The sequence below is a fragment of the Narcine bancroftii genome, chromosome 6 (genome assembly GCF_036971445.1).
Source record: "Narcine bancroftii isolate sNarBan1 chromosome 6, sNarBan1.hap1, whole genome shotgun sequence".
Lineage (NCBI taxonomy): Eukaryota > Metazoa > Chordata > Chondrichthyes > Torpediniformes > Narcinidae > Narcine > Narcine bancroftii.
In genome coordinates, this window is record NC_091474.1 from 14,330,682 (window position 1) to 15,484,114 (window position 1,153,433).

The following is a 1,153,433-nucleotide window of genomic DNA, read 5'->3' on the forward strand; positions in this document are numbered from 1 at the left end:
GGAATTTAAGGATTTAAGAAAAAGAATAAACAACACAGAAGAGAAAATGAATAAAATAGATATGACCTTAACAGAAATGGGAAAGAAAATGGACAAGATGGAAGAGCGGGCAGTAGCAGCAGAAATGGAGGTAGAAGACTTAAAAAAGAAATTGGAGGAATCTAATAAAAAAACTAAAGAGACACAAGAACTACTAGCTCAAAAAATAGATACAATGGAAAATTATAACAGAAGAAATAACATAAAGATAGTGGGCCTTAAGGAAGATGAAGAAGGCAAGAATATGAGGGAGTTTATAAAAGAGTGGATCCCTAAGACCCTAGGATGTCCAGAACTACAGCAAGAAATGGAAATAGAAAGGGCACATAGAGTATTGGCCTCTAAACCACAACCACAACAAAAACCAAGATCTATTGTAGTAAAATTCCTAAGATATACTACAAGAGAAAAGGTACTGGAGAAGACAATGGAAAAAGTAAGAGAGGGCAACAAACCACTGGAGTATAAAGGGCAAAAAATCTTCATTTATCCAGATATAAGTTTTGAACTCCTAAAGAAGAGAAAAGAGTTCAATACAGCAAAGGCGATTTTATGGAAGAAAGGGTATAAATTTATACTAAAGCATCCAGCGGTATTGAAAATATTTATTCCAGGACAACAAAACAGACTATTCTCGGATCCAGAAGAAGCACGAAAATTTGCAGAACAATTACAAAAATAGACTGAGGGATGAAGACGGGTAATGAGAGTAAAAATGATCACGATTGATATGTATGTGGGAAAAGACAAAAATAGACTGAGGGATGAAGACGGGTAATGAGAGTAAAAATGATCACGATTGATATGTATGCGGGTAAAGAGGTATAAGAGTGAATAGAGACAATGTGCATACGTGAATGTATCTATACTTAGAGGAAAATATAGATAGTATAGACAAGAATTAATAAGGGAAGGTAATGGAATAGAGAGAATAAGGAGGGAATTAAAAGAGTGACCTTTGTGACATATGAAAAGTGAAATCTTTTCTGGGGGGGGGCGGGGTGGGGGGAAATAGCGGTCACTGCAAAATCAGTTGACGCTTGCGAGTGGATTCGCAAATCCAAATGGAGAGGGGAGATGTGGTTGTCCGACAAGGGATAAAGGACAACTCAGGAGGGGAAGGGGAGATTGGGGATAAAGAAGATAGAAATAGGAGAATAAGGAAAATGTTGGATGTTGTAGGAATGTTGTCTTATAAAGAGTTGAAAATAAGAAAGCAGAAATGGAAAAGGAGGAAAGGTAATGATGGAAAAACGGAAAGAGAAGATAAACAAAATATAAAATGGCTACGCTGAACTATATGACTTTAAATATTAATGGAATACATAACCAAATTAAAAGGAAGAAACTACTAAATTTAAATGAATAAATGTATTCCATTAGAAAAAATAACATATAGGTTAAGAAATAATATTGAAATATTCGAACAAGTATGGGAGCCTTACATTAAATACAATAGCGAAAACCTACTGGGGACAAACATTACCTAAGTTGATGAAAGGAGAAGGAAAGAAAAGAATGGACTCAGTAGAATTTCTGGTGTATTTTTGTTGAATGACAACATTGTCTGACTGGCTTAATGCAACCTAGATTGTATACCTAAAATGGATGAGAGGTGGGGGGGGGTGGGGGGGTGGCTTGGGAGGTGGGGGGGGGGGGGAGAAAAAGTCACTGTATATGTGTGAAAAAGAAATAGTGTATATCATGGCTAATGTGATTTATGGTGTGAAAAATAAAAAATTTTTAAAAAATAAATAAATAAATAGAAATTTAAAAAATAACAATGGCATTGCACACAAACCAGTTGCTCAGATGAATTCTCGGCCCTCATTTGATTGAGGGGATGTATCCAACAATACGAGAGAATTAGAGTTCAGAAGAGAAAAGAGAAAAGGAAGATCGATGGAGTTTTTTTGTCCTGCACCAAGCCACGGAGCTTTAACTGGTTTTTAGACTGGTTTTTGCCAGGCTCATCTTCGTCAGAGAAAGAGAAGCAAAAGAGAGTTCCTGCAGATTCACTGGGTCTCCATGGATTCACCTCCAGCAGTCCCGCAGCATCTGCAGCCACACAGACTCCAGTCCAAACTATCAGCAGTCCGAGCTCCAGGTCCAAACCTCTGAATGATCAGGGGACTTCAGCACCCTTGCCACCCTCTTGCATCCCACTTCTGATGCCTGATACTCTTCAGCCAGTGTCAAGCCAGTCAAACAGCCTGGTGTGAATCCCTCGACTGAAGTCACCAGCAGCCCTCTGCTCATGTGGGTTCCCCCCTTCCGAGTTGCCAGCAGTATGTCACGTGTGTGTACTTCAACCACAAAGGGTCCTTGTCAAGGTTCATCCTCAGCAGCAGCGTGACACAAGACCCTCTGTTTTATTGGCTGTTCCCCGGCATGCACACAAACCCAATCAGACATCAAGAACTACTGGAAGGACATTAACTCAATGAAAGACTCACTTTGGTCTGTCTGAAACCTGCTAATCTTTCATCACAGGGAACAGTCGGTGCAGGAATGCTGCCAACTGGCACATTCCAGGCTGCAGGAGTACACGCTGAGGGAACTGCTGGCGTTGCCAATGCAAGTGCGCTCTGGTGAAGGACCATGGTCGAGAGTCCTCCTGTTACTGTGCATTGAGGGGAGGACCCACGTACAACAGTGGAGTCTATCCACACGGTGATGACAATGGCTGCTGGACAGAAATGAATATAACAATGTCCAGTGATGGAAAGCTATGCATAAAAAACTAAGGGTGGAAAAAGTCTTTGAAAGGATTTCTGGTTGCTTTTTTAAAAATAATTTATTGGGAATAGAGTCTATTTTTTTAAAATGCAAGTTTGTGATCACACGTCAGCTTCTTTCGCCACCTCATATTAAACAGAGGTTCAATTCGAACGACATTTACAAAGCGGACCCAGCTTTACCTTACCCTCAATTTAGTTTATGTGTCGTCTGAGTCCATCCAGCGTGCTCGTTGAATGAAGTGATAGGAGAAGGTATTCGGTTCAACAATCAGTTTATTATACAGCACAAGAATAAAACTTAACAGAGCTCTGGGTCAGTCATAGGGGATAAGGCTGGAAAGGGATACTGATGGTAGTGATCAGCCATGATCTGTAAAATGGCGGAGCTGGCTCGACGGGCCGAAGGGTGTACTCCAGCTCCTATTGTCTATTAAGACTGACCCCTATTGTCCAGTCTGCTCAGTTTATATAGATCCAAATTACCATACAGAACAAAAGTTGGCTTTCTTTGCTAGATTTCTTACATAAAGTATATCACCAGCAATTTCCTTATTCTACAGTTTATCTCGAGTGTAGATCTCTTATCTTAAATCTTCCAGATCAGACCATCCTATTGTTTTGAACAGAAATCAATTCCTGCCCCAGATATTTCCAATCATCGTTCAGTTCCTGTCTGGCCAATTTCTGCTGTTCTCTTTAACACCTCCTCCTGCCTTAATCTTCCTCCTAGACTGGTTTTCTATTCCCTTTGTTTCTTGCAGGCCATTCTTTGTTCTGGTCTGGCCTGTGTCTCCTGTGCTACTCACCACCTCCTTCAGTTTGAGCATTCCTCCTAAATCGTTTTATGCATTTCCTCTCCCTGTATTTGGGAGCAGACAATTTTGCTCAGCTAACTTTGCTCCATGCTGTGATTGCCACTTAATCACATTATACTTTTCCCTTAACCATGAAGTAAATATAAAAATTGTTACATAGCCCTCTATTCCGTGATATTTTAGCCCCTAGATTCCAACAAGCCCTAAACTTGATCGTCTGTTCTGGAAACGTCCACCTCGTGCTTTTAAACACACTTTAACATTTACTGTGCGATCATTTTGTTGTTGTTTGTCCTTAACAGTTGTTTTCCTTGGTTCAGACGCTTAAAAAGCTATTGTTATCCCCACTCGGGCGGACCGGAAGTGCACTGTCGGAACGGGGGGGGGGGGAAATCGTCGGACCGGAAGTGCACTGTCTGAACGGGGACCGTCGGACCGGAAGTGCACTGTCGGAACGGGCCCGTCGGACCGGAAGTGCACTGTCGGAACGGGGACCATCGGGCCGGAAGTAGCGGGAGTGGGAGCGCGGGTGTGAGTTGTTCTTGTTTCGGATTTACTTCAACAGGGAGAACGGAGTTGGTTGTCGGTGAGACATCGAATTCTCCTCAGGGAGATAGAGCGAGTGGCCGGGAGTGACGGGTTCACCGTTGTCCTCATTATAACCCACCCCCCCGCTCGATCGTCCCTTCTAAACCACTTACCGCTTCTCTCCCCACATCCACTCATCTCCCCTTCTCTCCCCCCTCCCCTTCTCTCTCCCCATCTCACCCTTCTCTCCCCATCTCACTCTTCTCTCCCCACATCCACCCATCTCCCCTTCTCTCTCCCCCCTCCCCTTCTCTCTCCCCAACTCACCCTTCTCTCCCCCTCCCCTTCTCTCTCCCCATCTCACCCTTCTCTCCCCATCTCACTCTTCTCTCCCCACATCCACCCATCTCCCCTTCTCTCTCCCCATCCCCTTCTCTCTCCCCATCCCCTTCTCTCTCCCCATCTCACCCTTCTCTCCCCATCTCACCCTTCTCTCCCCATCTCACCCTTCTCTCCCCATCTCACCCTTCTCTCCCCATCTCACCCTTCTCTCCCCATCTCACTCTTCTCTCCCCTCATCTCACCCTTCTCTCCCCACATCCACCCATCTCCCCTTCTCTCCCCCCTTCTCCCTTCTCTCCCCATCTCCCCCCATCTCCCCTTCTCTCCCCCATCTCCCCTTCTCTCTCCCCATCTCCCCTTCTCTCCCCCATCTCCCCTTCTCTCCCCACATCCACCCATCTCACCCTTCTTTCCCGCACTCCCCTTCTCTCCTCATTTCCACCCATCTCCCCTTCTCTTCCCCACACCCCATCACCTCTCCCTATTGCCCTCTCTGCACCCCTCCCTCCACCCCAATCCTTCTACCTTTATTCCCTGCCACTTTTATCCTACACCCCCATCTCTCCTCCTCCATCTCCCCAATCCCTCCACATCCCTGTTTTCCCTCCACAAACTGTCTCTTCCCATCTCCACATGCCCTCTCCCACTTGCTGCTTAATCCCCTTTTCTCATCTTCCCCTTTGATTTGTTATATTTGGAGATGTTAAGCCTGTATTTTATTGAATTATGAAAAAGATAATTTCTTTGAAAGATGCAGCATTTTTAAGGATGTTTTTAGTGTCCTGAGCATTGACACCTCTGTACCTGATAGTGATGCATCCAGCTGAAATACTCTCCATGCTACACCTGTAGAAGTTTTCTAGAGTCTTCAGTGACATGCTGAATCTCCTCAAACTCTTCACAAAGTGCAGCTGCTGGTGAGCCTTCTTCATGATTACATTGATATGGAGGCTCCAGGACAAATCCTTGGAGCTAAATCTTGCCCCCTCAGCACTTGAATGAAAAGTGGCAAATGAAATAGAATGTTTCAACTATGTTGAAATGTTGAATGTTTCAACCATGCAGTTTGGTAGGAAAAAATAAACAGGTATGTTGTAGACGGTGGTGAAGAAGGCAAGTCCAATACTAGCATTCATTTCAAGAGGTATAGAATACAAGAGCAGGATGTGATGTTGAGACTTTATAAGGCACTGATGAAAGTTCATTTGAATTATTGTGAGCAGTTTTGGGCTTCTCATTTAAGAAAAGATGTGCTGGTGTTGGAGAGGGTTCAAAGTAGGATGACTAGGAAGATCCTGGGAATGAAAGAGTTATCAGATGAGGAATGTTTGACAGTCTTCGCCTGTACTTGTTGGAATTTTGGAGAATGGTGGGGGGATCTCATTGAAACATTTCAAATGTTGGTAGGCATGGACAGAGTAGATGTAGAAAGGTTGTTTCTAATGGTGGCAGAGTCTGGGACCAGAGGCCATAACCTCAGGATTGAAGGGCGTCACTGAGAACAGAGATGCAAAAGAATTTCTTCAGCCAGAGGGTGGTAAATTTGTGGAATTTGTTGCCACAGGTGGTTGTGGAGGCCAGGTGTATTTAAGACAGAGATTGATTAGTTCTTAACTAACCAGTGCATCAAAGGTTATGGGGCAGTGGGGCTGAGTGGGGAAATGGATCAGCTCATAATTAAATGGCGGGGCAGACTCAGTGGGCTGAAGAGCCTATTTCTGCTCCTATGTCTTATGGTAGTGATACAGCAAGGTAAATTAATGTCTCTCCCCCTCTTTTAAGAACACAGGTCAAAATCATGTCAACTATGGAAATGAATCAAGAACTGGCCAAAAAGTTGTTCTTTGAAGGGGGCACTCTCATCCTTCTTGGAGTTCCTGAAGGCACTGAATTTGGCATTGATTATAACTGTTGGCAAGTGGGCCCAAAATTTAAAGGAGTAAAGATGATCCCACCAGGAATCCACTTCATGCATTGTAGTGCTGTGAATGGCAGAGGTGGTCAGGTCACAGGGCCGCGCACTGGTTGTTTTTTTCATATTAAGCAGCGCGATATTCTCGTGAAGCGATGGGACAAGAAAGAGGAAGAAATCATTGTGGTTGAGGTCTCGGAAGAAGAGTTGGATCGGATAAGAGAGAATCTGACTGAACTTGACAATTCCTTGGGGCCATATCCATATGAAACGATGAAAAGATGGGTCTCCTTAACCAATCTAATTACTGATCCAATGGTTCAGAGTCTGCAGCCAGAAAGTGGAAAAATAAGTGCTTTTTCTGAAGTTCAACCAGAACTCATAATGCCACACACAAAAGATCGAGCAGAGCAGAATCTATTGCCTTACGATACATTGTGCAAAAGCTACAAGGAGGGTTTAGCTCGGCTGCCCAAAATGAAGATTAAGGCTGGCACAGAAATCAGATTCTCAAAGATCCCAAGTCAGAAGTACCCAGAGGGGGCATCTCCTGCTGAAATAACAAAATATAACATGGACTTCAGTTATGCTCTGGAAACTGTAATAAACCAGCGATACTCATCAAACCCAAAAGATATACTTGGTGAGTACTTTATTAAATGCATAAGATGCTTGTTGAAATGATATGGGGTACAGTTTAAATTTATAAGTTGAGGAACTTTTGATATTGCAATTGAGTTAGCTGTGAGAGGACTGATAAAACTAATGACTTCCTCTCTGTGTTGTGTGAAAGATATTGAAGTACAGAACAGTAGAGTTGGATAAGAGAAAAGTTGGACTTTGGTCTTGTGGTGGGATCCCAGTTTATTTCAAGGAAACTAATGGAATGAATAGTGGCTTCCTTCTACTATTTTGGTCCACGTTGAAATTGTTGGGCTTCATCTGAATCCAGTTGTTGCATGAATGAATCTGCTCTGTTTGCAGTCTTGGTTTGTCGGATAAAATAAATATACAGATTAGCCATCATTAATTAGAACATAGAAGAGTACGGTGCAAAAATAGGTCCATTTCACCCATGTGTCTGTGTCGAACATGATGCCCCAGTTAAACTAAAATCTGGCGGCTTGCACATTCCCGACATGTTCTTACGTCATGTAGACACCTCTTACATGCTACCATTGTACTTGCTTCTACCACTCCTGGCAACCTATTTCAGACATCTACCGCTGTGTTTAAAGAAAAATCCTGTTCAGCCTCTCTCCTTTAAACTCCTCCTCCACCACTTTAACTATGTCCTCTACCATGTGATATTTTAACTCAAGAAAAAAGATTCTGGCTATCATAAAGTTTACCCCTCAGCCTCCGACATTCCAGAAAAAAACAACCCAACATGGTCCAACCTCTCCTTCTGGCTCATACTCTCTAATCCAAGTAACATTTTGGTTAATCTCTTTTGGAACCTTTCCAAAATCTCCACATCCTTTCTGTCATGGGATGACCAGAATTGGAAACAATACTCCAATTATGGTTGAACCAATCCTTCCCATCTCTACCCTCCAGCCAATTTCAAATCCAAACTATCATTTCACAGTGGATCCCATGCGTCTGTATCTTCTGTTTCAGCCTCCCATGAGGGACTTTCGAATAACCTTGGGTTCAACACTGAATTTTAACAATTTTGGATGATGAGCTTTTTGAATTTGTGTCAGAATTAGCCAGACTTGGATGAACAGCAGGGAAAATACGAACGTACAAATTAGCAACAGGATTAGACCACTTGGATCCTCAAATCTACTCTGCCAAAGGTTGTATCTGATCTCATTTTTGCTGGAACTCCACATTTCTCCCAACCACTGATAGCTTTCCATCCCCTTGCTTATCAAGAATTACATATCAGATGTGCTGGAGAAACTCAACAGGTCAAACAGTGTACTTTATATAGCAAATTCAAATAACATTTCGGACGGCTCAAACCTGAACATTTGGCTATGTATTTTTATTTTTGCTATATAAAGTACACTGTTTAACCTGGTGAGTTTCTTCAGTGTGGTGTTTTTACTTTAATCATAGTGTCTGAAGGCGTTTGTGTTTTACTTTGGTCAGATGCATCCTCTTTCATGTGAGACATTAAACAGAAGTCGTGTCTGTCAGAATGATCCCATGACAAGCTTCTAGCTACTGGGTATTGCATTTCCTCTGTTACAACATTGGCCATATTTTAGAAATATCGTACAACTCCGATTATTTGAAATTGAATTTTTCTAAATCCTCATTTATCCAAAAATGTATTTTTTTAATTTGGATAAATGGGGATATCTGAAATAAATCAGAAATCTTCATTAATCTGAAACCTTTTTGGAGCAGAACTGATCTCAAAGGTTGAAAAAAAATTCACTCGACATGAAATTAGAATGACAGTTGTCCTCGTTTCAGGTCACTCCCTCCCCTCTCTCTCTTTCCATTTCTTCTTTACCGTCCCCTATTGACTTTTTTCTCCAACTCCATCTCAAACCGTATACCACTGTCTTCCAGCCGCAAATGGTCAGAAGAATCCTTTGTTATGGCATCATCAAGGAGAGCGGCCACCCAGGCAGGAGTGGGGCCTCGGGTTCAGTAGTGTTCGCTCCTCTCTCCTTCTCTCCCACCCTCCTTGGCACATCGGATGCTGACTCCGAATCCTCCCCAAGGCCTACTTCCCTGGTGTGCATGTGCGGTTGGCCTAGGGGAGGATTCAGAGTTGGGACACTGGTGTCAGGAGCTCCAGTGACTAGGGAAACAGGAGCCTGCCAACTCGCCAGAGAGCACTCCATGGGCCCCCTGAAGACTCCCCAGAGATCAGCAGTATCAGTGGATTCATGTCGGTGATCGGCGGTGGCCGTTGGATTAGTCTCGGTGATCAGTGGTGGAGGTTGGGTTCATCTCAGGGATCGGTGGCACGCCAGCATTTTATTTGGTGCACATTAAACATTAATGCTTAATGAAGCCTTCCCATTGTTGCTTGTTATTGTTTAAACATTGATACAAGTGGTTTGCTGTTGTTACAGGCTGTTTTTTAAAAAATGACCAGTTTTCTGGGGGGAAAAAAAGGTTTATCTGAAATAGGCCTAGTCCTGACCATTTCAGATAATCGGAGTTGTACTGTACTACCTTGACTGCAAAGAGTTCTAGGATGACCCAAGGTTGTGAAAATTACTGTGAAATTACAAGCCCGGTGATGTATTTTCAATGAACCCAGTGGAAAATTGCCACAAAAGCTTTGCATCGTGAGGCTATCTTTTTGTCACGTGGTGGTTGCTTCTGGATTATTGCTTAAAATCATTCAAATAACGAAGGAACTCACACTGGCAAATTTAGTTGTGTGATGTAATATGAAAGACGTTGTAAATAAATTTGCCTAATACGATTTATGTTAGTGATGCTCCATGAATTGTTTTGTGTTTTTAATGTCATGAACATAGATTTTCTTGTTTATTTGCAGGGGAATTGCAGTTTTCTTTTGTGTGCTTCCTGATTGGTAATGTCTATGATGCATTTGAGCACTGGAAAGAGCTACTTCGTCTGCTTTGTCACTCAGAAGAAGCTGTGACAAAACGAAAGGAACTGTATTCTGCCCTCATATCTGTCCTCTATCACCAACTCAATGAAATTCCTTCCGACTTCTTTGTGGATATTGTCTCCGAGGATAACTTCCTAACAACCACACTGCAGGTAGTTGATTTAAAACCTATTTACAAAGGTTTAAAAAAAAATTGAAATTTGTCATTCAAACTTGTATTTCAGGATTTCCCATTCAGAGGTGTCATTTGTGATTTTAACAAAATTATAACAATTATACTGGATTAAAATTATAACTGTGTTCTCAAACTTTGACAATGGCTCTTTGGGGGATTCATAAATGTAATGCCCGTTAATTTTAATTGATTATCAATATAAATATTTTTGCTGCTTCTGTCCTGTTCGCTATTCAGTTGCAGCACTCAAATATGATTTAGTTGTAGTTCGTAACAACTGCTGCCAAGATTCACCTCATCCCTCTTCCAGTGGCAACTTCATTATTTCTTGGTCATATCTTTTCCATTGTGTTTTGCTCTCAATGTATCTCTAAGTAAAAGCTTATTTGTAGAAAATTCTGGTACATCTTTGAGATCTATTTTCTTTGGAGGAGCTGTGGCTATGAATTTAGCAGATTTTTCAAATCCTTTTTATTGATCCCATTGTGAACCTTGAATCAGATATTAGCTTATGACGTTAAGGCTACTCAAAGTGTACAGGCCAATGCAGCAGATGTCGAGTTGACTCCCACATAAACGGCTTCTCGTCTGGGAAAAAGACTACGAGCATTGATATTGTGTTTGACTCTCATGATCTAATTACTATCAGGAGGTCATCCTCAGCTTCCTCCAATCCAGGAAAATAAAGCTCCAGCCTATCCTACCTCTCCAGTTTTCTGAGACTCTTTTCATCTTAACAACACCCTTCCTATAGCTGGGAAACTAGACTGGGCACAATTCTTCAAGGATAATCTCACCAATGGCAAAGACCAGGAGGAATCTGAATGAGTTAGAACTTGAGTTATGCACAATCTAACTTCATGATTTAGTATTATGACCAAGGAATTGACATTATGTAAATTTATATTTGGGCAGAATGTGTTTGAGTGGCGACGGCCTTTGTAATCACGGTCGATGTATCGTTTTAAAAGCATGTTGATTTTAAATCATCCCTTTGTCCTTTGACTTCAAATTTCTTGGTTTTATTTTAGGAATTCTTCTCTTACTCGTGCGGCCCAACTGTGGACAAAGCTCTACAAAAGCGTGTCGAAAAATTTAAAGGTCATTTAACCAAAAAGTTCAAATGGGACTTTGATGAAGAACCTGATGATTGTGCCCCAGTAATAGTTGAGTTACCTGAAGGTGTCAACCTGGACTGATTTACCCAGTTAAACAAATTACTGATTTAAGTTTGTAAATTCTTTAGTCATTTGAAACTTGAGTTTTGTGTATATAACAAATGTAAAAGCATGAAAAAATTAAAAAAGACACTTTTAAATAATATTGAAAGTTAAAAGCTGAGTATGTAAATTTTGTGTATTAAATCATTAAATCTAACTTGTTCTTTTAATAATATCCAAATGACAGTCAAGTTTATTACCATCTGATTGCATTCCATTAGTACAACCTGATGAAACAGCATCCTCCAGGCCTCAGTGAAAAACATGCAGACACACATCAGACATAACACACATAGGCAAACAATGCATATTGCAGAACAAATATTGATAAATACATATTAATAAATATTGTTGCATAAATATGAGAGTCTTGGATGGTTAATGTGAGCAGTTTCTTTGGTCATTCAGCATTTTCATGGCCAGTGGGAAGAAGCTGTTTTTCAGCTTGATGATGCTGGCTCCTGTATCTCTTTCCTGACAGATTATAATGTGCAGAACTATAACTAGCTGATTTTTTTTTTTTTTACAGCATCCTATCTTAATCATTCATTTTAACAGTTCCAATGCAGCATTTCATTTCTATGGTATTTAGAGTAGAATTATTTTCGGATCCTGTGTCAAGGAGCTTTGTGTTTGCTGTGTTCCACTGCAATGCAGCATTGATGCCTTTTAAGTGAAGTATTTGAAAAAGAGCATTTTGAACATAAATTGAACTGACAAGATGGTTAATGAATTTAATTCTCACTTCACTTAGAATGTAGCTAAGGAATAATCTGTCAGTTCAAGAAAAGGCATTTCTTATCACACGGAGAACCAAAACTTGATTTCAGAGGTTTCTATTTCAGTGATGGATGCAGATGTCGACAGAATACAAAAAGCAACAAAATTTGAACCATGCCCTTCAGTCAGCAAGAAAACTTTTCATTCAATCCTCCTGTGCTTTAATTCAACTCTGCGAGCAAATGTTAGGGGACTTGCTTCTCAAATTTAAAAAATTTAGCACTCTTGGGCTTCATGCCCGTCATTTGTCACAAAATGTATCTGATAGCCATTTGCCCTGATGGATTATTAGCAAGATTAGTTTTTCTTTTGACTTGTTTGCCAGAATTTATTAATTATCCTTAATGTGCATTAGGCGATGTTTACAGATTATTGGAAATCGGCTTTCCAATTGATGAGGAATATCAGTGGTACTCTTGTGAAGTTTTGAATAATTTCTTATCACCAAAAATAACTGAGATTCCCGATTCCTTTATAATGCCTTTTGTGCCTGACTGACATTTAGTATGACCTCAAAAAAGACACAAAGAGTTATACTTGGAGGTGTTAGTAAATTATTCTCCGATGAGTTGGTGGAATTGAACTCTGATAGGAAAAGCAATAAAAAGGTGAGGAAGCTTGAATACATTTGCACATAGTTTTAGTGTCAGCTTTGTTTATTGGGTATTACCCTACTAGTAAGGTCAGCTCAATTTCAAAGTCCAGTGAATTGACCATCCTATTGATTTTTCATGTATCATTTTGGCAGTGATGGCAGAGGCAGGAACTCTCACAACCTTCATGAATGATCTTGACAAGCACTGTATTGCTAAGACATACCACGTGCTGAAAACGATGTCAGTATGGAGGAGAGCTTGATCGGTGTGCTAATAGTTGGCTGAGGACTTGTTTCCTTGCTGCGTGATTCTGTCTCACTCTGCCTCAATTTAAAATGCTTTTGTCTTTCATGCATTTTAGACACTCTTGATATTCTCATTTGAACCTCACTTCATAATTTCCTGTCCTATACCATATTTTAAAAAAAATCTACCCCTCAAAAATTAAACCGAGATGAGGCCATATAACCATTTACGGAGCGGAAACAGGCCATGTTGTCCTTTCAAGTCCACACCGGTTCACTGATTTTGTGCGCCCTCTTCAGGCATTGGTGATTTTAAGTGTAGTGTATCTTTGAGAATTTTAACATCTATCCCCCAATTCAAAAGATTTTTTAAAATTACAACAGCTGAAATATCTTGGAATATTGACAAGTGACAGAAGAACCAGCATCCATTACATTTTTAGAACAATTTATAGTGCTGACTTTAGATTTTATTTCCATTTATACTTGTCAAAAATTCAATAAATGCTCACTCAAAGGATGTAAAGAATGCGTGTGTTTTCTTCCCCAGCTTGGGTTGAGCTCACTTGGGAAAGTAAACCAGACATTCCCAGCTTCCTCAATTTGCATTGGCATCTTCTTTTGCCAGTAGCCATTATTGTGGTGACATCTTCTCTTGTCTGAAATACCACAAAGTCGGATCACCTCTTGATCTGTTTCCCAGAAAGTGCAAACTTGATGCATCAGATCTCTACTCAGCAAATGATTTGCACATTTTGTTCATTATTGCACTTTAACGGTGATTATGTAATGTTTTAAGCCTTGAAAATTTTTTTAAAATAAGATAAATTATGGATTAGGGATCTGCAGTCTTCTCACTGTATTATGAAAATTCACTCAACTGTAAAGTTCCTTCATTCTCCAATATTAAAATATAGTTACTAACCAAACCAAACTAAGTGGCTCATCCTGCTTTAAAATAATACATATTGATATTATTTTAGAGTAGAATTATTTTCAGATCCTGTGTCAAGAAGCTTTGCATTTGCTGTGTTCCACTGCAATGCAGCATTGATGCCTTTTAAGTGAAGTCTTTGAAAATGAGCACTCGACTGTCAGTATGGAGCGAAGAGAAAGAAGAACACGTAGAAATTGAGTGACAAATTTGAAATAATTCAGAAACTAGAATGTTGTTTGAACAATACTATTTGAATGGAAACCGACGACGTCGGAAAGTCTACAATATACGATTTTAAAAATGGCTACTACAGATTTGTTACATTTGTGGAACAGAACCACACCTTCGGTCTTCCAAGATGTCATCACAAAGAAATTACAAAATAAACAAGGTAATATACGAAAGTATAAAAAGAAAGCAGAAGCGGTGTCAGGCTGTGTAGCAGATGCAGTAGAAACTGCAGGTACTCCCTCCAAAAATAGTGCAGTTTTATTCCTCCTTAAATTTGAATTTTAAAAACATTGCCCAAGAACCCAGAAAATCCACATCAATTTTTGGACGTCTATTGAATTATCCTATCTCATTTGACTGCATTTGGTCCACATCCCCCTCAACCTTTCCCCTCCATGTATCTGTGTGAATGTCTTTGGGATGTTACAATTATCCCTGGATCTGCCACTTCCTTGGGCAGCGCATTCTAAATCCTTGCCAACAAGGTGTCCCTCGGGTCCCCTTTCTCCTCTCGTCTTAAATCTGTGCCCTCTAATTAGAGATTCCCCTGCCCTGGGAAAAAAGCCTCTGATTTTATCGCTCTCACCATGCCCGTATCATTTCATGAACCTTGATAGGCTTCCTCTTCTCCATGAATGGCCCAACCACTCCTTATTATTCAGGTTTACCCTGTTGGTTTCGGAGTTACATTTGCTCACATTCCAAGTTGTTAGCTTGTAATAACTTTCAGCCTCATCCCAATGAAGGAAAGTATGAAAAACCGCAAATGTTGACGTAAAAACAGGAATGCCAACATTCTGTCAGTGGAGGGATAAACATAGCAAGAGAGAATAACAATTAAATTACCATTAACTTTCGAAACAATGCTGAATGAATGCTCTTGCTCTACAGGTGGTGCTCTCGTGCCTTGGTTTTGTCTCCACAAATTATTCAAACTCCAGTGCAGGGAACTTTCCATATTCCAGTTACTCCAAGAGCACAAAAAGATTGGTTATTGTTATCATTTAAATTAGCCATTCTCAATGGAGGCCCATGGGCCACAGTACATTTAAATAAAAGTCTTGTTTTCTTTTCACATGACGTAACATAAATATTTTTTATATAGTCGGTAGGAGAGAAGTATGGAAGAAACCAAAACTTGAGTGCTTCACAGGAAAGGGGGCCCATAAACTTTGAGCAGAGATCTTGTGGTGTCATAGCTGAAAAATGGTTGAGAATGGATGATTTCAAGTTAATAGTTACCATTTGCAAATCAAGAAACTTTAAGAAAATAACTGAAATGACCTTTGCCTAACATCTACTTCCAGGATCTTTTGCAAATTTGATTTTCTCTGAGGCAGCCACATCCAATTTTGACTGTTTTTGGGTTCTCCCTGATGTCTCCAGAAAAACCCGGATGTTTTATGGAGTAAAATGCGAGTCTACAGATGTTATGGTTGTAGATGAAACACAGAAATGCTGGAGGAATTTTGTCGGTCTCACAACGCCCAAAAGAGGTAAAGATATATTACCCACATTTCAGGCCTGAACCCTTCTTCAAGGAATGAATGAAAAAGCACAGGCTGAATGAAATGCTGGGGAAAGAAAGGGAGAGGAGTTCGGACCAACAGACAAATGTATTAATTGGACATGATAAGAGGAAAGGTGAACACTGATTTTGTCTCTGTGGAAGGATTCAGAGGGGAAAGGGGTGGGGGTTTAATGGAAACTGCAGAAGTCAATGTTAATGCCATCCAGTTGGAGGGTGCCCAGACAGGCCAGAGACATTGGTAATATGTCTTTACCTCCAATAGAAGCTGCGAGACCAGCTGAGTTCCTCAAGCACTTTTGTTGAGACTGGGTATTTTATAATACAGGTTGAATGATCTTTATCTTTTCAAAGCTATTTGCAAAAAGTATCCATTCACTAGAGGGGGACCAATGTCGTGATGGAGACATAGCGCTGTTGGGGAGAGTGGACACGAACTTGGCTGAGAGGTGGGACTTGAGGCAGCAGTGAAGAAAATCAGACCAATATAGAAGTTGAAACAAGCAAGTTTAATATAAGAGGACAAGCAGGAAGGGAAAAACACCCAGAATGAGGAAGGGCTGAATGGGCTGACAATTTTAATGCAGGAAGCATAACATGTAAGGTGAACGAACTCACAGCATGGACAGTTACCTCAGATTGGGATATTATTCGTAATGATAGAAACATGGTAGAGGGACGGGAAAGATTGACAGCTCGGTGTTCTGCTTGCAGATATTGCAGCTGTAATAGAGGTGGAGGTGAGAGGAGAAGTTGTGCTTTTGATTAAAGGAGAACATCATTTGTCCTTAACATCACATCTTCAGTCCAAGCCTGAAATGTTTGTTACCCTTTACTTCCTGTGGATGCTGCATAATCTGCTGAGTTTCTCCAACACATTTGTGTACTACATATGGCATTCCAAGAGAGGATATTGTTGGTGGATCGAGTGAGGCTGTTTAGGTGGAATTTAATAAGAGGTTGGGAGTGATCAGTGATGGGATTATATTACTGGCCCCTCATGGTCAGTGGAAATTCAAGAACGAATATTATAGACAAAGGATAATAGGATTGACATCGTTGATTTTAACTTCTCTAATATTGACTCCTGGTTCTTGCAATCCATCCCTCCCACTGAGCTTGATACTATAGTATTATCCTTTCATCTCCTACTGCAGAACCAAATATATCAGGGGGAATATTTGGGCCAAGGACCAAAACCTGAGGTTCTTGGGCCTTCCTTTGCATGAATATAGGCTGGAGTATTGGATCAACAAGGAGTGATTTGAGGAAATTTATTTGGATTTTACCAGATTTTACCCTTGAAATTGCACAGGCTGGCTTTAGAACATGGTCTGTTGAAGAAATATTTAAGTAAATGATTAAAAGGAGAACCTGGGTGCATGGTATTAGAAGGACTTTTTAAACCTGGTGACATGGCCAATAACCAAAGCTTGATTTTGAAATAATTTAGAAGGGAAGCTAACATTTCTCAACCAGAAAATAGGATGGGCCTGGAATTCACTGTGTGACTGGATAACAGACCCACAAACTTTTTAATACACTTAAAAGCTATCTGAACTTTCATATAAAGCAGTGAATTATGGACAATAAATGGGAAATGAAATTAGGTTGGAAAGAACAGTCATGGTAAACTGAAAGGCCTTCAACTATTCCTTAAATTCTACTCTAAATTTTAAGCTCAAATTTTCTGATTGATTTGATGTCCATTACTGCTTCTATATGTGTGATACTTGTACTCGCTTTTACTTTTGAAATTAAAGGAATATTGATGTTGGGGCATGTTAAATTGGTGGGGTATGTGGAACTGCAGCACTGTGATGTTTGAATCTTTGAATACTATTCAATGTGCATACACCATTTGTGCTGCCTTCAAATAATCTTCAATAATAATTTGCTTGCGATTGCAAGATCAAGAGCAAGTCATTAATTTGTAACATTTTGTTATTTTTAAATTAAGGTGTTGATAAAAAAAGATTACAGTGATTATCCAACTGCACGAAAACCAACAAGGTCGGGTCAGATACAGCAATGAGCTCTCTGAACCCTTCTCCATTAACAATGGCGTGAAGCAAGGCTGTGTTCTCGCACCAACCCTCTTTTCAATCTTCTTCAGCATGATGCTGAACCAAGCCATGAAAGACCCCAACAATGAAGACGCTGTTTACATCCGGTACCGCACGGATGGCAGTCTCTTCAATCTGAGGCGCCTGCAAGCTCACACCAAGACACAAGAGAAACTTGTCCGTGAACTACTCTTTGCAGATGATGCCACTTTAGTTGCCCATTCAGAGCCAGATCTTCAGCGCCTGACGTCCTGCTTTGCGGAAACTGCTAAAATGTTTGGCCTGGAAGTCAGCCTGAAGAAAACTGAGGTCCTCCATCAGCCAGCTCCCCACCATGACTACCAGCCCCCCCACATCTCCATCGGGCACACAAAACTCAAAACGGTCAACCAGTTTACCTATCTCGGCTGCACCATTTCATCAGATGCAAGGATCGACAATGAGATAGACAACAGACTCGCCAAGGCAAATAGCGCCTTTGGAAGACTACACAAAAGAGTCTGGAAAAACAACCAACTGAAAAACCTCACAAAGATAAGCATATACAGAGCCGTTGTCATACCCACACTCCTGTTCGGCTCCGAATCATGGGTCCTCTACCGGCACCACCTACGGATCCTAGAACGCTTCCACCAGCGTTGTCTCCGCTCCATCCTCAACATCCATTGGAGCGCTTTCATCCCTAACGTCGAAGTACTCGAGATGGCAGAGGTCGACAGCATCGAGTCCACGCTGCTGAAGATCCAGCTGCGCTGGATGGGTCACGTCTCCAGAATGGAGGACCATCGCCTTCCCAAGATCGTGTTATATGGCGAGCTCTCCACTGGTCACCGTGACAGAGGTGCACCAAAGAAAAGGTACAAGGACTGCCTAAAGAAATCTCTTGGTGCCTGCCACATTGACCACCGCCAGTGGGATGATAACGCCTCAAACCGTGCATCTTGGCGCCTCACAGTTTGGCGGGCTGCAACCTCCTTTGAAGAAGACCGCAGAGCCCACCTCACTGACAAAAGGCAAAGGAGGAAAAACCCAACACCCAACCCCAACCAACCAATTTTCCCTTGCAACCGCTGCAATCGTGTCTGCCTGTCCCGCATCGGACTTGTCAGCCACAAACGAGCCTGCAGCTGACGTGGACTTTTTACCCCCTCCATAAATCTTTGTCCGCGAAGCTAAGCCAAAGAAAGGACAGTGATATTGAAATGTGTCAATTTTTCAAGGAACTTTAATTCAGCGATATTTGAAAGTAACGGATTGTTCTCTCTGTGCTGAATGGATGTTTGCTTCTGGAGAGCATATAATTAATTGGCAGTCTAGGTCATCTATGTGGTTTCAATTCAATTATGTTTCATTTCTTCCAACAATTATTCCAATTAAATATTGTTTGTAATTGTAAACTCTGTGGGAATAAAACCAGAACTCATTTTTATCATGTCTGTTTGCAAAGCTCAGACATGCCCTAAATTATAATTTAGATTTTGTTGCATTTAGTGAAAGATCACATTGTTGTTGATACATTGAAAAATAAGATTAGGAATTCACTTCTTCCCCATTTGAATAAACCGCATCTGTATGAAACTGATTTCTGGCAAAGCAAATCAGCTCATCCAAGGTTGCAAAGAAACCAGATCTGTTTCCGTTGAGTGGAACTGTTGTTTATTGATTTATTTTCATGAGTGTTTAGGGAAAGAAATCATTAACCCACGAGCTTCCTTTTCAGATGCTTACAGAACAGTCATTTATGGTGTAGAAATGATGGATACGTTTTGTGCTTTTATTATCTTTCATTCAGGAGGGATTAAAATGAATTTGTTTGGTTTCTCAATTAAAGGTTTATTGTGTTGCACAGGTGTTACTTCCTTTGGCTCGGGTTTATTTCCTTGTAATAATTGAAAAAAATAAAATTACTCTGAATGAAGCTCCCCCCAGATGTCTCAATTCCTACCTCAGACTGAAACTATTAATTTTGGAAACAATATCAAGTTTTAGGGAGTTATGACCACAATCAAATTGGGGCAGCTATTAGAGTGCACAAATGATTTATCCAAATTAATCCAATTTTAAAACTCAGAGTAATTAATTTATATCTGCATGCACGTAGTTTGAGCTATGATAAAATTGCCACGACTTAAAATATTTAAAGCAATCCCACATTTTCAGAGGATGAATGCAGCAAATATGATCAGAAATGCAAATAGAATGTTGGCCTTTCATAGGAGGGAGGCAAGAGTTGAAGAGGCTTTCTACAAATGTTCATCTTTTTGGTAGGATCTTACCAGTACGGAGCTCAGTTTTGTCTTTTCAGTTTTGTCTCCAACTGCATTCATGCCACTCCGAGAAGGTTAATTGCCCTGATTCCTAGGATCATGTCATTGTCGTATATATAAAAATGATTAAGAAAAGTGGAGTTTAGAGAAATGAAAGGTGATCCCCAAAAGGATTCTGTGGAGGCTTGACAGATGCTGAGAGCATGTTTCCTCCCACTGAGAACATCTGGAGAAAACAGTTTCAGAATAAGGAGATTGCAATTTAACAAAGGGGTGAACAGAAATTTCTTCTCACAGATTTTTAAAAAAACTCTGCAAGGTTGCAGAGGCCGCTTCAGCTTTGTACGTCAGTGAAATCCCCAATGCTTTATGTATTGCGTATAATTGAAACTAAGAAATAGGAACCAGACACAAACCAGAGGATAGGATTGGTAAGTTACTGAACATTTTTAACTGACTGAAGGAAGCAAGCCAGACTGCAGCAAACCGCAGAGCAGATCGCTGCAGATGCGAGGAAGGCTGTCAGAAGCTCTGTGCGAGCAGGTAGAAGCACGGCTAGCGGGCCAGCATCAGTGTTAGATTGAGTATTAAACTGTTCAGACCCACGCACCCAACAATCTTACTGGAGAAGAAAATGGATTACCTGAGGCTACATCTGAACAAGAACTGCAGGGCTGCTATGCTTTGATGATTACAGAAACATTGCTCCAGGACTTCATTCCAGGTTCATCAATCCTGCTTGTTGGTCTTGTTTCCTTCAGGCAGACAGAGATGTTGCTGCTTCTGTCAAGACTTGAGGAGAGGGAGTGTGCATTTACTTCATTGAGAACTGGTGCACAAATGTCTCTGTTGTAAAGACATTCTGCTCAGCAAAGATGGAGTAGCGATTGTGAAATGCAAACCCTCCTGCCTCTCCAGGGAATTCTATGCCATGTTGATTGCCACAGTTTATGTTCCACCTTTGGCAATGAGGGGAAAGCTTTTTGGTGCTACCTGTGAAGTCCAGTTGTCCCACCCAAATGGTGCCATGATTGTAGCTGGCGACTTCAGCAATATAAACCTGAAAACAGTCTTACCGTGGTTTCAACAACCTGTCCAGTTCACCACCAGAGGTGAGAACACCCTAGATCGGGTGAACACCAACATCCTTGGTTCGAACAAGGTTGCCCCTCATCCTCACTTTGGTTACTCCATTGTCCTGCTAACCCTAGCATACAGACCACTGGCAAAATGAACAAGGTTCACAGGGAAGCCACAATGTGGCAGGGTGTGGGGGGGGGGGGGGGCGGCTGTTGAAGAGGTGGGGTGGCCCCAGCAGTGCTACAAGACTGCTTTGATATGACAAACTGGAGCAGTTTCAGGAAGGTGGCCGCCCATAAAGGCCAAGTAAACATTGAGGAAGACTCGAGCTCAGAGATTATGTTAGAAAATGCATGAAGGACGTCACGGAGATCAAATGCGACACAACCAGGGATAACCAGACCCTATGGTTGGATGCAGAGATTGGTGCACTTCTCAGATCCTGTAATGCTGCCTTCAGGACAGGAGACAAGATGGCAATAAGAGCAGCCAGGGCTGAACTCTCCCCTGGAATCTAGAAGGTGAAGTGTGGGTATGTACAGAAGATCTATAGTCAACTGTGCAAAACAGGCAGCTCAAGGTGCACGTGGAAAGAGATCAAAAACTATATCAGGCCACAAGATACCTTGCAAGTCAAAGGCAATGAAGCCTTCCTTCCAGATGGACAATGCTCAGTTTGATAAGAAGAGGCTGATACCAAAGAAATTCCCCCTGATGAACAGGGTCCCTTGCATAGCCATGGTAAGGTGAGAATCCTATCCAAGGTGAACCCAGACAAACCTATGCAGTCAGGTCAGAGGGGCTGTGCAGACTAACTGACAGCGGTCCTTGTGGATATCTTCATGTCATTGCAGCAGTCCATTTTCCACACAGGCTTCAAGATAGCCACCATCATCCCCAGACCAAAGAGGTGATAGTAACAGGCCTCAATGACTACTGCCCAGTGGCACTGACTTCCACCATTATAAAATGCTTTGAGCATTTGGTGATGGAACACATTTAAGAGCACATCCCAGAGTTACTAGACTCATTGCAATTCGCCGAAAGATGGAGCCATCTGACAGACAATGCTATCGCCTTGTCCCTTCACTCTGCCCTGTCCCATGTTGAATTTCACCTCACATCAGGCTGCTGTTCATTGACTTCTGCTTGGCATTTCATATGATCGTACCCCAGAAGGTCATGGAAAAACTGTCCTCACTGGGACTGTGTGGCTCGGTGCAATTCAAATGCCATCTACAAATTTACCGATGATACCACTGTCGTCAGTAGAATCACAGACGGCAGTGAGGAAGTGAACAGGAGTGAGATATATCAGCTAATTGAATGGTGTCACAACAGCCTTTCATTCAATGTTAGCAAAACTAAGGAACTGATTCTAGACCACAAAGAGGAAACCAGAAGAACACAAACCAGTCCTCCAAGCAGTGGATAGGGTAAAGAACTTCAAATTCCTGGGTGTTACCATCTCTGAAGATCGATCCGGGGTCCCATCATGTTGATGCAATCATGAAGAAGGCTCGCCTTTGGCTATACTGTGTTATGTTAGGTGTATGAGGAGATTGGAGAGAATCTTTGGTGACAAACCAAATTTCTACAGGTGTAATGTGCCTCCCTGGTGTAATTCTGGCTGATGGCATCACTGTAGTTTAGAGGTGCCAATGCATAGGACAGGAAAAAGCTACAGAGGGTTGTAAACTCAGCCATTGCCATCATGGACATTAATCCACATCTAGAAGAGGCTGTATCATCAAGGACCACCCCCCCCCCCATGCCGTTTTCTAACTGCGACCATTGGGAAAGGGGTACATGAGCTTGAACACACACACCCAACGTTACATAAGCAGCTTCTTCCTCTCCGTCATCAGATTTCTGAATGGACAATGAACCATGGACACTTCCTCACTTTTGTTTCTGCACTAATAATTTATTTTTAAATATTGCATTTTCATAACTGTAGTTTATAGTAATTTTCCACTGTAATGCGCAATACTGCTGCAGCAAAACAACAAATTTTGTGACACATGATGATAATTCGGATTCTGACTCAACACCCCTCAATATGACTGGATTCTGGACCTCCTAACAGAAAGACCACAATCTGTTCAGGTTGGCAGCAGAACATCTAAGCAGCATCAGGGCTCTGTGCTCAGCCCACTCCTGTTCTTGCTTCTGACCCACGACTGAAACACCAGATCCAGCTCCAACAGTGTCATCGAGTTTACAGGTGACATGACAGCCGTTGACTTCATCAGCAACAACGATGAGTGGGAAATCTTGTGAAATGGTGTGGGAGTAACAACCTGAGTCTCAACGTGGACAAGATGTAAGAGATGGTTGTGGACTACAGGAGGTTCAGGGAAGACCACCCTCCACTACACACTAATAGCTCAGTTGTGAAGAGAGTAGAGAGTGCCAAGTTTCTGAGAATCCACTTAAACAAGTGACTGATCTCCTCACTTGTCAGGAAGGCGCAACAGTGACTGTAATTCCTGAGAAGACTGAGGCAGGTTGCCAGCCACTATCCTGTCAACTTTCTACAGGAGCTCGAATCGAAAGTAGGAGCTTCCACCAAGTACACAGCATCTTTCAGTCACTCTTGTCAGGAAAGATACAGGAGTATCAGACTGAGAAACAGCTTTTTCCTGTGGGCAGTGAGACTACTGAATGACTGGTGAACTCATACAAACCCTCTGTGACCCTACTATGTATTTAACGATAATATTTATTTTATTTGTGTATGTGTGTACTGTGCATGTGTATCATTATGTGTGTTTGCAATGTTTTGCACCGAGGACCGGAGAACGCTGAATCGTTGGGCTGTATTTGTACAATCTCTGTATTTGTACAATCTTGATATATGAACTTGACCTTGTTTTGAATAATTAGGAGTCCTCTACACAGGAACATAAGGATGTTGAATCATTGAATTTAAGAATGAGAAAGACAGAATTTAGGGGATCATGAAAATAAAACTACATGCATTATAAAGAGCAAGTTTGCATCATCTTAAAAAAAAGACTCTTTAACATTCACTGAGAGATAGAAGTGCCATTTAACACATGTTGACAGTTGGTATGAGATCTATTTCAATAGTTATTTTTCCACTCATTTTGTCATTGGAGATTGCAGTTGCATCATATCCGTCCATGTATTTTCAGGTTTATTACGAATCATTCAAAGCACAGTTTGGTTCATCGTAGAAAATAAGACTAAGTGATTTGCCAAGGAAACAGGGTTGCATTCGTTTTCCCAAAAATACTTCACATTTCTAAAATAGCTACACATCCCATCGATTAATGCAGATAAATCAATGCAATACGATTTTTCTTAGTGGAATTTAATTATATAATCCATTATATAATTCACACACAATGCACAAAGGTAACCGGCTAAATTTTTCCCGGATCTTTGTGTATTGCACTGTCTCATCGTCTGCAGACTTTCCTGTTTTAAGACAATGTAATTTACACTGCTGAACACATCACGGTGCATCCTTGTAAAGGTAAAGTAGGCTGATGAAACAGAGTAATATCCATTTGGGATGGGAAATAATTTTTCAGAGACACTCTGCTTTTGTAAAAATAAAAGGTCTCTCACAAATTTGATTAAATCTTGAATTTTCTAATTTAGTGGATGAAGTAATGGACTACATTTCAAAACGAATTTGAGAAATCTTATAAAGTTTATTATTGATGCTGAAATCCTTCAGAATGATTAGGGATGCATTAATTTGAATCACTATTAGAAAGAGAATTGAATCTACACCAAGATCAGTTAAACACGGTATTTCCCACCCCCCCCCACCAACGGCCAATATTGGGTCAGGAATTTTTTTTAAAAATTCTTGACTTGATTTGACTCTTTCCTTCTGAGATAACTGCCCATGAGAGGACAAGTTACATGATTGATAGTTATGGGCATTGGATCATATAAAACTGACTGGCAGGGGAACCTTTCCTCAGCAGATAGTGGTGTTCATTTATGTTTATCGTCATATGTGAGGTACAGTGAAAAGGTTTGGTGTAGGTTTGAAATGTGATGTCAAATTTGCACAACTGCAACATGACGAAGCAGTGTTCTCTGGTCCTCTGTGCAAAACAAGCAGACATACAACCAGATAGGCAGACAATACATAACGCAGAATAAGTATTCTTACATACAAATAAATAAATAGTTTCATGAATATGAAAACCTTGGATGTGGTGACAATGAAATTAAGTGATTCAATACTTCATGTAATTTAACAGAATATTTCACATGATATACCATGGGGCAGTTTGCATTCCTTATCAACTCTGAAATCTACTTCCACAAACACATATATTTATACAGAGCAACAAACAAGCTCTTACAGAAAATAAGATTAAACCCATTGAAAACGACATCAAAATCTTAGGAAGACAAGAGTTAGTAATCACTGCTAATGTCAACAACCACTGGTTACGCCCTTAACTACTGTTAAGGCCGAATTTATAAATACTGTCGTATGAAAATGGGCCAACTCTGTTATTGTCAGTGTCAAAACTGGAGCACAAACTTCCTCTCACAGAGTGACAGTGTCATTCTTCATAAAATTTCTTCCACAGATGGTTAGACTGAGAAGTTCCTTTGGTCTTTCAGCCTGTGGGAAGAAGCAGTTCCACAGCCTGGTGGTGCTGGGTTTGATACTCCTTTATCTCTTTGCCTACGGGTACAGCTGAAAGATAATGTGTGCAGGGTGGAAGGGATCCACAATGAAGGTGAAGATGAAATAGATAAATGTTTGAACGATTTGGAAATTGAGGGCCATGAGGAATTGGCAGAGAAGAGGTGATGAGGCTGGGGCAGATCAGCTGTGATTATATTGACTGATGGGAATGGCTGGAGAGGCCAAGTGGATACTGCTGCTACTTTTATGTTCTTAAGACAAGCATGAGTGATTCAACCTTAAATTTGCAGATGATGTACAGTGTGCATGTGAATTTTAGGTTTGTACAAGTGGGTAAACCATAAGCAGCATAATTTGAATGTATTGAGTAAATGGGTCTGGTAAAAACATTAAACTTTGAAAAGTAATACAATACATTTGAATTCATCTAATACAAAATAAATAAACACAGGGGGAAAAGTTGCAATCTTGCATTGAATCACTATAGCAGTTTAAAACATCTTGACATCCCTAATAGACTCAAGGACCTATCTGAATGTGCTTCAGAAAAGTCATCTCAGGTTCTTCAACTAATTGGACTGAATAGTCTTTACAACAACAATAATCACAGATGAAGATTTTTAATAAATGAGGACACCATGTGTTTGCTCTGCATTGTGAAGTGCCAAAGTCATGCTTCCAAGCCATCCAAAGGCAGAACCTGGTTGGATATGCGGTGGTGCACCCTTTCCTAAACTATAGCGGTCCTGAGGAATGGATTGACAGCTTGTCAGGGATTGAAGATCCATGTCTGATTGGATGAGAAGGAATTTGAAAAGTCATTTATGAATGTTTTGTTCATTCATTTTCAGGGGTGATTTGAGCTTGGTCGGCAAGGCAAGAATGTATTGCTCATCTTTAATTGTCTTTTGATTCTTGAATAGTGTCTTATTATTGAAAAGCCTCAAATCTAATAAACATCACCATACAACTGATGCCAATATACATCACATGGCATCTCAGACTGAGAAAATATGTGAGAGCAGATGGACAATTGTCGTTTTAATTATTGTTAAGTTCAAGTAGAATTATCTAATAATATCATTTTATTGATGTGCTTCTTTTCATACAGATGCAGTAAAACCCCTGGTTTCTGTCACCCCTGGGGATTGATAGATGCCAGATAAGTATATTTTCTGGTTGTCTGAAACTTACTTTTAAAATGCCTAACTAATACACCTGCATTCAAAAGTTTAAAAGACAAAATGCTGTACTTAAACTGAACAAACTTCACTTGTTGAATATATAAATCTTAAAAGCATTTTTCTTTATTTTCTGTCCCATTCTTTGAAACATTCATCTGTTGTATCTGCAGATTCCTCTCCCTCCAGGGAGCCAATCGAAAGACGAATAATAAAATTTTTGATAATTAACTCCCTCCCTCAAGTTTACAGATGAAGCCTCTAAACGGGGTGACCAAGCAATGATAAGGAAAGTCTCCCCATCAGCGAGTGACATCTTCCAGCTCTTCATCAGCCAGGCCAACACCAACTTTATTCAAACAGCTGTTACAAGTAAAGCACGACCAAGGCACTCCGCTGACTGAATATTTGCTTCCTTCTTCTCCAAAGGTTTATATGTTTCACCAGAGAACATTTATTTTTATGGTATTAAACACATTTTTTTTACCTATTACTTTATTTTTTTTCAGATCTTGGGGGCAGCTGCCCTCCCCACAAGCTACGCCACTGCCTGTCAGGCAAGTATGATTCTTATTTATTTTAATTGTTTCTCAATTTTTTTTGTCAATTGCTTGATTCTTCCATTTGCTTGAATTCCAGATTCCAGGCATTTTACTGTAGTTTGTAAGGTACATACAGTAAATTAGTACAATTATGGAAAGAGTCCTTAAGTGACTTTGTCCATTTTTTTCTTTCTGGATAATAATACTCCAAGGGTTTAAATATTTTGGCACGAAGTGTGTCGTTCACTATTTCTTTGGCTTGGCTTCGCGGACGAAGATTTATGGAGGGGTATGTCCACATCTGCTGCAGGCTCGTTGGTGACTGACGAGTCCGATGCGGGACAGGCAGGCACGGTTGCAGCGGTTGCAAGGGAAATTTGGTTGGTTGGGGTTGGGTGTTGGGTTTTTCCTCCTTTGTCTTTTGTCAGTGAGGTGGGCTCTGCAGTCTTCTACAAAGGAGGTTGCAGCCCGCCGAACTGTGAGGCGCCATGATGCACGGTTGGAGGCGATATCAGCCCACTGGCGGTGGTCAATGTGGCAGGCACCAAGAGATTTCTTTAAGCAGTCCTTGTACCACTTCTTTGGTGCACCTCTGTCTCGGTGGCCAGTGGAGAGCTCGCCATATAGCATGATCTTGGGAAGGCGATGGTCCTCCATTCTGGAGACGTGACCCACCCAGCACAGTTGGATCTTCAGCAGCGTAGATTCAATGCTTGCGGATTCTGCCAGCTCGAGTACTTCGATGTTGGTGATGAAGTCATTCCAATGAATATACACGTAAAACACAACAGTGAACTCTTATTTCCCCCATGGTTTTGCTTCACTGATAACTGAAATTGCATCATTCTTACACTTGTGTGACTTCCACCCATTATGTTGCACACGTGAGAAGTTGTAATGTTGAAGTTTGGGAATTAATCTCAATAATGCTGTCCGCCTCATCTCCTTGTCTGTTGCAGTTTTTGCCAATGACATCTGAACATAGTTCAGATATAGATTTATCATTTATTGTCTCATGTACTGAGATAAAGGGAAAATCTGAGCCTTGGGTGCAATCCGGGCATTGCAAAAAAAAAGTCACTGTGCTCTGAAACTATTTTGAATTTAAAAATTCACAGAAAAGCAAATGTAAAAGAAAAGTAATTAAATTAATTATGACAATTCTAACAATGGTTAAATTAGGTTTTAAGCCTTTGAATACAAAATGCAAATCAAATTCATTCACAGCAGCTTCCTGCTGTTCTGGGTGCTGCATGACCATCAGTGGGAACCCGTCACAAATGGTCAGTCCTTCCCGTCAGACGCAAGAGCAGCCTTCACGGCTTCCTGGCTCCAGCACCCACCTGTCGCTCACTCCTTGTGGAACCAGCCTCTGCCACCATGGCCACTTCTCTCGTTCTCCCATTAACCGCCGCCTCTCGTGCAGTAACTCTAACCCTCTCAGCCTTTTCCATTGCCACACTCTCAAGTTTTAATTCCAGCCCCACCGCATAAGAGTCAGTGCCATAGCATGGAAAAACATAAACGACTTTCATTCGAAAGAGAATTGCAAATGTTAAGATCTGGGTATTTAATTGAACAATAGAAGATGATGGATTCCCATGTATAGAAATAGCTTTCAAACCATCCTCAAAAATAGAGCCAAGACAAGATATTATTTTTCAATCAGTCTCCAACCTCACTGGATGGGAAGTTTAATTTTATAAATGTGGCATTTCATTTTCTTGAAGAAAATCAATGGTACAAACATTAATGTGATTTGCTTTTTGATTTTCTTATTCCCTTTCCTGTCTTTTTTAATCCAAATCATCATTTGGTTTCTTATACAATAATTGAAGTGCAGCCATCATTTCCTGATTTATACCCGTGAGTCTTCAGTTTCTCATTCTTACAGAAAAGATTATTCAATCTAATTGGTTGAGGAGCATCTACTCTGCTACTTGGTCAAAAATGTTGCATGTTGCCCAGTAGATGGCGAAGAAGATGCCCAGAAGCTGGAAATCTCCATTGACAAGTCTGTGGGTAGAACAATGCCTTTTCCTTTGCAGCTCTCAACAAAATCCAGGTTGCTGCTTCCAGACCCTGGCAGTTAAAAAATTCCATTGTTTGCTGCCATCTGATGACTTCATGGGCTTGGCTCTTTCTCCAGTGCTGTGTCTCGAATTAAAATGCTCCCAGTAGTAAAAAAGTAACCTGTGCAGATCTCATGAGATATCACGAATAATATCCTGTGCATGCATTGCCTTATTCTATAGATTCACAAGGCAGGTGAATGCAAAATAGTCACCCCCCCCCCCCACCCCCCAAATGATGAAATATGTGAATAGTTAATCTACTTTTATTGGTCTTAAGGAAAAGGAAGTAAATTTGGCCGCTGGAAGACTACCCTTCTCTTTAGATATTGCAAGAGATCCCTGAAGTTCATCCAAACATATGAATGTGGCTTTGATTTCAGCTTCTCATCCAAAACTAATATTGAGGAACTGTCAGGACCACAGTCGCAGGTGGAAATGAAAGGCATTCTTTATGCCTTATCAATCTTCATCTTTTGAAGTTTCATGAGAAAAATGAGTGAATAAACTCAATTATTTCATTGTCTTGATAAGAATTTTTCGCTTAATGCTGACCATTCTTTTTCTCCCATGAATGCTGCCTGACATTGAGTACAAGAGTTGTGTGACATTGCAGCACTTGTCCTCAGTGCTTCTACCTATGAAGGCAAGCATGCCAAATGCCTTATTTAAAACCCTATCCGCCTATCTCACCATTTTTAGGGACCAATGGACAGAAATGCTAAGAACTTAGAACAGAGTACAGGCCCTTCAGCCAACAATGTTGTGTTGATCTAGAAAACCTACTCAATAATTTAAAGCTTCTCTACTTTACATCTAGATCCCTCTATTTTTCTTGCATTCATGCGTCTGAGAGCCTTTTAAATGTTTGTATTGTACCAGCCTTCACCACCACCTCTGTCAATGTATTCCAGGCACCCACTACTCTTAGTAAAAAAAAAATTAACCCTGATGACTCCCCTAAATTTTTCTCCCCTCACCTTGTACTGTATTGTACCAGCCTTCACCACCACCCCTGTCAATGTATTCCAGGCACCCACTACTCTTTGTAAAAATAAAAATTAACCCTGATGACTCCCCTAAACTTTTCTCCCCTCACCTTGTACTGTATTGTACCAGCCTCCACCACCACCCCTGTCAATGTATTCCAGGCACACACTACCCTTTGTAAAAAAAAATTAACCCTGATGACTCCCCTAAACTTTTCTCCCCTCACCTTGTACTGTATTGTACCAGCCTTCACCACCACCCCTGTCAATGTATTCCAAGCACCCACTACTCTTTGTAAAAAAAATTAACTCTGATGACTCCCCTAAACTTTTCTCCCTCACCTTGTACTGTATTGTACCAGCCTCCACCACCACCCCTGTCAATGTATTCCAAGCACCCCCTACTCTTTGTAAAAAAAAATTAACCCTGATGACTCCCCTAAACCTTTCTCCCTCACCTTGTACTGTATTGTACCAGCCTCCACCACCACCCCTTTCAATGTATTCCAGGCACCCACTACTCTTTGTAAAAAAAAATTAACCCTGATGACTCCCCTAAACTTTTCTCCCCTCACCTTGTACTGTATTGTACCAGCCTCCACCACCACCCCTTTCAAAGTATTCCAGGCACCCACTACCCTTTGTAAAAAAAAATTAACCCTGATGACTCCCCTAAACTTTTCTCCCTCACCTTGTTCAGATGTCCTCATTTCAGGACAGTAGCAAATGCTTCTTAATACCTTGCCATTTACTGTATGTATCTGGCCTGTATCAGATGACCCAAAATGCTTTGTGTTGTCAATCAACCTGTTTATCAGATAACCGACATTTTCATCCAAGTCATTTTAAATTGTTTGAATATTTTTATCTGTGCACGTTTACGTTTTTTATATGATCTATTGAGTGGCTGTGAATGTTTGTAAGTGTCATCACCATTTACAAACACTGAATGCCAGTGTCAGCTTGGATAGCCAAGAACATCTCTGGGGCTTTACCAGCTGTCAACACCATTTTGTCAGCACAACTTACACTGGACAACAATTTTTTTTTTCCAAAAGATTTGCTTCCTGAAAAAAAATTAGGGATTATGATAAACAACTTCAAGCTGAAATAATTTCATATTTGCTGTATCATGTAGAAAGTTGGAGAAACATTAAATGAACTTCTATTGGATTTAGTATGTTTCATCACATAATGATACTAACACATTGCATTTGTTCAACTGACCTAAAAATGTTTTATCACAGGTTTTTGTTTGTACTCCATCATCTGATGCCTCTCGTGTCAGTGTCCAACAATAGTCAGCCATTGTTGATGGATTCCATTTGCCATGATACTCTTTTCCATGGTACAATGTCCAGGTGAAACTGTTCTCCAACAACACCAGTTCACACAGTTCAATCTGGAGAAATGTCGACCACTTCCCATATCTCGTGAGCCAGTTTTATTGAAGGTAATTCACTGCGGACTTCAATCTAGCAGCATAGACTTCAGCATTTGAGTGATTGACTCCTTGAAGATCAAGAGCCAGATTAGGCTCAAAGCTTGTTGACTGGCAGGCATCATTCATCCTTTCCCACCTAAACTCTCCAGTCACCTTGACTACCTACAATGAAGAGCTCAAGGCATTGAAAAGATACCACCAATGGCGACATGGTTAGTGTAGTGGTTAACACAATGCCATTACAGAACTGTCTGTGAGGATTTTGTATGTTCTCCCTCGGTGTTCTGGATTCCTCCTACATTCCAAAGATGCACGAGGTTAGTAGATTAATTGATCACATCAGTATATTTGGGCAGCGGCGTCTCATGGGACAAATGGGTCTGATACCTTGCTGTATCTATGATTTTTTTTAAAAAAATGAATGCTGTCTCTTCCAGATCCTCCAGGTTCACTGGAAAGTTAATACCATGAGAAGTTGGAAGATGAAGAGGTCATTTGCCTTTGAAACCTGCTCCATCATTTCCAAAAAAAACTTTGTCCTTTACTGATTAAATATCTTCATCAACCTGAATGACCCATAAGAACTCCTCCAACCATAGATCAGAAAGTCTGACTCATCCAAAATGGTGGCCCTCATTCTGAGACAGTTCCCTTGAATTCTAGACCATCCAATGACAAACAAAAACATCCTCTCAGCATTTAGTCCATCTCCTTAAGAATCTTGTTGCAAAAAGCCCAAAATAACAGAAGCATAACCGCCAGACATTTGTATTCATTTCCCCTGGATTACATTCGATTAGCTCTCTAAAGACCTGTACTTGCTAACTTGCATTTGAATCTTTTGCAAAATATGCTTTCGGGCACCCAGATCCTTCTGCCTCCTCAAGCTCTGTGAACTCTCAGCATTAAGGCAACATACTTCTTATTTATTTCTTCTGCCAAAATGGACAATTTTGCATTTTCCAACATTGCACTCCACTTGCCAGATCTTTCCCTCCCTTTGTGATCTTCACAACTTAATTTTACACATACTGTGTCTTTCTGTCACCTGCAGATTTAAAACCATACCTTCCGTGTCTTCATGTCATTTGCGTGAACTTGACATCAGTCCTCTGGTACACCATTCAGTAATAAAGATCGGTCCTGTTTATTCTATTTCCAATTAGGCAGCTAATCATCTATCTACAGTGATACATCACTTGCTACTGATAAGCTTTTATTTTCCACAACGACCCTTGATGTCTTCTTCATCACCTGAGCTCTGAAAATATAAATAAAATGCATCAAACAGTTCTCCTTCATCCAGAGTTCACACTTCTCCTTCAAAGTAAAAAATAATAATTGCCTTTCACAGAACACTGTCGACTTTTCCTGATTACCTTGAACTTTTCTTAGTGTTTTGCTATTACATCTTTAATAATTGCTTCTAATATATTCCCAATGACAGATGTTAAGCAAATTAGCCTGTCACTTCCTGCTCTGTCTCCCTCCCTGTTTGAATAATCAGATCATATTTGTCATTTTCCAAACTATTGGAACTTCATAAGCATCTAGGGAATTTCAGAATACAGAAACAATGCATCAGTGATCTCATTAGCCATTTATTTTTTTAAATCTGATGATAAAAATTTACCAGGGTCAGGAGGCTTATCAGGCCCACGTCCCTGAACTATTTGCTCAGGTGATGCCAAAGGGGGCGCTGTTGGAGCTGCTGTAATGCTGCCGCCGGAGCAGATGAGCGGGGAATGGAGTCACAGCACTCCAGGAGGGTCCAACCACCCAGTCCGACTGCCGACAGCTCTGTATAGGCTTTAAAGGGCCTGTAAACTGAGCCGAAGGTGGTTTTATTTAAAATCTCACAACCGAGGGTTCTGCACCCAAGATGGCAGCGCCTATGGTCAGCAGCATCCACGAGGGATTACAGGCTCTGGGGAAGCAGAGGGCTGGCATAAGGCACCAGAAAAAGGCAAGGCCACCCCCTGATTGAGAAGGAGAAAGAGAGGAGATGACCCACAGGACGAATCAGTGAGGGGTTCTGAGTTTGAAGAAACACACAGGCTCCGAGCTGTTGGTGACTCAAGGTGAGGAACCTACTCAGGCTGTGGACTGCTGGAGACTGACTCAAGACTGCCTGAAGGAGTACCAGGTATGCGAGAGGGTGCCGAGTGCGCTGAAGGGTTCCTGATTGTGTCAGAGATTTGGACTCTGTGTAGCGGTAGGGGCTGTGGAAGTGCTGGATGTGAATGCACAGACGTTCAGTGACTCTGTGGGCACTCTCTTTTGCTTCTCTAACTGTAAGAGGTCCTTCAGGCAATTTCGGCCCAATGATGCATCTGTTTGCCTTACACAGACAAAACCAATTTCTCTCTAATATTGCACTGTCTTTATTCCATGACAATCAATTGAATCTTGAAATATCTGTGCGTGATACACAACAAGGTGGCAGATTCCCCAGGAGTAGTAACTCAGCCGGACCTCCGGTTGGCTGTGCGATGAAGTCACAGTCTATGCTACTTGCTCCTGCTTATTTTCCTCCATTTTTAACTTATTTTTATCACCAAAGTGATCTGTATCTTTTATTATCAACCTCTGTCACCAAGAATTGCTAAGGTGGTGGGGGGGTGGGGGGGGGAGGGAAAGAAATGCTGAAATGCTGACAAGCTTAACTACGGAGACCATCGTGGAGTTAATGGAGCAGATTAAGCAACATTGAAAGAAGAATGTAAAAACGGTTTGGGCCAGATTGAAGTTGAACTTGACCTGATCCATTCTGCAGCTCAAGAACACAGTGAGCAGTTGTCATCTGTTGAGCTCAACTTAACAGATTGAATGACCATGTTAAAGAATTAGAAGATGTATGCTCCAATCTAACTAGCACCAATTCGAAGTTAATGATGAGGGTTCATTGATCTGGAAAGCAGGATTTTCTCAACACGTGAAACACTGACACATTTTCTGATGCTAGTTTTACCAATAAAACACAGACAGTATTTGCCCCAAACCACTGCAAGGTTCCTTTCGTTAACCTCCGAAGTGACATTTGTATTCACCGTTTGTTCTTTGAAGTCTGGTGGTTGTAGCATTTTCATTTGAAATTGGGAAGTTGTTCAATGATGTTATCGGGAGGAATGGATTAGGATTTAAATAATTAATATTCTAAGTTGGATCGTTTTTGTAAAAAGATGGCTGCGCCGGTGTATTTTGGCTGCCTGCCGTCATTTCGATAGTAACCAATTTATTCCTAATTGTATGTTCAGAGCTTTGATTCAACGTGCACTATATAAATATACATATATACAGCCATGCATTGATTTGCGTCTGGGTTCCGTTCTGGAAGTGGAGATGCAAATCGATTTGGGTGTAAATTGATCATTAAAAATAAAAGTAAAATATACTGTTCAACATGACACCTACATATTTACCTCAATCTCTATATTGTGCATATGCATACATATATTATAGATTTCAATTATATATATTTCTATGTATTGTACTATAAGTTAGGTGTGTACTGTGTGCCATTATATGGCTGGCAGTGCAATCTCTTTGTTTTGGCTTTTGAGCCCACATGTTAACTTTGTGATGCATGACTTAACATCCGCTAATGCCAGCCAACGTCGGTCCCAACATAAATTTTAAAAGTTTTATTTAGCCCTTATGGTGACCTTGGATGTATCTGCAATCGGACGTTCATCAATCAGGCACAAGTTGAGGTATGACTGTCGAATCATTTATATTTTAATTCTCTGTCTCATATTACAAGGTATTTTGTGCTGTGTTTCAGGTGGTCTATGAAAGCCTGGGTAAAAATAATGGGGCTAATAAATTACACATTTTCTACCTTGTTGTACCTTTGTTATTATCTCATTAAAAATAGTTTGCCTTTCAAAGACATGAGGGAAATGTTTATATTTTGTGCCATTTTGAAACCAAATAATTTGTTAAAAATCTGAAAATAAAACTGTAGATAGCAGAAATGTAAAATGTTGGATACACAGTAATATCCCTGTTCTCCAGAATTCAGACAACCAGCAGCCTCAAGCAAATGGCAAAAAAAAATATTGGGGAAAATAAATAGGTAAAAAAATACAAAGTTTAAAATTGGCTCATCTCGCAGTCAGTTCACCATTCACAATACACACAATCTCAAGCAACTGGAAAATTCACTTATCCAGCATCTACCAATCCCCATAGGTGCTGGACACCTGGGGCTTTGCTGTACCTAACTTGTCAGGCAGCATCTGTGAAGAGAAAGAGGGTTAATATTTCAAAACAATAACTGATGACCAGAACTCAGAGAAATTAGAACTCAAATGAGTTTTAAGTTGCAGAGAGTGGAATGGGAGTGAGGAAGAGAACAAAGGAAATGCCGGTGATGGAGTAGTGGCCGATTGACTGATACAAATGATGATAGGGTTAGCCTCTCAACCACAGGTCATCTGTTTGGAGAGAAAGAGAATGAAACTAGAGGATGAGATATAAAAATTAGCAATTTGCCATGCTGGAAATCTGAAACAAATTAGAGAATGCTGGAAACCCTCAACAGGTCAAGCAGCATTTGTGAATAGAAAGAATTGATTAGTTATGATACAATCTGGAAAAGGTGGTTACCCGATTTATTCAAGATGGTGAACTGTCAAGTTGGAAAATTAGATGCTATTCGATGAGGTTCATTAAAACAGTGAAAGTAGACAAAGATGGAAAACTAGGAGCGTGACGGAAAATTTGAGTGACAGCAATATCATTCTGTTCTGTTCTGAAAAATGCTTTGCAGTTATTATGGCATTTATTGTCCATCCTCACTTACCATCTCCTTTTGAGTACTTGCAAAGTCAAGGATGGAATTCAAATCTCATCCTTGCTTCATGTGAGTCATTTCAATTTGCTAAACTTCTGTCTAAATAGTCTTTGGATATTCACTCTGAAAGAAATATGATCTTTTGGTATTACAGAATGGTTTACAGGATGTTTTATTTTCCAATAGCATGTTCCATTATTTTTTCAATATTTCAGTTATTCCTTCCTATTTTTTTTTTCTTCTTCTTTGGCTTGGCTCCACGTCAGCTGCAGGCTCGTTGGTGGCTGACAAGTCCGATGCGGGACAGGCAGACACGGTTGCAGGGGAAAATTGGTGGGTTGGGGTTGGGTGTTGGGTTTTTCCTCCTTTGTCTTTTGTCAGTGCGGTCTTCTTCAAAGGAGGTTGCTGCCCGCCGAACTGTGAGGCGATTTGAGGTGAGATCAGCCCACTGGCGGTGGTCAATGGGGCAGGCACCAAGAGATTTCTTTAGGCAGTCCTTGTACCTCTTCTTTGGTGCATCTCTGTCACGGTGGCCAGTGGAGAGCTCGCCATATAACACGATCTTGGGATCCTATTTACTGGCATAAAATACATCATATTTTACTTAAATTAGATGCCTATTTGGCATCATATTCTCCAACATGCTTGGAGAATAAATTGATAGCAGGATTGGTTGATTTGAACAAGTTAAATCTAATAGTTACAGATCTGCATGGAGGTCAGAAATTTTACCAGGGTGACTCCTGAAACTAATTCCTTTTCCTCCAGTTTTCCCCTAGGTCCTTCATCTTATGCATTGCTATATTAGCTGAATGATTTTCAGCTCTTCCACGCTTAAACTAAGGTCAGAATCATGTCAGTGAACACATGGTGCTAAAATCATTCATTTTGCAAACCCTTCTCTCTTCTACAATGACTGTGTCTGTACAGTTGGTACAATCAGAGATGACTTCCACGATGATACTGGCTGGGCACTTGGTGGTGGTGGCACTGTTGGAGAAGAGAGGAAGTAAATGCGTATTTCTTGTGGTTAGTGATCTTCATCAGCATGTAAGCAAAACCAGTGTTGCCAATTTTATGCCCATTTAAATCTCTGAACATGTTTAATTTCTCTAGAAGTGCGGTTGAACAATATAGAATTGTCAATAATAGTCGTATTTCAGCCTTTTGACAATATGAACAGATCAACTTCATGTGCAATGAATGATATTTTCCAAGTGCCAAGTGATATGTTATCTTGGCATCAATGGCAATCATTTTCTGCATTGTGAAACAACTGATCAATCCTCTTTGCCTTGAGATGACTTTGAGCTTTATTTCCTTGGCAGCCCATGAAGAGGCATGAAGAGGCTTTGGCTGACAGAGTAAAAATAAATCCAAAGGGTTTCTATAAGTACATTAAAAGTAAAAGATTAGTGAGAGATAAAATTGGACCCCTTGTAGATAGCGAAGGTAGGCTGAGTGAAAAGTCTGAGGAAATGGGGGAAATTTTGAATGATTTCTTTGCGTCGGTATTCACTAGGGAAAAAAATGTTGAACCAGTTGAACCAGTTGAAGTAAAGAAGTAAAGAAGTAAAAATAGTGAGGAGGTCATGAAGCATATAAGGATAACCGAGGAGGTAGTGATGGGTGTGTTAAAAAAGATAAAGGTGGATAAATCTCCCGGACCGGACAAGATATTCCCTAGGACACTCAGGGAGGCTAGTGGACAGTTAGTGGGGCCATTAACAGAGATATTTAGGATGTCACTGGCCACGGGGGTGGTACCAAAGGATTGGAGGGTGGCGCATGTGGTTCCTCTGTTTAAGAAAGGGTCCAAATGCAAACCTGGGGATTATAGGCCTGTAAGTCTGACGTCTGTGGTGGGCAAGTTGATGGAAAGTGTTCTGAGGGATGCTATTTACAAATTTTTGGAGGTACAGGGATTGATAGGGAGTAATCAGCATGGTTTTGTCAGGGGTAGATCATGCTTGACAAACCTGATTGAGTTCTTCAGGGGGTTACAAAAAAGGTTGATGAAGGGAAAGCTGTGGATGTTGTCTATTTGGACTTTAGTAAGGCTTTTGACAAAGTTCCCCACAGGAGGTTAGGAAAAAAGGTGGAGGCATTAGGTATAAATAAGGAGGTAATGAAATGGATTCAGCAGTGGTTGGATGGAAGGTGTCAGAGAGTAGTGGTAGAAAATTGTTTGTCCAATTGGAGGCCGGTGACAAGTGGAGTTCCTCAGGGTTCGGTCCTGGGTCCACTATTATTTGTTATATATATTAACGATCTGGATGTAGGGGTAGAGAATTGGATAAGCAAGTTTGCGGATGACACAAAGATTGGTGGTGTTGTGGACAGTGAGGTAGATTACCGTAGATTAAAAGGTGATTTAGGAAGGCTGGAGCTGGAGGTGTGGGCTGAGAAATGGCTGATGGAATTTAATACAGATAAATGTGAGGTGCTACATTTTGGTATGCAAATTTAAATAGGTCATATACATTGAATGGTAGACAATTGAGGAGTGCAGAGCAACAAAGGGATTTAGGAGTTATGGTAAATAGTACCCTCAAGGCTGATACTCAGGTAGATGGTGTGGTGAAGAAGGCATTTGGAATGTTGGCCTTCATAAATCGGAGTATTGAATTCAAGAGTAGGGAGGTTATGATAAAATTGTACAAGGCATTGGTGAGGCCAAATTTGGAGTACTGTGTACAGTTTTGGTCACCAAATTATGGGAAAAATATAAACAAAATAGAGAGAGTGCAGAGAAGGTTCACGAGAATGTTGACAGGATTTCAGGGTCTGAGTTACAGCGAAAGGTTGTGCAGACTGGGGCTTTTTTCTCTGGAGCGTAGAAGATTGAGAGGGGACTTGATAGAGGTGTTTAAGATTTTAAAAGGGACAGACAGAGTAAATGTGGATAGGCTTTTTCAATTAAGAAAGGGGGAGATTCAAACTAGAGGACATAGTTTAAGATGGGGGAAAATTATAAGGAGAACATGAGGGGAAATTTCTTTACGCAGAGGGTGGTAGGGATGTGGAATGAGCTTCCGGCAGACATGGTCGAGGCGGGATCATTGGTTACATTTAAGGAAAGACTGGATCGTTACATGGATAGGAGGGGACTAGAGGGGTATGGACCGGGTGCTGGTCAGTGGGACTAGGAGGGTGGGGAATTGCTACGGCATGGACTAGTAGGGCCGAACTGGCCTGTTCTGTGCTGTAAGTGGTTATATGGTTATGGTTATATGGTTATATGATGAGGCTTTTAGATTTCAAGTCAAATCAAGTTTATTGACATCTGATTGCACAAGTACAACCTAATGAAACTGTGTTCTCCGGTATGGGGACACCATTGCCCCTGAGCGTAAAGCCCTCCAAAAGGTAGTGGACACAGCCCAGGACATCACAGGTAAACCTCTTCTTCCCCCCCCCCCCCAACCACCATTTAAAATGTCTTCTGGGAACATTGAAGTTGGAGAGCAGCAGCAATCATCAAGGATTCTCACCACCCATCACACACTCTGTTCTTGCCACTTCCATCAGGAAAAAGATATTGGGGCCACAAGACGAGCACCACCAAGTTCAGGAACAGCTGGTCCCCCTCCACCATCAGACTCCTCAACAGCAAACTCAATCAGAGACACATTTAAGACATTTAAGGACTCTGCACTTTTTTCGTCTCTGTATTGCACAGTTAGTTATTTACATTTCTTTATTTGTTTACATGCACACATTTTTTTCGGGAATTTTTTGCATTACCAATAAACGGTAATTCTGCCTCACCCACAGGAAAAAAAAGAATCTCAGGGTTGTAAGTGGTGTCATGTGTCTTCTCTGTCAATAAATCTGAAAATCTGAAATTTATATTGAAATCAACTTTTTGTTGTGACCTTGAATACTGCTGTCTCTGTACTATAGACCTTGTATATCACAACTGTATGTTGGTGCAACAACAAGGTTACTGTCACTCCATGTCTAATTAATTCCTAATTTTTTTTTTCAACAGCTTCTGTTGTTCTCTGGCAATATATTCCTGAAACATCAAGGCAGCCTTTTGCTTCCATTCATATACCTGTGGTGGTACACCACAGGGCGCAACCTCTGTACCTGCAGGAGTGTAAGGGGACAGGACAACACCTGGCTGGCTGTCAATCAGTCAGCCTGAATGGATCAAGCCCCACCTGGTCGGGTGTCAAACACCCTCCGGGATATAAGCTTGCGCTGGCCTCCCGAGTTGCTGCAGCCATAGCCAGCCTGGCTCTGTGGAAGTCTTTGTGGATTAAAGCCCGTTGTACAGTCTTTATCTTTGTGTGTGTCTGATTCTGGCTAACAGTGCACCCCAATACCAATAACATAAACCCCATGTCCTCATTTTTGAAAGGAGCCTAGATTGTGTAAGCCTTTCTTGTTCAAGAATCACTGATTATATACCATGAAATAACTTGCTTCCTGCTGTGTTATTACTATTAAAAGTTGAGCCAAAGCTTTTATCACTAAGTATTGAAAAGAATCTGTACACCCAAAGTCCTTTCCAATAAACAAGATTGGAACAGGTTGTAATCAGAAGTAATTTGTATATAATTCTTCTGAATAAAGCTCAAAGGATTTTTTATGCTGCAGAATTCTAACCTGCTTATTGTTTTGGTGAATATAAATTAAGATGTGGGCACATCTCCTGTGCCATGTAGACTACTACATCCTATTTTAAATAAAATCTAGTGCAAATGCTGGTCTTCAACTTTGTTAATGATAAATAAGAATATTCCGCAGCATCACTTTTAAAACTGATGTCACTGGGAAAATTCCAATTAATGTAAAATGTTGCCAGTTGATAATATTTTTATTATTGCTTTCATTGTTGTTACTGCTGAAGTAAACTACTCCAGATTGTCAGGCCGGACTTCTCAGCATTTTATTCCCTTAAGTAATTTTGATATGATCAATTGACCTTGAATGTTCAGAGGCTTCCATCATATCCATTGCTCAAGCTGAACTAACACCAAATAAATTGTTCTCACTGGATGAAGGGAAGAATGTACGACTGTGTGAAATGCAATTCTCAGCAAAGCAAGTGAGTGAGCACTGAATGATTGAACTCACCTCTGATGTGAATGCACACAAAGAAATTTCTGGGATATGTGATGGTGCAGTTGAAATGGTCCAGCAGATGAAGTAATTCAGTGGTGATTCCTTATTATGTTGTATGAAGTCCGAGTCTGCAAGTTTATTCAATCACTTCATAATAACTGTTCCCAGCTGGAAGCTTGCTTCCGATTCTGCTGTTGTCAATCTCCAGCCTGCTAGCAGATTGTAAATTAGTTGTGTAGTTACAAGCAGTTAAGACAAGTATTTCTATTGTTGGACACATTTTTTATTTCTTTCTGGCAAAGACTACTCAACAGTACTTTCCTGTTCTCTGTGGCTCATGTATGAACTGTTTTCTGCAAAATATATTTCCCAACAATAACAGAAAATAGAGATAACACTAAACTGGGTTTCTTTATTCCAATGGAGTGAAACACAAAAGTCTGCAGATGCTGTGATTGCAGTAAAAACACACAAAAATGCTAGAGGAACCCAGGCGGTCTCTTACTGATGCTTCAGGCCTCAGCCCTTCTTCAAAGCAATAAAAGCAGACAGGCATCCGAATTACAGACTGGGAGGGGGAGGAGTCAAGACAAAGAGACACAAGGTGTTTAACTGCTTAATGATAAGAGGAAAGGTGAGAATTGATTGCAGCTCTGTGAAAGGAGGCAGAAGGAAAAGGGAAGGGAGAAAGGCAGAACTAAAGGAAAGGAGACAGACAGATGAAGATGGGCAGGGGGTTTTAACAGAAACCAGAGAATTTGATGTCAGTTCCATCTGGTTGGATGGTGTTCCCCTAATTTTCAGGTAGCGTCAGTCTGGCAGTGCATGAGACCATGGACAGATGTCAGCAAAGAATGGGTGAGGAATTGAAATGGGTGGCCACTGGGAGATCCACTAAGAGATGCCAATGTATCCCTAAATAAACACAAGTATGCCATATAAAATGTTCTTAAAGCATTCACATGCATCTTTAAACATTTTAAGACATTTAGCTATGATAAAGGGGATGATATTAGTCAACAATTTACTTCCCTTGAAATGATTGATCCACAGTGATTGGATTTGAAATCACATGGAATTATCGAGATACAACGCAGTGGAGAAACTGACCCTTTGGCCCATCGTCCATCCCAACCAGGAGACACCTATTCACACTAATCCTCTCCCATTTTAGACTCCACATCTTCCCATCAGCCCTAGTTTCTGTCTCTTATCAATATGCTGGAGGCAACTAAAATAAGTCAATTGGCCTGCCAACTGCACAGCTTTGGAACATCCTCAGAGGAAACGAGCTCCCAAAGGAATCCCATGCAGTCGCAGTAAGAACATATAAGCTTCACACAGAGAACGACTGAGATCAGGATTCTTCCTGAGTCACTAGAGCTCTGAGATGGTGGCTCTTTGAACTGTGCCACTGTGCTATCCAAGTTGGGGTGCCATGAGGAGTCTGCTGTTCCCATAGCCCTCAGCAAGAAGCCACTTGATAGAAGTGGTCTGAAACTGAGCACAATATTTATTTACACTCTGACTCCTTATAGTCATGTAAAAGACGTCAGCAAAGAATGGGTGTCCTGACTGGCTGCATCACAGTCTGGTATGGTTCCTGCAGAGAAATGTATTGGAAGTCCAATCCACAGGACAAAAAGAGTGGGAGAGAGGAACACTGGAGTCTCCCCACACCCCACTCCCATTGACATGATCTACCAGGATCATTGGGGTTGGGGACAACCCAATGAGTACAGATATCTTAAGAGAAAGTCAGTAGATCAGAAGGAAATGAGGCATTTAATATGATCATTCCCCAGAGGCTGGTGAAGAAGCTGTCCTTGCTGGGTCTCAACACCCACCTCTGTAAGTGGATTCTGGACTTGCCAAGGAAAGGACCACAGTCTGTTCAGGTCAGTAGCAGAATGTCGAGCATCGTCACGCTGAGCACTGGTGCATGTCAGGGCTGTGTGTTCAGCTGCTCCTGTCCATGCTACTGATCCATGACTGCATCATCAGATCCAGCTCCAATAGTGTCATCAAGTTTCCAGATGACACAATTATAGTCGGCCTCATCAGCAACAACAATGTGTCGCACTGCAGAGAAGAGGTGGGAAATGACACGCTGTGAGAGTAACAGCCTGAGTCTCAACATGGACAAGTCAAAAGAGATGATTGTGGACTTCAGGATGACCAGGAATGGCCACCCTCTAGTACACATCAAAAACTCTATAATGGAGAGAGAGGAGAGCACCAAGTTCCCTGAAGTTCACTTAACTAGTGACACACAATATCTCCTCATTTGTCAGGAAGGCGCAACAGCAACTGCATTTACTGAGAAGACTGAAGTAGTCAAGGCTACCAGCCACCATTATGTCAAACTTCTCTTGGTGCTCCATCATGAGTGTCCTGACTGGCTGCATCACAGTCTGGTATGGTTCCTGCAGAGAAATGTATTGGAAGTCCAATCCACAGGACAAAAAGAGTGGGAGAGAGGTACACTGGAGTCTCCCCACACCCCACTCCCATTGACATAATCTACCAGGATCATTGTCTGAAAAGGGCATTGAGGACCCCTTCCATCCAGCACAGAGCATCTTTCAGCTACTCCTGTCAAGTAAGAGATACAGGAGAATCAATGCCAGCACCACCAGGCTGAGGAACAGCTTCTTCCTGAGAATGCCGAATGACCAAAGGAACTGCTCACACTAACCATCCGAAATTCTCATCTTTCTGAAACAATATTTATTTATATACATGAATTCTGCAAATGCATTGTTAGTCTGTAGTCTGTATGTGTGTTATGTCTGGTTGTGTGTCTGCGAGTTTTACATCGAGGATTGGAGAACGCAGTTTCGTTGGGTTGTACTTTGTGCAATAAGATGACGATAAGCTTGACTTGAATGAATTCTTATAGCACAAATAAATTTTGCATTCCCTGATATTAGTAGCTATTGATTCAGTCTATTGAGTAACACAAATAATAAGGTCCCAAAGTTTGAAAAAGGCTTTACACAAATAACTGTTATCTTTCTGAATTAAAAAAAATCAATCAGCTGAAACAAACAAAGCAATGACGAGGAAAGAAGCAGAACACGCACAAGTAGAGAGAGCAGTAGGAGCAGAATTAAAATAAAATAGTTCAAAAAATGTTTATATTTTTTGGATAGCTTTATTTCAAAGTATTTGAGATTCTTCTGGCACATATTTTGCTTCTCCCTGCATCTAATGTTTTTGTTTTCTCAAGCTTTTCAGAGCAAGCATTGAGCAGATAAATTTACTCAACCCATATTTATTTTGAACTGTTTTTATTCTGTAGTTCTCATACCCTTCTTTGTTGCAGCATGTGAGGAAGTAATTAATTTGGTCACTTCTCCTTAATGCCCCTCTGAGTCGAGATTTATTATTTCACACTGAAACTTCTACTTCCTTCCATGTGTCTGTGATTTCATTTTCTAACCTTTCATCGTATTGGATTCTGGTGAAACCTCATCTGAAATATTGTGTGCAGTTCCAGTCTTCTTATTTTAGGAAGGATGTTAATATGTTGGAATGTTCACTGCCTTGTTTGGTATTGTTGGAGAGAGTGGTATAACTCTAATGGCATCTGATTTTACTTCTATTATGCCTAGGTGGGCGATGTTGCTCAGATGGAAGGATGTGACCCCACCTACTCATGCTCAATAGTTACATGATGTTATGTCATATTTAAATTTAGAGAAGATTTGATGCTCAATATCTGATTTGAATTGAAATTTTCAAACACTATGGGGACATTTTATGAATTATTTCAGAATCTCTGATCTGATATGAATGTAGAAGGGTTAACTAATATGGTAATTTATTACTTTGTTTAGGTATTCATTTTTTTTCTCTCCTTGCCAACAGCTTCAAGTTTGGTCATGGGTTTATATCTTCTTATAATAAATATTAAGATATTACTGTAATATAATTTGTTTAATTGAGAATGTGAGGTGTTACACCTCAAACCAGTAACAACAAAAGACACAATTCCAAAGGGTTGAATTTTAACTCTAAATTTATCAATGACTATTAACAATATAATGTCTTAACCCAATTAACTCCACTATAAGTATCTATTCCAAATATACATACATCATATCTTTGTAAACAGCAGACCATTACAGTCTGTGCCCAATATTCAAAAAGAGAAAAATCCACACACCCCTACCACCCCCACCCCCGCCGCAGTCAAGTAGGTCAGTCCAAAAACATAGTCCACAGAATTCAATCTTAAAGCTCAATGTCCAAATTCAGTTCTTTAACTAAATAACAAAAGGAAGTCGTTGGAGAGAGAAATGACTGATGTTGTGTTGCCATAAGCTTACAAATCGTTTTTCAAGGCTTCCTTAGATGACTTCCCTCCAACTGTGGTGAAGCAAGGCTGCGTTCTCGCACCAACCCTCTTTTCAATCTTCTTCAGCATGATGCTGAAACAAGCCATGAAAGACCTCAACAATGAAGACGCTGTTTACATCCGGTACCGCATGGCAGTCTCTTCAATCTGAGGCACCTGCAAGCTCACACCAAGACACAAGAGCAACTTGTCCGTGAACTACTCTTTGCAGACGATGACGCTTTAGTTGCCCATTCAGAGCCAGCTCTTCAGCGCATGACGTCCTGTTTTGCAGAAACTGCCAAAATGTTTGGCCTGGAAGTCAGCCTGAAGAAAACTGAGGTCCTCCATCAGCCAGCTCCCCCACATCTCCATCGGGCACACAAAACTCAAATCGGTCAACCAGTTTACCTATCTCGGCTGCAGCATTTCATCGGATGCAAGGATCGACAACGAGATAGACAACAGACTCGCCAAGGCAAATAGTGCCTTTGGAAGACTACACAAAAGAGTCTGGAAAAACAACCAACTGAAAAACCTCACAAAGATTAGCGTATACAGAGCCGTTGTCATACCCACACTCCTGTTCGGCTCCAAATCATGGGTCCTTTACCGGCATTACCTACGGCTCCTAGAACTCTTCCACCAGCGTTGTCTCTGCACCATCCTCAACATTCATTGCAGCGACTTCATCTCCAACATCAAAGTACTCGAGATGGCAGAGGCCGACAGCATCGAATCCACGCTGCTGAAGATCAAACTGTGCTGGGTAGATCACGTCTCCAGAATGGAGGACCATCGCCTTCCCAAGATCGTGTTATATGGCGAGCTCTCCACTGGCCACCGAGACAGAGGTGCACCAAAGAAGAGGTACAAGGACTGCCTAAAGAAAGCTCTTGGTGCCTGCCACATTGACCATCTTCAGTGGGCTGATCTCGCCACAAACCGTGCATCTTAGCGCCTCACAGTTTGGCGGGCAGCAACCTCCTTTGAAGAAGACCGCAGAGCCCACCTCACTGTCAAAAGACAAAGGAGGAAAAACCCAACACCCAACCTCAACCAACCAATTTTCCCTTGCAACCGCTGCAACCATGTCTGCCTGTCCCGCATCGGACTTGTCAGCCACAAACGAGCCTGCAGCTGACGTGGACATTACCCCTCCATAAATCTTCGTCAGCGAAGCCAAAGAAAGGACTTATGATGGATGTGCCTTTCACACAGCTCTCCACTCCGCCTGCAGTTCTGCTCCAATTGTCTCTCCAATTGGCGTTTCCACTGCCGTTCCGAATGTTCCATTCTCTCTCTGTCTGCACGGCTTAATCCAGCTGCATCGCAAGTCACACAGAGTTCCCAGTGGAATTTCATCTTTTATGATGACAGTCCACAGTCCAAAAGGTCAGTCCATGGTCCATAGCAGGGGTACCTTGGTATGATCTAAGTTTAATGTCTTATTTTTTTGACTTTCAATATGTATTCTTTTGTCCTCTTTATTTTTCAATGTGGAATTTAAATTAAAAAAAATATTGAGAAGGACTATGTTGGAATCAGTTCTGGACAGATTAATGAGTGGCTTATCATAAGTGGAAAGATTTCATGGGTTCTGGTTATGTCTGCTGGACTGGTCTTAATAGGCTCATTTATTAAGAAAATATTTGGGTGAATCTGGTGCTTGAGATAACATAAATAACTGTTCATTAAAGAAAAAGGTGATTTGAGTTTTTTTTTCACATGCGAACACGAGTTTTTGAATGATCCTTTCTCAGAGGAAGTTGGAAGCAGAGTTTTTAAATATTTTTAAGATGGAGGCACATAAATTATAGATAGGAGGTGATAAGTAGACTGGAATTTAGAGCTGAGGTTCAAATCAGATCAGTCATGCACTTAGTAAATGATGAAGCATGTGTGTTTTCCAGGAGCCAAGGGTTCTATTCTGCTCATATGTTTGTATGTATCTCTGTCTTTTCCTTTCTGAATGCTCCTGACCACATCAGTTTCTCCACCTATCCTCCTCACATTAGATCATTCTCTGATGACTAAAACAAAAACACTGCACGATGAAGATTTTTCTTCCTGAACGCTTTTAGGTGTATTTTATGGATTTCTGAGCTGCAGATCACAAAAAAAAAATCACCTTAAAAATTTCCTATCACATACCATTCTTGAGATACAACTTATTTTTGTGATTTCCTGTCATATTTTAAGTCTACTAGAATATTATCCACAAAGCAAGCTGTTTTGGTCAGTCCAAGCATGCCTGGGCATGAACGCAGTGCAGGTGTTATGCAAATGTTGTTTTAGGTCTGGGCATGCTTAGGATAGATGCAGACAGGCTATAAAAGTACCTCACATATGCAGATGCTGTGCATTACATTGATATAGATTGAACACATGTTGATGCACATGTTCTTCAGCCAATAGCAGAGTGAGTGCACTTAACAATAGCATTTATTGCCTTCGGGAAGAATCAATAATGCAGAAATGTCTCCTCGATGTCGCAACAGTTGCAGTACATCCTGTTCCATTTGTGGCGAGTATACGTTTGAGGCTCAGAGGCAGCATGAACTCGTGGTGCAGCACCTCATACAGCATTGATAGCAATACAGTATATGGGAAGGGATTTGTTCTACTGCTGTGGATTAGCCAGTTAAACACTGGACTTTTACAATGCTGGAAGGCAAATGAGAACCAGGCCAGGAAGTTGATTCGTGTATTGAAGTGAAAATTATACTAATCAGATCGCAAAATTACCATCACTTTTGACAAGATTGAAAGGATTAATTGGAGCTGCCTGAAAGTTTAACTTTGTAGGGGCTTTCAACTGACCCTAAGTAAAGCTACTCAAAATCTTGAAGGAAGAAACCTTGGCTCAGGGATTGCAATATTAACCATGAGCTTTTTCAAACAAAATAAAAAGTTACTTCTCTGCATTTAGTGCCCAAAGCAAAGCTTTGACTGCATTGCAAATTAATTTAATAAGCACTTAAAATATGTGCTCACTCTTTGTATAACATAGATGCTGTTAATATAATAAGAAAGAAGAGATTGGCTGATTATATCACCATTGTATTCCCATTGAAAAGTATTGGAGATTTATATTTCTAGAAACTATGTGACTAGGAATTTGTCATTCAAAATAAATGTGACTGAATCCTTTTACAGATCTTTATTTTGAATGTCTCACAGTCCAAACAAGGATACGCCCCCCTACCCCTCTCTCTTTTCAAATCTAACTTGAAGCATGAACAGCAACATTTCAATTCATTTCCATTTGCAACTTGGATTTGCTGATTTTTTTCTGAATTTGTTTTGGGAATTCAATGTTTGGTTATAAGTTTGTTGACTGTTTCAAAAAAAAAATCCTTATCAACAGTGAGTGGATTGGAAGAAAATTTTGACCATGAATGAGATAACAGCTCTGTTAAACAATGTTAGCGGCTAAAACGACCTTGCATTTGTCTAATTAACAAATAACTCTTGTAGTCAATGTGTACAGTGTCAAAGTCTGGTCAGGAATCACCTTGTTAACAGATGGTTGCTTTTCTGTGGAATTTGGAGTCCGTTTAATTAGCACTCTGGTATGACAAAACCAAAGCCCGTTGACAGTTTAACTGCGGCCATAAAGTGTTTTCATAATCTGTTCAAAATTAATCAAAAGGTAGACATTCCAAAATTAGTGGAATTGTGTGAGAAGGATGGAGATTGAAAAAAGGAACAACTTGATTCTGACACATAGAAGAAAGGATTCTGCTTTAGTTTTGTCATTTGTTTGTTCGAAGAACTACTTGTGTCTGAAAACATTCAAAAGCACATATTTAAACCAAAGAATTTGAGAAATTGGAGATCAGTTAGTGGAAGAGCATAGAGGCAAAGATGTGCTTAATGTTGAAAACACACAGCTGGTTAGCCAAGTCAGGTCGGTGGAACATTTCACACCTAAAACCCTTCAGACTAAATCTGCCACCGCATACAACTCTTGTTGCAGGAGTCAGGAATAATACATGTAAAATATATGCCAATGGATCTGCATCTGAATCCATCCATTCCATCCTACAACTCACCAGTTCATCCAGGTGTAGCCCTATCTGACCTCTCTCTTCTGTGCCAGCCACAGCGAGCACATCAGATGCATTCCAATCATTTAAATGAGATGCCCCAATATTCAAAGAAAAGTGTATTTCTTTTTAAAAGATCACCCGTCAGATATCTTACTGTAAAGAATGAACTTCAGTCAATTGCAAAACTTTCTTGGACGATAATATACATCTATGAGTGAGCTCTTGGGAAATGATGAATGGATATATTAGCAAGATGACAGATGATAAATGTTACCATCTCACAAGTGAACTGTGACAAGAAAATGAATAAATGTTAACATTAGTGCTCATGAGGGCTGATGGCTAAAAACACCAATGACAAATTAACTATTCTGAAGTTGTAACCACTATATAATTTGCCACAGGGGATGGAGCACATAGTTTGGATCATGGAATTCATGTGAATAACCTAGCTACTTAGTTCAGCTGTGGTTTATAAGCCACCTGAGCCTGAAGAACCTGCTGCTATGATTATGACTTTTGCTTGAAATGATAGTTAAACTTTGATGCAAAATAATGGCTGCTGTGTTGCTTCCAAGGCACTACAAAGTCACATGCAAAGCAACATCTTGGACGTCGGAAGGAAATGAAATGGCCATCTGACAGATGATGTGGTTAGTAGGATTTTATCATTTTTTCCAATCTGATTTGAACTTTTGGAAACAGTTTGAAACAACACAAGAAAAGTGCAGGCCCAAATGTTAAGATAGGCCTACTTCAATGAAAAAAAAAATCAAAATGACCAAATCCCTCAATTAAGATGTCTTATTGTAAGATCAAGGAAAAACGCCACACTGATTACACAAATATTGCACACTGATTTTTAATAATAGAACTTCAATTGTTCACTAGACAAATGTTTTGCATTTCAGTAACAGTTCAAAGGTACCAACAACACATTCCCAAGTTGATTATCATTAGGTTATTCATCAACTTAGCCTTAATTAAGTTCTGGTGTATGTTGGAGCCTGCAATTGAGGTAGGGTGAATAAAAATCCATTTATTTTCAGGAATCAAGATAACAACAAAACTATGATGTTCATCATCCTGTCGTCTGAAACCTGTCACATTGCAGCTAATATCTGAATCCCCTCAAATTGGTCTAATTTATGAACAGTTGAACATTACAATTTGGAGAAGCAAATGTTATGTCTTGCATCTCATTTCACTTGGGTCATTAAAAGTGTCTTCACTGTTGATCTCTGCAAATTCCCTCAAGTGAAAACAGAGAGAGATAGAATTTGAAAGCATTAGACAAAAGACATTTATATTTGGCTAAAGCTGCCCTTTACTCTGAGCGATTGCAATTTACAGGCTCTGGTTTGATACATTTACCATGGAAAACCATGGCTGAAGGAACAGGAAATATTACTATCTTTGTCAATCAAAATAGAAAATCTTCACTTCCTTTGGTAATAGAGCTGTACAGTTTCAGTCCTGTGAATTAGCAAAAGGTATTTGAGTCCCAAGCAAGACAAATGATGGATGATGTAATGCAGTTCAATTACAAGCTATAAGCATTTCCATCTATTCTCCTGAAGAGAAGATGTGGCAACTGTCACATTAATATTCATTGTCGAACCTCAAATTTGTATTTTACTATCAAATGATCCAGGGAAAGACATAAAAACTGATATTTTCATTTTTTTAAACTTTGAATTACATGAAGAACATTAGAAAGAATATTTGATTAAAATATCTTATTATGCTCACATACACAGAAGGACCAGAATTAAATAATAGCCTAAATATTCTCAATCATGAAATATGTTGAAAATTTTTAGAGTCTTTGGTCTTTGTCAATTTCATTTTTTTTTCCTTGCCAGGAATAGGTTACAATAATGCTGTGTAATTCTGGATAGTGCCATGAACACAACGAGATTGCACCTGGAACAACGCGATAGATCTCAACTGTCCTGAAAACTGAGCACAGTCAAGGATAAACCCTTTTTAACTCTTGCAGAATGCCAGTGATTTCCAACTGTATTTCTGGTATGATGGTACAGAATTTCAACAAAATAGTGGCTAGTCATCAAATTCCTTTGCAGATATCATGGACACCTTGGTTTCATCACCCAGCAGAAAAAGGAGAAAACTGCCACAAGATATTTCTGAAGAGAAGTGAAAAGTACACCAACATGTCTTTTTGCCCCCTTCTGATTTTGATCAACACATCCATCCATTCTCTGCATCCCTTCCATCTTTTAACATGGAGGGTAGACCTTTTTATCTTCATTTTGCCATTAATGGGGTACCAATGTGATGAAGGCCTCCCCATCTTCGTTCCAAAATTTGGGAGAGGAACCTGAGTGAGGGGCATCACTTTATAGGTTAAGGAGAGAAATGGAAAACTGAGGCAAAGTGAGACTAATTCCTTTGGCACACATTTATATGGTAACGGATGAAAAACAAGTTGCTACAGAAACTCAGCAGGTCAGGCATCACACAAGGAGGGAATGAACAGTTGACATTTTGGTATTGCATACTGTTTGATACACCATCAATCACTCAGGAGACTATTATGGAGAAACCAATAGGCTTTAATTCACTTGAGAACATAGTATATTCTGAATGTTTGGTTGTCCTCGACTGAGTTGCAGGGGGGCTGTGGAACAGTCATCTTTATATAGAAGCGTGTAGGGAGGGGCCACAGGTACAATCACCCAATATCCATTGTTATCTGGATATTCAAAAGTATTTAATAAAGATATATTTTGCAAATGTGATGAGCTATTTCAATTTCAAATCCAATGGCAAAATTAATTGGATCCATGTCCTTGTGCACATGGAACCATTGGCAGGTTGTCTCCCAGTATTGATGTCATCTCCAATGGAATTCGGTATTGTTAAACTATCCAAATGAGTAGATTAACTGCTGTCTGCCTGTTGAGAACACTTGAATCATCTTCCATTACCCTTTAAATAAATTTTTGTTCAAGGGCAATATTTCCACTTTATGCTATGAAAAGGGATGGTGTATTTCGAAAAGGTATCAGACTGTGAAAAATTGACAGTCCGATTTGTCTGTGGATTCTTGACTGTACTTAAAACTTTTATGATTATGTATCCTTATCACTGGATAAAATACTGTAATAAAAAAAGATAATTGGAAATATGCATGTGGTTCATTTTTTAACAGTTATTTTTCAAGTACATTTTCTCAATGTAATATTCAAATGCTACAGATTTCGCTCTGCGTTAGTTCGTGATCAAAATTGTGATGTTGCTTCAAGGTTCAGACTCAGATGATACACTCTTGAGAAGCATACACTGTGACAGTATCTTCAAGTGCATAGAGGACCTTGAGGTTATGCTTAATCACAGCAGTCTGCTTTGGATGAGTAGCACAAAAGTGGGGTCTATGTCGCCAACCACAACAAAGGGTTGTTTTTGAAGATCACATTCTTGCATTTATGGTACAATTACTGGTCGGCCCACAGAATCTTAAACAGGAGCAGAAAAGATAATTGGATGCTGAAGGGGGAGAAAACTTTGTGCTTTAAAAAGGGAAATGAATTTGCATAGAAAAATATTTTTGAATTAAAAAGAATAAAATATGATCATTGAGATTTCCCATGGCATTGGATTCATATCTGTGAGAACTCCTTGACCATTACTCCAATTGACTGCCATTTCATTTTGTTAAAAAGCAATTTGATGCTTCATTATCTGCACTTTATAAGTGGTATCAGGATATTTAAATCATTAACTTGGTTTCTGCACCATGAAAAAGAACTTCCACTCCTTTTGACACAGCTTTTTAACTCTTTCAGAGATGGCAAGTGACAAGTGAATTTGAGCAGAGGGACTTTCCAAACTAAGTTTTGTATGATCTTCCACATAAGATATTACAGCTTCAAGAACTATTCCTGCTTTAGTTGTGTTAAGGAGTTGCTACAGAAGGTTGTAGATTCAACTCCAGGCACTCGAGAGCAACGGGATGATGTTCTAGTGCAGTGAGAGAACTTGAGACGTTCATCAAGGGTCTTAATCCACATCACCAAAACACATTCGTTAATTGTTATTACATTGTTGTTTGTGTGATCCTGCTGAGTGCAAATTGGTTGGGACGTCGTCAAGGTGGAAGGTCTCCTATTTAAAACAGATGCGGAGGAATTTCTTTAACCAAGGAGTGGAGAATCTCTGGATTTTGCTACCGGGGTGGCTGTGGAGGCCAGGTCATTGGGCAGAGCATGAATCGTCAGCGTATCAAAGGTTATGGGGAGAAGACAAGGGGTGGAGCTGTGGGAAAATCGATCAGCTTATGGTGCAATGGCAGAGCAGACTCAATGGGCCAAAAGGCCTGCTTCTCCATTAATATCTTTATAGTCTTAAGTCCCTGAGATCATAATGAGGTCTATATTTTGAAGCAATACTTTGATTCAGCTGTAAAAGGTGTTGGGTTGTTTGAATTCAAAGAAGATAATGGATCAATGCAGATTTTTTCCCCCCGAATATTGCTAATATTATCACAATGTTGGCATGATTTTTCTTTATTAGTGGATTTTTGTTTCCAAAACTATATCCTCTTCATCTACTTCCTTGAATAAGTGTGCCCATCTCAATGTGCTAGCTTGCAAATAAATTCCATTCCTGATACATTTTTCAACAAGATTTGCCTAAAAGCTCTTGAGCACTTTAAATGATGGTGTGCAGAGTCAAGGCCTGTGTAATGTGAAGCCACAGGGGAGTAATTTTGTAACAGTAAAATTCAGAAATTTAGTAAAATCATCAAGCTGCAAATTACTTATTAATTATATAAATCGTGGCTCTCCTGAATGATTATAAATAGAAACCACACGTGATTTGCATGTCAAGCAATCTCTTAGCAAAGTGAAGTTCTTGGGAAAGACCAGTTTCTTTGAAAACAGGGACAACCTTGGGGCAAATTTGTCCCTTTGATTGGAGTGGAGTGTTGTACACTTGCCATTCAATGGCTATTGCTTAACCCTAAGCTTGCATAAGTTCAGAGCAGGGATCATGGCGGCAGGCAAGAAAAAGTCCTTCACAAAGTAAGAAGAGATAATTCACTCTCTTACCTCACTTCCTGGCTCATGTACAGCTAAGGTAGGGACAAACTATTGTGAATAAAAGACTGGATGAAAGATGTGATAACTTGAAAAGAATATAATTGAACATAATCTAATTAAAGGAAAGTCATGTTTGGCCCAACTGCAGGATCAAAGAGCCTTCTTGCTCTATATTTTAAAAAGGGTTACGGTTAGGGTTAGGGTCAGGGTTAGGGTTAGGGTTAGGGTCTCTTAACTTCTGATTTGACTTTGAGTGAATATCTGAATCTTGGAATCAAGGTCTACACTGTTTCACAATCAAGTAGTTGTGCCATAATATTTTAATGGAAATGTCAGTTATGTGATGGAGGACTACCTCATAATTAAGTGTGCAATGTGCATATTGTCTTTTCCAAAAACTATTCACGGCACTTATAAATGAAATCTTGGATGTGGGCTTTTTTTTTTGCAGTTTTGTAAGCTGCACTTGCTTTTAGCACGTTTAAATGTGACCTTATTTTTTATTAACCTTTCCTCCAAATGTGACCATTGCATTTCGGCTGAGCGTTGGTGTAACACATTGCCCTTACTGTCATTCAGCTCCAGTGAGCTGCTATTGATCCTACCCCAGCTAATGTGTGTGTGGAGTTTGCAGGTTCACCCAGTGCCAGCATGGGTTTCTCCACACCCCACCCCCACCCACCACCACACTGCCCTAGGTTCTCTGATTTCCTTCAGTTCCCCAAAGATATGCAGTTTGGTAAATTAACTGGTTTTTTAAAAAAAAATTACCCCTGGTGTAAGGAGATAAAAGAATATTTAAGCAAAAGTAAGAAGGCAAGTGAAAGAGAATATATCAAATGATAAGATTGCTCTCTGAAATGGCACAGATTCTATAGGCTGAATAGCTTCCTGTGCTGGAAGGAGGAATGAATAGCCAATGTTTGACCCTTCTTTTTTCATAATTTGGATAATTTCTTGTGCTTTAGTAAATCAAAACAAATATAGTTTAGCTCATGTTCAATTACAGCTTCAGGACAGTGGTCTATGATCTGAGTCGTTCTTGGAATCTTCTTGTGTACCTTGTGCAAAATAAGTTTGAGTTCTAATTGTAAATGTGGGAAAATCAGTTTATGAAGCGTATCTCTCCAACTTTACTCTTTGTTTTGTACAGCAGGGTAGGAAGTAAAAGTGTGAGCAATAGAAGATCTAGAGTCAGGCATCAGTGCCCTGTGGGGGAAACTTTTCACTTTGGGGCTTCGAGCAAATGCAAAGTGAGAAATTGCAGTTCCTTAACGTTTTATGTTCCATCCTCTAATGGATTGAAAATCAAGGCTGGATGCGAGTAATTTCCTCCCATCTGCTCTGGCATGTGTTGGGTGCTCTCAACCTGAAAGTCTCCATGCTTTTTACCAGAACATTACCTTGTTATTGACATTAGTTCTTGAGTGAATGCTCCCAAGTGACTAGTGGTTATTATATCTCAGACAGATTTTTTAAAAATCATGGGTGATAGAGTTCCTTTTCTCTTTGGCTGTTGCTTTGAATATAACAAAGCAGTCAAGTTGCTCCCTGGACCCTTCTCTTGTGAAAAGAGTTTAGGGAACTCTCATTGCATATTTGTTCAGTTGGGTCTTGCAAATCTGGGAACAGTCACCTGTTTAACTGTAAACTAGTACAGACTTTGGGAATGAACAAAGGAGTTAAACTGAAAATAGAAAATAATAGTTCCAATGGAGTTTTTTGTGAAGTCACTGGTCAATGGATTGTAGATGTTTGGCTAGACTTTCAGAACATAATCTGGCCTGTTATTGTTACAGACAATGCAAAAAATTGATTACAGGATGTTCAAATTTTCCTTCAGTAAAACTTTTAAATTTTGCCATATGATTATTCTCGCCATTTTGCTTTAGTGTGTGGTGCAGAGTGTAAAAGGAATTGGTTTACTATATTCCCTGAGGAAATTCAGCCTCTGCTAAGGAGGAGTGGAGATGTGGATAGGATTTTTTTCAATGCCAGATGTAGTCTGACTCCACTTCTGTATTGGATCTTTGGCTGTCCTCTACATTACGGGCAGTTCTTGAGCTGGCCATAAGATTACAACCATTTTGAACCAAGCACTGAACGGGTCTCTGTCACTGAAGCCCACAACATCATTGATGTGCTGTTGGCGCTAATTACACTTATTTTATCTTCTCTGAGGCAGGAAAGATAAAAGCTATTCAAACTCAGCTGCGTTCACAGCTAGAGAACATATGCAAGACAGTTGCTTTTATATTCAGGACAATCAAGAGTATGCCAATTCTCAAATGTGAATTTGTATTGAGAATAAATATTGTGGGACAATGCAAGATTCCATTCAATTGTGTTAATGTTGAAGACCACCTGCAAAGACCGTTCTTACTGCTCTTACTACAGTTGAAGTCCAAAAATCCAGATGCCAGTATTCTGGACCACCCGCGAAACCGCAATTTTCAAAAGCGCTCAAACTTTTTAAAGTTAGAGAGCTTAAGTGTGCGTTCGCGCATGTGTAAGCACCACATATTTTCAGTGGCAACCATATATGGTATACTTATTTACAAATCCATAATAATGCATCCTAAAGTAGATAAATCTTGTGCTGGGAAGAGAAAGAAAATCACACTGAAATTATGTTAGAAACTTGAAATAACTAAGAAACTAGAACGTGATGTGAGCAATACTGTTTTATCGGAAACATATCACATCAGAAAGTCTACAATTTACAATATATTTTTTAAAAAGTTACTGCAGAAAGTCCATGGAAGCAATTATTAAATTTGGAGAACAGAACCATAGCTTTAGTCTTTAAAATGTCATGCATGTGCCCATGGCGCTGAATAATCTTCTCACAAGGACTTAACAAAGTCTTTACTTTCAAAGTCATGAAATAAAAATAACCAAAAGAAATGTTCCATCCACAGACGTTATTCCTCCCTAAATTTGAATTTTAAAAATGTTTCTTGAGAATCTGAAAAATCTGGACTGACCCAATCCCTGAGCCGTCTGGATTTTTGCTCTATACCAGGCGAACGAAGAGATTGTCAAAGTTGGGGTGCAACTAAACCATTCAAACCAATTAACAATAGAGCGCTTTGACCTTGATCTGACTGACTCTGAAGTGACCATAGAGCTTTGCCTGTCTGTCACACATAGAGTACTGTCTCCATCAGATTTGAGCCTCACCAGCAAGCCGAACATTTACTACTCATCCTTAGCCAGACTTCAGAAGATGGCAGTGCATTGTCATCTTTAACTTACGTCGAAGGTTAAAAAGTGAAGTCCAAACAGAAAGAGAGTTTCAGAACTTTGTTCCATCCTCATCACTAAATTGTTTATTTCAAGTCTTCATTTAGGTAATGAGTGGCTATCCTGGTAAAAAAAAAACCCTAATTGAACAGAATTGTAAAAATAGTGAAATATTCCGGGTGGAGAAAATTTATTTTGCCTTTACAATTAAAATCCCCGTTATCTGGAATTCAAGCAATCGGCAGTCTCAAGTAACTGGCAAAAAATATTTGTGAAAATAATAAGTAAAAAATATGAAATTTTAAAATGGCCACATCCTAACAGTCAGTTTGCCAATCCACACAGCACACTATCTCGAGAAACTGGCAAACTATCCCCATATGTGCTGGATACCAGGGGTTTTACTGTACTTCTTGTTTCTCCTTATGAATTTGAGAAATCATTCAGCCTATCAATTCTATCCCAATTCAGAGCAAGCCCATCAGTTTATTCCTCCATAATTTCACATGTCCATCAACTTCCCCCAATTCTCCTACCTCCCATTCCAAGTTTCAGCAACCAATTAATTTATCTACCTTGGATTGTACTTGTATAGATATTTATTTCAATTCCAGTGATCAATGATATCATATTGCCTATAATACACTTTGATGACATATTAAGTCCAATTTTTACATCCATTCTCATGATCATTTAGTTTTGAAGCTACCTTGCTTTGATGCTGATCGACGTTGAAAGATTTTGCATTGATTCGAACTGTAAGATGTGAATTAATTTAACAGGAATGTCTGCAGATGCTGTGATTGTAGTGCACGACACAAATTTGCTGGAGAAACTCAACAGGTCATGCAGCATCTATGGACGCCTACCTGCTTTTTGCCCAGACCTTGACGAAGGGCTTAGGCCTGAAACATTGGTTCTATCAATTTGCTTCCTATAGACCTGCTGAGTTTCTCCAGCATTTTTGTATACTGCAAAATATTAGTGAAGCTGGGTTCCAGCCAACCTCTCCCTGGACCTCCCCATTTAAAATATACCAACAGTGACAAAATCTAATTCAAGGTGCCAACTTGTTGAGATGAATGTGCAATTGATTAGAACCTTGTTTTTGGAAATTTAATATGAATTCTTATGGCATTTGAGTCTTCCTACTCCCTTTTCTCTGTGTTCTATTTCTATAACACAATGTAAAAACAAAGTCAAACTCTGTATTGTATGAAAATGAATTATACAAACATGCAGAGATGATTTTAGCATTTTCAACTTGTCATAAGAAATGTGCATCAAGTTGAAAAAAATCTGTCAAAATAGGAGAATGTACTTGTGTCATTAGCTTGTTCTCTAAAGGAGATGATTAATTCAAGAGAATACAGTTCAAACAAGGTATTTTTTAATTTGCACATGCTATTACTACAAACATCAAAATTGGGTGCTCAGCTGTAAGGATGACAAAACAAACACCTTTCATAATTTGGTGAAAATGTATTCTGTGAGGTCTTATTAAATGTGTTGCAAGGTGATCGCAGAAAACCAAATTTTTCAGAAATTATACTCAGGAGCAAAGACTATTTCCACCATTCAAATGTACTGATTATGTGTAAATTGAAATATTTTACTTTGCAAATTCAAAAAATATTTAAAGAAACTTTTAAAAAAGAGTTAATCAAAGGCCACTTCTTGAAAATCCACATTAACTTAAGTAGTAAATTGCAGGAATTAAGTTCAATCTGATCATGAAATAGGAATAATCCTTCTGCAACGTTATTTTTTGTTCACGTATTATCAATGCTGTTCCATTAAAAAAATTAAAATCAACTTTAGACATTCTATTATTGAGATTATATTTCAGAGAAGTGTTACGTAGTGAAATATTTTTGTCATTTTGAAGCTGTATGTGTTAATGAATTTTAAACAGCATCTGAGCTGCAGTTGCAAAGATTGCGAGTTTGAAATCTTTAAAAGTTAATTTAAATTATTCTTTTTAAACTGCATGAGCCAGCTTCCTTTGAATCACTGAAGTGCATAGCCCATCATGCCTCGAGATTGATGCCCAGTGGGTATGGAGGCACAATATTTAAGTTGTGCGCTCCATACCATGGCACCATGCATTCTGCACATTGACCTTAAGAGAATCAAATTTAAGAAACAGTAAAAATTGGGAATGATTTAATTGGCACCTATCTTTATGGAGGTAATGAATAGTGATTATGTGAATGAAAACTTGACAGCTATCAAGCATGGATGAATAATCAATGATCGCTTTTGAAAGTGAAGTGGGGTTGCACTTTGTTTTAGTTTTCTTTTGAATCTACATTGGCTTCAGCCATCTTTTACAAACATATTTACCTTGAGTGAAATATTTTGTAAATTACAAGACTGTTTTCGCATTTTGGATTGTTCAATACAACTTTATCTAATGAAAGCTCAGTACTATGTTTGCCCACTTGAATGTAATTTAAAAGTTGCCAGATTATAGTTTTAAAATGTCTTTGTGAAGAACATCCTGCATTGAAATATGTTCAACTATCTCCCAAAATGAGATTCCATATGCATTTTTTTTAATGTAGCCAGACAGTGCAGGATCAGGCAGGGGTACAGTGCTGCTGGATCTCACCAGAGCGCCACTCTGGCACCTCATGGGGCCACTCTGACACTGCACCAGGGCCTCTCCGGCACCTCATCACTCTGGGTGACCCCCTCCCCTCCCAACCCTGCTGAGAACTATTCTGGACATACACGGTACCTGTTTGTTCCATGACTGGTTGTCCTCTTTTCTTCTCCTACCGTTTGCTCTCAATGATACAACACCTAATACAACATGGTGGCCATCAAGGTCAGGTCACATTGTCCCTGCTTTTGGTGAGCTCTGGCACCTAAAAAAATTACCATTTCACACCTGGTAACAGACCCTTCTGGGCCATGAGCCCTATAAACCTCATACTATTTTGGATGGTGGGAGAAAAGCGGAGCATCCAGAGAAATGTAGTCCTGGGGAGAACATACAAACTCCTTCCAGACAACGCAGGATCCAAACCAGGTCATTAGTGTTGTACAGTATTGGCGTTACACTAACTGCCACTTATACTTTTAAATGTTTATGCTGCAATTAATCTGCGCTGAGTGAAAAAATTGTCGATACCAATCATCTGGGTAAATTCAATTAATTTGTACATTTATATATTTTATCTGATTGTTCAACATAAATAATGATATGATAATTGCAATGTTCAATGGTATTAGCATTGGGTATGATTTAAAGTGAAAACAATTTTGATTGAACTGATGCATAATGAATTATTTTAAAATATTTAATATTTGCAATCTTCTGCACCACCTACTATCATTTTTTTTCCCATTCTGCTTGAAAAGATCTTTTGACTATTTTCCGATCTAAGGATCCACAAACAAATATTCATTCGGCCAACCATTGTAAAACTATTCATCTTGCCTGAAGATACAAACAAACCCCTTGTGGTGGAATCTGGAACTGTGAGGACTGTTTCAGAACAAAAAAAAGAGAAGAATTTCTTCTCTGTAGAACTTGAAACTTTGGGATTGTCTTATCCTGAGAGCACTTGAGCATGAGTCATTGGACAATAAAAGAATCATGGATTAGAGGGATCAGACAAAAAAAAACTAGTTGAGGCCAATTATCAGATCAGCCTTGATCCCAATGAATGGAAGAGCAGGATTGTGTGGCACAATCCAGATCTTGTGTTCCAGAATACTCTCTATTCAATCAACATCCATTCTAGCCCGCATTTTTTTTAATCCATATAAAATACAACTCAAGTAATTTGCTATGCTATTATTTCCTGTGCTCCCTTTAAGTATGCCAACTAAGTTATCAGATCAAAATTGGTAGGGATAATATTTTAATTAAAATATCAAGTCCAATTTTATTGCCAGTGACATTCTGGACTGATCAGTGAGAGACATTTTAATGATGTATAGATTTTCATATGTGTCAGAATCTATAACCATGGGGATTATGAGTTAATATAATAAATTGACACAAGTCTGGCATTAATTTATCAGCTAATTTCTCCCCCATACAAAATTGATTCATCAGATTTTCCAGGTTCAATTTGGGGGAGTAACTGAAAGCAAATTTAGCTGAATAACTAAGTTCGGCTATGGAATTCCTCTGAATTCATGAGCATTGCTCACTCTTCTTCTTTGACATTAATGGGGAAAATATTCATTCCTGCCATATCTACAGTTTGTGAAGTAGGGTCGTTGAGAACTTTGGAAATTAAAAGTTGTTGACTTTACCTAAGCTGCCCGCCAATTCTGATTTTAGGAAGTCAATTGTACTTTGTGCCATAAATAATTGTGCACCAAAAAGTGAGTTCAACATCAATTGGCACATATTCCAGAGCCATTTTGGCGGGTGCTGTTATAGAGATGCTCACCAGAAGTGGACCTTACAGAGAACAGATGGTTATTAACAGAACAATGGTATTGAGAAAGATGTTTGCCTGCAGGCAAAGAAAACCGGTCAAGTGTCTAATAATTGTTTTTTTTAAATTATTTTTCAGGTTTTGAACCTTAACTGGTTGCTACTTCTATTGAAGAATACAACTGCATTTAGTTTGAACATTCATTTTCAGAATATGGCTATTGGCAGCAAGTTCACCAGTTGTTGCCCATTTCTATCTGCCTTTGAGAAGGTGGTAATTAGTCACCTTCCACTATGGGTGAGGTGCTCCCATGGTGTTGTTGGGCAAGGCTGCCGGATTTAGATGAAAGACCATCTGTACATTTTCAAGTCAGGACAGAGCATTAGCTGGCAGAGAAACTTGCAGGTGCTGGTCTTTCTCTCTGTCTAGAGTCCTTGTCCTTCTTAGTGGCAGAGGTTGTCCAAACACCCTGGGTATGTGTAACTGCAGTGCATTTTGCAGAAGGAGCATACAGTCAAGTTTATTGTACAAACAGCATTCTCCAGTCCTCGGTGCAAAACATACAGACACACAACCAGACATGACACACATACCGACAAATAACTCTTATGCAGGACAAGTATTTTATCTATAAAAATGAATAAATATTGTTTTGTACAAATGAGTGTTTTAGATGGTTAGTGTGGTCATTCAGCATCCTCACTGCCCTTGGGAAGAAGCTGTGCCTCAGCCTGGTGGTGTTGGCGCTGATCCATTTATTCTCTTACATTACCACCAGCTTCCCCTTTTTCCACTCACCTGCTGGAAGGACACTTTATTGCAAACGTGTATGTGGGATGAAAACATGGGGAGCCATGGGGGAGGAATGTGCAAGTGGCAGAGACCGAACTCAAGGTCAGGATTGAAATCAGGTCCTTTGAGCCATGCAATGAATGTCGAAAACCTGCCTGGAAACTGGGGAGATCAGGTGACATCTGTGGAGAGAAACATAAAACGATTCAATGACACAATTTAATATCCTTTCATCACAACTTGATGAAAGCTCGCTGGTCTAAAACGTTACTGCTATTTCTCTCAACATGGATGCTGTCCAACCTGCTGAGCCCTAACGTTTTCTGTTTTTATTCGTCTATCCATCTTGTGGGGATAAAAGAAAAATCAAGATTTCCGGAGCTTGAAGCAATTCAAGAGGAAGCCTGGAAATGACCTTGTCACTAATGAAAGAATTCACCTTGGGAACAAAATCCATTTTGGGACAAGAGGTAATCTATTTTTTGAAGATCACAGTAGTTGTCCAATTACAGTGAGTCTCAGAATGAAAATCTATGAATAGACTGCAAATCCTGCCAACCTCACAGTGGTCTTTAACCAATCAAAAAAGAATTGAGGAAAATCTATTTGATGATTTCCCTAGTTGCTATGACAACAATTATTTCCATGTGGTATCCGCTTCAGGGAAAACGTTTTAAAATATAAATACATTTCAAGATACTGCAGTCATTGGAAATTTGAAAGAAAATTGTGAAACACATGATTGATTCTCTCCACAGTAATAAACAGACAAATTAATAGTGTCTGACTCATCCTTACTTTGGAACACTTCAGACAAAATTTCATAATAGCAGAAACACTTTTATGTATATTTCATCCCATTCATTTCATAAAGTTATGAGGGACTTCACCTTTTGACATATGCAATATGCTTCCCAATCAATTGGAAGAAATTTGCATTGCAAAGCAACCTTGCTGGCCTAATGCTTGCGTCATTTATTGTTGGGGGCTGTTGAAATGGACGATACATTTACATCCCCTTTTAGGTGTGGAAATTACTTCACTTTTCAATAAAGGCTTAATTACTTGAAGTTGCACTTAAGTGTCTAGATTAGTGCAGGACGATCATTCTATGATGCAGAATGAGAACCTCGTGGTAAACTGTTTAATCAGGTCAGCACTGGATATTGGCATCCGAAGTAAGGCAGGTGTAAATTTATCAGCTCCCTTCAGCAAATGTCAACTGTGCAGATTTTTAAAGATGCTCATTTGACATTTTCAAAGATTTAGAAGGAAAACTCAAATTGCTCAAAGTACTACAATGGGCAGGCATCCTGTGTGGAGAGTGGAACACATTCAACATTCAGGATCTATGACCTCTCAAGCTGAAATGTGAACACTGTTTCTTTCTCCACAGACCCTACAAACTGCTGTGTATTTCTGACATTTTCTGGGTCATTTTAATTTCAGATTTCCAGAATTTGCTTTTTAAAATATTAATAACCTGGAAAGCATAGACCTGAAATATAAAATATATATTATGATGTAACAGTATTATTTATGGCCAACATATGTTTTGTGCTATTTTCAACTATTTTTCTCCCACACAGCAGGAAGTTATAAAACTGTTGAACAGATTTCGATTTGTGTCATGTCAACTTAGTATATGTTTTAATTGCCCACTGAAGGAATCAAAATCTTCAGGAAATTGAGGAACTGGAAATGGAAATTTCTCCTATATTCAGAAAATGATTTGAGAATCTTAGCAGGTCGATTCCATCTGTGAGAGAAACTCTAGGTATTTATAAGATGATCAAAACTATTTTGAGAAACCATATAATTTAGCAGTCTTTTCCAACCTACTCTTCACAATACCTTCCAGATGGCTAAAACAACAGCAATTAAACCTTGGTCTGCAATTACTTACATAAATGAAAACCTGAAAAATTATGGGGAATTAAATTCATGTTCAGTGTCTCCAGGAATTTAAGAGGAGATCATTTTACCATTTGGGTTGATAGCAAACCGGATGCACAGAAGATTGCACTGCTACTTACCGTGATAGGCGGGACCTCAAACATTTGAGGATTTCAGTACATTTGTGTTTGTCAAGGCAGATGACCAGGGCAAGTTTACTGAGATGTTCGATGGACACTACTCACCAAAGAAATTGAAGCATTTGAGAGGCATGTGTTTTGCTTGTGCACGCTGCTGCAGGCAGAGAGCTTTGATACTTTTTTAACTGACTTGAAATTGAAAGCAAGGACATGCAGTTGGGGATCGCTGCTAGATTCAATGATCCTCGATCAAATTGTTTTCAGAATCATTGGCGAGAAAGTGAGTTTCTGCGAGAGATGGAGCTTAGCTGGAGCTGTGAAGATATGCCACACAAGGGAATTAGCTCTGCAACACACAAGAAAGTTTGATGAGAGTGCAAGGGCCGGTGAAAACGAAGGCACAGTCATAGATACAATAAACAGAGAATGAGACATCGGAAACAACAAAAGGACAGAGAGACATTCAATTGTAAACGATGTGGCACTTAACATGCGCAAGAAAATATCCAGCCTATGGAAAAGTCCGTAATAATTGCAAAGGTCAGAATCACTATGCAGAACAATGCTTTTCCAAAGGGAAATGAAATTGAAGTGAAAGTTTGCACACTATAGAAGAAACTGCCCAGATAAATTCTTTGTGGGCATGGAGGCACAGGAAGGTTTCAAACCAACAGGCACTGAACAGCCAAGCATAAACAGAGTTGAGCAAGAGAAGTGGACGGTGCAAATGGAGCCGATATTCCTTTCAAGCTGGACACAGGGGTGAAGGCCAATTTGATCTGTGAGCACGACATCAGGCAATGAAGTTAAACCCACACATCCATCCAAATTCAGCTCAAGGCCTACAATGGACAGCACATTGACACAAGGTGAAAATTAAAGGAAAAGATCACTACATCATGTTTGTAGTAGTCCTAGATAGACATGCCTCACTGCTTGGAAAAATCACACAAAGCAGCCAAAGGAACCCATGATCATAACTGCCTTACCAGAGGGGTCATGGCAAAAAGTTGTGACTGATCTATTCCACCTGCTGGTTATTAACTATCTATCAAACTATCCTGAGATGGTGCTGCTTCCCAATATGTCTGTTGCCTGTATGATCAGATACATGAAGTCAATCTTTGCAAGACATGGAATTCCTCAAATCATCTACAGTGACAATGGACCATGCTATAGTTGGAAAGAATTCCAGAACTTTGCTGAAGATTATGATTTTTGATATGTTAGTTCAAGTCCTCTGCATCCCCACTCAAACAGTAAAGTAGAGAAAGGAGTTCACCTAGTTAAAAACTGCTCAAGAAAGCACAAGACAGTGGCTCAGACCTGGTCTCGTTTTGTTGAGATACAGAGCTACACCACCTGAACATGACATGTCACCCGCTGAACTTCTGATGGGATCACAGTTCCCTACTCTGCAAATCCAAACAAGAACAGAGATGTCAAATAGAAACTAAAGCATCTAAAAAGGAGACAAAAAGCAAACTATTACAAGTTAGCAAGAAGCTTAGGGTCACTCACAACATAATGCAGTGAGACTCAGAAATTTCAATACCTGGGACATAAAGGCCACTGTTCTGGAGGAAGTAAATCCAAGATCCTACACTGTCAGAGCAGAGGATTGTCAAATACTGAGGAGGAATTGAAAGAGCCTGCTGAAAATGCAAGTGATGCTGTAAGAACAGACCAATGCAGAAGATCCAGCTTGCACACTAACAGGAGGAAACACCACCAGAGCAAGACATAGTGGACCAGCAGAGCTGACACATGCACCTCTGTTGAGAAGATCCACACATGTTATCAAAGCACCCGACAGGCTGAATCTCTGAAAGAAAAAGAACTGCACACTTGAAAACTTTGTGCTTTGATGCTTTTGTTTATGTTTGTGTTATGTTATTTGTTTGGACATCTTAAGAAAAGGGTATGTGGTGAGTGGGAGTTGATGATCCTACTAGAGGGTGTCAGAGATGCCTCAGGTTAGATGCACAAAATGGATGTGTCCCACAACATTGTGAGTTAATGATAAATATAAGTAATAAAAAGAGCCCTAGTTTCTTTATTACGATAGAAAAAAATATCACACCTTTTACCTTTTCATTCAGATGCCTGATGACATTTTTTCATACCTTGATGATGGACCCAAGCCCGAAATGTCAGTTATGTGTTTGTTTTATCTTTGCCACACAAAGGGCACTGTTTGACCTGCTGAGTTTCTCCAGCTCTGTGTTTTAAATTCAACCATGATGTCTGAGGACTTTTGTGCTTTACTCCTTATCCGTTAAGTATGTGGGTTGGGAGGTTAAATATTCTCAAGTGGTTCCAGAAGCTGCTTCCAACTTGCCATCTTGTACTTTTAACCCCAGGGTGCTCAAATTATATTTGGTGAGTTTGGTGCAAATGTCAATAGCTTGTAAGATGATAATAATCAAGGGATTTGAATTAAACAAATATATAGATAGACCTCCTGAGCTTCCTGAAACTTGGCAATGAAATCTCAAAGAGACATGTGGGCTTTGGGGTGAATTGAACCTTCAAAAAGAATCAATTGCTTCAGGAAGGATCGAGATTGGTGGGAAATAACAGGCAAATTTTCAAAAAACACATACATTGTTTTTGCCTCATTTTGAAGACAATTGTCAGATCTACTCCAGTCTTTTATTATTGAATTCAATGCATTTTCAAGATTCTAGATTGTTTTATTATCAGCTAATAAAACAGAAAATGTAATATTATACAACCCCATAAGCCAGTCTCAAGCCAATCTCCAGCATTCCACAGCCTGGAGAGAATCCCTTGACTGCAGACAACAGCCTATGTGGGTTCCTCTCCTTGAGTCACCATCAGCTCATCGCCTGTGCATTTCTCCCTCTTTTTCTGGTATTTCTTCAGTACAGTCACTTTAATGCCAAAGTATTTGTTTCTGCATTCAATTATCACTCCGACGCTGAAATAAAATTTGCAACGAATGGCATTTGCTGGATATATCAATCTTGCAGATTAATCAAACTCCCTTCAAAACTAAAACCAAACAAATGAGAGATCAGCAGTCCTGAATCAATATTTTTCAAACTGCTAATGGGCATGTGTGAGGCAAGACCTGTTTAAACAGTTGGAGCCGCTAAGTCCATTCTTGAAATTATTTTATGGATTGGATTTATGTGCTTCAGGTTTGACCCCATGAAAAGTATAATTAATTTTACAGAAAGTAAATTATTCATCCAAAATGGATAACATAAATCATTTTATGAATGGAAAGAAATAAATGATTTTCTTTCGATCTTGAGGGAAATTAGAATGGAGTAAATGGCAGTTCCTCAATCCAAAATATTCATAATGTGAAAGTATTTGAACATTGAAAGTTGGGATTTTCAGTCCAAGGATTTTTTGACCAAAAAAGGAACAGTATTGTCCCTATTGCTGAACGTTTAATGAAGAATCACCAGGTCCCTCAATGTACTCTAAGCTCAACCAAACTTCCAGAATTCATCAACGGAGTAAACAATTTTGCATTATCAACTATTCCAGTCTTGTATTTCTGGGATTTAGTTATTTCTCTCTCCTTTTCTGGCATTTCAAATTACATTTTTTTTTCTCTCTTACTTGTGTCTCTCCCAGACATACTTTTGGATATTCCCTCGCCGTTATTGCCTCCCTCACCCAGCAGCATCAGCTCCATCCCTCATGTTATTCCATCGGTATTTCCTTCTGTTCTCTTCGTCCCACTCGCCTTTCTCTGCAGTTTAAAACATGGTTTATTTCTGATTTTGTTCTCCTTATTCTGATGGAAGGACACGGACCTGGAACATTAACTCTGCTTATCCCTTCACAGATGCTGCCTGACTTGTGGACCATTTTCAGCTCTTTCTTCCTTTATTCCAGATTCTCCCTTGAGCATTTGAGGTTTGTCTTTTTCAGTGAAACCCAAAATCTGTTTCTGCAAAACAATTCATCAAACAACTGATTTCCACAGAAAAGATCATAATAGAAGTGAATTCCACTCTAAAACACTAAATTTTCATTGTGTATAGCTTTGGGCTTTACTTTCAAAGCTGATTATGGATGATGCAAGTATAATGTAGAAGATAAATAACTTCATTATTATAACTATATCTTCATTATTACAATCAGCAGGAGGTGATGTTCCATTTGGCCCTCACCTTTTATTATTTGCAATCCTGAACAACTGCCAGACAGATACTGATTTAATTCATTGGTTTCCAACGTGGAATTAATTCATTTTGGATCAAAATGTAAAACCTACCTTGCTTCAGTCAAACTCTCCTTGTTTCTCTTTCAATTTCAAAAATCCAGATATCCTGACACTATCAACTTGCAAAGGTTCAAAATTGAGAGTGGTTTAACATTAACAGAAATTAAAGGTAGTTGGGTTTAAATGGAAGACTAAAGAGACCCTTGGTTTTCACCCAACCAATAACTTAGGTGCCAAATTAGAGTAAAAATCTGAGATAAATAAATAAAATTCTCTTTGATGAGAGATATTCTTGGGTTGGGTCCCTCTGCATGTGACTCCCTAAGGCTGAGTTGTTAATAGAACCTTGCTTCCCAAATTGAGAGTAAGAATGGCTAGTGCGATCACTCATCCACAGCAAATCTGGTGAGTTCAGGGATCACGGGCAGTAGCTCTGTCATGCGCTGGGTCCGGCATCGTCAATGGTTTGGTGCTTACTATTTCAATGTAGTCGTTATTCCCAGACCTGAATCAGCCTTTCAATTCTGCACAACTGGACTTTGCATTAATCAGATATCTGATGCTGTATCAAATAATCTCAATTAAAAATTGAAAATGGTGCAAGTGCCCTCAGGTCAGGCTAACTCCACGAGAGCTAGGGTGGAGGTTTATTGGAGTGAGAGGGTGGAAAGGGAAAGGAAAAATAATATGTTAGATTGCAGAATAGAAGAGGTTGGCGCTTTCACAGATTTTTAAAAGATTTGGCAAAAACTCTAAATAACATAATATGATTATGGAATGTTGGCCTTCATAAATCGGAGTATTGAATTCAAGAGTAGGGAGGTTATGATGAAATTGTACAAGGGATTGGTGAGGCCAAATTTGGAGTACTGTGTACAGTTTTGGTCACCAAATTATAGGAAAGATATAAACAAAATAGAGAGAGTGCAGAGAAAGTTCACGAGAATGTTGACAGGATTTCAGGGTCTGAGTTACAGGGAAAGGTTATGCAGAGTGGGGCTTTTTTCTCTGGAGTGTAGATGATTGAGAGGGGACTTGATAGAGGTGTTTAAGATTTTAAAAGGGACAGACAGAGTAAATGTGGATAGGCTTTTTCAATTAAGAAAGGGGGAGATTCAAACTAGAGGACATGATTTAAGATTGAAGGGGGAAAATTATAAGGAGAACATGAGGGGAAATTTCTTTACGCAGAGGGTGGTGGGGATGTGGAATGAGCTTCCGGCAGACGTGGTCGAGGCGGGATCATTGGTTACATTTAAGGAAAGACTGGATTGTTACATGGATAGGAGGAGACTAGAGGGGTATGGACCGGGTGCTGGTCAGTGGGACTAGGAGGGTGGGGATTTGCTACGGCATGGACTAGTAGGGCCAAACTGGCCTGTTCTGTGCTGTAAGTGGTTATATGGTTATATGGTTCTATTGTTTTAAAGGCTGTTTGGTTATAAATTGAAATTATTGAAGCCTGTGCTGAATCTCGAATGTTGAACCACAAGCAATTTTCGAAGCAAGCATTCACCTTTATTAAGTCTTGCATCAGTGTGAGTATAGGACAAAGAATTAAAATAATGTGCCCATAAATTTAGGATGACCACCCCCTTTTGAGAAAGTTTTTAGAGTTTCACGTAATTGTTTCTGTGGATTGACTCAAATATTAACCACTGGAAGATACCCTGAAGCTCAGTGCGTATTCCTTGAAATCATTTGGATTGCATTTTTTGAGTTTGGGAATGAGCATGTACAGAATTGATGTATAAGCCTGGCAAAACTTCTGCACCACATGTTTTCAGATGACTGGATTACAAATGATATATTTTTTGCAGTAATCCAAAAGAATGCATTAAATTCAACGACAATCTCATGTAGTGCTCATTGTTTTCAATGAGATTTGAAGTACAAGATGTGTTAAGAATATAAATGTCTCCTTTCTTTCAGTGGAGTAAATGCAATGTATTGAAAGTTGTTAGTATTTACGGTGAATCACGTGAAATGGGAATACTTTGTGCAAAGGTCATTATTGAGAAAACAATCAAGAAAATATACAATGGAAATTCCTTCAAGCCTGCAAAAATTTGTATGAAGAAAGAGGAAAAGCATCTAAAGAAGTGCCTCATATCTAATGAGGCTTTGTAATCTATAAAGTGCTTTGCCTCCATCATGTTTCAGTCTGGAGTCTACACCAGGCTATTTTAACCTAGGCAGTCTTTCAGCTGGACAAGTCTCACCCATCACTGGCACATCAACCCTTTAGGCCTCTTGGGATCTGAAAAGATTTTTAAAGAACACAGGTTAGAGAGGACACTTGCAGAACTTGTGTTTTCATTCTTCTCTGTTGTTAATTCAGTTTGTCAACGTTTTCATTTTCCATTAACAGGCTGAGTTTAAAAGACACATTTTTCCAGAAATAGTAGAAACCCCTTTTGGGCCAATGCAATTTGAAGTTCTCCGGGCTGTGGAAGAATGTTTTGATGGATCACTGGCAACCTATTATTGGCATCCATCACTTACTGAATTAGTGGCAGGTGTCCATGGTTTACCCAATTAGAATGTAATACCATTTCTATTAAATTATTAAATTGAACAGATAGAATTAAAAAATGTATTCATGGCATGGAAAACTGAAATACTTAGCTGAACTATGCAGCGGTAACCAATCGCTTTTTCTTCAAGTTATTTAACAGACAATCTTGACTGTTAGGTATTCAAAGCACATAGCAAGGAGAAACGTTAATGCAGGACATAGTTAGAGTTTACTGACTGCAGGATAATTTTTAAGATACTGACGTGCAAAAAAATGTCATCGCTGATTTCCTTAAAAGAGCAGCAAATCAAGATATATTCAGCATGTTCTTCTTTTTTTAAAAATTTTTTTATTTTTCACACCATAAATCACATTAGCCATGATATACACTTTTTCTTTTTCACACATTCTTGATGTGATGAGATTGATTTCTGTCAATATTAGGGTTAAGAGAAAAGCATGGGGTCTAAATCTATAAGTGCATCCTGTTGATGCTGACCCATGATACTGGAGCTTTCCTATGAAGGGAAAAGTGTAGAATCAGAACAGAAAGAAACCATTCATCCATTTGAGTCCAAGCTGACTCCCTGTAAAGCAATCCAGTCACAGCCATTTCCCCCAGTGGTTTAAGACACACAGGAGACTGCGGATGCTGGAATCTGAAGTTAATCTCACTCTGCTGGAGGAACAATTGGTCCAAAGGTGTAAGTGGGTGGAAAAGAGTGGCCTACGGATGGAGCTAAAGCCCTTTATTGAAACTGGGAAAATGGAGTAGGGAAGCCAGTGCTGAGAGGACAGGGTGGGAGAAGTGGAACAGGAGCCCCGTGTAGGAATAGTGAAGCAGGTAGAGGTGAAACGTGATGGGCAGAGGCAGTAGATTGGCAGATGTGCAACAAAGGGAAGCATGCAAGTTTCCTTTCTTTGTGACAGTCCAATTGCCTTTCAAAATCATGAATTGTCTATTCCATTCCCCTCACAGGCCTTTGTCAACAGAATATCTAGTCCAGTCAGAGAGAGGAGGAGGTTAAGACAGTAGGTCCCACCTCCCACATCCCATGTCCAGTTTCATCCACTTACTTTCTAATATCCAATTATATTGGATGATGCAATGGTTGATGCATGGTTGGTAGTAAATTCCAACCAGTTGGCGGGCAGTTTAAAATTCTGCAGATAGCATATTGTCCAATGCTTGTAGCTTTGCTCTCAATTTTGTACTTTTAATAATACTTTTTGCCAGTGAATTTGCATTGATATTAGAAGGTCAAGTCAACGTCTTCTATGGAAGACACTGTAATGCTCTTTTTTTTCAACATGACACTAATATATGTCCCAATTTATCATCATGGTAGTCAATGGTATATAAAGAAGTATGAACATGAAGTCCAGACTGTGTGAGTTCAAATCTTTGCATGCTAATTTGAGAAATCTTTTTTTTTTACATATGAATACAAATGTTCCTGGTTGCCAAATGTGATTGGTCCTTCATGAACCCGAAGAAGATTGAATGTCTGTGTCAATTTCAGTCGGTTCAGCGGGAAGAGGCCTGAATCTGCTGGGAAATTAGTTGAGAGACTTACATCAGGAAACTCCATAGAATAAAGATGGTTGTAATATATCAGTAAACTGAGGAATTGCAAAAAATATGAGCATAAGTTGGCCATTATCCTCAATCCAAGCACAAACTAGTTGCAAATAACTTGGGTGAGTTGAGGGCTTAAGTGACCAGAAATTATTCTGTTCTTCCTGATGAATGAAGTTAACTGATCCATGGAGAATAGCATGTGGCAAATCAGAAACATCACATGTATTGTCTCTTATGAGAAAATAATAAAGGCTTGTGTGCACTGCCTCAATTTCTTCTACAAGCTCTGCCACACAGATTGGCAACAACCCTTTAAATCATCCTTTATTTCTTGTATTTTGATTAAAATGGAAGAATTTATTGGAAAAATTCCACTCTCTAATAGAAGAGTGTAAATCATCAGTTAAAAAAGTACAGATAGACCATGGAGAGTCAATACAAACTTTTCTTTTAAGGGAAGTTCACTCCTTTCTTGCTGAATTTTCAAAACAAGTCACCAGAAAGGTCAATGAGGGTAGTGCAATCTGCAGAGGTTTAAAGTAGGTATTTGGCCATGCCTCTCATGGACTAATCAGTAAAGGCTTATGGAATTCAAGGAAACTGTCCATTTTGATCCAAAATTGCCTCTCTCAATGGAAACGTATGGTGATGTTCAATGGATACATTGCAGTGGAGTTCCCCAAATCCTGGGGCTGTGTACCTTAAGGATAACTATAAAGAGATTTGTGGATAGTTAAAAAATTGGTTGTATCATTTAATAGGAAATTTGTCAGCCACAAGACAAGAGGCAAATAGGATTCAGCATCAGAAGTTTTTTTGTGGAAAGTTAATGGGGCAAAGGAATACCAATCATCGGAGGACTTTGGAGTGCATCTCTGTAGATAATTGAAGAGAGTGGGTCGTGCAGATCAGCTGGCTTATATCCCGTGGGATGGATTCCAAACATTCAATGATTTGTGTTACCAGTTATTTAGAAGATCTGTAACCATTACACTTCAAACCGTATTTGGAATGCTTAGTTGTCTTGAGTTTTACAATAGTTGTTTATCCAAAATGGAATTTACTTAGGTTTTTTTTCTTTTAATCTTGACTTATTCTCTCATCTGTTCTTTCAAAGTCATATATACAGCTCCGCTTTAATCCCTTTCCCCATGGTATGAGATATCACACAATTGTCTTCTCAATTTTAAATCTCATTTGTGCAAATTTACAAAGTGAGTTAGTAAGAGTTTGACTCAATTTATCAGAATTTATTTGTTAAAAGATGTTATACGTTGAAAATACTCCAAATTCTTCAGAATGTCAGTATTTAACTTTTGATACCAAGAGATGTTTCTTTGGGTGCACACATTCAATGCAACTTTTGATTGATATTAGGGTGAAGATTAAAATTGAATCAGCAAGATCAAATTTAAGTTCAAATTTATTGTCAGAGTACATACATGACATCACATACCACTGTTATGTACCCAAAGGACCCCAAAACCAAGCAGCAATAGATACTCACCAAGACAAATGGTTACTTTAACAAAAGTTGCTTTTAATTATCTTTAAACATGAAAATAGAAACAAGCTTTAACATCTATTATTTACTTACTTAACCTAACCTAACCCCTTTCCAATTCTAAGCGCACGTGTGTGTACTGTATGTGTAAATTTAGAAAAGTTCTTTGGTTCACAGTCCAATCTCACTTCCCATACCTCCAAGTTCCCTGGTTGCAGGTCATTCTTATACTGTGCACAGAATTTAACATGTATAAAGTTCACCAGGCTTTGGTGCTCAAAAAGTTAATGGTTACTGCTCAGGAAGGTTCTTGTTGGTTTTCAGAGAGTGATATGTGTTGTTCCAGGACATCCATCACTGAGGTACTTCCATCAGTCACCTCAGTGTCTCACTGATAAAACTTACTCCATCAGGATTCTCCAGATGATAACCTCTTCCTTAAAGGTCACCACAGAGTTCCTTTTTGTTTAACTTATTCCAAGTCCTCTCCTCTTGCATGAACTAGAAGGGCTGACTAGGCCATCATCCACACTGGAGCTTCTTGCCAGCCTTTCCTATTTCAGCTGTCTGACACTGCTCTCTCTCTCTCTCTCTCTCTCTCTCTCTCTCTCTCTCTCTCTCACACACACACACACACACACACCACACACACACACACACACACACACACACACACACACTCTGAGTCTGAGACAGCCTGTTGGACTCTCTCTGCTTGCTTGCAAAACCACATGACCCTCTTACAACAGCAAGTCTTCTATAGACAATAGGGCACCAGCCTGCTCTTTCATTTGTTGTTTTTGGGTAAACAAGAACCCATCAGTGACGTCTCTGAGCTCTCTTCAAAGCTCTTGCAAAAAGGTGTGAGAAGCCACTATGTCTCCAGTATTTCAAATAAGATCTGTTTTAAAGTGTTTGCATGTGACCTACTCCAACAAATCTTTCCCAACTTATCTCCCAAAAACATTTCTATGTACTCTGTCACACCACCCTGAGATTCTTTTGCCTGCAGGCCAGACAGAATTTCTACTTTTCAGTAACTGTAAACTATGGAAATGATTAGGCTTTTTCAATATGATTTTCAGTCTCTCAAATTCCCAAACAGATTTGATGCATCAAAGATCCTTTGACTCAGATTCAATTTTCAATCCAATTAATTCTTTGGCCCACCAATGTGTCCTCTATGATGGCTCAGTGTTCAGGATAAAATTGTTACCCAAATTTGAATCAAGTAGAAAATGCAAGAATGGACTAAAAATTAATTCAGCTCATGGCAAAAAAAAAAGGACAAAGATGGATGAAGGACAGATTGGCAAATGGAATGTATAGAAAAGGACTATCTAGTTTTGAACCTGACGACCCTAATTGTGCTGAACATTCTCCACATCCTTTCAAAAACCCTCAGTAGAGACTTACAACTACAACTGTAATCTTTCATGATACAAATTAGCTTTCTCTATTTCTATAATCAGTTTATGAATGTGGATTGGAACAATAAATCAAAGAGTTTCATGAACTAATTTCCTGTGCACTGTTGACAATCTTAGCTGATCAGTATTCATCCTTGTCTTTCTTTGTGCTCTCCCAGTACATTGTAATCTATTATAATGCCAAGAAGTTTGACACCATAGTGATGCCAATAAAATGCATTTTCATTATTTTCTTTTTTGTGACAATTTTTGAGCAAAAGATTGGGAAAATTCAATGTTTCTGAAATGATTTTTTTCTCTGAATTTGACACCCCAATTAGCTTTAATCACAAAAGATCGGTGCCTCATGTTAGGTATACCAAATGGGGTATTATTTTGATTTCATTAATCCATGAAAGCTTCTGGAGCAATATAGAGAAGATACTCCTGAGTGCCTCATTGAAGAAACAGCAGATGGCGAAGAATCCCTCTGTGGAAAGCCAGACATGTTGCATGTGTTGATTAATTTACTGTATGCTAATCTTGTAGCTCGAGATCATAAAGCATCATATCACTGAATGACTTAAAATTAAAATATTCATTTTTTTCTTGATCCCTTACAAATGGGAAGCGCATTTAATACTAATTTTAGTGCAGACTGCAGGAGGTTGGTGTTGCAATGTGTGCAATAAGTTCAGTTCATTAATAAAAATCCTGGCTGAGATTGATAGGGTAATACTCCACTCGAATATGTTTCATCTGTCCCACTTGAAATATGTTTAACAGCATCATCCTTGACCTTGACAGACAGAAGTGTATGTTGAAGTAAATCATGTCAAATCTTTAATTTCTAAAAACTATCTCCAGTGTTTCACTAAATATTCATTGTGAGGAACAACTGTTAATTCATCAGAATTGTCAGGCTTAATTACATCAGCTTTTTAATTCCCAATAGCTTGGTGATTTTCTAAATAGGTTCTTACCACGTCCAAGGAATTCTCACCTCCAGATGATATTAGAGTGTAAAGATCTAATTTTGAGCCAAAATTGGAAGACATGCAGGGATCCGATAAAACTCAGTCAATATGTTCTGTCATGGTTTCTACGAGTTTATCAGGAAAATTATGGTGGTAGGTTGGGAGATTTCTTTTTTTTTAAATTTTGAGATTACATCGTATTTCCAAAAGCTGATGGTAACTTATTGTGACAGAATATAGATACATTTTTGGGAGATAAATTGGGACAGGTTTGTTAGTGTAGGTCACATAACTTAAAACAGATCTTATTTAAAATACTGGAGATCTGCTCATGCTGGACATGTCGGGGCCTACAGTTTGTGCAAAAGCTTTGGAGAGTGCCCAAGAGACTTCACTAATGGATTGTTGCTTACTAAAAGGCAACAGATGAAAGAAGGTGTCAGAGCCACAAATTGTCCAGAGGGGAATTTGCTGTTCTAAGAGGGTCATGTTTTTGCCATCAGAGAGAGTACAACAGTTTTTCTCTCTGAGAGAGAGAAAGAGAGAGAGAGAGAGAGAGAGAGAGAGAGAGAGAGAGAGAGAGAGAGAGTCACACAGAGATCAGTAGTTCTACAGCTTTATAGTCAACAGCAGCAGCTGGGACTGGAACAGGACAAGCTGGCAAGCTTGTGGAAAACCCCATTTGGAAGGTGGGTTGTGAGTGCTTGGTTCAGCCTGGTCAAAGCCCTTGTGGTTCATGCAAGAGGAGAGGACTGGCTGTCTAATGTCTCTCTTGAAATAAGAGAAACAGAAAAGGAACTCTGTGGTGACCTGAAAGAAAGAGGTTACCATCTGGAGAACCTTGAGGGGGCAAGTTTCTTCGGCAAGACACTGAAGTGGCTGATTAAAAAAAGGAATCAGTTGTGGGTGTCCAGCACACAACGAATCTCTCTCTGAAAACTGACAAGAACTTTCCTGAGCGGTAACCATTTACTTTTCAAGCACTAAAGCCTGGTGAACTTCATAAATGTTAAATTCAGTGAACAGTATAAGAATTGCTTGCAACCAGTGAACTTGAAGGAAATAGAAGTGAGATTGGACTGTGAACCAAAGAACTTTTCTGAAGTTACACACACATTACAGACATGTGTGCTTAGAATCAGAAGGGGGTTGTGTTAGGTTAGTTAAGTTAAAGTGAGATTCTGTGTTCATGTTTAAAGATAATTAAAAGCAACTTTTGTTTAAGTAACCATTTGTCTTGGTGAATATCTATTGCTGCTGGGTTTTGGGGTTCTCTGGGCTTGAAACAAAACATCCACTTCACTTTGACTCAATTGCCATTGTTTGTGAATTGGAAGGTCACAAACCACAAACCTTGAGCATAGAAACTGAGTTAATGTATTACTGCAATCCAACATGAGTTGTGCATTGTCAAAAATGATACCTTTCAGATCAAATATTAGACTAACTGCCTGACATCTTTCAACAATGAGTTGTGAGGTTTCTGGGCTCCTAATCAACTTCATCATAAATGGGTGGAATGGTTATTAAATCTCTATTTGCCAGATCTCTACACAGAAAATAATTTTCATCTTGGATAACCATTCTTGTCCATCAGAAATAATCTTTGGCCATTGGATCCACATTTTTCTTTTTATTTATTATATTAAGTAACCTCGATTAGAGGGAGGGGGTAGATTAGATGTAGTTTTTTTCTCTTTTTTCATTTGCCTTTAACTCGGCAATGTATTCTCGACAGTTTCTTCTTTTTTTCTTTTTCTTACATGTGGACAAATGATTTGTTATATGCTTTCATTTTTAAAACCGTATGTAAGCTTATGTGTTAAATTCAATAAAAATATTTTAAAAAGAAAAGAAAGGAAATAAATTTTGAAAATTCTGATTGTCTGCTGGGTTAATGAGGTCTTAAACATAGATAGGCTATCAAATTCTTAAGGTAAAACAAGAATAAAGAATTTTGTTGCAATAGACCTTATCTTAATTCTTACATTCAATATTCAACATGCAATGATCATGTATAAAGACAAAACAATATTTTCTTTGAGTGAATCGTCAGTGTTTACGTGTTACGCTATTAATGATTCATTTACGTTCTCCATAGCTTTACAATAAAAAATAAGTTGTTACCAACCTGCGGAAATAAATAGAGGTGGGGCTAATTGAAGGCTGCATAGTAACCAAACAGAGAGGACTTCCCTCTGATAAACCAGTTTGAGTTTTCAAGGAATATTATTTTTACTTATCATGTGAAAAGGAGAGATAAAATTATCTGTTCAAGATTTTTTTTAAATCTCCCATTCAAAGCTCAAAATAAGGGATATTAATGAAGTCTGTGAATCAAAATGTTGGAATCCCAGTATCCAAGTGGCTTTCCAAGTATTGAATGGCACTTTTCAGAGTTTTCATGGGTAGTTCCGGCCTGTTCTTTTAGGATTCCTGCAGGCTGCTGCAAATATTCTGTTCATTCTTGTCGGGAAGTCTCAACAGCAACTGCACGTCCTAAGAAGACTGAAGCAGGCAAGGCTACCAACCACTAGCATGTCAACCTTCTATTGGAGCTCAATTGAGAGCATCCTGGCCGGCTGCATCACAGTACGGTACAGTTGTTGCAGAGAAATGGATCGAAGGTCAATCCACAGGATCATCGCTGGACCCCCCCTCCCCCAATAGACATGATCTACCAGGATCGTTGTCTGAAGAGGGCACGCAAAATCGTTGCGGACCCCTTCCACCCTGCAGACAGCAACTTTCAGCTGCTTTTGTCAGGGAAGAGATGCAGGAGGACCAGAGCCAGCACCAACAGCTTCTTCCCAATGGCAGTAAGAATCGTGAACGATCAAAGGAACTGCTCACACTATCATCCAAGACTCTCACATTCATGAAGAAATATTTATTTATTAATACAGATGAAATACTTGCCTTGTGTATGTGTTGTTTGTCTGTGTGTTAAGCCTGTTTTTTTTTAATTTGCACTGAGGACCAGAGAACGCTGTTTTGTTGGGTTGTATTTGTGCAATCAATATTACAATAAACTTGACCTGATTTACCTGGAAATCCTGCAAATTTAATGGCATTGATGTCAAAGGGACACTGTTTGAAAATATCCACTAAATAATGCAGGCAGCTCATGGAATGCTTACTTCATGTGGCAAAGTACTTCTGTCATATCCATTGGGATACCAATATTTCCCCTGCAGAAGTACTTTTCATGGAATATGAGATTTAAAATGTTTTAAAAAGGGGTATAGCCACATCCAGGTGATAATTCCATGAATGTATCTTATATCTATGTCAAAATAATTCGCTGCACTGGCTTATTATCTGACTTGAACATAAGTATTGGACTATTTATTTTAGAATAAATAGACCCCCCCCCAAAAAAAAACATGTAGAACAATAGCTTTAATGTGGCTGCGGGCAACCAGTCAGAGTAGTAGTGTAACAAGGACTTTTGGGGAGAGAAACAGATTATGAAAGATGGGAGATAATAAATAAGTAGATTTGATGTTGGCTGGATATTGCAAAATTGCTTTGATTTTCAGATCATCAAAGATGATGAATAAATTGCCTCAGGCCAGCTGGCAAGTGACATTTTCCAGCTGTGATCCTTCCCCAAGTAATATTTCCTGTAGCTTTTACTGTTCTTTTATAGTTTTAGTTCTACCCTGAAATGCATCTGGAAATGTCTACACCGTGCTGGATAACTGCATCTGAAGGTAAGGCCAGTGCACCCTCTCCATTTAAGATTTCAAAGCTATTTGCATTTGATTTCTACCATCACTGACAATTAATTGATTGGATTTAAAATTGCAAAAACTGTCTTTAGGTCTAAGACAAGAACAATTTATCTCAAATTGTACATCTGCAGAAAAAAGTCCAGCAAAGCCTTTATTGCATTAATATGCAGTTATAAAGGCACAAAGTACTGTGCAGGGTTTCCAAAATTCTTTACTTCTTGGCACACAAAGTTTTATCTGTATTTTAATTGTAGCTGTGCACCCATTGCACCAGCTTTGAAGTCAAACTACATTGTCAAGGGGGCTGCAAAGATCAATTTGCAGCATTACTCTTGGCCTTGATTTCAGGAGTCAGATTTTTCCATGTATTGTGAACAAGGGAATTAATTGTTTAAGCTATAAACTGAACATTTATGGTGAGGTTTGCTGTGAACCCAAGGCCAGCATATTATGATAGAGTGGCGAGTCATTTCCAATGTGGCAACGGTCTTAATGACACATTTCTTTTCAGAAATTGATCAGAATTGCTTCCCACCAGCATACAGACGTACAGCATAGTAACAGGTCCTTTCTCCCCATGAGCCTGTCCTGCTCAATTACACCCCTTTGACATGTTTTGAGCAGAGGGAGGAAGCTGGAGGAAACCCACACAGACACAGGGAGAGCGTACAAACTCCTTACAGATAGTGCAGGATTCGAACCTCGGTCGCTGGTGCTTTAACAGTGTTGCCCTAATCGCTATGCTAACCGAGCTACCCCGTGTTTGGAAGGAAAATTTAGGAATGGGGAATGGGAAAACTATCAGCAACAATGAGTGCCAGAAAGAGATGAATATGCAAAAGCAAAACCAAACTGAAAGGCAGTGAGTCATTTATTTTTCAAAGATTTGGTTTTGCTTCTTAATTATATATTTTTGGAAAACCAGGAAAGACAGCATTTATCATGCCTTTGAAAAGATGTTGGTGAGCTGCTTTTCTGAACTGCTACGATTCTTCTGGTGTGATTACTCCCACAGATTTCCAAGATCTAGCTGAGTGACGATGAAGAAATGGAAGAGTATGTGTTGTAATGGAGCATATTATATAAATGCCCTTTTGTTATCCATAGCAACAGGGCTATAGTTACAATTCAATTTTAAAACGTCTGCTTTCCAAATTTGATACAATCATTTAATTGCTGATTAATCCTATTTTTTGTCTGTTCACCTTTATTTGTGAATATTTGTACAACTTTAAAATGGTGAAAACCTTATATTTGATTGGACTTTACAGAAATAGTACAAAAGTAAACACCATTAATCAAAGGTAATATATAAAAAGGAATATGCAGATAAAAGTAATATAAGAAAAATAAAACTATATAAGCTCAATATCATAACAGTCAAGCAAAAAAAAAGTAGCGACACTTAAACAATTACAACATATGGCTAACTGAAAAAGATTTTTAAAAAGTTCTATTACACTATACAAAAAATTCTACCCCCCTCCCTTCTGAAGTTCTCTGGTAAGTTCATATAATTTCACTACCATAAAAGCTCACAAAACAAGGTCCAAGTGATCTTATTAATGGTGAAAATAATTAATAAAAGGACCCCATAAACTTAGAAAATTTAAATCTGTGACAATTGAAGAACATGAGATTTTTTTCCAAAGTTAGGCATGCCATCAACACGCACGCACACACACACACGCACGCACACACACACACACACACGCACACACGCACACACACACATACTAACTTTGGCTGGGCTTCGCGGACGAAGATTTATGGAGGGGGTAAAAAGTCCACGTCAGCTGCAGGCTCGTTTGTGGCTGACAAGTCCGATGCGGGACAGGCAGACACGGTTGCAGCGGTTGCAGGGGAAAATTGGTTGGTTGGGGTTGGGTGTTGGGTTTTTCCTCCTTTGCCTTTTGTCAGTGAGGTGGGCTCTGCGGTCTTCTTCAAAGGAGGTTGCTGCCCGCCAAACTGTGAGGCACCAAGATGCACAGTTTGAGGCGTTATCAGCCCACTGGCGGTGGTCAATGTGGCAGGCACCAAGAGATTTCTTTAGGCAGTCCTTGTATCTTTTCTTTGGTGCACCTCTGTCACGGTGGCCAGTGGAGAGCTCGCCACATAACACGATCTTGGGAAGGCGATGGTCCTCCATTCTGGAGACGTGACCCACCCAGCGCAGCTGGATCTTCAGCAGCGTGGACTCGATGCTGTCGACCTCTGCCATCTCGAGTACTTCGACGTTAGGGATGAAAGCGCTCCAATGGATGTTGAGGATGGAGCGGAGACAACGCTGGTGGAAGCGTTCTAGGAGCCGTAGGTGGTGCCGGTAGAGGACCCATGATTCGGAGCCGAACAGGAGTGTGGGTATGACAACGGCTCTGTATACGCTTATCTTTGTGAGGTTTTTCAGTTGGTTGTTTTTCCAGACTCTTTTGTGAGCAGGAAAGGGCTTTGGCAAATACTAGAGCGCATCGGATGTCCCCCAAAGTTCCTCAACATGATTATCCAACTGCACGAAAACCAACAAGGTCGGGTCAGATACAGCAATGAGCTCTCTGAACCCTTCTCCATTAACAATGGCGTGAAGCAAGGCTGTGTTCTCGCACCAACCCTCTTTTCAATCTTCTTCAGCATGATGCTGAACCAAGCCATGAAAGACCCCAACAATGAAGACGCTGTTTACATCCGGTACCGCACGGATGGCAGTCTCTTCAATCTGAGGCGCCTGCAAGCTCACACCAAGACACAAGAGAAACTTGTCCGTGAACTACTCTTTGCAGACGATGCCGCTTTAGTTGCCCATTCAGAGCCAGCTCTTCAGCGCTTGACGTCCTGCTTTGCGGAAACTGCCAAAATGTTTGGCCTGGAAGTCAGCCTGAAGAAAACTGAGGTCCTCCATCAGCCAGCTCCCCACCATGACTACCAGCCCCCCACCCCTCCCCACATCTCCATCGGGCACACAAAACTCAAAACGGTCAACCAGTTTACCTATCTCGGCTGCACCATTTCATCAGATGCAAGGATCGACAATGAGATAGACAACAGACTCGCCAAGGCAAATAGCGCCTTTGGAAGACTACACAAAAAAAAAACACATACTATATTATTTTGGTATATAAGTCGAGTTGTGAAGCCCCTAAAAAATTTCTCAAAAGAGCAGGTTTACTTTTGAAACTATAAATTCACCAAAAAAAAAATGTGGCTTTGGGAAAGCTGCCAATATATTAAGAAAATTATTACCCTACAATCACAACCTCTCCTTCCCTCTTCCATCAGACAGAAGATGAATGAGCTAGAAAATAGGAACTTCCAGATTCAAGGACAGTTTCTATCTTGTTTTTATCAGGCTGTTGTATCGTTAAATCAATTCCCCTGCACTGTTTAACTGCAATTTTTTTATTTTATTCTATATCCTGCACATGTTTTTATTTTTGCACTACATTTTGTAATATGTATGGGTTGAAGTGACTATTGACCAATAGCTTTGACATGAAGTATTTCGAGAGGTTGGTCAGGGCTCATATTAACTCCAGTCTACCAGCCACCCATTTCCAGTTGGCATATCGCTAAAACAAGTCCAGAGCAGATGCCATCTTCCTTGCCCGACACTCAGCCCTGGAATACCTTTGCCAGACAGAAATTTATTTTCTACAGGTCCATATAGTTTCAACACAATAGCATCAACCTAATCCCCAAGTGACATGCTCTCAGCACACTTCTTTTCCATTGAATCCATGACTTTGAAAGCATCCTGTCAGGGTATGAGGCAGGGCCAACCACCATCACAACACCATACCAATGAATCCCAGTTCATTGCATTCACCCCATCCTGTAGAATTTAGGGTCTGTGAATGAAGACAGAGAACATGGGTTCAGAAGAAGTGATAAAAAAATATACAGTTTTTTTTACAAATTTACAGGTTTAAGCAGTCCAGGGGTCTGGAGATCCCCTTAGTGCCAGGGGGCCTTAGACTCCTTGGGTCTCCTGGTTCCCTTGTGAGGGAGGAGAGGCCAGCTGGGTCTCCGGATTGAAGATGGAGGGGGTGCACTTTCCTCCTGAACCGGAATCCCCGAGGCCCTGAGTGGGGGTGGTGAGAATGAGTTCTGGCGGGTGTCAGGTCTCTGATGGAGATGGTGTCCTTCCTGCCTTCTGGGTACTCCACGTAGGTGCATGTGGAATTGGTGTGGAACAGTTTCATCCTTTCCACCAGGGGATCCGTCTTGCTTCTTCTCACATGCTTCTTAAGAAAGACGGGATCAGCAGTAATGAGTCAAACTGGGAATGTAGTTCCCGATGCCAACCTTATTTCAAAGGTGAATAGCTCATGAGGAGTAGCGTTGGTTGCAGTACATAGTAGCGACCGGATAGAATGAAGCGCGATGGGGAAGACATCCTGTCAGCGTGAGTCTGGAAGGCCTCTTGACTTCAGGGCCAGTTTGACAATCTTCCAGACTGTGGTATTCTCTTTTTCAACCTGCCCATTCCCCTGGGGGTTATAGCTAGTAATCCTGCTGGATGTGATACCCCTCACCAGCACATCACTCATAAAGGACGAGCTCCTGTTGTTATGGATATAGTTGGGATACCCACACAGTGTGAAAATCGAGTCTAGGGCCTTCATAACTGATGAGGTGGACTTCTGAGCATGGAATGATGAACAGGAAGTGGGAGTACTCATCAATATCAGAGAGGAAGAAGGTGTTCCCGTTCATGGAAGGGAGAGGTCCCTTAAAATTGATGCTGAGCCGTTTGAAGGGCCTGGATGACTTTTGCGGGGCAATAGAAGTACGGCTTGCACCCTATGCAGACCTGGCAGGACCTGGTCATTTCCCTGACATCTTCTTCGGAGTTGGGCAGATTACGCTCTTTGACAAAATGAGCCATGTGGGTGACTCCTGGATGGCATAGCTCATTATGCATAGACTGCTGTTGGCCAGTGTGTGCAGAGGCACAGCTTCCTCTGGATAAGGCATCTGGAGAGTCATTAAGTGCTCCTGGCCAATAGGTGATGTCATAATTGTCGGTGGAGAGTTCGATCCTCCACCTAGCAATTTGGCATTCTTGATTTTTCCCCTCTTGACATTACTGAGCATGAATGCAACCGAGCGCTGGTCAGTGAGGAGCGTAAACCTTCTACCAACCAGGTAGTGTCTCTAGTGCCTTACGGCTTCTAAAATGGCTCAAATCTCCTTTACACTGACGTGTTCCAGAGCTCGTGGCCTTGTAATGTCCGTGAAAAAAATTCAACTGGCCTGCCTGCCTGATTGAAGGTAGTGGCCAGGGCTACTTCTGAAGTGTCATATTCCACTTGGAAAGGTACATTCTCATCTCACCATGTATGGTGCCTTTCACAATGTGATTCTGGAGGTAGTTAAAAGCCAATTGGGCTTCAACCGAGAGGGGGAAATCAGTGGCTTTTAAGAGAGAGCGAACCTTATCAGAGTATTGAGGGATCCACTGGACATAATATGAGATAAAACCCTAGGCTTCTCCTCAAAGCCTTTGTGGTCCTGGGTATGGGGGACTCTAACATGGAGTACATCCTATCAGGATCAGGCCCAATGATGCCATTCTCAACTAGCCAAGGATAGCCAGCCGTTTAGTCCTGAACACATACTTGTTAGAGTTATAAGTGAGGTTCAGGGCTTTTGCCGAGTGAAGAAAACTCTGGAGTTTGGCATCATGGTCTTCCAAGGTGTGGCCACAGATGGTGATGTTATTGAGGTCAGGGAAGGTAACCTTCAACCCATACTCATCCACCAGTCTGTCCATCTGCCTCTGGAAGATAGAAGCTCCATTAGTAATACCGAAAGTGACCCTCCAGAATTGATAGAGATGACCGTTAGCCTCAAATGCTGTATATGGATGGTTCCAGAATGGATTGGCAGCTGGTGATAGGCAGCTTTCAGGTTGATGGTTGAAGAGACCTGATTCTGCGTGATATCATTCACTATGTCTGAAATATGAGGGAGGAGATATGCGTCCAGGAATGTGTACCGATTAATGGTTTGGATATAGTCAATTACTAGCCTGGACTTGTTTTCTCCCTTAACTACTACCACTTGTGCTCTCCATGGTCTGGTGCTAGGTTCAGTAATACCTTCATCCAGCAGGCGTTAAGTCTCCAACTTTATAAACTCTTTGTCTGCTGAGCTGTACCTCCCGCTCTTAGTAGCAATGGGCTTGCAGACTGGGGACAGGTTCAGTAAGAGGGGGGGTTCTGGGTTAGGCAGAGCCAACCATCAGCACTACACCCTACCAGTGAATCCCAGTTCACTGCAAGAGATAAGATCAGTGAGGATTTTGAATTGAATTGTGATGCCAGACAATGATGAGTGGTCCTTTAACAAGGAAGAAGATTTCAGTCCTTCAGTTAAGAAGGATTTTAGTGTTCATGGCTTGTTCTTTATTTGTGGATTTGAGTTTCATGATTGACATTTCAATAAAAGCGATGTATGTCATTTGAAGTCATTGTGCATGCCCACAGGTCTTTATGCCCATGTGGCTCATCCAGAAGCAAGACCTGGATTAAATGATATGTGCACATCTGTCTACAAAATGGTTATGTGTGTTGAGAATTGATTTTTCTTTGCAAAGTTTCCAGAATAATAGAATAATCATAGCATAAAAAAAAGACCATTTGCCTCACATAGGCAACATGAACACTTGACAGGGAGAAAGAATATTTTGCTCAAAGTTTACTGCAAAAATAGTGAATGAGAAATTCATTGACTGAAGTCCTGTTCGATGAATTTTAGTGTTAAATTTCCATTAAAGTATAGGTTATTCAAATATATTTTTCAATAATTAGCGTAATAAGTGCTAAGATTTGAAATGGATATAATTAACATGCTACAACATAGAAAATAGTAATTAATTTTATGCCACACAAATCTAATAGCCTTTCTTGTTTTATCTTTTCCTTATTGAATAGGCAGGGTAGACATTCACAGCATCCAAATTACCTTGATTGTGTCAAATATTAAGTGGAATATTACATTGCCATATTATTATGATAAGTTCATTTGTCAGAAAACTTAGTTATTGGATCTCAGAACGCTAATCAAAAGAATTCACAATGAATGGTCACAAATGTGGGTTTAAACCTGCTAGAATCACCTAGAAAAGTGATTTTTATGTTCACATCAAGATTTTTGTTGGAAGGTTCCATTATTACAAACCTAAGGAACACTTTTCTTTCAACAGAAAGACGACAAAAAATAAGTGACAGGATTCCACGTGGGATGAACGGGAATTTTGAGAGAACCTGAAACTGCAGGGAGTATGAATGCAGGAAAATGGTGAAGGTGTGTTCAGACATAGGACAGTAAAGCTCAGTACAGGCCCTTCAGTCTTCAATGTTGTGCCAACCTATTTAGCCCAACCAAAAAAAAAACCAAAACCCTCCCCACCTCTTAACCCTCTATTTTTCTTTCATCTGTGAGCCCATCTCAGAGTTTATTAAACACTCCTAAAGTTTCATCCCCCACCACAACCCCTGGCAAGGCATTCCAGACACTGTTAGGTCTGCTTTGTTCATGAATGAGTGAGACAAACACCAGACTGAGTCGAAATCAGGGTTCTTTGTTCTTTATTACCGGATTGTAACACTTGCGACTAACCATGTTAGTCGGAGAATGCATTCTGCCGTTATCAGCAAAATGGTGATTTTTTATACCCTTGGATATGTGCTTAGAACATCATCATATCATTACTTGTCCAATGACTAAAACTGTTGCTATCCTTTCCCTGCTAGCTTCCTGCCTCTCAATCCATCAATGTCTCTCTTATCTTGTAAGTACAAGGATGCATTCACATCTTGTTACAGCCCTGCACATTCCCATCTCATGATGTTTTACCTAACAGGAGTACAAGGACACCTCCCCTTCTTGTTACAGCCCTGCCCAGGGTAACTCCTTACACATTCCCATCTCATGATGTTTTACCTTACAACACCTACAACTCTCCATGTAAATAAAAAAACTTAACCCTGATGTCTCTCCTAAACATTCCTCCTTTTACTTTATACCAATGTCCTCTGGTGTTTGCTTCTCCTGCCCTGGGAAAAGGCATTGGCTGTTGCTCGATGCCTCTCAGACCTCTATTAAGTCATCTCTCATCCTTCTTCATTCTAAAGAGAAAAATGTTACAAGCTCAAAGGACCCCAAAACCCAGCAGGAATAGACATTCACCAAGACAAGTAGTTACTTAAACAGAAGTTGTTTTTAATTATCTTTAAACATGAAAACAGAATCAGAATCAAACTTTAACGTATCTCTATTAACTTAACTAACCCAATTTAACCCCCTTCTAATTCTAAGCGCACGTGTATGTAATGTGTGTGTAAATTTAAGAAAAGTTCTTTGGTTCACAGTTCAATCTCACATCTCATTCTTCCAAGTTCTCTTGTTACAGGCAATTCTTATAGTGTGCACAGAATTTAACATGTATAAAATTCACTAGGCTTTGGTGCTCGAAAGGTAAATGTTTACTACTCAGAAAGGTTCTCGTAGGTTTGCAGAGAGAGATATGTGTTGTTCCAGGATTTCTACATCTGAGGTACCACCATTAGTCATCTTGCTGATGAAACTTGCACCATCAGGGTTCTCAAGATAATAACCTCTTTCTTTCAGGCTACCACAGAGTTCTTTTCTGTTCCACTTATTCCAAGAGAAACATCAGACAGATAGCATTTCTATCCATCCACCACTCTGGAGCTTCTGTTTCAGTTCCAACAAGCTTTTCCTGCTTGCTTCAGTTGTGACTGTTCAGTCTCTCTCTTTCTCTCCATCTAAGATTCCAACTGCCAGCCACATGTCCTTCTCTCTCTCACTTGCAAAACCCCCTCCTTCTCCAGAAAACAATAGGAGTTAGTCTTCTTTGTCGATCTGTTGTTTTTAGGTAAACAAGAACCCAGGAGTGACCTTTCTGAGCACTCTGTCAAAACCCTTGCAAAGAGGTATCAACAGCCAGAGTGTCTCCTGCTTGTTGCTTTGAAGACAACACTCCATTCATTCATGGCATCATTTCAATTAGCACCTACTTGTGAAATATTCATATCATTCTCCATAGTTTATGTAAAGTCACTGAATATGAATTATTCAGTATTTCAAATAAGATCTGTTTTAAAATGTGTGTATGTATGTAACCTACTCTAATTTTACCAATTCATCTCCCAAAAATATTCCCAAATATTCCATCACAAAAGTCCCACCAGCTCTGCTCACCTTGCCTCATAAGACTTGCTTTCCAATCCAGGCAACATCCTGATAAATCTTCTCTGCAGCCTCTCCATATTTTCCACATCCTTCCAATAGTGAGGTGACCAGAACTGAACACAATATTCGAAGTGTGGTCTCACCATAGATTCATAGAGTTACAATATGACTCTTGAACTCAATCCCCCAACTGATGAAACATCAAACACCTTTGGGGAAGCACAGGTTTGAAAAGCTCAATTCAAGAAGTTATGCTGAGAATCTGAAATGCATTTTCTGGATGGTTCAAAGGGATGTGTTCCACCTCTGATTGATCTTAATTACATTCATTGACAGAGACTTTGAACAACTCACCTGCTTTTCTGACAACCACAGGTATTGCTGGATGAAATATGATAGCAAAGAATGGTAATTATAAATAAATGGCTTTTGCCTTAAGATTTAGATTAAAAATTCAGCTGTACTCTTACATGCTGGAGAATTGGTTATAATATTTTGAATTCAGGTGAGATGAGAGGGACAAAGCAGAAAAATGACTGACGTTTCTGTTGGAAGGACAATGCTTCTCTGCTCACTTGAAACCTTTGTAAATTTTTGTTTCAATCAGATATCACCAGTACAGTGCTGGAGTATCTGAAATACTGCCAAACAAAATAAAATCAGCAAAATTGACATATTGGAACGATTCCATTGAAATATGACAGGGATTCAAAATGTGTCCTCATTGAAACAGTTCAAAGAACATTAATTCCTGAAAACCCGGAAAATCGGGACACTCAATGTCATAGAAATAATGAAACATTTAAAAAGAGTTACCATTGGACATGAATGTTAATTTTAATTTTAAGCTACTCCCTTTTACAATAGACAACCTTTCCTTTAGAGAATGGGAAAAAAAAGGGATTAAAAGAATAGAAAATTGTTTTTCAGGAAGTAGATTCTTATCCTTTGAACAAATGAGAGATAAGTACAAGATAACTGGAGATACAGCGCTGGCATATTACCAACTGAGATCCTACTTGAAGGATAAATTAGGAAGCAATCTGAGTTTACCAGAGGGAAGTAACCTTGAATATGTGATTACAGATACAATGTTAATCAAAAGATTTATAACAAATATGTATATTAAACTGCAAGAAAAGGAGAATGAGGAAACAAATGGTAAAACTAAACAAAAATGGGAACAAGATTTAAATATAAAGATAAAAAAGGAAACATGGGAGAAATTATGTTCTGAAACGATGAGAAATACAATAAATACGAGGCTACGTATGATACAATATAATTGGTTACACAGACTATACATTACACCGCAAAAGTTAAATAAATGGGACCCAACAGTATCTGATAGATGTTTTCGATGTAAAAAAGAAATGGGAACAACAATTCATGCAATCTGGACATGTGAGAGAGTAGAAAAATTTTGGGATGATCTCAATCAGATATTAAATAAAATAACAGAAAACAATATACCAAAGAATCCAGAGATATTTCTCCTAAGTAACATAAAAAACAAAGAATTTGGAATTGATTTGGAGGATGCACAAAAAAGATTTGTTAAGATAGCCCTAGCCGTAGCAAAAAAATGTATTATGTCAACCTGGAAATTGGAAGATAATTTGAAAATACAACAATGGTATATAGAAATTAATAAATGTATTCCATTAGAAAAAATAACATATAGTTTAAGAAATAATATTGAAATATTCGAACAAGTATGGGAGCCTTACATTAAATACAATAGCGAAAACCTACCGGGGACAAACATTACCTAAGTTGATGGAAGGAGAAGGAAAGAAAAGAATGGACTCTGTAGAATTTCTGGTGTATTTTTGTTGAATGACAACATTGTCTGACTGAATTAATGCAACCTAGATTGTATACCTAAAATGGATGAGAGGGGGTGGGGGTGGGGGGGTGGCTTGGGAGGAGGGAGGGGGGGGGAGAAAAAGTCACTGTAAATGTGTGAAAAAGAAAAAGTGTATATCATGGCTATTGTGATTTATGGTGTGAAAAATAAAAAAATTAAAAAAAATGTTAATTTTTATTTTATTTAAATCAATTCCTTTTCCACGAATGTAAGATGACATTATTTTCTAGATTAGGCCTGAACCCTGTTCATCTCATTTCTTAGGTGAAAGATAGGCAACTATTCATTTAAAAAAAAGTGTTTATTGGGATCTTTAGTAATTAATACTTTTACAAATGAAGTTTTCACCTTAATGATATCCTTAATGGTATATGCATATCCAAAAGTGCTTCTAAAGTGAACTGAACAAATAAATCATGCCCTTATCGACATGCACTCCTGAATTTTGGTTTCAATAAATGGATTCAAAGTTTGGCCCTAATTGAAAGACCTACAAATCATTGGAAAATTGGATAAATTTCTCTTTAGACACCCAGCGGGTTTTTCCCTTAATAACCGTGTTTAAAAACTGCTTCCACAAAGACCAAAAGCAGGTTGCAGGTCTTGTATTATTCCTACGTGAGGGAGTATCTCCAGGTATTTGGTCCATGGCAGCCAAAGCAATTTATACAAGGCTATCATTGAGAGAAAGGAATGAGTGACAAAGAGTGCACCCCTAACCTCACTGGGTTTGCCTGTACCACCACTACGACTCACACCCACCCCCCACCCATTCATCCATCCAGATGTGATCAGGCGTTCATCTTCATTTATGCAGATCTGTGCTTGCATAACTACTCCTGTGAAGGAGCAATATACTGGTGACCCAACAGAGACCTGAAAATTCATAAACATTTGTTGCCACAGATTTACTCCTTTTTGGATAACGAGAGATAGCACACATTACATATTGCATTTCTCTTTTTGAAAATTTTATTTATAGTGTCACAAACTCATGTTATAGGGGAACAATCCTTCCCTTTTACAGGTCATTGTTTGCTGAGTCTTTTTCCTTTCCTCTCTCTCTCCGCCTTCAGCCCTGCCCACCCCCCATCACCACCACCAATCCTTCACCCTCCCTCCCACTCCATCCCAGGTAAAAGCATAACCAATCAGTTATTGAAAATAACAATACAAATGCATGATCAGATTGCACTTCTTCACAAAATTTCAATCTTCATTGAGAAAATGATCATTTTGCTTACTTTGTCAACCACATGCGCAAGTGACAGATATGCTTTGGTGAAGTAAAACAGCAAGTTCATCAAGGGGAGAACTTCCACTAGAAATGGGCACAATTTCATTGCATTCAAATTTGTGGGTTGATTATTGCACACATTTTATCCCAAACCACTGCACACATGGTTCAAATGTAAAGGGAATGTTTGTTCTATCAAATGAAGAGCACCTCCCTGGCGTACTTGTATGTTAACTGATTAACTTCGGAGGGAAATTACTTTTTACTGCATGAATAATAAATGCATCTGGATGAAGAAATGTGGTGGTACTTGGGAATCCTATTGTTAGGTAATAAGCAAACCCTAAAAGGAGCTATAATTTAACAGCCTTTTGAAGCAGTCTGTGTGGAATAGATACCAATTTAGTCATTAAACCCAATCACATACCATCAATCTTAAAATAAAATTTCAGTGCAAATATCAAATGTTTTAAAATCGCACCTGATGTTGTAAACAACATTTATTCTCAAATGACACATTATTGTTACTTTCAGAGAATATGCGTTTTATTGTTCAAAAACTGAATACATCATATCTTCCGCCAGGATTCAGGGCGGAGAACCCTGCAGTCATTGTGCTCAGCGACCGCTGAGACAGCCGACACACTGGGATGGGACAGTGGACAGCTCCACCATTTCTCCAACTTTTTAACTGGTGAACTCCACTTGTTGGGAGTGAGCCAACAGCCAAAGCACAGCGAGCCCAGTGAAATAAACGGGGCAAATCGGCAAGTGGAACTTTTCAGCAGTTTTAATTAAGCACATAAAAGAGGATACTTAATTCTTTATAACTTAAATAAAAGTAATTTAGATTTGATTTTACTTGCTCATGTGACATTTAATTTAAATCATATTATTTCCCACTTGCTGCCTTGTGTATCAGCTGCAGCCAAATGAAAGAGCGCCGGCTACGCTATTGTCCAGGCACAATCCAATATTGCTATTGGGTTCATGGAGGATCTACACCAGTTATGATGAAATGGTCATATTGTGGTTGTCCAGAGTTACTGTTAAAATCTTCTGAGGAAAGAGGGATTTTATCAATGATATGATTTTTGCTGCAGTGGAATTTAATTTTGCTTTAACAAAATTCAAAACTGGAAGAGGAATAGTATTGACTTTGGCTCTTGCCAAACTAATTAATGGTTCAATTCCTTTGTTTTCATGTAAAAATAAAAAAAATGTAATATGCATGAGGTATGTCAACTTTTGCCTGCCGTAAAGCCAAACAAAGAGATGCCATTAACATTGCCAGGTACCCCAAATAATAAGAGAAAGGGTGTCCCTTCAGAATCACTAACCCCTTTCAAATTGCCCTCCTGGGACCCGGGTGCGATTACTGGGGCAAAGGTGCTGGAAACACCTTTCAAATCATAGGGGGAATCTACCCCTTAAATCACCAACCCGGCAATTTAAGGGGGATCTTTCCCCCACAATGAGATGGAGAATGATGTGTCATGCAGTCACCAGAAGTACTGCCGGAAGTTAAGAATCGAAGTCCAAGTGGAAAGCGGGAAGGATGTTCAGATGCTGGCTGCCGCGGTGACGCACGCACGCAAGTGCTGACATCACCGGAATAAACAGGTCGGCCATTTTCCTTTGCAAATCGGCGGCTGATGAGACCAAGGTAAGTTTAACTGGGTCCCCTGGCTACCTCTGAGGTAGGTCAGGGACACAGTTGGGTTCTGACGGGGTTGACCTGGTTGGACCCTTTCAAACTGCCGTGTAACTGGGGCACGAACCATGCAAATCGGCCAGTTAACCCCTTTTTACATGGCAGTTTGAAAGGGCCTACTGAATGACCATGGATTCGTCTGCCAGCTGCACAGACTCCAATTCAATCCATTTAAAAATATGCTAAATCTGTGGCATAACTGAAAAGTGTGAGAACTATTTATCAATGAAGTTAGAATTTCAAGATTGTTCTCAGAAAGAAATTAACATATTAGACTGATTTACTTTGCTTAATTTCATGTTCCTTATTTCACTCTTTACCCTTTGTACACTGTGTAGAGCGCGTTGAAAGAACCAAAGACTTATTGATCCAAACCAAGGCTTTTATTAACTAAAAGACTGGAGCATATTACAAGTAGGTCGACCAGTCCAGAATGACCTGGTCTGGCAAGGAGCAAGCCTTTAAGACCTGCCAGTAGGTGTGGCTACACTCTCGGCCAATCACAGTCATCCTACACGACCATCTGTACATAGACACATTGGTGATAGAATCTAGGTGTGGCTACACTCTCAGCCAATCATAGTCATCCTACACGACCATCTGTACATAGACACATTGGTGATAGAATCTAGGTGTGTCTACACTCTCAGCCAATCTCAGTCATCCTACACGACCATCTGTACATAGACACATTGGTGATGGAATCTAGGTGTGGCTACACTCTCAGCCAATCACAGTCATCCTACCCTACAATCTGTACATATACACATTGGTGATAGAATCTGTACTATCACACAGTTTTCTTGTTGAGTTTGTCATCTGGCTTCCCATCAGCAAGAAGCAGAAACTATCATCCTGGTCTTAGTTCTGGGTGGTTGGGGAATGGCGTGAGGAGAATCCACCTTGCATTGCTAACACGAGGCTCAGGTGTATATTTTCGTGGGACAATTTCTGATTGGCCTTCTTGAGATTTGGAGACATCTCTCACAATGAAATGGCTAAAATGTTTTGGGCTTTCTTTGCAGCTAGACAGGAATTCCCCATTATTAAGAGTTCTCTGCTTGGGAAGAATAAAAAAATGGGACTCAAGCAAATAGTTCTGAATCACTTAAAGCCAATTAATCTTCCTTTGTGGTCACAATATTATCTATTTATAAATAGAGAAGATGAAAAAAATTCAGAAGTTACGTTGCTGAACATCACCTGGTTTTCATCATGGGAAAGGATAATTTTAGATGAAAATTTATGAAGAGAAGGATAATTAAGAAGTCTATACATCATTCAATCAAAAATACTGAAATTTATAAAACCAATGTTATGACTTCAAGAGATAAACAGGAATGTTTTTGGAGGCACAATTTAGGAAATACTTTGTCAAAGATGTGTTTACACTGTACCAGAATTCAAGTTTCAAAGTGCTGCAAAGTGATGAAATAGAATTCTTCATAAAATCCAATTTTCAATTAATCATAGCTGAAAATCAGTGAAGATTTATGCTACTTGTAGCCATAAACATTTCAATCCAAAGAAGGATGAAATAATTGAGTGAAAAGTGTGAGATGTATTAGCTCTGTTGTCAATTATTGCAGAAGGTACTCTCAAAACCACGAGATAGTTTTACATTATTCTTCATTGTCTTTTTGTTTCAACACATGTTCTATCCACAAACAACTTGTGGTGAAACCACATTTGCCATATGCCAATTGCGTGACCTTTCCTGGGTGACCTTGCTCTCTCTGGCCGGTTTGTGACTCCTCCCCCTTTCTTTCCCATAAAGGCTGTCGTGCCACAAGCCTGCCCCCAGTTCGAGTTCAGGTCAGTGTGAGTGACCAACACAGGGAGGCTTTCCATCTCTTGCAAATAAAAGCCTTTAGTTTCGGCAACTTCAGTCTTTGTGCAATTGATCGTGCATCACAACATCGGAAGTTAACTGCTGCGATTTGGTTGATCGGAGTTTATATATTTTACCTTTTATTTATTTCACTGTTTGACTCTTTGCCTCATTCACTTGGTGACTCACCATCCTTTTTCACACTTCTCCTGGATGTGGGTGGGTGTATATGTGCTCCCTTTCTGTGAAATGCAATTGCTTATTTTCAGTTTCAATGTTCAACAATTCATTAATATGAAGTTCTATTTCCTGTTTTCAAACACTCGTATGAATTTACACCTCTCCATCCTCAGACTCTCCTCTGGCCTCCAATGTTTGAACCTTTGTATTTTTCTCCAATTCCAGTCCACTGAACGTCCCACTTCTCAGTGCATCATCAGCGTCAGCTGTGCCTTCCGTTGTTAATGCACATCGGATTTCTCTCCATAAACTGCTCCCTCTCTCCCCTATGCTAATTCCAGATCTTCGTTAAAACTTAATTCCTTGATGACTCTTTGCTCAGATCTCCCCCTAAATGGCTTGGTGTCAAAATGTAGTTGACCATTCTTCCTCTGCAGTGCTTTGTTATGCTAAAAGTGTAATATCAAAGGCTGTATTATCTTTCATTTGTTGCATCGAAGGAGAGATCATCGGAGGTCTTTTCTTCAAACCTGCTCACTCTGCCGTCTAGTAGCTCAACCATGTCTGATACACGTGAGCCCATTGTTTCTTCTCCAAGTGTCTCACTTAACTTGGTAAAATGTAGTCATTAACATTATAAAAAAATTGCTTTAGATTCTGCCTTTCCTGATTAATGTATTCCTCTTGGTTCCTTGCTGTCTTGAAGAACGTGCAGCAATCCCCTTTGTCATTTTGGAACTTTACTATGTCGTCCTTTTTTCAATGACTCCAAGCTCTGTCATGGTTCCTGGAAAAAAATTGCTGTCTTGTTCACATATTTTCACTGTATACTGTAAATTAAGTTTACAGAGAGATGGAGCTGAAAGTTAAGGATCGAGGAGGCAAAATCCCCCGATTCTTTTGATTCGAGTTGCCCTAGAAATATGAATTCTGTATTCCTGCGCACTGATTAAAACATTAACAATAGCCCCTTTCACACTGGCACCTTGTCCCGGTAATTAATGGTCAATCTACCCATTAAGGGTCCAGTGTGAAAGCATTTTAATTGGCATGCAGACATCATCAGACGCTGGAGATGATACTACCAAGGTACATAGTATGATCCTTGGCGTCTAATGACGCCTGCGTGCCGATTAACTCAGGCCATAGGTATCCTGGGACAGAAAAGTGACGTGCTGATGACGTTGTTGCGAGAGTACGTCCAACTGTAGGCTTAATCAGTCTGCAGGTGTCTTTCAATGAGGTACAGGGTGGGCCTGAATCAATTGGTTTAATTTAAATAATAAAATAAAAAAACAATGCTCGCAAATTGGGGGATAGGGAGGTGTGGCTGGTCCTTTCACTAAGGCCACAGGAGGCTGAGACATCCGGTCTAATGGGAGACATTAAGGATGGCCCATTTTATGAGTGGATTGAAGCCAGACTCAGGGAGATGGGGTTTTCAGGGACAAAATCCCAGTTGATAAGTAAGCTGAAGATACTTCGGAGGAAGTTTCTGCAGGTTAAGGATCACAATGGGCGGAGTAGGAGGGAACAGGTGGACTGGCCCTACTATGACCAGGCTTATAATCTGTCCCTGCTAGCAAACAGTGTATCTGGAGCCAGTTGCTTTCCTCCACTTTTTCTTCCCTTTCGTTCCTGCAGAACAGTGTAGCACATAGAAGGTTACTGAAATGGCACATAAGTTTGCGATAACAGGAGGAGGAGGTGGAGGATGCCAATGTCCCTTGAACCTCATCTGCTGAAGATCCCCCATCCTCTCCTGGTCCCTCATTTGCCCCATGTGCCTTATTTCCCCCTCCACCCCATCTCATCCACTCCCGCTACCACTACCACATCCACCCCCACTACCTCATCCACTACCGGCACCCTAACTGGCCAGAGAACATCAATGGCGAGCAAGAGGGGGAGTGACCCCAACACCTCATCTTCTGTAGCACCAGATCCAGGTGCTTATTTTGTCTTGTGAGTTCCTGTCCATGATGTGCCATCCTATTAATCTCCTATGTGCTGCATTGCTCTGTAAAAACAAAAGAGAAGAAAAAGCAGAGGAAACCCACAAAGAGACAGGAGGTAATTTCCAAAATTTGTGGCCTGGTGCAAGATTTTGAAGAGGATGACCACAAACGAGACCATCTGCATCGGCATAAGCAGGCAGAGATAAAGCAAATGCTTATGTCTGTACCACAGGGGTGTCAGTCCAATGCCGAGGGCCTCTTGAAGCTCATAATGGACATACAGCAGTAAATGAAAGCCCAGACGGTCATGATGAGGGACCTTGCCTCATCCATTGAACAGCTAGCCTTCCAACCTTGTGTCTCCACCCTCCAGTCTCCTTCCTCATCCTGCCCTCTGCTTGGTCCTTCTTCAATGCAGCTACATTACTCTTCCCTCAGACTTCCCTGCATCCTTCCTCCTACCACACTCCTCCATCCTCCCTCCACCATCAGCCTTCTCCATTCAGTTCTCCTCCTACCTCTGACTTAACCCCTGCAGCCTCCTCCCTCATCCCACCATGGTCCACCTATGGCAACCCCCAGGTACAACCCCACCCTCGCAGTTCCCTCAGCATCTGGGCAAGCATTACCTAGCCTTGGCGTATTGTCTGCTGAGGAGTCTTTCAGTTCCCCTCTCACCATCTCTTACGTCTGGTAGTTGGAAGAAGAAGAAGAGGACTGGAAGTATGGTTGGGAATAAGATGTATGCAGTTTTGTACTGATAACAGAATTTTATTTGCCAACTTTGATGGTTTGCCAAGTTTAACATAATTTCAATAGTTTTATACTTCAAATGTTATCTGTTGAAAAGTTACTATGATGTTCCACATTACTTTACAATGTTTATTCCAAGAAGTTTAAAATTTTGAGATGTGCTACTTTATCTGATGTTTGTTGGCATTTCATTGATAATCAGTTTCCTTGCTCAGGCCCACACAAAATGGGCATGAAAGCCTCACATATAGCCATTTAACCCCTGCCTCAAATCCCTCCAACATTATCTGTGACATATCAATTAAATTATCAAAACTATGAGCAGGTAGATGTCTGCACCACCTTGCATATGAGGATGTTGATAAGACCTGTCTGCCTGGTGACACATTTTCTTGATGGAGAAAGCAATCGACCTGACATCCACCATTGTCTAGTGAATGCTATGTCTCTGTAGGAGGATAGAATCCGCTATCTCTGGGGATGCCTCATGGTGAATGTGAAAGGACACCAACTGTTAACAGGTGTCCAGTGTGAAAAACTTAACTGGCTTCCTTAACCAGTTTCCTGAACAGCCAGTAAGACAGCGTGAAAAGGGCTAATGTCTTCGAAAGTTGCCTGGTTCCTTCACCTGAAGCTTTGAACTGTTTCTTTGCATCATTAAAAACTGGTCTCACAACAAAGTTGGCAATTGAAATTGTTCATGCCAACATAAAGAACTGCTTGGATGGTTGTGTGGGAGAGCAATGTATAGGAGTGTGGTAAGCAGATCCATGAAGGATGCAGCTTTTAAAATGAATGGGCTCCTGTGGAGGATATGCAGGTTGCTTTAAATTGAATGTCTTTTTTCCAAGTTGTATTTTCTTTGTAACATGAGCACAAATAGAATGCAAATTGTGGATGCATTGCCTTGATTACAAATGTGTTGGCTCTTGGCTTAGCAACATATGCATAATGTCTGTTTACCTTTACAGAGAATATATAATGCAATGTTCAGTGGAATCCTGCAACTAAGAGCTAAAGTAATAAGTGAACCAATTGTTGAGTCTATTGGAAGGTAGCAATTCCTGAAATATACTGCAAATTCAAAATGAATTTATACTATCCTGGAGCTCATTAATAGATAGCCAGTCTATAACACTCTCCCTTTCTTTGATCTCTCGACAGACATCTTCAACAAACCCCACCAACTCCCACCACTATTCCCATGTAACCAAATACGTTACTTCGTAGAATGCAATCATGTTATATTAAACCATGCCAATAAAGTTTTATTAGCCATGAGAGATAGACTGTGCCAAAATTATCTCTTAACAATTTCAAGTTTACATTTGCACAAGCATGTGGTGTGCACATACATTTGTCACAGGAGAAAAAATTTCCACAACATATGATTTTGGCACATAATAAAAATTAGAGGGAACATTGGCTATAACCACTTTAGGACTCAGCTCAAAGATTATGGGCCTCCTTCCCTATGAATCAGTCATTTAGTTGGTTTCTTCCAATCTTCTCTGCTACTGACTACATAAAAAACTAAGATTTCAGTCCATGTACTCACCCACCCACCCCCCCCCCCCCCACCCCCATTAAATGTGCTGTGGACTTCAGGCCCCTGTTGAGAATGGCTGCTTGGGATTATCCCTGAATTTGCTCAACCACTGGCAGTCTTTCCTCTGAGGTCTGAAGCTTGAGAATTCCCTTCACAGAATTCTTAGCCCAATTATCTCTTTTCTTGCTTTAGATGGTCCTAACACCTTTTTAACTAAGGTTTTGGTCATCTCTCCATGTGGGCTAAAGTTGCTGGCAGTGTCTAGATACCTCTGCTCACCACTGGCATGTATACTGACCATGGATTTTCATTCTTTAGATTTCCCAAGGTTAATGACTCCAAAATGGTTTAAGTCCTAGATGTGATTATAACTCTGTTATAATCAGAAAACTCCCCATCTACAAAATCGTCCAGGAAACCTTTGACAGTTTGCAAAACAATGCCACTTGTTTCATCAAAATAGGGGCTGTCAAGAATATGAAGTGTTTCTGACACTCAGAGACATCGAATATTGATACAAATCAGTTAAACCAATGGTTTATTTTGAGAATTTAAAAAAAATTAAAAATATTAAACACAATTAATTCAAATAAAAATAAATTCACTCCTATTTGTCCTTTTTAGCTGTCACTCAATTCAAATGCGTGCACTATTTGACTTTGCTGGTAACTTGTGTAATGCCTGGGGCATACACCATATTTGTGCTCTGCTCCCAGGCTTCCTGCTGAGTTCAGTGCATGAGCAATATGGAGAAATCAAGGCTGTTGGCAAGTTCAACATTTATTGTCAGGGTTTTTTTTTAAAGAATGACCAGGAAATTTGAGGAAGGCAGGATAGTAGATGGACATGAGGAAAGCCTTGGTAGCCTGGTCCAGAAGGTCAGATTACATGGGATCCAGGATGAGTTGGTCAATTGGATACAGAATTGGTTTGATGGTAGGATACAGAGAATGGTCATGGATTTGTTACTCAGATCGGAGGCTGTGACAAGAGGAGTGCGATAGGGACTGATCCAGGATCCTCTGTTGTTTGTCACTTGTATTAATGGCTTGGAGACGATAAGGTTGGTAAATCTGAGGATGGCACCAAAATTGGTGATATATTGAGCAGTGAAGAAGGTTGTCTACAAATGCAACAGGATATACATGAGCTAAGTGTGCCAAGGAATGGCAGATGGAATTTAACTTGGATTATGTTGCAATTTGGTTGGTGAAACTAGATTAGGACTTACGGTGAACGGTAGGACCCTAGGGAATTGTTGTAGAACAAAGGGATACCGATAAATTGGTCCATGAAAGTAGTGTGACTCAGGTAGACAGGATAGCAGAGAATGTATTTGGCACTCTTGTTTTCATTGGTCAGGGCATTGAGAACAGGAGAGGAACTCCATGTTAAAACTATACAAGAGATAGGTGAAACTGTACTTGGGAGTATTGTGCATAATCTTTAGTCATCCAGCTACAGCCAATCATTTTACTGGAAAGGGTGCAGAAAAGATTGGTAAGAATATCGCAAGGAGTGGTAATTATTGCACAAAAGTTCTGGAGAAACTCAGCAGGTCCTGTAACCTAAAACGTTGGTTGTATTATATTTGCCTCACAGCATCTGCAGATTTTATTGTTTCACTGTAAGGAGTAGTAGGCTTGAATTATAAGGAGAGGCTAGTTCAGCTAGGACATTTTCCCGGGAGTGCAGAAGGCTAAGAAGAGGGATCTTCTTTATTTATATGGGTTTATAAAATCATGAGGGCACAGGTAAGTTGTCATCATATTTATCCCAGTACAGGGGAATCTAAAACAAGAAGGCATAGATTTGAGTGGGGAAAAGGTTGAAAAGGGACCTGAGGTGCCCTTGATTCAGATAAGAGGTGCTGGGTATATAGAACGAGTTGTCAGAGGAAGTGGTAGAAGGGAGGACAATTGTGATGATAAAAGGCATGAATGGGAAAGGTTTAGAGCAGGGGTGGCCAAACTGCAGCTCCCCCAGGCCAACTGCGGCCCATTCCCATTTTTAAGTGGCCCGTTAGAAGAAAGAAATGTCTCCTGTAACGGCAGTGCTGGTGTGGACCCGCGAGAAGCAAGGTCTCACCACTCCCCCGTGGGGTCCAAGCACCCTGCCCGACTGCTGTCGGCTCGGTACAGGCTTTAAACGGCATGTTATAAGAGCCGATAGGGGTTGAAAACTGCTGGGGTTAATACTGTTTGGCCCATGACTATTTGTAATTTTCTGTTTGTGGCCCACAACCAAAAAGTTTGGACACCCCTGATTTAGAAGATGTGGACCAAACCCAAGGAAATAAGACTGCTTGGTGAATGTGGATAAGTTGGGCTTCATTGCCTATTCCTGGGTTGTATGACTCCACATCTTCCTGAACTTGGATTGTATACACAATCATGTTTTTCATGATTTCTGGTTGTCGCTCCTTGTGTAATTAGGAATGAATGTTTTTAGATGTTGAAGATCCAGAGGACTCTCCTTTTGGAGAGTGATGTGGTGTTAAGGGTTCTAAGTTCTTAGTTCTCAAGTGAAACTGCCATTTTGAATGGACCATTTGTCTATTTAATGTGCTAGTGTGCATTCAGCATGAATACTCTGCGCAGATGACAAATTATTTTCAGGATCTTTCAGCTGGGGCTTGTAAAAGACCATTAGAAACTCATTAATAACACTATTACTCAATCACATGGGAGAATGAGCAAATTATTTTTGGAATCGCTCAGCAAATATTCAGTCAACAGTGAGGAACTGCTGAAGTTTTCATTGCAAATGCCAGGAAAAAAAAAACCATGGAAGTAAAATGGAAGCAGCATTGTCCAGGCGAGCTGTTCTAGCACCGGTGGATGTGTGGCAAAAAGGATACACCTGTACATTATAGTTTCTGAGACTTCGATCAAAAGGATATGTTGGAAATTGAACCAAGTGGTGTCGGGTGGATTGTGGTTCACTGAAATCAACTTTGGTCCTTTATCAGCTTGCTCCTGTCCATTTCATGATCCAAGCAAATGTGGTGGTCTCAAGAATGGAAACCAAACTTAATGAATGTCAATCAGACATGGACAAGATGTGAGCAATTGAACAATACCAGTTTATTATCGCACAGGGATTGGTGCAGATGTCCTTCTGAATTTACTGGATCCACCATCTCCTAAGGAGCCCACTTTAGAAATTTTATTTGTATATCTTTCTTCTCTCTCTCCTGCCCCACCACAACCTCTCCCCTCCCCTTCAGCTCAAAGGTTTTTGGGGCTGGAAGTTGGAACTGATTATTGGGACTTTAGTGATCAATGGAATTCATAGCCCATCTCCTTAACCAAAGAGATTTAATGATAGATAAACAAATAGAAGAATAATAGAGAATTAATTTGTCAAATTAGATATCAAAAGAGAAAATTCATGGAGAAAAAAAAATGTTTTTTTTTAAATTGGGTCAAATGAAAAATGTAATTTTCCAATAACAAATTAATGCATGCAGAAATGAGATTGGTTTCCTTTCTGAATTATTTGCATGGTAGTAAGGTGTATCTCCTTATTGAAAGGATCATATCTAAAGTGTTCTGTTGCATTTAATACAGAAATTGCTTTGAAATTTGCTGGGAAATTCCCATTTTTGTGAGGCTTGTGGTAAATAGGGCAAACATTTATAATGACATGCAACATGCCATTTCTTTTCATCGTCTGGAAGTGTTGAATTATTTGTGCACTTAAAAATTGGATGCATTTTAAATTCTTTTCTTTGCAGAAGTGGATCCAGCCAATAATACTTAATTAAAACATACCACATATTAACAAGGTTCATTTGGCCACACTTCTAAATGAACCTATGTTATTTTAATAAAGAAGATGTGCAAGAAAATCACTTACTTGTGTCATGTTTCTGTGAGCAATAAGGTCCAATTTCAATGAAAAAGCAAACCTAATTGAACATGGGGATGTCAAGTGCACACTTGGATGCCATGTTTGCCTTTGCAATGTTGCATATCTTGCCTGCACCATCCAAAGGCCTACGTTGTCAAATAGGCTTTCAAAGTTATGTATCAGCCATGATTTGAATGGCTGAGCCGGCGATGGGGTGAATTTCCTAATTGTACTCCTAAATCTTTTGGTCTTATTGTGCCATAAATCCTTATTTAGACTCTTTTGGGAGGACATGATTTGTGCAGTCTACCAATGGGGCATATTCTCATTCAAGGTTGGTATTAAATCTCTTCAGGTTTCTCGCATCTCCTGGTTTACCCAGAGAAACTCTCAAGTTTGAATTCAAATTTATTGTCAGAGTAAAAACATGTGAGATCCTCACAAGCTGGTGACCGTTTGTGATCTGTAATACACCCACCCAAGCTGTGATCACCTTACGTGTATCTCCATCACTGATATGACCCCAGCTTGAGTTCATTCTCCCAAACACAAGATTCCAGCCTTTGACAACCAATCTATCCCCTTCCCTAAGTATGAGCTTTGGCCCCACTGAATTCTATCGGGTAACACCATGACAAATGTTTATTTCTGATGCTCCAGCCCTATTCCCGTCTTTTTTTCATCACCCCTCAAGGCAGTGCACCAGGTCTGAATTTATTTGCTTTCCTTTGTACTCATCAGGTGCGGCAAAAAGGAATAATCCTCATCAGCCCATACCTGTTAACTTTGTGAATTTGGGCTGGTTCAGGACCATACAGCTCTTTGGACCTCATCCATTGGTGGATTTACCAGCAACGGGCCTTTGAACAAAACAATTCCTAGTCTGCAACAAGCCATCTAACTATTCGAGGTACCAACCAAACTCTAGGCAAAGACTTATTTTCTAAAATCCTAAAGTGCTCTTTCGTTAAATCACATCACTATCCAAAAGCAGATGAAGCAATTTTGATTCCCCAGTTAACCTTATTTTGAAACAAGTTACAAGTTACATTATTTTTTCTTGTGAGGAAAGGAATTAAATTTAAGCAGTACAATTTAGTTTTGTAAAGGACTACCAGTTCTTAATTAATTCCTTCTGAGAATTTTGTCAAGCTAGAGGAAGACATGGTATCTTGCCTCCTCGGATGTAAAATTATCTCTCAAAGTAATTACTGTAATTTGCTTTAAAAAAATGTTCAAGCTCTTTGATGAGGGGGGAGCAGAAAATCATTGGTTTGAACTTCTCAGGAACCATGGAACAGCCATTCTCAATTGGGGCTCTACAGGTCCCCCCACCTCTCCCTCACCCCTCCATCCCCACCCACCCTCTCCCCATAAGGCCAAATCACATTTAAAGTTAGAGCCTTATTTTCTTTTCACCTCATATACCATAAATAATTGTTTATGCTCAGAAAGTAATTGGTAGGATGGTAGAAACCAAAACTTGACTGTTTCACAGGGAAGGGGGCAATTAACTGAGAGCTGAGTCCTCAGGCCAGTCATAGTTCAAAGGGGAAAAAAATGAGGATGACTGCCATGGAACATTACAGCACTGGAACAGGTCCTTCAGCCCATCTAGTATAAATTTGGGGACCTGAAGACTGAAATACACTTTTATTTGTGGATTGGCAGGTTTGAGTTCAAATCACTTCAGAAACATTAATCCATCAGACACTTAATTTAGAAATGTACTAATGCATGTGCTTGGTAATTTTATATAATGAGATGCTGGTGTTCAGAAAACAATGGAGGCACCATTTGCTCAAAAGAAATCTCACAACTTTAAAATGTGCTGGCCATTATTTATTATGCAGACAAAATCACTGTAAACAAATTCTCTGTTCATCACATTTTATCTTGTGAGAGCTATCTTGCATCTTGGCTGCCATGTTACTAATATTTTGATATTATTAACTTGTAGCAACAGCTACACTGCTACTGAAATAACACACAACTGGACGGGTTGAGCTCAGTGAGCAGAAAATTGGTTTATTGCTAGATGCCGGGCTGGACTTATACTCCCAGCCCAGACCTGTCTGAGAATCGCGCTGGGGGGCGCCACTGTCATTCGGGTGTCACGTGGTCCCCCAGCGTGGGCTTCTGAGCCCGGTGCTGAGAAGAAGGGGAAACTCCTGACAGCGCCATTTTGGCCAGCTGCCCCGCCACGTGGATTACACACACAGATTGGAAAGAAAGATGCATCAATGGAGCTGAATTCCCACCATTTTTTAAAATAATTTAGCATTTCTTGGCTCTTCACTTCCATTTTCAACTGTTAATAGATTATCCAATTGTTAAATATTCTCAGAGAATTTGGACACAGGAAACATTTTACATTTCATAATTTCTCTCTTTCAAGCCCAATCATATCCAATTACTTCTTTCAACCTTCTTTACTTGATGCTATTTTTCAGAGATGTTATAGAGGGGGTATTCAAAGTTTTAAGGATCTGTTCATTGATGAATAGTTTGCATCATTTGAGCAGCTTTCTGCAAAATTTCACTTGCCCTAATCTCAACTTTTTAGATATTTGCAAGTCCTCCATTTTCTTGAATCACAATTATCTGTCTGAATCAAATTTTGGAGATTAGTTTTTTTAGTTTAATGCCTTCTCGTAAAGGTTTAATATCTATTATTTACAAGAAATTGTTTTGTTTAAATCAGACTTTGTTAGTTAAAATTAAAAATGCTTGGGAACAGGATTTAATTTTGACCACATTGGATGTGGATTGGGACACGATTCTTTGTATGTACTCACTATTGTTTATTACAATTCAAAGTGCAACATAGAGCACATTTATCCAAGGCTAAATTGTCTCGCTCTTATTCTGATATGAGCCCTGTTGTGAAGGGTGTAGGAATGGAGAACTGTCATCAATTCATATGTTCTGGGCTGGTCCTAGTTTAGAAAAATACTGGAGAGAGGTTTTCCATACTTTGTCAAAAAATTTTGATATAGATTTAACACTGAATCCTTTGGTGGCCCTCTTCGGCACAAAGGGAGGGGATGATTCTTCTCTGTCTCTGGTTTAGAGTCACGCTATTTCTTTTAGCCTCTCGTTTGGCGAGGTGAGTGATTTTACTGAAATAGAAGGAGGCTGCCCCACCTACTCATTATCAGTGGTTGTGTGACATCATGTCCTGCTTGAATATGATATTCATTTAATAATTCCGATATAAGATTTCAGACGTTATGTGGGTCATTTATGATTCATTATCTTACTTGATAATTTCACTTCAATGTAATTAATTTGGCTGTCTCGTATCTTTTCCACATTCTTTTGATTTTTTTTTCATACCTTTGTGAACAAGGCTGGATTGCGGGGGGGGGGGGGGGGGGGGGCGGCATGGCAAGATGGCGTAGGAGGTAGGAGGAGGTGAAGGGGTTGGAGGGTTATTGGCAGAGAGTGGGAGGTTTAAGCTAGTGGAGCTGTTCTGGAGAACCGGTGCAGACTCGAAAGGCCAACATGGCCTGTTTCTGCTCCGTAAATGGTTATATGTTTATATGGTTATGGTTATGGCATCTGGCCACGCTGTCAGGCAGGGGTTTTAAGTTTCTCCTTTTTTCATTTTATTATTTTCTTTTTTTTTCTTCTTTTTTATTATTGGCTTTTTTTAATACATATCATTTGGATTATGAATTATGGATATGGTTTACAATGTATGCATGTTTTTGATATACTGAATCTTTTGTGTAACTATCCATATCATTATATTGAACAGTATTTTTTGTATGTTATTTATTAAAAGCAATAGAAATATTTTAAGAAGAAAGAAATACATGCTTAGCCATTTTCACTGCAAAAGGGTTGGTGCCATTGAAGATAAAATAGTTTCAGCCTCATTGCAGGTTTGATGCTGACGTCAATAGTGACATGTGTGTTCATTATCATTGAGTAACAAATGATCTGATCTGGTGGAATGCGAAAAGATGGAAGCACTTTGCATGCCAAACTCAATTCTCATTCATCCTGATAATGTTCAGTTGTCCTTTTTGATACTTTATTTGAACATTGGTGTTATGAGGCTTGAAGAATTAATCTGTTATTCATTCACAACCAATGGATTTGTTATGTAATCTAGAAAAGTATCCCTTTAATCTGAAGAATGTGATAAAAAATACTTATGTCATTTCTTTGAATATAAACACATAAATTGCTTAACATTCTGGAACAACACACAAACCTCCCGCTGACCCGATCAGGATAAACATCAACTCTATTCTCGCTTGTAGCTCCTCCTTAGATCCATTTGTGCTAATCTTTTCAACTGCACCGGAATTCCACACTGACTTCTGATGAATTTCTTTCCTTGACTTCCTTTTGGACGTGAATTTATTAAAAACCAATTTGCTTAATCATGATTTATTTTCCAATCTCTTTGCAGTTTTATTCATTCCTTAAATTTCATTCATTTTATTATCAAGTGTCTGTGGTGGGGGGTGGATGGTGCCAAATGACCTTGGCAGTATTGTTCAGTGTACTTCCAAATTAATTACATTAATAACAACACAGATACAGATAAACAATGATAGTTCTGCTGGAGCTGCTGTGGACCTGGGAGAGTGGGGACACAGCACTGTTCCGAATGGTTCATCTTCCTGGTCCTAATATCGGCAGCTTTGCACAGGTGTTAAACGGCCTTTTAGAGGGGATGACGGTGTTTTCAAACCATGGGTCTGTGCCCAAGATGGCAATGCCTTTGCTCAGGAACAGCCATGAGGGGTTTCAGACTTACGGGGGGCAGTGGACTGCCGCAAGGTATCAGAAATAGGGAGAACACCCTCTGAGAACGAGAAGCAGAGGACCAGTGAGGGGCTCAATGGATGAAGGGCCCTACAGGATAGTGAACATGGCAGTGGTCCAGCAAGGATATCAGTGGCTGAGGGACCCACAAGGCCGCAGCCTGTAGATGACATGGTTGAAGGACTCACACAGGCTGTGGGCTGCTGGACACTTGCTCAGGAAAACCAGGTATTGGAGCCAGGACTCGAGAGGGTGCTGAGGGCAAGACAGGCTCCACTGGGCCTTGGGCGCTGAAGGCTTGTTTATCGTGTCAGAGGTTTGGAACTGGAGCTCGGGTTGGTAATAGATCGACCAGGGTTCTGTGTGCCTGCAGGAGTACTGGAAGCAAATCTATGGCCCTCTGATTGGAAGGGACTCTCTTTCGCTTCTCTTTCTCTTGCAGCATAAGATGTGCCAAGCAACATTAATACTGATCCTTTGTTCTATACTACTTTGTGACAATAAAAGAATCTTAGATACATTTCTGAGCTTGCTGAAAGAAAATGCAAACCAGATTTTTCTTCAGTATTTCTCTCCAGTTACATCAAAAAAGAGTTTTGAATCACTAGAAGCATCTCAATTTTTACTTATTCAGCATTATATCTAAAATTTTGCTGTGCAACTTTAATATTTCAGAGCAGTGGATTCAAATGCATGGGCACTTGTTCATAAAAATGCAAGATTCAGACTGATTCTTACGTTAATGACAAATGAACTTTTATTCTGTTGTATTTCATGAAATCAAGTACGGCTTCTTTATCACAACAGCTATTTATGAAATAGAAGTAAACCATTGATGTCATGACACCATGTATTGTGTTGCATTTTCTGCTTTCAATTGTAATCCTGGGATGGAATGTTTCCTGCCATAAAAGTGCTACTCAGACCTGGCTTATGTTGGCATTAAGAATCACCCTACATTGAACTTCCTCATGAAACCATTTGCCTTGATGCATGTAACAGCCTTGCATGAGGTAAAATCTGTAGAACTTGAACATTGTGGTCTGTAAATTTTAACAATTTTACTATATTGTGATTAAAATGAGTGAAACTTTTCATGATTGGGCAAAATCTCCAATTTGGTTTCACAGAAAACAATTGTCTTGAGAATGTCAATACCTGATGGACTGTATATTTTCCCTGGTTGAATGAGATTCATAGTCCAAACTCATATTTTGATTGGACATTTTACCTGTAAGGAAGGTGAAAACTCAAATGCATCATCAAGCTTTAATTGTGAAACTTGCTGTCTTCCAACTTGAGACACTTTAATATGAGAGGGTTCAGACACAAAGTGTGCCTGGGTCATCTTTTACTGAAGGTGAAAGAAACTGAATATACCTTGCAATTTATCCTACACAGTTTGCTTTGCTGGAGAAATTGCAAGATTCCTTTTCCTATCTTGCCATAAATGACCAACTCGTTATTTGAAGACTGAGATTCCTGCTTCTGTTCACCCCATTCATGGGAAAACTCAAACTCTACATTTGCCTTTTCATCTGCTGAAGATTTTTTTTTTTGCGTTTCATTAAGGAATTCACTTCTCAGGTTGCATCCCACTTTGACAACCAACGTAAGGTTTTCCCAAAGTGCTCGTTGTCATTGCCAATGAAGGCTCTTTTTGATGATCAAGTTTTTGCATTATCTGAATTTTTATTTTTGGAATACTTTATTTATCATTTTAAGTATATTTAACAATCATACCAAATGCAAAACATCAAGAGAGCCCTCCCCTCGATATAAGTCCTATTAAACAGAGAAAGAACAAAGAAACACCAAAAAAAGCATCCCATTGTCAGTGCATTCAGTAAAACATGAAGACACGATAATACCACAATGTTAAAATCTTTACAGAGGTCTACTAGCTTGCCAGTAGTGACTGTAACCCTATATTGGCGCCAGTGAGGTACTTATATGCTCTAAATAAGGCTGCCAAATTTTTAGGGAGTTGTTATATCCCTTCCTGAGATTGTAATGCTTTCATCAAAAGGTAGAAACACCAATTCACCATTGTACTGCTTGTTAGTGTTCCTTGTATGGGGAGTCATGTTGTTCCATTATGGTCAAATGAGGAAGGATATTGCATCTAATAACAGCTTTCTACAATTTTGCAAATAAAAATGACAAATCAGGAGACAATTGCACTGAGGTTTGTTCATATGATTTCTTTTTGATATGCTACAGAATTCCATTTACTGCCCTTGAATGTTTAACTTGATATTGAACTACACCAATTTCTGTTCTGCTACCAGTGAAGCTGTTTGGTTCGCTGCAAACAAATATTGAAATTGACCAAAATGCAGTTTGAAATGGTGTTGGAACAGTTCATACCCAGAAGCAAACACTTACACAGGATTCCAAATGGAACCTCATTCAGTCTGACACTTAGCAGAATAGTGTTCAGATGTGCCTATTATGCCTTCATGACACATTTCCCTCGAGAGCACGCAGCTCCAATAGCGATGGACACAGTAGCAGCCATGATGGAAAAGTTCTGTTTTGCGGGAAGAATGAGAGGAGACCATTTTAAGCAAGGTTTTGGTTCTACAGGAACTCAGATTTGCAGGTATATGCAAACAGGAAAGTGTGCTGACATGATGAGTGATTAAGAACTGGAGGAATGGTGCAGACTGATTAAATTGTGTTTAACAGTAATCAGGTAAATTATTTGAAAGGAAAAAAATATGCAGAGTTCTGGGAACAGAGTGAAGTTCTTGGAAAAATGGGACAAGAAACCAGTATGAATTTAATGGGTGGAAGGGCCTCTTTCCCTGTTCTAACAATTCTGTGATTTTGTCGTGCAACTTAGAGAGAGTTGTAAGAGCATCCCATGAAGTTGATTGGAGCAGGATCTGTGTACGAGTTTTCAGTTCAGTGCAAGTGGGCAAAGAAGGATGTACAAAGATTCATAACCTGAACTTTCGCACTGCTGGTAATAATGATTGGAGGATGGAGATGGTCATTTCGTTTGTCGTGAATAATCTTACTTTGGAGGCTGTTGATGAAAATTGATTCCTCATTAGGGAATCTGTCTATTCTGTCTGGTTAATGCCTGTCTCCTCTCTCCAGCAGTCTTCGATTAGCAAGGTTGTGCAGCAAGCAGAAGACATTCATGAATCTCCAATGTAGGACAACACCGGACTGATGAAAACAATGAATTCTCATCTTCAGGAGACTTTTCACATTTTGAACCATGATTCTGGTGTTTGCACAGCTCTCAGTGCAACTGCAGTCAGTCGTGGCAGCAGAGATGTGGGAAAATGGGAAGGAGGAGGGTGGTCATTGTCTCAGTTCCAACCTTCTCAACAGTACCAGTCATTGAAAACATCTGCTTGTCTGAACTCCCTGAGGATGAAGGAGTCATGGATGCTTCCTGGGAATATGATTCACCATGAGAGAATCTTCCTTTTAATCCAAAATGGTGTGTACATTGGGAGAGTGGAAACCTTCAGTCCATAACAGATAGGAGCTATATGAGGCTATTTGACCTAGAGACTCTGCTCTGCCATTCAAATCATGGCCAATGTAATCTTCCTTAAACACTGTTTTTCTGTCCCCATTACCTTTGACACCATTACTAATCAAGAATCTTTCTGGTTTATGAATAATTTGAGGTATCAACATAAGTCCTAGTGTGCACATAAGTACAGTGAATAACATCTTGAACTTGCATGAAGCCACAATGCTAGCAAATCCCCAGGCTAGTTGTTTTTCCTGGAAATCAGTGAAGGCGCAATTCTTTCTTTGGGATATAGTTGGTAAATGATCTCTCTGATGCAGCGGAGAACAGCAGGTCTAGAAAGACACTATAATCTGATGGGACTGCTTGTCATTCAATCTGAGAATAGACTTGATGTGTGATTGTAGACAAATGTTCTTTGGCAGCATATTGTTCTCCTCAGTGCCGGTGACACAGTTAGCGCAAACATGTTGCAGCGCCAGCAATTGGGACCGGGGTTTGAATCCTGCACTGTCTGTAAGGAGTTTGTACGTTCTCCTCGTGTCTGCATGGCTTTTCACCGGGGGTCCAATCTCCTCCCACTATTCAAAGAATCGTACCGGAGGTTTAGGTCAATTGCGTGTTATTGGCTGGCACAGGCTTGTGGGCCAAAAGGCCTGTTAATGTGCTGTATGTCTACATTTAATTCGAAAAAAAAATCAGAGATAACTTCTTTGGAAAACCCAAGTTGGTGAATGCAACTATTTTGTTTATTAGAGAGGTTGAGGTGTGATGTGATGTCCCTGAAGACACTTTGGAAGAGGTTTATTTGCTGATGGCTACCTATTTGGTTCCTGGTACAAGGAATCAGACCCACATTCAGTTAGCTAGCCAAGACCCCAATGACAGAGTGCTGCTGGCTGTATCAGATATATTAACGTAGTAAAAACACAACGCTGGAGAAACTCAGCAGATCAAACAGTGTACTTTATATAGCAAAGATAAAGATATACAACCACTCTTTTGGGCTTGAGCCTTTCATCAAGGTATGAACAAAATGTAGGCAGGTACCTGAATAAAGTGATGAGAGGGGAAGGGCAGGGGGGAGGAGCACAGTCCCACAGGCAGGAGATAATAGGTGGATAAGGCAGGGAGGATACACCAACAAACAGGGAGAGGGGAGATGGCTCTGGGAATGGAGATGGAAGGTGTTGGAGAGCTGGGGAAGAGAGGGAGAATGGGAGTAGACTAGCAGAAACTTGAGGTCAATGTTAATGCTGTCTGCTTGGACGGTGCCTGGATGGAAAATTAGGTGTTACTCCTCCAATTTACGGGTGGTTTGACAGTACATGAGGCATGTCAACGTGGGATTAGGGCAAAGAATTGAAATGGTTGACCACTGGGAGATTTCTGTCACTGATGTGCTCAGCGAAGTGATCTCCCAGTCTGCGTCCGGTCCCTCAGATGTAGATAAGGCCATAACATGAGCTCCGGATGGAGTAGGTACACAAGTGAAGTGTTACTTCATTTGGAAGGACTGTTTGGGGCCCCAGAGGGAGAAGGCATGGGCGTAGGTGTGGCACTTTCTGCGGCCAAGGGGACAACTAATGGGCAGGGATGAGTGGATGAGGCAGTCTCAGAGGGAGAAGGGCCTGCAGAAGGTGGAGAGGGAAGGACAGGGGAAGGTGCATCTTGTGGATATTACGGAGGATAATGTGTTGGATGCAGAGGCTGGTTGGGTGGTAGGTGAGGACTAAGTTGAATCCTGTTTTTGTTGCATCTGGGGGTGGAGGGGGCTAGGACAGATGAGCAGAGAATGGAGGAGATGCAGTAAAGGCTGAGTTGGTGATGCAGTAAAGGCTGAGTTGGTGGCGGCATGGAAGCCATGTTTTTGGAAGAAGGAGGACATTTCAGATGGTCTCGACTGGAAGGCCTCATCATGGGTACAGTCACAACAGATAAATTGAAAGGAATGGAATCCTTGCAGGGGACTAGGTGTGAAAAAGTGCAGTCAAGGTAGTTGAAGGAGTTGGTAGATTTTTAAAAAATGTCTGAAGAAAGCTTGTCTCTTGAAACAGAGACAAAGAGATCAAGAGAGGTAGTGTTTCATCAATCCAGGAGAATTAGTTTCAGCAGATTCTAGACTTTGGAAGAAATTTGAACTGTTTGTAATTATTTCCAAAGGTACTTAATCAGGGCTTTTGATGACAAGAGTGTCCTTGTTAAATACCAAAATCAGCTTCAACATAGGTTGTTCCATAATGATCAGTTAAATATATATATATGCAAACAAAATTGGGTGCTGCAAAAATAATGATTTTATTTTGGTATCTACCTGATATCATTCAAAAACAATCAGGCATGCTAATGTGATTGGAGCATAGAAGGCCCCGGTCTGATTTTATGATCAATGCCATTTGAACCCACCCTGTTCTCCTGCCTGTGTTTTTTTTAATCCATGTGAATTTGAAATAATGTGCAGTTCCAAAAAATGGTGCTAAATGATCAAATTTCTCAACTTTTGTTTTTTAGTTACAAAATGTTCTTGTTATTTATAGCTCTGAGCTGTGAAATCTAACTTAAAAGAAGCTGTCTGTATTTATGTAATTATTTTAATGCATTTAAGTGGTGGAAGTTCCCTACCACAGATTTCACATGAATCCCAGTCCAATATCTTCTCACTTTCCCCACTAAAAATATATAAGCAGGAAAACTGTTGAAGTTCTAGTCCTTTTGTTTAATTAATTGAATCCCAAGCATTTTTGAAGGACCAGCTTTTATTGCCTTTAAAAGGTGGTGATAATCCCAAACTTGAACCACAATTGTAATTTTTCTCCATTGGGCAGAGGGAGTTCCGAAACTGAACCTGTCAAACATGAAGGGGCTGATGATGCATTTCCAAGATGATGTGTGACCAGAAAGAAACGTACAGTTGGTGGCGTTCCAAGGCATTTACTGTCTTTGTCCTCACTGGAGGTAAAGACTCAAGTTCAGGAGATCGTCATTTTGGAGTGGCCGAGATGAGCAACTGGCGAGCGTTTTGTGGAGAGCACATACAGGAGCCACTGCACCATGGGAGGAGGGAAGAAATATTCAAGGTGGTAGATGGGTTACCAAGTAAGTGAGCTGCTTTGTCTTAGAATATGTTGAGCTCCTTGAGAGCTGTTGGTACTACTTTCATTCTTGATTATTTCCAAGATTTCTTCTAGATCTCTCAAAGGCTTTTTCTCTGGTTGTGTTCTGATGATGCCAATTACTTTAAAGTTGACTTTCTTTCGAACTTTACATTGGTATAAAACAGGGGAGATTCCAGATGTATTCCTAGAGTACATACGTGACATCACATACAACCCTGAGATTCGTTTTTTCTGTGGGCCAGGCAGAATTACCACTAATTGCTTGTGCAAAAAAAAACTGCGCACAGTGAATACATGTAAACAAATAAAGAACTGTAAACCGATAATAGATGTAAACTAACTGCAATACAGAGAGAATTTTAAAATATCAATATTTTACAAATTTGAGAGTCCTTCAATGAGTCTCTGATTGAGTTTGACGTTGAAGAGTCAGATAGAAAGGGGTAGCAGATGTTCCTGAACCTGGTGGTGCGAGTCTTTTGGCACCTATACCTCTTTGCTGATGACAGCAGCGAGAATAGAGCATGTGCTGGGTGGTGTGGGTCCTTGATGCTTGATGCTGCTCTCCCACAGCAGCATTCCCTGTAGATGTTCTCGATGGAGGGAGGGGTTTTGCCTGTGATGTCCTGAGCTGTGTCCACTACCTTTTGCAGGGCTTTGTGTTGAGGTTTATGGGTGTCCCCATACCAGACTGTGATGCAATTGGTCAGCGCACTTTCCTCCACACAATTGTAGAAATTTGCCAGGGTTTCTGGTGTCATACTAAACCTCCACAAACTCCTGAGGAAGCAGAAGTGCTGACGTGCTTTCTTCTTGATGTCATTAGTGTGTTGAATCCAGGAAAGATCCTTCAAGATATTGACTCCCAATAACTTAAATTTGCTCACTCTCTCTACCTCTTAATTCCCCCAATGATCACTGGATTATATCCCTCTGGCTTTTCTTTCCTGTCATCAACAATCAGCTCCTTAGTTTTCATGACATTGGGTGCAAGATTGTTGTTGGTGCACCATTCAGCCAAGTTTTCAATCTCCCTCCTGTATGTCAACTCTTAACCTTTCCTTATACAACCCATTACCATGGTTTCATCGGCAAATTTGTAGATGGTGTTATTATCATATCAAGCCACAGTCATAGGTGTAAAGTGAGTAGAGCAGGAGACTATGGACACCGCCCTGTGGTGCTCTGGTACTGACGGAGATTGTGGAGGACAAGTTCTTATCGATTCTCACTGATTGTGATTTGGAGGTGAGGAAATCATGATCCAATTACACCGCGGGCTGTTGCTGATCAGTTTTTGAGGGAATATGAAGTTAAATGCTGAATTGCAGTTGATAAAGAGCATTCTGATGAATGCACCTTTACTGTCCAGGTGTTCCAGGGCTTTATGTAGAGCCAGTGAGATGGCATCCACCATAGACATTGCTATGATAGACAACCTACAATGGTTACAAAAACCATGAAGTCTGCATTGTTCTTCTCAACATAAATTACTCTTTCTGCTGATAATGCTCACTCCAGCCCTCTACATTCATGTACCCACAAACCGGTTCATTCCCTATTTCTCTCCATTTTTTTTTGACATCAAATTTATTTTTGAAAGCTGTTCTTCAACATTCCACTTCTATTACCTGTGGTGATACAACCACCAGCCTTCTGCAGGGGGTGATCTCTGTACCTGCAGGAAGACCACCAAAGGGGATGACTCCACCTGGCCGGCTGTCAATCAGCCAACCAGAATATAAACCTGAGCTGGCCTCTCCTGAGCCAGTCGCACGGGGAGCCACCAAGGCTTGAACCCTAACCCTAACCCTAACCCTAATGTGTTCAGTCTTTTACTGGAATAAATTGTGGTGCATTGAGGTAGCAGCAAGTAACTCAAAAGACTGTACAACAGGCTTCGGCCAGTAGGCGGATCTTGTCCGAAAAACAGGGGCCAATATTTATTGTTCGCCTTTTAATCTTAAAAAAAAACACTCATCCAACTGCCACCTTGGACTGCAGATATTTGATGCAAAAGAGTGATTTGTAGGAGATAATTTTGGAGGGCAGATAAGGGGAGGCATTGGGACTCAGCGAAAAATGTTGGTTAGATCTGGTAAGCAGAGTTGATTCTTTCCCTGAATTCAGGTGGGTGATTCACAGCAATTTTACTGCTCCAGGTTCATTTTCATAGGTGCCAACCTTTTTTTAATATCATTCCAGACTTAAAACCAAGTTCAAAACTTGTATAGTCATAAACTTACATCATTTAGATTTTCAATTTGGACAGCTATCTTTTTCAAGTTTTATTACTTGAAATAGACTCAGCTCGTTTTGTGGGTCAGAGAAAGAGATGCGACATTTTAATTGGAGGACGAAAAGAAATGAAATGATTATCATGATGAGGCAGGAGTATACATATGACTAATGACCTACTTCAATCTGAGGCGCCTGCAAGCTCACACCAAGACACAAGAGAAACTTGTCCGTGAACTACTCTTTGCAGATGATGCCGCTTTAGTTGCCCATTCAGAGCCAGCTCTTCAGCGCTTGACGTCCTGCTTTGCGGAAACTGCCAAAATGTTTGGCCTGGAAGTCAGCCTGAAGAAAACTGAGGTCCTCCATCAGCCAGCTCCCCACCATGACTACCAGCCCCCCCACATCTCCATCGGGCACACAAAACTCAAAACGGTCAACCAGTTTACCTATCTCGGCTGCACCATTTCATCAGATGCAAGGATCGACAATGAGATAGACAACAGACTCGCCAAGGCAAATAGCGCCTTTGGAAGACTACACAAAAGAGTCTGGAAAAACAACCAACTGAAAAACCTCACAAAGATAAGCGTATACAGAGCCGTTGTCATACCCACACTCCTGTTCGGCTCCGAATCATGGGTCCTCTACCGGCACCACCTACGGCTCCTAGAACGCTTCCACCAGCGTTGTCTCCGCTCCATCCTCAACATCCATTGGAGCGCTCACACCCCTAACGTCGAGGTACTCGAGATGGCAGAGGTCGACAGCATCGAGTCCACGCTGCTGAAGATCCAGCTGCGCTGGATGGGTCACGTCTCCAGAATGGAGGACCATCGCCTTCCCAAGATCGTATTATATGGCGAGCTCTCCACTGGCCACCGTGACAGAGGTGCACCAAAGAAAAGGTACAAGGACTGCCTAAAGAAATCTCTTGGTGCCTGCCACATTGACCACCGCCAGTGGGCTGATAACGCCTCAAACCGTGCATCTTGGCGCCTCACAGTTTGGCGGGCAGCAGCCTCCTTTGAAGAAGACCGCAGAGCCCACCTCACTGACAAAAGGCAAAGGAGGAAAAACCCAACACCCAACCCCAACCAACCAATTTTCCCTTGCAACCGCTGCAATCGTGTCTGCCTGTCCCGCATCGGACTGGTCAGCCACAAACGAGCCTGCAGCTGACGTGGACTTTTTACCCCCTCCATAAATCTTCGTCCGCGAAGCCAAGCCAAAGAAAGAAGAATGACCTACTAATAGATTCCAGGAACATGGGCTTGAAGATATCATCCATGACTAAATTGTTTCATTTATCAGGCATTAAGATAGAGGAAAAATTACATTTTTAAAATTTCAGGTTCCAAATCACAGAGCAGGAACATGACAGAATCATCTTGTTGATGCCAAAGAGTTAAAATGCAGCGCACTTGAAAACTAATCTACTTTTGGCACATGCCGTCCATCAGTTTAAGTAGCCTCTTCATTCACCATTGACATTCTGTAGCTTTCCAGTGTGGTATCTGTCGCCTGCACTATGACAAGGTGCCAAAGTTTCTTGGGGGGGCATCTTCAAAACCTTTGAATTCCACCACTTGGAGTTCAATGGCAACAGATGAATTGGAACACCGTTCCATCCAGATTACCAATGGAATCACCTTGCATTTGAATTGGCCATTGTTCATATAATATCATTAATCACTCCATGAGCTTCTCTGCCTATGCTAAAGGAAGGCCAAGGGACCTCAGGATATATGTGATGCCAAGATCATTACCCTGTATAAAAACAAGGGCGAATGTAGTGACTGCAACAACTACCACGGCAACTCACTGTTAAGCATTGTGGGAAAAGGTCTCTGCCCGAGTAGTCCTAATCTGACTGCAAACCCTTGCTGATCGCATCTACTCCAAATCTCAGTGTGGCTTCAGGGCGAAGAGATCAACAGTTGACATGATCTTCCCAGTCCGCCAACTCCAGGAGAAATGCCGGGAAAAGCAGATGCCCTTGTACATCGCCTTCATAGACCTCACCGCTTTCGACTTTGTGAGCAGGCGGGGACTGTTCCAGCTGATTGGGAAAATCAGTTGCCCTCCAAAGCGGCTCAGCATTATTGCTTCCTTCCACGACAACATGAAAGGCACAGTCAGCTTCAATGGATCCACGTCTGAACCATTTAAGATTCTAAGTGGAGTGAGGCAGGACTGTGTCCTGGCACCAACATTATTTGGCATCTTCTCCCTGCTGCAGTCACATGCATTTCTGGATTCCGAGGACAGAGTGCATCTGCGCAAAAGAAAGCTCTTTTACCTGGCCCGTCTGAAAACGAAGAGCAAGACCCAGCAGGTTCTCATCAGAGAGCTACTGTTCATTGATGACGCAGCACTGACCTCCCACACAGAAGGGCAGCTACAGAGGTTCATCGATAACTTTGCCAAGGGCTGCCAAGAGTTCAGGCTGACGATCAGCATCAAAAAGACCAATGTGATGGCCCCACCAACAATCTGCAGTGGAGAGGAAGAACTTGACGTCACTGACAGCTTCCCATACCTGGCCTCCACCATCACCAGCAACTTCTCACTCGATACTGAAATTGACAAGCGCATCGCTAAGGCTGCCATTATGATATCCAAACTAAGCAAAAAACCGTAGAGCAACACCTCACAGTGAACACTAAGCTGAAGGTGTATCAGGCGTGTATCCTCAACACCCTGCTTTATCACAGTGAATCAGGGACAGCGTATGCCAGGCAGGAGAACCGGCTTGAGAGCTTGCACCACCGATGTCTTCGATGGATCCTGGATGTATCCTGGCAGGACAGACTCACCAATGCTGAGGTTCAGAAAAGCCAGTTCCCTCGGCATGCACCTCTTGCTGTGTCAGAGATGACTTCGGTGGCTTGGCCATGTGCATCGTAAGGAGGATGGACACATCCCAAAAGACCTTCTGAATGGTTGTCTGGCTGAAGCATCTCGATCCACCGCCGGCCACAGCTGCGGTTCAAAGCTGTCTGCAAGCGTGATCTGAAACTTGCTCACATCGATGGGAGCCCCTTGCTGATGACCGTGGCCAGTGGAGAAGCGCTGTCAGAAAGGGCGTGAAGAGCAGTGAGGACAGCTGGAGGACGAGAGGACATGGAGGAAGCAGAAACAACATAGCCAATTGACCACAACCCATCATTCCGACTTCATAAGCAGCAGGAGTGTCACACCAGAGTAGGCCTTATGAGCCATTCCAGATGGTGGTCTAAAAGGTACTGACTATCCATGGTGCTACCATTGTCTCATTGTCTTCTGAGACAGAAGGATGCCTACTACTACCTTCACAATGAGTTCCAACCCCTATTTCTATTCCCATGACTAAAGGAGTCATTGTTTTATAGCTACAGTAAAATGACAATGAAGACTGCTTTATGTGAACTGATTTTGCTGGCATTTGTGTGTTGCTAGATTTTCATTAGTTTAGTTGTGGCTACAGCTCCCATTGTTAGCTTTGACTCTATTTCAGAGCTGATATTTTATCTGAAGTGACTGTGGAAACTGAGTGTTTAATTATTAAATAGATGCACTGTGAATAATCACAAAAAAACTGAAGTTGTGAAACTGATGGGCTTTTATTAACTATTGAACAGCCATCAATCTCATTGACTGATCAAGGCAGAATGGAAGAGGGAGCATGCAAAGGGCTGTGGGTTGGATTGGTCTCGGGAGGCGTGTCCAGCCAACAGCAGCCAATCATAGCATAGCAATGGTTTACCACATAAATTTATCAGCTTTTAGTTTCTGACCATTCAGTTTTAAACTTGCCAAAAAGTAACACTGATTAGATTCTCTATTAATTAACATTTTTGCTTCAAACCAACAGTGGTAATTTCAATTCTTTCAAGACCTGCTATTAAATCCCATAATTCTTAATCATCTTCAGCCATTGCCATGAGCAGAGTCAACATTAGTAATAATCATTTAGAGGGATATAATTCCATTAAAGTTCTTCTGTTTCTTCGGCATGCTATTTTCTTTAAAAATGTTGAACAAAATGGGGAAAGAAAGTATCCATGATAATTATGCATTAATTTTGGAAGTAAACTACCAATTACAGTAAAAAAAAACCCTATTATCTGGAATTGAAGCAACTGGCAACCTCAAACAACCAGCAAAAAAAGGAGGAAAATATAAAGATAAATAAAATTAAAATAAATATAAATTTAAATAAATGTTTAAAATTGTAAAAGTAAATGTTCTCTGAAGTAACACAAACTTTTGAAGATGGGAGCAAATATTCAGCCAGTGGAGTGCCTTGGTCAAGCTTTGCTCAGAGTAGCTCTTTGAATAAAGTTGTGTTTGAATAAAATGGCATTGCCCAGGATGAAGAGCTGGTTGATATCACTCGCTGTAGGGGTGACTCTCCTTATCCCTGCTGAGTAAGAGTCTTTATTAGTATATTGTTCAGTATATTAGTAGGACTTTATCTGTAAATGTGGGGAGGAGGTGTTCATTATGATGTTATTGTTTGTCTTTTTGGCAGCTCCATGGAGAGGGAGAAACCTTCAGATATAGTGACAGTTAAATGTTTTCAAAGAATGTGACTGTAAATGAAGCAAAATGCTTTAAGGTTTTATATATTCATGTAGGTGAAGATTTTTTTAATGTAAGAACAGTGTAGGGTACAGTATTTTTGTCTTTTAAACTGTTTATTCTTAATCTAGGTGTATTAGTTGGGCATTGTCAGAGTCAATAAGCAACTGGGAAATTTGCTTATCCAGCATCTACCAATCCCTGTAGGAACTGCGTTCCAGGGGTTTTATACTGAACTTCACACACAAATACTGCACTGTATGAATTCTTACAGAAGCATTGAATTACCTTTATAATCCCCCATTTATTTTTGGGTGCATCATATCATGTACTGTCCTATCAAAGGCCTCCTTAAGGTTGATCGAATTTGGGGGGGGGGGGGTCAGCCCTTTTATTGTTCTGCCCTTTGTTTGCTGAAGACTCAAGTTGTTAAACAGCTGTTTGACTGCACTTGTTACACTCTTAATCCCACTGTTCATTTCTTGAATTTCCTAATCTCACTTGGAAAATGTAAACAAAAAATGCTGTTAATATTTAGTAGAGTCAGGCAGAAATGAGTTGAAACATTAACTGTTAATGGCTCACAAATGCTGTGTGCCGTGCAATTTTTAAATTTTGTATTTTAAATTTTGTCTCTGATGTACGTTCTTCATGATGTGTGACTGTTGGCACTGATGACTGGATCGTTTTGGAATTAGATTTCTGATTGGTATCATCAGTCAAGGCAATAATTTGCCAAAGCCTTGGTTAACCCTGTCTGCTGGGAAGTGGGTGGCATGACATTGGACTTGAATCATTCTGAGTTCTGAGGGTATTTTGTGAACTCACAGAATTTTTTTTTGTTTATTGTTCAAAATTCTAAAGGCTTCCATTGCCTCCATTTGGAGAATCTGAACAATACCAAATAGACCTCGGGATGGGCAATTAATGCTGATCTTGCTTGCAGCCCTTGCAAAGAGCAAATTAATATCTTCAATAAACTTGCAGATTCCAGAAATTAACTGCCCATTGTTGCGTTGGCAGTTGATTGAACACTTGCAGTCAACAAATTTGAATTATGTGGTTGCTTTATTTTGTTATGTTACAACTCATTTGGCAATAAGTTGCAATTTACTTAAATATTTCAGGAAAAGCTAGCTAGCATGAATAGTTTCTCAGAAGTAATAACAGTTATGTGGGAATTGTGCATTTAAATGAATAATTCTACTGAGAAAAAGGTAGTTAAAGAAGGCTCAATATTATGTATTTAACATTTCACGATTCACCTTCTTGAGATGATCCTCCACAATTTCCCAAATGGGGAAACACCAAATCTAATCCGCAGAAGGGCCACTTGGAGGAAGTGTTTATCTGTGTGAAAGGAAGGAAGGTTCAATCATGAGTCACATGATTCTGATTGTTCCTGATTGCTTTTTCTGAAGGGAGATACTCAACTAAAATTCATAGTTAGTAAATGTCAGGTAATATTTGGTGCCAATTTTCAAATTGGCACTTTAGTGCTGCACTGTTTCTTTTGATATTTCTGTCTGTCTCCTTGTCTCTGAGTCTTTGCACCTGTCTGTGTCTCTCTCTTGAAAAATGATTTTCTTTCAAATAGCAGCTTCACTGTTGCTTGTCTTTCAATGGTTTCCAAATTTATTGTCACAAACAAGTCACAAAATTTATTGTTTAATTTCCTAGTAACTTTTCCAGTTTCAGTAGTTTCTATATTTGTTATGGCTTTGATTTTTGCAGAGGATATTGATTTTTGAATGAAACCTTCTCCATTCTTTTTTATTTTTCAGTCTTTTTATTAACATTTCATAATATATACTCTATAAGGAGAATAGAAATAACACAATAAAAATGGTCTGCCCAAGTCTACATAGTATAAGTATTGTATATAAATTCCAAAGAGTGAAAATGTGACATATTAGAAATAATTATCCTAACAAAGAAAAGAGAGATAAAGAAATATTTATAATATATATAAAAATCCCAACTAATCTACTAAAAAAAGTATATATGTGTGATATATGTGTATATATATATATATGTGTGTGTGCCTGTGTGTATATGTATATATATATATATGTGTGTGTATATATATATTTGTGTGTGTATATATAAATATAAGTATATATATATATATATATGTGTGTATTTATATATATGTGTGTGTATTTATATATATGTGTGTGTGTGTGTGTGTGTGTGTGTGTGTGTGTGTGTGTGTGTGTGTATATAAACAAATAAATATATTCTTTTAAACAAACAACTGAGCAGCCAGGCCTAAGGATCTACAGAATAGTTTAAAACAGATCTCCGGTCCACACCTACTGATAACAAAAATGACTAGAATTATATTACATCTGGAAAGGAAGAGTTAATTCATAGAATAATGGCAGTTATATCTCATAAAAGTAATCAATAAATGGTTTCATTGTTTCTTCAAATTTGGTAGTTGTATAAAAAAGCATGACCTTTTTTTCTAGATTTAAGAAAGTAATAATATGAGAAAGCCATTGAAATAATGTAGGAGGATAAGAGTCCATTTTAGTGAAATATGTCCTCCAGCCAATAGGGTATATAAAACTATAACTAAATGTGTAGAAGTTGGTAAACAACCTACATCTGTAATTCCAAAGAGAACAGTCAAGGGGTTAGGTTGTAATTAAATAACCAATATCATTGATAGAGTTTTAAAAATATCTTTCCTAAAATTTTATAACAAGGGACATGACCAAAACATACAAGTCATGAAGCCACCTCAGTATTACATCTAGCACAAGTAGAGCTCGTATTAGGAAAGATGCAAGCTAGTTTGCCTTTAGACATATGAGGTCTATTAATTATTTTAAACTGTATTAATGAATGACATGCACAAAATGAACTAGTCTAGTAATTCTTCCCCATGTTTCAGAAGGTAATATTAGATGAAGTTCCGATTCCTATGTTTGTTGAATTTTATCCACAGGGACTGATCTCAAATTTAATATAAGAGTATAAATAGCATCAATTAAACCCTTCTGAAAGAGATTTAACTGGAACAAGGTGTCAAGTAAATCTGCTTGTTGTATTGTTAGATAATTTCCTGAATACGGTAATGTCTATTTTCTAAATTGTAGATAGCTTTGAAAAAAATGCGTGTATGGTCAATTGTATTTGGTGGAAAGTTGTTCAAAAGACAGAAACATTCTCCATTGTTAGCTTACTTTTTTTTAGTGAGAAGCTAACCAAGTTTGGAAACTCAAGTCGAATTTCAAAAAATTGCACCTGCCTCCTGTTCTCCCACATCCAGCTCAAATTAAGGTGGGGCAAGGAATGGGGTTTGGCAATTTAAATAATTAAGCAAGATTTTTTTTTAACCAGCATTACAGGTTTTCTGTGCTCCCAGCCCGAACAGCTTGAACGGAGGAAAGGATAGTTTGAAACTGATGCTTAATTTAGAACTTTATTTCACTGCACGGTTAGCGTTGGGGCATCATGTTTACAGAGCCAGCAACTAGGGTTCAAATCCGGCGAAGTCTGTAAGGAATTTATGCGTTCTCCCCATTTCTTCCCACCCTTCATAACAAGGTTGTAGGTCAATTTGGTGGCACGGGCTTGGGGGATTAAGGGGCTGTTACCATGCCGCATGTCTAAATTTAAATTAAATTTGTTAGCCTGGGAAAGCCGATGTATTTCTACCAAGCTCAAATAATCAGATTAACCACCAAATGAAGTCCCTGGGGTCAAGAATTAGACCCTTCAGCACCTTTACTTGGCATCATTGAGGTGATGAACCATCTTAATCTGCTCCTTCTCCAGAGTTCTCCTCATCTACCAATAAAGATGAAGCATAAATTGAGGGATTTTACATTTGCATCCCTTTTGATATCGAGTCAAAAGGCCCAAATTGAGTAATAGATCTTGATATTAAATTTGAATGGAAAACATTTGAAATTGTCTCAATGCATGACTTTGGACATATTCACATCATATTATTAAAAGTAACAGAGTATATTTAAAAAAAGCTTTCATATCTATGTAGCAGTTCCTGAGTCTCACAGCAGAGTTCACCACAGGGAAGAAAGTTCCAAAGATTATTTATTTTGGAGATGTTTGCTGGTGAGGTGTAATCCACTGGGAATTGCCAGAAGCAAAATTGCATTTCACTTCCTTTCTCTTCACCAATGATTCTCATCTCCACAAATGCCCCAATACATAACTGTTAACCATCTCCTTCCTCTTAAATCCAATCTCCCCCCCCACCCACCCCCCACCCCACAAGCCCTTTCTAATTTGCCACACTCAGCTTCATTGTTAAATCATCTCTCTCAATTCTGCTGTGTTTGAGTAAACCTCCTGAAAAGTTCTCTAATTTGTTCAGGATTTAGTCACATAAAACATTTGATGATATTTAATTACTTAAAATATTGGAATACACATTCCTTTGTCCTTGGAGCATTTGCTTTGTAGTTGCCTCAGATGTTAAGTGCTGTGTATTTTTTATTCTGGTTACAATGGCACATTAATTGGAGAATTAATTTTCTGCTTGTTACTAACCAAAAATAGCAGGTCTCCTCAACCACTCTTGAGATATGGGCTTCCCATGATATGTGGACACTCAGCAAGGATCCCTTCCTGTGAAAGCACAAATGAAGGAAAATCAATTAGCCATTTTGATGGTAGGGTCACTTCTAGTCTTTTTGACAAATAGCAGGCATGTATATGATTTTTTTTTCTCATGGAATCTAATTCCTGACCAGGATAAAGTTGAAATTCATCTTGTCACCTGGGGGTACACCAAGGGTTAATCAATAGCCATTGCCTCTTTTGGTTAACTTGGGTGGAAAGCTTTGAAATAATTACCAAACATTATGATGGACTGATTTTTCTTTTTAAAACACCACCTTCCAACAATAAATCCAATTAAATATTATGGTGGTGTCCTTTTCCAATACTGACTAAAATATTCCATTAAAGGATAAGATCCCTTACAGTTCAACTGATTTCTCCTCCCTACCAGGGCCCTTCGAACCTGTCTTACTATTAGTTGCGATCAGGCTGATCTAAGCTGTGTCAATTCTCCCCACCTTCTCTTCTTAAACACTTCTGCTTCGAATCTTTTGAATAGTTCAGCTTTTACCAGAGAGTTCTAGGGATTCACTGTCATGATAATGAATATGCATGAGATGTATGCAGATAGAGGTTGAGCTATTAACCTGACCGGAAATGAGAGGGCATGCACACGTTGTATGCAGACGCGAAATGGTGGAATAATGGAAGCAGAGAAATAAAGACATGCTGATATTCAACTGGTAAATCATGTGTTGATGGTGTTACCAATTTCACATTCCGGGCCACAAATGTGACATTGGCGACGAGGAGAAACATTTTGGATTTTGATGAATGTTTCATCATGGCAGTCACTGGAGCTGAATTTCTAGCACTTCGTGGTGTTCCTCATTTTGACCCGACAGGCGATGCAAGCACTGTAAGCGTGAAGTGGAAGACATGGCTTGAAGAGTTCGAAGCTTACGCCGACAGTCGTGGCCTATTTCTCGATGGGAGTACGGCGGAGCAGAAAGCACAGTGGAGGGCGTTACTTCTCTTCACCGCAGGACCTGCAGTTTGGGAAACTTTTAAGACGCTTTCGAATACTGGAAGGAAGGAGGAATACCAGAAAGCTGTAGATGCATTGAATGCACACTATGTAGTGACACCGAATGCCACATTTCAACGCCATTTGTTTCGCAAAACAAAACAGGAAGATGGGGAAACGGTCGCCCAGTACGTGACGAGATTGCGACAACTGGCTGTTGGATGCAATTGCGTGGCAGCTGATTTGGACAACCAGTTATTGAATCAAGTCATGCAGCACTGCAGGTCAGATAAACTCAGAAGGCGATTGCTGGAAAAAGGGGGTGAGTTGAAACTTACTGATGCTTTAACAATTGCTGCTGCATTAGAGGCTGTTCAGGGGCAATTTCATACCATGAAACTGAAAGACAACTCAAGCCAGCCTAGTAAAGACAAAGTTGGTCAACAAGTAAATAGGCTCTCGCATAGCCATAGCCAGCCAAGAAATATCCCGACACGTGACTTGGAGTGTTACAGATGTGGAGAGAGAGGTCATTTTGGAAAAGACCCATGCTGCCCAACAAAAGGCAAAGTTTGTAGAAAGTAAAGACCACTTTGCAAAGAAGTGCAAAAGCAAGTCAAATGCAAACCAGAATGGGAAGAGTACAGCTTCTAAGGGCAAAGCTTGGGGGAAAGGAAAGTCTCCTGGAAAGAAAGACAATTATGGACAGAGAAAGCAAGGCACAATTCGCCATAGTGGTGACCCAGAAAGTGAGGATGATGACGACAACCAGGATGGGCAGAAATACTATCAGTTTACATTGAATGATGACCATCATGAGAAAGTCCCAGTGATAATTGGTGGTGTGACAGTTCCGGTCATTGTAGACTCAGGCAGTGACAGTAATGTAATTAACCGACACTTATGGGAGAAATTGAAAAAAAAGATAATTTGTACGTCAAAGAAGTGTTCAAAGAAACTGTATCCATACACAGCAACTAAGCCATTGCAGACCATTGGATGTTTCACTGCGACTGTTGGAGCTGGTGACAAGCACACCGAAGCAGAGTTTGTTGTCATAGATGAGAGGGGAGAACCATTGCTGAGTAGACGCACGGCGCAAGATCTGGCAATACTTCATATTGGAGCTCGTGTCAATTCAGTTCAGTCATACGATGATATGAAGCAAGAATTCCCTGCAGTTTTCCAGGGAGTAGGAAAGCTGAAAGGTCGACAACTAAAGTTAACAGTGGACAAAACGGTCAAACCCAAGGCGCAACCAGTCTCCAGAACCCCATTTGGACTTCGTGGGAAAGTCGAGGCCAAAATCAGAGTTGATTGAGCAAGACATTATTGAACTTGTAGAACATTCAACGCAATGGGTCAGCCCAGTAGTGATCATGCCCAAACCAAATGGTGACATGAGACTGTGTGTTGATATGAGGATGGCCAATGAAGCTATAATTCGAGAATGACACCCCATACCACAGTAGAAGAAGTACTCCAGGAGTTAACAGCCAGTCAGGTGTTCTCAAAATTCGATTTAAAATGGTCCTATCATCAAAAATGGGCCTATCATCAACTAGAGCTGTACCCAGAATCCAGGGACGTGACAACATTTGTGACTCACTGTGGATTGTACCGGTACAAGAGGCTATCATTCGGCATCAATGCAGCTCCTGAGATCTACCAGTACGAAATCCATCGAGTGATTCAAGGCATTCCTGGAGTCACCAACATTTCTGATGATATCATAGTCCATGCAGCTACACAGGAAGAGCCTGACAGACGGTTGAGGATTGTGCTATCCAGACTACAGGGGGCAGGCCTTACTGTGAATGGAGACAAGTGCCAGTTCGGTGTCTCAGAGATGAACTTCATGGGACACAGGCTTACACGGGAAGGACTGAACCCAGCTGATGCCAAGGTGAAAGCTGCTGCCGATGCACGTGAACCCCAGAATGCAACGGAGATGAGGAGTTTCTTGGGATTGGTCAATTATTGTGCAAAGTTAATCCCTAACTTTGCTATACTGGCAGAACCACTGAGGAAACTAACCAGGAAAGGTGTACCATTCCATTTTGGCCCTGAGCAGAAGGAAGCATTCACAGCTCTGCAACAAAGTCTGATGAATGCCGATACTCTTGGGTATTATGTTCCGGATGTACCAACCAAAGTCATAGCGGATGCTAGCCCTGTTGGTCCAGGCGCATGATGAGGGACCAAGAATCATTGCCTATGCCAGCAGATCTTTGACAGACGTTGAAAGGAGATGTTCTCAGACAGAGAAAGAAGCCCTCAGACTTGTATGGGCCTGCGAGAGATTCCATGCATATTTGTATGGCATTGAATTTGAACTCATCACGGACCATAAACCATTGGAGGTGATCTAAGCCACCAGGTCCAAACTGTGTGCCAGGATAGAACGATGGGTGCTCAGACTCCAACCGTACAAGTACAGAGTAGTGCACATGGCTGGGAAAGCGAACATTGCTGATCCGCTGTCCAGATTGTTGAAAGATGGATGCCCACAATCCAAGTCAGAACTGGGGACAGAAGCAGAGAGCTTTGTATGCTTCGTAGCTATCCAGTCGACACCGGGAGCTGTGACAACGAGGGAAGTCGAGAGAGAGTCCGAACATGACCCAGAACTCATGGAAGTTAGAGAATGTATCCAAAGTGGACAATAGGACAAGTCCACTCACAAGGCATATGTTCCCATTAGATATGAACTTTGTTGCATCAGGCAGTGTGTGTTGAGGGGTTGTAGATTGGTGATACCACAGAGGTTGAGACCGAAGATCATATCATTAGCTCATGAAGGACACCTAGGTATTGTTGGTACCAAGCAAAACCTCAGGAGTAAAGTATGGTGGCCAGGTTGTGATAAAGACACAGAGAAATTCGTCAAAACCTGCCATGGGTGTCAACTCACAAGTAGGAGTAATTCCCCCAGAGCCGATCTGGAGTATGCAACTCCCGACAGGACAGTGGATCGATGGAGCTGTTGATTTTCTCGGACCTTTACCAACTGGCGAGTCAATCATGGTAGTGGTGGACTACTACAGCAGATGCTATGAGTACTCTGTGATGAGGTCAATGACCACTGAAAAAACAATACAAGCATTTGCAGAGATCTTCGCGAGACATGGATTGCCTGTTACGCTATACTCTGACGGTGGTCCACAGTTCATCTCAGAGGCATTTGCTGAATATATGAGGACCACATGCAACCACCATCACAAAGTAACTCCTAAATGGCCACAAGCCAATGGAGAAGTAGAGAGACAAAATCAGTCCATCGAAAAACGACTACGAATCGCTCATGCAGAAAGACAGAACTGGAGAGAAGCATTGCTATCCTATGTAGCTGACTATCGGGCAATCCCTCACGCAACCACAGGAAAAAGTCCAGCAGAAGTACTCTTCGGGAGGAAAATCCGCACAAAAATGCCCGAACTGAAGGAAATCAGTGATGACCAGGAGATGAGGGACCACGATGCTGAAAAGAAGGGGGCAGCAAAGCTGGATGCAGACTCGAGATGTGGGGCCAGGTACTCAGACATCATGCCCGGAGATAATGTTCTTATGAGGCAAGAGAGTGGTGGTAAGCTAGACACACCTTATTACCATCAACCCTACACTGTTGTATCCAGAAGCGGCAGTATGGTGACAGACAGGTCTCCAGCTGGAGTCCTCTACAAAAGAAACGTGTCTGGTGTCAAAAAGTACCAATCCAGAGCGGCACTGAGTGAAGTGGTTGGAAATCCAGTACGAGTTGCTCAACTTGAGGGTCCAGACGACGTTCCAGAGGTAGCTACCAGTTTTCCTGATGAAGTGGCCAGAGTACCAGAAACACCAGAGGCTGTAGCGAGCAGAGTTTCCGGTGAGTGAGCAACCAAGTCACGACAGTAGCATTGCAGGAAGGCTGAGACGGGACAGGAAACCACCTAAGCGATATGAAGATTTTGTGCCATATTTCTAATTGTGCCCGCATTATCATGAAAGAGAAAGTTTGTGATAGTTGGAATGAGTTTCAATGAAGAAAAAAAAGTACATTGATTCGGTGGAAACGCAGCAATGATACACGCCAAGGAAAAGTGGAAATGTGTGGTGTTTGTGGAAAAAAAAGAGAAATAATGAAAAGGGTGTACACCGAACGCTGCCCTTGTGAAACACGCAGTGAATGCGGATATGTGGATGTCAGGAAGGAAACCATCGCGAACTCCGAGAAAGAGACCTTTGCAAAGTTGTGCTATGATTACCTGGATCATCGCTGTTTTGTTGTGTTTAGCGTTATTAGAAAAAGAAAACTGTGCGCCGAACATTTATTTTATACTTGACGTGGTTTGACTTTGGACCATCAGTAGCAGTAACCAACAATCAGAAGTATTTTGATGCAGGAAGAGGAATGATAAGGGGAACATTCGGACAGTGATTTTGATAAATACATCATAAAGTACATGTATGAGTGCTGTAAGAATTGCATTTTTGTTTTGGTCGACTATTTGGTATTAAATGAAAATATAATGTATAATTTTAAACGTGTACATTTTGCCTATGAGGTGACCATTGTATTAGTCTAACTACAGAAGAAATGTTGAGCCATTATATTACATTTGGTTATAACATGGTTACGTTACATTTTGTGAAGAGGGAATTTGATGTTGCTTTTGTTGGTTTGAAGGCAGAAAAATGCTATTGATAGTGTTAAAGTGTTTGCATTTAAACAGAAAGAAACATAGCAACGTATTATGTTCGGTGATATTCATACGAGATATACACTTAGATTGAAAGGTTAAGACACATAAAGATATAAAGTTTATTTCCGGTGAAAGGAGGGATGCCATGATAATGAATATGCATGAGATGTATGCAGATAGAGGTTGAGCTCTTAACCTGACCGGAAGTGAGAGGGCATGCGCGCGTTGTATGCAGGCGCGAAATGGTGGAATAATGGAAGCAGAGAAATAAAGACACGCTGATGTTCAGCAGGTAAATCATGTGTTGATGGTGTTATCAATTTCACATTTCGGGCCACAAATGTGACATTCACCAGCATCTGTGAAAAGAACTATGATTAGTCTCTTCTCCTCTTGCCTGAGAGACTTCCACTGGTGGAAACATCCCAAAATCTAATCTTTCAGATTCCTTGAGCCATCAACCACAAGGAATTACCTGATTAAAGTGAAACTTGACATAATTAAGGACTATGATACTGAGTTTTTTTTTCAAATTACTTTACATTTTGTGCTTCGTGTTTTTTTTAACTGCTTATTCTTAACACAGGTGTATTCGTTAGGCATTGTAACAGTGTGTCTCAATCAACCGGAAAATGTGCATATCTGGCAACTGCAATCCCCTTAGGTGCCGGATACCGGGTTTTTTTGGTAATATTTCAATTCTTCTCAAGGGAATACTGCTGATCAAAGATGACACAGATGTTGCTCAAATTTGTGAATCTTACTTTTGGCCTGACAAGATAATTTAAAAAGTCTGGTTGGATATGAAGCTCGTATTGAATTCAGAGTGAACTTGCAAAAATGTATGAGTAGAAAGTATTGTGTGATTTTATTTTTTTTTAAATTCATAGTGTTAATTGTTCATGTGGAAAGCAATAAGATTTGAAAAGAGCAATTTAAGAACAAAATAAATGATATTGGAACAAATTACTGTGAATTCTGGAAATCTAAACCAAACACAGAAAATCCAGGTACTAGTTTAAAATAAAAAAAATTATGCACATTTCCAAAGCCTTGACACCTTTGATTAAGTTTATTGTTGGGAAATAACAATAAATATTACAATTGAGGCTACTACTCCAAAGAATAATTTCCTGTTGTGTACTCTGTCTACCTGTCATTAAAACCAAAAATCCCTCAAGCTTTTTATCCTCCCACACATTTAAAAAATATGCTGTTTAGTTTGTGTCTCCCCTTATCCATCCCACCGAAACTTGCTGTTAAGGGGAGATATTATTTATAAGATAAAATAAATCCTTGCTGATCTGAGGGGTGGTGGTGGGGGGGGTGTAGTCGAGCAATCCATCTTATATTAAATACAAATAGGTGGTTGGCCATAGTGAATTTTAAAAATGTTTGGAAGACAGTCTATGCTTAAAAGTTAAAATATTATGAGGAGGGAAAAAAATCATACCGATTTTTTTTTTTCCCCCCTCTTTTTTTTCGCCCTAGATTTTGTCTCATTATTCCACATCTGCATAAGGAACAATACCTTGTTTTCCATCTGGGCACTCTCCAGCCAATTGACTTCACTGCTTTCCCTTCAAACTGCTTGTTTATTTTTCTACCTCCCCCTTTTCCCTGTCTTCCCAGTTCTTCCACCCACCCAACCATCCCTCCTCCCGCTCATTGCTGCTGACCTCTCCCTCCTTTCTCCACCTATCCTCTCCTGCCTTTGCCACCCCCTTCTCCCCCCCACCCCACTCCTCTTTTGTTTGGAGCATCTTCTCATACTTTAATGAAGGGATCAAGCCCGAAATGTCGGTTGTGTATCTTTACCTTTGTAACAGAAACAATACCGTTTGACCTACTGAGCTTCTCCAGCATTTTGTGTTTTTTTTTTACTTCATCTGTTGTGTCTACAGAATTTTGTGCTTTACTTCATCACGATGGTTGGTCACGTAGAAAGTCCATTAAATTTGAAATGATCGATTAATGTTCCCCTCATCAGTGGAGCTGAGATGGAAAGAGCAGATAGATCTAAATTCTTTGGGAGTAAACATTCAATGTGCTGACTTGGTCCAATCATGTTGATGTTTCAATGAAGAAAGCATGTTGTGAAGACTAAGGGCATTGGGCATGCCCCTGTGACCTTCAACATCTTCTGTAGGTACACCGTTGAAAGCAGATTTGCTGGATACCTAACATTGTGACATGGGAGCTACTCTGTTCAAGTTGTAAACAGCTACAGAAGGTGATGGATGGAGCTTGGAATGTCACGCGGACATTCTTCCCCTCTATGGACTTCATTTACAGCTGCTGTGGCCGAGGATAGACCGCCAACACCCCAGGCACACACTCCCTTCCTTCCCTCCTCAGCTGGGAGTTGCCCAGGATCCCCAGCTGCTTGGTCACCAGTGAGGTCACAGAGGGTGGTATTGTCCTGTGAGTACAGGGAGAGACGGGCAGTGTGAACTGAGGCCCCTGCAGTGTGTGAAGTGGTGCTTGGAGCCCATGATCGATCAGGAAAGAGATGGTGGATGCAAAGCACCTCCCTGGCCTGGGAATCAGCGGGTTAAGAGAGGTCCATGACACAGCATCAAGATGCTGCATTAAGGTCAGGTGGCAGATGCCCTATTTTTTCCTTCCTCACCTCACATCACGCCTCTCCAACAGAAGTTTGAAACAATGTTACTTTCTCAGTCAGGACCTCTTCAGCATGTGTTCTGTTTGCTGTTCAACCCTCTGTCAGCCAACTCCTCCCTTCCAACAATATTGATTCTCTCTGATTGATATATCCCCTGGGCTGAGTTCGCACTTTGCCCTTTAATGAAAGGTTGACTGATTTTAATGTTTTCACATTGCACATTCTATGATCGTTTAATCCCCACATGTGGCCGAGTTGTAGTGTTCATAACACTCCTTTCAAGGCACTTCCAAGTGTTTTGCACTCACTTTACAGACTTTTGAGGTGGAGTTGCTATAAAAATTCAGAGACAACAGCTAATTTGAATGTAATATACAACCACAGAACAACATGCTTGTGTTATTTCACATTGATGAATGATTGAGGAATAAATACTGGCCAGGACATCAGGATAACCCTCCTGCACTCCTTTGAAATCCTACTATGGGATGTATTGTGTCCAGCTGAGAGGGCAGATAGGACCTCAATCAGGCATATCATCCCAAAGGCAGCACCTATGGCCATGCAACACCCCAGTACTGCACTGGAGCACAAGCTGAAATTTTTATGCAGAAATCACTGGAGTAGAACCTTGAGCCCACTATTTTCCCTTCTCAGCCATCGCCCCCTTAGCACCTAACCCTGTGACGGCATAAAATGCGACACACGCCCGCACCTCTTCCCTCACCACCATTCGGGGACCCCAAAACCTCACTTGTGAATCTGCAGGGGTCGTCTACTGCATCTGGTGCTCCCGTTATGGTCTCCTCTACGTCGGAGAGACTGGATGTAAACTGGTAGTTCACTTGGCTCAGCACCCTCTCTCTCTGCTGCAATAGCCGGGATCTCCTGAAGGAAAATCCATTTCAATTCGCTGTCCTATTCTCGTCCCAAGATGTCTGTCTATGGTCACGTGCACTGCCAGATTGAGATCACCCACATATTGGATGAACAACACCTTGTATTCCATCTGGCCACCCTTCATCCAGATGGCATTAATATTAACTTCTCCGGTTTTTGTTATTCCCCCCTCTCCCCCCCCCCCCCACACCTCTCTCCTTCCCCAGCCCTATTTCTCCTTTCCTCTAGCTCTCTCTTTTTCTCCTTCCCTTTCCTCACAGAGCCACACCACTCCCCCGATTAATTCTCCCCACTCCCCCGATTAATTCTCCCCACTCCCCCGATTAATTCTCCCCACTCCCCCGATTAATTCTCCCCACTCCCCCGATTAATTCTCCCCACTCCCCCGATTAATTCTCCCCACTCCCCCGATTAATTCTCCCCACTCCCCCGATTAATTCTCCCCACTCCCCCGATTAATTCTCCCCACTCCCCCGATTAATTCTCCCCACTCCCCCGATTAATTCTCGCCTTTCCTTTCCTGCTCTCCTCTCCATGTTCATTTTTTGCTTGTTGGCCTGTGCTGCTCCCCCTGTCATTTCTTCCTTTCTCTCTCAGCCTTTTTGTTCAGACCCCTGCCCGCTTATTGCTCATAGTTCAAAGAGTAGCTCAGGCCCAAAACTTCAGTTCTATCTTTTTACTTCTAATGAACGGTGCGAGACCTGCTGATTTCCTCCATCATTTCTGTGTTTCTACTATTTTTACCTCCCTTTCACTTTCCAATGGATAATCAAGATTTTAATCGTGCTTCCTTTTTGAAAAAAGAATATCTTTACCTGTCAATCCAAGCTCTCTGGAGTTCTCCAGTGATGCCAAACATTCCAATAAATAGGAATTTATTATCACTGTAAATGATTATTTGCATTAAGTCAGGCTATACTGACTTCATTTGAACTTGGAACATATTTGTATGGCTAAGTACAAATCTTTTGTCTCTCAAGTCATCTGTGTTAGAGCTCCATTGATCTTAGTGCCACAGCATCAATGAAATTACGTTTTCAGCATTTCAACTTGTTTTGTTTCACATTATTTTCCAAACCTCAATGAAGTGTCAGCCTTTTGGATCTGGACAATATCTGCTTTCTTTTTAGCTGCATGAGGTTAAACCCCAGGTTGGATGACAATGAAGTCAAGGTAAATTTAAACAAAAGGAAATTTTAACTAAAGAGGAAGTTGAAAAGCCATTGTGAAGAGCAAGCTGTGATATCAATAGCCAAGTCTGAATGACTCATGTTAATACCTGAAATATCATGGTGCTCCAACATATTTTTAGAAAAACAAGTTGTTTTAGGAAAAGAGCAAAAAATCATTCGAACCCAAGTAAGAAACACAAATTTCACAAATGAATTTCCTACAGGATATCAGCATATATCCAGTTTAATAATGATTAATTTTAAACATTTGCATTATTTTGGTTTGAAAATTAACTGTGGAAATAATGTCATTAGTTCATTGATTTTATTGTTTCTTCTTTGGGAGTTGCTAATTCATTGTTTCAAGAGTTCTGACTGTGGGTTTCATGTGGGGTGCTGGTTCCTGAAAGTTTGTGTCTACTCTTTAGAATGCCATTGGCTACTTTCAGGTATCTGACTTCAACAGCCTGTGATGCTTCACACATTTTTTAAAAAATCCTTCAAAGACATCTCCGTGAGGGACCGCCTCAAGGAGGCAGCCAGCATCATAAAAGATGCCCATCAACCTGGCAATGCTCTCTTTTCACTGCTGACTTCAGGTAGAAGCCTGAAGTCCGGGACTTCTACTTTCAATAGTTGTCAGACTCTTAAACCTCCCATGGCACCCAAACCATTGCAACACCACCAAAAATCCAGCCGCACTCCTGACTGTGAATGTTTTTATTTCTCTTATTTTATCTTCCTGTTATATTTATTGTCTTTTTTTGTTTTTTATTATTACTTATAAGCATCGGAAGCCTCTGCAAATAAGAGTTTCATTGCATTTGCACATTGGACATGTGTATGTGACAAACTCTTCTCATTTTCATAAATATATTGATTCTTGGCCAAAGATGGAGTTGTCTTGGCTTCTCCATCATCTGTTACTTCTTGCCACACAGGAGGAGGTTATTCAGCCCATGCTGCTCCCAGTGGATCAGTTCCATTACCCCCCTCCTTATTTTCCTGTAGCAATACAACATATTCACTCACTTACAGCCAACAACTCATTTTTTGCCATTTCCCTGTACGTAGTTATCAAGTTACCTACCAGCTCTGGTGGTGGCATGGGAGAAAATCCAGAAACTCCACACAAATTCAGATTCAAGTCCAGGTCCTTGGAATACGAGACAGCATCACTAACTGTTGCACCACGGTGGTGCCTCCGTGCCACCCTCCTGCTCCATGAGGAGGTTTAACAATGGAAATAAGCTGAGGAAAGGTGCAAGTTATTTGACCTTAAAAATGAAGGTCCAAAATATTTGTCCAATATTTATTCAAGAGTGCGTGGTGATTAACAACAACAAAAAATGGCTGAAGAATGCACAAGAGGCACTTTGCCATTTAGTTGAATTTCTTTTCATTGTCAAAAAATGTGACAATATACAACATCTAAGGATCATGTACATCAACTAAAATTCAAATTCATTCCATCAGTAAGGATTAGGTCCCTTCAGCTGGTCCGTGTTCTTGGACGGATGCTCAGACTGAAGAAGGCTTGCTTGTCCTCCAATTTTTGCCGCTACTGTAGGCACCAGAGACTCTGGTGTCGATGGGGAAGGAGGCAGCCAATGGGTCAGGCAGGTGAGTGCTTTATGGGGTCTTGCGTTCCTTCCACCACTCATGCAAGGCTTCCATGCAATCCTAATGTGAGGCCTTGAAATGATCAAAACTAACCTCAATGTTCCTTTTCTATTTTCAACAGTCATGAACCAAACATTCCCAGTAGATGTTGGGAATGTATCATTTCTTCCTGGAACATTTTGAGCACATTCTTAAACTGCTTTCTCCATCTACCTGGTAATCTTCTCCCATGACAGCTTAGAAAAGAATGTCTATTTTGAGAGTCATGTTTTGGGCATGTGAGTATGGCGGCCTCTCTATCATGGCTAACTAAGAGTAACCTCAGGTGTCAGTGCCTGAGATATTGGCCTGGGAGAGGGAGATGACAGAATTGTGTGTAATTGGTATTACCAAGGAGAAGGTGCTGAGAAAGTGAAAGGACTGAAGGTGGATAAATCATCTAGACCAGATGAACAATAGCCCAGGGTTTTGAAACTGGTCACTGAAGAAATTGTGGTGGCATTGGTTCCGATCTGTCAGAAATCACAGCTTCTTGCCTTTTTGTTGGAGATATTGCTCAGTGAAGATCATGCTCACTGTGCCTCTGGATAGATGGAATATACACTGTGATTCTGGGAGCTGCTCTTTGGCCATTGGAAGGAGGCAACTAAGATTGTTAGCAATTCCTCAAAGAAACATGGTTGCTTCATGATCAAAAGTTCATGGAAATTACATTTATCTTTGCCAACCAGGGAAGGGAAACCATGCTTTGAGCTGAAAATAAAGTTAAATTAGATGAAGATCTGAAGCCTTTGTGCAAAATCTCTCATGGTTCCAAGGGATCCATTCAGCACATCAGTGGTCTTCTTTGGCTTGGCTTCGCGGACGAAGATTTATGGAGGGGGTAAAAAAGTCCACGTCAGCTGCAGGCTCGTTTGCGGCTGACCAGTCCGATGCGGGACAGGCAGACACGATTGCAGCGGTTGCAAGGGAAAATTGGTTGGTTGGGGTTGGGTGTTGGGTTTTTCCTCCTTTGCCTTTTGTCAGTGAGGTGGGCTCTGCGGTCTTCTTCAAAGGAGGCTGCTGCCCGCCAAACTGTGAGGCGCCAAGATGCACGGTTTGAGGCGTTATCAGCCCACTGGCGGTGGTCAATGTGGCAGGCACCAAGAGATTTCTTTAGGCAGTCCTTGTACCTTTTCTTTGGTGCACCTCTGTCACGGTGGCCAGTGGAGAGCTCGCCATATAATACGATCTTGGGAAGGCGATGGTCCTCCATTCTGGAGACGTGACCCATCCAGCGCAGCGCGGACATTGGCGACTTCAGGGGTTTCTACGAGGCTCTAAAGGCTGTGTACGGCCCCTCACCCCAAGTCCAAAGCCCGCTGCGCAGCTCAGACGGCAAAGTCCTCCTCAGCGACAAGATCTCCATCCTCAACCGATGGTCAGAACACTTCCAATCTCTTTTCAGTACCAACCGCTCAGTCCAAGATTCCGCCCTGCTCCAGCTCCCTCAACAGCCCCTAAGGCTAGAGCTGGATGAGGTTCCCACCCTGGATGAGACATATAAGGCAATCGAACAACTGAAAAGTGGCAAAGCAGCAGGTATGGATGGAATCCCCCCAGAAGACATCAGTGGGGAGGTCATAATGATTCTCAACATCTTCTTGGCAAAGATAAATCTTTTATGATGTGACAGAAATCACATGGAGGCAACCTGATTTCATTGAAGTCAACCTGTCCTGTAAAGTTATAGGTCACCTGCTGAAGATGAAAGATTGATGTTCTTTTTGTTTCTGCATGGTCAACTTTGAGTTTGAAGAAAGGAACCTCCTGCACAAATTTGCAATTGCCATCATAAAATAATATTTTGTTCCTTACACTATTGTGGACAACAGCAAGTCAAAGACACCTGCTTGTTCTTCCCACGATTGTTTGAGCTTGTGATGGCTATTTTAGAATTATAGAAAATTTATAGTACTGAAAAGCCCATTGTGTCAAGCCAATTTTGTTCCATCTTCCAGCAAGAGTTCCATTGCCTTGCAGGTCACAGATCTTCATTGCATGTTCGGGCAATTTTTAGCATGATAGAGGAATTAAATCACTCTTCCTTGACCGAGATCCAGATGGCTCAAACCCAGGTGAAAACATTTATTTGTCATTTCCCCTCTCATTCCTCTGAAAATAACTTGAAATCAATAACCATTGGTCTTTTCCCCCCCCCCCCGCCCCACCTTTGTTGAGGGGAAATGCGTTCTTTACATTTACTCAAAATTTGTAATTGCTTGTCACCTTGTGCTCTTCAATTAAATCACTCCTCAGCCTTCTTTATTCCAAAGAGAACGAACTAATCTATTTAATCTACTCTCACAGCCAAAATTCCTCAATCCTGGCAATGTCTTCATCAATCTCTTCTGCACTCTCTTGCACACAGTAACTGATTTTATCCATTGCAATGAATCTTCCAAATCTCACCTGGGTTAGCAAACAATAGTGATGCAGCTTATATCGTTGGTGATCATTTTTTTTTCATTGAAGCATTCTCGTTTTTAATTTATCTCACCACAATACTGCAATAACCTTCCACAAACTTCCTGCTGAAATTGATCTAATTTACAGAATGAATCATGTATCCTCCATTTCCTGCATTCCAGAACCAAGGTCACCTATGTTAGAGAATGCAGGTGAGAATGCTGACCGCCTGCATCACGGTCTGGTATGGGGACACCAATCTACCTGAGCATAAAGCCCTGCAAAATGTAGTGGACATAGCCCAGGACATCACAGGCAGAGCCCTCCCACTGAGAACATCTACAGGGAATGCTGCACTCAGAGAGCAGCAGCAATTATCAAGGATCCATACCACTCAGTACATGCTTTGTTCTCACTGCAACCATCAGTAAAGAGCTTTAGGTGCCACAAGACTCATACCACCAGGTTCAGGAACAGCTGCTCCCCCTCCACCATCAGACTCCTTAACAACAAACTCAATCAGGGACTTGTTTAAGGACTCTTACCTTTGCACCTCATTGATTTTTTTTCTCTCTCTGTACTGCACAGTTTGCTTACATTTCTTTATTTGCTTATATGTGCACATTCCAGATTTTTTTTTATTTGCAGTGCCGATGGTAATTCTGCTTCACCCACAGAAAAAGAAACTCAGGGTTGTATGCGATGTCAGGTACTCTGACAATAAATCTGAAATATTTATGCTTCCATACATTGGAGGCAGAGCTCCAAGTAACTGTTAGTTTCTCAGAATCAGGATTTATTGTCACGAATACGTCACAAAATTTGTTATTTTGCAAATATTTAAATAAACCAGCTAATGTAATGCAAATAAATATTGGCAGAATTTGGTAAAATTAGAGTAGGTTACATGCATGCACACATTTTAAAACAGATCTTAATTGAAATACTGAAGAATTCATATTTAGTGAACTTTACAGAAACTATGGAGAATGCTATGCACATTTCACAAGTAGATACTAATTGAAATGACATCATAAAATGAATAGACCATTGTCTTGGACTGGAGACACTTTGGCTGTTTGCAAGGATCTACAAAGGACTCACATTGGCACTGCAAATAAAAAAAAATCTGGAATGTGCACATATAAACAAATAAAGAAATGTAAGTAAACAGTACAGAGAGAGAGAAAAAAAATCAATGAGGTGCAAAAGTAAGAGTCCTTAAATGAGTCCCTGATTGAGTTTGTTGTTAAGGAGTCTGATGGTGGAGGGGGAGCAGCTGTTCCTGAACCTGGTGGTATGAGTCTTGTGGCACCTAAAGCTCTTTACTGATGGTTGCAGTGAGAACAAAGGACTCACTCCTGGGTTCTTGTTTACCTAAAATAACAGATGGGAGCAAAAGACTAACTCCTATTGTTTGATGGAGAAGGTGGGGTTTTTTTGTAAGTGAGAGAGTCACACAGGCTTTCTAGCAATTAGGAGATGAAGAGAGAGGGAGCGACTGAACAGTCACAACTGAAGCAAGCAGGAAAAGCTTGTTGGAAATGAAACCAAAAGCTCCAGAGCGGCGGATGGCTGGAAGTGCTATCTGTCTGATGTTTATCTTGAAATAAGTGGAACAGAAAGGAACTCTATGGTAGCTTGAAAGAAAGAGGTTATCATCTGGAGAACCCTGATGAGGCAGCAAGTCATTGAGGAGACTAATGGTGGTACCTCAGTTGTGGAAATCCTGGAACAACAAATCTCTCTCTCTGCAAACCTACAAAGAAGCTGCCTGAATGGTAAAGATTTACCTTTCGAGCGCCAAAGCCTGATGAACTCTATGCATGTTAAATTCCGTGCACAGTACAAGAATTGCCTACAACCAGTGAACTTGGAAGAATGAGATGTGAGATTGAACTGTGAACCAAAGAACTTTTCTTAAATTTACACACACATCATACATGTCGCTTAGAATTAGAAGGGGGTTAAGTTGGGTTAGTTAAGTTAATAGAGGTAAGTTAAAGTTTGATTCTGTTATCGTGTTTAAAGATAATTAAATTTTGTTTAAGTAATTACTTGTCGGTGAATATCTATTGCTGCTGTGTTTTGGGGTTGGGTTCATAACACTTACAAAATAAATTTAAAACTAAAGTGCAAGAAAAAGCCAAAGTAAGGCATTGTCTGCGGTTCATTGTTCATTCAGGAATCTGATGGCAGAGATAAAGAAGCTGTCCTTGTGCCGCTGAGTGCTCGTCTTCATTCTCCTGTATCTTTTTCTCAATGGTAGCAAAGTGAAGAGAGCATGGCATGGGTGGTGGGGATCCTTGAGGACAGAGTATGCTTTCTTCAGCCACCACCTCTTGTATATATCCTCAATGGAGTGAAGACTGGTGCTTGTGATTTTGCAGGCCAAGTTAACTCTCCTCTGGAATATTTTCTTGTACTGAGCTTTGGCTCCTTTGTTGCAGGCAGTGATGCAACCAGCCAGAACTCTCTCCATGGTACACCTGTAGACGTTTCTGAGAGTCTTTGATGTCATACCGAATCGCCTTAAATTCATTATTCACCAAGGCACTCAAGAGAATGGGCCTAAGACTCGACAGCTGTGAAAGCAGCAGTCCCCTATAAGCTTCCTAACATCAACCTCCAGCCCCACTGCGCAACACTACACTTTGTCAATAATGATTCACAGTAAGAAAATGTCGCCCACCTCATAATCATCTGAACCACATCACAGTGAGTGAAAGAAGATCATGACAATGTGAGTTTCCATCATCTTCAGTATGTCAGACAACCTTTAGTTGTCTGAGGGAGGAAAAAAGCATTTGAAGATCAAGACTCGTGTTTGGCTTAAAATATGTCGTTCCTTGCTCTGGTTTCACTTCTAGGTCCTCTGGGATTTCCTGTAGGAGGGGAAGCACTGGAGTAAGTCCCAATTGTGCCTTTCCAAAACTGAACGGAGGTCATCCTCCCCAGCTTGAGGCCCTAGTTGTGTTCAAACTGCCCCATTGGGCAAGTCACATTGTTCAGATCCCTGGTCCACATTCCTGAAAAAAAATACAACTTAGAATTTTTCATCTATGGAGTGGAGGAAAAGCATTTGGGATGGCATCAAGAAACTTGAGTCTAAGCATCTGGAACATGATGAGGTAGTGCACTATCTTGCAAACTACTATTGTCCAGACACATTAGAGTCCCATTTCCCTATCATTGGAAAAATTTGCAGGTCCCAGTCATGCAAAATATTTCTAAAAAAACCTCAGCAAGGAAAACATTTTTGTGTCTTGAATTTGTTCAGAGAAACACTTCAAATATTTGGTTTTGTAGTAAATGTACCTCTTTAAGGATTTGATTTGGATTGAATTCAAGAGTAAAGAGGTCATGTTCCAACTCAACTAATCTCTGGTGAGACCACTCTTAGAATATTGTGTTCAGTTCTGGTCACCTCATTGTAGGAAGGATGTGGAAGAAATGGAGAGGGTTCAGAGGAGATTTACCAGGATGTTGCCTGTATTGGGAAACGAGTCTTTTGAGTCAAGGTGAACAGAGCTGGGACTTTTCACTTTGGAGCATAGAAGGATGAGAGGAGACTTCACTGAGTTCTACAAGATTATGAGAGGCACCTTAAGGTGGACAGTTAGCATCTGTTTCCTCGGGCAGAATCAGCAAACACCCGAAGATATATGTACAAATTTAAGGGAGGGAAGTTTATAGGAGACATTAGGCGCAATCCAATACAGAAACAATAGTAAAGGTTGAAAAATCAGTTAAAGATTTAGAAGCCCAGGAAAAAGAGTTAACAAAAAAAAAATAGACTATTTGGAAAATCAAAGCTGAAGAAATAATGTGAAAATTGTGGGTTTGCCAGAAGGTATAGAAGGTCAAGATCCTGTCAATTTTTTTTTTAAATTGGATTCCCCAGATGTTGGGGGGAAGAGTCTTTTCCTGATGGATTGGTATTGGAAAGAGCACGTAGAGCTTTAAGAACAACCCTACCTGGTCAACCTCCAAGAGCTGTGATAGTTCGTTGTTTGAACTGTTTGGACAGAGACAATTCTTCAACTTGCAGTTCAAAATGCAAGACAAAGGCAAGCTCCAATGATAGTTCAGAATAGTAGAGTTTTCTTCTACCCTGATTTGAGTCAAGATATCATCAGACGCCGACGTGAATTTAATCCAGTTAAAGATGTTTTTTGGCGTAAAGGTTACAAATTTGCTTTTCGTTATCCTGCTGTGTTGAAAGTGTTTTATGGAAACTATCAGTCTCAATTCTTTGAGAGTGAGCATAAAGCAATGGTTTTTGCTAATTCGTTACCAGATGTCAGAGGACAAAGAAGAAGTCCACCATTATCTCCTAAAAGAAAATCTGATGGACTTGGAAATGGGCAAAATGGCAGAAGTGGAAAGAACGGGAATCAAAAGAGCTCACCTACTCTTGAAATGAGTTCACCATCTGGACTGGAATCTCAAGGCTGATTTTTTTTTGTACTATGTTAATATTTTTGATTGGCTGGCTGGGGAGGAGGGATTGCACTAACCTCTTTGTTAGTCATCAGTCATTAGTGGGTAATTCACTAATTTTAGGGAGTTACTACCTTTTGGTCATTTTTTTTGTTTTCTTTTGTTTTTCTTTTCTCTTATTAACGAATATTATTTTTATTTGGAGGGCCTATATATTTTAATTTGAGTGTCCTATATAAAAAAATTCTCTTTGTTATTATTAATTTTGTGATTATTTTTGGTATTTAGCAATTGTATTAGATATGTCAAATTTGAAATTTGCTACCTTTAATGTTCAGGGATTAAACAACCCGATCAAGCGTAAGCGAGTTTTGGCTTTAATTAAAAAGATGAAGATTGATGTTGCTTTTTTACAGGAGACACATTTGAATGAAAAAGAAAGTATGAAATTGAAGAGGGACTGGGTTGGACATGTTTTTTCTTCTTCATTTAACTCCAAAGCTAAGGGAGTAGCAATTTTGATACATAAAAATTTATCTTTTGAATTACAATCAATGGAAATGAATGCAGGACATATTATTAAATTGAATTGTAAGATTTTTAAATGAATTTTGGACTTAGCATTTATGCACCGAATGTGGATGATGAAGCATTTATTTCGGATGCATTTTTGCTTCTGGGACAAACTAATGAAAATGTGCTTTATCTGTAGCAAAAAAATGTATAGCAAGTACATGGGAAAATGCTAATGTCATTAATATTAATAGTTGGCAAAATAAGATAAAAACTTGTTTGGTAATGGAAAAAATCGCGTATATTTTACATGATAATTATTCTTTTTTTCTTAATAAGTGTTCTTTATATTCAGAATATTTACATTTAAATTTACCTTGATTAGATTTTAGTAAATATGTTTCAGTTTTTTTTTCTCTTTGGCTCTCCTAAAGAGAGCTGGCTGAGAGGGGGAGGGGGGGGGGTTCTTCTTTCTTCTGTTTTCTCTTTATATATAATTTTTTCATTGTTCATAATATGTACTTTTTTTTACTGTATGTAGTAACCTTGTTGAACGAATAAATAAAGTTATCAAAAAAAATAACCATTTGTGAAACTTGCACATGCTTTTAACCTTTGAATCACTCTGAATCATGTTATATATTTTAAAAATCAACCGATAATCAGCCAGATTAAATATATATGAAATCTGAAATTGATGAAAAAGCAAAGTTCATGATTGTATTTGGTCAAAATGCATTCAAATTGAGCACTGAGACAGATTTCAGCTTTATTGTCAGTGAACATACATGACATCACATACAACCCTGAGAGTTCTTTTTTTTCCTGATGGGTGAGGCAGAATTACCACTAATTGGTAGTCCAAAAAGTAAACTGTACCCAGCGGAAACATGTAAACAAAAGAACTGTAAACAGATAACAAATGTAATCAAACTATGCAATACGGAGAGAATTAAAGAAAATCACTGAAGTGCACAAATAAGAGTCTTTAAATGAGTCTCTGATGAGTTTGTCATTGATGGTGGAGTAGCAGCAGCTGTACCTGAACCTGGTGGCCTGAGTCTTGTGGCACCTATACCTCTTTTCTGATGGGTCTTTGATCATTGCCTCTGCCTTCCAACAGCAGCGTTCCCTGTAAATGTACTCAATAATGTGGAGGATTTTCCCTGTGATGTCCTTGGTTGTGTTCACTACCTTTTGGAGGGCTTTAGGCTCAGACGTATTGATGTCCCCAGGCCAGACCATGATTGTAGCCGGTTGGCACATTTTCCATCACACATCTAAAGAAATTTGCCAGGGTTTCTGATGTCCTTACCAAACCTCCACAAACTCCTGAGGAAGTAGGGCACTGATGTGCTTTCTTCACGATGCCATTGGTGTGTTGGGTGCAGGAAAGATCCTCTGAGATAGTGACTCCCAAGAATCTAAATTTACTCATCCTTTCCACCTCTGATTACCCCAATGATCACTGGATTGTCCACCTCTGGCTTTCCTTTCCTGAAGTCAACAATCAGCTCCTTAGTTTTGGTGACATTGAGTGCAAGGTTGTTGTTGGTGCACCATTCAGCCAAGTTTTCAATCTCCCTCCTATTTGCTGACTCATCCCCTCCCTTTATACAACCCACTACTGTGGTATCATCGGCAAATTTGCAGATGGTGTTATTGTCGTACTGAGCTACACAGTTGTAGGTGTAAAGCGAGTAGAGCAGGGGGCTAAAAACATAGGTATTACAGGCAATTTGTGTGTGTTAGCCACCAAAATTAAATGATTACATTACTGGTTGTGATTGAAAGCATCTGACGTGCTAACAAATAGCATACATAAATATTAAAACTTGCACAGTTTATTATTTTAAAGATCCATGCATGCTGTGATCTAATTAACAGTGCCACAATAACCTTAATTCCATATCACAGTTTGCATATGATCTGAAATATTTTTCCCTGAAGCGATTTTTAAATGCCACTGTCTGTCCAAGGTAAATTGTCAACAAACAGTTTGTGAACTGAAATTCCTGCAAATATTGACTTGTACACACCCAAGATTATGACCATTTTCTTTTGCTATTCGTTTGAGTGGTGGGTATGATGGTTGCCCATGTATAAGCAGAGGTCGATTATGGTTAACCATACTGCTGGATTGACATTACGTGCATTTGACCGATCCTAAGCAGATTCTTTACAAGTACCAAATGAAACGCTGGATGTCTTCACTGGATTCTGCATCTTAAAGACTTCAGGTTCAAACTGTACTCCTGCTCTTGACTGTTGTAGCCAGCATCCATGGGAATAAAGCTATTTTCAAACGCAACCATTTTGAGCTTCAGATGTGTTTACTTCTTCTCAGTGCTCTAAATAAAATGAACATTGAACCTCAATGAAACACAAAAACTACAGATGCTGATATGATACCATGTAGCCTGACCCGCTGAGATCCTCCAGCATTGAATTTTTTAGACAATCATAAACTTTATTCACAACGAAAATAAAATACAAAAGGAAAATGGTTCAAAGTTCTGTTTCCATACATTTTCATCAGTGTACATTGTTACATTCATTTCTGTTTACACCATTGCCACCACTGTGGCATCATGTCCTTATCATGGGCTTTCTGTTGGTCTGTTGGTCTCAACTCTCAGTTGTAGGTCCAATTGGCTGAAACTCTTCCTTTCTAACCACACACAAGCTGCTGTTAATAAGACTTTGCTGTCAACAAGCAACAAACCAACCCAGTTCCAATTTTAAAAACATGCTGCAATGTCTCCCTCTTTCTCTCTCTCTCACCACAAAACATAGCGTACGTGCAAGCCATGTCTTTCTTTCTCCGTCCATCACACACACACACACACACACACACACACACACACACACACACACACACACACACACACACACACACACACACACACACACACACACACACACACACACACACACACACAGCATGTGTCATTAGAACCTCATTTGAAATGGACGATATATTGAAATAGACTATATACTCTTACCGAATAAATGGAGTCAGACCCAAAAAAATCATTCAACATTTTGCATAATAATCATGAAAGCCAAGGCTGGCATCATAAAGTGGATTAAATGCATGGGTTAGCTTTAGAGGAGATGCATGTGGCAAGTATTGGTGCTGAATCTCCTAAGAATGGTGTCCTTCCACTCAGTTGTTCATTTTTGGGTTAAGACCCTCCCAAACGCTAGCTGAACCACCTGGGCCTTTCGTTTGTGGAGCATTGCGTGTCTGTGGTCCGAAAATAGGTTCTCAGAGAAGAGAATGAATTCTCGCACATTGCTGTCGTGGCGGCAAATGTTAAGGCATGTTTGAAAGCAGTCAGTGCACTGGGCATTCCGATCAGATGTGTGTGGTACTTTGAGAAGTTGTGCTGTACTGCATAGTCCAATCCCCTTTGATTGGCTGTGATTGTTTTCATGAGCTGAAAACAATCTGTCTCAATGACAGGCTATCATGACAGATCAATAATATGCTCCACAGCCTTTACATCAAGAAATGTATCACTTTCTGGATTCAGCGCAACAAGTGCACCAGCCAACTGTGAGTTGCGCTCGCTGAATCGTTGATCTATCTTTCCAAGCATTGAATCGATAGTGTTGTAGTACAGTCTCTGAAGTTCTGTTTTTTTAAATCATCATCCCCATGTCCTGTAGTTTCCATAATGACATAATCATCCACAATCGTGTTCCCTTTGCGTCTCCGTTTAGTGATCGCGGGTCTCAGCGCTGCGCTGGCAGCCGTGGCCATGTCCCACAGCTTATTAAACTCCTTGTCACAATGGAGTTTCCGTCCATAAACGATATTTAAACCTGTCAAGTCAGTGTCCTCTTTCTGTAGAAGCTTGTTTGGTGGGTCAAACAGGGTAAGAATTGTGTGCATTAACTTGGCTCTGAATGAGAAACTGGGCTCTGTCATCTCACATCAGGCCCACAGCCTCCATTCTTATCTCTCTGCCATAGACCAGCACAGAGTCCATTCCACTAGTCAAAAGAGATGTTATGTCATCAAATGATGTTAGAATAACTGACACAGTGCAAGATGTCCCATCCATCTCTCTTCCAGATGGCGTTTAAGATGCACACTCTAAGAGGGCATAGCTGTTGTGGTCTGCTTGGAGAATTTGTAGAAGACATCACACATATGAAAGAAGTCCACTACAGCTGTCTCTGCTGACATTGCGTGCACTACCACCAAGTGTAGCTGGTGGTTGAGACAGCGTAATTAAGTATCTCACGATCTAGTTTCACTTGCAGTTGCTTCTGGATGCCACCATATTTCCCAGAGCAGCCCCATCAAATACCTGACTTGGAATCTTTGATGTGTCCAACTTCATTTAGCTGTGCCAAAATGGTGTCTGCTCATGGCTGCGTGTCACCTTTTCTAGCTGTTACCATGGTTACCAGGCACTCTGTGACCTCATGTGACTCATTACAAATCGAATGACAATCCCTATAGTTTCACACCTGGTGGAGTCATGGGCTCATGGTGACCATTGTCTTCCACAGCTAGCACTTACTTTAGCAGATGCATCATGGCTGCTCGCAGAAGGAGGCTCTTGCTTTTCGGAGGTGTCCGTGCTGGGCACGAGCACATTTGCTCCCTCTTCCATTGGTGGATCTGGAGGGGGCCTTGAAGAAGCAGATAAGTGTGGCCATTTTCTTGTACCCATTTCTGTTGTGCATGTGTCTTTAAGAATCAATTCACAACAGAGGAACGGTAAGCACACTTTATTCAGGTTTAAACATGGCACACACATTCCTTGCAATCCCAACGCAACTTCTGTTATGACATCACGTGCGCACGCGTATTACCGATGTACCTTCCCTTCTGGCGTCACGCATGTAAGTTTGTCCTTTTTTTTGCTTTTATTTCATTTCATTTAGCGAAAAGGTTTTCACTTTTACTATAATAAATATAAATTAATGAATAAAACACAAAATTTTGCGCCAAAGGCTTGGTCTGTGGGGGGGAGGGGGCACGATAACTCATTTGGGAGGGGGGGGGCATGGACAGCGAATGGCCCCTCCATGATGGTCTCTTTATGGCAGTAAATGTAACATTGCTTTTTATTTTAACGTTTGTGTCGACGTCAGACTGAATCGTTCAAGCTTGTAGCTTGTAAGCAAGAAATGGTTCTGTGTTAGAACATTAAGTTCTTTGAATAGCTTTGTCAACATAGGTCAAACCTATTTTAGAATACTGCTTGTGATCCTTGTTAATTCATTTAATCTCTGGCAAACATAGCTCTGACTCATTGTTCTTTTAATTACTGCATGCAACATAAATCTCAACTCCAAATACTCTGGCCACCTTAAGGCTCAATGTTGATGATCGGAGAGTCTGGAAGATGATTATGTAAAGCGCATGAAGCAATCTTGACCTCTTTTTTTTTACCACGTCCATTCTAAAAAGTGAAAATGACTAAATCCATCAAGTTCCTTGATGTGCAGCTTCAGTTCTTCATCACACTGGACTGGGACCAGGATGCTGTTGCAGCAGAAGCCTGCAAGATGGTGAGGAAAGAGTGAAAACCTCGTTTGGTAGGAATCCCTGCAGAGAGGGATCCGTGCCTGGTATTCGCAGCAGCCACTTCGCTTCTCGCCCCTTCTGCATGTATTGCTACACTCTCCAGAGCTTCTCAGTGCCGCAGCATCACTGACAGCCTAAATCAGGCGGTGGTATTGGGAAGGATAATGGAGCTAACAGTTACTTCTGGAAAATAATCTGGAAAATAGTAAGTATGCGAAACATCGCCTTGGACCAAGCTGATCTCCAGGATTAAAGGAACAGGCCTCTTCAAGGATTAGCTTTATTCAGAAGCGGTGAGTGTTTCTTATTTACACGGGCAAAAGGAGGAGAGGGGCTTGTGACAGGAGCTTTGTTGTGTATTTTTTTGTTGCCAGTCTCACTGTTCAACCTCGTTCATAATGGGAGGTTCAGCCTCCCCATGGTGGGCTTGTTTATTGTGGTTGGTTGGTATTTTGCAGATCTGGCACAGAACAAAGCCTTGATGTTCAGACTGGCCATCATGTATTCCCAAAGCCCGAGCTCTTTCATGTCATGACTTCCATCAAGATCCTTCAAGCCGGCTGCTCGTTCCTGCACCCCCCACCCCACGCACTGTTGCTGGGCTCGGCTGGAGAAGTTGAGACCGGCTCCCCGATCAACCCGTTCGCTTGCCGGCGGGCCGCTGTGTGCAAGTCAGCGCTCGGTCACCCGAGCACGGGAGACCTGCTCCGGCTCTTCCTCTGCGACCGACGTTCCCGTCAGCTTTCAGTCACGGTATGAATTCGTGCCACTCTTCAGGACCGGCTCCTGCAGAATATTGGAGGGGAGCATCATCTGCTTTTGTGGTCGACTTTTCAAACGTGTTTTTTTTAAATAAAGAAGTGAGAACATGAATCCTGCCGCATTGATTTATTTTGTGCCTAATGTTGACCTGGTATTTGATCCAACGTCATGGATCTCGAAATCAGTGCAATTGACTCCGGGGGTCTGTTCACGGCAGGAGCGAGCGAGGAAGGTAAACGTCCTCCATCCTCAATGGGAGACCTTGCATTTCCAACTTCACGGAGGGGGACGATGCCCAACAGGGACCGGGTCCCTTAGAAGTCTCGTTCAATAATGTCGCATAGAGTTTAATTTTTCCAACAATTTTCTCGTTACTTCAACACAAGTCGGGGTGCCCCCCCCCCCCCCACCCCGGGTCGTTCCCTTCCTTCTCGAACTATACAGCAACCCGCGAATGCTCTCAGTGATCGGCTCACTGAATTGCAATGCAGAGCCCAATCAAAGAATTTGCATTTGATTTCACGATTTGCTCAGTTCCCGGGGATGCAGATTGAATAGCGCCTTGCCAGGTGGAGAGTGTGATTTAAAGTTTGAATATTTCCATCCGTGGGGATTGGGAGAGACGAGCATCACCCTCTGCGTTCGCGGCTGCTCTCGAAGAATGGTCCAATTCTCAGCTTCGTCAGAAGTAACGGTGTGTGACCCTGTTTACACTGGAGGGGTGGTGTTCCGGTGCACCCTTTTTCATCTGCGTCTACTCAGCTCCAATGCAGTTGCCGTTGAGTGCCCCAGAGTAGGCATTAATACTTGTTTCAGTATCACCGGAGAAATATTTCCTCCCCCACTCCATCTCCAAAATTTCCAGGGAGGCGTTGGTTGAAATCTGTTTGACCAAGTGGTTTCCTTGTGTACTTGCAAACGAGGAGGAGGAGGTGGTGGGGTGGTGGTGATGGGGTGGGGGTGGGGGTGGGGGTGGGGTGGGGGTGGATGCAGAAGGCAGCCCAGAGTGGGCTCGACCGATGGTCACCTGAATGTTGGCGAGCATTGAGTTTGCGAGAGGTAGCCCACTGCTGTCATTCTTCTCTGTCGGGATGCGGCGATCTCGCAGTTGGGTATCGTTTTGTGATCGCGTTGGATCGACAGCCCACAGCGCCAACGAATCGAGAGATGAATGAGATGGGAAAATGTTTCCGCTCGTTCAAGTCTCCGGATTGACAAACCGTCAGGACAGGCTGAATCCGCGATTAAATTCACATCCAAAACAAATAGAGTCAATGAGAATAAATTCAAAAATACCAAAAGAATAGGAACGAACAGAATTCAATTATATTTGGCAATTGGCTGCAGTGATTTCCAAACCTAATTTTGGTTGATTCAGAAAAAAACGGTCCTTTAATTTCTGATCATTTAAACTATGAACGCGACCAAGGGGGTTGTTGACTTGAATGTGTGTGTTTTGATGGATTTCCATTTTAATATATTCCAGTTGGCAAACTGGTGCTTAAACCAAACAAAGTGAGCTGTGTGCTTATATTTTAACCTAACCTTGAAACTCAATACCAAGCTTTATCACAGGGCCACCCTCTGAATCCTAGCATGTGGCTGATGGTGCCATGCACACTTATAAATCTCATCTCTTGTCCTTCCCCTTGTTTGAAAACTGCCTGTCGCCCGGCAATTGAATAAAAGAGAAAATACGAAAAGTTCCCAACATTAACATCATGGTGAAGTTGATGTTGCCACCAAACGCCACATTTCGTGACAGTAAATTCTGATTCTGATTAACTTGCCCATCATTTCCACCATGAAGAGGAACAAATATTGAGAAGAAGCATTGACAATGAATGCTGAAAAGGTTTAAACTTGTTGTGTCCCGGAAAAGACAAGGGAATATACTCTATGTAGAATATACTCTACTGTATTTTTAGACCATTTGTCAATGTTAAATTTATGGGTTCGACTTTTACACTACTTGTGACCGTGATAAGTACCTACGTCGTTCGTGGTGCTGGGAGCTCTGATAGACTGGCGACCGGGGCCTAGACAAGAGCTGGGTTCAAGGCGTCAGGAGCTTCAATGGGCAGGTGGCAAAAATTGGAGGTGGATTGACTTTTACATGCAATATATGGAAAATGTCAGATTTTTAGGCCAAATATAGAGGTGGGGGGGAGGTGGTTGATTTTTACATGAATATATACAGTCGATAAACTTTTCAGTATTCTTATTTGCTGTCCATACAAGAAAAAAAAGTTTGGTGTTGACCTATTTAAATGACTGAATCTGGCTGTGAGTCACAAACACTTGAAAATGTTTTGTCTTCTGACATACAAATGCATGCATTTGCTGAAGTTCCTCAGAGGCTTTGGCTTGTATGGTAATTAAACTCTTGACACTTTAGCTTGATTATTTTCATGAATACTGAATTTGAAATTCAGTCTTCATCTAACTACTCGGAGCCATCTGAAGAATAGTAAATCAATTCTACTTCAAATCATTTCAGGTGTGATGGTTTTGATCTTTTTTTTGCAGAAGAACTGTGAGGTATCATTTAAAACTGATTTTTACTGTATTTTCCAACATTAAATGGTTCTACAAGTAACACCATTTCACCAGTCTGAAAAATATTACATCAATCTTAAACTCCTATTTTTAAGCCTCTTTTCCAAAGGAAGTTTCATAATTATTTTAAATTGTAAATTTGGAACACTGGGTCTCAAAGAATAATTTTTACACAAGGTTATCTTCTGTTTTATATTTTGTACCAAAGTTGCATGTTTTTTTTCTCTCTTGGAGAGCAAACATTTACATCAGGAGGCATTTAAGTCTTCCTCAATTCATACTGATAAAATGAGTGTAAAACAGGCTGCTTCAGGTCTTGCAAAAATGTATCATGTTCACAGTTAGAATCACTAGAAATTCAAGTGAGATCAATGGTGATTATTAAAGTTGGAGTTAACCAAGTGGTCTGATGGGTTTCTTTTACGTACTGCCTGTTGCTTGAAGTAAGGAACAGTGAAGATCTGTAATTATTTCAGACAGAGCACATTCAATCAATGCAACTTCCATTGCCCACCACGTCGCCTCACAATTGTACTCTCTTGTTTTTCTGCAGATCATTTCAGGATTAGATGATCGTAATTACATTATTTCACAGTCCTCAGTGATTTTAAAACTTCTTACTTTTGCCGTCAAGTATGGAGATTGCATTTTGTAATCCCCAAACCAAAGCTTCCATGTTAACCATTTCCTGTGTGATTGAATTTATCTAAATTCTCTTGTGGGAAATCTTTTCTCAACCTATCTGAAATTTTTTTAAAAATCTAATTCCCTTTGTTTATCAAAAGGACCATGCACATTATAGTTTCTGATTTTTATCATGTTGAAGCACTCTTCTTTCAAAAACATCAATACTTTTTGATAGAATTGCTTTCAAGTATTCACCAATTATTGAGTGCTCCCATTTTCAGTTCATTTATATTTGAGTGGGACAGTCACTTTAAGACAGGGGTCCCAAACATTTTAGGCCATCGACCCTTTAGGGACTTTGTGGTCCTTCAACAGTAGGGAGGGGGGGAAGTGGAGGGGAAGCTGAGTAGGGTTGCCGAACATCCGGCTTTTGAGCCCTCTGTCTTGCATCCGGTGTCACCACAAGCCAGATGTTAGTTTGTCCTCCATTTTGGGGTGCAGGCCCTACACCTTCAAATGGAGGATAAATTAAGGGGCAGAAATGGAACTTAGCAGTTAAATGCAGCATTCTGGGGTCCACAGGCCGTGCATGACCATGTTTCTTATTGCATGCACGATGAGGGGGAATCGTGACGGTGGCACACAAAGTTTCATGCCCAGTAAGCCTTCCCCCGCCCCGAGCTGGACGGTGGGGTAGAGTGGGTGGTGGCGAAGCTGAACTTGGGTTGGATGGTGGAGACACTATTTTAAATCGTTCCCCTCCCCCACCCCCACTTCAGTGTTATGGACATCTTTTTTAACCCACCCCCCCCCCCCCAGGCATTTATTGACCCTCTGGATGTTCCCATCGACCCATGGGGGGGGGAGGGGGTCAATATGGACCAGTTTAGGGTCCCTTACTTTAAGAGAACTAATCAAGCTGCCAGTCTGGCAAGATATGGGAGAGAGACTGAGCTGGCAGGCTGAGGACAACATGCACTCAAGTTGGATACTTTTGAAGAGAAACAAGGCAGTGTCCATAGAACATAGGTGCAGAGACCACGTAGTCAGTGTGTTAAAGACACAGTGCACTGTTTTGCCCAGGGGCCATTCTAATGAAGCAGCACTTGAAAAACCATCTTTTGAAGGGATGCTGTGTTGAAGTTGGCTTGTGTGATAATAGACAATTTGTCAGATTTCTGTTTTATAAGGAGACAGCACTTGGAGAAGTATCCTTTTAAGGGATATTATGCTAGATGTGGCCTTGTGTGGTGATAGACAGTTGGTCTGATTTTCCAGTGTTCTAGGGAAATGAGAATACCACTCTATGACCAAAAAGTGGAGGTCACTTTGATCAGCTGACCCACAAAAAGGGTTCTGGAAGCTTTGTGAACATCACTTGCTTCGTGGCCCCTGCGCCAAAGAAAAGGGGAGTTTTGGTTGACACTCGTTTGAAAAGGATATTGGTCTGGAAGTACCTTGATAAGGTCTTCATGAGTTGATTAACAGTTTGTGATCTGGTCTCTCTCACCAACTTTGTGAACTTCCTTGCTAGATCCTGCTTGTCCCATCCACTTAGAGCCTGCGTGTCCCATCCACCTAGAGCCTGCGTGTCCCATCCACCTAGAGCCTGCGTGTCCCATCCACCTAGAGCCTGCGTGTCCCATCCACCTAGAGCCTGCGTGTCCCATCCACCTAGAGCCTGCGTGTCCCATCCACCTAGAGCCTGCGTGTCCCATCCACCTAGAGCCTGTGTGTCCCATCCACCTAGAGCCTGCGTGTCCCATCCACCTAGAGCCTGCGTGTCAACACTGAAGTTCTCAAACTGAACTTTGATCTGCCTTTCAAGAATTGTGCCTGAGCTGTAGTGGCTTGGGGCATTACACACACGTATATTCGTGCATATTTGGTTGGGGGTTAAGTAGGTAATTGTAGATAAATTTGATACAGTGTTATATTATAGTTAATTAATAATTTAAAATATTATTTTTAATATATCACTATTTGAGCTCATTTCTATTGCTGCTCTCAGCTATGTGACACCCATAATTAAAATTATTGGTTTATATTTATCCTTTTTAACTTTCTGCAGCACAATTTGCAAACTGAAGGATTTAGAGCTATCACTGATTTCACTCTGCTGGCAAGATCACAGACCAGAAACTTATTTATCTTGATTTACTGTGTTTTAAAATGTTTATCTCCTCTAAAATGTTCCTTAAAACACACCTGATACTTTGTTCAGTTTCATTTTTTTATCCAGTGTAGTTGGGACATTTCAGGGAGCTGTTTATTTCAATCTACGCTGAAAAAGTTGAAATCTCCCAGATTTATTTAATTGATTTAGCTGATCTCCATCATTACTGTATGTTTACTGCTTGTACTTGGGTCAGGATACATAAATAATTGTACCACTCTCCTAATTTCTTAGGTCCATCTTCAGGAATTCAGTCTAAATGTGAACGGCAGGATATTTAACAAGTAAATCTCCAGATGCTGGGGTCTAGTACAGTATACCAAAGTGCTGGAGAAGTTCAGCATGTCACGCGGCAACCAGTCAATGTTTTGTGACTTTTCACATGGGTATTGTGGAAAAACAGGTAGACGCCGGAATTTTTAAAAAAAAAGTGGAGAGAGGGGGGCAAGAAAGGGGAAGGGGAAAGAGCACAGGCTAATGGGTAATAGGTGAGCAGGTAGAAGAGAAACAAGCTGAGAAGTTGGGGCGGTGGGGGGGGCGGGATGTAGTGACTGAAGTTGGAGATGTTGATGTCATTTGTTTGGAAACTACCGTTGGAACATGCTCTTCTTCCAATTTGCCTTGGTTTTGCAGTGCATGAAGCCTGTGGACAGATAAGTTAGTGTGATAATGATGTGTGGAATTAAAATGGTTGGCCACTGGGAGGTCCTTATTGTTGCTGTAGGATGTCTGTGTCGAGTTCTGTGATGGAATATTTAATATTGCCAAATTATCCTTTCTCCTCTCTGTCCATTTCTCCTGTGATGAATGTGATCATGAACAGCATTTTACCAGTCCCATTCAAAACCTGTCATCGCCACTGAAGCTACTATCTCCATAATTATTAATTCTTCAACCTTTGCAGTCATTTTAGGACACTGACTTTTGTATTTTTCCTGGTTTTCTTGTTTCATTCTTCTTTCTGAACATGATGCTTTTATTTCTTTCTTGTGTATAACCCATTTGTTTACCTTCGTACTTTGGGTTCATTTTTCCACCATTTGATTTTGTAAGTGTTCTACTTCAGTTCTAATTGCTTTCTGAACTACTTTCATTTTCAAGTGTGAAAACCAGTCTCTTGGGCTGTCTTATTCAAATGAAGCATGAATGTTGCATTAGTAACTTCTTTATATCTTTGTACATTTCATGTCCATTTTTATGACAGAAATTTACAGGGATAACCCTCAGCAAAACCATGAGGTGATGCAATAACATCTTTCCCTTGACCTGTTACTGAAATTAGCATTTTGGTTTGGATTATCCAAGAGAAAATTGCAACACATCTGGATCAACTTAATTAAGAAGTAAAGGAATTAATTTCCTGCATTTGATTATTTTTTAAAAGAAAAATTGTAATCAGGTAAGTTTCACATCTGAATCAGGAAGAGGGTAGAATCCTCCGTGTGATTTTTTTTAAAACAGGAAGCTACAGTAGATTCTTGAGTTCTGTACAAGTGAACGCCATTCACCCCAAATGCAGCTCATTTTCAGTCTAAATTGGACCCCATATCTAAAGAAAAAAATTCTAAAAGTGAGGAGTCAAAGGAAGACGATTGAAGTCCATTAAAATGTTCATTTTGCTTTATTGTTTTGTTTGTAAAATAACCTGTTCCTCAAGATCATAATTAAAACCAAAACAGAAAGACTGGAAGACCTTGGCCAGTAAAGCAGCATCAATGGAAAACAAGATCTGTTAACTTTTTTGGGACAGGAATCTTTACTCAGATCTTCCTTTTGAGACCCTGACATACCCCCTGCTTCACTCAGTATTTTGTGTCTTTATTTCAGATTCTAGCATTTGCTGTTTTAATTCTTTTCCATTTCAGTTCACAATTGAACTGGTCTCTCTCAGATGTTCAAAAACTCAATTTTTGAAGAACTCCAATGAAAGATTTATGTCCAGGAAGGAGAAGGAATAATGGAACATGGCAAATAGTGGGTATGGAATAGAACCAAATTTTCTTTTAATATTACGGAGGATGAATTTTTAGTTTGGGGCATTGGTGAAAGACTGGAAGTTGATTCTGTTGGTTCTCATTTCAGCACTTTGAAGGAAAAAGATTGCATCATGCTTTTTGCTTGGTGAGATGGATTAGAAAGGATGATAAGATGTTGTTAAAATGGAGGAACCTATGAAACCTGCTGACTGGAGGATGGATCATTTCTATTTTACTGCATTGCTTGGTTTGGCTATGGTGAATGTGAGTTTAGTGTTAGCTATTCTGATTACAAGGAGGAATGATTTGTGTACAGCCACAATCGATGATGGACAAAGTGAATCTGAGCGGATGGAGAAGGATATCTGTATTACCCTGTGAATGGTTCTCTGGTTTTCTATTCTCAATAACTCCAGATCTTTTGTGAGAATAAGAATTTCAATGTAAGTTGCAATGTGTTTGAATGCACTTTTTAAAATTATTTGACATGAATTCAACAGCTTCAGGGTGTGCAGGTTGAGTTATAAGTATGAATTTAACTCCAGCCAATCAAGTGGTATGGGCACATCGAATATGAGCTCACACAGGGGGTATGTTAATATTCTTCAAGTATAGAGTACATTTTATTTGTTTTCATGGTGTTTGCTACCATTTCAGGAATTTAAAAGCCAGTTATATCAGTCTGAGACAGATCTTATATAAGATAAAAGGAGATCAGTGAGTCAGATGTTTTGTTTTAATAACAATCTTGTAGTTTAATGGTCAGTTTCCGATCCCAACCTTTCATTTAAAATATATTTTATGAATCAGATTTTAATTCTTCAACTGTGTTAAATGGCATTCCACCTTGTGCTTCTAGATCAGGCAATTTGCTGACGGTCTCAATCACTCCACAATAGATGCAATATCACTGGCTCGCTAATCACCGAGACAAAAGCAACATGTACACGTTCAGCCTTCAACACCATAATTTTCTCAGTATTGGTCAACAAGCTCCATTACATGGGCCTCCGTTTTCTCTCCTCTGCAACTGGATCCTTGTCTTCCTCATCAGAAGACCACAGTCAGTACGAATTGAAAGCAGCATCTCCTCTTGACTGATGATCAACACAGGCACATCTCAAGGATTTGTGCTTAGCCCACTGCTCTTCTCACTGGACACCTATGGCTTGGTAAAATTTAAATGACATCCATAAGCTTGCCAAGGACACCGTGACAATCGGCAGAATCACAAATGGCAATGAGGAAGCGTACAGGGACGAAGGTAGATCAGCTTGTTGAGTGGTGTCAGAATAACAACCTTGCACTCAACATTAATATAACCAAGGAGCTGATTGTGGATTTCAGGAGAACATAAACCAGTCCTTAATGAGGGCTCAGCAGTGGAGAGGGTCGAGAATGTCAAATTCCTGGGTGTCAACATCTCTGAGGATCTGTCCTGGGGCCTCCATGTCGATGCAATCATGAAAAAGGCTCGCCAGTAGTTGTACCTCGTGAGGTGTTTAAAGAATTTTGGTATGTCACTAAAAACTCTCAAATTTATCCAGGTTAAAATGAAAAGGATTCTGATTGGTTGCATCACTGCCTGGTACGGAGGTGCCAATCCACAGGACAGAAAAAACTCCAGAGAGTTGTTAACTCGGACAGCAACATCATGGACACCAGTCTTTACTCCATCGAGGACACATACAAGAGATGTTATCTGAAGAAAGCAACCTCTATCTTCAATGACCCACACCACTCAGGCCATGCTGCTACCATCAGGAGCCTAAAGATGAGCATTCCACGGCACAAAGACAGCTTCTTCCTTTCTGTCATCAGATTTCAGAATGGACAATGAAGCACAGGCACTACCTCACTTTCTCCTACATTTTTTTTTGCACTATTTATTTATTTTGAAAAGTAATTTATAGCAATATTTTCACTGTAATGGTGGTGCCAAACATCCAATTTCATGACATGCACATAACAATAAATTCTGATAAGTGTCACAGGTCAGGTAATACTTGTTTGCTTATCAGCTTCTCACCGCCCCGCCCCCCCAACCCCCACCTGGACACTCAGTCAGTGTCCAAGGGTAAAAACTATGTGATAATGATCAGTGGTGGTTGAATCACACATAAATAACTACTATAATGTAATGCCAGATATTGCACAATACTTATTGGTATTGAACAAACAGTGAGAAGCTTGGTCAGGCAGTATCCATTGAATAGAATGGTCAGGTCAGGACCCTTCATCAAGATGACCAATGGGATTCTGAACATTGCTGATTACCTCCTGACATACTTCACTCCTGCAGTCACTTCCTATTGGCTCACCGGATTTAAAACTCTGAGTATATTTTGCACAACATGGCGGCATGGTCAATGTAGCGGTGAGCGTAACGTTGTTTCAATGCCAATGATCGTGACCGGGGTTTGAATCCTGTGCTGTCTGTAAGGAGTTTGTATGTTCTCCCCGTATCTGCGTGGGATTTACCCGGGGCCTCTGGTTTCCTCCCACTGTTTGAAACATACTGGGGGCATTGTGATAGTACAGATCTATCACCAATGTACATAGTGTATATAGTTACTGTATCTAGACTGTGCTTACAGCGATTGGCTGAGAGTTAAGCCACGCCTATTGTCTGGGCCTTAAAGGGTTGTGTCCCTAGCCAGGTCGGTTCATTCTGGACTGGTCGGCCACCTGTGAAGAGCTCCTGTCTTTTGCTAATAAAATTGTAGAGCTCATCGAAAGAATCAAAGCCTTGGTTTGAATCAACAAGTCTTTGATTCTTTCGACGAGCTCTACAGGCATGTAGGGTGTAATTGGGTGGCATGGACTCATGGGCCGAAAGGGCCTGTTACCATGCTGTATGTCTAAATTTAAATTTTAAAAAAATTACATTTGTTCATATCTAACCTTTAAGGAGACATGTCACTTTGTTATTTCTCCAAGTGCCATAAGATTGTTCTTTAATACTGTTCCTTTCTTAAGAAATTGTTTCTGAAGAATGCAAAATTGAAAAAGCTTTGAATTAGCAAATTGATTCAATGATGCAAGCTCCAAAATATCTTTGAGATTTTAGATTGAACAGCATTATGTAAGACGAAACACACAATGGATTCAGCTGAACAAACAAATAACTGGCATCCAAAAAAAATGTGAGGGAAATTATAGGTTCAGACTGCAGTGCTTACAGTGTAAAGGTTTTAGACAGAAAGCAGTTGTGAACGTCTCACTGCAGGGTTTTGACCCAAAATGATGACAACTGCTTTTCTCTCATTTGATGAGAGAAAGTCTCTCAACTTTCTGAGTTACTCCAGTTGATTCTTACCTTTGTTTGAAGAAATTGTAAATATCTAAACATTCAGTTATATTTCCTCATCTAATTTCCAGTGTGTTCAGTATGATATTTTTTCAAGTCAGATTATAGCAAAGTCAAGGGCATAGGCCATTTCTGTAACCTATTAAGAAAGCACTTTAGTGGGAGGATTGTTCAGCCTATCATGGTTAATGATTTGCCAACAAATAGAAAGGATATTGGACAGAAATTGGAGCACCAAAACCTAATTATAATAAAGTTTAAAAATTATATATTGGATGGCGAAGACAGTCCAGTTATTTGTTTCTCTGTGTCACTGGGACATGTTAGAAGTGTGGGAATTAATGTAGTTATACAGCATAGAAATGGGTCTTTTGGACTACCAAGTCCATGCCAATTGCTTACGTTAATTCTAAACTCATTTCACTGCATTCTCCCCACATTCCCACCACCCATGCCCCCAACTTATGGTCACCATTAACTTGCCAACCCACACATCTGTGTGAGGAAATGGGAGCACCCTAAGGAAGACCATGCAAACTCCACACTGCACTGTACGTCAGGATTGAACCAAGGTGACTGGAGCTGAAAGCTTGCAGCTTCAGTGACTGTATTAATGAGCCATCCACAATGATGTTCACAAATTATCACATCGATTTAAAGGATAAGGAAATGTAAACTGCAATTGAGATTCTCTAGCGCTTGCTTGAAATGCTGGAAACAGTGGAGGTTTTTTTTTGTTCACAATTCTGATTTCCAGTTTCAGACTATTTTTTAGCTTTAATCTTGTCGGTCAGTCCCACAAACAGCAGCATCTCATCCTCGAAGTTGGTGGATTTTTACATTAATTTTAGACTGAACCTGTTCGTGCATCTAATTATCCACGCAGGTACTCTTTCTCGTTATGAAAGGGAACAGTTTAAAGTTCTGTTCGGACACTTGCATTTACTCTTATTTTCATGAGGGGCTCAGGCCTACATAAAGGACACTATTTGACCTGCATTTTGTGATAACATTGACTTCACTGCTTTCCATTCAACCTACTCACCTTTTTTTCCCTCTCCCGCTTTGGCTGTCCCCTCCCTCCTTTCCCCACCTATGATCTCCTGCTTTTGGCACCCCCTTTCTTCACCCCCCCCCCCCACTATTTTGTTTGGATACCTGCCAGCATTTTTTCATACTTTGATGAAAGGTTCAAGCCCATAATGTCGGTTTTGTATTTTCACCTTTGCTACATATAGGACGCTGACCTGCTGAGCTTTTCCAGCATTTTGTGTTTTTAAATTTGAACTTTTGAATCTCATTCCTGCATACAGTGCTTTTTGGAGTTGAAAAAAAAATACCTTTTAAACTTTGCTTTCTGTCTCTTTCTTTGTGTGCTATTTCTCATTCTGAACCTGAGTTGCTCCAAACTTGTCATCAATTTCTGTATTTATTACAATTTATTCTATATAAAATATGCTTAATCTTTTGGTATGTCGCCCCAGTTTGTGTGCTTTAAGTGGATGATTAATTTTATTGCCATTGCAGTTGAGAAGTATTAAAAGCAATTTTGGAGTGTTCTCTAAATGATTTGAGAAAGAGAAATGGTATAAATTAAATACATGCAAGGGAAAATTGTTTCAGTGAAATTTCTTTTTGGTGTTTAAGGATGGATTTTCTGTGAACTTACAGTACTATATCTTTAACTTCAAGGAGGCCACTGAAGAAATAACCTGCTCTGGCCAGAACTATAACTAGAGTTTGCTTCTGACTTCTGGTGCCACGTGGATCTTGTATTTTGTTTCTTAATTGTGTCTGATTTCTGAGAACTCCACTTTCTTCCCCTATCTCAAAGATGTATTTTAAATTGCCTCATGTCAATGGTCATAGGAGAATCTGGCGGTAGTTTGATTGGCATGTGAAAGCAGATGTCATTCACGAGGAAATGTGAGATTTCTTAAAAACAATATTAAATGAAAATCTAAAGAACACTGAGGTAGTTTTATTAATATCCTATGGATTTTGTTGTTTTAAAATACATGTCTAACTTACCAGGAGTTTCAACAGTTTAAAATATTCCAAACTTGTTGAGTTGTCTAATGTTTTCTGGTTCCTCGTTTATTTTCCCTGAAGGAGCAGTTAGTTGGGTAAACAGTGCAATTTAAGAGAAAAATATATATCGTGGCAATCCAGTTTGTGTAGGGAAAGTGATTTTTTTTTAATCACAGAAGTTCTGACAGCATATTTTTATTTCTTTTGTCAGAGAACATTAATGTCAATTCTTAGATCGCTATGCTCCAGAGAAAAACATCCTAGTCTGTCCAGTTTCTCTTAATTTAAGCCCTCCAGTCCAGTAACATTATTTTTTTTTTGCAACCCTTTCCAGCTTAATGACATCATTCCTTCAGCTTGGGTGATGAGAACTGCAGGCAATGCTCCAAATGTTACTATACCAATGTCATGTCCAGCTGAAACATGACCTTCCAACTTCTGCGCTCAGTGCCATGACCGATTGAACGCAAGCATGCCAATTGACTCCTTCACCACCCTGTCGATCTGTGTCACCACTTTCAACCAACGATGCTTGCTTCTCTCTGTTCCACAACGCTCTCCAGCACCCTATCATTTACTCTGTATGGCCTGCTTTGATTTGACTTCCCAAAAGACATTTATCTGAATTAAACTCCATTTGCCATTCCCTGGCCCTTTATTTTCTTTCTAGATTTATTTTATTACTTCACTTTAAATCATTCAGTTGTTACAAATTTCATCCACAGATCAGTAGACCACACTTCTGATTTTTAAAAAAATAAAATTTCAAAAATCAATTGTGGAGTGTTAACTGTAAATAACAGATTAAATGATTAAAAAGGAAGATAGAGAAATCTAAAGACATACCCACAATTCATAAACATATTAATAATTTTATTCCAATTAGAGAAAAATCCAATCCCCATCTGAAGATACTTAAAATATTCTGGCTCTATGTTGCTGTGAAACAGCAGTCTTTCATTTTTATTTTGCATGTCAGTAACATCTGACAAATACTGACAAACATTTGAGCACTTCTTGTCTTCATTTTCAAAGGATATTTTTGGAAGCATCTCAAATTGAACAGCTACTTTGAGAATGCTAATTAACATAAAAAATACAAATTAATGGCTCTAAGAACACTGGTATCTAAATGTTTTGGGTTTGAGAATGAAGGGGATGCAGAATCAGGAAATGAGTTTGGCCAGTAAAGACGGATTTGAGTTGAAATTTTCTTTGTGTACTGGGTTATTCTGGAATTCTTTATCCCAGAGGGCCTTTGACGTTGAGTTGTTGATTGTATTCAAGCTTGAGATTTGTTTGTGTACTAAAGCAATAACAGTGATCGATTAGGAAAATGAACAACTGCAGCATTGGTCCTGCTTGGTAGAATGGAAGATCCTGTTTGTGTGGTCAACACCTCTTTGTAATTATGATAATACTGCCAATCGAAATTTAAATTAAGCATTTAAAGACAACATTATTAAATCTGGTGATTGTATTATAATTTCATCCATCAGTATGGTTGCCTTCAGAATAGTTACAAAATTCTCTCATTCTGTAAGGAGAGTCGGGTGTCTCTTTACCTTGCATCGAACAGAAGGCAATTTTGTGTAATATTGCATGTTCTGTAATCTTACATGGCAATAAAGGAACAAATCTTGAAATTACCAGAACATTCCAACCATTTGTGTCATCTGAATGAGGCATCTTGTGTTGGTCAGTGTTGGTCGAGAACAAATAACAATGTTTGAAGAGAAATGTAAATTATTTTTACATTAGAAGACATTAACTTATCAGAGCATTTGACAGTCAGAACACCTTTTGTAAAATCTGAGGCGCCTGCAAGCTCACACCAAGACACAAGAGCAACTTGTCCGTCAACTACTCTTTGCAGACGATGCCGCTTTAGTTGCCCATTCAGAGCCAGCTCTTCAGCGCTTGACGTCCTGTTTTGCGGAAACTGCCAAAATGTTTGGCCTGGAAGTCAGCCTGAAGAAAACTGAGGTCCTTCGTCAGCCAGCTCCCCACCATGACTACCACCCCCCCCCCCCCCACATCTCCATCGGGAACACAAAACTCAAAACGGTCAACCAGTTTACCAATCTCGGCTGCACCATTTCATCGGATGCAAGGATTGACAATGAGATAGACAACAGACTCGCCAAGGCAAATAGCGCCTTTGGAAGACTACACAAAAGAGTCTGGAAAAACAACCACCTGAAGAAACACACAAAGATTAGTGTATACAGAGCCGTTGTCATACCCACACACCTGTTCAGCTCCGAATCATGGGTCCTCTACCGGCATCACCTACGGGTCCTAGAACGCTTCCACCAGTGTTGTCTCCAGTCTATCCTCAACATTCATTGGAGCGACTTCATCACCAACATCGAAGTACTCGAGATGGCAGAGGCCGACAGCATCGAATCCACGCTGGTGAAGATCCAACTGCGCTGGGTAGGTCACGTCTCCAGAATGGAGGACCATCGCCTTCCCAAGATCGTGTTATATGGCGAGCTCTCCACTGGCCACCGAGACAGAGGTGCACCAAAGAAGAGGTACAAGGACTGCCTAAAGAAATCTCATGGTGCCTGCCACATTGACCACTCCCAGTGGGCTGATATCGCCTCAAACCGTGCATCTTGGCGCCTCACAGTTCGGCGGGCAGCAACCTCCTTTGAAGAAGACCGCAGAGCCCACCTCACTGACAAAAGACAAAGGAGGAAAAACCCAACGCCCAACCCCAACCAACAAATTTTCCCTTGCATCTGCTGCAACCGTGTCTGCCTGTCCTGCATCAGACTTGTCAGCCACAAACGAGCCTGCAGCTGACGTGGACATTACTTCCATTAATCTTCGTCCGCGAAGCCAAGCCAAAGAAAGAAAGATGATGGAAAAAATGACAATCAAAAATTCTAATGTTTCACAGCAAATTTGAAAGAAATCACAAGTAATCCTATAATAAAAACCCATTTGTCATTCTGTGTTGACAGTTTAATGGTTGATGAAACAACGAATGTTCACATTTCAAGATTATTGTCTGAGTATAAACATGACATCATATACAACCCTGAGATTCTTTCTCCTGTGGGCAAGGTGGAATTACTACTAATTGGCAGTGCTTTTTTAAAAAAAAGAGCTGTAAATAGCGTAAACATGTACACAAATAAAGAAATGTAAACAAACTACATGAAGCAGAGAGAGAAAAAATCAATAAAGTGCAAAGTAAGAGTCCTTAAATGAGTCCCTGATTGCGTTTGTTATTGAGGAATGTGATGGGTGAAGGGGTAGCAGCTGTTCCTGAACCTGGTGGTGCAAGTCTTACGTCCTCTTTCCTGGAGGGAGTAGCGTGTACTGGGTGGTGTGGATTCTTGATGATTGCTGCTAGTCTGATGGTGGCATTCCCTGTAGATCAGTGGTTCCCAAACATTTTTGGGCTGCTACCCCATTGGCTCCCACACCATGTTCCCTAGCATTCCTTCCCGTCACACACACACACACACACACACACACACACACACACACACACACACACACACACACACACACACACACACACACACACACACACACACACACACACACACATAGTAAACCAATTTATTAGCAATATGAAAGGGTAAATTGACATCTCATCTGTAACTACATTGTCTCCATAGTTTCACACTATATTGTCCACATTTATTTTTGCTTGCTCTGCTGTGGCTGTCCCAGGTAGTCCTGTCTGGAGTGGTCTTGTCTCAAGCAGTCCTGCCCTGGCCAGTCACCATTTCTGTCTATTGCCATCCCAGGCAGTCGGTCGGTGTCCTGAGTGGTCCCATTCCGGCCAGTCACCATTCCTGGCTGAAGATAACTTACAATGCTTATTAACCTAAAGCCTTGGCCCTTAGTCCCCAAATCAGACCATGATACACAAATTCCACCACACATCTATGGAAATTTACTAGAATTTCTGATGTCATACCAAACCTCCATAAACTCCTGAGGAAGTAGAGGTGGGGATGTGCTTTCTTTGCGATGCCATTAGATTCAATGTCAGAGTACATAAATTGCATCATATAGAACTCTGAGATTTTTTGTCCTGCGGGAAAAGTGTTTTGGTGTTGGTGTGTTGGGTCCAGGAAACTTCCTCCGAGCTTAGACTCCTAAGAACTTGAATTTGCTCACCCTCTCCATCTCTGATTTCTCCCAACAATCACTCGATCATATCCCTCTTTTTTTCCCTTCCTGAAGTCACCAATCAGCCCCTTGGTTTTGGTAACGTTGAGTGTGAGGTTGTTGTTGCTGCACCAGTCAGCCAAGTTTATGATGGACCATTGCTTGTGGTGATGTTTTCTTGAAGACTATCACAGTTTTATTCTGGAGCATTACTGAACTGAATTAACCTAACTAAATAAAATAAAATTTTACAGAATAGAAAAATAGAAAAATATTTTTTTGAATAAAATCCAAGATTTAAATGAATCCAGTACACTCAAAATGTTCATTGATTATGTGGTTTAAAAGTCCAATGATGCCAACCTCCAATGGGATCAATATCGCATCCAAATTGTCTTCAAACGACAAAGTATCTGCAGAGGTGTGCCAAAATAATATGTTGTTCATTCTTGTCAAATAGATTGGTTGTAATTTTAGAAAGGATATATTGCATGCAATTCCTCCCAAAGAAACAATAAGTTGGTCTGTAGACTTGTGCTGGTGTTTACTCCAAGTCCTGGGCCCCACCGAAACCTTTACTTCCTTTTCCTTCAGGTGCTTACATAACTTCCCTTTAAATGCATCAATTCACTTTACATATTGGGTCAAGTTTCTTTCCTGTTTTCCTTATAGATACATTAATGGTGCAATCAATCATTTATGACATTAATAAATATAGGCCCTCTTCTTCCCAGTTTGGACACCATTGGGCCACCCCACTGTCTCCCGCAAATTGAAATAAGCAAACTGTTTCATAATTTTAAAGGTCAGTATATATTTTAAGATTACCATTGATGCCTTTTTTTAAGAAGCCTTGGAAATTCAAGGCTGTACTTGCAAATGTATTGTTCTGGTATGAGATACTGTAAGTGACTGACATCTATTCACTAAATTTTTTTTTTAAAGCTGAATATGAAGAAATTTGATATATAAAGACATTTTCCGATCCCATGAAGAAACATGAATGGAAAGGATGCAAATTTTTCTTGTTCTTTTTCTCAGGCATTTCTGCTGATCTTTTATCCAAAGTGCTGCAGGAGATCAGGTGACAGCCACCAAAATTCTACCTCGATCTTTTTGTGAACAATGTGGTTGGATTTCTCCTGCTGAGAACCAAAACTAAACCAATGTCATTTCTGCAGTGGGCAGCGCAGACCAGTTGCTAAACAAACTTATTTATTATGCTGGTTTCACAGGAGACGGGAATAAAGCTGCTGGTTGATTCTCTCTAGTTTTGAAAGGTGAAATGAATCATTCATGACACAAAATTACATTGCAGTTGGCATTTTAAATGCTCCCATTTTTGGACAACACTACAAGTGATCTATTATTGCCTTGTAGGATGCAAAACCCATAAACATAGGTGATGTAATTCATGCTCATGGTTACCAAGGGCTATGATTGTTTTTTTTTTAAACTTTATTTAAAATTTTATGACATGAATAAAATAAAAATTACATTTAAAGAAATAATAAAAAATAAGATAGTAAAAATTAGAATACTACATCATTAAACTACACAAATTAACCCGGCTATGATTGTTTGAGATGATTAAGGTTTACATTTAAGAAAGTAATTGTTGAAATGGGTGCACCCATTGTTGTCCCAAATTATAACCAGGCATGAAGAGCTCAATAACACTGGTATCTCATTGACAGAGACGTCGCTGCGACTGCCAAGGCTCTCACCAAGGTGACGCCAGGGCGACCGACGTCTGAGATGTCTCCGCGATGTCTTCAGACAAGGTGACAACCAATTCGCCCGGAAGTCACGGGGACATCTCCAAGTCGTCTTCTCAGTTGCGGCGACGTCTCCAACGGTTGCGGCGATGTCGCGGAGACTAATCTTGTCCGCGACTGGGGAGACATCTCCGCGACGTCGCCGCAACATCTTCTTGGTCTCGGAGATGTCGCGGAGACATTTCCCCAGATGCAGACAAAATTAGTCTCCAAGACCTGCTGGAGACTGGACAAAGTCTCCCAAAAAAAATCGAGAATGTTTGAATTTCCCGCAACTCCCTGGAGACCCAGCTCGTCTCCAGGAGACGTTGCGGTGACTCAAGTCGCCACCTAGTCTCCAGGCCAATGAGATAGGCCCTTAAACCCTTCAAAGCTTGCTCTCCAACACAGGGTTATTGTTCTTAATTACTTTGTGCTAATGTCAATCAGCAAATACAATTCAATACAATTTCCTTGAAGGATTCCACTAAGCCTTTCCTGTTCTTTCACCTGTGTGTCCATGTTCCATTGATAAAATCAGATTCGGGGGGCGGGAAGTTTTGTAAACTTGGAGTAGTCTAAGTTACCTTATTGTTTAAGAACAAATAGCAGGACAATTTATGTGATTAGTGCTTGTGGCTAGGACCTGCTGCTTTAAAATATTAATCCATGGTTTCCAACCATGACCCCCAGTGCATGTGTATGAAATTTTCACTTCTGTGAATACATTTTCAATTTCACTCTTTTGATTGGATTTTTGATTTTTTTTAAAATGTAAGAGAAACAGGAATAGGCATGTTTTCGACTCTCTTGGTCCATTCATTTATCAACAATAATTTCCCATGAAATTGCATAATGCTGTTCTGACTGTTAGCATGTGCAAAACTAAAGTGTTGTTTTTAAAAAATTGCTTGATTCTTGGAATCTGACCAAGTTTATTCAAATGAATATTGAGTGTTTTTCTAAATTCACTTGTATTTTATTCATATCAAATTTTTCCTGAATAATGTTGAGTGAAATAACACTTTAGATAATATTTTTCATTACCTCGGGATGTCTCAAGGGGCTTCATCTCCATTAAGGCACTCTTTTGAAGTAAGGCTCAAAAAGGAATGGCTGTAAATTGCGGACAGCAAAATTTTCCCATCTTGAATTAATTGACTATGTGAGGATTGGGTATGAATACTGACCAGTGCACAGGAATGGGTCTAAAATAGATCCAAGGCATGTTTGTATTCACCAGAGACGGCAAGTGTAGGTTTGCTGTCTGATGGTTCATCCAAACCATGACACCTTGACCCTTGAATCACTCCAGTGCGGTGCCAGACTTCATTTAAAATGCATGCCACTTCCCGGAAGCGAGACCTGAGCTCATGATCTGCTCACTTGGAGGGGAGAGTTCAGCCACTAAATCAAAGCTGACACCCAAGTTCTGATCATCTGGATGACGTTCTGGGTGTACAGGTGAAGTCAATGAAGTTGAGGCAAACTGAACTCGTGCTGTGTCCTTGTGATCTGCGTTCAGATTGCCTGCACTCCACCTGATTCCTCAGGTTTGCCGCAATCCATTTACAGCCACCCAAGTGATTTTGTGCTCCAAACCAAACCGCATGCCATCATTGTCCTCTTGCCTGAAATATTACAAAGTACTGTTCAGATGTTGAGAACAGATCAGAGGTTCCTTGTTTTTGACGTTGCTGATATTTAAAGCAGATTGAAAAGTTATTCATCAGCCAACAAGAGTGTGGAATTTTCATGATCATTCACTGAAGAAAGTGGAATTGATCTTTAGATAGAAAAAATTATATTGTTATAATTTCTGATGAATGATAATCTCTCAAGGTTTATATCCATGTATACGACAACAGGAAAAATATCATAACTCAAGAAACTTGTGAAAGCTTCTTTTGACGTAGAGCACAGTAACAGGCCCTTCCAGGCCATAGGCCCGTGCTGCCACGTACCCCAATTAAACTCCAATCCCCACACTTTTTGAAGCATTGGAGGAAACTAGATTGGTATCCGGTTGAAGGGTGCCCAGACGGAAGATGAATAGGAGTCCCTTATCATCGCCAGGTTGTTTGTTCAGTCATGCTGAAATATTAATGTGTGTATTGTTGCTGCCATGAAGAGATGGTTAATTGCTTACAAATTCAGTGATACGGAAATGTTTGGGTATCAAAGGTGTCAGCTCGTTCTTTAATTGATTTTTTTAATGATATCTACCAGTCTGTGTGACTCTTTCCCTTGACTAGTCTGCATTTCCTTCAGTTCATCTCTCTTTTCTGTCAAGTTTTCAGAATGTGGTAAAAATTGTTCTCAGCCTGATGCCAGATACTGAATATGATGGAAGATGTGTGTCACAGTTCATTTTGAAAATTCAAAAATCTATTGTTTAACGGAATTAAATTTGGCGAGATAAGTGCAACAGACAACTGCCCGTGTATTATACTTTCAGTGACGTTGATATTGGTGGAGAATGATGCCAGTGCTTTAAGACTTCCAAGTGTTGTTGCCATATTGCAAACTGGCTTCATGCATCTCAATGACAATAAATGGCTGAATTTTCTTTATTTCATCTGGTGACTTATATTTTTTTCCTTAATTCAGTTACCAGTTGCAATGGTGGACGGAATTGCTAATACGGATCACAGATGGGTTTGTTTCAAAAAGCATGCAAGCATTTTTAACAATCCTGATTATGGGGGAAAACTGGTGGAAACATTAATGGCTCTAAATGCAGCCAAATTACCAGAACGCAATGACTTGCACCCAAGTGGTTAAAAAGAAGGGGTTGCAAAAATAATGGAGTAATTGGTTGAACTTTAAAAAAAAATCATTGTTCTGTGTGGGTACTCATGGATAGGAAAACCATAGATAGGGGCACAGAAAGCAGGAAATGCATGAGGCTTGTTCATTTAATGTCTGTTCTTAGCAAGATGCTGAGTTTATAATCAAGGATGAAATATAGTACAACTCCGATTATCCAAAATGGTCAGGACTGGACCCATTTTGGATAAACTTTTTTTTAAGAAATGGTCATTTTTTTTAAAAACAGCCCAGTAGCAACAGCGAATCACTTGTAATTGTGTTTATACAACAACAAGCATTAAAGTAATGTTTAATTCCCACCAAAAAAAACACTGGCCTCCGCCAATCATCGACACCTCCCCACCGAAGCCCCGCTGCTGCTGGGTGGCCTGGGGTCCTCTGCTTCCGGCACTGGGGGCCCAGAGTCCGCTGGTGTTGGGGGCCAGGGGTCAGTTCAGCTCTGGAAAAATTTCAGATAACCTCGCTTATCCAAATTTTTAAAAAATTTGATTAACTGAGGATTTCAGAGAATCTGATTTTGAATAATTGGAATTGTACTGTAACACATCATTTAGAGAACCTTAAAATATCAAGCAAAGATGCTCTGGTTTGATAAGAGGTAGTCATATTTGACATTTGGTGAAGTTCTTCAAGGAGGTCACTGAGAATCGATGGAAATGCATTTGGATTTTCAGAAAGCATTTCAAGCCACATGAGAGTGCATAAGAGTTGATAGTATTGGGGAAGTATGTTAGCATGTATTGAACAGTAGCTATCCAAGCAATCTGAGGGTCTGAATAAATGCGTCAATTTCTGGGTGGAAGGATGTAGTTCATGGAATAACCTCGTGAAATAGTTCTTGGTCTTCAATTATTTGGCATTGATAATAATGACCTGGAATAGGAGGCAGACCAGGATGGGGAGGGGAGAAGAATCTTAGGGTTGTGTATGATGTACTCTGGCAATAAATTTGAACTTTAAATTTTATTTTTAAAGTTATCAAGTTTGATAATGACACTAAAATGGATGGGAGGAAATGTTGCATGACAAGGACATACAGTATAATTTTGCAGCTGAATATTGATTGAGTGGGAGAAAACTTAACAAATGAAATTTAATGTGGGAAAGTGTGAAGTGTTGCCCTTTGGTAAGCGGAGTTAAAAGGCAGGCTTAGTTATACAGATAAAAAATGTAAATGAATGAAGGACATGTTCTTGTGCACAAATTTCAAAAGCTTGTGGGCAGAAGATGATGGCTGAATACAGCATGTACTTCAGAAGAAAGTTCACATCAGCATTTCTTGCAAGGATGTTTAAGTTCAGTAATGAGGAAGATGTGATGTCGTTAATGGAAGTGATTTCAGATTTATTGTCAGAGTTTATACATGACATCACATACAACCCTGAGATTCTTTTTCATGCTGACAAGGCAGAATTACCAAAGAAATGCAAAGAAAACTATACTCAATGTACACATGTAAACAAATAAAGAAATATAAACAAAATGTGCAATACAGAGAGAGAAAAAAAACAATAAAGTTCAAAAGTAAGAGTCCTTAAATGAGTCTCTGATTAATTTTGTTGTTGAGGAGTCTGATGGTGGAGGGGGAGCAGCTGTTCCTGAACCTGGTAGTGCGAGTCTTGTGGCTCCTATACCTTTTTACTGACAGTATGGGAATAGAACAGAGTGTGTGCTGGGTGGTGTGGATCCTTGATGATTGCTGGTGCTCTCCAACAGCAGGGTTCCCTGTAGATGGTCTCACTGCTGTTTCTGCCAGTTCACCGAACAGTTGTACCAGCTTCATGAATGGACACCGTTCCTCTGGTATTTGGCTACGTAAAGCTCACTGACCACCAATGGTTCAATTTGTAAAGTGAAATATGGCTCAGATGCTGCCATATTTCATCACCATTTAGTCCGGTAGGGAAAGCTCAAACTGCTGAGAAGAAAGGTCAAATGGACATTTCACCCAATACCAGATACCTGGACTGGCTGGGGTAGAGATAACAATCATTTCAATACTGTCTCTAACTTTTTGGGGTTCTCTTACTTCAGTTTGTATTTTTCTTCAATTCCCTGATTGCTTGAGACAAAAGGATTCATAGGCTTTTGGCAGGCTGGTGTCAGGGTCTTGTTGGTCCTCCTCCTGAGGTATCTCAGCCCCAGTGTTTATACTGCCTTTTTGGGTACCTCAGCTCATTCATCTCTTTGTATTCAGGTATGGCAAGTCCAGGTGAACGAGCAGCATTGCAGGTCAGGGTCAATGCTATCCAAGTTTCAAGATTTAAAATTCCTTTATCGTCGTGATATAAAATGTGTATAATATTACGTGAAATTTGCTTTAGTTTATCATAAGGCAGACAGATTCGCCATCAGCAGAAATTGCCCGGCACCTCTTACAGTCAGAAAAAGAGAAGTAAAAAAGACTTCCCCCATAATCACCGAGTGTTTGTGGATTTGCCTCCACTACTCCTGATGCCTCCGCCACCACAAATAAACCAGTCCAAACCATTTACCCGAGCTTCAAGTACAAATTTCCAACATAATCAGGGAGCCTCCAGCGTATTCGGCCCTGTGGCATCTCAGTTCCGATACCTAGTACCCCATCAGTAAGTCTCGAGCTAGTTTCCAGCAGCCCGCAGCCTGGCGTGAGTCCTTTGACATCAGTTGCCAGCAGCCCGCGGCCTGCGTGGGTTCCTTGCCTCGAATCACTAGCCCATTTTCTGCACAAGGCATAATTGCTAACTTTATTTCGGAACCTATTGCCACAGTTTAGCGTACTCCACCCTCAACATCAGAAGTACAATTTATATTAAACTGCAAATAAATAAACACGAAGATAATAGAAAAGCAAAAAAAAAAATCGGTGAAACCTCTCAAATAAAAGTGGTCCTCAGGACTCAATAGTGAATTTAACAGTTTCAGATCAGCGATCTTTCCAATTTGTGTCAGGATAGTTCTGATGTCAGACCATTAACCTGTATCGTTAACTCTCCCACCATCAATCCCAATCTGAGTGTTCAATACATTCTCTTTTATTTCTGATGATCAGAACCAGGTTTTGGCTTTATTCTCTGCCAACAGTGTGCATTCTGTCTGCACTTCCTTCAGAGAGATGGGCTGTGATTCATAATCATTCATCCTCCTCTCTTCGACAGCACTAACATTGAGATTGTCACTTGGGCAATACTGATCTCCGCCCAATTACATTCAAAACCACCTCCCTCCCCCACCTCCTGTAACAAAAACCTTGCATGTTTTCTCAGTTCTAAAACGTTCACCCTATTTTTCTCTCCATCTGATGTCTAGCCTGTTGAATATGTCCAGCCTTTTGCATATGATCAATTGCTGTTGTGTCCAGTTGAGGATATCTTTTGGATTTAAGATGAAAGATAACATTGACCCTTTCCCTAAATAGTGTGCACCATAATTGATGGTTTTATTTCACTCCTGCAGGGAATTGAATTGTGCATGAGAATTCAACACATTTTCCAACCTGAACAGTTCCGACTGGAATTTGGGGTGGTGAGTGAACTTTTCTTAAAATTATCAATGGCTTAGATGTTCTCTTGTACAATTAATTGACAAAAGGACTGCTGTTCTGTGACTGTTCACCACATGTTCAAACAAAAACAAAAGATTTGAATTCTCGTCAGAAATGCTTCTAGTGATTGTAAATAAAACAAGTTACTTGGAAATGCAGTTTCTCTTGCATGAATAACAAAATATTGCGTCTTAATAGTCCACAAGCATCAAGGATCATGGTTGATAGACGATAGTAGAAGCCATTGCTCTGCTTAGAAGTTCCTGTGATTCTGTTCAATATCATCTTGAATAAACAGGCCAGATCTTGGCAAAACTTCCCAATGGGTGAACAGCTCCTCCAGCAAAAGCTGCCTTGTTCAATAATACACTTGCCCATCAGCCGAAAATAAACAAGCTGGGGCAGAACCTACAACCTTGCCAGGGGTGAGAGTGCAGCTATCTATAAATGTCCAGAACTTGAAACAAAAAAAATTGAAATGATGGATATGCAAGATTGGACAATGAGTGATGCACAAGTAGCCTTACCTTCCTTTGAAGCGACTTACAAAATTTACAGTTTAATTGACTGAATTTCATTCAACCAAATCTTGGGATATGAGCAGGTCGAATATATTCAACAAAGCAAAGCTCTCTGATAATGTATGCAATCTGCATGATCAAATACTACCATTTAGCAACCTTCTATTTCTTTCATTTATTTTTTCATGTTAAAAGGGGGGGAAAAAGATTTCTGGCTAAACAAGCAAGAGTGGGCAATCGTATCTGATCCAGCAGAGGATTCGTGGCGTTTAAAACAAACTGAGCTATTATTTAGTTACCCAATGAAATTTGAGGCCTCAGTTAAACACATATGATACAAACAAAAACATTCTGGCTATGGGCAAGAATATGGCAAATAGAACTTATTTTAATTGGAGATCAGACAATCTAAATTTTTCTGGTATTTTAGATGATCAATTGAGTCTTTGTATCAATTATAGTATTCCATGTTATTTATGGTTTACTGGTGTAATTCATTTAACTAAAGAATTTATTGATGAGAAGAGTACAATATTTAATGTATAGAAATTTGCCCAGTTAAATATGTAATAATAATTATATAGTAGTCAGTTTTGGAACTTGCATTTCATAGTTTTACATTTCATCTTTGTTTATCTACACTAATATACAAGCCATTTTGTTTAGATATAAATTACGTTTACTCAGTTGCATATCTTAGTTCTTGCTGTCAACGTTTTGGGCGGATAAAACCTGTTTTTTTTAAACAGTCACAAAACACCTCTTGTTGCCTCAGAAAGGCAGCCAACCAGGTCCAGTGCCACCGTTAGGAAAACTGGGCATGCCTAGAGTGCAGACCTCAAAGGGGTGCTGTTGAAGAGAGAAAATTGTGCCCCACAGTTCAGGTAGGCAGAGGAGAGGTTTTGGAGTTGGTGTGGGGAGCTTTGGGATGTGCCTGTAGGCTGATTGCTGAGGGGAGGGTTTGGAGTGGGGCATCACGAGCTCCATTGTGCACCTGTAGGCTGACTACCGAGGGGAGGGTTCAGGCATCGGGAGCTTTGGTGTAGGCCAAGAGGAGGGTTTGGAGTCAGGCATTGGGAGCTCTGGTGTAGGACGATGTAGCTCCCAATGCCCAACTCTGAACCCTATCCTTGGGCTACACCGGAGCTCTGGATGCCCAAATCCTGACTCTGAACTTTCCCCTGACCCTTTGACCTACCGCACACACACACCGGAGTCTGGTGTGCAGTAGTAGGCTGAGGGGAGGGTTCGGAGTCAGTGTCAGGGTGCTCCTGATGTATGCTCCTGTAGCAGGCTGACTGCTAAGGAGTCTTATGTAAGCCTAAATGTGTATTTGGCTATTAGAATAAATGAGATTTTATATTTATTGTTCCAATAATTCTAATTTTGGTTCGAGCAATTTATAAACACTTCATCAAGAAAAGTTGATCAGTCCATGACTAACCCCTTTTTAGAGGATTATAACTCATGAGAAGAGCAACCAAGCAGATTTGAGACCAAGATGTTCCAGGGTAACTCAGGACAGGTTCTAGCTTGTTTCTAATAGCAGAATAAGTATCAATATTCATAGATGAGAAATAAAAATATATAAATTCTTGAAATAAATCAACTCATCAATTACTCCATGCTATTTTTGTAGTTATATCCTAGTTGTCAAAGTTTCATGAAACATGAGAACTTGAAAAGTCAGACTAACAGAGAAGCATTCTTGAATCTCTGTGTATTAAGCCATGCTAAAATTATATAGTTACATTGTTTTTCGAGGAGGTTGCTAAAAAAGTTGAGGGGAAGGTGGTGGATGTTGTCTATTTGGACTTTAGTAAGGCTTTTGATAAGGTTCCCCATAAAAGGTTAGTAAGGAAGGTGAAAGCATTCGGTATTAATGATGAAGTAGTGAGATGAAGTCAACAATGGTTGGATGGGAGATGCCAGAGAGTAGTTTTGTCGAATTGGAGGCTGGTGTTAAGTGGACTGCCTCAGGGATCAGTACTGGGTCCACTTTAGATGATAGGCTGGCAAAATGGATTAGTAAATTTGCAGATGATACAATGGTTGGCAGTGTTGTGGACAGTGAGGAAGATTATCAAAGCTTACAGGGCGATATAGGACAGTTAGAAGAGTGGGCTGAAAGATGGCTGATGGAGTTTAATACAGGTACACAATCCTTTATTCAGATATCTAAAATCCGGAAAGCTCCAAAATTCGACAGGTGGGGAGAGAGACAGCAGCGCGAGTTGGGGAGGAGAGGGGAAGATGGGAGACGGCAGCACGACTGGAAAGGGGTGAGGGTGGATATGGCAGCACAATTCAGGTGGGTTTAAATCTGGCTTTCCAAAATCAGGAAAAATCCAAAACTCAAGACACACTGTTCCCCCAAGGATAAAAGATTATGTACCTCTACTGAAAAATATGAGGTGTTATATTTTGGTAGGACTAATCAAAATAGGACAGACATGTCAAATGGTAGACAATTGAGGAGTGCAGTGGAACAAAAGGATTTAGGAGTCATGGTACATAATTCTCTGAAAGTTGAATCACATGTGGATAGGGTGGTGAAGGCATTTAGTATGTTGGCTTTCATAAATCAGAGTATTGAATTCAAGAGTTGGGATGTTATGTTGAAATTGTATAAGGCCAAATTTGGAATATTGTGTGCAGTTTTGGTCACTGAATTAGAGGAAGGATATAAACAGTATAGAGAGTGTGCAGAGGAGGTTTACAAGAATGCTGCCAGGGTTTCAGGGCTTGAGTTACAGGGAATGGTTGAGCAGACTGGGACTTTATTCTCTGGAGCATAGAAGGTTGAGGGGTAATTTGATAGAGGTATTCAAAATTATAAGGGGGATGGATAGAGTCAGTGTGGCCTTTTCCACTTAGAGTGGGGAAGATTCAAACAAGAGGGGATGGATTGAGAGTAAAAGGGGAGAAGTTTAAGGGAAACATAAGGGGAAATGTCTGTAGAGCTCGTCGAAAGAACCAAAGACTTGTTGATCCAAACCAAGGCTTTTATTTGCAAAAGACAGGAGCTCTTCACAGGTGGCCGACCAGTCTGGAATGATCCAACCTGGCTAGAGACACAACCCTTTAAGGCCCAGACAGTAGGCGTGGCTTAGCTCTCAGCCAATCGCTGTAAGCACAGTCAAGATACTGTAACTATATACACTATATACATTGGTGATAGATCTGTACTATCACAATGTCTTCATGCAGAGGGTGGTGGGGTATGGAATGAGCTTCTGGCAGTGGTGGGAGAAGCAAGATCGATGTTAATATTCAAGGATAGTTGGATAGGTATATAGGTAAAGGGGTGTGGTGCGTTATGGGCCAAATGCGGGTCAGTGGGACTAGGTGGGAGATGATGTTCGGCACAGACTAGTAGGGCCAAACTGGCCTGTTTCTGTGCTGTAAACTATTATATGGTTATTATATATTTTATGGTTACATTTCGCTCAGGGTTCTCTATCAATGTATTGCAAGTTCTCACAGTTGTTGCATAGTATGATGATACTATCCTTCCGGGCAGTTCTTAAAGAGACATGGAATCAACTTTATTATTGCTATAGTTGATGCTGTCTCACGGAGGTGCAACGAATCGAGCTACTACCTCACAACTCCAGCGATCTGGCTTCTGGCCGCTTGCACATTCTCTCTGTGACCATGTGGCCTTCCTCTAGAGGCTACAGTTTCCTCTTGATGTGGGCAGGTAGATTACTGGCTATTGCTGTAGTGTGTAAGTGGGTTGTAGAATCTGGGGGATAGGGGTGGGGGGGGGAATAATGATAGAAATATGGGAAAAAAAAAATTTAAAAAGGAATAGCATAAATTTGTAAAAATGGTTACAGGAAAGTCAGAGCAAACTTGATGGGCTAACGGGGCATTTTTATACTGTATCAATCTTGTGGGGGAAAAAATGGAAACTGGAAGGTACATAGACTTAAAGGTGTGTGAAGTAAAAGGTTTTAATATTGTGTTGCCCTTATGCATTCTACCGAGTGCCCTTTAGCTCAAAATGATTTGTATGCCAAATTATTTTCTTTTGTATTTGAAAAAGATAATCAAAGATTGAAATATTACTTGCAATTTAAAATAAATTTAGCAGTTTCAAGTTTTGTGCTTTTTATTTCTTCTATAAAACATCTGTTTTTGAAAATCGGAATTGGCAATTTTTTTTGAGGGGTTGCAATTAGATGGCCTTGCCTAGGGTGTAAAATTGTCCTGCACCGAACATACTAAAGGACACATCACATCCCAGACGCAATCTGTTCATTGGGCTGAAGGCTCATGAGTGCAAACGGTTGCACCAATCAGCTTAAAGATGGTTTCTTCAGGCTTGTGAATGAACTTCACAACAGTGCTGTCACGCGGCCCCAGTTTGCTACAAATTGACTTTTCTTTTAATTGTAAGTCAATACTCAATAAAATGTGCTCTTGGCATGACTTAATGAATGTGAACACTAACCTGTTGGACTGCTTGCGGAAGATCCCCTTTCACTGTACTGGGGATTATGTGACAAATAAACTTAACATGCAACACTGTTACAGCGCCAGCGATTGGGGCCATGGTTCGAATCCGGTGCTGTCTGCAAGGAGTTTGTGTGTTCCTCCCGTGTCTGCAGGAGTTTTCCTTGGGTGCTCAGGTTTCCTCCTGCCATTCAAAATGTACTGGGGGTTGTAGTTCAGTTGGGTGTAATTGAGCAGCACGGGCTCATGGGCCGAAAGGGCCTGTGACCCGGCTCTATGTCTCAAAAATTTTAAATTTAAATGTAACTTATGAATATCTGGTTGTTATTTCTAAAATGTTGTTTTATGCAAGGTTAAATGTATATTCCATATTGCGGATAACTATTCTGTATATCTCGAATTTTGATGTAGGGCCACTGAAATCTGAGAAGGACCTGCTCTTTTCACCAAACCAGCCTTCAGTTTTGATCAGATTACGTTTTACATTTAAACTTAATTGTTTGAACTGATGTCAACTTTAATCAAGCAAATTAAGTGCAATGTTATTCGTTGATTTCAGATTATCCCTAATTAACTGATTCAAAATAAAAAGCCACTTGATGAAGGAATAGTTGAAAAATAATGCAGCGGATAAATAACATCTAATGCATCCCTCTATTATGGGCAAAACTTGGGCCCTCATTTTTAATATCACAAGCTCATGAACATTTTATCCTGTAAATTGCTGGGAGCGAAGGAGAATAAAGGCAACATAGCAACACAATTTTTTTGTTTTAAAATTTGGCTTGTTAAATATAGATTATCAATCATTATTTTTATGATCAAAATCAGAATTTATTATCCTAAATGTGTGATGAAATTTCTTGTTGTGCGTTCCAGAAATATAAGCAGGAGTAAGGCATCCGGCCCATCAAGCCTGCTGCACCATTCAATGAGATCATGGCTGATCTGCTGATAGGGCCACCTCCCCCTACTCGCTTTTCCCCATTTTCCTCAATACCCTTACTATATAGAAATCTATCCAATCTTGCCTTAAATATATTTACTGAAGTTGCTTCTGATGCTTCAATGGCCATCAAATTCCTCAGATTCACCAAAGATCCTCCTCATCTTTGAATGAAATCTACTACCCTGAATCATGAGGGTCTTCCTCCATTCCCCTGATGGAAACAACCTATTTACCTCTACTCATCTATATGTTTCTATGGGTGGCACGGTTAGGGTAGTGGTTAGTGCGATGCTGTTGCAGCATCAGCGATCGGTACTGGGGTTTGAATCCCACACTATCTGTAAGGAGACTGCACATTCTCCCTGTGTCTGCATGGGTTTCCTCTGGGTGCTCCCCTTTTTCTCCTACCATTCAAAAATGTACCGCGGGATGGGTTGTTGGTCAATTGGCTGTATTTGGGCGGCATGGACTTATGGGCCAAAGGGTACTGTTACTGTGCTGTTTGTCTAAATTAAAAACATAAACATTTAAAAAATGCCCTCTCATTCCTCAAAATTCCAGCAAATACAGTCCAAGAAGATGCAATCTCTCTCGTAGTCTAACCCCTTCTTGAATCTACCTGTTGAACCTCCTCTGCATCACCTCCAAAGCCAGTACATCCTTCCTCAAGTAAGGAGACCGGAACTGCACGCAGTGCTCCAGCTGTGGCCGATATTGCTGTAAATAGCATTTTTTAAAAGATTAATTTTCCATTAAGTACAGTTTGTCAATCATTTTTTATCCTTGCATTTCAATGGGGCCAAAAATGTGACTATTTGAGAAAGATCCAGAAGAATGAAGGAGAAAGGGGATAAATTAAATTCAAGCACGTTACAAATATTGAAAGGGAAAGGACAATGGTCAGAGAAGAAGGTGGAAAGCAAGAGTAAAAAGCTTAAAAAAAAATGCCCCAAAGAAAAAATTAGTATCTGACAAATGAGAATCAATTCACATTTTTCCTCTTCAGGATTGAAGGGATTAATAAGAATTGTTTCGACACTTAACATGTCGCTGAAATGTTACCTGACTATTAAGTATGAGCCCTATCTTTCATGGTAAATTAATTCAAAATTTAATTTCTAAAGTTCTTAAAAATAATCGGTGCTTGAGGATGAACTGCCAATTTGCAAAGAGTATGATGTGCATGAGACAATCTGCATTTATCTCTTGCTCACTGTACCGTGCTGGATATTCCTAAATTGGCAGCAAATCCATTAACAGCAAGATTTTTTTGTGAACAAAGGTTGGTCTTTAGTTCTGAGGGTCAGGAAAGTAATGGCAGTGGAAAAGGGTTTCTTAAATTTGTTTTCTCTCTGCTTCAAAAGGCAAAAGCAGGAAACTGAAATCACTCTGTTCAGAAGAGCCAATTCCTATTTTATTTGTTGTGACATAGCTTTGAGAGATTGATCTTCATATCATGCAGTAATTTGGCAGCATTGATTATTTTTTTTCTCTCTGAACATCCCTTCACACTTTAGAATCCCAACCCAATTCTTCACGACCATTCTGTCATATATTTAGATGCAGATCCTATTACTGGGAAGACCATTCAGAAATCTTGACGACTTGATTAAAACACAGCGATTACTGGGAAAGCCATTTCCTCGATTTCAGCGCATCTTCCAGATTGATGTTCATTGAATCTTCCTGCCTTTCCTGTAGCTCTTGTTCATCAGACTTATTGCCAGAGTACATACATGACATCACATACAACCTTTAAATTCTTTTTTCCTGTGGGCAGGGCAGCATTGCCACTTATTGACTATTCAAGAAGGTGCATGTAAACAAATAAAGAAATGTGAACAAACTGTGCGATCCAGAGGGGGGGGGGGGGGGGGGGAAATCAATAAAGTACAAAAGTAAGAGTCCTTAATGAGTCTCTGAGTTTGTTGTTGAAAAGTCTGGTGGTGGAGGGGTAGCAGCTGTTCCTTAACCTGGTGATACAATTCCTGAGTCAGATGGGAAATTGTGTCATGATCTTGCCCAATTATTCAAGTTGACATTTAAGTTCTATGTTACTGTTAAGGAAGAACAATCACTTTTTGTTGTTTAAATTTTTGGTTAACATTTCTCCCCAAAAGTGGCCAGACATCTTGTTGTTGAATATTACTGGGGGCAATGCTGTTTCTTATCCTTTCTTTCCTTCCTTGTTCATAAAACTCACATTTTATTTTACCATTAGTCTTGCAGTCTTTCTCCTGCTATGTTACCTTCCCTATCAGCTCTTCTCTGCTACTCCCACCCTCTCAAGCTTACCCCTTGAGCAGTCTACCATTGAACTCAGGGAAATTGGAGAAGAGTCAGCTGCCTGGCCCTTCATCGCTCATCCATGCTGGCTTCAACCCATAACACTGGAAAGTAAATTATTTCAAAAGGTTGGCTTCCTGAAAAGTAAATTGGGGCTTGCAATAGACAACTTCAAGCTGAACATGAAGATAATTTCACATTTGCTGCATCTCTTAGGAAGTTGGAGAAACATTACATTAACTTTCATTGAATTTAGCATGTTTAACTGCATAATGATACTGACACAAGGTCTCAGGTTGACTGCACAACAAATTTGCAGAGCCCAGGGTTTGTCTTGGTCACCAATTTTATAACTGAAGGAGACCTTTTAAGCTTTCTTAATAAGTTATGCTGCATCTTTGAGCCTAAAGCATATACTCCCCACAAATGTAACAGAACGTATCACAGCTATTGCAACATTGATGAGACATTTCTGCTCCATTGAATCTTCATGAAGACAACAAATTGTTAAGTAGACTCACTTTGCTATTGCCTGAAATACATGTGCAACAATATGTGTTCAATCTATAATCAATGTGTAATGCACCGTATTTGTATATGTCAGCTATTTTTTATAGCCTATCTGCATTTATCCTGACTAAGCATGCCCAGGCATAGCAGCTGCATTGAGTCCATGCCCAGGCATGCTTGGACTGACCAAAACAGCTTGCTTTGTGGACAATATACAAGTAGACCTAAAATATGACTGGTAACGACAAAAATAGATTTTATCTAAAAAAAAGAAGCATGTGATTGGAGAATTTTAAGTTAATTTTCATGATCATCAACCTAAAATCCATAAAATTCACCTTAGTGTTCAGGAAGCAAAATATTCATTGTCCAGTGTAACCCTCAATTTCTCTCTGTAATCCTCACTTCCACAATATTTCAAATATTTATTTTCCACATTAGATATCTATTGATCTGACTCCATCATACACGAGGGCAGAAAATTCCAATGACACCATCTTCTGAGAGAAGAGTTTCCAACAGACTAAATATGTACTACCAATCAACCACAATCCGACAGAGAGTCATGATTAATAGGCTTTAATCACCTTAAAGTGTCAGCACAGCTTGCAATGTTGCTGACCCAGTTCCAAGGCGGCTACTGAGGGAGGGGTTTGGGCATGATGGACTTTATGGGGATATCTGAGATGGAGGAGTCACAGGTTCAGGGGGCGGGCCAGCCCATGCAGCACATGTATACATCTATATGCAAGAGTGGTAGCCCCACAAAATGATTGGGCTATTATTTTGTAATAATGCCCCCTTTTTCAATGACTCCCTACTCGTGTTTTCCAATCTTATAGTGCTTTTCTGGAATTTAGCAAATTTTGAAAAATGTTGACCCATGGGTCCATTATCATTACAGCCACCTTTTGTCAGGTCATCGAGTCCTGGTGGTTTGTATGTCTTCACTCATGAGTTTCCATGTTACTTTATTCCTTGTGACTGGGATTTTTACAAGCTCCTCCAGGTTATTTAAAATGACCCATCTGTTCTCTAAGAGATATTTACAGTATCCTCCACACTGATGCAAAAAAAATGGATTTTAACACATCTGCTTTTCATTTGTTTCATTATATTATTTCACCAGCTTTGTTCTCCAGAAGTCTACAGCAACCTGTCCCTCTTTCTTCCTATTTATATATCCATAGAAATTCTTATTGTTTGTTTTTATATTAAATTCAAGTTTTCCCTCAAAATTAATGTTCTCCCTTGTAAGTTTCTTCATCTTTTGATGCAAGATCAGAAAATATTTCCCAGTCTATGGCTCTTTCTACTTTGCCTGCCCCACTTTTCAATTTCATATTTTCCTTGACCTCATTTGTTAACGACAGATTGTGCCTCCTTCTAATTGGAATAAATTCATGCTGAGTGTGGTGGACCAGCTGTATATATCTAGGGTAATGTCCACGTCAGCTCCAGGCTCGTTTGTGGCTGACAAGTCCGATGCGGGACAGGCAGATACGGTTGCAGCGGTTGCAAGGGAAAATTGATTGGTTGGGGTTGAGTGTTGGGTTTTTCCTCCTTTGTCTTTTGACAATGAGGTGGGCTTTGCGGTCTTCTTCAAAGGAGGTTGCTGCCCGCCGAACTGTGAGGCGCTAAGATGCACGGTTTGAGGCGATATCAGCCCACTGGCGATGGTCAATGTGGCAGGCACCAAGAGATTTCTTTCGGCAGTCCTTGTACCTCTTCTTTGGTGCACCTCTGTCTCGGTGACCAGTGGAGAGCTCGCCATATAACATGATCTTGGGAAGGCGATGGTCCTCCATTCTGGAGACGTGACCTACCCAGCGCAGTTGTTTCTCTTCTGGCCTGTCACTTGGATTATTTTCGCATTCCCTCTTCGACAACCCTGCCTGACTTTGTGGAAGTTGTGGACATGGGGTGTTCTCCCTCAGCCGACGTCTCAAATCGTGCTGTGGTCTCAGCCTCCTGGTCGATCTCTGATCACGTTGGCTGATTGATCCTCATGGTACATGGCCTATTCTTTGCAGGTTCCATAATATAATATTTCCCTGATGCATTCCACAAATTCTTCTTTCCACAGGATGCTAATATCTTTGAATAAGTAACGAATTTGACGTGCACTTTACCTATGCACCAAAAAGATACTAAGTTAAGAGCTAATAATAGTATACATTAAATTAAAAAGATAATAAATACAAAAAATTGATAATAAATATTTACATTTACCATTCTGCAAAGTAAAAGAATGATATTAAGATCATGCAGAGCTTTGTATGGCGGAGTAGTTTATGATTAATGCAGTAAGGGGAGGTTCAAAAGCCTAGTAATCTTGGGAAAGAAACAGCTCTTGAACATGGAGAATCAAAATTCCTTGTCATGAGCATGTGTCACGAAATTTATTGTTCTGTGACAGCATTATGGTGGCAAAAATTGCTATGAATTACATTTTAAAAAATAATAATAATTTAGAGCAAAAGAAAAAGAAAAAGTGAGGAGGTGGTGTCTGTGGTTCATCGACCATTCAGAAATCTGATGGCAAAGGGGAAGAAGCTGTTTCTGTACTGTTGGGTGTTCATCTTCAAGTTCCTCCACCTCCTCCTGAGTGTACCAGTGAGAAAAGGGTATGGCCTGGATGGTGGGGGCCTCTTGTGGATGTCCTTATTGGAGACAAGACAAATGTCTGTGATGGTGCAGGCTGAGTTTACAACCTTCTGTTGCCTTTTCCTGTCTTGTGATTGGCACCTCCATGCCAGACAGTGATTCAACCAGTCAGTAAGCTCTCCACGGTCCACCAGGAGAAATTTGTACGAGTCTTTGGTAACATACTAAATCTCCTCAAACTCTGAATGAAGTATAGCTGCTGGCAAGATTGCATCAATGTGAATGCCCCAGGACAGATCTTCAGAGTTGTTGACATCCAGGAGTTTGAAATTCTTAACCCTTTCCACTCCCCACCCCTCAATAACAGCTAGTTTATGTTCTCCTGGTTTCCCCTTTCTGGTCCATAATCAGTTCCTCAGTTTGCTAACAATGAGTGTGAAGTTGTTGTTGCGACACCATAAACTGGATCTCAGGTTTCTGCTCCTTTTTCCCCAATGAGGAATGGTTGTGTCTATGCTAGGGTGATGGGGGTCCTTTATGATATTGACTGGCTTCTTGAGGCAGCGCCTCACAGAGATTCTTCAATGGATGGAAGGTTCGAGCCCATGGTGGACCTGGCTGTATTTGCTACCTTCAGTGGCCTTCTGCCCTGGGCATTTGAATGACCAAATCAGTGTGTGATGCAATTAGTCAGGACACTTTCCACAGTGCATCTGCAAAAGTTTGAGAGTAGGAGAGTAACGACATCAGGTTCAATGAGAAGGTCGAGGGATGTGGCTGGGTGGTGTTCGGGGAGTTGAAGAATTCATTGTTGTGTCTCGTAGAATAAAAGAAAGTTGTTTTATGGTGTGTTGGAAAAAAAAGAGTGAGTGTATTCTTTATTTGTAAGCTGTTATAAAGCAATGCAGCTGCAAGAATGTTCAGCCAAATCTTAGGAATTGGATGCATCAGTGTGCCTTCTTCGCAGATGCCATGATGTGCTGTCTCCAGGAGAGGTCTTCAAGTGCTCCTACTTCCAGAAATGTGAAGGTATTTCCCCTCTCCACCTCTGTGCCATCATTGAGGACAGGTGTGTGGTCCTTCCTAAATTTAGCTTTCCCTTCCTAAAGTTAACAGTAAGCTTCTTGGTCTTGGTGACATTGAGAGCAAAATTGTAGTTCTGGCACAAAACTTAATTCTATGATTCCCAATAAAGTCAGTGACTTTAGACCAGAAATGGACTCAGTATCTGATCACCCCAATGAGTGAATATTCAGTCACTATTTCTAAAGATTTGCCATCCAAGATTTGTGTGGAAAAACAAACCAAAGCTCAGCCAATTTTTTTTAAAAAAAAAGAAAACTGTTGCTGGTGGTAACAGGAAGGATTCATATTGGACCATCTTCAGTGATTCAGTGTGAGATTTCTTGATTGGTCAACAAATGATGGTTTACAACCTGTAGTGAAAGCTAAAAGCTACCTCAGTGTTTTAATGAATTAAAATGTAATTCAACAGCCATTTGACATTTGTTCTGCTTGTTGTGTCTCCATTTCTTTCTCGACAATAGGTGCTATTAAGATTCAAGGCAACTTTAAAGCGATGCTCAATTAATAATGTTAATTCCAGGATGAAGCCTAAAATTATTGTATCCCCAGCAGTACATCTGTTTGATTAAAAAATATTGTTATTATTTGAGACGAAGTTGCTATTATTAGTATTCTTAAATTATAATTCATCAACCCGTCAAGAAAAATTAAACTTTTAAATTTTGTGACCTTTCTTCCACATTCCTTTCAGAGAATTTCAAGCATCTTGCAAGCAAACCGTATTCTCAAAAGGAAATTTATTTTCTGTAAAAGCTAAATTATATCTGCAGTCTTAACATTGAAAACAATTCTATCCAATGAATTTGTAAAGTTACAGCTTTGCACTGCGTCAACACGTCGTCATGAAACCTGACCCAGTAGCACTGTACTTGCATTGAATTGGCTGGATATTAAGTATTGACATGGTTCTTGCTGTGGCTAATTGTTTTATTGCTTTACAGAAGCCCCAAACCACCCTGTGAAAGGTTATGCTCTTGCCGATGCAGAACCTGATGAAGCTCAAACATCATCTCGCGAACAAGCAAGGTGATATTTGCAAGATATAATTAAACTCAACAATTACAGGAGTAGAAGTATATTTAGACTGCTGCTCTCTGAATGACTGGAATGCTTCTTGAGTTTATTTTTATTTGCGATTGCATCCTTCATTATCATAAATGTCACGGAAGAATGGCAATCTTTGCTTCATCTGGTTAATAAAGTAGGAGAACATTGATGAAGTTGAAAGGTGGAGATCACTAATAATAGCCATTCACATGCAGTCCATTTCAAATGCCATGTTTAATTGTGTGCCGGGTCTATAATCCCAATAGTTTGTTGATCTTTTTGGTAATTAACGGAACTAATTATTGGCTATAGGCTTGAAAACTCGTAACACCTAGAAGAAATAATAATTTGGTGATAAATGTCAACTTTGACCATTTGAAACCACATAATTATGCTGAATTTTTTTTTTCAATCCCATTCAAATTTCAGTCCGATCGGAGGATTCCCTGGCATTGCTGAGGGGGTTATGTTTGTCATAATTAGCTCCTAAGATGTCTTTGATTAACTTCATGCCTTGTGAAGGCATTGCTCTGCTGTGATGGAAAACAGCTCAGTAGCCAAAAGCTGTACATTTTGTGATCCATAAACTATTCATGTTAATTTGCAAGCAGTTGTATCTAATTATAACTTGCAGCTCTCTCCCAAAAGATTTATATTGATTTGTTTCCCCTCCATCTGTTGCAAATTTTGACAGCTGAAGGTTGACATTGCTTGTTGGATGAAAATGGGTCTCTGGGACTTCAAGCTGAAGACCAGTCGTTCAATATCATCAAGCTATTTGTACCATCTTCTCACATCATCCTCTTAGATATTCTTCGTGTGTACTGAATAATAATCAGTAGTGGAAATATTTGCTGATTTATTAATTTAGCCTGTAGACATGAAATCAAATTATGGTCTTCCCACGGACATGATGGTTGGGATCATTTAATTCTGTTGAGATGAACAATTAATAGCAGGGGAACATACAGTAAATGCTGGAGGAACTCAGCCAGTCTCACAGCATCCATAGGAGGTAAAGTATTACTGATGTTTTGGGCCTGAGCCCTTCTTCAAGGCACAAGCCAAAAGCAAGCAATGGGATGGATTTAGTGGATGGTTTTACATTGTCGTGGCTGTCCCTTGTAGCCTTCATTCTGTTGATCCACAGAATGAAGACACCTGAGCATGTATTTGTTTAATGTGTACCTGATGTTGCACATCAAGAAGCGCACGATACTTCATCAATCAACCAACTAATTCCAATGGCCAGGAAACCATGAAGATTGGAGATGATGGATTTGTTGCAGCCTTCGTCCACCTTCTCAGTCGTTGAGTCAGAGTAACTTCATCCACCTGTTCCACCATTGAGGACTTTGTTGGATTGTTCTCTGTCAGGGACCTCACCCTTGACTTTACCGCTATGGGTGGCCCTACCAGGAGCATAGCTCCAGACGACATCGCCCTCGGGATTACAGGAGCACACAAGCATCTTCACCTTGACATGGTGACAATGCACAGAGAAGTTTTAAATATGATTTGGTTGGCTCAACTTCTAAAGACATTTCCTGTAAGTTTATCTTTCTGAAAGAACCTGACTTTAGGAAGCATTTTCCATATTAGAGTAATGTTTTCAAGAGTTACATAAATGTCTAGAAAATCAGTTTAGCCCAAGCAGGAAGGATGAAGTGAATACTGGCCATAGAAAAAGTACAGATAAGTTAGTTTTCAGGAGTATATTGAAAGCAAGGAAGTGTGTGGTGGGGATGGAGAAATCTGGAGAGGGAGTTCCAAAGGCAAGTGGTCATTCTGAATAAAGGGTGTGAACTCAGTAAAAAGGAATGACGAATGACCCAGTGTCAAAGGAAGCAGGAAAGAAACAGTTATTCAGAGGGTGCAATTGTATGTTCTGCCAGAGAAGGGCATATTGCTTGTGGGAATATTTTTCTGGAGGTGTTGCAGAAAATTAATAATTCAATTTGCTCTTGAATTTTCATGAATAACTTGGTTATTTATTTCCTGCACGCAGGGCATTGTATCAAATTATTTCATATTCAGTGCAGTCATCTAGTGCTGTGTTGATTGAATGTGATTAATTAAATAGAGTGGATAGAAGTTAGTGTGGCTCATAAACACATGCATTGTCAGCTGAACTGAATGACTGATTTCCGTGCTGTGAAGGTAAAACTTCGTTATTATTTACTCTGATTCAATAACAGGTGTATTTGTGCAGTTTCCATCATCAATTTTGACCACATTAGTGGTAATGGTTTCAACCAGAAGCTTATAAACACCTTTTTGTCAATATTAATATTTTCTACCTTTTGCAATCTCTGCCTTTGTTGTATTAGCAACAAAAGAATCTACATGCATTAAACACAAGACCAATTAAGCAAATTCACCTTCCACTTTGCAAAGGATAAGTGAGACTTATTTGTGATTAATTAAAGATTGACTTTCTGGTTTTCAGCTATTAAGTATGTGGATCACTTTACAGCTGCATAAAAACTGTGAATGCTTTCTCACAGTCCATTTAATCAGTGTCGTTGACCACTTTAAGTTCTGGCAATATCATGGATGTATTTAGAGATTGGCTGCATCCAATTCGACCCAGTAAAAATCTATAACATATGTTGGCTGACCTCCACTTCTGCCAGTGTGTTCTGGTATCTGGAGAGTGGCGGTGATGCTTATCTGATGAAGTGGAGTTAAGCTGAAAGGGCATTGCCGAGATATTGCAAGAAAGATATGGTATAAACAAGCCCAACCTCATGGAAGTTAAAGGGTAATTGCAGAGAGAATGGCTTTTGATGGAAAATATTTGGTTGTTGCTTCTGAAGCAAGGGCTGGATATAAATATTTTAAATACAAAAGGACTGATGGTTCATTGTTAAGAAAACTTAACTTTCAATGAATTTGTAACATATTGAAACACTTTGCAATTTGTGGCCCTGGTATATGATATGTAATTGCTAAATTCCTGATTTAAAAAAAAATTCTATGGTCCCAGGTGAGTGATGCTTTCAAGTTCACATGTACATTGAAAAATGAGCAGCTATTAAAGTTAGAGTGGGGGGAAGAGGAGAAGGGTCAGAAAAGAGGGGATAGGCAGAATGGCTCCAAGTATCAGAGTTGGGGTCAGGACTGGCGAAAAGGGAGATGGTGGAAGGAATGGGGAATGGATCAAGATATGCATTTTAAAATGTATATGAACAGATAAGACCTATATCAGAAATAGGCTATTCAACCCATTTAATCATGAGTTGATCCATTCCCACTGCTCAGCATTCTCCCCAAAATCTTTGATACCCTTGCTAATCAAGAACCCATCAATCTCTTTCTTAAATACCCCCAGTGACCAGCCTCTACAACTGCCTGGGGAAACAAATTTCACAGATTTATCATTCTCTGGCTGAAAGAAAATACTACGCCTCTCTGTTCTAAGCAGACACCTTTCGATTCTGAAGCTGTGGCCTCTTGTCCCAGATTCTTCCACTGTGGGAAACAACTTTTCTACATCCCCTCTGTCCGTGCCTTTTAACATTCAAAATGTTTCGATGAGATCCTCCCCCCATTTCTAAAATGTACTTGAGTACAGGCCAAGAACTGTCAAACACTCCTCATGTGTTAACCCTTTCATTCCTGGAATCCTCTTAATGAACCTCCTTTGCATTCTCTCCATTATCAGCACATCTTTTCTTAAATGAGTAGCCCAAAACTGCTCACAAAACTCCAAGTGTGGTCTCGCCTCATTGAGATGGTAAAGTAATTTAGGGCAGAGAATGAAAGCTGAGATGAAACTTGGCTCAAGGGACAAGACCTGGAACAAATTGACTTTTCATTGTTGAGGGAGCCCTGCTTATAACATGGGATAATGGTCTTTTGTGCACATGACATTTCTGATGCATAGGTCTGGGTCATTACCCATTGGGCAAAAGCCAATATTTATGGGACGATGTTAAGGAAAACACCTCTAAAGCATTCAAATTATTGTTTTTTTTAATTTTAAAACTTTGAGGCATTCTTCTAAAGTTGTTGATTTCCAATAAAACAGAATATCATAGAAGTGTACTAAATTTAATATTTTTCATTATTACCAGTTCTGCCCATTTTTGGATTGCTTGCTGCTCCGTGTTTTCACATTTTTGTTCTGCTTTAACAATGCTATGCTCCTCTGGACCAGATTGACAGAATCCAGTGGTTTGCGCCAAATTCCCAGCAAACCATATTGCACATCAATGTGTTCTGAAACCCACACCTTTGCACGGTCGTGCGGAAGGATGAATCACTCCGGAGGGAAGATTCGGGACTATGTGATCATTCACTCCACCCCTGCTGAGTCCTGGGGCATTCAGCACTGCACTGAGGGGCTGAACAGAAGTGCCTGACCCCTTCACACTGGACCAGCTACAGGTGGTACGGACACCTGACAAATTCCCCATCTTTTTAGGTAAACTTTCTTGTTGATTATTCTTTAATTTTACACAACTTTTATAATAAATTAACCAACTCTAGTTTGCATTTTTAATTAGATATTTCTACGGGTTTTAGATATCTCTGTCAGAGATTTTTTAACATTTCTAAATTTTTAAATTTAAATGTTAAATTTAGAATACAGCATGGTAACAGGTTCTTTCGGCCCACAAGCTTGTGCTGCCCAATTGGCCAGAAATTGGGAAATTTTAAACAGTGGGAGGGTACAGGATCCCCTGGAGAAAACCCACACAGGCCACAGGGAGAACGAAGAAACTGCTAACAGACAGTGCCAGATTCGAACCCGAGTTGCTGGCGCTGTAATAGCGTTAAACTAACCATGCTGCCACTTTTAAAACCGTGAACTAGACTACTGGCAGAACCAGCTGTTCGAGGCTGCCATAGTGGTACTGGGGCAAGACCTCAAGTTGCTGAGCATAGCGGCCTGGTCTTCACTGGTGATGAGATGGCTGCGTAACAGAGGCTTCAAAGCTGTTAGGGTGAGGCTGAAAAAGGCTATTCTTGCCACAGGGCTGGCATAGTCCAAGGGTTGTATTAAGTACTGACTGACCCATTGAATTCTCAGAGCCAATTAAATCATATTTGTTATACCTTCTATAATTTTGCTCATAACACTTGACAACAATTTTTTTCAAAAATTTGCTTCTTGAAAAAAAAATTGAGGGTTATGATGGACGACAACAAGCTGAACACAAAGATAATTTCAGATTTCCTGAATCACGTGGGGAAATTGGAGAAACATTAAATTAAATTTAATTGAATTTGACATGTTTAATCGCATAATGGTGCTGACACATTGCGTTAGTTCAACCACCCTAAAAATGTTTTGCCAATGATTTTCATTTGTACTCAGCATCTGATGCCTCTCATGTCCATGTCCAACAATGGTCAGGCAGTATCGATGGATTCCAGTTGCCTTGACCGCTTTTCCATGGTCCTGAAGAAATCTTTCACCATGTTCGTCACGGACTGCACCAAGATCAGCAGGGAAGATGTCCAAGTTTCACTTTCTGGTTTTGTATGCTTGAAGTAGACATAAAATGTGATTAGGAAATCACAAAAATAGGCTATATTTAAAAAACGGTACATGAAAGGAAAATTATAAAGCGATTTTTTTGTGATCAGCTGCCCAAAATCTATAACATACACCCAAAAGTGATTAAGAAGAAAAAAATCTTCTTTGTCCAGTATAATTGGGTAAAAGACAGAACAGAGAAATATGGTGGTTCAACATTTGTTCCACGTGGATGCAGGAGTCTCATACTGGATTGGTATTGTGACATCCTGAAAGATGATTGGGTTATCTATTAATGTCACCAATACCGTCTTATGGATGAGTACACAGCAAATTGAAAATGGTTCTGCACATGGAGCTGCGCGTGGTTCTAAACTGTTGAATGGTGAATATTATTAGACTTGATGCTTGGATACATTGAACGAGACAATTATGATAATTGTCAATGGGGAGGAAAGAAGATTAATGGGGTAGATGAGAGACTAAGTCATATTTTTTTCTTTCTTGTGAATTTGGAGGTTTATTTTGCTGTAGCAATGAATTGAATTACCTGTGCTCACATTAGCTTCATTGCAGCATTGACATGTCAAGATTATCACAGCTGCTGCTTTTGATTCTTTCAATCATTTGAGTAATGGATTGAATGTGTTCAAGGGATGGTGTCGTGTATGCACTAACGCAATTAAGACTCGGAGACGTGATGCTTTCCCATCCTTTACTTCTATTAGACTAACGTGGCTACTGAATGAAACACAGGGTTATATATCTATGGAAGGGTGGCAGCGTGACGTGGGCGTCACGATGTCCAGCAGAGGGTGGGCTTATACCCAACAGATGGTCAAATTTTATTGCACATAAAATTGCATTGGGATAAAGGAATCAGTTTAATGAAGATGCTATGAGATGGAAAGAAACACGAAGATGCTGGAGGAACTCAGCCATTCTTGCAGTGGCCATAGGATGTAAAGATATATTACCAACATCTCTGGCCTGAGGCCTTCCTGGAGGAATGTGATAAAAGAGAGGTATCTGAATTAACGGCTGGGGAAAGTAAGAGGGAAGAATGAGAGGAGCAATTTCACCTGCAAGTTGGAGGAAGAACACCTGGGCATCCTCCAACTGAATGACATTAACATGGACTTCTCTGGTTTCCATTAGAACTATCCATTCCCACCCCCACCGCCCACCTGATTTTTCTTCCCATGGTCTCCTTTGTTTTTCATTCTCTCTCTCTCTCCCTCACCCTTTTTACATTGAAAAGCTGCATTACTGCCATATACACAACCTGTCTCCGGAAGCCGGCATACTTGTTCACATTGAACAGAAGAAAAGCTGGATTGGTGAGTGCAGAAATTGAAACTGATACAAAAAGAGGAAAGGGAGGCAGATACAAGCTGCAGGAGTCAGTGAAAGCCCGCTCAAGACCCCATTTCAAGATGGGTTTCTGTTGTGGCTGGTTATTGTGTTTCACCTGAAAGAGGGGAAAGGAACTCTTTGCGGTAACCTGAAAGGAGGCATGTTTTTTTTGGAAAGACACTTCGATTGCTAATTGAAGGAAATCAGTTTGTGTGTCCATCAAACAAAGTACATCTCTCTGCATCCACCAAAGACCTTCCTGACTGGAAGGTACCAGAGCCTGTTGAATGTAATGACTGTTTAATTTTGGGCACAATGCTAAAAATTGCTTGATACCAGTGAATTTGGACAAGTGAACAGTAAATGACTGGACAATGAAAGAGAATACGCACACATACACATGCTTAGAATTAGGAGGGCGTTAAGTAATTTAATAGTGTTAAGTTAAATATTGATCTTATTATTCTGCGTTAAGAAAATAAAACCAATTTTGTTTAAGTAGCCATTGAATTTCTGTTTGCTGCTGGTTTTGAGTCCCTTGGATCCACAATGTCCAGTACATGCTCTGTTCCCGCTGCTGCCTTCAGGAAAGAGGTCTAGGTGCTACAAGACTCGTGCCATCAGGAACAGTTGCTGCCCTTCCACCCTCAGAATCCTGAACAAACTCAATCAGGGACTCATTTAAGGAGAGAGAGAGAAACACTCTCCCTTCCATCTCCTTTCTCACAAACGTGATGAATTCTTACCTTACCCCCTTATCATATCCAATTAACACCTTTTGTCGGTGTGGATTCCTTCCCAAACCAGCATTGTAAAACTTTGAGATTTCCTGTGTCTGTCTCATTTTGCTTCTTATTTGAAGAAGGGCTCAGCCCGAAACGTCTGTTTCCAATGGACGCTGAAAAGACTGGCTGAGTTCCTCCAGCGGTCTGTTTTTAACACTTTCTCTCTGTGGGACTGTACTCCTCCCCCTCCCATTCATCTCCCTTACTTTCCCCAGACTTCAAATAAATCAGACGCTTGTTCTTTTTTCACTCATACCTTGAGGAAGGCCTCAGGCCCAAAACGTTAGTAATATATCCCTGCTTCCGATGGAAGCTGCAAGACTGGCCGGGTTCCCTGTGCTTTAACGAAGAGGAATCAATTTTTAAAACAAACCTCTCTGGTTTCAGTCCAATTAGCCAACAGGACATGTGAAATGCCAGTGAAAGTAATTGAACAGGGTGAGCACCTTCGCTCAGTTCCGAAGTTCAAAAGGAAGTTTCGTAGCTGGAGCGGCAGGTGAACCTGTTGCAGAACTTTCACAGATTGGACACTCATTCTTAGAACCTGTGTGAATGCACCTTATTTGGTGAACATGAACTGATCACAACTTGGAGATCCTGGGTGAACATGCTATCAGTCGGCTCCTCAGCAAGCGTTTGATATTATCTGGGTGGTCAAGACAGCAGACAAGCAAGTGCAAGGTTTATAGCAACATCCAGTGAAGCACCAGAGTGTTACGCTCACTTTTGTGACATCACCCAGGAAAGAGAATTACTATCTGAAGGGAGATATTCTTCTTCTTTGGCTTGGCTCGCGGACGAAGATTTATGGAGGGGTAATGTCCACGTCAGCTGCAGGCTCGTTTGTGGCTGACAAGTCCGATGCGGGACAGGCAGACACGGTTGCAGCGGCTGCAGGGGAAAATTGGTTGGTTGGGGTTGGGTGTTGGGTTTTTCCTCCTTTGCCTTTTGTCAGTGAGGTGGGCTCTGTGGTCTTCTTCAAAGGAGGTTGCTGCCCGCCAAACTGTGAGGCACCAAGATGCACGGTTTGAGGCGATATTAGCCCACTGGCAGTGGTCAATGTGGCAGGCACCAAGAGATTTCTTTAGGCAGTCCTTCTACCTCTTCTTTGGTGCACCTCTGTCTCGGTGGCCAGTGGAGAGCTCGCCATATAACTCGATCTTGGGAAGGCAATGGTCCTCCATTCTGGAGACGTGACCTACCCAGCGCAGTTTGATCTTCAGCAGCGTGGATTCAATGCTGTCAGCCTCTGCCATCTCGAGTACTTCAATCTTGGAGATGAAGTCGCTCCAATGAATGTTGAGGATGGAGCGGAGACAACGCTGGTGGAATCGTTCTAGGAGCCGTAGGTGATGCCGGTAGAGGACCCATGATTCAGAGCCGAACAGGAGTGTGGGAACACTCAATATTGCTCTTGTGAACCTAGTTTCCATAATTATATTATCAAGGGACATCTATCAACAGTCTGCTTTAAAGCAAAGCAAAACCCTGGTGCACCCAGGCAACCAAGCAATGCAAAACCCAAGGCAAGAATAATGAAAGTTATTGTGCACTTGAACTAAGCAGAGAACATGAAAAAGCTATCAGCTATACTTGACAAGTGCCTCAAGGTGTTTGATAATGAATTTGTTCGCTTTAGGATATGGTCACTTGCTGCAGACTTCAGCCTTCCTGGGCACTTGAGTTTCTAAACTAGATAATGATGCAACCATTCAGTGAACTGTCCTCCATCCATCTGCAGAAGTTCAATAAAATATTCAATGGCGTGCTGATTTCCCACAAACTCTTGAGGAAGTAGAGACATTGCTGGGGCTTCTTCACCGTTGCCTTGATGTGTTGGCTGCAGAACAGTTCCTCCAATACATGGATACCCAGGAACCTCTCGACTGATCCTCTCACCCATCGCACCAATGGTAGCATCGTCCCTCGGGTTCCCCTCACTAAAGTCTGCAAAACACTTCTTCACCTTGCTGGCATTAGGACTAGGATTGTTCTCTCACCTCACAAGCAGATTATTGATCTCTATCCTATATTCTGACTCATTGTTACCCATTATTCAGACATCAATGTTGTCAAATGTGGTGAAAATATGAGTGTGTCTTTTTATTTCAGATTTATTGTCAGAGTACGTACATTGCATCACATACAACCTTGAGATTCTTTTATCCTGTGGGCGAGGCCTAATTACCATTAATTGGTAGTGCAAAAAAAACTGTACACAGCGTAAACATGTAAACAAAGAACTGTAAACAGATAATGAATGTAAACAAACTGACTATGCAAGACAGAGAGAACAAAAAGAAAAACAATAAATTGCACCAGTAAGTGTCCTTAAATGAGTCTCTGATTGACTTTGTCATTGAGGAGTCTGATGGTGGAGGGGTAGCAACTATTCCCAAACCTGGTGGGGTGAGTCTTGTGGAACCTCTACCTCTTTCCTGATGGCAGCAGCAAAAACAGTGCATGTGGTGGCTTGTGTGGGGTTTTGATGTTTGCCGCTGCTCTCCGATGGCACTGTTTCCTATAGACGTGCTCAATGTTGCCTCAAAATGACTTAATGCTGAAGGACCACGTCGAGGGGAAAGGTGAAAGCAGTGTCGGATTGAATTCATCCGACAAAATTAGCAGCACTGAATCCTCTGGACTTTTTCTGATGTCTTTAAGCAAAAGGCAAAAAAAAACCCAGAAGCTTTGTGCCAAGTGCTGAAATAGCTGCTGTGAAACTTACAGCCTTGTCTTCATGATCGTTCAAAGCCCTCACTGCTGTTCAATGCGGTATCGTGTCATTCCTTTGATGTAGCTTGATCACTAAATTGGAATGGAGATGAGTAGCCAATTGACATTGCAATATGATCTATTTCTAAAACAGACCAATTAGACTCACAACTGGACAAAGAAGCATTAACTGTTCTTTATTAAGTCAAAATAATTGCTTGTGTGGTCAGATCTTTATGAATTTCACACATAGCATGCTGTTAATCTTCAGTGTGATCCATGAGCAGCTAAACACAGCTCAAACCACATCATGTTTGAGGACAACGCGACCGTGATGGGCCTTATCAGTATGAATGAGGATTCAGCGTACAGAGATGAGGTGCAGTCGCTAACGGACTGGTACAGAGCCAACAACCTGTATCTGAATGTTAATAAAACGAAAGAGATAGTTGTCGAACTCAGGAGGGCCGGGGGGGTGGGGGGGGGGAGGGGGGTGGAACTACGCTCTGCTGACCGTTGACAGCTCCACCGTAGAGGTTGTCAAGATTATGAAGTTCCTTGGAGTGCACTTGGCAGAGTATCTCACCTGGTCCCTTAACACAACTCCATAGCCAAGAAAGCCCAGCAAAGGCTGAGGAAAGTTCAGCTCCCACCTTCCATCCTCACTATGTTCTACAGAGGATGTATCGAGAGCATCCTGTGCAACTGGTTTGGAACCTTTATAACCTCGGACCGCAAGACCCAGCAGAGGATAGTGAAGTCAGGAAAAGATCACTGGGGGATTTCTTCCTACCACAAAGGATAACTACAACACCCGATGCAGGTGAAAGGCAATAAACATTGTGAGGGAGTCCACACACCCCTCATGTAAACTGTTCTCCCTTCTGCCATCTGGAAGGAGGTCCTGTAGTACTTGAGGCCTTGCGTCCAGATTGGGCAACAGTTTTTTTCCCCCAAGCCTTGCAGATTGTGCTCAGTTGGGTGAAGCAATAAAAAGTAGAATTTAAGGTGAGGTCCAATAAAGATATGAATGGAATGGACCCAGGAAGTGTACCTCAATCACTAAAGGTGGCAGTACAAGTAGGGAGGGTAATAAAGAAGGCATGCAAGATCCTCGTCTTGATAGTCATGGAATATAAGAGCTTTGGAATCATTGCACAAATTTACAAATCTCTAGTTAGGCGAGAGCTGGACTATTATTTTCATTTCTAGATGTCATCCTATGAGAAGGACATAATTCCACTGAGAAGCTGCAGAGAAGATTTAGAGGATGTGACAGATTGGAAGGTTTCAGTTGTGAGGAGAAACTGGTTTGGCTGGACTTCGTTTTCCTTGGAGCAGAAGAGGCTGCAGGGGTGACCTGATAGATGTATACAAAATTACGAAGGGCAGAGATAGGGTGGATCAGAAGATTTTTTTCATGATTAGGACTAAAATGAATAAGAAAGGTTCAAGGTGAAAATTAAAATAATTGGTGGGGATTTGAGGAGATATTTTTTATCACCCAGAGAGTGTTTCGATCTGGACTGTGGCTTTTGAAAAATGGAGGAGACAGGTATTTCTATGTGGTTAAAAATCATCTGGACAGAAATTTAAGTCATCAGGGTCTGGAAGAATATTGTCCAGATGCTAGTGAATGGGATCAACATAAATAGGTATGGGTGGATGGCATGAATGTGATTTACAGAAAGGCCTCTTTCTTTGCCCTGTCACATAAAAGTTGATGCCACCCTGGTTCCTCTAAAGACAAAATGCCTAATTGATACTGATTAAAATGGAAGATGAGAACACAATGAATTATTGATTTACCTCTTTCATGATAGATACACACACACACACACACACACACACACACACACACACACACACACACACACACACACACACACACACACACACACACCGCATACACACACACACTCACACACACACACACACACACACACACACACACACACACACACACACACACACACACACACACACACACAAGATACCTGGTGTTGCCAGGGAAATAAAGAAACTCAGTTGCTGACTTCATAATTGAAAAAAAATACCCAAAGCACTTCATGGTGATTCTGCATGAATATCTTTTATTTCTGTTTCCCGCTGCCTGCTCCTTGTTTGTCTGGAAGATTCAACAGTGAGGCAAGGAATGTCCCTCCGCTGTCTCTCGCTTTCTCCTTCGTCAAACTCTACAGGTTTGTAAAGAGTTTCTCTCAATGTTGATTCACTTTGTTGGGCCCATATTGAACTGGGTTCTGAATGTACGTTGATGCACAGCACTGGATCTAATTGAGGCGTCCCTGATGCAAATTCAATTTTTTTTTGGAATTTTTTGAACTTCATTTGACCTTAAAGTTTAAATTCAATGAAGTTTAATGTGGACATGACATTCAGCGTCAAATGTTACCCCTACTAAACCCCCTTGGAAATTTTTAGAGTGCTCCATATTGATTTGCATGGAGAACAGACAAACAGAAATATATGTGTGTGGTTTTTTTTAATATATAATGGCATGAAGCAAGGCTGCATTCTCGCACCAACCCTCTTTTCAATCCTCTTCAGCATGATGCTGAAACAAGCCATGAAAGACCTCAACAATGAAGACACTTTTTACATCCGGTACTGCACGGATGGCAGTCTCTTCAATCTGAGGCGCCTGCAAGCTCACACCAAGACACAAGAGCAACTTGTCCGTGAACTACTCTTTGCAGACGATGCCGCTTTAGTTGCCCATTCAGAGCCAGCTCTTCAGCGCTTGACGTCCTGTTTTGCAGGAACTGCTAAAATGTTTGGCCTGGAAGTCAGCCTGAAGAAAACTGAGGTCCTCCATCAGCCAGCTCCCCACCATGACTACCAGCCCCCCTCCCCCCCCCCACATCTCCATCGGGCACACAAAACTCAAAACGGTCAACCAGTTTACCTATCTCGGCTGCACCATTTCATCGGATGCAAGGATCGACAACGAGATAGACAACAGACTCGCCAAGGCAAATAGCGCCTTTGGAAGACTACACAAAAGAGTCTGGAAAAACAACCAACTGAAAAACCTAACAAAGATTAGCGTATACAGAGCCGTTGTCATACCCACACTCCTGTTCGGCTCTGAATCATGGGTCCTCTACCGGCATCACCTACGGCTCCTAGAACGCTTCCACCAGCGTTGTCTCCGCTCCATCTCAACATTCATTGGAGCGACTTCATCTCTAACATCGAAGTACTCGAGATGGCAGAGGCCGACAGCATCGAATCCATGCTGCTGAAGATCCAACTGCGCTGGGTAGGTCACGTCTCCAGAATGGAGGACCATCGCCTTCCCAAGATCGTGTTATATGGCGAGCTCTTCACTGGCCACCGAGACAGAGGTGCACCAAAGAAGAGGTACAAGGACTGCCTAAATAAATCTCTTGGTGCCTGCCACATTGATCACCCCCAGTGGGCTGATATTGCCTCAAACCGTGCATCTTGGCACCTCACAGTTCGGCGCGCAGCAACCTCCTTTGAAGAAGACCGCAGAGCCCACCTCACTGACAAAAGACAAGGGAGGAAAAACCCAACACCCAACCCCAACCAACCAATTTTCCCTTGCAACCGCTGCAACCGTGTCTGCCTGTCCCGCATCGGACTTGTCAGCCACAAACGAGCCTGCAGCTGACGTGGACATTACCCCTCCATTAATCTTCGTCAGCGAAGCCAAGCCAAAGAGAGAGAAAGAGATATATAATAATTGAAATCAGTCATGGATAACATGCTTCATCTCATTAGAAAGGAAGTTAAAGTGAGTATACTTTCAAAGAGGTTCTGTACAAAAGGTTTTTGGCACAAATCCAAGCACGGGTGTTGGTAAAAGCTTTTTTATTTATTCGGAAGTTAGCTGTGAAAAGGAAAATGGTAAGTTAGTGGAAGCTTGATTCACTGATTAGCGTGATAAATGGTGTTTCGTTGAGTGTTTGCGCAAGGGTCTCATTCTTAATGTGGCACAGGAATGAGAAGATCAATGTTCACTCTTGAGTTATCATATATATTTGCGCAATGTACTGCTGCTCCAAAATCCTTACTTGCTGCAGCCAAATCAAGACATAAACTATAGCAACTACAATAGTGAAAATTTAAAAATTCCCCACGAATGCAAGACAGAAAAAGAGATGATAAATATCAAATGATAGGTAAATATTCATAGTTGCCACTGGTGGAAAAAAAATGATGTTTCAGTGGTGCAGACATATCTTTTGATGGTCTTGAGGTCATTTATGGTTAGGATTAGAGTAATACAGGGAGGTTGAAGCAATGACTATTGAATAAAAACTGATCCTGAAGGTGCTGTATTTCAGGATTCTGTTCTTTCTACTTGAAGGGAGCAGCAAGAAGAGGTTGTAACCAAAGTGATGGGAGTCCTTGATGGTATTTGGGAGCTCTCTTGGGACAGCGGCTCAAATGGATGCTTTCACTGGATGGGAGTTTGGTTCCCATAATTCACTTGGCTGGATTTATCACCTTGTGCATTCCTGAGCATTCAAATTTCCAAACCAGGCTATGATGCAACCGGTTGGGATACTTTCCAAGTACAACTGCTGAAATTTGATAGAGATTTCAACAACATCACCAGATCTCCTCGGGCTTCTTGGGAAGTCCAGGTGTTAGTGGTTGGAGATCACTGAGTAAGTAATTATAATAAAGATGGATTTTACCATCTTGATTTTGCACTCAACGTTGCCACTGAAGAAAATGGCCTTTGAAGATCCCTCAAACTCAGATGTGAGATTTAATTGCTTCAGAGACTCAATTCCAGGGTATTACTCTTCTGAAGCAATGCTGGCCCACATAAAACCTGGATTCAGCACTCTTGGGCCTGCTGTTCATTGTTTCCACCCATTTGTATTTCTCTGATCTCGATGTAGAGGATCAAGTGAACTGACACAGCTCTGGGTAAGAGATGTACGAATTTATAGCCCAAGCTGAAATACCATGAATAAATTTAAAGCAAATAAAGTGTTCTACATTCTGCAAAATTGCATAATGTTTTCTGAAATATTGTACAGCATTATTAATTAATTGAAATAATTTCTCATTTGTTGGTAATTCATTGAAACTATGGACTTGTACCCCAAGATCTCTCGATTCATCAATACTGCCATGGGTCCTCCCACTTACTCCATACTTTCCTCCAACATTTGATCTTCTAAAATGCAACACCTCACATTTGTCTGGATTAGACTCCAACCTGCCTTTTTTTCCCTGCTCATTTTTTTTCCAATTGATCAGTACTCTACAATGTCCAAAATTCGGCCAAATTCTTGTCATTAGCAATTTTTTTTGATGCTTATCTTGCAAAGAACCGATTCTTGCAGAATACCACCAGATACAGACCTTGATCTCCTTTGGATTATATGTGATTTGTTTGTCTTTTTTCCTTGATGCCAATACCATTTTCTTAGCTTGTTCTGTCTTAAGCTGCCATGCTAGAATTTTGTGCGTTTTTTCCCCTAGTTCATAATATTTCTGTTTTGTTTTCATTATGTTCTTCTCCACCTTATATGTTTGTAGTGTTTCATATTTTATTTTTTTATCTGCCAATTCTCTTCTTTTAGTTGTATCTTCTTTCATTGCTAATTCTTTTTCTATTTTTACTATTTCCCTTTCCAACTGCTCTGTTTCCTGATTATAGTCCTTCTTCATCTTAGTTACATAACTTATTATTTGCCCTCTAATGAACGCTTTCATTGCGTCCCATAGTATAAACTTATCTTTCACTGATTTCGTATTTATTTCAAAATACATTTTAATTTGTCTTTCAGTAAATTCTCTAAAATCCTGATGGGGTTTAATCTCCATCTATACATTCTTGGAGGGATGTCCTCTAACTCTATTGTCAATATTAAGGGTGAATGGTCCGATAGTATTCTAGCTTTATATTCTGTTTTCCTTACTTTATCTTGCATACGAGCTGATAACAAAAATAGGTCTATTCTTGAGTATATTTTATGTCTAGCCGAGTAATATGAATATTCCTTTTCCTTTGGGTGTTGTTTCCTCCATATATCCAAAAGTTGCATTTCTTCCATCGATTTAATTATAAATTTGGTTACTTTGTTCTTTCTGTTAATTTTTATCCCAGTTTTGTCCATATTTGAATCCAAATTCAGGTTGAAATCCCCTCCTATTAATATGTTCCCTTGCGTATCTGCTATCTTCAAAAAAATATCTTGCATAAACCTTTGATCTTCTTCGTTAGGTGAATATATATTGAGTAGATTCCAGTACTCCGAATATATCTGACATTTTACCATTACATATCTCCCTGCTGGATCTATTACTTCCTCTTCTATTTTAAATGGCACATTTTTACTAATTAATATAGCTACTCCTCTTGCTTTTGAATTATACGATGCTGCTGTTACGTGTCCTACCCACTCTCTCTTTAATTTCTTGTGCTCCAATTCAGTTAAATGTGTTTCTTGCACAAATGCTATATCAATTTTTTCTTTTTTCAGTAAATTTAGCAGTTTCTCAGATACAGACCTTGAGTCAGGTTAATGCTCCGACACCAATAATCTTTGAAGCCAATCTATCAAATCTTCATGGACCCCATGTGTCTTAATTTTCTGGATCAACTTCCCATGAAGGACCTTGTCAAAATCTTTGTTGAAGTCAAAGTCGACAATATCCATTGCCCTACCCTAGATTATCTTTTCCATCTCCTCAGAAAACTTGATCAAGTTTGTAAGTCAAGCCACACAAAACTATGTCGACTATCCCTGATATATTGATGCTTTTCCAGATATAAGTAACTCCTGTACCTTTGAATCTTCTCCAATAATTTCCCTGCCACAATGTAAGGCCCACCAGATTCAAATTTCCTTGAATGCCTTCATTAACCTTCTCAAGCAGAGGTAGAACATTGACTGTTCCTCAGTCCCCTGCAACCTTATCTGTGGCTTAAAGATATTTGTTGAGGCTCCAGATATTTCCTGTCTTGCTCCTCTCAAAAACCTGAGAAAGATTTTATCAAACCCAGGGTATCTATGAACACTATTGCTCTTCAGGCAACCCAACACCTCTTTCTCCTTAATATCAGCAGTCCACCCTAAGGACAGAACAAAAATAGAGTTCCACTTATTGTTTATCTTTGAAATATTTATCATGTACTACATTATTTGCAAAAATATTTTGATTCGTTCTGAAATATTTTTTTCAATGTGTCCAACCTTTTCAGTAAAGTCCAATAGAAGTTGTGAAGACTGCAGTCATCTGGTCAATTCTTTGAATTATCTGTGCATGTTAAAAATAAACGATGTGAGTTACCATGGAGAACACAGATCAATGAAAAACACTATTCATTTGAAATTTTTTTCTACAGTCCCTTTGTGGAGCCAGTTTTCCTGAATTAGAGGAGGATCAACCTATCAAATAGAAAAGCCATTCGTGCAGCATTTTTGCAGGATTATTGAATATCTGATTATGCTGCACTGATAAATCAAACCCTTTCCCTGAACAAATTTCCACGTGTACGAATCAGGAATATTGATTCTAATCTGAAGGCAATACCAATTTTGCAGTTGCTTTTTGCAGAATAGTAAAGCTCGAACGACTGCAGGCACTGTGGTTGAAGTGAAAACCCAACGCTGGAGAAACTCAGCAGGTCAAACAGTGTCCTTGATGTAGCAAAGATAAAGATACATAACTTACATTTTGGGCTAGAGCCCTTCAGCAAGGTAGGGTTAGGGAGGTCACAATCCCACAGGCAGGAGGTAATAGGTGGATAAAGGAGAGAGGGCGCACCAACAAGCAGCGGGAGGAGGGGTGGGTCTGTGAATGGAGAGGGAAGGGGTGGAGAACTGGAGGAAAGAAGACAAAGGGAAGGGGTAGGGAGGGAGAGCAAGTTAGCAGAAAGTGGAAAAGTCAACATCAATGCCATCTGGTTGGCAAGTGCCCAGACAAAAAAAAAAAATCAGGTGTTTTTCTCCAATTTATAGTGGTATTGGTGGGATAGTACATGAGGCAATGGACAGACATGTGAGCATGGGAGTGGAGCGTGGAATTGAAGTGGTTGGCCACTGGGAGATCCCTGGCACTGATGCGGACAGAGCGAAGGTGCTCAGTGAAGTGATCTCCCAGTCTGAGCCCAGTCTCCCCGATGTAGAAAAGGCCACAAAGAGAAGCCTGCATAACCATGGGTTCACATCACAGCATGCAGCCAAAATGGAAACAAAATTCTTATCCTGACAAATTTGATCAGTTTGTCACCGGTTAATGTGTTCATTTTTCCATGTCCTTTGTTTCATGAATTTTCTTTTCATAATGATTTTGATTTTAAAAATCAGAATTATGAAGGGCTTGCTGCACTGAGTCTCAGATAAGTGGCCATCACACCATTGCAGATATTGTTATTCTACAACTATCCACAGCATGTATTCTGCAGTAATATTGGCCCTTTGATTTGTGATTAACTGGATAATAGCATTAATCTAATGTCCTGTCTTGGTCACCATTTACAAGATGGAATGAATGACTTTGTATTTGCAAATAGTTTTGTCTTTCTAATTTCCAAGCGTGTAATATTGTCTGTACAATGAATAGGCGTCTACATATCCTGTGAACTAAACAAGCATGTTGGGTTTATTGATAATAATACCATACAACTGTTTGACACAAAAAACTTTTTTTTAATTCATGCAGTTGTTGCCAGGTGATGTGCTGGCATACTTATTGATTTATGTAATGTGCACTTTAACAGTGGAAGTATTTATTTTACTAGTTTCCCGTCTTTCCACTGACCTTCAGAAGACTGTAGCCTCCCCCAAAAAAAAGATTCACAGAGTTTGCATTCAAAGGCAAACTAACCATCATTAATATGCAGTGAAGAGCTTCCAAAGATGTTGCAGGTAGTGAATTTGAATTAATGGTAATATGCTGTCATTTAGGAAAAAGTACAGCATGTTTGGGGGAAAAAAGGATTGGCATGTGTGGAATTGTTACTTGAATTATACATTTGTTGATGCAGTCTTTGAATGTTAATTACCAACTGGATTTATGCTCATCCCTTTTGAGGCCTGTCTGTTGGGTTTCTATATTCTGTCTGTGTTGTTCTGTTGCTCCATCTCTGTGGTTAAAAAAACGCAAAATTGTTGGAGGAACTCACAGGTCACGCTGATTTTTCTTTTACATTCCGTGTGATTTCATCTCCACTGTCTCACTTTTCTGTGGCCTTCCCTGAGCCCTTTGTCATTCTTCTGCTCAAGAATTCGTCCTCCATCTTTCAGATTTAAATGTGATTAGTCGACCAAGCAAGACATACATGAGTCAATGTAATTGCTGCCACCCTCAATTTCTCAACTCAAATCAATGTTTGACATTGCTTCGATTTAGACTGCAATTAAAATGGCATACCTCCTGTCAGTAAAAATTATCATGTGCGTGCTTTGTATATTTCTAGCACCTATACCAAAGTAAATATTAAAGTGGGTACATTTTCAAAATGTTTAAGAAGTGTTATGCAAGAATTCCACACATTTATGGATCGTGGTTCAATGCAGAATGCATAATATGTTTGAAGTTGCAAAGATTAATGAAGCAAAATTTAAATTATAATTGTTGGTATGATGAGGACAAATTGTAAATTCTTGAAATGGTAAGATCTGAAAGAGGATGTCCCTGTGCACTGGGATTAGACCAATGGTTCTCAACGTTTTTTTCCCCCACTCACGTAACACCTTTAGTCAGGGGTGTTAAACTCAAATTCACGGAGGGCCAAAATTAAAAACTTGGACTAAGTCGAGGGCCGAACTAAATATTTATTGAAAATTTTCAACAACATCTGCATGTTTTCTCTTCTTTCAACTTATGTAATGTTAAACTTTAGGATATAACTTTAGGAGGATAATGTTACAGGTCAGGAGTAGGTAGCTCAAGTTCACCCTTTGCTTGACCTGAGGGAAACCTATTTGGTCCCTGTGGAGATGTAGTCAGCATTCACAGGCTGTGTCCATTTTGGCCTGCATCAGGACTCAGCATTTCCTGCTCACTCCTCAGGTTCTAGGCCTCTATTCACCCTCGACCCACCATCCCTCTACCTGACCAGTCCTTTACCCAACCTCTACTCACCCCTCACTCCACTCGCTCCGCCTCTACCCACCCCATCCTATACACGCCCCTCTACTGCCTCTCCCCTTAACCTGTTCCTCCCTCTACCCGTCTCTCACCCTCTAATCACCCCTCCCCTACTCGCCCTGCCCCTCCCCTTTTACCTCTTCCCTATCCACCCCTCCTTCTACTCATCCCTCCCTCTAACTGCCCCTCGCACCTCCATAACTTCCCCTGCCCATTACTCCTCACCTACACCCTCTGCCCACCCCTGCTTACCCACCCACTCAGGCCCAGCACGCTGCCGATCAGCCTTTGCGGAACAGCGGGGGCCGTGCACAGCCTGCCATGTCCGTCGCGCTGACAGGAAATCACAGGCGCTCGCCAATCCGCCGCACCGCTCGACAGGTGGGAGAAGTGACTGGTTGTGCGGGGAGCCTTCCAACTGGCTTGCCGGCTGATGACATTGACAGACTTCTCATGTTACAATTTTGTTTTCCCCATTCTCAAAGTTTGCACGGTCAACCTGCAACACTCTTGCTCCCTCCGCGTCCCGTGGATCTGATGCCCGGGTGTTGTTAGGATTCCCAGCAGAAGGTTTGTGGAACTTTACCATTCTGGATTCCTTTTTGAGAATATTCTGGCCATCTTTTAAGGGGGGTGGTTTTAGGGGGGAGGGGATAGTTAGGGGGTGGGGAAGGATGTGCAAGGAAGGGGGAGGATGGTAGGGGTGACATTACCAAAAGACAGCATCAGCTCTCGCTGCAGGGCGGGCCACCTCTAATACATTTTTGAAATGATCTTGCGGGCCAAATATAATTATATCGTGGGCCAAATTTGGCCCGCGGGCCAGAGTTTGACATGTGTGCCTTAAGTCATCCCTTACTAACCACTGAGCATTTATGGCAGAGGATACCACAGGTGCTCAGTGGTTAGTAAGGGATGACTTTAGGAGGTATGTCAGGGGAATGACCTTGTGCAGGATATACAACTGCCTTTATCTTAAAATACTAATCTCGGTAAGATGCAGCAATTCATTTTCTATTCACTATATACATGTTTAAACTTAGATTTTAAATAACTTCTAAGGATCGGGGGGGGGGGGAATAAAGGGTACTGATGATGGAACCTTGATCTGAAGCATTAAATCTGTTCAACAGATGATTCTTGACTTGCTCATGGCATTTTTGGTTTTTAATTTAGATTCTGAGCATCTGCATTTAAAAAAAAAATCCAATTACTGCCTCATTATTGATTCATTGTCAATGTATTCATCCACAAGCAACATGTAATTTATCAAATGATTTGCATTTCTGTATTGTATCATGTCTCAAAACAGTGACAAAATTCTGCACAGCCATTTCATTCTTTCACCAATAATAAGGCAAAAGGTATCGAAGATGAAATAGGCTATTCAGCCCATGGACTCTGCTCCACCATTCAATCATTTCCCATTCAACCCCTCTGCCCAGCCTTTTCCTCATAGCCTTTGATGCCCTGGATATTAAAGAACATATCAACCTCTGACTTAAATATTTTTAAACGCTGTTTCTTTTCAAAAGGCACATGATGGCTCTTGAACAAATGAGTGAAGTTTGGTTTTATGAATAACTGAGTCCTTGACACTCTGACCTTCTCAGTGAAGGTATAACACGATCCATCTTATTTAGAATATGTTAATATCATACATAATTTTGGATAATCAAAATTTAAAAATTCATGGACACATAGTGTACATTATCTAGAAATGCTTGTCAATAATGATGGCTTGTAGTTTGTGATTAGCAATATTTTTGAATTGTAAAGGGATATTTTCAAAATTGTGTTTAAAAACTGAAATGTTAGATTAGCAGAAACCTTAAAAATGTCTTCCTGAAAAATAACATTTACACTGCTTTAACTGAGGGTATTCATAGTCTGAAAATGAGAGGTTATCCATATAAAAGAGATCAGGAAGAACTTCTTTAGCCAGAGGGTCGTGGATGTGTGGAGCTCACTGCGGCCTACAGCAGTGGAAGCCAGATCGCTGGGAGTATTTTAAAAAGAATGACAAATATCTCATTAGTGAGGGCATCAAGGGATTATGGGGGAAAGGCCAAAAATGAGAACTAGTGTAGAGTAGCTTAGTGTAGATTTATGGAACAGACTCGATGGGCCTAGTGGCCTGGTTCTGTTCTTTTGTCTGTGATCTGTGAACACCACTGTATTGCTCTGCAGCAATCAGGGAATTTGAAAGGAATGTCAAGATTGTTGAGTTGCCTTTCAACAAACACTATGATGTCAGATAAAGACAGAAAGCATTCTGCCATGATGTGATGCTGATTGACATTTTGGTCAACAAAGACCAAATTATAAAGTGAAACCAGAAGTGAAAATTAATTGACCAAAAATTCCAGTGGGAAAATTTGCATGAATAATTAAAAAACATCGAACCTGTAGATGTGGAAACCTGGTTTGTGGGAGGTGGGTTGTGGAATGGTGGGCAAACACAACAGATTATTTGGAGTTTTGAGAAAATGTTAATGATCCGAAACATGAACTTTGTTTCCACCTCCACAGAATTGCTGAATATTTCCACTTGTTTCTACTTCTAGATGTAAAATTAGTATTTAATTTTAGGGTGGCAATTCTAAAGGAGGGCATGGTCATAGGTTACCATATATTACTATAATTTAAATGGTATTGTAAAAAAAAACAAATGCACACATGGTGTGTGTGTGTGTGTGTGTGTGTGTGTGTGTGTGTGTGTGTGTGTGTGTGTGTGTGTGTGTGTGTGTGTGTGTGTGTGTGTGTGTGTGTGTGTGTGTGTGTGTGTGTGGAAACCTGTGACCACCATATTTAATTAAATTTGAAGGAAGGTAAATGTAAAGTATTAAAAGAAAAGTAGGTGAGTTTTTTCATACAAAAGACTTGTTTAAGTAAAGTGGTATCTTGCAGTTTAAACATGAGACTCAACAGGGGAATTATTCTGTTAATGTAAAATAACTGGCTTTGATTGAACAAACAAACTGGATCATAAATCGATCAGTAACATTGTCTTCTCTGGTTTCTGCTAGCCTACACCCTGGTCTTCCTCTCTCTTCTCCATCCCTCTGTCTCCTTTCCTTCAGCTCTCCACCCTCTTCCCTCTCCATTCACAGAGCCTTTCCCCTGTTTTCTCATGTGCCCCCTCCCTTTATCCACCTATTACCTCCTGCCTGTGGGTCTATGCTCCCCTCCTCCCTGTGGCGACTATGCTCCTCCCCTGCTCTTCATCCCCACCATTTTGTTCAGGCGCCTGTCTATATTTTGCACATACCTTGATGAAGTGATTAAGTCTCAACCGCTGGTTATGTATATTTATCTTTGGTCTTTAAAGTTCGCTGTTTGATCTGCTGAGTTTTTCCAGCATTGTGTTTTTACATCAATCATGGAGTCTGCAAACCTTCATGTTTTACTCCTGGATCATAAATTGTATTTGTTGGAAAAGAGAAAAACAAATTTTTATTTTCATTTACAGTTTGCATCAACAATGGATACTTTTTTTTAGTTTGTTTCTCCCTGAATTCTGTTCTCTCCACATCATGCAGTATGTGGAATCATTTGACCTCAAAATATGGCTTTTTTGCAAATTTCTGCAAAAAAACAAACAAGTAGTTTGGAAAATTGAAGTTCATTCCATGTCACAGTTGAGGAAAAAAAAGTGTAAAGTGAATATTGTTACTGAGACCTGTTTTTATTTAAATTCCAGATATATCTAAATTAATTTAAATTCCCCAGCTGCCCCTGTTCGAACTTGTGCCACTGGATTAGTGGTCCAGATCTCGGGCTTTCAGCTGAGTCTTTCACCACTGCATGAAGTTGCTCGAATATTCCAAAGCAGAGCTATAAATCCAAACACCTGGAAAGAATCCATTATACCTGAACTTGCATCAAATAAACGCTGAAGCACACAGCAAGTTAAGTAGCATCTACGGAGGGAAGGACAGAATGTACATAAGATGTCGGAGATTTTGCAGGAATGTTTTACACATACATTTCCTTCCAATTGATGTTAAAAGTATGCAGTTGTTGCATAATTTAATGTCTGCAACCTTTAACACATCCTTCATGTATCTGTGACACACCTCACTCATCTGATATAACTGCTGTTCTCTGGCTTTACAGGTGTTTTTTGATGATCATCTTACACCATCTTAACCCACTGCTAAATAACTAAGTAACAACACAATGATGGAGAAAATTCAGCAGGTCAAACAGTGTACTTTATAGAGCAAAGATAAAGATACATAACCAACATTTGGGGCTTGAGCCCTTCATCAAGGTATGGACAAAATGTGAGCAGGTGCCTGAACAAAATGGTGGGTGGAGGAGAGGGGCTAATAAAAAAAATTAAATCAGTCATATTTATCCCAGACTGTACAACAGTTTAAGCTTCTCCATGAAATTAAAAATAGGGCTGGTATAACAGAATTTTTATGTTATATCATGGCACTGAGAACCTTATCTATTGATAAATCAAGTCAATGCAAATAGCAGTTTTAATTTTAGAGATGCAGCACGGTAACAGGCCCTTTCGGCCCACAAGCCCATGCTGCCCAATTACACCCAATTAACCTGAAAACCCCTTATGTTTTTAGAAACTGGAGAGTCTGAAGGAAACCCACGTAGACAAGAGGAGAAAGTACAAACTCCTTACCAATAGCGGTGGATCTGATCCTGGATTCCTGTCGCTGTAATAGTATTGTGCTAACTGCCACGCTAACCCTGCCAGTCATCAGTCATGAATTAATAATGAGAACTGGCAGGTGACCAGATGGCTTCAAATTTCAGAATTATAACGCTGCAAAGTACTTCGGAAACTCAAAGCTTTAAATGGTTTCTTGGATCACTGAAGGCCCATTTCTCCCCCTTACCTCTGCTTGGTCTGTAGAGTGTCTCCAGTGGTTTTTTTTTGCTCCAGATTACAGCAACTGCTATCTTTTGTGTCTCAATATTTCAAATAATGTGGGTTAGCCCTGAGATGAGATAAAAAGAGATCAGCTTTAGGCTCTGATAGTATTTCTGCAGCCTTTAAATTTAAAAGCATTTCAGAGAGGGAAAAAAAACTATTGGTTTTGAATTAGTGGCCAGTGATGATCAGATCTTGCTGCCACTTACCCTTGCAGCTTTTCATGGGAAACGTGAATGGCGGAGAGCGCTGCAGAATATGGTTGAGAGACTTCCAAACAGCCCTAGCAATAGCATATCTTCTAAATTTACTAGATTGAAGAATTCTCACATAAGAGCAGAAATTTTCTCTCAGCCATGTTGACTGAAGAGATTATATTATTCAGTACTATTCACTTCCAATATTTCCTTGAAAAGAATAAGATGTCAGGAGTGGAATGTAATAAACAAATGTGTCAATATTCCTTTTTTTTATTCTACTGATCTGTGGATGAGTTTTCAGGTGACCGTTCAAATTGGAAACAAAAGTGAAAAGGTGAAGTAGAGAAATGGAAAGAAGAGTGTTAGTGGGAGAGATAAGTGACAAAAAGGACATTATTTTAAAATATGACTAATATATTTTTGATACATTTTCCAAGAAAACTTCTGAGATAATAAAATCTGAATATAGACACCACACTTCTATCACAACATTTTCACAAATTTTTGTTCCTGATTGCAGATCCTGTTGGATTTTTATCACATTAATGGGAAAAGTGTTTCTTCAAAATTACCAGTCCACAAATGACATGATATTCTCAGATATTACAAAGTAATAAATTATAGATAAATCCAGATAACCTCTTGTTTTCAACAGAGAATTGTCCATTTGAATATTTTGTAAATAAAAGGTTAAAGGTTCAATTTTGTCATGTAATACTACGTTTGGAATGGAGCATACATGAATTTATTTAACTTTTGTCTACTGTAAGGCAGATAGAATGTCGCCTCTTAGTCCAGCGCCCCTCACAGAAACCCACAGCACCTGGCGATCCTGGGCTGTCTCTGCTCCAAATACATATGAAGTGGCTGAAATAAAACTCAAATCTTTATCATTGTCCTCTCGCAATGTTTTTTTCTCTCATTATGCTGACATCATTATTCTTATTATGGATTCCTGTCACATGACTTTACTTGCATAATTTCAATAAATGTTACTCAGTGGGAATTAATAGTCAATTGATCGTGAAATGTCCCTTTCTTAAAAAAATTACACCTGGCTATAAGTTATGAACAGTTATCACGTGAACAACTACAGATAGTACAAATTTTTGATTTGATTTTGAAACATGAAATCATTTTGGCATTGTTCTGTTTGAGTATATAGTTCTGCAACATTGGAATACTGCAGCAAACCTAAGATATTCAGCCTCTTCGGTCCAAGGTATGAGGAGATGTAAGGCAAACTCAAAATCCATTTTCCATCTCAAACTCTGAATTGTTATTTCAACAAGGTATCATTAGCTCCCGGAATTTGGCAGAAATTTCAGTGCCATTAGAATGTGAATTGCCATTCATTCAAGTAAATTAGGCATGCTTGTTTCTTCAGCTGGCTTCAGGGACTCAACTGATGTGAAAAGAAAATGCGTCATCACCTGCATTTAAATGCACATGAATAATTTGAAGGCATGAGGAGAGGGGAGTGGGTGCTTCCTGTAAGATGGCAAAGCAGAGATTCTGGACAGTCTCTGTAAACCATTCCACAGCTTGTCAAGACCCCCGCCCCAACCCAAAAATACTTTGAAGAGTCTAAGTAAGCATCAGACTGCTGCATTGGGCTCAGTCCTGAGGAAGCGTTGACTGTCCACGTCACTGCCTCTTCTGATCCGAGAGCTGAAAAACTAGAGAACCACAGAAATTATGCACTAATTAGGCTGTTATCCTAAATGTGGAATTAGCAAACCTGTTCTCGGAAAATATACGAGACCAATCTCTTTATATCATTAAGTACTTATTTTGAAATGAAGAGTGAAGTGCCAAAATCCCAATAATTCTAACTTGTGTAACTTTGTATTTTGCTGAGCAGAGTTTGGCAAAGTCCAGGATTCAGAGACATTGCCAATTCCTCTGTGACAGGATGACACTGCCTGATCTCCTGCCAGCTGCTGCCATCTTACCCACAAAACAAACACAGTTATACCAGACAAATATTTTCCCTTTCAATATACAGCATGACAAAGCTCTCATTTCCCAATTGAAATCCCCCAGCCACATTCTTCTATTACTGATTTTTTGAGAACAAATATCTGTCGAATGTTCCTGCATGGAAGCTTTCGGCTGGAGTTCTCGAGTGATTGGAATAGAGTTATGGGTCCTTTGTTCCATCCTTTCCATGTGGACTGTTTTGCCTGTCTACGCTCATCCCATCTCCCTGTCATTTATTGTCATGTAATAAAACAGAAATGTTTGAACAGCCAAAATGTTTGGCCTGGAAGCCAGCCTGAAGAAAACTGAGGTCCTCCGTCAGCCAGCTCCCCACCATGACCACCAGCCCCCCCACATCTCCATCGGGCGCACAGAACTCAAAACGGTCAACCAGTTTACCTATCTCAGCTGCACCGTTTCATCGGATGCAAGGATCGACAACGAGATAGACAACAGACTCGCCAAGGCAAATAGTGCCTTTGGAAGACCACACAAAAGAGTCTGGAAAAACAACCAACTGAAAAACCTCACAAAGATTAGCGTATACAGAGCCATTGTCATACCCACACTCCACGGCACCGAATCATGGGTCCTCTACCGGCATCACCTACGGCTCCTAGAACGCTTCCACCAGCGTTGTCTCTGCTCCATCCTCAACATTCATTGGAGCGACTTCATCCCTAAGATCGAAGTACTCGAGATGGCAGAGGCCGACAGCATCGAATCCACGCTGCTGTAGATCCAACTGCGCTGGGTAGGTCACGTCTCCAGAATGGAGGACCATCGCCTTCCCAAGATCGTGTTATATGGTGAGCTCTCCACTGGCCACCGTGACAGAGGTGCACCAAAGAAGAGGTACAAGGACTGCCTAAATAAATCTCTTGGTGCCTGCCATATTGACCACCGCCAGTGGGCTGATATTGCCTCAAACCGTGCATCTTGGCGCCTCACAGTTCGGCGGGCAGCAACCTCCTTTGAAGAAGACTGCAGAGCCCACCTCACTGACAAAAGACAAAAAAGGAAAAACGCAACACCCAACCCCAACCAACCAATTTTCCCTTGCAACCGCTGCAACCGTGTCTGCCTGTCCCGCATCGGACTTGTCAGACGTGGACATTACCCCTCCATTAATCTTCGTCCACGAAGCCAAGCCAAAGAAGAAGAAGAATATTACACAAAATTGTCTTTAGTCAGCCATCTGGCGGACAAATGTTCGGATTTAGCATTGCCCTGCGCCTCTCACAGTCAGGGAAAGAGAAGCAAAAGAGAGACCCTCAGAGTCGCTGAGTGGACTTGCCTCCAGCGCTTCTACAGCCGCACACGACTCCAGTTCAAACCATCGGCAACCCGAACCTCTGAAACAGTGAAGAAGCCTTCAGCACCCAGAGCCCTTTGGGATCTATTCTTGCGCTTGGCATCCTCTCAAATCTTGGTTCGTATACCTGATTCTCATGAGCCAGTCTCTACCAGCCCACAGTCTGGTGAGTCCTTTGATCTGAATTCTGCAGCCTGTGGGTTGCTCGACCACGTCTCCACTCACACTACCTTCTGGATCTTATCCAATGAAGTAATTTGGATCTAATTACCCTTTGGTCCCAGACATCATGACCTTCTAGATCATCCTACCACATTGGATCTTCTCAAATGCTAAAATCAAATTAGACCATGTCTACCACCCTGCCTTCATCAGTCTTCTAAGTTACTTCCTCAATCAAAATAGTGTGATAGGATTTCCCTCCATACAGTTGGCTTTCCCTAATTATCCCTTTCTTTCCAAATTTATAAAAAATCCCATTTCTCAGAATTTTCTCCAGCAATTTTCCTATGACTGGAGTAAGACTTACCCTTATTTATCTTTTCTGTTCTTCAACAAAGGGACAACTTTAGCTATCCTCCAGTCATTTAGTCCAGTGGTTCTCAACCTTTTTCTTTCCACTCACTCACATTGTAATCCCTGTGATTAGTAAGAGATTGCTTAAGGTGGGATGTGAGTGGGAAGGGAAGGTTGAGAATCACTGCTCAAGACCCAATTGTTTCTGAAATATTTTGATTGAGAAAAATTGTCATTGGCCCATTTCCTTTGGAGTTATGAAACCGTGCACATCACGAGTCAATTCTTTGGCTTGGCTTCGCGGACGAAGATTTATGGAGGGGGTAAAAAGTCCACGTCAGCTGCAGGCTCGTTTGTGGCTGACAAGTCCGATGCGGTATTAGGTATGATTAGGTATGATTAAAACAGTATTTTTCAAACTTTTTATTTCCACCCACATACCACGTTAATCAATCCCTTACTAATCACAGAACACCTATGACATAGGGAATACTTAAGTGGTATGTGAGTGGAAAGGTTGAGAACCAGTGATCTAGCCACTCTGGCGAATGAAGATGCGGTCCTCTTTGTCAGGGGTCTCAGCTTGTTCTCATCCAATGCTTCTCATTCTATTGTGGGATAGATCTAATTTGACTCTGAGGATTTATCATTCCCATGTGCCCTATGACATGTGACCATTCCTTTTTTTAATTCTGACTTGCTCCAGATGATCCTTTGACGCACTCAATGGGGCAATGAAAATTATGGATGTTCAATGCATCAAAAATGTGAACCTTGAAATTATGTCATTTAGATTCTAGGTCTCATAGGATTCATATTCTTGTAGAAATCCAACTTTATTTTCTTTGGAACATTTTAGTGACAATTTTTTTTCATCCTAACACCTTCTGATTCTTCTCACAAGCTGAAATATGACAGAAGTGCTCAAGACTTGATAATATCTCTTAGAAAGCTTACATAACAAGCCTAAACTGTGTCATATGATATCACCAACTTCCCTCTATTGTTACTTAAGCCTTACAGTACTCTTATTATTTACTAATATGATGATGTTTGGCCCAGCACCTAATAGCTTGAATAGGATTGTCTGATCATGGAAGCTATCCAGGCACAGGACTGGACAGTACTTGGAGGGAAGATGGCCTCAGAGCATCAGGTGCTGTAGGTTTCTGTGAGGGGCACTGGCCGAAGTGGCAACTCTTTATCTGCCTTACATAAAGAAGTTTATGTATGTTACATTCTAAATGTAGGATTACATGAAAATAATGGAACCTTTACCTTTTTACTCCTCTGAATCTTCCTACCGTTGCTTCAGAGTTGCAGAAGTCATGGCTTCGATATTTGATGTTAAGTCAATACAATTGCATTTTCTCATTCTGCGATTCTTTCCCAGAGCTCCGAAACATGCTCTTCGATCATCAACAATCCTTTTTTTTTCCAATATTTTGTTACTTCATTCTCTTCTTTTCATGCTGCCTATTTGTTCCGTACGTGTGCATGTTTGCACTGTTTTGCTCTGTGGACTAGAGAACGCTATTTCATTGGGTTGTACTGATACAGTTGGATGGTAAATAAACAAACTTTTGTGTCAGATTCTCGAATTAGCATTTCATGAAGTCAGTAGTTCCCAACCTTTCTTTTTCCCCACTCACATCCCATCTTCAGTAAGTAATCCCTTACGAACCACAAAGCAAGTATGGCAACGGTTCTCAACCATTTTCTCACTCACATACCTACTTAAGTAACCCATTACCAATCACAGAGCACCTATGGCATCCAGTGTCATAGGTGTTCTGCAGTTAGTAAGGGATTACTTAAGGTGGCATATCACTGGAAAAAAGGATTCAGAACCACTGACTTAGATAGTAGTCATGGCTCCTATAAATATCATAACCAATTGGTCTCTGAAGTTGTTCTCTGAGATGGATAATCTATTCTCTATTAATCAGGTATCATTGGGCTTTCCTTTCACAACTAACATTTTCTCTGATTTATGTTGAGAATTTGACAGCATTTTACCAGCAGATGCAAAATGTTGCTGAATAGTTGCTCACCTGTAACCAATGGCTTAAACAACTGATCATTAATGTCAAAAACAATTGGGTTCATCCATGGAGGATTAAGCACTAACTCAAGATGAAATTTTACATGTTAGCAATCAGCTTTAAAACCTGTTGTCATCACTGAGCAATAATTGCCTGGTAATTCTCAGTTGTATTTTAAGCAGCTGATTAACTTACTACAGAAGAATTCTGTTTTGGGATTCAAAGAAAATGAGAGCTCAGAGGCACGTTGAGCAAGATTCGTAGCATTAATAAGACCGGAGATTGCAAGTGGAGAAGGACTAATTGAATATACAGCCTCACCAATTACAGAGAAGGAAAGGGGATTGGATCTTTGCATTTGTTTTTGGGATGTGAGCAACACTCCTATCAGATTATTCCTTCTGCAGTCCTGGGCCCCTTCCTTGAAACTTGACATGGTTTCATAGGTTCTTGGTTAGCCAGGTCATCTAAGGTTAAGGGGAGAAAGCCAGGCGGTGGTGCTGAGTGGGAAATGGATCAACTCATGATTAAATAGTGGGACAGACTCAATGGGCTGAATAGATTGTTTCTTACGGCCCTATGATATTCCCAAAATAATATGGGAAGGGAAGGCCATAACGTTGAATAAGAAGCAATAAAAGAGTCGCAAAATACATCAAAGACAGGATTTTGATTTGGATGGCAATTTGCTATGTGTGTGTCCACAGCTTCAGCTTGTTCAATTGATCCAATTACATGCAGAAACAACACCAAGACTTTATTTATCATAAGATGGTTGAAAATGCCCAGATATATTTACCAAATATATCTCAGTTGGTGGTGTTATCATTAGTATTGTCATCAATGATCAGTCTCCTGCACACTAAATAGTGTAATTCAATGTCCAGTAGCAATATTCAGTGTCAGTACAATTGTATAGTGTACATGAGATTTAAACGAACAGTTCCCAAATGGAGTCTGATATATTCCTCAGACCTAATAGGAAAGGGTGATCCTCCAGCTGGGACATCTGCTCACGAGCCCACTGAAACAAATGTGAAAACTATTTTGCACAAGCTGAGAATTGCTGGAGGTAATGGACAGATCAGGGAGTGTCCCAGGGAGAAATGGTCAGGCAACATTTTGGGTCTGAAGCCTACATCAAGATTGAGAAATATGTTGCTGGGAGAAAGCACTATGTAGGATTGCAGATGTGCTCTTTATTTGTCAAAATATTCAAAAGGGATCTCTTCCGAATGATTCCTCCCTCTGTGCTGCAGGAGTGTTCACCTCAAACTCCTATCTCTGCAGTATAATTTGAATCCATAGTGAAAAGAGTGCTGGACAATGAGCAGATTCAATATTGAGCCTCATGTGATAACCAGTCGGGGTTTTCACAATGTATACTTGTAACTATTAACAAATAATAATTCCTTGTTTTCGGAGGTAACCACACTAACAATAATGCTTGCCTAATTTATTCTTCAAAATCATCTGGAAAGGAAGTGCACTGCAGGATGCTCCATATCTATTATGGCTGCAATCCACAAGTTATATGGAGAAATCAAATAAATGAATTCTCTCTGCCTGGATATTTCTAAGTTTCTTGATTACTGTGATTGCATCTTTTGAGCATAATTTGAATTGTATTAACATAAAATTTGTATGCAGAACATAGATTTCTATCAATCAAAAGGCGGAATCAGGATTGTGGTGGAGTTTACTGCTTTCATTAGAAGTGTGAATGATGTGTCTTCAGTGGATTCCCAACACCCTGCCTGTCCCGCATCGGACTTGTCAGCCACAATCGAGCCTGCAGCTGACGTGGACCTTTACCCCCTCCATAAATCTTCGTCCGCGAAGCCAAGCCAAAGAAAAGAAAAAAAGGATTCCCAACACCCAACAATGTACATTTGTAGAGAAGGATATAAACACACAAGACACAGCCTAAATTCAACTCGGGACTAAAAGCCTTGAATTCTACAAAGACTTTACCATTGTGTCACAAACATGTTCACTCACTGACCCCATTGAAAATGTGATTCCCTGCAATTGAAAATATCTAACATTGTGGTGTCAACACACAGCTAGTTCATGCTATTTTATGGGAGAGTGTTGAAAGAGGAAAGGGTGGATCAAAGGGGCCAACCGTATTAATTAATACACTCATTACTTTGGTATGGCCTACATCAATGATATTTTAACTGATAACCTAGTGGTGAATATAAAATATCTGGAAGCACAATAATTGGTTTAAAAAAGTCCTTACCACAGAGAGTAGGCTTTCTAAACAGGGGGAGCCAATTAAAATATGGCATAGATAAGGCAATTAATTGACGTTTATCATTTTTTTGTCAGTGCCCATGCTGAATTTTGAATCTTTGATTCTGTAAATTGTGTAAAAAGCAGAGGCACCTTGACGTAATTCTGCATATTTCTGTTCTTGTTTATAAAAAAATGTAGAACTCCATGGGGTTACTCCTCCATCAAAATGAATTCAATGTTAACTTTCGTCATGACAACTGCAGGTTTAAGTTCCAAAGTTAATTAATAAAAGTTAATGCCAATTTACAGAAGAAACTAATGTACTAACAAAGTAGTGGGAGAGTACTGATATTCCCCTTAGTTGCTTCTGTTCTCCTGTTGATTATTACTCCATTTATTCATACCTTAAATATAGTTTTCATCCTAATTAAAAGTTGCTGAACCACAGAATAATTGATACCCTTGCCGTACCACAACTGCTCATTCATTGCCACTATAAATAGGCTCATTGAATTCAGTTGGATTTCTCCTTCCCTCACCATCTTCTGTAGGTTTGTGATCTTGCCATCAGTCATTGCTATTATAAGGCCCACTTGCCAGTTGTTCCAAAATTCCTCTCTCTCTCTCTCCACTTTTAATCTGCTTCCTGACAGGTTTGCCATGCTTATTTTCTTGGGTGTCATCTTGAAAGCAACATGTTGCTTTAATGCCCTGTATTGTCAGCCGTGGGTTCATTTGTTGCGGCTGCTTTTACTCTCCCTGTGCTTATTTCATAGATTTTCATCAAAATGTGGAAAGTTACTGCTTCCTAGTGTCCATTACTTTGCATTTGGCTGCGTTAAATTTCATTTACCATCTGTTGCCTCATTTTCTATCATCATCAGGAGTTTAATACAAATTTTTTATTTATAACCATACCTCTCGCATGTATTGGAGAGGGATTGGTTGTGCTGTGGTCAATGTTTTCCTTGGAGTAAATTTAAGAAGCACTTTGTGAACAGTGGATTGATCAGATATGTTGAACATCAACTGTGCAAATTACAGACAACCCCCAGCTTTTCATCAATTGTGTATTTTTTTTAAATGTATTGATACGTAGAAATGACAAGTGGTGCTCTTGGCCTCTTACCTGGTAACACCAGGATCAGGAGGACAGTCCCTTGAAGAATGCCAATGTCATAAAAGATATCAGTTGACGCTAGGTGAGCTGCAAATCTCATTTCAAGGTTGAGAGAGTCAATCTCTGACTTGTAATCAATGATTTATGGCAGAAATTTATTTGCATTACCACCTTCAGTGAAACTGCTTATTGCCAGATGTGTGAGGATTGATCTTTTCACCTATGATCGCAGAAGAGATCAATATGCGTCTCCGAAATGCAAAAATTTTGTTCCCATTGCCAAATTTATATTCCATTTGCATCTGATCTTAGGTTTACAGGAGTGCTGCTATTTGTTTTGATAACTCATTGATTAATCAGTGATGGGAAGAGTTCCATTTTTTAATATATTTTGTTCGAACCAAGGGAATGGTTGCCTTAAAGTCACAGCTGTCCAAGTGGATCTTGCACCAATGAGTTTCTCTTTAGATGCCTTCATCGCAGTAACTCCCAGTTTCATTTACTCTGCAATCAGTCAAGAAAAGATTTGTGTCTGAAGAAGAGAGTTGATCTGGTGGGCTTCATTCTTCCATTATGGTTAAATAAGGTTCATCAATGTTATGTGTATGAAATTTGTCTGAGGAGGGCAGTTTGAGTACAAAGAAAGGTTAGGAGGTGAGTTCAAAGATGGAATTGGGCTCAGTGATTTAAACACTGCAAAGGGAAATGGAAGAATACGTGCTACCTTCGGGAAAAAGGGACAGGAGCCTGAAGACGAGCACTCAGCGGCACAAGGACAGCTTCTTCCCCGCTGCCATCGGATTCCTGAATCATCAATGAACCCAAGACACGGCCTTACTTTTTATGCAGTATTTTTTTATTATTTATTGTTGTAAAGGAGGTTTATATGAATGTTTCCACTATGATACAACTGCAAAACACCAAATTTTGTGACTTGCTCGTGACAATAAATAAATTCTCATTCTGAATCTTTATGGGGTGGTCGAGCAGGTAATAGCAACCAGATCACATTGTAACTTCCCCATCCAGCCACTCATCTGAAATGAATGCATGGGGTGGAGGGGGGGTGGTGGGGGGGGGGGGGAGCAGATATGATGTTAGCAGGCAGAAATATGTAGAATGGAGGCTATGATTGACCCTAAGGTAAATTCAGCAGGTTGGGAGCAGTTGGTAGGCTGGGCATTGGAGATGGGCGTAGCATTTATGAATCGTCCCGTGAAGGCGCAGCGTAACCTATTGTGAGCCCAAGCAATATTTGAATGCAGATTTAACATTACCAGTTTACTTGTTTTACACTGTGCTCCATTAATAAAGCTAAGAAAATACTGAACATTTTTTTATGATTACTTGTCCCTCTCAGCAATTAAATGATGAATCTCTCACTTTCTTTGATAAGTCCCCTTCAAAACACACCATTCCTAATTTGGACTTCAGCACTGTTGCTCACTCAAAATCCTCTGTAGCAGCATGTGGAAACATTTGAAGTTCTTAACCCCCTTCCCCAATGCTGACCCCTCGATGAAGACTGACTTTTGTTTTCCCAATTTCCCCTTCCTGAAGTCCACAATCACTTCCTTAGTTTTGCTGATGTTGAGTGTGAGGTTGTTGTTGTGATACCACTCAGTTCGCTGATCTCTCACCCATGTGCACTTCCTCTTTGCCACTGGTGCACAATTGTAGCAGTGTGTACCATCCACGGGTTGCACTGCAGCAACTTTGCAAGAGCCATAAGAGACAAAAGCTTCCAAACTCATGACCTCTACCAGCGAGAGGGACAAGGGCAGTGAGAACATTGGAACACAGCCACCTGAAAATTGCCCTCCAAGCTACACATCACCCTGACTTGGAAATATATTACCATCCCTTCACTTTCAAAACCCTGGTGTCCCCACATCTCAAGTGTTGTGGCAGTTCAAGAAAGAAGCTCACCACCAAGGCGAATTAAGAATGATACACTGAGCACCAGCTCTGCCAATGAAGCTCAAAGCTCTTGAATGAATAAAAAGAAAGTGCTCTTAGCTATCAACTCACTTCCTTTCTCTGTAAATTAAAAAGCTGCTGATCTTTTTCAGAAAAAGAGTCATTTGTCTGAGACATTGGTCTTTTTTCTCTCCATGGATCTTTGCTGACCTGCTGAATGTTTTCCAGTATTTTTTGCCTCAGTTCCTTTTAACATGGTTTGAGATTGCAGGGGGAAAATTATGAGGGGAAATTTCTTCACGCAAAGGGTGGTTGGGATGTGGAATAAGCTTCCAGCAGAGGTGGTTGAAGCAAGGACGTTATTTACATTTAAGGAAAGACTGGATAATTACATGGAGGGGAGAGGATTGGAGGGGTATGGACCAGGTGCTGGTCAGTGGGACTAGGAGGGTGGGGATTTGTTCTGGCCAAACTGGCCTGTTCTGTGCTGTTTATGGTTATATGGTTATATTGCTGCTTTATCTCTTACAAGTGTACACATGCAATTTCTCATTGATAATCTTCTAAAAATCCATAAAGAATATATTCTGTAATATATGCAATTTTTCAGTTATTTATCAAATATACCAAATATAATGTGCCTTTAAGAAATTTATTCTGGTTTGTTGTGATTACTTTCTATTCAAATTTCCATGACATGAGATGCAAATTAATCTACATTAGTCCCAGCATTTCCCACAGAACAATATTACACAAAGCACATGAAGACACATACAAAACTGCCTATTTTGAACAATCTTCCTTGAAGACTGGAATGAACCCAGTGTTTCTTATAAATTTCTGATCCCAGGGATATTACAATGGGAATGTTGCCTGTCTGCGGTATTGCTACCTTTCCTATAAGGGAACCACACATATTCCTTTGAACACTGCAGCTAGATTTTTGGTCCAACAGAAATCTCAAATCCTTTAAGATGCAAACCATGCAGAGTTAAAATGATGCTCTGTACTTTTTTGTCTCCATAAGCTGCTCCGGAAGATGCAACATTAACACATCCATTCAAACTGCTTCCCATCTCTGAATTAATTTGCAAGAAGAGGGAATACAGAACAGCTCAACCACTGTGTGATGATAGAAGCAAGTGGCCTGTTTTTAAAAAAAAATATTGTAATCTGCACCAAAAAACAGCATTAAACATATGAAGAATCAGTTTAGCCACAGTAAGTAACGTGGTCTATCAGATGCTTTCAGTTCCATTTCAACCTTGAACATCTTCCACTTTTGTCCTTCAATTTTTTTTTTGTTGAATCTGAGCCTTGATTGAAATTAATGACATTTTTTTCCAAAATACATTGGAAGGCTGCTTCTTAATATTTTGTTCACGAGGTGTGGCAGACATTCCATTGTCAGTTGATGATCTATAGAGGTTGAGGTTGAATAACAAGACCTGAAAGTCTTTAATCTCCATCTTTACACATCTTTGCCCATCAACTTCACTGTGGTGCTGCTGTACCCCACGTGGATGAACCACATTTGTTCAGTGATGTCCCTTGTCTGTGAGATTTAAGCCTTTTTAAAATACAGCCTTTCAACTTTCCAATGGTATCATGGTCCCAATTTTAGCGTGAACTAAATTCATCAAAAGTCAAACAAGCAATGCTTGGTGGCTTCCATGTCTTTGAATAGCTTACCGATATTTTTGCATTCATGATCTTAGACACAGGTATTTAAATCCCAGTCTGAAAACTCAATTAGATACATGGGAAGTAAAATGTTATTATCAGTAAATGACAATTGTAAAACTGATGGGTTGTCTTAAAAAATCATCTGGTTCTTTCATGTCCTTGAATACCTGGTATGGCTTATATTTGACTCGAGAGTTCCAAAAGCTTTCTCTCTCAATTCACCTTTGAAATGCACAATTAAACCACTCACATCAGGAACAATCAAGGGTGCGCATTGAATCACACCATCCCTCGAATGGAGATGGGCCGCGATCTCACAGATGGGCTGAAGGGGCTTAAATATTTTAAATTTAAATTTATACAAGAAGCTTGGTAACAGGCCCTTCTGAACCATTAGCATGTGTCCTGCAAATGCAACAATTAACCTACAAACCCTGTGTGGTGCGCTGTTAGCCAGAATCAGACACACACAAGGTAAAGACTGTACAACAGGCTTTAATCTACAAAGACTCCACAGAGCCAAGCTGGCTGTAGCTGCAGTAACTCTGAGTGAGCTTCGGGAGGCCAGCGCAGGCTTATATCCGGGAGGGCGATTGACACCCCACCGGGTGGGGCTTGATCCCTTCAGGCCGACTGATTGACAGCTGGCCAGGTGTTGTCCTGTCCCTTACACTCCTGCGGGTACAGAGGTTGCCCCCTGCAGTAGGCCGGCAATACACTCCTGCAGGTACAGGTATTGCCCCCTGCAGTAGGCCAGTGGTGTACCACCACACCCTGTATATTTTGAGAGGTGGGAGGAATCCGGAGCACACAGGGAGAACATACAAATTCCTTACAGACAGCACGGGATTCGAAGCCGGGACACTGGCACTGTAATAACGTTGCGCTAACCCCTACATTAACCACGTCAGCCTTAAGGCTTAAAAGACGAAGTGGCCGATTTCCTTTATTCATTTGCCAGTAATTTCCATGTCTCATGAATGAATAACAAAGAATGTTTTGGATACACTGTTGGGTATTCAATAAGTTTATAGATTTCACCATTGTCCCAACAACGAATGAACAAAATATACAGGTAATTGCGTCGAATAATCAAGTTGAGGGAGGGAAACTGAGACAAAATCTGGTGTTTGCAAGTAGGGAGATCTTTAGCACACAGGAGAGGGAGGACCAATCAATGCTTGGTTACTTGAGGCATCTGCCATTCAGTAAAATCATGGCATCACTGTATATGAGGGATGGTAAGTGCAACCATCTGCCAATGTTTTCACCTTAGGATATGAAATGTCATACCCACACTCCTGTTCGGCTCCGAATCATGGGTCCTCTACCGGCACCACCTACGGCTCCTAGAACGCTTCCACCAGCGTTGTCTCCGCTCCATCCTCAACATCCATTGGAGCGCTTACACCCCTAACGTCGAAGTACTCGAGATGGCAGAGGTCGACAGCATCGAGTCCACGCTGCTGAAGATCCAGCTGCGCTGGATGGGTCACGTCTCCAGAATGGAGGACCATCGCCTTCCCAAGATCGTGTTATATGGCGAGCTCTCCACTGGCCACCGTGACAGAGGTGCACCAAAGAAAAGGTACAAGGACTGCCTAAAGAAATCTCTTGGTGCCTGCCACATTGACCACCGCCAGTGGGCTGATAACGCCTCAAACCGTGCATCTTGGCGCCTCACAGTTTGGCGGGCAGCAACCTCCTTTGAAGAAGACCGCAGAGCCCACCTCACTGACAAAAGGCAAAGGAGGAAAAACCCAACACCCAACCCCAACCCACCAATTTTCCCCTGCAACCGCTGCAACCGTGTCTGCCTGTCCCGCATCGGACTTGTCAGCCACAAACGAGCCTGCAGCTGACGTGGACTTTTTACCCCCTCCATAAATCTTCGTCCGCGAAGCCAAGCCAAAGAAAAGGATATGAAATAAGCATTTGGTAATGAGTATTCTTATTAGTGTCATTTGACTTGGTTGTCTTAAAATATCAAGGTGGTTGGCACTTTAAAATTTTCTGTAATTTATTTTGATTTTAGAGGGTAATGACTCATCAACAGATAGGCCATCTGGTTTTTTTTAAATTATCCATTCAAGAGTTTTGAGTACGGGTGCAAAGTAATTCTGCTGATGCAAAAGGCTCTACTGTGAAAGGTAATCTAAACTGAGTTTTAAAAAACAATGTGCAAAGCAGAAGTGACAGAGCACTTATGACTAATGTAAATTGCTGAGTAGAAATCATGATTACTCAGTGAAATACTTGCTCATTATTGCAAGTTTTGGGGGACATAACCAGTAGCACCTTGGGCTGTTCTTATTTTCAAGCTTAACTACGTTCTCTGCTTGGTTTTCTCTCTCATGGGAAAATTGAAGATTAGCTGAAATCTCTTTCTTGATAGTTTTGCTTTGCAATCCGGCTTCTGTGTTTATGTGGATGAGCACGTTCTGAGTTGATCGCTTGCAGTGGTGTGCCCAATTAAATTCAACAAAATATGATTTTCGAAAGTGGCACCTGCCAAACTATGGCAAGAATAGATTAGGTATAAAAATGCGCAAATTTAAACATGTTTTTGAACATTAAATGAGACCAATTACTGTGGACGGCAGTTAAACATCTGGACGGGCATAGAAAAATGATTTCAATAGTTTTTGATTATGCTTTTGTGACAATGGAATTAATACAATCACATGTAACAATTTGGTTCAGGTTTTTGGGAATGTTGCTGTAATTCACCACTGTTCCACTGTCAATAAAATTTTCATCAATCTTATTTTTGATATCAGGGAGATATCAAAGAAAGATTACAATGCAGAAAATAAAAATTAGCGGGTAATATTCTTTTCACTGCATGCAGGCAATAATTCTTAATGATTCAAACACTTTTCCAAAACGAAATTAAAAGCATAATTCTCAAGCCAGCCATTCAGTGAGTTCCATATTGAAATGTGTCACTTTCTGCAAATGAGCATTGGCCTCTTGGTCATCACTTCCTCAACGTTCAGATAGTCATCAGAAAGTTATTCCAGAATTCCACAGGCTGAAAAAAAAGTGATAGTTTATAAGGATTCCTATGACCCAGTATGACTGAAGCATTATTGTTGATGTCGAGGAGGGTTGATAAAGTAGCAGGGTTAATGCTGTCACAATGTCATTGCAAACCCATGAGATGATGTTGAGCTACAGCAAATGGCCATGAATATAACATCAGCAGCTCGTGACTGATCATATTGTAAATTTCTTAAACAAAATGTGAATGTCTGATTAGTTGGCGCTTGCTGATGCGAGTTGCTCCATGATTAAATATTTGCTGTATGTATAAAATTATAGCTGAGGCTGGATGTACACAAAACTGATGACCAACAGGTAGTTACCATGGAAATATGGAAATTCTCATGAAGAATATCTGTAGTCTGCAAACCCGGTGAAAGGCCAAAAAATCTAAATACTCAATCTTTTTTATTCAAACAATTAAACATATTAATCTCATAAAAGTCTTAAGACATGATAAATCTGATTCAAAATACTTCAGATGATAGAAATCAGAAATAAAACAGGAAAGAGTGAAAATATACAGCAGGACATGTTGCATCTATGGATGGAGGAATGGAGTTAATTTTTAACGTTGACAGCAGCACGGTTGGCGTAGCGGTTAGCCCAGCGCCTTTACAACACCAGCAATTGGGACCGGCATTCGAATCCCACACTGTCGGTAAGGAGATTGTATGTTCTCCCTGTGTCTGCGAGGGTTTTCTTCGGGGGCTTTGACTTCCTCCCACTGTTTGAAGGTGTAGGTTAATTGAGTGTAAATTGGGTGGCATGGACTCGCAGGCCAAAATGGCCTGTTACCGTGTTGTATGTTTAAATTTTCAAAATTTCAATGTAACCTTTCATCAAAGTGGAATGCATAATATCATATCAAAGAATAATTAAAATCTGTGGCAAAGTAGAATGATTTTTAAATCCATTTGTGTCCATGCGAGCCAAAAATGCAACTATTTGTACCACTTTATCAAAGTTCAGATTTATAGGCAGAGTACATACATGACATCACATACAGCCCTGAGATTCTCTTTCCTGCAGGCCAGGCAGAATTAAATTTATTGGTAGTGCAAAAAAAAGTGCACATGTAAACAATTAAAGAAATGTAAACAAACTCTGCAATACAGAGAGAGAGAGAAAAAAATCAATAAATTGCAAAAGTAAGAGTTCTGAAATGTTCTTGATTGAGTTTGTTGTTGAGGAGTCTGACGGTAGAGGGGGAGCAGCTGATCCTGAACCTGGTGGTGCGAGTCTTGTGGCACCAAATCCTCTTTATTGATGGTAGCAGCGAGAAACGAGCATGTTCTGGATGATGTGCATTCTTGATAATTGTTGCTGTTCTTTGATAGTAACGTTCCCACTCAGGAGTATTGATGTCCCTGTAACATTTCATGATGTGGGTCGTCAGCACACTGACCACCACATAGCTGTAGAAATTTGCTAGGGTTTCCAATGCCATACCAAACCTCCGCAAACTCCTGAGGAAGTAGAGGCGCTGATGTGCTTTCTTCACAATGCCATGAGTGAGTTGGATCCAGGAAAGATCCTCCAAAATAGTGACTCCCAAGAACTTAAATTTGCTCACCTTCTCCACCTTTGGGCTTGCGTGGTTTGTCACTTGCCAGTCAGACTTCAAGCATTCAAGCTGGTATCTTTTCAATGTGATCGGAGTTTCTACTTCCACCTTTTCTAACAGTGAACCCACCACATGTGGATGCGAAATTCCCCTTTAGTCTTTGCCAAGAAATTAAATGTGTGCCCCTCGCACCCATCCACTCCCATCTTTGCCTTCAGGGAAATAAAGCCTTCCTGTACATTCTCTATTGGCCTCCTATCATTTTCTATCCCTCAATTAAATCTGTCCTTAGCATTTGAAAAGAGTCTCCTCAGTTTTTCTTCAAAGAAGTAAGTGGTGAATTAAAAAAAAAAGAAGTAAGTGGTGGATACTGCTACAATAAGCGCATTTAAAAGACTCCTAGACAGGCACTTGGAAGTAAGAAAAATAGAGGATTATGGCTATGAGGAAGGGTAAGTTAAGATTGTTGTATAGGTTTACATAGGTCAGCGCAACATCATAGGCTGAAGGGCGTGTACCGTAATATTCTGTTTTCTACATTCTCAAACTACCGCTAGCAATGTTTCCATCAATGTTCTTTCTGGTATTGATGTGTTCTTCCTATTGTAGAGTTCTGGCATGCAGGAGTTTAGATGTGGCCCAAGTTCTATTTTAGTTAGAACAAGTAAGGTTGAGTTTTATTGAATACCCATATAAATGTTCATATGATCTCCAAAACGCCTGTCTGTAATCGATTAAAATGTACTTAGTTTGAGAGCTACGGATTTTTCTGATTTCTCTGAAATTACAGAAATTTGGCAATTTTAAAGTGAAACCCAGCAATTTCCCCCTTTCCAGCTCAACATTTTTTTAAATTAAATACATGCTGATGGAGAAATATAACTGCACAAATCACAACACAACAAAATAGGGTGAAATTTAATTAGGTTGATATATGACTCTGAGGATGCAGTCCAGGCACCACACAGAAAAGCAGACTGTATATTCTCCTTTGGCTTGGCTTCGCGGACGAAGATTTATGGAGGGGGTAAAAAGTCCACGTCAGCTGCAGGCTCGTTTGTGGCTGACAAGTCCGATGCGGGACAGGCAGACACGGTTGCAGCGGTTGCAGGGGAAAATTGGTGGGTTGGGGTTGGGTGTTGGGTTTTTCCTCCTTTGCCTTTTGTCAGTTCTGAGGTGATGAGTTGAAGAGCTCAGTTCATGCTCGTATAGATTTAATCTTAAATTAGGCACAACCGAGAACAAATTAGTACCTTGAGTGACCACTGACTTTCCTGATCTGTTCTCAACTGCAGTCTGGTCAAATAATGTACTTATCCTTGACAAGCTTCCATTTCTACATCATTCAAGTACTGTTCAAAAGTCACCAACCTAACCCCGCAGAATTGACTGTTTTGCTTTGTAAACCATGGGATTATAAAAATATGTGGCATGAACTAAGTTTTAGTTGGGATATCAGCACACTCCAGGAGGCCAACCTAACCCCGCAGAATTGACTGTTTTGCTTTGTAAACCATGGGATTATAAAAATATGTGGCATGAACTAAGTTTTAGTTGGGATATCAGCACACTCCAGGAGGCGCAAAGAAAGATACCCAGTCTTTGATTGCAAAATATGCTTTGACGTTCTCCTTTTCTTTGGAAATAAACTTTGGCTCAGAATTGCCCAAGAAGAAAAAATGCCCCCACCCCCCTTCTCCATTTTCAATCTGCTTCCTCAGAGCTTTGTAATGCTTATTTTCTTGTGTTTCATCCTGAATGCAATATGCTGCTTTAATGTCATGTATGTCTCTCCCTCTTTGTCCATCTCTCTCTCCTCTCCAGCTCTCTCCCTCACTGTCTCTCTCTCTCTGTTTGTCTCCCCCTCTCTCTTCTCGTTTTCAATCTGCTTCCTCAGAGCTTTGTAATGCTTATTTCCTTGTGTTTCATCCTGAATGCAATATGCTGCTTTAATGTCATGTATGTCTCTCCCTCTTTGTCCATCTCTCTCTCCTCTCCAGCTCTCTCTCTCCTCTCCAGCTCTCTCCCTCACTGTCTCTCTCTCTCTGTCTGTCTCCCCCCTCTCTCTTCTCATTTTTAATCTGCTTCCTCAGAGCTTTGCAATGCTTGTGTATCATTCTGAAAGCTTTAATGTCTTCCCCTCTCTGTCTCTCTCCCTCTCTGTCCCTTCCTCTCTGTCCCTCTCTCTCCATCCCCCATTTCTCTCTCTACTCTCTAGCTCTCTCCTCTATCTCCCTCTTTGTCTCTCCCTCTGTCTCTTTCTCTCTCTCTCTGCATTTGTGGTTTCCTCTTCATGAGTCTACCAGCAGCATGACAAACAAGAGAGAGGAATCCTGTCCAATTTACCATATTTTGCTGACTGTGCTGTGCCAGGTGGTACATGTGAACAATATGGGAGTTAAGGCAATGTTTGTGCAGAAGGTAACGGTTCTGCTGGGCATAGTTTGAGTTTTTTAGTGCAGAATTACCATGTACCTTGTGATTGAGCCAGATCTATGTTTAGCAAGAAGCAACTAGGTCAGCATCATTCAATCTTTACAGTAGCACAGTTTATTCAAATGATTTTTAACAATATGCTAAAAAACTCTAACTCTATTTTCAAGCAATATATAACCTGAATACACAGTTGAAATTATAAAAGTGAAAAGATTTTTATTATTCATACTGTAATTATGTTGGAGAATAGCAGTGCTGGATGAAATGAGAAGGAAAAGTTGGTTTTTAGTGCAGTCAGAAGAATGCGGAGAAACAATTTTCTATGAAAAGAAAGCAGAAAAATATGCGGGACCCTCTGGTTTAAATGATAAGTGTCATGAGTTCAATCAATTTTTAAAAATACCTTGCACTGTTGATTTATGATAATATTTTTGAGAAAAGAAAACAGATGATTGAAATGTTGCATTTCCGATAACCTGCAAGATTTCGAGGGTTTCTATTATGTAAACACTCTAATACTACAGTTTTTTTTCGACACATTTAGACCCCCTGCTGGCCAGTTTACACCCCTGGAATATTTTGAACGGTGGGAGGAAACCAGAGCCCTCGGGGAAAACCCACACAGATACGGGGATAATGTACAAACTCCTTACAGACAGAGCAGGATTCGAACCCCAGGTCTGATCGCTGATGCTGTAAAGGCAATGTTCTAACCACTCTGCCAACCGTGTAATCATTATTCTGTAATTTTTGTACTGGAGATATAATTTCTGCAATGTGAAATGTCAATGAAAGATTTATTCACTATTATTTGAAGTAAATGACAGATTAATAAAAGAATGTCTCCCACAGGATAGAAGGCTTCCTTGAGTTCATTTTTTATGGCCTGGAAATGGTTGAGCAATCTTTGTGGTGTTTATTGTAGTCTGCTGCAGTGCAACCTGCTTCCTATGACTTCATTATTCTTTCTTTCTTTGGCTTGGCTTCGCGAACGAAGATTTATGGAGGGGTAATGTCCACATCAGCTGCAGGCTCGTTTGTGGCTGACAAGTCCGATGCGGGACGGTTGCAGCGGTTGCAAGGGAAAATTGGTGGGTTGGGGTTGGGTGTTGGGTTTTTTCTCCTTTGTCTTTTGTCAGTGAGGTGGGCTCTGCGGTCTTCTTCAAAGAAGGTTGCTGCCCGCCGAACTGTGAGGTGCCATGATGCACGGTTTGAGGCGATATCAGCCCACCGGCGGTGGTCAATGTGGCAGGCATTTCATTATTACACATTTCATTATTACACATGAGGATAATTGCCTGCCAAGAAGTTAAACTCGCTTTGCTTAACTTTTGCCAACCTGCATGTCCAGCAGAATTTCTTCACTTAAGCAGGTGCCAAGAATTTCATCTCCTGTTTCTCAGGACGCTGCTTGTTCGGCTTTAAATTCAAATGACTTACATTTCTTTAGTCCAATTTTATTTTGTGAGTTTTGGTAGAAAATGCTGGACATAATTTTTTTCAGAAAAACTTGTTCAAAATCTGTCCAGATATTTATCCTCCTGATACCTATAAAAATAACCTTTATGACTTGATGTAAAAACACGATACTGGAGAAATCCAGCAAGCGTATGTTAGAGAGCAAATATAAAGATACATACTGTACAACCAAAGTTTTGGGTTTGAGCCCTTTTTCAAGGAATGAACAAAAAGTCACTTGAAATGTTCATCTGGAGAGCTGCTTGAAGTCATCTTGTCAAACACTTGTGCCATTGCATTCTTTGGTTCTTAATGTTTGCAGGTAAATATTCCAAATCCCTCTGCAATAATTGCATTGTAGTGCAAATCACTAAAACCATTTTATTGCCTTCAGTAGTTTACTGCGTATGCTCATTGAATGCATTGCCTAATAAATGTTTTATGCGTTAAGAGTCAAGAAGGAACCAAAGAAAAATGCCCATAACACTTCAATACAAATTTCTAACTGAGTTTGAGAAATTGTGGACATTATTTATGATGTCAGTTTGACTTGCAGGCAGATGCCGCAGAGCAGCAGTGCGCAAAATCAAGGGCCTTGGATTAGCAAACTAATAATTAACCTGTATGAATTTGTTTGCTACTTTAGCACAGATATGAACCTGCTTTATTTAAACAATACTGCAGTAAAACCCCTGGTATCCAGTATGCAAGCAACCGTCACCCTCAGGCAACTGGCAAATAAAGTCGAGGAAAATACATTTTAAATATTAATAAGATTAAGATAATAGGGGAAACATGCATACGTTTAAAATTGTAAAAGTACATTTTCCCCGAAGTAACACATAACACTTTGGTGAAGATCGGAGCAAATATTCAGTCAGCGGAGTCCCTTGGCTGTGCTTTGCTCGGAGCAGCTATTTGAATCTTCTCTTTGGCTTGGCTTCGCGGACAAAGATTTATGGAGGGGGTAAAAAGTCCACGTCAGCTGCAGGCTCGTTTGTGACTGACAAGTCCGATGCGGGACAGGCAGACACGATTGCAGCGGTTGCAAGGGAAAATTGGTTGGTTGGGGTTGGGTGTTGGGTTTTTCCTCCTTTGCCTTTTGTCAGTGAGGTGGGCTCTGCGGTCTTCTTCAAAGGAGGTTGCTGCCCGCCAAACTGTGAGGCGCCAAGATGCACGGTTTGAGGCGTTATCAGCCCACTGGCGGTGGTCAATGTGGCAGGCACCAAGAGATTTCTTTAGGCAGTCCTTGTACCTTTTCTTTGGTGCACCTCTGTCACGGTGGCCAGTGGAGAGCTCGCCATATAATACGATCTTGGGAAGGTGATGGTCCTCCATTCTGGAGATGTGACCCATCCAGCGCAGCTGGATCTTCAGCAGCGTGGACTCGATGCTGTCGACCTCTGCCATCTCGAGTACTTCGACGTTAGGGGTGTAAGCGCTCCAATGGATGTTGAGGATGGAGCGGAGACAACGCTGGTGGAAGCGTTCTAGGAGCCGTAGGTGGTGCCGGTAGAGGACCCATGATTCAGAGCCGAACAGGAGTGTGGGTATGACAACGGCTCTGTATACGCTTATGGGATCGCCCAGGTTGAAGAGCTGGTTGATGTCACTCTCTTAAAGTTTCTCCTTATCCCTGCTTAATAAGAGTTGTCCCGGTCAGAGACTTTATCTGTAAACGTGGGTTTATTCTTAATGCAGGTGTATTAGTTTGGCATCATCAAAGTAAATCTCAAGCAACCTGAAAATACACAATTCTGGCACCTACCAATCTCCATAGGTGCTGGATGCCAAGGGTTTTACTAGAGATTCACAATATAATCTCAAAGTTGTTCCTCAGGTTTTCAGTTTAAAAAAAGCACAGTCCAACAACTTGATTTGACCGACTCCAATTACAACGGCTCGATATCTACACTGTAAAACAGTTTTAAAAAAAACCTTCAAATTCATCCTTGCTCCAGATGTCAAATCTGGGACCTGAGTATTCATTCTGCATTTAAAAAAGAAACTTAATGGCCAAGACACAAAGACAGAGAGTGCATAAAAGGCAGGTCAGAAAGTGTTTCCACAATGTGATATAGACGGAGGAAAACAATGTAAATTATTTTTTAAATTTTTTAAATTAGAGATACAACAGTCACGTTGTCACGTTCCAACTCATGAACCCCCACTGTCCAAATAACCTACAAAACCTATATGTTTTTGGAGGGTGGGAGGAAACCGGAGCACTTATGCAGACACAGGCAGAGTGTATAAACTCCTTGGAGACAGCATTGGATTCAAACCCATGCCACTGACTGCTCTAATAATGTCGTGGAAACTGCTCTGCTAACCGTGCTGTTTGAAAGAAACAGAATCAGTTTGGGCTCAAAAATCTTTGTATAAATCACATATTCTAAATCTTTCAAAATATTAATTATAGTGGAAATATACATGTAATGATGCATGTTTGAAAAGGAACTGATAAAGTTAGATGAATACAATTCATAAAGTCTGACCTGGCTTTGATGAATGATTTCTTGCTGCAATTATTTATTGCTTATTCATTCAAATAAAAGGGTTTCCTTACCAAAATGGTTTCATATTTTACTTAGTTTGCTCTGGAGATAATAAATGGAAAAAAAAGTGTTGTCTAGCTGTAATATTCTGATTTTCCATCTTTTATCAGTTTTCCACCTATCTTTTGCTGAGAAGTGTTCAGGTGAACTGCACCCCATTAATGTCAGTCAGTGGCCCCCAAGGGGAGAGGTGGGTGACACGATGAGCATTGGGGGGTGGCATGGTCATCATAGCGGTTAGCACAACGATGCTAAAGTGCCAGCAACCAAGGTTCGAATCCAGCGCTGTCTCTAAGCAGTTTGTACGTTCTCCCCATGTCTTCACGGTTAGACTTGTTACTGTCATGAATGTCTAAATGTAAATGTAATTTTTTTAAAATTTCAATTTAAATTTAAGAATTTAAAATAATTATTTTCAGCTCAATGATCATTTCAGCCCATTGACATCCATTTTTAAAGAATTTCCAAGCCATGCAGAATAAAGTTAAATGAGGATCCAGCTCAGTGAATTCAATCTGCTGTATTAGACTCAAGAGAGTAGAGGTCATCTCCAAAAATGTAAAGTTAACTTTCCTTACTTAGCCTGTTGCCAAAATTTCCAATTCAACTGACAGTCATCAATATGCCGATGAAATAAGGTTTTAATTTCCCTTGACCCTGCCGAAGACATGGACCAAGAAACAAAGGTGATTGAATACATGGCTCTTTTTGGAGATTTAAAACCTGCTTTGTCATTTTGACTTTTTTTTATTTGCTCGGTTTTGCTCGGTTCAGCTCAACAGTTTAGTTTTGTCCTGGGAAGTTTAAGTGTTGAGACTGACACAAGAATGGTTAAGAAAAAGTCAATGCAAATCAAAAGATGGCAATTTCAGTAGCACGTTAGTTGCAGGAAGGGCATTTTTAGGGGCTTGAGAAATTAGGGGTGAATGTGGAATCAGTATGAAGTGTTTTAATGTCGATCCAGAATGTAATCTTGTATACAGAGAAAGAATGATGCAGCATTGCTGAATTACAGATTCAACAGGATGAGAAAGGGAGTCGTTTAGACCTAGATGTCAGCAAAGAACATTGGACAACAAATGTTTCTTTTAATTTCTGTCCAATTCTAACAGGAACTTTCCCAGAGGGGCAGTGTGGTTAGCACAGTGGTTCATGCAACGCTGTTACAGGCACCCACAACTAGGACCAGAGTTTGAAACTGACACCGTCTGTAAGAAGTTTGCACGTTCTCCCCGTGTCTGCATGGCTTTCCTCTGGGTGCTCTGGTTTCTTCCCACCCTTCAAAATTGGCACAGTTGGCGTGAGTAGAATGGCTGGCATAGCGGTCAACGTAATGCTGTTACAGAGCCAACAATCAGGACTGAGGTTTGAATTCAGCGCTGTTTGTACATTCTCTCCATGTCTGCATGAGTTTTATTCTGGGGGGGGGGGGTTCCGGTTTCCTCCCTCCATTCAAAACGTATTGGGGGGATGTAGTTTAATTGGGTGGAACTGGGCAGCTTGGGCTCGTGCTGTATGTCTAAATTTAAATTTTAAACATACAGGCGTTGGGTTAATTGGTGTTTTTGATGGGCATGGGGTCGTGATACTGATAATTAAGTAATTTTTATCAATTGTTAAAATTGCAATGGAAAACTTGATATTGTTACAAAAGGGGATATTGTGAAGATTGCAAGTAGGCCAGTGTCTATTAACGTAGAATGAGTGAATGAGAGCTGCATTTGCCAATGGATTTTTTTTCTATTTCATTGTACAGCTACATGTATTTTGAAAAGGTTTAGTGACATTCCTGGCAGCTGTTTATAATTTATAGATGTATCCTTCATTATTAGGTTCTGGAAAATACAGTGAATGTATGGGTCAGGGTGAAACAAGTTCCAGGCTTTCTGCTCATCCACTGATCACAGCTGAAGTAATGGCATTGCCACAGCAGGTTTCCAGTTACAGGTACAAAGGGGTGGAGAATCACTCACCTTTCCTGATCGTTCTCCTGTGACTTCAGAAGATATATGCCGTCATCTGATGATCACCCGACGAGGACCGGATGGAGTTAATCTTTGCTAAATAATAGGAAAGGAATACCCTAACCACATGAAATAAAGTGCTGTTTCATCATCAGGTTCCCAAGCATATTGAGGTGGAGTGTTCATTCCCTTCTTTCTGATGGCACACACAGCCCAGGTGTAAATAAAAAGATCAAACATAAAGTGTAGCTCTCCAGTGTTCCAACATGAGCTGACAACTCAACAGCAAAGAGAAAGTTAGAGAGTAAAATAAAAATGTCGGTCATATTTAGAACAGAATGAATAATATTACAAGACAGTGAACCAATCAATTTACGGTCATTAGAAACCAAATCAGGGCATCATTTGCATTGACCCATTCGTATTGCAGGAATGTTGCAAAGTGCTTTCCATTTGATGAATAACCTTCAAAAATACTGAAAATGTAGCAACTCCCAGTACAAAATGGCTGTGTGGTATTTATTTTTGTTGTATTGAATGATGTATAAATATTGGCTGGGCACATGGAATGAGCTCCTTTTTCTTTTGAAAAGAACCAAATAAACATTTTTGTCTGCCCTGGAAACATCCAAAGTTTGCAGTCAAGGATCTGCTTCACCAATCTCCAGGGTGTTTTGAAGGGCATTTCAACTAAATTTCATTGGAATTAGTAAATCAAAATTTTAGAGAAGGAGTTGAACTCTCATATTTCAGGTGAACAAAGTTGATTTTTTACTCTTTTAACCATGTAGACCCTCAGAACATTTCAAAGTATTGCAGACCAATAACATCTTGGGGGCGGGTGAAGGATGGTTAATCTGTTATGCTGGTGTTGGTTGAGAGATAAATAAGAATTCCATGGCTCCCTTTGAAATAGAGACAACAGATCTTCATATCGACTGTGAATAGCCTCAGATCCTTGGATGAAAGGACAAGATACCAGTGATGGAATGGTGTTTCGTGGTTGTTAGGAAATAGCAAGATACATGTATAAATCCAACAGGGTGCATTTGGATGGTGGTGCAAGTGATGTTATTGAGTCAAGCTGCAATCAAGTTGTGAAGAGACGATGCTTGGATTACAGTTTGAAAGTGTCGTTGTGGTAAGAAAGGTTGAGAACATAAACTTAGAATCTAAATTTTCATTAAACCATTATAGGTCAGGCAATTGAGGTGAAAATTCAAAAAAAACTGAAGGGTTAAATTTGGAAAAATAAGTGAAAGTTCTACAAATAAATCAGATTTCAACAAATCATGGGCTCTCAGGTACAGGGAGAAGTGAGAGACCTTGGAATCTGTAATAGCCATCCAGCATAGAGAGTTCTGACATTTTTCAAGTAAGTTGTTTCCATTGGCATAACCTAATCTGTTAATTTGAGGTCTCGGCTGCACCATTTCATCGGATGCAAGGATCGACAACGAGATAGACAACAGACTCGCCAAGGCAAATAGCGCCTTTGGAAGACTACACAAAAGTGTCTGGAAAAACAACCAACTGAAAAACCTCACAAAGATTAGCGTATAGAGAGCCGTTGTCATACCCACACTCCTGTTCGGCTCCGAATCATGGGTCCTCTACCGGCATCACCTACGCCTCCTAGAACGCTTCCACCAGCGTTGTCTCCGCTCCATCCTCAACATTCATTGGAGCGACTTCATCCCTAACATCGAAGTACTCGAGATGGCAGAGGCTGACAGCATCGAATCCACGCTGTTGAAGATCCATCTGCGCTGGGTAGGTCACGTCTCCAGAATGGAGGACCATCGCCTTCCCAAGATCGTGTTATATGGTGAGCTCTCCACTGGCCACCGTGGAGAAGTGCACCAAAGAAGAGGTACAAGGACTGCCTAAAGAAATCTCTTGGTGCCTGCCCCATTGACCACCGCCAGTGGGCTGATATCGCCTCAAACCGTGCATCTTGGCGCCTCACAGTTCGGCGGGCAGCAACCTCCTTTGAAGAAGACTGCAGAGCCCACCTCACTGACAAAAGACAAAGGAGGAAAAACCCAACACCCAACCCCAACCAACCAATTTTCCCCTGCAACCGCTGCAACCGTGTCTGCCTGTCCCGCATCGGACTTGTCAGCCACAAACGAGCCTGCAGCTGACATGGACATTTACCCCTCCATAAATCTTTGTCTGCGAAGCCAAGCCAAAGAAAGTACAAAGGAGTAGATTATAAGCAAGTATTAAAAAAAGTCACAACAAGCATTTTCTATGCCAACTAAAATTATGACGGTAATTACGAAGGACATATGTGTGCTGTTATTTTGTGGTACCAAGTAGGCAAATGTGATAATTGCAGGAAAGCACCTATTGTGATCTTCCCTGATTCTGAAGAACATTTTAAATTTGAATCTTCACCTGCAGCGGGCTGTCTGTGGTGTTACAAACTGTTTTGCCAAACAGCACTGGAAATAAAATTGCCGACACAGCTTCATCTATTAGTACGTCACTCAAAATGCAGCAATTAATTTTTAACAAAATAAAAATTTAAGAAAAAAAATTCAATAAACTTATTGAACTATAATGTCAATGAGCTGTCTGAAAAATTTTTTTTTTCAAATAACAAAAAAAAATCATAAATTTGAAGTTATTGGTGGATATTTTTAGAATGTAAAATGCCTCCGTCATCTCATTCGAGGTACTATTATCTTGTGACCAAAGGATGCCGGAAAATCACCTAAACCTCGACTCGACTTCTGGTGACCCTTGTCATCACATAAAACTGTTCATTTGCAAATGTAAATGAACTGCCCAATGCCGATCATGAAGGAAATTAGCTTGTTGGAAGTCTTATGGTCACTAGCTGTCAAGAGAAATGGGATTTGAAAAGGTAAAATTATTGGAAGGTGGAGATGTGAGAGAGGACACTCTCTTCATTTTCCTCTCCTCACTGTTGATCTGGGCCACCTCAAGAACTCTCTGTGGATTTGCTCAAATGGCAAAATTTCTTTAAATTATGTGAATACAAATGGCCCCTGCACATGCTGCTTTCAAGCTGATGATGCCAGGGCACTTAGCTGAGCAGGTGTTGACACCATTTGAATGCTTTTGAGTCTGAGAGAGAGCACCAATGATTTTATTCCTGTTGTTTCTGGATCTCATGTTCATAGAATGATAGTCCTTGAGTTTTACAACATAGAAACAGGGATTTCAGCTCAACCTGTCCACATCACCAAGTTGTCTACTCAGGCTAGTCACATTTGCCAACCTTTGGCCCATATCCTTCCAATTCTTTCCTCCCCATGTATCTTTCTAACTGCCTTTAAACATTGTGATTGACCCTGCTTCTTGTGCTTTCTCTGGCTGCTTGTTGAACACCCCCAGTACCATTTGTATGGAAACATTTACCTTCAAGATTTTTTAACTCTCTCTTTAAATCTAAGCCCTCTAGTTTTAGGCTCCCTGAAAAAAGAATTTTAAATTTAGAAATACAGCACGGTAATAGGCCCTCTACCCACCAGCCTATGCCACCCAATTAACCTACAACCCTCAGCATGTTCTGAATGGTGGAAAGAAACAGAGCCCCTGGGGAAAACCCATGCAGGCACAGGGAGAACGTACAAACTCTTTACAGACAGTGTAGGATTTGAACCCCAGTTCCAATCGCTGGTGCTGTAACAGTGTTGCACCAACTGCTTCGCTAACCTTGCCACCCTCTATGGCCATTGTGATTTTCTGTACCTCTTTAAAGACTCCCCTCAACCGCCTATACTCTAGGGAGAAAAGTAACTCAAGCTCTCAACTCTCTGAAATATTCTTGTGAATCTTTTCAACAGCATTTCCAGCCTAATATCTTTCCTTCAGCTGATTGACCAGAACAGCACACAACACATCAGATTGATAACAAAATGGGTTGCATTTTTAAAATGTGAGATACTTTCTTTGCATCAATAAGTGTTGAGAATAAGAGATGAGTTTCTATCCAATTTGGTAGCGATCAATCACACAATTTTACCAGCCTTTCATTCATGTATTGCTTTTACCTAATAAATTACCTGCTCACACCTGCTGCTGTTGTAGAACAAGGATTCACAGCTGTCTCTCTTGCACCATTAATGCAGTTGGTCATGAGATATATTGTTTGGCAATTGAAGCCCAGATTGGAGAACTGGAAGAGATTATTTGTTCCTTCTGACTGAGTATTTTCTTCACAATGTTGGTGAGTCATTTACACAAAGGAAGGAACTGATCATACTGAATTAATGGAAACAAATGACAACTATGGAGGATGGCATTTCAGGATGATTAATCTGAAAAACACAGCTCTTTTGTCATCAGAGCATGCTCAGTGTCGGATAGCAATGGTTCCAATAGAGGAGAAAAAGGTCAAAGAAAAGCAGGCTGTAATGAAGAACTTCAAGCTGAATGCTCACTGGCAGTATGTTGAATCCAATCAGGAAGGTAAATCAAATATTCATGAAATAAAGACATAGACAGGGCATCCTTCCAATTGCAGAAGGACTAAATTACAATGCTCAAACTGTTTTTGAGAAGGAGCTGACTAATTTTATAAGTACATGATGTTTGAAAGGATTATTTTACCACCTTGTTCTGCCTGTTCTGGGACTTATGCCCGAGGTGTAAATTTGGCATGTCTTGAAGGTGAGGGAGGAATGATGTACAGCCCAATACATTTATTGATGATGTTGTGGTTGATAATCCTTCATGAAAATATTTACTTTGAATAAGATTATTCATGTGATTTTTTTTTTCCCCAGCCATTCACTGCATTTTAAGGCCAAATGTCTGATACATTTAGAGAACAAATGGAAATTTTCTTTTCCTTTCTTCTTCTTCCCATTTTATGTTAGTTTTTCAGATTTACTTTTCAGTATATACATATCATTGTATCCAACCCAAAGATTATTTTCCTGCTTCTTGCTGGAGCCTGACTACTGACCTGTTCTTGGTGATGTGCAAGCAGAGATTTAATCGAGGGATGGAAGTGTACTGGGTGAAGGCATCGTTATCAAGCCCAACGAAGCCTTCATCCAACCTGTGTACAGTAAGAACCCCATTATCCAGAAGTCAAGTACCCTGCAGCCTCAAGCAACCAGCAAAAAAAAATTAGAGATAATAAATAGGTTTTTTTTTAAAAATTGCTCCCCCCAATGGTCAGTTCACCAATTCACACAAAAAGCAATCTGAAGCAACTGGCAAATTCACTTGCCTAGCATGAACCAATCCCCAGAGGTGCTGGATGCCAGCGGTTTCACTGTAAATGATTAAGCAGCAAGGTAATCTGTTTGCTGATTGTTTTACTTTCAGTCCTCTTCCTTGAACCAATGGCAGCAGCATTGTCTGTTCTTGTTGCCGTCATATGGCTTGAACCTGGTATATATGTGATGTGCATGCCTACGATTTCATGCTGAACAATGTGGCTTAGATCTTAGATGTGCAGTGATTTAAGAATCGTACCATATGACTGACTTTTTTTTTGCACATACATATCTTTGCTGATAGGGATAGGATGTGGACTTGTGTGCCTGTCTGGGAATGGACATTCAGGAATTATCTATCTTGTGCTCTCAAGTTCAAGTTTATTGCCATGGGATGAAACACCAGGCCATAGTGTGCACACACAGCACACCTTGTACACAAGATTACATAGTTACATCGTGATCCAAAATGAATAATTTGTGAGTTTCTAGAATTGTTCAACAGTCTTGCTGCTTGCGGGAAGAGGCTGTTTCCCATTCTGCCAGTCCTGATGTTTATACTTGTGTACCTCTTCCTTCAAAGATCCTGCCACTGGATGGTAAGGGTCCTCAATGATTCTCTGAGCCCTCTTTAAATACTGCTCCCTGTAGATGTCATCGATAGAGGGAAGGGAGACCCCAGTGATCCTCTCAGCAGTTTTAATCACTCTCTGTTCTGACCTCCAATCTGATGCTTTGCAGCTACTAAACCACACTATGATGTAGCCAGCCAGGACACTTTCTGTTGTGCTCCTGTAGAACATTGTAAGGATGGTGGCCAGTACCCTTGCTCTCCTCAACCCCCTTAGGAAGTGGAGGCATTGCTGCATCTTCTGAATAATGAAGTGTTGAGGGTCCAGGATATGTCATCCTTTAACTAGATGCCAAGGAACTTTGTGGTTCCAACTCTCTACAATAGAGCCATTGATTTGTAATGGGGAGTGGTCCTTCGTCCTTTTGAAATCCACAATCATCTCCTATGTCTTGTCCATGTTAAGACTCAGGTTGTTGCTTTTGCACTGTACAAGCTTATTAACCTCTCTGTAAGTCAACTTGTCATAGTTGCAAATGAGGCCAACTATTGTTATGTCATAAACTTGATGGATGCTGCAAGCTGAACCAAGCAGTATACCTGTGAGCTAGCAGCCTGAATAGTAGCAGGCTGAGCATGTAGCCCTGAGGTTGTGCCAGTGCTCTGTATATTGGGACTTGAGGTTACCCAGATAGACTGGTCTTTCAATCCAGATGTCTCGGATCCAGATGCGGAGTCCCAGTGAGGACAGTTTATCCACCAGCCTCTGAGGTATGATTCTGTTGAACTCTGATTTCAGATTTATTGTCAGTGCATACATGATGTATACATCCCTGAGATTCTTTTCTTCTGTGGGTGAGGCAGAATTACCACTTATTAGGAGTGAGAAAAAAACCCCGTACACAGCATATACATCTTTTAAAAAAAAAAGACTGTAAACTGATAATGTAAATTGTGCAATACAAGTAGAATTTTAAAAATCAATAAAGTGCACAAGTAAGAATCCTTAAATGGATCCCTGATTGAGTTTGTTGAGGAGTCTGATGGTTGGGGGGGGGGGGGGGGGGGGGGTAGCAGCTGTTCCTGAACCTGGTGGTGAGAGTCTTGTGGCGCCTAGACCTCTTTCCTGATGGTAGAACCATGAACAGAGCGAGTGCTGGGTGATGTGGATCCTCGATGATTAGTGCTGCTCTCTGACGCCAGTGTTTCCTGTAGATGCTCTTGATCGTATGGAGGGTTTTGTCCTGTGTCCACAACCTTGTGCAGGGCTTTGTGTTCGGGGTTGAAGCTGGTCAACACCCATTTGACCACACATCTGCAGAAATTTGCCAGAGTCTGTCTCTCTCTCTTCCACACACCCCTCACCTCTCCTAGAGATTAGTGTTTAGATAAGGTTTTCAAGGTCCTTCTTAATGATTTGAATCTGGGCATGGAGAATAAAGTTATAAATGCTTGCTGATAGTACCAACAGTTAGAGATATGCTCAACAATTAAGGTTGTACTAGTCCACAAGAGGACTTGGATTAGCAAACAAATGGGAGATGAAATATTGATCCAGTGATTTGGTTTTTGTGTATATCAAGAAGAAGAATCTATAAATAACACTGTAACAAGGGTAACTGGATAAATACAACTATAAATCTTAGAGAGTAACAAGTCTTGTTGAGATCGTGATCTGTAAAATATATGGATCAGAATTAATCAGAACTTTGTCATGCTGAACTGTGAACCTTTGTTTTACTTTGTACTCGGAGATGTACTCAAGGACAGGTTGATCTGACCGCATTAATACTGTTTTCTTTAAAGCCAGCATCGATGTAATTGTCTCTCCATTATTCCTTTTGCAAAATATGCTTTGTTCATAATTCCTCTAATTCCTTCTTTACATTAATTGCTGATGTAAACTTTGCACCTAAGCTGATCCATTGGAGAACTACAGCATGTTGCCACCTCCACAGTACTGTCTTGCTTGTCATAATGTAAATGAATCTGGGCCACCTATTTTGTATAAATGGAGTGAATAGCATTGCACCCCATGCATAACACATTATTTACTGTCTGCTGCAATGGCAGGGTCTTCCCAGTGGTCACCCATTTAAATTCTCCACCCCATGCCCTTGCTGACATGTCTGTCCATGGCACTACCAGACTGAGGCCACCTGCAAATTGGAGGAACAACACCTCGTGCTCTGTCTGTGCATCCTCCAACTGGATGGCATGAACAGTTTCTGTTAACACTCCTTTTTTTTCTCCCCCCCCCCACCCATCTACCCCTATGACTCCTCTCTAGCTCTGTCTCTCTTTCCTATTCCCCCCCCTGCTCTGCAGAGCCAAAACCCTCCCCCTTCCCCAATCAATTTCCACCTTTCCTCTCTCCTGCCCTCTGATCCTTATGCACCTTTTGCCAGCTGCTCTATGCTCCTCCCCCTGCCTTTCTTTACCTCTTCCCAACCTTTTTATTCAAGCACCTGTCTGCTTTTTGTTCATACCTTGAAGGGCAGCGCAGACCATTCCTTCCTATGGGCTCTGTGAGACCTGCTGAGTTCTTCTAACCCGTCTGTGTTCTTAACCATACCTGCTACGACACCATTATGATTATTATTATAATTGATGTTTAGATCATCAGTGTTTCTCATCAGCAGTTGACACAGTGGTGGTTACCAATTTGCAAACTCATGTTAAATTGCCCATTGGTAAAAGGAGCCTTTGATCCATTTATACTCCAGCATCTTTATACCTTTGCAAGCAACCAAATGCTGCTTTACATCACGTGTGTTGCTAACATTGACCCACAGTTCTCTGATGTCCCAGTTTACACGTAGTTAGAATAATCTGGCATGTAAGAATAAATCAGCATTATTTAATGTGCATTGTTCACATCACCAAGTTAAACATCGTATTGAGAGGAAGAATAGAGAAAGGTTTTAAGTTAATGAATAACCAAAAGGAGGTTGCATAAACCCTGTGTGAGAAGAAAGCGACATTAATCCGGTCAAACCCAGACGTAATTAATTCGAGGCCAAATTTCTAAATCGCAATATTATTGTATTGAAAAATAAGACATTTAATCATATTGTTCTCTCTGCCATGTAGTTCCTACTGGTCACAAGGCACTTTCAACATACAATGTGAGGGTTACAGCTTCTGGGCATGTTCCACCAAGGAAGTACAGCAGTCAGGAGCTGTGATTTCAATGACGTGAAGCAAGATTGTCTTTTTTTTACTGTTTCCTCCCAGTGGCTTCGCGTATCATTCTTTTTCAGAACATGGGTTAAATTGGCCATTTGCAATTCAAAGGCAGGCGAGGTTATGGTCATCAACTGTTAGGTATATTTAATTATTGGTTCCTTGTAAATCTTTTAATGTTCTGTGAGCATTTGTAATACTTGGGCACTTTTCTAAGTTACAGTTCTCTGAAGATGAATCAAATGTCTTTGAAATTACTGGCATACACTGAGACTGAATGGACCTCAACTGTAGCCTTAATTTTCAGTTTTAGAACATTGAAGTTGATTAAAAGTACCAGCAATTGAACATGTTAAACTTCAACTCAACAATGACTCCTGTCCAGCTGCCTGTCTGTGAATGAAATGTCAATTACAATGGAAGAATTAAATAAGGAGGAATAATGGAACTGAGTACATTTTGAATTGTTTTGGACATTTTAATGATCATTTGTAGCCCTTTGAATAAGGATGTTTCTTCTTGTTATTTTAGCCTGAGCACTGACTCTTTTTCGGTCCAAATTTTTAAAATTTTTTTATTTTTTTGAAACTCCACTGAATATCTTGATCTCAGAAGGCAGTCCATCAACCGAGTTGCTCGTTACCAATTAAAAAGGGAAGCTAACGAAGGTTGACGTGGTAATGTTCGAAGTTCAGGTTTCATGTTGGTGTACATGTATGGCATCGCGTACAACCCTGAGGTTCATTTTCCTGAGGGCCAGGCAGAATTTCTACTTCTCGATAACTAAGCTGCACTCAGGAGAAAAATACCAAAGTGTGCAATCCAGAAAAAAATTCAGTTTATATTTTTTTTTAAAAAGTGCACAGTCCTTGAATGAGTCTCTAATTGAGTTTGTTGCACAGGAGTGTGATGGTGGAGGAGTAGCAACTGTTCCTGAACCTTGTAGTGTGAGTCTTGTGACATCTATAACTCATTCCTGATGGCAGCAGTATGTACACAGCATGTATGTCCCAGGTGGTGTGGATCTTGCAGCAACCCATGTAGATTTACTCGATGGAGGGGAAAGTTTTGCCTGTGATGCTTTGAACTGTATCCATGCCTTTCTGCTCAGAGGTTTTGGTTTCCTCGCTACCAGTCTGTATTGCAGTTGGTCCATGAGGGTGAAAGAGTGGAAAGTTTTGGTGTTCAAATGTCTTTGTACATTTTTGTTTATTAACAGGCAGATCCAGCAAGCAATTAGACCAAATAGTTTTTACAAGAATTGTTCTTAAATAGAAACATTTAATTATTATAAGACAGTGCTGAGATGGCTTCTGGACCATTGTGTACAGATCTGGTCTTCCTGCCAACAGATGGCTGTGCTTTCAAGAGATGGAGTGCAGCAAAAGTTCACTGGCTTAATTTCAGGAATGGGTAGTCTTGTACGAGAAGAGATAAAACAAATTGGGTTTAGATAGGCCTCTCTGGTTTTGTGTCCTGTCTCATTATTAGTTGAAACAAGTTATTACCAGAGGTGCAGCCAAGCTGCAAATAAATGAGAATTTTAAATTTGCAAGGAAGATTGCATGTTTACACTCTATATAAAACAAAATGCTTTTGGAAACCATTTCAATTAACAGAGCAGATGTGCCAGCAGAACAACAGTTGTAGATGAAGAATAGTATTTAGTTTGAGAAGCAGAATGGAGAAACCTTTCATTTAGTTAAATCCATGTGGAGAAGGTCTATATGGAAGAGATGTAAGCATAATTTAATGGAGTTAGTTTGAGGATAAAACAAATATGTTACACAGACGGGAGCAGGTGGATATTGTTTGCTTAGATTTCCAGAATGTGTTCAATAAGATGCAGCAGGAAAGACTTCTACAAAAGATAAGGATACATGGAGTTGGGGGTGATGTATTTAGCATGGATGGAGGACTGATTAACCAATTAAAAAGCAGAGTGTGAGGATACAGAGATGTTTTTCAGGTTGGCAATCAGTGGTGAGTGGGATACTGCATGGGTTTGGAGCCATTCCCAATTATTTAAATATATATATATATATATTAACCATCTGGAAGAGGGGATAGAGTGTCGTGTATCTATGTTTGTGATGGCACTAAATTAAGTGGAAAAGCAAATTGTACAGAAGACACAGCTATAGAGAAATATTGACAGGTTAAGTGAGTGGGCATGAGTCTGGCAGATGGAGTACATTGGCAAATGTAAGGTTATTCATTTTTGAAAGAAAAATTTGAGATGAGATTGTATAAATTGCAAGCGATTACAGCATGCTGACATGCAGAAGGACTTGGGAGTGTTTGTGCATGAATTGCAAAAGTTTGGTTTGCGGATGCAGCAGGCTATCAAGAAGGCAAATGGTATATTGACCTTCATTGCCAGAGGGATTGAATTTGAGAGCAGGGAAGATCTGCAACTGTGCAAGATACTGCAAGGCCACATCTGGAGCACTGCATGTAGTTCTTGTCTCCTTACTTAAGGAAGGATGTATAGACTTTGGAGGCAGTCCAGCTAAGGTTCACCAGGTTGATTCCAGGAATGAGGAGATTAGCTTATGAGGAGAGATTGTGTTGTCTGTTGCTGTACTTAGAAGAATGAGAGGGAATCTTACAGAAATGCATAAAATTACAAAAGGCATAGATAAGATTGAGGTGGCTAAGTTGTTCCTATTGGTAGAGGAAACCAGAATTAGGGGACATAGCCTCAAGATTTAGGGTATTTGATTTAGGATGTTGAGGAGGAACTGCTTTTCTCAGAGTGTGATGAATCTGTGGAATTTGCTGCCCATTGAAGCAGTGGAAGCTACCTCAGAATATATTTAAGACAAGGTTGGATAGATTTACATATGTAGTACGGGAGTTGAGGGATAAGGCGAAAAGGCAAGGGTAGAGATGTGAGCCTATCATCAGATCAGCCATGATCTCTCTGTTGTGTTCTAAGCAACTGAAACCATGGTGAATGATAGTCTTAATATTTCTAAAGCCAATACAAATTTATGACTGAGGGTGCATAACAAAGGTAAATAGTCATAATCTATTTAGATAAGGTAAATAATTGTATTTTCTTTCTTTGAGTAGGGGCATCTAAAACTAGATAACAGAGTTTTAAGGTGAGTGGGAAAAGATTTAAAATGGACCCAAGTTTCACCTTTTTCCACACACAAGCCAGCAGATACACGGAATCTTTCACAGCATCTTTCATCTGCTTGTCAGGAAAGAGACACAGGAGCATCCGAGCCAGCAATATCGTACTGAAAAACAGCTTCTTCCCACAGGGAGTTAAATTGTTAAATGACCAAGGGAACTGCTCACACTAACAATCTGAGACTCTCATATTTACTGAAGAATATTATTTTTATGTATGTATATTTGACCTGCATATGTATGGTTTGTCAATGTATTATGTCTAGTTGTGTGTCTGGATGTTTTGCACTGAGGACCAGTTTTGTCAGGTTGAACTTGTGTTATCAGATGATAATAAATTTTGACTTGAATGAGCTGTCAGAAGAAGTGGTAGAGCTGGGTACAAGAGTAACCTTTAAAAGACATTTAAACAGTACGTGGTTGAGAGGGATCTGAGCTGAATGCAAGGAAATGGGACAGACTTGTGTGGGCAGCTTAGTTGGCAGGAACAAGTTGGACCAAAGGGCCTGAATTCTGTGCTGTAAACATCTAAGCCCCTATGAGAATTAAATAAGGTCCAGGAGAAACAAAGTTGCCAAAAGTTTACTGGAAAAAAAAATCAAAAAGATTTCTCTAAAGCTTGTGCTTTCCACAAGTGGGCTTTATGAGAAATTAATGTTTACTTCCACCAAGCTCTTCAATATACAAGTCAAGGGAAAAATAAGTTGCTATTTATCTGTGACAAGTAGCAGCATGGTATAAATTAACCAGGAAGTCAAGATATTTGCAAGTCCTGGTTCTGGATTTTTTCTGGCACATGGGGAAAAGCTACACTTTAATGGACAAGGCTGGACACTGCCTCTGCCCAGGATTCCTCGCTGTCTTACTCCGCAGCCAATGAGAAACTAGTTTTGGGTACGTGCCCAAGACGTGACCCAAGACATCGACTGATTATTTCTACCTGTGGATGAGTCCTTCCAGCTTCTTCTTGTTAAGACTGCAGCATCTGCAATTTCTGTGTGTTTTAATCTTGCTCTGGTTTTCCATCGACCACTTTGGCAAATGGACCCCCAGATTCTCTGTCAGCTTGTGATAAGATTGCTTTTGTCAAGGGAAAAAAAGGAAAGGGGAAAGTAACTAATTGTACTGTTGCAGATTTTTACTTCAAATTGTTTAGTTCTATTTGCAAGAATGCAGCAAAATCAATTGTATCAGTTTGCTTCTATAGTAATAATGGTAATTACATGTTTTAATGAGTTCAGAGTGAATGATGATCTTCAAAAGGTGATTAAATGACCATCCCGATAAAAGAGTGAAACATTTCAAGCTTTCTGTTAAATGGATGTCCAAGCCTAGCTTCTATATTGGTAATTAACTTATTTTGGTTCAGACAATCATTATCATTGCTTAGTCACTTGGGCAATTCAACTTGACAACCTTATTATAGTGGCTCACTTCTTAGTCATCTAGAATGGTGCTTTAGCTCTTTCTAGTCATGGTAACTGGAACAGAATTTGTTCAAACTTCTGTCAACTGCAGTATCATTCCCTAACTGTGTTATCAACTGAGTCATTCCAGCTGTGGTTAACAAATTTGACACACTTCTTCAATTGGCAGCTTATTTTGTTGCAAACGGTTTCTTGTTTTCTGATCAGCATTTAACTTGCCAGTTTGTGACTCTTGTCAATTGAACTTGGATGTGATGGTGATGACCTTTTTTGTTTCCGGTGATGGAGTCGTAAGCATTTCAAGAAATGTTTGTGTTCTGTAATGGCAGATCTCCAGTGCAGAGTTGAAGGAACCAGAAAAGTGAAATAACTGGGTTTCAGGGATATAGATTCAGGATTGAATAATAAGAAATTAAAAAGTAAAGCAATTTTTTTTCCAAAAAAAAACCATTTTGAATAAAAAGTAAATTGGCTCTTATTTTTGCAATGAAATGTGCAGATTGATTTGTTTTATTGTACTATCTAATATCCCAAATTAAAAGTTATTTCTAAAATTAATGATCAAACAGAGGATGACATCATTAACATGCCCAAAGGAGTTGGCAACATATTGTTCTGAACAATGACTCCAAATCTACTGAGCTGTTTTATGCGGCTTTAGACTCTAATTTTAGCAGAGTGTTTACCACCTCTTAAAAACTTTCAGATGCTCCATTTGAATATCTATTGCTCTTTGCCACCAAGTTTTTTAACCAAAATAGAATGTCGATAATCTATTCTAGCTCCAACTGATAGAACCGAATATTTTTTCCGCAACTTATGTACATTAAACTCACCCTGGACATCTTAATTCTACGTGATTAATAATTTTTGTTCAACAATTTGTTTTTAAATGTTTTTCCTGTAATGCTTGATCATTGTACAATTAATTCTTGGATTTTTTTTATTAACTACAGCATCTTTCTCTCCTTTTGTCAAGGTTATGGTTTGTGTCAGCATCCAAATCATTTGTGCAACTTAGAATGAAATGAGCTTTGCAGGGGTTTATTCAAATCTCCTGCCAATGTGCAGTATTCTCAATTTATTCCAAATGCGTAACTATTGTCTTAACTAGTGTTGAGTGTTTTCCCCTGATTCATGCTGCTTTTACGTGAATGAAAGTTTTTAAAATGAAATTTGAGGCCCTATTTTCTGAGACCCCTAAGTGAAGATTACTACAAAGGAAAGAGATACAGGTGTATCAGGGGCAGTGCCACCAGTCTGAGGAACACCCCCATATGTTTTTGAATGGTGGGAGGAAATCTGAGCCCCCCGGGGAAAACCCTCGCAGCTACGGGGAGAATGTACAAACTCCTTATAGACAGCACAGGATTCGAACCCAGGTCCCAATTGCTGACACTGTAAAGGCATTGCGCTAACCGCTCTCCCAACTGTGCAACCCCTACAATTGAAATAACAGTTGGCATTGGTGGTGGGTGCCTGTGTAGATGGCTTCTCAGTGGAATTGAGTGCACTGGAAACCTTGGAACAGAAACTATGCAAGAATACATTTAAAATAGATACATTTCAGGATGTACAGATTTCCTTTTCAATGTAAACATTGCTATAGTTGGTGTAGTTATTGTTTTGGTGCAAATTTATATAATTAAGTCAGTAGTTCTTTATCATAACACATTTCTTTGGAACGCTGTTTGAGTGCATGGAAGTCGCACTGGCTGCAGCGGGTTGGGGTCATGGGAATGGAGTATTGCATCAGGATGGATGTCATCATGTACATCCATCATCCCAAAATTGCTTCAGGATTGCCAGAATGACTCGGGAAATGATATTAATTACCCAGTCATCGTGATATAACTTGGAAATGGTTGAAACAAGATTTACTTCAGCTTCAGCTGAGTAACATGGAAAAGAAGACTGCTCTATCATTCAACTTTGAACCACATTTATCATTCAAGTTCAAATTTATTTAGCATCCAATTGTACAAGTACAACCTGACAAAACAGCGTTCTCCAGCCCTCAGTGAAAAACATGCAAAGACACAACCAGACACAACATGCGTACAGGCAAACAATACATACGCAGAAGAAATATGCATATATAAAAATAAATGAATACTGTTTAATAAAGAATAGAGTCTCGGCGGGTTTGTGTGAGCTGTTCATTTAGTTGTTCAGAAGTCTCACTGCCCATGGGAAGAACCTGTTTTTCTGCTTGGTGGTACTGGTTCTAAAACTCCTGTATCTCTTTCTCAATGGAAGAAGCAGAAAGATGCTGTGTGTGGGATGACGCAGGGAAGATTAAATCCATGGACTCATCTGTTCACTTCGGTTGCATAAATTATTCATTTTTGATATATGCAAACAGACAAAGTAAATACTGACATTTTTTGGATGTCCCTCAGAAATTCCTCATGGTGCAATGAATTATCATTCCCAAAGTAAACTGAAACATTTAAATCTACTTATGTGTGCTGTGCATGGTACCAGTATCATTCGATGGCCCATTAAACAATTTGTGCCATTAATTCATTTTACTGTTGCAAATAGAATAGGTTATATATTCAGTTCCCATTTGCTGCTGTTGCCCAAGGCTTCTAATTAAATGCTTTTTTTTAATAAATTAAAAATAACAACTTTTAAATATTCTATTGATCAGCCAGTGGCCACTCGGTTTCTTACTGCTGGGATGATTTGATTGTGTGTCCGAACTTTGTCCGAACAAATGCTATTTTCCTTGTATTCAATAATCTTGTTTGGCTTTTCATCAATTGTGCTTTGCTACATGTGCCATGTATCACTGAACTGTGAAATTAAAACTTTTCACAGGAATAGCACCAACTCCCAAATGGGTTCACTTTATTGAGATGAATGGGATTTTATTGATGTAATTTGCATTGATAAATATTGCAAATATTATAAATCAAAAATTGAGAATAAAACCAAGGATATCGGAAATGAGCTTTAGATGTGGATTAGAAATTAGTACTTTTATACACTACACATGGACCTGCGTGAAGGTGAGACCCTTTTGGCTTGAATTATCGAACATATTAACTACGATTACATCCTGCTGGATCAGGAGTTATTTGTTGGGAAACTTGGAGGACATGGGCGTAATATTAACAAAATTCCAAATTAAGTTTTTAGATATTGCCTTATCAGTAGCAAAAATATGTATTGTGATCACCTGGAAGTTCCACTCCCTTTGCTCATCACTCGATGGTTCACTGAGGTGTACAACTGTGTGCCCATGGAGAAGATGGCATATAAAATAAAAAATTTAATAAAAAAAAAAAGAGAAGATGGCATATAATTTAAGTAATAAATGTGACACTTTTGTCAAAATATGGCAAATTTATTTAGAGAATTTCGATGCCTAATTACGATGACCGCTCACAGGTCAAAAATCCGATTTAAAGCGTGAAAAGACATCAGCAGTGAAGCACCTCAAAGAGTGGAAGTAGACTGGAAAGACTGGTGGCGTGCTGAAATTTTCTTTTCGTTCCTTTACTGTTTTCTCTCTCTTCAGAGCAAGCTCAACCTTTTTCTTTCCACTCACATACCACTTTAAGTAATCCGTATGCCATAGGTGCTCTGTGATTATTGCTTAAAGTGGTGTGTGGGTGGAAAGAAAAAGTTTAAAAACCACTGTTGTAATTGTACCTCATTGACTCGTTATGTGCACAGCTTCATAACTCCAGAGGAAACGGGCCAATGACAATTTTTCTCAAGTCAAATATTTCAGCAACAATTGGGGGCAAGTATGTTTGGTACAGCAGTGGGGCAAGGTTTAAACTAATTTGGCAGGGGTATGGGAACCAGAGTGATAGGGAAAAGGGTAGGGAAGATAAAGTAATGACCAGGAAAAGTAAAATAGGAAAAGTAATGTTGGGAGGAGAAAGTAAAAAAAATCAGATGGTGCAGTGAGTTTTCGGGTCAATGATAGTGTTAAGAAAATTACAAAGGAAAATAGTGGGCAGAAAAATCAAAAGAAAAGGTTACAGAAGTCACTAGATTTTAAAAGGACAAAGAGCATAAGGGCACTTTATCTGAATGCCCGCAGTATTAGAAATAAGTTTAGTGAACTTGAGGCGCAAATCGGTACCCATGCCTATGATTTGGTCGCCATCATGGAAACATAGCTACAAGGTGACCCTAAATGGGAATTAAACTTTCAAGGATATCAGGTGGTGCAAAGAGATAGACAGGATGGTAAGGGGGGTGGAGTTGGACTCTGAATCAGAGATGAGCTCCAGGCAGTAGTGAGGAATGATACAAGATCTAAAGAGCAAAATGTTGAGTCCATTTGGGTAGAGATAAAGAATAACAAAGGGAAAAAATTATTGGTGGGTGTTATCTATCACCCACCAGACAACAATAGTTTAGTGGCACAGGAAATAAATAGAGAGATAAGTGAGGCATGTAATAATGATACGACAGTAGTCATGGGAGACTTTAACTTCCACATAGATTGGGAAAATCAAGTTGGCAGTGGGAGTCTAGAAGAGGACTTCATAGAATGCATCCGCGATAGCTTTCTTGAGCAGCATGTTAAGGAACCCACAAGAGAAAATGCTCTCCTGGATCTAGTGTTGTGCAATGAGATAGGTAGAGTAAATTATGTAATAGTCAGACCATCTGGGAAATAGCGATCATAGTATGATTGAATTTCTCATTCAGATGGAAGGGGAAATGGATCTAAAACTAATATATTATGCTTAAATAGGGATGACTACCATAGGATGAGGGAGGAATTGGGCAGAGTGGACTGGGAGCACAGGCTAATTGATGAAACAGTTGAGGAACAGTGGAAGATTTTCAAAGAAATATTTTGTAATGCTCAACAAAAATATATTCCGGTCAGGAAAAAGGGCAGCAAGAGAAGGAAAAATCAACCGAGGTTAACAAAGGAAATAAAGGAGAGCATAAAATTGAAGGCGCAGGTGTACAAAGCTGCAAAGAGCAATGGGAAACTGGAAGATTGGGAAAACTTTAAGAGACAGCAAGGGGTTACAAAGCGGGTAATAAGAAATGGGGAAAAGGATTATGAAAGTAAATTGGCACAATATATAAAAACAGAAAGCAAAAAAAATTATAAATATATAAAACGGAAGAGGGTGGCCACAGTTAACATAGGACCCTTGGAGGATGAGAAAGGAAAATTGGTAGCAAAAAATGAGGAAGTGGCCGAGGCATTAAACAAATATTTTGTGTCAGTCTTCACGGTGGAAGACACGTCCAGCATGCCCAAGTGCGGAGTTAAGGATGCGAATGTTGGGGAGGGCCTTGATAAAACAATTGTTACTAAGAAAGTAGTGATGGAGAAACTAATGGGACTAAAGCCAGACAAATCACCTGGTCCTGATGATATGCATCCAAGGGTTCTGAAGGAAGTGGCAGAAGTTTTAGTTGATGCATTGGTGGTCATATACCAAAATTCCTTGAATTCTGGGCAGGATCCGGCAGACTGGAAGATAGCAAATGTCACGCCACTTTTTAAGAAGGGATGTAGGCAGAAGACTGGAAATTATTGGCCAATTAGCTTGACGTCTGCAATTGGAAAAATGCTTGAAGCTGTCATTAAAGATGAAATAGTGAAACTTTTGGAACGTAAGGGTTCAATCAGGCAGACGCAGCATGGTTTTAGAAAGGGAAGATCTTGTGTGACAAACTTGTTAGGATTCTTTGAGGATATAATGGGTGCGGTGGATAGAGGGGAACAGGTTGATGTTGTATATTTGGATTTCCAGAAAGCGTTTGATAAGGTGCCGCACAAAAGGCTTCTCAGTAAGTTACAGGAAAGTGGAGTCCAGGGAAGTCTATTGGCCTGGATTGAAAAATGGTTGTCTGACACGAGGCAGAGAGTCGGGATAAATGGGAGTTTTTCAGGTTGGCAGAGAGTGGTAAGTGGGGTGCCGCAGGGGTCGGTGTTAGGCCCACAACTGTTCATCATTTACACTGATGACTTGGAGGAGGGGACAAAATGTGGTGTAGCCAAGTTTGCGGATGACACCAAATTGAATGGAAGAGCAAATTGTAATGAGGATGTGGAGAGTCTGCAGAGGGATATAGTTGAGCCGGATGAGTGGGCAAAGGTCTGGCAGATGGAGTACAATGTTAGTAAGTGTGAGGTTATCCACTTTTGGCAAGAAAAATAAAAGAGCTGAATATTATTTAAAGGGTGAAAAACTACAGCATGCTGTTGTTCAGAAGGGCTTGGGAGTGCTTGTGCATGAATCGCAAAAAGCTAGGTTGCAGGTGCAGCAGGTTATTAAGAAGGCAAATGGAATGTTGGCCTTCATCGCTAGAGGAATTGAATTCAGGAGTAGGAGGTAATGTTGCAACTGTATAAGGTACTGGTGAGACCGCACCTGGAGTACTGTGTCCAGTTCTGGTCTCCATATTTGAGGAAGGATATACTGGCTTTGGAGACGGTCCAGAGGAGGTTTACTAGGTTGATCCCTGGGATGAAGGGGTTGACTTGTGATGAAAGATTAAATCATCTAGGATTGTATTTGCTCAAGTTCAGAAAAATGAGAGGAGATCTTATAGAAACATATAGGATTGTGAAGGGTATGGATAGGATAGATGTAGGAAGGTTTTTTGAGCTGGCCGGGGAAACTAAAACGAGAGGACACAGTAGATTTAGGAGAGAGATGAGGAAAAATAGTTTTTCCCAGAGAGTAGAGAATGTTTGGAATTCTCTAACCAGGGAAGTGGTTGAGGCTGCCTCATTAAACATATTTAAAATTCGGTTAGATAAATTTTTACATGATAGAGGAATTGGGGGATATAGGGAGTAGGCAGGTAGGTGGAGTTAGGTCATAAATCAGATCAGCCATGATCGTATTGAATGGCGGAGCAGGCTCGATGGGCCATTTTTGGCCTACTCCTGTTCCTACTTCCTATGTTCCTATGTAGCAGTGATTCTCATCCTTCCCACTCACATCCCACCTTGAGCAATAATCACAGAGCACTTATGGCCTAGGGATTATTTAAAGTGGTATGTGAGTGGAAAGAAAAAAGTTGAGAACCACTTTTGCTTGTGATGTTTAGAGGGGAGGGAGGGGAATTACAAATAAAATGACATTGTATTTGAATCTCACAAGCTATTTGTACTAAGAATGTACAAACATGTTAAAAATGGCTGTTTTTAAAAGCAATCCCATGTTTGTTTTGAGAAATGAAAAATAACATTTTTAAATTAAAAAGAAATTGAGAATAAAATTCTTAGATCCCCATTTGTAAAAGTTATCAATTCAGCATATGAAATTATTTCCTTTTGCACATAGGGTAGAGAGTGGTCCTGATATGATTTGTACTTTGGTTTAACTGAAGGTAATATTTAATTGAAAGATTTCTCACTAAGGCTGACCTACATTTCTGAAATCTTTTTAGTGTGCATGGCCAATTTAAATTGAACTCGCAATCTAATCCAGCAGATCAACACTAGGACAGAAATCTAACAACGTCAATGTTCAATTCCATCTCAACGGTACCTCAGTTAAGGGTGACACGAGTAAAGTGGTTAAAGCCCCCAGTTCTCTGTTGTCTACTGACTTGAAGGATAATTCACAACAAGAGAGCACTCAAGGAAAGATTGTGTAGAGGCGGTGCGGTTAGCGCAACGCTGTTACAGTGCCAGCGAATGGGACCGAAGTTCGAATCCTGCATTGTCTGTAAGGAGTTTGTACTCCTCCCTGTGTCTACGTGTTTTCTCTGGGTGCTCTGGTTTCCTCCCACCATACAAAACATACCAGGGGTGTAGGTCAAGTTGGTGTAATTTAGTGGCACGGGCTCCTGGGCCAAAATGGCCTGTTACCATTTTGAAAAAAAAAGTTGAAAGGGAAGGGACTGTTTCAGGGAAGATTTCACAATGGAGAAATGAAAAGTGAGAGGGTCACGAGAACCAGTGAAGACCATCTCATCATTCACAATGGATGAAACTTGACAATGATGAGAAGGCAAGTTTTCTTCCACAGAAATCTAAACTCAGAATCTAGAAATGTTTTTCTAACAGCTAGACATTCCAAAACCTGGATGAGCTGATTCTCACTTGTACTTTCACTCCTTCATGGTTTGAGTAATCAAGATGACAAGAAGAAAGCAATGCAAGAAGATGAACTTGAAAACCAATTAGATTGAAAGCATTCAACCATGATCGAATTCAACCTGTTTTAAATAGAAGGAAAATATTGTGATTTTTTTTGTTACGAGGATAAAAATATGCTGGAAATATTTTTGTTTATTTTATTGAAGTACATTTTATTTTAGTAAATTAACAAGGGAAGTATTTTGGTAATTTGACTGAATAATGTAGAATCTATTCAGAAGGCTGATATTTTTCTGATCCTGTGGTTGACTGAATAGCAAAACTTACTTGGCTGAAGGGCTCATGCCCAAAATGTTGGTTAAGTATCCTTTGCTATATAAAGTACACTAACTTCCTGAGTTTCTCCACCATGTTTTTACATAAAAATTTAAATGTTAAATTGACTTTTCCCCAAATTAAGGTTGCCCATGAAGTGCATTTTCTGCACCAACCTACCTATCTATCTTTAGTTTAAGAAGCTGTCACAATTCTGCCATCAATCAAGACATGATCTGGAAAATGAAAGTAAATCCACCAAATCAAGACCGATCAAACCAGGCTGATAATGTCTGTTCATTCATGTGATACATGTTCATGGTTTTCATCTTGATGACAATGTTGATTTGACATTGTGAAAGGGAACATTTTGCTCAAATGAATTAAATCAGATAACTAAAATAGTCAATTTTGTTTCGAAATGCAGATATTGAAGACATCAGCATTATAATTGCAACAGCTTGACAAAGAATGTTGGTTAATGGGACATTTGAATGACAGACTTCTACATCAGGTTTGTAGTTCATCTGGATTTACATTTTGTATGTTGTATCAAACTATTACCTCCCTATTTGCTGATGTTTAATAATAACCAAATGGTTTGTGAATTAATTGATGCAGTTCCATAATATTAGGGTTGAGAAAATAACTGAGAGAATATTCTTTACACATTTAAAGGAAAATGTTATGTCAATGCCGTCTTGGAACAGAATCCTAAGAATGAAAGTGCAGGGGGCGTTCTTGGTAATTGCTACACCAGCCCACTGACGCTCAGCAACATAGAAGCAAATTTCACAGGAATATTTGCAGATCAGAATGCAAGAGGCCACAAAGATTCCGATTAAATTTTCAGTGTAATTCCCGCTAAAAATCAAAACCTCCAAGTGAATGCTGGAGAGATTGTTTGCTAGGAAGAATAAGAGTACAATTAGCTGCAAGCATTCAGATTGCATAAATATTCACTGTTGAATTATTGCATTTTTCTGTATTTATTGCTCATACATGCCCTCATGACTTGTCGTTTACAATGGATGAAATTCATGTGACTTCAGGTTAAATAAGAGGAGATATAGCACGGTTGGATACAGGCTGTAAGGAGTACATCAGAATGTGAGCAGAGATGTGGTCTTCTGGAGAGAAAAGAGTCAGCCAAAAATATCCAAAGAACCAGAATGAATTTCCTGGATTTCCAAGAGCATCAGTCATGGGCTGATGCATCCTTCTCCAATTCAAGCTGGGCCAAATGGTTGTGTGTGATAGTACAGATTCTATCACCAATGTACAGATGATAGTGTAGGATGACTGTGATTGGCTAAGAGCGTAGCCACACCTATTGGCAGGTCTTAAAGGATTGCTCCTAGCCAGACCAGGTCATTCTGGACTGGTCGACCTAAATGTGATATACTCCAGTCTTTTCAAAACTTTTTAGTTAATAAAATTGTAGAGCACGTCAAAAGAACCAAAGAGTTGTTGATCCAAACCAAGGCTTTTATTACTAAAAGACTGGAGCATATCACAAGTAGGTCGACCAGTCCAGAATGACCTGGTCTGGCTAGGAGCAATCCTTTAAGACCTGCCAGTAGGTGTGGCTACACTCTCTCCCAATCACAGTCATCCTACACTACCATCTATACTTGTACACATTGGTGATAGAATCTTTACTATCACATTATGCATGACCAATATTATTAATCTTAGCCAGAACTTTTCATTATCTGTAACTCGGTTTCATTTTCACATCTCCAAAGATAGTTCTTCGATCTATCTGTTTATCTGTGTGTGTGTCTGTCTTTAACTTTCATCAATCTCCTCTTTGCCAGCACTGATGGCAATATAAACTTAACTAAACAAGGGTATCAGAATGAAAGACCTGTGATTTGGATACCGTCTTTTCCCCTGATATGTGAGGATTGTTGGCCAGGCCCAAATTTGAAGCTCCCCTCCAGATGATGGGGGGAAGCAGCCTTGGTTAGTTGCTGCAATTGTTGTCTGTTCCATGTCTATTGGATACTGTTTGTGGTCGGGGACAGGATCTAACTTGTGATATTCTCGTGCTTTTCTCCACAACCGTCATTGACTGTCCCTCCATTGTAAGCAGGGAATTCAAAGTTCAAATTTATTATCGGAGTATGTACAACCCTGAGATTCCTTTTTCTTGCGGACCAGTCAGAATTTCTAATTCTAATAAACCGTGCTCAAAAAAAGATATAGATGCTAAAAATAGAAATGTAAAGAAAGAAATATAAACAAATGGTGCAATACAGAAAAAAAATCTTCAGTAATAAATTGTGAAGAGCAAGAATCCTTTAATTGAGTCTCTGGTTGAATTGCTTGTTTAAGACTGATATTAGAGAGTCTCTGAACCTGGTGGCATGAGTCTTGTGACATCTCTACTTGCTGGCAGCAGCAAGAATAGAGCATGTCCTGGGTGGTGTGGATCCTTGATGAATGCTGCTGCTATCCAAGGGCAGCGTTTCATTTGACTTGATGGTGGGAACAGTTTTGCCTGTGATATACTGGAATGTGTCTGCTACCTTTTGCAGGGCTTTCTGCTCAGAGGTATTGGTGCCCTCATGCCAGGCTGTGATGCATTCGGTCAGCACACTTTCCATGATGCATCTTTAGAAATTTGTCAGACCAAACCTCTGCAAGCTCCTGAGGAAGTGGGGGCACTGGTAGTGGCCGGACGGTGAACTCCAGCCCTCTCCAGAAAAGTCGGGAAAAACAAAGGAAAACACAAAGGCACAGAAATAAAAGTTACAGAAAAGTGAGTATAAAGGTGGAAAGAAGATGGCGACAAAAAAAGAAAAATCGAAAGCAACGGTAAGAAGAGAGGAAGAGAAGACAAAGGAGGAAAAAGGTGAAGGCCTTACCTGTCCGAAGAGGCCCGCTGCGGAGAGAGAAACCCGCTCCCTCAGGTCGGTAAATAATGGACTACAAAAATGGCTCGCAGAGCCGAGTAAAAGTGCGCAACCGCGCATGCGCGAAGTATCGCGCATGCGCGATGCGAATGAAAAAAAACACCGACGGGAGGGGGGACCAGCTGGGGAGTCGATCTCCACAGCCGGCAACGACAGCTGCAGAACACCTGCAGCAAGAAGAGACCACAGAAGACAATAGAAACAAGAAAGAAGAGGAGGAAAGGGCAACAAAGAAACAACAGATGGCCAACCCAGAGGAAGAAGAAGAGGAAGAGGAAGAGTACAGGGAAATAGAAGAAGAAAAGAAAGGCAAGGTAAAGGATATACTTGGTCTTATTAAAGGATACATGGAGTCATTTAAAGAATGGCAAACACAGGAATTTATGGATTTAAGAAAAAGAATAAACAACACAGAAGAGAAAATAAATAAAATGGAGATGACCTTAACAGAAATGGGAAAGAAAATGGACAAGATGGAAGAGCGGGCAGTAGCAGCAGAAATGGAGGTAGAAGACTTAAAAAAGAAATTGGAGAAATCTAATAAAAAAACTAAAGAGACACAAGAACTACTAGCTCAAAAAATAGATACAATGGAAAACCATAACAGAAGAAATAACATAAAGATAGTGGGCCTTAAGGAAGATGAAGAAGGCAAGAATATGAGGGAGTTTATAAAAGAGTGGATCCCTAAGACCCTAGGATGTCCAGAACTACAGCAAGAAATGGAAATAGAAAGGGCACATAGAGTATTGGCCTCTAAACCACAACCACAACAAAAACCAAGATCTATTGTAGTAAAATTCCTAAGATATACTACAAGAGAAAAGGTACTGGAGAAGACAATGGAAAAAGTAAGAGAGGGCAACAAACCACTGGAGTATAAAGGGCAAAAAATCTTCATTTATCCAGATATAAGTTTTGAACTCCTAAAGAAGAGAAAAGAGTTCAATACAGCAAAGGCGATTTTATGGAAGAAAGGGTATAAATTTATACTAAAGCATCCAGCGGTATTGAAAATATTTATTCCAGGACAACAAAACAGACTATTCTCGGATCCAGAAGAAGCACGAAAATTTGCAGAACAATTACAAAAATAGACTGAGGGAGGAAGACGGGTAATGAGAGTTAAAATGATCACGATTGATATGTATGTGGGTAAAGACAAAAATAGACTGAGGGATGAAGACGGGTAATGAGAGTAAAAATGATCACGATTGATATGTATGCGGGTAAAGAGGTATAAGAGTGAATAGAGACAATGAGCATACATGAATGTATCTGTACTTAGAGGAAAATATAGATAGTATAGACAAGAATTAATAAGGGAAGGTAATGGAATAGAGAGAATAAGGAGGGAATTAAAAGAGTGACCTTTGTGACATATGAAAAGTGAAATCTTTTCTGGGGGAGGCGGGGTGGGGGGAAATAGCGGTCACTGCAAAATCATTTGACGCTTGCGAGTGGATTCGCAAATCCAAATGGAGAGGGGAGATGTGGTTGTCCGACAAGGGATAAAGGACAACTCAGGAGGTGAAGGGGAGATTGGGAATAAATAAGATAGAAATAGGAGAATAAGGAAAATGTTGGATGTTGTAGAAATGCTGTCTTATAAAGAGTTGAAAATAAGAAAACAGAAATGGAAAAGGAGGAAAGGTAATGATGGAAAAACGGAAAGAGAAGATAAACAAAATATAAAAGGGCTACGCTGAACTATATGTCTTTAAATATTAATGGAATACATAACCAAATTAAAAGGAAGAAACTACTAAATTTAAATGAATAAATGTATTCCATTAGAAAAAATAACAGATAGGTTAAGAAATAATATTGAAATATTCGAGCAAGTGTAGGAGCCTTACATTAAATACAATAGCGAAAACCTACCGGGGACAAACAGTACCTAAGTTGATGGAAGGAGAAGGAAAGAAAAGAATGGACTCAGTAGAATTTCTGGTGTAATTTTGTTGAATGACAACATTGTCTGACTGGCTTAATGCAACCTAGATTGTATACCTAAAATGGATGAGAGGGGGGGGTGGGGGGGTGGTTTGGGAGGAAAGGGGTGGGGGAGAAAAAAGTCACTGTATATGTGTGAAAAAGAAATAGTGTATATCATGGCTAATGTGATTTATGGTGTGAAAAATTAAAAAAAAGGAAGTGGGGGCACTGACGTGCTTTCTCCATGATAACTTTCATGTGTTGGTTCCAGCAAAAGTCCTCCAAAATTGGAACACCTCGGAACTTAAAATTGCAGACTTTCTCCACCTCTTTTTTTCCCCCCAATGATCACTGGATTGTATGCCTGTATTCTTTTTTGTTAATTTTATTTTTCACACTGTGAACCATATTGACCAAAATACACATAAACATTTCCCTCTTGAATATACACAGTGTCATTTTCTCCCCTTTCCCCCCTCCCCTCCCTCCTTCCCACCCCCCCTCCCCACCCACTAAACGTTCAACATATATGATACATTAAACCCATTAAACAATGTCATCACACAATGAAAATCAACAAGAAAATTGTGTCATCTACTTTTACACACTGGGTCAGTTCATTTCGTTGTCGTCGTCTCATTCTGTCATTTTAGGTGGTGGAGGTCCACGGTAGGACTTCGCTTTTGTGTTCCATGTATGGTTCCCAAATTTGTTCGAAGCCTGTATTCTTTCTTGAACAAGGATAAATAATATTTTCAGATAAGTACACAATGACAAGAAGAGAAGAATCTCTTTCTAATATTTTCCCCAGCTGTTTTAATTGTGGTAATCGCTTGTTAAAATGTCGTATTTATACTTGGCTTAAAGCACATTTGTGTATCATGAACATTATCTCAGTACTCTCAGCCAAATAAGGGTGTCCTTGTATTCGGCACAGTCACCCATAATTGAAGGAATTGGGTCCTCTGAGGCAGATTTATTTTATCGAAGCAAGGAATGGGTTTCTCTGTGCCTTTCCCCAAACCCTGGCTGTAAGTTGTTCAAGGTTGCAGCCACGCAATTGTTTGCCAACCCGCACAAAGCCTCCCACCACTTTCATTAACCGTGATTTAAATTTTTTAAATTAAAAAAAAATAGAAATCTGATTGTAAGCGAATAGTCTTTTGACCTATCAGTACACTGCAGTCTTAACTCCAGGAGATAAACTGTAGAAGGGAAAATTAGCAAAGATTTATATTCTTGTCTTAGTGTATCCCTGTCCGGGAATGAAGGGAAGAGTGATGAACTTTGAGCAAGGCCGAGGCACACTCCTGGCCTCGAGGTTGTTTACTGCATCATCGGAGGTCAGTACATAGGATGGAATAAGCCCTTTGGTTTTCAAGTGGGGGTCCAGGCTGAGATTGTAGCCTGGACTCCAGAGCCGAAATAAGGGAAAGGATAACACCACCAAAGTTCTGTTGCCTGCATAGTTACTGCATTAAAATTCCTTTGACATCTTGAAATGTCACACGAATACTTTTCATTTTTAATTAGATTCGCTTTATCATTACTGTAGACTTAGCAATTTTAATGACTCCCTTCCCTCCCTCCCTTTTCCACAAAGCAATAACTGGTTCTGCAGTTTGATCTGTCTGCCTTTGCAATTTCAAAATCTTGCAGTTTTGTTTCCCCTCATTGAACCACTGAACACGAGCCCATTGATTGATGTGTCCAGGAAAAGTTGCCTCTGAGTGTTCAAATTGTTCCTCTGTCTGTGGTATGTTGAGATGGACTCTATGTTGCTAATAAAGGATGTTTAAGTATCAAGATAGATTTTTGCAAGATTCAGTGCATTGGAATATCAAAAAGCTTTTATTGCAGATCATGATCCTTTATTGTCAGGCTTTAAAATGCACATTAACATTTGGGTTAAGATTCATTGCGCACTTAACACAGATGGAAGATGTCCATTATCTGCCATCAACATAATTACTTCATAAAATTATTTTTTAAAGTCCTCAAATGGGAAAAATTATTAACCATGCATTCTGATTTTACTGTTTAAGGGGAAAAAAAAACAAACACATTCTTTTGAAGGCTGTTTTATGTCTGTTAACCTGAGGCGATGAAGTTAAATTAATGACCAAACCTTTGACTTTGATGGATGGATGGAAAGATTTGCCGGTAGAATATACATTGCCTCAGATATGGGGTGATCTCTCAGAGTCGTGCTGAATGCATTTACTTCAAATTCCAGCATGTGCTGATTTGAAATGAGTGATTTTTTTTTTTAAAAACACACATTTAGTGATGTTTTGTTAAATTGCTCATTGTTAGTTGCTTTGAGGAAATGTGTTTTCCTTAAAACTTTAAATAATTTGGCTGAATATTTTAATCATCATCCCTTTTGTATGGCTTTGTTGATAAATGCTATAGCCTAAAGCTCCTGGGAAATGCCTCAGAGAACTTTCCAAATGTCCCCTCCCCACCCAAAGTGTTGATATTCAAGCACATGAATGTTCAGAATCATGCGCCACAGAAACTGGCTTTCAGCCCAGCATATCCATGCCCCTGTCTATACTAATCCCATTTTCCATTGCTTGGTCTCTGGCCTTCCCACCAATCAACGCCATTGGCACCTACCCCTGTGAGCAGAGGAGTTCCTCCACTTGTGCCTTCCTGTCCTCCCTCACCACTGTTCAGGGCCCAAAACAGGCCTTCCAAGTGAAGCAACAATGGGAGATCACTTCGTTAAGCACCTTGGCTCTGCCCACTGTAATAACGTGGATCTCCCATTTCATTTCCCCAACTCATTCCCTTGATGACCTGTCTGTCCATGGTCTCGTGCACTGCCAGAGTGAAACCACCCACAAATTGGAGGAACAAGATCTCCTCTTTCGTCTGGGCGTCCTCCAACCAGATGACATTAACATCAATTTCTCCTGTTTCTATTAACCCTCTCCCTCCTTTCACAGAGCCAAAAATCAATTTCTCACCTCTCCTCTTGCATCTGTAGTGCATCGAATGACCCAAAGACTTGTTAGCTCAAACCAAGGCTTTAATCAGCAAAAGACTGGAGCATAATGACCAGTCCAGACTGACCTGGGTTTGGTCAGGAGAAGCCCTTTATGACCTGCCAGTAGCTGTGGCTACGGCTCTCAGCCAATCACAACAGCTATAAGCAAATATATACATTGGTGATAGTATCTTGTACTATCACAATATCCAATTAACATTTTTTGTTGGTCTGGACACCTTCCCCCGGCTAGTCTTTTTTTTTTCTGATACCTTCCTGTTCTTTGCTCTTTCCTTGAAGAATGACTCAGGCCTGAAAAGTTGGTGATGTATCTTGACATCTTATTGGATTCTCTGAGACTGGCTGAGTTCCAGCATTTCAGTGTAGACTTTCATGTTTCACTCTATGCCCTGTTATGGCACTTGGCACTTCAAACACTTGTACAGTTAGTTAAATGTTGTGACACTACTGTTGACGCCATCTTCCAAGGGAGTGCACTCCAGAATCCAACCATCTTCAATGTTAAAAACAATTCTAACTCAGTTCTCAAAATTCTTACCCTTCACCATAAATGTCCTCCTTTTTGATCTTGTCCACCTCCACCATGAGGAACAATTTTTTCAAGGTTCCTTTTATAGTCATGTAAGAATACGTAGAAAATGGAATATAGATGATATACTTTAACTTTTGTCTGCCATAAGGCAAACAAAGAATGGAGAAAGAGAAGCAAACATGAGTCTCTTCAGAGGCACCAATGAATTTGCCTCCAGTGCTCACAACAGCCGCATTGACCAAGGATCGAACCATTGGCAGCCCAGCTCTAGGACCAAATCCCTGATACATTCAGGAAGCCTTCAGTGCCCTAGGGCTTTTGGGAGCACTTTCTTTCCCTCAACACCCTTCTGAATCCTGATTGCGGTAACCTGGTTCTCAAGAACCAGTCTCCAGAACACTGTGTGGGTCCTTCATCTGCAGGTTGCTGGCAGCCTTTGAGTTCTTTGGCCTGCTGATCCTCTTGCTGCTCTGGTACCATGGTCACCTTCCTGAGGGGTCATCTCCCATGCTTCCCCTTCTCAAAGGGGAGTACTCTCCCTGTTTCTGGTGCACTGTGCCAGTCTGCTGCTTCCCCGGGGTCTTCAACCCCTCATGCCCAGTCCCAGCACGTGCACCACCATCTTGCGTACAGTCCTCTGTAGTTGTAGGATTTTACCTTGATGAAGGGCTCAAGCCAGAAACATCAGTTATGTATTTTTATCTTTGCTCTATAAAGGACACTGCTTGACCTGCTGAGTTTTTCCAGAATTGTGTTTTTATTTTTTTATACTCAATGCCCTAGGAATGCCATATGCCTTCTTTACCATCCTATCCACTTGTGCTTTCAGGGAGATCGGGACATCCACATCAAGATCCCTCTGAACTTGAGTGCTCCTCAGAGTCTTGCCATTTATTGTATACTTTTCTGAAGCAGGTCTCCCCTTACCCTCCTGCAAAATTCTGGTGAATCTCTTCTGTAACTTCTACATTACAATTACATCCTTCCAATGATCAGAACTCCACACAAAATTTCAGCTGTGACTTCACCAATATTTTAAGTTCTCCCAAGACTTCCCTCCACTTATTTTACACTCTTCCTAATGAGGGCAAACATCTTGGATGCCTTCTTCACTAACTTTCAGAATCAGAATTTATTGAGGAAATTTTGTGACACATGTTCATGACAAAGTCCTCACAATGAGTAGCTACTGGTGAGCCTTCTGCATGATATCATCAACATGAAGGCCCACAGGATAGATATTTAGAGATGTTGACACTCAAGAATACTCAATAGTCCCTGGGGCCCCATCGTTCGTGGTATCAGTCTCACCCTTATTGGACCTCACAAAATGCATCACTTAGCACTTAATCAGGGTTAAATGCCATTGCCTTGGCAGATTTACTGACCTTTTTCCATACCTTGTTGAAGGGCTCAAGCCCGAAACATTGGTTATCCATCTTTGCTATATAAAGTACACTGTTTGACCTGCTGAGTTTCTCCAGCATTGTATGGTTTATAAACAGACTACGTGGTATTAAGGGTAATCTACCAGCTTGAAATGAGAGTTTGTTAACAAATAGAAAATGAAGTGTAAGAATAAATGAATCCATCTCTTGCTGGCACATGGTGACTATTGGAGGACCACAGGTGCCAGCTATTCACAACTTGCATCAATAATTTGGTTAAGGCAATCAAATGCATAATTTCCAAGTTTATTGAAGAGTGAAAATTAAGTGATGAATTTAAGTCAGCTATTCTCAACGGGAGCCTCAGCACATTTAAATGGAAGCCTAGTTTTCTTTTCACCTCGTGATATTTTTACTGTGGTTTTTTTCTGTAGTCGGTAGGAGAGACATACGGAAGAAACAAAAACTTGACTACTTCACAGGGAAGCGGCCCATAAAATTTGATCAGAGTTCTGGGGGGCGGGGGGCGGGGGTTAGCCATTTTTAAAAAAAAAAAAGGTTGAGAGTGGCTGATTTAAGCAATGAGAATGTAAGAGCATACAGCCAAGCAGAGTGAAAAAGCAACAACATGTGGAAAAATTACAGTGAGTGATGCATCATTTTAAATACTGAAATGCTGATGTTCAAAGAGAGGAAGGTGTCCTTAACACAAGTCACTGAAAGTCAATGCGGATGAAGCAAGCAATTGGGAACACATTTGATATGTTCCCTATTGCTGCTCAAGGATTCATGTCTGAAAGTGAGCATTTTACAATTATATGATTTCTCATGTCTAATTTTGGTTTGCTTTCTGAATTAAGTGCTGACGAGGAGCAGCAGAGAACATTTACCAAATTATTCAATATGATGGAGGTCACTTTCCAATCTAATTTCCACATTCCTTTCATACGATGCTCCCAACAATCTGTACGATTGCGTAGATCACCGAAAGGATGCAAGATAAATGTTCAGCTTGCATCCACAGTTGTGTGCAAGTATTTCAGTGTGTATCTTATCACTGAGATAGTTGTAGTCTCACCTTTCAAAAGTGACATCGAATTCAAAGCTGATAATGATCATTTGCCGCCCCTGAGATGCTCAAGCATGTTTATGCATTGTGGGAAGAAGCATTTTTAATGCTTTGCTGTGTTGCTATAATTTTGCTTTAATACACTTAGGAGCCTGCATAATTTGTCCAATTGCTTGATTTAATGAGGAAGTGGGCTGCTTCACCATGACAAATGTCCTCGGGCTATTGTTATTTTTCCTTGGGTCTCGCATTCTTTGTCTGTTGCATGTTGCTTCAACTCCAGCACTGCAGAGAAACTCTTCACTCCAGCATTTATTTTGCTAGATTTCTAATACCACAACACAAAATGGAAGCAATCTGCTTCTTTGGCTTGTTATTTCCAGACATGCCCAACAAGGTGACCCTTTTAAACACCAGCTGCAGATCAAAAAAAGCAAGGAACTCACCAAGCAGGATTAAAAAGGACATTGTTAAATCCAACAAAGTTTGCCTGTTGTGACTTTGCCAAGTGCTAAGCTCATTCTTCTCTGGTTGAATTCAGCAATGAAATTGGGAACCATTCTGTAGAGATAAAATTCTCCTGAATCTGCCGTTCAAATATGGAAGCTGTTAAATTATTCTCATTACTCTCCAGAATGAAGCTCCTCATATCAGATTAAACTTTATTTTTTTTAAAAAAGCTCAGGAATGGAATTGTGCACAGCCAGTTCATGAAGGATGTTATAAATCTGTGTGCACTATAACAGATGTTTCAGTAGCTTGGTTGCTTCATTCAGGATCAAGGCCAGAGCCCTGAAGATAGGCACCCAGCGAGCTTCTAAACATGGATCACATTGAATTGTTGCCCCAGATTTATCATGCTCCTTTAGTTTTCTTCAGAACCTTGTCAATTAATTGCTTCTTGACTTTCACATGACCTCTTATTGCATGATAAAACTTTTCCAGATTAATTTTTGTAAAAACAATGCTGGGGAAACTTAGCAGGTCAAACAGTGTATGTAGTAAAGATACATAACCAACTTGAGACCTTCATCAATGTATGAGTAAAATGTAGACAGGCACCTGAACAAAATGGTGAGGGAGGGGAGGGACAGGGAAAGCGCAGTCCCACAGACAGGAGGTAATAGGTGAATGAGGGAGGCCCACTGGCTAACAAGAGGTAGGGGGGTGGCTCTGTGAATGGAGAGGGAAGGGTGTGGAGAGCTGGAGGAAAGAATACAGAGGGATGGGGAAGAGAGGGAGAATGGTGCACGGTCTAGCAGAAATAGAAGTCTATATTTAAGCCTTTCAATTGGAGAGTGCCCAGATGGAAAATTAGGTGCTGCACCTTCACTTTACAGGTAATTTGCCTGCTGAGTTTCTCCAGCGTTGTGCTTTTACTTCAATCACGGTGTCTGCAGGCTTTCGTGTTTTACTGCAATTTCATTTTTCTGTTTGTATTCCTGCTTTGGGTTCATATAATGAACATGATGTCCAACAGAACTGACAAGCATTTGAGTTTAAACTGTAGACCAAAGTTCCAGTTGGGAAAATTGTTTCGAAAGTGCAAGTGGGGAAGATTTATCAGTGTAATAACTGTTACATTCAGTAATGTTTTAATGACATGTTTTGTCCTAAAGACAGTGTGAATAAAATCATTGAAATGTACTACAAGGAAACAAGGCCCCAGCCCAACTCGTCCTTTTTAATTGTGGTGTTCTGTCAACCATATGCTCAAATGTGTGAGTAACAGCTGGAACAAATTATCTTCACATTACTACTACTCTGCATTGTATCCAAAAATATCTCTCTATCTTCACCATGTTCTCAACAAATGACCCTTCACAGAGAGGAAAATATTATTGCCAATTGTTTACTTATTTTTGGAGAGAGCTGGACATCAAACCCACTGACTTAGCACTGAAGTAGTCTGTGCCAGTTTGCAAAAAAAATCTTGGAACATCATGCAGTGTTTAAAAGTGCTGTGTCAGTGCAAGGATTTTATTTTGGTGAGTAGTCAGATTTGGTGCCTGAACTGTCTGAAATTCTTCCCAGATGCTTCAAGGCCCACTTGGCCACGATGTGCAAAATCACCATGAACAGGGCAGTCCATGCCAGTCCTCTGGTGCTAAATCTTTCCATCCTCTGATATATTTACTCAGTCAGTACATTTACCTAGGAGAATCTGGGGACTCTTGGCTGAGCTCTTTTGGTAGCGAACAGCACGCTTGCTACTGAAAGTCAAATGGTCAGCTATTCTGCAAAGTAATGACTTCAACAGAAAATGAAGAACTGATGGGGCAGGAGTTCCAATCCTGCAGTGTCTATCAAAGTTCAGTCCACATGCCCCTACCAGTGATCAAAAGCACAAGAGAGAGACAAGCTGTCAGCTCGGATGACTGTGCTTCCAACACATTTTAGCATGAGTAATATTTTTGTTCTCATTTATGATATGGAGATTGAATAGCGTGTAAGCTATTTTGTTGGCCTGTGAAAGTTTCCAAATCTTGTTCTTTTGTACACTATTTCAGGATCTGCAGTTTTACTTGGAGTTTTACTTGGAATGCACATTTTAACCAGTGTTGATCACAAATATGCCCAATGAATAAGGTGAGATACATTTATATGTTTGGAAGTGGCCTCTACCAAAAAAAGTGGAGAAATTTCACCCAGCGCAGAATGTTATTAAACAACTGAGGCCAGTGGCAGGAGCAATGATATGATCTCTTGCAATGATTCCAAGCCACGTTTTTACGTCCTGCAATAAATAAAACTGAACTTGTGATGGCCAAGCAGTCCCCCAATAGAAGGAAATGAGTTACAGTATGAAATTGCAGGAAATTTTAAACAAAACTGAGGCAAGTGAAAATTGTGTGGAGCACATTTTCCACCGCACACTTCAATTTCATAATTGGAACACAAATACATGCTTCATCAGTATTGTGCCAGATTTGGACCCAACCTTGCAGGAATGCTGACACCACCCTAACAGTTGTAAAGCGAAGGTGAGCAATGTCGATGGGTTAAAATCCAACAAAAAGTATGGTCAGTGTAATAAAAACCACAGCAGTGAAACACTTTGTTGCATTAAGATGCCATTCAAATGCTCAGATTTACTTGTGGTATTCCAATGATGGTTTCAGGCAGTGTCTTGGACAGTGGCCTCGATCAGCCAACTGCTTTCTCTCATCCCTCTACTGAAAAGTAGAATTTTTTTTTAAATGACACTCGATTGAGATGCAGGTTTGGTCAATATATATATATGGAGTTGCAATATTTCACCAATTCTTGCAGAGTTAGTTTTGTTACGACTCCAGAGGACCCAAAACCCAGCAGCATTAGAAATTCACCAAGACAAAAGTTGCTTTTAATTTTCTTTAAACATAAAAACAGGATCAAACTTAAACATTTTACTATTAACTTGAGCTAACTTAACCCCCTTCTAATTCTAAGCACACATGTATGTAGTGTATATGTTCAGGAATGTTCTTTGATTCACAGTCCATTCTCACCTCTCACTCTTCTAAGTTCACCGGTATCAGGCAATTCTTATACTGTGCATAGAATCTAAAATTTATGAATTTTCACCAGGCTCTTGTCTCAAAGGTAAATGGTTACCACTCAGGAAGGTTCATTTTGGTTTCAGAAAGAGATTTGTTGCTCATTGAACACACACAAACTGATTTCCCATGATCAGTACTTTAGTGTCTTGCCAAAGAAACTTCCCCATCATGGGTTTTCCAAATGATAGCCTCCTCTTCCAGGTCACCACAGAGTTCCTCTAGTTTCCCTTATTTCAAGAGAAGCACTCTACCCAGCAATTTCCTCTTGTAAGGACTACAAGGGTTTTTCAATAGACTGAACTCAGAACTCACAACCCATCTTAAAATAGGATCTTCCACCATCTCCCCCTCCCTTTCCCTCTTCTTTCCACGCCCCCCCCCCCCCGGGGGAGGGCCCCAAACCCAATCTTTGAAAGATCTCATCAGCCTCTGAGCATGGACTGTTTCATTTGCACCTTCAGAAGTTCATTCCAAAGTAGTTTTCATTTTCTTCGCAAAGGCACTGCAGCTGGATGTCTGACTTGACCCAAGTTCTGACATTTTAAATGAGATGTGTTTTGCAAGTATTGCTTTGTGAAGTAACCTACACTCAAAACCCCCATGGCCTGTCTCTTTTAAAAACATTTATTTGTCATATAACCTGTCACAATATGCACATTAGACTCTGGTCACAAATTTTTATTGACCATTCTTGACTAAGTCTTCAATTCCCAAATTGGGACTACCAAAGATTCAGAGGTAGGCCATGCTTTTGACTCCAAGAAATTCAAAATGATCTGGATAAGCCTGTAGAATTTGTAAATATGTTAATCCATTTATGCCTTCAGTTATTTTCTTCAAGGCGATTTAATTTATATAATGTAGATTATGAACAATGATTGTTCCTTGAAGATCATTTGGAGCAAGTTTTTGTGGCAAATTTCAGATGGTTTCTCAAGAGCAATTGAATAAATTACATCACGTTTAAGCTCCTTTGTTAGAAGTTAGAAACACATTGATCATGCATTCATTGCAATCATTTTGCGTCAAATGAATGCTGTGATTCAGCTCTGATTATAGACAATGCAAATTAGAAAACAAAGAGAAATCCAAATCTAGTGTGAACGTGTTTGTGCTCAGACCTTTAGGGCAGAAAAGAGACTGCTGTAGTGTGTGTGTGTGGATGTGGAATATGGTGGGCCTCTTTGAAGCACTGTGCCTCGAGTTTCATGAGAAAGCATCGAAGTATTTTCACGGACCAATGTAATATTTAAAGGATGCTGTTCTGTTCCAGAGGTGGCATACTGAACCCGCTCAGCCATTTCCCAACTGTCTTCCCCTCAGTGCTGTCATTCTCTGGATTATCAACCAATTTGGTTGGTGCATGAATCCCTGACAGTGATTCCATCCCATTGACAGCAGTGGTTTCTCCAAGGGACTTTTGCAGGAGAATGGAATAGGGTTGAGCGTGAAAGAAGGATGGAGCCTGTACACTATTAGCCCAATCATATTTTATGTTGAAAAGTCAGCAAAAAAAAAATCCAAGATCATAGCAATTTCTGACAACTAAAGTGATCTGGTCAAGACTTGTACTTTCCTTCTCGCCCTGTGATGAAAAATCATCAATGGTGCAATAAAGCTGAAAAGAAAATTATAAATGCATTTTCTCATCAGGCAGGTTCTGTTGACTTTCTTGTCTGAGGCCATCATCAAAATTCCATTCATTGAATTAGTCAAATATCTCTCCAAGGCATTTGTTATTTCATATAATTTATTCTAACAGGGATATAAATCTGTCATTGACTAAACAAAAATTACTGGGGACAATTCATGTGACCAGCAAATTAAATAAAAGGAGTTTGCAACAGAACCATGGAGCGTGTAGAATTTCATGAAAGGGCCTGGAGTAAACAAATTCTATCTGAGTTGAAGAGCTGGTAGTGGTTGGGAAAGTAATTTAAATGCTTCATAGTGAGGGATTGAAACTGAAATATAATAAAATGTTGGCGATTGCATGGAAAGATTTTCATCTTGTGAAAATGGCCCTGGCACATGCAATGAAGTTTGACCTGAAAGAGTATCATAATCTAATGAATGATACAATATTGTGACAATCTCATTTTCTTTATCAGATTTGAACAAGATTTTGTCTTGTGTGGATTTTGTGTTGTGTTGATTTCTTAAAAGGTCATGAAGACTGATGAACACAAAGCTACCAAGTTGTTATAAAGATACATCTGGTTCAAGTGCCTTTTAAGTTGAGGACATGTATAAGAGGCAGTGTCTTAAGAAAACATCATCTCGCTTCAAGGACCCCCACCACCCAGGCCATGCCCTCTTCACTCTGCTACCATTGGGGGAAAAAGGTACAGGAGCCTGAAGATGAGCACTCAACAGCACAAGGAGAGCTTCTCCCCCACTACCATGAGATTTCTTGGACTACTTTTGTAAGGTGGTTTCCATGAATTTTGTGAGATGTTCGTGACAATTCTGATTAAGGAAGGAAATCGGTCATCTTTACTCTCGTCTGGCAAATATGCAAATATCTGTCACATCAGTTTCTCAGTTCCTGGGTAGTTAGGGATGGGTGACAAATATTCCTGCAAACCATGCCAAGATCCTCCCAAAAATATATTGAAAATATTCCAGCCATTCCAATTTGTTCAAGACATTCCTGAGTGAAAAGGATCCAAACCACATCCCATAATGATAGGAAATTATTTGTCCCTCAGTCTGCCACTTTGGGTCAGAGATGAGGCAAATAGCCATGGTCTCTGTTCCAGGGGAACAGTCCAAAAATCAAGGGCACAAGTTAAAGGTGAAAGCAACAACAACCAAAAGGGGTGAATATGGGATTTTAAAATATTTTTTATTTTATTTTATTGCACAAAGGATCGTGGATCTGCAGAACAAGATGCCAGAGTAAGGAGGTAGGCTCAGGTACAATTTTAACATTTAAAAGACTCTTGGCTAGGGACACTGATAGGAAAAGTATAGGCCAAAAACAGGAAATTAGACACGGGCAAGTTGGGCCCAAGACTCTATTTCTGTACTTTGTCTCATCAACAAGTTTGAAGCAGGACTTTGCCAGCAAGACACAGATAGGGCCAGGTCACAGTTATCATCGGTGACCTGACCTCTCATGGGCAAGTCAAGGAACAGAGGCCACAAGATCACTGGCAGTGGTGTGGTTAAACATGGTTATGGAACTAGTTTGGGTGGGAGCAATCCTAGATATCAGATCAGGTATGATCTGCCGCAGTGTGTCTGTCACACAGATGGTTTGTTTTCAAGTCCAGTTTATTGTCATCTGATTGCACAAATTGCAACCCAACAAAACAGTGTTTTTCAGTCCTCTGTGCAAAACACACAGACAGACAATCCATAATGCAGATGAGTATTAATATACACACCTAAATAAATATTATTTTGTCAACACGAGTCATGTATGGTTAGTGTGAGCAGTTCCTTTGGTTGTTTCAGTGTTCTCACTGTCCATGGAGTGAAAAGAAACTGTACCTCAGCCTGGTGGCGCTGCGTCTGACCCATCTGCATCCCATTCCTGATGGGAGCAACTGAAAGATGCTGTGTGCAGGATGGAAGGGGTCCTCAATGATTTTGTGTGCCCTCTTCAGTCGATGATCCCGGTAGATCACCCTCCCACCTGCATTTGGACAGGAGCTGCATGTTGAGGGGGAGTCTGAAGAGGGAGATTCCAGTGATCCTGTGGGTTGACCTCCGATCCAATGCTCTACGGCATCCGTACCACTGTGATGTAGTCAGCCAGGACACACTCGATTAGAGCTACTGTGGAAGGTTGACACATGATGGTGGCTGGTCGCCTTGCCCGCTTCCGTCCACTCAGAAAGTGCAGTCGCTGTTGCGTCTTCTTGACAAGTGAGATGTGTGGAGATGTTTTCCCCTTTCCTGCTAAAATAGTTAAGTATTTAAACATGCAGCTCCTGTCCAATTGCAGGTGGTAGGATACTGTCTGCCTTGCAGAAATAGAAATCTCAAAGTAGTCATCAAAGAATATGGCAGCAGCTTACAACCATTCCCCTTCCAGTTGAAACAAGTCACATATCACCTGACAGCTCTTTTGAGCACATTGTTTGGGAAGACTGAATTGGCACATCTGTTTCAAATGATGAAAATTCATGTATTGAGAGAAATGTTGTTATTGTTCAATAAGAATTGTTTTCAATGCTTATATTTAATTGTGACCTGTTCTCCAAATACAATGTAGAAGCGATTCTATTAAAAATAAATAAATGGTTACATTTCAAACATTGAACAGGATACGTTTAGAACATGAAGATAGCTGCAGGCAAGATACGTCTAGAACTCAAATACCATTAAATTCCTCCTGCCACTCTCTTTCCCTATCCCTCAGCACCCCCGTCCCTTCACCTCCCCTTCCATTCAGGGATCTAGTCACTCCCCATCACTTAGCTTTTATTCTCTTCTGCCCTCCCACCGATATCCATAATCGCTTATACATTAGCTTGTATTCCTTCTGTTCCCTCTTTTTCTCTCCTCCTCCCTTCTGTAAACTCCTGTCTTTAGTTGTTAAAACTTGTGAGTACTGGATAAAATGAGAGGACCATTGCCAAACAGCAACAATATATTGTGAAGGATTCCTGTCTGTAATGTTTGTCAAAAGAACCAAAGACTTGTTGATCCAAACTAAAACTTTTATTAACCAAAAGACTGGAGCATATCACAAGTCGGTCGACCAGTCCAGAATGACCTGGTCTGGCTAGGAACAATCCTTTAAGACCTGCCACTAGGTGTGGCTACACTCTCAGCCAATCACAGTCATCCTACATTACCATATGTACGTAAACACATTGGTGATAGAATCTGTACTATCACACTGTCATACTCTTAATTACATTATAAGTGTTTATTCAAAAATAGGTGACAATAAGTGTCCTCTCTGAGTACCTGAAAGAAGGAAAGGTTGGAAGGGAAAATGGAAGATCAGATTACTATTTAAATGGCAAGTGATTGCAGTATGCGGCCACACAGAAGGACTTGGGAGTGCTTGTGCATGAATCACAAAATGTTGGTTTTCAAGTGCAGCAGGCTTTCAAGAAGGCAAATGGGATATTGGCCTTTATTGGTAGAGGGATTGAATGTTGGAGCCGGGAGGTTATGTTGCAACTGTACCAAGTACTGGTAAGGCTGCATCTGTGTTGTTCTGGTTTTCTTACTTCAGGAAGAATGTATTGGCTTTGGAGGCAATGCAAGAGTGGTTCACCAGGTTGATTCCAGAGATGAGGGAGTTGGCCTATGAGGAGAGTTTGAGTCGTTTGGGATTGTGCTCATTGGAATTTGGAAGAATGAGAGGGGATCTCATGGAAATGTTTAAAATTATGAAAAGCATAAGGAAAATAAAGATAGATTAGTTGTTTCTATTGGTGGGGGAGACCAGAATAGGGACAGAGCCGCAAGACCCAGGGTGGTAGATTTAGGATGAAGTTGAGAAGAAACTCTAATGTCTGGTTTTCCCAGAGGGTGTTGAATCTCTGGAATTTGCTGCCCATTGAAGCAGTGGAGATGACCTAAGAAAATATACTGTAAATAAGATAAAGTTAGATAGATTTTTACGTAGTTGGGGATTTAAGTGATATGGGGAAAAGGCAGGTAGGTGGAGATGAGCCGACCATCAGATCTGCTATGATCTCATTGAATGGACGAGCAGGCTTAACGGGCCGATGGCCTACACCTGCTCCTATTTCGTACGTTCTTGTGGTCTGACATTGGGTTGTCCTCCTGCTGAGCCAATTCTTGGGGATGAAGCAGGATGCAAGTAAAGAGGATGTAAGGGTCCTTTTTTTTGTTTCTGTGGAACATGTAGCCTTGAGAAACTTGCAATTTCACTGAGTAATGTGGAATCAAAAGCATTCATAATGTCACATTTAAGGTCAAGCAATAATGCCAGCATAAATGTAAACGTGTCTTGTGATTTTTTTTTTTGGTCCTGTGCTGCTCTGTAGACTGGAGGAAATTCTATGCTGGTTATTCTCTGGGGAGTAAATAAATGAATAGAATCACTGATAGGTTAGACTGCGTAGTGATCTTGCTGGATCAAGGAGTTTTTGTCTTCCAAAATTTGGTTGCATTTATCCATAGATTTTGCATTGATCTAAATTTTATAAATAAATCGTTTGCAAGTTAAAACAAAGAAGCTACAAATTATTATTGCAAATAAAATAATCAACAACAAGTAAAATGCATGGTTTCGTACTCGAGTAGAAAATTGTTAGCAGAGCATTGATAAGAAGGCTCTTTGATGCTGAAGATGTTTTGATAAATTTAAAACTGTGTAGTTCTGAGGTATATTTTAGATATTTAGAGAAAATATTGCATTGTTTTACTTGAATGCTGGTTGATGATCAAACTGTGGAGTGTGTGAGCATTGAACTGAACCAGAGGTAAAAACAAGATTGCCTGCAGATGCTGGGGTTTAGTGCACCACACAAAAGTGATGGAGAAACTCAACAGGTCGTGCAGCATCCAGATGGAGTAAAAGGTAATACAGTACATTTCCGATTATCCGAAAACCATAACTTAAATTCTCAGTTAACAGAAATTTTGAAAGTTGGGGGGGAAAAAAAGGTCTTTTCTTAAATTTATGCATTTATCTTATTTTGTAAGCAGAGATAGTGTTTTTTTTTGTAAGAATTAAACATTATTTCATGCTTGAAAGCCCCTCATTGTTTTTTTTTCTTGTTGTTTAACTGCTGATGCAAGTAATCCTGCCTGATGCTACTGGGCTACTTAAAGCAATTTCTCAATAATCTGAAAAATCTGCTTAACCGAAAAGTGTCCAATCCCAAACATTTTGGATAATCGTACATGTGCTGTATATGTTTTGGGCCAGACCTTTCCTCAAAATGCTCAGACCTCTGTCCTCTCTCCCTCTCATTTCTCATGTTTAGCCCCCCCCCCCTCTTCTACCCACCCATTTGTATCCACCTATTATCTCTTATCTATTAGCTTGTGCACCTCCTCCCCCTTCCTCCTCCTTCCCACGGCACAGCTAGAGAAGGCTGCAGGCCTTAAAGTTGTCATGAGCATGTCACAAAACTGGTTGTTTTGAGGCAGCATTTACTGGTGCAAATATTATTATAAATTACTTTTTTTTAAAAATTAGCACAAAAGTGGAGAGTGTAATAGTGTCGGTCCATTCAGAAATCTGATGGCAGAGGGGAAGAAGCTGTTTTGTACTGTTGGGTGCTCGTCTTCAGGCTCCTGTACCTATTTCCTAGTGGTGACGGTGTGAAGAGGATATGGCCTGGGTTATGAGGGTCCTTGATGATAGAGGCTGCTTTCTTTAGACAATATCTCTCGTAGATCTTCTCGTTGGAGTGAAGACTTGTGCTCGTAATGGCGCTGGTTGAGTTCACAACTCTGTAATCTTTTCCTGTCCTGTGCATCGGCAACCAGTCAGAATGTTCTCCACGGCACATCTTAGAAATTTGCAAGTGTTTGGTGACGTACCAAATCTCCTCAGATTACTCATGAAGGACTTCTCACAAAGTGTAGCCTTCTTCGTGATTGCCTCATCAACATGGAGGACCCATGATAGACCTTCAGAGATTTTGACACCCAGGAATTTGATGCTTTTAACCTTTTCCACCGCTGACCCCTTGATGAGGACTGGTTTGTGTTCTCCTGGATTTCCTCCTCCTAAGTCTGCAATGTTGCTAATGTTGAGTGCAAGTTTAGTGGAAGGTTGTTATTTTGTCACCACAACTAGCTCACAACTGTATGCTTCCTCATTGCCGTCTATGATTCTGCCGATGACCATAGTGTCATAGCCGCAGTAGGCCAAGCACAACATTCTTGAGGTGCGCCTGTGCCGATTGTCAGTGAGGAGGAGACGTTGTTTCTAACTTGTACTGACTGTGGTTTTCAAATGAGGAAGTCAGGGATTCAGTTTTACTTCCTATGGCTATTCTGTGACCAACTGAGCTTCACCTGCACATTTCAGATTTCTGATTCAGATTTATTGTCAGAGGTACATACATGATATCACATACAACCCTGAGATTACTTTCTCTTCCAGGCGCGGTAGAATTACTACCAATTGCTAATGCAAAAAATAAATTGTACACAGCATAAAAGTAAACAAAGTGAAAAACTGTAAACAAAGTCAAATTTAAACAAACTGCAATACAGAGAGAACACAAGAAAATCAATCAAGGGCACGAGTAAAAGTCCTTAAATAAGTCTATCATTGAGTTTGTTGTTGAAGAGTCTGATGGTGGAAGAACCTGGTGGCCACGAGTCTTGTGGCACGAGTCTTTCCTGTTGGTAGCCATGAGAACGGAGTGCTTTCTGGGTGGTGTGGGACTTTGATGATTGTTGCTGCCCTCTGATGGCAGCGTTCCCTGTAGATGCACTCAGTAGTGGGAAATAGTGTATTCCATTGAACTTAACCATTCCAACAATCCACTTTACATGTCTGGGTTTGTGGGAAAGCATTGAGAAACTTCAGGTGGACTTTTTTGTGGTTTGGATTTGAGTTGCATTGTTTTTTTTAAATTTTTTTATTTTTCACACCATAAATCACATTAGCCATGATATACACTATTTCTTTTTCACACATATACAGTGACTTTTTCTCCCCCCCCCCCTCCCTCCTCCCAAGCCACCCCCCCCCCTCTCATCCATTTTAGGTATACAATCTAGGTTCCATTAAGCCAGTCAGACAATGTTGTCATTCAACAAAAATACACCAGAAATTCTACTGAGTCCATTCTTTTCTTTCCTTCTCCTTCCATCAACTTAGGTAATGTTTGTCCCCGGTAGGTTTTCGCTATTGTATTTAATGTAAGGCTCCTATACTTGTTCGAATATTTCAATATTATTTCTTAACCTATATGTTATTTTTTCTAATGGAATACATTTATTCATTTAAATTTAGTAGTTTCTTCCTTTTAATTTGATTATGTATTCCATTAATATTTAAAGTCATATAGTTCAGCGTAGCCATTTTATATTTTGTTTATCTTCTCTTTCCGTTTTTCCATCATTACCTTTCCTCCTTTTCCATTTCTGTTTTCTTATTTTCAACTCTTTATAAGACAACATTCCTACAACATCCAACATTTTCCTTATTCTCCTATTTCTATCTTCTTTATCCCCAATCTCCCCTTCCCCTCCTGAGTTGTCCTTTATCCCTTGTCGGACAACCACATCTCCCCTCTCCATTTGGATTTGCGAATCCACTCGCAAGCGTCAACTGATTTTGCAGTGACCGCTATTTCCCCCCACCCCGCCTCCCCCAGAAAAGATTTCACTTTTCATATGTCACAAAGGTCACTCTTTTAATTCCCTCCTTATTCTCTCTATTCCATTACCTTCCCTTATTAATTCTTGTCTATACTATCTATATTTTCCTCTAAGTACAGATACATTCACGTATGCTCATTGTCTCTATTCACTCTTATACCTCTTTACCCGCATACATATCAATCGTGATCATTTTTACTCTCATTTCCCGTCTTCATCCCTCAGTCTATTTTTGTCTTTACCCACATACATATCAATCGTGATCATTTTTACTCTCATTACACGTCTTCATCCCTCAGTCTATTTTTGTAATTGTTCTGCAAATTTTCGTGCTTCTTCTGGATCCGAGAATAGTCTGTTTTGTTGTCCTGGAATAAATATTTTCAATACCGCTGGATGCTTTAGTATAAATTTATACCCTTTCTTCCATAAAATCGCCTTTGCTGTATTGAACTCTTTTCTCTTCTTTAGGAGTTCAAAACTTATATCTGGATAAATGAAGATTTTTTGCCCTTTATACTCCAGTGGTTTGTTGCCCTCTCTTACTTTTTCCATTGTCTTCTCCAGTACCTTTTCTCTTGTAGTATATCTTAGGAATTTTACTACAATAGATCTTGGTTTTTGTTGTGGTTGTGGTTTAGAGGCCAATACTCTATGTGCCCTTTCTATTTCCATTTCTTGCTGTAGTTCTGGACATCCTAGGGTCTTAGGGATCCACTCTTTTATAAACTCCCTCATATTCTTGCCTTCTTCATCTTCCTTAAGGCCCACTATCTTTATGTTATTTCTTCTGTTATGGTTTTCCATTGTATCTATTTTTTGAGCTAGTAGTTCTTGTGTCTCTTTAGTTTTTTTTATTAGATTCCTCCAATTTCTTTTTTAAGTCTTCTACCTCCATTTCTGCTGCTACTGCCCGCTCTTCCATCTTGTCCATTTTCTCTCCCATTTCTGTTAAGGTCATCTCTATTTTATTCATTTTCTCTTCTGTGTTGTTTATTCTTTTTCTTAAATCATTAAATTCCTGTGTTTGCCATTCTTTAAATGACTCCATGTATCCTTTAATAAGAGAAAGTACCTCCTTTACCTTGCCTTTCTTTTCTTCTTCTATTTCCCTGTACTCTTCCTCTTCCTCTTCTTCTTCCTCTGGGTTGGCCATCTGTTGTTTCTTTGTTGCCCTTTCCTTCTCTTCTTTCTTGTTTCTATTGTCTTCTGTGGTCTCTTCTTGCTGCAGGTGTTCTGCAGCTGTCGTTGCCGGCTGTGGAGATCGACTCCCCAGCTGGTCCCCCCTCCCGTCGGTGTGTTTTTTTTCATGCGCGGTTGCGCACTTTTACTCGGCTCAGCGAGCCATTTTTGTAGTCCATTATTTACCGACCTGAGGGAGCGGGTTTCTCTCTCCGCAGCGGGCCTCTTCGGACAGGTAAGGCCTTCACCTTTTTCCTCCTTTGTCTTCTCTTCCTCTCTTCTTACCGTTGCTTTCGATTTTTCTTTTTTTGTCGCCATCTTCTTTCCACCTTTATACTCACTTTTCTGTAACTTTTATTTCTGTGCCTTTGTGTTTTCCTTTGTTTTTCCCGACTTTTCTGGAGAGGGCTGGAGTTCACTGTCCGGCCACTACTCCATCACGTGACTCCTCGAGTTGCATTGTTTATGTTCTGAGCCAGTGAAGAGATGAATTTTTAAAAAAGAGTTGTTGGATGAAATAGGATTTGAAATAACTAAAATAGTTGTTGACAAATTGGGACTTTTATGTGCATAATAACACAATCAAACTGTCATTTTACGTTAGAGTTATAACTTCTGCCGTGTGAGCTCTCTGTGAGCATTTTTTTGCAACACCTTATTTCTTGCTCGACAAGGTTGCTCCCCCCCCCCCCCCCACCCCCCCTGATCTTGGGATAGCAATTTCCTTCCAGCCTCTCACCCATTATTCAAGGCTGAGCATTAGCAATGAATGTTAGCCTTGAGCTGCTCATTCTGTCCTTGCCCAGTATGCATGCAGACTCTTATTTCATTCATGCACATGTTGTGGATGTCACTGAGAGCACCAGCAATTATTATGTCTTTAATTTCTCCGTCAATTACAAAAGTGGTTTGAAGTCCCAATCACATTAACGAATCTAGAACCACTTTAAATGGTTAGCATAGTGGTTAGAGCAACACAATTACAGTGCCAGCCACCTAGGTTTGAGTCTGGCGCCATCTGTAAGGAGTTTGAACATTTTCCCCCTGCCTGCGTGGGTTTCCTACAGGCGCTTCAGGTTCTTTCCACCTTTCAAAACGTACAGGAGTTGTCAGTCATTTAGGTTTAATTGGACGGCATGGGCCAGAAGGGCCTGTTATCATGTTGTACTGTATGTCTAAATTTAAATCTTGTAGATTCTCACAATAATCCAGTTGATTCATAATTATTATTACTGCTTTGTTTACTTACATTAAATTCTTAAGGTGCCTTGGTGGGATTTAAGCTCATTTCTCTGGATCACTGGTCCAAGACCCAGTTTGCATCCGGTCATTTTCACAACTAAACTTGGATATTCCTAACTGGAGGGGAATGGATGTTGATAGCCCTCCCTATCCAGAGCCCAGAATAATTGAGGCAATTTCTTGCAACAAAGTCAATACCCAGTTGATGCACATGATGCCTGAACTGTTCTGATCCTTGTGGCTCATTGATTCTCATGTTCACTCGTCAACCTATTGGAGAGCATGAATATTTGCTCGCAGAGAACGCAGTGAATAATGCTCCCTGCGACGACTTTGCGATGGAGCAATTGGAAGTCTTTGATTTCAGCACCTGATGAGACATTGACTGAAGGTCAAAAAGGGGTCCCAACCAGTAACGTTGACTGTCCATTTCTCTCCATGCATGTGGCCTGATCCGCTGAGTCCATCCAGCTTCTTATTGTTTGCTCAGGCTGCTCGCACAACTTCTCAAACAGAATTTGCAAAGCATCAATCATCGCACGCACAACAGAGAAACAATGAAATTGGAATTCAGAATCAGGATGTATTGTCATGAACATGTCATGAAATTTATACTTTTGTGGCAGCATCATAAATGGAAATAATGCTGTAAAGTTGCATTTTAAAAACAAATAAATAAAACAGTGCAAAAATAGGAGAAAATGAGGAAGTGTCTGTGGTTCATTGTCCATTCAGAAATCTGATGACAGAGGGGAAGAGGCTGTCCGTGTACTGCTGGGTGTTCATCTTCAGGATCTTGTACCTCCTTCCTGATGGTATCAGTGTGAAAAGGGCCTGACCATGATGGTGAGGGACCATGAGGATAGAGGCTGCTTTCTTCAGCTCTTTCAGAATGCTGAATTTGACAGTCATAACCAATAAAATTTGGCTTTCATCATTTATATTTAATATTCAATCCAAGATACTTCAACGCTTAAATCACTGAAATGGAAAAATGACCTTCCCATGAAAGTCATCCGTACCACAATCTTTCCATCAGCAGTTAAATCCAGGGCTAATACTCAACAATGCCGTTGGATACCATTGTCTTTCCAAGGTTCATGTGTTCTGTCAATTATTCAATCTCAGGAGGGATGTGCTGGTGTTGGAGATGGTCTTGAGGATGAGAAGATTAATACACTGGGAGAAGTTGATGGCTCTGGACCTGATCTTGCTGGAGTTTAGAAGGATGAGGTGGGGATCTCACTGAAACCTGACTAACATTGAAAGGTCTAGATAGGGTTGATGTGGAGGGGATGTTTCCAGCAATTGGAGAGTCTATGACCAGAGGGCACAGCCTAGGAATAAAAGAGATGAGAAATTTCTTTCACAAAAGAGTAGTGAAACTGGAATTCATTGCTAGAGACTGCTGTAGAGACCAAGTCATTGGAGAAATTTAAGGCACAGATTGATAGGCTCCTAATTAGTAAGGATGCCAAAGATTACAGGAAGAAGGCAGGAGAATGAGGTTGAGAGGAAAAATAGATCAGATCAGCAGAGTTGATGGGCCAAATATCTCCAACATCTTATGATCTTGTGGTAATCTTTTATTTTAATATTATGCATGAATATTTGATTTGGCAGAAAGTAATTATTTATCTGTTCTTATTCAGTGTTGTTTTCATTTCCCTCTTGGTACCACATCCTTCCCACTGCTAGAGAACTCTGTGTTGCGTAGAGTTATCTTTGACTCAGTTTATTCTGTGGAACTGAAAGCAGATTCACACTGCATATAATTTGGTAGAAACAGGAAGTTTGTTGGCCAACAAACCCTTTGGAAATTGTGATGTCACTCTGACTGAACAAGAACACTAGCTGGGTACACCAAAAATTTGAAAACGTTCCCTGAATCGTCATACTCGAAGAAATTGTCCACATCAAGGTCTTAATTTTTAAAAATCATACGGTAGAAGCCGAATCCGACCATTTAAATCCATGCCGCCCAAATTAACCTACAAGCCCGAGGGGAGAAAACTCCTTACAGGCAGTGCCAGATTCGAAGCCATGTCGCTGGTACTATAATACCGAACATTCATCTCTACCCGCACGGTGCTGCCCATTTGATTTTCTGTTGAGCAGAATAAAGCGAACTGAAATTAATGCAATTATTGTTCAGTGTCTAGAAATTGGAGATTACAGGTTATACTTAATCCCATTTCCAACTCACCCAGAAACTTCTGGAATTGGCCAAGGATACATGATGTCATGCCATGGCATTTTTTTTGCAAAAAGTTGCACAAGAAAGTGGGACCTTCACTGGTCCTGTCAGAACCTACGGGGCAGAGCTCACAGCTTTGCCTGTGGCAGTAAGGGTGCTCTGGAAAGGGAGAGCATGAGGTTCTTAATAGCAAAAACTCTATTCATGCACAATATTAAAATAAAAGATGACCACAAGATCATAAGATGTTGGAGATATTTGGCCCATCAACTCTGCTGATCTGATCTATTTTTCCTCTCAACCTCATTCTCCTGCCTTCTGTAATCTTTGGCATCCTTACTAATTAGGAGCCTATCAATCCGTGCCTTAAATTTCTCCAATGACTTGGTCTCTACAGCAGTCTCTAGCAATGAATTCCAGTTTCACTACTCTTTTGCGAAAAAAAATTTCTCATCTCTTTTATTCCTAGGCTGTGCCCTCTGGTCATAGACTCTCCAATTGCTGGAAACATCCCCTCCACATCAACCCTATCTAGACCTTTCAATGTTGGTCAGGTTTCAGTGAGATCCCCACCTCATCCTTCTAAACTCCAGCAAGATCAGGTCCAGAGCCATCAACTTCTCCCAGTGTATTAATCTTCTCATCCTCAAGACCATCTCCTCATCCCTATCATGCAATAAGTTGACCCCAAGCCTTCCTCTGCTGTATAAAACCTCAAGCTACTGCAGGCTGATAAAAATGCCGGTGATTATTGTCTACCAATCACAGGTGGTTGACTATAACATTGTGATCAGTGCAGAGAAAATAATGTCATATTATGCCCCCAGTGACAGATACAGTGTGCAGGATCACAATCTGAGACTATCAATCCTTCAATTTTTAAAAGATTCTTCAAAATCTTCCATTTCTGCTGGCAGAAATTTTAGTTAATAAAAGCATCATGCACTCAGTAGCATCAGCAGTTGCATTAAAAATGACTGGAGGAACTCAACATCCAAAAAAGCAAAGATATATTGTCGACGTTTTTGGCCTGAGCCCTTCTTCAAGGAAGAAGAATGATCCAGAAGCAACCTTATTGAGATAATTGAAGGCCCAGATTTATTTTGATATTTGTCAGTTAGCATACTCTTTATTAGAAATGTAATACTTTTGAAATGATGTGACTCAGATGTCGAACCTTGTGCCTGTTTCTTTTTCTTTTCTGTTTTTTCTTTTTATCTCCCTCTATTCTCTGCTGCCTGTGCCCTTTTGAATTTGGGGAGGGGATGCTGGGGAAAGAGGAACTTTGTTTTTGGACCTTATGAATTTTTCTATGATTTTTGTATTCAGTATATTGTTGTTATATTAATTTGAGTCCTATATTCTGTTGTTTCTCAAAACTTAAATAAGGTATGTAAAGGCTAAAGCCTTGTGTTTTTAACTCAGTTAATTTTGTGTCTATCTATTGTTTGTCGTGTTCAAAAATAAAAGCCAGAAGGAGAAAGTTTCATTTCAGACAATGTTGGCTTGGGGAGGAAACCAGCCAACGAAAGGTGTTCATATCCAGACAAGGTCAGAGTTTATAATATTTGTGCGAATAGAGGGAGAAAAATAGAAATGTAAAAGAAACAGGCACAAAGTTCAACATCTGAGTTACATCATTTTAAAAGTATTACATTTCTAATAAAGAGTATGTTAACTGACAAATATCAAAATAAACTCTACAATCTGGGCCTTCAAGTTATCTCAATAAGCTTGCTTCTGGATCATTCTTCTTCCTTGAAGAAGGGCTCAAGAGTCTAGATCATATCGCAATGCTATAAATTTCTGGTGAGACCACACAGAGTATTGTGTTCAGTTCTGGTCACCTCATTATAGTAAGGATGTAGAAGCGATGAGGAAGGTGCAGAAGAGATTTACCAGGATGTTGCCTGGATTGGAAAATAAGAGAGAGACAGAGCTGGAAGAAGGTGATGGGGGAAGAAGTGAGTGGGGGTATGGGGTTTAACGAAAGCCAGATAAGTTGATATTAATGCCTTCTTTTTGGAGGATGCCCAGAAGGAAGTTAAAACAGTTGCATGACTGATGCTGGACAAGCATTAGCTGCACTAAAGTGGATCACATGAACAACTGCACAGGCCATATGACATGGAACACTCCAGGCCCTTCAGCTCTCGACGTTGTGGTGACTTGTATATTCCTACAAAAAAAAATGAAACCCTTCCAATCTCGTAAACCTCTATATTTCTTTCATTCATATTCTTGTCTTAGAGTCCCTTAAATGTTTCAGCCTTCACCACCTACCCCTGGAAAGGCATTCCAGGCACCCCACCCACAACTCTCTTATTTAAAAAGAAATTACCCCAGATGTCTCCCCTAAACTTTCCTCTTCTTACATTGTACAGATGTCCTCTGGTGTTTGCTACACTCGCCCTGGGAAAAAGGCAGTGGCTGTCTACATATCTATGCCTCTCTGAATCTTGTCAACATCTATTAAGTCTTCTATCATCCTTCTTCATTCTAAAGAGAAAAGTCTGAGCTCTGTAAATTCGTCTCATAAGCCTTATTTTCCAATCCAGGCAACATCCTGGTAAATCTCTTCTGCACCATCCCCATAGCTTCTACATCCTTGTTATAATGAGGTGACCAGAACTGAACACAATACTCTGTATGGTCTCACCAGAGATTTATAGCATTCCAATATGATCTCGACTCATGAACTTAATTCCCCGACTATTGCAGCCCAGCCGCCTTAACTATCCTACCAACCTGCATGGCCAATTACATGATGGTCATTAACTGATCTAGAAATGATTATCAGTTTGATCTAATGTGCAGACAATATCCTTCATGTGCTATATTTCTTTAAAAACAACACATGCCAGTTTGTCTCAGCATTATTGTGCAATAACGGTGTGGTAAACCACTGTTACGTCATGATTGGCTGCTGCCAATGGGACATACCTCCCGCGACCGATCCTACCCCTTTCTCTTTGCTTCGATCAGGCAATGAGGTTGATGGTTATTCCAGTCTTTAGTTAATAAAAGCCTGATAGTTTCCCAATATGGTACTTCAATCTGAGGAAAAATAGAACAAAACTAATCACAGATTGTGTGAGCAGTATACTTTAAAGAACTGCCTGCATTAGTTTCATGGAAGATGACTAGATGGGCAGCATTGTTCCTTATTTCTTTTTTTAAAAAATTTTATTAATTTTCAGTCAAGTTTGTACAGTACAATTATGGAATGTGCTACAGAAAACAAAAGCTCTTTGAAAGTGATAAATACATAAGAATTTTAAAAGCACAAACCATAATAATAAAGAATGGACATAAGAAATTAAAATTTAAAAAACCCCTCCCCCCCCCCCACCCCCCCAAACCAGGTTGAAAGTTAATATTGAAGAAACAAAGTAACTTGCACCTGAAGTGGGACAACACAGTGCCAAAGTTCTGTATTAGCATTGAACCTAGAGATTTTGGTAATAGTCCATGAACAGGCCCCATAACATCTGGAATATAATGTATGCATCATTAATTGCACACCAAATTTCTTCCATATTTAAACAGGACATTGCTCAAGTCCCTTAGCTTGAATATGTGGGGTAGTTTCTTATTTCTTGTTCAAGTTCAGCACTAATCGAATCAAACAACCTTTTCACTGAGATAAGTAATTGGTGAGTTTAAAGGAAATGACAGGCAAACATTTACTTTAATTTTGTGGCTTTGTTGACCTGCAGTTCCAGTCATTGAAAACCATCTGATAATTTCCCAGAATTTCATGTGTGAGCCTTGACTATAATTTTTCAAATTACCCTTTAACCCAGGGGCGTATTGGCACCATCATCTCCTTTCAGCTTCTTGTGATAGCATTGTCTGTCCATAATGCTTCACTTAAATGAGAAGGTGAATTCACAATGGAAGTACATTTCTGGCAAATGTGCTTGTCCAACAGATCATGGGTGGCATAAAAATGCAGGAGGTTTGTGAATAACTTGAGCAATGTTGTAAACCAAGCCTTCAAGTTCTTATCTGGAATTGCAAATTAAACATCTGAATTGTAATCAGTCACTCTGTATTTCCATTTTTATTGAGTAATCGGAGAGGACGAACGTTAACACTTCCCGCATGACTACATATACTATAACATGCGATTCAAATTTGGTCTTTTGGAAGAGCTGAATTTTTAGAATTGCTCAGTGGCATAGCTGTTTGGGGGGGGGGGGGGTTGCTGAGGGAGCGACATTCTTTGAAAGTAGGGGCATTTTGAACTGTGTGCTTAGTCTCCTGTGATGCGGTGATGGCCCACCAGCACATTGCATTCATGGTGGTGTTGCTCTCTGCTCCAGTGCACTCCAACATTGGGAGAGATTGGCTTTAATATCCAGCCAGTTTGCCTGCATTTCCCAGGGAAAGCACCCAGTCCAAACCCAAAGCTTCCCTTCTCTTTGGCGTCTTGTATTTTGCAAGTCAGCAGCAGAAAAATGGAGCATGCAGGCATAATTTTCACAGTTAAAAGTGGCTCGTGTTCTCGCACTCTCTGGAAAGAAACTATTAAAAACTTCTTCCATTGCATTAGAACAAGAACCACTTCTCATTGACCAATCACAACAGAGGACTGAGTCCCGTTGGTCTTGAAATTTGCAGTAGCCTGGAATTACTTTGAAGCCACACGTATCGCAATGCTTCAGCGTTGATTGATCATGTGAGATAATTTCCAGTAAATGCTTTATTTTCTCCTGTTCAGTCCATGGGCATAGTTGTTCACATCCTTCATTTCTCCTACCCCTCGGCCACCCATCTAACCCGTTCGCAAAGGAGCCATCACTAATTCTGCTGGGGTCTCATGCAGTACACAAAAGTGCTGGAGAAACTCAGCATGTCACACAGCATCTATAAAAGAAAACCACGTGCAATTATTTTTCCTGTGACAGAAGTATGTGCGCACTGAATGCTTGTGCAAACATCAACTTGCAACTGTTTCAAGATCACTTTGGTACAGCCTATCTCTCATGACTAATAAAACTGTACTGGCATGTTTTAATAGAATACAAGTATAATCACATTCTAAGAAGTCACGTATTTAGTTAAGATTTATTGTATACTTTGAACTACATTATTTTGGGTAATTAACCTTCTGTGTGCACATTAATTACTTTGGTGCGCTGGTTGCAAAATGTGTGTATGCACACAGGCACACAGGTTTGAGGGAACAGTGGTCGTGGCATCTTTTTTATGAGCTTGTTCCCCCTAACCTGGCTATGCCCTGGAATAACTCCTTCTACTTCTGTATAATTAAGCTGCCAAATGGAACTTTGTGACCTACCTAAGGCGAATTCGACTGAATAGTGAGGCAGTATTGCAAGCCATTAATAATGCGTTAGTTACTTGAAACCCAATAGAATTTGGCTGCTAGAGAACAGGAGTGCAAATAAATGTGCAGTTCACATTAATGGTTTCTCTCAGAGGCAATGCCAACAAGGTGAAATTTGAGAACCAAAGTTAAAAATATAGCATTTGACTAATCAGCTACTTGGATCACGTCACCTTAAATCTACCTATTTTCATTATGTTAAAAACAAAAATGGTGGAAACTCTCAGCAAGGCATGAATAAAAAATGGTTCATGCTTCAGCTCCTAGATCTTTCATCAGAACTTGGAAAGAGAGAAAACTAATTTGCTTTTAGGAGTAAAATGGGCAAGGGATGGATGTGACATGTTGGTGCTTTGCGAGATGTGTTTCTGCTGGCACAATCATCCAAGACTCTCGTATTCATGAAACAATATTTATTTGTATAGATGGAACACTTGTCCTGAATATGTATTGTTTGTCTGTATGTGTTATGTCTGGTTGTATGTCTACATGTTTTGCACTGAGGACATAGATGGTTGAGAGGGGATTTGATACAGGTGTTTAAAATTATGAAGGGAATAGATAGACGAGATGCAAGTAGACTCTTCCCCCGAGAGTAGGGGAGGTTGAAACAAAAGGATACAAGTTGAGGGTAAGGGGGCAAAATTTTAGGAGAAACATTAGAGGATGTTTCTTCACTCAGAGAGTGGTGGCTGAATGGAATAATCTTCCAGAGGAAATAGTTGAGGCGGAGTCAATTCTTTCATTTGAGAGGAGGCTGGATATATACATGGATAAGAGGGGGTTGGAGGGTTATGGGCAGAGAATAGGCAGGGGGAGCTTGTGAAGTTGTTTGAGTGAACCTGTGTGGACTTGTAGGGCCAAGATGACCTGTTTCTATGCCCTAAACTGGTAAACTGAACTGACTGGGCACTGTTTAATCAGGTTGTACTTGTACAATCAGATGGCTATAAACTTTACATGTTTCTAAATTAGCGAAATGCGTTGCATATTTTAAAAAAAAACTGATTTGCTGACCATACAGTATTTCTTTGGGAAATGGGAATAAAAACATGCTGTCTGAGGGAAGATAGAAAAAACGATGCAAGGAACACCATATGTCATGATTAAATCTGGGTTGCTGGACCTGTGAAGTGGCATCACTTCTGGCTGCACCAATGTGTCATCAATGTATATTGCTCATGGAAAATTCCAGTTTCATGTGCACTGAAAGAAGCAATTTTAAAACATTCACGACAAAGTAGATGTTGAAAGGTTGCTCTCCCATGGTGGGAGAGTTGAGAACAAGAGGGCACAACTTCAGGATTGAAGGGCTGAAAACAGATGCAAAGGAATTTCCTCAGCCAGAGGGTGGTAAATCTGTGGAACTTGTTGCTACAGGTGGTTGTGGAGGACAAGCCATTGGGTATGTTTCAGGCAGAGATTGATAGGTTCTTGATTAATCAGGGCATCAAAGATTATGGGGTGAAGACTGGGTAGTGGGACTGAGTGGGAAAATGGATCAGCTCATGATTAAATGGTGGGCTAGACTCAATGGGCTTAATAGCCTATTTCTGTTCCTACATCTCATGGTCTTAACTGTGGCTTTCATGTAATGTAACAAAGCAGATTTCAGCATGGCGATGAACATTGAAATTCAAAGCTTCAATGGGGAAGAGGAAATAAGATTGGACTCTGTGATGGGAATGGTGGCTGGGATATATTTGTGATTGACATCGCAAACTGATGTTCACCCTCTATTAGTCACTCACCTTTTGAGGAATGTTTCTATCAGAAATAGAGACCAAATGGAATGGTTTCTTTGTAAAAATTTTATTGCATGCAGAGAAAAATATGATAAAAGCAATATTGGAAAGCAAAGAGAAGGTTCTGGGATGAACAGGACAGGCAACATCTGTGGACAAAAATTGAGTCAATATTTGTGGTTGGGACCATTGTTTTTTTTTAATGACTTTTTCAGTCTCAAGAAAGGGTCCCGACCCAAAATGTTGACTGTGCATTTGTCTCCATGGATACGGTCTGATCTGTTGAGTTCCTCGAACCTCTCTTTATTTTCCCATCATCCGCACTTGTGTTTTTTTTCCTTCTGGACACAAGCATGATTTTGTGATAGAATAGCGCCAAAGGGATCAGGGCCTGCAGATGCTTTTATCAAGGTGGCTGATCCTCTGTGGGAGCCATCAAGATCTGTGGCAAATGTGACTTCCCAGAGCAATATGTCTGAAAGCAAAAGAAATCATGGGAACAAGATTTATTTTTGGCCAAAAGGGTTCAATACCTGTGGATTTCTGCCTGTTCACTCCATTGACTGCAATGGAATTGCATTTGGTAGGTGCTGAGTCCCACTTGCAACCAATCCTCTCACACATTTAATGCTCGCAACTCATGAATAATTTCTCATTTCCTCTCGCCTTCCCAGCTCTCTTTTATTCACAGCTGTTCCATGCAGCATCTGAAACCTGATCTCTGATTCTTCCTTAAGACTCTTATTCACCGAGTGTGAAGAAATCTGTGTTGTGATAATGTTGCAGTTTATATTTTAGCGTAATCGTGGAGAGAATTGTCACTGTTGTCTATGCCTACGAGGGTCTCAATGAGATGCATGGAGATGCTTCAAAGGTACTTTCAAATAGCAGAAATTGTGTCCTTTCTTTCCTTACTGAAGAGCTGTGTCCAAGTGTAGCATCCATTCATCGATTCCCATGTGCTACTTGAAGAAAAATCACAGCACGCTCAATTGCCAGGACACTTTAGAAACAAGTGGGATGGATTTATATGGACATCTACTGACTTATTTTTGTTCCTTTTGGTGTAGTTCACATGCCTTTCCTTGGATAAATAACAGCTTGAATTTGCAATGTTCCTGTCTGAATGGCTTGTGTCATTATTGAATTCTTCGATGTGATGCCTTCATATTTTTAATGACGTTGGATCTTCATCATAACAATGAGTTTATTGTCGTAGACATAAGCACAATGTACATATGCACACATTTTGCAACCAGCGCACCAAAGTAATTAATGTGCACACAGAAGGTTAATTACCCAAAATAATGTAGTTCAAAGTATAGAATAAATCTTAACTAAATACGTGACTTCTTAGAATGCGATCATACTTGTATTATATTAAAATATGTCAGTACAGTTTTATTAGTCATGAGAGATAGGCTGTGCCAAATTGTTCTTGCTGCAGCCAAACAGGTATTTTGTAAAATAAAAACCAGTCCCATAACATACATCTAGTTACCTTCCATTTTTTCAATGTGAGATGATACTTGTAAGAGAGAATGTCAGGAATGTATCAACAATGGGAAAAGTGCACGAGACCACATTTGGCAGAAATTCCTGAGAATCTTTATTTTTCATTTTATTTCAAGCTCGTGAGATTAACAAGCTTAGCAGCTGCCGGGTGTTTAAAACAATGGAGGTTGCATCTTGGGAGATGGGATGGTCCTTAGTCACATAACGTACTGAAGATTGAGTTTAGAGATTGGCAACTTCAGTGACACCCAATCTCGAAATATTTGAAGGGTGTTGGGGGTGTGTCACTTCTGTCCCTCCAGGTCAACTAGGAGTTTCATCAATGCACTCAGCATCAAAAAGGAGCAACTGTTATAATTTCTCAGCGTGAGAATGGTTTCTTTTTGAGAATACAGGTGACCCCTGCATTACAGCGGTTTGATTTAAGGTAATTGACCCTTGTGCGATCACAAATCAGTGCCCAAATATTTGAGAGATGGATTGACTCTCATGGAATTTATGAGGGTTTAAAAAATAAATAAACAGTTTTTAAAAAGAAACTAATGTCAATTTTTAGTTTTAGTCATTCTGTGGACCAGTAAGATTTGAGTGTGATGTCACAGCCTGGATTGGATTGGGAATCCCAATCAAGCTCCTCCTTTATTGTGCCCTCAATAGTCCGATAACGTGTGAGCAGATGTATCTGACTGCAGGACTGCTGTGCTCATCATCTGCGGGGGTCCTTCTCTGACGCGCTGCAATGTGGGAAGCCACAACAAACATGGTCACTCCTCTTTCTTTCCTCCCATTCCACTTCATTGTTATGCTCTAGCCCATGTTACCTCCTGGATTCCTTCTCCACAACCTTTCTCCCATGAACCCTGATTTCCAAGTCCCATCCCTTTCCCCGATATCACCACCCACACGAGGACTGCAGCGGCCTTTGTCAACTTATCCACTTATTTAATTCCTTTTAGCTGGAGTTGACAAGATAAACCGCTGTCTGCTCTCCCTCCTCCAATCACACATCTTCTCTTTCTCAAGATGTGGTTTGCAGGAAATTAATGCCAAGATTATCATCTTTACCCCCAAAAAAACTTCAGGATTTTTAAGATAAGAGAATAATGAATAAAAACTGAAAATGTCAGTTTGTCATGTTTTACTTTGATTCTGTACCAGAGAGTGATCTTTCTCCATGTAATAGCCCATGGCAACAAAAGGGAAATGATGTGTATTCTTCTCCACTCTTACCCTCTCCCCTTCAAGGTCTTGGATTCCATTGCCGGAAAATTTGAAGTCGACAGGTCAGGAAGTTGAGAAACCAGCTAGCAAAGGTATACTGTGTCAGAGTATTTAGAGGTGGCTTGGGAGGAATTGCTAGACCAGCACATGCACACACAGATTTTAAAACAGAATATTTGCAGGACTTTTCAGAATGCTTTTTGCAAGAAGCAACAAAGTATCAACATAAAGCTTGCCTGGGAGAGCATGTGATTTTTGCAGGCAGACTCAGAACAGTTTTGCTGAGAGGGAGGGAGTGAAACAGAGAGGAGAGACACAGAAATCTGTTACAGGGGGACAAGCTGGCAAACTTTGGAAGGCTGACTGGTCAAAGGAGAAGGCTGGCGGTCTGAAAGCTGACCTGAAAGAAAGAGGATCATCTGGAGAACCCTGAAGAGGGCAAATTTTGTCAGCAAGACTGATTGAGAAGGAATCAGTTGTGGATGTCCTGGAAAAAGAATCTCTCTGAAAACCAGCAAGAACCCTCCTGAGTGGTAACCATTTGCCTGTTAGGCACCAAAGACTGGTGCACTTTGTTAAATGCTAACTTCTGTGCATCGTACAAGAATTGCCTACAACCAGTGAGATTGGCCTGTGATCCAAAGAACTTTTCTAATCTTAAATATGCATTACATACACCTGTGCTTGATATTAGTGGGGGGGATTAAGTAGTTAGGTAGTTTAAGTCAGTAGGTTAAGTAATAAGTTAAAGTTTAATTCTGTTTTCTTGTTCAAATATAATTGAAAACTAATTTTGTTTAAATTAACATAACAATTTAACATAACAATTACAGCACGGAAACAGGCCATTAGGCCCTTCTAGTCCGCACCGAACCAAACACCCCTTTCTAGTCCCACCTCCCTGCACAATGCCCATAACCCTCCATCTTCTTCTCATCCATATACCTGTCCAACCTTTTCTTAAATAATACAATTGACTCCGCCGCCACTATTTCTCCCGGAAGATCATTCCACACGGCTACCACTCTCTGAGTAAAGAAGTTCCCCCTCATGTTACCTCTAAACCTCTGCCCCTTAATTCTTAACTCATGTCCTCTTGTTTTAATCTTTCCTCCTCTTAATGGAAATAGTCTATCCACATCCACTCTGTCTATCCCTTTCATAATCTTAAACACTCTATCAAATCCCCTCTCAACCTTCTACGCTCCAAAGAATAAAGTCCTAATCTGTCCAATCTCTCCCTATACTCTAGATGCTTCAACCCAGGTAACATTCTGGTAAATCTTCTCTGCACTCTCTCCACTCTGTTTATATCCTTCCTATAATTAGGCGACCCGAACTGCACACAGAACTCCAAATTAGGCCGCACCAACGTCTTGTACAATCTCAACATCACCTCCCAACTCCTATATTCCATGCAATGATTGATAAAGGCCAGCATACTAAAAGCCTTCTTCACCACCCTATTCACGTGAGTTTCTACCTTGTGTTGTAGTGAATATCTATTACTGCTGGTTTTTGGGGGCCTCTGAACTCTGTAACAATGCATTGATGATATCAACAACTCGCCACTCGATTTTTTTCTTCTTCTTCCAATTTTGTTTTCATTATTGCTCCACATTTCTTGAAAATACTTGACAGTTTATCATTTGCACAACCCTTTAGTCTTGTCATTGGAGAGAAAAAAAGGTTTGATTGTATTGTCCAGCAGCACCAAATCCTTGTGAAGCAGAAGGAATGAAGCAAAATAAAAAAATTGTGGATGACGGGTGAAGAGTTGAGGTTCAAGGAGATTTGGAAGGTCAAGTAGTTAGGAATCCCAGAATGAGATGGCAGAAAAGTCAGCCATTATGAGTGGATGAAAGGTTGGGTGGGAGAAACAAAATATGGAAAGAAGGAAACGTCTATATATGTGCGTGCGCGAGATAGATAGATATATAAATAAAAAATATGGAGTTGAATTAGAAAATAACAGTAATTATTAATGCAAGGTCTTTGAACTAGAATACTGGCCAAAGCTACGGTGAATACCATTTGTCATATAGGGTTTTCTTATGCGGTTTAGCTTCCCATCTGGATTCAAGCATGAAAGGCAAAACAAGCATGAGTAACTCTGCATTATAACTATTGCAAAAGTACTAGAAAAGGCAGCAAGCGGAAAATACAAATGCAGCAACTTTCCAGCTTTGCACAGATAAACAAAGACAATATGCATTTGGAGAGGAGAAGACCTCGATATGGCCGCCCTGTGGCATTCATGGCCATAAAGAGTAATTAATCTGACAATAATAATAAAATATTCAATGTTGTAGTTTGGACTCACTAATTCTTTGCATCATGGGAGATTCTAATCTCTTGGATATGTTCATATAAATTATTGGATATCAACCCCATGAAAATGCTTACAGGAAATTCCCACCTGTTCTCATTAAAAAAAAATACATTGCAATAAATTAATATTTCCAAAATAATAGCTTACATTTACGAGAATGTAGAAAAATGAGAGATGGTGAGCCAAAGAGATACGACCAGAATAGTTGATGTGAGTCTGCTTCCCTGGCAAGAGAGCCATGAATCAGCCTTGATTTAATTAATGGAAGAACAGGATTGAGGGACTTTATAGACTGCTCGTGTTTCTTTTTATTAAATTCAACACTGTTTATGAGTGGGACATCATGGGCATGTATGGGAAGAATTTCTCCAATATGCCTTGGTAGTTTGCCTTGTAAGCATTTGATAGAGAGCCTCATTAAGTGCATGAAGAGAAGGGAAGAACATCAGGGGCCAATAGAAACGATACAAAGTAAATCTAAGACCGATTAGTCTCACAAATGGGGATGTGTTTTATTAGATAAGAGGCTGATACAACCAGCAAAAAGGATAGCCTTCAAAAACTGTACAGCAGATTTTACATGAATGGTCAACAGTGAGGTTTCCTAAAATACATGCAGGTTAAAAAGTTAAACCATTGCACAGAGAATAACTTTAGGGAATTTTGGGCTTCAGACTTTAGAAACATGATATTAATTTGGGTAAATAATTCTTGGGAAAATAATTGCATGAAATTCCAATAAAAGGAAAAAAGAAATTGCAAATTAAAGGCCCAAATTTAATGAAGGTAAAACCAAAGAAGATTTGAGGGCAGTCATGGCTTTTGAAAGCGTTGTTGATAAATCATTGAGAAAAGATGAAGGCACTGTGCTGAACGAATAAGTTTTGTCCAGATATACAATATTTGAATGTCTTCATATTTTGTTTGTTTGGAGTGAATTTTGTTGCATATAGCTCCACATGACAAATCATCGATACATCAAATGATTATGAAATGAAGACAGGCAGCGTAAATAAGTACTTTATTTTTACAAAATGTTCATGAAAGATATTCAAGATGGGTGACACGGTTTGCGTAGCAGTTAGTGCAATGCTATTTCAGTGCCAGAGATCAGGTTTCAAACCCAGTGCTGTCTGTAAGGAGTTTGAATGCCCTTCCAGTGTCTGCGTGGGTTTCTTCTGGATGCTCTGGTTTCCTCTCACCCTTCAAAACATACAGGCTTGTAGTCAATTGGGTGTAATTAAGTGGCATGGGCCCTTGGGCTGAAAGGGTCTATCTATTTTTTTTTTCAGATTAAATTATAAATACTTCTAAGTAAAGCTAATAAATTATGTTGTACTTCAGCTTCAATGTTACATTCAGAAGGTGCTTTCAAAATTGGGAAAAATCATTAGGTAAAAAAGCATTTAATTATGGCAGGCGTTTGCATTCAATTACCTAATCTGAAGGCTACTGACTTTTAAAAAAAATCCTATTATGTAAGGTGCAGAAAATAACTTCAAACCAACACTTTGCCCGTTAACTCAGTCTATTACATTTTTACATTGAAATACTGAACAATTTTTGTTGAGAGTGATAATGCCTTTCATCTTGCTGTGAATTGGAAATAATTGTTCATTATAGGTGTTTCGTTGCAAGGTTCATTCTAGCAAGTTCATGCCTTAGACTGTTATAGCTGAAATTGCAGGACCAAGTCGATCATTTAAAAATACTATTTCTGGTGGAACACAAAATAAGTTATTTTAGGAATTTCTCCAAACAGTTCAAGTACAGATTTTTATTTCTTTTCAAGCCAAGGTTCCTTTTTTCGTCATATAATAATACATAAAAATTTAATAAACATGATATTATTCAACTTTTGTCTTCCATAAGGCAATCAAAAGGTCACCATGAGCATTGCCCCTAACTTTAAGAGAAAATGTACAGTATATCGGAGCAAAGATACATTTAATGGTAAATCTCTGGGAATTTTATTGTACTAGTTTAACAAGGAAAAGTCTGAAAATAATTAATTTCTACCCTTTGAGGGGAAGGGGGAAACTACACCGTTTTAAATTTATTCTATGATGTTTTTAAAAGAGATTGGGTTTTCTCTTCATCATAAATATGGTATGTTGAAAAATCGATTTTGATGTTGAGTTTAATCTCAGAGAATATAAATTTTTGAAGCGACCTCATTCAAAATCTCATTCTGTGACTGTGAGAATGCTGACGTGTGTTTGGTGAAACTTGAAATTCATAAATTGCAGTCATTCAAGGAAAAATAGTCCAAGCAAGCTGCTCGTAGGAGAGACTCTCATGATATTGCTCTGGGGTACATTGTAAACTCAGTTATAGCAGGAGAGCTTGTGTTGTTATTATTTTAAATTCTATTGTCTTGCAAGATAAGAGGAATAATTGAGAACCAAGCAAAGCCTGGGGTATTGTACATCGAGAAGAGTATATTTATTTAATATTTTCATTCTTGGTCAAAGGGATATTTGATTTTTATTTTAAATCTTCTGTTTCTGCAAATAATTTAACACATCTGCTCTGAAATATATCTGCTAAGACAATGTGCTTCCTGTTATGAGAGGGGAAAAAAATGTTGTTGGTTTTTGAATGAAAAACATGTCGAGGTGCTTAAATAAAGCGTTTGAACAAACAGAACAATGAATCATTTGTCATCGCTCCTTCAGTAACTGAAAAATAACTCTCAGCCATTATTTCTGCTGCATATTTACAGCAGTCTAACTGGCTGCCTCCCCACCACTCGTAAACAAATTGGGGATTTTTTTTGCGAGAGGGAAAACAAGCCAACTCTGAAGATGGTGAGGTCCAGCAATGAACTAGTTTTTCTGAAGGATATAATCTGACAACAGTATTAGATGGCAAACATTCCTTGGGGTCTTGAGTAAAGAAAAATTATTGTGAATTTTAAATTTGGTATAGAAAGGATAAAAATCTTCCCATGGCAGAAGAATTTAATGTAAGATAGAAAGTTATCATACATCTTTCAAGTCTGATTTATTCACACTGGAATATTGAATTAAATTGATGATGGAAAGGAGAGTAAAAAGTCATCCATTATTTTTGAGACTGACTACCATATTACCAGTGCAAGAGTAGAATTTAATGGTCAAAAGAAGTCTATGTTCCTGAAAATCTATGGAATGGTTCTCGGTGAATTTGAGGGGGAAAAAAAATCCTATAATCTTGCACTGAAGGGATTATTTCCTTAGTCTAAGTAGATTTCAGGTTTAAAACAGAGGTCTTTATTCAAAAGCCTGTGAGCAGAATTTAAATAGCACCAAGAAAATTAACTTAAGTAATGGGAAGATGTTTGAGTGGATGAACATAGACGGCTCTAATTGTTTGGGACAAGTTGTCTGCTTCAGTGTTGCCTGCTTCAAATTTCATGGAATTTCAAAATTGCAGAAAAACATGTGGCTTGATATTAGCCAACTTCTGAGAAAACAATGGCATTCAAGATTGTTTGTATTTATGTTTAATTAGCAAGGTGTTTCACTGTATCTTGCCTCAGTAAATCACTTGATGGGTCTTGAGCCTGTGTCTCAAATTACAGAGAGGAAACCAATCCAGTTTAATGTTGTTTTTCAAAGATTCAGCAGAACAGAAATGCTGAGAATCACACCAGAATGGCAGAAAAGCTCTTCAAAGTTTAGATTAAAATGTATTTGCTTGGTAACTGAGTTACTTCGGTTGTCTAATTGTGTCAGTTCCAATCTGTCAGTGAAAAGTTGCAACGTGGAAGGAAGGATTCATTTCCTCGTCACTTGTAACAGATTAAGAATATAAAAGTGAGAAAATTCAATCCATCATACCAGCAAAATAAGCCTAACTTTTTTAATGGAGAGATGTGAAAATAGCAGGGTAAAGATGCAGCAACCAAGAAACTCTGAAGATGGGGTGGACAGCCAGCACCTGTTTCCCAGGGCAGGAAAGGCAAACACCAGAGGACATGTGTGCAAAGTGAAGGGAGGGAAGTTGAGGGGAGACATCAGGGGTAATTTTATTTTTATGCAGAGAATTGTGGAATGCCTTGCCAAGGATGGTGGTAGAGATTGAAACATTGGGGGGTGGAATAAAAATAGAAGATTTTGGTGTAGAGAGGGTTTAATACTTTAAGGAATATACTAGTCAGCACCACATCGAGAGCTGAAGGGTCTGTATTGTGCTATTTTTGCTAGGTCCCATTGAGTTTATTATAGAGTTTACTATATAGGATTCAGATTTATTTTGAGTACATGCATGACAGCACATTACAAACCTGAGATTATTTTTCTTGCAGGCAAAGCAGAATCACTGGTAGTGCAAAAAAAAACTACTCAATGTACACATGTAAACAAATAAAGAAATGTAAGCAAACTGGACCATACCAAGAGAGAGTGGAAAAAAAAATCAATCGTGCCAAAGTATGAGTCCTTAAATGAGTCCCTGTTTGAGTTTGTTATTGAGGAGTCTGATGCTGGAGGGGTAGCAGCTGTTCCTGAACCTGGTGGTGTGATTCTAGTGGCACCTTACCTCTTTCCTGATTGTAGCAATGACAACAGGATGTGTGTTGGGTGATGTGGATGTTTGATGATTGCTGCTTCTCTCCAACAGCAGCCTTCCCTGTAGCTTTCAAATGGTGGGGAGGGTTTTGCCTGTGAAGTCTTGACCTGTGACCTCTACCTTTTGCAGGGCTTTATGCTCCGAGGTATTGGTGTCACCATACCAGACTGTGATGCAGCTGGTCAGCACACTTTCCACCGCACATCTGTGGAAATTTGCCGGGATTTCTTATGTCATACTAAACCTCCGCAAACTCCTGAGGAAGTAAAGGCTTTCTTCATGATACCATTAGTATGTTGGGTTCAGGAAAGATCCTCCAAGATAGAGACTCCGAAGAACTTAAATTGAACATTTGGGCTTTGTGTTCCAATGGCAGTTGTTGATCAGGATGTCTTCTAAAAGTGAGTCATTGCAGGTGAGCTGTGGTAGTGGGGAAAGATTGGGAAGTGCATGGGGAAAATGGAGAGGAAAATGCCAAAAGGATTCCAATTGTAAACACACTTGGTTGAACATGAGGAGATAAACAAGTTTACTTGACTGGCTGGAGAGGAGGGGCTGCTTTTCCTTTTGGCTCTCAGGAGTGCTACAAAGGACATAGCTGTTTTGCATGCAATCTTTTCACCCTATAGCTGGATTAAGAATTCATTGTTTTAATTCTGTTTGCAGTTAAGGTTGCCCAGTATTATCAGGATATGATGCCAAGCCTGATCCTAGTCCTTGCAACTTGTACATTCACTGCAAGGTGTGTTAAGCCTCCTCTTTCAGTACGATGAACAATGTGCTGTGAGATTGGGACAGGGACATTTCTCTGGCATTGAGACAGAAAGTTGGCAAAGGGCAGGTGCAGTGTCAGACATCATGGATTGAGATGTGGACAAATGTGAAATAGACATGAAGATCAAAACACTCTGATATGTGGGTGAATCTGTGGAATGCTCTAACCTCATGAAGCAATGGGGCTGCCTCATTAAGTGTATCAACGAACCAAAGACACTGCCTAACTATTTTTTATTTATTGTTGTAAGTTGGTTTATATGAATATTTTCACTGTGATGCAGGTCCAAAACAATGAATTCCGTGACTTCTTCATAACAATAAATTCAGTTTCTCGTATTTAAGACACAGATGCACAGGGGAAATTAAGGGTCATGGGGATCAGGCAGGTAGGTGGAGCTGAGTGCATGGCCGGATCAGCCGTGCTGTCTTGAGTGGTGGACCAGGCTTGACAGGCCACATGGCCGATTCCTGCTTCTATTTCTTGCGTTCTTCTGTCAGGATGGAAACTGTAGAAAGACAATTAAACCCTTTCTTTTTTAATATTTTTATTAACATTGAAATTTCACATCCAAAAATAGAGTGCATATGGATAAATGTTAAAATTCAAAAAGATGCATTAAATTTGAATCCTATCATTTCATCCAAGGTACCCCACATTTTAATCATATAGATTATATTGTATTGATATTACATTACATTTAATCCATTTGAAGGTCTCTCCCAACCTAAAATATTTCCTTATCTGTGCCATCTGATTTTTAGATGATATCATGGCAGACCTGGAGAAAACAGAGTGCTGCAACAGCATAAAATTAATTGAATTGTATTCCATTTAAATATACTGAGCAGGATTAACATGAGCATTTCAAGCAAGCAGAAGCATTTTGCATGGAGGGAAGAGGGCAGTTGGTCGTGCGCTCAAGTTCTGGATACACGGGTTATATCATGGCGTGGATATACATTTCAAACTGGAATTAAGGTTAAAGTATAAGTATCCTGGGATGGAAAAGGAAAGCATATTTGAAACATTTCCTTGCTTTCCTTCCTTCAATTATTTTTCTCACATCGATGCTTAGTTTCCTCAAGATCGACGAGTTATTTGTTTTCCATCGCCAGCACCATTGCGTATCCCAAAGAGGGGTACATGGAAGCTGACTGAGGCAGGGTGCAGGCAGGTCAAGTTCAATGACAGATACTCTTGGATTTTCCACTAAATCGTGCCCATAGCAGAGCTACAGCAACCCTCGCTTTGGGCTTAAAAATCGGCATTCGAAAAAAGAGATATGAGAGATGAATGAGGACAGATTTTGAGGGTATACAAACCCCACAGGCATATAAGACCCCCCCCCCCCCGACCAATTTCAGCAGAGAATTTTGAGGGTTTTTTTTAAGTGTCTTTACATGCAAGCAGAATGTTTTTAATTCATTTCTCCCTCACTCCCTCAGTTTGCTCTGCGGTTTATCCTCAGAAGGCTGCCAGGGGCCCAGGTCCCCACGGGCAACCCACGGATGTTGGCAAACAGGTTCCTCCTGCGCCTTTTGCACTGCTGACGGGGGGGGGGGGTGTAGTCGCCATGGTTGGCCTTCTCACTAGAGAATCTAGAAAGCACGGGCAACTCAAGGGAAGGTGACCCACAAAGCTACGGGCCAGCTTCCTGGATAGCAGCAGCACTTCCATGGGCTTCTTGAAGCTGGGAGAGTAGCAGGCGACCTGCTCAGTGGCCAAATGGACAGCAGAGGATCCCTCCCTCCTTGATACCAGGGATAAGTGGCAATACCGGTAGACAGTGGGGAATCCCTCCTTCCCCTGATACTGAGCCACACAGCGAAGACGATCACTGTCGACGTTACTCACCATTATCGCCCTAATTTCAATTTCGCATATAAAACTGGGGGATATTTTGAGCCAATTTTGGGGGAAAAAATGGGTCTTGTATGCCGTCAATATACAATGCTTTTACCATATTAAAATGAAGAAGTCAGAGAGGTTTTAAACAAAATCAGCTTTGCTTGTTTCGCCTCATTTATCAAAATTTGTTTATGATTGGCATGATCTTCCTCCAATATCAGAATCAAAATTTATTGTCAAGAAAAAGTCACGAAATTTGTTATTTTGCCACAGCGTCACAAGGCAAACATTCATATAACTCAGTTTACAACAAAAACATGCATGAAAAGTAAGATGGTGTCTTTAGTTCATTGATCATTCAGGAACCTGATGGCAGCAAGGAAGAAGTTGTCCTTGTGCTACTGAGTGCTCGTCTTTAGGCTCCTGTACCTTTTTCCCCAATGGTAGCAAAGTGAAGAGGGCATGGCCTGGGTGGGGTTCCTTGAGGAGAGAGGCTGCTTTCTTAGGTCACCACCTCTTGTAGATGTCCTCAATGGAGTATGGTTTAGTGCCTGTGATGTTGACTCCATCACTAGAGGAACCAGTTCAATACTGCACCTTTTTCCACAAGGGGTCTGTGCAGTTATTAGATAGCCTGGGCGATTCACACACACTGACCAGGGTTCTTCCTGGGAAACTAGCTGCTCTTTTTCCCTTTTGGCAAGAAATATGGATAGGTGAGAAGAAATCTTGTTGCTACTGTTACATCACAGACCAGCAGCAAAAGAAATTCACTAAGACGGTGCTGTTTTCTTTTCAAACAATATATTTATTAATAACTATTAATAATGTAATACATGAGTTAAATCAAACCCAACGATGTGCTAATATACGTGTGTGTGTGAGAGAGAGATACCCAAACCATTACAGCTTAGGCACAATACTGGAAAGTCATTCCAAAGTTCAGTCTTAAAAGTCCTGTCTCGTAACACAGACTCTTCAACTGATGCCCGAAAGTAATCACGAAGGAGGTGAGAGAGACCGAGCGATCGGACTCCCAAATCCTTGTTGAATTCCTCCCAAATCCTTGTTGAATTCCTTGCTGAGAAATTTCCTTTCAGGCAAATGGTAATCTCAACTCCCCTTTTCCTTGCATAGGGGAAACGAAACATGTGACTTCCTCGATGCTTCCACAACCCAGGAACAGGTCAGTTAAAGTGACCTTTCCTTTGGACACGGTGTGGTTCAATATTTCCCCTGACGGAGAATTAGCCAAATTGTCCATTTGGACAGAGTCACTCCACCTCAATGTTCCATGGCTGGTGGTCAATAATAAATGTGGTTTCCTTTGGTGTCCCACTCACATGACTCTCTCACCACCTGTGTCCCTGGATAAAGCAACAAATGTTCTTTCTCTTCCTCCAGAGTATCAACTTGGGTATAGTTTGTATGTTGCCACCCAGTCTCTCCACAGCTGTGAATGGTTGCAGCTGGTACTAGCCCTTACACTAAATGAAACGGGTGTTCATAATACTCCCACACAATGAAGGAAAGCTCAGCATCCATCAGTCAAGGATTATTGCTGCTTGTTCTCTTGTTCACAGAATCATGAGAGAGATGGTTTTGTTTTTACATCTTCTCTTGGAGCAAGGGGATGTTGCCACTGAGGCCAACGTTAATTACCCCAGTTACCCTTGAAAAGATAATGCTGAGTTTTCTCGCTGAACTGCTGCATCTAACCTGGGTGGGATGCCAGCATAGCAATCGCTTATGGCCATAATTGTTCCTGTTGAGTCAAGTCAAGAAATCAGATGACTTTCTTGCAGAGTCGGTCAGTTGATTGGATCTCTGGGGCCCAGGGTGGTGGTGAAGAGTGGTTGGGAAAGGGAAAGCTATGGGAGGAAGGGTCTTCAAACACTTGCTTGGTGGATGACCTTCAAATGTCAGATTAAAGTCTTCTTGGGCCACTTTATGAACAGTATCCATCTCTTTAAGGATGGAGAGGAGGGCTATTGGGGCTGGCTGAAATTAACCTGAACCACAAACTTCAACATTTGTAATTAATCTCTGAATTGGGATCATAAAATCATCATTAAAAAAGTGCCCCCCCACCCCAAGTCTGATGTATTATGACACAGGAATCTTTCAACTCATTGAGTTCATGTTAGCTCCAAGTAGAGCAATCCCATCGGTCCAATTTCCTAATTTATTCTCCTATTGCCCTTCAATTCAGTCTTTTTCACACATAGCCACCAACTTCCTCTCAGAATTATTTTGCCACCTTCCTCCAATATGGGGCAGTTTGCCGTGGGCATTTAACATATCTGCACATCTTTGGGATATAATGATGAAAGAATGTACAAACTCCATACAGATGCTCCCAAGTTTGAGCCAAGTTGGAACTATAAGGCAGCAATGCAGACCACTGAATTAAACCCCAGAAGCAAAAGCACCTGGTAGCTTTCACACCCAGTTTGAAATAAAGATTTGGAAGCTATGTGCCTAAAAATTAGTTTCTTCTTCAATTTCTTGTAAATTTGGTTTTCTTTATTAATTCTGTGAACTTATCTGCACCATTGGTTTTTGACTTGATGTGTTGCTGAATATTAAAAATCGGGTCCTTATTTGCATTCCTTTTTGGAAATATCAGTCCATTGTAAGGGTGACATGACAGCACTGGCACTACCTAGTTGGAGGACACACCAGCTGCCAATCAAGATTTGGTTCCGCCCCACCCATTAGTGCACACCTTGCCATTGGATCCATGTAAATTACCTGGACTGGACTCTCCAGCCTGCCTGTATTGGCCATGGGCCATTGGCTGTTGTAATTGGATTAACCATCCTGGCACTGAGCATTTAAACCTGCTAATGTCCTCGGCTGGACCATCCAGCACAATAAAGGTGCCATTTGTTCTCCCTCTTTTGCCAGCTTGGGACCACCCTGCTTCACTCCAGGCCTAGAAGTGAGGAAGGGCAATAGAGAAACTGTTGGTAAGATGTGCACTGTTAAAAGGGTTGGGGGCATTTAATTAGTGTCCCTTGTAGCATAAAGTCGTGTCTACAATGAGTTCATTATTAATTGTTATGTGTTTTAGTGCTGCTTTACTTTCCCATGGCTGCTGTAAACTGTGTGTATGTGCTGCATCTGTTAGCATTTCCCAAACTTGCGTTCTGTAAATAAAATCCTTCCCATCCAAAGCTGTGTCCCCAGAGTCCTTGCCTTTGAGACCTACCAAACCTTTTCCCTCACTCACAACAGTGGGTCACCTGGAAAAAATGTTTGAATACCAGAGGAGGTCTGAGATTTCCCACATCCTTTCAGAAATCCTTTTGACAGTTATACCTTCATATTTCCATTAATTAGAAATTTGATTTAATTTTCCTCTGATCTGCAGTTTAGATCCATCCTAAATTTCACTTGTATTAACCAGCAAAGTAAGGTTTGAGCAGATCACTTTAATTTCAATTGTTAGTGATTTCCACAAATGACTTCTGGTGTGAATTGTGCTGGAAGGATAAAATACAGGTTCCTGAGAAGGGTCCTTTCAAAGGAAAAGACTAATAGCATAATTTTGAGATTGATTCTGCCAACTTTGTCATTTTGCATTATCATTATCATTGTATTTTCACAGTAATTTGATAAAAATTCAATATTAAAAAAAAACATGAAATTTCATGTGCAAAAGCTTGATGCACAAATTGCAGTCATGTACATTCCCAGCCAAAGCACTGGTTACGCTGTCACATTGAATTACCTCTGTCCACATTAACAAATTCTTCTTATTCGTAAGAGCTGTTAAAATGTCTTTTCTTATGCTGCCTTGGACATGTATCCACAACTGCTTAATGTTTCCATCAATTTTTAAATTGATTGAGGAATCAATTAATGCCAGCAGTTTTCCTGGAAAATAATCATGCCTCTTTCAAATTGGGTTACTCACAGACCACGCAATTCAATTAAAAATATATATTTTTTTGTTTCTAAATTTTTTTAATAGTATTATGCTACGAACTAATTGTCCTTTAGTACTAACACAGAAATAGCAATGGAAGATTTGCCAGACAGTGGTAAATTCAAAATAGTAGTTTTTATTAAATTATTAACCACATAACAGTTCTCACTTAACTCTAAATGTACTTAACTCAAAGCATAAACCCCATTATGTGCGAATATAATTGTATAAATGTGTGTATATATTAAAGTCCAAACTATTTCAGTTTAAACTTGAGCCTGAAAAGTTATTCTTAAGGCTTAATTCCAGGAAAGCATGTGATGAGTTATTAGAATTTTAAACAGTTGCCAACCCCCATTTCTTGTAAACCATGTGATCTTTATACCTCTGGCTTATAGATGTCACGACTCCAAAAGAGTGCCACATTTCTGTTTCAAAGGCTTAAGTATATCATTCACATGGCTCTGAGTTTCATTTCTCATGTTCAAGAGGGCTTAAGTGGTTTAGTTTAAAAACAGATGGCTTCCTTCAGCAATTCTTATTGAGTAATTAGATCAATGTTTAATAAAGCAAACACTCCGTTATTCTTGAATAATGAAGACCCACTTCAAATCCATTAGCTGTCTTTCCAAGACAGTCAACTTCTCTGCAAGTTGACTCCAAAAATGAACACTCTTTCTGAGTTCAATGGTTTATCTGTAAACATGTTGACCTGTGTGTGACCCTGTACCAGCCCACAACTAACTTACTAAGAATAGATGTAAAATATTTTAACTCTATAATTTACTTTACACATTTTTATAAGAAATATAGCTTAACCTTAACCTAAATATTACTATTAACACAGATCCATTACACTATTAATTCAGGCTCGGTGTCGTGGGGGAGCATGCATGGGCCATGCCCCCCCCCCAAGTGAGTTATTGTGCCCCTCCACCACCCAAAAGCAGCACTATCATTATGAGGAGGTTGTGGTCAGCACCTGGAGACATTATCGGAGGGGGAATCATGAAAGTGAATCCTGGTTCTGTCTCCATGTGCTATAAGCACACATGTGTGAAACACCGGAGGGAGGTAGAAGTGTGATGACGTGGCAGATGGAGGAGGTCCATGACAGGGTATGGCACTTATTCCTCCAGCCTCCCGCCACTGAGTAAGTTCTTGAATGACAGTTTGAGCCCCCCTACCCCCCACAGTTATCCTGATGCCCCCCCGATTAGATCTCTTATGACACCAACTCTATTAATTAAACTGAACCAAGTTACACTGTTAAGCATTTGAAGGAATGTGTTTCAGATATTATGAAAACTAACTACATTATAGCAAGAGTAAAACACAGAAGTCTGCAGACGCCGTGATTGAAGTAAAAATGCAAAGCTGGAGAAACTCAGCTGGTCAAACAGTGTACTTTATGTAGAAAAGACAAAGATATCTAACCAACGTTTTGGGCTTGAGCCCTCCAAGGTATACCTCATTATCTTTATATTTGTGATTATAAAATACACTGTTTGACCTGCTACGTTTCTCCAGAATTGTGTTCTTATTACATTATAACACACTGCTGGATTATGCCAATGGAGGGTTTTGTGCTTGGATATGAACATTAATTTGAGCTGCACTTAATCAAAACAAATCCTTAATCTAGCCCATTTTTGGATGGAGCATCTTGTATCCAAATTGATGGAGTTATCCAAAATTGATTTCACTTTCATAATCATGTGTGAAGCATGATTCCAATCCCTGTCCATGATTGCTCCCATTCTCTTCCCATGACCATACTTGTGCCTTTTGGCTCTGTTGATGCCAATCTTCTTCAAGGCCAAGCTCCCATAGCAAGGTATAATGGCCACAAGCAGCAACTTCACCTCAGAGAGCAGATCAGAGGACCTGCCCTGGACAGAGCTGATGGGATTTTGGCAGTCCTCTGCTATCAAAATCCTCTGAATGTTTTTTTTAATGTGTCTGATAATGACCTTTCAAGTAAAGGTCAAGGTAAAGCTTGTATTCCTCAAAATACTTCCAACCTTTATTTAGTGGACTAAAAACAAAGCAATGAAGTAAGATAAAACAACATTTTTATATCAAGCTTAAATGAAGGTCACACCAATGACTGCAGATATGACTCCACAGAGAAGGGTGGAGATCAATTGCACTGGTGGTTCATGTTTCAATGCACAAGCACGCAAGTGAGAGATGAGTTGATCTTTGAAGAGTAGTCTCTATGTCAGTGGTTCTCAAACTTTTTCTTTCCACTTACATACATATTCTCTATGGCATAGGTGCTCTGCGATTAGTAAGGGATTGCTCAAGTATGTGGGTGGAAAGACCAAGTTTGAAAACCACTGTTTTAATCGTCCCTCATTGACTCGTGATGTGCACGGTTTCATAACTCCAGAGGAAATGGGCCAATGACAATTTTTCTCAAGCAAAATATTTCAGTAACAATTGGGTCTAAAACAGCAATTCTCAACCTTCCCTTCCCACTCACTTTAAGCAATTGCTTACTAGTCACAGAGCACTGATGGCAGAGGGATTACTTAAAGTGGTATGCGAATGGAAAGAAAATGGTTGAGAACCACTGGTCTGCGTTTCTCTATGGAACTGCCATCCGAAGATCAGTATATTTTGACCCATTGTATGCCCGATACTAGTTTGTCATTGAATGCCACTCAAGGTGAATCATATGTGAGATAGTGGTGGAGAGAGGGTTAATGATACAAAGAATCCAATTCGGCAAGTATCATGTCAATAATGTGAGATTTACTCTTGAATAAAATTAAACTACATTCTGAGAGATCGTTGGGCTTGAAATTGCTGTTGGTGAGATTAAAAGATGAATGCTCATCCCATGACATTCAATAAAGCATTAATCTTGCGATTAAAGTAAATCCATTTCCTGCCTGAAATATATGATATAGCACTGTGATTCTTGCAATATGCCTCGATCTGTTTTCCTCAAAACTAAACATACAATCTTATGAGCAGGTTAGTTCATTCAGAGCTGACATTTCACCATAAAATTTACAAATTTTCTGTGTACTGATAAGACTCATTGCTAAATTGTCTTATTGTTGCTTCATTGCTTCGGTTGTGATGCTAGACTACAGTCCTAATCCCCCATCTGTATTAGTGAGATAAATTATTTTAGGAGTAAAACATGAAAGTCTGAAGACACTGTGGTTAAAGTAAAAAACACAATGCTGGAGAAAGTAGGCAGGTCAAACAATGTGCTTTATATTGCAAAGATAAAGATACATAATCTCATTTCAGGCTTGAGCCCATCATCAAGGTATTGGCAAAATGTAGGCAGGTGCCTGAACAATATGGGTAGGTGGGGGGGAGGGGCAGGGAGAAGAGATCGGAGCCATTAGTAGGAGGTAATATCGACTGTGCTCCTCCCCCGGCTCTCTTCCCCCACTATTTTGTTCAGGTGCCTGCCTACAATTTGTCCATTCCTTGATGAAGGGCTCAAGCCTGGAACCTTGGTTATGAAAAGGTTCCATGATTGTCACGTAACATTACATTTAGAAGGTAACATACATGAAATTCTTTAACTTTGTCCACCATAAGGAAGACAGAGAGTTGCCACTTTGTCCAGTGCCCCTCACAGAAATGAGTCCCCAGAGAGGTATCGTTAGTATTACCTTTGCTATTATAAAGTATGTGGTGTGACCTGCTGAGTTTCTCCCACATTGTGTTTTCACTTAAATAAATTGTTTTATGGATTTAAAAATGTGAGTTCAAAGAATTACTCGAACTAGAGTCTACATCAAGGGTGTCAAACTCAAATTCATGGAGGGCCAAAATTAAAAACTTGGACTAAGTCGAGGGCCGAACTAAATATTTATTGAAAATTTTCAATAACATCTGCATGTTTTCTCTTCTTTCAACATATGTAATGTTAAACTTTTTCTTATTAAAATAAAGGTTTAATAATAGTTTTGGATAAACTCTTTCCAGAAGCATTAACAAATGAGAAATAAAATATTCAATAAATAATATTTCTCTATAGAGGATTTGTCAAATGTTGCTAGTGTGCTGTCGAATAGTAAAATCTGAGGGCTATTGAGAATGTGGGAGAATAACGTGATTCCTGAAACAATCAAATGGGTGACTGATTGTGGGCATGAACTCTAGCAGGGTTATTTGCCATGCCCTTTTTCCATTGGTACAGATATCCTTTGATTTACATACTTTTCAAGTTTTATGCCTAATGAGCTTGTATCCAGGTGCAGGACCATTTTTAACCAGGAATATATTTATCACTGTGACATGAAACTATTGGAAGATCGTTTTATCCTGAGATTAAAGTTCATAATACTTACTCAGGCCTGTGTGCGGGAGGGCGGGGTTTGCGGGCGATCAGGTTGGACAACGACAGTGCGGGGGCATCGGCTCTCGCTGCAGGGCGGCATCTCGGCGGATCAGCGGCCCTGTCACCGTGAGTCGCGGGTTGGCCTGCGACAGGGAGGGGGAGTGGGCAACGGTCCTGGCGAGGTCAGGCCCCCCTGAGTTTCTGCCGGACCCCACGACCTGCTGAGTTTCTCCCGGACCCCCCTTGACCTGCTGAGTTTCTCCCGGACCCCCCTTGACCTGCTGAGTTTCTCTCGGACCCCCCTTCACCTGCTGAGTTTCTCCCTTCTGGTGTTTTTACGAGAACCACAGACTTTCGTTCATACATTGATGAGGGGGATCAAGGGCCAAACATTGTCAGGTACCTCTCTGCTGGATAAAGGATACGGTTTAACCCGCTGAGTTTCTCCAGTGTTGGGTTTTCACGAGGTAGAGTCAAAGGGCCGAAGGGCCAGTTTCTGATCTGTAATGTTCTACGGACCCTGCACTTCATTCCTTGCCGGTGTCCCAGGACCTTTCCAGGGCAGTCTCTGCGTTCAGGACCGCCCTGGGATCCCGGTCAGCGGTGGAGGAGCAGGTGAGCGTGGCTAATCCCGATCCAGCCCACGCCACTCCCAAGATTGGTGGGGGGTTCCACCCTACCTGCCCGACCAGCCTCGCTCTCCACATGTACTCCAGGCACCCGCCGCTGGTCCGGTGGGAAGGCACAGGACGGCCGGCGCCCCGATCGCCCGGCAGGGAGCCCCAATCTTCCCTCCGGCGTCCCAACTCCATCTGCAGCTCCAAGAAACGCTGTCCACTGGGGTTCCGGGTGCTGGGAAATGGCCTTGGCTTCCCCTGACACCGGCCAGGCCGCACTGCGGTGGGGGGGTGGGCAGGAGGACACAACAGCGTGTTTATAAAACCACCCACCACTACTTTTCTAGGACCAGGATTTTTTTCTCTCTCTCTCTCACCCTGGGACACAGCAGTTACTGTGCATGCGCTATACTGGCGCAGCGGCCAGCGGGCCACCTCTAATACATTTTTGATATGATCTTGTGGGCCAAATATAATTATATCGCGGGCCAAATTTGGCCCGCGGGCCAGAGTTTGACATGTGTGGTCTACATGATCAAACCATTGACCTTTCTGTACAGGCAGTACCCGAGTTACGAACGTCCGCCTTGTGGACAAATGAATGAAGGATGGCTTCAGTGGTTTGTCGGCTCGAGGAAGGAGAACGCCATCCACCATTTTAAGTCGGATCACGTTGCCTCCCTTGATGCCTACTTCAGGAAATTGACTCCAGTCGTTTTATAGGCATAGAGTGGTAAAATATATAGTTTTCTAAGATAAACATTTAACTAACTGACGCTAAATATACCTGTTCTGACTTACCTAAAAATTCAACTTCGATTTAGGAACAGATCTTGTTCTTGATCCGAGGACTGCCTGTATTTCAGCATCTTTTCATAATGCCTGATTTGTAAGGAGTGTAAAAATATAAACAGCACCTTCTGTATCTGCAGCTCGATAAGCTCTTCATATATTGTACCAGACCAGATGTGCATGCAACATATTGTGCCAGATGCAACCTCCATGCATTCTGCTAATTATGCTCCACACATGTTGTGCTTGCACCAATAAGTCCCGTAAGTAGCCTTGTAGGAGTTTAGAAACAGTTATTATTTTAATTGTAGGAGTTTAGAAACAGTTATTATTTTAATGGTAGGAGTTCTGAAACAGTTATAGAAGGTAGACAGAAACAGCAAGGAAAAAGCTAAAATGTTCTTTGTGTAAAATGGCGCATGAAAAAGCAGAACAGATAAAAAAAAATAACAGGAATTTAAGAAATATGCACGTACACACACAAAGAGCTTGTTTTATAGGGGGTGGGGAAAGGAGGTGTGAGCACGGGATAAGAGAAAGTTGGAGTCAGTCAAGAGTCAGACGAATAGGGAAAAGTGCCAAACCAATCCAAGAAGGACAAACGTAAGACAAATGTAAGGGGAGGTGAAGTAAAAATTGTATAAAAACAAAGAGGCTTCCCGCCCTCGGGATACTTTCCCGAGGTAAGGGGAGAGTACCCAACCTTGCAATGTTGTAAATATAAATAAATGTTCTTTGTTCTCAATTTTTGTTTCGAGCAATTTCTGTGAAGGTACTTCTCTTTCTCACAGCCTTCTCATAAGTCCCTTCTAAGTCCCTTCTCAGGCATTCTGATGATGAATCTCTCCTTTCATTTCACTTTGCTTGATAAACTCCACCTCCTATTAATCTGATCCTGTGACATTCTTGTGTCCTGAAAAGCCAACATCTGCACCACAGGGTAAACAGCACATTACTGCAACATTCTGTCTCCAGAGATCCCATTCCATTTGTAAATGCCCACTCATGTAAAACTGAAATGTCATGAACAGCAAATCTTTGTCACACCTCAAGATAAGTCAAGTTTATGGCAATATTTCTGTGAAAATCAAAGTATTTATTTAACAGTCTTCTTGAAGAAAACTCTTTTTGTGAAAGCACTTAAACCCATTGAAATGAAATGCTGCAGCTGATGTAAATCCAAACCAAAAGCAAAACATGCTGGAAGTACCTAGCAGGGGAAACAAGTGTGCACCAAGAGAACATGAGGACCCTTCAATGGAATGAGAAAACAAGTGTTTTTCTGTTACATAGAGAGCAAGGAGGGGTGAGTTCCACTCTCTGCTTCTTAAAATACACTTATTTCATTTAAATTAACATGGCTGTTGATTGATGAATAATTGGAGTTTAATTTATCCATAGAACCCTACTGCACAGAAAACAGGCCATTTGGCCCTTCTAGTCTGTGCTGACCATTGTTCAGCTAGTCCCAATAACCTGCTCCCATTCCATAACCCTCCAGACCTCTTCCATCCATGTCTCTATCCAATATATTCTTAAAACTCAAGATCGAGGCCACTCCCACCACATTAGACGGCAGCTCATTCCACATTCCCGCCACTCTGAGTGAAGAGGTTCCCCATAATGATCACCTTAAGCCTTTCCCCTTTCACCCTAAAGCTGTGACCTATCATATTTATCTCACCAAATCTCAGTGGAAAGAGCCTACTTGCATTTACTCTGTCTATGCCCCTCATAATTTTGTAAACCTCTATCAAATCTTCCTTGATTTGTCTTCATTCCAAGGAATAAATTCCTAACCTGTTTAATCTTTCCCTGAAACTCAACTCCTGAAGACCTGGCAACATCCTAATAACTCTCTCAATCTTATTGATATCCTTCCTGTAGTTAGGCAACTGGAACTGCACACAATATTCCAAATTTGGCCTCACTGATTTTTAATATAACTTCAACCTAACATCCCAATTCCTATACTCAATACTTAGATTTATAAAGGCCCAGATGCCAAAAGGTTTTTTTACAACACTGACAACCTAAGATGCCACCTTCAGGGAACAATGTCCCTGTATCCCCAGGTCTCTCTGTTCCTCCGCACTCCTCAGTATCCTACCATTTACAGTCCTTCCTTGATTTACTCTTCCAAAATGCGATCCCTCACACTTGTCTGCTTAAAACCATCATTCATTTTTTGGCCCATTCTGCCAGATGGTCCAGATTCCTCTGCAAACTTTGAAAACCTTCCTCACTGTCCACTAGGCCTCCTATCTTTGTGTCATCAGCAAATTTGCTGATCCACTTTACCACATTATCGTCCAAATCATTAATATAGACAACAAACAATAATGGTCCCAACACAAATCTCTGAGGCACACCACTCATCACATGCCTTCAGTGAGAAGCAACCATCCACTACCACTCTGTTTTCTCCCACACAGCCAATTTTGAATCCAGTTTACAACCCCTCTATGTATAACTACTGTTTTAACCTTCTGAACTGATCTCCCATGTGGGACCTCATTGAAGGCCTTACTAAAGTTGCAATTGAAAAGCAACCAATTCAGTAATGTTTAGAACACCACAGAAAGAGGTACAGGAATGGGATGCCAAGCCCATCAACCTGTCCCAGCATTTAATATGATTATAGGTGATCTTTGCTGTCTTCACCACCTCTTCTGTGCCAATTCTCTATACCCTCTCATCCTCAATCTATCAAATATGTATCCATCTCCACTATTTCAGTTAAACAGATTTTTCGGAGAACTGGTCATTTTTTAAAAAATAGCCCAGTAGCAACAGCAAATAATTTGTATCAGTGTTTAAACAACAGCAAACAAGGGAAGACATTTTAAGCATTAAAATAATTTTAAATTCTCACCAAACAAATGCTGGCCACTGCCAATCACCAAAACGAACCCACCGATGGCTCGCTCCTACTCAGTCCTCCTCCATAGTCCAAGGACCCTGCTGCCATCAGCAGTCTGAGGACCCTGGTGTTGCTGCTGGGATCCCGATATCCTTGGTCAGTTCAGCTCTGAAAAATTTTGGATAAAAGGATTTCTGATTTGTTTCGGATATCTTCATTTATCTAAAAATATTTTTAAATTTTGGATTATTGTGTATTTTGGAGAATCCAATATCAGATAATCGGAGTTGCACTGTACTTCCAATAATCTACCTTCCATCATCCAGAGATTCACTCTCCTGAACAAAAAAGTAATTTCAAAGTACCTCAGTGTTTAAATGAACAGCTTTTACTTTATAGTTATGTCCCTTTGTTCAAGACTCTCCCACTAAAGACAATGTCCCAACACTTACCCTGGCAAGACCCTTTGAGGATGTTTGAACAAGGTCATCCCACATTTTTCTAAACTTCAAGGTATTCAGGGCCAAATTGTTAAGTCTCTCTTTGGAGGACAACTCTCTCATCCCAGATAATCACCAAACACACTGCCTCCAATAGTGTGGAATATCTTTTTAGATAGGGAGACTAAAACTGTACGGAGAATCCTCAATGAACCCTCGCCAACACCCTGTACAATTCTAGCATAAAGCTCCCTGTTTTTAAACTCCAACCACTTTATGATGAAGGTCAAATTCCCCTTTGCTTCTTAACTACATGTTGGACTTGCTTACCAGCATTTGGTGATTTGTGCACTTTAACACATCGATTCCTCAATATTTCACCGAGTTTCAATAAACACAATATTATTGTTATTTAGGTTCACTATTTGTCCAACTTTATTAAAAAGACCCCAGTTTTACCATAAAATAAGGCTCTGTTGTGAACAAATATTGTACCTGCCGAATAATTTCTTGCAATTGAAATGATTTCACCATGTAATATTTTCTGACTAAACATTCATCCATATTTAAATAGAAGAGAGGGAAATACTTAGCTGAAGAGACAAGATCTGTGTGAAGAGAAGCAAAGATCATGTGATACAAATGTAGATGGAAGTAATCAGCTGGACAGGCATCATCTGTGACACATTTCAATTCAAATGCTTTGCCAGAGCTGATGTGGGGATGTGTTTTACTGTCCACAGATGCTGCCTGACCATTTGAGTGTTTCCAGGATATTCTATTTTTGGAATTCCAGCAAATGCATTTATTTTATCAACAAAGTTAATGTTTCAGGAATGCTTCCTTTTTTAGATGACAGACATATTGATTATGTGACCATTTTAATTATTAAAGGGATTGAATCTCAGTTTGCTGAAATATTAAGCTTTGGAAGCTTAATAGCAGCTCTCTGTAGTTGTGAAAATAAATCCTTCCATTTAGCAAGGACTAATCATGACCCATTTTGACTCTCTGTTCTTTTCCTGGAAAAATGCAACATGATTCGCATCCTTGTTTAAATTCAATGGTTAAAAATGGCAGAAATTATTTTTGCAGAAAACACACAGCCACATGCACTTTGGAATGATAGAGGTTGTGTGACACTGAATCTGGTTGATATTATCGTGAGGTGTTGAAAGGCTTTTCATTTTCCCGTGACCAAGCTAGGAAATAACTAACTGAGGCAACATCAAAATCTGTACATGAGTCATACACCACGTGATGTGTACTTCAATTGACAACCAGATCAAAAGACAAATCCGAAATGATGTACTGGAATTTAACTTGGACTCATATGAGGTGTTGCACTTTGGCAGGTTATTCCAGGGCATGATTTGTAGTCGAACGGAAACACCGCAGGGTACATAATTCCATGAAAGTTGAAACACCTGCAGCCATGGTGGTGAAGAAAGCACTTAGCATGCTTACCTTCATCAGTCAGGGTAATGAGTGCAGGGGTAAGGATGTCCTGTTACAACTTATGCAAGGCATTGATGAGACCACACTTGGAATATTGTACACAGATCTGGTTTGCCTAACTATGGGAATGATGCTATTAAGTGGGAAAAGCTGGTTAAAAAAAAAAGTACGTTACTGGCATTCGAGGCTGGAGAGGTTAGATAGGCTGCGGCATTTTTTCTCTGGAACGTTGGAGGCTGAGGGGTGACCTTTTAGAGGTTTATAAAATTGAGGGAAAGGATAAGGGAAATAGTCTTTTGTCAATAGTAGGGCCGGATAAACCTAAAGGGCATAGCTTTAGCGAGAAAGATTGAAACTTTTTCCACAGAGGGTGGTTGGCATGTGGAATTAGGTGCAAGAGGAAGTGATTGAAACAAGTCGACTTGCAATGTTTAAAGGTCATTTGGACAGGGACATAGATGAGAATGGTTCAGAGGGATATGAGCCAATCACAGTCAAATAGGACCAGCTCAGGGAGGGAACTTCAAGGACATGGACAAGTTGACTTGCTGTCTTTCTGTGACTCTAATCCTTGTGTGTGTCCAAAGATCCCTGAAGTTAAGATGAGCAACAAAATATATGGCAAAAGTGTTTGAAAATGGATACTCATGTTTATACTAGGTTTATGCTTGAACTGTGTAAAACATTGGTCAAGTTGCTGTGGTGAAACCACTATTGTCCATATCTGTTATATGTAAATTATATGACCTTTCCTGGTTGACCCTGCTCTCACTGGCCAGCTTGAGACTCCTCCCCTTTCTCCCCCATAAAGGCTGTCATGTCACAAGCCTGTCCCCAGTTTGAGTCCGGGTCAGTGTTAGTGACCAACACAGGGAGGCTGTCCATCTCTTCAAATAAAAGCCTTCAGTTTCAATTACTTCAGTCTTTGTGCAATTGATCGTGCATCAGTCACATTTAGATTAAAGTGAGAGCACTGGTTACTATATTACATGAAGAATGCAAAATCCCCAAAAGTTAAATAAATGGGACCCAACAGTATCAGACAGATGTTTTCCCTGTAAGAAGGAAACGGGAACAACAGTACATGCAATTTGGGCATGTGAGAAAGTGGAAACGTTTTGGGAAGATCTAAATCAGGTATTAAATAAAATCACAAAAATCAACATACCAAAAAATCCAGAGATCTTTCTTCTAAGTAATATAAGAAGTAAAGAACTTGGACTCGATTTGGATGGAGCACAAGAAAGATTTATTATGATAGTCTTAGCTGTAGCAAAAAAATGTATTATGTCCACCTGGAAATTAGAAGAGAGCCTGAAAGTACAGCAATGGTACATGGAAATGAATAAATGTATTCCATTGGAAAAAATAATATATAATTTACAGTATTCGAACAAATTTGGGAACCGTACAAGGAACAAAACAGAGAAGTCCTGCCACGGACCTCCGCCCCCTAAAATGACAGAAGGAGAAACGACGAAATGAACTGACCCAGTGTGTAGATGACACAAATTTCTTGTTTATTTTCATTGTGTGATGACATTGTTTAATGGGTTTAAAGTATTGTATAGGTTGAACGTTGAGTGGGTGGGGAGGGGGGGGGGTGAAGGAGGGAGGGAAGGGAGGGGGGGAAAAGGGAGAAAATGACACTGTGTATATTCAAGAGGGAAATGTTTGTGTGTATTTGGTCAGTATGGTTCATCATGTGAACAATAAAACAATTTTTTAAAAGAATGCAAAATGAAACATACGAGATATGAAGATTTTTTCATTTGAGACGTTACTTTTACTTTTTAATTGAAATATTAAATTAACGTGGAAGGGACGACTTATTTCCCTTAAAGATTTAAGGCATTTGTTGGAATCTTTAGAGGGGGGACATGAATCATCTTTGCTCAGTGGTGGTGGGAACCTGGAACTCAAGAGTTGAAGCAAGCCCAAGGCCCTGCTAAATACATGCTGCACTAACAATAAAGATGACTCACTCAGTGGTCTTTAGCAAAGAACTGGTGTCAACATTTTACTTCTTCCATCCAACCCTTTCTTCCTCCCCTCAATGTGCCCCACGCTCTCCGATTTGCTCCTGTCCCGCAGGTGACAGCGATGCTCTTTCGGCTCCTTCTTTCAGTCCCGTGCTTGCACGTTGACCGCAGTGCTCATCCTGCTCCCTATTCCAGCCTGCGCATGCTCGTTAACATTTTCCAAGTGTCGCCACTGATGCGTCACAAGCTTGACTGGCCGTACACGAGGCCCATGCGAGCTTGTGGCCATGACTGCCCTACCGTATTTAAATGGCCCATGAAATACCATGTCTTGAATGGAAGTGACGCAAGTAGTTGAATGAATCGCGCATCTTGCAAGAGCCCGATGTGATCATCAGTGCCCTGTGAATCTATGAATGATATGGGATAGGCAAGATGCAAAATTAGTTGAACTCAAACAATTCAGAAAAGTTTCTTCTATTTCAGGGACAGTGGATAGCACAGGCTCATGGGCCGGAAGGGCCTGTTACTGCTCTGTATCTCAAAATAAAATGTATTTTGTCACTGAAAGTATCTTAGCGCTATTTATTTATGAACAGAGGATTACATTGAAACATTGATTTATTAAGCAAGTAACCATGGCAGCGAGCTCGCATTTGCAAACATTAACCAAGAGAATGAGCTCATCATCTTCTTTCAGGGAATGTTGGCTCTGTGAATACCAAACGCCATTGGAAATATTCCTTTCATCTTCAAGTGGTACCCTGTGTTCGTGCACATCTTCCTCAGGAGGTTCCCTGAAAAGACAGCTCTCTTGACAGTGCAGCACCTCGAGTGCTGAACTGCGGTCTTTAATTTTGGAGTGGTGCCAGCAAGCACGACCTTTTAACTTAAAAGAACGTCACGAACAAAGTAAAAGGACTTGTGATGTAATGCTGTGAAATTGCAAGGAACTTTAAAGCTAATCTCTGTGGAATGAAATTTAATAAAATTTGATGAATATTCATTTTTAAAATGTGGAATTGAATTGCTTGATTAAAACTCAGTCATTCTTGGATGATTATTTTTAAAGCAATTGTGATTTAGTTGAAAATGGGACTTAAGCATGTTTTAAATTTAACCCTTTGGACTCGTGTTCTGGTTTACTGGGACTGGTTTTATACCCAAACACCTAGTGGTGTCTGTTCTTTAAAGGCTTACCCATTGACCCAGTCCGGAGTACGGTATCGATTATGAAAGCTAAAAATGGTTGGAGTCCAAAGGGTAATGGCCAAAACACACAACTGCTGGAGGAACTCAGCTGGTCTCACAGCATCCATAGGAGGTAACGATCTATTACAGATGTTCGGGCCTGAGCCCTTCCTCAAGCTGGAAGTAAGAGAAAAAAAATCAGTCATCTGAATTAAACGCTGGGGAAAGAAAAAGGGTATGAATGGGAAGGAGAGGAGTACAGACTGACGGACAAAAGGTGTTAATTGAATATGATACAAGGAAAGCTAAGAATTGATTTTGGCTCCGTGAAAGGGGACAGAGGGAAAAGGGAAAGAGAGAGAGAGATTGAAAAGAAACAGGGTGTGGCTGAGGCTCTTACGGAAAACAGAGAAGGCAATGTTAATGGCATCCATTTGGAGGGTGCCTAGATGGAAGATGAGCTATTATTCCTCCAATTTGTGGATGGTCTTAGTCTGGCAGTGCATGAGACTATTGGAAGGGAATGGGGCAGGGAATTGAAATGGGTGGTCACTAGGAGATCCACACTATTGTGGGGGACAGAGCCGAGGTTCTCAACTAAGTAATCTCACAGTCTGCATCCAGTCTCTCCAATGTAGAGGAGATCACAATGGGAGCACCGAATGCAGTTGATGACCCATGCAGATTCACAAGTGAAGTGTTGCTTCACTTGGAAGGATTATTTGGGGCCCCAAATGGTAGTGATGGAGGAGGTGCTGGCACACCTTAAATTTAGGGTACCAGTATGATTCAAACCACCCATCAGTACAAAGCACCTGCAGGTTCAATGCAAGACGAGTAAAAAAGAAAGTGCACAAACTTTACTGCAGGTAGGAATCAAATAATATATTTTTTGACTTCTTGTCTTCAAGCAAGATTAAGTGATTTTTCCTTCAATTAAGTTTGGCTTCACTTTTTAAATTTACATTTTATCCCAAAGGCTCAAACAAATTGAGTGATATGGCTATCATACCATTCAGTGATGATCTGTCCTGCTGTTCTAATCAGTATGTACTATGGACTCAACAGCTGATTCATATGTCATTGACAAACTAGATTTCTAATTGGTGCATGTCAGGGTTGAATGTGCAGATAGCAAATCACTCAATTGCCTCTAAACCAGTGATTCTCAACCTTTTTTTTCCACTCACATACCACTTTAAGTATTCCTATGACATAAGTGCTCTGTGATTAGTAAGGGATTGCTTATGTGAATGGAAGGGAAGGTTGAGAATCTCTGCTCTAGACCCAATTATAACTGAAATATTTTGCTTGAGAAAAATTGTCATTGGCCCATTTCCTTTGGAGTTATGAAACCGTGCACATAACGAGTCAATGAGGTACGATTAAAACAGTGGTTTTCAAACTTTTTATTTCTCCCCATATACCACCTTAAGCAATCCCTTACTAATCTCAGAGCACCTATGGCATAGGGGTTACTTAAAGTGATATGTAAGTGGAAAGAAAAAGGTTGCTCTAAACACTCAACAAAAATCCTGATGTGCCAAGTTGCAATTCTTTGCAAGCATGAGTCTTCATGTTGAACAAGGATGAATACATGTGAATGTAATAAAGATTACCAAGTTATTTTTGTGTGTTTTTGAAGCTTTTGCCATTGGCAGCAATGATAATATTCCGAGCTCTGTGATTTTAAGTTGTTCTCAGTAATGCTACTTTCATTCCCTATTCTTCAGAGTGCTTATCCCTGTTAAATGGTTGATAATGAGATTATTGTCTAGACGTTGTGCAATGTACATTTGCCCAAATTTCTTACTTGCTGCAGCTCAGTGGGTACATCTAAAGAAAAATTATAATGGTAAACTGATCGAATTAAATTAAAAGAAACAATAAATATCTAAGGTAGATAATAAATATTCTCAGTAATCCGAATGAAAAAAGCAACTTTCTATAATGCTGAAGTGTACCAGGAGTCTGATAGCTTTTGGAAAGAAGAAACTGTTCTCGAACCTAGAGGTGTTGGTTTCCAGGCTTCTGTACATTCTGTCCTAAGGTAGCAGGAAGAAGAGCTTGTGACCAGAGTGATGGGGGTCCTTCATGATGTTGGTCGCCACCTTGATTGTTTGATTGTCCCTTTCTTTATTGGATTTTTTAGACCACCATAAAATGCTTTGTGCAAGGGGCCAATCTGCTGCTAAGTCTGTGTGACAGGTGGAGTACACCAATGGGAAACCCAGGGTTTCACTGGTGAATCCACCTGTGTGATGTAGCGGTGGCTAGGTCTGGTGTCGAATCAGAATCCCTGATTATTTGAATGAAGGCTGCCAAGCGGTGGATGAGGAGGATAAAGTTGAGTATGCATGCTTTTACATACTTTAACATTATTTTTTAATAATTAAATTTACCTTTTAAAAATTGATTGAAGCATTTTCATTGTTTTTAAATGCCTCTGTGTATCAGATTTTGTTTAAATGAAGCTTCACAAACTTTGATGCCAGGCAAGAGTCTATCCCTAGAGTTGCTCCTGCCAAGGGATGTCAAAGCATTTTGGGGGCATGTCTTCAGCCTTTTGCTCCATGCAACTCGGTTCATGCTGAGGCCTTGCGGTATGTAGCCATCTCCAAGATCTGGAGATCAAGATTGACACGGTGCATCCATACCAGCTTAATACAGGCAGGTAAAAAGTGTGGAGTAGGGAGGAGATGGATGGACGTATAGTCGTTGCACGTTCCAGGGAGTTTCCTCCTTTGACTCCGTCTACACCCATTCCCGCTTCCATTGCCACTCACCCATTTCATTCACCATCTGTCAGTCACTGGGCATCATCATCCTGGTGGTGTTTTGGCTTCCCGCATCAATTTGATGCTGTTGGATAATGCTTGGATATTCCTCTGCCTTTCTCATCCAACTCTTGCCCAAGCAACACCTCACTACACAAGAATAGTCAAAGAAAATGAAAGGTAGAGCACATTTTCCAGTCTATTACTCTCTCATTGTTCCTGAAGGTTCACCTTCAGTTTGCGAGAAGACCTGACGAGGGATGGACATGTGGTTAAATCAAATACCCAGACTTGCTCCATTCTTAGCTTTAAGTATCTCCCTCCAGCTGTCTGTCTCACTATTGAATTGCATCAAATGGCATGTAGGTGCTCTATTTGCTTGGTAAGTGTAAAATTAATTTTGTCTTTTCCCTCCATTTTTCTTCCTGTGCCTGATTTGCTGTGTAGCTCACCCACTCTAATGCACATGTCTTTGTCCTTGCACTGTTAAAATGTCCCAATCAGCCAGTATTAGATCTACGTAACTGCTTTCCAGTTTTGTTCAGGTCCCAAATGCCCAGATTTCCTCTAATGACCTCAGGATTTAATTAAGTTGACACATAATCCAAACATAAAAATTTAGCAGGTAAATCTGACTAATGGAACTGCCATTTGACTCCCCAAGTGACTAGAGATTTCCTCCATGCAGGTACATTCCCACAGCAATTGCTGACTTGTTTTCAGAATCAAATCATGGATTAACGTTTTCTTTCCAATCCTGAGGTTAGCCATTTGTCAAATTTTTTTCACCCATCAAACACAAGAGTTGCTCAATCCAATCAGTAGAGGAAACAAATCTGGACCCGTAGACTTTAATATCAACTTAGAAACCAATACCAAAATGGCACCACAAATTAACGCAATAAGGAAGTATCCTTCATAGACATTAGTCTTTGCTCCATTAAGCACAGCTTTAAGGGGCAGTGTCTCAAGAAAGCAGCCTCTCTTATCAAGGACCCTCACCACCCAGGCCATGCCCTTTTCTCACTCCAACCATCAGGAAGGAGAGACAGGAGCCTGAAGATGCACACCCAACCTTACAAGAACAGCTTCTTCCCCTGCGCCATCAGATTTCTGAACGGACATGACCTCACTTTTTTCTCTCTTTCCACTAATTATTAGTTTTTAAAAATTAATTTTCAGAACTGTATTTTTTGCACCGGAAATGCACAATACTGCTGCCGCAAAACAACAAATTTCACGACACGCTCTTGACAATATAGCTGATTCTGATGCGAGCATTCACAATACGAATTTGGTGAAAAAAAAGTTTTTATTTTATTTCCATTATTATTCCAGTGGGACTGAGAAAAGGATAATTTTTCTTCTTTCAAACAAAGAAGCATATTAAACTGCACTTAATTTATTTAAATAAAATCTTGAAGAATATTTAGAAAATTTCTTTGGCGCTTCAATATAAAGAGAGAGAAATTACATTTTGAGATTGCCAGTGATCCAGCATAAAATTGGTCTGAGCGTGATTCATGTTGTCTGCTTCTCTTGTAAACTGCGACCACCATTGGACTGTTTTAACACATCTTCTCAAATTTGGCAGGCAGTGAAATTATGCAATATTGAACTTTATTTTCATAATGCTTACTTTCAGTTTCAATGATATGAAAATCCAATTAAACCTTTACAAATATCTTCTGTGTTTGATTTGAGAAAAACCAAACATGTCAGGAGTTCTTTGTGCTAAACCTACTGATTTCACCAGCACTGATTTATGGTTCATACATACAAAATACAGCAAACTATCAAAAATTCAATCAGCATTAAAAAATCAGAAAATATTCAGAATCCCTGATGAAAATGTATGAAAGGTTGATTTATGAAGGCAAATAATAATTCTGGTCCAATTGTTCCTTGGTTATGGGTCAAAGATGATAGCGAGTCCAAATTCAAATTGAAATATTTCATAATGCAATTATGCTCAACTCTCAGCTCAAACTAATATTGAACATGTCAGTCCTGAATTTGTATAAGGGATCCCAAAAACGGACCTCAGAATTTTTGAGTTGACCAGAGGTACCACAAGGAGCTTGCTTCATGGGAAGTTTTAAATTGGTTCCAACCAACAGTAACCTGGGACAGGAGAGCAGCACTCTTTAAATCGCAGACTTTCGGGGGAAACAGGGTTTGTAAATGGTAGTAGATCTTTGACTAAATAAGTGCTGTAATTTTTCAGGCAGCGAGATTGGACATCTTACTGTTGACATGCTTGGAGAGGTTTCTAGGGATGGCAAACCAACTCCCCACCATAAAATTCAGATAAAATTTTCTAAGAGAGACTAACTATGAAATCAGTGAAAGGGCTCTGGACTTGAATGTAAAAATATTTTATATAAGAACATAAGAAATAGGGCCATTTGGCCCATCAAGCCTGCTCCACCATGACTGATCTGATGCTAGGCTCATCTCTACCTACCTACTTTCTCCCATATCCCTTAATTCCCTTACTACGTAGAAATCTATCCAACCTGGTCTTAAATATATTTACTGAGGTTGCCTCCACTGCTTCTATAGATTTACCACTCTGTGGCAAAAGCAGTTCCTCCTCCTCTCTGTTCAAAATCTACTACCCTGAATCTTGAGGCTTTGCCCACTAGTTCTCACCTCACCTACCAGTGTAAAAAAAAATGTACTTACCTCTGTCTTATCCTTTCATAATTTTAAATGTTTCTGTCAGATCCTCTCTGGTTCTTCTGAATTCCAGTACAGACCCAGACAATTCAATCTCTTCTCATAGGCTAACCCACTCATCTCTTAAAATCAATCTAGTGATACTCCTCTGCACTGCCTCCAAGGCTAATATGTCCTCCTTCAAGTAAGGAGACTAGAAATGCACACAGTATTCTCGAGGCAGCCTCACCATTTTTGCTAAGAGATGGTCACCAGGATTTGCTGTCTGCCTTATTCATTGTCAATCAATGTTGGACAGTGGGACTGAAGGATGACAGAGGATTAATTAGTACAGTAAAGACTCTGCTGTTTGGTCAGATGGTAGTTCCAAGACGAAAGTGCAGTGCTTCATACAAGAACAATTGAAGCAATGCCATTCAATTTCTCGCGAGTTCAAATTGTTGTAGAGCAAGGGCTAAAACTTCATTTGGAAAACTCATGTGTGAATGTGCTGTGGAAAACTACGTTAACCCAAAGTAGAAAATATCTCTGCACACTTTTAGGTGTCTTCGCACGCATAATGTGATTCATCATTTTTTGACATGATTTTCATTCTCAGTCGCAGTTTTTTTTCTGCCCCCCCGCCCGCCCCATGTAAAAAAACTCCCAAATGATTTCAGTGATGATGCAAAATGTAAATTTTCTATGTTAAGATACTCAATTGCAATGGGCTGAAAACTTTAATTTTATATCAAATCACAAGACCGGGTTTTGAGAACTTTTGTTTTCCTCTGAAACTCTGGTATTTATCGGGTCAATGCTCCAATTGCATTCTTTATCTTCATTGAGACCTGTAAACTCCTGCAACCTCAATCTCGCCTTCAGTTGAATGTGTCACTGTCGACTCCAACCAACGCTATCATTCCAAGTCATTGCTGCCAATATTAGTGTCTAATTTTGTATTGGACTGTTGAAAGCAATATTCACGAGTTCACCCAAATGCCATGCTCAGGACAAAAAGATGTCTTTATCTCTTCAGTTCACAGGAATAGGGAGAGTGACCACACCAATTGACTAAGCTGCAGCCTCCTCCAACTTACAGAGGGCAGCATGAGCGGACAGAAACCTCCCCAGACAGCTTCCTGAGAGCTGAACTAGGTTGTAGCCCTGAAGAAACTGAGTGACCCCTTTCACAAAGAACATGCTTCCTGAAAATACTGTTATCAAGTAAATTCTCCAGATCACTCGAACCCACTGAGATCACTTCGGCATCCTCCTTCCATTCTTGTCGCATCCAATCATTCAGTAGCAACTCTCCCCAGTAAATTTTGACAAACACCACATTTACAGGCCCTTCTCGCCCGCGAGCCTGTGCCGCCCAATTACAACTGATTGACCTACAGGCCCAGTATGTTTTGAATGGTGGAAGGAAATCAACGCACCCTTGGCAAATCCACAGTGGGAGAACATATAAAATCCTTACAGACAGCATGGGATTTGAAACCCAGTCGAGAATACTGGCGCTGTATTAACTTTGCTCTCAAAGCTACACCAACCACCAGTTTATTGTTTAACTTGTATAAATAATAGTGCAAAACAACTTCTAGAGCCAGGTTTGCATTTAAAGCAGACCTAAAGCCCTCACTTTCAAATCAGTTTTTTTCATTAGTTATATTGTTCTTTCTGTTTGGAAGTCACATAATAATCTGAAAGGTAAACAGCTCATAATGTTATTAACTCAACTGATCATACAGTTCAAATGTCTCTCTCGGCGTGAAGCATTATGTGAATTTATGGTAACTTGGGATGAAGCTATATTATTTTTTTTAAAAAGCTGAATCCTTTGCTACGATCGGGTTTTCTTTTCCTATCAGGACAGGGTCCTTGCAGATTTGGCAGGACAAATGAGACAAATCAAACAACTGGGTTCTTGGCCAAAGAACACCACAGGGTGAAGATTGAACAAAATAAAGAAATTATACATTAGAACAATGATGATCAAATGAAAGGCAAAACTGATCCCAACTATGATATTCAATTCTTGCCAATAACTTGCCAAAAGTTATTTTGCAAAGAATGGGACAGCCCTGAGTGCCAACTTAGTCAGCATGGACAAGGCCGATTTTGAGCTGTAAGATTTCCCGACTGATTACTGCCGCATGCATATATAGTATTGACAGATAAGCGATGAAAAACTTTTTCTTGTTTTTAAGATGCAAGAATGAAATGATCAGTACAAGTGACTATTAAGACCAGAGGATGTTGGAATTATGCCATTCAGCCCATCGAGTCTATTCTACTATTCCATCATGGCTGAACTATCCTTTTCAACCCCATTCTTTGTCCTTCTCCCCATAACCCTTGATTGCCTTGTTGATCAAGAACTCATCAATGTCTGTCTTAAATCTATCCAGTGCTTTAGCCTTAACAGCTGTCTATGGCGATTAATTCCATGGATTCACCACCTTCTGAGTAAAGGGAGGTTTTTGCATTCTGAGGATGTGCTCTCTGGCTTTCTCTGATACTGCTCCACTGGCTTCCCAGACCAGTGCATTCTCAATCAACTGAGAGATTGCCAGTAACGCAGAGTCTCATTCTACTGCTGCAGATGGTTAAACCTTGTTTCCATGGGAACAATCCATCCTGCAGATAAAAACAGAAGCAAACTCCATTAAGCATGTTGTTCCTTCTCACGCCTTGTGGAGCAACGTGACAGAGAACTCAAAACAATGTTTAAATATATCTATGCTGCAAAGTAAATCAGATTCTAGCAAAGTATATAAAGATGGTGAGCATTGATTTGAATGCCACACTTGATTAAATTTCATGTCATTCACAGCTCTCAGATCTTCAAACACACGTTGAAACACATGCTCAGGTGCATGGGCACCTCTCACAGAGAATGGTGAATTTTTAGATTTCTTTACACTGGACAGTTGTGATCATTGTAGATGCTTAATGGGAGGATTGACCAACTTTTGAAAGACCAGGGATTCAGGGCTCTGGGGAACTGGTACAGAAGAAACGTACATTTTTTTTCAAAAAGCACATATGAGGGTTTTAGGTTAATTGGAGCATTTGAGCAGAATGGGCTCAGGCAACAGAAAGACCTGTTACCATGCTGTATGTCCAAATTTAAATTTAAGAGGCGATGAGTGGAAGGGCAGGTTTGAGGGGCTGGCCCTACTTTCTCATGTTCTTAAATGGTTTATTTCGAAGTTATTGCTTGCAAAAGAACATAATTACCACACTTCATTGAAATGAATAAAGAGAAGTTTGTATGCATTAGTGGTAATTTGTAAGTTCAGCTATTTTCATGTGAAACATTAATTTGGCATAAATAGAGAGGAGCTTCAGGGAGGCAGTCACCCCCAAAAATCAGGAGGCAGGTAACTGGATGACTGTTAGGAAAGGGAAGGGGAATAAGCAGATGGTGCAGAGCACCCCCATGGCCGTTCCCCTCATCAATAAGTATACTGTCTTGGATACTGTTGTGGGTGGGGGGGGGGGGGGAACGATCAACCAGGGATAAGTTGTGGAGATCATGTCTCTCGCACAGAGGCTGGCCCCTCGGTTCAGACCAGTGAGTCTTACATCAGTGGTGTGCAAACTGTGGAGACAAAATTCTTAATGAGCATTTAGAGAAGTGCAGTCTACTCAAGGATGTCTTTCTGAAGGGAAGATCATGCCTCATGAGCACAATTTAGTTTTTTGAAAAGATAACTAAAGAAATTGATGAGTGTAAGGAGATAGATATGATCGACATGGATTTTAGTAAGGCATTTGATAAGGTGTTGCAGAAAGTCTTGAGGCATGGGATCCATGGAACCTTGGCTGTGTGGATTTTAAAAATTGGCTTGCAGGTAGAAAGCTGAGAGTAGTCATGGAAGGAAAGTATTCTTCCAGGTGGTCAGTGGCAAGTGGACTACTGCAAGGATCCGCTCTGGGACCCCTGCTCTTAGTGATTTTTATAAATTCCTGGATGAAGAAGCAGAAGGATGGGTCAGTATTTGTGGATGATATGAAGATTTAAGGAGTTGTGAATGGAGCTGAAGATTGTTGAAGGTTACAAAAGGATATAGTCAAGATGCAGAGTTGGGTAGAAAAGCGGCACATGAAGTTCAATCTGAATAAGTGTGAGATGATGGATTTTGGAAGGAGAAACCAGAAGGCTGAGTACAGGGTTAATGGTTAATGCTTGGTTACTTAAGAGTGTGTATGAACAGAGGGAATGTGGGGTCACCACACATGTTGATATGTGATGCTGGGCTTCTTTAACAGGTGGGTTGAGTTCAAGAGTAGAGAAGACATATTACAACTCTACAAATCTCTGGTGAGACCACACTTAGAGAATAGTGTTCAGTTCTGGACAACTCATTACAAAAAGGATGTAGAAGCTATGGAGAGGGTGCCAAGGAAATTTACCAGGATGTTACCTGGCATGGAAAATAAGACTTATGAGGCAAGGTTAGTAGAGCTGGGACTTTTTTCTTTGGAGCATAGAAGCATGACTTAATACAGGTCTCCAAGATTATGAGAGACATAGGTAAGATGGACAGCCTGTGCCTGTTTCCCAGGGCAGGAATAACAAACTCCAGAGGACATGAGCACAAAGTGAAGGGAGGGAGGTTTAGGGGAGACATCAGGGGTAAATTTTGTGGATGCCTGGAATGCCTTGCCAGGGATGGTGGTGGAAGCTGAAACATTAGAGGCATTTAAAAGTCTCATTGAAAGGCACATGGATGGGAGAAAAATAGAGGGTTATTGGGTAGGGAGGGTTTAGTACTTTTTGGGTTGCACAACATTGAGGGCTGAAGGGCCTGTACTGTGCTGTAATGTTCTTTGTTGTAGAGGGAATGTGCAAATTGTTGCTCACATTAATAGAATAAAATTGCATTATTGTACCCTCAAATCCATACCCTCAATACCAAATACTTCTTACTTTCATCTATGTTCCTTGCTTATGTTCAAGCTCCTTGTTACCAAATGCAATCTACAACTCAGCTGGAACATTGACCTGATCTTCCTTCCGTGGACATTATCTGTCCATCTGAACTGTTCATTGTTCAAATCATTTCCTTGTGTTTCATTTTCTTTGGTCCTGGCAGTATTTTTGTTTTCATGAGCTATCCTTCATGTTTGACCTTTTGGCAGATGATTCGATTCAACACAGCTTGTTATAAAGTCAGGATTGGAACCCGTGAGAGATGTTCTCTTCACAATCATTTATCCTGGGGATAGAAACTCAAGCACCGAAAAAATTGGCATTAAAACTTTTTGTGTCAATGAGGGGAATTATGGAATATATTTCAATTCAGACATTGGTTTTGCATTAACCTCACATGGTCATTCATTTATATTTTGCTTTAAAAGATTATGGCAGTATAATTAATGCATGGTTAGCACAATGCTGTTATAGCGCCAGGGATTTGCGTTCGAATCCAGCAATGTCTGTAAGGAGTTTGTACATTTGCCCCATGTCTGCATGGGGTTCCTCCGGGTGCTCCGGTTTCCTCCCACCGTTCAAATACATACTGGGGAGTGTGGGTCAATTGGGTGTAATTGGGAGGCATGAGTTTGTGGGCTGAAAAGACCAGTTACAATGCTGTATGTCTAAATTTAAATTCTAAAACATTTGTTTTGTTTATTTTTCTGTGATTATACTTGTAGTAAATACAATGGTGGTTTTGGAGACTTTTTCAAAGGTAGTTTGAATGCTGATGGGGTCTCTATTAATTATAGAGTTTGAGAACAAAGGAAGGGAAACAGAATCAGCTGAATTGTGACTTTGAAGAGATGGCACCAAATGATAGGGTTAGTTGTTTCATCTTGTATTCATATGTGTGAGTTCTTAGACAACTCATGGATGAAGGAAAAGGTTCTTTAAAGTTGATGTGAACAGCACATGAGGCAGTCCATGAGGCTGACTCCATTACAGATCTTACATACTCTGTGTGTCAGTCCCCTGCTGGCAGCCAAGTCTAATCAAACAGTAACTATAATCAAGGCCTTGCTAGTAGCCATGCAAATATGATCACTGTCATTACAAGTAACATCCTGCAAAGTTAGCATTCTGTAGTGCCACTGGATTGGAGTGCAGAATCAAAATTTATTATTGTGGACATGTCATGAAATACATTTTTTTGTTGCAGCATCACCTTTATATAAACCACATTACAAAATTAATGGAAATGGTGCAAGAAAAATTCATGTTGTGGTTTATTCAGGAATCTTATGGCAGAGGGGGAAGAAGCTGTCCTTGTGCCGCTGAGTGCTCATCTTCAGGCTCCTGTACCTTTCTCCTGATGGTAGTAGAGTGAAGAGGGCAAGGCTTGGATGGTGGGGTTCCTTGAGGACAGATGCTGCTTTCTTAAGACACCACCCCTTGCAGATGTCCTCAATGGAGCAAAGACTGATCCCTGTGATGTCGCAACCTGAATTAACAACACTGGAACTTTTTCATATCTTGAAGATTGGCACCTCCGCACCAGACAGTGATGCAACCAGCCAGATTGCTCACCTGAGTACACCTGGTAGTTTCCCAGTTTTAGATTAGGCTACAATGTCTGCAACAATTACAAGTTTGCCGATGTCAGCAGAATCGCAAACTGAAATGAGGAAGCGTATTAGAGGGAGATAGATCAGCTCGTTGAATGGTGTAATGACCACAACATTGCGCTCAATGTCAGCAAAACCAAGGAGATGATTGTGAACTTCAGGAGGGAGTCAGGGGAACACAACCCAATCCTCATTCAAGGGCTCACTAGTGGAGTGGGTCAAGAACTACAAATTCCTGGGTGTAAACATCTCCAAGGATCTGTCCTAGAGTCTCCATGTTGATGCAATCTTGAAGAAAGCAGTGGCTGTACTTTGTAAGGTGCTTGAGGAGATTTGGTATGTCACCGAAGACTCCTGACAACTTCCACAGCTGTAGCGTGAAGAGCATACTGGCTGGTTGCATCATGGTCTGGTATCAAGGCACTAAATCTTAGGACAAGGAAAACTCCAGAGCATTGTTAACTCATCCTGTGGCATCATAGGCACCAGACTCCACTCCATCAAGGGCATTCACATGAGGTGTTATCACAGAAAAGCAGCCTCTGTACTCAAAGACCTTCCCCCCCCACCACCCAGGCCACGCCCTCTTAAATTTGCTATCATCGGGAAAAAGGTACAGGAACCCAAAGATAAGCACCCAATGGCACAAGGACAGCTTCTTCCCGCTGCCATCAGATTCCTGAATGATCAATGAAAAAAAAGGACACTGCCTCACTTTTCGTGCACGACTATTTTTATTTTTTTATATTATAGTTTTTAAGATGGTTCATAACATGAAGGCGTGCACTGCGGTGCTGCCACAAATTCTTTGGCTTGTTCACGACAATAAATTCTGATTCTGACTCTCTTGCCACCACATGATCCATATTCCCATTCCCTCTGTATTCAACTGTCTTTCATAAAAGTTTATTCAATGCTAATTTTGTATCTCATTTTATCACTAGCCTGGCACCTCCCTGCTTGTTTTCAGTAATGTTTTTGACAGATCATGAATAATAATTGTTTAGATAATAATATGTTTTATTGATTTATTGAACAAAGGGGACTCTATTTTTGAAATGTATTCCATGCTGACTTTATGTAAGGTGTATTTCATTCCAAACATTAAGAGCAGGAAATAATTTTGCTTTGGACAATATTAACCTTGGGCAGGAAAAGGACTTTGTGCACCTTGGGCAAGAAAGGGACTTAGACAGACACTTGGATGGAAGAAAAATAGAGGGTTATGTGGTAGGAAGGATTTATTGGGTGTTTTTTTGGTTGGTATAAATGGGTCGGCACAACATCTTGGACCAAAGGACCTGTATTATGCCGTAATGTTCTATGTCTCAGTCAAACAGGCAAAGGAAGGCTGAGAATTTTTCAGTAGGTGTGAAATACTCTGGTTAAGTTACTCTTGACTGTTTCCTCAGTGGTTTATCAAAGAGCCCTTGTAGCTGGAAGTGAGTTCACAGCTCTAAGTTTAAGAAGCAATAGCATGAGTGCAATGGAGCACCAAAAGGGAGGAAGGGAAGAGAGGCGAGCAAAAGAAACCAAGAATTTGACTTTTGTCAGCCATTTATTATCTTTTTAAAATGGTAGCATTGTTTGATGACGTCCCAGAACATCTTCGTCCACTGTCTATCAAGTGTTAAAAAACAGTCTGGTCATTACAAATAACATTGAATGATGCGAATGATCTATTGAAGACAAATGGAATTTCTCATGTTGAACCAGAGATTTTGTGAAAATGAATGTGTCCAAAATCATGTCTGTTTTTAATCGTGATAAACGATAATGGCACTCGTGTACGCACTGAAGAGTAAATGTGTGAGCGGGTCGCTCTAAAAACAAGCAAATAATATTCTTGTGTATGCCCATTTCAAGAAATAACTGCATGGGCATGGATCCATACAGTTGCAAAATATCACCTATACATTAGAAACGGATACATGTAATGATGACTCGTACATGGAATGTTAGAATTGCAAATCTCGGAGTTTCACCTGAAAACAGAAAAGGATTGGAAACCTCGCTGCTATCTTGATAAAAAATAATGAAGGTTGATTGTATTTGGGTTATTGAATTCAATGAATTAATAAGCGAAACTCTAACGATCTGATTTTCACAATTAGCAGTAATTAAGCCATTTTGTGTTCACCAGTGTTAGAACAAGTTGAACTCTAAAAGTCACCTGAAAAAGAACAGCTGTTCCCTGTCAGGAAATAATGTGATCTATTCAGCTTTGGAAAGGGTCTTTGTAAAATAATCTTATTCTAAGGAGCCATGTTTTATTGGATTCTCTTATGTTCAGAGTTTAGAATATTCATTAATAATTGGCCAAATATTTAAATTCAGATTTCAGATTTATTGTCAGAGAATATGCATAGCATCACATACAACCCTGAGATTCCTTTTCCTGTGGGTGGCAGCAGAATTGCCACTAATTGGTCATGCAAAAAATAAAATGCACACAGCATGAACATGTAAACAGTCAAAAGAACTGTAAACAGATAACGAATGCAAACAAACTAACTGCAATACAGGGCGAGCAAAAAAACATTTAGTTCAGCACTAGTTCAGCTTATTCCAACAGAGCTAAATGTCACAAGATTCTCTCTTTCATTATCAGTCAAATAAATCTTTGTTCCTTAAAAAAAAGTCCTCCGGATTAAATCTCAGCAATGCTTGGTACCATTGAAGTGACCTGCGTCTCGAGGCTCTACACGCAGCATTGGTATCAACAGCAGACTGGCTCTTTCCCAAAGCATTTATTAGATTGGGTTTTTTTTTTGGATTCCTTGTGTGTTTTACTAATCTTTTATTCTTCAAAGTGTCAAGGTACAAAAAAAAACAAAAAGATGGTGCTTTTGAGCTATTTTTCTGACCTGAATAAGCTGCGATCTCCTGGCAATCAGGAACTGGGAATTTAACCATTGAAGCATTTCTTCAATGATTTACTTTGTATTTTGACCTTAGAATATGACTATTTTGTTAATTCTCCTCTTGAGAGGAAAAGCCAGCTTTTCCAGGATGCCATTTAACTGATTGAATATTCCAAATGAATTCAAGCTCTGACTGTTCACTAACAATTGCTGCAAGATTATTCACTGTAACAAAAAATAGTTTTCTAATGACCAAGATTCAAGCACAAGTACAACCCAATGAAACTTCCCGGTGATAAACAGCAACCAGACATCGACACACATATAGACAGTACATGTGTAGTATTCATTGCTACAAATAAATAAATATTGTTTTGGAAATCTGAGAGTCTCATAGCGAATCCAAGTGAAATTCATTGTGAGCCCTCACTATCTGAGTTTCCAGTTTTTTAAAACTAACCGAATCTGGATGTAGAAGCCCATCTTGCTGGCCCAAGTAATTTTGGCAACAGGCAACAAGTCCTTGAGCATCAGTAGGGACTCAACGGACGTTGAGCTGCTGTAGGCAGGTCAGAAGAAGGTTCACCCATGAACCAGAATCAATTAGTCCAACCCTTTTACCGTGCCAGCGATCGGGACTGGGGTTCCCACGCTGTCTGTAAGGAGTTTGTAGATTCTCCCCAGGGTTTCCTCCAGATACTTCAGTTTTCTCCCACCTTTCAAAATGTACCGGGGGTTGTAGGTTAATTGGGCAGCACGAGATTTTGGGCCTAATTGGCCTGTTACTGAGCTGTAAGTCTAAAAAAAATTAGAATTTATTGCCATGAACATATCAAAATTTGTTGTTTTACAAAATTGCAAAACTACGATGAATTACGTTTTAAATAAATAAGAAGAGAAAGTGAGGTAATGTCTGTGGTTCATTATCAATTCAAAAACCTGATGGCAGAGAGGCAGTAGCTGCTTTTGTACTGTCCCCAGCTTTAATGTTTGTTTTTTGACAAACAGGATCATTATAAAATCTAATGAAATAAAATAATTGTTTATTATATTCTGTATATGAATTATTTGAGAAAAACTAACTAAAAACATTTCAAGTAGTGAAAAGTTAACCTGACTAAACATTCTGCATGTCACTTAAAACATTGACTTAAAATTGTAAATGAATAGCTTTGATGATAGAAACTTTTGTTTCCCTTGGTTGTGTGTGTTTTTGTCATTCCTGGACAAGGCAATAGCTGGATAAGGCATCGCCAGAAGCCCTGTGATTCATCCTGCAAGCAGAAATCTCCATAGATCTGTTCTCTGCATTTCAATTACATTTTTCATTGTGCATCTGGGAAACTGCTTTGATTGCTGAGATGTAGTAGAAGCTGGACTGAATTCTTACACTGACAGTTGGGCTCAGGTGTCAGGCACCATAGTATCATAAGGTTGTTGGTTCAAGACCCTGAAGAAAATAAGCAAAACCAGAATTTAAATGACCTCTTCTTCTGCCTTTATTCACCTTCAAGATTGAGGAATGATCAGGGCACAGTTAAAATTGTGCATGGAGGAAATATTGCCGACTTTGCAATCAACACACATCATGGCCCTGATTTCCTGAAACTAAGCCCTTTTTCTTTTAAAATTTGCATGCTTATCACTGCATAAACATTGCCCTAGAATTTCTAGGCCAATATTCTCTGTGCACTGGCCTTGTCAGATGTAGTCTTGTCCCACTGGGCCATGTCAGCCTTGCCTTGTCAGCAAAATCTACTAAAATCATTCCTCTCTTCTAAAATGCAGACAAATAGAAACGAGCGTTCAGCTCAAAGAACCAATCAACTGGTTTCAGTAAACAGGAGCAGGGTGTTTTACCGTAAATAACAAGGTCGGGTCAGATACAGCAATGAGCTCTCTGAACCCTTCTCCATTAACAATGGCGTGAAGCAAGGCTGTGTTCTCGCACCAACCCTCTTTTCAATCTCCTTCAGCATGATGCTGAACCAAGCCATGAAAGACCTCAACAATGAAGACGCTGTTTACATCCGGTACCACACGGATGGCAGTCTCTTCAATCTGAGGCGCCTGCAAGCTCACACCAAGACACAAGAGAAACTTGTCCGTGAACTACTCTTTGCAGACGATGCCGCTTTAGCTGCCCATTCAGAGCCAGCTCATCAGCGCTTGACGTCCTGTTTTGCGGAAACTGCCAAAATGTTTGGCCTGGAAGTCAGCCTGAAGAAAACTGAGGTCCTCCATCAGCCAGCTCCCCACCATGACTACCAGCCCCCCCACATCTCCACCGGGCACACAAAACTCAAAACGGTCAACCAGTTTACCTATCTCGGCTGCACCATTTCATCAGATGCAAGGATCGACAACGAGATAGACAACAGACTCGCCAAGGCAAATAGCGCCTTTGGAAGACTACACAAAAGAGTCTGGAAAAACAACCAACTGAAAAACCTCACAAAGATAAGCGTATACAGAGCCGTTGTCATACCCACACTCCTGTTCGGCTCCGAATCATGTGTCCTCTACCGGCATCACCTACGGCTCCTAGAACGCTTCCACCAGAGTTGTCTCCGCTCCATCCTCAACATTCATTGGAGCACTTTCATCCCTAACGTCGAAGTACTCGAGATGGCAGAGGTCGACAGCATCGAGTCCACGCTGCTGAAGATCCAGCTGCGCTGGGTGGGTCACGTATCCAGAATGGAGGACCATCGCCTTCCCAAGATCGTGTTATATGGCGAGCTCTCCACTGGCCACCGTGACAGAGGTGCACCAAAGAAAAGGTACAAGGAATGCCTAAAGAAATCTCTTGGTGCCTGCCACATTGACCACCGCCAGTGGGCTGATATCGTCTCAAACCGTGCATCTTGGCGCCTCACAGTTTGGCGGGCAGCAACCTCCTTTGAAGAAGACCGCAGAGCCCACCTCACTGACAAAAGGCAAAGGAGGAAAAACCCAACACCCAACCCCAACCAACCAATTTTCCCCTGCAACCGTGTCTGCCTGTCCCGCATCGGACTTGTCAGCCACAAACGAGCCTGCAGCTGACGTGGACATTTACCCCCTCCATAAATCTTCGTCCGTGAAGCCAAGCCAAAGAACTATTCAGCTTCTGTTCAGGTTACTGATTGAAATATTATCAAGTGTTGCCAGATATTTCTGAATAAAGGAAACATTGAAGCAAATTTCAGTAACCTCTAGTGAAAGCAGGTTCAATCTTGTCAATCTCTCCCCATCATTAATTGAGAAAGATCCTGCAGTCTCTCCATTGCAAGCACATCCTTCCTATCGTGTGGTGATCAGACCTGCATTTTGTATTACAATGATGGTCTAACCAGCGTTTTATAAAGTCAGAATATAATTCCTCTTATATTCTACACATTGATCGTGGAAAGCAGTCCACGTGTTTTATTCATCAGGCTGCGTTGTCATTTTTTCAGGGAGGATATGACCAAACCACTGATCAGTTTCTTTCTTAAATATTTATCTCATTTCTCTCTATGAAAGCTTAAATTTTTGAGAAAAGGCTAATCAGTCTAATTAGAAAAACCTGAGGGAAATAACTGACAGCAACATCTTGCAATGAAATAACACTTCTTGTTTAAGTACCTCGATCAAAAAGTGTAATTTGAAAGGGATTAAGTACACCATGGCAGATTTTGGAGACAAAAAACGAGAAATGACAAGCAATTAATGATCAGGCAGCATCTGTGGAAAGAGAAATTAACATCTCGGGTTGAAGACTCTTCATCAGAATTGCAAGAGACTGTTACATTTTAAATTTAGACATGCAGCACAGTAACAGGCCCTTTCGGCCCACAAGGCGAATTAAACCCAATTGACCCATAACCCCCATATGTTTTAAAGGGTGGGAGGAAACCAAAGCATCCAGAGCAAACCCACGCGGACACCGGGAGACATACGGGACTTGCTTCGAATCCTGGTCTCTGGTGCTAGCATGGCGCTCACCGCTATGCTTACCATGCTGCCCTCGAGAACTTTCTTAGAGCTGACCCCGGTTCTGGAGAAATTTATTATATCTGACAAAGGTTCTTGTGAAATGTATTTCTTTTTGTTGCCTCGACTGGCAGGGTTTTTTTTTAAGGTCTTATTCATGAATTCCAGCATCCTTTTTTTTAAAAAAATTACTGAGAATTTGGAAGATTTAGCAGGAGAGAATTCGAAAGGCATTTGAGATGGATGATTAAGAGGTTCTGGAAAGCAATTGAAGAGAGAGTGGCAATAAAAACTTTGAAGCTCAGACACTGACAGAAGAAAATGATGAGGCAAGGATGTACGTGGTCCCAAGGCCGTATCTACTATGTCCTTCCCGGGTGGGTAGGACATAATTGGATACGGTAGGATTCTGAAAAGATTTCAGTTGGCTTGTAAGGAGCCTGGACCATAGTCAGGCTACCGATGGACCAAATCCTTATGCCACAAGCCATCGTTATTTAGCTATTTAAGCAGCAACTTCTGATCATTCCAGGAAAGTGTCGTCAAATAGGTAAGTCTAAGATGGACTGATGTGCTAGGATGGCTGAACCTGTCAGTTTGTCCTGCCACTGGATCAAACTTGAAGTTCCGTGGAAGCGCCCATTCGTCCTGGGATTCCTCAGCCTGGTGCTGGAGAATCACCACGCTGACCCAGCACCAAGTCACAACTTGTACAAGGTCTGAGATTTTGTTCACTTGGATGGTATTTGTATGGTTTCAGTTTCTTTTTAATTATTTCACATCCTTTTCATAGTTTTGATTATATAATTTGGGTCACTTGATTTTTTTAAAATGTTAATTTTCAAAAGTTTTTGTCCCTTTGACATGGCTGAATGTCAGTGACATAAAAACTGGTAAAAAAAAAAATCATGACCGCCAGCAAAAAAAAAATTGTTGACAGTCGAAAAGCACTGGTTCCTCTCCACTGGGCTCCAGGACACTTCAGGCCAGTAAGGTCACTCATCCACGTCTGCACGAGTTACGTGCAGACCTGGGGCAATGGATCAGCCTGATCTGGTTCAAAATGTCATATGTCATAGAATCATACAGCATGGAAACTGGCCCTTCAGCCCAGTTTCCATGGTAACCAAGATACTTTAATATGTTAATTCTACATTCCTCTCTTCCTTTCCCATTTGTATACCTGTTCAGTCCAAATGCTTTTTAAACACTGGGATTGTATATCTCGATATCACTTTTCTGTGGCAGCTGGTTCAACATACCCAGTTCAATTCCCCACTCCATTCCCTTGCCAACATGTCTGTCCATGGTCTCATGCACTGCCAGATAGAGACCACCTGCAAATTGGATGAACAATACTTCCTCCTCCATCTGGGCATCCTCCACCCGGATAGCATTCCTATCAACTTCTCTTGTTTCTGTTAGACCCCCCCATCTTCTTTCCTCTAGCTCTGTCTCTCTTGCCGTGTCCCGCTGAGTCCTTTCCCCCTGCTCTGTAGACACAGAGTCAAACCTCCCTCTACTCCCCCCGGTCAATTCTCACCTTTGATCTCTCCAGTTCCCATCAATATCCAATTAAGACTTCTTGTCTGTTGGTCTGCACTCCTCTCCTGCCTTTCCTTCTCCCCAGCCTTTTAATTCAAGAGTCTGTCTGCTTTTCTTCAAGGTATGAATAAGAAGGGCTCAGGCCTATAGCCTCAGTTATATGTATGGATGCTGAGAGACCTACTGAGTTCGTCCAGCATTTCTGTGTTTTACAACAATCACAGCATCTGCAGACTTTCATGTTTCACTCCATACACCTACCACCCTCCATCTGAAAATCTTGCCCCGCAGATCGCTTTTAAATATTTCCCCTCTCATCATAGACCCAATCTTCTCGTTTTAGACTCCCTTAACCTTCTAAAAAGAATGTGACTATATATCCTATTTGTCCTCTCCATCTTTCAGGTAAACTCCTGCACTCCAGAGAAAAAGAAATTCCACCTTATATAATCTCTCCTTTTAATTAAATCCCTACATTCTTGGTGGCATCCTTGTGAATCAAGTTAGCCCTTTTTCACGCACTTCTAGATCATTTCCCTTGGTGTGGTGACCGGGGCTGCACATTACATTCTAAGTGTGGCCTAACAAATGTCTTGCAGAGTGGGATAATGGTTCTCCATGCATTTACATTGCTACAAGATCAAACCAGCAATCACAAAGAAGGCCATCCTGGGGTAAAGATGAACAATTACTTTATTAACAAAAATTCACTTTCAAACTTTAATTCAAAATCCCCCCCTTTTTATAACAATGCCCACTGGTTACTATGCAAATTTCTATAACAGTGTAAAACTAATAAATTCCCCAGCCTAAATATAACATATGTAATCAAAATCTGTTATATTTCCAACCAGCCCACAGAAAAACTTAGACACAAAACTTCAATCTCAACTGAAGCAAAGATCATAAACAAAATTCAGTTTGTTTGGTAAACTGAAGCCAAAAGATCTTTGAGAGAGAGAGAGAGAAAGAAATGCACAAAATTCAAAGTTGTCTTCTTGTGTTGCTTGCAGAGAGTGGAACCACTGGCTTGGTCCAGATCCTACTGGCTGCCTTCGGAATGTTCATCCTTTTTGAAATCCCAACATTCTAAACTATCCTCCAGACCATGACTCATGTTCTGGGCCTTCTTCCACTCCACAGCACCAATCGTCCAAGTCCAGAAATTTTTAGATCATTTTCTGCACATGCTCAGTCAGTCTCCCACTCTCTCAGCAGTCCACCTTTACCTTGGCTCTCGAAGCTAAACTGTCACTTTTTAACATAAACCACACAACACATAGGCCAATGCATAACACAGAACTCTGTAACAGCATTCAATGGCCCTGCCCATGAAGAAAATCAAGCTGAACACATTCGTCACTATCCTATCCATCTGTGTCACCATTATCAAGGAGCTGTGAAAATCCACCCTTCACACTTCTGAGATTCCAACTGTTTACTTGTAAATCTGTCCATACATTAGATAGCCCAATTTCATGCTATATGAATCAAACAATGATGCATCTCATTACAACTTAAAAACATTTCTTAAGTTTAGATCTTGCATTTTGTTAAATAACTGTAGGTCTGAATGTTCTATCTAAATCTAGAAGAGTTCTTTTGATTTTTAAGATTACATTTCCCAATCACAGTTCTAAAGTAAGTTTTTTTTTTAAACTTAAGGGGGCAGCACAGTTTGCAAAGTGGTTAGTGCAACGCTGTTACAGCACCAGCGACCCAAGTTTGAATCGGGGCTGTCTGTAAGGAGTCTGTCCCTGTGTCTGCGTGGGTTTCCTCCAATTTCCTACCACCCTTCGAAATGTAAAGGGGTTGTAGGTCAATTGGGTGGCACAGGCTCATGGGCCAGAAGGGCCTGTTACCATGCAATATGTCTTTTTTTTCATTAAAGTTAGGATGTACTTTCAATAAATTATTAAAGTATGGAGCTGCTAAGGAATTAATTATATGTCCTTTGAATGCTACAGTTGACTTATTGAGGCCTTGTTCCTCTGTTCTTGTGAAGCAAGTCTCATGAGCACATTAAATACAGTATTACAGCATCACCGCCAGTGGGCTGATAACGCCTCAAACCGTGCATCTTGGCGCCTCACAGTTTGGCGGGCAGCAGCCTCCTTTGAAGAAGACCGCAGAGCCCACCTCACTGACAAAAGGCAAAGGAGGAAAAACCCAACACCCAACCCCAACCAACCAATTTTCCCTTGCAACCGCTGCAATCGTGTCTGCCAGTCCCGCATCGGACTGGTCAGCCACAAACGAGCCTGCAGCTGACGTGGACTTTTTACCCCCTCCATAAATCTTCGTCCGCGAAGCCAAGCCAAAGAAGACAGCATCAGGGAAGAATTGGACAACAATAGAGGACCATGGGTACCATTTTGAATTAACATGAACATTGGTGGCATAAAAGTAACCACATGATGGGCAAATATTTCTCAGTGGGAATAAACATTTTGTGTGCTTCTGTTGGGAAATAAAATAAAATGAATTGTTGAGGATAATATTGAGAAAACCATTGCATGAAGTCCTGAAGTTACAACAGGGTTCCCTTCCTGTGATCTATTCATGTCAGAAATTAACAAAAGTAAAGTGTGAGAAAAGAGCAGAGAAACAGCGGGGAGGGGAAAGCGAATGGACGTGGGAAGAACGAGTCGGCAAGGGGAAAACTTCCACCAGCTGGTCTCACTGAGTCAGTGAGCAAGTCAGAGTCTGCTCAGTGCTCCCAGCTATGCTCTGCTCACACCCAGATTAGTGGGCTTGGGTGAGGCCCAGCATGACCCATAGCTGTTTGGTTCATACCTCTCTGCTTATCAGAGACAAAAACTCAATACAAATAGACTTAAATAAGAATGTGAAAGGACTGGTTGCAGGTAAAATTCATAAGGGATTGAGATTCCTTTGTTGGCCTATATAGACTTGATGGGCTGAAATGGTTTCTTTCTGTCATAAGGAAATATTTAAAAGGTAATGGAAAAAAACAGTTTAAAAAAAAATTGAAAATGAAATGTTTGGGGGCTGTTATTCAATTCATATTTACACATAGAGGGAGGGGGTAGATTAGTAGGGTTTTTTTCCTTTATTATTAAGACTCATCAGTAAAGGGGGGTTTAACTACAGATCATGGATCAGGGAGCAACATGATCACATCAGAGAAGTATAAAATATCTTATATAAGGGAATTTTACATGTATTATTTGTATAATTTTTGTATTCAATATTATTTTTGGATGTCGTACAAGTTACGATTTAATTGTTTAATTATTTTCATTATAGAATTTGATATGTAATAATTATGCTTCTAATTTACAATTGATATGTGATATGATTTGATTCATGTTATCACTAATTTACCTTTTGTAAAAGGTTTTTGTTAGTAAAAATATTTTAAAAAGAAAGAAAATGAAATGTAATTGAACATATCTGAAGATCTTGGAAATAAATTATGCATATTTAATATGAATAAGATAAAGAAAAATAAACAAATCATTTTCTTGGCTTAACTTTTTAATTAAGGTCAGTGATTTCATTCTGTTGAGTGGAGCTAAACCATTTCTGTCAGTGGCATGAAGATGGGAGACTGGATGAGATGTGCATCCATACCCTGAGCGCAGGACATCAGTGCCTTATCCGTGTACTTTGTGATGGTGGGAGATGGGATACCATAAGATCTGACCTTCAGTTTGTCCCTTCCTTCTGTGTTTCGATGGATTGGTTTGGAAATCCGTATCGACACCCGTGAGGAGCTTATCACTCCTCATGGAAACTTCAGCTGTTCTGCACAGACCCACCAGTTGTGCTGTAGGGAATTGCCAGCAATGTTCAATGAAACCGCCAACTGCTCTGCAGGTAATTTGGAGCATTTCAGTAAGGGACCACCAGCTGATTTGTAGGGGTTTGTCAGCTGTCAGCTGGTCTTGACAGAACTGCCAGCCACAGGTCCACATACTCTGGTCTGTGAATTTCCGGTGAACATTGTTATTGACCCTGGGTCATACTTTTGTTTAGCTAGAGAGAGGATCCTGTGAAATAAATCTCAAAAAAGCATAAAGCCAGTTGGTACAACAGGTTATTTTATCAGCATAACCCTGTGGCCCGAAGGGCCTGTACTCTGCTGTAGATTTCTATGTTCGAAAATGCTCAGACAAATTTTAGTTGAAGCAGGCAAGAGCTTTGGGGATTAATGTACACAAGATGTCAGAGCATAAAAAATGATTGCAACCACATACCTTGAAAGGTGTCATTTTGTAACTTATGAAGAAGGAATCACTTTGATGCTCCATATACATTTTCTGAACTTCCAGGGAGGACAATATAAAGTTCAGTACTTTGTCAAAGTTTCACTGAAGATGGATCTTGAAGACTTCTTAAAAATGGTCTACAAAGTTAATGACATTCAAATTAGGGGAGTTCTGAGTTTATTCATTGCAAAATATTGATAAAATAGAATAGTTTTAATTAGAATATTCCAAAAGTCTTGATAAAATTTCATGCAGGATAAATTTGATGGTAAATATTACATCCTTGTTGGGGAGAGGAAGCTAAAGAAAAGATAACTGGTCACGCTGAGCAGTCTCGGAGGACCTTTCCACATACTAATGGAATTTTGAAGAAAGCACGTCAGCACCGCAACTTCCTCAGGAGTTTGGTATGACATCGGAAACCCTGGAAAATCTCTACAGATGTGTGGTGGAGAGTATGCTGACCGACTGCATCATGGGTCTGGTATGGGGACATCAAAACCTCTGAGCATAAAGCCCTGTAAAAGGAAGTAGACACAGACAAGGACATCACAAGCAAAACCCTCCCCACCACTGAGAACATCGGAGAGCAGCAGCAATCATCAAGGACCCACACCACCACCCAGCACATGCTCTGTTCTCGCTGCTACCATCAGGAAAGAGATGTAGGTGCCACAAGACTCACACTACCAGGTTCAGGAACAGCTGCTGCCCCTCCACCATCAGATGCCTCAACAACAAACTCAGTCAGGGACTCATTTAAGGACTCTTTTGCACTTTATTGATTTTTTTTTCTATATATTGGACAGTTTGTTTACATTTCTTTATTTGTTTCTATGAGTACATTAAGTGCAGGGTTTTTTTTGCCAATAAATGGTAATTCTGCCTTGCCCCCAGGAAAAAGAATTGCAGGGTTTTATATGATGTCCTGTATGTGCTCTGGCAAAATATATCTGAAATCTGAAAAGGGTCCAGTTTCAAATTTATTGTCACATTGCAGCTAGTGCAGTGAGAAGGGTTCTTCCACAAGCTGTGCACCGTCAACTTTAACAAATTTACAGATGTACAAGGTAGCAGGGCAAGATCACGGTCACAGAGCAAAGGGTTACAATGAGAAAGGTTCTCATAGCAAGGGCAACATTGAGAAGTGCATTCAGTTGCCTGATAGCTATGGAGAAGAAACTGTCATTAAACCTGTTGGTGCACTTGAATTTCCTCCCTGATGGCAGGGGAGGGAAACGAGTATGGTCTAGGGTGGGCTGTGCCTTCAGTCTGTTGTCTGCCTTACCTCGCAGTGGGAGGTGTAAGAGGATGGAGGGAGGGTTCAGTTAACGCTGCTGCCTCACAGCCCCTAAGCAGGTTTGATTCTCTTTTTCTGAGACGTTTTATAGAAATGCCTCATGTATTGGGTTTTGAGACTCTGGCCCAGAAATTCCTTGCAGCCTGAAGTTCAAAGCAGAAGGTAAACTAAGTTGACCAGTGTGGTTTTTCACACTGTTCATGATCCCATTATTGTATTTGGTGCCACACTTCTTTGTCCATCTATGCATGGTATAAAGCGGAGGGGAATGCAAAGCTGAGGGAAAGCATCTAACTTTGATATGAGCATATCAGTGTGCCACTGCTGGATTTGGTAGCAAGTCCAGTCACCCTGGCAGAAGGCAGATGTCAAATTAATGACAATTTGACATCATAAGGCAGAAATTAAGATTGAGGTCACCAGCATGCAGAAGATAGTCTGCAGTTCCCTGCAGGAACGACAGCATGAAGTAACACCTTCTCGTTCAACACGATTTAAAGCATTGAAAGAGTGACTTTTATTCTGGTGATTCAATTTATTACACTTGCTATATTTTCATTTCTGCTTTCCTTTCAAATTTTTGCAATTTTAAAATGGTATTGAACATTAATTTTTTTATGTAATTCTGTTTAAATTATCTACACGTTTATTATGTTGTCAGGACATACATGTCTCTCATTTATTTAATGGTTTGAACAATTTTTTTAATCAGCCAATACTCAGCACTTTAATTTTCAGAGTTATGAAAAATTCATCAATTATACATCTTGTTTATTGGGAAGGGATAAAGTGTGAAGACTTTTTAAGATACTTGTGTCATTCACAGCCATGGTTCCCAGTTGATTGTATCTTCATATGTGAGGTACATCATTTGTTGTTGCAACCGATTTCTATTTCGGATCAAGCACTGGTCTAATGCGTAGCACACTGGCTAAGTTGTGAGGAGATCTATTAATTGAAAGGATGAAGTAAAGTCGCAAACGGGTATTTTGATTGTTCTGGTGGACGTTAAAGATCTTGTTATGTGGGGGGATAAAAAACTTTCCGGATGTCCAAAGCAAGGCCCTTTCTGAATGAGCAAACTCATTCATCATGGGCTTGCTTGTGAATTTTAGAATAATCGGTTGCTGAAGACTTGTGTAACTGCAGCCAATAGATTCAAAAAGAAAAAAAATTGAAAATGCTCCAGACAATTTGACATCATAAGGGCACCAGAGATGTATAGTATATGTCAGTCACATGAATTGAGAACTGACGTCGAACAAGACTCATCTCGGAGGAGGGGGGGGGGGGGGAGAAAATGGCACTGTATATGTGTGAAAAGGAAAAAGTGTGTATCATGGTTAATGTGATTTGTGGTGTGAAAAAAAAAAATTTTAAAAAAAAACAAGACTCATCTCTAATCCACCTTTTAGCTCTGCCTTGCATCTTTTATGATGGCCTGGTTGGGTATTGATCCATTTTGGAAATCATTGGAAACTGTTATCTGACTTTAATATAGTGCAGAGCATCAGGTCAGCATTCCATGGCTACTGCTTTATCTTGCAATTTCTTGGGCTACCTTCAACGTAGTAGAAATCAATTCTGTTAATGTCATTGTAGCTAATAACGTTAACGTCATTAGGGCTGAATCAAATTCCACTCTTACCCACTTAAAAATTGATCATTTTAAAGAGCAGAGAAAAATATTAAGTATTAAAACAATATTATCGAAGAACTATCATGTCATATTTTAGCAGGCATTACTATGGAACTATTTGAGAAAAACTTTTTTTTGTTTTTGATGTTTGAACATTATCAAATAACTGCGTGAGGACCACATTCAGTGGGTCCAAGAAGCAACGAGTCTGGTCACAGAATGATTGCCTTTATTTGCCTGCGAGGGAAATTTGCCACAGGGAATCACAATCCCACACTCTCTCACACAGAGAACATACAGCAATTGCATCAGATGCAATTAAACAAGCAATAGCTAGGAACCACGCTAGATATAAATATAAAGTGTGCTCCACAAAGCCCTGCACCTGTTACTGGCGCACACCTTGATAGCGATTCTCCAGCTTCAGCTGAACTGGAGTGGAGCTCCTGTTCGTTCCTTGAGGAAATGAGACCCAGCTGGTCCACATCTTCGCCATTATTACCCCACTGCTTGTCAGTGAGGGTGGCCCAGGTGATTAACAGAGCCAGTGATGATGTGTGTGATCTTTTGAAAATGCCAATTGCAAGGGTGGCCTTGACCTTGATTGACAGACATGGTGGATTCTGATCAGGTTCCTCCCAGAGAGGTCACACAACCCTCCAAACTACACAAATTTATTCAGATTTGTGCAATTCTTATGGAATGCACTTTATCTTCTCGTCCTTTGATCTTACCTCCATTGATGAGTGTGATAGTACAGATCTATCACCAATGTATATAGTGTATAGAGTTACAGTATCTAGACTGTGCTTACAGCAATTGGCTGACAGTTTAGCCACGCCTACTGTCTGGGCCTTAAAGGGTTGTGTCCCTAGCCAGGTCGGATCATTCCGGACTGGTCGGCCACCTGTGAAGAGCTCCTGTCTTTTGCTAATAAAAGCCTTGGTTTGGATCAACGTCTTTGATTCTTTCGACGAGCTCTACAATGAGGGGTCAGCAGTTGAGGGAAATGAATATTTTCTCACTGGAATATAAATTTCCTAATTTTAATAACCTTGAATACAGATTGAACAGCAGAATGCAAAACCTCTCTATTCTCAGCAAACTCTGATAAAATCAATAAGTTTAATTACAGGCAAAAAAAAAATCTCATAGATGGTTTGAGATAAAGAGAATTTATGGAAACAAGCCAGCATTACTAAAGATCTCTTTTCAGTCAGTTAATGACTTGAGCAGGAATTCTTTATTTAATCGAATTTAAAAAGTTATTATTTATGTCCCTGAAAATGTAGTTTTCCATCAGCTCATTTTTTGTTTATGACAACTGCCTTGTTACTACCTCTGAAATATGCAGTTTCAATCTCCTGCACAGTGTCTCAGGGTCAGATATCAAGTGAATAGCCGAGCAGAGGGAAATCTCACACTGGACTCCCTTTGCCTGTAAAAAGCTTTTTTTTATTTTGAACATCAAAAAGAAATATGCTTTTTAGAAAGTGAGGACTCTGACTGAATTCATGCATGAATATTCAATATGAATTTTATATTTTTTGATACCTTACTTCCAACACTCTATTTTCAATCTCAAGAGAGAAGCAAAAACACAACCCCTTTGTTTCAGAACAGATTCCTCAGAATTTAAGAACCTTTGTTGCTTATAGTAATTGATAAGAATCCAGGGGGGAAAAGAATCTAATTTTGCCATATTTTTGTGAGATTTCTACCTTTGTTTTCAGAGAGGTTTCAATGAACAGATTGCCTCCAAACGTAACCAGTGTGTTCTGTACTTGATCAATATTTCAAGCTCCCTTTGGAAGCATTCCTTCTTCAAAGTGAAAACCTGGTTTGCAAAATTGCGAAACGAACTGCCAGCAGTAAAAGATGAAATTGCGCATTGCTGGAACATGCAGGAGCTCCTCAAGAACCATTAAATCAAAAGAGCCATAAATAAATTCAAGAAGGAATCCAGGAAAAACATATTCATTTATAAAGTCATGAGAAGATGCAATTTGCCACGACTGAGGCAATAATCAAAATTAATTAAGTTAAGGAGAAGATGGATAAATGCTGGAGGAAGAGAGGAATAGAAAACTGTCTCATTTGTGTCAGATGAATTACAGTGAAAGGATGCTGGTTTGGAACATTGATCTTTGAAATTAGCTTAGCTGGAGATCAGGTGATGATTATTTTGTGATCAGTCACTGAGAAGTAAAAATTGGAGTTCTGCTTTTCTCTTCTGCCTAATGTCAAAACATTTTACCTCCTGGTGTCCTGCCTAAATCTAGAAGCTTGCCGCACTGAAAATCAGTGGTGCGAAGCACGCTGTTGCTCACTGTGTGCCAATGAGCTGGCATGCTGGGCCCACCGTAGAACTAATTTAATACTGTTTTCCTTCATTTGATCCACCACTTTTCAGTCTCTCCACTAATTGCTTGCAAGCAGTGCTTTCCTGAGTGCCTTATCATGATACCCATCTTCAGGGTATTGGCTACTATCAAGCATATCTGTGGCAGGCTTAAAACCTCCACTAATACCCTGAGTTAACTTCAGCAGAATCAGAGCATGCCATTTGCTAACCCATGTCAGCTGTTTTCTCTGCAATGCAGCATTAGTTGCAACCTGTGTTTCCTTGATTCCTGCCCCTCTGCATTGCCATTTCTTTCGTTGCCATTTGGATCCAAGGCATTATCTGCTTTTGCAGACAGGCAAATCCATTGCATAAATTTAGATGAGCAGCAGCTTGAATCATATTATTATCTCCTGGACAAATGATCATTTCTCATGCATGTCAGTTGTGTCACGGTTAGGGCAATGCTATTACAGCGCCTGTGATCTGGGTTTGAATCTGGTGCTGTCTGTGAGGAGCATTCACCCCGTGTCTTCAGATGCTCAAGTTTCCACCCACCCTTCAAAGTGTACAAGGGTTGTCGATTAATTGGGGTATTTGGGTGGAAGGGCCTGCTACTAAATTTTTAAAAAAATAAGGGCAACTTGAGCTCAGTCACCTGGTGCATTGTGACATCATAATCGCTGCCCAGGGTGCGCGCTGGAAGGGATGCTGGAGTCCGAGAGAAACCTCTGACGACACCATTTCCCCGTGGCTGCCCCGCCACGTGGCGATGCAAGCGGGGCCAGTTCGCGATGAGGATGTGTGCCACCACACAATCATATCTTTGGTTGATAACACAGTTTTTAACAATTCATTGTTTCTTTGAACTATGGTCCCGTGTGTCATTTTTTTCCTGTATGTTTCTCGATGGTACAGAAGGATCCCATTGAGACTATGTTAACTCCCAGAGCATTCTTTGCTAATATTCCCAGTAATTAATTTTTCCCACATTCCCATAAAATGGACTCTACCCTCAGGATTCCATCACTCCCAAAAGGAGTAATTAACACTTGCCAATTAAACCAACCAAAAATCTGTTGGAATATGGGAGGAAACCCGAGCTCCCAGTGGAAAGTCCCAGTTAGAGGAAGAAAATGCAAACTCCACAGAGGAAGCAGAGTCAGGATTAATCCCAGGTCACTGGTTCTGTGGGGCAGCAGCTCCACTGTCTCGACCACTGTACCACCTGACATTTAATGATGAAGCGGGCTCAATGAGCCGGATGGTCTACTCCCGCTCCTATTTCTTATGTTCTTAAGTTCAAATGAACCATTCTTTCACTTTGGCTGCTTGAAAAAGATACCTTAGGGTAAAAAAAATCATTTAAATTAATAAAGGTAAGAAAAATCAAATAACATTTTTAGATACAACTTTTGAATTTCTACTCAATATGAGTTCATATTTCATTTTTGAGTTATCCGATGGTCACTGATTATTTCTCATCTCCTCCTTTCACTAGAACTTTGACCTGTTCTGCTACTAATTGAAAGACATTTCATTGTCTTGCTAACTTTTCCAACTGCTAAAATTTGTAATGTAGGCAGAATTACTGTGCATCTCTGATAGAGTGTGACCTTTCTCACCATTCAACTATCTGTGTGACATGAGCTGCGTGATTGAAGCAGAAGAGAAGTAGTACTGATAGCAAATTTGGAATCCAAGTCTGTTTCCAAATTAACAACCTTCATGTTAACTTTCAACTTGAAACCTGAAGTTCTCTAACATTTCATGTTTTGTGTTTTTTAATATATTTGCAATGAACACATTGTTTTGCATGTTATATCCTTGTATATTACAGATGTATGCAATTTGCAAACCAAGAACCAAGATCGTTAATTCCAGTCACAGTTCCACATAGGCTGTTACACACAGATGACTAAAACATGTTACCTTTCTCTCCATAACTAGAAAGGAGACAGCCTTGTAAATTGTGGAAATAAACTGTCTAATATATTGTCAGCTAAATGATGATGCAGAAAGGTCTCTCTATTGTGCTCACCTCTGGTTGGAAAGAAGAACACATTGCAAGAGGAGAAAACATTTCCCCTTCACTAGAGGTTGCCTACAATTCCCTTTAACAGCCACTACTTCTTCTGGCATGTCAGTGTGACCCATTTTCTCCACACTGAGCTGTCATGGGCAAGGTTCTCTCAGAAAACAAGGGAATCTGGAACCCAAATCAGAACACTGGAAGAACTTTGCAGGTCCTGCAGTTTCTGTGGAGCTCCCAATGCAAGGCTCTTGACTCAAAATGTCTGTGCTATTTCACCCACTGAGTTCTTCCAGTGTTCTGCTTTTGGTTCTCTTCGAGGAAGCTGATTTTCTTGAGCGTTTCTTTAAACGTGACTTTATCAGAACTATGGTCATTTATCTGCATTGTTGGCTCGAATTGTCAGCAATGAGCTGAGCAACAAGGTTAGCACAATTTGAAATTTGTAAATAATTGATTGTGAATAAAGTCTATTTTAGTTTTTTTTTTAAAAAGAGAGAAATAGCCAGTTCTGATGTAGGTAGAGTAAGTGAGAGAAATAATGCAGAATTATTGGAAAATTCAATCGGTTAGAGAAACAAGGTTCTGGAGAAACGGAAGAATTGAGAGAAATCTGTATCATTAAAGAATTTGAGCTCAGAAAAATCAGTGGAGCTAAAAAAAAAAAGACAAATCCTCTGAACCTGATGAGTGACATCCAAAAGAGTAAGAGGATTGGAGCAAGGATGGCTTGCTGCAGTGAGACCCTATGTAAAGGTCCAAGTTCAGTTTTGGTCTTTTTATCTGAAGGAAGATGCCCATACCCAGGGGTGGAGTGCAACAAAGGATAATAGCCTGATTCCTAGGATGATGAGACAGAGGTATGTTGAGGCTTGGAGCTGATTATAAATCAGTGGAGATATGATAGAAATGTATAAAATTCCAGGTAAGCAAGAAAGGGAAGATGGTCCCAATGGCTGGAGAACCCAGAGTTCGGGTTAGAGCTCTAGATACAGGCATGCTATTTAGAACCAAAATCAGAGGAAAGAGCTCCAGCATTCAAACCCACCATCTAACATGAAAGGTCCACAATGAGATACTAGAAACCAGGGGCCACTTCCCTTATCTTGAAATCCAAGTCTTCATGAAGATAGACATTACAGATGAAGGTCACTGGCAGCTCCAGCAGACATCAGTGACTACGGTCCTCCTGCACTGTCTGCAGCAGGCACCTCAGGGCACTGGAGACACACCACCATCACTGGCTCTGCAAAATCCACTCGATGGATAAGTCCCCCAACATTGGTATCCTCTGCCAGGTAAACATCACCAATATTTAGGCCCTTCATCCACAGTGAGAGACAGGACTTTGCATACTAGACCCCAGAATCCTGGAATATTCTCTTTGCTCCACCACAGAAAGAGATTACCAAATACTGTAATCAGAGATAATCTTCAGAAAATGTACCATCCTTCCAACATTTAGGAATCCATGCTCCAAAATGGAGAAGGAATATTTGGCTTGCCATTAAATACTTCTGGAAGATCATTATATGTGGCAATAGCATACTCCTTCTTGTCTTTATGAAGGTTTTCTGCATGAAGTGACAGAGTCTGTGGTCCAACAGTAGCCTCAGCAACCATCTCAGAACCCAAAGCAATGGAATGGAACCAAAACATCAGTCCCAAAATCAAGCCGTGGAAGAAGATAAGGTCTAAAAACAGAGCTGAGTGGAGATAATTTTTTAAAAAGCTGTGAACAATTTTTTTAAAATTATGAACAATGAAGTGAGAAGTGGTTCTGAAATCCATTCTTCTTATACCCTTTGCACTTTCAATAATGAAACTGCTTTTTTCATTCATTAATAACCTGGGTAGAAACGACATTGTTGATTGCCAAGTTTTTTTTCATCTCTCCATGTTCAGATCTACGACAAGTAAAACTAAATGTGTAGAATTTAATGCAACAGCCTTGTGTGTGCAGTCTTGGAGACCAGAGTTGAAGAGATTGGCTCTTATGATAGGCAGTGAACAAAGTGATCAAAAAAATCTATCTGCATGTGTAGGCAACTCTCAGTTAAATAAAGGGTCTTAATTTCATTTAGTACTGCAGAGACACTGCAGTAAAAAAAAAAATCAGTCTGATCTCTATGGCCTTTTTCTTTCATCATAAGTGGAGCAGTAGTTTGTCACAATTATAACATCCACGAGGTTGGCTTGATAAACCATAGATTCTAGGTAGCCAGTACTGTGTTGAAAATTTTCATTCATTTCAATGACAAGAATATTTTGACATCCAACAAACAGTTGATGTAATATAATGTACGTTATGTTGCGAACCAAAAAATAGCAGTTGTTTGCCTGAAATTATTGCGGTGAATTTAACCCTCCAATGTGCAGAGATTTGGGTCAGGTCGGAAGAAGTAATGCTAAAATATTCCATTGTACCTGACTCTTCCAATTTTCTGTTTTAATAAAGACAAGATCATGGATAAGTGACCCATGAACTTCCAGGGGGCGTCAACTGGTAGAAAACTTGGGCTTACATTTTAACAAACCTTTCAAATTGACCTGCACCTCAAAACATTGAACAGTTAAAGAATTGGAATTGTCAGAAAAAAGTATTCAGGCCAGAAACATTGGTTACCCTTTATTTCCTATACTTGCAGCGTTTACAGACTTTCCTGTTTAATCGCTGCATTGTTTGTAGGGCAGGAGGAACTCTCTCTACCTTATGAGTTGTCATGAAATTTGTCAGACATCTTGACTGAACCAGTCTGAACCATCCTCCTCGTCCAATGTCTCTGTTACAATAGTTCCTCTTTGTGACCACATTTTCCATCCCCCACTTCAGGCAACCAGCTTTTCCCTCAAACTACACCGCATTGTACCTACCAGCAGCAATCTCTCCCTGCTTCACTTACATCAGCTGGCTTTCTTGTGTGAGAGGCACAAAGCCTGGCAACTCAGCTAGACTTTGGGCAGTTTGAAATAACTAATGGCTCCAAAGTTCCCATCCATAACTCCTATGACAATTCTTTCTCCTCGTCACCTCCAAATGCACTGCCGCATTAATGTTGAAGGCAGTTTCAGAAGTGTAACTATAAAATATCTTTCAAAAGTAAAGAGTGAAATATTGCCAATAATTTGTTGAGAATGTTTTAATATATAAATAATGTTGCCTTGACATGCACATTATGAATATGTGAAACATTCCTTGTGTCAAAATCGTTCCATTGTCTTTTGTTGATATTTTAATTTGTGTTGTTGAAGGGTTCTGACCTGAAATGTTTTTATTTTGTTCCAGATTCCAGCATTTGCAATCTCTTGTTTGTCTATGCTATTTTACTTTTAATTAGTTTTTTTAACAGTTTAACAGTGAATTTGCCCTTGAGGGCAAGCAACAATAAAATTCCCACGTGAAAACTTGTGAGATCAGCGAATGATCCCTCAAGAACACTTAACCACATTAAAATATTTGTTTGCAAAAGAAGTCTTTCAAGATCAATTTTTATATCTCTTTTTCAACAATTTGTTTTTTTCCCAGAATTACCCATGTCAGAGAAGTTATTTTACTGCCTTTTCTGTCGTCTCAAGGGTTTTTAACCAATAACTTGTTCCTCTTTCCTATGCTGTGCCCAGAAATCTATTAACATAATGTTTTTCTTCATCATTATGCGTTGAAACTTGGCTTTATTCAGAGTGAAATGTGGTAAGGACCATTTCCAGCTGATTTAAGGACGCTTGGAAATTCAACTGAGCTCTTCTCCGAGTGGTTTGTTCTTGCATGCCTAATGAATTTCTGCATCAATTGTGCTTGGGAAGATACCATTCTCATGCAAGTTACCTTGGGACAATCCAGCGACAAGTTTGTCTCAATAAAATAATTCTGGATTGGGATCCTGTTGGAGAAATCACACTTACCTTTTCTCATTTTTATCACGAGGCACCGATCCTGGAATTGCACTGATGTCCCAGAGTAATTTTCCTAATCGTATTAGAAGTGGTAATATTCAGATGATGAAAAGCGAATGAGAGACTTAAATAATTAGTTTCAGTCAGCTTTAAAGTTAATAAAGGGATTAATGTATCTGAAATGATTATAATCCAGAGAGACGTGATCAAGGACAAGAACTGTCTAAAGTCAAAACAAGCTTGGAAATAATATTCAAAAACAAAATTATTCAGTTCTTGATTTTTAAAGAAAGTAGATGACTGAAGTGCAATTATTTGCCATAATCTCCAAGAGCATTGATTCTGGATTTATCCCTTGGATTGGAAAATTGAAAATTTAACTTTGTTTTTTAAAAATGGTAAAGTGGGGTGGTGTGGGGAAAGCATTATGACCCATTTGTCTGAAGTCTGTTGAAGGCATTTCATTGAAATTTCCAGTCCAAGCTAATTTGAAAGAACTGCTTTGGATATGTCTAGTAGGAGATATGTCATGTTTAAACAACCTCATTATTTTTTGGAAGAAATAACTTTAATAGTAGACACATTATAGATGCTCTAATTGTGAACTTCAAGAAGGTATTTAGTGAAGATTCCACATTTAAATGTTTTTAGCATCAACTCATTTCTCTATTGGTTGTGCAATGGAGACACAAGAGACAGCAGATGCTGGAACTGAGAGCAGAAAACAAACTGCTGGAGGAACCCAGTAGGTCAAGCAGTATCCATGGAGGGCAACGGACTGTCGATGTTTTGGGTGAAACCCACAGACGAGGATCAATAGAACTAGGACTAGCATTGCCTTATAAAGACCCGTGCATGGGGGTTGGGGGGAGGTGTCAGAAATACACTCTATTTATTGATGACATGGACAGTAATATCGAGCAGTGCAGCTTATTTTTCCCTTGCTACCAAACGACGTAGTATTTTAGATGGAAAAATAAAATTACAATAAAACAGGTGGATTTGGTGAACATGGTCATGCGCACAGATTGTTACAGTGGGTAAAAGGAAAATATGCTGCAGAAGTTGAAAATTGTCCATACTTATTATTCATGAATATTTTTTTTATTCACAGACCTCTTTCATACTGATTTTTGTCATTTTTTTTGATGTTTAATATCCTTCCTGCCTTCCACCCTAGCACAAGTGCCTCTTTGTGTTCTCTCTATTCTACTATTACTTTCCTGCATCAAAGATCTTATTTGCCTGGAAATGTATTGATATAGCACTGTTAGAACTCCAGTGTTAGTTATTGACTGCAGCTCCACCTTCGATGCCATATTTCCCAATCTTTGAGACCTTGGCTTCAGCGCCCCTCTCCGATTGTACAGACTGTAATCAGTGAGGGTGGGAAGCAAAAACCTTCTTCATGCTCAGCACTGCCTCTCAAGAAGGATGTATACTCAGGCCCCCAATATACTCTCTCTACCCTCTTGACTGCATGGCGAAGTGCCACTCCAACTCCACCTTGAAGTTTACCAACAAGCTGCAATCAGAGGGTGGATTTGAAATATTGATTGACAGAGGGAGATTGAGGGTTATTATAACCTTTCTCTCAATGTCAGTAAGATAAAGGAGCTGACCACAGCTGTCCCCCCACTCCCCCACCACTTCCTTTTCCATTCACAGAGCCATCCCCCTCTTTGCTGTTGTGCCTTCCCTCCCTGATCCACCAATGACCTCCAGCTGGTGGGCCTGTGTTCCTCCCCTCCATTATTTTATTCAGATGCCTGCCAACATTTTGCTCATATCTTGATGAAGGGCTCAGCCCCAAAACATTGGTTATGTATCTTTATATTTGCTATATAGAATATGCTGTTTAACCTGCTGAGTTTCTACAGTGTTGTGTTTTTACTTCAATCATGGCGACTTCAGACTTGCGTGTTTTACACAGATCTCAGGACCAGGGGTTGAGCCCACTCCCCTGTCCACAAAATTGGCACAGAAGGAGAGACCGTGGATTGCTTCAGGGTCTTGGGAGTAAATATTTCCATTGTAAGTAAAACAGGAAAGGATGTAGGTACTGTGGTTCTCAACCATTTTATTTCCCCTCACATATCTCTTTAAGTATTTCCTATGCCATAGGTGCTTGTGATTAGTAAGGGATTGTTTAAGGTGGTATGCGAGTGGAAAGAAAAAGGTTTGAAAACCACTGTTTTAATCGTACCTCATTGACTCATTATGTGCACTGTTTCAGAACTCCAAAGGAAATGGGCCAATGAGCAAAATATTTCAGTAATAATTGGGTCCAGAGTAGTAGTTCTCAAACTTCCCTTCCCTCTCACCTACCACCTTAAGCAATCCCTTACTAATCACAGAGCACCGATGGCATGGGGATTACTTGAAGTGGTATGTGAGTGGAAAGAAAAAGGTTGAAAACCACTGCAGTAGACACTGTGGTTGAAGTAAAAACTCAATTCTAGAGAAACTCAACAGGTTAAACATTATCCTTTACATAAAAATACAAAACTGGTGTTTTGAGCTTTCATCCTTTATTGAGGTATGGAAAAATCTCAGCACGCATCTAAATAAAAGAGTAGGGGGAGAGGCGTTATTGCAAAGGCAGAAGGTAATAGGTGAATTGAGCTGGGCTGTACTAAAACACAACAGTGTGATTGTCAAGGAAGTGCACCAACAATGCTCCTTTCTAAGAAGGCTTAGGAAGAGTGCCACGTGGCCATGTCCCTTAAATATTTCTACATTGAAAACATCTCAGCCTGCTCTATCTCATCGAGGTACTGGTGCTGCACTGTCCAAGTTTGGAACAAGTTGCAGAAGGTGGTGAATGCCTGTGGTGCTTAGTAAAGGATTACTTAAGGTGGCATTTGAGTGGGAAAAAAAAGGTCGAGAACCACTGGTTCTTAGGGCTGGCAATCATTTCCTGATATAATGATAGTTTGTTACTTTCTCCCATGGGATCTGTGTCGGTTGAAATTCAGCTCATCCTTTGAGGCAGAGGCGACATTAACCCAGCACCCTTCTACCCAGGAGTGCTGCTGTTTCAACATTGGATGACCTGACAGTGGTCTCTGAATGTCAGACAGTTCTGGGCATTTTGATCAAGGTCATTAACTGCAGGAGACGCGTTCTTTTTGCAGTGGGGCCATGGAGTCCCTCAAGAGGTACCATCAGACGATGCTAGCAAGAAGCTGCCAGAAAAATCTCTGCAAGAACTCCGGCATGTAAACATGCAACGTGGGAGACCTGAGACCTGGTTCTCTCTGCTGCTGTTCATTGAAGAAAAAAATGGATGAGTAGGCAGGAGTGAGCAGCAAGCTGTGACATGTGGCATTCTGTAGATCAATTGCAATGGCCTGAAATGATCCAAAGGCTGAGTCGCATACAGTGACCTTGACCTTGACTTTCAAAGGCAAAGCAATCAAGGTGCACAAATGAGTCGTGAATTTGAAGAGCACATGAAAATTCTGCCAAAATGTCAGGGTTGAATCTCTGACTGGACACGTTGTTGCCTGGCAACGCTCTGAAAATTGCTCCATACTGGATGTGAATTTTTTTTTTGCTTCACAACATCGAATTGAAGTTGTGGGACAGAATCTACAAGCTTGTTATCTGTTAAGAAATGGGTTTTTTTCGGGTCTGTACAGTCACTGCAGGAGGACCCCTGACCTGGTCAGTTCTGTTTTTCAACCAGTGGATTGACAGAGCTGAGGACATTGAATAGTGCACAGTCCAGATGATACACTTTGACGACCCCTTGCCTACCATTCTGCCATTCCCCACACCGCTCCTCCCTCCTCTCATCTCCCCTCCCCCTCCACTTTTGCAGTTGTATTTTGCAGATTGTGACGATTAGGCTTCCATTTACTTTGCCACAGATACTGCATTTGCATGCAAATGTTTTGATGTCAGAACTCCATGTGTTGTGTGAAAAATCCGGGAGTAGAACTCTGAATGCAGCAGTGTATATGATTATGTATGTAAGAGCAGGCTTTTCTTAGAACTTAATTAGCTTGACGATAATTCCAACAACAGGAAGACTTCAACGGAGAACATGCAACAATTACCACCTGATTGATGTGTTTGGAATTTATAGTGAATTCGGAAAGAGACATTATCTGCACTGTTTTTATTTATTTGTGGAATTTGAGAATTGCTAATAAGGTCATCATTTCATTTCAAACTCTGATTGGCCTTGAGAAGATGATAGTGAGCAACTGCTTTCATTCACCACAGTACTCTCAGTGCTAAAAGGCAATTTCCATGATTTTGAATCATTCATCTAGAGACAAAGATAGAATAGCATTAAATCCATTTCCACATCGCCTGAGAATTGAGAGGGAACTTGAGAGATGTAGTTTTCTACATCTGCTGTCACAGAAGTCTTGATGAGGAGCTGCTAATCATTGAACAAATGGTACTTGTGATGGTGGAAGGGAGAAATTCTTAGGGCAGTGAATAAGATCCAATCAAGAAGGGTGCCTTGGATGGTGGTGAGTTTCTTGAATGGTGTTGACATCGCAACAAATGCAAACCATTGTTATGCACCTGATTATTTTTGTTCATAATTCAAGATATTAGATTTAATTGCAGGAAGGATGCAGAAGCCATAGAGAGGATGCAGAGGAGATTTACCAGGATGTTGCCTGGAATGGAAAATAAACCTGATGAGGCAAGGTTAGTAGAATTGGGACTTTTCTGTTTGGAGCAAAGAAGGATGAGAGAGGCACAGATAAGGTGAACAGCCAGCACCTTTTTACCAGAGCAGATATAGCAAACACCAGAGTGCATCCATACAAAGTGCAGGGAGGTATGTCTAGGGGAGACATAAGAGAAAGGTTTTATACACAGAGAGTTGTGGGCATTTCAAACACACTAATTCAGGCACATGGATGAAGGGTTACGAGGTAGGAAGGGTTTCGGGTTTTTTTGGTAGGAATATACAAGTCGGCACAACGTCAATGTTGCATGTGCTGTAATATTCTATGCTCGCTGTCCAATAATGTGCAAACTCAGCATGGTTACCAGCCGAGGTCAGGATTGAACCTATATCCTGGAGCTGAGAGGTAACGACACTAACTACTGCACTATCGTGTTGAGCATATTTACATGAACAGAAATCACAACTTTTTGCATTAAATGATCTTAATTTGAATTGGAGCATTTCTGGTCTACTTGCTGTAAACTAAAACAAGTAGCAATTTATAACTGGCCTTGAATTAGCAGGTACCATCTTGGCCAGTAGTTAAAAAAATTAGACAGACATATGGAGGCATCTGTGGAAGATCTAAATTAGGGAGACTTAAGGGAATTGTAAGTGATGTCTTTATGTTGCAGGCGTCCTTGTCTACAACATGTTACATACAGTAAATGAAATAAGTCCTGTGCCCCTGGCTTGGATGTGTGTAGCTTGCAGTATTCCTGTTTTTATCTTTGTCTTGCCTGATTCAGAAGCCCTGAGAAAGGGTTGTAAATTCAGGATATTTCCTGTTTATTCTCTTTTCAAATTCAGTTCCATCTTGGAATCCTTTTCCTTTGCTATATTCCTGAACACTGGCACATTGGCAACCTGCACAAAGTGGTTACGATTCATCCTCATTGCTTGGGAGGCTGCAGTTTGGTCTCCATTAGATTACATAGGATATACAAGACAAAATTAGATCATTCATCTCAGCCAGTCACTGCCAGTATTTATATGCCATTCATGCCACCATCTGTCATTTGTTATCAAATTAAATGAATGTGGCCCTTTGTTCCCCTCTACCTCATTTGTGAATACCCCAACCCCCCTTCTGAGCCAAACACTGATGCAGGTCATTTGGCTGTTGCCTCCTGACTCTGGTGTCCTGGGTTCAATCTTGACCTCTGGTGTTATCTGTTGACTCCCCCTCCCCCACACATGTTTGCTTTCTCCCACATCCCAAGTTGGTTAATGGCTACTCTAAACTGCCTCAAGTGTATCAATAATTGGCAAAATCTGCAGAAAATCATTGGGAATGAGGGAAGAATTCATAGCATTCATGTTAGATTGGTGCAAATGAGTGCTTGATGGTCAAAGGGTTGGTTTCCATGTGATTCACCTCAAGCGCTTTCGTACAGAGCAAGCTCCACATTCTCGTCACTCTCTGGGTAAAGAAAGTTTTGAAAAATTTGAAGAATGATGTGCAAGTGTGCATCTTTTAGTATTCATTGTGATCGAGGATCTGCTTTTGGGAACAGTTCAAGCATACAACTCACATGAGGGAATAATAGCATTTATCTGCTATTAAGAATGCTGAGCAAAGAACTCTCCATTCCACATAATCCAAACCTTTCACCCACTGTCACCTTGTGTTAAGATGCCCCGTGCATTAAATTTTAAATGGTAAATAAAATTGGAGAATTGAAGAATCTCCATAATTCAGATTGTGAGTGTCACTGGTGTTGACCACTCTCTTTATCTTGCACAGATATCCTTGTTTTCAAGGTGGACATGGGATATAAAATTAATTAGAAAAGGTAGATGATTAGTTTTAAGCTGTTTTAGGTACCAATATGTTGCTATTGCTATTGCTTGCAGGCAATCCATTTCCATATATTCATTTGTGCAGAATTTTTGATATCATTCTGATTATATTACATTCTTGATTATACCTTCATATTTTTAGATTTTGTGATGGCTTGTGTGCACTCTTTAAACATAGAACACATCTAAAGGTGTTTCCAACATTGCCTGAGAGATTGTATAATGTAAGACCATATTTATGACAGTCCAGTTCGCAGCCATGTTAGAGCCAGCTGCAATACTATGCTTATCACACACAAGCCCCTTTCACACTTGCAAGTGATGCAAGGAATTAACCGCCAATCAGCCTTTAAAATGACTAGTGTGAAAGCAAAATCAGCTCAATGTTGGCGTCAGATAACGTCATCTCATGCCGGGGATTGATGGCCTCAACCCCTAGTACAATCCCCGGCATCTGCAGACGCTGGCATTGCAATCAGGCAAGTGTGAAACAGGAAATTGCATGGTGGGATTGAAGTGACCCAAGTTTTTGCGTGAGTGCAGTAACGTGAAGCAGGAAAAGATTAAAATGATGGTATAAACTTGGCCGTGGGAAAGTCACAGTGGGAGAAAGAGAGAGAGAGAGAGTGGAAATAAATAGCAATAAATAAAAATAGTGGACAACTTTTAAACAACATTGGAAAATTGGTAATGCTATAGCGCACAATTTATAAAGACCATGGGTGGAAAAAGCAATGGCGGACCTGACTTCCCAGAATGCAGCTGCTGTATGGAATTCTGGGAGGGCAGGTCCGCCATCGGTTTTTCCCCACCCTATTTAAAAATTGTCCACTATTGCTATTTATTGCTACCACTTTCTCATGATCCCTTATAAAGGTTTATACAGGGTAGCACAACAACAGGAGCTGAAAGACTCCTACTGTTCTGTATATAAAGTTTAATTATGTTATAATTAGACATGATTAATTTTGTTGAAATATAAGGTCATAATACATTGATCAGGATTTAGGGCAGGTTGACGATTGCTTGATGCATCATGACATCACTGGTAGAAGGTAGAACAGTCTTAACCAAGGGGATGGCTCCTTGCAAGTGCAAAAGTGTTTAGTGACCCAGTTAGGAGTGGTCAAGTGTGAGAAGCCAAACCCCCATTCCCATCCCATGACACTGAACGGCCAATTTAGTGGGGCTCAAGTGTGAAAGGGGCTATAGATCGCCATAACCTCGCATCTCTGGCTGCTCATGGTAAGATTAGAGAATCTTCAAAAAAGGAAAGGAATTAACTTTATACTTTGTAAGTATTTCTAATTGAAATTGACATTGGACTCGTTAGGATGCATAATTTCCCAGGACCCATGTGCAATGTTGCATGAACCGAACTCGTGGGCAATTTTTTTCAAGCTTTGCTGTTCACTTAAAAAAAAAGGTTTTAAAGATATACTGTAGAAGAAATGTCAAAAGCTTTGGTGAAGTAAAGTTGATATTGATCATTTTTTAATTGAAGGGCTATTTACATGCATGAGATGCAGCAAGGAAAAATGATGACTTGTCATGCACGGTTGGAGCTTTTGTTGTCTGCTCTATCAACTTCAAAAGCTGAATTACACTGATAGTGAGAAACAGAGCTGGAGATCAATAGAGAGAGGAAAAAAGAGAACATGGCTTTATTTTAGTGGTTAATTATCAGACATAAAAGTCCTTTTGATTGTAATGCTTATTTGTCTTGTCTGTTTTTCTGGATGGTTCATTGATTCTAATTGTTTACACCTGTGAGACAAAAATCTAAGTGTGCTTATTTCGGGGAAAGTGACAGAGGGGCTCATTTGAATCCTGTTTGCTATGCAGGATCAGAAACCTACTTCCCTTGGCTGGCTAATGCCATCGTTGATGGAGTTGAAACAAGTGGTTAAATCGTTCTGTTTTGAGTAACTTTTCCTTTTCCTTTCCACGATCTATTTGCCCTTTATTTTTATTGATTAATTTTCAGCTTCCGCGATGTCGCAAGCATTTATTGCCCATCGCTACTTTGCCTTGAGCCTGAGTGTTTTGCTCAGACTTTTCTGTAAGCACTCAACAATTAATCACATTAAAAGGAGTCCTACATGGGTCAGGCTGGGGTAAGATTTTCTCCCCTGATAAGCACTAATGAACCAGATGCATTCTTATGCTCATCAATAGTGTGTGTTCCTCATAATCAGCACCTGATTGTTTTAAAATTCCAGTTTATTAAATGAAACTATAATAATCCTATTTAGACTCTGGTCTCTGGGCTATTTATTCAGATATGCATTCTATTTTCCTTGTAATTTAACCACTATTCCTCAATGACTGTTCATACCTTCTGGCCAATTCCTTCCTGCATTCCATCTATCCCTGTTCACTTCCTAGTTAAATTGTGAGAAGGCCAAAGACATTACCCTTGATCCAAGCCTCAAACTATTCCCTAGTCACTGGCAAACTAACTCAGAATGAAGCCAACTGTCCCCTCCTTGTTGTTCACATCTGACTCCAAACTTGAGCTTTTGGCTAATTAACCCACTTACTTCTAGTTCCAAATACCATCCTATTGCTCCTGTCTTTGTCCAGCTATTGTTGAGTCTTATTCTTTCCTTTGTTACTCGTTGACCTTTTTATTGTCATGGCTTCCTGGAGGACTGTAAATTTAAGGGGATCCAAAACTCTACTGTTTCTGATCCTCTCTTTTTTCATCCATCACTTCTCATCTCATCAATTATATCCTTGAGAATGATTGTTTCTATTTTACATTCTCATCCTTTTCAAACTTCTGTAATCTGCTTCAACCCTCAAGGTCTTCAGAATTTCTGTGCTCTAATTACCCACTCCCAAATGTAATCACTTCATTATTGACAAAAGTCAACTGCTGCTGTGCTGAGCTCTGGGATTCTTTCACAAAACTTTTTTTTGTCTGAGTACCTGTCTTGTCTCCTTTCAAACATGTGACCAAACATGTGATCATCTACCCTGATGTCTTCTTATATCATTCAGGTTTAAAATGTGCATTGAGAATGTTCCATGATGCCATACTGCACAGTATCAATCCAATGCTCTGGTTTTTATTTTCCATTCAAGGTTTCCCTTCAAATAATTGTATTTTTCAAGCTCATGCACAATCTTCTCAATATCTATTTTTTGTACCCCTCCACGATGTGCTCTGGAATGATTTATTATGACAAATATATCGCATGACAGGAAATATTTTAGTGCACTTTCATTAGAATGGAATGACTTTATATTGTGTTGAATGGGACTCAACAAAGCCCACACCTCTCCCCTGCCCTACACCCCAGAGTAGCTCATCTCATGTATCCACACAACTCCTGACGTCTTGCTAGCACGAGGTCACTGAGCTGCGATTAGGCTTCAGGAAGTATAAATAAAGGCATTGCCATTGGACTATCCCAAATATTTCTGAATTAAAAGATACATAATTGTAACCATTATTTTTTTTTTGTTGAAAATGCATTAATTCAAAACACAAGTGTACTATGAAATTTAGAAAGATAAAAAGGCTTACTTATTGTTTCCAAGGGAAGAAAAGTGACCAGATTCAATTGAACTGAGTGCACTCGATATTCCAGCCATGGCAGTTGTGAAGTTGAGAGGTCAAACCTGAGGTTCATCTGGTCTTTTTGGATCAGCGACTTCAGGCACAGCCCAGATCAGTCCTCAGAATGAGTTGCCAGATATATGATATCTGATCTCCAATATATTACTATTTTTAATGCATCCACAGTGCACCTATCTGAAGTCAGTAGACATTGCGTCGCTAATGTAGTAATTGTCATTTTTGATAACTGCAGTCTTCATACTGGCATGGGCATAGTGAAAGGAAATATATTTTCATGTGTTCTCTCTGCTTTTAATTTGCTGAGGCAAACTTATCCATTTTCATTCACTGCATTATAAAAGGATAACACCAAGCAACCTTTGAAACACAAAATGGAAATTAATCTGTCTTCTGCACACAAGAAATTGTTGGAAGCTCTGTTGCAATGTTCAATTTGTCAGCACAATTGATGATCATGAATTAAATAAATAAAATTTAAGAGTCAAATTATTACTTGAGAATAGCAGAAAAATGGAACACAATGAATGAGGACATTTTGTTTTAAGAAGTTTCAAACAAGCAAGACAAAAATCATAGGGTCATTTCAAACATTAGTGTTCAATAAAAGCTGACATAGTCATGGTTCACTAAATAAGGTTCTTGAATGACCATAGAGGGACTTTAATGCAAAACATAACAGTCCGGATATTGCATGAAACAAGGAATATATCCAGGTGGTTTTGTGGTATTTTTTATATTCAATGGTGTTCTCTGAATTGAACATCATAGAAGACTTCTCCTTCTCTATCTGCTGCAGTGCAACTTTGAAGAGAAACAGACCAGACATCTCCAAACCGCTGAAATGTCCACTGCCTTTCTCACTCCACAGATGCTGTCTGACCTGGTGAATACTTTGCAGCACTTCCTGTTGTTACTTCAGATTTGCATCTTCTGCACTATTTTGCATGTGATGGAGATTTGTGTTATTTACTGATTCATCAATTATTCAGCAAAGGCAAAAGGCAAATAGCGCCTTTGGAAGACTACACAAAAGAGTCTGGAAAAACAACCAACTGAAAAACCTCACAAAGATAAGCGTATACAGAGCCGTTGTCATACCCACACTCCTGTTCGGCTCCGAATCGTGGGTCCTCTACCGGCATCACCTACGGCTCCTAGAACGCTTCCACCAGCGTTGTCTCCGCTCCATCCTCAACATTCATTGGAGCGCTTTCATCCCTAACGTCGAAGTACTCGAGATGGGAGAGGTCGACAGCATCGAGTCCACGCTGCTGAAGATCCAGCTGCGCTGGGTGGGTCACATCTCCAGAATGGAGGACCATCGCCTTCCCAAGATCGTGTTATATGGCGAGCTCTCCACTGGCCACCGTGACAGAGGTGCACCAAAGAAAAGGTACAAGGACTGCCTAAAGAAATCTCTTGGTGCCTGCCACATTGACCACCGCCAGTGGGCTGATATCGCCTCAAACCGTGCATCTTGGCGCCTCACAGTTCGGCGGGCAGCAACCTCCTTTGAAGAAGACCGCAGAGCCCACCTCACTGACAAAAGGCAAAGGAGGAAAAACCCAACACCTAACCCCAACCAACCAATTTTCCCCTGAAACCGCTGCAACCGTGTCTGCCTGTCCCGCATCGGACTTGTCAGCCACAAACGAGCCTGCAGCTGACGTGGACATTTACCCCCTCCGTAAATCTTCGTCCGTGAAGCCAAGCCAAAGAATTATTCAGCTTCTGTTCAGGTTACTGATTGAAATATTATCAAGTGTTGCCAGTTATTTCTGAATAAAGGAAACATTGAAGCAAATTTCAGTTATAAATTTAGGCATACAGCATGGTTACAGGCCCTTCCGGCCCACGAGCCAGTATTGCCCAAATGCACCCAATTATCTTACAACCCCCATACATTTTTGAAGCATTGGAGGAAACCAGTGGAAACCCACACAGACTGGGGAGAATGTACAAACTTCTTACAGACAGCACCAGATTCGAGCCAAAGTCACTGATGCTGTTACAGCATCGCACTAACCGTGCCACATTGAGGCTCACCGTTGAGGTGAGTAAAATGTTAAAAACAAATCCTCGTACTTGACTGAGTTTTAAAATATACAGAGAACATCACTGGTAAAGCCTTGCTTGGCATAAATTAAATTAATAATATGCAGACAGATTCATTTTTGGATATATGTTACAACCCTGTTTTTGTCGAAGGACATTGGAGCCAGAAAAATTTATATGCGGCTTTTGTTCCTGTACTCTGTTAAATTACACCAAGGCACCATAATTTCATACTAATTATAATATGGTAGTTGTTCTTCTAAGGCTGCGAGTGTTCTTTGTTTATTAAGGGCTGGCTAGTTAGCAATCCAATTGCTGCTTTGGGGGATAACAAATGTCTCATTTCAGAAGAAAAAAAGCTTGATTTTTTTTTTTGGTCTGTGACAGTAAAAGCCTGAACTTGAGGTCAATATCTTTACTGTCCTATTATTGATGATGTGCTTGCCAAATGTTTAAAAGGATCGAGTACTCTGCTCCCATTTCATCCATTCATCTCAAGTTAAAAGCTAATTTCAACATGGAAATCATGTTCCTGGAACCCTTATTATTATTTACAGTTGGAAAAGGTGACGGCATTTATCATAAACCTCAACCGGTTTGCGTGCCACTGGGTCTGCAGAGACTAAGGCTGGATAAATTTACGGGATGAATAAGAATATGAGCATGATAAATTACTTAAGGAGGGACTATAAATTAAAAATGTACTGACCAAATCTTATTGTTATTGTCCTCAGTGAACGGAAATCTTCTGAGCCACTCCTTCAAGAGAATGTTTTTTTTATTGTACTCACAAAACTTTTGTTGGTAAAAGTTTGACTGAATTATGCATGAATTACCTCAGGCTATCACATTTTTATGAAGGAGAATCGAACATATCTTCTGCAAATTAACCAGATCTAGTTGTTTATGAGTAAAATTCTAAAGTAACTTTCATTTAAACTTCCACCGGAATCATCACAGTCTCAGGTGAAACGTATATCCCCCAACTCCTTGCATCTCACTGTATGATGCATTGATGTTGAACATAGAAATCATCACGTTAAAGAAGGTTAGGGCAATCTCTAACCACTTTTACTGACTGACAGATCAGAACTCCTCCATGTTATACATTGTTTGAGGAAGCATAAAATGTAATCAGGGTAAGGGAATTTAATGATTCAGGAATATCAAGCTGGCTGAGTCATAAAAAGTATAACAATCTGTTGGAGAGATTATGTCTGATGTACAGGAACCCGTTGGCACCAAACTGCAATATTTCTGATCTATATGGAAAGTGATTAACCATGGCAATGTTAGCATGAGCAGCCATCAAATCAGAGAGCCCTTATTTTCTTAACCACGTTTGGAGGACTGGGGATGTTCACCAATGTATTCAATTCCATTCACACTTGTCAGATATTGAATCCAGAGTGACGCTGACCCACACTTTTTGTTGACAAGGTGGATAGCCCTCCCTTCACGCAGGTGATCACCTTCAAAACAAGTATCTAAAATACTTCAGCATTGACCTGAGTGGCATTACCATTCACAAAACTTCCGTCATCAACATCACAGGATCACACTCAAAGCAGGAGCTTTATTTACTGAAGCACTTGTCTCAACATTCTGGCCATGATCATAAGGCAGTGCTGGGCACAATGCAAAGAGTGGATCAGCCTCGCAACAATGATGAACCAGCGGGTTAAAAAAAATGCACATTGCTCATCGATCACCCCTGTCATTCAGCTCTACTCCATCCACTACCATCGTCATTTGGGAGCACATTTCGTGGACATCAACTTCACACAAGTGACCATCAGCATTTTGACTGCAGTCTCATCTGAATAAAAGGGTTGTTCAACCAGCCGGATTTAATTAATCTTTTCTAAATGCGTACAATCTATTATAAGGTTAGTGATTCTCCCTTTGTTGTTCCATTCCAGAATGCAAAAGGCAGCACCATAAAAATGGAACCAAGCTGTCAGAGAAGCATAGCGAAAACTGCAAGAGTTTTACTTTAGAAGTTGTCTCACTTCAGTTCAGACTCATCGTATAAAAGTAGGTCTTCAATGTAATACAGCATGTCTGAACTGGAACTGTCATTCCTCGTTTATTTCCAGCAGAAGGGCATTGTTGAGTATGGCTGAAGAAGGCAACCTCTTTCTTTCTGTCACTCTTTTATGTAATCTTGGTTCCAATAAAAGTAGAGGTTCCATAATTGTCACGTCACACTACATTTAGAATGTTACATACATGAAATTCTTTAACTTAAGGCAGACTGAGAACCACCACTTTGTCCAGCACCCCTCGCAGAAATTTATAGCACCTGGTGTTCCTCAGCAGTCTCCCCTCCAAATACTGGCCAGTCCTGAGCCTGCTCACCTTCTGAGATCAGACAATCTCGGGTGTATTCAGGTTATAGGTGCTGTTAAATAAAATAACTTCATTTAACAAATCTGCTGCTACATTCTCAAAGGAAAAAAAAATCTTGTTCCCAACAGTGTGGAAGATTTTGAACCTTCAGTGATTAAGATAAATCTCTTTTTCTTTCCCCACTTAACTGAGGATCTTGCATAAAAAATACAATTTTTCCTCTTGTCAGATGCAGAAACATGTCACCACTTTGAAGAATTTCTCATTTTGCAGTTGAGAAAATTGTGTGGATTTTTGATAACAGCAGCATCTCACATTGAAACATCCCATTTGTCAACCCAAATACAGTTTGTCAAGGGCAAAGAGAAGCAAAACGAAACCCACAGGGTCCCCAAGTTGGATGAGAATTACTTGAGTTTGATTAACCAAAATAAAACGTGCCTTATCTGGTCAGAAGCTTTAACCTTAAACAAAGTCACAGCTCACTTCAGGATATTTTCCCTATTGGTGATTGAGCCAGAATTATCAATGATCAAAACTTATCTGGAAGATTATTAGGCTTGGGTATAAGCAAATATTGGGGTTGATTTTCATCGCTGAACATGGATGAACTTCAACAAACAGGAATGAGGCATGGGAGCCAACTCAGCTCTGAACCTTATCTTTAATTGCTCATGTGAGCAGACAGAATATCCAAGAAAGCTGCTTGCTTATATTAGGAATCGTAGGATTGGAAATCCCTTTTCTTGGATGCCTTCTGAGAAGAATTGCTGAAGAATTCAAAAACAAAATACTGCAGATGATGAAAATAAAAATATTGCATGTTTGAAATGCTCGGCCTCTCATGAAGAATGAAGCAGACGTAACTTTTCAGGTCGATGATCTTTTATTAGAACAGATGAACCTACAGTAGTTTGCTGCTTGCATTAAACACTGAAAAAGGTTTACAGCAATCCTTGTATCTAGAAAACACAAGATGATCAGAATCAGAATGAGAACTTATTGTCATGAGCATGTTGTTTTGAAGCAGCATCATTATGTAAATCACCAAACAAAATAAATAAAAATAGTGCAAAAAAAAAAAGGAAAAGTGAGGCAGTATCTGTGGTTCATTGTGGAACCTGATGGCAGAGGGTTGTGCCACTGAGTGCACATATTTAGGCTCTTGTACCTTTTTCCTGATGGTAGTAGAATGGAAGGCATGGCCTGGGTCGTGGGAGTCCTCAAGGATAGTGGCTGCTTTCTGAAAGCCTAATGTAGATGTCCTCCATGGAGTGAAGACTGGTGCCCATAATGTCACAGGCTGAGTTAACAATCCTCTGGAGTTTTTTTCTTGTCCTGAGCATTGGCACTTCCATACCAGACACTGATGCAACCAGCCAGAATGTTCTCCACAGCGCACCTGTAGAAATTTCCGAGAGTCTTCAGTGACGGACTAAATCTCCTCAAACTCCTTACTAAGTATAGCCACTGGTGAGCCTTCTTCGTGATTGAATCAACATGGAGGGTCCAGGACAGATTCTGAGAGATGTTGATACCCAGAACTTTGAACTTCTTGACCCTCTTCACTGCTGAGCCCTTGATGAGGACAGGTTTGCATTCTCCTGATTGTATGAACAGAATTTGAATGTCTTCCTTGGTTGTCCTTCATCCCTCTCCTCTAGGTTGCGAGTTGATAGTTCTGAGTACTATCTATCATGGCTATCTGTTGTTCTTTTATTTGGATAAGTAAGTCAGGTACTCAATGGTTATTTGATGTGATGGCATGCTTGACTCTGGGGAAAAAAAAATAGGTGGTCTACTAATGTAATGGACCTTAAATTTCTAAATTTATGAGGTCTTTCCTTAATTATTTTCAGTATTTATAAGATTATTGGATCCAGTTTTACGGTTTGGTTGTCCTTTCTTTCATGTATTAATGGAACATGGATGTTTAATCATAACATTATTCGAATAATTTTTGTTTTATATACATGTTTTTTTTTAAAGTTTCTTTTTCAGTTAATTTACAGCTATTTGTTAATATACGTTTACTTTATTGGATATATATTATTGATATTACCTTTGTATGAGAACACCATTTTTAAGAAGGTCAAGTATTAAGTTAAAAGGCTTGGCTGAAACAGAATTGTGCATTCCATTTCAAAAGTGCTTTTCAAGTTTCACTCTTTGCCATGTTTTTGACTCAAAGTTAAATCATACCGGATGATATTTACAAAGTATTTTCAGTCCCTTGTTGAAATTCATAACCACTTTGATCACAGCTGAAATGAGGCAGGTTCCCAGAAAGCTTTTCCTTTTGTATTGGACATAAATTCACAATACAGCTTGAAGATGGCAAATCTAAAAGCTGGGTCTCTTGAATGTTAGAATGAGATAACTTCACACTGTTTTTCAGGACGGTGAAGGTCAAAACTTGTCACCTTTAAGCTCTCGTATTTTCTATTGCTTCCTTTTTTTAAAAAAATTGCACCATTATATTTTTAGTGATGGAATTTTACTCTCCTGCATTATAAATAGTTGTCCCAGTTTCAGTTTGTTTTTCTGACCCTCTTTTATTTCAAAGTATCTTAATTACTCTTATATGTTTCAAAGTCTTTTAAAAATAATCCACTGCAATGCACAATGCCAAGCATTTTTGAGCTACGCAGCACATCACTGCTTGAGTGCTGACCCAGTACAGCTTGAGTGGTGTAGCGAGACAGCAGCTGGGACAACAGCCATGAGTTACACATAACACAACCTGTCCAAACCCTGAATCATGGAGCTGTGTGGTTCTGGCTTGCCTTAGTCACCCTTATGTATTGTTTCCTTCTCCTTCTGCTGCCTTAATATTAATGCCTCAGCTCTTCAGCAGTAGAATATGATTTAATTTATTTTTAAATGAATAGAATTCTACTGCATTCCATAGCTTACACTATTTCAGGAAATCAGTTACAAGGCATTTTTTGTAAAAACACAGAAATGCTGGAGGAACTCAGCTGGTCACACAGCATCCATAGGAGTGAAAGATATATTACCGACGTTTAGGCCCTGAGCCTTTCTTCACGGTATAACCAAAAAACTGGAAGACATCAGAATAAACACTGAAGAATGGAAGGGGGAGGGGTCCAGACCAACAATCAATAGGTGTTAATTGATATGACAAGAGAATAGGTGAGAAATGATTTTGTCTCTGTGAATGGAGACAGTGGAAAAAGGGGAGAGACGGGGGAAAGGCGACGGGGGAAGAAAAAGAGGTGGGGTGGGTGGAAATTAAAGATTTAATGGAAACCGCAGATGTCAATGTTAATGCTATATGGTTGGAGGATGCCCAGACAGAGGATAAGGTGTTCTTCCTCCAATTTATGTGTGGTCTCAGTCTGGCAGTGCATGAGACCATGGACAGTCATGTCAGCAAGGGAATGGGACAGGAAATTGAAATGGGTGGCCATTGGGGGGGATCCATTCTATTACGGCGGACGGAGCCAAAGTGATAAAGATTGCCTTCAATAATTCTGGAAGAACACTATTGGAGTTCTTATTGGAAAAGATTCATTGATTGACTAGAAAAATTAGTCATTACTGAGTTTGGAGGATTTGTTCACAAACTGACTGCTGTGTTTCTGACATTGGAAAATTCCATAATTTAACCTATAACTTTAACTGTGCAAAACAAATAAAAGTTGGGTGTGTGTCTATGGCTGGCCAGTTTCAGCGAAGACATGAGAGGGAGCAACTGAGAAGTGCATTACCAGTTCCTTGTTAATGCTCATTGCATTTGAACAGGCCGACATTTCTGCTAATCACAAAGGAAAATATTGCCCTTGTGAAACTGATAGGTACTAGGAATGTACCTTAGCAGAGGAAATTCTAGATCATTTCAGTCAATGAAATGTTACTTAGCATTAACAGTGCAAGGTCACTTTGTTTTGAGAGGTTTGGAATATAGAATCAGGAAGGTCTCATTGTAGTTGTATTAGGCCATGGTGAGACTTTACTATTGTGTGCAGTTTTGGCCTCCTAATCTGAGGAAGAACATTTTCTGATACCTGGGATGGCAGGATTGATGTATGAAGAAAAACTGGACCAGTTAGAGTTATACACATTGGAATTCAGGAGAATGAAAGGGGATCTCATTGAGACAAATAAAATTTTGAAAGGACTAGATGCAGGAAGAATGTTCTGGATGTTGGGTAAATCCAGAACAAAGGGTCACAGTCTAAGAATAAGGAGTAAGCCTGTTAGGACTGAGATGAAGAGAAACTTGTGCACTCAGAGAGTTGCGAGTTTGTGGAACTCACTACCACAGAAAGTTGTTGAGGCCAGTTCATTAGATGTGTTCAGAGGGAGTTGGATTCAGCCCTTATGGCTAAAGGGATCAGGGAGTATGGAGATGAAGCAGAAATAGAGGAATGAAATCATGTTCAGTGTTGTATGAGCGTATGGTGGACCAGGCGTGAAGGGCTGATTGGCCTTCTGCTCCTATTTTCTGTTTCTAACAGCTTCATTGGGAAAGTTTCCATGCCAAGATATCCAACTATAGGATCGTTTCAGCCAATAAACCTTTGGTTGACCTGCCAACATGATACCTGTTTTTATTTCAAGGTCTCTGGAACATTCTAGCTGGAACTTTCCCTGTGCAGAGAGTCCCAGGAGCATAGTCACAGGATCCACTCGCTCTTGTGTGGGCTCCCTCTGGTGTTGACATTGATGTGTGCTGCTAGAATGTATTTTCAAATCAAATCAAGTTTATTATCATCTGATTGAACAAGTGCAACCCAACAAAACAGTATTCTCCGGTCCCCAGTGCAAAAGCATGCAAACCCACAGCCAGACATAACACACATATAGGCAAACAATATATTTGTAGGACAAATATTCATATATAAAAATAAATAAATAAATAGATGTTAGCGTGAGCAGTTCTTTTGCTCGTGGGAAGAAACTGTTCCTCAGCCTGGTGAAGCTGGCTCTGATACTTCTGTATCTCTTACCCAATGGGAGTAGCTGAAAGATGCTGTGTGCAGGGTGGAAGGGGTACTCTGTGCAGTGTTAAGACAACTATCCCGGTAGATCACGTCGTTGGGGGAGGGAGACTGCAATAATACTCTCTGCCACTCTTATGGTCCTGTGGATTGACCTCCGATCTATTTGTCTGCAGCAGCTGTACTGCAGTGTGATGCAGCCGGCCAGGACACTCCTAGAGAAAGTTGACGTGATGGTGGCTGGTAGTCTTGCCTGCTTCGGTCTTCTCAGGAAGTGCAGTCGCTGTTGAGCCTTCCTGACATTTGCACTTGTCAAAGATGAGAGCATTGGAACTACTTTTCTGGGGTGCTGTGATGCCTTTGTCCCTCTGCTCGGATAACTGCAGCATGTGTAAACTTGTGTGCTGAATCACAGTGAACAAAACATTACTGATAGAATTGGTGTCAGCGGACCGTGCTAGCTGTTTGATGTCATTGGTATCATTTTGTAGCTCAGTGCTCCAGTCCATGTTCTCATTGAACATTACAAGGCGAAACAAAAATTTGCAGGAGGCACGGATTCCATATTCTGTTACCCCCAGCTCCTCCCAACACACTCCTCGTTGCCATTGCCATCCAACGTGATTCTAAAATGAGCATTAATTATTTATTTAGGGATTAATTGTTGTCTAATTTCTCCCAATTAATCTTATAAATGGTTTTTTTTCTGATTTGCAGTTGCAAATTCCATAGTAATAAGTGATAGTGGGATTTTGCTATCTTTAAGACTTCTGTATGAGCCATTGCTTGCAGAACTGGCTACATGAATAAGGATATTCCTTGCAGCATTCTATAACTGGAAATGTTTAGACAATCAGAACGGTTTGTAAAAATCAGCATAGCATGTTCGGTACATGAAAGTGCCAGAGATACTCAGCAGCTCATGCAACATCCATAGAAAGCAGAAGGCAGTCGGAATTTTGGGTCTGAGCCCTTCAGGAGCTCAATGTCTTCTGTCTTTTACCCAGTTCTAACAAAGGGTCTTCAAGCTGAAATGGCAACTCTTTTTCACATCCAATGATGCCTGCTGAGGATTCCCAGAATTTTCTGTTTTTATTTTAGAATAATTTGTGCACTGCTTTTACGACAATAATGTTGATATTCAAAAAGAAGATGGTAACAAATTTTTAAAAAGGTATTGGTGAAGAGTATTTGGGCTTGAATGGGATGCTGCTCAGCACATTTAATATTCTAATTCAAGGTTCAGTTTTAAGCTTGGCGTGGGGAACGCTGAGGCTTCACAATTAAGGTTTGTATTTTATACTTAGAGTGGGGGAGGGATGAGACTTTGCTATTAAGGATTTGGAATTTATACTTGGCATATAAGATGACCCCTGGTTTTGGGGTGACAGTTTTAACATTTAAGGATTGCCTTATACTGTAATATATATGGTAAGTTCAACATTAGCAAAACCAAGGAGATGATTGTAGACTTCAGAAGGAAGTCTATGTGTCGTCTGAGTCCAGCGTGCCCGTTGAATGAAGTGATAGGAGAAGGTATTCGGTTCAACAATCAGTTTATTACACAGCACAAGAATAAAGCTTAACAGAGCTCTGGTTCAGTCGTTAGTTCATAGGTCACCTGCACAGTGAGCTATTCCCCAAGACTGACCTCTACTGTCCAGTCTCTACAGTTTATATAGCTCAACCTTATCATACAGAACAAAAGTTGGCTTCCTTTACTAGATTTCATTATCATACAGATTTTTTACATAAGATTTATCACAAGTAATCTCCTGCTCTGCAGATATCTGGGGTGTAGAGCTCCCATCTTGATCCTCAAGGAATATCCTGTTGTTTTGATCAGAAATCAATTCATATTTCTTTGTTCTCATCTGGCCATATTCTTCTGTTCTATTCAACACCTCCTTCTGTTTTAGCCTTCTTGCTGAGTTAATTTCTATTCTCTTTGTTTCTGACAGTCTCTGTCAGGATTCTCTTTGTTCTTGTCTGGCCATCGGCTCCTGTGCTCATCAACACCTCCTTTTGCCTTAACATTTCTACTAAATTGTTTCATACATATTCTCTCTTTTGTATTTTGGGAGCAGGCAATTCTAAACCTACTGTAATCAGCCAACTTTGCTACATACTGTGGCTGCCCCTTACATACATTACTCTTTCCCTTCACCATGAGGTAAATATTAAATTGTTACATAGTACTGGATTAATGTGTACAAAATGAATAGTACATAAGCATATATTCTACATATCTTCTATGATTAATTAACCCCTATATTCTAACAGAAGAGAAACGAGGTTAATGTTTCAGGTTACTTTTCATTCATGAAAGCCTTTTGATGAAAGTTTATTGACCTGAACCATAAACTCTGTTTCCACCTCCACAATTCCAGCATTTTCCTTTGCTTGCAATTTCAGAATTCTAACCTTGTTCACTTCTTGTATTTGCATCTTCATTTGTTTTCCTGGTCCTTGCAAACTGAGATGGGTTAAGAATGAAGCAAGTTTATAAATTGAAGTATTGATGTCGTTCACATCAGCTCAAAATTATGTTTTTTTTTGCTCATTGATTTTGCAGTTCAGTGCCCTCATTTGGCATCAAGTGCCTGTTCTGCCAACCTTTTCACTTGGAGGTGCTGTTGGAAGTACTACAACTCTGCATTGAAGACCTTCTGACAGCACACCGCAGCGGAACCATCAAAAGAACTTCCTACAGCATTTGTCTAGCCAGGTAAATGCAAATGAATCATCAAGGGTGCAATGTCTTTCTAAAGAAAATGTGTTCTCCCCCAGGCAGGCAATGGTCAGGTGTGAACAGGTGATGATCTGCAAAGTGAACCTTGAAGTTTAGTGTTGGTCCAGAATAGAAATGCTTCTGACTTGAGGAATGGTATATAGACAGTATGTAATGAGGTGTGACACCATTTGGTATGTTTCAATATAAAAATATAAAACGTACATAGAACTATGGAAAATGTTGCAACAATGCCATTTTAAAAGCATTCCTCAGGATAAGTGAATGTAACATTTCATGATACCTACTCCACTTGTGAGTTGATTACCAATGATCTGGCTGTGGTATGGATCAGACAATTAACTGTGTTTCGAGCTCTGACTGGAATATCATTTCAATCTCTTCTGAGTTTTTACTAATGTAAAAACAAAAAATGGGTAGATTTGCTTGGTGAAAAGTCCATTCAATGGAAAACATTCAAGGAAATAGATTACATTGTTCAGGGATTTGCTGAAAACAGTGGGAATAATATTGTTCACTTTTAGTTGTTAAATGATTAAGTGCCAAGAAAGATTCAAAATATTGCATATATTAAGGGGAATACCTCATTTTTGCAAGTTTTACTTCCAGGAAATGCTACTTTTGAATGTAACAAGATTGAAAGCTGTATGGAGACACAGAAGGTTTATTCGGGAGCCAAAAAGCAAACTCCTGGAGGAATTCAAGGAATCAAGCAGCATCTATAGGTGCAAAGGGGCGGTCAGTATTTCAGATTGAGACCCTGCATCAGGACAGAGTGTGGAGGAAGGGAGCATATATAAAAAGATGAGAGGGAGAAGTGAGTCTGGGGCTGGTAGATGAACAATGGAACCAGGTGAAACAGGGGATGGCAGGCAGATGGAGATAGATGGTGGCGGGAACAGGGTTGGTGGACCAGTGAGGGGCTATTAGGCTGAAAAACACACAGGTAGCAGGTTGTTGGCGACTCGAGGCAAGCATCCCACACAGGCTGCAGGTTGCTGGCAGTAGCGGTCAAGGGACTCACGCCAAGTTGGGGTGGGTTGCCTACAAGACAAGCAAAGGTCAATCATTAATAAAAGCAGAAAATGTCAGAAATATTCAGCAGGTTAGGCAACATCTGTGGAAAGAGAAACTGAGTTGACATTTCAAGTTGAAGACCTCTCATTTGATCCAGGAAAAAAAGTGAAAACAAGTCAGTTTTAAGTTGCAGAGAGGCAGATGGAAAGGGTGAAAGAAAATCCTCCTGCTCTGGCCTGAACTTGAAACTTTTGCCATTGCTTGTTGGAGTTAATTGGGAAAGTCTGCAGGCATTGTGATTGTAGTTTTGCTTGACTATTTGCATTTTGTCCTCTCTCTTTCTCCCCCACCTCTCTGTTTTTCTCTCTCTTGTCCGCACACACACAGTCTCTCTTGCATGAGTGCACTCACTCACTCACTCACTCCCTCTCTCTCTCTGGCTTAAATCCATAAGCCAGAAGGGTTTGTCAACAGCTTTTCATCGCAATAGCCCTGACCTCACCTTTTCAGGGAATTTCCTTTGTCCTATCGATCCTTCTCTTGCCTTCTCCGCAACTTAAAATTGATTTCATTTCTCCCTTTCCCAACTCAAACAAGGAAACTTTGGCCTGAAATAGAGCTATTGCCTAACCTGCTAAGAGTGTTCAGTGTTTTCCTGTTTTCTTGCAGCTTTTGATTGTCAGGGGTAAATCATTATTTTACTATTAAAAGGTGAATCTTAAATTTATTCATAAACTAAAACAAGACTGGGGTATGAGCCAAGACAGTGATCAGCTTTCTGTTGAGGTTTTGTGGAGAATGAACCTGGAGCCACTGTTCACACTGATAATGTCAGGATGGACGTGAAATAGATATATTTCACTTTGACATAATGGATATATCAAGATGAATTACTTTACTAATTCCAAACCTGTTTCTACATCCAATCCCGAAGGTGTAGAAAAGATTACTGGGCAGATGTGCCATTAACAATATTCACCGACTCCTGTATCATTGAGAATTTCACTGCAATTATTTTGGCTGCATTTCTGCAGAACCTTGTAAATTATCGAGACTTTGGATCATCCACAAACTCGGTGGAGAAGCATCATCAAAATACCAACATCAACCTCAGTCAATTGATGAGAATGAGGGTGAACTGAATGATGGTTAGCTGATGTTCCCACCTCTGGACACTGCAAAACCAGCTGAGTTCCTGCAGTATTTCTATGTGTATTATGGATGCTGTGAGACCTGCTGAGTTCTTCCAGCATTTTGATATGTTTTTACCACCACTCTTTTGCCTTATTCCAATGTATCAGGGTGATCCACAGAAGTTATTTTATTTCTATTAGAAAGGGTTGTGTTTGCAAAACAATGACCCAAGGGCTTGTTGACTTGATTGAAAATTTTTTTAAAAGTTGACATTGGATATCATAAATGATAAAACAAATTGCTGAAAATGCATTTCCGGACTGGCAGCATCTGTAGAATGAGAGAAAGTATCAGCTACTCAGACCACAGACTTTTTGTCTGCTACTAACTTTTATCTAACCTGCATTTTCATTTTTTACAAGACCATAAAATCACAAGACATAGGAGCAGAAATAGGCTATTCAACCCATCAAGTCTGCCCCGCCATTCAATCATGAGCTGATCTGTTCTCCCGATCAGCCTCACTCCCCATTACCCTTGATGCCCTGGCTAATAATGAACCTATCAATTTCTGCCTTAAAGACACCCAATGAACTGGCCTCCACAACCGCCTGTGGCAACAATTTCCTCAGATTCGCCACCCTTTGGCTAAAGAAATTTCTCCGCATCGCTGTTCTAAGCAGACACCCTTCAACCCTAAAGTTGTGCCCTCTTGTCCTAGACTCTCCCACTATGGGAAACAATCTTTCAACAATGAAATTCCCCCCTCATTTTCCTACATTCCAATAAGTACAGGTCAAGAGTCATCAAACGTTCCTCATAGGATAAGCCTTTCTTTCCTGGAATCATCCTTATGAACCTCCTCTAAACCTTGTATAATGTCAGCACACCCTCTAAAATGAGGAGACCAAACCTGCTCGGTCTACTCCATGAGGTCTCACCCAGTGTCTTATCAACTTATCCGGTGATGCAAGTTCAAATTTTATTTTGGGAAGTGATGATTTTAATTATGATAATTAATTTTTAAAGACAGGATAGTTTCAGTGAGTAGACCAAGCAGGTTTGATTCCAGGAAAGAAAGGAACGTTTGATGACTCTTGGCCTGTACTCATTGGAATGTAGGAAAATGAGGGGGGATTTTCATTATTGAAAGATTGTTTCCCATGATGGGAGAGTCTAGGGCAAGAGGGCACAACATTAGGATCGAAGGGTGTCTGCTTAGAACAGTGATGCGGAGAAATTTCTTTAGCCAAAGGGTGGCAAATCTGAGGAAATTGTTGCCATAGGCGGTTGTGAAGACCAGTCATTGGGTGTATGTAATGGAAGGAAATCTGACATCTTATGTGACATTAATTTAAAAAAAAATGAAATAATCTCTTCCAGATCTGGTCTGTGTGACAATAGGGCCATTGCATGGTGGTTTATGACTCTCTATCTGATGAAATGGTCTAACAGAACATTCTGTTGTGTCAAGATGTCATTTGAATAAATTAAGATAAGCCAGGCTTGTAGGCTTGCATCATGGCTACTACAAATCCTAGGCTCCCTCCAGACAGCATTCACCACATAGATTGCAGATAGAACACTACATTACAGAAACTGGCCTTGCAGCCTATCTAGTCTATGCAGAACTATTATTTTGCTTAGTCCCAATGACCTGCACTTGGACCATTGGCCTCCATATCTCTCATACCCAAAATAGAATCATGGAAAATGTTTAAGAAGATGGCTCGTCACTCCCATCTCAAGGATGGTGAGGGCTGCCCCTGCCAGAAACACCCAGGTCTCAGAAATGAGCAAAAAGGAACAGAAATCAAATGTTACCACCAAATGGTGCCATGCTTTATTAGAGTTAATGTGATGTGGTGTGAATCCTGGACTCGCACCTCAGGAAATATTTTACTAAACATAGCAATTTACTCATTTTCCATTGAGTCCCATAATCTCATATTCCACTTTACTGCCATGGAAATAAAAATGACAATGAATAGGTGGATATTTAATTTGCAATTAGAATTTCAGCTAGCAATCTTTATGCTTAAACCTACAAAAAATTACATTTTCTATTTGTTACATTCCAAAATGTTTCCATTACATTTTTCCACCAGTTAATTGATATGAAAATTAAGTACAAAATCTGCATTACACATACACATTTTTCCACTTTAAATTAATCTTCTCTGATGGATGCAAATTTTCCTACAGAGAATGTACTTTTACGTTTTAAACATTACTGAGACCATTGAACGTAAGTGAGGCAGGTGCACAGGAGTGTTATAACATAAAAAAGATCCTGTCCAATGTATTCATACTTGGATGAACATTTGAAGTCTCTTGATGGCCTAACATCAAATTATATATTTGTTAGCACCTGGTTCTTGGGTTATAATCATTGATAACACAAATCAAACCAGGAGTAAATCATAAGAGCCTAAGAAGTAGGAGCAGGAGTCGGCCATCCGGCCCATCAAGCCAGTTCCACTACTCAATGTGATCATGGCTGATCTGATGATGGCTCATCTCCACCTACCTGCCTTTTGCCCATTTCCCTTAATTACATTAATATGTGGAAATCTATCTAACGTTGTCTTAAATATATTTACTGAGGTCATTTCCACCGCTTCAGTGGGCAGCAAATTTCACAGATTCACCACCCTCTGGGAAAAACAGTTCCTCCTCTGTCCTAAATTTACTACCCTGAATCTTGAGGCTATTCCCCCTGGTTCTGGTCTCCCCTACCGATGGAAACAACTTAACTTCCTCAACCTTAAATACGCCTTTCATAATTTTATATGTTTCTATAAGATCCCCTCTCATTCTTCTAAATTCCAGCGAATACAGCCCCAGACAACTCAATCTCTCCTCATGGGCCAACCCCTTCATCCCTGGAATCAACCTCGTGAACCTCCTCTGCACCACCTCCAAAGCCAGTACATCCTTCCTCAAGTCAGGAGACCAGAACAGCACGCAATACTCCGGATGCAGCCTCACCAGAACTTTGTGCAGTTGGCAGCATAACCTTCCTGATCTTGAACTCAATCCCTTTAACAATAAAGGCCAACATTCCATTTGCCTTCTTGATAGTCTGGTGCACCTACAAACCAACCTTTTGTGATTCATGCACTCCCAAATCTTTCTGTACATCAGCATGCTGCAATCATTTGCAATAATATTCTGATCTTTCATTCTTCCTTCCAAAGTGGATAACCTCACAATGCACACCATCTGCCAGTCCTTGCCCACTCTATATCTGTCTGCAGAATCTTCGAATCCTCTGCACAATTTGCTTTTCCACGTCATCAGCAAACTACACTCTATCCCCTCTTCCAGATCATTTATGAATACTGTGAACAGATGCAGGTCCAGCACCAACCCCTGTGGCACACCACGCACCACTGATTGCCTACCAGAAAAACATCCCTGTACCCCAACTCTCTGCTTTCTATTGGTTAACCAATCCTCTATCCTTTAAGTCATTCAATCTTCAAACCTGTTTCTGAACAATGTCTTCAAATTAATATATTGCAAGAGGTGTTCAAATTTCTAATGTTATACTAGTTTATATTATTTAAATGCTTTGTAAGGATCTGGTATAATTCAGGGTCGCCTACTCCCCAGTAGCAACAGTGGAATGTGTGTTAGATGCATAATTGAGATGGCATGCTTGTGATCTCCAAATTTTATAGAATTTCTTCAGATTTCCTGCACAGAACTTAGAGATGGAAATTGTCCCATGTGCAATGCACAACATTCTGGAGAAACTCAGCAGTTCATGCTGCATCCATAGGAAGTAAATAGTAGACAATTTTTCGAGATTGAACCCTGCCTTTACCTCCTATGGCGGCTGAATGGCCTGGTGAATTTCTCCAGCACATTTGTGTCTGGTGCTTGACCCAAGCACCTGCTGATGTTCTTGTTTAACTCCATTCGTCTGCTCCACTGTGGTCTATTCGAGGAATGCCTCCTCTGAAGTTGTTCTCCTCTTCAAAGGAGTTTCTGTAAGAATCTCTCTCCTGCTGCCCATCCGTTATCCCTGCTACTCTCAAGCTTTATTCCTGACAAAGGCCCCAGGCCCAAAATGTTGGTTAACCTTCTCTTCCATGGATGCTGAGTTTCTCCAGGACTTTTGTGTATTCACTTGGCCCCAGCAGCTGCAGATTTTCTTGTTGAACTTAACTATCCCTTGTGTGTTGGTGGTGCAGAAATGCAGGACAGTGCTTTAAACAACAAAGTAGGCAACCTTTTAGAATTGCTGTACCTCCCATAACAGATAGTTCAGAGCTTCTCATGGTTGGTATCCATTTACTAAATTCAATGCATCTCAGAATTCAGTTCTGTTCTCATGTTTACACCTTTTCTCATTGTAATTTAGATTGAAAAACAATTTTAAAATATATTTTGTCAAAGGTACAAATGAGTAATGTGGGTGAAGAAAGAGGCCAGAGGAATTAAATCAACGGGGCTTTTCTTAATTCAATCGGTTTATTTCAAACCAAATTGAAGCCAGTATCAGTGGTTGAAGTCTGCACAAACACTCAAGTGAGTACACCTGGTTTCCTAACGAACTTTAAATGCTTCCATGGAACATTGCCAAGCCTTTTCTCAGAGACATGCTGTTCAAGACCTTTCTCCAAACTACACTGCTGAAGAGGAGGAGGTTGGGATGGGCAGCGAAGAACATAATTAAATTTGTCCAGTTTTGCAGATAGAATCTAACTACTGAATTGGAATACTATTTTTCAGAAAGATCATTCAAATGTAAATTGAAATCAATAAAATGCAATACAAAAGAAATGGAAATAGCAAGTAACTTGGAGTATTCAGCCATCATCCTTCTCTTCATCTCAACAGGCGCTGCCTGACCTGCTGAGTATCCCCAGCAATGTAGCCTTTTATTATGACAAAATTATGTGTCTCTTGTGTTATTCAAGAGCCTTATGATAAGACAAACAGAAATTTTCTGTTTCTTTATGCATTGCAAAATAATGAGCAAGAAAACAAGTTTACAGCAAGTGTCACCACGGCCTGTTAGAATCAGAATTGGAAAGATCTGTTGGAATTGTTTTCTGGGCGGAAATAAATTGACAAAGCTGTTAGTTGCTTTGGCATTTCCAGTATTTTACTGCAGTCGTTTGTGACTGCACTAAAGTAAACAGCGGCAAAACCCCAGGCAATAAAAAAAAAACTCACTCCTGCTCTGCGTCAATGTGTATTTTGCATCAGACGGCACATTTTGCAAATCATTTCAAAGATAGGAGCCCACGAAATGGGAAAGGACATTTATTGTCATGTTATGTGATTAATAGTATGGCTTACAGGGAGAAATCATTTTTGCTTTAACTTTGACACAAATCTGAAATTATAAGGTTCATATACATCTAGATCTGATTCTGCTAAATCGTGTGTCTCAAATAATTTTGAGCAAATATCAGCTTTTAGCACTGTTTTTGTCTCTGATCTTTGGTTTATTATATGAAAGAACATATTGTATATTTATAATATAATTAGTTTGTTTCATACCTACATGAATAGGAGAAGCTAATAAATCAGCCTTTAACTATATCATTGGACTACGCAGTGTGAAAGAACTAACTCTGATATCTTGACCCGGCGATTTTTATTTTCTCTTAATTATAACAAAGGCTTAAATTCCAATTTCTGATTTGTGTCTGCAAGATCAGAAATGTTGCAGTTTGAGATAGAACGTTCACTTCATATTCATTAGCGCCAAGAGTTTTAGGAAGCTGACTATCTCCTGGAGTCCTGTTTCAATGTATATGACTGAAGCAAAACATACCGGTAGATACCCTCTCAGCTTCTAAGTGAAAATTTGTGAAATGCTTCCATGGAACATTGCCCAGCCTTTTCTCAGAGACATGCTGTTCAAGACCTTTCTCCAAACTACACTGCTGAAGAGGAGGAGGTTGGGATGGGCAGCGAAGAACATAATTAAATTTGTCCAGTTTTGCAGATAGAATCTAACTACTGAATTGGCACTATTTGGAATACTATTTTTCAGAAAGATCATTTACTTGTGTTTTTCTTTCAATTTACTTTTCCTCTTTTTTCCTAACTGGTGCATAATTCCAAAGGGCTGATGCACAGGGACAGTAAGTGATGAGAATAGTCAACAGAATGTCATTCTTATTGCAGAGAGAATTGAATACAAATATTGGAGATTATGCTGCAATTACATAGGGCAGTGTATAATACTCAAAGTTCAGAGTTATTGCCTGAGTACATGCATGACATCACATGCAACCCTGAGATTTGTTTTTTAACGTGCAGGCGAGACAGAATTACCACTAATTGGTCATTTAAATTTGTATAGAACCTTAATTAGACTGTATTTGGAATGTGTGTGCGAACATTTATGGCCTTCATTTTCTGAACCAAAATATTGAAAGTGTAGGAGGATATTGCAGAAAAAGTATGGTACGTAGAGGTGTTACCTGAATTCTCTGAAAAAATAAATGACGAAAATTGTAGATATCTTATAAATGATAGAGATTTAGTTGAGGGAGATAGAGAAAAACACTTCCACTTAAAATTACCTTATGTAAAGATTGTCAAGCATACTGCTAAGTTTTAGCAAATGGGGAAAACTTATGCCAGAAACTCATATTCAATGTAAGGAATCGATTGTCTTACAATTTGTTTATTGTATCTGTGGTATACACTCCTGATACGATGGTGATGGATTGTCACCCTGTCATAGTAGAGAAACTTGTGTGGTCCTGAGATCCCAAGAGCGATGTCATCTGGAACTATGCTCCTGCTAGGGTCACCCATGGCATTAAGATCAAGGCTGAGGTCACTGACAAAGAATAATCCATCACGTCCTCATCCAGGCGGACGAAGTTACTCTGAACTCAACAGTTGAGAAGGTGGACAAAGACTGCAACAAATCCATCAGCTCCAATCGTTGCAGTTTTCATGCCATTGGAATTAGTTGGTTGATTTGTGAAGTATCGTGTGCTTCTTGGAGTGCAACATCAAGTACACGTTAAACAAATACGTGCACAGGTGTCTTCGCTCTGTGGATCAATGGAACGAAGGCCATCATCCTCAACCACGAGGGATAACCACGACTATGGTTAGGGGAGACGGCGGCCCCGGTCTCGGTCGAGTGAGGCAGGCGGAGGCCCCAGTCCGGGCTGAAAGTAGGAGGCGGCGGCCCCAGTCTGGGCACAGGGAAAGCAGCGGCGGCCCCGGCCCCGGTCCGGGCAGAGGGTAGGCGGCGGCGGCCCCGATCCGGGCGAGAGCTAAGGGGAGGCAGCGGCCCCGGCCTCGGTCGAGTGTGGCAGGCAGAGGCCCCGGTCCGGGCAGAAAGAAGGAGGCAGCGGCCCCAGTCCGGGCACAGGGAAAGCAGCGGCGGCCTCGGCCCCGGTCCGGGCAGTATGGACCGACCTAGGAGGGGAGGCAGACCCCTCCAGCCTGGGTAAGAAACCTGCATAGGAGAAGGCCACTCCGATATAAAACCTATGACCCAAGGACCTCGCTGCCACGTCCCAGCTTGCTTGGCCACGGCACACGAACCATGGGTGTAAAGGGTGGGGCCAGTACTGCGCGCATTGCACTCCACCTAAAAGCTCCTTTGCGCAGGCCCAAGGACAGGTCCACGTCCTCCCCCTCCACGTCCTCCCCCTCCACGTCCTCCCCCTCAAAGGATGCTCACAAACTCAAGCTAGCATGCTGGAACATCAGAACCATGCTAGACAAGGCTGACAGCCACCGACCTGAACGTCGGTCTGCCCTCATTGCTCATGAACTCCTCAGACTTGACAGTGAAGTCCGCCTTGCAGATGTAGGCAGCCTCCAAGAACGCGGCGCGGGCTACACACTGTACTGGTCTGGCAAGCCTATGGATGAACGATGCCTATCTGGTGTAGGCTTCATGGTCAAGAACTCCATTGCCTCCAAACTCGAAAACCTCCCGACAGGCCACTCGGACCGGATCATGTCCATGCGACTCCCCCTTCAAAACAAGCGTCGCATCACCCTCATCAGTGTCTATGCTCCAACCCTCCAGGCAGAACCAGCAGAAAAGGACAAGTTCTACACTGATCTGTGCAACCTCATTCAACGCACCCCTACAGCCGACAAGGTTGTCATCCTTGGCGAATTCAACGCTCGCGTCGGCAAAGACTCAGAAACCTGGCCAGGAATCCTGGGCAAGCATGGTGTCGGCAAGTGCAATGACAACGGGAGCCTTCTGTTGGAGCTCTGCGCAGAACAGCGGCTTGTCATTACAAACACCCTTTTTCAGCAGAGGGACAGCCTGAAGACTACCTGGATGCATCCCCGATCCAAACACTGGCACCTCCTGGACTACGTCCTGGTGCGATAAAGAGACAAACGAGATGTGCTCCACACCAGGGTCATGCCCAGTGCGGAATGCCACACTGACCACCGGCTGGTTCGCTGCAAGCTCAACCTTCACTTCAAGCCAGGAACAGTAAAGCCCCCAGAAAGAGGTTCAATGTTGGAAACCTGCAGTCAGACGAAGTGAGAGGAAACTTCCAGGCAAACCTCAAAGCAAAGCTCGAGGATGCAATCCGCCTCACGGACTCGTCCCCTGAAACCCTCTGGGATCAGCTGAAGACTACCATACTGCAATCCACTGAAGAAGTACTGGGCTTCTCCTCCAGGAAAAACAAGGACTGGTTCGACGAAAACAGCCAGGAAATCCAGGAGCTGCTGGCAAAGAAGCGAGCTGCCCACCAGGCTCACCTTACAAAGCCGTCCTGGCCAGAGAAGAAACAAGCCTTCCGTCGCGCATGCAGCCATCTTCAGCGCAAACTCCGGGAGATCCAAAATGAGTGGTGAACTAGCCTCGCCAAGCGAACCCAGCTCAGTGCGGACATTGGCGACTTCAGGGGTTTTTACAAGGCTCTAAAAGCTGTGTACGTCCCCTCACCCCAAGTCCAAAGCCCGCTGCGCAGCTCAGACGGCAAAGTCCTCCTCAGCGACAAGATCTCCATCCTCAACCGATGGTCAGAACACTTCCAATCTCTTTTCAGTGCCAACCGCTCAGTCCAAGATTCCGCCCTGCTCCAGCTCCCTCAACAGCCCCTAATGCTAGAGCTGGATGAGGTCCTCACCCGGGAAGAGACATATAAGGCAATTGAACAACTGAAAAGTGGCAAAGTAGCAGGTATGGATGGAATCCCCCCAGAGGTCTGGAAGGCTGGCAGCAAAACTCTGCATGTCAAACTGCATGAGTTTTTCAAACTTTGTTGGGACCAAGGAAAACTGCCTCAGGACCTTTGTGATGCGATCATCATCACCCTGTACAAAAACAAAGGCGAGAAATCAGACTGCTCAAACTACAGGGGAATCACGCTGCTCTCCATTGCAGGCAAAATCTTCGCTAGGATTATCCTAAATAGAATAATACCTAGTGTCGTCGAAAATGTTCTCCCAGAATTACAGTGCGGCTTTCGTGCAAACAGAGGAACTACTGACATGGTCTTTGCCCTCAGACAGCTCCAAGAAAAGTGCAGAGAACAAAACAAAGGACTCTACATCACCAAAGCCTTCGACACCGTGAGCAGGAAAGGGCTTTGGCAAATACTAGAGCGCATCGGATGCCCCCCAAAGTTCCTCAACATGGTTATCCAACTGCACGAAAAGCAACAAGGTCGGGTCAGATACAGCAATGAGCTCTCTGAACCCTTCTCCATTAACAATGGCGCGAAGCAAGGCTGCGTTCTCGCACCAACCCTCTTTTCAATCTTCTTCAGCATGATGCTGAACTAAGCCATGAAAGACCTCAACAATGAAGACGCTGTTTACATCCAGTACCGCATGGATGGCAGTCTCTTCAATCTGAGGCGCCTGCAAGCTCACACCAAGACACAAGAGCAACTTGTCCGTGAACTACTCTTTGCAGATGATGCCGCTTTAGTTGCCCATTCAGAGCCAGCTCTTCAGTGCTTGACGTCCTGTTTTGCGGAAACTGCCAAAATGTTTGGCCTGGAAGTCAGCCTGAAGAAAACTGAGATCCTCCATCAGCCAGCTCCCCACCATGACCACCAGCCCACCCACATCTCCATTGGGCACACAGAATTCAAAACGGTCAACCAATTTACCTACCTCGGCTGCACCATTTCATCAGATGCAAGGATCGACAACGAGATAGACAACAGACTCGCCAAGGCAAATAGCGCCTTTGGAAGACTACACAAAAGAGTCTGGAAAAACAACCAACTGAAAAACCTCACAAAGATAAGCGTATACAGAGCTGTTGTCACACCCACACTCCTGTTCAGCTCCGAATCATGGGTCCTTTACCGGCATCACCTACGGCTCCTAGAACGCTTCCACCAACGTTGTCTCCACTCCATCCTCAACATTCATTGGAACAACTTCATCCCTAACATCAAAGTACTCGAGATGGCAGAGGCCGACAGCATCGAATCCACGCTGCTGAAGATCCAACTGCGCTGGGTAGGTCACGTCTCCAGAATTGAGGACCATCGCCTTCCCAAGATCGTGTTATATGGCGAGCTCTCCACTGGCCACCGTGACAGAGGTGCTTCAAAGAAGAGGTACAAGGACTGCCTAAAGAAATCTCTTGGTGCCTGCCACATTGACCACCGCCAGTGGGCTGATATCGCCTCCAACCGTGCATCTTGGCGCCTCACAGTTCAGCGGGCAGCAACCTCCTTTGAAGAAGACCGCAGAGCCCACCTCACTGACAAAAGACAAAGGAGGAAAAACCCAACACCCAACCCCAACCAACCAATTTTCCACTGCAACCGCGTCTGCCTGTCCCGCATCGGACTTGTCAGCCACAAACGAGCCTGCAGCTGACGTGGACATTTACCCCTTCCATAAATCTTCATCCGCGAAGCCAAGCCAAAGAAGTGCCTCTAATTCATTTGAAATAACAATTTCTCCTTGATACAATACTTCTTCATTTAATTGTACTTTTACAAAATTTAATTTATATTTTTCAAGCTAAAGAAAATATTCAAGCTGTAAAGAGCCCTGTTTGGCATCTAGACATTTAAATTGTAGCTAATGTTAAAATGTAGTGGACAAAGCAGTATTTCAGGATGTTGATCCTTAATGAGAAGTTATAAAGGTCATTGATGTTTATAGATTGGTGATATCTTGAATGTGGCAGATGCAGTTTATTTTTAATGTCTGTAATGGTGAAAGGGGCAGGGTTCAAGTGGCACATTCTCATCACAATTAAATAATTGGATATAGCAGACTGCAGCTGCATTGCACTCAAGTTTCTTGTAGTGGTAAAACTTTTTAAGATATTTGATGTTAAATATGTCAGAGTGGATTTGGTCTAACCATAGTAGAGGACATGAATTCTCCTCACATTAAACATGAAGAACAGATGGGTGTTTAGGTGATACCCACCTGTTTCAAACAGGCATCAATCGTACCAGTGCCCAAGCAGAGTGTGGTAACTTGCCTAAATAACTATTGCCCAGTGCCACAGTGATTGTGTTTTGAAAGTCTGGTGTTGAAGTACTAAAGGTCCAGTCTGACCAGTGACATAGATCCATTCATATTTGCCTATCATAGCAACAGGTCTACAGCAGATGCCATCTCACTGGCTCTCCACAAAGCCCTGGAACACCTGGACAGCAAAGATGCATTCATCAGTGTTTTTTATCAGCTACAGTTCAGCATTTAACACCATCATGCCCTCAAACTGATCAGCAAACTCCAAGACCTTGGACTCAGCACCCCACTGTGTAATTAAATCATGGATTTCCTCACCTCCAGACCACAATCAATGAAGATTTGTTACAATATCTCCTCCTCAATCTCCATCAGTACTGGAGCACCCAATGGCTGTGTTCTTAACCTCCTGCTCTACTTACCTTAACTATGTAGCTCAGAATGACAATAACACCATCTATAAATCTGCCGATGATATCAAGAGTAGTGGGCTGTAGAAAGGAAAGGGATGAGTTAGCACACAGGAGGGAGATTGAAAACTTGGCCAAATGGTGCACGAACAGTTAACAAAACCAAGGAGCTGATTGTTGACTTCAGTGATCATTGGGAGATCAGAGGTGGAGAGGGCAAGCGAATTTAAGTTCTTGTGTGTGACTTTCCTGGACCTAACACACTAATAGCATCATGAAGGAAGCATGCATGCACCTCTGCTTCCTCAGGAGTTTGCAGAAGTTTGGTATTGTGGCAGGCTGCACCAAAGGAAAATACAGGCACGATGCTGTTTGGGGCAACACAGCTTTATTTCATTCACATATAGATTTAGTTGGCTGCTAGCTGCTTGCAGCAGTGATCCCGGGGAGAGAGGGAGCACATGGTCGGGACTTTGGCTTTATACCATGGGCCCTCTGGGCCCACCTGGTGGTCGGATGACATTAGGCCGGGGGCCGTGTCTCTAGGCCACCTGGTGGTGGGATGTCATTAGGCCGGGTGCCGTGTCTCTAGGCCACCTGGTGGTGGGATGTCATTAGGTTGGGTGCCGTGTCTCTACGCCACTTGTTGGCCGAGTGATGTACTGCAGCGTATCATCACAGGTATGACATCAGAAACCCAGGCAGTTTTCTACAGATTGTAAGGTAAAACATCATGAGATGGGAATGTGTAGGGAGTTACCCTGTACAGGGCAGTAACAAGAAGGGGAGGTGTCCTTGTACTCCTGTTAGGTAAAACATCATGAGATGGGACCGGAGAAGGAGTCACCCAGTACTAAGGAGTAACAGAATGCATCCTTGTACTTACAAGATAAGAGAGACATTGATGGATTGAGAGGCAGGAAGCTAGCAGGGAAAGGATAGCAACAGTTTTAGTCATTGGACAAGTAATGATATGATGATGTTCTCAGCATGTATCCAAGGGTATAAAAAATCACCATTTTGCTGATAACGGCAGAATGCATTCTCCGACTAACTTTGTTAGTCGCAAGTGTTACAATCCGGTAATAAAGAACAAAGAACCCTGATTTCGACTCAGCCTGGTGTTTGTCTCACTCATTCATGAACAAAGCAGACCTAACAATATGTGAGGTGGAAAGTGTGTGACCAGCTGCATCACAGTCTGGTATGTGGACAGCAAAACCCTCGAGCGTAAAGCTCTGAAAAAGGTAGTGGGCACAGCCCAGGACATCACCAGCAAATCCTTTCCCACCATCAAGAACATCTACAGGAAATGCTGCCATCATAGAGCAGCAGCACACGCTCTGTTCTCGCTGCTGCCATCAGGAAAGAGGTCTAGCTGCCACAAGACTCACCCCACCAGGTTCAGGAACAGCTGCACCCCCTCCACCATCAGACTCCTCCACAACAAACTCAATCAGAGGCTCATTTAAGGACTCTGACTTGTGCACTTCATAGTTTTTTTGTCTCTCTATTGCACATTCAGTTTGTTTACATTTCTTTATTTGTTACGTGTGTACGTTGAGTCAGTTTTCTTATCGCAATACCCACATATAGTAATTCTGCCGGTCCCTCAGGAAAAGAATCTCAGGCTTCCATATGATGTTATTTATGTACTCTGACAATAAATTTGAATTTGAATTCTGATGTAATTTATAGCTTCAAGTGAAGTTTATTGTCATCTGATTGTACAAGAACAACCGGACAAAACAGTATTCTCCAATCCTCAATGCAAGACATGCCAACACACAACCAGACATAACACACTTCCTTCTTCTTTGGCTTGGCTTCGCGGACGAAGATTTAAGGAGGGGGGTAAATGTCCACGTCAGCTGCAGGCTCGTTTGTGGCTGACAAGTCCGATGCGGGACAGGCAGACACGGTTGCAGCGGTTGCAGGGGAAAATTGGTTGGTTGGGGTTGGGTGTTGGGTTTTTCCTCCTTTGCCTTTTGTCAGTGAGGTGGGCTCTGCGGTCTTCTTCAAGGGAGGTTGCTGCCCGCCAAACTGTGAGGCACCAAGATGCACGGTTTGAGGCGATATCAGCCCACTGGTGGTGGTCAATGTGGCAGGCACCAAGAGATTTCTTTAGGCAGTCCTTGTACCTTTTCTTTGGTGCACCTCTGTCACGGTGGCCAGTGGAGAGCTCGCCATATAACACGATCTTGGGAAGGCGATGGTCCTCCATTCTGGAGACGTGACCCACCCAGCGCAGCTGGATCTTCAGCAGCGTGGACTCGATGCTGTCGACCTCTGTCATCTCGAGTACTTCGACGTTAGGGATGAAAGCGCTCCAATGAATGTTGAGGATGGAGCGGAGACAACGCTAGTGGAAGCGTTCTAGGAGCCGTAGGTGATGCCGGTAGAGGACCCATGATTCGGAGCCGAACAGGAGTGTGGGTATGACAACGGCTCTGTATACGCTTATCTTTGTGAGGTTTTTCAGTTTGTTGTTTTTCCAGACTCTTTTGTGTAGTCTTCCAAAGGCGCTATTTGCCTTGGCGAGTCTGTTGTCTATCTCATTGTCGATCCTTGCATCTGATGAAATGGTGCAGCCGAGATAGGTAAACTGGTTGACCGTTTTGAGTTTTGTGTGCCCGATGGAGATGTGGGGGGGCTGGTAGTCATGGTGGGGAGCTGGCTGATGGAGGACCTCAGTTTTCTTCAGGCTGACTTCCAGGTCAAACATTTTGGCAGTTTCCGTAAAACAGGACGTCAAGCGCTGAAGAGCTGGCTCTGAATGGGCAACTAAAGCGGCATCGTCTGTAAAGAGTAGTTCACGGACAAGTTGCTCTTGTGTCTTGGTGTGAGCTTGCAGGCGCCTCAGATTGAAGAGACTGCCATCCGTGCGGTACCAGATGTAAACAGCGTCTTCATTGTTGAGGTCTTTCATGGCTTGGTTCAGCATCATGCTGAAGAAGATTGAAAAGAGGGTTGGTGTGAGAACACACTTACAGACAAACAATACATGTGCAGGACAAGTATTTCATCCATACAATAAATATATATGTTGTTTCATGAATCTATGAGAGTCTCAGATGGTTGTGTGAGCAGTTCCTTTGGTCGTTCAGTATTCTCACTGTCCACAGCTTGTCCTGTGAGGAAGATGGTTTGGAGAACATAACATACCATAAAGCAGGAGCTCAGCTGCAGCAAAGGAGATTATTAACAGCTTGTTTTTTTGACCCTTCACCATTTAATGTCATGGTTGTTTACTAACGGCCATCTCTGACTCTTACAATAAACTGTGGCAGTTCTAATTTTGGTGACTAATTGCTCACATGGTGCAGATTTCTGCCAAACACTTATTTTAAAATATCTTTAAAAATTAGAGGTTTAAAACTGACCAAAGCAATATTCTTAAATGAAAATTGTACATAATCATGACCATCTGGTCACAGTATGATTTATTTTCAGTAGAATCCATATGGTCCTTGGCAATATTGTTTCCTGGGACAAAAAATGATCCAAATCATAATTTAAATGAAGGTGTGGCCATGTCTCTCACATAATATTTCTCACATTTGATTCAAAATCCATATTCCAATGGTTTTCTGATTTTTAAAAAAATTGCTGCTTTTCAACAACTTAAAGACAGATTTTGCCATTTTGCCATGATTGAAAGTATAATTTCTCCATTTGTTGCGATCTTTTTAGAATTACAGTTAATATTTTGTATTTCATTGCAATTTAAAATGTCCTTAGCCACACGTGAGGTGCTGGAGAATCACAGGGTAGCTCATGTTGTCTCGTTGTTTAATAAAGACTCCAAAAGTAACCTAGGAAATTATAGGCCAGTGAGCCTGATGCCAGTGGTAGATAAACTATTGGAAGATGTCCTAAAAGATTGGACATACAAGTATTTGGATAGCCAGGGAATTATCATAGATAATCAACATGGCTTTGAGCATGGTAGGTCATGTTTAACCAATCTTATAGAGTTTTTCGAGGAGGTTACCAAGAAAATTGATGAAGGAAAGGCTTTAGATATTGTCTACATGGACTTTAGTAAGGCCCTTGAGAAGTTTCTGCATGGGTGGTTAGTCAGAAAGGTTCAGATGCTCGGTGTTCATGGTGGGTTGTAAACTGGATTTGACATCAGCTATACGGGAGAAGCCAGAGAGTGGTAGTGGATGATTGCTTCTCAAACTGGAGGCCTGTGACTGGTGGTGTGCCTTGTGGATCAGTGCTGGGACCATTGTTGTTTGTCATCTATATCAATGATCTGGATGATAATGTGGTAAATTGGATCAGCAAGTTTGCAGATGACACAAAGATCAGAGGCGTTGTGCACAGCTAGGAAGGATTTCAATGCTTGCAGAGGGATCTGGACCAGCTGGAAAAATGGGCTGAAAAATGGCAGATGGAATTTAATGCAGACAAGGGTGAGGCATTGCATTTTGGAAGGGCAAACCAATAAAGGACATACACGGTAAGTGGTAGGACATTGAGGAGTATGGAAGAATAGAAGGTTCTGGGAAAACAGATGCATAGTTCCCTGAAAGTGGCATCACAGGTGGATAATGTTGTAAAGAGAGCTTTTGGAATATTGACCTTCATAAATCAAAATAATGAGTACAGGAGCTGGGATGTTAAGGTAAAGTTGTACAAGATATTGGTGAGGCCAAATTTGGAGTATTGTATGCAGTTTTGGTCACCTAACTGCAGGAAAGATATCAATAAGGTTGAAAGAGTGCAGAGAAGATTTACTAGGATGTTGCACCAACTTGAGAAATTGAGTTACAGGGAAAGGTTAAACAGGTTAGAATGTTTTTTCCTTGGAGTGGAGAAAAATGAGGGGAGCTTTGATAGAGGGATTTAAAATTGATAGGTCTAGACAAGAGTAAATGTAGATAGGCTATTTCCACTGAGGGTGGGTGAGATGCAAACCAGAGGACATTGGTAAGGGTAAAAGGGAGAAAAGTTTAAGGGGTAATGGTGGGAGTGTGGAATGAGTTGCCAGCTAAAGTGGTGAATGCAGACTCAATTTTATAATTTCAGAAAGATTTGACAGGTACGGAGATGGGAGGGGTATGGAGGGTTCTCGACTGGGTACAGTCAGTGGGATCAGGCAGAATAATCGTTTGCTGCAGACTAGAGGGGCTGAAGGGCCTGTTTTCTGTGCTGTAATGTTCTATGGTTCCAATTGCAATCCGCTTGCTGTAATTACTTTCTGCTATTCATCTCTCATTTGTCGTTCTATCACTCATCAACCTCACAAGAAATTTCACAGCAACCACAATATATTGCCAAAGAAATGGATCAGATTAAGAAATTTCATACAAGGATAATATGTAGAGAAAGTATTGGATGAGATGGTTAAGTTGTTGAGCATATTGCTTATGTAGACGGCCATCTATTTCACTTCATATCTTTGTTTAAAATCAGTACTATTTGTTTGTGGCACTGTATGTTTCGAAAGAATATTCTGACTGATGCTCTAAGCTGAAAAACATTGCATAAAATCTCATTGCTCGCTGCAGCTTCTCCACAGAGGCCGAGATTCACTACCATAAATTGGTTTCATCAGGACAAACAGGTCAGGCAAACAAAACAGTCTTGCAGATTTAAGTGTCGTCTGGCCAGTTTCTGTCATTCTCAATGGTAATTTTCAAATCCTGTTCATTGCTGTCTCATTCCAAACCCCCCCAAGGCAACTCATTTTATTTTCAACAAAACACAGTTTCATAAATGTATCTCCCTGAATTGCCTCAAAGCAGATAAGGATATATTTTCACAGAGTGAATGGATGCTCACATTACTATGAAAGCGAATCATATGTGTATGGCCTGGTGATAAAATGCGCACTTGCTTCAAGCTCTCAATCATCAAGAGCTTGACTTCCATAGAACTGGATATTTATCATGCATACTGTATTCTTTGTTAGGTTTCAGGCAGGACAGCTGATAGAATCTTCCACCTCTAAAACAAAATGAAATGATCACAGTTCATCTGCTCCTGCAGTCAACATCCTCCTACCAGATGAGGCCTGCAACAACATTAATATTGACAATTGTTGCGGTTCCCAATTCAATTAGAAACAAGAAATGAAAGCAAGGAAGAAATAAAGTTTAGCAGAAGCATCAATGATTTCCTGACGACCTCTTAGCCCAAGCTATGCACTCCCTGTCTGTTTGTGCACCATTCTAGATACGGAGTGAAGTTTGCAGCGTCTTAGCCAAGCCTCAAGGAGGGACAAAGAAGTGCGGTGGTCACCAGCCCCCAGCCTTCCAAAATAAATGACTGTAACTTGCTGATAATTATGCAAGCATGCACCATTTTCAGAGATGGCAAGTTTTAATTCCTGGCCACACCTATATCAACTGTTTAAGTGGCAGTTCCCTTCAGCAGTAGCTTTTTCTGCTCAGAGCATTTTTGAAACAAAGAAAATGGCTGATATTTAACTGCATCACATCTCAGGAAATGAATCATCTAGATTTGTGTATCTCATCCATATATCATCAAGAGAGCCTGCAAAACTTTCAGAATCATGGAAAGATTACACGGAAGCACAGGTTCCAGCCAACTGAGACCATTCCGGCCAGGGAGGCATGGTTAGCATAATGCTGTTAGAGCGCCAATGTTTGAATCCGACGCTGTCTGTAAGGAGTTTGTATGTTCTCTCTGTGTCTGTGTGGGTTTCCTGTGGGTGCTCCAGTTTTCTCCCACCCTTCAAATAATGTACTGGGTTGTAGGTCAATTGGGTGTAGTTGAGTAGTACGGGCTCATGGGCCAGAAGGGCCTGTTACCATGCTGTATGTCTAAAAAAGACATTACCAGCCCATCTTTTCATGAATCCCACACTCATCCTATTTTATTTCAATCAATCAATCACTCCCTCCCCCACCAAAGTTTCCACCACTCGTCTACATTCTGGGGACAATTTATATTAGTCGATTAACCAACCTTTGGGAGGCGGGAGGAAACCAGAGTACCCAGTGGAAATTCTAGTGGTCAGTGTGCAAACTCTGCAGCCAGTACCCAAGTGGAGGATTGAACCCAACTGATCTATGAGGCAGGACCTCTACCCCCTGCACTACCCTTCACTTGCAGACTATCTCACCTGCCCACAAGTGCCTGTTGGTGTGATTTCTGTTAGACCCATGTAAGGCTTTAATATTCAGAATGATCCCTGAAAGGTGAGGTCGGAGGACATTCTGCACATTGCCTATCTTACCAAGTGTTATAAGGTCAGTGTAAAAACAGAGAGTCAAGGTTCATTTACTCAACAAAAGTAAAATGCTGCAGCTGCAAGAAAGATGGACACAAGGACATCATAATGGAGGAACAAGAGTCGGCTACTTGGCCCCAAGCCTGTTCAGCCATTTAATATCATTGTGGCTGATTTGCTCGTGGCCATATCTCCTCTTTAAGAGTACTCCAGAGCCCTCAGTCCATAATCTTACAAAAATTATTCTCCTTCCTTACATACACCTGAAAGATCTAGCCTCCACATCCCTCCAGGGTAGAAAATTCCAGAGATTCACCACCTTTTATTTTTAATTTGTTCAGACGTACAGCACGACAACAGGCCCTTTCAGTCTGTGCCGCCCAACTCCACCCAGTTGACCTACAAACCCTGGTACATTTTGAAGGATGGGAGGAAACCAGAGCTCCTGGAGAAAACCCATGCAGACACGGGGAGAACGTAGAAACTCCTTACAGACAGCGCAGGATCTGAATCCCTGTCCCGATCACTGGTGCTGTATCAGAATTGCGCTAACCATGCCACCCACCTTTTGCAAGAGATTCCAACACAACTCAGTTTTAAATGACCATGTTCTCATCCAGTAATCTTATCCCCTCAATAAAATTCTCCCACAAGAGAAAACATTCCGGCATCTACCCTTTCATATCATACTATAAGGATAAGGGGTAAACCATTTAGGTATGAGATGGGGAGAAACTTTTTCATTCAGCGAGTTGTGAACTTATGGAACTCCCTGTCCAAGGCCTGATTGATCGCCATCTCAATCTATTTTCGATGATTGTGTGATTCTCTTCCCTCAGGACCTTGCATGCTTCAGTAAGATCGACCATCATTCTTCCAATCAGATCTAATTACTTCAGTTGCTGTGATAGAACAACCCTTTCCTCCCAGATTGCCTACCTTCAAAGCAATGATAGACAGAATATTTCAAATAAAGAGACCAAAAATGTACACAACACTTTATGCATGTTCTCACCAGTACCTCAAACATATATCACAATGTTTTCCTATTTCTAAATTTCAACCTCCTTGCAATAAAAGCGAATACTCCATTTATCTTCCTAATCACTTGCAATGTCTGCTTGTTAACATTTTGCAATGCATGCATAAGAATATCCAGATCCCACCAATACTTCACTCCTCCGTAATAGAAAATCAAAAGCAGAAAATGTTCAGCATGTCAGTGTCTATGGAGATCATTAACTTGAGATATTAAGTTTGGTTCTGTCTTTAAATCTTTTTCATCTGTGTCAATCTTCCCTTACTCTGCGCTAAAATGATTCCTGGTGTACATTATTCATTTTCAAAAGAAACAGAATGGCAATATGCAGGGAAATTATTAATTGCTCAGTTGTACAGGTTATACCTCTTTAATCTGGTGACATTGGGACCTGGCCATTGCCAGACCACAGAAAATGCTGGAAAACAGAAATTGGCCCTTAAAAGAATGCTCATTAGCTCTGGCACCATCTTCTGCACCTTTTGGTCTCTTGAATGACATCCTGAAGGGTGAAAATACAACTGAATATAAGAAATTAACATGACTGTATCCCCAAAACACTTGGGTGCAGTGTAAACAAATTTTGGCGCATTAGTGCGGACAACAGCGCCGCCCTGGTGCCAGATCCACAAACTAATGGCGGCAGATTCAAAACATGCCAGACCATGGGAGCTGCCAGAGCACAGAGCGCCGGATTAGAGATGTCCAAACTGCATTTGCACTAAATCCCTTTTGGACATCCAGAGATTATGAAAGGTCCTGGAAAAGCACAAGCCCCTCTTTCTTTCAAATAATTGAAACACATACACATTTATTTAAGTACTCTGTATAGAAACCAGGCTAAACTAAAGTGTCCTGCCTTGACTTGTGATAAATCAGGACCAGAGTTTGAATAAAAGGAACCCAAGGCAATTCCAAAAGACTGATGTACCATAAAGAAACAAATTAAAGAGAAAGACAGAAAACTAAGTGCATAATTATTACAAAATAAGTGTGAAAGGATTATCGGATTAGTTGAGTTATCACAATGGAGTAGCCACATGCTAATCAAACGCTGGCAATGTTAATATGGCATTTCATAGGCTGAAGGCACTTTGAGAGATTTAGGCATGTTGCATTAATGTTGCTCCATTTACAAGGAAGATCAGAGGCTGCGTGGTGTATTTTTTTAGGTCTGTAAACTTGCGGATCTTCCGATTCTATACTATTCCACTGAGTCATTCATTGAAAGCTTTTCTGTTGGCCAGTATGACCTTTTCGTTAATTTCCCACCAAGTCATTCATTAACTTAGGTTCTGTGGAGAAGTGTCATATGTGATGGCTGGCATTCTCCGTTTAACTGTCAACAACCTTGGGATTTCCCATCATTTCAGTCAGGTGTTCATTTTGGCTTTGTAACTGTGTGCTGAATCTGGGCTCCTCACTGATGAAGCACCAAGTTGTGGTAATTCTCACCCCTTAGGTGGGAAGCCTCCACATCTCCATTGGGCACACAAAACGGTCAACCAGTTTACCTATCTCGGCTGCAGCATTTCATCGGATGCTAGGATCGACAACGAGATAGACAACAGACTCGCCAAAGCAAATAGCGCCTTTGGAAGACTACACAAAAGAGTCTGGAAAAACAACCAACTGAAAAACCTCACAAAGATTAGCATATACAGAGCCGTTGTCATACCCACACTCCTGTTCGGCTCTGAATCATAGGTCCTCTACTGGCATCACCTACGGCTCCTAGAACGCTTCCACCAGCGTTGTCTTGGAGCGACTTCCTCTCCAACATCAAAGTACTCGAGATGGCAGAGGCTGACAGCATCGAATCTACGCTGCTGAAGATCAAACTGCGCTGGGTAGGTCACGTCTCCAGAATGGAGGACCATCGCCTTTCCAAGATCGTGTTATATGGCGAGCTCTCCACTGGCCACCAAGACAGAGGTGCACCAAAGAAGAGGTACAAGGACTGCCTAAAGAAATCTCCTTTGAAGAAGAATGCAGAGCCCACCTCACTGACAAAAGACAAAGGAGGAAAAACCCAACCCCAACCAACCAATTTTCCCTTGCAACCGCTGCAACCGTGTCTTCCTGTCCCGCATCGGACTTGTCAGCCACAAACGAGCCTACAGCTGATGTGGACATTACCCCTCCATTAATCTTCGTCCGCGAAGCCAAGCCACAGAAGAAGGTGGGAAGTCTCTATGAGCAACCCATGCCAACACCTTTCTTATTCATTTCTATGAAGATGAGCATTGGTTTAAATAAATGCATTTTTTTTCTGCTTGAGTCAAAAAGCTTTAAAATTATTTACATTTTCAAATGATTAGTTTTTACATGATTTTAGGCCATTTCAACATCTTTTGATAGATTGAGTACTTCTGAATATCAGAAGCATTCATTGTTTTGGCAGTCTTGAGAGCGAGCAAAACTGGGGAAATTGGTGAGCTGTCTGTTAAAGATTTCCTTGCTGTTTTATGGTCCGAGCTTTCTCCGGAGCCCCAGAATGGCTCCATTTACATCATTAAAAATCTCTAATGCCATGTGTGGCCTCAGCAAGGCGGATAAAGTCAGTGTCTAACAGAAACCACTCAAGGCAAGAGATGTGCATAAAATAAAACAGCTCAGTTATGCCAGCAAATTCTGACCCTTTATTCTTGTTCTACCAATGACACTTCTTTCAATGGGCCCATATCAGAGTGGGTTATGTTCCTCTTTCTGCAAATGAGGGGAAGCAATTAATGAGCCATCGGTGAAGCCCAAGCAACACACCTAGATAGTTGTATGATTGTCATTGGTGACTTCAACCATATTAACCTGAAAACAGTCTACCATCAGCATGTTAACTTTCCAACCAGAGGAGAGCACATATTAGATAAGGTTGGACAAAATCATTCCTGGCACGTACAAGCCTGTCACCTGACCCCACCTTGGAAACTCAGACCACATTTCGATTCCGCTAACTTCTGCAAACAGACCACTGGTGAGATGAGTCAAACTAGTTTGTAGGAAGATGGCCAGGGGAAGCCACAGCAGAGCTACGGCACTGCTTTGGAACCACAGACTGAAGGAGATTCAGGGAGGTGGCCACTTACAATGACCACATCAATGTCAATGAGTATTCAAGCACAGTTGCCAGCTACATAGGCAAGTATATGGAGGATGTCACAGAGCCCAAACACAGCCAGGGCGAACTAGAAACCATGACTAGACGCAGAGTTCCAGGCGTTACTCACAGCTTGGGACACTGCTCTCAAGTCAGGTGATGAGATGGCACTAAAAATAGCAAGGGCCGAACTCTCCCAGGCAAACAGGAAGACAAAGCGGGGATGCGCCAGAAGATCCAGAGACAACAGTGTGACACTGGAACATGAGGTACATGGGTCAAGGTATTAAAACCATAACAGACCACAAGTCAACCTTGTGGGCTATTGACAATGATGCCTCCCTTCCTGAAGGGCTGAACACTGAAGAAAGTCCCATCCCCAGTGAGGAACAGGCACCCTGTGTAGCTGCAGCTGAAGTGCGGAGGATCCTATCCGTGGTGAACCCACACAAAGCAGCAGGACTGAGAGACCGTGTGGACCAGCCGATTGAGGTCTTCAGTATATTACTCCAGCAGACCATTGTCCCCGCATGCTTCAAGGCAGCCATCATCATCCCAGTGTCCAAGGAAGTGATGGCAGTTGGACTAAATGACTGATGTCCAGTGTTGCTGACCATCATAATCATGGATGTGCTTTCAGCAACTGGTAATGGATCGCAATCAAGGCAAACCTACCAGCAGCAATGGACCCATTCCAGTTTGCTTATTAGCCAAATCAATGCACAGTCAATGAAATAGCCCTGACACCACCCCCCCTCACTTAAGTCCTGACCCCCCCCTCACTTCATCCTGACTCCCCCCTCACTTCATCCTGACTGCCTCATATACCAGTCAGTTTATTGACTTCAGCTTGGTCTTCAACACAATTCTACCTCAGAGACTGGTGGATAAACTGTACTCACTGAGACTCAGCACCCTTCTATGCATCTGGATCCTGGATTTTGTTGATGAAAAGACCTCAGTCTGTCCAGTTGGCTGAAAAACCTCAGGCCTTATCACTCTGAGCACAGGCACACCTCAGGGCTACGTGCTCAGCCCACTGCTGATCGTAGTACTAACTCACACTGCACAGCTCCAACAGCATCATTAATTTTGTGGATGACATAACAATTGTTGGCCTTGAGCGCAACAGTGAGTCAGCTTACAGAGAGGAGGTTGACAGGCTTGTACAGAGATGCAGGTGTAATAACTGCAGTCTCAATGTGGTCAAGTCAAAGGAGATAGTTGTAGATTTCAGGAGGACGAAGTACCACTCTCCTCTACCTATCAATGGCTCCATCATAGAGGAAATGGCGAATACAAATGTTCTTGGCATGCATTTAAAGGGCAACCTCTCCTGGATGCACAACACCTCCTCATTCGTCAGGAAGGTGCAGTAGCACCTACACTTCCCAAGAAGGTTTAGGAGGGCAAGGCTACCGGCCGCCATCCTTGCCACATTCTCTTGAGCACAATAGTACAGGTCAATACAGTGGGCAATTAAAACTGCTGTGAAGATCACAGGGATCTCCCTTCAAACTATCAATGATATCTAAAGGGAACGGAGCTTAAGGAGGGCTCAGAGAATCATTGAGAGTCCTTACCATCCACCCTGCTGTATCTTTGAGACACTGCCTTCAAAGAAGAGGCACAAGAACATAAAGAACAGAATTTCCAGGCTGAAAAACAGCTTCTTCCCGCCAGCGGCGAGACTGTGAACAATCCTGGAAACCTGCATATTGTTTTTTGATATACAGAAAAACCTCGGGTATCCAGCACCTATGGGGATTGGAAGATGCCAGATGCTTGAGACTGCATGCTGCATAGTTGGTGAACTAATTGCAAGGTGTGCCAATTTTAAACTTCTTAAACCTATTTATTTTGCACCATGTTTAAGCTGGTTGCTTGAGACTGCCATTTGCTTGAATTCGGGATAATGGGTATTTATTATGGATTTTAGGGGTGGGTGTGTGTGTAAAATTTGTTTTTACAAAGAAACCTATGCTCGATTTTGCGAAAGGATTTGAATGGGTTTTCGCTTTTATGAAAATAAACTCCAATAGTAGTGAATGGGTCTTCATTTAATGTCACTTCAGCTTATGAAAGGTTTCCTAGGAACGCTGTAATTTCACAAACGCGTGTGTGTTTGTGCGTAGTGTGTACTGTGTACCTATGTGTGCTTAAACCCAAATATGCGCTGTTCCATCGGGTTGTATATGTACATGTACAATCGCATGTCAATAAACTTGAATTTTGAAATGCAGTGGCACAGCACAACTGAGCAGAGGAAGAGTTGCAGAGTAGTGATTACACTTCTGTCTCAGGATAGGGTTAGACTTGAAAGGGAATTTACAGCTGGTAGTTTTGTAATGTGCCTACAGCTCTCCTTTTTGGTGCCAGAGATCATGGGCTCAGGAGGTGCCTTGGCAGGTTGCTGCCATGTATCCTGCAGATACATCTGAAATCAGATGGAATGGAAACAAATCAATCTGGAGTGATGGAATGGGTTTGATTCCATTTATGTAAATTAGACCCAGTGAGACAATGCCTCAATGTGGCCTTGCACTTGATCTGCCTCAGTGGATGGGGTTTATTGGATTAGAGATATTCATAGATATGATTGTAAAGGATGGTATGAGTTTTAATGGCTCTATTTCTACTCTTTTCAAAAGCAAGTGTTCCCAGGTTAACCATCGTCTAGAGCTTCCATTGGATTCTTGTGTGTCAACCACTTTTATTAAAGTATTGATTTGTCTTACTGTAGTTTTGCACAATGCCAGAAATTGTTCCATATCACAGCACTGAAAATCTTGGAGTTGTGATACAGAGGGCTTTTGAAGAAACTGACAGTAATAGTCATTGCTGGAATGATTCCAAATTATGTAACATGCTTTAGTTGTTTTCAAAAGGAATGATTTCCATGTGTTTTCATAATTACCATCCTTCAGATATATCCTTTTTTCTCTGTCCCTGGGAGGATGTTGGAGGACCAGTTGACAAAATTGCTGGCAAGATATTTACATGATCTAATTAGCACAACATCAATTGTTGGCTAAAACGATACAGTTATGACAGCTTAAAAGATTGGAGAGAGTCTCAAAAGCAAGTCCCGAACCCGAATCATCCACTGTCCATTTCTCTTCGTGGATGCTGTCTGACCTGTTGAGTTCCTCCAGACTATTTTTTTTGGCTTCGAAAACAAAGCACATTTGCAGTTAACCTCGAATCTATCTCTGGTCAATCTTTTTTCCATTCTTTACGTCTGGAATAAAGTTCCTCTCCATACATATTTTTGGCTGAATGTTCTCATGTTTTTCAAGACAACACAAAATTCATTGCATTATCTCAAATTTTAGGCTTCCATCTCTCTGCTGTTTGTTTTATTGAGACAACCAGTAACACCAACAGTGTACACAAGATGTCAAGGATGTACAATAAATTGCGAGATCACACATCTGATAAGGGTATCCTTTTGTGAATAATGCCATTGATCTAGCCTTATTGAAGTTAACTAAGTATTTTCATTCCACAATTTAACCCATTCCTTGTCTAATGTAAACTTCATTGTTAATAGAGTAAATTGTTCAAGTTGCTGGTCGAGAATAAATCCAGAGGCTGAAATAACAATGCAGAGACCTGACTTTAAAGCCTACTAAGACAGCTGGGGAGTTTACATTCAGCTTAAAGTCAGGAAATAAAATACTAATAGCTGTCCTTGATAACGATGACCACAGAACAACTGGAGAGTCATAAAAAATCATTTGTTTCACTACTGTTCTTCAGTGGAGGAAGTGGTGCTGTCCGCATCTGGTCTGCCGTTTCTGTGATTCCAGACCTGCAGCAATGCAGTTGACTCTTAAAATGTTCTTGTTCCATTCACAATGAGGGTTGGGGTAGCCAGACGCAACTTGAAAAATTAATTCAAAAATGTAGGATTGACAATTATGACCTATATAATCAATCAAGATAATGTATAACAATATAGTTTTGTCTTTTCTATTCAACAGTTTCTCACATCTCTTCATTCTAAATAGTGTAATGAAGCTGTATGGCACAGAACTGGGCTCTTCAGCTTAGCTTAAACATATTGACTGTGATGCTTATCCAAGTTTGCTGGCATTAGGCCCATATTCTTCTGTCCCTTTCCCATCTAAGTGCTTGTCAAAATGCCCTTTAAACATTGCTATTGTATCTGCCTCTACCACTCCCTTTGCCAGCTCATTCCATTTCACCTCCACTGCTCAGACCTCAGAAGCAGAATTTATTGTCATGAACATGTCACGAAATTCGTTGTTTTGTGGAAGCGTCACAGATGCAAATGTTGCTGTAAATTACATTTTAAAAATATAAATCGGTGCAAAAGAAGAGACAGTGAGGTCATGTCAGTGGCTCATTGTCCATTCATAATCTGATGGCAGAGGGGAAGAAGCTGTTTTCGTACCAGTGGGTGTTTGTCTTCCCGATGGTAGCAGTGTGAAGAGGACAGGGCTTGGGTGGGGAGTATCCCTGAGGATAGAAGCTAGTTTCTTAAATTTATTCCCTCACCTTCAACAAAAGCCCTTGAGTTTTATACTCTCCTATCATGGAAAAAGACTCCCCCCCCCACCCCCGTCTCCTACCCTCCCCATTCTATGCCTCGTTATTTTATATTACTGGGCAGCCTAGACAAAGTTTATCACCCCTCACTCTTTAAGTGGGGGGGGGGTCCCCCTCATGGGCACAAATTGGACTACATGCAATAGGTGAAAAGATAGCAGGAGAATTCATATATAAGTGGGGCACCAAATTATTCTCAAAGTAAACGGATAACCACATATTAAAGCACACACTTCAGACGTGGAAAAAAATAAAGCAGTGTATTGGATGGAAGGTGGGGATATCTCCCAAAATGCCCTTGGCCCAGAATGATTTAATAGCCTTGACTCTGGGTAATAAAATCCTGAACACCTTGTCCCAGAAAGGGATCAGGTGTATCGAGGATTGTTACAAATGAGGGCAGCTCATGGCATTTGAGCAATTGAGGAATAAATATGAATTGTCTAATAGAACTTTCTTCTACATTCTGTAACTAAGATCTCTTTTAAGGGACAAATTGGAACCATCTATATTCTGCTCATGTGTCTTTTGAAAGGGGAATGTGTGTAAATTTATCTCTAAGATGTATTACATATTCCAAAGTGAGGGCCCAAAGCTGGGCTTACACAAGTTGAGGGAGAGATGGGAGTTGGACTTGGGCACATCAGTGAAGAGCGGTGGCAAGACCTGTGTCTGGATGGTGTGACTGGAGTCATCAATGCCAGATCCAGGTTGGTGCAAAACAATTTCTTGCACGAGCTGTACCTCACACCATAAACATTACATAAATCAAAGCCAGAAATTTTAGAAATGTTCTTTAGGTGTGGTATGGAGATTGGAACCTTTGTCCACTCCACCTGGTTATGTGCAAGGGTGAGATCCTTCTGGGAGGGCCTGGGGGACATTCTAAAAAAAATAACAAAAGTGGATTTTCCACAGGATCCAGGATTGTACCTTCTGGGAGATATTAGAAATGTGAATTTTCGACAGTCAAAAAACACCAAATTCAGTTTGTGAGTTTTGCCTTGTCAGTAGCCAGGAAATGTATAGCAGTTATTTGGAATTCTGCCTCCCAATTAAATACCACATGATGGAATATGGAAATGCAGAGTTGCAATCTCCTGGAGAAAATCACATACAATCTAAGGAGGAAACATGACACATTCATTAGACTGTGGCAACCTCATTTGAAATATATTAGTATGCAGATTTGATTATCCCCCCTTCAAAATATGGCGACTGTAACAATATCCCAGCAGCGAAATGAGTGGGATTAAGGAAGTAGGACATGGCGCAGACAATGTGCTTTTATTTAGTTATGTTTCTAGTTCTTTCTTTTTTGTTCCTTACCCTTTGTTACTTTGTCACCTTGGTTATTTTTCCCAGGTTTATGTAGGGGTTGTTGACCCCACCAGTATTTGTATCTATATAATTTATATGATTGTATTCTCGGTTGTATTGGGGTAGGGGCATGGGGAGGTGGGGTGGGGCGGGGGAGATAAATACAGATGATGTGTTGAAAGGGATTGTATTGTTTGTTTGAATTCTTATCCTAACAAATCAAAAGTAAAATATTCAAAAAATTACACTACTCAGAATGTTGTATAGTTTGCAATCGTCCAAAGAAGATTCACCACCCACCATCAGCATCTCAAGAGAGATGATGAATACATGTTGGCTTGTCGGCGCAACCCACACCCTGAGATTAAATATTTTGAAAAATGCTGGCCTTTTCAGTCAGCTTCTGATCATTTATTTCCTCTTGGAAACACAGTTTTTCTTTGATTTATTTATTTTACGGATGTGCACATTGCTTGCAAGGCCAGTGTTTGTTGCGCTACTGGGAACAGTTCTCCAAGATGCACAGTGACACAGCAAGCAGAGCACCCTCCCCTCAGCTGCTTGGTGCAGGTTCAAAACCAGCGTTTGGGGCTGTCTGTGTGGAGTTGGCTCCTCTTCACAGTAACCTCATGGGTTTCCTCAAAGACATGCAGGTTGGTCAGTCAATTGGGCACTCCTAAGTTACCCCTCATGTGCAGATCGGCAGGATCAGGGAAAGGTTCATGAGAGGGCACAGTTGGCGAAGCAGATAGTGTAATGCTATTAGAGTGCCAGTGACCCGGGTTTGAATCTGGCACTGAATGTAAGGAATGTGTACATTCTCCCCATGTCTGCATGGGTTTCCTTTGGGTGTTCCAGTTTCCTCTCACCCTTTAAAACATATGAGGGTTGTAGGTTAATTGGGGTATTTTGGTTGCATGGGGATGTGACCATGCTGTAGTTTTACACTGAAAAATTATAAATGTAAAATCCATTAAAATAACATAGGGGAATAATTAGGGTTGGTGTAAAGTGGTGGCATCTTCTCAATGGACTGGAGCTGATTTCTAAGCTGTAAGATTCTGAGGCTCTTTGACTCTCCCTGGCCTTACTAATGACCATTTTCTTTGGTTACGTAGGAGTCATGATACCTCTGAGGGACATGCCGGGCCATTGTCTGAACAATTGAGGACCCTGGGCTGGAGTCACATTTTAGTCAGACCTGACCAAATTAGCAGACGTCCTTTCATAAAGAGAATATGTTGGGTTTCTTTAACAATTAGGTCATTTTGTAGTCACCATATAAAGATTTTTTTTTCTCAATATAAATTCCAGACAATTTAATTACAGTCACAATGGTGAGATTGAGTCTTCGATCTCTGGATTATTGGTCAAGCCCTCTGGTCTCCTGTCTGTTAATTTAAACCTGAAAAGTAATTCAAAGACAAATGTACGAATGGTTAGCTGGAATGGATGGCCATGGAAGCTAGAAATTCTGGCTTTACAGTGAAATCAATTCCCTTGTGGCCATTCTGTGAACTAAACAAAGCAACATGATCTAATTGCAAGACTATTTATTTAATGATGTTATCATGAGAGAAGTACCTATTCAACCTCTTCAGTTTTATGTTAGGTTGTTCACTGCTGTAACAAGCCTAATTGTTAAACTTTATCAAATGATTTTAAGTACTTTTTTTGGCCATTTCTGCAGATGTTGTGTTTCAAACCTCTTTTATGATATTCTGTGACTGAAACAAGAATTTCCAAACTCTGTGTAATAGCGTAGAATCTTAACACCAACTTACTTTAATTTAAACTCTAATTCTCTAATTAATCTATACTTGACAAGAGAATCCATTTTGTTTGCTCTACTTTTACACTTCTACACCCATTGTTGCCCCACACCCGGACAGGTACGAGACCGTCATGAAGGTAGGATTGCGAGTGCTCAGACAATAAGATGAATCCAAATGCTTCTGGAATCCAATGCATTTACATTTATAAATAGTAAAACCGTTTACATTTTCAAATGTTCGTCATATGATAACCCGTTCATTTCAAGAATCATCCTGGTGAACCTCCTCTGAACCCTCTCCAATGTCAGCACCTCCTTTCTTACATTAGGAACCAAAACTGCTCATAATACCCCACGTGAGGTTTCACCAGTAGCACCAGGGTACACTAAAACTAACATCCTCTTCAGGCAGGATCTTAGAAAATGACAATTATTTCTGGATAAATCTTCTTGCCGTACTTCCCTCCGAAACACCTAGTGTATTCATTTGATGAAGGTTCATAATGCCTCATTAGCATCTAGTCAGGCATGTTGAATGTATTTGTTATTTACTGAACTGTAAACTGAGTTGCAGCATGCAAATTTATCATAACAGGACAAAGAAGACTCAAATTTTCTTTTAAATATACCACAAGAACCAAAGGGTTCTCATTAAAAATCTATTTATTGTTGAAGTGAATATTATTGTTCAGGTGCTTTATAACACCCTATTTGTAATTACAGCGACATCAATTGATGTAAAGAACATAACATTAAAGGAGCATTGTATCCTTGCAACCCTTGTCGTTCCACCTGGTATGAACAAATATGTATTTGCATCAACATATATTGGGTCACATAGCATACAAGAGCAAATTATAAGGATCAGTAGATTTCATCTTTGCAGACACCGCAGCTAAATTAAGATGAAATTAATGAGAAATATGAAACTGTGTTGATTTTGAAGATGATCCATTGCTGGGAGAGGCTATTGTGCTGGCGATACATGTTCATATTTGTCAAAGAAAGGGGCCTGTCTTTGCTGTCAAATAAGGTGGCTGTTAGTTTTTTGCATGCACAAACAGTAAAGCTCCTTTATGGCTGAAATATGCTGCATCATTCCACAACTGAATTAATCTCTCCAAAGAAGCAGCATACTGAAACTGATTATGAACCATCAGTTTTTATAATGATGCAAAGATGCCATTTTGTGCTGGAAAATTGGCAATAACTTCACATTTTCATTTATCACTGTGGATCTGTGGAATGCAGATACATCACACAATTTTAGTCACCACCACCACAGATCCACATTCACAGAGCTCAGAGGTGCCAGGTTGGAGCTTGTAGTCAAGATATGTGTGTCTGCAATAATTGGAAATTTGAAAGATTGGAAAATTCCAGTATTGGATATATCAAAATCCTGTGAAACATCCAGTGGATCATTCTTGATGGTAAGCTTTGTCAAGCTTGCTGGACTGTCAAATGATTAATGCCATCCCAGATCGACTCTAGGTCTGGACCATGATCCAGCAAGGGATGAACTATTGATTTAGTATCATGATAATGTGTGAGAATTTTACCATTCGCTGTCAAAATTACACTTTTGCGTAATCAAAGGTACAGTTAAAATGTTCCAGTTTTTCTCTAATCCTTATAATTTTGCTACAAGTCAAACTGAACTTGAATTTGAACCTGCAAAATGTATTAGACTGTAACTTTAGTTTCAAGGTAAATGCCTCAGTTCTGACATTATATATGAGGTATATTGGGAGCCTGAAACAGCTTGGTAATTCCATCACAAACCAATGTGGTATAATGATTATTGGTTTGAACAAATTTGGATAATATATGCTCTATCTCACTGCTTTTTGGTTGTATGTCAGCATATCATGGCATTCTTTTGACATTGGCCTGCTACCCACTAAAAAGATGTTATGTTAAGAAAGGATTTTTTTTTGAATTGGAAATGGTTTGCTCATTTGAATGTTTCTACATTATGCCATTAATTTTTTTTTTACCCTTTATGCAATTCTTTGTCACCATCTCCAGAATGCTCCTTGTTGGTCCATTTCAGTGAGGTAGCAGAATTTATTCTTGAGTACTTGCTTTTCCAAATGTACAATGTGTTCAGAGATACATAATTGACAACAGTTCATGTAAAATTAATAACACAGAACATTGTAACTTGGTTCAATACAATTTGCTTTAGATTTTTACAATGCACGCACAACAGAGATGAATTAGGCTGGGTGGTGACTTAGTTTTGTAGCTCAGTTGGTAATCAATGCAGTTCATGCTTCAGGCTGGTTGCCCTCTAGTTGGCTTCTGCATGTGTGAGAGAACCTATACAGTTACAGGAGATGAATTTGAAGGTTAACCTGCCCCAAGCACAATTGAAGGCAAGCTGTTCTGGATTTTGGTTGTGGATGTCATATTTATTCTCAATTGCAATGGTTTGATCTGAGTGTAATGCTCTCTCCTAGATGTCAAACTGATGGGGAGAGGTAGCTGTATCTCCAGTGAAAAATTGTTTAAATGTATCATCTCTATCAGAATCTGATAAAAGTTGGCTCTGGTGATCTTAAAAAAAACCCCTCTTTTTTTAAACATTTACCTGAAGATGGAGACTTGCAAGTCAGCACCTTGATCAACACAACAGGGGTTTTTTGGAAAGATTCTGCAGATCTCTCGGGTTGAGTTGATGATTAAAATAGTACACTGGTGTTGATGCTCAACTTGACAAACGACAGGTAAAACTGCAACAAAAAAGCCATTGTGGTTAGTCAATTCTCAACAAATCGCAATAACTAGAAAAAAATACTATAAAAGGTTATTTAACAAGCTTCACTCAGTCCTCAAACATACACTCATCCACAGATGGTTTATTTGGTTTCCCATCCAAGCCATTTCCAGGCATAAAATCACACCATCATATGTATAGATATGAAATTATCGAATAAACTAAATATTATGTTGCAATATGGTGTGAGAGCAACCTGGGTCTCAACATGGACAAGACGTAAGAGTTGATCATGGACTTCAGGAGGAGCAGGAAAGACCATCCTCCACTATACATCAACAACTCTGTAGTAGAGAGAGTGAAGAACACCAAGTTCCTTGCAGTTCTCTTAACTAGTGACCTATTGTGGACACAAAACATCTCCTCACTCATCAGGAAGATACAACAGTATCTGCACTTTTTGAGAAGACTGAAGCGGCCAAGGTCACCAGCGACCATAAGGTCAACCTTCTGCAGGAGCTCTACCAAGAACACTCTGGCGAGCTGCATCATTGTGGTATGGTTGCAGCAGAGAAATGGTTCGAAGGTCGATCCACAGGACCGTAAGAGTGGCAGAGAGGATAACTGGGGTCTCCCTCCCACACCACTCCCCTCCCCCATCGACATGATTACCAGGTCATTGTCTGAAGAAGGCATGCAAAATTATTGAGGACCCCTTCCACCCTGGACACAGCATCTTTCAGCTGCTCCCATCAAGAAAGAGATAAAGGAGTATCCAAGCCAGCACCACAAGGCTGGAAACAGCATATTCCCACGAGCAGTGAAAATGCTGAACGACCAAATGAGCTGCTCACACTTGCCATCCAAGACTCAAATATTAATGAACATTATTCATGTATTTATTTATTCATATGAATACTTGTCCTGTATACAGTATGTATTATCTGTATGTGTGTTATGTCTGGTTGTGTGTCTGCATGCTTTGAACCAAGGACCAGAGAACATTGTTTCATCAGGTGGTACTTATGCAACCAGATGACAACAAACTTGACTTGAATTGATGTATATAGATATAACTGTAACCAGTTCTAAATGCATTCATTCTCTTGGTTTCCTTATCTACATAATGCTTCACTTATAGCTGTCTTTAATATCTCTGAAGTATCCACTCCAAATGCAGAATATTCCAGTGGCCCTTTTCGGGAAAGGCTTCACACACAACTAACTGATCATGCATTGGCAATTACAGTTGTTACTTCAACATATCTATCTTCAAACTAAATCATCTTCAATCCTAGGGGACTATCTAAAAAGATTTCCAAAACTAAATACATCATGCTGTATGCTTTCTATACATCAACTGTCAAGTGTATACTTAAGACAGCCTAACAACACTAATGTATAATGACATGTTATACGTTGTATTTGGGATACAGGTATACCCCTCTTTATGAATACTCACTTTACACAAATTTGCTTTTATGAAGAAAACTGTGTTTGCAATCTCAAAGAAATTTGAATGGGTTTTTGATTTTACGAAATCGCCTTCAATAGTAACGAATGGGTATTCACTTTATGCCATTTAAGCAGATAAAAGGTTTCATAGGAATGCTCTACTTTCGTAAAGTCGGGTATACCTGTATTTTTCAATAATATGAACTCAATTGCATCTGTTTTGGTGTTTTCTAAAAGCATACTGTTACAAGCCCAGAAGACTCCAAAACCTAGCAGCAGTAGAAATTCATTAAGAGAGTGGTTACTTAAACAAAAGTTGCTTTTAATTTTCTATAAACATAATAACAAGATCAGTCTTAAAATTATTACTATTAACTTAACCTAACTGAACCCCCTTCTAATTCTTAGCGCACATGTATGTAATGTGAATATGTTCAGGAAAGTTCTCTGTTTCTCTGTCCAATCATTCACTTCTCACTTCTCTAAGTTCACTGGTATCAGGCAATTCTCATAATGTGCACATTTAACATTTATGAATCTTCATAGGCTCTGGTGCTTAAAGTTAAATGGTTACCACTCAGGAATGTTCTAGTTGGTTTCAGAGAGATATTTGTTGCTCGTTGGACATGAACAAACTAATTCCCTCTGATCAGTCACTCCAGTGTCTTGCTGAAGAAACTTGTCCCATCATGGGTTTTCCAAATGATAACCTTTTATAACCATATAACCGTTTACAGCACGGAAACAGGCCATGTCGGCCCTTCAAGTCCGTACCGGTTCACTTGAACAACTCCACTAGCTCCTGTATTTTCTTCCAGGTCACCACAGAGTTCCACTTTTTTTCCTTTATTTCAGGAGAAACACTCTAGCCAGCCATTTCTTCTTGTAGGGACTGCAAGGGTTTTAAACAGGCTGAACTCAGAACTCACAACCCATTTTCAAAATGGGGTTTTCAACAAGCCTGCCAGCTTACCATTTGGCAGCCTAAACTGCTACTGTAGAATTGACTTCTCTCTCTTTCTCTCTGAAAAATCCTGTTTGTTTTTTCCTCTCTTTGCTTGTAAAAACCATAAACCTCTCCCAAGGCTCCAAACCCAATCTTTGAAAGATTTTACCAGTACTTCTGAGCTTGGACTTTATTGCCCATACACAATAGATCAGCATTCTTCATTGCTTCTGCAAAGCCAACCAGAGGCTCAACATCTAGCTTCAGCAAAGCTCTTGCATTTTAAATGAGATGTCATTCGTGAAGTGTAACCTACATAAACCCCCACAATCTATCTCTTTTAAAGACATATTTATCCATAACCATATTAATATAACCCTTAACAATACCATTATTGTATTTCGACTTGACACTGTTTTGCTTCTGCCTTCTTATGGTTCCTACTAATGGGGATAACTTCACATGTTGACCTCTCTGAAGGGTGGAGGCAATCAGCCAGAGAACATTGGTTGAAGGAGGCGAGAGATCCTGAAGAATGGAAATTGGAAAACAACAGGACCTTTCCTCTAGAATCGGATGATAGGGCAGATGAATGTGTGGCTAAGAGCTAATGCAGGAGAGATCTCTTCTGGGACATAGGTGCCCGGTACAAGAGGGATGATTTACACCTGAATTAGAGGTGGCCCAATATTCTGGGAGGAAGATAACCTGAAGCAACGTGGAAGAGCTTAAATTCATCTGTCAGGATGTGGGACTCAAAGCTATTGAGTCATAAACCACAGAAATGGGTCCCATGGACCACCATGAATGATCTTCCCCATCTCACCAAACCCATTTACTCACATTAGGACCATATCCTTCTTTACCTTGTCTTCTTAAGCATCCTTATCAATGTGTATGAATTGAATCTGGCTCCATCACCTCCTCTGACAGCATGTTCCAGGTACCAACTACTCACTGTATAAAATGTCTTTCCCCTCAAATCCCCTTTAAACTTGTTCCTCTCATCTTAAACCTTGTCATCTTGTTTTGGATATCCCTACCATGGGAACAAAATTTTGACAACCCTATCCATGCCCCTCATAATCTTTTATGCTTCTATCTGATCACCCTCGGCCTCCTTCATTCTGGGAAAAGAAGCCCTGTCAATCTAATCTTATCTGAAGTCCTCCAATCCAGGCAACATCCTGAAAAGCTGTAGAGCTTTAAATGGATATTTTAGTTCTGGATCATTAACCTCTGTCTATTGCTGTTTTGCATCAATGTAGTCCAGGTTTGCAAGTTCTCAAGTTTAGAGTCTTATTTTGGGAATGCCTGTTGTTGCTCATGGTGCAATCTTCTACCCCAGCCATTGAATCAGAGTTGCTCTCCTGGCTTATTTGTAATGATGTAGTGAGGGATACTGTGGGCTAGAAGGGTACAAATCATCCTGATGTAGCCTGCTACACTGCTGCTGGTCCACAGTGCTTCAGGCATCTCTTGATGAGAGCTGCCATATCTGTTGTTCTGAGTGCATTTGATTTATTATGATTGTAGAACTCCATCACAATTTTGGTTGCCATCAGTGTTAAGATAGTCACTCCTGCCAGTTCTGACCTGCCTAAATGTGTGCCTGCTTTGGATGAGTGTTAGTGCACTTACCCTCATGCTGGTTCACTACCCACTGCAGACACATTCTGGTAGCTGTGGCCTTTGGTACTCAGCCATCTTATCAGTGGTGGAGCAAACAAGCCACTCTTCATGATGGTCCCACAAACTAGGATGGCCATTCCAAAGAAGGACATGGTCATAGGTTACCATATATACACACAGATATATATACACACACATATATATATATAGAGATATGTATCTATATATATATATATATATATATATCTGTGCAAACAAATATATAGATTTATATCTATGCACACAAATATATATTGATATATTTCTTTCTTTGGCTTGGCTTCGCGGACGAAGATTTATGGAGGGGGTAAAAAGTCCACGTCAGCTGCAGGCTCGTTTGTGGCTGACAAGTCCGATGCGGGACAGGCAGACACGGTTGCAGCGGTTGCAGGGGAAAATTGGTTGGTTGGGGTTGGGTGTTGGGTTTTTCCTCCTTTGCCTTTTGTCATATATATATCTACACACACATATAGATAGATATACACACACACAGATATCTATATATACACACACATATATATAGATATGTATCAATATATATCTATGCACACAAATATAGATATCTATATATATATATCTATACACACACACATAGATACACACACACTCATATAGATAGATATACACACATATATATCTATATATATATATACACACACATGTATATATAGATATGTATCTATATATATCTATGCACACAAATATAGATATAGACATAGATATCTATATCTATACACACACACACATATATAGATATGTATCTATGCACACAAATATAGATCTATATCTAATCTATACACACACACACACACACACACACACACACACACACACACACACATGCACTTTGAATTTATTTTTGCAAGACCATTTAAATTTAACTATTTTAAAAGCAACCTATGGTAATATATGGCAACCTTTGGAATGGCCACCCTATCCCACACCCAGAACATAAAGCATTAAGCACTACATTATTACAGCATCAACAACCCAGCTTCAAATCCAGCTCTGTCATTAAGGAGGAGTTTATATCCCCCCCCCCCCCCCAACCATGACTGTGTGGGTTTCCTCAGGGTGCTCCAGTTTCCCCCCAACCTTCAACAATGTACAGGGATTGTGTTAATTGGGATATTTGGTAGCATGGGCTCATAGTCTGAAAGTGCTTGTTACCATGTTGTGTGTCTAAATTGAAAAAGATTGCTGAGCCTTGCTGCTTTCTGTGCTTCATCCAGTAGTTGTTCAGCATAAAGGACTGAGGGAGGATGGTAAGTGGCATTTTTGTCCAAGTTTCATCTAATCCGATGAGATTCCTTGATTGGAAATGATAAAAACATTTCCCGTGAGTACTCTCACCTGCCTTAATGCCGTTCTGCCTCCCCTCTGACCTGCCCAGGGGCCGTGAGGGCAGTGTCTGGGATGTGTAAAAGATATGATTCTATCAATCTGATAGTCCATTGCTTGATTAGTGTGTGGGACTGAATTTAAAATTTGGACACTGATCCCCAAATGTGAGGAATGCTTTTCAAGTTCAACTGAGCTGGACTTAACCCGATATTCAGTCCTGTTTTATTTTTGGATATCTTAAAGCAGTAGTTATAATGCAACCTATTGACTTGCTGGGAAAGTGAGATTTAACTATATTGCAGAGGGTCAATGGGTCTCACATGCAGGTCAGGTTCCATGTTTCCTCACCCAAGCAGCATCAGTGAACTAGATAGGTTTCTACAACAATTCAGCAGTTTTACAATGTTTTTTTAAAACTTTTTAAAAATATTCATTGAATTTAATTTCCATCCCTGGCATGATAGGATTTGAATCATGGTTCTAGATTGCTAACCTCGGTCTCTAACTTGCCTAGCCAATAACTCAGCCATTGCAACACATGGAAATGTTAAATAGACATCATATGTATTGGAGGCTCCTTGTATTGCTTTTCAAATATTTGATTCATGAAGTTAAGTGGAGATGGAACTGGAAGGGGAAAAAAACTGAAGTGGAGTCAAACATCAGCAGGAGCCATTTGAATTGTAACCAGATTCAAGGACTCCAGGAGTGAAACACAAAAGTCTGCAGTCGTTGAGATTGTGGTAAAAACACACACGTAGGAACTCAGCTGGTCCCGCAACATCCACAGGAAGTAAAGATATGTCACTGACGTTTCAGGCCTGAGCCCTTCTTCAAGGTAGAAGCAAAATGCAGCCAGGCATCTAAAGTAAAGATTAGAGAGAAAGAATAGGAGGGAGGAAAGGACGGGAGGGGGAGGGGTCAAGAACTCCAGGGCCAATCCCAATCCTGCTGTCTCCAATTTTCATTAATTTTTACAAGAAGGTAAACTGAATTGTAAATAAAAATTCTGCATCCATGATGTTAAACTGTATTTAAATGTGTCAAATATCCTCAATTAACAGTTGATTTTCAGTTTGCATGTTTTTTGAATTATGATTTTTGATGTCAGCTTTGGATTTTGATGCCTGCATTCTCAGATTTTTTTTAAACTTTGGCTTGTTTGGACTTGGGAGTCATAAATGTATCATTTTTAAGATTGAAAAGACATCGTGTTTTCAAATCTCTGTTGCAGTGTTCTCAAACAAATCTCACTTTGAAGTAAATTACCTCGAAATTTGATGGTGGTTGTCCATTAGTTTGCAATTCATTCAGAATACTTGATCCACCTGGGAGCAAGTAAAGCAAAACAAAGCTGGGCTGATCTGTTCAGCCGATGAGAAAAGTTCTATTATAATTTGCACATTTTGATGATTTCTTTATGTGATATCCATTTTTACGTAGAATGAATTATATTGCGCAATGAGGGTTTGATGTGAACATGGTAAACTTCTGACAACAAATAGGCGCTGTATAATTTAGCATCAAGATTCTTTTGAACTAAAGTGAAATATGGGAAAAGTTATGCTCTGGAACTATGAGAAACATAATAAATACGAGGTTACGCATGATGCGATATAATTGGTTACACAGGCTATATATCACACCCCAAAAGTTAAATAAATGGGATCCAACATTATCAGATAGATGTTTTCGCTGTAAGAAGGAAACGGGAACAACAGTACATGCAATTTGGGCATGTGAGAAAGTGAAAAAATTTTGGGAAGATCTAAATCAGATATTAAATAAAATCACAAAAAGCAACATACCAAAAAATCCAGAGATCTTTCTTCTAAGTGATATAAGAAGTAAAGAATTAGGCCTCAAACTGGATGAAGCGCAAAAAAGATTGATTATGATAGCCTTAGCTGTAGCAAAAAAATGTATAATGTCAACTTGGAAATCAGAAGAGAGCCTGAGAGTACAGCAGTGGTACATGGAAATGAATGAATGTATTCCATTGAAAAAAATAACATATAATTTAAAAAAATAAAGTCACATTATTTGAACAAATTTGGGAACCGTACATGGAACACAACAGAGAGGGCCTACCGCGGACCCTAAAATGATAGAATGAGAAGAAGACGAAATGAACTGACCCAGTGTGTAAAAGTAGATGACACAATTTTCTTGTTTATTTTCATTGTGTGATGACATTGTTTAATGGGTTTATTGTATTGTATATGTTGAACGTTTAATGGGTTTGGAGGGGGGTAGGAAGAAGGGAGGGGGGAAAAAAGGGGATAAAATGACACTGTGTATATTCAAGAGGGAAATGTTTGTGTATATTTTGATTAATATGGTTCATAATGTGAAAAATTAAAAAATTAAATTTAAAAAAAGATTATTTTGAACTGTTGTCCAGCAAATACATCAGATCATCAATAATCTAAAAAATTTTTAAATGCTGAAGGTACTCAAGGGTCAGGCAGTGGCTGCAGGAAGAGAAATAAAGTTGAGATTTCAGGTCAATATCATTTCATCAAAATTAATTTGATTCATCAGTTTAAACAGACGTTGCATATTTTTCCGAGTGAGTCAAGAACATGGGAGCCTAGTCTCAACACACAGGAACATTGCCCAGACTGAGAAGAGGAGGAAATTCTTCTCTGAAAACGTTGCGAACCTTTCAAAATTCCTACCTCAGAAATCTAATTACTCAAGGATGAGATTAATGAATTGACAAGATTCATCAGTACTGGAGCACGACAGGGCTCTGAACTTAATCTCCTGCTCTACTCATTTTGCACCTACAATGGTGTGGCCCGGTATGAAAATAGTGCCATTTACAAGTTCGCTGACAAAACTATGGAAGTGGGTTGTATAAAAAAAGGGGGATTGAAGACTTGGCTGAATGGTGCATCCACAAAAACCTCACGCTCAATGTTACCAAAACCAAGGAGCTGATTGTTGATTTAAGGAAGGGAAAATCTGTGTATGATCCAGTGTTTATTTGTGGATTAGAGGTGGAGAGGGTGAGCAAACTTAAGTCTTGGGAATTACAATCTTGGAGGATCCTTCCTGGACCCAACACACAAATGGCATCATGAAGAAAGCACAACAGCATCTCTACTTCCTCCAGAGTTTGCGGATATTTAGCAAGACATCGGAAACCCTGGCAAATTTCCACAAATGTGTGGTGGAAAGTGGTGCTGTCTGGCTGCATCAATGTCACTGAGTGAAAAGCCCTACCAAAAGGTAGCGGACACAGGACATCACAGGCAAAACTCTCCCCACCATCAAGAAAATCTACAAGGAACGCTGTTGTCGGAGAGCAGCAGCAATCACAAAGGATCCACATCACCCAGCACACGGTCTGTTCTTGCTGCTACCATCAGGAAAGAGGTGTCGGTGCCACAAGACTCGCACCACCAGTTTCAGGAACAGTTGCTCCCCCTCCACCAACAAACTCAAACAGGGACTCATTTAAGGACCCCTACTTGTGCACTTTATTGAATTTTCTTTTCTGTATTGGACAGTCACTTTGTTTATATTTCTTTATTTGTCTACATGGACATTGAGACCGTTTATTTTTGCACTGCCAATGAGTGGAAGTTCTGCTTCACCCGTTGGAAAAAAAAGAACCTCAGGGTTGTACGTTATATCATGTAATTCTCTGACAATAAATCTGCATCTGAAGCGAATTATTTCAAGAGATTGGTTGGAGAATTGGAATTGACAGTTATCAGAGCACCGATAAAATAGTGAAGCAGGCTGGAGGGATTTAGCCCACTCTTTATTTCATATATTCCACGTAACACTGTTCAACATGGCTTAAGGAATGTGTGGAGGAAAATGACTTTGTGAGCACCAGCCCATTATCTCTCAAATGTACCAGCCAGAAAATAGAATCTATGATACACTACCCCCAAAATAGCTCCTAACAATACAGTCCTTGTCTGTGAACAATCATAATCTCATTTTATTGGAACAGCATGTTCTTGTTTCTCCAGTGTATTGTGTAACCAAGAGGCATTGGCCAACCATTAACAATCTATTTAGCTGCTTAAATATTACAGAGAAAATGAATCCACAGATAAGGGTAGCTTTAAATCATGTAGAACTCCAACTCCCAAACATGTTAATCCTCTGTTCTGGCATAATGTATGCTTCCCAATGGAGTTATCAAACTGGAACACTGGTTGCAATCTGCACATTTAATTGAATTGGTCGAATCGTTTAAAACGAGTCATTAAATTACAGTGAGAGGCTGCGTTAAAAGAATTGATACAATAAAAAAAAGATAATGGACTGCTTGTGAAAGCAAATCCTTCTAAATCAATGCAAACTACAACTTATCTTTGGGTTACAAACTGAGACAAATTACATGAAAGTTATTGTGAGGTATGCTAAATTATTCAAATTATCAAGTTTCCAAAAAAAATGTTACATCAATATTATGAAGTTCACAATGTTCTCCTTAGAAGTGAGGAGATTATTGGTGGTCATGGGTAGTAGGAAATTATCTGAGAAAAGTGCAATGGAATATATATACTATCATTTTCCCCATCATGCGCTCAGACCATTATTTTAGTTTAAAGCTGAGAGTCACTCAATTAAATAATATTACATTGGATGTGGTGGTGAATACATCATCGTGGATTCCCATTTTCAATGTTTGTGATAGTACAGATTCTATCACCAATGTGTTTATGTACAGATGGTAGTGTAGGATGACTGTGATTGGCTGAGAGTGTAGCCACATCTACTGGCAGGTCTTAAAGGATTGCTCCGAGCCAGACCAGGTTATTCTGGACTGGTCAACCTACTTGTGATATGCTCCAGTCTTTTAGTTAATAAAAGCCTTGATTTGGATCAACAAGTCTTTGGTTCTTTTGACGTGCATTACAATGTTTTGTTGATATAATTGTGAATTTAAGATAGAGATGGAAATATGAGCATAATTCCTTCTTTCGTGACGTTGCCTCGTGTTATTAGGTCGTTCATCCTCATAAATTGATTGTTGCCAGACCTGGAAGATTATAAGGATGTGGCATTTGCAGAGAAAAATAAATTGGTTTAATTAAATTAACACTTTCTTTTGTATTTGTTTGTGCTGCTTGTCGGTTATGTGGTCATCGAGCAAGTCAGTCAGAGCCAAATATTTACGGCTCTCTCAATCTGGATGATGCGTTCAGACGGCACAGACCAGCAGCAGTTATCTCTTGAGAAACCAATTTCATTTTTCCTTCTGCTTGCAGCATGCAGTCATTTTCTTTTGAGGAAAGTACTGTTCATTATCATGCACACACACACACACACACACACACACACACACACACACACACACACACACACACACACACACACACACACACACACACACACCACAGACAAACAGACAGACACAGACACACACACACACACACACCACAGACAAACAGACAGACACAGACACACACACACACACACACTCCTCTGTTTTTCTGACCACTCCAAATTCCCTATAAAAGGTATGTATCACTGACCAGAAATTCTTTTGACTGGGGTAAAACGGTTGCATTGGTGTCAATCATTCCTCTTTGATGCAGTCCTTGCAACCAGAAGGGATTGGTTTGGAATGTAAAATGGTGAAATGAGAAAAGAAAACCGTTTATCAGAATATTTGAAGGAGAAAGGGTTTCCAAGAACGATGATGATTTGAGGTTGAGGAAAACGGCAATATGACAAAACCTCTGTTGCAAAAATAACCCATTCTCTTCATCAGGCTTGGAGCTCCAGAACTGACGCATCACAGATTGGCTGCCGAAGAGCAAATCCTTTTTTCAGCAAATTTGGTTTTATGACAAAATGGTCAGGAGATGTACAAACAGCAAATTAATGTGATTTAAGGAAATATTCAGTGAGACTGAAAATCCAAGGTAATCACCTCCACAACAGCTGCATTCAATAATTTCTCATTGATGCAATAATATTTTTTAATATATTTTACTGCAGTCTTGTATAATCTAAAATAATTGTCCATGTCAACATTCTTTTCTATCTTTGAAGATTAAGGACTTAACATGCCCAGCTTGATCACAGACTGAGCAGGAGAGGGGCTTCTCTAACCCAGCCTGATACCACAAGCAGGATGTCTGTCCCTCTCATTTTCTCTCACTGCCTTGTCAGGTATAAAGCCTTGACTTGGGATTTTGCAGTGACAACACGTCTGAAAATTAAAGGAGTTGCCAGAATCATTAGTACATAGTTATTTATTTATTTGACAACATTTCCACTGTCATCAAACAGTCACAACATCATCGGCGAAATAGCTAAGACAAATGGAATGGATACAGCTCGATTGTGGACACTTGTTCCAAAGGGAGCCACGATCTCTTCACTCTCGACCACATGCGTGAGTTGGACTGCATCGAGGCCAGCCAGCATTACTAACTCCAGGTAAAGTTTCCCCTCGTGCATTTTAAAGGCACAGAGACTAAGGCCGGCAAATTGAGGAGCTTCCATCCAACTCTCTGGAGTTGGAATACAGCAGCCAACAACGAAGCTTAAAATAACTATTGCCAACACCTGTTGTGTTATCTGACCATTAATAGGAAAGAGTCGAATCCAACATATTGGGCCACATTAAGGGTGGGCGGAGAAATTGCTGACCTGGTAAATGGCAATTCTGGATTGGGTCTTGTGGTAATGATCCAGAATTGATAAGACAGATAAAGGTCAGGAACTTTCAAGAGGCAATGATTATAATGTGATAGAATTTTTCCTGCAGTTTGAGAGGGAGAAGCTGAAATCAGATGTGTCCGTATACCAACAGAACCAAGGGGACTGTAGAGGTATGAGAGAGGAACTGGCAAAAGTTGATTGGAAAGGCACACGAGCAGAGATGACAGCAGAGCAGCAATGGCTAAAGTTTCTGCGAGAAATAAGGAACATGCAGGACAACGAAGAAGAAATATTTGAATGGAAAAATGACCCAACTCTGGCTGACAAGAGAAGACAAAGCCAAAGTAAAGGCTGGGGAAGCTTTTAAAAGACTATGGAAAAAAACTAAAGGTCATTAAGAAGGAAAAGATGAACTTTAACACATATAATATCAAAAAGTATACTAAAAGCTTTTTAATATGTTATAAGTAAATATAGGACCGATAGAAAATGATGCGAGAGTAATAATAATAGGAGACAAGGAGATGGCAGAGGAAATAAATTAGTATTTGCATCAATCTTCACTGTGGAAGACATTAATAGTATACTGGACTTTCAAGGGTATCAGGGAAGAGAGATGAGTGCAGTCACGATCTCCAGAGAGAAGGTGCTTGGGAAGCTGAAAGGTCCAAGGGTAGATAAGTTTCTCGGACCAGATGGAATGCACCATCGGGTTCTGAAAGAAGTTTGTGGAGACTCCAATTATGATCTTCCAAGGATCAATACATACTGGCATGGATCCAGAGGACTGGAAAATTGTCAAGGTCACTCTGCTATTTAAAAAGGGAGAGAAGCACCAGAAAGGAAATTATATACCTGTTAGTCTAATATCGGTGGTTGTGAAATTGATTGCCAAAGATGAGGTTATGGAGTAACTGGAGGGGCATGACAAGATAGGGCAAAGTCAGCATGGTTTCCTTAAGGGAGTATCTTGCCTGACAATATTCAGCATTTTTTGAGAAAACCACAAGCAGGCTGGACAAAGGACACACAGTCAATATTGTATATATGGACTTTCAAAAGACCTTTGACAACGTGACACACATGAGGCTGCTTCACAAAACAGGAGCGCATGGAATTACAGGAAAGATGCTTGCATGGGTAGAGCATTGGCTGATTGGTAGGAAACAAAGTGAGAATAAAGTGGTCCTATTCTGGTTGGCTATCAGAGTGGTCAGTGTTGGGCCACTTCTTTTAACAAATGTTAATTATTTGGATTACTGAATAAATGGCTTTGTAGCCAAGTTTGAAGATAATATAAATATAGGGGGAGGGGAAGGTAGAGAAGGGAAAGAGAGAAGCTGCAGAGAGACTTAGATTAGGTGAATGGGCAAAGGTAGCAAATTAAATACAATGTTGGAAAGTGTAGAGTCATGCACTTTGGTAGAAGGAATGAAGGGGGTGACTATTATTTGGATGGGGAGATCATTCAAATTTCAGAGGTGCAAAGGAACTTGGGAGTCCTCGTGCATAATACCCTAGAGGGTAACCTCTTGGTTGAGTCGGTGGTGAAGAAGGCAAATGCAACGTTGACATTCATATCAAGAAGAATAGGATAAGAGCAGGAAGGTGATGTTGAGCCTTTCTAAGACACTGGTGAGACTTCACTTAGAGCATGGAGTACATTTTTGGACTCCTTGTTTGACGAAGGATGTGCTGACATTGGAGAGGGTTTAGACAAGATTTACAAGAATGATTCCTGGAATGAAGGGATAAGCAGATGAGGAGCATTTGACAGGTATTCCTTGGAGTTCAGAAGAATGAAGTGGGACCTCTTGAAAACATTTCAAATGTTGAAAGGCATGGACAAAGAAGGTGTGACCAAGTTGTTTCCCATGATAGAAGAGTCAAGGAAAGAAGGGCACAACTTCAGGATTGAAGCGCACCAATATTAAAATAGAGATGTGAAGGAATTTTTTTAATCCACAGAATGGTGAAACTCTGGAATTTTCTGCCATAGGCGGCTGTGGAAGCCTGGTCATTGGGTGTATTTAAGGCAGAGATTGATAGATATCTTAACAGTCAGGGTATCAAAGGCAGGGGAGTAGCGCTGAGTTGGAGAATGGTTCTGCTCATGATGGAATGGCGGGATGGGCCAAGTGGCCTACTTCTGATCCTATATCTTCTATATTCCTGTGCAGGACCAGACATCAAAAAGAGCTGTCACGAAGAAAAACATGAAACATTTCCAAAAGTAAATGTAAAAATAGGTAAAAAAAAGATATGCATCAAATAAATTTTTCCTATCTCTTTAGTTCATCAGATGAGGATTTTTCCAAATTGCAACCTCCTGAATCCAATTAGCATCACCCAGTTCAGTAAAATGTGTAATGACTCAAAAAGACGGCGCACAAGAAAGGGAATATTAATCTCTGTGAGAGAGATGTGTGAAATAAATTTTACAGGACTGATTCCTTTTCCGCTCTTTAATTTCCCTCCTTCATTTGAAAGCAATTTATCTTGCATATCATCTTTTGCGATGACAAAGAGGAGCTGTTTCTGAACTCTAGATTTCTCTCCAGTAATACAGATGTAATTGTTGCTTGAAATTGTTTCAACTAAAATGCATTTTATTGGAACGTGATTTTACAGCAGCAAAGATGATCGAGATGCACAAAGAACAGATTCTGAGTTGAGTTAAATAAGAATTCTGCAGATATTGCAATTGTGCTTAAATACACAGTAAGTGCTGGAGAAACCCAGCAGATCAGATGAACACTGTGTGACCTGTGGAGTTTCTCCAGCACTTTTGTGTATTAAAAGCATTCTGAATGGAAGCTGTTTTCACTGCTGTGATATACTGGCTAAGCTCATGATGTCAATAAATTATTTTGTATGTTTTGAATGAAGGTAGGAAACCGGAGCAACAGGGAAAACCCACGCAGACATGGGGAGAACGTACAACCTCCTTGTAAACAGCGTGGGATTCAAACCCCTGTTCCACTGTAAAGGTGTTACACTAATTTGATAGAGGTATTCAAAATTATAAGGGGGATGGATAGAGTCCATGTGTCCTTTTCCACTTCGAGTGGGGAAGATTCAAACAAGAGGGCATGGATTGAGAGTAAAAGGGGAGAAGTTTAAGGGAAACATAAGGGGAAATGTCTTCATGCAGCGGGTGGTGGGGTATGGAATGAGCTTCTGGCAGTGGTGGGAGAAGCAAGATCGATGTTAATATTCAAGGATAGTTGGATAGGTATATAGGTATAGGGGTGTGGAGCATTATGGGCCAAATGCGGCTCAGTGGGACTAGGTGGGAGATGATGTTCGGCACAGACTAGTAGGGCCAAACTGGCCTGTTTCTGTGCTGTAAACGATTATATGGTTATTATATATATTATATTAACCGCTACGCCGACCATGTCATCCACAGTTGTAAGTTTGGACATACCGTGTGCTAGTTTAAATAGTGAAAACACCGAAATGCTGGAGGAACTCAGCTGCTGTTTTCAGCATCTATAAGAGACCAAGCTCCGTTGGCGACGTTTTGGGCCTGAGTCCAAAAATGTGGGCAATATAGCTTTGTCTCATAGATGCTGAAAACACCACCCGAGTTCCTCCAGCATTTTGGTGTTTCATCCACAATCACTGCATCTGCAGTGTTTTGGCAGTTTAAATAGGACAACGCCTCAGAATATATGTACAATGTCAATAAATTTCATTCTTTCTTCCAATCCTCCAATTTTGTTTTCACTTATGATGTGGAGACATCTTTATTTTGCCCTCCAACTCCCTGCCGTTGTAAACAATTCTTTCCAGCATTTTCTATCTCACCCATAGAGCAATTCTTTGAGGCACAAGCCTGAATTCTTTTTTCTCTTCACCTCTCATTCCAGTTTCTTTCTTGTTGCTCATTCAATTCTTTATCCCACATGTATTTGGCTCATCATCTTTGCAGCAAGATTTACTTCACTCTTGTCATTGGTAGAAGTAGTATGACCCTCTCTTAGACTGCATACCCATGCCACCATTCTTGAATGGTCATCATTCTCTCCTTGTCTCTCTGGGCTCTGATTTTTTCTGTGTCTTCCAATATCACCGCACTGCTGCCCCCAACCTCTCACCCTGCTCTGCAAAATCCTGCAACTCACCAGCCTCTAACTCTGTTCAAGTTTTCTGTCTCTTGTACAAGCCTCATGGGTTTATTTTTTATTTATAACATGGAAGAAGCCGATTCTGGCCAGTGAGTCCCAATCAACCAACACTATACATTACAGAGGGTGAGAGGAAACCAGTGCTGAAGTTGGAGAAGATACAAACGAGGTTCACTGGGATGGTTCCAGGAATGAAAGGGTTATCAAATGAGGAGCTTTTGACAGCTCTTGGCTTGAATTCTTTGGAATTTAGTAGTATGAAGGGGGATCTCATTAAAACATTGCAAATGTTGAAAGCCCTGGACAGAATAGATGTAGAAAGGTGGTTTCCCCTAGTGGGAGAGTTAAGGACAAGAGGGGGTAACTTCAAGATTGAAGGACTTCTGCTGAGAACAGAAATGCACAGGTATTTCTTCAGCCAGAGGGTGACAAATAGGGAGGCCAGGTCATTGGGTGTTTTTAAGACAGAGATTGATATGTTTTTGATTAGCCAGTGCATCAAAGGTTATGGGAGAAGGTCGAGCAGTGGGGCTGAGTGGGAAAATAGATCAGCTCATGGGTAGGGCAGACTCGATGGACTAAATAGCCTATTCCTGCTCCTATGTCTTATGGCCTTTTTGTTGATCAACAACAACAATTAACATAAAAATTAAAGTTTCAAATAACACTGACTTAAAAAACTTTTTTTTTAGCAGAGTGGATGAGTCCCTTTTCAAATGAAAGGGGCTACCCGAGATATACCAGGCATGGAGGCTGCATAAAGCTGAGGGGTCAGATCCCCTCACCTCAGTACTTTATGCAATCTGTAGACCTGCCACCGACTGGTCTGCAACATTTGTTGTGCTTTTGCACTTCTCAGTGGAATCACCAGCTAGCCATCTCTGCAATTCTGTTCAAGGACGCACTCAATTTTAGGGTGCATATTATCATTTAAGCAAAAGATTTTTGTCTTACAAGGATGCATTTACATGTCCACGGTTGGTGTAGCAGTTACCGCAACGCCTTTTGCAGCGCCAGAGTTCAGGACCGGACCTGGGTTCCATTCCCGCACTGTCTGTAAGGAATTTGTAGGTTCTTCCCATGTTTGCATGGGTCTTCTCCGGGGGCTTCGGCTTTCTCCCACCCTTCAAAACGTACCGGGGGTGTAGGTTAATGGGGTGTAAATTGGGTGGCATGGACTTGTAGGGCCAAATTGGCCTGTTACTGTGCTGTATGTTGAAATTTTTTAAAATGTTTTTAAAAATTAGAGACCTCCTTTCCTCATAGCATCTTATAATTTCTGTGAGTCACAATACCTCCAAAACCCCAAATAAAATAAATTATTCACATGGTTTACCCTCAGCATGGTACAAACACTTGTTCTGCGCACTTCCTTACTACATTTACTGACAGGTTCCAAGAGACTGCGCAGTGTTTGTTTCTCTAATTACAGTGAGAAAAAAATTCCAAGTTGTCGTTCAAGCCTTCAGCTGTCAGTAAAGGTGGGCATCACTGCTGCACAGCAGTTGATGTTGTCGGACACGTGCCTAACACCAGGCAAGCATCAGGAAACCCGAAGTGTTTTGTCACCAGAAGCAACCAGGCCCACTGTGATCCCCATTCCACCGATATATGGCAGTCAGTGTGATCTTCTGTGAACAGAATGACATTTGTATGCAAATCACACTTGAAAAATCATGCGCAGAAGCGGCCTAATTTCCAGTCAATCCTTTCAAATTTGGAATTAATGGTGTGTTACCTTTACTGAATCCAAGGGAAAAAAAAGTACTGTAGCAATAAAAAATTAAAACATGCAGTTTCACAGTTAACAGGTCCATCAATTAACTCAATTTCCAGAGAACCTGCAAGCTATGAGGAGATCATTTCCATGGTTAACAACTGGACCATTCAGCAACAGTTTCATAATAAATTATTTTTACTAAATTACTCTTGAAACAGGCGCTCAATTCATGGTGGGAAGCGATCACCAGGTGGAAAGAGAGCACCAGATTTCTTTGAACCATTACCTCTATCCAACTGGTAATCTCCCCATTAAAACCTGTTTACCTCCCGCCCCCCCTCCCCCCATTTCCCCCTCTGCCCTCCGCACACTTGTGAATTGATTCCTCATTGGTCCGGTCTGGGGCATTGCCTGATTAGTGCTGAAAGCACTGGCGATATCCTGACAGTTTCAGTAGCAAAGGAGAGTATGTTTTGCCATCCGAGTGGAGGTACAACAATCAAAATGGCTGCTAGTGAAGGAAATATCACAGGGAACTGGAGACACACGAGAGGCAGCAGATGCTGGAATCTGGAGCCCAAAAAAAACCCAATCTGCTGGAGGAACTCAGCAGGTTGAGTATCATCAGTGAGAGAAAAAGAATGGTTGACGTTTTGAAACATGATCCACTGAATTCACCCAGCAGATCTGTTTCTTTTGCTCCATCAACTGCTCTGCGTTCAGAGCAGGAATGCTAATTATTACACTTCTCCCAGGAGTAACGGGGAAATATAAGTAGTTACTGTGGAGGTTAATTTTATTCACAATCTTGTTAACAACTTAGACCAACAGCTTTATACATTTTGTAAGGTAATTTAGAAAGTAATTGGGAGAGAGGGGAAATACCTAAAGATTATCTGGGTGTAGGTTAAGCATTTTAGAGGTAAAAAATTTTGAGATTTTGGAGGATCCCTCAATTCTCGTCGCTCGAATTGCTATTATTTTATTGCCACCAGAAAATAATGTCTTTTTGTTTTCTTGATCAGTGTTTTTCAGTGACAATTAGTGTTTGGAATTTCAAGCCAAGATCATGTCAAAGAATGTGGTGGCAAAAACTGCCAAAAGAATGATAGAAATTAATTTTACACTGTAATAATCCAGCTTCGACTACTAGTTAATTTGACAAATGAGCTGCATTTTACTGCTCCGGTGGTCTTCCAGTTAATGATTACAGTAATAGTTCCTGGAACAATTTTTTTTCAAAAATCACAAACCTTGTTCTCATTACATGGAGAAAACTGCTGCAAACCTATATTTAATAACACTTAATCTGATTCAATTTAAGGTAAGAAATTCCAAAAAAAAGAGCAGAGAGTGAAAATGTTTTTGGGTGAAACAATTGTTGTCTTTCTCAGTTAACAAACCAATTCATTAAGTCTTTCGTTAGCAATCTCTTTGCCAGATTATAAAAATCTGACTGTTTTGTCAGATGTGCCCTTTAATAATGCCTGCAGCACCCACCACCCCCCCCCCCCCAAACCCCAATCACTGGGATCTGCAATTGTCATCTGTTTGAAAACTGCAAGCTGTCACGCATTGTCAACACATAAACTGCCTTTTGTCATACTTTGTTGTCATCTTTGATGGTACTGTTGTTTGTGTGTCCTGTGAGGGGGCTTGTGCCTCAAACAGGCTACACCATTTCTTGGTTTTCAAATGGAGCAAAAATATTAGATGCTGGAAATCCAAAACAAATACAGGAACTACTGGAAGAGCTCAACACATCAGTGCGTAGATAAACAGGTGATATTTTGGGCCAAGAGCACTCAAAGCCGGAAAAGTGGGAAAAAGCAAGATTGTTTTGTACTTTTATTGATATGGTTGCACATTTTGTTCTTCTTTTTCTCTCTTCTGTTTCCAACTGCTGATTTTTAAAGTAATTCTTACATGGCTAATGTAGCCTCCACCCTTCTTTCTCCTGGCAACTTAAAACACATACACACTCTTTTCTTTCTTTTCTGTTTCTGGTGAGGAATCTCTGATCTGAAACATAACTCTGTAACTTCTGCCCTGTGAATCCAGCTTTGTCTTGCCTCTGATCTCCACAATTCACGTGGGTGTAGATGATCATTGGGAGAATGTCTTTAACCCGATGCATCTGATACTGATGATTATCCCTCTTCCCTCGCCCCTGCACACTGCTGGCTAATGGTTGAACATTGTCCTATCCTGTAAAGTATGTGTGGTGATATGTAATTACACCACTAGGTCACCAGGGGTCATCCCGGTGACCTTGTACATAAAGCAGTCCAGAGCTACAGTCTAGCCTTCCAGGTTGGTCTTGCAGAGAGACAAGACCTCTTAGTGTACATATTAGTTTATTAAATTGTACTGACAATAACCACAACAGCAGTGCGAGTATAAGACACCTTTAATAAACTAATATGTACACTAAGAGGTCTTGTCTCTCTGCAAGACCAACCTGGAAGGCTAGACTGTAGCTCTGGACTGCTTTATGTACAAGGTCACCGGGATGACCCCTGGTGACCTAGTGGTGTAATTGCATATCACCACAGTATGCTCGGCATCAATCCCCCAGGCTGATGTTTCCCAAAGTTGAGCTGATTGCTGATGTACCTTCCAGAGATAAAATGCTAATTTTTCAGTCATAGTCGATGCGCTTCTCAATTTTAACATCTCAACTGAATGACAGGGATGGGCCAAAAATGAAACAGCAGAGATTTGAGTGGCAAATCAAAGTGGCTACTCTGTGTTCCGAAGCAAGAACATTCATGTTTGATTCCCATATTCTGTCTATCAATCAATAAGCTAAAGGCGATGAGGTCAATAAAAATCCCTGTAATATTTCCTTCACTAGCAGCCATTTCCCTTAAGTGGTAGGCAACCTCCCGCAAGAAAGATGGAAGTGTATTTAGCCATCCTCATGGAATCATTTGTACGATGAGACTGGACATCGGGATTAATTTGTGATCAGCTTGTAGTAAGTGAGGAAGTGGAGAAGGTGAAGTTGTTCTGTAATATTGCAGGAGGTTGAAGGAAAGGAAGGAAGGAATAAGAGTGGGTCAGCAAATGCTTTGAGGCTATGTCCTGGAATCAAGTTTGCCACATTTTTTCACTTGCGGCATAATTAAGCTGGCACTAATCAGCAGACTTTGATTGGAATCTTCACCCTCTTCGGCAAATCGAGGCTGATTTGCTTTCACTCCAGTCCTATGGGTTTTATGGAGGCTAATGTAAGATCTTATTGTTGGATTTGGAGGATTTTACAAATTCATTATTGATGGTATCTCTCCAGGTGCCAATTGTAAGTAGTTCGTGACAGGAGGGGAGAGATCAGAGCTGCTTGAGAGACAGTGAGTTTTTTTTGTTGTTTAAGGTATTGATTGACAAGCACTTTATTACTGAAATGGTCAAAGGATGTGCTACCTTATTAAGGGTGATGGTGAATTTTATTCTGGAGGTCTGATTTCAGTGAGAGATAGCTCCTAAGATTTAGGAAATGATGCAGGGTTTCATCACGGACATTTAATATTCGGTGTGGTTTTGAAGTGGACTTTTGTTTTTTTCAATTGTATATCCAGACAAGAATGGATATAGCAACCCAGGAGTGCATAAACATGTAGGAATAACCTTGGTTCAGGAATGAAGTTAAACAACACCCTGCCTTATTCAGAACATGTTCAAGGCTCCATAGAGTATTCAAAACTGACCAGACTTGGCTGAATACAGTTTCTAACTAATTATGTTTCCTGTCCACCTGTATTAAACATGATCCAGATTTATCAATGGGTATGACAGGGAAATTATTGATCTTTGTAACTGTACAATTGTAGAAAAGAACTCGTGGAATCGCATGTGTGTGTTGCCTGATATAGTAACCTTGAAAATGATTTCATCCTTCCTTGGCTGAGTTGTTTGCACCGTTTCAGTGAAATCTTTTAATTTTTGCAAATACACATTCAGTTGAGTGCCAGCTTTTTTATTGAGTTGAGACACTCTTTCCAATTTGTAGTTTGACCTTGTGTAGGTGGCAGGAAGTGAGAGGAAGCAATCCGCATGACATCACTGTCATCTTGAGTGTTCTCATTTTGACCACAGCTTCAATTAAGCCTGCCTCGATGCTGGCCTGCACTCCCTCTTCCTGAGGGCAACTCCAGTTGGATTTTACCTCTCCTGTTGTGCACCAACTGAGATCCAACTGCATGCCAGTCATCATCGTGCAAACTTACAATGTAGATTTTGGGGAGGATACAGCTGGCGATGAGTGTGGGAGTTGCAAATGCAAAGCGTAGGTGGGCACATTAAAGTGTGAGAATTTTACAAATGAGAATTGATTGAAATGGTCGCAACATGAGTCAGGGACGTCACTAATGGAACAGTGTCAGATGTTATAATCATCTGACGTATAGGATGTGACAATTGAAGATCCATTTACAGATCTTGTGAGGTTCATGAACCTTTTGATATATTGCATCCAGATCCTTGTGGCTAAATTCCATGGCTATCTGCTCCCACTGCTTTCAGACCACGTAGCTGGAGGATATCCCCTTCCTTTTCTATCTCATCATCTTTACACTTACTCCATCGCTTCCAGTGGAATGTCCAAAATTCTTGGAGTCAAAATAAGGAAATGCTGGAGGAATTTAGCCGGTCTTGTAACGTCCTTTGGAGGTAAAGATATATTATCGACGTTTTGGGCCTGAGTCCTTCTTCAATCTGTTTTACTCCAAAATCAAATTTAAATTTAGACATATAGCACAGTAACAGGTCTTTTCAGCCCACGTGCCTGTGCCACCCAATTCCGTGGGTGACACAGTTGGTGTAGTGGTTAGCACAACACTTTACAGCACCAGCGATCAGGACCGGTGTTGGAATCCCACGCTGTCTGTCAAGAGTTTGTACATTCTCCCCGTGCCTGCGTGGGTTTTCCCCAGGGGCTCTGATTTCCTCCCACCGTTTGAAAAGTAGCAGGGGGTGTAGGTCAATTGGGTGGCACTAACTTGTGAGCCCAAATGGCCTGTTACTGTGCTGTGTGTCTGAATTTTAAAAATTAAATACACCCAATTGACTTACACCCCTGGTACATTCCAGAGCCCCTGGGGAAAACCCACGCAGACATAGGGAGAACATAAAATCACCTTACAGACAGAGCAGGATTTGAACCCCAGTCCCATTCGCAGGAGCTATAACAGTATTGCACAAGCCACTAACCTAACCAAGCCACCCTTGGAGGCTTCTTGGAGACTTCTCACTTGTAAATTCTGCCATTCTCCTCTGTTCTCCAGGCCAGTATCTGCACCAGACTGATCTTCTTCCCAAAGGAATGGCATAAACTAGCTTTAAGCAGAATAGTCTCGTCATTATGACAATAGCCCCTTGCAGATTCATTAAATCAATCAACACTACACTTCCCATTGGCTTAACACTGAAATGAGTGGACAGCACACAGTTTGTGCCTCAAATAGTAATAGAACATTACAGCCCATCTAGTCCATGCTGACCTATTTATTCCACTCAGTCCCATTGACCTACACCAATACATTCCCCCATGGCCCTTCAATCCACGTACCAATCCAATCTTCTTTCAAATATCAAAATTGAATGTGCATCCACCATGTCTATTAGCAGCTCATTCCACACTCTCACCAGTCTAAGTGAAGAACTTTCCCCTCATGCCCTTAAATGTTTCACCTGACTTCCTTAACCCATTCTCTCTTTCTTGTCTCAGCCAACCTCAGTTGGAAAAGGCTGTTTTCATTGACTCTATTGATAACTCTCATCATGTATCAAATCTTCACTCCTTCTCTAATGCATGAGGGAATAAAGTTGACGCGATTTAACCTTTCCTCCTAACTCAGTTCTTCAAGTCCTGGCCACATTCTTACAAATTTTCTCTGCAATCTTTCAATCTTGTTGGTATCTTTCCAAAATGTAAAAGGATAGTGAACAACACATTGACCTCACCAATGTCTTGTACAATGTCAACTTTGCAGCCCAACTCCTCTACCCAGAATTTGATTTATTGAAGCCAATATTCTAAAAGCCTCCTTTATGATCCTAGCTATCTGTGGTGCCAGTTTCTGTAGCCTCTGCAGTTCTCTCTGGTTTACAGCAAGTATTACCATGGTCATCCTCCAAAAAGACTTGACAAATGTCATGAATCACACATTTCAGAGGGCTGTTGAATTAAGACATCACTATATAAGGAACTGCACTTAGATGTTTTGTTTTCCTTTTGCTTAACTCTTTTTTTGATGTACACAATGAGCTGCTGAGGAATTCAGTGGGTCTCTGAAGTGTCAAATATCAAACAGGGTAGCACATTGTTTTCATAGCCATTTTGACAGTATTCACTCTTAAATAATTAACCTTTCAAGGAACGATGACAGATAAAAGACCATGAGTTTCTCAGAAGCTGATCTCCCAAGGTTCATTTACTAGTTTGGTCCTAGATTTTGATTTAAATTCAAGCTGTATCCTGGGCATTGTCAGGACAGCACAGTTGGTGCAATGGTTACCACAATGCCTTTACAGTACCAGCAATTAAAACCGGGATTCAAATCCCACGCTGTCTATAGGGAGTTTGTGCATTCTCCCCGTGTCCACGTGGGGTTTCCCCAGGGGCTCTGGTTTCCTCTCACCAGGGGTGTAGGTTAATTGGGTGGCAAGGACTTGTGGGACGAAATGACCAGTTACTGTCCTTATGTCTTTTAAAAAAAAACTTTCTCTTCTCCAAATGCAGAGAGTGAAAAGGCTTTGGAATGTCAAGATATCAAACCACCCACTGTGGATTATCCAACCATTTAACCATATAACCACTTACAGCACAGAACAGGCCAGTTCGGCTCTACTAGTCCATGCCATAACAAATCCCCACCCTCCTAATCCCACTGACCAGCACCCGGTCCATACCCCTCCAGTCCTCTCATATCCATGTAACTATCCAGTCTTTCCTTAAATGTAACCAATGATCCCGCCTCAACCACGTCTGCCGGAAGCTCATTCCACATCCCTACCACCCTTTGCGTAAAGAAATTTCCCCTCATGTTCCCCTTATAATTTTCCCCCTTCAACCTTAAACCATGCCCTCTAGTTTGAATCTCCCCCACTCTTAATTGAAAAAGCCTATCCACGTTTACTTTGTCTGTCCTTTTTAAAATCTTAAACACCTCTATCAAGTCCCCTCTCAATCTTCTACGCTCCAGAGAAAAAAGCCCCAGTCTGCACAACCTTTCCCTGTAACTCAAACCTTGAAATCCTGTCAACATTCTCGTGAACCTTCTCTGCACTCTCTCTATTTTGTTTATATCTTTCCTATAATTTGGTGACCAAAACTGTACACAGTACTCCAAATTTGGCCTCACCAATGCCTTGTACAATTTCATCATAACCTTCCTACTCTTGAATTCAATACTCCGATTTATGAAGGCCAACATTCCAAATGCCTTCTTCACCACACCATCTACCTGAGTATCAGCCTTGAGGGTACTATTTACCACCACTCCTAAATCCCTTTGTTGCTCTGCACATCTCAATAGCCTACCATTTAATGGATATGACCTATTGAGATTTGACATGCTCTCGTGCCCATGATATTTATGGCTGGTCCAATAGAAATTCAGTTGATGGGGTGTTGATGGTGGGGGTACTTGTACTTAGCCCTGAAAGTCAAAGGTGAATGGACAATTCACATTAGGGTTATGTTCCTATAGGAAAAACTCTCCTTTGTTGGGAATGGTCATTTTGCCATTGTGGTGTGCCATTTGTGAAACGATGCCTGAATGTTATCAACATGTTGCTGTGTGCAGTTGTGGGGCTGCTTTACTTTACAGCGAGACTATGAATGTAAAGGAACATTGTGAAATCATAAGATAATGTTCACATTTCTCACCCAATGAATGCTTGGATGTAAGTTACTGTCTGAAGGAACACACCTGCAGAAATATCCTTCAGTTGGGATATTTGATGACCAAATCATCTTCTGTTGTGCAATGTCCGACTGCGATCATTGGAGAGTTTCCCTTTAACTTTTAAACTAGGGTTCTTCAATACAACATTTTGTTAAATGCTGTCTCGATGCATCAGAAGTCACTTTCACCTCACTCACCTGCATAGAAGTGTGCCGAAGTTTGCTACATTTTCTTAAAAGTTTTCCCATCACACTATCTCCTTAGTCGGGGAAGACAGACCTGATTTTTTTTTTAATCCATGCAAGCTGATTTGCTAATCAGAATTGAGATCATTCTAAAAGATCCCTTCCATGTCAACGTTGGAGATAGGATCTGGATGCGAAGCCCAGTAAAGCATATACAGTCTTATCCCATGTAATTCCATTTATCCCTGAAACAATTAATTTCAGAAATGATTTTGTGTACAACCTTATGGAATATTGAGAGTGACCTCATTAACTCTGAGTGGCCAATCAGATTCCAGTGGGAATTCAGTAATCAAAAAACCCCTATTCCACAAAGAATCTGCAAAATATCAATGAAGGTCAATTCAAAGAGTTACACATTTTTTTTAAACTATTTTGATTTTCCACATGTCCTTCACGAAAGAATAGCAGATTATATTTGTGTAAATTTTCTTTTGACTTAGGCACTCACAAAACTTCAGTGGTAACCAATTCAAATCAACTTTTTGATAACTTTTCCTCAGCATCTCCTGAGAATCTTCTCTCTTTAAATGCACTCAATTACAATGTGGCTGCTTTGATACTATTATCTATTTGCAGAGGTATTAAAGAGAGAATTTAGAATCAAAAATGCTTGGGAACACGATTTAAATTTGATTGTCGGATGTGGAGTGGGACACAATTCTTAAGTTGGTTAATAGCTGTTCATTATGTGCTCGACATTGTCTATTACAATTCAAAGTGGTACACAGAGCACATTTGTCTAAGGCTAAATTGTCTCACTGTTATTCCGATATGACTGCCTGGTGTGACAGGTGTAAGAGCGGAAGAACCATTGTCTTGGTGAATTTCTATTGCTGCTGCGTTTTGAAGTCCTCTGGGCTCATAACAATGTTCTTTATTAAAATCAATAAAAATATTTTAAAAAGAAAACAAAGAAAGAGAAAAGAATTGAAATTTACTGAGTAAATCAGAACATTTCCTTGGCCAATTATGGATGTATTCAGTTTGGAATATGCAAGCCTTGAACAAGTTATTTGCATTTAATTGGGAATCTTGCCAATTGGATGCTTGTCCTTTATCCTCTGAAGAGGGACTTCAGTGTGCTTTGTATCATATTAATTACATGGGTTCTCTGGACAATATAAAATGTAATTTGGTTTGTCTTTCCTTTTATTGGATGAAACTGTAACTGTGCTTGATTGGTGTTTAGATTAATATGACCTTAATTAGTTGAGATATGAAGTCAATCAATGGTTAGTCCAACATGGTGGTCACTTCAAATATCTGTATGTATTTGATTCAGGATGACATCTCAGCCATAAACTCTTCGCCGTGATTAAAAAGAGCAAAGCAATGAGAATATTTCATCCGAGTTTCAGATCCATTGAAATATACACCTCTTTAAGCACCAGATTGACATCATATGAAATGTGCTGAACTATTGAGTATGACTCATGATTGACCACATGCCTTTACCACAGGCCATATCTCTTTGTTGAGCACCTTGGTTCTGTCTGCTGCAGTAACATGGATCTCCCAGTGGCCACCCATTTCAATTCCCTTGCTGACATGTCTGCCATGGTCTCATGCTCTGCCAGACTGAGACCACCCAAAAATTGGAGGAACCACACCTGATCTTTAGTCTGGGCACCCTCCAACCGGATGGCATTAACAGTGACTTCTCCAGTTTACGACTGTACTCTCCTCTTTCACTACAGCATTACCCTTTGCTCCCACTCTACCATGGTGCCGTGAGCTCTTTGCTGTCCTCTCCCTTTTCCAAGATCTTCATGCCAGATGGACAAGGGTAAGGGCTGAGTATCCTCTGGAACTACCCTCCAGATCCAACTATCTGTTCTTCTGTAGTCACACTCTCTTGTTCCTTGGAAGTTTAGAGTTAAATTAAGGGGTGTGACTAATTCCTGGATGGCGTTGATGGAAGTTTATTGTCAAATAGATAACTACAATGTGCAGATGCACTGGAATACCATGTCCAGATAATTCTCCCCATCCTTTGAAGCTCAGATTCTTGCTCATCAAACTTCAGCCGAGGTTCCTCAAGCAGGCCAATGCTCACTGCAGTTGTGGTCAATGTTTATGGGTTCACAAGTTCCCAAACACTCTCTAGCTGCCTCTGCCATCCGTTCTGATTAATTTGTGCTATTTATTACTGTTGTTTGAATTAGATTTCACCACTTTACACGGACCGACTTTCCCACACTGATGTGCTCTGATTTAAATTGCTTGGCCAATCAGAATGGAAAGAGAAGAATAAAAGGAAAACAATCACCTTGCTGGACTGTGACCGAACATGCCAACACTCACAATTGGGTAGAAACAGTGAGAGCAGTGATTTGTTCCTGCTAACAAGTTGTTGTAGACCTGTTGGCTAACCATCAGTGTAATCAATCCGTGTAACAAAGGAACGAGAGAACAAGTAAAATCCCTGGTATCCATCACCTATGGGGATTGCAGATGCCAGATATGCAAATTTTCCAGTTTCCTGAGACATACACTTACAATATACCTCCATTAAGAATAAACAGTTTAAAAGACAAAAGACAGTGCAAAATGTAATTCTAAAAAAGCATTAGTGTAGTCCTTAATTAAGTAAAGTTCACTTTAATCGGCTAATTCCCATAACTTACAAAATTTAAATTTAAATTTGTACCCGGGCTGCTGGCATTGTACCACCATTAAACTAACAATGCTGCCATTATGACTAACCCCCATCCCCACCAAGTTTACAGTCAAAACCTTACTAATATACATAATAAAGTTTAAAACTCTAACTAAGCAGGGATAAGGAGACACTTTGGGAGAGTCACCCCAGCAGCAAGCGGCACCGGCCAGTTCATCATCCTGGACGGCAGCATTTTATTCAAACACAACTTTATTGAAACTTTATTCAAACAGCTGTTGCAGGAGGGGCATGACTGCAGGCCTCCTCTGGCTGCATGCTTGCTTCAATCTTCACCAAGGGGTTGTATGTTGCTTCGAAGAACACTTACTTTTACAATTTTAAACTTATATTTAAACTATTGTTTATTCTTTTTTATTTATTTATTTCCTTTTTTTGCCAGTTGTTTGAATTTCATATTCCAGGATGTTACTGTATCTCTGTGAATTTGCTTTCAAATTCCTCTCAGCGTGCCTCAAAATGTTTTCTGGCTACTCCCAGCATACATACAATTCCAAATCAATGGTTGTCTCTTCACTACATTTTCAGCTGAGGGAATAATGAGATGAACAATGAAAGTCACCCTTACCAGCAATGGTTGGTCCTGTGAACAAGTGAAAAAAAGCCTCTCGCAGCCCTATGTTAATTCTCACCATTAGAACATCAAATGACCTGTACTATCAGCCGGGCTGTACTCTTTACAAATAGCTAGAACCTCCTCCTCATTCTATTCAGAGCATTAGAGGGTTTAGCAGGTGATCTGAAATCTGGTGGCTAACTTTTCCATAGCTTTTCAAAAGTCGAAGGGCAGCAGTAAAGTGGGTCTCTTCCCTTTGTGTCAGAGTGACATGTACCCAGGAGTGCAAATTCTCATCAATGCAAGCAAATGGCTACAGTGGCTTGGTTACATTCCATTGCATTGGTCCATCTTTCAAGACATTGCAAATAAATGCAATTCAGTTTGAGGATCCAGATCAAGTGAAGCCACTAAATAAATGATCACAGACTCTTGAGGTACTCCATGAAGCAATCATCATTACAGGGTTGTGGTGTCTTCACAGGCCCGCAGCCAGAATAGGTGATGGATGGTGAGGTGGGGTTGATGAAGCCGGGAGGGAGCAGCGCGGGTGGTGTTGAGCTGATACATTGGTGTGCGACAGCCAACAACCAAAGCTTCGAAGACGAGTTTACCTTGTTCCACGATTCTGGGAAATGCCACTGGTTATTATTTGGCTTCCAGGTTTTTTAACATTTTTAAATGTCATATTCAAATTTTTTTTTAAAATTTAGACATTCGGCATGGTAGCAAGCCATTTAAGCGTGCGAGCCTGTGCCTCCCCATTATATCCAATTGACCCAAAACCCCCAGTATATTTTTTGAAGGGTGAGAGGAAACCCACACAGACACGGGGAGAATGTACAAACTCCTCACAGACAGCACAGAATTGGAACCCAGGTCTCTCATGCAGTTGTGTTAATCACTGCGCCATCCATGCTGCCAGGTTAACTGAAATCTTGTGCTGAAGTCAAAACCTTGATTTATTACTAAGTTTAACTAACCAGTTTAAATAAACATGGTTCAGCCCAGTTGCAGAGATAGTCAAGTCAAATCAATTCAAGTCAAGTTTAGTATCATCTGATAGCACAAGTACAACTGTACGAAACCGCTTTCTCCAGTTCTCGGTGCAAAACTGTAACGTGAGTTTTAATTTTCAACTTATGAGGATCATCCTGAAATAAAAATGAATTCACTTGAACTTATTTGGTCTATTCTGCAATGGAATCTGAAAATATAAATCTCTTTACTCCCGATTACCCTTGCTTCACTGGGAACTCCAGTCCACTCCCACGACGAAACTATGGGCAGTTAGCAATGAGCTGGGCACTGAAGAAAAGAACAAAAATTCTTCTCGAAAAAAAATTGATCTACAAATTTCCAGGGGTTTTCATTAAAGTGCCAACTTTTATGCAAGTTTTGCTTTTCTAGAATTCATTGTGCTCACCTGGGGAGGAAATTAGCATATTTGGGTTCTCTGTGCAGAATACAGTCACTTACATTTTTTAATGTTGCTAATGTGCACTTTGCATTTACATAACCTTGTTCTTCACCTCGGTGGAAAATGATAGTTCAACACACCATTGACCTTGAGAAGCAATTTCTCTGCAATGTTGAATGTTAATGTGTGCCGTCATTCTCTAAAGTAGTTGGTATTCTATTCACATTCTTCAGTAGTTACTGTATAAAATCAAAATCATTTACAGCCATTTGGCCCATAGTATACTGCTGGCTTAAAATATATTTTTAGTTTATATTGCTTCTCAGCGATGGACTGTAATATAATTTATGGCTCGTCAAGTTGTCACTCAGGTACTTGATAGATGTGGTGAGAGTTAATACATTCAGCGTCCTTTTGTCCAGTGAGTGCCAGACTATCATTACTTGTTGAATGAAGTTCTTTTCTGATTAACTCCCCACTAACCTTTCCATCAATTAATTTAAATCTATGCACCTTATTCCAAGGAAAATGGTTCTTGCTGTTCACATTGTCTGGGGTTCATAATTTACACGCCTTGGTTAAATCTCCCTTCAGTCTCCTTTATTTGAAAGAAAAGAACCTCTGTCTCACTTCAAAATTATATTTCTCCGGTGCTTGCAACTCTCCTCTGCTCGCTGTCAAGGTCAATTTTTCCCTCTGATAGTGCGGTGACCTGAACTAGGCTCAACAGTTAGTCATAATTCAGCCAAGTATGACATGCTGTTTTAGCACAACTTTTCCTTCTCATTTTTCTTTTTTTTAGAGATGCAGCGTGGTAACAGGCCCTTCCAGCCCACGAGCCAGTGCCATCCAATTAACCTACAACCCTGGTACATTTTGAACAATGGGAGGAAACCAGAACTCTCAAAGGAAATCCATACAGACACGGGGAGAACATAAAAACCCTTTGCAGACAGCAATGGATTCAAATGGATGCTATAACAGTGTTGCGCTAACTGTGCTGTTTTTGTGTAGCTGTTAGCACGTTTTCTAAGTCTAACCAACAAACACAGGGATCCCAAATGTCTTCTCAACCATGTAATGGATTGTACCCAATCCCTTCTGAGGATGTGCATTCCAAAGTCCCTCAGCTTTGTTACCCTCCCCTGTGTATTCCCTTGCCCTGTTTGCTGCCGCCCCCCTCCTGCTCCCCCACTCTCCCACCATCATGCTACTATATGCACCTTCTGGAATAAATTCCGTTGACCACTTTTGTCTCGACATAATCAGTCATTACCATCTTTGGTAGCCTTTCTCACTTTCACAAGGTAAAGGAACAGAAGTAGGCCATTTAGCCCATCGAGTCTGCTGTGCCATTCCACCATTACTTTCAATCATCCTGTCAAGTAACAACCCAACAGTCAGCTTATTCAGAATAACCAACAAAATGATTCAAAAGTGGCTAATGCAGTTTTTCCAAGCAGCTTCAATTGTTGATGTAAAATGCAATATATTCATGGCTAATGCATTCTTTTAAAATTGTAGTCACTATTTTAATATCCAAAATAGTTTATTTCTAGCATGAAAAGAAAGGTCCCTATTACTGAGCCCCCCTGGGCCCCATCAAATGGAGGCTTCCAATGACAATAATTTGTTTACTTTCTCTCACAGAGGTAAATCTTTGATGCAACCTGAGTCTTTCTTTTGGATCAAAATGTCCATTCAACATCATATGACATATGTGGCTTGCAAACATCCATCGAGATTGCAGTAAAATGCTTTCCTCATTGACGTTCCTTGTCGTCTTCTCAAAATATTGAATGTAGTCAGACAGAACAGCACAGTTAGCAGGGTGATTAGCTCAACGCTGTTACAGCGCCAGCGACAGGCGTTTGAATCCGGTGCTGTCTGTAAGGAGTTTGTAAGTTCTCCCTGTGTCATTGTGGGCTTCCTCCGGGTGCTCCGGTCTTCTCTCACCATTCAAAATGTACCAGAGGTTTAGGTCAATTGAGTGTAATTGGGCAACACAGGATGTATGTGCTGTATGTCTACATTTTTTTAAAACATGAAGAACCTCAAATCAAATCTAAAGGGTATATATTTTTATGCAAAATCTTAATTATATCCACTAAAAAAACACCAAATTGTGAAAACTCTTTTGACTTCCAATGGATTTGTGCACCATTAGAATGATTTTATTGTGATTTCTCTTTGCAGGCTTATCTGGAAAGCGACATCCTTCTCTGAAACAAGAGATATGATATTTGAACCCAGAAAGCTATGAAAGGTTTAGGAGGTAATCGAAGCCGTCACCTTTCTGACAACTGCGAACCTACAAGTGACCAAATGTACCCAACCCCAATCCAGGAAAGAAATCCCTATCTGCTCAGTCCAGCAGACCCTTATCAGATACGGCAGCATCGCTTCCCAGCTTCTAATGCAATGCAAGCAGATTGCCTCCTGCCTTTGAACAATCAGATTGCCAGCAGCACTTTTCCGAGGATCCACTACAACTCGCACTTTGACCTACAAGACGATTGTGGCTTCACCCCAAATACTTCTACGAGCAAAATAAATCGCCTTCCTGCCAACCTGTTGGACCAGTTTGAGAAGCAGTTGCCCATTCACAGAGATGGGTTCCACACCCTGCAGTTCCAGAGGAGCGACAAACACCGGAGTGAAAGTCCAGGTCGGATACGCCACCTTGTCCACTCGGTGCAAAAACTCTTTGCCAAATCTCAGTCCCTTGAGGGTTCTGGCAAAGGAAGTATGAATGGCAGCAAATTTGGCTCTGATGACCCAAAGCAGAGCAAGAGAAGCAAGAGCAAGGATCGAAAATTGGAATCAAAGCGCAGAACAAGAACAAATATATCAGGCTGGTGGAGTTCAGATGATAACTTGGATAGTGACAACTGCAATTACCGGAACCCAATGAGTTTAATGACACTTGGGAGGCGCCCTGACCATGGACCTGCCAAATACTTAATGAATGCATATAACACAATCAGTGAACATACCCTTAAAGCTTCAAAGAGCAATAATGACTTGAAATGTTCACCATGTGTGAATATACCAATTAATGCTGACTCCAAGTACATAAAGAGGGGTTCTTGGTCTACACTCACCCTTAGTCAGACTCGAGAAGTTTGCCAAAAATCATCTGCTACAATGGATAAGGCGCTGTTGAAATCTAGGTCATACCATCATGACCTTGCTTCTCAGTACTTGAAGGTAGGTCACGTGTTTTGAGTTTCAGATCTTCAGTAAAAGGACTCAGCCTCCTTGCCACTTATTCTTCAGTTTAACTTACAGCTTACAACTTAAATCATCAGATACATTTCAATTACATTTCTCTTAGGACCCAGGAGATGCAATGAATATTAATATAAGGAGCACTTAGCAATATTCAATTCTTAAAGTGTACCATTCATCTCATAAATGTAAAGCATCATCAGAAAAATGGTATGAAAATCAGATCACAGCCTGGAGGTTTCCAAAGGCAATTTGTCAACTATAAATATGAACCAATTTCATTCAGTGGTATTTCAAATGATTATAAGAAACTTCCAATAATATTAGCCAAAGAATGACCATTTTCCCTGGAAATACAAACTTAAAATTTTTGGAATTGGTTGTTTTCTCATAATGGTCTGACGGAGGATTCAGATTGAGATTTTAGATTTATTGTCAGAGTACATACATGACATCACATGCAACCCTGAGATTCTTTAGGGAAGTATAACTCGATCCCATTGTGACTATTTCTGTAATTTCTATTAACTCGCTTTACATTTTTTTCTCTCAAAAATGAAATGGTTCTCTCCCGTCCCTTTCTCTCTTCCATTGATGCCTTGACTCTGCTTGGGTACATAGGCATATTTTAATACTAAGTCTTTGGCCATGAATAGTTTGGTTTTTAATTTCAAGAACATTGGATACCTTGGGTACCACAAGAGCTGCCAAATCTCCTTCCTCAATTTTCGGACAATAGGTTACTGTTGGTGTAATTAACACCAATCCTTGCACTCCCCAAGTACAAGTTAAAACAGTAAAACTCGGCTATTCAGAAATCCCAAAGCTTTTGTATGCTGAACATAGTACAGGCCTCCGACCATCAGTGTTGTGCTGACCTATATACCCATACCAAAAAAGTACTAAACCCTTCTTACCTTGTAACCCTCTAATTTTCTTTCATCCATGTGCCTGAATAAAAGTCCCTTAATGTTTCAGCCTCCACCACCACCCCTGTGTGATGTGCTATCGAGCATCAAAACATAAAGGTTGTTCAACAGGCTTTATTCCACACAAACTTCTGGCTGTGAAAGTAGCTGTGCTACTCTGAGACTGACCTCGAGGGGCCGGATGTAGCTTATATCCCGGAGGGTGATTGGCAGCCGGCCAGGTGGGGCTTGGCCCATTCAGGTAAGCTGATTGACAGCCAGATGTTGCCTTATCCTCCAGTGCTCTTCCTGCAGGTACACAAGTTTCCCCCTGCAGTAGGCTAGTGGTGTATCACTACACCACACCCTGGCAAGGCATTTCAGGCACCTGCAACTCTTGGTGTAAAAAAAAAACCCTGATGTCTCCCCATAAATATTCCTCTCTTCACTTTGTGCAGATGTCCCCTGATGTGTTCTATTCTTGCCCTGAGAAAAAAAGGCTCTGGCTGTTCAACTTACCTATAGCCCCTTTCACATTGGCACTTCAACACAGTAATTAGCCCCCAATCTACCAGTTAACATGCCAGTCTGAATGCTCGAGAACTGGCACACAGTGATCAAATCGCCCCAGGGAGGGATCGCCGAGGGAGGTAGTATCATTGGTGATTCATTTTGAATCAGCGTACCGGTTCATCCAGGGTCAGACAGCGGGTGTGCAGGACATCACCACTGGAGGATAGGTGCCCTTTGCTCTGCGATGCCGAGTGGTGAATGTGAACTTGCACACAGAACAGGTTAACATTTGAACGGATCTACCGATATTTTAAAACGGTTCGTTGACCCACCAATTTAACAGTTTTCCAATGTGAAAAAGGCTGATGCCTCTCAGAATCTGAGTTTAACATACTGAGGGCCTCATTCCTGAGCTCCCACACCAGAGCCCTGGCTCCTGGTTCTCCATTCTTTCCATTGCTCCATTTAAACTTATTTCATTACTTGGAAGATTAATTATTCAATTAATAAAATCTAAAAAGACTGCACCACCAAAGACCAAGCATTAACAGGGTTTTATTGTATCTGCTCTAGATTCAAGATTCCTTCATTGCCATGTAACATGTAGTATAACTTGACATTGCCCTCTGTCTGTTGTAAGACAAAGAGTCACTATTAGTGTCGCCAGGCGCTAATAAGAAGGAAAGAGAAGGAAGAGAAAGTCCATTCAGAGAAACAGAGTGTCGTGGATTCGCCTCCAGCGCTACCACAGCCTCCAGTGCTCCCGCAGCCTCTGTAGCCGCACAGATTCTTGTTTGCTCCATCAGCAAATTAAGCTCTAGATCAAAACCGCAAATACGACCAGGAAGCCCGAGGCCCTTTAGGAGCCCTTCTTGCCCTTAGCACCCTCTCGAATCCCTGGTCCCCATGAGCCGGTGTCCAGCAGCCCGCAGCCTGTGTAGGTCCCCAGACCGCATATGTGGGTTCTTCTGCCTCTGAGCCTCTTGCCACCATGATTACCATCCCGTAACATCGTCTCCTCAGCTTCCCCTTCTCAATGCTAGGTGCTTTCCCCTTTTCTGGTGCCCCGCATTGGGCCACTGCTCCCCCCAGAGTCTGCAACACCTCGAGCACAGGTGCCACCATCTAGGGCAAAGACCTCCGCAATTACAGGATTTTAGTTACAAACACCCTCGGCTCCTTTAACGGGCCTTTTAAAGCTTGTACAGAGCTGCCGGCATGAGGACTGGGCGGTTGAACCCTTCAAAGCAGCGCTATGTCTACACCAGATCTACTCCAGCAGCAGCTGCTGCAGTGCTGCCCTAACACCATTCATCAACTGTGATTGTTATATATAGGTTACTGTTGCCGATAGGTTTAATCACTTGGAAGTATGATTTCACAGCACACTCCAACAGTTTGCAAATGACAATTTGGAACTTAAAGATCAGATCTTCTGTAGCAGATGGTGTTTTCAAGTGACCTTGCGCTGTCCTGCCTTGACATCTGGAAGGCCTCCTGTGGTCAGGGGAAGGAAGTATAGAGATGTAAAGCCTGTTGGTTTGTTTATGTATTGTGACTGAATGCACTTGATTTCTGGTGGATTTTATGTGAGCAAATTAGGAACATGAATCAGCGCTAGATGCTATAGTCTTAAGGGAACCTATGAAGTGGAAATTGTAATTACATCTGAGTTGTTACACTTAGACCAGAATGTTCTGTGCCCTGCAGTGTAATTTTCAACCCCTGATTGCACTCTGAGCTAATATTTTGTCCCTGCGCAGTAACTATTAACATAAAAAGGCATTGAATCAGTCTGTGGTTTGATACTTCAAATTGATGATCATTCATTACTAACAAAATTAATACTTATAATATTTCTAATTTACTTCAAATACATTTACCATTTCAGGAAATGCAGAGTCAAGGAAAAGGTTTGAGTTTATTTGTCTTCTTTCCCCTTTGCCCTTTACTCCATTGACAACCCTTTCTTTGTTTGCCTTACGACAGGCAAAAGGAAATTTAGTGCAATATTATTTTCTGTATTACTTCATGACAATAAAAATGAATCTTGAACCTTTTCTAAAAATATGCTACAGGAACTCAGGGCTGTCAAATATTTTGTTTCACCCAGTGGAAAAGACCATGGTGAACTGAAAACACTCTGGTGGGTGTACTCCTGAGGGTTGATGGACTTTTGATTTGACCATTGCATGAAAAAAGTTTGGAAATATTGCAGAAGATGTTGGAAAGGTGGAGGAAGCGATATCCAATTTATCATATGAATAACTTTACATTCATAGTAGGGAAAAAAAAATCATAGAATACTAATAAAATGGAAAAGTTTTGCTGGAAACAGAATGAATGGTTGATATGGATTTCACATAATTAATTTTTAAAAGAGGTATCAAACGAGGTAGTAGAATGGGTGATTTTTATATGTAATATATCTAGATTTCCAAGATCATTAATGAAGCAGAATTCTAAACATTTATAAGCAAGTTGTGTAAAACCAAGTGGCAGAATGGGTAAATGGATGGCTGTAAGCTGGAAAGCACAGAGATGTAAGGAGTACTTATTTAGAGAAGCTTGAAGATCAGAAATGAGGTACTTCAAGGATATGTTTTTTTTAAAATCAATTATTTACATTTTGGAATTAAAAGCTCAATTCTTCATCTGGAGGCAACACGAGAGATGACAATATTGAGGGAGATGTAATGAATATTGAGGGGACTGCAACAAGCTAAAATGTTAGCAAACTCATTAAAATATACGTATTGTTAATTAAGAAATGTCTCTGTAAATAAGTATTAGGTCTTAGATTTTGCTAATTTTAAAAAGTGAAATAAGAGTTTAATTGCAGTATAAAAGCAGAGATTTGCAAATACAGTTATAAAAATTGGCATATTGAAAAGATCAATACAGAACTAAACCCCATGAGTTTCAAGAAATTGCTGCAATTATACTGAGTTTAAAATCAAGGCTTGTTGCTGGGTGATGAAGTTGATTCAGAGTGGCTCAAGGAAAAGTTAAATGACAAGATAGTCTTGCTATTCCTTCTCTCAGCCAAGAAATGAAATCATTGGAACTGCAAAGCGGCGCGGTTGGAACAACGCTTTTACAGCGCCAGTGGTCAGGACCGGACTGGGGTCTATGAGGAGCTTGTACATTTTTCATGTGTCTGCATGGGTTTTCCCCAGTGTCTCCGGTTTCCTCCCACCATTTGAAATATACTGGGGGTGTAGGTTAATTTGGGGTAAATTAGGCCAAAATGGCCTGTTACCGTGCTGTATGTCTAAATTTAAATTTATTTAAAGAAGCTTCATTCCTGCAGGTAAAAAAGTTGCAGAGATTTTTACATTTAAAAAACTGAATGTTTCCACCCACTTTTTATTTGTTTCTTATTTCTCTCTTGTCCTTTTCTCCTCTCCTTCATTCTCACTCTTTCTCTCTCTAATATGCCCATTTTCTATCTCTAAATTTCAATGTTTAAAGAGAAAGATTATTGCTTCCAAGTTATCACACACCATAGCCCTTAAAACTCCTTTATTCGTTCATATTTCCAGCAAATTGCAGGAGTTGGAACCCCTGGTATTTGGATTCCTAATGGGGTTTACAGATGGGAAGAATTTCAGGATGGAGGCAAAAGCCAGTTATGATGTGGCCAATTGATTGAGATCAGAAGTGGGTGGGGGGTTGAAGAGCAGATCGTTGACATGGTGAAAGGTTGAGCAATGTATTCTCAACTGGGAGATTATTGTTGATAAAGTGATGGATAGAAAACTGAATTGGGATGTCCACCTAAGAGAACTGTGAGAATCAGAATCAGGCTTGTTAATCAGAGGTGGAGTGGGAGGGGCTTCCTCTGTAAATGTTAAATTTAATTTTTTTTTAAATATAGCATGACAGAAGCCGATTCTGGCCATTTAAACCCATGCTGCCCAATAACACGCAAGTTAACCTATAACCCCACAATTTTTTGGAAGGTGCAGGGAAACTAGAGCACTCGGGGAAAACCCACGAGACATGGGGAAAGCGTACAAACTCCTTACAGACAGCGCTGGATTTAAACCCAGGTCACTGGTGCTGTAATAGCATTGTGTTAACCACTACATTAACCATGCTGCCCCAAACCTGAGGGTGTGCTTAGTGATGCAGTTTTACCACAGGCAAGATGGGCTCAAAATATACAGGCCAACCTGGCTGGTACACCTCTGGGATGACCATATTGTCCTGGAAGCACCTAACGATGGGTTCCCTCAGATGACACAGTGAACAAAGTGGAGCAAAAGGCGGGGAATGATTTCATCCCCTGAAGGTCTGATGTGGAATTTGCATAGTGGTAGTAATAATGAATGATGACCGTCAAACTTCCCAAATTAAAATTACAGTTATTCTGTTTCACTCCAGAAAATAATTTATCTTCAGTTGTATAGCACTGTGAGAAAAAAGGCGATCGTGCAATTGGTCTGCAGCTGCAACTACCCAACTGACACGGGGAGTTTCGAACTTGAGTACATCATCCTGGAATTCTGTTATGTCACCACTGCACTGCTCAATTTCAGAGGAGAGGTCTTTTATTTCTTAATGTGTTCTGTCCACCCCACCACCACCACTGCCATAGAGAAAACAGGTGAAGAACAAAGTGTTCCTTGGTTCCCTCAGCTCGATGTTCTATGCTGACAATTCTTGTGAAGGGAAGAACTCAATAAGGTAGCACTTTACCAATGCTCAGTCTTTTGGCTGCCACTCTCCTGTTACCTTTGGACAGATGAACAGATTCTACTGAAGTCACAGCTCACTGAGCATCCTTTCACATCAGCTGCCAATTTATTTTGGCACAAAACCAGATTACTCTGGAGAAACAGCTATTGGATTGGTTTGATGTGCACTGATTCCTTCCCACTCCACAGTTACAGACGCTTGATCAAATGAGTCAAATAAATTTCCTAAATAAAACTCAGGGTACCTATGTGTATTGGCAGGACTATTTTTATAACTCCATTTAATTTTAACTTAACGGATGTAATTACTTGATAATGTTTATAATAGCTGAGTGGTCAATCCCCATTGAATACAAGTATTCCGATAGATTCTAAGTCTATTTATTTCCTTGTGACCAGTCATCTGTAAATCTCTGAGTTGGAAAGCTTTGTATTCAAGCCCGACTCGAGTAATACAGTTAACAGAAAGATAGACATACTAATGCAATGCTGAGGAGGTTCTCCACTGTCAGAGGTGCCTCATTGCAAAATAGGACTTGAAAACATGGTCACATCAACTCACTTGGCTGCATTTAAATGATTCCATGGTCCTTCTTCACTGAGAAGCAGAGAGATTTTCTGCACCTCCTGGTCATCCTGGCATCCAACATCATTAAACTCGATTGCAAAATGAGCATGCCATAAAATGCTGGAGATCTGGGGGGGGAAAAAAAAACATTCTGCAGGTCAGAGATTGCAGGCTGAGAGAAAAATAAAGTTAAAAGACCATGCGGATAATCTTCATCATAAACAGATGTTTCATTACTCTTTCCACAGATGCTAACTAACCCGCATCTCCAGTTTATATTTTACTGATCTGGATGAATGTATTTCTGTTTGTTGGAGCTGCCATGCACCAATTAGCAGCTGTGATCTCTATATTGCGATGGTGCCACTATTTAATGTCTCATTCACTGTATATTTGCTTGAAGTGGGTCTGATTCTCCGAAAGTTAGAAATCTGAGTCCTTTTTTCAAAAATATTAGACCTATATTTAAAGGTATTATGATAATAAAGGATTATGCATTCATATTCAGGAGGCATGATTTAATTACTGCAGTACTCAAACGTGCGGGAGAAACTCAGTAGGTTACGTAGCATTGAACGTAGAGCACAGTACAGACCCTTCAGCCATCGATGATGTGCTGACCTATATACTCCTATCAAAATTTAAAAAGCAAAATCCTTCCTCCCTCATAACCCTCTATTTTTCTTTCATTCACATGCCTTTCTGATAGTTTCATAAATGCACCTAATGTTTCAGCCTCCACCACCACACCTGACAAGGCATTCAAGCACCCACAGCTCCCTGTGTAAAAAAAAAACATCCTGATGGCTCCCCTAAACTTTCCTCCCTTCACATTTTTATATGAGTTTCTCTTATCTTTGCCTCGCAGAATCTTGTAGTCCTCATCCTTCTACGTTCAAAGAGAAAAGCCTTAGCTCACTAACCTACCTCCTAAGACTTAGTTTCCAATCTGGGCAACATCCTGGTAAATCTCCTCTGCACTCTCTCCATAGCTTCCACATCCTTCTTACAATGAGGTAGCCAGAACTGAACACAATACTCTAAATGTGGTCTCACCAGAGATTTGTAGAGTTGCAATATGACCTCTCATCTCTTGAACTTAGTCCCCCAACAAATAAAGCCTAGCATCCCACAGGCATTCTTAATTATCCTATTAACATGTATAGCAACCTTGCGAGAAGTATGAATTTGGATCCCAAGATCTGTATGTTCTTCTATACTGTTAAGTATCCATCCATTGACCCTATACTCAGCCTTCCAAAATACATCACTTCAAATTTATCCGGATTGAACTCTATCTGCCACTTTTCCGCCTAACTTTGCATCCTGTCTATACCCTCTTTTAACCTACAGCAACCTTCAACATATCCACAACTCCTCCAACTATCGTATCATCCACAGACTTACTGACCCATCCTTCTGCTTCTTCATCTAAATCACAAAGAGCAGGGGTCCCAGAACTGATCTCTGCAGAACTTCACTTGTCACTGGCCTCCAAGCAGAATACTTTCCGTCCACTACTGCTCTCTCCTTTCTACAGGCAAGCCAATTTTTAAAACACACGGCCAAGTGTCCATGGATCCCATTGCCTCTTGACTTTCTAAATGAGTCTCACATGGGGAACTTTGTCAATTGCCTTACTAAAATCCACATACATCACATCTACTGCCCTAACTTCATCAATTTCTTTAGTTTTCTCATTGATTCATGAGCAGAACTAATTTTGTCATTGGGATACATGCAATTATGCTTTCACTGCAAGCAATTATCAGGGAAACTGTTCAGCATCCAGTAAATCATACATTTATCCATCTGCATTCACAAAGCCTTTCTTAAAACCTGTCAAATTAGTAAGTTAGGAATTTTAAGTAAAAAGAAGTTGAATGAAAGATGTGCGAACTGACAAAAATATTGCTTGAAAACGTAACCAGCTTTTTCATTGCATGCTTGAACCACAAACATCATGTTCCTAATGTATCTGAATATTCTACAGTTTATCTAAAGGTTAAAATATAATTACCATTTGTGTTATGGTAAAGTGTTTACTCCGAATGGCAGAAGCCCATTTTATGGAGCCATGCTGTGTTGCAGTTGACTGAACAAGGGGAAAAAAAAGGTGGCGTTACCCTTTATGGAGAAGGCCTATAAGCTGCTCCAGCATTGCTTTTATGGAGAGCGACGTCGGGAGCTTCCCTCCTGAGTTGAGGGAGGCGGGGCGAGTGGCGCAGTAGTGCCGCCCATCTCCGTGAGGTCAAACATACGTGCCGAGCAATGGCCGTCTTCATTACCTGTAATCCCCCATGCAGCTCGAACTGCTCTAGGAAATCCAGAGTGGTTCCAGCTGCATGAGGAATTATGGGTAAAGAAGACAGCCATTGATCCCATATTAAAACAAAAGGAGGTTCACCCTGCCGGGCCCCTCTGCACCCTTTTCTACCTCCTTCCATCCTAGCTTGGTGAGGGGTGGAGGGGGAACAGGAGGAGGACATTTTTGGGTGGTAGGGGGGAGCCCCAACCCCAGCACCAATCACCATGGGAGCCCTGGTGATGGTTCCTGGGCCACGGGCTGACAATGTCATCATGACTGCATCAGCCCAGCCCTAAGCAGCCACTTTCAGTGGTCATGCCTTTATGAAACGAGGCAAAGTGACTTGCTCCACCTCTGGGACTACCTCCCTGGAAGGATCGGACTCCACATCCAGCATCCACCATTGGCATTTTTATCAAGATAGGTACAGCAATGTGGAGAATATCTGCCTTTACATTCAGTTTTTTTACCAAAGGCTGAGAACAGTGGTTCTGAACCTTTGTCTTTCCACCCACATACCACTTTAAGTAATCCCTATGCCATCAGTACTCTGTGATTAGTAAGGGATTGCTTAAGGTGGTATGTGAGTGGGAAAGGAAAGTTGAGAACCACTGCTCTAGACCCAATTGTTTCTGAAATATTTTGCTTGAGAAAAATTGTCATTGGCCCATTTCCTTTGGAGTTATGAAACGGTGCACATAATGAGTCAACAGTGGTTTTCAAACTTTTTCTTTCCACCCACATACCACCTTAAGCAATCCCTTACTAATCACAGAGTGCCTCTGGCATAGGGAATACTTAAAGGGGTATGTGAGTGGAAAGAAAAAGGTTGACAACCATTGGCCTTAATCACTATTTATTAATAATTTAGTTAGTAATGTTTCACTATTTGTGATATTTTTACTAATTTGATGGAAGACCTTTTAATCCATATGTTTTATAAAATAAGCAATCCATTTTTCACTTTGTAAAAAAAATTTGTAAAGTTTTCAATTATTTCCCTATTCATTGTAATAATAACATATCCATTCCTCTTTCTCCAGTAATGAATTACAGTTCTATCAGGAGGATTTCTCATGCTTTGGTAAAATGTCAGGCACAAAATAAAAAAATCCATTTATGTTAGCAGGGGTGTTACTTGGTGCCATTGAACACCATTCTAATCAAATTTAATGTTCTCTGCCTGCTCAGTATTTATTCATCCATGGAACCGCAAGGATTCTGACACCAGGTTTATCTTTATCCCTTCCTTCATCCGATCAAATATGGGCAAGTGCTTTTTGTTTGCATAAATGTATTTCAACTAAATTTAATCTGCTTCGCCACTGACCAACCTATTGTCAAACGTCAAACACAATCTGCTGGAAGTCTCCGCAGGTCAAGCAGCATCAATGGGTCAACATTTCAGCCTAAAGTATCGACTCCTTTTATCTCCCACTGATGTCGCTCAACCTGCTGAGTTCCTCCAACATGTCATGTTTAGCTTCATATTCCAGCATCTGCAGTGTCCAATGGCAGGAGATGCTCACTTCACATCTTCCCCTTTCTTGTTTCCCAATCTAAATGTCCTCTGTCAACACCACTACTTGGAGTACGTCTCCAAATTCTCCAACGCGTGAGGAGTACTATGTAATGGAGTTGGTTCAGATTTCCAGATTCAAAGGTGCTTGTTTTTCATACGCTGTGTCATGCATCTCACTGACTCCCCCCCCCCCCCCGCCCCCATTATGTTTTATTTCCCTCTAATCCCTCCTCAATCTTCTTCGATTTACACAGATCAGCAATCATTAAAAAGCACTCTTCTCCCCCTCTTAGATGATACAAAAAGCATTTGTGCCACCTGGACACTCTTGATCTCTAGAAGACATTCTTTGTGATTTTTGTCACTCTCCCCCCCACCCCCATCGCCACCTCCTCCCTTCTGCATCCTAAAACACTCTTATTTTCTTACTTTTTCAGTTCTGGTGGAAAGTCATCAGCTTGAAAATTATAACTGCCTTTCTCTCCAAGGATGCTTTCTGATCTGTGGGCCCTGTTACTAACATTTTCTGTTGTCATTTCAGATTTACAGCCTCTGCATTTGTTAAGTGGATAATATTCTCACAGTCATGGAACAGTGAACTAATGTGAAACTATTTTCAAATCTCTAGCAGGAGGCAATGATATTGACATTTCCCAAACGCTAGCCTTGTTAAACACAAGAGTAAAGAATTCATCAATGTCCTTTCAATGTTAGTTCACAGTCCTAAGTTTCATTTCATCCACTATTCTTTGAATGACCTGCAGTTTGGCAGAGCAAGTCGATAAACCACTGTTTCACCATAGAACATTACAGCACAGAAACAGGCTCTTTTGCCCTTCTCATCGGTGCCAAATTATTTTTCTGCCTTGTCCCATTGACCTGCACCCAGTCCATAGCCCTCCATACCCCTCCTAGAACCATTGAACATTACAGCACAGAAACAGGCTCTTTGGCCCTTCTCATCTGTGCCAAACTATTTTTCTGCCTTGTCCCACTGACCTGCACCCAGTCCGTAGCCCTCCAAACCCCTCCAATCCATGTACTTGTCCAAATTCTTCCTAAATGTTTTTTAAAAATATTTTATTTTTAATTTTCAAAGGCTTGTATAAATTTAAACATTACAATCTCTTTAAAAGTACAACACAGAGAGTCTGTTTTATTCCCCCCACCACCACCTTGCCCCCATACAATTAAGAATAAAGTCATATAAATTATACAGATACAAAAAAACACACAAATACCAGTGGGGTCAACAACCCTACATAAATGTAAGAAAAAAACTGAGGGAAAAACAACCAGGGTGACTAAGTAACAAAAGGTAAGGAATTTTTTTTAAAAAACAACTAATAGAGCACATCATCTGCACCATGTCCCACTTCATTGATCCCAATTGATCCGTCCTGCTGGGATGGATTTTACAGTACCCTTATTCTGAAGGGGATAGTCATATCTGCATACCAATACATTTCAGATAACGTTGCCACACATAAAAAAATGTCATATTTCCTCCTTAAATTGTCCGTGATTTTCTCCAGGGGAATGCAACTCTGCATTTTCATATTCCATCAAGTTTTGGGCAGACCAGAGGCCGTCTTACATCAAGTTGATCTTCCAGCAACTCTGGATGTCTGTCCCTGGGAACAACCCTTAAATCAGAGTCCTCTGTCATGCATTTAGAAAGCAGAGAAGAGAGGAATGGAAAGTATTCTGCCTGGAGGTCAATGACTTGTTGAGTTCTGCATAGATCTGATCAGGGACCCATGCTCTTTGCGATGGTTATAAATAACCTAGATTAAGAAGCAGAAGGATGAGTCAGTAAATTTGCAGATGATACAAAGGTTGGAGGAGTTATGGATGGTGTTGAAGGTTATTGTAAGTTACGAAAGGATATGGAAAGGATGTAGACTGGGCATAAAAGTGACAGATGGGGTTCAATCTGGATAAGTGTGAGGTGATGCATTTTGGAAGGTCAAACCAGAAGGCTGAGGACATGGTTAATGGATGGATACTTCATAGTGAGGTGGAATGAAGGACCTTGGGATCTAAATCTATACATCTCTCAAGGTTGCCTGCAGGTTAATAGGATAGTTAAGAAAGCCTATGGGATGGTGGGCTTCATTAATATGGGGATCGAGTTCAAGAGTTGAGAGATAATGTTGCAACTCCACAAGTCTCTGGTGAGACTACACTTTGAATATTGTGTTCAGTCCGGATCACCTCATTATAGGAAGGATGTGGACACTATGGAGAGGGTGCAAAGGGGATTTACCAGGATGTTGCCTGGATTGGAAAATAAGACTTATGAATCAAGGTTAGCAGAGCTGATAGTTTTCTCTTTGAAGTGAAGAAGGATAAGAGGAGACTTAATAGAGGTCAAAAAGATTCTAAGAGGCATATATAAGGTGCACAGCCAGTGCCCTTTTCCAGGGCAAGAATAGCAAACACCAGAGGACATCTCTAAAAAGTGAAGGGAAGTAAGTTTAGGAGTAAGTTTATTGCACAGAGAGTAGTGGATGCCTGGAATGCCTTGGTAGTGGAGGCTGAAACATTAAAGGTAAAGGTTCAATTATTGTCAAGTATTACAACATTTAGAATGCAACGTACATAAAATTCTTTAACTTTGTCTACCATAAGGAAGACAGAGAGTTCCCATTTTGTTCTGCACCCCTCACAGCAATGACACCCCAGCAAGAAATGAACTCACAACCTCTGGTTTACAAGACCAGTGCTCTAATCACTGAGCTATCAGAGCCTCATTAGGGGCATTTAAGAGACTCTTAGATATGCACATAGAGGAAAGAAAAATAGAGTTACAAGGTATGAAGGGTTTTGAATTTTTTTGAATATATAGGTTTGCAGAACCTCGAGGGCCAAAGGGCCTATATTGTGTGTAATACATAATGTTCTGTACTGATGCTGGGGATAAACTGTGACAAGGACCCTTACATCCTTTCCACACACTCTTGTCAGATCTCCATTTTGCAAAGAGGGAGGTTAACTGTCCCCATTCCATTGCAGTAATCTTAGGGCATTTATTTCAATTTAAAATGTTAATATTGTACTTGAAGAAACTGCCCAGTGTAGGGCAGGTACCCAACAATCTCAGGCCTGTGCAGGATCAGCTACATTAATGTGATATAGTCTGCCACGTGCTTCAAACATCTCTGCCCAGAATTTGTTCCTCATTTGTCAATTTGACAATCATCAAATTTTCAACTTGGTCACGTTTGACAAATTTTGGTAACAGTGGCTTAATTGTGCTTACACAGGCTGGGCTTTAATTTGAGACAAGGGGAAGGTGGCCACTGAATGCTCCGCTGGCTTGGATTCCTTGTCCCTGACCCACCAATCTACTTCTGACAGAACTTACTGGTTGTAAATACAGGAAAACCTTTGTTATCCAGAATTCATGCAACTAGCAGCCTCGAACATCTAAGCAAAAAAACCATGGACAATAGATCAATTTTTTTAAAAATAGAAGTTTAAAATTGATGTGTCTCACCAGCCATTGGTTCGCCAATCACACAATACACAATCTTAATCAACCGGAAAATTCACTTATCCAGTATCTACCAATCCCCATAGATGCCAGATACCTGAGGCTTGACTGTAGTAGCAATTAAAATAGAAATAAAATCACTTGGACATTTTTGCCATCTAGAATCTGCATACCAGTCCTGAATAGCAGTTTACTGCCATCAAGATAAGGCCCATAATATTTATCAATGTTTATTTCCCTCCTTGCTGCTTCCAGTCTCCGAATTCAATCACCACAAGCAGTTTGGGTGAATTTAAAAACAAAATGTCTATCCATGTTTCAATATGATAACCAATATAAATCACAATTATTATTTCTGCCATGCTATAAAGTGCTGTATGTTTCACTAATTAAACCTAACATTGAAAATAATTAAATTGAGCAGATGTAATATTACTGATCAATCATTAACCTCTCTTTTAACAATCAATGATATTGAGGGGAACGGGAAGAAATGGAAGAACAAAGCTCACATGAACAGAGGGCTATTCACACCTCCCCCATTTATGGTTGAAAACAAGCAGTCGCCTTAGAGGTGATCACCATGTCCTCTGGGGCTGATCTGATGAAAAGTGATGTTACGATAGCAATGGTCATAGAGATTTTTTAAAATTGCATTGTATTTCCAGTGATAAACACATTACTTAAACACATTAAACAAGAAATTCTGCAGATGCTGGAGTTGAATGCAATACTGTACCCCAACGTGCTGGAGAAACTCAGCAGGTCACGCAGTATCCACTGGAAGTTAAAGGTAACCAATGCTTCAGACCTGAGCCCTTCATCAGGAATCAGAAAATTCCAGGTTTTCGTGATTCCTGAGGAAAGGCTCAGACTCAAAACATTAGTTGCCCCTTACTTCCTCTGGATGCTGCGTGACCTGCTGACTTTCTCCAGCACTTTGGAGTATTGCACCTTAAATGTGTAATTTTGAATTCTTACAAGTTACAGATTCCACAGCAAGATAAAATGCTTCCTCTTGTTCAAATAGTGAGCAGGTTATGAAGAATACATTTGGATATTTGCATTTTATGTTTTTGATCTGCCATTTGGTATTGTTGATCAAAATCGCAATTAAAACTATCGACATATAAGTTGTAGGAATCAAACTGAGATCCCGTGACCTGATCCAAAGTCTGAGGGAAAATCTAACCCAGAATAATATAAATGGCAGAATTTGCATAAAACAAGAATATGGGTGCTAGAAATTTGAATACTCAGCAGGTCAGGGTGCATCTGTGGAGAAAAGAAACAGAGTCAACGATGCAGAAATTGCTACTGCACCCGATGGTAACAAGTAGATAAACCTTTGTACAGTAAAATCCCCATTATCTGAAAATCAAGCAACCAGCAGCCTCAAGCAATGGGCAAAAAAATTGCAGAAAATAAATAGATTAAAAAACACGAACTTTTAAAATTGGTGCCCCCTAATGGTTAGTTTACCACACAACCCACAATCTCAAGCAACTGGAAAATTCACTTATCGATAGGTGCCAGATACTGGGAGTTTTACTCTATTTGTCCTTTGTAGATCCTCTGATGTTAATTTGCTGAGTAAATTGTTTTCTATATGTATTAATCTTTTCCCTCTGAACCATTTATGCCCTTACCAATAAGCACTGACAAATTAACACTGCTGGCTCCCAGTTAAAATCTTACAGCACATTTCAGCCCTCATAGTTTGTGCCAAAATATCATTCCATGAGTTTCACTGATCTTCACCCATTCCTTAACCCTCCAGACCTCTCCCATCCATGTATCTATCCAATTTATTCTAAATCTTAAGAGTGATCCTGCATTTACTACCTCAGATGGCAGCTTGTTTCACACTCTCACCACTCTGAGTGAAGTTCCCATCTAATCTTCCCACTAAACCTTTCCCCTTTTACCCTAAAGCCATGTCCTCTTGATGTCCCTCTCCTAATCTAAGTGGAAAGAGCTTACTTGCAGTTACTCTGTCTATACCCCTCACAATTTTGTAAATCTCTCAGGCTCTGATAGTTCAGTGGTTTGAGCACTGGTCCTGTAAGCCTGGGGTCACGAATTTGTTCCTTGCTGGGTCCTCATTTCTGTGAGGGGCGCTTGACAAAGTGGTGACACTCCATCTTCCTTACAGTAACAAAGAATGTATTTTTACATTCTAAATGTAGTATTACATGACAACCTTTACCAAATCTCCCCTCATTCTTCTGCGCTCCAAAGAATACAGTCCTAACCTGTTTAAATTTTTCCCTGAACCTCAACTCCTAAAGGCCTAGCAACATCCCAGTAATTCTTCTCTGCACTCTTTCAATCTTACTAATATCTTTCTTGCAGTTAGGTGACCAGAACTGCTCACAAAAATCCATATTTGGCCTCACCAATGTCTTATACAACCTCACCATAACATCCCAACTCCTATCCTCAATACTTTGATTTATGAAGGCCAAGATGCCAAAATCTTTCTTTACAACTGTGTCTACATGTGACATCACTTTCAGGGAACTATGCACCTGTATTCCCAGGTCCCTTTGTTCTTCTGCACTCCTCAGTGCCTTACCATTTACTGTGTATACCCTGCCTTGGTTTGTCCTTCCAAAATGTAACACCTCACACTTGCCTGCATTAAATTCCATCTGCCATTTTCTGGCCCATTTTTCCAATTGCTGCAGATCCCTCTGCAAGCTTTGAAAGCCTTCCTCGCTGTCCACAACAATCTTCGTGTCACCTGCGATCTTTGTGTCATCAGCAAACTTGTTGATCCAATTTACCACATTATCATCGAGATCATTGATATAGACAACAAACAACAATGGCCCCTGCACCGATCCCTGAGGCACACCACTAATCACAGGCCTCCAGTCTGAGAAGCAATCATCCGCTACCACTCTCGGGCATCTCCCATTCAACCAAAGTCAAATTCGCAAATGGATTGCACACAGTATGAATCATTTTGTAAATATATCTGTATGTGTGTTTACACATTTTTGCACCGAGGACCAAAGAGCGTTGTTTCGTCCGGATGTCCTTATCCAATCAAATAATAATAAGGAACTTGAACGAAGAAGCAAAGGTCTTACGTGTGGCGTTGCAGATGATGGTAGCTGCAAACTGGCCCTGCTTGTCACGCGTGGTCTGCGGGGCAGCTGCAGCAAAGATGGCATCGCAGGTCCTTCTCTTCCAGTGCAGACCAGAAAAGCGCGTGCCAGCTCCGGAACCCGAGGGGCAGACTCCGGGCAGCCTTAAAGGCTGCAGCACAAACTTCAGCGTAAATCAGTTGTGCTAAACAAGCTCTCAGCCTGCTGTCTCAGTTCTTTTGCTGCGCTCGCGACGTACCTGTGAATGAAGGTTGCGATCCTCTGTAATTCTTCTGAAACACTGGACAACAATTGTTTTTCAAAAGATTTGCTTCCTGAAAAAAATTGGGGATTATGATAGACAACTTCAAGTTGAACACAAAGATAATTTCAGATTTGCTGTATCACTTAGGAAGTTGGAGAGACATTAAATTAACTTTTATTGAATTTAGTATTAAGCATACACTTTCCACATATGTATCAGAATCCGCAACTGTTGCAACACTGTCGAGACATTTTTGCTGTATTGAATTCTCCTGATGACAATAAATCCTATTGTTAAGTACACCCACTATGGTATTGCCTGAAGAACATGTGCATCAACATGTGTTCAATCTATAATCAATGTAATGCACAGCATCTGTACATGTGAGCTGCCTGTCTACATTTATCCTGACTTAACCTGCCTAGGCCTAATACAGCATATGCATAACACTTGCATTGAGTGCATGCCCAGTCAAGCCTGGACTGACCAAAACAGCTTGCTTTGTGGGCAAAATACCAGCAAACTTAAAATATAACAGGAAATCACAAAATAGGTCTATTTTTTTTTAAAGTATGTGATAGGAAAATTTTAAGGTGATCCTCATCAGCAGTCCAAAATCCATAAAGTACACCCAATAAAGTGTTCAGGAAGCAGATTCTTCATTGTCCAGTGATCTCAGCGTTCAAAGTCCCATCCCAATAAGGACAGGCCTCATTTTTCAAAAGGTTCTTTGTATTTGTGTTACCTCTCAGTGTCTTCCTGATAGCTGAGTATCCCTCCAATATCACAGAAATTACAATGTAGACTGTTTAAATTGTGATTTATGAAGATTAGAAGAATTTGAAATTACATCTTGACTTTTAATTACAGTTTCTGATCAGTGTTTTATGGCAAAGTTACTTAGTTGCAAACAAAAATGTTGCTTTATTCTTCTTTCATCTCAGTTGGCCTTCCCATTTTTTGTTGTCATAGTGTCTGTGTTGCAACAAAATCTACCCTCTTTCATTTTATGGCTGCTTAACGGCATCATCTGAAAATGTAAACGTGATTCCCTTGAGCTCTCCACCAAACAAGTGATGCAAACAGAAGTGACCTTTGATGGGATTAATACAGGACACTATTACCCACTTGTTCACACATGCTCTCTCCCTTCAAAGCAGTTCCCTGATTGACCATGCTTCTGACCGCATACACCTTGATCTTTGAAATCATAAAATCGTTCAGCTCATGATGACTCCCTCCAGAAAAGAACATTCCCCTTCATTTTCCTATATCCTGTCAATTTCCTTCCTTCAAGTTACCATGAAATTCTTTTTTGAAAGCCTAGATTAACTCTGTTTCCACCTTGAGAGTTAGGACATGTACATTAAGTAGTTAACCAAAAGGAATGTTAATGAATAGAGCAATCAAGTGGGATCAAGTCTAAAGTTCCCTGAAAGTGACAACACAGGTAGACAAGGCAAGAGCCATATCGTACAGTATGTTTATTTCACATGTTAGGGCAGAAAATATAAAAGTTGGGAGGTCATGTCACAACTTTACAAAGCACTGGTCAAACTGCACTTGGAATATCATGTGCTGAACTGGAAAGAGTGATTACACTGGGGAGAGTGCGGAGGAAATTCATTGGGATGTTGCCTAGAACAGAGGACTTTAATTATGGGGAGAGATTGGATAGGCTGGGATTGTGCTCCCTGGAGCTCGGGAGACCTGGAGAGGGTAGGTAATCAGAATCTTTTTTTTCCGAAAGTAAGGTAATATAACTTATAGATTTGAGGTGACAGGAAAAAGTCTTAAAGGAGATCTAAGGGGAAAACTTTTTACAGAGAATGTTAAAAGTAGATTTTGTGTAGAGGATATAATCAAACAACAGACCCCATATCGATAGTTCCACGCAATTTAATTTGCTTTGCAAAGCAACATGTACTTTCTTACTGCCCATCTCCATAACCACGTTTATTAGTACTGAGTTCCACTCCTTGCATAAAACAGAGTCTTACTGCAAGGTAATCAGGCTGGTGCTGTTAGCTGCTACTGGTGGTGGTCTGTCCGGCAGAGGGGACAATGTCATTACTTGTGGCTGCTGTACAGTGCCACTGGATAGGATGACATCTGCCAATCATCAATCGCTTCACTTTGGTTACCGAACAAGGTTGATATGTCAAACACAAAATCAGGATCCCGAAGTCCATTCTTTGATTGATTTATACCTGAAATGTGTTGCCAAAGGAAGTGGTGGAGTAGGTCACCGTTTATGAGGCAGTTAGACAGGCACTTAAATCATCAAGATGTGGAAGGAGACAGTTCTATTGCAACCAAATGGAATGAGTGGAGACAGGCAAAAAGGTGTTTGATGTGGATGTGGTGGGCCAATAATCCTGTTTCTCTCCTGTCCAACTCCATGACACTATGACCACGTTTATTGGTACTGAGTTCCACTCCTTGCATGAAACAGTTTTTCTCATGCCTCCACTGTGTCTTTTGTCCTTCTCTTTAAATTGTTGCCTTTGACCTTTGAGCCATTTACTAATGGGAACAGATAAACTTATCATTTCTACTTCCAGCAACATCCAATTTTTAAAAAGTTACTCCAGCTGGCAGTGAAAGGGTTGGTTGCTACAAATGATAGATTGGTGCAGTTATGGAAGGAAAGGGTCTTTCTTCTGTCCCCACAGAAATATCTGTGGTGAGACAAGTTTTATGGCATTGATATATGCTCCTATCTATGACTGTTGATTTGCTTGTTATGCTATTTGGATAGAGTCCTCTTCCAATATATCACATCAAATTTCTAACCCAATTTCTATGTCTGCCACGGGATCTCAGTTTGATTCCTTCAGATACAGTCATAGCTCGAGCTTTGGTTCTGATTTCTGCAATGTTATTATTATCTTTTGAATCAGATTGAATCCATGTTTCCTTCAAATGGAGTTTCCTGTTTACCAGCAGCCACCTGAAACCGGAAGCTGCTTTCCTCTCAAATCTTCTTTCTTTTGCCAATCTCATTTTGAAAAAAAATATTCCACCCCGATCATCAATTTTGTGTCCAAATCGATCTTCCCTCCTCACCTTATCTGCCTTAATTCTCATTTGTTACCTTCCAAACACTTGACAATCATGGTTATTTCCTCATTGTGTTTAATCCATCAGCCTGCAAATTTATTTTGTTAATCGTGGTCACTTTCAACATCACCTCTCTCATGAGATGCATCTGAAAGCATTGCTTATACCATTGCCCTGAGTAAGCCATTCAGTTTGTGACTTAAAATAACATCAAATCAGCAGTATTCTTCCAAAGCTTTTCCCAGAGCATTTACTATGTGATTATAAGGCTTAAATCCAACACTTCACAGCTGCCCAAGATGAAACAACCAATCTGTCAAAATATCCAAATGGCTGAAGGCTGTTTATGTTCTTGCCACAGCATTACATCAATGTATGATGATTGCCCAAGTTTTGACACAGCATGCTGCATGCAATTCACAACTGCAAACCAAGATCCACATTTCAATTCAAAAGACTTGCAATTGCACCTTTATTTTTCCAACTTGGAGCTTGGTTTGTTCGGCACGCCAACGGTTTACTGATACGGCATTCCAAATTCCTGTCCATTTAAATCAGCAAAGAGAGAATCAATGCCAGATTTAAGAGCCTCAAAATGTCAGAGCTGAACTGTGCTCATTCTGCCATAAAAGTGCATTATTTATTCTGATAGAATCTCAGAATATTCTCAGAGCTATAAGGACAAAATGTTGAAAGTCAATGCTGAAATGAAAAATGTTATTTTCTGTTAAATATGGACATGACAAACACATGACTGGCTCCAAAGTTGCTTGATTGCGATGTTATTTATATGCACTAAAGTTTGGAAATAAGGTTGAATGCTTTATTCAGTTTTGCGGACAAGAATAGTTGTGTTGATCTAGTATTTAAAATCTGCTGAAAGCTCATTTATCATTACATGAGATTGTGTAGGAGTGGGCAAATTTTCTGACTGGGATCAACACTTCACTCAAATTAATTCACAGTCAGCTATTGCCAACTGATATTTACCGCATCATTCTTTGAAATCACATTGCATAAATTTTTTGTGTCTAATTTGTCTAAGGGGGCACGGTTAGCATAGCAGATAGCACAACACTTGCAGCGCCAGCGATCAGGACTGGGGTTTGAATCCCATGCTGTCTGTAAGTGTCTGCGTGGGTTTCCTCTGGGTGCTTCGGCTTCCTCCCATCCTTCAAAACATACTGGGGGTTGTAGGTAAACTGGGTAGCATAGGCTCGTGCTGTATGTCTAAATTAAGTTTAAAGTTGATATGCACAATTCTATAAATTGTGGTTTCTTTTCTAATTTCAAATCTTTCCAATGGCCCTCAAATTATTCTTAAAACAGAAAATAGTTGTCAATCTGTGGATCCATCCAACATTATCAGATAGATGTTTTCGCTGTAAGAAGGAAACAGGAACCACAGTACATGCAATTTGGGCATGTGAGAAAGTGAAAAAATTTTGGGAAGATCTAAATCAGATATTAAATAAAATCACAAAAAGCAACATACCAAAAAATCCAGAGATCTTTCTTCTAAGTAATATAAGAAGTAAAGAATTAGGCCTCAAATTGGATGAAGCACAAAAAAGATTTATTATGACAGCCTCAGCTGTAGCAAAAAAATGTATAATGTCAACTTGGAAATTGGAAGAGAGCCTGAGAGTACAGCAATGGTACATAGAAATGAATAAATGTATTCCATTGGAAAAATAACATATAATTTAAAAAATAAAGTCACATTATTTGAACAAATTTGGGAACTGTACATGGAACACAACAGAGAAGGCCTACCACGGACCTCCACCCCCAAAAATGATAAGATAATAAGAAGAGAAAATGACTTGACCCAGTGAGTAAAAGTAGATGACACAATTTTTTGGTTTATTTTCATTGTGTGATGACATTGTTTAATGAGTTTATTGTATTGTATATGTTGAACATTTAAAGGGTTTGGAGGGGGGTGGGAAGGAGGGAGGGAAGGGAGGGGGGAAAAAAAGAGGAGAAAATGCCACTGTGTATATTCAAGAGGAAAATGTTTGTGTATATTTTGATTAATATGGTTAATCGTGTGAACATTTTTTTTTTAATTTTCAAAAAAATCTGTGGATCCATGAGAAATGAAAGATGCTTCTAAAGTTGAACAAAAATATGTTCTGACAACGTTTTGTGAAAAACAAAGCAGTCCAGTGAGAATTACATCCTGAAATGTTACAGATGCCTTGATGACCTAAATACTTGATAAAGTTAAGGGGAAAAAAATATTCATGATTTATTTCTAGATCTGAAGCTTAAAACTTTGTCTTTCATCTTGTGTAAAAGCAGCTGTAGACCTTTAACGCAATGGACTGGGTGCATGTCGTTGGGACTGGCAAAAAAAAATGGTTTGCCACATACTAGAAGGGCCGAAGGGGCCTGTGTTCTGTGGTTCTAATAGTGTTAGAACTCTGGAGCAGCCCATGCAGTTTATAACTCTGATACTGGTTGTCAAGGAAACTGACCAAATGGTAGGTTACAGAAGACATCTTGAAACTAGGCACATGATTATTACCACAACTCTTCATTATCAGCAATATCTCAATTTGCATGGTACATTATCCTGATAGTTTTCTCACGACAATGGTGATTGTAATACCATTTAATAGAAGGGTACATTGAATGGCTGACCTGATTTATGTTCTCACGTGCATCATGTTATTTGAAGGGGTCAACAATTCAAGAATGATTTTGCAGTAAGTTTTCACCGGTGGTAAATGTTATAAGTATCTATGGATGCTTTCCATTGAACCAATCTGATATTCTTTAGCATATGAGGTTGAAAACCATCTCGTCTAATAACAAGTTATCCATCTTGAGCAGGTCCCCCTCTATGAAGACTGGAATAGCACCCTTTCACGTGGAAAAGTAGGAGAAATTCCCTGTCGGCGAATGCGCAGCGGCAGTTACATCAAGGCGATGGGAGACGACGACAGTGAGGACTCTGAGATGAGCCCCAAACCATCCCCAAAGACTGCAGCGCGTCGTCAAAGCTATCTGAGGGCCACACAGCAGTCTCTGAGTGAGCAGATCAGCCAGCGGAAGTGAGTTCTCATCTATGCTAATTTATTTTTGGCTTGTTAAATTACTTTGATGCAGTGCCGTTTTCATGGCTCTCATATTCTTTCTTAAATATCTGCACCTAATTACATAAAGCCTTTCCAAACTATGAAGTTGAAGAGACACTCTTTAAGATGCAGTCCAAAGAGATTTTGTTTTGAAGAAATCAGCAGGAGAAAGTTATTTGTTCCATTCTCTGGCACTGATAGAATCAGAGGTTTGCTGAACCAAAAAATTGAGCTCTCTTCTACTGCAAGAGATTTCATTTTGTTTCACACTTAGAAATAGGGAATTAAAACAGCATTCTTATCTAAAATCAGATTTTGTTGCCCATGTAAAATGTTGATAGCTACTAGCATGCTTGTGCTTTTTTTTAAGTCAATGGCAAGGCAAATTTTGGAAGAAGAGTTCATGGGATGGCCAGCTGTAAACCCCTGGATCATACATTCATTTGTGAAACATGATGTCCAGATGTGAATTGCTACAGTAGAGATTGGGTTTTTCTGATAATCCTTGGGAATACATCATATAACGAGCTGGTCTTGTAATATGTACTTACACATAAATCCACAAAATGTAATTTCCTCATTTGCCCACATCTGAAGCTTCTCCGTGGATTTTCACCTTGTCATGATGGAGAAGCTTGTGTGGTCCTGATATCCTGAGAGTGATGCCGTCTGGAGCTATGCTCCTGGTAGGTTCACCCATGGCGTTAAGGTCGAGGGTGAGGTCCCTGACAAAGAACAATCCAACTAAGTCCTCAATGGTGGAACAGGTGGATGAAGTTACTCTAAACTCAATGGCTGCGAAAGCGGACAAAGGCTGCAACAAACCAATCAGCCCCAATCGTCATGGTTTTCATGCCATTGGAATTAGTTGGTTGATTTGTGAAGTATCGTGTGGTTCTTGGAGTGCAACATCAAGTACACGTTAAACAGGCGTCTTCGCTCTGTGGATCAACGGAACAAAGGCCATCATCCTCGACCTCGAGGGATAGCCATGATGACATCTGAAGGGAAAAATAAGAAATTGTTTTCCATCGAACACAACTGGAATATTTTCTTGGTTAGCAGCTCAGAATGGGAGTTGAGGGACAGTGTCATCAGTACAGTGGACTTTCATAATAATGTCAGCAATTATTACTTCATTTTTCAGTACCTAGCAAACATAAACTGACATTCACTGGACGTTGTAGCAAATATGGAAACTATGGCGACCAATGGGGGTAACCCTCAAACTATAAAACCCTGACTGTGGTGATTATAGAGTGAATAATTATGGTTTAATATAAATACAAATATACCATCAAACTCGTACCAAAATGTTACTTTAAGGAGCATTTTTACTTGTTCTATCTGATCCAAGGATTATTTGATGTTGCTTGACCTGCTGAGTTCCTGCAGCAGATTGTACTTTTTTTTATTCCAAATTCCAATATCTACAGTGACATATATCTCTAAAGTTATCTGAATGGATTAGAGTGAGCATTTAAAGAAGTTATTTCTTGCATATTCTTTCCTTTGTAACCTGATGAAATTTCATTGAAATTTTATATTAGTAGCATGTGACATTATCTTCTCATAACTTGGCTACACTCCTTCTGGTTCCATCCACAACCAGGGAGTTCCCACAGAGTCTGACCCCCAGAAATTCACCCCTCTGTGCCTGCTTTTCCAAACATTCTGCAGATAGAAAGTGCATACACATCTCTGCTGGGAAAGAGTATCCCAATTCTGTTGGATAAGATTGATACATTGAAGAACATACCGGAACACTTAAAGACTAGAAATGCTTGTTTAGCCGAGGTACATATTGCGGGACTCTCAGAAATCCCAAATGCTGTACTTGCCTTTGCAGAATAACATACATGACACAAGTAGAAATTCTGCCTGGCCCCGCAGGAAAAAGAATCTTGGGGTTTCCCACGGTTGAATGACTGTGGGAAAGAAAATTTTGATCAGACCTCAGCCCAAATTTTTCGCATTTAGTCATGCTCAATTGCTGAGGCAATCGTACCTTTCAGCTCATTTATAATGCAGTGGCCGGCTATAGGAGAAGGCACAGAGGGCACCCTGGAGCCCTGCCAACGGCACTTTTCTCATTACCGTTAATCAACTGTAATGTCCTGGTATTGATGAAACCATTCAATTATACTGACCCTAATTTCTAAAAGGGCACCAGTCTAGCATTCACATCAATCGAATAACTTTGCTGGAATTGGTTTGTGTTCTTCATTCATTCATTCATAAAAGAGCAGACTATAAAACTCTCAATTGATTGCTTCGTGGCATTATTTGCGCAAGGACGGGTGATAGGGATGGCCACGGGGCACAATAATTATTAAGCATATGAAGGGCACGCTGTATGATGCACACACACAAAATAGCAGTACATCAAACTTGCTGATACTTGGAATTCTTGTGCACATCTTAAGCAAAATGTTGTATTGTGTTCAATTTTTAATTACAATTGTCTGTTAAGCTTGTTTCTCTTCTTAAACATTCCTTCAGGATTGAGGATGACTTGCTTCTACTCTGGTGTTAAAGGTTCTCAGGTGGCTAATGAGCCCAATTGTTGACTCTCTTCTGTTTACAGCTTCTTCCCATGGGCAGTGAGAATGCTGAACAATCAAAGCAACTGCTTGCACTAACCATCCAAGACTCTCCTGTGTACAAAACATATTTATTTGTATAGGCCTGAGGTGGCCAAACGAGCTTAGCTAAGAGACACATAACGATAGACTTAAGATCTTGAGAGCCGCGAGACATGAAAAAATATTACATACACGTTTTTATTCTTGCATGTGCATTTTGATACATAAATTCATATAAATATTAAGAAATACATGTATGTAATAATATTTATTCATGTATGTCATTTTTAAACTGCTTTCAAAAATCAAAATGTACAAATAGGAAATACTTTCAAAACCTGACTGATTTTTTGTTGAAATCTCTGCCCAAGGAGGCAGTAGAGGCTGCCTTATTAAAGATATTTAAGATACAGTATGATAGATTTTTGCATCTTGGGGAAATTAAGGCTTATGAGGGAAAGGTGGAGCTGGGTCCAAGGCCAGATCAGCTGTGATCTCACTGAACGTGGGAGCAGGCTCAACAGGCCGGATGAACAACACCTGCTCCTGCTGTGCTCTCTTCGGGAACACTGCTGCCACCGGGTCTCTGCACCATTGCGGCGTCCACAGCCGAGTGCACAATGCAGGAAGTGACCCAATGCAAAGCTGCCTCCTGAAACAGGGACCCGTGGCTGCTTCAAGGATGCTGGTATCTCCTCTAGCCAATGTATTTCTGTGAGCCACACATTGCACGTGGTTCAAAAGACGGAGGTCTACAAGATTATGAGGGGCATAGATAAGATGGGTAGCCAGCACCTGTTTCCCAGGGCAGGATCAGCAAACAGCAGAAGATATATGTACACAGTTAAGAGAGGGAAGTTTAGGGGAGGCATCAGTGATGTGTTTTAACACAGAGAGTTGTGGGTGCCTGGAATGCTTTTCCAGGGATGGTGGTGGAGGCTGAAACATTGGGGGCATCTTGGAAGAAAAATAGAGGGTTACAGGGCAGTGAGGGTTGAGTATTTTTTGAGGAAGGAATATATGAGTGGGCGCAACATCAAGGGCTGAAGGGCCTGTACTGTGTAGTGTTGTACTATGTTCTATGGCCGTCCCTGGTTGAGATTAAATTCTTGTTCTCCATATGTATTGTTTGTCTGTATGTGTGTGTTATGTCCAGTTGTGTATCTGTGTGTCTTCCACCAGAAAACGCTGTTGTGCTTGTACAATAAACCTGACTTGACTTGACTTGATATTTGGCTTCTGTGCATATCCCACACATGGCTTTGAGGTGCTCAGCACTCTACCAAATGCTCCTTCTCCACTTTGAGCTGCCATGGGCCAGACATGGGGGTCAATAGGGGTGTTTACTTCAAGGAGGTTTGACCTTCCCATGAATTTTCTGAGGATGACAGAGCTCAGAATAGAATGGGAAGAGCCAGGGTACAATGCTTGCAGCTCATTCGATACCAGTGCAAATTTAGGAAGCTACAGCACAGGATAGAAGTTACTATTGGTGTCAAATGACCTCTCCTACTCAATGCAGCCGACTGAACTGCGGCTCCATTTCTGGGGATATTGACCCTAGTGAGGACCTTACTTTGGCTCACTTTTCATTCCAATAAATTGGAGACAGTATTCGTGCTTTCCGTCCTGTACCTTGCTATGACTGATGTGGGTAGGCCAGGTTTTGGTAATACTTAGGAAGGCTGAGATCATCGCTGCATAGTAGACCATGAATTTTGTGTCAGGCCGGAGATCTTCATCTTCAAGTGCTCTTTTCCTCTATTGACCAATGTGTTGGCATATTGAAGCTTGCGATAAATGTCATCATCAATGTGTGACTTTGCTGAGAGGTGGTTCCAGAGAAATGGGAGGTGGCTCACAATTTCCCGGATCTCACCTTCATTATTGGAGGAGTGGGTGAGTTAAAAGAAAGGCCCTTCCTCTCTAATGCTTCATGAAAAGAACCATTGATAGGGTGGAGCTTAGATTTAAAGTACACACACACTGCAGTGGAGTTTTGGGTGACCTTGGCTCTGGAGTATATTTTCTCATTGGTTCACAACATTAAATCCAACTTGCTAGAAGTTTGTTGAAGGCAAGGCATAAGATTGCAGCAAGAAGGACTGATACTGTTGAGATCATTCATGAGGGTTTTGATATTCCAAGTCTCAAATGTCATATTGTAGAGTGGAATGTGTCAACGTTTTTTTTTTAATCGAGCATAATTACATTAATGTAAAGCAGCAGAACCAAGTATCAAGATTATCGGTTAAACACTGTTTAGCTAAAGTGACCTTCTCCAAATTCACAAAACCTATGATGGCTTTTTTTTATGGTTTTCCCCTTAAAATTCAGCAAGTTCTTTATTTCTTTCCCCAAAAGAACTCGACACAACAAAGAACACATTCAGATAAAGATTTTTTTTTTAACTCTTGCGATAGCAAGATTGTAAAATTCTAATGCTACTGAAATTTTCCAGTAATATTAATTCTGTTTCTGGAACGTTTTAAGATAATGTTGACCAGAATTGAACAAGATCTTGAATGAACGTGAGGTTTTTCCTCAATTTCCAAACCAGGAAAGCTTATTCTACTTGAGTTTGGCTCTTGTCTTCCACCATTCACTCAAAATATGCTGCCTCTTTCTGACTCACGAATAGCTGGATGCAGCTGAGTATATGTAACAACTGAGTCAGAAGATCTCACACAACTATACAGCGCAGAAGGTTGGCCCACTTACACTGATTCTCAGTGGCCGACAGTTCTACAATCGAGTTTTGGATCAGGCATGGATTTCATAGACACTGATTCTCATTGAGTAAAAGATCAACAGACATTTATCCACTATGGTACGAGTACCAAACACTGTGATTCTCATTATGCCATAATTGTCAATATTAGAATCTATTGGCCACTAATCTGCCCAGACAATTATTGCATTAATTTATCTTTGTAAATCAAATGCAAATGAATTAAGTTTATAAAGCCAGAATCAGATCAAAATTGTATATCCACACCCAATGTCCTCCAAATTTTGCCCTCTAAAGTACCCTCTATAATGTTTGGGACAAAAATGCTTTTTTTTCCTTCATTTGGCCTTGTTCACCACAGTTTTAAATTTGCAATCAAACCATTCATGTGATTAAAGTGAACATTCCAGATTTTATTCAAGGGTATTTGCGTACATTTTGGATTGACCATGTAGAAATTACAGCATTTATTATACATTTCAGGGCACTGTAATATTTGGGACATAGCAATAGCATGTATATTAAAGTAGTCATGTTTAATACTTGGTTGCATATCCCTTGCATGTAATGACTGCTTGTTATCTGTAATTCATAGTAATTTCCAGGTGCTGAGTATCTTCTCAGGTGATGCTCTGCCAGGACTCTTCCGCAGCTATCTTCAGCTCCTGCTTGTTCGGGGGCATATAGAAGGCATGCTCAATTAGATTGAGATCAGGTGACTGACTTGGTCATTCAAGAATTTTCCAGTTCTTAGGTTTGAAAAGCTCCTTTGTTGCTTTAGCAATATGTTTGGGATCATTATCTTGCTGCAGGATGAAGCACGAATAGATAAGATGTTTCTATACACCTCAGAATTCATTTTGCTACTGTCATCAATGAAGATATCTTCTTCTTTGGCTTGGCTTCGCAGACGAAGATTTATGGAGGGGGTAAAAGTCCACGTCTGCTGCAGGCTTGTTTGTGGCTGACAAGTCCGATGCGGGACAGGCAGACACGGTTGCAGCGGATGCAGGGGAAAATTGGTTGGTTGGGGTTGGGTGTTGGGTTTTTCCTCCTTTGCCTTTTGTCAGTGAGGTGGGCTCTGCAGTCTTCTTCAAAGGAGGTTGCTGCCCGCCAAACTGTGAGGCGCCAAGATGCACGGTTTGAGGCGATATCAGCCCACTGGCGGTGGTCAATGTGGCAGGCACCAAGAGATTTCTTTAGGCAGTCCTTGTACCTTTTCTTTGGTGCACCTCTGTCACGGTGGCCAGTGGAGAGCTCGCCATATAACACGATCTTGGGAAGGCGATGGTCCTCCATTCTGGAGACATGACCCACCCAGCGCAGCTGGATCTTCAGCAGCGTGGACTCGATGCTGTCGACCTCTGCCATCTCGAGTACTTCGACGTTAGGGATGAAAGCGCTCCAATGGATGTTGAGGATGGAGCGGAGACAACACTGGTGGAAGCGTTCTAGGAGCCGTAGGTGATGCCGGTAGAGGACCCATGATTCGGAGCCGAACAGGAGTGTGGGTATGACAACGGCTCTGTATACGCTTATCTTTGTGAGGTTTTTCAGTTGGTTGTTTTTCCAGACTCTTTTGTGTAGTCTTCCAAAGGCGCTATTTGCCTTGGCGAGTCTGTTGTCTATCTCATTGTCGATCCTTGCATCTGATGAAATGGTGCAGCCGAGATAGGTAAACTGGTTGACCGTTTTGAGTTTTGTGTGCCCGATGGAGATGTGGGGGGGCTGGTAGTCATGGTGGGGAGCTGGCTGATGGAGGACCTCAGTTTTCTTCAGGCTGACTTCCAGGCCAAACATTTTGGCAGTTTCCGCAAAGCAGGACGTCAAGCGCTGAAGAGCTGGCTCTGAATGGGCAACTAAAGCGGCATCGTCTGCAAAGAGTAGTTCACGGAAAAGTACACCAGTATCATACATGCCCAGGCCATAACACTCCCACCACCATGTTTCACAGATGAAGTGGTTTGCTTTGGATCTTAGGTAGTCCATTTACACCTCCACACTTTGCTGTTACCATCACTCTGATGTAGGTTAATCTTGGTCTCATTTGTCCACAAGACCTTTCTCCAGAATTCTGCAGGCTCTTTGATATGCTTCTTGACAAACATTAATCTGGCCACTCTGTTTCTGTGGCCAACTAGTGGTTTGCATCTTGCAGTGTATTTCTGTTTATGAAGACTTCTGCAGACAGTTGTCATTGACACATCCTAACCTGCTTCTTGAAGAGTGTTTATAGTCTGTAGCACAGGCATTTGGGATTTTTCTTCATGATGATGAGAATTCTTCTGACATCAGCAGTGGAGGTCTTCCTTGGCCTCCCAATCCCTTTGCAATCACTGAGCTCACCAGTACGCTCTTTCTTCTTAAAGGTGATTTTGGTAATCGTGAGGTTTGGACGATGTCTAATACTGTTTTATTCCTGTTTTTCAGTCTCATAATGGCTTCTTTGACTTTCATTGGCGCAGCCCTGGCTCTCATGTTGAAAAGTGCAACTACACATTCCAAAGGTGATCAAAAGCTTCGAAGCATGCCTGGCTCTCTTATACCTGCACCAAAGAAGTAATTACACGGATCTGAGTACTCACAAACACCTGTGAAGACAAATGTTCCAAACATTCTCACGGCCTGTGGGAAGAAGCTGTTCCTCAGCCTGGTGGTGCTGGCTCTGATATCCCTGCATCTCTTTCCCAACGGGAGCATCTGAAAAATGCTGTGTGCAGGGTGGAAGGGATCCTTAATGACTTAGCATGTCTTCTTCTGGCAATGGTCCTACTATCGGAGGATAGGGGAGAGACACCCCAGAGTTCCTTTCTGCCAGTCATGGTCCTTTGGATTGACCTCCAATCCATTTCTCTGCAGCAACTGTACCACACTGTAATGCTCATGGAGTCATAGATTCATATGGTATGGAACAAGACCCTGAGGCAAACTGAGTTCAAGCCCCTTCACACTCACCCTCAACTCTTCCCACTTTTATTTTCCCCTCATTCCTATCAACTTCCCCTTGTACTCAGGGAAATTTCCAGTGGTCAAATAACATAATGACCTGCACACCTTTGGGAAACCAGACTACTCAGAGGAAATGCACGCAGTCATAGCGAAAAGGTGCAAACTCTTCACAGACAGCACCAGAGGTCATGAATGGACCCAAGTCACTGGAAAGTGAAGACAGTAGCTCAATTAGGTGGGCCGCTGATCACATCAAGCCAAGTTTGGTCACTGAATAAATTCACTGGAGAAAATCAAAAGCTTCCAAGACAATCAAACTTGTAGGTGCTGAAGGCCTGAAAGTTAATTCCATTTAATGCTTCCACTGATGCTACATGACCTGCTGACGTTTTGCTCATACCTTGATGAAGGACTTAATCCTGAAATGATGGTTATGTATCTTTATCTTTGCTCTATAAATTACACTATTTGACCTGCTGAGTTTCCCAGCATTATGTTTTTACTTCAACCACAGACTTCCGCATTTTATGGCTGAGTTTTTCCATCGTTTTCTTTTTTTTTTCAGATTTCCCTTATCTGCAATTTTTTTATTAATTTGTGTGTCAAATGTCTTGACATAGGATGTGTTGCCACCTGCTGGCTAAACTGATCCTAGCAGTCCCAGATTTAGATTCCTGTCCAGTGATGTTTTGTTCCAGATTTTATCAGGGCTGCTCATGTACCCCGGAACATTTCAGCTCATACATATTAGCCAAATAATGTTAATGAAAAATAGCCCAGTGGTAGCATATTTAAATATTAGAAATCTGAATGAAAAATAGAAAATGCTGGCAACATTCACCAGATTAGACAACTGCTGCAGAGAGAGAGAGAGAGAGAGAGAGAGAGAGACACACACACACACACACACACACACACACACACACACACACACACACACACACACACACACACATAGTGTTTAATGTGATTGATTGGTGTCCTTGGTAAAATGTTGTTAGTCATAGGATCATGTTATAATTGGGAGAATTGTCAAAGAATGAGGTACCGAATGCAGAAGCTGCACTGTAATTGACGCTGACCCCCACAACCACCTAAACTATGTGTCTTCCCAACTGTATCTTGTGAGGACACTACCCTTTCTTCCAATTCTGCCATCCCTTCTGTTTCTGGGATGAGGCCCACCCCAGAATATCCAAAATGTCCTGTTTCTTGAAGAACTGTGCCTTCCTTCCTGCTGCTCTCACCTTTATCTGCATCTCCCACATTTCAGGCACTTCCACTGTCACCCCAACTACCCCTGGACAAAGCAGCAGTGAGTTCCCTTGGTTCTCACATCCCACCCCACCTGTCTCCACATCAACCCCACACCATTCAATTTGCAGATAGATCCTTACACAGACAGAAGACTGAGGGGAACAATAGGCTTTATTGAGCAAGAGACTGCTGGCCCGGATCTCAGCTAGGAAAATGAGCGGGAAGGGGAGGGGACTCGACCTTTATGGCCAGGGGTCACATGGGAAGGATCAAGGGAGGAGCTAAGGTAAGCAGACCCCGGAGGGCGGGCCAGCCAATACAAAAAGTCATATCACCACAATCCTGTTGTAATCTCAGCTATTAATTGAAAACAGGACCATGGTGCGTTACTATAAGTGGATTTGAGTACAAAATTAATTTGGCTTCCTCTGAATCTCATAACATCATGTGTTATCATACGTATAAATTTTAAATTTAAATTTAGACCTACAGCACAGTAACAGGCCCTTCTGGCCCTCAAGTGCATGCTGCCCAATTACATCCAATTGATCTACAAACCCTGGTAGAGTGGGAAGAAACCAGAGCACCCAGAGGAAACCCACGCAGACACAGAGAGAACATACAAAATCCTTACAGACAGGGCTGGATTTGCACAGTGGTCCAGTCAAAACAGCATTACACTAACCACTATGCGAACTCTTGCAAGGATAATGGAAACATTTGAAATCTCTCCCTATACATGCTACTGTCCTCTTGCTCCAATTATCTCAGGCCCTTTTCATGACAGATCTGAAACCTTGCCTTCCGATCCAGCATCGCCACCTGAATGGCCTCGCATCATGAGCTGAAGGGCCTACCCTACTGAAGTGCTGCCCTGTTCAATGTTCAATGCTCTCGGAGTTCTGAACGAGGGAGTGTGGCCTTGGGTCATTGAATGGATTCTGGGGATGGTGGCTTTGTCATCAGAAGAAAGAATAAGCAGTGCAGAGCCTTAATGTCCAGAGAGAAAAATGAAGCAGGGTTTCAACCCAACGCGTCCAATTTTCTCCATGGATGCTGCCTGATCTGAATTCCTTTGGTTGTTGCCACAAATCTGGAACCTGTTGTCAAATCAAAATACGCGCTGCAAGTTAGATATTTAAAAATTCTATCCTTGCCTCAAATCACTTGACTTCCTCTGAATCTCAAAACATCATGTGTCGTCATACATATGGATGAAGGAATGTGTGGCCTTGAATTCCCTCCCTGTACATTCCATCTTCCCTCTCGACTTATATGATTATTCCTAAAACCCAACGCGGTTTTTTGGAAGACAATAAATAATTTTTTGGGTAAATATCCCTATATTTTGCAACTAAGATCTCTTCAAATCATCCTGGTGAGTCATTCCATGTTAAAGACTTCATGGGAAAGATGGTGTCGATATTGATGTTTCCACATTTGGAACAAACAGCATGGTTAGTGTGGCTGTTACAGGGCCAGCGATACAGTTCAGGAATTGAATCCCATGCTATCTATAGGGAACTGTATAATTTCTCCATGTCTGCGTGGATTTTCCATCGGCAAACTGATTTCCTTTCACCATTCAAATCGAACTGGGGGTTGTAAGTCAATGGGTGTAATTGGATGGCACATGGGCCGAAAGGGCCTGTTACTGTGCTGTCTGTCTAAAGAAAAACAAACTTGCAGGGGTAAAGAATCAAAGCAAATACTATCAGGTGATTGAGAGGCAATTCAAGATTTTATCACTTCACAAAATAGGATATCTGCTCCAAAAACCTTCTTCCTTTCTGAAAACATTTCCATTCTCTGCAAGCAATCTCCACACCGATGGGGATTAATGCGACTGTCCCCACAGATATATTGTACCAGCATCACATTCTGATACCAGTTTGTGATCCCAGGCACTTTGGCATCACCTCTGAAACACTTCAATGTTTTTGATATCAAGTAATAGTATTAAAGAAAAGTGTAATGCACCAAGTTGATCAGTTCTGCCTTTCTCACATTTCTTCCCAGAATATAACTGCTGTGTTTTCTTTAATGTCGACAATAGGTGCAATCACTTTGATGGTTTGATTTGAGAAGGGTACTATGATAAACTCAACAAGAATTTCCAAGGTATTCAGGCGAGACCTGTTCCTTTTCCTCTTCCAGAGTTATCTATTCGATACTGTTTGTGATATCACCTCCAATAATTAAGTTGGACTCAGTGCGTAGCAGTGTATTTGACCTGTTCCAGGGTATAAATCTGACCCAAGACTGGTAATCCATATGACATTAAATGAAGGGTGAAGCTAACCACATAGATTCCACAGGAGCTACTGCGGCCAAATGGATAATAGCTTGATGCACATTTGATGTAATTTATCAGTCTTATTTACCATTTTTTCATCTTTTGTTATTGGTCAGTATGATCGATATCATGAGGGAACAGTATACAGTAAAACCCCTGGTATGTGGCATCAACGGGGATTTGTAGATGCCGGATAAGTGAATTTTCTTGTTGCTTGAGACTGCATGTGCGTGAATGGAGAACTAATGACAAGGTGTGCCAATTTCAAACTTCCGTATTTTTTACCCATTTATTTTCTGGAATTTTTTTTGCCAGTTGCTTGAATTCCACATAACAGGAATTTTACTGTACGTTTCCCAGTTTGTTGATGATATTGAACTTTGTGAAGGAGGATAGAGAGGTAATAACTCTATAATTCTATTTCTCCCTGTGGCCTACCACATCCATGCCAACCTTAAATTAAAAAAAAAACTATCTGCTGGAGAAACTCAGTTGGTCAAGCAAACTGAGTGGGAGTAAAGGAATGATCATTCTTTTGGGTTGGAAGCTTTCTTTAAGATGGCTTTCTCAACCTGCTGACATCCTCCAGCATATTATGGTTTTACTCCAGATTCCAGCATCTGTAGTCTTTCGTGTGTCTTCATGCCAACTTTTCCATCCTTCTGCACTATTCCCATTTGCCTGCATTAGATCCGTATACTTCTATGCCTTGTCTGTCTTAAGGGTTTACTTAAATGCCTCGGAAACCGACAAATTGTATCTGTCTCTACCATCTCCTCCTGCAGACATTTTCTGCGTAATAAAAATCTTGGTCCTGCACTCGAGCCCAGAAACTGTAGACTCTCGTGTTTAACTCAGATTACCTTCAAAAATGTCTCCCTTTACCTGGCTTAAACCTATCCCTTCCTGTTTTTGACATAAAGAGGCCTCAAGAAGATATGAATGATCTTAGTGAGTGAGAACAGAGCAGACAACATCACAATGTTTCAGCCTAAAACACTGAGTATCTGTTGGATGCTGCCTGATCCACTGCGTTCTTCCAACATTCTTCCTGAAGTCACAAATTCATAAAATTCACATTCATTTTTATGTCTTGATATTGTTAGTTTGTCTTTTTTTTTAATTTGCCGCAGATTTTGAAGTATTCATGCATTGAATTGAAACTACCACCAGGGGTCACATAGTATAGAAATCAAAAGTGTACCATCATGGTTTATTTTAAGAACATGTAACTTGCGTTGCGAACAGTAGCATAATTTTGTTTTTGGTTGCAACTGAGTTCTGCCGATTCAGACATAGATAAGCCTTAATGTTGTCATTGTTACTTACTCAGTTATATGTACATATTATTTTAATGGAGGGTCTGAAATCAGAGAGTTGGCATGTTTCACCATTTCTGCAATATTTGGGTATTGTGAGGGTGTAGACAGGTTTTGATCTAATGATCTCTGCAGGCTCTAGTCCACAGTGAGGGCTTCAGCTTATCATTTGAAAATCAAGGCCAGCAATTTCTTTCATTATTCTAACATGTCACTCTCCAGCAAACAGGACTGGGACACAAGCTTCCCTTTCCAAGCCCAGGGACACTGGTGCTATTTGTAGCTCTGCACTCATTCCAGAAAAAAATATTTTTTTAAGTTCAGCATAGACCTAAATTTCAATTCTCTCCTTGCGGCAATTTACTCCCATTTAGGATTGTAGCATCCAGTCACCTCCGGACAGAATTGAACAGTGGCTTGTATAGTCTGTTGAGTTGCAGTCTGAAAATATTCCACCAAACTTAAAAGAAAAGTAAGATGTTTTTTTTTTCCCCCAGATCATGACTTAAATACAGTAAAATCCCCATAATCTGGAATTCAAGCAACCGGCAAAAAGAATTCCAGAAAATAAATGGGTTAAAAAATACAGAAGTTTAAAATTGACGCGCCTCACCATTAGTTCTCCATTCACGCAACATGCAGTCTCAAGCAACCAGAAAATTCTCATAATCAGCATCTACCAATCCCTGTAGGTGCTGGATACAGAGGGTTTGACTGTGTAAACAAGTGTGGCAACTTGCATTAAACTTTTTCCACGAAACCTGATTCACAGTTTTGAGCTTTTCACTGCTGATTTATCCATCGTAGAGATTTTTATCCATTCCTGCAGGGTACGATAATCTACCTTGCCTCAAAATGTCAAAACAGAAAAGCCATAGGAAGAAGATGCAAGGTTGTGGTGATGCAATGTGATATCACATGACAACATTCCCTCACAGCTCATGGCATTACAAATGGACTAAAACTCTTATTGTGATACTTGTTAATTCATTCAAAAAGGGTAAGGAGCATTTGACTGGTTTACAAAAATGTACTAAATAATTCTTGTGTTGAAGCTTGTAATATTGGATAGGATTGCTATGTTTGGAGTTGCTGCCAGTGGCCTCTACATCTCCACTCTCACCTGAACCAGATGTGGAAGGTCAACCTTGCAGACATCCTGCACCTCCAAGTCAGACAATTAGGACACGTGGTGATTAGTCTTTGGCCAGGTGACTTGGTGCAAACTTCAGAATCAGAATTTATTGTCGCGGACGAGTCATGATATTCATTGTTTTGAAGCAACATCACAGTTTATATTAACCAACGTACAAAGTAAATTTTAAAAAATAGTGCAAGAGAAAGTCAAAATGAGGCAGTGTCTGTGATTCATTGTTCATTCAGGAATCTGATGGCAGTGGGGAAGAAGCTGTCCTTGTGTGGTTGAGTGGTCATCTTCAGGCTCCCGTACTTTTTCCCGATGGTAGCAGAGTGAAGAAGGCATGGTCTGAGTGGTGAAGGTCTTGCAGATATTCTCGATGGAGTGAAGACTGGTGCCCCTGATGACGCAGGCCAAGTTAACAACCCTCTGAAGTTTTTTCTTGTCCTGAGTATTGACACCTCTATACCAGACAGTGATGCAGCCTGTCAGAAAGTTTTTGAGAGTCTTCAATGTCATACTGAATCTCCTCAAACTCTTCACAAAGTATAGTCATTGGTGAGCCTTTTTCATGACTGCATCAACATGGAGGCTCCAGGACAGATTCTCGGAGTGAAACTTTGCCTCCTCAGCACCTTGACGGTGGGCTTTGACTGACAGTAAAGCTGGGGTGAAGAGAGTAAATCTTTTTTATCTGTCTCTGATATAACAAGCACTCAAAAAACTTTTTTATTTGAAAGAAACAATTTTAAAACAGTCATTAATATAAAAATTTGAACATTAATTTAATACTTTGCAAAATAGAATTTAATTACAAGCATGTATAAATGATTAAAAACTAAAGTAAAATAATGTGAAAATAACTGAATTTGCCTCCGATGGTCTGGAATCCCTGTTGAGGTTAATGGGATCCTTTGCCAAGTACAATCAGGTGTAGCATCCAAATGGCAATTTCCCAGCATGACACATGAGAATCTGAGCAAAGTCAAGCTCTGCAAAGTACCTTAAATTCAGATGTCGCATCCTCTGCCACTGTGTCATGGTCATCTACATTTGGTAGCTGAAGTGTGGAAATTCCAGAATAATTTGTTAAATAGGTTTTACCTGAAAAAAAACCTCCCAATTGTTTGGATTTAAGTGATATTTAAAAGTAACTCTGACTTTGTTCTTTGAGTGCAATCAAATCTGCCTGTCTATTGTATTCAATCTCTCAACACTTCTCTTCTGAACAAGCTGGTCAGATAGAATAAAACTCGTACTAAGCATGTGATAACAACTTCAATCCCTTGTTAAAGTGGACCTAAAAGTTGCTTGAAAGCAAACGTGAAAACAGCTGCAAACACAAAATTTTAGTCACTTTGCAAAGTTTGAGAACTCTGTGGCAGCAAGAAGCACTGCCACGAGCAGATCGTCTCACCCCAAGAGAATCTGCTTTGTGGCTTACAAGTCATATATTTATACAGTCAGAACCTCTAGTTTTCTTGAACATTCTCCAAATAAATATTTCTTCATATCTCTTGGGATTCGTTAATCGGGGTTGTGTCCCTTACCTAATGATTAATAGTCTTTTATTACTTTGCCAAATAAGGAGTTGTTGTTTTTTCACCTTGCTGAATTATCAAAACCTGCCATGGAATGTTCTCAGCTGTATAATTTTGGTAACTACTTGTATTCTCACCCCAAGATGAAGGTAGGATTGACAGCAGAGTCACACAAGAGACCACAGGGGCTGGAATCTGAAGCCAAACACAATCTGCTGGAAGAACTCAGCAGGGTCAAGCAGCATCTATGGGAGACAAAGAATAGTAAACATTTTGAGCTGAAACTCTCCATCAGGATGAAGTCCTGACAAAGAGTTTTGGCTTGAAATGGAAACCTTTCTGTTTCTTCCACTCATGCACTTGACCTGCTGAATTTCTCCACCACATTGTGTTTGATAATACAGATAAATGATCTCTATCTTCATTGAATACAGTAGAAATCTAAAATCTGGATGCCATAAATCTGGACAACCCGAGAATCCGGACTTTTCGAAAACTCTCAAATTCTTTAAATATAGCGGGCTTTTGATTTCTCATTTTGATAAAAGAAACATGTTGCATTTTCCAATGAATAAACTATCAAAATTTACCCTTTCGTCTCTTCTTCATTCCTCCTTAAATTTGAATTTTAAAAATACTGCCTGAGAATCCGGAAAATACTAAAATCCAGACCAACCTAATCCCCGAGGAGTCCAGATTTTTGGACTTTTAATGTACCTAAAACTTTCTCTTTTCATTCCATTTAAACATTTCTTTTTCCTTCAATTAGTAGGTAGAACTGATCATTGAAATCAATGAAGAACTCTCTTATATTATTTTCAAGAAAAATCTGTCAGAATTTAGCAGACTAATGACCTAAGGAGAGCAGTACCATATAATTAATTTTTGCACATTTCCTTCCTCTCTGAAGACTTTCAGTCATTTATAATGTTAGATTGCAGAAATAAAGCACAATTAGTTTATTGAAACATTCAGTGTCATTCTTGCTTTGTTTGATGGCTCTCAGAACCAAATTGTCATACAACATTTAGCCTGCAGCATCTACATTGCTAGAAATCACCACATGCAATCTTTTACTGGAATTTAGGATTGGAGTAAATAGTATTTATTTCATCAATACATTTAACATAGAACACAGAACACAGTACAGGCCCTTCAGCCCTCCATGTTGTACTGACTGCCGGACTCTGGCTTTACCTTACTCTTAATTTAGTCTATGTGTGGTATGTATGTATTGTGCCGACTCCGTAGTTTGTTTGTCCTCCTTTTGCTTAGCCCTGTAACGTTTCATGTGATGGGTCAAATGTTTTTCCCATTGCTCATTCGAGCAGCCAGGAATATCAGGGTTATTCTCTAATGCTTCCCTAACTACAGCTGGCAGTCCGCTCGTTACTGCAGCCCTAAAGAGTGTAGTCTGCAAGGGATCTGTGGCTGGGTGTACTCCTGCTTTATCCGTCCAACTCTCCTTACACTGACTCAAAAAGGTCAAGATCTCCTCATCCTCTGACTCCTTTTGTCTATTGTGAGGAGTGGGGGTGGTGTGATCCTCTGACATTCCTACCGAGAAGGCATTCTCAAGTGTCTGTTCTTGCTCTCTCTCATTTGTTTTTTCCAGTCTCATACTAGTTTCCCTTACTTTACATACATCATTCTGTATTTCCTTTGTTAACTCCTTCATTTCCTCCACCCTTTCTTGCATAACTCTCTTAAATCTCTCCTTCGCCTCCTGGAGTTCGTGACCTGCCAATTCAGTGACATTCACTATTCCCTCATTTATCTGCATCACTGGCATCTGTGGAATCGGATAAGGTGGTGGCAACGTCTCTGGTAACTTTGGATATAGCGGGGCTGACGGCTTAACTTCCCCCGTTTTCTCCTTTATGATAGGGGGTCCCTTTTTAATATCACATTGAAGGTTCGCTTCCACAGCCATGCAAGCCAATGTCATATTGTGTAAATCTGCCCTTCTCTGTTCCTTCACTTCTTTCTTCTGTTTAAGCCTTCTTCTATTCCATATAGATCCTTGTCCCTTTGCCTCATGTTCCCGTACCTCCTTTGCCACTTGCCTCTCGGCTTCTCCTAAGTACATTACCAGTCGGATTTTTTCAAACCCTCGCGGTACCTTCCCCTGACTGTGCAGCTCTTTCCATATCTGTTCGTACTGTGTCATAGCCTGTACCTCCTCTCCCTTCGGTAATCCTCCCAGTAATTGATTCCTTGTTTTTTCCCACTGTCGGTTTACAGATGGGGGAACTCATCTGTCTTCCCCGAACTCTTGCCCTACATCCCTAATTACTCCTTCCATCTTATGTTCCGATTTTTAACCCTTTAGACTTCGTACTTCACTGGGTCTCTCCCCTGGTAGGATTTTGCCACCCTGCAATCTACTTCGACCCTTCCCACGTTATTATATACACCAGTGGCACACTGTACACAATCCTTAAACAAATACTTATTATACACTATTATGATACACTATTCTTAACCAAATACTTATTATACACTATAGAAACAAATAACTATAACACAATACACCTTATTCTATTTGGCCAAGTGTCTAAACCTATATCTCGAGATCGCTACGAGGGGACTCTAACCCCGTTATACTAGGGGGACACTAACCCCCTTTTCTTCCAGGGGACTCTAACCCCAGTTCCTTATGGGGGACTCTAACCCCCATTTCTTACAGGGGCTTCTAACCCCTGAAGCTTTATTCTTTGGCTTTAACTAGGACTTTTGCAGAGTAGTGACAACACACAATTTTATCGTTGCCAATAGCAGAACTTCGTTTAAACAGGCGTCTGCTTACCTCCTTTTGTTGAATGGCCACTTGTTGTTATCACCACACCACAATCGACCGGTGTTTCGTATCTTTTTCTTCCGTCACTTCTCCATCTTCATCACGTCGGGGTCACCAAATTGTTGGACTCTGGCTTTACCTTACTCTTAATTTAGTCTATGTGTGGTCTGAGTCCAGCGTGTTCTTTGAATGAAGTGATAGGAGAAGGTATTCGGTTCAACGGTCAATTTATTACACAGCACAAGAATAAAACTTAACAGAGCTCTGGGTCAGTCGTTAGTTCATAGGTCACCTGCACAGTGAGCTATTCCCCAAGACTGACCCCTATTGTCCAGTTGGCTCAGTTTATATAGATCAACCTTATCATACAGAACAAAAGTTGGCTTCCTTTGCTAGATTTTTTTGCATAAGGGTTATCACAAGTCATCTCCTGTTTTGCAGATATCTGGGGTGTAGCACTCCCATCTTAATCCTCCAAGCCAGATTATCCTGTTGATTGGATCAGAAATTAATTCATCCCCAGATATTTCTAATCACCATTTTGTTCCTGTCTGGCCAATTTCTGCTGTTCTCTTTAACACCTCCTCATGCCTTAATCTTCTTCCTAGACTGGTTTTCCATTCCCTTTGTTTCTTGCAGGCCATTCTTTGTTCTGGTCTGGCCTGTGTCTCCTGTGCTACTCACCACCTCCTTCAGTTTGAGCATTCCTCCTAAATCGTTTTATGCATTTCCTCTCCTTGTATTTTGGGAGCGGACAATTTTGCTCAGCCAACTTTGCTCCATGCTGTGATTGCCACATAATCACATTCCTCTTTTTCCCTGACCCATGCAGTACATATAAACTTATTAATTAATAATTTCTTTCATAATGTTTTAACCCCTAGATTCCAACATGACCCACATATTCCTTTAAAAAAAGTACTAAACCCTCCCTACCCCATAACCCTCTATTTTACTTCCATCCATGTACCTGTCTAAGAGTCTCTTAAATTCCCCAAATGTTTCAGCCTCCACCATCATCCCTGGCAAAGCGTTCCAGGCACCCACAACTCGCTGTGTAAAAAAGCTTATTCCTGATGTCTTCCCTAAACTTCCCTCCCTTCACTTTGTACATATGTCCTCTGGTGTTTGCTATTCCTGCCCACCATACAGATGCTGAATGTCCACCCTATCTATGCCTCTCATACTCTTGTAGACCTTGATTAAGTCTCCTCTCATCTTTTTACGGTCCAAAGAGGAAAGTCCCAGCTCTGTTAACCTTGCTTTATAAGACTTATTTTCCAATCCAGGTAATAACCTGATAAATCTCCTCTGCACCCTCTCCATAGCTTCCACATCCTTCCTATAATGAGGTGACCAGAACTGAACACAATACTCCAAGTGTGGTCTTACCAAATATTTGTAGAGTTGTAACATGACCTCTCTATTCCTGAACTCAGTCCCCCTATTAATGAATCCCAGCATCCCTTAAGCCTCCTTAACTATCCTATTAACCTGTGCAGTGGCCTTGAGGGATGTATGGATTTGGATCCCAAGATCCATCTGTTCATTCACATTCTAAAGTAACTGACCATTTATCCTGTACTCATCCTTCTAGTTTGCCCTTCCAAAATATATCACCTCACACTTATCCAGATTGAACTCCATCTGCCACTTCTCCACCAAACTCTGCATTCTGTCTATATCCTCGTGTAACTTTCAACAACCTTCAGCTCCCTCCACAACTGCTTCCACCTTCAGATCATCCTCAAACGTATTGACCCATCCTTCCGCCTCTTCATCCAGGTCATTTATAAAAATCACAAAGAGCAGGATGAAGTACTCCACTATTCATTGACCTTAAGTCCTTTCACTACTACCCTCTGCTTTCTACCTACAAGCCAATCTTGTATCCACACAGCCAAAGTTCTATGGATCTCATGCCTCGTGACTTTCTGGATGAATCTCTCCTGGGGGACCTTGTCAAATGCCATACTAAAACCCTTATAAACTACTTCTACCACCCTAACCTTTTTTGTTACCTCCTCCAAAAACTCAATTAGACCCATGAGGCACGGACTTCTCTTCACAAAGCCATGCTGACTATCCTTGAGTAGACTGGACTTCTCCAAATGCTCATAGATCCTATCTTTAAGAATCCTCTCCAATAGTTTGCACACCACTGATGTAAGATGCACCAGTCTGTAATTCCCAGGATTCTCCCTATTACCATTTTCCATTCTCCAATCCCCCAGCACTTTCCCTCCAGCCAAAGCGGACTCAAAGATCATAGCCACTGCTCCACCTCTCTCTTCCCTCACTTCCCAAATCAACCTGGGAGATTAAATTCTCAATTCTAATTCCATGTGATTGTTTTGTAATTTCTATTGTAGAAGCATTGATTTTTTTTTAATTTAAAATAATAATTTGTTTTCCTTGAGCTGTTACTTAATGGCTGAAAAGTACTGTAATGTAACTCATAATGCTGTCACATAGAATTGAAAGACAGCTTAAAGATAAATTTCTCGATTCAGGCATTGTGTATTTAATAAAAAAGACATGCCCATCTCATGTTGAAATATTTGTCTTAGATGATAAATATAAAACATCGAATATTTTTAAGAGTGATTACTTTCTGTTAAATCACAAGCTGTCCACAGAATCTTCACACACTGCTTTCTTCCAGCACTGATACATGGAAACAGTTCAAGAATATTATTAAACTATTGAATTAAATTTACAGCATTTAATTTCACTTAACTCGTGATTCTCATTGGTATAAGAAACAGATCCAACCCAATCCTTTTTTCTCTTTAATTATTCTTCGTCCTTCAACATCACTGGCCAATTTTAAAATTGTGACAAACCTTGGAATTGCCTTAAGCACTCTCCAAAGAAGTATGTGAAATGTTCCTAAATCTGTTTCAGTATGCTGAAGAAATGCTAAAATAAATTGACACCAGGAACATCAAACTAATTTTGTGCACTCAAGTCGAAAGGTCATCATTATAGTGAAATAGGTGCTAAGCAGGAAGAGCATTTAAAACTCCATGTTTTAATGCACCACACAACTGTACTGCCCATTACAATGAGACATTGTGGAGCATGTTTGCAGAGTACACATTGTATTGATATCAAAGCATACGTAGAGAGTCTGAGATGTGTCATGGATAGGCAATAAAGTCAAATGTAGGACCTTCTTGTAATGCTGTAACTGGTAAATTCTATGGCATATCTCTCTCTTTCTCACACACACACACACACACACACACACACACACACACACACACACACACACAGACACACTATAATACTAAATCATGACATATGTGAAAATAAAACAACAATAAACAATGGAGAATTCCCTACCATTTGCATGCTGTATTGTTCTGGTGGTGAGAGGGGAGTGGGGAGTAATGAAAGGGAGGATAATATTTCACCTGCCCCTTTCTGGCCAAGCTGCTGTCAACAACATCTCCAAAGTACAATACCAATAACCACAGTCCCCGTCCCCCCCATTTACCAACATCTTTGAATCACATGCTTGAATCTTTTGCTCTCTTTCCCTGATCACCTCTTCCCTCTGTCATAGACTCCAATGGCATCCTCTTATCCACAAGGCACAAATAAAAAAGTAAACTATCTGAACTACTTATTGCATTGCAAAAGTCAAGCCTTCACCTATCTATTTTTCTTTAATGTCTCCCTTCCTGGTGTCCAACTTGTCATTGTTTGATTGAAGGCAACTCCTTCTTTCCCTTAGGATTGAAAGCAACTCCTTCTTTCCCTGAGGATTGAAAGCAACTCCTTCTTTCCCTGAGGATTGAAAGTGACTACCTCTTTCCCTCAAGATTGAAGGTGACTCCTTCTTTCCCTAACTCCTATTTCTCTCAGGTTTGAAGGTTTGGAGATGGAGACGACACATGGCTAACTTATTCACAGATGGGGAAGGATGGATTCTTTGTACTATTTCCATTGGGCTTATGTTTAGTCCTATTGCATGGACTCAAGATTTTCATTGTCACCTTAAATGCTCCCAACTCTGGACAGTTTGGGTCAGCAATTCCTAGGAATCAGTGGGGATGTGGCATTTTTTCAAGGAGTCTTTGAGCATTTCCTGGGGTCTTTTCCTCTGCATGGTAATATCTTCCCATGACAGAGTTCAGAATAGAGTGTCTGTTTTAGCAGACTGGGGCCAGGCATGTTAATAGACGCCAATGGAGCCCTCTGTTAAAGCCTCATGCTGGAGATATTGACATTGCTTCACTTGTCCTTCCAGTGGATGTTGAGGATTTTGCAGAAGCAGTGTTGGTAGCACTCTTGAAATGCCTGTTATAGGTAGTCTGAATCTCAGAAGCATACGAGGACCAGAATCAGAACTGCTAAATTTCCCTGTGAGCAGGTCTTGCTACTATTTTGACAACAAACTGGTCCTTTATAATACAAGTAAAATTGGATACACGTAGAAAGTGTAGGTTGCGGATGATAGGCTTGTGCTTTTCCGTTGAGAAAACAAACAAGAGGGTCAAGGCACCATCTTAGCATGAAAGGGAGTCTTCCAGGGACATTAGCAATACAATACACCAGGAGTACCAGAATGATTCCATCTTTCTCTTGACTGGCACAAGTCCTGTTCCAAATCCACAAACTAAATATACGAAAAACATGCCAGACATATTATCATATCCAATTAACAGCTTTTGTTGGTCTGGACTTCTCCCCCAGCCAGCGCTGTCTTTATTCTTAGCATTCCTGTTCCTTGAAGAAGGGCTCTGGCTCAAAACGTGGTGAATATATGTTTATCTCCAATGGGCACTGCAAGACCAGCTGAGTTCCTCCAGCATTTCTATGTGTTTTTACATGGCACGCAGAGCCTGTTCCACCTCACTATTGGTCTTGAGCTGCAGAATTTCACTCATGAGGGTCTTGCACAAACTGGTGCAAGGCTATTTTCATGTCTTTTCAGGTGGCGCACTGCTTCAACCACACTATTCCATAAACGAGCAACTCACTGAAGTTCATGATGGATTTTAAATGAAAAAAGAGAGTTTTCAAAATTCATGGCAGAAAAGACTTCAAATAAGATGAACTGTCATTGACCTGAAACTTGAACTTCATTTTCTGTTCACCAATACTGCTCAACCTGTTAAGTATTTAGAACATTTTCTAGTTATAATTGAGGCCATTTCTATCAGAGTTCAAGTTGCCACAATTTAAGCTTCCTGCTAGTTCATTAAAGGCTGATCTGTTGATTTACCATCAAATGAAAGGTTTATGTGTCTCTAAATCAAGGCTAGCTTTACAAAGCTATTGATTGACTGATTAAAATGTGTGTTCCAATAATTTAATTCTTTTTCCTGGAATTGCTGTTTGCATTAGTTTTATCATGGGTTCTTTAATTTTGTCTTAAGTGTTTCTTGTCTGGTTTCTGCTTTCTATACAAGGTAAACTCTCACTTTTACTTAGCGTTGTATGCATTCTTTGCTTCACCTGACAAATTTTATTGCCAACTCCATCAGCTAGAAACTCAAAGAGATTTGTGACTTATTTCAAACACAATACATTTCCATAAATCATGACAGATTTAATTTCGTATGATTCGCTGAATCATCAAAAAACGCTGGATTGCTGAGTGAGCAACACACGAGAGAACACAGGATGCATTTTTCATTGTTATTTGCCAGCAAAATACAAAGTCAGGAGTTAAATTCAAGTTCTGAGTTTCACTTGACTGAGCGTCCATTGATATTATATAGTTTGTGGTTAAGTCTCAGATTCATGAAGCATAATTAATTGTAGCTGTTGGCATTCCTTACATTGAAATTATAGCAGATTTATCCTCTTCTATTGCATTGAAACTCCACTGTGGAGGCTATCCTCCACCTGAACCTTTAACTCCTTTCTCTAGTTTTGTGGTGAATGAGCAAAACTGAGTTAATCACACTGTGTTGTCATCTGTATTCTTCAAAGTAAGCACACTCCACAAATCATTTTCCTCCCATGTGGATTCCCACAGAAACCTCTGTCAAAACAATAGAGTTAAAGATTGCAGTAAACCTCAGAACAACCAGAGAGTGCACCGGGAGGTAAATATAATTTTTCACTTGTGTGCCTAAAGAGGCAAAATAAGTTAATTATTAAAAATGTTTCATAAATCCCGCCTGATTTGTGCGCTCATTTGTTTCAGGAGAATGAAATTCAAGTGATGTATCAAAATAGGGGCCTAATCAAACATTATGGGGACACCAATACCCCTGAGTTCTGAACCCAGGTCATCACAGGCAAAACCCTCCCCACCATCGAGAACATCTGCAGAGAACTCTGCCATCGGAGATCAGCAAAAATCACCCCGCACGTGCTGTTCCATCAGGAAAGAGGCATAGGTGCCACGAGGATCAGCTGCTACCTCTCTACCATCAGTCTCCTCAACAATAAATTCAATCAGGGACTCATTTAAGGAATCTTACTTTTGCACTTTATTGATTCTCTCTCTCTCTCTCTCTCTCTCTCTCTCTGTATTGCACAGTTAGTTTGTTAACATTTCTTTGTTTCTTTGCATGCATAGATATCTTCTTGATTATTATTTTTTTGCACCAGCAATAAGTGTTAATTCTGCCTGGCCCACAGGAAAAAAGAATCTCAAAATTGTCTGTGATGTCATGTATGAACTCTGACAATAAATCTAAAATCTGACATTTGAAACATTACCTATTTTTTTTTGTTATTTCTTAAGTATCCAGCAGACTTATTTGGATAGACTGCATAAATAATGAATTGAGTCTAAGTAATGCAAATGACATTGGGTTCTTTATTTTGAACATTTGAGTCCTCCAGTCCAATTGGAGAGAATGATAGAAACTTTGGGGTACGCGGAAATATTTTCATTCATTTTTGTTGCACTAGGGAATTTATCTTTTCAATAAGTTACATGGATTCAGGGATCAAATAATAAATGTCTCATGTTACATTTGGACCAATGATTGGAAGCTGCTGCCTTCTAGTAATTCAAACTAGAACCAAGTTGCTTGTTGCACCCCATACAGGCAATGTTGGAGACCATTGGCAATGTTTGGAACCCAGTAGTCTCATCACCCCTTCAAACCAGCTGTGGGGAAATGATAGGTTTTAATCTCTTGTCTGCCTTTCTTGGAACTTTGTGCAGAGATTAAAGACCCAGACATCAGCATCGTTGGTTTTCAATAATGGGGTAACTATGTCCCATCATTGGACTCCTCGTGTCATCCAGCAGAGGAGGGAAAACAACCACAGATCTTCAAGCACGTAAATTGATTTCAAAGGGAAGAAATGGGAATTGTCAGGATCATAAGCGGAAAGTAAATTCATTTATTTCATTGAATTGAATAGATTTCAATCCATTTTTAATTTGATTTATTTTATTGTGTTTTTTTTTTAATTTTTAACCCTGTTGATAAATGCAAGATTTTTCATAGTTTTCTTGATTTTTAATAGTTTTCAGGTGTTTTCAAGAATTTGTGAATGTTAGAGACAATGACAAGCATTCAATCTACCTGACAATTTTAACAGTCAGTAATCTAAGGCGGTGGGGACTCCTCTCAAGACATGCTTTCAGTATTCCACTTCACAGGGGAAAAAATCTTGGTACTAAGTTGAACTTAGTCATTGACAGTTGGCTTTAAAATGGACAATTCCTGAGCTTATCCTGATAGGAGTGGGTTCTGCAGGGATGAACTTGAACAGCGGAAGTTCCTGGTTAATGTGAAGCAGACGAGCCACAACACCAGGTTTATCTAAAAAAAAATGGCGGCGCTGCCAGAGATGCTGCTACGGCAGCACTGGTTCAGACGCAGGGAGGGCCAGGAGTGAAGACACAGTACTTCCCCATTGGGTCCTACTGGTCACTCCAACTGCAAATAGCTCTGTAGAGGCTTTAAACAGCCTGTTAAAGGGGCCAATGGAATTTTATTTTCAAACACTGTGGATTTTAGGCCCAAGATGGCAGTGCCTGTGCTAGCAGCAGTCTGAAGGGGTTGCAGACACCAGGGGAACAGAGGACTGGCATATGGCACCAGAAAACAGGGAGGACCCCCCCTCACTATTTGAGCAGGAGAAGCAGAGGAGATGATTCTACGGGACGGTGACCGTGGCGGCAGACCAGTGAGGGGTCACCGGGTGAAGAATCCACAAGTGGCGGGCTTTTGGCGACTCAAGCCGCAGGCTGATAGCGACTCTCATTCAAAGGACTCACACCAGGCTGCAGACTGCTGGAGACTGGCTTGAGACTGGACGAAAGGGTACCAAGTGTCAGAACCAGGTTGCGAGAGGGCGCCAAGGGCTGGAGGAGCTCCTACGCTGAAGGCTTCTTGATTGTGTCAGAGGTTTAGATCTGGACCTCAGGTTGCTGATGGCCGAAGTTTGTGCGATTGTAGAGGCTGCAGGAGGGCTGGCGGCGAACTTACGGACACTCAGTGATCCTGAAGCATCTCTCTTTTGCTTCTCTTTCTCTGACTACAAGGAGTGCCGGGCAATTTCTGCTGATGGCCAATCTTTGTCTCCCGTGTGCCAGACTAAATGTAATTTTGTATAATATTTCATCTTGTTTTACTAGTTGACCATAAAAGAATTTTGAATATCATTCACTGCTTATGTACGATGAAGTATAAGTTAGACCAAAAAATTATCACCAAAAAATCGTTTGCTTTTGATATTTAAGATGAGAAGTAAAGCAGCCAATTTCCAATGAAAATCAGAAAAACTGCTGACTTTAAAAATCTGGAATAAAAACAGAAAATGTTCCCTGAACTGCTGAGCTTTTCCATGTATTCTGTTTATGTTTTAAGCATTTAATCTCCTGTGTTATTTGTTCCACGTTTTGCAAAAGGAATTCCATTTCATTTTGGGTTTTTTTCTAGGACTTTGTGAAGCGGAGATGTGCTCAGTATTGTTTGAATTTGAACCTGAACTTATGGTGATGGCTTCGTTTTGTTGATTCTGCATCTCTAAATATACAGATAATGACATGATCTGTGCTTGAAATATTATGCTGATGCATTCTCAATTCATTGGCTCGAATTAACTGTTATGGAATTGTGTTGGGTTGTATAAACTATTCAAATGTGCTGAGTGCAGACCTTAAAACTTGTGAACTGTTGTTCACTTGTGAGCACTATTGCCTTTGCGGCTGGAAAGTTAGTGTTCAAATCCCATTTCAGAGATTTGAGAAATATCTGGCATCCACTGTGAAGTAATTGTTGACTGGTTAGAAATGCCCTTTTTTTTTGTATAATCATACGGAACCTTTGCATCAGTTGTATGTAAAAAAAAATCACATTGTTTTCAAGAACAGCAGGTGAATTATTTCCATGTTCTGACCAAGATTAGTTCCTTAACCAATAGAAACTGATTTTCTTGTTGCTTTCATTCATAACGATCTAATTTAATTTAGACATTTAGAAGCAGTCCTTTCTGTCCCATGAGCCCATGCCTTCCAAATAATCCAATATGACCCCCATACATTTTGGAGGGTGGGAGGAACATACAAACTCCTTACAGACAGCACCAGAGTCGAACCTGGGTCGCTAGCGCTGTAACAGCGTTGCATTAACCAATAGGCTAACAGTACCTCCCATATTTGTAGTTTTCAGCCCGAATTGGGCAAAGTCTTTCTCTGACTTTCTCAGTCCGACAACATTTGAAATCCTGTGTTTAGAAGTAGAGGATTGGAAGAGATTCATGTGGAACGTATGACCCAACATTACCCAATTGACAAACTGGGAACTTTTGTAGTTGCCTATCTCTGAAATATTTTGGTCTCCAGTCTCCAACATTGAGGTGGTAGTACGTGAGCCCTGTATTGACCTCGGGTCCATTCCGAATTCCTGAAGCCCAGTCATTGTCATAAATTACTGGAGAGCCCAGATCAAATCCAGAGATTCCCACTTTTGCCAGTTAACCTGAATGACTGTTTCTATACTCTGCATTCTATCTAATACTTTATATTTCATATTCTAATAGATGTTCTTGAACATAGCAAATGCAGAGACTTTATTTCGTGAACCATGTTCAATATTTTACCTTGTACAGCCAAAGCTATCTTGCATCATTGAGTGAGTCCATCCACAGAAGCCTTGATTGCCTGGATACAGTGGATCTGAACTCTCCCAACTTCCATGGATGGAATGAAGATGACTTGGGAAGCACAGACACCCTCAAGTCCAACCCTATTAACCAGGTCTGTATTATTTCATTCCTGGATGCAAAGAGTAGCAATTCACGTGGCCATTGAAAATATCAAAACAAACAATGATCTTTTAAAAGACCAAGTAAGGGTTGAGAAGGATATGGAACAAATGCAGGCAAATGGGATTAGCTCAGAATGCATGCTGGGCAGCATGAACAAATTGCACTGAGGTGTTTGTTCTATGTTGTGTTACTTCATGACTCTAAGAACGTTGCGCTGATTTTCCAATCAGTCCGTCCTCCAATTTTTCCAAGCAGTTCGTCTGACTTCAGATAGCAGTAAGACTGTTGCAAAGGGTTGTTCGGGGAATGGAGAGCATATTCAGTCTAGAAGCCTAAAATATTTCAATCCCTCACAGCCCTTGGTGCCCTCAATCCAGTTAAACATAGTTCATAAATTGGAATTCCCTCATTTTCAGATCTTTTAGATTTAGACATTTAGCACGGTAACAGTCCCTTCTGGTCCACGAGCCCTGGGCTGCCCAAATACTCCAATTAATCTACACCCCCCCCCCCCACGAAGGGTGGGAGGAAACCAGAACACCCAGAGGAAATGCATGCAGACACTGGGAGAGCAAACGAACTCCCAACAGACAGCACCAGATATGATGCCTGACTGCTGGCGCTGTAATAACCCCGGCCCCGGTCCGAGCAGTATGGTCCGACCTAGGAGGGGAGGCAGGCCCCTCCAGCCCGGGTAAGAAACCTGCATGGGAGAAAGCCACTCCGATATAAAACCTACGACCCAAGGACCTCGCTGCCACGTCCCAGCTTGCTTGGCCACGGCACACGAACCATGGGTGTAAAGGGTGGGGCCAGTACTGCGCGCACTGCACTCCACCTAAAAGTTCCTTTGCGCAGGCCCTAGGACAGGTCCATGTCCTCCCCCTCCACGTCCAAAGAAAAGAAAGAAAGAATCTTTAGGTTAACCATGCCACGCTGACACTAATGGTGCCATTTGGTTAACTAAAAAGGTACTCCATTTTGACTAAATCAGGAGTGACCAAGAAATTGAGGCATATTGTGATATTGTTGACAAGGAGCTCTGTACATGTAATATCACAATACAGTATGTCTCAATTTCAGTTGCTGGATGAACTTCCACCTGCTGCTGCAGACATACTGGAAAATGTTGCGATTTAAACATTAAAAGACAAGCACGCAACTTTTGTCTCTCAACCTGATTCTCCAGTTTGATGTTTCTTTTGTGTCTTTTCAAAATATGAATCACTTCCTGTACCCATTTCCCTCACTTGCTCATCAGATAATGGTTGATTCCAGGATACATGCTCATCTCTCCTGGAACTCTGTGTGAATCCACCCAATCTAATTCGCCTGGAGCCATTTTGTGGTCTAACTCAATTCACAAACAGCAGTTTAACATTTACGGGGGAACTTGCAGGTGATGATGTTGACAGTGGTTGCTTTGCCCTTTCTGAATGGTGGAAACAGAAGAGGGAGAGAGTGGGGCACAGAGTACTAGTGGCAGGTGAGGTAGTTGTGGCATAGAATCATACAGAACATGTGGGACAGGATTCATCAGTTGGTAAAATTGTTACATGCCAGCAATTGATGATGTGCACACACCTCTGTTCTATCCTCTTCACCTCAACCTACCCATTAGTTTCGATGACCACAAGCTGGGAGATCATTTTGGCTTTGCCTCCACAGGCTTTGATAAAGAAGTGGTTATCTTCGATTTTATTGAGCTTTGTCTGTGTTCTTGATGATGGTACTTTCACCTTCCAGACTTGGATCTGACAGAATTTGGAGGCGAGCCAACCTACAGACTCTCCTTTCTTGCAGTTACACTGTAAACACACCCTATTAAGATTCTAAATTCTGGTATTGAGCAATAGAATTAATTTATTTGTCACGTTCAGCCATGATTATCCCAAAATATCCTTTGATGCTTTCTATTTTCGTCACCTCCGCCAGTACTGCCACCTACTTCCTTATCGCACATTGTTCTGGAGAGTAGTACTTTGTCCGTTAATGGAAGCCGTGCTTTTAGCTTCCAAGGCTGCCATGTCATGAAATGGCTCTGCAAATTCTGAAACATTTCCACTTTTCTATACCCCTTCACGCTTATTGCTTTCTATAAATGTATTTTTGCCTGGATCCAAATTGGACCAGAGCGGGGTGAGTTTTCTTACGATTGCACACAAAATGAAGCATTTCTCTGTATCTCGATGAATGTAACAATAAGGCACAAACACCAGTCCCCTTAAAATTCAACTCTTTGACTAAGCTTTTTTTTAAATCCCCTTGATACCCACTGTCCCAAATCACCACCCATATTTTCCTCAGACCCCTGTGCAGGGAAGGTGAAGTTACATAACTATGGAAGAAATGTTGCCATGATCTTAACCAAATTTCCTCTAATGGACATGAAACATGAAAGTCTGCAGATGCTGTGATTGCAGTCAAAGCACAGAAATGCTAGAGGAGCTCAGCCGGTCTCACAGCGTCCATTCTAGGTGAAGATAAATTATCTAAGTTTCTGGCCTGAGCCCTTCCTCATACCTTGGCAATATATCTTTACCTCCTATGGACACTGAGAGACTGACTGAGTTCCTCCAGCATCTCTGCATTTTGACTTCTGCTGAAGGACAATTGGCATGTTGGTGGATTGTGTCGATGTTTCATTTTTCAATCATATTTATTTTACTTCATTATATTTCCCTTAAAGGAGCAAGAAATGGATTTTAGCAATCAATATGAAAATATCTGTGAGTCTGTCTTCAATGAGGTGGATTCCCAGGCAGTGGATGCTCTCGACCTGCCCATACCTGGCTGTTTCCGCTCAAGAAGCCACAGCTATCTCAGAGCAATCCAGGCTGGCTGTTCTCAGGATGATGACAATGTATCTGTCCGTTCAGTGTCTCCCCCACCTATAACAACCACAGTTAGAACCATGCAAACCAACACCAGTAAGTACAACTCTAACTACCACTAAGTCGTACTTTGAAATATTCAAAGCTGAGCTGTCTGAATGTTTTTATGTCTATTTTGAGCACAGAAATATTGGGTGCATCAGATAGCATTGAGGTCCCTGGCATATTATTTACATCCTTATCATGAACTGACCTAATCTTTCAACAAAACTAAATGTCCACGTGAGTTAGATTGTCCGCATGGACTGGATGTAAGCCGTATCCCAGGGTAACCAGAATTTATTCAGTTTATAGATATTACTTAAAATGAATGAGTAAGAGATTTTAAAAAATGATGATTTTTAATGATGGTTTTCCCTTTGAATTTGAAAATAGTGTAAATGTTAATAAGTTATTTGCTCTGCTTATAGATTTAGAGTGATGTTGATAATTGTTAAGTTTATTGTGTGAGGTGAATGTAGAATGCAAATATTCTTCTTGAAAATAACATAGCTGTATAATGCATGAATCTTTTAAGTGAGACTTTCTCTTCAAATGTGTGTCAGTAAAGGAAAGTGAGAGAAAAATGAGTTTTGATTTTGTGGTTTTAAAAAGAAATCAAATTTTAATGTTCATTTTATACGGATGTAAGTCACAACAGAGTGCATGAAGATCTGCTTCTTGTTCTGCCCTGAGATTTGTTTCTCATCCTAAATGAGTGTTGAAGAGACTGTGTTACATGCTAATAAGGCTTAAGCTTTGGACTGGATGTTAAAGTGTTTGAAAATGTTGGTAACGACACTCATGTGTTGCATTGCAAAGTACAACACTGTAATATTAAATGATTTGTGTGCTCTGATGTACTGATTCTGTGATATAACAAAGCATTTACAATTTTCATGAAAAAAAGTTTATTTCTTTTAAAATGATGAAATAAATGTTATAAATATACTATTTGCTCTCCTGAAGGCATTGTTTAAAATATGGTGCATAATGGACATTGCTTTCTTTTCATGTATTCTTACTGGTATTCTGCTTAGATGTGGATGTTTACTTTGTCGAATTCTGTTTGTGTAGCAGACTACGCTATTTTTTTTCTATTGTACAATATATTTGTGTATTGTTTGTTATAGCTAAAACCAAAAAGTTGTCATGACATATCACATCAAAAGCTTCTGTGAATATCGTGTTTGAAAGGTGATGGGGGAGGTGGCGGCGATGGATGTTGATCATGCAAGTTTTCGACCTCACCCAATGCCACTGGACAGAAGTGCAACGTGGATGACAGTTACCTTCCGGCAGAGATCTGGAAAATCACTGGATACATCATCTTGGGCTATTATTTTGATGTCATTGCTAGTTTGTCTTTTTGCTGCCTCATCGCTAACTACATGTCCAAAAAGAAGTTTGAACAGATGTTTACAAATGCACAAATACTGTCACAATTGTGTGGTGAAACTACACTCAGCAATATAGCAATGGGTCAGCTTGCCTGTGTGGAAAGCTAGTGGAACAGCTCACTTGCCTGTGTGGAATCTGCCTGATTTAGCAAGCCACATTCCATAATGTGCAAGAGAGGCTTTCAGTCAGATCATGGGCCAGCTGTAAAGTTCAACATCTGGGACACAGGGGTGGAAATGAATCCTTAATAACATCTGGTATTTACCTGATATAGTAATGTATATATATATATGTTGAATACAACTTACAGAATTTGGTTCCATCAAAATAATTGGACCCAAATTTCAGAAGTAGAGTACCATGCCCACACACTGGTAAATGGGCAACACTGAGTGCTGGCTGTCTGAGATGAATTTCCACCCCCTTTTTCCTGTAAGACTTATACTTGAATCAAGCCTGATGACAAGAACTATTTTTTTTTTGGAGATTGCAAGAGCCTCCCATAGAAATAGCTTGGGAATACTGAACCCAGTTCTTGATGGAATTGTTCCTATTGCATAAACACACTAGGTGAAACGTATTCATAACCAAGTGATGCAAGGAGTATTTCATAAAGGAAATTTTATTCTGCACCTCATAGGATGTTGATACTGATAAATCGACGTATGGATATTTTCAGTATTAATAAATCCTTCTTGACTATATATATTAAAAAAATATTTGCTGGAAAAGTCAATGATGAATGAATTTAAGTCACCAACTTTCAAGGTCCACACCTGGACAGGGAGACATTTCTTGATGACCTGCCAGTGGTATTGTGGATTCATCTGGGCTGCCCCTTATGAGAAAGGTGCTGTGAAATCAGACACAAGTAGCCAAGGGAGAAGTTCCTGGAAGGTAGATGTTATTTTCTATCTTTACTTACTGTAGGTGGTCTGTCCTCAACATTATATTTGATGAAAAGAAAATAATTTATTAAATCAGAGGTCCAGGGCACATTTGCTAACAGGAAGAAAAGGTTGGGTCTACCCCTGTCTCTTAGCCCAGGTACATTTGAAGGCAGAGATTTCTGTTACTCTGAGGCAAATAACCTTTGGTTGGGCATATGGACAGCCCAGCTTTATAACACTCTCTTGAACATTCAACCAAAGGCTCAGCGCTTCCTCACTTCCTGCCTATTTGGTGAACTCGAGTTGAAAAATGTCAGGGTTATTGCTTGTTGCAACCGAGCTATGAAATTTACTGTTTATTATAAATACAAATATGGGCCCCATGTAACTTAGTCAGACCAAATTGACTGGTCATTTGACTGACAACATTTAAAGTTATTTATGGGTCAAAGATCATATTACAGTTAAGTATGGGCAATGGCTAAGAATTTTTAATATTGTCTAATGAAAAATAAAAGAGTTTGTGCCACTTGTTTTTTTAGTATTTCAAAATACAACCTAAGCAGGAAATAACCCTTTAAAATAACCAAAAAGGCAGAACCAAATATCAGAAATTAATTTATGATATTTTCTGTGCTTCTGATAGTAACATGTTATTTAAAAAAGGCTTCCACCAATTCCATTATGATTTTCATAATGGTTTATGACATGAATAATGTTATGATGTTTATGAATAATTTATGAAGATCTTTTTTTCTGATTACAAATACTCTTAAACATGATAACACTTAGATATTGCTTATTCTTGAATGATAGGATGGGAGAGATCCTTGTGAAAAAGCTCACATCCATCTTGCAGGAGCAAGAAAAAGAAAATCTTTAATATCCTAACAGAATAAGAATTCAGTATTAAGGTCATTTAAAATGACTGTGTTGAAGTTTCAAAGTGTTTGCTTGGATTTTATTTTCAGATTTGTATCTTAAATATACTGTATATGCATGTTTAGTACACCATTAGCTTAATATCAAGCATTTTGATAAAATATATTACATATGTGTATATACATTTATTATTGCTATGCATCTAGTGCAATGTTCAACCAGTTTATTAAATCTGCTTAATGTGAGTTTCAAATATAAGTGATGTGTTGGTATATTCAAAATATCAAAGAATATTCTCTTTTCATGTTGAAGTTAACTTGAGGCATAATTTAACCAGGTGTACAAATGAGGCATGCTAGCTGAGTGAGTGAGAATCTTGTGAGGTCACGCTTTCTGTCTTAGACCAGGCTTATCCAGTCTTGTTGGACTGGATAGAGGAAGGTTTTATGACTTAATTCAACTGCACTCTCTCCAGATTAGATCAGTGATCATATGATCTATCAGTCAATAAAGATGGTTTCAAAACACTCATGATCCTCTGAGATCCAGAAACTGCTCTATCCATTGTGTGATTTTTATCAGCTCCAGTGGATGCAGGGCAAGAACATGGTGCATCCTATGAGTATTGCTGACCGAGTCTGGGATCCTGGCGTGAATAGGAAAGGAGGCCAAAATATCATGTTGATCTCAGCAGTGAGCAGGAAGAATTTTTAATTTTGGGAGACCCCAGTGATAGCAGATCATCCAAAACTACTGAATATTCTAGCTACTGGATCTTTTCTATACAGGCCATCACTGATTCACGAGTGGGTTCTATTTTAATAGATATCTAAAAATCAATTTTGTCAACGAATTGGAGAAAAAAAAATCACTTGATAGGGTAACCATATCTCTATGATATTTTAATGAATAGGCTCAAAAATGAAAAAAACAATGACTAAAAGTGGAGAAATTGAAAGAAAGAGAGAAAACATGTTCTGCCATTTGTAGAAATGAACGTACAGTCTGTACGCATGTTGGACTTTTGAATTCTATAATGTAATGAGAGCTTGTTCATATGTGGAGATGTCCATTAATCAGGCTTTCATAATCCATTGAGAGTCTGAATGATGAAGTCATCTCTTTCCTGAACATTGGGTTATTGGGTAGGGAGAATCAGTTTGAGTGACAGGACCCCCATTGCCAGAAAGCTCGTGGCAATATTCTGTCATTGGATAGCAAGGGTTAGTAAGTTATGACAGTCAGGTGATGGAGAAATCCTGGTACCGAGCATGCCCAAAGTTTCTTAAAGGTCATAGAGTTTCATGACCATCCTGGTCCACAAGCAAAAGATTCATTCTGGAGCAATCTGCAGCCGGCATTAACCAATGTGATCAGCACATTGAGGGGTAAAATCACAAAGGGAGTCCAACACAAACAATTCCAGTTTTAACCTATTCACAAGCATGATGTTGTAAATGTCAGTGTGCAGGTGTTTAGCTGTTGAAATGGTTTGCATAGTGTGGAAAAAAATTAGTTGTGATTTGCATTGTATAAGATGAGCATCTCCACGAGTATCTGCAGTTATGAGTGAAATTCTTAATCAAGTGTAAATGGGTTGCTTGAAAGTGGATGTTACACGTGCGCAACTGGATATTTAACCACTGTCTAGACTCGAGAGCAAATCTGAGTTTTGATAAGCTATCACATTAGTACAATTTAATAGTGTCCACATCTCTGGCCTACATGCCAAGTTAATTTAATCTTAACTTTATAAAAATCTTCTGAGCTGTAACAGGAATACATCCTTGGCCAATATATACCTGAATAATTTGGAAAATGTCTCTGTTTTGCCAGTTAAAACTATCAACTGGTAACTGCCAACAATGTCAAGGCTGAAGTTAGTCAGCGCAAGGAAGGTTTCAAACTTCATGAAAACCTGACCTGGATGAGTCATATTTTCCTCATGATAAAGCTGGTGTATTAATATTTACGAATCTTATTTACATTTCTCTGTGCTCGGATCCATTTACAGAGAGATCAATTGTGGCAGTTAATCCAGAAGCATGACCAGAAGATTTAAAAAAAATGTTCAGATTGAATGGAGCAAGTTAACTTAAATCCTCATCCAGGTAGAATGCCATTGCTTTTCTTGTTATTTTCTAATCTGACAGAGCTCCCAAAAGAGAAAGCTTAATTTAAAGATGAGGGTTGATACTTGAGGATTAAAGCCTATATTGCCATTTTGCAGACAGCAAGGTTCTTGAAATAGTTTGATGAGGTTCATTGAGAAATGATCGATGTCCAAGATACACACTGCACTCTCTCAAATAATACCTTGGAATTTTTAATGTCCAATGAGAGAGCTTTAATTGAAGGGAACAGTTCTAGCGATTCAGTGGTCCCACAGATTTCTCACTCAACACCACCAACAACAAACACTTGTTGAGAGGCATTGTTACGCACATTCAGCCAATTGCCAATGCCAAGAAAGTCGTTTTGAGTGTTTTCCAGAAGATTCTGCAAATCTGAAATGGAAAATGCTGTAATTTTTTTTTAAAACACTAAGAGAAAGAGCACATTGTTTCAGGCTGTAAGGTCAGGCAAGTTTTCCTATTAAATTATTCTACATTTACTGAAGATAATCCCAATCAAACTTTTGCAAAAAGTAAACTGGATTATAGTAGTGAAGTACTGAAAAGTCATCATTTTTTTGTCTATATTTCGTTAAGAATTTCATTCAGTTGAGTAAAGGAGTTAATACATTGTACTTACTTCTCTGAGAAGCTTGCCAACAGCGTTGATTGCCACAATTAAATCCTATTGAGGTTACACAGCAAAATGAAAATGAGAGGGTTTACACCATTAAAATGACATTTGGGGCAAACAGTCTCCTAGATTACAAGAAGCTTGAGATCCAATGATCCACTTCGCTTGCACAGTCTACCATGAAATGTTATGTTCATTACAGCTGGGCCCCAGGTGGCCTTGTAGCTTTCAGCAATGTTAAATTTCTCATTTAATTTTACAGTTTACAAATTAGTGGCCGATAGAAAGCAATTAATTCACTTTTACAAATTTGCCACAGATCTGTAGATGGTCTTTACTCTGGATTTGATACTGATTTTTTTGAACCATGAATGGCATCAAATCTGTATATTTAGAGTCAAATAATTTATGAGATCCATGGTGACATCACCATTTGCATTATGAATGTACTTGTTAATGAATTCTGACAACCCTCCCATTTAGGATTCTTCTTGTGTCATTCAGTAATGATTGCCTGTGCTTTGACCCGGTAAATTATTTTCCACATCCGCCATCAAGAAACAAGAACCAAGTCATGGCAATTTTTTTTTCAATAAATACAAAATAGGCTAAGCGAGGATGCTTCATCGAGTGCACTGGAATGTATATATTTCACCATGATATTTCCAGAACTTTGCCAACTTATGTTAATGCTGCAGTTTTGTCAAAATGCTCTTATGTTTTTGATGCATATTAAACTAGCAAATACTGTGCTGAGTCTAATTGTGTACCTGGCCTCTGTCCATAATTCTAAGGAAGCAGTTAACTGGTTTATTTTAAAAAGGTTCATCTCTCTGTTAAAATAGCAGGCAGAGGAATGTCATGCAAAAGAAATCCAGACAGACCACCAACCAGCACCAGCCTAGGCAACCACAACAAAGGCACATACAGCTGGTTTGACCCTCTGAAGTCTGTCTCACTAACAACCAGAGGATGACGCTCACTCTGGGAAAGCAGTCTCTCAGCTAGTTAAACAGCAACTGGATAATGCCATAACCTCACAATTCTGTCAGCCTAAAAAATCCTTAAAGCCTAAAACCTCGGACACCTCCTCAAAATTCCTGGTAAATTCCTGCATTGTCGGCCTTTCAGAAATGGCAGAACTATTGTGCGCTATTGAGAGGGAGTTCTCCTGAGAACCCTTATAATTGACACCAGATCTCTGGAAATTTTGCGTCCAAGGTTAGATTCAGGAAGCCTTCTGCTGATTACTGCCCATGACTTCTCTAACGAATCTCAACTCCACCATTTTGAATAACGTTTGAAAGTGCAGGTGAAGGCAAGAAGGCAGACTAAATTGTGGGTGGGGCTCATCGATAAGGATCATTTTGGTGCACCACTACTAACTGAGCTGGCGGGTACCAGAATCATGGCACAGTGCCACAGATAAGAGAGCTGATGCACAGCTCCAACAACACTGATTCAATCTTGACCTCTGTGTGGATTTTACATTTTTCTGTCACCATGTGTATTTTCTCTGTGAACCAACAGTTCCTCCCACATAACAAAACGAAACGGGTTGATTGGTTAATGGATCACTGTAAATTGCCTCCAGTGTTTAAGTACACAATGAAATATTGGGGGGAGGGGGTATTGTGTAGAAATGTGGAAGAATAAAATAGGGGACGTGTACAATTAATACTAGTAGATGGTCAATGAACAGCATTGTCTCAGTGGGCTGAAGGGTCTGTTTCCATTCATCACTGTGACACAGCTCCCAGAATGGGCCTTAATCAAGCTGAGAAAGAACCGACATGAGCTACAAACCTTAAAACCTAGCACTGATTTGATTCAACCTGCTGAATTCTCAAATGGATTACGTGTTGAGTGTTAGTCCAACTCTGAATGCTTGTCAGGACTCCAACTAAATAGAATCCAGTTTTCAACCAGTTTGATTCACTCTATGTGACATTAAGAAAGACTGATTTCATTGGATACAGCAAAATGCTCTGGTCCTCAGCAACATTCTGTCATGCTTGAAAACTTCTGAACCAACCATGCTTCGAAGCAGTGCTTAGCCCCCCTGATAGTGTGGAAAATTGTTCAGGTTCCTCCCCTCCATAAAAAGCAACTCAAATCCAGACCAGCCAATCATTGCCTCATCAGTCCACTGTAACCATCAGCAAAATGATGGAAGGTGTCAACATCCATGCGAGCTGAAGGCCCATACTCGCAAACAACCTGCTCACTGATGTTTGTTTGGGTCCTGACAGGACATCTCATCTCATCTCCTGACCTCACCGCTGCTTCGGTCAAACATGACCTGAGGTGGAAGTGAGCGTCACTGATGTCAAAGTGGCATTTAACTGAGCATGGCATCCGATGCTCCCATTGTGGTTTCCTCTCCATCGGAGAGACTTGGACGCAGACTGGGAGATCACTTTGTTTAGCATCTCGGCTCTGTCTTCCCAATGCCGTGGATCTCCCAGTGACCACCCATTTCAATTCCCCATCCCATTCTCTTGCTGACATGTCTGTTCATGGTCTCATGAACTGGCAGACGGAGACGACCTGCAAATTAGAGGAACAACACCTCGTCTCCAACCAGATGATATTAGTATCAACTTAGCTGGCTTTTGTTAAATCTCCCCCTCCCTTCTTCCCCTGCCACCTTCCTCCAGTTCTGTCTCTCCCTTCACTGTCTCCTTTTGCAGAGACATGATCAATTCTTACTTCTTCCCTTATCATATCCATTTAACACCTTTTGTTGGTCTGGATTCCTCCCCCAGTTGGCACCGTCTGAATTCTAAGATTTTCTGTTTCTGGCCCATTCTGCTTATTCCTTGTAGAAGACCTCAAACCTGAAACATTGGCGATATATCTGCTCTTTTATGGATCCTAAAAGACCAGCTGAAGTCTGCCAGCATTTCGGTACGTTTGTACTACAATCACTCATGACATGAAGAAGCCCCTAGTAAAACTAAAGTCAATGAGAATCACTGCCTGAAATCATACCAGAAAGAAAAAATACCTGTGATTATAAATGCTGCAAGAGTTCCTCAGGCCATTCAAGTTCTAGTCCTTACCACCTTTAGTGACTTCATCAGTACTATTACGATCATAAATGGAGATGTTTGCTGAGTTCCTGATGCCCAAGTCCATTATAGCCCTCAAATAAGGACAATGAACCCGGTAAGGTTTTGCTTTAATCTGATGGTTGGTCGTGTTCTTGGCTAACATTCAGAAATTCATTAGGAATTAAAACAGCCAATGAAGTACTTTGCATTTTTGTATCTACTGTAATGTTAGAATCAAGGTAACCAATTTGAACGCCACGACTCACTGAAGAGCATGTTTTTTTTGGATTTTATTTATATATTTTATTTAAATTTCCGTACATGTATTAATATCAAAATTCAGAAAATGGTGAACATATATTTCAAATCAGTTATACATACGACATATTATACCCCATCCCACCAACCCGCTCCCCCCAAATAATAATCCCCAAAAAAGAAAAAAAAACAAAAGGAAAAAAGAAAAAAATAGAAATAAGAAAACAGAAAAGCTTAGAAAAAAAAACAAACCTGATGAGCAAAATATCACCACCGTTCATACAACTTTGCCTTCTCAATATTATCATTTATTTATCTCAAGGAGTTAGCAAGGCTTCATGAGGTTCAAGGAAAGCTCTTTATAAATTGATACCTATGGTACATCAGTATGGGGACCAGATTTTCAAAAAAAACTATCATATTTATTCCTTAAATTATGTAATTTTCTCAAGTAGTATAGAGCTATCAGTTTTCTTCAGGCTGACTTCCAGGCCAAACATTTTGGCAGTTTCCGCAAAACAGGACGTCAAGAGCTGGATCTTCATCAGCCAGCTACCCACCAGGACTACCAGCCACCCCACATCTCCCATCAGGCACACAAAACTCAAAACGGTCAACCAGTTTACCTATCTTGGCTGCACAATTTCATCGGATGCAAGGATCGACAACGAGATAGACAACAGACTCGCCAAGGGAAATAACGCCTTTGGAAGTCTACATAAAAGAGTCTGGAACAATAACCAACTGAAAAACCTCACAAAGATTAGCGTATACAGAGCCGTTGTCATACCCACACTCCTGTTTGGCTCCGAATCATGGGTCCTCTACCGGCATCACCTACGGCTCCTAGAACGCTTCCACCAGCGTTGTCTCCACTCCATCCTCAACATTCATTGGAGCAACTTCATCCCTAACATCGAAGTACTCGAGATGGCAGAGGCCGACAGCATCGAATCCACGCTGCTGAAGATCCAACTGCACTGGGTAGGTCACGTCTCCAGAATGGAGGACCATCTCCTTCTCAAGATCATGTTATATGGCGAGCTCTCCACTGCCCACCATGACAGAGGTGCACCAAAGAAGAGGTACAAGGACTGCCTAAAGAAATCTCTTGGTGCCTGCCACATTGACCACCGCCAATGGGCTGATCTCGCCTCAAACTGTGCATCTTGGCGCCTCACAGTTCGGCGGGCAGCAACCTCCTTTGAAGAAGACCGCAGAGCCCACCTCACTGACAAAAGACAAAGGAGGAAAAACCCAACACCCAACCCCAACCAACCAATTTTCCCCTGCAGCCACTGCAACCGTGTCTGCCTGTCCCGCATCGGACTTGTCAGCCACAAACGAGCCTGCAGCTGACGTGGACATTACCCCTCCATAAATCTTCGTCCGCGAAGCCAAGCCAAAGAGAGAGAAGAGAGATACAGCTATATATTTCTGCATGCCATCTTTCCATTCCTAAATGGGAATCTGATTCCACTGTCACTGCTATACATTTTCTTGCAACTGCTAATGCTATTTTCATAAATTTCTTTGGAAAAAAAATTCAATTTCAATTTTGGTCTTATCACCAAAATATTACCCAGTAAGAAAAGCAGTGGATCTTCTGGAAATTGAACTCCCATAACTTATTCTAGAAATTTTCCTAATTCTATCCAAAATGGTCTCAATTTTGAATATGACCACGAAGAACGAAAAAAAGGTACCTAAAGCATTTATCTGATGAATCTGATTTTAACCTATTTAATTTCTGTGAAGTAAGATATAATTGATGTAAAAAATAGTATTGAACCAATCTATACCTAACATTTATTGTATTTGTCATGCTATCATATTATTTCTCCGCAATAATATCTAAATCTGTTTCCCATCTCTGTCTAGATCTATGTATTCCCTGCTTTAAATTTCCCTTTTGCCATAACAGATATAAGTTTCTTAATAGATATATCGCAAATCAAGAATTTCTATTTCACTTCTTTCAGGGAATAACATTGTTGGACCAAATTTATCTTGTAAATATGCTTTTATATGGTATTATTTTGTATTCCATATTTATTTTTTAATTGATCAAATGACATTAAATTTCGCACTTCATAACAATCTGCTATATTTCTAAATCCTTTGGAGAATCAAATATTAAAGTGTTGATTCTTCATTGTAAATGGTATGTCTATTTTGAATTGAGGGCATTTTAATTAACCCAAAATTCCTTATTCCCATTTCATTATTTACTTTATTCCATATATTAATCAAATATTTCTACAGTGCTGGCTCTCTGTTTCTAGATATTAATCTTGGTTCCCATTTATATATGACATCTTCTGGTATCTTCTCTCCTACCTTGTCCATCTCTATTTTAATCCCTGCCAATTTCTCTCCCTCTTCAAAAAAAATGAGAGCAAACTCATTTGTGTAGCTTTATAATAATTTTTTTTTCATTTATGTTGTAGACCTCCTAATTTATATTTCCATGTTAATTTTGATAACAAAACACTCACCATCTTATCCTTCCAAAGGAATTTTCTTATATATTTATTTAATTCCTGGGGTGTGGGGGTGGGGGGGGGAATTGTGGAAGGGATGTGGGCAATGTTTGAAAAGATACTGCATTCTTCCCAATAATGTTATTGGTAGTTGCATCCATTTTAAAAAAAAATCTTCATAATTTTTTTTAAGAGGGTACATTACTTAAATTATTATCTACTTATATCCTCAAAGATTTTATTCCATTCGACAGACATTTAAATTGGAAATCTCTTTTACACTGAGTCTAATCACCTCTAGTAAGGTCTATAATCTCACTTTTATCCCAATTTACCTTTTATCCAGATACTATTCCATATTCTTTTAACCTCAAATATAATTTACGCAATGAATTTTCCGGTTCCGTCAAATAAATTATTAAACAAATTAATCTTATATTCCTCTCTACCAACTCTAAAACCTTTAATTTCAAAATCAGACCGAATCAATTCTGCTCATGGTTCTATTGCTAAAATAAATAAAGCTGGAGATAAAGGACATCCTTGTCTGCTAGATCTAGTTAAGTGAAAAGGCCTGGATGTTTGTCCATTTATTACAATTTTAGGTTTTGGTCTATTATATAATGCTTTAATCCAATTTGCAATTATTGGTCCCAATCCAAATTTATCAAGTACTTTAAATAAAATATCCCATTTTAACCTGTCAAATGCTTTTTCAGCATCTAAGGCCACTGCTACTTCCAAATATATTATACTCAGTAATCTAGTCACGTAATCAGCTAATTTTCTCTTTTTAGCAAAACCAGTCTGGTCTATGTTTATTAATTTTGGCAAATATTTTGCCAACCTATTCATTAATAATTTTGCTACTATTTTATAATCTGCATTTAACAATAAAATTGGTCTGCAGATGCAGACTGCAGATGTTGGAATCAAGAGCAAACTGCTGCAGGAACTCAACAGGTCAGGCAGCATCCACGCAGGAAAATGGACACTCAATGTTTCGGGTCGAAACTCTGCTTCAGGACTTAGAAAGGACAAAGAAGTTGAACAGTGTAAAACAGGAGTGGAGTGGTCAGTGAAACCTATTAGCTCTTTTCACACCGCCAATTCCATGTGCATTAACCAGCGTATTTATTGGGTCCACTTCTGGTAATCGTGCAGTGTGAAATGTCCCAACCTGGCAGGATGAATTAAATTCCTGTTAATTTCAACCGGGCTCTGACACTTGGTGGGGTAAATGTCAGAGACCAGATGAGTTAACTCATTAATCGCCTTCTGGCGGTGTGAGAGCACAAACTGCTCTCACATTGTACCCATGGGAGGCGGGACACCCATTAAAATGCCGAGTTGCTGACTAACCAGGTAAATTATGGTGCAGTGGGAAAGGCTCATGAGTGCAGCATGCCCGGTAAGCTTTCCTGCTTCCTAGGAGGGTTGGCGGTGTGAAAGGGGTATAGGTGCACTAAGGAAGGGTAAAGGACGGCAGACAGATGGAGACAAGTGGAGGAGGGGTACATAACAGGTGGAAGCAGACAAAGAGGAAAGGAGGGAAGATACATATGAAATAAAGGAAGGGGTAGATGAGACCAGGTCCCAGAGATCCTCCAACAGTTTTTTTTTGGCTTAAAAAAAAATGCTGCAACCCTGGTTAAAAAAAATATTGTTTTCATTCCCTTCCTGAATTGCACTTCAGTAATAATCCAGCAGGACAGTACAAAGAATATCAACTTTTTGCTTGTTCGGTATGACCTCCAGAACAAGATATGTCTGTTATTTCTGTTCTTATCTGGTTCTGGTCTTAAAAAGAACAAAATATGATTTCATTAATCTCTTTGCTCCTTATTCAGAATCGAGCAAATGCAATTTTTTTTACAGTACTCATCACATTGTTGAAATGTTTCAAAGCATTCTGCACAATGAATGACCTGTTTCACGGGTTGGTGTGACGTTTGTTGTGTAGCTGGTGTTGTGGATACTCTGTGCCAGAAATGTCCTACAGTGAGCAATGCAGTGGATAAACTGTTTATACTTACTTTCGAGAAAATAGAACATGTTAAGGACAAGCATCCGTTAAACAAGTACAGTGAAAATGAAATTTTTCAAACACAGGAAAGGTAAACAGAAAAAAAAAGGAAAGATGCATTTATGGTTTTCTACTATTCCATTCAGAATGGACAACATATTTCACTTCTTGAACTATCTTCAATATCCTGGCTCAGGAATAAGTCAAACTCTTCAGAGATCCTGAATGTTAGACTCTGCATGAAGCATTGGGAAAATTCATAGGAAGGAAAAATATATTTTGTAAAATATCTTTTTGAGCCTCTTTTGGGATGTGGCAAAAACCCTTTCCAACTGCTGATGTACTTTAGACTTCATTGTCATGTTTAATAACTGCAGACAATTTGCACACCGTATCCACACATTCATAGTACTGTAAAAGATCAATTATCCGATCCATTCCTCAGAGTGCCTTCATCCTTTTACCTCCACTGTCTCATGTGGGAATTTTGGCCATACTCTGAAAAGCATTTTTCTTAACTGCAATACATTTTGTTTTGTTTTTTTTCCTTGTGAATCTGAATGTTATGTTTTGGATTCAATGTTCTTGCTCATTAACAGCTTTATTTTTTATAATGAGCTGAAACAAGAAAGAAAGCAGAAAACAAGAGTTCATCACATTTTCAACAAATGCTAAAGGGAAAATTCATTCCTCAGTGAGGAATTGTAGACTCTTGGGTATTGCTAGTTTAAGACTACAAATAGCCCAACTTTGAAAAGCACCATCATTCTGAGGTGGTGACATTTGAGAATTATGTTTACCAGATATTACAGTTCATTGGTTAACAGGTATGCTATGAGGTTCTCAACAAAGTACTGATAACAAATGAAGGATGGAAAATGCAGTGGTTTTAAATATTTTACTGCCCATTTTGAGCCTATTATCAGTTAATGGTGGTTATTCTCAGGAACAATTGGTAAAAACAAATGGTTTGAACTGACCTTTGGATTCAAGAGTAATGAGATTGTTAAGCCTATTAATTATTGTTGGAGAAGACTTTGCACCTGATGGTAAATGTCTTCATTGCTGAAGGAGAAAGCACATGGTATGTGTGAGACTTGGCAATAATTTTGACAAAACTGCTGAATATCAAATTTAAGAGAATGTATATGACATCACATAGAACCCTGAAATTCTTTATCCTGCAGGTAAGACAGAATTACCACTTATTAGTAGTGAGTTTGTCATTCAGGAGTGTGATGGTGGAGGGGTAACATCTGTTCCTGAACCTGGTGGTGTGAGTCTTGTGGCACCTAGACCTCTTTCCTGATAGCAGCAGTGAGAAGAGAGCATGTGGTGTGGATCCTTGATGATTGCTGCTGCTCTCTGACGGCAGCGTTCCCGTAGATGTTCCCAATAGTGGGGGAGGGTTTTTTGCCTTTGATATCCTGGACTGTGTCCACTAGCTTTTGCAGGGATTTTCACTCGGGGATATTGGTGTCCCCATGCACAAAGTAGAAGAATGAATATATTGTGACCATATTCTCCCATCAGCTTCAGGTATCTGCATTAAAGGTAGATTCATTATGTCCTAATGATTAGCCAATATAATGCAAATATCCTTCGTGATCATCTTCAAGTCTGGATGGTTGCTATCTTTAATAATAATCATTCAACATCAACAACCTCGTTCCAAACAACAGTTTGTTTTCAAGAGCAGTCTGGAGTAAAAACCACAGAGCTAAAGTAGCGTAACTGAAAATAGCATGGCCTCGGGAGAGAGAGATTCTGTCAGGCCAAGTTACTTGATTTTTTTTTAATTATTTTTCCCATGTAGAGCAAAGGGTGCTGTGTTCAAAGACCTGAGTTTGTCTTTTAGAGATTTGTAGACTCAGGCAATTTGACTGAAAATGATAAAATAATGAAAATAATCAGACGACAAGGGAACATGTTTAAAATAAGTCCAACTTGAATAGTATTTGTATAGTATCATTACTGAAGATTAACAGGATTGTTGCAAATAATGATGACACAGAGAATTTACAAGAACAGATGACTGGAAAAATAGATTTTAAGCAAGATTTTGAAGTGAGAAAGAAGGGATTAAAGTCAGATTTCTGAGGACCAAGACAGATGAAAACACTTCCACCAAACATGGCACTGGAGATTTTTTTGAAAGTGCTGAGTCGCAAAAATAATTGATTTAGTGGGAGTTCCTAAACTAGCTCAAACCATCTCAAATGTTTAGTGAAAAAAAATTCCTGTTTTTCCCTCACAGTGGCCTTTGTCCAGTTGGTGGGTTTCGAGGTGTGAAGTAAAAACACACTGAAATGCTGGAGGAATTCAACCCCTAAACAAGGACAAAAGAATCAGATTTGGGTATAGAAATTGATCCATTTTGCTAGTCCAACTTATGTCAGGACAGCGTGATTAATACAATTAATGTAAAGTATAGGCTGGTGCAGTACAACTTCTTGTATCAGTTATATATCACTCCACAGAAGTTAGATAAATTCAAATTGGAAATAGCAGACCAATGTTATCGATGGGGTCAAGAAACAGGTGCCTTCTTGTATTCATCCTGGTCATGCCGTAAAGTGAAGACTTTCTTGAACGATTTGGGTAATCTCCTTGTGGTGCGCTGTTAGCCAGAATCAGACACACACAAAGGTAAAGACTGTACAATAGGCTTTAATCCACAAAGACTTCCACAGAGCCAGGCTGGCTGTAGCTGCAGCAACTCTGAGTGAGGCCTCAGGAGGCCGGCGCAGGCTTATATCCTGGAGGGTGATTGACACCCGACCCGGTGGGGCTTGATCCATTCAGGCGGACTGATTGACAGCCGGCCAGGTGTTGTCCTGTCCCCTTACACTCCTGCAGGTACAGAGGTTGCCCCCTGTAGTAGGCCAGTGGTGTACCACCACACCCCTGGAAAAAAAATTACTGGAATTCCATAGCCTCCAGTACATGAATTATTTTTATTGGGGAATTTAGAAGATGTAAGACACAAAATAAGACCGTTGAAATATCAATTAAAATTAGTTAAGCTTGCTTTTGCAGTGGCCAGGAAATGCTTAGCAGTTACTTGGAAATCTGATTCGCAACTAGGTTTAGCCCGCTGGAAGATAGAAATGCAGAATTGTGTTCCCCTGGAGAAGATCACCTATAACCTCCGAAACAGGCAAGATGTATTTTCAAGAATATGGAATTCATACCTAAAGTACATTGGGGTAAATCTTCAATGATTCCCCCCTCCAGTCTCTTTCCAACCAGTGCTCGCAGCACTGAGGACAGTAGATAAGTCGGGTTATTTGTCCCTTGATAGGAGTGGGGTTTATCCGAAGTGAGGCCAATCTTTTCTTTTTCGTATTCTTTCCCTTTTTTTTCTTGTTTCTTTAGGGGGGGGTTGGAGGGTTCCTCTTATTTTGTTCTTCTTTCTTTCTATTATCTTTTTCTCACTTTGGTTCAACATGGACATTGAATTTGCATTTTTGTAGTATTATTGTAATTTTTCTATCTTTATAATAATTGAATTGCATTGATACCTTTTTTCTCAGTTTCTTTAATATCAATATTTATATTAATTCTTTAATATTATGGATATTGATATTTTACTTTTTGATTATTCATCTTTTTGACTGCACGTTGATTGAAAATTCTCAAAATAAAATATTCAAAAAAAAAAGAGAGGCTGGAGAAACTCAGCTGGTCTCACAGCATCCATAAGAAGTAAAGATATATTACTAACATTTTGGTCCTGAGCCCTTCTTCAAGGAATAAGCCACCTGAGGACACTGCGAGACCGGTTGAGTTCCTCCAGCATTTCTGTGTGTTTTTAGTACAATCACAGCGTCTGCAGACTTTTGTGTTTCACTACTTAGAGATAAGAAGGAATTGTCTGTATCCTGATGCCCCATAAGTGTAGTGCAAGCTGAATTGACCAGTGCAGCTGGCAAACAAAAACAATCTGCTGGGGAAATTAGTGGGACGTGAAGCATAAGTGAGAGAAAAAGAATGGGCAACATTCTGTGGTTGGAAGCCTTTGTCAAGGGTTCTGATCCAAAACATCATCAATTCTTTTTCTCCCACTGATGCAGTTCGACCTGTTGAGTTCCACCAGCAGATTGTTTTTGCTCCAGATTACAATGGCTGTAGTCTCTTGAATGACTAGTTCAGTTGTTGTGTTTACATCAGATAAATTTGCACTTCGATTCCAAGAATCTTTGACGGTGTTTTAGAATGCTAACCTTTGGAATGAGAGAGTTGTCCTGTCGCAAGCACTGAAATAAATTAGATCACTTCTTCTAAGCTTATTTGACCATATATTAAGGCATATAAAATCCTAAGGAGGTGTTGAAATATTTCCACTAATGGAAGACTCTTCATTGAGGGAATATAATTGCAAGATTAGGGGAAGATGTTTAAAGCTAAGAGGGTTGGAACTTCTTGCAGAGGCTGATGACTTTGTGGAGGTTAGATCATTGGGGTAACCTAAAGTGAAAGGAGATAGCTTTTGAAAGATCAATTAATTGGCACTGAAGAGGAGATGAGGCCAAGGATGAGGATCTAAATGGCCTATACCTGCTACAATTTCCTTGTGTTCTACGTTTAAAAATAAATAATTGGACCCAATAATTGGAGACTTATCGTACTGGAACAATGAGTGTTCATTGACAATATTCTCTTATTATTCATGTTCCCTTTTGCACCTATAACCATATTTGCCATAAAACCATAGAAACTTTCAACACTGAAGTCTTTTTGAGTTAAGAAAAGCATGGATGTCACCGGTAGCCTATTAGAATAAATCCCCAATCCCCAATTCCTGCAAAGTTGTTTCAATAGAAGTAACTGCAGTAATAGTTTTGTTAGGATGAAGGCATTTATAGATGACCAGGCTGTTTGCTCCATCCTCTGGGGCAATCCTCAACATTCAACTTTTCACAATCAGAATTTATTGCCATGACCATGTCATGAAACTCATTGTCTTTCAGAAGCATCAATTATCCAAACATTTCTATCAACCACCTCACAAAATAAAAAAAGAGAAATTCAAAGTAAGGTGGTGTCTGGTTCATTGTCCATTCAGGAATCTGATGGCAGAGGGGGAAGAAGCTGTCCTTGTGCCACAGAATGCTCGTCTTCAGGCCCCTGTACCTTTCTCCTGATGATAGCAGAATGACGAGGGCATGGTCTGGGTGGTGGAGGCCCTTGAGGATCAAGGCTGGTTTCTTAAAACACGGCCTCTTGTAGATGTCTTCAATGGAGTGAAGACTGGTGTCCGTGATGTTGCAGGCCAAAGTTAACAATTCTCTGGATTTTTTTTCCCTGTCTGTGTATTGGCATGACCATACCAGATAGTGATGTAATGCTCTCCATGGTACACCTGTAGAAGGTTTCAAGAGTCTTTGCTGACATACTGAATCAACACAAACTCCTCACAAAGTATAGCTGGTGGAGAGCCTTCTAGGTGATTTCATTGGAATTACTTTGGAAATCGACCATTACTGCTCATGACTTTCATCAATAATTTGGCCACAATGGTAATTGGCCCATTCCTGACTTTAGTAATGATACAAGTGCCCAAGGGTCTGTAATTTAAATTAAATCAATAGATTACTATGTGACTGAAGCAATTCAGGGGAATAGGCCAATGTGCAGTTGATGGGCAAAAGCAAAAATATCCATTGAAGTTAGGATGCTCCAGGCATGTTTGTGTGACAAATTATCAAATTATCAAGGAACTGTAAGCTTGATCATGGAAGAAGAGATGGCTACAGACTTTTAACTTGTATGACTGGGAAATTCTGTAAAATATAAAGTAGTGCATTAAAACTAAGACAGACTAGTTCATCTACATTTGTGTTTTGAGCAGATTTGGAGTTTATCAATGCATTTCTTATATTGTACTTGTTTTGTACATTGAACTACAGCTCCATCCACAACTTCTCGAACCTTCGAATCATCCGCAAACTTACTGGCCCATCCTTCCACAGAGATCTGTTCTGGGACCCCAGCTCTTTGTGATTTTTATAAATGACTTGGATGAAGAAGTGGAAGGATGGGTCAGTAAGTTTGTGGATGATACTATAGTTGGAGGAGTTGTGGATAGGCTAAAGTTTGTTGGAGGTTACAAAAGGTTAAAGATAGGATGCGGAGTTGTGCGGAAAAGTGGCAGATAGAGTTCAATCCTGATAAGTGTGAAATGATGCATTTTGGAAGTACAAGCCAAAGGCTGAGTACATGGGTATGGTCAGATACTTAAACGTGTGGAGGAACAGAGGGACCTTGGGATCCAAATCCATACATCCCTCAAGGTTGCTGTGCAAGTTGATAGGATAGTTAAGAAGGTCTATGGGATATTGAGGTTCATTAATAGGGAGATTGAGGTCAAGATCAAGTTGCAACTCTACAAATCTTTGGTGATGAGACCACACAGAGCATTGTGTTCATCTCTGGTCACCTCATTATAGAAAGAATGAGGAAGCTTTGGAGAAGGTGCAAAGATTTACCAAGATGTTGCCTGGATTGGAAAATAAGTCTTATGAGGCAAGTTTAGCAGAGCTGGGACTTCTCCCTTTGGATCGATGAAGTATGAATGGAGACTTAATAGAGGTCTACAAGATTCTGAGAGGCATAGATAAGGTGGACAGCCAGCACCTTTTCCCAGGTCAGAAATGGCATACACTAGGGGTCATCTCAACAAAGTGAAGGGAGGAAAGTTTAGGGGAGATATCAGGAGTAAGTCTTTTACACAAAGCACTATGGATGCCTGGAGTGCCTTTTCGGGGGTTGTGGTGAAGGCTGAAACATTAGGGGCATTTAGGGACTCTCAGACAGGCATATGCAGGAAAGAAAATTTGAGGGTTACAATGAAGGAAGGATTTAGTACTGTTTTTCAGAGGAATGTACAGGTCGGCACAACATTGAAGGCTGAAGGGCCTGTACTGTGCTCTAATGTTATATGTTCTAGGAACTCTATTCTGCCTTAATATTGCCTCACAACTGTAGTTCCCTGAAGAATATCTGGGTTTTTCAGTCAGCAATGAAAAGTGTGAGCTCATTTATTTTTTTTCAGAATGCTGGGAGAATGCCTTTGTGATAAATATCTGTAGCCAGAACCATTAAAAAAAATGCAAAGATTTAAAGTCTTCTGTTTCAGAATGTCCTTAAGCCATTCAAACTTGATAAGAGATATTGCAAGGACAGAAATATTTAAGAAACTTTAAGAAACTATGTTTCATTAAAAACAAACTAAATGTTTTTTTTTAAATCTTACTCTTTGAACCATTATCTAAACAGAGCAAAATTACATTTTTAAATTTAGACCTAAAGCCCAGTTACAGGCCCTTTCAGCCCACGAGCCCTTGCTGCCCAATTACACCCAATTGACCTTCAACCCCTGGTACATTTTGAAGGGTGGAAGGAAACCGGAGCCCCCAGAGGAAACTCACGCAGACACGGGGAGAATGTACAAATTCCTTACAGACAGCATCAGATTCTAACCCAGGACACTGGCGCTGTAACAGCATTGTGCTAGCTGCTATGTGAACCGTGTTGTCCCAGAACAACAATCCGAGAAATTTTATTTTCTTAATTCTTACATTTAAAATTGGAATTTAATACCTGTTAAGGGAATGGTGGAACTAGTGGGATGAAGTTGATGGAAATTATGAGAACATTCAACAGCAAATTAGAGGGGAATGGGAATGCTTTGGGAACTGCCACAAAGGCAATGGGTCGAAGCAGCCTCCTCCTCTGTCTCATGGAAAATGGAGCTTTGAAACTCAGAATCCTCCAAGTAACCCCGGTAATCATTTATTTCCATTTTTACAGCTTCCTCATTTCATCTAAACCAATTGGAATGATCTTTTGTGCCTCCTTTGAGTTGACTTGAGGTTCTTCATGTAGCCTGGAATATGAGTGTTCACCGTTTTTTTCCTGAGATCAGTTCCAACCCTAAACTTCACTAAGAGCCCAGGGTTGGAGCAGGTCTTGTGGCCCACCAGTGAATTGCATCCCCATACCCTGGTGGGTTTGGGGGTGGGAAACGAATATGACTATTTAATTTTTATATGTCCATCATGATTTATAAACCTCTCTGAGATCCTCCTCAGCCTCCTGGAATCGATGGAGAAAAGTCCCAAATGATCCACACTCATCTTATAATTCAAGCCCTCCAGTCCCAGTCACATTCTTGTGGATCTTTTTGCGCCCTTTCCAGCTTTGTGATATCTTTCCTACTGCTAGATGGCCGGATTTCGTACAATCTACAAGTTCAAATTTATTGTCAGAGTACCTAAATGACATCGCATAGACCCTGAGGTTCTTTTTCATGTGGACCAGGAAGAGTTTCTACTTATTGGTAACTGTAAACTGTACTCAAGTAGAAAGGTATGTATGCAAAAGAGAGAAAAGTAAACAAAGAAAAAAATGTAAACAAACTGGTTGTATAAATACAGGAAAATAAATATTCAGTAATAAATAATGAGCAAAGTAACTGTGGTGATACAGCCACTACACTGGCTGCACTCCTACTGGCCTACTGCAGGGTGCAACCACTGTACCTGCAGTTAGGCAACCTGGGAGGCTGGCCCCACCTGCCTGCTGTCAATCACTGGCCCGTATAAAGACTCAAGCTGGCCCCTTTGGGTGCAGTCAGACACGTGGAGCCAGGAGTATACTGAGACCTGGTGTGTACAGCGCTCACAGAAATGTCCTTCAACAAGTCTCTGATTGAGTTTGTTGTTTAGGAATCTGATGGTTGAGGGGTAGCAACATTTCATGAACTTGGAGGTCTGAGTCTTGTGGCACCTGTTCTTTGATCACGATGGCCTATACCTCTTTCCCGATGGGGTCTACCTCTATCCTGATTTCCAAGTGTGGTTTCACCAATGTTTGAAATATGGTTATCTTGACAGCTCTTGGCTTGTATTCATTGGAATTTAGATGGCTAAGGGGGATCTCATTGGAACAGTTTGAATGTTGAAAGCCATGGAACGAGTAAAAAGGTTATTTCGCAAGTTGGGAAGAGTCTCGGAGAAGAGGGCACAAATTCAGGATTGAAAGGTGTCTGCTTAGAACAGAGATGTATACTAATTTCTTCAGCCAGCGGGTGCTAAGTCTGCGTAATTTGTTGCCACAGGCAATTTTGCAGGCACATTATTTGAGTGTATTTAAGAGAGATTGATAGGTTCTTGATTAGCAAGGGCATCAAAGATTATGGGAAGAAGGCCAGGCAGTGGAGCTGAGTGGGAAAATGGATCAGCTCATGATTAAATGGTGGGGCAGACTCGGTGGGCAGAATCGCCTCTTTCTCGGTGGGCAGAATCGCCTCTTTCTCGGTGGGCAGAATCGCCTCTTTCTCGGTGGGCAGAATCGCCTCTTTCTCGGTGGGCAGAATCGCCTCTTTCTCGGTGGGCAGAATCGCCTCTTTCTCGGTGGGCAGAATCGCCTCTTTCTCGGTGGGCAGAATCGCCTCTTTCTCGGTGGGCAGAATCGCCTCTTTCTCGGTGGGCAGAATCGCCTCTTTCTCGGTGGGCAGAATCGCCTCTTTCTCGGTGGGCAGAATCGCCTCTTTCTCGGTGGGCAGAATCGCCTCTTTCTCGGTGGGCAGAATCGCCTCTTTCTCGGTGGGCAGAATCGCCTCTTTCTCGGTGGGCAGAATCGCCTCTTTCTCGGTGGGCAGAATCGCCTCTTTCTCGGTGGGCAGAATCGCCTCTTTCTCGGTGGGCAGAATAGCATATAGTTTGCATGGTTCTAATTACCTTTCCACAAATTGAAAAATGGACAATGACACTGTGAGATTTGTCCTTTGCTGTGAGATTTTCACAAGCTTTCCTTTCAAATTCTAATATAATAAAGAACTATGCAAATATTTTGTCATTTTTCTGCCTCACCGTTTAGTATTGAGTGGATCCAGACCAGAGATACAAACTGAGCTGGCTGACTTGCAATTACTCATTTTCCACAATGCATGAATACACAAGTACTTGCATGGTGTTGGACAGCTGTTGGTCTTTAGCAATCATCTGATGAAATCAGTGACCTGAAATGGGGAAAGAGATACATTCGTCAGGATTCATGGCTCGTTGTTACCATCCGGCAACCTTCTGCTGGGGCTTGTGCTCTTGTGAATACACGTAATTCAATACGGACCAGACACTAAGCCTGGCCCACTTGAATACTGTATGTTTTCCTAATCTACTTGGCTAAATGCCACACCATACTTGACAATTTACTCACAGAGCTGAAGGAGAGGCTTTTTTTTAAGTGTTTCATTCTCCACCCTATTATTATTGGATGGATGGATGACAGATGAGAAAATCATTTGGAGGCCTTGGGGAAAGGAGTGGCAGGCCGGGAAGTTTCTTCAGAGTATTCTGAGGCTTGAGAGGAGGAGCGGCCCTTGTGCCAGCTGTTGAAATTGCAAAGTATGAATCAACTATTGCAGCCTTAAGGAGCTAACTGAAGCTTTGCTAATCCTCGAGCATTGAAGAGAAAGGAAAAAGATATTTTGTAGTTTGTAATAATGTATACAAATGCACCAAAGATTTATCATATTTTGAAGCCACACGGAGCCATTTTACATTGAAAATAATAAATTGTTGGCATTTGCTAAAACCAAGAGTGAAGTTGAATGTTGATAACATTTTAATTAGTGCTCGGCTTTCCCAATGCAAAGTCACCTGATCAGCATTATTGTGCATCAATTTATGTCATACACAGAGACATCTGTGTACAACATAAAATGCAGTAGAGTGTTTGTCTTCCATTCCAGCAATACTTTGGTAACATGGGGTACGCCAGTAATTCATTCTCAGACACATCTTCTTTGGCTTGGCTTCGCGGACGAAGATTTATGGAGGGGTAAATGTCCACGTCAGCTGCAGGCTCTTTTGTGGCTGACAAGTCCGATGCGGGACAGGCAGCGGTTGCAGGGGAAAATTGGTTGGTTGGGGTTGGGTGTTGGGACTTATACACCCCTCAGAAATTGTCAGTGTTTCCATGGGTCTCCATGTCTAATTCAGTGCAAACAGCACAGAACGTTCTTTGTTTTGATACATTTCTAAAAGACCTCCATTGTAACTGAAATCAGTGATAAGACCTCATCGTTGAGATCCCTCGCAGCTCACTGGCTTGTGACTGACCATTAAAGTTGGTCAGATATTTCCATGCCTAGAATTAACGACTCGAATTTTAAATTATCAAGGCGAGGAATGAAAAGATTTTTTTTAAATTGCAATGCAAGACAAATCTAACATCTTCCCAAAGGCTATTGAGAACCTGGAGATTTTCAAGTATTAAGAAAAACAACAGCACAGGGCTGCCAGTTATTTGTTACAGAGCTAAATTGGAATAATTACTTATTATTCTGATTTCAAAACACTTCCAGAAGCTGCCAAAATTAATCATGACCACATTTATAGATTGTATCATTATATTTAAATTAAAATACTGAATACATTCATTACCAAGTAGTTAATATTATGAGAACTCATCTTGGAAATAAATCAAGTAAAAGAATATAATTTAAGACTCTAATGACCTTTAGGTAAATGATTACAGAGAGAATAACAGATGGCAGGCAGTGTGAAGCTTCAGCAATTTATAAATGTCATTTCAATTCTTTCAGCATGTTGCAGGTTTTTACCCTCATGCCTGTTTTTATTTCATCTTCCCAGTTTATTCCTTAATAAGTCTCCCTATTTCTAGATCTTGTTTTGCGATGCTGCCCACATAATCTATTCCCAAAGTTTGCGACTCAGCTTCCTGTAAAGTGGTGAGAACAGGTGTTAAGCAACGCTGCCATAATAGCTTCTCTATCTGCGCACAGCTTTGCAGGATTTCAACTACCCTCTGCTCATTATGTTGCGATTGCCAAGGATATTGCTCCTCTCAATTTCTGGTATCAAAGGGCTTCCCTGAAATATATTAAGAATAATTTCACATTTTTGGAGGGTGCAAAAAATTAAAGTTGGAGGGGAATGTAATCTGCTGCATTCGATCCGTTTCTTGAGATGTGCCTGGATTGACAGAAGGCACCTTTCAATTTTAAGTCTCATGACTGCGCAAGTCAGGGAAATCACAGCTCAAATTGTGCTGACTGATGGCCTGTAGTCCCAAATGAAACAGTCTGTAGTTCCAAATGAAACCATTTGTGGTTGAATGCATCTTGGGCATGCAAGGCACAAGTCTGGGATGGGTTGTCAGATCTCAGCATCCCCGATAACCCACTCTTGTCACTGATTTTACTAATGAATTATTCTGTGTTACAGTGCAGAAGTAGAAAAGAATCAAAAGAAATCACCCCTGCCCCCTTCTCATGCGATTTTCCATCTTGGAAGAAGTGGGTTACAACGTAAGCTCCTTCAAACATGTCCTGTTAGCATGACTCACCCAATAATCAGATTAAATAATTTGTTCTTGAATAAATCAATCTGTCAAATATAATCAAACCGAATATTGAACATTCTATTAGTTCATCACCACACAAATGAACCTCCCCTCTTTACACGAATCACGGACTGCTCCAAATCCACTAAAAGGACAGTCTGCACTCTTGTAATGTGAAATTACAATGCAGGAGGAGGTTTTTTTTAAAAAAAAAACACTTCGATGAAGGGCTCCACCCCGTACCTCAATCTTTGCCATATAAAGTTTCTCCAGGATTCAGTTTTTACTTCATTTGCGGTGTCTGCAGACTTTTGTGTTTTACCCTTTTTCTTGCACAATGTGAATATTTATTATCTATCTTTTGACATTATAATCTCTTTTAATTTAATGTATTCTATTTTATTTGGCTGCAGCAAGTAAGAATTACAATGAATATGACAATAAACTAATCACTATTATAAATGCATTATTGTTCGCTGTCAATCAATGCCCCAAATTTGATTTAAAGCTCATAATGTGAAATGATCCCAAAACAAATAATTATTTCTTTTAACATTTGTTTATGGGTGAAAACTATATTTTTATATCTCTATTGCACCTGGGGAAAAAAATGTTGTTCGATAAATGACTTGGCTACTTCTGTATTTCCTCTTGAGTGTTTGGGGTCATGGCTGGCCTTACCAATTCACTTCAAACTCTTCAGCTGAGATGGTAGGCAAGTGATTCTGTTTCAGCCACTCAGTAGAGTCCCCCTTGATATTACTTGCAGGTTTGTGAAAGGACTCTCATGGTATTAACTGTTGTTCCAGCCTCCTACACCCACCTTGTTAGTCCAAGGGAGAAGGGGAGATTTTTCTATCTTGAGCTTTCTTACTAATGACAGCCAATTAACAACTAGAACTGTGCGGAACCAATCAGGCAATTATGAGAGACTTGCCTCATTGCTATGCTTGGTGTCCTGTCCAGTTTTCTGGTTCAATTTTGAAGGACTGTCCAAAGCACCTTCAAGTTGCCCAATTAACTGTTATACTATTACATGATATGGTGTTTAGATGTCCATCCAATTTCATGAAATAGGACTGCCCAAAATTAGTCCTGTGTATCTGTGCTGTTTTTAAAACTGGATTGAAAGGATGCCATGTAAGATTTTCACTTGCATTTAGGACTATTTCTGCTTCCTTTCAGCTTCCATTTGGTTTCCACCAAACTCCATTCTCTGTCACTGCTACTTTGTCCGTGATTATTGGTGGGGTAGTTTTCGTTAATTTGTGAGGATGATTAATCAAGGCATCTTCCAAATATCATTATAATTTTTGTCACAATTTGATCATCTGAAAGCTTTGTTTCTTGATGATACTCCAATTCTTAAATCTGTGGACCTCTAGTGTTGCTTCTGAGAATCTGTGCAGCCTCTCTTTTTGCCTCTAAATGGTGCCACGGCATATCAGCCTAACTTAGTACTTTCAGGACAATGGAAGATTCAATTGCATGTATACCGCTCCATCAAAATTTTATTTCATGAGTATAAATGTCAAAAACAGTGAAACAAGTGTATGTGTTGCTGAGATACTAGATCAGCTTATTCTTGTAAAGGATTTATGATATTCCTCTTCAGTTTGACCCTGCAGAAGGAGGTGCACAACATGCCTTGTTCTTTAAACTGGCTATCTTTTGCTCAACATGTCCAACATAGATCAGCCATGTTGCTGTCTCCATCTTAGAACTAACCTGCCACTCCCAAGGAGAAAATAAATCCTGCTCGACATCTCAACCGGGGTTCAAATCCAGCATTGTCTGTTAGGAGTTTGTAAGTTATCTCTGTGTCTGAGTGGGCTTCCTCCAGGTGTTCTGGTTCCTTTCACCCTTCAAAATGTGCTGGGGCTGTGGGTCAATTGGGTGGTCTGGGCTCGTGGGCTGTAAGAGCCTGTTACCATGCTGTATGGCTAAATTTTAATTCAATTTAATACAGGAAACAAGCTGATGTAAAGTGCTGATGCAGGGACCTGTACCTCCACAGATGCTGCGTGACCTGATGAGTTCCTCCAGCAGTTTTTTGCCTCCCTCTGGATCTTTTGTGCCTCAACTGATAATGTTGAGTGACTTCAATACCAGGGTGGGAGTGGGCACAGCCTTCTGGCAGAAAGTAGTTGGCAAGGGTGAAATAGGGAAGACTGACTTCTCTTGACAAAATGCTGAGAGTACATTCTCATCTTAATGAAAGTCCTACTTTGTCAAACCATGAGTAGGAAGATGGACTCAATAGGTCAAACCCCTTCCACAGAGAATGGACAGATTCGGGTCAGGACCCTTTCATGTTTCCATACCTTTCTTTGTTAGATTGAGTGAGGTTGACATCAAGAAGGCTTCGCCATTCAGAAGACTAATAGGTTATTTCTTACATTCATACAGCTGTGGAATGAGCACAGATTTGCAATGAAAAGAAAGATAAATTAGTACCAATTAAAGGCAGCACTGTTATGAATTCATTCAGGAGCTGGATCCCTGTGGGGGGTGGTGGGGGGGAAACAGCCTTTCATCCTGTAGGTGCGTCCTTTTGCATTCTCTTGCCTTTTCCCCAATGGGAAGGGGAGAATAAAGTGTTTTGTGGTGGGTCCTTCAATACCTTGGCTGCCTTTACAAGGCAATGGGAGAGGTAGATGGAGACCATGAAGTTTGCATGATGTTGTGAGCTTCATTTGTGGCCAACTGCTGGATTTCACCTTCATCCTCATCAGCCTCCACATTCAGCAGGTCACTTTTCACAATGTCTGCCAGGCCCAACAAGATTCCCCCCCTCCTTTCCGCTCCCTTCCTGACTCCCAGATCCGCTGCCTTGTCCCCACCTACCACACCTCACTGCGTGCACTTTCCAGTGCATCTGCAAGAGATGCAAAACCTGTCCTTTCACCTCTTCCCTTTCCACCAACTAGGCACCCAAACAGTCTTGAGCAAACAAAGAGAAGCTGAAGGGAAACAAGTCAGGCAGCCCCTTGGGTACCCAAACAGTCTTTCCAGGTAAGATAGCAATTCACTTGAATTTCTTCCCATTCCGCATTCACAATGTGGTTGCCTCTATGATGGAGAAACCAAACTTAGATTGGGCAATCGGTTTGAGGAGCACCTGTCATCAGTTCTTAGGAATAGCCCTGGGTTTCTAGTTGCCTGCCATTTTAATTCACCATCCACTGCAAGTCTGACACGAGTCTGTGGCTTCAGACTGAGGCCCGATGTAAATTCAAGAAAGAACATCTTAAATTTAGACTTATAGTCCAGTGATGGACCCTATTGGTCCACAAGCCAGTGCCGTCCAATTGCACCCTACTGACCTTCATCCCTGGTATGTTTTTGAACAGTAGGAGGAAACTGGAGGAAACCCATGCAGACACGGGGAGAATGTGCAAACTCCTTAGAGAAAGCGCTGGATTCGAACCCGAGTTGCAGTTGCTGTAATAGCATAGCGCTAACCGCTACACCAACCGTACCACCTCCATTTTGTCTGGTCACTGTAGACCATGCAGAACCCAATATTGGAATCTCCAATTTCAGATAACCTGCATTGTTATTTGTTCAAGACAGGATGCTTGCAGTTACCATTCCTTCTCAGTCTACGAAAACAACATCAGCTTGACTTCACAATACATTTCACAAAGGAGCTTAACTCTCTATTTAATGTCCACCCTCCACTTTTGTTTTTATTATTCCATTACTTTCTCTTCTTAAGTGTGAGATTATATGCCTGGATAGCACAAAAAAAAACACTTTTCACTACATCCTGATACAGGTGACAATAAAAAAAAAATACCAATAAAAAGATAAAATTAATTTCAACCTATTCCAAAGCAAATTTGCTTTGTTCCGCACATTGCAGCTTCTTGCCTCCATCTTTGCTACCACTTTGACTAACTTACTTTTTTGGTGAAGGGTCTTCAACCTGAAATGTTAAATGTTTTTTTTTTCATTTATGCAATTGTTATTACAACGCCAACTAATGACCCGGATTTGAATCCGGCGCTGTCTCTAAAGAGTTTGTACATTCTCATCGTGTCTGCCTGGGTTTCCTCTGGATGCTCCAGTTTGCTCTCACCTTTTTTAAAAAAAAAAGCATGGGGATTGTCAATTAATGGAGTGTATTTGGGGATGAATGGGCTTATGGGCTAGAAGGGCCTGTTAACCATGCTGTATGTCTATATTTTTAAGAATAATACTGCCTGGCAAGCTGAGTTAAACTTGTATTTTCTAATTTTCATCACATGCAGTTTTTAATTTGACTTGTGCCAAATCAGTTCTAATCTGTGGTAAATAAAGCAAGCTGGAAGGTCTTCGCCAGTCAGACAACATCTTGGAGGGAGATAGATATTCAATGCTTCGGGTGTGGTGATAAGACCACAAGCCTACTGAAGGGGGTGATCTCTGTACCTGCAGGAAGACCACCTAAGGACTGACTCCACCTAGCTGTCAATCAGCCGACCCAAATATAGGCCTGAGCCGGCCCCTCCCAAGCCAGTCACTTGGGAGCCACCACAGCTGAAACTGGTGTGTACAAACTTTTAGCAGAATAAAACCTGTAGTATAGTCTTTTGAGTTTTGTGTCTGCTTGCTGCTACTACAGTGCGTCACATCGGGTCCCTTTCTTGAGTCTCATTGAAGGGTTCCAATGCGAAACGTTGAATGTCCATTTGTCCACCAAGAGGATGCCTCACATACTAAGTGCCTCCAGCTTTCCTTTATTTGATGAGTATATCCAGCATTTGCCTTTCTCATATTTCTCTTTCTTTCTCCATGCCCTTTGAAAGGTTTTAATGGGACATTGTATGAATGGTTTCACATTTACAGAAGTATTCTTTATGAACATTGCTACAAATCTGTAAACCCCGCTGAGGAATTTGAGAACCTGCTTTTCATCTCTGTGAAGTGCTGAGAGAATTTGATATTGAATTGTTTGTTCAGGTAGATGCATGAAACCCCATGGAACAAAATGACCTCATTACCAACATTCATCTTCATTGATTCAGCACCCCTAAAGCAGATTACTAGGTCATTTTATTCATTTGTTATCTCTGGTAACCTTTCTGCATAAAATTAGAATCTGTCTTTATCTTAATTTATTGATGAAAAAACAATTTGCCCTGAGGATTGAAAGGTGCAACATAAATGTAATTAATTTTTTTTCCCTGCTGGAGAATTGCATGGGCTAAAAATTCTACTCCATTTTGCAAGCTTTTTTAATCAATTTACAGATTAGCAAATCAATTGAAGCAAGCTTTTATCACAGACCTCAGTGCATGTGGTAGACTTGGAGATGCTCTATGAACCAATCATTCTGCTTCTGGGTTCTGACCACAATAACGTTTGGATGACACCGATATTCCCAACAAGGATGTGTATCTTCTTGCAAACTAATGACAATCTGTGTGCTGATATCACGTATGATAATGTTAGTTTATTTCTTGTTCATTCAAACATGCCACAATGCTCATAAAGCATTGATCAAGGTTACTGGTAATGCCCATCAGCATGCAGCACCTATTTAGTATTATTGTACAAGATTGTTTCGCAAAACACACAGGAGTCGTGTCAAATACAGGGACCTAACTGACAGAGGAGAACTGGTGTAGTTTAAGTGCCTGTATGTAACTGAGTCATTGTCAGGTAGTCGAGCCATAAAATCCTCACAGATGGTCCCGATGTTTCTGTTTGCAAGGGGTCCTTCAACAGCATTGCATCTCATCAACTGTCAATGCAGCATCATGCCCGTTCCCATCTGTGATTTGGCACACAAAGGCAAAGCTGCCCCATATCAGCTCCACTCTTTGAAAGTGATTGTTCCCAACACTTAAAACATCCCACCATGGGGGAGATTCTGAAGTATTGCTGGTTCTCTTTATACCCCTCCCAGATAATAGTTTCTGTGTGTGATTGTGAAGAAAGCCCTGAATCCCTGGTACTTCTGTCGTGTGCCAAAGAGATCAATTCCCTGTGGCCCTCCACACGATGCCAATTTAGTATGTTTCAAGGCGACAAGCTTTTCCATTCCTCATATTTTTGATGGTATTAAACTATAATTCTCAATATTATTTTCAACAAAATGTAAAAAATAAAAATAATTAGAGCCACGCATAACCAATATGTCAATATATAAAGAATGTATAATCTTAGGAAAATAAAAGGAGTCGTCGTTGTGAATTGCCAAGGCTTAGCACAAAGGACACCAAATAAACACATGTTACAATGCCAAAGATGTTGCTGCCTTCCTCATAAACTGGGCTTTGATATTCATTTGTTTCATCAATGAAATGTGGATTTTTCACCAATTATTGACCAGAAAGCTCCCTCAACCATGTTAAGCAATTTATATTAAACAAACAAGAAGAAATATTTAATATCTAATGGTCTTTCCTATTGTCATCTTTCTCAGCCCATTTTCATCTCATAATTTTAATCTTCCAGGCTTTACAATTTTTTTTTGGCTGCTTGGTTGTCTCTTTTGTGTGTAATATATTCCATCATTGATGCTTCTCCCCAGGAACCAACACTCCACAAGGCTTTGACTGGAATAGACCATATGTATAATCTCATTGGTGCTATGGAAACAGCATTTTCTGCAAACAGATTTTGCATGTTTTCACTCACCAGAGAAGAGGCACAAATGAGATTTACAGACATGATAGGCGATGGTTGAAACTAATTAAATCTGCACAACAATGAAGCAAATAATTTTACAATTTTAAAATGCTTCAGCTGTGAAAGTTGACCTATTGCATCGTACTTTCACTCCATGAGTCATTTGAAACAAAGCTCAAATTTTTATTCCAGGACTGATTAGTTATTTGTTCTTTTAATTGCATGGATCACAGGAGCATTTCAACAAGGTCAAAATGAATATTTCTTGGGGGGGGGTGGGGGCGGGGAAATTCCTTGTACTTCAGCCAATGCCATAAAGAGAATATTCTGTTGGATCAACAAAGTTGTTATTGGATGCATGTTAATATTTAAATCTAAATTCATTCTTTATCTGTTCCTTGTCTGTGAGTTCCAGTCACTCCCTGCTGGTGTTCAGTCTGATTGGGACCATTGCCAGATTATGTGTTCTGTAAAGCAGAATAAGGAGACCAAGGCTGTTGCCAACTCAGGGTTTGAACAGCACTAAAATTGGCAATGATTAAGAAAGAATTCAGGGAAAGCAATGGGGTACCAGGTATCAGACCAGACAACCGAGCAACCACCTGAACTGAGAGACATTTATTTGGTGAGGTATTTTGTTTTTGTGGTAAATATTTCCTACCAAACAAAATAAGGACAGAGGTATGTGATAAACAGATTGAATTCTATTCTCTATTGAATCTAAAAGTGATCAAAAGAATGAATTGAGTTTTGCGCTTACACAGTGTATTAGATTAATGACGTGAGATCTTTATTTGCATACTGAAACATGCAAAATTGTCTTCTGAGGTAGTCTCTATAAGAGAATGTGATATTACATTACATTGAAATGTAATATTGTGATATACATTCTCATGGAATGTGCAATGAAAGCTTGTAGGTTATTTGTACAAAGCATCTTCGTGCTTCAATTAAAAAGTGATTTTGGGAGAAAATCTGGATATTAAGAACGAGGCCGCCATGTCAAACAATTACTTAATGCCAGCATGTATAAAAGTTCATGCACTTCACACCAGTGTATCGCTGTTAAATACGTCTCAATACAAAAGCATGGCAGCTAACTTCACGGAATAATGGGTAATAGAAGTGATCATGAACTTACAAACATGAATGAATTTTGCTGATATATATGGAGGAACACAAAAAATGTTAGATAGATGCTATCTTCAAAAAATAGCTTCTTATTGACATCTTTTACATTCATAATACTAAATATTCCAATGACACCACAGTTGTCGGCAGAATCACAAATGGCAAAGAGAAAGCGTACAGGCACTTGTTGAATGGTGAAACGACAACAACCCTGCGCTCAACATTAGCAAAATCAGGGAGATGATTGTGGACTTCAGAAGGAAGTCAAAGGAACACAACTCAGTCCTCATCAAGGGCTCAGCAGTGGAGAGGGTCAAAAACTTCAAATACCTGGGTGTCAACCTCTCCGAGGATCTGTCCTGGAGCCTACATTTTGATGCAATCACAAAGAAGGCTCGCTGGCTTTGTAAGATGTCAGAGGAGATTCAGTATGTCACCAAAAACTCTCAAACTTCTACAGGTGTACTGTGCAAAGCATTCTGGCTGGTTGCATCACTGCCTGATATGGAGGCACCAACTCTCAGAACAAGAATAAAGTTGAGAAGATTGTTAACTTCCCCTGCGATTATCACAGGCACCAGACTTCACTCCATCGAGGGCATTGACAGAAGGCAGAGTCTTAAAAAAGCAACCTCTATCCTCAAAGACTTCCACCACCCAGGTCACACCCTCTTCACTCTGCTACCATCGGGAAAAAGTACAGGAGCCTAAAGATGGCAGTGGGGAAGATTCCTGAATAATCAATGAACCAAAGACCCTGCCTTACTTTTCGTGCTACTATTTTTATTTATTTTTATTATTTATAGTTTTGTTGTAAGATGGTTATAATATGAATGTTTGCACAATGATGCTGTTGCAAAACTCCAAATTTCATGATCTGTTCATGACAATAAATTCTGATTCTGATTCCTTTGTTTTTTTTTATAGTCGGCACAGTGAAATCAGTGCCTCCATAGATGGATGTTGGCCAAACAAATTTTAAAATCGCCCCACCCTAGGGCTTGTCACAGTATCAAGTGACTAACAGATCAGCAGTGGAGGGCCTGCCCATGCATCATTTCTGGGTTCATGCTGGAGTGAAAATGGAATCTGCCACTGTTCTGCCTGCTGTCATAACACAGATAAAGCCTTTCTTAATCTGCACGGAGAGTTTCAGAAATTGGTGGTGGAGCTGCTAAGAGGTTGGAGTCATTTGTGGAAATGTAAGATTGGCCCTTTATTAAAAATGAACAAAGAGAAGCTGCGTCTCTGACAGCATCCATGGAGATGAGTGTTCAGGACCCATTCGGGTCAGGACCCTTTGCAAACCTGAAGTGGGAAGAGGAAGTAACAAGTATAAAAGGAGCTAGGTGCTAGGGAGGGACCAAGAAGGGAGAGGATACTGGATGAAAGGTGGTGGGAGAGGTGGATAGACGGCTATAGAGGAGACCACTGAGGGAGAGGACTGTTGAGAAAAGTAGATAGGGACAGGTGGAAATGGCAGCAATTTGCAACTCAGTAAAAATAATTTATACATGCTAATAATAATCCTATATTATTGTGGCTCCTGTTGTGAATCCACTACTGCCCTTTTTCAATTATCAACAAGCACCAGGGCGTGGATGGGGTAGCATTTGGCACTGATGGCCTTGAGGTGGAGCAGGATGGGTTACTTGGCTTCCTCTTAAATCTAGACCAGTGGTTTTCCAAACTTTTTCTTTCATACCACCGAAGTAATCCTCATGCCGTTGGTGCTCTGTGATCAAGGTTTTTTAAAAAAACGCGCGCACACAATGCTGGAGAAGCTCAGCAGGTCAAACAGTGTGCTTTATGTTGCAAAGGTAAAATTATGCAGAGAGGCTGACTACCTCATCATCTACCCTGCTCTCCGACAGTTAACGATCACTGGCCTGGACCCATTCACACTGATCCCTCTGTCCACCGACCTCCATGATCTCTGTGATGAGTTGTTGTGTGATAAACAGGTTTGACAGGTCCAAAAAGCAATGTGTCTCGGCACAGTTTGAATGTGATATGTCTTTTACAATTTTTACACAAATAAAGGAAAAATTCTGTTTTTAAAAAAAAAAAATGATTTGTCTCCTTACCTCTGGAGTGGTCATTTACATTACACATCCTAGGCACTTTTACACTGCCTACCTGTGTTGTGGAGTTTGTCAGAGGGTGAATAGCGTATTCATTAGCCCAGTTTCTTACAGAGTGCCTGCGGACAATTCTTTAAAAAAGTGTAGGGGTCTTGGTGGAAAGATTACGGGATGGAATTTAGCAAATAGATTCTGTCAGGTTATTTTTACACTGCCAACAGAGCAGAAATTTGCACAAATATTCTGCTTCTCAGCAGCGTGTAAAAGTGCCTTTTATTTGCCCATGAGGGAAATTCACCAAAAGCAATCACAATCAGTCACAGACTCTCACAAAATACAGAAAGCAATCACATTGAATGCAACTAAACAGGCTTTAACCATAATCAGCGCTAGATAGAAATATACAACAGAGGAAAATGCAACAAAAGACCCCATCACCCCTGGACCCTGTGCAGGTACGGAACCAACATTAAATAAGGAAAAAGAAGCATGGTACGTTGATGATTAATCAGTGTGCACCACAAAGCTTCACACCTGTTACTGACGTACATTTTGATATTAATTCTCCAGTGTCAGCTCTGGCTTGTGACCTAGGATGGAGCACGCGTTCTTTCCATAGGGAAGAGACCTAGCAGCTCCATGTGTTGGGCTTTTTACCCTGCTGCTGGTCAGTGGGACCAACCCAGGGGATAAATAGAGCCAGTAGTGACCTGTATGATCTTTTGGAAAGACCATTTGCAAGGTGAGTACTCAGCACGGGTGGTCTTGGCCTTGATTGACTGATGTGTTGGCATCCGGCCAGGTTCCCGCTGGAGAGGTCAGATGATCCTTCACAATCCATACTGCATACATCTCTCCAAGGTACACTGGACATGCAGAGCGGGGAGACTGATTATGTGAGGAAGAGATGGAGTCGGTGTGTGAGCAAGTGAGTGGAACAATACCTGACATTGATGGCTCAAGCCAAAAAGTAGATCAGGGCCCTTCTTTTGAGGAAGACACAATTCCCTAGACATCATTATGTGGGTTGGACCCTAAACCATAGCAGATTCAATCACACAAAATGCACGAAAAGGAGAAACTAATCAAGCAATCCTTTACCTTTCTAGCGACTCTGTGTGTGTGTGTGTGTGTGTGTGTGTGTGCGCGCACATTCATTTCAACAGATGTAATTAAGTCAATACAATCAGGATTCACTCTGAGTTTTCATTATTAGTAAATGAGATGTACATTTGAACAGGAAACAGTAAATGATAGCTATTTGAATAAGGAGTGAAAGGGAACATCTGTCTTTGGAACAATTCCACATAATTATCCAATGCTTTCAGAAGAGAGAGGATTAGATTAGACAAATCAACAGAAAGGCTGGAGCTGGGAAGGAAAAAAATTGTGAGTCTGGGAACCCTGACTAATGCTGCTTAAAACTGTTTTGCCTGTGAAATTGACAAACAAAACTCTTTAGCACATTCCTTCACTTGAAATCATAACCCTTGGACTCATGGACCATCACTGGTTCCCAGTTAAGCAGTTTTTAAATTCCTATTATTGTTTCCAAATGTCAGCCTGGCCTCACCCTCTGCTCCATTTCTATACGCTATAACCTCGACAGATAGTTGTACTCCTTCAATTCAGTTATCTTGAGCCTTGAATTTAATCACTCCATTGTTGGTTATCGTGCTTCAATTATAAAGACCCTAAAGTCTGAACTGCCCTCTTGATCAAATTCTTATGCTTCCTCCTTCATCGCAATCTCCACAACATCTAACTCATTTGGTCTTCTGCCTTTTCTCTCCCTCTGTGGCTTGCCATGTATTTTTGTTCGCTCATGCTCTTGTACAGCAACTCCAGACACTTTGGCAAATTGCCCACTTCGACCACTTATTTGGCTTTGCCTTTCTTATGTATTGCATAATGTAGTGGTTAGTGCAATGCTGTTACAGCGCCAGTGACCCAGGTTCGAATCAGGTGCTGACGGTGAGAAGTTCTCCCCATGTTTCTTCCGGGTGCTCCAATTTCCTCCCACCCTTCAAAAAAAAACCATAGGTCGATTGGGGTATTTTTGTGGCACAGACTCATGGGCTGGAAAGGTCTATTACCATGATGTATGTGTAAAATTTTTTTTAATTAAATTGTAAAATGCAATAAAGATAATTCTGGAAATGGCGGGCTTCCGTAAAATATACAATCGGTGTGATTTGGAATTTAATTCTGGATATTTTTCAGTGAACTACAAAAGTCTGCGGACCCTATGAGTGGACTAAAAACAAAGAAGTACTGGGGGAGCTCGGCAGGTCGGTCTCCCAGTGTCCGTAGGAGATAAGGACTTTTCGAGCCCGAGCCCTTCAGACCTTGAAGAAGGACCCAGGCCTAATTTGCTGATTTTATATATAATCATCTCCTATGGACGCTGCTGAGTTCCTCCAACATTTTTGTCTTTTTACTGGATTTCTTTTCACATCAATTTTTTTCTTTTAATACACGAATATCATGGAGCAAGTTAGGGTAATGTTCCAACATAAACTATTACACTGAGGAAATACACCACTGATGTCAAATTTTCAGTTCCCAGTGTAAATGGCATCAGTTAATGATACTATTTTAGTTCCAATTACTTCCTATGTATCACAATAGTCTCTATGTACCTCCCAATATAATTTTACAAGGAAAATCCATGGGAATACAGAATGTGAACTCGCACCTATTGGTATAAAGGACAATTTGAAGATTGCACAATGAGTATTAGTGAACCATTTAATCATAAGATTGAAATGATCATTTCCACATTCAGTTTTCTAACACTTAATGCGATTATGCATGTGAATACTGAATATGCACTCAACTTTGATCAGTTCGCAGTAGGAACCACGATCTCCATTTGCAGAAGCCTCAAGACGAAGTGATGCAGCTTTAACCTCTCCCAACTGGGCCGTGTCAGAGTTTTCACCCAATCCTGCTTTGATTCCAGGGGAAGAAAAACACCAAATGTTGAAAACATCCACCAGGTCAAGCACTATCTATGAAAAGAGAAACTGAGTTAATGTTTCAAGTTAAACAATCTTCATCAGAACTGGGACCTAGTTGGCTGACATTTCAGCACATTCCTGAGGGACTGTGCGCAGTAAGCAATATAATTTCTCTGATGAGATGAAATCCCCATTTCCTCTGGCAGAGCTGTAAAGAAATCCCTTGGCATGTTTTTGAAGAATAGCACAGCTCTAATGAAAATTAGGAATTTTTAAATGGACATCTCCAAAGCAACCAATGGGTAAAATTTGACAAAAGCCTGATACCCCAAAATTCCCTGAATTCATTCCTATTTTCAGAGAATAGAAAAATAGAAAATATAACACTGCTAATCAAAAAAAAGGGGAGAGGGAGGAGAGTGTGAGAGAGATAAAGGGAAAGAGAGAGAGACTAGCACAGCTAGTTAAATTGCAGTCTCACAGCTCCCATAACTTGGATTGATTCCTGATCACTAGTGTCGCCTATGTGGAGTTTGCATTGTCCGACCTGTGACTGCGTAGGTTTCATCTGGGCACTCTGGTTTACCATGTCCCAAAGTTGTGTGGGTTTTTGCTCACTGCCCTAACTTCCCCCCTGTTGTGCAGCTGAGAGGTTGCAACTGGGAGAGTTGATTGGAATAGGGGAGAATTAAATGGGATGGGCATAGTATTATTGTAAAATGCATTGATAGTTGGGGTGGATTCTTGCGCTGGTCAGTCTGTTTCTGCACTGTAGGACTCTGTGTGATAATTAGGAAGCAAGAAACCAGTTATAAAATTAAAAAAGGCTGGGAATTCTCTGGGGGAGGAACATAGTAAATATTTCAGAGCAGTTATCAGATGACAGCAATTTCTCCTCTTATTTCAGTTTTTCAGCGAAAGCAATTTTTCATTTGGATTGTTCATGGCTAGTTAGTCTAACCATAGTGACAACATAATACCAGAACTGATCATTAAAAATTACTGAGAAAATCATAATGTTGTGTGAAGGTTAGCTTGTGTTTGGCAAACCGAGTAAGTCTTTTAAGAGAGTGAGCAGCAAATTGGACAAGGTACAATGGTTGCTTTTAAGAGGCTTTTGGATAGACATATGAAAGGGACGGAAGATGCTATCAGGTGCAAGCAGTAGATTTTTAGTTTGATCTGGGTGGGCATCATGTCTGGCACAAACAGCCTGTCCGGTCCTGTACTGTACTAGATCCTGTAGCTCAATATTGAGTAAAAGACAGACTATACAGGGAATAAATATCCCTGTTATTGTAGAGTACACAGGGAGCAGTGCTAAGACTCAGCTACTCACAACTTATTTGAAGGACGTGAATGAGAGAACAAAGTCTAACATGTCAAAGTGAATGTCACAAAAGTAAAACAGTTTGGAAATTTATTTAATGGCATTAGGACAGCATGTAATGTTGGCCTAACACTGATTATAGATATCCCACAAAGATCAAAATCTTCACTGCAAGTTCTACTGAACTGTATTGTCAGATTTCTACAAATATCACTGCATTGTTTTTATTACAAAGCTGCTGTTCCATGTTCTAGCAGCTGGTGACTCTTGACCTCATAGATGTGATGCTGCCTCAAGCTTGTAAAGGGGCATTCCAGATTACAACAGCATTCTTCCAACTGTAGGGCAATTTAGCAGAGGGGGATGGAAGAATACCGACAGAGGAGGCATCTTATTAACACAAGGAGTTAAGGAGAACCTCTGGCTGGAACCTGCAAGGAAAGGCTGTGTATGACTGGGAACACTACAACACAAGCAAATTATTTTGGCCAATCTGCCAGCTCCATTTGGCTATGAGCAGCAAGTTGTGAGATTTGGCAGAGGATATCAGCAGCCTGGAATGATCTTGATGCTGGAAAGCAGGGTGTGACTGTGACTCTTGACCTCCATGGGTAAAGCAGTCCAGACACGTGTGTAAGCCTGATTTGAAATCAAAGAGCTCCCCAAGGACCTAGAATGTTTGCCCTTTAAATTGCACAGTTTCAAGGAAAAGTGATTACTGAACATGATTGTTCTGTGATTAAGTAAGACCCCTTGTTTATCAGATCAGTGAGTTTTAAAATCACACTGTTGATGAACTTTGCATTATCTCATGACTGATCTTATAAAATTTTGGTTGAAAATAGTGTCAGGCCAAACAAAATCTTTTTGAAAAGTCAAGAATCAAATTTCGCAGTGAGGCCCAAGAAATCTAGAAAAGGGTGGCACGATTACCATAGCAGTTAGCACACCGCTGTTACAGTGCCAGTGATCGGGGTTTGAATCTGGCACTGTCTGTAAGGAGTTTGTGTAGTATATTCTCCGTGACTATGTGGGTTTCCTCTCGGTGCTCTGGTTTCCTCCCATGCTTCAAAATATATGGGTTAATTGTGTGCAATTGGACAGCAGGGGCTCATGGGCAGGAATGACCTGTATCTCTTTAAAAAAAAGATTTACTCCTGGTTTAACTGATTTTCAAATGCACCATTTGGTTTTGTGATTGTGCAAAGAAATATGTATCTTGGGCAAAGAGTCCGTAAAAGAATAAAAGCAACTCAAGCTCGCGGGCAGGATGAAATACAAAGTAGAATATGTTTACTAATGCATTACTAATGAACAAACAATCGGATTTCGTTTTAAAATATTGATAACAAATATTGATAAAATAAAACAGAGAACTCTGGCTGATGAAATGCAGATGGTAGACAGGCAGGCACAGCAAGCAATTAGCAAACAAAATGGTACGTTGGCGTTCACCGCATAAAAAGATTGGAGTACAACAGTGAAAAAATCTCCCTGAGATTATACAGAGTTTTATGAGACCTTATTTGGAGAAATGTGTGGAGTTATGGTCTTTGTACTGAAGAAAGGATATACAGTACTTGCCTTGGAGCCAGTACATCGTGGACTAATTATAATTATTCCTAGGATGAAGCAGTTGTCTTTTAAAGAAGATAAGATTTTTGGAGCTTAGAAAAAAAGTGCGAGATTCAAGGTTCTTGTAAGGATTGAAGGGATATGTAATTAGGAGCCGTTTTCATTTTTTTGGGTAGTCTCGTACTTGAGGGCATTTTCTTCGAAGTAGTGTTGAAAATTTACACCTCACTTAAATGTCAAAAAAAACACTAGAACTTTATACTGTTTGTTGGAGCCAGATTTTCTATGTTACAGCAATGCCTGCACTTAGTAAAAACAGATGGATATGAGTAATCTTGGATAAATGAAAGTCCTTCTTAGATAAATTTGGTTCATGCTAATTTAATAAATTAGAATGAGCATGGCCTTCCAAAGTGCCGTACAGTAAAACCGCTGGTAGATGCAGTATAAGTGTATTTTCCGGTTGCTGAGGCTTTTACAATGCCTAACTAATACACCTGTTGCATTAAGAATAAGCAGTTTAAAGGGCAAAAGACAAAAATACAACACTGTACTTACACTGAGCAAACTTCACTTACATGAATATATAAACCTCAAACATTTTACTTTATTTTCAATTACTTTCTTTGAAAACATTTAACTGTTCCTGCTTCTGTAGGTTCCTTCCCATCCACAGAGCTGGCTGAAGGATGAACAACCCCACTCCTTCCACAAGTTTACAGATAAAGCCTCTGACCGGGGCGACTCTTACTAAACAGGAATAATGAGACAGTTTGAGAGTCACCCCAATGACGAGCAGCACCAACCGGCTCTTCATCCTGGCCGACGCCATTGCTGTTTCACACAAGTTTATTCAAACAGCTGTAACAAGCAAAGCACAACCAAGGCTCTCTGCTGGCCAAATATTTGCTCCCATCTTCACCAAAGGTTTATATGTTATTTCAGAGAACAGTTACTTTTACATTTTAAACTTGCATATTTTAACCTATTTATTCTTGTTTATTTTAATTTTATAATGTATTTTCCTTGATTTTTTTTTCTCCCAGTTGCTTGAATTCCAGATACCAGGGGTTTTACTGCACATTAAATGGAAAAGGAAAAATAGTTGATTTCAAGCATATGGTTGCAGGAGGTCAGGATTGTTGTTGTCTGGACTGGAACACAGAGAGGCATCATTACTATGTACGATGGAAATATGGACAATAATTATTTTTCTTTGGGCCTTAACTCTCCAATATTGAAGAGAGTTGCTACTAATTTCAAGCAGAAGAGATGGATAGCAAGGTGAATGTTCACATACATTAGTGATTTTCAACTTTGAATATTAACTGTGCAATAATTATTTCCACAATCAGATGCCCTTCAGTGTTTTTCTCAATGTTTATTTTGTACTTGGAACAGCTGTGCTGTCACACCTGCATAATGTACTTACTCAACAAAGAAAGTACTGCAACAGACCATGGGACACATTTGTCTACTGGGTTCCTGCATTCAGACAATTTAAGTATTTGCTGAATGATTAAACACCCTACATGTGGGACTGGGTGGAGAGGGGGGTTCACTGCTAGGCAGTGGTAGCAATGAGGTCCACGTGGGCATCAGAATGCCCAATCATCAAACAAATGAAGAGCATGTATGCATGTGCGAAATAATTTGTCCCATTAAGGTGTCAAAAAGTGGCCAAATTCATAGCTTAGAAATTAGACCCATTTGCGCATGTTTTTTTTTTGAGGTGTAAAATGTATAAGCTTTAGTCCAATTGAGCTAATTTCCAGTTGGGAAATTGATCTTGGCAATTCTGAGCACAATTCACTTTAGCAGGGATGTCATTACCTGAGCAGTAGTCATACACATGATGCTATGAAGTACATGCCGTAAGCCTCTGATGCGGTCCCCATGATTCCACAAAGTAACAGTACAATCAGTTGCAATGTCGGTAGTCAATTGTTGTGTTTTAGTGCACCAAAATGGAGGGAATTTTTAAGTGGTAAATTTTGCCAATTTATTGACACTTGTTGGACCCCAATTTGGCAATAAGGCACAAATTTAGTTTCGGGGTTGAAAAATAAAAGGGGTGAATGCCAATTTCTACAAAAATAACACTGTGCATGCTATTTTCATTACAAACCATCTGAAATAGTAATAAAGACAAAATACATTATTTCACTGCCACATATTTTATGAGGTTAAGGTCCTAATAACATAAACATGAAAGAGAAAATAAAGCTGGTGATACCAAGTAGTTTTCGGCGGGATATTCAGATGAAAGGGTTTACATAATTGACACTGGTATCCACTGAGTCGTGTTTGTCGATTAAGTGGCAAATGGGAAGAGGAGGCTCTGAGAATGTTCCGCTTTGCAGTGAATATAGACCACAGCACAAGATCAGCAAGGACAAGGCTGAAAGCCGTCCAATCATCATTAGCCAGGAGAGCTTAATGGATGGCCCAGCTTGGTTTCCTCCTGAGAACTCTTCCGACACAGAAACTAGTCTTGAGCCAATGTGATTAATTCCATATGATATCAAGAAATAGCAAAGAAGACTGAATACAGCTCAGGCTATGGAATGAAATAACATTCCAGCTCTACCATTGATGCCTCGTGCTCCAGAATGACCAGTTATCTGGAGCAAATGGCGCAGGACCTGTTCCTAAAATGACTCACCATCAACAAGGTACAGACCAAAGGTCTGATGGCGAGGGTTAAGAGATTTGTTCTGGGAGCACTCTTATTTGATTAACAAGATGCACATGAAAAGCATTTTCATGGTCCATGTGTCTTTTTCAACCTTTTTATTGATTTTAATATAAAACATACAGTAGACAATGCACAAAGAATAAGGATACATGATTGAGAAGTATACAACAATCAGTAAATAACAAATAATAATCACAGTGTCTTCATTCCCCCAAACTCAATCAAAGAAAAAAAATTCACTTGAAAACAAAGGAGAAACTTAATGGTATAAGGAAGGGACAATAAATCTGAAAAAAAGTTAGAAATTATATCATATGAAAATATTGTATGAACGGGCACTAGGTTGCTTCAAATTTAACAGCAGAATCAAATGTAGTACTTCTAATTTTCTCTAAATTCAAACAGGCCATGGTTTGAGAAAACCGTTAAACTATTGTAGGTGGAGTGAGGTCCAATTTTATAAGAATTCCTCTCCTAGCCTGCAGGCTGGCCGCACTTTAATTTAACTGCCGGATTTCTCGATTCCCAGGAAAATAATGAGAAGGCTGGATCAAAGGGGAAAGCATAATTAAATGAACAAGCTGGTGGCATGGTTGGCTTAGTGGTTAGCAGAACACCTTTACAGCGATTGGGACAGGGGTTTGAATCCCGCGCTGTTTGTGCGTTCCCCCCGTGTCTGATTGGGTTTTCCCCGGGGCTCCAGTTTCCTCCCTCTGTTAGAAATGTACTGGGGTTGTAGGTTAATTGGGTGGCACAGGCTCGTGGGCCTGTTACCGTGCTGTATGTCTAAACTTTTTTTAATGTAAAAATCTGCCTCCTGAGAACAAATTGGCTGCAAGCATCCAGTCAAATTAAATGTGGTGGAGAATTTGAATGCAAATGGTTTCGAGATTTTACCTTTTTGTAAAAATTATAGCTGTTACATCAGTCACATTGGTGGCAAATTAATTTCATAAATAGTCAATGTTCAAGTCAAGTTTATTGTTATCTGGTTGCGCAAACACAACCCGATGAAACTGTTGTCTGGTCGGTGCAAAGTACGCAGACATACAACCAGACATAACACACATACAGACAAGCAATACATATGCAGGATTCAGGCCCAAAATATTGGTTGTCCTTTACTTTTTGTAGATGCTGCAAGGCCTGCTAAGTTTATCCAACACTTCTGTGTGTTCTAATATATTGCCTGTAATGTCTATTATCCAATTTTTACTGACCTGAAATGTCTCTCGGAAGTAAATCACGAAATTCTGTAAACACCGTGGATGAAGTAAGAAACACACAATGCTGGAGAAGTTCAGCAGGTCGAACAGAGTCCTTTATGTAGCAAAGGTAAAGATACATAACTGCCCTTCATTTAACTGATGTTTCGGGCTTAAGCCCTTCACTTGATGTATCTCAGTTGTAGCTTCGCTTCAAAATCTTTGACCACCATTCCTTCTCTTCCCACCACCTTTTAATTCAAGTGTTGTACTCCTCCTCCTGCCCCTCCTTCTTCCCTTCTCCTCCCAACTCTTTAGTCAGATACCTGCCTGCTTCTTCCTCATGCCTGGATGAAGGCTTCAGGCTGAAAAGTTGGTTTGCCTCCTATGGATGCTGTGCCAGCTGCTGAGTTTCTCCAGCACTTTTGTGTATTTACTGCAGTCACAATGTCTGCAAGCATTCTTGTTTCGCCCCATCTTATCTCTGTTCTTTGTCACGTGGACTTGTCATTGAGGTTTCCTTTACATTTTCAGATATCAGATTTATTGTCAGAGAACATACAAGCCTGAGGCAGAATTACCACATATTGATAGTGCAAAAAAAACTGTACACAATGTACACAGGTAAACAAATAAAGAAATCTAAACAAACTGTGCAATAGATTATTCCCATTATAAAATAATGCTTTGCAAACAATACCCTACTTTCCAAAACACTAGAACGCTTTGCAAGAGTTAAAAGCCTGTCTTTTAAGCGGCTTTTAGTCATGATAAACACTCATGTACAATTTTTATATTGATTTCTCTTTTTGTTGAGTTACTTAGGACATTGTTCCATGTTAATTGCATAATATAAACTCATAATGTGTGTCATTTTGTTATCTGTGTGTGGTACAGGTTGGCGGCTGAGGCCTTACTCATGAATGATGTTGATTGTTTGATTTTCTTGGGAAAACAAAATCCTAGAAGAAAGTATATCAAGCAGCATCTATGGAAGGCAAAGGATAGTTGATGCGTGATCTTTTGCCTTCCATGGATGTTGTCGGACCTGTTGTGTTCCTTGTGCATTTTAGAATCAGAATTAGAATTTATTGTCGTGAACATATCATGAAATTCATATTATAACCATCTTACAACATTACTATAAATAAAAACAGTCGTGTATGAAAAGTGGGGCAGTGTCTTTGGCTCATTGATTATTCAGGAATCTGATGGCAGTGGGGAAGGAGCTGTCCTTGTGCCACCGGGTGCTCTTATATAGGCTCCTATACCTTTTTACTGATGGTAGCAGAATGAAGAAGGCTTAGCCTGGGTGGTGGGGATCTTTAAGGATAGACGCTGCTTTTTTTAAGACACCGCCTCATGTTGATGTCCTTGAAGGAATTAAGTCTGGTACCTGTGATGTCACAGGCTGACTTAACAACCCTCTGGAGTTTATTCTTGTCCTGAGAGTTGGCACCTCCATATCAGCTAGTGATGCAGCCAGTCAGGATGGTCTCCACAGTACACCTGTAGACCTTTTTGAGAGTTTCGGTGGCATACTGAATCTCCTCAGACACCTCACAAAGATTAGCTGCTCGTGAGCCTTAATGATTATGTCAACATGGAGGCTCCAGGACAGATCCTCGGAGATGTTGACACCCAGGAATTTGAAATTCTTGAACTGCTCCACTCCTGAGTCCTCGATGAGGACTGGGCTGTGTTCCCTTGACTTCCTCCTGAAGTCCACAATCATCTCCTTGGTTTTGCTAACATTGAGCACAAGGTTGTTGCCGTTACACCATTCAATCTACCTCCCTCCTGTAAACTTCCTCATTGCCATTTGTGATTCTGCCTACAACTGTGGGATCATCGGAGTTATTAGTATGAATGTGGGCTAAGCACAGCCTTGGGGTGCATCTGTGTTGATAATCAGTGAGGAGGAAACGTTTCCAATTCGTACTGACTGTGCCCTTCCGATGAGAAAGTCAAGGATCCAATTGCAGAGTGTGTTTTTCCAGTTTTCCATTTCTGCACTCTCTCTTGTTAACCTCTGCTTGGTTTTCCTTGTGTATTTTAAACAATGTCTTTGAGAATTCATTGTTAAATGTGTATTTTTTTTCAAAGTGGGAGTATCTCTGAACATCAGTGCTTTTTCTATGGGTATTCTCTTTCAGACCCTTTTTTTTAATGTACTGACTCAGCTGGTGTTGAAATGTAATCAATGGTATCTCAGACTGTGCACTTCACTCAGAACTCTTGATTTGCATTCTAAACCTTGTAACGAGGTTTCTCAAACTCCACAAGGTGAATCCTATTCACCCACGATTGGTTTCAAAGTTGCCTGACCATATTGGTTCTTTATTCTGCAAAGCCAGGGTTATAAATATCTTCTCCTGAAGATTCCAATGTAATGAAAGCTTCTTTGCTCGGACACCAGGCTTTCGTGCTGTTTCAAACCTCAGCTCAAGGTTTTTTGTTTTTATTCAATTGTTCCACCTCTCTTTTACTTTACCATATTTAGGAAGTTCTATTAAGCTCCGGTTAGAGCAAACTTAGAGTGTTTGTTCAGTTCTGGTTGCCTCATTATAGGAAGGAGGTGAAAGCTTCAGGGAGGGTGCAGAGGAAAGTTGCCAGGATGCTGCCTGGATTTGAGAACGTCTTGTGACAAAAGTCTGTGTGAGCTGGAATCTTTCTCGTTGGAGCAACAGGATGATGAGAGACGACTGAATAGAGGTATATAAGGTTATAAGATGCATTGATCAAATGGACAGATGGCATCTTTACACCAGCTGATAATGGACAATACCAAAGGATGAATACCAGCTGAATTGAGGCACGGTTAAGTAGCTGGGTGGCACGGTTAGTGTAATGCTGTTATAGCGCCAGTGACTCAAGTTTGAATACAGCGCTGTCTGTAAGGAGTTTGTCCGTTCTCCTCAGGTCTGCGTGGGCTTCTTCCTGACTCTCTGGTTTCCTTCCATCTTTCAAAACGTACAAAATTTAAATTGAAGATTTAAAGTCGGAGGTTGGTTTTTTGCACAGAGAAGGCCGGATCACTGCTGGGGCTGGTGATAGAGGCTGATACAATAGTGACATTTAAAAGACCTCCCAGATTGGCACATGGATGAAAGAAGAATAGGGGGGGGGGGGGGGGGTGGTTCAGGTGATTGCAGAATAGGTTTATATAGGTTGGCACAATGTTATGTAACAAAGGGCATGGAAATCAGGAGCACATGAACCAGTCCTCATCAAGGGGTCAAATTCCTGGGCAACATGGTTAGCACAGCACTTAGCACAACTCAGTTACAGCGCTATTGATTGTGATCAGGGTTTGAATCCCGTGCTATCCGTCAGGAGTTGTATGTTCTCCCTGTGTCTGTGTAGGTTTCCTCCAACCATTTAAAACGAACCAGGGTTGTAGGTCATTTGGGTGTAATTGGGCGGCACAGGTTCATGGGCCAAAAAGTATGTCTACCTTCAAAAAACTTTAATTTTTAAAAATTTAACGTTTAAAAAAAAATTTTAAACAACTCTGAGAATCTGTCCTGGAGACTCCATATCGATGAAATTATAAAGAAGCCTCGCCAGCGGCTATACTTTGTGAGGAGTTTGAGGAGATTCGGTATGTCACCAAAGACTCTCGAAAACTTCGTCAGGTGTACCATGAAGAGCATCCTGGCTGGTTGCATCACGATCTAGTACGGAGGCGCCAATGCTCGTGACGAGAAAAAAATAACTCCAGAGGGTTGCTAACTTGTGACATCGTGGGCACCAGATTCAAATAATTGAAGATACGTACTAGAAGTGTCTTGAGAAAGCAGCTTCTATCCTCAAGGACCCCACCATCCAGGCCATGCCTTCTTCATTCTGCTACCATTGGGGAACAACAAGTACAGGAGCCTGAAGATGAAGACTCATTGGCACAAGGACAGTTTCTTCCCCTCTGCTACTAGATTCCTGAATGAACAATGAACCACAGACACTGCCTTCCTATGACTTTTTCTTGCAATAATTTTTTTTTTTCAAGTGGCTTATATAAATGTTTTCACTGTGATGCTACAACAAATTTCTTGACATGCCTTTGGTGCTCTGTTTCTTCCATTGCATATAGTTATTGTTGACTACTGTATATATGGAGCTGGCCAGTCTCTGATGACCTATCAGAATAGGACATACGTGGTAAATGGGAGAGCATTGAGGAATACAGAAGAGCAGAAAGATTTAGGAGTAACGGTACATCGTTCCCTGAAGGTAGAAACTCACGTGAATAGGGTGGTGAAGAAGGCTTTTAGTATGCTGGCCTTTATCAATCATTGCATGGAATCTAGGAGTTGGGAGGTGATGTTGAGATTGTATAAGACGTTGGTGCGGCCTCATTTGGAGTTCTGTGTGCAGTTCTGGTCGCCTAATTATAGGAAGGATGTAAACAGAGTGGAGAGAGTGCAGAGAAGGTTTACCAGAATGTTGCCTGGGTTTAAGCATCTGGAGTATGGGGAGAGATTGGACAGATTGGGTCTTTATTCTTTGGAGCGTAGAAGGTTGAGAGGGGATTTGATAGAAGTATTTAAGATTATGAAAGGGATAGACAGAATGGATGTGGATAGACTATTTCCGTTAAGAGGAGGAAAGATTAAAACAAGAGGACATGAGTTAAGAATTAAGGGGCAGAGGTTTAGAGGTAACATGAGGGGGAACTTCTTTACTCAGAGAGTGGTAGCCGTGTGGAATGATCTTCCGGGAGAAATAGTGGCGGCGGAGTCAATTGTATTATTTAAGAAAAGGTTGGACAGGTATATGGATGAGAAGAAGATGGAGGGTTATGGGCATTGCGCAGGGAGGTGGGACTAGAAAGGGGTGTTTGGTTCGGTGCGGACTAGAAGGGCCTAATGGCCTGTTTCCATGCTGTAATTGTTATGTTATGTTATACGCAATGGTGCGTATCCCTCGTGGTGCTGGACCATAAAGGTCGAGCCACCTCTCCCTTCCCTCCATTCCATCCAGGCCAGCAAGATTCTTCTGTATATTAAAGCCTATCGTTCCCCAGTCTTGTCTCTGTGGTTACTGGTAGTGCCTATCAGTGTCCATGACGATAAAATCTGATTCAGATCAAGATAAAATGTTATCGTGGAAGAGAGGCCCTTGCTTTTTGCTCATACCTTAAAGAAAGGCTCAAGCCCAAATGTCAGTAATATATCTTTACTTCCTCTGGATGCTGTGAGACCTGCTGAGTTCCTCCTGTATTTTCACACCAATCCCAGCATCTGCAGACTTTTGTGTTTGACATGTCTTGTTTTGAAGTTGTTTTTAGGGTGGGTGTTCCTTTAGAGAGTTTCCATAAATGTTTGCCTTGGTCGTGTTTCTACTCTCACACCCAAATCTGTACCCACATACGTTTGAACCGCAGTAGTGAATGTAAATCGATGCCTGGAGGAGCTGCCAACAGACGCTGTGCCTATTGCCTGCTGACTGTGCTTTTTTTTAATTGTACTAACTGGGGCACCATGTGGAAATGCTACTCCAACATGTTAGCTCGGCAATTACAAATAGACAGTGTGCTGCTGGAGAAGACGGCTGGCACACCCAAGAAATCCGTCAGGAATCGTGGACAATCATATTTTAACAACAGTAAAACATGAAAGTCTGCAGAAACTGTGGTCGAAGTAAAAGCACAAGACTTGAGAAACAGTGTCCCTGTAGCAGTGGCTCTCAACCTTTTTCTTTCCACTCACATCCCACTTTAATTAATCCCTATGCCTTCGGGTGCTCTGCGATTAGTTGGGGATTGCTTAAGTGACTGGGAAGGGAAGGTTGAGAACCACTGCCCTCGACCCAGTTGTTACTGAAATATTTTGCTTGAGATAAATTGTCATTCCTTTGGAGATCTGAGATCGTGCACATAACGAGTCAACGAGGGACGATTAAAACGGTGGTTTTCAAACTTTTTCTTTCCACTCGCACACCACCTGAAGCAATCCCTTACTGATCACAGAGCCCCCCTGGCATAGGGCAGGCTTAAAGTGGGAATGTGAGTGGAAAGGAGGAGACCCACTGACTGTACAGAGCAAAGGTAGATCGATGACCGATGTTTCGGGCCGGAGCCTTCGCGTAGAATGGGATAAGGGCTCCAGCCCCAGACGTGGGCCACATATGCATCTTTGCTCTGTAGAGTTTGACCTGCTGAGTTTCTCCTGCATAGTTTTGTCAGGAGTTGCTGAATGATTGAACCCCATTGAAAGGTTGCGTGGAGATACTTTGACCAGCTGAGTTTCTCCAACATTCTGTTTCCACCGTGGCTGCAGAATGTCGTGTTTTACTGTGTCTGGGGAGTTCTTTTATTTGCAAATCGTTAACGTCTTTGAATTTGGGGACGACGATTCGCTTCGCCTGGGTTTCCACGCACCACGCTCCAGGGAACCAGTCACGGGGCGGTGGCCGCGGCTCCTCGGGCCAAGCCCGGGCGGGCGGGCGCGCGCGTCCCCCGTCCTCCTCCCGGGCCGGCGTCACTTCCTGTGTGTGAGCGGGCGCCATGGCGGGCTCGCGGCCGGCCCATTCCATTGTTGTGTGTGTAACGGAGAGGCGCGAGACGGAGGCAGCCGCTGCGGGCGACGCGCGAGGCCGGCAGGTGAGGGACGCAGACGGCGGCGGCGGCGGCGGGGGCGGGGGAGGGGGAGGGGGTGGGTGAGGTCCGTCCGTCCGTGTGCCCCGAGAAGGGTGGGCGTCCGGCAGTTGCCGCTCCGGGGGCGGCTCCTTTCTTTCGTGAACCCCCCCACCCCGACCCCGAGCCCGAGGAGTACACGTGTGGACAGCGGGAGCGACGTCCCTCAGCGGTGACTGTTGACCCCCTACCCCGGGCTGGGGGGGGATGGTACCTGAGGTCGGGAGGGGACATCCAGGGCCCGGACTGGAGACCCCCCCTCCCCATGGCCGGGAGGGGACATCCATTGACCGGCTGGAGACCCCCCTCCCCAGGGCCGGGAGGGAACATCCATTGACCGGCTGGAGACCCCCCTCCCCAGGGCCGGGAGGGGACATCCATTGACCGGCTGGAGGACCCCCCCCCCCCCCAGGGCCGGGAGGGGACATCCATTACCGGCTGGAGACCCCCCTCCCCAGGGCCGGGAGGGAACATCCATTGACCGGCTGGAGACCCCCCTCCCCATGGCCGGGAGGGGACATCCATTGACCGGCTAGAGACCCCCCTCCCTATGGCCGGGAGGGGACATCCATTGACCGGCTAGAGACCCCCCTCCCCAGGGCCGGGAGGGAACATCCATTGACCGGCTAGAGACCCCCCTCCCCAGGGCCGGGAGGGAACATCCATTGACCGGCTGGAGACCCCCCTCCCCATGGCCGGGAGGGGACATCCATTGACCGGCTGGAGGACCCCCCCCCCTCCCCAGGGCCGGGAGGGAACATCCATTGACCGGCTGGAGACCCCCCTCCCCATGGCCGGGAGGGGACATCCATTGACCGGCTGGAGGACCCCCCCCCCCCCCCCCCATGGCCGGGAGGGGACATCCATTGACCGGCTAGAGACCCCCCTCCCCAGGGCCGGGAGGGAACATCCATTGACCGGCTGGAGACCCCCCTCCCCATGGCCGGGAGGGGACATCCATTGACCGGCTAGAGACCCCCCTCCCCATGGCCGGGAGGGGACATCCATTGACCGGCTGGAGACCCCCCTCCCCATGGCCGGGAGGGGACATCCATTGACCGGCTGGAGACCCCCCTCCCCAGGGCCGGGAGGGGACATCCATTGACCGGCTGGAGACCCCCCTCCCCATGGCCGGGAGGGGACATCCATTGACCGGCTGGAGACCCCCCTCCCCATGGCCGGGAGGGAACATCCATTACCGGCTGGAGACCCCATCGAAGCCGGGACGTTGTCAGGGTGGGAGGCGACCGCACACCCCCTTCTCCGAGCCCCGGCTGGGCCATTGCCCGATCGCAGCCCCCCAGCCCCGGGGGTGTATGTGTGTGTGTGGGGGGGGGGGGGGGTTGCGTCAAGACGTCAGACCCCGTGGCTTCTGTGACGGCCAGTTTATGTGTCCAGAGAGAAAATAACCCCCCCCCCCCCAAACGCGATCTTCGCAAGTTTTGAACATCACTTTGCCAGACTTTTTTTAGACTTTTTTAATACAACCATCAGATTAGTTTTAAATACATGTGGCTTTCTCATGTCGCACGGACCAATCTCCCAGAATTGAACACGTAACTGTGTCCATTGCCAACTTTTTGAGCTTCGTGATCACAAATGGGTGGTGCTAAATTCGGGAGGTTGTGGGAACTTCGGCGCTGCAGACACACACACCCACCCTGGACCATTCATTATGCTTCCCTTTTGCACAATACAGCACAGTGTGCAGCAGGTCTGAAGTCATGATTCAAGCATTTTTTTTGTTGTTGCTTGAAATGATAATGAAGTTGTAGGAGCCTCTGGAATTTTATTGTTCTGTAGTTCAGTCCATGAGCAGACGAAATATTTCCACGTTTGATCGGCAGACTGACCCTCATCCACTGTGAATGTTCACTAAACCTGACTTTGTGGAATGGTTTAACTATCGATGATGTCGACTACTACTGTGTCAGCAGATGTTTCGTGCTTCAGTCTCTTGTTTGTGAGATAGAAAAGCAACTTAAAAGAATTTCCTGCATGTTGACAGAGGCAGGAAGAGGATGTTCATTGGTGGTGGATGTGGTGAAGCGTGGCACTTGTGTTGAAAGTAACTTGGCATAGCAAAACAAAGTTTCTGGAAATCCCAATATTTTGTGATGTGGTTTCACCCCACCCCTCTCCCTCCCCCCTCTCCCTCCCCCCTCTCCCTCCCCCCTCTCCTCCCCCCTCTCCCTCCCCCCTCTCCCTCCCCCTCTCCCTCCCCCCTCCCCCTCCCCCTCCCCCCTCCCCCTCCCCCCTCTCCCTCCTCCCTCCCCCTCCCCCTCCCCCTCTTCTTCCTCCCCCTCTTCTTCCTCCCCCCTCTTCTTCCTCCCCCCCTCTTCCTCCCCCTCTTCCTCCCCCTCTTCCTCCCCCCCCTCTTCCTCCCCCCCCCTCTTCCTCCCCCCCCTCTTCCTCCCCCCCCTCTTCCTCCCCCCCCTCTTCCTCCCCCCCCTCTTCCTCCCCCCCTCTTCCTCCCCCCCCCTCTTCCTCCCCCCCCTCTTCCTCCCCCCCCTCTTCCTCCCCCCCCTCTTCCTCCCCCCCCCTTCACTCCCCCCCCCCTTCCTCCCCCCCCTCTTCCTCCCCTCTTCCTCCCCCCTTCCTCCCCCCCTTCCCCCTCCCCCTTCCTCCCCCCCTTCCTCCTCCCCCTTCCTCCCCCCTCTTCTCCCCCTCTTCCTCCCCCCCCTCTTCCTCCCCCCCTCTTCCTCCCCCCTCTTCCTCCCCCCCCTCTTCCTCCCCCCCTCTTCCTCCCCCCCTCTTCCTCCCCCCCTCTTCCTCCCCCCCTCTTCCTCCCCCCCTCTTCCTCCCCCCCTCTTCCTCCCCCCCTCTTCCTCCCCCCACTCTTCCTCCCCCCCTCTTCCTCCCCCCCTCTTCCTCCCCCCCTCTTCCTCCCCCCCTCTTCCTCCCCCCCTCTTCCTCCCCCTCTTCCTCCCCCCCTCTTCCTCCCCCCCTCTTCCTCCCCCCCTCTTCCTCCCCCCCTCTTCCTCCCCCCCTCTTCCTCCCCCCCTCTTCCTCCCCCCCTCTTCCTCCCCCCCTCTTCCTCCCCCCCTCTTCCTCCCCCCCCTCTTCCTCCCCCCCTCTTCCACCCCCCCCTCTTCCACCCCCCCCTCTTCCTCCCCCCCTCTTCCTCCCCCCTCTTCCTCCCCCCCTCTTCCTCCCCCCCCTCTTCCTCCCCCCCTTCCTCCCCCCCCTCTTCCTCCCCCCTCTTCCTCCCCCCCTTCCTCCCCCCCTCCTCCCCCCCTTCCTCCCCCCCTTCCTCTCCCCCTCTTCCTCCCCCCCTCTTCCTCCACCCCTCTTCCTCCACCCCTCTTCCTCCCCCCTCTTCCTCCCCCCGCTCTTCCTCCCCCCGCTCTTCCTCCCCCCGCTCTTCCTCCCCCCGCTCTTCCTCCCCCGCTCTTCCTCCCCCCGCTCTTCCTCCCCCCGCTCTTCCTCCCCCCCTCTTCCCCCCCCCTCTTCCCCCCCCTCTTCCCCCCCTCTTCCCCCCCCCCTCTTCCCCCCCTCTTCCCCCCCCTCTTCCCCCCCTCTTCCCCCCCCTCTTCCCCCCCCCTCTTCCCCCCCCCTCTTCCCCCCCCCTCTTCCCCCCCCTCTTCCCCCCCCTCTTCCCCCCCCTCTTCCCCCCCCGCCTCTTCCCCCCCCCTCTTCCCCCCCGCCTCTTCCCCCCCCGCCTCTTCCCCCCCGCTCTTCCCCCCCGCTCTTCCCCCCCGCTCTTCCCCCCCGCTCTTCCCCCCCGCTCTTCCCCCCCGCTCTTCCCCCCCGCTCTTCCCCCCCCGCTCTTCCCCCCCCGCTCTTCCCCCCCTCTCTTCCTCCCCCTCTCTTCCTCCCCCCTCTCTTCCTCCCCCTCTCTTCCTCCCCCCTCTCTTCCTCCCCCCTCTCTTCCTCCCCCCTCTCTTCCTCCCCCCTCTCTTCCTCCCCCCTCTCTTCCTCCCCCCTCTCTTCCTCCCCCCTCTCTTCCTCCCCCTCTCTTCCTCCCCCCTCTCTTTCCTCCCCCCTCTCTTCCTCCCCCTCTCTTCCTCCCCCCTCTCTTCCTCCCCCCTCTCTTCCTCCCCCTCTCTTCCTCCCCCCTCTCTTCTCCCCCTCTCTTCCTCCCCCCTCTCTTCCTCCCCCTCTCTTCCTCCCCCCTCTCTTCCTCCCCCCTCTCTTCCTCCCCCCTCTCTTCCTCCCCCCTCTCTTCCTCCCCCTCTCTTCCTCCCCCCTCTCTTCCTCCCCCCTCTCTTCCTCCCCCTCTCTTCCTCCCCCCCTCTCTTCCTCCCCCCTCTCTTCCTCCCCCCTCTCTTCCTCCCCCCTCTCTTCCTCCCCCCTCTCTTCCCCTCTCCCCCCTCTCTTCCTCCCCCCTCTCTTCCTCCCCCCTCTCTTCCTCCCCCCTCTCTTCCTCCCCCCTCTCTTCCTCCCCCCTCTCTTCCTCCCCCCTCTCTTCCTCCCCCCTCTCTTCCCTCCCCCCTCTCTTCCTCCCCCTCTCTTCCTCCCCCCTCTCTTCCTCCCCCCTCTCTTCCTCCCCCCTCTCTTCCTCCCCCTCTCTTCCTCCCCCTCTCTTCCTCCCCCTCTCTTCCTCCCCCCTCTCTTCCTCCCCCCTCTCTTCCTCCCCCTCTCTTCCTCCCCCCTCTCTTCCTCCCCCTCTCTTCCTCCCCCCTCTCTTCCTCCCCCCTCTCTTCCTCCCCCTCTCTTCCTCCCCCCTCTCTTCCTCCCCCTCTCTTCCTCCCCCCTCTCTTCCTCCCCCCTCTCTTCCTCCCCCTCTCTTCCTCCCCCCTCTCTTCCTCCCCCCTCTCTTCCTCCCCCTCTCTTCCTCCCCCCCTCTCTTCCTCCCCCCTCTCTTCCTCCCCCTCTCTTCCTCCCCCCTCTCTTCCTCCCCCCTCTCTTCTCCCCCTCTCTTCCTCCCCCCTCTCTTCCTCCCCCCTCTCTTCCTCCCCCTCTCTCCTCCCCCTCTCCTCCCCCCTCTCTTCCTCCCCCCTCTCTTCCTCCCCCTCTCTTCCTCCCCCCTCTCTTCCTCCCCCCTCTCTTCCTCCCCCCTCTCTTCCTCCCCCTCTCTTTCCTCCCCCCTCTCTTCCTCCCCCCTCTCTTCCTCCCCCCTCTCTTCCTCCCCCCTCTCTTCCTCCCCCTCTCTTCCTCCCCCCTCTCTTCCTCCCCCCTCTCTTCCTCCCCCCTCTCTTCCTCCCCCCTCTCTTCCTCCCCCCTCTCTTCCTCCCCCCTCTCTCCCTTCCTCCCCCCTCTCTTCCTCCCCCCCTCTCTTCCTCCCCCCCTCTCTTCCTCCCCCCTCTCTTTCTCCCCCCCCTCTCTTTCTCCCCCCCTCTCTTCCTCCCCCCTCTCTTTCTCCCCCCCTCTCTTTCCATGTGATAAAGATATACATCACCAGTTCTGCATGGATTATTTTAGTCACTAATATCTTGCTTTGTTAAACACCTCTAAATGTACTTCAAATTTTTTAACTTCATTTGCCTCTCATATTAAAATGCTGAGAATCTGTTTCAGAAATGGGCTCAAACTATTTGTAATAGTATTAGTAAATATTACTGTGCCTGTGTGATTGAACCCCAGTAATGTGCTGTTTCACACCTAAAGATTGATTGTGACTCTCTATTCAAGTGATTTTGTTATTCAAGTTTCCACCCCCATGAATGATATAGAGCATGAACTCGGTGGATTGATTGTAATTTGGTCCATTCCATAGTGGCTGCTGCATGTGGGGCAGGAACATGTTTGGCAGGATGGGTAAATGAGGTGTTTGAGAAGGCCTTCCTTCCTCATTCTCTCTGTGCTCCTGTTGAAGACTTGTAATGCTTGATGGCTTCTTGGAATCTCATTCTCCATTTTGTCCCAGGAACTCCCCTCAGTGAATCAGGAATTTATTTTGGAGGCTTTCAAACATCCATGAAGTTTTTTCTCTATCCTGCAGGATTTTCTTTTACTGTGTTGGAGCTTTGAATAGAGTTTGAGAGGTTTGGTGTCTCGCATGTAGTCGATGTACCTCACCTTTTGAAGGTAGCAAAGTGTAATTAAAGCATTGCTGCCTGAGATGTTGGGCTAGAAGCAAACAAGGATGTTAAATTTTTACATCCAATTGATCTACAGTTTGTTTTGGAAGATGGGAGGAAACTGGAGCACCCACACACACACGGGGAGAGCGTACAAACTCCTTTCCCGACATTGTTGCATTAACCATGCCACCCCATGTTGGGTTTTTTAACCTGCCAATAGATTTTGAGCTTTGGTAGAGAGCTTGCTTTGAAGTGCTAGCTCTAGCATGTCTAAAACAATAGAGGGGTGGTCAAAAATTGAAAATGAAGTTGATGCTTAGTTGAGGTCTTGATCTTCAAATTGATTTTTTTTTAGTTGGTCAGAGTTTTATTGTTTGAAGACAATGTTATACAGAAGTGGATGGTTGTTCAACATTTGTTCTCTTATGATAGCTCAGTGCAAAGCCCACTCCAATGCATCAGAGAGATTGATAACTGAGTTTGGCCTCTCTGTGTACATAATTTGCATGCTGTAGGTTGAAGTCTGCGCTTGAGGTGACCTTAGCTCTGAAGTGATGAAGGTTGAACTATTTCCTATTTGTCCTGTAGATCCACTACATTGGGAAGCCTGTTGATATGGACTGCAGATGATTGTCAAACAAGGCATAATAGACAGAGCTTTGCTTTTTTTAAAAAAATTGCTTTTATCAAAGGAATCATTTTCAGCATTTAATTTTTTTTTTGGTTTTTAAAATTACTCATCAAATCTGGCAGCATCTGTGGCATGCAAGAGAATATGATAAATAATCAAAACTGGAAGAAATTAGAAAATTGATATGTTTATGCTTGCAGAGAAAGAGGAGGGTTGTAGAGAAGAAAGATAATCAAGTATTTAATTCAAGAGTAGGGAGGTTATGATGAAATTCTACAAGGCATTGGTGAGGCCAAATTTGGAGTACTGTGTACAGTTTTGGTCACCAAATTGTAGGAAAGATATAAACAAAATAGAGAGAGTGCAGAGAAGTTTCACGAGAATGTTGACAGGATTTCAATTAACCTTGAAATACCAACCTTGTAACTCCCTTGAGTTACAGGGAAAGGTTGTGCAGACTAGGTCTTTTTTCTTTGGAGCGTTGAAGATTGAGGGGGACTTGATAGAGGTGTTTAAGATTTTAAAAGGGACAGACAGAGTAAATGTGGATAGGCTTTTTCAATTAAGAGTGGGGGAGATTCAAACGAGAGGGCATGGTTTAAGATTGAAGGGGGAAAATTATAAGGGGAACATGAGGGGAAATTTCTTTACGCAAAGGGTGGTGGGGATGTGGAATGAGCTTCCGGCAGACGTGGTCGAGGCGGGATCATTGGTTACGTTTAAGGAAAGACTGGATCGTTACATGGAGAGGAGAGGACTGGAGGGGTATGGACCGGGTGCTGGTCAGTGGGACTAGGAGGGTGGGGATTTGCTACGGCATGGACTAGTAGGGCCGAACTGGCCTGTTCTGTGCTGTAAGTGGTTGTTTGATTATATGGTTAAGTTGAACAGATAGTATAGTAGTGGTTAATGCAATGCTGTTACAGAACCAGAGACTCCGGTTCAAATCTGGCACTGTGTGTAAGGAGTTTGTATGTGATCCCTATGACCATGAGGGTTTCTTCTGGAAGCTCTGGATTTCTCCCACGCTCCGAAGACTTGCCGGTTAGTAGATTAATTGGTCTCATGGGTGGAAATGGGCACCATGTGATTGTGGGCCAGAAGGGTTTGTTCCCGTGTTCTATCTCTAAATAAATAAAACCCAGAGATGATAATTGATAGTGATGAAAGGGGCTAAAGGATTTTTTTTATAGTTAAATTATCTGGAGGACTTGTGAATAGAGTACAGGTGGACAAAAGTTGCAGGGAAATGTGAAATAATACAGGAATAGCCAGGAAGATCAGATGCATCAGCAAAGAGGAAAAAAGGTGAACTATATCAGAAAATGCCAGGCATTGAACAGCAAGAATCTGCAGTTGCTAAAAATCTTAAACAGATACACAAATGCAAGAAACATTCAGCATCTGGTCTCCATTTGTTAAGAGAAAAAAACTGTTAACTTTATAGATGAACAACCCCTTCCCACCACGAAACAACATTAACGTGAAATATCATCCCACTCCATGTGTCTTTCCCTCTTGCACCAGAACCATCCAGTTTTGATACAAACCTGAAAGGCTGGTTATCTGAAATATGAATATTGTATTAAGTCCTGAGGGTTGAAATGGACCAAATCTGAAGAAGGCAGAAACAAAAACCTCAGATAATAAAAGTAAGTAGGCCTTTGGCTCCTCGTGCCTCCTCTGCCCTTAAATAGACTACAGTTGACCTTATAAACTCCCTTCTCCTCATATCCTTTGATCTATTTAACTTTTAGATCAATATCAAGAAATGTAGAGTTCAGAATGACATAAATTTAACACAATTTGGATAAATAAATTTTTTATCACAGTCTGAACTGATGATGACCTTGAATTTATGTTGGGTTTTGTTGGAATACCAAGCCCAAAGCCAAGGATGAGATTAGGATGGAAAATTGAAGTGATGGGCATCTTGAAGTTCAGAGTCCCCCATGTTGACTTAAATGCAGATTTCTGGAAAGCTTAATCCTTTCTGAATTAGAGAAGACGACATCATAAGAATGTTTATGCAAAATTGGAAGGGATATGTGTTCTGTCTGGATTTTCAGAAGGTGAAAAGTGAAATGATGGGTAACATCTCCTTCAAGTACCCACCCATGTATCTACTGAAAGGGAGAGGCTTGAGGTGGTAGAGAGAACAATCCCTTTGTTATGTTGGAAGGGGAGATGTGTCACGGCAGAAGATTGCAGAAATTAGAGGGTGATATGTTAACTAATGATGGTATAACCAGGATTTGGAAGAGAGGTGAGTGTAGAAATAGAATAAACACATTAGAGTGCCTTGTTGACCAAGCATAAGAGAAAGACATTGTAAATGAGTGAAAATATCAACATTAGAGCAAGCTGAAAAAACGGGAAAAATGAAATGATGTCCTTAACAGGAACAGGTGGACTCGAGAGTTTTGTGGGTATTCTTAACAGGCATCCCCGAGACAGAAAAAGGACAGTATCAATAGCATAATTGCAATTATCAATCTGTTGATAAAAGAAAGATGAGGATGGGTTCCTGCTTCATACTGAAATAAGATCTTCCAGATACTCCATAAGGAGACACAGTTTGACCAGTTTGTTCCCATAGCCACTTCCTTTTGTGAAAGCAAATGGCATTTAAGAACTTATTCATTCCAAAAACAAGTTTAGCTATGCAAGGATGAATTCTGATTGAGCATCTGACTAAGGAACAATTGAAGCACTTTCAGACAATTTGAGGTTTGGGATGGTCATGTGGAAGGACAGGACATCCACGATAGATCAGAAACAGTCAAAATGATTTCAAACTTATTCTGAAGTTATTGCCTTAAAGCACAAAATTCTTTGGGATTGGTCTAGAAACTAATTGTTGCTACTGAGCAGTTTTACATGATAATTTAATCATTCCTAAATTAATGATTAAGTTTGGGAATCATTCATCTTATTTTTCGACCATGAAAGCAAATGGCCAACCTGAAACTGTTAATTTTATCTTTCTCTCCATTGATGACATTTTCCTGAAAATCTAGTCTTTAATTGTCACACATTACAGAAACTGGCTTTTCAGTACACACCAGATGTGTGCTGAGCACCTTGATCAATATACACGATTTCCATATTCTCAGCATTTGTGGAAACCCAAACATTTACAGGGAGAATGTGAGGACTTCAGAAAGGTAGAATCAAGTGTGAAACAACATCTCTTCTAACTGTGAACCTCTTGTATCTCCCACTGCTTCAGGACCAGTGGGAGAGATCTGGCTGAACTATTGTAACATCGCAGTTTTTTGCTATACTACAGCCATGAATCTCTCATTTTCTTTCTCGTGAGATTATTTAATTTGTACTTATATATTAGTGCGTGTAGCTGCAACAGTGAAGAATTTCAGTGTACCAGTTAAACCTTTTTGGTCTTGGGTTAAGGGATTTTTACAAGATATTTTGAAAGTTAAGATTTCTTTGGATCCAAAAGTTTTATTAATTGGTGATACGAGTACAATTTGTTTGAAAAATGGTTTAGACAAATTTGAAATAGCTTTTTTAAGATTGGCTTTAGCAGTAGCGAGGAAGTGTATTGCAATTATGTGGAAAGACCTGATAGAACTTAATTTACAGAGATGACATTCAGAATTAAGATCCTGTATTCCTTTAGAAAAAATAACGTATCATTTGAGAGATAAATACTCTACTTTTAGGAAGGTTTGGAGTCCTTATATGGATTATTTACATTGAAATTTTAAAGATTTGGACCTAGTTGTGGCAGGGTCTCCTCGTCACATGGTTTGGTTTTTGTTGTTTTTGGTTATTTTTCCTCTTCACTTTCTTTTGTTTAGGGGGTTAGTGAAGTTCTAGATCAGGGTTGTGATGTTGGGAAGGGGATAATGTTAGTATAAGGGGATAGGGGTAGATTTAGAGGGGTTTTTATATTTAAACCATGTTTGTTTTGTAGGTATATTTTGTATTGTATTGTTTGTGTAATCATGGTTGTTTAAATTTTAAATAAAATATTTAAAAAAAAGGAATTTCCGTGCACCTGCACTTTGAATTTGTGTGTATGACAAACTCTCTTCATCTACTGGGAGAATAAATTGCTTTATATAATGTGAGGAAATTGGAAATATGGTCTATGTTTCCTGAATTTATTGCAATGAAATTTAACAAAGCTATCCAATCAATTTTAAAGTTGGTTGTTGTTAATTTACCATGAATTCTTTAACATGATGTCTGTTCTACTAATTTGACCTTATTTTTTTAAATAAACAACTGAATTTTGGCATGTGATGGTGTGACAGTTCTCTAATCAATCTCTTGCTAGGTTTCTTCCTTCTGATCTTCAAGTGTTCTTTCTAAATTTGCTTTTTAAATATTTTTACACTTTCAAACTCATTGCATATTTTCTTTCCATTATTGAGATAGATCAGGAATTATATTAAATATTTTAAAAGTTCATAATTTCTCTGTTCCTATGATCTAAGTATCTGGTACCTCGCGATGCACCTACAGGGCTCCCTGGATTGCTGACTTGGCACGTATTCTAGATATTCTAAACCATTTTTCAAGCTATCAAAAATAATGTTTCATGGTTTTCAATAATAACTGGATACAGTTTGCATTCCTTTAGTTTAAATATGGGTACTGCAAAGAAATGAAAGAATCCTAGCAAAGGTATATAGAGCATAACGATTATCGGTAGCTGAAGAAAACAAATGTTTCTGACTTGGAAATCATTTCTCAGAAACAGAACCTTTGTGTAACCCAAATGAGATTTTATTTCATTGTGTATCAAAGCAAGAATACCTAATTAATTCTAAGTACCTATTAAACCTACTAGATTTCATTTTTGCGATATGTATTCTAGTATAAGGCATCCTTGTGAATTATTTTACTGTTTTTAACCAAATGCCTCCGTCTGATATAATTGGAATGAATTCTTCATTAAGTGGCTCTGATCTTAACATTTAAGATAAAATACTGAAAGCAGGACAAAACATTCTAACTGTATTCTTGTTGACTTTAGAATGTGTATCATTAATGTAAAATGCTCATCAATTTGGAAATTGTAATTATTGTATATGGGATGGGTTGATGCATTATATTTCACCTGACAATTGAATGACTTTTTTTGGTTGTCTTTTATAGTTTTTTAGTTTTTTTAGTTAATGTGGTTCCTATTTTTGTACACTGGTATTGAACATGGCGCAGATAGCAAGATATGGATCCCTTGGGAATGTTTCCATTTACAATCCTGAATCCAAAATAAAATCTATTGAACATTCTCTTTCTACCTCGTAAATAACACTATTGAATCTCCGTTAATAATGCTGCTGTGTTCCAAATGCTATATTCATCAGCAAACTACACATTTCCAAACACTTTTTGAAAATTTTATGTGGAGCATCTATAAAAATGTTATTCAGACTTGTTATTTTCTTGAAAAATGTTGTTTTATTAATCTTTGAGGGATGCTCTTTTACCAATCAATTTCTTTGTAGTTTATTATTCAATATCTAAATCAGAGTTCAAACCAGAAAGTACTTTAAGTATTTCTGGTTAACATTGACTGAAAATTTGGGATTTTTCATAAATATTTGAGATTGAAAGTAGTTTCTGGGTGACCAGTGTTTGTAAACTAATGTGATTTTTGTCTCATAGGTATCTTACTAGTTGGAATAATAAATTGGTCTGAAAGGATTAGAACAGTCTCACATAGTGCTAAAAGCAATATTGCTTAAGTGTTCTTAGTACTTTTTGTACATTTAAATGTAATTGAAATTGTCACATCCTTTGAGTAATTATTCCATAGTGGATAAATTATTCAAAGATATAATAGAAAATTCTTGAAGAAAAATCCTATTTTAATGTCTATTTAAAAATCGAAAACTAAAGTTTTAGCACCTCTGTGGTACACCAATCTGAAACCAATTGTCAAAATGAGTGATTTACTCTTTTTTAAAATTACATCTTGTTTTTATGGCTGATTCAATTGAGGCATTTTTAAGTTGCTCTGGAGCTATATTCATTTTTAAGGAACAAAGACAAGTTGAGAAGCTGGAATTTTTCAAGGGAACTGAAACAATGTTTGGTTTTCAAGTGATTTACATGCAACACACCACAATGGAGCTCTTCATTGCCCACACTTAATAATCTGTTTGATTTGTCTGGCAGCCGTTAAAATCTTCACCAATTTTGCATGTGCCCCACTTGTGCAAAGGCAGGGTGTTGGAAATTTGGTTGTTGCGGCTGATAGTCGGTGCAGAGGTGGATATACTGTAGTAGCTGATCATATTGAAAAACACTACATTTGTTTAGTAGTATGAATGTACAGCTTTTGTAGCCTTGTCTGGCATCAGATGTTTGCCCCCCCCCCCACCCCCCAGCTCTCTCAACAGTTGTACACGTCTTCACTACATAATGTGTGTGATGCTTTTAATCATGGGTAAATTTTGGCTTGCTCAGCAAATTTAAAGTTATCTTTAGAACTCATTGACTCTATCCAATCAATCCTGTTCATTTACTGATTTATTTACCCGTTCTTAGCAGGAACTTGTATACTGGTTCAAATTCTGGGAAGGCTCTGCTACTTGTATTCTCAGTGTATTCATCCAATGCCATGATTCTTTCCTACTGAATTCTTTGAACTTTGCAGTAAAAAATTGGTCTAGCTGGCAAAACCCACCTTGGCTCAAAGTGAAGCTTACTCATCAAACTTTTTGCCATTTTATAAAAATTCTTTTGGATTCCCTCAACTTAACTTGAAAATACTGTTGATATTTTATGCACATATTTTGATTTGGCTCAAGCTTCTCCTGCAGTTAGGCATACAGCATGATAATAGGCCCTTGTGGCCGTCGCTCACCAAATACACCAATTAACCGACACATGTAGTCCTAGACTTACAACTGTAATGGGGATGGAAAGATTGGTCGTAAGTCGGATTTGTTTGTAAGTCGGGTTTGCTCCACCGCGCATGCCCAAAATCACGCAGCGTTCAACAAATGAACCTTGAATGGGGACCTTGGACTACTGCCAGGAGCGGGTGGGGGGGGGGGGGGGGGGGCACTGTATACACTACTTTTAATACAAAATGTGTACTTGTACCGTAGTTTTAATAAAGATCTTTTTAAAAATTTGCTCATGCGCGGGTGGACATAACTTGCGTATGTCGGAAGTCGAGAACGACCTGCATTTTTGGATGATGGCAGGAAACAGGAAAATCCAAAGGAAACCCACGCAGACATGGGAAGAATGTACAAACTCCTTTCAGACAGTGCCCGATTCAAACCTGGGTCTCTGGTGCTGTAATAGCGTTGTGCTAACTGTTTAATGCACTAACCGTACTGCTTTTAATTTTTTCTTTCCTGTCTGGTCTTTGGGAGACAGGATCATTTTGATTCTATCTCTCTCTCAATTTGCCTTGCTTCTGATTTTTGCTTTCCTTTTGTCCTTTATCAGCCATTATATTTCAACTCTTATATGTCACCTCCTTGATCTTCTAATATAATCTCAAATATATGTATCCCTGGTGTGAGGGGGGTGGGGAGGGGGATCAAGCACAATGTAGTGTATATTTAATTAATATTTGATGTATGTTTTTACAACCTTGTAATTAACTGCATTGTGTATGAAAACTTTAAAATAAAATATTCCAAAAAAAAAGCATAGGCTTCCCTTTCTTTGAAGACTTGCTTTTATTTCTCAAAAACATACATTCACTTAATTTTTTTTGTTAATTAACTGAAAATACCTAAATCAATGAAATTTACTCTTTAAAGCTACCACCTAGCTTCAGAGAAGATTTACAATGATGTAATTGGACTGGAGAAGTTGAGTTACAGGAAAGGGTGAACATGCTCAGTCTTTATTTCCGGGGGCGTCGAAAAATGAGGGAGATTTGAGAGAGGTATATAAATTTATGAGGGGTATAGATAGGGTAAATGCAAGCAGGGTTTTTCCACTGAGGTTAGATGAAGCAATAACATGGGTTAAGGATCAAAGTTTAGATGTTTTGGGGAATATTAGAGGAAACTTCTTCACACAGAAAATGTGGAATGAGCTGCCTGCTGAAGTGGTGAATGCAGACTTGATTTTGACATTTAAGAAAAATTTGGATAGGTACATGGATGGATGAATGGGGTAAAAAGGGTTCTGGTCTGGGTACAGGTCAATGTTCTATTAAGAATCTTCTCGATGTTTTCTTCACAATTTTTTAAATAATTTGTTAGTACTGTATCTTGAATTTCTCTCATCCTTGGATTTAATTATGTTTATCCTTTATCTTTACCACGCATCCATTTTCAAATTTGCCTGGGTTACATCATGTGTTATTAAGCTTCACTCTCCTCTACAAATTGCCTACTCCATCTAATATCTATAAACGTTAAGCTGTGTGTTCAGTTGTGTTTTTTCTTATTTCCCCCATCCACCCATACTGCCACAAAAGTTGGTCTTTCCCCTTAATCATTAAGCTATATCTCCTTCCAATTTTTGATCTTACCTTCAGACTGAACCAATGCCCTCCATCAATGCTTTTGTCTCATGTTCACCATGTCAGAATTCCATGTAATCTACCTCCACGTAATTGCTAAAATTTCCTTCCTGACCTTAATTATCCTATTATTTGTCCTTTTTCCTGTCAAAATTAAACTTTATCTTCTTTCTCTTCAGTTTCTCATCTCCCTGTCCACACTCTGACAAGAAATAGAAAGGATAGAAATATTAACACATTTGTTATGGTCAGGAAGGAAATTTTAGCAATTACGTGGAGGTACCACAAAAACTGCAGATTGTGAAAACTCAGCAGACCAGGTAGCATTCATTGATAGAAATGGTCAGTTAAAATTTTGGGTCAGGACCCTTTATCATGTTACATATATGAAGGGGGAGAGGCCAAAACATGATAGGTATTGGACAGAAAGTGTGAAAGGTAGAGGGAGAGATCGCAGTGAGTTATAGACAAGTTAGCACAGGAGTAAGTGAGGGGATATTTTGCTCTTCTCCAAGGTTCATGAATACGATGTCATATTTCAAACTTATTCCTCAATGTTTCCTGCATCTTTAAAGTTCTTTGATTGGATTCTACATCTAACTGTTGGATTCAGTCTTCCATTTGGCTTTATTTTTTTTCACCTCTTTGAATATTTTAATGCAATCACCTGAGTTTCTTCCCTAATATTGTCTCCCTGCCAGTGCACTACCCAAATATCTATCCTTGTTGCCTTATTGAGCATTTAATGTAGCATCAATAAAAAGTAATAAACAGGTGACACTCGGTTCTGCAACTCCACTCCTTTCAATATTTATTTACTGCTGCAAAGCTGCTTTTTTAACACCCAGCTATGATTAAGCTACAGTTTTCTACCGAAGAGCTACATTTAAAATTTTGGAAGGCCAATATAAAGTCCTTGCTTTTCCATGTGGCTTCCTTGGCAGACAAATGAAGCCCGAGTTTGATTATAACTTTGTGTTCTCTTGATCTACTAACATCGCCCACTTCACCCATCTGCTGTTAATTCTTTCATGTACTTATCAGACACAGTGCTTCATGCTTGTTCATGCACCAAATATCCTGTGTTCCTCCCTGTTGCATGACTACTTTGGTTTCCAGCCCCCAGACCTTCAAATTTAAAATTCTCAGTCTTTTCAAATGGATAATTTAACAGGTCAAGATTTGAAATCTTCTGATAACATTCTAGCACTGACACTGCTGCCTCTAAACTGGGCGTGTGAACACACCTTTTGCATCCACCCACAAAGGAAATTAATGTGCACCTCAAAGGTTAGTTACCGAAAATAAAATCTTAATGTTACTTTGTAGAATGCGATCATACTTGTATTTTGTTAAAACCTGCCAATATAATTTTATTAGCCCTGAGAGATAGGCTGTGCCAAAAGTATCTTGAAACAATTTCAAGTTTACTTTTGCACAAGCATTCAGAGTGCACACGTACTTCCGCCACTGAAAAAAAATTTGCTCAACATAAGGTTTTTGTGCACACTGACCACTAAAAATTAGAGGGAACATCGCCTAACAGTGAATGCATAAATCTTTAATCCTTTTCTGCTGGTCAGCTCATCAATCCTGTGACTGTTTTGAATTAAATTACTGTGATTTAATGCCTCTTTTTACTTGCACTCACTTCCTGTCTGAATGATGACTCGCAGGCAAAAACGGAACAAGAATAAATTCCATTGTTGCTGCTCACTGTTCTTGGGCCTGATGAAAGTAACCTCATAACATTACCGAAGAAACTCTGCCAGGCAGCATCCATTGGTTGAAACGATCAGTCAACATTTTTGGTCAGGACCCTTTATCAAGACTGAAGTAAAAATATGAAGGGGGAGAGACCAAGTCAGTGCTTTTAATGTTTTTTTTAAGGGGCAAAATAAATGAGTGAAATTCTTGCATAGCCAAGTAACTTTCATGTTTTGAATCACTATACTTTATTTGAACACGTGGTTTGGAACTGAAGGTCAATTGGCTCCTTGAGCCTGCACAGCCATTTATAAGAATGTGGCTGATCGGATTGTAACCAAGTCCTCGTTTGCATTTACCCTGGTCACTCTTCTACTCATTGCTCATCAAGAATCTTTTAAAATATTAAATGTTTTACTTCCACTGCCATTTCAAGAGATTTCCAAAGACTTGGGTCCTCTTTTTTTTAAAAAACAAAAAGTTTGCCACATTTTTCACGAACAAGTGCTCCCTTATTTTTGAACTCCATATTTAAGACCCTTTTGTTTCATTCTTTTAAAGTCCAGGATATGCAGGGCAATTCTTTCCAACTTTTCCGTCATAAAGCAATTTGTCTATTTCATCTAACAATCAAGTCAACCATCTAATGCTTCCAATGTATTTATATTCTTCTTGAAATAAGGAGACAAATACATTTATTCTCAATTATTGCAATAATTCAGAAAGCTAATAATTTTGCCTTTTGCAAATTTTTCACCTATATTCTTGGATCACTTTGAATCTTAGGGCTTTGCAATGTCTCACCATAAAATGCTTTTTTTTTCTTGCCAAAATGGGAACTTCTCATTTTTCCTACATTAGATTTCATTTGCCAGTTCTGCCCACTCAACTAATCTAGATCCATTGGTCACCTTTTTGTGTCCTCTTCAGTTTCCCCTCCATTATCGTAATGACATCAACAGATTTAGCAACTGCAACTTTGATGTCTTCGAGGAATTCATAGAAACAAATTGTAAAAAAATGAGATCCCAACATTGATCCATGTGACACAATATTAATTAGAAAATTTGTCAAGCAGAAAAAGATCATTTATGCTACTTGTGTTTCCTCTTGATAACCATTGTTTTTCCCACCTTCTGAACTTGGAGCTTTTATTTTTCAGAATAGCTTCCAGATTGGTGAACTTTTGTTGCCTTCCAGAAATCTATAAGTTCCACTTTCCTCACGTTACAGGTTACTTATTTGAAGGGTTGGGAATGTTGCATATGTTGTCCTCTGCCAGAGATTTCTCAATAGTCCTTAAACCTCAAGTTTAATTTATTGGTTTCTGTGTCCGTGTAACAGCTTAGCCAGTGCTTGATTCATCCTATTAATATCTATCCATAAAGTTTACAAAGTGCATTTTGTGCAGATTTTCATTTACGAGTCCAGCAAGTATTTCATTTTTTTTTTTACCTATATCAAAATTCTTCAAGGTTAACCTCCAATGGCAAGGATTGTTTGATTCCTTTACTTTTGTTTGCACTATAAAGGCACACAAAAAGATGTCACTAGTTCAGCACCCCTACCAAGAAGAGAAAAAGAATGAGCGAATACCTTAAAAGACATCAACTGTCATGGACCCTGCCACCTCTTCAGATGCCTGCTGCCTCATACACTCCCGTAATCTCTGTTGCTCTCGTCCTTTCTAGTTCTCCTAGGCCCCTGGTTCCAAACCCCCAGTATGATTCTGAAAAGCTGAGGCCCTTCGGAAGCCCTGTTTGCCTTCGGCACCCTCACAATTTCTGATCCTGATACAGGTACGCAATTCTTTATCTGAACATCTAAAATCCAGAAAACTCCAAAAAAGAGCTTTTTTTTTTCCTGGTGCTGGTACAACCCGGGGGCGGGGTGGGGGGGGGGGTAGATAGAGGGAGAGACAGCAGTGCGACCAGGTTGGGCGGGGGGGGAGACGGCAGCACGACTAGGTTGGGCCGGGGTGAGAGAGATGGCAGTGTGACTCAGGTGGGGAGAGACAGCAGCGTGACTTGGATGGGCAGGTGGGGGAGAGAGACGGCATCGCAACACGGGCGGTGGGGGAGCGAGACGGCAGCGCGACTAGGGTGGGCGAGGGAGAGAGACAGCAGCGCGACTGGAAGGGTGTGGTGATGGGCTTAAATCTGGGGCAACTGGGCTTTTGTTCTGAAATCTGGAAAAATCCAAAATTCGGAACACACTGTCCTCCAAGGGTTCCGAATAAAGGATTGAGTACCTGCACTTCATTCTCACAAGCCCACAGCCTGGTATGAGGCCTTTGGCCGCCTTGCCCCATTTCTATCTCTCAGTGGAGTGATGCAGTAACACAAAAGTACATCTCTTCAGTGACTCGAGTCGATCCTGACCTTGGGTGCTGTCCATGTGGAGTAGGCATATTCTCATAGTGACCATGTGGACTTCAGTTACCTCTCATATCCCAAAGATGTACATGTTTTTGGGTTAATTGGCTGCTCTAAATTGTTACTGCAGTTGGTGGGTTGCAGGAGAATTAGGAAAATTGATAAGGTGAGCAGATTGCAGGACAATAAATGAGTGAATTAAACTGGTGGGAAATCTCCGAATGCCACATACTTCAATGGACCAAATAACATAATTATGAGAAGCTATAACTGGCAGAAATGAGACAACGGGCGTATGATGAGCTGAATCAAAGTTAATATAAAATGCGAGGTTCCTGTGATTAGCTGAAGGATGTTGATTGAGGAGGTAGAAATGGAAGTAGTAAAAACAAAGTAATATCAGTTGTAGCAGTTCACTAGAATGAAGGAGATGGTCAGTCTTAAAAGAGACCACGTGACCAGAGGTTTTTAAATTGGTATTTGTCAATGCCAAATTGGACAATTCACCAGAGCCATTTTCTGGGAATCCACGTGTTGGAGGTCCTCTCTTGGAGCCAGTACATGAATGCAGCTGTGAAGAAAGCGCACCAATGTCTCCACATACTCAAAAGTCCAAGAAGATTTGTCAGGTCCTAAAATACTGATATCAAACTTCTATGGTGGTTCTGTGGCAAGTATACTGACTGGTTGCTTTCTGATCTAATTTGGTAACTCGAGTGCTCTGGAACGTAGAAGGCTGCCAATAGTGGCAAACCTTGCCAACTCCATCGTGGTCACTGACATCCTATCCATTGAAGACATCTATATGAGACATTACCTCAAGAAGGCAGCAACTTCATCAAGGATCCCATTACCTTGGTCACAATAATTTCTTGCTGTTGAAGTGTAGTGATACTCAAGGGGTTAACATTGTAGCCACGTGACTAAGAGCGTTTGAAATATTGAAAAACAAGATGTAACGTGATCAGCGAATCCTCTGAGGTCATGTCACTATCCTGCGTGAAGGTTACTAATTGATTGATTAAAGACAATAGCTAGTTTTAAGGTGATCAGCGGATGCTCTGAGACCATGCCAGTATCCTGGGTGAAGGTTACTAATTGATTGATTAAGGACAAAAAGTATTTTTTAAGTGATCAGCAGATCTTCTGAGATCATGCCAGAAGGTTACTAATTGTTTGATTAAGGACAGAAAATATTTTGTGTTGGGTTAATAACAATGGAATATCTTGTAAAAAAAAACTGTCTGTCACATACTCTGTATGTAGAAATGTCATTGTATTTTGGATGCGAGAAGAGATTCCCTTGGAACAGGATCAGTTGCTTTGCAGTGCCTCTTGCTGCCTCTTGATGCAACAGGGTACTCAGAATTTGCAAAGCCATAAAGGTGTTTGACCTTACTTACACTGGTCCTGAAAATTTATTTACAAGTCCGGAGCGTGGCAGACTATCACATTTGGTGCTGTGAACAGGGCCTCAAGACGAGTCGAAAGCAACACGCATTGGAACGAAACTTGAAGATGGATGAGCCCACAAGGTGAGATAACCTTGGTCTCTTTCTCTCTCCCTTTGTTGTTCCCCTTCCCAATGACATTCTTTGGTCAAAACCACTTCATACTACTTTCTTCAGGTGGAAGGATCAGAAGCCTGAGATCTAACACTCTAGGTTCAAAAACAGTTTTTATCCACCAGTTATCAGGCTTTTGAATCTTCCCCCTTATTACCCTTAGAATAAACTACTCCAGGACCTGAAGGCAATATTGAAATTTCACTTTTTTCTTGCACTAATTTTAACTCTATTCTTTATACTTGTTAATCCTTTTTGAATTGGCATATTGTACTTTAATGTATACTGTTGTTGTATGTTGCATTCTTATTTGGCTGCAAGAAGTAAGAATTATGGTGATCTGTACATTGTTCTTGTGTATTTGACAATAAAGTGATATAGCTGAAAATTATATTTACAAAGGACGACCATAGAGACTTCTTAATATGGTAATTATCCATTAACCACTATTAGGTAAGGAGAGGTATGGGTATTGATGTCCTTTTTGATTGTCATCTTTGTATACCGACCATTTCAATTTGACCATTTGTCATAAGTTAGTGACTGAACTTTAGATGGATGTAACATTAAACTTTCTGAGAATCATTCTTCTCATAAGACAATTAAAATTTCCACATATCTTACAAATGAAACATGTTTGTGTGTTTCAAACTTTCACCAATTTTAACAATTGTTGAAATTTTAACCATTTCGTTTAAAAAAAAAAATTCCCACAATAAAATATTTGGAAACTGCATCTGTGTGCTTTCACTTTGATATCTGTTTATTAACATTAACTTTATAATATCCTTATGAAGAAAATATTTTTGAATGTTCCTTCTTTAAATGATACATTAAACTTTTTTGTTGGTGTAAAACAATCCAGGAATGCTTGTTTTTTGATGGAAATATTTTCTGGTATTAAAAGCATGTATTTCAAGACCATGTGGCTACTGCAGTCTGTGAACCAGAAACTTTCTCTGCCAACCCAAACTGGCACATGAAGGTATCACAAATATTTTATCTCATTTGTCCTTCTCACAATTACAACTTGGAACTTAAAGGAAGATTGTAACTTCAGACTGAAAACTTGACAAGATTTTGCTATATAATAATTTGAAGCTGCTAAACAAGCTATGCTGATGTAATACCGAACTATTGAATATGTGGATGGAGGTCCCAAAATAGCTTTATGAAATCTGTTGGGTAATCAGCTTTTGTATCTTGAGCTTGACATGGCCCACATTAAATCTTTGGATTTTAATTAGTGATGGGATGTAAAATCGGACATTGCAACATTGAATCACTTCAGGATTTAAATTCATAATTAGGATTGTAATTCATTTCACTGCTCAAAGAGTGGCATGTTGTTGGAGCTGGTATTTTTTTTGAATGCTGCTCAGAGTGCTATGCCATTTTGGAAGTGGATATAAAAGCTTCCAGGCACTATTCATATAGTAAGAAGGTTCCTTTGGTGAACTATCCAAAATCAATCTGCTTATTTACCAGTATTTATTAGAACAATCCTGAAATCATTCTTCAAATTACAGCTAAATGTGAAATTTAATAATAGTGTCCTTTCTGGCCACGTCAAAGCATCGGTCCAGAAGTCAGTACAGAGGGTTATCAAAACAGCCACAAAGATCACTGGGATCCCCCTTTCCTCTATTTACCATATTTAGTGTGTGTTGCTTAAATAGTGATCAAAGAATTTTCATCCAATACACAGCAAGGAGGTGGTACAGGAGCATCAAAAACAGGACTGCCAGGCTGGGAAGTAGCTTCTTGCCACAGGCTGTGAGATTGGTGAACAATATTCTATAACTGACTAAATCATCCCAAATTATTTATATTTTAAATTATATCTTTATGTATATTTGTAATTATATATTTTGTGTGTGGAGAAATGCTGTTTCATTGGATTGTCTATGTACAGACAGCTAACAATAAACTTCTGCATCCCGGTTTCCTGGAGAACCATGAGCAGTCTTGACTTTTGAATGTGCCTTCTGAACTTGATAGTTCCTTGAGCTAGTTGGGTACTGACCATTCTGTATCCATCTGACATGTCCTTTAATAAGTCATCAAACCTGCTGACTCTGACCTGCATTAATGCTCATCAATTGAAGTCTAGTAGTTGTCTGTAACCATTCTAAGATTTATGTGATCAACATTTGATTTGTTCATTTGTTTTTCCATTGTTCAGCTAATCTAATATTGACATTCGTCCTTATCTGAGTTACCTTGTTGTAATTAACTTCTGTCCACATGATGCCAAGCAATTCCACATTGCAATTTTTGAAAATGGCACTCATAACAACAGTGAGTTATTTGGATGCATATTATCTTGGGGAGTCCCAAGATTGAAAATCACTCTTGTATGTTCTCATTTGTAAAGTAATTGCAATGATAACATTCATCATTGCTTCCCTAAAGATCCAAGCAAAGTGCAGCAGAATAATGTGTTATACTGTACTGACTTGAACATTAATTGTGAAAGCAATCTAATGTGATTGGAAAGCATATTTTAAAATACATTTCAAATGCTTCTGAAAAATTAGATTGATAAAAATCAATTTTTTTTGGGGGGGGGGGATTGGGATAAACAAAGAGGACTATTCACAACAATTCTTTTTATAAAGGCCTAGATTTTTTTGGTAAGTAGATGTTTCTTACCCTAATGTTTGCCTGTAGACTTTCAGTTAGCTATTTCGAGAGGCCAAAGAACTTGCAGCATCTTCTTCAGAGATTTGATATCTGAGTAAATGGGACAAATAACACAACTTCTCTGCGTCAAATTACATTGAAGATTTTTTAAGAGTACAGAATTTAACATTACTGTGGTGCAGGAACAGGCAGTTCCACTCTACCAATTTAAACTGCACATCTGTCTGAAAATGGTTAATACCTTTCTTTTCCCTGTTTATTGTCTAAGTGCTTAAACGTTGCTATGATACCTGCTGTCACCACTTCCTGGTACTGTGTTCCAGAGACCTACCAGTTTCTCTGTATGTATAATACTTTTTTTTAAATGCTTCCCTTGCTCTCTAAAACTATGCTTTCCAGTATCTCTTTATTACCACCTGTGGGGGTGGAGGGGGTGGGTGGGGGGGAGGACCGACTATCTGTCAGGTCACTCACGCTTCTGATGCTCCAGAGGAAACATTCCGAGTTTGTCCAACCTCTCCTTGTAACTAATAGTCTCTAATCCAGGCAACAGACTGATGAACTTCTTCTGTGACTCTCCAAAGGCTCCATGTCCTTCCTGTAATGCAATGACTGCAGTATTCCAGATGTGGCCCAACCAAAAATTTCTTCAGATGATACATGACATTCTGACTTTTATACTTGATATCCTTACTGGTGAAGGCAAGAATGCCCTGTGCTGTCTTTAACACCATACTTGCTTTTGTTGTCACTTTCAAGGATCTGTGGACTTGGACCTCAAAATCCCTGTACATCAATGCCCGTAAGGGTCCTTCTATTTACTGTATACTTTCCTCTTTCATCTGACACTGCAACACTGCTCACTTGTCAGGATTAAACTGCATCTTTAACTTCTCTTCCCATACTTCCACCTGATCTATATCTTGTGGAATCCTTTGACAATGTTCCTTACTGATTACCATTCCACAAATTCTTGTGTTGTCTAAAATCTTCCATTTTTCTCCAAATCACATACTCAAGCAGCAGACGACCCATTCCTGACCCTGGTGGAGCACTGGTGCTTAAGAATACAGTCAGAATGAGAAAGCCCTTCACCACTATCTTCTGTGGCCAAGCCAATTTGGAATCAATTCTACCAAATTATATGTGCTTTAATTTTTTGGCTCATCCTACTGTGAGGAGTCTTGTTGAGAACTTAGATTCATGCATAAAACACCTCACTTCTACCCTTAGCAATCAATTTCTTCACCTCCTGAAGAAACCTAATTGTTTATGAGACAATCTCCACTGCACCAAGCCATGTGACTATCCCAAATAAATGTTTTCCAGATATCAGTTGATGCTATTTCCTGAGAGTCCTCTCCAATAATTTCCTTTCCACTGATGTAAGGCGCAGTTGATTGTCATTTGCAGTTCTTAAACCTTGAAATAACATACGGTATTCTCCAGTTCGTCAGGACATCAAATGTGGCTAATGAAGAAAAAAAATTTCTTGCTTCTCTCAGTAATATCGAATTAATCCTCTCAGGTCCTGGGGATTTAGCTAGCAAAAGACCTAGCAGCACCACCTGTTGATAACAACATATGCAAGATGATCATTGTTTTACGTCCTTCTCCTTGATGACTATCGATACAAAGTTGTCTCATTTTTCTTGGCTCCAGCCATAAATTCCCTCCTTTGCCTTAGAATGGTATTACCCTCTCCCGAGTTTTAAGCAAAAAGTTGTAAGTTAGAATATTAATTTGATGCTAACTCGTACTTGGCACAAGGTGTGTTTCTTAAAAATAAATGACACTTTAATGGTGCATGCTAATTTCTAGTAGCATATTCTCTGGGTATTTCTTTGGTTAAATATTCTCTCCCTTGCAATGTAATAGCAAAGCTTTGAAAAGACCAGGGAAATTTTGATAGGAGCTTCCTTGTATTTGTTATCTATGCTTGTGTGTACTGAACTATGGTGCAGTAACTCTGGTTAGATCCTGAACTTGCTCTGACTCTATGGAGTTTGCATGTTTTCCCAATAACTTGTTTTGGCCTACGTGCTCAGATTTCCACTTATTTGACCATTTTAAGTTGTGGCTGATATAAATGGTTGGCAGGAGAATTGTGGTGGGGAGGAGGAAGTTGCAAGAAAGTAAATGGAATGAGATTGATGGGACAAAAATCCAATAGGCTATAAACTACAATAAGCAGCTATCTATTCTCGTGATGATGCAAAAGCTGGGGCAATATTTGAAGGTGATATTTTTTTAATGTCAAATTTTACTTGGACTGAATATGAGCATTTAGTATGTTTTAAATGTTAGTGCTTTCCTGTTTAGATATGTTGAATTCTCCCAACTTTTCCTCTGTAACACATGTTGATTGTTTGCTGGCAAATATTCTGAGAGTGTTTGGTGTTGTACAGAAAGTTGACTTTCTGCTGGACTGCAAAATTTCTGTTAGGGATTTAAGGAAGGAGTGACCTCAGGTGATGAGCCTTTTGGCCTCATGTGACATCTTTTCACATAAATTGCCTGGAGAAGTTGCTTGATGACAATCAGGAGAAGGAATACTTTTTTTTTATTTTTAAACCCAAGAATAACAAATCCAATTATGTTACTTGTATATTGCCTCATTTGTGATCAGCGAAAAGGCAAAATCTGGAAATGGAGGTCAATTTGCTGAACTATTAATTAATTGTGCTATCTCTCTTCACACATTTCTGAACATTTTTTAAAAGGTAAATGTCTTTGGGGAGAAGTCATCAGGAAATGTCGAGAGGCATAGATTACTGCAGAAGCTGGAAAGGCCAGGAAAATCAGGGATAGCTATGATCAATTTAGGTTTTAAAAGTCAGGACTATTAATATAAAGGCAGGGGCATTGAAGGGGGTTGTTCTGTGAACTCCCATCATTATTTGTATTTGGGTGATCCAAAAGCTCCCTTCAGCATGTATATACTTTTGAATTGAAGTGTGGAGTACTAGAGCTAGTGTGCCAAGATGCACAATGATGAACAGCATAAATATTTTGCTAGTGAAGTTTGTGCTCATTACCTGCTTGTTGTTCAACCTCGACTTTGCTCCTTGGCCTTGAAAGAATTATTTGATAGTCAAATATGTATGCCCTTATCAGAAATAAAGCATTTATCTCTTTAGTTTGATCACAGCTTGGTGTAGATTCAGTTTCAAAAGTCTTTATTTGCTCTCTTTCCCACAGTCTGTGTTGTAGAAACAAATTTAAGAGAATTGGCTTCAATGCTTCAGAGAAAGGAGAGTTGAAGTTGTGAAGAAACTGTCTTTTTATTATTCTTTTGAATTCAATTGTGACGAGCCCAGATTTAAATCATTTGAATTTTGTATTATCACAAAAACAAAGAGAACGCTGCAATTCACACTTGGGAAGGTTGACTCCATTTTTAGCTGCAGAGAATTTGAGCCAGTGGTGATTTCTTGATCCAAGCCAAGGAGTACTGGTGTGCGTTTCCAAATTATTGCCATCCCTGGAAATAGCTGCCTAAAAGATTTTCGTTTTACACACAGATAAAAACGTGGCTACAAACTTTATGCTGAAGAGGAACTATTCTGAGTCTACGGGTAAGATATATTGTGTGTCTGATGTACAGTGTAAAATTCTAGAAGAGCTTCTCAACCAGTTTATTCTTGGCTGCAGGAATGCGGCAGGTGCTTCGTCTAATAATTGGGCTTTTGAGTGTGAAGGGTCTGTTGCTTTAGGAACAAACGTTTCAAGTCCTCTTGTCCTTTATCTGCTTTTATCTTTGATTTCTTAACTTGTATGCTCTTGTTGTTGCTATTCTTCATTCTATTCTTGCTGATGTTCTATTTTCTTAAATGGTGTCCAGTTTTCACTGGAAGCTTTATTCCAGTGCAAACTGACAAAAATATTTTCAGTGTGACATGGTCAAAACATCACAGTTGTGGTCTAACAATTGGCTTTCAATTAGAATGCTGACAATGTCAATATCTTTTTATGGCACTGCTGTAGGATCCTACGCTGTAGGATTGGCCCTTGATGTCTCTTGGAAACGGATTTACATCATGATACAGGCTCATTATGCAAATTATGTTTCCTGGACTATTGTGTGCTTGTGCATGCAGTTTGTACTGTCCGTTGCGCCGCTCGACTGATGAAATGGTTCTGCTTTGTGCCTGGAGAAAATTGGTTCAATAAAATGAGTAATGGGCAGATTTTCCTGCTCTGAGTTGATCAGAAATTATTTGATAGTATTTGGAGGGGGTTTTTTTTGGACACTTTATTTGGTAACATCATTCACTGAGCACCAGTTTAATTTAAAAATAAACAAGTGAAAATTTGACTTTTTTGAGAACCAAGCAAAATCTTGAAAGCATTTTAAGCAGAAACAATAATGGTCCATATTTTAATCTTTCCCATCCAAAGTGCCCAAAATAATGGGATTTCCATTGAGAGAAATTCTGAAGTGTCTGGCTAGGAAAGACTATTTGTGGTTTGCTTCTGTGTCCAAATAGTTCAGTTCTTTGTTTTTTTTTAAAAACTGTATGTAAACATAACTTTACACACCTGTAATTTAAATCTTTTTCTAAGTGTTACACTGGCAATAAAAATGTTATTTCCTGTATCTGCTAGACTGAAATCTATGGAATGTTTTTTTTTAAACTGGTGGTTTTCACATTGGGATCATTGGTATGTTTTCAATAAAATGTAATTCTATTTTGCACAATCTCTAAACAGCTATTTTATCTGAACTGAATTTTATGCTTTATAAGCTTCATAATTTTGGGGATACTTTTGAAACATGCATCAGAACTGCTGTTCAACTTCATTCAATTGGCATGTAAAAACACTTCTTGAAATAGTTGGTTGGGAATTGTCATCTGTACTGATCTTTCTACTTTCATTCAGTAATTGCTTCTTTGCTATGCTTTTCTGAATCCATCCATCTATGAAGGCAGATGATGGTCAATTTGTGCTTTGATTTTTGGTTGTCCATCCTAGATTGATATTTATTATTTGGTTGAATTGTTGATCCGTGGTCTTAGAAATTTCACTTGACACCATATTTCATTTAATGGAAAAAATCAGTTTTCTACTTTATTTTTGTGTGAAAAATGATGCTGCTTTTAATATTGAATTGAGGTCCAGTTACTAATTTTTTTTTGCACTGAAGAAATTGACCTAAGAGAAGTTATCATTATTAATGCCTTGTGGAAAGCTGTTTTGCAAGGTCTTGATAAGAATATACAGGACGAATGAGGTGATATTTCAAGTACAGTGAAAAGTTTTAGTCCTCTTAATTAAAGATGCTTTATCTTAGACAGTTGGGAGAAGATTAATTTAAATTATCCTAACAATGGAATGGGAATTGGCTTTGGAAAGATGAATGGGATAGGACTGTACTGATTGAATTTTAGAGGAATGAGGTGATCTTGTTCAAACACAAGATTCTGAGAGAATCTGAAAGGGTAAATCCCTGGAGGATTTTTTTCCTTGAAGGAGTGACTAGAATTAAGGGGATGCTTCTCTCATGTGGAGTGTCTGCAATTCCTTGTCCCAGAAAGTTGTTCAGGCTGAATCGTTGAACATATTCAAAGCCGAAATAGATCGCTTTGTAATAAGTTGGGGAATGAAAGTTAATAGAGAAAAGGTGAATGGGATCAACCAGTGGGCTTGGATGGTGGGCCAAACTCAAAAAACCAAATGGCCTCCTATTTTTTGTCATTTTCAGAATAGACCCATGAAACGGTAATAGATTAATTTTATAATTCTAGCTTTACTTCTTTGAATCTTTTTTAACATCCAAAATAGTAAATGAAATTGAGCAGTTTTGGATTGTGAAATTTACACCAACTACCAAATGACCTAGAAAGATGGCACCTGGTTCTATATCCATTATTCACTGCATCAACACGTGGCCTTCAGCTGAATTTCTAAAGGGAGCAATCAATTGGTGAGATGTGCTGAATATGCTTGTTAGTCATAACCAGGTGCACTTGCAGTTACCGTCGGTTTTGGAAACTGTAGATTTTAGAAGTCGTTGGCACCATGATTGAACAGAGCCTTCAAAAATCACTTAAACATTATTTATAATGAAAGTGGTCTCCTGTTAAGTCTAATCAGTCCTACAGCAGATGGTTGTAGTGTTTCCACAGTATTTACCTGCTTTTGTTTTGTCAAGTATCAACCTGATGATGCATTGCATAGATCGCACACTAGGACCAATTCCTTCACTTAGATTCTTCAAATTTGGGTACACAAAGAGGTGCCATATGTCCAGCACCTTTGAATTATACCCACATAAGTAACTGATTTAGCTCTGTTTGAAAGTGTCCGGTTAGTCATCCCTCAATAGGATTATTATCACATCCTGTTGTTTTTTTTTAAAAAAAAAGGCTGATTGCATCGATCTGAATCTTTGGCCCAAAATCTTAAAGGGGGTCATTCACTCTTGAGGTTGTAAGCATTTTTTTTTTTTTACAAATTTTAATGAATTCTTTCCCCTAGTACTGATTCATTCTAAATTTTTCTTTTTTTAAAAAAATGACCTGTGTGTAAGAAATATTTCTAATGATTTAATAAAAATGAAACAGCATGGTTGGCGTAGCAGTTAGGATCAGGACCGGAGTTCGAATCCCATGCTCTCTGCAAGGAGTTTGCACGTTCTTCGTGTCTGCATGGGGTTTTCCCCAGGGATCCGGTTTCCTCCAATCGTTAGAAACACACTGGGGATGTAGGTTAATTGGGTGTAAGTTGGTCAGCGTGGACTCAAAGGGCAAAATGGTCTATTACCATGCTATATGTCTAAACTTTTTTTTAAAAAAAAGTATGATAAAACTTGTCCTAGGTATAACAACAAAGCACAGTGAATTCTATTGTAAATTTTATTCACTTGTTTATGTTCAAGGTTCAGGTAGGTAACTACCAATTACAAGCTTAATATATCTGAGGTTTGATGGTTAGAAATATTGTTTTCAATTAACACCACAACAATTTAGTTTATTCTGAAGACACAAATTTTAGTTTGCAAGTTTTAGCTTTACAATGCGGGAAACTGATGGACCCTGGAACAATTCTGTTCATTCGGATCATGTCTAATCTGTAACTGAATTCTGTTTGGACACTGTTTATCCATGATCTTAGCAAAAATACATTTTTTAAATATATTCACAGCATTGTATAAATTGACCAAACTTCCACAATTACTTGGAGGTGAGGACACCCAAGTTCTTTGCTTGCTTTGTGTGGTGGAGAAAAAGTATTGCCTGATGAGTTTAAATGGTGTTCCTCAAATTTTAGAATTGTCCTTGTTCTGCCACTAATGAAAGTAGTTCATCTGCATATGTGCTGTCAAAGTTGTTTTACTCTTTAGAGTGATTTGATTAGATCATCCATCAAATTGATAAACTCAAGGCCACAGAATTCAAGTATAAGCCACTTGTATTTGGAACTTTAAGCCCATTTGGTCCTGGTTTTATTCAGGTGAATCTATGAAATACCTTAACCTAAGTCCATTTTTCTCGGCCAAATTCTATTACTTATTTAAGTTGATTTTATACCTGTACACCAGCCATTTGTAGTTAATGTACCGGGACATTCAAATCCTTTTATTCTTGCACATCCGTTAATCTCTCCTGATTTTAACATGAGCTTTACATCTTCCAAAGAATGGATCAGTTAGCGCTTTCCCCAAAATACCTGTTTCACCCACTATGAAATCTCTCTAATATGGTCCTGATGCAGGGTCTCAACCGAACCCTTGATTGCACCTTTTGCCTCCACGGATCCTGTATCACCCACTGTTATTCTGGTTTTTTATTTCTTCCCACAATTAAATCCTTCCTATTTTTGCAAAGTTGTTCCTTCATGATTCTCCTTCCTACTTCATGTGCCTCCAAAAGAGATAACGTGTATTTATCTCGTTGAAGGGCATAGCCCTTTCTGTCTTTGACTTCTTCTCAACAAAGGACAAAACTCATTACAAGTTGCCTGCGATTTTTCTACATGTTCCAGATCAAAATAAATGAGCAAACATGGAACTTTCCAGAAGAATAATGATTTGTGTAATAACATGACATTATAAAATGCAGTTAATTTTTTTCTTTTCTTTCCACTCTTTTCCACATTCTAGTGTCATCGTGTATAACCACTTATAAGAAGACTCCTCCACCAGTTCCACCGCGAACCACATCTAAACCATTTATTTCAGTTACAGTCCAGAGCAGTACAGAATCGGCACAAGACACATACCTTGACAATCTGGATCACAAGAGTGACATCAACAGTCAGTCTGGTCTCAGCAATTCTTCGGACAGCTTGGATAGTGCCAGAGCTCTGAACAGTACTAAAACAGCAAGTGTCAGTGCTCCAGTTCGTGAAAAAGCAGAGAGCCAACATCGAAATGCCACAGTGACAACTGAGAAGGGATCACTCATCAGTGAGGATCCAAAGTTGGAAACTCCCCCAAAGAGAAAGCTTTCTTCCATAGGAATACAGGTAATTTCTGACATTTTTCAGATTTGTACAGGTATTATAGTTCTAGAAATGCAGAATGTTGTTCGCAAGCCTTTGACTGTGTAATTAAACCAAGTAAACTGGTAATTAAAAAGTTGGAAGCATTTAACAGGTCATGCAGCATCCCTTGGAGCAGAAGCATAGAAAATGTTTCAAGTCCAAGCTGTTTCAACCTAATTAAAAGGAAAGTTAGTTTGAAGTTGCAGAGAGAATCGGGGAGGGATAGCTATAGAACCAAGTGAACGTTTTGTATAGGGTGAAGTCAGGGAATTTTATCTTGTGTATCTTGTTATCTAATCTGCTAAGAAATACTAGCCATACAGGTATACTTACGACTGTAATTGGGACTGACTGCTTGATCATAACGTGGGGAGCGGGGACCTAAGACTGTTATTGGGAGTGGAAACTACTGTATGCAATACTTTTATACAAAATATGTACTCGTACAGTAGTTTTAATAAATATTTTTTTTAAATTCAGACATATATGCGGGTGGACATAACTCACATAGGTCGGAAGTTGAGGACTACCTGTGTCTCATCTATCCAATTTTCAAATAAATGATTGGTCAGTAAAATAATTTATAGTTCAAGTGATTCTTGACATTTAAAGTCTATTGGATAAATGGGTCTCCTGCATGCCTGTTCCTCTCTGCCACAAATGTTTAAGTGCAAGCATTAAAATTTCAAAAACAAAAGGAGATAACTCTTTGCATCACTGCAAATGACAACTACAAAGTATAAAATATCATTTGGTTTGTGCTGACATTTATTCATTTTTGTAATTCTTTCATTAACCGCAGTTTCTTAGGAATTTTTATTTTGTTAATATTTACCTTTACAAAGTAATGGGTGGAAAGTTTTAGGGGAGACATCAGGGATAAGGTTTTTTTTTACACTGAGTTGTCTGGAATCCAATGCTGGAGTTGGTGGTGGAGGGTGGAACATTCAAGACATTTAAGAGTGTTTTAGACAAACACATGATGAAAGAAAAATAGAGGGTTATGAGTACAGAGGGGTTTTTTTAGTAGGTCTGTTCAGTTCAGCACAACATCTTTGCCTGAATGGCCTATACTGTGCTGTAATATTCCATGTAATATTTCTATTATGTTTTTTTGTTTAGCTGGGAGAATCAACTTATTTTTGAATTATTGTGGAGAATATGGACTTTCTTGAAGTCTTTTCTTCCTGTCTCATTCCCTTTCTGTCGCAGTTATCTTTTTTTTCCCCCCCTCATGAATTTCTCATTGGTGCCAGGATTGAAGATCTAAGCCTTATTGATGTCAGTTTAAAAATTTGCAACAGTCTGAAGCATTCAGTGGATTGATTGGAAGAAACCTGTAGCACAAGTAAATTTTCGACTGTAGTTATTAATTGGTGAGAGGCAACTAATCAAGGATTTGCACTTACAGCTGTAAAACTGGGCCAGTAAAATACCACTCTTTTCTGTGGAGCAGGAACATGCATCCTTTTGGAATACTGTCAAGTTTAGATTCAATACACCAGATGCTACTTTGTTTGAAGAGTGTGAAGAGCTGTTTTTTTAATCAGTGGAAAGTATAAATTGTAATTCAACCCCAGTTAAACTCAGGTTTTATAGAATTACTTTGTTTCTCTCTTGGCTTGTCCTACAACATGCATTTTCAGCACCCATTCACTTGAAGATTGAAAATCTGAGATAGAAAGTTTTATTTAGCAGATCATTTCACACCATTTTTGTACGTTACTTTTATTAATACACATTGATTTCTCTGCAATGGCATTTTTTTTTATAACACTTTAAAATGTTGCCACAGGGGTGTTTGTTCTTGGAGATGTGTTAATTTCTGCAAGATTATAAATGAGGGGTTCCATGGCTGTTTTTTTCTTCTGGCTTACTTGGGTTTCCCATGTGGATTTGCCTTTGGTGTTAAAGATTATTTTTTGCGCTAGAGACCTCCCAATAGCCATCTGTAAATTGATTTTGGAAAGACATGAAAACAACTGGGTTGTCAAGGTGGGTGACTTTAACTTCCCCAATATTTACTGGGGCTGCCTTAGTGTATGATGCATTAAATTGGGATGACTTTGTCCTTGCGTATGAGAGGGGAGACCAAACCGGATTTGTCTCAGGAAATTAGCCTGGCCTTCCCTTTCAGGAGAACATTTTGAGAATACTGAATGCAACTCTAAATTTTACGATAGTTCTGAATAAGGATGTCGGGATCTTGCTGAAAAATACTAAATTGGGGGACAGCACATTACAATGTTATTAAACAGGATGTAGGGGGAGTTGATTGGGAATCACTGTCATTGGGCAAGTGAATGTCTCCTATTTGGACCAAACAGTATGTTCCAGTGAGAAGGAAGATGAGGATAGCAAGGTAAGGGATCCTTGAATGATGAGAGAGGCTATGAATGTAGTCCAAAGGAAAGAGGAAGCATATGTAAGATTTGGAAAGCCAAGGTTGGAGAGGACCTGTGAGTAATGTTAAGATGTGAAGCGAAACATGAAAGTCAGGAGACATTGTGGTAGAAGAGGGAATCTTTTATTGACAACATTTGTACACCATGCAAAATTTGTTGTCTGCTGTAAGTATGATTATGTTTGTAACTGTATGTACCATATATTTCGGCATATAAATCAAGTCATGAAACCCAAAAAAAAATTCAAAAAATGGGGCTCGGCGTATGTTGGATATACTTTTGATACCTTAAATTCAGCTCAAAATCCAATCTGTGCTGATCTGGCATATAAGTCAAACCTTGAAAAACAAAAAAACCCAACTGCAACAGATTTTTATTGAAAACAACACATTAGCACGCTTCAAAATTGCTATCATTGTCTGAAAACAACAACATGTTTAGAACCCTTCAAAATCACTCTTGCTCTCATCGTCTAAAGCAAAGATGGCAGCAAGTGTATCCATACTCGCACTGTTTAAACAGTCATCATACGAGTCCCAGTCTGTACCTGATGAGGCGGTTTCAGCTTCGTTGTCAGTGTCCCACAATAAATCATCTTCCATGCCATCTATTTATTGCACAAGAGATGCCACACTTTTTAAATGATTTTATCACAGCCTGCACTATAACTTGGTCCCATGCCTGGTGCGCAAGGTTACACTGCATTGGCCCCGCCTTTTGTAAACAACTTTTCTGCACTCTTCATCCATGTATTCCATTCCTCACGCACATGGTCTTTGATTGGCTTGTTCAAGCAGACATCGAGAGGTTGCAATAGACATCCAACCATCTGGGATAACTGCCATGTAAGTAGTGCTAATCTACTTTTAGTTTTCTCAGTTAGGTGGCTATGAAACATATCCCAGACCAGCAGTAAACTGCCTGGCTGCCCGTTCCACATTTTGTCTAGCCATGGTTTTACACCCTTTTCATCCATCCATCCTTTTTCATGAATTTCATTTTTGGCTAAATTTTGCATTTGAGGATTACCATAGGTCTTAACTTTGTCCCATTGGCCATGCATTATAATACCACAGTAAACCTGGAACTTACGTAGCCTGTGCTTCTAGTTGGCACAGTTTTTACACCTTTCCATTCCACTGTTCTATTGCCTATCATGTCAAAATTAATTGGGGTTTTGACCATGTTTCTGATATTTGCTAATCCAAACTGGTGTTTCTGCCGATTCTGTATAATAAACTGGTGAAAACTTGCATCTTTATGATCAAGATCTTTTGGTAGTTCCTGTGCAATTTTTGTTTTTTGGCGTAATACCAGATTTTTCCTGTTCATTAAACGGTTGGACCAGCCTACTGTAGCCTCAAACTCATCACTGAGGTCTGGGTGTGGCTTGGCCCACTGCAGTGTAAATATGCTTATTTTATTTTGAGTGACTATGTAGCAATTTTGCCTCTATTCATGTACCCATCCTGCAGTGTGATTTTCCATCTCTGGCCAACGAGTGATTCCTCTTCTCAAAGAACATTGCCTTTTTAGTATGTCTCTTTTTTTCTTCCTCCAATCTCTTACCAACTTCTCATGCACATCAAATTTTCTTGTAGCAGCACAGTTGTTGATTTTCTTGGCTATTTCTATCTCTTTTAACTTAAAGCTCGCTCCATATTTTCGTCACGTGCTGCGTTGTGTCGATGGACCCTTCTTGACAGCAATCACCTCGAGCCAACGCCCAGCAGATCAATTTGCACAATCTTTCGGGGGATGAAGTATACGCCAGTCAACAGGACACCTCAGGCAGCCAGAAAATTGGGGTTGACTTGTACACTGGATACAGCATAAAACCCTAAAAATTAAGCTGAAAAAGGGGGGTAGGCTTTTACACCAAAATATATGGTATATTATAATTATCCAAGTATATGCCTTCAATAAATGGATACTGAAATCAGATGCTGGAAACCTGAAGTCAAAAAACCTGAAATCAAAGCAGAATATGCTGGACCCACTCATCTGGTTGGGCAACATCTGGGAAAGGAAAACAAACAAGCAATTCAGGCAGGCTTTTTCACACCACAGGCGAGCGGTGAGCCAACTTGTCCTGGAAATGTTCCAAGGAATTCAAGAACTCCCCTGGGCCTTTCACACAGTGGTCCAAATTCCTGGGAATTTGCCCTCCTTGGAAATTTAGGGAGAGCCCCACCCGCAAGCGATGACGCGTTACAAACTCACAGAAGTAGGAGTAAGTTCCACCCCGTCCGTCGATTTCCCGTGCCCCCCCCCCCCCCAACCCATCTGTCGGTCACTCGCTTGCCTGCCTGCTCCCTCTCCCTCCTTCCCCCCGGTTGACCATCACTCACTCGTCTACCTGCTTCCACCCTCCCGTCAGTAGGTCAGTCGCTCGCCTGCTCCCTCCATCCTGGCTGTTGGTAGGTTGATCGCTCTTCTGCCAGCTCCCTCCCCCCAGCTGTCGGTAGATTGGTCGCTCGCCCACCTGCTCCTTGCTCCTCTTCCCACCCCCTTGCAGTCACTCGCTTGCTTGCCCACCCACCACACCTCCCCCACATTTCATGGTCGCTTTGGCACGTAATGGTGACACAATGTGAGATGAATGGCCAGCTTCGTTTCCCATAATTCCTCGTGCAACTGGAAATGCTCTGGGAAATCGAGATGGCCATTCATCCTGCGTTGTGCTGCTGTCACGACGGGCCAAAGCGGCTTGCTGTTGTCAGGAGATGTATATTTTAATTTTAATTGACTACATGACGCAGTATGCAAGCGCTGATGTCACAAAGCTTCCTTGCTTGGCTGTTTGGCTCTTCATGTCATAGGGAGAGGGATGTCCAGGAAAATTTCCCATGGCCGCAGCCCTAACTACAAAATTCCCGGGCTGACCTTTTCGCACCGCAGGTTCATGTGAGGGTTCCCAGGAAAATTCCAGGGGAGGCTTCATTTTGCACTGCAGTGTGAAAAGGCCTAGAGTCTTCAACCTGACACATAAACTCTTCCTCTTCCGATCTATTGAATATTTCCTGCATGGTTTGTTTATATTAAAGCAGATATTGCATGTTCAGTCCAATAAAGTGCTGAAGAATCTGAGCAAGTCACACAGTGTTCCTGATGGAGCAAAGATGTGTAACAAATATTTTGAGCCTGAGCCCTTCATCAAGGTGTGAGCAAAAAGCAGGCAGGCGTTTGAATAAAATGTTTGGGGGAAGGGGAACTATGACCCATTGGCAAGTGAATATGGGTGAATGGGCAAAAGAGAAAAGAGGACCCAATTGGGTGCTGTCCCTCCAATTTGCAGGTGTCTGGTTTGGCACTGCACGAGGCTATGGACAGACGTGTTGGTGTGGGAGTGGGGCATGGAATTGAAATGGTTAGCAACTTCCTTCCAGTCAATACTGCCCCCATCTTTCCTATACCTCTGTCTCCTTTCCTCCTGCTCCCAACCCCATCCCTCTGCTATCACTTCCCACCCACCCATATCCACCTATGAACTCTTGCCTGTGTTCCATCCCTGCATAATTTTATTCGGAGACTTGCTTGCTTTTTGTTCAGTTTGATGAAGGGCTCAGTCCTGAAACTTTGGTTAAATGTCTTTGCTATACAAGGAACACTGCGTGACCTACCGAGTTTCCCCACCATTTTTGTGTATTGAACTACAATTACTGTGTGCAGACTTTCTTGTTTAATTGCATGTTCAGCTTTGTTTTTTGTCATGCTGCTCTCTGCCAGCATTTTTCACAGTTAATAATTCTAATTGCACATCCTGCTATTTGAATAGTAAAAAATTACAACTTTGCTATTTATATTTAGATTGAAGAGAGATTTATCCTTGATTTACTGGTACATTAATTTGGAGAATTATTTATTGCCAGTAGTAATTATGTATTGATGCTTGCAACAGTTATGTATTACTTCTGAAGCGAATATAACATTCAGTTTATCTTGCAAAGTGTGTACATAGTTTGTTATCATCTATTTAAGTAAAAAAAGCATTGTTCTTGTATTTAGAACAGAGTTGGAAAAATTGACATTTTTCATCATTCACGGAGTATTTATTGCTTTTTTTTAGGTTGACTGTTCCCCAAACTCAATTAAGGAACAAGATTCTCAACTGATCAACAAGTTTCAGTCCATTGGAATACAAGTGGAAGACGAGTGGCAGTGAGTGAAATTGGTTCAGCTAAATGAATCAGTTTAATATCTTTTTAATCAAAAATCTCCAGTTTCAGCACTTAACCACATCTCCACTTGATTGAGTGACTATCCTTCAACCACTGCTTGCACTGTGGTAGTTTGGAAATTATGTTGACTTTTTTGAGAATGCATTTTTCCCTTTTTATTTCTGGTATTAATTTGATTTGTCGGTATATCTATTCTAAGATCATTGTTTTACGACTGAAAGTTAAAGGTCATAGTTAAAAAATATTAATTACCCTATTGCATAGCAATAAATTTACAAAGATAACATTTTCAGAAATGTTTACATTTGTAGAATTCTGACAACGTTACTTGCCTTCTTAGAGAGAAGATTTTTTTGTGAAAACTGCAATACGTTTAACTTGGCCTCTTCGGGTAGCTTTACTTATCCCCTCCCTCCCACAACAGATTAGGAGATCATTCAGTCCATGTCAGAGGGTTCCCATCAAGTCCCTGCCCCCCACTTGCACTTACCACATCTCCACTTGATTGAGTGACTATCCTTCAACCACTGCTTGCACTGTGGTAGTTTGGAAATTATGTTGACTTTTTTGAGAATGCATTTTTCCCTTTTTATTTCTGGTATTAATTTGATTTGTCGGTATATCTATTCTAAGATCATTGTTTTACGACTGAAAGTTAAAGGTCATAGTTAAAAAATATTAATTACCCTATTGCATAGCAATAAATTTACAAAGATAACATTTTCAGAAATGTTTACATTTGTAGAATTCTGACAACGTTACTTGCCTTCTTAGAGAGAAGATTTTTTTGTGAAAACTGCAATACGTTTAACTTGGCCTCTTCGGGTAGCTTTACTTATCCCCTCCCTCCCACAACAGATTAGGAGATCATTCAGTCCATGTCAGAGGGTTCCCATCAAGTCCCTGCCCCCCACTTGCACTTACCACATCTCCACTTGATTGAGTGACTATCCTTCAACCACTGCTTGCACTGTGGTAGTTTGGAAATTATGTTGACTTTTTTGAGAATGCATTTTTCCCTTTTTATTTCTGGTATTAATTTGATTTGTCGGTATATCTATTCTAAGATCATTGTTTTACGACTGAAAGTTAAAGGTCATAGTTAAAAAATATTAATTACCCTATTGCATAGCAATAAATTTACAAAGATAACATTTTCAGAAATGTTTACATTTGTAGAATTCTGACAACGTTACTTGCCTTCTTAGAGAGAAGATTTTTTTGTGAAAACTGCAATACGTTTAACTTGGCCTCTTCGGGTAGCTTTACTTATCCCCTCCCTCCCACAACAGATTAGGAGATCATTCAGTCCATGTCAGAGGGTTCCCATCAAGTCCCTGCCCCCCACTTATTTCCTTGTAACCCATTCTCTTTCTTCACTTTCTGATTCTTCTGCCACCCTCATAGAAGTGAGGTTGTTTAAAGTAGCTATTTATCGTACCAACCAACACCTCTTAAATGTGGGTGAAAACCTGAGCATCTGGGGGAAACTCGGGGAGAATGTGCAAACTCGACAAGGTCAGGATCAAACCTAGTCCTCTGGAGATGTGCAGGATATTAACTGCTGTTCTACAATGCTGCTTTGCAAGTGTTGATCACAAGTAATTTGGTTGTGAAGCCTGAAGAAATTATTTTGTTTGTTAGATTTTGTGTCAATGATGCTCTCATTTTCATTCAAACAATCGAATTGATCTTATTGTTCTATAAGAATCCTGTGTACAGTTGCTTCTTTGTGATAAAATGTTACATTTACAATTTTTAGACAGCGGTATCGGGGAAAATAGTGGAAAAAAATTAACATAATTATTGCCTGGACGCTTCTTTAGACTGCAAGTACCTGAGTGCAACAGTCCTGGTAGTTGGACGTGCAGTAAAGTGGATGATTGTCAATAAATTTTTCTGGTACGATTTATACTGCAGGCTTCCTCTAAAAAGTTGTAGTAGTCCTGCAGTACAAATCGTACCGGATAAATTCGTTGCCTCAAAATTCCTGCACATTCCTTTTTAGATTGCCCTTGTAATGGCAAAATTTCTTAATTGTGCTGTTACATGCCTGCAGTCCAAAAACCATAAAAGTTAAAAGTAGTTGGGTGTGTACTTGAAGGAAAGTGGGATTGGGGTTGGTACCTTTTGTTCCAATAGACCAGTTAATTCCCTTTTGTGCAGTAAGTTTTGGGGTACTTTGAGGGTTAAAAAAAAATGCTCACACAGACTTCATATTGTGCCATTTGTTCATTTCTGTTTTTATGATGAGCAGCTACATCTTTTTGGGTTGTATTTCATATTGTAATACTGTACAAATTATTTTCCTGTACTATCAGCTTGCATTCCATCTTGTAATTTGCTCACTGAAAGGAATTGTTATGTCATTCTGAACTTTTGTCTCCATAAAACAGTTTAAGCCGCTCCAGCAGCATGACGTCAAAACAAGAAACTGACTCTGATGCACAGGAATGTTGTAATTTTACTGCTGGATCCAAGGACAAAGGCAATCAATTTACTGATTCAACCCAGCACCATAACATCTCAAACTCTGAACCTCCTGCAAGGCAGCATGCAAAGGGATCCCAGACAAAAAACAAAGCTTTTGCTTACGATAACTTAGACCCAGCCCTAGATCCATCCTCTTTACCACCACCAGAACCATGGTTAGAATCTGCTAACAATCTTCCTGTCGAACCAGTGCACGCTGCTTCGTGTCGTCGGGATGGCTACTGGTTCTTGAAACTATTGCAAGCCGAGAAAGAAAGAATGGAGGGATGGTGTCATCAAATGGAGAAAGAAACCAAAGAAAATAATCTCTCTGAAGAAGGTACACTAACAAGACAATTATATTTTACCTCCATTATTAGAATTCACTTCAACTCTGGTTTGTTTTAAGGTTAAATAAAAATGCAATGTCGACTTGATCTCAAACTCCATTCTATATATTTTAAGCCATCTCATTGATTCCCTTCAGTTTTGTTTAAAACAAAGTGTAATATTGTGGGAGAATATGAAGCCTGACTGAGGAAAAGTTTTCCCCTCTCCCAAAGTATGTAAATCAAGGAGCACATAAAATCATCAATAATTTATCATGTTAACCATCTTTTTCAGTTAGATTAATCAAAGTCCAATTTGAGGTTTTTTTTTTAACTCTCTCTGGCTGGCCAGGATAATTCGACTGCAAATTCTTAAACATTCTTGATAACTGTGGTTCTGGGATTTAGAGAAATGATCCGACTAGAGCTATCTAAAATTGACAGATGGTTTGCCGCACAAACTATTTGTTCCCTGGTGAGGTACCATGCCTCGTTGTACTTTACGGCAAGTGACTAAGTGTTGTTCCAGTGCTTAGCCAGTCTTTTCAAAATGATATCTGCATGTTACTAATAAGCAGCTAATAATTGTTGATTTCCCTGCATGGGAAGTGGGCAGACCTGCCCTCATTAATTTGAAAGACCCTCCTCAACTCCAAAAAGTTTAGAATGAAGAACTGACTTAATTGATACAGAGTATCACTGTGAAAAGTGAATGTGTGTGCAATTTATTGAATGGTGCCCAATGTTTATAGAACTGTAAAATAGAAGAGTTTGTACTTTAGAAGAGACATGGTCTAAACCATGACTTTTGGGCTTGAATTTACCTTTATTTCAATGAAAAACAAAGTTGGTCTTTTTATCAAATTGTCTTTAACTCAAAGCACAAATGACCACCTAAAATAATCTTCATAAAGGTTGTTTTGTTTTTCTGAAGATGTATGATTTCTAATTTGTTTCTTTTTCTCCATATAAAATCAATCTTCTTGAAGTAAATATTACATTGGTATGGTAATAACAGTTGGGAATTTAGGCCCTTAAAATCGGTCTTTTGTCCATTTAATTTTCGCACTACAAAAATAGATATTTCTTCTATGTTCATGTACTATTTGTCAGTTTAAAAAGTTCAACAGTTTCAAAAAATAAACTAATGTTTATTAGATTTTATCCCCACTTCAAATTCAGCATTCTTCAGAGTAAAATTAGATATTGATACAAAAGAATGTAAGAATAGTTCATCCAAATTACACACTTGTTAAGTTAATTTCCTGATGTTGATAATAATACTGGCACTGTTATTTCAGTGCTGATGTATTGTGTGCTTACATTTATGCTTCACCATTAAATATAGTTTGGTTCAGATTGACTTTGTCTAGAAGCAAGCTGGATCAGTATCACCTCTACCTTTGAAGTAGGTGATTCCATCAGAATCTCACAGGGTAGGGACCAGAACTTTTAACTGGAGGCATGAAGAGTTTTTCTGGAGCTACTCCAGCTATTTACATCCTCTTAATGCAGTGCAGAAAGTGACAGGAAGATATTTAGTATTTTAATGTACATTTGAAAAGAACGTAACAGGAGCTATGTAGGATAGAAGGTAGGCGAGAACAACAGCCAGGTGTTGAAGGGGAACAAGTAAGTGGCTTCAAATCAGAGTGTTAAATTGGTTTTTATTCTTTGATTATGTTTGCTGAGTTTTCTGCAGATTTTTTCCCTTTTATTTTGTGTTTATTGTCCGGTACAAAAAGTATTTTGAAATTATTCTGATTATAGTTTCCTCTGCATATGGAAAATCCTTTCTCTTTTTTTTTTATCAGTTCTAGGAAAGATCCGAAGCGCGGTGGGAAGTGCACAGCTTTTGATGTCTCAGAAATTGAAGCAGTTCCACGGTCTCTGCGAACAGAATCTGGTATTTAAATCTGGCTTATCTGACTAATAAATTAATAGTTATAATTAGCGTGATTTCTAATTTTCAAGAATAGGATACTCTACAAAATGGTATGACGTTTCAAAGAAAATGTTGTCGGCAATGGCATGAGCCAAACCTGTGTATTCATAGCAGATGTTCCTGTTGTTAAATTCCACTCCTGATATTCCACTCCCAAGCAGGGGAATTTGTGTTCTTTATTAAATTAACTCATCTTATTTGAAAGTTGAGGGAATTTCTCCTTAACTATCCGCAAGAGAGAAATGAATGAAAATGACTGGTTTTTACATGTTGATTTGATTGTTCAGGATTTTTTTTCCCCCATTGAAAAGTAGTCCATTGACAATTCCTATCTAGCCACTTGTCAGAGAGCAAACAAGAAGACCTGTGCAAGGGTATGCAGAAATAGGTATGGCATTTCCTTTCCATCTCAACAATTCATTAGCTTCTACTAGTTTCCACAGAATTTCACAGGGCTGTTGTTTCGGTTAATGGATCACTTAACAGCAAATGGACTCCGTATTTAATGCTACCCCAAAGAGTTCATCTTGTTTATCACACTTAAAATCAAGTTGGAGAGATTTAATTTTGGGAGAGATGCTTTTGATAATGCAACAAAGAACCTAGAGGAGAAGTCAGTACAGACAGTGGTTGTTTTCTTTTTGATGAGGAATTATAAAATAGAACAGCAAGTTCCTGAATAGTGGGAACCATTTAAAGCATGGGCTTTGCAAGGAAATTTTATGGTCTTTCATCCAGGGAGAGTGAGCTCAAGGGAGTGAAATTTAGTTTCATGGATGAACTTGGAGAGGGAAAGCATGGTAAGAAAAGTATTTTTCTGGTTACATCTGAATAGATAAGAAGGGAACAGGCAAGTGTATCACTCAGCTGAATAAGTGGTGTTCAAGGGCAATGGTGCTGTAAACTGTGAAGGTGACCAATAAATTGTGGGAAAAGACGGAATAGATTCTCGGCGGCATAGTATTTCAGCTGTTTAGCTTCAATAGCAAAGCAAAAAGCTTGATTCAAACAAGAACACTTTAGAATCTGCAAATCTGATTTGATTTAGAAATGGCAGGATGGATGCCCTGCATAATTTTCAGAAATATGGTTAGAGTAATGTCTCCATTGTTAACTTCAAACACTTGAATTGAAAATGTAATAGTCATGGCCTCTGACGCAAACACTTTATGCCCTAATCGTGACTTGCTCCAAAGGTTTGTGTAAAGAAATTCTTCTGGTAATTTTAACTTAGTGGCCATTGTCACTGGCTACAGAGGCAAATCTATTTGCAGCCTTGAGGAGAAATAATTTATTTACTTCTGCACCAAGGGGCAAAAATGTGAATGTGTAGAGTGAGGACAGGATTTGACTCGAAATCAAAATCACCTCTATTACTGGTCTAACTGAAGCATGTTGATGAAGGTGGTTCAACAGGGCAGACTATGTCACTAACTTCGCTCCTTTCTGACAATTACCCATTGCAGCACAAGTCACTGTTAGAAAACAGTGAAATAGTAATAAGACATTTCTCAGAATTGACACCTATTTTCATTTTTATTTTGTAGAATCAGAATGCAAATCCACGACCTACGGCACAGGATCTAGCTGGTTTTTGGGATATGTTGCAACTTTCCATTGAAGATATTAGTTTGAAATTTGATGAACTTTATCATCTCAAGGCAAATGACTGGCAACTTGTTGAAATGCCAGAAAAGAAGGTAAGTTAAGAATTTGGGAAGTAACAATGAATGAAGACAAATAATTGTATTCTTTGCCAGTGCAGAGATTATTTTGGAAAAGAATCCATGGAAAGGTACATTAGTTGCTGTTCAGTTGAAATTAAGATTAAAATGTGCAATTGAATTTAACTTGGTCTGTAAAGCTCACCAATTTTCCTGGCATGGGCTGATGAGACTTGCAAGATTAGTTATCTTCAAATCAGCTTAGTTAACAATGCAATTGGCCTGAAGATAGTGGTAAAATTATGCAACGTTGCACCTTTAATGTTGCTGATAAACGTTCGCCAAAAAAAATGGCATTAATCAGTAAACTGCTGTGATGCCACAAAGAAGTCATATTGAAATGCATTGAGGTTCAGCTCAGGTGCACATGTGGGCTAAGTCAAATCAGAATTGATAAAAGATCACTATACTTTTTATTACTGATGCCAGGCCAAAGCTAAACACAGTACAACTCCAATTATCCAAAATCGGATTCTCTGAAATCCTTATTAATCCAATTTTTTTTTCAGAGCCAAACTAACCTCACAGGTTTTTTTTTAAAATTCACCTGACAGGAAATTAGAATGACAATTGTTCTCCTTTCAGGTCACTCCCTCCCCTTTCTCTTTCCATTTCTTCGGTACCTTCTATTGACTTTTCTCTCCAATTCTCCCTCCCAAACTGCGTGCTGCTGTCTCCCAGCCGCAAGTGGTCAGAAGAATCCCTTGTCCTGGCATCATCAAGGAGAGTGGCCTCGGGCTTAGTGACCTCCCTCTCCCCTCCTCAACACCACAAAGCTTCCAATGCCGAATCCTCCCCTCGTCCTACTACGTTCATGCACTCTGGACTCCCTGATTTAGGAGAGGATTCGAAGTCAGGACTCGGGAGTCCGAAGCTCTGGTGACCGGGGAGGCAGGAGCTCGCCAGTGAGTGTTCCACCAGCCCAGGAAGCCTCCTTGGGGATCAGAAGCAAGGGTTGATACATGTCAGGGATTGGTGGCGGCCACCATTTTTATGGTGAGAATTAAACATTATTTTAATGCTTAAAAATCCTTCCCTTGTTGTTTAAACATTGATACAAGTGATTTGCTGTTGCAACCGGGCTGTTTTTAAAAAATGACCAGTTCTCCGAAAAAAAAAAAATGTCTATCTGACATAGACACGTTCCTGACCATTTCAGATCATTGGAGTTGTATTGTAATTGCGAGAGCTGAATACATTATATACTGGCTTAATAATTTGTATAGAAAATTAGATAATCCTTACACCATTTTTTTTGTCCTGTACTTAAAATGTTGCAATGTGAAGTGGAAAGCAATCAATTTTCATTTTCATTTGAAACATCAGTTTAAATCATACTTGCCGAAAAGTTACTCATATATTGATCACCTGCACAAAGTTCAGATCACATTTCAGATTTATTGTCTGAGTACATGTATGACATCACATCCAGCCCTAAGATTAATCTTTCTGTTGGGCAAGGCAGAATTATCACTTGTTGATAGACCAAAAACAAACTACAGGGTTTACATGTAAACAAATAAAGAACTATAAACAGATAAAAATGTAAACAAACTGTGTAATACAGAAAGAATGAAAAAAAATGTATCCAGTGCACAAGTAAGAATCCTTAAGTGAGTCCCTGATTGAGTTTGTTGTTGAGGAGTCTGATGGTGGAGAGGGAGCAGCTGTTCCTGAACCTGGTGGTGTGTGTCTTGTGGCACCTAGTCCTCTTTCCTGATGGTAGCAGCAGCAAGAACAGAGCATGTGCTGGGTGATGCGGAACCTTGCTAATTGCTGCTGTTCTCTGACGGCAGTGGTCCATGGTACTCAATAGTGGGGAAGGTTTTGCCTGTGATGTCCTGGGCTGTGTCCACTACCTTTTGGGGGGCTTTACTAAAGTTCGAGGGTATTGGTGTCCTTTTTCCAGACCGTGATGCAGCACACTTTCCACCATACATCTGTAGAAACCTGCCAGGGTTTCTGGTGTCGTACCAAACCTCCGGAAACTCCTGAGGAAGTAGAAGCGCTGGCGTGCTTACTTCTCGAGGCCATTGGTGTATTGGGGGTCCAGGAAGGATCTTCTGCAATAGTTCCTCACAAAAACTTAAATTTGCTCACCCTCTCCACCTCTGATTTTCCCCAATGATCACTGGATTGTCCACCTCTTCTGAAATCAACAATCAACTTAGTTTTGGTGACATTGAATGCAAGGTTGTTGTTGGTGCACTATTAAGACAAGTTTTCAATTTCCATCCTGCATGCTGACACATCGCCTTTCTTTAGACACCTACTACAGTGGTGTCGTCAGCAAATTTGTAGATGGTGTTATTGCTACACAGTCATAGGCATAAAGTGAGTTGAGCGGGGGATAAGAACACAGCCCTGTGGTGCCCCGGTTCTGATGCAGATTGTGGAGGAGATGTTCTTACCAATCCTCACTGATTGTGGCCTGGAGGTGAGGAAATCCATGATCCAATTACACAGTAGAGTGTTGAGTTCCAGTTCTTGGAGTTTGCCAATCAGTCTTGAGGGGATGGTGGTGTTAAATGCTGAACAAGAGTCAAAGATAAAGCTGTAATTGCTTGCATTTTAGACATGTCGTAATAGATAATGAAAACTTCTTTCATCTGTTTCAGACATTTGACACGCTGCTTTGAACAAAAGTTATTTCATCGAATATTAGCGTTCTATCTTTGTTACCTATGCATTACTTATCCTCTAATCTTTCTTGAAATTGGGACAGATTTGGTTACTAACAAGTGGATTTGGAAATATCTTTTGGTTGTGCCTGGAGCTTTGACTTTCCTTGATATTGCTGATTGATATATATGGCCCATCTTATTGATGCAAGACTCTTGTAGTCAAAACTATGGTCTTGATTTAATAAATAGGATCTTTTCTAATACTTGCAACTTTTTCTCCCCCACCCTCTCAAGGAAGAGAAAAAGCTGCCCCCTCCAGTGCCAAAGAAACCAGCAAAGACTAAAACTCCTTTAAATCGTGAAAAACTGACAGATTCAGCTGACAAGCAACGCCAGGAAGCTCGCAAGCGATTAATGGCAGCAAAACGAGCTGCTTCTGTCCGGCAGAACTCTGCAACAGAGAGTGCAGATAGTATTGAAATATATGTCCCTGAGGCACAAACCCGTTTGTGAATTGGAGTGTATCTTTTGTATACATTTTGGGCCAACTTCAAAACTTCACTGGTCTGTGCTATTCTTCAAGCAACAATAAGCATCAGATAATAGAATGCAGTGCTTATTAGTACATTCGGCATTGCTATTCAATGTCAGACTCCTAAAATTCTTTAATGTTAAAGCGGATATCTCATCAGTGTATACATTGGGTGCCATGTTTCCTTATCATTTGCATGGCTTTGTCTTATCCACTGCAGTCAATTTTTCTGTAAACAAATTGCTTTGTGTTTCATTCCTCAACAGCAAATTGTGTTTATTCAAACAGACACAGGAAAAGGACTGGCTTATTTTGGTAAAAGTGCATCAATTCTTGAAATGATGAAAAATTTGAAGGAAGATGAAATTTCTTGAATAACAAAACCCAAGCTCAATTTTATGGGTTGTTGCTATGTATTCATGTAATTATTCTGCAGGAACTAGCTTTGCAGATAATGCTTCCATTGGCGCTGTAAATTGAGTGCTACGGTAAAATGATGTAAAACCACTCTACCATTCAGTAGAGCAAAGCAATAGAGCATTTAAATGTTCTCACGTTTTTTTTCCAATGTACAGAAGTGACGTACAAAAACTGTTCAGAAATGTAGAATCATTTTATGAAACAAGCACATGCAGGTAAAAGGTTTTACCAAACCAATCTGGTATCAGAACTTTTCAGAATATGTTCTTTGATTTTGCAGCCAAAATTTGTCTCATTTGTTATGGTTACTTCCTTAATCTAGTAGTAGCATAAAGTGATTGTTTATATGTAGATAACTAGTTAAGATTTTAAACAGACAGATGAAGATAAATTATGGAGAGAACCATTGTTTTGATTGATTTAAGAATCCTGTTAGGTGGAAGTGTCCTGTTCAAAAAAAAGTTGGTGAACTTTCATAAAGTGAAATAAGCACTACCTAATAGCTTTTGTCCAAATATACTTTTTATTGTGTAATATTCTCCATTATTCCATCTCCATGTTGCACATTGTCATACTTAGAAGATTGCCAAATGTTTATTGACCATGTTTTCAATTTTATTATCTGCTTTTAGGAGAAGAAATTACATTTTGACCGTTCAGATTTCATTATTTACAAATTAAATTTCTGAGGAAATGATTTTAACTTCAAAAATTCCCAATGTTTGAAATTTCATTGTTTTAAAGCAGCTATGGTTAATGTGTATTGTTCATCTGAGATATCATTTGTACTTCTGCCAAGTTTGAAGGCTTTAGGATAAGAATTATTTGAAGGAGATGAGATTTCTAAGTTCACCCATGAACTATCCATATGCTGATGGATTCCTTCAACAAAATTATTCATAGAGATGACCACAGGCAAAACTGCCTTGCATGGTAGTCCCGTCACTCCCATTAGAAAAACTTTAAAAATAGAATATACAGCATTTTTTAAAAATTCCTCAGAATGCTGCTTTTAGCGCTGTAACCCCGATTCTTGGTCTGACCAATCTTTTGTCTTTAACTTCATGACAACAGTGGCAGGGATTTTCAACCACATTTCCCAATTCAGCTTATGACCATCTTAACTCAGTGCACACCTGTGTACCCAAGCATGATGAGGTTATATGTGCAGTATGAATCAGAGCTGATATTTTGCTGCAATTGAAGAATACCAAAGGAGTGATTCGTGGTCATTTGTTTTTATTTTCACTTTCAAAGAATACCTGTGTTGTAGCTGAAACCATTCCTATTTTACTTCATTATACAGTTGATTAGTATTTTTGTTGGTCTGCTTTAATTGCATTCAATATGAAAACATGATACTCGCACTTTGGAAAATAACCTTGAGTAATACCAATTACATTGGGAATGACTAACTGCCATCATTTCTGGAACAAAGCTTGCAACTTGGGAAATAGATACTTGAAAGAACTTTTCATAACAGACTTTCAACTAAGAACAGTTATTTGATATTTTTTTTACACTTTGGATCATGCAAGTTAACTTCAGCACAGGATGGTTGGATGGCCCTCCAGTTTAACCAAGGATTGTGAGGAAAATGGCTCAAATTCTTGGTGGTAGGAAATTCTTCAAGGACAAGAACTGGTGTAAAACAAATATCCCATAATGTAAAAAAAAAATTTGAGATAGTATACAGTTCTCTCATTAATTGTTGTTTTCTGTGGCCACAATGAATGAGAAATAAAAGTGAGTGTCCACTGATGAAATAGTGCTGGGTGAATAGGGATAAGATTCTATCATATATTATTGGGATGAAGTAAAGGGAACTACAATCTGACTTGGCAGTGCTTGGTGATACATTAGGCTCAACGAGAGCTGTCTTCTATTTCCCTAACTGAACGTGGCCCTCTAAAGTTGGAAATTTTGTATTTACCCCATAGAAGTACAGTTATTGTACACCAGCAAAAGAAAGGGTCAGCCTTCTATAAAGCTGTACAACACCAGAGGATAGTTGCTAACAACTGCATTATTTATGACTATTTATGAACAATTTTTGGAGGAGGTGAAGAATTTTTGATATTTGTGATCTTTTCCATTTAGTTTGTACAGTTAGTTTTTGTTTTGCATATTTCAAAAGAACTATTTTTAAAAAGTTACTTTTAGAACTTCATTGCATGATTTGGTTTTTTTACTATTGGTATTACCTTGACAAGTATGGCAAGAAAAATGAAGTTCATTTGATGTGTAATCCTTTTTGCGCTGTCCATTCCATTTTTTTTTAACCACTACAAAGGCAGAAGGGAAACTGCCACTCATAAATTATTTGGCATGTAACATCCAACGAAACAAGCCTAGATGAACCAGCATATAAATAGGAATAAAAGGATGGATTTTGGACTATTGATGCAACTGATTTCATTTGCCATAAATATTTTGTATGCTTTTATTTAAAGTAAGCCAGAAAGTTTCCAAATTATCGACAGATTTTTACAGTGATCATTAATTTCACATTAAGCACTTTATTTTAACATGACAATCTTTGTACGACAGTTAAGTTTGTAGCGATAAACATAATAGTTCACAACTTTTTTAGAGCAACCTGCTGTGCATTTCCAAGATCCACACTAAGGTCTCTTCACACTAAGTATAAGGGCTAACTGCTCCAAGTTTTTTAATGATGCATTTGTAAATAATATTGTTAATAAAATGTTGTGTTTTCCAGCACATTTTAATATTTCAGCACTGAATGTTTCACAACATTTAATTATACTTCAAACAATTGGAGCATGGAACATTCAGAGAAAGGTAGCATTTTGTATATCCTAACATTCAAGAAACAAGAATTAGCATTGCGCCAAATCTCTGCTCTCCAGCAACTTTTTTTTCTGTGTTGTCTGTTGATATTTAACCAGGTTAATTGCCCTTTCATACACAGATCATTCACCAGCAGGTGAGCTGCAATGAATTCCTGCTTTGGTGAGTTCCTTTATTTTGATGCGGCCAAGTAGAGATGAGTTTCTTGTCTGGAATGGATGCCGAGGTTACTGCTCACAAGAGTGCAGTGGTTACTGAACTGGTTGTGGATTTATTGTGCTGCACATGTGCTATTTTTACCCATAAAGTGTTTCAGTTGGAGGTTATGCACTTTGATAGGGGCTTGTTAGGACCTGCTGCTACTCATGTACAAATTTTTGGGTTAAAAATAGTGGTGTACTTGGACTTTTCAGGTTGAAAAACAAATCATTAATGTGTACTTTAAATAATAGCTTCACAGTTTAGGTCAGTTTTGGTATTTTCTCATTACCAAAAAACTGACTTTGCCACAATAAATTTAAAATTAGCATTGTTTAATATTTTTAATCATTGTCCTTCACCAAGGAAATCACTAACTGAATGAGTCAGGAATTGGGGTGCAGTGAACAAAAAGCTTCTTCTCAATCAGCTCTAAATGGTACCCAGCAATGTGCCACATTAATATGGTTTTAGAAGTGTGAATGGTAGCAATCCATTCTCAGCATATACCATAGTGAGCTATTTCGGTTTTAAAAATAATTAAATGCTTGTTAGAAACTTGTTTCTAATTGTACACCAATTTGAATATATTTTATTCACATTTGATTACATTTTATTGCAATTTTCAATCAAAGTTTTATTATGTACCCACAATACATGAAACATGACTGGAAATCTTTTATATAAAAATGACTTGTGTAGCGTTGCTCATGAGCAAAAATAAAATTTGTGTATCATCTCTCTCCATAAAACTGTCTTTTCCTAATTCTTTGCATTTTCCTTTGTTGTGTTTTTAAAATTTGTCCTGATATGTTGCCTTCCAAATAGCAGATTCTTGTAAGCTCTCTTAACTTTCATTGAATACTCTATTTTCTTTGGCATATACAGTATTTTCCATAATGTTAGGAGCAAAGACACTTTTTTTTTCCCCCTTTATTTGCCCATGTGTTCAACAGTTTTACATTTGTAATCAAACAACTGATGTGAAATTAAAGTGCACATTCCAGATTTTATTTAAGGTTACTTGTATACATTTTGGTGTGACTGTGGAAAAAATGACAGCACTTTTTATGCATTGTCCCCTCATTGAAGGGCACCATAATTTAAACTTAGACATACAGGCCACTTCGGCCCATGAGTCCTTGCTGCTCAATTTACACCCAATTAACTTATACCCCTGGAACATTTCAAATGGTGGGAGGAAACTGGAGTCCCTGGGGAAAACCCACACAGACACAGGGAGAACATACAAACTCATTATAGACAGCGCAGGATTTGAACCCATGTCCCGATTTGCTGGTGCTGTAAAGGCATTGCACTAACTGCTATGCCAACTGTGCCACCCCAAATAGGTGGGAGATTGGGTTCACAGGTGTTTGTGTGTACTTGGGTGTGTTTAATTGCCTCATTTGTGAAGGTATAAGAGACCCAGGCTTCTAAGCTTTTGCTCACCTTTGGAGATTGCAGTTGCCATCTTTCTACACTTGGACCAGAGTTGTGCCACTGAAAATCAAAGAGCCAGTTATGAGTCTGAAATCAAGAATAAAACAGTAAGAGACATCGCCGAAACCTGAAGATGACCAAAATCAGCAATTTGGAACATCGTTAAGAAGAACGAGTGTACGAGTGAGCTCAGTCATTGCAAAGGGACTGGTATTCCCAAGAAGACCTCCACGGCTGAGGACAGAAGAATTCTGAGGAAAAATCCCCAAATGTATGTCTGACAGATCAGAAATAGTCTTCAGGAGGCAGGTCTTGGCAATAATTACAATCTGCAGTATTCATATGAAAGAAGACAGAGGCTGCACTGCAAGATGCAAACCACTAATTAGCCACAGGAAGAATGGCCAGATTACAGTTTGTCAAAAAGTATTTAAATGAGCCTGCAGAATTCTAGAAAAGGGTACTGTGGACAGAGGAGACCAAGATTAACCTGCTATCAGCATGGCAAGAGCAAAGTGGAAGTGCAGAGGAACTGGAAGATCCAAAGCATGCCACCTTTGCCATGGGTTGCACCTTGCAGTGCAGGCTCCGAATACCTGAACCACTGAAGCAGTTAAATATACCTGAGTATCTATAACATATCTAAATACCCACAAGCACATGTGAAGCCAAATGTCCCAAACATGATGTCTTAAAATGAGGGGACGATGTATAAAAAGTGCTGCAATTTCTACATGGTCAAATCAAAATGTATATCAATAACCTTGAATAAAATCTGGAATGTACACTTTAATTACGTAAAATTGTTTGATTACAAATTGAAAACTGGACACAGCGGTAAATAAAGTGGGGGGGGGGGTGGGGGGAGTCTTTCCCAAACATTAAGGAGGGCACTGTATGCAGTCATTTGTGCTGTTAAGTCTGTATGTACTGACCACTCCCCTCACTTTAACCATCTGTAATGCATAATGTCCACATCATTAATCTCGTGTCTTCACTGCCTTCAGGATGGAATACTCTTGGTCTTATCCAGTTCTGTCACTTCACAATGATTTTATTGTTATATACCATACCTAAGTACACTGTACATATGCACCAAATTACTTTCTACAGCAAAACAGGTACTTTGTTTTTTAAAAAAAAAACTATGCTAGTCCAATTAATTGAATTCAAAGGACAATACAAAAAATATTGTCAGGCAAAAATAAAGTCCCTTGGTGATTGTGTAGTTCTTCCACTGCTTGCATTTAACTTTGCTTAATCCCTTTCACACTCTGCTATATTTTTCTAGCTCCAATTTGAAACATTCTCTCTGAACTCCATCCTCAGTTTGCACGTTCTTAACTTTCCACCATTCAGAAGTGTTGGCGCAGTTTTGCTCCCAGCCTTTCGACATTGCTTGAGCGGGGGCTTGAACCGCTGAAGGAAGCATTTTGTTACGTTCTGATGAGAAACAAGCCTGGATGGAACAGACTGGGGCGTGGAGTTTGAGCGATGCCCAGTCTGCTGGCTGCAAAGCTCCATACGCTGTGCTGATGCACCGGTGGGGGGCTGCAGCAGCTGGAACATCGAGCAACGCTCAGCGGATCCAGGAGCATGGGGGGGCGGGGACCTGATGGAAAACGGGATTCTTTTTCTCCCACCCTGAGTTGACTTGTTGAACTGCCAGGCATTTCCCATTTGGAAATGTGGGCTTCGTGTTGAGCGACCATGCACATTCCAAAATAGTCCCATTTTCTGGCTTGCAGGGGGTGTGAGCGCTGCTGCCTTGATTTTCCAGATGTGATCTTGTATAGGAAATTGACCTTCACTTGATGGCGTTGGAGGTGGATGCAAAGCTATTCCAAGGGGCATCAAATCTTGCATTGATGTACTAATATAAAATCGCAAAAGTTTCATTGTTTTTTTAAAATCATAGAACTTTGCATCTCCCTTTGTGCCCTGTCCCGACTCGGACTGAGTTGCCAGTTGCATGTCTGTGCCCGTGGTGGGTGGGTGGGGGGGGGGGGGGTGCTGAATTAAGACTTCAGACTGCAGGCTGAGGAGTGATATGACAAATAGGTTTCCAGGTGAAATGTAAAATGCAATTGCAAGGTTTTGTATCTCATTGCAAAGGAGCAATATTTTTATCCACTTTCACTTGTGAAATCTTCATTTGGACCTACACATTTTTATTTTGTTCACAAAACGGTGGCCTATTTCCTAAAAGGTTAAAATGCTGGAAACTTTAGCAGATCAGGCAAGATGCTGCCGAACCCGCTGAGTGTTTCGAGAATTTTGCAATTTTTTTTTTTCTAAAGATTTATTTTTTTGCAATTGTGGTCGAGAAGTGGTTAAAGTAACCTAAAGTAGTAAGTTAGTTTTATTTCAATCCCAAGATGATTTAAGTATGCTGAGATTTTGAGAAATGGGAAAATAATCATCTTATGGCCACAAGTGTAATGTGCTGAGTATCTTCCTGCTACTGGCATCCAGAAAGAGTATTTCTACACAATCTCTTGTTTTCAACACTTTATTGGCATCCCATCAACCACCCTAAATATTAGGCATTTTCACACCGCAGGCGAGCGGTGACCCTCCTTGGTCCCGGTGAAATTCCCACAATGAGTTACTCCAGCACCTTATTTAAATGCAGGCATTTCCTATTTGGAAACAACAGATTGTGTAGAAATACTCTTTCTGGATGCCAGTGGCAGGAAGATACTCAGCACATTACAATTGGTCCATGAGATGATTATTTTGCCATTTCTGCCATCCAGAAAGAGTATTTCTACATAGTCTCTTGTTTTCAACGCTTTATTGGCACCCCATCAACCACCTTAAATATTAGATGTTTTCACACCGCAGGCAAGTGGTGACCCTCCTTTGTCTCAGTGAAATTCCTAGGAATTCAGAACCTCTCCGGCCTTTCGCACTGTGGTCTAAATTTTCCCAGGAATTTGCCCTCCCTGACAAATTTGGTGGGGGTGGGGGGGGTCCTTTACCAACACACTCTCTTATTTGGAAATGCATCGCCAGTCCATCACCACCAAATACTGGAACTCTTTCCCCACAGCATGTTGGGAGTGCTGACAGAAGAAGGATTTCTGCAATTCAAGGTAGCTCGTTCCCACTTTCTCAAAGGCAATTAAGGATGGGTAATAAATGATGGCATTGCTATTCCCTTGCAGGACCTAAAAAATGAGCAAGTAATTTTGTCCATTGGAGGCGAACTGGTCTTTTGAAGTAATGATCTGGTTAGGGTATTAATGTACAATTAATTGCACTATTCTTTATGGGAGAACCAACTTTTCATCTATGACATTTTAAAACAACTAGTTTGAGTCCTTGAGCTTTGATATATAGTGGAACACAAATCTTAACGTCATCTTTTCTTTAATGTTATCTGGGCTTAGTAAATTGCAGATTGTTGGCAATGGTGCTGCTTTTTCATTCATGAGTTGTGCATATATAAATACGGCAATATTTATTATCCACCTCTTGCTACTCTTGAGAAGGTCATCTTGAATCCATGCACTCTTTGAAGTGAAGGCATTCCTTGCTGTTCCTATTCAGAGGGTGTTGATCCAGATATATTTTTCCATGATAAGATGATGAGTCATCTGAAGGAGTTCTTGAGGCTTTACTGTGCCCCAGCTATCTCCATTGTCAGTGGTAGAGGGTCAGTTCAAGAGACCTTGGAGACTTGATACAGTGCATCTCGTAAACAGTACATTCCATAGTGTAGTGCATCTGTACAGAGGAAGTTGATGCTTAATGTGGATGGAAATAACATTAATGGACTGGTTTCTCTGGGGTCGTGTTGCGTTTTACTGAGCATTGTCGGAGCTGCGGTTATTCTGATGAACAGGGCATATTCCATCACACTGCCAACACAAACAATTTAAAAAAACCCTCAGAGCTGGGTCACTTGACATGTGCTCTTGTGTAACAATAGTTTTGCCAGCTGGTTCAGTTAAAAAATAGTGACCACCCTGGCCCTACATATTTTGGTGGAGTATATGGTGAAGATGTTGATATCATTGAATGTCAAAGAAAAGTAATTCGATTCTATTTTGTTGCAAATGGTGAGTACCTCCCACTTCCAAATATACCTGCCGCCCATCATCTCAAATCTAAATGGTGTCAGCATTTTGCCGCATGCAGGCTTGTGCTGCTTTATGATGTGAGAAACGTATGAATGGAACGACACATAATCATGAGTTCATATCTCCACTGCAATCCTCTGCAGGTGGTTGAGCATAGAACTCCTGTACAGGGCCAGAACAATTAGCCACCACAACTACAGTCATCATTGTTTGAGCAAGGCCCATGCCAACCATTGGCCGTCCATTTGCACATCCCTCGTGAAATCTGATTTTTCTCATCATCTCCCCTCGTATTTCCCTAGTCACCTATACACCGAGGACAATTAACAATGGCTACCAACCTGCACTTCTTTGGGATATGGGAGGAAACAGAGGCACCCATGGGAAACCTATGCAGTCACAGGGCAGCCTGCTAACTCTGAACAGACTGTACTCAGAGTCGGGACTGACGCCAGGCCTTTGGCCCTGTGAAACAGTGGCTCCGCTGTGTAAACTCTGACACCACTTGGACCATGATACCACAGAACTTTGATAAATTAGACCTAGAGCAGGATCTTGAGTCCATGTACGTAATGGTTAGTAAATGTTGGTTGGGGGTGGGGGGGCGGTGTGTATTGGGAATAAAGTAGGTTGCATTTAAAAAATTAAGTGCTGGAGAAACTTGGCAGGTCAAACAGTTGCATGTTGCAAATATCGCAAAGATACCTAACCAATGTTTCGGGCTTGAGCCCTTCATTAAGGTGTGAACTTTATTATCTTAAGTCAAATGTTGATTTAGAGACTTTTTTTAATATATATGAACCTCCTAAAGTAATATATATACATATATGACATTGTGCTGTGAGTAGTATTTTGGGCCAATCTTCACTTTTTTTGCTATATCTATTCTAGTCTTTCTATTTCTTACCTTATTTTGGGGACTTTTAGTGGGGGGGGGGGATATTAAAATGTATTGTATATATGATTAATATTTGATGAATGTATTGTGGATAAAAACTGTTAAAAGGAAGAAAGAAACCTTATTATCTTTATTTTTGTTTTATAAAGTGTGCTGTTGACCTGTTGAGTTTCTCCACCATTGTGTTTTTACTTCAATTCACTTTTGTGCTTTAATCTTGCATTTAAGAAGTTTGCTTTTAATGTTTCCTTGAGTCTTTGAACTTAATTTCTAATTGGATTTTCAATGCTTGTAAAATTCAAAGTAGCTTTAAAAACAAAGTCAAACTTGGTGATGCAGTCAGATGTGAATGATGTTTTTCAGCTGCTTTATGGGTGGAGCTCATTCTGGTCGGCCAATGTGATTGTCCTGTATCTAACAAGGCTCATTGTTTGTGTGAGTCCTTCCCATTTGAGATGTGAACTTGCCTGTTTGAAACTTCATATCAGTGGACTGTCTCAGGTAAGATCTAAAGTTTTCTGCATCTCAGTAGTAAGGCCGCTCTCCAGGTAAATTACACTGTGTTCACGGAGACTCCCTGGTGACCCTTGATGTTAATGGCAGCTACTCTTGCCTCCCCTTTGGAATTCAGTTTGCAGCAAGGCTGTGAGGAACTGGCTAGCTATTAATTGATGAATAATTGGTACTTGATAGGGTTGAGAAGGCCTCTTTACTGATGATCAGAGCAGGCAAATGAACTGGTTACTGGTGAGATTGCATTGTTATTCAATTGGCCTAGCTGGAATTTTTCCCCACTGTTAATGATGAATGCCAGTTTGCAGTTGATCTGGGCAGGAAATGGAGGAGTACAAAGTCATCAATTCTATAATGACAGGATACTGAGGCTCATTGCAACTGCTGTATACATTACACTCAGCAGTCCCTTGGCATCATGTAGAGTGATTTGAATTGACTGAACACTACCAGTGATGCCATCCCCACTATCTGTCGACTTCTTGTTGACCTCAGGAAGAGGCTGAGATTGCCATCCACTTGACACTGTGATAAATGCTTCAACCTTGTCTTTTTATTCATGGAGAATCTCTTCAATGATCGGCTCGTTTATCTGTGATCATTTACATATTAGCATGGATTTCCCAGTTTTAACTCGATCTTTTACTTATTGGTTTGCTTAATTCTGTTTGTGCTATTTTAGTAATTCCCTCTTTTCCACAGGATTACATTGATGCTCTATCTTCACCAGTTTGGCACTTGGTGCTGCTCCTGGCGAGTTCTTCCATAATTTATTGAACAATATTGTCTTCTGGATTGATCAAGATATTGTGCAGAGTGATAGAGATAAATAAATAGACAGACAAATAAAGAGTGTGTGTATGTATGTATTTTGAAATAACTGGCCTGGATGTGTCAACACTGGATTCAATTTTATTCATAATCTTTTCCAGAGGATTCCTACAAATAACCAGTGAAGCCAATCCAAAGGTATTTAAGTGTTCATGACCTGCTGTTGCATTAAGTCTTACACTGGCTGGATAAATTTTTGAGTCCTAAAGTCCACCAGATGGATTTTTACAATAATTCTTACTCCTTTAACCATATAGCCATTGCATGTCTTATTTCAGATTTCTCAAGACTAGTCAGTGATTTTTTTTTAAAAATAGCACATGCTGTAAATGCAGTGGAGAGAGGATGTGGGAGGGGAACAGAGTGTGTGGAAACTTGGAGAACAGTTGGTGATGTTGACCAGTGACTAACAAAGAAAAATTGTCCAGGGATGTGCCAAGAGGTGAAGCCATATCAATTCTGAAACTGCTAGAAGAGAAAGAGGGAAAAAAAAGCTGCCATGTATTTTTGAAATTGTTGAAAAGGCAAAAGATGGAGAGGTCAGAATTGAATGGTAAATAAAAGTGAAATGCCTGCTGCTGCTTCTTGATTACTTGTGCAGTTATCGCAGTATCAAGCTACTTTTGCAGGAGAGATGTCATTTGCAGTAACTGCCCATGTTGGTCTGTATCAGCAGGCTCTTTCGTTCATTAATGTGCATGTGCAATGAATCATACAAAACAAGATGCAGCTTCCATCAAAGAGGTAAAAATTGGCAATATATTCCTCCTGGAGACAAATTGATTTCATCTATTGGCTTGGGCTCAAATCCAACTAAGCTGGTGAGGTTGGTACTACTGTTTCTATCAGCTCTCATTAAGTTAGCAATATCAGGACAGGTACTATTTGGCCAAGGTGAATAAACTTTCCTTATTTAGTCCGAATTGGCAAAAATGCTCATCAGAAGTTGTGGCTGAAGTATTTTGCTGAGGCCCATGCAAGTGCCGTTTTGTATTCAGCTGCTGTTTTGGGAATCAAAGTTGCAAAGAAAAATCCTGTCGTATAAGAGTTGAAAAAAAGGGCTGATCAGAAAATAGTCCATGAGCAGAGATTGACTTTACAAGAATGTTGTTGATTCAAATAGAGAGAGAGAGTTCAAAGTTGAGATTTATTGTCAGAGTACACACATGACAGCACATACGACCCTGAGATTATTTTTACTGTGGGCCAAACTGAATTTTTACTTGTTACATAGGAACAGGAGTAGGCCAAAAAATGGCCCATCGAACCTGCTCCGCCATTCAATACGATCATGGCTGATCTAATTTATGACCTGATTCCACCTACCTGCCTTCTCCCCATATCCCCCAATTCCTCTATCATGTAAAAATTTATCTAACTGAATTTTAAATATGTTTAATGAGGCAGCCTCAACTACTTCCCTGGTTAGAGAATTCCAAACATTCACTACTCTCTGGGAAAAACTATTTTTCCTCATCTCTGTCCTAAATCTACTCCCCCGAATCTTGAGACTGTGTGCTCTCATTTTAGTTTCCCCGGCCAGCTCAAAAAACCTTCCTACATCTATCCTATCCATACCCTTCATAATCCTATATGTTTCTATAAGATCGCCTCTCATTCTTCTGAACTCGAGAGAATACAATCCTAGACGATTTAATCTTTCATCGTAAGTCAATCCCTTCATCCCAGGGATCAACCTGGTAAACCTCTTCTCGACAGTCTCCAAAGCCAGTATATTCTTCCTCAAATATGGAGACCAGAACTGGACACAGTATTCCAGGTGCGGTCTCACCAGTACCTTATACAGTTGCAACATTACCTCCCTACTCCTGAATTCAATTCCTCTAGCGATGAAGGCCAACATTCCATTTGCCTTCTTAATAACCTGCTGCGCCTGCAACCTAACTTTTTGCGATTCATGCACAAGCACTCCCAAGTCCCTCTGCACAACAGCATGCTGTAGTTTCTCACCCTTTAAATCATATTCAGCTCTTTTATTTTTCTTGCCAAAGTGGATCACCTCACACTTACTAACATTGTACTCCATCTGCCAGACCTTTGCCCACTCATCCAGCTTAACTATATCCCTCTGCAGACTCTCCACATCCTCATTACATTTTGCTCTTCCACTCAATTTGGTGTCATTCGCAAACTTAGCTACACCATATTTTGTCCCCTCCTCCAAGTCATCAATGTAAATGATGAACAGTTGTGGGCCTAACACTGACCCCTGCGGCACCCCACTTACCACTCTCTGCCAACCTGAAAAACTCCCATTTATCCCGACTCTCTGCCTCCTGTCAGACAACCAATTTTCAATCCAGGCCAATATACTTCCCCGGACTCCACTTTCCTGTAAGTCTCTTGTACTCTACGAAAGAGAGAAATATAAACAAACTGGAATGCAGAAAGAAATATTCAGTAATAAATAATGTGCAAAGTAAGAGCCCCTAAATGAGTTTGTGCTCGAGTTTATTGTTGAGGAGTCTGATGGTGGAGGAGTCCGATAAACAGAAAGTTTTGAGATTCCAATTTTAAAAAGAGAGAATTTGATCAGTAGTTCCCATGGTGTATTAATGCAACACCTTGAGGATGCCAGCTGGAGAAATTGCAAGTCGGCAGGTAAATTTGAGTTTGGAAAGAGAAAAGACTTTAACAGAGAATTATGAACAGTTGCATTTTGATCGTCACATTAGGGTAACAATGAAGAGCGGTACGATAAACCAACCATACAATTTAAAAATTGGTGCAAGAACTGAATCTGGGAGGTAAGTCCTGACAAAGGGCCCTGACTCAAAGCGTCGGCTGTCTTTTTCTTCCGATCAGAGCTGCATGACCTGCTGAATTTCTCAGGCACCTCTTTTCTGCGCTGCAGAGACATTAGAATGTTTGTAATCCAATCTTACAGGGACCAAGAAAAGTTGAGTGGATAGACAGGGAGGAGAAATTCCTACTGTTTGTTTGCCAATTACAAAAATAGTTAATGATCAACCCTGAAAAATTAATAAAGTTCATCTGAAGTTCTGTGTTCAATTTTGTGGAGGTCCTGGTCTGGGAGCAGATTACTAAGATGTTCCTTAGAATGACTCATAGTTGTAATTGGCAATGCCATAGTTGTTGGAGACACTCATAACTGCAGATACTGGAATCAAGGGCAAAAAATAAACTGCTGATGGAACTCAGCTGGCCAATCCTGAAGCAGGGTTTCAGCCCAAAACATTGACTGTCCATTTTCCTCCAGTGATCGTTATTGTTTGTGGAGGAGAGAAGATCAAGTGGAGATTTAAGAAAAATATTCAAAAAATATTCAAATATTCAAAATCAGGGCAATCCTTTTCAGCAACATGAAGATGGATGTATGGCAATATTGATTAAAGATGAGGATGTGTTTTTTTGCAGTGTATTTTTAATATTGGGAAGGGCACCACCTAAAAAAAGTAATGGAAGTATTCTCTCAGTGAGGCGGTTATCACAGCGCTATTACAGTGCCAGCAACCTGGGTTCGAATCCGACACTGTCTGTAAGGAGTTTGTCTGTTCTTCCTGTGTCTGCATGTGTTTCCTCCCGACCTTCAAAATTAATGGAGGTTGTAAGTCAATTTGGGTGAGACGGGCTCGTGGGCTGGAAGGGCCTGTCACCATACTGTCTGTCTAAATTTAAATTGAATTTTCCAAAGGGGATTGGTTAAATATTGGAAAGGATTATGCCAAAGGTATGCAGAAGGGTGAAGAATTGTGACAAAGAACTGTTGGGATCAACATACCTTCTGTGGTGTACCATTCTGTGATTCCATAATTGAAACAACATTAAATAACAATTTTTAAATAGTGAACAGTCATTAAGCTTGTGCTGGAATGAGTTTGGTGCTGCAGTGAAAAAAATTTGCTGATTAGATGGTGATTTGATTCCGATGTGAAAGTACTCTTCAAGTTCTGGTCACAGTCAAGTTGGAATGAGCTGACAGAGTAAGTGGTAGAGGAGGACACATTTAGAAAGGTTCAAAGACTTTTAGACCGCTACATAGATAGGAAAGGGTAACACGCATGACAAAGTAGATTTTAGAATAAAAATGTTTAAAATAGTAACTGGAAGTTTTAAAATGGTAACTGGAAAGGAAAAAGGGATAGGTTTTATTTCAGGTTCCATTCCTTTCTGTTATCAGCTTGGGAACTGAGAAGAAGCTCCTTATTTGGTTGAGTGGTGTGAGACTAATTGACAAATCCCAAGAGAATTTTAAAGAATGGGTACTTGTATGGAGCAGTCCATTCGAATGTTCCAAAAATTAAAGATACAAAACTATAGTTTTTGTAAGCCATGACGCTAGTCTCCTTTGTAGTAAGCTAGCAGCTCGTAACTGTGTCTCCTGCTGTAACAGAGTTTTTACACTTTGCAAAGTGATTAAAAGTTTGTTTCTGCAGCTGGATTTGTATTTGCTTTGGGGCACCTCAGGTCCACTTTAACATACAGGCAAATGGGATGAGCTCAGGTGGGCAACTTGGTTACCTTGGATGAGTTGGGTTGTACAGGCAGTTTTGGTGCTGTATAACTAACTTTGTGACAGTTGGTGTTTGGCTGTGGGTCATGTTAAAAATAAAGATGCTTGACACCAAAGAGCAGATCCATGAGAGTTAATTTCATTTTTTTTTTAATTTAAACATGTAGCATGGAAACAGGCCCTTCTGCCCGAGCCCGTGCCACCCAATTGACCTACAACCCACATACGTTTTGAAGGGTGGGAAGAAACTGGCACATTTTATCCACCATACAAAATAGCATACCAAGACAAAAGAATTTCTGTTGTGCAAATCACAAACGTGCTGGAGAAACTCAGCAGGCCGCACAACATCAATAGGGAATATTCCATGGCTCTGAACATAAATCTCAACCACATTATTACAGGACTGGGGCATCAATGAAGGTACCAAACCATTGTACTGTCTGCTCTCCAAGGCAGATGCAAAGGATCGCATAGTACTTTTTTTTTGCACAATCCGATAAATTACTCTTTAAGTCCTGGTCAACAACCAATTTCATTCAAAACATTTGTATTTGGTATTGTCACACTATTCTACCTGGCAACTGACTGTGCGCACATTGTTTCTGTTGCAACAATGACAAAACTTCTCTTGCCAAAGACTGGAAATTATCGGCCAATTAGCTTGACGTCTGTAGTTGGAAAAATGCTTGAAGCCGTCATTAAAGATGAAATAGTGAAACTTTTGGAACGTAAGGGTTCAGTCAGGCAGACGCAGCATGGTTTTAGAAAGGGAAGATCTTGTTTTGACAAACTTGTTAGGATTCTTTGAGGATATAATGGGTGCGGTAGATAGAGGCGAACAGGTTGATGTTGTATATTTGGATTTCCAGAAAGCGTTTGATAAGGTGCCGCACAAGAGGCTTATCAGTAAGTTACAGGAAAGTGGAGTCCGGGGAAGTCTATTGGCCTGGATTGAAAATTGGTTGTCTGACAGGAGGCAGAGAGTCGGGATAAATGGGAGTTTTTCAGGTTGGCAGAGAGTGGTAAGTGGGGTGCCGCAGGGGTCAGTGTTAGGCCCACAACTGTTCATCATTTACATTGATAACTTGGAGGAGGGGACAAAATGTAGTGTAGCTAAGTTTGCGGATGACACCAAATTGAGTGGAAGAGCAAAATGTAATGAGGATGTGGAGAGTCTGCAGAGGGATATAGTTAAGCTGGATGAGTGGGCAAAGGTCTGGTAGATGGAGTACAATGTTAGTAAGTGTGAGGTGATCCACTTTGGCAAGAAAAATAAAAGAGCTGAATATTATTTAAAGGGTGAGAAACTACAGCATGCTGTTGTGCAGAGGGACTTGGGAGTGCTTGTGCATGAATCGCAAAAAGTTAGGTTGCAGGCGCAGCAGGTTATTAAGAAGGCAAATGGAATGTTGGCCTTCATCGCTAGAGGAATTGAATTCAGGAGTAGGGAGGTAATGTTGCAACTGTATAAGGTACTGGTGAGACCGCACCTGGAGTACTGTGTCCAGTTGTGGTCTCCATATTTGAGGAAGGATTTACTGACTTTGGAGACGGTTCAGAAGAGGTTTACTAGGTTGATCCCTGGGATGAAGGGGTTGACTTGTGACGAAAGATTAAATCGTCTAGGATTGTATTCTCTCGAGTTCAGAAGAATGAGAGGAGATCTTATAGAAACATATAGGATTATGAAGGGTATGGATAGGATAGATGTAGGAAGGTTTTTTGAGCTGGCCAGGGAAACTAAAACAAGAGCACACAGTCTCAAGATTCAGGGGAGTAGATTTAGGAGAGAGATGAGGAAAAATAGTTTTTCCCAGAGAGTAGTGAATGTTTGGAATTCTCTAACCAGGGAAGTAGTTGAGGCTGCTTCATTAAACATATTTAAAATTCAGTTAGATAAATTTTTACATGATAGAGGAATTAGGGGATTTGGGGAGAAGGCAGGTAGGTGGAGTTAGGTCATAAATCAGATCAGCCATGATCGTATTGAATGGCGGAGCAGGCTCGATGGGCCATTTTTGGCCTACTCCTGTCCCTACTTCCTATGTTCCTATTCCGTTAGCCACGACGTGCTTTGGGACAATACTCAAGATGTGATCTTAAACTCATTTCCCAAAACATGACTTTCTGTGGAATAATGAATGGAATGATGTGTGAACTTTCCTTAAATGGAATGATATGGGAAATAAGCTTGCAATTTCTCATCCATCGAGTGTGGTAACAGCTTGCGTGATTTGAATAATTGCCCTTTCATGGTTGATTTGCATTTTGGAAGGCTCGGCTGAAAAATCAGACAGCCTTGCCTGAAAACCATCTACTTTGACAAAGGAATGTTGGTGGGGAGAAAGTAAATTAGCAGACAAGGAATCATATGCATTAAATTCATATGAGGTGAAGTTTTGCAACAGCACTGAAGGATTTGTCCTTGGGTTCAACTGCAGGAAAAGTTCAATTGAAAATTGCTCCACCACTCACTAATTGTGATTTCCTGAATATGATGTAGTGTCTCATTTGTAATTTTGCAGGAATTAATGTTTGTTGATCAGAAGACCCTGGGTGATTCAGGTCTTGTACCTGTTCTTTATTCATCAGTCTATAAAATGGTCATGAAATCACCTCTTTAATCAGGTCCAATGAGGCAGGCTTAATGATAGGTTCTGGAATCTTTTTCTTCAGCTTGGTCTCATTTTGAAACTCTCTAAAGAAATTTGTTGCCTCAGTCATTACTTCCTGCAATAGGATTAAAAAATATAAACATCTGTCCTATGATTTAAATGCTAGCTGCTGCTATTACATCACTCCTAGATTAGCTTGAGCCTACCGACACACTGTCTCTTGCTCCATCAAGTGTACGCATTAGCTAAGTGACAGCTGCAGCAGGAATCCAGATAATCATATTTCAGCTGCTGGAATGGTGGGAGGAGGAGAGAAAGATTATGATAAAACACTTCTATAATCACATTATAATAAAAGCCTGATGTGCAAAAGACTGAAACGTGAAATGCTTGTGATTTACAATAGTCTTGGGTTCACTTTTGTTACCTCCTTCCCTGTCACTAACCACTGGCTCATTCCTTTGAATTTTTTTTAAAATTTATTGCTTAATAGGACTCCAAAAGCACCGGAATCACAAGATAAAGGAGCAGAAGTTGGCCCATTGGTCTCTCAAGTCTGCTCCGCCATTCCAATCACGAGCTGATCCATCTTCCCACTCAACCCCACTCCATGGCTTTCTCTCTGTAACCCTTGATGCCCTGGTTGATTAAATACCTGTCAATTTCTGCAGTAAATACACCCAACAACCTCACTTCCACAGCCACCTGTGGCAAAGTTCCAGATTCACGACCCTCTGATTAAAGAAAATTTTCTGTCTGTTTTAAATTGATGCCCTTTTATCCTGAATCTTGTCCTTGAATCCCCTACTATGGGAAACATCTTTGTCACATCTACTCTGTCCAGGCCTTTCTGCATTCAAAATGCCTCTGAGGTTTCCCTCTCATCCTGTGCAAATCGAGTCCATTCCAGAAGCCGTCAATCATCCCTCGTAAACTAACCCTTTTTTCCCTGGTATCATTTTAGTAAATCTTCTCTGAACCCTCTCCAATGCCTTTTCTCAAATAAGGTGCACAAAACTGTGCAGTGCTCCAAATGTGGTACTTCAATGTTTCAATTTTTGGCTTTAATAATTGAGATCGAGTGTTTTGTTTTTCTACTCAGTGCTGCAGTGTTATAACAGAGCTTTGTTATAATTCACATCTTATTTGACCAAGTTGACATAGACATAAAATATGAGCAAGAAAAATTTGCCTAAAATATGTCATCACCTTAAATTCTGCAGTACTCTAGTTAAATATTGGTGATAAATTATGTAAGTATTCCCCAATAATGGCATGTTTCCAAAAGAATTGCGCCCAATAATCATCTGCTCTGTTGACCCCTTTTTTGATCAGTGTCCTCAAAGATTTTTTAATGCTTTAAAAGTGTGAGTAAGATGGATTTTCTGAAATCATGTCTTCTGTAAAATTTCAGTTCACAATAGCAGGAATAAATTTTCCATTGCTATTTTGTGGATATTTTAGTTGCTGGATTTCTATGAAGTGGAAAGGTTGTCATACTGAATCTACTTGAACAGCAGAACAAAAATCTCAAATTTTCCCTCACTGCACAACATGTATACAAGAAAAACATTTTTCACTTTTTGCTGATGGTTGCTGTAGAATTGGGAAATATTACTGCTTTTTTTATACTGTTGCCATCACTGGTATTGTCTGTTCTTAATGGGAGTAGCTGAGAAGGTAGGCTGTAGATCCACTCTCCTGACTCACTGAAGCTAATTGCCAAGAAGAACCCATTCTAAAATGGGTCATTTTGATCATGTAGCTTCCAGCATGAATTTGGAAAGTCTGCCATTCTTGTGCCAGAAATCTTATTGTGTGTGTTTAGTGATCGGTGGGGAAGAAGCATTAAAGGGACACCTCAAAAGTTTTTTTTTTAAATGCTATGGAGCGCCACCCATTCACTAAACAGGTCTGGTGGCAGCAGCTCGAATTCCGCATCTCATAAATCTGTGTTTGTAGTTCAAGAAATTACAGAGCATGTTAAAATATGAAGTTTTTCACCAATGATTACAAAGCACAATGGTCAAATGTCAAATCTTTATTAGAGTGGTATTTAAAAAAAATTCACAGATGTGATCAATGTTCCTGTAAGACAAAGAATGGAGTGAAAGAACTCCTTTAAATATTGCACAGATTGAAAGTGAAAACTAGACAAGTTGGGTGGTCCCTTCAAATAACAAAAACACACCACCATCATAAGGCACATTTGCATTATCTCACCTTATCTACATGGTCTGCAAAGCCTCTTTTTTTGCATTAACACTGAACAAAATTTTTCCAAAGTTTCTGACACAAATAGCATTTATGTAAAGCTACTTTGTAAAACCACAGTCTATACAGTTTAGGCCTGTATATAATTTACAGGGGAGGACTGGTGTATGAAGCAAAGATTTGCAGCAAAAGGCTTTTCCATGCAGTTTGTTTGTGAAAAAAAAATTCCAAATTTATTATGAACCACTGCCACACACTGGAGACTTGTAGTATTTTGGTCTGTAAGGGTCATAGTTGAGTGACTTGGATATTAAAATCACTAGTTTTTTTATAATATAAGACTTTTTCACAATACAATTTATTTTGTAACTATGGTGTGTGACATTTTAGAATCTGAAAAATTAATTTATTTGAATCCCAGACTACAATGTAGATGATTTTTGGACAATTGTTATAAAGAGTCTCACATCACCTTTAACAATGGACTACATAAAGAAAAAAAAATCAAAAGATAACTACATTCACAAAGAACTAACAAAGAAATGTTTACTTTAACAGTTCTGTATTCAAAAGTTACAAATGAATATCTCAGAGCTAATGTCACATTGCTATATTATCATCTAAGCAGTAATTTAAAGGAAGTTGTAATTTCAATCTTACAATTTTCCTCTAACAGAACCACAATTTAAAGTTACAATTTCTGAGCTCAGTAGTAAAGATCCATTATATACAAATGAAAAAATATTCTACTGGTGTCTTAATGATTCAGACACGTTGTGCACGTGTGGAGGATTTAATTACGTGCCACAGAATTTCCAGTCCTTGTGATCCACTTAACAGTGGGTCAGCTCAGTGCTGCCCCTTTCGTTCTATACTCACTACATCTGCATTAATGACCGCTGTGTTCTGAGGGGGGGGAAGCTTTATCCCAAATCTTAAAACCTGAACAGTGACCACATTGGTCAACCAATGCGAAACATCTAAGATTTGGGTAAACTGCTGTTCCTTGAAGTACAACTACAGCTCGTTTATATCTGCAGTCAAAGATACAGAATACTAATAATGCTTTACTATGTTGAAATCCCAGAATCTACAGGCTGCAGAGTGCAAAGCTACAAAGGAGGCTCTGAGAATACTAATGGAAATAATTATTGCAACCCTTCAATTCCGGGGGTCTACAATCAACCGTTCACCCATGAGAAATTTAATTCAATTGGGCAGATTTTAAGCTCTCCAATCAGGAGAAATGCATTCTAATAGTTATTTGTCCAAAATGGATTTTACAACCATTAAGCAACACATCAATGCCCATCCACAGACTAGAACCAATTGCCTTGATTTCTCCGATATCTACATTTCTACTCCCATTTACCAATGTTCTCTGCCTATGTGTTTAAGATGACACCTTGATATTCTGTTTCTGAGATTCCAGTTCAGCAGCTTGCTGCAGTGCTACATCCACCAGCAACTGAAATCCACTGAAGTCCTGGTGGAGCTCTGGTGGAGTGGGTGGAGGTGTGTTGAACAGTCCATTGTTTGGACTTGTCGAACCTGTGCACATCAAGGCGGTGGGGTTATCAGTGTTGAACAGAGGTTGAACTAACTTTTGGTCGGTTAGTTTTGAGGTTTTCTTACTGTTGTTTCCAGAGTCTGGGCAGAAGAGTAAAGGCATGTCCTTGACCATCGAGGTTGTTGCGTGACAAATGACAGAAGGCCTAACGGAGGCAGTAGGTAAGAGAGTGGAGGTGGCGGCTGCACCAGAATTCTCCAGTAGGTTTGGTCCACCTGCTCTTCGTGACGGCGTCAGCTCAGAGGACTTGCTCTTCCGAGAAATGGTGAATTGATGGGGGTCTTTGCCATCTTTCAGTAGCATATCGGGCAAAAGTCTCCTCCTTGCGTTGATGAACCAGTTGGAAACCTTGTGTTTGAAAGCAAAGACAAAGTTAATTAGCGTACTGTTTACTGCTGTGATTTTTTTTTAAAAATACAAATGCAAAACTTAATAACAAAAAGAAATCTACTGGAAGAACTCAGCGGGTCGACCAGCATCAGTGGAAGAAAAAGAATGGTCTTTGTTTCGGGTCTGAACCCTTCATCGAGAGTTCCTCCACGCAGATCGATTTTTATTTTGCTCAAGATTCCAGCATCTGCAGTCTCTTGGGGGTTTCCTGCAACTTTAGATTTGTCATGTGGAAATGTCAGATAATCCTCTGTCACCGAATCTAGCAGGACAATGCTCAGGATTTATTTTCACAAAAATATCGTCTGAACAGTCAGAAACATACACTTTTCTGCCCCAGCGCTTCCGATTCAAAAGCTTCACTTACTGCTTTGCAGCTTTTTGGTTTCATGACAGAAGACCCAGTGAGATTCAAAAAATACAAATTTGGAGAAACTCAGCAGGTCAAACAGCAAAGAAAGTGATACAGAACCAACGTTTCAGGCTTGAGCCCTTCGGCAAGGTATGGATAAAATATAGGCAGGTGTCTACCTACTGTATTCAAGTTACAACTGAATATCTCAGAGCTGATGTCACATTGCGATATCATAATCTAAGCAGTAATTTAAAGTTGTAACTTTAATCATAATTCTCCTCTAATGAAAACACAATCTAAAGTTACGATTTCTGAGCTCAGTAGTAAATGCATTAATATGCAAATGAAAAATTAAATCCACTGGCGCCTTTAGGTGGCACAGTTGGCAATGCTGTTACAGCACCAGCGACTGGAACCAGGGTTACATTCTCCCCCTGTCTGCGTGGTTTTTCGCTGGGGGCTCTGGTTTCTTCCCTCAGTTTAAAACGTTCTGGGGGTTGTAGGTTAGACGGGTGTAAATTGGGCAGCCCAGGCTCGTGGGCCAAAAGGGCCTGTTTCTGTGCTGTATGACTACATTTTAATGATGCAGACACATTGCGCACGAACTGAAAATATTCAAGTGCCTGCCAACATTTGCCTCAAGCCTGAAATGTTGGCTATATATCTTTATCTTTGATATAAAAAGTATAGTGTATGACCTGCTGGGTTTCTCCAGCTTTGCTTTTACTTCAGTCACAATGTCTGCAGACTTTCACGTTTTACTCCATTGAGTTTCTAATTGCTTGCTGTGCATAGATCCGCTGTATTCAAGTTCAAGGGAGTGCAGTTTTAAAAATCCTGATACAGTATTGCACGCTAAAACGTTAACCAGCCTTTTATCTTCTACAGTTGTTGCCGGATTAGGGTACTGCGAGTCCTGTAGCATTTATTTTAAAGGGGCCCTAAATTGTGCCAGTTAGCGCATGAACGGTGAGGGGCAAGTGTAACTGCAGCGTCCCTCCCCCACCCGAGAGTTTCTGATGCTGAACCCACATGTCAGTTTTAGCAAGTTTCAAATAGTCTTGATTATACTTAACAAAATGATGCTAACTTTCTCAGATCACTGTTGATTACCAGTGGCGTAGAGGAACTACTGACATGGTCTTTGCCCTCAGACAGCTCCAAGAAAAGTGCAGAGAACAAAACAAAGGACTCTACATCACCTTTGTTGACCTCACCAAAGCCTTCGACACCGTGAGCAGGAAAGGGCTTTGGCAAATACTAGAGCGCATTGGATGCCCCCCAAAGTTCCTCAACATGGTTATCCAACTGCACGAAAACCAACAAGGTCGGGTCAGATACAGCAAAGAGCTCTCTGAACCCTTCTCCATTAACAATGGCGTGAAGCAAGGCTGTGTTCTCGCACCAACCCTCTTATCAATCTTCTTCAGCATGATACTGCACCAAGCCATGAAAGACCTCAACAATGAAGACGCTGTTTACATCCAGTACCGCACGGATAGCAGTCTCTTCAATCTGAGGCGCCTGCAAGCTCACACCAAGACACAAGAGAAACTTGTCCGTGAACTACTCTTTGCAGACGATGCCGCTTTAGTTGCCCATTCAGAGCCAGCTCTTCAGCGCTTGACGTCCTGTTTTGCGGAAACTGCCAAAATGTTTGGCCTGGAAGTCAGCCTGAAGAAAACGGAGGTCCTCCATCAGCCAGCTCCCCACCATGACTACCAGCCCCCCCACATCTCCATCGGGCACACAAAACTCAAAACGGTCAACCAGTTTACCTATCTCGGCTGCACCATTTCATCAGATGCAAGGATCGACAACGAGATAGACAACAGACACGCCAAGGCAAATAGTGCCTTTTGAAGACTACAGAAAAGAGTCTGGAAAAACAACCAACTGAAAAACCTCACAAAGATAAGCGTATACAGAGCCGTTGTCATACCCACACTCCTGTTCGGCTCTGAATCATGGGTCCTCTACCGGCATCACCTACGGCTCCTAGAACGCTTCCACCAGCGTTGTCTCCGCTCCATCCTCAACATTCATTGGAGCGCCTTCATCTCTAACATCGAAGTACTCGAGATGGCAGAGGCCGACAGCATAGAGTCCACGCTGCTGAAGATCCAGCTGCGCTGGGTGTGTCACGTCTCCAGAATGGAGGACCATCACCTTCCCAAGATCGTGTTATATGGTGAGCTCTCCACTGGCCCCCGTGACAGAGGTGCACCAAAGCAGAGGTACAAGGACTGCCTAAAGAAATCTCTTGGTGCCTGCCACATTGACCACTGCCAGTGGGCTGATATCGCCTCAACCATGCATCTTGGCGCCTCACAGTTCGGCGGGCAGCAACCTCCTTTGAAGAAGACCGCAGAGCCCACCTCACTGACAAAAGGCAAAGGAGGAAAAACCCAACACCAACCAACCAATTTTCCACTGCAACCGTGTCTGCCTGTCCCCCATCGGACTTGTCAGCCACAAACGAGCCTGCAGCTGACGTGGACATTTACCCCCTCCGTAAATCTTTGTCCGCGAAGCCAAGCCAAAGAAGATCTAGGGGACACCACACCTAAACCAAGTGTTAAAATTGCACCCCCACACCCAATTAAAACATAGACATTGTTAAAACTTATGGCAGCGGCTGCCTCAGTGGCCATTTTTGTTACCCATAATTCCCCCATGCATTTGGAACCGCTCTGCATTTCCCTGGCGCTGGCAGAGCGGTTCCAGCTGCGTGGGGGATTATGGGTAACGAAGATGGCCATCGCTCCCGCATTGAACAGTCGCCATCAGCTGCCGAGGCGGCCCAATCAGATGTCGGAGTAGTGCTGTATCAGGGTTGTTAACACAGGCTGTGGATGTGTTGTACTGCCAAGCTGGTGCAGGCTGCACAAATTTAGCCAATTATCACCTTTAATCGAGGTTATTAACACAGATGATCATTTGTGGTATTGCATAGCTGCTACACAAAGAACAAAAATGTCTCTCACAATCCATAGTACTTAAACGCGGGGTCCATAACATATGCTGCTTTTCCTACTATGTTAATCCAGCCCTGGCTGGATCCACCGAGTTCTTCCAACAGTCATTTTCTTTGCCCCAGAATCAGTTGCCTCATTTGTCCCCTTTAGATCAATAGGATTCTCTGCATCCCTCCCATGCCCTTCTGATTTGTATTCTCTGCTGGTTCACTGTGGCGAGTGCAGCACTCCTTATTAGTTGTCACAGCTTTATTTGCTGATGGAGTTGATCAGAACAACTCTGTGTCAGCATGTTTTACGTAGGATTACTGAGATTAAAAATCTCCATTCACAATGGAGTTGGAAGGTTTAAGGATGCAGATATTTTGAAGCATTTTTTTTCTTTGAAACTTTACCTTCAATTTTGATCTGGGAAAGCCCACATCTTTCCTGCCGAATCCTTCTGTTTGCTGTAACCTAGACAAAGCCCTTGTAAACAGGCAGTGATGTGAAAGCAGTTTGCCTCTCCCAGACCACGTGAGTGCATACTACACACTGATCAGGTTTGTGTAACTTGAAACCAGTGCTGAAGGAATTGCCATTATGGCCCTTAAAATGCGGACTTAGCAACTTAATGTGTTACACAAAGCCTACTCAGTTGTTGGGGTGGGGGGGAGGGGGGTGGGGAGAAGAGGGTGGCAAAGACTGGAGTAGGCAGATGCAAGAAATCTCTGGCACAATTAGAGAAGGAAAGATAAGGTCACAACTGACTGAAAGACCAGGGTCTAAATATTGCAGGCAGGCAACACACAGCTCAGAACTACAGACTTGTGGTCACGCAGTTCAAGGACGTGGCCTCGCACAATTTGCAGTTTCAAAATAATTTACCAAAAGGAATCCTTCCTGCTGCTCGATTTCCCCCCTCCCCCGGAAAGTGACCAGTGTCACTAATCTTTTGAAAGGATTTTGCTTGAATATTCACCAGTCTTTCACCATTTTGTAATGTCCAACCCCATTGCTATGACTGCTGTAGGTCTGAGCATTTAATGTTGAAAATACAAACAAAGCACATTGCACATGTTAGAAGAAATTACACTTGAAACTTGGAAGCCATGGTGAATTTTTTTTAAAACACTAAGTTTCCCAATATCAGAAAGGCTTGAAACCAGACGGTTTTCGGTTATTGGGGTTTTTTTTGGGTTATGGGAACAAAGGCTCAGTAGGATCAGAATACTCGTGTCAGTGGTTAAACAACACCAGCAGGCTTTTTGAGCATGAAATAATGTTTAATACATATCAAAACATAACTCAATCTCTGATTACAAAATGCCTCCCCCTTTTCACTGACATATCATAGTGTTAACCTACAGACCTTTTTTGCCATTTGCAATGATATCTTTGTACAAATACACGAGAGCTCTGCTGCTATCAAAATAGGGGCAACAGCGTCAGAGCCCAACATGGTCAAGTCACAAGTTGAAGTACCACCTGACATGACGTCAGCGCCGCAAAAAATGTTTGGTTACTGGATCATTTTGGTTAACGGCATTTCTGAGGAGGGGAAATTTACTGTAATACACACACTTGGGACTGGAAGAAGGTGGGGGAGGGGGGCAATACTGACTTCTTGGGATCCATTGATGTTGTTCCCTTTCATTTAGTTTCTAAGGACCATTTTCTAGTACTTGTAAAAACACCAACTCAGCTGGTCAAACAGTGTCCTTGATAAAGCAAAGATAAAAATCCATTACCAACATTTCAGGCTTGAGCCCTTCAAGGTACCTTTGCTATAAAGAAGGACACTGTTTGACCAGCTGAGTTTCTCTAGCATTGTGTTTTTACTTCGACCATTGTCACAGCAGACTTTCACGTTTTACTTTTTAAACCCCCACCCCTCCAGTACTGCTGAACCAGTTTTCCACAGCAGACTCTGGTCCCCAAGGCTGTGGGACAACCAAAAAAATTGATTTAACAGCAGAAGCAGTGGAAATCAACTCTTGGAACCCAACTGAAATGTAAAAGTAAATTTAGCGGGGGCTTTTTTTGTTGACTGAACTCATGTGATGGTTGTCAATCAAAAAGGAAAATCCAGCCCCAAAAAATCCACCTCTTTGATGAAACTCTGCAAGGGGAAAAAAACTTTCTTGCAACATCTTGCTCCAGGCATTTTGTCAGTTATTTATCCATCCATGTCTACACATTGAGCATGCTTAGATTTAAATGCATCAAATGGAAAGGCTAAAGAAACTTTTATTGTCCACTCACAATCATAGCTACTTTAGAAATAAAGTCTACTATAATGAATAGTCATGCAGCTTTGAAATTTAGCCATCAAACAGACTGCTATTTGAATGTTTTTTTTCCACACATTCTCTTCAAGAAGTTGTTGGAGGGTGTTCCCCTCACTTTCATCTCCAGAAGACATAATTAGCAGATATTCATTTCGGCAGAGATGGAATTAGAGGGAAATTTAACACCACATCTGTGTTTGGTAGGCCTTGGCGTTTGAAGACAGTACTTTCTCTGTTGAAAAAGCAGTGTTTATACTCTGGGACAGACTCACCAATAAAAGAGAACAAAAAAAAAATCCAAGGTTTCAATAGAAATGAAGTCACTCCACTTCCCCTCCCCCACACAGCCCTGATGTCCTGTACTTAAAGTGTTCTTTGTGAAGAAGAAAGCTTATTGATCAGATGGTTGTGTCAGAGGATCTGTTCCTTTGCATTTGATTACATCAGGCATTCTCAGGGCAGGTCCAGCAGTTGTGAATAGACAAATATTCTTCCTTTTCCCACTCAACACGTCAATTGCATTCCAACAATCTACATACATGAAGTGTTCGGTGTCGTAAGACATCGAAGTCCTTTGAGAAGTTTGCACATGAACTGACACCCAGCCAAAAGGGAGGGTGAGAAATGTTGATGGGTGAAAGAGGCTGATTTAAGGGGTGTCAAAACAAAATGGCAGAAGTTGGAATAAAAGTGAAAGAAGGAAATTCCAGCCCTGGTTCAGGAAAGCTACGGCTTCTCTTTCAATCGTTGGTGTACGAAGGATCGGCGTTTTGTTTCTCTCTTCCATTGCTTGTAATGCTGCAATCTTTCCAAGTGCGAGACGGTTATGTTCCGAGTCACCGCCCGTTAGAAAACAAATTAAGATTCACTCCACACTCTGCAATCAACTGAAGTGGCTAAGTTTCATCCCATCTGTCTGTAAACAGACATGAAACCAGAGGCAGGAAAGTATTGCTTAACTCATTCAACCAATTACTCTCACTTTAACCAGACTTACTAAATTAAAGTTTGATAGGGAGAAATCAGATTTTTAAAAAATTATTAGATTGCAAGCCAGACACACTATGGTCAAGTCTTAGTATTTGTTAAAAAAAAAATAAACCGCCTGCTCAACTCTGGCTTGACTTGACTGAGAAAGAGAATACATACGGGGGACAATCCCCACAAGCACACGCCAACGAGTTTCCACAGCCACCAAAACGGAAGGATAAGACCATTGTGGATGGCATGGGAGGGCCTGATACCGTGCTGTATGACTAAATTCAAAGACAAACTTGGGAAGGTCGAAAGACAGGTGTGTTTTGTAATTTTTGTAAATTGGAACCTGGCAACCTTTTGTATTTGCAAACACAAAGCAGATCCATTGAGGCCCACTGTTCCCTCCAAGCTCTGTGCACGCTCACTCACGTTCTGCAGCCAGTGTGCAAAGGAAATTAATGTGCGCGCACAAGGTAAGTTACCTAAAATGTAGTAATTAATAGTTATAGAAAATAATCTCTTGGCTATCATACTTGGATTATATTAAAACATGCCAATATAGTTTAGCCATGAGAGGGAGGCTGTGCCTAAATGATCTTGAAACAATTTTGAAGTTTACGTTTGCACAAGCATTCAGTGCGCACATACTTTTGACGCAGGGGAAAACAAAAATTGCACAAGTGTTTTTGCGCCCACTGACGACTAAAAGTTAGAGGGAACATTGTTCAGGATTGGCATAGCAGAAAGTGCCAAACTTGTTCCTCTCCTCCACGCAGGACATCACGATTCCCACCTCCTTCCACAAGATCAGTCTTGAGACTCCCTGGTCCGCACTTCCCACTGTAATAGCAGAGAGTGCATTAATTATCTGCCCAGCCCCATCCCACTCTTTCACGCCCCCTCCCCAACTTCTCACGTCCAATCAGGCCACTGAGACGGACCCTGCAGGTGAATCTACTGAATTCTGTGTACCCAGTGTGACCTCTTCTACATCAGAGAGACCAAATGTTTGTCAAGCACCTATACTCTGTGGGTCAAAGCTTGAACTTCCTGTGGCCAACCATTTAATTCCTTTCCCACACTGATATCCCCATCTTGTGCATAGTCAAGGAGAGGCTAAATGTTAACGCGAAGAACAACACATCAAATTCTCCATGGACAGCCTTAAAGCTTGTAGCATGAACATAAAATTTTCTAGCTTTAGGTAACCCCCATATCCTCCTCATTACCTTTGCTGTTCTCCATTTTCTCTCTAATTCACCCCATCCCCGCAATAGTCTCTGCTCTATTTCTGTCTCCACCTCCTGACCAATACCCTTTCACCATAGCCCCTCCCCAGCTTCTTTCCTCATTCATATACACAATATCACCTCCTTTAATCTCTGAAAGGGGCCCTGACCCGAAGTCTGCCTGACCTTTCGACTTCCTCCAGCTGTTCCTTGTTCGCTCATAAAACAGGAGATGCCGAAATACTCAGCCAGTGAAGAATGGGGTGGGGGGGGGGGGGGGTAGAATGTTTGTTGATTTAAATTTAAACATTCAAAAGGGAATTGGAGAAATGCTTGGAGGGGGAAAATATGTTGTGCTGAGGTAGGAGCAAGGCATTGGGATTAACTGGGTAGTTAATGCATTGTTAGGGGGACACTAATACCCCCCGAGCGTAAAGCCCTATAAAAGGCAGTGGGCAAAACCCAGTATATTACAGGCAAAACCCTCCCCACCATAGAGAACATCTACAGGGACTGCTGCCGTCGGAGAGCAGCAGCGTTCTCAAGGATCCACACAACCAAACACACGCTCTGCTCTCACTGTTACCTAACATCAAGAAAGGTGCCACCAGGACCTGCACCACCAGGTTCACCCCTCCACCATCTGACTCCCCAAGAACAAACTCAATCAGGGACTCCTACTTTTATATTTTATTGATTTTTTTTTCTCTCTGTATTGTACAATTTACTTACATTTCTTTATTTGTTGTCATGTACATTGAGTACTATTTTTTTTGACACTACTAGTAACACTGCACTTCAGGAATAGATCATGTGATCCTTCTGTGCTCCTATAGCACGCAACCTGATTTGCCCTTGTGTTGACAAAGGACTGTGCCCGAAATGCAAACTGTCTCTCTGAGGAGTGATTGCAGTGTTTTCTATTTTTGTTTCTAACTCCCAGATCTTTACTCCCATCACCGCACACTCCCTTCAGCCGCCTGATTTCTACAACCAACAGTCTTGTCATATTTTCCCCAAAACACTCTGGCTTTCAACGAAGATGCAACTTTTAAAATAGCAGTCTTTTGCTAAGCTCGTCACTGTCAGACCTCCGCACGAGGCCTGCTGCTGGCAGCAAGACCAGGGAGATCAAGCTGGGGCTGCGTTCAGCTTGGGAAGAGTGCTTACAAAAGCAGTTCCACACAACCACCAGCTTGTGGCAAGCTTTTTTGCCACCCACGCTAATGTGGTGTGCCCCCCCCACCCCCCGTGTAAAAGCAGATTTAAACATTTGTCTCTGGGCTGCAGGCTTATCTGCAAAAATAGATCTGCAAGAGCTCACCCATTCGCCAAAACACAATTGTCAAGTTACCAAAAAAAAGCTTTGAAACAAGCTAGTTGCAGAAATAAACTATTTGCAGGACTGACCAACTGCTCTCCCACTATTATGTGGATCTGAGCCAGAAAGTTGCTTCATCCTACTGTTTCTGACTCTCTCTCTGAACCCATTTCCAGCCTGTGCTGCTCCATTTTCATGTGAAATTGCTAGTTGTTTAAAAAAACAGTGGTGGGAAGTCTGTGCAGTACTGGTGGATGGAGATGGGAGGCATGCAAACTAGGAATTACTTCAGATTTGTTTGCAGCACCTTTGTCTCCAGCTAGTTTGGAGAATTTGATAAATGCAACAAAATCATAATTAAAAATGTACAAAAACATATCAAGCAGGTGAATGAATACACGAGCAAGTATGCGTGTCATGGGGGGGGGGTGTTGATACTTTTAGATTTTTAGGTTAAATGCAGAAACAGGGACTTCAACAACAGCACTGACAGGGAATTTACAAATGGGTAATACTAAATAAAGTGTCAATGCTGTGCTTCTGGATTCCTGCCAAACTGATTACAGTGCAGGACCCAGACTGTCAAAAGGCAATCTCAGCAACTTGTCTGCACTCCTGTTCAGTGGGTTCCAAGGTCACTAATGAGGCAACGTCACATTTTAAAATGTTCAATCTGATTTTCAAATCGCTTCATAACCCAGTGCCTCCAGAACTCTAATGTAGCTCGGCCCAAGCACCAGCACACGAGTGACTGGTTATATAGCACTCTTTTGCCATTGTCTGGTTTCATTGGAATTGACTTTTGATGGCCAGAATGCAGCCAACACCATATCGTGAACCACATCCCTTCCTAAAGACCCCACCCCACCCCTTTTAATCTTATGATTTTCTGGGAATTAAATTGTGTGTATGTGTGGATGCAAAATGGCATCCGCCTGTGGCGACTTGTTGCAAGATGCCTGGATAGCACACTTAACTATGTTTTGCACTATATCTCGGAGCACATGACAATAAACAATTCACGACAGTCAGAGAGGATTGCACTATATCTCGGAGCACATGACAATAAACAATTCACGACAGTCAAGAGAGGTAGGTAGTTACATATTTGCCCACAGAATGGATCACACAAGTCTGCAGACGCTGTGATTGTAGTAAACACTTATAGAAATGCTGGAGGAACTCGGCTGGTGTCTCAGCATCCACAGGAGTTAAAGTATTATCAATGTTTTGGGCCTGAGCCCTTCTTCAAGGAAGAAGCAAAGAACAGGAGAGCATCAGAATAAAGACTGAAGACTGGTTTGGCTGGGTGAGATGGGGGGGGGGGGGGGGGGGGGGGGGGGTGGGGGGTGGGAGGATTAATTGGATAGGATAAGAGGAGTTAATTTTGATCTATGGAAAGAGAGATAATGACAGAGAGGAAAAAAGGTGACCGGGGTGGGGTTAAATGGAAACCGAAAAAGTTGATGTTAATGCCATCTGGTTGGATTGTGCCCAGATGGAAGATGAGGTATTGTTCCATGTTCTCCCGTTGTGACTCAAAATGTCAAATTCTGTCCTGGTAATGCTCCTGTGAAGTGGTTCAGAATATTTGGCTAAATTAATGGTGGCCATTTGTGTTGTTGAGAACTGGAGAAACTAACTGTTTCACCAAGTTAGAACAGATCACAAAATTTCATACATGTACAAAGCCCTGCTACAATTATGCAAAACTCCCACAAATTTTGTGATACGTTCACGACAATAAATTCGGATTCTGTATTCTGGAGGACCCTGCCCTCAGAATCCATGTTAACTTGGAGGATATCTGTTCTATCCTTCCAGAAAATACTTCCCATGATGAGTGTTCAGAAACAAAATGAAGTACTTTTGTATCTTAAATGCTTCACGAACATGAATCAACTTCAGTTAGTAACAGCACGAATACTGCATTAGCTCGCGATTCGAGTGCTAGCTACCATTTGGTACACGCAGACGAGTTCAATCGACACACAATCCTAAATCATTGGAAGGTCTGTAATCACATCTTATCTGTTGGAATGGAGGGCTTGAACTGAGGGCCTGTACTTTGCTCTGTCTTTCAACGGCAATATATTAGGCACACATTTAATAAAAATCTGCCTGTGTGGCATTGACCAAAATCAAGCACATTTCAACAGAAATGAGGATCCCATGCATGGATTATGTTAGAATGAAACTGCTGGATAAACAGGATGTAAATTCATTTTCTGATGTCTACTTCCCAGCAGCCTACACTTTGCCTGAAATAATCTAACGCAGGAATGCAGAGGCATTACAGGCTCCAGTGTGAATGTGTGTGTGCACATAGCAGTACACGTCAAAAGAATCGACCCATCTGGACAACAGCACAGGCTCCCCACAGAGATCCTGCAATCGTATTTCTTATAATGACGGAGGTTCTTTGAAGTTCCTTTGAGTTGCAGCCCCGCTTTCCCTTGAACAAAACTGCTCTCTTATGTGATAGATGATCAAATCGTAGAGAAGAAACCGCAACCTTTCACCGATATAAACTTCCTCAAAACTAGCAATCCAGTGGTCGTCATTTTTAAACAAGTTGTGCAGGGTGTCGACAGTCGACTCATCACCTGCTGCTGACACTTTGAAACATTAATTTTTAAAAATTTAGACAGAGCACAGTAACAGGCCTTTCCGGCCCATGAGCCTGTGCTACTAAATTGCAGCCCGATTAACCTACGACCCCCGTTTTGAATTGTGGGAGGAAACTCCACGCAGACACAAGCAGAATGTACAAACTCCTTATAGGCTGCGCTAGATTCAAACCTGGGCCAGTGGCACGGTAAACACGTTGCGCTAACTGTGCTGCTTTTCATTTCAAGAGTCCATGGAGCCATTGCCTCAAATTCACTGCAGCCCAGGTTCAATCCTGACCTCTGGCACTGTTGGGGCAGAGTATGCATGTTCTTCCTGTGACTGGGTTTCTTCTGGGCGCTGTGGTTTCCTCCCGGATCCCAAAGACTTGTGGGCTTGGCCACAGTAAAATGTCCTGAGAGTCTACAGTATGGATCGAGCTGATGGGAATGTGGGGAATTGAACCCAAATAAGGTTGGCAAATAGGATGCTGCATGACCTGCTGAGTTTCTCCAGCATTGTGACTTTAATTCTGCATCTCCAGATTTCATGTTTTACTACATTGTGAGCTTGCTGACTTGAGTGCGCAGATGGTGAGCTAAACCGACCACTCTGGTCAACTTCATCACTGCCCCACAATTTCACATGCTCCCTGATACAAAACAGCTCACCAGAACCAAACCAATAATACACATTCAAAGATAAAACATTTTACTACATCAAACACCGTCACCCGCCCCTCTCCAAAATGTATTTCTTTGCATTTGTATTGAGAACATTTTAGAATGACCAGGCCTCTTTTTCCAGATTAAAGTTATACCTCACCCAAAACCTTCAAAGTAAAAAAAAACACCTTAAATCAAAATTCTTATTTAAATATGGTCCATAAATGCTGTTATAAAATCCAAGTGTAAATGGAGAAACCAGAACATTAAAAAAAACAGGTTCTGAGCCCTGCATTCAAATGCAAGATTTTCCAACAGACTGCATTGCATTGTTAAACCTAATATGACCATGCATTGGAAGCTCGGTATGGCACAGGCCACATATTAGCACTTCCCTTTGGGAACTAGTAATTACTCTCTCCTACACCCACCCCCCTCTCTTAAATTAACCTTTTTATGATCACTGGTCACTATTTACGTGGTTCTGATTTTTTACTTGTAATTTAAGTGGTCTCTGAGTATTGGAGAGTGTACAAACAATGAAGCCAAAACAAGTTGTAAATTATCACCACTGGAGTGGAGGATTGGGGGAAGGGATCATCATCACAAAGAGATAAGGTGGCTCAACAGCTCAGGAACAATGGACAGGAAGCATGTTTAGAAAATAAAAACCAATTTACATTGGCATTTTAAAAAAATAGGAACAAATCACTTCCAGTTTAACATTTTCTGTTAAGGCAGCTGTGAAACGGTTTACTTGGAGACATGGGCTAGAAAATACAGATACATTGATGTCATACCTTTCACTGCACCATTTGGAAATGTGTGCAATGGATTCCCACAAATACCAATGAACGCAATCACAGTGTCTGCAGACTTTATTGTTCCATTGCAAACTTGATGGGACACCGTGCTGTTGTCTGAATGGATCCCAGGGGTCATTTACATCCACTTGAGTTGGCAGATGGGAGGCTGTATTTAACAAAATGATTCCTCCATAACTCTGGCAAACTCAAAGTCCTCATCCTCACTGACACACTTCACTACGTCACCCTATTCTGGGAGAATAACAATGCCCGATTCCAATGTATCTACTCAGTCACCAGCAAGGTAGATATCTGCAGTTCCTCTGGAGCCCATAAAGATTTAATTCTTTGCCCTTCCCAACTTCTTGTCCAATTCCTCCTCAGTAACAGCATTAAAAAGTGGTGGATAGAAATTCTTCCTCAGAAATGGAAGATGGTATTAAGGTAGTCTGTCAGCCATGATCTTGATGAACAATAGAACAACAAAAGGTTTGGGTGACCCACCCCTGCTCTCATTTCCCATGTTCTTTGTTTAATGCACAAACTGTGCAATGTACTAATGTCCTCACATTAGTGTTCACGTCTGTTGCACCTTTCCACTTGTATCTCAGTCTTAAAATTTCTTGCTCTACATTTTCAAATTCATCCCCGCGCACTCTTTCACCTCCAAGATATCCAACCACCCACCAAGATCAGAGTACCTTCATTTCTGGTCATTTGAGAACATTCCCACCCAAGCAATTTGATATGTTTTTGTACAAAATGGTGGTATACAAATGAAACATTCTCTGATCTGAAAGATAACATCTTGATCAACTTCTAAAATAACACAAGTCCATGTCACTTTGCCAATACAAATTTATATTGTCTGATACACTAACAATATCCCTAAACATCTGATGACCCAGAGGGAATGAATTTCACACCATCCAATTGAATTCAGTTCACAGACCCATTCCCACACTGGTTCTCCATGTAGTCTGTTTTCCCCGGGCTCCCATCTGTTCTCTCCCAATCCTGGAAATCTACCACTTGTCCTCACGTGGGGCAATTTACAGCAACCAGTTCACCAACCAATCTGCATGTCTTTAGCTGCAGGAGAAAAGCAGGACCAAGGGAAACCACCAAGTCATCAGGAGACCGTATAAACACCGCTAAGACAGCCCCAGAAGCCAGGCTGGCTTGATGGAGGTACAAGCTGGTAATAACTGTGCTGGGTGTGCCAGTGATCATTTTGGTTAAATAATTATTACCTTAAATGAGAGCCATCAGCTGTCCTGCAACATGCCTCTGGATTTGTCAATAATATGCCTGAAGACTGACAGTCAAGGTGTAGTAGCTGTGTTTAAATCTTGCCTGTCCATTTTAATTTTGAACTTGATTTAGTGGCCCCCTAGCCCAAATACACCAATTAACCTACAAATCCTGTACGTTTTTGGAGGGTGGGAGGAAACTGGAGCACCTGAAGGAAGTCCATGCAGGTCACAGGGAGAATGTGGTTGGAATCTGGATTGCTGGCGCTGTAGTAGAGATGCACTAACTGCTATGCTAACTGGGCTGCCACTGTCCATGCACTGTGGACAAGCCAAATGGACGAGGGTGGTTTCTAACATTTAATCGCTGCTTATAAACCCACAGCTCATTCTGCTGATGAAGGATGAGATAATCAAGGTCAAAACATGGCAGCTATGCTTTTTTTTCCCCCCTCCTTATATCCGATGCTCATTAAGTCCAACGTCTGAAGTGGTTTCAGCCAAAAGTTATTTCCCCTAATATACTTTAACTGCTTGTCTGCACCAGTCACAAGAAGCATGAGTTGGCCATTTATTTCCTTGTCCCTGTTCCAACATTCAATGATGTCATGGCTGAGTTGTTACCTAACCCATATGTTTCAATTTCCCCAACATCTAATGATCTATCTTACTTCAAGAACTAATTTATTCCAAACTTTTTGTATAATGTCAACTTGGAAATCAGAAGAGAGCCTGAGAGTACAGCAATGGTACATGGAAATGAATAAATGTATTCCATTGGAAAAAAAATAACATATAATTTAAAAAATAAAGTCACATTATTTGAAGAAATTTGGGAACTGTACATAGAACATAACAGAGGGCTTGCCTCGGACCTCCACCCCCTAAAATGATAAAATAATAAGACAAAATGACTTGATCCAGTGTGCAAAAGTAGATGACACAATTTTCTTGTTTACTTTGATTGTGTGATAACATTGTTTCATGGTTTTATTGTATTGTATATGGTGAACGTTAAATGGACTTCGAGGGGGGAGGGAAGGTATGGGGGGGGAAAAGGGGGAGAAAATGCCACTGTGTATATTTAAGAGGGAAATGTTTGTATGTATTTTGATTGATATGGTTCACAGTGTGAAAAATTTTAAAAAAGAACTAATTTATTGCAAACTTTTGAGATTCAAATGCAATTATAGTGCAAGTAAATGAAAAATATGTTGGGGATTAACAATACAGACTTCTGGCAGGAGTAAAACACGAAAGTCTGCAGACACCGTGATTGAAATAAAAACACAATGATGGAGAAGCTCAGCAGGTCAAACAGTATTCTTTATATAAATAAAACTACATAACCAATGTTTTGAGCTTGAGCCCTTCATCGGGTTATGACAAAATGCAGACAGACATTTGCCAACATTTTGTCCATTCCTTGATGAAGGGCTCAAGCCCGAAACACTGGTTTTGTATCTTTATCTTTGTTACAGTTTGACCTGCTGAGTTTCTCCAGAATTGTGTTTTTACTTCCGACAGCATTATCTGTACAACTGGCAATATTACTAGAGGCTAATATACACTGTGGTTTAAAGGTCAAACTATAGCTTTTCAACGCTATAAAAGTCACAGTTTACTATTTTAAATCAAATTGGTACTTGATATTTACTGTGCATGCAGGTATCTATCTACAGACTTTGGTGAAGTATCCAATAAAAAGTTAGGTTTGGTGGAAATGGATCCCTTTGCAACCAGAACATGTGGTGAATAGACCCTGAAAGCAAAGGCTTTGCTCTTTATTAATGACCAGGAAATACTAGATATCCCAACCCAACATCTGCTGCTCACAACCCTCTTTCTTAGAGTCAGCTGTTCGATTGCTAGATTTGTATTTGGTCTGGTTCCTAGAATCTACTTCCACCAGGCAAACAACAAGAATTACATGCAAGTCCTTTTAAATGCTTCCACAGGAATAAACTTTTTTTTAAAAAAGTGAACAAAAGGAATACTGCTGAATCCACCCTTTAAGCTCCAACCTCACAATTAAATTAAATGTTAGGGTAATGCATGTTCAAGGCTCCCTCTCTCAGGGATGCACCAATGAAATTATCAGGCCACAAAATATTACATTTCCAAATGGGGTTTGAAAGCACCTTTTTATGTGTGCCTTAAAATTCAATTAGTTTTCCAGACAACTCAGACTTGGAGTAAACAACACCACTAACAGCTTTTCTTCTCGACTCCTCGAAGACAGACGGCTTTGCAGGCAACATTACAACCATTGACAGGAAATGGCTTTCGTAACAACGTTCCAGGCCAACACGGGCATGTCAACTGAGTTAATATTTTGACTGCTGCACAGTGACTGTCAGAGACATTGTGAGTGTGTGAGATTCTTGACTTTATCCCAAGCTTTCAAGTCGATTGGTTATGAACTGCCTTCAAAAATTCAGCTTGAATATCTATTTTACTGCTTTTGATTGCAATAAAACCTCCAATAAAAGCTTCAATCACAGCTCTCCATAAACTTTAAAGACATGAAAAAAAAACTGAGATTGATGGCAAGAAATTGCAGACGATGGCCATGCCACAGTCAACTTTGAAAGTAGGGTCCGACTGGTTCCACTTTTACTCAAGGCTGCACCGATGGGACACACCATGGGAGACGGGAAAACCCGAGGCAACGAGTCACCCAGAACAAGCCAAGAATGCGACAGCCGGGCGAACAGGCTGGGATACGCAGCGAGGCTCGTCCTGCTTGTGAAACTCCAGAAGGTGGAAAAATAACAGACAATGGCCCACAGAAAGTTCCCCATTCCTGCGGGCAATCAAGCAGGCTGCAGCTTGTGTTCCTCTCTCCCAAGCTGCCTCGACAGAAATATTTAACTGCCCCCCCCACCCCAACGAGCCAATATGTCCTTTGGAACACAGGATCAGACAGCAGGGCGTCGAACCTGCTGCCACTGAGCCCTTGACAGCCTGGATCCCTTTGCACTTTGTTTAAAATGTGCTCATTTACCCTGCTTGATGTTCACCACCTTTGTAAAGGAGTGGGTTTTCTTTTTAAAAATTGCACTGGTTCAAACATGAAAGTCTTCAGAGCTTGAAGATAACGCTGGAGAAACTCAGCAGGTCAAATAACCAACGCTCATCAAGGAATCCCCTTCACAGCTCTGTATTCAAGTTACAACTCTCTCAGAGCTACGAGATCATCATTTCAAGGAAGTTGTAATTTTAATATTCAACTTTCCTCTAACCAGGACCGCAATCAAGGGGAAAAAAGAAATGGTTGGGCGCCTGCCTACATTTTGCTCAGACCTTGATAAAGGGATCCACGTTGGCTGGGCATCTTGGCTCTCTAAACGACCACAGCTTGATCTGCTGAGTTTTCCCCAGTCCTTTTATTTCGCGCTATTGGGTGAATACATTGATGTTTCCTGCCTGAGATATGCATGAAATATCACCGCTAGTCTCAACACTTGGGCTTGTCCCCCCCCCCCCCCAGCCCCCACCAACCCCCCCCAACCCCCCCCCAGCCCCCCCCCCAGCCCCCACCACCCCCCCCCCCAGCCCCCACCACACCCCCCCCCCAGCTCCCCCCCCAGGTCTTTGTCTCTCCTTCATTCCTTGAAAACAAGTGTCTCCGCTGTTCCACGTCAGCCTTGACAGACAGTCTGTCCCTGGGATTCTGCGGGAGGTGTAGAGTTACATACAGGCTGTATGTAATGTCTCTCTCTTTACCCCCACCACCCCCATCTTCCTTCACCCCTCGTGTCTCCAGCACCCCCCAGGTCAATGGGTGGGGGAGGGGGGCGCTGAAGCAGAAACGGAGGGGGTGCCTACCTGCAGCACGGTGAGGTTCGCCTGGCCGGATAAGCTCAGCTTCTCCTGCTCCGATGGGTAGGCGTTGAGCCGGTGTTCGTACAGCCAGTCGCGCAGGATCTTCACCGACTCCTTGGAGAAAATCACGTGGCGCTTCCTCTTTTTGGAGCTGGCCATGTCCGAAGCCAAGCCGCCGTCATCCTCTCCCGTGTCGCTGTCTGACATGGCCAGGTCCCCCGCTCTCTTCTGCCCACCGGCGAAGGCTGCTCGCAGGCGGACACGGAGGCAAACAGCGTTAGTTACCAGGCGCAGAAACGACAACACAAAACCCTTTTGAAAAAGACTGGGTGGGTGGGAGCGGCTGGAATTTGCAAAGCAGTGAAGTGGAACAACCCCCCCCCCCACCACTCCGCACTGTTTATACAGAAAATACATTCACAGGCACAAAGAGGAAAACCTTGCCGATAAATCTCACCCAGAAATCCCGTTAAAACTCTCAAGAGAGAGAAAAGAAGGTAAAATGGAAAAATTAAAACCACACAATATAAAAAAAAAACTTAGGAAGAAACTTTGCCGCCATTAACATGCAGCTGAACACTGTCGCTTTTGTTGCAGTGAAACAGGAACTTGCCAGGGTATTCCCAGTTCAAAATCACCCCCATCTGTCAGATCAACACTCCCTGGAAGAAGTTCTGCAACTTAAAATAAACTCACCCTTGATGAAGGGGGGGGGGGGATCCTTTTTTTTGGAGGGGGGGGGGTTGCAATGAAGTGCGGGAAGATGGACAATTTAAAACCTCGTGTCCAGAAACTCACTCCATCGGTCTCCCCCTCCCCCTCTTCCCTTTGAGTTTTCAGGCGTCCTCACGCAGGATGAACTCGGCTGTGGGACGCGTGGTCTGGAACAACAAAGGGAGAGCGAGCACGCCGACTTTTAACGCTTTGCTCGCGGTGCCATGCTTTCCTCTTTCCTGCGAGCAAGGCATCTGGGGAGAGAAGCCGCATTCAGGGCCACTCTCTCTCCCACGAATGGGATTTTAACCCCCCCCCCCCCTCTGCAAGGAAATACTCTCAAATCAAAATAAAGCCATCATTCTCCACCAAAATCGCGCTGGCGGGAAAGAGAGAGAGAGAAAATACAATCCCAGAGCAGGCAGCTCTCGCCCTCCCTCCCATTGTTCTGACAGTGTCCCTCCACCAAGGTCACCTACCTTTCTTTGGAGCTTTCATCTCGTCCCACTTTTTGTTTGTAGTGTTACTGCCGCACGACCGAGTTGCAGCTTCATGTAAAAGTCCAAAGGTGGGCGGTGGTGGGGGGGGGGGGGAGAGACTGAGCACGTTTTGTGTGTTGTGTGTGCAGAGCTACTGGCCTTTTTCCCCTCCCACCCCCCCTCTCTCTCTCTCTCTCTCTCTCTCTCTCTCTCTCTAATACGAGGACAGCGTGGCGCAGTTCAACAAAGCTCTCTCTCTACCTGCTGCCTGACCCTGTTTGCAGGGCTGATGGGCGCCTCCACACCACTCCTGACAACTCTCTGACAGCTCACCCCGGAAACGACCTGCCACTGACGTCAACTGCAATCACAACTTGCTGTGGAACTGCAGCAACATGACACACACCGACGGCCCCCAGCTCTGTCATAACTTCCACGCAATCACAGCAGTCGCAACTGTTATTAAATAACATTTGACGTGCACGACATGCCGCAGCCTCTATATATACATTAAAAAAATCCGCTCCTCGTTGCTTTTATGCTGTGAGCTGTGCTTTCCAAAAATTGATCTAAATCTTGACAAGAGGGTGGCGAGATTGCTGCAGGACCCAGGGAACTGCTCACAGCAACCAGCAGAGATTCTCAATGATGATGGGATGAACTGCCCACCAGGACCGGGGTGTGCTGTCGGGTTGTGTGTCTCCTTTGTGTGACCCCGAGGGTCGTCTCCTCGGGTTGGACTTGTGCCATCGGAGGACAATCAGCTTTGGTATCAAATGCATTTTAAAGGAGGATGTTGAGTTAATATTTGCAGTGCAAGTGCACCGTCAAAGCAACCGAGTGGGCGATGAATACATTTCTGGAGGATTTCCAGAATCCGCTCGGTGCTCACACGTTTCCACCGGGGTTCTCTGCTCGCTGGTCTTGCAAGGGATGATACTGTCATTAAGACCTTGCGCCCTCTCCAGTATTCTTAGATCAGCAATATAGTGAAAAAAAGAATTAAAATATATAGCTGGGGGGGGGGAATCCACACCCTTCAAGTCCACCACGTACTATGCAAAAACAAAACCCCATTCACCAACCATCCCTGCCAGGAAGTATCGTGATCGAGGATGGAAAGGATCGTTAACGTTATATTATTTGTTTCTTTTTTTGAGCTTTCTCCGGGAAGATCATCTTTACCAATGCAGAGTTTGGTGATAAGGAGGACTGAAATTGCATCCTCATTGCCGGGGCATGTTCCCATGGGATTGCAGTGTATTTTACCATCAGGGTAGATTATCTTTCATCTGGACACCTTCAATTTAACATCAACTTTTCTAGTTTCCGTTAACCCCACCACCTTCCTCTTCCTCCTTCCCTCTATTTCTGTGTCTTTTCCCTCTGTCTTCTTTCAAGGAGCCCAAATCAGTTCTCACCTTTCCTCTCATCATGTCCAATTAATGTCTTTTGTCTGTTGGTCCCCTTCCAATCCTGTTAAAACCCTTTAATCTCTGGCCCTTAATTCAGATCTCTGTCTGCTTTTTTGCTTACACCTTGAAGGAGGCTCAGGCCCGAAACGTTGGTGATCTATCTTGACCTCCTCTGGATGTAGCTAGACCTGCATTTCAGTTTGTTTTTATCGGACATACTGTCTCCAGTTGGAGCATTAGGATGGATAGCCGGGGGAGATGAAAATGAATGGATTTCACTGTGCCTACACATGTTACACTCCAGTGCCTGGCTACCTAAACCCATTGCTGGTGGTGGTACCTTCAGCACCTCAGAATTCAATCCAGATTTGTCCTTCTCATTTGCTTTGAATTTTACTTGCTATCATTTCAGTTTAAACATTTAATAATTGCTGAAGTCCACAACCTTGTGATATTTTGTTATATCAAAGATGCTAGAAAATAGAAAACATGAATCATAGAATGCTACAGCACAGAAAACAGGCTATTCGGCCCTTCTAGTCTGTGCCAACCATTATTTCGCTAGTCCCACTGACCGGTTCCCACTCTAAAACCCTCCAGGCCTCTCCCATCCATGTATCGATCCAATCAATTTTTAAATCTCAAGGTTGTGTCCATATTCACCACATCAGATGGCAGCCTATTCCACACTCTCACCTCTCTCTGAGTGAAGAACTTTCTCCTAAAGTTCCCCCTAAACCTTTCCCCTTTCAGCTTAAAACCAAGACCTCTCGTATTTATCTCCCCCAATCTAAGTGGAAAAGGCCTACTCGCATCCACTCTGTCTAATCCTCTCATAATCTTGTAAACCTCCATCAATTCTCCCTTCTTTCTTCTTCACTCCAAGGAATAAAGTCCTAACTTGTTTAATCTTTCCCTGTAACTCAACTCCTGAAGACCCAGCAACACCCTAGTAAATCTTCTCTGCATTCTTTCAATCATATTGATATCTTTCCTGTAGTTTGGCAACCAGAACTGCACACAATACTCCAAATTTGACCTCACCCATGTCTTATGAGTTTTCATTTGGACCACAGAGAACAGTGACAACAAATTCTCATACCCTTCCAGGAATACGCTCCAGTGAAAATCTTGAGCCTTCTATAGTTATAAACGTGCTGGAGGTTGTAGGTTAATTGGGTGGCACAGGCTCATGGGCCTGTTACTGTGCTGCATGTCTAAGTTTAAAGCCACAAACGAGCCTGCAGCTGACGTGGACTTTTACCCCCTCCATAAATCTTCGTCCGCGAAGCCAAGCCAAAGAAAGAAAGAAGAAAATAACAAAAATAAATAGAGGTCACCCTAAAACCAGAATGTGGCCCTAGATCATGAGTTTTTTTTTTCTTGGAGCAAGTGGTAGATGTGTCTCCAATCACCCATAGAGTGTGTCAGTTTTTTTTCGTTATTTACATGTTTAGTAAGATCAAATGCATTTTAACCACTTCTGAAGCTTTGGAATTTTTTTCACTTTCCAATTGTGTTCTCTCTCTGGAAGTTAAAAGAAATTTTTTTTTAACTATTGAAAGAAAATTTATTGTACCTATTTGATCAATGTGTAACCAGCTTTTAATACTTTGCAATGTAACAAGACGAAGTGAAGTGATAGAATGAGAAAGACTTAGCAATGTAAACAGCTTCAGCATCTCCATTAATAATAATCTATAATTATTACCTTCATGAACCTGAAGGGTGTAATCACGAGACATATGTATTAATGAGGTATGATAATGAGGCCTGATATGCAAATTGGGTTAATTGCAAAATCGTCCTGCTTCCTGTTATTACAAATCTCATCTTTAGAATATACAAAGGGCATGGGGAATATCCCGAGGATGGGGTTTTGTCTCACATGTGCTGTTGACAATTAGATATATTATTAACACTTCTGTCAAGATGTGTTTCAATGTTCATTTTTCAGTGACATCATTCTCTTTCCACAACAGAAAAACAAATTTTTTGATCAAGTGATTGTATTGCTTGTTTAAAACCATTTGGCTCTGTTTGACCCCACAGTTGTTTCTATGTTTTGAACATCTGGTTTTTTTTTTTTTACTTTACTCATGTTTAAATGGGCTCTTAGGCATTCTATTTGCAGGTGAGAATATATAAACATTTATATTCCTTCATACTCAATGGTCTGGCACTGGTATTACTTGTGGAACTGCTAACAAATGTCACCAGCAGATGCATGGGCATGTAAAATAGCAGTGAAGGATCTGGGAGAGCCTGTCTGCAGTTTTTACTGCTCTCTCTAGTGCAGCACAGGAGAATATACCCATCAATCCACTTGTGGTGTTAGACCTCTAACTTCAGCTAATTCTATAACCGCACACTGGCAGGTAAAAATATCACATTATCTTGCTTCATTTCCTTTTCCTAATCTATTTCACTTAATAAAAAGAATTATGGTTATCAAAGCCTCTACCAATCTCAGATCATATCATAACACTTACATAACTGTAGCAGTTGGTGGTAATTACCTGATAGCCTTTAAGTGAGAACATTTTATCTGTTAAAAATATAATTTTAGCTTTTGATTTTTTGCACCTTCCAGTAATTCCATTCAAATCAGTTATATGTTACTTTAATTTCAAATGCAGCATCTCCTGAATTTAAAAAAAAACCCACATTGTTTACATGGAATGCGCCATACAACAAACAGCCTGATGTTGAGTAATCAAGATTGCTGTTTTGCAGCTACAAATTACTAAGTTGCTCTTAGTTGAGGACATTGTGCAATTAGCAATAGATAAAAGGAATCTGGAATGCATTGGTAGGGATGGTGGTAGTGGCTGGTGCTAGGGACATTTAAAAGACTCTTGTACATGGATACAAGAGAAATAGAAGAGATATGGGTGAGCAGTAGGGACATTTTAGATTGTTGAATAGGTTTATATAGGTTGGTACAATCTCAAAGGCTGAAGGGCCTGCACTGTGCTGAAATTTTCTCTGCTCTGTGTTCCGGATCATTGCACATCCAAATCCTAAATCAAAAGAGACTTGTCAATTGTAAATGTTTAATAAACTGTGAACACTTGAAATTTAAACTGAGAACAGAGATGCTAGAACAAAACACAGTGTACACTGCCCCAGGCTTGAAAAAAATTTCCTTAATTTAGTAATGTCTTGTGCTTTCCAGTTTCCACACCAATCATTCAGTGGCTACTCAGGGAGGTGGCCAAATAGTGATGAATGGGGAACTACTTGGTGTTATCGGGTGCATTAAACAAAAACTAAATGAAATCTTAATGGAGACATAAGCGGCAACAAATGTTGGAATATGGTGCAATGAACAAAATGCTTGAGGAACTGGATGGGTCAAACAGTGCTAGTGGTGGGTGGGGGGGGGAGGGAAGGAGGAATTGTTAGCATTGTGGGTCTGGACCCTACATCACTCCTGAAATGTAGAGATTGTTTTTACCACCACAAATGCTACTCAATCTGTTGAGTTCCTCCAGCTCTCGTTTTTTTTTGCCAATCAAATTCTTCATTGCCACTAGCCAAAATGAATGATAATTACATCAGTTACTTATGAACAGTGGTTTTGGATGTGCAAAGGCTGTGTGCAACTCACTGCAACATCAAATATGTACAAGAAAAAACAAAATACGAGCAGGGGGATGTCATCTGGCCCATCGAGCCTGCTCCATCATTCAATGAGATCGTGCCTGATCTGGTTGTGGACTCAGCTCCACCCACCTGCCTTTTCCCCATCACCCTTAATTCCTCCACTTTGCAAAACTAGCTGTGTTTTCACTTTTTTAGATATTTTTATTAATTTTAAGACAGAATGTACAAATAATATAATTCAATGAAGTTAATTATATAGTTTTGTTAAAACATTCAGTGTAACAAAAGCATACATAAATTGTAATTCATATCCATAATTCGTAATCCAAGTGTTTTTAAAAAAACACTAATAATGAGAAAAAAAAGAAATAGAGAAAAGAAAATAATAAAAAGATAAGGAGAAAAAACCCAAACCCCTGCCTAACAGCATTGAGAGATGCTATATATTATTAATATTAAAAGAAAAATGAAGGTAGAAAAAAAGAGTTTAAAAAAAACACATGGAAAAGATACAAGTCAGACAATTTAATTATATTGAAGTGAAATTATAAAGTAAGAAAGTGAGTCATAAATGACCCCCATAACTTCTAGAATCTTATATCTGAATTATTAATCAAATAGTGAATCTTTTCCATGTTCAAGCAGGGCATGATGTCACACAACCACTGATCATGAGTAGGTGGGGCAACATCCTTCCATTTAAGCAAAATCACTCACCTCACCAAAGAGATCGCATGACTCAGAACCAGAGACAAAAAAAGAATCATTGTACTGAAGAGGGCCGCCAAAGGATTCCGTATTAAATCTATATTAAAAACTTTTGATAAAGTATGGAAAACCTCTCTCCAGTATTTTTCGAGATGAGGACAAGTCCAGAACATATGAATTAATGATGTTTCTCCGTTCTTACACTAGTCACAGCAAGAATTCATATCCAAATAGAAATAAGATAATGTAGCTTTAGGCATGTGTGCTCTGTGTACCACTTTGAATTGTAATAGACAATGTCGAGCACATAAGAATTGTCTCCCAATCCACATCTGATATAGTCAAATTTAAATCCTGTTCCCAACCTTTTTTATTTTTAACTAACAAAGTCTGATTTAAACATAACAGTTTCTCATAAATAATAGATATTAAACCTTTACAGGATGGCGTTAAAATAAAAAGCTCATCTACAAAATTTGAAAAACTATCTCTGTTTTAAATACCTTTACAAAGGTTGTCTCTATTTCTTCCTTTCACAAATCATCCTGCTTTTTTAATGGCTCAGGAAAAATTACAATGTTTACTTTGTTTCAATAACGAGCATGAATCCTACTCATTCCTAGTTTTCCTTGCTATTTTCATCTTGAATGTGAATTTGAGGTACTTCACCAACATCACACAAATTAAGATTGATGAGAGATTCTTTTGATTAAATGCTTATCAAATATTTGGAAAAGGGTGTTCTAAACACAATTTTTTATGCAGAATTGAAAACATTTTGGGAGAAGATTATTTCTTTGAAGCATTCCTGGAAAAGGTTGGGGGGCAATATATTATTTGGAATGAGAGTAACACACATTTAAATGAAATACACGAAAGTGCTGGGGAAACACAGCAGGTCATGCTTAGTAGGTGTGCATTTTAAAATTTAAAATTTGGACATACAGCCCAGTAACAGGGCCTTTAAGCCCACGAGCCCATGCCGCCAATTACACACAATTGACCTACAATCCAGGTAAATTTTGAAAGGTGGGAGGAAACTGGAATACCCAGAGGAAACCCACACAGACACGGGGAGAACATAAAAACTCCTTACAGACAGTGCGGGATTCAAAACCCAGTCCCAGTCATTGGTGCTGTAACAGTGTTGCGCTAACTGTGCCAACCATTTTAATTCCACACACTATTTTCACACTAACATGTTTATTGATGGCCTCATGCACTGCCAAACCAAGGCTTCATGCAAATTGGAGGAACAACACTTAATATTCCATCTGGGCACTCTGCAACCAGATGGCATTAAAAATGACCTCTCTTGTTTCCAGTAAATCCCTCCCCCAAGTTTCTCTCTTATCCCCCACCTCCTTTCCTCCAACTCCCCACCTGCTTCCTTTCCCTCTCCATTCAGAGACCTATCCCCTTCCTATTACTTTTTTTTTCCTTTTCTACCCTCCCACCTATATCCACCTCCCACAATTACCTCAACTACACTTCTTCACCCTCTGTCCCCTGAAAGGGTTCTTCTCTCAATTCCACCATCTTTGTTGTATCTGTTCCCAATACGAGGTCTTCCAGTCCAATAATGTGATATGTTTTCCTTCTTGCAAAAATGTGGCTTCCCCTCCACCACCATCAACTCAGCCTTTGCCTGCATCTCAGATTTCATATTTATTGTCAGCATACATTTATGACACATCATGTACCACCCTGAGATTAAAAACTAGACTCAACGATCAATAAAGAGACTTTAAATGAGTTTGTTGTTGAGGAGTCTGATGGTGGAGGGGTAGCAGCTGTTCCTGAATCAGGTGGTGCAAGTCTCTCTAACTCTTTCCTGATGGTAGCAGCGAGAACAGAGTATGTGCTGGGTGGTGTGGATCCTTGATGATTGCTGCAGCTCTCAAATGGCAGGGTTCCCTGTAGGTGTTATCGATAGTGGGGAGGGATTTTTCTCTGATGGCCTGGGCTGTGTCCACTACCTTTTGGAGGGCTTTACGCTCAGGGGAATTGGTGTCCCTATAACAGACTGTGATGCAGCCAGTCAGCCCACTTTCCATCTCGCATCTGCAGAAATTTTCCAGGGTTTCTGGTGTCATACCAAACCTCTGCAAACTCCTGAGGGAATGGAGATGTTGACGTGCTTTCTTCATGATGTCGATTTAGTTCTTAAGGCCAAGGGTAGTGACTCCCTCTCTATTTCTGATCCCCCAATGATCACTGGATTGTACACCTTTGGTTTTCCCTTTCTGAAGTCAATACTCAGTTCCTTGGTTTTGGCAAGGTTATTGTTAGTGCACCATCAGCCCAGTTTTCAATCTCTCTCCTCTTAAGTCTGAGTGCATTCCCAAGACCAGCAGCACATCAGGGCACCAGACAAAAGGGTTTAAACGTAGTGGCAATAAATGAAAGTTGTCCCAGGGCACTTGGCAGAGGCTCAAGGGAAAATATGTCAAACGCTCTGCCAGTGAAAAGTCAGAATGTGGAGGCAGTTTGCAGCTGCTTTTACATGAGTCTTCATGAAGGTTTCCGGTCTGAAACATCGACCACTATTTTCCTCGCACTCACGGTACCCAACTTGCTGAGTTCCTCCAGCTTGCTGTGTTTTTTTCCCCCTGCTTTTTTTATTGGTGCAGTGAACCTTCTAAATCAGTGGTTTTCAACCTTTTTCCTTCCACTCAAATACCACTTAAGGAATCCCTATGCCATAAGTGCTCTGTGATTACTAAGGGATTCCTTAAGGAGGTCTGCGGGTGAGAAGGGAAGGTTGAGAGTCATTACTCAAGACCCGATTGTTACTGAAATATTCTGCTTGAGAAAATTTCTCATTGGCCCATTTCCTTCAGAGCTATGAAACCCTGCACCTAACAAGTACATGAGGTACGATTAAAACAGTGGTTTTCAAACTTTACCGATGACTTTTGATTGGAAGAGTCAATTGTATTAAAACAAATATTTATTTCAGACTTTCCCATCTCTATACCTCAAAAAAGATTTCAGGATCTAAACAAACAAGTTAGGAAATTTCTTTGCACAAGGAAAATGGCAAGAAAATCATTAGAAAAGTTAACATGGAAATATGAATTAGGAGGATTTTAAGAATTATTGTAAAGCAGCACATTTAAGATTTCTTGTTTCTTTATTTGGGAAAATTAAACCATCATTGGTGGAAATTGTATTAAATAAGAATTATATTAAATAAGATCGGAGATATACCTGAAGAATTTATTTTCAAAAGGGAACTAAGGTTAATGACTACTGATAGCAATATGCTGTACTATTGAAGCATTTACTTAATATTTGGAATAAAATTAAATTAGAAATTGATGGAAATCTTTTGTCATTAAAAATGTCTCTTTTAATTTTTTCCAAAAAAAAAAATCCTTTTTAAATATTTGGAATAATAAAGGAATTTCTAAATTAGGAGATTGTTATGACAATGGTAGGTTGATGTCATTTGATCAATTATAAATTAAATATGATATTCCTCATAATGCACTTCTTTGTGATTTTCAATTAAGATCTTATCTAAGAGAAATTAGGATCGGATATGATTTTAAAAGATCCTACAGATTTAGAACAGTTAATTGTTGATGGAATGGCTAAAAGAATTATTTCAATAACAATATGATTTTACAAGAAAAAGCACCTAAATGAGGTTTGTTTAAGTCAAAAGAAAGATGGGAACAAGATTTAAATATATCAATAGATCAGCAGGTTTGGCAAGATTTATGTAAGGAAGTTATGTCCAATACAATTAATGTAAGATTATAGATGACTTCACTATAATTTTTTGACACCAATTGTATATTACGCCTCAGAAATTGAATAGATGGAAATCGGATATATCAGATCAATGTTTTGGATGTGGAAAGGATGTTGGAACTTTTATTCATTCTACATGTTCTTGCTCAAAGGTTAAACCTTTTTGGATTTCCGTGAGTAAGTTTTTATGATGAGTGTTATGGGTGTTGTTTTTCCATTAAATCCTGAGTTATTGCTGATGGGAAATTTTGAGAATATGACTCCTAAATTATCTTTATAAGATTTTCAATTGAAATTTATTAAATTAGCTTTAGTGATAGCAAGGAAATGTATTGCTGTTACTTGGAAAGCAGATATTTTATTAACATTGCGAAGATGGCAAACAGAGATTCCAAGCTGTAATCCATTGGAAAAAATGACATACAATTTGAGGGGCAAATATTCTGTATTTTTTTACAGATTTGGAGCCCATATGCTCGAACAATGGGATTAAAATTAGAAATAGTTCCTTCGAGTCCTCCAAACCAGTGAAGTCTTCCTTTAAAATGAGTCATGGTTTTTATTTAGAAAAATGTTTCTTTTGGGTTCTTTGAGTGTCTTCTGAAGCAATCCAATTCAGGATATAACTATGTTATTATATATTTTAGGTATTAGTTTTTTGGTAGGGTTAGTAAGGGTTGGGGGGGTTAGGGATTAGTTGGGGTTTTTCTTCTTTTCCTTTTTTATATCTATATATAAATATGAAGCAGCATATATTTATAAGCTCTGTAACATTGTGATTTATGATTTTATTAATTGATATAATTGTCACATATGTGTTGATTTTAAATAAAATCTTCTTTGGCTTGACTTCGCGGACGAAGATTTATGGAGGGGGTAAAAAGTCCACGTCAGCTGCAGACTCGTTTGTGGCTGACAAGTCCGATGCGGGACAGGCAGACACGGTTGCAGCGGTTGCAGGGGAAAATTGGTTGGTTGGGGTTGGGTGTTGGGTTTTTCCTCCTTTGCCTTTTGTCAGTGAGGTGGGCTCTGCAGTCTTCTTCAAAGGAGGTTGCCGCCCGCGAAACTGTGAGGCGCCAAGATGCACGGTTTGAGGCGTTATCAGCCCACTGGCGGTGGTCAATGTGGCAGGCACCAAGAGATTTCTTTAGGCAGTCCTTGTACCTTTTCTTTGGTGCACCTCTGTCACGGTGGCCAGTGGAGAGCTCGCCATATAACACGATCTTGGGAAGGCGATGGTGCTCCATTCTGGAGACGTGACCCATCCAGCGCAGTTGGATCTTCAGCAGCGTGGACTCGATGCTGTCAACCTCTGCCATCTCGATAAATAAAATATTCAAATAAAAAGGCCCCAAGTAGTTTTATAACATCAGGTGAAGGAAACTGGAGCAGAAGAATCGGGGCTCGCCCATTCTGAACAGCCCATGGATAAAGCTTAAGGGTTGCAAGGGCACAGAATAGAAGAGGTACAATTTTCACTCTGAGGGTGGTGAGAAAATGGAACAAAGCGTCAGAAGAATTTGTAGAGGTGACTGCAATTACAATGTTTAAAAGACAGTTATAATATGACATGAGAGTTTATTGTCAAAAACGGAAGTATAATGTACAAGTGAACCAAAACTCATACTTGCTGCAGCCACACAGATTTAAAAGATACACCAACAACAATAGTATCAATTACATTATCATTATGTGCTATAAGACAGAAAAAGAGAAAATAAATATAAAAAGTACATACAAAAAGAGTGACAAATAAATATTCGCAGTTGCAGTTAGTGTAAAAAATATTTCAATGCTGCAGACAGATCTTGTGGTGGTCGTGAAGTTTATGGTTAGTGTAGTTTGGAGACGTTCAAGAGAAGGTATGTGGATAGGAAAGGTTTAGATAGATATGGGACAATTGCATGTGGGATCAACTGAAGAAGGAACCCTGGATCAGCATGGACAAATTGGCTGAAGGGCCTTTTCTTGTGCTGTATAACTCAAATGAGAAACAGTAGTTTGGACCTTCCAGCATTATCTTGTTATATTCCAAAGTATTAGCCTAGATGACATTGATCCATCTTGGTAAAGAGAGATAATTAATTTATAATAGCAAAATCAAGGGACAACTTTTAATTTAAATTCTGTGCGTAATGTCTCAATCTGATGTGATTATGTATTGGCTAGATATAAAAATTCAGGAATATTACAATTTCACAAGTTACTGTATGTTGTCAATCTGTCACCAGGTGTACAATTTGATAAATGAAAGCCCCAGGGTCAGGATTTTTCCTCATTATCTAATGCATGCACAATCTGGTGTAGACCACAATCTACATGCAGATTACACTCACACAAATGTAATGCAATTTATTTAGGGTCATAAAAGTTCTCAAAGTATGTGAAGAGATTTTGACGTAGATCTGTTGTTGAATATGTTAGCTCTTCCAGAACATGCTATCCCATCACATTTTTAAAAAAAACATTCATTTTGCTTACAGGTAAGATTAAGCACTTTGAAACTGGTATATATACTTGTCCAGGAGATGAAGAGGAATTTGAATCTCACTTCTTCTCTGGCAAATCATGTGATTGAAGTTGATTTGCTTCCACTCCAGTTCTGAGGAGTGAAAGATGCCAGCCATTGGGGAACATCATCAAGGACCCGCACCATCCAGCACACGCTCAGTTCTCGCTGCTGCCATCAGGAAAGAGGTCTAGGTGCCACAAGACTCACACCACCAGCTGCTGCCCCTCCACTATCAGACTTCTCAACAACAAACTCAATCAGGGACTCAAACTCAAACTCAATCAGGGACTCATTAAAAGACTCCTACTTGTGCACTTTATTGAAATTTTTGACGCTGTATTGCACAGTTGGTTTCCGTGAATACATATCTTGTGAGTACTGTTTTTTGCATTACCAATAAGTGATTATTCTGCCTTGCCTGTAGGAAAAACTAATCTTAGGGTTGCATGTAATGTCATGCATGTATTCTTGACAATAAATCCAAACTGCGACTTTGGGTTATGAATTTTTAGAATATGGGAGTAAATGTTGCACACGAGCTCTCATATAATCTTGACAGAATTACATTCTTTGTGCTTGCTGTGTGATAAAGGTTACCTGCAGAGAAACAAATGTCAGTGGAAGGAGCCCAAGAGTAGTTTTAGAGCGATTCCTCTACCCGAGAGACAAAGCATACTCACGATTTAGGAGACGGAATTGAAAATTAAACATGAATTATCTCAGCAGGGCTGTTCTATGCCAAAATTATTATCTAGGCTGGGTGGTGTCAAAGTTGATCATGCACCTGATGTACAAATAATCAAATTAACTTAGATATGCATCGGATACCTGTCTGGAGTTAGTTTTTAAACCATTATCCTCTGTGATTAAATCAACAAAATTAAATTTAGATGGGGACTTTGAGGAGTGGTTACGGGTGAAAAGGGAAATACGGGTGAAAAGGGAAATAGGGGAAATTTCTTAACTCATAGAGTGACAAGAGCTTAGAATGAGCTGCTACCTGAAGTGCGAACATGTCCTGAGAGACTGTGCAAAGAAGTAAAGCTGAAAAGGTTTTTGAAACTGATGATTAGCTTTCAGATCATTACCTGAAATATTGGGAAAGAATGATGCAATGGATTTAGAATGGGCTAGAATGATAACACTGGCATTGGAAGTGAGTTGAATTGTTTAATTTCAAGTTTATTGTCATCTGATTGTACAGGTACAACCTGATGAAACAGCATACCCCTGGACCATAGTGCACACACACAGAAACACAGTATACCCTACACACAAATGACATATATACTTAGCGATCTAAAATAAATAAACATAAAGATAATTTCTGACTTTCTAGAATTGTGCAACAGCCTCACTGCCTGTGGGACAAAGTTGTCTTTGATAATTCTCTGAGCCCTCTTCAAGCACTGCTCCCTGTAACTATCAATGATGGAGGAAAGGAAGACCCCAACGTTTTTCTTGGCAGTTTTAATTACACTCCGTACTGACAACCGATCTGATGCTTTGCAGCAACCACACCACCCTATGGTGCATCAAGCCAGGACACTCCCTATTTGTGCTCCTGTAGAACATTGTTAGGATAGTGGCCGGTATCCTTGACCTTCTCAACCTCTTTAGGATGTGTAGGTGTTGATATGCCTTCCTGACTAATGAGGAGGTGTTGTGCATCCAGGATAGGTCATCCTTCAAATGGACACCAAGGAAACTGGTGGTCCCCACTGGCCTGGGTAAACTTGTTCCTCTCACTTTGTTCGTTTTAGATTGGTCACAGTGTTTGAGCTACCAAAAGAAAATAGACACACACGCCGAGAGCTCTTGAGTTTATACAAATCTTTATTACAAATTCTAAAGCTGATATCAAACTACAAAATGCAAGCCCTTCCCAACTATACTTATCAACGCCTGGACTGGTCCCAATTGCCGAGGTGAGGCAACGACCGCACACTTGTAGTAGGTGTCAGGGTGCCGGTAGCAGCTTCTCCACCTCCCCCGACTGGGTCGTTGGCTGGACTTGGTTCTTCTTGCTGAGAGATGTTGCACCTCTCAGAGAGTCTCAAACTTCAGCAGTGGGACCATGGCTTATATTACCCAAAAACTACTTACTCAAGCACCTATTCCCAGCACAGTAAAAAAGATAAGCAAGCAAGCTAGCATGCCTAGGCTTCTATCGAATAACACAACTTTCAGCTTATCACTTTGAATTCAATGGTTTATTTTGCGTCAAGGCTAGGCCTCTGACAGTCTGTGACCAAAACATTGTGTCAAGGCTAGGCCTCTGACAGTCTGTGACCAAAACAAGCAGGAAGATTAAATGTTCTTGGTACACAGATGTCCTTTTGTCAGATAACTGCATCTCTGGGCCCCTCGGTGGAATTTAGCTTATGTCTGCTGATTCTAAAACAAGCAGGTTCTCGGCCTTGCAGAAGCAAAAAACATGGTTTAAAGCTGAAGCAAAAAGCATGGTTTAAATCCTCCAATACACCCACCCTCTCTAAAATGGAGCTATTGATATGTAGAGGGGAGTGGTCCTTTGTCCCCCTGGTCTACAGTCATCTCCTTTGTCTTCTCCATGTTGAGAATCAGGTAGTGGCACTTGCACCACTGTACTAGCCTATCAACCTCTTCTTGAAGTGGGTACGGCTAGTAAGACTTTAAAAAATAAATATCACCAATATACTGATATGACCTTCAATGCTACCATATTAAGAGATGCATTATCCTCCTTAAAAATAAAAAAATAAACATCCTACGATCGCATATTATCATCCACTCTCAATCTCCTTTCTTGAGTTATGTGTTGTGTGTACCAGGGAAGTTGCAGTAAGATCTTCATTGCATTTGTGCCTTGTAGTTATGTATATGACAATAAATTTTGTTTATTCATTCGTGTATTTAGCCATATTTATCAACATTACTGGAAGAATTTCAAACTAAATTCAGACTGTTGTGTGAGACTCTGTTGTGAACAGGCCCTGTCTAAGCTCTGTATACTTCCAAAACTGTTAGGTGTGAACAGTGTAAAAAAACACAGCAGTCAAAGTCTTATAATCTGTACCTGCTGTAAGGTTGGGTTGGTTCGGATTTTCCAGATTCTTGGGAAGTACTTTTACAATTCAAATTAAAGGAAAATAAACAGGTGAATTTTGATAGATTATTAATGAAACATATAACATACGAAGGAGAAAAAAAACAAATCAATAATATTTCTTACATTTCCACGACTTCCACGAGGTCGCTCGAAGTCGCTGTGCCCTCGCGGCCCTTGCTCCCGCGCACAAAAGCCAAGAGTTTCGAGCAGTCTGGATTCTCGGGTGGTCAGATTGTGCGTGGCAACTGATTGATTGGAACTGCTTTTGTGCTTTACAGTTTGAAAATTAACGCAATTTAAAATTCCTTTAACTGAAGCACAGAATCAACTGGAATTGAATGGACTTGGATCAGGCCAGGCTCCGTTCTCCAACCCAACAAATCAATATAAAACCTACAGTCATACTGGTAACTTCCTGCACTAGCTTTACACAGATGTGAAAGGTTTGCATTGCGGAGTTCTCTTAAACAGTATCTGTACCAAATTACTTCAGCATACCATTGTCATGAGTTTTTTTTTTAATTTTTAATCTGTCCTGCAGAGAAGCATACTTCCATTACAATGGATCTCCTGAGTCAGATTAGCATTGCAAATTATTTTCAGGCTCTTATATTTAATGGAATACTGAGCCACTGGGGTACAGAACTGGCTGTGAAGAGAGAGAAAAAAAAGTGTTTAGAAAATGATTTGAAGATGTGTAAATCTGGAGAGATTGCACTGCATCAGAACAGTTTGAATTTAAGGACCAGTCTGTCTTTTACAGTAAAATTGCTTGTTCCATGAATTGAGAGATCAAATGACCAAAACATCTGTGTATCGACCTCTCTTTAATGCAGAAATTGGTGTAAAGGCTCACAGTGACACTCAATAGCAGCGGATATGACATTTGTGTCACCAGCAAGGTCGAAAGATGAAGCAGTATGATCAGTTTTGCCCCAAATCTTAATGTTACCTGATGAGTTACTCAAAAACCTGGAATTCAAATTTCATCACAGCATCAATCACATTTACATTTAATTAAATAAATAAACAGACTGAAAAGCCAAACATCAGCAACTGATCTTTGTGGGGAAAAAAGAGGGAAATGTGATATCCTTACTCTGCTCGTATTTGTCTGGGGCACAACAATGTGGTTTATTCTTCCAAATGGCTGATCAAGCCACGTGATTGATGCATCTCTTGTCATTAATGACACAGTCAATGAAGAATATTTTTCTTGTTGGTTCTGCCAGGCTTTTAGACTGTAGACCATACCAGGTGCCCACTTCGACACTCCCCAGCAAGTGTGGCCAGATAGGAAAAGAAAATGAGAAACTTCTGAGCTAAATTACAGTTGCTAAACCCAGTTTGTAACATCCTCTTGGCTATGATTAACAATCTCTTCACAGGGCATGCTTACAGTTCATTAGCACTAGAAAAGATTAAGGATGACCTTGGCAGGATGTGGCTGTGAATTGCAGAATTTAAGGATGAGCTAATCATGTGTGGGGAAATGGATCCATTGTGAGCTCATTAAAACACATCTCAAATTTTGTCATGAAGCAGTCACATCAGGGCCGAATGGCATTAACATTGGATCATAACAAAATTGTGAGTGGCAACTGATTGATTGGAACCAATTTATGTGTTATGGTTGGCTAAAAGACCATGGATCCTGATTTCTGCTTTCTGGGATCTGCCATGAAATTATTATTATTCAAGGAATAATTCTTTGAAGAGAGCTGCATCGATTTGCCACATTTCAAGCTCAATCAAACACAACTTTGCATTATGGATAAATGCTTTGAATAATACTGATTTTTATGAATGAGGAAGGTTTCATGTTTGCTCTTGCTTTGTGATGAGTTACTCATGTTAAAGGGCTGGTTCTCATTGCTGATAGCTCTTTGCAAAAACTAATAATAATAAGGCGGTGAATGTTAGGTTTTGAGCACATCTGGCTTAGTTGTGATGTCTTCTCTTCCACTGCCATTAACCTTCTGATTGTCCTGTGGGTGTAGGCACTTGTGTGGGGATGCTGGACGATGGATTTCTTCATCAGCATTGGTCATCCCTTTGGCCGCAAAGAGAGTGAATGCAAGAATACATCTGGCTTTCTTTTGATCTTCTCCACTGTTTCCTTAAAGCAAATGTGGTAATGTAACATTTTCCCTTTTCCCCCTTGATGCTGAAAAGCATCAGATGAACTCTGTTGAAAAGCCATGGATATCAGACTTACTACTCTCACACGGGAATGGGCTCAACCCAATTATGATTGTATTTTTAACGTCCCTTAACATTTTTATTTATGATGCTTTCCGCATGGAATATTTATCATCCATTGAGTAAAGTTATATAATTGAGAGAAACTGTGAATAAAGAACTTCTGTAGCTTACCTTCAAGTAATATTATGGGTTCAACATACTGTAAAACCCCTGGTATCCAGCACCTATGGGGATTGGTAAATTTTGTGTTTGCTTCAGGTTGTGTGTCGCATGGATTGGCAAACTGACTACTAGGGGATGCCAAGTTTAAACCTTCATATTTTTTACCTATTTATTTTTTGCTGGTTGCTTGAATAAATGAGATATTCCTGTATTTAACCAGAGACTTCCAATATAACACCCCTCACTATCCGGACCTCAGATCCTCTCTTCTGCATAGCTTTTCCCATTGCTTTTTGAATGATTATTTTGGTCTTCCTCTCTCATGAATTTAAATCCTTTTTGATGTACAATGACCAGAACTGGAAAATGCTCATAAAAATTAGATATAATCAGAACTGTACCAGCAAACTCATTAGATTTATTTACTGGAAGTACAGTGAAACCCTATTTTAATGCTATAATTGGGGTCCAGAAAATCTCATCGTGAGAAAAGTGGGGTCAGTTAAATTGGGGTTTCATTGTATTTCCATGTTTAATTTGCATTTCTACATCATTTCCATTTCTCCTTGATTTGGAACATCCCAGTTATTCTGTCTGCATTTCAAATCAATCCAGGACACTGACGTCTCCACTCTTGCCGGCAGCCTGACACCCGAGCCCAATGACTCATTGCATTATATCCGATTTTGTGTTAAATTGGGGCGCATAAAATCGGGGTTTCACTATATATTGGTATCAAATGTTGTATTCTACTCAATTGTTGTCAAGAGAATGGAAAGTTTTGATGACTCTATAATGATATCATGTTCAACAGATCCTCCTTTATTTTATGAAAAACGGAACTTGTTCTGTGAATAAAATAAATGCAAAGTCAATATGTTCTTTCTTGGTAAGATAGTACTGGATCTAAATTGTTCCATTCTATGAAGTCTCAAATCTAATATCTCACTTTAATGTCTATCATACACTTTGAGACTGAGAAAACATATCATTTAGCAATTCAACCTTGCCTTAAAAAAAAACAACCAAAACAGTTGTTGATATTTAATATAGTTCTGTCACACTTGGGAAGGTTAGTCCTGACATAAACTGTGCAAACATTAAATCAAATAGATCCAAGGAGTTTAATGGGTCATTCCTGATCAACCATGATGAAAGTATCAGTAGTGAATAAGGAACAGCTTAATGTTTAATGAGGCCTTTATTCTGACATCTAATATACAAGAGAAAGTACAAAGTTCCATATAAAATCTGGCTACCAAATCCTGATATTGATACAGTTATTCAAATTTCTACTTTCATTGATAAGATTTATTTTTAGCCTCCTTTATTTCATGCATTGCAGGAACTTTCATTATTATGTTTGATTAATTTTAAGTTCCAATCCAATTTATGTGTAAGGTTTACAGAATAAAAACACCTTTTTGGATTGTTTTGATCCTATTTCTGTCACCACATTTTACAATATTCAGGTGATACTAACCTATGTTGGTTTTAATGTTGTACATCAAAGTTTCTCTTTAGAGTAAGTGGATTGCATCAGTGGTGCTCAGTGTGCGCTGACATACGGTGGGGAAACAAGCAGGTATGAAGAGTGCATTTAATCATCTTTATCCTTGGCACCATGTTTCAGAATACGGGTGAATTCCACATAGTTGAAATTGCTTTTCTTGTCAATTGGAGCTTCTCGGAAAAGTTCATCAACTTCTTCATCAGTGAACCTATCACCCATTGTAGTCAGAAGTTCCCGTAGGTGGTCTTCATGGATGAAACCTTCAGGAAATTGAACAGGTGGCCTTATTATTTGTTCAGTTCTCTCATGCTCTAAGTTCCTTCCTCTTACATTTCTGATCTGAGCTTGAAAAGAAAACCAGCTCTCAATCCCCAAGTTTGAGCAAAGCTATTAAATACTATTTAATTCAGCAAGTTTTATACAATAAAAAAAAATATCGTGTGGTGCATAGGAATGCGATCCATACTTTAACCCACATCCTGAATTTCTCCTGCCTTTTTTGTCTTAAAATGTAACAATTCTGTTCTGGTTTTCCTAGTGTTATATAATTGAATATCAGATTTTCTGAGACATCAAATGAACCAGAAATGAGTGTTATTCTGTTATTATTCTAAGAATTTAATCAGGAGTTACTTTTTAAATTTCAATACAATTTCCGGCACATTCCATTTAGAGCACCGAATAGGATCTTGGAGCCTGTTGCCAAGAGAGCACTCTGGTGCAATCCCTTGTAGCAATGCGGGGTGGGGGGGGGGGGGGGGATTTATCTATGATATGTTACTTTGCTTTAATAGATCTAGCTCCATTGATTATTGAACAGACTTTCCCACCTCCAAACCATGATCCATTGAGACACCTGATGGAGGTCTCAATCTGCAATCCCACCAATTTCTTCTTTACCTATTTACTGCCCATATTATCAGTGTGAACCTCCTTTGTGGTCATGGTAGAAGGTATCCACCTTTTCCAATCCCTGCCATGTGCGCAACCCCCCCCCCCACTGGCCATAATCACTCCAGTGTTCCCCTCCGAACAATAGCATATGCCTGGAATGTAGGAAAGGTTTTAACTTATCATGACGAATACATAATACAACTGAATAGCCTTAAAAACAACCTGAATGTTCATCAAATTCTGACCAATCTCCAATCAGCTCTTGATCATTACAAATCCAAATGTTGAATCATGCACCTTAGAATTAAGCTCTTCAGCCCATTGAGTCTGTGCCAGCCAAGAAACATCAATTTACACAAACCTACACAATTTCCCCCATCTCTCCTTTCCTCTAGCTTGTTTCTCTTTCTTTCCCTTTCCCTCTGTCTCCTTTCCTACAGCTCTGCATTCCCAGAGCCACCCCCTTCACCGACCAATTCTCACCTTTCCTCTCCTCTCCTCATCCAATTATGGCCTGTGTTTTTCCCCATGCCTTTTCTTCCCTCCTCCCCCAGCCTTTTTATCAAGGCACCTTTCTGTTTTTTTTTGTAATAAGGATGGGCTCTCTCTCTCTCTTTAGCTATATATCAATAATATACATCTATGTGTGTGTGTGTGTGTGTGTGTGTGTGTGTGTGTGTGTGTGTGTGTGTGTGTGTGTGTGTGTGTGTGTGTGTGTGTGTGTATATATAATATATATATAAAAAATTATATATATATATATATATATATATATATATATATTAACGCCTATGGATGCTGTGTGACCTGCTGAGTTACGACAAAATTTTTGTGTTTTTACTACAATCATAATGCCTGCAGGACTTTTGTGTTTCACCTCACCGCTTATCCTATTTTTAATTTTTGCCAGATAGTCTCCTCATATCTTCCCATTCTCAAGGCCAATTAATTCAGCAAGCTGCGCGATGTAGGGGAAACTAGAGCTCCCAGAGTAAAGCCACACTGTCACAGGGGAAATACTCCACATTGAGTGCACTGGAGGTCAGCACTGAACCCAGATCACAGGAGGTGTCAGGTAGCACTATGCCTCTATGCAATTCGAACAGCTGGCACCACAAGGTTTCTTTTCTCTTTATTTTAACAAATTCTCAAGTTTACCTGTTCCTTCTTCATCAAAACAAGCAAAAGCATTGCGAATGACATCCTCTGGATCCGTCCCATTCAGTTTCTCACCGAACATGGTCAGGAACATGGTAAAGTTAATGGGTCCTGGTGCCTCACTCATCATCCCTTCAAGGTACTCATCTGATGGGTTCTTTCCTGCACACAAGGGTTCAACATTGAAAGTAAGTTGCCTGCAGTATTTTGCTGAAGTTCCCTGAATGAAGGCAGTCACTGGCCATGCAGTCACCGAATCACCCTGAACAGGCTTTTGAGGAGCTAAAATGTGAAATTCACTGTAGCAAAGCAACTGTTATTATTTTGATCACTTTCAGAGATGAGCAGAGGCACATATTTTTGATTAATATTTATTTGGTATAGTTTGAAAAGGAGATTGTGAAGATCTGTGGAACAGTTGGCTGATTTCTATTAAATTTTAAATTTAAATGTTGATATTTCTTTCTTTGGCTTGGCTTCGCGGATGAAGATTTATGTAGGGGTAAATGTCCACGTCAGCTGCAGGCTCGTTTGTGGCTGACAAGTCCGATGCGGGACAGGCAGACACGGTTGCAGCGGTTGCAGGGGAAAATTGGTTGGTTGGGGTTGGGTGTTGGGTTTTTCCTCCTTTCTCTTTTGTCAGTGAGGTGGGCTCTGCGGTCTTCTTCAAAGGAGGATGCTGCCCGCCGAACTGTGAGGCGCCAAGATGCACGGTTTGAGGCGAGATCAGCCCACTGGCGGTGGTCAATGGGGCAGGCACCAAGAGATTTCTTTAGGCAGTCCTCGTACCTCTTTGGTGCACCTCTGTCACGGTGGCCAGTGGAGAGCTCGCCATACAACACGATCTTGGGAAGGCGATGGTCCTCCATTCTGGAGACGTGACCTACCCAGCGCAGTTGGATCTTCAGCAGCGTGGATTCGATGCTGTCGGCCTCTGCCATCTCGAGTACTTCGACGTTAGGGATGAAGTCGCTCCAATGAATGTTGAGGATGGAACGGAGACAACGCTGGTGGAAGCGTTCTAGGAGCCGTAGGTGATGCCGGTAGAGGACCCATGATTCGGAGCCGAACAGGAGTGTGGGTATGACAACGGCTCTGTATACGCTAATCTTTGTGAGGTTTTTCAGTTGGTTGTTTTTCCAGACTCTTTTGTGTAGTCTTCCAAAGGTGCTATTTGCCTTGGCGAGTCTGTTGTCTATCTCGTTGTCGATCCTTGCATCCGATGAAATGGTGCAGCCGAGATAGGTAAACTGGTTGACCGTTTTGAGAGATGTGGGGGGGGGCTGGTAGATATATAAATGTTGATATACTGCACGGTAAAGGCCCTTCCAGCAGACAAATAACCCAAATTAACCAAGCAACCCCTGTACGTTTTTAAAGGTGGGAGAAAAGCCACACAGGCACAGGGAGAACGTGCAAACTCCTTACGGGCAGCACCGGATTCGAACCCTCGACACTGGTGCTGTGATAGCCTTGTGCTAACCGCTACTTTAACCTGACATCTGCCTTGATAGAATTGGATGGGCCATCCACTGCCTGGAGATCAGTCATCACCTGCAGCCTGGACGGTGCTCATTCAGCCAGTGTGAACCCACTGAGAAGATGCCTCTCTGTTCACTGGTATAGCTTCTGAGGGGTCTCTCCCTGTGCAAGTGACCACTTACACTGACCGATTGAGTCAGTGAGACCCTGTACTGAGATGTATCAGCTCATAACTGGCGTTTAAATTAAATCTGATGTGTCTGACTTCTGCGAGCGTTCAAAATCACTCAGTATTTATTAATAAAAGAAACCAAAATAAAATGTTATAATTTAGAATTAAAATACTTAAAATACAATCAGAAATGAACATTCTTTTATTCCTCACTTGCAGACTCACACTCATTAAGTGCAGAAGTAACAAATCTTTCTGGGCAGCTGATATTTTAAAGTACAGACAGCATGGTAACAGACCCTTTTGGTCCACAAGCCCATGCCCGCCCATTTACACCCAATTGACCGACAACCCCGATACATTTCAAGCAGTGGGAGGAAACTGGAGTAATCCCACACAGACATGGGGAGAACATACAAGCTCCTTGCAGACAACGCATGATTCGAACCCAGGTCACTGGCACGGTAATTATGTTGTGCTAACGGGTTGGCTGTTGTAGGGCCAGGGCTACGTGGTGCAGGTTCAGCAGGCACGCTTCCTAATCTAAGAACTGGGGAACCTTCAGCAATCTGTGCTGGCCCACTGGGCTCCATGCAGGGACCTCTGGAGCACCAGAGGTGTCCTGCAAATGGTGCTCTGCTCAGCCAAAGGTTACATTACTGCCTCCCACCAGAATAGATGGGCTATGGGCTCATCTGTCAGTAAGATCTATGTAAATGTTGGTCGAAGGATTTGCATTAATTTTTTTTTGCAAATAACAAAAGCAACATCTTAAAAATAGTTATATTTCATGCAAACATTTTGAAGTTAAGGAGCCTTAAGCAAATGGTTGATTAATAAATGCAAGCCTCAATTCCTATGAAAGAGATGTGCATTTTAAACAACTTTACCAAGAGAAGCCAACATATCGTGCAAATCCTCTTTGTCAATGAAGCCATCACGGTTTTGATCTATCATGTTGAAAGCCTCTTTGAATTCCTGGATCTGAGACTGATCAAACATTGCAAACACATTGGAAGTCGCACGCTGAGGACGTTTCTTTGCAGTCTTTGCCTTTGCTCTTTTGCTGGACATGTTGGTATCTTAAGTGGTCTGGAAGATAAAGAACACACAAGAAAAAAATCTTTCTTAGAAAATATCATAGGCAAACTGCAAGTCACTTTGGATTCATTCTTCAACAAGTCTGGATCAATAACTAGAGAACATGAATTTTTTGAGAAAGCTGTCAAGTTACTGAACTCAGAAAGGAGTTAAATGTGCTCAATTTTGCAGCTCGAAAGTAATTACAGAAAACCCCCTGGTATCCAGAATTCAAGCAACTGGCAAAAAAATTGAGGAAAATAATTTTTTTAAAAATTAAAATAAGTAAGAACAAAATAAGTTTTAAATTGTCAAAATAAATGTTCTCCGAATTAACACATAAACCTTTGGTGAAGATGGGAGCAAATATTCAGTCTTGGTTGTGCTTTGCTCATAGCAGCTGTTTGAATAAAGTTGTGTGAGACAGCAGTGGCGTAACCCAGGATGAAGAGCTGGTGGATACCGCTCGCCATTGGGGTGACTCTCTTAAAGTGTCTCCTTTTCCCTGCTTAGTAAGATTTGCCCCAGTCGGAGGCTTTATCTGTAAATTGTGGGGGGGGGGGGGAGGGAGAAACAGAATCAAAAATTTGCAACATAGTGCAAATATTCATATAAACCACCTTACAACAATAAATAAAATAAGAAAATAGAGCATGAAAAGTGAGGCAGTGTCTTTGGTTTATTGATCATTCAGGTGGCAGCGGGGAAGAAGCTGTCCTCGTGCTGCTGAGAGCTCGTCTTTTTGGCTCCTGTACCTTTTTCCTGATGGTAGCAGTGTGAAGAGAGCATAGCCTGGGTGGAGGGGTTCTTGGAGGATAGAGGCTGTCTCTTGCAAATGTTCTTGATGGAGTGAAGTCTAGTGCCTGTGATGTCGCAGGCTGAGTTAACAACCCTCTCGAGTTTTTTCTTGTTCTGAGAGTTAACAGCTCCATATCAGGCAGTGATGCAACCGGCCAGACTGCTCTCCATGGTACACCTGTAGAAGTTTTCAAGAATCTTCGGTGACATACCAAATTTCCTCAAACACCTGACAAAGTATAGCCGCTGGTGAGCTGACTTGGTTATTGCATCGACAAGGAAGCTCCAGGACAGATCCTCGGAGATGTTGATACCCAGGAATTTGAACTCCTTGACCCTCTCCACTGCTGAGCCTTCGTTGAGGTCTGGATTGTGTTCCCACGACTTCCTCTTTGCTGCTTGTGAATCTGTCGACAACTGTGGTGTCATCAGCAAATTTGCAGACAGCATTGGAATTGTGCCTGGCCACACGGTCATGGGTGTATAATGAGTAGAGCCGTGGGCTAAGCACGGATCCTTGAGGTGTGCCTGTGTTGATAATCAGTGAGGAGGAGAAGATGTTGTTTCCTATTCGTACTGACTGTGGTCTTCCAATGAGGCATCTCTGTGGAGTGGGAGGATTCATCGATGGTTAAATGTTTTTAAGGCATGTGATTAAGTGAAAGTAAAATGCTTTAAGGCAATGAATTTTGTTCAGTGTAAGTACAGTATAGTAATTTTTTACTATTTATTCTTAATGCAGGTGTACTAGTTGGGCATCGTAAGAGTAAGTCTCAAGCAACCAGAAAATACACTTATCCAGCATCTACCAATCCCCATAGGTGCCAGATAGCAGAGGTTTTACTGTACTAGGATTAGTCTTTTAATTTAAGAAAAGATCCAAAGCTGCATAAAGCATAACATATTAAAAAAATGTTAGAAATAGCCTTTCATTTCCCACAGAAACTGAAAATGAAGAAGATGTCGCTACTTCTTTTTAAATTCATTGCAAATCTCTTCAATCACCAGAGGTGTGTTCACCTTTTCAGATCAAACTTTTTTTTTTCCAGCTCATTGGGACTCTGAATATTTGACTTCTCAGTACGGTTTATTAAAATGTTTTGATTGTTATTGCCGTACCAGAGCATAGTCAAACTAATCCAATCTAAGTGTTATTTTCTGCTATTATATCAGATTTAAATTAATGTTGTGTGCAAGTTAACTATTTTGAACAAGTGGGTTGGAACGCAATTTGGAATGTATGCTAAAAGGTTTAATTACAATTATGATGGAATGTGTGTTCAATTATATTGTTTGTTTGTTTGTTTGCCAGCGTTTGTTTAGATATACAGTATATTTCTTCACAGTGTCTGAAATTACATGTCATGAATGGCCCTTACCCTATAATTAGATTTGTATTTTATTATTCATGGGGGACACATTTCATTTTGTACTTTTGCTTCCTGGATGGCCTGAAGTTAAAGATTGTGAAGCATTGTGCATGGCAACGTTCCAGATTCGATCTCTAGGTTTGATGGCGTTTGCTAATATCAGATAGCACAGAGGAAGAGGCTCATAAAATATGCATGTAGCAGCCCTGTGTGAGGGAGGTGAAGATTCAAGGTTCTTTTTTATTGACACATAATAAACGTAATATACATGATGTACTTCAACTTCTGTCTGCCGCAAGGCAAACAAAGACTCACTATGTGCATTGCCTGACACCACTAACAATAGGGGAAAGAGAAGCAAAAGAAGCCGCTTTCAGGTGGCCAAAATGCCCCGATGTAAAGCCGCCTATTCGACCCGAATGCAGCTGTCGGGAGGCCACCTGAAAGCGGAAAACTCGGCCCCGAGGAGTAGTTACCCAACCCTCCTCGGGAAGGTATATTCTCCGCTTCCGAGCAGTCCCCCAGGGCACTTGAAAGCAGCAGCGGCTGCTAGGGGACGGGCTAATGACGTCGTGGTGACGTCGTCAGCCTGAGACGCTTTGGCGCGATTTTTGAAAAACTGGAGAGTGTGCAGGCTCGGCATTACCAGTACGTTAGAGGCATTTCTCTTCTCTGCTCTGGGCTCTGTTTTTAATTAGTTTCTCTTTGGAAACACAGGAAAGGAGTAGAACTCAAGCGGTACTGAGGCAATATGAACCCGTTTGCCTTTTTTATTTGTTGCCTCGCCATTCCATTCTAAACAATTTCTAAAATATGGAGATCGTCCATTTCCTTTTGTAGTTCTCCACAATTTAATTGCAATTATTTCCACCCTACTCTCAAAGAAAAAAAGGGCATAGTTTTATTTTTTTTCCCTTAATTTTTTTTTCTTCTTTACATAGTGTGACCTTTATTGAGATAAAAATGAAATTGCCTCAAAAAACTCATCTATGGGGAGAGAAACAGAATTAACATTTAATTTTGATTACTTTATTCAGATCGCATGAAAAGCCACCAACCCGAAATGTAACTCTTTATAAATGCTGTCTGACAAGCAGAATATTCCCAACATTTTCTGCTCTTATTTCAGATTTCCATTCTGCTTCAGCCTCGATGCGCTGCAAATGGCGTCACGACATCGGGCGGGACTACGGCCACAGTCCACAGGAGCCGGCGTTCGCTCCTAGGCGACTCTCCTGCAGCTGGCCCTTTCAGGTGCCAGAACAGCGCCTTCAGCGCTGCCACCTGAACGCCAATTCAAACACACCCACAGCCGCTTCTGCAGGTGCATTCTCGGAGCGACTGCACCTGAAAGCGGCTGGAGTGTCCCTTCAGAGATACTGAGTGTCTGTGGGTTCGCTTCAGCTCTCCTGCAGCCATACAGACTCCTGTTCTTTCCACTCAAGTTCCACATCCAAATCTCCGAAGCCTTCAGCAGCCGAGGACTTTCAGGAGACTTTCTTGCCCTCTCGAGCCCCGGTTCTGAAATCTGGTTCCTCTAAACCAGTCTACAGCAGCCCCGCAGCTTGTGTGGTCCCTCAACTGCAAATCTGCATCAGCCCGCAGCCTGTGTGTGAATCCTTTGAGTGCAAGTCACCAACAGTCTGTGTAGATCCTTTAGTCGCTGAGCCCCTTGCTGGTTTACTACTGTGGGCACTTTCGCTGAACCAGCTTTCCTGCTCAATGGGTGGGGTTGGTGTTGTGGGGGGAGGGTGGAGTGTTCACCCTGTTCCTGGTGCCCTGCGCCAGTCTGCTGCTCCACTGGAACCTGCAACCCCTAGAAATACAGTTCCCAATACAGGTGCCGCCATCTTGGGTGCACACCTCCATGGTTGCAAGATGTTAATAGGCTGTTTAAAGCCTGCACAGAGCCATTGTTTGAGGAATGGGCTGTAGGACCCTATGGAGCATCACAGCATCTCCGGTCCCCATCTTCCTAGGTAAACATCAGCAGCAATGCTAAGTTTTTTCCTCTTCAGTGCCTCAATAATTCAGGTGAAGGCAAGAACAGGCTTGACTTGCATTAATGTCTTGTTATGTAATCTTGAGCCTTTTAGGGTTCAACTCTATCTGTCAGGTTGTGTCAATAAACAAAATGTTCAAGTTCATTTTAGGTTTGGGCTCTGTACATGCTCTAGGTGAGGAGGATTTACTTAAATATTACCACATACAATATGTCCTCTGCACAATCATTATTCGGTGTTTCATCCCCAAACAGATTAAGATGAGATTGATGTAATCACCCAAGTTGGAACAAAACTATGAGCCTTCAAGATCAGGTTGGGTTCAGAAATGGGTTCAGGTTGGTTGAATGGAGTTTTGAATATGAACCCGGGAGGATCTCTTGACTTTACTGCATCCTGTCACACCATCAACAAGCACGTGCAATACACCAACACAGATCGGGCATTGAAAGGCAGCCGCTGGCAATGAAGAAATAAATTTCCAGTAAAGGTGTAAATCAGATGACATAGATTTTAAAAATGAGTTAAAATAGTAACCTCATGATTATTGTCCATTTGGGAAAATGTTGTCTGGTTAATAAATTTCAGTCACTTTTCATCTGGATTTTTGAAAAAGTAGTTTATAAATAACAACTTACAGGAAATGGAACAGTTCCGCACTCTTCTCATTTTGGCTCTGTTTTTAATTAGTTTCTCTTTGGAAACACAGGAAAGGAGTAGAACTCAAGCGGTACTGAGGCAATATGAACCCGTTTGCCTTTTTTATTTGTTGCCTCGCCATTCCATTCTAAACAATTTCTAAAATATGGAGATCGTCCATTTCCTTTTGTAGTTCTCCACAATTTAATTGGAATTATTCCCACCCTACACTCAAAGAAAACAAGGACAATAGTTTTATTTTTTTCCCCTTAATTTTCTTTCTTCTTTACATAGTGTGACCTTTATTGAGATAAAAATGAAATTGCCACAAAAAACTCAACAGGTCAAGTATCATCTATGGGGAGAGAAACAGAATGAACATTTAATTTTGATTACTTTATTCAGATTGCATGAAAAGCCACCAACCTGAAATGTAACTCTTCATAAATACTGTCTGACAAGCAGAATATTCCTAACATTTTCTGCTCTTATTTCAGATTTCCATTAACAGCACATGTTTTGCTTTTTGTCCGAGATATGGTCTCATTCTCCTTTCATGCTTACCAACTCCCATCTTCTCCGTGGATGGTCACTTTGCAGTGGTGGAGAAGCTTGTGTGGTCCTGTGATTTCAAGAGCGATGCCGTTTGGAGCTTTGCTGCTCTTGGTAGGGACACCCATGGTGATAAGGTTGAGGGTGAGGTCCCTGACAAAGAACAATCCAACAAAGTCCTCAACGGTGGAACTGGCGGATGAAGTTACTCTGAACTCAACGGCTGCGAAGGTGAACGAAGGCTGCAACAAATCCATCATCTCCAATCTTCATAGTTTCCTGGCCATTGGAATTAGTTGGTTGATTGATGAAGTATCATGCGCTTCTTGATGTGCAACATCAAGTACACGTTAAACAAATGCACGCTCAGGCGTCTCTGCTCTGTGGATCAACAGAATGAAGGCCATCATCCTTGATTATGAGGGATAGCCATGATGACCAACACCTGATTTCAGTCTGACAAATATTGAGACTTCAGACCATTGTCAGGGCCATTTTCTTCCCTTCCTATTGCCCACCAGGCCATTCTTTCCCTGTTGTCGAGGCTGCTGGAGAAACACATCAAGCCATGCAGCAACTAGAGCAGGTAATGGGTAATCAACATTTCAGGCCTGAGCCCTTCATCAATGTATGAGCAACAAGTTATAAGGATACAAGTTATTTCACAGTCCTGAAGGCTATCTTCTTGTTATACTTAATTTCACAGTTTATTAAGATCAATTAGCTTCAAATAAAACTGCCGAGATTAATTATTGCAGCATCGGTTTTTTTTATCAGTGTCACGATTCTGCGGCAGGTCCCCAATTCCAAGGCGGCTTGCAAGATTGTCTTGCTTCATGTCTTGAAGAATCAAACATTATTCATCTATTCCCAAGGTTGAACAGCAAGAAAGAAAATACAGTTTAATTTTCTTTAGACCTTCATCATTCCTAATCAAAGTAGTCGTTTCAAACACAAAATGGAAAATAAGAATGTATTCACTTGTTTAAAAGCTTCCGTTCTGCACAAATGGGATTTTAAAAGTTAAGTTTTTGATTTCTTATTTGTTTTGGTAAATTTAAATCGAGTTTTTAGCAAGAAGAAACAACTTCGTGATCTGACAGTAAAGTGTATGAATACTTCCACTAAATTTAATGCAAGGTGCCCCTGATACACTGCTTCTTGGGGTAAATGTACAACAGTGTGTGAACCTCAAAGTACTCTACAAGTTCAATAACTGGTCAGCCCAGAATTAACTAATCTCATTACAGGTGACCGAGGAATGCTTTCGGTGACCTCAGTTATCTTGGTGGCCAGGAAGGAGAACAAAAATAGTCAAATCAAGATTTAGCACCAGATGGCTGTTTACTCACGCTTGCTATATACAGTGTGTATGCCTATGCAAATTGGATGAAGATAGAATTGGATTTGGTGAAGGTGCAGTTGAATAACCTGATGACCCTTATTGTCTAGTCTTGCGTGAGAAGAGCACCTGTATGACTAAAGTACCAGAAAATGGCGGGTGGTTTGGAAATAATAGTGACCTGGATTTCTCGGTTGGCCTGGCATTGAGGCGATGGTGCTTGATGTCAACCTGCTGTCAAATGTCAGTACAGGGGTTCCCAGCAGCTTCCAGCAGCTGTGATGTCATTGATATATCTGGCAACTAATACCATTGTAAAACAAACTGGGATAGAAAAATCATCGTCTTCAACATGTTTGGAGGAGCTCAAAATATAGATCGAAGTCAACACAATAAGTCAGATGTTGAAATATTGTCATTTTAAAACTATTATTAAAGAAGGAAATGATATCTTTTTAAGTTCTTCTCGATATGAAATATTTAGAGAGAATTGCAGTCTACACATAAAATTATTTTAATAAGACCAGAGAGCTTGCTATTATAGTTAGTATAAACATTTTTGATCATCAATTGCCTTTCAAATATTTTTGGAGTGAAAGTGTGTGCTTTGATTCACTTGAATGCAAAATTATGGGATTCACTAAGAATCAAATTTTCAGAATCAGGTTTATTATCATGAATGTGTGTCACAAAATTTGTTTTGTAGTAGCCGTATAGTGCATTACCAGTGAGAAATAGAAATACATTATATTTCCATTAATTCGATATCTAAAAATTAATAATTAGGGCTAAAAGAGAAAAAAATGTGGGGTAATGTCTATAGGTTCATTGCGCTCTAGTTACTATATAATATAGTGTCATTCATCAGAGAGGCAGAAGTGGTGAAATTTAATTTTAATTCCGGAATAGTTGTGAGTTTATGCATATTTGGCTCAAGTCAAGTTTATTATCTGATTGCACAAGTACAACCCGATGAAACAGCGTTATTGATCCTCAGAACAAAACATGCAGACACACAGCCAGACATAACACACATACAGACAAACAATACATATTCAGGACAAGTATTCATATATACAAATACCATATATGCCATTGTATAACCTGATGACCAGCCCCGACCGGGGCCGGGGCCGCCGCCTCCCCCTTGCCTCAGTCCGGGCACAGGAGGAGCAGCGGCGGCGGCCCCAATCTGGGCAGGAGCGGGGAGGAGGCGGCGGCCCCGGCCTCGGTCGGGTGGGGCAGGCGGAGGCCCCGATCCGGGCGGAGAGTTGTGGGTGGCGGCCCCGGTCCGGGCACAGGGAGAGCGGCGGCGGCCTCGGCCCCGGTCCGGGCAGTATGGACCAACCTAAGAGGGGAGGCAGACCCCTCCAGCCCGGGTAAGAAACCTGCATAGGAGAAGGTCACTCCGATATAAAACCTACGACCCAAGGACCTCGCTGCCACGTCCCAGCTTGCTTGGCCACGGCACACGAACCATGGGTGTAAAGGGTGGGGCCAGTACTGCGCGCACTGCACTCCACCTAAAAGCTCCTTTGCGCAGGCCCGAGGACAGGTCCACGTCCTCCCCCTCCACGTCCTCCCCCTCCACGTCCTCCCCCTCCACGTCCTCCCCCTCCACGTCCTTTAAATCTTCGTCCACGAAGCCAAGCCAAAGATATGCCATTGTATAGTACGATCCGCAAAACTTAAAGTTTTCACCTAAAAATCAGGGGTCGTCCTATGCATATAGTATAATATTCTTGCCTTGACAATGAAGTCGCAACACCACCACCAGCTTCCTGGTGGCTCTGTTGCAAACTTGCGTATGCCCTGTTTCATTTTGTAAAGTCTCAGTGCTCCTCCGCAGGGTCCATCCACCCGGTCCAGCTACTGTCAGATTTGTACAGGGTCTAAGTTTAAAATATCCAAATAAGATTTAAACCTTTGAATGATAACTTGTTAGGAAAATACTGTGATATGCTTTTAACAGCATCTACTGGTGAGTGGTAAGTGCTAGATTGGGGGTGGGGGGGTGTCATCTTATTCAAAGGGTATCGTTCAAAATTAGGTGAAAATTCTGGGGGGGGGGGTCATCCTACACAATGGCATATACGGTAAATAATTAAATATTGTTTCATAAATACGAGAGTCTCAGATGGTAAGTGTGAGTATTTCCTTTGGTCGTTCTCATTCCTTGTTAGGTATGAATGAATTTTGTTGCTATCTGTATTGAAATAGAATATTTCATTTTGCGTGCCATCTAGGCAATTCAATCGATGCCACAGGTAGTGCATTAATAATAAGTAACCAAATAAATAAGACAACAATGTGAGGAGCAACATTATAGCTGTCAAATAGTGCAGGGCGTAGAGAAAAGTTCCGAAACATACAGCAGGGACTTGAGAAAAGTTCAATTCAAAAAGATAATGCAAGACCTCCGTTTCTGTCAGCGCGAGATCTATTCAAAAAACTGTCCTTGAATTTGGTGGTTAATTATAAAATCCCGCAGCTACAGGATCTGGGACCAAGATAGCAACGCCTATGTTCGCAAGCGGCCTCCAGGCGTTGCAGGTTCCAAGAAAGCGGAGGACTGGCACAGGACACTAGAAAATGATCCACAGGACGCTAGAGGTCCAGCAAGGGGATTTGAGGCTGAAGAACACACGAGCAGCAGGAACCCTCGCGGAATACAGACTGTCAACTCCTGTCCAGCTACTCACACCAGGCTGCTGACTGCTGGAGACTGACTTGAGGCTGGCTGATGGGGTACCAGGTATTAGAGCCAAAAATGAGAAGGGCTTCCTGATTACGTCAGAGGTTTGGGTCTGGAGCTTGGGTTGCCGATGAATTGCATTGAAGGCTATGTGTCTGAAGAGCTGCGGGAGCACTGGAGGTAAATCCACAGACACTTGGTGACTTTGGGGGGACTCTTTTGCTTCTCTTTCTCTGACTGTAAGGAGCGCTGGGCTGTATCTGCAGATGGCAAATCTTTGTTTGCCTTTCAGGAGACTAAAGTGAATTTTGAGTGATATTGCATTTTCCGTTTTATAACATGACAATAAAAGAATCTTGAATATTTTCAAGCACATGCATCTTCTGCCTGACAGAAGGTGGAGGTGGGGAGAAGAGGGTACGTCTGGGGGTGCGATAAATCCTTCAATATGTTAGCAGTTCTCCTGAAACAGTAAGAGGCATAGGTAGAGATGATGGAGATGAGGTTAGTTTTTAATAATCGCCTGAGCTGTGTTCATTAGTCTTGTGCCCTCGGGGAGCAGAGCAGTTCATGCACCAGTCAGTGCTGCATCTGGACAGAATACTTTCTATGGTTCATTTGTAAAAGTTGGTGAAAGACCTTGGGAAATTTATACAGGCTCATAGAAAGTAGTCTGTGGTGTGCTTTCTTGGTTATGACATCAACATGGTTAGATCAAGACAGGTTGTTGGTGAAGCTAAACACAATGTTCAGGAGGAACTCAACAGGCCAAGAATCATCAGTGGGTGAAAAAGAATGGTCCATGTTTCAGACCAAAACCCTTCAACAAGATGGAGGATGGAGAGAGAAGGTGGTGTTAAAGAGGACAGGCTGGAGGGAGGAACAGGGGCCCATGTGGGATTGGTGAACCAAGGAGAGGTGATGCATAATGGACCGAGCTAGCAGATGCGAGAGGGAAAGGAGAGGGAGGAAAGAAATGCAAAAGGGAGTCAGGTGGAGAAAGATGTCTATTTTGTCTTCGAACTAGAGAACAATTCATATTTCTAATAAATACTACACAGATTAACAACTATTCGTTTGACTCCGTAATAGGTTTTTAAAAAAATAAATGTAAACAATTCTGATGGCTTGCAGTCCCATTATTTTTCCAAATCTTCCAAGTGAATCACAAATGGAATCCAGAATCAGGATGACAGGATCTAATAATGACTATTCTTGAATGATAGTTGAAGCATTTAGAAGGAGTGACAGGAAATCAGTAAAGATCAAACATTCCAGAACATTTTTGTAACAACTTCCTCTCCTTGAATCTTTTTTCCAAATCTTCCAAGAATCTGAGCTGACCCTTTTCAGAGCTTTTCCCAGAAGTAAACAAATTAACATATATCATTCTCACTGAAAATTCCCAACGGACCAGTTCCAATTAAGAGCTATTAACATGTGCTGCCTGATCTTCTGGGTGACTGGTCGAAAACCGATGGGCTTGATATTGTTTGGCCCGTGACTCCTTATATTTTTCTGCATATGGCTCACAACCAAAAAGTTTCTAAACAAAGCATTGGGAAGAAATCCTTTAAACAGCTTCTTAATTGTGTGTTCGTTCTTCAACTCTGAGACTAGCTGACAGAGAAAATGAAAATCTAGTTCCATCCACAGAAGACAAACGTGCAAATTAATCAAGTACATGCACGAATCTATTCAAATCTTAGAAATTAATAAAGCAGGTCATACTAGAGATAGACTTTATATCCCAAACTCTTCACTTACCTTCAAAAGGTCACTTTGTCAGGCATAAATACCCAAATGCTATTTCCCTGCTGTTACTGCCTTTACACTGGTCTTTCTACTCATCTCATAATTACCAATGTCACTACGACAACCAACAATTAAATTCTTCCATACTTTTGCACTTCATATATAAAATAACTGGGTGTTCTTAACTGCAATATCCAATTACTTATGACTGAAAGAAAGGATAATGTTGGATAAATTATATGCATTCCATATATCAAAATGATCATGCATTTAATATTAGAAAACAAGTCATTTCGTTCATCTTTACATCTTTGTTGGAGGACACAGGAGATGAAAATGCTTGAATCTGAAGCAAAATGCTAATTGCTGGAAAAAGCTCAGGACTGCAAGCAACAATCCCTGGTTTATCTAGAAAAAAGGTGCTTCCAGATAGCGCTGCTATAATAATCATTAAATGTACTGACTTCTTGACCCAGACGAATTACTTTTGATTACACAGGGCATGCTCATAATAATTCACAATGTTAAAAGCAATTCATATCCAATGTATTTTGTTCCTCGTTATCAAAAAAAAAGTACTTCTGTAGGTTTCATGTGGCAAAAAAGACATTTTAAAAATCACCAGGTCAAGCAGCATTTATGGAGACAAGAAGATGGCCACTGTTTCGAGAGAAGATCCTTATTTCGTTCCCTGTAACTCTACCCTCTGTGCTGTGGTTTATTCTGCTGTTTGAATATATATGTAGACTTCCTCCAATGGCAGATGTGACAATAAAGGTAAACTTAAATACTGCATTTGTAAAATTGTTACTTTGCCTCATCAGCTGATGGAGAAGCTCTCCTCACTGGGACTCAATACCCCTTTAAAACTGGAGCTACTGATCCACGACTACATCGTCAGGACCAGTGTCATCAAGTTGCAGATGACACAACAGTAGATGGCCTCATTGGCAACAGTGATGAGCTGCACAACAGAGAAGAGGTGGAAAATCTTGTGATATGGTGCGAGAGTAGCAACCTGGGCCTCAACATGGAACAGATGAAGGAGTTGATTGTGGACTTCAGGAGGACCAGGAATGACCACCCTCATCTGCACGCGAATAATTCTGTAGTGAAGAGAGTGGAGAGGACCAAGTTCCTTGTCTAGTGTCCTATCGTGGGCACTCAACATCTCACGTGTCAGGAAGGTGCAACAGTGATTTCATTTCCTGAGAAGACTGAAGGAGGCAAAGCAACCGGCTACCATTATGACAGGAACTCTATAGAAAGTTTCCTGGCTTGGCTGTATCACGGTGGCACGGTTGCTGGAGAGAAATGGAGGTCAATCTGGAGGTGACAGAGAATATCACTGGAGTCTCCCTCTGCCCCATCGACATGATCTCCTGGAATTGTTACCTGAAGGGGGCACACCAAATCCTTGAGGCCGCTTCTACCCCACACACATCAAGAAACAAATGCAGAAGTATCAGAGCCAGCTCCACCAAGCTGAGAAACAGCTTCTTCCCATGAGGAGCAAGAATGCTGAATGACAAAAATAACTGCTCACACGAACCATCCGAGACTCTCATATTCACAAAATAAATTTTATTTATTTATTTGTGTATCTGAATACTGGTCCTGCATATGTATTGCTTGTTTGTATGTGTGTTATGTTTGGTTGTGTGTCTGCATGCTTTGAACTGAGGATGGAGAATACTGTTTGGTCAGGTTGTAATTGTGCAATCAGATGACAATATATTTGACTTGACTTGCAACTATGCTTAACCTATATGGTGATCGCAAAAAAATGCTCAAGTTTTGGCATGAGTAAAATGCATTTCTTGGTGAAGGGGTTGCAGCACTGTTGAAGCTCAGCAGGTCATAAAGCATCCATTGGAAGTGGAAGGTCATCATCATTTCCGAAGGGGCTCAGGCCCAAAATGTAGATTGCCTTTTACTTCCTCTAGATGCTGTGTGGCCTGCAGAGTTTCCTCAGCACTTCTGTGGATTGCATTAGACCCAACCATCTGCAGATTTTTTTCAGTCTTTTTAACTCTATTTGGTGAAGGGATGACTCATTTTGTTCTCACATCAAATTTACCCTGGTCTTCTAAGATTCCAGAAGCCAATCAATTTCTGCTGTTATACCTCAGCCGACTTCCAGCCTGGTGACTACATGGAGTAGGGAGAGGTAGTCGTGCGCTCCGTTTCACCCTTATTATTTCTACTTTTGAATCCACCCTTTTCTAAGGTTAAGTGGTTTAACTTTGCTCTAATTGAATCTTAAAATGTCCTCCATCAAGAAAATGTCCCAAGGAGGAGTCACGTGATGGAGTAGTGGCCGGACGGTGAACTCCAGCCCTCTCCAGAAAAGTCGGGAAAAACAAGAGAAAATACAAAGGCACAGAAATACAAGTTAAAGAAAAGTGAGTATAAAGGTGGAAAGAAGATGGAGACAAAAGGAGAAAAATCAAAATCAACGGAAAGAAGAGAGGAAGAGAAGACAACGGAGGAAAAAGGTGAAGGCCTTACCTGTCCGAAGAGGCCCGCTGTGGAGAGAAGACCCCACTACCTCAGGTCGGTAGAAAGAGAACTACAACAATGGCTCACAGAGCCGAGTAAAAGTGCGCAACCGCGCATGCGCGACTCCTCGCGCATGCGCGATGCGCATACAAAAAAACACACCGACGGGAGGGGGGACCAGCTGGGGAGTCGATCTCCACAGCCGGCAACGACAGCTGCAGAACACCTGCAGCAAGAAGAGACCACAGAAGACAATAGAAACAAGAAAGAAGAGGAGGAAAGGGCAGCAAAGAAACAACAGATGGTCAACCTAGAGGAAGAAGAAGAGGAAGAGGAAGAGTACAGGGAAATAGAAGAAGAAAAGATAGGCAAGGTAAAGGAGGTACTTGCTCTTGTTAGAGGATACATGGAGTCATTTAAAGAATGGCAAACACAGGAATTCAATGATTTAAGAAGAAGAATAAACAACACAGAAAAGAAAATAAATAAAATGGATATGACCTTAACAGAAATGGGGAAAAAAATGGACAAGATGGAAGAACGGGCAATAGCAGCAGAAATGGAGGTAGAAGACTTAAAAAAGAAATTGGAGGAATCTAATAAAAAAACTAAAGAGACACAAGAATTACTAGCCCAAAAAATAGATATAATGGAAAATTATAACAGAAGAAACAACATAAAGATAGTGGGCCTTAAGGAAGATGTAGAAGGCAAGAATATGAGGGAGTTTATAAAAGAATGGATCCCTAAGGCCCTAGGATGTCCAGAACTACAGCAAGAAATGGAAATAGAAAGGGCACATAGAGCATTGGCCCCTAAACCACAACCACAACAAAAACCAAGATCTATTGTAGTAAAATTCCTAAGATATACTACAAGAGAAAAGGTACTGGAGAAGACAATGGAAAAAGTAAGAGAGGGCAACAAACCACTGGAGTATAAAGGGCAAAAAATCTTCATTTATCCAGATATAAGCTTTGAACTCCTAAAGAAGAGAAAAGAGTTCAATGCAGCAAAAGCGATTTTATGGAAGAAAGGATATAAATTTACACTGAAGCATCCTGTGGTATTGAAAATATTTATTCCAGGACAACAAAACAGACTATTCTCGGATCCAGAAGAAGCACGAAAATTTGCAGAACAATTACAAAAATAGACTGAGGGATGAAGACGGGTAATGAGAGCAAAAATTATCACGATTGATATGTATGTGGGTAAAGACAAAAATAGACTGAGGGATGAAGACGGGTAAGGAGGGTAAAAATGACCACGATTGATATGTATGCGGGTAAAGAGGTATAAGAGTGAATAGAGACAATGGACATATGTGAAAGTATCTGTAATTAGAGGAAAACATAGAAAGTATAGACAAGAATTAATAAGGGAAGGTAATGGAATAGATTGAATAAGGAGGGAACTAAAAGAGTGACCTTTGTGACATATAAAAAACGAAATCTTTTCTGGGGGGGGCTGGGTGGGGGGAAAAGAGCGGTCACTGCAAAATCAGTTGACGCTTGCGAGTGGATTCGCAAATCCAAATGGAGAGGGGAGATGTGGTTGTCCGACAAGGGATAAAGGGCAACTCAGGAGGGGAAGGGGAGATTGGGGATAAAGAAGATAGAAATAGGAGAATAAGGAAAATGTTGGATGTTGTAGGAATGTTGTCTGGTAAAGAGTTGAAAATAAGAAAACAGAAATGGAAAAGGAGGAAAGGTAATGATGGAAAAACGGAAAGAGAAGATAAACAAAATATAAAATGGCTACGCTGAACTATATGACTCTAAATATTAATGGAATACATAACCAAATTAAAAGGAAGAAACTACTAAATTTACTGAAAAAGGAAAAAATAGATATAGCATTTGTCCAAGAAACACATTTAACTGAATTGGAGCACAAGAAATTAAAGAGAGATTGGGTAGGACATGTAACAGCAGCATCGTATAATTCAAAAGCAAGAGGAGTGGCTATATTAATTAGCAAAAATGTGCCATTTAAAATAGAAGAGGAAATAATAGATCCAGCAGGGAGATATGTTATGATAAAATGTCAGATATATTCAGAGCTTTGGAATCTACTTAATATATATTCACCTAACGAAGAAGATCAAAAGTTTATGCAAGATATCTTTTTGAAGGTAGCTAATACGCAAGGGAACATACTAATAGGAGGGGATTTCAATCTGAATTTGGATCCAAATATGGATAAAACGGGGAAAAAAATTAACAGGAAGAACAAAGTAACCAAATTTATAATTAAATCAATGCAAGAAATGAAACTTGTGGACATATGGAGGAAACAAAACCCAAAAGAAAAGGAATACTCATACTACTCGACTAGACATAAAACATACTCAAGGATAGACCTATTCCTGTTATCAGCCCACATACAAGGGAGAGTTAGGAAAACGGAATATAAAGCTAGACTATTATCGGACCACTCACCCCTGTTATTGGCAATAGAGCTAGAAGACATCCCTCCAAGAATGTATAGATGGAGATTAAACCCCATGCTACTTAAAAGACAGGATTTTAGAGAATTTATTGAAAAACAATTAAAAATGTACTTTGAAGTAAATACGGAATCAGTGGAAGATAAGTTTATACTATGGGACGCAATGAAAGAATTCATTAGAGGGCAAATAATAAGTTATGCAACCAAGATGAAGAAGGACTATAATCAGGAAACAGAGCAGTTGGAAAGGGAAATAATAAACATAGAAAAAAAATTAGCAATAAAGGAAGATACAACCAAAAGAAGAGAATTGGCGGATAAAAAAATAAAATATGAAACATTACAAACATATAAGGTGGAGAAGAATATAATGAAGACAAAACAGAAATATTATGAACTAGGGGAAAAAACACACAAAATCCTAGCATGGCAGCTTAAGACAGAGCAAACTAAGAAAATGGTATTGGCAACAAGGAAAAAAGACAAACAAATTACATATAATCCAAAAGAAATTAAGGAAAACTTCAGAAAATTCTATGAACAATTATACCGAACCGAAAACGAAGGGAAAGAAGGGAAAATAGATGAATTTTTGACTAAAATTGAACTACCAAAACTACAAATAGAGGAACAAAATAAATTAACAGAACCATTTGGAACAGTAGAAATACAAGAGATAATAAAAAATTTACCAAATAATAAGACACCAGGAGAGGATGGACTCCCAATAGAATTCTACAAAACATTTAAAGACCTAATAATACCGCCCCTCCTGGATGTAATCAACCAGATTGATGAGACACAAAACTTACCAGATTCATGTAAAACAGCAATAATTACAGTGATACTAAAACAAGGGAAAGATCCACTCTCACCAGCGTCATATAGACCAATATCTTTGCTAAACACAGATTATAAGATAATAGCTAAACTATTAGCGAACAGATTAGCAGAACAGGTACCGAAAATGGTAAATTTAGACCAAACTGGATTTATCAAAAAAAGACGCACAACAGACAATATTTGTAAATTTATTAACTTAATTCATGCAGTAGAAGGAAATAAAGCACCGGCAGTAGCAGTTGCTTTAGACGCAGAGAAGGCCTTCGACAGAGTAGAATGGAATTACTTGTTCAAAGTATTGCAAAAATTCAGTTTACCGGAGAAGTATATTAATTGGATTAAAGCATTATATAAGGGACCGTTAGCGAAAGTGACAGTAAATGGACATGTATCAAAGCAATTTAACTTAAGCAGGTCAACGCGGCAGGGATGCCCACTATCACCATTATTGTTTGCGCTAGCTATAGAACCACTAGCAGAATCGATAAGAAGAGATAATAATATAAAAGGAATAAAAATAAAAGACAGGGAATATAAAATCAGTCTGTTTGCGGATGATGTGATAGTGTACTTAACAGAACCAGAACTATCAATAAAAGAACTATATAAGAAATTGAAGGAATATGGAGAAGTGTCGGGATACAAGATAAACGTAAATAAAAGTGAAGCAATGCCTATGAATAACGCGGATTTCTCAAAATTTAAGGAGGAATCCCCATTCAGATGGCAAACGCAGGCAATAAGATACCTAGGTGTGCAAATAAACAAAAATCTAGGCCAATTATATAAACTCAATTACAATCCACTAATGAAAAAATTACAGGACGATTTAGAGCATTGGAAAGAGCTACCACTAACACTGATAGGAAGGATAAACTGTATTAAAATGAACATTTTTCCAAGGATACTATACTTATTTCAGGCATTGCCAATACAACTGACAGAAAAATTCTTCAAAGAGTTAAAGAAAATAATAAGGAGATTTTTATGGAGAGGGGGGAAACCGAGGATAGCACTAGACAAATTAACAGAATGGTATAAACAAGGAGGCTTACAATTGCCAAACTTCAAAAATTATTATAGAGCCGCACAATTAAGGTACCTATCAGATTTTTATCAAACAAGGGAAAAACCAGACTGGACGAGACTAGAATTAGATAAAATAGGGGAAAAGATACCTGAACACATATTATATAAATGGGACGAAAAATTGGTACAACATAGAACTTCTCCAGTATTACACCATCTCCTCAATATATGGAAGAAGATACATGTAGAAAGAAATAAAATAAATTACCAAATACCAAAACTAATATTGACGCAAAATAAGCTACTCCCTTTTACAATAGACAACCTTGCCTTTAGAAAATGGGAAAAAAAAGGGATTAAAAGAATAGAAAATTGTTTTTCAGGAAGTAGATTCTTATCCTTTGAACAAATGAGAGATAAGTACAATATAACGGGAGATACAGCGCTGGCATATTACCAACTGAGATCCTACTTGAAAGATAAATTAGGAAGCAACTTGAGTTTACCAGAGGGAAGTAACCTTGAATATGTGATTACAGATACAATGTTAATCAAAAGATTTATAAAAAATATGTATATTAAACTGCAAGAAAAGGAAAATGAGGAAACAAATGGTAAAACTAAACAAAAATGGGAACAAGATTTAAATATAAAGATAAAAAAGGAAACATGGGAGAAGTTATGCTCTGGAACGATGAGAAATACAATAAATACGAGGCTGCGTATGATACAATATAATTGGTTACACAGACTATACATTACACCGCAAAAGTTAAATAAATGGGACCCAACAGTATCTGATAGATGTTTTCGATGTAAAAAAGAAAGGGGAACAACAATTCATGCAATCTGGACATGTGAGAGAGTAGAAAAATTTTGGGATGATCTCAATCAGATATTAAATAAAATAACAGAAAACAATATACCAAAGAATCCAGAGATCTTTCTCCTAAGTAACATAAAAAATAAAGAATTTGGAATTGACTTGGAGGATGCACAAAAAAGATTTGTTAAGATAGCCCTAGCTGTAGCAAAAAAATGTATTATGTCAACCTGGAAATTGGAAGATAATTTGAAAATACAACAATGGTATATAGAAATGAATAAATGTATTCCATTAGAAAAAATAACATATAGTTTAAGAAATAATATTGAAATATTCGAACAAGTATGGGAGCCTTACATTAAATACAATAGCGAAAACCTACCGGGAACAAACATTACCTAAGTTGATGGAAGGAGAAGAGAAGAAAAGAATGGACTCAGTAGAATTTCTGGTGTATTTTTGTTGAATGACAACATTGTCTAACTGAATTAATGCAACCTAGATTGTATAACTAAAATGGATGAGAGGGGGGGGGGATGGGGGGGTGGCTTGGGAGGAGGGAGGGGGGAGGGAGAAAAAGTCACTGTAAATGTGTGGAAAAGAAAAAGTGTATATCATGGCTATTGTGATTTATGGTGTGAAAAATAAAAAATTAAAAAAAAAAAAAAAAAAAAAAAAAAGAAAATGTCCCAAAAGACAACTAGAATGGCAGCAGAACCTCCGAAGGAGACTGGAGAGTTTGAAGAAGACGAAGAAACGGGATTTCAATCTGAAGACGAGTCACGTCTAATTAATCGTGGCTAAAATGATGGCTGATCAATCCAAAGAGCTTATGAAGACATTAATGGAACATTTACAAATTATTTATGGAAGGAATTGAGAGCAGACTTCTTAAAAGTATGGAAAAAGTTCCAGCATTAGAAGAATGTAGGTTAACTTTGGAATCTTTGCGGAAAAAGAAAAAAAAATATTATGAATAAAAAGATACCTCAGCCACTTTTTTCCAAATATGAATCTAGTCATTGCAAGCAATCTATTAAAACAAAATGAAGAGGCCATTCCCATTCTGTCCAGTATTTATTTTACTCTTCATTATTTACATGCCTGAAGAAAACTGAGGTCCTCCATCAGCCAGCTCCCCACTATGACTACCAGCCCCCCCACATCTCCATCGGGCACACAGAACTCAAAACAGTCAACCAGTTTACCTACCACGGCTGCACCATTTCATCTGATGCAAGGATCGACAAAGAGATAGACAACAGACTCGCCAAGGCAAATAGCGCCTTTGGAAGACTACACAAAAGAGTCTGGAAAAACAATCACCTGAAGAAACACACAAAGATCAGCGTGTACAGAGCCGTTGTCATACCCACACTCCTGTTCGGCTCTGAATCATGGGTCCTCTACCGGCATCACCTATGGCTCCTAGAACGCTTCCATCAGCGCTGTCTCCGCTCCATCCTCAACATTCATTGGAGTGACTTCATCACCAACATCGAAGTACTCGAGCTGGCAGAGTCCGCAAGCATCGAATCCATGCTGCTGAAGACCCAACTGCACTGGGTGGGTCACGTCTCCAGAATGGAGGACCATCGCCTTCCCAAGATCGTGTTCTATGGCGAGCTCTCCACTGGCCACCGAGACAGAGGTGCACCAAAGAAGAGGTACAAGGACTGCTTAAAGAAATCTCTTGGTGCCTGCCACATTGACCACTGCCAGTGGGCTGATCTCGCCTCCAACCGTGCATCTTGGCGCCTCACAGTTCGGCGGGCAGCAACCTCCTTTGAAGAAGACCGCAGAGCCCACCTCACTGACAAAAGACAAAGGAGGAAAAACCCAACCCCAACCCACCAATTTTCCCTTGCAACCGCTGCAACCGTGCCTGCCTGTCCCGCATCGGACTTGTCAGTCACCAACGAGCCTGCAGCAGACGTGGACATAACCCCTCCATAAATATTCGTCCGCGAAGCCAAGCCAAAGAGAAAGAAAAGATTTACATGCAATCATTGTACTTAATTTATTGGAGCCGTTGCCATTGAGAAATTGGGTTTCTGCTTCTATTGTAATGTTTTAAGGAGGGAAAGAATAGGCAATGTCTTGGGCCATAACCCTTCACCAAGAAATCCCATGTCCTTGACAAAGGGTTCCATCCAGAAACACTGACTGTTCATTTTCTCTTGATGATACTGTCAATGGATGGGCATCAGATAATGCGCCTTATAACCAATAGTTGCACCTCCTCTTGACAACTGGATTGAGAAGAGATAAATTGGGAGTTTCATAGTTAGTGTTTCTGAATTGTCCAGTGGAGCAAAATGGTATTTTGCATTCAAACTTCTGGAGGCAGAGAGTACAATCTATTCTGAAGTTTATTAGAGCTTTTAAATTTATTCCACTAGTGACAATTAACCATGAAATAAATCAGCATCTCTTTCTAATCCTGTTGTTTTTTAAATAATCCATTCCCTGCAGCATGGACTGTTGATACTTGCATTGATCCAGGTGGCTTAGAATAGTTAACGCTGCATTCCTAAAGGCTAAGAATAATGGAATTTTATCAATAGGAATGTGCGTAATAGCCTGAATACGCCTGAGATTGTCTGATCTTGGAAGTTAAGCAGGCTCAGGACTGGTTAGTACTTGGAGGGGAGACTGCCTGGGAACACCTGGTACTGTAGGTTTCTGTGAGGGGTGTTGGACAAAGACTCTCTGCCTTACGGTAGACAAAAGTTAAAGAATTTCATGGGTGTTACATTCTAAATGTAGTATTATGTAACAATAATGGAATCTTTACCTTTTACCTTTACTATTGATAAAACAGCCAGGATTAAAAGTGGTTTATTTACTAGCTATTCAAAACAACAGAGCCGTTGTCATACCCACACTCCTGTTCGGCTCCGAATCATGGGTCCTCTACCGGCACCACCTACGGCTCCTAGAACGCTTCCACCAGCGTTGTCTCCGCTCCATCCTCAACATCCATTGGAGCGACTTCATCCCTAAGATCGAAGTACTCGAGATGGCAGAGGCCGACAGCATCGAATCCACGCTGCTGTAGATCCAACTGCGCTGGGTAGGTCACGTCTCCAGAATGGAGGACCATCGCCTTCCCAAGATCGTGTTACATGGCGAGCTCTCCACTGGCCACCGTGACAGAGGTGCACCAAAGAAAAGGTACAAGGACTGCCTAAAGAAATCTCTTGGTGCCTGCCACATTGACCACCGCCAGTGGGCTGATAACGCCTCAAACCGTGCATCTTGGCGCCTCACAGTTTGGCGGGCAGCAACCTCCTTTGAAGAAGACCGCAGAGCCCACCTCACTGACAAAAGGCAAAGGAGGAAAAACCCAACGCCCAACCCCAACCAACCAATTTTCCCCTGCAACCGCTGCAATCGTGTCTGCCTGTCCCGCATCGGACTTGTCAGCCACAAACGAGCCTGCAGCTGACGTGGACTTTTTACCCCCTCCATAAATCTTCGTCCGCGAAGCCAAGCCAAAGATTCAAAATGATTCAAATTACATTGTCTCCGAAAGAACCAGCATCCTGACCTGTTGAATTGGACTGTTTGCATGGGGTTCCAACAAACCATATTACAATGTTAAAGTATCAAAAGATCATAAATTGCCAATGGATAATTCTTTTTTTTTGGCTTGGCTTCGCGGACGAAGATTTATGGAGGGGTAATGTCCACGTCAGCTGCAGGCTCGTTTGTGGCTGACAAATCCGATGCGGGACAGGATAATGATAATTATCAAGCTAATCGAAAGCAAATTATGGTGAGTCAACCACTGGACTGTCTGCACCTGTCCACACTCCTGCAGGGGGCAACCCATTGTACCTGCAGGGAGGTAACCTGGGAGACTGGCTCCACCTACTCCTAGCCAATCACCAGTCCCATATAAAGGCTCACACCGGCCCTTGGGTAGGAGCAGAGCACATGGAGCCGGAAGGGATACAGAACCTTGTGTGCAAGTTTTAAGCTAATTAAAGCCTGTAGTACAGCCTTTGTAGTTTGTGCTTGTTTTGTTCACTCTGCAGCGCACCACACAAGTATAATTATCACAACAATGTTAAATTAATAAAGAAATTTGAAATGACATTGAATGATAACAATAATTTTAATTTTTAACTGTCATTGGCAAAGACAGCAGAGATAGGTTGAGGTTTTGAAGGGAGTGAACACAAAAAGTAAAGATTTTAAATTGAAGGCATTTGTAAATTTGGTTTCACTGTAGTTCAGTGAATATTAGGCAATATTTAACAGACATGGACGAATATTGCAGCAGTGATCTAATCTTTAGTCACTGAATATTCAACGAGAAATTATCCCAATATCAGAAGTTCAATGAGTGAGATAATAGGCCCTTTCAAACTGTTGAGTAAAATGGGGTTAACCAGGAAATTTGCTCAGTTAGTGCCCCAGTTACGCAGCAGTTAGAAAGGGTCCGACCCCGTCAACCCCTTTGGAATCCAACCGGGACCCTGATCTACCTCAGAGATACTCAGGAAACCCAGTTAAACTTACCTAGGTCTCATCCGCAGGTGATTTGAACAGGAAAAAGGCCGACCCGCTTATTCTGGTGACGCCAGCACTTGCGTGCGTGCGTCACTGGGCAGCCAGCTTCTGAACATCTGGTAGTACCTCCAGTGAGTGCGTGATGCGTCATTGCGGGGCTGGGATTCCCCCTTAAATCACCGGGTTGGCGATTTAATGGGTCCATCCCCCTGCATTTTGAAAGGTGATTCCAGCACCTTTGGCCCAGTAATCGCACCTGGGTCCCAGGAGGGCTATCCAGGTTCTGTAGTTTAAAAGGGGCTAATGAAGCAGATGCAGTAGAAAGCACTGAGAGAGACGGTGAAGAGGGAGAACTGACTGTTATTGCGACCATGTGGAACCGAACACATTGTCTTCAAATGGTGTCTCTGATGAGTGGCAAATATACAGTGTGCTATAGTAGAAACTTCAGGGCCTAAAATGGTGCCTAGATTTGAAGAGATGGAGAAGGCATCTAAGGGAATTATTACATTTACGAAAGTAATTCATTGACTTCAAGGTGCCTTCAGACATGCTGAAAGAGAAGTGAAGAGAAATATAAAAATAGCACCTTGACTGGCAGTACATCCGTTGTCAGCCACTTTCTCAGGATGAAAGTGATTGTTTGCATGTGTATGGACTGTTAGTCAATGTGAAAGGTTTCTGATTCTTTTATTGTCACAACCACGAACTTTGACATTCACATCATTCACCTCCAGTCCTAAACAATGAATTTTGTGACTTGTTCATGACAATAAAATCTGATTCGTGCCTTTGTCACCTTTACTCTTTCGTCTGGCTTCATCTTACCTCCAGCTCTTCAGAAATATCAATTAATTCTAAATGCTTCTGATTGCACCCTACTTTACATTAAACTCACTTCACCTTGCTAGATGTAAACACATGTGATAGTTAATTTGTATTGTTCAAGTTCATTTGTCATCCGTTTGTGCCAATACAACCTGACAAAACAGTGTTCTCTGATCCATGGTGTGGAACACGCGTCCAGATATAACACACATGGAGACAAACGATTCATTTACACAGTACCTATGTACAAATATTAAAATAAATATTCTTAATAAATAGTCGTGTTACAGAAAGTTGTTTTAGCAGTCATTCAACATTCTCACTGCCTGTGGGAAGAAGCTGTTCCTCAGCCTGATACTTCTGTATCTTTTTCCCGACGGGAGTCGCTGGAATATGCTGCGCGCAGGAGAGTAGGGGTCCTCCCTGATTTTCTGAACCCTCGTTATACAATAATCCCAGTCAATCCCATCAGTGGAGGGGGGTGGGGGTTGGGGGTAGGGGGACATATTCATGTAATATTAAAGAAAATGCTGGAGGCACTCAGCAGGTCAGCTGGCATTTGTGGAAAAAAAGAATATTTCATGTTTCAAATTCTTCAGTCAGAATTAGAAATGAGAGCAAACATGTTTGAATTAAGTTGAAATGAAGGTGGGGATGAGATGGAATAGGTCAAAGGAAGTAGCTATGATAATATTGCTGTGACTATTGGATCTTCAGTCAAATGGATTAATGGCCATTCGAGAGAGAAAAGAAAACAACAAAGAAGTGTAATAAAAGGTAAAGGTTCCATTATTGTCATGTAATACTACATTTAGAATATAACACTCATGAAATTCTTTAATTTTGCCTAACGAAAGGCAGACAGAGAGTTTCCACTTTGTCCAGCGCCCTCCACAGAAATCTGCAGCACCTGGTGTTCCAAGGCAATCTCCCCTCCAGGTATTGACCAGGCCTGAGCCTGCTTAGCTTCTGAAATCAGATAATCTCAGGCATATTCAGGCTGTCAGGCTATGGCAAATGCCCAGCCGATTCAGGTATGCAAATGGAGAAAAAGAAAGTGGAAGGATGGATCAGTAAGTTTGCAGATGACACAAAGGTTGGAGGTGTTGTGGATGTAGAAGGTTGACGTAGATTGCCACAGGACATAGACAGGATGCAGTGTTGGGCAGAAAAGTGGCAGATGGGGTTCAATCCTGATAAGTGTGAAGTGATGCATTTTTCAAGGTCAAACTAGAGGTGGAGTACAGGATTCTTAATAGTGTAGAAGAACATAAGGATCTTAGAGACTAAATCCATAGCTGTCTCAAGCTTGCTGCCAGGGTGATAAGGCAGTTAAGAAGGCTTATGGTGTGCTGGCCTTCATTCGTTGGGGGGATTGAGTTCAAGAGCCTTCAGATAATGTTGCAGCTCTATAAAACTCTGGGTAGACCACACTTGGAATATTGTGTTCAATTCTGATTGCCTCATTTCAGGAAGGATGTGGAAGCTATGGAAAGGGTGCAGAGGAGATTTACCAGGATGTTGCCTGGATTGGAGAATGTATCCTATGAGGCTAAGTTAATAGAGCTAGTTATTTTCTCTTTGGAGCAAAGAAGGACGAGAGGTGATTTAATAGAGGTCTACAAGATTATGTGAGGTTTTTCAGTTGGTTGTTTTTCCAGACTCTTTTGTGTAGTCTTCCAAAGGCGCTATTTGCCTTGGCGAGTCTGTTGTCTATCTCGTTGTCGATCCTTGTATCCGATGAAATGGAGCAGCCGAAATAGGTAAACTGGTTGACCGTTTTGAGTTTTGTGTGCCCAATGGAGATGTGGGGGGGGCTGGTAGTCATGGTGGGGAGCTGGCTGATGGAGGACCTCAGTTTTCTTCAGGTTGACTTCCAGGCCAAACATTGTGGCAGATTCCGCAAAACAGGACGTCATGCGCCGGAGAGCTGGCTCTGAATGGGCAAATAAAGCGGCATCGTCTGCAAAGAGTAGTTCATGGACAAGTTGTTCTTGTGTCTTGGTGTGAGCTTGCAGGCGCCTCAGATTGAAGAGACTGCCATCCGTGCGGTACCGGATGTAAACAGCGTCTTCATTGTTGAGGTTTTTCAGGGCTTGTTTCAGCATCATGCTGAAGAAGATTGAAAAGAGGGTTGGTGCGAGAACGCAGCCTTGCTTCACGCCATTGTTAATGGAGAAGGGTTCAGAGAGCTCATTGCTGTATCTGACCCGACCTTGTTGGTTTTCGTGCAGTTGGATAACCATGTTGAGGAAGAGTCTGGAAAAACAACCAACTGAAAAACCTCACAAAGATTAGCGTATACTGAGCCGTTGTCATACCCACACTCCTGTTCGGCTCCGAACCATGGGTCCTCTACCGGCATCACCTACGGCTCCTAGAACGCTTCCACTAGCGTTGTCTCCGCTCCATCCTCAACATTCATTGGAGCGACTTCATCCCTAACATTGAAGTACTCGAGATGGCAGAGGCCGACAGCATCGAATCCACGCTGCTGAAGATCCAACTGCGCTGGGTAGGTCACGTCTCCAGAATGAAGGACCATCGCCTTCCCAAGATCGTGTTACATGGCGAGCTCTCCACTGGCCACCATGACAGAGGTGCACCAAAGAAGAGGTATAAGGACTGCCTAAAGAAATCTCTTGGTGCCTGCCACATTGACCACCGCCAGTGGGCTGATCTCACCTCCAACCGTGCATCTTGCAGAGCACACCTCACTGACAAAAGACAAAGGAGGAAAAACCCAACACCCAACCCCAACCCACCAATTTTCCCCTGCAACCACTGCAACTGTGTCTGCCTGTCCTGCATCGGACTTGTCAGCCACAAACGAGCCTGCAGCTGACGTGGACATTACCCCTCCATAAATCTTCGTCCGCGAAGCCAAGCCAAAGAAGAAACAAGATTATGAGAGGCATAGATAGGGTGGCAGCCCGCACCATTTTTAAGAGATGACAGTGACAAACACCAATGAATATCTATATAAGGGGAGGAAAGATTAGGGGAGATATTAGGATGTTGTTTTTTCACACACAGATAGCAGATGGCGCTTGGAACGTATTGCCGGGCTGGTGGTGGAGGCTGGCACAATAGGGACCTTTAAAAGAACCTTAGACAGGTACTATAGATGCAAGAAAAATAGAGGGTTATCGGTGTGAAATACGGAAGGCTTAGTTTCTTGAGTAGGCTTCTGTTGGTCGCAACAACATCATGGGGTGAAGGGCCTGGATTGTACTGTAATGTTCTATGTTCCATGTTATAAAGAGAAACCAAACCAAAATGATGACTGGATGACTTGTCGCAGAAATGGTTCATTCTGAGACAGACAAAGAATGGGAGTTAGCTTAACTTGAAGAGTTTGATACTGAGTTCAGAAAGCTGCAACATGTCTAAACAGAAGATTAGATGCTATTCCTCATTCACTGTGCTTGTTACAATGGAAACAGTTTGGTCAGAGTGGAATTATCAACCCTCACCCGTCTGTTTCAATAGGACCCTCTATGCATCTTATCCCAACTGTGATCCTTGCCTCACCCACTCACAGATATTTCCTTTGATCTATCCATCCTTCATAACTTTTATTTTGTTAGCCATTTAAAACTAACTTTGGTCTCTTTCACGGTTTTAATGAAGGGTGTTTGACCTGAAACATTAATTTTGGTTGTTTCTCCACAGATGCTGCCTTATCTGCTGAGTGACATTTTTATGCTTTTTGTTCCATTTTTTTTCTCTAAATGTCCGTCATCTACTGTTTTATTTAAAAAAAAGATTATCACCCTCTTTTTTCAAATACCACCAATAAATTGCTCCACCAATCTTTACCAGGTGACTCAACTGTTTCTGGAATTCTGATCACGTGCAGAAGAAGTAACATTCAGGAAGGCACAGTATATCTCACGTCTTTGGAACAGAAGCACAAAGCAGAAGAATCGTAGAACATCACATGCAACCCAACTGTTAGTCAAGCACCACCTTCCCCACATAGGACCCATTGATTATCTCAGAAGCAAGTTATACTCGAACAGACTGCCAGAGAAGATGAGAACATTTATGTAATCACCCCTCCTCTTCCCCGGAGATCCGTAGTTGTGTTAAGGCCTCTTTTTTGGTATCGTATCTACTTTTTAATGGCACCCAGTACTGCTAGACCTTGACCAAACTTTTGGCTATTCCCCTAAAATTATCTTTTTGTCTGGACATCTCTGAGATTCAAATGCAAATTTAAATATTTTTGTTCAGATTTTCAAAACCAAATCTTTCCTGCTCCATTTTGTTCAGTGATTACTCTTATCTTCAAAGATTGTTGAGATAGGAAAAAGTTGTTTTTCAGTCAGAATGTTTTTCCACATTTTCGTCATCTTACAGTCTTCATCGTCCCAACCCATAAACAGTCCAGGGGCAAATTTATCCAAAATTCACAAGGAACTCAACAAGTTAACCATTGCATTTTATGATAATTGGAAGCTCAGGAATGCAAGCAACGATCCCTGATTTATATAGAAACCGGTGCTTCCAGATAACTCCGCTGTAATAATTGTTAAATCTACTGACTTTCTGACCCAGAAGAATTATTTTTGATTACACAGGGCATGCTCATTGGATTGCACACTGAAGTTTGTGCTATTTACACCGTAATAGTTGACAAAAAGTTAAAATCAAATAAAACCTATGTATTTTGCTCCTCATTATCGAAAAAAAAATACTACCAGCTTTCATATGGGAAAAAGAAATTTTTAAAAAAGAATGATGCCCTCTGGCAATAATTTTCAGCATGTTCAAAAATGGTCCTCGTGGAATAAGTTAACAATTTCTCCATTAAAGCTTCCATCTGTGTTTAGGATTCGTCATAAGCAGGGAAAATCTTCAATATCAGTTGTTTACATGCTGAAAAGTGGAGTTTAATCGTCAAATGATTGAATTAATGTATGATTTTCACTGGCTAACTAGGAAAATAGTCAAGTTCCTCACACTGCTCAGTCTTTTGCTTGTTTAGATTTTGTGGAAAAACTATTTCAATTACCCATAAAGTTTGAATTAATCCATGCTTGCTGCTGTAAAGCTGCAATTTGTCCTCTTAAAGTTAACTTTGGCAAAGCTTGAACTAAAAATGCATTTTGGTAAACTGACAAGTAAAAACTATAAAAATACACATTCTCTCTCATTCATAATTACATGTGCTCACTGTGTAATCAATATATGTTCAAATACTTCTTACCTGTGGTCAAAGAAAGATGTGATATATGGAATTTTCTTTAAGATCAGAGTTAACAGAGCTATGTCAGTAAGTACTTTGTCTTCTTGAGCTGATGTGCAGGTCATGTGCTCAGAGCGTCCAATGTCTAGTGATAGCTGTTTTGGTTCCCTCCCCTCTCATTCCAGACATTTGTCCATACAAGGCAATAAAATGCTGACTGGATTGCTGCCAAAGAGCTGGTTCTATAATGGATTTTGGCCTATTAGTCCAAGGAAATCCACATAAACAGATAAGATGCCTTATATAGTTGAAACTACCCGGTGAAGCCAAATCAACACTTGAAATGCAGAAATGCACGACAGAGGCCCATATATTCAATTGACTGATAGAATACCAGTGGTTCTTGTTGGCTTTAAAAGGATATGGAATAATTATATGAGTTTTTATTAATTCTTGCTTGTATTTTTTATTCAAGCTGTGGCAAGAGGTACTGAAACCATTATTTCTACTTTGACATTTCTTTTTAATTTAATTTTATCGACAAGTACCATTGAATTCAGAGCTTTTATTTCATTTAAAAAATACTTGTATACAAACAGCTTGAAGTTATCAAGAGGAATTAATTGATTGTAAATGTGATTTGTTACCATAATAAATATGACATTGAAATAACGATAAATTATGATGGATGGGGGGAAAATATTAATGGACACACATACCTACTTTAAATGGAGTTAAGACTGCCAATTTGTCAGAAATTAAGCTTTAATCCTTTAAGCTGAGTCCTTTCCATATGATTTTGTGCATGTGCACAGCACCCTGTTAACAAAATAAAGAATGGCAGAAAAAAAAAGTTTTGCAGAGGAATAAGTACATTTCTGCTGGTGTCCTGCTCAAGGCTGACTCTTCACCTGTTCAAGAAGCTTGTTCACCACTGACTTCTCAATGGGAGTGAGAGACAGACAATGTTGCCTGTGAGAAAACGGTGTCACTGTCGGATCTGCATTGCCGCTGATATGGACATGCAAAGAGCGGGGAGTGGAGACACAGGACTCCTCCACAGGGTTCTACCGCCCAGTCCAACTATTGATGTCTCCGTATATACTTTAATGGCATGCTAAAGGTGTTTAATTTTAAAATCCTGTGACGGCAGGGTCTGGGCACAAGATGGTGGCCCCTGTGTTCGGCAGTGGCCTTGAGGGGTTGCAAGCTCCAGGAAAGCAGAGGAAACAGGCCACCAGAAAGCAAGGAGTCTCCCTGCTGTTTGAGAAGGAGAAGCAGAGGAGATGACCCATGGGATGGTGACTATGGTGGTGGATCAGTGAGGGTCTCTGTGGCTGAAGGACACATAGGCCGTGGGCTGCTGGTGACTTGTAGTCAAAGGACCTCAGGCTGCAGACTGCTGGAGACTGGCTCGAGACTTCTGAAGGGGTACCAGGTATTGGAACTGGGATGCAAGCCCAAAATGTTGGTTATGTATCTTTATCACTGGGATATAAAGTACACTGTTTGACCGGCTGAGTTTCTCCAGCATTGCGCCTGCAGACTTTTGTGTTTTACTCTTAAGAAATAACATATTGGCGGTAAATTGGATTGGGATAACAGAAGGGGGCAGGTAAGGCACAACATATTTCAAATTTAATACAATTCAGTAACTGAGCATGTTATCTTCCTTTTCATCTTTGATGGTCTTTTGGGTTGACCAGACTTCAGTCCCTTTCTGTGGGTTCCACGATGACTGATGGAGTCCATATGGGACCAAAAGACACAACACATATTGGATGGAGATACCTGTCAGAGTGGCCAGTTGGGCAGCTTCCATTCCTTTTGCCATTTATTCTGGACTTCCACTGAGGATGGATTCAAAGTTCTTGATGGCACCAAGAAAGCTTCCCGACATTTAGACATTATAAACCAGGTATTTCCAGGGATTCATGAAGAATTTTCTATTCTTTCTTCCAGGAAGCTTTGAGGACATCTTTGAAACTTTTCTCTGTCCATGACAGAGCTCAGAATAGGACGCCTGTTTTGAGAGTCCAATGTCAGTGTGCAAGTGAAATGGTCTGTCCTATAAAGTCAAATGAATGTAATTAGGGCCTCAATTGTTGGGAATGCTGGTCTGAGAAAGGATGCTGAATATGGTTTGTTTTCTAATTTCTGTGGATATGGAGGATTTTGCAGATACAGCTGTGCCTCTTCAGTGTCTTGAGGTACCTGTTTCAGCTCTCAGAGGCACATAAGAGAACAAGGATCATAGATGATCTTCAAACATACTTTCCCTCAGTTGGCCAGAGGCAGCCCAGATGCCTTAAAGGCCATTCTGATGAGGTGACTCCTGAGGTATGGGGAATGGTCCACTTGTTTCAGGGTCATGTTATTTAGACATGCAGCACGATAACATGCCCTTCCAGCCCATGAGCTCAATTATACTAAATTAACCTCCAACCCCAATAGGTTTTGGAGGAAACCGGAGCACCTGGAGGAAACCCATGCAGACACAGGGAGAATGTACAACTCTTTACAGACAGATCCTCATTTTAACCTGGGTCACTGGCACAGTAATAGCATTGCGGTAACCATGCCATGCTGTGAACTGTTTCATTTTTAACTAAACCAATTACTGCCCCCAGTGATATAGGACAGGTAGGAGATAGCCAGCTCAAAGAACAATGTAGCTAACACTACAAGCACTTACAACAGGATCCCACTACTAGACACATCTTCCCTTCCCCTCCCCCCTCAGCCTTCCGTAGGGCCTGCTCCCTCCGTGACTCCCTTGTCATTCATCGATCCCCACAATCGCCCCTCCTGGCACCTTCCCCTGTGGCTGCAGGACGTGCAACACTTGCACCCAAACCTTCCCCCTCACCATGGTCCAGAGCCCCAAACAAACCTTCCAAGTGAAGCCACACTTCACTTGTGTATCCGCAGGATATATTTTGTTTGGATGTCTGCCAACATTTTTCCATACCTTGATGAAGGGATCAAGCTCAAAATGTCGGTCCATCCACACCAGTGACAGGGACCTCCCAGTAACCAACCACTTCAGTTCTGTGTCACACTCCCACACTCACGTGGCCTTATGTACTGTCCCAACAAGACCATCCACAAACTGGAAGAACAACACCTGATTTTCCATCTGGGCACTCTCTAGCCAGATAGCACGAACATTGACTTTTCTGGTTTCTGCTAACCGGCTCTCCTCTTCCCCCTTCCCCTTCCCTTCCCCTTTCCAGTCTCCTCCCTCCCTTACCCTAACCATCCCTCCTCCCCTTGATCACTGCTGTCCACTCCCTCCCTTCTCCACCTATCACCTCTTGTCTTTGTGACCATCCCGCCCCCACTCTTTTGTTTGGACGTCTGCCAACATTTTTCCATACCTTGATGAAGGGATCAAGCTCGAAATGCCGGTTATGTATTTTTACCTTTGCTATAAAAAGGACACTGCATGACCTGCTGAGTTTCTCCAGTATTGTGTTTTAACTACAAAACAGAAGAAGCCTGTTCAGAAGCTCAGCACTTTCCTGCTGTGAGGTTGGATTATGTTTCATGACCCTGTAGCTCACTCCAACATTGAATGAACATGCCTCGGCCATCAACAATCGCTAAGCTGCAGAACGTAGCCAAAGAAAGCTTCTATCCCAATCTGGAAAAAAAAAACTATTTTAGTGTAGCGGCAGCTCCTCTGCTCCTGCAATAACACACACAACCAGACGGGCTGAGCTCAGTGAGCAGACTAGTTTATTGCAGGCTGCTGGAATCCTTTCCCAGCCCGGACCTGGCTGAGAACCGCACTGGATGGCGTTGATGTCACCCGGGCGTCACATGGTCCCCAAGTGCGGGCTTCTGAGCCCCGTGCTGGGAGGAAGGGAACGCCTCCTGACGGCGCTATTTTGGCCAGCTACCCCGCCGCGTGGCTTACAAGCGGGGCCGGTTCGCCCGCCTGGTGGTGAACCACCACATCAGAGTCAAAACGAGAGAAACTGACCTCCCAGATGACTTCAACATGAGGATGGAAAGGGATGCAATCCTCTGGCAAGATGTGATCAGCACCCAAGGAGCAGGGAAGGCCGATTCCAACTGAGTCTATCTACTGACAAAATACTTTGAGCACAGTCTCGTCATGACGAGCGCCTCATTTGGCAAAGATAGAAGCACAAAACTGTAAACCTACCCTCCCAGCTCAGCCATTCGCACTGATTTAGCAATACAGTGTCTGTGAGGAGTAAAACACGAAAGTCTGCAGGTTCTGTGATTGATGTAAAGACAAAACGCAGGAGAAACTCAGCAGGTCGAACTGTGTACTTTATGTAGTAAAGATAAAGATACATAACTAATGTTTAGGGCTTCAGCCTCATCATTTGTTGGAGTGAGATGCCTTCACATCACCAGGATAAGAACTAATGATCACTGGAGTGCATGGTATTCAAACAAGTGCAATTCAAAGATGTTGACAGTGGTTTATGTTAAATTTCTTAATGTGTGAACCACCAATGAGAAGTTATTGTGATGGTGTACAGAAATCTGCTCAGGAGCTGAGTCCCGACGTTGAATCCTGATAGGTAATTTTTTATTCATTTTAAGGAATTCAGGCTCTGCTGATTTACCATGTGGTCCATGGTAAAAAAAATAGCCAAGAACTTGTCCTTCGTTTCCCTTTCCACAAGGAGGTGTGTTGTGGCATCATCCCGTTAATACTCCAAAGCAGATGATGAAACACCATTTTGAGACAAAGCGAGGAGTTGGGGCTTGAATTGGTGTTTTTTGTGGTTCTGTTCTATACACCAGCAGTCTTGTGTATCTAGATGACATTTTACGTTCCCAGAAAAATTCAGGTTAAAGGTTCGATTGCAGACTCCGAATCCTGCTGGAACTAACAATTTCTGAGAATTAACTTCATTAAGATTTTCCACTTTACAGGAAGAAGTGAATCTGTTGCATTGTTCAAGTGAACCGGCGTGGACTTGAAGGGCCGACATGGCCTGTTTCCATGCCGTAAACAGTTATATGGTTATAATGCTGATTAGAACTGGGTCATTGGTGAGACCCACAGATCTCGACTGATAGATACATTGCTTTGGCAAGGGAAGAAGTCAATTCCCTTGTATTTTATTTGGTGCAAGTCAGCAGCAGAAAAAAAAACTTGAAAAATGGTGCATGCAGGTATAATTTTTGCCATTAAAAGTGGCTCATGATCCCACACTCTCTGGAAAGAAACAATTTATTAAAAACTTCTTCCCTTGCATTAGTACAAGAACCATTGCTCATTGACCGATCCTGACAGAGGACTGAGACCCGATGGTCTTGAAATTTGCAGTAACCTGTAATTACTTTGAAGCCGCACGTACTGAACTGTATCGCGATGCTGTTAGCGTTGATTGATTGTGTGAGGTAGTTTCCAGTAAATGCTTTATTTTCTCCAGTTCAGTCCATGGGCATAGTTGGTCACATGCTTCATTTCTCCTACCCCTCGGCCACTCATCTAACCTGTTCGCAAAGGAGCCATCGCAAACTCCAAGGAAACAAGAAAACACACATCTGCTGGGGTCTATAGTGCAGTACACAAAAGAGCTGGAGAAACTCACCATCTTTTAAAGAAAACTACTTGTGCAATTTTTTTTTCCTGTGACAAAACTATGTGCACATTGAATACTTGTGCAAACATAAACGTGAATCTGTGTCAAGATCACTTTGGCACAGCCTATCTCTCATGACTAATAAAACTGTACTGACATGTTTTAATATAATACAAGTATGATCGCATTCGACCAAGTAAAGTATTTAGTTAAGATTTTAATCTATGCCTGTACTTTAAACTACATTATTTTAGGTAACTACCATAAATATTTGTGCATAATGCGGACCCCCCCCACCCCATTTTTGAGGGGAAAAATTTTACCCCCGTGTATAATACAACCCCCCTCCCCTCACCCACCTGATTTGTACTGGCGTTTCTCTCCCACCCCCGGCCGCCCGATTCGCGCTGGTGTCTCTCCCCGCCCGAGTCGCACTGCCATCTCTCCCCCTCGCTCACCTGGGTCACGCTGGCATCTCTCTCCCCCTCGCCCGCCGAAGTCGTGCTGCTGTCTCTCCCCCCCTTCGCCCGTCCGAGTCGCGCTGGTGTCAATGTAGGCAGCTGCTGATAATCTTACTTATCGTTAAACCTGGCAGAAAAAAATTGTTAAAATAATAACCTCGTGTATAATGTGACCCCCCCCCCCCCTACTTTGAGCTCAAATTTCGGTACAAAATTTTTCGCATTATACACGAATATTTACGGTGACCTTTTGAGTGCACGTTAACTTCCTGTTTTTGTGCTGGTTGCAGAATGTGTGTCGCGTGCACAACTTTGAGGGAACAGTAGCCATGGCACCTTTTTTATGTGCTCGCTCCCCCTAATATTAGAACCTGGCTATGCCCCTGCCATGAGGTTATCTTTTAATTGATGAATTTGTTTCAAACTCACACGTGAGCTCAAAACGAATCAGTTAAAGGAAGACAAATCTATCATGTGTTTCATCTTTCAAGCAAAACTATGCTTGTGGGATTGTCAAGGGGGTGATTCCATTTAAGACCTAGAAATAATCTGAAAACACAACAGCAAAGCATTAGTCACAGTTTCTGTAAACCTTGGGATTTAGCACTGTACAGATTCCAACAATTGATAGGACATACTAGCAACCCTTGCCTGAATAAACTGTCTTATGTTAAAAATCACCTTAATTCTATCTCAGTCTTGTTATTTTCTGACAAGATGTCACAAATTAAATACATGCTGCTTAATTATATGTATTCAGATGAAGAAAAATGTTGCCTCTTGTTTCAAGTTCTTGTTTTCTTAAAGTTATCTCTTTTGTTTTCAAAGGAGTCCAGAAATACATCTGTACACACACAGCTTGATATAGAAACATCATGTGGTGCTGAACCCCTATTAACTGGACATATTCAGATAGGAAATGTGATAAACTCACAGTCAAGAAACTTCCTCTCTGGGAACAAAAGACCATGGGCTGCAGCAAAATATTGGTCAGATGGAAAGTTGAGAGGTACATTAGCAGGTGAGATCTAACCTCAACAAGTGAAAGGTCATATAGGGACAGAAGATGTATGTTTTTTTTTAAAAAAAAGGATGGTTGACAAATAGAGGGACCTTTGGATTCAAGTCCATGGTTCCCTGAACCTGGGTGGTGACTGGGTTGGTGAAGAGGGACTTGGCGTGCTTCCCATTATAGGGTGGGGCATAGGAAATAAAAGTTGGGAGGCTCTTTGGCAACTTTACAAAACAAAGCTAAACGCCATTTGAAGTACTATGGAAGTAAAGCACGAAAGACTGCAGACACTGTGAATGAAGTAAAAACACCACGCTCCAGAAACTCAGCAGGTGAGACAGGGTACTTTATTGAGCAAGGATCATCAACGTTTCGGGCTTGAGCCCCTCATCAAGCGCAGTTGTGGTCACCACGTTGCAGGAAGGATGTGACTGTGTTGCACGCATTATGTATTGGAGGAGTTTGGAAAATTTGGGCTGGGTTTATTTCCTCTGGAACAGCTCAGAGCAATGCATCAAATTCCACCAGGCACAGACAGGGAAGGTGATCAGAATCTTTTAACCATAGTAAAGTTGTGTAAAGCAAAAGGGGATGCGAGAGAATTTCAGTGTGCATTCAATAATTCTGTCCTGTCTTTGATTTCGACCTTGATGAAGGGCCCTTTACTCAGTCAACCACACTGTTTCATCGACTGGGCCTCACTACATCCGAGACAGGCGAGCGAGCAAAGGACAGGCAGCGTGAAGCGGTCAATACGCATGCGCGCCACGCATGCGCAACGACTCCGGGGAGCCGCGCTGGCGGATGTTGTGGAGCCAGGCGCCGTTTGGTTCAGGGCCGCGGTGGCGGGTGACCGGCCTCGGCTGCCGGGCGGGGTTGAGGCGCCTCTCGCCGAGGTGTCGTTCGCTTCGCGGTAAGGGCGGCTCCTGAAGCAACTTGGCGTTTTTTCCCCGGAGTGTCCGCCGACAGAAGGGCAGCAACATGGGGCCTGGGAGCCGGGCCCTTCCTGCCCTCGGGGAGCCCGTGGGCATCGCCGGCAGTCCGCTCCACAGGTGTCCCGTCTCGGAGAAGGTGGTGGGGAGGTGTGGGGGGACGAGGGGAGGGGTGGGGGGACGAGGGGAGGGGTGGGGGGACGAGGGGAGGGGTGGGGGGACGAGGGGAGGGGTGGGGGGACGAGGGGTGGGGAATGGCAGGGGAGAGGGTGGGGGATGGCAGGGGAGAGGGTGGGGGATGGCAGGGGAGAGGGTGGGGGATGGCAGGGGAGAGGGTGGGGGATGGCAGGGGAGAGGGTGGGGGATGGCAGGGGAGAGGGTGGGGGATGGCAGGGGAGAGGGTGGGGGATGGCAGGGGAGAGGGTGGGGGATGGCAGGGGAGAGGGTGGGGGATGGCAGGGGAGAGGGTGGGGGATGGCAGGGGAGAGGGTGGGGGATGGCAGGGGAGAGGGTGGGGGATGGCAGGGGAGAGGGTGGGGGATGGCAGGGGAGAGGGTGGGGGATGGCAGGGGAGAGGGTGGGGGATGGCAGGGGAGAGGGTGGGGGATGGCAGGGGAGAGGGTGGGGGATGGCAGGGGAGAGGGTGGGGGATGGCAGGGGAGAGGGTGGGGGATGGCAGGGGAGAGGGTGGGGGATGGCAGGGGAGAGGGTGGGGGATGGCAGGGGAGAGGGTGGGGGATGGCAGGGGAGAGGGTGGGGGATGGCAGGGGGGGATGGTGGGGGAATGGCAGGGGGGGATGGTGGGGGTGGAAGGGAATGTTAGGAGAGGCGGTTGAGGGGGAATGGTGGGGGAGGGGAATGTCAGGGGAGGGGGGAGGGGAATGTCAGGGGAGGGGGAGGGGGAATGGCAGGGGAGGGGGTGTAGAGGAATGGAAGGGATGGGTGTGGGGCAACAGGGAATAAAGGTAGGGGAAACTGGGTATGGAATGTGGGGGAATCAGAATGATGGGTGAAGGGGAGTCGGAGCGACAGTGGGATGGGGGTGAGGGGTGAGAATGCAGAGGGGAATCGGGGAATGAGAGTGCGTGGGGAATCGGAATGAGAGTGCGGGGGGAATTGGGGAATGAGAGTGGGGGATGGAAATTAGGGATTTAGAATATGGGGGAATCGGGGAGAGTTGGGTTAGTCAGCAGGAGAGCATGGGAGAATTAGGTTAGGTGAGAATGGTGAAGTTGGAGATGAGTGAAGGGTCAGTTTGGAGCATGTGGATATTGGGTCAGAATGTTTGCATTTGGTCATCAGCAGGTGATGTGGCACATCAGTGTGGTGCACAGCATGGGTGGGTGGTGAGATGGTGGATATGTAGTATGAGGTGAGAATGAAGGGACAAGAAATGTGAGTGGGAAAGGGAAGGAGAAATTGTCAAATGACAGCGATTGAAGGGGATCCTTCAGCCCATTGGCTGTGCATTAACCATTTGTCATCACCAATGATGAGAGAAGATAAGCTGGTGGAAGGCAGTGGGCCAGAAGGGGTAGCAGGCTAGGACATGCAGTCAGGATGGGGAAGGACGACGGGCCATTGGAGTAGGAAAGTACAAGGGGTGGCCAGTAAGTGTGTGCATACAAAATGGGGGACTCCTGGAGAGTGTGTGATGGGAGGGGGAGGAAAGGAAGGGGAGCAGGAAGGAAGGAAATGGAAAGGACAAGGGAAAATGGACAAGGGATTGGAAATGAGCAGGGTGGGTGAGAGGATTGGAGGGAATGAAAATGTGTCGGGAGGGGAAGAATGGAGGAGCATCGTGTGTGGGAGGGTGAGAATTGGACAGCAGAAGGGGAATGGGGTTGGTACTGGGTGATTAGAGTTATGGTTAAAGTTTTGACATTAGTGATATGCTTGGTTAGTACAATGGCACTGAATCTTTTTTTCAGTATGATGATATATGTATTTTAAGTTTAATTTTATGCATCTGATTCAAATGAGAAGTGGAAAACTCACGAAAGCATTTAAACTTTTAATTGTCATATTTGAAGTTACATATGGTATTAATTCACAAAGGTGTTTATTGATTTGTTAGATGCTGCCTTATGAAAAAAAAAAGACAAAATCTTGCACTGATTTATTTTCAGAGTGGCAGTTTTGTGTCCTTTATGAATCGACAAATTAGGAATGGGAGTTGCCTGCGTTAAGCTTGCTCTTCATTCAGTTAGACTACAGCTGATGATAACCTCAGTCAGTTCATGCTGATTCACAATATCCCTTCCCCTCCTGGTTTATGAAGAATTTGTCTCAAATTATTCAAAGATTCTTCTTGCATCGCCTTCTGAAAAAGGAACTTCCAAACAATCACCAACCTCTGGGGTGGAAATTCTCATCTTTCTGAAGTGCTCCGGGGGTTTAAGCTCAAGTTGCAGGGGAATGGTAACCAGAGTGCCAAAGCAGATTGTGGAGTGCTTCTGGAAAAAAATGTTGTTAAGCATGCAAAGACAGAAATAGGGAGGTTGAACATGGGGGAAATAATGTGCTGAGTTGCATCTATTTTAATGCAATGAGCAGTGTAGGAATGGTGGATGAGCTTAGAGTATGGCTCAGCATGGAATAATGATTTTATGGATGTTGGAGAGATTTGGCTGCAGGAGGGGCAGGACTGGCAGCTCAATGTTCTGGGATTGTATTGATTTATAGATGTGTTAGAGAGGGAGGGGTGGTAGTGTGAGTCAGGGAAAATTTCATGGAATTTGGTGCAAACAAATGCAAGGTGCTGCACTTTGGGAGGACTTTCACAGCAAATGGTAGGGAGTGCGGTAGAACAGTTGAATCTGGGACTGCAGATATTTCCTTGAACTTGCTGTTACAGATGGAGCAGGGTCGTAAGGAGAGGTTTTGGAACACTGGCCTTCATAAATCAAATAGGTGTTGGGATGTTCTATTGAAGATATGGGTGAGGCCAAATTTGGAGTGTATTCAGTTTGAAATTTCAGATTTAGATTTATTGTCAGAGTACATATGTGACATCACTTACATCCCTGAGATTCATTTTTCCTATAGGGGCACAGCAGAATTACCACTAATTGGTAGTGCAAAAAAAAACACTGTACATAGCATAAACATGTAAACAAAAGAACTGTAAACCGATAACAAATGTAAACAGAGAATAAAAGAAAAACAATGAAGTACAGAAGTAAGAGTCCTTAAAGGAGACACTGAGTTTGTCATTGAGGAGTCTGATGGTGGAAGGATAGCAGCAGCTGTTCTTGAACCTGGTGGTGTAAGTCTGTGGCACCTAGACCTCTTTCCTGATGACAGCAGCAAGAACAGAGCATGTGCTAGATGGTGAGGGTCTTTGATGATTGCTGCTGCTCACCGATGTAAGCGTTCCCTGTCGATGTACTCAATAGTAAGGAGGGTTTTACCTGTGATGACTTGGGCTGTGACCACTACCTTTTGGAGGGCTTTATGCTCATGGGTATTGGTGTTCCCATACCAGACTGTGATGCAGCCGGTTAGCACACTTTCCACCACACCTCTGCAGCAATTTACCATGGTTTCTGGTGTTATACCAAGCCTCCACAAACTCCTGAGGAAGTAGAGGCGCTGATGTGCTTTCCTCACGATGCCATTAGTGTGTTGGGTCCATGAAAAATCCTCCAAGATGGTGATTCCCAAGAACGTAAATTTGCTCACCCTCTCCATCTCTTGTCTCCCAATGATCACTGGATTGTCCACCTCTGGCTTTCCTTTCCTCAAGTCAACAATCAGCTCCTTAGTTTTGGTGACATTGAGTGCAAGGCTGTTGTTGGTGCATCATTCAGCCAAGTTTTCAATCTCCTTCCTGTCTGCTGACTCAACCCCTTCCTTTATACAACCCACTACTGTGGTATCATCGGCAAATTTGTAGATGGTGTTATTGTCGTACCAAGCTATAAGTTGTAGGTGTAAAGTGAGTAGAGTAGGGGGATAAGAACACAGCCCTGTGGTGCTCTGGTACTGATGAAGATTGTGGACGGGAAGTTCTTACCAATCTTCACTGATTGTGGTATGGAGGTGAGGAAATCAATGATCCAATTATACAGAGGAGTGTTAACTCCCAGATCTTGGAGTTTTCTGTTCAGTTTTGAGGGGATGATGGTGTTAAATGCCGAATTATAGTCGATAAAGAGCATGCTGATGTATGCATCTTTGCTGTCCAGGTGTTCCAGGGCTTTGTGTGGAGCCAGTGAGATGGCATATGCTGTAGATCTGTTTCTATCATAGGTTAACTGGAATTGATCCATGTCAATGTTCAGACAGGAGCTGATATGCCTCATCGCTGCTGGCGTAAGTGCTACTGGTTGATAGTCATTAAGGCAGGTTACTGCACTCTTATTTGGCCACAGATATGATTGACGCCTGTTTGAAACAGGTGGGTACCACACCCAGCTGCATTGAGATACTGAAGGTATGCGTGAAAACCTTGGTAAATTGGTTAGCACAGATCTTTAACACTCGGCCAGGTACTCCATCCGGGTGAGATGCTTTCCTCGGATTCACTCTCCTAACGTCATCCTCAGTTACAGACAGAATGGGATTATTAGGAGACATGGGTGTGCGGAGGAGTGGCTCTTCTTTGTTACTGTTGTCAAATCGGGTGTATCAGACATTGAGTGCCTCTGGGAGCGAAGCTTTGCTGTCTGCTACTTTACTGGATTTGGTATTATAAAAGGTTATGGCATTTAGGCCCTGCCACAGCTGTCGGATGCCCCTAGTTGTTACCATTTTCATCCAGAATCTTCACCTGGGAGATAGCTTTTTGCCACTTACCTGCAGGAAAGATATCAACAAGATGGAAAGATGATGGAAAATATTTACAAGGATGTTGCAGGGACTTCAGGAACTGAGGCATGGGGAAAGGTTGAGTCGGTCAGGGGTTTATTCCCTGCAGCATTAGAGAGTGAGGGGACGTTTGAAGGAGATCCAGTGCACAAAATTGAGAGGGAGATGGGGTAAATTGATGCCTGCTTTTTCCACTAAGGTTGGGTGAGACAAAACGAGAGGACATGGATTAAGGTTGAAAGGTGAAATGTTTAAAGATACCATGAAGTGAAACTTCACTTCAGTATTGTGAGGGTGTGATGGAGCTGCCAGTCGAAGTGGTGGATGCGGGTTCGATTTCAACAATTTAGAGAAATTAGGATAGAAATGTGGATAGGAGGGGTGTGGAGAGCTATGGTTCAAGTGCAGGTCGATGGTAACAGGTACAAAATAGTGTGCCGTGGGCTGAATGGCCTGTTTCTGTGCTGGAGTTTTCTATGGACAATCCTTTATTTTTTTTTTATTTTTTTTTTTCTTTTCTTTTTAATACATGGTGATTCCCAGTTCTAAATTTTCCTGCAAGAGGAAATATTTCCATTTCCACTTTGAAAACATTTAACTGTCGCTGTATCTGTGCATTCCCCCCCAACACCCCCCTCCATAGAGCCCACAAAAGATGAACAATAACATTATAGGTAATTAATCCCATTTCCCCCCCCCCTAAGTTTACAGACAAAGCCTCTGACCATGGTGACACTTCCAAAGCAAGAATAAGGAGAAACTTTAGAGAGTCATCCCAATGGCAAGCGGCAGGAGGTCTTACTGCAGCTCTTCTGGGACCTGGTGATGCCATATCTTAAATATTGTGTGGAGTTTTGGTATTCTAATTTGAGGAAAGACGTTGTTGAGGTGCAGCAGAAGTTTGCCAGTCTGATTTCTGGAATGGCAGTACTGACTTATGAAGAAAGACAGAATAGGTGAGTGTTACACTCATTGCAGTTCAGAAGAATAAGAGTTAATTCCATTGATGCATAGAAAATTCTGACAGGATTAGACAGGTTAGATGGAGGAAGAATGTTTCCCATGTTGGGAAAGTCACGATCGTATTGAATGGCCTCAATGACTGCATTTTTTTTCTCTCTATTTCTATGTCAAGAGTTCACAGGATCTTTTCAACAGCCCTCTCACTCTTTAAAAATTCCAGTGGATTAAAGCTGTAAGAGTCCAACCCTTGTCAGAAAGTCTGTTTATTGAAGGTGTCAGTTTAATGTTTCTCAGAATTGCTTCCAGTGTATTTCTGTCCTTCCTTAAAAGGAAATCAGTACCTTATAAAGCACTCCATATCCTGTCTCACCAGTAGTCCACGTATCAGAAACGTAATCTCTCCACTTTTATTGCTGGGGGAAATGAATACAAATGGTAAGATTCTGTTAATTTGCTCAATGATTTATTGTCACCTAGAATTATATACTTGGATAGTCAGATATCCTTCTGTATTTTAGAAGTCCACAGGGTCCTGCCATTTAAATAGCATACTGTTTTAATTTATTTTTCAGTCAAAAAAGACATTTTCTCACATAAACTTGATTTGCAGGCTATTTGCCCATCACTATTTATATTCCATTGTAGCTTCCTTGTGTTCTTTTCACAACTTGTTTTCCTATCTCTCTTTACAGTGGCAAATTTAGCAATGATACCATCGATCCTGAGTATGATGCCACCCAGCAAAAGACCTATTTATGCCAATTATTTCATTTTGCTAGCAGATTTAAAGCACTCCTCTTGTATCTCCTGGTATCTGCATTCATCGGGTTTTTAAAAAAATCTGTAGCACCTATTTCTTCTTCAATGAACCCTGATAAATTAGTCAAACACAATTTCATTTTTTCCCCAACTGTATAATTTGGTGATGGTATTATTACCGTATGCATTGTACAATGGAAATGAGCACCAAAACTTTTGCAAGCTTGCAGCCACAATGTGGGGGAAATAACTGCAAAAATGTATATTAAATTACCTTATGGGAAGAGATTACGAATACAAAAAATAGATAATGAATATTCACAGTTTCTATAATGCAAGCCAAAAAAGGTGGTGTGTTAGTGCAGACAGGCCATTTGTTGTGCTCGAGTAGTTTATGGGAAGGTTCAAGAGTCATATAGCAGTTGGAAAAACTCTGTTTGAACCTCAAGGTGCTGGTCTTCAGGCTTCTGTTCCTTCTTCCGGAAAGTAGCGGCGAAAAGAGGAGATGCATGTCCTGTCTGATGCTGTCAGGTAATCTTGAATTTTTCTAAGTGCCATGCAATAATATCTTTATTAGCAGCTTGCATTTTGCGATGACTGGTGTTAAGCAAAAAGTAATTTCCTGGTTCTTTTGTCCTACCTTTTTGAACAAGGGTTCTACATTTGGTATTTTTCAACTTTATTTGTTTGGGAAGTAACATAATACAGTAAAACCCCTTGTATCCGGAATTCAAGCAACTGACAGCCTCAGGCAACGGCAAAAAAATTTGAAGATAAAAAAAATTAAAATAATGAAGAATAAAATAATAGATTAAAAAATACGTAAGTTTAAAATGGTAAAAGTAAATGTTCTCTGAAGTAACACAAACCTTTGGTGAAGATAGGGAGAAAATAATTCAGCTTGCGGAGTGCCTTTGCTCGCAGCAGCTGTTTAAATAAAGTTGTGTGAAACAGCAACGGTGTTCCTCAGAATGAAGAGCTGGTTGATGCCGCTTGCCATTGGAATGACTCTCTAAAGTTTCTCCTAATTCTTGCTTTGGAAGTGTCACCATGGTCAGAGGCTTTGTCTGTAAACTTAGTGCGGGGGGGGGGGGCGGGGTGGGGGAATGGGATTAATTACCTATAATGTTATTGTTCATCTTTTGTGTGGCTCTATGGAGGGGGGTGTTGGGGGGGGAATGCACAGATACAGCGACAGTTGAATGTTTTTCAAAGAATGTGACTGAAAATAAGGTAAGGTTTATATATTCATCCAAGTGAAGTTTGTCTTATGTCTGTTAAACTGTTTGTTTTTAATGCCAGTTTTAGTTAGGCATTATAAGAGTGCATCTCAAGCAACCAGAAAACACACTTACCCGGCATCTTCTAATCCCCAGGGGGGTTTTTTACTGTGATAGATATGTTGCTATTTTTTTGAGTAATCCAAACAGCGATTCTTTTGGCCAAAATGAATGGCAACCATTGTAATTAATCATTATTCCTGTTGTACTTTGACAAGGATAAAAACCAATTTTAAATGAAATAATGAAGTAAAGCAAATTTTTATCTGACTTCATTATGCATTTGTAGTGTTCTTCATTTTCCTTCCTCTAGCCCAAGTGCTGCCACTCTTTGGACCAGAATCAATCTCTACTGAATCCTCCTTTGCATTCTCAGTATGACTCAATTAATTGCATCTCCAAAATTGTTTCTGTCTCATTGCCTTGCAAAATCCAAGCTAAAATCTATGCAATTTGCTTTCCTCTGTTTTCCTGAGGTTACTATCTCTTGAAGGAACCCATATAGTCTTCCTTTACTGATCCTTTGTAATACTGGCTGTGAAGCAGTAATTCCAGCAAGCTCTGGCAACCAACTTGTTACTTGGGAATCAAATTTTTTAACTTCCCCTAATCTCTCATGCACAGTTCTTTTGCTTCCATCCTTCTTAGCAGAAGATCACAGCACATCTTTGCATTGGGGCACTAAATGAACTCAGCTGATAACTTTGCCATCATTTTAAAAATGACATGGCCTTTATCATGAGTTCACGCCTGACCACTGTGCACACAGCTCACTTACTCCATCCCTGCTGGTCTTAAAGCCTTCATCAATTTCTTGTCTTTTGATCTCATCTCAGGATTATCCTCCTTTCTGTCTCTGCTTTGGACCAGTGGATTCTCTGACTGCTTCCTTAGTGACGCTTTCATGTAGATGACTACATCTCCAAAATTGGTCGTAAACAGCAGATGCTGGAGTCCAATGTAGTGCACAAATTGCTGGAGAAACTCGGCAAAAGGCAGCAGACATCTGTGCCCTAAGCCCTTCTTCAGGTGTGCAATCTCCAAAATGGTTTCTGCCCTATAACATTCCCTTGTGAAATCTTTGCATACCAGCAAGATGCTTTCATTATTATTCTTGTTCCTTATTGAAAATCTACTTCCTTAGCGCTTTCTCAGGTATGCTTCTTGATCTGGCCAACCACTCTATTGTCCCTGCCTTTGTAACTAATCGAGCAATCACACTTCTTACTTCCGACATCCCTTCTAGTTTTTCATGGAAAGAAGAGAAGTGCAATCTTAACTGTTTCTCAGTATAGCCATGTTGTCGGAACAGTTGTGACCAGCGCTATTGCTGGTGTGGACCCAGAAGAGCAGGGAGTGGAGATGCAGTGCTGCTTCGCAGGGTTCATCTGCCTGGTCTTAATGGCGATGGCTCTACAGGTTTTAAATGGCTATTAAAGGAGTCGACGGTGTTTGTAATTAAAATCCTGCAACTGTGGGGTCTTGTCCAAGATGGCGGTGCCTGTGCTGGCCAGTCCCCCATGAGGGGCTGCAGTCTTTTGGGGAGCAGTGGACCAGCTCAGGGAACTGAAAATATGGCTTTCTGATCTAATTGGAAGTTTGAATCTGGAGTTCTGGTTGCCAATTAATTGAGTAGGGCCTGTGGAACTGCAGAGGCTGCAGGAGTGCTGGTGGCTTTGTGTCAGTGAAGGGACTCTCTTTTGCTTCTCTGGCTCTTACTGTAAGGGGTGTCAGGTTATGGTGACTGTCTTTTGGCAAGCGAAAGAAAATTTTGTATAATACAATAATGCATTTTCTGTAACATTAACATGAGAACAAAAGGAATCTTGAAGGGGAACTATTCTCCTTTGTCTTTGTCTTTTCCTACCATTTTGGCTTTTTAGCTATTATTAACCATATGTTCAAACACATCTCCCCCCACCCCACCTGCTCCAGCCTCCTTTCCAATACAAAGTGCTCCTGTATTAGAAAAGGCAGTAAAGCCTTGATTCTCCTCTGTTTACATTGCCATGTGTTAATGAACACAGGCATGGAATCTTCTCCTTAGATATTTTAAGCTTGCACATAATCATTAGTGAATTTAGATTTTGGACGTAGTGGCTTTTCACACAAAGTATTTTGAAAAATTAGAGAATTTGTGCTAACTAAAATAAGACAGAATTCAGATTTTGCTTTAAAATACCTGAAAGGTTGTTTTGATGCAGTTAGAATTATTGCTTTGTGAATTGTTCCGTTAAATTTCAGAGACATAGCATGAGAAAGCACTCCTGCTGTTTCCCCAGAACTGCTGTTTCATATGTGATAGACTGCAGTTACACTTTCCCACCCGAGTGCAACATAACTTCATTTCCTCGGAAGAATGCGGTGCAGTGACAGACATGATAGATTCACTCTCCGGTCTGCCATTCCATCTGATCTCGTGTGTGTGTGTGTGTGTGTGAGGACGCAGCTGGAGTAACTCTCAATTAATTGAAATCGAAAGCCTATTGAAAACACAATATTTGTTTTTAAACAATGCTAACATATCAGAAAACACTCTGGATAACACAGATGATGAATTCAAAGAGTGACAATTCACAAAGATGTTATTGGGTTAGGAAAGGATGAGTCATAAGGTGACACTGGATCAGCTGGGACAGTTTTCTTTTGAGCACAAAGATAATGGATGATCTTATAGAGGCATCAATTTAAGGCGAGAGGGGCAGATTTAAAAAGCATCTGAAGTGCAACTTTTTCCAAACAGTGATTGATCGGTCGGTATGTGGAATGAGCTTCCAGAGGAAGCGTGAGAAGTGGGTGTAATTCAGAATCAGAATGTATTGTCATGGACAAGTCATGAAATTCATTGTTTTGCAACAGCATCATTGTGTAGACATTCATATAAACCTTAAAAAATATATAAAAATAGTGCATGAAAGATAGTATCTATGGTTCATTGATCATTCAGGAATCTGATGGCAGCGGGAAAGAAGCCGTCTTTGTGCCACTGAGTGCACATTTTTAGACTCCTGTACCTTTTCCCCCAATGGTAGCAGAGTGAAGAGGACTGGCCTGGGTGGTGGGGGATCCTTGAGGATAGAGGCTGCTTTCTTAAGACACCACCTCTTGTGGATGTTTTCGATGGAGTGAAATGTGGTGCCTTTAATCTCCAAGGCCACCCTCTGACTTCAACCACCAAGCTAATTTTGTACCCACCTGGTCAGCTCACCCTGGATCCCTTGTTTTGTAAACTTCTGGACCAGTGTGCAATGTGGGACCTTAATAGAGGCCTTGTTAAAGTGTAGGTAGACAATGTCAACTGACTTGCTGTTGTCAATCCTCTTGGATGCCTCTGAACAATACTCAGACTTGTGAGACATGATTTCCTACACACAGTCATGCTTACTAATCCTTAATCATTCCTTGCCTTTTCAAATGCAAATAAATCTGATCCCTCAGAATCCTGATCAACAACTTTCCCACTGAAATCTAATTTGCAAAACCAGTTATTATCAACAGGGGCTGAATGGTCCAGCGGAGGGCCACAGCACATTTCGGGGGGGGGGGCACATACTGAAATCATAAAATTTTTAAAATGCTTTTTCATACAGTTGGTAGAGAATTATGGAAGAAACCAACTGAACTTGACAGCTTCACCGCGATGGGGGCCCATTAACTTTGAGCAGGGTCCAAAGGGGGCCACAGCCAAAATAAGGTTGAGAATGACTCCTCTAACCTGACTGCAATTTGCTCTTCCTCTAATCTTTTCAAAAATTTGTTAGCACTTTGTGGGTATGTCTTTACTAGAGTACAATGTTCTTAATTACAGCCACTTTCTGTTCTCTGGCTGGTCTTCATGTGTAATCTTTAGTGGGAAGCTGTCTGGTGGGGATTTTATCACGTTACCTGAATCTGTGTTGCTCCAGTGAGTACCTTCAGCAGGAATCATTAGATTAGTATTTAATTAATGCGTATCCTTTATGTTCAATTAGATCAGGATCAAATTCATGACCTAAGCAAAAGGAACTTTGGTGTTGTAACCTTTGAAGGTGACTTGAAATGAATGGTTTTTGTGTAAGGTAGCAGTGGGCAAAGAGACATTTTAACACTTTGTCATTGTTTTTCATCTGTGCACTTAAAAATTCCCGAGAGATTGGATTTTAGATTGAAGGATGTGCAAAATTCATGTAAATAATTTATATCAGTAGCTCTCTGAGCTTCTGAGTTTGAAATTGTAATTATTTCTGCCTTAGTGAGTAATCCAGTAATGATTAAAGTTCTATTTGACGTGTTGTTTGAAGAACTGAAATTGCAAGCCTTTCCTTATTCCTGTAAATGTTGTGTTTCAAAGATTTTTTTTTGATGTAATGTTGGAGCTCTACTAGTGTACTGTGCAAAATGACTTTAAGGAAAAATTTAAAGTTCAGAATGAATTTGTGAATTTAGAATCTATTGTCTGAACAGTGAAAGGATGAATTATCCAGAGAATTATCATTTTTTCGTTTATTATTGAATTGACTACATGTAAAGACTGTTATTGAAATGGCATGTTGGACTAAATCCCTGAAGTGGGTAGAATGCATTTCTCAGAATTTTAATTCCAGTAAGACTGGATAAAATTTCATGAAGTCCATTCACGTAACATTGGATGAACAGATACACTTCCTTTATCCATGGCAGCTATATTTCCTTGTGGCCACTTCATGTTGAACATTGTTTAGGATTTTTCAAAAGCACCACATACCAGTCAAGTCTCTGCCTCACAGATGAAGGCACCAGGCTGAGAAGTTACAGCATTTTTGGTTTTGGCTTCTTGAACAGTTGACCTCTAGATGTTCTGACTTTCAGTGGTTATGTCTGTCGTCTTATCTTGCTTAAATTTGTAGGGAAATGGATGGTCAGCAGGTTGTGAGCCATTGGCCAGTTCACTATGCTGGATTTCCTCAAGAATGTGGACAAAATCTATGAAAGTGATGTGGCCAATCTACCCAGCATATTGGTTTCCATTCTCCTGCTTAGCAAAGATGCAGCAGTAGAATGTGTTGATTTCACAGTGGTGTCAGATACATTGTGATTGTGAAGCTTTAATATGTGACTGTCAAGATTTTGTGTTAGAGGTTATCAGTGCTGCTTAGTAGTGGCATGGCAAAATGATGTTGATCTTCCCAATGCCTGTGGTCAGTTAAAACTACTTAAAGGCAAGCATAGGGGGTATCCATTAACCAAGAGACATTCCTTGTTATGGGATGCTGGTTTGGCATTCTTGGCAGAGAGCAATTCCCACATGAAGATTTGACACACTTGGCTATCAGGCTAGATAGACTGAACAGCCCCTCTTTGTTTCAGGTATGTAAATAGATATTCTCTGTGGGTAAAATAAAGGCAAATGCCACAACTAAATCCTGTTTACCTTTCTGTATACCTCTGCAGGTTCTGATAATGCTCTGACAGACTTGCAATCAATAGTCATTGCTGCCACACTTTGTTCTCTATTGGATTTTACTGTGAGCAGTTCTTGGTTGATTCAGAAGCTCCTCTTTTGTATCTCTGTTATGATGAGTTGGGTAATTGCTTGGTTTCTGAGATGACTTCCATGGCAACAATGTTGTCCTGGAATGAGTCAGTTTTTTTGAAAAACTTATTTCTTGTACATCAAATTCACATTTACAAATAGCATCTGGCTTCTGAACCACCTTTGGAAATGCTGAAGAATGCCTGTTCAGTGGAATCAAGGATGATGTTGATACAAGGACAACCTTTCTGAGAGAATGATCAAGAGAATAATCTCTATTGCAATCAATACTGAAGCAACTTCATATGTTGAGGGTGCTGATGACAGCCACATTTAGTAATGACCTTGGATATCTCTCTGCCATGTTGTGCCACGATTTGTTCTCAAATAATTTACGAGTTGCATTCAACTCATGAAAGTAACATAGTTTAGTGGTCCTCGTTCATTTTTATTGCATTTTCTGTGCCCTAATTTCAGAGTGAAGTGGGCCACATCTCATGGCCCAGCTGAACTCTTGTGTGAATAAATATATTTGTATTCAGATTTTTGCTGATGAGAGGTCAAACTCTATTTCGAATTAATCTTCAACAGTGGTAAGAGCACAGGCACATGTGATGTTAATTGGCCCAGTTTGATTGAGAAGTTAATAGAAAAAAATACATTATAAGCCCTTTCTTGTTGTCTTCTATAATTGAAAACAAGGCCTTTGCAGCAAAACCATGCCAGGTTCATTGTTTCCTCCAAATTCTACCCCATGGAATTTTTGTGGTGTAAGGTACCCCAGTCACACCATCCAGGCACAGGTCTTGCCACTACACTTCATTGATTGTTGTGTCTAAATCCAACTCCCATCTCTCCCTTGATCTGTGTAAGCCTGGCTTCAGGCCCTCACTTTGGAAGATGTTATACATTCAAGAAATAAATTTATGCACATTCCCTTGCCAAATTATAATCTCCGCATTACTAGATCTAGGCAGGGTATTATTTTTATTACATAAATCAAAGCCTGAAATTTCAGAAACGTGCTTTAGGTGTGGTGTGAAGATTGAAATCTCTGCCCATTCCACCTGGCTATGTATAAAGGTGGGACCCTTCTGGGAAGAACTAGGGGACATTTTGAAAAAAAATTACGCAAGTGGATTTTCCACAAGATCCGGAGTTGTACCTTTTAAGGGATATTGGAAATGTGAGTTTTAGACTGTCCAAATATCAATTTCACTTTGTGAAGGTCGCCTTGGCAGTAGCCAGGAAGTGTATAACGGTTATGTGGAAGTCCAGTTCCCAATTAAATACCACACAATGGAATATGGAAATGCAGATTTGCATTTCCTTTAAAAAAAATCACTTACAATCTAAGGGGGAAACATGACACATTCATTAAAGTGTGGCAACCATATCTGAAATACATGGGCATGAAGATTGACTAGCTCACCCTCCCTGTGAAATATGGATATTATAGAAACCTGTCGTAGTAGAGAAGTTAAGGAAATGGAACATGTTTTCTTTTTAGCCCTTTTTTAGTTTGTTTTATTTTAATTTTGTGTTTTAGGTTTTTTTTGTTTCTTGGGTTATTTAGTTAATTAGGCTGTTCCTTATTTAGGTCTTCGGTGGGGGCTCTAAACCCCACATTTATTTACTTTTATTTGTATAATCTATAATTGGTATGGCTATGTATTTGGGGGGCAAGGTCGGGGGGGGGGAACAAAACACAGACTCTGTACGCTCCATGAATGTTGTAAAAGATAGTATTGATTATTGAAATTACTTTGAGTCTGTAAAAAAAAAAAAAAAAAAAATCAATAATATATTTAAAAAAAATTCTACCCCATGGAATGTTTTTCTTCTAATAATCCACTGTTGAGGTGGATCATGTCTCTTGAAAAGCTTGCTTAAAATTAAATACTGGAAGTATTTGGCATGTCGGGCAGCATCAGTGAAGAGATCTAAAATGTTAACTCTTTCTCTCTCCGCCAATGTTGCTTGACCTGCTGAGTATCTCCCAGCATTTTCAGTTTGGATTTGTGCTGCATTATGTTTCCTTTACGGTGCTTTAAGTGAAGCAGTGCACTGTAAAACGCATTTCACAATCTTATTAAATTACAGAGATAATTTTCTGTATCTGTGCTCATAGTCATTTGAAATTCAAAAATGTTTTAAAATTTATTTTTATTTAAAAAAAATGTTTTCTCTTCCCATTCCCTTTCATTCTTTTATTTGAATACTTTCAGATCCATGATCACAACAAGATGTAAATTGGATTTGACTGTGTTTTCTTTAAATTTTGCCTTGTATATTTTCTGACCATGAAAAAGTGCCTTGTACAAGCAAACAAGGGAGAGAAATGTGAGTCGTAATTTTAAAATACCAGGGTGAAAAATAATGAAGAAAAACATCAGAGAAATCTTATGAGAGGCAGAATTATTTTTCAGTTTTATAATTGAGCAAACAATGAGAAGCAAGAGGGACAGCAAGTCCATGTAGCTTTCTTGGAGAGAAATGCATAATCAACTTTTTGGGCCAGGATCCTCTTTTGGCAGGGTTTGTGCAGTTGCCATCAAAAATAATGTATAGTTTTTCTGCTGAATGGTGTTGATATCACTTACTGATGTCTGGTAGTCATCCAGTACTTTACCCTCTTGGAAAATGACAAACTCTGCTCTTTGATTCACTGCAGAAATTGGCAGCTGGAGCCCCAGTGAACCACAGTATGGTTGTACCGATACATAATCTTTTATCCAAAATTCTGAAAACCAAATATTTTTTCTATGGGTGTGTCTGCACACCAAAGCTCGCATTTGGCGCCAAACATGACCTGACATGACTTACCACCATCCAGCGCTGTGTCTTAGTGCTAGTAATTTTATGGTCTGTTTTTAATCTCATTTCATTTTCCCCCATCCCACCCAGCATGGCTGCTACCCCCCCCCCCCCCCCCCCCCACTTCATCCAGCACTGTCACATCTCCCCTCTCCAGAAACTTCTAGTCAGGGTCATATCGATACAAAATAGTGCCTATGGTAGGGGTGATTAATGTGTCAAAATAAACGGTGATGAGGTTTCCTAAGAACTAGTGTTGGTGGCCGCCATGTTTTATTTGGCGTTGTATAATTGAGAGAATGCTAGGACGAGTGTACTGAGCGTTCCTTTCATGTCTGGAGTGGCAGCGCTCAGCCGGTGGGTGGGGAAGGGGGACGAGGGGAGCCGCTGCCACCCTTTCAAGTCACCCCCTTCCAGTGGCGCCCCGGCTACGTGTCATGCCTGCCATACCCTAGATATGCCCCTGATTTTAGTTGGAGTGGCTCTTCGTTTTGTGCAAATCTGAAAATCAGCGCAATTTATGTACTGCCGTTACGATTCTATTATCCAAAAAATTCAAAATCTTTATAGTGTGGTCCCAAGGGTTTCAGATAAAAGTTGATGTACCTGTATTAGGACTTTACTGGCTTGTCATTGACCTAGACTTTATCTGAAAATCTAAGAAACTGATGTCTAAAACACTGAGATGTGACCATTAAATGACTGAAATAGTACAAGGTTGGGAAATGTTGGAATTGATTGTCCATCAATGTATTTAGGAAAGTAAATGGGGAATAAAAAACAATTCTATGAAATAACTTTTTCCCTACCAGTCTGCTTCTCCTGCCACTTGAATTTCTGCCTCTGTGTTGAGCATTCATCTCAGATTGTTTCTAACTTCCTGGAAAGTGCCAACTCTCCCTGTCTCTCATTCATTGGTCTGTTCCCCTTTCTTTTGAACTGACTAAACTATTCTTTTTTTAACCTGGAAATGTTTCTATTTACTTTTGAATCATGCTGTAAAATTACACAGAATTGCATCTGTTGCTCTTGTGTGATTATGTTAACAGGATTACCGTCAGCAGAATAAGGGACATCATCAGTAATGGATATTCTTGGTCTCCATGTTTAATTTGGTGTTCAAGTACAATTCAGTTGTGGCTGATCAAATGCTCTGTGAAGCAAAGAGGTGCTTTTGCCATGTATAAAATGTCTTGTCATTTTAAGATGTTGATGTTTCCGGATTACGTGTCTGCCTTTAAATTGATTTTCTGAGCTTTGCTCCTTTTATTTAGAACCTTGTGTATTCTTAGCTTTGTTTCCAAAGTAGTGAAGTTTGACAGGTTTTTGACCCAATAATTGCTCTTGTTATTTTGGGTGATATTACAGAATATATTGAGATTAGTCAAAGACTGTGTTATATGTAATGCACCAGAATTCCCCTCCCAGCAGATTCTTTACTGTAATAATCATGAATCATGAGAGATGTTTTGATTTTTAGTTTCTTTATTGGAAATGAGGGTTAAAAATTGATATGACTGGTAAAGTACAAAGAGATTACCAATCGTTGTTTTGGATTTCTCCACTGTTGCTGTATTCAGGAGGAATTGAGAATGGCAGATATTTTTATAACTCAATTGAAAAGTAAGAAAATAAAGTTGAGGTTTAGAGGTTCATTTTCAAGTTTAGACAAGCTGTTTCATGGGTTTATCTAAAAAAAGAGCAAATATTTTCTGCAATGTTTTAGACTTTTAAAAGAGCTGTTTTGTGCCATTGAGAAAGTTAAATAGTGAACTGTTATCACAGGTGAATCAATAAAGGAGTAAAATATGTAATTGATGTTAAAAGTGTAAAGAGATGTTTTTTTTCTTAGAATATTATGGTTGGAAGTGGTCAGAGAAGCTAGAATCCGATAAACATGAAAAGTTGACCTGGACACGGGATTAAAGTTGCCAGTTGCTTGTTGAGCTATTATTATACACAAAAGCACGATGGGCTGCAGTGACCTCTTGTGCTTGAATTTTGGTGTTTTCATGATTTCAAATTTGACAATTCAGGATTTGTTGAAAGGCAGGAAAATATGACAAATGGGACAGTTGAAATTCTAACATTCTTTGTACGCAGTAAATCTTAGCAAGTCTGTTAAATGGGCAAATGAGTGAAGCATATTGGAACGCTGCCACATATATTGAAGGAAGAATTTTTGACCATTTCATAGGAGGTGGTTTTGAATGTGTAGATTTGAACCACTTTTAAAATGACCCGTTAACTTTTTAAAACAGAAAGATGGAGTGTACTGAGTTTTGTCACATAGATTCTTACTTTATTTGTAATTTTATTGCAGTCCAAAACCATGAATTATGTGGGGCAGTTGGCTGAGCAGGTATTCGTTACGGTGAAGGAACTTTACAAAGGACTAAATCCAGCAACCTTGACAGGATGTATTGATGTTATAGTGGTGAGGCAGCCGGATGGCTCATTCCATTGTTCACCCTTTCATGTTCGTTTTGGCAAGCTTGGTGTATTGCGATCAAAAGAGAAGGTGGTAAGTTCTTTTATATGATCTCCAATTATTGTAATAATTTAGAGTCCATTTTGCGGATTTCTAGTTCTTCGCCAGTCTTTTAAAGGGTGTTTTATATGTAGAGTAAATAAAAATCTATAATTAACATCAACTCTAGCAAGATGCTATGGTGTTCATTTTCAAATTAGTCTCACTGCTTTGACTTTTTAATATTTTAACATTTAAATAACTTTTTGCAGAGGGAGCTGGAAATGATCTTTTTTGATGTGGTTTCTTGCAGGTTTTTTGTCCATGTGGGCAGATTGAGATTCTTTTTGGTTCTTGGTTTTGTGGTTAGGTGTTTATCCTGATGCTTTTTAAGTGGGTTTAAAGTTTTTGTCTATGCATGGAAAGGATAAAGAGAATATCTGTGATAGTGAGGTCAAAGTTTATCATGCGGATAAAGTGTTGAGAAGGTAATCTGGTTCCAGAAATAAATAACTTTGTTTTTTTCCTTCCCTTTCCCATCCTCTTTGCAATGTGAGACAAACTTGTTCTTTTTTTTCCTCGTTCTGACCAAGAGTCCTCTGTCTTTCCAGAGGTGCTATTTCCAGCAATTTAGAAATTCATCTGCAGTTTTTCTTTATTTTCAATTTGCAGATTTGCCTTTTACCAGAAGAGGCTTTTGATAGAAGCAACAAATACTGAATTAAAGCTACACTTTCTGTTCATGTTATCTCAGGTTGATATTGAAATCAATGGAGAACCAGTCGAGCTGCAGATGAAACTAGGACACAATGGCGAGGCTTTTTTTGTGGAAGAAACAGAGAAAAATGAGGTATACTAGTCTGGCATCCAAGTTTGCTTAGGTTCAGGCTAGTCTGCACTTCAATTTCACTATCGTTTTTGTTCCAGTATGTTAATACTTAACAAAGCATCTTCATCTTGAAAATTCTAAATATTCTGTCATCCATTAACATTTGGAAAAACAGAAGAGCATTTGCAAGAACACAAATTGGAGCAAAATACTTTCTCAATAAATTCTAATTTTAGAATGTCAATTTTTCAATTCCCTTCAGCTCCAACTTCAGCAGAAGATATAGTTTTGCCATAAACATTCTACAGTAATACATTTTTCTTACAATTGTGCATATGATCAGAGTGATCTCTAACGTTGTTGCTCAAAAGAATACACATCTGCAGGTATGCACCGCTTAACAGCCACGATACGTTCTGTGAAACTGGGCGTTATGCAATATGGATGTTGTGCAAACACCATATTATCTACTTAGCAAAGCTATATAGGATACTGTAATGTACCTGTAAAATTTTTATTTATAAGTAGGGATCAGTGTGGGGACCGACACGGGGCTATGGGCAGAGAGCAGGGCAGTGGGATCAGTGTGGGGTTGTGGGGAGAGCACGGGGCTGTGGGCTTAGTTGGGATTATCAAATCTTTTCACTAAATGTAGCCCTTTAAATTCTGGATTCCTCCCAATAAATACAATGATCTCTCTGTTTCTTTCTCTCTTAACTCATTTTCATCCTCTCCCATTTGCTTGTCTTCTCTCAATATACATCCCATCCCTCATATTTACTGCCTTGAGCTTCAGTTGCAGTTGTTTTTCTGGCTCACTTTATCTACTACATGCAGTTTCTATCCTAATGCCTTCTGCAAACATCAATGTACGTGTATGAGGAGGAGTCACGTGATGGAGTAGTGGCCGGACGGTGAACTCCAGCCCTCTCCAGAAAAGTCGGGAAAAACAAAGGAAAACACAAAGGCACAGAAATAAAAGTTACAGAAAAGTGAGTATAAAGGTGGAAAGAAGATGGCGACAAAAAAAGAAAAATCGAAAGCAACGGTAAGAAGAGAGGAAGAGAAGACAAAGGAGGAAAAAGGTGAAGGCCTTACCTGTCCGAAGAGGCCCGCTGCGGAGAGAGAAACCCGCTCCCTCAGGTCGGTAAATAATGGACTACAAAAATGGCTCGCTGAGCCGAGTAAAAGTGCGCAACCGCGCATGCGCGAGGAATCGCGCGTGCGCAACCGCGAGGAATCGCGCGTGCGCAACCGCGAGGAATCGCGCGGTGCGCGATGCGAATGAAAAAAAACACTGACGGGAGGGGGGACCAGCTGGGGAGTCGATCTCCACAGCCGGCAACGACAGCAGCAGAACACCTGCAGCAAGAAGAGACCACAGAAGACAATAGAAACAAGAAAGAAGAGAAGGAAAGGGCAACAAAGAAACAACAGATGGCCAACCCAGAGGAAGAAGAAGAGGAAGAGGAAGAGTACAGTGAAATAGAAGAAGAAAAGAAAGGCAAGATAAAGGATATACTTTCTCTTATTAAAGGATACATGGAATCATTTAAAGAATGGCAAACACAGGAATTTAAGGATTTAAGAAAAAGAATAAACAACACAGAAGAGAAAATAAATAAAATGGAGATGACCTTAACAGAAATGGGAAAGAAAATGGACAAGATGGAAGAGCGGGCAGTAGCAGCAGAAATGGAGGTAGAAGACTTAAAAAAGAAATTGGAGGAATCTAATAAAAAAACTAAAGAGACACAAGAACTACTAGCTCAAAAAATAGATACAATGGAAAATTATAACAGAAGAAATAACATAAAGATAGTGGGCCTTAAGGAAGATGAAGAAGGCAAGAATATGAGAGAGTTTATAAAAGAGTGGATCCCTAAGACCCTAGGATGTCCAGAACTACAGCAAGAAATGGAAATAGAAAGGGCACATAGAGTATTGGCCTCTAAACCACAACCACAACAAAAACCAAGATCTATTGTAGTAAAATTCCTAAGTTATACTACAAGAGAAAAGGTACTGGAGAAGACAATGGAAAAAGTAAGAGAGGGCCACAAACCACTGGAGTATAAAGGGCAAAAAATCTTCATTTATCCAGATATAAGTTTTGAACTCCTAAAGAGAAAAGAGTTCAATACATCAAAGGTGATTTTATGGAAGAAAGGGTATAAATTTATACTAAAGCATCCAGCGGTATTGAAAATATTTATTCCAGGACAACAAAACAGACTATTCTCGGATCCAGAAGAAGCACGAAAATTTGCAGAACAATTACAAAAATAGACTGAGGGAGGAAGACGGGTAATGAGAGTTAAAATGATCACGATTGATATGTATGTGGGTAAAGACAAAAATAGACTGAGGGATGAAGACGGGTAATGAGAGTAAAAATGATCACGATTGATATGTATGTGGGTAAAGAGGTATAAGAGTGAATAGAGACAATGTGCATACGTGAATGTATCTGTACTTAGAGGAAAATATAGATAGTATAGACAAGAATTAATAAGGGAAGGTAATGGAATAGAGAGAATAAGGAGGGAATTAAAAGAGTGACCTTTGTGACATATGAAAAGTGAAATCTTTTCTGGGGGGGGCGGGGTGGGGGGAAATAGCGGTCACTGCAAAATCAGTTGACGCTTGCGAGTGGATTCGCAAATCCAAATGGAGAGGGGAGATGTGGTTGTCCGACAAGGGATAAAGGACAACTCAGGAGGGGAAGGGGAGATTGGGGATAGATAAGATAGAAATAGGAGAATAAGGAAAATGTTGGATGTTGTAGGAATGTTGTCTTATAAAGAGTTGAAAATAAGAAAACAGAAATGGAAAAGGAGGAAAGGTGATGATGGAAAAACGGAAAGAGAAGATAAACAAAATATAAAAGGGCTACGCTGAACTATATGACTTTAAATATTAATGGAATACATAACCAAATTAAAAGGAAGAAACTACTAAATTTAAATGAATAAATGTATTCCATTAGAAAAAATAACATATAGGTTAAGAAATAATATTGAAATATTCGAACAAGTATAGGAGCCTTACATTAAATACAATAGCGAAAACCTACCGGGGACAAACATTACCTAAGTTGATGGAAGGAGAAGGAAAGAAAAGAATGGACTCAGTAGAATTTCTGGTGTATTTTTGTTGAATGACAACATTGTCTGACTGGCTTAATGCAACCTAGATTGTATACCTAAAATGGATGAGGGGGGGGGGTGGCTTGGGAGGAGGGAGGGGGGGAGAAAAAGTCACTGTATATGTGTGAAAAAGAAATAGTGTATATCATGGCTAATGTGATTTATGGTGTGAAAAATAAAAAATTAAAAAAAAAATGTACGTGTATGTGAGTGTGTATAAATAAAATATATCTATACAATGTTTGTGTGTGTGTGTGTGTGTGTGTGTGTATATCTTTATATAGAGAGAGAGATAGAGATTTCTATCTCTGTGTGTGCGTGCACATGTGTATGCCTGCATGTATATGTCCATATGTGTGTGCAATTGGTGTTTATCTCTCTCTCTCTCTCTCTCTCTCTCTCTCTCTCTCTCTCTCTCTCTCTGTATGTGCAAATATACCTATATATCTAGATATTGATATATATGGACGTATATACAAGTATGTGCTGCTTAACGTCCGTTCAGGCAATGTCCAACCACCTATAGGTCAGTGGTCCTATTATTTTTTATTTACTATGAGCAAGTCCACAGCAATTTAGAAAAAAACACTAGCTATAGGTAATTGTATTCTGTATACCCAAACTGATTTACTTCCCCACTCTCTCCCCACAGCACTGTATCAATCCCAACTAATCCCACTGCCCTGCGCTCTCCCCACAGCCCTTTGTTAGTCCCCACACTGATCCCACTGCCCTGCTCTCTGCCCATAGCCCCGTGTCGGTCCCCACACTGATCCCTAGTTATAAATAAAAAGTTTACAGGTACACTACAGTATCCTATATAGCTTTGCTAAGTATATAATATGGTGTTCGCACAACATCCATATTGCATAATTTCACAGAATGTATCGTGGCTGTTAAGCGGTGAATACCTGTATATGTGTATATATGTCTGCTTGTGGATATATGTATAAGTTGATTGTCAGATGGAGTGTAAAGCAGTAAAGTGTGAAATGCTTTTTGGAAAGAAGATCTTGAAAGGTAGTACAAACTAAATAGAATATTGTTGGGGAGGGAGCAGGGCCAGAGATGTAGGCATGTACATACACAATAATTTGAAGTTGAAAAGCCTGTTCAAAAAAGACAGGGAAGTAGAATAAATAAATAAAAGCATGAGAGTATGAATGCAATAAAAGTTCCTTGAACAAAAGTTTAGGAACCAGCTATGTAAAAACTCATTGCTGGAGAAATTCAGATAACCAACCAGTTGTACTTTATGTTGAAAAGGTAATATTTTGGGCTTGAGCCCAAAATGAATGAATCAAGATATTAAAAAATGTCAGGAACCAGCTATGATTTTCTTTTAATTTCTGGGCACTTTTTGAAAAGATGTCGTCTTGGATCAAAAATTATCTGCCTGAATGGCATTTGGAATGAAAACTTTGTTATGTGAAGAAACTGGAGATTCTTGGACAGCTTTCATTAGGATCATGAAAGGTTTAAGAAGATTTTAAAATCATGAAATGCTTTCCTCAAATTAAAAACTTTCTCAAGTCTGGTGTTGATAGAGGAATAGATTTAGAGTAATTAGTCAAAGGGCCAGAAGGAGAAACTATGTTTTTTGGAACTGATTCTTTATGATTTCGATTGTAACTTTCAAAAGGGAATTGAATAAATTTTTGAATTTAAAAAAATGTTGTTTAAATTTTTGGATAATTCCAAGAGTATGGAATTAATTGCATGGCTTATCCAAAGCAGCTTGAATGTACAGAGTTATTCTATTGTTCAATTACTGATAAATTTGCAATTTTCTGAACCTGTAATACCCTGGGATCGACAATCATGTTGGAGTCATAATCTTGCAGCACGGAAACAGGCTCCCATCATTTCTAATCTGATTTATCTATACTAATCCAAAATATTGTACAGGTTTATGTATCTAAAATCTTATCCTTATCTCCATTGTTTTGTGTGATTTAATTCGCAATTTGATTACCCAATTTGACTTCCGATATCAGAACAGTAATTTGATTTGTTCAATGGTGAGGAATAAGGCACTTTATAAAGCCAAGATCTTTTCTGTGTAGTTATTAAAAATGGCAAGCAACCATGATGTTGCAACTGACATTTAAGCATGATGAAGTCACCAAATTTATCCCTGACACATTTTTTCCTCAGGGCATTGTTCCTACACACTTAACAACATCTCCAATTACCGTTGAAGGATCTTATTTTACCAAAGAAGCAGATATTTCTAAAAATCAGAATTTGCCAAGTCCATTTATTGGGCCAGAAATTGATAACACAGTAAATAGCGCTTCAGCTAAAAAGAAAAGACGTCGCAGAAGGAAGCACAAACCAGAGAATTCAAAGAAAGGTGAACAAGAGTCTTCTTCAGATGAGCAAGATGTACCCGAGATGGATGTTAATCCAGAGGAACAGTTACGATGTACAGCTGCAAGGTAGGTTGTTTATTAACTTTAATTAACTGATTATTAATTAATTGTCATCATATTGAGAGCAGGAGATGCTCCACTTACACCCACATTTGGGGCCTCAAGCAGTCCTTCCAAGTGAAGCAGCATTTCACTTATGAATCTGTAGGGGGTCATCTGTATCTCGTCCAGTTGTGGTCTCCTCTACATCTGAGAGACTGGGGGTTGGCTGGGAGATTGCTCTGTTATGCATCTTGGCTCCATCTGCTGCAGTAGCAAAGATCTCCCAGTGGCCCTCGATTTCATTTCCCTGCCCCATTGGCCTTGCTGACATGTTTGTGCATGGTCTCCTGCCTGCCAGACTGAGAGCAACTGTAAATTAGAGGAACAATACCTCAAATTCCAACTGGGCACCCTCCAACCAGATGGTATGAACATTGACTTGTCCAGTTTCTGTTCGGCACCCCATCCATGTCTCCTTTCCTGTAAATCTGTCACTCTCTCTCTCTCTTCCCTTTTTTCTTTGTCTCTTTACCTCAGCTCTGCTTTCACAGAACCAGCTCAACCTCCCACCGCTCCCCCCACCCCCCAACCGCAATAAATTCTCACCTCTCCTGGCCTCTTCTCCATATCCAATTATCACCTTTTGTCTGTTGGTCTGAACTCCTCTCCCTGCCATTTCTTTTATTGAGGTGCTGCTTGCCTTTTTACCCCATACCTTGCAGAGGGGCTCAAGCCAGAAATGTCAATAATATATCTTTTTCTCCTATGGACACTGTGAGACCTGCTGGATCCCTCCAGCATTTCTGTGTTTCTATCATATTGACCAACTAGTTCCTGTTTACCGTACAACATCTAATAAACCAGAAATTTCAGTCTCATTCTCCAATCAATCTCCCTTCATAACTTGTAGCCCTGTTAATGTTCTTTCCAATTTGTTTTGTTTTCATTCTGTGAAGAATTACTGAAGTGATGCAAACAATATTTTATTCAAGAGTTACATTGAAACATAAAAGCAATAGCAGGCCATTCCTATCCTCTTACTTTTCAAGCATCAGCCCCACATCTTTTGATTTCCCTCTTAATCCAAAAGGCAACAAACTCTACTTGTGTTGTTCTTTGCCAAGGTAGCATCCACAGCTCTTATTGGCAGTTAATTCCAAATATTCGCTGTTTTCTCGGTGGAAAAGAAGTCTGTAAGGAGTTTTTACGTTCTCCCCGTGTCTGTGTGGCTCCTGTTTTATCCCACCCTTCAAAATGTACCATGGTGTCGATTAATGGGGTGTGAATTGGGCGGCACAGACTGGTAGGGCCGAATTGGCCTGTTACAGTGCTCAATGTCTAAATTTAAAAAAATTATAATTCTTGCCACTGTTTGAAATGGCAAATGTCTCTAGATTTGTAGCTACATGACTGTAGTTTTTGGCCCACTAGCATTTCACAATTCCTCTTTGGCCCTGTCAAAGTTTTGTGTACAACAAAATTGTGTCTCATTCTTGAACTTTCAATAAAGTATTCAGGACCAGTTTGCATAATCTCCTTTCGTACAACAAAAAATGCCATCACAGAAATCAATCTTTGTTCACCACATTCTTTTTTTGGTTGAAAGACCAGGAATGTGCACAATATTCCAGATGCTGTCTCACTGGGGTGCTATTTAATTGAAGTAAGATTTCTCTTCCATTCAGATATCTTGCAGTAAAGGTCAGTAATCCTTTTGCCTTTCTAATTAATGACTGAATCTGGATTTTAACTTTCACTAATCCATGGACCAAGACAACCAGGTTCTTCTGAACACCAAGGCCGTGCCAATTTACATCATGTAAAAATTAAAAAAAAAGTAAAATATTATACTAAGCCAAATCAAGCCACTTTCATACCTGCAGGATTCTGGATAAATCCATGACTCTTTTTATTGTCCTTTTGATACCACAGTAAAATCACTATTATCTGGAATTCAAGCAACTGGCAAAAAGATCCCAGAAAATAAATACAGTAGTTAAAAAATGCAAAAGTTTAGAATTGGAGCCCCATTGCTGTCAGTTTTCCAATCACTTAACATGTAATCTCAAGCATCCGGAAAATTCACTTATCTCGTATCTACCAATCCCCATCTGTACCGCATTCTTTGGGGGGGGGGGTCGTTTACAATATTTCAGTGTGACTGAGTGTTTATTTTTTTTAATTTTAAATGTTGCCACAAAATCTCATCATTAATGGAATTTCCATTCATTTACCCATTCTTCCAAAATTTGCTCTGGAGTTGGACAACATGGAAGCAGGCCCAACTCATCCAAATGGACCAATTGATTGCTGTTAATTCATAGTTTTTGATTCCATGATCTTATTTTGCTCTTGATGATCCTATGCCCTTTCACTTTTCTCTATTGCGAAATGTCTATTGCTTTTTTTCCTCAGCAGCACCTATCAAAACTTGTGTTTTTATTATTTGTATAGTTTCTGTTTAAAGTCTGGAAGTCCCTAAATATCCGACAAGTTTTAATTGTAGGCGCTATTTTGCTGAAAATTTCGTGCTGATTGGCCTTCCAGTTGACAGGATCGAAAATAGTTGGGGAAGGAAGTCTGAAGTACAAGATCATACCTGAAGCAAGTGATGGGGGCACATTATTGGTCGTGGTGGAGTTGCTAGTGCCTGATGGTGGACGAAGATTTATGCAGGATTTATGGTGTTGGAGATGAAATATCAGAATTTGCTGTGTTTAGAAAACTATAGCATTATCCACTCACAATTCTCTGATTATGCTGGCAAACACAATTGTATATATGGGAAGATATTCCATGCAGCAATTAAATAAATGTAAGCTTAATTGATTTGAGGAGATGTTAACTGAGATGGGTATTTTAACCAGGATTCCATGAACTCGATTTCCATGAAATAATGCCACTGATCTTTTCATGTCAATTTTTATTTAAGGCCTACATTTATTGCAGTTGCCGAATAAAACTTTCTCTTCCAATCATTGTTCTGTTTTCTGTTGTAGTGAAATGTGCTATTATTTTTCTGAATTACCTGATGAAGATTCAAACACATTCCATTCAAGAGACATCTATCCATATTCAGATAGTGAATGGTCTTCTGTTGAGAGGTACAGTTGCTTATTAAAGAATATTTAACTTTTATTTTCTTTGCTGTGTCATGTTGAAATTTGCCTTACAGTATTTATTTGTATTTTAGTCATTCCTACGACCGAATTTCATCACCAAAAAGTGACTCTGAATTGGTTGTAAAGTCTCACGAAGAATCTTTTTTAGGAACAGAGTCTCGGATGCAGTGGGCATGGGGAGGTTTTCCACAGGTACAATATCTAATGATGATAACGCTGTATAATAAAATGCTATTTATTGTTTCCAGTTCAAGATGGTTTGTAAAATATTTCGGTATCTGTATAAATTTATGCAAACTTGATCTGCAGCTTGAAATTAAAAGTGGTGATATCTCTACTATGAGTAATCTCAGCAATTTTTTATAGAATTTAGAGCAATGATATTGGGGATTAGCTGCCAAAACTCACAAATATGATGTCGATCAAACATTGAGAAAGATCTGCCTGTGAAATTTAAGTTTTATTCAGCTGGATCATGTTGATAAATGGCAATGATCCAAACAAAACTGCTGATATAATTAATCAAGTTAGTTTGAGCTACTGCAGAGGTTTAGAAATAAAAAAAAACACTGGCAATTTCCATTTTTGGATTTCCCCCACTAGATTCCAGGAACCTGTGTCATTTCTCATGATCTTGTCAGATAGCTGTGAATGTGGGTATTGTTTTGCTGCTAACAGGTTCTGATCCTTAATCCTCTTTTTATCAGAGCTTTGAGTCTTTTAGTAAACTCATGATATGGTAGATTGGTAGATGCCAGATAAGTGTATTTTACGGTTGTTTGAGACTTACTCTTACAATCCCTAACTAATACATCTGGATTAAGTATAAACAATTTAAAAGACAAAAGTCAAAAAATACTATACTTTCACTGTACTTACACTGAATAAACTTCACTTGCATGAATATTTTATTTTACCTTCAGTCAAATTCTTTGAAAACCTTTAACCGTCGCTGCATCTGCAGGAGCCAGCCGAAAGACGAACAATAACATTATAAATAATCAACCCCCCCCCCCTTAATTTCCCAAGATTACAATAAAATTTCTGACCTAAGCAGGGATAAGAGAATCACCCCAATGGCGAGCGGCATGAACCAGCTCCTCATTCTGGGTAATGCCATTTTATTCAAACGCTTCTTTATTCAAACAGCTGCTACAAGCAAAGCATGACCAAGGCCCTCTGCTCCCATCTTTACCAAAGGCTGATGTGTTACTTCAGATAATTTTAAACATATGTATTTTTTGCCTGTTTTTTTAAATTATATTTTTATTTTTTAAATTGTTTTTGTCAATTTTTTTGCCATTTGCTTGAATTCCAGATACCAGGGTGTATTTTTTAACTGTATCTGGACAAATTAACCTCTATTTAAATATCAAAATACTTTATGAAGATCACTTCCAATATATGTCCCACAAAAACATAGCTTAAGAAAAGATTTTCAGTGAATTTACTCATCACATTGTTGCTTCAATTTAATGGTGAAATACAACTTATTTTGTTAACTCAAAGTGTTGAGTTTTTAAAATCAGAATGAGATTTTTGCTAATTGTTCCTAAACATAATTATAACATTTTTATTTTCCAGATGAGTAAATTGGAAAAGCCTGAGCAACCAAGAGTGGCTACCATTATACCTTCTGAGCGTACACATTTCCGCGTCATCGTGGACAATGGTGCAGCAGAAGCCACTACTTCCACTTCCTCTGAAACCAACAATACAATAACTGTTTTTAAGCCACAGCCTAGGACCCAAAGAAGTCCTTTGCTTGAAACATCCGTGGAACAAACAGTTCTATCTGCTGTGGGGCCAACCTTTTTGGGAGACAACTCATGGCCAACAGAGAAAACAGAAGTTGTGATCGAGATTCCCGCAATAAATGCGACTGACCAAAGATTGCTTTCGGAATCTGAAACGTGTACATCAGAAGAGAAAGGTGAAGCCTTGCAGTCAACTTTACAGCCAGAAACTGAAAGTCCAACTTCAGAAAACAGCATCAGTCCTGTGCAGCAGTCAATGTGCTTAGAAGGTTGTGCCAAGGTAGATGAAGTAGATAAAAAGAAAGGTAAATGATGAAAAACAGTAAAAAGCACGAATCATATTTATTTTCACCTTTTTAACAAGTTTAGAGTTGTATGTAATGAAAAGTTTTACTGATGTTTCATTTTGATCTAGTTATAAAATTACCATTTTTAAAAAAAAGCAGGAAGTATGTTTTAATATGTTTACACAACTGTGAACATTGAGCAGTGCAGTTAGCGGTTTTCAATAATTATAATATCTGTTGCAGGAACTTACATTTGTATCAAATACAAATGCAGAAAAATTCCCAAAAATCTATTCACTAAATTTATTGGGATGTGTGATGGATAGGATGTTTTGACTCTTAAGTCTTGTAAAATGCATCTCACTGTGTCTTGTCTTTCCACCTATGTATATCGTTCCACATGCAAGTTACCTGCCAATATTGGCTTGTACGTATTAGCAGAACAGCTTGGTTTCTTGAGGGGTTTAAAAAAAACAAACCCAGAAACTGAACATTCCAAATGATAATTGACAATATGGCTTGCAAGTAATGACTTTTATTGCATTTGAATATGCTCATTCAGTTCACACTTCATATCACAATGTTTTAATACATGCACCCAACTTGTTGGCAAAAAGGCAAAATTGTTAACACTCTATGCCCATCATGGTCTGCATTTTGGCTTTGCCATTAGAAGCATTTTCTCCTTTGCATGAAAATAATGTAACTGGGAACTGTTCAGCCTTATTTATTATAAACATGGAGGATGGCAGCTAAAATAAGCCCTAAAATCACTTATTTTCTGTGTGTTCCATGTAAAAGCCAACCCCCCCCCCTCCCCTAACTATTTTTGGCCCTGAGAGCCTGCCCATCTGAGCTCCCAATACCCTGACCGTCTGCCCACCAGAGCTCCCAACGCACTGACTGCGGTCCCTCATGCCAGCCACCTGCCCACTGGAGCTCCCAGCGCCCCGCCCTGACTGCGGTTCCTTGCCCCGGCCATCCACCCACTGGAGCTCCCGACTCCCTGACTACAGATCGTTGTGCTAACGCCTGCCCACTGGAGCTCCCGATACCTCAATTGTGAATCCTTGCCCTGGTTGCCCACCCACCAGAACACCTGACACCCCGACAGCAGATCCTTAACTCAGTCACCCACCCATCTGAGCTCCAACACCTGAACATGACTCCTCGGCCATCCGCCCATCCGAGTTCCTGATGCCTAGAACAATCAAAAGTAATATTCATGTAAAAGTCAACTTCCTCCCTCCCCAAATTTGGCCCAAAAAATTGGTCCACAAAACAACTATTACGCAAGTATATTTCTTCTTCTTGGCTTGGCTTCGCGGACGAAGATTTATGGAGGGGTAAATGTCCACGTATCATTAATGGTAACTATGAAACGACCAGATTGGTGAAGGAAATCTGCTATTCTTGCTCTGTCTTCCCATAGTCGGTGGCCATCGGATTGACCTCAATTAGCCTTTGAAACTGTCCTGGAAAACAGATCAGGATAAACAGTTAAACAGAATTGAAGTCAGGATATTTTGGCTTTGCCGGTGATGCCTGCACTCCTGGAATGAATGAATAAATATAAAAATAAAAGTAAACTACCCTTACCCACTCACTCTAACCCTGTCAATGTGACCCACTTTTCCCTGTTCGCCAGAGCTGTGCGCAGTCATAGATTCAAAAATCTCTAATTTCGTCTGCTTTTGTGCTCTTGCTCAATTGCAGCTTCACACAGTCATTTAAAAAAAAACTTCCTTGCTGCATTCCATTCATTTAAAAAAAATATTCCAGTTAGTCTGAATGTGGGGTTCCCATTCCCCAGAATCTCCATGTTTTTGCTTTACTTCATGTCTTCAAAATATTTCTGAGGACTTTGTTGCACATCGCTCTATCTTCTTTGAATTTCTACTTCCTTTGCCCCACTCCAAATCCACACATTGTCCACGTATCATTCTCCAAAACATCTTTTCAAAAATTTTTTTTTTTTTTTTTTTTTTAAATTTTTTATTTTCCACACCATAAATCACAATAGCCATGATATACACTTTTTCTTTTCCACACATTTACAGTGACTTTTTCTCCCTCCCCCCTCCCTCCTCCCAAGCCACCCCCCCATCCCTCCCCCCTCTCATCCATTTTAGTTATACAATCTAGGTTGCATTAATTCAGTTAGACAATGTTGTCATTCAACAAAAATACACCAGAAATTCTACTGAGTCCATTTTTTTTCTTCTCTTCTCCTTCCATCAACTTAGGTAATGTTTGTTCCCGGTAGGTTTTCGCTATTGTATTTAATGTAAGGCTCCCATACTTGTTCGAATATTTCAATATTATTTCTTAAACTATATGTTATTTTTTCTAATGGAATACATTTATTCATTTCTATATACCATTGTTGTATTTTCAAATTATCTTCCAATTTCCAGGTTGACATAATACATTTTTTTGCTACAGCTAGGGCTATCTTAACAAATCTTTTTTGTGCATCCTCCAAGTCAATTCCAAATTCTTTATTTTTTATGTTACTTAGGAGAAATCTGGATTCTTTGGTATATTGTTTTCTGTTATTTTATTTAATATCTGATTGAGATCATCCCAAAATTTTTCTACTCTCTCACATGTCCAGATTGCATGAATTGTTGTTCCCCTTTCTTTTTTACATCGAAAACATCTATCAGATACTGTTGGGTCCCATTTATTTAACTTTTGCGGTGTAATGTATAGTCTGTGTAACCAATTATATTGTATCATACGCAGCCTCGTATTTATTGTATTTCTCATCGTTCCAGAGCATAACTTCTCCCATGTTTCCTTTTTTATCTTTATATTTAAATCTTGTTCCCATTTTTGTTTAGTTTTACCATTTGTTTCCTCATTTTCCTTTTCTTGCAGTTTAATATACATATTTTTTATAAATCTTTTGATTAACATTGTATCTGTAATCACATATTCAAGGTTACTTCCCTCTGGTAAACTCAAGTTGCTTCCTAATTTATCTTTCAAGTAGGATCTCAGTTGGTAATATGCCAGCGCTGTATCTCCCGTTATATTGTACTTATCTCTCATTTGTTCAAAGGATAAGAATCTACTTCCTGAAAAACAATTTTCTATTCTTTTAATCCCTTTTTTTTCCCATTTTCTAAAGGCAAGGTTGTCTATTGTAAAAGGGAGTAGCTTATTTTGCGTCAATATTAGTTTTGGTATTTGGTAATTTATTTTATTTCTTTCTACATGTATCTTCTTCCATATATTGAGGAGATGGTGTAATACTGGAGAAGTTCTATGTTGTACCAATTTTTCGTCCCATTTATATAATATGTGTTCAGGTATCTTTTCCCCTATTTTATCTAATTCTAGTCTCGTCCAGTCTGGTTTTTCCCTTGTTTGATAAAAATCTGATAGGTACCTTAATTGTGCGGCTCTATAATAATTTTTGAAGTTTGGCAATTGTAAGCCTCCTTGTTTATACCATTCTGTTAATTTGTCTAGTGCTATCCTCGGTTTCCCCCCTCTCCATAAAAATCTCCTTATTATTTTCTTTAACTCTTTGAAGAATTTTTCTGTCAGTTGTATTGGCAATGCCTGAAATAAGTATAGTATCCTTGGAAAAATGTTCATTTTAATACAGTTTATCCTTCCTATCAGTGTTAGTGGTAGCTCTTTCCAATGCTCTAAATCGTCCTGTAATTTTTTCATTAGTGGATTGTAATTGAGTTTATATAATTGGCCTAGATTTTTGTTTATTTGCACACCTAGGTATCTTATTGCCTGCGTTTGCCATCTGAATGGGGATTCCTCCTTAAATTTTGAGAAATCCGCGTTATTCATAGGCATTGCTTCACTTTTATTTACGTTTATCTTGTATCCCGACACTTCTCCATATTCCTTCAATTTCTTATATAGTTCTTTTATTGATAGTTCTGGTTCTGTTAAGTACACTATCACATCATCCGCAAACAGACTGATTTTATATTCCCTGTCTTTTATTTTTATTCCTTTTATATTATTATCTCTTCTTATCGATTCTGCTAGTGGTTCTATAGCTAGCGCAAACAATAATGGTGATAGTGGGCATCCCTGCCGCGTTGACCTGCTTAAGTTAAATTGCTTTGATACATGTCCATTTACTGTCACTTTCGCTAACGGTCCCTTATATAATGCTTTAATCCAATTAATATACTTCTCCGGTAAACTGAATTTTTGCAATACTTTGAACAAGTAATTCCATTCTACTCTGTCGAAGGCCTTCTCTGCGTCTAAAGCAACTGCTACTGCCGGTGCTTTATTTCCTTCTACTGCATGAATTAAGTTAATAAATTTACAAATATTGTCTGTTGTGCGTCTTTTTTTGATAAATCCAGTTTGGTCTAAATTTACCATTTTCGGTACCTGTTCTGCTAATCTGTTCGCTAATAGTTTAGCTATTATCTTATAATCTGTGTTTAGCAAAGATATTGGTCTATATGACGCTGGTGAGAGTGGATCTTTCCCTTGTTTTAGTATCACTGTAATTATTGCTGTTTTACATGAATCTGGTAAGTTTTGTGTCTCATCAATCTGGTTGATTACATCCAGGAGGGGCGGTATTATTAGGTCTTTAAATGTTTTGTAGAATTCTATTGGGAGTCCATCCTCTCCTGGTGTCTTATTATTTGGTAAATTTTTTATTATCTCTTGTATTTCTACTGTTCCAAATGGTTCTGTTAATTTATTTTGTTCCTCTATTTGTAGTTTTGGTAGTTCAATTTTAGTCAAAAATTCATCTATTTTCCCTTCTTTCCCTTCGTTTTCGGTTCGGTATAATTGTTCATAGAATTTTCTGAAGTTTTCCTTAATTTCTTTTGGATTATATGTAATTTGTTTGTCTTTTTTCCTTGTTGCCAATACCATTTTCTTAGTTTGCTCTGTCTTAAGCTGCCATGCTAGGATTTTGTGTGTTTTTTCCCCTAGTTCATAATATTTCTGTTTTGTCTTCATTATATTCTTCTCCACCTTATATGTTTGTAATGTTTCATATTTTATTTTTTTATCCGCCAATTCTCTTCTTTTGGTTGTATCTTCCTTTATTGCTAATTTTTTTTCTATGTTTATTATTTCCCTTTCCAACTGCTCTGTTTCCTGATTATAGTCCTTCTTCATCTTGGTTGCATAACTTATTATTTGCCCTCTAATGAATTCTTTCATTGCGTCCCATAGTATAAACTTATCTTCCACTGATTCCGTATTTACTTCAAAGTACATTTTTAATTGTTTTTCAATAAATTCTCTAAAATCCTGTCTTTTAAGTAGCATGGGGTTTAATCTCCATCTATACATTCTTGGAGGGATGTCTTCTAGCTCTATTGCCAATAACAGGGGTGAGTGGTCCGATAATAGTCTAGCTTTATATTCCGTTTTCCTAACTCTCCCTTGTATGTGGGCTGATAACAGGAATAGGTCTATCCTTGAGTATGTTTTATGTCTAGTCGAGTAGTATGAGTATTCCTTTTCTTTTGGGTTTTGTTTCCTCCATATGTCCACAAGTTTCATTTCTTGCATTGATTTAATTATAAATTTGGTTACTTTGTTCTTCCTGTTAATTTTTTTCCCCGTTTTATCCATATTTGGATCCAAATTCAGATTGAAATCCCCTCCTATTAGTATGTTCCCTTGCGTATTAGCTACCTTCAAAAAGATATCTTGCATAAACTTTTGATCTTCTTCGTTAGGTGAATATATATTAAGTAGATTCCAAAGCTCTGAATATATCTGACATTTTATCATAACATATCTCCCTGCTGGATCTATTATTTCCTCTTCTATTTTAAATGGCACATTTTTGCTAATTAATATAGCCACTCCTCTTGCTTTTGAATTATACGATGCTGCTGTTACATGTCCTACCCAATCTCTCTTTAATTTCTTGTGCTCCAATTCAGTTAAATGTGTTTCTTGGACAAATGCTATATCTATTTTTTCCTTTTTCAGTAAATTTAGTAGTTTCTTCCTTTTAATTTGGTTATGTATTCCATTAATATTTAGAGTCATATAGTTCAGCGTAGCCATTTTATATTTTGTTTATCTTCTCTTTCCGTTTTTCCATCATTACCTTTCCTCCTTTTCCATTTCTGTTTTCTTATTTTCAACTCTTTACCAGACAACATTCCTACAACATCCAACATTTTCCTTATTCTCCTATTTCTATCTTCTTTATCCCCAATCTCCCCTTCCCCTCCTGAGTTGCCCTTTATCCCTTGTCGGACAACCACATCTCCCCTCTCCATTTGGATTTGCGAATCCACTCGCAAGCGTCAACTGATTTACATCTTTTCAAATTTGATGTATGCTACAACTGAGTAACTTACTTTAAAAAAAAATAACTTTTCTCCTTTTAAGGCATCCTTGTTGTCTCTGCCATTTTGTTATGGACTAAGTGATCTTCCATGCAAATTATTTTCACCTTGCCATGTATTTAACAAAAGAGTGGACAATAATAAATTTATTGCAATATATAAATACAATCTACAGATGCTCTGAAAATCTTGCTGCATCAACATAAGTAGGAAAATGTATGAATGACCAATAAAATTTCCACATGAAAAATATTAAACGATAAATATTAAAGGATAGATAAATATTCACAGTTGCAGTTTGTGCAAAAAAAGTTACAAGAGTTCAGAGAGATCTTTGGTGATCCTAGAATGGTGTTCTGGTTAATATAATATGGGGAGATTCAAGAGCCTGACAGCTGTTGGAATAAACTGTTCTTGAACCCAGAGGTGCAGAACCTCAGACTTCTGTACCTTCTGCCAGAAGGTAGCATTGAGAAGGGAGCATATCAGGGTGATGGGGATGTTGGCTGCCTTCTTGAGGCATCACTCTACATGTATATCTTCAGTGGATGGGCCACCCATGATGAGCTTGGCTGCGTTAGGGACTGACTGTAACCTTCTGCATCACTTGGTGCTTGTTTGCCGCGATGTAATCAGTCAGCATGCATCTCATTTTTAAACTGACTGTAGAAATTCAAAAACATGCTTTATCTCCTCTAACTTCTTATAGAGCATATTGTTATCTCGATATGCTGGCCCCAGGAAGACCCTTGAAGCTTCTAACATACTTCACAGCCGTCCTGCCAATGAAGACAAGTGCATGGTCCCTCAGCTTCCCTTTCCTCAAGTCCACAATAAGCTCCTTGGTGTTGCTGACATTGAGAGCAAGAGTGCTGCTCTGGCACCACAAAACCAGATTCTTGATCTCCATCCTATATCCTGACTCAATTACCCATTATTTGGCAGTAACATTGATGTAGTCAGTGGATTTATGGATTGTGTTGGAACTGAACATGGCTATGCAATCGTGGAAATAGAGCAGGGGACTAAGTATGTGCTGATGGCCAATTAAAAATTACTCCAAACCATTCAGATTTGAGATCCAGGTGAAAAATGAACCGCACATAGTTAGTGCTCAAATGTAATAACAATTTGGATTTTGTAGCTCCTTTCCTAGAGATTTCAAGTGATGTTAATTTTTACTTGTTCTGGAATGTTCTTCAATGTGAAAGACCAATTAGCATCTATTATTCATTTTCAATTTTAACATCTCATTATAAACTAACTCGGATAACTATTTTCAAGCAAATAGATGACAGATATTAAAACCAGAATGTTACAGTTGAATTTCGATTCTCATTTTAGACATTTATAATTTTTTTAAAAAATTGGCAAATATGAAGTGTAGAGCCTAATGTACTTTTTTGTTCTTGGATAGGTGGATCAAAAAGAAGCCAACATCTGGGGCCTTGTGATATCTATTTGGACGATCTACAAAAACTGGATCCTAATATTGCAGCTCTCTATTTCCCAAAGAGGTAGTGATCATCTCTGAAGGCAAAGCACCCCATCAGTGTGACTACATTAACATCTTTACTAATTGGCCAGGCTGCATGACTTTGCCCTTGTGCTACTGTTGTCAATAAAAAATGGTGCACCTGTCTTGTTATTTAAGCTGTTTAAGACTCTTTAACTGAATGCATATGGCATTTGTTACAGGACTGAGTTGATGGAACAAATAATATCTATCGAGTTTGATCTAATTGAAAAGACAGATGTAGTTACAGGGTTATTTGGATTAAGTATTCCAGGTTATTCAATGTACAAAAAGAGTAGGCGAAAGAGAAACCAAGAAAAATATCAGCATCGTCGATGTTGAGCAGTGATATAAATGAAATGGATAATGACAAGGGTTCACTTTGGGCGGAAGTAATATTGAAGGAAAGAAGACACAGGTGGGAGTAGACTACAGGTCCTCAAAGTGTGGCCTTAAATGAAATGGATAATGACGTGGGTTCACTTTGGGCGGAAGTAATATTGAAGGAAAGAAGACACAGGTGGGAGTAGACTACATATCCTCAAAGTGTGGCCATAAATGAAATGGATAATGACGTGGGTTCATTTTGGGCGGAAGTAATATTGAAGGAAAGAAGACATAGGTGGGAGTAGACTACAGGTCCTCAAAGTGTGGCCATAAATGAAATGGATAATGACGTAGGTTCACTTTGGGCAGAAGTAATATTGAAGAAGACACAGGTGAGAGTAGACTACAGGTCCTCAAAGTGTGGCCATAAATGAAATGGATAATGACGAGGGTTCACTTTGGGCGGAAGTAATATTGAAGGAAAGAAGACACAGGTGGGAGTAGACTACAGGTCCTCAAAGTGTGGCCATAAATGAAATGGATAATGACGTAGGTTCACTTTGGGCGGAAGTAATATTGAAGGAAAGAAGACACAGGTGGGAGTAGACTACAGGTCCTCAAAGTGTGGCCATAAATGAAATGGATAATGACGTGGGTTCACTTTGGGCGGAAGTAATATTGAAGGAAAGAAGACACAGGTGGGAGTAGACTACATATCCTCAAAGTGTGGCCATAAATGAAATGGATAATGACGTGGGTTCATTTTGGGCGGAAGTAATATTGAAGGAAAGAAGACATAGGTGGGAGTAGACTACAGGTCCTCAAAGTGTGGCCATAAATGAAATGGATAATGACGTAGGTTCACTTTGGGCAGAAGTAATATTGAAGGAAAGAAGACACAGGTGGGAGTAGACTACAGGTCCTCAAAGTGTGGCCATAAATGAAATGGATAATGACGTAGGTTCACTTTGGGCAGAAGTAATATTGAAGGAAAGAAGACACAGGTGGGAGTAGACTACAGGTCCTCAAAGTGTGGCCATAAATGAAATGGATAATGACGTAGGTTCACTTTGGGCAGAAGTAATATTGAAGGAAAGAAGACACAGGTGGGAGTAGACTACAGGTCCTCAAAGTGTGGCCATAAATGAAATGGATAATGACGTAGGTTCACTTTGGGCGGAAGTAATATTGAAGGAAAGAAGACACAGGTGGGAGTAGACTACAGGTCCTCAAAATGTGGCCATAAATGAAATGGATAATGACGTAGGTTCACTTTGGGCAGAAGTAATATTGAAGGAAAGAAGACACAGGTGGGAGTAGACTACAGGTCCTCAAAGTGTGGCCATAAATGAAATGGATAATGACGTAGGTTCACTTTGGGCGGAAGTAATATTGAAGGAAAGAAGACACAGGTGGGAGTAGACTACAGGTCCTCAAAATGTGGCCTCTGATTAGGACAAAACATAAAAGGTGAAATATCAGAGCAAAAAGAAAGCTGCAATTATCATCAGTGGACCAATCAAACTGGCAAGGGTACTATGGAAGAGGAATTTGTGGACCTATTTTAGAACAGTTTGTTACTGATTCTGTTGAAAACAGGCTACCTTTGATTTGGTTGTATGCTATGATTAGTGAATGATGTGGAAGTAGTGACCAAAATATGGGAGAATTCCTGATTGAGAACAAGTACTCCAGATCCAAATCAATGTCTTAAAATTAAATAAGGGCAATTATGGAGTTACAGAGTTTACTGGATAGCAGGAACACATATTTAAACAACTATGTCATTGCGCTCAGCATAAAGTTACCCCATTTAGAAAGAGGGATTCCATGAGAAGCATACTCCTTTCATGGTGAACAAAGGTTAAAGAATGTGTTAAATCAAAATCATGACAGCACTCAGTAGCAAGTTGCAAGGGTTAGGAATTATTCACAAACCAGCAACGAGAGTCTAAAAAGCTAATAACGAGGGCGAAAATTGATTGCAAGAAAAACAAAATAAAAAAAAGTTTTCAACGGATGAGTGAAAAGGAAGAGGGTAGCAACATTAAGTGTGGGTTCTTTGAAGGATAAGGAATTAATAACAAGACAAGGAAATAGCAGGTAGGTTAAAGCAATGCTTTGCATTTGTCTTTGTGGTGGAGTGAATTGCAAATATCCCGAAGGTAACTTTGAAGGGACAGGAAAATGGATGAGGATGATCCTGCTCAAGGGACTGAATGGTCTACTCCTGTTTACTCTTAGTCTCTCCCATATTTAAATTTCAGTCTCTGCATTATGGTGTGTTAGGTGTGAATTTTACTGTGTGTGTAATTTGTATTTCACTGATTTCCCTCAGTTTTAATTATTTTTGTTTTCTACTGGACCTCACAGTGAGCAGGATTCGGGTTCTAAACTACTGAACGAACCTGGTACAAATTCAGAGTCGCAATCTCCGCAATCAGTCGGGAGTGCAGCTGTCGATAGTGGCACGGAATACCTGTCCGATTCAGCGAGTGATCTACCTGATGTGAATCTCTCTCTTTGTGGTGGTCTCAGTGACAACAATGAGATATCCCAAGGTAGAGTGAATCTGAGTTTAAAAAAAAAGCTGGCCTTAAATGATAATTATCCAGTATTAATTTGACTGCTAATTTTTAAAGCTTCACGTTTGGAGAATTTGATCATTACTGTGGTTTTCAATAATTTACCTTGCCAACTATCACTTTTCCTTTTCCAGTTCTTTTTGAAAAGTTTTTTTAAAATCTCTTCAGCATGGTGATATGTAAATATCATCTTGTCTTGAGCTGGAATGCTGTGTAAAGATTCTTCAAGGCCTTGTGCGACTCTTCAAATTTGTATTGGAGTGCATAGATGTTGATAGAAACGTTCAGATGCAAATATGTTTCACTTGTTTAGCCATTACACCGTTCTATTTTCAGTTGATGCAAAAATCATCTCAAACGTTGGGCTTGAAAACCGTCCCCCTGTTTAATAGGTGCAGAAAGATTCATGCGTGCTAATGAATTGGTCCTCAAACGAGAACTTGACAGAAAAGAAATTTCAACGTCAGGCTGAGAGTTGCCAACTCTGCTACAAATCTAGTCAGTCTGGGCTAATGTAACATGGTATTAAAGGTTGGATTAAAACATTAATTGCAGGCCAGAAATTAGCATTAAGGCATCTGTTTTTAAAGAAAATCCTTATTTTGAAAGAGAATAGTTTATTCAGTGTTCAATTTTAATAATTTAGATATACAGCACTGTAACCTATGAGCATGTGTTGCCCAAATACCCCAATTGACTTACAGTCTCTGTGGGAGAAAACTAGCACCCAGAGGAAACCCACGTCGATGTGGAGAGAACATACAAACTCCTGACAGTCAGAGCTGGATTAAAACCCAGTTGCTGGTGCTATAATAGGATTGGGCTGAATGCTTTGCTCTCTTCTCTCAGTATACATGATCATTTAAATTTTTTGTGTGTTTACTGACAGAGGATAACAATAAATGAGCAAGCATCATGAGTAGAACAGTTCACAATGTTATTATTACTGTGCTTTTTGTTTCCATCAGTCATTCATTTAATTTTCTTGTTCTGTTTAAGGATCAGATGTTAATATTAAATACTCTAACTGCAGTCTTTAGCTGAGATTTTTGGAATGATTGGCTGTCTATGTTCTAGGGAAATTCATCCAACATATGGTCACATATCATGACTTGGTGGAAAATCCTGGGATAATTGATGATCCAAATCTGGTGATAGGAATTAATAAAAAGTAAGTTCATTCATTCCTTAAAAATCCAAACGGAATGATTTTGCTATCTTTTATTTTTAAATCGGGGGTAAAATGTGGAATTTTTACAAAAAAAGTAAAATCATGATTGTGCAAACTTTCTCAAAGAAAATTCTGAAATAGTGATAATCAAACAGTGTTTTGTTTTAGCAATGTATGAGGAAATGTGCAGAAGTCACTTGGTGACAAAGGAAAGGATTATATCCAAAGTACTAATTCATTTTATTTTCTGTTGATTTAACTGCTGCCCTATTCCCATTTTTGTTCGAGTTTTGTCTTAATCCAAAGTGCTTCACAAATTTCTCATAGTTAGTTTCATACAATAAATATTAATTTAATGGTAAACTATTCAATTGCATATCTGTGTTAATCATAGTTAACGGAACATGGAAGTCATCCATCTTCTAAACACCATCACTGCAAGTTGGATCTTGGGCAATGTGCTCAAAGTTTTATTCAGAATTCAATACAGGAGTCAAAATGATTTTGATTTCTAAAGCCACAAATTTAATTATGGCTTTTTAACAACATAACTAACTTAAAATAGTTGACAGAGTTTCCTGGTAGAATATACTTTCAATGCCGCTCAATGATCTTCCTTTTAATTGTCATCCTAAATTCTGTAAATTGTGGTGTTTATGTGAAATATTTGAGATTACCTGTTAGTCGGGCCGCAAAATAACCCTCATTCTTCCAGGTATTGTGTGTCAAATAAAGTTCAGCTTAAAAACATGCCCTTTAAACTGCAGCCTCCAAGGTTGAGTGTCGAAATGGTAATAGTTTGATTACATTTAGAAAAGGTATGGGTGGGAACCCTCAAGTTCAATGTGGAATAGGAATATTTACCAATGCTCTGAATGAAGCAGGTGGATAACTTGTCTTATTCAGAGCGTTGGCAAATTAAATTCTTCGGTCTAAGGTGATATAAAAGTAAAATTTTTCCATAAAGAATAGTTGTGTTTTTTTTATTTTATGATGGGTGAGTAATTGCAAGCTAACAAATTGGATCTTTCGTTTTTCACAGGTACTACAACTGGGCTGTTGCTGCTCCCATGATTCTTTGCATTCAAGCATTTCAGAAAAACTTACCTAAGGTACAGTCGGAACAGAACAGTATAGCACAGAAACTGGTCCTTCAACCCATGATGTCTGTGCCAAACAGATGTTGGACTAAAATAAATTTCTTCTTCTTGTGTACGATCGATATCACTCTAATCCTTGCATACACATGAATCTTCAGAAGCCTCTTGATTTATTGAATGTGTAGCTATTTGAATCATGTTACAAAATGGCAAAGAGAAGCCAAGTTGTCACCACTGTCTCTGATTCTTTTCAACAAAGAAATTAGGAAAACTCCCTATCTGACCTTCCAACTTCCCTTCTTGAAATTTAAATGCCCTAAACTTGATGACCACCCTGTTCATCCTTTAATCTTGTCATCATGAAACATTGACTCGTGGTCAGTTAGTGCATAATTTAAACATTTTCATCATTGTTTCTAAATAAGGGGACTATGTCGAAATTTCGACATGGTCAATCCAAAATGTGGACAATTATCCTTGAATAAAATCTGGAATGTGCACTTTAATCAGATGTGAATTGAAAATTTAAAAATGAAAAAAAAAATGTTTCTTTGTCCCAAGCTTGATTCTTGATATTTGATTCTCATTTGAATGAAAATATTTTTCATTTAGGCTACTAGAGATAAGTTGGTAAAAGAAAAGATGCCAAAAAAGTCTGGTGGTTGGTGGTTCTCATGGCGCAGAAAAAACGCTGCAGTAAAAGAGGTATGCTTTTTATACTTTTATGAAACATTAAAAAAAAACAGGAATAGGCCATCAACCTCTCAAGCCTGCTCTCCTGACTCTCAGGACCAAAATTGATCTCTCAGGACCAAAATTGATCGGATCTTTGGCCTAATAATCTTTAATTCTCTTGTAGAGAGTTATTAGAGACCTAATGAAAGGTCATTTTTGAAAAAATCCTGTTTGCCCAGTGTTCACATTACTGAGATAAAGAATTTCAAGGATTCATAGACCTCCAAGAGAAAAATTCCTCCTCATCTCTGACATCTTTGAGGTTGATTATTTATCCCGCACTGAAATTCTTGACCACCCATCGGAGGAAGCACTCCACGCAACACCTCACTTGTTCAGTGCTTCAGCATATTAATCAATAAGATCATCCCTCATTTTCCAAACCCCTGTGAATATCAGCCTATTCACTTAATCTTTCCTTATGAGACATCTGTCATTCTGACATTAATATAGTGTAGCATCTCAAAGGCAATTGTAATTTTTATATAAGAACACCTGAACTATGCACAGTCATTAAGGAGTTGTATTAATAAATCCATGAAATGTTGTAGCAAGAATTATTATTCTTGTACTATATCTTTCTTGCAAGAAGGGGGGAACATTCCATTTGCTACCTTATTTTGTGTTTCTTGTATTAAAACATCCAGATTCTTCTGAACACTAACATTTCACTTTCATAATCTGGCAAAAGTAGTTAAGATACATTGGCCCTCATCTTTATGTTCCCTAACTTAACCTGATGCTATTTGCTAATAAATGAAGCAAAATTAAAATCAGACCACAAAGTTGAGGATGGAACTAATGCTAATATAAATCTGTTTGCAGTTGCATAAACTTTTGAATTATTAAAATTGATTAAGTAATTTGGGCAGCTGATAGTATGAGCAGAATTTTGTTTCATTTTAGAATAAACCCATTATCTACAAATGCAATTACCGAGAGAAAACCTATATACATCAAAAATAAAACTATATAAATGTGATATTTGTGGGGTTTTTTAATGTTTAAGGGAGAGGCTGAGTAATTCATATTTCATGTGGGTTTTACTGTCCATGATTTAGCTTTTATGGACGTACAAAGTTTTAATTTAATGTTCTTGTTTTTAGCTAGAATCCACGATCAAAAAAAGTGAAGATCAGAGTGAAGCAGGAGAAGCGAAACAATCTGGCTTACTGGAAGGTTGTAGGTAATGTTCAAGTGCTAACGTTTTCACATACTTCACAAAATCCCAGTTTTAGTTGTTTGGATTTTGTTTTTATGTGTAAATGTAACTTATACATATGTTATCTAAGATTTACAAACTTGTTTGACGTACACAAATCGGTTTTTATTCCTAAAAATAATTAAATTGTTGATTGTTCTCAAAAAGGGACTAAAAGACCTCATCTTGGGAATAGGGGCAGTAGAAATGGAGAAAGGACAGAATCCTTGTAGGGGACAGGGTGTGAGGAAGTGTAGTTGTGGGAGTTGGTTGGTAAAATATGTCAATGGAAAGCTTGTCCACTCAGATGGGAGACTTGAGATCCAGAAAGGGGAGAGAGTTGTCGGAGATGCAGCAGGTGAGTTTAAGATCAGGGTGGTAGTGGCAGCGAAGTGAATAAAGTGGACGAGCTCATTGCCGGTGCATGAGGCAGCCCTAAGTTATCATTAATTTAGTTGAGGGGGTTGGAGGGTTATGGGCAGAGAATAGGTGGGGGGATCTAGCGTGTTTGAGTGAACCAACGTGGACTTGAAGGGCCGAGATGGCCTGCTTCCATGCCATAAACTGTTATATGGAAGAGGTGGGTTTTCAGCTTAAACTTTTGCCATTAGAGAATTTTGATCATGTCTTGGCATCAATGAACAGAGTAGAATTTGGTGAAATTAGTCTCAGTACCATCTGTAAGTGCGGAAGAACGTGAGCATGCTGAAGTGTTGTCTTTGGATGGGGTCCAGCTTCTATTGACAGAAAGATACCAGGGATTAAAGACTTGATTTATAAAGGTGTCTTTCAGATACTTGCCTAACTGTGAATTGAGATCATGAATTCTGCAAGGATTAGCTGTGATAAATGAAATATTTAATAGAAGAATACAAAAATAGGGGCCATAATTTTAAATGAAACTGTAGTACAATTCAGGTGATTTGAAATGGTTGGGACTAGGCCTATGTCGGATAAACGTTTTTTTTCAGATAACTGGTATCAACTGCCATCACTTGTAACTGTTTAAACAACAAGGGAAGGCTTTTTACGCATTAAAATAATGTTTAATTCTCACCAAAAAATGCTGGCTGCCACCGATCACTGACACCTCCCCATTGAGGCTCTGCTGCTGCCGGGAACCTGAGATCCCTGCTGCAACTGGGAGGCCCCTCTCCGTTCTCCTTAATGACACCGGGACAAGGGATTCTTCTGACTGCTTGCGGCTGGGAGACAGCGGCACACAATTTGAGAGGGAGAATTGGGAAGATAAAGAAGAAATGGAAAGAGAGAGGGGGGAGGGAGTGATCTGAAATGAGGACAAGCATTGTTCTAATTTCATGTTGGATGAATTTTTTTCTTCAACCTATGAGGTCAGTTTGGCTCTGAAAAAAAATTGGATAATTGAGGATTTCAGAGAACAGATTGCACTGTATATTTAGGAGTGAAGTTTTAAACTGCTACTGTCTCCTTCCCCCTCCGCAAATGGTTGTGGATATTGGGCTGGGTTCAATCAATACATTATTCTGTGAGGATGGGGTCTGAGGATGGTTGACCATTATTCATTGGCCGTGATTGATCTAAATAACATCTCCAGAGGCATTTTAAATTCTTAATGCCCTCATAGTGATGGCTTTTGGTGAAGATCAAGGCTCCTTTTTGATAAAGTTTATCGGTTTGAGCAGTTCCTTTCATTTTCTTTAGGCACACGATTATCAAGTGTGATGTCCTGTGTCAGTTAATGCAGACTGATGGTTTGTATTTTGAGACCAGACAGGCTTTTGCCAGCTGGTGTTATATTCATTTTCTGTATGTATTGTTCATGTCATACACATATGAATTTATACTACTTGTTGCTATGTATATGCTATGAGTAAACCTGCATGTTGCTACCTTAATATGTTGCTTTTGGATAATATTTTAATGTTTCATGGACAGACGCAAGGAAGACCTCACATCTAGTGATGATGACTTCAGTTCAATTAAGGATCGTCCAAAATCCATTTCTAAATGTCGAGATTCACCTTGTCAGAGCAGTACAACCACATACAAGAAATCCCTAAGATTGTCCACTGAAAAACTGGTAAGAAAATAAAAATTCTGCAACATGTACATTATATCAATAACCAGAAATAAAGTACAAGTCTGATTCTTTTATATTTGGTATAGGCTGCAGTGTTCATACAAACAAATCAGTAGTTTGGATGAAAATAGAAATTTGGATTTGTGCCATAATGCTTCATGGACATTTCCTTCTGTTGATGGAGACAAAATTATTTAGTAAGACATCACTCTTCAAGTAGCCAAGTGGGATATCCCTTAATCCGATACTAAATGGTCAATTCAGGTATGCAGGAGTCTGAAGTGGGACTTGAACCCAAGAACTTCTACTTTTGTTTTAGAATAACGGTGAGATGAACAACATTTGATATATTTATGGAGTAAATCGGAGAGTAAACTTTGGACAGATCGAGGAGCAACATCTTGAGTTTGTGTATGCATAATTATATGCATCAACCTAGAACTTCTTGTTCCTCCAAAAGATGGAGCTTTAATTGCTGATTTGCAGTGCTTTTCCGCAAGATCCCTAATAAATGATTTGTGATTATCCATTCAGGTGAATTTTTAAACCACTCTGAAAATTCTGTTACAAATGAGTTTCATTCCAAAATTTTTCTTGGTGTTGGAGGTATAAAATAAATATTTTGATTTATTCCTTTCTCTTAATTTTCTTTTCCTCATCTATATTTGACTTGTTATTTGTGATTAATTTGAACTTATTCTAATATTGTTTAGCTTAGACTCATTAGCCATGAAATAACTTAAAGATGGTGAGGTACCTTGAAGAGGAAAACCTAAATGTCTGGATTTTAAGAACTCCATATTATTTTTGTTACTTTTTCAATTTTATTTTCAAGCAGTCCCCCGGGATTGTCCATAACGTGCTTATTCTTCAGTTTTGTAAGTTATTCGCAGTTAACGAATCTAAAGTTAGAACGTTTTGTTTCAGTGGCATTTCTGATGGACATCGGGATTTGTAGCTGCCATTTAAATACTTCAGTTCTGGCTTCAAATCTTTGTGAAAAATAAATGCTCATTAAAGTTGTTCATTTACATTGAGTCATCCACATAATTTCATGATTTTATGGAACCAGCAGCTGTGACACATTGATAAACTGGGCTTGTTTTTAATTAAACAGTTGGCACTTCATTGTTTGGAGTGAAATGATTGTGCTTCATTTTGTATTTGTTTCCTTAATCTTTACAGCGCAGTTTGAATCTCAAAGATGGTCCAAATAATGCTGTATTCAGTGTTACAACTCAGTATCAGGGAACCTGTCGATGTGAAGGTACCATTTACCTCTGGAACTGGGACGATAAGGTTATCATATCTGATATTGATGGGACAATAACAAAGTAAGTGTGCTATTACTTGCTGGTTTTGCTCTTTTATGTTTATAAGTAGGCTTTAGAACTTGATGGGAATCTACAGCGCGGTTTTGTTTTTGAGTAATGTGAGGGGAAAAAATAAAGTTCTGTAAACAAACACTAACATAAATTTGTGCATGTCTGTCTGTTTGTCTGTTCTCCATGCAAATTAAATATGGGGCACTCTAGAAATGTCCAAGGAGGTTCAGTAGGGGTAACATTTGATGCTGAATGTCGTGACCACATTGAATTTAACCTTTAAGATCAAATGAAGTTCACAAGTTTAAAAAAAAAAATTGAAATTGCATCAGGGACACCTCAAAACTTGCATCAGGGACACCTCAAATCTTGCATCAGGGACACCTCAATATCAGTCTCGCATCACTGTTTGTTTCCTGAGTAACACTGGGTATCCTGCTAGTTAAAAGTAAAGCTGGCTTCTTAATTGATAAACATTGTGAAGACTTGATAAATCTATGCTTTGGTTAATTGTTCATTCTTTTACAAGGTGTTGAGTGTTCTGGTTCAGTTAGTTTCAGGCAGCAGTGGTGGGGGGGCAGATAGATAGAGCTTGGGTAAGTTGAGTCCTGGGTTATCCTCTGGGTAAGTTGCGAATTAGGTCAGCTTGTTGGCAGGTGAAAAGGGGGCTGAAGAGCTAGAGGACATGCTCCTGGTTTGGCAGTATGAGGCCATGGACAGATATGTCGGCGAGGGAGTGGGGCGCGGAATTGAAATGGTTGGCCACTGGGAGATTGTTGTGTACAAAGGGAAGGTGCTCAGCTAAATTATCTCCCAGTCTATGTCAAAGCCCCCTGCTAATGTTGAGGCTGCAATGGGAGCACCAGATGTAGTAGATGACCCCTACAGATTCACAGGTGAAGTGTTGCTTCACTTGGATAGACTGTTTTAAAACAGTCATTGTAAATTTGAGGAAGAACAACTAACATTCCATCTGGGCACTCTCCAACCAGAATTTCCATCGTCCACTCCCCTCCCCTATTCCCCATCGCTCTCTCTCTCTTCTCCATCCCTCTGTCTCCTTTCCTCCAGCATTCGACCCCCTACTTTCTCCATTCAGTAAGCCATACCCGCCTCCATCACCTCAACGTTTTGCCCTTCCATCCATAGCCACCTATGACTGCTTGCCTGGGACCAGCTCTTTGCCCCTACCACTATTTTATTAAGGTGCCATCCTGCTTTTTCCTTACAACTTGATGAAGGGTTCATACCTGAAACGTTGGTTATATATTTTTACCTTAGCTACATTAAAAAAAAAATCACTGCTGCATAACTTGGAGAGTTTTTCCAGCATTTTTGTGTGAATTACAATCATTCTGCTTGCTTAACTAAATACCAATGGTTTTGTGTATTTCCAGATCCGATGCTTTGGGTCATATTTTGCCTCAACTGGGGAAAGATTGGACTCACCAGGGGATTGCAAAACTTTACCACAAAATACATCAGTAGGTATTGTTCATTCATTCAACAGAAAGTGGCAAAATATGAATTGTTAGTAGCTTCCGTTAATCAGCATTTCTTGTTGCAGTATTGTTTTTAAAGATGTTGGTTGCTTGTGCTGTTCAGGTAAGGTGTGAAATGATTTAAGTCCACACTCAAAAGTTTGCACATATGACTTCATAATCTTATGGTCTGTGTGACAACTGACTGCGTAGTTAGATGTTTGCCTGATGGGGAGTGTGGTATCAGGGGACATTGCTGAGCATAAGCAGTTGACCACAAGACAGATATGAGGAATCACTTGTCTGATGTGTTTGAATGTGTAAAAATCTTCGCTTTAGAGTTTAGGTGCTGATCATGAATTTTTAAGGTCAGGATAATTTAAAAAAAAAAATAGTCACAGGATTTAGGCAGAAGAGTTGATTTAAGTTGGTCATCAATGATGTTAAATCGCAAAACAGGCTTAAGGGGCCACACTGCCTTATTCTGCCACATCTGTTGCTCTTATCTTTTAAAAGGTCCAAAAAAGTGTAGCACTAAAGCTGAACTAAATCTGACCCAACTATGACCATTGTCAAACTTAAGCCCTCAGTTTTTACTTTGCTCAGGAAAACATTTCTAGTCATGGATACACAGTCATCAGTGCCAGGTAAACTCCCTCATCCATCTTCCTGCTCAACTCTGGCCCCGCTAAGCTTGAGCTGATGCCTAATCCAGGACAACATTCCACATCCATTTTCTTCCCATAACCATACCCTGTGCTGACACTGAATCAAAATGAAATAAAAACTGGCAGGGTCCCCACTAAAAATTACCTCCTATATCTTGTGCTCAGCTGACATTGCCATTGGATGACACTGAACTCACCTGGATAATGGAATATCTCTCATTCACCAGCCTGGTCCCAAAATGCTCCACAGTATTCCAAATGATTGAGCAAAACATAGACTCAACCCAACCTGAACGTGACACACAACATCATGTCCTTTTAGGTATGAATTTGGTTCTAATTCTTCTGTCTCTATGAGTTGCCTCATTGAATTTGTTATTTAAACTTTCATCTGGAATAGTCACTCTCAAAGATTAAGGTACTCTGACCTCTCTCTTTCATAACATGTTCAGGAACTTGAGTTTCACCAAGACATTGGAGGACATATGCCAAGTCATGCTGAAGACTTCTTTCCTGTGGTCTCTGCTTGTGTTTTTATTGATCTCTCCAAAGCTTTGCTCTCTTTCTTAAAAAAAATGTGGCTTCCCTTCTACCACCATCAATTCAGCCCTTACCCATATCTCCATTTTCTGCATGTCGGCTCCCTGTGCCACTAGACACAACAAAAAAAGGATTCCCCTTGTCCTCACCTACCACCTCACCAGCCTCCACATCCAACACATTATCCTCCATGCTACCAGACTCTCCCTCTCCTCCCTTCTCCACTTTCCTTATGGACCACCCCCTCCATGACTCCTTCGTCCACTCATCCCTTGGCACCATCTCCTGTGTCTGCAGGAAGTGTCACACCTGCACCCACACCTCTTTTCTCACCACCATTCGGGTCCCAGTCTTTCCAGGTGAAGCCACACTTCACTCGTGAATCTGCCAGAGTGATCTATTGCATCTAGTGCTCCCGTTGCGGCCTTCTCTACATCAGAGACTGGACACAGACTGGGAGATCACTTTGTTGTGCATCTTTGCTCTGACCACATCAATGACAGGGATCTCCCAGTGACCAACCAGTTCAATTCTGCACCACATTCCCGTGCCGACATGGCCTCGTGCACTGCCAAGCCAAGACCACGTAAATTGGAGGAGCGACACCTAATATTCCATCTATGCACTCTTCAACTGGACGGCTTTAACACGACTTCTCCATTCTCCCTCTCTTCTTATCCCTCTGTCTCCTTTCCTTCAGCTCTCCACTCCCTTCCCTCTCACAGAGCTGTCCCCACCTTCCCATTTGCTGGCATGCCCTCTCTCTCTTAGTTACCTATTACCTCCGGTCTGTGGGGGTGTGCCCCTTCAATTCCACCATTTTGTTCGGGCTCCTGCCTACACCTTGATGAAGAGCTCAGGCTCAAAACATTGGCTAGGTATCTTTATCTTTGCTACATAAATTAGACTGTTTGACCTGCTGAGTTTTTCCAGCATTGTGTTTTCACTTTGCCCTATTGTATTTGTGAACGATCTTCCCTCTCTACACTCTTAGAAGATCTTTATGCTTCATCCATTTTGACTTCCACATTCAGACCACCTTTGGCTGGCATGCGACCATTTGTTGTGCATTCATTTCTGAAATTTCCTGCCTTAACCTTGTAACTTTAAAGCTTTAGTTTTAGATCAGTGGTTTTCAAATCCCCATTAAAAAAAAATTGCATTCCACCTCAAACAATCCCTATGCTGTGAGTGCTCTATGATTAGTAAGGGATTGCTTAAGGTGGTATGTGAGTGGAAAGAAAAAGGTTTGGAAACCACTGTTTTAATCATCCCTCATCGACTTGTTATGTGCACAGTCTCAGAACTCCAAAGGAAATGGGCCGATGACAATTTCTCTCAAGCAGTAACAATCGGGTCTTGAGCAATGGTTCTCAACCTTCGCTTCCTACTCATATTTCTTTGGCTTGGCTTCGCGGACGAAGATTTATGGAGGGGTAATGTCCACGTCAGCTGCAGGCTCGTTTGTGGCTGACAAGTCCGACGCGGGTCAGGCAGACACGGTTGCAGTGGTTGCAAGGGAAAATTGGTTGGTTGGGGTTGGGTGTTGGGTTTTTCCTCCTTTGTCTTTTGACAGTGAGATGGGCTCTGTGGTCTTCTTCAAAGGAGGTTGCTGCCCGCCGAACTGTGAGGCTCCAAGATGCACGGTTTGAGGCGATATCAGCCCACTGGCGGTGGTCAATGTGGCAGGCACCAAGAGCTTTCTTTAGGCAGTCCTTGTACCTCTTATAATATTTGTATTACCATTTATTGGATTTAGAATGAAGTAGTTTTGCTACTGTATCATATGTTATTATTTGTAAATCTGAAGTTTTCATTGCAATTGACTTACTGCTTTTTTGTTTGTTTTTCTGATAAAACTCAATAACAGTAATTTTAAAAGAAGGGGGGCATATATCATTTGTTGGTCTTAAAATGGCTCCTCTCTGATAAAGTGATTGGTTGGTTACCTTAATACTTCATAATGACCACAATGGTATGATGTTAAGTTATAATGTTAAAGCTGATCCAGAGACACAAATTCAAGATCACAGGAGTTGTGGTAAATTTTATTTTATTTTATTTAAAAAAAATTAGATACCTGTATACAGCGCAGTTACAGGCCATTTTGGCTCAAGTCTGTGCTGCCCAATTTACACCCAATTAACCTACACTCCCTTTTCAGGAAGGCACATTGACAAGAATTGGCAAAAGCTTAACTTTGTTTAAAAAAAAATTGTTGTTTTTGAAAGCTGTTGGAAGCCTGCTAACTGTACAAGTATGATATTTAGTTAATTCAAGGAAAACATGCAAATGATGCTGTATTTTCCAAAGGGTGATTGAAAGCAAGAATGAAGTTAATTTTATGGACCATCAAGGTATAGATTCCACCAGCAGATGGCATTCATGCATTGTTTTAAATGGTGAAAGAATAGCTTGAGATCAAATGATAGCAAGGAATTTGCAGCCTGGAATAAGCCACCTTCTCGTATTGCTCACCCACGAGAAACGACGATACTACCTTGTGTGGTTCTTCCAGTGATATTAACACCTTCAGTTGGAAATCCAGAACAAGTCCCCTTGTGTAAAACATCTGAGTATGCCTCATTCTGACCTGTTGGCCTATCAGAGGTGTCACAAACATTTAAATGTTCTAATATTTAGAAATATTTGAAGATTATTAACAAGCACCACTGTAAATGTGGGGGAATATATATAGATAGATAGATAGATACATGATAGATAGATAGATACATGATAGATAGATAGATACATGATAGATAGATAGATACATGATAGATAGATAGATACATGATAGATAGATAGATAGATACATGATTGATAGATGATTGATAGATGATTGATAGATGATTGATAGATGATTGATAGATGATTGATAGATGATTGATAGATGATTGATAGATAGATGATAGATAGATGATAGATAGATGATAGATAGATGATAGATAGATGATAGATAGATAGATTAAAAAGACTGCATTAGAACAAGGCTGTCCATAACTCGCAGTTTCATTGGACCTTCCTGGCACTTCCATGAACATTCTGACCCAATTATTTTTTATATGTAAGCTCTGTTAACTTGGGATCAGGAAAGTTGGTGTGTTAATTTTTCTCTTGTTGAATGAGATGTGTTTAACTACTGATCTTTTAATCGATAACTTGGTTACTGGATGTTTATTTCCTCTGGTAGAAATGGTTTTTTTTAAACCCAGTCAATGGATACAGTTTAGAATGCCTGACCGCACAAATTTTAATATCAGAAAATAGACTTGTTTTTTTTTTCTGTGCCAATAAAATGATTATCTAGGTATTATAATTAAATTAATATTGATTTGGAACTTGTAACTTTAAAATCCACTTTTCATTAGTTTAGTAACTGAATAAATTATTAGAAGAGACCCCCAATTCACTTAACGCTGATATGATCCCTCGATAGCTTGCTGATGCAATAATGCAATTAAATTATGATGTTTAAATTGATGTTTGACAAATTGTTTGTAGTTGAATTGTAATATACATCATTTATTTTAAATATTTTTGTTAATTCACTGGATGTTCAACCTGATAACCTGATTTGAAATCCTCGGACCGAACTGGCAAATGTCTTGAAATTGTATCCATTTTAGTAAGTGATTCAACTGAATTCTAAATCAAGGTCATTGCATTTATATAATATCAATGTGGAGAATCGTGATATTTGGTATTATTTGACATTTGTACAGGAATGGCTACAAATTTCTTTACTGCTCTGCCCGTGCAATAGGAATGGCAGATATAACCAGAGGATACTTATACTGGGTTAATGACAGAGGTACGGTACTTCCCAGAGGACCCCTTCTACTGGCTCCTAGTAGTTTAATTTCAGCATTACACAGGTAATGATACTTTTCAATATTTATCTGTCTTAAGAGTGGGCAAATTTGCCATCAGCTGTGTAAGCCTAATTGTAATACAGTAAAATCCCTTTTATCTGAAATTCAAGCAACTGGCAAAAATCGCAGAAAATAAATAAGTAAAAAATACGGAAGTTTAAAATTGGTGCATCTTGCCATTAAATCGTCAGTGATGCAACCATAAAATTCACTATCTGGCATCTAGGTGCCAGATACCTAGGGTTTTTCTGCAAGTCAACATTTGAGCTTTATGGTTGTAGAGCTCGTCGAAAGAGCCAAAGACTTGTTGATCCAAACCAAGGCTTTTATTAGCAAAAGACAGGAGCTCTTCACAGGTGGCCGACCAGTCCGGAATGATCCGACCTGGCTAGGGACACAACCCTTTAAGGCCCAGACAGTAGGCATGGCTAAGCTCTCAGCCAATCGCTGTAAGCACAGCCTAGATACTGTAACTATATACACTGGTGATAGATCTGTACTATCACAATGGTGCTGGCATATTTAGTGAAGAAAATGCCTCAATGGTTTTCCCCTTGAATAACCTCTGTAATTTTGTTGCCCTAATATAATTTATGAAATTTGTGCCTTTTCTGAAAAATCTATTCTGACTCATAGTTGGATGAATCTTCCAATGAATGTCAGCCACGGTCTGCATTAGTCAACATCTTTGTTCATCAACTTGAATTGATTCCTCACTTTTTCTTTCTAACATATCCACAATTAAAGAACCATACTGCTGTTTAACTCTGAGTCATTTTAACTTGTTGATTAAGATATTAATAATATTTGTGTTTCCCATTTTGTTTTTGAGATGTGATTGAGCTGCGAGGGTGCAGAAAAGATTCAAAAGGATGCTACTGGGATTGGCAGGCTTGTGTTATGAGGAGCGAATGAGAATGCTGGGACTTTTTTCCCTGGAGTGAAGGAGGCTGAGGGGTGATCTTTTTGAAGTTTATAAAATCATGAAGGGAAGTAAAACACAAAAGTCTGCAGACACCGTAGTTGAAGTAAAAACACAAAGCTGGAGAAACTCAGCAGGTCAAACAGTGTCCTTTGTATAGCAAAGATAAAAATGCATAACTGACGTTTTGGGGTTGAGCCCTTCCTCAGGGATGGAAAAATGACAGAAGGTATCCAAATAAAAGGGTTAAGGGGAAGGCATGGTCACAAAGGCGGGAGGTAATAGGTGGAGAAGGGAGAGAGGGCACTTTAGCAAGCAAGGGGAGGATGGATGGGTGGGTGAATAGAGAGGGAAGGGAGTGGAGAGCTGACAAGAATGGGAAAGGAGAGGGCAAGGAGAGCAGGTTAGCAGAAACTGGAAAAGTCAATGTTAATGCCATCGGGCTGGAAAGTGCCCATAAATTGGAAGATCCCAATTTCAAACTCACCTGGTCCATCTCTGACAACACTTTCCCCTTTCTGGATCTCTCTGTCTCCATCTCAGGAGGCAAGCTTTTCACCGACATGTATTACAAATCCAGCAACTGCCACAGCTACCTCGACTACACTTCTTCACACCCCATCTCCTGCAAGGGTTCTATTCCCTTCTGCAATTTCTCTGTCTCCGCCGCATCTGTTCCCAAGTCCAGATCTTCTGAAATGTCTGTCGTCTTCCACTTCTGTGGCTTCCCCTCAACTACCATCAACACAGCCCTCACCTGCATCTCCTCCATTTCGCACTCATCTGCCCTGGCCCCCTCTGCTCCAACATGTAATAAACACAGCATTCTCCTTATCCTCACCTACCACCCCACCAGCCTCTGCAACCAACACATTATCCTCTGGAATTTCCAGCACTTACAACAGGATCCCACTACCAGACACATCTTCCCCTCTCCTCCCCTATCTGTCTTCCGTAGGGACCTCTCCCTCTGCGACTCCCTTGTGCACTCATCCCTCCCCATAAATCACTTGGCCCCGGCGCCTTCCTCAGGCATACCTCAGGAGGCTGTGCGCACACCTCCTCCCTCACCACCGTCCTGGCCCTTCAAGTGAGGGGACACTTACTTGAAAGTGCTCCCTTTGTGGCCTTCTGTACATCAGAGAGACTGGATGTAGACCGGAAGATCGCTTCGCTGAACTCCTTCGCTCTGTCCGCACCAGTGATAGAGACCTCCCAGTGGCTGACCATTTCAGTTCTTCATCAAACTCCCATGCTCACATTTCTATCCATGGCCTCATGTACTATCCTACCAAGACCACCCATAAATCAACACCTGATTTTTTTGTTTGGGCACTCTTCAGCTGAATGGCATTAACATCGACTTTTCTGGTTTCTGCTGATCTCTCCTTTCCCCCTCCTCTTCCTCTTGTCCACCCCCTTCCCTCTCTATTCACTTTGCCAACCCTCCTTCCCTTGCTTGCAGCTATGCCCTCCCTCCTTTCTCCACCTATTACCTCCCTGCCTTTGTGACCACACCTCCCCCTTACCCTTTTATTCGACATTTTTCCATACCTTGATGAAGGGCTCAAGCTCGAAATGCCGATTATGTATCTTTATCTTTGCTATATAAAGGACACTGTTTGACCTGCTGAGTTTCTCCAGCATTGTTTTTAAATCATGAAGGGTATGGACAATTTAGATAGTCACAGTTTCTCTCCCCCCCCAAATAGGGGAGGCTCAAACTAGAGGACAGGTTTAAAATGAGCAAGGAAATAGACAAAAGGGACCAGAAGAGACTTTTTCACACAGAGGGTAGTGGTAAAAAGATTGAACAGCCAGAGGAAGTGGTAGGGGTGGTACAATTACAACTTCAGTTCACTGGGAAAGATCTGGATGAATATGGTCAAATGCAGGCAACGGACAAGTTCAGGGAGATGTGGACGAGTTGGAACTGAAGGTTCTATTTCTGTACTGTATAACTGATGATGACAAAGTTGCTGTTTTTAAAATAAAATTTTTGTGGCTTGTTTCTTTTCATAGTCGTATTATTCCAAGTGGAACACCTGCTATTCAAATCCTTCATGTATTCTGTCAGCCCAGAAATTGCATTAACTTCAAATTTGCATCTCCCATGTTGGGCAATTTCCTTCATCCATGCGTCAATGCACTTAAAGCTTGTTTGTGTTCCCTGCCCCACAATAGGACACCCTTTGTTGCTTGAGGAGGAAAAGAAATAAAATGCTACCTGTGTAATTAAAAAAAAAATCCTCCCACATTGAATATCCAATTATTGCTGCTCCTGGTCCCAGGATCACTAACCATCAGTCCTTGAAATTGGTCACGAAACTCCACTGAATTTATAGCATTCACTCACATATTTCCTGGTTATTATCTCTTTGAACTTTTCTGAAGTTTTTTTTTTAAATTGGCAATGAACATTCTTTGGAACAGATAAAGGTTTTGTGGTCCAGCAGATGAACAAAGTTTCAAAACTTTTTTTTTTCAGAGAAGTAATCGAGAAAAAACCAGAACTATTTAAAATTCACTGCTTGAATGACATCAGGAATCTATTTAACCCACATAGATCTCCATTTTATGCTGCTTTTGGAAACAGGACTAATGTAAGTGAAGTATCTAAAACAAACTAACTGTATTAGCAATCTTGCATTTAATTAAAACTCTTGGATTTGTTTTATTTCTGGTACTTTTAAAGCCCAAATCCTTCATATTGAAACTGTTTATTAGAGTAAATACTTCTGGAGACAGGGTGGGTGAGTTCCCTGAGCTGTGGATTTCTCAGAGGATGTCGGTGTGCTATCACCAGATGATGGCGGATTCTTGGAGTCACAGGGTGGTTATACCATTTCTTCATACCTTAAGAGTGGGATAACACATAACTGTTGAAGCCAGCAAATTTCACGCCTCAGCCAAGTCTGAGACGTGGATTTTGTGCTGTTTTAATATTGAAATTAACACTATTTTGCTGAACTGTCTGGCCAGTGTGAATTCAAAACCAATACTTGGCAGCCTGTTTTTGTATATTAAATTTAATCAAATCACATGTACTTAAATGTTTATAGTGATATTTCTTGTAAATGTTCATTACAGGATGCCTATGCTTATAAAGAAGTCAATGTACAAGAAAGTAGGATTTTCATTGTAAATCCCAAAGGAGAGCTAATTCAGGAACAAACTAAAAGCAACAAATCATCGTGAGTAGTGAACAATCAAAAGTGAATTCATCTTATTGAAAATGAGAAGGGTTTTAAATGACTGTTAAATGTACATTGCAGATATCCAAAAATTCACAGCAAGTACAGTGAAATACTTATTCTTGGAACTGGAATAATGTAGAGCATTTTGTGTTTGTAGCTTCATACAGTAAAGAAAGAGGTTCTTCAGTCCCCCTTATTCATGCTCATTGTACCAACGTACGGTTTGCAGCATCCTGTGCATTGGCAATTAAAGTGCTCATCAAGAGACTTGTCAAATGTGAGAAGGCCTCAAAACCCAACCAGTTCCCCTCTACCACCACCCTCCTCCTGCTGGCAGAACTTGTCCTCAGTAATTATCCTTTGACTCATTCTGCTGACAATTTCCATCCCAACCTGAAATTCACTTGGTCCATCTCTAGCTCGATATCTGTCTCTATCTCATCTCGGGAGACAAACTCTTGATAAACATCTTCTACAAACCCACCAACTTCCACAGCTACCACGGCTACACCTTTTCACACCCTGTTCCCTGTAAGGATTCCATTTCATTCTCTCAATTCCTCTGTCTCCATTGCATCTGCACCCAGGAAGAAGACTTCATGCCAGAACATCAGAGATATCTTGTCCACACCTACCAACCCACCAGCTTCCACATCGAACAGATCCTCCTTGCTATTTCTGCCACTCTATGCGATCCTGCCATTAGACACATATACCCCTCTCTGCCTTCCATAGGGACCACTCCCCCTGTGACTTCCTTGTACACTCGTCCCTCTCCATCAAATATCCCCTTGGTACCTAACACTGTGACCGCAGGAGATGCTCCACTTGTGTCCATACCTCCTTCACCACCCTTTGGGGGTCCCCAACGGTCCTTCCGAGTGAAGCATCATTTCACTTGTGAATCTGCATGGGTCATCAACTGCTCCCATTTTAGTCTCCTCTCCCATGAGGAGACTGGGCGAAGACTGGGAAATCGCTTTGTCGAGCACCTCAGCTCTCCACTGCAATAGCGCGGATCCCCCACTGGCCACCCATTTCAATTCCCCATCCCATTTCCTTGTCTGTCCATGGACATGTGCACTGTCAGACTGAGGCCATCTTCAAATTGGAGGACCTTTCTGTCTCTCCCCCCTTTTCCATCTCCTTTCGCATAGACATAATCAATTCTCACCTCTCCCCTTATCATATATCCATTTAATACCTTTTGTTGGAGTGGACTCCTTCCCCAGCCCAGCAATGTCTGCACTCTTAGATTTCCTGTGGTTTTGCTCATTCTGTAGTGCTGTTACAGCACCAGCAATTGGAACTGAGGATCAAATCCTGCACTCTCTGTAAGAAGTCTGTGTGGATTTTCTGAGATCTCTGGTTTCCTCCCACCACTCAAAATGTACTGGGGTTGTAGGACAATTGGGTGTAATTGGGCGGCATGGGATCATGGGCTGAAATGGCCTCTTATCATGCAGTATGACTAAATTTAAATGTTAAGGGCTCAGACCTGAAACGTTGGTAATATATCTTTGTCTTCTGTGGAGGCTGAAAGACCAACTGAGTTCCTCCAGCATTTTGATGGGTTTTCACTACAATCACAGTGTCTGCAGACTTTCGTGTTTCATTCAGTGAGAATATCTTCCTCCACCACCTTCTCAGGAAAATGTTTCCTTATAAGCAAGATATCTCAAGCTCAGGAGTAAGAAGGGCAGAAGGGATTCAAGGAAAGATTTCTTTCGCCCAGCGTGTGGTAGAAACTGAAACACACTGCTTGAGAAGGTGGTGGTGGTGTTGTAAAATGCAATTCTCTTTTGCAGAATATTGGTCACATCCTCGCCAAGGTGTTGAATGTTTTCCTGTATCTTTAAAAAGAGATGTTGAAACAAAAGACCAAACCAGTTGTTCAATTAGAGTAAAGCTGATAACTTCATTTACTCACCTATGTCCCCAAATTAATATCTTCATTTCAGTCTTGAAAAAGACTAATCGATCAAACCCTATAGTTGAGTCGCACGGTTCCATTGCTTCCTTGCCTCATGACCTGAAATTCCTGATTCTAATTTTAGATCAATCTAGTTTTATTGCCCCATGAGGAGGAAATAGTTCAGTTGCTATCCTATCAAATCCCTTTATCATTTAAAATGCTGAAGTAGATTATATTAACTGAAGTGAATGAATAAATGTTTGTAGTAGTTATCATACAATGATATCCACTCCTACAAAGGAACTGGTGATGAACATTCTCAGAGTTCTTGTCTATCTTTCTGTAATCAAAGACCATTAGACATAGGAGCAGAAATAAGCTATTCAGCCCATTGAATTTGTCACACCAGTTAATCATGAGCTGATCCAGTTAATCACTGAGCCCCACACCCTGGCCTTCTCCGCATAACTTTGATGCCCTGGCTAATCAACAAGCTATCAATCTCTTCCTTTAATACACCTAAAGATTTGACTTTCACAACCATCTATTACAACAAATTCTATATATTCTATGTCGTTTGTGAGTTTTCTGTATACAGTAAATATGTGGAAAATTGGGAGGAAAGAAAACATGCAAGTTTAAGTTTAATTGAAGATCAGAGAATTTCCAATGAAGTGCACTAAAAATTCTTTGACCAAGCAAGTAGTATCCAACAATTCTTTCCATGCATTTTACAGTTATTCAAAAATGTTTTTAATGTCTATTTCTACATATAATATCAAGTTAGAAAGGAGCTTGATAAAATTATACAATGCATGAATATTTAAATTTAAGTGACGTGGAATAGGGTAGCACCATTGGGTTAGCGTAGAGGTTCACACAACGCTGTTACAGTGCCTGCGATTGGGGCCTGGGTTTGTATCCTGTGCTGTCTAAGCAGCCCGTGCTTTCTTCCCACCGTTTGAAACGCACTGGGATTATAGGTTAATGGAGGTAATTGGACAGCATGGGTTCATGGGCTGAAATTACCTGTAACCATGCAGTATGTCAAAATTAAAATTTAAAAAATACTGAATACAGTGATAAGGGTTCTTTTGCAAACAGTTTGAGGTTACCTCTAATCTTAATGCATTCATCGTTTTGCAATGATTTTCAAATTATTTGTTTGAGTATCACTGTGGGTATAATTGTTTTAAGAAAATTAGTATATTCTTATCATTTAAAAATCTGGCTGTTTTTGGATTGTTTTTGTGAGGGGAATGTGAAGAGAAGAAATTCTTAAAGCCTTGGGTAAATAATTGAAAACAATTTAAGCAACACTGAAATTACAGCACATTTCTGGAACTTGTTCCTGTGCAGAAATGAGGTCTTTGGAGAAAATCAGCTGGTTATGAAAGTTTGTCATGCCTATGTATTGTTTGCCAGTCTGGGTGTGTATCTGCATATCTTGCACCAAGGAACGGAGAATGCTGTTTCGTTGTATTGTACTCATGTAATTGGATGATAAATAAACTTGAACTTAATCCTGAGAGGTAACCTCACTCCTTCACAAGAACTAAGGCAAAATTGCCATCACAGACATAGTTATCATTTTGTTATTGATATCTCAAATAACCAAGTCTGAGAACAAATGTAAAGAAACATTTGTGCCCAAGATGGCTATCCAGTTAAGCAAATTTCACTTGTACATTGCAGTCATCATTTCTGCTGAGACAAACTTTTATGGCTCAAGCTTTTGAATTGGAAAATCTCAAACCTTGATTGGATTTAAATTCATGTCCCCCATAATATTGGTTCAGACTTTGGCATTGTTATGAACTGGCAGTTGAAAAACTGTTTGCCAGGTGATCAATTGGACTATGCTTTTTGCTTGCCAACTTTTAATCATATTGTGTTTAGTCTGACATCTCTAGTCTGAGTGATGATACAACTTACTATCACCTGACTGCAGAACTCTTTTATAATTTTGTATTGTGACGCCTGAAGTGACCAATCTTTCTTCAATGGAGTTTATCAAGAAAGTCTGCCGATGCTGTGATTGTAATGTTCTGTGTGAGTTGATCTACAATCTATTTCATGTCTGGTTGCATTCTACAGTGGTGCATTGCCTTTATATTTGGCATGATCTTGTTGAAGTTGTGTATATCTGGAACCATTATGGTATTGATTGCAGGTTGCTTGTTATCTGCCTGGGCTCTTATGGGGTATTTTCTGTATCTCTGGGTAATATCGAGAGCTGTTTTTTTTTCCATCAAGTGTGGAGAAGAAAAAAATTTGCAGTTGCTTATCATCAAATTGTTCCTTTTTCTCCTCAGGTATTCACGATTGGGTGAATTAGTAGAACATGTATTTCCACTAATAGCCCAAGAAAGAAGCTCTGCTTTTATTCACCCGGAATACAGTCATTTCACTTTTTGGCGTGAACCACTTCTTGAACTTGATCAGGATGAGCTCAATCAATTTAAAACCACTAAAGAGCAATGAGAAAACTTTGCAAGAACTCCAAACATTTTGGAGGCATCTTGGTACCTTCAATCATAACCCATAATGAAATGTACTCTGCTTTGAAATCCAGTGATCTTGTGAGTTAATTCGCCCTTAAAATTCTGGATGGAGGCATTAATCTGAGTGAATTGAAATGGGGATTCAATAGATAACACTTGTGGCCAGGCTCGCATTGCAGTTTCCCCATCTCGCACTATGCACATTGACAGTTTTAGGAAAAGCAGGACACAAATGAAGCTCTCTTGCAGCCATCAAAGTGTCTGTGATCAGGTTATTGGTCCATTAAAGTTGATTAGAGATCCTCAATAGCCTTTGAAAGGCATTGTATGAAAAATACATTCCTTTAAGGATAGAGGTGACAGAAATCTCTCTTTTATTTCCTGATTAATAAAACTTGCTCCAAAATGATAGGTACTAGATGCAGTTCTCAAGTCAAATGCTTGTTAATGGATGTCTGACTCTTTAATTCTCAGGCTGTGCTTGTGCAATGGAGGTTTCCCGTAGAAAGCTGCACTCAAAGAAAGTGTTTTTGTGGGTGGGAGTGCCAGGGTTTCAGCAAAACAAACAAAATTCCTAAAGGACAAGAATGCACTGAAGGGTTTTTATCTTGTTATTTCATTGAATGGATCCAAATGTAGAGGAAGATGCAGCAAGTAATTGGGGGTCTTGTGATGAAGGGAATGGGGACAGGTAATTAGAGGCCTGACTCTGGAGAGATGAAGTTAGCAAATTAAACATAAAGTATGCAGTTGGAAGTCTTAAGAGGGAAAGTTGTGATGTTAATCACAGACTGGAATCTGAGGATATTTCCCAACTGATGAAGTGGCGCAAAGCGAATGGCAAGAAAGCAAAATAGAATCTGATGAAACGACAAAATGATTCTGCAAACAAGAAACTTTACCTTGCTTAAATTTTAATTTTTTCTTACGATTCTCAAGAACTTCTCTGATGTGCCTCTTAGCCAGGAGGAAGTTTATTGATTGAAGGAAGTTTAAAACAGTCTGATTGTAGACTTATTTTAAGTAAACATCTTTTCTGTGGAAGGAACAGTGGAATCCTTATGCGTAACATTCATTGGAGCGACTTCATCCCTAACATCGAAGTACTCGAGATGGCAGAGGCCGACAGCATCGAATCCACGCTGCTGAAGATCCAACTGCGCTGGGTCGGTCACGTCTCCAGAATGTAGGACCATCGCCTTCCAAAGATCGTATTCTATGGCAAGCTCTCCACTGGCCACCGTGACAGAGGTGCACCAAAGAAGAGGTACAAGGACTGCCTAAAGAAATCTCTTGGTGCCTGCCCCATTGACCACCGCCAGTGGGCTGATCTCGCCTCCAACCGTGCATCTTGGCGCCTCACAGTTCGGCGGGCAGCAACCTCCTTTGAAGAAGACCGCAGAGCCCACCTCACTGACAAAAGACAAAGGAGGAAAAACCCAACATCCAACCCCAACCAACCAATTTTCCCTTGCAACCGCTGCAACCGTGTCTGCCTGTCCCGCATCGGACTTGTCAGGCACAAACGAGCCTGCAGCTGACGTGGACATTACCCCTCCATAAATCTTCGTCCGCGAAGCCAAGCCAAAGAAGAGATACAAATCATCTAAGGAGAAAGCAGATGTGAAATCTGCTGTTCCGATTAACCCATGTTATCCATGAGAACCTTTGCCAATATTTTATAAAATTCATGACAAATAGGTCTGCGTTAATTTCAAATTTTTAAGAATATATCATTTATAACAGAGAAATTCAACCAGCTATTTTTTTGCTCATTTCTGGGGATTTTCATCAGTAAAATTCTGCAGGTTCCCAAATTAATTTCATCAGTTTTCATGACATTTGACTGACTCAACCACAAGCTATTCGTGATGAAGCCATCAATTTCTTGGGAGTTTTGATTTGAAGTTACAAGTGTTAAAAAGGACACAATCTTGTCTAGTATCTACATTCAATTATCATGTATCATCCCAAGGAAATGTCTTGCTCATTAAAGCGAGTGCTGGTTACGAAACCTGAACATGACTTCTGAAACAGTTATATTGCATGGGAAAAGTAGCAGAATTTTGAGGAGGTTTTAGTCATTTTGATGATAACTACTAGGAAGTGTAAAGCCAGTTGGTAGTTCAAGTTTAGAGGCATACATTGTTGAACAGGGTAATGAATTTAAATCTTTGAACTGACTAGGCTTGGTAACGACTTGATGAGCTGTAAGATGGTGCCATGCCTAAAAGAGTCTTAAGAAAAACAAAAATGTTCTGTTTCTATTGCTTCAACCATGACTTTTTTTGCTTAGTTTCTTATAGTCAGTGATTCCTTTTCAAGTATTGAGAGTAAAGATTAGTCCTTAGAAGAGACTACATGATGTTTAGAAGACTGAGAGAAAATGAGTACAGTTGCACTGCATTATGGAAATGGTTATTGTGGTATCTGTGAGGTTTTACCCTTGTTACCTCACTCAAAAAAAAATGCAGATCTTGGTGAGTTCTGTTGTTACCATTCAGCATGCACTGATGGACATTGATATAAGACGAAAGTTAAATATTTGCAAAAAAAAAACATTTTTAAGTTACTTTTCTATTTTAACAATGCTGTATGTGCTCGTGGTGTGAAATGAACTTTTTTCTTTAAGCCGGAGCTGCAGACTGGTTGCTCACTTGGTGTAACAATCTCTTTCTTGTGTCAGAATTAAAGCATTGCTGCACAGAAAGCAAATGGTTATAACTACAGTTCTTCGACTTGACCGGGAATAATTTGACTTCTTGAGCAGCACTTTATTAGACCATCAATTTCTTGGCACTTTAATTTGCAGTTTCAAATTTAGTTAATATGGATACAATCTTAAGTGGTATATTCAATGTTCACATGTCATCCAAAGGATATTTCTTGTTCCAGAGTGTTTTAAAGTCAGTCTTTATTATGCCAGAAAATCACTCCTGAATTAAACTATAATATAGCATGGAAAGGGAGCAACATTTTCAAATGTATTTGATTTACTACTTCTGAGTTAATATAATTTATTCAATTGTTAAAGTGAATTTCAAAGAATGCTACTGTCTACTTAAATATTTTATAAATATAACTAGAATAATTAAAGTGAACAGTGTTACTCTGCCTGTCGTTATTTTTTTTGCATTCACATGACAAAATGTTTTGGGTCTAAAACTATAAAGTAGCACATCCAAGGAATGTTTGAATATTTATACTTACTAACTGGAATCCTCTTTAAAGAGTTCACGGCAGAAGGAAAGTGTTTTTGCTGCTTTGCACAGTGGCACCATCAAAGATTCTGTTTAATTAAAATTGAGCCGGATGCAGAGAAATTATGCACTGAATCCTAAAGTAATTCCCATAATCTTATCTGTGAATGATTGCCATGGTGTCAAACTTCATGGAAATTGGAATTTAGGCTATTTAAAAAAAACTGGGGTCCCTGAGTTCTATTTCTGTCTTTTTGGTAAATTGGAAACAATTTTTCTGAAAATTGAAATGGAAACTTTCTATCCTTGACAATCTTTGGGGACTGATTTGCAAGGAGTAGACTAGGAAAGGGCAGCGTTGGTGTTTGGAGTTGTTATCAGCAAGTGAAATGTGACCATTGTTCACCCGAATTTTGCTCGGTGGAGTGATGGACGGAACTGAACTGCAAATCAGCTGGAAGACTACTGGTGTAAGAAAGAAAGGTGTGTGCAGCCTCCCTTATTGCTTGATGTTCAATACTGATGACGTTCAATACTGATGACGTTCAGTGCTGATGACATTCAGTACTCATTCACATGCTGAACTGGGGGAAAAAAATCAGATGTTCTTCTATTGTAATGGATTTAAATTTTTTTCAGTTTATGGGGTCCTATTTTTGTAATTTATAAGATCATTTATATTTTGTTTTGAGAGTTTGTGGTTTCTTTTAGTTTCTTCAGAAGGGAAGGGGGTAGAATTTGTAGTATAGTATAATATTTACTTTTTAAAAATCTTTTTCAATTAGCCATATGTTATAATTGTTTACTTTTTTCTGTTTGTTGTTATTGAGTTTATATAAAATAGTTTTATTTTTCTTAAATAAGTTTTTTCTGTATTTTTAAAAATATATTACCTTTTATTAATGGCTTCTATTTATGTACTATTTCTATAAAAATATTGAAAATGTGTGGGTAAACTAGAGGTGACACACTAGATATGCAGTGTTTGAATTACCCAAAAGAGAGTTTGGAAATAGCATTGGCTTTTTCTGTGGGTAATCTTCATTTTGTAATGAAGAGATTTGAATACTATGCTTGAGAGCAATGTCTTGATGAATTTGCCCAAATGTCAGATTTTTCAAAATCAGGTCTTCTGTAACCCAGAACTCCATTTTGAAGAAATCACACTTTATAAAGTTTATTGCAGATACATAATTTCAGATACAATTGTTTTGTCTCAAATTGTTTCAGAGCTATCCTGTCCCATTTTGACTCCTGATAAACAGGAAAATCTGCAGATGCTGGGGTCTAGAGCAGAACACAAGAGTGTTGGAAAAACTCAGCAGGTCACACAGCATCCATTGGAAGTAAAAAAGCAGTTGACGTTTCAGGCTTAGCCACTCATTGGGAATTTTTAGGTGGTGGAGTGATGGGATCCAGTAAAATGGTCGATGACTTGGTGGCGTTTGGAAATTAAAAGATCCGGATTGGGCAGATGGCCAGAATGAAGTGTCAAAGAGGAGGAAGAAGAAGTTTAAAGGCAGGAGAAGGGGATTATGTTCTTCTACTGAATGTTTTGCAATAAGTGGAGTTTGGCATATTTAGAATTAAAACACTGGGCTTCTCAAGGACTTGTCAGTATTTTTTTTCCATTATCTCTTGGTGATTTTTAAAATTGACTTAAGTCCGGAGTCGGCAGCAATTTTTACGTTGTTCCTTGTAGATTGTGTCAACTTTATTTAAATAAAAATTTTTCTGTTACCTTGTTGATAATGAATGCTTCTTTAACAGGATAGAATCTTGATGCTTTAATATCCTTGACCCTGAAAAACTGGACCTTTGGACTGTGGTGAAAACTAACTTTTTTTCAAGCTATGGTGTTAGTGAATAGTGTCACGGTCAAATGCTTACCTTTCCTGGGAGCGGTGCAAGTTGTTGCTGATGTAAGCGATGTGACGCGCTGGGGTAATAGCACGCATATGCAGGTGTGTTAAATGTCAGTATATGGGTGATGAATCTCAGATGCAGGAGGAGAGTGAAAGTATCAGGATCACCATTGTGGCAGTGAGGTAATGAGAAGGTCAGAGGAGTTTAGCTGGGTGAGTTGAATGTAATGTGTTTAGTGAATAATAAAAGAAAGTGAATGTATTTATTTGCTGTGGTGAATCATTGCCATTACAATAGACAGAAAATGTGCTGGCAACAAGATGTATCTCAAAAGGGCAGAACTTATAACCTGTGCCTTTTGAAAAATGGACAGGTATGTTAATGCTAGATTACTGTTTTGGCATGGTGTGCAATAGATCAACCAAATGCGTCAACGGGTGATGAAGGCAGAACAATTTACACCCTCATAATGATCTCTTCAGTGCTCATCACCAGTTAGGTTTGTACATTTACTGAACATCTGATAAAAGAAGTTGGATGCATTTTCTTGGCATCTTTGATGGACAAGATTTGTTAATAAGCTCTGCTGTAAAATTCAAAGGAGCCTCTCTTTCCTGGTGAGGTAGTGTTGCTCAGGGAATTTCTGTCCTTTTGTATATTTGCCTAACACCAAAATCTCTTGGCAGCCATGCACAATGTATGGCTGCCGAACAAGTTCTTTTTCACTGTATCTGAGTGACAGGTGCTTAATGTCTTGCGTATTTTAAATGTTTTGCTTCAAAGCAACGAACGAAATAAAATTATCAGTTGCCACACAGTATGGCAAGAATTGTTTTGAGTATGGGTCTGTCTGCCTCATTGAAATTCACCTGGGTTCAAAGCCATACAGTACAGAAGACATCTTCTTTGTGCACTGGATTCCAGTGCAGAGCAGTAAAGGATAATTAGCAAATCCACATCTGGGGAGCTGTGGGAGGCCAAATGTAAGAAGGGCATCACATCTGTCCAGAGAACGTTTGGTGGGCTGCAGTTTGCAGTGGGTCTATCCGGTCATGACCCTTGTACTTTCAGAGGGTGCGAAGAATTGAGGCCTAACAGTGCATTATTGCCACGAATTATGTCGTTACATAGGTTTCAGGCATAGCAATAGTTCAATGCAAGAATAATTTGATGTGGAGTGCACAGGATATTTTCTGGAGTAGACCTGAAGCTGTTGTTAACTATTCTACTCTGAGAAACGTTGATTTTTTTTTAAAGCTAAAGGATCGTTTTATGCCAAAGGAAGTATCTTCTAACTTGAAATTGTGATTCCATGGTGCACTGTTTTCACTCACATGAGCCCTGAATAGATCATTATGCATGAACGATAAATACGTGTATAATTGATTTCAATCTGTAGTTGGCTAAAGTTCAAACCATGTTTATTGCAAACATTAAATTAAACAGTAGAAAATGTGTATTTAATTTACAGAAAATAGCACCATAACTTGCTTCACCAAGTTTCATATGTTCAAAGATGTACACTAATATACAAAAGGATTTCAAGTTCGTGTATGTTGAACAATTCCTCGTCGTTTTTAAAAAAATGCCTGAATTGCAATGTAATGCGAGCATTCATTACTAAATATAAACAATTACCTGTATATTTTTTTTTTCCTCAATACATTTTTGAGCAAATAGCTTTTCAAATTACTGCAAGCGTCCTGGCAATTTGTTTTACATGGACTATTGTCAACTTCCCAAATAGTCAATTGATCAAATGTGTAAGTGATTACTGCACTATAATCTGTATCTGAATATTATTTTTAACACAACTAATTTCAGTTAAATACATTCATCCACTTCACAATCTTTGACCATTCACAAGCATTCATTAACATTTTAAATCAATATTGAAGATGCAATTTTGCAATTGTATTTAAAGTGTGTAATTGAGTATTGCTCATGCAATAAAGCAGTGTCTTAATTCTGCTAATGCAAAAACAATTTAGCGATCCATATTGTTCAAACATTGGAAGCACATGAATGGACAACTGGTTTAAGTTCTTGATCAAATATCAAGTGGCATTATTGAACCCACTGACTGTGGTTAGCAAATTGGCAGAAATTATCTAATTGAGTGCACAAGTGGTTAGTTGAACAAACATCTGTGTATGTTCTCTGGGGTGTCAGAATTTGCTGTTTGTTGTTGGCGAGCTCGAGTAACTGCTCTTCATTCCTATATATCTGCTCTGATCTTTGGATATTTAAATATGAAGCCAAATACACACAACATTTAAAATGAAAGTTGGCACGGATTATGTCGTTTAGCTTGTATCTGGGAATGAAGGTTAATGATGGATTTTCATAGACAAGAATTAAAGTTTACATTTAAAAATAAATAACACTAGCAACTACATGCATGTTTTAAGCTATCAGAGTCAAAATGTCTGCGACTACAAGAAAACAAAACGTGCCTGGTTTTGTTAGCTAACAATGTTCTACTGGCTAATGGTAGCTTCCATCTTGATGTACAGTCAAGCAGGCAGTGGTGATACCAGTATAACAGTTATTCTAACCAATACAGCATATTTTTGAATTCCAAACTTTGAGATTAGCTCCAGTGCTTTGCCTTGCACCAGATTGTACGCCATGCTGTTCAGTCTACTGGATTTTAGCATTTTATGTGGCACTTCCTTTGAAGAGAAGTATTGTTTTGATCAAAAAGCCACCAACTTTACTTTCAAGGTCCTGAATGAAATCTTCAGCTTTTTAACTTGTTCAGCACTGAAACTAAGCTTTCATAGTACTAGTATTTTTGTATGGACTAAATAAAACTGGAAACTTCTGAAAATGAGTAATTTAAAATAGAATTATATGTACAAAGCAAATAGCATTTTTGAAATCGGTCATCTTTGTATTAAATGGTAATTTCAATGTCTGACAGAATATTACTGTTCTCAAAGTGTTATAAACATATGAACAGTATCCTAAAGCTCTTGATTCTCAAGTTATTTAACTTGAATATACAGCAACCCAGTTTGTTTTGCTTAGTGGTTCTTGATTTAAAAATCTAGATTGGCCATGGGACCATTATGGTTCTAGTGTAGTTCAGTCTGCCAGATGTTTACATTTGAAATGAGTAATTCCAGTTTATTCATTCTAAGATTGACAGGAAGCATCCTAAATCAAATGCTGACCAATTCTTTTGGATCTAGCTGCTCTTGTTATTTTGGTTTTGTCAGCTATGTATTGGCAAATCATTCAGTAAAACACCACTGAATGTAGAGTGCAGCTCCTCTGTTCCTGTGTAAGCTAATTTTCCTGACATGACCACAACACTGACTTCGTCACCAGCTTTCAGCCTGAGAATTAGACTGAATACTGCGAGGCCACCACCAGGATGATTCTCCGTTTTATCCATCCCAATTTCTAGCAGTTCAGTCCTGTAGCCAGCGGTGTCTACTTGTGCAATGCTTACATTGGATACGATCAGCGCAGCCTCAATGGGTTCATTTCTTTGTGGAGTCAATACAGCGCTAATAAAATATAGTCCACTGTGAGGTACGGTAAATATACCTGCAAAAACAAACAAAACAGTGAGGTTTAGATTCCTACAGCTATGAACTGGAACTGAAATCTCTGAAGTTCGAATGCTATTCATTCTACAAGGACTGGGCAATAACCATTTTCAGCCAGATCTGAAACAACAACCATTGAGTTACCACTGTCAGATCAGCATGCTTGGGGCACCCATTGATCATATAAGTACTGAGCGTAGGTCAGAGAATGGTAACTTTAGATAAATGAATAGTCTCCTCTAATTCCTCTGAATTACACAACCACTTACAAGGTGCAGATCAAGAAGGCAATGGAATAATTGGCTGAACTAATAGAGCTCCAAAGCACTTGAGAGGTTTAACATTATCCAGGATTCAAAACAAGACCATTTCTTTTTGAGCATTATCTACTAACATCTGATTTCATCCACCATCTTAAACATGACCACAAATGGCATAAAATGGCTGTTGTACATACTATTCACAAACAGTAATCTGATAAATCCTTTTTTAACAGTTCCAGATGATCACCATAAACCACAGTCAAATGTTTTTACTTTCAGCAATGATTTGTTTCTGTGGTCTGAAAAATAGCTGAAGAAGGTTTGAAATGATAAACTACCGTCCCATCCAAATAGCTTTGGGTTCATCAGGAAGAGCATACCTGTGCTGGGTGTATAATGACCTCCATCGTTGATCAGAATTTTGGTGAACCTCACAACCCCATTATCGGCTGTAAAGGGCTCCTCAGTTAGACCAACAGAAAATACGACATCTTTTGTGAAAGCCTTCATTCCTGTATCTATGATCAATGAACATACTTTAAAATAGACGGTGGTGAAAGCAAAATAATTATTGATTGAATTTCATTTGTAGATTTTCAGTTAATTACCGAACATTCATACCAAACAACAGTGTTTGATAATGGAAACCATTTGTGCATATTGGATCTATTTAAGGAAAGTATTCTTGGGATGTATAAAATCTACTGATTTTCATCAAGAGAAGCCTGACTAATGCCCATACAGGAATTGTTTGTGATGGAAAGCATCAACCAAACACTTCCAATGTTGGGGACAGTAAACAGAACAGTAAGATTAGGTTAATATTTGACTTCTATGCTTCTCTTAATTTGGTTATATGCCAATTCTATATAGTTAATTGACCAATGGGTTATCTGTCTTTTTGAAAAAAACAATACAGTAAGATGCCTGGTATCTGGCACCTGTGGGAATAGTAAATGCCAGATAAGCATATTTGCCAGTTGCTTGAGATTGTGTGTTGCTTGGATGGGCAAACTGACTGCTAGTGAGTGCCAATTTTAAAGTTTTGTATGTTTTGCCTATTATGACATTAATCCTTTCCAGGATTATTTTTTGGAGGCTGCTGGTTGTTTGAATTCCACATAACAGGGATTTTACTGTATCTACCGTCACTGAATAATGCTCTCAATTGCTCGTGATAGCTGAAGCTCTTGAAACAGCACTCTCATTAGAAATATCCTTTAACGCTGTGACCAAGTTGGATTTAAATTTGATACAGAGATATCAAGAAATCAACATTCTTTACCAATGCATTTAAGTTTCCACTATTCTTAATTCCAGATGGATAGAAACACAAAGTGAAGTGAAACTTGGCACAATTATCAAAGAAAATATTTCCCAACTCTATCATTATTCACAATAAACTCCAATACATGCAGAGAATTCAAAAACTTGAACAAAGTTCAAAAAGAAACACCTTTGATGCATTCAATATGGTTCTGTCTGAAGTATTGCTGTTCATCATTGACCTTGTGCAGCTCCCTTCACACATACAGCATGCAATACACATTGTGGCTAATGCTTTTGGCTCCTAAACCTGCCAGCTTGTCATTTTCCTTCCAATGACTGTGGTGAGGATAATATTTTTGCCTAGTGATTGCGGGAGGAGGCTAGAATATTATTCTCAAACTATGAAAACTGGGCACTCTGTGGTAAGCTACTGAATACAAAATCTTGCCAATTGGGAGGGAACCAGAGTTCAGAAGGATTTAGCTTTGTCTCCTCCCAACAGTCTCCCACTTATCCTCCTTTAAAGGAAGATTTGTTTCTGACCTAAAAGTAATCCTGTTTTATACCATGCCTAAGAGGAAATGCATCGCTTTGGTTCTTATAAATACGCGCTGTGCAATAATGTCACTTCATCCTGGCTAACATTTTCCCAGATATTGAAAGATTATGGCAATTTTAGAGAAAGTACGTTTCTGTGTTCCTTGCACATACAGTTCACGTCCCTGAGGACTTTGATCTACTTGATGTACTTTTGAGGTATTGCCACTGGATTGTGCAGGAAACGCAGCCACCAATTTGAACAGAATGAATTCTCTTGTCCAGATAATTCATTCTTTGTCAATATTTAGCTAAGGATATTGATTAGTGCACTACGGAAATTGCCCCGAGTTCAAAACAGTTCTATTAGATTTTTCTTTTATGTACAATTTTTTGATTCATTGTCTCCTCGGCAGCACAATTGTGCTATATATGTTCAGCGCTCCATGGGAGCGTCAGTTTAAAGCAGTGGTTTACAAACCTTTTCTTTCCACTCATATACCACTTTCAGTAATCCCTATCCCATAGGTGCTCCCTGATTAGTAAGGGATTAGTTAAAGTGGTTTGTGGGTGGAAAGAAAAAGTTTGAAAACCACTGGTCTAAAGCAGTGGCTTTCAAACTGCCCCACCCCCCCCCCCCCAACTCACATTCCACCTTAAGCAATCCCTTTGCCATTAGTGCTCTGTGATTAGTCCTTACTAATTGTTAATGAAATATTTTGCTTGAGAAAAACTGTCATTGGCCTATTTCCTTTGGAGTTATGAAACCGTGCACATAACAAATCAATTGGGTACAATTAAAACAGTGGTTTTCAAACCTTTTTCTTTCCACTCACATACCACCTGAAGCAATCTCTTATTAATCACAGAGCATTTATAGGGATTCCTTCAGGTGGAATACGAGTTCAGGGAGCAGTTTGAAAACCATTGGGTTAAAGCATGACACCAAAACTATTTCCAAGCTTGAATGACATGAAATAGGAGCAGGAGTAGGCCATCTGACCTATTGAACCTGCTCTGCTATTCAATGAGATCATGGCTGATCTGATGATAGGCTTATCTCCATCTACCTGCCTCTTCCCCCTATCCTTTTGTAAAAATCTATCCGTCCTTCTCTTAAATATATTTACTGAGGTAACCTCTTTTGCTTCAATGGACAGCAATTTCCATAGATTCATCACTCTCCAGTGAGTACTGTCCCAGGCCACTCAATCTCTCTTTATCGGCTAACTCCCTCATCCCTGGAATCAACCTTGTGAACCTCCCCTGCCAAGCCTCCGAAGCCATCATTCCTCATGTAAGGAGCCCAGAACTATACACATTACTCCGGTACCTTGTACATTTGCAGGTCAACCTCCCTGCTCCTAATTGAATCCCACTAGCAATGAAGGCCAACATTCCATTTCCCACCTTGATGGCCTGCTGTACCAGCAAACCAACCTTTTGTAATTCATGCGCCAGTCCTTCCGCACGGCAGCGTGCTGCAATCACTTTCCATTTAAATAGAATCTGATCTTCCATTTTTCCCTTCCAAAATGGATAACCTCACATTTACCAACATTATATTTGATCTGCTGGACCCTTTCCCACTCACCTAACTACCGTATTTCTCTCTGTAGACTTCGCATCCTCTGTACAATTTGCTTTTCCAGTCAATTAGGTGTCATGAGCAAACTCCGATATACTACATCTGCCCCTTCTTCCAGATTGTAGATGTCTATTGTGAATAGTTGCTTTGAGTCATTTGGCTTGCTTTAGTTCACAAGTGGTGCACTCTGTGCCCTGGAGTTCAGCTTTGTTCTGATCACTGGCTTATGGGGAAAATGTAACTTCTCATGGTGGAATGATACAGCCAATTTTTAAAGCAGGAGACACCCGTTTAAAACAAAAAAAGTGGGTAGAAAATAACTCCCATTTAGAGTTTCTATAATGTCCAATTTCTCTCATGGACTTCGAACAATGGAGAATATGACTTTAAAGCTGTTGAGCTAACCAAAAAGTGTCAGGCTGTCGATACTACAAAAGGATATCTCATTGATTTACAAATCTGGATATACAGCAGAACAAAGTAGATTTCTAATCCAAGAACCATCTGCCAGTTAAATCAATGAACCATTCTGATAAGTAGCTAAAACAAAATGAGCTGCTTAAATAAAAGAAACAAATGGATGTGCCCAGAGGGATGATAAATGCCAAAGGGCTGAGGCATAAATGTTAGCTCTACTTGAGTGCAGTAAATTTAAAATACAAATATTTGGTGAAGTTTCTCTACAGTGTAATTATCTGACATCACACAGATAATATGCATTAAATTTTTACACTCTGTCATCATCATGACCTGGCTTTGCAAATGAAGATTTGGGAAGGAACCAGCCCATGCAAGCTTGCTGGTGGCTGACGAGACCAATGCTGGACAGACATGCCCGGCTGCAAGGAAAATTCTGTTTCTGGGTTTAGGATTCTTCCTCCATCTCCTTTAGTTCTCTCTATATGAAAGTGGGCTTTCTCCAGTTTTTAACCATTTGCTACTTAAAAATCTGACCAATAATCTAAATTAAATTGCTGGATTATAAAATCTAATTCAATGTCTTGTCGTGAAAATATCCAGCTCAATGTTATTAAAAATATAGATGCTTTTGGCATTAGTGATGCACATTGCTGATTGTTTTTGACAGACAAAATTAATGTAATTGGAGATGGAAACCTAAAGATGAGACGGAAGACTGAAACATACTCTCATGGGCGTATCAGTGAAATCAATTAAAGGAGCTGAATGCTTGTAGTATGGTTGGTCGGGGGGTGGGGTGGTTGGTGGGGAGAGACAATGCAAATATATTGCAAAATACTTAACAATATTATTTCAACTTGAAGCCGCTTAAGGAGGCATTAGAGCAGGCGACTGAAAGTTTGGCCAGTGAGGTAGATTTAAAGGAATGCTGAAAGCAAAGAGAGATGCTGTGAGTCAGTTTGGGAAATATTGCTGAGCACTCAAGCTGAAGGTATGAAAGTTCAAGGCCAGAAGTGGAGAGATGAAAATTGGGGTTCTCATGACTTGAGCACATACTTTTTGGCAAGCTATATATTTGAAGGTGGTTATAGACTGGAAGAAGCTTGTCCATAGAGGCATTTGGGGATTAGGTTGGGAGCAGGGGAATACAGAGTTGAGGATTGAAAATAATGATGGGAGTCGATGAGGATTACAGCCAAACAGAACTAGGAGAGTTAACATTGACAATACAGAATTTTTGATCAGTGCCAGTTCACAGCGTGCACAAGATGAGAGAGCAACCAGGAGAGGACGGGAATTGAGAGGTAATGGCAGTGATGAGGGTTTTAATGGATGAATGAAAGCGGGCATTGTCTTGATGAAAGAAACAGGTTGCCATTGGGAGGGGTGCGACTGATTGGAAGCTGAGCTCGGGGTTAACTCAATTTTCAAGCTGTGAATGGTCTGGCTCAAAAAAGTTAGTCATAAGGGAATACAGTTTGTGCAGGGCAATAGTTCAGGTTGGCCCAACTGAAGGAAATTTGTTGTTATCCAATACAAAAGGCCTGACATGAACCAAATTGGAGGCAGAGATGGATTGGTATGATCTCAGCAGTTGTGGGTGGATGTGTCTTTATCAGATGTTGTCATACGTTACAGTATGCAACTGCAAAACTGGGGCCATGGATAAAGCATTAGACCTAGTGAAGTGACGGTGTGAGAAGAGTGCAGGGCATTCTCTAGCTGAGGAATAAATGGAATTAAATTGTGAGGAGGTCTGGCCCACCTACCCAGCTGGACAATAGAGATGTAGTCAACTGTGTTCAAGGCTACAGTTTATTCAAAGCTTCATCCATGGTCATTGTCAGATCCACATTACTCTATATCAGCCTTTCTCAATGGGGGCTACACGGAGTGTAGTTAAACTTGACTTTCACAAGGAAGGGAGCCCAAGAAATTTGAGCAGAGTCCTAAGGAGGCCACAGCCAAAAAAAAAAAGGGTTGAGAGTGGCTGCTGTAGAAACTGTGGTTCAAAAATGGAATTGTCGGCCTGGTGGCAATTCATTCTGGAGGAAAGAGGGGGCATAATTAACAGCGACAGAGGTCAGAATGGTGTCTTTTTCAGAAGGATGATGGTGGTTTTGAATGGGATGGACAGCACCCAGAGGAAAGAGATCTTTTGACATCTACTGGTTTGAGGGTCCAGAAGGCTGGATGTGTGGCCAGCAGTTTGGCGAGAATACATTCAGGAGAGCAGGTGGTGGTTTCTGACAAATAAAGTGAGGTCAGAGGTTGTGGAAAGAAACTGGCTATTTAAAAAAAAATCCCAGTTCAAGGATGGCGTGGAAGGGAACTCTGGGGAAACTTTGACTTCTTGGTCGAGAGAAGTGGTGAGACAATGGGGTATGTCAATACTTCTGACAATAGAATTCATGAATTGGTGCTGATTGTAACAAAGCAGAGGAAGGTACGGTGAAGAGAAATGGAGGAATTATAGAACACAACTGCACAGAATCTGGCCCTTTGGTCCATCTAGTTTCTTATAGAAACATATAGGATTATGAAGGGTATGGATAGGATAGATGTAGGAAGGTTTTTTGAGCTGGCCGGGGAAACTAAAACGAGAGGACACAGTCTCAAGATTTGGGGGAATAGATTTAGGACAGAGATGAGGAAAAATAGTTTTTCCCAGAGAGCAGTGAATGTTTGGAATTCTCTAACCAGGGAAGTTGTTGAGGCTGCTTCATTAAACATATTTAAAATTCGGTTAGATAAATTTTTACATGATAGAGGAATTAGGGATATGGGGAGAAGGCAGGTAGGTGGAGTTAGGTTATAAATTAGATCAGCCATGATCGTATTGAATGGCGGAGCAGGCTCGATGGGCCATTTTTGGCCTACTCCTGTTCCTACTTCCTATGTTCCTAGTCTGTGCCCACCTAGTCCTATTGAAATAGATCAAAGGACTATACAGCAGGGAAACAAGACCGCTGACCATTGACATCAATTCCATTTAATTCTCTCCTCCTTCCCTTCAACTTCCCCCAGATTCTATCCCTCACTGCCAAACCAAGGGCCATATATTACCACGGGAAATGGCAGCATCTAGATGAAACCAATGTGTTTCCAATCTCCACACATCCAGCATCAAACATGACAGCCAGAGCTGCGAGGCAGCTTTCTCCATGTCATTTGTTTACCTCTAGCAAACTGACAAAATCCACTCTCAGCAAATTAAAAAAAAATTCTGGAGTACAGTAAAACCCCTGTTATCTGGAATACAAGAAACGGGGAACCTCAAGCAACTGGCAAAAAAAATTCTTGGAAAATAAATAAATATTAAAAAAAAAAAGAATAAACATTGAAATAACTTCTAAAAATTGTAGAAGTAAATGTTCTCTGAAGTAACGTATAAACCTGTGGTGAAGATGGGAGCAAATATTGAGCCAACAGAGTGCCTTGGGTCATGCTTTGCCTCATCGCAGCTGTTTGAAAGAAGTGGCGTCACCCAGGTTGAAGAGCTGGTTGATGCTGCTCGCCGTTGGGGCGACTCTCTCATTGTGTCCCTTATAGTATGAGCCTTTATTTTTTTTAGTATATTATTAAGGCTTTATCTGTAAACCTAGAGGAGGGTGGAGTGGTTGATTATAATGTTATTGTTCATCTTTCAGGGAGCTCCATGGAGGGGGAGGAAACTGCAGAAGCAGCGATGGTTAAATGTTTTCAAAGAATGTGACTGATGATAAAGAAAAAGTCTTTATATATATATATATTTTTTTTTTTCATGCAAGTGAAGTTTGTTCAGTGTAGTACAGTATAGTATTTTTGCCCTTTAAATTGTTTATTCTTAATACAGATATATTAGTTAGGCATTGTAAGAGAGAGAGTCTTAAGCAACCGGAAAACTTGTTTATCTGGCAGCTACCAATCCCCATAGCTACCAGATAATAGTTTAAAAAAAAATGTAACTCAAAGATTTGGAAATTTATCTGCAATTATGGAACTTCAATCATCTCTGCACAACTAGTATTTTTAACAATACAAATGTTTGATGTAAAAGTAAAAGAAATAGCTTGGGATTTAAAAAATATTATTTGCTAGTTGAGCAATTTTACCTGACGATCCTGGAGGGCCTATCGGTCCTTGTAGACCTGAAATATAAAACAACACAATTACAATTTGGAACTCTGCCATTGTTTGTAAAGTGCTTGAAATTTAATTCCATATATTTTGTACCGGCGGATTTTATTTAAGTGCTTTGACTTGATGTGAAAACAATTTCTTGACATCACTGTTGCAAGTGTCATCAGTTTACTAGTTTGTATCCAGTTATTCATAATATGTTAAATTAAGGTGCTTAATTGTTTCATAATGCAAAATTGATCAGCTGATGATCAGAGAAGTTCAAATGTTGAACCATGGAAAACTGGAAGATTTTGTTGATGAAACTTTATAATTAAATTAAATCTTGCCACTCTGGCAAGATTTAATTTACATGGAAAAGTTGATTCCTATGGTAGGAGAATCAAAGACAAAAGGGCACAACTTCATGATTGAAGAGCGCCCATTAAAACAGAGATGCGGAGGTATTTCTTCAGCCAAAGAGTGGTGAACCACTAGAATTTGCTGTCACAATTACCTGTGGGGCAGAGATTGACCATTGTCTGAATAGTCTAGGTGTCAAAGGTTATGCAGAGAAGGCAGGGAAGTGGGAGAATGGATCAGCTCATGATGGAATGGCTGAGCTGACTCGATGGGCTGAATGGCCTACTTCTGCTCCTGTATCTTATAATCCAAAAGGGTGAAGTAATCTTGTAAAGTAATCTTGTGGGACAATTTATTCATTTTACCATCTTAGTGGAATGAATGTGGCTTTGGTTCAAGTATCACCAATTCTTTTCTTTGGCTTGGCTTGGCGGACGAAGATTTATGGAGGGGTAAATGTCCACGTCAACTGCAGGCTCGTTTGTGTCTGACAAGTCTGATGCGGGACCGGCAGATACGGTTGCAGCGGTTGCAGGGGAAAATTTGTTGGTTGGGGTTGGGTGTTGGGTTTTTCCTCCTTTGTCTTTTGACAGTGAGGTGGGTTCTGCATTCTTCTTCAAAGGAGGTTGCTGCCTGCCGAACTGTGAGGCACCAAGATGCACGGTTTGAGGTGATATCAGCCCACTGGCGGTGGTCAATGTGGCAGGCACCAAGAGATTTCTTTAGGCAGTCCTTGTACCTCTTCTTTGGTGCACCTCTGACACGATGGCCAGTGGAGAGCTCGACATATAACACGATCTTGGGAAGGCGATGGTCCTCCATTTTGGAGACATGAACTACCCAGCGCAGTTGGATATTCAACAGCGTGGATTCGATGCCGTCGGCCTCTGCCATCTCGAGTACTTCAATGTTAGGGATGAAGTCGCTCCAATGAATGTTGAGGATGGAGCAGAGACAACGCTGGTGGAAGCGTTCTAGGAGCTGTAAGTGATGCCAGTAGTGGACCCATGATTCGGAGCCAAACAGGAGTGTGGGTATGACAACGGCTCTGTATACGCTTATCTTTGTGAGGTTTTTCAGTTGGTGTGAGTCTGTTGTCTATCTCGTTGTCGATCCTTGCATCTGATGAAATGGTGCAGCCGAGATAGGTAAACTGGTTGACCGTTTTGAGTTTTGTGCACCCGATGGAGATGTGGGGGGGCTGTTAGTTATGGTGGGGAGCTGGCTGATGGAGGACCTCAGTTTTCTTCAGGCTGACTTCCAGGCCAAACATTTTGGCAGTTTCCGCAAAACAGGACGTCAAGCGCTGAAGAGCTGGCTCTGAATTACTACATGTACTTAACATTCATTGGAGCGACTTCATCTCCAACATCGAAGTACTCGAGATGGCAGAGGCCGACAGCATCGAATCCACGCTGCTGAAGATCCAACTGCGCTGGGGGGGGTCACGTCTCCAGAATGGAGGACCATTGCCTTCCCAAGATCGTGTTCTATGGCGAGCTCTCCACTGGCCACCGAGACAGAGGTGCACCAAAGAAGAGGTACAAGGACTGCCTAAAGAAAGCTCTTGGTGCCTGCCACATTGACCACTGCCAGTGGGCTGATCTCGCCTCCAACCGTGCATCATGGCGCCTCACAGTTCGGCGGGCAGCAACCTCTTTTGAAGAAGACCGCAGAGCCCACCTCACTGTCAAAAGACAAAGGAGGAAAAACCCAACACCCAACCCCAACCCACCAATTTTCCCCTGCAACCGCGTCTGCCTGTCCCGCAACAGACTTGTCAGCCACAAACGAGCCTGCAGCTGACGTGAACATTTCCCCTCCATAAATCTTCGTCCGCGAAGCCAAGCCAAAGAGAGAAGAAAATGTACTTGCATTGTTGCTTGTGCCATCTATTGCATAAAATGTGCCGGTGGCAAAGATAAGTTAAAGGGAGTTTCTGACACCTATTTAAGCTGAATCGGTCAAATTCCAATAACAACAGATTCCTCAATGATTTAATATGATTTAAAGAAGTTCTTCCTTAACCTAAAATACCCATTGAGAATGACCGTCAATATTTTATGAGGTGAGAATGGATTTTTAATACTCCCAATTGTTTCTGTTTGTTTCTTTCCAAAGCAGTGAAACAAAAAAAAAATAATCGTTTAATTCCCATTAAAGAAATTATGGAAGGTTAATGTGGAAATAATCTTTATCTTCACAAAATAGCTTTCCTGATTATTCAACTAATTGGACCGTTATGTCAAGGTGCTGGCACAGTCTGTTATGATTCCAACAAATTTCTAAGGTTTACTCACAGAACCAGGTTGGGTTCTATGAAAGAGACAAAGCGATCTTATGTGTTGTTAAAAGTCACAAAATAAATCAATATTTTATCTTCAAAAAAGTTTAAAAAAACAACCTATTAAAGATCTGCCTTGGGAAACAATTCTTTCTTTGGCTTGGATCGTGTTCTATGGCGAGCTCTCCACTGGCCGCCGTGACAGAGGGGCACCCAAGAAGAGGTACAAGGACTGCCTAAAGAAATCTCTTGGTGCCTGCCCCATTGACCACCGCCAGTGGGCTGATCTCGCCTCCAACCGTGCATCTTGGCGCCTCACAGTTCGGCGGGCAGCAACCTTCTTTGAAGAAGACCGCAGAGCCCACCTCACTGACAAAAGGCAAAGGAGGAAAAACCCAACACCCAACCCCAACCAACCAATTTTCCCCTGGAAATAATTACTCTATGCTAAAAATATAAAATTATAGAATGATAAACTGTAACACCTGCTAAACCATCTATACATTTAACAGTACATCATTATCATAAGGCGATTGTAATAAATATGATTGCCCTTTGCCAATAAATTATAACACTTATTTCATTCAGCAGGTCTAATGAGATCTGAGAGGTTTGATCTGCCGTGTGAATTAAAAGTGAATTCCTATAATGAGGTGAGAACTTTAAATTCATTGGCAAGAATTTCCTCTTCACAACTGATTTCGTTTCCATAATGTCATTACATTTAATTGCAGCTGATAAGAGAAATTTCATGATGGATTGCAAAGTATATTAAAGTAGAATGTAATTTAGATGAAGGATGAAAAGAAATTATTGGAACGATAAAATGTTTTCAATCCTCAGTGAACAACTCATCCCCAGTGTATTTCTCCTGATGTGAACGTTTCTAATTTTAGGAATGCATTTTTAAAGTGCATCATTTTATGACATGTTCAAGTCCTATAATGTGGGGCCTCAAATATTATTGTGTTTTCAATATTTTGTATTTTCAAAACCAACTTGAGGCCTCACGTCATTGTCATATTAAAATATCAACTTTAAATGTTTATCAATTCAATAACCGCCACTATAGATACTAAAGAAATTTTGTTTTAAATTTAAAACTCTCAGTTCATGAAATGTCATATTCTTGGGAAGTTTTTTTTAAGCTTAAGGTTAGGGTTAGAGTGGATGTTTTACGGTGGGAGGAAGGGACAACTTTTCATGATCCTTTGTGTTCTGACGTCACTGGTAATTGCACAAGGATTATCGATGCAAAAATGGCATTTACTAATTGGCAATTGTTGCTGATAACAAACTTCCCAATTCATGCCTTAAAGGTCCTTGTCACATCCAAAATAGGACAGTTTTGATAAATGAAGAGAATACGTTGTATATTTGCTTCCAACCTCAGGAAATGGCATGTAATCACAATGTTTATGAACAGCTCTTACCTATTCTGGTTCTTCAAAATTTTAAAGCGATTTCTACAATGTATTTTGTGAACTCAGATTTTTCCCAGTGTTTTCAAAAATTGATTCTAACACTGAGGAAGATTTGGGTCTAGGTATGAATAAACATTCATTTCTCACTAAAAATAACGTTCTGTAAGTACTCATATGAAATGCTGGAAACATTTACAGTAAGTACCCAGTATTAATACAACCAAGTTTCCATTGTTGGAGAAAAGAGAAATGTGAGCAGGTGTACACGAGTCGAGTTGGCTCATGCTAAATCTGTGGTCTTAATATTGGCTTTGCTCGTGCTCCTTCTCAGTTTTAATTCAAGTCATATGGTCAATAATCATACACATCCTTTCACAGTAACCTGAAACATGGTTGTTTCTTCGTGTTCGGAATCAAATCCAACTATTGCATAATCTAGGATGTTTGGGTGGCACAGTTAACGGAGCAGTTAGCGCAACGCTATTACAGTGCCAGCGACCAGGGTTCAAATTAGGTACTGTCTGTAAGGAGTTTGCACGTTCTCCCTGCATCTGCATGGGTTTTCCCCAGGAGATTTGGTTGCCTCCCACTCTTCAAAACGTATGGGTATTTTAGGTTGATTGAGTGCATAGGCTCATGGTCTGTTACCGTGCTGTACGTTTAATTTACATTTTTAAATTGGGAAAATAATTATATTGTGTTGATAGCTTTCAGGCAAGGTGAAAATCAAATCTATATTGGACAGAAAGGATATTAATGATCCAATAAAACACTTCAAAGCCAACCAGAATTTTACTCTCTGGGCCAATATTATCTTCTCACCTGACAAAAGCAAACAAATATTAATTGTTGAATACAGATTAGGTACACTGCTTAATGATGAAACACCAGTCAGTGCTCATTAAAAGCATTTATTTTGTTGGATAGGGACATCACTGGCAATGCCACTTTATTCATTCCTATCTGACCTTGAACTTTTGTCACTTGTTTGGCCATTTCAAGGCAAATAAGAGTCAATCACATTGCTATGAGTAAAGATGACATTGAGTAAAGATGGCAGATTTCATTGCTGAAAAATGCATGGAAACAAATTTACTAGAATCAGTGGTGTCACGAGGGTTAGTGTCACCCTATTGCGGCATCACATGATGTCACACTACACCTCAAACCCCACCATGGACCTCCTTCCGTACCAGACCATACAGAATCTTTAGTAATGTACTTTGTACTAATGTTACTTGTAATTCCCGTATATCACTGAATGTAATGACAATAGTGAGATAAACAACTAGCAAAATTAAACCTTTAAATTGCAATATCAGCCTAAATGTATTTACAAATATTTATGACCACAATGTTGTCGCTAAAACACCTGAAAATTTGACAAAAGCAATGACAATAAAAAAAACCGGCAGCAATGAAAACAACAGCGCATGCTTGTAGCACGTGCAGACGAAAACACATGATTTGAAACATCACTGTAATTGGGTAATAACGGCAGCTCTGACCGGAGCACATTAGAAGGTTCAAAACGTAAATTAGCATTGAGTTTTAGCCTTGTAGGTATTATATATTGCTTCATGTAAGCTGGGCTTACGAAAAATGTTTTTGTTGTTATAACTAACTATAGGGATATTTCTGCTGAAATACTGCACAAAAATTATATCGACAATAATTTTGGTGTCACCCCATCTGATGGAGTCACCCAGAGTGGTCCGCACCCCTTAGAGATGCCAGTGACGGCAAACTGTTGGTTTCAGCACTGATGCAAGGCTTTTAATTTAAATGCTCGAATCCAAATTCTTCTGCTAACACAATGTGTTCAGAATTAATATTCCACACTTTACATTTGAATCCACTAACTTAACTGTGCAGTCATAACCCCTTATTATTTTCAAGCCATTTGGGGACAGCAAAGAACATGAAAGTTCTTCAAAGTTGATTAGAGCAATGAATAGGAGGAAATTAGAAAATATTTATAGAGTGGTCTGGTCAGAAATCAAAGTTCAGATTTATTGTCAGAGTATATCCACGACATCACATACAACGCTGAGATCCTTTTTCTTGCGGGCAAGGCAGAATTTCTACTTCTTGGTAATGTTTAAAAAAAAGTACTCATGAAAAGTTTTGCACAGAAAAGAGAGGAATGTAAACAAGAAGGAAGTACAAACAACGTGCAATACAGAAAATAAATATTCAGTAATAAATAACGTGCAAAGTAAAAGTCATTAAAAGAGTCACTGATTGAATTTGTTGTTTAGGAGTTTAGGAGCGCAAACTCCGGGAGATCCAAAATGAGTGGTGGACTAGCCTCGCCAAACGAACACAGCTCAGCGCGGACATTGGCGACTTCAGGGGTTTCTACGAGGCTCTAAAGGCTGTGTACGGCCCCTCACCCCAAGTCCAAAGCCCGCTGCGCAGCTCAGACGGCAAAGTCCTCCTCAGCGACAAGATCTCCATCCTCAACCGATGGTCAGAACACTTCCAATCTCTTTTCAGTGCCAACCGCTCAGTCCAAGATTCCGCCCTGCTCCAGCTCCCTCAACAGCCCCTAAGGCTAGAGCTGGATGAGGTTCCCACCCTGGATGAGACATATAAGGCAATCGAACAACTGAAAAGTGGCAAAGCAGCAGGTATGGATGGAATCCCCCCAGAGGTCTGGAAGGCTGGCGGCAAAACTCTGCATGCCAAACTGCATGAGTTTTTCAAGCTTTGTTGGGACCAAGGTAAACTGCCTCAGGATCTTGGTGATGCCACCATCATCACCCTGTACAAAAACAAAGGCGAGAAATCAGACTGCTCAAACTACAGGGGAATCACGTTGCTCTCCATTGCAGGCAAAATCTTCGCTAGGATTCTACTAAATAGAATAATACCTAGTGTCGCTGAGAATATTCTCCCAGAATCACAGCGGCTTTCGCGCAAACAGAGGAACCACTGACATGGTCTTTGCCCTCAGACAGCTCCAAGAAAAGTGCAGAGAACAAAACAAAGGACTCTACATCACCTTTGTTGACCTCACCAAAGCCTTCGACACCGTGAGCAGGAAAGGGCTTTGGCAAATACTAGAGCGCATCGGATGTCCCCCAAAGTTCCTCAACATGATTATCCAACTGCACGAAAACCAACAAGGTCGGGTCAGATACAGCAATGAGCTCTCTGAACCCTTCTCCATTAACAATGGCGTGAAGCAAGGCTGTGTTCTCGCACCAACCCTCTTTTCAATCTTCTTCAGCATGATGCTGAACCAAGCCATGAAAGACCCCAACAATGAAGACGCTGTTTACATCCGGTACCGCACGGATGGCAGTCTCTTCAATCTGAGGCGCCTGCAAGCTCACACCAAGACACAAGAGAAACTTGTCCGTGAACTACTCTTTGCAGATGATGCCGCTTTAGTTGCCCATTCAGAGCCAGCTCTTCAGCGCTTGATGTCCTGCTTTGCGGAAACTGCCAAAATGTTTGGCCTGGAAGTCAGCCTGAAGAAAACTGAGGTCCTCCATCAGCCAGCTCCCCACCATGACTACCAGCCCGCCCACATCTCCATCGGGCACACAAAACTCAAAACGGTCAACCAGTTTACCTATCTCGGCTGCACCATTTCATCAGATGCAAGGATCGACAATGAGATAGACAACAGACTCGCCAAGGCAAATAGCGCCTTTGGAAGACTACACAAAAGAGTCTGGAAAAACAACCAACTGAAAAACCTCACAAAGATAAGCGTATACAGAGCCGTTGTCATACCCACACTCCTGTTCGGCTCCGAATCATGGGTCCTCTACCGGCACCACCTACGGCTCCTAGAACGCTTCCACCAGCGTTGTCTCCGCTCCATCCTCAACATCCATTGGAGCGCTTTCATCCCTAACGTCGAAGTACTCGAGATGGCAGAGGTCGACAGCATCGAGTCCACGCTGCTGAAGATCCAGCTGCGCTGGGTGGGTCACGTCTCCAGAATGGAGGACCATCGCCTTCCCAAGATCGTGTTATATGGCGAGCTCTCCACTGGCCACCGTGACAGAGGTGCACCAAAGAAAAGGTACAAGGACTGCCTAAAGAAATCTCTTGGTGCCTGCCACATTGACCACCGCCAGTGGGCTGATAACGCCTCAAACCGTGCATCTTGGTGCCTCACAGTTTGGCGGGCAGCAACCTCCTTTGAAGAAGACCGCAGAGCCCACCTCACTGACAAAAGGCAAAGGAGGAAAAACCCAACCCCAACCAACCAATTTTCCCTTGCAACCGCTGCAATCGTGTCTGCCTGTCCCGCATCGGACTTGTCAGCCACAAACGAGCCTGCAGCTGACGTGGACTTTTTACCCCCTCCATAAATCTTCGTCCGCGAAGCCAAGCCAAAGAAGCAGAAGGGTAAAAACTGTTCTTGAACCTGGTGGTACGAGATTTATAAGTTGGGGACCTATTTTGGGAACTGCCAAATTATATTTCTTCGATTTATGATTGAGATATTTATTACATGGGCAATTGTTGGACAGGCAATGCATAATAAAATATTTGTTTAATCTTTACAAGCTAAATAGTGGTGCTACGTTTTTATCACAGCGCGAAACCTCAGAAGACTCATTAAAATTTAATGAATTTGGTTAGGCTGTGACATTGCAGATGTACTGAAAAAAATTGTTTCCCGTAAGCGTTGTGACTGGTGACCTGGAAACATTTATACTTTTCAGATGCAAATTTTCAAAGTTCTCCTTCCACCAGGAAACAATAAAACAACACATTTTAGGATTCAGTAATGGTTTACAGGTTAATTTGATTGAAATGCACATTTATAAATGAATTGCATTTCCATCCAGAAATCCAACCATTACTTTGCAACCCATGCTAATTTTTTTTGTTGCCAAATCTACTGATTCAAGTTTCTGGGAAAATAGTGCATTGGTCAAACAGGGTCTGCGAGTGAATTATCCATCGCAATGAAAGAAAGTCATCACAGACAGACTTTACACAAAACGAAGAAAATAATACACAAACTACAGTTGCCAAAAATCGGAAATAAAAAGCAAAAAGTGCTGCCTGAGCTTTAGGGATCCAGCAGCATTTTGTGGAGTGAGAAACAGAATTAATATTTTTTTCTCAACCACCCTTTTCTGCTTCCACCTGACCTGCTCTAAACTGACAGTATTATTTTTATTTTATCAGAGACCAAAACTGTCACAGCAACAGACATTTATGGGATTATGAATTTGATGATTTCAAATCCAATCACCATTTTCAAACACACATTGCTTCTCAGACAAAAAAAAAACATTCAGAGGTCTAAAACACTACTACTGGTTACTGCTGTCCTGGCTCCGAATTTTCCCATTTTTAAACGTGGAGTGTTGGTGTCAGTCTCATCTAACAGCAATGCTCTAACCTGACCTAGTCTGGCAGTAGTAAAGTATACTTTCTGGGAACATGTTTCAAAATTTGTCTACTTCATCTTGGATTTGCTCAGAGATCAATGATTCCAAATGTGGAATCCTTACTTCCAATGCCAATGTCCCAACTTTCTAATGCTCATGATACATTTCCAAATTGGGTAGTACCTTAAAATGCTTGAATAGTGGGCAAATGCAGTAGAATAGGAGGACAACGTAAACCTCTATCCGGCAAGTCACTTCTTGAATTAATGATCCAGCTAAATCTGGGAAAGATTAGTTTCCTGGTTGTAGCACTGTCCTTCCTGCAAGATGGGTCTTAAAATCATGGCAGTGAACCATTGTCTGCTGATATCTAAGAGAAAAAGTAGTTCTGATTTATATTGAAAGTAGAAACAGTAGCTGGGCTGCACATATATTTAGATGGGATCTGAAATCTGGTCTTCATTTTGAATGTATTTTAAAAGTTTGGAGCTCAGGGTTCGAATATAAAGGAGATTTTTTAAAATCACAAACCTGAAAATGCAGCAGGTTACCTTATGTACCAACAGCAATTACTGGTTTTGTCCAATCTTTTAGAAATGAGCTTTAAGAATTTTATTTTTGTGTAACAATTCAAGGTCAAGTTGAGAAGAGTGTAAACCCATGAACTGTACAGGACCATTGGAATCAACTTGTGTACTCTTTTCTTTTGTTATTCAGCATTGAAGATTCATTCCTGTTCTATTTGTTTTGTGATGGCTGATGAGGCCTTGGAGGGGCCCAGAGATTCTTCCACAGGTTGAGCAGGGGGTACTGGATGGGGTGTTTTGGAGGGTCAGCAGTTTTGGTGGTGGTTCACTCTTCAACTTTTGCACTTTGCTGACCTGGTTCAAGGTTTTCAATACCAAACTGAATATGCCTCCTGCATTTTGAGAAGCAATGGGCAGGAATTCACATGAATACACTTTGACAAGAAGGCTTTGAGAACATCCATGAATCTCCCTGGCCAATATCGTAATTTCTTGCCATGAAGGAACAGTCTTGGGAATCTGATATTTTAGGGATGTTGGCCTGGGAGAGGATACAGATATTGGCCCTTCCAGTGTATACTCAGATGTTGCTGAAGTTGAACTTGGAGGATTCTGTGGTCTGAGTATTCAACAGGAAAGCTTGTCTGATGAATCATGAGCGTTGTGCCTTGTCTTTAATATTGTAAAGAAGTCAAAAGCATCAGTGCAATTTTCTTGAGGGTTAGATCATTAGGTTTTGAGACCTTGATGGCAAATGGGCCACATTTTGGATTTTGCACAATGTTTTCTTTCTTCTATGATTTGCACACCATGGTCAAGTCAACATTGGAGTATGTTGAAACAGTTGAGGGAGAAAGAGGAGAATAGTGGCAATTCTTTGTGCCTGAGGTGAACAACAATGGACTTAGACATACAGTGTGTTTTATGCTCTTCTCAGGAAGTTAAGTCAATATCAGTCAATGACAGTTAAATGGAAACAATAAGATTCCACAAAGAGCAAAGTTACAAAAACAAATAATGTACATTTTTTTCTGATTGAGGAATATTCGTTTGATATTTATATTCATATGGGAAAGACTCTAAGAAAATTTCCTTGCTTTTATTGGAAATATTTTAACCAGCTCAAATTTGGAATCAATATTTGTTCGGGATGATGGGGACTGCAACTGGTGGAGAGGTGAGATGAAGGTCAGTCATGAAATCCTATTTCCTTCCTGCTGTTATCAGAGTCTTGAAGGAACCTCTCTTTGGTAACAGATGATATGCCTGTGCTGTTTTAACTGTCCAGTTCTCTACACCCTTCACTTAGTAAGGGTGGTATGTGGGTGGAAACAAAAAGGTTTGAAAACCACTGTTTTATTCATACCTAATTGATTTGTTATGTGAACAGTTTCAAAACTCCAAAGGAAATGGGCCAATGACAAATTTTCTCGAGCAAAAAATTTCAATAACAATTGGGTCTAGAGTAGTGATTCTCAACCTTCCCTTCCCACTCACATACCACCTTAAGGAATCCTTTGCTAATCACAACGCCAATGGCATAGGGATTCCTTAAAGTGGTATGTGAGTAGAATGAAAAAGGCTGAGAACTACCGCTTTAGATAATGAGATCTTTGTCCGCATGCATCAAGTAAGGTGGGAATGTTCCGGCCTAAGGTAATCAGTATCAAGTAATGTTTGTACATATCATCACTGACCACCGAAGTCAAAGCAATACCCCCCACCTTCCTTGGCCTTCAATGGCAATACCTTTACCACCTTCAAATATAACATCATCATGAAGCCGAAACACAAACACAGTTGCTATAAGAACAAGTCGGAAACAAGGAAGTCAGGCTCACCTCCTGATTCTCTGCAGTCTTTTTTACAACACAAGGTGTGTAGAGCAATAACTTGCTCTCATCTTCTATTCAAAATAATTTTATGTTCACTCATAACTCCAAACCTTATTGAAACTCATTCATGCATGACTGTGTACTTAACAACCTGCTAAATCCATGTACTCTGCTCAACCCTTTGATCAGATTTCAAATGCCAAATCCCTTTTAATAGATTCCAGAATTTTCCACACTCTTGATGCCAGGTCAACTTGTACTTAGCTCCCTATTTTCTCTGTCTCTTTTATTTATATATATATATGCTGGAGCAGGGCGGAATCTTGGACTGAGCGGTTGGCACTGAAAAGAGATTGGAAGTGTTCTGACCATCGGTTGAGGATGGAGATCTTGTCGCTGAGGAGGACTTTGCCGTCTGAGCTGCGCAGCGGGCTTTGGACTTGGGGTGAGGGGCCGTACACAGCCTTTAGACCCTCGTAGAAACCCCTGAAGTCGCCAATGTCCGCGCTGAGCTGGGTTCGTTTGGCGAGGCTAGTCTACCACTCATTTTGGATCTCCCGGAGTTTGCGCTGAAGATGGCTGCATGCGCGACGGAAGGCTTGTTTCTTCTCTAGACAGGATGGCTTTGTAAGGTGAGCCTGGTGGGCAGCTCGCTTCTTTGCCAGCAGCTCCTGGATTTCCTGGCAGTTTTCGTCAAACCAGTCCTTGTTTTTCCTGGAGGAGAAGCCCAGTACCTCTTCAGTGGATTGCAGTATGGTAGTCTTCAACTGATCCCAGAGGGTTTCAGGGGACGGGTCCGTGAGGCGGGTTGCATCGTCGAGCTTTGCTTTGAGGTTTGCCTGGAAGTTTCCTCTCGCTTCGTCTGACTGCAGGTTTCCAACATTGAACCTCTTTCTGGGGGCTTTACTCAACAGCCCCAAAGGCTAGAGCTGGATGAGGTCCTCACCCTGGATGAGACATATAAGGCAATCGAACAACTGAAAAGTGGCAAAGCAGCAGGTATGGATGGAATCCCCCCAGAGGTCTGGAAGGCTGGCGGCAAAACTCTGCATGCCAAACTGCATGAGTTTTTCAAGCTTTGTTGGGACCAAGGAAAACTGCCTCAGGATCTTCGTGATGCCACCATCATCACCCTGTACAAAAACAAAGGCGAGAAATCAGACTGCTCAAACTACAGGGGAATCACGCTGCTCTCCATTGCAGGCAAAATCTTCGCTAGGATTCTACTAAATAGAATAATACCTAGTGTCGCCGAGAATATTCTCCCAGAATCACAGTGCGGCTTTCGCGCAAACAGAGGAACTACTGACATGGTCTTTGCCCTCAGACAGCTCCAAGAAAAGTGCAGAGAACAAAACAAAGGACTCTACATCACCTTTGTTGACCTCACCAAAGCCTTCGACACCGTGAGCAGGAAAGGGCTTTGGCAAATACTAGAGCGCATCGGATGTCCCCCAAAGTTCCTCAACATTATTATCCAACTGCACGAAAACCAACAAGGTCGGGTCAGATACAGCAATGAGCTCTCTGAACCCTTCTCCATTAACAATGGCGTGAAGCAAGGCTGTGTTCTCGCACCAACCCTCTTTTCAATCTTCTTCAGCATGATGCTGAACCAAGCCATGAAAGACCCCAACAATGAAGACGCTGTTTACATCCGGTACCGCACGGATGGCAGTCTCTTCAATCTGAGGCGCCTGCAAGCTCACACCAAGACACAAGAGAAACTTGTCCGTGAACTACTCTTTGCAGACGATGCCGCTTTAGTTGCCCATTCAGAGCCAGCTCTTCAGCGCTTGACGTCCTGCTTTGCGGAAACTGCCAAAATGTTTGGCCTGGAAGTCAGCCTGAAGAAAACTGAGGTCCTCCATCAGCCAGCTCCCCACCATGACTACCAGCCCCCCCACATCTCCATTGGGCACACAAAACTCAAAACGGTCAACCAGTTTACCTATCTCGGCTGCACCATTTCATCAGATGCAATGATCGACAATGAGATAGACAACAGACTCGCCAAGGCAAATAGCGCCTTTGGAAGACTACACAAAAGAGTCTGGAAAAACAACCAACTGAAAAACCTCACAAAGATAAGCGTATACAGAGCCGTTGTCATACCCACACTCCTGTTCGGCTCCGAATCATGGATCCTCTACCGGCATCACCTACGGCTCCTAGAACGCTTCCACCAGCGTTGTCTCCGCTCCATCCTCAACATCCATTGGAGCGCTTTCATCCCTAACGTCGAAGTACTCGAGATGGCAGAGGTCGACAGCATCGAGTCCACGCTGCTGAAGATCCAGCTGCGCTGGGTGGGTCACGTCTCCAGAATGGAGGACCATCGCCTATCCAAGATCGTGTTATATGGCGAGCTCTCCACTGGCCACCGTGACAGAGGTGCACCAAAGAAGAGGTACAAGGACTGCCTAAAGAAATCTCTTGGTGCCTGCCACATTGACCACTGCCAGTGGGCTGATATTGCCTCAAACCGTGCATCTTGGCGCCTCACAGTTTGGCGGGCAGCAACCTCCTTTGAAGAAGACCGCAGAGCCCACCTCACTGACAAAAGGCAAAGGAGGAAAAACCAAACACCCAACCCCAACCCACCAATTTTCCCCTGCAGCCGCTGCAACCGTGTCTGCCTGTCCCGCATCGGACTTGTCAGCCACAAACGAGCCTGCAGCTGACGTGGACTTTTACCCCCTCCATAAATCTTTGTCCGCGAAGCCAAGCCAAAGAAAAAGATATATATACGCACACACACACACACACACACACACACACACACACACACACACACACACACACACACACACACACACACACACACATACATACATACATACATATGTATATGTATGTATCTATATGTATCTCTCTCTCTATATATGAATGTATATATATGTATGTATGCATATATATATATGTATATGTGTGTGTGTGTGTATGTATATATATATATATGCACACACATATTTGAGAGAGAGAAATATAAAGCATAAAATTAAAATATAAGCAGAATAAGGAATAAAGGTCAGAGGCATTTTTTTAGGCAATTTTCCATGGAGTCGTTGAGAACCACTTGCATCTTTCAGGAGTAAACTTGGTGAACTGTTGAAGCAGGCAATAATAAAGGCAATGAAAAGGAAGGAGGGCAATGGAATTTGTTGGGACTGGGCTAATAAAGAAGATTGGCTGAAAATCCTCCTTTTGCACTGCAATTTCTGCAGTCTAAAATAAAAACATAAAATGCTGAAAACTGTCAACGAGACCGGGCTGCATCTGTAGAAAGAGAAACAAAAACAGAACATGCGAGAAAGAATGTATCAGTGGATTTTTTGATGAGCATTTGACGTGGAACGAGAAACAGAATGGATTTTTAGATCAAAGACACCTTTGGGACAAATGAAGGATCTCCCATCTGAATAATTAACTTAGACACCACTGAATGTTCCTTGCATTTCTGTTTTCATTTCAGATCTTCAGCATCTGAAATTTTAAAATAATTTTTTTTTCAACAGTAGACTATTTCGAAAAGGCCTGTGAAGTTGGCAGGGGCAGTAGTATTTATTTGTACAAGTGGGTGGCAGTGTTTGCAACAACACTCCAACTGCATTAAATTAGATGCAAAGACCAATCGAAAGGACATGAAAATCCATGTCCATCCTTCATATTTCTTTTGTTGAAAAAGAACAAGCAATATTACACTTAATATAGTCCTGACCTTCCACTTACTAAGTGTTACCACTTTTCTATTTGACTCTTTCAGTTAATAATACCACTGAACTGTAATGCAAATATTTTTTCTCTTGTGTGGCATACAGGTTCTGCGAACTAATGCCAACATGAGAAAACTGATGCATGAAAATTCAGAATGATGACACAATCTTGTTTGCAGCAAATTTAACCTTTGATCATCGGAATTCATGTAAGGCTTTGGAGTGCCAAGGCTAAAGCTGCCATGAAAATTAGCTAATAGTGTAACACTGAAAGATAGGGATACCAGGTGCCCTTATTTTTGAACTTAAGCAGTCATAAAAACACACACTTCATGCTGTGTCAAGTTTTTTTTAAACACAAGGGTTGTGAGTGCCTGGAATACGTTGCCGGGGGTGGTGGTGGAGGGTGGAACGTGAGGGACATTTCAGAGATGGAGACAGACTCACGGGTGAAAGAAAAATAGAGGGTTATGAGGTAGGGATGGTTTAGTTTTTTTGGGGTTAATAGGCTGGCACAACGTCATGGACCAACGGTCCTGTTACTGTGCTATAATGTTCTATTCTCCCTGGTTCTGTCGTTACTTAGCTCAGAGTTGAAAAGTTTTTTTAGAAACTTCAGACTTGTGTAATTTTTTTCTTGTTGAAAAGCAAATCCTTGATTTAAGATGATATTCTAATTACTTGATTCAAATGAAAAGTAAACAGAAACTTGTGTCTGCAGTTTATGATCTTATCTTATATTCTCTGATGCAATGTTTTATGATTGAGTGACATCAGAAACACTTAAATAAGTTCATGGTTTTCACTGCATTTTGCTCCTATATTTCACAGTTAAAATAGTTGTATCTGATAGAATTTGTTCCAATGGGCAAGATACTGAGTAGTCTACATCTTATTTGTAATAGCTATGGTAAAGAATATATAATACTTACCAATTAATGTCTGGTCTCCAAAGCCTGCAATCTTGGTTCTGCATTCATGCACTGAATCTTTCAGACCAGTGATTTCTTGGCCGTGAACCACAAGGGTTCCATTCATTTGGTCTAAGTAACTCCACAGATCACCAGCTTGATTATCCAAAGCATCCTTGATAAAATTCAGACTGGTTGTTATTGCATTAAGCTTACTGCACACGTGCTCCATTTCAGCTACCCGCCTATCAACCTGCGATACTTCCTTCTGGATGTCCTGAGCATGGTGCTTGCAGTTATGGAGATCTGACATTATCCTGTGGTTAATTCGCTGAAGATCTCCCTTGAGTTCATTGACCCGCTTGTTGTTAAAGGTGAGCTGGGAACCTTGGCTATTCAATACCTGTTGAATGAGATGAACTTCATCTGTCATTTGGCGCTCATGTTCATCCCAGGTTGAATTGGCATTTGCAAAATCATCGGCGTATCTGCTGACGGCCTCTTTAATCCCTTTTAATGTTCTGTTCACGGTGTTGATGTTGATCTTTAGTAAAGTAATTTCTCCCTGCACTCCGCTGGATTCTTCTTCCTCTCTAATTCTCCTTTGTATTTCAAACATGGAATAGTTAAGTTTATTGAGTAAGCCAGAGTTTTTATCCAGCTGGGTCTCAATATCTTGGCAGTTTTTTTGGCAGACATCAATACCTGTCCTGAGAATTTCAATGTCACTGACAACTGAGGTACAATCTGCAGCACACAGATTTTCCAGAGAGATAATTCTTCCCTCCAGGTTATCCATACCAACGACAATGTTCTTTTTAATTGTGGCAAGTTCCGTTTCCAGCATCGGGATAACTTCCCCCTCCAGGTTTACGGGTACAGTCATATTACTTAACTCTTCAACAATAATCGTAACCCGACCCTCAATTTCCTTCATCTGATCGTGTAGTAGGGTTTTCATGCCATCCAATTCCGTTCCAAAATGGCCCTTCATGTTGCTTTCAACGTTCAAACAATTTTGTTCGATGCTCCTCTCCGTTGCGTTGATTTTGGCCTCAATGTCACTCAACCTACTGTCATAGATATTTTCAACATGAATAGTGGAGAACTGTGGCAGTTCATTCTCAAATCGATCTGTCAATGAAGTCTGATAACTGGAAATTTCATGTAGGTTCTGTTCCAGAGCACTGATTCTGTCTGTCAAATACTTCACAGTGTCACAACAATTTTCAGTAACATCCAGTCCACCAATTTGAGTTTGTAAGTTATTAATCTCCTTTCTTAGATCAGATTCTTTCCCATCAATTGTTTCGTGAAGCCTTTGGTTTATGCTCTTCTGTTCATCACACTGCTGCTGGACCAGCCTTACCTTGTAATCACAGACTGTTTGGACATCTGCAAGTTTGTTTTCAAAGCCGTCCAAGAGATCCGCTCTGAACTTGGTGAGCTTGGTATCTATGTAAGTGTCGATGAAATCCACAGTTGCTATCGGCGAGGAAGGTCTGCTGGCCTCCAGTAATTGCTTGAGTTGACCATCGTGTCCGACCACCATCCCATGAACTTCATCGAGCAAGTCACTCTTTGTTTTCAATACATCCTTCACTTCTGTCACCTTGGCCACCAAGTCTCCCATTACTGGAGGATATGTTGGAACCCCCTTCCCCAGGTTTTCTAGGCCATCCGTTATATATCCAAAGCCTATCGCAGCATCAGGGTATTTCAGATTATTCAGCAATGAAACAATTATTTTATTGGTGTCCTCCTGTATTGATAGCCTGAGGCTGTCACTGATTCCGCTCACCATAGTTTGGAGTTTCTCAAATGACTGTGAAAATCGTCGCATTTCATCCTCTAAACGGTCGATTCGTTCTCCATATATATCTGGAGCTTTGGGGCCTAGAAAGGACAAATATTACCAAATTTATGGATTACACAATCCATTGATGAAATGAATGTGCCTCCATTTAACATTTGTTTTCACTAAAGTTTTTAGTAGAATGACACTTTAAATGTCAGTTCCTCTAAGACACTTACATGAAAAATACATATGAGAAGTTCGTTTTCCATAGATTTGATCTCAAGGGCAGCTACGTAAAAATGAAAAAAAAAAAGTGGAGTGTGACAGAGTATCTAGAGGTGGTTTGGGAGGAATTGCACACACACATTTCAAAACAGAATTTTTGCAGGACTTTTGCAGAAAAAAGTAGCAATGACAGCATCTTGCCTGGGAAAGTATGTGATCTTTGAGAGCAAAACTCTTCTCCCCTTGCTTGCAGAGAGGGAGGGAGTGAAGCAGAGAGCAGAGGCACAGAAATCATTTCCAGAAGGACAAAGCTGGCAAACTTTAGAAGGCTGCCTGGTCAAAGGAGAAGACTGCCTGTCTGAAAGGTGACCTGAAAGAAAGAGGATCATCTGGAGAACCCTGAAGGGGGCAAGTTTCGTCAGTAAGACTTATTGAGAAGGAATCGATTATGGATGTCCTGGAAAGGAATCTCTCTCTGAAAACCAGCAAGAACCCTCCTGAGTGGTAACCATTTGCCTGTTAAGCACCAAAGACTGGTGAATTTTGTTAATGCTCACTTCTGTGCACAGTTCAAGAATTCCCTGCAATCAGTGAGATTGGACTGTGATCCAAATAACTTTTCTAATCTTAAATATACCTGTGCTTAGTATTGGGGGGGGGGGGGGATTAAGTAGGTTAGGTAGGTTAAATAATAAGTTAAAGTTTAATTCTGTTTTCTTGTTCAATTATAATTAAAAACTATTTTTGTTGAAGTGACCCTGTGTAGTGGTGAATATCTATTGCTGCTGGTTTTGGGGGTCCCCTGGACTCTGTAACAGAAGAAATTCAGCAGGTCAAACAGTGTCCTTTATACATACCCAACATTTTGGGCTTGAACCCTTCATCAAGGTATGAGAGAATGTTGGCAGGCATCTAAACAAAAGATGGGGGGTGGGGGGGAGAGTTGGTGGCCAAGACAGGAGATCATAGGTGGAGAAGGGAGGGAGGGGACAGCAGTGATCAAGGGCAACTACGATCTGTTTTCCTGCCCTGAGCTTTTGAAATCACCATTCAGCCAGAATGAATTTCAACTCAACACCAAGATTGTTAATTACCTACTGAGAAAACATTACATTGCAAGGTACAAAATTTACACTTAAAATGAGAGAATTTTTTTTGCTTCTTCAACCATTGACACTTTAAAAAGTGACCTAATTTCAAAAGTATAAATGTAAGTTTCAAGGTAAGAATGCATTGGGCGTTTTTAATATCTCACATGGATGCTTCTACAGAAAAACTTGCAATTTTTTTTTGTTTCAACTCAACAAAACTCTGGGGAATATCAATTTTGCATTGCAAAATTTGTATCAGAAATTAGAAGTTTTAAATATGGATATTTAAAGATGTAAATTAACTGGAGAATCTGTGTATGGAATTCTAAGGCAGATTCTTCCACAGAAGAGCCTATGTGGCCTTTACAGCGAAGATTATATTAAGTTGGATCTTGAAGTGCCTGTGCATGGTAATGCTTCATAATTGTGAGATTTTGCCACATTGCTGGCATAGCAAAGTTATAAGTACAAATATTTTCCATGAAAAATGTAGCAATTAAAGCTAAGAGGCTGATGCGGGTGGTTGTAAATTGGCAGTCTTGTGGCATGTGACCTTGCAAAGTGAGTGGAAAGGATTTTTAATAGGGCTGTCAATTCGCTCATGCTGTGAAGCCTCCAGATCTACAGCCCAGTTTATCCTCAAAACTTTGTTATTGTTTCCCAAATGCATTTGTGGTCAAACTCTGCTTTCTTCATTCCATTTTAATTCATTCTTTTACAAGATGTGGACAATGCAGGCAATTTACTGTTTGAACAAAGAGAAGCTGTAGAGACAGTAGGAGTGAATCACGAATGTCTGCATTGATAGTAAAAATGCAAAAATGATGCAGGAACTCAGCAGGTCTTGCAACCTTCATCGGAGATGTAGATATATAATCCCTTTACTGGTATTTCTTGATTTCTAAACCTCCCATGGACATTGCAAGACCTGCTGAGTTCCTGCAGCATTTTTGTATTTTAACTTGGGATTCAGTAGGGTCAGGCAGCATCTATGGATAGAAATGGCCAGTCAATGATATCGGACTCTGTCTTGAAAAAGGGTCCTGATCTTAAATATTGAATGACCATTTTTATGCATGGATGACAACTGACAGGATGGTGGGTCTTCAGTTACAAGGGACAATGGCTTCCTGAAAATACAATGGTGAAACAGATGGGTTTTTAACGGCCATTTAATAATATCATGGCTCCCAATACTGAGAACTTCCCCCCCCCCCTTTAATTCCATCAGTTTAATACCCCAGCTGCCACACTAGTATTCAAACTTGCATCTCTGGATCAATGGTCCAGAATGCCGTATGCTAGTAAATGACTGAATCACACTGATCCCTTTACTGGTATCAAGATGTAGCCGAGCAGTCCAAGCTTTTTGTTTTCTTGAATTTCTCAAAATGGGATTTTCTGCGTCTCACAATGCTGTGAAATTTCTGAAGATTGTACAAAAGTTAGTTTAATAGGGCAGGGACCAAATTTTTTTAGTGGAAAAGGTGATAATTTTTTAGTATGTTTCTTAAAGATGCTGTTCTACTTTGCTCAACCTTGTATTTCTTGTACAGTCAGCAAAGCCTCCACCAAAACTTCTGTTGTTCATTAACATTTTTCTGCCAAAACTTTCAATTCAACTGGGCTGTAAATTTATTTCTAATAAGTAAATAGCTGGAGCAACCAATGCCAACTTAATTATTTTATGTCTCAGGGTAAGAATATTTACTTTTTGATGCATTTTATTGTATCAGGACAATTATATTAAAAATAAATGAAAAGTTGCTTGACAGCTATGACAGTCAGTTCAACCTGGGTCTGAAGATCTTATTGGGCATTTGCTTGTGGAGCGCATTTTTAACTGTCATGCTAGCAATTGAACTCCCATGAATTTTGCTGCTTCGAGTAAACGCAGGCCTTTTTTTTCTTAAATAATATGCAAATACTGTATGATGTGATTCCAAACTTCTGTTTTTATCTACAAGTTTTAAAGAAGGAACACAGCATAATTTTTGTGTTCTCCTTGCAGCCCAATTCTGCCTGTTTTTTTCACTTCCCAACCTGTTGTACATGAAATCACAATGAATTGTTATGCAAGTTTTAACGTGAATTGTTGCTGAATTGACTATTACATCCCTGTTGAAAGTTCCGGGCCAATGCTTGAATGAATGCACCAATTAATTAGCTCATTTAACCTAAATGCTCATCTGGCTGGGCAACATCGATGAGAAGTGAAACAGTTAATATCTCAGGACCAAGACCCTTGATCGGTTCGGATTTTAAAATTTGTGACTTCAGTTTGGAATCTTTAAAAGACTCTTAGGTAGGCACATAGACTTAATAGAAATGGCGGGTTATGGGCTGGGAGGGAGGGAGGGAGGGAGGGAAGGAAGGGTTAGATTGAAGTGGGGTAGATTTATATGGGCCTGTACAATTCTATGTTACTGTTCTCTTTCCACAGATGCTGCCTGACCTGCTGAGCATTTCCTAGATTTTTTTTATGTCAGAGTTCCAGCATCTGTTCTTCGTTGATTTTCATGTCATTGGTTATGTTAGACTGATATTCCTTGAAGTACTGGTCTTGGATAATCTTTCCTGAAGTAAAGACAGTGCCAGATTCAAACCCACTTCACTAGCGCTGCAATAACATTGCACTAACTGCTATGTCATCTGTACTGTTCTAGACAATTGAGAGGAAAGAAAAACTATAATTTTACAATGCTGGTTTTAAGAATGTTGCAAACTGATAAAAATTGCTATTTCACAGTAAGATTCAATGATTTGAGCATCTTCTACTGGCTGCAGAGCTCAAGTGCAATTTGTAAATCACTTCAGCTACACTTAAAAGGAGGACAAAGTTTCTTGATTACATTAACACTTACCATAGTAACCTTTTCTGGGTCCAGGATGTGATGGACCAAGCTCAGGGAATCCTGTGGGGACTTCCTGGCAAGCTTCACCAGAATATCCTGGACAACATCTCCACTCTAACTCTGTAACGGTTTTGTATCCAATCTTGTATTTAGGTTTTAGAAAGGTCCGATACCTGTGTGAAGAAATTATTGATTTTCTAATCAATAACAAAGATTACAACTGGGCAATTCAAATTATAACAAAATATGTATTTTCCATGTAGGAGCATGTCATGAAACCATGGGCAGAAATAGTTTGGTTCTGATTTCTTAATTAAGTGATTTATTGTTTACTTTGAAAATAGAAAACTTTAGCAGCATGCTACAGATAAGCAAACTTTCATTGATTATTTTACATTTCCAAGACCCTGGGACTGATAGAAATTGGGTTAAAAAGAGAATTTTTTTTCTCTCAATAGATTGGATCAAAATTGAATATGATCCCAAAAAGATAAATACTGACATCTCCTTGGGTCAAATATGTAGAAAGAGTTCTTGACTACAATCGGCCTCAGTTTGAGCATCAAAAGAGTGAAGTGAATTAATTTTGCTTGGGTTTCCATTTCACAGTTTTCAAAATTAACTCCCTAAATTGATTTGAAAACAAAGCACTTTCTTTGGAGGCTTGAATATCCTCCACCTTAGTATCCTTCATCAACTCTGAAACCAACCACTGCTATTAAATAGCATCTGTGAAGTGGATTTGGCACCTAAACGAGGTTCAAAGTCTCTCAGTTTTCTCAGCTGTCTGGAAATTGATTCGATCAGCTAAAAATAGCTGGTTAAATTGAGCAATGTTTTTCATTAAAATTAGACATGTACTGCGGTAACAACAGGACACACGAGGGAACAGATGAAAGCCAGGCTATGTTCCACACTCAGGCCACATCTTACTTTCCAAATGATGGAATAATCTAGATTAAAATCAAAATTGATTGATTTATCAATAACCCATGGGTCACCTGGTACTCATGTGATTCATGTTTGTAGTTGTCTAAAATTTGCCTTTTTAGCAATCACTCCGAAAAGAATGCCAAATTATTTTCACACGGCACAGGGGTTCTGGCTCATCAAGTGTATGCAAGTCGACAAGAGTTGCCCAGTAACCTGTACTCCCCACATTCCCGTCAACTCCTCTTCCAGATTCTGCCACTCACCTCACATACAAGGGACACTTTGCAATGGCTAATTAACCAACCAATTTTCCTGTCTTTGTGGTGCTGGTGAAAACTGAAGCGCCCATTGGAAACCCACTAAAGTCACAGGGCGATCGTGCAAATTTCACGTGGACAGCACCGTTGGTCAGGTAACTGGAGCAACAAGGCGAGAGCACCATGAGCTCTGGCACTGTGTTGCCCAAATAAGAAAGCCATTGCTAGTTATTTTTCCTAATCGTTAGAAACTTAGCAATTGGTTCTATGGATATGATCTATTTACAGAGTGTAATAAAGTACCTCTGCATTGAATAAAAGTAGTTCAATCTGGAGGGTTTGTCAGTCCAGATGTCGTCCTTTTAGCGCACTTTAAATGTCAATGAAATAGCACAAAGATGAATGACAACCACTTTCTTTTAGTTAGTCACCAGGCAGGAAAGCCTGTTCCTGAGATTCTCTTCATTTACACATTTAAGAAGTGTCTGGATGACAAACGAGAGTTATCGAAGGCTGTGGACCTGATTGTTTAAATGGGTTGCCATCGTGAGCAGGAGAGCTGTTTCTACGCTGCGTTATTCTATTTACTTATTCTTCCTGTCCAATCTTGTAAGTAAACTGCTAACGACAAAGCACTTCAGTTCTCCACCAAGGCAGAAATATCCAAGGATCACTCAAGTGCATTTTCTCAGCCGATTCTCCCTTATTTTTTTGAGAAAGGAGACCTGTTCACTACTCCATTCCCTATTTAATCAAAATTAAAATAACCTTTTAAATTTCAGAGATGGATTCAAGTGGCGCACACTTTAGCTTGTCCCTCCATTAACCTGAATGCCAGTAAGGAAACTGTGCACGATGCTAATAATCACCTTCTGATGCAAAGCAAAAGAAGAACTGCAAAAACTAAACAAATCTAAGCAGTGATTTAAAGAACAAGAAAGGTTCCTGAAGGGCATTGGGTGCTGAGCGCTTCCTGACCGTCTCAGAGGTTTGGATCTGGAGCTTGGGTTGCCGATGGATCGAAAAGGACTTGGTGTTGCTGCAGGAGTACTGAAGGTGAATCCACAGACACGGTGACTCTGAAGGGACTTCTGCTTCTCTTTCTCTTTTACTTTAAGGGGCACTGGGTGACACTAATGGAGACTCTTGGTCTGGCAGAAGGCAATCTCATGTAATATTACATGTTTTCCATTATTACATGACAATAAGGGAATCTTGAATCTTCACTTCCACCAATAGGATTCACTGACTTTTACCAAGACATGAAAAAATGATTAGGTGCCACTAATTTGATGCTATTGCTTTGGTAGATAAATATGAAATTACTGTTCAAAATATCTAATGTGGCATTTTATTTGTTTTAATTTTAAAAATTTTAATGTTGAGATACAGCACAGTAACAGGCTGTTCGGGCCCACGCTACCCAAATACAGCCGTGTGACCAATTAACCTACAAACCCTGAACGTCTTTGGAACATGGGAGGGAAAACCCATGCAAAGAAGGTGCAAACTCCTTACAGAGAGGGCTGGATTCAAACCCAGGTTGCTGGCACTGTTACAGTGTTGTGCTAACCGTCCATCCCATTGAATTTTCAGTAAGAAAAAGCTATGAGCTTGAAAATGTGTTGTACAAACTTCTGCAGCAGCAGGATGTAACATCTGTAGCCCAAATTTGGTCTGGTAGAAAACCTGGCTTTGAAGAGTAGCTGCCCCTTCATTCTTGGGGGTTCAAGGTTGCATCTGCACCGAGTTTTTGGAAGAAGTTGTTTGAAGTAACAAAACTGGCTAAAACAGTGACCTAATGTGAAACATCTTCCCAAATGCACACTTATCTCTTAAACATTGTAGTTGATTGATTGGCTACTTTGATACCTGACAGATCTCAATTGCTTTGTTCCCGATACCTTGCTTTAAGGTGTCCAGCACATGTCTGAACAAGAAAATGCCACAGACAAAATGGTAAGGCACCAAAATGATAACAAAATGGGGTTAATCCAGGCAATTTATAAGGTTGAAGACCAGGTACAGGGCTGAACCGGGCAAGCCCAGTCAAAATTGACCCAGGTCCCACCTTGGAGGTGGTCAGGGAACCCAGGCATCCTCCTCTGCCAATTTGAAAGGGGAAATGGCTCACCTGATTACTTTAGAACAGAAAGAACACAGGGAGTAGCTGTGAATGGAGAAGGGAGGGGTTGAGGAAAAGGGATGGCAGACAGGGAAGAGAAACTTGAACAGAAGCTGTTCATCGCAAGGGCAGGATCCCCCTTAACTTGCCGGGTTGGCAATTTAACAGGTAGGGAAAGCTGCTATTTGGAAGGTGCAGGAGGCAGACATGACCCAGTAATCTCAACCGGGTTCCAGGAAGGCTATTCGGATGCTGCAATTTGAAAGTGCCTAAAAGTCCCTTTTAAATTGCAGCAACTGGGTAGCTCTCCTGGGATCCGGGTGAATTGACTGGGTCGTGTGTGCCTCCTGCACCTTTCAAATTGCAGGGGGATCCAACCCATTAAATCGCTAACCCAGCAATTTAAGGGGGAATCCCGCCCCTGCAATGACGTGTCAAGCACTCGCTGGAAGTAATGCAGGATGTTCAGGTGCTGGCTGCCCGGTGATGTCCGCACGCAAGCACTGATGTCACCAGAATAAGCGAGTCAGCCATTTTCCCTTTAAGATCGGCCGTGGACGAGACCTAGGTAAGTTTAACTGGGTTCCCTGACTACCTCTGAGGTAGGACAGGGTTCCGATGGGGTTGACCTGGTTGGACCCCTTCAAACTGCCACGTAACTGGGGTGTTAACCCTTTAAATTGCCCGGTTAACCTCATTTTACATGGCAGTTTTAAAGGGCCTACTGAAAACTAAGAGATACACATAAACCGCGGATGCCAGGATCTTGAGCAAACAATGAACTGCTGGAGAAACTGGGATTCAAGGGTGTGCCGAGGGCAAGAAGGGCTCCCGAAGGGACCTCGGGCAACTGAAAACCTCCTGATCACGTCAGAGGTTCAGATCTGGGAGTTAGTGCAGCAAAAACACAGAATTGCTGGAGGAACTCAGCAAGTCTCGCAACGTCCATAGGAAGTAAAGATAAACAAGCAACATTTCAGGCCTGAGCCCTTCCTCAAGGTATTGGATCTGGGAACTTGGATTTATCAATGGATCGGATAGGAGCTTGTGCAGCCAATAGAGGCTGTAGGTGCACTGGAGTAGAATCCAATGAGACTCTCTGTCTCTGAAGGGACCCTCTGTTGCTTCTCTTTCTCTAATTGTTGGGGGCACCGGGCAGTATCAGTGGTGCCTTTTCATGTGCCTCTATGGCAGGCACGAGTTGATGAATTTTGTGTATGATTACATTTTGTCTATTAGTACATGATGAAGGAATTTTGAACTCTTCAGGTTAGGCAGCATCCATGGATAAGAAATGGCGACTCAACATTATGGGTCAGGATCCTTTATCGAGACATTCTTTATACTTCTAAATTAATAATTTGAGTTTTGTTAAAGGGTCCTGACCCAAAATGTTGAGTAACCATTTTTACCCCCGGATGCTGAGTTTCTCCAGCAACTCATTGTTTGCTTGAATCTACTTCTAACCACCTTTCAGGCAATGCATTCTTGAATTTTAAATACAGTTTTGCTTCAGCAAACTTAGTCTTCTCTTGCCAATTAAATTTATTAATATCCTTCCATTCTTAAAGCAACATTTTGAGATCTTTTTAAATGCCTCTTCTACCTCCCCCCAAAAAACCCTTATAGTCTCCTCTAAACACGTGGTTCCCCTCACCTGCCATCCTCTCCAGCTTTACTCACATTTCTTCTATTTCCTGCACATCTGCCCTGAGTTGCAACAAGGACAGGATTCCCCTTCACATCTGCCCTGAGTTGCAACAAGGACAGGATTCCCCTTCACATCTGCCCTGAGTTGCAACAAGGACAGGATTCCCCTTCACATCTGCCCTGAGTTGCAACAAGGACAGGATTCCCCTTGTCCTCACCCCACCAATTGCATCCAACATGTGATCTTCCACAATTTCTGCCACCTACTGTGTGAAACACATCTTCCCATCCCCTCTCTGCATTCCACAGGGACTGCTCCCTCCGGGAATCCCTCATCCGTTATCACACCCTCGGTACCTACCCCTGTGACGACAAGAAAATGCTACAGAAATTCTCTCCTCCCTCGCCACCATTTGAGGCCTCAAACTGTTCATCCAAGTGAATCCGCAAGGTCCATCCAGTGCTCCTGGTGTGGTCTCTACCACATCAGAGAGACTGGAAGCAGACTGGGAGATCACTTTGTTAAGCTCCTTCCCTCTAACCACTGCAATAATCAGGCCCTGCCAGTGGCCAACCATTTTAATTCCACACGCCATTCCCACTCTGACATGTCCATCCTTGGCCTCGTGCACTGCCAAACCGAGATGACCTGCAAATTGGCGGAACAACAAAAGGGGTTGGTCAGAACATAGCACCTGCTCAGGTTGGTCAGCCCCTACTAGCCTGAGATTGTCTGATCTTAGAAACTCAGCAGGCTCAGAACTGGTCAGTACTTGGAGGGGAGGGCCGCTGGATAAAGACTCTCTGTCTGCCTTCCAGGAGACAAAAGTTAATTCGAAATGTAGTATTATGTGACCATAGAGGAACCTTGACTGGGTCTGTCGGTCAATTTGCAACATCGGCTCGTGGGCCGAAAGACCCTGTAACAATTTAACACGATATTTTGTCTGGGTGCTTTCCAACCAGGTGGCATTAAAATGGACTTCTCCAGCTTCTGTTCAAGTCTCTCTTCCCTGTCCTCCGTCTCTTTTCCTCAACCCGCTACTCCCTATTTCCCCACCCCCCCCCCCCCCAATCTATCACTTCTCAGCTTTTCCTCTCTTCTGTCGTCCCACCCTCTGTCCCCTCACCTGGTTTGCCCGAGCTTCTCCCCCTGCAACAACGTGGGCTCCCCTTCCCTTCCTCTAGAAGACTGCACTTCTGTGGCTTCCACTGCAACGCCAGCGTCTGCACACTTTTCTAGTTAACCTTTTGTTCACAACCTCTCGGCCGTGCATCCCATTTAAAAAGAACGCTGTTCCCACCCTAGCGCACTTGAAACGATTCTATGCCCCAACACACTCGTCCCCCCCCCCCCCCCCCCCCCAAAGTTCAGCCTCGACTTTGTTCAATTCAGTCCGCAAGTGAAGTGAAACTCGAACAAGGTAACTCCATCGCGAAAGGCAATTTCCCGCAGAAATCCGGACCTGACTTCTGTTGCGAGTGGATCGGGATGGCCACCAGGGGACACAAAAGCTCCAGCATTTCGCAACCTTCTCCCGCCCCCTTTCAGAGATCAATCTGCCAGGCAGCTCCACCGTTCAAAATCTCAGCCTCGTTGACCTGGAGTCCGCATTGAAATGGAAACACTGCGGCCGCTTTCAAGCAGCTCCGTTCATTCCTTCTCATGAAGACCGAATGTTATGTCAGACGCCCAATGTAAATTAGATAAACCCTCTGCAACACTCCGCAATGCACCATAAAGTCGTCTATTTAAACCAGTTATGAATTTGATATGCGTCCCCCACCCCACTACTTTTAAAATTAAACGTGTCCCTTCTTGATGGAGGGAGTAGAAATCGAGCTTGACAACACCTCCAGAAGCCGACTGAGCTCAGGGCACCACTGGACCCGACGCAAGGCTGGCGGCGCGATTCCACATCGGTGGCGGGACGGCGGGGACTGACTTACATGACCACTCCCGGACACTTGAGTTGTCCCCAAGCGCACTGATGGTACTCCGCTTTGACAAAGGTGTTCGCGCCGTCTTGCATCGTGCAAGTCACGTTCTTTTTCACAACATAGGCGCAATAATTCCTAAAACAAAACACCAAATCTCCAGTTTATATTTTCCATGCAATGCACACAAAACAAAACGAGTGGAGTGCAATGAAGAATAAGGTGCCAGCGATCGAGTTTTGCTGTCGAGCCAGACTTCAGATTGAATCAAGAACTCCGAGGGAAGGGGCGGAAAAACAATCTCTTGGGGTGGTGGTGGTGGTGGGGGGGGGGGGGGGGGGTGGGGGGTTGCGTCCCATTCGCTTTCGCGCTTCGCTTGGCGAGGCGCGCTCCGTGGATCGGGGCGCCGCAGCATCGAAAGAACTCACCGGTGCCGGCCGGCGCTCCGCCCTGCCCCTTTCAGACTCGGGCTGGTCCCAGAGGTGAAGAGGTTGTAGCGGTACGGAGGGTAGAAATGACCCTTGGCATCGATGAGGGCGAGGAGGGTCAACAGCGCAAGGCAGGAGAGGGGGGCACGGAAGGACTCTGACATGCCGGCGGCTTGGCTTGGACGTCCCAGGTGAAGCGGCAGCGGTGGCCCCGTCGGATCCGCCTCTCAGCTGGAAACGGTGCAAAATTCGTCGGGCGCCTGAGACTTGGGGGGGGGGGGGGGCACCGGCTGGGAGGGGGGGGGGGGGGGTGGAAGAGGTGTGGGCGGAACTGAAGGCTTTTGGTTGCAGCGCGACAGCGCACACGCCGGGTCAGAGCAGAGACTCGGGAGGCTGCGGAACAGGGGGCGATTGATGAGCCATTGGTTCTGGCCCCGAGTCTATATTGCCACCAGCGATCGCCCACCTCCACAGCTTAGCGGACCCGTGCGAGTGGGCGTTTCGTTGACATTAGAACAAGCCCCAGCCCTCACACGCCTTCCCTCTCTCAACCCCCCCCCCCTTCCCTTCCCTAGCGCTGCCAACCAGGGTGCAGCCACCTCTCCTCTGCTGCTCTCCAACGCGCACACAAGGTCCCCCGCAACGCGCAGCGCAGAGCCAAACGCTTGATCTTTCAAGGCAATGCCAGGTCCCGGGGTTTTCTTTTAAAAAAGGGGAAAATGCTTCTCCTTCCACCCCCCCCCCCCCCATGAAACCGTCAGAGACACACGGTGTGAGTCTGCAGAGAGCTTGGCAATCAGCTGAATGGGATCCACAGGCTCGCAGTATCACCCAACTCAGGCAAACGTTCTATAGGGAGTAAAGTTCAGCCAGCGCTGGACGAGCGGCGTTGAAGAAACTTTTTAACTTGTTCGGATGTTTGATTTTAAAGGCACGGCTGCAGGTTAGAGAGAGAGAGGGAGAAGACGAACGATTTTATAATGCTCTCATGGATTAAAAAAAATATTGGTTCAGTACTGTCAGATATCCGGAGGGTGAAGCGCTCTGAGGTGACTCAGGTGAGGGAGCAGGAGGCAGTCACTCACCCACGGCTGCAAACCGACTTGCTCTCACTCCATCCCCTCCTGGAGCAAGTGGCAACATTGCGGTGCCTCTCCCGGCATGTAATAGAGGCATTGAAGTTGGAAAGGCAAGGGATTGAATCAACATCTCTGCCGCTGAGTGGAAAACTCGCCAAAGTAAAATTACAGGGGGGAAAAAAGTGTGATCCTGCTGTTGTGGAGTCTAAATTTCTGAACTGCATCCATTCGGAAAAGGGGATGGGTTGTTCTTCCTCTGTAGTGGAAGTGTGAAGTCTTGGACTTTGGTAGGCCTTGCACAGGATCTGGTAGGGGCCTGGAGAGTATTGCAGACTTGGCCTTTGGAGTGCCCAGCGAAGGCCAAACACCTCTTTCAACACCCTGACCACCCCACTTCTCCCTGATGGGCAAGGCGTTGAGTTCAAAATGGGGACATCATGGGGGTACAAGTTATCGGGGAACCCACATTTGGTGTAGTTCTAGTTGCCCAGCTCTCCAAAGAATGTTATTCAGTTAGAAAAGGTGCAGAAGAGATACACCAGGATGTTCTGGAGAGTTGAGTGCTTGAGTAATCAGAAAAGCCTGGATTGCCTGCATCTTTATTCACTGGAGGTTGAAGGGTGACTGAATAAAGGTATATGAAATCATAGAGGCATTGATTAAGTGAATGCCTATAAACTTTTTTCCAAGGGTAGATGATCCTAGAAGTAGAAAGAGGTTTAAGGTGAGAGGGACTCAAAAGGTATCTTTTTTTTCCCCCCCTCAGAGGGTGGTTGATATCTGGAAGGAATTGCCATTTTGTGTTTTTCAAGCTTAGGTATCTTCTGCCCAATAGAGGTGATGGGGAGGGGAAGGGGAGAGTGTATGAGCAGGCAGGATGGGTCCTTCAATATGTTGGTAGCTTTCCAGAGAAAGCAGGAGGTATAGATAGAGTGAGAAATATTTATTATCCCCTCTGGGAAGGTGCCTTTGGGAATCCACTGTAACTCTTCTGCTGTAGTAATGTGGTGGAGGGGAGGGAGTGGCAGGATTTAGATTTAGCAATGGTGAAGGACAGCAATGTACATATCAGAATTTTGTGTCCCCTGCAGGGTGCCATCAGCTGGTCGTGTTCAAGTCTCTCTGCTGTCTTTGATATGCTTGGAGTTCAAGGCACCATTTTGATAGTGGTGTTGGAAATTAATGCCATTTCTTGAGTGTTTGAGCTGTATCCAATGGGCATGGAGTGGCTTGTGGATCATGTCAGGAGGTGGGTTACTGACGATAGCATTGCAAGCCTTGCAGCCACTATATTTAGTTACTCTATATTTGGCTGGTTCCATTTGAGTATCCTCTGGTAATCCTCAGTGTTGTTGTAGTGACTCATTGATGGTGTGCCATTGAATGCCAAGGTCATGTCATTGGATAGGATATTGGCCAAGTCACAGAAGGTTGGTCAGGTCATGTGGTCGGGATGATGGCTATTGCCTGGATTGGAGGTAGTGAGTCAGCGACCCCACTTATCTGTTCAAGTCCAAAGTTCTTTTGTCTTGCTGCCTGCAGACAGAGAAAGCCTCATATTCAGAGGAATTGCAAATGGACTCTGACATTGCCCAAGAGGAAGGAAATAAATGACCTTCCTCAATCACTGAACTCATAGAACTGACAGCACTGAGGTGACTGCTAACAACCCACCTTACAGAAACACTACACTTACATTTTTATTCTCCCTACATTCCCAGATACTTCATAGGGGCAGAAATATGCTATTCAGCCCATCAAGTCTGCCTCGCCTTTCATCATAAGCTGATCCATTTTCCCACTAAGTCCCACTGCCTGGCCTTCTCTCCATAACCTTTGATGCCCTGGCTAATTAAGAACCAATCAATCTCTGTATTAAATACACCCAACAACTTGGCCTCTACAACTCCCCGTGGCAACAAATTTTGCAGATTTACCACCCTCTGGCTAAAGAAATTCCTTTGCACCTCTGTTCAAAGTTGACACCCTTCAATCCTGAAGTTGTACAAGGGCCAATTCACCATGACCAATTAAACGACCATCGTTGGGATGTTGGAGGAAACTGTAAACCCATACGGTCACAGGGAGAATGTGGCAACCCAAGGTCAGCACCTAAGTACAGGGTGAAACCCAGGTTTCTGGAGGTCTACTAGCTGTGCTGCCATGCTGACCCGAAGTCAGAGAGTTTCAGAATTTTGACCCATAATGATGAAAGAGCAGGGACATTTCTCAGAATGTCGGGGGAACTTGCGGTGAACCTGCTGTTGATGGCCTTCTGTTTCCTTTGTGTTGATAATTGTTGCTGTTTTGAGAGGGAAGGGTGCTGCGGTAGAAATGAACCATTAAAGAATGTTTGGATGGTGAAAACAATATTCTGCAATGATCTTTTCTTAAAAAAAACCATTGGAACAATTTACATTTTTACCTACAATATTCTTTACAATGAGATTTCATTAAAAAAAACCGATAATTAAGAAAACAATCCTTGAACTTTGAAGGAGGAGTGTTCAGGGTTGTTTGCAAAATATCTCGAATGCCAGTAATGCAAACAAAACACGTTCATGAAAGTGACTGAGGTACTTCACTTGACCTGCTTGTGCTTTTAATGATCAGCAACAAGGCAAAATCTCTGCTATGTGCGTAACAATCACCTGCCTTGTGTAAACTCTTAGGAGGAAGTTATCACTTTGGTGCAATGTCTGATTTCCCCCCCCACCCCCAAAAGCAGAAAGTATTCAGAAGCATCCACCAAGTCATCCATAACAAAAAGGGCTTCAGGGCAGTGATCATGTTCTGAAATGAAAAATTGTCAGTAACTCAGGGGAGTCTTGTGTTCCAGGGTTGGTGTTTCATGCTGTGGTTAAAATGTGGCTACCAATCTTACAACTGGCAGCTGTGAAGTTATACTGTCTGGCTGCGAATCCACATCCTCTGGCCAAGAGAGAGAGCTCGATGTCTGTGGTTCTACACACACATGCAAAAGTCTGCTCCATTTGATACACTTTAACTTTTCAAAATATGAGGGTTTTTTCCCCGATAGGACTTTCACTGGCCCAAGCAGTTTAGTTTTGCCATTTAAATTATACTTTCACTTCTGCTTGACAGTGATGGTTTCAGTGTAACTGCATTCTAACAATGCTAATTGTCTTTTATTATCTCTATGGAATTCCTCTCTAAAAATTCAATGTTCAGAGTTGATTTATATTCAGAAGGTCAATGTGCATTCCTCTGAGAAAGTGCCAAGCTCGGTTACTACAGATGTGAAATAAAGGTTCATCAAATTCTTTAGCATAGCCAGGCTCTGCATTGTTTAAACCAGATGTCCAATCTGTGACTGTTACTGATGTAATCAAATTGACAGTCCTGTAACTCCTGTGAGCTCTGTGAGTGTCAGAGCCAAAGTTTGCACTTCCGTAGAAATTTGCAGCTCTTGATCCACAGCCAGAGCGAGCTGTTTAAAGTGTTGGTGCGCAATTAAAGTGGTGGAGGTCCACCTCTTGAATTTCTACTTCTGCAAAGACAAGGATCTCTCGAAAAAGTGTTTAAGTTTTCTTTGTAGAACTCTACAGATATCTCAGTTCTTGTCAGAATTTTACCTGAGTCTTCACCTACATCTTCGTCATTCCTTGATGAAGGACTCAAGCTTGAAATGTTGGTTACGCTTCTTTATCTTTGCTATCGGATTTGACCTGCTGAGATTCTTCAGCATCTTGATTTTACTGGGTGGGCTAAGTTCATTTCTCCTTACAAACAAAACTTCTTATTACTCCTGTCACTTCCCAACCTCTATTGTCCACTCTCTCCACATCCTAGACAATCCTGATAAAGCAAATTTGCCCCTCCAGTCCCAATATTTACTGTAAGTAGAATGACAGGGTTTTACTTTTGCTGCCCAATTTTCTTCTTTCTCATTTAAAAATTTTTTATTTTTATTTTTCACACTGTGAACCATACTGACCAAAATACACACAAACATTTCCCTCTTGAATATACACAGTGCCATTTTTTCCCCATTTTCCCCCCTCCCTTCCCTCCCTCTTTCACCCCCCCTCCTCCCCACTCACTCAACGTTCAACATATATGATACATTAAACCCATTAAACAATGTCATCACACAATGAAAATAAACAAGAAATTTGTGTCTTCTACTTTTACATACTGGGTCAGTTCATTTCGTCGTCTTCTCCTTCTGTCATTTTAGGCGGTGGAGGTCCTTGGTAGGACTTCTCTGTTGTGTTCCATGTACGGTTCCCAAATTTGTTCGAATACTGTGATGTTATTTCTTAAATTATATGTTATTTTTTTCCAATGGAATACATTTATTCATTTCTATGTACCATTGCTGTATTCTCAGGCTATCTTCTAATTTCCAGGTTGACATAATACATTTTTTTGTTACAGCTAAGTTGAAGCATTGATTTGTTGATTCACAGGTGCTTTCCAGTACCCTACGCTAGTGGCGGCATTTCAGTGTGAGCCAAGACACTGCTTCATTCAGGCAGTGCAGAGAATTGCCCAGTTCTTTCCTTACCATGCAAGGTTCCTGTTGGGATTCTCAAATAATGAAACCCTATTGATTTTTTCTCTTTAACCTGGAACAGCTGGAATCAGTTATAATGCCCAGGTGAGATCGAATAACTCGCTGGACACTTCTTGCCTCAATGGCTTACTCACTCAGCAATTAAGGCATCAGGAAGCATTTGCTTAACTCCTTTGAAATCTTATACTTAAAAATCCTTTCCTCCAATCTGACTGCAATTATTTGTGGGGGGGAGGGGGGATTTAAATAGTATAGTTTACCAGGAGATTGACTGGTGTATGCTGGCTGCAAAGTGTGCCTAAATCATATGCATAATTTTGTCAAGCTCTCGTGATACTGCACCACCATTCTTTCATTGCCCATCTCAATACCAGAGTCCAGCAAAGCAGAATTCAAGTTACTGGAGGCTTCTGCTTAAGGGCACGTTTTAAGGTGCTGGAGATGATAGGTGCAGCAGCATTGATCCCAGTGAGATGCAACAAATTTTAAAAAATACATTTAGGTATTCAACATTTGAGTCTCATTTAAAATTAAATTTAAATTTAGATATGCAGCAGGCACTACTGGGCCCTGAACCTGCGGCCCCCAATTAACCTATAAATCCTCTACATTGTGAAGGGTGGGAGGAAACTGAACCACCCAGAGGAAACACACGTAAATACGGGGAGAACCTGCAAACTCCTTACAGACAGTGTTGGATTCAAACCCTGGCCACTGCACTAACCGCCACGTTAATCTTGCTGCCCCAAATTGATAGTTCAAAATATTGGGTGAAAAGTAGCTGGATCTGATGGGGCCTCATGCATTTAAAACAAGTCAACAGGGGACTCGTTTTCATTTTAGATAATTTGATAATCACTCAATCATTCATTTTTCTCCTTCAGTTTTTGGGATCCAGTGTTTCAAACAAGTCCAGGAGTTGAGGCATTTGTTCCCTCATGAATGGAGAATGCTCTCACTTGCCAGAATATCTCAGTAGATTTGAATGGATTGAACAGTTCATTCCTTTTCACCAAGTAACTATTTTGAAGCTTGGTTGTTCCTTTCTTTGGACTTGCAAGGGGGAATTTTGCTTCTTGAACCAATTTCACTGTATTGTTGCTCCCCCTCAACTATCCAGCTTTGTGACTACTAACAATATAAAGGTAAAGGTTCCATTATTGTCACGACATACTACATTTAGAATGTAACATAGATGAAATTCTTTAATTTTTGTCTATGTTAAGGCAGACAGACAGTCGCCACTTGTCCAGCGCCCCTCACAGAAACTTAGAGCACCTGGTGCTCCCAGGCGGTCTCCCCTCCAAGTACTGACCAGGCCTGAGCCTGCTTAGCTTTCGAGTTCAGACAATCTCAGGCGTATTCAGGCTGTTATGTTTTTATAATTTGTAATAATATTTAGCCAGTCTCTTTCTTGAAAGTGATAATTGTTCCAGCCTCTTGGGGAGGAAGTGCCAGAATTGAGCACACTTTATGTGATAAAATGCTTACAGATCCTCCACACCTCCCCCCCACCCCCCCTATGACCACCCCCACCTTGCTGTAGTTTTAAGATGATGACATCTAGTTTGTGATTTGCCCCAGTGGAGGAAAGGAAGGAGTTTTTCCTGTAGCCATCCAATCAAATTGCTTTATCATTTTAGAGAACTTGATTGGATCACCACTCCATCTTTAACTTCAGTAGGATGTAAGCCAACATTACATGACTTATCCTTATAATTTAACTCTTGAAGCCTGATTCAGATGAAGTTGGAAACATTTTCCTAGGATTCAGTTCCCAGGCCTGAATTGTGTACTCTGGATGTGGCCTGACCAGCCCCTGTATAGTAAAGCATTATTTCCTCATTTCTGAATTCTTACCATTTTAGTAAAAACCAACATCATATTTGATTTTTTTGATTACTTCTTTCAGTTGTGTACTAGTTTTAAAGCATTTACTTTGTTTGGAAATATCCTACGACTTGGTCCTTGAATTGTTGGCACTGAAAAACCTACCCTTTCTTTTGTTATCTTTGGACTCAGGGAACTAGTTTATTTCTGAATCGCCTGTTGGGAAAGTGATGGAATTGAGTCCAGCAACCACAGAAATCCACGATCCTTCGAATCCAAAGGAGAACAAATGGAATGGGGAATGAAATGAGGAATGCGGTTGTTCCAGATTGTCATTCCTATCTGTTTATTGGGTTAAAACGACCTCTCGTGAATTTGCTTTTCACCTTGCGTGTACAGGGGGTTAATGGACAGAGCCATCAAAATGCTGCAGCCAGCAAAAAAGTCAGTCAGTTTGAATGCGTTGAACTTCTGTGCTTTGCCAGATTTGCTGGGAAATCTGGCAAGCCCGCCAAAGACTGTCGATCTGGAGCAGGAGATTCAAGAGGAAGGCTGGGCCAATTGAGGACAGAGAGCCTTCAAGTGGGAGGATTACCAGTGAGACACAGGGATTGTACTGATTACACTGTGCTGCCCTCTCCAATTCAGTGCTCCTTTTATTCAGTCCCAATCTTTTGCTGCTCCCCATCTTTTCCTATTCTCTTTGTTTCTAACTCCCATCCATTATCTTGAAAACGCTTGTTCTTCGCAATGAGATCCTCATGACCATTGTCCTTCTTACTCTTTGTCCAGTTCTTGCAGCTGTCACCTATGTTATATATTCACTCTTTTTGTTCTTTTTTTTAGCCAGTTAACCTATCCCATTCTTGCCAATATTCTTCCTAAATTTAACTGCATTGCCATCTCTTTCTGATTCATAATCTACAATAATAAAAACCTATTAAACCCTGTTTTCTCCATGGCTCAGTGTTTAGTCATTTTCCAGTTCTGAGGTAATTTAAAATGTTTTGTATCGCAGCGCAATTTTTTGTTGGTTGTGAAGAATCATTACAATACTTACCGTATATACTCATGCAATAGTTGTGGTTTTTGGACCAAATTTTCAGATCAAATTTGTGTTGGGAGGGGTCAACTTTTATACATTTCGTACTTTTGACTGCGGCTAAGTACTTGCACAGTTCAAGACATTGGGAGCACAGATGGCCAGGAACAAGTGATAAGTCTGTGTTCGGGGCATCGGGAGCTCAGATGGGCGAGCAGCCAGGGCCTTGGAGAATTTCTGTGACCGGGGTGACGGGAACTCGGATAGGTGGGTGGGTGGCTGGGGCGAGGATTTGTGGTCGGGGCATTGGGAGCTGGGATGGGCAGGGGGTTTGGGCCATAAATAGGGGGAGTTGACTTTTACATGGATCATTCAGAAAACACATGATTTTTGAGCCACAAAAAAGCGTGGGGAGGGGAGAACAGTCAACTATTACACGCGATCCATTATTACATGAGTTCATAAGGTAATCAGACACATCTTAGACTTCATAAATAAACATACTCAATGGATTCTCACAAGGAGTGCTGTCTTTAAAGTAAAAATAGGTGGGAATAATCATTGCATCATCCTTGATAATTCTTGTCAGGCTTTCTTGGTTGACAATGTAATACAAAGAAATAATCAAGAAGTATGAGCAGCTTTATTTAGAAATTTCCTCCCAATCCATGGAGGGAATTCAGCTTTTGCAATGACTAGTGTGTGATAAGTTCTCACCTGTTGATTTCATGTGCACCTTGTAACTGGTCATCTCTTGTGCATTTTCCAAAGATAACTCACAGCTAGAAATCACAGTGAAAATTACCATTTTAAAGAGGCATACTTTGTGGGTGAAAAGGTTTCTTGAAGTAGCTCTGACTGAGCAACTAAGGATAATGATGAGGAAAAGGAGTAAAGCAGGAGTCGCCCCTCTCCCAGACTCCCATATCTGTCCATGACCTCATGTAGTGTCCCACCAAGACCACCTGCAAATTGGAGGAGCAGCACTTAACTTTCCTCCTGGGCACACTCCAACTGGATGGCCATAGCAATGACTTCTCCGGTTTCTCCTAGCCTACTCTCCACTCTCCCTCCCTTTTCATTCCTGTTGTCTTCTTTGCTCCAGCTCTCCAACCCCTTTCCTCTCCATTCACAGAGCCATCGCCCCCTCCTCCTGCTTGCTGGCATGCCCTCCCTGCCTCATCCACCTATTACCTCCTACCTTTGGGATTATGCTCTCCCCACCCCTCCTCTACCATCATTTTATTCAGGCGCACGCATGCCAACATTTTTTTCACACCTTAATGAAGGGCTCAAGCCCTAAATATTGGCTATGTATCTTTATCTTTCCTAAATAAAATACACTGTTTGACCCGCTGAATTTCTCCAGCACTGTGTTTTTACTAAAGATAATGATGAGTTTCTGGTCGTATACATTGTACAATGGACATAGTACAAAAATTCGTACTTGCTGCAGATGGACAGGTACTTTGGAGAAAATAGTGAACAGAAGTGAAAGTTGGGATGGAGGTGTTAAAAAACTTTTGCTCTTCACAAAGACTGAAGCAAAGTAATAATGGGGTGCACATGGGTGTTCATCAGTACCTCATGGAACAATGCCATTAATCGGTATTGCATCATCTACTGCCAGTCTATCATGGTAAGAATGTTTGTATTCATGAGCAACTGGAAAGGTTTACTCAATTGTTACTTGCAGATTACTTGATGTAATCCCTGTCACTGTGTAGAAAGAGTTGAGGCTAAAAGTTCAGGGTTTGATCATTTTTGCTTCACAATCAATGGCAAAGCTTGATTTTAATTCAGATTCCAGTAGATGGCACAATTCACTGAGAGGGCCATTTTCCTCAGACACTCCTTTGTGGGGAGGGGGGGAGGGGCTGTCTCAGTGTGGGGAACACAGATGTTGGGATGGATGCAGCCATCTTGCAAATGACCACCCTGCAACCTCCTACCTCCCCCCCCCCGACATTCTTAGCTTTCACTGCCTTCTCCCCCTGTTCGAAAGACCGTCAAAATTCTGAGACATTAACACCCATATGGCTCCCAAACTGCTTTTGCCTGAATGAAGGGCATGGATTTAAATGATAACACATTTATTTTCAGATACATTATACAATGTATATATGCCTCAAATTCTAACTCATCACAGAATCCCAAGTGAAAAAATTTAATTGGAACTATTAAACTCCAAAAATACAACTAGAAATACTGGTCTAAAAACTACAAAATTAAAGACCACAGTCCAGGAAAAATACTTGGAGAAGCTCAATGGTCTTACGTTCAAGATTAATGATTGAAAGACCACTACATGGCATGATCTATCACATAGGTGTCCGTTGACAGACAGTCAATGGCACATTTCCATTAAAAAAAATTGAATAATGTGCCTCACATGTTGCTGAGAGTGACAATAAAAGCAAAAGAAGATGAAAAACAGGGCCATCTGGCTCATCGAGCCTACTCCAACATTCAATAAGATCACGGTGGATCTGGCCAGAGACCAGTAGTGCCCAACCTTTTCATTTTTAATTTAGACAGACGGTATGGTAACAGGCCATTTTGGCCCATGAATACGTACGGGGTGGTGGATGTAGGTTAATTGGGAGGCATGGACTCGTGAGCCGAAATGGCCTGTTACCATGCTGTATCTCTAAATTAAAAATGAAAAGGTTGGCCACCCCTGCATCAAAAATTCTACTTCCCCACCTGTTCTTCCTCACTCTAAATTCCTATTCAAACAGCAATCTATCCGTGTCTTAAATACACTCAGTGAGGCCACCTGTCCTGTTTCCTTGGGCAGAGAATTGCACAGATTCACTGCTCCTGAGAGAATCATTTCCTCCTCATTACTGCGTAAATCTATCGGGAAGGGCCAAGGTGAAAGGTAGTACAGGGCATCGAGAAGAAGAGTGAGGATTAGAGTCATGAAATTGTGGATTCACACAGCATAGAAACAAGTTCTTCGGCCTACATGTTCATCGTGACCAACAGGCGCCCATCTCTTCCAATCCCATTTACCTGCACTTAATTCAATTGCTCCGGCGATTCTGAGATACATCGTGGCTTGAGGGCAATAAGAAAATGGAGATTCAGTTAAGAAAATAGAAGATCCACAATTTTGAGGCTGAATTTAAATATGATAAGAAAAATCTGCTGAAAGAGAGAAAATAATTACAGTGTTCATAAACTATTAATAAAACATAGAATGGAAAGTTTCTGTTGAAAGATTACTTATCAGACAATAAATCTGCAATTCTTTGATTTTCAATTTGATTAAAACTTCAGTCATTATATATTGTTGATAAAGGATTTTCAGTCTGAAACTATATATTTGTCTTTCTTTCACAGAATTGTTGAGTGTTTCCAGCATTTTCTGTTTTGATTACAGATGCTAGAAAGGTGGATTTTTTTTGACTTTCAGTTGTGTAAATGTAAATTGCTATCACTGATAGAGTTTTGTTTTAACATTTTAGATGTAACAGCCCCTTCTGGCGCACAAGCCCATGTCACCCAATAAACCTGCAAATCCCTTTTTTTTGGAGGGTGAGAGGAAACTTGAGCACCAGGCAGGCAGGGGGGAACATACAAACAGTGCCAGATTCGAACCCACGTCGCTAGTACTGTAATAGCGTTACGCTAACCGGGCCATTATGAAGAGAGTCAGCATAACTCTCAGTCGACCAATTCCATATTGTCCATCAACAATGCATTCACACTAATCTCAGGTTACTCTCATTTTCCATTATCTTTGCATTCCCAAAGTCTACCATTCACCTTCACACTGGGCATAATTTATAGCAGCCACCTAACCTGCCCACTGAGCCTCTTTGAGATGTTGGAGGAAATCTGCACAATCACAGAGAGAGCAGGCAAATTCCTGACAGCTAGCGCCCGAGATGTGAGTCAGCGGCTCTGTGTGCAGTGTGAGAAAAATTACCCCAGAGCTTGCGGTGGCCGAGTGTTCGTTGTGACATCACTTTTTGATCTCTCAATGTCAGCTCTTCCTGTTATTGTGAAGAGAATCCAACAGGTCTATTCCTTGTCAGTGGTGAAAGGACTTCAGTGAGATAATAAATTAACACAGCGCCATCAGCTGTTCCCAGGGGACAGCAGCAAAACCTATAAACAGAGGTTTTGAGTCAATGTGTTGCAGGATGTTTCCAGGGGCTTTGCTTGTAAGTAGAACTTAGGAATCACAAGATGGGAATGAGATGGGTGAACAGAAAACAATGAGAGGGCAAACATGAGTCAATGAGTTTAGGACAGCAGGGAAGGACATTAAAATTTATCAAGCAGTTTAAAACTAAACCATGGATAAAATACAAACTTCCAATTATGGATAGCAAACCTTGACCTTAATGTCGACTTGACTTGCTATTTTCTATATCAGGGATTCATCTGTCACCAGATAAGTTAAATAATTATGGCACAGCACTCATTTTAATTGGTTCGCGTATTTTTCAAATGAAAAATTACACAGAAAAAAAGTATGAATGATTGTGTTTAAATAAATGGAATATCTCTCATTTTGTCAGAATTTTGGAAGAGATACAAGAATTGTTTGAATCTTGTGGTAGCACTTATAAATTAAAGAGTAAAGGGGTTTGTCAAAAGTTCGTTGCACTGTTGATTGTTCAGTACATGAAACTCAAAGTGAAAAGTGAAGTTGTACCCTTCAAAGTTTTAAATAACTAACATTTCTTGATTAGTTAAGTATGATGAACTTTGCAGTGAAGAATTATTTTTACTAATACTGTTTTATTGAATTATATGACGATATATATTTACCACTGATGTTTACACTTTAGCAGCCTGATTGTTTACATTTTAGCACAGAGAAGACCATTATTATTTTGGCACTAAACTTAGAAGCTGAGATAGTAATCTATTAGGAAAAAAATGGGAAGTACTTTAAGAATAAAAACGGCATTTCTATTGAAATTTTACAATGGATGTTATTGAACAGTCAGGATATTCGACAATGTTGTCATCAAGGCGTCCAATTCCATGCATTGTTTTTATCTGCCATTTAACTCACTGGCAAGAAGGCTGAGTTAACAGATCACACAACTGAGAATGGAACTCTAAGTGAAGAGTAGAGTTACCATAAATACCATCCTGGGCCACATAGAGCCTTTTAATGGGTGGCATGTTTAGTGCAGCGGTCAGCTCAATGCTGTTACAGCGCCAGCGACCATGGTTTGAACCTGGCGCTGTCTGTAGAGAGTTTGTACATTCATCCGGGTGCTCCGGCTTCCTTCCACCCTTCAAAACGTACTGGGGTTGCAGGTCAATTGGCTGAAATTGGGCGGCACGTGCTTGTGGGCTGAAAGGCTATATGCATAAATTTAAAACATCTAAAAACGTCACAATTGTTTTACCCCACTGTAGAGGTCCTAAAAGTGCATAGAATGAGGCCTATTTTTTTTTTTGGTGGGGGGGGTGGGGAACGGGACCAGACCATTTAAATAGTCCAGTTTACAAGGTGCAAAATATCTTTAATTTTGCTGGTATTTTGGAAAAGAATTGCTGATGAGCAGCTCCTTGTACAGCTGATACTCACAGTGTATTTCTGATTTCCATATTTCATATTGAATATTTATGGCTTATCTTCTAATCTTATTGTCTCTCTTAATTCAATAAGTTTACTATTCTAGTTTCTTGTCACAAGTACGTTAGGCTGCAGCAAGTAAGAATGTTGGTGCATATATACACTGTACAATGTATATGACAATAAACTTATCATGACCATTTCTGCATTGCAGTGCAGAAGTAGGAAATGGGCTAAAACACATCTGATCCCTCTCACTTTCCTGTTGGACTCAACATAGAGTTTACAATCAGATGATATTTGTGAGACTGAAGGAAAGTATCTCTTTATTTATTTTTTGTTTCCTAGCTAACGAGTCTGGGGTTGAAGCAAAAATAACTTTGGTTGAGTGATCAGGTACACACCATATCTCATCTTTTGCTTTTAAGCAGCCATCAAGACATCTACGGATCCCATTCACCAGAACAGAGTTATTTGCCCTGGACGAAAGGTAAAATATTTTTTTCCCTATTTTAATTAATATTAAACATTTTAACTAATTTACACCAATTAAACATTATTATTATTTCTTGCCTGAAAATACACTGTTTTGCAAGTTATTTAATCTATTTCAGCTGTTTTAAAATGTTTAAGAACATCAGACCCATATTGAAGTCATTGAGAAGACCTTTGATAGCACACAGGAGACTGCAGATGCCGGAATCTGGAGCAACAAACAATCTGCTGGAGGGACTCAGCTGGTCGAGCAGCTCAACTTGGTGAGTTGCTCCAGCTTCTGCCACCTGAGGCCAGGTTTGCGGCTGTTCCATTTTATGAAGCGGTCACGGGAGCAAGGCTTGATTGGACCCGTGGGCCCCTGAAAAGCTCACATGGCTCCATGCATTCTCAAAGGGGGGGACAAAGTGGCACTGGCTGAGATCGCATCATCTGTTCCAATACCTGTCCGTCAAAAACCATTTTTTTAATGTTCATTTTGTTGGAAGTACTGATGAAGGTTACCCTTCCCACAAGCTGATTAAGCAAGCCATTCATGCTCTGTAAATGAGACTTACAACAACACCATTTTAGCAGGTGTGATAGTACAGATTCTATCACCAATGTATATATGTACAGATTGTAGTGTAGGATGACTGTGATTGGCTGAGAGCGTAGCCACACCTACTGGCAGGTCTTAAAGGATTGCTCCTCGCCAGACCAGGTCATTCTGGACTGGTCGACCTACATGTGATGTGCTCCAGTCTTTTAGTTAATAAAAGCCTTGGTTTGGATCAACAAGTCTTTGGTTCTTTCGATGTACTCTACAGCAGGAAATTGGATTCTTGTTTAAACTAAAATCTGCCTGTGAAGAGTTTATATGTTCTTCCTTTGTCTCCGTGGGTTTCCTGAGTGCTGTAGTTTCCCCCACCCTCCAAATATATGTATGGGGGTTAATTGGTGTATTTGGGTGGCACGGGGTTGTTGGCTGGAAGGGCCTGTTACTGTGGTGTTTCTCTAAATTAAAACCCCCATAGTTACAACAGTAAATTCCAAAATTACTTTATTGGATGTAAAGAAGTTTGGATGACTTCAGATTGCGAAAGTCCCAAGTTCTTGCTCCTTTTTCATCCATGTAGTATTCAAATATCATTTTAATTGCTGCAGTAAGCTCTTTGATGGCCCATGAGACCAATGTATCAGTGTTTGCTAACAGTTGAACTACAAAAAGCAGATTGGGGATTTTGTTTGTTTAGTAAAGCATGAGTTTAGACTCGCTGGTAATGCTAAGTCATGCTTCTGAGTAGGAGTTTGCAACTGGCTTTTGGTCTTGAAAAGTTAGAATGCAGAACATAGAACATTACAACGCAGTGCAGGCCTTTCAGCCCTCGATGTTGTGCCGACTTATATATTCCTACCAAAATAATATTAAACCCTTCCTACCTCGTAACCCTCTATTTTTCTTTCATCCATGTGCCTGTCTATGTGTTTCTTAAATGGCCCATATGTTTTATCCTCTGCCACCATCCCTGGCAAGGCATTCCAGGCACCCACAACTCTCTGTGTAAAAAAAAACTTACCCCTGCTATCTCTCCTAAACTTCCCTCCCCTCACTTTGTACAGATGTCCTCAATTAGCACTGACTGTAGATTGTTTTAGTGCCATCTTTATTTGTCTTATGTCCCTTTATTTATTGGCATGACCCAATTATCAATGCTCCATAAAATCACCCTTTGCCATTTGTTCATCTGATCTCCCATTTCATAACTTTTCAAGCATTGCTCTACCTTTATGCTTAGTTTCCTTGCATGGCATTTCAGTTATTTTTATATCTTTATTTTCAGGGATCTTGATTTGCCAGCTGATCTTTATTAGTTACCTCAGGTACCTCATGTGAAACATGATTCACTCTGTTAATGTGTGGTGCACATGCTGTTCAAACCTCACTGGCATAAATCAGACTTGTCAGCTGCTTTTGTAACAAGTTTTCTGGACAAAATGCAACACAAGGAGGTAAATCTGTGTGCAGCCAGATGAGTGTGAATGGCATTCTTTATCAAGTATGTGTTGTCAGTGCAGTCAAAGCACGGGTAAATTGTTTAAGGTCGGTTTTTTGAATTTAATTAAAACAAAATTTAGACATACAGCAAGGTTACAGGCCCTCTAGCCCCCAGCCTGTAACCCCCAACTACACCTATCGACCCCACACGTTTTTAAGGGTGGGAGGAAAAAACCCAGGCAGAAATGGGGAGAATGTACAAAGTTCTTACAGACAGTGCCAGATTTGAACCCAGGTTGCTGGTGGTAACCTCCCAAGGTTGACAACTCTCCGCTTATTCTGAATTAGATTCAAGCTCTGGTCTCCCTTATTAAATAAAGTAGGATCAAAGGAAAATTAATTTGTCTGGATTTTCTAATCCCTCCCTCCACTCACTACATCTTCAAGCTAATGTGGGAGTCAAAAGAAGGTAAGAATTAAGTAGGCCCCTGTGCCTGCTCTGCTTGTCAATAAGATCATGGTTAATCTGATGTCAGCCTCATTCTACCTTCCTTCATGTTACATTCAAAAATCGATCTACCTTGGCTTTGAAGATATTCAGTGACAGGCTCCACTCCTTTTTGGGATCAAGAATTTCAATGATGAGAAATTCCTCATGTGTTCAATAGGTGGCACATTTACTCTGAAACAATTGCCACATTTCCACCTCACCTCTATCGGGAAACATCTCTCAACATCCACCTCATCAAATTCCCACAGCATTTTCTATGTTTCAAAAAGATTACCTAATTTTTCCATCCTCTAATGAATATAGACCAAACCTGCTCAATCTTTCCTTCTAAGGTTAATCTTTCACCACTATGCCTGTCTGCTTCTCCTTTAAATAAGGATACCAACATGAGTGGCCCAGTTATAGATATCAGTACAGTTGTGATGAAGTCTACCTCACTTCTATACTCCATCTCTTTGCAACATTATTTTTTAATTTTTCTATCTACTTTGCGGCTCTTACGTTTTGTGTTTCATGTGTGAAGATTCTTGGATCGCAGACTTCCCTTTGGCGCCTGATCTTTTTTTTTTCTCAACATCTTTCTATTTTGGATCTTATTTTCTCTCTCAATTTTTTTTCTATAACTCCACTAATCACTCCTTAATATTTGAATCTGGTGGAGATGAGCCTATCATCGGATCAGCCGTGATCTCATTGAATGGTGGAGCAGTCTCGACGGACCGGATGGCCCGCTCTTGCTCCTATTTCTTCTGTTCTTTCTTATAGTCTTGAGTCCAATTCTGCGTTCCACAGGCTTTCATATTTCTGTACACTTGGGATTCTGGAACTGTGTTGGTTTGTGCAAACACAAACCAGGAGCAGTTCCATCTCCGGTTGAACTACCTGGGTATTGAACATTGGATCTTCTAGAATCTAGTCCATAATGGTTTAGTTATTGTCTATTCTGGGAGAGTTGATCCACAGTTTTATATCTAAGCATGAAAAATAGTTAGAATGTGGGAAAACTGTTTTATGCCTTTTATGTAAGATTGTCTTTTGGCAAACAGCACTGTTTAACAAAGTGAAAATACAGTTCCGGTAAACTCCACAGGTCATAAGTAAGCATTCGATAGAAAGAAGATGTTGTAAGTTCTTGTAGCCGTCTGATATGTAATTCCTTGGCAGGATATTTGGGAAATTTCAGTTGTTACCTTTTTGAAAGCTGCCAAATTGTTTCTGTGACACATTCTGACATTTTTTGGGGTCTAAAGGTATTGAGCGACTTTCCTTCATTTTGCACAAGCAATCCTGACAGAAGTCATTCTCAAAATTTGAACGAGGTAAAGTTTCACTTTGCATCTTGAACATTTGATGCCGTTGACCTTGCAGTAAACACACATCACTTGATTAATTTTGGCAGGTTGAGAGGAGCTTCGCTTGTCATAAATCAATAAGATATCACTTCCAACGTTACCATAGAAGCGACGAGGTATCTTATACGATCAACACTTTTGCAGTGGGTAAACCTGGAAGTCCGCACACAATTTTAGTCCAGTATTTTAAATATTTAAAACATTTGTGGAGATGTCTATGGAATAGATATTCATATTATCTTGGTATAAAAGATCAATGATTCCTATTGGAAGCAAATGAGGAAAACATTAGAAAAACAAAACAGTGTCGAAACCAATACTCACTTTTTCCTCATATTAATCTTTTATTTTTGATTTAAACAAGAATATTAAATAGTGAATACATTTTGAGTGTATTGTCTGTTCTCCACAGCTGCGAATAATACTCAGGAATGCCTGGGGATATTTTTGATGGAGAAATAATGGGATTGCCAGGGCCCATAAAAAAGAAGTAATTCTTCAGACTGCCAATTTGGACCTGATCACTCTTGGAATTGGATCCAAGTTGGCTTGCCTGAAAATGAGACAATGTTTAGTTGAGAGAATACCATTGGTCCACAGTGCAGATGTTTGCTGCTGACAGGGTTCAGTAGTGGGAAAGGAATCAGCATTACACAAGACCATGCTCGTGCATTAAAACATCATGACATCATTTACCTTTCCTGCACACCCTTCCATTGTCAATATAAAATCTGTTGGCACAAGCATCTCCAGCTCAGCACCTATTAGAAAACAAATCAATGGCTTCTGAATCAACAGTATCAAAACCAGCATCAAAGTTGTCCTGGAATTGTTAAGGGAGCGATGTGAATGGACCAAATTGGCAAGTTCACCTTAGAGCAATAAGAACTTACTGGGAATGTTACAAGGTGAGATAATCCACTGTTTTGCTGGAATATATTGACAGGACTTGCGTTACTTGACCATTTTTGGCATGCTATTCACCATCCAATTCCCTTTGACTGATTTAACATTAACATCATGTTCAAACAGAAAAGAATCATAACCATCTCACACTGTCTAATTCAAAGGCTTGAAATTATAATGTGTTAATGCTGTGGTTTTGTCAATTTATGGCCATCACTCAATGTCTCCATTGTTCAGATTTGATGAATTCATTATTATTTCTCATCATGTCAAGCTATCTATACCAATAAGTTCTATCTACGTTGCTACATTTCCAAAATGATCCATGGAGCTATTCTCCTGCCCCTTTTTCTTTCCTTGTCTCATATCAACTGTTGGGTTCATATTTATTTTCTTTTGCTGAATCAGTTACCATGATCATACCTCCTTGACACTGATTTCATTCGCAATATTCTCAGATGCCGCTTTGCTCACTTGTGTGGGAGTTTGCCTTTTCCATTTGCATGGTGTCGAGAAATTGGTGAATTTAGACTGCAACTATGAATAAATCAGGGTGCAGCCTTTAAACTCGTGATAACTCAGTGAATTACATCACAACTGGTTTTCACATGCCACTGGAGTGACCGAGAGGAACAATAGATACCATGTATGGTTTTTAGCCTGCAATGTTGGGAAAAAAATGTAAAAAAAAAATAACGCACCTTGTGCAAGTACCTGAGTTCAACAGTCCCGGTGGTTGGACGTGCAGTCGAGTGGATGACCGTCAACGAATTTTTCTGGTACAATTTACTCTGCAGGCTTCCTCCGAAAAGTTGTAGGGGTCCTGCAGGATAAATCACAGTGCAGGAATTGAGTCCCGTGTAGCGGCAAAAATCCTTGGTTGTGCTGTTATATGCCTGCAGTCTAAAAACCATAATGGAGTATCTTTGCAGGAGCAAATATTCACGGGTATTTTAAATGGAAGATTTTCATTTTTTTCTCTCCTTTGTTGGTTAAATAATTATCCAATTATTATCCATTCTCCCAGTGGCCATCCATTTTAATTCCCCATCCCATTCCCTTGCTGACATGTCTGTCCATGGTCTCATGCACTTCCAGACTCAGCCCACCTGCAAACTGGATCATCAACACCTCATCTTCTTTCTGGGCAATCTTCAACCAGATGGTATTAACATTGACTTTTGTGCAATCCCCTCTCTGTAGCCCCCTTTCCCCCCCCACGCCCCCACTGTCGCCTTCCCCCAGCTCTCTCTCTCTCCCTTTTTCCCTTTGTCTCTTTTCCCACAGATAAAATCAATTTTCACCTGCTAGGATCCTATCCAATTTGTTGGTCTGGACTCCTCCCCCTGCCCAGTCCTCGGTCTCTTTTCTGAGATTTCCTGTTTTTTGCTTATCCTGTTCTTATTCCTTGAAGAAGGACTCAGGCCTGAAACACCAGCAGTATATCTTTGTTTCCTATGGATGCTGCAAGACTGGCTGAGTTTCTCCAGCATTTCGGTGTGTTTTTACTATAATCACACCATCTGCAGACTTATATTTTTTAATTATCCAATTGAATTTTCTCCCTCTTTGTTTCTAAATTAACAATAATTCACATATTTCCTTAGCTATCTTCATCTTAAAATTTCACTGGTTTGAGGAGATACACTGGTGCATCTGATGTTCAGGAACTCCCAGGTTCCTTGATATTAATTCCAACAATTTGCAGTATAGCACTGATCGAATCTGAAAGGTGAGGTTAAAAATTTAGTTAAGGAAAAAGGCTGACAAAAGCAATCTCCAGGCTAAAACATCCTTGCTTATTCATTGTCTCTTTTTGGTGCTTCAAATCTCGCTCCTTTATATGGAAACCACAATCTGGGCAGTAACCAGACTGGAAGGATTTCATAATCCAATATGGTGAGTTGCTTTGAAGTAAATGAATGTGGATTTCATACCACTGTTGGGATTATAAAAGAGTTTGAATTATTAGCAGTAGAAAAAATCTGCTTTTATCCTAATGTATGGAAAGCAGACCGCAATTTGTGGACAGCAAAGCTGTTTTCACAGGAAGAAACACAAAAGCTGAAAATGGTTCCAACTTTATTTTGCATGCTATCTCATTATTCTGTGAATTGCCCAGGCAAAGTTTTGTAAGATAAGAGAAACTAGTTGCATAATATCCAAAAGGAGTTCAGGGAAACACAGTTTGCATAACGGTTAGCTCATCGCTGTTGCAGCAGCAATAAGATTTGGGGTTCAAATCCCACTCTGCTTGTAACGACTTTGTATGTTCTCATGTCTGCATGGGTTTCCTCTGGAGGGTCCGGTTTTCTCCCACCAAAACATACCAGGGGTTGTAGGTCAATTTGGTGTAATCGGTCAGTAATGGACTTATGGGCTGTATGTATAAATTTTAATTTTAATTTAAAATATTTAAATTTAACCAGGGCTTCAGAATTAGCAACACTCTTTTAATGAGGCTGCCACTTCTGTATGGAAATGTACCATGTAAAATGTTGGAATTCATCAGGAAGATTTATGCCATATGGGACCCGTCCAGTTGGATCAAGCCCCTGAAAATTATGATGGGTCCTGCTGTACCTGGCTTTTGTCGCCTTATCTCTGAGTGAATCTCACAGTAAATTTCATAACTATACTCAATTAATCAGGATTCAATTTTAAGAAATGTGCTTCTGCTTTTTCATGAGAAAAACAAAATGTCCTGAAGAGTGGTATTGTGAACACACTGAGTTTCATGCCAGTAAGTATAATTGTTTTCAAAAATGGCTGCAAATAAGTCATGTTATATTTTGTTGCATGATGTCTAAGTGACTTTTTATGGCACGCTGAGCCATAATCACTGCTCTGCAAACTTTCTGGCTCTAAAAAGGTGATATTTATGTTTGTGGATTGGAATTCCCTTGGATTTTATACAACATATAGCTGCTGGTGAGCCTTCTTTGTGACTTCATTCGACACAGAGGCTCCAGAGCAGATCCTTGGAGATGTTAACAGCCAAGAATTTGAGGTTCTTGACCCTCTCCACTAATGAGCCCTCAATGAGGACTGGGCCGTGTTCCCCTGACTTCCTCCTGAAGTCCACAGTCCTCTCCTTGGTTTTGCTAATGTTGAGCGCAAGATTGTTGTTGTTACACCACTCAATGAGCTGATCTATCTCCCTCCTGTACACTTCCTCATTGCCGTTTGTGATTCTGTCGACAACTGTGGTGTCATCGGCAAATTTGGAGAGAGCATTGGAATTGTGCCTGGCCACACAGTCAAGGTAAGTGAGAAGGAAAACGTCAGAGGGAAAATTCATTGGCATCAAAACAAAAATCATTATGGGATTTGTACAACAATGGCTACTGGTTACTTCAAAGCAACTCCTATCTCTTTTTAACCTAGTTTGGCATTTAAGAGAGAAAGTTTTCTTCTTGTCTGCACACTATTTTTGGAAATAACTGGATGACAATAAAGTGTGGAATATTTGATTGTCTTTCCTGAAGGATTTAGGTCAATTGTATTATCCTTTTGACTGCTCTGCTGTCTTCAGTCATCTTCTGGGGATTGAACCTATGACCTTCCTGATCTGTATTGCTGGTTTTCACACTGAGCAATGCATTTACTAACTGGCTTTGTTACTGTTTGTACAACTTACAATAATAGATCATAATTTTAAAAGAGATCCTGCAAAATGAAGCAATAAAGATAATTGAACTGAGGAGGAAAGGTCAGACAAAGTAAACCATATGGCTGAAACTGGATACAATATCACATTATTTAGGTGCAGTTAATTTTTAGAGCTGTCTGATGTCAGTAATGCAAAACTGTGTACTTCATCAAAGCAAATTAAATGTCCCCATAAAGTTAAAACAGTGCATTTTGTGGCAACTTCCAAAGACAAGTATGAACAGCATAAAATGGTGTTGACACCAATTTTTGATCCAGTCTATTGCAGCATTACTTATGAGTATTATCTTTCTGCTACAATTTTAAGTGTGCAAGCAGATAAACCAGATTGTTCACCAACTGGATCCATAAATTGCCCGTAACACCTAATCAGAGAGAATGCACATTTCAAAAAAGAGTTGAATATTTACACAATTTGGAGTGAAACACAAAAGTCACCAGATGCTGTGATTGTAGTGAAAACGTAAATGCTGGAAAATGCTAAAGAAGGGCTCAATGTCACTGATAAGCCATTACCCCCTATGGACACTGCGGAGACATGCTGAGTTCCTCCAGCATTTCTGTGTTGTCACTTATTTACTCTCCTTGCAAAATGTTTTTTTAAAGTCCTCTTTCCTTCTCTTAGCTCATTGGATAATCTATTTTTGAATGCAAGAACGATCTGATAAATGGAAGTTGCACGGGTCAAAGCACACATAAAAGTTAAGAAGAAAATCTGCAGATGATGGGGCCTAGGGCACAACACCAAAGTGCTGGAGAAGCTCATCAGGTCACGTTAAATTATTGGAGTGGGACCTGTTCAGAAAAATTGGGTTGAAGGGGGACACATGCATAATATCCAAAAGGAGTTCAGGGAAACACAGTTTGCGTAACGGTTAGCTCATCGCTGTTACAGCAGCAATAAGATTTGGGGTTCAAATCCCACTCTGCCTGTAACGACTTTGTATGTTCTCATGTCTGCATGGGTTTCCTCTGGAGGGTCCGGTTTTCTCCCACCAAAACATACCAGGGGTTGAAGGTATGGAGCGCTAAGAGAAAAGATCCTAGGCATGCGGAAAGAATGGTGATCGTATTTACAAAGCCTGACGTTTCATGGTTAACACAGCTTTGAACATTTCACTTTCCTGTTCCAATTGTGAGGGAGAAGAAGTCCACTGCTCTGAATCTGTGTTTACACACACCTTCATTAGTGCTGAAGTCAAAGACAAATACATGGCATCATTACGTTGGAGTCCAGTTTTGATCTCTTGCACTGCACCAATGAATCACAAGATAAATTCAAGGAACAGCATCTCATCTTTTTAAGCTTCTGTTGGGCTTAACTGTAAGATCAATAAAAGGGCCTTCAATCTATAATGGTATCTTTGATTTTCTCTCTTCATATTGGCTACTGTCTTTCCAACACCCTCTTTTATTTCAGGTTTACAGTGACTGCAGTGTTCCTTATTTCACAGTTAAAGCATTCTCTCTCTTTCTTCATCTCTCTCTCTCTCTCTCTCTCATTTTTCTTTATCTCTCTCTCTCATTTTTCTTTCTCTCTCTCACACACATTCATTCGCTTACTCTCACTCTCTCACCTCACCCCCCCCCCAAAAAAAAACTTTCAGTCATCTGCCCTCATCTATTTTTTCTAGATTTACTTCTCATCCCTAACTATCACCTGGGGCTAACGAACCTTCACTGCAGTCTCACAGAGACCACTGACGTTCAGTCTTGTTCACTTCCACCCCTGCCACATTGCCACCAACCCCCACTTCCCTGCATCTAAAACACAACTTTATTTTCTAATCGTTCTCCTTTCTGATGAAAGGTCAGAATATCCTGTTTCTCCCTACATGGATGCTGCCTGATCGACTGAGTATTTCCCGCGTGCGCTCACTGCTCTCAGATTTCCAGCAGCTACACACTTTTGCTCTTCACCATCCCGACAGCTATTTCTTCTCTCTACAAAAAAAAAATGACAGGATTTAGTATCTTAACATATTATTATAATTGTTATCATTTTACTCTTTATGGTCGTGTGGCTGTTGGGAGGGATAATTTCAATTGTTTTCATAAGAAAACTATCCGGACAGTGATTGTTATAAATTATTCAATAGGTGTACAATTTCCATACTGCCTCTTTCACATACAAGTCTCAGTTTAACTATATTTCTGGGAATGACTTGCCCTTTTCTTTTCTGCTCCCCCTTGGTGTCAATTTTTTTCCTCTCACATTCTCCTTCAACCTTATGACTGACACTCCTTTAATTCCACAGGCAGGAAGCCTCAGGTGGCTTATTCCAGCTGGCTGTCCCAGACGTATGACACATATATACAGCGAGTCTCAATGAACTGTCTGAATATGGAATGATCTCTCTGATCGGTTGCAGAGATGGCTGATTTGTGACCAAGGAGTCGGAACCACTGTTAATCTTTTTGAGAGAAAGCTCAGCGATGTTGGGCAATATGTTCTCTGTGGCAATCCTGGGACAAATGCAAATTTATGACAGAGCAGGTCCAATCCCACAAATGAGGCATATTTTTAACTAATGGCCATTGGGAAGGATAAGTCACAAAGGGAATTTCTGCAGTCTGGTGATGGTAAATTGTGGAATAGAATGCCATTTTATTTGGTACGTGGAAAACCCCGGCTAATAAACGCAACTCTTTGTTAGCATATTGAAGCCTGCATCACCTCAATAATGCACTTGATTGCATCACTTTAGCAATGAAATAAGATCCATATTCAAAATAAGCTTACAAATTGACATCATGCCCATAATCTGGAATATAATTTATTGGGGGCACCTTCAAAATATGAAGTGTTTTTGAAAGTTATAATTTATTTTTGTGTTCTTAGTGATTTCAGTGGACTGAGGACAGCTCTACTGCCCAATGCCGATCATAACATTAAAAGTTTTAGATGTGTGTTCTTGACTTTAATAATGTAATATTTAGATACATTATATTTTATCAGGTTAATTCAATGTGATTAAATATTATCTGCATAAATTTAAATTTTTACTATCCTTGTTTCACTTCAGTTTAATTTTTGTGGCCAGTCAAAAGAGATTTATGTTAATACAGTTAACTTGCATCTGTACAGTTTTCCTTTTCAACGTCAACCTTTTAAGTTACAAGTCCATCTGGGACTTCACTGTTTCTTTTTGAAATAAATGGCTGTAATGATGTCATTTGGCACGAAGGGTAAATTAAACAAAGTGCAATTGTATACAATACAAATAGTGAACCTAATTAAGGAATCTAAGAGACTCAGTGAACGCCATTTCCGACAAGCCCATACTAAATCACTCGGAATTTCTTCACCTGTGCAGAGGCTTTGGTATGTAAGAAGCACCAACATTTAGCTATTTCTGCTTTATTCTGTCCGTATTAATAATATTGTGCAAAATTGGCCACTGTGGACAATATACACATTTATTAAACTTTGTGAACAATTGTTTTCATTGAGGCAAAATTCAATAACAGAAAACCTTGTTCGTTATATGAAATATCTTGTTTTATGCCTGGAAGCACATTAATCAGATCAATTCTCTCAAGTATTTATAACATATTGTTGCAATTTAAAAAAAAATATGATTTAAAACTAAAAATGACAGTTGGACCAGCAATAGTAACCAGAGAGAACAACGGATGTTTCAATCAAACATTCTAAGTCAATGTACTTGTTGGTAGTAACTCATGTACGTTTGATAATATCTTGCAAACAATCCAATAAAAAAACCAGTCATGACACCAATTGTATCAACTTACTGGTTGAACGGTATCAAGAGAGATACCAAGGTGTGCAAAGCACTGAGATAATTTCAATTTCATTGCTTGTGTATATCATTCTAATACCAACTCCAGACCAGTAATGCATCATGTGCATATATGGTTCTTCTTGTAAACACAGATAATTTAAATTTCCTCTGCTGTTTTCACAGTTGTCATTTTTAAAGTAAATCTATACAAAAAAGGCCAAGTTAAAAAAAAAATCTAGGCAGTATTCAGAAATTTAAATTGCTCACAGAGGAAATTAAAATTTCTTCCTGCTGGACAGACTTCTGAGTCCACAATAGTCAAGAGAGTGGGTAGCATGGCTGCCATGGTTGGTTGCAGAATCTAACAAAGTGACATCTCAATGGACATGGATTATTAGAGCTTGAATGTTACAGCATAAATGTTAGAAAATGGAAAAAAACCCCAGAACTCGTGCTGTTTTTCAGAGTGGTATGAGCTGATTCTTTTGAGCACCACTGATGACGATGCTTCTTAGTCAGGAGATGTACCCCATTGAATTGAGAAAAACCACCACACCTTTAACGTGCCAGGATTTAAAGGATCAATTTCTGGTGCTATTCAAGTTAGTGTTGTACATTGCAAATAAGAATTCTAATGAATTCCACTTTAAAAAAAAGTATTGATATCAGTCCTATTCGGAGATAATGATCCTTATCTCAAAACTCCATTTAGACAAAGCACCTCTTGATCATCTACCTGCCATTAGATAATATTGCCTTTGCAAGAACGGATTTTTATTTATAAAGCCAGGTGGAGTGATTAAAAATGGACTAAAGTTTTAGCGGTCTGTTGAATGGTTTCACAACCAGTCATTAACTGTCTCTGTGGAGCTGTTCCAGGACTTTCTATTTGTGCTTTAGATTTTATCATCTCTACTTTTAAACTTCTAAAAGGGTCTTAAAAAATTTAGGATCTGTTTTCTTTAGACTCAAACACAGGGTATCACTGCAGGCAGCAGAATTTATTGACCATTGCTAATTAGCCTTTGAGAAAACAATGGCAAGCCTTTGGAGTCATGACTGACCCCTAGTGATGAGATGCACCCATGGTAACTTTAGTTAAGAGCAATTCCAGAATCATAACCCATTAACACTGGAGGTGAAATTTGGTGCAGGAAATAGACTTTGTCTTTCTCATTGGTACGCTGCTGCACACTGGAGATGACGATGAAGGCAATAGATACTTAGAAGGAGGATGGGCGAACTAATCCTTGATGTTGTCAAGGTTCTTGAGCAACCTTCTAAATGGCGAGCCTGCAGGAAAGTGGAGCTGAGATGAAAGATCAGCAATAATTTTATTGGAGCGGAGACAAATGACTGAATTCCACTAACTATTTATTTTGTAATAGTTCCAATTGATAAACTTTGGGCTTAGATTAGGTAAGAGGAACAAAAAAAACCATTTGGGTGTAGGTTAGTGAGGTGTAAATTGGGGGTAATGCTGAATTGGCCTGTTTCAGTGCTATATGTAACTTTAAAATAAAATAAATTTAAATTTAAAAGATAATTGGGTGACAATACTGAGATGAATGGAACAGAATTTCAAAAGTGCAACAGATGCTGGGCTTTGTGTAAGTAACGGAAGATAAATTGCTCCCACCAGGAACAACAGCCCTGGATTTACAGCTAAAATGAGAATCTTGGAAACAGCATGTGCTTGAATTGGAATGAAAATTCTTTTTAATGATCATTGTTTTTTGAAGTTTAATTGCAAGCCTATATTATAAGAAATAATATTTCTAAACACTGTATAAACTTATCCTGCATTACTGGCTATTTGATTGGAATAGAGATGGTTTAGGGTGATAGAAAAGGTCACATTATGTGATGCCTCATCTTATCCTAGAGGTCCACACCAATAATATTCCATGAATTGATTGCATCTTTATTATGCAGGCAAACACATCAGCAAATCTCATTTTTGTGGCCAAGAAACAGCAAAAGACCTGAGTTCACAGTCAGTCTGCTTCTGGTAATCTGGTGAAAATGCTGACGAGGCATCCTAATCTGATTAGTTACCCTTGACCGGGCTCAAGCCTGAAACATTGGTGATGTCTGTGTATCTTTGCTCTATAAAGGACACTGTTTGACCTGCTGACTTTCTCTAGCATTGTATTTTTACTTCAACTATCTACAGACTTTTGTGTTTTAAGCCTGATCTTCTTCCAGTTATGTCATTGCCATTTTCCATCCACTTGACCGCCCAGAAGGACCAGACTGGTCTTTCATTTAGAGAATGCAAGAACAGTAAAAGCCCCGGTATCCAGAATTCAAGCCACTGGTAACCCAAGCAAATGGCAAAAAAAAGAGATATATTACTTATGGGTTGTAAGAGTGTGTCTCAGTCAATGGGAAAATTTGCATATCTGACACTCGCAATCCCTGTAGGTGGTGGATACGGGGGGGGGGGGGGGGGATTTTATTGTAACAGAAGTAACAATACTTCACTGAAATGTTGACCATGCCTATAACTCAATGCATATCTTTAATGGAGGTAAAAGCTCTGCTCTTAATGAAATTAAAATGGCAAGTAAGGAGGCCACAATCCGTCTGGAGCAGAATATTCCATTTAGTTACCCTTTCTGACATATCTTAATGCCATATATTTGGATGGGTATTGGGTCACCAAGTAGAAGCACAGTAAAGTTGGGAAAGACTACACCAAGAGAAAATGTATGAAATATATAGTTTCAAACAATTGTAATAACAGAAGCAAAAATGCTGCTATTTCTCAGTATCAAGGAAGCCAAATTATATCTTATAGATTAATTAAGTCAGTTTCTTTTCCTTCTTATTGTCCCAGATGTCAATGGGACTAGCCAAAAAAAAAAGTTTTGGCACAGACTAGATGGGCCAAAGGAGCCTGTTTCTGTGCTGTACTGTTCTATGCTTCCATGGTTCTATGTCGCCATTTTGAACATCTACCACCATTGATCATCTTGGAGGGTAACTTGGGCTCAAGTTTAAGGCTGCTATATTTATCTTTGGCCAAAATGCCCTCTTTTTCTGTGAATGATCTGAACCAAGGAAGTTGCCCACTTCTCCCCTCCAATTCATACTGTGTTCTTGTAATGAGGTGCAGGATGTGGAACAACACCTTGCATGCTGGTGACTGATTTAAGAGAGAGGTATGGTGATTCTCTGAATCATCTTTCAAATGGATTGGAGTAGCCAAGACTTTAATATTATTTCTTAATTTCACAGGTAGAACTGAGAACTAATTGTGTCCATGAATTTGAATTTTATAATTTTTTAACAATACAAAAGACCTCTCCAGTTGGTGAAACCCATACTGTCCAATTACACCCAATTAGTCGACCAACTTGTGGGAGGAAATCATAGCCCCTGGGGAAAACCCACGCAGGTCACAGGGAAAATTTACAAACTCTTTACAGATAGCACTAGATTCAAACCGGGGTCACTGGCGTTGCAGCGACAAAGCAGTACCTTGTCAGTGAGCAGGATTGTCCAGTCTTCATTGTACATTTGCAGCTGTTGTGAGTGGAGGAAACGTGGCCTCCCTGCCTGTCTGGAATGTGTGTATTGTGGGTGGTCGCATGTGCTCCCCTCCTGAAACTTATTCGAAGGTCACATCACCTGTCAAACAAGGTTGAACTCCAGCCACTCATTAGTGCACACCTTGCTGTTGGCTAATTTAAATCACCTAGGGTCATTATTGGCAGGAGGCACAGATTATCACTGTATATAACACCAACACACAGCACATTCTTTCTCTCTGCCTTGTAGTTCAAGCTCCGGACGTTGCTCCACACAAGGTCACTACTGTAGATGTTGCTGAAAGTGTCGAGGGTAAGATGTGTACGATACTGAAGCTAAGCTGTAGTATTGTGATAGATCAATACTTGCAGAGAGCCAAATCCCCATTGGTAAGGGGATTGTGTGTAAGAGTCCCTTTTTTTAGTGTATCTACTCAAGTGCGTGAGCGTGTGGAGTATTGTTGGAGTCCAACCTAGGTCCAACCTAAATGTCTATATCATTGCTTAAGTGAAATAGTAATTGAATACCTTTAATGTTCTGCCCTGTTTGTCTCCCATGTGATAATTAAAGTTTCATGTGATTGTAACACGTTCTCTTTGGGAACCCACCGAACCTGATACACTTTCCCAACACAATAGCAAGTATATGCTACACTCTTCTACCATGACTAGCACATTTTTATCTTGCATCACTTCTTTTGTACATTGGTCCGTGAAACACTCAGCATCTTGAAGCATGTTGTATCGAATTTCTGAATTGAGAGTCTTCTCTGGATGTTTAGGGCAGGTGCATTTTCTCATCTTGGTGACTTTTCTGTTTGGGCCATTCATTTAGGGTCCATGAGATGATTTAAAAAAAAACTGCTGGCTGCCTTGTTGCATTTTTTGGCAGCGAAGAAGAATAGTTAAACACCAAAATATTATTTTTCCAATAATGAAGAATTGTTTAAGGAAAAAAAAACATGACATCAGAGACCAACACATTGCCTTTCCCTGTGAAAAACTGAGCCAGTTAAGTCATTTGATACATATGATTTATTATTTCCCCCGTGAGAGGTACTTCTTCCATAATAAGCCATTAGTCTAAGTGTTTCCATCCATGATTTCCTTTGCTTTGCACCACTGTTTTAAGAGAAATTGAGTTGGTGAATACTTTGATAATACCCATGTGCTGTTATTGTATTCAGAGTTTCTGTCCTTACAGCTATCAGAACAGCTGACTTCCACACAGGAACAACATAAGCTCCACTCTGATCTGAGTATTCCTTAGCGATGTTGACTGGGGACTAAATATTGGCCAAAGCATTAGGGATGAGAGGTTGACAGATTAAAATCTCATCTGAAAGATAGATGTTCTGACAATGCTGTATTCCCTCAACACCGCAGAGGACGATCAGCTCTGATCATTGCCCCTGAGCCTTTGGAGTGAGTTTGTGCTTCACACTAACTCATGATAGATAGTGACCTGGCTTCTCATTTAGAGAGGAAGAATTTTGGAATTTGATATGCTTTTCAAGTCTGCTCTGCCATTCAATGTGATCATGGCTGATCTGATAATAGTCTCATCTCCACCTACCTGTCTTTTCCACATATGCCTTAATTCCCTAATTATGTAAAAATCTATCCAACCTTGTCTTAAATATATTTTACTGAGGTAGCCTCCACTGCTTCAATGGATAACAAATTCCATAGATTCACCATTCTCTGGGGAAAGAAAAACCTCCTCCTCATCTCAATCCTAAATCTACTACCCCGAATCTTGAGTCCATGTCCCCTAGTTCTGGTCTCCCCACACCAATGGAAACATCTTACCTACATCTATCCTATCTACACCTTTCATAATTTTTATGTTTATATAAAATCCCCTCTCATTTTTCTAAGTTTCAGTGAGTATAGTCCCTGATGATTCAAATTCTCCTCATAGGCTAACCCGCTCATTTCTGGAATCAATCTGGTGAACCTCCTCTGCACCACTTCCAAAGTATGGAGAGCAGAATTGTATGTAGTACTCCAGATGTGGCCTTACCAGTACCTTGTATCTTTCTTTGGCTTGGCTTCGCGGACGAAGATTTATGGAGGGGGTAAAAAGTCCACGTCAGCTGCAGGCTCGTTTGTGGCTGACAAGTCCGATGCGGGACAGGACCAGTACCTTGTACAGTTACATCATAACCTCCCTGCTCCTAAATTCAATCCTTTAGCAATGCACCAGCAAACCAACCTTTTACGATTCATGCACAAGCACTTCCAAGTCCTTGTGCACTATAGCATGTTGCAATCACTTGCCATTTACCGTACTTTTACACATATAATGTGCACATTATATGCATTTTTACAAGCCAGGTACACCTCCCCCCCCATGCACATTATATGTGTGTGAACCCAATCCGAGAATATTTTTACATGTTGAAAGAAAGCACACAATTTATAGCGGGCATGGAAAGTCAAACTAGCAACTTATAGTGAGCATGGGATTGTAATAGCAGCATGGAGAGAATGTGTACAGGTGTGGGAATTTTTGATCTAGAGCACTGCACCTTAATTGCTTAGACCTGTCCCCTGAGGCAGGAGATTAACATTTCAAGTGTCTCTGATCTGAGACAACATTAGGATGATTCAGTTTAATCATCCTCATTACGTGAAATCAAACCATAAAATTCTCAATTATAAACTAATTTTAACGAGGAAGGCTTTAAAGAAAGACTTTGGAAATCAAGACCGAATTAAAATCCTATTTAATTCTAAAGCCTGTCTTTGATCTATTTAATTGATTCCTCTCCAAACTTGTTAATGCTCTGATAATGCAGTATATAATGGGTGATTGACACCTCTGGGGGAAGTTGATTGGGTTAATTGTAGGAAATTAATTGTGAAAGATAGTGGGACCATGGAATGTGATTTGTCTCATGTAATTACTCTTGAAAGTTGGTATATGCGTGTGCATGCTGTACAAAAATATTTCACTCCATTTATGATTTTCTGCACATTATATGAGTGAAAATATGGTAAACAATAACCTGATTTTCATTTTTCCTTCCAAAGTGGACAACCTTACATTTACCAACATTGTACTCCACCTGCTGGACTCTTGCCCACTCACTTAACCAAATTTATTTATGTTTAAAACTTTTTACATGTTTAATTTTAATTTTTCAAAATGATTTGTCTTTATTTATTTAACATTTCTAAATGTCTTTTCATATGTCACTAGGGGTATTTAAAATAGTAAAAGGCTTCTGGTGGTTTGTGGACAGGTCCTAACTTTCCCTTCCTGTGTCCCAGTCTTGACATATCACAGATTTGGTTAAGCTATTAGATCTTAATATGTATATTTAATTTTTCTTTAATACTTTTTCTTTCTTTATGGCTCTCCTTAGGAGAGTTGGCTGAAGGGGGGTGGGGGGTCTTTTCTCTTTTTTTTTCTTTTTTCCCTACATATTAAAAAATAACGTTCATGTGTATGGTTAATTGTCAGTCTGCCTGTCCCGCATCGGACTTGTCAGCCACAAACGAGCCTGCAGCTGACGTGGACATTACCCCTCCATAAATCTTCGTCCGCGAAGCCAAGCCAAAGAAAGAAAGATGTCATATATTATTTTTTTTTTGAACTAATAAATAAAGTTTAAAAAAAAAAGATTTGGTTAAGCTTAGAGTGATTTTTCTCTCATCTCTCAGCACAGAAGATGATTTCTGGACAATTGTATGGGGAGCTCAGAAAACTTATAACATTCCACACCATTAAACAGCCAACACAGTGAAATGGCAGGACCTTATGGACATGGTTGGCTTGGAGGGTGGCATGGTTAGAATACCGTTAGCACAATGCTATTAGAGTCAGTGACTAGGACTGGGTTTCAAATCTGGTGCTGTCTGACAAGAGTTTGTACATTCTCCACGTGCCTGCGTTGGTTTCATCCAGGAGCTCTGTTTTTCTCCCAGCATATATTTGGGCGAAATGGGCTCATGGGCTGTTACCATGCTGTATATCTAATTTAAAAAAAGAACAATGTGATCACCAAAGTTTAGCACTGCTGTGGGGTTAGCAGAGGGAATGACCTTGAATAGTGGGCAAGTGAGAGGTATCCACCTCCTTGCCACTTTGATAAATGCCATGAGATAATTCGTACTCATTAATATTGTACCACCAGCAATGAAATACGTAATATTAATAGGAAAGCAAAAAAAAACTGCAATTGTGAGAAATTTGAAATGAAAGCAGAATATTTTGGGAATAGACAGCAACAGTGGAGAGAGAAACTGGGTTAATTTTTCAGTGTGTGACCTTTTATCAGAAATAATATCAATCTGCTTCTGTTAGTGTTAACTGATGAACAGACATGAAGTAATTATTGTAATTATTTTAGAGACACAAGAAACTGCAGATGCTGGAATCGTGAGGAAATAAAAATAAAAAGTAAAACTCAAAAGTCTGTAGACACTGTGATTTGAAGTAAAAACACAAAGCTTGAGAAACTGAGCAGGTCAAAACAGCATACTTTGTATTGCAAATATAAAAATACCTAACTAACATTTCAGGCTTGAGCCCTACATCAAGTCAACCATTCAGGTCAGGACTCTAAAATATTGCTGATGTGCAATGTTAGCTGTTCTTTTAACTCCATGGGTGCTGTTTGTTCTGCTTCTCTTTGTTTGCCAAGTATTCGACATTCTCTTTTTCAATATCTTTCAATTTCTTTTCTTTATCAACTCCAGTTCAGCAATTAACATCATCATTCCCTCAAAGATGATCAACAAACTCCAAGACCTTGGAGTTAACACCCCACTGTGTAATTGGATCATGGATTTCCTCAACTCCAGACCACAATCAGTGAAGATTGGTAAGGACTTCTCCTCCACAATCTCCATCAGTATCAGAGGGCTGTGTACTTAGCCCCCTGCTCTACTCACTTTACACCTATGACTGTCTAGCTCGGTACGACAATAACACCATCTACAAATTTGCCGACAATACCACGGTAGTGGGTTGTAAAGAAGATAGGGGATGAGTCAGTTTACAGATGGAGATTGAAAACTTGGCTGAATGGTGCACCAACAACAACCTTGCACTCAATATCACCAAAACTAAGGAGCAGATTGTTGACTTCAGGAAGGGAAAGCCAGAGGTATACAATTCAGTGATCACTGAGGGGATCAAAGGTGGAAAGGGTGAGCAAATTTAAGTCCTTGGGATTCACTATCTCTGAGGATCTTTCCTGGACCCAACACACCAATTGCATCATGAAGAAAGTACATCAGTGCCTCTACTTCCTCAGGAGTTTGCAGAGGCTTGGTATGACACCAGAAACCCTGGCAAATTTCTACAGAGGTGCAGTGGAAAGTGTGCTGACAGGCTGCATCATGGTCTGGTATGGGACCACCAACACCCCAGAGCATAAGCCCTCCAAAAGGAAGTGGACGTAGCCCAGGACATCACAGGCAAAACCCTCCCCACTATCGAGTACACCTTCAGGGAACACTTCCACCGAAGAGCAGCAGCAACTATCAAAGACCCTCACCACTCAGCACACACTCTGTTCTTGCTGCTGTCATCAGGAAAGAGGTCTAGTTGTTGCACCATCAGGTTCAGGAACAGCTACTCCTCTCTAACATTGATAAAGTAAATCAGAGACTCATTTAAGGATTCTTACTTGTGCACTTCATTGATTTTTCTTTACTCTCTCTGTATTGTACAGTCAGTTGTTTAGATTCATCACGTGTCAACAGTTCTTTTGATTGTTCACATGTTTACCTTGCGTACAGCTTACTTTTTGACTACCAATTAGTGATAATTCTGCCGTGTCCTCAGGTAAAAGGAATCTCAGGGTTGTATGTGATGTCATGTATGTACTAATAAATATGAAATCTGAATATAACCTATTATTTGCACCAAGGCACATTTTGTGCTTTGAACTTAATTTATATTAGAATTAATCAGCTATATTGAGAAAAAAATACCATTGGAAATGACTAACAATTGAAGTGAAGATGATCATGTGGGAGTTCATCAATGACAAATTTTATGAGCCCAGAAAATCCCAAAACCCAGCAGCAATAGAAATTCACCAAGACAAATGGTTACTTAAACAAAAGTTACTTTTAATTATCTTTAAACATGAAAACAGGATCAAACTTATTACGATTAACTTAACTTACCCTCCTTCTAATTCTAAGTGCACGTATATGTAATGTGTGTATAAGTTCAGAAAAGTTCTTTGATTCACAGTCCAATCTCACTTCTCACTCCTCCAAGTTCACTGGTATTAGGCAATTCTTAGACTGTGCACAGAATTTAACATTTATGAATCTTCACCAGGCTTTGGTGCTTGAAAGGTAAATGGTTACTGCTCAGGAAGGTTCTTGACAGTTTTCAGAGAGATTTGTTACTCATTCGACACACACACACACAAATTAATTCTTTCTGATCAGCCACTTCAGTGTCTTGTTGAAGAAACTTGCCCTATCAGAGTTTTCCAGATGATAACCTCTTCTTTCAGATTACCACAGAGTTCCTTTTCTGTTTCCATTATTTCAATTGAAATATTATATAGCCGCCATCTCCTCTTGAATGGACCACAAGGGTTTTGACCAGGCTCACAACCCATTTTCAAAATGGGGTTTTTCCACAAGCTTGCCAGCTTGTCTTGTTCCAGTCCCAGATGCTGCTGCTGCTGAACTGTAGAACTGAATTTTTTCTCTCTCTCTCTCCCCCTCCCTCACAGAGAAAAACACAAGACCCTCTTAAAAATGCAAACTGCATTCAGACAGACTTTGGCACCAGGTCCGTTCATCTGTTGCTTTCCAAAGCAATAATCCATTAATCCACAGCATATCCTAGTTGTAAAGTCTCTATAGTTTTGCAAAGACACTCAGAAATTGCAAAGGAAGCAATCGATTTTACTCTCCACCAGGATGATTCTTGCAGATACCAAGGGATGGAAACAGATGTACCCTTGATGATTTTTGGGGCATAAAACATGTACAAAGTACACCAAACTAGTCTATGAATTGGATTACATTCTAAACAAGCCTGATGTTTTATCTGAAAGTCACAAAATTAGAACATCTTTGATTTAAAAAAAAAATTACCACAGCTTCTTCCATGTAAGAATCTGTGAAGCCTGACCTATAATGGAAACAAGGATTTAATAGGGTGGTGAGGAAGGGGAGGCTGAGAGGTTGGATCATGGCTGTTGGTGGGGTGGAACCGTAGGATGGGCTTGGAAGGTCCTATCCAGACGGTGACACTCCCCTGATTTGGAATGAGCTGACAGTATTCCTTTCCAGAGGCTGCTTCTGTGACGTGACAATATCAGTTCACTGATTCTTCTGTCCGTACTCAGCACTGCCAGTAAAACTTTCTTCAATACATTAGAATGACTGGATGAGCTTTATAAAATGCAAAATTGATGGGACTTTGCAACTACCCATAATTCACTTGTTTCAGTGTAATGTGTTAATGAAGGTTGCGAACAAGGATCATAGGTTATGACCTCAATTCAATTTTTGTGAGTAATTAAATGGCCACTGATGTCATGAATTGTGATGAATAAATTGCATAACTTCAACACAGCAAGTGTGTTACAGGAGGGCTTTCAACAGGTCAAGAGTGCAGTCAGATCAAAACATGTGCAAAACATTTTTGTTTAATGAAAATGCAAATAGGTCCAATTTCTTGTCACCTTTGTTTATTTCCACCATTGAAGATTTCTTAGAGTCTTTTTTCAGGCATCTAAATTTGCACCTTACATTCAGGGCCTGCCTGACACCTGTTGAAAGACCCCATCTAGAAATTAATTGGTGAGGAGTCTTACCCCAGTCCAAATTTTTCTCCTCCCTGAATATCAATCTCCAGATAAGTTGAGTTGAACTTTTTGTTAAAATATTCTCTGAAGAGCTGGATGAAACACAAGCACTCTTTTGTTGACTAAGGGTGGTACGACTGATGTTTTGTTCAAGTGAGCTGACTAGAAGTAATAGGACTAGAGTCTGGTGTTGCCGATGGTTTATCTTATCAGGCCTCAGTTCAGATCTGTTTTGGTCATGTCGAGTCTAGATTTGGAAGAAAAAAAATTGAGCTTATTTTCAGCCCTTTTAATGATTCTATTACATATAACGATTATTTAAATACAAGGAACTTCTGAAAGTAAAGAATAATTTTGAAGCATTTTGTGGAGAATTAAAATTATGTTCAGTATTTAAGTTAAAACAAATTGTTCATTTTGAACGACAAAGGTTGTCCCAATTATCTACTGATATACACATTTATACTGCAGGAACAGCTGAAATAATGTTGATAGAACATTTATTATTGCAAAATCTGTTCAGGCAAGTGATGAGGAAGAGTGCCATTTTATCAACCTTTTGGTCAGTTATCTTTCTCATAATTTGGTTGAACCTTGTCCTGTTGTTACAAATCGCCTACTCTCTTCACACACTTCCCGTTGGCGTTTTGTCTCTTCCTGCTTGAATGTTTCTCAAATAATAATTGAGACAGCTGGCTCTTTTTCAGTAGAGTTAAGAATCAACATATTGGTTCAAATGATCATTGCAACTTATTGTTTTCTATCTCAGTTGACTGGAAAGCTTCATGGGGGCTTTCAGTCTGGTTTGCCCTTTCGGTCTGATTCCCTCACCTCTTCCCTCCTTACTGAATTGTCACAGCTGACTAATATATTCACAATGTTAATTCTGGCAAAAAAATTATTCTTTAGGAGTATTAATTTGACTTCTATAATGCATTGGGAACTTTTTAATTTATCTTTTCACTTTCACCCTTCAAATAACTACCTTGCAATGGTTCTCAACCTTTTTTTTTTCCATTCACATACCTCTTTAAGTATTCCCTATGCCATAGGTGCTCCATGATTAGTAATAGATTGCTTAAGGTGGTATACGGGTGGAAAGAAAAAGTTTGAAAACCACTGTTTTAATTGTGCCTAATTGACTCGTTATGTGCACAGTTTCATTTTCTTTCTCTTTGGCTTGGCTTCGCGGACGAAGATTTATGGAGGGGGTAAAAAAGTCCACGTCAGCTGCAGGCTCGTTTGTGGCTGACCAGTCCGATGCGGGACAGGCAGACACGATTGCAGCGGTTGCAAGGGAAAATTGGTTGGTTGGGGTTGGGTGTTGGGTTTTTCCTCCTTTGCCTTTTGTCAGTGAGGTGGGCTCTGCGGTCTTCTTCAAAGGAGGCTGCTGCCCGCCAAACTGTGAGGCGCCAAGATGCACGGTTTGAGGCGTTATCAGCCCACTGGCGGTGGTCAATGTGGCAGGCACCAAGAGATTTCTTTAGGCAGTCCTTGTACCTTTTCTTTGGTGCACCTCTGTCACGGTGGCCAGTGGAGAGCTCGCCATATAATACGATCTTGGGAAGGCGATGGTCCTCCATTCTGGAGACGTGACCCATCCAGCGCAGCTGGATCTTCAGCAGCGTGGACTCGATGCTGTCGACCTCTGCCATCTCGAGTACCTCGACGTTAGGGGTGTGAGCGCTCCAATGGATGTTGAGGATGGAGCGGAGACAACGCTGGTGGAAGCGTTCTAGGAGCCGTAGGTGGTGCCGGTAGAGGACCCATGATTCGGAGCCGAACAGGAGTGTGGGTATGACAACGGCTCTGTATACGCTTATCTTTGTGAGGTTTTTCAGTTGGTTGTTTTTCCAGACTCTTTTGTGTAGTCTTCCAAAGGCGCTATTTGCCTTGGCGAGTCTGTTGTCTATCTCATTGTCGATCCTTGCATCTGATGAAATGGTGCAGCCGAGATAGGTAAACTGGTTGACCGTTTTGAGTTTTGTGTGCCCGATGGAGATGTGGGGGGGCTGGTAGTCATGGTGGGGAGCTGGCTGATGGAGGACCTCAGTTTTCTTCAGGCTGACTTCCAGGCCAAACATTTTGGCAGTTTCCGCAAAGCAGGACGTCAAGCGCTGAAGAGCTGGCTCTGAATGGGCAACTAAAGCGGCATCATCTGCAAAGAGTAGTTCACGGACAAGTTTCTCTTGTGTCTTGGTGTGAGCTTGCAGGCGCCTCAGATTGAAGAGACTGCCATCCGTGCGGTTTCATAACTCCAAAGGAAATGGGCCAATGACAATTTTTCTCAAGCAAAATATTTCAGTAACAATTGGGTCCAGAGCAGTGATTCTCAATCTTCCCTTCCCACTCACATACCACCTTAAGCAATGTCTTACTAATCACAGAGCACTGATGGCATAGGGAAAACTTAAAGTGATATGTGAATGGAAAGAAAAAGGTTGAGAACCACTCACTATGGCAAATCTATTCTTTTGAGGTAAGGAGACCAAAATGTACATCATACAATACTTCACATGTGTTTTCACCAAGACCCTTTATAATTGTAGCAAGATATCCTTGCTGTTGTGTCGATTCCTTTGACATAGAAACTGGCCTTCTATCTCATCTCATCCATGTTCTCTGTAATGCCGACAACTACCTTTACTCCTTTCATATCTAAATACCTGTAAAATTCCTTTTTAAAAAAATTGTATTGGTATCTGTACTCAACTCCTTTTTGCTATTAACTGCTTGTTTCAGCTGCATGTTTGAGTGTGGAATGAACAACATCAGTAAAACAAGTAGTGGAGACATTCATCATTAAATCTGGTGGAGTGACCTGCTCTCTATGAGAGAGAGGGGGAGTAAGTGCGGGGAATTTTGTCCCCCTTCTGTTTCTGGTACCACTGCAAATTCCAAAATTTTATAAAACAAAAATGCTATAATTTTTTTTCAAGTCACCTTGAAAGACAGCAAACATCATCAGGGTATAGTTCCTCGATACTAAATTATCAGCCGCAAGCATGCTTAAATCTTAGGAATCCACAAATAAAAGAAAATAATATCTCCTGTATCTCATATTATTCAATTAATAAATGTTAACTCTCAAGAAAACAATTATTGTGGTGAAACCTGAGCAAATTTGTTCACGACACTTCAAACAGACACAATCATGTGATTTATGAAAGTGTCGTTGAATTAATACCCTCTACATTGGAAATGCCACACCATTGATGATGTACTATTCAGAGAACATAAGAAGTTGGTAGATAGTTTTCTTGAGATGCTCTGAATGTGGCAGGTGTACTGTTCTTCATGCAGAACATCGTTTCTCAGAAGGTAAACTATTTTCTTGAATGTCCATTGCACAAGTTGAACATAATTAGAATTTTTAAAAAAAGAATCACTGTGCAAAATGTGAGTAACACAGCCTCACCTATTTACTGTATTTACCTTTATGCGAACATGAATCAATGAAGGAAAGACTACAGCAACTTACAGCCTCACTCTTTACAAGTCAAAGTGCTGTTTGCCAAATATTTAATGAAGTGTATTGTTGATTACTTTAGATAGTTTACCAGTGTGTACTCTAAATCATTTAAATATGACCAAAACATTGGCAGGCAAATTAATCCTTTCTGCCTCCATTACACTTGTTTACATTTCTTGAAGTCCTCTGGAGATGGACCTCTAATTCCAGGATCTTGTTAAGTTGATCACACCCTTGCCTCCTCCCCACCACCCCCCCCCCCAAACTGAAGCATTACATTTCTTTTCTTCATTAGAAATAACTCCCAAATATCTTGGCACTTACTCTGGTCCAGCTGCAGAGCAGACATTATTTCTTCAATGGCTGCTCTGTCCTACATTATTGAACAAAAAAGCATTTGAAAGGGGAAATTGTTCTCTGCTGAGGTTGCATTCAGGTGCAATTTTACTTAATCACATAAAGGGAAATGAATATACCCCTCCCCTCTCCAAAACTTGCACTTAAATATGAACCCAAACCAAATGTTTGGCTCATGATGATTCTTCAGGACTTTTTAAGTTGTGATCATTGAGATTTGTGTGAAATTTCTCCCGATCTACTGAATGAAAAAAGTGCATATTGGTGTTACAAATCTTGCATAAGGAGTTAGGGAGGGTAACAAGGTGCCAGAGGTAGAAGTTATTGGTTCTCTGTTGCAAGGAATGTACAGTATGGTAGGTTTCTATTCATCATTCCAAATGGGAGGAAGCCCATCACCTATTTCCTCTAGATGGAAGTGCTTTGTTTAATTTTGACAAAATAATTGCAACATGCTGTATTGTGATTTAAGATTCTCTTGGAACTCAAGAAAAACAGGAGCAAGCCACCAGGGCTTTCAATATGGTCATGCTTAATTGATACTGCTCACAAATTCCACTTCCCCTTCATCCCCAATTCCTCAGTCTTTCCAATCTTTGCTTACCTTCACCTTAATTATATTGAACGATCTGTCCTCATCGCACACAGGGACAGAGAATTGACTCTCTGAGATAAATTTCTAAATGCTTCAGTTTTAAAATGACTGCCCCTTTAAAAAAAATGTCCCCATGTTTGTAACTATTCCATTTATGATAACATCTCAACACCTCCCTGCCACCCCCCCTAAGGATCTTGTGCATCTGAATAAGGTAATCCTTTCTTCTTCTGAATTCCAAGAAAGAAACTGTCCAGCCCCTTGAATAACATGCGCATTAGCTGGGTGAAACTCCTTAGGACTGATATTACTCTATCCCTTGACTCAAACTGTGGACTATTCAAGATCACCACACCAACACCCTGCACAATTGTATAAAAACTTTCTATTCTTAAACTCCAACTCCTTCCCTATTAACTACTTGTAGGTCTCTACCTGATAACTTTTGTGATTTGTGTACCAGAACACCCAAATCTTTCTGAACTTCAATCATTTTCAGTTTTGTAAAACTGATAGGCTTTTATTCACAATGGAATGGAATCTCATCCATGATGGTGGGCTGTCCTGGACTGGGAAGGGGCCTGTGGAGCAGTCACTTTTATTCAGGAGTCTGTGGGAGGGGCCACAGGCACAATCCACCAATGGACATGCTCAGAAAGATGAATACACATACAATGGTTGAGCACAGCAGTTTTTGCATCAGTGGCAAATTTGCAAACCTTGCATTTTGTTCTCTCTTCCAGGTCACTAATGCAAATAGTAAACAACAGTGGGCCAAAAGCTGATCCCTGAAGTACTTCATTAGTTTCGTCTCTCCTATCTGAAAAGGGCCATTTATTTCACATCTATCCTCAAAGACTCCCATTGCCCAGGCCATGCCTTCTTGACTCTGCTACCATCAGGAGAAAGGTACACAAGCACCCAACGACACAGGTCAGCTTCTACCCCCATTGTCATCAGATTCCTGAATGAACAAAAGACACTGCCTCACTTTTCGTGCTCTACTATTTTTATTTTTTCTATTATTGTTGTAAGATGGTTCATAATATGAATGTTTGCACTGTGAAGCTGCCATAAAACACCGAATCTTGTGACGTTCATGACAATAAACTTGGATTCTGACTCTTTGATTTCCTTGCAATGGCAGTTCTCAGTCCAGTTTGCAATATCTGTGTATCTTTGCCAATAACTCCCAAGGCTACAGAGAGCAATGTCCAAACATTTCCTAGAAATAAGATTCAGATCTTCTCATTGCTTTGTTTAGCCGGTAACATCTTCTGTATATCTATATCACTGCCACAATTTATGATTAAGATTCTTCAAATATTTGGGAGGGTGTCTTGTTTCCAGAATCTCTTGAGTTGCACATAGTTGTCTCAACATTAAAGCATTACACCAGAGCAAGTATGGTTATGGCGACTGAGATTCCTGTGTTTATCAATAGTGTCTCAGTTATTTCTGTTTTTGTTTCTGGATTCAAGTCCCACTCCAGGTTCTTAGAGCTCAAGAACTTCAGCCGACACTTCAGTGCAGTACTGGGGTTCACACACAGTTGAAAAAAGTTGTGAATTAAATAAGTTGATCCTTACATAGGATCCCACAGCACAAATCCAAAGAATCTCAAGGAATTATTCTTGATATCTTTTCCAAAAATTATCCAACAATTAATACGCACAGTTAGAGTCAGGGTGGCGCGGTTACTGTAGCGGATAGTGCAATGCTGTTACGGTGTTGGTGATTGACTTTGAATCCTGTGCTACTTGTAAGGAATTTGTATTTTTTTCCCAGTGTCTGCATGGGTTTCCTCTGGGTGCTCCAGTTTCCTCCCACCCTTCAAAACATACCGGGGTTGTAGGTCAATTGGGAGGCATGGGGTCATGGGCCAAAAGAGCCTGTTAACGTGCTGTTCTAAATAAACCATATATTTTGGAATATGAGCCTTGAAGCACCCAAAAAGAGGAGTCATCTTATCGGCCAGATAGCAAATTGTTACCTTAAAATTGTACTCAAAATACCACTCAATTGGTTCCATAACCCACTCAGACCCCACCCTGCAACAAATTCTTAAGATATCGGTATATTATAAATTGATGTTTTTTTAAAAAAAAACATCTAAATTCCTTCAAATTCACTGTCATCATCTGAAGCAAAGAATTTGGCAAGCACATCTGGAGTCTTACTGTCATCACATGGGTCCCAGTCTGAATCTGATGAGCCGGCTTCCGCTTTGTTGTCAGTGTCCCACAATAAATCATCTGGCCACGCCCAACAGCTCAATCAACATACATATTTTTGGGGAGACATCTTATAGATGATAAAACCATGAAATTCAGGCTGAAATTGTGGACCTTTCTTATCTGAAGGTCATGTTATACACCAAAATATATGGTAAATATAAATGTAAGATAAATATTACCAAAACAGAGTTTGTGGTCATTGAGAGATTATTGTTTGAAGAAAACTGGTATTTGAATATTGGCATATGCTTTTCCATCTGTTATCAAGCAACTGCCAAAAAAAATTGCAGAGAATAAATAGGGAAAAATAAGAAAGTTTAAAATGGACATTGCCCCCACCCCCCCCCCCCCCCGCCCCCTGTGGTTAGTTCACCAATCATGTTGCACACAACTTCAGGCAAGCAGAACATTCACTTATCTGGCATCTACCAATCCCCATAGGTGCCATATACCAGGGGTCTTACTGTATTTTAAAAGTACTTCATTAGCACATGATTTGTGTGAACAATGCAAGCCTTTACCAATGTGAAGGAAATGATGACTGTTGCGAATGTCTTTTTAAAAATATGACAGAGATCTCTTGAGAATAAGTTGGGGAAGTTAAAGGGTCAATGTTTAATCAGTGGCAGGTTGTATCATTCATTTGTTAGAGCTTGTTAAAAGCTACAAAAGTAGCAGTAACTAAAAACTGCTTGGCTGACTTAACACCAGTTTTGAACAAGTGAGACGAGTGATTTTATTTTGAGCCAGGCAGAGAATGCTTGCAAATTCCTAGCTTCTGTGAAATCTGTTTATTTTCCACCTAATTTTGAACATGTATATAAAAACAGAAGGTATAAAATAATTATGCATCCTGCTTAACCAAGAAGGATAAAAAAGGAACCTTTGGATTTGTCTATAGGCCTGTTATTTGTTTTATTATTGGATCTCCATTGATATATTTGAATAATAGAGATAATCTTCCCAACACTCCTGACTTTTCCTCGCTTGAGGGGGGTGACACAATGTGTTGGAGTTATTCACATCATGAATCAAGATGTAGGAGAATTGGAAGATAAAATATAAAGGTTTTGTGGAGGAGATGTTTGGAGAAATATTCATTTTCAGTCTTCAGTCAGACAAGCTCTTTTGATCATCCTGATTGCGAAAAAAATAAATCATGTGGGATATTGAGGATCTGCAATCAAGGAAGAAGAGTTACAACATAAAAGGGGAAAGGGCATATTGAAGGTTGGCATTCTATATTACTACAGAAGGATTCTTCTTCTTCTTTGGCTTGGCTTCGCAGACAAAGATTTATGGAGGGGTAAATGTCCACGTCAGCTGCAGGCTCGTTGGTGGCTGACAAGTCCGATGCGGGACAAGTGGACACAGTTGCAGCGGTTGCAGGGGAAAATTGGTTGGTTGGGGTTGGGTGTTGGGTTTTTCCTCCTTTGTCTTTTGTCAGTGAGGTGGGCTCTGCGGTCTTCTTCAAAGGAGGTTGCTGCCCGCCGAACTGTGAGGCGCCAAGATGCACGGTTTGAGGCGATATCAGCCCACTGGCAGTGGTCAATGTGGCAGGCACCAAGAGATTTCTTTAGGCAGTCCTTGTACCTCTTCTTTGGTGCACCTCTGTCACGGTGGCCAGTGGAGAGCTCGCCATATAACACGATCTTGGGAAGGCGATGGTCCTCCATTCTGGAGACGTGACCTACCCAGCGCAGTTGGATTGATGACCACATATATCACAAATCTTTTGATTCTTTGGTGCAAAGCCATGAAGAAAGGAATCATAAAGAATATCAGGAAGGAATATCTCTGGTGGTAACAATTTGCTGTTCTTTCCATGAACAATGTCCTCGTATTTGCAAGGGAAAATAGTAAATCAGGCTATTATTTAAATAGTGAAATATTGCTGGATGCTGTTGTCCAGAGGAATTTGGGAGTGCTTGAGCATGAATCACAAAAAGTTAATTTTCGTATGCAACAGGTAATCAAATTGGATATTGGCTTTCATTGCTTGAAGAATTGAAGATTTTTTGCAATTGTTGAGTCTGCACCTAGAACATTGCTTGCAATTCTGGATTCCTTATTTGAGAAAGGATATCCTGACTTTGGAGGCAGTGCATAGGAGGTTTACCAGGTTGAATGGAGAAGCTATCTTATGGTGGTCACAACAGTTGCCTGCTGTACTGCAGCACAGCGGAGTTGATCTGAAGATCATTCCCATTCATCATTTGGACTTTAATTCGTTACTTCCGGGAGCACTTCTGCTAAGTGGATGGCATTTCATTCAATGCGTCATCATGGGGGCAGGATTTCCCCTCAAATCACCGGGTTGGTGATTTAATGGTCAATTTCCCCCTGCATCTTAAAATGTGCTGGAAGCACCTTTTCCTTACTAATTGCAGCTTAAAAGTGCCTAATGACTTGTTTGGGGCTAGAGTCGCTGGAGATAAGAAAGATGAGGGGAGATCTGTTTGAAACACACAAAATTATGAAAGGATGAGATAAGATAAAATGCAGAGAGGTTATTTCCACTGGCAGGAAGGGGACACAGCTTCAAGCTTCAGGGAGGGGATTTCAGATCGATGAGAGGAAACTGCTTCCCCCAGAAAAGCTGTGAATCTGTGGAATTCGTTGCCCAATGAAACAAAAGAGACTGTCTCATTAAATGTATTTAACAAATATATTTTGAATAATTGGGGAATTGGGCATTTTGGGGAACAGGCGGGTAAGTCGAGCTGAGCCTACAGCCAGATCAGCTATGATCTTACTGAAAGGTGAAACAGGCTTAACAGGCTAGTTGGCTGACTTCTGCTTCTATTTCTTATGTTCTTGTATTAACATTTCTAATAATTTAGGATCTGAGCAATTACTTAAGGGCTTAATGCCCAGTGAGTTGCTTGATGTGAGCGGATAGTCCAAATGTCTTTACAAATATACTCCAGACAGTGATAAATTAATCAAGACATCACAATTAGCATATCAAATGCAGCCACATACCAAGCCTCTGGAACTCCACTTTGATTCATATTTTCACCCTTCCAATCTGACAATAAGCACTAATAATCAGGAAAACAGTACTTTTTAAAAAGTTTTGTACTTTGTAAATTATCTGCCCAATTAGATATTAAATAGTGACTGCAAGTTTATCCATGAAACTAAACTGATGATAACTTTACCATTTCATCTCTAGTGTGTACTTAGTCACTTGATCCTTGCCAGGTCTAACAATACGAATTTGTGATTCACAGTGAAGGAGGAGAAAATTGGCCATAAATTCTACTCACAAACTTTGCCAGAAATGAATGTTCAGATATCAAATGAGGAGATCAGAGTTGAGTCTGTGTATTGGGGTTGAGTCGCATGTGACGTACATGCCTCGCATGTATTTTTAATTTTTTTCTTTTTATTATGTACAAATTTATTATTTATTATTTTTAGAATGTAATTTATTGCAATATTTGCATCTGTAATGCTGTCACAAAACAACATATTTTGTGACACGTTCATGAGAATAAATTCTAATTTACTTGCATAATGGATACCATATTTTGGCTCCGTGTTTGTTTGTCTGTCTGACTGGTGTCAAGTCCCACGTGCCAACCTTTTCCCATCTTGGCTTTAGAGACCTCTCTCAGTCCAGCAATAGTCCACAAATTTGTGGCAGTTCCCTAGTTTACATATGTGTTGACCCACTTGAAACACCTATACAAGGTTAACAATGTTTCCATTTGATTGGAAACTGAAGACTGTAAGTGAGATAAAAACAGATGCTTTTCAAAAAAAAAATTGCTGTTCAATGTTCTGATATGTTTTGAGTCATTTATTTGGTATTTGTGCAAAATATAGAAAGTTCCAATATTTTTTATAATTTTGTTGGAAGTTTCTGAATGTTTTTTTAATATCAAAGGCATTCAGAAACATCCAGAATTGTTTGTCAATATGCTAAATAGAATTTATGACTTGGCAGCAGTCAAATACTTAATTTTCTTGGGGGTTGCCCTTATTTTGTTGCTCCTCTCCTCCAGCCCTATCTCATGAATATTTGTATGTATATATGCAAGGCTGTACTGATATAATGGGTCAATGAGGATTAAAATGGCTTAGGTGATGAAGTTGTCATAATCAGATCTGCTAAAATAGAGTTCACAGTTACTGCATAACAGGAAATTCTGGACCAAGTTATCAAATATACAATAAGCCTGTGTCTGTTTTGCCTTTCTTTGTATTTTTGGCTTCATCTTTTCTTCCTTGTTGCAATATATCTGTTTCTGTCTGAGAGATGTGTCCCAGACTGTTGTGGCCACTTACAACTTTGCTTCTCTCTGGAATTCTAACAGCCAGCATAATTCAATTACCCTTCAATGCTTTCTCATCCACGTCTTGAAATGAGAAGTATTGATGTGATATTAATGTATATATTAAAAAAGTTGTTTCAGTTAAACTTGATATAATGAACACAAAAGAACATATTCGGAATCAATTACATAGTGCAAATGGAAAGCTATTTTTCTCACTGGTGACTGAAGAATCCTTTGTACAAAAATTTAGTTAAATTAAAAATTTAGTTAAAAATTTAGTTAAATAATTAAATCTATGTGATCGTCTTTTATCATAATCTTGATATTCATTTGGCTGCATCTCGATTTGAAGAATAGACCTGACTCAAAATGTTGACTGTTTATTTCTCCCCACGGACGCTGGCTGACCTGCTGAGTGCCTCCAGCTTCTCATTGTTTCCTGATTGAAATTACACCTTACAAATCTGAAGTATTTATTTTTACTAGAAATTGGCACTTTAATAAAATCAGTATTCTGAATATAATTTGTCTTAAGATGTGAGGAATCGAAAGAAAGTATACAAATTAAAGAAATAAAGTGCTCTAAATAATTAGCAATATTGAAAACACCGACCCAAATATCTACATTTTATAATCTATTTAACAAGGCATGTTACTTCTAATTTTAAAAGGCATTACTGATACCAAATGATTATTTTCCTTGCCATGTTTTAAGTGAGATTATATTTTCTTTCCAGGACAATACAATGAAAATACATGGAAACAATTTTTTTAAGATTTGCCTTATTTTGCAGTAACTATCAGTCTCCTGCCAATATAAAATCCCAAAGTTGCCTAACCTGGTGGATTATAATATTTCTTTCTTTGGCTTGGCTTCACGGACGAAGATTTATGGAGGGGTAATGTCCACGTCAGCTGCAGGCTCATTTGTGGCTGACAAGTCCGATGCGGGACAGGCAGACATGGTTGCAGCAGTTGCAAGGGAAAATTGGTTGGTTGGGGTTGGGTGTTGGGTTTTTCCTCCTTTGTCTTTTGTCAGTGAGGTGGGCTCTGCGGTCTTCTTCAAAGGAGGTTGCTGCCCGCCGAACTGTGAGGCGCCAAGATGCACGGTTGGAGGCGAGATCAGCCCACTGGCGGTGATCAATGGGGCAGGCACCAAGAGATTTCTTTAGGCAGTCCTTGTATCTCTTCTTTGGTGCACCTCTGTCACGGCGGCCAGTGGAGAGCTCGCCATATAACATGATCTTGGGAAGGCGATGGTCCTCCATTCTAGAGACGTGACCTACCCAGCGCAGTTGGATCTTCAGCAGCGTGGATTCGATGCTGTCAGCCTCTGCCATCTTGAGTACTTCAATGTTAGGGATGAAGTCGCATCCAATGAATGTTGAGAATGGAGCGGAGACAACACTGGTGGAAGTTGTCTATCTCGTTGTCGATCCTTGCATCCGATGAAATGGTGCAGCCGAGATAGGTAAGCTGGTTGACCATTTTGAGTTTTGTGTGCCCGATGGAGATCTGGGGGGGCTGGTAGTCATGGTGGGGAGCTGGCTGATGGAGGACCTCAGTTTTCTTCAGGCTGACTTCCAGACCAAACATTTTGGCAGTTTCCGCAAAACAGGACATCAAGCGCTGAAGAGCTGGCTCTGAATGGGCAACTAAAGCGGCATCGTCTGCAAAGAGTAGTTCACGGACAAGTTGCTCTTGTGTCTTGGTGTGAGCTTGCAGGCACCTCAGATTGAAGAGACTGCCATCCGTCTGGTACCGGATGTATTCAGTGTCTTCATTGTTGAGGTTTTTCATGGCTTGTTTCAGCATCATGCTGAAGAAGATTGAAAAGAGGGTTGGTGCGAGAACGCAGCCTTGCTTCACGCCATTGTTAATGGTGAAGGGTTCAGAGAGCTCATTGATGTATCTGACCCGACCTTGTTGGTTTTCTTGCAGTTGGATAACCATGTTGAGGAACTTTGGGGGGCATCCGATGCACTCTAGTATTTGCCAAAGCCCTTTCCTGCTCACAGTGTCGAAGGCTTTGGTGAGGTCAACAAAGGTGATGTAGAGTCCTTTGTTTTGTTCTCTGCACTTTTCTTGGAGCTGTCTGAGGGCAAAGACCATGTCAGTAGTTCCTCTGTTTGCGCGAAAGCCGCACTGTGATTCTGGGAGAACATTCTCGGCGACACTAGGTATTATTCTATTTAGGATAATTCAGATACAGCAATGAGCTCCCTGAACCCTTCTCCATTAACAATATTTCTTTGGATCCTCAAGAAATAGACACAGTTGAACCTTTTAAAATCTGATTTCCTGAGTTTTAAATCAATGCCATTAAACATGTACTGGACTGTCAAAATAATTGGAAAGAATTTCATACTGGACCAGCTACTTTCTTACAAATGAAAGTTATAAAATTCTGAACATTAATTTGGATAAAAGGAAAAGATTGACTTGATGGATTTGAGTCATCCTGGCCTCTCTTTACTTCTGGGTCTAGGGCTAAATCCAGCTGGACTAATACAATTAAAGACTCCCGACCTTTTAAATGAAATTAGATTTAACATTTTTGATGGTCTGGAGGAACAGAATCGCAAAGTTTCTTGGATTAACACCAATTTGTTGTGCATTTCCTTCAGTCACAAGGAGAGCTAGTTTGAGAAATGAATTAAACTAAGAACAATGGTGCTCTCAGGACAGGCTACAACAAGCTATTTTGTGTTCTAGAGAAGAAAGTTTATTCTGTCTCTGATCCAATACTCTTGTCTGGGTGGGGATACTGTTGACATTAGGGAATGCAGAACTCTCTCAGCAAAGGTTTTTATTATCTTGAACTAAGCTTTCTTGGATTCTACACTTGTACCACTGCAGTCATTCTAAGATTTAGAATTTTTAAACAACCTCCATTTTTTTGTTACAATCAATATTTAAAGTATAAGACCAATTAAAAAAAAATGAGAGGTGCGTATTTTCCCAAAAAACACTGGCATCTATCCAATGATATGGGAACTATCCAGGTATATTCTGTTCACAAGAAGCAAGACAAATCCACTGAACAGCTGCACAATCACCCTTCCCTCAATTTCCAATAAAATGCCAGAATCCATTGTCAGCAATACTTTTAAGCAGTACCTTCCCACCAATATCCTGTTCACTGATGCACGGTACAACCTTTTGGAAGGATGGCTGAACCCCAGAACTCATTCAAATTGGACGCTGGGCTGAAATTTTGGCATCAGTGTGACCATTCGACCAAGTGTAGCATCGAGACATTCCAGTAAAACCAAAGTCCATTGACATTAAAGGGAAAACATTAAAACAGCTGGAGTATTGGCTTTCACAAAAAAAATGATTGTGGTTATTTTGGAAAAAAGTCTTCCCAGCCCCATGACATCACTGCAGAAGTTGCTCAAGGCAGGGCCCTCAGCAGGGCCCTCAGCAGGGGCCCTCAGCAGGGGCCCTCAGCAGGGGCCCTCAGCAGGGCCCTCAGCAGGGCCCTCAGCAGGGCCCTCAGCAGGGCCCTCAGCAGGGGCCCTCAGCAGGGGCCCTCAGCAGGGGCCCTCAGCAGGGCCCTCAGCAGGGCCCTCAGCAGGGCCCTCAGCAGGGGCCAGCTTCAGTTGCTTCATCAATAACCTTCCATTGAGGATATTTATTGATGACTGTATAATTTTCAATTCCATTTGCAGCTGCTTTCCTGAATAGTTTTGGGTATATTTTATGGATTTTGGGCTGTTGATATTGGAAATCTCCTTACAATTTTCCTATTAGGAACCTTTTTAAGATACAACCTAATTTGGTGATTTCCTGTCATATTTTAAGTCCACTTCAAGCAAATACAAATCATGAAGTGCAACATGACATTGAAAATTCATTTTCTGCACTCAAACTTGGACCTCTTCCCTGCTGATTTTTGGTGCAGTCAGTGACAAACATGGTGAAGGGTTTCACCAGGACATTGCAGAAGCGGTATCAGGGCAACTGGAATTCATCAGTGCTGGCCGACTATTGTTGGACACTGCCATGAGAGGCATCTGATGCTGAGTACGAATGAAAATCAGCAACAAAACATCTTTAGGTCGGTTGAACTAATGGAATGTGTTAGCATCATTATGCAATTAAACATGCTAAATTCAAGAAAATTTAATGTTTTGCCAACTTGGCATCTGAAGATTATCTTCGTGTTTATCTCGAAGTTGTTCATCATAATCCCCAATTTTATTTCAGGAAGCAAAACCGTTGGGTGGGGAGGGAGTTGTTCAGTGTTAGTGGCATGTAACATTTATGTCAATGAAGTTCCAGGCAATGGCCATCTCTCACAAAAGAGAATCTATCCTGGATGTTCAATGGTGTTACCATCACCAATATCCTCTGGGTTACCATTGATAAGAAACTTGACTAGATCAGCTGCATAAATCTAAAGCCAAGCATCTTGTGTTTGATAAGTGAGTTCCTAAAGCCAAAAAGTCTTTTCAATACCATCTACAGGCACAAGTCAGGATTGTGATGGAATGCTGGGTTGAATGTGCACAGCACCCACAAGTTTCAAATGGTTTGATATGAACCAAGACCAAGCAGACAGGTTGATGGGACCTCATCACATATCCTGAACCACCATTGGAACTCAGTGGCTGTAATGTATGCCAACAACAGAATAAACTGCAGTTACTTGCCCCGGATACTACATCAGAACCTTTCAAACCTGTGACTACTGCCCAGAAGGATAAGGACAGCAGGTGCATGTGAGCACCAGTTCTACCTGATCCACTTGTGTCACACACCAAGCTGGTCTTTCATCACCTTTGGGACTAAATCCTAGTTAACCAACAACACTGCGGAAAGTACCTTCATGAGAAGGACTAGTATAGTTCAAGAAGGCAGCTCACCAACACCTTCTCAAGGACAATTCATATTGTTCTTCTTCACGATGGCTTGTTGCTGAAAGGATGAACATCAAAGAAATTGAGACATTGCACAACTTGGAGGAAAATAGTTAAATGTGCCTGAAACCTTTTCATTTTGAAGTGGTTTGCGCATTTGGGACGTGCTGTTCATACAGCCGACTGTCAAAGTTACACACTCTTCAGCCAATGCGCACCAGAGGGTGGTAGACAGGTTGCAACATTCCGATGGTGCCAGCATTGGTGTGTGTTCAGGGTCATCGTCTCTCTTGTTAGAAATAATTGGTACTTTTATGGTGTGAATTTACTTGTTGCTTATCACCTATGAATGTTGTCCAGAACTTGCTGAATGCAATCATGGTCTGCTTCTTTCACTGAGAAGTTGCGAAATAAATTTGTGCAATCACCGGTGAACAATCCTTTGGGAAAACTGTGTGAAGATTTGTTGCTAATGCTAGCAATTAAGTTTGATTTTCCATTTTCAAAACAAAATATTTGTAGAGGAGAATCTGTCAAGGTGTACCCAGTCTCTCATGTGAATGTTGTCTGGAAATATAATTAGAATAACAGTTTCAAAAGTCAAGTGAACCTCCAATCTTTTGCTATTAACAGCCAGCATCACTGTCCTGGAAATAAAACAAAAAAGGCATAGCTCTTTGGGAAAATTAACTCTCAAATTCATCTTGAATATGAGTTCCTATGAGGAACAATCACCTAAATGCTCAGATCTAATCTCTGAATAAGTGTATTGGATTTTGGTTGATGCAGGATGTTGGCATGAAATGTTGCTTGCAGTGAGGAAATCTATAAATTTTAATGGGCACTGACGTTGAGTTACAACCATTGAACTTGGGTATGGGCCAAATGTGAAATGGTAACAAATACGGATGCTGATAGCACAATCATTGGGATCAGAAAAGAGCGTCCAGAAGGGTAGTCCAGAATGTACGGTTCCTTTCCTGTAAAAATACAATTGATATGAATTTGGATATTAGCCTTGATTACTTCCTCAGGCAATGCAATCCAAAGCATTCACCACTTGTATGTAATAATTAATCTTCCTCATTAATTTTATCCTATTCCACTCTATCTTGCATTATAAAAAGTCCTCGCTGGGGTAGCAAGGCTGATGTGAAAGTGAGTAGGGTACTATAACTAGGAAAATTAAGCAGAAAGCAAAAGCTACAATATATTTTCCTTCTCTTTGGAAATATTTGAAGTGGTGCAACAATTTTCTGAATTCTTCTGGAAGAACAACAGAGAGATGATGATGTTTGATAAATAATAATGTCTTAGTTCAATGGGGAGAAAAACTGCCATTTGGTTGCTGGTCCTGGCAGAGGGAATAAATTGCTGTTTTGACATATAATCATACAAATACATACTGTAAATCACAATTCTAGGCTTGCAATTTATTTGCGGGTCATAAAAATCACAGGTTGTAAGATGTGACATATGCATCCATTCTTATGATAAACAGCAGGAATTTTACAAACACCTTGCACTTCATTTTCCCTTTGACAGTGTTTAATTCATTTTGCCATCACTTCAGGCAGGCTTTGGGTATATTTGAAATGTTACTGTTAAAAGCAGTGATTTTCAATGATCCTAACAGCAGAATGTTTTATTTTGGTCGGTTTCCGAATGGAAGACAATTGTGGACAAACGTTGATAGCTTTCAAATGGTCATGGCTGCAGAGAAATATTTCTCTAACTGGTGCAATTGAACAAAATGAAATATACTTGAAATATAATGAAAATTAATATAATTGTAAATAAAAGTCTAATTTAAAATTAGAGAATAGTGTTTGGTGATGCAGATCTTGGATCATCACCTGAGGTATTTTATCTATGAATGCTATTGGGGTAGAAGATGTCAAAGTGGTTTATAAATAACAGTACTTCACCATAATTATAGAAACATGAATTTGGAAACTATTGGCTACTTTCACCTTTTGTATTATACAGGTATTTGCACTGAATTCAATGCTGAGGGAAAATGTTTGGGCTGAATCGTAGCTGGTGCCTGTTTGACAACCCATCTCAAGTTGATAACTACCCTTATGACTTTGGCAATTTCTTACTTAATGAAGGAAATAGTTCACCATCGCATTACACCTGTTATGATCTTTGAAAGCTTCTTGAGGAATCGATACAAGCCATTTAACTCTAATAAAAATGCCAAAGGCCGATTAATTTCAATGTGGAATGCAGAACTGTGATAGAGAATGTTTCCAAGTCAGCAGGGAAAAAGATCAAAATTTCCACGTCTGGGCATTGTGGTTTACATCACAATAATTACTTTCCTGCTCTTCAAATTTGTAGAGGAATTGATAATGAGAGTCTATCACTTTTTCCCAAAAGTAGTGTTTATTTCTAGTACAATCTTGGATGATAGTTAAAAAAAAGCCTGCGGCCTGATGGAACAAGAAAAAATATCCAATGAGGTATTTCCAAGGAGAAGCACAAGATAAAAGTGCATATGAATTGAAGTAATGGTAACAAAAATGTTCAATTTTTTGGGGGGAAAGTTCTAGCCAAGGGTGGCATAGTTAGCACATTACCATTACAGCGCCACCATTTGGGACCAGGGTTTGAATCCCACTCTATCTGTAAGGAGTTTGTATCTTCTCCCTGTGTCTGTGTGGGTTTCCTCCGGGGGGGGGGGGGGCTTCAGTTCCCTCCCATCATTCAAAATACAAACCGGGGTGGGGCGGGGGGGAGGTGGGGCATAGGTTAATTGGGCGGCACGGGCTCATGGGCTGTATGTCTAAATTTCAAAAAATTTCTAATTCCTAAAATTTGGATCAGCAATGTTGCATAATCAGTGCACAATGAGATTAAATTGGTTTCACCCCAGTGGAGGTAGAAAGTGTGCATTATTCTGGGCCCCTTCGGAGAGTATATTTAACTTGCCCCTGGTTGCTGTTCCAGATGATTGTTGTGTGCAACCATTATGATGTCAATGCTCAATTGCAACAGATGTGATGTCATAATTAGCTGGGTACGACCTAAACAGAGATGGTGGTCATCTGACAGATTATCTGACTATCTCTGATCTCATCACTCTTGTCATCTCCATAACATGGCCTCCACCCTCATTGTTTCCCCACCCTTCAGGTTACTAACACTTTTGTTTATGCAGAACCCCGACTTTCTTGCACATGATTGTCCTTCTTATCGATGCGCTGCTGCAGTCATTTGAGGCACATGCAGGAAACATTTTACAAAGATGATGGTGCCCTTTATATTTGTCGCTGAAAGCGAACACAAACATCTTACCCTGGCGACCTACAGGACCGAACCTCTGTCATGACCTCGCACTCTGAACGCAATGGCCCACATGATTGAACTTTGGAGGCGGGCAGTCCATCTTGGCCCCTGTGACATCCAGGACCAAGCCTCCATCACGAACTCCCACCATGGCCTAGGTGGCTTATTGGGCACTCCCCCTCCACTCTCAGTTTCCCAACCCTCCTCTACCTTTCTTCGACCTTCTTTTACCCTCCAACTCCTGAACCACTCCATCCTCCTTTTCCCCTCCCCACCCCAAAACCCTGCCTTGTCTTTACCATCCCCTTTGAGTTTCCCATCTTGGAGTTGGAATGATCTGTCCTCAGTAGAGGGTTTACTTACGTCATCCTTTGTCCATGCCTGAATGAGTTCCACGCACACCGTGATGCTGAACTTTCCTTTAATTGGCTCAGTCTCCACATCCTCTATCATAACCAGAATTATTACCCCCCTTACAGACCCCTTTTCTTCCACTTTAAACATTCTTTCTCCCCTTGACCACCACTTAACCTCCCCTTTCTTCTTCCCCCTGTCACCTTTCCCCCAGTTCTGTCTGTTTCTCTCTTTCCCTTTTCCCTTTATCGCCTTTCCCAGAGCAAAAGCAATTCTCACCTTTCCTCTTAACATATCAAGTAGCACTTTTTAGCTTTCATTCTGGACTCCACCCCCCTCCCACTCTTTATACAGACACCTTCCTATTCTTTGCTTATACCTTAAGGAAGGGCTCCGGCCCGAAATGTCAGTAATATACTGAATCTTTACCTCCTATGGATGCTGTGAGGCTGGCTGAGTTACTCCAGAACACTGTGTGTTCTTATCACTATCACAGTATCTGTAGGCTTCCGTGTTTCACTACAAATACCTTGATCTTCCTTTGACCACTCAGAGCTCACATAATGCAAAAAAAAAAGGGTATAAGATTGGTGAATATCAGATTTCCATGATTTTGAGGCCTTGGTTAATTTTCTTAATAAACTGGTGCATTTTCTTCCTGAACTTGGCTTAAGTTTTCCTCCATGTCTGCTGGAAAACCCAACTGGCTTTGCTGGACCCGCCTGCCATCCCTTCCTCAGTCTTTGACTTGGCCTTTGCTTTTTTTTAATCAATGAGTTTCTCTTTGTTCACATCTAAATCTGAAAGCCTGCCAACGACTCCCTGCCAAGCATCAGTGACCAGAGACTTGCCAACATAACGAGCCTGAAACTTTTATAGATTTAACCGGACAAGCTAACAAATTGCATTTGTTCACAATTTTGGGGGAAAGCGCCGTTCATCTGCATAATTATCCTTTTGCCGAGGCCCTTGCCCACTTGAACAAGCTCGTAAGGCCCAGCAGTCACAAGAAAATCATTTTTCTTCAAAGTTTTCCTGTTGAAAACATGTCCTGAAATATAATAATTATAACAGGAGAGTAATTGTACTACAGAATGCAACTTACTCGAGCCAAATCATTATGACGTAGTTTTCAATGTTCTTGTGTAAAGTGAAGACAGATATGTAGCTGGAGGGAATTGGTAGTCTCTCCCAGGAGCATAATTTTCTGACCCAGTGTGAGGAAAGAAACTATTAGCTAACTATTTGAAAGTAAGAACCTGGGTAAAATAAGATAGACTGGAACTTGGAGGTTAGCACCGAACTTGTGCTGAGATTACTAAAATGTGTGCACGATATGTACATATGGAGCAAATAATGAAAATAGAATAATTAAATTATTAACAATTTCTTTATTTAAAGTATCAATTGCTTTGATGGCAGATCAAGGGAAAGGGATAGTGGTATTGAAACTAAAGAGTGTCAATTAGCCTAACAACAGAAAATACGAGCAGGGGTAAGTGATGCTTAGAGTAAATTTCACAATATCCTTCTTAGAAGCCCTCAGCAAACAAGAGGCAAAAAGCATTCCATCTCTTCACGATGATTTGCAATAACTAATGAAAATGGTACGTGTGTCTTTTCCGAGCTCATCCTCCTTTTTATAGGAGGCAGTATTCAGTAGAATTACTACTGGCCTATCCATTTCAACTCCTCTACGCTGGGTTTCCATAACCCCCCAATTCCCATATCTTTCAAAAGTTTATTCCCTCTCTTTCCCCCCCCCCCCTCCCACAAACTCCAAACCCATGTAGTGCGCTAACCTTCATAACTCACTGGGACAGAGAATTCACCATCCTCTGCAAAAAGAATGCATACAATTATTTTTTTTTTCAATCACAAGTTGTAACATCACTGACAATGCAGCCATTTCTGACCATGCTTGTGATGAAGTTAAGAGTCCACCACATTGCTGGGGTTGGAGTCAGACTTGTGTCAGCCACGGCAAGGAAGTCAATTTTCTTCCCTTGAATGAAATAAGTGTACTGGCAGGATTTTACTGACAATAAAATTGTTCAATAGAAACTGTTACTGAGTTTACAGTTTTAAAAACATTCCATATTTATTTAATTACTATAATTTGAAATCTCCAGACGGTGAATTTTCAACACTTGTTCTGCCTACTAAATTAACTAGCCAGCCTTCACAATCATTGATATGAAGCCCTGAAATGAAAAGTTGGGTATGAATGAGGATGTGGGCAAGCATGATGAGTGTTCACAAACTTAATATTTCGACTTGTTTTGAGGGTCATTCATCCAATATTATCACATTTGTAGTCCAGCCTTAGAGTAGTTCAGGACATTAAAATCTCACTCACTTCCTTGCACGTGACATGGAAACAATTTCCAGTGTAGAGAAAGATATTTCCATTTCCCTTGTGAGTGATTTCATGAAGGAATGCTAATTTACCTTTGGGCATATGGCAACAATAATATCTGCGATGAGGAAACTTCACATGTTGTGGGCCATTTCTGCTCAATGCTTCTGTTGCTACCTGAGAGAACATGAAGTCAAACAGGTGCTCATTCCAAGATGGTTGATGGACAGCATCCTTTGCACTTCTGCACTCAGCTAATGCACACCCAGCAATTGATAATTTCCACTGTGTGTATTTTTTGAAGTATAAATTTTTTAAATTTAGATGTAACAGAGCCTTCTGGTCCACGAGACCTTGCCGCCCAAGGACACCTAATTGACCCACAACCTTCATACTTTTTGAAGTGTGGGAAGAAACCAGAGCAACCGGTGCAAACCCATGCAGACACGGAGAATGTACAATCTACTTACAGACAGTGTGACGGATTTGAACCCCGGTCACTGGCGCTGTAACAGCTTACTGCTAACTGGGCTGCCCCTTATAAAAAGCAAAACAAAAAAAAGCTTAGAAAGCATGTTATATACACATACAATTTACCAATAATGATCTTCATCAGTTATTGCAAATCATTAAAAAGAGCAGGATTTTTTTTTTGCCTCTTGTTTGTTGGGGGTGCTGAGAAGAGTCCTGTGAATTATTTTAAGCATCAGGTTGCTGCTTGTCCAACCATGCATGGTGTAGGATACCTGAGCTGCTTAATACAACAATTAATCTGCCATAAGGAATGGAAGCAGGTTGGCCATTTGTTCTCTGAGTCAGCTCTATAATTAAATTAAGTTTTGCTGCCACTTCCTTTAAGGGCAATTTAAAGAATACCACTGAATTAAAAGATCACAAAAAGAATAGAGCTGCTTCAATCTCTGCCATTTCAGGATAAATCTTAGGAGTCACCTGGGGTCCAGTGAATCAACAGCAACTCAATTCTTCAGAGCCACTGGCAATAGGCAATGCTTTGCTTGTTGACGTATTTGGAGCGCGTTTTCGTATCATTTATTGGTGCTGCCACTCTATGACCAACTGGAGATAAAGGCCGAACCTGGTACGTCCGTGACAAGCAAAGTTTTGAGCTTCATTTTTGTTGAACCTTCCCATCACTGCTCAGTCAAGGGTAATGGTTTGAGAAGAACCGTGAAACAATGTTTATATTTTAACATGAGCCTGACCATCCCATGAGACAATTTCAGATTCAGCTCCTTTTTTTTAAAAATTACTTGGCCATCCAGTTTTATGCATTCAAATTCCATCAATATTGTATGATCACATTTTGAAAAACCTTGATTATTTATTGAAAGTATGTTTCGACTTACTTCAAATAATTGGACATTTTCCCTGTTTTCTCAAACCATTTGCATTCAGGTCCCATTTAACCTCAGAACACTGAAGCAATGTTATTAATTTATTCTCATTGAGCTGATTACACTGTGAGGTAAAGAGGGCATAAATTTGCAGAAGGGTAATGGACAATTTATCTACTTGATATTAAAAGCCAAATATATCTATTTACTGTATCTTCCATTGACAAAAACAGCACGCCAACCCACAGTAAGATGCATTTTTCCCACTGAAATTCAAATACCCAGCTCCTCTGGAATATTTTGTGTGTATTTTTATGACAAAACTTTTTAAATGGGTGATTCTTCTCAAAATTTTCTCTGAATACAGTAATGCGTAGGTCAATAGTTCTCAACCGTTTGTCCCCACTCATCTTAAATACGTAATCCTTTACTCTCCACAGAGGGATGCCATAGGTGCTCTGTGGTGAATAAAGAATTACTTAAGGTGGTATGTGAGTGGAAAGAAAAAGGTTGAGAAGGTCATTTAAGTTGAAGAGGCAACTACCAAATGATCACATGAGAGCACAGAGGAAAAATGGCTGCTTCACTTACAACATGATACACTCTGAGGTAATATATTCCCAAAAAGAACATATCTAATAAAGAAAAACATTACATGATATTTCCATTACATCGTTTAAAATAAAATGAAAAAAAAAAGTGTTTATTTAAAAAGTCATAAGATTATCGGAAATTGAACTTTGGAACCAGTTCAGGATAGAAATTGACTGAAATGTTCAGTCCTTGGAGACCTACTCATAATCCTGGTGAATGTGCTTAATATTACAATGTTAAAGTGTTTCCTGGGAACTGTCAAATTGGATCAACTGAATAGGACTGCACATATTCTGAATTGGATTCTGGCAAGCAGCACAACTATATCACATGTTTGACCTCGATTGATTGTAGCACCTCTGTTATCCCATGACATCAATCTGTGTCTTTGAATTAGCTATTCTGATGAACAAATCTCCACCGAAGTAAGGTACGTGAGAACCATCTGTCTTTTAAATAGTCTAAATTATAAAAAGAGTGATACAGCAAATATTTTTAAACTTCCATGGCATGACAAAAAAATTCACTTGTGACCCAGTGCATATAAAACCAACAATGGTTTTGCCACTACTGAGACCAGGTTAGAATGACAAGTAGGAAGAATATGGATTAAAAAATACAAAAGGCTATTAAAAAAAAAGATATCAATCTCAAAATATATAGAAACGATTCTGTAACACATTGAAGAAGACCAGAGAGATCTGTCTCCAGTGTCCTGGCCAACATCACTGATTCAGTCAATATCATTAACCTGGTTCTTCAGTTTTTCAACATGATTGCTATACTATTTCACTGGCTGAAAAGCTTTTTGCTAAGTCCAAAGATAATGAAATGTCCAAATTTATTATGTTTTTATTTTGTTAAACAGAGATGGACTTAAAAAAAAACCTCTTTATGCCTGCATGGAAAGAAATGAATTGTTATGAAGTTGAATGAATTTACTGGTTATTATTAATTTGTAACTGTTGAGATCTACAAGTGGTTTCAGGAAAGAGAATTGTTTTCAAGTTTCTCAGGCCATTCTGTCCCATTCCTCCTACCATAGCACTCTTCATAGAAATATCTGCCTTTCACTTAAACAATCTTCAGCTGCATAGACTTGTAACACAAGTTCATGACCTTGTTTGCAATTTGAGTTCTAATTTGATGACAATTTGACATTTGTATATTAAATATATGAACATCACAAATTAAAGATTTATTTCCCATTATATTCTTTTTGCATTTTTTAATCTTCATAAATAGTTAAAAAAATTTGGAAAAAGGGTGACTAATTTTTTTTTATTTTCTGTTTATAAGCATCTCTAGGGCACAATAAAAAGATGTTGAACCAGCGAAGTCTGAAACAATACACTTCTTTGTTATTAGCTGTTTACTTTCTTTCAAATCAGCTCTGATATATCATCCTTTTTCTCTTGATCCTCCATGCCTTATGCCTTCAAAGAAGTAGCAATCAACAAATTGATCTAAATTACAAAGAGCTTGAGGAATTTTGTTCAGAGGAACGCACATGTTCTGTTCCTTCAAATCTCTGGGGAGTTGTTTTAAAAGTAGAAAGTTGTAAACAGAGCTTTGTGAGTTGTCCAAGAAATATCTGGGCAATCTCATGTGGATCTTTTAATTCAGTGGCATTCTTCACTGGTCTTTGAGGGACATCAGATCTGTGAATGAAAACCAGAACTAATCTCAACTGGTGAATGAAGTAGTTATCAATCTGTGTCAAATTTACTAATTAACAGTCCACACAGGTTGAGTTCTTGTGTCAACAGTTTTTTTTTAAACAAACCTGTTGTGTTTTACAGAATTAAAAGAAAGTTAAGCCACCTGCTTGACACATTTTGATTTTAAAAAAAGGAAACCACAAGGTTGATCTCATTTAATTATTTAAGGAATAACAATACATTTTCTATAAGTTGTAATGAAAACCATGCAATTGATGACTAACATGTTTACATGCACTGTAATTGTAACCAACGCTTTGATTTGTTCTAAACAAAATTCAATGGCAAAAATCATGATTTTGATGGTTATGTAAGAAATGTATATGAAAACATTTGATTCTTTGCAAGTATAATTGCCTTATTTGTGTTCGATGCAAAAACAATTCTCTATAATTTTTGAGCTTTTATGATTTCATGGGTGGACACATGATGTATGCATAACTCTTGTAACACAAATGATGTTTGTTTGACAAATGGCCCAGACCCAAAATGTTGGTTACCCTTTACTTCCTGCCTGGCAGAACCCGTCTTCACTCTGAATAACTTCTTCTTCAACTCATTCCCCTTCCTCCAAATCAAAATCCATGGGTACCCGCATGGGTCCCAACTACGCCTACCTGTTTGTGGGCTTTGTGGAGCAATCCGTGCTGCAAGCCTACCCAGGCAAGACCCTCCAACTCTTCCTCGAGAATATAGATGATTACATCGGGGCTGCTTCATACACCTGCAATGAGCTTGTCAACTTCATTCACTTCGCATCCAAATTCCTCCCTGATCTCAAACTCACCTGGTCCATCTCTGATAATAATCTCCCCTTCCTAGATCTCTCTGTCTCCATCCTGGGAGAGGTGTTTTCCACTGATTATGTACTACAAACCCTCCCACTACCTGGACTATACCTCCTCGCATTCTGCCCCTTGCCAGGATTCCATCCACTTCTCTCAATTTCTCCATCTCCACCGCATCTCTTCCCAAGAGGAGGACTTCCAGTCCAGAGCTTCTGAAATGTCTGCCTTCTTCCACAAATGTGGCTTCCCCTCCACCACTATCAACTTAGCCCTCATCCGCATCTCTTCCATTTCCCTCTCATCTGCCCTGGTCCCCTCTGTCCCAAGATGCAACATAGAATCCCCCTCATTCTCACTTACCATTCCACCAGCCTCCACATCCAACACATCATCCACCAGAATTTCTGGCACTTACAACAGGATCCCACTACCAGACACATTTTTTTCCTCTCCTCTCCTCTTGGCCATCCGCAAGGATTGCTCCCTCCACGATTCACTTGTGCACTCATCCCTCCTCACCCATCACACTCCTGGCACATTCCCCTGTGCCCACAGGAGGTGCAAAACTTGCGCTCACACCTCCCTCCCTCACCATGGTCTGAGGCCCCAAACAGATCTTTCATGTGAAGCGACACTTCAACTGTACATCCAGAGGACTTGTTTGCTGAATCTGGTGCACCCTTTGTGGCCTTCTCTACATCAGAGAGACCGGTTGCACTGGGAGATAGCTTTGCTTAGAACCTCTCTTCCATTTGCAACCACAGTGACCTGCCAGTGGCCAACCATTTCAATTCCAGGTCACACTCCCACGCTTGCATGTCTGCCCATGACCTTGTGTACTGTCTTACCCTGACCATCTGCAGATGGGAGGAACACCACCTTATTTTCTGTCTGGGCACCCTTGAGCCATATGGCATGTACATTGACTTTACTGCTTTCTATTCAACCTGCTTGATTTTTCTTTCCCCTCCACCCCCCCCCCCCCTTTTCTGTCTTTCCACCCAACCCTGCTACCCCCTCCTTCCTTTCTCCACCTATCATCTCCTGCCTCCTACTCTTTTGTTTGGATGCTTGCTGACATTTTATCATACTTTGAAGGGCTCAAGCCTAAGACTTCAGTTATGTAGCTTTGCCTTTGCTACATAAAAGACACTGTTTGATCTACTGAACCTCTCCAGCATCTTCTGCTTTCACTTCAACCACCATGTCTACAGAATTTTGTGATTTACTTATGCTTATATAAAATGGCTGGTAGGATTCAGGGGATGTGGCCAACTTCTGCTCCCAGTCTTTTGTGTTCACTATCAATTACCAATCATTTTGAATCAATGATCTTTTTCCAATTACTCCATTAAAATGCTTCACAATTTTGAATACTTCTAATAGTCTTCTAAAAGAAGAAAAATATGAACTTCACAACCTTCACATCAGGAGCTGGCTGTTTACAAATTGGAACTGAACACTGGCAAATTCTATTGGTAATTGGTCTCTAATTGGAATCAGGTTCTGCTTTCAAGGCACAGAATATCCAAGCAGTGACAAGCAACAAGCCAATTTGCTAACGAGTTGAAGAAACTTGGCATTTCTTGAAGATCTTTCAGTAAAATGACATTCATTAGAAATACTTTAATGTAACTGACAAACTTGTTTGTCCACATTGAAAGGCATGGTGTCTGGTCTGTTGTTCTTGGACCTTGCCTCCATTGTTGCTAAGTGATGGTCAGATGTGGGTTTGAGCCTTACTGCACCTCTTGGCTGTTGCCACGGTGAGGGAAGAAGCATTTGCCTGGAGAGATTTCAGAAATCAAAGGCAACTTTGGCTTGACCTCACAAAAGATTGGTAGAGGTCCCAATAAAATATATAAATGAGATTAAAAACATTATTTTCAAATAGGAAATTGTTATAGTTTTCAATGCTTGGAATGTCAATGTGCTGAAGAGAAAGCCCATTAAAGTACCATTGGTACAAACTTTCTCTGCTCTTGATTTTTAAATTTGTTGCGGTTTGGGATTCAGTCACTTTATTACAAGATTGATTATTAAAGCAGCACTTGGCAATTGCACCCTGCTCAATAATGATTATGGACAAATGGACGTCTGTTCTCATTTTCAAATGAAGCAAAACAAAAAAAAAGTTTTTTTCCCCTGCTTCCTTTTTGGGCCCCCACGCTGCAAACCGAGTCATTGGCTTAAATCTGCTTCTAGGCCACTGCCAATAGTACTTTTGAGCTGGCTTCTGGAAAGAACACAAGAGTGGCCTGGGGTGTTTCTTTGTTGGATTTGTGTCCTCCCCTGTTAATGAGACTAAAGCTGGCACTTTCACTTGGGCTGCAGTGCAAGTTCCTCCACACGGAAGATTCTGTATCGTGCTACTTCATGTTGCAGCCGCACATTACAGAAAAATCTCTTTACTTGTTATATTTTGCATCACACTATTATTACATGCTGAGTATAAACGAGCATAGAATTCAATTATTTGATTCAATTTCTGGCAACTAAAGCATAATACAAAACCCATCCAAATTGTGTAATCCAATGACCTCACCAGCACTATAATTTCAACATTTTTAGCTATCACATATTGCAATTTTGTGTTATCTGATCATTAATTCACTATTTTCTTTCTCACATAATATAAACACTCATTTCAGTTGTATAGGTTCTCTGGACCACGATAATACAGGAAGGAATCATTTACTCAGGAGACACAAGAAACTACAAGAGATGGGAGCAGAGTTCAGCCATTCAGCCCATCAAGTCTGCTCGGCTATTTGAATCATCGCCAAGACTGCAGATCCTGGAATCTGCCCCAAGAAACAAACTGCTGGAGGAACCAGGCAGGTTGAGCAGTATCAGTGGGAAAAAAAGAATTGGCGCTATTTCAGGTCAGAACTTTTCATCAAGACTCAAATCCTGATCGGCACTTGAAGGGTTCTGACTCGTAATGTCCAATGATTCTTTTTCTCCCACTTGCTGAATTTCTCCAGCAGATTAGATTTTTTTTTCCTCACCATGTTACTTTTATTTATCGTCTATAGGGCTTTAATTTATCTGTGACTTATTTTGAAAAACCTGAGTGTAAAGAAAACCTGAGCAAGATCTGAGGAATTTAGATATTTCCATACTGTGGTTGAAGTGCACGGCTGTTGAACAATGGAACTGCCACAGGGATCTCTATTTTTGCTTGGGGAAAATGCATCTTGAGGGTACTGTGACCTTTTGCATCATGCTTGTCAAAGACATACAATACTCCTGATAGAATCAGGTTAAACTGATTCACAATAACACATTCTTTCAATGAGCAAGTATTGGTGAATTTGAAAATGAAATTCCCTGAGTGATCTTTGACCTTGCAGAATTTCGTTTTACTTGCATTTGATAAATGTATCTCTTTTCATCTCATTCTTTCAAATCTAATGTCTTGACATAAAAGTCTGGCCTGCGGAGAAACCCAGGGCACTCCGTGAGCGCTTCAGCTGGAGACCTTTCTGGGTGCAAGAGTAATGATTTGACCTCCATTTCTGCCCTGTGACACGGTCAGACTCAGTGTGAAAATATTTGGTTGCTCCAGTAAAGGATGATGACCTCTCCCAGTGTTCTGAATGCTGACTGGCAGGGCCGTAACGTCCTGTGAGGACCATTTTGGCTCAAGGGGCGCATACCTGACCTTTGTATCAACTCTAAAATCTGATATTAACATATATAATCCTTAGTTGCTGATGCACATGTGATGACAAGCAGATAAGTGCTTTTTATTTCAATAGTGTTCTGAATACAATCTGAGAAATTTTCTGCTTCCTGATGTTTAAACTTTTTCTGATGATTATTAGAAGGATATCTGAATTGCACTGAAGTGACTTTTGGTCTTAATACGACTCCTGGAACCTATGTCACAACTTGATGTTGAAGAATAACGATAAAAAAAGAGTTGTGTCGTTTCTGCAATTAAAAGCTTTTTTTAAAATTTTGTATGAATTCTGTATCCTCGAGCAGCATTTTTTTAAAGTAGGAAAAGCTATAGCACCATTGACTAATATTTCCCTTTGCTTTTTTACTAAATTACAGTGCTGTCCTTCAAGCACGTCTTCATTAGTAGTTTTTGCACAAGGGAATTCGTCATCTGCTGATTGATCCATTGAGTGCACCAGGCTAGCTCACGGGGATTCAATCTCACCTCGACCAACATGCAGCCTTTCTGATAGGGGTCACTGGATGACTGTCAAATTTATGTAGAGTGGATGATCTGATCTTTCTAATTGCCCTGTCTCTGGGGACGCTGGCTTAATTGTTGTTGTCTGTGTTGAGTAGTTAATTAAATTGTGATCAAAAATAGCACTTCACAGTTTGCATTAATTGATCATTTGAGAGGTGAGATATCTTACTCTCTGGATGCTACTTTATTGGAATCTAAACTGATGCCATTTTTATTTAAAAGAGAAAAACCTATTTGTGAACTGATACCTTCCACAAACCATTCTTTTGTATTATGTAGCAGCTTTTCCCCCTATAAATCCATTGCTGCCATTCGAGTGCCCATTTTGTCCTACTTGGGGATGTGGCTCTGTCTGTTAGTCAGGAGGACGCCCCATCTTCTTCTCTGGTCTTGAACAGAGGCTGCATTGTTTCTGATAGAATTCTGAGGATGTTTTCCTTGCAGTAGGGGTGGTTGACAAGGGGTGGTTGAAAAGGTCCAAATTTGTAACTAACAGCTTAAGTAAAGAGCAGATATTTCTGTGGTTGAATGGTTCAAAGATAGGGTTGGGTTGGGTGTGATGGGGAATCTGCGATAAAATAATTGGCAATAAATAAAGCAAGTGGTTATATCGGAAACTCTGTGCCTGAAGGGGGTATTGGAAACCAAATGAATCTTGACTTTGGATAGGTACCTATGGAAAAATTATTTGTAGTTACACAGTACAAGAGAAAATAGAATTGTTACATGATCCCTGGCCTGAATGGGCCAAGTGGGTGTTTATCTGGTGTTAAGTTATTGGTCTGTTCTGTTGTGAGTATAATACAATTTATTGGCTTGTAAGGACACAGAGTCCTGATTCAAACATAACGGAATATGCAGATCACATCAGGAAGTTGTGGTAGGTTATCCTCCCAGAAAAGATTTTTGAATTGTCTGTGTTTTACAAATATCCTGGAGCCTGTGTGACATTCATTCTGCTGACCACAAGTGGCAGATTTATTTAATTTTAATGAATGGGCACAAAGGCCACATGCTTTACTTTATTCTGTCATAAGCTAAAAGAGCATACACAGTGAGTAATAGCTTTGGTATGTGTGTGCGTTAGCACCACATGGGTGTACACCACAAGGTTAGGGGAAACTGGTGAAATGATGGGGAGGAAATGAACAACTCTGAAGCTACTTTATACCCATATACATTTAGTTTCCAAATGTTTAAGAAGTATGACAATAGAGCACTTGGAAGTGAAATTTGGAATGACATGCTGCTATGGGGCGAATATAATAATAATGTTGGTCTTGAGAAACAATGTCTAATTTTTTTTCTTGAGTCAAACAGGAAAGTCTGCAGATGCTGTGATGGTGGTACAATGGTGAAGATACTCAGCAAGTCATGCAGTGCCCATGGGAAATAAAGGGGTTACAAACATTTCAAGCCTGAGCCCACCATCAAGGTACCCGGTCTTTTTAAAATTTAGGCAAACAGCACAGAAACAGGCCCTTGAACCTGCACTGCCCAATTACACCCAATGAGCCTGGTACATTTTGAAGGGTGGGAGGAAACCGGAGCACCCAGAGAAAACCCTTGTAGACACAGAGGATGTAATGATAATGATTGTGGTTGCAATGCAACTAGCAATGCCTTAAGGATTATAGCCCCCGTGTCTTGGCTGCCAGCAGGGTCTGACACAGAGCAGAACGCTGCAGCATGTAAGATCTGTAATGGAGGCTTGCAGCCTCATGGCATGACATGGTACTGTTTATAACAACTTTAAAGAAATATGGTTGAAGATGATTAAACTCGCACTAAACTCGCACCATTCTGTGAAAAGGGATGGAATGCAAAGAATGAGGATGAGAGCTTGGAAACAGACAATACTAGCTAGTAGACCTCTTCTTATCAGGAGCCCCAAGGATCCAAGGATCTTGTTCAGGCTGGTACAGTGACCTAAGGTAGTCTATAGCTAGTACTGCGCTTGCTTAATAGAGACGTGAACATTAACTTAGACGCCCCTAAGGAGGGAATGAACTAATTAACATAACATGCGATGTATGAAGAGGGAGGAACTGAGTGATACCTGTATTGATGGAAGGGAAAAGGAGAATGTGGTAATGTATTGGGATTTTGATTGGAAGAAGGTAAATGAAGGTGGGGTGATGTTGAGCGCGGGACAGTACAAAAGAGCGATGATTCTGAACCTCCGGTGTGTCTCCAGACCAGGGACACCTGACTGCAGACTCGAAATAAAGCTGAACCTGTTCTCCAAGACTTTTTCTCCAGAGTAGTGATTGCGAACACTTTATATTTCACACCTAAGAACTTACACATACAAATGCAAGATGAAACCGAGAACGTACAAACTCCTTAAAGACAGTGCGGGATTCGAAACCCAGTTATTGGCACTGTAACAGCATTGTTTAACCACACGTGCAATTTTGTGTAATTTTTCTGGATGTTCTTTTACATTCTTTTTCATTATTTTTTAATCTATTTCCCTTTCAATTGCTACTGGAATTCTTGTTCCCTTGTTAATTGTGGTCAAGCGTCAGAAAAATCTTCTGTCTCCTTACTTTGTTCTTGTGAGAATGTGTCTGTGACTGACATGAAAAAAAACCAAACAGAAGTAAATCATGAAAATCTGTAGACACCATGGTTGAAATAAAAACACAAAATGCTGGAGAAGCTCAACAGGTCAAAGAGTCTCATTTATATAGCAAAGAATATTTATGGACAACGTCCTTTATGTAGTAAATGAGATTTTGGGCTTCAGCCCTTCATCAAGGATAAGGGAATGCCGGCAGGCATCCGAACAAAAAGGGAGGGGGAGAGGTGGCAAAGGCAGGAGATGATAGGAGGTGATCCCCACAGAAAGTGTGTTATTTGTGAATCGGCATCAACTTAGTGTTGTTAAGAAGGGGTATGGTGTGTTAGCCTTCAACAAGTGTGGATTCGAGTTCAAGAGCCGTGAAGTAATGTTACACCGATATAAGACCTTGGTTTGACTCCACTTGGAATAATGTGTTCAATTCTGGTCACCTCATTACAAGAAAGTTTTGGATGTTATGGAGAGGAGATTTACAAGAATTTTGCCTAGACTGGAGTGATGGAGGATGGGGGGGGGGTAACCTGATAGAGATATAAAAAATAAGGTGAGGCATTGAACTTGTGGATGGCCAGAGGATTTTTCCCAGGGCTGAAATGACTAACAGGGTGCATAGTTTTAAAGTGATTGGGAGCAAGTCCAGGGAGATTCAAGAGGCAAGTTCTTCCCACAGAGTGGTGGGTGTGTGGTATGTGCTGCTGGGAACAGTGATGGAGGCAGGTACAATATGACATTTTAAGAGTTAATTAGGTACATTGCTGGAACGGAGAAAAATTGAAGTTGATACCGTATGAAATTATGAGGCATTTCGCAGAGTAGGTTATTGTCAGCTGTATTGTGCTCTAGATTTTTATGTTCTATATTCTTAAATGAGGAGAGCTATTTTGTCTCATTTTGCCTCCTGTATTTAACTGAAAGTGGCAAGAGTTTAAAATGATGCACTCTGTGATAATATAATAGAACATAATTTCAGTTTGTTAAAGCATTTCATGGAGGTGAGCTTTGATCACCTACCAGTAAATTAAATAAGGCAGATACTTCTGCTTAAACATCAACCCTTCTTTAGCAAAGGAACAATACAAGTCATAAGAATAGGCCATTCACATCCTGAGCCTCCTCTGCAAATAAATAAGATCCCCAGCTGATATTTGTCCCTAAATTCTACCTTCCTGTCATCTCCCCACTGCTCTTGAATCCTTTTACAAGCAAAAATCTATTTCCATGTGCAATAAACTGAACAATCAGAGATGAAAATTCCAATGATTCACAAAGCAATTTCTCCTTCTCTCAAACCCAAGCATCTGTCCTTTTCTTTCGACACTCAGACCCCTCATTTTAGATGTGCAGCCAAGGGAACAGTCTTCCTTCCACCTTCCTTGCAAGCACCTTGAGAATATTATGTCCTTCAATGAGATTATGTCTTACTCAATCTCTCCTCTAGCCATCAACCCTGCCTCCCCCTCTCCTCCACACCCCCCCAGCCCTCAAAGGAGTCTGTATAGAACCTTTACCTCACTCAAAGACAAATACGTTCTTTTGAGGTAGAGGCTAAAACTTTGTGGAGTTGTGTGAAGGCTCAGTATAATCTAGACTTGTTTTTAATTAGAGGTTTTTGTGGCCAGAACTGTATGCGATTTAAAATGTATTAAATATGGATTAAAGTTGCATCTGGTTTCTGAGTAAAGAACATGTTAGTCGATTCCAATTATCCTGCAAATGTAAAGCCAATCTTGAATTTCTGCAGATCGTTCACAATTTGTTTTGGTGCTGTGGCTTCCTTTGTTTAAGAATGAAATAAATTGATGCATGAGGTGAGGATTAAAAGTGTAGGCAAGAATAACCTGCCCATGGTACAACAAATCAAACGTGACTGTTTTGAGCTTTACCTGAGTAATATTCTTGACCAGATGGCATCGTTAGAATCTGAACATAGCACTACTTTTTCTAACATTTTGCGGAACGAAGCAGTTTTACAATTTGAAATGCATTCCTGATGTCGTCCTTCGCCTTCTGCTTGCAGATGAGGTTGATTCTTTTTTCAAGGAACCGGACCTGTTGCCATTCAGAAGCATAGGGTCGTACAATTCCGACAGGTCTGGCCCATCTGTCCCACAGGGCTGTGAACAACTCAACTGGGAAGCCTTGTCTTTTAGGAGTTTCATTTGACTCAAAGGAACAGGTGGAGTCAGTCAGCTCCCCCAGGCTCAGCAGCTGGTCTGGACTCTCCTATTTGCAGTCACCTAAGACTTCCGTGAGAGAGGACTGGGAGGCCATTCTCTCTGTGGGTTTGCTGTCATACAGACCAACATGAAAGATCTTCAACTGATCCTATGTACGCCTGTCTGTGAGGAGGCAACTGAGGTGACCTCATTCTTTGAGGCTGTGAATCTCTGTGATCCCCCTGTGAACCTTTTGGAAGAAGAAGCATGAACATATCTCATCCTGCTGCACTGAGCAGACTCTGTATCTGAAGGTGATCCTGGAGAATTTTGAGGCGAAGAATGAGGCTTGCCCCAGAAAGAGGAGTTGCTGCATTTCTCACTCACACTGTCTTACCTGTGAGGAAGAAAGACTAGGGGCCTTGAGCTTACAAGATAATACCAGATGGATGTCAACAAAAGGCTTCCGCCACATTTGAGTCATTTCACTTCCAGCACATTGATTATATTTGTTGTGAACCTGAGGCTCAGGCAAAACAACACTTCTGAGGATGTTTGCAGATCATACATTTTCTCTGGTGCATTTTGGAACATGACAAAATTGAGTTGGAAATGTTCTTCACTTGCCAGTAGGAATGTATAGTTTTGATGGGTAATACTTTCATTAGTTGTAAATCATGAAAAAGTCAAGAAATTTGTCACTTTTCTTTCAACCATTGAGACCCCTTTCCTGTAGGTGGAGTGGTCATATTGGAGCTATTGCTTCAGGGTGAGCGATGAAGTTGAGAAAAACTGCAGAGCATGAAGAAACGATTGCTAGCTTGCAATATTTTCATTTTTCTGTTGCACATTGCCATTTCCCTTATAGTTTCATTTTGCTGCACTCATCACTGCCGTGTACAAATAAAATGCCTTGACTAGTGCCTTAACTCCAACTTTTCTTTTGGATCAGATACTATGTATTGTCATGTAGTAAAACAAATGCAAATATTACATGAAATTCCCTTTAGTCTGCCAAAGATTAACCATATGCATTGCCTGCTTCTCCTTTCATTCAGAGAAAGAAGCAAAGAGGATGTCCCCCCCCACCCCCACCCCCCCCACAGAGTCACTTACCCCTTTTACACAATACTGATACCTGGATATTATTCTCCTATCGACTGCTGTGTGAAAGCATTGAAGGCAGATTTTGGGGTGCGGGGGGGGTGGGGGGGTGGTGGTCTAGACTTGCCTGGCTTTGATCTGCCAAGGCAGGTAGCATCAGCAGTGGAGAGTATAGATGTGGGACCAGTCTAAAACGGCTGACCTGTGTTGCTGGGTCGAAACTGGAAGGGTCGTGATGATGTCTTTTACGTGCGACGTAAATGAGGAAATTCAAAATGTAGCAACATCATCCACACCAATGAACTCTGCAACGGTGAGGAAACACTCAAGATAGGATTGGGATTAATTCAGCTCTTACCATGGTTTCAAATTGGGGCGACAATAAGGTCTTTGAGCTCTTCACACAGAGGGCTTAAGATGAAGCGATGAAGTTGATTGCCAGGTAACGGGCACAGTAAAGGACAGCCTGATTTTCTTTCATTTGAGAGGCTGGCCTCTCAACTTGGGGACTGTGGCTTTGAACAGAGCAAAGCCCAGATTATAATAAAACTGAAAAGCCTCCGAAAGAAGTTTAATCAGGTGGTGGATCACAATGGCAGCGGGCATCTGGATTGACCCAATTTTCGACCTGTGCCATTCAACATGGGGAACCAGCTACTCTGCCAACCTGGTCATGCTTCGGTGAATAATGGATGATACAGCTTCCCCTCAATCCATCTCTGCTGCATTTCCTGCCGCCAGCAGCAGTGTTGATGCAGGAGGAGATGTTAGAGGCCTGGAAACGGACATCACCACAGAAATTGATCAAGCTGATCCTCCCGATCAGCCAGGTAAAAAGATATTTTTTATTTTATCATCAGGTTCATGATGTAAAATATGGTTGAAGATGATTAAACTCACACTAAACTCACACCATTCTGTGAAAAGGGATGGAATGCAAAGAATGTAGATGAGAGCTTGAAAACAGACAATACTAGCTAGTAGACCTCTTCTTATCAGGAGCCCCAAGGATCCAAGGATCTGGTTCAGGCTGGTACAGTGACCTAAGGTAGTCTATCGCTAGTACTGTGCTTAATAGAGGCATGAATATTAACTCAGACGCCCCTAAGGAGGGAATTAACTAATGAACATGACATGCGATGTATGATGAGGGAGAAACTGAGTGATACCTGTATTGATGGAAGGGAAAAAGGAGAATGTTGTAATGTATTGGGATTCTGATTGGAAGAAGGTAAATGAAGGTGGGGTGATGTTGAGCGCGGGACTGTACAAAAGAGCAATGATTCTGAACCTCCGGTATGTCTCCAGACCAGGGAGACACGACTCTGCAGACTCGAAATAAAGCTGAACCTGTTCTCCAAGACTTTGCCTCCAGAGTAGCGATTGTGAACATTTTATATTTCACAAGCTTGGGGGTCATCCGGGATCCTCAACTCCCACTGCTTGCCAACTGGCTATCGAAGAACAAGAAGGTGCACCCCACTGATTTCAGTGGTCTCCGATTTCCTTGCTTGCCGTCAGCGGTTTGAGCGAGTGATATCCAGACAGGAGACTCTGGAGAACAGGACCTAGGGAAGCTCCGGTGGAGGGAGTGGAACAGAAGAAGGGACTCCGGTAGGAGGAGTGGTTCGGTCGGGGCAACTCTCGTGCACGAGACCCGGGTAAGAAAAATTGACTATTAAGTGCTACTCGGGCGACTGGGATTCTGTCAGGAGTGAGTGATCTGACAGGGATATGGGTTATAGTGGGGGTCCCGGTATTGACATTCCGCCCGATAGTCCGTTGGGGTGGATGTTAGGAAACTGGGGTTGGGGAAGGACCCAGGGAAAGACTAAGGAAACTATGATAAAGTTTTGTTATTACAAATGGCCTCACTCCGATTCTGGGGTCTTTGGTTTGGTGGCCCCGACTGTGGTCAGATGAAACTTGGATATGTCAGAAATTAAATTTATTCATAAATGAAAGAAGCCCTCCAGACCTGGAGGAGTCAGATCATGCAGCATGTTGAATCTGGGTGACCGAATTGTTTAAGGTTGCTGTGAAAAATGAGGAGGCAGATGTACCTCCCTGGGATCCTTTGAAGCACCTGCCCCCATCGTATGACAGTCAGAGGGGAGGGGAGATTCACCAGGATGCTGGTGATATCCCTCCCGAGGAACACCAACAGGTAAGAGAGTCCGATGGAGGGGTAGAGGCCTGTGCCCCAGAGCTGGAGGAGGCAGGACAGAAGAGCTCGAACAGGCAGGAAAATCATGAGAAAAAGAGAAGGGGCAGATGTTAGGAAACAGACCTGCAAAAGGGTCTGGTCGGGGACCAAGGAATGTCTCTGGGGAGATTTCAAGGAACTCAGCAGTCCAGGACCGTGGTTGAATAAGAGCTCAGGGAGCTCAGTTAAGAGTTCAGGGAACTAGTCCAGTCAGGGACCATTAGTGAGTTTGTGTGTATGTGTGTGCTCGGGGAGCTCAGGTACCTGAGGTACAATGGGGAATTGTATAGATACAACTATCTGGAGGTTGAAAATATAATTCGAAAAGTTTCTGAGACATTTAAATAAAAGACTATGGAGAGAAGGCTGGCTGTTTGGCGGTGGGGTGGTGGGGGGGGGTACTTGGGATGATGAATTCATTAAAGAGCTCATTGGAAAGAGGTGCCTGTTAGCACAATTGTATCACTTTAGGAGAAATATTAGAGGTGGCTTTTTCACTCAGCGAGTGGTGGCAGAATGGAATGACCTTCCGAATGAGATAGTTGTGGAAGGGTCCCTTCTGTCATTTAAGAGAAGGTTGGATGTATACATGGTGGTGAGGGAGTTGGAGGGTAATTGGCGGTGAGCGGGAGGTTTGAGCTAGTGGAGTTGTTCTAGTGAACCGGTACGGGCTCGAAAGGCCGACATGGCCTGTTTCCGCACCGTAAATGGTTATATGGTTATATGGTTAAAAGAGATAGACTTGCAGGTAAAATTGGCAAAAGTGGGGGACAGTAAACATATGGATGTCCTCCAGAAAGAATGTGCACATAGAAAGGAGCAGGACAGGAAAAATCAGGAAAGGAAAAAAGCAAAAGGTAGGCAGGAGAAGCCTCCTGCACAGGAGTCAAATGGAAGTCCTAAGGCTGATGGAGGAGGGAGAGACAAGTGACCCCGAGTACTCCTCGGGGACTCCCTAAGGACCACCACTAGCATATCTTCTGCCTGTATCTAGACCCCTAGCCAGCAATACCCAAAGTATTTTCGGATACTGTTAGTGCTTGAACCTAGAGCCATGATAAATCATCCAGCCACTGAGGGCAGAGCAATGTCGATTTAAGAAAACTTGTCCAACCGCTGAAATCACTAACAATCTGTTCACTAATGTTTTTTAGTGGCCACGATACAATAACAGGCGAGAAACATACTCTTGATCTTGTCATAAGTTTCATTTGAAGTAGTCAGTCAACCACTCTTTTACCTCAACTTATAAACATTTCATTGTCATTATGGTTACATGTGACCATAAAACATGATTTCTTCTGTGATCCACACATACGTTACAGTGCAGTAGGGTATATTAACTTGCTTCACATGGGAGGATGTACCCACCTTGATCTTCAGCCTTTCTGTAGATGGCTGTATTGGCTAACACTGAGCATCATGTGTGCAGCCTGGTCAACCCATGTACACGTCTGTGAAGCTGGAAAATCAAAGGAATGAATGTATAGATCGACATATGCAACACATTACACATTCACAGATTAAATACAGATAATTGTAACTCAGGCCAAGTTTCTTACCAGCAATTGTGGTCAACTGCAGCTTGAAGAACAATTGAGTACTACCCTTTTTGATTGTAGTAGGCTTGAGCATTTTCATGGCGGGTTGTAATGGGAATATGTGTGCCATCGATGGCACCAGCACAGATTGGATAACCCTGTTCTGCAAATCCGTCAGTTATCTCCTCAAGATGTGCATCACTTGGCAGGACAACAAAACATTTAGAAAGGGCCCTCCTCAATGCACCAGTAGACTGGTGAACCAACACAAATGCTGTAGATGGACCAACACCAGAAAAACAACTTGTGCATTGATATTCACATGGGATTGCATACCACCAGAAAGCCACAGCGAGTCTATAAACCGAGGTTCCAAGGCTGTCACCAGTTTGTTCTCTTGCACCTCAGGTGAGGCTCAATGAGTTCCAATACAAAGACAAAAGTGTTCTGAGACAGATGACAGTGACTCCATGACTCTTTTTCATCAAAGTTGTTAAAGACATAACCCCAGAACGTGGGCCCCTGTGGCCTCTCTCTCCACCACATTCTTCTATCAGTGACTCTGGCCTATAGTTCAGTGAATTGACTCGGAAGAATCAAACACCGCAGTTTACAGTGACTAAGGTTCACATGCCTTTCTGCCTCAAACTTATTGCACTTAAACCTTTTGTCACTAACTTGTTATATTTTGAAATCCAAGGAGAAAATAAAACACCTTTGGAGCTATTTCTCCTAACCATGCACAACATTTCTACAAATCCTTAGAATATTAGGCTATATTATAAATTTACAAAGGTGAAGCTGGCCCATGATAAGGTAATGGCACAGATACAGGTAAATTTGCAGTTTTGCGCAATAAATTTTCTGACAACAAAAATATATTTTTCCGATAGTTTCGATAATTCTAAGACACTTTCCTCCTATGGTATTTTTGATGGAAATAGTTTTTTTTTGAGTTATAACCAGCTTTATATACGAGCGCCCCATTAAAAATTATAATGGACAGTAGCCTACTACTAGAATATTGTAAATTCTATGCAGGTGTTTTATGAGATGCCTGTGTGGTACGAGAAGTTCATGAAGCAATTATAAGTTTGTTTATGCTACAACAGATAGTATCAACATGTGATAAAGTTAAAAAAAAAAGAGGTTTGACTCTTCGCACAGGGGAACTAAAGAGTTACAAAATTGCTGAAAATTGACCCCTGTGCCCCCCCCCCCCCCCCCGCCCCCAGCTACGCCTCTGCCTGCCTTGGGGTCATCTCAAGTTTCAAAATGCTGTTTTGCGTGAGCCTCCAGTGTTCTCCTTGCACCGGTCATTGATCCCCAGTATCTGCACCCCCTCAAGGCCACTGTGAAAGCAGTTTAAAAAAAACCCTTGTCTTCTTTAAAGCCTACATAGAGCCATCGGCAATAGGACGATGTAGTAGGCCCCTGCAGGGGAGTGCTGTGCCTCTGCTTCCCTGGGTCGACAACATTTGCAGTGTTGCTGTTACAGCAGGCTCCTGCGGCGTCACCATTTTTTCAGGCTTGATTTGAAACTGGCAGTTTTATTATAGATTTGCAAAGGAAGTCTGCAATCATCTAAATGAGAAAGATTGTTTAAAAACCTTGTGCATAATTTTAAAAAATATGCTCGTTTAAAGTAATCTTCTCAGTGCTCTGCATTCAATATTTATCTTGTGTTTGTCTCATCTGCCAGTATTTGCAATTTCTTTTGTATTTCCACAGTTGCCAACATTAAAAAAAAACATTGTTATCACTATCTTACAACTTTTTATTTTTAAAGTCCAGCTTCGCCAAAATATACTGTCTGTTGATTATCCAGCTCACCTTAAATGTTCTTTCCTGACCTAGAATATTCCATTCCATTGTTCCTCTATGGACCCTGATAAAAGTTCTAATCCGATTGTTAAGACTTTTGAGGCACTTGCCCTCAATGACCCCAGTTTACTTCAATTATCCTATTCTTGGACTCTGGCCTATAGTTCATAACTCCCATCTTCCAAGATTTTTTTTGTCCAATGTTGGTAGTTCTGTCATCCAAGACCCTCACATTTTGAATGTTCCCTCCAAATGTTGCTTGCCTTTTTTTCCCACACTTTTCTCCAATAAAGCATTCCTCAAATCCCACTGTTTGATCACCATGGCAAATGCTTTTCATGTCCAGACATACATTACACCTCTGTGATGCTCTTGTATTTAATGTAGAAAAACAAGCTCTAATACAAATGCTAGCAATTATCCACGGGTGAAGCTTACTTCCAGGGCTTTCCCAGGTCGTGTTTTTGTTGATGTTCACTACGCTGCATCTGATACTGATATACTGCTTGGGCTGTTCATGAATTTGGCGATAGTCTTCAGAATGATCAAGGTTCAGGAGTTTTTTTCCCCCCAATTAAGTGACATGCTCAAATCCTCCATTTGAGATATTAGATGGTTTGAACATCATGTTACTGTTCTGGTCTCTTCACCAGAGAGACTGGGCGCTGAGACTGGGAGATCACTTTGTTGAGCACCTTGGTTCTCTCTGATGCAATAGTGTGGATCTCCCAGTGCCCACCCATTTCAATTCCCCGGTCCATTCCTTTGCTGACGTGGTGATCAAACAGTGGGATTTGAGGAATGCTTTATTGAAGAAAAGTGTGGGAAAAAAAGGCAAGCAACATTTGGAGGGAACATTCAGAATGTGAGGGTCTTGGTCTCATGCACTTCCAGGTTGAGACCCCCTACAAATTGGAGGAAAGACAGCTCACCTTTTGTTTAGGCACCCTCCAATCAGATGGCATTCATGTCGACTCCTCTGGCTTTCGTTAACCCTCCACCTCTTCCCTCTTCATCTTATCCTTCCCCCCGCCCCACCACAGTTGTCTTTCCCCAGATCGTGCGTGCTCTCTCTCTTTCCTGTTCCCTCTGTCCAAAATCAATCCTCACCTCTCCTCTTATCATATCCAATTAACACCTTTTGTTAGTCTAGACTCCTCTTCCAGCCAGGTTCTTTGCTCTTATTCCTTGAAGAAGGGCTCATGCCCAAAACGTTAGTAATATATCTTTACCTCCTATGGATGCTGCGAGACCAGCTGAGTTCCTCCAGTATTTCTGTGTGTTTTTACAATCACAACATCTGTAGGCTCCTCATAATGTTACTGTTGTTTATTATATTCAGTTGGCCCATTGTTTCACTAGCCAGGAAATAAAACGGTTGAATTAACTACTGCTTCCCACCCTTCTCATAACTTCGCATATCAGAATACACAGACACCGTACAAAGGTAGACATTTTGATTTGGCCAATCCTTTCAAAATGACAAGATTGCAATTAAGCAAGATATCTTCTTCTTCTTTTTCTTCTTCTTCTTCTTTGGCTTGGCTTCGCGGACGAAGATTTATGGAGGGGGTAAAAGTCCACGTCAGCTGCAGGCTCGTTTGTGGCTGACAAGTCCGATGCGGGACAGGCAGACACGGTTGCAGCGGCTGCAGGGGAAAATTGGTGGGTTGGGGTTGGGTGTTTGGTTTTTCCTCCTTTGCCTTTTGTCAGTGAGGTGGGCTCTGCGGTCTTCTTCAAAGGAGGTTGCTGCCCGCCAAACTGTGAGGCGCCAAGATGCACGGTTTGAGGCGATATCAGCCCACTGGCGGTGATCAATGTGGCAGGCACCAAGAGATTTCTTTAGGCAGTCCTTGTACCTTTTCTTTGGTGCACCTCTGTCACGGTGGCCAGTGGAGAGCTCGCCATATAACACGATCTTGGGAAGGCGATGGTCCTCCATTCTGGAGACGTGACCCATCCAGCGCAGCTGGATCTTCAGCAGCGTGGACTCGATGCTGTCGACCTCTGCCATCTCGAGATATCAACAATGAAACAAATGTACAACCATCGACATGTTATTGTTATTGAGTTGTTTATCAACAGTAAGGCTGATTACACAATTAAAAAGATTCTTGTTGAATTCAAGTAAAATAACCAGTGCTAGACAGAGAAGCAGAATAAATAGGACCTTGTTCTATCTTAGGGAATGTAAAATGTAAACGCCTTTGACTTTGCTCAACATCAAGCAGAATTCCGTTTTGGGAATTATAATAATTTGACAACACTGTTGTGAGAAGGTTTAGTGTGATGAAAAGCTTTTAAATTGTATGCTATGAACAATATCACATTAGCAATGGTAATTTATATTTGTCAAAAGCAGATGTGGAACTGAATTCATTTCATTCTGTTTGAAATATCTGGGTGTGAGCCTATTCAGTCACTACTTTTTAATTACTGTACTTTGATCCATAAGAAAGCTGAAATGTGTGGAAATACCAACTGTTTTATTGATTTATAGCATATTTGAGCTGAGCTCATTCTGGGCTTTTGAGGCAACAATATTGAAAGATTTCCTGAAACAAGGGAGTTTCACATGGAACTGCTGGACTTCATCACTTCAGCTGACAGGCTGTTTAAGACTCCTTGATTGCTGAAGTCCTGAGCTTCCCCACACCTGATCGCTGCTCTTGAGCAGCCCTGGTCTGAGAATGCCAGCTTCTGGCAATTTCATAGCAGACATGTTGGGTAACTGAGGACAAAATCCACACCAAATTACCCCTCCTACCTTCCATTATCAATAAGAATTTTCCTTGAGAGTTATTCCACAATCCAGAGTATGTAATTATGAAGTTTATGTTGGCAATTGAGGCACTTTATTTCAGAAAAATGGAGTAAATAATGTTTATCAGGGCACACATGATTTTGTTTTCTCTCTTTCTCTCTCTCTCTCTCTCTCTCTCTCTCTCTCTCTTTTTGCATATGTACATATGCACATCCATGTATATGCACATATGTACATAATGTATGCATTATACAATAGATGTGTTTAATATAACAATATATATTATACAGGTATGTCACTTTGGGTTTTTCATGAGGATAAATGAGGCACAAAAACCGTGGAATGGGTAAAGGATATGAGGAAACTTGACAATTGCTGGTGGGTTCTGCATGCAAATAAGGCAAATCTCTGCAATGGTCCTTGTAAAATTGTAGCTGTCAAATTCTCATGGGAGCCACCATAGATAGAGAAAGTCATACCCCAGGGCAATTCAAATTTTTATTGGTGTAAATTGAAGTGAAACAGCAGTATTTTAATATATAAAAAATTCTCTGCACCACAGCCAGTTAATTTGTGCTGGGCAATACTCACGGCGACTCCTTGTTTGTCTATATGACTATAAAAGAAACCTTTAAACGTTTGTCTCTCTAAAGCTCGTTGTCCTACCTCAGCATCACTGAAACCTGAAGCGCTGCTTTGCTCACTACATCCAATTTTTTTGCAGAATTTTATTTTGTTGTTTATTAGCAGAGAGATCAATATCCAGAGATATTGAATTGAGGTAATTGGTGGAAGAATTAAAGAGAATGTTCATCAGTGTATTTCCTATTTCAAGCAAAAACTGCTAAAAGGCGGTTACATAGGTCAAGATAGATGTGAGAATCAGAGTTGGACATAATAATTGGAGAACAGTGCTGGTCCTATCTATGTTGAGACAGTATGATAAATACAGTTAAAGTTAGATATAAACTGGTACAGTATAATTTCTTGCATCATATAACAATTACAGTACGGAAACAGGCCATAGTCCACATCGATTTAAGTGACTCCACTAGTACCACCTCCCTCCAACCCCCTCACATTCCTGTACTCATCCAACCTCCTCTTAAATGACAAATTTGACCATGCTGCAACCACCTCTTCCGGAAGGTCATTCCACTCAGCCACCCCTCTCTGAGTGAAGAAGCATCCTCTTATGTTACTTCTAAAGTTTTGCCCCCTAACCCTTAACTTATGATCCCTTGTTCCAACCTCTCTTACCCTCAAGGGGAAGAGCCTATTCACACCTACTCTATCTATTCCCTTCATAATTTTATATACCTCTATCAGATCCCCCCCTCAACCTTCTACGCTCCAGTGAATAAAGACCCAGTCCACCCAATCTTTCTCTGTATTCTAGATACTGCCATCCAGGGAACATTTTAGTAAACCTTCTCTGCACCCTCTCACGCCACAAAAATTAAATAAACTTGAATCAGAAATTTCAGACCAATATTTTAGATGTGGCACAGAGGAGGGAACCTTTCTACATTCAACCTGGTCATGTTCCAAGGTGAAGCCCTTCTGGGTAGATCTAGGAAATTTCTTAGAACAGATTATAGGTAAACTTTTTCCACAAAACCTAGAATTGTTTTTACTGGGAAACATCGCGGGCTTAAGACCTATAATAAAGGTGTTGAAATTTCGAATGCAATTTGTAAAGATAGCATTGTCGGCGCCCAGTAATGAATAGCAGTTACCTGGAAACCTGATTCCCATCTTGGAATGGTACAATAGAATGCTGAAATGAAAAGTCATTTTCCCCTTGAGAAAATCACTTACAGTTTGAGGAACAAATAAGATGGTTTTTTCTAAAATCAACATTTGGCAGTTGTATTTATGGCAAATAGCAGTAAATCTTTAGTTTTTTCCCCCCTTGTTTCAGAGCGCCCTGTCTGTACCCCTCCCCTGGATCTAGAAAAACTAGATAACTTAAGGCCAAGAAGGTGGACAGTGCATATCTGACAACCTCTTTTTTTTCTCTCTTTTTAGTCTAGTCTTGAACTATCTTGTTTTCTTGCTCTCTATCCTTTTTCTTTTTTCTTTTTCTCAGGGGAGGGGAGGTACAGTTAATTATAGTTCCATACGCAATAGCTATTAATGGATGTATAGTATTTTTAAGAAACTTATTTTGCCCTTTGCACTCTTTGACTTGAAAATTTGTAAATTAAATATTAAAAAAGAATGAAGGAGAAGATAAAATGTTTTCACCCAAAGGGTGTCTGGATCTGGAATCTTAGAGTTGTCAAGGCAGAAACTTGGTAACATTTGAAAGGTGTTTTGATGACCACATGGAGTTTTTAACATTAAAAACTATTTTTCATTTGACACCAAAGAGGGGTTTCCTCTTGTACTGTGGAACTCCATGATTTTCTAATTCACTAATTTGATGAAAGTTGATGGAATGTAGACATTCTGCTGATCCTTTTAATTCTAACTATAAATTAAATGGGAGAACATCCTAATCCTGAGTATTCCTCCAATGGCTTTGAGTTGAATTTTGCTGTGTTTATAACAAATTTCAGGCCAAGGTAAGGAGGAACTGCTTATCAAAGGAAGAAATTCTCTGTCCATTGAAGTGGGAGAGGCTGCCTCAATAAAAGTACTTCAGAAGTGGAAAGATTTTTCAATAATGTGGGGAAATTAAGAGTCATGGAGGATAGGCAGGTAAGTGGAGCTGAGCCCACAGCCAGATCAGCCATGATCTTGTTGAATGGCAGAGCAGGCTCGACTGGACATATGGCTGGCTCCTGCTCCACTTTTGTTTGTTTTTGTGACCTGCCAAGCAGATTTCTCCACCACCAAATCCAAATCTCTTTGCTTCTCTGCTGTCGATGAATTCTCTTTGTTCAAATAAAAACTCAGTGTTTTGATTAGTCCATGAGCTGTTTTTCGGTTCACAGCAGAATTCTCCTTCACATATTGTTAAGAATGAGACAGTCAGATGTGTATTTCTTCCATTGTTACTGATTTTTCACAGGCCAGCCAACTTAAACTTTGCCCCTTAATATTGGCATATCTCCCTTTAGTACACATGTTCATTCTGTTTTTTTAATGCAAAACCAAAAGAAATTAAGTTCCACTTTTCTAACTGTGGATCAATCAGTTGTGCATGATCATTAGCTGCTGACAAGGAGAAGATTTATACGAACTTGGCAAGTGGCCTGGAGCTTGATGGAGCTTCCACAATGAAAGAATACTTGGATAAGAAGTGCAGTGATGAAAGCAGAGATGAAAGTTCAGATAAATTATGAAAAGGCACTACTGTTAATCATATTTTCGTTTACATTTCATAGAGATGTATGGCCCTTCATTCTATTGCATCCATGCCTATACTGACCACTTTACCCATCAACTGTAATCCCATCTGCCTGCATTTGTATATTTCCATGCCTTGCCAATAAAGTACCTCCCAAAGTGTCTCTTGAACATAACTGACTCTATCAGATCCTTGGGCAGCAATTTCCAGGTTCCAACTAGTTTGTGTAAAGATAAATATACTTTCCCCTCAATTATCTTTTAAAACTCCTTCCTCAAATTTTAAACTGCATATATTATTCTAAATAATATTCAAATGAAACAGACAAGGCTACGGGCCATCATCGTGTCAACCTTCTACAGGAGCACTATCGAGAGGGTCCTGGCCAGCTGCATCACAGGGTGGTATGGTTGCTGCAGAGAAATATATCCGAGGTCAATCCACAGGACCATAAGAGGGGAAGAGAGGATCACTGGAGTCTCCCTCTTCCTCATCGACGTGATGGCACGCAAAATCATTGAGGACCTCTTCAAACCTCCAAACAGCATCTTTGAGATGCTCCCATCAGGGGAGAGATACAGGTGTATCAGAGCCAACACCACCAGGCTGAGGAACAGCTTCTTCCCACGGGCAGTGAGAATGCTGGACGATTAAAAAGAACTGTTCATACTACTGATCCGAGACACTACTATTCATTAAACAATATTTATTTATTTGTATAAATGAAACATTTGTCCTGCATTATGTATTGCTTGTCTGTATGTGTGTTACGGCTGGTTGTGTTTTGCACTGAGGAACGGAGAATGCTGATTCATTGGGTTGTTACTTTTATAATCAGAAGATAATAAACTTGACTTGAATTGACAAATGCGATCCAACCATCGTTTTGTTGTTTCAATATATAACGTCCAAGCTCTTGTATTCTATGCCTTAACCTATGAAGGCATCATGTAAAATGCCTTCTTCAAAACCATATCTACCTCTTGTTATTTTTAGGGAATTACGAACTTGAGCCCTAAGATCCTTCTGCTCATTGTCATTCTACATTGACTTCCCAAAGAACATCACCTCACTCTTGTTTGGATTAACTTTCATCCACCAGCGCTTCACCCATTTATCCAGTTGATCTCTACCTTGCTGTATCCTAAGACAGCCTCCCTTGCTATCCACAGTACCACTAACCTTTGTGTCAACTGAAAACCTAGCAATCACATCCTACATTCATATCAAGTTGTGAATGTATGTCACAAACAATGAGGGTCCCTGTAATACACTAATTGTCGCAGATCCCAATCAGAAAAGAATCCTTCCATCACTTCCTTTTATTATCAAGCTAAATTTTGATCCAAATAAGGCTGGCCACTTTGGACTAAATTTGCCTTAACTTCTTGATCAGCCTACTGTGCAAGATCTTATTCAATGTCTTTACTAAAGTTTATATGGACATTGATTGCCCTATCTTCATCAGTCTTCTCAAAATAACTCAAAGTAGGAAGACAGGATTCATCCTATACCATGCTGATCATTCCTGAACAGCCCTTGCCTTTCCAATACTATTCCTTCCCATTTCCCTACCTCTGACTCAAGGATTCTCTTTCTCAAATTGGGGATTTCTCCCTGTTTCCTGGTGCCCTTGCGCCAGTCCTCTGCTTCCCCAAAATCTGCAACCCTTTGTGGATGCTGTCGAACATAGACGTTGCCATCTTGGCCCCCTCCCCATTCCCCCTCCAGTACCCATCTTTGCCCATGTCCTGTGGCATTTGTTTTATTGGTCATGAAATGTTAAAAGATGAGCAGTTAATTGGCTGGTAACTCTCTAGTTCTGGTGTCCTACTAATGATCATTTACACCAATGTAAATAAAACAATTAAATAATTATAGAATTTATAACAAAGGAGCTCAGAGGAACAAAATTAATAGCCCCCAGCCCTTCCATTCCCTCCCTTCAAAAGTGTCCATTTGATAGCTATACCTTCTGATGTAATCTGGAGATTTCAGAAACTGCTTCAAAATGTTCAATTTGTAGGTTTAATTTGGGCTGTATCTAGAAGGGTGATTCATCTCATAAAAAAGCTCTTTCTCTGACTGCAAGAAATGTAAGAGGTGCCTAGGCAATTTCTCCCAGTGGCAAATCTGTCTGTCTTGCAGCAGGCAAAAGGGAATTTCATGTAGTAGGACACTGTTTTATTACGATGACAATAAATTGAGTCTTGAAAATATTTCAAGATCTCATCAGCCTTTTTGTCTTGGTCTCTACCTGTCCCAAGTAATGGGCTCAGCTCAGCGTCAAAGAAAACCAATTTTCAACATCTGGATAAGAACAGCTTTTAGATGAAAAGTTAAGATTGTTTCAACCGCTATTGTGTGATAACTGAAAGAGATCCAGCAATTGTTTTTTTTTGGTCATAGAAATTATAATTCAAGTAATTCTGGTACAATGATGTGCCTGTGTATCAACATAAAATATTTCCAAGATGGATAAGAGTACACAAAGTTGAATATTTTTTCCAGCAACGTGAAGCTATAATAAGTGTAATTGGGCGGCATGGGTTTCAATGGCCAGATTTTAACAGCACTTGAGAGCTCTGTGCAGCACAGAAGAGTTTTTCATGCCTCTTGCATACTAATGCCTTCGTGGTTTTACGGAGGCTACTTTGCATGAAACTGTTCGATTAATATATCTACAAATCTTATGTAATTGTGCAGGTGGAACACAACATGCCAAGGATACTGAATCTGTGAAATAGAGAGGAAAAATGTATTCAAAAAGAATCTTCCAGATTTAAGGATCTCACCTTGAAAGCTGACAAACATTCAGAATAAACATAATCTCATTTTATGGAAACCTTACAATTTCGAGAGGAAGATTTGATCGCTGATCCTCCCTGAATTTTCAGAATAATTTACACCATTATGATTCTCAACCAAGAACCTTGACCTTTTCTTCTACCCTCCCCCCCAACCCCCCATGAAGCAGATAGAAGTCCTTGGAGTGTATGACGATGATACTTAACAGTGTGTTCCTCTGACAGGTGAACCGTGGGTGTGAACATTTCTAAAACTTGCATCTTGTATCTGAACAATGCATCAATATCATATTTAGGTTCAATTTCGGTAAATAATAAAAAAGTTACTGTCACTGGACAAAATTCAGTCAATGTGAATTATTTTGGTATACCCACTCAATGGAACAGATGATTCTTTTCACATCTTTTTGTTCGATAAGAAGAAATTCACTGAATTTCATGAATAGTCACCCTGGAGGACAAAAAGGACCACAGTCACATTGCTAATTTTATCACAGGATTTGTAGCTATGGTGCAGGAATGTCTAAAACCGGCTGTGATCTTTCAGGCAGATGGAGTTGTATTTGGACCAGGATTGTTCGAATAGATCTGCGGACAATGGTGGGTTAAAGAACCCATCAAAATATTGAAATTTGAATGCAGAGAGGTTTGCGACAAAATTTGGGATTGGAATATGTGTCTGGCATTAAAAACCACAACTATTTTAAATCACAATAGGGCTTTCAATTCTTGGACTATGTATAGTTTTTATTCAGTTCTTGGACTATATATAGTTTTTGTTCAATTCTTGGATTATATGAAGCTTTTTATAGAGCTAAATAGCTTCATTGTGTGGAGTAATATAAAACATTTAACTCTAGAAATTGAGTACTTAAAACAGTAAATGTAAACCTTCCAGATTTAAACCATCCAGCCCTTGATTTTTACTGACATTAAATTGGCAGTAATGATGAAAAACATGTATACCTTTAAATTTCCAGAGAGGCATAATTCGATTTGAAAATGATTGTAATCATGTTCCACTTTGCAAGCAAACAATTCGTCAGGCAGACTGCAAGGAGCAAAGAGCTGGTTGGCCTACAAATGTTTGTACATGCAGTCACAGCAAGGTAACTGAACTTGTGTCAGATTTCTGATGATGAATAGGCTTATTTTTCTACACTGAGTAAGTGGTGCTTTGCTGTTGAAATAGGTTTAACTGTCAGGACTGCAGCTCTGAGAACTAGGAGGTCTAAATTTTATGCAGCGACATGATATTTTACCAAATTGGCAGCTTTAGAAAAGAAAGCAATTAAGTTTAGATTATATTTACAAGTACTTTGCCTACCCTTTGCAATCTTTTGTTTGCATCTTGCATCTAATAAGTAAATTAGAGATACAATTCAAAGTTGAAAGTTTTGATTTATTGTCAGAGTACATACATGACATCTTCAACCCTGAGATTTTTTTTCCTGTGGTCGAAGCAGAATTATCACTTATTGGTCATACAAAAAAAAACAACTGTATTCAACGTACACATGTGAACAAATCAAGAAATATAAACAAACTGCGCATTGCGGAGAGAGGAAAAAAAATAAAGTGCACAAGTAAGAGGTTCTTAAATGACTCTGAGTCCATTGTTGAGGAGTCTGAAGGTGGAGGGGGAGCAGCTGTTCCTGAACCCGGTGGTGCGAGTCTTATAGCACCTAGACCTCTTTCCTGATGGAGGCAGTGAGAATAGATTGTGTGCTGGGTGATGTGGATCCTTGATGATTGCTGCTGCTCTCCGACACAGCATTCCTGCAGGTATTCTCGATGGTGGGGAGGGTTATGCCTGTGATGTCCTGAGCTATGCCCAGTACTGTTTGCAGGTTTTAATGCTCAGGGGTGTTGGTGTCCCCATACCAGATTGTGATGCAGCCAGTCAGCACATTTTCTGCCATAGTTCTGTAGAAATTCATGTTCTGGACAATCAATATCTTATTCTCATTGCCAGCTCTCTGGTTAGAACCATGGAAGTCATGTTTAGGAGTGAGATCTGTGCAATCTACGGCATTCCTCCTTGATTTCTACACCACCAATATGTGTGTCATCTGCAACCTTACCAACCATACCTTCTCAGGCACAAGCCCATATTCTGAATGCATCGACAAATTCTGAAGAGAGTTATACAATTTCTGATATCAATTTTTTCAAAATCGGGATGCATGTGGTCCTGGTCACTGTTAACCGGACAGGAAATTTCTCTGAACAAAGGAATTTCTATGCGCTTGTTTCTGGAGGGTCATCTGACCAGGCAGGTCAAAAGTTATTTCCCCATGTCAATCAAGGTGAGCCTGTCCATAGGTGTGGGAACAACTTAGGATTGGCTCTCTTGAACACCTTGCTTCATTTGGGCATACCTGAGCAGTAAAAGCCCACCACATGGAGCTGCTCTCTCTTTTTTTCCCCACATGAGAATTAACCCTCACTCCATTCCAGGTTGAGAGCTGTAGGCAATGCTGGACAGTTGATGGAGCCAGTTCAGGATGGGGGGGCTATAGTTGGTGCACATCTGTAAGATTGTTAGAACCATGGAAAACTACAGCACAGAAAACAGGCCATTTGGCCCTTCTAGTCTAGGCCAAAATATCATTCCACTCGTCCCACTGACTTGCACCCTTTCCATAACCCTCCAGACCTCTCCCATCCATGTATCTATCCAATTTATTCTTAAAACTTGAGTGAGCCCACATTTACCATGTCAGATGGCAGCTTGTTCCACACTCCCACTATGAGTGAAGAAGTTCCCCCTAAATCTTTCCCCTTTCACCCTAAAGCCATGTCCTCTTGTATTTATCTCTTCTAATCTCAATGGAAAGAGCCTCCTCACATTTACCCTGTCTATACCCCTTATAATTTTGTAAACCTATCAAATCTCTCCTTATTCTTCTTTGCTCCAAGGAATAAAGTCCTAACCTGTTTAATCTTTCCCTGTAACTCAACTCCTGAAGACCCAGCAACATTCTAGTAGATCTTCTCTTCACTCTCTCAATCTTAGTGATACCCTTCCTGTACTTTGGTGAACAGGACTGCACAAATTTGGCCTCACCAATGTCTGATTCAGTCTCACCATAACATCCCAACTCATGTACTTAATACTTTGATTTATGAAGGCCAAGACGCCAAAAGCTTTCTTTACACCACTGCCTACCTGTGATGCCATTTTTAGGGAATTATGTATCTCTATTCCCAGATCCCTTTGTTCCTCTGCATTCCTGTTGTAGTTTATGTACTTCTTGGACCCACCGAACTTCTTCCTCACATCACAGTGACCTATCTATTTTAAATTAGGCCAACTTTTCATGTCGTCAATTTTTATCATATCTTGTGTCTCAATTATGACGTCTCTCACTTTTTTCTGGAATCCTGGGGAACCAATGAAAAGTATTCATTTAGTACCTGGACTGCACCATTAGTTCCCTTGTGCAAGTTCCCATTTTTGGAAACAGTGCATCTCATTCCTCTATGCACCACACATTTACTATTTAAATGAATTTGTTTGTTATTCCTTTTCTCCTGATGTGAATATATCCCAAACATACCTGAGAACCTTGGTTTACAATTTTAGCAGTTCTGACAATGTTATCCTCGAATTGAGCCAATTTTAAGTGATTAAGTCGAAGACTTCAAAAATAACGCATCTTACCAGTTAACCAGGAATTAGGATTTTTTATAATGAAATTCAGTGTTTAGCAACAGCGTTATAGAGCAAACATTCATATCATAACCATCTTATGACATTACAATAAAAAATAGAATCAAACCAATAACAGTGCACAAAAAGTAAGGCAGGAATTATTCAGGAAACTGATGGCAGGGGGCGCAGAAGCTGTCCTTGTGCTACTGAGTGCTCGTCTTTAGGCTCCTCTACCTTTTCCCCAAAGGTAGCATAGTGAAGAGGTGAGGATAGAGGCAGCTTTTTTTTAAAGACAGCTCCTCATGTAGATGTCCTCGATAGAGTGAAGTCTGGTGCCTGTGATGTCGCAGGCCCAGTTAACAACCCTCTGAAGTTCATTCTTGTCCTGCGAGTTGGAGCCTCCATAGCAGGCAGTTATGCAACCAGCCAGAATGGTCTCCGCAATACACTTACTTGTAGAAGTTTACAAGAGTCTTCGGTGACGTAACAAATCTCCTCAGGCACCTCACAAAGTATAGCCTATGGTGAGCCTTCTTTGTGATTACATCAACGTGGAGGCTCCAGGACAGATCCTCGCAGATATTGACCCCCCATGAATTTGAAGTTCTTGATGCTCTCCACTACTGAGGCCTTGATGGGGACTGGGTCGTGTTCCCCGACTTCCTTCAAAAGTCCACAATCTTTTCCTTGGTTTTGTTAACTTTGAGCGCAAGGTTGCTGTCATTGCACCATTCAACAAGCTGATTTATCTCCCTCCTGTAAGCTTCCTCATTGCCGTTTATGATTCTGCCGACATCTATGGTGTCATCAGCAAACTTGTAGATGGCATTGGAATTGTGCCCGGCCAGATAGTCATGGATGTATAATGAGTGGAGCAGTGGGATGAGCACTCATCTTTGTGGTGTGCTTGTGTTGATTATCAGTGAGGAGGAGATGTTGTTTCCATTTGACCAATTAGTTCATTCTATCACCATATGTGTTCTCCACTTATTAAAAAAAAACTTTTCAGAGTAGACATTCTTGAAGAGATTTCACTCAAACAGGATGGCATCAAAATTGGTTTCTGCTAACCCACTCCCTATTCTCCCTCTCTTCACCATCCCTCTGCCTTGAAGAGATTTCACTCAAACAGGATGGCATCAAAATTGGTTTCTGCTAACCCACTCCCTATTCTCCCTCTCTTCACCATCCCTCTGCCTTGAAGAGATTTCACTCAAACAGGATGGCATCAAAATTGGTTTCTGCTAACCCACTCCCTATTCTCCCTCTCTTCACCATCCCTCTGCCTTGAAGAGATTTCACTCAAACAGGATGGCATCAAAATTGGTTTCTGCTAACCCACTCCCTATTCTCCCTCTCTTCACCATCCCTCTGCCTTGAAGAGATTTCACTCAAACAGGATGGCATCAAAATTGGTTTCTGCTAACCCACTCCCTATTCTCCCTCTCTTCACCATCCCTCTGCCTTTCCTCCAATTCTCCATCCCCTTCCATCTCCATTCACAGAGCTATCCCTCCTTCTCCTGTTTTCTGGTGTCCCTTCCCTCCCTTATCTACCTATTTATTTCCTCCTGCCTATGGGACTGTACCACCCTCCCTCCATTATTTTTACAGAGATTCCCTTCATTTTGTTTATAACTCAAGGGTGAAATGTTGGTCATATAGAATATGCTGCTTGACCAGCAGAGTTTATCCAGCATTGCATTTTTACCATATGTGTTTTTCTTGGTAATTTGCTGAAGTAAATCCCATTAGTTTCTGATCACCAGTATTTATAAATTAATATCCTTCATTAAAAGGCTTAATTATTACCTTCATTAATTCTTATTGACTTTAGACATTTTTTTTGTTGCGAGACACCATTCTAAGGGAATTAAGAGTTTTGGAATTCAGGCAAGAAAGAGACCAGATAAAAAGATGAGACATGACCATGTCAAATGAGGGAGCTGGTTCAATGGGCACTACAGACACCTTCTGCCTCTATTTGCTATTGCTATGTTACAATGGTTGCCGTAGCGACCTAAATTTCTGATTTTTTTCCTTTCAAAAAAATCACATGTAACAAATGAGTTTTTCTTATTAAAAAAAAATCTTGGATCATTCAGACAGGATGAAATGATGGCTGAATAAACATTGTTCTTCCCCATAAAACCACACACGAAATAATAGCAATTGGCAAATTTATTTGAGAAGTTGTGAGTCAGGGCAGTTCAGGATTTCTTTCCCGCTGTCGTAACTTGCACTCAAAAAATTTTAGTTCATGGGTTTGCCAGATTCTGCCATTTGTTGGAAAGTCATTGTTCACTTTTATAAAATTATTCACCACAGTCTGTGCTTGGTAACACAGCTGCATATTTCTCATCCTATCTATGTGGCTCCACCTTTCAGATTTCACATTTATTGTCAGAGTACAGACATAACATCACATACAATCCTGAGATTTCTTTTTCTGCAGGCAAGGCAGAATTACCACTTATTGGTAGTGAAAATAAAAACTGTACTCTCCGTACACATGTAAACAAGTAAAGAAAAGTAAACAAACTGCAATACAGAGAGATAAAACCAATAAAGTGCAAAAGTGAGAGTCCTTTAATGTCCCCGATTGAGTTTATTGTTGAGGAGTCTGATGGTGGAAGGTAGCAACTGTTCCTGAACCTGGTGGTGTGAGTCTCGTGTCACCTAGACTTCTTTCCTGATGGCAGCAGTGATAATAGAGTGTGCGCTGGGTGATGTGAATCCTTGATGATTGCCACTGCTCTCTGACGACAGGGTTCCCTGTAGATGTTCTCGATGATGGGGAGGGTTTTGCCTGTGAAGTCTTGGGCTGTGTCCACTACATTTTGCTGGGCTTTACGATGAGGGAATTGTTGCCCCCAGACCGTGATGCAGCCGGTCAGCACACTTTCCACCACACATCTGTAGAAATTTGCCAGAGTTTCCAGTCCAGTGCCAGAGAGTCATTGATTTCTGACTAGATCTGCAGAAGATATATTCCAGCTATTCCCCTTTTTCTCATTGTTCCATCTGTTCCCAGCTTGAGGTGTATTTCCGTAATTCTAAATTGGCTATCCTTTTGTGATCTCAGTCAATAGCCCAATTTGCCATTCATCACGTGCATCTAGTTGTGATGAACATTTCCTGTCAATGTTTTCCATTTAAAGCTCCTAAATGCGTCCATGTGATGGGAATGGCCTTTGTAAACAACGTGATCTGTATTTACACCCTTCTCAGCCCCACTCCTCCCCACACCAACTGATGTACCATCACTGTGGGAGGGAGATGCTAGTTGCCACATGACCTACTTTCTTTGGCATCACAAATGTACTCACATGCACTTTTTAAAATATAAATTATAACTAAAAAGATATGACTTTAAGATTAGGTTTGAATTTTCTTCATTGTGCCCTGATGGTATACATCACTTCTCTTTTGACTTCCTTGTGTAATGAAAGTGTCAGTTTTTTTTTGCACTTAATTTTCTATAATTGTTTGAAATTTAAAGCAGCCAAGAGCTTTTTCTTATTAAGTGCAGTATTACAAAAGTGCTGGAGGATCCTAACAAGTCTCTTGGAATCCATAAAAAGTAACCGGCAGTCAATGTTTTGCGCCTGAACCCTTCATCAGGAAGAATTTTGCTGAGCTTTCATGCACTTTTTTTTTGCATTGCACAAGACCCCAGCACCTGCTCGGTAGTTGCAACTTTGATGATTAATATTCCCTCAGCATTGTTCATTCATGCATTCTTTCATGTAGCAAGAAGTTTCACATGATCCATCATCAAAAACAAACCAGCGTAGTATCGAAATCTCGTTTGCAAATGTGGATTTGAAATCTAATGTACAAAGTCCAAAAAATCCAAATGCTAGAAACCCGGATCACCCGAGACTTCGGACTTCTCGAAAATTCTCATTTAAAAAAAAAATTTAGCGGGCTTTTGAGTGCGTGTATGCATGCATAAGCACAAATAAAACAATTAAAACTTGTGTTTCTCGACAATGACCCTTGGATATCTCCAAGGAAGGAATGTGCTCTGGCTATAAAAGTTCTCCATCTACAAGCTTTATTCCTCCTTGTATTTGTATTTTAAAAGTACTGCCTGAGAATTGCAAAAATCCGGACTGACCCAATCCCCAAGCAGCCCAGATTTTTGGATCTATGGAGATGAAAAGAATTTTTTCAGAGATTTCAGGCAAAGTCAACTGAAGCACCGGTATTCTAAGTTGTTAATGTCTCAGGATCCGGATGCCTGTTCCCAGCTGGACTTTACAAAGGTGGTGTGAGATCCTCTTTCAGAGGGCTTTAGTTTACACGGGGGTAAATAGCACAATGGGTCTTGTTAACACAGAGGAGGTGAAGTTGGCAGTTTTGCAGCTCTTCAGGTTGATAGTGAATTAGGTAAGTTGTAATCACGACTGGATAGTTCCTGTGGGCATTACCACCAAGATTAGTGGTTGTGGTGTTCCCAAACTCAGCATATTTAAATGAATTTAAAATCCACAAACTGTCCTGATGGGATTTGAACGTGGGTCTAAGAATTGTGATCTCTGATCCAGTAACTCTATCATTACATCACAACACAGTGTAGCAATTACATATGGAATGCTTCAGTATCTATGTTAGAAGAAATAAAGGTGTCTTGGAGAGGTTTTGGAGATGAAGGAATGCAAGACCATCCATCACATGAATAAAGATTAAATAAATAACTTCATGTGAGATGGCATGTGGATAGCTAAAGTTTGGATAGCTTCAATGGGGAGCAGAAGTGTTGAGGCCTGCTCAGGGAAGGTTGGAATTGATTGATGCTTTCATCAACAATTGAGCTGAGGCAGGAGTGAGGAGAGGGAATGTTCTGCCGATGGAAATGGCTGTGTTACGAGCCCGGAGGACTCTAAAACCCAGCAGCAATAGAAATTCACCAAGACTTAAACAAAGTTGCTTTTAATTTTCTTTAAACATAATAACAGGATCACTCTTCAACTTATTATTATTAACTTAGCCCCCTTCTAATTCTAAGTGCACATGTATGTGTATATGTTCAGGGAAGTTCTCTGTTCACTGTCCAATCATTCACTTTTCACTTCTCCAAGTTCATTGTATGGGGCGATTTTGTTACTGTGCGCAGAATTTAATATTTATGAATCTTCACCAGGCTCTGGTTACCGCTCAGGAAGGTTTTCGTTGGTCTCAGAGAGAAATTTGTTGCTCTAATTTCCTCACTTCAATGTCTTGTCGAAGAAACTTGCCCCATTATGGGTTTTCCAAATGATAACTTCTTCCCGGTCACCAGAGTTCCTCTTGTTTGTGAGGAAACATGTCATTCATTCAATAAATTCTTATCATCCACAATATTATCCACAAAGGCAAATGGTATGTTGGCCTTCATATCAAGAGGATTTGAGTATAGGAATAAGGATACCTTACTGCAGCTGTACAGGGCCTTGGTGAGACCACACCTGGAGTATTGTGTGCAGTTTTGGTCACCTTATCTAAGGAAGGATGTTCTTGCAATGGAGGGAGTGCAGAGGCGATTCACCAGGCTGATACCTGGAATGGCAGGAATGACTTATGAGGAAAGATTGCGCAAATTGGGATTGTACTCGCTGGAGTTTAGAAGATTGAGAGGGGATCTCACAGAGACCTATAAAATTCTGGCAGGACTGGACAGAATGGATGCGGAAGGGATGTTTCTGATGGGGGGAGGAGTCCAGAACCTGGGGCCATGGTTCGAGGATAATAGGCAAACCATTTAGAACTGAGATGAGGAGGAATTTCTTTACCCAGAGGATGGTGAATCTGTGGAATTCATTGCCACAGAGAGCAGTCGAGGCAGGTTCACTGAATATATTTAAGAGGGAATTAGATATATGTCTTCAGTATAAGGGAATTAGGAGTTACGGAGAGAAGGCGGGGACGGGGTACTGAACTTTAAGATCAGCCATGATCTCATTGAATGGCGGAGCAGGCTCGAAGGGCCGAATGACCTACTCCTGCTCCTATCTTCTATGTTTCTATGTTTAATCAGCCGCACATTTCAAGAAATGATTTGGATTACTAATGGGAGCCTTTGCAGGTCTGTATGTATGGAATATTTCTGTTTGTACTTCATGGGAAACCAGCAATACTGATAAATTTCATTGCCCAAGCCACTTTCTCCTCCGTAAAATTGAAGAGGGTGAAATAGATGTTCTGATATTTATCCCTTATCACTTACAAAAAATCCCATATAAGGCCTAATATTGCAATTTCTTGGGGACTTGCTGTGCTCAATCAGGCTGCTGTATTTTCTATACTTCAGCTCTTCAGAAAGTTTTCAATTGGCTATAATGTGTTATGGGATGTCTAGAGTCTCAGAATAAATTTAAGAATATCTTTTGCACTTTTTCAGAACATATGTTCATACTTACATTAGGCAATCTGAGGTCACAAGACGCTGCTCTACTTTAAAAAAAAAGCTCAAAAATTGAAGAACCCCACGATGCAATAATTAATAAAAGGCAGGAAAACTTTCTAGGAATGTGAGTGAAGCTAAATAGCACTGAGGAAAACCAAATGCCCCTTAGTCACCCAGAGATACACAGTCGATCTGTCAGCAGCTGGAAGAGTTAAGACAGACACAAGTTTGGGGAAGAAAAATGAAAATTACATTTCTCCAGATGCTGTTGGACCTATTGTTACTCCGGGCTCCTATTTTAATTGAAAGATTCATTTTTGTGTGTCTTTCTTGGATGTTCTGCTTATTTGTTGAATGAGAAAATACCTTTATGGGAACTGTGCCATAGTTTACAATAAATACTCCGTGCTTGTTGATTAGTAAACATGGAACAGAAGAAATCAGTTGTTTGCATTATGCACTGCAGTTTTATGGTAAGTTGCCTGTTGACTTTCTCCCTCTGCATTGTACTTATCTGTTGTATTTTTAAATATATTAATATTTATATAGTTATTTACCACATGCTATAATTCGAATCAGATTTCAAGATGGAATCAGCAGAATCAGGTCATGTGGCATTTATAAGATGCTTCATTTCATCTCCTATAGTTTTACAAGAAGATCAAATGGAACAATTTAGCTACATTCTTGGAATATACATATTTCTTCTCCTTTTGCTTTGCTGCAAAACATGCAAAAACAAAGGCTGTTGCACCCACGAATGTGTTGCAAACAAATATCTGGAAAAGAGCAGGAAATACATTTTCTCGTCCAAATTTAATTAAAGAAAGAATGCAAGTTGTGACAATTTGGATCTTGCGGAGGATTTCATAAATATTTACAATTAACATGCTTGAGTCGAATTTCTACCCCTCAGGTTAATCTTTGAACACACTGCAAACATCTCGTTACAACAGTTGCAGTAAGACTTGGTTTTTTTTAAGTGAAGAAAATGCTTCATTGCAATACCAAATTGAGTTCAGCCAATGCATAATACTTGTTATCAAAGAGTTAACTGCATTGATTTCATTCTTGTCTATTTGTAAATAGAATTATGTTGGTCTGAACAAGCAGCTTGTAATTGAACTTTTGTGAGAACTTTGGCACAGAAGTGAAAATCAGGCACAGAAGTTTGCAGTTTACAATGTACATCTGGACCAGTCATTGCAGACAATAAAGTGTCTAATTGGGAGGTTCTTATACATTGTGTTTTTCAGATTTCAAAGTAAGTTGTTGATTGTTTGTGAATGCATCCGAAATTAAACATGCTCTACCTGACGTATGACATGATTTGCCAGATGATATCCAAACTAGTGTGGATCAATAAATCTGTCACTTTTCTCATTTTATATTTCTTTTACAAAAAATAGGCTTTATTCACAATTAATTATTTCTTTGGCTTGGCTTCGCGGACGAAGATTTATGGAGGGGGTAAAAAGTCCACGTCAGCTGCAGGCTCGTTTGTGGCTGACAAGTCCGATGCGGGACAGGCAGACACGGTTGCAGCGGCTGCAGGGGAAAATTGGTTGGTTGGGGTTGGGTGTTGGGTTTTTCCTCCTTTGCCTTTTGTCAGTGAGGTGGGCTCTGCGGTCTTCTTCAAAGGAGGTTGCTGCCCGCCAAACTGTGAGGCGCCAAGATGCACGGTTTGAGGCGTTATCAGCCCACTGGCGGTGGTCAATGTGGCAGGCACCAAGAGATTTCTTTAGGCAGTCCTTGTACCTTTTCTTTGGTGCACCTCTGTCACGGTGGCCAGTGGAGAGCTCGCCATATAACACGATCTTGGGAAGGCGATGGTCCTCCATTCTGGAGACGTGACCCATCCAGCGCAGCTGGATCTTCAGCAGCGTGGACTCGATGCTGTCGACCTCTGCCATCTCGAGTACTTCGACGTTAGGGATGAAAGCGCTCCAATGGATGTTGAGGATGGAGCGGAGACAACGCTGGTGGAAGCGTTCTAGGAGCCGTAGGTGGTGCCGGTAGAGGACCCATGATTCGGAGCCGAACAGGAGTGTGGGTATGACAACGGCTCTGTATACGCTTATCTTTGTGAGGTTTTTCAGTTGGTTGTTTTTCCAGACTCTTTTGTGTAGTCTTCCAAAGGCGCTATTTACCTTGGCGAGTCTGTTGTCTATCTCATTGTCAATCCTTGCATCTGATGAAATGGTGCAGCCGAGATAGGTAAACTGGTTGACCGTTTTGAGTTTTGTGTGCCCGATGGAGATGTGGCGGGGCTGGTAGTCATGGTGGGGAGCTGGCTGATGGAGGATCTCAGTTTTCTTCAGGCTGACTTCCAGGCCAAACATTTTGGCAGTTTCCGCAAAGCAGAACGTCAAGCGCTGAAGAGCTGGCTCTGAATGGGCAACTTATTTACATGAAAGAAAACTGTTCAAAGTATTTTTGCACCCATTGTGCCAATCATATCTATAGATTGCTACCAATGTACATTTTTACATTTGTTTTCTAAATACACCATTATGACCTCTGTAGTACCTTGTTGCTTCTCGCCTCTCTGTTGTTTGAGGGGTTTGCCCTCCACCTCAGCCCCTCAAATCCCAGTAATGGGAAGACTCTTGACTGTGGTCCTTCCCCACAATGCCCTAGTGTTGGCTGCACTAAGCCTCTGTGCTTCCCTTAGCATGTACTCCTGTGCCAGTCAGCAGCATTCCCTCACCGACATCTCCAGGTGCTGAAAGACCAACAGATTTCGGGCAGACCAAAGTGTGTCTTTTACCGTGCTGATGGTCTTCCAGCAGTTCTGGATATCTGACACTGTGTGCATCCCCAGGAACAGCTCACAGATCAGAGAGTCCTCTGCCACGCTGTCGCTGGGATGAACTGTGACAAGCAACCTTGCATCCTTCTCCACACACACTGCATAAATTTGCATATGTGAAGTTTTAAATAGGCTGTGGTTCATAAAAGATGCATCTTCGGATTGATGAACAATGAAGCCCATGAGCATTCACATTTCAAATACCTAAGCTCAGCTAAATAACTCTCTTGCATCACAAAATGTTTGCACCACTGGAAACAAGCATGGATGCACTATTGTTTAGTCATTCCAAACAATAGCAAGGCCTTTGACAAAATCTTGCTGGTCCACAAGGCCAGATCGCGTGGGATCCATAATGTGTTGGTCAATTTGGCTTGATGGAAGGAAACAGAGAGTGATCATGGAGGGCTGTTACTCAAATTGGAGGTTTGTGACCAGTGGTGGGTGCCAGAGTAATCAGTGCTTCTTGTGTGTCATCCATATTAACTAAGATGACAAAGTAATTAGCATGAATAGTAACATTGAGCATGACACCAAATTTGGTGGTACAGTAGATGGAAAAGTAGATTATTGAAGATTACAGCTGTGTCTAGAAGAACTGAGAAAATGACACAGAAATACTGGAGGACATTGAAAAGACATTTAGACAGGAACATGGATGGCAGCATCTTCGAGGGATAATGGCCAAATGCAGGCAAATGGGACTAGTTTGTTCAGCATGGACAGGTTGAGTTGAAAGGCCTATTTCTGTGCTGTGGAATTCTATGGTTCCATCCTTGTGTGGCCAGTTATAGGCATAATACCAATACAGAACATAAAAAAATACAGTACAGTACAGGCCTTTCAGCCCTCGAATTGTGCTGGCACAACACCACATTGACCATATAAACCACCTTACAACAATAAATAAAAGTAGTGCACAATAAAGTCAAAGTGAGGCAGTGTCTTTGGTTCATTGATCTTTCCGGAATCTGATGGCAGAGGGGAATAAGCTGTCCTTGGCTGCTGAGTTCTTTCGGCTTCTATTCCTTTTTCCCGATGGTAGGGGAGTGAAGAGGACATAGCCTGGGTGGTGAGTGTCCTTAAGGATAGAAGCTGCTTTCTTAAGACACTGCCTCTTGTAGGTGTCTTCGATGGAGTGAAGTCTGGTGCCTGTGATGTCACAGGGCGATTTAACAATCCTCTGGAGATTTTTCTTGTCCTATCAGACAGTGATATAACCAGCTCTTATCCTCTCCACAGTACACCTGTAGATGTACTGAATCTCCTGAAATAACTCTCAAAGTATAGTCATTGGAAATATCCGTGAACACTCTGGCTAGTTGGTTGGCGCAGATTTTCAGTACCCTGCCAGGTACGCCACCAGGGCCTGATCCCTTGCGAGGGTTCGCCCTCTTGAATGATGCTCTGACACCAGCCTCAGAGATATCACAGGGTCCTCAGCCTTTTCAGGGATTTCAGATAGAGAAATTTAGCCAGAGCACTGTGAGCTCCCTTGAGAATGTTTGCATCATTGGTCGAAAATCACAGTGTTTACGAAGTGAGGGTTCAAAATTATGTTGAAAATTTGAAGTCCAGGCCATGTGGGTAGGGGACGGAGGCATAGGGTTGTGCAATTATTCAACAGACGAACGAGAAGAGATAGAAAATCATCGAAAACAATGCAACTTTTGTTGATGAAGCTATGCAGTGAGAATAGTTGAAGTTTCTCGCCTTGAAAAGTATCATAAAGCTTTTCAGTGAAGTGTTTGAAGAGCTCATCTCCTGATAAGGATTTCTTCAGTAAGCTCTTTCAACTGACAGCCATCTGTCATCTGACGTGTACAGGACTTAAGATGCTGATCGCTGCCATCAAAGAGCAGCAGCAATCATCAAGGATCCACACCACCCAGCACACTTTATGTTCTCGCTGCTACCATCAGGAAAGAGGTATTGGTGCCACAAGATTCGCACCACCAGGTTCAGGAACAGCTGCTGCCCCTCCACCATCAGACTCCTCAACAACAAACTCAAATCAGAGAATCATTTAAGGATTCTTACTTTTGCACTTAATTGATTTTTTTTCTCCTCACTCTGTATTACAGTTTGTTTACATATCTATATTTGTTTACACGTGTACATTATGTAGAGTTTTTTGGCAATACTTGCACAATATGTTTCCGATATCCAAAAAGCTCAGGATTGGACAGGTATTGGTTAACTACATTTTCCAGATATCTGATCTGCAGACCAGTTTATGTAGCAGAATATTTGTATCAGCCGTTGCCGATGCCTCCCCACCGCTGTTGCCAAACCTGCCCAGGCACCTGAGATCCCTGCTCGGATCCCCAACACCTCCCTACTGCCGTGGAACCTGCTCAGGTGCCCGAGGTCCCCGCTTGGATCCACGACACCTGCCGTCCGCTGCCGTGGAACCTACCCTGGAGCCCGAGGTCCCTGCTCCGATCCTAGGCCAGTAACATCAGCATAATACTTGTATCAGCGGTTAAAACCACAACAAAGAACAAGGGAACATTTTTTCAAGCATGAAAAAAAGTTTAATTCTTACCTTGAGTACATGAGAGCTCCATTGGATTTAAAATGGTGCTAACTGTGGACTTGAGTACACGAGAGCTATGTTGGATTAAAATTAGTGCTAACAGCACACTTGTGTACAAAAGAAAGAGCTCTATTGGATTCAAAATGGTGCTAACAGTGTGTCAGAATCCCACTTGAGCATGGCAGGTGGAAAAAAATATTCAACTTTTTGTGTCGTCACCACCAAATTTTTTTGTGGATAACTGGTAATTTCGGTAAAGTGCCTTTCAGATAATCGGAAATAAGTGGTAATTCTGCTTCATCCTGCAAGTAAAAGAATCTCAGGGTTGAATGTAATGTCATGCATGACAATAAATCTGAACTTGGAACTTTGTAATAATACAAGCCCTTTGTGAGATCACATTCAGAGCAGAGCATACTTCACAAAACTGATGATTTTGGTTCGAGGCAACACAGTGGCGACTTGCTAAACTTATTTTGGGTGGTGTGTTTGCGATATGAGAGGTTAAGCAGATTAGGCCGCCTTGGAAGAATGAGAGGAAATCTCATTGAAAATGATCAAATTCTTGCAGGAGTTGACAGGCTGGAAAGAGGGTGGATGCTTCCTTTGTCTGGAACTAGAGGTCATTTTTAAAAAATTTAAATTGTTTTTAAATTTTAGGAAAGGCCCTTCTGACTCATGAAACCCAAGCCGTCCAATTACACCCAATTAACCTACTAAACCTGTACATTTTGGAGGGTGGGAAGAAACCACGATGCCTGGCAGGAAACCCACGCAGGTCACTGGGGGAATGTACACGCTACTTACAGACAGTGCTGGGTTCTAACTGAGGTCACTGGTGTTCTAATAGCATTGCGCTAACCACTTAACTAACCGTGCTGCCATTTGAAAAAGAGCTATGATATTTAATGCTGAAATTATGGAATTCTCTTTAGGTTCACTCAAAACACAGATTATTTGATTTCCAGATATTGAGGTAATCAAGAAAAGTGGGGGATAGTGTGCAGGAAAAAAGATCAGCCATATCTTGAGCAGGTTTAAAGAGCCAAATAACCAACTTCTAATCTTTTTTCATTTGTTATGGTGAACATTTTGCTCTCATAATCCTTCCCACATACCAGAGCCACCACTTCTCTGGGAACACAGGCAAAACTCTCCCCACCTTTGAGAAAATCTATGTGGAAGACTACAGTCAGAGAGCAGCAGCAATTATCAAGGATCCACACCACCCAGCACATGCTCTGTTCTTGCTACTGCCATCAAGAAAGAGGTCTAGGTGCCACAAGACGTACCACCAGGTTCAGGAACAGTTGCTAACCCTCTCCCATCAGACTCTGAAACAAAGACTCAATCAGAGACTCATTTAAGGACACTTTGCACATTATTTGAATATTTATCTTTTTTCTGTATTTGCATAGTCAGCTTGTTTACATTTCTTTTCATTTACATTTCTCTCTTATGTCTGCGTATATTTTTCTTGAGAACAGTTAACATGACCAATAAGTAGAAATTCTGCCTGGCCTGCAAGAAAAAGAATCTCAGGGTTGTATGTGATGTAATGTACGTTCTCTGACAATAAATCTGAACTTGAACTTGATTAGGATTGCCCATTGCTAAAGTACTGGCCATTGCTTTCACAAACCTTTTCAGCAAACATGAACACTTATTTATTTGAAGACTGTCTCTGGTAAGTTGGAAGTCTTGATCACAAGCCATTGATAAGTCAGGATTTGAAGGACTTTGATATGCATTTCTTTCCACATAATTTTGTGGTTGTTGCATTGCAGAACTAGTTTGGTGGGGTAAAAATTATATGTTAAGGTAGAACAATAAAACCAAATACCTGGTGATCTGACCAGGTAAAAGGAAAGTTCTAACATGCACATTTTCCTTTATTCATCCAAGGTTAGAGAGTTTGGGTGAGCTAAGGTCAGGGAAACTACAAATTGGTCAGAAGCCCTGTTGAATATCAGTAGCTCTAACTGCATTCTTAGCAGCATTGGTAAGCATAGCGGTTAGTTCCACACTATCACTAATCCAGTACTGTCTGTAAGGAGTTTGTATGTTCTCCTATGCCTGTGTGAATTTCATACAGGTGGTTCGGTTTCCTCTCATCCTTCAAAACATACCGGGGTTGTTGGTGAATTGGGTGTAATTGCCTGGCATGGGCTTGTGGGCTGAAAGGATCTGTTACTGTAATGCATGTCTGTATGGCTACATTTAAACATTTTAAACTTAAAAAATTATCAAAGTTAATTCTCTCCCTTAAATGGTTGTGATCGCCCCACCCAATGCAAATGGAGGGGTCAGCTTGAGAGTGGGCAATTCCTGACCTGCAACGATGGACCTTGTCTTTCTGATTTCTTGAAATGCAATGGGCCGGTACTCAGTTGACTCATTTGGCCCATTTCGATCCTTGATTATGATGACTTCTCAGCGAGTAAATCTAACCCTGAGCGTCCATCATGTAAACTCCCATGATTCAAGGAAAGAAGTTGGGAGAAATCCTGGTGATCTTTTCATTATTTCCCCCCTCACCTGGAGGATAACCAATAAAGTTTAAAATATCATGAAGGATTCAAGGAAAGAAGTTGGGAGAAATCCTGGTGATCTTTTCATTATTTCCCCCCTCACCTGGAGGATAACCAATAAAGTTTAAAATATCATGAAGGATTAATGAGGCTAAAAATAAGCAAATACTGGTATTTCTTAACCATATCTGTTTACAGGGCCCATTGAGTCTGGTTCTGTGCATTACTTGGTCTGCTAATACTTAAATTATCTTCACTGGGAGTACATTGGCAGGTGTGCTGCAGATTATTTTGAGCTTTGCTACTTTGCCTTGCAGCTCAGGTATGGTTGCTTAGAAAAGTTGCAAAATATTCCTGTCAATTGTGAAAACTGTAAAGGAGCTTAGATAATACTGGACCAAGATAAAGGAGCTTAGATAATACTGGACCAAGATAAAGGAGCTTAGATAATACTGGACAATACCGGTCAGTCATCTTTAGAATTTAGCTGCTCAAACCAATGGAAGTTTAACCATTTTGGTTAAAAGAAAGAACATACAAATTTAAGTTGTCACTCTTCAAGAAGTGGTCATTTGAATTCCCGTAGAGGCACCATCAGGAAAGAGGTATAGATGCCACAGACTCGCGCAGAACAGCTGCTATCCTCCACCTTCAGACTCCTCAACAATAAACTCAATCAGGCGCTCATTGAAGCACTCTTACTTTTGCACGTTATTGTTTTTATTTCTCTCTGTATCGCACAGTCAGTTTGTAACGTTATTTGTTTATGTGTATATTTTGCACAGTTTTTTTTCTGCACTGCCAATAAGTGGTCATTCTGCCTCGCCTGCAGGACAAAGAATCTCAAGGTTGTTTGTGATGTCATGTATGTACTCTGGCAATAAATCTGAAATAGTTCCACAGCAGTGGCAGAGTATTCCAATGAGGGGGAAAAAAACAACTTAACCAGATACATTTCCACTGACACCAGTACATATCATGTTTATCGGGTTTGTATTTTTTTTTTGGACAAAATTAAATTAATTTGCTGAATTAGGCATTTGGAATTCATCAGATGGATGTATTATTTATTTTACATTGAAAGTAAACATTAATAGCATTTGGCAGATCACTGTTTTTAAAATAAATTCCAACTGTGATGGTAAGTTGCTGAAGATTATTAAACTGAGAGGTTCTTTTGACTGTTTTTTGTTAAATCCAATTTAATCAAAATGTCATTCAGGAAGAATGCAAAAGAAGTTCTCTCCTGAGGATTGTGCTTGTGTAGGTTTGTGCCAGAATCCAGGAATGATAGATGATAGACAAGAGAGAAAAAATATATCACGTCATGGGACTTGGATCATACTATAATTTCTAACTTAATGTAGGAAAATTGCTATTTTAGGATGTCATGGATGATCAAGACCAATCTAACCATCCAAACCACCTCATCCTAATGAGTCATAGCATGGAAATAGACCTTTCAGCTCAACTTGTTGTCCTCCCTAGCTTTGAAAAAAATAATTGGAGGGGCAACACCTAATTTTCCGTCTGGCCACTGTCCAACTGGATGGCAGTAACATCGACTACTCCAGTTTCTGCTAGTCCATTCCCCATTCTCTCTCTCTCTCTCCCCCCCTTATTCCTTTCCTTCAGCTCTCCACCCTTTTCCCCCTCCATTCACAGAGCCATCTCTCCACCCCAGCCCCTGCCCACCACCTCCCCTTTCCCTTATCCACCTATTACCTGTGGACCTCTGCTCCTCCCTCTCCCTCCACCATTTTATTCCTATGTCTGCCCTACATTTTTCTTAGACCTTGATGAAGGCATCAAGCCTGAAACATTGGTTATGTAGCTTTGTCTTTGCTACATTAAGCACGCTGTTTGAGCTGCTGAGTTTCTCCAGGATTGTGTTTTTACATATTGCTCGAATCCTTTCCTATCCATGTACCTATCTAAATATGAATGGGAATCACTTCTAAAAATATTTTGTCTGTAAGTAAATAATTGCATTTGTACTAATAAAACTACAAGGCAGAGCAAATTTAGATGAATTAAACAATGCCTGGTTTACGAAGAGAAGAGACACACACCTGAAGAGGAAAGTCTGCTTTCCTGCAATCTTATTTATTTAAGTGCAAGCAATTAATAATGGAGAAGATCTTGCACATGAAAAATCTTTTATATTGGTTCATTAGTAATATACAACCAGTGGTTAGCGGTTTGGAATGCATAGTCAATAGCATAGGATGTTTTCAGTTAAATCATACCATTCCTACACATTCTATGTGAGCTTTGCTCAGGGGTACAAGAGAAAAGCAAAAGACTTAATTCTTCATCAGTTGGTGATAATATTGTTGATGACATTCTTGTACCCTTCATATTTGGCATGAGACATTTTAAATTAAGGCATGGTTTTCATAAAATGAAATGTTTTTATCCTGATTGCCATTTTTCTGAAACTTAATGGTGTTTAATTGATATGTGTCCATCATCTTTACTTCATGAATGACTGGAAAATTTCAGTTCCTGAAAAAAAAATGCAAAATTCTGTGTTTTCCATACGGGCAACATGGCGGAACCATTAATTGAAAAATTAGGCTGCTTTTTTCCAAAAAGAGTTAACTTTTATTTCTTGGCTCTTCAAATCAAGCAGCAGCCTTTTCCCACATTAGGGGTGATGGTCAAGAAGGATGTACAGGAGCCTGAAGACAAACACACAACAGTACTGTACAAATACGTTCTGTACATGCCATGATGCCAAACTCTTCTTCTGTCGCCTCCGTCTCCTGGCCTACTTCCATGACCATGACTCTCCATCCCCCACTCAAGATCCCTTCTCCCGTTTTCAGCCTTCCTCCTCCTCTTGAACATCTTGTCCTGGCCTGCTGCCCACTCTGGATCATTTTATTTCCAATTGCCGTTGAGACTCAACCATCTCAATTTCATCACTCTCCTCTCTTATTCTAATCTTAATTCCTCTGAACTATTTGCCCTCCACTCTCTCCGCAACAATCCCAACCTCACCATCAAACCCACAGACAAGGGTGGTGCTGTTGTGGGCTGGCACGCAGTCCTCTACCTTGCTGAGGCCAGATGACAGGTATCAGACACCTTTTACTTGCTTTCTTCAACAAGACCCCACCACAGCTCATCAAGCCACCATCTCCAACACCATCTCCAACACCATCTCCAACCTTATCATCTCTGGTCACCTCCCTCCCATGGCCACCAACCTCATTGCCCTCCATCCCCACACTGCTTGTTTCTACCTTTTACCCAAGATACATAAACCCAACCATTTGGTTAGACCCATTGTTTTCCCTTTGCTCTTGCCCCACTGAACTAGTTTCTTCTTACTTCTCTCCCCTGGTTCAATCTCTCCGCACCTACGTCCATGATACCCCATATGCCCTCCATCTCTTCAATGACTTCAGATTCCCCGAACTGGACAATGAATCCACCAATCCCTTTATACCTCCATCCCCCATACAGAAGGCCTGAAAACAATTTGCTTCTTTCTGGACCAGAGATCCAACCAGCCACCCTCTACCACCACCCTCCTCTGCCTGGTAGATCTGGTCCTCACTCTAAACAATTTCTCCTTTAACACATCTCACTTCCTCCAAATCAAAGGAGTAACCATGAGACCCTCATGGGTCCCAGCTACGCCTGCCTGTTTGTGGGCTTTATGAAACAATCCATGCTGCAAGCCTACACAGGCAAGGCCTCTCAATTTTTCCTACATTGGGGCTACCTCTTGCATTCGCAAACATGCCTCCTCCCTTGCCCTTTCATTCGGATGCCTGCCGACATTTTTTCATACCTTGATGAAGGACTCAAGCCTGAAACTTTGGTTATGTATCTTTATCTTTGTTATATAAAGGATACTGTTTGACCTGCTGAGTTTCTCCAACGTTGTTTTTACTTCATCCACGGTGTCTGCAGACTTTCGTGTTTCACTTCTTATGGTACAAAAACAGTTTCTTCCCCTCTGCTATTAGATTTCTGAATGGATAAGAGGGAGGCCTATGCTCAATATAAGAAAAAAAAGATTGATGAGATGTACGATTGTTACTTGGATAGCAGAAAGAACTATAAGAGGGAAATTAGAAAGGCAAAAAGAAGGTATGAGGAGTCCATAGCTAATAAGGTGAAAGTGAATCCTAAGGGTTTTTACGGATAAGTGAATAGTAAAAGGAGGCTTAAGGATAGAGTAGGTCCACTGGAAAATGGGAATGGTGGACTATGTGAGGAACCCTGTATGCGATGGGGGAGATATTTTAGATTTTTTCTCGTCTGTATTCACAAGGGAAAGAGACTTTGGACCATGTGAAATAAGTGAGGCAAATGGCTTAGTTATGGAAAGAATAGGGATTATAGAGAGAGGGTTTTGGAACTTCTAGGGTCAATAAAGGTGGATGTCTCCTGGTCCTGATGGGATTTTTCCCACAACATTCAGGGAGGTCAGGGAGCAAATAGTGGAGGCTCTGTCAGTGATTTTTCAACAATCACTGGAGGAGGGTGTGGTGCCATGGGATTAAAGGGTTGCAAATGTAGTTCCATTGATTAAAAAAGGCAAAAGGTGCAGGCTAAGTAATTATCAACCAGTAAGTTTGACTTCAGTGGTGGGGAAAGTTATGGAGCGTATTCTTAGAGATAGTATGTACAAATACCTGGATAGGCAGGGATTGATTAGGGGCACCCAGCATGGGTTTGTGAAGGGAAAGTCATGTTTGATGAATCTTGTTGAGTTTTTTGACAAGAAAAATGAATGTAGGTAGGGCAGTTGATGTGATTTATTTGGATTTTAGTAAGGCTTTTGATAAGATTCTGCATGTAAGTTTAGTGAGGAAGGTTCAGTCACTAAGGATTAATAGAGAGATAGTGAGATGGGTTCAGAGGTGGCTGGAAGAAAAACAACAGAGTGTCATGGTGGACAACTGTCTATCAGGATGGAAGCCTGTGACATTTCATTAAAAAAATAACCAAGATAGGATATCTGCAGTTAAGGGGAGGGCATTGAGGTAAGCAGAGGAACAAAGGGATCTTGTAGTTATGGTACAGAGTTCATTGAAGGTGGTTTCCCATGTAGACAGGGTGGTTAAGAAGGCATATGGTATGCTGGCCTTCATAAATCATAGTATAGAGCATAGGAGCTGGGAAGTGATGCTGCAGCTGTTTAAGGCATTGATGAGGTCAGGTTTGGAATATTGTGTTCAGTTCTGGTCTCCAAATTATAGAAAGGATATAGATAAGGTGGAGAGGGTGCAGAGAAGATTTACAAGGATGTTGCCTGGCTTACAGCATTTAAAGTACAGAAAAAGATTGAAACTGGGACTTTATTCATTGGAACGTAGACGGTTGAGAGGGAATTTAATAGAGGTATTTAAAATTATGAAGGGAATAGTTAGACTAGACGTGAGTAGACTCTTTCCCCTGAGGGAAAGGGATGTTGGAATAAGAGGGCATAAGTTAAGGGTAAGGGGGCAAAACTTTAAGAGAAATGTTAGAGGGAGCTTCTTCACTCAGAGTGGTCACAGAATGGAATGATCTTCCAGAGGAGATAGCTGTGGCAGGGTCCTTTCTGTTTTTTAAGCGAAGGTTGGATGTATACATGGATATGAGGGGTTGGAGGGTTATGGGCACAGAGTTGGAGAGGGGAACTAGTGGAGTGGTTCAAGTGAACTGGCGCGGACTCGAAGGGCTGATATGGCCTGTTTCCACACTGTCAACTGTTCTATGGTTATAATAAACCACAGTTACTACCTGATTTTTTTCTCTTATTTTGCACTAATTAAAAAAAAAAGTAATTTATAGCAATTTTTGCACCTTTCATGCTGCCACAAACAAGGAATTTCATGAGACATGTTCATGACAATGAATTCTAATTTTGATCATGTGAGAAATGCATTTACACAGTGATATCCAGTAATAAAGCCTCAAAATTAGCTACTACTTAAAGGAATCCAGGGACTCGACAAGTGAGAATGGGTCTAAGTGAATCAAAAAGGTGCAATGGCAGATGACGTGAGTGAGGAAACTCTAGAAAGCAAAACCCAGATGTGGAAGTGGATCATAACCTGTAAATGATACTGTGAGGGCAGGAGGGACGAGAGGTCAGAGTTACCAAATTAGAGAGAGCTAAAGAAATTTAACAGTGGAGACTTTCATGTCTGCCAATCAGAAAGGGCATGAATTTTGGTGAATGCGATTTGGTTCAAAGATGGCACACAGGCAGTAGAATGTGGAAGTAGCATTGCATGGGTTGCTTCAGGAGCTGACAAGCCTTTGGTATTGTTATAAATATTAATGAAAACAGATAAGAAAGGGATCAGGAGTAGGTCAGCTGGCCCATTGAGCTTCACTACTGATTTCCAAACAGAGAAACACCTATTTATCTCAACTCTGTCTTCTGTTTGTCAACCAATCTTCTATCAATGCAAATACATGATCCCCAACTCCATATGTCCTTGTACAGCACCTTATCAAATATCTTCTGGAAACTCAAATACACCACATTCGCCCATTCTCCTCTATCTACCCTGCTTATTACATTCTCAAGTAACTCAGCATGGCATGCCCTTCCTGAATCCACACTGTCCCTCTCCGATAGAACAACTTCTCTCCAGATGTCTTGCTATTTCTTCCTTTAATGGCAGTTTCAAGTGCTTTCTCTTCCTTCCCTCCCTTCTCATTCCCTCTGTCTTCTTTCCTCTCGCTCTCCATTCCCTTCCCTCTCCTTTCACAGTCATCTCCTCTCCCCCCTTATCCCCCTATTACCTCCTGCCAGTGAGACTGTGCTCCTTCCCTGTCCCTGCCCCACCATTTTGTTTGGGTGCACGCCTACATTTTGTTCATACCTTGATGAAGAGCTCAAGCCTGAAACATTGGTGATGTATCTTTATCTTTGCTCCATAAAGTGCACTGTTTGACCTGCTGAGTCTCTCCAGAATTGTGTTTTTACTTCAGTCACTTTCGTGTTTTACACCCAGCTATTAACTAACTGGTCTGAAGTTATGTGCACTCTTTTGTTAAACAGTATGATATTTGCTGTCTTCTAAAATACTGGAACCAGCTCAGAGTCCAGAGAAATTTGGTATATTATCACCAACACCTCTACTATAACTTCCAACAGTACCCTGGGATACAATCTATTAGGGCCTGGGGACTTGTTTACCTTTTTTAAAAAAAAGTGTAGGAAGGTGATATTAAAAAAAAAGTAGATATGAAATATAATTTTTATTAAATGGATAGGAGCCTGGCAGTATACTTCAGGGCTGTGCACAATACTGAAGTTGCAAACAGCCTACCTAGTTCAACCTCTGACAACTAAATATGGGGTGGAAACAAGAGCAAGAGTATGGTATTCACTACATTTGTGAAGGTAATGTAACTTAAGTCCATAAGGCAGAGGAGCAGAAATAGGCCATTCAGCCCATCGAGTCTGCCCTGCCATTTAATTATGAACTGATCCATTTTCCCACTTGGCCCCACTGCCTGGCCTTCTCTCCATAACGTTTGGTTCCCTGGCAAATCAGAAACCTATTAATACCTACCTTAAATGCACCCAATGACTTGGACTTGACAACCACAAGTTCGGCACAGTTGGTGAAGCAGTTAACGCAATGCTTTTATAGCGCCAGCGATTGAGACCGGACCTTGGTTCGAGTCCCATGCTGTCTTTCTCCCCATGTCTGCGTGAGTTTTCTCTGGGGGCTCCAGTTTCCTCCCACCCTTTTCAAACATATCAGGGTGTAGGCTAATGGGGTGTAAAATGGGTGGTGTGGACTTGTAGGGCTGAATTGGCCCATTACAGTGGTGTATGTCTAAATTTAAAAAAAATTGAAATTTTAATTCCACAGATTTACCAACCTCCGGCTGAAAGGTTTCTTCTATATCTCTGTTTTATGAAGACTCCCTTCAATCCTTCTGAGGTTGTGGCCTTTTGTCCTAGAGTCTAAGACCTAGACTCTCCCACCATAGGAAACAAATTATGAAATTAATGCTGTTTAATAAATATTGTTGAAATTAATAGAATAATCCAAATGAGATTTGGCAGTTTCAGCACCACTCCTTTTGAAAATGGAGTTGACTCAGTTCCAAAGATATGCTCTGAGGATGGGCTTAAATGAGGAGATAGATAAACTGGTATAGGGGAGAAAGGCTGTTCTTAAATATTGATCGCCAGTTCAACATTTGTTGAGTATATATTTTATAATATTTATTTGGCATAAAACTGGAATATTTTAAATGCAATAGATATAATTTCATAAATCACAATTCAATCTGACAGGGAAAATATTTTTGAAATATGGACTGGTGCTTTTTGATTTTTATTGCTTCTGTATGTTACTAATCTATTTGCAAACGGATGAATAACAAAGTGGCCAACTATTTTAATTCCACTCACCATTGCATGTCTGTCCATGGCCTGATGTTCTGCAGACTTTGGTGTTTCACTCCTCTTACCTGTGAGCATATACTCCTCCCCCTTTCCCTTCCTCTCATCCTGTCCCAACTTTTCCTTCACATTCTACCTGTTTTTTTTTCCCCCAGTCCTGCAAAGAGTTCAGGCTGAAACATCAACTGCCTTTCACATCCTGTGGATGTTGCGTGACCTTCTCAGTTTCTCCAGCACTTTTGTGGATTACACTAGAGCCCAGAAGCTGCATTATTTTCTTGTTGAACTGAACAGTAAATGTTTCCTTGACTTTCTCAATTTATCTCCTTCCCTCCATCACCCTGCACCATGTCTACTCCAATTTTCCTGTTTTATTCAGTAGGGCTGTTTGTCTTGGATCATACATAACACTTGGGTTCAGAAACCCACTGCACTGCATCTGCAAGGAAGTGTGCTTTATATCCAATCAGCTCCGAAGCTTTATGTGGCAGTCGAAGCAGACTCCTAAGCTCCAGCAGGATAAAGGGACTCCTGTGATGATATTGGGATCCTTTAATCAGACTGGCCACAAAGGCAGTTTCCCTTAAGGATTTTCTGAGGTGGAATATAATAAACCCTTGTGGCGGAAGCAAAGTCATCAGGGCTGGGTGCCACTGTATGGTGAAGTAGTGTTGCACTTTGCCAAATTGAAGAGGGAAGTTTGTCAGAATATTGTACAATCTATGCTTGGCTTTTGTAACGAAACTCTCCCTCGGGAACAACTTGGATCAGCTTGTTTAATGTTTGAAAATATAAATGGGACTTAGAATTTTTAAAAGATGCAATAATTTAAACTTTGTCATTGTGTGGCATATCTGTTTCTATTAATATTTAAGAACTTCATTTCTTAATAAGGGGTAATTTGTTAAGCAAATTCTCTTAAAATTAAGCACTCTTCATATAATTTTCCTTGACCTGAATTTGTTTGCTAAATCACCAGTGCTAAAATTAATATTCTAGTTGCATTTCCAGTGTCATTCGGATTTTTACCTTTGCCTTCCCGGGCCACAACAAAACACCAGCTGTGAAAATGTTTTTCTTAACCCTATTCCAGTTTTTTTTCCTCTGTCCATCGAAAGACTTCTGAAGAGGAGGACATTTCTGGCAAGGCTAATTTTCTTTCAAGGTTCGGAATGGGACACTGCTGGTTCCGAAACAGAAGAAAAACAATTTGAACTGATGATGTATCCAATGCCAACCTCACATGAATGTCAAGAGATTGTGCAGTTAGTATTCTCTCACAAAGCAGGCAGGAACTAACAGTTCAAATGGAAATTGAGTTCTTGCAATCAGAATTTATTGTCGTGAACATGTCATGAAATTTGTTATTTTGCGGCAGCATCACAGGGCAAACAATTCTCTCAACTGCATTTCCAAAGTAAATAAAAATAGTGCAAGAAAAAGGAAAGGATAAAGTGAGGCAGTGGTTCATTGTTCATTCAGAAATCTGACGGCAGCGGGGAAGAAGCTGTCCTCGTGCTGCTGAGTGCTCGTCTTTAGGCTCCTGTACCTTTTTCCTGATGGTAGCAGAGCAAAAATGGCTTGGCCTGTATGGTGAGGGTTCTTGAGGATAGAAGCTGCTTTCTTAAGACACCGCCTCCTGTAGATGTCCTTGATGGAATGAAGACTAGTGCCCATGATGTCACAGGCTGAATTAACAACCCTCTGGAATTTTTCCTGTCCTAAGCATTGGCGCCTCCATTACCAGACAGTGATGTAACCAGCCAGAATGGTCTCGACAGTACACCTGTAGAAATTTTTGGGAGTCTTTGGTGACATCCCAAATCTCCTCAAGCATCTACTCGCTGGAGCTTTCTTCATGATTGAGAGGGAGGCTCCAGGACAGATTCTAGGAATTTGAGGTTCTTGACCCTCTCCGCTGCTGACCCCTCGATAAGGATTGGGTCATGTTCTGATTTCCTCCTGAAGTCCACAATCCTCTCCTTAGTTTTTCTAAGATTGAGTGCAAGGTTGTTGTTGCTGAGACACCACTCAATGAGCTGATCTATCCTCCACCTCCACCCCGAGGCTTACTTATTGCTGTCTGTGATTCTGCCGATAACCATAGTGTCATTGGCAAATTTTGAGATAGCATTTGAATTGTGCCTGACCACAGAGGCATGGGTGTAGAGTGAGTAGAGCAGTGGGTTAAGCAGGCATTGAAAGATGAGACTTTATTTGTTGTCATTATTTTGACAATTCCAGATCCACCCATAAACTGAGTGGTATGATACCTCGAGAGATGTTTGAAGCATTTTCAAGTTCAAATTTATGATCATCTGACAGTACATATACATCCAGAAAAAACAACATTTCTTTGGACCACAGCACACACATAAACACACATAATGTAGAGCACATAATGATCTCTCTCTCTCACACACACACACACACACACACACACACACACACACACACACACACACACACACACACACACACACACACACACACACACACACACACACACACACACACACACACACACACATTTATATATATATATATCTATATATGGAGGGTGGAAGAAAACTGAAGTGCCTGGAGGAAATGCATACAAATGCAGGGAGAATGCACAAACACCTTACAGACAGTAAATAGTGCTGGCAATCCTGATTTTAATGCCTCTGTACCTCCTTCCTGATGGTTGTAAATCAAAGATACTATGATGGATAGTAAGGGTACTCAATAATTCTTTGAACCCTATTTAAGCAATGCTCCCACTGAATGTCATTGATAGAGGAAAGGGTGATACCAGTGATCTTGGCTGTTTTAATGATCCTCTGCATTGACTTCCGGTCTGATGCTCTTCTTGTATTTAACTGCGCCAATTATTCTGTCACCATCTAGGCCCTATTCAAAATTCTGTTGGATCATGAAAATGAGAGCCTTACTTTAGTCAAAATAAGCAGACATGGGAGAGCTTGAGACAATCATTGCCATTATAGAATGTATGAGCCGAATGCATGATACCCAGGGTCTGAGATTGTGACTAAAGTGACTGTACCTTCTAGTCATCAGAGCCAACATGGCAAAGCATGTGGATGTGAAATTAACATCTACTCTCCACTTCCTCCTCCCTCGAGTTCCTAACCTCAGACAAAACAAATGTCTCATTTTTCCCATAGGCAGCTGAAAATGGCAGGCTGGGACTCTAGTGTTTACACACGTTGCAGACTTTCTTCAAGTGAATGACAACAACAAATACAAACATTTCTCTTTGAATGTCCAAATGCTGTGCAATAAACAGAAGCATATCATGCAGGTTTTGCCGTACTTGAAGCTGAATAAAGTTTCAAACACTTCTCATCATTGATTTGGCTCATAAACAAGAGTCTTTATCACTTGGGCCACAAGTGGCCTTTCAGCCTTCTGAGGAACCCCTTAGCTTACCAAACTACAGTCAAATCAATTCGAACTGAACCCTGTCAATCAGACAATGTTTACTCAGGATGCCCTGATGGAGGAGAGATGTGAGGGATAGAAAATATAAGTCTTCTGGGCATCTAATTCCATTGCTTTGCCTTCCTTTTCTCCTTGATCTTTCTCTATTACACTTGATTGGTATAATGGCAAAAAATACTATATTCACTGTAAACATTTTGTGAACAATTATCTGAATTTTCTTTAGCTGACTCAAGTGGCATGTGATTACAATGCAGCATTTAACAAACCAAAATGAATGGATATTATCCTACACAGAGTTCAGGCAACTTCAAAGTAGACCTAATGCGGAATGCTCCTGGATTGTTTAGGTCATGATTTGGTGATCTCTCACCATAAAGAAGTCATATGCATGGCGTAATGGTCTGTATTCATCCATAGTTTTATCGTGTTGTGCAATGTGTTGGATCTTTATGAAGACAAATATCTGTTCTTCCAGCAGTTCCTGTTGCAAATAGTTCCAGTGTTGGATCTTTGATCAGAACTTTAATGTCTCCTTGTAACAATGCAGTCCTTGTGGTGAAGGCCTTTCACACAGGAAGGAATCCTGCACTACTGAAGGCATGACTGTTGCATGGCTGTCACAAGGATATTGTCTGATGAGGAGGGAAACCTGGAAGGTAATGGGATTCTCCCATGTTCACGGACATTTCCATGGATGGTTAAGCTCATGGCCTTGGGTGATGCTATCAAAGATTATGGCTTCACTGAATTTTATGAATGGTTTGTGCAGGAGCCATGGATTGTTTTTGAGATCAGTAGGGAGTGATCCAGAGAGTGCCAGTTAAAGCTGCTACATTGTAAAGAAAACCTGCTGGAACATTACAGACCCTTCAGCTCACACTCCTGTGCCAGCCTATATATACCTTAAAAATACCTAAACCTTCCCCATCTCATCATCCTCTATTTTTCTTTCATTTGTGCCTGTTTAAGAGTCTCTTAAATGTCCTGATTGTTTGACTCCACCACCACCCCTGGCAAGGCATTCCAGGCACCCATAATTCTGTATATCAAAAAAAAACTCACCCCTGATGTCTCCAATAAACTTTCCTTCCTTTACTTTGTACACATGTCCTCTGGTTTTTGCTGGGGGGATAAAGTGCTGGCTGTCAACCTTTTCTACCCCTCTCACAATCTTGTAGACCTCTATTAAGTCACCTCTCATCCTTCTTCACTCCAAAATCCCAGGCAACATCCTAGAAAATCTCCTCTGTACCCTCTCTAATCCTTCCACAATGAGGTGACCAGAACCAAACACAATATTCTCAGTGTGGAGTTAAAATTTCAGGTCAAAAAAACTGGGAAAGTGAAACAACAAACTTGTTTTAGATTGAAAGAGGAATGGGAGAAATGGGTAGGGGAAATGGAAAATGTTTGATTAGGTGATACCAAGGTGATTTTGATGTTTGATAAATAGATTAGTGGTGTCTAGTTTTGTTGAGCAGACTACAGTGCCCTCCATAATGTTTGGGACAAAGACTCATTCTTTTTCCTTTAGTTGTACCTGTGCTCCACAATTTTAAATTTGTAATCAAACAATTCACATGCGATTAAAGTGCACATTCCAATTTTTATTCAAGGTTATTTGTATTTATTTTGGTTTGACCATGTATAAATTACAGCACTTTTTATACATAGTGCCCTCATTTAAGGCTACTATAACATTTGAGACATAGCAATAGCATGTATATTAAAGTAGTCATATTTAGTATTTTGTTGCACATCTCTTGCATGCAATAACTGCTTGAAGTCTGTAATTCATGGACATCATCAGGTGCTGAGTATCTTCTCCGATGATGTTCTGCCAGGCCTCTACTGCAGCTGTCTTCAGCTCCTGCTTGTTTCAGGGGCTTGTCCCCTGAACTCTTCTCTCCAGTATATAAAAGGCATAATCAAATGGATTAAGATCAGGTGACTGACTTGGCCATTCATGATTTTTCCAGTTTTTATCTTTGAAAAACTCCTTTGTTACTTTAGCAGTATGTTTGGGATCATTGTCTTGCTGTAGAATGAAGTGCCATCCAATGAGTTTGGAGGCTTGAATTTGAGCAGATAGGATGTTTCTATACACCTCAAAATTCACTTTGTTACTGCCAACAGCAGTCACATCATCAATGAAGATAAGTACGCCAGTACCTGTTGCCATACATGCCCAGGCCATAACACCCTTACCACCATGTTTCACAAGTGAGGGGTATGTTTTGGATCTTGGGCAGTTCCTTTACGCCTCCACACTTTGCTCTTGCCATCACTCTGATGCAGGTTAATCTTGGTCTCATCTGTCCACAAGACCTTTTTCCAGAATTGTGAAGGCTCTTTTAAATACTTGGCAAAATATAATCTGGTCATCCTGTTTCTGTGGCTAACGAGTGGCTTGATCCTTGCAGTGTAGCCTCTGTATTTCTGTTCATGAAGTATTTTTCGAACAGTAGTCACTGACGCATCCACACCTGCCTCCCAAAGAGTGTTTCTGATCTGTCAGACAGGGGATTTTTATTCATTATGATGAGAATTCTTCTGTCATCAGTCTACCAGTCCCTTTGCAATTATTGAACTCACCAGTACACTCTTTCTTCTTAATAATGTTCCAAACAGTTGATTTTGGTAATCCTAAAGTTTGGGTGACATCTCTTTCTGTTTTTATTTTCTTGTTCTTAGGCCTCATAATGACTAATTGAACTTTCATTAGGCATAACTCCCCATGTTGAAAAATGACTTCACTCTCTTAACCTGCACCAATGAAGCAATCAAACCTACCTGAGTAATTACAAACACTGTGAAGCCAAATGCCCCACACAATACCCTGCCCTGAGATGAAGGAACCATGTGTAAGAAGTGATGTAATTTCAACATGGTCAAACCAAAATTTATACAAATCACCTTGAATAAAATCTAGAATGTGCACTTTAATCGCGTGAATTTTTTGATTACAAATTAAAACTGGTGCACAGGGGCAAATACATGGGAAAATGTCTTTGAACATTTTGAAGGGTACTGTACATTTTTGGTTCTGTTGAGTTTCTTGAGTACATTTGGAGTTGGAATAATCCAGGCAAGTTATAACATTTCGTCTCACTCCTGTCCAGTATTTTATGTAGTGCAAAGTTCTGGAGGTGAGTCATTCGAGGCAGAACACCCAGACTCTGATTTGTTCTTTCTGTCGCTATTCATTTTCCTTTTAAAGTTGATCCTGATCTTATTGGTGAAGGTTAATTCAGAGATGATTATATCATGAAATATCACAGGGAGATTCTTTTGCTGGAGCTATTTACATTTTTACCTGGCAGCTGTCATATCGCATCGGGATATATTGCAGCAAGGAATGTGGGTTGGAATGGACAGGATTGGCTGCAGGCGGATGCTGCACTTTTGGGGAATGTCAATGATGTCGATAGGTTTGGAGCAGCATGTTTATGTTACCAAAGAGTGAAGCCTTTGCAGCATTGTCTTTGTCAAGGGGAATCTGAGTTGAAACATTAAACTTGGTGATTAACAATAGGTTTTTGCTCAGGTCCTGCAAATAACAACTATCCACTTTAAATGAAGTGCATGATACCCTAACTATCAGATGGGTAGGTTAAGGTCAGCTAGCTGATCTGGAGCAGTGTCCAAACAGCAGATTGTCCACACATGTTCCTCTCCAGGCAATGATGAAATGAGACATGGTATGGCATCTTGGGTCAGAACTCGTCATCATTCTGTCAATATCCAAAATGTGTTCCAATCCTAAGCTATCCTCCCACTCATTCATCTCTGCTGGCACCCATTCACAATCTAAAACCCAAAGGAATACCTCAACATTCAGAGGAGCATCTAAGTAGTTGCCCCTACTTCCGAGAGAGCTATAGGATTTAAAGCATGGAGGAAGAAGAGGAGAATAAATTGTTAAATGCACAAGGAGATGGGGGTGGCTGTACTTGGACAGCACCAGAATGTTAAATGTCTGCCTCAATGTTTATCAACATAAATCAAAGCTTAAATCTCCACTGGGAGCAGGTCCTGGAACCTTGTAACCACAAGGACATTCAGAATTTTTTTACCAATAAGAAAAGTAAAAATCATGTATCTTTTCATTGGTGACAGACCTGGTGCTTTTAATAACTGGACTCCTCATGGAATCCAATCGTGGAGTGAAAACTTTGCAGGGTTGGCAGTTAGATTAGATCTGTTAACAAAACAGTGAGCCTATCAATTTTATTGGAGAGCAACAACTTGAAAGCGGATATTTTAAAAAATAATTTAGTACATTTTGGTAAACTTTTTGTGAGTTACTTACACTTAACCAATTTTCTGGAATTAAAGTTGGAAATGATCAGTTCAGAACCAAATTTCCACTGTACTATCAATTTGGTTTGTTTTAATTCCTAGTACCCATTCCCATGGATGTCAGAACTCCCATAAATGGTTTGTCAGAAGACTTCTCGGCCGATTTGCACGTGGTTACTCTTTGTCAGAACAACACAAAATTACTCCCAAGGGCTTCAACAATAAAAAGGCTTGTTCCTTGGATTTAGTGTAAACGTCATAAAGTAAGCATTAAATAATTATTAGGATCTCAGTAATGAATTCTTACAATAAGCAATCTTTTGGAGCTAAAATGTAAAAGACTAAAACAAACAAATTTGTGTTCTGAAAGGGTTAAGGCCCTCTCCTATTACCCGATGGTTTCAGGTCTTGGGGACTTTCTGCAAAACTACTCAACCATTAATTATTTAAGCAGATCTGCTTAAAGTCCAATAGCATATAAAGGTGCACAGCTCAGCGAAGTCAATTTGGCAATCCTGAATTAGTCTTTGAATACAAAACTTCCTTTTTACTTGCAGTTTGGAAACATTGAGACATCTGCATTTTCATTATTTTCCCTCAAAATTAAAGTGACAATTACCTTTACATCACAATATTTGATATCAGATTGTCTCAAATGCATTGGACAGATGCATAATCCATTCTCACTTTCTTGCTAATTGCACCAGGAACTTTTAGTAATCTCATTTCATATTTTCAAAATAAATCACAAAGTCCCATGAGATTTTAAACAAGATGGTTCGAAGAATCCTTTAATATAATGTTTCTATTTTCTCCCTATTTACTTTTTATTTACACTGCATGCAATCTTTCCTTAAACTTCAATTGCTGGATTATTTTGACACCCACAATAAAACTATTAAATGAAGCCATTTGCAGTCTTATGAAGCATATCTAGAATAAATCCTGACCACTGACTCAAGGAATAAGTTAGCCATGGGAACACAACAAAGTGATAGAGATACATTCATATCCAAGACTAAAAGCAAATAAATATCAACAGTATTTATTCATGTTTCTTTAAAATAATTTTGGCTCAATAGCAACATTCTTGCTACTAATGCCATCGGTTTATATTCTATTCCAACCATTATGAAGCCAGAATATTCAATGCAGTGTTGAATTTTCAGGTTCATTGTCTTTTGAATGAAAGGTTGCAAACATCAGAGGACATATGTACAAAGTTAAGGGAGAGACGTTTCGGGGAGATATCAGGGAGTTGTGGGTGCCTAGAATGCCTTGACAAGGCACAGTAGTGGAGGCTCAAACATTGGGGGTGTTTAAGAGACTCTTAGACACATGGATGAAAAGAAAATAGAGGGTTATGGGGTAGAGAGGGTTTAATACCTTTTTTTGGAAGGAATGTATGGGTCAGCATAACATCAAGGGCTGAAGGGCCTGTACCATGCTGTACTATTCTATGTTCCATGTTAGTCTGAGGCTATGTCAGCTGAGAAGGAGATACTGTACATACTCTTTAAAAAAAGAAGAGTAAACGAGGTATTCCAGCCTTTGTTGACATAAGAGGGACTGAATTGAATAAGAGGGACATTAGAAAGACTGAATTTAGGAGCAGGGAGGTTATGTTGCAACAGTACAAGGTACTGGTGAGGCTACATCTGGAGGACTGCATACGATTTGGGAAGATGTACATACAGTGCTCTCCATAATGTTTGGGACAGTTTTCAATTTGTAATCAAACAATTCACATGCAATTAAAGTGGACATTTCAGATTTTATTCAATGTTATTTGTAGATATTTTAGTTTGACCATGTAGTAATTACAGCACTTTTTATACATTGTCCCCTCATTTCAGGGCACCATAATGTTTGGGACATTTGGCTTCACACCTATTTGTGAGTACTCATATATGGTTAATTGCTTCACTGGTGCAGATATTAGAGAGCTAGACATGCTTCGAAGTTTTGATCATCTTTGGAGTTTGTAGTTGCGGGTTAATCTTGGTCTTATCTGTCCACAAGACCTTTTTCCAGAATTCTGCAGGCTCTTTTAAATAATTCTTGGCAAAGTGTAATCTGGCCATCCTGTTTCTGTGGCCAACTAGTGGATTGCATTTTGCAGTGTAGCCTCTGTATTTCTGTTCATGAAGCCTTCTTTGGACAGATGACATCAACCCATCCTCGTCTGCCTCCTGGAGAGTGTTACTGATCTGTTGGACATAAGTTTGTGGATTTTTATTCATTATTCTATTGTCACCAGTGGAGGTCTTCCTTGAAATACTAGTCCCTTTGTGATTATTGAGCTCACCAGTATGTTCTTAATGATGTTCCAGTAGATTTTGGTCATCATAAGGGTTGGACGATATCTCTTCCAGTTTTATTCTTGTTTTTCAGCCTCATAATGACTTCTTTGACTTTTACTGGAACACAACTCCGGTTCTCGTATTGAAAAATAGCCACGACAGACTTCAAAGGTGATCAAAAGCTTAGAAGCAAGCCTAGCTCCCTTATACATGCACCAATGAAACAATTAAACATACCTGAGTACAAACACCTGTGAAGCCAAATGTCCCAAATATTGTGGTGCCCTGAAATGAGGGCACTATGTATCAACAAAAAGTGCTGTCATTTCTTCATGGTCAAACAAAATAAAATCTGGAATGTGCACTTTAATTGCATGTGAATTGTTTGATTACAAATTGATAACTGTGGAGTACAGTGGTAAATAAAGGAAAATGTGTCTTTGTCCCAAATATTACGGAGGGCAGTGTATTCTCAAAAGAAAGAGATTGAAGGAAGTATTCCATTCTTTTTGCGAATATAATCTCTCTGCCAACAGATTTAATTTCTTCACCTAATTTGCTGTTTGTAATAGTTAATGATGAAATGACAAATAGATGCGACCTAATATCTTTTAAGTAAACACCGACTTTTGCTGATTGGGGGTCTTCCCTGAAACATGAAGTCTGTTTTCATCCCACAGATGCCGCCTGGCCTGCTAAGAATTTTCAGCATTTTCTATTTTTATTTTAGATTTCCACCATCTGCAGTTTCTTAAAAACATTTTTAACTTTCATTTTCCCTTGCCAAAGCACTTGGGGCATGCTGTGTTAAAGCCACATAGAACATAATTTGTTGCCCTTTGACCATATTATAGCTATGACTTCACTTCTGCAGATGCTTTGGTAAACCATAAAATTGAGAAATTTGCTTTAAAAATTAAGGTACTTATCACCAAAATAATCTTTATTCACATTCATTGAAAGTGTAAAAAGTAAATCCTTTCTCCACCTATCATCTCCTGCCTTGCCACCACCCCCTCTTCCCCCCACTTATCCATTTGTTCGGAGGCTTGTTGGCATTTTCTCATACTTTGACAAAGGACTCATGCCCAAAATGTCAGTTATGTATCTTTGCATTTGTTACATAAAGGACAATGTTTGAATTTTGTGTTTTTACTTCATCTGAAAGTGTGTACAACACTGTGATGGGATTGAAAAAGATTAAATAGTTTGATTCTGGATCCACAAGTGAAAATACTCTGCGGTGTCCAACTCTCCTTTAAAGATTTGATGTTGTTAACATGTGTGGTCTGGCAGTGTGACAGCCTTACTCAGATGATTAGAATCTGGTAAAATTTGTTTCATCAAAAATTGAAAGAACTCTGGTGCTTCGTCTGTGTTTAGGAAGAGATCATTGTTTTGTGTGCAGGTTTATTTCCCACAATGAACTATAATGAATGCATATCTAAACAATCGTCCCATCTTTTCATAGAAATCAGTTTGCTGTTTGCATCATGTGACAACCTTTAACAGATGCCACAATATCTTTCAGATGTTCCTCTGCTAGGATTTGCCATTACAATATTGATTGGAGCTCAGTTATGATACTGATTCATACTCAGTCAGAAATATCATTTCAGCCTCTGCTGTAATAGCAGGAATCTCCCAGTGACCATCCATTTCAGTTTCCCATCCCATTCCCTTGCTGACATGTCTGTCTATAGCCTCATACACTGCCAGACTGAGACCACCTGCAAATTGAAGGAACAATACTTCATCTTCTGTCGAGGCGCTCTTCGACTGGATGGAACTAACATCAATTTCTCTGGTTTTTGTTAAGAACCACTCCCCCATTCCTTCTTCCCTGTCTCCTTCCTTCAAGTTCTCTCTCTCTTCCCTTTTCCATCTGTGTTCTCTCTCAGAGCCAAAAATCAATTCTCACCATTCCTATTATCATATTCAATTAAGACCTTGCATTTGATGGCCTGGACTCATTCCCTGCCATTCTTTCCCCACCCCCCCTTCTCTCTCCTTCCCTGCCTGCATTTTGCTTATACCCCCAAAATGTTGATAATATATTTTTACCTCCTATGGATGCTGCGAGACCAGCTGAGTTTCTCCAGCATTTCTGTGAGGTTTTTTTTACTAAAATCTCAACATCTGCAGATTTTCGTGTTTCTCTCCAAGTACAATGAGGAATGGGGTTCCTTAACCTCTAAGATCATACTTTCTGCCACTAGATGTCACTTAATTATCTTGCAACTTTAAAGAAATCCAAGATGATTAATGTGTATACTTTATCAATTATTGCTTTTTATGGAAACATTGCACCATGACTGTGTTTCTGGAGTCAGATCAGACAAGGTTAACCAATTTCCTCCTTGAAAGATAGATGCACTTTTGCAAAAACCCAGAGGTTTTCATAATTATTTCTAAAATATTATTTTAAAATACTGATAGTACCTCATTTTAAACTCCACTGATGCTATGGTTGCTGAGTTCCTTAACTTGTGCACAAGAGGTCAATAGAATTCAAAAGGAAAACAATTCAGTGAATGGAGTCAAAGATCGCAGATCATGGGGTTTAAGTCAAGAATTTCCCGACATTGCAACATGGTGGAAGTAAATTCACCTGAAGGTCTGCAATGGTTTAAGATATTGGCTCACCACTTCCTTCTCAAAGGCCCTTATTTTAAGTAATAAATACCAGTAATTGCAGTGATTCCCAAATCCCAAAAGATGAACAAATTAATAAATAAAATATAGGAATATTTTATTTGGAATTAACTTGCATTTTGTTGTTGATGGTGTGATGATCTCTGGGCTCTGTTCTGGTATCGCATGGATGGAGGGTAAAAGAAGAGGGTAAAAGTGTTGCTTCTGCACTCCATCAATTGAAGAAACTATTCTACTCAGTTGCCTTGTATTGTATTTTCAGTAATGCACATAGACTTGGCTTGCATAGCAGACAATCCCAGGAATGGAGTTCCCATCCATATTTGAGTTGTAATCAGATTGTTGTACCATTAATATCTCTGTGGCACTCTACATCTGGAGAGTGAATATTCTCCAAAGGTCAACTCAAGGTGGGTGACAAGTGGAGAATATTGTCTGCCCTGTGAAAGAATGCATTCATCGGCTGCATATGTATGCACTGCCAGTTCCTCAGCCAAACTGGATAGATCCTTTGGGTCAGCTGCTGAGGATGTGGAGCTCTAAGACTTGAGGTCTGCTGTTATTTTAATTTGGACAGGTCCATAGTCATGCCAGTGAAGTTGATCTACACTTTTTAAGGAATGCTCAGAGATATTCTGAAAATGGAGCAAATGCCTAAACTACACAGGTGAGAGGTTCTTGTAGGAACAACGTGATCATCAAACTTATTAGGCATGGGGAAAGGCAGCAGTGTTCCCCTGAATTTCCAGCCAGCTTGTATCACGACCACACCCCTTCATCTGCTACAGTGTGTTGATCTGTGTGAAAGCTGGTTTTAGCTCAGGGTCAAATGCCTGTTTTGGGTGAAGTTACCTGAAACATTGGGAATTAGGAGACATTTAAACTGCTGTGTATTAAAACTTTGCAAATGGATCTTGGAGAATTTTAATTGGTTAGATATTTAACTGTTAAAAAAGAAATCTATGTTTGGCACAATAATGACAAAATTTATGGAAGGACACAAAATTCATATTTCTTCAATCATTTGAAACATTATAAAAGTGTGACTGTTGTGTGAACCTACATTATTTTGGAGACAATATTCTTACTTTAAGCTGTGAGAATGCTGAATGTACAATGTACCACCCAAGACTTTCGTATATACCATTATTTATTTATATATGAATACTTGTCCTGCATATGTATCATTTGTCCATATGTGTGTTATGTCTGGTTGTGTGTTTGTGTGTTTTACACCAACGACCAGAATATGCTGTTTCAATGGATTGTAGTTGAGCAATCAGGTGACAATAAACTTGAAGATGCAGAAAATTCAAGTCCAGTGGAATATTGTTTCAAAAATAATGTGGATGTGCAGATTATCATTGCTTAAAGGGTTCATTTGTGAGGATATTGCTGGGCTACGTTATTTGTTTAATGGTTAATTTCATATCTGTAGGGAAGACTATATTCTAAAGGTTTGAAATCCAGTCAGGATAAACAGACACTTTGCTGAAGTGTCAGATTAATCAGGAACATTAAGAATACAGACATAAAGTTGTCTGATATCTAGTGAGATTTGAAAAAAAGCCCAGAGCATTAATAATTATTGAAAGCTAGTTTATATGTCCTGGTGTGAATATTTGTCCTCCAAATGATTTCTGCCTTTTTGGCTGTGATTAGTACTTAATTTTTGGTGAATACCCATCATGAGTTCCTAATGGAATAGAACATCACCCATTTTGATAAAATGATGTTATCCAGTTCTACACCAGGCACTGAATAGTGAAATAGTTCATAGTGGTGCCAGATGTCAGCTTTTAAAAGTTAGATTGTCCAACCATCTGCAAATTCTTAGTAATGGTCTGCAAAGTCTGTTGGTGGTATTGCTTTATTTCCTCAGAAATATGTTCTGGTTTGGAGAAAGAAGCCACAGTTTGGAGAGAAAAAAAAATCATCTGGTTGCAGTGTAGATTTGCTTAAAAGCTATTTATGTGATGTTTGCACAGAAATAGGAATGATTCTTTTTTTTAAAGTAATATAGTGTGTGGTGTTGCACAAGTTGTTTCAGAACTCTCAATTCTGTCTGCTCATTAGTGTTTCGCACATGGCATGTGCTGTCTGTTTCAATAAAATCACCGCACTTTGAAACTGAGGTCCAGCAACTTGTGACATCTGCCAACATTATAGTTATTTAGAGACGCGTTTCCCACATGCCATTTGTAAGGTACCATTTGTTTGTTTTGACAGTTGATTTATGTCTGGACCACTTGGTTAATGTGTGTCAGTGCAAGCCCTACATCAGGCATCAGCTATAGCTATGTGTGCAACAGTATTTCATTTATAAGAGATGGTAATGAGATAACTAATGATACAGGTGAAATAATTAGTCACCACCATTAATCATCCTGAAACAAGTATCCTATAATTTGTTGAGTGTTTCAAATGGTTTGGTTATTAAATGGCAGCATGTGACCAGAGTTGTGATTTTGTAAATTGAAAAAAATGTCAGCTTGGACAAATTGCACAGTGACAGATATAGTATGTTTTTTTTTGCTGAAATATGTTGTCAGAGGGAAAAGCCACGAGAATGGCTAGTTGTGTATTTGCAGACCAGTCCTGAGAAATCACGACTGAGTGATGACTAAACATCCAATTAAGGAACTTTTAATCAATAGCTCAAGTCATCTTTGTCTTTGGTCAATAAAACATCCGTAAGCTATAGCCTTACCGCTCTGATATATTTTGGCAAGCAAGATTGATTTTAGTGCCAATCAAGTATATAGCATATTCAATGGAGATTTATTTTTACTTCACCCTGATAGATTTAGATTATTGCTGAATTTCGTAGAAAAGTATAAATGAATACACTCAACTAAAAAAAAAATGACAAAACTGGGTGTTTAATGTTGACATTAAAATGTACAATTTAGTGCAATAATTTTCCAATATACATTTTTAAAATATGTTGCTGTATTCAGAGCGGCCCATACACATGTATTCAGAGCTGCTGTTTACTTGAGGAGCAGAGGGCAAGGCTTTGAAGAATTCTACGTCTTTAAATTTGGAAAGCAATTGATTTGGAAGTTGAAATTTTCTTAGAGGCTGTTCCCACTCTTCCTGAAAGGAATGGGGGAGCTGATGGCAATACAAGAGATTTGTCCAATCATGACTACCACATGGAATGGATGAGCTGAAGACCTGTTTCTGTGTTGCATGAATGAAAAAGTGGCCCATTGTTGTAATTTAACATTTTTAAAATTCTATTTTATATCTTTAATATATGGTTATCTTCTTCTTTGGCTTGGCTTCGCGGGCGAAGATTTATGGAGGGGGTAAAAAGTCCACGTCAGCTGCAGGCTCGTTTGTGGCTGACAAGTCCGATGCGGGACAGGCAGACACGGTTGCAGCGGTTGCAGGGGAAAATTGGTTGGTTGGGGTTGGGTGTTGGGTTTTTCCTCCTTTGCCTTTTGTCAGTGAGGTGGGCTCTGCGGTCTTCTTCAAAGGAGGTTGCTGCCCGTCAAACTGTGAGGCGCCAAGATGCACGGTTTGAGGCGTTATCAGCCCACTGGCGGTGGTCAATGTGGCAGGCACCAAGAGATTTCTTTAGGCAGTCCTTGTACCTTTTCTTTGGTGCACCTCTGTCACGGTGGCCAGTGGAGAGCTCGCCATATAAATCGATCTTGGGAAGGCGATGGTCCTCCATTCTGGAGACGTGACCCATCCAGCGCAGCTGGATCTTCAGCAGCGTGGACTCGATGCTGTCAACCTCTGCCATCTCGAGTACTTCGACGTTAGGGATGTAAGCGCTCCAATGGATGTTGAGGATGGAGCGGAGACAACGCTGGTGGAAGCGTTCTAGGAGCCGTAGGTGGTGCCGGTAGAGGACCCATGATTCGGAGCCGAACAGGAGTGTGGGTATGACAACGGCTCTGTATACGCTTATCTTTGTGAGGTTTTTCAGTTGGTTGTTTTTCCAGACTCTTTTGTGTAGTCTTCCAAAGGCGCTATTTGCCTTGGCGAGTCTGTTGTCTATCTCATTGTCGATCCTTGCATCTGATGAAATGGTGCAGCCGAGATAGGTAAACTGGTTGACCGTTTTGAGTTTTGTGTGCCCGATGGAGATGTGGGGGGGCTGGTAATCATGGTGGGGAGCTGGCTGATGGAGGACCTCAGTTTTCTTCAGGCTGACTTCCAGGCCAAACATTTTGGCAGTTTCCGCAAAGCAGGACGTCAAGCGCTGAAGAGCTGGCTCTGAATGGGCAACTAAAGCGGCATCGTCTGCAAAGAGTAGTTCACGGACAAGTTTCTCTTGTGTCTTGGTGTGAGCTTGCAGGCGCCTCAGATTGAAGAGACTGCCATCCGTGCGGTACCGGATGTAAACAGCGTCTTCATTGTTGGGGTCTTTCATGGCTTGGTTCAGCATCATGCTGAAGAAGATTGAAAAGAGGGTTGGTGCGAGAACACAGCCTTGCTTCACGCCATTGTTAATGGAGAAGGGTTCAGAGAGCTCATTGCTGTATCTGACCCGACCTTGTTGGTTTTCGTGCAGTTGGATAATCATGTTGAGGAACTTTGGGGGACATCCGATGCGCTCTAGTATTTGCCAAAGCCCTTTCCTGCTCACGGTGTCGAAGGCTTTGGTGAGGTCAACAAAGGTGATGTAGAGTCCTTTGTTTTGTTCTCTGCACTTTTCTTGGAGCTGTCTGAGGGCAAAGACCATGTCAGTAGTTCCTCTGTTTGCGCGAAAGCCGCACTGTGATTCTGGGAGAATATTCTCGGCGACACTAGGTATTATTCTATTTAGTAGAATCCTAGCGAATATGGTTATATGGTTATGGTTAATAATCTTCAATCACCAATTTCTTCCTACATGGGTTTCATGCAGATAAGTGGCAAGTCCAGTTTTGGTTTGTTCCATCACACCATCACTGGGGTGAAATCTTTGAAGGTATAGTCAACCTCTGAGTGTGTGTACTTTAGATTGATGGAGGTGTTAATCAACACTAATCTGATGGAGAGCCAAAGAATCATGCCACATTACAGCACAGAATCAGCCTTTCTAGTATGTGCTGAACTATAATTCTGCCTAGTCCTAATGAGTTTCACCCAGACCATTGCCCCCTCCATACCACTCTCATTCTATCTAATTTTGTTTAAATGTCAAAATGGAGTTTGCATTCACTACTTCAGCTAGCACCTCATTCCACACGTTCACCACTCTGCATGGTTTCCCCTTCATCTTTCCATAAAGATTTCCCCTTTCACCCTTAACCTATGTCCTCTAGTTCTTGTCCCACCTATGCTCAGTGGAATGAGATCACCAATCATCTCCCTAAAGTAGCAGTGTCCAGAAATCTCTGGCAAATATATCAGGTAAAGATGGAATGATCCTGATGGTAGGAGATTAAGTGAAAGGATGACCTTGCTCAAGAAATGTGACGAAGCAACCAGAACAGTTTACAAAGCTACTTCACTCAGTGTTGACCACAACACCTGTCCTAGCTATTTCACAAATTAATTTCTTGTTCTCTGCTTTTTTAAATCACCATGGCTTTTTAATGTGATATCACCAGAAAAGCAGCAAAGCACTACCCAAGTATTGAATCAAGATGTGACTGGAAAAATCATATGTGATTGGAGAAATTAGTATTAATCTACGTGTGCCTTGATAAAAATCCATTTGTGTCTGGGTATTGGCCATTGTTTAAAAGTGATGAAATAGAGTTTAAATTTCAGTGCATTGCTAAACTTGCATTGTTCTCCAATTTCTCTCTGATCTTCCATTCTCCCTCCATCTTGCCGAGATGACCCGCCTTCTGCTCCCTATTTCAATCCCACACAATCAGTATTTTTCACTTTCTCTCCTGGTTGCCACATGTTCGAGGTTGGTAACTTATCTCTTTTTGAGTCTTGAGCACAGCGTCTGGCTTAACGCTTAAGTGCAGTACTGAGTGAGCGCTGCATTACTGGTTTGTTCCGCCACTTCACTTGGCGGCAAAGTTGGTGTGGCAGTTAGCGCAACGCCTTTACGGCGCCGGGTCTGGGCCAGGGTTCAAATCCTGCGCTGTTTGTAAGGAGTTTGTACGTTCTCCCCGTGTCTGTGTAGGTTTTCTCCGCGGGCTCAGATTTCCTCCCACAGTTCAAAACGTCCTGGAGGTGTAGGTTATTGGGGTGCGAATTGGACAGCACTGACTCGTGGGCCAAAATGGCCTGGTACTGTGCAGAATGTCTAAATTAAAAATTTAAAAATTAAATTTAAATTTGATATTATGGAGAGATTTTGTCTGCTTTCCCAGAAGAACATTGAAGATCTTTTGGCGCTATCTCAAAAAAGGCAGGAATACTATCTGTGCTTCCATGGCCAATCATCTGGGCTAATCAAAATGCAGAAATGCTGGAGGAACTCAGCTGGTCTCGCAGCGTCCAGAGGAGGTAAAGGTATAAATCGGACCGAAGTTTCAGACTTGAGCCCTTCCTCAAGTTACAAGTGAAAAGGCAGAATTGTGGAAAGAAAAGGAGAAGAATGGGAGGTGGAGTCCAGACCAACAGACAAAAGGTGTTCATTGGATATAATCAGAGGAAAAGTGAGAAATTATTTTGGCTTTGTGAGATCATTAGTGATTGCTGAAGCAGTTTCTCTGATTACAATCACATAATCACATGTGGAAGCTTGCTGTGAGTCCATTGGCTGCAAAACTTCCTTCCTTATAGCAGCAACTCTAATTCATCTGCAGTTTAATGGCTTCAGAGGGCTTTGGGATGTGCTGAGGTCAAGGAAAGTATTAACTTAATGCAAGTTTACTGTTGGCATTAAGTTTTACTTCTGGAATGCATAAAGTATTCAATTATTGGCACCCTGTTTCTCAGGTGTCCATTGCCTGAACATCCTATATCTCTGTCATCAACTTGGGCCTTTTAATTCTGCAACATATCTGTGCTCTTTGTATTCTGCCCTCCAGAGTATCTTTTATTTTACCCACTTAATTATTGGTGGTCTAAGCTCTGTAATCCTATCAAAAGATGTTTCCACATCTCCACATCACATCACATTAAGTCATACCATAGAACTCACCACTGTAACTGAGCAATTGGATTTCTTCTCAAGTATCACTTTATATGTCTCTGTGTGAAATTTTGTTTGAAGGACCTTCGGACACCAATGTTAAGTGTTCGTCTTTGGAGGGGGTGGTTTGTATATAAATAGACGTTGCTTTCATTAAGACACAGTTTATCATTGTGTTAGATGTGGGTCATACGTGGAAATTAATTAGGCCAACATTTGTCTGCTGGCCGTGTCATCTCTCTGGAATAGTAGTACACATTGGTACTTAGACTGGGGAATTTATTATCTCCAAGGGCAAATAGAAAACCTGTTGGGGTTATGGGATATGCCAAAAGGAAGACATTAACTTCTTAACATCAACACCTCTGACAGGCAATGCTTCTTCAAGGGTAAAGTCATTACCCTTGTTGCTGAACTTTGGTTCTCACTAATTCTTAGATTTGCTTCATGCTGTGTGTAGGAATTTTGCAGGACTCACATTACAACCACTGCCTTATGAGTATTATTGGTCTGTAAATGAACCACATGCCAAAATGAAAGGATTAACCTCTTTAGAAATTATTACAGATTTATTGTTTTTTTTAAAAGTAATTTCACCTTCAGTTTCATGCTGTGTCTTGTTTTCTGGTAAAATTACCTTTGCAAATATCACCATTAGTTTCACCCGGAAGGTAATTGTTTGGACATTAAATGAGAGGAGTAGGCAGGACAGTCGTTGCATCTCCCTGCAATAACCTTTAAAGATGTTCTTCATTACATTGCATTACATCTTGCTTGTGACATCCAAAAGAATACAGTTTCAAATGCACCAGGGACTTGATCTGCAAATGGTCACGGCTTATTTGAGGAAATGTGACACTGTGTTTCCAATCAGCAGCCTCAAACCGTGCATCTTGGCGCCTCACAGTTCGGCGGGCAGCAGCCTCCTTTGGAGAAGACCGCAGAGCCCACCTCACTGACAAAAGACAAAGGAGGAAAAACCCAACACCCAACCCCAACCCACCAATTTTCCCCTGCAACCGCTGCATCCGTGCCTGCCTGTCCCGCATTGGGCTTGTCAGTCACAAACGAGCCTGCAGCTGACGTGGTCATTTACCCCCTCCATACATCTTCGTCCGCGAAGCCAAGCCAAAGAAAGAAAAGAGAGAAAACGAAATCAATAAAATGCAAAATTGAAAGACAAACCATATATTTTATTATAATCCATTTGATTCACTAGGGATGAAACATGCAAGTTAGTGAACTGTGATTGTAGTAAATATGCATAAATGCAGGAGGAACTCAGCAGGTCTTGCAGTGTCCATAGGAGGTAAAGATATATTACCGATGTAGTGGGCCTGAGCCCTTTAAGGTTTTTACTGTTTCACTTGTGGATTTCATTAAACGGTCCAACATGTTCCTGGTCCAATTTATTTCAGAAGCAAGAATAAGAATTCATGAATTGTTATTTTGTCATAACTTTAGGCAAGCTTGCTTCTGTTAGAGAACAGGGAAATTTTTCTTGGGTAATTTCCATCAGATGGACTTTTCTGGTTTTATTTTCTTCAGTTGTCGCTATGATCGAGCTGATTCTATTCTGTTGTGCGTCATTTACTTTTGCTTATGTGTCAAATCATAAAGGATGTTGTGTCCAGAGATTTATTCAATATGATTCAAAACAATCTTATGGCAATTCAGATTTTGTTCCAGATGCTTACATTCTGAATGATTTTCCTTTTAAAAGATTTTTGTCACTGGTATCTCATTCACCAGATCTCTTTGAATAGCTTTACTTTAACTAGGAATTTCACAATAGAAAAATCCACTGCTTTTATTCCTGTTCATCACTGTGCTTCATGTTTCTATTTTATTAAAACTTAACATCACTCTATCATCACCTGATTTCCAAATGAGCTGTTTCATTTGATGGATGTCAAATTGTGCATCGTCTCAACAATTGCTCAACAAAAATGAGGACAATTTTGATGCTCTATAATTATTAATTATATTTAAGGGGTTTCAAGAATTGAGCAGAAATTTAGTGAATGTGAATTAATTAAAATTCATCAATCAGGTCCCTTGCCGTTTGGCATGGGCGATCACGTCTCTCCATCCGTCACGATCCTGACCCTCCGAATTGTAGTTGTTGCCTCCTCTGTTCTACTTTAGTGAAGGCTCCATCTTTGAACTGAGACCATAGTCGATGTATACAAGGGAAAAATACTGAAGTGGTTTCCCATTGCCTTCTTCAGTTGCTGTGCCCATACTGGTCAGGTAGCCCTGGCCATTGATCTGCAGATTCATCTGCCCAGAGTTTTCGTACTACAACCGTAAATTCCAATTTGTAGAATCTGCTTGTAAAAATCATCAACCATCTGCAATCTATGACTTCGTGACCTTGATTGGGAGGCTAAACAGGGACTGCACCTTGCCCAAGGGTGACTTGTAGGCCATCGGACAGATGGAGCGCCTTACACCTGCTTTTGCTGAGCAATTGAACAGCACAGACACTAGCAAAATTACTGATGGTAAAACACAGGATTCTGTTGACACCATGGTTAAGTGAAAAAACACCTAAGTACTGGAGAAACTCAAAAGGTCAAACAGTGTCTTTATGTAGCAAAGGGGAAGATACATCACCAACGTTTCAGGCTTGAGCCCTTCATCAAGGTGTAGGGGAACTATTTGCCATATTTCTTCACATTAGTAAGACACAAATATTGTCTCAATGTTATGCTTCTGGATTTACTTTTAACTAGTATCTGTTCTTTTCCTGACATTTTCTACCTTCAGCATTATTTATATTCATTTGCAGTAGCTGGTATATAAATATATGTCTTGTATCCAGAAGTTTCTATTGGTTGGCATAATCCTTCAAATGTTCCAGTGACAGTTACAGGGCCCTCCAGAATGTTTGGTGCAAAGATGCCTTTTTTCTCTCCTTTATTTGCCCCTGTGCTCCACAGGTTTAAATGTGTAATCAATCAATTCACATGCAATTAAAGAGTACATTCCATATTTTAGTATAGATTTTGGTTTGACCATGTAGAAAGTAGAACACTTTTTATGCTTAGTTCCCCCATTTCAGGGCTCCTCAATGTTTGGGACATTCAGCTTCACAGGTGTTTGAGTACTCAGGTATGTTTCATCGCCTCACTGGTGCAGGTATAAGAGAGCTCGGCTTGCTTCTAAACTTTTGATCACCTTTGGAGTCTGTCATTGCCATTTTTCAACATGAGGATCAGGATTGTGGCAATGAAAGGCAAAGAACCCATTATGAGGCTGAAAATAAGAATAAAACAAAGAGACATTGCCCAAACCTTGGGTTTACCAAAATCAACTGTCTGGAACATTATTAAGAAAGAGCTACTGGTGAACTCAGTAATTGCAAATGGACCTCCCCTGCTGAATAAAGAAGAATTCTCATCATAATGAATTGAAATAGATAAGTGCCTGTCAAACAGATCAGAAACAATCTTCAGGAGGAAGATGTGGATGTGTCAATGACCACTGTCCGCAGAAGACTTCAGGAACAGAAATACAGAGGCTACACTGCAGATACAAACCACTAGTTGGCCACAGAAACAGGATGGCCAGATTAAACTTAGCCAAGAAGTATTTAAAAGAGCCTGGAGAATTCTGGAAAAAGGTCTTGTTGTCAGATGAGACCAAGATTAACCTGCATCAGAGTGATGGCAAGAGCAAAGTGTGGAGGCGTAAAGGAACTGCCCAAGATCCAAAGCATACCCCTCATCTGTGAAACATGGAGGTGAGGATGTGTTATGTATGTATGATGCCACAGGTCCTGGTGCACTTTTCTTCATTGATGATGTAACTGCTCATGACTGTAGCAAAATGAATTCTGAGGTGTATATAAACATCTTATTTGCTCAAATTCAAGTAAATTCCTCCAAACTCACTGGATGGTATTTCATCCGACAGCAAGACAATGATCCCAAACATACTGCTAACGTAACAAAGGAATTTTTCAAAGCTCAAAACTGGAAAAATCTTGAATGAACAAGTCAGTCACCCAATCTAAATTTAATTGAGCATGCCTTCCATATGCTGAAGAGAAAACCTAAGGGGACATGTCCCCCGATACAAGCAGGGGATGAAGATGGCTGCAGTCAAGGCCTGGCAGGGCATCACCAGAGAAGATGCTCAGCACCTGGTGATGTCTATGAATCACAGATTTCAAGCAGTCATTGCATGCAAGGAATTTGCAACAAAATACTCAACATGACTACTTTAATGTACAAACATTGCTCTGTCCCAAATAATAGTGCCCTGAAATGAGGGGACTGTGTAGTAAAAGTTCTGTAATTTCTACACGGTCAAACCAAAATGTACACAAATTCTCTTTAATAAAATCTGGAATATGCACTTTAATCACATATGAATTGTTTGATTACAAATTTAAAACTGTGGAGCACATGGGAAAATAAAGAAAAAAAAAAGTGTCTCTGTCCCAAACATTATGGAAGGCAGTGTAAATCATATTATCTGGGATCCCTGTACCCTAATACCAGATATCTTCCATATATTCATGATGTTATTTAAGTTGGAGTGTCTTAACTGTGCTCTCTTATTCTTTGGGTTCTGCCATTTTAACTCAGTGTATGAGTGAATGAACAGTTTATTGTCCAATGCATAGGTACAATGTACAGATGTAATAGAAGTCCTACTTGCCACAGCTTCACAGGTACATAAAATCCACTATCAACAATTTAAGTATAATTTGCATACAAAAGACAATAAAAAGGCATTAAATATAAAAGGAAAAGAAAATAATCAATATTAGTACTGCTTTGATCATGCATTCTGTCATTAATACTTGCATCAATAATCTAACAATGACAGCAGATTTATTTTGTTCCTTTCGAGCAGTCCAAAATATACTCATAGCAAAGTTGTAGCATATCCGCCATAACTGTTTCTGGTCAGGATTTTGTCACTGGGTAGAATTTCTAATTTTTGCTCACTATTGACGGAGGTTAAGAACCATTTCATAGCATTCAGAATGAATCATGGATTTTGAGGAGGCATCAGGATGCAATTTGGTTCCTTTAGCTTGTACTGAAATTAACTTTTTAAGCATCTTTGCCAACATTTTCAAATTGTTGTCCACCGTTCCTTTGGATAATGTAATATTTTCTAAGTCATTCACCACGTGATAAAGTTCACTCTGTTGTGTGTGAATAACTTCTCCGAAATGCTCTATTCTGAGTTCTGTTGAATGCGTACTTTTTAGAAACTGATTTGCCAACCAGTAGGAAGAATTTTCATTCATTTAATGATTTTTCACAATGAGTGAAGAATCAGTAAATAAATAAATTATTTCAAATTGTCATTAAGAAGTTAATTTTGTGCTACGGACAGGTCAAAATGATTTTGGCACTTCCTTTTATTTTCCTTCTGTTTGCTGGTAGGAAATTATTACTCATCACTGATGCTGCATTGGTTAAATCTACTTGTATTTATGAAGTAAAACACAAAAGTCTGCAGATACTGTGGTTGGAGTAAAAACAATTCAAAAGAAACTCAGCAGGTCAAACAGTGGACTTTATATAGCAAAGATAAAGATACACAAACAGCATTTCGGACTTGAGCCCTTCATCAAGATAAATACCCATGGGTGCTGTTATATTATGTAATTGGCATGAAAAATCTGAGTAAAATTTGAAAGGTAAAATGGTTCTACATATTAAAAAAAAATTAGACATAAAGCACGGTAACAGGCCATTTCAGCCCAAGTGCCCCTGCTGGTTCATTTACACCCAATGAACCCACACCCAGTACATTTCAAACTTCTTGAGGGTCAGGGTTAGTATTAGGGCAGCAAACTCACAGAGATGTCTTCAATGGATGGGAGGTAAGAGAATTTTGTAAATTTCCTTCATTATCCATCTCAATGTCCTTATTTTAACATGGTCACAGCGGAAGTCTTCATTATCTTCATCATTCAGCGAAAGTCTTCACTATCTTCATCATCCAGCGGAAGTCTTCACTCTCAACATTTATCCACTGCATCATCATCTCAATGAAATAATAGAACTTCTCCAACATTGAATAATGTTCCAAAGGTACTTTATGGAAGCAAATAAACAGTAAATTCAGAAAGGGAACCTTACTATAGGTGATCAAAAGCTGAAGACTGCTCACGATGGAGCAGATTGGTGGGAAGGGGGCTTGGACCAGAAACTACCAGGCAGGAGCTGGGTGAACAGTGGATGGGAGAGGTGTTTATATTTTATGTTCAGACATACTGCACAGTAATAGGCCCTTGTGGCCCACGCCACCCAATTACATCTAATTGACCTACATCCGTGCTGTAAACGGTTATATGGTTATATGGTAACCCCAGCACATTTTGAATGGTGGGAGGATACCAGAGAACCTGGAGGAAACCAACACAGTCATGGGGTGAACGTACAAACACCTCGCAGACAGTGCCGGATTTGAACCCCCCGGTCTGTGGCACTGTAATAGCATTGCCGCCCTGCGACATGAGAAAGAGAAAAAGGAGAGATTCTGTGGAGAAAAACATAAGTACAAAAGTAAGGCATCGTTTTGATATTTAGGGCCTGAAGCTTGTATGTCTCAGTGAGAGTAACAGGCATTTTAGAGGAGCAGAAGCTGCCAAATTAATTTTGAATACATTTTAGAGTAGATTTATTTGGAACTGTGGAAGCAAAGGCAGCACCTGGCAGAAACCGGTGCTGTCACAGGGAGAAAGCACATGCACCTCATATCCACTGCTTCAGACAAGGACAGAACCTGGTTCCTAGGAGCAGTTTGTGGCACCAGCTCACCATCCAAAGCTCATTTCAAAATCAATGCACTGAGTCATAAAATCCAGTTTCTCTCTCCACAGATACAGCTTGATCTCCTGAATATTTCTGGCATTCTGAGATTTACAGTTTTGATTTTCAGCCTTTGTTTTTTTTTGGGAATATTTAAATGTAAAAGTGGATGTGGACTTGAACCCAGAGAATCAAAATGAAAGAATACAAAGCATTTCAGGTCAGGAAATTAACCCTGCTGACCCAGCTTAATGCCAAGAAGTGCTAGTTACACTTGGTTCCCCATTTCGTTCCAGCCCCACATAGGCAGCATTTGCTGCTGGGTCAGGAGAGCACCTGGTAAGCACTCTTCTGCAGAACTGCAGCACAACCGGCATCAAACCAACTCAAGTCACATTTCAAGAGTGGTTGAATTTCCTTCCCCTGTAAAAGCACTGATGTTTTTTTATTTTCAGCCAACCCAAATTTCTGTAATTGTGTATTGTTTGTAGATTCGCCATGTGTAATGCACAAATACTTGGGATTCAGAATGCTACACAGAATAATGACTGGTTTTATATTAGTAAAATGAAAAAAAAATGAATGTGAAAGATTGGGAAATGTTCTTTGAAATGGAAAACTCTTACTAGGACTATTTGCTCATGAGAATGGGACAGCAAGGTTGGTGTAATGTTTAGCACAATGCCTTTACAGCGCCAGCGATCGGTACAGGGGTTCGAATCCCACGCTGTCTGTAAGGAGTTTGTACGTTCATCCTGTGTCTGTGTGGCTTTTCCCCGCAGGCTCCGGATTCCTCCCATCATTCGAAACATAGCGGGGGAGTAGGCTAATTGGGTGCAAATTGGGCAGAAACGGACTGTTACTGTGCTGTATGTTTAACTTTAAGACAGCCAACATCGAAAAAGACTCCAACATACTGGTAGCAACTTCTTCAGGGAAAAGGTACATAAGTCTGAAGTCCAACATCTCTCCATTTAGTGTTTTTGTAAGTGGTTATCAGGGTTTTTAACTTCCATTACTGCTCTCACTATACACTACTCCGGCGCGACAAAAATACCTGACTGCACAATGGAAACACCACTTTTTTCTTGCATGCATGGTAACCGTGAATATTTATTCTCTATCTGTCCCTTAGTCAAGTTTATCATCATCTGATTGTACAAGTAGAACCCAATGAAACAGCGTTCTCCAGACAATGGTGCAAAACACACAGACATAACACACATACAGATGAATAATACATATGCAGGACAAGTGTTCATATATACAAATAAATAAATAAATTTTGTTTCATGAATAATTAGAGTCTTGGATTAGAGTGAACAGTTCCTTTGGTCATTCATCAGTTTCTCTGCCTGTGGCAAGAAGCTGTTTCTCAGACTGGTGGAGCTGGCTCTGATACTCCTGTATCTCTTTCCCGATGGGAGCAGCTGAAGATGCTGTGTGCAGGGTAGAAGGAGTCCTCAATATTTTGTGCACCCTCTTCAGACAGCGATCACGGTAGATCATGTCCATGGGGGAGGGTGGGGTGAAGGGAGGCTCCAGTGATCCTCTCTGTCATTCTTATGGTGCTGTAGATTGACCTCAGATCCATTTCTCTGGAGCAACCACATCATGCTGTGATGTAGCCGGCCAGAATGCTCTTGATAGAGCTCCTCTAGAAGGTTGACTAATGGTGGCCAGTAGCCTTGCCCTCCTTCAGTCTTTTCAAGAAGTGTAGTCGCTGTCTTGCCTTCCTGACAAATGAGGAGATGTTGACTGTTCATGATGCGTCACTAGTTGAGTGAACTCCAAGGAACTTGGTTCTTTCCACTACAGAGTGGTTGACGTGTAGTGGAGGGTGGTCGTTTTTGATCCTCTTGAAGTCCACGATCATCTCTTTCGCCTTGTCCACGATGAGACTCGGGTTGTTACTGATGCACCATTTCAGGAGATTTTCCAACTCTTCTCTGCAGTGCAGTTCATTGTTGCTGATGAGGTCAACTGCTGTTGTGTCATCTGCAAACTTGATGACTCTGTTGGAGCTGCATCTGATGATGCAGTCATAGGTCAGTAGCGTGACCAGGAGTGGGCTGAGCACACAGCCCAGAGGTGTTCCAGTGCTTAGTGTGATGGTACTTAATATTCTGATACTGGCCAGGACAGACTTTAGCCATTCCATTAGGAAGTCCAAGATCCAATTACAGAGAAGGGTGTGGAGTCCCAGCAAGGACAGCTTCTCCATCAGCCTCTAGGGAACAATCGTATTAAATGCCAATCAGGAATCAATGAACAGCAGTCTGGTGTATGAGATGTCATTCTCCAGGTGGGCCAAGATGGAATGAAGCAATAAAGTTATAGCATCGTCTATGGAATGGTTTCCTCTATAGGTGAATTGAAATGGATCCGGCATTTCTGGGAGGTGTGCTTTGATGTGTTACATCACCAGACTTTTGAAGCATCTCATAATGGTGGAGGTCAGTGCCACAGGGTAGTAGTCATTAAGTTTTGTTATTGTCGCCCTCTTGGGTATCGGGATGATTGTAGCTGTCTTGAATCCTGAAGGAATGATGGACTGCTGCAGTGAGATGTTGAAGATGTCCATGAAGACCTCCATCAATTGGTCTGTGCAGTCCTTCAGTACCCGATCAGATATGTTGACTAGTCCCACTGCCTTGTGTGAGTTCACCTTGGATAGGGTTCTCCTCACCTTGGCCGGAGCTATGCAGGGGACCAGTTCATCTGGGGGACAAGGAGATTTCTTTGGCATCATCCTGTTCTTCTCAATAAATTGTGTTCAGTCTGTTTGCAAGTCTTGATCCCTTCACATGCGCCTGGTGTCACCAGTGCCTCACAGCTGTCTGTGGATAGTCTGTGCTTTCCCACGCTTTGCCTTCTGGATTGCATGGGAGAGTTCAGCCCTGGTTGATCTTGGTGCCATCTTACACCCTGTCCTGAAGGCAGTATCATGAGTTCTGAGAAGGGCCTGGACCTCAGCCTCTAAACCTTGGTTTCTGGTTAGCCCTGCATGATCACGGTGACATCCTCAATGCACTTGCTGATGTATTTATTATATCTTTTTTCTGTCTTTGTTTATTATACATACAAGTACCTGCTTGGCTGCAGTCAGTAAACTCATTATCAATAAAAGAAAGAGAAAATTGAATTTGTATAGAAATGGACCAAAGAGTCTATTTAAATCTATAAACAAAAATCACACATTATTTGCAATTAATGTATGTGAATTCCCATCACAGTCCTGAAGAAGGCAGATTGAGGGAATTAGCAACGTGATGTTGACGTGTACTGTGAGACTATAGTTTACTTGGCAGCCATGAGGCAGGCAGGCATACTCTGGTGCCTGGGGAACAGAACTTGTCTGCAGCAGATAACTGTCAATGCTGTCTCCCATGAGGTGATGGGAGATGCAGCTGTCAGCAGCAAATTCCAAGGCTGCATAGCAGGCTAGAACAAATAAATATAATGAGACCTTCCCCATACTCTATCCAGAAGTTCCCACTGGTTGATGTGGGCAGGTTGGGCCAAATAGCCTGTTTCCGTGCTGTGTGATTCTGTGTCTCTTAAACAACTTGAGTGAGGGCCCTAATATTCTTCATGATCACCCAGGAAATTACGTCAAGGATGGTAGATAGTATGTAGACAGCCCTGCATGGTAAATGGTTTTTCTCTCTCTGCTATTAGTGAAAGATTGGTTTAACAAATATGATTCAATTTTACACAAGAACATGTGTAAGTAATTATTTGCTCCATAACAGTGCCTTTCACCCGGTGGAAGAGAGATGGAAGCTCACCCAGGCAATGGAGGGTCACCATAGATAGGAACATTAGTGGAAAACTCTTCTGGGAAGAAATACAAGGGCTAAAAGTCTGTCTGAGTGAAGAATAAACAGATAGAATGACAGGGCTTTGATTGAATTTTAATGTGATTAGGACCAATGAGTCAAATCATACTGAAATAATTTACTCAAGCAAAAATACAGATTACAGATGGAAAATGCAAGTAGGAGGTTTTTCTAATGAATGTGGATTCAACACTATCAAGGCAAAGGAAAAAGGTCCATTGTTTTCACTCAAAACTGTATTAATGTGAACATGTGAAGAAAATAAAAGTGGAATACCCAAATATTTTTTCACCCAGTGCATAAAATCACAACACACGAAAGGCTTTTATTTCTGGATGCACAGACGAATTTCTAATGAGGTTGCACAATTTGAAAGAGGGCTGTTTCTTAACACCCCCAGCAGGTGCTTGGAACAAGTCTGAAGTTCTTGATTTGTTGTGTCTGATGCAAGCCTGATTGTGCGTTGGATCCTTCCTGAAAAGAAGCAGCTGTAGTCAGATTTTGGTACTTGCTGACAAGTCTTTTTTTTTTGGAAAGAAGCCTTCTGCTTTCCCACAATGTCTATCCAAGAAGAATTCTTGCGTATTACCTGCTCCATCAATATAGATCTATAAAATGAAGAAAGAGTGTGCTGCAAATTGTGTTTTAAACATAGAATTAACATCAATTCAGTTCATGTATTCAGTTCAGTCTATTTATATTGTCATTTTAAATAGAGTTGGTTTCATTTCTTTATTTTTTTCCTCAGGAGGACATGTTTAATGCCTATCAAAGATGCTTATAGGCAGTGTCGATAAATCGGCGCCACATATTTGCTCAGCAAAAGGAAGCTGTGCTGGTCACCCTTGGGCAAGGTGTAGTACCTGTTTATTCTCCCAATCCGGGCCACATGAAGCCATGGGTTGCAGATGGTGCATGGTTTTTACAAGCAGATTCTACAGATTGGAATTTATGATTGTTAAACTAAAATGCTGGGCAGATGAATCCGCAGCCAGGGTTACCCCTCCAGTATGGACACTGCAACTGAAGAAGGCAATGGGAAACCACTTCGGTATTTTTCCCTTGTATGATCATGAACTCAACATCAACTACGGTCTCAGCTCAAAGATGGAGCCTTCACCAAAGGGGAAGAGGCCACAGCTACAATTCGGAGGGTCTGAGATCATGGCGGATGGAGAGACATGATTGCCCATGCCGAATGAATGAATTAGAAGCAATACAATTGGAAGAAGCTGGAGAAGATAGTAAATGCAGCTCTGAAGGTAGCACAAACTTCTCTCCCCTCCATGGACTCCATCCGCATCTCCCACTGCCTCAGAAAGAAGTTGCTGAGAATCTAGGGAGAATAAATCTGGGATTAGTGTAGATGTGAGTGCAATGGTTGACCTAGGATTGGTAGGTGTTTCTATATCAAATCTATTTGAGTCCAAAATGGGAACAAGGAAGACTGAAACAGAAAATGGATAAATCATTTTGATTTATCTGTTTCTTTCCCAGTCAAGAGGGAAGGTTAAAAATTTCTCCTCAATTTACATATTTTGCTCATAAAATTATTTCATAAAAGATCGAGCAGCTTGGCCCAGAAATGATCCCACATTTTTGAGTGATGAAGTCTACTTGTGTGAAAACTAAAACATGAACTTGAAAGGGGGACTGGAATTATAAACTGTGATTTTCATTTTTGGTTCTTCTGTGCAATGGCTCATGCACAAAGGACTTGGTACTTGCACAGGGGTATCTAAACACATATAACATCTGTCTCAAAGCTAGCTGCAGGGTTTTCACTGCATTGGCCCATTGCTCCCCAGACGCTGACGACATTCTTGGTTTCCATTTAGGTGTTTATATTTAACAAGAACATCTATTTTGCTTCATAACTCATTACCCTCGGGAAACAGAGGAGATGACCAAAGTGACTTTTTTTTTAAAGCTTTTTAAAGTTATTGGCTCATTTAATTTTTATTGACATATATTTTGTTGATTTACTACTATTCATATGTCTTTAGTGACTAATCAATTAAATTTAATGTATTCATTGTGCATGTTGTGGTGTAAATCTGTGCAATGTGCTTGCCTCAATGTATCTGTGTACAGACACACAAGCACAATGCAAAAACAGTAAAACATAGTATTGTGTTTGCTGACAAGGCCGTTTTTAATTATAATGAAAAATCATCTCTGTATGAAGAAAATCTACTTTCAGACAGTCACTTCTCTGATTCTATCATTAAATTGATGTGTCTCACCATTTTGTTTCGGAAAGGTTTGTGTTTTCAAAGTATTCACCATTTTCATTCAGCATTTATACCATACTTTGGAATTTCTGCATTAAATAGAGTTTAAAAATGACAGTTTATGTTTGGAGTTTTGCATTTGCCCTGAGAACTGCAATGAAGATGAATAAAACTCGAAACCCTAACCCTAATGCTTTAATTGTTTGTAGGTCAAAGAGCAAACACCATTAACATTTAGTAAACAATAGTAATGAAGTTCATTTCAAGCTTGAACGCAAAGGATACAATTATGCTCTTTCAGTCATCTTTTTGACTTTAAACAATATCAAGCCTTCTAAGTTGTCAAGAGTCTGCCGCTGCTATTTCAAAAGCAGTCCACTGGATTCTTTGAGGAATCCATCACAGAATGAATCAGAATTTATTGTCATGAACAAGTCATGAAATTTGGTGTTTTGCGGTAGCATCATAGAGCAAACATACATTACGACATTACTATAAATGAAACAAAATAGTACTGCATGAAAAGTAAGGCACTGTCTTTGGTTCATGGATTATTCAGGTATCTGATGGCAGCGGGGAAGAAGCTATCTTTGTGACCTTGAGTGCTCGTCTTTGGCTCCTGTATATTTTTCCCAATGGTAGCAGAGTGAAGAGGGCGTGGCCTGGGTGGTGGGGGTCGTTGAGGATAGAGGCTGCTTTTTAAAGACCACGCCTCATGAAGATCTCTTTGATGGAGTGAAGTCTGGTGCCTGTGATGTCACAGTCTGAGTTAATAACCCTCTGGAGTTTATTCTTGTCCTGAGAGTTAGCACCTCCATATCAGGCAGCGATGCAACCAGCCGGAATACTCTCCATGGTATACCTGTAGAAATGTACAAGCATTTACAGTGACATACCGAATCTTCTCAGATACCTCCTGAAGTTCCATTAATTCTTTGCCAATCGTGGAATAGAACTGAAATGAACATCTTGCACCATGTGTGACCTGGGGCAGATTACTCCATTGAAGACTGGGGGTGTGGCTTCACAGATGTTCCACTATTTTGTGAGCAGGGCTTGTTCTGGTCACAAAATAATGTCCAGTATTGGTTGCCAAATTATAGGAAGGATATAAACATAATAGAGAGAGAGTGCAGAGGAGATTTACAAGAATGTTGCCTGGATTTCAGGGTTTGAGTTAAAAGGAAAGGTTGAGAAGGCTGGAACTTTATTCCCTGGTATTAATGTTGAAGAAGTAAAATGGATTCAACAATGGTTGGATGGGAGATGTCAGAGAGTAGTGGTGGAAAATTGTTTGTCAAATCGGAGGCTGGTGACTATTGGAGCGCCTCAGGTATCGGTATTGGGTCCATTGATGTTTCTGATATATATATTAATGATCTAGATGATAGGGTGGTCAATTGGATCAGTAAGAATGCAGATGATACAAAGATTAATCAACAAAGATCATACACGTTAAATGGTCGACAACTGAGGAATGCAGTAGAACAAAGGGATTTAGGAATTCTGGTACACAATTCCCTGAAAGTTGAGTCACATGTAGATAGGGTGGTGAAGAAAGCATTTGGTACATTGGCCTTCATCAATCAGAGTATTGAATACAGGAGTTGGGATGTCATGTTGAAGTTGTATAGCACAGTGGTGAGGCCAAATTTGGAATATTGTGTGCAGTTTCTGTTGCCAAGTCAACCCTGACCATTAACACAGTGTAACCAAATATTCGTAGGTTATGATCTCCAAGTGCAGTTCAGTTCACTTCTTGACCAGCAAATTGCAGGTCATTTAGCATCATAAAGAAATACTCAGGGTGGCTGTTCTTGAATTTCTTCCTTTTTGGCAATCTGGACCCCTTTCAGCAGGAAATCAAATGGCTGGAAGTCTTGCTATTGCCTACGTTCAGCTAATGTATCATCAAGCTGTTTTACCTCTGCTTGAAACCTGGTCAAATAGATGATTGCATTTAAGAATACACATGCAAAGAACCGTTTGGGAGAAATAATCAGATTACCTTTCAATGTCGTCATCAGGAATGTGTTGCTTTAAGCAGCAATAAAAACCTTATGTAGGTCAGCTCTGTGTCCTCAAAGGGCTCTGATACTAGTTTAATAGCTTGCTCTGCAAAGAAAAGGCTGCAGCAAATGCATTAAATACTTCAAATAAAAGTTAGCAAGAAATTTGGACCATCAGGTTAAAATGATATTTCTACAAGAAATTCAGAGTGAGAAAGGACTACGTATCTCATTGGCAAATGTCATTTGGTAAAAAGAAAGACACTGGATTAGTTAGTTGATTGTTTCGTCTCTTGATTTTGTAGAAAATATGGAATAATTGATTTAATCCAGTGAGAATTACGCTGGAGTAATTGGTCTCATGATGAAAATGGACATTTTATGTTAATGCCACTTCCCTTATTTTTGGACAACATCCATTTCCTCTTTTACTGACTCAAAAGAAGAATCTCAGAGCAATATGGACCAGATCATGTAACATCAGGAGTGAATTGTGCCATTGAGTTGATGTGGTTAGTTCAAGGGTCACACTGGCTGTCACTGTGAGACTTGACTGGGCAGTTTCATGAAGGGGTGTGAATGAAGCTGGGGGGTCACTACAGAGGATATTCTGGTCCAGTGTCCATATCTCCATCCAGAGGAGAGAAATCTGCTCAAGCATGGTGTTTTTCCACTTCAGCAAGAGAGCCAGCTGCTGGCGTGCAGCTTTTCTCTGTTTCCGAAGGAGAGCCAGCAACTTGTGCAACTTCCCTTTGTTTATGGAGAAATAAACTATATGTGGGATGTAACCTGGTGCAATGAGAGTTCATAAGTAATATTTCTCTGATTGCAAAGCGCTGTTCCTTTGAAGTATCAAGCTCTTCCTGTGTGGAAAAGACCAGACCTCCAGCTATATCAGTGTGAAACTGAAGAGACTATCTGTGGCATCCGTCTGTGTCTCTGCAGTGATTGTTGTCCATAACATGAGGCAATATTCAATGGAATTACCAACTGAGTCGATGCTCTGGTCACGTGGCTCTGCACAACCTTCTGAGACCTTGAAGACTTTTCTATTTCAAAATATACTTACTTTAAAAAGCAAACAGAACATTGAAATGAATGATTCCACAGCTAAATAAGTTATTCCTGTAACTTAACATTAGCACATAATCAGTTATTGTTCATTTACAGCATTAAAGTAAAATGTTCATATGTTTCTAACAGAGGTTTCAACTAATATGTGCGCAATTACAGGAGGCTCCTAAACTCTTTTCCATTGAGCCCTTGCATCAGTACATTCCTCAATACACACAGTCCTAGACCTTAGACTGGGCCAGTTTGCAGTACCCAGTCATGGACAACACCTTGCTCTGGAAGGAGAGTTTCTGACATTCCAGAGTGAGCCTTTCACTGCAGTGATAATTTCTCAGCAGCAGTTGGTATTTGTCTCTGTGTGTGTTCCTGGTAACATCCCCTTGCAGCACTGAGTTCTCTGTTATGCAGCTGTTTGGCAAATACCCAGGCCTTCTTAGCAAATGCCTCTTTGCCAGTGAGATGGGTTGCAGTCTTATTTCCAATGCATCTGTCACAAGGGCAGTGTGGCTGATCATACATGAAAGATCCAATGGGAAAGCCTTTCTCACTACCAAAGTCTTTTTGCTTTATTGGAAAGCTTTTGGTGATAAGGCATTACGCCAGAGGTCTTTGACAATGCGTTCAGGGAACCATCCAACAACATCCGCCTTCTCTTTCTCTTTCAGGCTTCATATGTTTCATGGCCTGACTGATTTGTGATTGTTACTTTTCTGGATAATGTTCTACATGGGATCAGTGGACTGGAACTGTGGCAAAGTGGTCAGACCCATTCTTTGCAACTTGAGAGAAAAATCACAGCAAGTAGTGAAGTTTGTGTGTCCAGAATCTTATGCACATCTTGCCATTAGAATGAGGGCCAAACTGGGGACCTCATTTCCTCCTTTCTTTCTGCAGGTTTTAACATAGAGATTCTGTGAATTCACTCCATTTTTTGAGTCTAGGAAAAGTTGCAAAGTTCTCGTGTATTTTTTACAACACAAATGCAGCATATGACCCACACATGGATCTTGCACCTGATGGGGATTTTTTTTTTCTCTGAATGGCCATGAGCTCGGTGCTAATGTAGCAGTTTTTTTCTTTACCTATACTCTCCACCCAGGTTCCATCACTTCGGAACCACATTGCCAGCACCTTCCTGAAAAATGGACTTGATGGCAAAGAGAATAAAGGATTAGTAGACTAGATGCCAAAGAACATGGCCTTGGTTTTTCTGCAGTTGATTTTGTCCCTTGAGAACTGTTCGAACTGGTTGCAGACGCTCATTGGTTTATGGGCCAAATGGTGAAGTTAGTGATATCAGCCGTGCGTAGGGAGGCTTTGATCAGGGTTTTATTTGAACCATTACCTGGCGGGGTCTTTCAATGAGATAGCTCTGATGGATCACCTGCACCCATCTCCCCAGAGCACATGGCATCACCTCTGGCCCTTACTTCCTACACAATTCAAAATCATTTTGTGACTGAGATATTTTACCCTCTCTCCAGCAGCGCATGTCTTTCTTTCTTCTTTCATTTTGACTCCTTTTGGCTCTTTTTTCTGTCAGAGTGTGATTCTGACAGAAATCGAGTTGTCTTTGAAAGTTTATTTTCAGTGGCTGAATCTTCCTATATTTGGTGCATAACGGCATCAGCTGTGCTAAATTGAATGACTTGAACTATGCAAATACTGTTTGAGTATAGACATCTTCTGACAAACCATGAAATTTCACTTTTAATTGCATTTTACTGAATTCACATTTTTCGTGAAGGACCTGGATGGTGGTAAATGTACAGCACCAAAAAGGGATGAAATCCAACTTCCAAAAAAAAATTGGGATGACTTGCATCCGATCTCCAGTTGTTATCACATGTTGTCTGAAGAGGGTGGACAAAATCATTGAGGACCCCTTCCACCCCGCATGTGACACCTACTCCCTTCGTGTAAGAGATGCAGGAGTATCAGAGCCAGAACCACCAGGCTGAGGAACAGCTTCTTCCCACCGGCAGTGAGAACGCTGAACAACCGAAGGAACTGCTCACATTAACCATCTAAGACGCTCATATTCATTAAATATTATTTATTTATTTGTATATATGAATACTTGTCCTGCATATGTATTATTTTGCTGTAGGTGTGTTATGTCTGGTTGTGTGTTTGCATGTTTTGCACTGAGGATCGGAGAACGCTGTTTCGGTTGTACTTATGCGATCCGATAACAATAAACTTGACTTGACCATGCTGTTGCAAGAGGGAAAATATATAGCAGACATTTTCCTTTACTTAATTTTCTGATATTGACACTTGGATGTTAATAGAATTATTTTTGAATTATATTAAATTTTCTATTTAGTCCAACTATGAATGAATTTTCACTGTGTGTTCTCTGGACTTCATACAAGTATTCCCATGGGATGTTTTACTTTTATCTGAAACAAAATATAATTTAACTGTCAATTAGTTGTTAAACAAACAGATTTGACTTGTGATTAATCACCTGCAGAAAGCTGGAGCTTTTTTTTCCTTTCCATGTTAAGTGGAAAGCTGATAACCCAGTACGTTATCTCATATTAAAATAGTTTTGGGTATGTTCTAATAAATATGAACACAGCATTATGCAGCGTTTGCAAAGTTTATCTCATGAAGGCAATCATAAAATGCATAGCAGAGAGCTAAAGCTGCTCTTACTCTGGCTGAACTGAAGCCTGATGTTTCCCAGCTGCCAGCAGGTCTCCAGTCCTGAAGATCAAGATGGCTTGGTTTCACTCCAGTTTTGTGGGCTCTGAGGGGCAGCTAGGTTCTCTGCAGGATCATTGTCCTCTGCCAAACATAAGGCAGATGGTGCTTGACAGAGCAGATAGCTTGAGCACTTTTTTTCTTTGGAATGTCCTCATCATGTTACTGTCATTGAAAGTGGTTATAGCTTTGATAAGTCTTCATTTTGGATTTCCAAGGTCTAGGAATTTGCAGGAAGCAGTGAAAAAGACAAGACTTTGAGAATTTCCTTCTAGTTTTTTGTTTCTCTGTCTTCAAGGAAATATCTTGCTATGGCAGAGCTTGGAGTTGAATGCATGTTTATAGAATCCATTGCTAGTGGAGATGGTTGAGTGCAAACAGATTTCAGTAATAGGTAGTTCATGAACAATGGGAAATTATCCACAATATACTAGATCTCTTGAATTTGACATGGATCTGGCAAGGTTGAATTATAAGGAGGTGGGACTTTTCTCCCTGGAGCATAATAGGCTGAGGAAGAACCTTGCAGAAGCTTAATAAATCAGGAGAGCCATAGAAGGTAAAGAGTCATAAGCCATTTTTACACAGCGATCCTTCAATACTGTCGTAAAGAAGACCCATCATTAACCCAGCTTTGCTTGTTTACACTGAACCAAACAAGGTTGTGCCAGTGTGTCATTTTACAAAGCATACCGGCATTCCGGAAGCAAATGAGGTGGGATTTGTACACAACAGTTGACAGCGTCTAGTGCTATGTATAGCTTAAGGTCCTTTTATAGTGAAAATTAGTGATTTATAAAGACAGGTTTCCTTTGCTTTTAAATTGCTCCACTTATCTCCATAAAAGATCCAAAGGAGGATTAGTTGGTCCAACTTGCTCCATGGTACCTCCGACTTGGGGGGGGGGGGTGGTAGTGTCAGAGGTGGAGCAAAGTCGCTCCATTTCCTCAGTAAAAGGATTGGCCGCTGAATGTGGCTCCAAAGGGAAGGGCTGATGATGTCACGATGACGCTGTCAGTCATGGCCCAAGAACGCAAAATTTAAAGAACCCATATGATCAGAAAAGGCGATGATGTTGCAAAAAAGATCTGCCTGAGTCCTAAGGCGGCTTGCACTGATCTCCTCTCGTGCTCGTACCTGCTTTTCAGTCACCATTTTTAGTATAGGCCGCTTTCCCTTCCCGCTGCGTATGTTTGACATCATGGTGACAGGCAGCACTACTGCACTTCTCACCCCGCCTTCTTCAGCTTTGAAAGCTGGCTCATGAATCAACCCTGCATAAAATCACTGTGTGATTCTATTTTTTTGGTCGTCAGCATTGAAGGTAAATTAGCCTTTTTTAAAAATTTGAGCATAAAAACTCCTATACACATTCTCATCCTGTCCTGCCAGTTTGCCATTTTTACACAGACGTCGATTGCACTGTGACTACAACTTCCATGGCCGGCTTAAAGGCAGATTACAATGACCCTTTCATTCTGTGTTTGTATCTTTTACACAGAAGGCGTGGTGCAAGAAGGCGCAATATTCCTTGAAGTGGCTCTGTAAAAGGGGCCACAGCTTTTTTCACCCCAGGGTAGGAGAATCTAAAACTAGAGTACATAGATTTAAGATGCATTTTTTTTTACAGAAGGTGATGGGTATATGGAACAAGCAGTGGTAGAGGCAGGTGGTATGGTAATGTTTAAAAGGCATTCAGGCAAGTAAAGTGAAAGGAAGTGTTTAGAGAGGTATGAGCCAAATGCAGGACTATCTTGAGTAAATGAGGGAGCAGGATGGGAAGGATCCTTTGTAAGGTGGTTGTTTGGTGCAAGGTCCATCTTCTTGAGCAGTGCTTTGTTGTGGCCCAGCCAATCATGGCTGACCATACATTACATCTCTACTACCTGTTCAAGTCAGAAGGGTATCAGCACCTTACAATTGTTTTTATCTTCAAGCATACAATTGTTATTGTATCTCTAATTTCCAAGAAAAAAAAAGTCAATATGAATGGAAATGATAAAGCTTTAAACATTTTTGCTCACTAAACCACCTTTAATATTAATCAAGGTAGAAATCCTTTCTTGAGTTGGTCTTAGAGAGAAAATTACCATGATGACTGTGGTTTCAGAGGTAGGAATGAGAAACTAATCCACTAAGTAATTCCATTCCATCATGACAATCAGAGTTTGGTACCAATATTTTCAGGCTTTTTTCGAGACTATATTATTTTTACCAGCCCAATATTTTCATACCTGTATTCCAGAGATACACACCTGCAGAATTCACAAATCACTTGCTAAAACTTTGAGATACAGAACAAAATTCACTCTTGCAGAAATTGCGTGGGGAGTAAAATAAATAAATCTTTCTTTAATGGTTTTCCAGATGACATACCGTCACATTCTGGAAAATTCCAATCCAGTCTATTTTCTTGCAATGCAGCTTCCCCTGAAATGTGGGTTGCCTGTACTGATTCGATGTTCTTATTCCAGATTTATTTGATTAACCGGATTTAAAATTTCCAGTGCCACATTCAGATAGTAGCTTGAGTCTGTTGATCGACATCCCCGGATTACTCTTTGAGCAAAAGCAGCAACTGTCGCACAAATAAAGCACAATCTCTAAAACCTTATAAAACTTTTTAGACACATTTGGCTAATCCTGAGGTCCAGTCATTTACTTTATAATAGCCTCTTGCCGATGAGTTTTTGCTTTAAACATTGTGCTTTCCTCTTTTATAGGATAGGAAAATAAGCTCCTTGGAGCTAGTAGTATTTTAGCCATTTCATATGTTAAATGACACTTGAGTTCAATCTCTCTGGGAACTTACTGTGCTATGAAACTTCTGCATTGGTCTGACTGTACTTTTGACAGGTATAAGTTCGCAAGAGGACTTGCTATTACAACATCTGATGATTATTGCTTTAAGGGAAAGATTCAGAGCTGTCTCTACTTTTAGCTCATCTCTTTCTCTACCCATGGGTATGAGCAAACTTCGTCAAGTTACTAAAATATGAGCAAACATAACCAGATCAATTTATTTTTTGCTAAACCTTGCAAGATTGCAGTTTAATCCTGATTATGTTCACATTATTTTCTGTTCAAATGAAATACCAGTGCTTACAGTTAAATTGTTCGCTAGTAGTTCCTGAATATCTTTAAATGTCAGGAACATTCAGAAGCATTTGTATTCTTGACAATCAGAAAAGTATAAGGATATGGCTTAGCCATCTCTGGATTTCCAACTATTTTCTGAAGGATGCTTACTCTGGTTTACCCACAATGATGGTGTTACCTTTGAGTGCAGGATGTCTTCATTTTGAATCCAAATTTATTAACCACTAAATCACATTGGGTGACTTGCAAACGTAAATGCAGAATCTTCCACATGTGATTCAATAGATTGTCACTGACCATATATCCTGTTTGACTAACTAAAGGAGTTCAGGAAAACAGAAATCACACAATATTTTACATGATCTTGCACAGCCATTCCTCATCATTAAAATGAATAGATTCAATCTCGGGGAGATTTGTCAGTTCAAGTGCTTGGCACTTGTGTTAATTCACAATGCGCTGTGCTTTGGATGATGACCTGAACTAGAAGACAACAAATCACCAAGGAAATTCAGGTAGGATGTCGAGGATATCCTGTGGAGGAATCCCAAATTTGTTGACATTTATGCCAGCATTTCCCTGCAAGTTTTGGCATTTTTGGTACTTAAATACAGTAAAACCACCGGCATCTGGCACCTATGGGGATAGGTCGATGACGGATCAGTGAATTTGCCAGTTGTTTGAGGTTGTGTGTTGCATGGATTGGCAAACTAACAGTGGGGTGGGAGGTGGGGGGGGGTGGGTAGGGTAGAGTGCAATTTTATACTTTGGTGTCTTTTACCTGTTTATTTTCTGAGTTTTTTTTGCCAATTACTTGAGCTTGCTGTTTGTTTGAATTCTGGATAACGGTGATTTTACTATATGTTCTTAGCAGTGAGTCAAAGAGTTGATTTGATCTGGAACAACATCCACAAATTCCACCATAAATCTTTTATACTTTAAGAATCTTGCAGCTAGACAAGAGCTTGAGAATTTTTTTGGTTGTTTTTCAATTCTGTACCTGAATATATGAACAAAACTAAATATAAACATGTAAAGCAGACAGAGGATTACAAGTCATCATGATAACTCAGAATGAGCTCTCGAAGAGAATGTAACATCCAGCAAAATAGTTCTTGGATTTTTGCTTGTTGCCTTGAATTGTCTGGAGTGAAGAACTGAAACTTAGTGTGCAATGCAACTCTCTTCCTGGAAAATATTAACTTGTTGAATTCCATTAATTTTCAAGAAGACGAGACAAACTGAAATATAAAACTATTTTGTTGCTACATCCGTATAGGACAATGCATAGAATATAAATTACTAATTTACGTTGCACTAAATTAGTGTTGCGTGGATTGAAAGTGAAAACAGATGGCTCAAATGTTTCTGTAGTAATGTAATTATAAGTGGTAGGCTACAGACAATTGCTGTACAATTTCGGTACAAGAATGACCAATGAGATCCATAATAATCGAGTTTTTTGTTGGTGGAATAGAAAGATGATAATTATACTCGATCATGTTTCAGAAAAATACTGGAGTAAGATGGCTAGAATAACATTTTTTTTCCCATTTTTGTTGACATTGCTGAATGCTTCTGCAAAGGGCTTTTAGCTCAATAATGTTCAAAAACACATTTTGTGCAAAAACCAAGAAAGGTAGGATAGTGGCTGTTACTTTATTTCTGGAAATGACCATTTACTTCTGAAAGATAAAGTTCAAATCTAAACAGTTTGCTTTTGATATTTTTGTTTCCTTTCAATGACATTCAACCAAAGTATGCAAAAGCATGAAGCACGTTAGCCAGAGCAATTTGTATTTGGATAACAATTTCAATGTAGGAAAACATACCAACAAGGGAGCATTATCAAACAATATTTGTTGCCAAGCCAAGTCGAGAAATTAAGCAGTGCTTAAAGAAAAGATCTTCTTTCTGCTAATGCAATCCATGGACAAATTATTTCCATTACTTTTTCTTTGTATTTGTTATAGGCCTGTGGTTTTGCGTCTGTTATACACATTGATCTGTGATGCAGCATGGGACGTCTCTCTTCGTTGAAGTTTAGTAACGTCAAATTAAAAGGCAAGGAATTGTACCTTCTTCTGAATCAGAATTTATCGACATGTTCAATGTCACAAAATTCATTGTTTTGAAGCAGTATTACAGGTGCAAATATTGCTGTAAATCACATGTTAAAATTAAATAAATTAGTGCAAAAGAAGAGAAGGTGAAGTAGTCTGTGGTTCATTGTCCATTCAGAAATCTGATGCCAGACGGAAGAAACTGATCTTTGTGCTGCTGGGTGTTCGCCTTCAGGCTCCTGTACCTCCTTTCTGGTGTGAAGAGGGCATGGCCTGGGTGATGAGGGTCCTTGAGGAAAGAGGCTGCTTTCTTAAGACATCTCCTCTTGTAGATGTTCTCGGTAGAGAGGACATTTGGGTAGAGATAAAGAATAACAAAGGGAAAAAATCATTGGTGGGTGTTATTTATCGCCCACCAAATAACAATAGTTTAGTGGCACAGGAAATAAATAGAGAGATAAGTGAGGCATGTAATAATGATATGGCAGTAGTCATGGGGGACTTTAACTTCCACATAGATTGGAAAAATCAAGTTGGTCGTGGGAGTCTGGAAGAGGACTTCATAGAATGCATCCACGACAACTTTCTTGAGCAGCATGCTAAGGAGCCAACAAGAGAAAATTCTCTTCTGGATCTAGTGTTGTGCAATGAGATAGGTAGAGTAAATGATGTAATAGTCAGAGACATCTGGGAAATAGCGACCATAGTATGATTGAATTTCTCATTCAGATGGAAGGGGAAATAGTTAGATCTAAAACTAATATATTATGCTTAAACAGGGGTGACTACCATAGGAAGAGGGAGGAATTGGGCAGAGTGGACTGGGAGCACAGGCTAATTGATGAAACAGTTGAGGAACAGTGGAAGATTTTCAAAGAAATATTTTGTAATACTCAACAAAAATATATTCCGGTCAGGAAAAAGGGCAGCAAGGGAGGAAAAAATCAACTGTGGTTAACAAAGGAAATAAAGGAAAGCATAAAATTGAAGGCACAGGTGTACAAAGCTGCAAAGAGCAGTGGGAAACTGGAAGATTGGGATAACTTTAAGAGACAACAAGAGGTTACAAAGCAGGTAATAAGAAATGGGAAAAAGGATTATGAAAGTAAATTGGCACAAAACATAAAAACAGAAAGCAAAAAATTTTATAAATATATAAAACGAAAGAGGGTGGCAAGAGTTAACATAGGACCCTTGGAGGATGAGAAAGGAAAACTGGTAGCAAAAAATGAGGAAATGGCCGAGGCATTGAACAAATATTTTGTCAGTCTTCACGGTGGAAGACACGTCCACCATGCCCAAGTGCGGAGTTAAGGATGTGAATGTTAGATGAGGGCCTTGATAAAATAGTTGTTACTAAGGAAGTAGTGATGGAGAAACTAATTGGACTAAAGCCAGACAAATCACCTGGTCCTGATGATATGCATCCAAGGGTTCTGAAGGAAATGGCAGAAGTTATAGTTGATGCATTGGTGGTCATATACCAAAATTCCTTGGACTCTGGGCAGGTCCCGGCAGACTGAAAGACAGCAAATGTAACACCACTTTTTAAGAAGGGATGTAGGCAGAAGACTGGAAATTATCGGCCAATTAGCTTGACGTCTGTAGTTGGAAAAATGCTTGAAGCCGTCATTAAAGATGAAATAGTGAAACTTTTGGAACGTAAGGGTTCAATCAGGCAGACTCAGCATGGTTTTAGAAAGGGAAGAACTTGTTTGACTAACTTGTTAGGATTCTTTGAGGATATAATGGGTGCGGTGGATAGAGGGGAACAGGTCGATGTTGTATATTTGGATTTACAGAAAGCGTTTGATAAGGTGCCGCACAAGAGACTTATCAGTAAGTTACAGGAAAGTGGTGTCCGGGGAAGTATATTGGCATGGATTGAAAATTGGTTGTCTGACAGGAGGCAGAGAGTCAGAATAAGTGCGAGTTTTTCAGGTTGGCAGAGAGTTGTAAGTGGGGAGCCGCAGGGGTCGGTGCTAGGCCTACAACTGTTCATCATTTACATTGATGACTTGGAGGAGGGGACAAAATGTGGTGTAGCCAAGTTTGCGGATGACACCATATAGAGTGGAAGAGCAAATTGTAATGAGGATGTGGAGAGTCTGCAGAGGGTTATAGTTAAGCTGGATGAATGGGCAAAGGTCTGGCAGATGGAGTACAATGTTAGTAAGTGTGAGGTTATCCACTTTGGCAAGAAAAATAAAAAAGCTGAATATTATTTAAAGGGTGAAAAACTACAGCATGTTGTTGTTCAGAGGGACTTGGAAGTGTTTGTGTATGAATCGCAAAAAGTTAGGTTTCAGGTGCAGCAGGTTATTGAGAAGGCAAATGGAATGTTGGGCTTCATCACTAGAGGAATTGAATTCAGGAGTAGGGAGGTAATGTTGCAACTGTATAAGGTACTGATGAGACCGCATCTGGAGTACTATGTCCAGTTCTGGTCTCCATATTTGAGGAATGATATACTGGCTTTGGAGGCGGTCCAGAGGAGGTTTACTAGGTTGATCCCTGGGATGAAGGGGTTGATTTGTGATGAAAGATTAAATCATCTAGGATTGTATTCGCTCGAGTTCAGAAAAATGAGAGGAGATCTTATAGAAACATATGGGATTATGAATGGTATGGATAGGATAGATGTAGGAAGGTTTTTTTGAGCTGGCCGGGGAAACTAAAACGAGAGGACACAGTCTCAAGATTCGGGGGAGTAGATTTAGGAGAGAGATGAGGAAAAATAGTTTTTCCCAGAGAGTAGTGAATGTTTGGAATTCTCTATCCAGAGAAGTGGTTGAGGCTGCCTCATTAAACATATTTAAAATTCGGTTAGATAAATTTTTACATGATAGAGGAATTTGGAGATATGGGGAGAAGGCAGGTAGGTGGATTTAGGTCATAAGTTAGATCAGCCATGATCGTATTGAATGGCGGAGCAGGCTCGATGGGCCATTTTTGGCCTACTCCTGTTCCTACTTCCTATGTTCCTATGATGGCGCTGGCCAAGTTCACAACTTTCTGTTGTCTGTTCGTGTCCTGTGCATTAGCACCTCCATACCTGACAGTGATGCAACCAGTCAGAATGTTCTCCATGGTACATCTGAGAAATTTGCAGGAGTCTTTGATTACCTACCAAATGTCCTCAAATACTTCACTGAGTATAGTTGCTGGTGAGCCTTCTTCGTGATTGCACATGGGGGCCCCAGACAGATCTTCAGAGAAATTGACCCCCCCACCCCCCCAAGAATGTGGTTCTTAACTCTTTCCCCTGCTGACCCCCTCGATGAGGACTGGTTCGTTTTCTCCTGATGACACCCTCCTGAAGTCCACAATCAGTTCAATAGTTTTCTCACGTTAAGTGAAAATTTGTTGTTGTGGCACCTCTCAACCAGCTGATATTCTTTCAAAACCACATTTTTCTGAGAACTTTAATTTGTAGCTCGTTGGGGCATGCCCAATGAGCTACACATTCTTGAAATCATCACATTGAAAGTTTACAAATCATACCAAGGATCTAAGGATCTCACTGTTTACTTGAGTTATCTCTGGTCTTAGAGGAATGATCTGAACTGGGAGTTTTTGATTTACAAATGGAAATGTAAACCCACAAACCTGCACCGGGGACAAATATTTTACATTCTTTCTCACTTATTTTGTTATATATTCCTTGGTATTCGAGCTGAATAGATGATGTCTGACTCCAGTATGTATTCCAGTAAAATGTATAGTTCCCAGATGTGCTAGATTTGATCTTGTAGCTGTTATTATGTTGAATGTTATTTTTGATACCCTTTATCACTCTCTCACCCTATGATTATTTATTTGCAAGACTAAATGTTTCAAGTATTCTCATATGAAATACAAGTAGCAAAATTACAGCAATTCCTAATGTTGTTTTTTTTCTCAAGATACTTTTTCTGAAACCACCCTTGTAAACACCTGAAAAATCAAAATGTTAGCTTCTCCCTTTCATTTTGCACAATGTTTCATTCTGTCAATCACTATACACACAGTCTGTGGTGGTACACCACTGGCCTACTGCAGGGGGCAACCTCTGTACCTGCAGGAGTGTAAGGGGACAGGATGACACCTGGCCAGCTGTCAATCACTCAGCCTGAATGGATCAAGCCCCACCCGGTCGGGTGTCAATCACCCTCTGGGATATAAGCCTGCGCCGCCCTCCCGAGGCCTCACTCAGAGTTGCTGCAGCCACAGGCAGCCTGGCTCTGTGGAAGTCTTTGTGGATTAAAGCCTGTTGTATAGTCTTTATCTTTGAATGTGTCTGATTCTGACTAACAGTGCACCACGTGAACTCATGCCCTTTGTCTAGGCTCTAAGAGGTGGCAGGAGCCTTTCTCACAATTTATTTATTCTTCCTCCATGTTCTTCAACAGGTGAGGTGTTACCTCAAATCTGTAGAGTTACACAACTGACCAGATGGAAGATGCCATAACATGAAGGTGCAAGTCTCAGGGCCTCCACACAAGAACATGAAAATCAGTGAGGTTATTTTTCAGTTCTTTTCCACAAAAAATAATATTAAAAGAATAATTTACATCAGTTGTGTAAAGATTAATTTTTTTGCCTGTTTCTTGACTTCTAATTTAACTATTTTGCTTAGATATTTTTATTTATTTTATATCATAAATATGTAAATTATATTTTATATTCTATTTAAATTGTTTTATATTATCCAATAATTTTGTACCAAAGTTGAACTAAATTTCATATGATTTTCATTAATTAATGCAGCAAAATACCCCAACACTATTGTGCAGTTAATGTTTCCTTTCTGTTCTGGAATGGCATTAATAATTCCATAAATAATGAGTTTTCTGGTACAGTAGCATATCATTGGAATTAAATTTCTTTTGACAGACCCAGACTATTATGGCAAGGAAGAGAGACTTGTTTCCCAGAGAAATAGAGGCAACAGGGTTCCAGGGTCACTTTATTTATATGTCCATTAAAATTGTCTGTGACATAAGTACATGTAAACTGGGTGAAATTGGGGTGTCCAAATAAAAACTAGTGGCAACCTAGCATTCAGTGAGTGATATTCGCTTTAGTTCAGAAGAATGAGAGGAAATCTTATAGAAACATATAGGATTATGAAGGGTATGGATAGGATAGATGTAGGAAGATTTTTTGAGCTGGCCGGGGAAACTAAAACAAGAAGACACAGTCTCAAGATTCGGGGGAATAGATTTAGGACAGAGATGAGGAAAAATAGTTTTTCCCAGAGAGTAGTGAATGTTTGGAATTCTCTAACCAGGGAAGTGGTTGAGGCTGCCTCATTAAACATATTTAAAATTCGGTTAGATAAATTTTGACATGATAGAGGAATTAGGGGATATGGGGAGAAGGCAGGTAGGTGGAGTTAGGTCATAAATTAGATCAGCCATGATCGTATTGAATGGCGGAGCAGGCTCGATGGGCCATTTTTGGCCTACTCCTGTTCCTACTTCCTATGTTCCTATAAGAATGTGAAGTAGATTACTGAAAAATCGTGAAACAAGGAACCTCAATATTTTTCAAAGGGTAAGACATCATAAGTGAAATTCAGGTTCACAGGATGTGTGCCGAAGGATCGCTGTGAATAGAAATCTAAAATTTAGAAAAGATGATTAAAGACTTCAAAATGTCACTGAGCTTCTGCGGGAAAAGAAACAAAGTTCATGTTCAGGGTCAAAGAACTGATGAAGAGTCTTTGATCTGAAATAATCACTTGATTTCTCTTTTGACAGAAGCTTGCCTGAGGATTTTCTATTTTTATTTCAGGAAGGAACCAATCTTGGCTCATTCATTTGGCTCTTGGATAACCTCACAACGTATACCTTTAATCACCTATTCAAGATATATCTGTGCCAAGAGCTTTGGCAGAAAGTAACTATAGAAAGAGCATGAGGGAGATACAACGGCAGCTTAGTCATTCTTTGGAGAAAATGAGAGTCAGGAAACAAAGTCTTCTGCAGCCCTTGAGAGCATGTCAGCTCTTACCATCATCTGAAAGATGCCACAACTATAGAACCCAGCACCACAACTATAGAACATTGTCAAAGTATTATCTTGGATTCTCTTCCATTTCTCTAAGAACAAGATACCAAAAAGGTTGGAAATGTGCAGCAGAATAAGATTTTAGATTTATGACCTGACAGGACATAACAGCTTGAATACGCCTGAGATTGTCTGATCTCGGAGGCTAAGCAGGCTCAGGCCTGCTCTATACTTGGAGAGGAGACCTCCTAGGAACACCAGGTGCAATAGGTTTCTGTGAGGGGCGCTGGACACAGTGGTGACTCTCTGTCTGCCTTACGGTAGACAAAAGTTAAAGAATTTCATGTATTTTACATTCTAATGGTAGTATTACATGACAATAATGGAAGCTTTATTTCACCTTTTCCTTTCTTCTTGTCCCTTATCCTGATTATTAGCATATTATTCACACTCATTAAAAAAAAGTTATTTATGTAGTATCCTTCACAGACTCCCACTGTACCTAAGAAATTGAAAAAAATTAGATGAAGAGAAAAATTCCAGTGCTCAATGACTCAAGAGGCAGATTTAAATTGATTACACTAGACAAGAAATTTTTTCAAAAGGTTTGCTTCCTGAAAAAAAAATTGGTGATTATGATAAGACAACTTCAAGCTGAACACAAAAATAATTTAAGATTTGCAGTATCATGTAGTAATTTGGAGAAACATTAAATTAGTTTTTATTGAATTCGGCATGTTTAATCACATAATGATGCTGACACATTGCGTTAGTTCAACTGACCTAAAAATGTTTTGCTGCCGATTTTGTTTGTACTCAGCATCTGATGCCTCTCATGTCACTGTCCAACAGTAGTTGGCCAGCATTGATGAATTCCAGTTGCCCTGATAACACTTTTCAATGCAATGTCCTGGTGAAACCTTTCACCATGTGCATCACTGACGGCACCTAGATCTGCAGGGAAGACGTCCAAGTGCGAATGCAGAAAATGAATTTTCAATGACATGTTGCACTTTATGTTTTTGTGTGCTGGAAGTAGACAGGAAATCACAAAAAAATGTTGTACTGAATAAAATATATCCTAAAAAATGGCATGTGATAGGAGAATATGAAGGTGTTTTCATGATCAGCAGCTCAAAATCCTAAAAATGCACACAGAAGTGTTCAGGAAGCAAAATCTTCATCATCTAGTGTTACCAAAAGATCACAAAGTGACATGAGGTTTTCTTTTTAATTGAATACCATAATTCTTTGGGTCGTAGGTTGTGTGAAGAAACACACAAAGATCAGCTTGTACAGAGCCGTTGTCATACCCACACTCCTGTTCGGCTCCGAATCATGGGTCCTCTGCTGGGATCACCTACAGCTCCTAGAACGCTTCCATCAGTGCTGTCTCCGCTCCATCCTCAACATTCATTGGAATGACTTCATCACCAACATCGAAGTACTCGAGCTGGCAGAGTCCGTAAGCATCGAATCCATGCTGCTGAAGACCCAACTGCGCTGGGTGGGTCACGTCTCCAGAATGGAGGACCATCGCCTTCCCAAGATCGTGTCCTATGGCAAGCTCTCCACTGGCCACTGAGACAGAGGTGCACCAAAGAAGAGGTACAAGGACTGCTTAAAGAAATCTCTTGGTGCCTGCCACATTGATCTCGCCTCCAACCGTGCATCTTCACGCCTCACAGTTCGGCGGGCAGCAACCTCCTTTGAAGAAGACCGCAGAGCCCACCTCACTGACAAAAGACAAAGGAGGAAAAACCCAACACCCAACCCCAACCCACCAATTTTCTCTTGCAACCGCTGCAACCGTGCCTGCCTGTCCCGCATCGGACTTGTCAGTCACCAACGAGCCTGCAGCAGACGTGGACACACCCCTCCATAAATCTTCATCGCGAAGCCAAGCCAAAGGAAAAGGATACCATAATTAGGATCTGAAATGCAGTGTTTAAAGAGCAATGGAAAAACATTAAATAACATATTCCAGAGGATTGACAAATACTTCCATCAGGATAAAAATATAAAATGCTGGAAGTACGCAGCAGATCAGACAGCATATGTGGATAGAGAAACAACATTTAAGCTCTAAGATCCCTCATCAGAATATAGTGCCTGATGAGAGGTGAATTTTGATGAACTGAAACCATAATCATGTTTTTTCGGCTCACAGGGGCTGTTTGACCTGCTGAGTACTTCCAGCAGTTTCTGGTTTCATGTCAAATTTGGCTTTGTGAAGACAGTGTTTGGGGAATGGACACAGAAAAGGGAGGGGAGAGAGCAAATGTTGGGGAAAGAGCTGGAGGGGTGTTACATGTGTGTGGGTTTGCATATCTCTGCAGCAGAGCCCAGTCTTCAGCTACTTTTGACGACTCCTTGTCATTGTTCTGTCTGTGTGGTAACAATTATGAAATGGCCATTATCCTATAAAATAAATGCACAGTTATGTTACACTCCTCAGAAAAGAAGTGGAAGATCAAAGAAGGGGTGATCAAGAGTTGGTAAGTACAGGTCAAGTGAGTGGATTAATGAAGATAATTGGCATGGAAGTGATGAGGAAAATGTATATCTGGCCAACTTGACTGAATTTTCCAGAATGTAACAAAGAGCTTTGTTGGTGTAGAGTGCGACCTACTGCTTTTTGGCAGGCCTTTTAGTAAGGTGCACACGGAACGTTTCCTCTGTCTACCTTGACGTAAATATTACCCAGTCTGCTTTGTGTTTTCAGCATTTTCTGATTTTATTATCTGACAGGACATGTGATTGAAAATCAAAAGGGACCTTGATGGGAAATACCTGCTTGATTTTGAAGGGGAGGCAGTAACTCAGAGATATTGCTAAACCATTTGCTGAGGTAAGGAAAAAGGTTTATTACCCAGGGGGTCAAATTCACAACATGTCAGGGGAAGTGAAGCCAGTAAATAATAGAATCAGAATTTATTGTCATAAACATTCCACAAAACTCATTGTTTTACAACAGCGTCAAAGTCCAAAGATTTATATAAACCATTTTACAAAATAAATATAAGCTGTGCAAGATAAAGTCACGTTGAAGTAGTGTCTGTGGTTCATCGTTCATTCAGAAATCTGATGGCAGAGGGGAGGAAGTTGTCCTATTGCCTCTAGGTGCTCGTCTTCAGGCTCCTGTACCTTTTTCCCCCAATGGTAGCAGAATGAAGAGGGCGTGGTCTGGATGGTGGGGCTATTTGAGAATAGAGGCTGCTTTCTTCAGACACTGCCTCTTGTAGATGTCATTAATGGAGTGAAGACTGATGCTCGTGATGTCGCAGGCCGAGTTAACAACCCTCTGGAGATTTTTCTTGTCTTTGTCACATTTATGTTGCACTGGAATGACCAACAAGAATATGGACCAAGATCTGTCTGGAAAGCAGGAATAGGTTACTGAGCCACACATTTCAGATTCAATAGGTTGAAATATTCTTGAATGAAGCAGCATTTTGTTTTTGGTAAGAATTTTAGGGGGCAGCGATAAAAGGAAGTTGAAGTGCCAGTTGATGAAGTAGACAAAGACGATGTGGTCAAACAATAATCATGGCTTTTATTAGCAGAAACTCATGGTACAATAATGAAAGACAATAGATACATATACAGTTATATCCAAGGGGAAAGTCCTTAACAGTAGAGATAATGCACAGCCAATGTTAGTAGGGCAAGGCTTGGCAGAGGGGAGACAGGCAGCTTGGCAGACATTCACCACAGTCTCCCCCCAGTAGAAGAAGGGTTAAAATCAAAAGGACAGCTGCTAGGAAAGACTGAAACAAGCGATACATGGATATCATCTTTGGCCTTGAGATACTCTAACAGCCAAAATACGCCAGTATCTAGCAAGCAATCGAAATATAATGAGATGTTTTATGAATATGTCTGCCTATCAGGTTGTTTACAAATTCTGGTGCTTCGTCTCAAAACAGGTGGCTCCTTTGCAACCTTGGGAACTGGTGCAGGTCCTGGGTCTGTAGTGTGGGAAGGACTGGCTTCTGGACCCGCTCCAGAATCGCCAGCGTGAGGCAGTGGAGCCTCAGCATGGCCATCTGAAAGCTGACTAGGGGTCACAGGCTGGGGGGGTGAGTCCAAACTCTCAGGGTCCCTCTGAGTAGGGGTGCGAAGAAGGGGCGGACCAGGCGAGGCCAGATCTCTTAGGGGTACAGTGTAAGTACTCCCGTCTGGGAATTTAACGAGCATAGCTGGGGATAGTATGTAGTAGCTGAACTGGTTGGACTAGGGGAGTTTGTTTTACATGGCCAAGCATGGCTCTTCAGCAGCACGGTTCCAGGCTCAGATAAACAGACTGGCCAGTCCATCACAGTTCCTGATTTCCTAGGAAAGGCAAACATACATTCATGAGGTATTTGATGATAGATACACAATAAAGACCGAATAGAATGTAGTGCCTCAGGCAGCACCTCCTGCCACCGGGTAACAGGGTAACCATGTATTTTTAAAGCAAGATTAACAGTCTTACAGACTGTAGCATTAGCCCTTTCAACCTTCCCATTGCCCTGCGGGTTGTAGCTCGTGGTATGGCTAGTGGCAATCTCCTTTCGTAGCAGGGCTCACTGCAGTTCAGCGCTCATGAATGCTGAGCCTCTATCGGTATGAATGTAATTGGGAAAATCAAAAATGCTGAAAATTCTGTCAAGTGACCTAATGACAGATGCTGACGAGACGTCAGGGCAGGGAAACCTGGAATATTCGTCAATTACAATAAGGAAATATACATTTTTGTTGTTGGAAGGTAACGGCCATTTAAAATCTAAGCTAATCCTCTCAAAAGGTTGGGTTGCCTTGATGAGAGTGGCCTCTGGAGCTTTGAAGTATTGCGGTTTGCATTCTGTGCAAACAGGACAGCTTTTAGTCAGTTTCCTGACTTCTTCCAAAGAGTAAGGAAGATTGTTAACCCTTATGTAGTGGAAGAATCTCGTGACTCCTGGGTGGCACAATCTACTATGGATGTCTTTTAGCCCCTCCAGCTGAGCACCAGCAGCAGATTGTGACAATGGGTCAGAGGGATCATTTAACCTGCCCGGTCTGTACTAGATCTCATAATTATAAGTTGAGAGTTCTATTCGCCAGCGTGCCATCTTATCATTCTTGATTTTACTTTTGTGTTTAGTACTGAACAAGTAGGCTACAGATTTCTGATCAGTGACAAGAGTAAATTTTCTGCCGGCTAGAAAGTGTCTCCAGTAGCGAACAGCTTCAATAATAGCCTGGGCTTCTTTTTCAATGGCAGGATATTTAAGTTCAGGTCCGTGTAAAGTGCGGGAGAAGAATGCCAGAGGTCTGCCCTTTTGATTAAGGGTTCCTGCCAAGGCACAATCTGAGGCACCAGTTTCCACTTGGAATGGGACATCCTCGTCAATGGACGAGAGTGCAGCTTTGGTAACATCAGCTTTAATTCTCTCGAAAGCCTTCAAGGCCATTGGAGAGAGAGAAAAAGATTTAGTGTCAAACTGAGGGTGTACCTTCGTGGCGTAATCCCGAACCCATTTGCAGTAGTAGGAAAAAAATCCCATACACCTTTTAAGGGCTTTTGCCGAATTTGTGGATGGCAACTTCGTAAGTGTGGGGGCATTCTTTCTGGGTCGGGGTGGATTTCACCCTTGCGGACAATGTAGCCAAGAATGGGTAGTTCTGTCACGTTGAACACACATTTGCCCTTGTTAAATGTAAGGTTGAGTTCTTTAGCTGTTGCTAAAAATTTCTTTAAGTTGTTGACGTGCTCAGCCTGTGTTTTCCCACAGATTGTGACATTATCCAGATAGGGAAACGTACCCTGTAACTCATACGTCCAAACAATCATCCATTTCCCTCTGAAACACTGACACACCATTAGTGACTCCAAAAGGTACCCTTTTAAACTGGTATAACCCCCCCCCCCATCAGCCCCAAAGGCTTTATAGGGTCATTCCTTTTTTTTTAATGGGGATTTGCTGGTAAGCTGCTTTGAGGTCGATAGTGGAGTACACTTTGTATTGCGTTATCTGATTAATCATTTCATTGATGCGTGGCAGGGGGTAGGCATCCAGGTTAGTTTAACGGTTGATTGTCTGGCTGTAGTCAATAGCTAGTCATTTCTTAGTGTGATTTTTCACAACTACCACCTGGGCTCGCCACGGACTCTTACTGGGTTCAATTACTCCTTCTTTAAGGAATCTCTGGGTCTCAGCTTTGATAAACTCACGATCCTCTTTGCTGTAAGAATGGCTCTTAGTGGCAATCAGCCGACATTCGAAGGATAAATCACTGAAAAGGGAGGGAGCTTTGATCTTTAATGTGGACAGATCGCAGTAACTAGCGCAGGGGATGGTAAGTGTGGGTCATGGCCCACCGAAATTTAACACTACATTGTTCATCTGAGATTGAATATCTAACCCCAGTACCACAGGGGTGCACAGCTCCGGCAAAATAAAGAGCCACACATCAGCCAGGCAATGTCCCTGCAAATTTAAAGTAACTTTACACTTGTCCCGTACAGTTTTTTAAATTCACTACAAATCATCTATATCTTTCGGATCGCTGGATATCTCCGCAAATTTAAGGCTCTGGCAACTCTCTCGTGGATGTAGCTGTCAGCCCTCCCCGAGTCTATTAGACAATCAAGAATCTCACCATTCACCTCCCCCTTCATAGTTGACCATTCCAGTCCGTAACGTCCCCCAAGCTTTGGAGTCAATTGAGCTATCACAGGGGATCTCACCTCAGCGTCACTTGAAGTCGATTCAGCCTGCTCATCTGAAGCTTCCCCCTTTTCACATTTTTCTTCCATTCCTGCAGCTCCAGGACACATTTTCTTGGTGTTTCTCTTCTTATCAGTGGGAGTACTTTTTGCCTTACACGCTTTAGCAAAGTGGCCGAGTTTCCCACAATATCTGCAGGTAGCAAATCGAGCCGGGAACTTCTGTCTGGGGTGCCAGCTCTTATCACAGAAGTAGCATTTTTCAGGAGTTCACCCTTTTCTTTCTTTCGGGGTTCCAGCACTCCTGGATGTTTCCTTTTCAGTTTCTAGCATTTCACTGGACCACATGGCACTTCTCAGTGTTTTGGCTAGAGTGACTGCCCGGTCATAGGTTAAGGGCTCCATCTCCAGCAGCCTCTGTCGGATGTAACTAGAGACAATCCTGTTGACTAAAGTATCCAGCTTCAAGGCATTGCGGTGTTGTTGCACATTGACTGCCCTGACATCACATTCATTTGCCAGTGAGTCGAGAGCCAGTGCATAGGCAGCATCACTTTCCCCGGGTTTCTGGCATCTAGTCAGCAACTGGTGTCGGGCAAGCACCACATTCCGAGGCGCCGCATAGCAAGCGGTCAGACGTTCCCGGGCTATAGCCAGAGTGGTAGCTCCTTGCGTTACGGCGAAAGGGACCTCACCCAGCAGAGAGTTCAGGTGGCCCCACTGTATCGCCTCATCGACCACGTTGTTTCGAGCCATGTAGTAATCGAAACAAGCAATCCAGTGGTTGAAAATTCCTCTGGCCCTCCGGGCAGACTGGTCGATCGTCAGCCGCTCTGGCTTGAGAGCTGCATCCATTTCTGCTAATAAAATTGAAGCGCCAGTTGATGAAGTAGACAAAGACGATGTGGTCAAACAATAATCATGGCTTTTATTCGGAGAAACTCATGGTACAATAATGAAACACAATAGGTGCATACACGGTTATATCCGAGGGGAGTGTCCTTACCAGTAGAGATAATGCACGGCCAATGTTAGTACAGCAAGGCTCGCCAGAGGGGAGACAGGCAGCTTGGCAGACATTCACCACAGAAGTGGAGAGAGAGGGACTATCAATCAACCGTGATTCCCATTTTTGAAATTGGGTGGTTAATTTGGGATTTTGAAAGGCTGTGCAAAATCATTGAAGACCTTTTCTACCCTGCGTACAGGAGTTTTCGGCTGCTCCCATCGGGTAAGAGACACAGAGGTATCAGAGCCAGTACCACCAGGCTACGGTCAGTGAGACTGCTGAACGGCAAAGGATCTGCTCACACTGACCACCTGAGACTCCCGTATTAACAAAGCGAAATTTATTTATTGTTAAATCTATGAATACTTGTTCTGCATATATATTGCTTGTCTGTATGTGCGTTAAGTCCGATTGTGCTTCTGCGTGTTTTGGACCAAGGACCGGAGAATGCTGTTTCGTACAGTTGTACTCGTGCAATCAGATAACAGTAAACTTGACTTGCTAATTGGTGATTGTAAGTTGCCCCTAGTGTGTAGATTAGAGGAAGGTCCTGGGAGCAATCTAGGGTAAGAATTAAAAAAAGGGAATTAGTTTGTCTGAAGGTTGGCATGGATTTTGTGTTTTGAAGGACCTGTTTTCATGCTCTATGTCAATGACTTTATTGTGGTCTCCAGTAAAAATCTATCAGCTCTCAATAGGTGGATTGTCTCACCAGAAACAAAACCTGACACTCTGTATTTACATTTTGGAGGAGAGCATATGCTTGTTGCATGTCTACACACAGTCACTCTCTCAATCCAACTTTTAAGGAGTACCAGAAGTTTCCACAGAATATTATTGTACATGTCAAAGCAAATAATTTGATGTCACTTGCTTTTAAGTAAAGGTTCGCAAGAATGAAAATCAAAAAGGACGTGCACAAAGAGCTCTATGTTCCATGTTGCCTCAGTCAAAAGAACCTGATCTGCCAGAAGCAATGTTCGTTCTTTCTGTAAATCTGGCTAGTAATTACACTGTTCCTGGAATTAATCTTTCACACCAGTGAAATCATGAACAGTCCTGCTTATTCACTGCCTTTGGTCTAAGTTTCTGACCTGTTGGAGAAACTAGCTGCTCTTTGAATAAAGAATTATCTCCAGGGGCCCTTTCCTTCTATAACAGAAAGTTGAATTCATCCAGGATAAAGTTGAGTATTTAAGGAATTTGAGAGGTCAAACGCGATGAAGAGAGCTACCTGAATACATAAATTCTATAACCAATCCTATGTGCAGGATTGCTTGCTGAAGCTCAGAAAGGGGGATTCAAAACATAACTATTTCTTTGGGTGTTGTAAAAGGTACAGCAAGCACCCATGCACAAGATCTGAGGCAGCTCTGCAAAAGAGAGAACCAACACTATAGTAAACTCTTTGTTTCCATTCTTAATGCCAGATGAGAAGTGACAGACTGAGACCACTTGCAAATTGGAGGAATAAGATCTCAGCTTCTGTCTCGGCACCTTCCAAATGGATGATATTAGCATCGACTTCTCCAGTTTCCATCAAACCCCACCCCCACATCTTTTCTCTCTCTCTCCTTCTCTCTCTCTCCCTCTCTCTCTCTCTCACTTTTTCTGTCTCCTTTCACAGAGCCGAAATCAATTCTCACCTTTCCTGAAGGAATGGTAGTCAAATTCGACTTAGCACCACGAATATTTTGTGCAATGTTAAATATTCTTCACACAGCAGTTCAACGTACTTCAGATTGCTATTTGCAAAATATTTTGCCTTCTGTAAAATGCTGATTGTGCAATGTTTGCTGCATTTTGTGAAATATGATCTCAACGACACCAATGAATCACATTAGTTTTCAAGATAAAGTTTAGTGAAAATCTTAGGATATGACAAGGCCTACACGGAACTGAATGTCTTCTCGTTCGAGAAAATTAGTGATCTGGCAAGAACATGATCCTTGTTGTCAAATGCTGGGGAGGACACGTGGAATTGAGGAATCAAACATGCACTGTGAACCATACCACTTGCAGAAGTAAAGTTCAAAATTGGCAAATCTCACAAATGATAAGAAGAGTTTCTTGGAAGCCTGTGAAAGAGAATCCCAGCATCATATTTTAAGCATGGTTTTAGTTGTCTCTAAAGGCAAGTTGAAAATGCCGAATAAGTGGCATGAGGAATAAATATCTTTGAGTTATTTGAATGCACCACAGGAACTGCTGGTTTCTTTATTACTGTGAATGTGGGTAGGACAGAGTTATATCTGGGCAGTCAGTCATGATCTCCTACTGGGGATGTGCTGACTGAGCAATTCTATTTTATCATGTGATACTTTGCATTTACAACTTTCCTTATGGAGATTAAAGATGCGAAATTCATTTCTTCCAGGTTACGGCACCCATCAACAGTTTACAGATTTGCATATAGCTTTGATGAATTGTTTTATAATTGCTCTAGCATTTGAGGTGAATATTTAAGCAAAGACAACAAATTTATGTGTGGTCTAAATGCTCTTTTGCGCAAAACGTTCACTTCTCAGATTATCAGATGATATTGATGTATAGTTAACAGCCTGGTAAACCTCCATTGCCAATACGTACACTAACCAGTTAACATTTTGCTATTGTTAAGTATTCTGTGTTTGGGATGAATACACTACCAAACATAAAATCCAAGCTCTTCCATTCTCTTGACAGTTTGAAACTGGCCCCTTGTGGAGGGGTTTGTTCGAAGATGCCAGAGAGTTGGCTTGAGTTGCAGTTTATTTGAACAGTGAACAGTGAGAGATTTGAACTGAGCAATTCAATCCACTCAGTTTGAATTTTAATAACTAATTGGATTAATTCTCTGGACTCAGGGCAGATCCCAGGGAATAGGAAGATAGCAGATGTCACGCCACCGTTGGTGGCCGGAGCAGTCGTGATCTTGTTGAATTGCGGAGCAGGCTGGAAGGTCCAGATGGTTGACTCATGTTCCTGTTTCTCATGTCCTTGTGTTAATTGTGTTTTTGTTTGATTGCAACCGATATTTAACCTCCGATATTTCTGTATTGCTTGAAGGGTCGATAAAAGTTGAAGTAACGTGAAAGGAACAGCAACTTACAAAAAGGTGCAAATGTGAAATACATTTATTAAATCAAACAATCCAGTTTCCATGATATGCAGTGGGAGTTGTCATAATTGATTAAAATTAGTCATTTGTTATATAGTTCAGTTTGATGCCTAACAGGATTCTACCAGTTTGCACTTGGCCAAATTATTTTAGTTACGATTTTCAACCTACATTTTGGGGAGAGATTGATGTATAATATATTATATGTTCACACCATAATACTGTTTCAGTAAAATCCCCAGTATCCAGCACCTATGGATAATGCAGATGCCGGATATGCGAGTTTTCTGGTTGTCTCTCTTCCTATGTCTAATTAATACAACTGCATTAAGAATAAACAATTTGAAAAAAAAAACAAAAGCAGTTCAAAATGTAATTTGAAAAAAAAAATCAGCATTGCAGTCCTTAATTATGCAAGGTACTTTAGCCAGGTACTTCCTGGAACTTACAAAATTTAAATTTAAATTTGGTCACTGGCACTGTAACAGCGTTGCGCTAACTGCTGCTCTAACTGTGTCATAATTAACTCCACCCTCCCAACTTTACAGATCAAGCATGGCTAATATTCTTAATACTAATAAAGATAAAGCCCTTGGGAGAGTCGCCCCAGCTGCGAGCGGCATCAGTCGGCTCTTCGTTCTGGGTGCTGCCATTTTATCAAATGCAACTTTATTCAAACAGCTGCTGTGGGCGGGGCTGAATCATTTTCACCAAAGGTTTGTGAGTTCCTATGGAGAACATTTAATTCTACAATTTTAAACTTTTATTTAAGTTTTAAATTTTTTCTAATTTTTATTTATTTATTTCCTTCCTTTCTTTTTGCCAGTTGCTTGAATTCCAGATACCTGGGATTTTACTGTATTATTCCTCCATTCAGGACCCATTAAATGAAGCTTTTTCACAGTACTTTTCTCCATCACCCATCCATCTCCTGTAACACTTCATTGTTTCAACTGTAAAGCAAATTTTACCTGATGGGCACGACCAGTTTCCCCAATAACCGCAAGGACAAGGACTTAGGGGAACGATAGGCTTTATTGTACAGAAGACTTGAACCAGCCCGAATCCAAGCTAGGGAAGTGCAGGGAAGGGAGGGGTGGCTCAATCTTTATGGCCTAGGCCACAGGGGAATAGTCCAGGGGAGAGTGTCATCAGGGGGCGGGCCAGCCCGTGCCTTTACCAGCCAATGACTATGTACAATCCATATCATTACATTACCCCTGATTTATTCAAAATAGTCTGCATTAATAGAATATCGGAGGTCCATGTTTTGCACTTAACAGTAAGTATCCTGTGATCTCAGGACAAGAAAAAAACACCAGAGGGTTGTTAACTCGACCTATGACATCACCGACACTGGACTTCACTCTGTCATGAGGTGGTGTCTTAAAAAAACAGCCTCTATCATCAAAGACCCCCCCAACCACCTAGGCCATGCCCTCTTCACTCTGCTACCATCAGGAAGGGGATACAGGAATCAAAAGACGAGCACAAGGACAGCTTCTTCCCCTCTGTCATCAGATCCCTGAAGGATCAACGAACTAAAGACACTGCCTTACTTTTCGTGCACTAGTATTTATATGTATAGTTATTATTGTTGTAAGATACCGGCATCACCTACGGCTCCTAGAACGCTTCCACCAGCGTTGTCTCCGCTCCATCCTTAACATCCATTGGAGCGCTTTCATCCCTAACGTCGAAGTACTCGAGATGGTAGAGGTCGACAGCATCGAGTCCACGCTGCTGAAGATCCAGCTGCGCTGGGTGGGTCACGTCTCCAGAATGGAGGACCATCGCCTTCCCAAGATCGTGTTCTATGGCGAGCTCTCCACTGGCCACCGTGACAGAGGTGCACCAAAGAAAAGGTACAAGGACTGCCTAAAGAAATCTCTTGGTGCCTGCCCCATTGACCACCTCCAGTGGGCTGATATCGCCTCAAACCGTGCATCTTGGCGCCTCACAGTTCGGCGGGCACCAACCTCCTTTGAAGAAGACCGTAGAGCCCACCTCACTGACAAAAGGCAAAGGAGGAAAAACCCAACACCCAACCCCAACCAACCAATTTTCCCCTGCAACCGCTGCAACCGTGTCTGCCTGTCCTGCATCGGACTTGTCAGCCACAAACGAGCCTGCAGCTGACGTGGACATTTACCCCCTCCATAAATCTTCGTCCGCGAAGCCAAGCCAAAGAAGAAAGAAAGAAGATGGTTCGTAATATGAATATTGCACTGTGATTGCAAACATTGAATTTCGTGATTTGTTCTTGACAATAAATTCTGATTTAATGCAAGTTTTTATTGAAACTTTTTCATATCTTTTGAAAACTGGTTTTAACATCAACAGACTAGGTGGGGGCAGAGGGTGCTGAGGGGAGATGGGGTTGTGCTGGCCAGAAAAACCACTGCCAATATAATTGCTGGAAACTATCTCAGCTGTGTAAACATTCCACGGTTGATAAAAAGTAAACCCTTAAAGCTTTGAAAAATTATCACCGAACTATCAGAGAAACAAAAAAACTAAAACTAAAAAGGGATAATTAAAAACATATGAAAACATTCCTCAAGGAATTAACAAAATGTGAATGTATGAACATTCAATCCTTTACGGGAAATGGATGAAAACCCTGCACTAGATCTAATCTACTGCATGTTGTGTGTACGGATTTGTCAATATAAGTACTTGAGGAGTCTAGCTCTAAAATGTGCTTGCAGGATATCCAGTGACCAATTTCCAGGATGTTAGGGACCTCAGTGTTCACACCAGCTTGCATGGGAATCCTGAACCTGTTGCTGTCCATGAGGAAATGCGGGTAGTTCCCAACTTTTGAGGAGTTCTGTACGTCCTGGGAGCAGACTGGGAGATCGCTTCGCTGAGCACCTTTGCTCTGATGACATCAATGTCACCATTTCAATTCTGCACCCCACTCCCATGCTGGTGTGTCTGTTCACGGCCTCATGCCCTGTCAAATCAAGGCCACTGGTAAATTGGAGGAGCGACACCAAACATTCCATTTGTGCACTCTCCAACTGGAATGCATTAATATCAACTTCTTCAGTTTCTGCTAGACCGCTCCCTGTTCTCCTTCCCTTCCCTATCCCTCTGTCTTCTCTCCTTCAGCTCTCCACCCCTTCCCACTCCATTCACAGAGTCATTCCCCCCACCCCTTGTTTGCTATTGTGCCCTAACTCCCATATCCACCAATTACCCCCTGACTGTGGGCCTGTGCTCCACCTCTGCCCCTTCCCCCCCCCCCCATCACCATTTTACTCAGATGCCTGCCCATATTTTTTTCAAATGTTGATGAAGGGCACAGGCCCAAAACTTTGGTTCTGTATTTTTGTCTTTGTGATATGAAGTACACTCTTTGACCTGCTATTTCTCTTAGACCTGCTGTTTTTACTTCAATCACAGTTACTGTAGACTTGGTGTTTTACTCTGTAATAGTAGAGTTTAACAGATGGAGGTGAGATATTAATCCTGATCATAAGGGTTACTGGTGAAGTCTAACATTTCCTTGATATCAGGGTATCATAACAAGAAGTAAAATAGCTGCATAATCTTAACAGAAGAAGATAATTCCGGAATGCAGACCACGATCAGTGAGGATCAATAAGAACTTCTCCACAATTTCCATCAGTACCAGAGCACTACAGGGCTGAATGGTGCACCAATAACAACCTTGCATTCAATGTCACCAAAACTAAGGAGCTGATTGTTGACTTCAAGAAAGGAAAGCCAGAGGTGTACAATCCAGTGATTATTGGGGAATGAAAGGTGGAGAGGGTGAGAAAATTTAAGTTCTTGGGAGCCACTATCTCTGAGGATCTTTCCTGGACCCAACACACCAATGACACTATGAAGAAAGCACATCAGCGCCTCTACTTCCTCAGAAGTTTGTGGAAGTTTGGTATGGCATCAGAAACCCGGGCAAATTCCTACAGAGGTGTGGTGGAAAGTGTGTTGACCAGCTGCATCATGGTCTAGAATGGGAACACCTCTGAGTGCAAAGCCCTCCAAAAGGTAGTGGACACAGCCCAGGACACCAAAGGCTAAACCCTTCCCACTATTGAATACATCCGCAGGGAATGCTGACATTAGAGGGCAGCAGCAACCATCAAAGACCCACACCGCCCAGCACGCACTTTGTTCTCGCTACTACCATCAGGAAAGAGGTCTAGGTGGCACTAGACTCGCACCACCAAGTTCAGGAACAGTTGCTACCCCTCCACCATCAGACTCCTCAATGACAAATTCAATCAGGGACCCATTTAAGGACTCTGACTTGTGCACTTTATTGATTTTCTTTGCTCTCCCTCTATTACACAGTTTGTTTATATTCATTATCTACTTACAGTTTTTAAATTTGTTTTCATGTTCATGCTGTGTGCAGTTTATATTTTGCACTACCAATTTGTGGTAATTTTGCCATGCCCACAGGAAAAAGGAATCTTAGGGTTGTATGTGATGTCATGTATGTATTCTGACAATAAATATGAAATCAGCAACTATTTTTGGGGAAGGTATGTGGGAAACCTTTTGATTTGAGGTTTAACAAATGGGTAATGGTAAATATTTTTTTTTTCGGCGACACTAGGTATTATTCTATTTAGGAGAATCCTAGCGAAGATTTTGCCTGCAATGGAGAGCAGCGTGATTCCCCTGTAGTCTGAGCAGTCTGATTTCTTGCCTTTGTTTTTGTACAGGGTGATGATGATGGCATCACGAAGGTCCTGAGCCAGCTTTCCTTGGTCCCAGCAGAGCTTGCAAAACTCATGCAGTTTGGCGTGCAGAGTTTTGCCGCCAGCCTTCCAGACCTCTGGGGGGATTTCATCCATACCTGCTGCTTTGCCACTTTTCAGTTGTTCAATTGCTTTATATGTCACTTCCCGGGTGAGGACCTCATCCAGCTCTAGCCTTAAGGGCTGTTGAGGGAGCTGGAGCAGGGCGGATTCTTGGACTGAGCGGTTGGTACTGAAAAGAGATTGGAAGTGTTCTGACAATCGGTTGAGGATGGAGGTCTTGTCACTGAGGAGGACTTTGCCGTCTGAGCTGCGCAGATTATGTTATATGGCGAGCTCTCCACTGGCCACCGAGACAGAGGTGTACCAAAGAAGAGGTACAAGGACTGCCTAAATAAATCTCTTGGTGCCTGCCACATTGACCACTGCCAGTGGGCTGATATCACCTCAAACCGTGCATCTTGGCACCTCACAGTTCGGCGGGCAGCAACCTCCTTTGAAGAAGACCGCAGAGCCCACCTCACTGACAAAAGACCAATTTTCCCTTGCAACCGCTGCAACCGTGTCTGCCTGTCCCACATCGGACTTGTCAGCCACAAACGAGCCTGCAGCTGACGTGGACATTACCCCTCCATAAATATTCTTCCGCGAAGCCAAGCCAAAAAAGAAAAATGGTAAATAGAGGAAATAGTCTGCTTTCAATGCATTGATTCAGGATGTGATCCACTTTCAGTTATCATAAGTCATCAAGGAATGAATTTCTCTCAGGAAATTTATTGGAAAACTTGCTATTATTTTCATTTTTCCATATCTGTTAATTGAGACTAATCTTGAATGATGCATTTCATCGTGGCCATCCCTCATAGATCCACAGAGCGAAGACGCCTGTGCACGTATTTGTTTAACGTGTACTTGATGTTGCACTCCAAGAAGCACACGATACTTCACAAATCAACCAACTAATTCCAAGGGTATAAAAACCACGACGATTAGAGCTGATGAATTGGTTGTGGCCTTCATCCGCCTTTGCAGCCATTGAGTTTGGAGTAACTTTGTCCTCCTGTTCCACCATTGAGGACTTGGTTGGATTGTTCTTGGTCAGGGACTTCACCCTTGATCTTACCACCATGGGTGACCCTACCAGGAGCACAGCTCCAGATGGCATCACTCTCGGGATCACAGGACCACACAAGCTTCTCCACCATGACAAGGTGACAATCCATCATATATATTGAGACCATGACCAGTCAGTCAGATGCAATTTTATCACTACAATATTAATTTAGCGGTACAAATAAAAAGAATTGTGATCATAAAACAAATTCTCTCTCCTAGATTAGTTTATTTTTTTTTTCTGTTACATCTAACTACTCGAATATTGTTTTTAAAAACCATTGCAACTTCAAATACTCCACATGTCAATACTCTTTCTTGCAGAAACAAAACTATTATTAGTTCATTAATCTGACAGATGAAACTGTACCCTTGAATACACAAAATTAAACAGAGATACCAATCTCCCATTTGGCCTGATTTTAATCATAGATTGTGAGAACATAAGAAAAATGTTTGTAAACTGGATCATGTTTAGTAATGATGAGTGAATTGCTTTGGTTCCGTTTATGCTCTGCTGACAGAAAGCTGTTTTATTTACTGTTGTGTGATGTGCATATTGCTTCTATTTGAAGCTTGAGAAACAATTATTTTGAGGAACAATTGTTGGAGCATACTCTGTGTCAGCTTTCACAAGATAAAGAAGCAGAAGTAGGTCCATTGCCCATCGTTCTAATCATGAGGTGATACATCCTTACACTCAGCCCCACTCCCCGACTTTCTCCCCGTAACCCTTGATGCCCTGACTAATCAAATACCTGTCAATCTCTGCCATAAAAACACCTAACAGCCTCACTTTCACTGCTGCCTGTGGCAACGTTTCACAGACTCATGACCTTCTGACTAAAGAGAATTTTCTGCATCTCTGTTTTAAATTAACGCTCTTTTATCCTGAAGTTGTGCCCTCTTGCCTGAAACTCCCCTATCATGGGAAACATCTACTTTATTCAGGCCTTCCAGCATTCAAAATGCCTCATCTTTCTGTACCTCAACAAGTATAGTCCAAGAACCAATATTTGTTCCTCGTATGCTAACCCTTTCATTCCTGGTATAATTCCAGTAAATCTTCTCTCCAATGCCAGCACTTCTTTTTCTCGAATAAGGCACTAAAAACTGTACACAGTACTCCAAGTGAGGACTCACCAGTGCTTTATAGGGTCTTAACATTACATCCCTGCTTTTTCATGCTATCCCTCTAGAAATCAATGCCATCACTGTGTATGTTTCATTCAACAGTATGGCAGAAGAAACACCAAGATTAAAATGAATTTACAATACAGTAGAAGCTGAACTTGACCATTGAAACCCATGCTGCCCAATTATACCCAAATTAACCTACCAACCCCGCAGGATTTTGGAAGATTGGGGGGGGGGGGGGATTTCTGGAGCACCAAAGGAAATCCCTCTTTACAAACAGCGAACCTGGGTCATTGGTCCTCAGATAGTGTTGCTCTAACCACTACGCTAACTGTACCTCCCTCAAATGTGATGAGTTTAAAATGATATTTGTGAATCCTTCTCTTCCCAAATAAGGCGCCAAGGAGACAGGAAAGTCTGTGGATGCTGTGTAGTGCAATGCACAAAAGTGCTGAAGAGAGTCAGCCGATCACTCAGCATTGAGAGGAAGTAAAAGGTAACCAGCGTTTTGGGCCTGAGCCCTTTATCGAGGTAATAAGCTTCTGTTGGTCACATTCAACTCTGGGTTTCCCAATATTGTGGAACAAGGTAACTGCAGCAGGTAGTTCCCTATAATTGTCTGTGTCCTGATACCCAGAATAGAACTGTCGTCTGAGAATTAATCTCTAATCAGTTGTGCAGTGACAAATATATAATTGGCCAGGCATCTTGATTCAATCAGGAGTGCCAAAACCATGAGGAACGGGAAGTGGCTTTGCCATTATTTGTCCAGCAGTACAAGGATTTGTCAACAAATTCTGAAAGTGGTCAATGGATAAGTCATTTAAGATTGTAAACAAAAAAAAATTGCTCCTCTTCACAATGTGCCCAAGGAATCTGAGGTGAGGGACTGTAAACTTGTCACTGGATTTTCTGGCTTCATGCAAACACCAGATGTTAGGGAGTTCTGGAACTAGACAACATTCTGAAATTTGTCACAAAAGGATAATAAAATCCTTCTGACAAGCCAACATTGGTTTCAAAATAACTTCTAATTCAATGTACCATGCAAAAACAAACATCTGCTTTTGTTAACTGGAACTGACCTGTATAAATAACTGTTAAAGATTGCTCTATGTAAGTAGTTATTGTTACAATCTCTGTGAATTAACCAAATATTACCAATGACCCAGAGTCCATTTATTGACCCAAATGCGTCACCAATTCTTGGAAATTTCATTGGAACTAGGAAGAGCAAGGAGCTTTGAAAAGGTATGAAGATTTCAACAAATGGTGATTAATTTCCCAAAGCTATGGCTTGTACAACTGTCCTCGACTGAAGCCACCTTCAGGATAACGTCCTTTCTAAACAGTTAGTAGAATGCTTTCTTCACCGAATGTTTTGATTCCACCTCCATTGCAAGAGATATTGTCCTAAATGTGAACTTACTGCTGAGCCAATAAAAAAGATTCAATTTATATGAACTTGCTGTAGCTGTCAACTTTCAGTTATCAGATTTATTTCTGGCATTTACAGAGATTCTGTAAGTCCTTAACATAGAATTTCCTTTCCAATCCTTTTGACATTCTTTTGAGGTTGTTTTTAATCTGGACAGGCACTTCTAGTTAATTTGTTCTTCAATCAACAGAACTCCCCTGTCCAATAATTTGCTTGTTTTTTTTTCTCTAGAGCTGATATAGATTTTGAAAATAAATGACAAATGGATCCTATTTCATAGTTATAGGATAACATGCCAGAAAAAAAATTTGCACTAAAAATATTGAGTTATCCATACTCACTCCATCATTTCTCCAAGGAATCTGGGTGGAAAATCTAGTATGCTTGCATGTGTGAAATGCCACACAGTTAACAGCTGACATTGTTTCAGCAATAAGCAACCAAGGTTTTCTTGGTACAACCCACTGGAGGAACTTAACAGGTCGAGCAGAATTGCAACAGTCGATTCTGACCCAAAACATTAACAATTCTTATTCTCCTGCTTGGCCTACTAAGTTCCTCCAGTAGATTGCATGTTGTTCCAGCTTCCAGCATCTGCAGTCTCTCGTATGCCTCCAGTTTTTGTTGACGTTGTTTATCTGACATTGGGGTATGCAACACAAAGGAGTATGGAATCTTATGATGCCAGCTCAAACAAGAGGTTACAATGCCCTGAGTCAGATTTAGATTCACCGTCACACTCGGGAAAAGATGCCTCAGAATTCCTGCTGCTCTCTTTGTTGCGCACGTCACTCCAGTGCTCACTGCTGCATTGCAAAAGCTCATTGAAACATTTGTTTATTTTTATTGAATGACAACATTGTTTGATTGGTTTAATGTATCTTAGATTTTGTACTTTAAATGGATGGGGGGGAGGTAGGGAGGGTGGGATGGGAGTGGGGGGGAGAAAATGACACTATATATTTGAAAAGGAAAATGTATGTATCATGGTCAATGTGGGGTTTATGATGTGAAAAAAAAAAAAGAAGCATGGCCAACCCTACATTTTTGGTCAGAATGATTTTCATGCCCATAATAGGAAGGAACAGTTGACTGCATTGCAAGATTTCCAAAAGTGCTGGCATTCACACAGGGCATTACAAACATCTCCCAGGCAACTTCCTGCTGCAAGCGCCTGTTCCATCGGGACACTGATGAGGTCCCGTCTCAACCTTTTGTAATCCAATGAATGCAGTCCAAGAGCCAACCGATTTTTCTCGTATGCTAACCCTTTCATTCCTAGTGTTACACTCACTCCCTGAATATTTCGGGTGCCTGCCCACATTTTGCCATACATTGATGAAGGGCTCAAGCCTGAAACGTGGTTCTATATCTTTGTCTTTGCTCTATAAAGTACTCTGTTTGACCTGCTGTGTTTCTTCAGCATTGTGTTTTTATTTTTCCGGTAGGTACTGTTCTCCAGATACCTATTTGGTTCCTCGGTATCTTGGTGTGAACTCCTCCCACCATTGAAGTGTTCACTCTTTCCTTGCTAACATTTTTCAGCAACTGAAAGAGTTCCAGGTTGTTTTGTGGTGCAATCCTTTAAGGCCCATGACCTGAGGTCAGAACTGTGAGAAAAGGTGCTGCTAATATGGAATATTCTATACCCAAAAGTAGCTGCCCCTGAAGCAGGTACATTACACAAGGCTGCCCACAAGTGCCATGTTGGTACTGCCCAATTATGAATTTTGCAATTTATTTTTGAGCTTTTGGAAATAACATTCGTAAAATTACTAATGCTATTCTAATAATGAAAATATAGTGCAGATAAGTTTCGGCCATGTCGTTAGGGAAGCTACTGTCAGCAATTCACATCTCCTCCAGGCCCTGTGATCATTCGCAGCCACCTTCACTACAATAAAGAGGAATCGAATGAAGTCATGGGTTGACTCAGCGTGTCTGTGTTCAGTGGTTCCTGAGGGGACCTTGGGCATTTAGCTGTTGCCTTGCAAATAAGCATTGGACTTGCCCGGTCAATTCACATTGAACTGAGTGACTAAAGTCTGGCTCTCCTCTCCTGTGCTGGACCATTGGACCTCTTCACCCAAAGGATGCATGCTTAGCCCACTGCTCTCCTCATTATACACCCATGACTCTGTGGCCATGAACAATTCAAATTCTAGCTGCAAGTTTGCCGACAACGCTACAGTTGTCGGCAGAATCACAAACAACTATGTGAAAGTGTACAGGAGGAAGATAGATCAGCTTGATGAATGGTGTAACGATAACAACCTTTTAGACTCAATGTTCGGAAAACGAAGGAGATGATTTTGGACTTCAGGAGGGCGTTAGGGGAACAGGACCCAGTCCTCATCAAGAGCTTAGTAGTGGAGAGGGTCAAGAACCTCAAATTCTTGGGTGTCAACATCTCCGAGGATCTGTCCTGGAACTTCTACGTTGATGCGATCACAAATAAGGTTCACCAGCAGCTATACTTTCTCTGAAGAGATTTAGTATGTCACCGAAAACTCTCAAAATATTCTTTAGGTGTCTTGTGAAGAACATTCTGGTTGGGTTCATCACTGCTGGGTCTGGAGGCGCCAAGTCTCAGGTCAAGAACAAACTCCAGAGGGTTGTTAACTTGGCCTGCAACATCACAGGCACCAGATTTCACTTAATCGAGGACATTTACGTGAGGCATTGTATTAAAAAAGCAGCCTCTATCCCCAAAGACACTGATCACCCAGGCTATGCCCTCTTCACTCTGCTACCATCTGGAAAAAGGTACAGGAGCCTAAAAGCAAGCTCTCGATGGCACAAGGACAGCTTCTTTCCTGCTGCCATCAGATTCCTGCATAATTCATGAACCAAAGTCATGCCTTACTTTTTGTGCACATTATTTTTATTTTTTATTTATAGTATTGTTTTAAGATGGTTATAATATGAATGTTTGCACTAGGATGCAGCCGCAAAACACGGAATTTCATAACTTGTTCATGACAATAAACTTTGATTCTTGTTTTGATTTCAGCTCAGTCAGGGTCCAGTCTTGCTTGGATTTTCTTGCATCATACAGGGAAATCTAACCCCCTGATGCCACACTTGTCAAAGCAGGTGCCGTCTTGAAAACTTCATTCATTTCAATGGGGATTCTTTGCTCAGAGAACTTGAAAGGTAACATTTTAAATATTATTTCACCATAATTTTTAAGTTTTCAATGGCTTGTAAGTGGTTAAATGTTTTTTTTTCTCAATTTTTAAACATTTTAAAATTATTTTCAAGCTTTAAGTTCTTTTGAATATCAGAAAGGTCCTAAAAGTTTTTTTAAAAAGTCTCTCAGGCTTTGGCAGGACACCACATTATGCCTTCGCTCTGACACAGTTCTCTGACAATGGGGCCTCAGCTTAATATCATTCAAAGCCTTTTTGGCATGGAGACCTCAATTCCATTCTCCCGCATCCAGCCTGTGCTGATCATGGTCAGGTGGAGATTACAGGTGACAATTCCAGATGGCAGCACAGGGGTCAGCATCATCCAGGTTTGGAAAAGTTTCACGTATTTTGAATTTCTTGCAGTAAAATATTCTGACAATATTATACTTTTTGCAAGAGGCCTAAATTTGAATTTAGGTGAGTGTTGCTTCATGATTACCACTCTCTTGCTCATAATACATAATTAAACATGTACGGTCTTGATTTTATTTCCTATAATTATTCATTTTAAAATGAATATTGCAATAGCATTGGATTTGTTTGTATATAAAAAAGAGAATTTTGGCATGCATTATAATTCTTCTTTAATTTGCCATATATGCCGGCATACGAGATGGTCGTTTAACTTTAAAAATGTCACCCCAAAACCTTCTTTGTCTTATACCCCAAGTATAAAATCCGAACCTTAACAGCGAAGTTAGCACTACCCAATTGGGTCCATCTGCCCAGTCTGACTGCTATTGGATCTGTACAGGCTTCAAACAGCCTCTTCAAGGAGTTGACGCTGGTTTATTTTAAAATGTGCTCATAAATGTTTTACCTTTACTAGGTAATTTACTTTAAAAATATTGTGAATTCATATATTAAATGTGCCAAGCACAGCACTAGACTTGGGGCAGTCATATATAGAGAATATAGTTCAAAACCTACATTTTAGGTAGAAATTCAAGGGGTTGTCTTATACACAAGTCGTCTTGTACACCAGCATATACAGTAGTATTTATTACAAAGCACTGAAGACATTAATGAGAAATTCTGGTTTTGAAAAGTCTTTTTTGCTCAGTAATCTGGCTAACATTACACTTGCTCAATGCCAGAGATCATTTGAACAACCATCAGGAAATGGGAAGTCCTTCTCAAAGAAATCATTGTATCTTTCTCCAAGCTTTGTCATTGCCTTGTTGCTGAATGTGTAATCTGAGTTCATGCCCAAAAAATGATGTTGACCTTGTGGTAGGAGTATTTGTCAGACATAAATACTTGTCCATTAAAAACGCAAAACTCCATAAAACATAATTATTGATGTCACCCGAATTCTGATAAGTACTGGAAGCCTGTTTCTGTCACCAGAGTGCAGGAATCTGTATTGAAACAAGAGACAGTAACAGAATTGCAAGTTTCTCAAAGAAGTGGTGAAGAAATGGGCGCCAAGAGCTCTTGACCCTTCCTAAATCGTACTCCCAAAGAAGTAAGAATGTTACCAGAGAAGACAGAAAGAAAATTTTGATATGCACATCGGACAAAGCCTCTCTGCTTTATTTGTGTATATTTCTCTAGGAGGTTTATATATTTTTTGCAAGTTACAAAATCAAAAAAGTTCATTGTCATCTGACTACACAAGTACCATCCGAAGAAACAGTGTTCTTCAGTCCTCGGTGCAAAACACGCAGACACATAACCAGGCATGACCCACAGGCAAACAATACTTATACAGGACAAATACTGTATACATATATAAAAAATAAATAAATATTGTTATAAATAAATAAATAGATATGAGAGTCCCGGATGGTTAGTGTGAGCAGTTCCATTGGCCGTTCAGCATTCTCACTGCCCGTGGGATGATCAATTTGGAGGAACAAAGTGAGTGATTAAAATGAAAAGGAAATATGGATATTCTGAATTCTAGCTAGCCACATTCCTGTGGCTCCACATTGAATGCATTGTGGTTGATTGCCTGACCTGCATTGTTAATCACTAGTTTGTGTCTAGGGTCAAGGTTGTAATGCTAAGAAATTGGCAACAAGGCAATAGAACCATAGAATGCAACAGCACAGAAACCAGGCCATTCAGCCCTTCTAGTCTGTGCTGACCACAATTCTGCTAGTCCCATTGACTGCTCCCACTCCATAACCCTTCACACCTCTCCCATGCATGTATCAATCCAATCTATTCTTAATGCTCAAGATTGAGCCCACCTTCACCATATCAGATGGCAGCCCATTCCACACTTTCATCACTCGCCCAGTGAAGAACTTTCCCCTAATATTCCCCCTAAACCTTTCCCCTTTTATTTTAAAACTATCACTTCTCGAATTTATCTCCCCCAATCTAAGTGGAAAAAAGCCTACTCACATCCACTCTGTCTATACCTCTCATAATCTTGTAAATTTCTATCAAATCTCCCCTCATTCTTCTTCGCTCCAAGGAATAAAGTCCTAACCTGTTTAATCTTTCCCTGTAACTCAACTCCTGAAGACCCGGCAACATCCTAGTAAATCTTCTCTCCACTCTTTCAATCTTATTGATATCCTTCCTGCAGTTCGGCGACCAGAACTGCACACAATGTTCAGTTAAGGTCTCACTGGAATTGGTGATAATTTTTCATTCATGTTTCTGATTGAGTGGGCCTCAAAGGCCTTCCCTTGTTTAGTTACTGATTTAAATCTTTAAATTTCAGATTTGCTGGTACAGTCTTCAATTCTTGTTCTCATACCCGATTGACCAGTGTGCAATTTGGATAGATTCTGAATGCTTTTGCACTCTGCAATCCCAATGCCAATTTAAGAGAAAATTCACTATGCAGAAATAGTTGCAGTTCAACTGAAGTTCTCGTTGCCTTCTATTTGCCTCTAAATTAATTTTAGACTCAGTAAACAGAAGCCAATTTCAGGCAAATGTGAAAGCTAGAGGGGAAATATGCTATTTATGGGATGAAGTGTCTGACTTTACTAAAAGGGATCCACACTAATCACGTGGATTTATATCTGATAAGTGGTTGTCAGTAATGTTTGAGACATCTGTAATTTGTATGTTACTCTCTGCATATTGGATTGGTATCTGGAAGGGGTATATTTCACATCGATACTAAAACGATGCTCACTCCTCACTAATTTGTAGAAAATGTACATCTATATTAAAGAATAAAGCACAGTTTTGTGACAGGTATTTTGTTGGCAATGAAATCAAGACAGATTTCATATTTCACTTGTGACCCCAGAGCACAATGACCTCTTATCCTTGTAATGACTCAATCTGTCAGAGCAAATTGAATTCACCATCACTACTGATTTAAAAAACACACTCTTCCAACATGACCTGGTTAGTAACTTGGCAAATCCTCAATACTAAGCTATATGAAGAAGGTGTATCAAAGCTGATTTGAGCTTCCTAACTGTTGGCAGTCAAGTGATATGAGTGCACTTAACTAATGAGCCAAGGAAAAACTTTCTCCTTCCTATTACTGAAAAGCCAATCCATAATTCAGTCTTTTAAACGACTCATAAAAATAATTGGGAGCAGAAGGTACATTCAGTTGCAGGTCAGATTTGTTCACCTTGCAAGAATTAGGCATTGTGTTGGAATATTGATCCTATCAATGCAATATTATTGAGCAGAGTGATATCAAACTTCTGTCAGGGAGTTGGAGAACAGACAAATCTAAGCACTTTGTTCGGCCAGAATACTCGGAATCTGAAGAGGCAAGGCACTCAAAGTAAACTGATGTGATTCATCTTCAGATTGCCAAGGCAGACTGGACTGACTGAATAAAATGGTAAGATGTGTTGAATGAAGTCTATAAATTCAGTATTCACAAAAATACTGCATTGCACTTATGCCAGAGCTATGAATAGTGCACCAATTGTGAATTTGAACCTGAAATACAGCACGCAGACTAAGATGTAACGTTTTTGACTACTCTGTCAGGTTTTCAAGTTTTGTAGACATGGAATAAGCAAATTAAGCACAAGTTTTTTTTTGACCAAAGTTTACTTAAGAATGAGAAAGTGGTTAGAAGCAATTCAAAAGCACCATCACATCTAACAATCCCAATATTTAACAAGTATGTGCAAGATTTTTTCTTTTATTTGAAACTTCCCAAATAACTTCACACACTTTGCAAATCGCACTGCAAATTAAATGCATCTATTCCATTTCAAATTACACATAACATACATGCTTGGATGACTGGAAACAAGCCCTTCTATGTTTGAACATTCCAGAACTATATCACAAAAAAGGCTTTATTTTGGTGTATGTACTTCAACTTGAGTACATGACATTTACAGATTGCAGAAAGCCTGGAAACATAAGCAATGTAACTCCCGGTCCTTCAGAATTTGTTATGTTCATGATGTCTTGCATATTGTGCCAACATTAAGTGTGTGAATGCAGTCCTCCAAGAATAAAAATTCAGGATGAGATCCTGGAAAACATGAATCACTTTCCATATCTTCAGAGCCAGGTCCTATTGAAGGCAGATATTGAAGATTAAAACCACCATCACATTAGAGGGGGCCAGCACAATATTCGGAGAATTTGAAGATCAAAGCCTCAAAACAACACAAGGCTTGTGTTCCACTGGGCAACTGTGATCCATTGGAGAAACACAAGAACTGCAGATTCTGAATCTTGAGTTGACAAAGAGAAGTTGGAGAGTCTTAACTCGTCTGCTACCACCCACAAAAGGAAATACAGTAAAATCCCCATTATCCAGAATTCAAACAGCTGGCTGCCTTAAGCAACTGGCAAAAAAAAAAAATCACGGAAAATAAATAGGTAAAAGATTTGCGGTCAGTTTACTAATCATGCAACATGTAATCTTAAGCAGCCAGAAAATTCACTTATCTGGCATCTATCGATCCCCATAGGTGCCAGATACCGGGGAGTTTACTGTTGTTGTTTTTGGTTGGGATCCTGTGTTGAGACATGGATGCTGCCTGATTCATTGTGACCCTCTCCAGGTTGTCTATGATCAGCCATACGCATGATCCCTGCCATAATATATGCTTGTGATAAGTAAACCACGAAAATCCGGGGACACCATGGTTGAAGTGAAAATACAAAGCTGGAAAAACTCAGCGGGTCAAACAGTGTCCTTTATATAGCAAAGGTAAAAATATAGAACCGATGTTTTGGGCTTCAGCCCTTCATCAAGGTTTGCTTGTGATGCAAGGATAATTTGCAGGAAGCATCTCAAAATTTTGGAGTGATACCATCAGTGCTATTTATCAAAATCCTTCAAATCCATTGAACCAATTCCAGCAACCACTTCCAGGCCAATATTCCCAGCCTTGAGGCATTGATCTGCTGACTCCATTGGAGAAGCCTTATTATTTTCATGTGCATACCAACTTCCAAAAATGTATATTTACAGAGAAAAGTATTAAATTTTCTATAAGCAATGTTCAAAATGTCATGTCTTCATGAATTTCTGGGAATCCTGACCCATGACAATTGAAAGCGGACAAGGAGAATTCAAGATCGGAGCCACACAAATTTTGTATACATTGTGGCCACAGCCTCTCAAATTCCCTACCTGGCAACTTCTTCAAACAGCATCGGCCCCATCTGACCATCTCAGATACCACCAAGCTGGAGCGGAAGCCTCAACCCAAAGTGATTCCAAGTGAGTCCACATGAAAATCACTTCCTCCCCACTGAACTGGAATATGCTAATTCAGGTTCCAATACAGTATCATTTTAGTCCATCTTCTTATGCACGGTGCAGCCTTTATGCAAACATTTTACCCCTTTTTAATTTATTTTTTGTTGAACCAGATTTATCATCCTTTTAACTTACATTTCCCAGTTTTGTTTCTGCAGCTTTCATTAACGATTCTCCAATCTGATTGGACAAATGAGAACAATTAATTTCAATATAGTCAAATCTATTTCTTAGAAAAAGCAATAAATACTCGCACTTCAATCTTCTTCCAGGTGAAAACTTGCATATAGCAGTCTTTATAAAATGTATTATTAATTGGCCAATATTAATATTTTTCAAGTGCGAGGCCCTGGCTCCAGAGGATACTTTCCTTCTTGATGTGACTCCCCAAATGCATGAAAACTTATTTTCTTAGCTCCAAGATTATATTGTATTGTTTCTTTCCAAGTCTCCTTTGGCAAATTTTTCATGAATTCTTCACTAATTGAATAAAATGTAAGTTCTTCCTGATGCCATAACCCTCTGATTTCTACCTTGTGTCCAATGTCTCTCTCTCCCCCTCCCCAATCAACCTAACCTACCAGGATCATTGTCTGAAGAGGGTGCGCAAAATCATTGAGGACCCCTTCCACCCTGCACACAGTGGCTTTCAGCTGCTCCCATCAGGAAAGAGATACGGGGCCATCAGGGCCCCACCATCAGGCTGAGGAACAGCTTCTTGCCACGGGCAGTTAGAATGATAAACGACCTAAAACACTGCTCACACTAACCATCTGAGACTCTAATTATTCATGAAACAATATAATATATATGAATACTTGTCCTGCACATGTATTATTTGCATGTGTGAGATGTCTGGTTGTGTGTCTGCATGTTTTGCACCAAGGACCGGAGAACACTGTTTTGTTGGGTTGTACTTATGCAATCAGATGACAATAAACTTGACTTGATGTTGAACAGACTTGGTTGAAACTGGGAAAATTTGTAGTAAGTAAGCCAGAGAAATGGCACTCACCCTCTTCATTTAATCCACAAAATATTGGGGGAAATCTTTGCCTGAATCCAGCACATCCATCCGATTTGTCTGATGTTTTCCGTAGAATCCCTGAAGTCCAATGCTGCCGATGGAATTGTCAGCAATGGCACTCCTGCTGAATTTTTAACCCCAGAGTGGATTCAGCAAGAAGCCAAACAAACTAGGTAGTTTGCTCAGCAAACATTGCAATCAATGGAAAAAATAAACAACTTCTTCAAGAACTATTTCATTTAATTTAGTCAGATAATACTATTTAATTGATTTTCGGTTCCATGGAGTATTTTTTGTTTGTTAATTTTAACTTAATTCTTACTTTTAAATACTTCTTTAAGACATTATCTTACATTCAATGTTGGTGAAAGGTGGTGAGCCTGGAGACGAGAATTGTTGTTACTTGAGGTCGGCCGGTGATGGGAGAGACCCGGTGTGATATGGAACAATTAGTTTACCTTTTATATTACACAGTGTGCAAATGACAAATCTTTCATTGGAAAACTGATACTGTTTGTTCCTTTATTTAAACCAATATGAAGGTCGAATTTGTCCTCTCTTCACACTGCTGTTGATGCAAGAAGGAGGTGCTGCACAGTGACACTGCTAGTAGAAAGATTCAGGTTCAGTCCTGACCATTCGGTGCTGTCAGTTGGAGTTTGCTTTCTCCACATGGATGCAGAATGTGGGAAGAATAAATGGAGGTGAGCATAGGAATCTTACAGATCAAGACCAACATTGATTTAATGAGCTGAAGGGCCAGTTTTATGCCCTGTAACTCCATGAGAGCCACACCAACCCAATCCAACTCCCTCCTCTTTCACAACCTGTGGGCACAAACTTCACTTTGATCTACCCTGCCATGTTGGTACATCATAAGGGTGTTTTTTTTTTACAAATATGTAGCTAACATGTTTAGATGAAGTAATAAAACTGCAAATGCTGGAATTTAAAACAAAAGCAGAAATGCTGGAAGACTCAGTATGCCTGACAGCATCTGTGCAAAGAAAAACCAATCAATATTTCTGGTTGAAGATAAGGATGATTGAAAATTGTCCACTAAGTGTTACAGCGACCTGGTGTGGCCAAGTCAAGAGCACATGCTAAATTTTTAAGAAGTGATATAGAATTGTGTCCAAACTAAATGGAAGCATTCATATCACTCTCGAAATAATTCAAGAGAATTTTTTATTTGCTTAGCAACGACAGCTGTAAGTCACAAAGGGTGGACATTCATTGTTTGTCCTCTAAACGTCATTGTTGTTCTGACAATAAGACTTTGCATTATTGTACAGCTGTACATTTTTTTGGATAATTGGATCCAACAGTATTTGCCTTTATCCAAGATAAAATTATTCCATGACTTTGATTATTCAAAGGGAAGGGCCCCATCGAAAATGACAAACTACAATCACTTACTTGCAACTTAAACCTGTCATGTGCTCTTAATCAATTGTTGGCAAAATGAAGCTTCCTGTTTAGTGCAATTTTTCAAGTTAGTCCATTGGATCGACAAGAAAATGATTTCTTCATCCTTCACAATGTGCCAGAGCCTGCTGGCAAATGCCAGAATTCCAGGTTAGACTCAGTGCGAGGCCATTCATCTCAATGAATGTTTTAGACTACAGCAAAAAATGGTAAGTTATCTCTTAATGTTTTAATTAAACTTAAATTTTGTATTTTTTAAATTTAAATTTAGACATATAGACCATTTCAGCCCATGAGTCAGTGCCACCCAATTTACAGCCAATTAACCAACACCCCAAGTATGTTTTTGAAGCCCCCAGGGAAAACCTACAGAGACACGAAGTTTACAAACTCTTTCGTGTTGAAGAGTGTAATTTTTAAAGGTGCTTTAAAGTTGTTTTGTATGTTTGCCTTTGAAGATTAAGAATATTCCAAAACATTCTTAAAATGTTAAAGCATTGACAAATGTCCCCATTACCATGCAGGCATCACCAAAGGGATCCTGGATGACTTTATCCACTTTTCTGCATATGAATCAGTTCAGTAATTATCCTCTGCTGTTGACATGGGCAATGTGGCCAAGTTGGCCAGATTTGGGCCAGCATTTTGGAATGTTTTACCACACTTTTCAGTGCCAGCTGTACGAAGAAGAGTGAGACAGACCTTGCACAGAGAAGTCATTAACAGGAGGGGCAGAGTTAAGTTAACAGGTAGAATGACTGAAGCAAACCCAACGATAATTTTTACATTGAGACGATGATGGGGATCTGAAACATTGCCTGAAGAGATGCTGGAAATCAAAATCATGGTGATTTTGTTTTCATTCAAATGATAAGAATATTACATGCTGAATCAATTTGTCACCCCGACTTACCCCAGCCACTGAGCCCCTTGCTGTCCACATCCCAGAATACTGATAGAAATGGCAGAAATTTTAGTAGAGGCATTTGAGACAGTTTTCCAAAATTCTGGCCATTGTAAGAAAATGTTTATAGCTATCAATAACAAAGAAATAGTGGGATGCTTGGATGGAAATTGTTCCATCAAGCAAATGTTGAATGCATGGATTGAGGAAAGGCAGGTCATGTTTGACAAATTTACTAGAGTTCTTTTTGGATATAAAGTGGATAGTGAATAGAGGGAAACATTTACATGGTACCTGCACTGAGTGCTGCCCAGGCATACTTGGACTGACTGAAGCAGCTTACTTTGTGGGCAATATATGAATTGACTTAAAATATGACAGGAAATCACAAAATAGGTTGTATCTAAAAAAAGATATGTGATAAAAAAAGTTTATGGTGAATTTCATGATCAGCTGCCCAAATTCCAGAAAATACACACAAAATTGTTCAGGAAGCAAACTCTTTATTGTCCAGTGTTGGAAATTTTTCTGGTTAACAATCAGTAGTGAATGGAGTGATGATGGGATTGTTGCTGGGCCCACAACTCTTCATGGTATGCATTAGGAAGCGGGGACTAAGTGTTGCTTATGTAAGTTTGATGATGACATTAAAATGAGTGGAAAAATAAATGTTGCGAAGTTTGCAGGGAAATATATATAGGTTAAGGGATTGGGCAAAGTTGTGGCAGATGGAGTGTAATGTTAGTAAATGCGAGGTCATCCATTTTGGAAGGAAAAATCGGAGATCAGATTATTTTTTTAAATACTCTCTGACATGCGACGGTGTTCCGTTCTGGATGACAGTTCATATCTCGGAATGGACGTATGTCAGGGAATTGCCCTACCTGTGATACTGAAGAGTACAATGATCGATTTCCTTCCATTCTCTATCTCTGAATCCATCTCATTCTCTCTGTTGTTGCAGACCTTGAGCACCCTGCGGATGTATGTCTGAATGTCAGACTATCGAGCAACAGAATCAGAAAATTGGCCAGCTCTCATGAGAGGTTGGACAACAGCCAACATAGTGGCCACTATAGAGAGGCCCGATTTTCACCGTAATAATGCAAGTTTTATATTTTATCTCGTATTTTAAAAAAATTTGGTCATACGTGTGGATGGATAGATCGCAAGTCAGGGAGTACCTGCATATCATGCTGTTGTGCAGAGGGATGTGGGAGTGCTAGTGTATGTCTTGCAAAAGATTGGTTTGCAGGTGTAACAGGCAACAAGGAAGCAAGTAGAATGTTGGCTTTCATAGCTAGAGGAATTGAATTTAACAGCAGGGAAGTTACACTGCCATTGTACAAGGTACTGGTGAGGCCACACCTGCAGTATTGTATGCATTTCTGGTCTCCTGATTTGGAGAAAAGAAGTACTGGCTGTGGAGACATTGCAGAGACTCACCAGGTTGATTCCAGAGATGAGATGGTTAACCTATAAGGAGAGATTGAGTTGCCAGTGACTATACTCACTGAAATTCAGAAGAATGAGCAGAGATCTTAGAGAAACATTTAAAATTATGAAAGAGAAAGAGAAAATTGTGAAAGAAATGTGGTTTCCACTGGGAAATGAGACAAAGAACATAATATCAAGATTCTATGGAGTAGATTTAGTATGGGTATAAAGAGGAAACTGCTTTTTCCAGAGGGTAGTGTGTCTGTAGAATTTATTTATTTATTCTTTTTTTTTTGGGAGGAGATTTAGGCAGATGGGATCTGGATATGTGTCAGGAAAGGCCTCCGGTCCCTCCTGGGTGATCTCTATTGATGGGGGAAGGAGGAGGGGGGAAGGGGAAGGGGAAGGGGAAGGGGAAGGGGAAAGGGGGAGGGGAAGGGGAAGGGGGAGGGGAAGGGGAGAGAAGAGGCCGGTTTTGGAAGTGGGGGGAGAGAGAGAGAGAGAGAGGCAGGATTTGGTCAGGGGAGGGGGAGCGACCCATCACATCTTACCTCCACACCGTTCCCACACTCGCTCTTATTTATTTATTCATGAAGCAGTGAAGGCAGCCTCATTAAATATATTGAAGATCCAGTGAGATTGATTTTTGCATGGTAGGATAATCAAAGGTTATTGGGAAAAGGCAGGTAGGTAGAACTGAGTCCATGGCCAGATCAACCTTATTGAATAGTGGAGCAGGCTTGACAGGCCAAACAAATAGCATACTCCTGCGCCTATTTCTTATGTTCTAATAGCTTGTTAAGGAAGAAAGCCTAAAAATATTGGTTGGAGTTTTCTACTTGCAAACCTTTCTTATGTAACCTTTAAGAACTTAAATCACAGAAATTTATGCAATTGTCCCATTTGATCTTTTGGCATAAGTTGAGAGCCACTCTAAAATTGCATCCAACGTGCTCAAAGATTTCGCTTGGATTGTATTTGCCACCAACACATCTTAACACTATTCCAACTTTACAACAGCTGGTAGTATGTTTAAATCTTTTATAGCTTGGCACTACTTATAGGCAGATGCACCCTGCAACCATAGCAGGATAAAAATATTGGCCAGCAAGTTCAAGTTATCACATTTCATTCTCTTTTTGTGCTCTGTGGGAACACACACATGGGAATTAGACTGTAAACTCCAGTGTAAACAATATTTCATGCCCCAAGCAACATTCACTTAAAAGCATCTACCATTAACACATGTGGCTTGCAATAAATACAATTGTGAACAGTCTCTGTACACAGCTGCAAAAAGATTGCTACCATGTTCAGAGGACTACAGTAAAATGATGTGCTGGTGATTGTTTACATCAAGACTGTACTACTCTTACCAGCATTGGCTACGTTAGAGACAAAAGCACATAAACATACATTGATCTAAATTGCTTTGACCTTTTCTTTAACACATCAGTATTCAAATTTGTAGAAGTTTTAAAGTTTGACCTCATTGATTACGTTTTCCCATCTGCTACTTGGTCCAAGAAAATGAACAATCCTTAAATGATTCCGAAACATTTATTGGAAAGATAAAACAAAGATTGAGTTGCGACATTCTATTCCGGTCTTTCCTTTATATTTTCCCCTTTGAACTTTTGCAAACAAACTGTATATCAAATTAGAGGAAAATGCTTTGTTTGGCAACGTTTCCAGTACTATTAGAAGTTTGACATTGACACTATGAGAAGTTATTTTTTGCTCTCCAGCTGGTTTGGAAGGACAGCTGTGAACCACAGAGACATGTTTGCAATGTAAATCCAAATGGCTATCTCATGCTGTTGTGTAGTGGCTAACTGCCACTGAAACCCGTTTTGTTTTTCAATCCTGAATGGTGGCTTCCACACATTAAGTTGACTTTCACATAAAGCTGTGGTTACAGCCATTTAACACAAATAAGTGGAAGGTATCCAGAAGAAAGAATGTTTCAGAAAGCATAGATGTGCCATGTGTGATTTATTTGTATTGCTTTTTGGGAACAAAATGTGAAGTGAATTTTATTTTCAATAAAGAACACAATATCTTGTCAGAATCTGATATTTGGCTTGTGTGAAAGGGCCATAAATATTCAAGTGCAGGGCTTCAGTATTGTTTCCAAATGCAAAAATGGACAGTATGTGTATGCAGATTATTGTCCGGGCTGCTTAATGTACCCATATGTGGAGAGTACTAATCATTCCATTTAGAATAAGTGATGGAAAGTCACTCTGTTGCATCAAAAGGAATAATCTACCCTGTCCTGTCAGGTCTCAGAAACAACAGCGAGAAGATGAATTTTGGCATTTACTTGTTATATGTAAACGTTTGTTGGAAATACCACATGTGACAGATATTTATTGCATTAAAAAATCTGTACAAGTCAAACCATGTGTTTGGCAAGTTGTGATGGCCTTTTGTAATATTAAATTTTCCAAATTTTGATGGGTTTGTTTCTGGAGTCTAATACTACAAACAAAAGGCTCGAATCATGCATGGTTGAAATTCCAACGATTTGCTTCAGTTGGTTGAAGTAGTCACGGAAGCAATGGGAACAAATCCAGTCATATATTTTGATGGCATGGTTATAATTCTTAACATGCTAATGCTGATCAAGAATAGAAGGATGTTGCAGGATGGTGAATTGAAGTTCATAAGGGGGGGGGGGGGAGTTCTTTTCTTTTTTTTCTTATAAAAAAAGTTCATGTTTATGGTTAATTGTTACTTATGTCATATATTATTTGTTTTTTGAATGAGCAAATAAAGTTTAAAAAAAAGAAGTTCATGACATTTTCAATGCACTTGAATCTGGAAATAAATTAAAATTAATAATTGAACCCTTTCTTTTAAAATAATGAGCAGGTGTCTGTTGTGTTCATGTTTTATTTAAAGCAGGCCAACCCTACCCCAGACTCAGTTGATCTGACAAACATTTCCTTTGCTCGTGTAAAGGTGCTTGTGGTGTAAATTAGAAGTGATTCTGTTGATTTTTTTTATTTTAGTGAGCACAGAATATTTCTGAATTTACAATAACACTCCCAGATGCATTTTAGCCTGGTTTGTGTCAGAACAAAAAAAAAGACGTGGTATATTTTTGGAATAGGCTGTATGAAAGTTTTTCCACAAATGTTTTTACTCCAGTTACCTGGGGGATGCTTCAAGAGAACTGGGATTTCCTGAAATGGAAAATATTTCAATCCCCAGCAATGGAATCGTTCAACTCAAAAAACATAAAAATGTAAAGCCACTTTAGAGATCATAAAGCAAATCTGAGCATTAGAATAAACTATCTTCTATTTGCAATACGTCGAATAAATATTTTTGCATCCTTGTTTTATGATATAGCTACTCATTTAGGTTTTAACCTGATTAATATTAATATGCTCCATAGTTGTCTCAAGTCTGCTGAGATGCAAATTGAGAATAATAATGACCGTTTACTGGAAGAAGAGTCAATGAAAATGTTGTGAGCTTCTCCTTGGATATGATGCAGGAATCCACATTCTGACAACTGCATTGTAGTTACCGTGTACGGTAGGTCAGTAGACCAGATCTCAGTGACACAATTTTGAGTGTAAAGTTTTGAATTTGTTTTCAAAATTTAAGCATTAAGCGCAGGAACAGGCCTTTCTGGCCCACAAAGCCAAAGCGCCCAAATACTCCACTTAACCAACAAATCTCGTATGTTTTTAGAGGGTGGGATGGATCTGGAGCATCCTGAGGAAACCAACGAAGACGTGGGGAGAACATAAAGTCAGCACCAGGATTCGAACCCAGGTTGCTGGCACTCTAATAGTCTTGAGATAACCACTGCATCAACTGTGCTGCCCTGTATCCTTATTATTATTTCTTATTTATTTTCTTTCTCACCATAATGCCCTTTTTGGAATTTGCTTGCATAAATTAACTGTCATTGTTCTTACTTTATAACAGTTGTTCATTTCAAAGGATAATTCATCTTTAAAGAATACTTTGGGGTGACATAGGATTATGAAATGCACTTTATAAATGCAAGCCTTTTCTTTCCTTGGGATAATTTCCGATGCACTGGAATCAAAGCTGTCTGTAGTCCCTGAAATTGGACACACAGCTGAATAGAATAGTGAAAGAAGGCATTTTGCACGTTTGCCCTCATTGACTGAGCTATTGAGTATATGGGTTGGGATGCAAATTGTACTTGCACTGCGTTTAGAGAATTGTGTGACATTCTGGTCTCCAGACTTCAAGAAGGACATGGTTGCAATAGAAAAAAATGGAGGAGATTCACCAGCATGATGCCTAGATTGAAGCTCTGTAGTTATAAAGGGAGATGGGATAGTCTGTGTTCATCCTTCCTGGAACATTGAAGGATGAGAGGTGACCTTAGAAAGGTTTAAAAATTATGAGGGGCATAGCTGAGATAGAATATTTCTCCTAGGTCAGGTGACTATAAAGCTAGAAGGCACAAGTTTAGGATGAGAGGCCTAAGCTGTTCCAGAGTGGGTGGTGGTTATGTGGAACAAGCTGCAAGGAGGAGATGAGAAAGGCAAATGCAAATACAAAATCTGAAAGGCAACTGGACAGTGCATGGATAGGAAAGGGATGGAAGGATGTGTGACTAATGCAGTCAAGTGGGATTAGAGTGGAGAGGCTGTACTGTCAGCAAGACAAGGTGAATTGAAAGGCCCTGATTCTGACCTGTGATTCTCAACAGGAAAATTGTAGTTAATGACAGAAATTAAAAGACATCACCAGAATTCTACACAATTCTCTAAGCATAGTGCAATATTTTGGAGTGAAACAGGTGAAGAGATCGATAAGAAGTTTTTACAACTAGAAGGGGTTTCAATGGTGCGAATATGCACATCTGTGGTTGAAAACTTGGTGATTAAGGATCACCTGTTGAAAATATTCATCGTGAAAATTAGGTAATGGGTTTGGAGAAGTTTCTTCATATAAAGAACTGTTGGAGCAAGGTCACAAGAAATGATGGACTGGAAATTCTTTTTTAAAATTTACAGTAACATGGTCATTTTAACACAGAAGAAGCCACAATAGTGGGATGTGTCTCTAATTGCTGTGTTTACCTTTTAGTTCATCAGCTGTGTAGAATATACTCATGTCATTGTTGTACACTAACAGAGAACAAAATACTCATTTTATAATGAAGAATTTCAGATTAGATTTGAGCTTGGATTATGAAATTAGAGTTTATTCTACACTGCTTAGTTTACGTTAGGTAGGGTTAGTGAACGATTACTTGTTTCATCCTTCCTTGTTTTTATAAAAGCATTTTTCTTGGATTCTCAAATGATGCCATTTCACTTGGAGGGATAAACAGTGCAATCCATTTAATTGCAATGAGAGATGCTGTTCTTAATCAATGACTGGAGATTATCCTGTTTATTTATGTTAAGAAGTTGAGGATGTTCAAATGAGCAAGTAACAGTCTTAGCCATAAGCTAAGGGAGGAAATAAAAGTGGTTAATTCTGTCAGAAAGATAGTGAACAGAAATATGAAGCAATTTTTTGTGAGGTTTGTTGGTTGAGTTTGTACTTTCTGAGCTTTTCTGTCCTGTAAGATAATTGTATTGCAGGATGAGGATTTTCCACCAGCTGTGCTCTGGCTGGCTGGCTTCCTTATATGTTATCCTGTGGGACAATAAACACTTTGTAACTAGGTAGAATACTTTCTCAGATGGCCTCTTTCTGTTGATCAGTGTTGTTTCTTTAACCGATGTTTATAATTTATGAACATGATAAATTGATGCGACTATCTTGCAGATGAGCAAATATGAAGGGTCAGTTTTACAGACCTATTCTTTCTGTATCCACTTATGCAAATTTCACATCCGAACTATAACAGGGGCAGTTATCTCACCAGTTTTAGATACCTGTAAGATGATAAATTGCTTTCAATGAATATGTTGATTGCCTGCATGAGAGCAGGAAGATTATTATTTGGTTCGAGTATAATAGAGTTTACCTTTGTCAGCGCTTTTAAGACTGTTGAAATGTTAATTTGTATTCCACTGCAGTTTTCAGGTCTATGTTATTCATCATTCAATGAACTCTTTGAAGTATTTCTGGTGCTCAATTTCCCATTACGAACGAACCATGTAATGTAATGCAGTGATGAAGGATCGGACGAGTGAAAACCTGGAACATTGTCTATTATTTCTATGCCTTAAACTTGAACTGTATTTCCATGACCTAATTTGTCTGCAGCTAAAAGAGGGGAAGCAGAATATAGTTTGATATACAATTGGCTACATTTACTGCTGCAACGGTGATGGCCAATTTGAAAATGTATCAAAGGAAAACAAGATCAAAATATTGTTTACAATTTAGATTGAATAAATTAGCACGTTTTGGCTTGAATTTAAATCGCACCAGCTGAATAAACTGAAACAGTAAAATAGGACTACTTAAATGATTTCAAAATCAGTTGTGCGAAAAGCTCATTTAAATTATGCTGATTGTGTGAGGTGCATCCTGGTGCTGGGTTTTGTGACAGGGCACAGACTTTTCCCATGGTTTGTTACACAAATTGGTTGCTTAGATACACTGAATTCTGTAGTTGCAATAATAATAAAAAAAATAACACCCAATCCAAAAGAACAATCTTCTTACTGGCATTTTAATGGTGGGACTTAATTGTTATTGTAACTAACTCATGAATGCATTAGTGCTGGGTTCTAACAGCACCAATTCCACCGTTCAGATTAACTGCCCTTTAAAACAAAGGTCTTTTTTTTTGTTGGATTCATTCTGTGGTGTTTTTACGCTACTGTTGAATTAAATCGGCAAAACCTCTTAATTAACCTATTCACTGATTTCCCAGACTTTCACACACAGATGTATAGAGAAACTTAATTAGATTAACAGTGTTACTTCATTGAAACACAGAAAGAAAGATCTTATTAAAGCAATTGCTAGTGGAGCCAGCAGTGGGGCTCCAGTTAATTCACTGGGAATACTCAGGGCACTTAATACGCAAGTATTTGCGTAATAATCCAATAAGCTTTCATATCCATGGTAAGTTATTTAATTTTTTTTGTGTGTGTACTTAAATTGCCATTTTTTTTGACTACATAGCCTAATGTGAAATATTCATGTGGCTCAGTCAGTGGCATTTTTTTTTGTCTGTCAGAAGGTCAATGCTTCACTCCAGAAAATTGACCACAAAATGCAGACCGATGTCTCTGCAATATTGAGGAAGTTCCACATAAGTACTTCGGCCATCTTTCACTTCAGATGTTCAAACCCTGTCCTGTTCATCTTCACTTGGAAATGGCTTGCATTAGTCCGATGCAATTACATTTTCTGAAGAAAACAGGAAGTTATCCCAGTTGTCATTGATCCCTTTCCACAACTGTTAAAGCAGATTACCTCATCATTATGCAAGAGTAATAGCCTGAATGTCTAAGGAGATGATTGTGGATTTCGAGAGGCCAGGAACCATCAATCACCCTGTACTACTTTGAGGTAAAGAGAGTGGAGACCACCAAGTTCCTTGGAGCTCAGTTAGTAACCTGTCGTGGACGCATAACATCTTCGAACTTGTCAGAAAGATGCTACAGTGACTGCACTTCCTGAGAAGAAGGCAAAGCTACCGGCCACCATTATGTCAACCTTCCACAGGAGCTCTAGCGAGGTGCTGCATCGCAATGTGGTATGGTCGCTGCAGAGAATTGTATCGGACGTCAATCTACAGGACCATAAGAGTGGCAGAAAGGAATACTGGAGTTTTCCTCCTCCCCATCAATGTGGTATACCAAGATTGTTTTCTGAAAAGGGTGCGCAAAATCATTGAGGACTCCTTCCACAGAGCATCTTTCAGCTACCCCCATTGGGAAAGAGATACAGGAGGATCAGAGCTAGCACCACTAGACTGAGGAACAGCTTCTTCCTACAGGCCATGAGAACGCTGAACAACCAAAGGATCTGCTCACGTTAACCATCCGAGAATGTCATATTTATGAAGCAATATTTATTTGAATATCTGAATACTTGTCCTGCGCATGTATTGTCTGCATGCATGTTATGTCTGGTGTGTTTCTGCTTCTTTTGCACCGAGGACTGGAGAATGCTGTTTCGTTGGGTTATACTTGTGCCATCTGACTGGACTTCATTTCAATCTTTCTTACACCATGAGAGTGACAACCTTTGGATGGGTATTTCATTGGTTGTTATGTGGCTTGAAACTTCTTTGGGGTTCAAGGCTCCAGGTGAAATGTTTCTTTTTTAAAAATTCTCAGACATTGAGTCTTTCTTTTTGTCATTTTCATCCCCCCCCCCCCCCCCACCCTTTATAACAATTTATTTTTCCTCTGGGATGAATTCAGGGATGGGCTCGCTTGGGATTTGGCCTTCATTCAACAACCTTATGCACTCATGTGGTATTTATCCAACATTGAAACAATTCTACAAGGGCAGGAGAGTATTGAGTCCATCTGTGGTAATTGTATTTTAATTTTTTTTTATTGTTGCTTTGAGACAGGTCTTGAAATTTCCTTTCTGGGTCTGTCAAATTTCAGATGGATCTTGTGCAGACAATGGTGGAAAATTGGCCGGGGAATCTTTTTGGTTTTGCTGCCACTTTCAAGATTTTTTTTGGAAAGGATGACACGGGCCATTGAATATTTTCACCCAAACGGAGATGGGGATATTTAAATTGACAAATTGTAAAACGTCGTCATGTGTTACTAGTTTTGTATCAGTGATGGTGAAAGTGTGATTTTAAAATGTATAAGTGTCCATCAAGAAAATGTGCTTGGGAAGTGAAAACACAGAAATGTTGGAGAACTCATCCGGTCTCGCAGCATCCTTAGGAGGTAAAGACATATTACTGACATTTCAGGCATGAGCTCTTCTTCAAGGAATAAGCAAAGAAAAGATTAAAGACTGAAGGTGTGCAGGAGGTGGAGTTGAGGCCAACAAAATGTGTTAAGAGGAGAGGTGAGAATTGATTTTGGCTCCGTGAAAGGAGACAGAGGGAAAAGGGAATAGAGAGAGGGCCAGAGCTTGGGTGAAAAGCGACAGGAGGAAGGGGGTGGGGTTAATGGAAACTGGAGACAGCTGTGTTCGTGACATCCTGCTGGAGGGTGCACAGTCAGAAGATGAGGAGTTGTTCCTCCAATTTGCAGGTGGTCTCAGTCAGGGAAGTGCATGAGATCTTGGACAGACATGTCACAAGGGAAGGCAATGGTGAATTGAAGTGGGTGGCCACTGGGAGAGCCACGCTAATATGGCAGACAGAGCGGAAAATCAATTTTCCTTGTGTATTTAGTTAAGGAATTTTGCCTGCAACCTTACTGCTGATACGACAGTGCATTTGTTTACAGGTAGCACAATTCTGAAAATTACACCCTTCATGCATTTTTGTGCCGTATGCACCGGGCTGTATGGGAACCTCAATCAGAAAGCAACATACTATTAATGTGAGTCTGCAGACTGCTGTGATTGGAGTGAAAACTTAAAAATCCTGGAGGAACTCAACAGGTCACGCAGCGTCCATAGAAGGTAAGGATATTTAACCAACATCTTGGGCCTGAGCCCTTCTTCCAGGGAGGAGCAAAAAGCAGGCACGTGCCTCAATAGAAAGACTGGGGGGGGGGGAGGGAGAGGGGAAGGGAAAGGGAGGAGCACAGGCCAACAGCCCAGTAGATAGGACAGATGAAGAGCAGTGAGAGAGGCTCTCACAGAACTTCCTTCAAAGAGAGGAGGATAACTTCTTCAGGATAGGGCATCCCTCAAAGAGATTTTGCAGTGGAGGAACCAAATGGAAAGTCTGCAGACTCTGTGATTATAGTAAAAACGGAGAAAAACATCCATGGGAGCCAAGAATATATAAAGTTTTCTTCTGCATTTAAGATTTGTGAGAAGTTCATGCTACAAACAAAAATGCACATCTTATCATAGGGTCAAGAATCAAATAAGAATAGTTGGCCAGAATAAGTCTTTACACAGGCTTCTGGCAGAGTTTGATGTGCCAATTTTCTTTAAGGGATATTTAATTTGTTTCTCTCATCTTCAAGTTACATTGGTCTCTGATCACTTCTTGTCTGCCCCCTGATCTTCCATTTGATCTGACTCAACTTTTCCTCATACCTGTTCTGATCTGCATTACTCCTCAATTATCTCCTCACCACCCTCCTCTGCATATTCTCCCTCCTCTATCTCTTATCTAACATCTCCCCTCTCAGTCACCTATGCCTCCATTTGGAGGAACTCAGCGGGTCTCACAGCGTCTTTAGGAGGAAAAGATATATTACCAATATTTCGGGCTGCACTATGTCTCTGCTCTCTGCTGGTCCGCACTGGTGCCGTCAAAATGTCGCCACATTATTTTTGGCTACAAACGTTTAATGAAATGGGCAGAACAGTGGAAACCAAACAGCTTTCTTAAAAGAAAAATCAGTGCAGCAACACTTATAACAGCATGAGTAAAAAAGTTCTGGGGGAGATACAAGGCATACCTCAGTGGTTTGGTGGAGGAGAGCAGGGGTGTAGAGATGTGGTCTTTTCAGGTTCAATCAGGGAGTCAATCAAACAAAGAAATAAGGAATGAGCAAAATGGAAAGAGGAGATGAGACGCTAAACAAATGTTTCCAATTGTTACAGCAGGGGTGCTTGAACTTGGAAACCACAAACAATCCCTGAAAATGTGATATTAATATCAAGAAACCACTGCACCCAGATGCACAATATATTTGTACCACACACACACACACACTCTGGAAATCACCAGTGGAGTTAACCTTAAGGAGGATGATGTTTTGAAATATTGATTCAGATTTGATGTTTTAGCCTTGTATTCAGTAAAGAACAAAATTAGCGCTACATCCATGGACTGTCACTTGCTGTTCCTGAATTTAAAAAGGTACAAATGCAAGCAATATAAAGAATGACTTCATGCCAACCCTAGACTGAAATTTATTTTGGCCCATTTTAGGCTTGAAGTCGACCCAGAACAAGAAAAGCAAGGCATGTCCAACATTTGGACAAATTGACAGCATCTGCCATGACTTCACAGGCAGATGAAGCGTGGGGTGTTTGTCGTGCAGAGTTCAGGAGGAGATGAGAGTGGTGAATGGAAGGGATGATGTAGAAAGTCTGTGTCATCGCTGATGCTAGACAATGGAAGGAGGGCAAATGGAGCAACATTTGTTTGGAGCTGGAAGAAGGTTTGTTCTGCTGTTCCTCTAACTGTAGGTGAAGGTACATTTTAAATAAAAAAAAAGATTTTTTGACGACAGGAGCTTACTCAACTGTGTAAGTCCCACAAATAGCGTAAGACAATGTTGTTTAATACATATTCTTACCCTCTGAGACAGAATATGATGGCTTTTTTATTATGTATTGATTGGTCGTAAGTCCTTCAAATGGATGGGCTGATTTATTGAGCCCTAAACAGCAGATCATCTTACTCAAACTTTTTTGTGCCTAGAAAACGGTCAAAAATTAGTTTCTATTGCTTGTTTTGATCATTTATATCTTCACTCATTTTCAGCAAGCAAGAGAACTGATAATTTGTTCATGTTTGCATTGCCAATATGTTTGAGATTTGTAGTTGAGTTTTCTTTCCTCTGATTGGTCCAAGCTCACTGGATGAACTAAAACTGCCCTGTTGCACTAAGATAATTTCATGTGTTCCCCTGTGCAATGTTGGGGAGGGTGGATTAATCTCAGAATAAATTAGAAGTAGTTATTCATCCACAACAGTGAAGAGGTGGAGAATGCAAGCAGTTTGTGTTTTAAAAATAACTTGGCAAATTCAGGAAGGCATTCCACAAAACACCATGAACAAACATTTCAGGAGGATGGGTAGCAAGAGATTCTATAACATGGTAATAGAAACATTATATCATGCTTTGTAATCCTACTGGAATTTTTTTGAGTGGTTGACTTGTTTCAAAGTAGTAAAAGGTAAGAGAAGACCAGTAAATTGTGTTTATTTCACTTTCCAAAAGTTGGAGGCAAAGAACTTCATGGAAATCTAATAAAGTAGCTTAAGGCTCATGAAGCGGTTAATGCATTATCCAGATGGATTGAGAATTGGCTTGGAAACACAAGTAAGTGAGAAATGGAAAACAATCTGCTTAAGGTAAGTAACAAATAATTTCCCACAGGAATCAATTATGGCACCTGTTAATTATCCATCTTTGATTGATTACAAATGGAATCTCTGAAGTGAAAATATTAGATTTCATGATGACAGGAAAGTTTAGCAAATCATGAAAAGAATAGAGATTGAGTATTTTATGAGAAACTTGTGCTATACTTTGGCTGATGTATTTTGTCATAAACACAAGGCAATGCACATCGGGACAGATAACATTCAGATAATATAAATATCTCCACTGGCACAAGATTAAAAGAAAAGGAGTCAGAAGTGTTCATCAATTATTGTCTAAGCTCATTATTAAAGCATGGCAGAAAATAGCATTTCTCTAAAGAGAAATGGACAAAAAGTCAAAACAATTATCGAGCTGACTTTGTGCCTGTCAATAGCATGGGCAATTCGGGAAAGCACATTGGGTCTTGGGCAATCCAACTAAAAAAAAATTTGGGCATCGATGCCAAATGCATCTTAAAGGACCAGGTTTTTCTTCACATGTCTATCCACCAAAATCATAGAGATTGACAGATACCATGCAAAGCTTGCAAATTGGCCTCAGCAAGATCCCGAGGCATACATTGCCCACTCTCTAGTAGGGAAAGTAAAACTGCTTCACGTGATCTGTCTCTCACAGTAATTTCAAGGACTAGGGAATGTAGCCCCATCCCCTTGGCAGCATGTCATATTATCACTTTCCTACTTGGGTGGTGGAAGTTTTGGGTCTTGCAGATGAAGATAAAACTGGTCTATAAACATTTTGCTCTGTGAATACTTTCTGAGTTATTTCATGGATTCTGGGCTAGTGATCACGAAACTCATCTTAAAAAATTTCCTACCATGCTCTGGTTTTTTTTTTAGATATAACCTATTTTTGTGACCTCCTGAAATATTTTAAGTCTATTTCAAGCATATAAAACCACGAAGTGCAACATGTCATTGAAAATTAATACCAATCATATAGAGAATCTGGCAACTTGGTTAGATAAGGCATCTGAGTTTTTCCTCCTTTACTAATTTTTTCATGCCTTTCTTTTTTTTGTTGCTTTATTAGAATTTTTTCTAGAAAAAGGTACTATGTATACTATTTAAAATATAAATTATGGATATGATTTACAATTTATGTGAGTGTTATACAGATTATTTTATTTTGTTTGTGTAACTGTCTATTATATTGCATTGTTGTATAACTTATACAACTTTTTGTTGTATAAGTTTATTAAAAACAAAACTATTTTAAAAAGAAATAAAGGAAAATTCATTTTCTGCATTCACACTTGGACGTCTTCCATCCTGATCTTGGTGCAGTCAGCGATGAACATGGTGAAAGATTTCACCAGGACATTACGACCATGGAAAAGCAGTATCAGGGTAACTGGATTCCATCACTGCTGGCTGTCTATTCTTGGACGGATTCGAATCAGAATTTTATTATCATGAAATTTGGAGGTTTTTTTGTGGCAGCGTCATAATGAAAACATTCATGTTATAACCATCTTATGACATTACTATAAAAAAAAGTAATACTGCATGAAAAGTAAGGCAGTGTCTTTGGTTCATTGATTATTCAGGAATCCGATGGCAGTCCTCGTGCTGCTGTGTGCTCGTCTTTAGGCTCCTGTACCTTTTCCCGATGGTAGCAGAGTAAAGTGGGCATGGCCAGGGTCATTGAGGAATGATGTCCTCGATAGAATGAAAGACTGGTGTCCGTGATGTCGCAGGCCAATTTAGCAACCCTCTGGTGTTTATTCTTGTCCCGAGGAGTGGTGTCTTCATTGTCAGGCAGAGATGCAACCAGCCAGAATGCTCTCCACGGTACACCTGTAGAAGTTTACAAGGGTCTTCGGAAAGATACGGAATCTCCTCAGACCCCTCACGAAGTATAGCTGCTGGTGAACCTCAGAGGCAGAGTACAAACGAAAATCAGCTTCATAACATTTTTAGGTCGGTCGAATTAAAGCAATGTGTCAGCATCACTATGCAATTAAACATGCTAAGTTCAATAAAAGTTCATGTTTCTCCAACTTTCTATGAGGTACAGCAAATCTGAAATGATCTTTGTGTTCAGCTTGAACCTGTCTATCAAAATCCATAATGCTTTTTCAAGAAGCAACCCTATAAAAAAAATTGTTGTGCAGTGTTATGGACAAAATTAGAGAGAATCAGATAATTTTTCTCACATTCACTGGAGAAAGACCATTGGAAATCAACATACATCTTCAAAACAAATGAAATATGCTGCTTGTGTGGAAGTCAGAAAACTTTGATTGGGAGATGGCCCAAAGGTGGAAGTACAAGAAAACAATATCCATTTGACGAAGGTGTGTGAAAAGGTGGAGTTTTGCTTTGAAGAAAGTTGGATTGGCATCTACGAGTGACAAGGATAGTTATTCTAGACTAATTTCAGAATGCCAGTTTTTCTGTTGCAGAGGTAAGAAAGGAAGTTAGTTCATGAGACAATCAAAGTTATGAGAAACCATTTTTGAGCAGAATTGCATGCCATAGATACTGTATTAAATGGGTCTGTCAAGTTTTTCATGGAGTGTATTGTGTAGTAACTGGAGAATTCTCATGTGAGGTTCATGAATTTTGAACCAAACACCAACACTAAATGAAAAATCACTTGAGTTGCAATTTCTTGTTATTTTTACAATTAGATATATAAATAAAGCAGGGTGCCTTGTTACCCGTGTCTTTGGACAAGTGTTATGATGGTCATTAAAAAAAAAACATTTTAAACAGATAATTTGGTCCATATATTCTGAAAGAATGTTATCCCGTTCTTTAGTATAGCTTTACAAACTAATGATGTTTGATGGTGCCTTCTTTTTTAACATGCATTCCCAAGGAATCATGGTACACATTTACTAAATTGCTTTAAAATATTTTTGCTATTTTGTTCCTATTGATTTAGAAACAAAATTTAGGATTTTTAGTCCTTATGAAATTAAAGTAGTTCCTCATCTTTTTATCAGGGGACAGGAAGAAAATATGATTCATAATCTCTTTGAGGGGTGCCAAAGGATTAAAGAAAGCAATGGTTCTCAACCTTTTTCTTTCCACTCACATACCACTTTAAGTATTCCCTCTGCCAGAGATGCTCTGGGATTAGTAAGGGATTCCTTAAGGTGGTATGTGGGTGGGAAGAAAAAGTTTGAAAACCACTGTTTTAATTGTACCTAATTGACTCGTTATGTGCATGGTTTCATAACTCCAAAGGAAACGTGCCAGTGACAAGTTTTCTCAAGCAAAATATTTCAGTAACAATTGGGTCTAGAGCAGTGATTCACAACCTTCCCTTCCCACTCACATACCACCTTAAGCAATCCCTTACTAATAATCACAGAGCATTGATGGCATAGGGATCACTTACGTGAGTGGAAAGAATAAGGTTGAGAACCACTGGATTAAAAGATGGCATTTACATTGACTTCTCCTGCTTGCCCTCTCCTACTCTCCTTCTCTTTCTGATGCCTCTGTCTCCTTTCCTCTAGCTCTCTACCCCCTTCCCTCTCCATTCTCAGAGCCACCCCTCCGTGTTTGTTGTTGTACCCACCTTCCTTATCCACTTTTACCTCCTGTGCTCCTCCTCCTGCCCCTCTTTCCCCCACCATTTTACTCAGGCGCCTGCCTACATTTTGTTCACGCCTTTGTACTGACAATAACCACACCAGCAGTGTGAGTATAAGACAGCTTTAATAAACTAATATGTACACTAAGAGGTCTTGTCTCTCTGCAAGATGAACCTGGAAGGCAAGACTGTAGCTCTGGGCTGCTTTACATACAAGGTCACCGGGATGACCCCTGGTGACCTAGTGGTGTAATTACATATCACCACAGCCTTGATGAAAGGCTCAAACCCAAAATGTTAGCTATGTATCTGTGTTATATAAGGTACGCTGGTTGACATTGCTGAGTTTCTCCAACATCAAATTTTTACTTCACAATCCTTCCCTTTGATAATCACTGCCATTTTTAATTCATGGTGCTGGATGGAGAGCTATTATTTGCAACTCCATTTGTGAATGGATTGTCACTTACGGAAACTCACCCAAACTTTCCATGCCGCAGTTAGAAATGTATTAAAAATCTGTAAGTTCTGTTTCCAGTGCGGAAAAAAATGCGTCAGCATATAAATTGCTGGAGATGTTATTAAAACTATAAAATAATTGGCAAGTATGTACTTTTTCATTTCTTAAAATATTTTTTTATTCCTCCAAAACCAGGCTTTATTTTTGCAAATTTTTCTATGCTACCAGTTTGGAGCAGGAATAGTAAGTATTATGTTGCAGAGGAAAGAACCATAGCAGCCTTGAAACTCCTGTGTGTGCAGAGAGGACAATTAGCCATAAAATTATATGTTACAGTTATTTAAGTGTTTTGGGTTTCCTTATCCATTCTGTCCCAGTTGTATTCTCCTCTTCGGAATGTCTCACCCACATGGAGCTGAAAAATGGCGAGGAGCAGAGGTTACAGCAAGTGCACATGAAAATGGATTATAAAATAGTGTCCACTTTCACAACACCCAAAAGAGTGCAGTTTTGTCACATGCCATCTTCTTTGTGTGGCCTTCCTGCTGAATACAATACTCCAGGGAAAATAAAAGTGAAACCACATGTCATTCAAGCGAACAGTCCATGCAGCCCTTGTCCTGCTACTTATCTACTCACCTCCCTATAAATCTGTCCATAGGGGTCACTTATTTTGCCAGATGGTAAACAGGATCACCTGTCCATTTTACAGCCCGTCTGAAATTTTTGTTGAAAGCGAAAATGAATCCCCATTGTATTTCAGTATATTGAGAGTACAATGAATATATGTTTAAACCTGGGCCAGGAAATACATAAGTACACTCTAATCTGCAAATTTTCCTTGTGAAACAGAAATTAATCTTTGACTATCCCCTTATTGGTCTGGTTACGATCATTAAGTTTGCGCAGTGCAGTTAGCTTGTAAAGAGGAGGTGCTGATTTTGGAGTCAATATTGAAATTTCACTCCAAAAGTGTGGACAACATTTCTGGTCATAAAAATTAAATTAGTCTTTCATTTATACAGTCCCTTTTATGACCTCTCTTTCATTTATACAGTCCCTTTTATGACCTCTCTTTCATTTATACAGTCCCTTTTATGACCTCTCTTTCATTTATACAGTCCCTTTTATGACCTCTCTTTCATTTATACAGTCCCTTTTATGACCTCTCTTTCATTTATACAGTCCCTTTTATGACCTCTGGACAGCACAAAGAGCTGATTGAGTTTATTGTTGTGGAGTCTGATGATGGAGGAACTCTTAAGGAGAGTGGCTGAGGCAGTGCAGTCTTCCCTCAGATCGCAATGGAGTAACAGCCCAATGTGTAAATTCTTGGAGTGGAGTTTGAACCTGCAGCACCCAAACTCAATGCTGAGGTGGTAGGCACTGAGCCATGACTCACGGGGCTCTGCTGCGAAAAATGACTTGGTCTTCTGGGAAATACAGTCGGAAAGGTGACTGATCACCCTTTTGGGCCACTGAACAAACTTTCTTAAGTGTGTGAGCAACAGTGAATCTTCTTCACCCAAGCCATGATTGTTGCTTCAATATTCATGACCTTCCCAGGCTTCTGACAGAAACAACTCAAATTTTTTAAAGCATAAGCCAATCTGATTGTTTTAAGCTGTCATTTTGGGGAGGGGCGGGGGGGAAAAATTGCATGTTGAAAATTATGTTTAAATGTTCACAGCCACTTTATTATTGCAATTCAAAATTGCCAATGAGTCTTTGATTTGCTCAAGTAAAAATCTTGATATTGATAAAAGAATTAACTCAAAATATTTCTTCACACTTCATTTCTCAAGACCTTTTAATATTTTATTGTCAAATGTACAATTACATTCTCAATGAGTAAAAGGTACAGTGTCTTCAGTCAGACATGCATTAAAAAACTCTTTTGATATTTCACATTCTAATGTTTATACCATAAAACCATATAACCATTTACGGAGTGGAAACAGGCCATGTTGGCCTTTCGAGTCCGCACCGGTTCACTGATCCGGAGTTAAAAACATGACATCATTTTTACCAAGCAGATCATAAAAATTTAAATTGGCAATCTGGTGAACTTGTACAGCACAACTAAAAATTATCCACCCAGAAGTGCAGAAATAATAAAAGCATGGAAACAAAAGATCTCTAAAGCCAAAATAAATGCTTATACTTTGTAAAATGTTTGTTAATCCAATGATTGAATGGTGGTATTGTGAAACTGAAACATTTTCTTCTTCTTTGACATCCACATAAGTATTTAAAAAAGTGTCTGAGTGAGCTGGAAATATTCACGGTTTACATCAATGGTAAACATGGCTATTACCTTGATGAGGGACCAGTAGCAAGGGGACAAGTATCCAGAGGCTTGAACTCATGATCCAAAGGCATATGTTTGAATCTCCCACAGCAGTTAGCAACATAAATTCAGTTAATTGTATAAATCTGGAATGTAGAGCTTGTGTAAGAAATGGTGGCCATAAAACTACCAAATTGTCATTACAGTTCCAGCTGCCTCAACAGTATCCTTCAGGGAAATGGAGCTTCTGCTCTCTGCAGATCTGGCCTTCATATGACTCTAGAACCCACCAACTTGTTTGACCTGTAACCACCTTTATAACATGGCTTAACCCTCCATTTAGTTTAGGGTGATCTAGGAACAGCAATAAATTCTCATCCGGTCAACCCTATTCAGTCACGAAATACATTTAAAGGAAGGTAAAAAAAATTATGGCATGAATGCCTTCTGTCATGATATATTCCAGTCCATGACAAACTGTTTCACAGAGCAACTCATTAAAATCATTGAATAGCTAATTATTTGTTCTGTCCATTAAACTCAAAGGAAAGATTGAATTTACAGTTGCTGAATGAATTTTGTTGCCATTATAACAGGTATTTAAACTGTTACAGAATTGTGATGGAAGATTCCGAATCGGCAATGTATCCAGTCAGTCAGGAGGTTGCTCAAGTGTAAGATCTTTACTGACTTGTTCTGGGAATTTGATTTAATTATTTGACCTCACATAAGTGAGCAAAAAAAAGTTTTGACAGCCATAGTTGACTGTCAAAACTTATATATATATATATATCTCTATATATCTATAGAGATATATTTATATTTATATAATATATTTATATATATATCTATAGATATATCTATCTATCTATAGATAGATATATAGATTATTGAATGTGCAACCAGAAATTAAAAATGTGAAATAATTGCACACATTTTGTGTGACAACTTTATGGATCCTTTTGTAACATTGATCAACCTACTGTATACATGCTGTTCTTGTGATTAATCTGATTGTATCTGTGCACACTGCACCTATTTCTGGATACCACATGATTTTGAGTGGGATGGAGAATATTGTGTAATATCAGTAGCATTCCATGAGAACTTCTAATTGATTCATTGATAAAAGCTCCTAAATCTGAAGCATAAACTCTGCTTCCCTTCCCAATGTGCGACATTCTTATTTCTGATGTCGAGCATCTGCAGTATTTTGAAAATTTAAGAGGAATTAATTAATGGAGAGATATAAAATGTTGTTCTGACCGGGAATATACTCTTCATTTGCATTTGTTAATTACTTTCAATACTGATTAAATAAATACTTGAGAAGTCGTCACTTGGATAAGTGAGGGGAAAGAGCAGGAGATACAGGTACATGGATGTAAGGGGTATGGAGAGCTATGGGCTGGGTGCAGGTCAGTGGGACTAGGCAGAATAATATTTTGGCGCAGACTAGAAGGGCCGAATGGCCTGTTTTCTGTGCCTTAATGTTCTATGGTTCTGTGGAGAGGGGGTCTAATTGGAAAGCTTCCAGGCAACACTGGCACATCAGGCCGAATAACCTCCTTTAATGAAAACAGCCTATCTGTGCTCCAGTACTTTGCCAATCAACTGCAACATTGTTTTTCTTTTTATTTTAAACCAGGTTATTTTTAAACTGTTCTATCAGTGACATCCAAAGTTCAGCGACTGGACATCTGCAGCACACACGTTCAAGTAAAGCATGAAGCTCAGAAGTTCAGTTCTGCTTGTATAATAATTTGCATTTGGTAGTTGGTCCAGCTTGACTTTTGTGTCTGGAAAAGGCTTATCAGTGAGCAATTGCTACATGATGCACAAAAGTCCATCAGTACCGTACTGTTTATGATAATTGATTAAAACTTATTGGTAATTCTCTCCGCTCCGTGGCATGGCCCAATGAAGTCCTGAAGGTCAATGAAAATGGAGGGTAACCTGCTTCCCCAAATTATCTTGGCACTGAATGTGTCAAGTCTGGATTGTTTCCAGGTCCTTTAGTAAATCTTTTTTTGTGTTGGTTCTCATGGGTGATGCTCTGTCAGCTGTAAATTTTTTTTCCTGGTTTTGTTCTCATTTGGAAAACTGATCTGATCTGGAAAACCATTGACGTCGTTTCCACTCTCCATTTTACGGTCATTTCAATGTTCACAAACTTTACAGTAGATCAACAATATTCCTCTGTCTCCAAGAGGTACCCTGATGATTCTTGAAGAAGACTCACTGAAAAATTCATCATTATCCACTTACCCAATATTGACGTGCTTATTTTAATAGATGAGCATTTCATTTCTGTCGAAAATGATGAATTGATATCCAATTCTTTGGTAAAAGAAGATGGTCTTGCTTGGTCTAACTCTACTTTTCTCAACACCCTGCACTTGGCCTTTGTAGCACTATTTCCCAAACTCTTTAACTCATCATAACATTGCACCCTGCACTTTTGTTTTATTTATTGAACTACCTGCTATATATAGGAGTAGATTGATTATCTCTTTTGCACTCAAGACAGCTTTTCACTGTATCTTAGTCCACATGACAATAAACAATTGAATTGACTGCAACAGGTAAATAGAATGCCACAAGTTTCCCATACTCATTTTCAGCTAACATGAAAGAACTGCACATCAAATATCATCCCTTTTCCCTTTTAGTTGCTGCTAAGGTATTTTCAATATTTTCTGCTTTATTTATATTTAATTTCTTTTACCTCATTCTTTTCTCATCTTGTCAATCTTGAAAGCCCAGTGAATATGCCTTGGGTCTTTTCGATTTCACATGATCCGGATAGGTGCCATTGAAGTACTCATCAGGACTTCACCAGCTTCACCACGATGGTCTGTGGGAGTAACTGAAGATGGAATGATTTTCTAATATCAGCCAACAAACCTCAAGGACAATTGAACACTGGGAATAATTTGAGCAAAGCAGGGATCCAATAATAGATAATGCTTTGAAAATTCCCCCAATGAAAAGCAGAGACAAAAGGCTCAACAAAAAAAAAATGGAAATAGTTTCGGAGGTGAATTGTACAAAATTCCCGAATCTGCTAATTTGTGTTATTTATGAGAGGTATATGGAAAGTGAAAAAAAACTTTAGGTGCATCTAATAAAAGGCTTCTGTTGAGGAAAAAATGGAGGGATATGGGACTAAAGCCAAGGAATGAAAGAACCAATGGATCTCTGCTGTCTGGCACCATTCTCTGATTGTAATGAGCATACAACAACTCAAAAAGCTCAAAGGGCAACAAGCAAGACAATAGTGAAGTCCAGGGAAGCCCCAGCTGAGAAAGCAGCTAATTTGTTCTGTCACTTGTTATATCAACTTGTCATCAACGTTCCTATGGCAGTTCATTCAGCTTTACTGATGAAGACCCTCTTTTAAAAAAACCATTTTCCTTCATCTATTTTGAAGTAAGGGTGAGAAAGATTGAAAATAGTTGCTATTACTCCAATTTTCCATCATTTACACAGCGGTGTTAAAAGCACGAAATTCCCCCATTGCCCTGGGATGGAAACAGATGGTAACGGCATTTCCTGCGGAGGAACCTCTGTTTTAAAAGTGTTCTCACCACATATTTGGTTGCATTGACGCTGATGAAACAGAAAATGAAGATGTGAATAAACCCGCAGTCAATATTTGCGAGAGATTTAAGTGTTGACCAAAAAAGGACCTAATTACTTGTATTATTCCCAACTGCATCATTCTGCCAATATTTCCACATTTACTGACTCATAGCAATTGCTGTACTCATGTTGATTGACACAGGCTGCACCACCCTTCCTACATTTTATCTGAAGCAATTCACGTCTGGAGAAAATTGCGCCAGTTGTGAAATCGGACCTGTTACTTCTGGGCATCATCTCATTGCTCAATGGACGTCTTTGACATGTGTTTGCACCACTCCAATATTGGCGTCTAGGACAGACCAACAAGCAAGAATCAGGAACCTCTGAGCAAGAGATCCTGGAACTTCTGTGGGCAAAGTATCTTCACTCATCGAGGACAGCTCCAAGAGAAAGCATCTTAAAAAAGCAACCTCGATCCTCAAGGACCCCCACCACCCAGGCCATGCCCTCTTCACTCTTCTACCATCAGGGGGAAAAAGGTAAAGGAGCCTGAAGATGAGCACTCAGCAGCGCACAAGGACAGCTTCTTCCCTTCTGCCGTCAGATTCCTGGATGAATGGTGAACCACAGACTCTGCCTTAATTTGACTTTTTAATTTCTTGCACTATTTTTAAAATGTTGTTAGACAATATGTTTATATAACATTTGCATTGTGACACTGCCACAACACAATGAATTTCAAGATGTCCATGACAATAAATTCTGATTCTGAAGTATTTATTTCTAGATTGTCTTCAGAGACACCATTTTGTCACTGGTTCTCTCTGATAACCTTGTCTCTGTGAGCCCCAGTTTACTGAAGCACTAAAAACAGATGTGACAGGATATGAGCAGATCATCAACCTTACACTTATGCCTGAATGACACTCTTATGGAATTGAAGGTAACTCTCAATTTCTTGCCCATTGGATTATGCTAGCACTGGTCTATGCCATACTTCTTCCCCAATTGCTATTTAATGCAGCATTAAAAAGGACTTTTTACCCCCTCCATAAATCTTCGTCCGCGAAGCCAAGCCAAAGAAAAAGAAGAAAGGTCATTGTGATTTGATGAGGAACAATGTTATTTGATTTCAGTGAGGAGAGTGTTATTTCTTACATTGATGACCCAGCCATCAACTTTCAGTCAAATTATCTCACCACTTTGCAATATTTGTAAGATTATTGGTAAAAAGCATTGTCCAGCATTAATCAGGAAATCCTCAATAAAATTGCATGACATCGTCCATTTTACGTGAGGCTTCACAATTTAGGCGTACAGCACAGTAACAGGCTCTCTCGGGTAAGAGACAGTATGACAGCGGCTGCCACATGAGAGTAAATTTGATTAAATTTTTTAAATTTCGACATAGAGAACGGTAATAGGTCCTTTCGGCCCACGAGCCCATGTCGCCCAATTACACCTAATTGATCTACAAACCCCCCTCCCTCCCAGTATGTTTGGTACAGAAGAAGGAAACTGGAGCACCCAGAGGAAATCCACAGAGGTGTGGGGCGAGTGTACTAACTCCTTGCAGACAGCGCCAGATTAAAACCCCAGTTGCTGGCAGTAGGAGTGTTGCGCTAATCTCTATGTCCAATGTCTGCACATTGAAAAACACTGCCTGAATGAATATATATTTGAATGCTTTTGGTGTCTTGAGAATCATTTACAATGAAATAAAACCAAATGTAAATGACAGAACATTTAGGTTTTAAATTAAACACTCTTGTGCTGTTTCCTTTTGACCATTTTGTAGCTGGGTTTCAATAGCCTAGAACTACAGGTGGTACTCCCTCCTTGTATTCAATCTGGCTGATAAAAGGATGCTTTTTATCACCTAGAACCTGTGCAGATGTTCTTGATGACCTTTGAAAGATTCTGAAACACATCTGGAACAGCTTTAGACAGTTGTTCGCTGTCAGTTAATGAGGCCGTCTGGATACAAAGCCACATTGTGCAGTGAGGCTGTGTGGTCAGAGATGCCACAGAGGGATTTGAATTGTGCCTCTGTGAGGGGAAGCACCAGCGTCTTTCACCTGCACCACAGATAATCTCTTGGGGGATTAGTCGGACAATTACACAGAGGTCTGCTGGGACTCGGAGAGCAGTTACGCCACTTCAACATCCATATATGAAACTGGTTCCTCTGACAAACATCAAATCAGAGCTCCCGATCCCTTCCCCCTCTTTTACGCAGTGTCAGCTCATAACACTGAGGTATGTGAGCAGAGTGGTATTGCCACAGAGAGGTGAATTTATTTACCTGTGCAGCATCTCTCTACTGCTGGAGAACAGATGGTTACTGACATGTCACATGACATTCCTGCTGAAGACCTTTAAGTTACTCATAGGTAACATCTGTTTGTCCACTGAAAGGAGTTATCCATTCATGAATGATATTCGAGATTATTTTATTGTTACATAATAAAACAGAAAATATGACATTCCATAACATTTCCTTCAGTCTATCCTAAAGTAAGATAAAGATTTGCTATTCGAAAAAAAGTTGCCCAGCACTCCTTTACACTCAGAGAAAGAAAAGAAAAAGAGAATCCCCCCCCAGACAAACTCCAGTCCAAACCTTCGGCAACCCAAGCTCCAGATGCACACCTCGGACATGATCAGGAAGCCCCCCTAGCGCCCTCTCACATCCTGGTTCTTGTTGGTATCTACATGGCAACGCATTGATCCAAAGCAGCACAATGGGGCCATAATAAACAACCCAATGAATCTGTAAATAATGTTTTGAATAGTTGTAAATTTTTTTTTCCATTAAGAGAGACTCCTGAAAGATTTTAATTTCACTATTCAAGATATTCATGCAAGGCACCACAAGCCATGAAATCACCAATTGGGTTAGTTGTTTTGCAAAGTGTTAACACTGACAGATCACTTCATTTGATGTGAGATTCCTGAATACAGACCAAAACTTCAATGGTTTTCATTAGAAGCTGTGATTAAACTTCAGATAGACAGTTGGCAGCTTCAAATGGGAGATGTACTCAATAAGTTGTGAAATGTGGTGCCTGTTTCCAAAAGCAGTACAACACCCTGTGTCAATCATGGACAGATCAGACTTGCTGCTATATCTGTAATGCAGTACTTGCCATAGAGTCCCTTTGTTCTCTTTTTCTATTACGTTCAAAACACAGTGCAACGTTGTTATGCTTTTGCTTGAATTTGTAGCTTATGCCCAAAGTCCTTTGAACTTATCATGAATCAGATAGTTTGGGGGAACTGCTGGAGCTGCTGTATCGGCAGCATTGCTGCTGGTGCGGACCCTGGGAGAGATGAGAGGGGAGACACAGTGCTCCCACGAAGGGTCCTACCATCCAGTCCTACAGTCGATGGCTCCGTACAGGCTTCAAATGTCCTGTTTAAGGAGCCGACGGTATTTTATTTAAAATCCTCCAACTGCGAGGTCTGGGCCCAAGATAGTGGCGTCTGTGTTGGGCAGCATCCAGGAGGGGTTACAGATACTGTTGGAGCAGCAGAATTGCACAGGGCGCCAGTAACGAGGATATGATGGTGAACCACATCCATGGTAGGAGTCATGTATGTGCATCTGTGCTGAGCATTTGACAGAGTGAACTCTTTGTATCTACTTAAATGTAGAATCCATGGGTTTGCAGTGTTTCTTTTTCTGATATTCTTTCATTCACTTTGGAAAAGGTACATGTAAACCTCCTTCAATCATTTAGTGAATTGCAGATCAGTATATTATGAACACCTATAGATAGATAAACAGGACATTGGAGAGAAAACATAAAACCCCAGAAGCATTATAGTGTACAACTCCAATTATTCTTAATGGTCGGGACTGGGCCTATTTCAGATAAACAATATTTTCGGATAACTTGGGGTTTTTTTAAACAGCCCAGTAGCAACAGCAAATCACTTGTAACAGTGTTTAAACAACAACAAACAACACGGATAAAATAATGCTGTTTAATTCTCACCAAAAAGCAATCGATGCGGACCAGGTGGGCTGAGATGGCCTGTTTCTGTACTGTAATTGTTATGTGGTTATATAAACAAAATAAGATAAATCCAACTCCAAAAACTCAAAATTCTACTCTGAAGTTTTTCCAAAGTTTCAAATTATTCTCAAACCTGTGACGTGATTTCGGGTCTGAACAAATTTTGGATAACTGTGGATTTCTGATTGTTTTGGATATCTTCATTTAAGCAAAAGTTTTCAGAGGCGAAATGATGTAAATTCGGCTTCAAAATGTTCAGATAAGTGAGGATTTCTGATTTTTCTGAAATCTTCATTTAGCTGAAAAAAATTTTAGTGCCGAACAGACGTCACTTCCGGGTCCAAAAAATTTTTGGATAAATGAGGATTTTCGGTAATCTGATTGCGGATAATCAGAGTTGCACTGTATGAAGGAGAGTATTATGCAACCTAGTTTCCAACCTAATTTGACAAAAAAAAAGACTTTTGTATTTTAAAAATGTGGCTTTGTGTTATTGATCAGTCCTTAGTGTACCACAGGTCCCTCTGCTGGACCCTGGAACACAACATTGAGGCATGCACTACTCTCTGCAGATATATGGGGAGCTGTTACAATTGATTTTAGTTTTTCCCCGATACCTGATTGTTTTAAGGCTCAATGCACATTCGAGAAACTTGAACAATTAATTGAGAGGAATTCCTAAACTGCTGAGTTACTGACTTTTGGATAGAATGTTAAACCTTGGTCCATCAACCATCTCAAATGGTCATAAAATATATCAAGACATGATGTTTTTTAAAAAAAATATATATATATGGCCTCATCGCCACCTTCTCAAGGAGAGTGAGGAATGGGCAACGTTGGTTGTTCCCCTTGAGGGTAGGTGAGATTGGAACGAGGGGGCATAAATTAAGGGTTAGGGGACAAAAGTTTAGAAGTAAACATGAGAGGAAGCTTCTTCACTCAGAGAGTGGTGGCTAAATGGAATGACCTTCCAGAAGAGGTGGTCGCAGCAGGGTCAATTTTGTCATTTAAGAGAAGGTTGGATGAGTATATGGATGTGAGGGGATTGGAGGGTTATGGATAGGGAGCAAGTAGGTGGGACTAGAGAAGTTCACTTCAATTGGTGCAGATTAGAGGAGCCAAATTGGCTGATTTCTGTACTGTAATTGTTATATGGTTATAAATTAAAATAAATTTTTTAAGGAGAGCAGGGATGTTCTTTTTGGCAGAGTGGCTAACATTTGCACTTCAATCAATGCAACATAAACATTGTTCGAGTGATACGAGCAGTGCACAAACCGGCTGCTACAATCTGCGCACATCAGTGAGAATATTTCAGAAGTAACAGTATTTCATTAGCTAGAAAGGGTTTCTGGTGAGCTGAGGCTTTGTTAAAGCCTTGACGAATACCATCTTTGTTTCTTTCAAGGAAGTAAAAAGTGGGATAATAAAGATATCATAGAACACGTGCCTCTTTAAGTAACCTTTAATAGAACTTGGTTCAATCCTTAAAGCCTACCTTCAGCGTATAAAGCTCTTGCCTTCAAAATGGGCATTGCACAACTTCTATTGTAACTATGCAAGGTATCGAGGTCCAAATCTGGAAGTTGCACTCAGTATGTCTTCAGCTTTAATGGTCAGATCCATGTGAAAATGACATTGCCAAATGTATGATTACTTTGTTAAATGCAACTACATTTCCGAAGCCAGAAATTTTCACTTCTGTGTGTTTTTAGCTGAAGCATCTGTTCATCACATAACAAATGATCTGGACCTTCAATAGGCAAATGCATTAGAACTGTTGGATTCATGGGAAAAATTAAACAATGTTATTCATTTCTAATGCTGAAATCACCATAAAACTATGAATACAGAAAATAAAAGATGAATTCCTGGCCTGATGAAGCCAAGAAGTGAATCTGGACCTCATTGTTATTAAAGCTGGGTTGGTGGGAGGGGTTGTCAGAAAAGGTCTCTGAAGAAATATGAAGTATGTTGATAATTTTTCATTGAGATGAGGTAAACATATATTAATTGACGCTATTCCATTAGCAAAGAAAATTAGGTGTGGCATTTGTTCTATGCATATTTTCATTACGAGCATTGCCACATTTATTTATCCTCTTTTTGATTTCTCCTCCTGTAGATCTGTCCACGGTTTCATAATGATTTCCACGAGAACCCACCAATTTAGAATCATAGAGCACAAAGATAGGAACTTCACTGCTAGATCCATACCAACCATTAGGTGTATATCTGGACCAATCACATTCATTGTCCAGCCTATCTTTTCCCCTGTTAATTGTGTATGACTCTAAGAGGATCCCTCATTATTCTTTGCTCCAAGAGAAATAAACATAACCTTTCCAGCTAATGTCAATGGAAAATGGACTCAGATTAGCCTTCCAAAACACCCATATGCTTTTACATGCTCATGTCTGGGCTGCCCTAGTTTTTTTCTCCTATATTTGACTGTACCTATCCCCTGACTTTACATTTACTCTCTGCCCATTTCCTTGTCAAGTTCATTAAGCACTCCAGCACTCAGTGCAACTTCGCTTGGAGAATGTTGAACTCAATTCAGGTGCAATCCATACAGATCCCAATGTTCCTCAAATCTAAAGCAGTTTTCTGATAAGCCAGCGCAGAACTAAAACAGAAAATAAAAACAGGAAAACTCAGCAGGGTTGGCCTAATCTGTGGTGGTGCTATTTTAATTTCAGCTTTCCTGCATCTGCATTCTTATTAAACTTGTGTCTGGCCTTGTATATCATGGATGTACTACTCTCTTAAAAATTGACATCATGTAACACTGAGAAATCTTATCATCCAGTTGCGATTCAGATGGACATAAATAATCTTGACTTAGAAATTCTGTCATAGAGAATAGTGTTTGTGTGCCAAATGCAATAAAGTGTGTCTTTACCAAATTGCCTTTGGGTTGTGGGCCTCTCCTGCTGAATGCAAGGCCTGTTTCATCGTAAATTTTAAACATGCAGCACAGTAACAGGCCCTTCCGCCCCACAAGCCCGTGCTGACCAAGTACACCCAATCAACCTACAGCCCCTGCAAGGTTTGAAAGGTGGGAGGATATTGGAGCACCAGGAGGAAGCCCACATAGACACGAAGAAAATGAACAAACTTCTTACGGATGTTGCCAAGTTCGTACTCGGCAGCTGGTGTTGTGCTACCAGTATGCTTAAAGGTACCTGCCCCTGGAGCTTGGAATCATTCACTAGTAGATTCCCTTTGTGTTGTGATGCCACATGTCCTGACACAGGGTCTTGACTCAAAGCATTAACCTAACCTTTACATCTGCTTGACCAACTAAATTCCTCCAGCAGTTCATCTTTTGCTCCATTACGTTTAATTCTCTTACCTCTGTGTCGATCTCCATCAGGTCCTCTACCTTTGTCTAACTACAATACTGAACCCTTCTCCCACACCACCAGATTGTATTCCTGATCACAGGCATCTTCCAAAGTCAAACTGTGTTCTCTCCCTGTCTCACCCAACCAAACCCAAGCCAATGAGCCTGACGCTCCCCCACCATGTCTACCATCCCAGAATGCAAGTCCCCACAAATGGATCTGCCCAGCCTGTTTCCCTCTGCCAATGTTGCCATACCACAACAGTGGAACACGGAAAATCTTTAGTTGTGTTATGGTAATAACCACACAAAACAAAGGAGATGATTGTAGACTTCAGGAGGAGCTGGAACAACCACTCTCCACTACACAACAATAACTCTGAAGTGGAGAAAGTAGAAAGCACCAAGCTCTTTGGAGATCACTTAACAAGTGACATATCCTGGACACATAATATCACCTCACTTGGGAAGGTGCAACAGAGACTGCATAACCTGAGAAGACTGAAGCGGGCAAGACTACCAGCCACCATCATGTCAACCTTCTTTAGGAGTTCTGTCAAGAACACGTTGGCTGGCTGGTATGGTTGCTGCAGAGAAATGGATTGGAGGTAAATTCACAGGAGCATGAGTGGCAAAGAGGACAACTGGAATCTCACTCCCCACCTTCCCCCCCCCCCCCCCCCCCCCACCAACCCAGTGATCTACCGGGATCCTTGTCTGAAGAGAGCACTCAAAATCATTGAAAATGCCTGTGGGGCACTACCAGTTGCCCCAATAATCACAGAGACAAAGACTGAGGGGAACGATAGGCTTTACTACACATAAGACTTGCTGACCCGGGTTCAAGCTAGGGAAGTGCAGGGAGGGAAGAGGTGACTCGACCTTTATGGCCTGGGTCACAGCGGAGGAGTCTAGGAGAGGATGTCATCAGGAAAAAATGTGTCATTTTAAAATATTTAGACATATAGCAAAGTAACAGGCCATTTCGGCCCATGAGTCTGTGCCACCCAATTACACCCAATTAACCTACAACCCCCAGAACATTTTGAATGGTGGGAGAAAACCGAAGCCCCCAGGGAAAACTCACGCAGACACAGGGAGAGCGTGCAACCTCCTGACAGACACCACAGGATTTGAACTCCAGTCCCAATCATTGGTGCTGTAGAAGCATTGCACTAACTGCTACACCAACCATGCTATCCTAGTGGTAGTGAACAAGGAGGTGTAAGTGGGTACCTACCCATGTGGTCACATGGGTAGGTACCAAGGAGGCAATTGATGGGAAGGGATGAGTGGAACCTAATTTCACACAGAGATTGGTTGATGCAGCTCAAGAAAATGGTAGTACCACATTTAATTCCTATGTTTAAGAAGCATTTTCCCAAACATTTAAATAGGAAAGCTCAGAAGGATATGATCTCAATGGGATTAGTGTATATGGGCAAACAGTTTGGCTTGGCCATGGTAGACCAAGGGGGCTATTTCTCTGCATACAATTTTGATTCTCTAAACATATTGACGCAGTGACTAATTGGCCACAGCTCCTTTTTATAGCCCGAGAACATAATTCCTCAGTGCTCTCATGATCCGACGCCATTCTGACATCACCAACCAGGTGAAAAATGATATTTGGGTGAGGTGCTGATAATACGCTTTTGATCCGTGACCTTGCCATCAACAAAGAAAACCGTTGTTTGAGAAAGACTGGTGTGGAGAAAAGTTCAGTTAATAGAACTTAGACCTTGAAGCAAAACGTCCAATGTCTTTTTCCACTTTGAATATTGAATTGACCCCAGTTCACCTGCATCCCAAGCACCTGTATGATCCTCTGCCCACCCTTATCCACTTCCCACATGCTCAAAAGAGCAAAGTAAAACCAGAATAATGAGTAAGTCAAGGATGTTAGTGCTAAAGTTTAATCTTTAAGTCCATCTGAACAAGACCTCTCTATTTGTATCCCTGTTGTTAAATTACAATGGCCCGAATTGCATGAAAGAAACTCAATCCAAATGTAAAGTGGTATATTTTCTACATGCCCTCATTCCAGAGTACATTATTGTCCATTGCTTCAGTTCCCTTGAGATGCATTTTGAACTATTACATGTTTTGAATTGCTTTCTGTTTTTGGTTTAAATTCCTGAGTGAGCAATTAGTTGTATAATGTTAACAAGTGCTTAGAGTTGCTTTCTTTTATCTGCTTTCTTGAAGAAATTAGCATCCGAAAACGACATTTCTTGAAAAATCTATATAATTACCAGAATGAGTTATGGCAAATAATTTGTGTTGCAGCACTCTCTGTATCGTGTGCAAATTGGCCTTCTAGAAAATTTGCAAAATCGAGTGATCTCAAACTAGGAGCAAAACAAAATGTTTCTCTTCTGAATATTGTTTTGTTTCCCAGAGAAAATTTGGGAAGTTGACACCTATTTGGAAGGGGGCACGAAGAAAATACTTTTCTCTGAAAATATGTAACGTAAGCCCTTAACATGAGATAAATAACAAAGTAATGTGAGGTTGTCTCAGAATTGTAATGGATGCAATAATGATTTTGAGGTATATAATTGACATTACACAATATCTTATTTTTATTGCTTAAATGCAACAATTAATATGATCTCTGCATTTAATGGAACCTATACCCTCCACCTTAAATTTTTCTGATTCCTAAATAAATCACTGGCTAATTGTAACTTTCTGTTGGTTATACCACATCAAACATGCTGAATCAATAACAAAGCTTGAATTGAAATAACTGCTTTTGTAACATTGAACAATGGCTCAGTGTTTTACAGCAGTTCCCAGGGTTTGCTGGGAATTTTCCAATTGTTAGGATTAACTTTTACAATGAATCTCACAACCTAAAAAGTTATGGACAATATTGGAATCATATGGCCCTGGAAATAACTGGTAAATTTATATATTTTAAAATCAAAAAAGAAGATTGATGTAATTCTGAAACAAAACTGTTGGAAGTTGGTAGGTTTGACAGCTCTTGTGGAAATAGAAAAAGAATTAATGTTTCCATTCAAAGTCCTAATCAGAATTGGGAAATAGCAAAAACAGATGAGTTTTAATTTGAAAAAAGGATGGGGGAGAGTTCGATTGATTGAAGGGAATATTGCTGACAGAGTTGGACCAGGATTCCCTTGGAGCTGTGCTATTGAAGATGTTATGAGTGAACAAGAGAGGTTGGATAGAGGGAACACAAATAAAGCAACTTGCTAAAATTGTGCTAACTATGCCCCACCCTCTCTGCCTTTTCTCTTGTAATTCCGTTGAAGAATTTCCAATCAAACAGGAGATAAACTGCTGAGTCTTTCCAAGCATTTCTGCTTTTGTATTAGATCAAAATGATTGGATTTGCTCTGTGCAACAAGTTCTGCAACTGTTTCCCCAAGGTCAACATTTTGAAGTGTAACTTGGTATAGTAAAATCCCTGTTATCCAAAATTCAAGCATCTAATAGCTGAGATTGTCTGATCTCTGAAGCTAGGCAGGCTCAGGCCTGGTCAGTACTTGGAGGGGAGACCACCAAGGAACACCTGGTGCTATAGGTTTCTGTGAGGGGCACTGGACAAAGTGACAACTCTCTGCCTGCCTTACAGTCAACAAAAGTTAAAGAATTTCATGTATGCTACATTCTAAATGCGACAATAATAGAACCTTTACCTTTACCTTGAACTTCAGGCAACTGGCAAAAAAAAGTGGACAATAAATGGATAAAAAATACCAAAGTTTTAAATTGATGTGCCTCACTGTTCATTCTCCATTCATGCAACACCTAGTCACAAGCCACTTGTTTATTCTGCAGCTATTAATCTCCGTAGGTGCAGGACACCAGGCTTTTACTGCGTGTGTTTCTGTGGCAAAGCAAGTTCCACCCACAAATCAGTGAAGAGTCAATTTTTTGCCCATAAAAATAAATCAGCAATTACTGTATATTCCAGCATACAAGTTGACCAGCAGATAGGTCAATCCCCCTTTTTTAGCCTCATTTTAATGGTTTTATGGTATATCCAACGTAGAAGTTGACTCCCATTTTTGGGCTGTCCGGGCCTCCCAACAACAACCTGACATTTTTTAAAACACCCTAATCACCAAGTAACAAAGGTGTAAATTACCATAAGCACGTAAAAAAAACAGTTAAAAAAAACTTTGGGCTACCGAGCAGGAGTGGCGACATCAGGTCCCGTTTAGGAGCGGGGACCTCGGACTGCATAATTGTAGAATGCTTGGGTGGGTTATGGTAGCGCCCTGTGGTGGGGAGGTGCTTCCAGGATAAACCAATATGCCAAATTAGTGATTCCAGGGTTGACTAATACACCAAATCGGTGTCAAACAGCTTTTGACCTGAATTTAAGGTCTCAAAAGTATATCTGGCCTATTGATTGATTGATTTTTGACAGTTTTCTGACTCGACTTTAATTGCTGAAATATACGGTAAATTACTAAAATGAATCAACATTCTTAAAAATTAAGCTAAACGCAAAGCATGAAAATAATTTAAAACATTAAAGCGAACACAACAATCATCATTAGAATTAATAAAGTCCTCACTGCCTTTCTCTCCTCCCACCTTTCATCTCCATTCAAATCAAATTCTAGTGACAGCAAACGACCAGCAAAGTGAAGCCAAAACATTCAGTGCGTTCACTTTCATGTGAGAGTATGGAAGTTACTGATATTTATAAAGTTAAAGCCAGTAGATTGATCATGTGAACATTACAAACAACTCACCGTTCTTATTGAAAACAATGTCATGAAGACTTTTTCCATCCATCTATAAAAATTGGATGGATAACTGAGAGCTGGGTTTGTTCATCACTTTAACCCTGAGCAACATCAGGACTGGCAGCTGGCTGCACTCACCAGGCAGCTTTGACAGCTGGTGAAATCCTACCCATGTTCACTGACTGGCGAAGGGGTCAATGTAATTGACGCTGAATGTTTTTACATACGATCCATCGGAATTCTATGGTTAAAATTAAAATGATTAAAAAGACACACTTTTTAATAAAATGTGAAAAATGTGCACACTTGTACATGAAAACAGAGTTTTAAAAATTGAAACAGTCTCATGCATATCAAAAAAGCAACTTACTGTTCTCCTGGCAGCCATTTTCTCCCATTGATTTCTTTTTGGGCACCGTATTTGCTTTAGTTTCAACCTGGTGTGGCTCAGGGTATGCTTACTTGTGGAAGGAAGAACCTGTGGCAGGCCCCCTCCCCTTCCCCCGCTGGCTCAGGCTGACACCAGTGACAGAGATCAGGGCTCTACAAAGATACTGATTGAGTCCCAGCATTATCATGGCTGTTAAAGATTTGCCCCATTGCATCTGACATTCTCAGACATTTCAAACTACCTTATATGACAGCACACAAGACCCATGGGCATATAAGACCCTCTCCCACTTCAGCATGGAATATTAATATTTTTTTTGAGTGTATTTACACCTAAGCACTTAATGTTATTGAAATATGTAGCTACAGTATAGCATTAAAAAATACTTGGACAAAATATACAACTATGGCAACAGGAAAATATTTTAAAATAATAATACTGCTTTAATTTACAAGAAAAAAAAACAAAAGCAGCTTAGCTTATAGCAGAAAACATTTTAAATAAACAAATTGTCGCTGTCAGTCCCAGCACAGGTCTTACTGCCTGCGGGGTAGTGGGACCAATGTGGGGACTGACAGTGGGCCACCGAGAGAGTCTCCTGACAGCCTGTAGACACCTGTGGTGATGCTAGTGAGCCATGCAGCAATGAAGATCACTGTTGACTTCACTTGCCTTAGATATTTTTTAGCTATTTTGTGGGATGGGGGGTGGGGGGAGATGGGTCTTATATGCCATCAAATACGGTATGCAACTTATTTCTGTGTATATATTGTAAATTATTAAACAGTTAAAAATTTTTAAAATACTTAAAATCTCAAAGAGGTACTTAAAACATTTAAGTATAGTTAAGTTAATTAATCTAAATTACCCAAAACTTAACACCCTTCCTCAAATTCTTTTCCATCATTGAAGTGAATTGAGTTGCTGACCCTATACTGGTTTTGAGTATGCTTGTGGGAGTCTCAAACTTCCAGACAGTCACAGCCCTGCCAGGATTTCTCTGGAATTTCCACCAAAATGTTCTCTTTGCAAAATAAAAAAAAAACATGTATTATTTATCCCTGTTCGCATTGAGCAGATATAAATCTGCGTAGAGCAAGGAAAGGATTCTTGGTCAATCTTCAGCGCTTGCTTACAATTCACTATGGATTGGTTGTACCTTCCAAGTGTTTCTATTAACTAGGAGGAAAAGTGGAATTGTTCTCAAGAATGATGTGCCTCATTAAGCTTTGGACGTCCAAGAAATAAATATGGCCAACAAGAGCAAGAAATTGTACATTTTCAGCAAAATCTGTCAGGAAGAAATCTGTAATCTGAAGGAAATCCTTCCATGTGTATTACCATTAGTGTGGGCATTGTTGCAGTCATTGAATTTTACTTAGAACAGAAGGACGGGTAATGCATTGAAATAATTGTTCTTTTCTTTTACTTTAAATCATTATTTGAAATTGAAGATATAACTATGTTACCATTTAATATAGTCACATTATAATGTAGTTCACCAGGAAAGTCTGCAGATGCTGGGATTGTAGAGGAATGCCCAAAAGTGCTAGAGAAACTCAGCAGGTCACGCAGCATAATACATAATGCAGACTATATAAATATAATCTATATAAATAAATAAATATTTTCCATTATTATGAGATTCTCAGATGGTTAGTGTGAGCAGTTCCTTTGGTCGTTCAGCATTCTCACTGCCCATGGGAAGAAGCAACTTTTAAGCATGGCAGTGTGAGCTCTGATACCCCTGTATCCCTTTTCTGATGGGAGCAGCTGAAAGATGCTGTGTGCGGAGTGGAAGGCGCCCTCAATAAATTTGCACCACCTTTTAGGTGAGCACTTTAGAATCCATCGATGGATGGGAGGGAGACTCTAGTGACCCTCTCTTCTGGTCCTGTGGATTAACCTCCGATCTATCTCTCTGCAGCAAATGCGATGCAGCTGGCCGGACGCTCTCACTAGAGCTCCTGTAGTAGGTTGACATGATGGTGTCCAGCAGCCTTGCCCGCTTCAGCCTTCTCAGGAAGTGCAGTCGCTGTTGTGATTCTTGACAAGTGAGCAGATGTTATGTGTCCATGATAGGTAACCCCATTAGAGTTAAACAAGAAATTCTACAGATGCTGGGGTTAATATGTCCTCTTGCTTCTTAACTGGTACCCCTCCCCCTGCACCTTCCTCTCTCCTCTCCCCTACCCTTTTATTCAGGCACTTACCTGTCTTTACTAAAACATGACAAAGGGCCCAGGCCCAAAGCATTGGTTATCCTTTACTTCCCATGCATGCTGTATGACCTGGTGAGTTTCTCCTCTGTTCCCTGCAACTTATTCCCACATGCGTGTACACACACACACACACACACACACACACACACACACACACACACACACACACACACACACACACACACACACACACACACACACACACACACACACACACACACACACACACACACACACACACACACACACTTCGTCTGGTCCTTTTCTCAGACACAATGAGATGAGATAATTTACAGTAACCATTTCATCATTTCATCAATCAGCGCAGCTTTGTCCGTGGGAGGAAATGGAAAAACCAGGAAGCTTTGCACAGATATCACTTGAGGTCAGGATCAAATCTGTTCCTCGAGCTGTGAGGCAGAAGTGCACTGATCCCCATAATTTACATAATATTGCAGCATGAGCACATTTAATCAAATCTATGTTCAAGCTGTAAAGGATTGTGGCCCAGCAATGTCATTGCACATGACTTATGTTTTTTCAGTGCTATTGGACCCACTAAGTACTTGATATTCTGATTCCAGTACTGCCCTCAGTATTAGAAATGGAGATGCAATAATTCTCCTCACATCTTTGAATTATAGCCTCATGCCTGTTTGAAACACCAGATCAATGGTTATGTTACAATACAACTTCAGAGTCGACCACATTGTGGAGTGGAATCATTTATCATTCGGTCTGAGTTAAGATGGTTTAATCCAGTGGTTCTCAACCTTTTTCTTTCCACTCACATAAGTAATCCTTCTGCTCTGGGATTAGTAAGGGATTGCTTAAGGCATTATGTGAGTGGAAAGGGAAGGTTGAGAATCACTGCTCTAGACCCAATTGTTACTGAAATATTATGCTTGAGAAAAGTTGTCATTGGCGGATTTCCTTTGGAGTTATGAAACCATGCACATAATGAGTCAATTAGGTACTATTAAAAGAGTGGTTTTCAAACTTCTTCTTTCCACCGACCTTAAGCAATCCCTTACTATCACAGAGCACCTGTGGCATAGGGAATAATTAAAGTGATACGTGAGTGGAAAGAAAAAGGTTGAGAACAACTGATTCAATCTTTGGCTTGGTTTCGCGGATGAAGATTTATGGAGGGGTATGTCCACACGTCTGCTGCAGGCTCGTTGGTGACTGACAAGTCCGATGCGGGAGAGGCAGGCACGGTTGCAGTGGTTGCAAGGGAAAATTGGTGGGTTGGGGTTGGTGTTGGGTTTTTCCTCCTTTGTCTTTTGTCAGTGAGGTGGGCTCTGCGGTCTTCTTCAAAGGAGGTTGCTGCCCACCGAACTGTACAATCACAATCTCAGAATCAATGATGAAGTTGACATCCACCAACTAGTGAGTCCATCACCTGCAAACTAGATTTGTACAACATCCTGACATCCAGCTGGGGCAATGGGAATTGAATTTTTGAATCTGAATCATTAGCTCATAGTTCTGAATTTTTTTAACCCAGTGCCTGAACAACTCTGAACCTGACATCATATTCAAGAATAAATAAAAATAAGATTTTTTGGCATTTTAATTTTCATAGACTTGTCAAACAATTATAATCTTTTTTTAACATTCATGTAACATACAGAGTCTGTATTTAACCCCACCGGCACCCATCAGTTTCATCTTTCATTGAAACTTTTGAAACATTACAGTATTTTGAAACATAAATGTCACAGCCAGTTGGAGGTCCTATTCACTGTGACAACATGCACCAGGATGAGTGAAAGCCTTTTGTTCTCACACTGAATTTGAAACATTGAATTTCTGATTCTGATCCTGCATTCAATAAGCAGGCTGTCATTGCGATTTTATGTCAATAAGAATGAAAGGGAGATTATGCTGCCCTTTGGGTGTGCTCTGCCTTTCCATAGGTTCATGGCTGATCTGACCATGGTCTCGGCTCCACCTATCTGCCTTTTCCCCCTAAACCCTTCATTTCTCTACTCTCCAAAAATCTATCTGTGCCTTAAATACATTCAACAAGGCAGCCTCTTCTGTTTCCTTGGATCGAGAATTACTCAGATTCACCATTCTCTGGGGAAAGCAGTTCCTTTTAATTTCCATTCTAAATCTACTTGCCTGAATCTTGAAGCTATGTCCCTTTGACCCTTAGGTCTAGTCACCGTCCCAGGCGACTCAAACACTCTTCACAGGGTGACCCCTTTATTTCCGGAATCATTGAGGTGAACATCCTCTGCACTGTTTCCAAAGCCAGTATATTTTTTTCTCAAGTAAAGAGATCAGAACTGCATGCATACTCCACGTGTGGCCTCACCAGTACTCTATTACAGCTGCAGCATGATCTCCCTGGCCTCAGTTCAATCCCTGAAGACCAACATTCCATGTTCTTTCTTGACCACCTGTTGCACCTGCCAATCAACCTTGAGATCCATTGCAACTCTATCTCCAATATTCTATTGTGTTGTTTGCAAAGTCCAAGGCACACAGTGGATTACACCTTACACAGCTGAATGTGCGAATAAGCTTGCTCTCTGCAATTTGGACCTTAACAGAGGTAGTGAAAATCCTGAGAATGCATCAGATCACTCAGCAATTGGTGTATTTTGTCTCATTTTGGAGGTGGTCAACAAAGCAGGTGCACAATACATTAAAATTACGGATTGTCCCAAATGTATGAACTTCCACTTCATTTGGGGAACATTTAGAATGTAGTCCTTTTTTCTCTTATGCTTTATTAATATTCCATGATTCATGATATGGTAAACTGGTGCAACAATATTAAATATCCGCATTTATTCTTAAAAAGAGTTCTGACCTCAGTTGTGAAAAACCTGATTGGAAACAACTGAATATAACATCAAAAAATTCAATAATTCAATTACTTTTTTGTTGGGTGAATCAATCAAAGAGGGGCCTATGAATGTAACTGTTAAAAACAAAAGTTGAATTTGAATAATGTCCTCAACTGGCAGTATTCTTATTTTTATCTATAACTGATCTGTTCAGGAATAACAGATAGCTCTGAGATTCTGACTGTGTTGAAAAAGAAAGAATGTTCTCAAATTTCCTGATACAAGTAGTATCTCCTGCCACCACAAACATCTTTGCAACATGAAACAATAAAAGCCGGCACCCATCAGTTTAATCTTTCATTGAAATTTTGAAACATTACAGTATTTTGAAACATAAACATCACAGCCAGTTAGAGGTCCTATTCACTGTGACAACAAGTACCAGGATGAGTGAATGCCTTTTGTTCTCACAAAGCAGTGTCCAATCTCAACAATGGACCATGGGTGAAGGCCATTCAGTTCATCTTGAATTCAAAGTGAGAAAAAAGTCCACAATCATACTTGTCAGGTTATTGCAGTGAATATTTACAGAGCCTGGGTCAAATCATCTACCCTCTCAATTTGAAAGTGTCACATTTCATGTGAATTCTTAAGGCAGGAATGGTTTACAAATATTAGTAGCAAATTGCTTTTTGATAACAGGTTTAATCAATTCTTCATCGTTGTTTATCACTTCAATCTTTTGAATGTATCATTGAAATGTTTGAGTGCCTTACACAATGTATACTTTTGGCAATGCTCTCTCTCGCTTCAGGTTTCTACCTAAAACGCATAGGGATAAAAACCTCTTCTCTTTGGAAACCTTCTATTCCGTCTTGATGCCTTTCTGATATTAGACACATTTCCATTCCAGCAGTTGATGAAGCCCCAGCTCTTATTTTCCATCTCAGTAAGGAATACCGAAAAACAAAGCAGAAAGCTCAGAATTTCATAAATCTGCATCTTTTGACTGCTCTCTTTTGTGCTTTTCTAATAATAAAGGAAAAACTATTTTCTTTGAAAAAGACTCTCAGTTGATTAAAATTCATAACTAAAAATTTTAGGCCATATACAAAGTGTTTGAAGATTTTACTTCAACAATGTATGTTTTCTGGTTATTTTTAGTGCTGTGGCGTTTGGGTCTGAATAAAATGAATGATTGTTTTAATTTCTTTTCTTTGTGTTGATTCAATTTATTTGTTCTCTCTCAAGCGTTTGATAGAATCACTGACATTTAATTTATGATCCATCTGCAAACAATGGGCATCTTTGAAGAAAGCGTAAGTGAGATTATATTTTCTGAAATTCAATACTGAACAACGTCAAGCAAGCAAAGACAGGATAAAGCTACATTTATTAAGGGGGGTTATTTTCCTTTTGATTTAGGCCTGAATTCATTTTTAACTTTAGAACATTCAGTTAATCTTGAATGACTTGGTTAATGTCAGAAATGAAACCAGTTTCACATTCAGAAAAAAATGTTTTGTCAGGGCTTGGTTGCACGAACAAGCATGCAATATGAAAAAAATTAAAACGAGGACATTTTATCTGTTAAAATAATTGCCTGGCATACGGCCATTTGCAGGTAAATACATCTCTTTATTCCACAATGAACTGAGGGATAGATGTTGCTTGACATCAAAAAGTTCTGCCCTGGAACCCAATTCTGTTCTTCAGTTCAGTAAAAAGCTTTGAGTGCAACCTGGACAAGCACTTAATTACACCAGGTACTAGAATCATAAATCAAAAGTGCAAGGTTCTATGTTGTACTAAGTCAAAGAGTAAAAGGGTATGGAGGAAAGTACCATTAAAACAGGTTCAGGGTATCATCTCAGGTTAAGAGATTCAATTAAAAGTTTGATCACAGCAGAAAAGGATTTATCCAGTGAATCTGGAGGCTTTGGGTTTCAAACTCACATGCAGTATCTTTTGCCCAACAGAAAGGGGATGCTGGGGAATCCTTCAGATATTGAAAGGGACTGGAATCCCTTTTCATTTCAATGGAGATTTCTGACCCAGAGATCAGGAAGATAAAGTTCTTTTTTAAATTTTGCTTCACTTTAATTTTAATTTTGGCATACAGCACGGAATCAACCCCTTCTGGCCCATGAGCTTGTGATGCCCAATTACACCCAATTAACCAACAAGTCCTGTATGTTTTGAAGGGTGGGAGGAAACTGGAGCACTTGGAGGAAATCCACGCAGACACGGGGAGAATGTACAAATTCCTTACAGACAGCGCTGAGTTTGAACCTGGGTCGCTGGCACTGTAATTTAAATGTTTTATTAACTTGCTGCAAATTAACTACATTATTATTCTTTGGTTATTTTTAATTATTTAAAACAATTTTAATAGTTTGAAATGACTTTTATATCAGAGAATTCTGAAAGCTTACAAAGCTTCAACAATTTTGATGCCCCTGCACCCAATCATGTTACCTTTCATAACTTGATGAAAGACTCAAGCCCAAAATCTTGGTTATGTATCTTTATCTTTGCTACATAAATTGTATTAAGCTCCTATGGTGTTTCTCCAGCAGTGTGTTTTTTCCTTTCAAAGCTGGTCAAATGTTGTTTGTTGCTGAAATAGCTCTTAGGTCTTTATGATGTCAAACTGCTCAAAAACAGGTCTCTTGGCCCGGAAAGTTGGCTCTGACCATCAAGCACCCATTTACGCTAATCCTGTTATCCCACTTTATTCTCTGCACGTTCCCATCAGCTTCCGCCACATTCTCCCATTCGCCTACAACTTGGAGCAGTTTACAGCGGCCAATTAACAGCCAACTGCATGTTTTGTGGAAGGAAGTTCAGAGCAACAGGGACTTGGAGGAGGGGGGCAGGGGGAGGAGGAGAGGCATTCACAGGGAGAAGATACAAACTCTATACTGACAACATCAGAGGTTGGGATTAAATCCTGGAGCTGAGAGGCATTGATGCCTAACAATCCGACTCCAGGTTTGGAAGCCCTGGGATGATTCCAATTTTGGACAGCTGCCCTGGAGCTACACCTGTATCAGAAATGTCCCTTTAACTCTCATCGACTATGCTGAGAGAGCCCGAAAAGGAGAATGTCTGGGGCCCATTCCAAAATGGAGGATAGCATCTCAAAAGTTTTTCAACATTTAAAAAAAAAATTTGATTGGCAAACCAGTCTTGTTGACAGGAGTTTGTGAATGAGCATGTTCTTCAGAAACCAGCATGATGGACAAAGTTGCCCACCTCTGCTGTAAAAAAAAATCATGATAAATGGGTCTGCAGAAGGAAGGGTGTCATTAAAAAAATAGGATCGAGAAGCATGAATAGTCTTCCTCGCCCCACACAATGCTGAAGACTGTTGAAGGTTCCCAGTCATTCCACTTCTGACCTGACCTCTCCCCTCCCACGCCTTCCATTTGCTTTCCTTTCATTCCAACTACCACAATACTCTTCACCTCGTCTCAGTCCCCTGCCTCCCTATCCCATTCCCTTACAGGACTAACTCACATTCGAATGCATTCAATCAAAACATTACATTAATTTTAGAGATGGTTGAAATTGATCAGAAATTCATTTAATTTGCTTGCACAGAACACTCTGCTTTAGAATCAAAATACTTGGGATTAATGAATTCCCCTTGATCTTTTACCAAAATCCAATGTTGATTAATTGGCAAGCTGCCAATAAATTTAGGTCATCCAGCATGCATCCGCTTCACTACTAGTGTATATCTCAAGTGTTCGGGCTACATTGAAGTGATTTCCAGTCCATGTAATCCTGGAGCATTTATCACCAATGACACAGGAATGAAAGTCTGTGCATTCCTATCAGGCATTGGCTTATGACATTTTCCACTTAATATGAAAGCAAATGCAGTCCTTCCCATAACTGTAATACACAAAATGCCCCCTAAAAAGACATACTGTAGATCAGGCTTCCAGGATCTTAATACAATTGACCACAATTTTATTGCTAATGAGTTTCACCCAGTTTTAACCTTTCATTGCAGGTAGGTTAATGGGACTTGCTCTCAGCAGGCAGCACTCATCGCTGGTGAACCCCACATTGATGAAGAACAAAGTTAATCTGTAGTAACAATAGAACTTGTAGAGTTCACAGAGTGAATTGTTTCCCAGGAGTTATTTCCTAACAGTGGAAACTAAACTGTTCACTCTTTCTAAAATATTTTTATTGGTGTTTATATTATACATTATAAAACACTTAAACAATACAGTTATTATATAAAATTCAAAAGAAAAATAAATAAATTATTACAAAAAAAGCTTTTCATGATTTAAAAAAATCCAGAGCACAATTGTATTGAAAAATGTGATTAACCACACACACGAAAAAAAAGAAAAAAAGAAAATAAAAAGAAAAAAAAAGGAATCAAAACCCACCACCACTAAGCAAGGTTGAAAGTTAACATGTAGGAATCAAGTGACAACTACTTGGAAATGGACAACACCGCTCCAAAGTTTCAGAACAATGTTAATTCTTATAATTATGATAATAGTCCACAAATGGGGCCCAAGGACAGACGTCATCTCAAGTATGATTTATTCTGTTATTAGATTGGCTGCCAATTGCAGAAAATCCAGTGTGGAATTTCGACTTAATTTTTCTACTTTTATTTCTGAAACAAGATGATTAAATATAAAATAATTTCTGTAAATAATTCATATCAGCTACAATCATTTCAGCTCAGATGAAAATCTGGAAGATGAGGGAAGGAGCAAAATTTAGAGTAGTGTTTTGCATTCTGAAGTTTTCATGAAAAATAGTAATGAGTAATTTTGGTTTAATTTATCGCACTTGATCTCTGAAATTCTAATGGTCTATTTCAAAAAATTGAATAATATTAATGCTGTAAAGCTGTACTGACTGTATTAATCAAGGGAGCATTAAAAAGCATTAAAAGCATTTTAAAAGCATTAGACGCCAATATCCTAATACAATAAATTCCCCATTATCTGGCACTCAATCAACCAGAAACTCAAACAATCAGCAAAAAAAAGAGAAACTAAAGAGATCAATATTTTTAAGAATAAATTAAGTTTTAAATAAAAGTTTAAAATTGTAAATGTTCTCCAAAGCAACACACAACCACTTGGGAGCAAACTTTCATCCAGCAGAGACCCCTGGTCACACCCCGCCCACATTTGAATGTGTCATTAGTGTTTGAATAAAATGGCGGCTCCCAGGATGAAGAGCCAGTTGGTGCCACTTGCCTTTGGGGTGACTCTCCCAAAGTGTCTCCCTATCCCTGTCGAGTGAGAGTCTTCATTAGTATATGATTAAGTATACAGGTAAGACTTTATCTGTAAACAGTGGGGAGGGGGTTAATTACGATGATGGCACGGTTAACGCAGTGGTTAGCGCAAAGCTGTTACAGAGCCAGCAACTGTGGTTCATATTTAAAGGAAGGTGCACCAAGGTCCAGATCGGGACCCTTGCGTTGAGGTGAGTCAGGTTGAGCCAAGGGCCTGACTGGAGCACTGGCGTGGAGGTGAGTTGAGTTGTCAGCATGAGGGGAGGAGGGCTTAATTATGATGGGAGCATAGTTAGTGTAGAGGCTAGCTGTTGCAGTGCCAGTGACGGGATTGAATTTTAAACGTAAGTTACATGAATTAGCTGATTAAAATGAACTTTGCGATTACTTTACATTTTGCACTGTCTTTTCTATTTTAAACTCTGTATTCTTAATGCAGGTGTATAGTTATTGGAAAAGTGAGTCTCAGTCAACCGGAAAATTCACAGTTCCGGCATCTGCGATCCCTGTAAGTGCTGCATAATGGGGATTTTACTGTATATGGGCATTTCATCATAATTCTTATGAATTTGTTTTTACTTGTTTGCAAATGTAAAACCTCCAGACATGTAAACAGCAACTCCCCAGTTTTTTGATGTACGCGCATTGACACTTAACCACCTCAGGGAGTACAGTAATTGAATAAAGCTTTGACAGTTCCCTGCCACTTTAATTAAGAAATTGGCTTGATAAGTTCAATCTGATTTAGGGAATTTTTCACTGATTTCAATCGAGGAGCACAGTTGTGAGCAATTAATGTCTTGAAACTTTTACTATTTTGAGATTATTTGAATGCTTTTTTAAAGTTTTAGAATTTTACTTTTTCATTTTCAAATACAGTAAAATCCCTAGTATCTGGAATTCAAGCAAATGGCAGCCTCAAACAACTGGCAAAAAAAAATCAAATAAATGAATTGAAAAATGTAAATAACTAATAAAATAATAGGTAAAAATTCACTGCAGTTTCAGCAAATGGTCGGTCAAAATGTTGTTCCTATGAGTTCTTAATACCACCTAGGGAACAAACCTGAGATCTTGAGAGCAGCTCCTAAAGGGCAGAAAGCAATCCTTTATGATTAGATTTAGAATTATATATTCCCCAAATAAGATTAAAATCTAAATCCTGAGGAAGCTTCAACGTTAAATGAAAATATTAGGTTTAGGTATTTTAAATTTAATGGATAATTCTACAAAATAACCCAGGCACTCATTAATTCAATTTAAGGTAGACAATCGAGCACACTTTTCTAATGTTTAGCTTGCTAAATTTTATCCTAATATTACCTCTAAGTTCATAACTGAGTAAGGCATGTTGTATCATATGTTTTGACTATGTCCTTTCTTCAATTTTTGGCAAGGGGTATTTCGCACCTTATTGTTAGTTCTTGATATTAATTTGACTCGTCGCCCTTTCATTGCTATTTTTGGAGTGAGTGGGGCCACTGGATTTAATATGACATTTTCACAAAAATCATCAATATCTCTTAAATGCTGAGCCCATGGTGGAGAAATGGGTAGAGAAAACATAGTTTCACATGCTTAACATATTGAAGATATACAACTGTTTATGCATGGTTTTATACATATCATTTGTTAATCCTCAGCAGTTTTACCAATTAATTCAATTGTCTAGGAATTCATCCCTAGTTTGGTCCAATATTAAGTAGCATCTCATTGACCAATCCTAAATCCATTCCACTCAAACCAATAGAACGATTGTCAGACCATCAACAATACATTAATGTGGACATGCAGAATGCTTAAAACTACAAGCTCAAGATCAATTTAATGGTACATATTGTTTTTCTTTCTTTCTTTCTTTGGCTTGGCTTCGCAGACGAAGATTTATGGAGGGGTAAATGTCCACATCGGCTGCAGGCTCGTTTGTGGCTGACAAGTCCGATGCAGGACAGGCAGACACGGTTGCAGCGGTTGCAGGGGAAAATTGGTGGGTTGGGGTTGGGTGTTGGGTTTTTCCTCCTTTGTCTTTTGTCAGTGAGGTGGGCTCTGCGGTCTTCTTCAAAGGAGGTTGCTGCCCGCCGAACTGTGAGGCGCCAAGATGCACGGTTTGAGGCGATATCAGCCCACTGGCGGTGGTCAATGTGGCAGGCACCAAGAGATTTCTTTAGGCAGTCCTTGTACCTCTTCTTTGGTGCACCTCTGTCACGGTGGCCAGTGGAGAGCTCGCCATAGAACATGATCTTGGGAAGGCGATGGTCCTCCATTCTGGAGACATGACCTACCCAGTGCAGTTGGATCTTCAGCAGCGTGGATTCGATGCTGTTGGCCTCTGCCATCTCGAGTACTTTGATGTTAGAGATGAAGTCACTCCAATGAATGTTGAGGATGGAGCGGAGACAACGCTGGTGGAAGCGTTCTAGGAGCCGTAGGTGATGCCGGTAGAGGACCCATGATTCGGAGCCGAACAGGAGTGTGGGTATGACAACGGCTCTGTATACGCTAATCTTTGTGAGGTTTTTCAGTTGGTTGTTTTTCCAGACTCTTTTGTGTAGTCTTCCAAAGGCGATATTTGCCTTGGTGAATCTGTTGTCTATCTCGTTGTCGATCCTTGCATCCGATGAAATGGTGCAGCCGAGATAGGTAAACTGGTTGACCGTTTTGAGTTTTGTGTGCCCGATGGAGATGTGGGGGGGCTGGTAATCATGGTGGGGAGCTGGCTGATCAACAAGATCGGGTCAGATACAGCAATGAGCTCTCTGAACCCTTCTCAATTAACAATGGCGTGAAGCAAAGCTGTGTTCTCGCACCAACCCTCTTTTCAATCTTCTTCAGCATGATGCTCAACCAAGCCATGAAAGACCTCAACAATGAAGACGCTGTTTACATCCGGATGGCAGTCTCTTCAATCTGAGGCACCTGCAAGCTCACACCAAGACACAAGAGCAACTTGTCCGTGAACTACTCTTTGCAGATGATGCCGCCTTAGTTGCCTATTCAGAGCCAGCTCTTCAGCGCTTGACGTCCTGTTTTGCAGAAACTGCCAAAATGTTTGTCCTGGAAGTCAGCCTGAAGAAAACTGAGGTACATATTGTAATGCGTGTTGAAAGAATCAAAGACTTGTTGATCCAAACCCCTAGTATAAAAGACTGGAGCGCATCACAAGTAGGTCGACCAGTCCAGAATGACCTGGTCCGGCTGGGAGCAATCCTTTAAGACCTGCCAGTAGGTGTGGCTACACTCTCAGCCAATCACAGTCATCCTACACGACCATCTGTACATATACACATTGCTGATAGAATCTGTACTATCACACACATATTCAGTATATAATTTAACATCATCTTCAGTATATAATTTGCCTCTCCATTTAGTGCCAGTGGATACAAAAAAATCATTATTATACTATCTCCTTTTCAAGATATTAAAGTATTAATATGCCAAATTACAGTATAAAGTTTATCATGTTGAAATAAAGTGCATTTCTGACAACATGTAATTGGCATTTGTTTGTCATTTCATGCTTCCTGCACCAAATATTTTAGCATTAATTGATGTGTGGTACAGGGACTGTTTTTTTTTTAAATGTGGAGTTTGGTGCTAAACATAATGGTGGATAAGACATTTCTTTTGGTAATGTCCTCTGAACTAGAGATATCCTCCAGTTAAAGAACCTGATATGTTTAGCTGGCCATAATTTTCTCTAGCTGACTTATGCCCCACATTTTGTGGTCAGCATTATAAAGGAACAATGTTTCACCTGGAGAAGACCTTCCCACAAATTTTCAGTATTGATCTTTCTCATCAATTCAAATGTCCCGTCTTTTGCATATCATCAGTGAACAGAAAGAGCAGCAGACCGGATGATCAACCTATCAGACCAAGAAAGTTGACACAATTTTCACCATAGCTGTCATTGAGTTCTCCATCAAACTTGGAGAAGTTGCATCTAATCCTTCTTGTGAATATCATGTGTAAAAGAGTATTTTGAGGTGGCTTGGAAAGGATTATTAGAGCAGGTTGCACACAAACACATTTTAAAACACAGAATTTTTGCAGGACTTTTGTAGAATGCTTTTTGAAAAGAAAGCAACGAAGTTGCAGAATATAGCTTGCCTGGGAGAGCATGTGATTTTTGCAGGCAGACTGAGAACAGTTTTGCTCTCAGAGAGGGAGGGTGTGAAACAGAGGGTGAAGGAGTCACAGAAATCAGTTCCAGAGGGACTAGCTGGCAAACTTTGTAAGGCTGCCTGGTTAAAGGAGAAGACTGATGGTCTGAAAGGTGACCTGAAAGTAAGGATCATCTGGAGAACCCTGAAGGGGCCAAGTTTCGTCAGCAAGACTGATTGGGAAGGAATCAGTTGCGGATGTCCTTGAAAAGGAAACTTTCTCTGAAAACCAGCAAGAACCCTTCTGAGTGGTAACCATTTGCCTGTTGAACACCAAAGCCTGGTGAACTTTGTTAATGCTAACTTCTGTGCACAGTACAAGAATTGCCTGCAACCAGTGAGATTGGACTGTGATCCAAAGAACTTTTCTAATCTTAAATATACATTATACACACCTGCGCTTAGTATTAGAGGGGGGATTAAGTAGGTTAGGTAGGTTAAGTAAGTTGATAGTAATAAGTTAAAGTTTAATTCTGTTTTCTTGTTCAAATATAATTAAAAACTACTTTTGTTTAAGTAACCCTGTGTTGGTGTGCATATCTATTGCTTCTGGTTTTTGGACTCTGTAGCACATGAGTCTCCTCCGTGCATTGTCACCTCATCAAGGTGGAGAAGCTTGTGTGGTCCTGAGATCCTGAGAGTGATGCCATCTGGAGCTATGATCCTGGTAGGGTCACCCGTGGCGGTAAGGTCGAGGGTGAGGTCCCTGACAAAGAACAATCCAACCAAGTCCTCAACGGTGGAACAGGCGGATGAAGTTACTCTGAACTCAATGGCTGCGAAGGCAGGCAAAGGCTGCCACAAATCCATCGGCTCCAATTGTTGTGGCTTTCTCACCATTGGAATTAGTTGGTTGATTTGTGAAGTATCGTGTGTTTCTTGGAGTGCAACATCAAGTATACGTTAAACAAATATATGCACAGACATCTTCACTCTGTGGATCAACGAAATGAAGGCCATCATCCTTGACTACGAAGGATGCCACGATGATGGCAAATCATGAGTGTGTACCACCATTTAAAAGATTGTGTATAACAGGTGGATTTCCATGAATGCTTCACGTTCCTCCTTTGCGTCCAACTTGATCTTTAAATTTAAATTTTTAATTTAGCCATTCAGCAAGATTACAGACCCTTCCAGCCCACGAGCCTGTGGTGCCCAATGACACTCAAATGACCTACAACCCCCAAACATTTTGAAGGCTGGGAGGAAACCCATGCAGACACAGGGAGAATGGATAAACTCTTTACAGACAGTGTGGGATTTGAACCTGGGTTGCTGGCATGGTGATAGCATTGCACAAAAACAAAGGCGAGAAATCAGACTGCTCAAACTACAGGGGAATCACGTTGCTCTCCATTGCAGGCAAAATCTTCGCTAGGATTCTACTAAATAGAATAGTACCTAGTGTCGCCGAGAATATTCTCCCAGAATCACAGTGCGGCTTTCGCGCAAACAGAGGAACCACTGACATGGTCTTTGCCCTCAGACAGCTCCAAGAAAAGTGCAGAGAACAAAACAAAGGACTCTACATCACCTTTGTTGACCTCACCAAAGCCTTCGACACCGTGAGCAGGAAAGGGCTTTGGCAAATACTAGAGCGCATCGGATGTCCCCCAAAGTTCCTCAACATGATTATCCAACTGCACGAAAACCAACAAGGTCGGGTCAGATACAGCAATGAGTTCTCTGAACCCTTCTCCATTAACAATGGCGTGAAGCAAGGCTGTGTTCTTGCACCAACCCTCTTTTCAATCTTCTTCAGCATGATGCTGAACCAAGCCATGAAAGACCCCAACAATGAAGACGCTGTTTACATCCGGTACCGCACGGATGGCAGTCTCTTCAATCTGAGGCGCCTGCAAGCTCACACCAAGACACAAGAGAAACTTGTCCGTGAACTACTCTTTGCAGACGATGCCGCTTTAGTTGCCCATTCAGAGCCAGCTCTTCAGCGCTTGACGTCCTGCTTTGCGGAAACTGCCAAAATGTTTGGCCTGGAAGTCAGCCTGAAGAAAACTGAGGTCCTCCATCAGCCAGCTCCCCACCATGACTACCAGCCCCCCCACATCTCCATCGGGCACACAAAACTCAAAACGGTCAACCAGTTTACCTATCTCGGCTGCACCATTTCATCAGATGCAAGGATCGACAATGAGATAGACAACAGACTCGCCAAGGCAAATAGCGCCTTTGGAAGACTACACAAAAGAGTCTGGAAAAACAACCAACTGAAAAACCTCACAAAGATAAGTGTATACAGAGCCGTTGTCATACCCACACTCCTGTTCGGCTCCGAATCATGGGTCCTCTACCGGCACCACCTACGGCTCCTAGAACGCTTCCACCAGCGCTGTCTCCGCTCCATCCTCAACATCCATTGGAGCGCTTACACCCCTAACGTCGAAGTACTCGAGATGGCAGAGGTCGACAGCATCGAGTCCACGCTGCTGAAGATCCAGCTGCGCTGGATGGGTCACGTCTCCAGAATGGAGGACCATCGCCTTCCCAAGATCGTGTTATATGGCGAGCTCTCCACCGGCCACCGTGACAGAGGTGCACCAAAGAAAAGGTACAAGGACTGCCTAAAGAAATCTCTTGGTGCCTGCCACATTGACCACCGCCAGTGGGCTGATAACGCCTCAAACCGTGCATCTTGGCGCCTCATAGTTTGGCGGGCAGCAACCTCCTTTGAAGAAGACCGCAGAGCCCACCTCACTGACAAAAGGCAAAGGAGGAAAAACCCAACACCCAACCCCAACCAACCAATTTTCCCTTGCAACCGCTGCAATCGTGTCTGCCTGTCCCGCATCGGACTGGTCAGCCACAAACGAGCCTGCAGCTGACGTGGACTTTTTACCCCCTCCATAAATCTTCGTCCGCGAAGCCAAGCCAAAGAAAAGAACTGCCATGCCAACCTTGCTGCCTTATTGATTTTATGTAGAGTCTGAGGAATCCAACAATTGTTTATTCTCATTGTGCATAGCATGTAAAGGAAATTTTCTTTTGTCTATTAAAGGCCTGAATTTTGCAGGTTGTGGTGAGTTTAGGCCTGCAATATCCTCACTTAGCTTGTGCAATACTTGGAGTGCAAACTTCCTGGATGATGGTGACTTCAAGTTAAACAGACACACAATAACAAATCTTAAATGTATAATTCCTATTAAATTGTAAGTGGAAGAAATAGAGGTGTAAAGGAATCAGAGCCAACTTTGCCAATAAAATGGAGGAAATTTAATTCAACATAAAATATAACTAAAGTGATGTTTATAATTGTAAATGCAAATGTTCTCTGAAGTAACACATAAACCTTTGGTGAAGATAGGAGCAAATATTCAGCCAGCGGAAAGCCTTGATCCTGCTTTGCTCATAGTAGCTGTTTAAATAAAGTTGTGTTTGAATAAAATGGTGTCGCCCAGGATGAAGACCTGGTGGATACCACTCGCCATTGTGGTGACTCTCTTAAAGTATCCCCTTATCCTTGCTTATCTTTATCTTTATTAGCAGTAAGGCTTTATCTGTAAATTTGGGGTCCACAGGGTGGGGTGGGGGGTAAATTACTTTTGATGTTACTGTTCATCTTTCGGGCAGCTCCGTGGAGGGGGAGAAACCTACTGATGCAGCAGCATTTAAATGTATTTAACAAATGTGACTGAAAATAAAGTAAAATTGTTTAAAGTTTATTCATGCAAGTAAAGTTTATTCAATGTATGTTCTGTATTGTATTTTTGACTTTTAAACTGTTTATTCTGAATGCAGGTGTATTATTTAGGCATTAAAAGAGTGAGTCTCAAGCAACTGGAAAACTCACCTATCTGGCATTTCCTTTCCCCATAGGTAACCAGGGGTTTTATTATATGGATGAAATTAAGAATATCATTAATAGCATATCTACACATTTTGTTCAGATCTCTCGTATTTGTTATCATTATTGGTTCTAAAAGATAATCAAATTGAGAATGAGAACCCATTGTTTAACAAGGAAATGAATGAAAAACAGAATCTACAATTGCAGCAATACGTTATTGTATTAGTCATTCCTATTTACCTTAATCTCAGGGAATCATTGCTAACCAAGAACACAAGGAAGTAAGAGCAGACTAAGGCCACAAGGTCCTTCAAATCTGCTCTACCATGGCTGATCATCAGCTCTTATTCTGAACTATTTCTTCGTATCCCTATATTTCTCAATCTGTCAAATATTTATCCATCTCTACTTTTTAAATGCTTTTAATGATCCAGCTTCCACTACTCCTGAGGCAGAGAATTCTACATATTCACCAAATCTTGCAAGAGAAAATACCCACTTACCTCATCCTGAAACGATTAGCCCCTGGTCTTGCAGTCAAGACCCCTTGTTTGCTGATGTTCCCTCCTTCCCTTATCTACCTATTACCTCCTGCCTGTGGGTCTGAGCTCCTCCTCCTGGCCCTCCCCCCACAATTTTGTTTGGGTGCTTGCCTGTATTTTGCTCACACCTTGATGAGGGGCTCAAGCCTGAAACATTGGTTATGTATCTTTATCTTTGCTCTACAAAGTACACTGTTTGACCTGATGAATTTCTCCAGCATTGTGTTTTTACTTCAATCTCGGAGTATGCAGATCTCGTGTCCCAAAAGCTCTTATATGTTTGAATCAAGTCACCTTTCATTCTTCTAAACCTTGAGGAATGCAGACCCAATCTGATTGGTCTCTCTTGGTGGAACAAACTTCTCAATCTCAGTCTTGATTAAGGGTCCCAGTCTGAAACTTTGACTGACTCTTTCTACCCATGGATATTATCTGACCCATTGTGTTCTTCCAGGTTTTGGTTGTTAAGATTTCAGCATCTGAAGTTTTTAGTTCCTCTCATTCTCCAAGTTAGCCCAATGAGTCTTCTTTGTTTTGCCTTCAATATTTTTGTTTTAGGAGAGAGGACCAGAAATGTATGTAGTATTCCAGGTGAAGCATCACCAACATGTTGTACGATTGTAACAAAAACTTCCTATTTTTAAACTCTGATCTTTGTACTGAAGACCAAAATGATGTTTGACTTCTTGTTGGAGCTGCCTGGTAGTGTTTTGTGCATTAAAACATCAAGATCCCTCTCTATACTTCAATCATTTGCATTTAGATAGTAATCTGGCTTCTGATTTCTCCTAATGAATTTCCCACTTTCCCACATTAAACTCCATCTCCCAGTGATGTTTATTTTCCATTTATTTGTGTGGTATGTGGTAAGAAAAGAAGAGTGGGACACAAAGCCAGGAGAAGAATAAGGCCAATGGGTAGTTTTCATTGATCAAAATTTCCTTCTTGCTTTTCAGTCGTAAGTACTCATTATTGCAGAGTTTAATTTATTCAGAGCATTGTTGCATTAGACTGAGCACCTGAGGAGAGGCTAATTATTCCTCCTCAATGCTCAGAAGGAATGTCAACCATTTAGGGATCAGATCAACCAAGTGACCTTTTGTAAACTGAAGGCGTCTTCTGGCTTCCCAACTGCTGGGTATCTGTCGCTGGTCTGGTGAATCACTGCTCGTTCCTGACATTCATTTAGGAGAGATGGGACGAGTTGTAAATCCAAAGGGTAAGCAAACTGTTGTGGGGCATTCACTTCAACAGAGATTTTTTTTTATTCAGCACTCGGTAAGGCAGAAAGGTTAACCTTATTTCACCCCAGTAAGAGTGACATAAATAGAAAGTAAGTGACTCATGAGCACTGCCAACTGACATTGTATGTCCCAGACAAATATATCAGTGAGGCAAGAATTACAGTTAAGTAGTATTCACTGTTCTTAATTCACAAGAAAGTTTTGTAGAGCTTGATATTTAATAATCTAAATGAGACCATTGAATGCTAGTTACTTCATTTGGGGCCTTATGTTACTAAAGCATGTGATGCTAATATAATGCATGCTGATCACTGCTCATTTTATATGTACAAGTTCCCCTCAGAGCATAACATTGTGAAATAACATTCCATTGTATGAATAACATTTTTACTTCATCAAGTTATCAGCACATGATAAATTTGAGCAGATCCTTGGCGCAGAAAGTGGATGTAGGCTAAAGTGCAACAGAAATAAATTCCCACTTCAAATGTTTCTTTTCATCTTTTCAGTCCAAATCACTGGTCCCCACTACTAATTTCTATCGTTGAGCGCTTCCTGAAGCCGTCCTGTCTGTAGAATTAACTGGAGTCTGAGACATAAGACACAGGCATTACAAATGTACTTGCTATCCTTCTGTTCCAGTCTTTCCACCTTCCTAACAGTAGCAATGGTAAAGTTGATCAATTCCTAAAACACATCCACCTTCCATGGTCTTGTTAGGAGATGGGATATATTTTTAAAATATTCTTCATTATATTGAGAATGAAAATTATAATTCGTTCTATTATGGAAATAAAAAGGTTAATATTTAATGAAATATTCATTATGGATAATGAATAGACGGTGTGTTGAGATTTTAAACTTAAATTGTCTTTTGTTTAGTTATTGGCAGACAATAGACAATAGGAGCTGGAGTAGGCCATTTGGCCTGTTGGGCCAGCACCGCCATTTTAGATCATGGCTGATCATTACCATCAGTACCCCTTTCCAGCCTTATCCCCATAACCCTTAACTCCGTTACCCACAAGAGTGCAATATTCTGTTCTCTATTTTAAGCATTGTTCTGTTTTTCAGGATATATTGTTTTCTCTTATGGTAAAAAATAAGAGAATGATTTATTTTATGTGGTTCCCATTGTCTCTTAAATCTAAGACCAATGGTTCTACTCCTGTGACCATATTTGGAGATTTCTAATGGCTTGCATATACACTTAAAAGAAGTTTTGAAATAAACTATATGCTGCTGTGGTGAAGCAAATATTATTTTATATTCACAGCATTAGGACAGTTCTGTCGTGCCACAAGTTAGACTCCACTAACAGTTCCCAGGTCATCCTTTCCATTAGTATCCAAGACAGAAATATCTGCATGAGGCTATTGGGTTACAGAAATCCAGGCAGGCCACATCTTGGGATGCCATTTGGCTATTAACTAAACTGGAATTAATTTGCCTGATCTTCCTCTCCGTTCCAAAGCATCGAGCTGGGAAGAGAAAATCAAATGAAAATTAAATTGGTGAAGCTTCAAAAATGCTAAGAAAATGAAACAGTTTCTATTGAACTGTGAATTGTAACAAGCAGTAAAAGAAAATTAAATTCAAAGAAATTGAGCTCCATCTGCACTTTATTTCCAGGAACTTCCCAAAAATCATTGTCTAAAGGTCAGTTTTTTCATTATAATAATATTCTCACCAAAGTGTAACTCGAACACTGCACTAAATTTAAGGTTATATTCATCGCTTTTTATTTCCTGAATTTGTTCCGGGATATTGTATTGTGGCCTCTAGTTCCCTGTCTGGCACTATATTCAATTAGTGGTGTTTGGAGTCTTTATAGTGGATCCATGAGACTGGGACTGAAATAGTTCAACTCTTTTCACATGCAAAATCTCCAAAACATTCCCAGAGATTTATGATAAATAATTGGGGCTGGGCCTTCCTTTTTGGAAACAAAATGGAAGCTAACTAGACAGAAGTGCTTTAGTTCAAGTTCATTACTATCTGACTTTATATATATATAATATATATAAAAAGAAGAAATTACATTTCTCCAGACTGAGTTGCAATATTTCAGAATAATTCAGTTCCATTTGAAATCTAAAAAATGAGATAGATGTTTGATCTTGTGATTTTTTTTTTCTATTCCTGATGTTTGAAAATGAATAATGATCAGAACAGATTATAATTAGAATAGTTCCCAGATTATTTGCATCTGTCCTGAAATTCGACTATTTGAGCATTCTCTGCCAATCTCAATGTTTGGAACAAATTAGATGATGCCAATTGGTGAAAATTCTGATAAAAGCTTATTGGTATGAAATGTTAACTCTGTTTCCCCTTTCATAGGTATTTCATGACCGACGAGGTATATAATTATTTTATCATTTTTATTTACATTCTTAATAGTGCTGCATACTTTGCGACACAGGAAACTGTGGAATGAAGTGGAAATAGTAGTGGCATGGAACATATAAAGATTAGAGTGGAAGAGGTGCTTGGTGCATTACAGTGAATAAAGGTGGATAAATCCCCCGGGCCTGACATGATATTCCCTTGGACCTAGAGGGAGATGACTGTAGAAATTGCAAGGGCCCTTGCAGAAATATTTAAAATATCCTTATCCACAGGTGAAGTGCCAGAGGATTGGAGGGTAGCTCATGTTGTTCCATTGTTTAAAAAATAAACCAGGAAATTACAGGCCAGTGAGCCTGACGTCAGTAGTAGGTAAATTATTGAAGGGAAGTCTGAGAGGTCGGCTACACAAGTATTTGGACGGCCAAGGGCTAATTAAGGATAGTCGGCATGGCTTTGTGTGGTAGGTCATGGTTAACGAATTTTATAGACCTTTTTGAGGAAGTTACCAAGAAAGTAGATAAAGGAAAGGCTGTGGATGTTGTCTGTATGATAACCTTTGATAAGGTCCCATACGGGAGGCTAGTTCAGAAGTTTCAGACACTAGATATCCATGGAGAGGTTGTAAACTACATTTGAAATTGGCTGAATGGGAGAAGACAGAGAGTGGTAGTGGATGATTGCTGCTCAGACTGGAAGCCTGTATTAGTGGTGTGCCTCAGGGACCATTGTTGTTTGTTGTCTATATCACGATCTGGATGTAATAAATTGGATCAGCAAGCTTGCTGATGACACTAAGTCTGGAGGCATTGCGGACAGCGAGGAAGGTTTTCAAAGCTTGCAAAGGGATCGGGACCAACTGTAAAAATGAGCCAAAAAGTGGCAGATGGAATTTAATGCAGAGAAATGTGAGATGTTCCAGTTTGGAAGGACAAACAAAGGTAGGACGTACACAATAAATGGTATGGCACTGAGGAGTGCAGAGGAACAAAGAGATCTGGGATTTCAAATACATATTTCCCTGAAAGTGGCGTCACAGGTGGACAGATATGTGAAGAAAGCTTTTGGCATCTTGGACTTCATAAATCAGAATAATGAGAACAGAAGTTTGGATAATATGGTGTGGTTGTGAAAGGCATTGGTGAAGCTAAATTTGGAGTATGGTGTGCAGTTCTGGTCACCAAACTACAGGAAGGATATTAGTAAGATTGAAAGAGTGCAGAGAAGATTTACTAGGATGTTGGTGGGTCTACTAGGATGTTGGTGGGTCTTCAGGAGATGAGTTACAAGGAAAGATTAAACAGGATAGGACATTACTCTTTGAGCATAGAAGAATGAGAGGAAATTTAATAGAGGTATGGGAGGTATAGAGGGAGTAAATGCAGGTCAGTAGGACTTGCGGTATGATGTTTTTGGCACAGACTAGAAGGTCTGAATGGCCTGATTTCTGTGCTGTAGTGTTCTATGGTTCTAACAAAAAAGAAAATTTGGGATTTATATGTTAAACTCAATAAAAATATTTTAAAGAGAAAAGGAAACAAAAATCAAGAGACCATTTCTTGGTTGATTCTAGTTCAGATCTGGGAACCAGCCTCTGGTGGAGCTCCTTTGCTTATTCAGCTATCTTGTCTTCTCCAGGGGATTCGGCAGGATATCTTTGCTCCAAAATGAACACCACTCACATCAATCACCCTGTCACTAGACCCTACAATGCTGAACAGAAGGCCTACCAATGTTAAACAACCCTTCTCTGATAGCCAATCATAGACTCCTGTCTCACCCTCATGCCTCCAATCATCAATTTCAGGTCACACTGCTGTGTTGTTATTTCATTTTTAAGAATACTGTTAGTATTTCCTCTTAAGACTGTGTGCAATTTTGAGCAGGACTTGTACCTCAAGGGTGGTAATATAGAAACGAGCCACTGGTCACATCATACAGCAATGAGTTTATCTAATTATTCACCTGATTCACATGTGCAGGGTTTACTAGCTGCAGTTTAGACTTGACTAACAATCACCAATAAGCCACTGTTGCCGTAATGTTCCCAACACACAAACACACACACACACCCCCTGCGTGAAACAAGAAAGTCTGCTGATACAGTCTAATTGTAGTTAAAAACAGAAGTGCTGGACAAACTCAGTAGGTCTTTCAGCATCCACAGGGGGTAATGTTTCAGGCCTGAGCACTTCCAAGGTATGAGCATAAAGCAGACAGGGACCAATATTAAAAAGGCTGATGAAAAGGGAAGAATGGGAGGGGTAGCATACAGACTGACAAATAAAAGATGTCAATTGGACATAAGAGGACAGGAGAGAGGAAAGGTGCAAATTTTTTGGGTGTTGGGGGGAGAGATTTTGGCTCTGTGAAAGAAAACAGAGGGAAAAGGGAAGAGAGAGAGACAGACAGACAAAACTAGAGGAAAGGAGATATAGCAAAACACGGGGTGGGGTTCAATGACTTAAACCAGAGAAGATGATATTAATGCCATCTGGTTGGACGGTGCCCAGACAGAATACAAGGTGTTGTTCCTCCAATTATGGGTGGTCTCAATCTGGCAGTGCATGAGACCATAAACAGACATGTCAGCAAGGGAATGCAGTGGGGAATTGAAATGGGTGACCACTGGGAGATCCATGCTATTGCAGCGAACAGACCTGAGGTGTTCAACTAAGTGATCTCTCAATATGTGTCCAGACCAGATGGAGATTCACAAGTGAAGTGTTCCTTCACTTGGCCCGACAGTTTGGGGGCCCAATCGATGGTGAGGGAGGAGGTATGGGCACAAGTGAAGCATCTCCTGCAGTCACAGGGGTAGGTGCAAAGGGAAGGGAGGAGTGGATGAGGGAGTCACGGAGGAAGCCATCCCTGCGGAAGGCAGAGAGGGGATGAGAAGGGAGGATGTGTCTAGTACTGGGAATCACGTGGTAGGTGGCAGAAATGGCGCAGGATGATACGTTGGATGTCGAGGGTGGTAGATGTTGACAAGGGGAATCCTATGCTTGTTGCATGTGGGGTGGAGGGGGCCAGGGCAGAAGTGAGGGTAATGGAGCATATGTGGGTGAAAGCCGATTCATGATGGTAGAGGGGTAGCCGCATTGTTTAAGATTTGAAACAAATCCAACATCTTGTCTCTCAGGGTCTACTATTTTGCTTGTTGTAAGCCCACAATGAAGCATGGTTGCAAAAATGCTGTTTTTATAAAATTTGTAAACATTGCTTTAAATAATCTTTTAATTGTTTCAAAATAATTCCTGAGTGCTTTTGTGCACTTTTAAGTACAACTATGCATGGATTCACATGCAGTAGAAGACAGAAAATCCAGACTGCTCAGATATTGGGTGGGTCCGGATTTTTGGATTTTCCAGATTTTCAGACAGTACTTTTAAAATTCAAATATAAGGAGTAATAAAGCTGAACTGCTTGTTGTTGGGAACACTTAGAGTATCTGCTGCACTGCTCGATGTTTCTTTTGGTTTCTTTAAATACTTTTGTACACTATCTCATTTATAACTTTGTAATTTCTTTGTGATTAGATTATTCGGCACCATGTGCACATGTATGATGCCTTAAAGATTGACACTGTGGTTCTTTTCCACCAATTTAATAACTGTTCCCATGGACCCTTCTGCAGTAGGCTTTTATATATTTTAAATTGTGAACTTTCCAACTTTCCATTCAAACAGTATTGCTCACACCCTGTTCTAGTTCCTTAATTATTTCAAGTTCGTCACTCAGTTTCAATCTGTTCTTTCGTCCTCTTAACACCCTGTGAAGTTTAGGATCCATGGGTTTGTAAATAACGTAGGCCATATATGGTTGCCACTGTGCATCTGTGGTGCTTACGCATGCACGCACACACACAAAAACCCTCTAAATTTAAAAAGTTTGAGATTCTTGGGAATCTGGATTTCTGGCACCTGGATTTTTGGACTTCCACTGTACTTTTTGTGCCTGTCTTTAAACATGTTGAACATTCAAACATGACGAGATATTTCTGAGACACCCAATGAGCTACTAAAATAAATGAAATATGCATTAAAATAGTTTTTTAAGGGAATAAAAAATGTTCAAAGCAGCTTAACCGAAGAGGAAAAGGTGAAACAACTAGGCTCCATGGGGAAGTTGCTCAGTGACTGTAATCTTGGTTAAAGAATGCTATTAAAGATAAAGAAGGCTCTCTAAAGCCATTCAGCAAACTTCTTAAAGACTATTCCACTGTTCCATTGTGATTGAAATAGTATACCCTGCGTCTCAAATTTATTTCTTTCATTTCCGAACCACGACGCAGTCCAGCCCAACATGAGTCCCCCACCAAAGCCCCATTTCTTGGCTGCAGTTGTAAGGTAGTTATATATATGCTCCAAAGGCAGCAGATTTCCTGACATTTTTATTTCATGTCAGATTCTTATAACTTATAAGCCTAGAAATGGGCACCAAGGTGAGTGGTGGCTAGTGCAATGTTAATTTTTTAAAGAGCATAATCTACAATTTTTAAAAAGCTTATCAATAGTTTAACATATTTAAACAATAAAACATTAATGATTATTTACTGAAATCCATCAGGGCACACCATTAAAATCAGTGGAGAAGCTGTCTCTGCACTAATTCCTGCTTTGTTTAGGTGCTTTATGTGGATTTTCTAATGAAAGTGGTGGGAAGTTGCTACAGCAATGCAGTCACATGGTGTCTGAGTGACTACAACATCCTAAGGACCTAATATGAGCAGTAAAAATGTCAAGTATTTTATTGAGTGTTTCAAGGTGCCTGCCTTTGTTTCACTCCCAGTTCTCATCGTGCTTTAAAACTCATTGTGGCAAGAGTTCATAAAATCAGCTGCTGGGAATATCTTGCTTTAATGCCCCAAATCTCCAAAGATCTACCACTTCTCAAAGTTTGACTGACACCCTCTACCTTTACTTCAACACTAATATTGGGCGAATGCACAATAAACGATATTTTGGCTTTCGATTTCATCACAGGGCACATCGAGGTGCACGCAGGTGGCATCCTGGACTCAGATCAGAAGAGGCTGGTCCTACTCCGATCAAAGCCTTCCAGGCAGCCAAAGGCTGCTCCACATATTAGAACGCAATGGACACTCTCGAGAACTTGTACAAGCCCCCCCATGAATGTGGTCTGTGCAAGGTACCTCATCAACACCCGTGCCCAGAAACAAGGGCACCTTGTGTCCTCCTGGGACACCTGCGAGAGATGGCCCGACTGTGTCTGGCTGAACCCGGTCGAGAGCCTGATCCGGGACACCTTCGTCCGAGGGCTATGCTCGAGGGACATCCGGCAGACGCTGCTAGAAGATAATATCTACGCCCTAACCGAGACAGTGGAAGTGGTCCGAACCCTGGAAGCTGCAGCCCTGCACATTGAAGCCTTCGATTCCAGGTTCCCCCAGGCTCCTTCATGGCCCTCTCACACTGCAGCTATAGCCCCAGACCGAGCTGGGAGAAGAACGTTGCTGCAGCAGGCGCCCGGTGCCCCTATTAGTACTGTGGGTCCTGATGTGGGTCAGTCCAACTATCACGCCGAAACTGCCTGGCGAGGAACCAGTGCAATTCTCGATGTGGCAAGAGAGGTCACTTTGCTAAACTGTGCCTCTCGAAACCAGCCGGCAGCTTAGCAGCCCTCTATGACCTCCCCCATGGACCCCTCCACGTGCACATGCCGGGTGGCGCCATTGTCCCTGCTACAACTTCCACCTTCCCTGACTCCGACAGTGCAGCATAGTGTGCCCCGAGCATCTGGACCAGCCCCCGCCCTCACCAGCGCCACTCGCTGAGAACTACAGCAATGTCACTTCTGGCTAACGGCGTGATGTCACTTCTGGCAGATGTAATGACGTCACTGCCGCCAGTCGCAATGACTCCACATCCCCCGGTGCAATGAACACCACTGGGGAAGGAGGCCAGCCATGCAGCGGGCCCCCACGTGCCACCTCCATCTTGGGCCAGGGAGCGGCCTACGCGGAGGGCCCCCGATGACGAGAAGAACAACATGGTCATCACGAACTATGACCAGGCCACCCTACCGATGCTCCCCAAGTCTCCGGATCCCATCAGCTGTCGCACGCTGCACCCAACGACCGACATTGGCATGGTCAACACGGGCGATGACCAGGCCACCCTACCGACGCTCCCCACACCTCCGGATGCCATAAATTGCTGCGCACAACCGGCGAGCGATGACTCTGACCCCGAGACGGTCCTGGCTCCCACCACGCTGACCAGGGACATCCCTTACAATCTCGGGCGCTCTATGATGGACGTGCAAGTTAACAGGCAGGTAACAAAATGTCTGTTCGACAGTGGCAGCACTGAGAGCTTTATTCACCCGAGCATGGCCCACTCCCTGAGATTAAAGGTCCACCAAACCACCTGCTCGATTGCCACCAAGGATAAGACCGTTGGTACCCTTGGGCGCTGCTCAGCCGATATAACTGTGGGAGGGGAGACTTACACGGGGTTAAGGCTCCTGGTCATGCCCAAACTCTGCGCCTCAGTCCTCCTGGGCCTAGATTTCCAGTGCCACCTTCAGAATGTCACCCTTGCCTTCGGGGGGCCCCAACCTCCACTCACGTTACACAGCACGGCAACCTACCAGCCCCAGCCAACCTGCGGCCTCTCCACACTACACATTCTTACGTAGGGCTGCAATACAATCACCACCTGAAGTAGGCGCTATTGCACCGCTGACAGAGACTTCATCAAGGCGGAGGTGTGGTGATTCCTGGCATAAGGTGTCATGGAGCCCAGTAACAGCCCTTGGAGAGCCTGAGTCCTGGTGGTCAAAGGGGGAAGTAAGCCGATGATGGTCATGAACTACAGCCAGACCATTAACCGGTACACCCAACTGGATGCCTACCCCCTGCCAAGATCGCCGACATGGTCAACAAGATAGCCCACTAATGGGTTTTCTCCACGAATGACCTGAAGTCGACGTATCAGCAAATCCCCATCTACCCGAAGGACAAGCCCTACACTGCCTTCAAGGCAGACGGGCGCCAGTACCAGTTCCGCCGAGTTCCCTTTGGGGTCACAAACAGGGTCTCTATCTTCCAGCGGGAGATGGATCGCATGGTAGACTGGCACAAGCTAAAGGCAACATTCCCGTATCTAGATAACGTCACTATCTATGGCCATGACCAGCAGGACCACGATGCTAACCTGGAAAATTTCCTCCAGACGATTGCGGAGCTGAACCTCACTCACAACAAGGAGAAATGTGTGTTTAGCACAACCCGCCTCGCCATCCTTGGGTACATTGTGGCCCATGGGGTCATCGGCCCAGATCCAGAAAGGATGCACCCATTAATGGAGCTACCTCTCCTCCCCCACGATAAAGGCCCTCCACAGGTGTCTTGGCCTATTCTCCTATTACTCGCAGTGGGTCCCCCGCTTCTTGGACAAGGTCTGCACGTTGGCCCAAGCTACAACTTTTCCCCTCCCACCCGAGGCGCAGGCAGCCTTCATCCGCATCAAGCAGGACATCGCGGACTCCACGATGCAGGCCATGGATGAGGACCCCTTCCAGGTGGAGAGTGATGCCTCCGAGGTAGCCCTCGCCGCTACCCTCAACCAAGGGGCGGGGGGGGTGCCCCATCACTTTCTTCTCTAGGACCCTCCACGACTCCGAGCTAGGGCATTCCACCTTGAAAAGGAGGCCCAGGCGATTGTGGAAGTGGTTCACCACTGGCGCCACTACCTGGCCAGCAGGAGATTCACCCTCCTCATGGACCAGTGGCCCGTGGCGTTCATGTTTAACACTACCCACAAGAGCAAGATCAAGAACGACAAGATCCTGTGCTGGAGAGTCGAGCTGGCAACTTACAGCTACGACATCCAGTACTGCCTCGGGAAGTTTAACAACTCCCCCGATGCCCTCTCTCGGACCTGCGTGTCTATGTGTGATGATAGGCTGCAGGCATTGCATGAGTCCCTCTGCCATCTGGGTGTCACCAGGTTGTACCACTTCATTATTCCCGGAACCTTCCGTATACCATCAAGGACATCAGGGACATGACCGAGGCCTGCCGGGTCTGTGCGGAGTGTAAACCATGTTTCTTCCGCCCGCCCCAGGCCCATGTCATAAAGGCCACTCGGCCTTTCGAGCATCTCGGCATGGACTTCAAAGGGCCCCTGCCTTCCTCGAACCGAAACATCTACTTCCTCATGGTAGTGGACGAGTACATGCTTCCCTTTCGCTATCCCTTGCCTGGAAACCTCCACGCCCACCATCGTCAGGGCCCTGGGGCAGATCTTCACCATGTTTGGTTACCCCGCTTTCATCCACAGCGACTGGGGGATCTAGTTTCATGAGTGACGAGCTGCGCCAGTACCTGATGGCAAGGGGCATTGTGACTAGCTGCACAAAAAGTTATAAGCCGAGAGGCAATTGGCAAGTGGAATGCGAAAATGGAATGGTCTGGAGAGCAGTCCTCCTGGCTCTCAAGTCGAAAGGGTGGGCTGTTGAGTACTGGCAGGATGCCCTGCCTGAGGCGCTCCATGCCATTTGGTCACTGCTATGTGTGGCTACCAGCGAGACCCCTCTTGAATGTCTGTTCACATTCCCCAGGAAGTCGACGACTGGAATGTCCCTCCCAGCATGGCTCACGTCCCCGGGACAGGTGCTCCTGCATAAACACGTACAGACACACAAAGATGAGCAGGTCTTCTCCTACACGTGAACCACAACTACGCCTATGTTAAGTTCGGAGGTGGCAGGGAGAACACAGTCTCAATAAGGGACCTGGCATCAGCAGGTGCACCCACCACTCCACAGCATCCTTCAGCCAAGGACGACACTGACCGGGCATACATCCCCGTCCCCAGGCAGCTAGGGTCCTGCTTCAGCCCTGGGAGACGAACCTGCCCCCCCACCTATCCAATACAACTCAAGCCTGGTCCCCTTGGCCACCCCTTCGCACGGCCCCACACCAGTCACACAGACCTCTGCCGCCAGCCCCACCAGTTCCCCTTCGATCAGTGATCAGGAGCCAGTCCTACGACAGTCACAGAGACCACCGGACCATCTCAACCTGTAAATATTGTATGTGTATAGCGGGTACGATTCCTTGTTACTGCCCCCCCCCACCCCGGGTCAGTTTTAAAGAAGTGGGTGAATGTGGTGATACACCAGTGGCCTACTGCAGGGGGAAACCTCTGTACCTGCAGGAGTGTAAGGGGACAGGACAACACCTGGCCGGCTGTCAATCAGTCGGCCTGAATGGATCAAGCCCCACCCGGTCGGGTGTCAATCACCCTCCGGGATATAAGCCTGCGCCAGCCTCCCAAGGACTCACTCAGAGTTGCTGCATCTACAGCCAGCCTGGCTCTGTGGAAGTCTTTGTGGATTAAAGCCTGTTGTACAGTCTTTTCCTTGTGTGTGTCTGATTCTGGCTAACAGCACACCACACCAAGGAAACACTGAATTCCAATGAAAGTGAAGCAATTTCCATGGCTCATCATACAAAATTATGGTAGGTATAGATGAAGTAAATGCATGTAGGCTTTTTCCATTGAATTTAGGTGAGATACAAACCAATGAACATGGGTTAAGTGTGAAAGAGGAAAAGAGGGGAATTTCTTCACACAGAGAGAGGTGGGTTTATGGATTGAGCTGCCAGCTGAATTGGTGATTCCAGGCTCAATTTTATAATTTAAGAAATGTTTGGACAGGTACATAAATGAGAGGCATATGGATGGATATGCACTGGGTGCAGGTCAGTGGGACGAGACAGAATAATAGTTCTGGAATGAAACACAAAAGTCTGCAGATTGTAGTCAAACCACAGCAATGCTGCAGGAATTCAACTGGTCTTGCAGCATCCATAAGAGGTAAAGATATATGACTGATATTTTGGGCCTGAGCCTTAAACCTTGAGGAAGGGTGCAAGCCCAAAGCATCACTAATATATTTGACCTCCTACCGACACTGCAAGACTGGTAGAGTTCCTCCAGCATTATTGAGAATAATCATTCTGTACAGACAAGAAGGCCCAAAGGGCCTGTTTTCTGTCCTGTAATGTTCTCTGGTTCTATGTGAGAGGATAACTTTGCACATGCTGGGTTTGGTTACCTGTATTCCATAAGGATTTATTTTTTATTCAGAATGGACAATTCCCAACTCCTCCTCATCTTTCCCCCTTTTAATACTTTGGTAAAGGACTGCCACAGCCTCAGTGCTTGTAACCGATTCTTATGTTAGATGTGAGGCTGGTCAGTAACCCTGGAACTGATTTCTTCAACGTGAATGAGCCAGAAATACCATAGATATAGCCAAGAGTATTCAATGACTAACAATAAAAAATAATTGCCTGCTTATTTTCATTGCCTTCATTATTGCATAATGAGAATATACTTCTGAGATCATTTGATGTCCTGAATTTTTAGACATTTTCTCCTGTATTTTTTTTAGTAACTGTGGAAAAATTGGAATTAGAGTGTTTCTAAAACAAACCTGTTATTTAAATCTCGCTGAAGTCAACTTTCTCATCTCTATTACAGTTCTTGCTGAACACCCTAAAACATATTTACATGATTTAATTTCATTTTAATTTTGAGATACAGCATGGTATCCCTTCCAACCCATGAACTCATGCCTCCCAAATATACCCATGTGATTGTAGCCTTCTAACTCCTTAAATCTTTGGAATAAAGAAGGAAACCAGAGCATCTAGAGGAATCCCATGCAGAAACAAGGAGAACATACAAACACCTTATGGATGGACTCAGATTTGAACCTGAGTCACTGGCACCATAATACTGTTGCACTAATTGTTCCACTCTGGATTTGGAATTTTGTTCTTGGATTGTTCCGCAGCTGATAATTTTGAGGAGAATAAGGTATTATTAATGAAGGAAATGAATTTAGTTGATATTTGGAGAAGGTTGAATCCTAAGGAAAAAGATTTTTCATTTTATTCTTCCCGATATGATTCTTATTCTTGAATAATTTTTTTATGATCAGCTCATTTGCAAGGATGTGTAGTATCCACTGAAGATAAAAGTAGAATATTGTCAGATCATTCTCTTTTGTTATTAACCTGTGCAGTTCAGAAAAAATAGAAACTACATATAGATGGAGATTTAATTCTTTATTATTAAGAAATAATTAAGAAATTATCAAAGCAAAGCTCGACGTTGCAATCCGCCTCACGGACCCGTCCCCTGAAACCCTCTGGGATCAGTTGAAGACTACCATACTGCAATCCACTGAAGAGGTACTGGGCTTCTCCTCCAGGAAAAACAAGGACTGGTTCGACGAAAACAACCAGGAAATCCAGGAGCTGCTGGCAGAGAAGCGAGCTGCCCACCAGGCTCACCTTACAAAGCCGTCCTGTCCAGAGAAGAAACAAGCCTTCCGTCGCGCATGCAGCCATCTTCAGCGCAAACTCCGGGAGATCCAAAATGAGTGGTGAACTAGCCTCGCCAAGCGAACCCAGCTCAGTGCGGACATTGGCGACTTCAGGGGTTTCTACGAGGCTCTAAAGACTATGTACGGCCCCTCAACCCAAGTCCAAAGCCCGCTGCGCAGCTCAGACGGCAAAGTCCTCCTCAGCGACAAGATCTCCATCCTCAACCGATGGTCAGAACACTTCCAATCTCTTTTCAGTGCCAACCGCTCAGTCCAAGATTCCGCCCTGCTCCAGCTCCCTCAACAGCCCCTAAGGCTAGAGCTGGATGAGGTTCCCACCCTGGATGAGACATATAAGGCAATCGAACAACTGAAAAGTGGCAAAGCAGCAGGTATGGATGGAATCCCCCCAGAAGTCTGGAAGGCTGGCGGCAAAACTCTGCATGCCAAACTGCATGAGTTTTTCAAGCTTTGTTGGGACCAAGGTAAACTGCCACGGGATCTTCGTGATGCCACCATCATCACCCTGTACAAAAACAAAGGCGAGAAATCAGACTGCTCAAACTACAGGGGAATCACATTGCTCTCCATTGCAGGCAAAATCTTCGCTAGGATTCTACTAAATAGAATAATACCTAGTGTCACCGAGAATATTCTCCCAGAATCACAGTGCGGCTTTCGCGCAAACAGAGGAACCACTGACATGGTCTTTGCCCTCAGACAGCTCCAAGAAAAATGCAGAGAACAAAACAAAGGACTCTACATCACCTTTGTTGACCTCACTAAAGCCTTCGACACCGTGAGCAGGAAAGGGCTTTGGCAAATACTAGAGCGCATCGGATGTCCCCCAAAGTTCCTCAACATGATTATCCAACTGCACGAAAATCAACAAGGTCGGGTCAGATACAGCAATGAGCTCTCTGAACCCTTCTCCATTAACAATGGCGTGAAGCAAGGCTGTGTTCTCGCACCAACCCTCTTTTCAATCTTCTTCAGCATGATGCTGAACCAAGCCATGAAAGACCCCAACAATGAAGACGCTGTTTACATCCGGTACCGCACGGATGGCAGTCTCTTCAATCTGAGGCGCCTGCAAGCTCACACCAAGACACAAGAGAAACTTGTCCGTGAACTACTCTTTGCAGATGATGCCGCTTTAGTTGCCCATTCAGAGCCAGCTCTTCAGCGCTTGACGTCCTGCTTTGCAGAAACTGCCAAAATGTTTGGCCTGGAAGTCAGCCTGAAGAAAACTGAGGTCCTCCATCAGCCAGCTCCCCACCATGACTACCAGCCCCCCCACATCTCCATCGGGCACACAAAACTCAAAACGGTCAACCAGTTTACCTATCTCGGCTGCACCATTTCATCAGATGCAAGGATCGACAATGAGATAGACAACAGACTCGCCAAGGCAAATAGCGCCTTTGGAAGACTACACAAAAGAGTCTGGAAAAACAACCAACTGAAAAACCTCACAAAGATAAGCGTATACAGAGCCGTTGTCATACCCACACTCCTGTTCGGCTCCGAATCATGGGTCCTCTACCGGCACCTACTACGGCTCCTAGAACGCTTCCACCAGCGTTGTCTCCGCTCCATCCTCAACATCCATTGGAGCGCTTACACCCCTAACGTCGAAGTACTCGAGATGGCAGAGGTCGACAGCATCGAGTCCACGCTGCTGAAGATCCAGCTGCGCTGGATGGGTCACGTCTCCAGAATGGAGGACCATCGCCTTCCCAAGATCGTATTATATGGCGAGCTCTCCACTGGCCACCGTGACAGAGGTGCACCAAAGAAAAGGTACAAGGACTGCCTAAAGAAATCTCTTGGTGCCTGCCACATTGACCACCGCCAGTGGGCTGATAACGCCTCAAACCGTGCAACTTGGCGCCTCACAGTTTGGCGGGCAGCAACCTCCTTTGAAGAAGACCGCAGAGCCCGCCTCACTGACAAAAGGCAAAGGAGGAAAAACCCAACACCCAACCCCAACCAACCAATTTTCCCTTGCAACCGCTGCAATCGTGTCTGCCTGTCCCGCATCGGACTTGTCAGCCACAAACGAGCCTGCAGCTGACGTGGACTTTTTACCCCCTCCATAAATCTTCGTCCGCGAAGCCAAGCCAAAGAAAGATTAAGAAATGTAAGTTTGCTTATTTTATGAGATCAAATACAACAATATTTACAATCAAATACAGATTCAGTTAATAGTAAATTTGTTTTGTGGGTACGCTTTAAAAGCATATTTAAGAGGACAAATTATTAGCTTTTTGACTAAAGTTAAGAAATTATTCTAGCAAGGTACATAAATTGGAAAAGGAGATAGAAAGATTTACAGCAGAATTCAACAGAAGCTAAAAAGATACAATTGTCAAATTAAAAATTGCAATTTAATTCATTAAGGACATAAAATGGAGAAATTATTACAAAGAACTATACAAAAATATTATAAATTAAGGGAGAGAACCCATAAAGTATTGGCATGGCAATTAAAGACAGAGCAAACCTCTAGAACTATTAATGCCATTAGGAAAGATTAAAAAATTACATATAAACCCCAAGATATAAATGGGGTTAAAGAACTTTATATGAAATTATATACATCTGAATCTGAAAAAGATCAGGTGAAAATTGATAAATTTTTAGCTGACCTTCATTTACCTTTTTTGAGTATTCAAGAACGTAATGACTTAGATGCTCCCTTTACGTATAGAGTTATAGAAGGACTTAAATCAATGCCTAATGGAAAATCCCCTAGTGAAGATGGATTTACATCTGTATTTTATAAAAAATTCAAGACTTATTAATGCTTCTATTAATGGATGTATTGAAACAAGCAATGGAGGTCATTCTTTACCGGATTCATTTTCTCAGGCAATTATAACTGTTATTCTCAAGAAAAATAGGGCTCCTTTAAATACTGGATCATGTCAACCTATCTCTTTATTAAATGTTGATTATAAAATTGTAACTAGGGTTCTAGCAAATAGATTATTGAATTACTTACCAGGTTTAATTCATTAAGATCAAGCTGGATTTAAAAAAAAAAGGTTTAATTTTAATTTGCTGTTTATGTATAGTGGAACTTTCATGAAGATTAATAAAAAAGGATTGGCTTGCTAGTGTGCAGTTAATGGCAAATATAAAAGGTGGTTCTTTCTTTCAAAGCAAGCATTCAAACATTCAATTATTATTTTGTCTGGTGGAAGACAGTTTGTGCTTTTGATCTTTTTTGATAGAATTTGTCCTAGTCCCAGCCAGGACTTGTTACTTAATTGTATCCCAACTGCCAGCAGCAAAACTAACTTAATTACTGACTGTTGTTATCTTACGTATGTTGTTTAAGTTCCATACCCCTTGCATGCGAGATGACCATTTTTCATCTGGTACTATTGACTGTCTTCATTGTGTGAGGAAACATCACATGAAAACTATATCTTGCCATAGTTCCTTTATAAATCCTAGCACTGGCAGAAATGAATGGGCAAACAGCCAATATTGAGGCCCAGAACACCAGAAATTTAAGGTAGAGTCCCTTTAAAAAATATAACAAAAGCATCTGGCTATACTGATTTTTGTCAGCTCTTGTCAAATTTGTTAACATTGCTAAATCAGTCGTCAACTCAGATTATTTTTTCTAGAGAGCTAAACAAAATTCAAGCCCCCGGCACAGAGCACCAGGTAAGCAGAATTATGTCCGTGTTTATAAGTTTCATTGCACATTCAAGTTTATTGTCACACATACTGAGGGACGGCAAGAAGGTTCATTATCACATCCTTCACCGGCTCAAACAAGTGTATTAAAGGACTTGGGGAGACAAACCAAGTGGTTGAAATTATCATTTTAGATTATTAGATTTCAAAATTCAACATTTTCCTATTTTTAATTTTACAGTTATGAGCTTTGTAATATTACAAAATTATTCTTAATTGTTCTGCTCCACTCCTCTTTTGGAATTTAGAAAGCACCTTTCTTTTGAATTCTAACTGTTGTTGTACAATTAAGTTGAGTAAAGCTTGGAAAGCAGCCACCAAGTTTTTCATTCTCACAACAATTTACACAACTTAATTGACAAGCTTTGAGACGGTGTGGAGGCCCAAGTACTTAGACATCGACCCCAGCTCCTTGACAGCTGCCAAGGATTGGCGACACTGGTGTACAATTTTCATGAACTACATTAACGACTATGGTGACAAGATATTGAGCTGTGGAGTTGCAACATTTTAGAATAAATAGAAGGATGTTGAATTTTGACTCAGTTATCTCTAAGTTGGGCGGTTTTTATGAGAAGACTCCCAATGAGGTTTCTCTCAGACATTTATTGGCTACCAGGCAGAAGAAGCAAGGAGGCTCATTAGATGATTTGAAGAGAAAATGTAATTTTCAAAATTATAGTGCAGAGGAGTATGGAAACGAGGTAATGCATGATGCTTTTAATCGCTGGCATTGCCTCACTTGCAATACGCCAGGGTCTCTGAGAAAACAAATCACAGGACTTACAGACTGCTTATAACCAAGCTACTGCGTTAGAATAATGATGCGGTCCATACAACTGTAGCAGAGAACCCTGAACCATCACAGGTACCGCAGGTATGTGAAAAGGATTCTTTAGCAGGACTGCCTGATATCCTTCCAGTTACTCTTGAGAAACGAAACAGAAATGTTTCTTCTGTGGTTTCTCTTACCATTTACGGGATAACTCTCCAGCACACGAGGTTACTTGTCATAAATGTGCCAAGAAGGGATATTATGCTCAGGTGTGCAAATCCAAGGCCTCATCAAGCTCAGTGACAACAGTGGTTAATTTTTAGGTACTGGCTACACTTACTAATGTACCACAAGGACTCGCTCAAGCCACAACTTTTGTGACTGTGATAATTATATTAGCAAGAAAATCATGCCGGAACTAAAACTAAAGGTTCCCCATCCAGTAAAAACATTATTGTGGCTCAGAAAACTTTAAACACTAGTTCCCAAGTTGACCTAACTCTTAGTCTTCTTAGCCAGTCATACGCTGCCACGTGACCTATGTTCAGATTTAATACTTGACCAGGATTTCCAGCGTCAGCATCTGAGTGTGAAATTTGTATACGGAGGCCCCTTGTCTGAGCCAATTGTGAATGGTGCTGATCATTGCAGGGCACTGACAGCAGCAAAAAAATAGAAGAGCCTTCCCTTTTTTCCAAACTTATTACCAAGCTGTAAACCAATTGCTGCCAAATAAAGACACTTTATCAACGAGGATCAGGAGCTCATTGCAGAGGAAATTCGCCAATTATTTCAGAAGGCATAATTGAGATGTACATATCACCGTGGCGAGCCTAAGTGGTAGTGGTGAAGGATGCTACCCACTGACACAAGGAGCAAATAACGTGTGGATTATTCACAATCAATACACGGAATTGGATACTTAGCCCTTACCAAGATTTGACAAAATAGTGAACAAACTTGCAAAATATAGTGTGTTTTCTACCTTTGACCTGAAAAGTGTCTACCACCAAGTGTCACTGAAGAAGTCAGATACGGCTTTGTATATCAATTATGTAGGATTCGACTTGGAGTCACAAAATGGGTAGCCGCCTTCCAGCGAGCTATGGACAAGTTAGAGAAGAAGAACTGCAAAGTACTTTTTCTTACCATGATAATATCACTATTGTTGGACGTACACAAGAGGGATGTGTTTAAAATGTAAAGAAATTCCTGAAGACCATCAGTCAGAAGCACATAACACTTAATGATTTAAAGATACTGAGTGGAGAAGGAGATCGTTAAGCCAAATCCTGAGAGACTTCACCCACTGCAAGAACCTCCTCCACCAGAAAACTTGTGATCTTTAAAAAGGGCCCCCGGGATGTTCACTTATGACGCCAAATGGATTCATGGGTTTTCTAACAAGATTCAACCCATGGAAAATACAGAGAAGTTTCCAATGGAAGAAAAGGCCCTAAATGTCTTTAATTTACTGAAAAGAGAGTTGGAGGAAGCCACCCTGCACTCGATGAATGAAAACGTACCCTTTGAGGTAGAGTGTGACGCATCTGATGGAGCTATTTCTGCTGTCCTCAACCAAGGAGGACGACCTGTTACATTCATGCCAGGGACACTACAAGAAAGTGAATTGGATGACCACATTGTAGAGAAAGAAGCAACTGCCATCACTGAGGCAGTGGGCAAATGGAGCCACTACCTGGCACAGCACCACTTTAGCTTGGTTACTGATCAGAGGTCAGTGGCTTTTATGTTTGACAGTAAAAAGTGTACAAAGATAAAGAACACAAAGATTCAAGAATGGAGGTTGGAACTTGCAGCATTTAGTTCCACTCTAAAGTACTGTCCTGGGAAAGAGAATGTGGTCCCTTAGTCGGACGTACACTTGTTCAGCCTTTACAACCTCCACACTCACTGACATTCATAATGGACTTTGTCATCCAGGAATAACTTGGCTGCTGCATTTTATTAGAGCAAAGAATTTCCCTTTTTCTACAGAAAATGTCAAGAAGACTATGCTTCATGCAGGGTCTGTGCTGAACTAAAGCCTCAGTTCTACCACCCACCAGGATGAACTCTTATCAAAGCAACAAAACTTATGGAACGGCTTAGTATTGATTTCAATGGACTCTTGCCTCCAGCTTTGCGTATTATATCTACTTAGAGTAGTTGATAAATACTTGTGTTTCCCCTTTGCCTTTCCATGTCCCAATATGCCTACAACAACAGTGACCAGATGCCTGGATCTGCTATTTAGCCTATGCAGAATGCCAATTTACATACACTCTGATTGTCTAATGATCTGAAAGATTATCACTCCCAGAATGGAGTTGCCACAAGTCATACTACCCCATTCCACCCAATCAGGAATGGACAGGCCGAGAGGTTCAATGGTATCATTTAGAAGGCAGTCTGTTTGGCCCTTAAATCACGTAACCTGCCTGAGAAGCATTGGGAACTGAGGTACTACACTCCCAAACATTGCTGTTGTGTACAGCAACAAATAATACACCCCATTACCATTTTATTTTGCATTCCAACACTGCTCATCACATGGAAATGCACTGCCCTCTTGGCTAATGACCCCTGGACCCATATTACTAAGATGGTTTGTGAGGAGAAACAAGAATGGACCACTTGTAGATCAAGTTGAACTTCTTGACAATAATCTAACATATGCAAACATCAGGTACCCAAATGAATGGGAAAGCCTATTGTGTCTTATCATGACTTGGCACCTTGTCCAGAAGCCCAGGCAATCTCCACATCTCTATTGTGGAACAAGATGGAAGAAATCTGGCAGTGCCAACACTGGAGGGGGAGGAAGATATGACATGCCACAATGTGGAGGATGATGAAACAGTAGCTCCACAAGAACTAAGAGATCTGGTCGTGTCCTAAAACCTCCCAATCAACATGGATGGGAGTAGTCCCGTAAACTGTTGCTTGTTACTGCTAGTGTTTATTTTTCTTTTAGGAGGGAAGATTGTAATATTGCAAAGTTATTTTTTATTGTTCTTCTCCGCTCTTTAGGAATTTAGAATTTAGAACTCACCTTTCTTTTTAATTCTAACTCTAAGTGTAACTGCACACTTAAGTTGAGTAAACGTTGGAAACCAGCCACCAAGTTTTTCATTCTCACAACAACCTTCAAGTTCAAAATGTTCAAAATAAATAAGGAACCTGAATTTAATTTCCAAAAGGTATGGGTTTGCCTTCTTCTCATAATAACCTTAATACTTTGTAAATTGTGCTTTCTACTTTATCTGGTTGCATGAATGTTTGACATTTATTGCCATGAACATGTCATGAAATTCATTGTTTTGTGGTAGCTTTGCAGTGCAAATATTGCTATAAATTACATTTCAAAATAAATAAATATAAAAAAAGGAGAAAGAGAGGTGGTGTCTGTGGTTTATTGTCCATTCAGAAATCTAATGGCAGAGGGGAAGGATCCTGTACCTCCTACCTGATTCTACCTGATTGTAGCCGATTGTGGCTGATGGGGGTCCTTGAGGATAGAGGCTGCTTTGTTAAAACACCACCCCTTACAGATGCCCTCAATGGAGTGAAGAATGGTGCCCGTGACATCGCTGGCTGAGTTAACAAATCTCTGGAGTTTTTTTCTTGTCCTGAGCATTGGCACCTCCGTACCAGACAGTGACGCAACCAGCCAGAATGCTCTCCAAGGTACACCGGTAGAAATCTTTGACAATCTTCGGAGACTTACCAAATCTCCTCAAACACCTCACAAAGTATAGCTGCTGGTGAGCCTTCTTCATGACTGCATTGACATGGAGGCTCCAGGACAGATCCTCAAAGATATTAAAACATGAGAATTTTAAGTTCTTAAGCCTTTCCACTCCCAACCACTCCATGAGGATTGGTCTGTGTTCTCCTGATTTTCTCACAATCAACTCGTTGGTTTTGATAACATTGAGTGCAAGGTTGTTGAGACACCACTCAATCTATCTCCCTCCTGAATGTACCCTTGTTGCCATCTGTAATTCTTCCGGCAACCATCTGCATCTGCATCAGCAGATTTGTAGAGGCGTTTGAATTGTGCTCAGCCACACAGTTATGGGTGAGGAAAGAGTAGAACAGTGGGCTTAGCATGTTTAACACTGTTCACAGCAGAACTCTTCTCATTGTACAAGGGATTGTGTGACAAGTAATTTAAAACTAACAATTTTAATAATCTCAGATATGTCTCAAACACATCTTCAGACAAAAGTTATTGGAAATCCAGAACTCTCTTTCCCAAAAGGTAGTTGAGACTATCAACTAAAAAGGTTTCCTTTTTTTTCGCAGAAGAACCAATCGGAATAAAATGTTAAGGAGCCGGTCATCAAAGATGATGATGACATTCGAGCAAATAGAAGGACTGAATAGCCCAATCCAGTTCGAGTGTTCTCACTGCCACGAGAGACTACTCCTTGACTAACACCTTGACTTCATTGCTGGGCTGATAGATTCTTTCTGGGACCATTGCACTGCTCTGTGGGAAAGACTGTGGCTGCAGGTCACTGATAGCAAATTAAAAGGCCAGTAGGTTAATTTGCTGTGGTCTTGCAAAATAGAACACACTCAGTTTGAACGTGATCCAATTTCTAGTTCATGGTCTGGCTATCCAAAAATAATCTGAAACTGATGGATTTGTTGGCCTCATTTCAAAAAAAAACTTTATTGCTTGGCATATACTGTAGAATTGGTGAAGTAATGCAGTAAGATGATTTAATTTAATTTACAGTTTTGTAATCTGTAATAGGAACTGATTATTCATTTCAACACCATGTATCAATGGAAACTAGAATGAGCTTGGTGTCATTTCATCTTCCAGATCAGATGCCCCCACAGACCCTTTCCTTCACCATTTTATAAAGTTAAGGTGAAAACAGAGACAAAAGCTAGAGGAAAAGGGTTGAGGATGAAAGGTGAACTGTTTAAAGGGAACAATGGGGGCGGGGGGAGAGCTTCTTCACGCTAAGTGATGAGATTGGGGTATGAGTTTTCAGCTGAAGTCGTGAATGTGATCTTGATCTTGACATTTAAGGAAAATTTGAATAAGTACATGGATGGGAGAGGTATGGAGGGCTATGTTCTGAGGGTACACGTCAATGAGACCAGGCAGAATAACAGCTCAGCACAGACTAGATGAGATAAAATACCTGCTTCTGTGCAATAATGTTGTATGGTTCGAAGTGAAAACCATGCTAACTGTGGCAATGAGGTCTCAATATTAACTCAGCAAGAAGAGAACATGATATAACAATGGGTACACCATGAGAAGATGCATCATTAAATGAACTGAGTATTTGCAAGCTCGGATTTAAACTGATATGATGCTTTTGACATTGCTCTCGATTGGGAGCCTCATTTTGACATGCGGTCCAGTTTCATTACAGAAAGAATTGGGACTGCAAAGTGACGAAAATCAATGAGGGTCCTCATGTGGTACAGAAGAGAAGGTCACAGGCAATGCTTCTAAAGAAACAGGTCATGAAGAGCGAAGAACATCTGACACACTAAGATCTCGGCATTTCACTGAAACTCTGCCTTCTCTATTTCATTCAGAAATGTGGGCATCATGTTAGGCACAGACACATGGTCTGAAGAGCCTGTGCGAAGATCAATACAAACAGTCTTGAATACTGAATCATTAAGCCCAATATCCTTCATTAATAACTAAAGCAATGGCATGATAACATGGCAGATCTTAAGCTGTACTGCAGAGGTGTGGTATGGGAACCCATGGTCCATTTTCTCAAAGTGCCTATATCCTTCCTGGAAACCTGTACAACATCAGTGAGAATGCTGAGAGTCAAAGGAACTGCTCATACTAACCATCCAAGGCTCTCATATTTACGAAACAATATTTATTTATACTTGTCCTGCATATGCACTGTTTGTCCATACATGTGTTATGTCTGGTTGTGTGTCTGCATGTTTTGCACTGAGGACCGGAGAACGCTATTTCATTGGATTGTACTTGTACAATCAGATGACAATAAACGTGACTTGGTCATTCATGTTGATGAACCGCTTTTTCCACCACGATTCACACCAAATCACTGATTACCACTGTTGCTTTGGCAACCCTTTTAGAGGTGAATTGATTTTAAAATTCTTACCTTTACTTTTCAAGTCACTCTGGATTTAAGTAGGGCATTATTTCCAGAACCTCAGCTAAAAGTACTTTAATGAAAATGATTCTGTGGAAAGGTGAAGTCTTTTTTTTCCTGGCTGCAGGACAGCAACACAGGAAATGATGTTAGATTCGGCTTGGTTTTCAATCTCCTCAAACTCTTCACAAAGTGCAGCCTCTGGCAAGCCTTCTTCTTGATTGCATCAACATGGAGATCCTCAGAGATGTTGACACCCAGGATCTTGAATCAGCCAGATCCTTAACAACTCATTACAAAGAACATCCTTCGAGAACATTGCATCAGCCAAAACATTAGTGTTCTATTCTCTGTAGTAAAGATTGAATCGTCAACCTTCTGATTTAGAAGCAAGAGCTCCCACTGAGTGATAACACGAGGTACTAATGTGGGATCTGAACATGAATGAGCTGAAATGATGGTACTTCACACACTCATCCTCCTGAGAAAGTGAAGCAAGAATAATTTTAAATATACATTACACCTTTTATTCCATTGATAGTGGATATTCTGAATTTAGTCCCTTTGTTTAATGGAAGTTTGTCACTGGAAAACGTTATATGGCAGGCAAAAATGGAAGTTCCTTAATCACGGAGAAAGGGAATTTTTAAGCTTAAATTATAAATCCTCAAGGTACAACTTGGGAAAAAAAGAAAATGTCCTGGTTCTTGATTGGGTAGTAGTAAAACATAAAAAGTCTGCAGATGCTCAGATTGTAGTAAAAACAAACAAATGTTGGAGGAACTCAGCAGGTCTTGTAGGAGGTGAAGATATTATACTGACCTTTTTTGGCGTGAGCCCTTCTTCAATGCATGGAAAAGCATGCAGCCATTCCCCTTGTTGGAATGACTGTCCATGGTCTCATGCAATGCCAGACTGAGACCACCCACCAATTGGAGGAACCGCACCTCATATTTCGCCTGGGCACCCTCCACCTGGATGACATTAATATTGACTTCAGTTTCCATTAGCCACCCCTCCCCCTCCCACCCCCCACATCTTATTTTCTGCACCTCCCACTTCCCTTTTACTTTTGTCTCCTTTTCCTCAACAATGCATTCATAGAACCAAACTCCCCCCACTCCCGCATCCCCCCATCAATTTTCACCTTTCCTTTCTCCGGGCCTCTCTTCCATATCCAATTATTATTTTTTGTCAGTTGGTCTGTACTCCACCCCTTACTATTTCTTTCATTCAGACACTGCCTGCTTTTTCAATACCTCAAGGAAGGGCTCAGGCCCCAAACATTAGTAATATATCTCGACATCCTTTGGTGGCTGTGAAACCAGCTGAGTTCCTCAACATTTCTGTGTGTTTACTTGATTTGGAGGTAGAACTTCATTCAGTTTGGTGCAATTTAGGGAATTTCATGTGTTATGGGGTACGTTAGAATAATTATGGGTAAAATATATTTTTAAAAGAGATAGATTGTGAGGGGTTAGTTTAGGTTATACCACAGAGTAACATTTCAGAAAATACATCTCATTTAAAATGCAAGAGCTTTTTCTGATGTTAGACGTTGAGCCTCTGGTTGGCTTTGCAGAAGCAATGAAGAATGCTGATCTATTGTGTATGGGCAATGAAGTCCAAGCTCAGAAGTACTGATAAGATCTTTCAAAGATTGGGTTTGGAGCCCTGTAAGAAGTCGTATGGTTTTTTACCAGCAGAGAGAGGAAATATCCAACAGATGATTTCTCTTTTGGGAGAGAGAGAGAGAGAGAGAAAGAAGTCAGTTCTACAGTAGCAGTTAAGGCTGCAACATGGCAAGCTGGCAGGCTTGTTGAAAACCCCATTTTGGAGATGAGTTGTGAGTTCTGAGTTCAGCCTGTTGAAAACCCTTATAGTCCTTACAAGAGAAAATGACCGGCTAGAGCGTTTCTCCTGAAATAAGGGAAACTCTGTGGTGACCTGGAAGAAGGGTCATCATTTGGGAAACCCATGATTGGGCAAGTTTCTTTGGCAAGACACTGAAGTGACTGGAGGAAATCAGTTTGTGTGTTTCCAATGATCAACAAATTTCTCTCTGAAAACAAGAAACTTCCTGAGTGGTAACCATTTAACTTTAAGCACCAGAGCTTGGTGAAGTTTCATAAATGTTAAATTTTGTGCACAGTATATGAATTGCCTGATACCGGTGAACTTGGAGAAGTGAAAAGTGAATGACTGGAGAATGAAACAGAGAACTTTCCTGAACGCATACACATTACATACACATGCGCTTAGAATTAGAAGGAGGTTAAGTAGTAATAAGTTAAAGATTGATCCTGTTATTATGTTTAAAGAAAATTAAAAGCAACTTTTGTTTAAGTAACCATTGTCTTGGTGAATTTCTATTGCTGCTGTGTTTTGGAGCCCTCTGGGCTTGTAACACATGCCTGTAACTCATACATCAAGATAAGAATCAATTTAAATGCTGTCATTTTTAACTAACTCAGAACAATTTAATGTCTCAGCAACACATCATCCCTCTGGTCATTCCTAACCTATTAACTAAAGAAGGGACAACTTCAACACAAGATACAATGTAAACAATGTCAAGGAGCCAGTTTTTAAAAAATGAATAAATATGACCTGGATTTGACCTATCATATGAATGAGATATGTGTATTCAGTGTTTGAACTATAGGCCTTTTGATTTCATGAACCTTTGACACTCTATTGCAATGGTCCTCAACCTTTTTTTCCCATTCACATACCACCTGAAGTAATCCCTTACTAACCACAGAGTGCTTAGTAAGGGACTACTTAAGGTAGAATAGATGATTCCAACATCCCTAATATTGACTGACACCTCCTGACTGCAAGAAGGATAGATTGGGCTGAATTTGTCAGATGTGTCCAAGAAGGATTCCTGATACAATATGTGGACTGGCCGATGAGAGGAGAGGCCATACTGGATCAGGTAATGAACCTGGTCAGGTGGCAGACCTCTCAGTAGGGGACCACCATTCTCTTAGCTTCATCATAGCTATGGAAAAGGATAAAAACAGTCAAAATGGGAAAGTGCTTAACCTGAAAAGGGTTAATTATGAAGGGGGGTGAGGCAGGAACTAGCAAGAATAAATTTAAAACGGATGTTTCAGGATGAAGGCATAGAAGTAATATAGAGGAAGTTTAGGGACCACTTGTGCAGGGTTCAGGATAGGTTTGTCTCAATGGGACAAGGAAAAGATGGTAGGAAAAGGGAGCCATGGCTGACGAAACAGGTCAGACAAGTAGTTAAGAGGAAGAAGGGAGCAGATGTTAGATATAGGAAGCAAAATCCAGGAATGACTCATGAGAAGTATATGGCAGCCATGATGGAGCTTAAGAAAGGACTTAGGAGAGCTTGAAGGGGATATGAGAAGGCCTTGGCACGTAGGATTAAGGAGAACCCCAAGGTGTTCTGTGCATACGTGAAGATCAGAAGGAAGATGAGAATGAAGGTGGGGCCACTAATGGATAAAGGAGGAAATGTGCCTGGAGGCAGAGGAGGTTGGGGAGGTCCTAAATGAATACTTTGCATCAGTATTCACAAGAGAAAAGGACCTTGATAATAGTGAGGTCAAACTTGGACAATATGGAGATTAAGGAATCGAAAGTTTTTTTTTTAACTTCAAGATTGATAAGTCCCTGGGACCAGATGTGATATATCCTAAGCTGCTGTGGGAAGTGAGAGAAGAGATAGCTCGGTCAGTAGCTATGATCTTTGAATACTCTCTGGCTGCTAAGGAGGTCCCAGAGGATTGGAGAATGGCAAATGTAGTCCTCTTGTTTAAAAAGGGTAATAGGGAGAATCCTGGGAATTATAGACCAGTGAGTCTTATGTCAGTGGCGTGCAAACTATTGGAGAGGATTCATAAGGATAGGATCTATTGGCTTTTGAAGAAGTCCAGACTACTTAAGGATAGTCAGCATGGCTTTGTGAAGGAAAGGTCATGCCTCACAAGCCTAACTGAGTTTTTTGAGGAGGTAACAAAATAAATTGATGAGGGTAGTGCAGAAAATGTGGTCTACATAGATTTTAGTAAGGCATTTGACATGATCCTCCATGAGTGACTAATCCAGAAAGTCATGAGGCATGGGATCAGTGGAACATTGGTTGTCTGGATAAAAAAATTGGCTTGTGGGAATAAAGCAGGGAGTAGTAGAGGAAGGAAAGTATTCTGCCTGGAGGTTGGTGACTAGTGGAGTGCCGCAAGGATCTGTTCTGGGACCCTTGCTTATTGCGATTTTTATATATGACCTGGATGAAGAGGCGGAAAGATGGGCCAGTAAGTTTGTGGATGACATGAAGGTTGGAGGAGTTGTGGATGGAGCTGAAGGTTATCAAAGATTACAGGATGCAAAGTTGGGCAGAAAAGCAGCAGATGGAGTTCAATCCGGAAATGTGTGAGGTAATGCAATTGGGAAGGACAAACCAGAAGGCTTTTTACAATGTTAACGGTCAGTTACTTAAGAGTATGGATGAACAGGAGGACCTTGGGGTTCAAAGCCAAACATCCCTCAAGGTCACCAATGGAATAGTTAAGAAGGCCTATGGGATGCTGGACTTCATTAATAGGGGGATTGAGTTCAGGAGTAGAGAGGGCATGTTGCAACTCTATAAATCTCTGGTAAGACCACACTTAGAGTATTGTGTTCAGTTCTGGTCACCTCATTATAGGAAGGATATAAAAGCTATGGAGAGGGTGTGGAGGAGATTTGCCAGGATGTTGCCTGGATTGGAAAACAAGTCTTATGAGGTAAGGTTAGCAGAGCTGAGGCTTTTCATTTTGGAGCGTAAAAGGATGAGAGGAAACTTGATAGAGGTCTATAAGATTATGAGAGACAGCCAGCACCTGTTTCCCAGGGCAGGATCAGTAAACACCAGAGGACATGTGTTCAAACCATGACTCTATTGATTCTCCAGCTATGAAGTGAATGACTTGATGATGGACTTCGCTGCAGTACTCTTCTTCTCCAATAGGAGGTTACTTTATTGAGAATGGAAATGTCTATCTGTGGCCAATATGAAATCAGCAACATGACATCCCAACTCTTCTAATCAATGCCTCAGCTTATGAAGGCAAGCATTCCAAATACCCCTTTCAAAAGCTTATCCATCTGTGTTACTATTTTCAGACTTGCACCCCAGGTCTCTCAGTGCATCAACAATGGAAAAATCATTGTCATTTACTCCACTGCAATTTTACTTCCCAAAATGCAATACTTCACACTTATCTGAAATTGATTTCCAGCTGTGATTGCTCTTTCCAGCTTTCCGGCTGATCTCCCATCTATGTGCCCTGTATTCAGAGACAACCTTTTTAGCTATTGGCAATTCCACCAATTTGCATATAATTTGCAAGCATCATAGTCGTATCTCCTGCATTCATATAGGTCACACATCATGGGCAGAAGGGCCTGACCTGTGCTTTAATGTTCCATGTTCTATTCTCATCCAAATGAATGTACACTGCTCTAAATTACAAACTTGCTTTAATTATTTCAATCTGGAAATCAGATCCAAATTTGAAAAGGATTTCTGTCGTTTCTTTGCCCTCAACACTGCCTATTGCACGAGTTCAGATTTTCAGATGTCCACAACCTCTGCACATTTTTCTTATCAATTAGACTGCCAACTTCACGTACAAGGTCTGAAAAATTAAGATATAATTTTCTGATTGACATATCCATTGGATGGATAGTGGGGTCAACTCAAGAAACGTGCAGTTTCATGGAAGTTTTGTATCGAACAAAACGGATGTGTAGTAAATTGCTTATATAATAACTATGTATAATGGAAGGATGTGGGCAAACAGTTTAACTGGCAGGTAACATAATCCCTTAGCAAGTACCTTGCATGGATCAAACCATAAACAGAACAAGGGACCTCTATTGAAATTTCATGAGTGGAGAATTGTGGTTTGTAAAAGATATGCAGAAACTCAGTAATAATCATTTAAGAATTGAAATGTTAACCATTTGAGAATAAGAATGTTGTCTATGACTAGTATGGTTTTAAAAAAGGTGACACGGTTGTAAAGTCAGAGTTTATGAGTTCAGAACAGAAAACAAGGATCGCAGAAATGGAGAGAAATTGTGAATATCTCTGAATAGGGTTTTCAACAGTTGACTCCACTTTACTCAGTAATCATTTGTGAAGACTTGTGGATCAAAAGAAAAAAAAAAGACAATACCACGCTGACCTACTTATTCATTTTTCAAGATCCGAACATCAATCGAAAGGCCAGTATTTATCGTTGATGTCATTGTCCATGAGAAAGTGGGGGTGAGCCATATTCTTGAACTCTGGCTCCCACAATGTGGTTGGGCAGAAGGTTCCAGGATCTGGACTTAGAAAAATACCTTTACTTGTTCCTTTCAAATTTGCCTACTTTTGAATCACAGAGGTCCACGTGATTCAATCAGGACCTGAATGGATAGGATGAATGATTTTTGCGCACTAACAATAAAGCAGACATAACTGAGATGACAGACTTAATATGTTTATTGCAGGCAAATAATAACTATAAAATATAGTGAATAGACTGTCAACAGGCATGAGGATGTCTATTCTCACAATCGTTAGGTGAATGACTTTGCCCTGATGATCACATGTTTACAAGTTACAATTTGGCTCTGATTTGGAATGAACCACGAATAACTTTTTATGTCTGGTTATGCTCCAGGGCAACAGGATAGTGAGAGATGCAATGTAACTGTGTGAATGTACTTCATATGAATTAAAATACATCAGAAGCAACTGTCTTGGATTTATATGGTTCAGTTCAAGGGCATTTCAAGATCTGTCAAAGCCTACCTTAAATTTAATGAAACATTTTAGCATATCTACTGTTAATATAATGTATAATAAATCCTGAGGCTAATTTGCAAACAGCAGGCTCATATAATCAACAATGCGATAATGACTGAATTATCTTTTTAATAACATTGAGCAAGGGATAAATCCTGGACAAAACTACAGATTATTTTTCTCTTCCTCAAAACTGTAGCATGGACAGATGGGAGTATGGTTTAATTAAATATTTTTAAAAATATCATCTCTGACAATGCAGGCACTGAAATGTCAGCCCAGATATTGAAGTCAAACCTCTGGAATGGGGTCTGAACCGACAACTTTCTGACTCACTTTTGACAAGGGAAAATGGAGATATAAAGGAGAAAAATTGAGAAGTATGTAGTTTTTGTTCATAATTATTTGTTTAATATATTGCTAAATTTTCATTTATAAATATTAGTTCATTTGACACAAGGCATTGAAAGAAGCAGAGCAATTGCTCAAAGAAAATTGCCATGAGTTATCAACCAAACCCTTCTATTCCTAAATATTTTGCCAGTATGAAGTGCGAAGAAAAATAAATATAAAGCAACAATTTGGGGAAAGAACTTCTAAGTAGATAAAGTGTTTGGATCAAAGATCACATGAAACAATACAGGAAAATCCAAAACTTAAAGTAATAATTGGCGATTAACTGCTCATTCAAATTACACGTATTAATTGACCTTGTTACTGACACAGCTGTACAAAATGCATGGCTTGATCATTGCTTTTGATTCCATCTTATCTAACTATTGGCCTCAGATGTCTTGAGCTTTAGCTTAAGATTGACAATGTAACAAATTCCTGATCTTATTTAAGTGCTGGCAGAATCTTACTGTAAGAATAGCCCCTTTTCCACAGGCATCCCAGTTAATTGGTTGTGCAGTGTCGCAGGATAGGAAGCCATTTGTGCCGTTTCCACTGGGCCACCCTTAACTGGGGCACTAATTGTTTTTCCACTGAACACAACTCATCCCCAGGGATGGGAGTGTTCAACCTTCAAATGGAAATGGGCAACTTTTTGCTGTCCTTTTTCCACTGAACACAACTCATCCCTGGGGATCAGAGTGTTCTACCTTCAAATGGAAACAGGTGTCTTTTTGCTGCCCCTTTTCCACTGGTTTTCTCAGCATGCTGGCATCAGCAAATGCCATGGATATCAGTAGGAGAAGAGGCAGTTAATCCCCAGTGTGAAATGACATCATCTGACACTGGCATTTGGACAGTGTTCCTTTTCCACTGGACCCTGTTCCAGTAAATTCCCAGTTAACTCTTGGGACAGGGTGCCATTGGAAAAGGGGCTAATGATAGGTTTCCCAGAAAGTAAAGGCCAATCATGCACAAATATGATTTTTCAAAACTTGTATAAATTTCAACTATTACTTAACTGACATTTTAAGCTCATGCACATTTTATAAATTCTTTGCCTTTATTTTTGTTATTTCCTCTTCTGAAAGAGAACATTAAATTTTGCTGTCCAACTATCATATGCTTGTAGTTATCTGTGAACAATTATTTATGTATATTTTGACTTGATGGACAACTTAAATGTCAATATCAAAAATATTGCTGCCCAGTATGAACTAATCAAAGAGGAAAATGCCTGTGATACCATTGAAATTCAGAAAGTTGCTCTGTCTTTGCAAACTAAACCTTCTGGAGATGTTTTATAATTAAAAGCATGAAGTGTCCTCTCAACAAGAAGAAAAGGTCAAATCAACATCCTTGGCACAAAAAAAATACTATTAGAAATATGGCATCTCATTCTTTAGCTTAAATTTGTTTCAGATCTCAGATGTTTTTGATTATGTTTGTAGAATGCATTGCTGACTACAGACACATTTTGTGGGGTTGAATCATTTTGCTTTGTTCATATCTGGAGTGTTCATTGGGGTAAAAGGGATCTGAACAATTCTGGTTACTTTTCAACATTACAAAGGTGAATGAAACTCAAGGTTCAGAGAGCAGTGACAGGTCCTTCCCACAGGCTGTAAGAGTTCAAACAACTAAATGAACTGCTCACATTCCACATCCGAGACTTTGCTGTTTATTAAAACAATATTGATTTATTTTTAATTAATACATAGATTTGTCCTGCATATGGATTGCTTCTCTGCATGTGTGGTATATCTGGTTGTGTGCTTGTATGTTTTGAACCAAGGACCAGAGAACACAGTTTTAACAGGTTGTACTTTTGCTGAAAGAAGGAGATGTGACTGATAGCTTCCTGTAAAGGCTGAAGACCAAGTCATCACACTTTAAGTATTTACTTGAAGTACTAAAATGATCAACTTACTTAATAAGGTTTAAGTAAAATAATAACAAGATTGCAAGATATACAATCAGAAGTGAGACTATTGGCCCATCAAAACTGCTCTGCCATTCTAGTCACAAGCTAATCCATCCTCCCACTCCCTGGCTTTCTCCCTCTAATTCTTAATACCCTGACTAATCAAATGCCTGACAATCTCTGCCTTAAATATACCCAATGACCTTGCTTCCACACCCACCTGTGGCAACAAGTTCCACAAACTCATGGTCCTTTGACTAAATAAATTAGTCAATTAATGTTTATTAATTAGTTAACAAATAGTGAGGACAGGTGGATAATCCAAGTCTCTTTTACTGAGAATGTTTTTAATGACAGTCTGTATCAAAAGAAAAAATTGTGGTTCTGCATGAACTACATCTGTTTTAGTAATTAGATATGCTGTGCAATTAATTGTACTGTTGACATCCATAGCTGGATTTGTTCCAATATTAACACTTTATGTAGCTTTAAAGGGGGTCAGGTGTAGCTATCAAGTGGCCAATACAATCTGGAGACAGCACTGCAAGACAGTTTTCCATAACAGGGGAAATGAGTGTTTGGCTATCTGTGAAACAGGTGACTGTTTATGCTTCACTTGAAAGGAATCAGATGACTGGCTGAAGGTGATCAATTGGCCTGAACTTATTCTTTATTCTAATACAGCAAACAAAGCCTCATTTTCCCCCAATACTTACCCATCAATGGGCCTTGTAACAGTAGAATCAGTCTAGTTTGTTTAACTGACAATTCTTTTAATGTCTAAAATTACAAACAAAACTGAAGTGTGAACAAAGAACCATTGAGGGATGGAGAAAGACACAATTAATGTGAAAAGCAAAAAAAAAAGCATTTTGTCTGCTGTTTAATCATTGAATAAACACTGTATCCAGGAACAAGACAATGAGAAAAAAAAATTATGTGGACATCAAACCACCTTGAATTTTCAGGTAAGATTTAATTCAACAATTTAATGTTTAATGCGACTAAGGTAGGTTAATTTTCTCAACAATATATTCATACAACACAAAAAAGTCTTCAGTGAAACCTATAGATCAAATAGTGTAACATGCCTGCTCATTAATAATGTGAAATTAGTTATGTGTAATTGAAAATCATCTTGAATGTTAGTTCAAGTTTATTTATCATCTGATTGTATCGGTATCAGTCAATGAAATAGTGTTCTCTGGTCCACCGTGCAGTACAGTGGAAAACATATGTATAGATATAATACATGTACAGACAAATGACACATATACATGCTACAGATATCCATATATTCAAATAAATATTCTTAATAAATAGTAGAGTTATACAGAGTTGTTTTATCAGTTATTCAGCAGAATTGCTGTCTGCGGGAAGAAACTATTCTTCAACCTGTTGGTTCTGGTTCTGATATTTATTTTTCAATTTTCTTTTATTGATTTTTTTATAATAAATACAGAACAATGAAGAAAACACAATATCATATGTATATATCTATACAAAAGTATATATAATTAGAGAGAGACAGAGATAAAACTTCATGGAAAGAAAATTAATATCTGGGGAGAGGGAAGCACTTTTGTTGAAACATTTTATTAATTCCTTGAGTAAGGTAAACAACAAAATTGCAACGAGGGGGGTTTGTCCTGCCTGAAATGCCTTTGATACAAAATCGGCTTATTCCATTTTCAATGGATAATCAATTTTTAAAAATTTGGTCTCGGAAAGGAATTTGATATATAGAAGATTGTTTTGAAGGAAGAAATTTAATGATATATGAACCATTTAAAAAAGTAAATATGGAAAACAAAATAATATACTTTTTTGTTTATCAATTAAGGGCTTATTTAAGAGATAAACTGCGTCCAACAATGCCATTAACAAAATGTGGTGATGTAGAAATGCTGATTTGCAATAGACCTTTTTTTTAATTCAGCAATGTACACTTTATTGCAGAAAGGAACTCTCAAACAGGGGATACATAGGTCCAGATAGCGATGGGAAATTGATATTAATATTGATGAACAAATTTGGTCAGAATTATGTCGAGATTGTATGACAAACATTTTAGATGTTTGATATATATTAGTTCAATATAATTTTTACATCAATTATATCTCACGCCACAGAAGTTATATAGATTGAAATCAGATTTATCAGGCCAGTGATTTAGATGTGGCCAGGAGGTAGGTTTTTTTTTAACATTCTACTTGGTCCTGCCCTAAAGTGAGAATCTTTTGGATAAATTTGTCAACTTTTTTAGAACAGGTTACAGGAGTTAAATTCCCACAATATCAGGTAATATTGAAGGGATAAAACCAAAGTTGAAATGATCTATATATCAAAAATAATTTGTAAAGATGGCCTTGGCAGTAGCAAGAAAATATGGAGCAGTAACATAGAAATCAGGCACCCATTTAGATCTGGAATGATGGAACACAGAAATGCATAGCTACTTTCCTCTTGAGAGGAAATAATCTGAGAAATAACCATGACGTATTTTTGAAAATTTTGTGGCTGTATTTATAAATTGCATGAATTAATTTATTGATGTTTTACCTAAACTTCAAAATTTCATTAACCTTCTTGAAGTATTAAAGTATATAAATGGTCAGAGCCATGTGGTGAGGGGGGTCCTTTGGCAACCAGGTTTCTATTCTTGTTTTTCCTACTTTCCCTTATTTCTTTTTTCTATGCTTTTTTAATTTCTTTCTTTTTCTTCTTGTTAAGGGGGAGGGAGTTGGTGTTTTACACTATCATGTATACTGGACTCTATTAATATTTTATTTTTGTCTTTGGCTGTAATTAATTGTATGAACATTTTTTAAATAAAATTTCCAAAAAAAGATAAAACTTCAAACAGTATAAATTTGGCCCCCCTCCACTGCACTGGATGAAGGCAGAAAAGACATGAAAACACACCTAACCTACTCTTTTTTTTAAAAAAAAAGACAACTGACCACAAAAAAATTCTGAGCAGCTTATCCTGAGGGTTACGTATATTTTGTAGCTTTTGATTCATTCCATGAATCAAAAAACAAGGGAACGGCTATATCTCATTTGGAAGAGCGAGTACCAGTACATCTAATCAAATTAGAAACACTTGCGTCAAATGAAAATAAGACATAAAAGGTCAAATTTCGCTGTTGTGCCTTCCTGACAAGTGAGAAGATGTTATGTGTCCAAGGTATATCACTTCTTAAGTGGATTCTGCACTCCACTCCCTCCATTATTGAGCTAATAATGGAGGATGGTCATTTCTGGTCCTCTTGAAGTCCACAATTATCTCCTTTGTATTATCCACGTTGAAACTCGGGTTGTTATTCTCGGACCATTTCACGAGATGTTCCTTCTCTTTGTATTTTAACATCTATGCTGCTGATGAGGCCAACTACTGCTGAGTAATCTGCAAACATTATAACTCCGTAGGAGCTGGATCTAGCGATGCAGTCATGAGTCAATAGTGTGAACAAGAGTGGGCTGAGCACACAGCCCTGAGGTGTGCCAGTGCTCAGCTTGACAGTGCTCGACGTTCTGCTGCTGACCTAGACAAACTGGTCTTTCGGTTTAAAAAGTCCATAATCAAGTTGCAGAGATAGTCCCAGCAAGGACAGCTTCCCCACCAACCTCTGGGGTATAATTGTATTAAATGTCAAACTGAAGTCGATGAACAGCAACCAGGAGATGTCGTTCTCCAGGTGGGTCATGACGCAGCGGAGGATCAACCTGTAGCATTTTTTGTGAAAGAATTCCATCTTTAGACGAATTCAAATGGGTCGAGTTTCTCTGGGAGGTTCACTTTAATATGTTTCATTACCAGATACTCGAAGCATTTCATAACAATGGAGGTCAGTGCCACTGGGCAGAAGTCAGTGAGGCCAATTAATGTTACCCTCTTTGGTACAGAAATGATGGTGGCTGCCTTAAAACCCATGAGGACAATGGACTGCTGCAATGAAATGTTGAAGATTTCCATAAAGATCTCCATCAGTTGGTCAGCATAGTCCTTTAGTACTTGGTCAGGTCTGTTGTCTGGTCCTGCTACCTTGTGTGGGTTCACCCTGGATAGAATTCTCCTCACCTTACCTACAGCTACACAAGGGGCCAGTTCTTCTGGGGGAGAAGGAGCTATCTTTGGTGTCAGCCTGTTCTTCTCTGTGCGTAGAATAGAGTGTATCGGGACCCCATTTTATCCCATGCTTGACTTCATTTTCTGTTTAAGTCCACTTCTGTCTTAACATGCACACCAACAATAGCTATTCAATATTGCAGATGTGTGTTGAGTTGTCATCTGGGCTGCTTTAAGATGGGCCCTGACCTTTTTTCTCTAAAATTTGCTTGGAATGTGAGAACCAGGTGCAGATTTTTAGAAAACAAAATAAAGTCCAGCTGGATTCCAAAATTTTGGTGTCATTTTACAGTCAATCTTGTTGATTTCCTTTTCTGCCATTGAAATGACTGCAAAAAGTACTCCCCAGGCCATTCCTAACTACAATAATCATTTCTTCTATTTTCTATAATTTCTCCCCAGTTCTGAAATCTTTGATTTATTTTCAGGTTTGACAAGTCAAGTTTATTATCATCCAATTGCACAAGTGCAACTTGATGAAACAGCATTCTCCAGTTCTCGGGGCAAAGCATGCAGACACACAACCAAACAGAACCCACATAGACAAACAATGCATATGCAGGACAAGTATTCATATATACAAATAAATTTTAAAATATTGTTTTGTTAATACGAGGGTCTAAGATGGTTAGTGTGAGCAGTTCCTTTGGTCATTTAGCATTCTCGCTGCCCAAGTTGGGGGAGGGGAAATGTTGATCCTCAGCCTGGTGGGTGCTGGCTCTGATCCTCCTGCATCTCTTCCCCGATGGGAGCTGCTAATTGATGCTGTGTGGAGGGTGGAAGAGGTCCTCGATGACTTTGCATGGAGAATGGCAGAGAAGCACAAATTCATGCTGGAGAGAGACTGCAGCTGAGGGACTCACACCAGACTGCTGGAGATTGGCTCAAGGCAGGTAATGGAGGCAGGACGTGAGAGGGTGCCGAAGGCACTGAAAGTTCCCTAGTCATGTCGGAGGTTTGGATCTGGAGCTCAGGCTGCTGATGGTTTGGACGCTACGTGGATGCGGAGGTTGCGGGAGCACTGGGGTGAATCCACAGACACTCGGTGCCTCTGGGAGAACTAGCTTTTCCTTCACTTGCTCTGACTGTAAGAAGTGCTTCAGGTAAATTCTGCTGATAGCAAATATGTCTGCTTTACAGCTGACAATAGCAATTTCATGTAATGTGACACTTTTATTACAAGATAATAAATTGAATCTTGAATCTGAGGTGTCATGTAAATGTTTCCTGCAGAAATTAACGGGAAAAAGAACCTTAGATATTTATCATCTCGCTTCTTAAATAAGGACTACTGGCATTAGAATTCCCAGTTATTGTTCCATCTGAGATGACCTAATGCATCAAAGAATGTGGAATCAGAAATTATTATTATCAACGTGTGACACAAAATGTGTTCTTTTGTGACAGCAATACAGATGCAAAATTGCTATATAAATTAAATTTTAAATGTAAATAAATAAATAAATGCAAAAGAAAGGAAAAGTAAGGTGGTGTATGTGGTTCATTGTCCATTCAGAAATCTGATGGCAGAGGGGAAGAAGCTGTTTTTCTACCATTGGGTGTCGTCTTCAGGTACCTCCTTCCTGATGATAACAGTAAGAGCATGGCCTGCTTGGTGAGGGTCTTTGAGGATAGAAGCTGCTTTTTTTGAGACACTGCCTCTTGTACATGTCCTCAATGGAGTGAAAACAGATCCCCACAATGGCACTGGCTTAGTTTATAACTCTCACTTGAATTTTCCTGTCCTGTGCATTGGCACGTCCATTCCAGACAGTGATGCAACCAATCAGAATTCTCTCCACAGTACACCATTAAAAATTTGCAAGAGTCTTTGGTGGCATACCAAATCTCCTCAAACTCCTCATGAAGTAGAGCCGCTGGTGAGCAGCCTTGGTGATTGCATTGACATGGAGGCCCCAGGATAGATCCTGGGAGATGTTGACACCCAGGAATTTGATATGCTTAACCCTATCCACAGCTGACCCCTCTGAGGACTGGTTTGTTCTCCTGATTTCCCTCTCCTGAAGTCTACAATCAGTGATTTAGTTTTGCTAGCATTGAGTGCAAGGTTGTTGTTGTGACACCACTAAACCAGCTGATCTATCTCATTCCTGTTGCTTGCTCATTGGCATTTGTGATTCTGCTGACAACTGTGGTGTCATCGGCAAAGTCGTAGATGCCATTTGAATTGTGCCTACTCCTCACACGCACTCATAGTATATAGCCAGTAGAGCAATGGGCTAAGCACGCACCCTTGAGGTGTTCTTGTGTTGATTATCAGTATGGGGCCAACTGGATTTCAAAATCTTGGAGTCATTTTACAGTCAATCTTCTGATGAAGTCAAGGATCCAATTGCGGAACATGCTTTGGAATGTCCAGTGAATTAAAAGCTCTTGATTACATTTTCCATAGCTTGTCATCCAGAGACAGATTAGCAATAAAGCTGTCACTAGAGACTACTTTGTATTAATTGTCTCTACTCGTACTCCAATTCAACAACTCATCGCAGCATTTTTCCCCATCACCCTGGCAAGCCTTGCTGTGTGAGCCTTCAAAGTCAGCATTGCACTTGTATGTAATTGAATATGTTTTGCAAAGATCCATTGACAAGTAATATCATATATTTGGATACTCTTGGTATTAGGCACCAATCTTCCATTTGTTGGGCAGTCAAGATCCTATTCTGTCCCCCTTGCCATTGAAATTGAATTCAAACTCTCCCAGTGAAAAGTTTCAATGTAACTCATTCATCTGCCTATACTTAGAAACATAGAATGCTACGGCACAGAAAACAGACCATTCACCCCTATTGTCCACAGCTCCACTCGTCCCATTGACCTGCTCCCATTCCATAACCCTCCAGGCCTCTCCCATCCATGTATCCATCAAATCTATTCTTAAAATTCAAGATCAAGCCCGCATTCACCGCATCAGATGCCAGCTTATTCCACTCTCTGAGTGAAGAACTTTCTTCTAATGTTCCCCTGAAACCTTTCCCCTTTCATCTTAAAATCTCTCATATTTATCTCTCCCAATCTAAGTGAAAAAAGCCTACTCGCATCCACTCTGTCTAAAGCCTTTCATAATTTTGTAAATCTCTATCAGATCTCTCCTCATTTTTCTTCATTCCAAGGATTAAAGTCCTAACCTGTTTAATCTTCCCCTGTAACTCAACTCCTGATGACCCAGCAACATCCTATTAAATCTTCTCTGCACTCTTTCAAATTTGTTGATATCCTTCCTGCAGTTAAGTGACCAGAACTCCAAATATTCCAATTTTGGCCTCACCAAATGTCTTAATCAACTTCAATATTACATCCCAACTCCAATACTCAATACTTTGATTTATAAAAGCTAAGATCCCAAAAGCTATCTTTACAACCCTGCTCACCTGTGACATCACCTTCAGGGAACAATGTATCTCTATTCAACCCTTTGCATTCCTTAGTGTCCTACCATTTACTGTGCATGTCCTACCTTGGTTTGCCTTTCCAAAATGCATCATCCTACATTTGTCTGCATTAAACTCCATCTGCCATTTTTTTGGTCCATTCTCCCAGTTGGTTCAGATCCCTCTGCAAGCTTTGAAAATCTTCCTCGCTGTCCACACCTCATATCTTTGTGTCATCAGCATAATTGCTGATCCAATTTACCACATTATCATCCAGATCATTTATATAGAAAACAAACAGCAATCAGTGGTGGATTAACCATCACCAGGACCCCTAGGATGAGCTTTAGTAAGGCTCCCCCTGATCTTGCCCCCCCCCCCCCCCGCCCTACCCTTCATTGAATAGAATAAAGTGACGATAAATAACTGATAATAGGGATCTACAAGGTTGTTGATATCAAACTCTGTGGGTCGATGGGCCTATCCAAGGGATCGAAAAGTGCCAGGGGATCAATAAATGCTGGGGTGTCAATTGAACTTTTGGGGACGAAAGAATTGCAGAGCCTGAGGTCCCCGCTCCTTCCTGGGAACCCAAGGTCCCTTCCAAGCTAAGCCTACTCAACCTAATAACAACAATGGTCCCAATATAGATCTCTGAGGCACACCACTAGTCACTAGTTGTATATCATTCTGTGGAGTCTACCATCTGTATGACATAAGATTCTCTTTGAATTGGTTGAATTTTGCCTTTTTAAATATGTCTGTGTTCAATTTCGTTTGCGAAGGGATGGGCCATAATAATGATGATGAAATATGTCCCTATTATCCTCTGTAAATTGCAAGTTTGCTGATAACACCAACATCCGTGACATAGTGGACAATGAAGAAGATTGTGTAAAGTCACAACAGGATTTAGAACCACTGTGAAAGTAGGCCAAGCCAGAGCTGATGGAATTTAATTCAGGTAAGCATGAAGTGATGCATTTTGGGAAGATAAACTAAGGCAAGACATCAATGGTGGGGCCCTGGAGAATGTTGTTGAACAAAGAAACCTCAAGGTACAAGGTATATAATTCCTTGACAGTGGCGACACGTGTCAACAGAATGATGAGGAAGTCATTTTGCATGTTAACTTCATCAGATTGGGCAAGGAGTTCAGGACCAGGGTCAAAATGATATCACAGTACAAGACACTGGGGAGACCGCACTTGGTGTATTCTCTGCAGATCACCACTCCATGGGGAGAATGCGATGAAGCTAGAGAAGGTACAGAAAAGGTTCACAAGGATATTACAAATACTAGAGGGATTGTAAAGAGGGTCAGGATAGGCTGGGGATGTTAACCCTGGAGCAGAGGAAGCTGAGGGGGTAAACTTTGAGAGACCTATGAAATCATGAAGGTTGCACATAACCCAAGTCTTTTTCCTGGGGTAAGGGTGCTGAAAACCAGCAGACAAGATGAGGTGGGAAAGATTTAAAGGGAATCTGAGGGACAAGTTGAACTACACAGGATGGAGCTAAATGGAGTGAGCTGCAAAATGAACTGGTAGAAGCAGGTTCAATTAGAATGTTGAAATGTATTTGGATAGATAGAGAGCAAAGGTTCAGAGGGAGAGGGGCCAAAGACAGGTAAATGCAATGAGTTTAGATAGGTACCTTGGCTGGCATAGATAAGTTGATCTAGTTAATCAGAAATGCCTAATTCTGTGCTGCACAGTTCTATTACCAGGTGCGGTTGGGCCTCAGATATTGGGAGTTGAGATACAAGCAAGGGCCAGTTAAATAGAAGAGAGACTGCTGAAGGCAGCTCTACTGGGAGTATAAATTGGTTTTGGAATGGAGTGGCTGGGGATTTGACTGACCCCTGCCCATATGTTGCAAGGTATTTTTCTTCTCTGGGGAACCTGTGAAAGATTTAGAAAGACACACATGCTCCTTCAATAGTCGATGCTAAATATTTGGTTCAGTCTCAAAGAGGATCAATACCTTCCTCTTCAAGTTTCCTGAAAAATTCCTTTCCCATTCCTTGCAGCATTTCTGAGGAGAGGGGAAACTGATGAACACAGCCAAAGTACATTTCCCCATCAAAAGATGCAGAATGCTTTGAATGGTGCAAATGAACCATAATACTTGTGCACCCCCTTGCGTGAGCTCTCAATGGAAGCAAAAATTATAAGTGAAATGCACATTTCAATGTTGTCTCAGCATTGGAACCAAAACCAAAGCCCAACATACTGAGGTGTGTGCAGCAGGTGTAAACTTGGTGAGCTGACAGACCTTTTTCTATCCTATATCACCTGGAAATGAGCCGAGAACAACTTCTCCCTGACTATTCTTTGGCTTTTGTGAGATATCCACCATTTAAAAACTATAGCATAACAAATCCCTCATTTTCCTGGGCTTGATATGCAACATGTAGGTTCTTGCATTTGACATATGGAAACCATATCCTCAATTCCTGGAGAAATATGTTATACCAAATATGAAGAGGTTTTATGCTCTGAACTCTTTCCTTACTGAAAAGAAGTCTGAAAGCTCAGTTCACTCTTAACTTCTAATAAAAGCTGGTATCAGTCCTTCATCTCCTTTCCACAGCCTGCTGTCAAACTTGTGTCTCTTGAGATGAAGGACCATATAAGCTGCTGCCAGGACAGGAAATGGATCACATAGTGCTTTAGAAAATACAGATATGAATTACTCTGCATGTGGTCAGAAAATTTGTCTAACATGGTTTAAGTGGGCCTTTGGGTAACAGAATTCATGATTGATTGTACTGACATTGGATAAGGTCACTGGAACATTATTTTGCCATGGTACACTGTATACCATTGATATCGTCTAAACATAACTTTGTATAACTTTGTGCTTGGGCTAAATTCAAATCGTTGCCTCACAACAAAACAGTATAACAACAGTAGATGTTGGAATGGTTTGAGGAATGATTCACCGCTGCTTACAACAACATTTGAAGAATAATCCGTAAACATTGGCAAAATGGCACAGAATTAATGGAAGTTAGCTTTTACTTTTAAGTGCAATGCTGAACAAATCTTTACAAGAGTAACTACTTCACACAATGCAACAGCAAAAGATAGTAGGTATTAAATGTCCAAAATAAAAGGAGAAAATGCTCGAAATACTCAATAGGTTAGGCAGCATCAAGAGAGAAAAGCTGGTTATTTCACGTCAATGACTGTATCAGAATTGATAGATGGTTGTTGATTTAGCACTCTCCAGAGAGATTTCAGATTGATTGTCAGAATAAATAGGTGACATCACCTACAAACCTGAGGTACCTTTTCTGGTGGGCAAGGCCAGTAGTGTAAAAAAAACTGTACTCAAGAAAGTACATATACATTTACACAAACAATTGTAAACAAACTGTGGGGAGAGAAAAAAAATTAATAGAATGCAAAACTACGAGTCTTTAAGTAAGCCTCTGATTGAGTTTGTTATGGAGACTGATGGTGAAGGGTAGCAGGTGTTCCTGAACCTGGTGGTGAGAGTCTTGTGGCTCGTACACCTCTTTCCTGATGGTAGCAGTGAGAACAGAGAGTGTGCTGGGTGGTGTGGATCCTTGATGATGGCTACAGCTCTCCGATGGCAGAAATTCTATAGATGTCTCGATGATGGTGAGGGTTTTGTCTGTGATGCCCTGAGCTGAGCCCATTACTGTCTGTAGAGCTTTCCACTCAGGGGTATTGGTGTCACCATACCTGACAGTGATACAGCCAGTCAGAGAGAGGTTTTGTTTCCTGAAAGTTTATCTGCACACAGCTGTGAGTTTGCACTATTTCATTTGTTTCTCATTTTGCCAATGACCAAAGACTAAAACCAATTAAAAATAATTTTAAATATTTAGTAGTGATTGAAATATTTCCCCTAATATGGAAGTTTAAATCTGGCGCACCTCACTGTTCATCTGCCAATCCTCTTTAGCAGAAGATGGAGATACAGAAGAGAATGGGGAAAACCCAGTGAAAGTGGTACAGTGCATATGGGGGAATTTAATTTTGGCTCAACCACCATCTACGACATGAAGGCCCAGTCTTAGAAAATTGAAACAGTTTTATATGAAATCAAATAATGATAAAAGTGTTGAGGGATGCCACATTCTTCACACCTCCAAGATAGATTGCCTCAACCAGGCTCTTTTTGAATGATTATTTTGAAAAGGTGGTTGCATATTAGGACCCATGTTGCAAATAAAAGGAAAGGAGTTCCACGAGAAGATAAATGTTGAGGCACAGTGTTCTTTTTCAAATGGCTGGCTTTGCATATTCAAGATTCGTCAAGGTATCCGTATATTAGACTTGTCTGGTGTGCAGTAATTATGATCCTGAGGCAACAGATTGGTTTTAGTTCGGCATTATAAGTCTCAAGCACCTTGAAAATACACTTATCTGGCATCTACCAATCCTATAGGTAAGAGTTACCAGGGGTTTCACTGTACCCTCAAAAAGAGGAAAGGCATGTAACAATATTTTTGTCATTTTCATCTTGTGCAATTCATTTCTCTTAACCATTGGGAGGTCAGAGTGGGATTTAACAAAACTTTTTTTCTTCAATTAACTTGGATTTATTCAGATTTTATTTTCTTTCTTTTGTTCCTCCCAAGAGATCTCAACGCTCCAGGTGAGCAAACAGTCAGGACCTTAACTCTGCGCATGGAATATGTATTTTCTCTTTGTGTTGTAATCCATATGGACAGCAAATTCATCCAATATGGTTGTTTCTCAAAATTGTGACAATTTTGCAGGCAATCTGGAACATGCAGTTTGAACCAATCTTGACACGAGTAGATCCATGTGCTCAGTCTCAACGCATTTGAAACAAATTACAAATTGATGCCAGTGAAGAGATTTTTACTTTAGAGTATTGAAGATCATTATGGACTCCCAATTGGCATGTTGTAGATGATATTGCAGCAGTGTTTTCTTCTGACCACTATCACATAATTTGATTTGTCGATGAGGAAGTGTACAGGAGTGTGCCTCAACCACAACTTGCACTTAACATTAGCAAAACTGATTGTGGATTTCAGGAAGTAGAACTCAGGAGAACTCAAACCAGTCCTCATCAAGGGGTCAACAGTGGAAAGGAGTAAGATCTTCAAATTCCTGAGTGTCAACATCTTTGAAGATCTATCCTGGAGCCTCCATGTTAATGAAATCATGAAGAAGGCAGACCTGCAGCTACACTTCATTAGGAGTTTGGGTCGATTTGGTATGTCACCAAAGTCTCTTGCAAATTTTAACAGGTGTACCTTGGGGAGCATTCTGACTGGTGGCATCACTATCTAGTACAGAGGCTACAATGCACAGGACAGGAAAAGACAACCGAGAGCTGTGAATTCTACCAGCACCATCATGGAAACCAGTCTTCCCTTCATTAAGGGCATCTACAAGAGATGGGGTCTCAAGAAAGCAGCCTCTATTCTCAAGAACACTCACCACCCAGGCCATGCCCTCTTCTCACTGCTTCCATCAGGAAGGAGGTACAGGAGTCTGAAGATAAGCAACCGATGCTACATAAACAAATTATTTCCCTCTGACGGAAGCTTTCTGAATGGATGATTAACCACAGACAAACTGCCTCATTTTCTCTGCTTTTGCATTCATTTAATTATTTTTAAAAAAATAATAATTTACAGCAATTTTGCACCTGTGATGCTGCCGCCAAACAGCGAATTTAGTGAGATGTTCATGTCACATTCTGATCTCTGTGGTGGCGTTGGGAGTGATAATGCAGCAAAACACAATGTCAAGGAACAACAGTGTAGGCCTATCAATGTCCATTGCATAGGCATCACCATTAAGCTGTTATATCACAATGTTTTCTTCTGTTTGTGCTGTTATAACTCAATTTGAGGTGAGGGTTAGTGAACCAAGGAATTGAACTTGAACCACCTTTGTCAACAGGTCTCTGAATAAATAAACCATTTTCCCCACAGAAAGAAGAACATGCCCTTCTAATTGATGTTTTTTAAGTAGAGTTGATCTTGCAATACAAGAAACACGGAAATGAGGATTTGCACAACAAACACCTATAAACTGCAATTAGACGATGACATGTGGTCTGTTAGTGATGTAACTGAAGTCTACATATTGACCAATCGTGATTAGATTTGATTCCTATCCAACGACCAAAGGAGCTGCTCACAGTAACCATCTGAGATTCTCATATTTATGAAACTTTGTTTATTTATTTGTATTTATGAGTACTTGTCTTGCCTATGAATTGTTTGTCCATATGTCTGGGTATGTGTCAGCATATTTTGTACTGAAGACTGCAGAATGCTGTTTCATTAGGTTGTACTTGTGCAATCAGTTAAAAATGAACTTTTATTTAAAAATTATTTTTCACACTATGAACCATATCAATCAAAATACACACAAACATTTCCCTCTTGAATATACACAGTGGCAGTTTCTCCCCCTTTTTCCCCCCTACCTTCCCACCCCCTCCAAACCCATTAAACTTTCAACATATACAATACAATAAACCCATTAAACAATGTCATCACACGATGAAAATAAACAAGAAAATTGTGTGTTCTACTTTTGCACACTGGATCAAGTCATTTTGTCTTATTATTTTATCATTTTAGGGGGTGGAGGTCCGAGGCAAGCCCTCTCTGTTATGTTCTATGTACGGTTCCCAAATTTGTTCAAATAATGTGACTTTATTTTTTAAATAATATGTTATTTTTTTCCAATGGAATACATTTATTCATTTCCATGTACCATTGCTGTATTCTCAGGCTCCCTTCCGATTTCCAAGTTGACATTAAACATTTTTTTGCTACAGCTAAGGCTATCATAATAAATCTTTTTTGCGCTTCATCCAGTTTGAGGCCTAATTCTTTACTTATATTACTTAGAAGAAAGATCTCTGGATTTTTTGGTATGTTGCTTTTTGTGATTTTATTTAATACCTGATTTAGATCTTCCCAAAGCTTTTCCACTTTCTCACATGCCCAAATTGCATGTACTGTGGTTCCTGTTTCCTTCTTACAGCGAAAACATCTATCTGATAATGTTGGATCCCATTTATTTAACTTTAGGGCGTGATATATAGCCTGTCTAACCAATTATATTGTATCATGCATAACCTCATGTTTATTTCTCATATTTCCAGAGCATAACTTTTCCCATGTTTCATTTTTTTATCTTTATGTTTAAATCTTTTTCCCACTTTTGTTTGAGTTTATAGCTTATTTCATCATTTTCCTTCACTTGCAGCTTGATGTCCACGTTTGTTATGAATCTTTTTATTATCATTGTTTCTGTAATCATATATTCAAAGCTGCTTAAAAATGAACTTGAAGAATTGGTTCGTGAACAGAATTTTATTTATTTAAAAAAAACTGTAGCTGCTGGAAAACTGAAGTAAAAGCAGAAACTGCTGGTAATTGTCAGAAGATCAGTCAATATTTGTGAAGAGAGAAACAGTTAGTATTACAGTTTGATCTTGCATCATGGCAGCACACCAGTGAGGGTCTCTGAGGCTTAAGTACACACAGGCGGGCAGTCTGTTGGTGACTGTATGTGATGAACTCACGCAGGCTGCTGGAGACTGTGATCAAAGGATTCACACCAGGCTGGGGAATGCTGGAGACTGGCTGAAGGTGTACCAGGTATCTGAACCAGGATGCAAGAGGTTGCTGAAAGGACTGAAGGGTTCCTAATCATGGTTTTGGAGCTCAAGTTGCCAATAGTTTGGTCTGGAGTCTGTGCGGCTGTGGAGGCAAATCCACGGACCCTGAGTAACTCTGAGGGGACTTTTGCTTCTCTTTCTCTGCCTCCCCGGCAATTTCTGCTGATGGCAAATCGGTCTGCAGACCGATTATGGCAGACTAAAGGTAATTTTGTGTAATATTACGCTCCTTTCATTACATTACAATGAAGGAATCTTGAATCAGATGTTAATGAACTCTGAAAGGTTTCAAGCAGAGCTAATCTTTCTCAGAAAGAAACAGAAAAAATGAAAGGTCATGAGCCTGAAATTCTCTTTCGACAGTTGTAGTTTGAATTGCTGAATATTTCCAGTGCACTCTATTTATTTCAGGCTCATGGAAAACTCAGATAGTTGGAAATTGTGTGAAGCTTCATGTTTTAACATTAAATTTACTCTTCAGGGAAGGAATCAGAATTTAATTTGACATGTTTAAAGTGGAAAAGTGGTAGATGGATTTGAATCCAGATAAGTGTGAGATTATGCTTTTTGAAAGGACTAACCAGGAGGCTGAGAACAGGTTAATGGTCAGTTACTTAAGAGTGTAGATGAACACTGGGACCTTGGGGGTCCAAATCCATATATCCCTCAAGATCGCTGCACAGGTTGACAGGATCGTTAAGAAGGCCTATGGGGAATTTATTAATAGGGTGAATGGCCATATTACAACTCGACAGATCTTGGGTAAGACCTCATTTTAGGAAGGATGTGGAAGCTATGGAGAGGGTGCAGAGGAGATTTACCAGGATTGGAAAATAAGTCCTATGAGGCAAGGTGAGCAGAGCTGGGACTTTTACTTTGGAGCGGAGAAGGATGAGAGGAGACTTGCTAGAGGTCGATTAGATTTTGAGAGGCATAGATAGGGTGGACAGCCAGCACCTGTTTCCTACAGCAGAAGCAGCAAACACCAGAGGATGTTTAGGGGAGATATTAGGGGTAAGTTTCTTTTTATACTCAGAGTTGTGGGTGCCTGGAATGCCTTGTTGGGGATCATGATAGAAGCTGAAACATTGAGGGCATTTAAGAGACACATAGATGAAAGAAAAATAAAGGGTTATGGGGTAGGGAGGGTTTAGTACTTAATTTTAAGAAAGAAATATATGGGTCAGCACCACATTGAGGGCCAAAGGGCCTGTACTGCACTGTCTGGATAGCCTGAGTCCAAACCTCAGTTTAAATAAATGATCTTCAACCTAAAATTTTAACTGCTTCCCTTTCCATAGGTGTTGTTTGACTTCAAGCTTTGTCTTTATTTTAATTTCAAAATTCTAGCATCTGCCTTTTTATTTTCAGTTGGTGATGCACAATTGAAATAATTGCAGTCATATAAGGTGGTGTTCATGTCAAGAAATAACGAATAGTGTGACCTTTTTTTGGCTTAGTTTTGTGTTTCAATGCATTATGATGCTTGCTTGAGTTTGTGTCTAATGCTTGGCGGCTTACTTGGCGGGTAGTTTATTAATCTAATTGCTTACAATTTAATGGTATTGTATATCCAAGTATCTGGCATGAAGTAAAGGTTTTATCTGAAATGACAATTTGAGTCCAGAATAAGCTGCAACTTTTGAATCGGAATCTAAATCTCCTGTAATGTTCTTTTCAACTGTAAAATGATTAACTTCTGAATTTCTACTAATTATTTCTATGTAAATACTTTCTTCTGCTAATTGCAGATCCAATGTAAAGTAAACAGTGTATGTACTGGATATTCATAAAGGGCGTATAGTATTTGGCAAAGAAAATTTGAAGACTAAATTCTTTATTACAACTGGGATTATGGGCTAAAAATTTAATGCCATCTCATGGGTCAGAGAAAGTATTTCAGTTGTGATTATAAAACCAAATCTGTTTTGATGGAAAATGTTGAGTCCATTTTTCTTCCTGGATAAACACGGATAGAGTTGTCATCTATCCCATCAAACAAATTCCTGCTTTTATAACTTTTTTGGCCAACATTACAATTGGCATCTGTCTGATTTTTATCTTGTTGATTTTAGCTTTCATCTTTCTGTCTTTCGGAAAAGCGCTTGGTATTATGGAAACCTGTGGGAAAGTTGGCGGAAAGTTTAAGAGGCACATTTTATAGAGGCTATAATTGAAATGATTTCATACTGTGTAGGAAATGGATATGGAGGATGAAACCCTGCAGAGAAGTGTGTTCTGGTCTGAATGATTAGAGATATAATCAGGTCCATCAACATCCTATGAAATGTTATTATTTTGTTCCCTTATGAGCCATACCGGAAGACAAAAGACAATGAACTCAATTTACACTGATTGCTTAACTTTATCTATCATTTTTATCTGAGTATACTGCAGTACACATGTAAAGGTTTTTTTTTGTCCTGTTGTGTATTTGCCTATTTCAGGTCATGGACTGGTTGTGCCATGTCAATGTTTGAAGTCTTGTTCCCTTTTTGCATCCTTGCAGCTCTCGGTGTGCACGCTGCAATTTATATACTGTTAAGTGGTCAATTATCTAATTTCTTTCCTTCCTCCTCACCATCAGCAAAAAAAAAGAATGAATGAAACATGATCAATTCTGTTTCAATAGCTTCCTTGGTTTAAAAACTCAAAGAAAATTGTTTTCTTAATCGAGGATAGAGTTAAATAAATTCTTACCAAACGAGAAACTGCGACTCATAGTTCAAATTTCAAAGTTCAGATTTATTGTCAGAGTGCGTATATAATATCCAGTAGAACTCTTTGATTCTTTTTCCTGTGGATGGGCAGAATGGCCATTTATTGGAAGTGTAAAAAGTAAGATCCTTAAATATATCCCTGATTGAGTTTGTTGTGGAGGAGTAGCAGTTGTTCGGGAGGTTGTGCGAGCCTTGTAGCACCTGTACCTCTTTCCTGATGGTAGCAGGAAGACAGCGTATGCGCTGGGTGGTGTGGGGTCTTGATGATTGCTGCTGCTTCATTGATTCCACTCCAGATTGCGTCGTTGATTAGTCAACGAGCACGTGAATCTTAAAGTATTAGATATTGGCCTAACATTGGAGGTGCAAGCCTTGGGTTTGGGGGCACTTTTGATTGCCCTCAATGCGGGTGTACGATCAAGAATTATGGCTATTTAAATGCACTTCTAAGATTATGATGAGTGACATAGGGACTATGGCACATTTTAAAACATGTTGTGACTGATGTGGCCGCTCTTGGATTATAAGAAAATCTGAGGCATTGGAGTTTATTTTCAAATTGTTAGGGTAGTTTATCAGGTTTGATAGTCCCATGCAAAATAAGCGTGATAAGGAAGTAATTGCTGATTCCATCAAAATACTTTAGCTGACAGGAATAGGTCAGCATTGACATCATTAAGCTTTAGAAAATTATGAGTGGTTAATTTCAGTCTGACCCATGGTTTCCCCTTCAAGATTTATCTGCATAATACAATTAGTTATCCATTTTTGTTTTTCATTTAAGATTTAAGGTTATCACTGGGTATTTTTAAAAGGTAGCCTTAAGACAAATTGTTCTCCAAATTGATGTAAAACACAAAAGTCTACAGTTGAAGTAAAAGCACATTTCTGGAGAAACTCAGCAGAATACTTTATATGGCAAAGATAAAGACACATAACCAACATTTTGGGCTTGAGTCTTTCATCAAGGGCGCTCAAGCCTAAACATTGTTTATGTATCTTTATCTTTGCTAAATGAAAAAGTACACTGTTAACCTGATGAGTTTCTCCAGCATTGTGTTTTTACATTATCTAGTGGTTCTAAATTGGAGGTAATTTGACTTTATTGACCTAAGATAAATCTAATTGTTTTCTAAAGTGCCAGTTAAAAGTGAAACATCTGTCCATTTTTAATTTAATGGGGAGGCACTTTATTACGGGGCCAGATTTTGCTGCCTTGGGTCCCCCACTTGCATTCTTCAGTGCCTTGTGCCAGATGCCGAAGGCCAATCTTGCTGTAACTTTGAAACTACATGGCGAAGTCTTCAGCAGTGCATGGCCCAATATCAAAAACAAGACCGAGTTAAGGAACGGTGTCAGACATCCCACCGTCCAAAATAGGAACATTATAAATTGAAGTGAATAAACTATTCACCATAATTGCTGGTATAGTTTTCCTGTGTTATTTTTATTTTGATGCTTGTTTAGTACATATTCTTTTCAAGAATGCTGCACTCTTATTGTTTGGATTCCATGTCCCAACTTTTGGGGACTACCAGCAAGCATATACCCTCCGTGTCCCTGTTTTCCGGGACTGGTTTTACGTGTAACCACCAGCTAGTTCATACTGGTGTTCCTATCGTAGATACCCATGGACCCAGTCTGGAGTATATATTATGAAAGGTTAAAAGTGGGTGGAGTCCAAAGGGTTAAGACTGCATATCATTCTGAGCATGCCCATTAGCTCTTGTGACAATAATGAAAGCAGTCATTGTTTACCTTGGCTTAAAGGTGAGTCTCCATGATCACAGGTAAAAAGATGACAGTGAATGCATACAAATGGGATCTAGTTAAGCAAAGTTGTTAACTGATATTGGTGGGAAATGATTAACTATTTTTGAAGAAGGCGAAGCTTTGAAGCAGAAAGCAAAAATCTAGCCACCATTAAAACGGGGGAAATCCCAAGCAAAAACATCCTGTCAAGTCTATATCCAACACAGATGTGTTTCTTACCTTTGTTCTCTCGGAGTAACAACACAGAAATGCTGGAGGAACTCGGTTGGTCTCGCAGCTTCCACGGGAGGTAAAGATTTATTAATGACGTTTTGGGTCTGAGCCCTTTTTCAAGGTATGAAAAAGGGTTCAGGCCTGAAACATCAGTTTTTATGGACACTGTGAGACCGAGTTCTTCCAGAACTTCTGTTTTAACAACAATCACAGAGGCTACAGTTTTTTGTCTCACTATGTTGTCTCCTACCTTGCACACAGTTGAAAGACAGGTGATCAATTTCTTTGCTTTAATGATCCCTAAAACAACTAGAATCCCTGAAAAGGCTGAGGACCCTGTGATATCTGTCTCTGAGGCCGACGTCAGAACCTCATTCAAGAGGATGAACCTTCACAAGGCATCAGGCCCTGGTGACGTACCTGGCAGGGTACTGAAAATCTGCTCCAACCAACTAGCTGGACATTTTAACCTCTCATCGCTCCAGTCAGAGGTTCCCACCTGCTTCAAGAGGGCATCAATCATCCAGGTACACAAAAGGAGTAGTATGAGCTGCCTCAACGACGACCGCCCAGTAGCACTAACTTCTACTGAGATTAAATGCTTTGAGAAGTTTGTCATGGACAGAATTAACATGTACCTAAGCAAAGATCTGGACCCACTGCAATTCGTCTATTGTTACAATCACTCCACAGTGGATGCAATATTGCTGGCTCTCCACTCAGCTCTGGATCACCTCGAAAATAGCAATTCATACATACGGCTGCTCTTCAATGACTACAGCTCAGCCTTCAATACCATTATTCCCTCAGTGCAGGTCAAGAAGCTACAAACTTTAGGCCTCTATACCCCCCTCTGCAACTGGATCCTTGACTTTCTTATTGGAAGACGACAGTCAGTATGATTTGCAAACAAGGTAGTCTCCTCACTGATTATCAACACAGGCACATTCAGTCATGCTGCTTAGCCCACTGCTCTATTCGTTATACACCCATGGCTGTGTACAATTCCAATGCGATCTACAAGTTGGCCGATGACATCACAGTTGTTGGCAGAATCACAAATGGCAATGAGGAAGCATTCAGGAGGGAGATCGATAGGCTTGACAGTAACCTTGAGCTTAACATTAGCAAAACCAAGAGGATGATGGTACACTTCAGAAGGAAGTCAGGGAAACATGATCCAGTCCTCATCGAGAGCTCAGTAGTGGAGAGGATCAAGAACTTCAAATACTTTGGTGCCAACATCTCTGAGAATCTGTCCTGGAGCCTCCAGGTTGATGCAATCACAAAGAACGCTCATCAGCAGCTATATTTTTGTGAGGTGTCTTGAGGAGATTCGTTATGTCGCTTGGTATGGAGGCACAAGAATAAATCCCAGAGGGTTGCTAACTTGACCTGCGACATCACAGGCACCAGACTTCACTCCATCAAGGGCATCTACATGAGGGAATAAAAAGCAGCCTATATCCTCAAAGACTCCCACCACCAAGGCCATTCTGCTACCATTGGGAGAAAAAGGGTACTGGAGCCTGAAGACAAGCACTCAGTGGCACAAGGACAGCTTCTTCCCCATTGCCATCAGATTCCTGGATAATCAATGAACCAAAGACACGGCCTTACTTTTCGTGTGCTACTTTTAAAAAAATTTGTAGTAATGTTGTAAGATGGTTATAATATGAATTTTGCTTTTTGATACTGCTGCAAAACAGAATTTCATGACCGTAAATTCTGATTCTGATGTGTCACTCCATCACTAGATTCTGTGAACCATTTAGTAATGGAGCTCACACCAAGACACAAGAACAACTTGTCCATGAACTACTCTTTGCAGACGATGCCGCTTTAGTTGCCTATTCAGAGCCAGCTCTCCGGCGCATGATGTCCTGTTTTGCGGAAACTGCCAAAATGTTTGGCCTGGAAGTCAGCCTGAAGAAAACTGAGGTCCTCCATCAGCCAGCTCCCCACCATGACCACCAGACCCCCCACATCTCCATCGGGCACACAGAACTCAAAACGGTCAACCAGTTTACCTACCTCAGCTGCACCATTTCATCTAATGCAAGGATCGACAAAGAGATAGACAACAGACTTGCCAAGGCAAATAGCGCCTTTGGAAGACTACACAAAAGAGTCTGGTAAAACAACCACCTGAAGAAACACACAAAGATCAGCGTGTACAGAGCTGTTGTCATATCCATGCTCCTGTTTGGCTCCAAATCATGGGTCCTCTACTGGCATCACCTACGGCTCCTAGAACGCTTCCATCAGTGCTGTCTCCGCTCTATCCTCAACATTCATTGGAATGACTTCATCACCAACATCAAAGTACTTGAGCTGGCAGAGTCCACAAGCATCGAATCCATGCTGCTGAAGACCCAACTGCGCTGGGTGGGTCACGTCTCCAGAATGGAGGACCATTGCCTTCCCAAGATCGTGTTCTATGGCGAGCTCTCCACTGGCCACCGAGACAGAGGTGCACCAAAGAAGAGGTACAAGGACTGCTTAAAGAAATCTCTTGGTGCCGGCCCCATTGCCCACCGCCAGTGGGCTGATATCGCCTCCAACTGTGCATCTTGGCGCCTCACAGTTTGGCGGGCAGCAACCTCCTTTGAAGAAGACCGCAGAGCCCACCTCACTGACAAAAGGCAAAGGAGGAAAAACCCAACACCCAACCCCAACCCACCAATTTTCCCTTGCAACCGCTGCAACCGTGCCTGCCTGTCCCGCATCGGACTTGTCAGTCACCAACGAGGCTGCAGCAGATGTGGACATACCCCTCCATAAATCTTCGTCCGCAAAGCCAAGCCAAAGAAAAAGAAAAACAAATATGAAATTGGCTCTTCATCAGAAAATTAAGGACTTCTGTTTTGACCACGTGCATGGAAGTCCTGAATGTCATCTGAGTCCTTCAACTTACTACCATTTGTGCAAGTGCAGTGTTGTTGGCCTTTACCACCAAAATATAGGGTATTGATTCATTGATCTAGAGATGTACATTTGTTTAATTTTCATGATCTAGATTGCCAAAGCTTCTGAAGGTGAAAATATTTAAATGACCCCTTAATTAATTTTAAAAAAATGACTTTGTGTTTATTCTAATATATCTGTCACTGGATGAAGGGAGGTACATCTGTAAAACAGATGGCTTTTGCTGTTGAGGAAATTCAATGGACCGGAGCTGAAATGTTTGGTTGGTCTCAAGATTATCTATTCTCTATTTTCAGTCAGTTGATCTGCCTGTGAAAGACACTGGCAAAATCCAACCTGTTGTTAGGTGATAACTAGTCTATCACTTTCTCTGAAGTTCAACAAAAGATTGAGAGCTAAATGATGTGAAGTGAACCATTCCTGATCATTCAATGACTGGCAAGAAAGAGCAAAAATTGCAGCAGGTCTGGCCACTCAAAGTCCAATTCCACATTAGGGGTATTCCACCAAAGAGTGGGAATTCTAAACTTCCAGAAATGGAAATGATATTTTTCAATCTAATTTCAAAGAAGGAACATTATAATAAGAAACGCATTCCTGTCATTTTTTTTTTAATGGGTAATTTTTCCACTAAACAAAAATACACATAAAAATGGGTGGAGTTAGTTCATCACTATCCATAATTGTTAAAGATACCAATAAATATATTAGATTTGACAGAAGTATTTCCCTTCTCTGTTAATAACTGGAAAAATTCTTGACAAGTACTTAACTTGGAGCAAAGAAACATTCCATTCTTTATTTGGATTGGCAAATATGTTAATTTGATCCCTACTGGTTGAAATTAACTGAAGAAAGATAGCATGGGAGGGCCTCATTGGGTGTGGGAAAGAAAAATAATTTTCTCATGTAAATGGAAATAGAAAGTGATTTAAAAAAAAAATGAACAGAATGATGAATCTGACGGTGCAATGATGTGGGAAAAAATTCAGTTTCAACTCTAAAACAGACAAGAATTGGTTGTCAAGGTTTGAACTTCAGTCGCATAGGTCAATTCGAAATATTCTTTTGTTAAGAAGTAGAATCAATACCCTTGCATGCAATTAGCTGTTCAGCATGAGGTGTTTTCAAAGGGGCAGGTAACTGACACTTGGCTCACAATAAAATTAAGGAAAAAGCAAACAATTAAGAAAAAGGTGAAGGGCTTTGCTTGTCATTTTCTGTTTTATTACATGACAATGAAAAGATTGTCTGTTTTTAGTTCAATTATTAATACTTTTACAAAGTCGCTGTTTGGCTGCAACAAGTAAGGTTTTCAGTGGCTATGTAGATTGTACAATCTATATAATAATAAACTTATAATTATTATCAACCTTACACTTGTGTAATTCATCTAGCATAGTAAAACATTCCTTGTTGCTATATACAGTGTATACATTGTTCAGAAGAATTCCCAGCAAGCCACATGGAAATGTTTGGATAGCTGTCCAGAAGCTTTGTCAAAGAGGTAGGCTATTCTCTTGTAGAGGAGGAGAAAGGGGTTGAGAGATGGAAAGGTATAAAGGTAATGATGGAGAAAATATGGTTACCAAAGATAGAGTGGAAAATGATAAAATGAATTAAAGTCTATGGTTGGAAAATGTAAGAGGTCTCAGAAAGTGTGTGGAAAAAGAGGATAAAGTTTATAGATAGAGTTTAACTTAAGGATGAGTATTTGAATTTTTTTTGCTACTCTTGACAACTTCATCCTGTTGTGCTGCGTGATATAAAGATTTTTCTACAGGAAATCTAAAACAGAACTAAATACAGTATATTGTGAAAGTGTGAACATATTTGCCAGCCTCTTTTCCAGAGTTTACTCAGAATGCCCCCATATACAAATCGATCTCTGTTCACAGTTCTTTCTTTCATGTTGTTTTCCTTCAAAAGTCCGTGCTCTGTTGCAGTCTCTGTTCAACGGCTTATTGCAGTCAGACACTGCTTTGTGTTGGTGTGTTTGGGAATAATCCATTGATAATTAAAGCTAAATAGAATTTGATTTTATATCTAAACATTGAAGGACAAGCTTGTTATTATTTATAGTAATGACCCATATTGTAAACAGAATATTACAATGTTATTTGTCACACTTCAATTGCACATTATCAATGAGAGTCTTGCCATGGACGACACATATTGGGTAATGACTCAGCTGCAACATCCATTGATACCTGGGCAGGATGGAAGGCTTCCCACCAATGAACATTTTTCTTATTGAAAAAATGTGTTCTGATGGTACATGAATGACAACATTTATGGATAATAGTTCACGTTTCAGTGCATTGAAGTTGAAATGTTCTCTCTATGATGTCCTTGGTCCTAATTAGAATGAAAAAATATTGGGAGTAAAACCTTGATGAAAAACTCAAGCCTAAAACATTGGTTATGTTTTATTTGCTATATAAAGTACACTGTTTGACCTGGAGACATTTTCAACATTGTGTTTTAACGTTAAAAAAAAAATATTTGGAGCAGATGCAAATCGTAAAAGGAAAGAACTGACATTTTCAAACTTGAATAACTCCACTGCTTGATCTTCCATTTACCTTTGTCTTTTTTTAATCAGGAGTCATTCCACATGGAACAGGCCCTTCAGCCCAACTCACTCATGCTGCCCAAGTTGGCATTCTGGTTTAGTCACATATGCCTGCATTAGATCCATATCCATAGAAAACCTTCCAGTTCATCTATCTGTCCATTTGTCTTTTGAACATTGTATTTGTATCCACCCCTCAGGTCCCTTTTAACCCTTTCCCCTTTTGCCTTACACCTGTGCCCTCTAATTCCAGAACTGTTCATCCTGGAAAAAGACTATGAGCATTTACTTTATCCATGTTCCTCCAGATCTTTTTATGATCCTTGAGGATGATTATCTAAAAATGCTATTTTCTGAAGAGGGCAAAATTATTGAGGACCCCTTCCATCCTGTGCACAGCATCTTTCAGCTGCTCCCTGTCAAGGAAGAGATACAGAAGTATTAGAGCCAGCACCACCAGGCTGATGAACTGTTTCTTCCCACGCGCAATGAAAATACAGATTTTTAAAAAATGAACTGTCCCCACTTCCATCCAAGATTCTCATATATGCAAAACAATATTTATTTATTTATGTGTATATTTATTTTACTTGTCCAGCAAATGTGTTGTTCACCTGTATGTGCGTTATGTCTGGTTGTACGTCTGCATGTTTTTTACTGAGGACCGGAGAAACTGTTTCATTGGGTTGTACTTGGAGATGGTGGAAGGTGCTGATAGAGCTTGAATGGTAGTTGGAGTGATTGATGATGGGCAGGTGGCTGTGTGTGACAGACAAGTTACTGGCAAGCAAGTTGGACTTGAAGGATCTAGTCCCAACCTTGCACACAGCAGGCAGAGACAACAAAAAAAAATGTTTTTTTGTGCAAGAGAGCAAAACTAACCTTTGGATAATCACACCGGGCCACTAAAATGTCCAAAAATTGCTGTCATATTTGCTCTATCGTAATTTTGATCACTCTATTTTGGAACCAGAAATTATTGTCATTAAAATCTGTTGTTTTGTAGCAACATGACAGTGCAAATTTTGCAATTAAATGACATTAAAAATAATTAGTTCGAAAATAAGAGAAAGCGAGTTAGTGTCTGTTGTTCATTGCCCATTCATAAATCGGATAGTAGAAGGAAAGAAGCTGTCATTGTGTGCAATTCCTGTACCTCCTTCCCGATGGTAGCAATGTAAAAAGGGTCCTTGAGAATAGAGGCTCCTTTCTTAAGACACCATCTCTTGTAGGTGTTCTCGATGGTGGAGACTGATATGATGGTAGAGTTGACAACTCTCTGTAGTTTTCTTTCTGTTTTGTGCATTGTCACTTCCATACCAGGCAGTGAGGGAATCAGTCCGAATGCTCTCAATGGTAAAACTCTGGAAATTTGCAGGAGCCCTTGCTGACGTACCAAATCTTCTCAAACTCCTCATGAAGTATAACCGCTGGTAAGCCGCCTTTATGATTGCATCAACATGGAGGCCCCAGGACAGATCCTCTGAGATGTTGACACCCAGGACCTTGAAGTTGTTGACCCTTTCAACTGCTGACCCTTCAATGAGGACTGGTTCATATTATCCTGATTTCCTCTTCCTAATGGCCACAATCAGCTCCTTGGTTTTGCTAAAGTTGAGTGAAAGGTGGTTGTTGTTGTTGATGCTGTTGTGACACCACTCAACTTGCTGCTTATTGTAAATTTTGGGCATATACAATCAATTGTATAGTAACCAGGAGTAGCCTTGGCCTAATGTGGCATTGAACACTCCTCCAATGCTAGTAAAGATCTGTCTTCACTATTGACTCGCAACATATTTTTGCATTACTTCAAATGTAAATGTCTATCCTTTTTTCTTTCAGGTGTGTTGTTTTAATTCAGTTTGTGTGCATAGCTTGTTTTATTTACATTCATCTGTAGTTAGATGACATTGAATATAATCAAACATACCACAATATTTCAAACTTAATCCAATGTGGTATTTAATAACCTATAAATACAATGGCATTTATGTCCATGTTTAAAATAGCATGGAGTCAAAAGAGATTAGAGATGCTGAAATCTAAAGCAAAGCTAAACAAACTGAGGAAGAAGCCCAGTAATCCAAGCAGAAAAAAGGGATGGTCAATGTTTCAGGTAAAGACCTTGCATCAGGACTGAGCCTTGACCCGCATTGTGGACCATCTTCTCTGATGCTGTTTGAACCTCTGAGTTCATCCAGCAGATTTAATAATGGAGTTGCATTTTGTTTTTTGAGTGTGCAATATGTTTTTGGGTTTCCTGGGGTTCAGCAGGATGTCATGAACAAAATGCACAATGGTGAAGATTGCACAATCCCAGCAACTTATAATGACTTGCCAACAATTCCGACTTCTCAATAGATGGTCACTTTTGCTTCTACAAGAATATTTTCTTTCCATTGTCCATTTTGGAGGAAAACAAAATCAAATTAATTCAAGTAGAGGCAAAGTAATATTAGTGACTATTTATTTATAACAAACCAGTTTCTTTACTTGCATGTGCATTCTCAGGGCATAGCATTAATTTTCTGACTTAAGAAAGCCATTATTTTGGTCTCATCCCATTGGTGTTTTCATCTTGGATAATCTTTGACTAGTACATTCAATAGCTTTTGAGGGTTGGAATATAAACTTTGCATTAGCAATTCTATTGCAAATAACAATTGGATACCAGAGGAGAAAGTTAATCTTCCAGGACTGTTTGCCCTTACGTGTTACAGTGTAAGATACAAGGGTAGAAAATGGGCTTGTATGTCAGAGGTAACCAGTTGCATTTTTTCATATTAAATGATAGTATATGGAGTAAAACCAGTGGAATCCGGTATCTATAGGAAATGGTATATTTTCCAGTTGTTTGAGATTGCACGTTGCGTGAATCGCAAACTAACAGCATGGCGCGTCAATTTTAAAGTTATTTAATTTTTTACCTATTACATCTTTTTTCTGGTTGCTTGAAATTGGGATAACAGGGGCTTTACTGTTCTTCATTTAGGAAGAGAATACTCATTTCAGGTGTCGATATAGGATGGGGGTGAAGAAACTTTTGGCATGCGACAATGTTGAAGGCAGACTACTGAAATTCTGGAGAGTTAAGTGACGAACGAAGATCCTCTTTCTAATGACTGAATAGGTCTGGCTACAGGATAAGAGAGTTGAGCACACCCATGGAGTGGCTCTATACCTGGAGAAGAGGATATTGATGTCTAGTGTGTAGGAAGTAGTATAAATGGGTAGCAGGCACATGTTAGACTTTGTGCTAGATGCTGAAGAACATGTTGGAGCATTTGTATCCAGAGATGAAGACATCAATGAGGGGTTCAACAGAAGTGGGATTAAGGAAGGAGTTGAAAGGGGAAAACTGCTCCCCATCATCTCAATGTTCTTTTCAGTGTCGTGGGATGTCTAATATTTGAATATCCACCAACAGATGGTAGGGTCATTATCTTTTTTTTAAAAAAATGGATATCTCTTTTGAAGTTTAAGTGCTCATAAAGTTAAGTGCTAGGGTTAATTTACCTGAATTTACATTATGTAATTACTTCCATTCTCACAAAGTATTATAATTAAATGCAAGAGTTGGACTTCTCTCTAGAAATTACTAATGCTATATATGGTAAAATATTCAATAATGCGTTCAGCCTGTTTTGGCTCTTCTGTGTTTTATTATCACTTCCCAATACTCTATATTTATGCTGTAATGGAATCCACTTGTCATGGGATAATGGTTGCCATATCAAAATATTATTGTAAAGTTAGTTTTACGGCACCAGAAGCCACTAAATTAGTACTAATAATATTGTGAATTTGAACAAGGAGAGTTTGCTTTAATAGGAGTTCACATTTGTCTTGAGTTGATGGTTCAGTTTGACTCTGGAATTTAAGATGAGATTTGGTTCTGTAATTTGAGATTTTTTTTCTTTGCTATAATTTTAGTGTAGAGATCAATATTACATGGAATTGGGAGATCACTTTATTTTCATTTTGATTTTGTATGCAAAAATTAGAGGTAGGGAAAGAAACTTCAGCCAAAATCCAGCAGAGATGGAGTTCAAAATCAACACCATGATATTCATTACTTCTGGAGAATGAATTAATGTTGATGTATGGGATTGTGGGAGGAAGCTGATTAAATCCAGGTTAAACTTCACATTTTGAAGCAAATTCCAGTATTTTTAGCAGACAAGAGCCCTTGCCTTTCAATGTGATTTTACACTTCAGTGTGTCATTGGATTATTTTAGATGCTCCAAGGAGATTTTGGCAGAATTCACTGATGGCAATATCAAAGGAGAATAGGAGATGACATTCTACAAACTGTCAATAAAAAAACGTTAAGTTATTTAATATAAATAAGACTCTGGAAAGTGAAAAGATATTTGAGGGTGCTGAGTGTAAAAATATTGGAAAAATTATTTTTATCCATTACCATAAGTATATTTGATTTATCATCAGATTAGAGAAATTGGAATAGCTTCATTAAAAACAATAATACACAATATATTTTTATTCAGAAAATCACAAGTATTTATTGACAGATTTTAAGTAATGTGACTATTCAAATAAATTGGTGCAACTTTTTCATAATTTTGGCAGAATTTATATAATGCTTATCCAATCCAAAATGGTTCCGACTTTACCAAGATGTAAACTAAATGACTGTAGAAATGGGATGAATTAAGGTCTCAATTTTGATGTGACCTCAGTTAATGGATCTCCTGACACGGTGAATGTTACACTGTCTTTTGGTGGATCTGAAAATACTGCAAATCAAACCTTTTGAGAGAGTTCAGATACTAACTTTTGATGCTGCAATCATGTGGTTTCTATTTTATCCTGGCACTTAACCCGATGATCAGACGAGTGCTATCACATCAAATTTGCAGCTCAGTACTACAGCCTCCAGTTGTAGTCTCTTGATGGCTGGTCGGAGACAGAATGCAGATTTAGTTCCTTGCAATTTTGGGGGGCAGGAAGAAATAATCAGTAAATGGGGGGGGGGGGGGGTTTGTTATTCATTTACTGAATGTGGCCATTCCTGAAAAGGCCAGAATTTGTAGTTCACCACCAATAATTGGCCTTGGGGAAAATGGTAATGAACTACCTTCTGCAATATTATTGAGAGAGGTGTTGTGGGAGTGAAACCCACCAACGATGAATATGTAGGGATATACATCCAATTTAGGATGTTGGGTGACAGAGGATTGGTGCTTTTTTTTAATGCAACTGCTGCCCTTCACCTTCTTAGAAATAGAGGTGACAGGTTTTCAAGTAGCTAGGGTGCATTTTTAGATGGTGCTCCCTGTAGCTATTTGTGCAATGATAGGCAGTGAACAATGGAGTGCCAGACAAGTGGGTTGACTTGTCTATAGTGGTATAACATTTCGAGTGTTATTGGAGCTAACTAATACAGCCAACTACACTAATATGTACAATAGACAAGAATGTTGGAAAAACTCAGCAGATCATGAGGCATTGATTGCAGCCAACATTTTGGGCTTGGGAAGGGCCCAGGCCTGAGACGTCATTTTCCCTGAACTTCTTATCGATGGTGTGTGACCTGCTCCAGCATGTTTGTGCATTGCACTCCACCCCAGCATCTGCAGACTTCCTTGTTTAACGACATTAAAAATTGGTCATTTGGCACAGCTGTTGTATTGGTGGGTGTACACTTCCTCAAGCCACTCCAAAGTGTAATTGTCTCATATAAATGGTTACAGTACAGTCGAGTGTAATTTTGCACAGAGGCTGTCAGATTTGCTTTGCAGATCAACAGAAAATCATTGCAATTCCTTCTGTTCCATGTGGCATTTTAAAACCGAGTTCAGACTTGAGTGTGTTATGAAAAGCACCTGACAAATTTAATTCTGTTTATTTGCTATTTTTTTTAATGTGTTTAATCATTATCCATAGATAATAACACAATCTCAGCCAACAATTTCTAACATCCATTTAAACTTGCAAACACTGCATTACTTTCATTCACACATTGTTGGGCCAAACAGTCAGTCAGTGGATGTTGCAACTATTTATTGCCATTTGTATCTTTAACTGATTCTTGTCCATGTTTTGGAAGTTTGCTCATATCACAATGGGTTCCAGCCCAGGATCGGCTAACAAAGAATACAGGCGACAGATAAGATGGAGACCGTTTTAAATTATTTTCAGCTGACAGAAAAGTACCTTTACAAATGAGCAGATATTCTTACTGCCAGTACTCCTGACTCGATCTCACCAGTTGTCAAAGAACAGCAATTTGGCCAAGCAACATATACTCCTGCCGCCAATCCTGTCCCTCATGGGCTGATAAAATGACTTGGCCAGCAGGCAGCTAATATTTCTGCCAATATTGTATTTTCTATCTCACTTACTGCAAGAAATTAGTAGCTTGGCCAATTAAGAACCTCCTTGCCTGAAGTCCATATAGACAGACTTGTGAACGGAAAACCCTGCAAAATGTAGTGGACACAGCCCAGTACATCACGGGCAAAACTCTCACCGCCATCGAGAACATTTACATGGACTGTTCCATCAGAGAGCAGCAGCAATTGTCAAGAATCCACACCTCCCAAAATATGCACTATCCTCGCTGCTGCCATTGGGCTCGAATCTGGAGGTTCTGGAATAATTGCTATCCCTCAACTATCAGACTCCTGAACAGGAGACTCATTTAGTGACATTTAAAGATTCGTACTTTGTTCATTATTTATTGCTGAATGTTTATACTTCTGTATTTGCGTAGTCAGTTTGTTTATAGTTCTTTCTATCGTTGAGTACAGTTTACAGTTATTGGAATTTAGAAATTCTTCTTTGCTCATAGAAAAAAAATCTGAGTTTTATTTGATGCCATGTATGCAATCTGACAATAAATTTGAACTTTGTGACTGTTCAAATGCCATAATCTTCCTTTGCCAGTGTGATTGATCACAGACTTTCTATAATTTGCAATCCAGTTTTTTTAATTCATCCCAATGTGAAGGCCATTAAGAGAGTGACAAATAGACTGATTTTCGAATGAGGAAAATAACTGGAGATTTCCGCTCCAGCCACCATCAGCTTTCCTTATTACCCAAGTGCATGCACATATGAGCTGGGCAGGAGTGGCTTTCATGAATCATCATCCATCTACCCACCTCCCACGGCTTTTCAACGTCACATGAGAAGAATGTGTAAAAGAATCTGGAATGGAGAAGAGTGAAAAATGGCGTTTGTTTTATTCTCCTGATCTATTAACCAATAACAGTAGTTTGGAAAATGCTGGTAGCTCTGAGAAGAAAATGTGATATCAAGCTATTTAGCAAATAAAATTACAATTAACCAAAGCCATCATAGATTTGTGAAAGAAAAATGGAGTTTTCCATTGCTCTATTAATCCATTGTACTTAATGGATTAATCTAGTAGAGTACAAAGCATGAAGACTTTTGTTGAGATCCTATTGAGTGAATAAATTTGTCGAATATGGAATTGGGTGAAAATGTGCTCAAATAACCAGTAAAATTATAGAGAGTTTAAAAAAAAAATTGCTTTAAAACAACTGTTCGTAGCCTGCTCTGGCCTGGGGAACCAGCTTTCTGCTTGATCGGACCCACAAAGACTGCAGCTATGGGAAATGTTTGGGTAAGTGAGAGGGGTACAAATGCAGCCAATGGTTCAGATCAAGGTTTATCCAGTCATGTCGTCTGCATGTTACATGAGATAATTCCCAGTCCTCCTTGTTGTTTATGCCATCAATAATTTCTTGAAAAGCGCATTTAACGAGTTCAATTATATAATTCCATCACAAACCAGGAATGCTACCACTGTTTAGACTGCAGTCTCAAAAAGCATTGTTAACAATGGAGATCTCCCCACAATGCCAAAGAAAAACTGGTTTGTTTTTTCAGCTACGAGTCTTGGCACTCCACGGGAGAGTCAACATGATGAGACAGTTTGCAGAATCTTTTATTGCAAACAGTTGGCCATGCCAAAGCATTCATGTGACTTTTGCTGAGCATGGCTCTGTTAAGCAATAGTCACTGTTTCCATTGCTTTATATTAGCTTTTTTTAGGCCTGGAGCTTACATAAAACAAGGAATAGGTCCTTCAACTCATGATGTTTTCACTGAACCTGATGTCCTAATAACTGTGTTGCTCGCACATGATGCATATTCCCTGCACATTGATGGATTTGTTCAGAAGCCTCTTAAATGCTCCTGTTGTATCTGCTTCCATGATTACTCTTGGCAGCTTGTTCCAGGCACTTGTCATCTCTCTCTCTCTCTCTCTCTCTCTCTCTCTTATATATTTATATATATATATAAAGAAATTGTCCCTATATTTGCTTTAAGCAACCCCATCCCCTGACTTCGCTCATCTTAGTCTCGTATTCACCAGCATGTGACAATTTACCCTGGGGAAAGAAAGATTCGCTGTTTACCCAACCATGCCTCTCATAATCAGCTTCTGAGGCTTCAGAGAAAAGAGCTCAAGTTTGACCAACACGTTTAGCATATCAGCTAGCACAACGCTGTTACAGCTCCGGTGATTGGGACAGGGTTTTGAATCCCACACTGACTGTAAGGAGTTTGTGTGTTATCCCTGTGTCTGCGTGGGTTTTCCCCAGGGTCTTTGGTTTCCTCCCACTGTTCAAACCGTACCGGGGTTGTAGGTCATTTGGGTGTAATTGGTGACACGGGCTCGAGCACCAAAAGGCCTGCTACTCTGCTGTATATCTAAAAAAATTATTTAAAAATAAACCTAACTAAAATTTACTGCAGCTACAATGTGACTTCCTTATTCTTGTACTCAATAACCCAACCTTCCTTACCACCATATCTACTTCAAGATTATTTTTATTGTCATGTAATAAAACAAAAATGTGATATTACACAGAATTTATTTTAGTCAACTGTAGACGAGGCAGACAAAGATTCACTGTCAGCAGAAATTGCCAAGTGCCCCTTACAGCCAGAGAAAGGGAAGCAAAAGAATGTCCCCACCCTCACCCAGAGTCACTGAATGTCCAAGGCTTCTGCAGCCTCCTTCTGCGTGGCCACTTTCAAGGATCTCTGGACCTTGGCCCCCAGATTCATAAAAACAAATACAAAGAAAATACCAAAATTAACACATCTGTTGAGAGACCGAAAGGTTTTTATTATTTTCTGATTGCATTCTTTCTCTGTCATGGCCTGTAATATCATATTTTGGTGAAGATGTGGACTTCAAATCTAGCAACATTTAAATATTTGCATAAACTGTTACAGAAAGCAGATAAAAGACATCAAATAAGTCCTTAATGCATTTAAATGAAGGGGTTTTTAAAAGAAAAAGGATAGTACAGGCATCAGGCCAGTTATCATCAGTGAAGAGAAAACCAGGTGTTGAGCTCTGGGTGTGTTCTTGTAACCAGTCCATAATTCGTTACCTGTTTTCAGATGTTTGGCAGGATTTCAGAATTTTTTTTTAAGATGCATGCCATATTTTTTTTTACTGACTGCATTGATTTTCCATTATTTTCTTCCTCAGTATTCCTCCTTTTGAAATGTCAGGCTGAAGACATTGAAAACGGAGATTTTAAAAGTTGCTGAAAGTTATTCTTCCTTCTAAATTTTAAAACTGATGTATTTACAGTAGATATGATGATCACATCTGAGTCTGTGAATGATGAATAGTTTAATATATTTACATAGTAAATATTTACATAGTAAATATTTTTGTTATTTTGTTGACCCAGAGTACATCTATTTTTTTTTGCATATTTTCTTATTTTGTATTTTTATTTCCTTCACAATACAAAATTAAAGCTACCTTCAAAACTAAAGCATAACTAATATAAACTTATTAGTTAAGTTTTTCTCCTTTTATTACTCCTTTCCTTGACTAATCTTCATAGCTGTTGTATTATGCAAAACAAAGTCTTTGGATGCTGGGATTATAGATAATACACAGAAGAGCTGGAGAAACTCAACAAGTCCCCCAGTGCCCAGAAAAGGCAAAATAACCAACGTTTTGGGCCCGAGCCCTTCAAAAAGGACTGTGTTTCTTTTCTTCTCTCTCTCTCTCTCTCACTCTCTCTCTCTCTCTCTCACTCTCTCACTCTCTCACTCTCTCACTCTCTCTCTCTCTCACTCTCTCACTCTCTCACTCTCTCTCTCTCTCTCTCTCACTCTCTCACTCTCTCACTCTCTCACTCTCTCACTCTCTCACTCTCTCACTCTCTCACTCTCTCACTCTCTCACTCTCTCACTCTCTCACATCTCCTTTCCCCAGCTCTGCATTCCCCCCTCCCCAATCAATTCTCAGCTTTCCTCTCCTTCTCTCCTATCAGCCAATGGCCTCTTGGTTGTTGGCCTGTGCTCCTCCCCCCCTCCCCCTTCTTCCCTTCTCTCTCTGCCTCTTTATTCAGGACCCTGCCTGCTTTTTGATCATAGCTTGATGAAAGCCTCAGGCTCCAAATGCTGGTTATGTTCCTTTACCTCCTATGGACACTCCGGGACCTGCTGAATTTCTTTTGTATATTAGTTGTTGCATTATGCCATTTTGGTATTGCTGGAAGTTGAAGATTGGTGACTAACTTTCTCTCTGGTCAGTGATTCATCCAAAACTATCCTCATTTAAACAGCTGCTAACAGAGGGAGTTGATGTAAGTCCAAATGAACATGTCCAAACATAATTTATAAATTCTTAATGAACTAACTTGCATGAAAAATACAAGATGCTTGGTGGCTAGGGACGTATGTGGAGGATGTAACCAAGAGCAACAACAATATGGTTTATTATTTAGAGCTGGCTATTGTGATTGACTTGCATTTGATGCTTTACCTGGAATGTGAATCAAGTTGTACGTATTCTATTTCATTTTAGCTAATTCTTTGAAAATTAAGTGTCATTAATTGAATAAATTAAATGTAATTGTAATTTTGAAGATCAATAGTCCAGTTAGATTGTTTTGTTCTGGAACAAATAGTTTCAAAATTCTCTCAATATAATGTTACAGTTAAATCCCCGTTATGCGGAATTCAAGGAACAGGCAAAAAGAGATTGCAGAAAATAAATTAAGTTTATAAAAAAAAAAATACAAAAATTTAACATTGTCTCCCACCCCCCACCTACTTTACTAATCCACACACCACGCAATCTCAAGCATCCGGAAAAAAAAATCACTCATCCGGCATCTAACAATCCCATCGGTGCCGGATATCGGCGGGTTAACTGTTTCAGGAAAAGTGGATGTTTTCTTTAGTCAATGCAGGATCTTGGCTTGGAGCCTGAGTTGTTGGGAATATGTATCAAGATATTATAGGATAGATGGAAAATTGTGAGGTGTATTCTTGGAATTTGCTGATATGCCTGTCAGGTGATGTAGCTTGATGCCAAGTGTAATGATTTGTAGATTTATTCAATCATCTAATGGACAGGAAAAGTGAGAAATGGTTTGTGGAAATAACTTCATTATATTTGGAAAAGATATAGGAATCAAATTGCAATGGAAAGCAACGATAACACTGGACAACGAAGATTTTCCTTTGTGAACACTTTTGGGAGTATTTTATGGACTTTGGACTGCTGATCATGAAAATCACCTTCACATTTTCTTATCAGTTACCATTTTTAGATATAACCTATTTTTGTGATTTCCTGTCATATTGTAAGTCTACTTCAAGCATATAAAACCATGAAGTGGAATATGTCATTGAAAATTCATTTTCTGCATTGGCACTTGGACTACTTCTCTACGGATTTTGGTGCAGTCAGTGAAAAACATGGTGAAAGCTTTCATCAGGATATTGTGACCATGGGAAAGCAGTTAGGAATCCATCAGTGCTGGCTGACTATTGTTGGACACTGACATGAGAGGCATCAGATGCTGAGTACAAGTCAAAATTAGTGGCAAAACTTTTTCAGGTCAGTTGAATGAATGCAACGTGTCAGTATCTTAATGCAATTAAGCATGCTGAATTCAATCATTGTTAATTTACTATTTCTCCCAACTTCATACGTGATACAGCAAATCTCAAATCATATTTGTGTTCAGCTTGAAATTGTCTATTGTAATCCTCAATTTTTTTTCAGGAAGCAAACCTTTTGAAACATTTGTTGTCCGGTCTTATACTATTGCGCCGTAAAAATTTGGTTAAGCACAGATTTCTCTGCAACTCCAAATGTTATTTCTATTTTTGAAATGAGATTAAATAGGTCTGTTTGTGTGTTTTTACTTTTGATCATTTCTTTATTTAATTAGCAAAAGAAATACACCAACATTTTCAGTGAAATTTTATGCTTTTGCTATTAGATAGGAAATCCCAATCCATCTCTTATTTAGACAGGGTTTGGGTCAAAGCTCTCAATGACGGTGTCCAACAGTTCATATAGTCTCTGCTGCAAAGTGGACTGAGTGATGTCAGTATCCAGGCTACTCAGGACAGAGTGAGGCCCACCTACATTTTCCTCATGTTCTATGATCTTCTCCATTGTCTCTGATGTTTTCTGAATTCTTCAAATACGTATTTATGAAATCCAGGTGTCTTGTAATGAAGCAAAAGTTACACATACTTAAATGGATAAATTTATATCATTAAGGAGCCTCTTAAAAGAAGCGAAAGATTGAGAGAGCCAAGAACCTCTGCGTTGAAAAGCACATGGCCAGAATTGTTGCTGTACATACTTTTAAATGTGTTGCCAAGTTGGAGAAATTGCAGAAATAGGAAGTTCAAGGTCCTGGAAAGATGAGAAAACAAAGATAACATGTTTAAAAATACTCATCAGTGATTTCAAATCTTTTTCATCTTTACAGGCTACAATGCCAAAATTTTTCTGATTCTCCAGTTCTACATGCTTGCACCAATTTTAACCATTCTAGTATTAACTTGTTTGCACATTACCCCGTCTTAATTGCTCCAGTATTAATGACAGTGCTATGGCTAAACCTGGGTTTGAACACATTTAACCAGTTAAAGACTTGATTATTGCATCTTGTGAGTAGTATTTTGATTTGAATCAAAGGTTCTTGCCCTATTTCAAACACTTATCCACTGAATCAATGCTGTCCATTCCATGTTGCACTCAAAGTATTGCAATGTTGATGTGATATCTTTTACTGCACATGGAAATGCAAAGTTTCTGTAATGTCTTTCAACATAAAACAATTTTCTTTACCACTACTGGTTACTACATGCCAGTTGGCCAGGGGCATCAGAACAAGTCTAATTGGAGGCATTAGGTTAACTGCAGTGGGCGGGGGGGGGGGGCATAATCTGATGTTCTAGAACTTACTCAGAGTGGGGTGGGGAGGTGATGCCATTTCTGCCATGAACCTCCTCCTTGCGCCGCTGTCGCACTTCCTCCTCCCTCCGACGTAACAGGCAAACAGACATGGAGATTAATGAAGCTAAGAACACTAATACTGCAGGTGGGGGTAATAATTAATTTTTGGGGGGAATGCCCATGAATGCCCCCCCCCCCCCGGTGCCGGCCATGTAATTGGCTATCAAATTTCAGCCATTATTATTGTGACTGAACATTAACATGTCATAAAACCAGTGGAGTAGTTTTAATGTAAATAAAGGTGCTGGTTGGATGCCTCTTACCTTTTAAGCTTTGTGTTATCTGTCATAAGATGAATGAAGTGATCAATTAATATTGGGAGGCAGGGGAGTTAGAGGAGAGAACTCCAGACTGATGATCTTGGCAATTTATTTACATTTATACACTGTGTCCAGGTCTTTTGTTGCACTACCAGTAAGTGCTAATTCTGCCTCAGCCGCTAGGAAAAAAAAATCTTAGGGTTGTATGTGATGTCATGTATGTACTCTGACAATAAATCTGAAGACACACTAACCTCGTTGGAGTGCCTGAAACCAAGGATGCATAAATGGCTGGAAAGAGAGCAAAATAAGAATGGTGGAAAGACGGTGAAAAAGATCATGATTAACTTGATCCTTAATTACCCTTTCTCTCTGTGAAATTTATGTTTCAGGGAATCATCTTCCAGAAAATGCAACTTATTAAATTTAATGAAAGGGGCAAATATGGAAAAGGTGGCCAGGATTTTTCTGTTAATGATTTGATGGCATTCAAATTATTATTTTTCTTTGATACATTGGTTGACAGTTAAAGTTCATGATTATAGTTTTACTTTGTCTATTTCCATTATTTGCAAGTATTAATTATTTAAAATGCCTATCGCACAAATATTTGATAGAAGTATTCAACATTTTTGAAACAACCTGATCCCAGGGGGTTTTGTGGGATATTACGATATCTATATTAATTTAGGAAGCTTGAACAAAGGGACATTTTTCCGAGAAAACAGGAGAATGCAGGAAGTTCCAGTAGTAAATCTATGGAATTCTGTACCCCAGAGATTGAAGGGACTAGGTCATTGGAGGTATTAAAAGAAACAGTGCTTTTATTTCTTGCGTCTGTTTCAGGATACTGATGGATTTTTACCGCTGTACCATTGAGAGCATACTCACCTACTGCATCTCAGTGTGGTACGACAATTGTCCTGAATCAGATCAGAAAGCACTTCAGCAGGTGGTGAAAACCGCCCAACAGATTATC

General features: G+C 40.4%; 6 protein-coding genes and 8 long non-coding RNA genes across 63 annotated transcripts in view; 6 read left to right on the forward strand and 8 right to left on the reverse strand.

The window, feature by feature from the left end:
- LOC138737424 (uncharacterized) overlaps positions 1–3,949 on the reverse strand; it is a 12,183-nt gene extending 8,234 nt beyond the window's left edge. The window contains exon 1 of one of the 2 annotated variants that reach the window (XR_011340901.1): positions 3,863–3,949. This is a non-coding gene — a long non-coding RNA (uncharacterized lncRNA). Of the gene's footprint in view, positions 1–3,850 lie in introns of both variants that reach the window. The other variant, XR_011340900.1, reaches the window with a different exon arrangement.
- A 136-nt stretch (positions 3,950–4,085) lies between these two features.
- aar2 (AAR2 splicing factor) lies at positions 4,086–11,656 on the forward strand. Of its 5 annotated transcripts, none has more exons than XM_069884049.1 (5): positions 4,086–4,181; positions 5,277–5,382; positions 6,248–7,020; positions 9,856–10,085; positions 11,140–11,656. In XM_069884049.1, exons 3-5 carry the CDS (start codon positions 6,264–6,266, stop codon positions 11,305–11,307), a joined length of 1,155 nt encoding a protein of 384 aa, XP_069740150.1. In that variant the 5' UTR covers positions 4,086–4,181; positions 5,277–5,382; positions 6,248–6,263; the 3' UTR covers positions 11,308–11,656. The 5 variants fall into 5 exon arrangements, with proteins under 5 accessions (XP_069740150.1, XP_069740152.1, XP_069740149.1 ...); XM_069884051.1 differs by having other exon boundaries at positions 6,255–7,020; XM_069884050.1 differs by having other exon boundaries at positions 4,111–4,126.
- Positions 11,657–69,155: 57,499 nt separating this feature from the next.
- LOC138737425 (uncharacterized) lies at positions 69,156–136,672 on the reverse strand. 2 transcript variants are annotated; one of them, XR_011340903.1, is made up of 4 exons: positions 136,125–136,672; positions 128,586–128,663; positions 72,187–72,224; positions 69,156–69,688 (listed from the first exon to the last, which is right to left on the reverse strand). It is a non-coding gene; the product is annotated as an uncharacterized lncRNA (long non-coding RNA). The 2 variants fall into 2 exon arrangements; XR_011340902.1 differs by lacking the exons at positions 69,156–69,688; positions 72,187–72,224 and adding exons at positions 123,568–123,897; positions 125,324–125,408.
- A 71-nt stretch (positions 136,673–136,743) lies between these two features.
- Positions 136,744–618,847, forward strand: LOC138735739 (disks large-associated protein 4-like). 34 transcript variants are annotated; one of them, XM_069884055.1, is made up of 18 exons: positions 136,744–136,902; positions 179,188–179,256; positions 180,546–180,680; positions 191,577–191,678; positions 192,637–192,721; positions 266,484–266,570; positions 389,153–389,305; positions 457,979–458,992; positions 482,299–482,519; positions 511,201–511,348; positions 514,049–514,289; positions 593,486–593,539; positions 598,069–598,433; positions 604,926–605,017; positions 607,434–607,849; positions 609,653–609,744; positions 611,331–611,483; positions 614,426–618,847. In XM_069884055.1, the coding sequence occupies exons 8-18, from the start codon at positions 458,042–458,044 to the stop codon at positions 614,642–614,644; spliced, it is 2,952 nt and encodes a 983-aa protein (XP_069740156.1). In that variant the 5' UTR covers positions 136,744–136,902; positions 179,188–179,256; positions 180,546–180,680; positions 191,577–191,678; positions 192,637–192,721; positions 266,484–266,570; positions 389,153–389,305; positions 457,979–458,041; the 3' UTR covers positions 614,645–618,847. The 34 variants fall into 34 exon arrangements, with proteins under 34 accessions (XP_069740156.1, XP_069740164.1, XP_069740160.1 ...); XM_069884063.1 differs by having other exon boundaries at positions 191,577–191,638; XM_069884059.1 differs by lacking the exons at positions 180,546–180,680; positions 191,577–191,678 and adding exons at positions 279,431–279,509; positions 283,334–283,371.
- Positions 389,966–415,726, reverse strand: LOC138735740 (uncharacterized). Its single transcript, XR_011339924.1, has 2 exons — positions 415,566–415,726; positions 389,966–390,373 (listed from the first exon to the last, which is right to left on the reverse strand). It is a non-coding gene; the product is annotated as an uncharacterized lncRNA (long non-coding RNA).
- A 16,160-nt stretch (positions 618,848–635,007) lies between the features above and the next one.
- LOC138735742 (homeobox protein TGIF2-like) lies at positions 635,008–656,991 on the reverse strand. Of its 4 annotated transcripts, none has more exons than XM_069884091.1 (3): positions 656,903–656,991; positions 655,452–655,693; positions 635,008–637,113 (listed from the first exon to the last, which is right to left on the reverse strand). In XM_069884091.1, exons 2-3 carry the CDS (start codon positions 655,653–655,655, stop codon positions 636,589–636,591), a joined length of 729 nt encoding a protein of 242 aa, XP_069740192.1. In that variant the 5' UTR covers positions 655,656–655,693; positions 656,903–656,991; the 3' UTR covers positions 635,008–636,588. The 4 variants fall into 4 exon arrangements, with proteins under 4 accessions (XP_069740192.1, XP_069740191.1, XP_069740193.1 ...); XM_069884090.1 differs by having other exon boundaries at positions 656,642–656,991; XM_069884092.1 differs by lacking the exon at positions 656,903–656,991 and adding an exon at positions 656,145–656,459.
- An 18,296-nt stretch (positions 656,992–675,287) lies between these two features.
- On the reverse strand, positions 675,288–709,887 carry LOC138735743 (myosin regulatory light polypeptide 9). Its single transcript, XM_069884095.1, has 4 exons — positions 709,777–709,887; positions 680,215–680,416; positions 677,671–677,832; positions 675,288–675,878 (listed from the first exon to the last, which is right to left on the reverse strand). Exons 2-4 carry the CDS (start codon positions 680,396–680,398, stop codon positions 675,706–675,708), a joined length of 519 nt encoding a protein of 172 aa, XP_069740196.1. The 5' UTR covers positions 680,399–680,416; positions 709,777–709,887; the 3' UTR covers positions 675,288–675,705.
- Positions 709,888–717,114: 7,227 nt separating this feature from the next.
- On the forward strand, positions 717,115–781,399 carry LOC138735744 (phosphatidate phosphatase LPIN2-like). 6 transcript variants are annotated; one of them, XM_069884097.1, is made up of 20 exons: positions 717,115–717,136; positions 736,182–736,382; positions 737,083–737,178; positions 742,464–742,747; positions 745,723–745,827; positions 745,917–746,037; positions 747,430–747,907; positions 755,630–755,729; positions 758,429–758,616; positions 759,718–759,811; positions 760,854–760,923; positions 761,524–761,616; positions 762,753–762,832; positions 764,765–764,909; positions 766,095–766,243; positions 767,632–767,718; positions 772,646–772,798; positions 776,206–776,320; positions 776,808–776,911; positions 781,145–781,399. In XM_069884097.1, the coding sequence occupies exons 2-20, from the start codon at positions 736,191–736,193 to the stop codon at positions 781,311–781,313; spliced, it is 2,823 nt and encodes a 940-aa protein (XP_069740198.1). In that variant the 5' UTR covers positions 717,115–717,136; positions 736,182–736,190; the 3' UTR covers positions 781,314–781,399. The 6 variants fall into 6 exon arrangements, 5 of the variants coding, with proteins under 5 accessions (XP_069740198.1, XP_069740197.1, XP_069740199.1 ...); XM_069884096.1 differs by lacking the exon at positions 717,115–717,136 and adding an exon at positions 717,583–717,717; XM_069884100.1 differs by lacking the exon at positions 717,115–717,136 and adding an exon at positions 717,787–717,856.
- Positions 781,400–787,808: 6,409 nt separating this feature from the next.
- On the reverse strand, positions 787,809–828,095 carry LOC138735745 (EMILIN-3). The gene is made up of 7 exons (XM_069884101.1): positions 827,867–828,095; positions 827,451–827,576; positions 820,545–820,708; positions 814,588–816,462; positions 798,131–798,166; positions 790,603–790,740; positions 787,809–789,957 (listed from the first exon to the last, which is right to left on the reverse strand). The coding sequence occupies exons 1-7, from the start codon at positions 828,028–828,030 to the stop codon at positions 789,620–789,622; spliced, it is 2,841 nt and encodes a 946-aa protein (XP_069740202.1). The 5' UTR covers positions 828,031–828,095; the 3' UTR covers positions 787,809–789,619.
- On the forward strand, positions 801,376–817,225 carry LOC138735749 (uncharacterized). Its single transcript, XR_011339932.1, has 3 exons — positions 801,376–801,437; positions 814,804–814,940; positions 816,843–817,225. It is a non-coding gene; the product is annotated as an uncharacterized lncRNA (long non-coding RNA).
- LOC138735748 (uncharacterized) lies at positions 827,842–871,395 on the forward strand. 2 transcript variants are annotated; one of them, XR_011339931.1, is made up of 4 exons: positions 827,842–828,106; positions 842,340–842,398; positions 842,523–842,666; positions 871,071–871,395. It is a non-coding gene; the product is annotated as an uncharacterized lncRNA (long non-coding RNA). The 2 variants fall into 2 exon arrangements; XR_011339930.1 differs by lacking the exon at positions 827,842–828,106 and having other exon boundaries at positions 842,154–842,398.
- On the reverse strand, positions 865,907–932,392 carry LOC138735747 (uncharacterized). Its single transcript, XR_011339929.1, has 3 exons — positions 932,089–932,392; positions 888,193–888,259; positions 865,907–866,150 (listed from the first exon to the last, which is right to left on the reverse strand). It is a non-coding gene; the product is annotated as an uncharacterized lncRNA (long non-coding RNA).
- Positions 890,939–922,294, reverse strand: LOC138735746 (uncharacterized). 2 transcript variants are annotated; one of them, XR_011339926.1, is made up of 5 exons: positions 922,150–922,294; positions 919,853–920,067; positions 917,056–917,131; positions 905,818–905,908; positions 890,939–891,332 (listed from the first exon to the last, which is right to left on the reverse strand). It is a non-coding gene; the product is annotated as an uncharacterized lncRNA (long non-coding RNA). The 2 variants fall into 2 exon arrangements; XR_011339928.1 differs by lacking the exon at positions 917,056–917,131.
- Positions 932,393–1,042,802: 110,410 nt separating the features above from the next.
- Positions 1,042,803–1,045,609, forward strand: LOC138737426 (uncharacterized). The gene is made up of 3 exons (XR_011340904.1): positions 1,042,803–1,043,048; positions 1,044,499–1,044,558; positions 1,045,533–1,045,609. It is a non-coding gene; the product is annotated as an uncharacterized lncRNA (long non-coding RNA).
- The last annotated feature ends 107,824 nt before the right edge of the window (positions 1,045,610–1,153,433 follow it).

Coding starts and splice junctions, on each gene's coding strand:
- LOC138735742 (XM_069884090.1), bottom strand. Junction 637,114..655,451: donor CGAACCTCACCGTGCTGCAG/GTAGGCACCCCC, acceptor TTCAAACACAAG/GTTTCCAACTGGTTCATCAA.
- LOC138735739 (XM_069884077.1), top strand. CDS start 458,042: ATGAAAGGTTTAGGAGGTAATCGAAGCCGTCACCTTTCTGACAACTGC. Junction 607,850..609,652: donor AAATAATCTCTCTGAAGAAG/GTACACTAACAA, acceptor TTTTTTTATCAG/TTCTAGGAAAGATCCGAAGC. Junction 609,745..611,330: donor GTCTCTGCGAACAGAATCTG/GTATTTAAATCT, acceptor TTTATTTTGTAG/AATCAGAATGCAAATCCACG.
- LOC138735744 (XM_069884097.1), top strand. CDS start 736,191: ATGAATTATGTGGGGCAGTTGGCTGAGCAGGTATTCGTTACGGTGAAG. Junction 745,828..745,916: donor GAATGGTCTTCTGTTGAGAG/GTACAGTTGCTT, acceptor TTTGTATTTTAG/TCATTCCTACGACCGAATTT. Junction 746,038..747,429: donor CATGGGGAGGTTTTCCACAG/GTACAATATCTA, acceptor TTTATTTTCCAG/ATGAGTAAATTGGAAAAGCC.
- LOC138735743 (XM_069884095.1), bottom strand. CDS start 680,398: ATGTCCAGCAAAAGAGCAAAGGCAAAGACTGCAAAGAAACGTCCTCAG. Junction 677,833..680,214: donor CGATATGTTGGCTTCTCTTG/GTAAAGTTGTTT, acceptor CCTTGTGTGCAG/GAAAGAACCCATCAGATGAG. Junction 675,879..677,670: donor TTTTGATGAAGAAGGAACAG/GTAAACTTGAGA, acceptor AATTTCCTGAAG/GTTTCATCCATGAAGACCAC.
- LOC138735745 (XM_069884101.1), bottom strand. CDS start 828,030: ATGTCAGAGTCCTTCCGTGCCCCCCTCTCCTGCCTTGCGCTGTTGACC. Junction 827,577..827,866: donor CGGAGCGCCGGCCGGCACCG/GTGAGTTCTTTC, acceptor GTTTTGTTTTAG/GAATTATTGCGCCTATGTTG. Junction 798,167..814,587: donor TGGAGACCAGACATTAATTG/GTAAGTATTATA, acceptor TTTATATTTCAG/GTCTACAAGGACCGATAGGC.
- aar2 (XM_069884049.1), top strand. CDS start 6,264: ATGTCAACTATGGAAATGAATCAAGAACTGGCCAAAAAGTTGTTCTTT. Junction 7,021..9,855: donor AAACCCAAAAGATATACTTG/GTGAGTACTTTA, acceptor GTTTATTTGCAG/GGGAATTGCAGTTTTCTTTT. Junction 10,086..11,139: donor TCCTAACAACCACACTGCAG/GTAGTTGATTTA, acceptor GTTTTATTTTAG/GAATTCTTCTCTTACTCGTG.